This window comes from Diabrotica virgifera, chromosome 9 (genome assembly GCF_917563875.1).
Source record: "Diabrotica virgifera virgifera chromosome 9, PGI_DIABVI_V3a".
Lineage (NCBI taxonomy): Eukaryota > Metazoa > Arthropoda > Insecta > Coleoptera > Chrysomelidae > Diabrotica > Diabrotica virgifera.
In genome coordinates, this window is record NC_065451.1 from 154,266,642 (window position 1) to 155,383,528 (window position 1,116,887).

At 33.5% G+C, this 1,116,887-nt stretch overlaps 10 protein-coding genes, 5 long non-coding RNA genes and 1 pseudogene across 24 annotated transcripts; 10 read left to right on the forward strand and 6 right to left on the reverse strand.

Annotated features, from left to right (window-relative positions):
* The first annotated feature begins 29,076 nt into the window (after positions 1-29,076).
* Positions 29,077-33,135, forward strand: LOC126892272 (uncharacterized). The gene is made up of 4 exons (XR_007700753.1): positions 29,077-29,405; positions 29,464-30,918; positions 30,977-31,171; positions 32,953-33,135. It is a non-coding gene; the product is annotated as an uncharacterized LOC126892272 (long non-coding RNA).
* Positions 33,136-98,116: 64,981 nt separating this feature from the next.
* On the forward strand, positions 98,117-99,337 carry LOC126892279 (uncharacterized). The gene is made up of 2 exons (XR_007700760.1): positions 98,117-98,514; positions 98,861-99,337. It is a non-coding gene; the product is annotated as an uncharacterized LOC126892279 (long non-coding RNA).
* A 6,269-nt stretch (positions 99,338-105,606) lies between these two features.
* On the forward strand, positions 105,607-106,164 carry LOC126891551 (uncharacterized). Its single transcript, XM_050660727.1, has one exon. It carries the CDS (start codon positions 105,607-105,609, stop codon positions 106,162-106,164), a length of 558 nt encoding a protein of 185 aa, XP_050516684.1.
* Positions 106,165-174,643: 68,479 nt separating this feature from the next.
* Positions 174,644-176,156, reverse strand: LOC126892274 (uncharacterized). The gene is made up of 2 exons (XR_007700755.1): positions 175,233-176,156; positions 174,644-174,921 (listed from the first exon to the last, which is right to left on the reverse strand). It is a non-coding gene; the product is annotated as an uncharacterized LOC126892274 (long non-coding RNA).
* Positions 176,157-188,666: 12,510 nt separating this feature from the next.
* Positions 188,667-246,078, forward strand: LOC126892254 (zinc finger protein 234-like). 5 transcript variants are annotated; one of them, XM_050661750.1, is made up of 5 exons: positions 188,667-189,341; positions 207,690-207,836; positions 208,078-208,230; positions 236,901-237,020; positions 242,463-246,078. In XM_050661750.1, exons 1-5 carry the CDS (start codon positions 189,059-189,061, stop codon positions 243,614-243,616), a joined length of 1,857 nt encoding a protein of 618 aa, XP_050517707.1. In that variant the 5' UTR covers positions 188,667-189,058; the 3' UTR covers positions 243,617-246,078. The 5 variants fall into 5 exon arrangements, with proteins under 5 accessions (XP_050517707.1, XP_050517711.1, XP_050517709.1 ...); XM_050661754.1 differs by lacking the exon at positions 242,463-246,078 and adding an exon at positions 238,033-238,171; XM_050661752.1 differs by lacking the exon at positions 236,901-237,020.
* A 35,180-nt stretch (positions 246,079-281,258) lies between these two features.
* Positions 281,259-821,296, forward strand: LOC126892258 (catalase). 2 transcript variants are annotated; one of them, XM_050661766.1, is made up of 6 exons: positions 281,259-281,584; positions 350,072-350,277; positions 351,969-352,300; positions 357,264-357,434; positions 374,236-374,743; positions 821,107-821,296. In XM_050661766.1, the coding sequence occupies exons 1-6, from the start codon at positions 281,525-281,527 to the stop codon at positions 821,279-821,281; spliced, it is 1,452 nt and encodes a 483-aa protein (XP_050517723.1). In that variant the 5' UTR covers positions 281,259-281,524; the 3' UTR covers positions 821,282-821,296. The 2 variants fall into 2 exon arrangements, with proteins under 2 accessions (XP_050517723.1, XP_050517722.1); XM_050661765.1 differs by lacking the exon at positions 821,107-821,296 and adding an exon at positions 393,126-393,453.
* LOC126892273 (uncharacterized) lies at positions 424,619-428,061 on the forward strand. The gene is made up of 3 exons (XR_007700754.1): positions 424,619-425,000; positions 426,523-426,680; positions 427,924-428,061. It is a non-coding gene; the product is annotated as an uncharacterized LOC126892273 (long non-coding RNA).
* On the reverse strand, positions 474,645-474,801 carry LOC126892981 (U2 spliceosomal RNA; annotated as a pseudogene).
* LOC126892261 (uncharacterized) lies at positions 520,896-543,974 on the reverse strand. The gene is made up of 2 exons (XM_050661774.1): positions 543,075-543,974; positions 520,896-521,430 (listed from the first exon to the last, which is right to left on the reverse strand). The coding sequence occupies exons 1-2, from the start codon at positions 543,849-543,851 to the stop codon at positions 520,990-520,992; spliced, it is 1,218 nt and encodes a 405-aa protein (XP_050517731.1). The 5' UTR covers positions 543,852-543,974; the 3' UTR covers positions 520,896-520,989.
* LOC126892268 (catalase-like) lies at positions 547,368-837,604 on the forward strand. Its single transcript, XM_050661781.1, has 7 exons — positions 547,368-547,479; positions 669,839-670,045; positions 756,767-757,041; position 758,323; positions 768,390-768,624; positions 836,701-836,787; positions 836,864-837,604. Exons 3-6 carry the CDS (start codon positions 756,835-756,837, stop codon positions 836,726-836,728), a joined length of 471 nt encoding a protein of 156 aa, XP_050517738.1. The 5' UTR covers positions 547,368-547,479; positions 669,839-670,045; positions 756,767-756,834; the 3' UTR covers positions 836,729-836,787; positions 836,864-837,604.
* Positions 576,652-578,353, reverse strand: LOC126892265 (uncharacterized). Of its 2 annotated transcripts, none has more exons than XM_050661778.1 (6): positions 578,217-578,353; positions 577,977-578,149; positions 577,832-577,918; positions 577,611-577,682; positions 577,498-577,551; positions 576,652-576,883 (listed from the first exon to the last, which is right to left on the reverse strand). In XM_050661778.1, exons 1-6 carry the CDS (start codon positions 578,294-578,296, stop codon positions 576,690-576,692), a joined length of 660 nt encoding a protein of 219 aa, XP_050517735.1. In that variant the 5' UTR covers positions 578,297-578,353; the 3' UTR covers positions 576,652-576,689. The 2 variants fall into 2 exon arrangements, with proteins under 2 accessions (XP_050517735.1, XP_050517736.1); XM_050661779.1 differs by having other exon boundaries at positions 577,977-578,165; positions 578,217-578,344.
* On the reverse strand, positions 579,699-584,908 carry LOC126892705 (uncharacterized). The gene is made up of 5 exons (XM_050662337.1): positions 584,852-584,908; positions 583,908-584,105; positions 583,270-583,479; positions 583,033-583,103; positions 579,699-579,870 (listed from the first exon to the last, which is right to left on the reverse strand). Exons 1-5 carry the CDS (start codon positions 584,906-584,908, stop codon positions 579,783-579,785), a joined length of 624 nt encoding a protein of 207 aa, XP_050518294.1. The 3' UTR covers positions 579,699-579,782.
* A 35,055-nt stretch (positions 837,605-872,659) lies between the features above and the next one.
* Positions 872,660-898,124, reverse strand: LOC126892264 (transmembrane protein 70 homolog, mitochondrial). Its single transcript, XM_050661777.1, has 3 exons — positions 897,811-898,124; positions 885,035-885,277; positions 872,660-872,961 (listed from the first exon to the last, which is right to left on the reverse strand). Exons 1-3 carry the CDS (start codon positions 898,033-898,035, stop codon positions 872,752-872,754), a joined length of 678 nt encoding a protein of 225 aa, XP_050517734.1. The 5' UTR covers positions 898,036-898,124; the 3' UTR covers positions 872,660-872,751.
* A 59,094-nt stretch (positions 898,125-957,218) lies between these two features.
* LOC126892257 (zinc finger protein 227-like) lies at positions 957,219-1,020,910 on the forward strand. Of its 3 annotated transcripts, XM_050661764.1 has the most exons (3): positions 957,383-957,463; positions 984,284-984,549; positions 1,016,722-1,020,910. In XM_050661764.1, exons 2-3 carry the CDS (start codon positions 984,324-984,326, stop codon positions 1,018,194-1,018,196), a joined length of 1,701 nt encoding a protein of 566 aa, XP_050517721.1. In that variant the 5' UTR covers positions 957,383-957,463; positions 984,284-984,323; the 3' UTR covers positions 1,018,197-1,020,910. The 3 variants fall into 3 exon arrangements, with proteins under 3 accessions (XP_050517720.1, XP_050517721.1, XP_050517719.1); XM_050661763.1 differs by lacking the exon at positions 984,284-984,549 and having other exon boundaries at positions 957,219-957,463; XM_050661762.1 differs by lacking the exon at positions 957,383-957,463 and having other exon boundaries at positions 984,089-984,549.
* Positions 1,020,911-1,026,107: 5,197 nt separating this feature from the next.
* LOC126892260 (zinc finger protein 112-like) lies at positions 1,026,108-1,065,470 on the forward strand. Of its 2 annotated transcripts, none has more exons than XM_050661773.1 (2): positions 1,026,108-1,026,678; positions 1,062,627-1,065,470. In XM_050661773.1, exons 1-2 carry the CDS (start codon positions 1,026,453-1,026,455, stop codon positions 1,063,595-1,063,597), a joined length of 1,197 nt encoding a protein of 398 aa, XP_050517730.1. In that variant the 5' UTR covers positions 1,026,108-1,026,452; the 3' UTR covers positions 1,063,598-1,065,470. The 2 variants fall into 2 exon arrangements, with proteins under 2 accessions (XP_050517730.1, XP_050517729.1); XM_050661772.1 differs by lacking the exon at positions 1,062,627-1,065,470 and adding an exon at positions 1,057,374-1,060,281 and having other exon boundaries at positions 1,026,121-1,026,678.
* A 21,183-nt stretch (positions 1,065,471-1,086,653) lies between these two features.
* LOC126892278 (uncharacterized) lies at positions 1,086,654-1,087,141 on the forward strand. Its single transcript, XR_007700759.1, has 3 exons — positions 1,086,654-1,086,729; positions 1,086,821-1,086,990; positions 1,087,091-1,087,141. It is a non-coding gene; the product is annotated as an uncharacterized LOC126892278 (long non-coding RNA).
* The last annotated feature ends 29,746 nt before the right edge of the window (positions 1,087,142-1,116,887 follow it).

The window sequence follows — 1,116,887 nt, forward strand, 5'->3', positions numbered from 1 at the left end:
CAACAACGAGCTTTATCAACTTTATAAGGAAACGCCCCTGTCAGACTTCATTAGATTACAAAGATTGCAATGGGCCGGACATGTGATAAGAATGGGAGAGGATAGGCTACCAAAACGAGCACTGAATGCTAGAATGCAAGGAAAGAGACCGGTTGGGAAGCCACGAAAGCGCTGGGAAGACACAGTAAACAGCGACGCACAAGCCCTTTTAGGAGTCCGTGTATAGAGAAGAGCAGCCACAGACAGGCAAGGGTGGAGGCAAAAAATAAAGGAGGCCAAGGCTCAATTTGGGCTGTAGTGCCGTAGAAGAAGAAGAAATAGAAGCATTCTGGAGGTATTTGAGAAAAACTAATTACAATACGCCATCTTCAAAGAGCTCTAGCTCCCTTACGAAGCATTTTCGGACTAGATGAATTGGGTTAAAATGTCTTAAAATTATATGAGGAATCTCCTGTCTTCGTTTGTCGGTAGAGTTTCTGGACACCCTGTAGACAACAAAAGATTTCAAACATTGCAAAATTTCAAAGACTAAGGTGAATAGGACACGTAGCTAGAATGCAGGAAGGGAGAGTCTCCAAAGAACTAAATACTGAAGCTGACACAAAAAGGAAAAGGAAGACCACGAAGAAAATGGAAGGCATCGGTAAAAGAAGACATGAAATTGTGAAGAGTACAAAACTGAAAAAACCTAGCATAAGGTAGGAAGAAACGGAAAAACCCATTGAAGAAAAGAACCATTGAAAAAAAAACTAGACGTGTTTGAGCTTATATGTATATACGAGTATAAAACGTTAACAGACGGAAGTCGAGGGTTCCCAACTGATTTTGAAACACCTATTTATTAAATATTTTGTATCAATTTGTGAGTGGGGCAATATTTACTTGATAAAAGAGTTGCGCCAACTATTTTTAGAAGAAAAATAGTAAAATAAAACAGATAAAAATTAACAAATAAACAAAATCAATAGAAGTTGGAATGAAATACAGTGAACTCTCCCTTGAACGGACAGTAGTAGTTCAGCATAAAGTGTCCCTTTAAAGACGGTGTCCGTTGAAGAGAAAAAAACTTAACTTAATTTTTTTTTAAATAAGTGCATGTATGTTTACCTATATAAAAAGAGATACTAGTTTAATATTACATAACACAAGTTGTGGATGACCACGTAGCATTGTCTATGAACATTGATTATTGAACTTTTCGATTTTCTCTCTGAATTCTTCTATCAAAATATCATATTGGCACAAAATAGAATTGTGATCCTATCTTTAGAAGCCTTGCCTCCATGCCTCCAATGCACCTTTCCACTTTCAGGGATTTAAGTTTTCTTGGGTAATGCTCTAAATTCTAAAAAATAATCCCGTCTCATCTACGTTAATAATGTCTCGCTGAGAGTAACTTCCAGTTAAAAACTACTAATAAATCTACAGCAGCTGCTTCGCCACTTACAGATTTGAAGAAAATATTGTTTCGCTTACAAAATTTCTCGAGCCTTCCACCAGAAGCTTTCATATCAACGCTTAGTTCCCCTGCAACTTCTAATGCCTTTTCTTGAATAATTTTACCAGAAACAGGAATTTTTTAGACCGCACTTCACGAAACCAATCGAAAACAAATATTTATAGGTCTAATGCAGTAGCATCGGTTTTCAAAAATTTTCTTTCTGCTTCCAGGTTTCCGTTCTCAGAAAACTGATTGATTAAATCACTTTTATGTCTTAAAATTTTACTGGCTTGAGGTTTTCCAATTCCAAATTTTTCAGCTAACTGTCTAACACTTAACTTATGCCTCTCTCCATAATGAACCACATCGACTTTTTCTTTCAAACTTAAAAAAATCTAAAACTAGATATAACATTTATTATGAAATTTCATCCTAAAATAAAATTTTTAAGAAAACACTCATAAAAATACAACGACGTGTATTAGATATGCTTAATCAGACATTCCGGTTAAAATTCTTAAATCCTTGATCCAGTCAAAATAAAATTATCAATTTCCTGGTGTCGCATTTCTTTCAGCAACCAAAAAAAATTAAATTTTTATTACTTATCTAGTGTTGATAACGTGAACAGTATCAAATATCAGATCGTGGACATCTGTATTGATTTGAAATAATAAATGAATTATATACATATAATTTTATATTGTAAAATATTTAGTAAAAAATGTTATTTTTTTTTTCATTTACTGTCCGCATTTACACATCATTTACTGTCCGCGTCCGTTGTTGAGAGTGTCCGTCGAATGGAGTTAAAGAGTACAAGTTCATATATGGCCGAATAATTTTTGTTTTAACCTTTAACTACACGAGCTGGCGCATTTTGTACGCCAAATATAAGAATTCTACTGCAAATATATATTCAAAAATTTAATTTTTGACCTTGTTTATCTCTCTAACCTATCACTGGAATGTGCTTTGCAATTTGGTTTTAGTTTCATTATAATCGGCGTTCTGGGAAGATCGTAATTTACAGTTTATTATTTGTTGTTTCCGGTGGTTATCCAGTTATTCCATGATTCCAGTTATAGATCCAAATTGGCTTACTGAGAAGGAACTCCAAGTATTCACTGATGCCGAATAAGGTTATAACAAACAACTAAGTGTATTTTTTCAAAAAAAAAAACAAAATCCGCTGTTTTTAAGTGTATTTTCTTGTGGCATATAAAGTACGCCACGGGTGTAATTATGTTATAACTTGATGCGCGGGTAGTTAAAGGTTAAATATCGTCCGTATAGAGGAGGTGTCCGGAGAAGAGAGGTGCCCGTTAAGAGAGAGTTTACTGTAATTATTTGAATAAAAATATCAATATGACGTTTACAACATTACAATGGTTATATGCCTGTGCTATTTCTATGATTTTGTAAGAGAATTCTTTGGAATATTAACTATTGGCGTATCGATTACAAAAATTTAAGATAAGAAATATCATATAACTTAGTTCTCGTTTCAAATCCAATTTTCGAAGCCCTAGTTTCCGTACACTCTCCCCGAATAACTAGTTTTAGAAATAGTTGTAGAAATTTTAAAGTTGTAGTAATCTAGAATCGAGAAAACTATCAAGTGGAAGGTATTTGAGCATTGCTTATTCGTTTGGTGTAACAGTAAAGGACAGTTTCCTTTTGCAGTAACGTCGTTGGTTGTGTCTTGGTCGGCCTCAATACGGCAATCAGGTCGCGGCCCGAGCGTCGTTCTTTCGGCGTCGTACGTGAGCGATGTAAGTGACAACCCTCAAATCTTCTTCGTTCTTCGTTTGCCGATACCACTGAATATTTCTTGATAAATCGAAACGAAGATGTACGCGGTCGGCCGCGACAATTTCATCGCCGAGATTGAAAATTGCAGACGACGCCGTTCTGCTCCGAATAAGAGCTGATGTGATAATTTAATATATAGACAACAAAAGCGTTGCTATATTTTTTAAATTTTGTCTGGAAACTGGCTATTCGTATTACCAGAGAACGGCAGTTCTCGCCAGTGGCGCACAACTTCCCTACCCAAGACACTATATTATACACGAAATTTGACTGAATTGAAAATTGGGCCAACTCCCATCTTAAAGTTCAGCTCAGGAAAAGACTCACCCATTCATATATCAACCATCGATTTTGGTCCAAGGGTGTGGATTTTACGGCCCTTCCTAATTAATGTCTGTTTTTCGTTCTCGTCCCCAAAACTCACAAAAACTTCAAAAATTTAAGTCCGACCTTTGCTACTTCTGATAGTACTGATCATTACCTTTCCAACGCATGTCTAATTTTGAACATTGGTTATACCATTTAAAAGTTACCGAGCTCAGAAATATGACTCAATTTCTATTTAAAAAAGGGAAAATGTTTGTGGATATGTACGAGTATGTATGTACAATGTACAGTATCTATGTTTGTATGTATGTATGTATGTATGTATGTATGTGTCTGAAAAAGTTAAACCAATCAAAATTTTTTTTCTGTATTTGAAGAAGGGGTCAGGGCCAATTCAGAACCGGTGTAGTTTGTGACTTTTGACCACACATAAACCAGCTATAGGACTTGGTAGGTACAAAACGGCATATTTTTTGGGGGTATATATCTTCGGTTCAAGAAGCGACAGGAGAACCCAAATACACCAAATCAATAGTGTTGAGTTAAGCTTTCAAATTGTGTTTAAGCCGTCAGGATCAGACATACGCACGGCTCAGTATAGCCAAAAAACTGAAAAACTAAACTTTGAAAATTTTGGTTTTTCGACAATTACTCAAAATTTCAAGTTACGAATTGCGCCAATAACTGAGCGTTTGTAGAAGCACTCTAGACGAATCTGACAATGTATACCTCATATCGGGAAAATTCGAATTTTTAAGTTGTAGGTTTCATAAGTATGATCAACGTTAATCTATTTCCTATGGGAAAAACGGTTATTCAAGCTCAATAATTCCTGTAATAGCTTCAGTTATCATACTTGACCTTAGATACATCAGATACTACTTGTTAATACTTTTCAAACTCATTTTTAGTGATCAAAATCGGTTAGGCCGTTTAGAAGTTATTAAGGTACAAAGGTATAATAAAATTAACGATTATTCCCGAAATGGTTTATGTAGTTGTAGTGGTTACGACGCTAAATTTGATCTGGCAACGGGCAATCCGAGTTCATTAACCAGTAATCCCAATAATTTTTTTCAATCTATTTCGAATAGAAAAAAATCTAGTGTACATTCGATGGACACTAGATCATTTGGGAGATAATGCGACAAAGGCGACCATTTATAAGGCTTAACATGTAATCGAGAAAAATTGCATTCAACCATTGATTATAGTATTGGATGGTAATTGGGAGTAATTGTATTCAACCCTCCAATAGGTACTATAATCAATGATTCAACTTCATACATTTAATTTATAAAAAAAACTTTGAAAAACTCCTGATACAAGAATAAAAAACTGCTAAACGCCGTAAAAATGAGTGGCGCATACAATATTCCAGCTACAAAAGATCTGATATGAATATTATGTGGACCGAAAATGTATTTTCATTTTGATGCAAAATAAAATTTTAGTTTAGTGAAGTAAACGCGCCACAAAAGAGTTTCAAAATTCAAACTGTTTCAAAATTACTCTTTTGTGGCGCGTTTTACTTCAAATTTAGCAAATATTATGGAAAAATTTTAAAAATAAAAATTTTATTTTGCATTAAAATGAAAATATATTATCGCGCCACGTAACATTCATATCAGATCTTTTGTAGCTGGAATATTGTATGCGCCACTCATTTTTACGGCGTTTAGCAGTTTTTTATTCTTGTTTCATTTATACAAAACATAGTACGATTTTCAAAGGTACATATATAAATTGATATTGGTGGAGTTCAGCGGCGGCTCGTGGGTCAATCTTCAGGGGGGTCATTTTGGTTTGAAAACTTCAAACTGTTGATTTTTTAAAGTATTTAAAAGATCTTTTAGCATTTATATTTTAGATAAAAAATACAGACTTAGATAAAACTCAATACTATTTACCCTAGTTTTCCGAAAATTAAATTTGTCTTTTTTTAGAGTAAATCTTTTAAAAAATATAGGAAAAATGGTATGAACAGGTTATTGACTGATATATAGATAGGAATATTTATAGTATAATAAATTGTAAATTTATTAAAACGAAACTTACTTTAAATATTTTTATATTTTAAGTCAATTCTTCTATCCTTTAGTTCTGCAAAATAGTCTATGACCTTCTCATTGAAATTTGGAATGCTCTTGACAAGCGTTTTCTCGATGCTCAGCATAGACAAGGCACTAAGTCTAGGTTGTCCCATCGTATTACGCAGGAATGTTTTTACTCTTTTTAAAGTAGAAAAACATCTCTCACTTTCCACGGTTGTCATAGGGAGTGTGCACAAAATATTTAATAACTTCACTGCTTCAGAAAATGTTTCAGACAAATTCATGTTAATAAAAAGCTGAAGTATGGCTACTGCACCAGCACTATTGCGAAAATCCTCACGACAATATAAGACTTCAAGTTCCGATTTTAGTTTGGAAATATTCACTGTGGGATAATTAGCCGTCACCATTTTTAAAATATTTTGCGGAAAGTTGGTAGTGTATGCTTCAAATTTCTCTATGTAGAATAACTGTGAAATCATGAGATGATCATTGAAACTAAACCTGTGATTTATTTCAGATATAATAATATCACAAATTTCAAGTGCAGTTCGTCGCTTTGGATCCTCTGCAGTAGTTTTTCTTTTTTTTGCTGTTGATGTGCTTGGTACTTCTGATTCCAAAATAGTATTTCTAATTATTTGGATATTGTTGTTAAAAGACAGGATACAATTTTTGACAGATATAACATCAATGTCTCGCATTTGCAATTGTTTAAACAATATATCAACATGGGGCATTATTTTATGGAAAAAATTTAACCAAAATAAAAAATGCTCATCTTCCAAATGTCTTTTTAAACCAGTTGCTTGATTTATATTGTTACCATCTTGCTCCTCATCAATAATTTCCTCTAAGCAAGATTTTAAATCATCTTTATAAGTGTATACAATTTCAACACATTTTGTATTGAAAGCCCATCGAGTAGGCGCAGCTTTAGGTAGCCTTACTTTAACCACTCTATCCAGAACCATCGTACGTTTTGGAGATCGGCCGAAAAAGGACGAAAATCCGTGTAAATTTGCAAAAAATATTTTTATCGGTTTGTGTTGACTCGCCGCTTTTTGGAGGATAAGATTAAATTGATGGGCATAGCAGTGAATGAAGTGTGCATTTGGGTATATTTCTTTAATTTTTGTTTGTACTCCTCCCAGTTTACCGCTCATGACTGATGCACCATCGTAACTTTGGGCAATCAATTTTTCAGGTGCTTCATTAATTTTTAATAATTGAAGTTCTTCCAATATTACATTAGTTAAATGTTGTGCTGTAGTACCTAGGGGGTTAACAAATTTCCAAAATCTTTCATGTACAATACCAGTTAATACATATCGCAATATGATAATCATCTGCGTTTTATTGGAGCTGTCTGTGGTCTCATCTACTTGAATGGCCACAAAATTTGTCTGGCCAATCTCCTTCATGATATGAGTATGCACAATGGCTAACATTGATTCTAAAATATCGTTCTGAATTGTTTTCGATGTTCCTTTAAATACTGTACTTTTTTCAATGTGTTCTTTAAACATTAAATCCAGTTCAGAAACAAAATCGATAAGGCCCAGAAAAATTCCACGATTATTGGAGCTGTCACTTTCGTCATGACCGCGCAATGCAATTTCGAAAACTCCACAAAATTTTACACAGTCGATTAGTTTGTTTAAAATATACCTATTTTTAGATACCAATTCATTAAAGTCATGCACAGATTTACGATATACACTATCAAGTTGCTGTCTTATGTTAACACGTCCTAAACTTGCGTAACTCATTGATGAATTTATATGAGTAGTTGAAGAGGCATGTTTTGTAATTTTCACTTTTAAATGCTTAATGTCAGTTACTCCATTTTTCGCCCATACAGCGTCATTCGAAAACAGTAAACACGGATAGCAAAAAAATGCATTTCTCACACTGCAGCCACAAATCCAATCACACAAATTGTACATTGATTCTTTAAAATATCTTTGAATGTCCTTACCCCTATCCTTTGTTGTTTGTTTTAAATTCATGTTTGGTTTTGGTCGACCACTTTCTTTTTTCTCAAGCCGCCGTTCATAATTTAGTGTTCCAGCAGATTTTAAGGCAATTATTTCGTCAACAACACTCATCTTGTTTTTGTTACAATCACAAAAAAATCCAACAAAACAAAATAAATTACGCAAATACGCCGCGATCGATATAGACCTGCCGTGAAGTGCGGTCAGCAGACGGTAACTAACTAAACGTGAGGCCGTCGACTCTACTAGAGGTATACGACGGAAAGGTCACTCCCACTCTCGCCCACGAAATTGCTATCTGCCGTCTCTTTTCTATTTTACATGCATTTGTCCATAAGCCATAAGAACTGTATATAGACAATTTAAAATACGGCCCAGCCACGGGCTTGTGTATAGCGCGAGGCGCGACGTTATTATATCTATTATATTTGTTTTGCCAATGCAGACTGCTGAGAGAGAATTTTATATTTCAGAGTGAAGTTTTAGATAAAAGATATTTTTAATAAAATTGGTATTTTTATGAGATTATTTTAGGGGGGTCATTGACCAATTGACCCTAAGGAGGAGCCGCGCTTGGTGGAGTTAAGTGATGTAAGTATAAATGGGGCCATCTCGAGGACGTGTAAAATGAACTATATCCCTGTAATGACACAACACAGTTGCAAACTGTACGAAAATTACTGCCAAAGAGCTTGAGGAAAAAAATGAGTCAGTGAGTGGTGGGAAGCCGACAGCAAAATTGTGGTACGAGTGGGAAAGGAAGTGCTAGGAAAAATATCTGGTTAAGAGCCTACTTTGGACAAAGAAACTTGGTGGTAGAACGATGAAGTGCAATAGAAGGTTAGAAAGAAGAAAATAGACCAGGGCGGATCTGTGAAAAACGTCTATTTTTGGATGTGCGAGGTGGCATTCGGATTTTTGCAGATAAAGTTAGTTGACAACTTCAATGATTATAATTGACTTATGCTCCTTCTCAAATATGCCCGGAACATTAAAAAAAGGTAAAAATATTTAAAAATTTCGAAAAACATCGATTTTTTTTTTCTAATTTCTTTGCTTATAACTTTAAAACGATTCATTTTGGAACAAAGTCGTACAGAAATACAATACAGCTAATTGAATTTTCTATGATATACGACTGATTAAAAATGTCTTAACTTTTTTTTACCTTTCTGCAAAATAGCAATAAATACAAAATAAGGGGGCAAAATAAACCTGTTTTTATTCAATATTTTTCAACCACTTAGGTTGCACTTAGAACTTTCGTAATTCGATTAGAAAATTCTTACAACATACTTAAATCGTTCACCAAATTTCATTAAAATCGACATGATAGATTTTGCAGAATAATTTTGTAATCTTAATTTTTTTTTAAGTTTAAATTCTTTAAAAACTTTCTGGTGAAAAAGTAGACGATTTAGAAGTTTGCTAATTTTTTTACATATAAAGATATTCTCTACCTATCTAATACACTTTACAGAATTAAAATTGGATTATTTAAGCGGCCTTAGCACTGTTTTAAAATCTTAAACAATTGTTTGGCTTATAAACAAATACAGTGAGAACGTTTGAGTTGGCATAAATTCATTTTCTCTCATAATTCAAAAATTAAAAGTCATTAATTTTTTTCAAAGTTAAAAAAAATTTTCTAGCACAAGTAATTCACTTAAGATTACCTTTTCTCAGTGCACGCTGTAACTTCCGCGTTGTGAAAAATACTTCATATAACTTTGATGGTAATTAACCATTATTTTTCGCTGGTAGGTACGAAACCACTTGTGTTTAAGAGAAAAATAACTCCATTTTCTTAACACTTAACATCTCCCTAATTTCTCATTTACGTCCGCGAAACATCCACTTTCCTATTATTTTTTTTTATTAAATTTTAAAAAACGTCCTCCGCTCCTTTTTAAATATCAACACTTAAAAGGTATGACCCTGTTCAGAGGCGGCATAAAATGGTTTAGATTTTGTGAAGGGGTAGAAAACGTATTAAGGAATTAGAACGGGCTGTATTACAATTATTTAATTTGTTAAAAATAATGAAAATAAATGCAAATATATAAATAAATTTAATATAAAAGGTTTTTAGCTTCTTCTAAGTTAGATTTTCTTCTTTGAAATGTGGACCTATAGAAGAATTATGAGGGTTTCCTGGGTATATAGAGTTACGAACAACGAAGTACTGAGAAGAACCGGTAAAGAGAAGGAAGTTTAACTTACAATTAAAGAAAGAAAACTACAGTATCTTGGACATGTAATGCGGGGCGAGAAGTATGGCACCCTGCGACTCGTAATGCAAGGAAAGATAGATGGCAGAAGAAGCATCGGAAGAAGACGAATTTCATGGCTGAATAAACTGAGAGAATGGTTTGGATGCAGCTCAAAACAACTATTTAGAGCTACTTACTGCCTCAAAAATTAAAAAAGCTATGTTGATTGCCAACCTCCGTAGCGGAGATGACACCTGAAGAATAACAAGAAGAAGAAGTTAGATTTTTGTTTAATCGTATTAGGTTTTAACCATAATAGAATGTTTAATAAAATTAATGGTCCCCTAACGAGTTTTCTTTAAACCTTCTTTTTATTAGTTAGCGGTCGAGTACTTAAGTACTAACTATCCCTGCAGTTATACCAATGAAAACGTAAAGTATCTACTAGATATAGTAGAGTAGCGTACGTATAGTAAAATGGCTACTCTAGCAAGTTGACTAGTTCGGCTAAAAAGCATGCTATTGTACTCGACTGATGACTCTACTAATGAAAACAGGACTTAAAGATATTGTTTGGAAGAATTTTAAAATACGGTTCATCAAACTGATGGTTATATTTCATTGAATTGGGTTTTTGGGTATTGGGATACACTCCGACATTAACCATTCCTTCGGAATTTTCTGTCTTTTTCTGTTATAGTAGTTTCACGATTTATGTAGGTATTTCATCAGGTCCCAAGGCTTTATCATTTTTTATACATTGTAGTGCATTTTCAATACCCCCTTTGGTAATTGTAGATCTAGGTACTTCTACCTCTCGGTTCTACTGTCTCCATTCTTTCGTCGTCATATCTCTTTTATGTACTTGTTCTTTCCATCTATTTATTTTCTTTACTCGTTCAGTTATTATTTGTGTTTTTTTCAATAAGTTTCCAATACCTCTTTTTTGTACATACTAGCTGTTTCTTTAAATTTCCTATATATTATGTTAAAACTGTAATGTTTTTTTTAATTTCTCTATTTCTGCACATTTTTCTGATAGCCACAAGTCCTTCGCTTTTTTGAAGTTATACTTCTTTAGGCGCGATTGAGAGTAAAATTTCATAATCTGCGCGCATGCGCACACAGACAGTATGGCGATTAGTTGCTAAATCTTTCAAGTTATGTAATATAAATATATCAGTGCAAGAATAGGTGTGAAAAGAATAATATATAAGTGTTTTTAGTAAATATATTTATTATAATTTTCGTGTCTTTGGATTAGTCTTCCTCAGGAGTAAGATAAGTATTATTAAAACATTTTATTGTATATTTATTATACTTCACCTTGTCTGTTTGTTACCGTGAATTGTCATTAGGTACGTCCGAACCGATACAGACACAGTCCTCGTAGCGTATTTGGTATAGCATTCGGCCAAAGATCGAGAGGTCTGAGTTCGAATCCGGAGCAACCCTATACTTTTTTTTATTTTTTTGAAAGCGGTAAGCACAAAATTAGTTTGGTGTTTAAAAAAAATTAAAACAAACTGTCAAAAATATATTTATTTATAAGAAATTATATAATAGAAGTATAACTTCTTATGTGCGTACAAAGTACACACACATTCTTTTTTTTTAATTCTACAGTTTCAGAAAAGTCAATATAACTCAGAACACTCTGTACATAGTTATAGGGAAGCCTTATGAAACTATACCTTATTTTTTGCGGATATTAAATAAATGTAATAAAATATAGGGTGTTCCATTTATTGGGACACCCTGTATATTTCAAAATAATTTTAAAATGTAGCTTTTATCAACTTACAAACTATTAATTTAAATTTTTTTTCAAATCTTTTACCATTTCGCTGTAATCTTCCGTCCCGTTAGTGGTGACTCACCCTGTATAGTAATACATTATAATAAATTCTGCGTTTTCTTTTGATCGAGCTTTCATATTGTGCGAACATTCGCACAAAAGAGAAAGAGATAGAAGTAGAATAATTAAGAATGAAGAGAGTAGGTACCGACCCTGCCGATATGATTTGATTCGAACAAATAGCGAACAGTCGAAGTTGTGGCCTTCTTGTCATAGATGCGGTAAATAAAATTAAAGCAAAACGAAAGAATTATCGAACATTTCGTACACTCTGTGAAGAAAATGATGAGATATTTAATACATTGTTACTACATACGGAAGCCGGCTGACTTTCTAAAGATAATTGCTTACGGCGGGTGTTCAGTCTCATATGGATACCGTTATTGAATTTCCTTACTGACCTCACACTGAGAGAAGCGAAATGACATTGCTTACTTATCAGATATTTTTGAAAAATGAAATGAAACGAATCTGCAACTACAAGGGAAGAACATAAATATGGACAAAGCGAAGGGAGTAGTCGGAGCATTCATTGACAAACTATATATTTTGAAGAAAATATACAGAGAAGAGATCTGACCAAATTACCCAACTTGAAATCTTCTTATGGTGATTCTGAGGATCTTCAAACATATTGCCTCCACCTTTAAACATTGAAAGAAGATGCTGTCCCAATTCCCAGATTTGACTTGAAAATGCCAACTTGGTTTATCGATCCTTTCAGCGTGGGAGTTTCAATGCCATGTACCTACTTCTGAAAGTCTGTTTCGGGAGTGGGTATGAAAGATTTTGGCCGCGGTTTAAAGAAGTGTATCCAATCTTGAGGAATGCAATCAAATTAGTGTTATTAGCATTCCCACAACATATCTAGTGGAGAAAGGTTTTAGTCCTGTATGTATATTGAAAAACAAAGAAATAGGCTCGGCATAATATAAAGAGGGAATTTGATGTTGTTATTAACCAACATTGAGCTAAATAGTAATATAAAGAAATTATGTGAGGGACACCAGGCCCAAGGGGGAATTTAACAAATATTACTAACCATTTATCATTTTACGAAATGTAAAAATAAATAAATATTGTGGTGATTAATTATTTGTTTCATTTGGAGGGGGGGGGGGGGCGATTAGGGTCAATCGGGGGAAATAGAAACGATTTTTGCAGACTTTTCTTTAAAATTATCTAGAAAAAATATAAATGAAAATTTTAAGTTCTCCTGTATATGACTGATACTTCTAAGCTTATTTTGTTAGAATATACACAAAAATTTTTCTTAAAGCCAGACTAGGAATTTTTTTAGAGTGTTTCCATTTACCCCATGAATGTTTTCATTTACCCGTAATATTGGGGTAAACGAAAACAACCTGTTATTTACAACGAATGGGGGCTATGCTGTATCCATTACGTAAAGTGATTACGTACGGTAAACTCAAATTACAGACTGTAATCTTGTGTGTAAAATCGGTATGCTGTATCAATGTTATCCAAGGGGTTGCCTACCTTCGTATGTAATTTCTTTTAGGTAAACGCACGCGTAAACGTAATTTTAAACTTTTCTAAACAAAAATTACTTGCCGTTTAGTTTGGTTATGTGAAAATGTTTATGTTATATTAATAAATATTGTTATTTTTATTTGTGAAACCAAGTTGTTTGTGTGATAGACTTGTATTTGATTTTTAGTTTAATTGGTTTAGTGTTTAATTTTTAAGTGATTTTTTAGTTGTTTAGTACTTCAATATATTATATCATAAAATGAATTTTTGGTTTTGTTCTAAGTAGCTTTCACTATTTCCTACTAATTACTAACAGTACATACATCATCAGGATACAGTAAGTACCAGGGAATGTAAAGTTGTGCTCACAACGAAGCGCCAACCCTCACTCCCTGGTATCCCTCCTACCATATCATGGATCACCCGATGCATTATGTTAAATGCGATGAGATCGTTCACGAAAATGAAGAGTAGTAGGATACTCTGTTCTAGGCGAGGATACCATCCTTTGGTCTCATTAGTGAGTGCACCCTTACCCTGCTAGGCCTGGATCCCACGTATCAAAAAAAGTTGATTAACAGCAAGCTGAAAATTTGCTAATAGGGCTTTTCATCAATTGTCATTTGTTTCGAGTTCCTGTCATGTTATATATAATATTAATATAGGGCTTTTCATTCACAGTCATTTGTTTCGAGCTTCTGTCCTGTGTCTCATAATATTAATATATCTACATCATACGTTATTGGCATATACCAATGATACAAACCAAAGACATATGACGTAGATATATTAATATAATATGACACATGACAGAAGCTCGAAACAAATGACAATCGATGAAAAGCCCTATACACGGATTATACGGCATATGACAGAAGCTCAAAACAAATGACTGAATGAAAAGCCCTATAGCTTAACGGTGTCTAGTCGGACAAACTTTGATGTACGCAAACACTGGAAGTTTTAATTGTGGAACAGTTTAAAAATTTGGAACGTAGATTACTAAAACTCCCTTGTATTTTGTCAGACAGAACATCCAATTGATTTGTTACCCTTTCATTAAACTCTCATGCAAAAATCAGACTGATATTACTAACCAACATGATTCCTGTCATTTGACATGTTCTTCTTGTTCCACTCATTAAAATGCCCAGTTGGTGATAAACACCAGTCTGATTTTTGCATGAGAGTAATGAAATGGAAACAAATCAATTGGAAGTTCTGTCCGACAAAATACATAAAACGTTTTCAAAGTCTGACGTTCCAAATTTTTAACTTATTCCACAATTAATACTTCCCCTGTTCCCATACATCAAAGTTTGTCTGACTAGACACTGTTAATCTATTAACAAATAATTTTCAGCTAGCTATTTTAATCAACTTTTTTTTGGTACGCATTATCCAAGTCTATGCAGTTCCCTTGTTTACCGATCCAAAACTAATGAGTATAAATAAGAACCGAGTACTTACTGTGCCTCTCCCATATTTTCATGAAGTGTCTAAGTAGTTTTATGACTGTAGTTTGTTCATTATTGTATTTTTTTTTGTTTTTATAAATGGGTACAAATATACTGCTTCTCCATTCGTTTAGCATTTGTCCAACTTCCATAATTCTATTAAATAAACGTATTAGCCAACTTATTCCTGCCTCTTCTAATGGCTTCCACATTTCCCCAGGAATATCCTGATTCCTTTATTTTTTGAAGTGCTTGAGCCACTTCCTCATGGTCAGTGCGAGTTGACAGTAAAATCAAGTAGGAAGTATATATCAGCACGTCTCACAACAAGGATGGAAAAAATACAGTATGTTTAAGATATACTATGTGAAGACAGACACATGTCTCTGACTCATTAGCTATCATCAGTACAGTATAGCCAAGTTAGAATAGGTCTACGTTAACCTTTCCTTGTTTGAAAAACTCTAAACATTGATTGTTTGAAACATTCCTTTCCTCAGGTAGCTGTAGCTTCCTCCTTGGATGTGTTAGTTGTTGCTCTGGAATCGTTAGGATCTTCTGACATTATTGTCACAAATTGGTTGCATTGCTCCTGTAGTGATCTTTTCCCAAGCTAGCATACACCTCTAGTAGGTATAGCGGTATAGCATACAGAAATGTAGATAAACTGATAATGTTGATTTGTAAACAAAACATCTTCACTAAATGGGTGAAAAAGCTGAATTCTTAGTGTCTGTTATCTGTATTTTGAGGTTGCAGTCATTAAGTTACGGGGCAGAATAAAAAAAAAACTCTGTAGACACATTAACGGACACACTTCACATGTAATCACATCTTCTTAAGGAGTGACTTCATATGCAGTTGTGTCAGTGAATGTATTAATATCAAGCTTTCGCAAAATTTATTTGTTTCATCAAGTCTAAAATAAATTTATAATTCTTTTCTCAGTAAATACAATGAAATTAAGACAAAAAAGCATTGTATTAAAGAAGCATAAAAACTTACAACATGAGCTTAGTCCATTAAATTTTAAACATTATCACTAAACATAAAAATATAAGATTGTTAATCTAGTAGTAATTACAATGTTTTATTTAATTTTATATCACAGTAATAGTTTTTGGCACTGAAATATCTCATAAAAACGGATTACTGGTTGTCTCGTAATCCATCTCGTAACTGAAGTCACTCTAGATTTAAATTATGTCTTTCTGCCACAGCATTTAAGTACATAAATAACCGATTTACAAAATTCATCTTTTCAAAATATAAACATTAAACTTACAAACAAGCAAAAAGTTGGGTTAACATGAATTAACTGACAGTCAGGACATGACAGAACCCTAAATAACATGATACGTAATTTTTTTCATACATCATACCACTTTATACACTTATGTTTTGACGACTGTAATCTGATGTACGTAATTCTGAACTTTACACATGTACGTAATCACTTTACGTAAAGGATACAGCATAGCCCCCAAATATCAGCTAAGCTCACTAAGAGGTAAATGGAAACATTCTTAATACATCCTTGAGTAACGATGATACAAAAATTTCCAATAAAAAAAATTTATTTATGAAAAGTACAAAAAATAACAGAAAAGAGAATTATTAAATTTAAGAAATAAATGTGAATAAAACCTAAGTAGCTAACTTTAGTACATTTTAAGACATTTAGTAATAAACATATGAAAATAAGTATCTAGCAACAACGGTAATCTTGAAATATTTGGGAAAACATATCGACCACGCATAATATTTGACGGTTTTATTATAGCTACTATTTGGTCAAAATTAATCACTTGCTTATCTTCTACCAAGGGAAATATGTAGGTGTCAGTAGTTTTACTGGATTTTCTAAAAAATTTTGCTGAAATGTTAATATCCAAGTCGACTACTTCGGCAACAAAATTTTTCTTGATTTGTTTTTTAGTGCCGAGATTGTAAATAAATTTCACAATTATAAAGTCTCCAACTTTCACTTGTATTTTTTCACGCAATTTTGCAAGTGGCATGTTCATCTCTGTTTCATCCGAGCTCTCAAGACTTTCGGCTTTGGCTTTCTTATTCTCTTGTAAAAAATGCAACTTTCTTGAATCCTCCTCTGAACTCTGTTCGGTGTCTGAATTGACAAACTTAGAATCATCGGATTCATCATGAAGAGACATTGTGTCACTGGAATTATCATCGGAAGAACTACTAGATGTTTTCTTTTTTAACTTATTTTCTGTAGTGTTGGTTTTACTAGTTTTTAATTTCGCAACTGTTTTGGGTCGTTTTATTTTTTTATTCTCAGCTTCTCTGAACCTAGCAGCCACCTCTTCCGTCGTTACTACCTCTCCGTACCGCAGCTGCTTTAAACGAGGTGTTGGTTTTTTTGCAACTTGGATTTCACTTGTCAAGGATCTTTTTTCACGAATTGCTTCAGCAAAGATTTGAACAATAGCAGAGGGTGAACATGGAATAGAAGAATCAGTAACAGTAGCTGGTAGTGATGGTAACTTAGAGGGTCCAGCCTTTTCCAATTCTGCCGCTGATGAACCTGAAGAGCCAGGTCCTTCCGTTTCCGAAACAAAACCAACAGATGAATTTGAATTTTCAGCTTCTTGCATTTCTGGAGCAGGTTCGATTACAGAGCCGACATCACTTCTCCGTTTTCTTTTCTGATAAGCTAGAAGCGCTATTGGATCAAACAAACTTTCTGGAAAACGCTTTCGATTTACTGGACAAATTCCTGTGGTGATGAAACCAGCTTTTATATTTGATTTTGTCATAGCTTCTGCCCAAACTAAGCCCAAGAGTTCAACAAAATCACGCTTTTGCAAACGTCCTGTTCCAACTCCAATATTGGCCTTACCAAACTCCACCAACTTTCGGTCCCATGCTTTTTTCACTGGGCCAAATACGCATTTGTCAAGGGGTTGAATGTTGTCTGTGAGATGGCTAGGAAATTTGATAATTTGAATATTAGCCTCCATAGCAAGTTCTATTATGCGTAGTTCATCTGGTAGTTCCAGCTCTAAACGTTTTTTGCGCACATGGGGTATAAAACAAGTTTGCAGCCAATAAAAGAAAGGTGTTTCTTCCATCCATCCATTTCGCGTTGTTGCGTACAGAGTACCAGGATAAGCGGCGGGTGATGTCCAACGAGCCTGGACCGCAGCTCCTTTGAATATGATCAGAGGTGGAAGTATTGTGCCGTCTGCTGCTGAACATGCCAACACTGTGGTGTTTTCTCGACCTGAACTCCCGCTAACGCGACTTAAGGTTTTTCCTTTGATGCCTATGCCACGGACTTTTGAAGGATCCGAACTAAATCCAGATTCATCAGTATTAAATGTAAATGATGGTAGGATATTGTAAGTTGAAATTACTTCTTCCAATTTATCAAAGAAATCATAAACTATCTCTGGGTTTCTTGCTAACATCCTTGACTTTTGGAGATGTTCAGCTTTCTTTAAGGTTAACCTAGGATGGCGGGACATGAACCCAATATACCAATCGTGTCCAGGTTTTCCATCCTTAAAGCTCGTTTTTATATGATTTTGTAACACGTAATTCTGCACTAATTGAAGCAATTCATCTTTTGAACAAGGATAGCCCATTTTCGATCGTTCCATGAGACATTGAGCAATATCATGTTCCACTTCAGGTGTGAAAATGGGATTTCTTCCACCACCTAGTTTTCCTTCAGCAATTTTACGACCTTTAATTCTATTGAAGATGTTAGAAATTGGTATTCCATAGAGAGCAGAAGCTTGCCGATATGTTAAATTATTGGTTGAAACGTCAGCAACTGCTTTTCGTAAGTCTTCTGCTGAATATGGCCGCGCCGATCTCTTTCTAACGTAGTTTCGTGGCATCTGAAACAATTTAGAGTTACAACAAATTGTTTGGGGTAAAAGGAAACATATTTTCTTTTACCCCAAATATGTGTTTCCATTTACCCCGAACGTATTATTTAGATGGGGTAAATGGGAACACTTCCTAGTTCCCAAACGAACAATATTATTTAGCTAACCTTAAAAACAACATCTAAACATATCATTTGTTTACCATGATACATGCTAAGACTAACAGTATAAACATATTTAATAATGAAAACGAGATTATTTTATTCCATTGCTTGGTTTGCTCGTCAAATGATATGGTAGTAAATAATTTAAATTAGCTTACCTTCGCATTAATCGTTCACCGCCATGAAATATTATGGAATGTTAGGAGCAGTGTTGCCGCTACAACTAACAGACAAACTGCACATTAGAGAGATATCGCAAATGCAAACGATAATAGGGAGTTTTTGTGCACACAAATACGTAAACGTAACGCATCTTTTTGACATATACGCTTGCGCATTAATGGTTGAACTCCCGTATCGCGATACGTATTACCTAAGGTTACGGGCTGGTACGTTAGGTTCATACGCATCCCTATCGAGCCGAATGCACACGAGGATCTTGCCCGATTACCTACCAAATGAACATTTCATCAGCGTACTACCCGTTTATAAACATTTTAAGGTTATATTGGTTATTGGTTTAGTCTATTTGAGTAAAATTATTCTGTGTTTGTAATTGGAATTTGGAACTTCATAATAGATTTAAAATTTTATTGTTTTTAAGTTGTCTATTAATAAAGCAAAACAAACAAATCTTGTATTAATTTAAGAAATACAGTGATCACCACAATTAATAACTAGATAAACAAATGACCTAGTTTCAGTAAAATTTTCAAATAAATATTACCACACTATTTACATTATACCTACTGGAATTCTGATGTAGGTATACAATAATTTACAACTATAAAGTAGGTATAAACAAAAATAAAAAAATTTTAACCTAAGGAAAAATAATATTTTTATATTTAAATAGAAGCAATTAAAACCATACAATTTCATCATTCATTTATCTTTTTTTACATTTGTATATTAATTGTAGGTATATTGTGTGAACATTGTTTTATTTTTTTTTGAATGTCAACGGAATTTAAAAATGACTACGATTTGCTTTACGTTACGTTAAAGCAGTTACAAAAACTACCTATTTTAACATTCATCCTCTACGACACGTTAGTTGCTTTACGTATACGGAGATGCGTACGTTACGTAGCAACAAAAACTCCCTAATATCGTGTCAAGACGTAAATAACGTATAACGTTCTATTTCAGCACAGGCAACAAGAGAGTTATCGCAAATGTTCTGGGGCGGGGCTTAACGTTATTATGACAACCGACGTTTGGTATTACAATGTAACCTAGAAATTAATTTTGAGGAATACTGTAATTGTTTGTTTTTGAAAAATGAATTTGGATATTGAGCTGGTTGACATGCATTTTAATTTTAATGATTTAACCAACAATAAATATAAATAGTTAGTATAAAAATAATATAAAATATCTGAATAAATAATATCCTAACCACAAAAAGTAGTCTATTGTAGACAAAATAAAAATGCACGTATTTCTCAACATAAGATGATTCACAGTATTTAGTTTATAAAATTTGTATTCTATACATTATTTTTATGTTTCATCCAAAATGTCAAATTAGCGTTAACGTTATTACCGTCCCTTATTTCAACCTAAATAGCGGGACACGCTATCCGGTATTAGCGTAACATTCATTCTGCGCTTGCGTACATGTCAAAATAGCGTATTCCGCTATTAGCGTGCGATAAAAATGCATTTGCGATATCTCTCTATTAATAAGCGGGATGTTTGAATACAGAGTTTAAGCTGTTTTCAATTACCCCTAGTTTCCATTTACCCTGATTGACCCTATTCGCGGTGTGCAAGTACTTGGAAAGGGAAACGAGAAACGACCCTGAGCGAGTCGCGGAGAAATATTGCAACTATCTTAAATAATTCATATTGTCAATTGAAATTGTCAAATTGACGTATATTTCATACCTTCTGTCAATGAAGCAGAAAAATTACATATTGCTCCACAATGGGGGCTATGCTGTATCATTTACGTAAACCGATTACGTACTGTAAACTCACATTACAGACTGTAATCTTGTGTGTAAAATCGGTATGCTGTATCAATGATATCCAAGGGGTTGCCTACCTTCGTATGTAATTTCTTTTAGGTAAACGCACGCGTAAACGTAATTTTAAACTTTTCTAAACAAAAATTACTTGCCGTTTAGTTTGGTTATATTAATAAATATTGTTATTTTTATTTGTGAAACCAAGTTGTTTGTGTGATAGACTTGTATTTGATTTTTAGTTTAATTGGTTTAGTGTTTAATTTTTAAGTTGTTTAGTACTTCAATATATTATATCATAAAATGAATTTTTGGTTTTGTTCTAAGTAGCTTTCACTATTTCCTACTAATTACTAACACTACATCATCAGGATACAGTAAGTACCAGGGAATGTAAAGTTGTGCTCACAAGGAAGCGCCAACCCTCACTCCCTGGTATCCCTCGTACCATATCATGGATCGCCCGATGCATTATGTTAAATGCGATGAGATCGTTCACGAAAATGAAGAGTAGTAGGATACTCTGTTCTAGGCGAGGATACCATCCTTTGGTCTCCTTAGTGAGTGCACCCTTACCCTGCTAGGCCTGGATCCCACGTATCAAAAAAAGTTGATTAACAGCAAGCTGAAAATTTGCTAATAGGGCTTTTTATCAATTGTCATTTGTTTCGAGTTCCTGTCATATGTTATATATAATATTAATATAGGGCTTTTCATTCACAGTCATTTGTTTCGAGCTTCTGTCCTGTGTCTCATAATATTAATATATCTACATCATACGTTATTGGCATATACCAATGATACAAACCAAAGACATATGACGTAGATATATTAATATAATATGACACATGACAGAAGCTCGAAACAAATGACAATCGATGAAAAGCCCTATACACGGATTATACGGCATATGACAGAAGCTCAAAACAAATGACTGTGAATGAAAAGCCCTATAGCTTAACGGTGTCTAGTCAGACAAACTTTGATGTACGCAAACACTGGAAGTTTTAATTGTGGAACAGTATAAAAATTTGGAACATAGATTACTAAAACTCCCTTGTATTTTGTCAGACAGAACATCCAATTGATTTGTTACCCTTTCATTAAACTCTCATGCAAAAATCAGACTGATATTACTAACCAACATGATTCCTGTCATTTGACATGTTCTTGTTCCACTCATTAAAATGCCCAGTTGGTGATAAACACCAGTCTGATTTTTGCATGAGAGTAATGAAATGGAAACAAATCAATTGGAAGTTCTGTCCGACAAAATACATAAAACGTTTTCAAAGTCTGACATTCCAAATTTTTAACTTATTCCACAATGTATACTTCCCCTGTTCTCATACAGCAAAGTTTGTCTGACTAGACACTGTTAATCTATTAACAAATAATTTTCAGCTAGCTATTAATCAACTTTTTTTTGGTACGCATTATCCAGGTCTATACAGTTCCCTTGTTTACTGATCCAAAACTAATGAGTATAAATAAGAACTGAGTACTTACTGTGCCTCTCCCATATTTTCATGAAGTGTCTAAGTAGTTTTATGACTCTGTAGTTTGTTCATTATTGTATTTTTTTTTGTTTTTATAAACGGGTACAAATATACTGTAACTTATTCCACAATTAATACTTCCCCTCTTCCCATACATCAAAGTTTGTCTGACTAGACACTGTTAATCTATTAACAAATAATTTTCAGCTAGCTATTAATCAACTTTTTTTTGGTACGCATTATCCAGGTCTATGCAGTTCCCTTGTTTACTGATCCAAAACTAATGAGTATAAATAAGAACTGAGTACTTACTGTGCCTCTCCCATATTTTCATGAAGTGTCTAAGTAGTTTTATGACTGTAGTTTGTTCATTATTGTATTTTTTTTTGTTTTTATAAATGGGTACAAATATACTGCTTCTTCATTCGTTTAGCATTTGTCCAACTTCCATAATTCTATTAAATAAACGTATTAGCCAACTTATTCCTACCTCTTCTAATGGCTTCCACATTTCCCCAGGAATATCCTGATTCCTTTATTTTTTGAAGTGCTTGAACCACTTCCTCATGGTCAGTGCGAATTGACAGTAAAATCAAGTAGGAAGTATATATCAGCAAGTCTCACAACAAGGATGGAAAAAATACAGTATGTTTAAGATATACTATGTGAAGACAGACACATGCCTCTGACTCATTAGCTATCATCAGTACAGTATAGCCAAGTTAGAATAGGTCTACGTTAACCTTTCCTTGTTTGAAAAACTCTAAACATTGATTGTTTGAAACATTCCGCATTCCTTTCCTCAGGTAGCTGTAGCTTCCTCCTTGGATGTGTTAGTTGTTGCTCTGGAATCGTTAGGATCTTCTAACATTATTGTCATAAATTGGTTGCATTGCTCCTGTAGTGATCTTTTCCCAAGCTAGCATACACCTCTAGTAGGTATAGCGGTATAGCATACAGAAATGTAGATAAACTGATAATGTTGATTTGTAAACAAAACATCTTCACTAAATGGGTGAAAAAGCTGCATTCTTAGTGTCTGTTATCTGTATTTTGAGGTTGCAGTCATTAAGTTAAGGGGCAGAATAAAAAAAAAACTCTGTAGACACATTAACGGACACACTTCACATGTAGTCACATCTTCTTAAGGAGTGACTTCATATGCAGTTGTGTCAGTGAATGTATTAAGATCAAGCTTTCGCAAAATTTATTTGTTTCATCAAGTCTAAAATAAATTTATAATTCTTTTCTAAGTAAATACAATGAAATTAAGACAATAAAGCATTGTATTAAAGAAGCATAAAAACTTACAACATGAGCTTAGTCCATTAAATTTTAAACATTATCACTAAACATAAAAAATATAAGATTGTTAATCTAGTAGTAATTACAATGTTTTATTTAATTTTATATCACAGTAATAGTTTTTGGCACTGAAATATCTCATAAAAACGGATTACTGGTTGTCCCGTAATCCATCTCGTAACTGAAGTCACTCTAGATTTAAATTATGTCTTTCTGCCACAGCATTTAAGTACATAAATAACCGATTTACAAAATTCATCTTTTCAAAATATAAACATTAAACTTAAAAACAAGCAAAAAGTTGGGTTAACATGAATTAACTGACAGTCAGGACATGACAGAACCCTAAAACATGGTTTTTCATACATCATACCACTTTATACACTTATGTTTTGACGACTGTAATCTGATGTACGTAATTCTGAACTTTACACATGTACGTAATCACTTTACGTAAAGGATACAGCATAGCCCCCAATATTGATATGATATGCAATTATTATATAAAGGTAAATTTAATTTTATGTAATTTATGTAATTGTATTTTGCTTGCAGTACTGCATTTTAATAACTAATTTTATTTACTACATACAATTGTTGATGTTTTCATAACATAACCTGAATCTTATTTTTTCTTCTTATTATTTTTTTTGGACTATGGCCTTGACAATTATCCAGTAACCAGGACTATTATAATTGGCCAATATAATTAAAAGTGCGAATAATAGTACAGAGCGTAGAAATAGGGGTCGCTTTGCCGAACTTGCACGGTCCCAATCATGGACCTATAAACACAGATGGACTCAGCTATTTACATAAAATTGTGAAGCCAAAATTATTTGAATAGGTCACAATCTAAGTACCTTCACATGTTGTCACGTATTTTTATTAAAATTTCTTATTCGCGTATTGCTGAAAATGTTACTCTTTTATGTCGTGTCTACAGATGCTATCAAACTAAAATAATAATTGTTCAGTTATATTAATTTACATATTGAATGGTAATTAAAATATCAAGTGTTCATATCATTGAATAATAGATATCAACCAATTATTGTATATGTAGAAGCATTGAAACTATAAATAAATGGCAACGGTGTTTGCATTTCTGTCTACAAACGTCCATGTCAAATATTCCATGTTTGTTTACTTTTTAAGGTAATTGAGGAAAAGTTGTTTTTCGCTATTTTGGCTATATTCTGAGTGATATTTTGTGAAAAGTGAAATAAACATACATAATAATGGTGCTACAGTGTTGCATTTGCAAAAAAAAACTAAACATTTATATCCGGATCTTTCATTTCATTTGTAAGTACTGTTTATTTTACATTATAGAAGGATGAGGAAGTCTGTTTACATTTTGAAATATGTCTTTCATAGGCGTACCATTGGGTCCTTCATATTAATGTATTGAACAAGATATTAGTTCATTAAATTATATATTTTTAAATTGTAAGTAGACATCATCTGATTTAAAAAGATCTGTTTAGTAGCTTTTTAATTTGATATTTCTCATGCATTCAAATCAATTAGTGAAATGAATAAAAAATTATTTATTTTTCCATTTATAATTTTATTTATAATTAGAAACCAGAAGAAAAACTGGATTTCTAGGATTTGTTGTCTGTAAAGAGAGTCTGAAAGGTCTATATGATACTTATTTGGTGAAAAATTTGAAAAGTATGTTTTAATACATTATCAAATAGCCCAGTCCGGATAGCATTTGACCTTGCATTACGAGCTGCCCCAAATTTTATTTCTCTAATTGTTAGTGGGTGTCAATAGTAGTGTAAATTTAAAATCTCGACTAAATTCCGCCGTTGCGTTCGCCGCCATCTTGATTTTAAACGAGAACCGCTTTTGCTCAATATCTCCGCCATTTTCAACTTTTCGACAAAAAGTGTAGAAACTGAAATTGTCGAAAATGCGATTTTCTATAATTTCGTTTATTATAATTTTTTTCGTGCGGTCGATATTTTCCGAGTTATGGGGGGAAAATAGTGACAGTTTGAGCATAATTAATGAATTATTGGATTATCTCGTTTATTATCGTTTTACAACAAATAAGTACCTATACAAAAATGAGGAGAATTATATTTTGTACGATTTTAATCTCTTTTATTTTTTTGATAAAATCAATATTTAAGGTAGTACGTATCCGGTAAAGGTGCGAGATTTTGTTCAATATCTCCGCCATTTTCAACATTTCGACAAAAAGTGTAAGGGCTGAAATTGTTGCAATTACGATTTACTACAACTTTTCGAGAGAACCAGTGGCGGGTCTACGTGGGGGGAAATGAGGAAATTCCCCCAACAGAGCCCAAAATTTAAAAAAAAAAAATGTTGAAATATAAAAATACAGTAGAACCCCGTAAATCCGAACCCCGCGAATCCGAACTTTCGGCAAATCCGAACCAACGGAAAGTGAAAAAATTTAAAGATTCAAGACAAAAACTTAAAAACATGTTTATTATACAGAGTAAAGCCAGAATATTGGACAATGTAGGATTACTAGGACTTTGACATTTAAAATTTCTTAAAAATAAATATTATACTTTAATATATAGGTTTATAAAGTGTTTTAAACACAAACTTACTTTGGTTCTCTCGTAGTCAACTTGAGTCCAAAAATATTGTCCACACTCTTGCGAGAACGTTTGGCTACTCAAAATCACAATGAACGCTTTGAACTACTAGTTAAGGCTAACTTTCGGATAATCCGAACTTTTCGGAATCCGAACAGGCTGTCCCCCCAATTAGTTCGGATTTGCGGGGTTCTACTGTATATTAGCTGACATGAAACTTAAAATATCGACAGGCAACTTCAACCCATAAAACCGGCTAGTTAATAAAATTAAGTGACATTAATGCATATAAGTTATTGTTATTATGTATGTCTCTTATGTACTTACTTTGGTTGGTGTTTCATTGGGAATTTCAAAAACTTTATAAAATATAATTCTCTTTATTTTTGTTTATATACAGTGATGTCGTAAAGTTCATAATAAATGAGACAATTCAATAATTATACTTCCCCTCCGCTTCCACTATTTTTCCCTTTAACTCGGAAAATATTGATCGCATAAAAAAATTGTGAAAAAGAAATTGTAGGAAATTGCATTTTCCAACAATTTTAGTTCCTACCTTTTTGTCGCAAAGTTGAAAATGGCGGAGATATTCAGCAACAACGGTTCTCCTTTAAAATCAATATGGCGGCTAATGCAACCGCGGAATTCAGTCGAGATTTTAAATTTACACTAATATTAATCTCCCCTAAAGGAGAGAATTATAAAATTTGGTGCATCTCGGAAGCAAGATTCAATTCAGTAATTATGCTCCCCCCACCACTTTTTACTATTTTCCCACTTAACTCGGAAAATATCAACCGCATAAAAAAATGTTAAAGAGAAATTGTAGGAAATCATATTTGGAAAATTTTAGTTGAAAATGGCGTAGATATTGAACAAAAACAATTGCTTTTAAATCAATCAGGTCTTACGCTCGCGAGATTACCGCATACGTACTACCTTAAATATTAATTTTAGCAAAAAAAATGAAAGAAATCAAAATTGTTTAGAATTTAATTCTCTCCATTTTTGTATAGGTACATTTTTGTCGTAAAACTAATAATAAACGAGATAATTCGAGATAATAGAAATGATAGAAAATCACATTTTTAACAATTTTGGTTCTCATACTTTTTATCGAAAATTTGAAAATGACGGAGATATTGAGCTAAAACGGTTCTCGTTTAAAATCAAGATGGCGGCTAACGCAACGGCGGAATTTAGTCGAGATTTAAAATTTACACTACTGTTGACCCCCCTAAAGATTAGAAAAATAAAATTTGAGGCAGTTCCTAATGCAAGGTTAGGCTTGTTATTCGTCTAACCCGACTGGACTACAATAAATGTAGGTAGGTACTTTAATTTGACCAATGTATGTTTTTTAATTGATTTGTTTTATCATAGTATTATTTGATACGTATTAAAAAATTAACTTGAGCTTAACTATATTGACATTATATTAATTTTAATAACAAATAAAATTGTTTTTATTTTTTCTATAAAAACGTGATTGTTAATATTTATACTCTGTTTTTTTTAATTAAATTCTTTGAACGTGTTTTTATAAATTATTACTACTTCCAATTATTATTAACGCCTGAATTATTATCCCCACGAGTAATAATTCAAGCACGCTTATGCTCATTGAGGAAGCGTCACATTCTATCGATACCCGTTTTACTCCCCTTTACCCTCTGGCCCAGGAGTACCGAAGCTTCAAAACAGTGTGTATTCAAGGTATGGTATTGCTGAGTCCATCTGTGTTTATACGTCCATGGTCCCAATAGTATTCACAACACTGGTGAAACCTGTCTAAAGCCGCAGTCTCTCTTATGCGATTGTCGCATGCGTTTGACGCAATCAGCAGTCGCAAGCGATGTTCTGTGCACTCCTCAAATGTAAACTTTATGCGGCCGGTGTCTGTCTTGTGCGTCCGACGCGAGGAATCGCATGCGCCTGCTGCATCGACTGGTGATGATAGCAGTGCTTTGCAGTGACTGCATGCGTCCATTTCATAAAACAACAAAAAATTTGACATAGAATTTAAAAGTTTGTTGTTTATTGTTTATCAACTTATGATAACGAGGTTCGAGGTTAAGAAGCTTTGTTAACTAATATTTTAATAATACGTAATTTCCAGATATAAATAAGCAATATGCTGTTGTTTTCATAATTGCACAGAGAATAAACATTTTGCACTTTAATGTGACACCAAGTTTTTCTTCCGGTGTTATCACTCTCTTTACCATTCTTGTAGGAGATTTCGTTATGTCTTCCTTAATAGCACATAACAAGAAATTAATGAAACTGGTTCTTCGTCACGCGAAAGAAACTATGAAACTTGGTCTCATTATCAACCAATTTACTTATTAAATTGGTTTGGTATCCTTCTTCAACCCTATTCACATACATTTCATCAGTTTTACTCTTTTTTGGTTTACCTTCATATGAGAGCATCATTTTTAAAATGTTCTCCTCCAATTCTTGCTCTTTTAATATGTGAAGATATACCTGTCTCTGTAGATACCCCATTATTATTATCACTAAATTAATTACTACTTACTATTACCGTTGATTGATAAATATAGAGGGGTATATTCATCCAGTATATTCATCAATAAACGTTATTACTATTACTACTACCTACTAATTATAAATTACTAAATATTACTATTATTATAAATGACTAATGAATATTATTAATTATTAAGGATTACTATTATTATAAATTACTAAATATTCCTATTATTATTAATTACTAAGTATTACTATAATTATAAATTATTAAAAATAGTATTATAAATTACTATGAAGCAATTTTACTGTTATCGGTGCTATCCTTTATCAGATAATATATAACATAACCTTTAACCTATTATTTTTTAAATTCCCGCTTTTCATCAGCTGTTCTATCTGATGCGTCTAAACGCACAAGAGAGACCACCCCAACCACTGCGTTAATTGCTTGCGACTACTGCTTGCGTCGAACGCATGCGACAATCGCATAAGAGAGACTGCGCCTTAAGGGGGCGATCATGGAAAAAAGGTTGGGAACCACTGACAGGTGTTTTCGTGGAGCACGTCCTGAACGTGTTCAGAGGAAGAACGCTTGCGCATTAGAATTTTGGCTGTTCGCGGTGTTGAAAAATCCTCCTCTGAATAAAAAGTTCTCTGTTCGCGGAGCGCAACAACTTGTCCTGAACGTATTCGGAATGCGTTCAACAAGTTCTGGGATTAAAGAGAGGATTTATTGTCCGCACATGTGCAGAAGTTGATTTGACGAATTTATTTATTTTGTTAAGAGATTCGAGATTGTATTTCTAACCTAACAAGTTTAAAATTTTGAATTGTTGTGTTATCATACAAATGTTGTAAAAGGTAAGGTTTTTTAAATTGTATTATGTATTTCAGTTTCTTATTTTTAAAAACTTTTTAGATGATGAACCTCAGTTCAAGTGATGAAGATTTGGAAGAGATTGTAGGACTTTTAAATGTTCCAAAAAATGCAAATTTTTTTGAGGAAACTGTGCGAAACATTTTTGTGGGGAAACTATTTAATAACTAACAATTTATACAGAATTTTAGATTAAGTAGAGACTTAGCTGTAGATTTGGCAAATAAGTATGAAAGATCTCATTTCCACAATATTATGTAAAATTACTTTTCCTGTTTTGGAGTGTTGTTTGTCCTAGCGTAGATAAAGATAAAAGAATAAGGTTAGGCAATTGGCATAGGCAACCCAAAAAACATCCGGAAATTGTTCGTGCAGAAACAAATTCAGAATATATTCGGAGACACGCTTGCGCATATATTTGTATCCGGGTTAAGTTCAGAATACATTCAGGATGTGCTCCACGAAAACACCTTAATAACAATATTTTAGGACTGGAAGGAGTAAGAACAGAATCGAGAGTTATCAAGTAACTCTATGAGAATACGGTAACGTTATAAATAACATGTAAAGTATACAGTAAAATAGCGTTACCGTATTCTCCTAGGGTTACTTGATAACTCTCTAATGTCAAGAAATTCTTCCCAAATATCTTGTGCGTCTGTGCGAACTTAAAATCCGAAACAAAATCCTCGGACGTCGAGAGCGTATCCCGGACACGTTCAGGATCTTTTTTCTGTAATGCGCGAACACCGAATTAAAAATCCGGAGGGTGTTCAGAGGGAAAGATTTGAGCTCCGCGAACGCTCAATTTTGTTCTCCCTCCTGGCTCCTGGGTATACCCAGGATGTCCTGCGCAGTCAAAGCTACAGAATGAAAATGTAAACAACCACAAACCGATATTTCTATAGGACCTCTACGCGCTATTGCCAAATGTGTTCCGGATATACGTAATAGGGTGAGGTAGAGAATTTCATAGAACATTTTATATAAATCATACAAGAATCTACAGGTCGAGCAAGTCTCGTAAATTTCACGATTGCGAGCCACGCTTCACGCAACCGTGTTTGCGTACTTGTGTTTCAAGTTGCGTGGTCGTACGGAGTTATATTTACCAAATTTAAATATAATCGTTTTCAAAATTAAATCAATATGTCAATATGGCTACTGGGTGTAAAAGATAAATCTTATTCTATCTGTTCTTAATGAGTTTTAGATAATTTTAGTTGTATTTCTTTGTAATTTTGTGTTGTACAAAGATTAATTTAACATTTTCTCTGGAAGTATTAATTTAGAAAGATAATATGCTTCATTGGTGTTGTGTTTTGAAGTGTGAAATGTGATAAAGTCAAGATAAAGTTCACTTTTAAACTGAACTAAATAAGGTATCTGAGAGACAACAATGGTTAAATGCAATACAATGTACAGGTTTGAAAATGAAACTTTTCAATGTACAATGAAAATTTTCCTGTCCTGTCTGCTGTAATCATTTTATATCTGGTAAGTTACAATTACAACAGTAACGATTTTTGAAGATGTTAACATTTTAATCTTATAGGAAAACCAGCCGACTTAATAGATAATAACAATCTCCAGATTGGGTTCCTTCAATAAATATGGTCTATAAACACAATGAAATAAGTTCCCCAAAATCTAAAATGGAGTGGTATCAAAGGAGAATTAAAGGGAAAAATATTCATATTGAAATTATTTATAAGGCACTGGACTGTCTTAAATTCTACAATAATACTAGGTGGGTAAATGATTTTAGACATTTTTCATTAAGAGTAGATTAAGATTAAGTAGATTTTCATTCAGTAGATTTAAGACTTGTTTACACGGGTAGAGTAATGATGCAAGTACTTGATAGAGTAGAGTAACTCTACCTGTAAAAATGCTCAGCACAGTAGAATAGCTGGTAGAGTGTATAGTTGGAGTTAAAGTAGAGTGACTAGCAACCTATGGCAAAGTAACTACTCTATGACCACCACTACTGCCAAAATGTCTACTCGGCTGCACACTCTACCCATGGAACACGCTCAATTATGGCAGAATAGAGTAGGTAGGAGAGTACATGGGGGCGCTGTCATTCTGGCTGGAATTGTGTTTTGTGTAAATAGTGAAAATGAAGTTCACCGAAGATGAAACTTTAAAACTTGTAGAGCTATAATACGGCGAATACCAGTGTTTATGGAATTTAGGTAGTGTATACTACAGAAATAAAAGTTTGCAGCAAGCTGCGGAGGATGAAATCGTCGAAAGAATGGCAAAGGGGGCTTTGGAGTAAACAAGCTTAAGCAAAAAATTAAGAATTTAAGGTGCACTTATAATCAAGAGTGTTTAAAAATACAAAAATCGGTTTCACTATACTAGCATCAGTACTATACTTGTACTCTCCTCACGTGAATGGTATCAAGCCATTTTTGGTAGAGTACTACCACTACTCTACTCTCCTCAAAACTCTACCCATGTAAACAAGTCTTTAGAAACAGTGGAAAATGAGGTAGCTAGTAGAGTAGTAGTAGAGTAAAATATACTGGTTTAGCAAATTGCAATGTTTTAAGGTAATACAGTAGCGATAAACAGGTAGCCAAAACGTGTTCCAAGATTGTCACTGTAATTTTGAATATTTTTTCGAGGCATTTGGCACACGTATTCGTAAAATAATAAAGAATGGCGGTACAGAGCCCAATTTGAAAAATATATTAATATGTGGAAATTACTCTGTAATTATACAATATTTAAAAAATGAGCCTGTACCGCCATTAAGAAGAACAAAAAAATACACTTTCTTCAAATAAACTTTTTTATCCGATGCCTAGATTTTGTGTAATTTTGGAACTACTAATAAAATAAAAAATTTTAGTAGTTCCAAAATAACACAAAATCGGATAAAAAAGTTGTATTTGAAAAAAGTGTATTTTTTTGTTCTTCTTAATGGCGGTACAAGCTCGTTTTTTTTTATATTGTATTTAATTACAGAGTAATTTCCACATATTAATATATTTTTCAAATTGGGCTCTGTACCGCCATTCTTTATTATATTACGAATATGTGTGCCAAATATCTTGAAAAATATTCAAAATTACAGCCGCAATCTTGGAACACATTTTCGCTACCTGTTGATCTATACTGTTTCCTCTTAAGATAGTTTTAATAGTTATTTATGATATAAGTATTAAATTTTAAGACGCGCATGTGAAAGTTAACTTGAAAAAATAATTTTATTAATGTTTTGACTTCCACATCAGATGTCATTGTCAAAATACAAAATATTCATTATTATTAGGTTTGTTCTAGCAAACGGTCAAACTAGTCAAAAACCATCAGCAAACAGTTGGTCAGTAAAAGAACATAATACAGTCACCAGTGCGATCCCCTCTACTCGCGCTGGTCCACTATTCGCTGATGGTTTCAAACTGATGCTAGAACAAACCTATTATTATTATACATATCATTATCTGTAAATAATATTTCTTCTGATTGTTAATTGTAAAGGATAGAAAAATTACCATTTATTTTATTTTTTTTTAGAATCAGCTGAGAGAAGTGGTCTACAAAAAAACCAGGAAGGAAACGGAATATGTGGCTACGAAAGGCAAAAGAAAGGTTTACAAAGCAAATGTGACACATTTTTTTGAAATATTTAGGAATATCAGTAAATTGCATTAAAAAAATGTATGAAAAGATTTTGTTCAATAAAAATGTTTATATTTATCAAGGATGTATTATTTGGTATGGCCACATATCGTCAGTGATGTAATAATACATCCTATCTGTTTTTTCATGAGTTTTGTAAGAGAGACTAAAAACTTGTCTTAGGGTCACCTCCTGTTTTCATATGATATTTTTTGACTTGTTTTGTAGTAAATTAAACTATCTATGAACTACAAAACAAGTCAAAACTTACATATGAACACAGGAGGTGACCTTAAAACATGTTTTTCCATCTCTCATACAAAACTCATGAAAAAACAGATAGGAGGTATTGTCACATCAGCAAGGATGTACAGTGATGAGTGCCCTAATAACCGGCAAAATATTTAGTTGTGAGATAAAAAGAAATGAAACTAGTCGAGCTGGGAAATTTAGCGAAATTAACCTTTAAATTTACGTTATATTGATCCCACCTTTACACATATCGGAGGAGTATGTCAACTAAAACTGTCACTGTGACAGTGGTAGTTTCCAAACTCGTCTGATACGTCTGAAGGTGGTACACAATCAATACAATCTAAATGTATAAGTTAATATCGCTAAATTTCCCAGCTCGACTAGTTTCATGTCTTTTTATCTCACTACTTAATACATCTTTTGTGCTATTTTGCCGGTTATTAGAGCGCTCATCACTGTATTTCTGGTATATCCAGGGAATGTCTACAAAATATATTTTGAATGTCCAGAGAACATTCGTGGACATTCATGGAATGTTCCAATAAGACATTCAGGTAATGTTTAAAATGCTGACACAGGATTTTCCTGGGATGTTCTCAGGGAACATGTTTTCAAGGATATTCCAGGAATTTTTCAATGTCTGTGTACCTTCTATGGACCTATATGGAATATTTTGGTGTTATTACCGCCGCACTCCACTTGCGATTTGTAATCAGGAAGATTGAACACATTGTTTCAAATACAAGTCAATCCATTTGTGACTAAATAATCATGGATTGACTTCTATTTGAAAGAATGTGTTCAATCTTCACAACTACAAATCGTAAGTGGAGTCCGGCGCTTAGGGCTACTTCCTCTTCGGTATTATGTATTATACTACAGAAATCAGGAACTTTCCTTCTAAATATATGTATGCATCTTGGCCATCAAACATATTCTTCCAAACATTTTTTTAAGGGGTCTTGTGGGTAAAAAAAGTGACTTTTTAAAAAAATTATATCTCGAAAACTAAAATTTATTTTTATTTATAATTGGAACATGTAAAAGTATAGTACTTAAGGTAGTCTCAAAAAAAGTTTCAGCCAAAAATATTCATTTTTGTAGAGTTTAAGTTTTTTTGCGTTGGCAGCATAACTAAGTCCAGTCTCATCTGAAATCAAAAAGTTTCTTGTAGTTTATACCTCTGGCTAGAATATGAACGAAGGAATTTAAAAAAAATGAAATTTGAAGATTTTACATAAGTTTAAACACATTTTTGACCCCAATTTTTCTCATTTTTAAAGTAGTTTTTTTTATAAAACAAAAATGACCTCATCTAATAAAAAATCCTTTGTTGATTCACTAGCCAGAGGTATAAACTACAAGAAACTTTGATTTCAGATGAGACTGGACTTGTTATGCTGCTCACGGCAAAAAAGGGCTGTTGTCGAAAAATTGCAGTCAACTCTACAAAAATGAATATTTTTGGCTGAAATTTTTTTGAGAGTACTATACTTTTACATGTTTCAATTATAAATAAAAATAATTTTTAGTTTCCAAGATATAATTTTTTAAAAAGTCACTTTTTTTACCTGCAAGCATTGATTATAAATATTCCTCTGCAAGACAACAACTTAACAAATTGTTGATTTCAAATTGTAACAGTTGTTTTGCAAAGTATGCTGCCCTCTTGTATTTTCTGTGTTATCTTCATCATACAATTACTTCATCTAAAAACTTTCTGCGATATATTCGCAACAACAAAAACAAACAAAACAAAAAAAAAATAAAACAAAAGTTTAACCACCTTCACACCACAGAATCAAGCAATCAAGTTACACAGTACATGACATACTGTGATCAAGTTACACAAATTTTCAAACACCTCACCTGACACAGCGTCTCAAGTACGATTGCGCGAATTGGTAAATATAACTCTGCACGACCACGCAACTCGAAACACAAGTACGCAAACACGGTTGCGTGAAGCGTGGCTCGCAATCGTGAAATTTACGAGACTTGCTCGACCTGTAGATTCTTGTATAAATCATGTGGAATGACATTTTTGTTTATATTTTGTTATAAATGTAGTAAATAAATGACATATTTTTATAAAACTTATTTCAAAAACAGGAAAATGTAGATTAACTAATAAAAAGACCATTAAATAATTTGTTTTATATGCATTTATTAAAAGTAATACTATATGGTTATTTGCCCAATTAATTTGGATGTCCATATTTACCTTTTAGTTGGTTTGGATTATTAAACAAAAAAATAAAGTAATGCACATTAATATGAGGAATATCAACTGTATTCATTAATATGCACAAATTAATTTAAACCATTCGTTTTCAGATTATTTTATTAGTAAACATAAAATTTGGAATTCCTGAATAATATGGAAAGCAAAGAGGAAAATGAAGATACAGTAAAAAATATCAAGGTTGAGGTTGTTGAGAATAGTATTGTTGTCAAGCCTGAATATGTTCAAGACTATGGAGATGGTGATTGTGATATTAGTTTGGGCCAAATTAAAACAAATATCAGTTGAAGATATGTCATTTGAACAATACCAAGATGGTTTAGAACCATTCCAGCATTTTCATAGTGATGTTAATAATATAAAACTAGAGCCTACTGCTAAAGGAAGTCAAAGCAGTGAACATGGTATGTATGTTTACAATTCAAAAGGTTGTGCAATTATACAGTAGACTCCCTCTATAACAATAACTGAAATGGCGTATTAATTACCTCATTATAAGCAAATCTCGTTATATCAGACAACAATAATATTGTGCATACCACCACTACTGAAATGTTTTGATGCCTCTTACATAGTTTATTAGGTGTTGATGGTCGACTTCAACAATGAAACTTGGCCATCGAAAATTGTAAATTTCCTACAATATTGAATATTGGTCGATAGATAAATAGGAAGGAAGAAGTTTATTACAGGCGGTGGAATTTATTACAGCACTGGCCTTGGTTAGCACACAGATGTTGGGCATTTTTGTATACAGGCAGTTGGGGGTACAGTAATCCCTCTTCAACCGCGGGGGTTACGTTCCGAAGAGAAAGGTGCAGTTGGTGAAACCGTGGTTAGCGAGGGATCCACGATCCAACAAAGGATATGACATATAATCCCAATTTCGATACGTATATTCGGTATATTAGTACATAGAAAGAAATATGATGAAATTGCATATCTGTGAAATAGTGTAATCATATCAACAAAAATAAAGACGCTGAGATCAGCGTCTACATTTGCCAGTATTTTAAACCTTCAGAACTATAAATTAATTGTCATAGTATTTATTTATTTATTTATTTATTTATACGGGCAAGCCCAATTCGGTAATACATTAATAAGATATTGATAATTACAGTGTTGAATATATAAGAATAAAATGAGAGAGTACAAAACATTTAAAAAGACATGACAAAGAAAAATAATTACAAAACATTAATTACTAACAAATAACAAGGTTATGGCATTGCTAAATATTTAATTTGGTTAAATGGTTCTTAAAAACATCAACAGAGTTACCAAAAAGTAAAAGGTCACCTAGGGAGTTAGCAAGTCTTAGTGTTCTAGGAACAAACGTAAAATATGAGTAATTATATCTATGAAAAGAAATATGAAAGGTTTGAATTTGTCTTGTTGATCGTGGTGGAACAAACAACAATATTTTAGCAAGGAGTTCAGGGCAGTAGTATATGCCATTGATAATATTAAACAATACTGTAAGATCTTTATGCTTCCTACCGACATCCAGAGAAGAGATATTCAAAAATCGTTCCATATCTGTATAATTATAATTGATGTGTTTTTTGAACCCAATATATCTAAGAAAATTATGTTGAACACTATCAAGTTTGTTCTTGAGGTGTAAATAATGTGGGGACCAAACTGGAGAACAGTAGTCAAGGTGCATCCTGACTAAAGAACAATAGAGCATTTTAATAGCGAACACGTTCATGAAATCACGAGTTGTCCTTTTAACAAAGCCAAGCATTTTCATGGATCTTTGAGTAATATTGTTGATGTGATGGTTAAAGCTCAGAGAGGAATCAAGAACAACACCTAAATCTTTAATTGCGTCTACCGTATCCAATAATTGATCATTTATGGTATAATTAAATACTGATAAATGATGATTCCGACAAAACCGGATAATGTGACACTTGTTGACATTCAAATCCATCCCATTATCAAGACACCAGTTGGCTAAATTATCTAAATCTGATTGCAATGATATTGCATCATCTTGAGTATTAATGATTTGATAACATTTAAGATCATCAGCGAATAAGAGAGCAGAAGTGTTAGAGAAGCAGGTGACGATGTCGTTAATATACAGGTTAAACAAAAGTGGACCCAAATGAGAGGCCTGAGGTATGGGTCATTCCCCGAACATACGCCTGTTTTGGATTACTTCGACAACGAATATTTTACTGTGCAACATAAGAAGTACGAAAGTAAATGGCGCCAATAATTATTCCAATAAACAACAATGTAATTTGCAATTTACTTTCGTTCTTCTTATTTTGCACAGTAAAATATTCGTTGCCGAAGTAACCCAAAACAGGCGTATGTTCGTAGAATAGGGTATACACCAGAGGTTACTACCCACATAACAATGATGTTCGTATCATGTTCTAAGCATATACTACCAACATTCGTCAGAGTATATTCTTTTTAGTATATGCGTAGTACAAGCATAGCATGTACCTTAAAAAACATTCTAAATTTCATGTTCTTTGCACATACTTTAAAGTATATTCTCGTACCGAATATACTGAGTACATTCGTGTACGTAGTAACTCGGAATATTCGTAAAAGTTTATTCTTAGAATGTACCTTTACCGAATATTCTTAGCACATACTTATAAGTACATTCTTAACACATACTTATAAGTAGATACTATTCTCAGAATATACTTTTACCGAATATTCTTAGCACATACTTATAAGTACATACTTAACACATACTTATAAGTAGATACTTTTAAAATATCTTAAAAATAATATATATGTATGTATAGGAAGAATAATGTTAGCCTATAGATTATCAATTTCGTTAAGGATAATTAATGAAATTTAAAAATTTATGTATGTAGGTACTATTAATTAAACTACCGAATTCATTATTTAAAATTGTTTTAATTGTATGGTAAAAATGTTTAAGAATTAATTGTATTAACGAAAAAGGAGAAATTGTCATTTCGCTTTCATAACTGAAATGCATTTACTATTTTGATTAAGTTTATTGAGTATTCTTATGAAGAATTTTATTTTTACATGGAATTGACATTCAGGTAAGCTGTGTGGCTGAGCCAAAACCCACAACCGGCACAAACAAAGCGGAAACGACCGCTGCATACCTGCATAGGGGTTAGCGGGTAGGGGGTTGGGAACAAAGGAAAAATACAAAATATGAAAATAGTTACTGAATAGGCATTTGGCATTTGTGTCTACACTTAACACTAACAATGTCTATGCTGTGTTGTGAGGAAGACCAAGTATTTCAACCAGGAATAGGAACATGCATAATTAAACGTTTTATTTTGTTTGCGGTCAACTTACAAATAAAAAATTCATTTTGGTACTTCAATATTACTTAAATAGTAAGTATGTATATAGGTACATATAAGCAACATATAAATTTTAGTTATTTACATACATATGTTACATAATATTTATTTGGGTACGATAGGTATATGAATATGAATATATAAATTTATATATTCAGCATTTTTATTTTTATATGCACATAATAACTAAATATATATACCTACTTACCTATATAATATTGATATAACTAACTAAAATTTATATAATATTTTATATTTACTTTTTAAGTAATATTGTAGAATGTACTAACTACATTCTCATATATGTAATATGTAAATTTAGTAGAAAGTAGAACCTAGGATGAGATTCGGTGATGCTGAAAACATGCTTCTGAGCAATATAGCACTTCCTTGTAATATTCTTCCCATATACTAAAAAGTACATTCTTCCTATATACTAAAAGATGTGAGGTAGTACATTCTAAGTATATAAATAGAAGGTTTATAGCACCTTCTTAGAATATCCTAAAAAGTATATTCTTGGTATATACTGAGAAGAAGTGCGGTAGTACATTCTAAGTATATACATAGAACGTTTAAGTACTGTAATGTAGTATATACTCAGTATGTGCTCTGCACATTCGCAATGGTAATTACGCATATTCTTAGTATATACTTTTTCTGAAAAGTATGTTCTATGAATCTACTAAGAACATGAAATTGTTATGTGGGTAGAAAAGTGTTGGAGTAATGATGATTAACCCTAACCTGCTGAGTTCTATTTGTTAGGTAACTGCCCAACCACTTCAACACAGAACCTTCTATGCCATATAATTTGAGCTTATGTAACAAAAGATCATGGTTCACCCTATCAAAAGCCTTGGAGAAGTCAGTATACACTGAATCAATCTGCAACCCCCTCTCCAAAGCTTCAGACAAGGTATCAACATAAAGCAGCAAACTAAGTTCAGCTGATTTACCACAAGAAAATCCGAACTGTTGAGAATTTAGTATCCAAGAGCAGTCATAATTAAGGTAATCAGTAACAATACTCTCAAATACCTTGGGAATTGTGCCGAGAATAGAAATAGGACGATAATTCGTTATGTCAGCTTTATTACCTGCTTTGTAAATTGGAGTGACGTAGGATAGTTTCCAAAAGTCAGGAAATTCCCCCAACTGAAGGGATTTATTAAAAATATGATAAAGCGGCCGAGACAGAATAAAAGAGAATCGTTTAAGAAAAATGGGAGAAATACCATCTGGTCCAGGTCCCTTATTGACATTAAGAGTTGAAAGTTTTTCGTATATTTTTGAAATTGGTATAATATAGGAAGATACACAGACCTTAGACTGTATTGAATTGTCATTATGCTTAAGAGTTTTATTACTAAAAACTGAAGAGAAATGGCTAGCAAATAAATTTGCAATATCGTTGCCATTAGAGGCTAGTGTATTGTTGAGTGACATTGAGACAGGCATACTATTATTTTCTTTCTTACTGTTTACAAATTTCCAAAAATTTTTTGGATTAGCTTGGATCGAAATCTCAGTTGATTGTATATAATTAGCATAACAATTTTTTGATAAAATTTTGCACTGAGCTCTAAGTTGACTAAAACCTGCATAATTCTCAGGAGACCTGTTACTCTTGTAAATTAAATGGGCAGTCTTTTTGTCACGTATTAATTGTGTAAGTTCACTAGAATACCAACCAGGAAATTTCTTTGTACAAACTTTTTTCAATGGAACATACAGATTAAGCACACAGTAAAGAATATCATAGAAAGTACCTATCTATTACTACTAAGTATTACTACTAGTATTACTAGTATTACTACTAAGTATTACTAGTACTAGTATTACAAGGAAAGGTCAGACATCTTCAGTGTAGATGTAGGAGTGCCGCAGGGATCTGTGTTGGGACCACTGCTATTTCTTATTTTTGTTAATGACCTACCCGATCATATTACTCATGACCACATTGTAATGTACGCAGATGACTCATCTGTGATTGTATCAGCACATACATACGTAGAGCTTCAAAATAGAGTGTCAAGGGTTATCAGATTATTCCAAACATGGTGTACACAAAACTTGCTACAACTGAATATTGATAAAACATCGTATATACATTTTAGATGCAAACGAAATATGCCAGTTGTGTCTATTCCTGAAATTGTAAATATTCCAAACATAAAATTTTTAGGTGTATTCTTGGACCAGTTTATGAGTTGGGATGTTCACGTTGAATATGTTAATAAGAAACTAAATTGTTCATTCTATGCTTTAGTACAGTTGAAGAGAACACTCAGTATTAAAACTCTCATTAATGTATATTATTCTTTGGTTTATTGTCACCTTACTTATAATGTTACGTTATGGGGTAATTCCACAAAATCAGACACAGTGTTTATTAAACAGAAGAGAATTATTAGACTTATCTTCAATATTCCTTTTGGGCATACTTGTAAGCAAGTTTTCATTAATAACAATATCTTACCGTTGCCTTCCATATATATCTTGAAATCCATATTGTATATTAAGCATAATTTACATTCATTCAAGAGAAATTCTGATTTACATGCATACTCAACTAGGAATGCCAATCAGTTTGTTACTGTTGGTCACAAACTATCCAAATTTGAGAAGTCCACAGATTATGTGGGGGTCAGGCTATATAATCATCTTCCAAATGAAGTTAGATCTTTGCATCCGGTGAAATTCAAAAGAGTTGTGAAAAGTATACTATGTAAACATGCATTCTACAGTGTAGAAGAATACTTAGCAACTAGATTGCTGTTATGAGTTCTGTCTAATATTAATAATTTTCATATTTATCAATGTACATTATGTTAAATCTAAAATTTAAGTGTATGTATAGGTATTTGATTATGTGTCTGTGACTATATTGTGTTGTATATCTGACGTGTATATCCATCTTTATGATGGCAGCTGTAAAGCTATACCAATAAAGTATTCTATTCTATTCTATTACTACTAAGAACAAGCGCCAGTGGTGTATCATGAGTAATTTAACGCGACTGGTGAAATTATAAAAAATATATAAAAATAATAAAACAAATATTTAAGAGATATCGCAACCGTGGATAAGTGAAACCGCGGTTGATGAGTCCGCGGATAACGAGGGATTACTGTATTTATAGCCATCACCACGCCAAAAACGGGTAAAGAAACATATTCTTTGATTTCATTTTTCCTCGTTATTATGCCTCGTTATAGAGGTGTTATACTGCCCTCCTAAGCCAAAATGACGTAACTCAATTTGCCATATTTGCATAAAAGGTTTTTTAACCCTTAAACGCCCAACCTTTTTTAGGTTCCATGTACGCCCAAGGGTGGATAAAAAATGTCCACCTCGAAAATAGCTAATATATTTGTTGAGAGTTGTTAGAAATGGATTAAACTTAAGAATCTTATGCTTAATAAACACAGCATCTTCTAAAATAGTAATATAAACAATTTACAAACCTTACAACAAAATTACAATGTACATTAAAATTAACATACCAGTAAAAACCAGCAATTCAGATTTGTCGATTTTCCCCACATTCTTCCTTTCAACCTCCTCATTGGCGGATAATTATGTAGATTATGTAATTATACGTCGATAATTATATGGATTATCTTCCTGCCAACGAGAAATTATATATAAACCTTTAGTAACAAGTTTTACCAAAGGTGTACTTTTTATGCCCACCCATATTTAACTCAAGATGCTACTTTTATTTTCAAAAATATCGGTAGAACCAAATTAACATTCGATAAAGGGCTGTCTTTTTAACAATAAATAATTTTTTTAAAATTTTTAAACACGTAATAAATATGTTACAAGGGAATACGCATTAGGTGGGCATTTTTTACCCACCCTTGGGCGTTTAAGGGTTAATAGGTTGTTTATACCAATAAGCATCAAATTTACTAAGCGAAACAGACGTATCTCGAATGAAACCGCTTCAAAAATGCGAGATACGCCTGTTTCGCTTAGTAAATTTGATGTGTATTGGTATAAACACCCTATTAAAAAACCATTTACGCCAATATGGCAAAATTAGTTACGTCATTTTGGCTTAGGAGGGCAGTATAGTTCAATAGAAATTTCATGGAACATCTAGTGTACCTCGTTATAAGCAAAACCTCTTAATACCTGTGTTCGTTATAGAGACAGTACTGTATTAAAGTACTGTATTAAATGTTCGTTTTTTATTGTAAGAAATAATTTTAAATCATCTGCAAATAGAAGAAAGTTGGCAAATTTTATATAATTGGTGAAGTCATATTCAGGAGTGGCCAAACTGCGGCTCGCGAGCCACATGCGGCTCTTTGAAGGATTACTTGTGGCTCTCGATTGTACCCGAGTTATTTTTCAATTTTGTATTAGATATGATTTAAAAAAATTATTATCGTTCCATAATATGTGTTTTAAAATGTCTTTTAATTTACTGACAACAAACATGAAAGACTTTGTAACAAATTCCATTTCCATCCAAGATAAGAATGATATGACACATCGAAAACTGTGCTAACGAACATTACATAAGAGTGGCGCAATGTAAAAGTCAGTAATCAACCGAATCCAGACTGATTTTTGTATAACTCTTGCTACAGATGTAATTGCATTTAAGTCATTTTACTCGACTTAGAAAATAGTTATTTTCCTAACAAGTGCTGAAAGTCATTCTTTTCCGCACGCGACTGCAGTTTGCCGAACGACGTGAAGCGGCAGTTCGGCAAGCAGTCGAGTGCGGAAAAGAGACTTTCTGCAAGAGTTAGGAATAATATTTTTTCTGTCTTTAAAAAATTACCAAATCTTAATCAATTAATTTAATTAATATGAAAATACATACACAAATTAATTCTTTGACAAGGTTGTCAAAACCAAACTTTTAATATAATTAGTTAGCATGACGACGATCTTCGTTTCCATGACGATGATTCAAAACGACTGTTATTGTCTACCGATTTGACTTTCGAATATTATGTCAAAATAATTATATTTCATCGAATTGTCACGTTAATTTCATTAAAACAGGAACACAATAAGATATATTTGAAATAAATTAGTAAATAATATCTAAATATTATTTTATTGCATGTATTATAATTACTTTAAGGCAATATTAACATAACTAAATTTACACGCGTGCGGAAAAGTAAAAACCGCGTGCGGAAAAGTAACACGCGTGCGGAAAAGTGAAACTTTCTAAACTAAAATGCGTGCGCGAAAGTAGACATTTTTGCACGCTCGTAGAAAAAATTTTTACCATATTATACTAGAAAACCTTAACGAGTAGGTATATAAAAAAGCCGGAAGGAATATTGACCGAACTCCAAAATAGATTTGAAGGCTTAAAATATGTTAAATCGTTTCTTCATTTTTTTCCGAATTCATTTGAAATGAACATAGTTCATAAGGTGAATTTTTTATTATTACCAATATATGACCCAAACAACATCTGAAGAATTAAAATTAATAGAGACGCAAGAAGATCAAGCTCGAAAATAAAACTATTAAGTCGACGCCGGATACCGAATTTTGGAAATTTGTACCAGAATCCAAGAAGGTACCATAAAAGAGAATGCTTGTCGAATTATTTCCATATTAGGAACAACGTACTTGTGTGGACCATTTTATTCCATTTTATAATTCGTGAAATCCTAACACCGATCAATATTACCTAACCAGCATCTAAAAGAATTACTGAGAAGTCACATATTAATCACCAAATTCTAAAGAATTATCAAAAGAAGGAAAACAAAAATGTAATTAAGTTTAAATATTTCGTAATTGTATTTCGGTTTCCAGTAAGTAAAAGTTCTGTTAAAAAAATTGTAAATACCTTCTATACATAGATACTTTAAAAAAATTGTAAATACCTTCTATACATAGATACTTTTTGAATAAGTATTTTATTGCGGCTCGCGAAAAACTTCAACTGGTGAAAAGTGGCTCGGACTATTAAGAAGCTTGGCCACCCGTGTCATATATGCACATTCTATCCCCTGCAGAAAGATAATTAACCTCATTGACAACATGCTGACAAACAGAGCCTTCCAGGTTATAATGGGAAAGGAGACGAGTAGGCAGATGAAACTTAACAATGGCCTTCCACAGGGTTCTGTCCTTGCCCCTTTACTTTTCAGCCTCTATATTGCTGACATGCCTGAAATCGAATCTCAGAAATTTGGATATGCTGACGACTGGACCCTTGCAACAAGCCTCCAATCTTTAGAAACTGCAGAAATCACTCTCACAAATGACCTATCCATCCTCAACGAATACCTTAAGAAATGAAGACTACAACCAAGTACTACAAAAACTGAAGTATCAGCTTTTCATCTCAACAACAAGCTGGCAAACAGAGAATTGCGAGTGTATTTTAATAACAAGCTGTTGAAACACAATAAATACCCGAAGTACCTTGGGGTTACTCTAGACAGAACGCTCACATTCAGAGAACACCTGACGAAAACAGTAGCAAAATTGAAAACATGCAACAATATAATATAGAAACTCTGCGGCACTACATGGGGGTCCACAGCATCAACTTTAAGATCTGCTCTTGGCCTGATATATCTGGTGGCAGAATACTGTGCACCAGTGTGGCTAAATGGCAGGCATACCCACCTGGTCGACACTCAACTAAACCATGCTATGCGTATGATAACAGGCACAATTAAGCCCACCCCTACAATGTGGCTACCTACCCTTAGTAATATAGCACCACCCAACCTATGCCACGAACATGCATTGGTTAAAGAATATAACAAAATAATGGACAGTCGCCAGCTTCTAGTCCACAATGACATCCCCGATATTCTTGGAAACTGTCTCCAATCCAGGTTATCCCCTCTACAAGCTGCTCAAGCGCTGCAGCAATCCAACTTTGACTTAAATGCCCGATGGAGAGAAGATTGGCAAAGTAAGATAGATCCGCATTATCATAGTCTACCGGACATCATAGAAAAACCTTAGAAAAAAAAAAATTTGAACGTCCTTGTGAGATTTGGGCAACCCTTAATCGAATTCGAACAAACTGTGGAAGATGCGCTCTACATATGGGGTAAACTTCCCTCGCCTTCTTGTGACTACGGCGCTGCAACACAGACGACCAGACACATTATTCAGGACTGCCCATGCAGAGCATTCACATGCGACCCTATAGACTTTGTAATGGCAACCGAAGAGTCAATCGAATACATAAAAAAATTGGACATCTGTGATGCATTGTATAGTATAATGCATAAATCTAAATATTGATGGCCTAGAAGCAATACCTCGTAAGTACATCTGTCAAAATTTGTGGTTTTTAGCAAAAAACTTTTTATCGATGGCCTTGAAGCAATACCTCATAAGTACCAAAAATCACGCTTTTGGTGCCACAATACTGATAAGTACACCTTTTCTACCAATTACCAGATTGGTAATGTTTATAATATAAACTTGCAAAACAAACTTATACGTTATAATCGATATTAACTACCATAGCAAAATAAACACATATGAGATATAAAAGTATCGATACATTTCAGCTCCGATTAAACGTGTTTTTTGTTGGTTTATACCAATAATTAGAAAACAAGTTTGTAATAAGAGTGAAGTTTAAAGTGGTTTTTAAGTGCAGAGAAGAAAAATTGTAAGTACAATTTTCATTTCGACCATATCAAACCATTTCTTAAAGAATATTGCTGAAACCTAACCCACAGAAAATCCATTTTTATTTAAAATAAAAACGCCGAATAACCGGATTATTTAAATTAAGTCAGGAGCGGCTCTAGAAAATTTCCTTCAAATGAAGAAAGCAAAAATTAAAAATGGATAGCGATAATTTAACTCATACCAAACCACTATCAACACAAACTACCTCTTCAACATCTTCAACAATTACTTATTCCAACGCCGTAACGAATTTTAACTTCCCCACCAAGCAACAAGCAGTCGTTTTGTCATCTGTACCAGACATAAAAATACATGAATACATAACAGCAATAGAAACTTTAGTACAACCAAAAAATATCATCTTCGCGTCCAGAATATGAAACAACCTAGTATGCATCTATCTTAGTAACACCACAATCGTAGAAAATTTACTACATAATCACAAATCCGTTTCAATACAAAGAAACGACATAGAGATCAGAAGATTAATTACTCCTGCAAGCCGACTAGTGATATCAGGTGTCTGTCCCAGTATTCCAAATACTATAATCGAAGAAGAGCTTAAAAAATTGGAGCTTACTGCAGTGTCTAAAATAACATTTTTAAAAGTTGGCATGCCTGAATCTGAATACAGTCATATATTGAGCTTTAGGCGTCAAGTATTTGTTTCTCCAACAATTAATAAGTCTATCCCAAATTCACTTCTAATATCTCACGACAACACCGCTTACAGAATTTATCTTTCCTTAGATGGTCTAAATTGCTCTAAATGTAATACCACAGGGCATAAAGATGAAAACTGCACTACTGAATCAATTAATGAACAAAATCTTGACCAGTTATCTCAACCTATGAATGTTAATATTTCTGAAACAGAAAATTATCCAATAAATCAAAAATCCATTACATCAGAGTCTCCAACTGCTCATCAATCCAGTACTCCTCCTACTTCTATAACCAACCCACCACCAAGTGCCTCCTCCAACTCACAAAACCTATCTGAATCATCATCTAATACTACCAACATAGTAGCACATACTTCTATCAAAAGACAAATTTCAACATCTCCTGAAATAATAGAGTCAGAAAATCAAAAAATAATACTTCCAGCTCCAAAGCAATCTGCACCCAAAAGAATAAAAAAAGCATTTAACATCGAAACCTCAATGAAACCTATAGAAGCCATTTTATCGTCAGCCACTACTCTTTACCCACTAAAATATACAGAACTATGTGACTATATTACAAATGCTATAGGCTCCAAATTGCCTGAAACAATAGCAAAGGATTATACTAATGACCTAGAAGGACTTAGCGCTGAATTGCAAATGGTGCACGCAAACGCAAACGACCGACGCCTTAAAAACAATATTTCAAGGATTTTAAAAAAGATAAACGGAACAGACAACTACTCTTCTGTTACTGAGGAAGAAAGCGACTGTAACCCTATTCAATAACAAATTCATAGTTCAATGGAATCTAAATGGCTTCTACAGCCATATCGAAAACTTAAAAATACTAATCAATGAATTCTCACCTTTAGTAATATGTTTACAAGAAACGCGACTTTCTAATAATAAAGTAAATTTAAAAAACTATACATCTTACACTAAATGTAGACCGGTGCAGCAGATAGCTAGCTGTGGTGTAGGTATCTTTGTGAAATCTACTGTCGAGTCCAAAGAAATTCCGATAAACACAAATTTAGAAGCGGTTGCAGTGTCAATACTTCATCATTTCAAAATCAACATTTGCAGTATATATCTACCACATCCAGACGAATCCATACTCCTAGAACTACAAAAAGTGATAGAACAAATTCCATCTCCTAAATTAATTCTGGCTGACACAAACTGTCATAACGAATCTTGGGGATCTGAAAAAACTGACAAAAATGGCAAAACTCTGTTGGAAATAATTAACAACCTCAAACTAGTACTATTAAATACGGGAATGCCTACCCGTTTCAACGCATACAATGGCACGTTTTCAACCATTGATTTATCCCTCAGCGATTCAACTTTAGCACCACTACTTGAGTGGAATACGCTTTCACACTTATATGACAGCGACCATCTACCAATTTTAATCACTCATATTAAAGACGCAAACATTAATACAAAACCATATGAAACATGGAAATTAAAGTCAGCAGATTGGGAAAAGTACATTAGTTTAGTAACTGCACGAATGGAAGACTTCAAAATATTAGAAGATGTAGACACAACAATAACAAATTTTAATAATGTTATAAGTAGTTGATTCAGCAAGAGAAGCGATTGAAAAAACTAAAGCTACCACTAAAACACCCATACCCTGGTGGAATATCGAAATAGAGACTTCTTTGAAACAAACAAAACATTCATTTAATATATTTAAAAAACACAATTCCGAAGTCAACTTAGCTAGATTTAGAGCCTTAAGAGCCAGATCCAGATTTCTAATAAAAAAAGAATGTGTGTGTACTTTGTACGCACTTTATATAATAGGTGATCTAAACGAAGTAAATATATTTAAAAGGTTATTTGTACTTATTTTATTTAAAAATCAAACTAACTATCTTATCTACCACTTTCAAAAAAGAAGAATATCTTGAAAAATTATATAATAATATACTTACAATCATAAAATCTATAAAAAAAATAAAAAAATAATAACTTGCTTGGGGCTTGAACCCACTTCACGTCTACCGCGCCGTACGAAATTTGACGCCATTTCAAACTGCACCAAACTCTCGTATACCTCATGTGGGAATATACACAAACTAAACGTTTACACCATAAATTTATATGAATTTAATAAAATTATTAGTTTGATTTATGTCGAAATAAAATACAACAGGTTTGTTCCAACATGAACTTTTGGACGGTCCAGAAACCGTCACGAAACTACTTGTACCGTTTGTTGTGCGCATGTTCGTAATTGTATCGCCCAGTTATCGTCCCATGACGGTAATCATATATTTGTCATTTTTGTTGGTGACAGCTTGTGTGCTTTTAGTCGATCAAAGGCTCAAAAACTTTAAAGAATTAAATCCTAGTGCACAAGTCAGTCCAACCAGCACATTATGCATTTGCCCGATTACTGAAATGATCATCACGAAACCGTCACCGAAAGATCACAATTCTTGTTGGAACAGTGGCAAGGACGATCCGATGACGATCATATTTTTGTTGGAACGGAATTTGTTTACTGCGCAGAAGCGTTACCGTTTCGTGACGGTTCTCGGTCGTGTTGGAACAAACCTAACAAAATATAGAGTAAGAAAACGATATATGAGATGAAGATTTGTAGAAAATTTGTTCGTAATCAGATTATGTAAATTAAAGCATTGCCTACTAATAGGTAACTACATTATTTTGTTTACATTTTCCAAATAGATAGGTATTGAAACTATTAGGTATTTCCAACTGAAACATTTAGAATTACGTACCTGCGGCTTTTCAAAACTATTTAAAAAGTCACTATAATTATAAATTTGATTTCGGTCCACACATCAATAAAAACATATTATACAATATTTTTGTTTACCGATAACCTCCATATTGAACAATTATTGACAGATCATTTCAAAATTTCAACACGCAATCAGAGCCCGTATAACAACTAATACCATACTGTCGGTGTGCGCATGCGCGCGGATCAATCAAATTTTACCCTCAATCGATTCGCCGCTAAAGAAGAATATCTTCAAAAATCTAAGAAAGAAAGCTGTAGTGGGACTCTATAACTTTTATAGCGAAAGCGTAAGCAAGTCGTAGCGAAGCGTAGCAAAGCAACGGGGAGTCAATTCTCGAGAACGATCGTTCGCTGAACGTATACGTTCGTGACGTAATGAGCGAACGTTTCTAAAAAATGCAATTCTGGAGGAATGAATCTTGAACGATTCGTTCGAAATCATCGCTCAAAGTGATCGTTCGACAACGAGTGGTCTTCATCATACGTTCGATAATAGTAACGGCGTTCTTCTTAACCTCAACTCTGTTTTTTGTTGTAAATAAGATTTTGGGCAAATGAATGTGGAAGATTTGATATTAGAAAATATGATGAGTGTTGTGAGGGAAACTGAAATTTTAGTGGAAGACGGCCGCGAAAGACATTTTTATGATAGATTTAGGTTAGATTCCTGGTAATTTTACATTCTTTCAAAAATTGATTTGTACAGTAAATAAGTTATTTTTAGATATATGTAGTAATTATAAGATAATGAATGTAAATACACGTTATCCAGGCGCTACACATGATGAACTTATTTGGAATCACTACAACTACCAAAATGTGCCACGAAATCTTTTTTGAAGATCAAGGTCGTTTTACCTATTAGGTCAGAATTTATTTATAATATACCACAAGGTATGGCCTGAGAATTGACCTTGAATTAGTAGAATAAGATTTAATTAGTACTGTTATATTATTATGAATTATTTTCACAATTCAAGAAATAAATTGAAAATTTACTGACTTTTACTAATTATTAAACTGAAACCATTTTCCATTTTCATAATGTAATATATTTCAATATTGGTGAATGAATGTGACAAATCAGGTTTTAAATAAACACCGAAACAGTTTTATCACATGGAACACAAACTTTTCAATAATATTTACCACGATGCCAAATCTATAGATCTGTTAAAATGAGCGAATACGTTCATCGGAGCGAGTAGTTAAAAATATCCTCGAGAATTAACATTGCGGGAACTATACGTTCAATTTCATCCGTTCGTGAGCGTGTACGCTCAGAGAACGATCATTCTCGAGAATTGACTCCCGGTTCAGTTCGAATCGTACTCTGTATTAGAGAGATATCGCAAATGCAAACGATAATATCGTGTCAAGACGTAAATAACGTATAACGTTCTATTTCAGCACAGGCAACAAGAGAGTTATCGCAAATGTTCTGGGGCGGGGCTTAACGTTATTATGACAACCGACGTTTGGTATTACAATGTAACCTAGAAATTAATTTTGAGGAATACTGTAATTGTTTTTTATTGAAAAATGAATTTGGATATTGAGCTGGTTTACATGCATTTTAATTTTAATGGTTTAACCAACAATAAATATAAATAGTTAGTGTAAAAATAATATAAAATATCTGAATAAATAATATCCTAACCACAAAAAGTAGTCTATTGTAGACAAAATAAAAATGCACGTGTTTCTCAACATAAGATGATTCACAGTATTTAGTTTATAAAATTTGTATTCTATACATTATTTGTATGTTTCATCCCAAATGTCAAATTAGCGTTAACGTTATTACCGTCCCTTATTTCAACCTAAATAGCGGGACACGCTATCCGGTATTAGCGTAACATTCATTCTGCGCTTGCGTACATGTCAAAATAGCGTATTCCGCTATTAGCGTGCGATAAAAATGCATTTGCGATATCTCTCTATTATGTGGCTTCGCTTCGCTATTGGCTCCGTGCGTCTCCCCTCTACTTACAGTCACGTGACACGCTGTCAGATTTTGTAAGGACGTTTTAACATTGAGTCTTATGGGATTATTTTGTTAAACTTGAATATTTTATTTTGTAGTGATAATAACCGAAAAAAATTGTTAGAATTCATTAGTTATTAATTTATACTGTAATTTATAGTACAACAAAAATATTTTCTTTTGCGTTAATAAAGATTTATTGACATAAACTGCGATAGTGAGGTTATGTATACAAAATCGAACTGATAATCAATATTGGAAAGTGAAGAATTTATATCAGATTAAGTGCGTTTTTAGTTTCTGTTTATATTAATACATAATATCACTAGCGTGACACGGCATTTTTTTTAAATGTCTCATTTAAACATACACAAAGCGTCCTTATAAAATTTCAAAAATCCGCCACCATGAGCAGGTCGGTCGATTTTGCTTTGACACTTTGTTAACGCTCGGGGCGAATACTATCGCAATACTCTACGAACTGGACCGAATTGAAACGAACGATTGGGTAAAAATTAACGGCAACACAGCACGTCGTTTCAAGATTTTAGAGTTCTGTAATAATTGTCTTGTTCTATGTCATAGATAAACTCCGTCCTGTGGAAATGTGATGTGATTCTACATATTTGACAGATTTAACTAACCTATAATTCCAAAAAAGCATAAGGTAAACAAAAACAAGTGTTTATTGTTGAAATTAAATAAAATGTTGCCTATAAATTTAATAATTTTCGACGAACAAGAACGTAGGGATCAGTTACGGCTGCTTCGTGAAGAAGGTAGATTTTTAAGGGATAGAAGTGATTATTTTGGTTTGCCGGATTTACGATTCATAGAGTTGTTTAGATTAAATAAAGATTTATTCCATTACCTTTTTAATGAATTGCAACCGTTGATGGATAACATTATATATATTTCTATGTTAAAAAAATGTATTTGTGAAAACTGAAAACTCAAGTACACTATGTATTTGTAAACAACAACGGCCAAAAAACGAAACGTGGTAAAAAACAACCTCAAAACCAAGTAAAATTGTCAATTTCTTCTTTTAATACGTCACTCTAAGCGCTAAACGTGGTGAAACGAAACCACAAATAATCACGTTTCGCTTTACTTCCGAACTCCATTCGGTGTTGCCGGCGTCATCCGACAGCAGTTTACAGAGTATAACTTGATGAAAGCGTTCGGAAATCACCCTTACGCTTTCGCTATAAAAGTTACAGAGTCCCGGTACTGGGCCGATTATGTCTCGTCAATAAATTCATCTACACCAATAAGTGATATATGGCAGAAAATAAGGAAAAAAAAAATAAATAAATGGGAAAATCCCAATAGTTGGCTGTATACCATAGTTTAAAAAACCAATACAGAAGTAAAAACTTCGAGATGTATTCTGGTATACGCTGTGAGCTCGTACGTAGAGGGGATATTTACAAATTCGCGAACGCCAGTAGTGACAAGTTTGTAAACGTTTACCGGAAATTTGACATAAATGTCAAAGTGATTAATTTAAAATTAAAATTAAAAACATTAATTAGAAACAATATTAGTTGGTCAAAGCTGTGGTATATATTTTTACCTTAAATATACTTACGTTTTAAATACTGAATTTAAGTTTTTTTAATGTTCCGTAATATCTAATTATAAATAATCTATTATAATCTTAGCGCCATCTACACGATTATTGTCAAAGTATCCGAAGTAAGAAATTGATATTTTATCAATAGAACGTCAAAATGATTAGAAAAATCTTAAAAAAATCGATTACAATTTAATTACTTTTTTGCGTTGTAAATATTAAGCGATAACAATTAAATAATAAATTTAAAAATTACCAGTAAAAGTTGAATTAGTAACCGCTAGGAGCGACACCAGCGAAGCTCAGAGCGTATAAAATCGTTTATTTAAAACTATAAAATGTCATCGATTGCAGAACGTTTTCGTTCTAAACAGAACATCTTCAGTGCATCCTGCCGAGTATTTTGAAACTAGCACACTGTAAATAGTGTTAACATCATCATATATGGTTTACATAATGTAATATGTTAAAATGTTATGACTACAAGTCGATGTTAATGGATAAAGTGGAACACATGCTAAAAGGGTGCCATGGTTCCCTGCTCGAAGATACTAGGTACTTGCCAATTCAATGGGCACAGACCAACTCAAGAAAAGCGAGGCGCGTTTTCATCGAATAAACGGTTTTCGCCCCACGCTTTTTTTTAACGAATGTGTTAGATTTTTTCAATTTTTTTTTATTTTTTGCTTTTTAGTTGATTTCTTATAATATTTTTAATTTTAGGCACTCGTAACTAAAGAAAAGCGTTTCTTAAAATTTTTTTCTTCATATTTTTTTATTTTTTACTTTTTAGTCTTACACTTTTTAAACATTAAACTATATCGTTAGGTTTATTAAAATATGTGTAAAACATATGATGTAGGTACAAACATGAAAAGTAGTCGGAATCGGCAAAAAATTTGAAACTTTATTGCATAACGTAAACAATTAACGTAAAAAGTGAAATTATGTATAGTTCATATAACTAGCTACAATCTGTAAAAGTTTCAAGTTTCTTCATTGTAAAAAGCAAGAGATTTTAATCATTTTCCGTTAAAATCGTTTTTTATTTAGAGAATTAATAAACATAAACAATTTTTTTATTGATTATTCGTGTATTGTTTCCGCGAATGCATATGTCTGCAAATTTTTAGTCATTTGCATTGAGCAAAAAGTAGTCAAATTAACGTCCAAAGATTTGACCCAAACGATTGAACTAAAGAAAAGCGTTTAATTAATACGCCAAAACGAATGCGTTAATGTTAATTGTAGCACAAAACCTTTCTACCGGTGGTTTTTCTAAGACTACGATAAAAACAGGATTTTTTTAATTCGAGGTTTGATTGAACGATGGCTTAGTGTGAAAACTTCGTATCTCATTGTACAGAAAATTTTACATGAGTGACTTTAAACTGAATTTCTGCATACTCTAACCCAAAATATGAAAAATGTATGTGTAATGATCCAAACATACTCAGAATCAAAAATATGTAAACATAGTTTTTTTTTTTTTAAGTTATAGTATGCAGAAATTAAGTTTAAAGTCTCTCCTGTAAAATTTCTGTGAAATGAGATACGAGGTTTTCACACAAAGCTATCGTTTTGTTTCGTATCATATTGAAATTTGACACGAATAATAGGGGAGCAAAGTATGCTAAATTTGCAGTCACTTCGAGCGTTATGGGGACCTATTGGGTTGTGATTATTAGGTCCTAAAACCAAAAAAAGTCAAGTAAAATTTTCCATTTTAGTGGGAACTTTCCACTTTTTAATGTAATTTTCCACTTCCAACAATCGTTTTTCCGATTATAGCGCCATCTATCCATAGCTTGAAAACATGTCTCGAATAAAAGTTGCCTATTTTTACGTAAAGAATCCAAATCTGCAATAAAAAGGGCCTAGCCGGGTAAGATGGTGAAAAGTGCCCCCAACCCAATCTAAATTCCATATAGGCCACTTTTTAGCACATATAGAGGAACTCACTTTCTGAAATTTTTAGCCCCCTAGGTGGTCACGTGACCCCCCTAGAGCCTAATTAGGCTTTTTAGGTTTTTATTTTTTATCTCAGCCGCATTAGGAGCTAGCCAAAAACTTTATTTAAAAAAGTTGTAAGTTTTAAAAAGATCTATATGAAAAATTATTTTTTTATTTTTTTGGCGGGAAATTCGAATTTTTAGAACAATTTTAAACTTTTAAATAAATCTGAAAAAAAAACTAAGACACTCGTTTTTACGAAAATTAATTATAATGTGTATTTTTGCACAATCTTTCACCCTGAATTTTTTCAGATTTTTAAAATTGGTGAAACGTACCTTTAAAAATAAAAAACCGCATTTTTTCGTTTTTTTTTCGTTTTTTTGATACAATTTTATACATATTTTTCAAAAAATTTAACACCGTCACTAGAATAGGTAAAAAACTGAAAAATAATTGGGATTTGCTTCATAAAAATTTTTTGTAACGCCATCCATTTTCAAGATACAGGGCGTTGAAGAAAACAAAATTTTACATATTTTTTACGATTTTGCCGAAACTACTGGCAACATTGTAATAAAACTTGGCGAGTTTTAAGAGGTAGTTATTGTGCATGTTTTGATATACAACTAAGGATTTAATATTCATCATTGGCGCGCATAGGGGTAATGGTCTGAACTTTTCAAAGAAAAAAAGATAGTACGCCACTGACATATTTCAAATTAACAATCATTTTTGAATTTCTCGTTCAATTTGCAATAAAAAATCTATCTTCTCATTTTTTCATACGACGCGCTGTTTTGCTGCAAAAAATAAAATATCTTAACGCTTCCAAAGTATTCGAATTAATTTTGATAATGGATGTATGAGTTTATTATGTATGTAGATGTAGAAACTACTAGAAGTTCGAATACTTTGTAAGGGTTAAGATCTTTTAGTTTTTGAATAAAAATGGCGCGTCGTATGAAAAAATAAGAAGATACATTTTTTGTCACAAATTGAACGAGAAATTAAAAAACGATTGTTAATTTGAAATATGTCAGTGGCGTACTATCTTTATTCTTTAAAAAGTTTAGACCATTACCCCTATGCGAGCCAATGATGAATATCAAATCATTAATTGTATGTCAAAATATGCACAATAACCAGCTCTTAAATTCCGCCAAGTTTTATTACAATGTTGCCAGTAGTTTCAGCAAAATCGTAAAAAATGTGTAAAATTTTGTTTTCTTCAACGCCCTGTATTTTGAAAATGGATGGCTTTACAAAAAATTTTTATTAAGCAAACCCCAATTATTTTTCAGTTTTTTACCTATTCTAGTAACAGTGTTACCTTTTTTGAAAAATATGTACAAAATTGTTTCAAAATACGAAAAAAAAACTGAAAAAATGCGGTTTTTTATTTTTAAAGGTACGTTTCACCAATTTTAAAAGTCTGAAAAAATTCAGGGTGAAATATTGTGCAAAAATACACATTATAATTAATTTTCGTAAAAACGAGTGTCTTAGTTTTTTTTTCAGAGTCATTTAAAAGTTTAAAATTGTTCTAAAAATTCGAATTTCCCGCCAAAAATTTAAAAAAAAATTTTTTCTTATAGATCTTTTTGGAACTTACAACTTTTTTTAATAAAGTTTTTGGCTAGCTCTTGATGCGCCTGAGATAAAAAATAAAAACATAAAAAGCCTAATCAGGCTCTAGGGGGGTCACGTGACCACCTAGGGGGCTAAAAATTTCAGAAAGTGAGTTCCTCTATATGTGCTAAAAATTGGCCTATATGGAATTTAAATCGAGCTGGGGGCACTTTTCACCATCTTACCCGGCTAGGCCCTTTGGTGCTTAAATTTAAGATTTTAATGTAACCTCCAACCCCACCTCCGTGGGAGGTCATGTTTGATACAATTCGATATATTTTTCAAAAACATAATGAAATTTTATTTTGCAGTTTTTCAATTTGATGTTTATTTTGCTCGGGTTTGAATTTAAAATTTTAATTTACCCCCCATGTTTGGTACCATTCAATCGATTTTTGAAAAATATTGAAGACGTATTTTTTAGTTTTTCGATCTGACGTTCATTTCGCGAAATATTCGCTTTTTTTGTGAAACTTTTTGATTCACGCATTTCCTTACGCCCCGCTCAAATCATCAGATTTTTGAAATATACACTCTTTTGCATGTACTTAACTTACCTTATCTTAATCTGACAATTTCGAGTATTTTTAAGGATAGATTTTTTTTCGGTCCCCCATAACGAACTTCCCTGTGTTAAGAGCCAATATATGGCAGAGGTATATCTGCAGAGTACCAGGTTTCTCCACATATGATAATCTGACGCGCTCAAGTAACTGCAAAAATCCCCGCTTGGGCTCCCCTACCATAAGCGCCGATTTTTATATAACAAATATGAGCGTTCAAAATTTGAAACTTCATTGTTTATCTATGAAGCATAACGTAAACAATTAACGTAAAAAGTGGAAATTATGTCATTATCATATCATTAGCTACAAAAGGTAAAAGTTTCAAGTTTCTACATTGTAAAAAACAAGAGAATTTAAGCATTTTCCATTAAAATCGTTTTTTTTTATTTAAACAATTAATAGATATAAAAAAAATTTTTATTGACTATTCGTGTATTGTTCCCGCGAACACGTATGTCATGCAAATTTTCATTAATTTGCATTGAAGAAAAGGCAGTCAAATTAACGTCTAAAGAGTTGATGCAAACTATTGAACTAAATAAAAGCGTTTAAAAACAGTTGTTTTTAGCGATGTGTTAGTATAATATAATATGTATGGATTATCATCGAAAGCTGATATGATCAACGAAAAAAGAAGATGAATTTGGTGACTTTTCTAGTAACTTTCTTGGGTGTGAATGATTGACATTGCTAATTTTCTTTATATCGAATACAGGGTGAGTCCAAACGCAAGTACATTATTTTCTCAGTAATTTTAAATGGAACACCCTGTATTTTATATCACTATTGAAAAGTACCATTATCGTGCTTTAATTTGTATACAACATTCCCTATGTCTAAATTTATTAGTTTTCGAGATATTTTCATTTTTCAATGGACCAGTGGTGTGGCCACTCAGATCACCAAAATTTAATAAACTGGACTGAATTTTTTGGGGTTACGTTAAGAATGAAGGTTATGAAATGCCTCCAACAACAAGGTATGAGATGAAAAATAGAATACACAGTGTATTTCGAAGGGTTAATTTACAAATGCTTCGTAATGTAAGTAGCATTCACTCAACTCATTTTGAACACCTGTAGTTAAATATATAAAATATCTTACTAAAATTAGCTTTCAATTTTTTCAAAAATGTTGTATTTTGTGTTCATGTTTTTTTTTTGTAAAATTTTTTACTGATACATTTTTTTCGTTCTTTATTTGTTACATTGTTACATTTACATACAAAAGTAATTTTTAATTGTGTTCACAAAATGTTGTAAGTATTTCGTGTTTGTGTGTTTTTTTGTAAAATTTATAACTAATAAATTATTTTTTCTCTATTTGTTACATTTACATACAAAAGTAGGTTTTAATTGTTTCAAAAATGTTATATGTTGTGGTTGTGTTTTATTTTGTTACATTGTTACATTGATTAGCGGATTGATAATCAGTAATCTTAATTTATCAGTTTTAAAAAATTCAGTCATGGCTTACTTAAAATTTGGAAAGATTTAGACCCCTACTTTATAATTTGCTCTAAAAAATGAAAATATCTCGAAAGCTAATAAATTTAGACACAGGGAATAATTTACAAAAATTAAAGTACGGTAACTTTACTTTTTGATAATGACATAACATACAGGGCGTTCCATTTAAAATTAATGAGAAAATAATGTACTTGCGTTTTGACTCACCCTGTATTCGATATAAAGAAAATTAGCAATATCAACTATTCATAAAATTTTTCATAATCAACAAAAAAATATGGCACCAATAAACCATTGCTGTTGTGCTTATTTTTATTTATACATGGAGCCGAACTTGTTACGATTTTCATAGAAAATTGGTTATAACTTTGTAAATACCCTGTATATCATAACACACTTTTATATTTTTGTAATGGGGAAGTTAAGAAGATTTCGAATATAAGATAAAATATAGGGTGTTCCATTTAAAAACAAGAATGTGTGTGTACTTTGTACGCACGTAAGAAGTTATACTTGTACTACATATTATGTGATTTTTAAGACAATACCAAAAATTTCAAAAAAATAAAAGAATAAAACGCACACAAACACAGTGAAAAATGCCACAAAGAAAAAATGATTTCTGAACGATAATAATTGTTGGCAAAAATTTTAAATACGCATTTTCTGAAAAAAAAAATTATATAACAAATATACTTACAATCATAACATGCATAAAAAAATAAAAACTTGCATCGGGTATTGAACCCGTGAATTTCGTGGCGCTTTGATTCGTAATTGAAGCGTAGACTCACTCGTCCAATTCGACATTATTTGTCATGTGGAAAAATAGGGTAACTGAACGTTTTACTGTTTGACAGTTGTTTTGAAAATTAAATTATGTAGTTTACATTTTGTGGAAGAAAATATAAAAATATAACAAAACAGTAAGAAAACAATATATTAGATGAAGATTGGTAGAACTTTTGTTGGTAATCAAATTAAGTATGTAAATCAAAGCATTACATACCTACTAGATAAATAAATCTACGCCAAAAAATCATAATTTAAAAATAAAAATCGAACCTAATTTGGGATTTCTCTCTAAAATCCGCATTCTTGAGAAAATAAATGTACATATTTCAACCTAATCCAAATGTATAATTACAATATGATTATAATAAAAACTACTTACCAAATTAGAATGAGTTTTCCTTGTCCAAAATAGTCCAAAAGTCCAAAAATATAGCTATATGAAAACTATTTAAAAAGGCAGTATAACTATTAACTAACTTTTGTTTGTTGTTTCTTTTCACACAAATTTTAAAACGCAACAACCATAAATAATCTAACTACAGCTGTGCCACAGCCGCCATATTGAATAATTTTTGACATGTCATTTGAACATCCAATCAGAACAAAGTTATAATGCGCATGCGCCCGGTCGCTAGGTTTTACCATATAAAAATTCACCCTCAATCGCCGGTAAAGAAGTATAACTTCAAAAACATAAGTTTGGTCTGCCACGATGTTATCGAACACCCTGTAATATTCTAAATAATGTTAAAATGTGAAGCTCAACGTTGGCTACAATTTTGTTATTAACTTTTATTGCTATCTTTTACTATAGCGGATCTATTGAGGTTTACCCCACTAATCAATCACCCTGTATAGTATTTCTTCACTAAGTTCGAGTTATTTGCGAGTAAATATGTTCACTCCGTTTATTCATTTCCGTATTGTTTTGAATGTACATTTTTTCACCCCCGAGAAGGGGTGAACTCACCCCCATGGCAAAAGCACACATCGGCACAATATCACTTTTCTTCTTCGACATGATATCTATGTGTATTAGGGTGGGCTGAAAAAAATAAATGTTTTTTTTTTCAAGTGCTATACCGCGAAAAACTTGCATATATACTTCATAAATAAAATGCAACTGAGAAAAAAATTATTTTTTCAATATCACGGTAGCGCAATGCAATTAAAATAGTTCGTTTTTTGAAAAAAACTTGGATTTTTAAAATTTTTTCTCCGGTGTAAAAACTTTAAATAATCAATCGCTATAGTGAAAAAACTGTATAATTTGACTTAGAAAACAGAAATACACAATGAACCAGTTTAAAAAACAATGTTTACGGTAGCGCAAACAGCTTTAAATAACGGATAATTACGCTAAAAGGCGCAGTTTACAACACTGCCGTCCCGCGCGGAATGATTCGTTTTGTATGTGACTGTACCGTTTCCCCCACCACTCGTACCCAACCCACAATTCCTTGTGTTGTGTACGCTTGCTTCGCCATTTTGTGAGCTCGCGTCAGTGACTCGGCAGTGTTTGTCAGTGTCAAAGCTTTTGTTGTGTTACTTTTACTGTTACGTTGAGTGTGTGTTGAGTGTCATGGCTTTGTCCAAGAAAATTACGCGTAGTGAGTTTGATTGTCCAATATTCGGTTACCCAAAGGAACTACCTGTAAGTAAACTGCCTTCCTATGAAAACGTTTTAAAGTGCTTCTTTCTTGAACATTACAATTTAGCTGTGGAAACCAACAACAAATTGTTGAACAACAACAGTTTTTCACAAATTTCTAATATTGTTGCACCGAAAGTTAAGCAATTATTTGATAAAGCCTCAATACCAACAGTCTCCCTTTACAGAATTGTTCAAATGATCAATGCCTACAATAACAGTTACAGAGGTCTTATGAAGTGCTACAAACGAGATAAGGAAAAAGACTCGTTCAAAAAAAAAGTTGAAGATTTCAAGCAAAAGTCCTTGCGACTGTTTGATATCTCCGCATGCAAATGCACAATAACATTAGATTGCAATTGCCGAAAGGCCGTTGACTTGTGTGAGTGTCCGGTATCGATTGTTTGTACATGTGAGAAGTCAAAAAAAGTACCAGTCATTGAACTTAAGTTTTTGTACCTTCAAAGAAAACATAGTTTAGGCAAAATTGGTAACGTAGATGTGAAGGAGTCAAAAAAAATTATTCAAAGACAAAAAAGAAAAAACACTGAGTCTGAGTACAGCAGATGTCAGTCGAACGTTGACTCATTGTCACAGCCATCGTGCTCAAAAACTATGGAACCTACACAAATAGAAGACTTTGACTCAACTGAAATAAATAGAAATGAGGATAGTAGCGATGAAGAAGAGTTTGAACCTGTTGTAAAGTCACCATGGCAGATGCGAATTAAATTGACTAATACTGCGCTAACAAGTGATCGTTTTGGAGTTTCTGATAGAGCAACAGCTGCTATTGCTTCTAGCCTTTTGCAAGATTTTGGTATTATAACTGAAACTGAACATTCTAATGTTATTGATAAAAATAAAATCCGAAGGGGGAAAAAGGTTATCCGCACAGAACTGCAGGTGCAGAATAAGGCTGAGCTCAACACATTTCAAGGATTGTATTTTGATGGAAGGAAAGATGACACCATTGTGATTGAGAAGGTAAATTCAAAGCATTTTCGGAGAGTGATTAAGGAAGAACATTATTCTATCATTCAAGAACCTGGATCTGTATATGTTGGTCATGTTACACCTTGTTCTGGATCTGCTCAAAACATTGCCGACAGTATAATTACTTATTTGAAAAAAACTGGACTTTCCCTTGATGATTTAGACGTCATTGGATGTGACGGCACCGTTACAAATACAGGGTGGAAAGGGGGCGTAATTCGAACAATTGAAGAAAAATTGAAAAGGCCAATGCAGTGGGCAGTTTGTCTCTTGCACTTCAACGAATTACCACTCCGACACCTGTTCCAGTTTTTGGATGGAGACACTACAGGGCCTACAACATTTAAAGGACCTATCGGAACAGAGCTCAATAACTGCGAAAAACTCCCCTTGGTGAAATTTGCTAGTGTGGAGTGTGAAATTCCAGATATTGACCGAAGCATATTGAGCAAGGACCAACAGTATTTACTGGACATAAGTTCTGCTGTACAATCAGGAATCTGTCCCATAGATTTATCTCACCGTGAACCTGGCCCACTCTCTCACGCAAGATGGCTAACAATGGCTAACAGGATTCTAAGATTGTATGTGAGTGTTGAATATCCATCAGACGAACATAAAATCGTAGTTCATTTTATTCTGAAGTCATACATGCCTGTTTGGTTCAATATCAAAAAAAGCAAGTACTTAACTGATGGACCAGAACACATATTTCAAACTGTAAAATCCTCAAGATTCCTGCCTGAAAATCTGCTTCAAGTAATAGACCCCGTTATTGAAAGGAACGCTTACTTTGCCCACCCAGAAAACTTGATGTTGAGTATGATAGTAGATAAAAGAACTCACATAAGAGAATTGGGATTGAGACGAATCATAAAGGCCAGGACATCAGCACCCAAAAGAAAGTCAATTAGAGCTTTCCATCCACCCAAATTAAATTTTCAAGCCACAGAGTACAGTGAACTGATTGACTGGACTGCCACCACATTGTCACCACCACCATTACTAAGAAGAATCAGCGACGAAGAAATTCGTGCAAAAATCTTCACTGGGGACACCGCAGCTGAATGGAGATTCGACAAATTTCCTTGTCATACGCAAGCGGTTGAACGATGCATCAAACTTGTAACCAGCGCTTCACAAAAAGTAGTTGGTTTTGAAGCAAGAGATGGGCTCATCCGAACTACACTACAGTCAAGAGCAGCTATGCCATGCTTTGAAAGCAAATCAGCCTTCAAACTTCCTAAACAAGAATGATTATGGACTTAGTGATGAAATATATTCTACTAATCAAAATTCCTTTTTGAATTTTCAATAACAATTTTCATGAAAGATTTGTAATGCTATGATTTAAGTTGATGCTAATAAACTATGTTAAAAGGAATTTGAATTATTAATTTGCAGTCCCCACACTTTAAACAACAAATAAATTAAAAGAAATCTTTTTATTAAAAGGCATTGTGAGTAAACTGTCGCAGGACGGCAGTGTTGTAAACTGCGCCTTTTAGCGTAATTATCCGTTATTTAAAGCTGTTTGCGCTACCGTAAACATTGTTTTTTAAACTGGTTCATTGTGTATTTCTGTTTTCTAAGTCAAATTATACAGTTTTTTCACTATAGCGATTGATTATTTAAAGTTTTTACACCGGAGAAAAAATTTTAAAAATCCAAGTTTTTTTCAAAAAACGAACTATTTTAATTGCATTGCGCTACCGTGATATTGAAAAAATAATTTTTTTCTCAGTTGCATTTTATTTATGAAGTATATATGCAAGTTTTTCGCGGTATAGCACTTGAAAAAAAAAACATTTATTTTTTTCAGCCCACCCTAATGTGTATGCCAAATTTCATGACAATTTAAGAGGTTCTTTAAAATCTATAGATTTTGCAATATTTTCCTCAGGTCAGTAATTTTGAATACATATATGAAATTATTACCGATAGAAATTGTGGCTTAATACCAGGTTTAATCAAATTTAAGTAAAGCCAAAAACTTAAAGCTAACTATGGAGCATAAATATATTCTAAGGTGGATTATGCATTTTTAGATAGCTTCAAAAATGAAATTAAAGAGGAGTCCAATAGAGAAAGTATATATGAAACATTTGATGATTTAGGCTTAAATGAATACTCGTTAAAAATCGAAATAGAAGATGAAAAAAAACTTATGCCATATGGAGAAGAACAAACTCACAAAGAAGGTAAGTAGATAACAAAATTCATATAATGTATTGTTCTTCTTAGACTCTTTTCTCAGTGCCTCATTTCTTTCTAATATGTATACTAAACATAATTTTTCTTTGGTATCTACACTTCTACTAAAACTTTGGTACACTTCTACACTTCTACTTTGGTATCTACTAAAACTTCTTTTTTGAATTTATACCAGGTAGAAGAAAAGATACGTTTTTCCGATGTTAAATAAATAAATAAATAGTTTATTTACGGCCAAAAATACCATTTACAAAAATACCACATATCACAATAGGTATAGGTAGTATCATAATCATAAATACATATTAAAATATAGAACAATATCACTATATAAAGACTGAAAAATCAAATATATATATATATATATATATATATATATATTTGAAAAACAAAAAAACAAAAGATGTAAATCTTTGAAACACACTCAGTGATCAAAAGATCTAAGTTATTGGTTTACCGACCAAATATATAATATATATTAATTATATATATATATATATATATATATATATATATATATATATATATATATATATATCTAGCGTTAGGGTAAAAGGACTTAAGTCAGTAAATGGTATATTGCAGAAATAATTTTTAAAGATTTGATGAAACATGCTAGATCTATTTTTATCCTAATTAAATATTTTGTCAGCACATATGGGTCAAAAACAGCTTATTTACAATACATAATATAGTTTAATATGAAATATTGTAAAATAATAAAGTTTGATCTGACTTAAGTCCTTTGGATCAGAGAATAAAATACTTAAGTTTTTTTGACCTGATATTTTAATCATATTAAATATACAAGCTTACATTTTAATAACAGTAATATTTAGTTTTTATATTATAATATATCTATGATGAAGTTATTCGTCATCAGAAACAAACTCCTCTAAATCTGGGTCCTTATCGTTTATACTTGTAGTTGGCAGTTCTTGATAAAAAAATTTGTATACTTCTGGTACAAGAGATCTAGAAGATGTTGCTGTTTTTCAAGAGTTATAGGTATTAACCCATCATACTTTTTCTTGAGTTCTATTGCACTTTGTCGACCTCTTCTAGTAAAATGAATTTCCTTAAAATTTTCTGACTCTTCCAGAGAACTCTTATAAAATATTGTATGTAGCATATTTTTTTCTGTATTGCAGCCAACGACATTTCTGCAATTTGAACAACTCTCTATCAACATGTTTTTGCTTCTTTACAAACGTTGTCCTTAATAAAGCAGCAAAATCGTAGAAGTCATCTAAGGTTAATTCAATGACCTTAAATGGACGTTTTTTGTTTGTGCATCTAATGAGAGTAGCCCAATCATGAGGATGAGCAATTTTCATTCCCGATTTTTTTTCTGTTTTTCAATAAGGGAATAGTCGACATCGCATTCCATGTGTAAATGCCCAGAGATCATAAATTTATGGTTGATCTCATTTATTGAGCTTTTCATTTGCATGACTGACATGAACATGGCAACTACGTGGAAATTTTTATTCTGCCCTGCACATGTATCTGAGTAAAAGGTCATTTTAGTGACTTCAGGTGGCATGTTCATTATTTCTTTGAAAAGACAAGAAACAATCTCATTTGCACCACGGTGAGCAATTGATGAGCTGCTCGTGAAGCACAATTATTTACAGTTAAATTGTAAGTCCAGTACTTTCTCTTATAAAAAGAAACAGAAGAAGAAGAAGAAAACTTTTAGCGTTTATCAATCAACAAGTGAATGTTTTAGCACGATGAGTAAGATTTATGTCATAAAAACTTACAGCGGCACCTACGCGTGGACTATTGATACAGAGGACTTAAGTTTCATAAGTCGTTTATATCGGACAAAACAAAGGATTTAAGTTAGATATGTTCGTTTGCTCAAACAAAAATAGTCTGACGTAACTTATGTTCTTTGAACCAGTCTTAATAAAACCTTATATTTTAAGATAGACTTAATTCTTTTTTACCAAAACAAACTTCTTCACAATTTACAACCAAATGTGTAGATAACTCATTTTGGCCAAAAATGGACTTAAGTCCTTTTGCCCTAACACTAGAGATATATATATTAAATACAATTTAGCATTTTTTTTTCAATTTCTTCTTAAAACTAGGCAATGAACAGTCAAAAAAGTCAATATCGATATTATTGGCCCCCCTTAGACATTCTTCCAATTGCTTTGTTCTGTGCATAATTGGTGCAATGAAAGTCTACAAAAAATAGTTCTTTACTACGAGTATTACATTGAGGAACTCTATATTTTATCTTCTCAAGAAGTGTTGAGCAATCAACCAATCCATTAGCAATCTTATATAAGAAAACTAAATCAAGAAATGATCTTCTATTTTCCAGTGATGATAAATCTAATAAGTTGAGAATTTCACTATAATTGATGTTTTCAGATGGTATATTTAGTTTATATGCAATGAATCTTAGAAATTTTTTTTTGGACTTTCTCTATATTATCGATGTGGCATCTGTAATTCGCGGTGTGCAAGTACTTGGAAAGGGAAACGAGAAACGACCGTGCGCGAGTCGCGGAGAAATATTGCATATATCTTAAATAATTCATATTGTCAATTGAAATTGTCAAATTGACGTATATTTCATACCTTCTGTCATTGACGCAGAAAAATTATATATTGCTCCACAATATTGATATGATATGCAATTATTATATGAAGGTAAATTTAATTAATTGTATTTTGCTTGCAGTACTGCATTTTAATAACTGATTTTATTTAGTACATACAATTGTTTACGTTTGCTAAACATAACCTGCATCTTATTTTTTCTTCTTATTATTTTTTTTGGACTATGGTCTTGACAATTATCCAACAACCAGGACTAATATAATTGGCCAATATAATTAAAAGTGCGAATAAAAGTACAGAGCGTAGAAATAGAGGTCGCTTTGCCGAACTTGCACGGTCCCAATAGGGTGTCCATATGCAGCTTGAATATTCTAATATTGATCTAACTAATGCACAATAGACAGATTTAAGACTACGTTATTAAAATCAGAAAGACTACGTTTTACAAAACCAAGCATCTTCAAAGCTCTATTAACAACAAACTCAAAGTGCTTAGTAAAACTCAAAGATGAGTCAAAAATAATGCCTAAATCTTTAATGGATGTTAAAATTTCTAAGTTTTTGTTGTCAATAGAATAGTTAAAGAGTGTAGGTTGTAAGATTCTGTGATATCTCATTATTTTACATTTATCAATATTTAAATTCAGTTTATTGTCACAACACCACCTGAAAAAATTATCAAGATTCTCTTGTATTCAGTACCGGCGCTAGGGTATAAGGTGCCCGCCTGCAAAACTAGTGTAGGCGCCCTTTGGTTTTTTTAATTAGTATTTTGTATAATACCATACATAAAAAGCTCATTTTGGCGCCCTACAAGCAGGGGCGCCCGCCTGCACTGCATCCCTTGCAGGCCCGTTATCGCCGGCCCTGCTTGTATTAGAAGACAGTCATTTACATTTTTAACTACCCTAAATATCTTTAAATCATCAGCATACAGTAATATTTTACAATCGGAAAAACAGTTTAAAACATCGTTGACAAAACAATTAAAAAGCATTGGAGAGATATGACTTCCTTGAGGAACTCCTGATAAGACTTTAATTTCTGATGATAAGCAATCATGAATTTTGACAAATTGTCTTCTATTTGTTAAGTAACTTTCAAGCCATGATAATAATGATCCATGAATTCCTAATGCAGATAATTTTTTAACTAATATATCCTTATTCACTCTGTCAAATGCCTTGGAGAAATCGGTGTAGATCACATCAACCTGCCACCGGCTCTCCAAGGCCTCTAAAATGAATTCCTCCAATACAAGTAGGTTTGTAGATGTAGATCTACCTGACATAAAACCATGTTGTTCATTTATTAGTATGGATTTTATTTTTGGATATATTTTTTCAGTTATTAACATTTCAAAGATTTTAGCAAAAATAGAGATTTTTGAAACTGCTCTGTAGTTCTCAATAGATTTCTTATCGTTATTTTTGTGTATCGGGGTAACATAACTATCTTTCCATTTATCAGGAAAAACACCTTGAGACAACGACAAATTAAAAACTTTACATAAAACCTGAGAAAGGATGAATCTATAATTATAAACAAAAATGGGTGAAATATTATCAGGGCCGCATTTTAGATTAAGGTTTATTTTTTCTATGCTATTATATACATCTACTTCACTAATATCACAGCTATTAATATCGACTTAATTATTATATAGAAACGATTTTGCTGTATCTAAACTAGAATTCGAAATTGTATATGCAGAGGCAAAAAAACTTCCAAAATAGTTACAAATTTGTTGAGAATCATCCGTTGAAATATCGCCATAATTCATAGTACTAGGTAATTCATAATGATTCCGTTTACTATTTACAAATTTCCAAAATTCCTTTTTATTTGACACAATCCCTTCTAGATCCCTAACATATACATTATAGCTATTTACTGATTGAGTTTTACATTCTTTTCTAAGATTTGAAAAAATTTTATAATCTTCAGGTGATTTTGTTAACTTATATTTTTTGTGAGCTTGTTTTTTAGAAAAAATAAGTTCTTTCAATTCGGGTGAGTACCATTTTGGAAATTTGCGGTTTTTACATCTATGTTTTGGTATAAAAACGTCTATAGCATAATGTAATATTTCATATAACATGTTAACATATAACATTTGCGGTTACGTGGAAGAGCGCTTCTTAGCTGGTGTTTCTAGGAACATCATCTAAGAGCGAACGTCGCCTTTTGCTTTATTATAATTATTACTGTTTGTCTAGTTTGTATTTTTTTTTTTGAAAAAAAAGCAATAAAGTCATTATTATTATTTCAGATTTAGCCATACGGCTCACACTCCCTCTAAGGGGAAAATTTACTCATCCCAGATACCTACGGTATCAAAAGGATTGAGCTCTGGTGGGACTCTTTCCGTGTTATCGAGCCCTAGGTGACTTGGAATGCAGGTGTATCTCCCAAAAATTTTCGTACACTTCTGGCCGTCGCGAGTAGTACAGCTTTCTGCATGGTCTTATAAAGATGTTCATTCAGACCCAGCTTTTTGATGCTTTCGAGGAGGGTCTTCGGAATGACTCCAGTAGTAGACATAATAATCGGTATCGTCTGGGTACTTTGCATTCTCCATTGTCTCCGTATTTGAATTTCCAGATCTCTGTACTTGGCGATCTTTTCAGTAAATTTACTACGTAGATTATTGTTGTTAGGTATCGCCACATCAATTAGTGTTGTTTGTTTTGTTAATTTATTAACTAGTACGAGATCTGGTCTATTATGTGCCACTGTTTGGTCTGTGAGCACAGTGCGGTCCCAGTATAGCTTGTAGTTGCCATCCTCAAGCATACTCTCAGGGACGTATTGATAATACGGGAGATGGTCCGTTTGGAGAAGTCCCAGCTTGATAGCTATCTCCTGATGAAGGATTTTTCCCACTGCGTCATGCCGTTCCTTGTATTCAGTTGCAGCAAATGCCTGGCAGCCCCCTGTAATATATTGGATGGTTTCTTGGGCTTGACATCCATATCGGCATCTGTCGTTTTGAACCTGAGGGTCTTTGACGATATATTTCAGGTAATTTCTGGTTGGTATAACCTGATCCTGAATGGCCAGTAATGAACCCTCCGTTTCAGGGAACATCTTTCCTGATGTCAACCAATAGTTCGACGCTGTATTGTCGACATAGTCTTGGCTGACCTCATTGGGATGTCGCCCGTGCAGAGGTTTACCCATCCAGGTGCGCATTTTTTCGTCTTTAGTGAGGTGGTTTATGCGCATTTCTGGTTCCCTCAGTTTGATCGGTGTTGTGTCATCTACTGCGCAAATAGCGCGATGTAGAGTAGATGTCTCAGCTTGCAACTGAAAATAATTTCTTAAATTAGCAATTTGTTTATCTAATTGCTCAGCTATATCCATAAGTCCTGTTCCTCCTAGATTCCGTGGTAATGTTGTTCTTTCTACTGCACTTTTAGGATGGTGTTTTTGTGCCTTTGTGAGGTGTGTTCTTACTTTTCGCTGAAGATTCTCTATGTCCGTTTTTGTCCACTTAACAATGCCAAACGAATAGCTAAGCGCGGAACATGCGTAGGTGTTTAGTGCCTTAAACAAATTTCTACTTGTCAAGTCCTTTGTACTTAAAGGACGTAAGTATTTGTAATGAAATAATACTCGATGTAAAATACTTTATTTTAAAGAATTATGCACATGGTTTCCATTTTCTATCGCAGTATTAAGTATGTGACCGCTGTCGTTCAGATGACAGTAGTACCAACCTACATTCATGGTTAAGGGAGTTTTACACGAACATAACACCTCCTCCCTTGACCATGAATTACAAAAGTTAACTAGAAGTAAAAGTACTTACAAATTCAGTCTGGTAACAGGTTTCCTTACTCTAGTGGAACGCCTTAAAATGGGTTCCTCAGTTTCAGTTTGAGCCCCAGGTACACTATTCGAACTTTCCATATTGTTTGAAATTTCGGATTCATCAGTAATCACTTCGGTAGGTGGTGGTGAGACACTGTGCTCTGGAATTGATGCCTCCCTCGGAATCAAATTGTGAGTAATGGTATCCGGAATGTAACATGTTGGATTATTTTGAGATGGAGTATATTCCCCAATTTGCCGTATTTGGTCTACATGACGTTTCCATGTTCTACCATCATCTAACTGAATTAAATAATGCAATAACCCTAATCTGAGTACAATAATGCCAAATTGCCATTTAGAATGAAAATAATCCCTCACGGAAACCCTAGTTCCTATATCAAAGTTTCTTAGACTCATATCAGTATAGGTAACTCTATCACTACATGAAGGTTTAAGTAAATCTAATCTATTCCTTATTTGTCTTCCTAACATAAGTTCTGAGGGACTTTTACCTGTAACTGTATGTGGGCTTCTGCGGTATTGCATAAGTAGCTTACATAATTCAAACTCCCTGTCATTTCCCTCACTTCGCATAGCCCTTAAACATTTTTTTAGTATTTGGACATATCTCTCTCCCTGTCCATTAGTTGCAGGATGGTAGGGTGCAGTAAATTTTTGTGTAATTCCATTATCTTTCATAAAAGTTCTAAACTCATGAGAGTCAAATTGTCTACCATTGTCTGTAACAAAAACTTTAGGAATACCAAAAGTTGTAAAAATTTTTCGGCAAATTTCAATAGTAGTTTTTGTAGTAGTATTTTTTGTAAAATGAATTTCAGGCCATTTACTGAAGGAATCTACCAATATAAAATAATAACCTCCATTGAAAGGTCCAGCGTAATCAGCATGCACTCGTTCAAAACAAAATTTTGGTGGCTCCCATATATGAGAATTATCTTTAATTGGGTTGTTCTTGTGCTTATTGCACTCTAAACAATTTTTACAAAGTGACTCAATATCCTGGTCTATGTGAGGCCACCAGCAATAACTACGAGCTAAAGATTTCATTCTAACTATTCCAAAATGTGCAGTATGTAATTCTGTCAAAATTTTATTTCTCAATTTAGTAGGTATAACTACTCTTTGTCCTCTCATAATAACATCAGATTGTAATGAAAATTCAGCTTGATTTATATTGAAGCTAAATCGTTTATCAACAGGTTTTCCTGTTTTTAACCCAACAAGTAATTTTTTTAAGGTATGATCATTTTTTGTATGAAAAGCTAGATCTCTAATATTTGTAGGCAAAGTTTCAATTTGATTTATTTCAAAAATATCTGGCTCATCATGTGTGAAATTTTGTTCTGATTTTATAGGTAGACGTGAAAGTGCGTCAGCATTGAGATGAGAATCTGTATTTTTGTAACGAATGTCATAATTCAAACCTTGTAAGAAAATTGCATAATGTTGCATTCTTGTTGCACTTAAAACTGGTAGGCTTTTATCAGGTGCAAAAATTTGAACTAACGGTTTATGATCAGTGAGCAAAGTAAATTTCCTAGCACATAAATAATTGTAAAATTTTTTTACTCCAAAAATTATGCTGTAAGCTTCTTTGTCTATTTGTGAGTACCTTTGCTGTGTAGTAGTAAGAGTTTGAGAAGCAAACTGTAAGGGTCTCTCTGTACCATCTGAAAAGATATGTGAAAGTACTGCACCTACCCCATAGGGTGATGCATCAGTTGCTAGGACTAATGGTAAATTTGGGTCATAGTGACATAAAACATTTCTAGAACAAATGAGTTTTTTTGCTTTGTCAAACGCAGTTTGACAAGTATTCGACCATTTAAAATTGACATTCTTTTTAAGTAAATTATTTAATGGTTGTAAAATTGTAGAAGTATCTTTTAAAAAACGTCTGTAATAATTAATTAGGCCACAGAAACTCCGAACTTGAGTTCTGTTTGTAGGTATTGGAGCATTTGCAATTGCAGTTACCTTATCTGCACTAGTAGACACACCCGTTTTACTCATCTTATATCCACAGTAGTCAATCTCGTCTTTGAAAAATTCGCTTTTATCCAAATTTATATGTAAATTATGTTCAGATAATTTCTTTAAAACTTGTTCAAGTCTTTGTAAATGTAAGGTATTATTTGGAGCTGTAATTCTTATATCATCCTGAAATATTGAAATACCATCTATTCCTTGTAGCATTTGCTCCATTAAACGTTGCCATTTGGCAGGAGCACTAGCAATTCCAAACATTAATCGATTTGGTTGAAATAAACCTTTATGGGTGTTTAATGTAAGTAAATGTTTCATTTCATCTTTTATTGGCAAGTGTAAGTAAGCTTTCGTAATATCTATTTTTGTATATTTGTCCCCACCTGCTAATTGGGAAAGTAGGTCATCTGGTGTAGGTAAAGGGTATTCATCCACTTCAATGCAAGGGTTTAATGTGATTTTAAAATCACCACAAATGCGTATGTCCCCATTTTGTTTAACTACAGGAACAATAGGAGTTGCCCAGTCCGAAAATGCTACTTTCTTTAAGACTCCCTGATTTACTAAGGACTCTAATTCTGCCTCAACTTTAGGGCGTAATGCAAAAGCTACAGGACGGGCCTTACAAAATTTTGCTTTAGTACCAGGTTTTAGATAAATTTCAGCCTCTAACCCTTTTATTTCACCAACTGACTTTTCAAATAAATGTTTATATTTATCTAACAAAGTTGCAATTTCAAAATTTTCATGTAGAATTGTATTTACCTGATGTAAATTGATTTCCAGAGCATGTATCCACTCTCGACCAACCAGTGAGTAGCCATCACCATCCACCACATACAACTTTAGAGTGTGCTTTAATTCCTGGTGCTCAACCTCCACTGAAACTAAACCTAAAACATTCAAATTATTTTTGCAGTATGTAGTTAATTTAACATCCGATTTTTGTAATTGTAATGCAGGAAAATATTTTTCAAATATATTTTTATTTATGATTGTAACAGCAGCGCCAGAATCAATTTCAAAATTTAAAATATTACCATTCACTTTTAAATTTATAAAAAATTTATCTTTGCAATTTCCAGCATTTACTTCTAAGACCTCTTGAGCAGAGTTTACTGAATTTACTTGCCTGTGTGAATTTTGTTGTGCCTTTAAACAAACTTTTTGAATGTGTCCGACGTTTTTACAAAAGTTACAGATTAAATGCTTTTTATTACATTTATCGGCTAAATGCGAGGTGTCTCCGCATCTATAACAAGCCCTATTACGGTTATTTGACATTGTAAAAGTATTATTAGGAGAGCTACTATGATTATTTACTGTATTATTATCATTAAATTTACTAGTGTTTGTATTTTTATGAAAACTTTTTGCTTTCGCATTTAAAACATTTATACTAGCCTGATTGTAATTATTGTTGTGAGAAAATTGATTACTATCCTTTTCTGAAGTTTCCATGCTTGCTGCAATTTCTACGGCTCGGTCCAAGTCCAATCCCTTTGTTTCTAATAGTCTGGCTTGAATCCTCTTTGACTGTAAACCAAAAACAAACTGATTTCGTATAGCACTTTTTAAATATGTGGAAAAGTTGCAGTTTATGGCAAGTTTCTGTAGAGAATGTAGGTATTCTTGTATACTTTCGCCTTCTGCTTGTCTTTTTGATTGAAACCTAAATATTTCAGCAATTTCAAGTGGTGCAGGGTTGTAAAAATTATCCATTAACTTAACTGTATCCTCATATGACTTGTCTTCAGGGACCTCTGGAGCTAGTTTATCGCACAGTGTATCGTATGCTTCCGACCCCATGTAATGTAGTAAATAGGGCAATTTCATTTCCTCTGGAATTTTAAAAACTTTGTATGCTCCTTCCAGCCGTTTTACCCACCTGGACCATTTTGTAGCTGTCTGGTTAAAAGGTTCAACGGAAAACTGGAATGTAGAAACTTGTGTAGACATTACTGGAGCTGTAGCAGGTGCAACTATCGCAGTTGTAGTCGAGGAACTCGTGTTTGTACCGGCTGTAGTTGGAACGTTGTAGTTGATGTAGTGTCTGTAATATTTGTATCCATTATCCTCGTCGCCAAATGTCAAGTCCTTTGTACTTAAAGGACGTAAGTATTTGTAATGAAATAATACTCGATGTAAAATACTTTATTTTAAAGAATTATGCACATGGTTTCCATTTTCTATCGCAGTATTAAGTATGTGACCGCTGTCGTTCAGATGACAGTAGTACCAACCTACATTCATGGTTAAGGGAGTTTTACACGAACATAACACTACTGTTAAGGTGTGAGCGAAGCAGCTGTTTTACCCTTCGCATAAACTCTGTAGTTATCTCTGTTTTCATTTGTTTATGGTCAATTTTCCGCGCTTGCTTTACTCCAAGATATTTATACATATCGTTTTCACCCATGGCCTCGATGTTCTGGCCATTTTGCATATCGAATCCTCCGGGCTGTACTTTTCCTCTGACTATATTTAAAATACGGCACTTGTCTAGTCCGAAGTGCATACTAATATCATTAGAAAAAGTTTCTACAGTTTTTAGCATCTCATCTAGTTGGTTTCGAGTGGAAGCCATTAATTTCAAATCATCCATGTACAATAAATGATTAAGCTTCGCCACTACATTGTTGTTATTTTTGATGCTAAAACCTGCGTCTGTGGAGTTCAATAGCTGAGATAGTGGGTTCATAGCTAGACAGAACCACAGAGGACTCAACGAATCTCCTTGAAACAGGCCCCGGCTGATTGCGATATTTTCAGTTTCGATGTTAATTTCACCAGGTATTTGAAGGTGAATTCTAGTTTTCCACTCTGTCATTATATGCTCTAAAAAGGTCACTATATTATCATCGACTCTATATAATCTCAATATATCTATAAGCCATTCATGCGGCACTGAATCAAAGGCCTCCTTGTAATCAATGAAGGCAGTAAAAAGATTCCTCTTTTTGGAATATGCCTGGTTAGAAATGACCGAGTCGATGATGAGTTGTTCTTTGCAACCCATGGAACCCTTAGCGCATCCTTTCTGTTGAGGCTCTATGATATTGTTCAGAGCACAGTGTTGATAGATACGTCGGGCTACACAGGATGTGACCAATTTATACAAAGTTGGAAGACAAGTAATTGGGCGGTATTTGGCTGGATCTTGGGTGTTTTGATCCTTCGGTATTAAATAAGTGGTACCCTGAGTTAGGAATGCTGGTATATCCTGCGGATTAGAAATAACATGATTAATTAATGTTGATAAGCATTCATGAACACTCCAAAACTTCTTGAGCCAAAAGTTCTGAACTCCATCTGGTCCAGGAGATTTCCAGTTATGAAGCTCTTTGATGATATTTGAGACTTCTTCAGTAGTGAAGGGTTCGTAAAGGGTAGCAATGTAGTGTTGGCAGTTCTGTGTCGTGTCTTCTATCCATCCAGCATTGTTGTTAAGAGCAGCTGGTGTGGAAAGTTGATTTCCCCAAAACTCATGAATTTCTTCTTGGCTTGGGTAAGTCTTATCGACACGTTCTACAGCGGAATTGAGTTTTCGATAGAACGCCTTCTCAGAACTCTCAAAAAGAGCATTGTCGCTTTTGCGGTTGTTACTAACTTTGTACCTCCTTAGTCGCCCTGAATAAACGGAGAGTTTTTGTTTTAATGTATCCAGACACTGATGGGCTGTGTTGTTTTCTGGATCATATCTTGAGTGTCTTGCGGTACTCAGCATTATTTCTTCAGCTCTCCTGATGACTCTTGTACTTCTTACACCTCGTATGTATTCTGTGACTTGACCAATATCCCTACGCAGCAATTCAATCTTTCCGAGCAGTCTTTTTTCCCAAGGTGCAATTCTGTTACCAGTTCTTTCGTTATTAGTACCCCGTCGTGTTCTGATCTTAACGCCCATTACATTAGCAATTGCTGTTGCTGCACAGTAGATTAGCATGTGCAAATATTCTAATGTGTGGGCTTCTGCGACATAATTGGGTAGGACTTCAGTGTTCACAATTTGTAACAGCGCACCTAGTTTCTTACAAGAGTTTATTCGTGGTAGCGGTGGTCTGCTAAGTGGGTTTGTTCCATTAAACTCCTGTACCGCACGTGCCATTTCGCTTACTAGGTTATCACGTAACTCGTTGTTTTCCTGCTCTGTATTGTCAGGTTGAGTTTCTTGTATGGCAAGCTCAAGAATCTGCTCATGAACTTCAACAGGGACTTGATCTTCAATTACAACATCGTTCTGAATCTCTCGTTCGACTTCGCTTCTGATGGTATTGCGTCTAGTCTCTGGGATAAGGTTGTTTCTTATAATTACCCGGTATTGGTCCGATACTCGTTGCTCCGATACTTGAATATCTGGGTATGTCCTGCAAAATTCGGCATACAGCTGTTGTCGGTAGCCGATTGTTTCTTGACCGAGGTTTGTCACCTTGTAGTAGAGGCGCAAAATGTTTTCATTAATGGACACAGTCCATTTCATGCGCTGCCTAGGTCGTCCCGCTTGAGTGAGCGCCGGCTGATGATCCAGCGCAGCACCTTCGGCGGGTGGAGCTCTTGTTGTTGTTTGGCTCGCTTGTGGTTGTGGTTGTGGTTGGGCTGTAGCTGATTGTATGACAGGGGCCCGCCTCCTCAACACCCTGCCACCGACGTCCCGCATGCTGTCACGTCCAGCGCCGGCTCCAGACGTGCCCTGACGATCCCCAGGCAGCGATCCTAAACATAAATTATTAATCTCCATTCTCATGGGTGTGCATTTTATACCTACTGCCAGGTGTCAGTTTTTGTTCCACGGCAAGTATTCCTGCTACTCTCTGGGTATTGGCGCTACGAATACCCAGAAAGCATCCCCCATTCGCAGGGGGCCGCGCCTGATAGAAGAACTGACAAAAAACTCCCACAGGTTATTATTATTATTATTATGTGTATAGCTTGATTAATATTATTACTCTTAAAAATATCATCCCAATTAAAAGAACCTAAAAATTCATTCACTTGGATATAATTAGCATTTCTAAAATCAGTATAAACATAGTCAAATTTTAGTAAAGATATCTTATCAAGATTTAGATCAAAAATTAAGGCTGGATGATGTCTGTCACATTTAACAATTGGTACGGTCTTGGCTCGTGTTTTTATATTTTCAACATTTGTGAAAATCAAATCAAGGTAGTTACCGAGATAATTAGGTATAGGATTTACTTGAAAAAAAATTAAGTAAGCAAAAAGATCAGATATGCATTCAACTTTATCCGTTAACATACCAATAGCTCTAGAACCAAATTCATCACTTTCCCATCTTATCTTTGATAGATTAAAGTCATTAGATAAAAATACTGACGAGAAATTCTGTCTTGCCAATATTTCCTCCACTGATCTTGCATAATCTTCATAAATTTCCAACGACGCATCAGGAGGAATGTAGACACACCCAAAAAGAATTTTCTTAGTAGCACATATGATTTGTACAAAAACATTTTCTATATTTGATATAATAGATTTTAAAACTGAAGATTGTAGTGTTTTCTTAACTGCAATTAGTGATCCACCCAATCGTTGAGATACACATCGATAAATAACGTAATCGTCAATGTTTAGTTCCTTATCATGGATTTCAGAATGTAAAGATGTTTCTGTTAGGAGTATAACATTAAGTTCATCTGATATTATTGATGAAGAGAATTCTCTTACTTTCGTGCGTATTCCACGTACATTTTGATAGTAAATGCTAAGGGAGTTTTTGTTATTTCTCTTATGTGGATTCAATTTTCTTGAGGATCTACCTCCAGTGATTGCGGTAGTATCCTCTTTTTCGTTAAAAACTTCGATATTAGTGTTCCATTTGGCCAAATTTCTTTTCGCCAAGCCTTTTTGAAGTTTTCTTGCTTAATGGTTACCTTCATGGATGCGTATAAATGTGGGTGTTTTGATGGATGTATCTCACATTCTACTTCTGGGAAATTTGCTGCTAACATCTATTTCAAATCTTCTGGTTTTGTGTAAGGATCTAATCTCGTAACATGTAATGAAATGTATTTAGGGACACCTTGAATATTCACCTTGATGTTAAGTTTGAGACACCATGTAGGAAAGACAAGGTATAAGTGTGGGCATACATCGATATCGTATTGTAGTCTTATGTTTTGTGAACATTTTGTTTTTTGAATCTCCCATCCTGATATCTTTAGAAAAGAAAATATACGGGTTTATTCTTTAACATGTACTTGTTTTAATTGAAACAAAACTAAATTAACAATAAAAAATACAAAATACAATTAACAAACCTTTAAAAAGAGAAAGGCACATAACGTTAACAATTCTGGTCGACACCTTAAGAGTCATATGTCGACCAAGTGACCGGTATGCAACGCGCAACATAAGAGAGACGAGATTGTGTAATGGAGGTTCTGTGATGTTTGGGGGTGGAATTTTTTGAGGGTAAGTACGAGTTTGGTATCTGCGCAAAGAAGGCTCTTTAAATAGTGAGAGGTCCATTGCACAGATTTTTTGTCTTTAAACACTGTTTCTTTCGCACTAGATATAGGAAACAATTTAATCTTAGTGGTATGATAAGACATGGCCTCTTCACGTATCGCAGTTGGTCATTTAAAACACATATTAAAGAGTAAAACCGTCTAGTTTCTTTGTTATTAAAGATATCAGATGTATCTTTGTTATTAAAGATGGAAAACATAATACATTGCGAAACAAAAAGAGATGAAACTAGTTTAGGTGGAAATGATCGTTATAAACGTATAAATTAACATTACATTACATAGTTTTCCACATTTAAACGTCTGTGACAGGAGTATTTTATAAAATTCTACTGTCACAGTGACAGTTGTCATACTCATCTGATACGTCTAAAGGTGGGAAACTATGTAATGTAATGTTAATTTATACGTTTATAACGATCATTTCCGTCTCCACTAGTTTCATCTCTTTTTGTTACGCAATGTATTATGTTTTCCATCTTTTGCGCTATTTTGCCGGTTATTAGAGCGCTCATCACTGTATACCAAAGAAAAATCTAAAATAATAAAAAAAAATAGCGGAGTCCGTTAATCTGTTCATGAAAAAATCAATTATGAAAATGTGCATAATTTTATGTAATGCATAACTTTTGAAACTATGTGTAGATATGCTTCTTTTCATGAGCATTTTTCAGTGCGTCACAAATGATAGAAAAAAAGGTAAGTCCGTGATATAATATACATTTTAGTGTCATGACATTTTAGTTAAATCTGACAGTTGTCAAATTTTATTTGCAATTTGGCATAAAAATAAATCAATTGTGTTTATTGCATTTATAAAATGGTATTTTCTTTGATTTGTATAGTCTTTTAAATTGTTTAGATTATATTCGTAGATATATTATATAATTCTCAAATTATTTTATTTTCGATTATAGCGCCATCTATTGACAACTAGAATAAATGTTATAAATGTCACCGACGAAATGTAATCACCGACATGCGTTTTTTTCTGTCACATACAGTTTAATGCGTTAGAAAGAAATCGAAAAACTGTGACGCACTGAAAGATCCTCATGAGAAAAAGCATAGCGAGAAACCTTATTATAGCTGTTTATTAAAAAGACATAAGAAATATAATATATTATATTGCGCCATCTAAATGTATTCATAGGGCTTACAATACCGAGCCAAAATTTCAATACCAGTATTTGGTATTTAAAATTTCAAATACCGGGATCCCGGTATTAAAACCGGTATTATGAATAAAAAATATACACGTTATATTTATACTATCCTCAGTTGTTATATCGACTTGTTATTAAATAATATATGAAACCTATTAATTTTTGTTTTGAAATGAGTAAATGTTGTTTATTATCACATTACATAGAGAGTAGGAATAGATAGATACAAAAAATGTGCAAATAGAAAAAATATATATTTGATTCTAGGATAAATTTTATATACAATAGGATAGTACTTTTACTTATGAAATTTGCTATTTGTAAATTAATTTAACTTTAAAATATATTAATACAAAGATTAACTTACTGTGACAAATATTTTATATGGATTAATCTGTATTTAGACCGCTGTATATTTTCAATTATTGTTAATAATTCAGAAAATAAGTGAGCCTAATTTATACACCACAATACACAAAAAAATGAAAAATAGATCTGAAAATGTAAAAACAATTCTGATTAATAAATCTTACGGCTTATTTATAAAATAAAGTAGTCTATTTTTAAATATTTATGAATTTTTATATAACTCATTTTATGTATTTGTATAGACGAGATTTAATAATTTGGTTGTAGAAGCTGATATAACCCTTCGCATTAAATTAACGGCATTCACGCTTTTAGAAAGCGCTATACTTGACTTGTATGTGTAATAAACGTGTTTAATAAATATTTTTACAATGATATTGTAGATATTTCTTGTAATAGCAAAAAATATCTTAGAAGAAAGTTTATTGTCCGGTCCTGAACATGGTAACACAAACTGTGTTTACATTTCAGTCCCAAAAATCATCTTTTTCATAGTAGTTTATATCCAAATAAACTTGAAAATAAGCAAAAAGTAATAGTATATAGTGCAGTTACCTTACGGAATAAACCAGTGAGTTTTTATTATTTATTTATTCAAAACATTACAAAGCATACCGTTTGTAAGGTTAAGTGACGGCCGAAAGGCCAGTTCTCGGAACTAGTTCTGGTTCTGAAACTGGTTCATAATTACTAATGAGTTTACCAAATGATACCAGATCCGACCTAACTAATTTGTCAACAATCATGACTGAAGATCATCAACAACCTCAAAACAAAACCTCATATTCAGCTGTGCTTAACAATGCTTTTCAATTCAGTTTCCTTCAAAGCTGCAAGCAATTTTATTTAATTCGCTACCTGATACTAAAATAGAAGAGTACTTAATAGCACTTGGTGAAGTTGTTCATCCACGGAATATTTTATTTTCATCAAGGCTATCAAATAACAGAATATGTATTTATCTCTCCAGCGAATCCCTGGTGGAAAAATTTATGTCCGGTCCAGCAGAAATAACAATTAAAGGCGAAAATCTAAAAGCACGAAAATTGATAACTCCGAACGAAAGACTGTTACTATCGGGTGTTTGCCCTTCTATTCCACATATTCTAATAGAGAATGAGTTAACCAAATTCGGTCTTAAATTAATGTCACCTTTAACCTTCCTTAGAATCGGTAGTCGGCTTCCAGAATTTCAACACGTCCTCAGTTTTAGAAGACAAACTTATATTCAACCAATTGTAGATATAGACCTTCCTTCTTCTTTCTTAATGTCATGTGATCAAACTTCGTGTCGCATATATTTAAGTTTAGATAAACCTTCATGTTTTATCTGTAAGAACACAGGTCACATTGCAGCAAATTGTTCAAATCATAATCAACAAAATGATTCCTCTCATATCCAACACCAACCGCAACAACCAATACAACAACAACCAATACAACAACAACTAATACAACAACAACCAATACAACAACAACCAATACAACAACAACAACCAATACAACAACAACCACAAGAATCCCCTAAGTCTATTCCATCACCCCTAGAAATGGAACCAAATCATCCAGTCAGTAATTCTAGTGCCGAACCTTCACTTAACCAACAAACAGATACTAATTTAATGCCCCCCGTATTAATTATGGAAACTAATTGTACATCTAAGGATCAGTCAACGACCAATAAGAGAACAATTTCGGAAATTAATTCTACTCCATCTCCCACTGAAGAATTAGATAAAGAATTTAAAATACCAACACAAACCAAAAAGAAACAAAAAAACTGAATCTATCACATCAATTCAGGAAATAATGATGCCAACAAAAACAGTATTTCAGGATACGTCAAATAATTTTAACTTAACATATGAACAAACTGTTGACTTTTTTGAAAATTGTACTAGCTCGACTAACCCCCTGAGTTTACTACAAACATACACAACGGATATATCTAACTTTGTAAACATGATAACAATAATTAAGCCATACTTTACAGAAAAAAGCTTGAAAACGAAATGCACTAAATTATTAAAAAAAATCCAAAAACTGCTAGACGATCCCACTTATCAAGATAGTGATTGTTCGACAAATTCAGCTCCAGAAATAAACTAAAATCTTCGATCCGATACTACAATGGAATGTTAACGGGTTTTATCCCCGTTTAGAAATGCTTAAACATTTATGTTCAATAATCTCACCATCAATAATATGTTTACAAGAAACAAACTTTAAAGGATATCATAGTTATGACATGAAGAATTATTCTTGTTTCCATAAAAACCGAGACAACGCAAATATCGCTAGTGGAGGAGTTGTTACGTATGTTAACAAAAAATATGAATCAGAAGAATTAGTAATCAATAGTAATTTAAAAGTAGTAGGAGTATCAGTGTCCTTTCCACAAAAAATGAATATCTGTAATATTTATATTCCACCTGACTTACCTATCACAGAAGCAGATATTTCAGATGTATTAGATCAGATTCCCACTCTCAGAATAATCGTTGGTGATTTTAACAGCCATAATCCAATATGGGGATCTCTTGGAATAAATTCTAAGGGCAAAATTTTAGAAAACATAATTACCTCAAAAAACCTAAACGTACTGAATGATGGACAATCAACAAGATATAATATTCATACAGGTACTTCATCAGCTATCGACCTGTCATTATGTGATCCTGTACTGTCAGCAAAGTTTTCATGGGATGTAATTCCGTTTTTATTTGGAAGTGATCATTATCCTATTAAAGTCTCTTTTAACAGTAATTATGAAGATACTAATACAACCCCAATTCCAAAATGGAATCTAAAGAAAGCCGATTGGAATTTATTCAAAAAGTATATTCAACAGAACTGCCATAGCTTAAAAGAAGTCACCGAAAATCATCATATAGATGAACTTTTGAATTCGTTTATATCATTAATCCATCTTGCCGGTGAAAATCATATAGGTAAAACACAAACTCTACATAAAAGAAATTCATTACCATGGTGGAACGCAGAGTGTACTGATATAATAAAGAAATATAAAAAATCCTTTAACAAATTGAAACGTCACAAAACACTTGAAAATACTATAGAATATAAGAAGTTACGGGGTCAAGCTAGATATATAACTAAAAAGAACAGAAAAAAATCTTGGCAAGAATTTATGTCTTCTATTAATTCCACTATGCCTATAAGCACCGTATGGGAAAAAGTTAGAAAAATATCTGGAAGTAATACCTATAAAAAGATTCCATTTCTATGCAATAACAAACAGATAGTAACATCTAATAACGAAATAGCAGATTTATTAGCAAAACAATTTGAAATGAACTCCAGCAATAACACCTTTTCTAAAGAATTTATCAATACCAAGATGATTTCGGAAAATAAATTAATAGATTTTAATTGCATTGAAGATAATCCTCTTAATATAACATTTACTATGGAAGAGCTTAATCACTCTTTAAGTACCAGCAAAAAATCGGCGCCAGGACCAGACGATATTCCTGTTAGTTTCTTACAAAATCTACCAGATAATGGAAAACAATATCTTCTTAACCTATACAACAGAATTTTTACTAATAATGAGTTTCCCACAAAATGGACGCAGGCGATAATAGATCCATTACTAAAACCAAATAAACCACGAACTGATCCCGAATCCTATAGGCCAATTTCGCTTACCAACACAATGTGTAAAATCTTGGAAAAAATGGTGAATAATAGACTAAGGTGGTTTTTGGAAAATAATAAATTAATAATCAATGAACAAAGCGGCTTTCGCAGGAACAGATCCACTATAGATAATTTAATTGACCTAGAATCCGAGATAAATGAATCGTTTGCAATTGGACAGGAATGTCTTGCGGTTTTTTTTTTCGATATAACAAAAGCGTTTGACATGGCTTGGAGATACGACATTCTTAACACACTAAGTCAGTGGGGCGTCAAAGGTAACATGCTATATTTCATTCAAAATTTTCTTAGTAAGAGACAATTTAAGGTTAAGATAAATGGTACACTAGCCAGCACTAAAGACCAAACAAATGGAACACCTCAAGGATCTGTTATTAGTTCAACACTATTTTTAGTAGCAATAAACAAAATATTAGAAAACTTTTCAAAACTTGTTAAAGCGAGATTATACGCTGACGATTTAGTTATATATTCAAGAGGAAAAAATATTCTTTCGAAAGCTGTAGGATTGCAATTCTCTACAACCAAAACTAAATGTATTTTATTTTCAAAAAAAAAACGGCAGTCTACAACTCCAGATCTTCAGTTATATGGAAACAACTTAACTAATGTGGAACACTTAAAATTTCTAGGAATGATCTTTGATAAAAAACTATCTTGGAAGTACCACATTATGCACATTAAACAATCCTGTCAATCTGGTCTCAATTTAATGCGTACACTGTGCAATCGTAATTGGGGTTCAGATTGTAAAAGTTTGATTCTTATTTACAAATCTCTAGTACGATCCAAACTCGATTATGGATCAATTGTATACTCATCTGCAAAGAAGACACTTCTTGCTCAACTAGAAGTCATACAAAATACAGCATTAAGAATAGCCACAGGAGCATTCTGTACTAGCCCCATTAATAGTTTACAATGTTTAACCGGAGAACCACCTTTAAATTTCCGGAGAATGTACTTGTCATTAACCTACGCATCATCCATATATGCAATAAAATCGCATCCCACTTTCCACCACACTATTGCATAACGTTTCAAAGAAACTTATGTAAATAAAAAAAGAACTAACCCCCCTTTTACGAGAGAATCAGAAGATATCTCTCTCTCCATAATATTCAATTCCCAAAATTTTTTAATCAGACAAATACAGTTACTCCTCCCCCTGGACCTTTCCTCCTGTAATATGTGATCTAACTATTTCTAAATAGAATAAGCTTGATACCCCCCATGCAACAGTTATTCAATCTTTTCTCAACATACTTGCTTCTTTCCCAGATCATTGTTATATTTATACAGATTCATCTAAGACTGCTGATGGTGTGGGATCGGCAGTTGTAGATTCAAACTCTATATTACAATTTAAATTATCTTCCACTTGCAGTATTTACTCTGGAGAACTATATTCAATTCTGCAAGCCCTCATTCACATTCGTACTCAAAAAATTCCAAAATCTGTCATAATTACCGACTCTCTCAGTGCATTACATACGATAGAACAGTTATATACAAGTAATCCTATAAGTATTTTAATAAAAGAACAATTACATTTACTGAAGAACACGATGCAGCAAGTAAGCTTTATATGGGTTCCATCACACATTGGACTTCAAGGAAACGAAAAAGCAGATTTCCATGCCAGAGAAGCAATACACAGTGCGTCTTCAGTGTTAGTGAACTTAGTGCCTGTTTCCGATTACAAACCATTCCTTAAAGAAAAAGTGTTGAAACAAATGGGAAAACGAATGGAATCTTTCACAATCATCTCTACACACAATAAAGCCCTCAATTGAACCTTGGTGTGAGATAGACCTAAATCGCCAGCTGTTAGCATATAAATACGCATAGGGAATAGCAGACTTACTCACAGCTACCTAATTTCTAAATCAAATCACACTATTTGTGACCTGTGTAATTGCGACATCAATGTAACACATATATTAATAGAGTGTCCTAAATATCTTAATGAAAGACAAAAACACTCCATACCTCTCAATATAAAAGCAGTCTTAGGATCACACTGTAAGCTTACACATTTGTTTAATTATTTGAAAGACATTAATGTTTTAAACAAACTATAACCACTGTTAACATTTTATAAACCCCATTCTTAATTTGTAAATTATGATATTGTTACCTAAATGTGAACTTATGTAATAATCAAAATGCTATTAGATTTAAGTAACCATGTATCAATGACAGTACAGCTAATAACCCAAAGTGGTTGATGCTGATAACAATAAAAAAAAAGTTTATTGTGCATAAATTTACTTTTTATAAATTAAGCTAATACCGAAATACCGGTATTTTTATTATAAATACCGGTATCGAATACCGGACAAAAATCGTCCGGGAACGTTGCCTTTGCAGTAGAGACTCGTACGGCCGACAAAATTGCCAAATTTCGTCAGCAAATGATTTGAAGAAAATAAAATTGAATGAAGTTATATGGCATACTATCTACATTTTGTTGCAAGCAGAGTTTCTAAAACACATTTTTTTTTCGAAACATCATCTGGGCTTTTCGTTCCGGATGGAATGTTTGCCGCTCTTACTTAGAGCTCTCTGATTCTCTTATTGCGGGGAATCAGTCCGCGTTCCACTGTAAAACATTAAAAATGTATAAACAATTTTAATTTCGTTGCAACCCTAAAATGCAGCAGCATTATATTCTAGTTCAATCAGAGAGTGCAGCAAGAGGTTATTGCGGTTTTGGGGCTTTTTTTGCCCTTCATCAGTAGATCCATATGCTCTTCTCTCTGACTGAACTAGGACACTTCGACGAGTGCCTTTCCGGATTGCAACGAACGAAATGACTGGGGTGTCGTAGCGACATCTGCTAAGAAACAAACTACGTTTTCAATCTAATAATACATAGAAAATGACAATAAATACCATTCTATATACCGCCAGATTGAAAACAGTGGAAATCTTCTCTGCGACAATAAATACCATTCTACATACCACCAGACTGAAAACAGACCTTCTCTGGTAACAACCTCCGAGGCTTTTAAAAATTATAAGCCATGCAATCTGAGACGACACGCGTCGACGTATCCTAGTTCAGTCAGAGAGAAGAGCATATGGGTCTACTGATGAAGGGTAAAAAAGCCCCGAAACCGGTATAGACTCGGCTGCCCCAATGAAAAACACAGTATCTGCAGACACATACTTTTCGAGAAAAACGCAATTAACTTTAAAAGTTTCGCCGTACTTATCTACAGTGCGTCCATAAAGTAACGCATAAATTCGTTATTTCGTAAACCGGCGACTTTAAGGAAAAATCCCGAAACAGGTCGATTTCTATTTTTAAATCACGATTTTTTGGCATATATATCATACTAGTGACGTCATCCGTCTGGGCGTGATGACGTAATCGATGATTTTTTTAAATAGGAACAGGGGTCATGTGATAGCTCATTTGAAAGGGTATTCAATTCTCTATCCAATAATATAAACATTTACATAATTATTTGTACAGGGTGTTCAAAAAACCATTTTTTAATTAAAATAAGTGAGACAAAAAGAAGAATATATGTAATTCATTTTAATTCAAAATGCATTTTACTACTGTCAGTAAAGAGAAAAAAATTTTATTTGACAAATAAACATCGATTTTCGTTTAAACGAAATGTTCAAACTGCCAAGAGACAGGTTGGTGGCAGCTTTAACATGGAATTTAAGCGGAAAACAATATTTATTTATAATAATAAGTAAAACGTATTTTGAATTAAATAAATTACATACATTCTTCTTTTTGTCTCAATTATTTAAATTAAAAAAATGTTTTTTTGAACACCTTGTACAAATAAATATGTCAATGTTTATATTAGTGAATAGAGAATTGAATACCCTTTCAAATAAGCTATCACATGACCCATATTCTCATTTAAAAAAACATCGATTACGTCATCATGGCCAGATGGATGACGTCAATAGTACGATATATATGCCAAAAAATCGGAATTTAAAAATAAAAGTCGACCTGTTTCGGGATTTTTCGTTAATATTGCCGATTTACGAAATAATGAATTTATGCGTTACTTTATGGACGCACTGTATAAACACTATTTAAGTGAAATATTTTTTATTTAACTGTAAATACGTTCAAAATATTTTGTGAGGTTGCCTTTTTTACAAATTTTTAGTTTAACCAAGTTTAAAGCAGATACTATGTTTTACATTTTACCGGAGGTAAAATTCATATTTAAAAAAATAGTACAAAATCACAGTATATTATTTAGAAAAACTTTTAGTTTAAAAAAAATCATATTATCGTTCTTAGTAGTTAATTTTCTAAAAGACGTTATTAAATCTAATGAATCATTATTGAAAGAAATATTTTTCCAAAAATATCTTCGGTTTATCGGCATTACAGGAACTAAAGCCTTAAGGATAGATTTTTTCTTTTTTTCTGGAATTTCCCTAGTAAGTGTTAGTGGTTCGGGTAAGTAGTGCTCAGCCGCATATTTTTTTTTTTTGCAAAAAGTTAAGTTCGGTGTAGTCTTCGGTAAAGTTTGTTTTGAAAAATAGTGTGTTTGATCTTCTTTTAAAATCCACTTTTACAACCGAATTTATCTGAAAATTTTTAAGACATCGTCATTTTTTCTTGTGGCTCTTCTTTTTTTCTCCCATTTATATGATGTTTCGACCTCTAAAACTTCTAAAGCCTTTCTTGAGGATTTGATAACATCTTTCAAACCATTAAAATCGTATACGTTCTCAACTTTATGTATTTTCTTTTCAATATTTCCATGAACCCCGTCTGCTGACATATGGGTGTGACCTTTAGTTAAATATTTTACAGTTATTTCGTTTACTGATGAATCTGGACAGTTGAGAATCACAGTCAATGCCGAAAAAATCGTCCAATTTTTGTTTTGGGCAGTACAATTGTCTGCCAAAAAATAAATTTTGTAGCATCACATTCTCTATTTATGTAAAATGGAATCAACGATGTTGGGTGCCTTTCGACCAGCCATTCCCTCGTGCCAAACTACGCAGTAGCTATTTAACCCAGATTCCTTATAGATAGGAGCAAATGTTTCTTTAAAACATACCAATCTTCTGGCAAAAAAAGTATCTTTAATCCCTGGCATTATGGGAAGCAAAATAACTTTTTGTAAGTTCATTGAGAAAAACTTTACATGTGCTGGTGAGGTTTTTGCAAGAACAACATCGGATTTATAGAATTCGTCAGCCTTTTTTGCTTTATCAATGTGAATTTTATAATGGTCTAGACCAGTGGTCGGCAAACTTTTTAGCCAAAGAGCCAAATATGAACATTACAACAATTTAAAAAAAAAATTGAGAGCCAAATCTGCTTGTTCAACAAAACACTGTATTTAAAAAAAATGGCGCAAAATTAAATATTTTTTTAAATGTTGATATGTAGAACCGAAAAGGGAAAGAACAGCAAACGTGACTTTTTCAGATGATGATGATAAGAATCAGGAATACTATTCCAAGCATTAAAAATGAGCATGTCTTCCTTATCCAGGTCATTCAAAGCAGACCACTTGTGTTATGAACATTTTTTTCTTCTCCAATATTTCCAATTCAACACAAAGACGTTCGAATTTAGAACGCCATACCTCCTTGTTCTTAAATCCAGAAACTGTATTTCAAAGCTATTAATGCCAATTTCAAAAGGAGAAAATTTCAACTTGGTTATCGTAGCAATAAGAGGATTTTTGACAAATGCTAAAATTTGTAAGTTTGATAAAAGCTAATTTATCAGAATAAGATGTAATGTTTTTTCTACAAAGTTTTTTTTAAATGAAAATATTATTGCGCTTTCCGTGGATATTTGTGCCAGAGCCGCACCTAAGGAGCCAAAGAGCCACATGTGGCTCCGGAGCCGCACTTTGCCGACCAGTGGTCTAGACTTTCCGAAGGTATTTCTTTTTGAAGTTATACTTCTTTACGCGCGATATGAGGGTGAATTTTAATAGGATTAAAACCTTTGATCCCGGCGCAGTCGCATTACAACTTTGTTCTGATTGGATGTTCAAATGACATGACAAAAAATATCCAATATGGCAGCTGTGGCACAGCTGTGGGACTGTGGTTTGGTTATGTATGGTTGTTGCGTTTTAACATTTGTAGGAAGAGAAACAACAAACAAAAAGTTAGTTAATGGTTATACTGCCTTTTTAAATAGTTTTCATATTATATTTTTGGACTTATTAACATAGAAGAGATGATTGTTGCATGCCAATGTGAAAGCCCATCAAGTATGAGTGCCGCAAAATTACTGATAAAAAACCTATTAGCTCGAAGGCGTAGAGAACTGTGGATAACAACAATCAACCGGGACGATCTACGATCCCGCTTATTCAAAGCTAAAGAATCTTACACTGGTAAGTGTTTTAAAAATAGTTGATCAAATTTTGTTATGATATTTGAACATAGCCACTTTGCACGATGCAAGTGATTGCGCGAAATTTATTAGTCGTTATACGGGCTCTGATTGGGTGTTGAAATGATCTGTCAATAATAAATAATTGTTCAATATGAAGGTAAACAAATGTATAATATATTAGTTTTATTGTTGTGAGGACAGAAACAAAAAAGTTTATAATTGTAGTGATTTTTAAATAGTTTTTAAAGCAACAGGTACGTAATAATTGTAAATGTATCATAGGTACCTACCTATTTGAACCTACCAAAATATATAGTATGTAATACTTTTATTTACATAATTTGATTACCATCAAAATTTCTATCAATATTCACCTAATATATTGTTTTCTTACTCTATGTTTTGTTGTATTTTTTCAATTCTAAATCATTTCAATTCAAAATCAAAATAATTTGATTTACATAATTCAAAAATGTCAAAAGTTTAATCCGTTTAGTTAGTCGATCTTCGCACATAATGACACACTGTCTCCGTGGCGAAGCGTTTAATGCGAGTGAACCCCAATACAACGCCAATACCAGCCGCGCTGGTAAGTTGGTTCGAATCCCAATAGAAACTTTTATTTTTTTATTTTTTTTTTATACATTTTATGATTGTAAGTATATTTATTATATAATTTTATTTTCAGAAAATACGTATTTAGTTAAAAAAATTTCCGACAATTAATGTTCAGAAATCATTTGTGGCATTTTTAAAGTGTTTGTGTGTGTTTTATTCTTTTATTATTTTAATTTTTGGCACTGTTTTAATAAAAATGTTTGAGAAGTAGTAAGTATAAATTAGTTTAATATTTAAATAAAATATAAATAAAAAGTATATTAATTTCGTTTATAATCATATAATAGAAGTATAACTTCTTACGTGCGTACAAAGTACACACACATTCTTTTTTTCCCTTGTCTGTTTCCTTTTCTAAGTTTTTGAAAACTTCACACTCTAGACATTTGTCCGATTTTGGCTTTTTTAAAGAAATGTGCATTTCCTTAATGGTAGACCTATACATTTCTATCGAACAATAGCCAGGATGTTTTTCTAGAAAGTTTGAAAACATTAAAGTAATAATTGATAAGTCTCTGGGTAAATACCTTATGTTCGGTGCGTTAAGTCGTCTATAATGACTTACAATTGGATGAAAGCTTTCAATGCGCGCTTTAATTATATCTCAAATAAAAATTACCATCATCAATATAGCCTACCTATTGAATGCTCAATATACACAGCAGAAATGATAGCAGTAATGTTTGCTGTTCAGTATGTACTACTGAATCCAACTAGCAATTATGTTATATTTACTGATAGTAAAAGCGTGGTGGACAGATTGAGTAACATTCAAACAGTCAAACACATAAACCACATTGAATTGAATATTCTTAAAACTCTGTTTGAAATTATACAATTAGGAGTAAATGTAACAATTGCTTGGATTAAGGGTCATTCGGGAATAAAAGGCAATGAAATAGTTGACAATTTTGCTAAATCAGCTTATGTGATCGGAGAAAAAATAAACAAAAATTTAATTCCAGCTTCAGATATTGATACTTTTAGCAGACAAAAACTTAAAAATAATTGGCAATTGTATTACAGAGAATGTAATACTGGCTCAAATTTTGCTCATTGTAACCCTAGGATATTCTCAAAAAGATGGTTTTACACAGAATATAACAGACATTTTATAAAGACCATTAATCGGTTGAGAGCCAATCATGCTCTTACGCCATCTTACATGCATAGAATCGGCTTGTCAGATACTCCCAATTGTACTTGTGGCAAAATCGGAGATCTAACACATGTCATATTAGAATGTCATTTAAACATAAATAACATAAACGACCTTTATAAGGAATTAAAAGATTTAAAATGTTTTTTCCCAATAAACCTTAATACTTTAATATTTACAAATGATATGGAAATTCTTCATCTCATTTATAAACATGTTAAATTATGTAAATACAAGTTGTAAACGTAATATGTAATAAATAGGCATAATTTGTTAATGTGGTTTGAAAAAATAAAAAAATAATAATATATAAAAAAACACATAATAAAATAATAACAAAAAAATAATAAATAAAAAAAGAAAAAAATTAGGAATAGGAACAAAAATAAAAAAGAATAGAAAAAAAGAAGTAAAAAAAGTGTTTCGCACAAATTAAAATATATATTAAAAAAGCAGTAAAATAATTAAAAAAAAAACAAAATAAAAAAAGCTACACAATGTACCAATGTATCTATAAAAATAATATTGTAGAATGTACTTACATATTGTTATATTTCTATTTGACATGAAAATTAAATTTTGATAATTATAAACAGAATTCAATTTAATATAAAATATTTTCAATTTTCTCAACCACGGGCATATAAATTTAGAACAACCTGTATACAACAAATTGTTATATGTAATTTTAAGAAGTGATTAGAAAACAGGACGCAACAGAATGTCGGAGAAAGAAGAGAAATGGTTATACACAGCACAGATGACGTGAAGATAAGGTTTGGCGGGGATGTAAGAAGATTACACCCAGTGCCGTTCATAAATAGCCTGAAAAAGAAAATACTGCACATCGGAAATTTCGAAACAGCAAAAGAAACTATCAGAAACCATCTAAAATATGAAGCAAGCCTATGGTTCGATTGCAAAGAAGAAGAATTTGATAGTTGGCAACAATTTGAACAAAAATTTTTGAATTATTTCTGGGGAAAAGTCCAACAATTGGAAATTAACAAGGAATTGCAAAATGGGAAATACAATGATAGGATGGGTATATCAGAAAGGACATATGCATTACAAATTTACTATAACGCAAAACATTTACAATATAATTACTCATCGGAACAATTAGTCGAACTGATTTCAAGACATTTCGAAGAAACGCTGGAAGACCATATCACATTGCAAAACTACAAAGACATAGATAGTTTATGCCAATTCCTACAAATAAGAGAATCACGTTTAAGAGAAAGAAAATCAAGAAGGTCGCGAGAAGATTACAGGCCCCGAGAAACACAGGATTACAGAGATAGAAATCAAAATAGGAGGGACTATACAAGACGAGATTTTAATCCCAGAAGGGAAAACGAAAATAGAGACAACGGAAGAGGAAATTATGAACAAAGAAATAGGCAATGGAATGAGGACAGAAATCGAGAATACCAGAGTAGAAACATCACACGCTCAAATCAAGAAAACAGAAATAATGGTAGACAAAATGAACAGGGATATCGAGAAAACCGAAACAGATCCGACAGACCAAGAGAAAATAGAAGAGAAGTAAATAATACCCAGACAGATGAATATGACGGAGAGAGACATTATGACGAAAATATAAACAACGATGAGCAACCGGCGTCTTTTCACGACGGCGCTCACTAAAAACCAAAAATCAAACAGGAATCTTTTGTAACCCCAAGGAGTTTATTAAATTGGCAGGAAACAACGAAAAGAAAAATGATTGAACGAAAATTAAATTAAAATTATGATAGACACTGGATCTGAAATAACATTGGTCAACAGAAAACTAATAGAAGAAGTTAACTTAACAAATTTAATATACAAAATACCTAGGGTAAATTTAGTGGGCGCAAACAAACGGACATTGGCAACTATAAATGAAGGCATACGAGTAATGGTACGACTGGGTAAGAAGATGTATGCACTACAATGTGTAATAATGCCAAACATGTCACATGACATGATAGTAGGAGTTGACGAATTGGCAGAAAAACATGTAGTGATAGATTTTAAAAATAATACGATGAATCTAACAGAAGAAAAAGAAGAAGAACAGGACAAGGAACAGGAGAAACAAAATACGGACGAATCAGGTAAAGAACAAACAGTGGAAATGAATTTGGCAACGAAGCAAGGACAAAGAAGAAAAGGGAGAAAAAGTCAGAAAAAGACAAAAGAAAATGAAACCTGTGGCTCCTCAAAAGAAGAGTTGAGCCCAGAAGAAGAAAAATTGAGAGTATCAAAAGCAAAAGAAAACTGGGATTCCTCAAAAGAAGAGATGAGCTCAGGAGAAGAAGAAATAAAGCTAACAAATGAAAGCGAAAAAGATATGATCGAAACAGTGGCATTTGAAGAGGAGGCATATGAAAACGAGGATGCAGAATACACGGTAAAAGTATGTGAAAAATCTGAGGAAAAAGACAGAAGATTGATATGGGAAAAAGGGAAAGACAACATAATAGCCGACACTATAACACAGGATGAGGACACTGAAAATAAGGAAACAATTACTCTACAGGTGGGACTAATTAGAGTAATACAAGAAGAAGGGGTATAAGACGTAGATTAAAGTAAGGAAATATACAGGGAGTTGGTTTTGCCTCGAGAAAATTTATTTAAAAATGCAGATAAATTTTATCGAATACAAGGCGGGGATTTGTTATATTTCTATTTGACATGAAAATTAAATTTTGATAATTATAAACAGAATTCAATTTAATATAAAATATTTTCAATTTTCTCAACCACGGCCATATAAATTTAGAACAACCTGTATACAACAAATTGTTATATGTAATTTTAAGAAGTGATTAGAAGAAGCTTACGAAACTCGGGACAATGCGCCGAGAATAAACAAAGTGAATGGCGCTACCATTATCGTTGTTCGCGGAAGGTTCGATCATTAGCCTATGCTAAATAAGACTCAGTTGAAATACATAATAGGTCATTATCGTTGTTCGCGGAAGGTTCGATCATTAGCCTATGCTAAATAAGACTCAGTGAAGTAGATAATAGGTCATTAAATTTTGTAAATAGTAGAAAGTAATTTTAGAATGGGAATTAACTATTTTTTTTGGAAATCCATTAAGCATATTTAGAAAGATTAAAAATTGGTTTTGAGGAATACTGCGAATGAGAGTTGGTGGTGGAAGGTTGATTTGTGAATCTGGAAAGGATATTTAGAAAGTAGGGGAATGAATGAAAAAGATAGAGCAGAATGTTTTGAGCTGTCGAGAAGTGAAGTCCAGTAGTAGACGGTAGTGTACGGAGAGGAGAAAGCCGGTGTAGTTCCGTGAGTGTGGAGTATCTATCGTGGAACGAGAGGTAGGCCAGGTTGAGAGTAAAAGAACCTCCTTGAGCCAAGAGTGTCCCGGTAGCTGATTGAAGTTTCGAAAAAGGTAGAAACACGGCATCACGACAGAAGCAGGAACGGGAGCTATACGAGCTAGTTTTCAAAGGAGAACATTACTGGAAGCCAGGACGAGGTTTTGATCGCAGCCAAGGATAGCAGGAAACGGGTCTTGTGTGAAGACATTCTCAGTTCACCAGAAAAAGGTCAGTCTCATTTGTTTGGACATGAATGTATGGGTTTTTCGTATTAAATACCACATTTAAAATTGAAGAACATAATCAATAATATCAGAAAAGCTTCATCAAACTTAAATAGAATTGTTGCTAATAAATCCTAATAGTTAAATGTTAATAAAAACTTTCAATTGGAAATCAAAAGGAAATAAGATTCCCATGTGTAAATGTTATGTTTAAGAATAATAAGATATAGCAAATATTAAGCAGTGATTGCCATTTAAATAAAATAAACAATATTTTGATTATAATTGTAACCCATATGTGTGTATTATTTTACTCTTTTCTTTCCTATCCCGATTAGGAACCATTGAGAAATACTTAGAAGCCACGTAAGTAAGTAATTAATTTTATAAAAAGCCCTGAGATTGAAAACATATTGATATGTGATCTGGTAAATTAATTAGATTATTATAAATGCATTGATTAAATTAAATGACATATAAGAATATTATCTCATATCAATAATCAAGATCACATCAGTATGTTATAAGAAATTTATGACTATGAATCTGCAATAAATCACAAACAAGTCTGGCTAATTGGCTCTGCCAAAGCCATTTTTCAAAAAAAAAATTATATCTAGGTCTAATATTCTTTTTTGGTACCTACTTGCCTCTATTTTCTTTCACTGCTGTACCCAAAGGAGCGCGTTCCATTGCATTGAACAATTCGGTAATAACTGAATCATTTGTATAACCCAAAGTGCGTAATAAAAAATTACGACAAACTTTAAGTGTTTTCATCGCCTTTGGGCAAATAAAACTGACGCGTTTTATTTTTTTTGTATATATTTTCTGTAGAAGTGACTGTGCGTCTGTTAACTGTTTTGATACAAACATGTTCGAGAGCCATACTTGTCGCTGGCCATAGTTTGTCTACCAATAATCTTTCTTCATCAAAAAATCTTTGCATTGAGTATCTTTACATTTCTGTAAACAAGGAGATAACATTGAATGTTTCTTTGTATCCCGCAAAAATTTATCTTCGTCTGTTAAAATAGGTCTCTTAAGGGTTTTCTTTCTTTTTTCTTTTAACTACTGGTTCATGCTGTTCTTCAGGATTTGCCAAAACTTCGCCGACTTGGATAACCATGCGACATATTTTAATACTCTTTAACACTTTTTAAAAACGATTTTGTCTCAACAAACATGTACTCCCACAACTTTTTTGAGGTTATGCGTTGGTTTCTTGAACTGAAAAACACAGTATTCTACCATTAGGCAATCCAAACCACGTGACCTCTGGTTGGCACACAAACTAACAAAGAGGTTATGTTTGCATCTATTTTTCAATGAATTTTCATTGTTTATCGTCGTATTTTGGATTCATTTGGATTTCGTTTCCTGTTTTTGTGAACTTTATAAACTTTACCACAATGCAAACTGATTATTATTGGAAATTATTATTGGAAACTCCAGATGTTGCGAGAAAGGTAGGCGAAACAATTTTTTTTACTGTTCATTTTGCCCCGATATTTATCAATAATGATGAATTTTGCAAGCAATAACATTATTTCTTTTATTGTTCTAGATATTTATTGAAGCTGAAAATAATTGGGGATTTAGATCCATACGAATTCAGTCAGAATTGGATTTTACAGTAAAGTGCAGTCCATCAAGTTACTATTATAGATATTTATACATGTCTGGTGGAGTCTGATATGTCACAGTTGCTACTCTAAGCAGCAGATAAAAGCATACAAAAGCCTTCAGGCACATAAATATTTTACAGCTGGATTTGTTTTGAATGGAGTAAAAATTGTTAATGATTTTCTGATTTCCATATTATTGTCGGAAAGGTATGCCTTTATTTTATTTATTCACCATTAAGAAATATATGGATAACAGTATTAGTGTCTTTTGGATAAATTGGTTTTAAATATTAGATTTATTTACGTTTATATATCTGTATGAAACCAGACATATCATCGTCCTAATCTGTAAACTGCGAACTCCATAATTCTCTGAAAATGATTTATTACTGCCATATATTTGAATTACTGTCATGATTGTTCTAAAATTATATTATATGAATGTCTGATTTTAAATAAAATATTCTCAATCATTGTAAAGAACGCAAATACTGTAATAAAAATAAATTTTTGTAGTTGAAGAATTTCCAAAAAAATAAAATATTTTTTTTAGGTGAAGCATTTCCAAAAATCTAATGCTAAACGACTAAATGCTTGGGTGGGGTGATAGCCAGTTCTGATGACATAGCAAATTCACATTGTATGCGTATGGCCGGTAATAGTGAAGTCTGCAGCCATATTGCAGCAATCCTATTTTTAGCTTAGTATGCTCAGGGCAAGACAGACGAAGAAGAACCCAATGTATGTACATATGTTACAGCTACATGGTTTGGAGATAGCAACATATGCATTCTCTGATGAAAAACTAATGAGTTTTGAAACTGTTCGGTCAGAGTGCTTGTTGCACTCACTAAAGGAATTGAAATATAAGATGGCTTTGGCATTGTGTTGCAGCGATATGAAAATGGTTATTCATTTTTAATTATAATGTACTTCTTCATCATGAGTAATTATGTATTGGTCTTTTAAATGTGTATTTATTTTTGTAATTAGTATCAACTTGTAATGATAATATACATTTATCGTTTAAGGTATGACTATGTTTTGACTCTAAAATAAATGTTTTAAAAATCGAATCCTGCCTCTTTCTGTTAGTAACTACCCATGGATCACAAATTGTGCTTACTGATAGGTTTGTTCGTAGAACGATCAGCAACTCTTGCCAACCATCAGACACATGTGCATTCGTAGTCTATGAATGCTAACTATTAACTGCACAACGCTAACTGTTAACTGCTCATGCATCTGATGGTTGGCAGCAGTTGCTAATCGTTTGTGTCGTACTATGAACAAACCTATTAGGTCTGGATCCCGTGTACCAAAAAAATTGATTAATAGCAAGCTGAAAATTTGTTAATAGCTTAACGGTGTCCAGTTGGACAAACTTTGATGTATTGTGACACTGGAACAGGGGTAGTTTTAATTGTGAAACAGTTTGGAAACTCAGATTTGGAACATCAGATTACAAAAACATCCCATATATTTTGTCGGATAGAACATCCAATTGATCTGTTATCCTTTCATTAAATTCTCATGCAAAAATCAGACTGCTATTACTAACCAACATGATTCCTGTAGTTTGACATGGTCTTAGTGTTCTACTCATTAAAATGCCCAGTTGGTGATTTTTTCACCAGTCTGGTTTTTGCATGAGAGTTTAATGAATTGGTAGCAAATCAATTGGAAGTTTTATCTGACAAATTACATAAACATTTTCGTAGTTTGACGTTCCAAATTTTTAACCTGTTCCACAATTAAAACTTCCAGTGTTCCCGTACATCAAAGTTTGTCGGACTAGACACCATTAAGCTATTAATAAATTTTCAGCTTGCTATTAATCAACTTTTTTTTGGTACGCGGGATCCAGGTCTATATATGGAATAAATAAATAACAAAACAAATTCCCTGTCAAAACTGCATTTATTTTGAATAGAATGAAAAACAAAATAATATTGTTTTAACAAAATAGGGGATAAATGTTAAAATTTAGTACTATTAATAAAGTTTGTCACATTGGCCTAAAAATGAATGTCACTAGTTACGTTAGTGTCACATATAAATAATTGTAATAATATTAATAAAAACCATAATTCCTAGCATGAGTGCGTCCTGTTATTTGACAATTTAGTTAGGTGAGGAAACATAAATGAGTTTCTAATACAGCTTTTCATCGATTGTCATTTGTTTCGAGCTTCTGTCAGATGTATAATCCGTGTATAATATTACTATACACGGATTATACGACATATGACAGAAGCTCAAAACAAATGACTGTGAATGAAAAGCCCTATTGAGGGAACACGAAAAAAATTAACATTATCCGATCAGCTCGACTTCCACAGTTCACTACTATACAGATTACAGGCATGTTTTCAGCACTTAAAATCACGACAAACGAAAAGTTTATAAAATAATCAATCTAATGAATGTCTTTAAATACTATATTAAGCTCAAAATCACGACAAAAAACAAATTAAAATTAACATTATTCTGATCAGTTGGACTTCCACAGTTCACTACTATACAAGTCACAGGCATGTTGTCAGCACTCAAAATCACCAAAAACGTAAAGTTTATAAAATAATTAATCTAATGAATGTCTTTAAATACTATATTAAGCTCAAAATCACGACAAAAAACAAATTAAAATTAACATTATTCTGATCAGTTGGACTTACACAGTTCACTATTATACAAGTGACAGGCATGTTGTCAGCACTCAAAACCACCAAGAACGTAAAGTTTATAAAATAATTAATCTAATGAATGTCTTTAAATACTATACTACCTCAAAATCACGACAAAAAACAAATAAGAAAAATCAATAATTACATTGAGTTTAGGTTAAGAACAGTTTTGTGTGCCAACCAAAGATCACGTGATTTAACTTTGACAGGTCGATGGATTCCCTAATACACATGTACTCAAACAACTTTTTTGGAGGTTATGCGTTGGTTTCTTAAACTGAAAAACACAGTATCTGCCATATACTGTGTTTGTAAAAACATTTTTAATTGAAGATGTAAAAATAAAATGAAAAACACAGTATCTGGCATATACTGTCTTTTACACTTCTATGTGAGAGATACTGTGTTTTTTATTTTAAAATTAGAAAATTAACGGTAGATACTGTGTTTTACTATTGGAGAAATCTTCAAAACCAAGTGATTTACGGGGATTTTAAACCTAAAATATAATAAACAACATGAAGTTATACCCATAAAAGTGAAAAAGTCAATTATGAAGAAATTGTTGGATACTGTGGACTGTGTTGTTGGACTCTTGCTGCACTCTCTAATTGAACTGAATATAATGCTGCTAAATTGAAAATGTTTATACATTTTTAATGTTATGCATTAACGATTTTTATATATTCTGGTTTTTATTTTAGACTTTCTTCAAGAGAAGGATACTTGGGAAATTATGAAAACGATTGACATAGATTCATCCAATAAAGAGCAAAATACTGGTCTTACTGATGAAGAAAAAATGTTAATATGTCAAATTTGTGGTAAGAAGTTTGGCAGAAAAATGAATTTATATCAACACATGAAAATTCATATTATGGAAAAACCTCACAAGTGTGAAATTTGTTTAAAGCGATTTACTAGAAAAAGTGGTTTAAAAAGACATTTGAGAGTGCACACTGGAGAAAAACCTCACAAATGTGAAATTTGTTTGAAGCTGTTTTCTGATGCAAGTGGTTTAAAAACACATTTGAAAGTGCATACTGGAGAAAAGAGTTACATGTGTGAAATTTGTTTAAAGCAATTTATTAGAATAAGTGATTTGAAAAAGCATTTGAGGTCCCACACTGGAGAAAAACCGTACAAGTGTGAAATTTGTTTTAAACAGTTTAGTGAAGCAGGTAGTTTGAAAACACATTTGAGATTGCACACTGGTGAAAAACCTTATAAGTGTGAAATTTGTTTCAAGCAGTATTCTCAGGCAAGTAATTTGAAACAACATATGAGAGTTCACACCGGAGAAAAAAATTTCAAGTGTGAAATTTGTTTCAAACATTATTCTCAGGCAAGTAATTTGAAACAACACATGGAAATTCATAATGGGGAAAAACTTCACAAGTGTGAAATCTGTTGTAAGCAGTTTGCTACTACAAGTTATTTGAAAAGACATTTAAGAACACACAGGAGAAAAGCCATACAAGTGTAAAATTTGTTTCAAGCAGTATCCTGATGCAAGAAACTTGAAACAACATAATATGGGAATACAGTCAAACCCGCTTATTAGAGTACCGGTTACAAGAATATCCCGGTTTATGGAATATAATTTCGAGATCCCGAAACGTTTCCATTTACTCCTTAATACATTTATCCGTTTATAGGAATACGTTTTAATAAACTAATACCGTTTAATTGAATATTGTTTAGGTCAATGAATAAATTTTTACCTATAATTTCCTAAAAATTATATCTGGTATATGGTATGTCGCCAAGTCCCTCGAAGGTAGTCTGTAGTGCTATTTTGTATATTTTGGGTTTGTCAGGTACTTACTTTCCGTGTCCGGAACACCAACAACTTTAAATTCTGTATTTCCTATGGTTGGCCACATAGATGGCCCTGTTATTTGCTATAATTAAGTCTTGTTCTGTGCAGGTCTCTCTCATCTCTGTGCATGATAGTAGATGCCGGCTGGTCTGAACCGCGCCACAGTCGCAGGTATCGTCCTCCTGGTATCCCCATTTTTTCAGGTTACTAGCACAACGTGAAACGCCAGTCTGTTTAGCGCTTTCCAAGTCGGATACGGTAAATTGTGTCCAGCAGCCATTTCCTCCGAGGGAGGAAAATGTGTCGCGGTAGCTGACGCTTGCCATAGGTGTATTCGGCGCGTCTCTGGCGCTTCGGGGATGGATCTTGATGTTTTCAGGAAGCTTTTCCGAGATCTTAGTCTGCTTGGCTGAGTTTGGTGGTCATATAAGGGGTGTCTTCGGTCCGTCTCCTGCTTTTTCCGTTCTACCTCTGACGTGACCTTCCTCCTGATAGGTGGTGGAGCAATTCCAGCAATGGGGTATACCTCTTCGATAGGTGTCGGTTTCAGGCAACCCGATATTATACGGACCGTTTCATTTAGAGCCACGTCGACGTTCTTTGCGTGAGCAGAGTTTGCCCATACTGGTGCTCCAAACTCCGCGGCCGAAAAACATAATGCCAAGGCAGAAGTGCGGAGAGTGTGGTTGTGCTCCCCATTTTGTATTAGTTAGCTTGCGGATGATATTATTTCTGGCATTTACTTTCTTCTTGACATCTTGACAGTGGTATCGGTAAGACAGAGTTCTATCCAGACGGACGCCAAGGTATTTTGGCGTCTTGTTGTGTTCCAGCATCTGACCACGCCATTCCACCTCCAGCGACCTTCGGGCATGCTTGTTTCTCAGGTGGAAAGCACATACCTGGGTTTTTGTGGGATTGGGTTTCAGATGGTTTTTATCATAGTATAGAGCTAAGTCTCCCAGGGCATCTGTCAGTTTCACTTCGACTTCATTGAAGGTTCTTCCCTGAGCTGCCACCGCTGTATCATCAGCGTAAATGAATTGCCTTGTTTGTTGGTGTATGGGTTGGTCGTTGGTGTATATGTTGTATAGAATCGGTGCGAGGACACTTCCCTGTGGTAGCCCATTTTTTTGGTCCCTCCACCGACTGTTCTTGGACTGGAGCGTTACGTAGAAGCGTCTATTCTGGAGGAGACATTTCACTAACCTTGTTAGTTGGAAATCCTTTGTAGTTTCGTAGAGTTTTGCGAGTAGCCGTTGATGGTTAACTGTATCATAGGCGGCAGTTATGTCTATGAACGCTACTCCTGTTATTTCCTTCCGTTCAAAACCATCTTCAATATGTTGGGTGAGATTAAGAATTTGACTGCAGCAGCACTTTCCAGGCCTGAATCCTGCTTGTTCTGGAATAATTTTAGTCTCCACATATTCTGTTTGTCAGGTAATAATACTTTATTACTACTGTTTATGAGTACCAATTCAATCGATCGCCGACAAAAGTCGGTGTACAGCGTATTTTACAGATCGTAAAATGATTTCATATTTTTGTCTACTAATTTCTATACCTACCTACCATATTACCACCCACTTGCTTGTTATAAAAGTTTTAAAAACAGTTAATGTTATAGCAAGTTTTATGGAGGGCCAATCTAATGTAAATTTTTCTAATTTTTTAAATTTAGAGTAACAAGTGATTTAATGTAACAAAACAAAACAAGCTACAATATTTAGTCCTGTCGCCAGTGGGGGTACAACAGCCTCCTTAATTCAGATGGACTTACCCAAGTTTTTTATGTCTTTTGACCCGTAGAACATGAATTTTTTCGATCCGGATGTCGATAAGATTATTATAAACTAAGAACTTGAGGAATCACATAACAGCGATTTTTCGCAAAACAAAACATTTTTTTGTATTTCTTGGGTCATTCTAAGCAAAAAATGTTTTTTGTGATTGAATGTTTTCAATGCATTTCTCATTTGAAATCGAACGAGTAGGCGCGCATACAGACAATGTCTACGTAGATTACGTACAGTTCACCAAGAATAGCTGAAAGTCTGAAAATAACCACGCCCATGATGCGCATTCGTCATCCGACGGATCTCGCACTGAGCGTTCACTTAATATCTACCGTTTGTAACGTGAACAAGTCGGTACAGTCTGCGAAACATTTTTTGTAAGTACGAACCGCAAAGGAGAATCAATTTAAAATTTGCAAATTTTGTTTAAATCGAATCTGAAGGGAAAAGTTTTAAATAATCAGACACGGGAAGTGATAGCAAACGTGATTCATTTTATGATAAATGAAGCGAAAAACAATGAACCGTGTAGAGATTTGAAAAAAGTGCAGGAACGTGTGGTATTGGCAACAGGTGTTAGTTTAAGCAGCGTTCAAAAAATTGCTCGGGAAATGCAATTAATTGAAGATGGCGAATATTCCTCATTTGTAACTCCAAACAAAAAGAGAAAAAAAAAGCGCTTCAAAAACGTGCTTGGACGATTTTGATATAGGGCGTCTTCGACGTTATATAATGGATTTTTGTATAACACAAAAAACAAGTCCCAACTGTGAAACGCATACACAGAACATTTGCAGAGGAGTACAACTACTCAGGTTCCATAGAAAGCCTACGAACAGTAATTAGAAAGATGGGATTTCGTTGGCGAAAAACTAGAACTAAATAGAAAATTATTAATGGAAAAGCCCAATATTCAACATCTTAGACTTCTACGTAGAATTTCTTACGTAGTATGAAACGTTACAGGAACGCAAATCGCCCAATTATATACATGGATGAAACATACGTCCATTCATCTCATACCCACCAAAAGAGCTGGTCTGATAGTTCAAACAAGGGCATACAAAAACCAGTATCTAAAGGACAGATGCTTGTGATAGTGCATGCTGGAGGTGAAAGTGGTTTTGTTAAAAACGCTTATCTGCGCTACAAACCTACTATAAAAACAGGAGATTATCATAATGCAATGAACTACGACAATTACAAAAAGTGGCTTCAGGATAAACTGATACCAAATTTGCCCCCGAACAGCGTTTTAGTGATTGATAATGCACCGTATCACAACGTACAAACTGAGAAATGTCCAACTATGTCTTCCAGGAAAGCAGAAATGCAGCAGTGGCTGACAACGCGAAATATTTCCTTTACAGATGACATGTTAAAATTTGAATTATACGACATTATAAAATTACACCAACTTCTGTTTAAAACCTATGAAATTGACAAAATACTCGAGGATAAAGAACATTCAGTTTTACGGTTACCCAAGATATCCGGATTTGAATCCTATAGAGTTAGTATGGGCTTCTATGAAGCAATATGTCGCTGAAAAAAATGTCAGTTTTGATTTTAAATTAGTAAACAGTTTGTGTGGACTGAATAAAACGATGAAATAAAATGGATACGAGAAAGGTTATAAATATCTCTTTTAACAAAAGGTACTGGTACAAAGACACCATATTTATGCTTCACCGGGACCGAACATCTAATTTCTATTTATTACCCTACTGCTTACGCTCTTTTTCTCCGAAACCTTTTGGTCAATATAATGGTAATATAAAGTATAAATAGTCAATATAAAAATATAATTTTTGGTTTATAATGCCATAATTTATAGCAACACAAGCGGTTTTTGTTGGATCTATTTTATTACATCTCACTTTGTAAAAAAATACTACAAATATACTGAAAAAAAGTAATGACAGTAATAATAATTGTGTACGGGACCTATTAGAAACTATTCAAACTTTACGTTTCTATATTTGTGTCTCCGATTGTACCTATATTTTAAAGTTCACCCGCGCGTACAGGCTATTTTTTTCCTTCCGAGTGCGTTCTCACTTCATTGTTCGCGCAGACAGTTAGAATTTCAGACTTTCAGCTATTCTTGGTGAACTGTACATTAAAACGCATGCATTGGACACGGGAAACACTATGTGTTTATAGCTTTGTTTAACTCGCCAGTGGTCGCTATATGAGATTTTCTCTCACGGTTTCAGAAAATTGCGCACAACTTTTTTCTGGAAAATTAAACGCGCTGTAGTTCCTTCTAGTCTCCTAACTATCCTCCCTCGACAATCTAATAGATTCGTCCGCTCAGATAGTGACTCAGTTTTCTTAGTATCACCATATTGTTGAGCCAGTGCGCTTCATGTGAGAGATTCTCTCATCAAGCGACCACCGGCGTCACCAACTGTGTATAAAAATTAATTTTATTTTTCCCCTTAAAACCTAAAATAATATCCTTTTATGATTTAATAAATGGCGCCGTGGATGTGGTTGATGATATGAAAATCCTATATTCTGTTTCACGGGTTAGTTGTAGATGGTCACTTACCATATATTTTTCAATGTTAAATATTGGCGGCATCAATAGTCACATTTTATATAAAGATAATAATAATAAAACAGAAAAACGTCGTGTCTTTTTAAAGCAAATGGCTTTATCGTTGATGAAACCTCATCTTTTTTGTAAAATTTTGTAAAGAAAGGCAAAAGTTGGATATGTGAGAGAAAATCTCACGCGCGACCACTCGCGTAACAACCTACCTAGCGACCAATGCCGGGTTAACAAATAAAAACTTAATTTTTAGCACTGCAAATAATCAAAACCGATAGAATTTGACTTAAACTTTCAAATACAGTAAGCAGAATTGCTATTTTATTTTTTAATCAAAAGTTATTCGGGTTCAAAAATTGCACTTTTTCGATTTTTTGAAAGTTGAACCGCGTTTATCTCGAAAACTGTGCATCCTACGAAAAAACTTGTAAGATCATTTTTTGCTGAGAATCACTCAAAAAATACAAAAAAGTGTTTCGTTTTGCGAAAAATCGCTGTTACGTAATTCCTCAAGTTCTTTGTTTATAACAATCTTATCGACATCCGGATCAACTGTTACCCAAAAAATTCGTGTTCTACGGGTCAAAATACATAACAAAAACTTGGGTAAGTCCATCTAAATTAAGGAGGCCGTTGTACCCCCCTGGCGACAGGACTATATTTACCCATATTATATTTCAAGACAAAATAATAAGAAAATATTTAAATAACTATATATTGCATACATTTCGTATTAATTAGGTAGCTGTATGCATCCATATAATAAGTAATATAATGTAATTTGTGTTTTTTAATGAGTAAGTAATAGTCACACTACTGTATTGTTGACCAAGGGCGCCCATATAAAATTTTTTAGGGGGGGGCCAAACGTGAAGATGTTGCACATTACATTTTGTATATTTCGGATGACAATATATGCAGTAGACTCTCTCTATAACGAACACGGATATAACGAGGTTTCGCTTATAACGAGGTACATTAGGTGTCCCATGAAATTCCTATTGAACTATAACGAGGCATATTTGGTTACAACGAGGAAATTGAAATCGAAGAATACGTGTCTTTACCTGTTTTTAGCGTTGTAATGGTCAATAATGCCCCAACTGCCTGTACATAGAAATTCCCAACATCTGTCTTATTATCGAGGCCAGTGCTGTAATAAACTCGGCCACCTGTAATAAACTTCTGCCTGTTTATCGACCGATATTGAATATTATAGGAAATTTACAATTTATGACGGCGATGTCTCATTGTTCACTGTTCAGGTTGACCATCGACACCTAATAAACTACGCAAGAGGCATCAAAACATTTCAATATTATTGTTGTTTGATATAACGAGATCCGCTTATAACGAGATAATTAGTACACCATTTCAGTTCTCGTTATAGAGGGAGTCTACTGTAGTTTAAACCACCTAAAAAACCTAGTTTGAACCCTGTTGTGAGAAATTATTCATACATTTAAATACTAGACCAAGTTTTTAAATGGAAATTTCATGGGTACCACAAAAGTTGCGCCGCTCTTTAAAACCCGTTTGAAAAGAATACAATGCTTGCAAAGCCCTGGCTTCAACTTTGGCGAGTAGACTAACCATGAGTATGTGTCGAACCAAGTTTTTACTTTAAAATCTTAAAAAGGAGCCCCCTTTATTTTTGCAGATTTAGAATCCTTATGAAAAAGAAGTCACATATATTCCAAACATTTTTAGAATCGTTGATAGATGGCGCAAATAAATCGCATTTTCCGATTATAGCGCCATTCTTCAACAATTCTAATTCTAAAAAAAGTTTCGAATAAATGTTACTTATTTTTTGAGGAGGAAACTCAATCTGCAATAAAAAACGGGGGTTCCTATTTAAGATTTTAAAGTTAACTCTCACCCCACCTCCAGAGTGTGGAATGAAAAATCATGTTTGGTGTCATTCTATAGATTTTTGAAAAATATTAAACACGTGTTTTTTAGTTTTTCATTTGGAAGTATATTTCTCGAGATATTAGACCGTTTCTATAATTTTGCTATGGTATCACGATATATCGTTTTTTCCGATTATAGCGCTATCTATCCACAATTCGCAATACGGCTCGAATAAAATTTGTTTATTTTTACAAGGAAAATCCAAATCTGCAACAAAAATTAGGGATTCCATTAAAGATTTTAAATTTACCCCCCGCTCCACACACAGGGGTTGAAGTGGTGAACTTGTTTAGTGTCATCGCATAGATTTTTGAGAAATATTTAACACATATTTTTCAGTTTTTCTATCCGATGTTCATTTCGCGAATTATTCGACCTTTCCGCTACTTTTGGAACACCCTGTATATAACACTCATTCGTCATGAAAGATCACCTGTTTTTCATTTACATAAAATTGTTCTGTTCATCATAATGTACACTTTAAAAATAATCTACTTACTAAAAAAATACTTTTGCAAACTAAAATTTGACTAACTATGTTCAATAAATTTAAAAAATTATTTTTCAATATGAATTTATTTCTGCTTATAAAGATGGTTTTGTTCGGTGTACACAAAACTTAATAGAAAACAAATATAATCACTTCACAGATTTTATACACTTTATCTTTATAGTGCCAGTTCTCAAATACAAATGGCTCATTAGTGATTATCGGTCAGAGATCGGATTTCTTGCTGATATGAGTTGCTTTGCAGTATTATAAATGATAAAATGATTAATTTAATTTGTAATTTTGGGTGTCGATTACAGTATATATTATGTTCCCACGTTTCTAATCTCTTTTAATGTTTTTGTTAATAGCACACCGTGACTGTGCGAAATGTGTATTATGCACATTCCATATAGACCGCTGTCGCAGACACACAGATTTTCTGTTAAACTATTAATTACCCAATGTGTGAATATTTTTATTAATAAATATGTTGTTTCCAATTTATCTCTCAAAATTATCCAATAATTTTTTGACAAAAATACGTTTATGTAATATAAATTTAATTTTTGTTCTTTCCCGAAAAGCTAGGGGGGCCACGGCCCCCCCCTGCCCGTGTGTATGGGCGCCTTGACATACAAAACCTAAAACCATATACATATACATATTCGGTACACTTATTTCGGCTAGCCACCCATGATCGGTTATTAGAATATCCCGGTTATAAGAATATTTTTGATCGGCACGAAGGCTATTCCAATAAGCGGGTTTGACTGTACACACCGGAAAAAAAATTTCAAGTGTGAAATTTGTTTCAAGCATTATACTTATGCAAGTAATTTAAATCTACACATGAAAATTCATACTGGAGAGAAACCTTAAAAGTGTGAATTTTTTTAAAGCTCAGGATGTAGTCTGTAAAATGCACTAAATTATTTTACTTTAGAAATGAAATAAACTACTTCTTTTTGAGAAAATTAAGAAAGATAACAAAAATGTAATACAAAAACCGAAAATTACCAGCTAAAAAAATGTTTATACAAAGTGATCAAAACTTTTTTCTGTAAAACTTACCTAAAATACATTTAAAAATAAGCTTCAACAATAATAAATGTTCAAGAAAAAAAAAATTTTTTAGCTCTTATACAGTATGTCTGTGTAACTTGGAATCTATTGATAACTTTTTTAGTATCATCATCATCATCATCATCATTGGCTCGACAGCCCTTTCTGGGTCTTGGCCTGTTCCAGGATTCTTCTCCACTCTGATCTGTTTCGTGCTTTTTTTCTCCAGTTTTTTATTTTTAAGGTTTTTATATCATTTTCTATTTGTTCTAAATATCTCAGCTTCGGTCTTCCTCTTGTTCTTTTTCCTACTGGCATGTGTTTGAATATTTTGTTTGGTATTTCGCCTTCTTCCATTCTTTCTACATGTCCCATCCAACGCAGCCGTCCTATTTTAATGAATGTTATGATATCTGGATCCTGGTATATTTCGTATAGTTCAAAGTTGTACCTTCTTCGCCAAATTCCATTTTCTTTTGTGCCCTTATATATGTGTCGCAAGATTTTTCTTTCAAAGGTGGCTAGCAATGTTTCCTCTCTTTTAGTGAGTGTCCAGGTTTCTGAGCCGTATGTGAGTACCGGTCTTATTAGGGTTTTGTATATTTTTTAGTATCAGTCTAACGAAAAAAAGTTATTCTTTATAAAATACTCTGCATCGTATATAATCTAAGATGCAACCATCAACTATAACATTTTATTAATTTTATACGAGGTATGTCAAAAAATATGAATTTCACTCAAGAGTAAAGTACCTTTATATTTCACAATATCGAAAATTGTTATAAAGAAAAGTTGTTTGGAATTAAAAAATAAGTTTCAGTGTTCAACTACATCCTTCTAATTAAAATATTGTGAATAATAAAGGCATTGAACTCTTACGAAAAATTCATATTTTTTACATACCTCGTATCAAACTGAAAAAGTTTGATATCTGATGATTGTATCTTAGATTTTAGACCAGGGAGAGCATTTTATGGAGAATAACTTTTTTTCGTAAAATTGATAATAAAATAGTTACAATAATTGTAATACAATGATGATAGGTATCCGTAATTTGAGAAAAAATTGATTTTTTTTGGTTAGAATAATGTAATTGTATATTAAAACATAGTTTTTAATTTCAGACTACTTTTCATAATAGCATTTTTTGATATTCTGGAATAAAACGATACTTTACTCTTTAAAGAAATTCATATTTTTGACATAACTCGTATAAAATTGATAAAATTTGATATCTGGTGGTTGAGTTTTAGATTTTTGACTATCCAGAGTATTTTATGAAGAATAACATTTTTTCGTAAAATTGATAATAAAAAAGTTTTCCATGTGGTTCCGTGCTACGCAAACATACTGTATAAGAGCTTCTGTATAAGAATTTTCAAATTGTAATGCCATATTCTGATTCAGCATAACCAAAAACAAAATAGAAACATATTTGATCAAAGTAAAATGCTGAATTGAACGATATTTTTAAAATTATTTATACAAAACAATTGTTATTGTTTAAACAATTAATAAACAATTAGCGGCCAAATCTGTGAGTAGAACTCTTTACTTTAATATGTATACATATAAACTAACAAAAAAATTTTTAGAAAAATATAAGCTTGTTTGAATTATTCCGAAACAATGCATGTTTTCGTTCTAATTGCACTCCCCTAATACACCTGTCTTCGATTCGTTATGAAGGTATCAATTTAAATGGTCGAATATGCTGAATTGTACAATAGTAAATTCTCCCAGTTTTTAAAACACATGACAGATATAAACCATTGACATATATACGAAATCATGATAAACATGGAGTTGATAGTTTATAGAACAGTTGTAATTCAGATTTTGAAGTATGTACCGGGTGTTCACTTATATTTTCCCCCATTTTAACTGCATGTAACTTCGAAACGGCTCAAGACATAAATATGCGGTTTTCGCTGAAATGTTTTATTGTAGTAAAAATTTTGTTTGGATGGATTTAATTTTTTATATCGCTTAAAAAATGGCGGAGTTTAAAAAAAAACGTTGACTTTTTTTAATGAAACACTCAGTAGGTTTTTTTTTTGTATATCGCACCCTCAGTGCAAGACTGCAGTAACTCAAAATTTTATGAAAATGAAGTAATCATGGAATTTGATTGTAAACATGCATATCTATCCCCTGTAAAACTTTAGTAACTTTCAAATGCTTAATGGGCTAAATATTACAACAACAACAGTTTAACTATTTTTCGTTTTTGAACATAAGTTCCGTGCAAAACTGTTGTAACTCTAATGTAACAGAGTTACAACAGTTTTGCACGGAACATTGCAACGGATTCAATAACAAGCAATGAAAAAAGTAAGATATTTGTTATTTTAATATCTATATCTGTGGTGTTTAATTTTAACATACAGCGCGTCTACGTAATCCATTAACGGCTGAGACAATAAACAAAGATTTTCGAGACCAATCTATTCATGTAAATTTTATGTCCTTTGTGTGATATTATATTTATTTTCCATAAGATGTGTGCGATGTCGTTTGACCATTTATTTGTTAGATTGGATTAAAACCACATAAATTAAGACTAATTATTTACGACCAAAAAGTATTTTTTCTCATGAAAGGAAAAACAGTTATCTTAACGGCTTATCTTAACAATACTGAGGTCAAAAATATCTATTCTCAGAAAACTTGCCAAAGAACAGCCAAAAATTCAAATGGCCAAAAAGAAAGATTTGGTATACTTATGCCATTCGGGTGTGATACCAGAAGCCCACCATAGTTTGTATAAAAATATTTTGGCACAAGATGATGTACGAGAAGAGGACAACAGCTACGGTAAAACCTGTCAGCAACGGCCACTAAAAATGAAAGACCTATTGGCCGATATAGAAAGGTGGCCGGTATTGTCAGTTTTTGTAGTCTAGATATACATAATTGGTTTGGGGAATTTTTAAACTGCCCGTTAGTACAGGTGGCCGATGTTGGCAGGTGGCCGGTAACACAGGTTTTACTGTAAAAGTAAATGTGTCTACACTTTTTACAATTTTCTCCGTGCAAAACTGTTGTAACTTTGAAATTCTAATACTAAATGTGTAGTGATTAACAATTTTTTCGGTGCAAAAGTGTTGTAACTTTGAAATTCCTAATTTTTTTTGCATTAATATTATTTTATTTAAATTTATATTTTTGGTTAATGTAATATAGGCTGAAAAGCATGCAAAATCATAATTAAATGTTAATTTTTCTTAAAATTTTTGTCTTATTTCACCGATATTAGCACGAAAATAAACAAAATCGTCTTTATCTCGAAACTTACTTATTTTGACTTACTGCAGTCTTGCACTGAGGGTGCGATATTAAGAGAACGGTCATTCACCTATCCTGTTTCTTAAAATCGGTTATCGAATGACTGAGTAATTAATTTTTATAATGAGAGATGCACTGTGGAAATCGCATAACAGAATATCAATTTGCTTAGAGTGATTTCCACGTTGCATCTTTAAAAATTAATTACTCAGTCGTTTGAGAACCGATTTTAAACAACTTTATATCGCTGGATAGGTGAATGACCGTTATTTCAATTTCCAAAAAATATACTGGGTGTTCCATTAAAAAAAAGATTCAATCCATTCAAACAAAACTTTTACTAAAATAAAACATTTATAGGCAGTTAAAATGGGAGAAAATAGAAGTGAACTTCTTTCTTTCTTCTTTTGCCCTTTAATTCGTCCAATCCTGAACATAGGCTTCCCCCAGTTTCCTCCATTCGCTTCTGTTTAGTGCTTTCTGTTTCCAGTGCGTTCCTCCTATCTTTTTAATGTCGTCTCCCCATCTCATCTGGGGTCGTCCTCTTGCTCTCTTTCCTGTCCATGGTCTCCATTGTTGTATCGTGCTATTCCACCTATTGTCCGTTTGTCTAGCGTTATGACCTGCGAAGCTCCATTTTAGCCTGGTTATATGTTGACCTGCGTCTTTGACTTTTGTTCTATTTCTGACCCAGTTGTTTTGCTTTTTGTCTGTCAATTTTACTCCTAACATTGCTCTCTCCATGGCTCTTTGTGTCTTTATTATTTTATCCATGTTTGCCTTGGTCAAGGTCCATGTTTGGCATGCGTATGTGAGAATTGGGAGTATGCACTGGTCAAACACTGTTGTTTTTAAGTATTGTTGTATTTTTTTATTCTTTAGGACCCATTTTAATTTTCCAAATCCTGCCCAGGCTAATCTGACCCTTCTTTTTACCTCCGCTGTTTGGTTTTCCTTATTTATTTTTATAATCTGTCCCAAATATATATAATCATTAACCGCTTCTATTGTGGTGTCGTTTAGTATTACGTTTCTATTGTCTTGTGTGTTTGTCATTGTTTTTGTTTTGGCAAAATTCATTTTTAGACCTATTTGTTCGGATTCATTTGCTAGTTCGGTTAGCATGGTTTGTAGTTCTTCAAAACTTGATGCTATGACTACTACATCGTCTGCATATCTTAGGTGGTTTAGTTTCTTTCCATTTATGTTTATTCCCATGTTTGTCCATTCCATTGTTTTGAAAACATCTTCCAGTGCTAATGTAAATAGTTTAGGAGAAATAACATCTCCCTGTCGCACTCCTCTGTTAATTGGTATGGGTTTTGTGGTTTCTTCCAATTGTACTGTCATTGTTGCTTTCTTATATATATTATGTATTAGCATTCTGTATCTGGAATCTATTCGACAGTTGTTTATAGCTTTTTCTATTGCCCACATTTCCACGCTGTCAAATGCTTTTTCGTAGTCAACGAACGCTAAGTGCAGATCTATATGGTATTCGTTAGCTTTTTCTATTAGTGTCCTAATTGTTAGAAGATGGTCAGTGGTGCTATATCCCTTTCGGAATCCTGCCTGCTCTACGGGTTGATACGAGTCCAATTTGTGTGTTAGTCTGTTGTTGATAATCCTCATGAATAGTTTATACGTTTGCGACAGCAGTGAGATGGGTCTGTAATTTTTTATGTCCTTTCTGTCGCCTTTCTTAAATAGCAGGATTGTAAGACTTTCGTTCCATTCGTCGGGTATTTCTCCTTTATGTAGACACTGATTAAACAGATTTCTTAATGTTTGTAAGATTTCTTCTTTCCCTTCTTTCAACATTTCAGCGAGAATTCCATCTGGTCCTGGTGCTTTGTTGTTCTTTAATTGTGATAGTGCTGCTTCTATTTCATAATTTTCTATTTTTGGTAGTGTTTCTGTGTTTACATTCGTGATTGTTTTCTTGATATATTCCTGAGTGTTGAAGTTTGCGTCTTTCTTTGAGGTATATAGTTCTTTATAAAACCTTTCTACTTCTTCTGATATCTTATCTTTTCTCCTCTCTTCCCGTCCTGTTTCATCCTTTATTGAAATGAGTAGTGGTTTCCCTAAATTTGGTCGTAAGCATTTTAGGCCCTTATTTCTCTCAATTACTTTCTCGATTTCATTTTCAGTGTGTTTTCTTAGATCCTCTCTGGTTTTTCTTCTAATAAGTTTGTTTAGTTCTACGTATTCTACTGTGTTTCTTTTGTTTTCGCTTATTAGTTTTCGTCTACTTTCCATTAATTTAACTGTCCCGCTACTTAATCCATTTTCTTTTGTTGTTAGTTTTTTGGCAGTTTTCATTCCCGCTTCCAAGAGTTTTTCTTTCATTTCTTCATTGATCTTATTAATTTCTGACTCTTCCTTTGCTACTTGTTGATTATAGTTTTCCCTTAAAGTCTGTCTATATTCTTCTGCGTTTTGTCTTATTCTGCTATGGTCAATAGCCGTTGGTTTTCTTCTAGATTTCTGCGTCGCTAGTTTGCTTATTTCTATTTTGGCTCGTAGTATGCGGTGGTCGCTGCCAGTTGAGAATTTATTAAGTGCAGTTACGTCTTCGAAGATTTGTTTATTTTGGCAGAGGAAGTAGTCTATTTCATTTTTTGTCACCCCATTTGGGGAGACCCATGTCCATTTTCGGTTTGGCTTCTTATTAAAGTATGTATTTATTGCATGAAGGTTTTGTTGTTCCAAATATTCTAGTAGTCTTTCGCCTCTAATGTTCCTTGATCCAAGTCCGTAGTTTCCTATTTTGTTTTCTGAGTCTTCCATTTTCTTTCCGATTTTTGCTTTAAAATCTCCCATAACGATTGTTGTTTTTATATTTTTGTTTTCCATTGCTGTGGTGATGTCATCATAAAAGTTATCAATTTCTTCCTCATCATGTGTTGTTGTTGGAGCATATACTTGTATTAGTTTCATTCTTGTCTTCCTGTTAATTTCTAGTATGATATATCCTACTCTATCTGATATGCTCTTATACTCGATTACGTTTTGTTTAATTTTCTCTTTGATCAGAAATCCTATTCCTCCATATGTTTCGTCCTCCTTTCCTTTGTAATAGAGGCGATTTCCTGATTCTAGGTCTATACACATTTCTCCTCTTCTTTTGACCTCTGACAATCCTACAATGTCCCATTTGATTTTAGTTAATTGCTCTTCGAGTTCGTACAACTTTTCATCTTGAGCCATGGATCTGATATTATATGTGGCTATATGTATTCTGTTGCATTCCTTCTTTTTCCGTTTTCTCTGATCCGTTCTTGTCGAGCTTTTGCATCCCCCAGAATCCATGAGGCTGATCGGTTTCCCGATGTGGGACTCCGGATTTCTCCTACCCACCTGGGGTCCATTTCCGCTTTGTTGTAAGTTCGACATTGCTAGTTTGGGGAAAATAGCCATAAAACACCACGCTGGCCAGGCGGGTTGGTGAGTTGTAGGGATCACATTTCCTTGACTCCCTGTAACTGTTGTATGGTTATCCCGCTCATACTCGGTCGCCAGAGCCTCGTCTGTTATGTAGCAGGAGGCACCAGGTAATTTTAGACTACCACTCGTGCAGGTGAGGTTGACTTTTGGATCGATTGATGTATTGTTGTTAAGTCCGATCCCTTACCTCCCAATCCGATTCCGATCCCAGAAGTGAACACCTGGTATATAATTACTGTCATTAAGTTTAGTTTTGTAAACAAATCGGTTTTTGAATAAAGTGATTTAAACGAAGTGTAACAAGACTTCTAAGTGATGACATGGTATATTTTATTTAGTCGAATATTCAATCAGTAGTACAAAAACAAAAAGACCTAACTACTCTCTTATTCTCCTAACCTCCTAAAACTATCATCAACCATCAGATTCACAGCCATAATCAGAATCACTGTCGTCGCTATCCTCATAGTCCAGGGCGCATCTGTTTTGAGATGGACGTTGAGAGGTGACTCAAATTTTTTTGCAGAATTTGCTTAAAAATAACTCAAATAATAATATTTGAGTTATCCTCCCACTCAAAATGGTCCGGAACATTGTTTAAATAATCAAAATGTCAAAATATGAAGGAAAAATTCGATTTTTTTATTGGTTTTTTGATTATAACTTTAAAACTATTCATTTGTGAGAAAAGTTGTACTGACATAAAAGTTGCGTAATTAAATTTCCTACAATATAGGATTGGTTAAGAATTTAAAAAATAGTCACCCTTGTTGCAATAAATGCGAAGAAACCCATACAAAAACAAGTATTCGCATTTTACGTTTTTCAACCTATTATGCTACACTTAGGACCTTCATATTTTACACAGAAAAACTTTATGATATAGTAGAACAACACTGTAAATTTCATTAAGATCGGTTTAATCGATTTTGCAAAATAAATTTTGCAATCCAGCTTTCGCAAAAAAATTCATTTTTTTTAAATGTTGCAGGACTGAAAATAAAGCAGATAGCAAGTTGAATTTTTTTTTTGCTTATACAGAGTGTCTGCGTAACTTGGAACCATATGGGAAACTTTTTTAATATCAATTTTACGCAAAAAAGTCATTCTTTATAAAGTACTCTGCATAGTCTAAAACCTAAGATGCAATCATCAGATATCAAATTTTGTCAACGGTATACGAGGTATGCCAAAAAATATGAATTTCGCTCAAGAGCAAACTACCTTTATATTTCAAAATATCAAAAAAATTTATTATGAAAAGTTATTTGTAATTAAAAACCATATTTAAATATGCAATAACAGCCTTCTATTTAAAAAAAATTCTGAAATTTTCCTAAATTACCGATTCCGAACATAATTTTTATTTATTTGACATGGAATAAATAACTCTTTTATTAATAATTTTAGGAAAAAAAGTTATTCTTCATAAAAATCTGTGCATAGTCTAAACCTCAAGATGCAACCATCAGTTATCCAAGTTTGTTAATTTTATACTAGGTGTGTCAAATAAGCATTACACCATGCACAGATTTTTATGAGGAATAACTTTTTTTCCTAAAATTATTAATAAAAGAGTTATTACATGCCTAATAAATAAAAATTATGTTCTGAATCGGTAATTTAGTAAAATTTCGTAATTTTTTTTAAGTAGAAGGCTGTTATTGCATATTTAAATATGGTTCTTAATTACAAATAACTTTTTATAATAAAATTTTTTGATATTTTGAAATATAAAGGTAGTTTGCTCTTGAGCGAAATTCATATTTTTTGACATACCTCGTATACTGTTGACAAAATTTGATATCTGATGATTGCACCTTAGGTTTTAGACTATGCAGAGCACTTTATAAAGAATAACTTTTTTTTCGTAAAATTGATATTAAAAAAGTTTTCCATATGGTTCCAAGTTACGCAGACAACCTGTAGAAGTGTACTGTATCTTACATCTGCAATTTACAAAATTAAAATCGATTAATTACCACGTCTTCAGGAAATTTTTTAAATAAACATTAATTTTTGGTGCTACGCGCAGGACAGCGGTGTTCGATTCACACAAGTTGATTTCCACCAAAATTTCTTCCAATCTTTATCTAATATATTATTTTCTTACTCTATATTTTGTTGTATTTTAATATTTTAATTCCACAAAAACCAAACTAATTTTATTATTGTTTGTAAAATATTGTTTAAACAATTGCATATGTTTAAAAATAATAAACTTTTATTCTCTAAGTTAAAATATATGAACAAAGAAATTTTTTGCTAAAAAAAGTTTATTTCAAAGGATAGAGTATGTGTTTTTATTTTGCAATAAACAAATTTGTTTATTTATATCGAAATGTAATAAAAATTAAAATGTATTAATCATTATCAAAGGTCATTGGAATGCCCAATCAGAGCAAACTATCCGCTGTCCTGCGCGTAGCACCAATAATTAATGTTTATTTAAAAAAATTCCTCACGCCGTGGTAGTTAATAGATTTTAGTTTTGCAAATTGCAAATGAAAGATACAGTACACTTCTATAAGCAAAAAAAAATTCAACTTACTATCTGCTTTATTTTCAGTCCTGTAACATTTTGAAAAAATGAATTTTTTTTGCGAAAGCTGGATTGCAAAATCTATTGAACCGATCTTAATGAAATTTACAGTATTGTTTTACTGCATCATAAAGTTTTTTTGAGTGAAATATGAAGGTCCTAAGTGATTGTGTGTTTGATGTAAAAAGTGGACTGTAAACACTTTAGCTGTATTACTATCAAAATAAACAACTCTTGCACTTGAACTATTTATTTTTAACAGTATTTAGTGACAAATTGAACAGAGGAATCTGGCTTGTTCCGTCCATTCCGACATCTTCTCTCGTTCCCTTTTTGATCATGCGCGGTAGGCCATGCGCGTACAAGTTGTGCTCTGACCAACCATGGGCGTGCGAATAAAAATAAAAGTGACATTAAAAAATATACAAATGTAAAATACAATAATGGCCTTAACATGCCGGCCGCCTTGAAAGTATGTACTTTCAACATAAATAAAACAATAAATTGAAACATATTAACTTATATGAGTAGATTCTTTGTCTATGAACCTTTAGTAAATTGGTAGTGCGCACACACGCGACACTGCACGTTTCAGCATTCCACTTTGAGTTCTCAGTGTAACAACTCTGATGACATGGTCTGCACCAGGGTGGACGTCGATTACTCGTCCCAGCTGCCATTTGAGTGGCGGCAGGTTGTCTTCCTTCACTAAAACCAAGGAACCAATATTGAGCAGGTGGGTTGCATTCTGTTTCCACTTTACTCTCTACTGCATCTCTGAGACAACTTCTTTATGCCAACGTGTCCAAAAATGTTGGCAAATTGATTGCAAATGTTCAAACCTTGATAGTCTGTTAACTGGTACATCTACTTAATCTGGTTCAGGAATGGCAGTGATCTGTCGTCCAACCAAAAAATGTCCTGGAGTGAGTGCCTGTAAGTCCTCAGGATCAGAGGATAAAGGGATTGAAGGTCGAGAATTGAGGATAGCTTCAATCTGGACTAGGATGGTGTAAAATTTCTCAAAAACTAAATTTGCGTTTCCTACTACCCGTAGTAAATGAGATTTTGTAATTTTAATACCTGCTTCCCATATTCCACCAAAGTTTGGGGAATTGGCTGGGATAAAATGCCATTTAATGCCTTCTAATGATAAATAGTGTGATATTTTGTTCGAATTTGAATTTAAAAATTGAATCATTTCTTTTAATTTACGATTCGCGCTGACAAAGTTAGACCCATTGTCTGAAAATATCCCGGATGGTCGTCCTCGACGGGCAACAAAACGCTTTAAAGCTGCAATAAATGCTTCACTGGTCAAATCAGTGACTAATTTTAAATGTACTGCACGAGTTGACATGCATACAAAAATGCAAATATATGCCTTGTAAAGTTTAGCTCCCCTTGATCGTTTGTCCTTTAAAAAATAAGGTCCCCCATAATCAATACCCACATTAAAGAAGGGAGCATATTGGTTAACCCGTACTGTAGGTAAGTTACCCATCAAATACTGAGTTGATTTAGGATTGACTTTGAAACAAATAGTACATTTTCTAATGACATCTTTACATAAGTTTCGACCTGATATTGGCCAATACCTTTCACGAATTGAGCACAATAGATTTTGTGCACCACAATGAAATAACTTTTCATGTTCAGCCTTGAGAATTAATTTAGTTATGATATGCTTGGGTGGCAGAAGTATTGGATGTTGCTTATCAAAAGTTGCTTGTGAATTCATTATACGTCCACCTACCCGTATGAGACCGTCATGATGCATTAATGGATTTAATGACAATAACTTGCTTTTATTATTGATTGGTTTGGAATTTTCAAGACTTGCGTAATCTTGTGTAAAATGATCCTTTTGCACAATTTTAAGTAAAGTGCTCATAGCACCTTGTGTTTCTCTGAGAGTGAGACTACCTATTTGTCTTTGTTCTTTTGCTAACCTTGTGTTTTTCATAAACCGAATGATGTATGCCACAACTCTTTGTAATTTTATTATAGAAGAAAACCTTTCAAATAAGTCAATATTCACTTGCATGGAACATTCATTTTTAACTGACAGGTTTACAATTGTACGTTGCTCCAGTAAGTTATCTCTTTGTATGACATCCTTTATTGACCATTGAGATGAATCCGTTTCTAACCATCGTGGGCCATGCGACCAGAGTTGTGACCCGATGAGAATGTCTGTGGTGGTGCCCCGTGATAATAAGTCAGCAGGATTGTCTGCTGACTTAACATGATGCCACTGATTGGCATTTGTAAGTCCTTGAATTTCTCCCACCCTATTTGCGACAAATGTTTTCCACTTGTTCGAAGGACCTTGTATCCAGGATAAAGTGATGGTTGAGTCAGACCAAAAATAACATCTATCAAACTTTATTTCTAAGGAGTCCACTACCATTCTTGACAATTTAGCCAGTAATGCTGCACCACAGAATTCCAGTCTTGGTAGTGTTACCTGCTTTATGGGGGCTACCCTTGACTTAGCGCATATTAAATGTGAAGAAATGTATCCTGCATCTGAGATGCAACGTATATAGAGACATGCTCCGTATGCTCTTTCGGAGGCGTCTGAAAATCCATGTAGTTCTATCTGATTGTAATATTGAAGTAATACATGTCTTGGTATAGTTAACTGATTCAATGAATTGAGCCCATTTTTGAATTGTATCCACCTAGTGTGAATATGTTGAGGAACAGTTTCATCCCAAGTCAGGTTGATCTTCCATAATTCCTGGATGATGAGTTTTGCTGTTATGATGATTGGTCCTAGTAGTCCCAAGGGATCATACAATTGACTTATTGTAGATAATATTAATCGTTTGGTTATTTTATTATGTTGTGACATATTGCTAGTGGGATAATGAAGAGAATCTGTATTTGCATTCCAATAAACACCAAGAGTTTTGTTCTGCTCATTTTCTCCTAAATTTATTGAACTGGAATTCAATTCCTTGTTCATGTGGAATTGTTGTACTACATTTGAATTATTGCTCAACCATTTGCGAAGCTCGAAACCAGCTTCACCTAACAACTTACTAACATCATGCTGAATTTCTATTATTTCTTCTACTGAGTTTGCTCCTGTGAGCAAATCATCCACATAGAAGTCATCTTTGATTACCTTACTTGTAATAGGATATTTGTCCTTGTTTTCCTCATATATTTGGTATAAACGCCTTATCGCTAAGTACGGAGCAGATGCAGTACCATATGTTACTGTATTTAATTGCTATGTTTTTATATTTACATTAGGATTGCTGCGCCAAATTATTTGTTGTAAACTTCGTTGCTCTGGAGTCACTTGAATTTGACGATACATTTTTGATATGTCCGCTGCTATAACAATCTGATGTTTTCGAAATCGAAGTAAAATTGTGAATATATCCCTTTGAATGCTTGGTCCAACAAATTGTGCATCATTCAATGATACGCCACTGTCTGTTTTTGCAGAGCCATCAAATACAACACGAAGTTTTGTAGTTAAACTTTTATTGTTGATTACAGCATGATGGGGTAAAAAATAACTTCTTTCACCTTTAATTTCCTTTACTTCGGTCATGTGTCCAAGTGATTCATATTCGGACATAAAATTGACATATTCCTTCCTTAGTTCTGAATGTGCAAGTAATTTGCGTTCTAATGAAAAAAATCTATTAATTGCTGTTTGTTTTGATTCTCCCAATTTGGAAATCTGTTCATTGAATGGAATGTTTACTATGAATCGACCACTAGCATCTCGTTTTGTAGTACCTTTAAAGTGATCCTCACAATATTGTTCAGTCTCTGTTAACTTATTGACACTGTTTATTTCTTCTATGTTCCAAAATCTTGTTAACGTATCATCAGTGACCTCTGATGCATTGTTAATACTTAAATAATTAACAGTTGAGTTGGATATACCTCTTGGAATTGATAAATCTCCAGCAATGATCCAACCCAGTTGGGTTTTCTGTAGGATGGGCATGTTTGACCCCAATTTGACTTGACCTACTGCTAATAATGACCAGAATACATTTGATCCCAACAGTATGTCAATCTGACCTGATTGATTGAACTGTGGATCAGCTAATTTTAAATGATTTGGTATTTGTAAATGTTTTTTATTAAAATTTTTCAGTACTATGACAGCCCTGGGCACTAAGGCTATCTTCTCCCGGTGAGGGTGGTTATCCCTTATCCGAGGGGTGGAATAATTGATACGCTTTTACTTGTTGAGTTGTTTTATTTACACTCGCATTAGCATAAGCTGGTAGCACCGCACCCAAAGAACGTCTCGTGTAGAAAGAGACACTATCTTTAATGTGGAAATATTACGTCTGATCACCAAAATAGAATGACGAATGTCTAACATAATAATATTTTCAGTAATTAAAATTAGGTAAGCAATCAAAGGTAATTTTTCAGTAATGACAGGTAACACTAAACATGTAATATTCATTTTGAAATTATTTATGCATGACTTAATTTTAACACTAACTTGTTTATTAATATTTGATAAAGATTGCCCAACACCTTTGACTGCATAGTTTACATCTGACAATGTTATACCTAATTTCTTACATAATTGTTCTGAAATGAAATGACTCTGAGATCCACTGTCTGACAGTGCTCTACATGTGTGTATATTGTTTTTTGAATCGTATATGTTTATTAGTGCTGTGGACAATAATGTTTGTGATGATACATAATGTGTGCTTTGAATTGAAGGCGTAGCTACTGATGTGTGACTCTCAGTCAAGGATGTTGTGATGTTTGCCTGCATTCTGGCATCATCTATATTATGTGAATTGCTTGTTAATTACTTATTATCTTGAATTCTTTCTGAATTACCTTTATTATTAGAATGCTCTATATGCAACAGTGTATTATGACCTTTCCCGCATTTTTTGCACTTGCTTGATTTACAATCAAATGAAAAATGAGATTTTCCTAAACAATTTAAACAGAGTTTCATTCTTTTAACTTCGTCTATTCTTTTTTGTACCTTTATTTTAAGAAATGACTCGCATTGATATATGCCGTGTGATTCATTACAGAAGTGACAACTAAATTTATTGGAACTTGTGTACGCACTTACCTCTCTTTTAGGTGTGTGTTTAGATCCATGCTTGTTTGATTTTTCTTCTTTTGAAAAGTATAACGTTTCTAGAATTTCACATCTTGTTTTCAGAAAATTATGCATGTCATTTATTGTCGGAAGCTCCCCCTTGTGATCAAAGGACTCCCAATCACGCCTGGTTGTTGAGTCAAATTTCTTCGTTAAGATGTAAATGATTAACCTATCCCAAGAATGTGTTTCTTCCCCTAATGCTTTAAGAGAACGTAAATGTTTCGAAATGTCATTAAACAGATTTCTAAGATCTACGTGGGATTTTCGTGTTAATGCCTGAAGTTCAAAAATGGAATGAATGTGATTATGAATTAATAATTTTTTGTTTTCAAATCTTTCAACTAACAAATCCCACGCAACCTTGTAGTGGTCACCTGATGTGGGTATATTTTTTATAATGCTGGCTGCATGTTTGCTTAATGAAGACCTAAGGTAATAATATCTTTGATAATCCCCCAATTGTTGATTTTTGTGAACTAAGTTAACAAACGCGTCTCTATATTCAACCCAATCACTATAGTCTTCCCCACTGAACTGAGGAAGGGACACTGGGGGTAGCCTAACATTTATATTATTATTGCAACTTTTATTAGAGCATGAATTATTGCCTGAGGAGCACGAACCATTGCCTGAAGCGCACGACCCCCTTACTTCCTTTTGTTGGCTTAATTGATGATGAGTTACACAAATGTTTTTTATTTTGCTGACAATCTCAAAATATGAATCCTCAAATATGACAGGGTCATCAGAATCATTTGCATTTAAACTTTTTATTTGCAACTGTAATTCATTGAATTCATCCCAAGATGGCTCAATTTTTTCTAATCTCTCTTGTAAATTTATTACTACCTCATCAGTTACTTGTGAAAGATCTAATTTTTCTACAAAATTTTGTAAACGAGTTAATCGGGCTTTGACCTGGCCCCTCTTAACTATTAATGCGTCCATTTTAAATTAATTAATGAGGAGTATTTACCCAAAAAATGCTAATAGGATTTGTATAAAAAAGGATAAGATTGTACTTACAGGCTTCAGTTGAATTTATGTAAAAAGGATATAATTATTTATTGTTTCTATTTTTTGGTTGACGGTTGACTTGACGTTTGACTGCCTTGCCTAGCTGCTTTGCGATTTTGAACCTTCTTGTCCTACGTGGTTCCAACGACGCTTGCTTTGCGAAATTGAACCTTAAAAATTCTTGATATTTTCACTTAGCTTCTGTGCTATCCGGCTCGAAGGACCAATGATTGTGTGTTTGATGTAAAAAGTGGACTGTAAACACTTTAGCTGTATTACTATCAAAATAAACAACTCTTGCACTTGAACTATTTATTTTTAACAGTATTTAGTGACAAATTGAACAGAGGAATCTGGCTTGTTCCGTCCATTCCGACATCTTCTCTCGTTCCCTTTTTGATCATGCGCGGTAGGCCATGCGCGTACAAGTTGTGCTCTGACCAACCATGGGCGTGCGAATAAAAATAAAAGTGACATTAAAAAATATACAAATGTAAAATACAATAATGGCCTTAACACTAAGTGTAGCATAAATGGTTGAAAAACGTAAAATGCGAATACTTGTTTTTGTATGTTTTTTTCGCAATTATTGCTATTTTGGAACAAGGGTGACTATTTTTTAAATTTTTAACCAATTATATATTGTAGAAAATTTAATTACGCAACTTTTGTGTCAGTACAACTTTTCTCGGAAATGAATACTTTTAAAGTTATAATCAAAAAACGAAGAAAAAAATCGAATTTTTCCTTAATTTTTTGACATTTTGATTATTTAAACAATGTTCCGGACCTTTTTGAGAAGGAGGATAACTCAAATATTATTATTTGAGTAATTTTCAAGCAATTTCTGCAAAAAAATTTGAGTCACCTCTCAACGTCCAAATGTACTAATATTTTTACAGATGCGCCCTGGTCTATCATTCGGATGGTAAATTATAACAGGATTAACTGCTTCGATGCGACCTTCGCGGATCCACCATTCGTCAATTAAATTTTCACATTGTTTTACACTTTTTTCCCATATTTCAGGACTGGCAGTATCCAATGCTTGTTGCCATGTTTCCAAGACTGCCTCCTCACTGCAACCCTTGTGTCCAATATGGTTATCATAATATATGTTTTTCATATCCCCCAAATATATTCAATGGGATTGAATTGGCAATGATAGGGCGGTAGTCTTAACACACGATGTCCAAAGCTATGTATAATTTCGTCTACCTTATAAATATATGTTTGGTTGTGCATGACTTTTAGCTAACGTTAGTAGTTGAGGCTTAAAGCAATATTGAGGAAATTCGTTAACCATTCTTTTATTTTATCTACGGTCCAGAAGTTTGTTGGTTGTTTATTTAAAATTTCCGAATGGTACGAAGCATTATCCAGTACTGTAATGGATGGTTCATGTAAACTTGGCAAGAGTTTTTCTTTCAACCATTTCAAAAACATCTCCGTATTCATATTGTCATGATAATCGGCTGATTTTGATTTTGTTGAAAACACTAGATCGGCTCCCTCAATAAAAACATGTTTTCCACCTGCATGCACTGTAATATATCTCTTTCCCTCGGTATCGGTATGTTTTATGGATTTTGTACTCTCGTCCTGCCAAATTCGTTTGATACCACCTTTAGAAAAAATCCATGTTTCGTCTAAATAAACAAAGGAAGAACATTCTTTTTTAAATTTCTTATAATTCCTTATAGTCGAAGAGATAGAAGCGGATTTTGTGCGTGATAAGTAATATGGAAAAACTATATGGGGATATGTTAAACTAGTTGTGTACATTACTTTCCGCAACGGCCGGAAACCAGAGTTGGGGCCGAGGGTAGATATAAGGGGTCAAAGTCGCGGTTTTTATTATTTTTTTTTGTGACGCTCTTGATAGAGATAGTGCACCAAAATTTGGGAATAAGTAGGTCATCACGTAATCAATTAAAATCTCCAGGGGCGAAAACCTGCGTGGCCGACAAAGGGATGGGGGAAGGGGTGAATATAAAAATTATAATTGGGTTTTTTGTGACGTTCCTGATCGAGATAGTGCACCAAAATTTCGGAATAAGTAGACCATGACATAACTACGTAAAATCCCCAGAGCCGGAAACCAGATTGGTGGACGAGGGTAGTTATAGGGGTTTAATTTGGGGTTTTTATTATTTTTTTTTGTGACGTTCATGATCGAGAAAGTGCACCAAAATTTGGGAATAAGTAGGCCATGACGCAACGAATTAAAATCTCCAGCGACGGAACGCTGCGTGGCCGACAAAGGGGTGGGGACCGGGGTGAATATAAAAATTAAAAGGGGTTTTTTGTGACGTTCCTGATCGAAATAGTGCACCAAAATTTGGGAATAAGTAAGTCATGACCTAAGTAAAATTTCCAAAGCCGGAAACCAGAGAGGGAGACGAGGATAGTTATAAGGGTTCAAAGTCGCGGTTTTTATTATTATTTTTTCTGACGCTCATGATCGAGATAGTGCACCAAAATTTGGGAATAGGTAGGCCATGACGTAGGTAATTAAAATCTCCAGGGGCGGAACGCTGCGTGGCCGACAAAGGGGTGGAGACAGGTGTGAATATAAAAATTATAATGGGTTTTTTGTAACGTTCCTGATCGAGATAGTGCACCAAAATTTGGGAATAAGTAGATCATTACATAACTAAGTAGAATCCCCAGAGCCAGAAACCAGAGTGGGGGATGAGGGTAGTTATAAGGGTTCAAATTCGCGGTTTTTTTCTCTAACGCTCATAATTACGCTTATATAATTAATAATTAAATAAAAGAATAACAAAAAATTACACTTTTTTCGAATAAAATTTTTATCCCATGCCTACATTTCTGTCACATTGGAACTACTAAAATCGTTTATCTATAACAAGAAATCGAACTTAACTGACAAGATGTTATCACAATGCCTATTATTACAATATTGTGCTTTCGTCTTGATAGTGTCACCATAGGCGTAACCAGGATGATCCTAAGGGGGGGGTTACAACTATCTTAAAGGGGGGGGGGTTACAACAACTGGAAGGTCTCTGAGGGCTATGGTGTTAAGCACATAGAGCTCAAGGTACATCCCAATGGGGGGTTACAACCCCCAAAACCCCCCCTGGTTACGCCTATGAGTGTCACCTACTTCCGACGCACTGTTATTAAAGGTTCGCAAAACTTTCGAAAAACGGTGCAGCAAAACTTTTGCTCGAGTTAATATTAATGACACACTGATGTAGCTTCCTAATACTTGTAGATGTAAATAAAATTATATTTTTCAATAAAAAACCATGATTTTTTTTCTAATTTCATCATTGTTTCTATTAATTAATAACAAAAGTTTCGAGAACAATAATTATAATTATTTGCATAAATCAATGTTATAAATTTTTTTTGAAAAAGATAACAAATTTTAATTTTTTCTTTACATTTTTTATGAAAATATTGTGACACCGTTTTTAACAAAGCTAGCTGACCCCACCTAGCTGTCCGCCCGCTTGGATTTTGATTCTACAATGAATCAATTGTGCAAGTTACGGACATATTCTCGATGACGACCATAACCCAAAAATTTTGCGTATTCACCCTTGTCCGCCCCTGGAGATTTTATTTAGTTTTTTCATGATCTACTTATTCCCAAATTTCGGTACACTATCTCGTTAACGAAGGTCACAAAAAGCCCCTATATTTGTATATTTAACCCTACCCACCACCCCTTTATACCCAAGTAGCGTTCCGCCCATGGAGATTTTAGTTAGTTATGTCATGATCCACTTATTGCCAAATTTTGGTGTACTATCTCGTTTACGAACGTCACAAAAAACCCTTATAATTTTTATATTCACCTCTGCCCCCACCCATTTGTCCCCCACACAGCGTTCCGCCCCTGGAGATTTTACTTAGTTATGCCATAATCTACTTATTCCCAAATTTTGGGGCACTATCTCGATCACGAACGTCACAAAAAACCACTTATAATTTATATATTCACCCCTGCCCCCACCCCTTTGTCGGACACGCAGCGTTCGCCCTTAGAGATTTTACTTAGTTACGTCATGAACTAGTTATTCCCAAATTTTGGTGCACTATCTCGACCATGAGTGTCAGAAAAAAATAGTAAAAACCGCGATTTTGACCCCTTATAACTACCCTCGTCCCCCACTCTGGTTTCCGGCTCTGGGGATTTAACTTAGTTATGTCATGGTCTACTTATTCCCAAATATTTTGGTGCACTACCTCGATCAGGAACGTCACAAAAACCTAATTATAATTTTTATATTCAGCCCTTCCCCCACCCCTTTGTCGGCTACGCAGGTTTCCGCCCCTGGAGATTTTAATTAGTTACGTCATGACCTACTTATTCCCAAATTTTGGTGCACTATCTCTATCAAAAAAAATAATAAAAACCGCGACTTTGACCCCTTATATCTACCCTCGGCCCCAACTCTGTTTTCCGGCCGTTGGGGAAAGTAATGTACACAACTAGTTCAACATATCCCCGTATAGTTTTTCCATATTACTTATCACGCACAAAATCCGCTCCCAGCTCTTAGACTATTAAAAATTCTATTCTTTTGTGAACGACACTAGCTCTTTCACAAAAAACCTTTCTATTGTCTTTCTTTTTGAACTTAAAGCCAATCTGTCTCAAAACTCTCCAGAGACTTGTTCTGGAAATTTCAAATGTTTTTCTTTCTTTTAATTTCTCTAGCACTGAATCTAAAGAGACATATTTATTTATTTATTTATTAACGGTTTCACCAATGTTCAAAAAAAGTAATACAATAAATTATAAAATAGTTGACATAGTTAAATTCTAACATATACAATAAAAAACAATATAAAACATAATAAAAATATGATGTAACACCATAAACAAACTAAACATGATCAACACAATTTAACAATTGCCTAAAAGAATACATTGAACTAAAAAATGGATCAACAGTATATGTGTTAAAGTGCCTAAGAGCTCTAGTCATCGGATCATTTCTACCATAATTAGTACGGTGATACTCAATATAGAATAAAGGATTTCGTAAGTTGTAACTGGTTGTATTCATTCGGATTTCCGATAGTAATTCAGGACAGTTAACAAAGCTGTTAATTATTAGTTTATAGATTAAAAGCATTTCTAGTTTTATTCGTCTGTTTACAAGTGACAAATTCAAATGCTGAAGAACATCATTGTTGTTAAAATTATTGAGAATCTGCCATTTAAATCTAGCGTATCGAGCAAAACGTACTTGAATATTCTCAAAAACTTTGTCAACCTCATAATAAGGAGACCAAATAATGGAAGCATACTCTAGGGATGATCGAACTATTGAACAATATAAAACTCGAAGAACGGATACAGAAAAAACTTTTGTATTCCTTTTTACAAAACCTAGAGATCTGTTAGCATTAGATGATAGAACACGCAGGTGAGATTTAAAATTTAATTGTTTATCAAAAATTACTCCTAGATCTCTCATCTCATCAACTCTAGACAACACATTTATACCAATATTATATTCATACAGACCATTCATATACTCTATCCAAGTCATTTTGTTGAATTTTACTATCCAATAAGTTCTCTACAATGTGAAATAATTTTAAGTCATCAGCAAAGTTAACATTTTCAATTACAAATGATAGATCATTGATAAAGAGGTTAAATAATAATGGTCCACAATGTGAGCCTTGTGGTACTCCTGAATGAACCTGAATTTCATTAGATATATAACTGCCAATTTTAACACGCTGTTGACGACCATAAAGAAAGCTACTGAACCAGGTTACAATGCCATTCCCTAAACCAAGATTCTTCAACTTATATACGAGTAGGTCATGATTGACTCTATCGAAGGCTTTAGCGAAGTCTGTGTAAATACAATCAACTTGTAATCCCTTTTCAATAGCCTCTAATATAAAACTGTGATAACAAAGTAAATTTGTAACAGTAGATTTACTTGATTGAAAACCATGCTGTTGTGGTATAATTACATTTTTACATGCCCAATTTAAGTGACGAGTCACTAATTTATCCAACAATTTAGGTAATGTTGATTGTATGCATATACCCCTGTAGTGTTTAATATTTTCCCTATCACCTGATTTAAAAATTGGTGTAATAAAACTATCCTTCCAAAAATCAGGAAATTTTTCTGTTTCCAAAGACAAGTAAACAAATATAAATGGAATAGGCTAAATTAAATTGGCAACATTTAATTAAAAGAGCAGGGACACTATCTGGGCCAAATGAAGACTTGTTTTTTAATTGGTTAATACCTTCGAACACTTCAATAATACTTAGAGTTACCCTGTTCAAGTCAATTACATCAATAGAGGTAGTAGTTGGTAATGTTATTTTTTTATCTGAATATACTGTGCTAAAGTTTTCAGCAAAAAGGTTAACAACAGTTTGACCATCAGGACTATGTTCATCATTTAAAAACATTGTATTGGGATAACCATTAGATTTACGTAAATTATTGACATATTTCCAAAAACAACTAGGATCGTTCTGAATATTTGTTTCAGTTTTAATCAAGTAGTTTCTATAACAAATCTCACTCAGAGCTTTACATTGTAAGCGTAGTTCACAAAATTTATGATAGTCAAAAGGATTAAGTGTTTGTTTGTATTGTTTGTGCTGCATTTTTTTCTTAAAAACCAAATTTTTTAATTCTTTTGTAAACCATACTGGAAAAGTTGATGTTTTATAAAGTTTCAGTGGTACAAATAAATGAATAGCTTTATAGATAATGGTGTAGAAGAATTGAATAGCCAAATTAATATCCTTGATATTATACATATATGACCAATTAATAAGATCTTCAATTCATAAGATGTTCTTTCCTTTCACGCATTTTATATATTGTCTCATGGATTTCAAATTTGCAACCTTTGGAAAGATCTACAGTCTTTGGACGCCGGCGACATTTACATTGTGCGGCATTTTGTTCACTTTGTCCACGTTTTTCTTTTTCCAAAACTGATTGTATTTTTTCCACTAATACAGAGTGCATCACACTACAGGCCCGTCCCCAGGAGTGGGCGAACTGGGCGGCCAATTCAGGGGCGGCAAATTTTAGAGGGCAGCCACTTTTTGAAATTGAAGAAATAATAACTTATGTTTTTAATATTATAAAAGCAATATTATGAACAAGAGCGGCAAAAATGCAACTGTAAAAACGAGAATTAAGTAAGTGAAACAATAACAATTGCAAGGTTCGGAATTGCAATTCGACGGAAAATCGACAACACCGCCTTCTTCTTCATCGCATAAGAATAGTAGGATCAGAACTAAACTAAATTCACTGAAATTCACTTAAAATTAACTTTACTGGAAATGGATATAATAATTATAAACATATGGCTGAAGCTTTGTCCAGCCACGCTAAGTCTCCAGCTCATATACATCTACATCCAGCCTTTAGGTTCTTGTTCACAAAGTGTTAAAATTGAAGAACATTTTCTTGTATTTGTGCCTGTAGTGGAAACCACTGGCTTGGAAGTTACAGAGTGCCAGAATGAACTGGGAATACCTTTGGAAGATATGAGAGGACAAGGGTATGATAATGGGGCAAGCATGGAAGAGAAGAACTTGGGAGTTCAAAACAGAATTTTGAAAATGAATCCTAGAGCATTTTTTGTCCCATGTTCTAGCCATTCACTTAACTTAGTCGAGAACGATGCTGCTAAAGCCTCACAGTTTGCAGTTTCTTTCTTTTCCTTAGTGACAAAATTTACAACTTTTTCTCAGCATCTATTCATCGTAGTCCTGTCGCCAGTAGGGGTACAACGGCCTCCTTAATTCAGATGGACTTACCCAAGTTTTCTTTATGTATTTTGACCCGTAGAACACGAATTTTTTGGGTAACAGTCGATCCGGATGTCGATAAGATTGTTATAAACAAAGAACTTGAGGAATCACATAACAGCGATTTTTCGCAAAACAAAACATGTTTTTGTATTCTTTGGGTCATTATAAGCAAAAAATTATTTTACAAGTTTTTTGGTAGGATGCATAGTTTTCGGCATAAACGGGGTTGAACTTTCAAAAAATCGAAAAATTGCAATTTTTGAACCCGAATAACTTTTGATTGAATAATAAAATAGCAATTCTGCTTACCGCATTTGAAAGTTCAAGTAAAATTCTATCGGTTTTGATCATTTTCATTGCTAGAAATTAATTTTTTTATTGTTAAACAAAGCTATCAACATATAGTGATTGAATGATGTTTTCAATGCATTTCTAATTTGAAATCGAACGAGTAGGCGCGCATACAGAATTTCTACGTACATTACGTCCATTAAAACGCATGCATTGGGCCCGGGAAACACCATGTGTTTATACCTTTATTTAACAAATAAAAACTTATTTTTTAGCAATGCAAACAATCAAAACCGATAGAATTTGACTTGAACTTTCAAATGCAGTAATCAGAATTGCTATTTTATTTTTTAATCAAAAGTTATTCCGGTTCAAAAATTGCACTTTTTCGATTTTTTGAAAGTTTAACCGCGTTTATCTTGAAAACTACGCGTCCTACGAAAACTTGTAAGACCATTTTTTGCTGAGAATCACCCAAAAAATACAAAAAAATATTTTGTTTTGCGAAAAATCGCTGCTATGTAATTCCTCAAGTTCTTTGTTTATAACAATCTTATCGACATCCGGATCAACTGTTACCCAAAAAATTCGTGTTCTACGGGTCAAAGTACATAAAAAGAACTTGGGTAAGTCCATCTGAATTAAGGAGGCCGTTGTACCCCCCCTGGCGACAGGACTATCGTTGGAATATGCTTAAAAATCATATTTCTATACTAACATTGAAACATTTGTCCGAAACTATATGGGAAAGTAGAATAATTGATGTAATTACTCCCATTAGAGACCAAATTGAAGAAATTTACGATGCTCTTTTAGAAATCACTGTGAATAAAAACAGCGATAAAATGGTTGCTCATGAGGCAAGCTGTTTGGCAAATCAAATCCGTGATTTTACTTTTCTATGCTCTGTGGTAATATGGCATGACATTTTACTTCACATCAACGTAGTCGCATATGCAGAGTATTGATATGGGAGCGTATCAAGCTATCAGTTTATTAGAAAAATCGGAAATCCATTTTAAGTCTCTCGGAAGTGATTTAAAATTCCAGGGCTATTTGACAGACGCAAAAGGGCTCATCAAAGTTAGAAATTGAGAATCCGAAAAGGATGCTAAAGATGAAATGGACCTAGATCCAGAGACACGATATAAAGTTGACTTCTATTTAAAAATTATAGACACAACCGTTAATGCATAGATTTCAGCAAATTAAGAGCCATGGTGAAATTTTTGAGTTTTTGGGTATACCAAGAGGGAGGGGCGGCGGTCGCCGATCTTGCTCAGGGCGGCAAAATCACTAGGGCCGGGCCTGAATCACACACACGTTTATGTACGGATTGAACTGGTCGCAAGGGGCCCCCGTTGGTTTTCTCAGCAGTAAAATAAGCAAGTACATTAAATATAAAGTTATCTACATCTAAAACACGTCTCGGCATATTTGAATTCAATAAACAAACACACTAGACTACACTAAACTCTCTCTTAACGGACAGCTCCTCTATACGGACGGCCTTAAAACAAAAATCAGTCAGCGATATACAGTGATGAGCGCGCTAATAACTAGCAAAATAATGCAAAAGATGGAAAAATCAAATTGTGGAATCAAAAGAAATAAAACTATTAGAGTTGTTGAATTTAGCGAAAGTAACATAAATTTACATTATATTGATTGTTTCCCACCTTTAAACGTATCAGAGGAGTATGTCAACTAAAACTGTCACTGTGACAGTGGCATTTCTCAAACTCGTCCGATTCGTCTAAAGGTGGGAAACAATATAATGTTAATCTATAAGTTACTATCGCTAAATTTAACACCTCCACTAGGTTCAACTCTTTTTAGTTCATAACTCAATACATATTTAGTCTGGGCTGATTATCGGAGAATAGGCCATTTTTGGGAAAAGTTATTTACCAGCAATTTTATTGCTGAAATCGAATTATAAGATCCTATATATTAATAATATAGGTATGCAAAGTCTTCAGATAGTGTGCTAATTTTTTTATAAACAAAATGGCGCACTAAAATCGTGTTTTTTTCAATTATTGCTCTATAACTCCGAAGATTTTAACTTTACAACAAAAATACCCAAATAAAAATTCACCGTGATTAAATTCTGCATAGAGACGCGTTTTTCCCGATCTGCTGCGACGAAAATTTTCCTCGGAAAATGCGGGTTTTCCCAACAAAATCTTTAATTTTCACATTAAGTTTAATAATTAAATAATTTGGTGACTTAAAAGCGTTTTTGGTTTAGATTATAGTTCCAGAAGCTGATGAAAATTAAACGAATATTTTAGCAACAATTCAATTGTTAATTAATAATTTACGGTCGCAATAATAACCAAAATAATTATGATACACTGATCAAGCTTTGAAATCTTATAAAGATGAGGTGCCTATTTAACATTTTGTCGACAAAATATGATTTTTTTTATTTTTTTGCATAATCTTTAAATGTTTTAAAAAAAATAGTTATAAACAAATTAACGTTTCTCAGAAAGTTTTATTATATTATAATTTTAAAAAATAGCTAAAATGCGCATTTCAAATATCTTGAAAATGAATGCTTTAAAACTTTTTTGCAACCATTTGTAAAAAAGTTATGAAACAGCAAAGTAAACATACGATTACTACTGTGTTTATAATTTTTTTTAATTCTTTCAAAGCGTAGAAGTGAGTTTAAAGTACAAGCTAATTATTTACAAAAAAAAATATCGATTATCAGTTTAATGGTTATATTTTAATTAAAGATTATAAATATATTTTTTTGTAATTTACACGCGCGAAAGTAGAGTAACACAGTACTGTAGCTAAAATTTTCACTCGGAGCGACGACCGGCCGCGTGATGTACACTTTTAGCAAATAATGTATGCTGCGTGTCAGTCGCTTCGAGTGAACATTTTAGCTCCGACTCTGTACCAGGCTTACGTTTGCGTTTACTGTTGCTTACGTGAGTAATTAGGTTGTACCATAGACTCACTTTACAGCTTTGAAACAATTAAAACAAATTATAAACAACGGAGAATTCGTATATTTACTTTGCTGTTTCATAACTTTTTTGCAAATGGTTGGAAATTTTTTTTAAAGCATTCATTTTCAAGACCTATGAAATACGCATTTTAAGTACTTATTTTTTAAAATTAGAATATAATAAACAATTTCTGAGAAATGTTAATTTGTTTATAACAATTTTTTTAAACATTTAAAGATTATGCAAAAAAATTAAAAATTTATATTTTGTCGACAAAATATTAAATAGGCATCACACCTTTATAATCTTTCTAAGTTTGATCAATGTCTCATGATTATTTTGGTTGTTATTGCGACTGTAAATTGTTAATTAACAATTGAATTGTTGCTAAAATATTCGTTTCATTTTCACCGGCTTCTGAATTTATAATCTATAACAAGAAAGCTTTTATTTCACCAAGCTATATAATTATTGATAAATAATTATTGGCCCAAAAAATTTATTTGAAAATTCGAGATTTTGTTGGGAAAACCCACATTTTCCGAGGAAAATTTTCGTCAGAGCAAATCGGGAAAAACATGCCTCTATGCAGAATTAAATTGGGGTGAATTTTTATTTGAGTGTTTTTGGTGTAAAGTTAATATCTTAGGAGTTATAGAGCAATAATTGAAAAAAATACGATTTGTCGGCGCCATTTTGTTTATAAAAAAAGTAGCACACTATATGCGAACTTTGCGTACCTATATTAATAATATACAGGGTGTTTCATTAATAATTGTCCATATAGTAACTGGAGAAACCTTAGCACAAAGTACGAAGATTTAACCTAAAACACTTAAATAAAATGTGGTTCCTTACTGAGTTACAGGGTGTTTTATCTAAAAATTTAAAAACTATTTTTGCTCAGCATTTTAAAACTATTCAACGTATCCTGTTCATACTTGGCAGGAAGTATAGATACTGTACAAACTACTAAATTATGTTAAAAAAACGTTTCCTGCTGTTTCCAGAGGCGTACGACGGGGGGAAGTGAATGGTTAACCCTTTCCAAATTCTACGCCACTGGTGGAATTGCTATTTTAGTTTAATTTTTGGATTCTCCAATATTTTCTATGAAAATAATACCCTCCTTATTCGTAACGATAAAGTCATTAGTTTTCGAGATCTTTGAAGTTAAAAATGAAACGACACGGTTATTTTGATTAATGTAGTGTATCCCTTCATTTTTAATTTCAAATGTCTCGAAAACTAATCATTTATCGTTACGAATGAAGAGTATATTATTTACGTAAAAAGTATTGGAAAATCAAAAAATTACACTAAAATAGCAATTTCGTCAGTGGCGTAGAATTTGGGAAGGGTCAACCAGCCACTATCCCCTGTCGTACGCCTCTGGTAGTAGCAAGAAACGCGTATTTATCTTAATTTAGTAGGGTGTATAGTGCCTACACTTTCTGCCAAGTATGATAAGGATAGGCCAAATAGTTTTAAAGTACTGGCTACAAATAATTTTTAAATTTTAATCATATGAATCATATCATAAATTAATCAAAATAACTGTGCCGTTTCATTTTTGACTTCAAATATCTCGAAAACTAATGACTTAATCGTTACGAATGAAGAGTATATTATTTACGTAGAAATTATTGGTGAATCTAAAAATGGCACTAAAATAGTAATTCCTCCAGTGGCGTAGAATTTGAGAAGGGTCAACCATGCACTATCCCCTGTCGTACGCCTCTGGTAGTAGCTAGAAACGCTTGTGTATCACAATTTAGTAAGATGTATAGTAGTCGCACTTTCTGCCAAGTATGAAAAGGATATGTCGAATAGTTTTAAATTGCTGAGCAAAAATAGTTTTTAAATTTTTAGATAAAACACCCTGTAACTCAGTAAGGAACCACATTTTATTTATGTGTTTTAGGTTAAATCTTCGTATTTTGAGCTATGGTTTTTCCAGTTACTATATGAACAATTATTAATGAAACCCCCTGTATAGGATCTTATAATTCGATTCCAGCAATAAAATTGCTGGTAAATAACCTTTCTTTGTACTTTACTAATTAGACCAGCGTATTATAACTATTTTTTTTTCAAAATTTAAAGATTATGCAAAAAAAAAGAAAAATTTATATTTTGTCGATAAAATATTAAGTAAGCATCTCATCTTTTAGACAAGGCGGAAACGGCGGGTTGGTTGGGAAAAATATTCCCATGAGATATTTTTGCATAATCACATTCGTGAGACATGCCAGAATAAGGTTCAAGAAGTCGCCCACATGAAAAGTGGGCCAATCTTTTTTTAACAATTTTTTTTTAATCAAATTGCAAAAATCAATATTTTTGGTCCGCACTAATTTTTTTTAGGTTTTTTGGACCATTCTGGACAAAAAAGGTCTCTAATAATTTTTCTCTAAAGTTGATCTTTTTCGAGTTATAAGCAATTTAAAATTTGAAAAACGCGAAAAAGGCCATTTTTAAGACTTAATAACTCAGTTAAAAATTATTACTATGAAAGTCAGAAAGTGACTAAATCAAAGTTTAAAGTCGCCGCTACATGATCCTGAAGAAATCTGTGTCATTAATTCACTACTAAGCTGTTATTTTTAATTAATAACATTGAGCGGTTAGATCGTATTGACTCCGCTGTAAATGTGAGTGCGAGTAAGATGCACAATTGAACTGCTGGAATGGCTTCTCTCTCGCACTCAGAATTTACAGCGGCCGCACACGTGCATGGCGCTTATTACTATTACTTAAAAATTACAGCTTAGTAATAAAATAATGACAAAAATTTCTTCAGGATCTTGTAGGGGGGGCTTTAAACTTTGATTTAATCATATATTGACTTTCATAATAATAACTTTTAAGCGAGTTATTAAGCCTTGAACATCGCCATTTTTCGTTTTTTTCAATTTTAAATTGCTTATAAGTCGAAAACGATCAACTTTAGAGAAAAAATATAAAAGACCTTTTTTGTCCAGAATGGTCCAAAAAATTAAAGAAAAAATTGTTAGAGTCAAAAATATTGATTTTTGCAATTTGATTAAAAAAAAATTGTTAAAAAAAAATTGGCCCACTTTTCACGTGGGCGACTTCTTGAACCTTATTCTGGGATATCTCACGAATGTGATTATGCAAAAAAATCTCATGGGAATATTTTTCCCTTCGAACCCGCCGTTTTCGCCTTGTCTATTTATAATCTTTATAAGTTTGATCAATGTATCATGATTATTTTGGTTATTATTGCGATCTTAATTTGTTAATTAACAATTGAATTGTTGCTAAAATATTCGTTTAATTTTCACCGGCTTCTGGAATTACAATCTATATCAAGAAAGCTTTGATGTCACTAAGTTATTTAATTATTGATTAATAATTACTTATCTAAAACTTTATTTGAAAATTAGAGTTTTTGTTGGGAAAACCCGCATTTTCCGAGGAAAATTTTCGTCTGAGCAAATCGTGAAAAACATCTCTATGCAGAATTTAATTGCGGTGAATTTTTATTTGGGTGGTTTTGTTGTAAAGTTAAAATCTTCGATAAAGCAATAATTGAAAAAAATACGATTTGTCGGCGCCATTTTGTTTATAACAAAAGTAGCACACTATCTGCGGACTTTGCATACCTATATTATTAATATATAGGATCTTATAATTCGATTCCAGCAATAAAATTGCTGGTAAATAACTTTTCCATGAATTTTGCTAATTAGCCCAGAGTAATTTATTTGTATCAGCTTTTCGTAAAAATTTTTGCTATTTTTGGATTAAATTTCACAATAAATTTTTGCGTCTATTTAAACATCTATTAACTGAAATAATTAACTAACAATAGATCCTTTTTATTGGAATAAATATTAGACCAATTTACTTTCATACTTCTAGATGCACAGTAAAATATTCGTTGTCGCAATAATCCAAAACAGGCGTATGTTCGTGGAATGCCCTATACAAATGTGAAATTTGTTTTAAGCAGTTCGCTCAAAGAGATCATTTGAAAAGACAAATGAAAATACACACCTAAGAAAAGACTTAAACGTGTGAAATTGTCTTTAAGCAATGTATTTTAGCAACTATGTACTTTGAAAGATTATACAGTCTGACAAATGAAAGAATACCCATGAACGATCATATCAAGCACATATTTTGGATTTGCTGCCTTTTTCTATAAATAACAAACGAGAGAGATAGATTATTAAGTGTTGTCTACAAAGTAAGTCTTTTTGTCTTTTTTTCTCTTAGTTTTAACATCTTTAAACGCGAAATATGTTATTTTTCTTTACGTTATCTTTGTTTTTTTATTATTATGTATGTGTATTAACAACAGAAACATTTTTGGTTATTCTTTATTTTATTTTATTTTGCCATCAAGTGTTCAGTCAATGTAGTTTTCTTATGTACACCTTTATGGGTTTATAGAAGTAATAGAGGGACGCCTATGGATTTCCATCTTAGAAGTAATGACATGGTACTTTGACTTTGAACTCATGAGTGCTGATGCTATGTAAAATCGTGTGAACTGTGTTATTGCATTTTTCATAATGTTTTATTAAATTGTATTCTTAGTTCAGTCTAGATTCTGCTTTTATTGTAACTAGTTGTTTTAGCTCTAATAAAGTTTTTTTTTTAAGTCTTTTTCGGCATTCCCAAATATTAGTTAGATCCATTTTATCCTCTACTAGATAACAATATGATTGTATAATATGGATGGTTAATAAAATCCATTAGTTATTTCTGTTCAGCTTTATTTTACTGAAAAATGTAAAAATTACAATAATGTGTACATGTACAATCCCTTTATCTTTGGTCCCGTTCGTTCTAGAAGGATTATGCATAGGACCTTTTTTTGTGTAAAATTTAATGTAGAACATTTTTATACAGTACATATATTGTTCACGCTAAACCGCATAGTTTTAGAAATATTGACGAAAAACGTTAAAACTAGTAATTTACCGACTTCTACCACCCCTCTCCCCCCAAACCCGTCGCTCAAAATGGTGTCACTTTTTACTGAACAATATGTGGACCATATGGAACAATTTGTTATTGGAGGAAAATTTTTACTTTGGATGTTTGGGTTAGGCCTTTTTTGGACCAAATTTATTATATTTTTGTATGCTCCCCTTTTATTACCTACGCTTCCTTTTAGAAATGTCTTTTGTTGTTACTCTTCGGCGCACAACAAAATAACACTAAGAATTTTTTATCCATCCTACCTGAAATATATAAATCCACCGACTGAGCTGACATGATTTTACCGATAAATGTGCGCCACGGCATTAAATTCCGGGCTATAGCGATCCGTTCCGTTGCTGACCGATTCTATCAAATACGCGTGGATCTTAAACCCCCCAGTAGACACTGAGATTTGAAAATTTTCTGTTTGTAGTTTATGCATTAACGTTTTTTATGTATATTTTGGTTTTTATTTTAGACTTTCCCCAAGAGAAGGACACTTTGGAAATCATGAAAACAATTGACATAGATTCAACCAATAAAGAGCAACATACTAGTCTTACTGATGAAGAAACGTTAATATGTCAAATTTGTGGTAAGAGGTTTGGCAGAAAAATTAATTTAAATCAACACCTGAAAATTCATACTGGAGAAAAACCTTACAAGTGTGAAATTTGTTCTAAGCAATTTAGTCAAGCGGGTCATTTGAAAACACATATGAAAATACACACTGGAGAAAAAAATTACAAGTGTGAAATTTGTTTTAAACAGTTTACTCAAGCAGGTCATTTGAAAACACATATGAAAATACACACTGGAGAAAATCCTCACAAGTGTGAAATTTGTTCTAAGCAATTTAGTCAAACTGGAAGTTTGAAAAAGCATTTAAGAATACACACTGGAGAGAAACCTTACAAGTGTGAAATTTGTTTGAAGCTGTTTTCTGAGGCAGGTGCTTTAAAAGCACATTTGAGAGTGCATACTGGAGAAAAGACTTACAAGTGTGAAATTTGTTCTAAGAAATTTAGTCAAGATGGAACTTTGAAAAAGCATTTAAGAATACACACTGGAGAGAAACCTCACAAGTGTGAACTTTGTTTAAAGCAATTTAGTCAAGATGGAACTTTGAAAAAGCATTTAAAAATACACACTGGAGAGAAACCTTACAAGTGTGAAATTTGTTTGAAGCTATTTTCTGAGGCAGGTGCTTTAAAAGTACATTTGAGAGTGCATACTGGAGAAAAGACTTACAAGTGTGAAATTTGTTCTAAGAAATTTAGTCAAGATGGAACTTTGAAAAAGCATTTAAGAATACACACTGGAGAGAAACCTTACAAGTGTGAAATTTGTTTGAAGCTGTTTTCTGAGACAGGTGCTTTAAAAGTACATTTGAGAGTGCACACTGGAGAAAAGCCATACACATGTACAATTTGTCTTAAGCAGTTTACTCACGCAAGTAATTTGAAAACACATATGAAAAGACACCATGGAGAATAGTCGTAAATGTGTGAAATTTTCTTTAAGAGGATCGGTACGTATTTTCGGCTGCAATGCTATTCAAATGGGGATTCATTTTTTTCGAATCCTGAGAAAACTAATAAGTATTTTTGAAAAATTTAAACGCAGAATGAAAGATTACGTTTTTACCGAGGGCAGAAAGTCCCTGAGAACTTCTATAATGTTTATTTTAATAAGTTACAAGGGTGAAAAACTAAGAGAAAATGTAGTGTGATTTTTAATTTCAAATATCTCATTCGAAAGAAACTTCTTATATATTCTAAGGGACTTTCGGCCCTCAATAATAATTTAGTCTTTCATTTTGAGTTTAAATTTTTTAAAAATATTTAGTTTTTTCAGGATTCGAAAAAAATGGACACCATGTCCGTGGAAATCGAACATTCGCTATCTTTGTCATACAACGCACTCATTCGAATATAATGTTATGACAAGACTCAATACAGTGACAAGTAGAGATGTGTCCGACCCGCTATTTTGATATAGCAGTTCATTCTGCTACTGCTTTTTAACGCTTTTACAATGATAATAAAAGCAATCAAAGAGTCGTTTATTAAATAGTATTGATAGTGTATTTGAATAATAATAATTGATTTAAGGCGTACAATCAATAAAAAGTTATTTATTGTTTATATATTATTTATGGAAAATCCAAGTATTTCAAGTCATTAAAGTTCAAATAAAAGTATTATTTTATAAGAGTTTGTTCCGATAACCGTAAATAGGTACGAGTTTAGCTATAAAGTAAAGTGCCCATGGTGCTACTACATTTTTGAAGATTTCACTACACTTAAAAAGCATTTGCTTTTCTCCGTAGTATTTGCTACTATTTACCAGCCTATATAGAATAATGTACTAGGCTTTTGAAGTATGTGCTTGTTTAGTAGTATTTTGCTTCAGTTTAAGTTAAGTTGGTGGGTGGACGTCTTCGGCGTAGGTATTTTTTTGTTACAATATGGCAGCATTTATGAATGTGTGTCATAGAAAAATTTACAAACTAAGAAGATTCTTAATTTTTGGGGTCATTCTTTTATCAAATAAAATTTAATAATTGTGAAGAAGATTAACAAATAAAAATTGTTCATTTTTATGAGTCACTCATTTTTACTCTAGTACAATTCTAATAATTTGGTACGTAAAAATGTGAATTCACAAATCACAAGCACATGGAAAACTAATTCCATCACGATTGGTGTAATTCAGACACGGCTGGCGCTACGCTTTGTAGTAGATACTTCTGGTCAGTAGTAGGTACTTCTGTTGTGTAGTAAGTTCTTCTCAACAAAATCACCTACTTTTATGTAAAAGAAAATGCTACAAAGTAGTGACTATTTGCTGAAGCAATAGCATCTACTACGTTTTATGCATTCCGCCCATTTTCTTGAGTGAATTATTAAATGTTGACTTCATATTTTAATAAAGATGATTTTGAGATTTTATAATTAAAGGCTTCGCTTTTTACAGAGAGTTTTAACGCTTTTTTTTCTCGAAGAAAAATAATAAAAATGATATTTTCGGCTCCTTTTCCTAAGTGACTTCTCTATTGAGGTTGGCGGTCATTATGAAAAATTTCTCTCTATTCTGGGCTTGATGAATTAAGTCATTTCCTGTTGTGTGGGTCCAATCTCTGATGTTTCGGAGCCAAGATTTTTTCTTTCTTCTTTAACCCCTTTTACCTTCGATCTTGCCATCTAATATTACCTGGAGCTGCTCAAATTCCCTATGGCGCATTATGTGTCCTAGATATGACGTCTATCTAATTTTGATAGTATTGACCAGATGAGGACGTGTGTTTAGTATTTTCAGTAATTTTTCATTCGTGTCATTTTCAATCCTATCATTTATACAAGTAAAGGTTATCCAAGAACATTCAAAAACTGAACGAAACCGAAATAACCATCTCTACCTTTCTAATGACAATGTCACTGTCAACCTAATGTTTACATCTGCAGTTTCCATACCAGAGATAATTTTACTACACGTAATTTGCCGTGTAAAGACAGAAAAAATAGGAATAGCCGTAAAATATTTGCGAATTATGTACCCATAGCCTTAAGCAATTTATTTTAGCAACTACTTTGAAACCCCTATTAAGCTGCATCCCCACCATCGCGAATAAAGTTCGGACTAGGCAAAAATTTAGTGCTAATTAGTTGCTCTACTCCGAATTTTGTTGCTCAAACCGTTGACCCAGAAAATCGCGTTGAAAGTGGGGGGGGGGGGGGGGGGTCCAGCTTGCCCTTAAGCTTCCACACCGAAAAAAGTTCAATTTTCTTGGTGTGTTCGGTGAAAAATTTACTTCTATTTATGTGCTAATTAGTTGCTCTATTTCGGATTTTGTTGCTTTAAGCGTTAAGCAGGAAATCGAATTGAAAGTGGGGCGCGGCCAGCTTCTCATTAGACATACAACGAAAGACTTTTATATTCACTAAAACAATGAGCAATAAAATCAGATACCGGTATATTCCGAAGGTAAGTGTTCCCTAAATTATTTTAGTACCAAATATGTACGAGCAACTAATTTATTTATCATAAAACAGAGACACATACAGAGTGAATTTTATGTATGGAAACCCTCAATTATCTTGGAAAAGGCTTGCACGATTTTTATAGGTTTTGAGGAGTAAGGATCTTCCAATGCGGCCGATATTATAGTGGTAATTACATTGTTGTCAGATCATCCGTTTTTCTGGAAATCTAATGAACTTTCTTATTTCAAATAAAATACCATATATTTTTTTGCGTTTTGAAGTCCTTAAGAAATACTGATTATTATTCCCTATACCTAAATGCCATAATTTATGAGTTATTGCTACATTTATTTAAAACAGAAATTTTAAACAAATTATAAAAATTAATTTTTTCGGCCTGGTTAGATATTATTTTACTTCTTTGGATCATTGAAAAAAAGGTTGTTTTTTTTGTAATTTGTCTCTAAAGTTAATCATTTTGGAGTTGTAAACAATTTAAAACTGAAAAGAAATCGAATAATAACGATTTTTATGTTTCAAACACATAAGTAAATAATATAATTTTTTAAATTACGAAGTACCTAAATTCAATACCAAATCTTCTTTTAGCAGCTCGCCATAAGATTTTTTGACACGTTTTTTTCTAAAACATTGCATTCTAATTGTTAATGGAGAGCATATTATGAGAGGACAAGCGATCTGGGCTGCATTAGCAACTAAAATACAATATTTTAAAATTAAACAAGCTCAAATTACTTATCGGTGGCTGATAAAATAAGGCTTGAACCTTAATTTATGTTCTTCGTAGTTTCAAAAATAATATTTGTTATTTGCGTTTTTGAACCTTGAAAATCGTCATTATTCAATTTTTTTCAGAATAGAATAAAATAGAAATATGCTTTATTGTCACTGAAATTTTGGACATCTTGGATTTTAAAGCACCCTATGTAACGCACAGCTGGCACAGCTGAATGTGGCTGCATTTTTATGTTTGTGCATCACAGTGTTGCCATGCTGTTTTCTATATATTTCTTTCATAATTTCAATCAATGTTAAATATACCTACAAGAATAATAGAATAATAACATTTACTTCTCCGTCATTATACTAGGTATAATGATAAATAAGGTGTCAAATTAAAGCTTATAATTCAAGGATAGTACTAAAGGTAAGAAATTAGACCTAGGTTGTCTGTCCGTCTGTCTGTCTGACCGCGAATATAACTCCTCCGTTACTATACCAGGTAGAATGACAAATGAGGTGTCAAATGAAAGCTCATATAATCCAAGGATGGTACTGAAGGTGAGAAATTTGACATAGGTTGTCTGTCCGCCTGTTCGTCCGACCGCGAATATAACTCATCCGTCACTATAGCAGGTAGAATGACAAATGAGGTGTCAAATGAAAGCTTATAATACAAGGATCGTACTAAAGGTGAGAAATTTGACATAGGCTGTCTGTCCGTCTGTCCGTCCGACCGCGAGTATAACTCATCCGTCACTATACCAGGTAGAATGACAAATGAGGTGTCAACTGAAAGTTTATAATCCAAGGATAATAGTAAAGGTGAGAAATTAGACCTAGGTTGTCTGTCCGTCTGTCTGTCTGTCCGCGAATATAACTCCTCCGTCACTATACCAGGTTGGACGGACAGGCGGACAGACAGCCTATGTCAAACTTCTCATCTTTAGTACCATCCTTGGATTATAAGCTTTCATTTGACACTTCATTTGTCATTCTACCTGGTATAATGACGAAGGAGTTGAGTTTGCAAACAGACAGACAAGACGGACGGACGGACAGACGGACGTGGACAATTCAATGTTTTCACATTTTTTTAAAATTGGTGAAAACAACAACATAATAAACTTTACTTAATTGGTGTTTCAAAACTACTTACTTTTAACACATTAGGTACACAATATTACAAGGTTTCTAGCAAGTTAAACGTCACAATGATTTAAAATAATCAAGTAAAAACCTATATATACATAACATATTAGAACATTATATAAAATACACAAAAATGATACATTTCACACACAAATATAATATCACAAAAAATTGTAACGTGATAGTATGAAAAAATAGAGGATACGGCAACGGTGTTACATGTGACGGTCGGCCCGGGTAGGATTCAATGCCAATATCTACACAGACATAATTAGGGTGCTTTAAAATCCAAGATGTTCGAAATTTTTTACAATTTTACGGACAAAGCTTACATACAGTCAAAAGAAAAATAATATCAACAACAAATAACAAATATCAACTACAATTTAATAAAATTAGATAAATCGTCAATATACAGTAAATAAGATATAAAACCAAAGACAAAAACAATTAATTGCAAAATTTATATACATTGCAAATTGAAAATTTAACATACTTACAACAAATAAAATACAACATTAGGAATTGCCAGTTTAAGCTACTGCGTATGAAACCCAATTTTCTTAGTTATTCATTAAGAAAATCTTCTATTGAATAATATGGTCTTTTAGATAGATAGGATTTTGTCAGTTTACGGAATTTTGGAAAAGATGTTGCAGATTTAAGTTGTAAAGGCAGATGGTTGTAAAGTTTTTTTGCGGAATATAATACAAGAATAAAAACCGCTAAACGCCGTAAAAATGAGTGGCGCATACAATATTCCAACTACAAAAGATCTGATATGAATATTACGTGGCGCGAAAATGTATTTCCATTTTGATACAAAACAAAATTCTAGTTTTATTTTAAAAGATTTTTCCATATTTGCTAAATTTGAAGTAAACGCGCCACAATAGTTTCAAAATTCAAACTGTATCAAAGTTACTCTTTTGTGACGCGTTTACTTCAAATTTAGTAAATATTATGGAATAATCTTAAAAAAAAAATTGTTTTGCATCAAAATTAAAATACATTTTCGCGCCACGTAATATTCATATCAGATCTTTTGTAGCTGGAATATTGTATGCGCCACTCATTTTTACTGCGTTTAGCGATTTTTATTCTTGTATTTATATAAACATCAATATTTATACAAATATTTGCCAGAATAATTAATATTTAAAGTAGTTTAATGTAAAATTAAATAAATATATCAAATTTCACTATACAATGCCTGAATATACCAATGACATAAAATTTTTATAAAATGAAATAAACATGTATACCATTTTTATTCAGTTGCAATGCGAAGGCAAAACTGTTTTATTTTTCACTTAGAACAAAGAGCGCAAGCTAGCGCTCTAAATCGACGATTTTCGACTCTATTTAGAGTCATCATCAGAGAGGCGTAGGCCTGCTGCTCTCTGCCCCAAGTGACCAATCTCCGAGAACTTATCCCTGCATTGCAACTGACGTTAATGGTGTAGGTGTCTAACGACTTCTGGTACCTGAAAGTCAAAGTTTTAAAGTTTTCTACCCAATAGAAATATTAAAAATATAGAAAAATATTAAAAATATTACTAAAAGATATTTAATTGAAAACTTATTGGACCAATTTCCTGGTAACACCTCCATGGCTTCTAAAAATTGCAAGCCAGATGGATGCTGAAGCGAAGAAGACAACAGGGAATTAAAAAAACTTACAATTCACGACCCCGTCTGTTCAGCTGGTAAATTCCAACGGAAAATGGACCTAGTTACTCAAAGGACTAAAACCAATATAAAATGAAATAAAAATGTATACCATTTTTATTCAGTGACAATGCGAAGGCAAAACTATCTTATTTTTCACTTCTCATCTCATCTCTTTTTTATTCGAGCAATTTGTATTTCGAGTAATTTTCATGTCGAGCAATTGATTTTCGAGCAATTGACCTAGAACCTGGTATGTGTGATCTCATAAGAAAATGAGGGTTTGTTTTGACATCGATGTAGCGACCGCAATCGCGCGCGATCTACACCGCTAACATCCATGTATATTCGGCATGTTCGTACCCTTAAACAGTGCCGGCGCTAGGGTATAAGGTGCCCGCCTGCAAAACTAGCACAGGCGCCGATGTAAACACCTCACTCGCATCGATATCGTATTTCGGGCAATATTTCCGTCAACGACAGCAGCAGTGGCAATAGCTGAGTATAAATCCGCCATACAGACAGGCGCGGGCGTCAAGAAAACAGTATCACAATCTTGTTTATTTTACTAGAAATTATATATTCATTTCCTCTCATAACAACTATTGATACAAAACTAACAACTTGCAAGAAATTTGAAGAACATAAACAAAGCATTCTAATCAAGAGCAAAGTTGTTTAGTTGAAATATGATATCTTTGACCAATAAATTATATTACTACATGGTAATAATTCTATGCGGCATTGCATATTCTTGTATATTATGTGATATGCAAAATTAACAAACACAGATTAGGGTATTATGACGAATTTAAACCATATTTTAATTATTTTTTTATTTTAGTATTTTACATAATACCAGCAGAAAATAGCTCATTCTGGCGCCCCCCAAACAGGGGCGCCCGCCTGCAATGCATCCCTTGCAGGCCCGTTATCGCCGGCCCTGTCCTTAAAGTGTTATCATAGAATCTAGAGAGTACTTGGCGCCAAAAAGGTTTTTCTTTCTTGATCATGGGCTCTTGCTCTTCATCTTGTAATCGCCAAAGTCACGAAATCATCATCATCAGTACCTCGACAACCCTTTTTGGGTCCTGGCTTGTTCTAGGATTTTCCGCCATTCTGTTCTGTTCCTTGCTTTGTTCTTCCAGTGGGTAATCTCAAGTGTTTTAAGATCTTGTTCCACTTGTTCCATGTATCTAAGTTTGGGTCTTCCCTTTGACCTTCTCCCTACTGGTGTTTGCTTCATTATATGTTTTGGTGTTTCGGTCTCCAACATTCGTTCAACATGGCCCATCCAGCGCAGACGTCCGATCTTTATGGATGTTATGACGTCGGGTTCGTTGTATGCTGCGTATAGTTCAAAGTTATATCTTCTGCGCCATACGTCATTTTCTTTCACCCCCTTATATATGTGTCTAAGGATTTTTCGTTCAAACGTACCTAATAAGTTCTCATCGCTTTTCGACAGTGTCCATGTCTCTGATCCATATATAAGGACCGGTTTTATCAGGGTTTTGTATATTTTGCATTTGGTTTTTCTCGTGATGTTGTTAGATCTTAGATGTTTAATGAGTCCATTATATGTTTTATTAGCAATATGTATTCTCTTAATTTCTTCGCTGACATTGTTATCTGCGGTAACTAGTGAACCTAGATATGTAAAATTTTTTACGCTTTCGATGTTATAGTCTCCTATTGTCAGATTCTGTAGGTTTCTTTGGCCTGTCGATTTGCTGGCCTTCATGTATTTGGTTTTTATTTCATTAATATTTAGGCCACTGTTTTGTGCCGCTCTTTCTATAGCATTAAATGCTTCTATCATTTCTCTTTTGCTTCTAGCTATGATATCAACATCATCTGCAAATGCCAATATTTGTACACTTTTTGTTATTATTGTTCCTCTGGTGTTGACTTTTGACTCTCTAATTATTTTCTCTAATGTGATGTTAAATAGAATACAGGATAGGGCACCTCCCTGTCGTAGGCCCGTTCTAACATGGATTGTATCTGTTAGTGCGTTTTGAATTCGAACCCTGCTTTGTACTTTAAGTATTTCTTTTACTATATCAATGAGATGAGTTGGAATATTAAACTCTTTCAGGGCGTTGATCAGAAATTCTCGATGGAAAGTCACGAAATAGTAATGATTTTTTAGAAAAATCTATTTTTAAAAAGGAAAATGATTTCCTTGTCTGCACTAGAAAAGTTAACTAAAAATAAAATGTTGTATATGACTTAAAATAAACAGTTTTTTCTTCAAAAAATTATATTTTAAAAATGACGTCTCGTTAGGAAATTTCAACTAATTTTTTTTTATAGTTTTGGTTTAGCACCAGCGCGATATCAAAAAATCAATTACCTCAAAATACAAAAAAAATTGAAGGTAAAAAGGCGAACACACTTCAAAATTTTGGTATATTTCAAGATGCATGTACTCAATTTTGAAAAATGCCTTTTTAGGCGTATTTAGGACAAGATCACTTCAATAAAACGATAAAATTAACACATTAATATTTGCAAATGTATAACATTCGTATCCTAATAACTTTTAATACATAAGCTAACAATTTGTTTAACAAATTATGGTCGGGTATTGTATAACCACAAATTTGTTCGCCTAACAACATTTGTGTTCAGTGACCATGTAAATTCACATAATAGAGAGATATTTATATTTAGCTAGAATTTAACTCCAGTAATCAGACGTTTATTGTTAATTTATACGTTTATATCGATAATTTCCACCTCTCCTAGGTTCATCCTTTTTTATTGCACAATGCATTATGCTTTCCATCTTTGCGTTATTTTGCCGGTTATTAGCGCGCTCATCACTGTATTTTGGTTTTTATTTTAGATTTTCCTCAAAAGAAAGACACTTAAGAAATTATGAAAGCGATTGACATACATTCATCCAATAAAGAGCAACATACTAGTCTTACTGATAAAGAAAAAAAGTTAAGATGCCAAATTTGTGGTAAGAAGTTTGGCAGAAAAAATAATTTAAATCGACACATGAAAATTCATACTGGGAAAAAACCTTACAAATGTGAAATTTGTTTGAAGCTGTTCTCTGAGGCAAGTTCTTTAAAGGCACATTTGAGAGTGCATACTGGAGAAAAGAGTTATAAGTGCGAAATTTGTTTTAAGCAATTTAGTGCAGCAGGAAATTTGAAGATTCATTTAAGGCTACACACTGGAGAAAAGCCATACAAATGTGAAATTTGTTTTAAGCAGTTTACTCGAATAGATTATGTAAAACAACATATGACAATGCACACTGGAGAAAAACCTTACAAGTGTACAATTTGTTTCAAGCAGTATTCTGACGCAAGTAATTTGAAGCAACATATGAAAATACACAACGGAGAAAAAAATTTCAATTGTGAAATTTGTTTTAAGCATTTTACTCAAAGAAGTCATTTGAAATTACATATGAGAATACACACTGAAGAAAAAAATTACAAGTGCGACATTTGTTTTAAGCAATTTAGTACAGCAGTAAGTTTGAAGATTCATTTGAGACTACACACGGGCGAAAAGCCTTACAATTGTGAAATTTGTTTTAAGCAGTTTACTCGAATAGATTATTTAAAACAACATATGACAATGCACACTGGAGAAAAACCTCACAAGTGTGAAATTTGTTTTAAACAGTATTCTGACGCAAGTAATTTGAAACAACATATGAAAATACACAACGGAGAAAAAAATTTTAATTGTGAAATTTGTTTTAAGCATTTTACTCAAAGAAGTCATTTGAAATCACATAAGAGAATACACACTGAAAATGTGAAATTTGTTTTAAACAGTTTACTCGATTATATAATTTAAAACAATATATCGTTGGTCTAATGCCAAAACCACGAATGTGCAAATTTGTTGTTTTTCGCCTATGGGTACGGGCAACTATTCTATTTTGAAAGCTATCAATGCCAAAAGCGCAAATGTGTAAACTAAGCTACACACACGTCAGCACCAATTGCTTGTTTCACGAAAGTGGGGATTTCGGTTTTGCTTCCATGCGAAAAGAGCGAATGTGCCACATTCGTGATTTTGCCTTTGTTAGTGATTATTACTGGAAACTGGTTATAACTGGTTAATAGACTGGTTCTGGCTGTAGAGTACAGTATTGCCGCAAATAGACTTCTAAAATATATTTGGACTCATCTGTAAATATAACCAATATCTATAGAATGTACAAAAATGTCTGTGCACGTAAGAATTTAAGGCCTGTTACAATGGAGAAACATCGACAATTTTCAATAAATATAATTTAGGTTTTTTTAGACCTAAGAAAGATCAATGCCAGAAAGCGTGGGACAACAGACACCAACAGAGGAAGAGGGAAAAGCACTGGAATTGGAATACAAAGGTCATTTGGAAAGAAAAGAAGCAGCTATACAGGTTCGGAACTATGACAAATATTTAGCAAACTAGGATTCAAGAATGTTATCCTTTAATTTTGATCTCCAAGCGGTTTTGACTACGAAAAACGAGAGTGTGGGCAAATATTTTATCTAAGAAATATTGCTGTTTATAATTTTACGGTATACACCTTGCGAATCAAGAGGTTACGTGCTCTCTCTGGGACTAAACCACAGGTTAAATGAGAAGCAAATGAAATTTATGACTACGTAATGTCCCAAAACAGAATTACTGCTCTTCGGAAGATGTCAGGTGGCTGCGGGGACAGCAAAAAAACTAATCTTCACAGCTATGTGTCTTAAACTTTGCGCCGATCATTATTTTTTAAGATCAATAGACCATCAATTCTTTGAAACAGGGCACACCGAAATGGAGTACTACTCTATACACTCAAAAATTGAGAAGAAATCAAAGTATGTACCTGTTTATACGCTCTGAGCTTCACTGGTGTCGCCACTAGCGGATTACTAATGCAACTTTCGCCGGTAATTTTTAAATTTATTATTTAATTGTTATCGCTTAATATTTACAACGCAAGAAAGTAATTAAATTGTAATCGATTTTTTTAAGATTTTGCTAATCATTTTGACGTTCTATTGATGAAATATTAATTTCTTACTTCGGATACTTTCACAACTATCGTGTAGGTGGCGCTAAGATTAATAGATTAATTTATAATTACATATTACGGAATATTAAAAAAATTTAAATTTAGTATTTAAAACGTACCTAAGTATACCACAGCTTTGACCAACTAATATTTTTTCTAATTAATGCTTTTAATTTCTATTTTAAATTAGTCACTGACATTTATGTAAATATAATATTTCCGGTAAACGTTTACAGACTTGTCACTACTGGCGCTCACGAACTTTTAAATATCCCCTCTACCTATGAGCTCACAGCGTATAAGCCAGAGTGTTGGGACAAGTGAACGGGATTCGCGTGTAGCGCCACGACCTTTCATTGTGAAAAACATTACGTTTGATGATATCTTGGATTTTACAACGTGTTCGTCAAATTCTTTTAGTTTTGATAACATACCCTGAAGGAAGGTAAGCTGTCTACGTTATGTCAAGGAGAACCAGTCAAAAGTGTTCTATAAAATTAATTATACCGGGCAGTTTATTGAGATAGATTGTACAAAGTCTACGAAAAGTCGGGGACGTCCTAAACCAATTAAGTTAAAAAAAAGCTTACGAAAGTACATTACTTATTAGCGGCGCAAAGTGGAAGGAATAGATATTACTGTTTATAACTCGAGATACCTCGCGCATACCACCGTTTTTATCAGGCACTGAAAACAAGCAACAATATTTGTGATAATTTACCACAACCCGATGCAGAGGAAAGCAGCAGCGACTCCGAGGCTGCCTAATATTTTTTTAGATGAAAAGTTAATTTCAAAACACACTCGAGGAATTAAAAAAAAAGGTGTGTGTACTTTGCACACACGTAAGAAGTTATACTTCTTTTATATGATTTCAACGAAATTAATATACTTTAAACAGTTTATTTATATTTTATTTAAATATTAAACTAATTTTAATACTTATTACTTTCCAAAATTTTTTAACAATACCAAAAATAAAAAAAAATAAGAGAATAAAATACACACAAACACATTAAAAAATGCAAAGAAATGATTTCTGAACAATAATTGTTGGCAACAATTTTAACTAAATACGTATTTTCTGAAAAAAATTTATATAATAAATATAAAAATCTGCATTATGGATCGAACCCGCGTCTATTAGCGCAGTTAGTTTTATACTCAAAGCATCTTTAGATTTTACCCACCGAGACATATCTGTCATGTGGGAAGATATATCAACTGAATGTTTTAAACTTTTGACAGGTCTGAATTTGATCAAATTAGTTTTATTTTTGTGGAATTGAAATACGACAAAACATAGAGTAAGAAAAGAGTATATTAGATGAAGGTTGGTAGGAATTTTGTTGTTAATCAAATTATGTAAATCAAGTCATTACCTTACTATTATACAGTCCGTCTAATTTACTTACCGTTGCACGTCATTATCTACGTAAAGATCTAAGTTGACATTGTTGCCCAATTACAAAAAATTCTTGAATTCATTTTAAATTATACATCACACAATTTTTGCGGAAGTGGATTATACAGCAAAACAAATTAATATTCAATGTAAATAAATAAAAACTTTAGAAATAGAAAACAGGAATTAAGTTATAATCTTACGTTAAAGTACATAATAAAAACAGTAAATATAATGAAACAAATACTTATAGTAAAGAATATAAACAAATATGAAGTGACATCACCGCAACTGTCAAATAAATGTTACCACCCAAGTAGCAATTTTTCGACGCATTGGTTGTCAGTACAAACAAATGCACTGTATATAACGTTGCCCGAGAGCATTTTCAGTTGTTTCGGCCAACGACCCCTAACCCGACTGACATTACGATGTTACAACGTTAAGTAATATCTTTAGTTATATGGGCAACTAAGTTATTACTATTGTGACAACTACATATCACAGTCAAGTTTTTTCAACAATCGCAACTACTTAAAAACGTTATAATGCTAAACTAATTTACGCCCATGGGTTTTCTGGCCGACTAGGTAGTTGTCTCTCACGACCACAGGGCCTTTACGTATAGTTCTATAGATATGTGACACGTTTACGGCAACTTCAGGAGCAAAAAAAGAATTTACTTTATAACCTTACTTTTTTCTTATTATTTTATATTTTATTTTGCTGGAAATTTTCGATTTATTTAACAACCTGTTTATTTGTTTTTTATTAGCTGGTTTCTCCATTGTCCATTGTTTTATCAGTAGATTTGATAAGCTCTAATCTTTGTATCACCTTTGCTAGACAGGGTTGCCAGGCCAGTTCTTACTCTTTCAGTACTATATCCGTTGCAAGATAATTTGGCTGAAACTCCGACAAAATATGTACTTTTTGTACATAATTTGTCTGAATTCCATCCGAATTATCTTGCAGCGGATAGTAGTTTTCCTTTCAAAAAATCAATAGAAATCAGTAGATTCTTTTTAGGCCCTGTAAATACAGTAAAATCTGTGTTAACGGTTACCTGTCAAAATCGCCCGATTTCATAATCAACTTAAAGTAAACATTAAGTAAAGTTCACTTTAAAGTTGACATTTACCCATATATGAATTGTGATAAAGGTAGAGGTACCAACTTACTTAAAATTTAAAAAACTGATTATGAAACCGAGCGTTACAATCATTTTCAAAATTCTCCAAACCAATTATATGAAGATTTCCTTATTTAGATCTGGTATTTACCAGTTTCATTTCTAGACAAGGCGAAAACGGCGGGTTCGAAGGGAAAAATATTCCCATGAAATTTTTTTGCATAATCACATTCGTGAGACATCCCAGAATAAGGTTCAAGAAGTCGCCCAAGTGAAAAGTGGGCCAATTTTTTGAAGTTATACTTCTTTACGGGCGTAATGACGGTGAAATTTTATATGGGAAAACCTAGCGACCGGGCGCATGCGCATTATAACTTTGTTCTGATTGGATGTTCAAATGACATGACAAAAATTATCCAATATGGCAGCTGTGGGACTGTGTTTGGTTATAATGTATGCTTGTTGCGTTTTAAAATTTGTAGGAAGAGAAACAACAAACAAAAAGTTAGTTAATGGTTATACTGCCTTTTTAAATAGTTTTCATATTATATTTTTGGACTTATTTACATAGAAGAGATGATTGTTGCATGCCAATGTGAAAGCTCATCAAACTGTGCCTAGTATGAGTGCCGCAGATCTCGCTTATTCAAAGCTAAAGAATCTTTCACTGGTAAGTGTTTTATAAATAGTTGATCAAATTTTGTTATGATATTTGAACATAGCCACTTTGCACGACGCAAGTGATTGCGAAATGTATTAGTCGTTATACGGGCTCCGATACCTACCTTGAACCTACCAAAATACATAAGTAGTATGTAATACTTTTTTTTACATAATTTGATTACCATCAAAATTTATATCAATATTCACCTAATATATTGTCTTCTTACCCTATGTTTTGTTGTATTTTTTCAATTCTAAATCATTTCAATTCAAAATCAAAATAATTTGATTTACATAAGTTAAAAATGTCAAAAGGTTAATCTGTTTAGTTAGACGATCTTCGCACATAATGACAAGCTGCCTCTGTGGTGCAGTTTTAATGCGGGTAAATCCAAATACAACGCAAATACCAGCCGCGTGGTAAGTTGGTTCGAATCCCAATAGAAACTTTTATTTTTTTATTTTTTTTTATACATTTTATGATTGTAAGTATATTTATTATATAATTTTATTTTCAGAAAATACGTATTTAGTTAAAAAATTTTCCGACAATTAATGTTCAGAAATCATTTGTGGCATTTTTAATGTGTTTGTGTGTTTTATTTTTTTATTATTTTAATTTTTGTCACTGTTTTAATAAAAATGTTTGAGAAGTATTAAGTATAAATTAATTTAATATTTAAATAAAATATAAATAAAAGGTATATTAATTTCGTTTATAATCATATAATCATATAATAGAAGTATAACTTCTTACGTGCGTACAAAGTACACACACATTCTTTTTTTTTAATCAAATTGCAAGAATCAATATTTTTGGCCCGAGCAATTTTTTCTTTAATTTTTTGGACCATTCTGGACAAAAAAGGTCTCTAATAATTTTTCTCTAAAGTTGATCGTTTTCGACTTATAAGCAATTTAAAATTGAAAAAAACGAAAAATGGCGATTTTCAAGGCTTAATAACTCGGTTAAAAGTTATTATTATGAAAGTCAATATATGACTAAATCAAAGTTTGAAGCCCCCCCTACAAGATCCTGAAGAAATTTTCGTCATTATTTTATTACTAAGCTGTTATTTTTAAGTAATAATAATAAGCGCCATTCACGTGTGCGGGGCTGTAAATGCTGAGTGCGAGAGAGAAGCTATTCCAGCAGTCCTCGCACTCACATTTACAGCAGCGTCAATACGATACAACCACTCATTGTTATTAATTAAAAATAACAGCTTAGTAGTGTAATGTTATAATGTAACACGTGGTAGGGTTCCTAGGTTAACTTTGGAGGATAGGTTATAATGAAACAACTTGTATCTATCGTGTCTAGATTCAGAATGGTTTTATTTCCGTTTCACTGTCCTTGTCACTGTCACGTCACTCTTACAATATTACCAACTTGAGTGCGTTCCGAATACTACCTATTTACATACATCACATCCCCCTCTTTTTATAATGACAAAATAAACATAACTTTCTTTAACAAATCTTTAAATAAACATTTATAAATTTCCACAATTGTTTCATTCACCCTTTACCCCCTTTTATTTTATAATAAAATTACTTATAAATCTAGTCTATCAGGTTTTTTAACAATTCGACCTGAAGAGGTTTGTGGAGGTAAGTTTATTGGAGAGTGATGATCAGAATGGTTATCAGAGACACTTTCAAAATTTTGTGACTCACTAGTTTCAGATTCGTTATCTGAATGTTCATCGTCAGAAGTTGCAGGAATGCGAACTAAAAATTGTCTATTTCTTGCAATTTCTGACCCAGAATCTCTTAATTTAATCGAGTAGGTTTTATCTCTTAATTTATGTGTGATAAGACCTTCTCTCAATTTGTTTTTATCTTTAATATAAACTTTTTCATTATTTTTAAGCGGTTTTAAATTTATTGTCCCTCTATCATAATAAGCTTTTTGACTGTTTTGTCTTTTCTGAAAATCGCTGATTACTATTTTAGAATTACATAATTTTGGTTTTAGAATTTTGTCAGTGGTGGGAATCTGAGTTCTAAGTACTCGTGACATTAAAAGTTGAGATGGTGATGGTAAATTTGAATCAATTGGTGTATTTCTAAGTTGTAGCAATGTTAAATATGTATCTTTACCATCTCTAAGAGATTTTCTTAGCGCTTTTTTGTAGGTTTGAATATATCTTTCACTTAGACCATTAGATCTATGATTTTCTGGGCTTGACTTTATGCTTTTAAATTCCCATTCTTGACAAAATTTAACAAATTCATTGGCTGTGTATTGTGGTCCACCATCAGAGTAAAATATTTTTGGTATTCCATGACGAGCAAATATCGATTTTAAATGTGTAATTATAGTTGAACTGGTTGTATCATTCAACAGACAAATTTCTGGATATTTACTGTAATAATCTACCACCATTAAATAACTTTTTTGACCTATGTAAAATATATCAGAGCCAACTTCCTACCAGGGGAGTTCTGGGATATTGTGTGGAGTCAAAGGTTCTCTCTTTGCATTTTCAAATTGTGGGCAAATTGGACAACCTTTAACTTCATTCTCAATGTCAACTGTCATGGAAGGCCAATATAATGATTGTCTAGCTAACATTTTACATTTATTTATTCCTTGATGGCCATAGTGAATTCTTTTTAACATTTCTTTTCTCATTACATGAGGAATTATAATTTGACTATTCCTCATCAACAAACTATCAAAGAAGGTTATTTCATCTTTAATCTTAAAAAATGCTTTTAAATCTTTATGTACATTATTTAATTCTTTTGGCCAACCTTTTTTTATGAAAGTCTTTAGATCAATTAAAGTTTTGTCTTTGCTAGTCTCTTCTTTGATTTTTTGCAGTTGATTGTTTGAAACATTAATGTTTAATCTTACTAAACAAATTTGTGATTCTAGTTCAATATCTAAATCATTCTTTATTACAGGCAATTCCGAACAACATCTCGATAGCGTATCAGCTATATATAGTTCTTTACCTTTTTTATACATCAGATTATAGTCATACCTCTGCAATTTAAATAACATTCTTTGAAGTCGTGGTGGCGCATTCATTAAGGGTTTCTTTACTATGGATATCAATGGTTTGTGATCAGTTTCTATATCAAACTTGGAAGCATATATATATTTATGAAATTTCTCACATGCCACCAGAACTCCAAGAAGTTCTTTTTCAATTTGTGCATAATTTTGTTGTGTTAAAGTTAAAGCCTTTGACATGTAAGCTACTGGTTGACCTTTTTGTAAGAGTACAGCTCCTATTGAGTCTTTTGAACAGTCAACCGATATTAAACACTTTTCATTTATATCAAAATGTCTTAATACTGGGCTTTTTGAAATTATTTCCTTAATTTTACTAAAACATTCATCATGTTTATGTGACCAATGCCATTCTACATTTTCTTTAATTAATTCCCTAAGAGGTGCGGTTAAGTCTGACAAATTTTTTATGTGTTTAGACAAATACGTTATCATTCCTAATAATCTCTGTATGTCTTTTTTATTTTCTGGCTTTTTCATATCTTGAATGGCTTTAATTTTATCACTATCAACACTTTGACCATCTTTATTGTAATTAAATCCTAAAAATTTTACATTTTTTACACCAAAACTACATTTTTCATAATTAAATTTGACATTATTTATCCTAGCTCTTTCTAAAACTTGATATAAACATTTATCATGTTGTTGTTTTGATGAGCCATAAACAATTAAATCATCAATATATGTTTCTACACCCTCCATATTAAATATTTTACTGAATCTTTTGTGAAACACTTCACTTGCTGAACTAATGCCATAAGGCAGTCTTAAAAATTTATATCTACCATAGCAAGTGTTAAAAGTACATAATTTACTACTTTCTTCATCAAGCTTTATGCTCCAAAATGCTTTTGAGGCATCAAGCTTGCTGAAATAAACGTTACCTTTTAAATTTGCAGCTATTTCATCAATCGTAGGGAGTTGAAAGTGCTCTCTTTTGATAGCTTTATTCAAGTCTCTAGGATCTATACAAACTCTTATGGAATTACTTTTTGGTTTTCTTACCAAGACTATCGAGTTGACCCAATCTGTAGGTTCATCAACCTTCTCAATTATTCCATTTTTCTCCATTTCAGCTAATTCAAGTTTTAGTTTCTCCTTTAATTGTAGTGGAATCTTTCTTGGAGGATGTATAACTGGTTGTGCAGTTTCATTTAGCATGATTTTGTATGGCTCATCCAAGCAGCCTATACCTGAAAAAACTTCTTTAAATATTTTTTTCACATCAGAGTAATCATTTTTAAATGTAACTTCTCTAGAATTCAAATTATTTTCAATTTTTTCTATAGTATTGATTCTTTTTAAAATATTTAAAGCTTTACATGTAGGAAGACCTAATACCGTTGGTGAATTAGTTTCTACCACATAAAACATTATGTTGTACATGTTATCTTTATACTTGCATTCTAAACTACATTTTCCAATGACCCTAAGTGTTTCATCCGAAAATGTCGTTAACCTGCAGTTTGTTTTCTGTAGTTCAACATTAATTTCTAGAGAATTTAACTTATTTATTGATATAACGTTTGCCATTGCCCCTGTATCTAATCTACAGCTTAATTTACGCTTGTTAACTTCAAAATTTATCATGAAATCATCATCAAAACTGCTATTTTTAGTATTTACCAAGCCTATAAACAAATCATCTGATTCTGAATCATCTACATCTACATACTTAATTTGTTTTTGAAAACATTTTTTTGCATAATGCCCTATTTTATTACATAAATTACACTTAGCTTTATATGCTTTGCATGGTTGGCCTCTGTGCTCCATTCCGCACCTACTGCACCCTGAACTGCTTCCAGATTTACCATTGAACTGGCCGTCTTGGGACTTTGAATGAGTTGGATTCACTCTTCTGTCTTCCCACTGTTCTCTATTTACATATTTCTTATTGAAGTTTCTTTTCTTTATGTAGTGCACCTCCTCTGACTTCATTTTTTCAGACTGGATTTTCGAACTTTCTATACTTTTACACAGATTGATTGCTTTTTCCAAGCTCATCTCATCTTCTTCTAATAGTCTCTGTCTCATCGTTTCATCTGCTACCCCACAAGTTATGCAAGTCTTAATCAGACTGTCCTCCAAATTCTCTAGCTCACAATTTTTTGTCTTGTTTATAATATCTGTTATAAATTTGTCTACTGACTCACCTTCTTCTTGTTTTCTGGTGAACAGGCAATACCTTGCATTTGACACGTTGCTTTTTGGCTTGAAATGTGCTTCAAATTTTTTTATTAACAGTTCTAACTTGTCTTTTTCTTCTGTTGAGAACTTAAACGTGTTATATATTTTGAACCCTTCGTCCCCTATTAACTGTAATAGCTGTGCACACTGGGTTATTTCAGGTTTCTTTGTTAATTCTGTAGCTTGTAAATAGTTTTTGAATCTTTGTATGAAGAATTTCCAATTTTCATACAAGTTACCTGACATTTGCATCGAGTTTATAGCTGCCTTGAATTCCATTGCACTTATATCTTTTCTTAACGTATTCGATCTTGTTCGGCACCATGTAATGTTATAATGTAACACGTGGTAGGGTTCCTAGGTTAACTTTGGAGGATAGGTTATAATGAAACAACTTGTATCTATCGTGTCTAGATTCAGAATGGTTTTATTTCCGTTTCACTGTCCTTGTCACTGTCACGTCACTCTTACAATATTACCAACTTGAGTGCGTTCCGAATACTACCTATTTACATACATCACAAGTAGTAAATTAATGAAACAGATTTCTTCGGGATCATGTAACGGTGACTTTAAACTTTGATTTAGTCACTTTCTGACTTTCAAAATAATAATTTTTGACCGACTTATTAAGCCTTAAAAATGGCCATTTTCGCGTTTTTCAAATTTTAACTTGCTTCTAACTCGAAAAAGATCAACTTTAGAGAAAAATTATAAGAGACCTTTTTTGTCCAGAATGGTCCAAAAAATCTAAAAAAAATAGTCCGGGCCAAAATATTTATTTTTGCAATTTGATTAAAAAAAATTGTTAAAAAAAATTGGCCCACTTTTCTCGTGGGCGACTTCTTGAACCTTATTCTGGGATGTCTCACGAATGTGATTATGCAAAAATATCTCATGGGAATATTTTCCCAACGAACCCGCCGTTTTCGCCTTGTCTATTCTCTGTCCATCTATTATCATCATCTACGTCCTGAATCTTATTTTCGGTAATGACATTGGGAAATTGTAACAAAATGTCTGAAAATTAATTTAGAAATGGGGTGAATACTATTAAAAAGCCAATTTTATTTTAGTGATAACAAAATATTGAAATATACCAAACATCTAATAAAAAACATTGCCTACTAGAATTTTTTAAATAATATCAAAAATATACCAAAACAGTAGATATCTACTAAATGTGGCAACGCTGTTAAGGAGAATGATGCACTTCATTGCACTGGTCACATGACCTCTGTCACCCAATAAGAGAGTGCGTTCTAAAGTGGTTGGGATAGTCGGTCCAGGCCGTGTTTGGTCGGCGATTGGACTTCTCGGTTGTCTCATCCGTCTATGGTTGGTAATAAGGTATATTTTAAGTAATATTGGTAATGTTGTTTAATGCACCATTTTGGTTTTTTTGGGATGTAAAGAAAATAAAAACACAAAATATAAAAAATGCAGGCATTTTCTAATACCTTTAAAAGCACCATCAATACATTAAATTTATACAAAACATCTTTAACACAAATTCTGGCTTTTATATTAAAATTAGATTTTTTAAATTTACATATTTTTTGTTAAAAAGGTGATAAAAAATGAGCGCGTGTGTTTTTTAAAGGTGGAATATCAATATTTGACGGTAATCTGAGATGCGTTTATAAATTTCACATCAGGTAATTTTGTTTAAGTCCTTATTTATGTAATTATATAAATTTAAATACCTGATATGATGTCAAAATAGTTTACTTTTTATATAGGTAAAAAAACATAACCAGTCCGACTCTTTGAGCAACCATTGCACGCAGGCACTTTTTATAGTCGCTTCAGTTGTCTTATGCAACGCTTAAGGTTGCCTAGGCAACGTCAAGACAACTCAAAAATCGTCCACCAAATTAGTGCAGAATTGGGTCGTCTTCTAGGCAATAACAACGTTGTAACAAAACGTTGCCACGCGGTAGACAACGTTGTCGCGTCGACAAATTGCTACTTGGGCAATTTATGCCAAAATATCACCTTCGTTCGATTATAGTTACAGTGTATTCCGAACAAATGTGCTTCATAAAAGCGCTTTATAATCCATTTATACAAATTAAATGAAACATGTGTGTGTGTGTGTTTGAGCATTATTGGCTTCGGAGTCAATGTCCATTCGCCATCTTACCTTTTTGGGATTATTTGTATTATTTATGCGGAAGCTCCAAAGGAGTGCTTCCTGCTTTCTACTGATTTGTTCAGGTATGTATCCAATCACAATCCTGCTCCAATTTTACAAAGAACTATTTTATATACCTATATCTAATTTTCAACGATTTTTGTTTTTATTTGGAATTATTTCTTTTCATTTTGATTTTTTTTTATCATTTTTTTATGTATTTTTTTTATTTATTTATTTTTTTTTATTTTTTTTATATATATATATTTTTTTTGATATATTTTTTTTTATTTTTCATTGTCTTTTTTTCAATATAATTTGGGATATTAGACTAGGACGACACAATTTGACGCTCAGGGGTCGATCAGAGCATTTAGACGAGACAGGTGGACCTCGGATAGGCGTAAGGGCTTAACACGAAAGAAAAAAAAACATAGGTTATAAACTTAATCTAATACATAAAATATGTTTGTACAAAATTTGATAAACATTGAAATCTTCTGCTCTTAATAGTTGAGTTAGGTTATATGGTCTGGTGATTTTGGGTATTTTGGCCATTTCTTCATTTAATAATTTAACCTCGTTTATTATTCTAGAATAGCCTAGGATCATGTGCTCCGCTGTACCTTCTTCTCCACATGAACAATTAGGAGAATCACTCAATTTTATTTTATATTTGTACTGGGGAGTTAAAACATGGTTGAACCTTAACCTGCACAAAACAGAGAAAAACCGCTTGCTTCCCGACAGTCTTGAGAACCAAGACTGGCCAGGAGGCTTGGTAACTATGTTTTTATAAAATTTTCCCTTTGGACTGTTACTATACATTTCTCTCCATTCGGCTAGTATTATGGGTTTTACGTGGCAGGCAATTTCACTGTGGGGACATTTATAACTTAAAAGCTCTCCAGTTCTACTTCCTTTCTTAGCATCTTCGTCCACTTCTTCATTCTCTTTTATTCCACAATGTCCTTTAATCCAAACTAATGATACATTGATTTTTTTTGTTTGTAATTCTTGAAGTTTAATAATTATATTAGTCAAAATATAATTACTACTGACTTGGTGGATATTTTTTATTTTCATAATAGCACTTTTACTATCAGAACAAATTGCAAATGATTCTGCTGTAATTTTCATATTACTTATATACAGGAGGGCTTCTAATATGGCTATTAATTCTGCAGTATATATTGTAAGCTTTTCATTTAATTTAAAGGATTTTTTATGATTTTTATGTGGATCAAATATAGCGCAACCTACTTTCTTGTTGTTCTTTGATGCATCCGTGAATATATATTGACATCTGGGAAGATACTTTTCTAAATCCTCCTCAAATATGTATTGTCTAATCCTTGGGTGAAATTTTGAATAGTCTTGGAGAAAAACACAGTTAATTGGATGGATGTTATAAATATTTATGCTATATAATGGATCTATATCTGAAGAGTATATTTCTTCTATTACGTTATTTATTACATAATATGACTCAGTAATAGTTAAACTTTTTTTCGACTTCCAATAACTATGGGTAAGATCCGATGTAAACAGTATATTGATTTTTTGGACTAAGTTGCTATTTTTAGAACTTAATTTAGCTATAAAATTGGAAACTAAAATCTTTCGGCGATATTTTAGTGGAGTTTCTGCTACTTCGGCAAATAAGCAATCAATTGGTGTACTTTTTAAAGCCCCTAGGCATAGCCTTAGACACTTATTTACTACGTGATCTATTTTTTCTAGTTGACTTTTGGAAGCTTGGTCATAGAAGAAACAACCATAATCCAGTATTGACCTAATGTAGGATTTGTACAAAAGGATTGCTACGTTTGGATCTGATCCCCATTTTATTCCACACACTGACCGTAAGATGTTAATTCCTTTTTCAGTTTTCTTGATTAAATAATCTATGTGGTTTTTCCATGTCATTTTTTTATCCAGATACATTCCTAGGTATTTTACAGATGCCCGTACACTATACTTTGTTGTATCCAATGTTATTTCTGTTGGAATGTGTTTTCTTTTCCTCGTAAAAATGCAGACTTCTGTTTTTTTCCTGGAAATTTTTAGGCCATTTTCATTGCACCATTTATTAAGGTTCTTATAGGCTATATTTAATTTTTTGCACCCTTCTTCAATATACTGGCATGGGGAATATATACAAATGTCATCGGCAAATTGTAGTATAGAAACGGTCTCACTACATTTAATTTTACTTTCCAGATCTGCTGTATATATTAAGTATAGTACAGGGCTTAGTATACTTCCTTGTGGTAACCCAATATTGGTCGTTTTAGGTCCCAATGTTTCATCATTTATATTTATTGACACTGACCTATCGGAATATAGTAATCTTATACGTGAGGTCAAAGATTGGGAGATTCCCATTTTTTCCATTTTTTCATAGAGAATGTCTAATATGACGTTATCATATGCTGATTCTATGTCTACGAAAATTGCTGGAACGGAGTTGTTATTAGTAAAGGCGATATTTATATCACTTACTAGGTTGCCGATATTTTCAATAGTTGAGCATCCTCTTCTGAAGCCAAACTGTAATTTAGGTAATTTTTTATTATTTTCGAGCCAATGAACTAGTCTGACTTTGATCATTCTTTCTACAGTTTTTAATACACAAGAAGCTAGAGAAATTGCTCTATATGACTCTGGATCTTCCGCATCTCTATTTGGTTTCAGAATTGGGATTGCTTTATATTCCTTCCAGCTTGTTGGAAATTCTGCCCGATTCCATATTGAGTTAATTATGTTGCGAAAAATTTCAATACTTGATTCTGACAAACTAGCGAGCATTTTATAATAAATGTTATCAACTCCAGGTGCTGTGTTATTGTTTGTTTTAAGGCTTTGTTTTATTTCCATACTTGAAAATTCACTATCTATATCATCCGTGCTCAGTGAAATAGTCGGCCGAATATTTGTTTCCACCCAACTTGGAGCAATTTTATTAAAGAATGTTTCTACCCACTCACCTATTTGGATCCTATTTCTTGGGGGATTAAATGTATTTTTTATTTTCTTTATATACTTCCATATATCTTTTATTGGTGTGTTTCTGTTAAGTTGTTTGCAAAAATCTTGCCAAGAATCTTTTTTGCTTTGTAATATTATTTTTTTGGCGACTGCTACTGAATTTTTATATTTTAAATAGTTAGTTAAATTTGACTGCCTTTTATAAAGCAAAAAAGCTTCTTGTTGACATTTAATAGCATTTGCACATCTCTGATTCCACCAAACTTTGCTAAATTCTGATTTGATCTCTGTTCTCTTCTGTGGGATTGCTAGATTTGTAGCATGATTTATTGACTCTATAAAACTTTTATATGACCTTTCATTATTACTTCCATCTAATTGTTCATCTACTATCTGAGAGAAAAAAGACCAGTCAGCTTTATTTAAATTAACTTGGTTTTTACACTTAAAGGATAATTTAGTAGTATTAAAATGTGTTTCAATTAGAACAGGAAAATGATTGGAAGTACCTAATGGTGTAATATCAGTTTTCCAATCACAATTTAAAGTTATATCTCTAGAGCATATTGTAATATCTATAGCAGATTTGTTATTACTTCCAATTCTAGGTATTAATGTTTCGCTTCCTGTATTTAAATAATTTAAGTTACACTCCTCTATAGCACCGAGAAGACTTGAACCCGCTATGTCTGAATAACTATTTCCCCATGCAGTATGATGACAATTGAAATCTCCTCCTACCAAAAATGGCTTTTCTAAGCTATCAAAAAAGGTAACCCAATCTGTTTCTCTAATGTTTAGTTTTGGTTTGGCATATATAGAGTATAGATGGATTTTTATATTTTTATTTATTGAAACTGATACCGACACACATTCGACATCCTTTATCGGAGTAAATTTTGGCTTAGGAAAAAAGGTAAAGTATTTTCTTAATAAGATTGCAACTCCTCCAAAATTGTCATTACGGTCCTGTCTAAATATATTAAAATTATTTATAAAAAAATGTGAAGATTTCTTTAACCAAGTTTCCGAAAGCAAAACTACATTAATTTTATTGTCGAAAATGTATTTTTCAAAGTGACCTTTATTACACAAAATTGATCTAGCATTCCATTGCAGTATATTTAAGTTACTCATAGTCAGATAAATGAAACATATTATTGTGTATTTCTTTAGGTTAACTAATAGAAATCTTTTTTTTATTATCTCCCTTTATTGACAATCAGATATAAAACAAACATCTATAAGTCAATTTGTTGGTCTTACATTAAATTAAATTATTGTAAATGTGGTGACGTGGAGAGGTAAACATCCAGCGATGTTTCCTCCGTTGCCTCTTAGGTCGGAGGGCCAGCTTCTTCTGAGCCTTCTATTGTGGACAGGTTGCAGTAGTGGATGAAGTAGTGGATTAGGATGGCCTTCTAGTTTGTTGTGGTGTTTTCTGTTGTTTTCTCGGATGACTTCGGTTACATATGGAATTTTTAGATCTGTGTGTAGAGTTTGGTTTGATACATACCATGGTGCATTAACTATTGCTCGAAGTATCTTGGATTGCGCTCTCTGGATAATCATAGTATTGGATTTGCTAGCACAGCCCCACAGTTCAATGCCATAAGTCCAGATTGGCTTTATCACTGCTTTATATATTAGCAATTTGTTTTCTATTGAAAGGTGGGATTTTCTTCCAATGAGCCAGTAAAGTTCTTTGGTTTTTAGGTCAAGTTGCATTCTTTTCTTTGTTATATGGTGTTTCCAGTTAAGTTTATTGTCAAAGTGTAGCCCTAGATATTTGACTTGATTACTTTGTGGTATTTTTATTTGATTGATGGTTACTGGTGGGCACGTTCCAGTCCGGAGAGTGAATGTTATATGGGATGATTTTGTTTCGTTTACCTTAAACTTCCACTTCTTCAGCCATATTTCAAGTGAGTTTAGATGCTCTTGGAGATTTTGTGTTGCTGCAATAGGATCGTCATGCTTGGCAAAAATAGCAGTGTCGTCTGCAAATGTCCCGGTGGTTGTTTTATCATTTGTAGGCAAGTCATATGTATATAGTATGTACAATAATGGCCCTAGTATGCTCCCTTGTGATACGCCAGAGTGAATAGGCTTGTATTCCGAGACTTCTTCATTAACTTTTTCTTTAAACTGCCGTTCGTGTAGGTAGGCTTTCAGTAGGTTGTAGTAGCTTGCTGGGAGAATTCTTTTTATTTTTCATAACAAGCCTGGATGCCAGACTTTGTTAAAAGCCTGACTGATGTCTATAAAGGCTGCTGTGCAGTACTGCTGATTTTCAAGTGACTGGTTGATGGCGTTGACTATGCGATGGCATTGTTGTATCGTTGAATGGCTTTGTCGAAATCCGAACTGATGATCTGGGATCCAATTTTGTGGATTTATTTCTGCATTTATTCTGTTTAGGATAAGACTTTCAAGCAACTTGGAGATTGTTGGTAATAAGCTGATAGGCCTATATGATGAGACATCTAGAGGGTTTTTGCCAGGCTTTGGTATCATAATTATTTGTCCAATTTTGAGTGTTTTGGGCCAGTAGTCACATCTAAGTATTGCATTGAATATGTGCAGTAGTTTAACTATGCCCTTTTTGGGTATTTATTTTAACATTTTTGCGGTTATCAGATCTTCGCCTGGTGCCTTCTTTGGGTTTAGGGTGGCAATTACGTCTCTAATTTCTTTTGGAGTAAATAGTTTTATTCGGTCCTGTATCTGTAGTGGTTCTTCTAATATTTGATTCGCTTCTGGTACTTGGTCGTCATTTAGTGGAGTAAAAACTTCTGCTAAATACTCGGCAAATAGGTCAGCCTTTTCTTTATCACTTTTTGCCCATGGTCCTGGTGGTGTTGAATTTTTACGTATTGGAGGTAATGCTGTTATTGGCTTTCTCTTACTTTTTATGAGCTTCCATATAGAGTTGTCTTGTCTTGATAGATTGGTGATGTAATTCGTAAATGACTCATTTTTGACTTCTTGCAGCTTTGATTTTAATTTGTTGCTGATGCGATTGTATCTTGTTCTGGTGTCTGGTGTGTGTGTTCGTTGCCATGCAGATCTGGCCTTTCTTTTTTCAGCTACCAGTTTTTTTATTTCTAAAGGTATATTACTTATGTTTCTGTTGGGACTACTTTGTGGGCAGTGGCGGCCCGTGAGGTAGTGCCATAGAGCCATGGCACTACCTTGCTAACTATGCAGAAACATATTTTTTATCTTAAAAACATTTTAATGCCTGTTTATTTTTTCTGTGAATATTTCTCTTTATTTTTATAAATTATATCAAATCTGGCAACTGTGTAGCGCAATGCAAATCTACCGACTCTGGCCACCCACAGCTGACCGGATAAAGGATGAAAATCATAAAAATCCCAGTGCCGAACGGCATAGTGGCTCGTGAGAAAAGAGAAAGATTGTATGAGCATCCTGTGTAAGTGACAGAGAGAGAGAGAGCGGTATTGCACTTTTAACATACGTTTAAATTGGAGTCTCCGTGCCAGGCTCGAAATCTCGAAAAGGAAGTTAGTGGATCTTAAGATACAATGTTTTAGATCTACATATTTCTAGTTTCTTTACGCGTTCGCTTGACGCTATTGTGTTTATTGTCTACTACTGTATTGTATATTTGTGTTTATACTCTACTATATTTTTTAATTTGTAATTATTAGTTAGTGCGTTGTGATCGTGGGTGTCGTAGGTATAAAAATAATATTTTGATTATTTTCTACGTTTAATTTATTTATTGACAATGAATCAAATTAGTATATTAAAAAACTCTTTTGGTGGTTTTTCGTTAGAAAAAAAAAACTACAAATTAAAGAACTCGGTCGGCCTTTACCCGATTTAAAAATTGAAAAACAAAGTGGAAATGGACAAAAACTTCGCTGTCGTAAGTTTAATAAAATTATTTATGATAAAAATAGCTGGTTGTGTGGTTGCGAACAAACTAATAAACTCTTCTGTTTTGTATGCGTTTTGTTTGGAGGTGACGAGACTTGGTCAAACAAAGGCACCGATGATCTTGTACATATATGGGAGAAATTGAAATCCCATGAAAAATCTAAAGTGCACATGAATAACGTTTTTAGCTTTTCAATGCTTGGTAAGTTAAATATAAAAACCCAATTAAATTCAGCTTATCGTGATACTCTATTTATATTTTATATCCTTTTTGACCATATCGTAAAACCGCCACAAAAAATTTAGGCAGCTGCCCGGATTCTGGCACTACCTTCCTAAAGTTATACGAGCCGCCACTGTTTGTGGGGTAGCCGATTTAGCTGCATACTGTAGTATGTTTATAAATTTGTTATAGTCCTCTTCTATTTCTTCCGGTTTTTTCAGCCTCGTTGTTATTTCGATAGTATCGTGAATTATTTGTCGGTAAGTGTCCCAGTTTGTTTTATTGTTGTGCAGGTGGAGTTTTGGTTTTTTAGTGATAACTGTTGTACTTACCGTTGATATTATTGGGCTATGGTCAGTAGTTAGGTCATAGCTTGGTGCTATATCTGTATAAGTTATACCAATACCGTTTGTTATGAAGAAGTCCAATAAATCTGGTTTTTTGTTGGGATCGGTCGGCGAGTATGTTGGTGTTCCCGTTGAGATAAATGAGTAATTCTTATTTTGTATAACATGTGCCAGTTCTCTGCCTTTTGTTGTTATAAGTCGTGACCCCCACAAGGTATGCTTGCTGTTTGTAATCTCCCCCAGCAATGAATTTTGGTCCTAAAGTTTGGAAGAATTCTTCATAGTGTTCTCGTTTTAGATTATGGCGAGGAGGGCAGTACACAGCTGTTACGTTGACATTATATGGAAGTAAAGTGCTTCAACGCTTACTGTCGTTGCTTGGATGTGTTCTTCTTTGTACTTCAGTAGTTCATGATGTTTAATATTTTCTTTGATGAGTATTGCTGTACCTCCGTGGGCTGTGCCGTCAGGATGCTCACTATGATATAGTTTATATTTAGGTATGTTAAAATAAGTTCTGTTCGTAAAGTGTGTTTCACTAATTAAAAATATGTCAATTTTATTTATGTCTAGAAATATTTTCACTTCTTCTGTATGGCTTGGAAGGCCGTTGGCATTCCATGGGGCTATTCGAAGAAACTTAGGCCCGGTCTTTTCACCTCCGGATAAATAGTTAACGGGAAGTTTATCTGACAGATAAAAAAAGTAGCGTCTTTTCACTCTGGAATAAAGTTATCCGGCAGATAAATTGACGTTAAATATTAAATATTTAACTGCCGAATAAAGTACCGAATAAGAAGTTATCTGGCAGATAAACTTTGATTTTCGTATATTTCATGGTTTCTGATTACCAGGAAACTAAAAATATAACCTAAAATCTTGAGGGTCTGATTGAATTTATTGCAAAAGTAAAATTTTGTTCTTTCTAAAAATTCTCAATCACAAATTTTATGTTATTTTGTTTTTATACATACCTACCTACTGTAATTTTTTAAGCAGAGTTATTAGATATTAAATTAAAGATGGGTTATAATTTGAAAAAATTATAATAGGTATGTATTATTGTATACCTACCCAACTATATTCATTTACAAAGGAAAACAAGTTGTAAAAAATAAAAATAGAATAGTTTCTTATCCCATCATTTCTTTGAATTGCCAAATATTTTACGATTCCAAAATGAAAGGTATTGATATATGTAGGTAGTAACTAGAATTATGTATGCACATGGTTCTCAGAAACAGTAGATGATACCTACCTTGAAAAAAAAAGCTGCTGTTAAGTATCCAAAACATACTGGGTGTATCATGAAATTCCAAAAAAAAATAGAATATAGGAAGACTGATTTTATATTCTGAGAATTTCGTAATACTCCCCGGATATGTTTTAAATAGGTACCTTCTTACTAATATTTTTTTGTGCCAAATATAAGTAATTCTGTATTATTGCTGTTTAAATTCAGATCATAGCAATGGGTTGTTACTTTTTTAATGAGTCCGCAAATACATCCCTTTTTGTATATAGCAGAAAACAAAATGATTACATTGATTCAGTTGTCCTACACTGAAGCAATATATTTATAACATAGAGAGAGATGAAAATGAAGACAATTTTGAAAATGAATTGCTAAGTATAGACCAGGAATAAGCTAAATTATTGAATTTACTGAAGTTATGATGTTTGATAACCTTATAAAAATTTTTGTGTTAAGCTTGTCACGCACGGGGAACTATACTAAAATATATCTCATATCACTCACTATAGTAATGAGTGAGGCTGCATACACGGAACTATACCTAATGTATATTATGGTTCCGTTTATGCAGGCTCACTCATTATTATAGTGAGCAATATGAGATGTAATATATCTATTATAGTATACCTCCTGGTCAGTAACAAGCTTTATGGGGAAATAGAAGGATCATTAATATACATGTATAATTTTTTATTCTTTATTTAATTGTCCTTTGTATAATTTAATTATTAAATTTAATAAATCAATGAATTTTTGTGTCTCTTCTGCCCTTTAATTTTCTCTGGCACGCTTGTGTTCTACCCTTTCCTCCTCTTTTTCTATCTGAAGCAATTGAGCTATGTTGGGTATTAGCGTTGTTCTTTCTTGTAATACATTCTCTAGTTTATTATTGGTAGCTTATTTCTGGAACTAGCTTTTTCTTTGAGAACACAGGATTCCATCTTCTAGGTGTTTGTCATATCTGTAACCAATTTTTTTTATTTAGAAAAGTGAAAGATATCTACTATGGGCCATTCCACGAACATACGCCTGTTTTGGATTATTTCGACAATGAATATTTTACTGTGCAACCTAAGAAGTACGAAAGTAAATGGCACTAATAATTATTCCAATAAATAACAATGTAATTTGCAATTTACTTTTGTTCTTCTTATTTTGCAACGTAAAATATTCGTTGTCGAAGTAATCCAAAACAGGCGTATGTTCGTGGAATGACCCATAACAAATATTAAAATTAGGTTTTATTCTTGTTATTGGGATTCTTCAATTTACCATGTAAATTATCCAATCTTTAAAATATTGTGTTTTGATATACATAGTTGGTTTATCCCTAGTTTACTATTCAATATACCAGTTGGATGGATTATAAATCTGTAGCGTTTTGACAATGATTGATATGTCCATCTAGCCTAATTTTTCAGGAGGGCATTTTGAAAGTTTAAATCATGTTTTGTCAACCCAAAAACGAAAAGTAATCAACATAAGAAATCAAGTAATATATCAAGTTCTGGCCTACCTAATACAGTAGAATCCAGATTATCCGTGCTCCTCGGGACCGAAGGTGGCACTGATAATCCGAACATGTATTTCTTATGTATAATAAGTACGTATACACATACATACAGTGGAACCCCGTTAACTCGGATTAATTGGGACCGCGGCCGATCCGGGTTATCGAAAATCCGGGTTAGCCGGAGAAAATGGTAAAAATTAATAAAATATGGTATGCTTACAGATAAACTCCGTTATAATTGTCACACAGACACTGGTAAACCACGTTCGCATTCCACACAAAACCACACATACAAAGCGTCGTCAAAAGTCTCATTCTTAGCTTTATTAGCTTTGCACCGATTGTCCAAACTGTCTTTTGATATCATTTTGAAAAAAAAAATTCTTCGATTTTAGTTCTATTTTTCTTCCAATCCGATACTGTAGATGTACCGACACCATAATATAATGCTGCAAGATTCACCTTTATCAATTCTACTTAATGCTTCTAGTTTCTTTTCCATTGTCACTACAACATTTTTACGTTTTGTTGCCCTTATAGACAAAAGACACGCAAACACAAAATCTGAATAATTTACGAACGATTACAAAACACGACTTTACTACACACAATACCGTCTCTGATGTTATCTAATTTTATAACAGTGATGACTAAGACCATTGTTAAAAAAAGAATTTTAATAGTCTTTTCTAAACAATGTTTCAACTAAGACAGTTTCAAATAAAGGATAATACAGGTGCCTGTTGTTTTCGACAATGAATGAATCTGGTATATGTAGTTCAATCCGGTTCCATTATCTCTCAAATATTATATTACATAGAGTTGGTACAAAACCTCGTGAACCTTGAAAATGCGTATGTATAACCGAAATAAAATGAAGCCAAAAACATACGACTATTTTATTTGCTGCGAATTGCGCGACAGGGTCCCATCTGCACCCTGATATTTTCAGTATGTCGGATTCATCAATCGTTTCGTTCGTATATTGACGTCACCAAATGAATGAATTAGGTTCACGAGATTTTGTAACAGCAATACATTTTTATTGTTGAAATGTTTGTCTGATAAAAATCGGTCCGGGTTAGCCGGAGTTCCGGGTTATCGGGGGCCGACTTATCGGGGTTCCACTGTATTATAATATTATGTACCTACCATAAAAAGATAACAGAAAAAATAAATCTTTCATTATGAGTCTCTCTTTCGTCATATAGAGTTTCCGTTAAGTGATTTACAATGACGCTATGTTGATAAAACCTCAAAAATGCAACTTGAGTAATAGAAAATCATAGCACGGATAATTAGGGTTCTACTGTAAGTTAAAAGGGGACATGTGGGACTAAGGGGGTTTTACCTTGTGTGTGTGTGTGTGTGGAAAGAGATGGCATTAGACAAAGCGTCTTTTTGCCACAGAATTTTGTTATAGATATGTTTAAATTTTTATCTTAGAATCATTTATAAACTTGATTAAGATATTAAATATAGATTTGTCAGAATAAGATAAAAGATTGCTGATGCTAACTGGAAGGCTAATGTTAAGGTTAATTAAACCTAAATACAAGTTTTGAGTCTGATCCCTATGATTAAGACAATCCAAGAATACATGGTTCAGATCCCCGATGGACTCATAGTTACACGGACAGAAGGGAGTTTCATAGATTCCAATCCTATGTAGATGCTCTGGAAAAAGGCCATGGTTAAGTTTTAGCCGGGTTATTAATGAGGAATGTACTTTGTTATAATTGTAGTTAAAATGAGGTATACATTTGGGTAATAATGGGTGAATAGAAAAGTAATGATTTCTTGATGTCTGCTGAACATCTTCGTATTTGGACCTCCATCTCTCCCTGCCAACACTTCTGATAACAGAAAATAGGTCTTTGAAGTTGAAAATGTTTGTGATTTCTGGTATGTCGGATGTATTTTTTGCCATTCCGTCCACTATTTCGTTTCCAACCACTCCGCTATGTCCTTTAACCCACAGTAAAGTAACTGTTTTTTTAGTGGATTTTAGATTATGTAACGTTTTTTTGATATCAAGAATACTGGAGTTTTGGAAATTATCTAATGGATGGCTACAAATAGCTTGTAGTACTGCCTGAGAGTCTGAGACTACTACAACGTTCTCGCAATAATTAGAAGCACACCAAGTTAGTGCTTTCTGTATGGCAGCAGCCTCGGCTGTAAAAATAGAACAGCAATCCGGAATTCGGTATTTTTCTGCATAATTGTTGTTTGAAACAAAAAATGCGAAACCAGTACTTTCATCTGTTTTTGATCCATCTGTATAAATTACTGTTAAATTTTTCCCTAATTTGTTTAGTATGGATTTAAATATAAGATTTGTTAAAGTTGGCAAGTCTGAATAAGATGGCATTATAATGGTTGGTTTGTCTATCAGAACTTCAAAGTCATGTTCGAAAATAGGAAATTTTGGTAGCTGTGAAATATAAGGTTGGTAAAGATTCGTATCGATAAAAGATTCTGTAAGAGGAGGCGAATTTTTTATCCTCCAGTAAGAATTTGTTAAATTTTCTGTCGAAAGCAGACCTATTTTGTGAACCATAGTTGTATTAAACGTTCTGTATTTTATTAGACATTTGTTTGCTAATATTTGCCTACGTATGTATAAAGGTGGTTCTTGAGCTTCTGCTAGAACTGCATGACTTGGTGAGGACATCATAGCTCCTAGACAGATTTTTATAGATTTATATTGTATTCTGTCTAGTGTTAAAAGATTTGTTTTGCAAGTAGAACCATAAAGAATACAGCCATAATCTAGAATGGATCGTATGTAGGATCTATAAAACATTAAGGAAATATATTGGTCTGCACCCCAACTTTTTTTGGAAACGAAACGCAGAAGGTTAATTCCACGCTCTGACTTTTGTTTCACATATTTTATATGGCTAGACCACAAGAGTTTTTTATCTAGGATCATGCCCAGATACTTATACTCTTCTTCTAAGGGAAAAGCATAATCACCTATATGGCATTTGCCTCTGATTTTTTGTCTACGTCTTGTAAAACATACAATCGAAGACTTATCTTTTGATATGCTAAATCCCATGTTTTTAACCCACCTATCTATATTCCTAAAGTTACGTTTTAGATTAAACATACAATCATCGTAGGATTTATGGCTGGTATATAAACATATATCATCGGCATACTGTATTATTTTACATTTGTCATCTATCAGGTCATGCAGATCTGCAGTGTAAACATTAAATAACAAAGGGCTTAGAATTGAGCCTTGTGGAAGACCGTTATATAATACTCTTGGACCGTGTAATACATTATTATGGTCACGTAAATATATTTTTCTGTTAACATACAAATTTAATATATTCACAGATAATCTTTTATCGATACCACATGCCGCCATTTTTGAATATAATATATCCAAATCAACCACGTCATACGCACCCTTTAAATCTATAAACAAACATAGCATAAATTCGTTCTTTGAGAAGCAAAGTTGAATATCCGAAACTAAATGTATGAGAGCATCAATTGTGCCTCGACCTCTACGAAATCCATACTGTGAATAGGGAAAAACTGCTTTACTTTCTAAAAGATGTTCTACTCTCAATTTTATTAGTCTTTCAAGAGATTTTGTTACACATGATAATAAGGAGATGGGCCTATAAGATGATGGAAGTTCTGGATTTTTGTTGAATTTAAGTATAGGACATATGACTATATTTTTTAAAGTGTCGCAATATTCTTGTTTCAACCACCAATTATTAAAGATTTGTAAGAGAATGTGTTTAGCATTTAATGGCAATTTGTCTAATATTTTATAGGTAAAACCATCTAAACCAGGTGCTGTATTTCTGCTTTTTTTAAGAGCAAACTCTAGTTCTGAAAAAGTAAAAGGTTTTGACATGTGATCTATGTTAGTATTAAAACGAAAAATGTCTATGTTATTATCAGCAATATTACCTGGGGCAGATGAAGGTGCAAGTTGATCTAGTAATTTATTAATGAGATCTTCAGAAAGTTGTGGTTTCTTATTGTATTGATTATTGTTGGAAAATGATCTTACAGTTCTCCAAATTTTTGAGAGAGGAGTACTTTTGTTCAAGCTATTTAAAAAATGAATCCAGCTACATTTTTTTTTCATTTTAAATAACCGTCTGGTTTGGGCTGCAATGTTTTTATAAATTATGTAATTATTATAGTTACTTTGCCTTCGGTATGCTTTTAAAGCTTCTGATCGTTTTTTTATTATATGTGTACATTCCTCATCCCACCAATAGGGCCTTGGGGTTGAAGGAGTAAAGGGTTTCTTTATGGGCATAGATTTAGAGGCGACAATGGAAATAGTTTGAAAAAGTTGAGCTGTCTGCTCATCGTTTGAAAGATCATCGGTTGTTGAAAAGGTAGAAAGTTGATTCTCTAAATATGTATGGAACAGTTTCCAGTCAGCGCGGGGTTCATTCCATTTGGTTGATGGATTAATAAGAAAAGAAGAAGGATTAATTTTAAGATCTATTTTAATAGGAAAATGATCGGATCCCAGTGTGTCAGAGTGTACTGACCAGTTTATACGGTTTGTAAATGTAGCTGATGTGATAGTCAAATCAACGGCAGACTGATTCCCACTTGGACCGATTCTAGTAGGTGTTCCGTCATTTTGAAAGACTAGTTCGAGAAAATCCATACTTTCGACTAAAGTTCTACCATTACGTTCATCCGGGATCGGGCCCCACATGCAATGGTGGGCATTAAAATCACCACAAAAAACTGTTTTATTAAAATCAAATTGTTTGAATAAATGTATCCAATCTGTTTTATCTACTCTGATGTCAGGAGGTCTATATATAGACACAAAAGATATATTAATTTTATTAAGTAAGACTGCACACACTTCTATTCCACTATTAAAATTATAGTTAATGTTTATTATTTGATAATCAATGCTCTTTAATATGAAAATACCTACGCCACCATATCCGCTGTCACGACATTTTGAAACAAAATTATATCCTTTTAATTTAAAATCCATTTGGCTTTTCAACCAAGTTTCGGATAAAATAATAATATCTACATGAAAATTATTAATATAATTTACAAGATTATCCCTATTGCTAACTAAAGATCTACAATTCCATTGTAAAATATTTAATAATGATTGACTAGGCTGATTGTGTTTATCCATTTGGAAGTTAGTGACTGCTGTCATTAAGACTAGTCCCTATATTATCCGTTTCTGTGTTAGTACCTGTATCTTCTAGATTATTAGAAATAAGTTTTCTTAATTCATTTTCTAAATTGCATATGGGTTGAGATTGATTAGTAGTATCTATGAGTTGGTACACAAGTAATATAAGTTTCTCTTTATAGTCAATAAATTCGTCCCTGTAAGGATTAGGGATTATCGGATTAGATTTAGGGGTGGGTCTTTTGCTAGTTGAGGCAGAGGAATGGGGTAGAATTGGAGGAGAAGTTGCTTTACGTTTATTAGCTGTATTTGTTGTGTTACTAAATCTTTTTGCCGGATTATTTAATGTGAAATTAGAGGTATTGTTAGTTGGGTTAGGTAAGCTTGGAAAATTAGTAATGTTATTTAAAATAGCAAATCTATTATTAGTAGTTATTTTTGCGTAGTTCGGGTTGTTATGTAGTTGCTCTGCTTCTTTGAAATTTATATTTTCTGTTGCCATTATTGTCTTGATTTTTCTCTGTTTCTCGTATATTGGACACTTTCTTGACAACGAGGTGTGCTCGTTAGTTTTACAATATATGCATAGATTATTTCCACTACAATTTTCTTCTGTATGAGAAGTGTCTGTACATTTTTTACATTTACTCTCCTTGGATTTACATAATCTAGAGCTGTGTCCGTACATAAGACATTTGTAGCATTGGACCACTGGATGCACGTAAGGATCAACTACGAAGTTACATAAGTTAATTATTATGTTTTGGGGAACTTCATTGCCCAAAAATTCTACAATAATTATTTGTCTTGGTACTAATTGAGTAGTACCGTCGCTGTTGGTTATTTTTCTTTGCATTCTTTGTACATTCACCACCTGCTTTTCAGAAATGATTGCGTCTTTCAGGTAATCCTCCGAAAAGAACGTGTCAACCATTCTGACTACGCCCTTTCTGTGCGTGTAAAATTTAGGGATATATGCTATTAGATCGTTTTTAATTATCAATTCATGATTAATTAATTTATTTGCTGCAGAATAAGTTTTTAATATGACTTTTACCCTACTAATACCTACCGTTTTTATGTCTACTACATCATGTTTTATTAAAGGATCATTTAACAAAAAAGAACCAACCCTGATTGGAAATAATCTTCCAATACTAGAATTTTTATGTTCAATATAAACAAAGAATGGTGCCTTGTCATCAGATTTATACCTATTATCAAAATCGATTAAATTATTTACAGACCTGTTGTTATCCATATTAGTTTTTTTAGAGTTGTTTTGGTCAGGCGGTTCGCCAGAACCTATTGACTCTGCTTCCATATTTACCTAGTTTTTGTTGAAAAAACTTTATGACTCTAATGTATCAGTTTATTAGCACTAATTAAATAAATTCACAAAATATCACAATAGCAATTATTTTGAAAACACCGAAGACAATAATATTGGAGCGACCTTCACTCTATGATTGTCGAAACGATACTGGGGTTTTACCTTCATCATACACATACCAAACTATACCAACTTGAAGAAATGTTACTAAATAGCATATCAAGCAAATAATCTCATTATGGCTAAAATCAGACGTAACATCAAGTTTTGCCATATTGCATGATATTTACAGAAATATAGTATTGAATTTAAATAAAAGTTTTCCCCACATTAACAAATTTTTACATCATTGAACAGTCATTAGGTTTGTTCTAGCATCAGTTTCAAACGGTTTGAAACCATCAGCAAATAGTCGACCAGCGCGAGTAGATAGGGGATAGCACTGGTGACTGTATTATGTTGTCTCACTGAGCAACTAATTGCTGACGGTTTCTGACTAGTTTGACTGTTTGCTAGAACAAACCTAATATTAATAATCATATAATATGTACATATATAATTATGTAAACAAAATTACCACTGCATCTGTTTCATTAGCTAGCTTGTCTTTATTTAAACATGTCTTTGTCTTCTATTTTACATACAAATCAACAGTTTTCCTCTAATTTAAAATGGATTTACCTCTTGTTCAAGCTCTCCAGTAAACTATTTCAGCATAATCAATGTTTTCCTTCTAAAACAATATTGTTGTCTGATTAAAATATGGAAATGTATTTCTAAACCTTATGACTTTGTATACCTATTTTTTTAAGTTGTAATTCTTTGATTTACTTACATTTCCTTCATTCCTTCTTCCAAAATGGAAATAAAATCGATAAAATCATCTTTGAAATACTTTGAATCTAATTATGTTAGGTTAAGTTAAAGCTGAAATTATAAAAATAAACATAAAAGTCAGGTGTGTTCGGAATCCAAACTTACTTTTAAGCTTATCTACCGGATAACTAACTGGAACATAAATTGACGTGAAAAGACGGGTACATTTTATCTGGCGAATAAATATTTATCCTCCAGATAGCTAACTGCCAGATAAGAGCATATTTATTCGGAGGTGAAAAGACCGGGCTTTAGCCATTTATTTCATTTTGTTCATAATCATGGTAAGCATGTTGAGGACCATGCTATTTTGTTGGATTAGTTGGTTGAATAGATTCTTCCAAAAACTTGTTTAACACAGTGGTTGTATCTTCTGTTTGGTTGTGTTTAGTTACTTCAGCGTAGCTCAAGCACTGGGGCAGTGGATTGGATAGTTGTTGTGTGTTTCTTGTGTATATATCATTTGTGTAGATTGCTGATGGGTTTTGATGCTCTCCATTGTTTTTGTTGCTTCCTTTGGTAAGTTTCTTATAGTGATCACATCCCTTATAATTGGCTGGGTGGCCTCCATTGGATAACGCACATATGGCTGGCGTCTCCTTTGACTTTTTGCACGTGGTGGTATTGTGTGAGCCTCCGCATTTTACACGGACGAATGGTTTATTACAATATGATTTGGAATGTCCATATTGTTGGCATCTCATGCACTGTATTATACTGTTTTTTGAGTTCTTGGAGGTTCTATGTGTACTACTCTGTTCTGTAGGCCTCTTATATTATAGACATCTTTATTGTTTTGCGCGGGTTCTAAATCTACAAAGAAGAGATTAAGTGGTTCTTTGGTTTTTTGTTGTTTTACATTAACTATGTTTCTCACTTTGTGCCCTAACTGAGTTAGCTCACTTTTTATGTCATCAGTATTGGTTGAGTGATGTAAGTATCTGATCACGATTCTGTAGGCTCGTTCTTCTTTTAGTTGGTACGTGTGATGGTATATATTTTTTTCCTTGAACTCCTTAACCAATTTTCGGTATATTTCTGGTGTTTCACAATTTATTTTGACAACGTTGTTTATTAAACTTTTTGTCTGGTATTCTTCTTTTTTCGCTATTTCCTCTAATTGCTTTGTCATCTCGTTGAAATCCTGTACCCCGTGTACAAATATTGGTGGAGGTTTTGGTATTTTGTTGGTTTCTGCGTTTCCAGTATTTTCTTCTGTTTCTTTTGACAGCGGTTGGAATCGGTTACCTGTTTCAATTTCGCTTGGATTTGGTTTGTTGTTATGTATTTTCTTCCTTTTATTGCTTCCCATGACTTGCCAAGCGTTTTTACTGTTTGTCTGATTTTCTTCTTCATCTTCGCTGGTTGATGTCATATAGTGAGTTTCTCTGTCTTCGATATTTGCACTATTTTTACTTGATGTCTGCATTTGCTGCTGAACTGGTTGAGAGTAATAGTTTGTATTTGCTGTCTGTATAGGAGTTGTACTGTTGTTGCATAGTTGGCATATTCATGTTCGCATTTTCTGGTTGGTTCATCATTGTTGGCTGCCACTTAGTGGAGTCAATGAAGGTGGATATGAGTTATTACCTCAGATTTCGTTGAACCTCTATCGATTTTCATAAAAATTGGTGAGTGGTTAAAGGATACCTCAAGGAACAAAGGTGACATAGTGCCAACTTGCGCTTTTTGCATTTTAGGGGTGAAATACACCCCTTTTTTAAAAATTATTTTTTAGATTTCTGAAAGTGCAGTCACTGTAAGTTTTCACTTCCTATTTTGTTGAACCTTCATCGATTTACATGAAAATCGGTAAGTAGTTAGAGGATACCTCAAGCAATAAAAGATATATAGCATCAACTTGCGCTTTTGCATTTTAGGGGTGTAATACACCCCTACTTTTTAAATTGTAAAAAATGCAGATTTCCGCATTATGGCGCAAGTAATCTCGTTTAATTAAGAAAAATAAATATTTTTTTTTATATTTATGTGCATGAATTACACTTTTTTTTAATTTTTCAAACCTTATAGCAACCAAAAATCCGAAAATTAACAAGTCGAAAATCACGAAAACCTTATTCTTCTATATTTCTGAAAGTGTAGTCACTGAATGTTTTCACCCACGATTTCTTTGAACCTTCATCGATTTTCATGAAAATTGTTGATTAGTTAGAGGATACTTTAAAAAACAAAAGTGATATGGCACCAAGTTGCGCTTTCTGCATTTTAGGGGTGAAATCCACCTTTTTTTTTATGATAAAAATGCAGATTTCAGCATTCTGGCTCAAGCAATCTCGTTTAATTAAGTAAAATAAATATTTTTTTACATTTATGTGCATGATTTAAAATTTTTATTAATTTTTTAAACCTTATAGCAACCAAAAATCAGAAAATTAGCAAATCGACAATCACGAAAAAAATTAATCTTTTATATTTCCAAAAAGGCAGTCACTGAAGGTTTTCACCCCTGATTTCGTTGAACCTCCATCAATTTTCATGAAAATTGGTAAGTAGTTAGAGGATACCTCAATTAACAAAATTGATGTGGTACCAACTTGCGCTTTTATCCTGGGGGTGGATGTTACTCCTTCTCATGGGTGAACACTATTTTATTAAAAATAACCCCATAATTAGATAGAGTAAATTCTAAGCAAACTTTCTTTTATCAAGTTTATAAATTTTTTATTTAAATAATATTTCATAATTTAATAAAATATTATTGGTACAGTAAAACCTGACAATAACGGCCACTAAAAATAGAAAACAATTGGCCGTTATAGAAATGTGGCCGCTAATGCTAGGTTTCCTTTTCCACAAATACATAAAATATAATTGAAAATTTATTTATTTTAGTAATTAAAGCAAATCTAATTAAATATAATTCTACAAACAAACGGAACATACTAAAACTAAATTCAATTTACTACAATATAAAACAATATCTATACCTACGAAAAAACAACTACAAGAAAAACAGAATTTTTGTTTGTTTTACATTTTTTTAGATAAACGAAACATACTAAAACTAATTTAATATAGGTAATACATAATATAAAACAACATACTATAGCTACTACGAAAAATACGCTTATCACTAAAGTATCGTCGTGCTTCCATGCTATATTCAACAAAACCAACTTGGTAGGGCCTTTAATTAGATATCGCAAATCACTTTGGCTGATTTTGTCTGCATATATATTATGTTTGAGGAATCCCTTTTTTTGTGAGACTGGATATAGGACATTTCTCAAGTATGAATTCACATTCATGGTATATCGTTGCTATACAGGGATAATAATCTGTGCAATGTTATGGTACAGGCTACGTTAAATATGAAGTAAATGTGGAAGATATACACTGGTTATTCATTTCAATTTAATTTGATTGTTTTTTAATCGTTTACAATATTTAAAATAATTAAAGACATAAAGTTAGGGATTTCAAAAATAAATTCTTCTCACTGGCATGGTGGGAAATAATAAAGTGCCATACAATAGCATTTCATTACAATGCTCATTACAGGCATTACAGGCTGCTCCGTTTGAGAAAACTCATACTCTCAAACTTTGAGAAAACACTCATTCAGTTTCGACCAACCCTGTATTAGCTAAAATTAAACGTTTTGCTAGATTAATAATTTTTAACAATAATAGATTATATTAAAAATCACTTGAACATAAATTTATTTTCTGATGTCAAATCACTACAATTATACAAGGGTGAATATTGCTATGAAATTTGAAAATAAAAACGTAATTATCTTTTAAACTACTTCGTATAACATCACAAAACCTGATATTTTAGGAATAAAACATAGAGGAGAATAATGTAAAAATATACAGGGTGTTCCATTAAACAAAAGATAATTTTGTTTCACCCTGTCAATATGGGTGGCCCTGTATATTTGGAAATGTATTTAAATTCTGATATTATCTATGCCTCAATCTCACCTAAATAAACTTTTTTCGTATCTCCTACAACAAACGACTAATTGGACTTCCCACAACCTGTATACATACAAAATCTCCGCTATAAAATTTTTTCAAAGAAAATGTTATTGGTTTTTTTAAAATAACTCCGTTAAATTTTGAAATATGAGATTTATCCAAAAAACATTACAAAGCTAAGTAAAAGTTCTATAACACTGTATTAAACATAATTTTCTAAATCCTTTATTTTTTTTTAAATACAAGGTGAAAGGGCCCCGGTTACATGGTTCTCGCAGTAAAATTTAGGTTTTAAATATTTCTATCTCGGTTATTTTTTGTCGTAAAAAAATATTAAAAAAAGAAAAAGTTTAAATAAAGTTAAAACTAAAATTTTGTTCTCTACCATTTTTTAAGTATATCGAGTATTTTTGGAGTTATTATCAAAAGAAAATGAAATTCACGAAAATTTGAAAAATTCTAATTTTTTTTAATCGTATTTTTTTTGAAAATATGCATTCTAAACCGGTCAAAATTGTTGAAGTTATTACTCATGTTAAAATAAATAAAGTTTTAAATGGGTTACTATAAATTTTAATTTTTGTGGAAATGACGAATGTTTCATTTTTCATTCTTTCCTAAAAAATCTGAAAGGGTCCTCTTATTTCCATCATAACTTGCTTAATTTTGATGCTATCGACTTCTTATATAGCTTTTTGATAGTTACCTTTAAGTACTTTATTAAAATGTTCAATATCTATATTTAACAAAGTGCATCGTTTTCCTGTTATTTAAGCTTGAATACTAAGATTTGAGTACTCGCGGAAAAAAAATATACATTCAATTGCATATAACTCACTTTGTATATGTAATAAAGGATTTTTCGAATAAGGAGCTTATTTATTTTTATATTATCTTCGATTTTGGTAATAACAACTTTTTTGAAGAAACTTATGGTTTTTGAGTTATTTATGAAAAACTGCTTTAAAACATGGATTTTTTCAGGAAAAATCAAAACTTTTGATCTTTAATAACTCAAAAACTATTGCTTTATTGAAATAACTTTATATAACAAATGTTACTTATAATTTGTCCCTCTATCGATTAGTGGTATTATTTTTAATAAAATAATTTCCACCCCCGAGAAGGGGTGGCATCCCCCCCCAGGGTAAAAGCGCAAGTTGGCACCATGTCACCTTTGTTTCTTGAGGTATCCCCTACATACTTACCAATTTTCATGAAAATCGATGGAGGTTCAACGAAATCGGAGGTGAAAACCTTCATTGACTCCACTAACTGTAGTTGGTTATTGGTTGCTTGTGTTATTTGTAGATTTATTGGATCACTCTGTATGTTTTGTTGTTGATAAACTGGTTGTCCATTATAGAAATCTTTAAATATTATTTCTACGCGTATATAATAATGTCTAGTGGCTGTAATGCCAGTGTACTCGGCACAGTGATTCTAAAAAAGAACACACCTACGGCCTAAATTTTTCGTGTTGGTATCATGTGACGTGCAACGGTAAGTAAATTAGATGGCAGGTAGGTACAATTTCCAAATATTAAAAAATAGGTACCTATTCAATGGGACAAATAGGTCACACCCACCTACCATTCACTGCAAAACTGAGGCTGTTGATTTCACTATAGTCTGATTTCTTATTATCGAGTCTGATACAAAGACTTTCACACATATCCACCATTTTATTAAGAGAAGGTTCTTTTCTTGGAAAAATGTTTAAAAACACCAACATAATGCATATAAAATGTAAACAACCACCAAACAGATATTTCTATAGGACCTGTACGCACTGTTGCCAAATGTGTTCCGGATTTAAGTCTTGGTTGAGGCTCTGTCATCATCTTTTGGGGGGAGGGCGATAGGGCAAATGACATTTGTTTTGTTTATAACTATTTTATCCACTCCACTAGTTTAAATAATAATTGTCAAATAGTACAAAACATTTCAAAAACAGAAAAATGTAGATTAAAGTAATAACAAAGACCATTAAATAATTTGTATTAGATATGGATTTATGAAAAGTAATACTAATATGGTTATTTGTCCAATTAATTTATAGCTCCATACCCATATTACCTTTTTGTTGGTTTGGATTATTAAACAAAAAAATATGGTGGTAGTGGTAATGCACATTAATATAAAGATAAAGTATCAAGGAATGTAAACTGTATTCATTAATAATACACATTTATTTGGAAAATTAATTTAAACCATTCGTTTTCAGTTTAATTTATTAGTAAACATAAAATTTGAAATTCCATGAATAATATGGAAAGAAAACAGGAAAATGAAGATACAGTAAAAAATATTAAGGTAGAGAATAGTATTGTTGTTAAGCCTGAATATGTTGGGCCCCATGTCCAAGACTATGGACATGGAGGTTGGGATATTCATTTGGACCAAATTAAAACAGAAATATCAGTTGAAGATATGACATTTGAACAAAACCAAGATGATTTAGAACAATTCCAGCATTTGAATAGAGATGTTGATAATATAAAACTAGAGCATACTGCTAAAGGAAGTCAAAGCAGTGAACGTGGTAAGTAGTATGTTTACAATTCAAAAGGTTGTGCAATTATATTAAAAACAAATTTTGTTAACACTTTGGAAGACTCTTTAAATATGGCTTCCGAATAAATGTTAAATAAAAGAGGGAAAGCATACATCCTTGTCAAACACCTCTTATATGGACGGCGTTATGCATAACTCGACCAAGCGCCATTTCTTTAATATCAAGATAACAGCGTATTCTGGTGACACATAGCTAAAACTATCTTGGAAAAAAATCCCTGTTATTGTCACGTTAACGCTTACTAAGAAAAACAAAACCAAACCAAGCGACATTAATCCACTTACCATTAAGCAACCAAGAAACGAAAAACTTTGAAGCCATTTATCTCAAAACTATGTTTTGGCGCTTGGTCGAGTTATGCATAACGCCGTCCATATGTATGGGTTTGGATATAGAATTGACTATTTTTAATTGTGTCGTTTGATACCTTCAATGCATCTTATGTCTTTTTGGTCTATCTATATCAAGCTTCTTGATGATCTGCATTAACTTGTGGTGTTGGAAACGATCAAACGCTTTTTTGTTATCTAAATTTTTGAAATTGTCGATAATGGCAGTGTTGATTGTCTGTACTAGTTTTTATTGATTTCATGTGGTTGGAAGTCGTTTAAAAATTTCGCTATTTCGCCAGTGATTTCTGTAGTATTTTCTTCACTGGTCAAAAGAAAATTTATACATATTTATAGTGGTTATACAATACTGTTTTTGAACATATTTCTATCACTTTTTGCAATAAAAAGTGCAAAAACAAAACAATAAGCAAAACAGCTGATAACAGTTAATCACTTTATGGTTTTCTGTTATAGTCCAGGAGATAACTTATAATTTGTGACCTAGGCTGATTGATTCGCTGTAAATGGCTGACATTTGTTACTGCTGCAGGGACAAACTTGGGGATAAGTATGTCGCTTATGACAGTTGTCATGTAGTCTCACATCCAACTGAAGATTGCACAGGATTAGCCGCCTCTGAACTTCGTGCAGTTATACTGCAGAAAAGAACTCTTATCTATTTCTGCAATGAATGTCACTCTTCTTTTAAAAGTGTACCGAAGATTTTACGTGAAATGGAAAGCCTTAAAAAGGAAGTCACTACTTTAAAAAGGGACATCTCTAAACTCAAGGAAAAAGCATCCTTCTCGATGGAGGAAGTAACATATGAATTACACGAACGTCAAAAGAGATCAAACAATTTACTCATATTTAATCTTCCTGAACCAAACAATACTCCTGAAGACGTTGAACAAGTGAAAAATATTCTATCTACTGCTGATGATTCTGTTAAATTGGATGGTATGAAAATGGTACGTTTTGGCAAGAAAAACAAAAATGGGCATCGACCACTCAAATTAATATTATCTTCAAATGAGGATGTTCATTTGATAATTAAAAACAAGATAAAGGTTAGTCGAGAGAAAAAGATCTTCATATCTCTTGACCAAACACCTACTCAACGGAAACTGTTTGACACCGTCAAGACTGAACTACTAGCCCGTCAAGATGCAGGTGAACAAGATCTAATAATTAAATATATCAATAACGTACCAAAAATTGTCCAAAGGAACCAAAAAAACCACTAAATCCGGGCAAGCTATCTCTTTATTACCAAAACGTTAGAGGACTCCGTACCAAATTAACTGATTTAAGTATTAATGTGTCAAACTGTGTCTACGATGTAATCATTTTTACAGAAACTTGGCTTACTGCCGATTTCAATGATGCTGAACTTGGATTGACAAATTACAACATTTTCAGACAAGATCGTACACCTGAATCTAGCAAATTTGTAAGAGGAGGAGGAGTTTTAATAGCCACTAAGAAGAAATTTTCCGTAAAAATTATTCCGTCAGATTCCTCCATTGAGCAACTTTTTGTTCACTTGTGTGGTAAGTTTATCTTGGGAGCATTGTATATTCCACCAAAGTCTACACCTAACAAGTACCAAGTGCACTTCGATCAGCTTATTAGTATAGGTGAACAATATTCAAATTCTAAATTTTACCTCTTTGGTGACTACAACCTGCCATCAGCTGATTGGGAACTTGAAGACTTTTGCTCATCGGCAACTGCTAAACCTAATACATCGTTTGCAGAAACGGAGGCGATTGGTGTTATCTCAAATATGTGTGCTCTTCATAATCTATTCCAATCAAATAACATTGTCAATTCTAGAGGCCATTCTAGTTTTAGTTCTCGTGTGAGTCAGACGTGTCAATAGCCGGTGCTGACGAGTAATCTAAACGCTTTACAAATACGAATAATAAGTATCGATAATTATTCAAATAATATATAGACTAATAACTCGCGTTTTTGTTTCTATTTTTTAATTAAATGAGTGCGGACACGGGCGGTAAACCGCCCCCTGAACCTGATGGACCTCCCAATACCACCCTTAGTAGTCCAGATATTGAAATGGAATCCCCTAACAATTTTAAAGGTTTTAGTAAGGCTGAACTCAACCAAACTGTAAGTACTTCCGATCCTATTAAATCTAACGATGACAAACAAAAAGAAATTTTTAAGTATACCATAAATGACCGTGGACCGTTCCATATATATGTTGAAAATAAAGATAGCGATCTTAAAGGTAAACTTAATGCATTAAAAATTGGTGACATTATTCTTACAAAATTCCCAGAATTAGATAATAAAATAATTAGTATCGATATCGATACAATTGGCAGAAATAAATTAAGAATTAAATTTACGGATTCTAAAAACGCTAATTACCTTATCGACAAGAAAGACGATCCGGTTTTTGTTAAAAACAATTTGGATGTTTATATACCTAAATTTATTATTATTAGACAAGGTGTTATACGGGATGTCTCAACAGAATTCTCCGATGAATATCTTAAAAATAAAATTAAAAAATTCGAAATAAATTCTAATTTTGAGGTAGTAAACGTTTCTAGAATAAATAGAAAAACGGTTACCGATGATAAAATAAATTATGTTCCTACTAAATCGTGTGTAGTAAGCTTTAAAACACAAGTACTTCCAAAATACGTTACTATAAATAAGGTGTTGAAAGAAATTGAACCATATCAACAAAAAGTCCTGCTTTGTTTCAACTGTTTGCGATTTGGCCACCAGGGGAAGCATTGTAGGAGTAACCCCCGTTGTAACAATTGCCAGAAAGACCATAATACAAAAGAGTGTCAGGAAACAACATTAACCCCAAAATGTTTAAGTTGTATGGGAGACCACTTCACAACAAATCTTAAGTCATGTCCAGAATTCAAAAGACAGAAATTAATTAAAGAATGCATGACTAATAGTAATATTAATTACCATGATGCCAACAAACAAATTCCCCGCAAATCTTATGCAGACGTAACATCAAATAACATTATTAAAGATTCTCATCAACAAAATTTGCCTTCTTCTAATTACCCTCTTGTTAACCAAAGTTTAAATAGCTCTTCTGTTACTCGTCCATTCACATTTTCGGCCAATAGTAATCATAATAAATATACAGTCGTCAAATCTTCTAAAGGCAGCAAAAGGCAGAGACCAAATAGTCCTGTCTTGACACAGTCAGATCCAGAATACACATTTAACTTTAGACAATCAGGAACTAATATTCCAATTATAAATAGTCCTTCATATAAAAATAATTTAAATTCAAATTCTCACACGCTACAAACAGAGTCAAACTCTGATATTTTAGATATAATTTTTACTATTGTTACCGAACTTTTTAAAATTTTTAGGGAAACTAATAATCCCAATGTTACTAAACAAGACTTACAGCAAATATTAATTAGTAAACAATTATTAAACGTGCACAATATACCAACTACTTCGTCGTCTTCTCAGCTATAAACAAACTCAACATTTTACAGTGGAACTGCAGATCTGCAGTTGGCAATAAAGAAAACTTAGAATATCTCTTAAATACAACAGAAACTACCATAGCAGCTTTGTCAGAGACCTGGTTCAAACAGGAAAGGTTTTATAACTTCCAAGGTTATAATATTGTTCGGTCAGATCGCATGGATGGTTACGGTGGGGTAGCCATACTAGTAAAATCCAATAGATTATTTTCAGAAGTCGTAGTACAGGAACCAGCAAGAATGATGTGTACATGCATCGAAGTGAAACTTCTACCTAATAACAAAGCAGTGTACATATTGTCAATATACATTAAACCAAAGACTCGGATAGAAGTAAGAGAATGGATACAATTTTTCGAAAACTTACCACGACCTTTTATAATTGCTGGAGATTTCAACGCTCATCATCTTTCTTGGGGTTGTGAGTTTAATGATGTCTATGGTGTTTCTTTGCTCAATGCTATTAATCACTGCAATCTTGTGTATCTCAATGATGGTGCACCCACACTTGTTACGTCAGGTAGAAAAAGTGCCATTGATCTGTCTATTTGTACGCAAGACATAGTACATTTAATATCTTGGTCAGTCATACAGGATCCTCATGGATCCAATCACCTTCCTATATATATGAAGTTTAATAACTCTGACTCAGGCTTACAAACCTATGGTCTAGTTCACAACATATGGGTTCTTAAAAGAGCCAACTGGAATCTGTACACGACAACACTAGAGGAAATGAGCACCGCATGTAACTACAACAATTTCATAGACACGATAAACTCAGCTGCAAACATTTGTATCCCGAAAAGAACAATAATAAGAAATAAGTACTGGAAGCACAAACCAAAACAATGGTGGAATGAGACCTGCAACAACATTGCTCATAGGAGAAAAGAAGCTTTCAGATTATGGAAAGAAAACCCAAACATACAAAATTTACTTGAATTCAAACGAGTTGATGCCATCGCAAAAAAACATTCAAAGAAACAAAAAGAATTCAGTGGAGGAAATATGTTGAGAGCCTAAATCAGACAACTCCCATCACTGAAGTATGGAAAAAGGTAAATAGTTTTAAGAATCGTAAGCAGCAGAATAACCTATTGATCTGGAAGCGAATTGGATAGAAGAATTCCATGCCACAATCTCACCAGACTGGGCAAAAGAATGCATAGAATACAATCAGTTATCTTTAAAAACTGTTCCCAGAAACAACTTGTACTTACTTGAACGTTTTGAGATGTGGGAATTAGAAAGATCGTTGAAACTATCTAATAATACTTCACCAGGCGAGGACAATATAACTTACTCCATGCTGTTTCACCTCCCATTTAAACATAAAAAGTCTCTGTTAGAAATCTATAATAGTATCTGGACTGGTGCAAGTCCTATTCCGGATAGCTGGAAGAACTATATAATATTACCTATTAAAAAGAAAGACAAACCGCTAGACCTCTCAAGTTCGTACAGACCTATATCCCTGGCATCTTGTATTCTTAAAACTTTGGAAAGAATAATAAAGAATCGATTAGAACAATGGCTAGAATTTGAACACATCCTACCAAACTCACAATATGGTTTCCGGAAATGTAGGTCCACTCTCGAAGCTATTACTGTTCTCGTTACAGATATACTGACAGGATATACAATAAAAAAAACATACAGCTGCAGTTTTTATTGACCTTTCCTCGGCTTTTGATAACGTAAATTTAAACATTTTGTACCATAAGCTGACATCAATAGGAATACCTCATGAAATATGTTCATTTTTAACTTCACTATACTCCGATAGACGACTTTCACTAAAATTAAACCAAAATCTTCAAGGATCCCGAACATCGAATTTAGGACTCCCTCAAGACAGCATACTCAGCCCGCTACTTTTTATACTATATACAATGGACTTCGAAGTAAATTTGAATAACGTGAATATGATACAGTTTGCTGATGATATAGTTATCTACACCAACGGTACTACTATTTCAAATTGTCAGAACATTTTAAACACAAACCTATGGTCAGTTAAGCACTGGTTAGATTCAAACAACTTAATTCTTTCTGAAAAAAAATCTGAAGTGTGTATTTTTACTAAAAAAAGGGACATAACTCAAGTACAGTTACAACTGGGACCATATCGTCTTCCAATCAAAAATTGTGTTAAATACCTTGGACTCTATTTAGACAGAAAATTACTGTGGAAAGATACCATCCACCATGCAATAAAAAAAACCGAGAACGCTATGAATATTTTGAGAGCATTCTGCCATACCAAATGGGGAGCAGATCCAAATACCGCTTTACTGTTCTATAAAACAATGGTTAGAAGTATATTAGACTATGGCAGTCACCTATATGGAACAGCAGCACATACTCACCGAAACAAAATAGAGACCCAGAAAAACACAAGTTTGAGAATATGTCTTGGTTATCTTAAATCTACCCCAATAAATATTATAGAAGTCGAATCTGTAGAACCTCCACTATCTTTCAGAAGGCAGCTAATTAGTCATAAATTTATGGCTAAAGCCATATCCAAAGAAGCCAGCTATCTTCGTAACATTCACGACCTCACTGTCCTAGTACTCACCCATCCATATTGGCACTCAAAAGCTACTCCACTCCTAGTAAACAGCTATACCACACTGGCACAAATCTCTAACTCCCTGTCTATCAACAAAACTATACCTATCTACACCGAACCTCCCTATGTTTCCTTTTCAAAACATATAAAAACATACTACCTGGACCCAAAAGAAAACTTTCTAGAAACCATTAATGGAAGATGGCCTGAACACCAATACATATATACTGACGGATCCAAGTTGAATGGAAAAGTAGGCTGTGCCTTTTATGACGCAAACTCTTCCCAATATTACAAGTTCAAGCTACCAGATGAGTGTTCCATATATACCGCCGAAACAATTGCCATAGCAAATGCATTTAGATACGTCCAGTCGAGAAACACACAGAATCATGTTATATTCACTGACAGTAAAAGTGCAGTTGACCGAATAACAAACTTGAAATCATCGAAAAACCTTACTAACATAGAGGCAGAAATATTAAAACTGAACTTTGAAGCAACAAAACAAAGGAAAACAATAACTGTAGTGTGGATTAAAGGGCACTCAGGAATAAAAGGTAATGATGCAGTGGATACACTAGCCAAATCAGCCACTGACACAGGCTACCATCTAACCACCAATATTGTTCCATATACAGATCTTACCTCCAAGTTTACTTCACATTTAAAACAATTGTGGCAGCAAGAATATAATTCATCAGTCACAGGGCTTAACTATGTCGGCCACCAAAATAACATACCATTGAAAAGCTGGTTTCATGAATTAACCAAACGAAACTTCATTGTTACAATAAACAGAATAAGATCTAATCATGCTATGACTCCTTTGTACAAATATAAAATAGGACTGGATGAAAACCCATATTGTCCATGCGGAGAAGTTGGTGATATGAACCATGTAATCCTAGAATGTTCAAGAAATAAGAAGAGCATAGAATCATTTTTCGAAGAAATGGTAAATCTCAAATTCTGTTTGCCAACCAGTCCAAATTGTATAATTTTTAGTAATAATATTAACTTATATCAATGTTTGTATAATCATTTAATTCGTTGCAAAATGAAATTGTAAAAAACTAACACCATTGTAAGCAATTCTGCGATACAAAATATTATTGTAAGTGTGTTCACGAAAAAATTAACAAAAAAAAATAATTAAAAAAAAAAGTTAAAAAAAAAGTAAAATAATGATAAACAAATAAAAAAAAAACAAAAAAAAAACAATGAAAAAAAAAGGAAATAAAACTAAACAAAATACTACATAAATAAAGCATTAAAAAAAACAAAAATATAATTAAAAAAAATAAAAAAAAATATATATACATATAAAAAAATGCACTAAACAGAAACACACATTTTACTAACACAATAACATTTATCCTAGGGTGTGAGAATTTGAAAAATCAATTTATTTATACTGGATCAAAAAAAAATGCTCCCTTTATATTTCATAAATAAAAAATAAGTCTGGCTAATTGGTTCATGCCAAAGCCAATTATATATAAAAAAAAATTCTAGAGGCGTTATTCTAGACCTTGTTCTCTCATCAGAAGAGCTTGTGATAACCTCGGCAGTTGATATATTGATTCCTCCAGACTTATATCATCCTCCACTTGAAACTATCTTACAGCTACACTTTGATCAGAACACTACTGCAGGCGATGGTGAATACTACTATGATTTTCATAAAGCTAATCTTCCTTGCATTTATCAATACTTAGAAGCAATTGATTGGGACAGTCTTATAAGTGATAAAGAACTTTCCGAGATGATAGGTACTTTCTATGATATTCTTTACTGTGTGCTTAATATGTATGTTCCATTGAAAAAAGTTTGTACAAAGAAATTTCCTGGTTGGTATTCTAGTGAAATTACACAATTAATACGTGACAAAAAGACTGCCCATTTAATTTACAAGAGTAACAGGTCTCCTGAGAATTATGCAGGTTTTAGTCGACTTAGAGCTCAGTGCAAAATTTTATCAAAAAATTGTTATGCTAATTATATACATTCAACTGAGATTTCGATCCAAGCTAATCCAAAAAATTTTTGGAAATTTGTAAACAGTAAGAAAGAAAATAATAGTATGCCTGTCTCAATGTCACTCAACAATACACTAGCCTCTAATGGCAACGATATTGCAAATTTATTTGCTAGCCATTTCTCTTCAGTTTTTAGTAATAAAACTCTTAAGCATAATGACAATTTAATACAGTCTAAGGTCTGTGTATCTTCCTATATCATACCAATTTCAAAAATATACGAAAAACTTTCAACTCTTAATGTCAATAAGGGACCTGGGCCAGATGGTATTTCTCCCATTTTTCTTAAACGATTCTCTTTTATTCTGTCTCGGCCGCTTTATCATATTTTTAATAAATCCCTTCAGTTGGGGGAATTTCCTGACTTTTGGGAACTATCCTATGTCACTCCAATTTACAAAGCAGGTAATAAAGCTGACATAACGAATTATCGTCCTATTTCTATTCTCGGCACAATTCCCAAGGTATTTGAGAGTATTGTTACTGATTACCTTAATTATAACTGCTCTTGGATACTAAATTCTCAACAGTTCGGATTTTCTTGTGGTAAATCAGCAGAACTTAGTTTGTTGCTTTATGTTGATACCTTGTCTGAAGCTTTGGAGAGGGGGTTGCAGATTGATTCAGTGTATACTGACTTCTCCAAGGCTTTTGATAGGGTGAACCATGATCTTTTGTTACATAAGCTCAAATTATATGGCATAGAAGGTTCTGTGTTGAAGTGGTTGGGCAGTTACCTAACAAATAGAACACAGCAGGTTAGGGTTAATCATCATTACTCCAACACTTTTCTAGTAACCTCTGGTGTACCTCAGGGCTCTCATTTGGGTCCACTTTTGTTTAACCTGTATATTAACGACATCGTCACCTGCTTCTCTAACACTTCTGCTCTCTTATTCGCTGATGATCTTAAATGTTATCAAATCATTAATAATCAAGATGATGCAATATCATTGCAATCAGATTTAGATAATTTAGCCAACTGGTGTCTTGATAATGGGATGGATTTGAATGTCAACAAGTGTCACATTATCCGGTTTTGTCGGAATCATCATTTATCAGTATTTAATTATACCATAAATGATCAATTATTGGATACGGTAGACTCAATTAAAGATTTAGGTGTTGTTCTTGATTCCTCTCTGAGCTTTAAGCATCACATCAACAATATTACTCAAAGATCCATGAAAATGCTTGGCTTTGTTAAAAGGACAACTCGTGATTTCACGAACGTGTTCACTATTAAAATGCTCTACTGTTCTTTAGTCAGGACGCACCTTGACTACTGTTCTCCAGTTTGGTCCCCACATTATTTACACCTCAAGAACAAACTTGATAGTGTTCAACATAATTTTCTTAGATATATTGGGTTCAAAAAACACATCAATTATAATTATACAGATATGGAACGATTTTTGAATATCTCTTCTCTGGATGTCCGTAGGAAGCGTAAAGATCTCACAGTATTGTTTAATATTATCAATGGCATATATTACTGCCCTGAACTCCTTGCTAAAATATTGTTGTTTGTTCCACCACGATCAACAAGACAAATTCAAACCTTTCATATTTCTTTTCATAGATATAATTACTCATATTTTACTTTTGTTCCTAGAACACTAAGACTTGCTAACTCCCTAGGTGACCTTTTACTTTTTGGTAACTCTGTTGATGTTTTTAAGAACCATTTAACCAAATTAAATATTTAGCAATGTCATAACCTTGTTATTTGTTAGTAATTAATGTTTTGTTATTATTTTACTTTGTCATGTCTTTTTAAATGTTTTGTACTCTCTCATTTTATTCTTATATCTTCAACACTGTAATTATCAATATCTTATTAATGTATTACCGAATTGGGCTTGCCCGTATAAATAAATAAATAAATAAATTGCATAGGATTCTGTAGGTACCAAAGGTACTGTAGGTACCAAAGTGGCTTCTGTAGACAGAAGTCAACAATAGACCAGATATTTGTTCTGCGACAGATCCTCGAAAAAACAAGTGAACATAACATCGACACACATCATCTCTTCATAGACTTCGAAAGCGCATATGACAATATAAACCGAGAATTCTTAATAAAAGCAATGAAAGAATTTAATATACCAACACAACTAATAGAACTGATAAAAGAATCTCTAAAAGTAGAAAGTAAAATCCGGATACAAAACGAACTAACGGAAACAATAGATGTGAAAAAGGGACTAAAGGGACGCTCTATCATGCATCTTGTTCAACATCGTACTCGAGAAAATAATGAGGTACACAACAGTCAATACTCGAGGAACAATAATTAATAAAAGCGTGCAAATACTAGCATTTGCAGGTGATGTTGACATAATCGCAAGATCAAGAAGAGAAATGATAGAGGCATTCAATCAAATAGAACGAGCTGCACAAAATAGTGGTCTTAAAATCAACCAGAACAAAACAAAATATATGCAGGTAAGTAAAAACACAGAAATAAGGCAGCCACAAAATATAACAATAGGAGAATACAACATTGAGGGGGGTAAAAAACTTTACATACTTGGGATCCCTAGTCACATCTGATAATAACGTAGCAGAGGAAGTGAAGAGGCGAATATTTATTGCCGATAAAAGTTACCATGGCTTAATTCGGCAACTAAGATCAGACAACGTCACAAGGAAAACGAAATGCCAAATATACAAAACCTTAATAAGACCGGTACTTACATGCGGCTCAGAAACCTGGACACTCACTAAAAGAGAGGAAACATTGCTAGCCACCTTTGAAAGAAAAATCTTGCGACACATATATAAGGGCACAAAAGAAAATGGAATTTGGCGAAGAAGGTACAACTTTGAACTATACGAAAGATACCAGGATCTGGATATCATAACATTCATTAAAATAGGACGGCTGAGTTGGATGGGACATGTAGAAAGAATGGAAGAAGGCGAAATACCAAACAAAATATTCAAACAGATGCCAGTAGGAAAAAGAACAAGAGGAAGACCGAAGCTGAGATATTTAGAACAAATAGAAAATGATATAAAAACCTTAAAAATAAAAACTGGAGAAAAAAAGCACGAAACGGATCAGAGTGGAGAAGAATCCTGGAACAGGCCAAGACCCAGAAAGGGCTGTCGAGCCAATGATGATGATGAAATTGCATAGGAACACGTCCTTCCTATGATCATAACAATTTTGGACCAGCACCTATGTTGCTACTATTGCTTCTCTTTTTCCTAAACCTTAAACCTGAACTGAGAATCATTGATGTCCCATTCACATTTTTTGTATAATATTCGACCAGCACCTATGTTGCTACTATTGCTTCTCTTGTTCCTAAACCTTGCTTAAACCCGAACTGAGAATCACTGATGTCTCATCCACATTTTTTGTATAATCTTCGATGTAGTATTTTTAAGAATATATGTGTGATTCATCAGGCTAATGAGTCTGTGATCCTCATATCTTTTTGCATTGGCTTTCTTGGGTAATGAAATAAATGTAGAGCATAACCACTGTTGAGGATAGCAACCAGTTTCATAAATAAAATTAAATATTTTAAGTAGTGCTGAAATTTTCCTTTTATCCAGTAGTTTGAGTATTTGTGAAGGGATATCATCTGGTCTAGGTCACTTATTGTTTTTTGAATTCAATATTGCTTTTTCTATCTCCTCTTTAGGCTAAGGCCACACGGGAGATAATTTACGGCGCCATAATAGCAGTAAACCTCACGAGGCATTGGTTGACTAAATCCTATTTCATCTAATATTATTGGAGGAGATAGTCAACCAATGGGTTTATTGCTCGTACGGCGCCGTAAATTATCGCCAGTGTGGCCTTAGCCTTAGTGATTGAAGGGCCAGTCAGCTGGTGGTCTGTATAAACTTCACTCATGGGTCTTTCGTCATGGAAGAGCTCCTGGATATAGTTTTCCTATATATCTAGTTTCTCCTTTTCACCCAGCTCTATCAGGTTATACTGATTAACTATGGTAGTTGGTTTTCATTTTCTGTATTTTTGTATCTGTCATTGTAAATGTTCTAGATCGATATATTGTTGCTTTAAGCCATTCATGTTTTGCTATTCTTATCTTTGCTTTTATTTGCCTGTTGTTTTTATCCACATTACTGGTCATGCCATCTTAGTCATTTTTGTGTCATCGTCTTTCTTCTTGCTCTTTGGTTTGTACACTAAGTTGTTTTTCATGATGTCTGTTACAGCACTTCGGCACTACAGATCTTTGGCAATGTTTGTCGTCAATATTTGAATTTGTGACAATTTGTGTGTTATTTCATTGCTTATTTCTGCTTGTATCATTGGGTCTTTCAGTTTATCAAATGCTATCTGTTGTTGAGTTTCAGGCTTGTTCTTGCATGAAAGAGCGATCTTTATGACAGCAACTAATAGTATGTGCTCAGAAGGCACATCTGCTCCAGGATATATATGCAAGCTCTTTTAAAAGTTGTGCTGAATATACCATTGATAAGAACGAAGCCTATCTGATTTCTTATTATGTTCTGAGCTCTATCGGCTGGAGATTTTTAAGTATAAAGAGAATGGGGTCAAGTCGGAACCAAGTGTTGATAACTCTCATGTTTTCTTCCTGACAAAATTGTATAAGTCGGTCGCCACTTTCGTTCCTTGTTCCAAGACTGTAAGTCCAACTACGTCTTCAAAGCTGCCCTTCTCTATTTTGGAATTGAAATTTCCCATAATTATGTTGACATCATCAGTTCACAGTGCATCATCCTTTTTGGAAGATAATTACAAAAGTCTTAAAAATGGTCTTAACTGCTTCGTTTGAGCGAATCTACCACTTTCTAAAAAAATTTTGAGTGCAGGTTGAACTCGTTTTTGCGTCCGGCGTCATTAAGATATTTGTGAGACAAGAACTCGACAATCTTTATTAATTAAATATAAGTAATTTAAATTGAAAATTAAGTGTTTTGTAATATCAAAACTACCGCGCTAGAGTGACATATTGCTGGTGTCGGACTCTTCGATTTTGTTATTACAAAACTCTTAATTTTCAATTTAAAGTACAGTAAAACCTCGATATAACGGACTAATTGGGGGAACAGGATGTCCGTTAAAGCCGAAAGTCCGTTATATAAAAATAGGTTTAAAATCAATCAACAATTTTATTTTGAAAACACGTACTGTATTTAGATACAGTGTACAAATCTGTGTAAGTTAAAAAAAGGAATAAAGTTTTGTTTACTACTTTTTTACTTTTCTACTTCATCAAAAATCTCCATGTACTCTGCCATGTACTCGTTTGGTTGTCAAAACTATTCACTGATCCATAAGTTGAATACGCGATGTATTTTTTGGCAAAAACATACAATTAAAGTTAACATCTTCTGAATGTCGAATATTTTCGGGGGGTAAGTAGGAGCTTTGTCTAAAATCAATAAACATTTCACCTCTTTCGGCGGTATTTCCAGTTTCTTCTCTTGAAATTTTCTCAGTGCTGGTACAAAACAGGCAGATAGATGATGCATTATATCTTTGACAACTCTAGGTTTATGAGATTTGCCAACAATTATAGCAGTAAATTCATGCGATCTATCGGGTTTAGCATAAATAAAGCAGTGCCGAGATCCTGTCATTGCTGATTTTTCTTTCAGAATTGGATTTTTCCTATTTTTTTTAATTCAATTTTTTTTACGTTTGATCGGATTTTTTGTCCGTTATATCCGAAGTCCATTAAATAGAGGTCCGTTCTATCGAGGTTTTACTGTACTTATATTTAATTAATAGATTGCCGATCTCTTGTCTGACAAATTTACAGCCGCGTTTCCTTAGTTTGACAACGTAAATATGTTAATGACGTGTGATGCGGAAACGTGTCCAACATGCACTCTGAAATTTTTCAGAAAGTGGTAGACTCGCTCAAACGAAGCAGTTAAGACCATTTTTAAGACTTCTGTAATCATCTTCCAAAAAGGACGATGTACTGTGGACTACATGTTTCTTTGTCAATTTAAGCAATTCTTTGATTTCACTATAAAAGCTTTGCACCTCTTCATCTGCTGTATCTTTAGTTGGTGCATAAACCTGTATGATGTTGATATTATTTGGCTTCGTTTCAAGTTTATTGCAGCACATATACATATATCATATATTTAGTTTTACTTTCACTGATTAGGAGACTCAACTTCTCTGCTTCCTTCTCGAACTTGACGAAAGTTTCCATCATTTTTAATCTGGTGTTTCCTATCAAATCGATATCATCTGCAAAAGCCAACAGTAAGTTTGGTCCTCGATAAAATACTGTAGTAGGTTTTTCGATTCTTGCATTTCTGATTATCTGTTGCAGAGCAAAGTTGAAGAGTTGTGGTGAAAGTGCATCTCTCTGTTTTAGTCCATTGTTTAGTTCAAATGTCTCCGATTATTGTTGTCCAACTCTCACCTTACATTGTAACCATTCGATGCACATCCATATCAACATTGAGTAGGTTTTTAGGAAAGCCAAGTTCGTGCATTGTTGTGCGAAGTCTAACCCTGCATACTCTATCAAATTCCTGTCTAAAATCTATTAATACTGATGAAGCTGACCCAGCATATTTAATTATCTCTGTAAGCGCCGGACTCCACTTGCGATTTGTAGTCGCACGATTGTATTGTCTCGAAGATTGAACACATTGTTTCAAATACAACTCAATCCATTTGCGACTAAATAATCGTGGATTGACTTGTATTTGAAAAAATGTATTCAATATTCGTGACAAAACAATCGCGCGACTAGAAAATCGCAAGTGGAGTCCGGCGCTTATTGTGAATATCTGGTCAATAGTTGAGCGGCCCAATGTAAATCCGCATTAATAATCCCCAACAATTTCTTGTGTGTATGTTTTGATTTTTTCTAGCAGGGTATTTGCAAGGACTTCGTAGGAGGTATTAAGGAGCGTTATTCCCCAGTAGTTAATACATTGCTTTTTGTTTCCTTTTTTGTGAATTGGTACAATAACCCCTTCTTTCCATTCATCTGGCATTGTTTCTTCTCAAGGATGATTCCACAAGAGCCACTGATTTATTCCTGGGGCATATGAATGTCACCAACCATTATAGGGTATTTACTATACATTTTCTAATTATCATTCCTGATTTACTGTGAAACTCACCCCCATGGCAAAAGTACACATCGGCACAATAGGCCAGGGTAATAAGGCAAAAATATACCCTGTTCGTGACACTTCAGCAGCCAGGGTACTGAAGCGTTTTTTCGACAAGTAATACCTATAGGAACAAATTGTAACTATTTCCTGCGTAGGATCTGGCGGCCATTTTTATTTATAAACAATTAACTGTCAAAAAATGACATTTTCCCCTTTTTTTCAAATCAATGGAAAACAGTGAAACTTATGAGTTTTTTAGTACAAATATCTTTGAGATTATGGAAAAAGCTTTAAAATGACATATTACAAAGTTTGATATACTCATTTATTGTTAATATAATTGCGAAAAAAGGTCGGGATTGCAAAAAAAATTATTTTTGCAATAACTGTTGTAAAAATTAGTGTACAGGTTTGAAATTTTTGTTAAATGAAAGTTCCTTGGTGCTTAATATGTGATAAAAATTTCAAAGCGATTCATTCCATTGTTTAAATTTTATTCGAATTGTTTATCTCAGAGAGCATTTTTTTTGCAATAGTATAAGTCAGAAAAAAATGATGTTAGAACCATTCCACAGGTGTCAAATGGAAGAGCATGAGCTATATTTTCAACTTGGTTTAAAAAAAGCGAATAAAAAATGCATTTATTAGTAATAAATAATTATGCAAAAGTATGGTAAATCTTTCCTTATAAACTTTTTGGATAACTTTTTCCAAAAAAATTAACTTTTTTACCCTGTTTTAAGTGCACAACTACCAAGTAATTTTATTTATATCATAATTGATAAAAAATTGTAATAAATATGTATAATTTCTTATATAACAAAATAAAAAATTGATAAGGAAAGATTTATGATACTTTTGCATAATTATTTATTACTAATAAATCCATGTTTTATTTGCTTTTTTTAAACTAAGTTGAAAATATAGCTCATGTTCTTTCATTTGACACCTGTGGAATGGTTCTAACGTCATTTTTTCTGACTTATGTTATTGCAAAAAAAATGCTCTCTGGGATAAACAATTTGAATAAAATTTAAACAATTGAATGAATCGCTTTGAAATTTTTATCACATATTAAGCACCAAAGAACCCTTATATGACAAAAATTTCAAAGCTGTATACTAATTTTTACAATAGATATTGCGAAATTAATTTTTTTTGCAATTCCGACCTTTTTTCGCAATTATATTAACAATAAATGAGTATATCAAACTTTGTAATACGTCTTTTTAAAGCTTTTTCCATAATCTCAAAGATATTTGTACTAAGAAAACCATAAGTTTTACTGTTTTCCATTGATTTGAAAAAAAAGGGAAAAATGCCATTTTTTGACACTTAATTGTTTATAAATAAAAATGGCCGCCAGATCCTACGCAGGAAATAGTTACAATTTGCTCTTATAGGTATAACCTGTCGAAAAAACGCTTCAGTACCCTGGCTGCTCGAGTGTCACGGGAAAAACCTTATTACCCTGGACTACAATATCACTTTTCTTCTTTGACCTGTTACCTATGTGTATGCCTAATTTCATGTCAATCTAAGCCAGTGATACTCAACCTGCGGTCCTATTGCGTTTTTATGTGGCCCGAAGGCTAACTTAAGGGCTCTGTAAACGATTAAATTATTTTGAACTTGAGTTAGATAATATTGAGTAAGAGAGTGGTAACTTTTAGCATTTATTTGCGACATAACAGAAAAACTTGGCAAACTTAATCGTCGTTTACAACTTAAAAGGTAAACATAAAATTATTTCGCAGTTGAAGAATAAAGTATTTGCTTTCAAGGACAAGCTAAAGATATAGGTACATCGAGGAAATTAATATAAAAAATCTGTATAATTTTTCGACATTGGTAAAAGGTCAACAAGATGGAATTGATGTATCTCCAGAAAACTTTGCTACTATTTCTAATTACTTAGTTTTCTTGAGCGATGAATTTCAGGGAAGATTTAATGATTTGCGAAAAATTAGGAAATATCTTCTATTAGTGGAAAATCCCCAGGCACTTAGAAGTAGCTGCTACTGCACAATTTGCAGCATTGTGATTTAATAGCACAAAGTTGTCAGATGAACTAATTGATTTTAAAGATGATACAATCCTGTAGGCAATTTAAAAAAGGGACGCAAATCAATATTGAGAATTCTGGAAACTAATACAGAATAACTATACAACTCTCAAAAGTTGCGCTTACTTGCTCTTCACGTTGTTTGCTTGATCATACCTCTGTGCGAATCTTCATATTAAAAAATGAAATATGCAAAAAAATGTTTAAATTGTAGAATAGAGCATTGAATAACCTTTCAAACGAGCTAGCACACGAACTTTATTCTTATTTAAAAAAATCATCGATTACGTCATCACACTCAGATGGATGACGTCACTAGTATAACATATGTTGCAATATTTTTCCTTATACTCGCCAATTTACGAAATAACGAATTTATTCCTTTCATTTGTATCATACTGTATATTACTTCACTTAGATTGCGGCCCGCAAGCTGTGGCAATAGCTACTATGTGGCCCAGGAAAAAAAAGGTTGAGTATCGCTGATCTAAGCGGTTCTTTAAAATTTATCGTCATAAAAATATTTATTATTTAGCGGTCCATCAGTGCACCATATTTGAATATGTACATATAAAGTTATGTACTATTATATTGAAAGAAATTGTGGTTTAATACCAGGTTTAATCAAATCCAAGTAAACCCAAATATTGACCAGAAATATATTCTAATAAGGTGGATTTTGCTCTTTTAGATAGCTTCAAAAATGAAATTAAAGAGGAGTCCGATACAGAAAGCATACATGATACATTGGATGATTCAGGTTTAAATGAGTATTCGTCAAAAATTGAAATAGATGAAACAAAACTTATGCCATATGGAGAACAAACACACAAAGAAGGTAAGTAGATAACAAAAATTCATATACCCTTCTTAGACCCTTTTTAAATGCCTCATATCTTTCTAATACGTATGTATTAAAATGTATGTCATTTAGCTATTTGAATACATATAAAATTATTATTGAAAGAAATTGTGGTTTAATACCAGGTTTAATCAAATGCAAGTAAACCAAAAAATTTAAAGCTAACTATGGAGCACGATTAATATATTTTCTAATAAGGTGGATTATGCATTTTTAGATAGTTTCAAGAAAGAAATTAAGGATAAGTTCGATAGAGAAGGTATATGTGAAACATTTGATGATTTAGGCTTAAATGAATATTCGTTAAAAATTGAAATAGAAGATGAAAAAAAACTTATGCCCTATGGAGGAGAACAAACACACAAAGAAGGTAAGTAGATAACAAAAATTCATATACAGTTGTTCTTAGACTCTTTTCTCAGTGCCTCATTTCTTTCTAATATGTATACTATACAGGGTGATTGATTAGTAGGGTAAAGCTCAATAGCTCCGCTATAGTAATAGATAGCAATAAAAGTTAATAACAAAAATTTTAGCCACCTTTGAGCTTCACATTACAAAATTAGTTAGAATGTTACAGGGTGTTCGATAACACAGTGGCAGACCAAACTTATGTTTTTTTAAATGGAACACCCTATATTTTATTTTAAATTCGAAATCCTGTTTACTTCTCCATCACAAAAATATAAAGGTTTGTTATGTTATACAGGGTATTTACAAAGTTATAACCAATTTTATATGAAAATCGTAACAAGTTCAACTCCCTGTATAAATAAAAATAAGCAAAACAACAATGGTTTATTAATGCCATATTTTTTAACGTATTGTCAAAATTTTCAAGAATGGTCGATATTGCTAATTTTCTTTATATCAAATACAGGGTGAGTCAAAACGCAAGTACATTATTTTCTCAGTAATTTTAAATGGAACACCCTGTATTTTATATCACTATTGAAAAGTACCATTACCGTACTTTAATTTTTAGATAATATTCTCTATGTCTAAATTAATTAATTTTCGAGATATTTTCATTTTTCAATGGACAGTAGCGTGGTCAATCACCAGAATTTAATAAACTGGACTTATTTTTTTGGGTTACGTTAATAATGAAGTTTATAAAATACCTCCAACAACAAGGGATGAGATGAAAAATAGAATACAAAGTGTATTTCGATGTGTTAATTTACAAATGCTCCGTAGAGTAAGTAGCTCATTCAATGATTTTTTTTAGGCATACATAAATGTGTTAGGAGATAATTTTGAACACCTTATGTAACTAAATATTAAAAATATTTTATTAAAAGTAGCTTCTAATTTTTTCAAACATGTTTTTTTGCAAAATGTATTACTGATAAATTATGTTTCATTCTTTATTTGTTACATTGTTACATTTACATACAAAAGTAGTGTTTAATTGTCTTCACAAAATATTGTATTTTGTGTTTGTGTGTTTTTTTGTAAAATTTATTACTAATTTTCTTTGTTTATTTGTTGCATTTACATAAAAAGATAGTTTTTAATTGTTTCAAAAATGTTGCATGTAGTGGTTGTGTTTTTGTTTGTAAAATGTATTACTAATAAATTATTTTTATTTCTTTATTTGATATAGATTACCGGATTGATAATCGGTAATCTTCAATTGTCAATTCACTCATCGCTTATTTAAAATTTAGATAAAGGGCCTAGCCGGGTAAGATGATGAAAAGTGCCCCCAACTCGATTCGAATTCCACATAGGTCACCGTTTAGCATATATAGTGAAACTAACTTTCTGAAATTTTTAGCTCCCTAGGTGGTCATGTGACCCACCTAGAGCGTAATTAGGGTTTTTATGTTTTTATTTTTTATCTCAGCCGCATCGAGAACTAGCGAAAAACTTTAAATAAAAAAAGTTGTAAGCTTTAAAAAGTTCTGTCCGAAATTTTTTTTTTATTTTTGGCGGGAAATTTAAATTTTAGAACGATTTAAAAATTTTAAATGAGTATAAAAAAATAACTAAGACATTCGTTTTCACGAAAAAAATATATAAGGTGTATTTTTGCATAATGTTTCACCCTGAATTTTTTCAAATTTTTAAAATTGGTGAAACGCACCTTTAAAAATAAAAAACCGCATTTTTTCGTTTTTTGATACAATTTTATACATGTTTTTCAAAAAAGGTAACACCGTTACTGGAGTAGGTAAAAAACTGAAAAATAATTGGGGTTTGCTTATTAAAAATTTTTTGTAACGCCATCCATTTTCAAGATACAGAGCGTTGAAGAAAACATTGTAATAAACCTTGACGGGTTTTAAGAGGTAGTTATTGTGCGTGTTTTGACATACAATTATTAAGGATTTGATATTCATCATTGGCGCGCTTAGGGGTAATGGTCTGAACTTTTTAAAGAAAAAAGATAGTACGCCACTGACATATTTCAAATTAACAATCATTTTTGAATTCCTCGTTCAATTTGCGATAAAAAAACTATCTTCTCATTTTTTCATACGAGGCACCGTTTTGCTGCAAAAAATAAAATATCTTAACGCTTCCAAAGTATTCGAATTAGTTTTTATAATGGATGTACGAGTTTATGTAGATGTAGAAACTACTATTATAGTATTAATAGTAGTATTTTATTTCATAGAAGTTCGAATACTTTGTAAGGGTTAAGATGTTTTATTTTTTGAATAAAAATGGCGCGTCGTATGAAAAATAGGAAGATAGATTTTTTGTCACAAATTGAACGAGGAATTCAAAAACGATTGTTAATTTGAAATATGTCAGTGGCGTACTATCTTTTTTCTTTAAAAAGTTCAGACCACTACCCCTATGCGCACCAATGATAAATATAAAATTCTTAATTGTATGTCAAAAAATGCACAACAACTACCTCTTAAAACTCGCCAAATTTTATTACAATGTTGCCAGTAGTTTCGGCAAATTCGTAAAAAATGTGTAAAATATTGTTTCTTCAACGCCCTGTATCTTGAAAATGGATGGCATCACAAAAAATTTTTATTAAGCAAACCCCAATTATTTTTCAGTTTTTTACCTATTCTAGTGACGATGTTACCTTTTTTGAAAAATATGTATAAAATTGTATCAAAAAACGAAAAAATGCGATTTTTTATTTTTAAAGGTGCGTTTCACCAATTTTAAAATTTTTTAAAAATTCAGGGTGAAATATTATGCAAAAATACACGTTATATATTTTTTTCGTGAAAACGAATGTCTTAGTTATTTTTTTTATACTCATATAAAATTTTAAAATCGTTCTAAAATTTAAATTTCCCGCCAAAAATTAAAAAAAAATTTGGGCAGAACTTTTTAAAGCTTACACCTTTTTTATTTAAAGTTTTTCGCTAGTTCTCGATGCGGCTGAGATAAAAAATAAAAACATAAAAACCCTAATTAGGCTCAAGGTGGGTCACATGACAACCTAGGGGGCTAAAAATTTCAGAAAGTTAGTTTCACTACATATGCTAAACGTTGACCTATATGGAATTCGAATCGACTTGGGGGCACTTTTCATCATCTTACCCGGCTAGGCCCTTTAAACACCTAAAATCATTTGCTCTGAAAAATGAAAATATCTCGAAAACTAATAAATTTGGGCATAGGGAATGTTATATAAAAATTAAAGTACGTTAATGTTACTTTTCAATAATGATATAAAATACAGGATGTTCCATTTAACATTACTGAGAAAATAATGTACTTGCGTTTTGACTTACCCTGTATTTGATATAAAGAAAATTAGCAATATCAATAATTCTTAAAAATTTTGACAATAAATAAAAAATATGGCATTAATAAACCATTGCTGTTGTGCTTATTTTTATTTATACAGGGAGTTGAACTTATTACGATTTTCATACAAAATTGGTTATAACTTTGTAAATACCCTGTATAACATTACAAACCTTTATATTTTTGTGATGCAGAAGTTAACAGGATTTCGAATATAAAATAAAATATAGGGTGTTCCATTTAAAAAAACATAAGTTAGGTCTGCCACTGTGTTATCGAACACCCTGTAACATTCTAACTAATTTTGTAATGTGAAGCTCTAAGGTGGCTAAAATTTTTGTTATTAACTTTTATTGCTATTTATTACTATAGCGGAGCTATTGAGCTTTACCCTACTAATCAATCACCCTGTAGAGCGTTTCACGTTAAGAATAAAATATTGCGGAGATAGCCCCATGTATTTCTTATGAACGATAGAAGCGCGCCGATGCCACGCCGTACCGATTAATGAATGAATCGTATATCGGCAGTCGAATATCCACCCGTGCGCGAGAAGTTTGGCGACACTGATCTCCGCAAGCGTAACCAAAGAATATATACGTTAATAGAAGGGTACTGCCCTGTAACGTTTCAGCATAGGATTTTGTGTTCCTACTGAGTAGGTGCATGTGGCCTGACAACGACTACTGTATTTTCAAGGTACAAATAAACTGTGATGTAAAGTTAAATAAAACAAATAAAAAGTTCGTTAATCTGTGATGTAAAGTTTGTCCAAGATCTTTTAAGAAAATTAAAAAAAAATTATACAGGGTGTCCAGAAACTCTACCGACAAACGAATACAGGAGATTCCTCAGATAATCTTAAGACAATTTAACCAAATTTATCTAGTCCGAAAATGTTTCCTAGGGGAGCTAGAGCTCTTTGAAGATGGCGTCTTGTAATTAGTTTTTCTTAAATATCTCCAGAACTCTTCTAGCTAGAAAAACAAAAATTGGTACACATATTTATCTTCTAGAGATAAATCGATTTCATCCATTGTGAATTTCTAGTACCCGTCATAGGCGTCCTTTTTGGGTGGGGCAACGGTTATTTTATCGCATAACTTTTTTGTCTTTAAGTTTTAAGCATTTTTGATACTGGATTATCAAATTGTGAGGTATTCTAGTACTAAAAGATACTCTTGTTTTAAGTCGGTAGGACACACCGTTTTCTAGAAAAATCGATTTAAACATTTTTCGTTTCCTGAATTTGAAAAAAAATTGAAAAAAATTTTCAAAAAAAAAACGGTGTATTTTACCAACTTAAAGCAAGAGTACCTTTTAGTACTAGAATACCTCATAATTTAATAATCTAGTGTCAAAAATTCTTAAAAATTAAAGACAAAAAAGTTATGCGATAAAATAACCGTTGACCTACCCAAAATGGACGCATATGACCGGTACTAGAAATTCGCCATTAATGAAATCGATTCATCTCTGGAATATAAATAAACGTATCAGTTTTCGTTGTTCTAAATAGTTTTTTTTTTTTTATTTTTTTTTTTTGATATACAAAAAACGAAAAATTTTCAAATCGATTTTTCTAGAAAACGGTGTGTCCTACCGACATAAAAATCAAGAGTACCTTTTAGTACTAGAATACCTCATAATTTAATAATGTAGTGTCAAAAATTCTTAAAAATTAAAGACAAAAAAGTTATGCGATAAAATAACCGTTGACCTACCCAAAATGGACGCATATGACCGGTACTAGAAATTCGCCATTAATGAAATCGATTCATCTCTGGAATATAAATAAACGTATCAGTTTTCGTTGTTCTAAATAGTTTTTTTTTAATTTTTTTTTGATATACAAAAAACGAAAAATTTTCAAATCGATTTTTCTAGAAAACGGGGTATCCTATCGACTTAAGGTACTAGTACACTTTAGAAGACCAAAAATAATCATTTTTTTCAAGAATTTTTTTCTCAGATCCTTTACTAGAAATGAACATAAAACTTAGAGAGTACAAAAAATATATCTCTTTTCATTTATCCACGTACACTAATATTGTAGAGGGTGCAAAGGTCGAGGCCTCGAAAAATGATGGCGGGCAGTTAATCTCAGGATTGGGATATCTGAAACAAAAAAATCGTACTGCATTTGAAAAAGGAAGGTTTCTTACGTGACAATTTACCACAATTTGACCAAAAAATAAAAACTAAATATTTTTTAACCATGAAAAACTGAAGAAAAACGGGCGATTTTTTTCACAAAAATTTTTCATATTTCCGTAAAATCTTTCTTTTGCGGAATTTTTCACTAATGGTGGTAAATTGTCACGTAAGAAACCTTCCTTTTTCAAATTCCGTACGATTTTTTTTGTTTCAGAGATCCCAATCCTGAGATTAACTGTCCGCCATCGGAACTACTTTTTTTCGAGGCCTCGACTTTGGCGCCCTCTACAATATTAGTGTACGTGCATAAATGAAAAAGGATATATATTTTTTATTCTCTAAGAGTTAGATATTAATATGTAAAAAGTTTGATGTTAATTTCTAATAAAGGTTCTGAGAAAAAAAATTGAAGGCACTCGTGGGAGTGCCGACAGAAGTGAAAACTTCTTATAGTAAATAAATTGCGAGCTCAATGCTTTTTCCCCATCCAAAAAGAAGTGCTATACCTATATCATATACGCGATGCGTATGCCCTACGCTATTTATGTATACTTACACGTAATTTATATACGTACAAAATTTATTTCAGCGAAGTGATGACGGTCGCAAATTCAATACTTTTTCCCTATCCAAGAAGTGCACAACGTCCCTAAAGAAATTTTTAATTCAAACATTTATTTCGTCGAAGCGATGACGTTCCCTAATTTAATACTTTTTCCCCCATCCAAAAAGTGCACAACGTCCCTCAAGAAGTTTTCACTTCGATTATTTATTTCGTCGAAGCGATGAAGGTCGCGAAGACAGTCGCTAATTTAATACTTCCCCCCCCCCCCAAAAGTGCACAACGTCCCTCAAGAAGTTTTCAATTCAAATATTTATTTCGTAGAAGCGATGACGATCGCTAATTTAATACGACGGTCGCTAATTTAATACTTTTTCTCCACCCAAAATGTGCACAACGTCCCTAAAGAAATTTTCACTTCAAAAATTTATTTCGTCCATTTCATTATGGCTTTTTTGTGTCTTTTGAGAATGTGGAGATGTTATAGCCTGTTTAGCATGTAGGAATTATGTAACTTTATGTAATATATCAGAAATTATTCAATACCTAACAAGATGTTATTATTTACTGATCCTCTCATAAATTAATTTATCTGGGACCGAATAATTTACATATGCGGTGTCAGGTAGAAACAAAGTTTGGGACCCAATTTTCTCGTTATTTTGGGCGTAATCTTTCTTGGGACCGAATTTATGTATTCCCAGAAATTATTGCAAAACCACATAAAACCAATATTTAATTAATAGTCAACAATACATTTATATTATACTATTTGTGTTTTTATTTTTGACTTTTATTAAAATTTCTATTTGCTAAAAGGCTAAAAGTATATAATTATAACGAACTGTTTATTGGAGTTTTAATAAATATAATATTATTTCTACATTAATGTTTATGTCCGATTATTACTATTCCTCTTATCTATTTATTTCTCAGATTATTTGTTTCAGGATATCCTCTTTCATATTTTTTTTGGAAATCCCTAACATACAGGAAATATTTAACAAATTCATTACTTTCAGTTAATACAAATACATTTTTTACAGATTACACATGATTTTAAACTCGTATTATTTTGTATTTATAACTAACTGACCCTGCAGACTTCGTACTGCCTCAATAGATAAAAACAAACTTTTGTATTCGAGGTGTGCAAGTACTTGGAGGGCATACGAGAAACGATCGTGCGCGAATAGCGGAGAAATATTGCAACTTTCTTAAATAATTCATATTGTCAATTGAAATTGTCAAATTGACGTATATTTCATGCCTTCTGTCATTGAAGAAGAAAAATTATATATTGCTCCACAGTATTGATATGATATGCACTTATTATGTAAAGGTAAATTTAATTAATTGTTTTTTGTTTGCAGTACTGCATTTTAAGAGCACATAGTAGCGATCAACAGGTAGCAACAAACGCGGTCCAAGATTGCGAAAGTTCTGCGAACTTTCAAAAGTGATGCAACAGTGCATCGGTAATTTGACAGTGACCTTTATACTATCAAAAACAATAATTTTTGTACACATAGGCGCGAAGTGTTGCCAAGTCAGTGACGTTCGATTTCTTGTTATAAAAAAATCGATTTTTAGTAGTTCCAATGTGACACAAAATTTAGTCACGGGATAAAAAAGTTTATTTGAAGAAAGTGTATTTTTTGTCTTTCTTAATGGCGGTACAGACTCCTTTTTTCGATATTTTATTTAGTTATAGAGTAATTCCCACATACTAACATATTTCTGAAATTGGGCTCTGTACCGCCATTCTTTATTATATTACGAATATGTGTGCCAAATATCTCGACAAAATATTCAAAATTAGAGCCGCAATCTTGGAACGCGTTTGTTGCTACCTGTTGATCGCTACCGTTTGCTCTTAATAACTAATTTTATTTACTACATACAATTATTTACGTTTTAATAACATAACCTGAATCTGACTTTTTCTTCTTATTATTTTTTTGAACTATGGCCTTGACAATTATATAGTAACCAGAACTAATATAATTGGCCAATATAATTAATGCGAAGTGCGAAAAATGTTGCTGAGCGTAGAAACCAGGTGTCGCTTTGCCGAACTTGCACGGTCCCAATACAATAAACTTAAAATAAACAAAAGGAATTCGTAACTAATAAACAAAAAATGCTCGATGTGAATGAGGTTTTATTATTATTTTTAATTAATGATGTTTGAAGTAATAAAGTTTAGTTAGAAGTAACAAAATAAAGTTTGTAGTGCAACAGTTACAATCTTAAATTTGTTTATCTTATAATGAATGTAACAGCTTTATTTTATATATATATAAGTAGTGTGGTTCCTACGGTCTCCTCCGCATCCCACATTTCGCCCGCCATCGTTTTCTATCCACCCATTCGTTTTCGTCAATAGCTCTATCTGCCATAGACTGTTCTATGCCTTTCTTCCATGTTTCTGTAGGCCTTCCTCTTCTTCTTCTATTTATGGGTGTGTAATTTAATGCTCTTTTTGGCCATCTTTCCTCTGACATCCTCATAACATGGCCATAACATAGCAATTTCTTTGTTTCTATATGGTCAACCGTGGAATATAAACTATTTGTCCGTCGCCTTATTTCCTCATTTGGTACATGTTCTAATCTAGATACTTTGCATGCTCTACGTAAGTAATCCATTTCCGCTACTTCTATATTTTTCCTTTCCTTTCCTGTGAGTTGCCAACACTCTGCTCCATAAGTTATAATAGGTTCTACAATTGTTCTGTAGATTGTTAACTTTGTGTTCAGCTTCACCTTGTTAGACCATAGTAGACCATTTAAAATACGAGTTGCTTTCCTTCCTTGCTGTATCCTATAATGTATGTCTCTTTTTGTAGTTCCTTCTTCTGATATTATGCTTCCTAAATATCTATATTCCTTACATTTCCTTATATTTCTTAACTCTAATTCCGGATCTTCGGTTTCCTCTCCTATTCTCAAATATTCCGTTTTCTCCATGTTCATACATAGGCCCCATTTTTCATATTCGATCTGTAACTTTCTTAGCATATAATCCATATCATGTTCATCGTTGGCAAGAATTACTTGGTCATCAGCAAAAAACAAAGTTGTTAAGCAGTTTTCTTCAATCATTATTCCCATCCCAGCAACTGTTTTCCTCCATTGCTCCAGAGCTTTCTGGATGTATATTTTAAACAGTGTTGGCGATAAGCAGCACCCTTGCCTTAAACCTTTTGTAACAGGAAATGGTTTTGACATAGATTTTCCCTGCTTAATACAGCTTTTCGGATTTTGATACATATTTTGAATTGCTCGCACATATGTACAGGTCCAGCGATATTTAAACGGATCATATCCAATACATGTATTTCGGCTCTAAGCGGTTGGCCAACAAAATATTTTCAAATAATTATTATATTATACAAGTACAATACCTCAGTCGACTGCTGGATTCTGAACTAAGCTACGCAAATGCAAAAGCCCTCCTACATTTACCATTTCATTCTGTTTTAAATCAACCGAACGAGTCTAGAGGTGGGCTAATTTACGATAGTGATATTTTATTCATTGTGATTTTTGTCTGTAACTGAATCAGTCATTGTGAAAACATTTCATGTTACAATGTGTAAACTTTTAAGGAAACGTAAAAATATTTTCATTAATAGTTGGATATTCCGAGATAATACAATATTTTATACAGTGAGCACGTAAAGGTTGGAATAAATTCATTTTCTCGAGAATGGACGATTTTGGTAAAAAATCCCAAAACAGGTCAATTTTTATTTTCAAATTGCGACTTTTTGACATATGTATCATACTAGTGACGTCACCCATCTGTACGTGATGACGTCATCTATAATTTTTTTAAATGAGAATAGGAGTCGTGTGATAGCTTATTTGCAAGGTAATTCAATTCTCTATTCAGTAATATAAACATTAACTAATTATTTATACAGGGTGTCCAAAAAATTTTTTTTTGAATTAAATTTATTGATAAAAAGAAGAATTTGTGTAATATATTTAACTTAAAATACTTTTACTGCTGTCAGAAAAAACAGGAAATAATGTTTATTTGACAAATAAATATTGTTTTTTGCATAAGCTCAATATTAAAGCCGCCACCCACCTTCCTCTTAACAGTTTGAACATTTGATTTAAGCGAAAAGGAATGATTATTTTCCAAATAAACATTTTTTCTGTTTTCTGAGAACAGTAAAATGTATTTTGAACTAAATAAATTACATTCATCCTTCTTTTTATGTCAATAAATTTAATTCAAAACAATTTCTTTTGGACACCCTATATAAATAATTATGTAAATGTTTATATTACTGCATAGATAATTAAATTACCTTTCAAATGAGCTATCACACGACCCCTATTCCCATTTAAAAAAATAATCGATGACGTCATCACGCCCAGATGGGTGACGTCACTAGTATGATATATATATATGACAAAAAGTCGTAATTTAAAAATAAAAATTGACCTCTTTCGGGATTTTTTTCCAAAATTGTCCATTCTCGAGAAAATTAATTTATTCCAACCTTTACGTGCTCTCTGTATAAGTATTATGGGTTATAAATGAATCTTTCTGAAAGGCAAAACAAGTTTAAATGTTTATGTATAATGTAATTGTAAATTTAATGGCGTTGAAAAGCGTCGTCATTTTACCCAAAATATGGTCTTAGATTGTTTTCGCAATGACCGATTCAATTGTGATTTAACAGAGCAACGAAATATTCGTATATTAAACTCCTAATAAAAAGTGTTACCACTGTGGACCATCGTAAAATTCTACACGTGTTATTATTTTGTTTAGGTCACTATTACAAAATTGGGTTTGCTATTAGAACGCATACCATGCCATTAGCCCAAACAAAAATAGAAAAATTTAGTAGTTTATGGAACGTTTTTATACTGACGCTAAGTGGATGATAATTATGCATCATGCAATATTTGTAAGATAAAGCTGTCTTATCAAACTTAGAGAACTTAGAAAACAAAATTTTAATACATTATTGTTTCCTATAATGCACAAAATGTTAAAGGTGGTACAAAATGATGTGAAAATGAAACATTTTGGATGCTTTGCACACACAATAAATAAACTTTATTGTGAACGATGGCTTAAAGGATGAGGAAATCAGCCACAATTTAACTTAAAAAAATGATTTTATTGACGTTTCAACTTCTACCTCAGATGTTGTTATCAAAAGTGATATAAGAAAATCATTAAAAATTTAACCAAAATAAAAAATACCATTAGCCACTTTAAAAAGAGTTCTACAAGCAACTGCTAAACTTTTAGATTTTGAAAAAATCCAGGAAACGGGAATCCTCTCAAATTACTGCAAGATGTTTCCACATGTTGTAATTCGACATTTTATATGTTGGAAAGATTTATTCAGCTAGAAGAAATTGTTAAGGCTATTATAAGCATAACAAATATGTACGTAAACACTAGTTCAACAATGTATGAGTATTTTATTAAACTGTCGATAAACTGTTTCAACTTTTCTTGGCAAAATAAGGATTCGACTAATTCCTTTTAAGGATCCAACAAATGCGGAAATAGCACAGAAAATAGAATCGCTCTTATTGCAGAAAAACTTGGAATGGAACAAAAAGATAAAGGATTTACGACTCAAATTTTATTAGAACATGAGAAAACATCTGCAGATCCGGATACCAAATAGTAACTAATAAGTATTTGTAGCAAATATTGGTATTTAAAGTTTACTTTGTATTTCGTTTTTAAGAGGGTAGGCGCAAAATTTCGGGGCAATGCTATTTAAATGCATTTATTTCTGTCGAATCCTAAGAAAACTAGTAAGTATTTTTGAAAAATTTAAAAGCAGAATAAAAAATTACATAATTACCGAGTGCTAAAAGTCCCTGAAAACTTCTATAATGTGTTCTATAACTTCTAATATAAGTTACAGCGGTAAAAAGAAGAGAAATTGAGTGTGATTTTTAATTTCAAATATCTCATTCAAATGACAGTTTTTTTATTCTAATGGACTTTCGGCCCTAGATAATAATGTAATCTTTCATTCCGCGTTTATATTTTTCAAAAATACTTATTATTTTCTTAAAATTCGAAAAAAATGAATGCATTGAGAAAGCATTGGCCCGAAATTTGGCGCCTATGCTCTTGTTAGATTTTCTAATAACAATTAAGACAATGAAAAAAACATGAAATTATTTATTAATGCAATATTATTTTCATTACAAAAACTCTTTTTGAATAAAATTGTTTCTCATTCTAACATACCTAATTTTATAATCATGACCTAGACTCTAGACAAAATAATAACTATTTTGTTGCTCTGTTAAATCACAATCACAGATAAAACTTACGATGGGTTACGGTTACATGATTGCAAATACTTCTAGCCCACCTCTAGGTCAGAATCAGGTATAAGAATTATTATACGACCGGTTCCTATGGGTCCGCCTCGCGATCGCGCCAAGGAATAGAACCGAACCGACCGGCGACCTGACTACATGCAGAAGGCGATTGCAGAATTTGCAGATCCTTCTAGCTTTTTGTGCATACGCGGTACGAATAGATTATTTTATTTTTATAAGTAACTTTATGGATACGTACCTATTTAAAACATATTTTTTCACCTAAAATATTGTCTGAAGCTATTTCTTTGTGGCGTTTATGTAATTTATTATTCTAAATACGAAATAAGCCACAATTTAACTTAAAAAATTATTTCGTTAACTTTTATTTCGAACGTCGTTGTCAAAATACAAAATATTAATAATTTAAATAAAAATGTTGTAGCTTAGTAAAAAAAATCTTCTAATAATTGCCGATATGAATGAGTTAGAATAAATTATATTATTAGAAGAAATTTTTTTTACTAAGCAACAACATTTTTGTTTAATTTATTAATACTGTGTATTTTGACAACGACGTCCGAAGTGGAGGTCGAAACGTTAACAAAATCATTTTTTAAGTTAAATTGTGGCTTATTTCCCATTTATAAAAATAAATTACACAAACTCCACAAAAAATAGCTTTAGAACAATATCCATAATATTATGTATAATGCCAATCATCACTATCCGTAAATAGATACACATGAAATATTTAGCAATATAAATATTAAAATAAATATTTTAGGTTAAATTATATGTTTTAAATACATATCCAAAAACTTATAAAAATAATAACCCATTCGTACCGCGTATCTGCAATCGCCTTGTCTGTGCATGTAGGTAGTGGGTTCGGTTCGGTTCTATTCCTTGGCGCGGTGCGGACCCATAAGTCCGATTATGTACTTTCGGCTCATTCGGCTGGGCTCGCTATTTTAGTAAACTCCCAAAAAGAGAGATCGAAGTAGGAGGTTCTAGTTCAAAGATATTTTCTACATGCCAATGTTAATCTTGCTATGATTTCTGGTTTTAATGTCTGGAACTTTTATATTGGTCCACTATCTCAAATGCAGTTCAAACACTGTGTCTTAAAAAGCTATGTTCCATATTTCTTTAATTTATACTGTATGCTTCGCTCATGCCTATCGTGGTCAAAATGTCAAAGAGTTTCTTTAAAGGTACCGTGTCGTAGGCTTTTTCCAGATCAATAAATGTTAGGTGAGTAGACAGATTCCTTGCTCTTCTTTTCTCTATTATTTGTTGCATCACGAATATGTTATCTGCGCACGATCTACCGGCGCGAAAACCACTCTGTTCTTCCATGTCCTGAATTTCTAATTCCACCCTTTTCTTTAATACTCGGCCATACAACCTCCCCATTGCACTGGTTATACTTATACCTCTGTAGTTTTTGCACAACGTTTTGTCTCCTTTTTTGTAAATCGAGCTAATGTATGCACAATTCCAGTCTTCTGGTATTTTTTCTCCCTGCAACATGCATTTGTTGAAGAGTTCCGTCATTATTTCGTGCAGTATGTCTGGTCCATATTTTATCAGTTCGATGGGGATATTTCCAGGTCCTGATGCTTTCCCATTTTTTGATTCTAATAAGGCTTCTTTTATTTCTTCTGTAGTTATTCTTCTAACTTGTTCATTTACATTCGTCTGCATCTCCATTTGATTTACCTCAAATTCGGGTCTAGTTTCCCTCAGTAGTATCTTATAGTAATCTTCCCATTCTTTGGTACTTATTAAATTTAAATTACTCTGCCCTTTTTCTTTTCTGATATTTTTTATCGTTTTCCATGCTTCAGCTACTTTGGAATCTATGTATCTTTCCACCTCTTCGCACTTTCTTTCCCATGTGTCATTTTTTACTCCTTATTACTTCTCTTTTCACTTCTCTGTTTAGTTGTGCGTATACTCTTTGATCTTGTAAGTCCTGTGTCTGTAGCCATTTTTGGTACGCTGTCTTCTTGTTATCTACTAAACCTTTTAGTTTCTCTGACCACCATTCTGGATTTTGTTTATCATCTTTTTCCAAATATCCTAACGCTTCCTTTGCTGCTGCGTGTATGCTTTCTTTTATTTGCTGGTACAACTTTTCGGTGTTATCGGTGTTACTTTCTATTAATCTTAATTTTGAGGCCAGTCTCAACTTATACAAAAATTTGGTCGATTCGTGTTTTAAGCTTTCCAACTTATAACACTTTTCTGAAATGTTAGTTCCTTCGTCTTTTTTTAGCCTTTTTGTATTTGTTGACCGGTAAGTTATTCTTATGCTGGCTACCAACAGGTGGTGATCGGATCCACATTCTGGTCCCCGGTATACCCTCACGTCTGTAGTCTTGAGTCTAGAGCTTTCTCTTTGGATTATGTTATATTTTATCTACATTCAAAACAACCCTGTATTTATGATTGGGTTCGGGGTGGTTCCAACTCTGTAGGTGATGATTAAATAAAATAAAATTAAAATTAAATAACATTAAGGCCATGGGTACATAATTCGAAAATATTTTACGGCTATCCCTACCTTTTCTGTCTTTACATGGCAAATTACGTGTAGTAAAATTCACACTGGTATGGATATGTAAATATTACTAGAATGTCATTCTACTTGACAATGTCATAACTAACTTAAATAGATGGCTTTTGAATGTTCTTGGAGAACTGTTAATTTTTGTATAATTCCAAATCATTAATTCAGTTAATAAATGTAATAATTTTTCCACTAACTGTGTATTCAGTGATCGTAATAATTTATATGTACCTACAACAAAAAGTAATACTCAATCGAGAAAAGAGGAAAAGTGTGAAAGTGATTTTTTAATAATTTATTGTTACTATGGAACGCTTACAATTTTGAACATATTTAACAACAAAATACTTGGTTCACAGAATAAATCTTGATGTATTCTCTGCTCCTATCTTCCATAAATAATACACAATAAATAACTTTATAAAGTTCACGTCTTAAATCAATTATTTATCAAATACATTATATATCAATATTATTTAATCAACAACTCAAAATATTCCCGATTCATGTCAAATATTTAAAATTGTCACTGACTGACAATATGCTGACAATATTCTATTCGACTTAGTGCGTTGTATGACAAAGATAGGTTTCGAAAATATTACCACGGACATTGTGTTCATTTTTTTCGAATCCTGAAAAAACCAATAAATATTTTTGAAAAATCTAAACGCAGAATGAAAGACTAATTACCGAGGGCCGAAAGTCCCTTAGAATAAATAAAAAGTTTATTTTGAATGAGATATTTGAAATTAAAAATAACTAAATTTTCTCTTAGTTTTTCACCCCTGTAACTTATTAAAATAAACATTATAGAAGTTCTCAGGGACTTTCGGCCCTCGCTAATAACGTAATATTTCATTCTGCGTTTAAATTTTTCAAAAATACTTATTAGTTTTCTCAGGATTCGAAAAAAATGAATCCCCATTTGAATAGCTTTGCAGCCGAAAATACGTACCCATCCTTTTAAATAAAATGAAATAAAATTTCATAAAATTAAATAAAACTAAACAAAATTAAATAATAAAAAATGTAAATGAAATAAATTAAAATTAAATGAAATTAAATAAAAGTAAATAAAAATAAATAAAACTGAATAAAATTAAATAAAGCTAAAAAACGCTGGACGGAAGGGCCGCCCGAGAACTTTATCGTACCGATCTATTATCGTTATGGTACTAGGTACTGGCATTCTATAAAAATAACAAAGTTACTCGTTATTTTGATATTTTAGAAACACCTACTCTACTTAAAAGTATTTTATGGTTCTACGCATCATTAATTCCTGCATTTGAGAAAATGTTCGATGCCATATTTCGGGGACACACTATAGATGTGTAGATTATTGCATAAATCAATAGAATATTATAGTCACACTTTCATTTCAAATTAGTTCATTTTTCTGAGAAATTAATAGTTTACAATATTTGCATTTCGTTCTATTTCGATTACGCCAGTCAATGCGCGAGATTAAGAACAATACATTATCTCCAAATTCTATCCTACTGCATGGATTTTAATGAAATTTTGGGAGTAGCCCAATCTCCTAATTCAAAGTCTATCCTATATAATATGGCGCTTTTATCATGGGGGAAGTTCCTACCACTTCTCAGGGGTGAAATATTTTTATTTTCGAATTACATGGAGAAAAAGGAAGATTTTTAGAAAAATTTAAAAATTCATTCTATAATTTGATCACATTTTTTACAAAAACCATTCATTTTAAACCCGTTCAACTTTTTGAAAGTAGAAATAACACTATATATATTAAAAGGTATTGTATTGTATTAAAAGGTATTAAAAGGAAAACAATGCATTTAAATTATGGTGGATGGGGAGTTAAATGTATATACTTTTCATTTTTCCTTGAAGTACATTAGTCATATATTTTTTGCACCATATCTCGCTTAGTTTGTAAGTAACCGACATTTAACGGTGCTCGTTTTAAAGACCTTTTCAAACACTACAAAAGGTGTTGGTAGCATTATACACCTAAAACCTACCGTTCCTCTGTTATTTCAAGTTGAATACACCAATTTGAGCATGCACCTAAAAACAAACTATTTTCACCTACCATATCTCTTTTTGTATTATAAATAGAACATTTACGAAGAAACGAATCTCTTTATTATTTATAATCTAAAAAATGTTTTATATAGTAAAAAGACTAAGTTTTCACTCTAATGGCATATAACATATCGGCATATAACATATCCCACCAGAATGAAAACAATGGGAACCTTCTCTGGTTACACCTCCGAGGCTTCTACAATTTGCAATCCATACGGATGCTGAGACTAAGGAAGATGAGGGAATTCTACAATTTACAATTCACGTCACATCTGCTCAGCACGGTAAAGTTCCAACGATACTGGTTCCCTTCATACTCCACACAGAGTAAATGTAAATCAAAAATGAATAACCACTTTCAATTTCGTTGCAAAACGAAAATACAGCCGCATCATATACTAGTCCAATCAGAGAGTGCAGCAAGCACCTCTACCGGTTTCGAAACTTATTAGTCTCTCATCAGGAGGCACATATGCTGCTCTCACTGATCCAACCAAAACAAACCCCAGCGTGCAGTCCCGAATTGCAACGAACGAAATGGCATAGATGCCCTAGCGGCAACTGCTAGCAAAAGACTAAGTTTTCACTCTAATGGCATATAACATATCCCACCAGAATGAAAACAATGGGAACCTTCTCTGGTTACACCTCCGAGGCTTCTACAATTTGCAAGCCATACGGATGCTGAGACTAAGGAAGATGAGGGAATTCTACAATTTACAATTCACGTCACATCTGCTCAGCACGGTAAAGTTCCAACGAGACTGGTTCCCTTCATACTCCACACAGAGTAAATGTAAATCAAAAATGAATAACCACTTTCAATTTCGTTGCAAAACGAAAATGCAGCCGAACCATATTCCAGTCCAATCAGAGAGTGCCGCAAGCACCTCTACCGGTTTCGAAACTTATTAGTCTCTCATCAGGAGGCACATATGCTGCTCTCACTGATCCAACCAAAACAAACCCCAGCGTGCAGTCCCGAATTGCAACGAACGAAATGGCATAGATGCCCTAGCGGCAACTGCTAGCAAAAGACTAAGTTTTCACTCTAATGGCATATAACATATCCCACCAGAATGAAAACAATGGGAACCTTCTCTGGTTACACCTCCGAGGCTTCTACAATTTGCAAGCCATACGGATGCTGAGACTAAGGAAGATGAGGGAATTCTACAATTTACAATTCACGTCACATCTGCTCAGCACGGTAAAGTTCCAACGAGACTGGTTCCCTTCATACTCCACACAGAGTAAATGTAAATCAAAAATGAATAACCACTTTCAATTTCGTTGCAAAACGAAAATGCAGCCGAACCATATTCCAGTCCAATCAGAGAGTGCCGCAAGCACCTCTACCGGTTTCGAAACTTATTAGTCTCTCATCAGGAGGCACATATGCTGCTCTCACTGATCCAACCAAAACAAACCCCAGCGTGCAGTCCCGAATTGCAACGAACGAAATGGCATAGATGCCCTAGCGGCAACTGCTAGCAAAAGACTAAGTTTTCACTCTAATGGCATATAACATATCCCACCAGAATGAAAACAATGGTCTCAGACCTTAGTCTCAGCATCCGTATGGCTTGCAAATTGTAGAAGCCTCGGAGGTGTAACCAGAGAAGGTTCCCATTGTTTTCATTCTGGTGGGATATGTTATATGCCATTAGAGTGAAAACTTAGTCTTTTGCTAGCAGTTGCCGCTAGGGCATCTATGCCATTTCGTTCGTTGCAATTCGGGACTGCACGCTGGGGTTTGTTTTGGTTGGATCAGTGAGAGCAGCATATGTGCCTCCTGATGAGAGACTAATAAGTTTCGAAACCGGTAGAGGTGCTTGCGGCACTCTCTGATTGGACTGGAATATGGTTCGGCTGTATTTTCGTTTTGCAACGAAATTGAAAGTGGTTATTCATTTTTGATTTACATTTACTCTGTGTGGAGTATGAAGGGAACCAGTCTCGTTGGAACTTTACCGTGCTGAGCAGATGTGACGTGAATTGTAAATTGTAGAATTCCCTCATCTTCCTTAGTCTCAGCATCCGTATGGCTTGCAAATTGTAGAAGCCTCGGAGGTGTAACCAGAGAAGGTTCCCATTGTTTTCATTCTGGTGGGATATGTTATATGCCATTAGAGTGAAAACTTAGTCTTTTGCTAGCAGTTGCCGCTAGGGCATCTATGCCATTTCGTTCGTTGCAATTCGGGACTGCACGCTGGGGTTTGTTTTGGTTGGATCAGTGAGAGCAGCATATGTGCCTCCTGATGAGAGACTAATAAGTTTCGAAACCGGTAGAGGTGCTTGCGGCACTCTCTGATTGGACTGGAATATGGTTCGGCTGTATTTTCGTTTTGCAACGAAATTGAAAGTGGTTATTCATTTTTGTTTTATATAGTGTTTTTAGTCCGATGCATAGTTTTTAAGGTATTCACAAAAAATCCGTCCGAAAAGGTGTCATTTTTCAATGAAAATGGCCAATTTTCAACTACGCATAACTCAAAAAGTATTGAGTTCTCAAAAAAAAGTATAGACCAGATTTTGCTTAGAAATAGGTTCTTTAGCCACTTCCATGCTTATTTTGACCAACAAATTTTTCACCCCCTTGAAGGGGTGGGAACCGTCCCAAGATAAAAGCGCCATAGTATATAGGGTAGATCTTGTTTCTTGAGCTATTCCCTACTTACTGTGAAAATATCAAGTACATCAATGTGGTAGGATGGAAGTCGGAGCCAAATACCCTCACTGACTGCCCTACAATAATGCTCTGCTATGAACGCGTGAGAGAGGAGACACATAAGATTATAGCAAAATTTCTATTTACCGTAACTTTTCGAGTTTTTAAGCTACAGCAATGAATTTTATGTAATTGGAAAGGTAATTTTGCATTCTTTCCAAATATGTTAAAATATACAGGACGTATCTAAAAAATTAAGATTTTTTATTCATTTCCGGTTCAACCGGAAGCCATATTTTTGGTAAAATTTATTGTGATAATAGATAATAAAGTACCATACATGTCTTCAAAATTTCAAATTTTAGTTTATATTAACAAGAAAGTTACGGGCACTCGAATATTCTTTAATAAAAAATTCATAACTCCCCTCCTATGGGGAGTTAAGATATATGACTAATGTCATTCAATTCACTGACAGGATATCAAAAATATATCAAAAAATAAAAAAATTCCTTGGAGCCATTTTTGAGAAAATCTAGTTCAAATTTATGTCAAAATTTGACCCCTTAAATATAGGCAACCCGTAACTTTTTCTGAAAAACGATAACATCCTTCTTATAGCCCCATCTTTAGGCTATATAACGACTTTTTCAAATTAAACTTATCTTAAACATGTTTTTAGATAGATAGGGAAATGTGTCGGGTGGGCGGTCGGCCATGTTGGCCGCCATTTTGAATTTGGAAATGTAAAATTCCGTATTTTTATTTACCTATCGATGAGCTTACTTTGAGTTGAATTTCATTCATTTCGGTCAAAATTTGCAAAAATGGACCCTAAATAACCCCCCTATTTCGGCCCCCCTTTGAGAGGTTTTTTTTAGAAGCTTAGTTTCTCGACAAAATTCTCTTAAACTTACTCATACCGAATTTCATCAAAATCGGTCCAGTAGTTTTTGCTGAGCGGTGGCGACATACGTACGTACGTACGTACATACTTCTGACATGTTTTTTTTTATTTGCTTTTTAGACTCAAGGGGACTCAAAACGTCGAAAAAAAGTGAAATCTGAAAAATTTTTTTTTGCACGATCCTATAACTTTATCTATTATACTATACTACGTATATAGTACGATAAAGTAAAAAATTAAATAAAAGTAAACAGAATCTAATAAAAATGAAATAAAATGAACTAAACGAAAATAAATAAAATACTTAAATTAAGTAAAATTAAATATAATTAAACAAGATTAATTAAAATTAAATAAAATTTTCTAATTTGCTGCTTGTTCTTTTCGTGTGCTCAGAATTTTTTTCCTGCTTACGGTTCGTCAGAAAAGTTCCGTTTCGAGATATTTTTTGCAAATTTCGCAAGATTAAAAAATTTATATTTTGCCCAATTTGAGTCCCAAAGTTAAATTGTTCCACTTCTCTTCTATGAAATTTGTCGCTCGTTCTTCTGTCCCTAGAATATTTCTACGGATTTTTCGGACACCGATTGCGCTAGAAAAAAAACTTTAGTACGGTTCTGCTCGGAATTCAGCAAGGAGTCTACCTACTTACTTACGTATTTTTCACGTCATTATTATGAGTTATGGCGTCATCGGCAACCCTACTTGTGACGTACGGGTATGAAAATAGATAACAACCTATTCTCAGTCCTGTCGAATATAGGCGTAAAATTTCATAAGAATCGGTTAAACCGTTTCGGAGGAGTATGGCAACAAACACTGTGAAAAGAGCATTTTGTACATATCGATGTAAACATTTTCGTGGCTACTAAAATTACTATACAAGGTGCCCCGAAAAGATTGGTCATAAATTGTACCACAGATTCTGGGGTTAAAAATAGATTGATTGAACCTCACTTACCTATATACAATAGTGCTCACAAAAAAAGTTACAGCCCTTTGAAGTTACAAAATGAGAATCGATTTTTTCCAAATATCGAAAACTATTAAAGATTTTTTATTGAAAATGGACATGTGGCATTCTTAGGACATCAACATCTTAAAAACAAATTTAAAGTGAAATTTGTGCACCCCATAAAAATATTATGGGGGTTTTGTTCCCTTTAACCCCCCCAAACTTCTGTGTACGTTCCAATTAAATTATTATTGTGGCACCATTAGTTAAACACAGTTTCTAAAACTTTTTTGTTTGTTAGTACTTTTTCGATAAGCCAGTGTTTATCGAGATATTTTGAATATTTGTCGAATCCACCACATATTTGTATATGGTTAAGTACGATTATAGACCTGTTAATAATATGAAAATTTATTTATAATTTACACTTTAGGTATATTTTGAAAAAGAAGCCCCATCTCGATAAAAGGTGACATCAAAAAAAGACTAAGAAGCAAAAAAGTTTTAAAAACGCTGTGTAACTAATGGTACCACAATAATGGTTTAATTGAAACGTACACAAACATTTGGGGGGTTTCATCATCATCAGTAGCTCGACAACCCTTTTTGGGTCCTGGCTTGTTCTAGGATTTTCCGCCATTCTGTTCTGTTCCTTGCTTTGTTCTTCCAGTGGGTAATCTCAAGTGTTTTCAGATCTTGTTCCACTTGTTCCATGTATCTAAGTTTGGGTCTTCCCTTTGACCTTCTCCCTACTGGTGTTTGCTTCATTATGTGTTTTGGTGTTTCGGTCTCCAACATTCGTTCAACATGGCCCATCCAGCGCAGACGTCCGATCTTTATGGATGTTATGGCGTCGGGTTCGTTGTATGCTGCGTATAGTTCAAAATTATATCTTCTGCGCCATACGTCATTTTCTTTCACCCACTTATATATGTGTCTAAGGATTTTTCGTTCAAACGTACCTAATAAGTTCTCATCGCTTTTCGTCAGTGTCCATGTCTCTGATCCATATATAAGGACCGGTTTCATCAGGGTCTTGTATATTTTGCATGGTTTTTCTTGTGATGTTGTTAGATCTTAGATGTTTAATGAGTCCATTATATGTTTTATTAGCAATATGTATTCTTCTCTTAACTTCTTCGCTGACATTGTTATCTGCGGTAACTAGTGAACCTAGATATGTAAAAATTTTTACGCTTTCGATGTTATAGTCTCCTATTGTCAGATTCTGTAGGTTTCTTTGGCCTGTCAATTTGCTGGCCTTCATGCATTTGGTTTTTATTTCATTAATATTTAGACCACTGTTTTGTGTCGCTCTTTCTATAGCATTAAATGCTTCTATCATTTCTCTTTTGCTTCTAGCTATGATATCAACATCATCTGCAAATGCCAATATTTGTACACTTTTTGTTATTATTTTTCCTCTGGTGTTGACTTTTGACTCTAATTATTTTCTCTAATGTGATGTTGAATAGAATACAGGATAGGGCATCTCCCTGTAGTAGGCCCGTTCTAACATGGATTGTATCTGTTAGTGCGTTTTGAATTCGAACCCTGCTTTGTACTTTAAGTGTTTCTTTTACTATTTCAATGAGGTGAGTTGGAATATTAAACTCTTTCAGGGCGTTGATCAGAAATTCTCGATGGATACTATCATAGGCACTCTCAAAGTCAATGAAGAGATGATGTGTTTCTATATTAAATTCACTAGTATTTTCCAAGATTTGTCTCAAAACGAAGATCTGATCTATTGTGGACTTCTGCCTGCAGAAACCACATTGATATCCCCCAACTATTTGTTCCGCATATGGTCTCAATTGCTCAGACACAATATTTGACAGTATTTTATATGCCACAGTTAGTAGTGTTATTGCCCGGTAGTTGTTACATTGAAGCTGATCTCCCTTTTTATGTAGTGGAATGATTACTCCGGTATTCCAGTCTTCTGGAAGCTGCATCTCGATAAAAGGTGACTTATGAAAAAAAGACTAAGTGGCAAAAGTTTTAAAAACACTGTGTTTAACTAATGGTACCACAATAATAGTTTAATTGGAATGTACACAAACATTTGGGGGTTTAAAGGAACAAAATCTCCATAAAATTTGTATGTAAATGTATTAAGAAGAAGCCGCATCTCGATAAAAACTGGCTTATCGAAAAAATACTAAGAGGCAAAAAAGGTTTAGAAACGTTGTGTTTAACTAATGGTACTACAATAATATATTAACTAGAACGTACACAAAAATTTGGGGGGGGGGGGGGGGTTTAAGGGAACAAAACCCCCATAAAATTTTTAGGTGGTGGACAAATTTCACTATAATTTTGTTTTAAGATGTTCCTTCCATAAGAATCATACATGTTCATTTTCAATAAAAAATCTCTAATAGTTTTTGATATATTGAAAAAAATCGACTTTTTTATTTTGTAACTTTTTTGTAACCAAAGGGCTGTAACTTTTTTTATGAGCACATTTGTACTAAGGTGAGTTAGGTTCAATCGAACTATTTTTGACCCCAGAATGTGTGGTATAATTTATGACCAATCTTTTCGGGACACCCTGTATAAAACAGTATAAACCTTCCCTGAACTTCTACAAATAATTCAACATCAAAATTATAAGATAATTAACATCTACGTTACAATAAGTTTCAAATTCTGCTTCTTAAGTGAAGTCACACTCCGTGACTGCGACCGACGCCTGTACATACCGGTGTTAGTGTATAAATGTGCGCTATAGCAGGGGTCACCAATTAGCGGACCGCGGTCCGCATCCGGACCGTGAGCTAGTTTTGTGCGGACCGTCAATAAATTCAGAATATACCTAGACCTAGTGTTTGGCAATTTTGAAAATGTTTGGCCATGAAATTGTGTACTATGTTTGGCTCGACTTATGTGCGCGAAGCCGCTTTATCAAGAATGAACTTTATTAAAAATCGGTAGAAATTTAACTTAACAGATGAATATCTCAACTCCCTAATGAGAATCAGTTGCACTAAACTCACTCCAAACTTCAAACAGGTTGTACATAAAAAAATGTCATTTTTCTCTCTGATTCAAAATATAAATTCCTAATTTTAAAACCTTTTTATATACTTGGGTTGGTTGGTGTCACGGACTCCGCAAATTTTGTAATCCATTTTAAAAATAGTTCTAGGCCACCTAGACACCTGAAATTTTCAGGATAGCTTAGAACTAGCTAACAATGCAATATTTTACTATTATTATACAGGGTGATTAATAATTAGTGGGATGAAGCTCCGTAGCTCCGTTATAGTAATGTATAGCGATAAAACTTAATAACAAAAATTTGTAGCGAACTTTGAGCTTCACATTACAAAATTAGTAAAAGTGTTACAGGGTGTTCGATAACATAGTGGCAGACCACACTTATGTTTTTTTTTAAATAGAACACCCTGTATTTTATTTTATATTCGAAATCTTCGTAACTTTTCGAATAAAGGTTTGGTATGTTATACGGGGTATTTACAAAGTTATAACCCATTTTATATGAAAATCGTAACAAGTTTAACTACCTGTATAAATAAAAGCAAGCACAAGGTCAATCAATGGTTTATTGACGTCATATTTTTTTTATTTATTGTCAAAATTTTCGTAAATAATTGTTTTGCTAATTTTCTTCATATTGAATACAGGGTGAGTCAAAACGCAAGTACATTATTTTCTCAGTAATTTTAAATAGAACACCCTGTATTTTATATCATTATCGAAAAGTACCATTACCATACTATAATTTTTGAATAACATTCCCTATGTGTAAATTTATTAGTTTTCGAGATATTTTCATTTTTCAGAGCAAAATTATTAATAATTACGGGTCTAAATCTTTCCCAATTTTCAGTAAGCCATGACTGAATAATTGTGTAAAACTTACAATTTACGATTACTGATTATCAATCTGTAATAAAAGTTGGCTACGATTTTTGTTATTAAGTTTTATTACTATCTATTACTTATAACGGATCTACAAAGCTTTACCTCACTGACCAATCACACTGTATGGATAAATCTATTTTTTTTTAAATTTCAAACTACTTTAAAAATGTGACTAATGCAATGATCTTTTAAAGTACAGTGGAACCTCGATAACTCGGATTAATGGGGACCACGGCCGATCCGGGTTATCGAAAATCCGGGTTAGCCGGAAAATATGGTAAAAATTAATAAAATACGGTATACTTACAAATAAACTCTGTTATAATTGAAATAACATGAAACTTGTCTTTTATTATCATTTTGAAACAAAATTCTTGGATTTTAGTTCTATTTTTCTTCCAATCCAATACTGTAGATGTACCGACACCATATGATGCTGCAATCTGCAATTTTTTTTAAAGATTCGCCTTTATCAATCCTACCTAATGCTTCTACTTTCTTTTCCATTGTCACTACAACATTTTTACGTTTTGTTGCCATTAAGTAGACAAAAATACACGCAAACACAAATCTGTCTGAAGCACTATTACAGAACGGAATCGAGCAATACAAGACTATATTACACACAATACAGACTAAGACCATTGTTAAAAAAATAATTTTTTAAATAGCCTTTTAGTCTTTTTTAAACAATGCTAAGACATTTTGAAATACATAAAGGGATACTACAGATGCCTGCTGTTTTCGATAATCATTGTGTGCCTTGACTCATTTTTACTATCGCATTGTTCAAATTACACAAATACAAATTATCTCTCAAATATTATATTACATTTTTATTGTTGAAATGTTTGTCTGATAAAAATCGGTCCGGGTAAGCCGGACTTATGGATTATCGGGGGCCGACTTATCGGGGTTCCACTGTACGTTAATAATCGATATCTACAAATTGATGGTGCCGCAATGGCATTAGACTGCAGATCGAGAGGTCCCCAGTTGGAACCCGGCTGTTGTGTATCTTTTTTTAATTGTTTTAATAAATAATTAAAAGTTTATATGCTTAGGGCCGCTTGTTCGAACGCTAATCAACATTGATCACTATCAAATATTTAATTACTGTCACAACTGTCAATGTCAACTTTGATTGGGTTGCTGAAAACATAGTTTATTATAATTATGAGATTAGTTAGTCAATTAACATAACAATTATTAACATAATTGATAAACTAATTTCATAATTGTCATCAATAATTATGTTTTCGGCAACCCAACCAAAGTTGACATTGACAGTTGTGACAGTAATTAAGTATTTGATAGTGATCAATGTTGATTAGCGTTCGAACAACCGGCCCTTAAAGTTATATATTATACCATTTTAAACAACCGTGGTATTTTAAAAAATTCTATTTAATACTAGTGTAATTTTTGGAATCATAATTATAAAAAATAACAGTTAATACATCTGCTAAAAATTCATATTTTATAAGTTACTTATTGTTTCCAAACATGTTGTGTCCTATATGTACAATAACACAGCCGTGATATTATAAAAAGTACTTTTTTATTAGAGTGTAATTTTTGGAATTTTAAGCATCTAATCGTTAAATCGCTTATCGTTAAAATATTTTATATTCTTTCCTATAAATAATAAAAAGGTTTTATTATGAAAAAGTTCTTTTATATAAAAGTGTAATTATTTAAAATATTCTCAGTAACAATTTACAATACGGCTGTTTTCAAAATATACTGATAATAACATCAAAACAATACACAATGAATTTATATTTTATTTATTGTACCAGGAAAACTTATCGAAAAGTATACAGTAACCAAAAAACAATCAGATATTATTAGTTTTCCTTTCCATATTAGTCCATATGTGAGGCCACTTTCGTATGAAAAATGTTTCTGACTCGAGTTCCTTGAGGATTCCTGTTCAAAAATGCCCCCTTTAAACAAATCAGAAGGGCGCCGGGCAAAACAATTTTTTAAGCAAATTCAAAATGACTTTTTTGCCTCGAAAAATGTATTTTTAGGTTTCTTGGGTAATTATAAACAATAAAGATCTCTTGTCATATTTCTGAAAAGTTGATAGTTTTCGAGTTATAAGCGATTTAAAATATGAAAAATGCTAAAATATGCATTTGCGATGCTTAAAAACTCTCAAGTTTTAATAAAATGACAGATCTTTTTTATTTAAGATGACCCAAAAATGCTAAAAACATATTTTCGCGGCAAAAAAGGTCATGTTTTGATTTTGTTAAAAAAAAAGAATGTGTGTGTACTTTGTACGCACGCAAGAAGTTATTCTTCTATTATATAGGTAATTTCAACGAAGTAAATATACTTAACAGGTTATTTGTATTTTATTTAAATATTAAACTATCTTATCTGCCACTTTCAAAAAATTTTTATTAAAACAATCAAAAATAAAAAAAATATGAATCGCCCAGGATTGGAACCCGCGACCTTCCAATCTCGGATCTAACGCCCTACCAACTACTCCAACGAGGCCCTTTTAATTGACACATAAGTTTCGGATATAATTACACAACACGGCGACAAATAGACAGTGTAAAAATGTTATACCTACATAATATTTTATTATTTTACTACAAGGAACACAAATCCAAAAACACAAGAATTATAATAAATAATACATTTACTAAAAACACTAATATATTCTTTTACTGACTTATTTCCGCGGATACAGATACATACATACCTATCTTGAAAGATTAGCAGTGAACTACATACTGCCTGTGTGCGCAGGCGCGCAGATTTATGAAAAGTTTTACTCTCAACCGCGCCTAAAAAAGAATTACTTCAAAAATATTAAACAATATCTGCCCAAAAATTTCGCCCGGCGCCCTACTGATTTGTTTATAGGGGATATTTTTTAAGAAGAATCCACAAAGAAACCGAATCAGAACAGTCAGACACAGGCAGCATAAATCCGGACCCCGGAAGTGTCCTAGGTTTTCGAAACGGACCCTCAGGGAAACTAATTGGTGACCCCTGCGCTATAGCATTTAATTCCGGGCTATAGTGATCCGTTCCTAATCTGATCGATTCTATCAAATGCGCGTGGATCTTAAACCTCCCAATAAGCACTGAGATTTGAAAAATTTTCTGTTTGTAGTTTATGAATTAACGTTTTTTATATATTCTGGTTTTTATTGTAGATTGTCCCCAAGAGAAGGACACTTGTGAAATTACGAAAACGATTGACATACATTCATCCCATAAAGAGCAACATACTAGTCTTACTGATGAAGAAAAAACGTTAATATGTCAAATTTGTGGTAAGAAGTTTGGCAGAAAAATTAATCTAAATCTACACATGAAAATTCATACTGGGAAAAAACCGTATAAGTGTGAAATTTGTTTTAAGCAGTGTTATTATGCAAGTAATTTGAAACGACATATGAGATGTCACACTGGAGAAAAACCTCACAAGTGTGAAATTTGTTTTAAGCAGTATTCTTATGCAAGTAATTTGAAACGACATATGAGATGTCACACTGGAGAAAAATCTCACAAGTGTGAAATTTGTTTAAAGCAGTTTATTTCTACAAGTCATTTGAAAAGACATCTGAGAACACACACTGGAGAAAAACCTTACAAGTGTGAAATTTGTTTGAAGATGTTTTCTGAGGCAAGCGCTTTAAAAGTACATTTGAGAAAGCATACTGGAGAAAAGATTTATAAGTGCGAAATTTGTTTTAAGCGATTTAGTACAGCAGAAAATTTGCAGGTTCATTTTAGACTACACACTGGTGAAAAACCTTACAAGTGTGAAATTTGTTTTAAGCATTTTTCTCAGAAAATTAACTTAAAATCACATTTGAGAGTGCACACTGGGGAAAAACCTTACAAGTGTGAAATTTGTTTTAAGCAATTTAGTGAAGCAAGAACTTCGAAAAGACATATGAGAATACACACCGAAGAAAAAAGTGACAAGTGCGAAATTTGTTTTAAGCAATTTACTACAGCAGGAAATTTGAAGACTCATTTGAGACTACACACTGGAGAAAAGCCATACAAATGTGAAGTTTGTTTGAAGCAGTTTACTCGTATAGATTATTTAAAACAACATATTACAATCCACACTGGAGAAAAACCTCACAAGTGTGAAATTTGTTTCAAGCAGTGTTCTGAAGTAGGTAATTTGAAACAACATATGAGAATACACACTGGAGAAAAACTTTACAAGTGTGAAATTTGTTCCAAGCAATGTTCTTATGCAAGTAATTTGAAACAACATATGAGATGTCACACTGGAGAAAAACCTTTCAAGTGTGAAATTTGTTTTAGGCAATTTATTCAAAGAGGTCATTTGAAATCACATATGAGAAACCACACCGAAGAAAAAAAATACAATTGCGAAATTTGTTCTAAGCAATTTACTGCAAAGAGGGTTTTGAAAGTTCACTTGAGAGTACACACTGAAGAAAAACCATCCTCCTCCTCATAAGTGCATTCTCTGTTATTGGCGATCAATATGGCTTTCTCTTTGTTCTGGGCTTGATGAATTAAGTCATTCCCTGTTGTGTGGGTCCAATCTCTGATGTTTCGGATGTACTGATATTATAACACTCTGTATAAAACATATGTTAAGTTTAATTCTAGTAAGATGTTATTACCCTTTAAGGAGGGGGGTATGGTTTGAAATATTTTTTTTATTATTTCAAATAAATGTGCCAACCTTCAAGAATACTCTTTGAAAATTTCAAAATAATCGGAGTAAAATTACCAGAGATGCAGCGTGTTGAATATCTCTACCTTCGACTCGCTTTGCCGCGACTTCGCGCCAGCACGCTTGAGCGTAGTGAGAAACGTTAAACAACTGTTCGCCTTCTCTTTTGTAGATTACTCCTCGATTCAAAAAACATATTCCAATGTGCATCACTTTACGATTTGACAGACAAATAAGAAGATAAAGATGCAGTTGTCAAAACTTTAAACGCATTTTTCTCAAAACTGCTTTTTCAAATGCGGTGGACATTGTAACTGAAAACTACTCAGCCGATCTACCTGATATTTTGCACCGATTTTCTTGAGACATTTCATGAGGTAACAACGTCGAGATATTTTTCTTTTTTGAAGATATTCTTCTTTAGGCGCGATTCGATTGAGGGTAAAATTGTACATAAATCTGCGCGCCTGCGCACACAGACAGTATGTAGATCCTTGCTAATCTTTCAAGATAGGTATTTATGTATCTGTATCCGTGCAAATAAGTGATTAAAAGAATATATTTTAGTGTTTTTAGTAAATGTATTATTTATTATAATTCTTGTGTTTTCGGATTTGTGTTTCTCTGTAGTAAAATAATAACATAATTATGTAGGCTTAACATTTTGTGTGTTGTGTAATTATATCCGAAACTTACACGTCAATTAGAAGGACCTCGCTGGTGTAGTTGGAAGGGCATTAGCTCCGTGATTGGAATGACGCGGGTTCGAATCCTGGGCGATTCATACTTGTTTTTTATTTTTGGTTGTTTTAATAAAAAATTTTTGAAAGTGGTAGATAAGAAAGTTAGTTTAATATTTAAATAAAATACAAATAACCTGTTAAGTATATTTACTTCGTTGAAATTACCTATATAATAGAAGAATATCTTCTTACGTGCGTACAAAGTACACACACATTCTTTTTGCTTATTTTTTTGTTCAACTCTTTTGTTTTTTGTTCAACAATTTTTTATTTCATATGATCTAGTGACGAGTTCTGATGTCCACCGCAAAATCCATTTTTTTGTGAGCTGCCTGTCAAAATTTGTCACCAATGGCTTACTTTTCAATATTTTGGATTTAATTTTTTTCTAAATATTTTTTGAATTGTACTTAATATGTTTATTTAATTTAAAAATAAAATAATTGTACCATAGCTTCGAAAAAAATTCACATAAATGTGCTTGATATGTTGATTTCAAACCATACCCCCCTTAAGGCATTGAACAGAAAATCCAACGATATAAACACAATATTAGTTTACAGTTGAATGGGTCCGCCGAATAACGTTGTAAGCGCCACATTGTTCGTTTTTGAGAAGTCGAAGAAAAAGTTTTAAAATTGTGATAATGGTGAGTTCGTAACTTTTAATGCTGAGTAACACAGTTTGTAAAATGTATTTTTACAAATTTTATTACTAACTCTTAAAATACGTAAGTTTGCCATTTATATATTAAAACTTCTTTTTCGACTTCTTAAAAATGAGTGATGTGGCGCTTACAACTTTATTCGGCGGAACCATTCAGTTATATCAAATGTTATCACCTGAATTTGAACTCATATTATGTTATGATTTAGACAGGTATTTATATGCCAAGAAATCAGCATTGTGATACACATAGATAAATAGACACTAACTTGGTATATAGTAGGTCGATACGTTATGAATAGTTATGTTTATTATTTACCTTTGTTGTTGTTACCCGTTGAATAAATTACAATGTATTGAAGACGTATTTAATTAATTTGGACCAGAAAGGCACTACTACGTAGTTATTTAAGACACGGATCCACGATTTTTTTCTTCCTATACCCCTTTTACCTTCGATTTCGCCTTCTAATATTACCTGGAGCTGTTGACGTCATACGTTTTAATGTCCAGGTTTCACAGCCATATAGTAAGAGACCGCACATAATACTGTAGTGTTCTCAATCTTATTGTGACTGATAATTTGGGGTTACAGAGCATTTTTTCAAAGAGGAGCTTTTCAAAAAAAAAGGCACAGTTATTTTGATTAATGTATTTATGCTCCTTCGTTTATGCTTAAAATATATCGAAAACTAATGACTTTATCGTTATGAATGAAGAGTATGTTATTTACGTAGAATAGAAAGTATTGGTAAATCAAAAAATTACACTAAAATAGAAATTCCGCCAGTGGCGTAGTTTGGGTGGGGTCAACCATTCATGTTCCCCGTCGTACGCCTCTGGTAGTAACCAGAAACGTTTGTTTAACATAATTTAGTAGGGTGTACATTACCAGCACCACTTACCAAATTTCGTGTTGTTGTCCCATGCCTGTCAGGAAATATTCACAAATAAATAAAATAAAAGTTTAACTTTGACACTCTGCATTTAGGTTATTATCAACTTTCGTATTAAGGTAAGTTAGCTTAAATCGACCTATTTTAACCTCAGGAATCTAAAATTACGCTATGGCCCATTATTTACCAACAAACACCCTGTATTTTATAGATAGAAATTAGTTTTTATCTATAAAATATATTTGCGGTTATCCTGCTTCGTTGTAAATGGTTTTAGGTTATCGTTTAAAAGAACATATAATAAAATAATAACAAAAAAATAAATAAATAAAAAAATAGAAACAAAAAGAGAAATAAAAAAAACAAGTAAAAAAATAACAAAAAAAAAAGAAGTAAAAAAAGTGATTACAACAAATTAAAATATATAATAAAAAAATATAATATAATATGTTGTATCAAAAAAATAATATTGTAGTACTTACGTTATGAAATAAGAAATTTATGACTATGAATCTGCAATCAATCACAAACAAGTCTGGCTAAATGGCTCAGCCAAAGCCATTTTGCAAGCAAAAAAAAGGTTATCGTTTTTTAAGCAAACTCGAAATGGCATGACTCACAACAACGTGGTGATATGAATAATATTCGTATTATGTTTCTATAATACACTGCATTAATTTTAGAGACTCAAAAATTTGTTTTTATATTAGAAATAATTATACGACTACCCTGCCTCTTTGTAAATAGACTTATTCTAACTTTCTTGAGACATATGCAAAATGGCATGACTCAAAAAATCGTGGAATTTTTCACGGAGCTCCTTTACAAATCCCCTGCCCAAAAAATTTTGTTCATAAAATCGACAGTATCCTGTAATTTTATAGATAGTTTCGAGTCCTGGTAGGACTCAAAAATTCATCGCAACAACCCATGGATTTTTCCACAAATTGTAAGTACCTCCTCTAACCTTTCAGTATTCCAAAGGGCAGGACTCAGAAAATCGTGGCTGAACTTCTGTATATCTCCCAGTCTAAATACAAAACAGAAGTTTACAACCGAAAATGTCAACAAGACATCACAATTTCAAGGTGGCCTAAATTTTTTGCCCCTCAGTGTATATATGTTCGCTATGGCATTTAATTCCGAGCTATACGCTCTGAGCTTCGCTGGTGGCGCTCCTAGCGGATTGCTAATTCAACTTTCACCGGTAATTTTTAAATTTATTATTTAATTGTTATCGCTTAATATTTACAACGCAAAAAAGTAATTAAATTGTAATCGGTTTTTTTAAGATTTTGCTAATCATTTTGACGTTCTATTGATAAAATATGAATTTCTTACTTCTGATACTTTCACAATTATCCTGTAGATGGCGGATGACGGAACATTAAAAAAACTTAAATTCAATATTTAAAACGTAAGTATATTTTATATACCATAGCTTTGACCAACTAATATTTTTTATAATTAATGTTTTTACTTTTAATTTTAAATTAATCACTTTGACATTTATGTCAAATTTCCGGTAAACGTTTACAAACTTGCCACTACTGGCGCTCGCGAATTTGTAAATATCCCCTCTACGTACGAGCTCACAGCGTATAGCTATCCGTCTCGTTACTGACCGATTCTATAAAATGTGTGTGAATCTTAAACATCCCAATAGGCACTGAGATTTGAACATTTTCTCTTTTGTAATTTATGCATTAACGTTTTTTATATATATTCTTGTTTTTATTTCAGATGTTCCCCAAGAGAAGAACACTTGTGAAATTACGAAAACGATTGATATACATTCATCCAATAAAGAGCAACATACTAGTCTTACTGATGAAGAAAAAACGTTAATATGTCAAATTTGTGGTAAGAAGTTTGGCAGAAAAATTAATTTAAATCTACACATGAAAATTCATACTGGGAAAAAACCTCACAAGTGTGAAATTTGTTTAAAGCAGTTTATTTCTGCAAGTCATTTGAAAAGACATCTGAGAACACACACTGGAGAAAAACCTTACAAGTGTGAAATTTGTTTGAAGATGTTTTCTGAGTCAAGCGCTTTAAAAGCACATTTGAAAAAACATACTGGAGAAAAGACTTATAAGTGCGAAATTTGTTTTAAGCGATTTAGTACAGCAGAAAATTTGAAGGTTCATTTTAGACTACACACTGGTGAAAAACCTTATAAGTGTGAAATTTGTTTTAAGCGATTTAGGGAAAAAAGAACTTTAAAAAGTCATTTGACAGTGCACACTGGAGAAAAACATAAGTGTGAAATTTGTTTTAAGCAATTTAGTGAAGCAAGTATTTTAAAAAGACATATGAGAAAACACACCGAAGAGAAAAGTGATAAGTGCGAAATTTGTTTTAAGCAATTTAGTACAGCAGGAAATTTGAAGACTCATTTGAGACTACACACTGGAGAAAAGCCATACAAATGTGAAGTTTGTTTGAAGCAGTTTACTCGTATAGATTATTTAAAACAACATATCACAATCCACACTGGAGATAAACCTCACAAGTGTGAAATTTGTTTCAAGCAGTGTTCTGATGCACGTAATTTGAAACAACATATGAGAATACACACTGGAGAAAAACTTTACAAGTGTGAAATTTGTTTCAAGCGGTGTTCTTATGCAAGTACTTTAAAACGACATATGAGATGTCACACTGGAGAAAAACTTTTTAAGTGTGAAATTTGTTTTAAACAATTTATTCAAAGAGATCATTGGAAATCACATTTGAGAACGCACACTGGAGAAAAACCTTTCAAGTGTGAAATTTGTCTGAAGCGATTTATTCAAAGAGGTCATTTGAAATCACATATGAGAAACCACACCGAAGAAAAAAATACAATTGCGAAATTTGTTGTAAGCAATTTACTGCAAAGAGGGTTTTGAAAGTTCACTTGAGAGTACACACTGAAGAAAAACCATCCTCCTCCTCATAACTGCATTCTCTGTTGTTGGCGATCACTATGGCTTTCTCTTTATTCTGGGCTTGATGAATTAAGTCATTCCCTGTTGTGTGGGTCCAATCTCTGATGTTTCGGATGTACTGATATTATAACACTCTGTATAAAACATATTTTAAGTTTAATTCTAATAAGTTGTTATTACCCTTTAAGGCAGTGGTGCTCAAAGAGTCGATCGCGATCTACCGGTCCAAAGTTTTTAAAGTCGATCGCTATTCACGGAAAAATACGAATAGAAAAGATATGTCTGCTATCAAAGAAATCCCGTTGTAACGTCCAACGGTTACTATCATGCGGCTATCTCCGCAGTGTTCAATACTTAACGTGAAACGCTTTATAGACGTATCTAAATCATGGGAAAGACGTGGAAAGCAAAGTTAAAAGTGATACTATGAAGTGTATAATATACTTTTCTTTGCAATTTGACGACTCGACCGATATTAATGATACCGCCCAGTTGTGTATTTTTATTCGGATGGTATTTTTTTTGATATGTTGGCTAAAGAAGGATTGTTAACAACGCCTCTGAAAGAAAAAATTTGCGGAGAGGATATATACAACGTTTTGTTTTTTAAGTGTGTATTACAACAGATGGTGCACCATCCATGACTGGCGTTAACAATGGATGTGTTGCACTGTGTCGAGCTAACGATGACTTTCCATCGTTTTTTATTATTCATTGCATCATTCACCAGCAAGTTTTGTGTTCCAAAATTTTAAATATAAAAGTCGTCATGAAGATGATAACAAAAATTGTGCATTCAATCAGGGCGTGAAGCTTGCAACCACGTCTTTTTGAAGCGCAATTGAAAGCTAGCGACTCTGATTTAATTTTGCATACAGATGTGAGGTGGTTGAGCCGTGGAAAAATGTTTAGGTAGGTTCCAGGAGTTACTCAGGAGACTGACCTGCAAGCAGTTCGTAGTGAGTTTGACACATCGCTGATTTTAAGAAACACAGATATTGTAATATTTATGTCTAATCAATTTTCTTGTGAAGGGATGAAACAAATTGCCACTGAAATCTCCATTTCTTTCAATGAGATTCAATCAGCTAATTTCCGTCCAAAATGAGGTACTGAAAATAATGTCGGATATATATCTTCAATCCAGAGCGACCAATACGATTTTTTTTGCCTTTTATATCGCCAGACAAATATCCGTCTTTGAGGCAAGTAGCTCTGCAGTTCACAGCATTTTTGGATCAACATACTTGTGCCAGTCTGCATTTCCCCAAATTAAGGTAGTAAAATCAAAGTATCGTAATCGGCTAACTGATGCTTGCATTTTTGGTTCTCGGTAATTATGTACCATCATAATATGAAAAACTTGTGGATGATACGCAGTGCCATGCATCAACATCCAAATAAAATTAAGATGAAAAACATGATTTTAATTACGACTCTCTGTAGTTACAACTTTTTATCAAATAGAAATGTGCAATAAAGTGTTTCATTTTCAAAATTGTTTTTTTCTTTAATATCAGTTGATCGTTGGAAGCTTGAAGTTGATGTGGTAGATCCCACGCAGTATAAGTCTGAGCACCACTGCTTTAAGGCATTGAACAGAAAATCCAACGATATAAAAACAATATTAGTTTATAGTTGAATGGGTCCGCCGAATAACGTTTTAAGCGCCACATTGTTCGTTTTTGAGAAGTCAAAGAAAAAGTTTTAAAATTGTGATAATGGTGAGTTCACACCTTTTAATGGTGAGTAATACAGTTTGTAAAATGTGTTTACAAATTGTATTACTAACTCTTAAAATGCGTAAGTTTGCCAGTTATATAATATTAAAACTTTTTTTTCGACTTCTTAAAAATGAGTGATGTGGCGCTTACAACGTTATTCGGCGGACCCATTCAGTTATATCAAATGTTTAATGTTATCACCTGAATTTGAACTCATATCAGTGGCGGCCGGTCAGGAACGGTAGGATCGGCAGTGAAAACCCACACATTTTTTGATATTATAGATACTTTAATATTCAATTTAATCAGAGTTTATGTCATTTTTTGTATCTGTGAAATAAAAAAATCTGTCAGATAATACACACTAAATTTTATTCATGGTTTTTAAAAGGATTTGACCAATCAGAGCGTTAAGTGATCCCTGGGCATAAGAGACTTTTCAAAAAATGAATGATCCGAGCCATTCATCTGACTGTGTTCGGCTAGCCGACCACAGTTTATCCTTAGCGTGACGATTTACACGTAAAACTCAACGAAATACAAGTCGATAAGCAGCCAAACATACATTTCTGTCCGTAGGCAGATACGGCAGGTACGGCACATTTAGATCTGCCGAGGTTTTATTTCGAGGCATCGCATCGGCAGAAATTGTAAAAAATAATCACGCCGTTTTACGTCGTTTAATTGATATTGTAAGTTGTCAGGAATTATCATTTATTTATAGATATATAATATCGTATAATCGTTATATCATATAATGATAGACAGATCATATAATTATAGATAACTAATAAAATTATTTAAGAAATACGATTTGGAATTTTCTAATTTACTTTCTGATTCTAAGATATTTGCGGCATGTCTAAAACAGTACAGAATGAACTCATATAATCAATTAGTTACATTTTGAATAACGTTATTGGATCTGAGCTTCAGAAAACCATTTGCTTTTCTCTAGAAGTAGATGAAACTTCTGATTATCATGTCATTCACAATAATTATCAATTGTTGTCCGATACACGTTACGTGATAATGAGAGGTTTTTAGGTTTTACAGACGTGAGTAAAAGCAATAAGGTAGAATATGTTTTTGGTGATTTAAAGAACAGATTAAAATTTTTTGATATCAAAAATAAATTGGCAGGGCAAACTGGGGCAAACTTATGACGGCGCTGCCGTGATGTCTGGTGAATTGAACGGTCTCCAGGCAAAAGTTAAAACTATTGCATCACAAGCTTTATTTACTCACTGTCATGGGAATAGAATGAATTTAGTTTTGCATGATGTGTGTAAAAAAATTAAAGAATATCGTCTTTTCTTGCCAGTTTAGCTCGCCCAAACGGGCTACTGTTTTAGGACAATTTGTTTCGAAAAGAATGCAAACAGTTTGTCAGACGCGATGAAATTTTAAACCTCGGTTAGTTTTCACTGTAGCAGATTTTCGTGAACAGCTTTTGGAAGTTTTTTTAATTTATTATTGAAGGCGACGATTTTGAAAGTTGTGATGTAATATCTCGATTTGTGAAGCAATCGGTTTGAGAACTTTGAATGATTACTCTTTTAATATTCTTTTAAATATTTTTAAGAAAGTGTTTGCCCAAACCGATTTGATATTAATTGTTGTTCAAAATCAGTCAACCGAAATTATTTATTCCAAAGAAAGAATAAGAAAATTGGTGCAAAATCTCAGAGATTTTCGTAATGATAGTAGTTTCCAATATATACGCAGTGACGTTTTGGGTTCGCTTGATATTTCCGAACAACCCAAAAAAAGACACAGGCATGATACATATCTCGAAAAGCCAGTATATTCTGAAATTTTGGATACCTACTGTGTATTATTCAAATAGATACTCGTTTTTCGAATATTGAAGATTTGCAAATTTCTTACCTCTTTGACGATTCCAAATTTAAAAGTTAAATTCGCCAAAGAATTTTCAAGATATTTATTATTACAAATTACTTAAAAATTACGCTGATCCAAATATTTGCAGAAAGTTGGATAAGTTACAAAATATGTGTAATTTTATATAGTGAATACTGCAATTAATTACAACAAACTGATCATCTTATTACCACCAACTTCTGCTTTAAATGAACGGGATTTCTCTTGTCTCAAAAGAATCAAAACGTATTGTCGAAACACCATGAAACAAGAGAATGTCAAGTAAACCAAACAAAAAAATCTCCTATGATGATTTAAGCCTTTAAATTAGATGGGATACCTATATGAGGAGACAAAAAGACCTTGCCGACCCTGTCTCTAAAGCGCTGGTTTCCTCGAAAGCGGTGCCGACAAACTGAGGCCGTAACACTGCGATGAATTACGTCATAAAAAACTGTACCATGCAAAATAATAGCGGTGGTTTCCAAGGATGCGTTGGAAGCCACCGCTTGCTGAGTTTGCACATTCCATTGCCGAAGTGAAGAACCTTGAATTTTTCACCGTAATCTGACGAAATTATGTTATGATTTAGACAGGTATTTAAATGCCAAGAAATCAGCATTGTGATACACATAGATAGATAGACAGTAACTTAGTATGTAGTAGGTCGATACGTTATGAATAGTTGTGTTTATTATTTACATTTGTTGTTGTTACCCGTTGAATAAATTATAATGTATTGAAGACGTATTTAATTAATTTGGACCAGAAAGGCACTACAACGTAGTTATTTAAGACACGGACCCACGATTTTTTTCTTCCTATACCCCTTTTACCTTCGATTTTGCCTTCTAATATTACCTGGAGCTGTTGACGTCATACTATTTTAATGTCCAGGTTTCACAGCCATATAGTAAGGGAGCACACATAATACTGTAGTGTTCTCAATCTTATTGTGACTGATAGCTTGGGGTTACAGAGCATTTTACGCATGTTCATGAAACCAGACCTTGCTATTTCAATTCTAACTTTTTTTGAGTGGTCTAGCTGATTACTTAGCTCTCTGCCTAGGTATATGACGCTTTGGGAACTCTGAAGGGTGATACCATTTATTTTTATGTTGGGTGTAATTTGTTCACCAAATTCACCAAAGAAATGCCATACAAATGTGGAATTTGTTTCAAGCAGTATTCTGATAGTAACGAGATCAGTAACAGGCTTCGTTCCGATGTCCGAAAGAATAATAATGTTGCAGTTATTGACAACCCATGGAAAAATGAACCTAATCCAGATTTATGCGCCAACTGCTGACAAAAATGAAGAAGAAATAGAAAACTTTTATAGCGAACTCTAGAAAACATTACATCTCACAGCATCTAGAGACATAACAGTGATCATGGGTGATTTCAACGCAAAAATTGGCGAAGGAAAATGCTACCCTAATGTAGGATCATATGGGCTTGGCGAACGAAACGACAGAGGAGATCGCCTAGTAGAATTTTGCCAGGAGCATAATGTTATAGCCGCAAATACATTCTTTAAATTACCTAAGCGACGCCTGTATACATGGAAATCACCAGCTGACAAAGAGCACAAAATTGTCAGAAATCAAATTGACTACATCCTAATAAAGCACAGATATCGAAACTCAATTCAGGCAGTAAAGGCATATCCAGGAGCAGACGTATCCTCTGATCACAGTCTTCTTATTGCTAGGTTTCAACTTCAACTAAAAAAGACGCAAAGAAGCCGCAACAACAATAAACTTAACATACAGAAACTAAAGTCAGAAGAAACAAAAGAAAATCTGAAACACGAAATCAACACAAATCTAGACAGAAACCCAGGAAATAATTGCAACGTAGAACAGCAGTGGCAATTCTTCAAAACCTCTATATTAGAACCAAGTAAGAAAGTACTTACTACAACCAAATGTAAGAAAGAAGAATGGATGACGGAGGAAATTCTAGACTTGATGAATGAAAGAAGAAAAAACAAAACCATTAATAAGACCCGCTATAAACAGCTTCAAAACCAAATAAGAAGAAAAATTAGGGAGGCTAAAGAAACCTACTTCTCTGAAAAATGTAAAGAAATAGAAGAACTGCAAAACACATATGACAACTTCAACCTACATAAAAAAGTCAAAGAACTAGCCGGAATAGGAAATAGAAGAACCTCAAATATATTGCTCGACAAAAATGGAAATATTATAATGGAGACAAAACGAAAACTACGACGATGGAAAGAGTATATCGAGGAACTATTTCATGACCAGAGAGAAGCTAGTACATCCGTAGATAGCCAAACGGGAGATGTAGGCCCAGAGATAACCAAATCAGAGGTTAGTCAGGCAATAAACTCTATGAAAACCAATAAATCTGCAGGTCCAGATGAATTGCCTAGCGAGCTGATAAAGTTGGTCAACGAGAAAAACCTGGACATAATAGTAGAACTGTTCAACGCTATCTATACTACTGGAATCATCCCTAGAGAAATGTTGACATCAGCCTTTGTGTGTTTGCCAAAGAAGGTGAATGCAAAAGAATGCAGTGACTACCGAACCATAAGCTTAATGTCACATACCTTGAAAATTCTATTGAAAATTATCCACGCCAGAATACACTCTAAACTGGAGCTGGATATTAGTGACACTCAATATGGGTTCCGCAATGGTATGGGTACCAGAGAGGCATTATTCTCCTTCAACGTGCTGACACAGAGATGTTTGGATGTTAACCATCCTCTTTACGTCTGTTTTATAGACTACAATAAGGCGTTTGATAAAGTAAAACATGATCGACTCATGGAAATCCTAAAAAATAAAAACCTAGATGAAAGAGATTTAAGAATAATAACACACCTCTATTACAATCAGCGAGCAATAGTAAGAATTGAAAAAGAAACATCTGAAGAAATGGAAATAAAGAGAGGAGTCAGGCAAGGCTGCATATTATCACTTTTATTATTTAACGCTTATTCTGAAGAGGTAATGCGAGAAACTCTGGAAGATGAAACAGTCGGCATAAGAGTAAATGGAGTCTTAGTTAATGTTTAGGCAATACGTAAAGTATCCTTAACAATAGTAACCTATACTTATTGTACGGTTATAGAGTATATTCCCATAGGTAAGCTGGTTAAGAGTAGATAACGATTTTTCATATGTAATTTAAAGTATTATCTGCATAAATGGCACAAAGAATATTTGCTACGAGAGGTATATGGTTCAAAATGCATACAGTATCACGACTAATAAGTTATGTTCACATACATGTAGAGTACTTACAGTTTTATTCCTTGATGACGTGTCACATCAGAGCTCTGATTGAATTCCATAATCCATTTGGTTCATTTGTAAGGCACTCACTAATACGCTAAATAAATCATCGTCGATAATACTGAGCAGATTGAATTATCTGAGCGGTATAAAACGATAGCAAAAAAAGCCGGTAAAATGCGGCCTTTTTACGAATAGCGGGAGCGTCGATAGATTAGAGATGATTCTCGTTAGGAAGCTTTTGACGATCTGCCCCGGCGAGGGGTTCAAATGCGAGTCTCAACAATAACCTGGAGTTTCCAGAAAGGTTACATAAATACTACTTGAATTTTAAGTAATCAGTAGTACAGGGGCGTAACTAATTATTTTAGTGAGCCGTGTATAATATATTTATTGTACATATTGCCGGGGGCGACAGGCGAGAGAGATGGCCTATATCACCTCGAAGAGAGGGGATTGGCAAAGATGTGCACAACGATAAGAAATGTTTGAAGAAATTAGAGTTTATATACACAAGGGGTAACAACGATAAAATGGAGGAAAACGATAAGTTTTCCCCCTAGGGATAGATTTTAATCTTCCAGGGGAATCACAGCGATTTTCGTAATACCACGAAGAAAATCACCGTGAGTAGTGTGAATCTTGACAGTACGAACTAGACCATCCTTACCAGGCAATACATCTATTACCCTGGCAGTTGGCCATAAGAGTGGAGGAGTACCATCCTCCTTCAACAGAACCAAATCCCCGATCTTGACAGGGTCAGTAGGGTCGGTCCATTTATTTCTTTGCTGCAGGAGGCAAAGATAGTCTTTTTTCCACAATTTCCAAAATTGCTGTTGAATTTTACTAATACGCTGAAAAAGATTCAACCTATTTTCAGGTATCTCTGAAACACTTGGTTCAGGGGGCGCGGTTAAACTTCTTTGAACTAAGAAGTGAGCTGGAGATAGGAAAGCGAAGTCATTGGCGTCAGACGACATCCTAGTGATGGGTCTCGAATTTAGAATAGCCTCGATTTGGCATAATACTGTGTTAAACACTTCAAAGGTGAAGTGGGAATTTCCTATAATTCGATAGAGGTGATACTTCACACTCTTTATTCCTACCTCATGGAGGCCGAATTGATGGGGGTTGCGGGGAACACCCATCTTGAAAGTTATGGAGTTTTGAGTACAGAATTCCTTAATCTGTTCCGAATTATTTTGATTTAAGAAAAAATCATAGAATTCGCGCATTTCATTTTTTGCCCCATGGAAATTTGTGGCATTGTCGCTCCAAATAATACTGGGCGTGGATCTTCTGGCAATAAACCTTTTCAGAGTAAGAATATAGGCTTCTGCGCTTAATCCTGTGACGAGTTCGATATGAACACATTTAGTGCTCATGCAAATGAAATAGGCTACGTATGCTTTGTAAAGCGGTGCCTTCCTCAAATGTGAGGACTTAATTAAGAAGAACCCCCCATAGTCCACTGAGACGACTTGGAAGGGTCTAGTGGGGAGTACACGATCGGGATGCATATCTGCCATCTGTTGAACAGAATTGGGTGTCATGAATCGGAAACAGTTTACACACTTACGAATTAAGCGTTTAATCTGTCTTAATCCGTCAATTGGCCAGTACTTCATTTTGACATACGAAAGTACTGTTTGCGCGCCTGAATGTAATAACTTATGATGAGCTTGAGTCAAGATTAGTTCTACAACTCGACATTTAGAAGGAAGTAGAATGGGGTGTTTTTGATTATACGATATGGGGGCGTGTCGGAGACGTCCTCCCACACGAATCAGCCCATCATTATGTTGTAGGAAGGGGTTGAGTTTACGAATGGCTTTATTGGTCACGAGTTTAGCATTTTTCAATTCAAGAATCTCTTTTTTAAAGTAGATACTTTGGATATACCTGATGATCGCGTGATCAGCGATCTCCATTTCGGGTGGCGTCAATATATCCGTATCTCGTGGAGAGTTATTTATTTTCTTTTTAATATTACTGATGAATCTAAAAAGATAAGCGACAATTCTTTGAATTTTACGAAAAGAAGAAGATTTAGCGAATAGATTTTCAAAGGTGTCGTTGAGTTCGTGATTTGTTGCTATGTTTGAGACAACTAACTTCCTTAATTCAGGAAGATCATCCTGAAAATGAGGAATTTGATGAAGAGAAAAATCGATGGGATTGTCTCTAATAAAGCTAGGTCCGCATAACCAGTCTTCGGTGGTCTGGGGATTATCAAAGACATTTATCCCTCTGGAAGCGGGGTCAGCGATGTTTTCGTGACTTCTGACGAAATGGAAATCACAAGGAAAAGTTTCCAACAAGGAATTGACCTTTTGAATTCTGTTTTGTACAAAAATGTTCCAAATGTGTTTTTTAGAAAGTATCAAAGACAAGGCAATTGTAGAGTCAGCAAAGAGATGAGATGAAGATATACTCAAATTTTTCTTGAAGATGTGAAAAAGTCTATGAGCCAGAGTGACTCCCAACACTATTCCACAAAGTTCCAATTTGGGGATGGTGAGTTTATTTTTTAGCGGAGAAATTTTGTTTTTAGAAGCGATAAGCCGCGACGATACAGAAAAGTCTGAGTATGTCGCTTTGAGATACACACAAGTGCTGTATATTTTTTCCGATGCGTCGGTGAAAATAATTAATTGAACATCAACAACTTTCTTTTGTAAAAGTAAGCATCGAGGTACCTTGACCTCTTCTATAGTTTTGAATGTCGATAAGAGGTTTTGCCAATTTTTCATAATGATGGGTGAGTCAATGGGTTGATCCCAGTCCAATTTCTGGGACCATATTTCCTGTATCAAGAGCTTAGCGTTCACAAGGACAGGGGATAACCATCCTAGCGGGTCATACAAAGTAGCAATGTAGGAGAGAATAGTACGTTTAGTAACAACATTAGCCAATTTGAAGATAGGAGTTTTAAACGAAAAGTGGTCGCGTTCTGAATCCCAGAATATGCCTAAGACTTTATCAGATCCCGTGAAGTTAAGACTGACTTCAGAGACGGGATTTAAATTGTGTTGAGACAGAAATTCTGAAGAACTGCAGTTCCACTTGTGGAGGAGGAAACCATGGGTTTCTAGCAAAGAAGTTAATTGTTCGAAAAGACAACTTAATTCATGAAGACTGTCAGCACCGCTGATCAGGTCATCCATATAGATAGATTCTTGCAGAACACTAGTAGCAAGTTCGTGGGTATGTTTGTTGTTGTCAGCGATGTGCTTGATAACTCTTTGAGCGATAAATGGGCTACTTGGGAGCCCGAAGGGTAATCTTTGAAATTGATAGCACCGTAAAGGCTGCTGAATATTGTCCCTAAAGAGAAAATTTAACAGAAATGTTTCAGTGGGACAAATGGCGATTTGTAGGAACATAGCCTTGATGTCGCCTACTAGTGCGAATTTAAACTGACGAAACTTAGCGAGAATGTCAAAAAGTTCATGTTGGACGACATAACCTTTGTCTATGACGTCACTGAGGGAGATTCCCGTAGACGATTTATTGTTTGGATCGAAAACTATACGAGTGGAAGTAGTAGAGTTGGATTTGAAAACGGGAAAGTGAGGGAGAAAGTAATTAGGTTTACCTGAGTCATTTAGCATTTTTAACGGCACTTGAATTATTTGTCCGTTATTGAGATATTCCGATATAATGTCCTGATATTTTTCCAATAAATCAGGGTTGAGTTGAAAACGTTTCTCGAGACTGAGAAAACGTCTTTTTGCCGAGAGAAACGAATTTCCCATGTCTATATCTTCGATAGGGAGTTTGAGATTGAGTGTGGACTCATATCGTCCATTGGGGAGAACATTAACATGTTTTACAAAATTAATTTCAGCGGGGTGATCATTAATGAGATCGGTGTTCTGAGGAGCGGCTTCTTCCAGCTCCCAGAATTTTTGTAAATGATCGGATAGTTCCTCGTTGGACACTACCGGCTCATTTACGGCGGAAGGAGTGTTATGAGAACAACAAGTAACGAGAGAGTTTGAATAAAATTCCAAAGCCTTTTTAGTATTTTTCGACTTAAGAGCAAAGTCTGGAACTGACCCTGATATCGTGTACCCGAGTAGAGTGCGTTGAAGAACGGGAAGACCTTTTCCCAAACGAATTATTTCAGGTTGAATGATATCGTTATACAGGTCTGCACCGAGCAGGATACCAATTGGGGATGTTACATGGAACATCGGATCACCTAATGGTATCTCTGAGGGTATGTTTAGTTTGCTCGCCGAAATAGAAATTTGAGGAAGTGGATTTGTTATCTTTGGGAGTACAGAGCACGAGATGTCAAAAGGAACGTCGTTAGCGACAGCGAAAATTGTTGTATCTACAATAGATTGAGACGAGGATGAGGTGGAGTTAATTCCATTGATCCGTAATTTTCCATCTCTAGTGGTGAGTGACAGTTCCTTTACGAGGTCAGCACTAATAAATGAAACCTGTGAGGCCGAGTCTAAAAGTGCCTTTGCGAAGACCCTCTTGCCGCTAGGAGCGACAAGATAGACCTGGAGTGTGCTTAATAACACCAAATGATTATCAAGCGAGGCTGCAGATAGAGCCATTGAATGTGGAGTCGAATTTTGAAGATTAACTTCCGTTTCAGGAGCTCTAACATGTGAGGGCCCCTGTTGTGAATTACCCTGTGTATGGGAGTTATTTGAGATAGCGGTTTTATTATGATTATTTGAGTTGTGTTGGCCAACAGCCGCGGAAGGGTTACTATGACCCGTTTTGTCGAAATGGAGCAACGTGTGATGACGAGATTTACAAACTATGCAAGAGAATTTGGATTTACACTGATCGAGCATGTGAGACCCAAGACAATTAATACAAAATTTATTTTGTTTGACAAAACTAAAACGTTCTTTAGAATTCAACTGCTTGAACTGAGGACAAGAGTAGATCGAGTGAGAGTCGTTGCAATAGGAACATTTCTTAGGACCTAAGCGAGGCGAAAGGTTACTGGTAGAAGTGTCTGAGGCTAGGTGTAAAGAGTGTCTGGAAGTAGTAGTCGATTTTGGTTTTGATTGAGATTGAATATTCTCAAGATGAACAACGCGTGTCTCGATTTCCCCTAGAAAATGGACAAAATCAGGGGTAGCTTGGCTACCACCGGATTGGAACTCAAGAGCCCTAATGGTAGGTGCGTCGAGTTTCTGAGTAGCGATATGTATGAGAAGTAAATGCAAGAGATCTGAAGGGGGCCTATTCAAGTTCAATAGGGCCTTGAAATTATTTGACATGACCGTATGAAAATTTCTTAATTGTGAGTGATTTGCGTTTCCAGAAATAGGAGGCGCATCAAGAATTTGAGAGATGAGAGTTTTGATAAGCGATTTAGAGTTGGCGTACCTTTGTGTCAGGTTATCCCGGGCTATTTTGTAATTGTCACCTGTGAGTGGGATATGCTCGAGAAGCGTCAAAGGCTCGGAAGTTAGAAAACTTTTGAGGTAAATGAGTTTTTCCAGATCACTTAATGTAGTATCAGATCCTATTATTGTATCAAAGGTCTCAATGAATGAATTGTATTCAGTAACTAAGCCACTAAATGGTTTTAACTGAATACGAGGGAGGTTTACTGTTCGTTGCCTAGCCATAGACTGTGAGGTTAGAGAAGAATTAGGGTCAAATTGGAGGGAGGGGGTAGCAGTCACATTAGAACTTTCAATGACCTCTAACCTTTCTTCCAATAGAGAAATTGTATCCAAATATTTATCAAAAACCACAGAGGAATCAGTAGAGGGGGTAGGTTCCTCGGGGATCGTCTCCAGCACATTTTGAGCATCGCGGAAAAGTCCGTAAGAATGTTTGAGTTGTGAAATTATTTCACGAATTTTATATTTGTTTAGAGAATTAAGAGTTGTGGGAACCGAATCAGCCAACTTGGTTATATCAAGTTTTGCGGTGAGCCTCTGTCGGTTATATTTTGATCGGTCAGCCATGTTGCGAGAATGTGAGATTAGATAGATTATTTGCAAATGTCTAAACCTATAAATCGATGCGAAAATGAGAGAATATGTACAATATATTATATATTACACGTTTAATAGTGTGAGATTGGCTTAATAGTATCACCCTGTATGAGCGCAGATTAGTATATGAAATGCAAAACTATAAAATTTCAAAATATATGCAATTTTCCAAAATGGGTATTTTTCAGCAAGTGTGAGACACCCTTAACAAGTATTTAAATTAATTAAATTGAAGGAAAAAACAATTATTTATTTTCTATAGTTTTCTAGAAGTGTAAAATGAGCTTAAGCGAAGCTAAATGTAGCAAAAACTTACAATTTATGCAAGAAAACAAAATTATTTTTAATAATTTTTGTAACCTGTGAACCAGGCTTAATCGGATTCAAAATTATAAATTTAATTTAAATCAAAAGGTTGAACAAACAATGTTAAAATTATAACACCCGTACTATCAGCCAAGAAATGAGTACACTTTTTGTATACTATAAACAGAAAAATATATTTACGAAAATAAAATAATGTAATATATGCAAATATTTTTTCATACAAACAAAACGACTCCTTTATTTGAACAAAGCAAGTAGTTTCTGAAATTGCACGTGTAGACCGGGCTTAACAACCTACCAGCTATTGTAGAGACGTGCTGGGTTAAATACTGAGAATTTGAGTGCAGAAAGAGAGGAATATTTTATTTTTGTGCCGGGGCGGCGTGGCTTGGAAATTTCCAAATGCAACAGAAAGACACTATAAATGAAAAACCGTTATTCTCAGAATAGAGATTATCAAAATATGCAAATACGAAGGACCTTGAGGATTTAATTAATAAATAATTAATATGATACGGCTCGATGGAACAGAAATGTTTAGGCAATACGTAAAGTATCCTTAACAATAGTAACCTATACTTATTGTACGGTTATAGAGTATATTCCCATAGGTAAGCTGGTTAAGAGCCTCTTGTGATCCAAAGCCTCACACTCGTACAGTACATGATATGCTGTTTCAGTTCCCCTATTGCACAGTCTGCAGTTAAGGTTCCCTTCGTACAGCCCAATTCTATTCAGGTGTCCTTTCAGGGCACAGTGACCCGTGAGAAGACCTGTAATTATGCGGAGCTGACTCCTATGTAATTTTATTAGTTCCTCAGCTCTCCGTTTTGATGGTTCCCTTATTAAGGGCCTTCCGTGTCGCTGACCAGGTACGTTCCCCCAGTATTCTTTGTGTTTGTTTTTGACCCATTCCCTGACTTGTCCCCTAATTATTGTTTTAGGTACTCCTAGAGCAGGTTCTGGGCCAAAATATGAAGTTGATGAACCGTTCCTTGCCAGCTCATCTGCTTTCTCATTACCGTCTATCCCGGTGTGTCCTGGCACCCAGAATAGAGTTACACTATTTCTTTCGGCCAGTTCTTCCAGTTCTTGCCGGCATTCTCATACCAGCCTTGACGTCACTTTCGGGCTCATTAGTGCCTTCAGTGATGCTTGGCTGTCTGTGAGTATATTGATCCGTCTATTTTCATAGGCCCTTAAGTTGTTCATTGTGACACACTGCAGAATTGCGTACATTTCCGCTTGAAACACAGTTGTGTATGTTCCTAGTGAGAAACTGAGTCCTATATTCTCTGTTTCACTAAAAAAATCCGGCTCGAAGGACCAGAAATGTTTAGGCAATACGTAAAGTATCCTTAACAATAGTAACCTATACTTATTGTACGGTTATAGAGTATATTCCCATAGGTAAGCTGGTTAAGAGTAGATAACGATTTTTCATATGTAATTTAAAGTATTATCTGCATAAATGGCACAAAGAATATTTGCTACGAGAGGTATATGGTTCAAAATGCATACAGTATCACGACTAATAAGTTATGTTCACATACATGTAGAGTACTTACAGTTTTATTCCTTGATGACGTGTCACATCAGAGCTCTGATTGAATTCCATAATCCATTTGGTTCATTTGTAAGGCACTCACTAATACGCTAAATAAATCATCGTCGATAATACTGAGCAGATTGAATTATCTGAGCGGTATAAAACGATAGCAAAAAAAGCCGGTAAAATGCGGCCTTTTTACGAATAGCGGGAGCGTCGATAGATTAGAGATGATTCTCGTTAGGAAGCTTTTGACGATCTGCCCCGGCGAGGGGTTCAAATGCGAGTCTCAACAATAACCTGGAGTTTCCAGAAAGGTTACATAAATACTACTTGAATTTTAAGTAATCAGTAGTACAGGGGCGTAACTAATTATTTTAGTGAGCCGTGTATAATATATTTATTGTACAGTTAACAACATCAGATATGCAGATGATACAGTAATAATAGCCGATAGTTTACAAGACCTGCAAAGACTCATGAGTAAAATAGTAAGGTGTAGTAGGGAGTACGGACTCTCTCTCAATATCAAAAAGACGAAGTTTATGAAAATTAGTAAAAACAACCATAATACTAACGAAATCTTGATAGTAGAGGGCCAGCAGATCAAAAGAGTAAAAAAGTACACTTACCTAGGAACACTTATAACAGAAAATAATGACTACACTGCAGAAATAAAAGTCAGAATCGAAAAAGCACGTTCTAATTTTATAAAAATGAAAAAGGTCCTATGTAGCAAAGATTTAACATTAGCTCTTAAAGTACGCCTAACAAAATGTTACGTCTACAGTGTTCTATACTATGGAGTGGAATCATGGACGTTAAATGTAGAGACAATGAGACGACTTAACGCCTTTGAAATGTGGACCTATAGAAAAATTATGAGGGTTTCCTGGGTAGATAGAGTTACAAACAATGAAGTACTGAGAAGAATAGGTAAAGAAAAGGAAGTTGAACTTACAATTAAAGAAAAGAAGCTACAGTATCTCGGACATGTGATGCGGGGCGAGAAGTATGGTATCCTACGACTCATAATGCAGGGAAAGATAGATGGCAGAAGAAGCATCGGAAGAAGACTAATTTCATGGTTGAAGAACCTGAGAGAGTGGTTTGGATGCAGCTCGAAACAACTATTTAGAGCTACTGCCTCAAAAATTAAAATAGCTATGATGATTGCCAACCTCCGTAGCGGAGATGGCACCTGAAGAAGAAGAAGTATTCTGATGCAAGTAATTTGAAACAACATATGAGAATAGGTACACAACAGAGAAAAAAATTTCAAGCGTGAAATTTGTTTTAAACAATTTACTCAAAGATATCATTTGGAAAGACATATGAGAATACACACCGAAGAAAAAAGTTACAAGTACGAAATTTGTTTTAAGGCACTAGTACCCTTTCTTCTTCTTCACGTGCCATATCAGAATTATCCAACGTTGGCGATCATCATTGCGAAGGCTTCTCGATCTTCTGCAATATGGAATAATTGTCCTGCATTTGATATCTGAGTCCATTCACGAATGATTTTTAACCAAGAAACTTGTTTTCTTCTACACCTTTACGGCCCTCTATTTTGCCTTTAAGGATCAGTTGTAATATTTTATATCGACTTCCCCTCACTATATGTCCCATATAAGACTTTTTTCGATGTTTAACAGTCTTTAGCAGTTCTCTATCTTTGTTGACCTTCCTTAGTACTTCTTCATTAGTTTTTCTTGCTGTCCAGGGTACCTTCAGCATCCGTCTATGAATCCACATTTCCAATGCTTCAATTTTGTTCATGATCGATACTTTTAGCGTCCACACTTCTGCACTATACAAAAGTACGGACCAAACATAGCACTTGACCATTCTTTGTCTTAGTTCTAAAAGATGATTATTGCAAAGAAATGACTTCATTTTCATAAAAGTAGTTTTAGTCATTGCTATTCTACGTTTTATTTCTATGTCTGGATCTAGTTGGTCCGTTATCACAGTTCCCAAATATGTCATTTTGTGAACTTTCTCATTTTGGACTCCGTTTAATTGAAGCTTTGCATCGGGATGTGGGTCACGACTAAACACTAAAAATTTGGTTTTGTTTGAGTTTATTTTAATGCCTATTCCTCTTCTACCTCTTGAATACGATCAAGCAGAATTTGGAGACCTTCAATATTATTCTGACAGAATTACTGTATCGTCTGCATATCTTATCACATTAAGTAGTTCTCCGTTGATTTTTATTCCATATGGCTGTCTCTCAAGCGCCTTTTTAAATAACTGGTCCGAGTAACATTAAACAATGTTGGTGACAAAATGCAACCTTGTCTGACTCCTCGTTGTATGGAGATTTCATCGGTGTAGTTATCTCTAATTTTGACCGTAGCAGTTTGATTCCAGTACAAATTTTTAATGACACGAATATCTTTGTCATCTATTCCGATATTTTTCAGTATTTGCATTAATTTTACATGCTGTACTTTATCGAATGCCTTTTCGAAGTCCACGGAACATGCAAATACATCTTTGATCACGGCATTTTTGTAATAGGATGTTAAGCGCAAAAAGTGCCTCCCTGGTACCCATAGCATTTCTAACACCAAATTGGGTATCTTCGAGATCTTCTTCGCATTTGCGTCTAATTCTGTTGTGTATTCTTAGGAAAATTCTAAGAGTGTGGCTCATTAGGCTAATTAATTGATATTCTGAGCATTTTCTCGCATTGTGTTTTTTAGGTATTGCGACAAAGATGGATTTGAGCCAATCTGTGGGAATCACTCCGGTGTTATATATTGAATTAAAAAGTCTTACTACTACTTTTATGTTATCATCCTCTATTAGTTGAGTTGTTATCATCCTCTATTAAACAATGATGTACCGCAACTCAGTTGGTATATCATCTGGACCACAAGCTTTTCTAATTTTAGCACTAGTTCTACTTCGCATTTCATAATTTCTGGGCCGTCAGTACAGTTTTGGTAGAATTCGGCAATATTATTCCTGTCATCTTCAAACAACTCTGATAGTATATACAGTTGCCATTCTTTTCTTATTTCGTGCTCATTTACAATAATTTTGTTATTATTGCCAACGAGCACAGAGGGAACTCGTTTTTTAAATATGTTACTTATTTCTTTTAGTTTTTTGTGCACATTAAATAAGTCGTGTCTACATATCACATCCTCCATTTCGTCGCACCTTTCTCTCATCCATTTTTCTTTGGCTAATTTGATCTCCTTTTTTATTCTCTGTAGGTGTCTATATTCTGTTTCATTAGATTTGATCAGTCGTCGTTGTTCCATCAATTTCAAGATGTCGTCTGTCATCCATTTATTTTTCTTGATTAAGTTTTTTCTATAATCATTGTTTGTGGAGATTTCGTTAACTTGATTTTTAAATTTACTCCATAGTTCTTCTGGATCTTGTAGTTGTTCTCCAATGTTTTTTTATTCTATTGTTAAATTCTTTTTTAATGTTATGTTTTATGTTTATATCGTCAAAGTTAAGTACATTGGTTTTTGGTTGTTGTCGCTGAATTCGTTTTAACCTTAGTTTAATATCTGCTACAAGTGGTTGATGATCAGATCCAATATCTGCCCCAGGAAATGTAGTGACTTTTTTGACGGCATGTCGGAAACGCTCATTTACAAGTATATAGTCTACTTATTTGATTTCTTGAAGAATCAGGGTTACTGCCATCATCAAATGGGGCTTTCTAAGTGTATAGTCGTCGCTTGGGTAGTTTATACCAGGTGTTTGCAATGATCATATCGTTTTCTTTACAAAATTCATACAATCTATGTCCTCGATCGTTAGGTTGTCCAAGACCATAAGGACCTACAGGCTGACCTCGTCGACCTTCCCCAATTTTTGCATTGAAGTCGCCTATAATATATAAAATTTCATGTTTATTAAGTTTCTGCAAGATGTCTTGGATCTGATCATACAACTTCTCGACTTCATCGTCATATTTTCTATCTGTCGGGGCATAGATTTGAAGTACAGTAGGAAAAATGAAAGAATACCCATGAACGAACATATAAAACACGCTGTATTTTCCTGTCACCGTGTCACACAAAAAATTGACCAGCGCAAGCACAAAGATATTATTGGTTTGTGTTACTAAAAGATACAATTTTGATATCTAAAGTTTTTTTGATTAATTGCATATTTTTCAAGGTATTCTCAAAAAACCCTCTAAAAAAGTCGATTTTTATCAAGCGCGAATAACTCGAAAAATCTTAGTTTTACGAAGAAAATGTAAAAAACATTTTTTTCTTAGAATCACTTTTTGCATCGAATTACATGGTTAAAATGTAATAAAAAATTCCCACCCCTGAGATGGGGTGACAACCACACCCAATCTTTTAGCGTATGATAGCGGCATGATATAGAAAATGATCCTTGGACTATTCCCTACCTTCTGTGAAAATTTCAAGTAAATCCATGCTGGACGAAAAAATTGCGAGCCAAAATGCTTCCTTTCCTCAATCGACTATTTGGGCCGACCGACCGGCTCTGTCCCGTCATACAGCTGACCGACTATAATAACTTTTATTTATATTTAATTTAGAATGTGTGTACTGATTTCCAGCCTTAGTAAATGGAAATAATTACCTTCGTAGGAAAGTAACTTTGATACCCTCTCAGTAACCCCTGTTCTACGTTTCGCTTGACCGACCGCAGTATGTTTCTCTACACACTCACAGTAACCAACTGTGAAAAATCTAGCTTTAGTAAATTCAAATAGATATTTCAGCGATGCCTCTCCGTCTAAGTGCCCTACCACTCATCCGCCCTAAGCCGTTGGTCAGTAAGTGGGGGATTGCTTATACCGGCAATCACTCGGACGTCAGGGCCTCATTTGTTATCTAGCAGGATGTACCGGATGACCATAATCAAGATCATCACGCGGGCAGGTGAGGTTGACATTTGGATAAGAGAGGCTATACGTTGCGTATCACTATCCCTTGCATCCCAGTAGTACCATTTAGAAGACCCAAAAATAAGCATTTTTTCAAGAATTTTTTTCTCAGAACCTTTATTAAAAATGAACATAAAACTTTTTATATATTCATATCTAACTCTTAAAGAGTACAAAAAATATATCTATTTTCATTTATGCAGATACACTAATATTGTAAAAGGCGCCAAAATCGAGGCCTCGAAAAAAAGTAGTTCCGATAGCGGACAGTGTTAATCTCAGGATTGGGATCTCTAAATCAGAAAAATCGTACGGCATTTAAAAAAGTAAAGTTTCTTACGGGAAAATTTACCACAATTTGACCAAAAAAAAATTTTTTAAACATAAAAACTGAAGAAAAAACAGCGATTTTTTCATAAAATTTTTCAAATTTCCGTAATTTTTTTGTTTGCGTAATTTTTCACTAACGGTGGTAAATTGTCACGCAAGAAACCTTCCTTTTTCAAATGCCGTACGATTTTTTTGTTTCAGAGATCCCAATCCTGAGATTAACTGTCCGTCATCGGAACTACTTTTTTTCGAGTATTCGGTTCGGAGAAAAAAATTCTTGAAACAATGATTATTTTTGGTCTTCTAAAGTGTACTAGTAAAATACCTTAAGCAATTTAGTACAGCAGGAAATTTGAAGACTCATTTGAGACTACACACTGGAGAAAAGTCATACAAATGTGAAGTTTATTTTAAGCAGTTCACTCGTATAGATTATTTAAAACAACATATCACAATGCACACTGGAGAAAAACCTCACAAGTGTGAAATTTGTTTCAACCAGTGTTCTGACGTAAGTAATTTGAAATCACATATGAACATAAACACTGGAGAAAAACCTTACCGAGTGTGAAATTTGTTTTAAGCGATTTAATACAGCAGAAAATTTGAAGGTTCATTTTAGAATACACACTGGCAAAAAGCCTTACAGTTGTGAAATTTGTTCTAAGCAATTTGCTCAAAGAGGTCATTGGAAATCACATTTATGAGAAACCACACCGAAGAAAAAAATACAATTGCGAAATTTGTTCTAAGCAATTTACTGCAAAGAGGGTTTTGAAAGTTCACTTGAGAGTACACACTGGAGAAAAGTCATCCTCCTCCTTCTAAGTGCCTTCTCTGTTGAGGTTGGCGATCAATATGGCTTTCTTTGTAAAAATTATTGTAAAAATGGATAAAACACACCTTCAAAAAGTCATGATAATTCTCATAGAAAATGAAGTCACGCCAGAAGAATCCCATCGGAAATTTTTCGCAATTCTTTCTTGAATTTTATGAGAGATTTTCGTAGGTCCGATAAACAAAATTTAACAGTAACTGAATTAGTGAGAAGAGGAGCCCAAATTTGAAGACAGATGATATTTGATTCCTTTTTGTAAACCTTAAGATAAATTAATGTTTTTTTTAGTGTTGCCTCGACAATTTTTGCAGTTAGATACCTAGTGTCATGTGTAGTGTGTGTGTTGAGTAAGTGTCTTGTTACTTTGCAAATTAATGTTATCTAATACCATTGTTTATATAGGGAGATAGTTGGTCAGCCCAATAGGTAAATATGTTTGATTCAAATTGAGACAGTCACTAGATGTCCTCACAATTTCTGTCAGGGCCGCAACGTCAAAATGCATAGACACCAAGTTGGATACGATCCTATTCATAACACCCCAACTCGCATACATATTAAGAAAAATAAATATAATATAGAAGAGTATATTTAGAAATTGAATTAATGTCATGCTACTATACATTATATATATATATATATATATATATATAATAGGATGACATCATTAATTCAATTTCTAAATATATTCTTCCATACATATTTATTTTTCTTAATATGTATGCGAGTTGGGGTGTTATGAATAGGATCGTATCCAACTTGGTGTCTATGCATTTTGACGTTGCGACCCTGACAGAAATTGTGAGGACATCTGGTGACTGTCTCAATTTGAATCAAACAAATTTTCCTATTGGGTTGACCAACTATCCCAATATAAACAATGCTAATACATATAAACAATATCTAACCCTCACGCACAAGTTATGTATGGTGCATGTGACAAACAACTTCAGTGAGAAACTGGGTTTATTTATTGTGCACAATTACTTGCTACAAATAAAGTCTATTATTATTATCCAGATTTAGCCATATGGCTCACACTCCCTCTAAGGGGAAAATTGACTCATCCCAGATACCTACGGTATCAAAAGGATTGAACTCTGGTGGGACTCTTTCCGTGTTATCGAGCCCTAGGTGACTTGGTATGCTGGAGTATCTCCCAGAAATTTTCGTACACATCTGGCCGTCGCGAGTAGTACAGCTTTCTGCACGGTCTTATAAAGGTCAGACCCAGTTTTTTTATGTTTTCGAGGAGGTTATTCGGAATGACTCCAGTAGTAGACATAATAATAGGTATCGTCTGGGTATTTTGCATTCTCCATTGTCTTCGTATTTGAATTTCCAGATCTCTGTACTTGACGATCTTTTCAGTAAATTTACTACGTAGATTATTGCTGTTAGGTATCGTCACATCAATTAGTGTTGTTTGTCTTGTTAATTTATTAACTAGTACGAGATCTGGTCTATTATGTGCCACTGTTTGGTCTGTGAGCACAGTACGGTCCCAGTATAGCTTGTAGTTGCCATCCTCAAGCATACTCTCAGGGACGTTTTGATAATATGGGAGATGGTCCGTTTGGAGATGGTCCGTTTGGAGAAGTCCCAACTTGATAGCTATCTCTTGATGAAGGATTTTCCCACTGCGTCATTTGTATTCAGTTGCAGCAAATGCCTGCCAACCCCCTGTAAGATGTTGGATGGTTTCTTGTCGTTCGTTCTACTGCACTTTTAGGGTGGTGTTTTTGTGCTTTCGTGAGGTGTGTTCGTACTTTTCGCTGAAGATTTTCTATATCCGTTTTTGTCCATTTAACAATACCAAATGAATAGCTAAGCGCGGAACAAGCGTAGGTATTTAGTGATCACAGATCGGTGTAACTTTTCCACACACATACATACAAACATTTTCCCTTTTTTAAATAAAAATTGAGTCATACTTCTGAGCTCGATAACTTTTGAATGGTATAACCGATTTTCAAAATTAAACATGCGTTGGAAAGGTAATGATCTGTGCTATCAGAAGCCGCAAAGGTCGGGCTTAAGTTTTTGAAATTTTTGGGAGTTTTGGGGACGAGAACGAAAAACAGACTCTAAATGGGAAGGCCCGTAAAATCCACACCCTTGGACCAAAATGGAGATGTAATATATGGATAGACGAGTCTTTTCCTATACTTTAAGATGGGATTTAGCCCAATTTTCAATTCAGTCAGGTTTAGAAAATCGAAAATTTCGTGTATATATAGTGTCGCTTGTAGGGGTGTTGTGTGCCACTGGTGAGAACTGCCGTTCTCTGTGGATATTATGTACAAAATTATGTTGTATCGCAGATTTAAAATGCGTTTATCTCGAAAACAGTGGAGTTTAGCGAGATGAATGTAGTATACCTTTTTTAAGTAAAAATATTAAGAGAATAAAAATTTTGATTCAAAAAGTATGTAGAGTAGGGGATACAAAAAATTGAACGTTAAATGAGCGCTGAAAGACGTATGTGGCGCCCTCTTGGTAATTCATCATTTTTGGTGGCGAATTTAGATTTCTCCTCCCAAATAACCCCGTTTTCCAAATTTCGTGTTGTTATCCTGTCAGGAAATATTCAAGAATAAATAAAATAAAAGTTTAACTTTGACACTCTGTATTTCGGTTATTATCAACTTTCGTACAAAGGTAAGTTAGCTTAAATCGACCTATTTTAAGCTCAGAAATCTAAGGTTAAGCTATGGCCCATTCTTTACCAAACACCGTGAATATTATCATCTTGGTAACTAGAAAAATAAAACATTGTAACGAATAATTTACAAATAAGATTTTCACTCTTTACATAAAAACGAAAACATGTTTTAGATATTAAACTACATACCTATTCGCGGTGTGCAAGTACTCGAAATGGATACGCGAAACGATCGTGCGCGATTAGCGGAGAAATATTGCAAATTTCTTAAATAATTCATATTGTCAATTGAAATTGTCAAATTGACATACATTTCATACCTATTGTCATTTAAGAAGAAAAATTATATATTGCTCCACAATATTGATATGATATGCAATTATTATATAAAGGTAAATTTAATTAATTGTATTTTGCTTGCAGTACTGCATTTTAATAACTAATTTTATTTACTACATACAATTGTTTACGTTTTAATAACATAACCTAAATCTTATTTTTTCTTCTTATTATTTTTTTTGGACTATGGCCTTGACAATTATCCAGTAACCAGGACCATGATTGGCCAATACCTATAATTAAAAGTGCGAATAAAAGTGCAGAGCGTAGAAACCAGGTGTTATGCCCCGCGCACTCTAATAAAAAACATGTAATCGTATTTATTTTCCTTGGTTTCCTTTTTAAATGTAAGTTTTTCTGATTGTAAGGTAGAGATTTTCTGATTGTAGGTACTGTTTATCCAACAGTTTTAAAATACACATTTTATTTCGCGTTTTGTTGTTAGGTCTAATGGCTCCGTTTAGCTGTTGTGTGCAGACGGTGGAAAAATTCAACAAGAAAACATTTATTTAATCCAAATTAAATACTCATATTTCTATGTAAAATGTCACATTATTTTATAAATAAATAATTAAGAAACAAAAGTTGTTTGTGTTTTACCTTTATTGTCCACTTGAATAAAATATTAAATATTAGAAGTACCGTATGGAGGCTATGATGTACCTAGCATGGAGGCTAGATTACGCTACCCTTCCTATCCAATCAACAAGAACGTTTAAAATTTCACACCTATCATGTCGAAGCTACAGACCACTTATGTGGAGGCCTGGGCCCGGATTACGTACACTCGATACGCATCGTATCCGCCATGTTTTACCATAGCGCCTTATGGGAAAATATGGCGGATACGATTCGTATCGAGTGTTCGTAATCCGGGCCCAGATTTGTAGTATCCTTCCAATTAACCGCAGGTGCTGAAATACGTGACATATTTTTTGAAGGGTAAGATCGCATTCTACCCAATCACACAACACTTTTTTCTATGCCAGGTGTCGCTTTTCCGAACTTACACGGTCCCAATACAATTTTTTTGAATTAAATATGATTTAATCTTTTCGATTTAAACTATTTTATTAACATAAATAAGATAATATTTTATTGAATTATTTTGCTGATTGATCCCGTTATTGGTATAATATGTCCAATATGGACGTTTAGAAAACGTCCGTATTTCGTCCGAGTACGGACGTCCAAATATTCCAGCCGAAGTACGTCCAACGTCGGACGTCTGAAGGACGTTCATACTTATTCCACCCGAAGATTTATAGGTACATTTTTTACTACTGCTTTCACAAAAGTATCTACTTCGACCTCTAACTCGTCACCTAAATTTTTAGATTGAATAGGGCCGCGACTTAAAGTATCCGGAATAACTAAATTTTTTCCCGGAGGATAAATAACCGTATATTTATATCTCATTAAAAGCATTCTGAACCTCTGTAATCGAGAAGTCAACGAATCTAAGTTTTTCGTTTGTAAAATCTGTAATAAGGGTTTATGATCCGTTTCAAAAATTAGATTTTCGACCCGTGGAATATAGTCCGAGAAATATTCTGCTGCCCATGTCAATGAAAGAGCCTCTTTTTCTATATGTGCGTAGCGTGTTTCTGCCTGACTCAAGAGCCTCGATCCAAAAGCGACGTTCTTATTTATTCCAGCCGAAGTACGTCGGACGTCCGAAGGACTTTCATATTTATTCCACCCGAAGGACGTCCAACGTCGGACGTCCGAAGGACGTACATATTTAGTCTACTCGAAGTGCGTCGGGCGTCCGAAGGACGTTCTTTTATAGTCCATGGATGTTAGGACCAAAAATGGACCTATTTTGGACGTCCAGAGGATGTCGTGTGCTATTAGGGATATTGGCTCTTAACACTGGCGAGTTTCGTTAAGGGGTCCGAAAAAACCTATCCTTAGAAGAACTCGAAATTCTCAGATTAAGATAGGGTAAGTTAAGTATGTACATGCAAAGCAAAACAGTGTATATTTCAAAAATCTGACGATTTGAGCGTAAGGAAATGGGCGAGTTAAAAAGTTTCACAAAAAAGCGAATATTTCGCGAAATGAACGTCAGATCGAAGAACTAAAAAAACGTAGATATTCAACAGTGGCTTAACAAACTCCGTCGGGGCCCTCCCCGCAGAATTGGAAATGGGGCCCCCTTTAAAAAATTACTAAATGCGACATGTGTAACAAATACCTATATGTGTTACAGCCAGTGGTGGCTCGTGACAATTTCAGTTGGTGGGGCCAGGGCCGCATATATATATTTGACGAAATTATAATAAGAAAAATGAAGAATGGAAAACATGATTAAAAAATATATATATATACAAGTACTGTACTGAACTGACCCAATAGCACATACACACACATACTCGTACAACCCCAGCCTAGAGGAACATGTGTGTTCCAATGGAACAGAGGGACCCACATGTCCGAAGATCAAACCGGTCATACTCTGTAATGGAGTGGTACCTATCTGACCCCCAAGCTATACCACCACCCCTCCCCATCGGAAAACATATCAAATGGGGAGGCTTTGTACTGAAAGTTACTTTGGATGCCCTGGCTAATGGGATATCCTCTTATTACTTTATGTGGTTAAGCCACATGATTTTATGGATAGCTAGAAGAGCTTTTCTCTCTATTAATAACTTTGTTTATTTATTACTTAACTTTGGACTTGTGTTCTAAAAAATGTGTGTTCCGGGCAGCAAGGCACCGACCTAAGTCAGTATCCCGCTGTCCAGACTGTGTGTGCTCAGTCACTCAGCGGCCGAATTGACAAAATAAATTTTGTTCTCCTCGACGGCTGAGCGCCCGAAAGATGTGCCCATCAAGCCCACGTCTGACGGTACTTCGATGCTCAACTGCCGCGTTATTACTTATAATAAATTACCCAATAGCAGCTTTACTTGTACAAAAGTTGAGCACGTCTGGTTTTCTGGCTAGCAAACATGTCGATAACTCTATTATTAAAGTTAGGAATTTCACTAAGTACTTCCTTATGAATTGAACAGACAGCAAGTGAATTCAGTCTGTCTTGGCCCATAGTATTCCGAAGAAAAGTTTTAATTCTTTTTAAAGTGCTGAAACTTCTTTCTGCTTCCGCTGTTGTAACTGGAGTGGTTAATGAGATTTGTAATAGTTTGTACACTTCAGAAAATGATTCTTCAAAGGAATACTTTACAAAAAAACTAAATAGTTCACTGACTGAACACATATTTTTGAATGTGTCGTTGCGATATATCACTAAAAGTTCATTTTTTAATTTATCTTTACAAATTAAGGGATTGTAACTTGACGCAAGAGTACTCACTAAAGTCTCTGGGAACTGTTCTCTGAATATAGGGTGAGGCAGATAACTGGCCTATTAGAAATATCTCGAGAACTAAAGGCAACAGAATCATGAAAATTGGAATAAAGGGGTTTTGAAGGATGATCTATTAAATGAAAATATTTTCATCGATTTGCAACTTCCGGTTATACCGGAAGTTGCTTATAACTTCGTTTTTTTAAATGGGACACCCTGTATATTTTGACATTTTTGGATTCTCTTCGATGTCTTCTTTCTTAAAATATGAGGTTTTGTAATATTATACAGGGTATTTTAAAAGATAATTACGTTTTTTTATTTATTAATTTCGTAGCAATATTCACACCCTGTAGAACTGTAGTAGTTTAACATCTAAAACTCTACTTACGTTCAAATGATTTTTAATATACTCTACTATTGTTAAGAATCATTAGTATAGCTCAATTTTTAATTTTAGTATACAGGGTTGGTCGAAACTCGGAATGAGTATTTTCTTAGTTTTCTTAAATGGAACACCCTGTACTTTTGTATTGTAGTGAAATGATATGTTATAGTACTTTTCTATTTCTTAAACATTTCCTATACCTAACTGCTTTAATTTGTGAGTTATTGGTAATTTAATAAAATTCACGTAAAATTTTATTAGGTTGGCCGTGAAAATACTCAATCCCAAATAATTTTTCAGAAATAAGTACATATTAATCCAGACTGGTCCTTAAAATGACCAATAATGGTTTAGCTATCAAAATACCTACGTAGTTAAGATTGTTGGTGCGATTAACAATTAAGCGCAAATTAAAGCAGTTAGGTATAGCAGCTGTTCTCAACCTTTTTGAGTGATGTATCACCTACAGTTATTTTTATTATTTTTGGTACCACCTATATTTTTAAATTGTATTATCAATACTTACTAAGTACTACTACTTTAATTTTTTCTGTGTTTTGTGTACCACCGCCAATAATGATATGTACCACCAGTGGTACATGTACCACAGATTGAGAACCTCTGAGGTACAGGGAATGCTTAAGAAATAAAAAAGTACCATAAAATATCATTTCATTACAATACTAAAATACAGGGTGTTCCATTTAAGAAAACTCAGAAAATACTCATTCCGAGTTTCGACCAACCCTGTATACTAAAATTAAAAATTTAGCTATACTAATGATTCTTAACAATAGTAGAGTATATTAAAAATCATTTGAACGTAAGTAGAGTTTTAGATGTCAAACTACTACAATTCTACAGGGTGTTAATTTTGCTACGAAATTAATAAAAAAACGTAATTTTCTTTTAAAATACCTTGTATAATATTACAAAACCTGATATTTTAAAAAAGAAGACATCAAAGAGAATCCAAAAATGTAAAAATATACAGGGTGTCCCATTTAAAAAAACGAAGTTATAAGCGACTTCCGGTATAACCGGAAGTTGCAAAGAGATGAAAATATTTTTATTTAATAGATCATCCTTCAAAACCCCTTTATTCCAATTTTCATGATTCTGTTGCCTTTAGTTCTCGAGATATTTCTAATAGGCCCTTTATTTGCCTCACCCTGTATATTAAAATTTTTTGGGTCGATTAACCACAATATCACATACTTCTTTGGCATCGGCGGTGAGGTTTACTTCAGCTTTATGTCGTTTTGTTAACGGTTCAACTTGATCCATTCCTATATTCTGCCGTATTTTGGATACAGTTGTTTCAAAGTTGTGGAATGCATTAGCTATTGTAATTGTATTGGCATTTCGCATCTGAATTGTTTGATATATAGTCGGAGAGATAGAAGCGGATTTTGTGCGTGATAAGTAATATGGAAAAACTAGACGGGGATATGTTGAATTGGTTGTGTACATGACTTTCAGCAACGACCGGAAACCAGAGTTGGGGCCGAGGGTAGTTATAAGGGGTCAAAGTCGCGGATTTTATTATTTTTTTTATGACGCTCATGATCGAGATAGTGCACCAAAATTTGGGAATAACTAGGTCATGACGTAACTAAGTAAAATCTGTAGGGGCGGAACGCTGCGTGGCCGACAAAGGGGTGGGGGTAGGGGTGAATATAAAAAATCTGAAGGGTTTTTTGCGACGTTCGTGATTGAGATAGTGGACCAAAATTTGGGAATTAGTAGATCATGATATTACTAAGTAAAATGCCCAGAGCCGGAAACCAGAGTTGGGGATGAGGGTAGTTATAAGGGGTCAAAGTCGCCGTTTTTATTATATTTTTTGTGACGCTCATGATCGAGAGAGTGCACCAAAATTTGTGAATAAGTAGGTCATGATCTAGCTAAGTAAAATCTCCAGGGGTGGTACTCTGCGTGGCCGACAAAGGTGTGGGGCAGGGGTGAATACAAAAAATATAAGGGGTTTTTTGCGACGTTCGTGATTGACAGAGTGCACCAAAATTTGGGAATAAGTAGACCATGACATAACTAAGTAAAATTCTCAGAGCCGGAAACCAGAGTTGGGCATGAGGATATAAGGGGTCAAAGTCGCCGTTTTTATTATTTTTTTTGTGACGCTCATGATCGAGATTGTGCACCAAAATTTGGGAATAAGTAGGTCATGAGGTAACTAAGTACAATCTCCAGGGGTGGAACGCTGCGTGGCCGATAAAGGGATGGGGGTAGGTGTGAATATAAAAAATATAAGGGGTTTTTTGCGACATGCTAGACTGAGATAGTGCACCAAAATTTCGGAATAAGTAGACCATGATTTAGCTAAGTAAAATCCCCAGAGCCGGAAACCAGAGTTGGGGATGAGGGTAGTTTTAAGGGGTCAAAGTCGCAGTGTGTATTATTTTTTTTGTGACCCGGCACAACATTTGTCCCCCACGCAGCGTTCCGCCCCTGGAGATTTTACTTAGTAATGTCATGATCTACTTATTCCCAAATTTTGGTGCGCTATCTCGATCACGAACGGCAAAAAAACCCCCATATATTTTTATACTCACCCCTGCCTACCACCCCTTTGTACCCCAAGCAGCGTTCCGCCCCTGAAGATTTTACTTAGTTACGTCATAGTCTACTTACTCCCAAATTTTGGTGCACTATCTCCATCATGAGCGCCACAAAAAAAATAAAAAAAACCGCGAATTTTACCCCTAATAACTACCCTCGTCCGCCACTCTGGTTTCCGCCTCTGGGGATATTACTTAGTTATGTCATGGTATACTTATTTCCAAATTTTGGTGCACTATCTCAGTCACGAACGTCGCAAAAAACCCCTTACATTTTTTTATATTCACCCCTGCCCCACCCCTTTGTCGACCACGCAGCGTTCCACTCCTGGAGATTTTACTTAGTTACGTCATGATCTACTTATTCCCAAATTTTGGTGCGCTATCTCGATCATGAGCGTCACAAAAAAAATAATAAAAAACGGAACTTTGACCCCCTGTAACTACCTTCCTTCCCCATTCTGGTTTCCGGCTCTGGGGATTTTAATTATTTATGTCATGGTCTACTTATACCAAAATTTTGGTGCACTATCTCAATCACGAACGTCGCAAAAAACCCGTAATATTTTTTATATTCACCCCTACCCTCACCCCTTTGTCGGCCACGCAGCGTTGAGCCCCTTGAGATTTTACTTAGGTACGTCATGACCTACTTATTCCCAAATTTTGGTGCACTATCTCGATCATGAGCGTCATAAAAAAAATAATAAAATCCGCGACTTTGACCCCTTATAACTACCCTCGGCCCCAACTCTGGTTTCCGGCCGTTGGTGAAAGTCATGTACACAACTAATTCAACATATCCCCATATAGTTTTTCCATATTACTTATCACGCACAAAATCCGCTCCCAGCTCTTAGACTAATAAAATATCAACATGTTTCATGAGCTCATAGAAGAAATCAAGAAAAAACAGAAATTGTGGATTGAGAAGCAAATTTTTTAAACCATAGGCTTCTCTCGTTGTAATAGAATCCCAATCATTTTCATCCTCGATCTTTTCAAAACATTCCAATAATGCAGATTTATTTTCATAAACAGTGTTCACGACACGCGACTGAAAGTTCCATCTCGTTGTAGATATAGTAGGAATGCGATTATTAGAGACTGACCGCAAGAGATCACTGCGTTTAGGCGAAGTAGAAAAAAAAAGTAGTGAACCCGGTAATATTAGCGAAAAATAACTTTACTGATTTTATGTTCTTGCTACAAGCACTTTTTATTACTAAATTTAGTTGATGAGCGTAACAGTGTACATACTTTGCATATGGAAAATAATTTTGCATCAGGATCTGAACACCCCCCCTGTTGCCACTCATTACTGCGGCGCCATCGTATGCTTGAGCTATGATCGGAGTTTCTTTCCAATATTGAAAGGTTCTAGGCATTTTTTTAGAACCTCACTGAGGCCGTAAGCTGTTCGATCTTGCACACCTTCAAAGGATAAAAACCGTTCAACAGGTTTATCACCCTTAATATATCGCAAAATGATAACAAACTGGCTTTTGCAGGATATGTCAGTTGTTTCATCAGCTTCTAAAGCTACAAAACTGGCAGAATTAATATCTTTTATTAATTCTTCATAATAAACTTTATACATGCAATCTAACAGTTCATTTTGTATAATTTGTGAGGTATATTTAAAAACTGATGTACCTACTACTTAAATGTTCTTCCAATACACTATCGAGATTACTAAGCAAGGATAATAAATCTAAAAAATTTCCACGATTTGCTGGTTCCTGTGCTTCATTGTGTCCTCTCAATGCTAGTTCATGACTGCCGCAATACTTTAAACAATCGATAACTCTGTTTAGTATGTGCCTATTCTTTGTGACCTGTTCATTGTGTTTCTGAACTGAAATTTTATGAGCAGAGTCTATCGCTGAAGGAATGTTGACAGTACCAAATAGTTTGAATTTACACGCATTTTCTAAATGAAGTGCACTTTCTTCATGTTTTTTAATTCTCTGGAAAATAATTTTGCATCAGGATCTGAACACCCCCCCTGTTGCCACTCATTACTGCTTGAGATCTTTGCAACTACAGCCTACAGTTGTCCACAATCCTTCACCGCGAAACAATAAACAATAAAAACAGAATAAACTTTGTTTTTCTTCACTCACTGTCAAGCACGATTTTTTACCAAACCACGTATTACAGAATGTTCTCTTTTTCTTACCATCTAGTTGTGTAAATGTAAAGTCATTTGGTTGATACGCACCTAATCGTTTAATTTCATTTTTTTCCTCTATCCTTAACGTATGAAACGGACTTTGTAATAAATAGTCTACTTTATTCATTTTAAATTAACGTATCACAGTATCACACCCACACCGAAACAGCGTATTAAGTAATACACAGATCACAGATGGGCCACAGAAAACGGGCCCCTGAGAACAGCCACACGGCCGGGCTAGGATTCTTGACGACAGCAGAAAAACATGCAATGCAATAATACAGCCGTAGCTACGTGACTGCATCGACTAGTCAAAGAAATATCATTTGAACGAAGGGCCAGGAGAATCTGGCCCATCGGACGGTTCCATGCGGCAGTGGCGGCTTTTGGGGGTAGGCAGGATAGGCCGGGCCTACCCAATAGTTTTAAAAGCTTGAAAATTGAAAAAGATATAAATATTTAAAAATTATGTTAAAGCATGTAAATAACTTTTAAATGTACTAAATCACTAAATACATCAGCGTCCGTTAAGACAACTTTGTTATATATTATCACAGAAAGCATCGAATTGTATTCAGGCATTTTAAATATCATATAGGCCCGCTCGGAGCTGGCCGACCCCGCTCACATAAGATCTCCGTACAAAAAGCGTTTGAAGTTAAGCAGCTTGCCGGAGAATGATTTTTATATTGCCGTGTTATGCTTGGTCTATAGGCCCGATTGAAACGGGCCTTCGCCAAGCCTCGTTGCTACTTGTAACATAATTATCGAATTAACTGACAAATTTGCACAAAGCAAAGGGAGAAGAATAAACCTGCTCTATAAATAATAAAATATGTAAACTATTTGTATATTTTAGTTCATAATTTTATTTAGTTTTAAAAATATAATTAACTGTAAATCTGTTACAGTTACCTTCTAAGTATTTTTATGCATAAAAATAAATTTTTATTTGCATATTATGTATTATGCATAGCTATTTGTAATTTGCTGTCGTGGCCTACCCAAAATTTTACTCCACCAGCCGCCACTGCCATGCGGTCAGTGAAGTGCATGGTGACAATAAATTTAATAGTGATTGTGCAATATATTATTTTTATATCACGAGGACAGAACGATAGACATGAGTAAATAAATTATTTAAGGTATATTTATATAAAATAATATATTATAGAATCGTAACTAACAATCTACAAATATTACATATTTTCTGGTGGGGCCCGGCCCCTCTGGCCCCTAAGGACGATCCGCCACTGGTTACAGCCCAGTAAACCAACATAAAATATGGCGATACCGTGTAATTTTCAGTGTCCCCACCGAAGTGGTTAACTCAAGACTTTTCTAGTTATTTATGAGTAAAAATGTTTATTGTTCAACAAAAAAACCCCGTTTTTAGGCGATTTTTCGCAAATAGTTCAAAGAGTAAGTAGTCGATCGAAACGAATATTGGTAGCAAAAATGTATCTAGCTTATAAAAAAAAAATAAAACAAAAATGAAGTCTATCGGCTCAGTAAAAGAAAACTTGTAGCTCATGAAAAGTTTTTCTTATTCGTCAAATTCCAAATCGAATATGTCAACGTGAAATAACCAAAAATGAAATACTGTTCGGGGAAGCTCATTAGAACTTTTAAAGTGTTTAAAAGAAGCTTTATTTTTTACAAAAGTTTCTAGTATCAAAACTAAGCCAGTTACGCTCAAAATACAGTTAATCCCATTTTTTGGTAAAAAATTGTGAAAATCTCCCCCTATTTAGCACCCCAAATGAAACTAATAATTATCGCCTTACAAATTCTTCTTCTTCTACGACACTACAGCCCAAATTGAGCCTTGGCCTCCTTTATTTTTTGCCTCCACCCTTGCCTGTCTGTGGCTGCTCTTCTCCATACACGGACTCCTAAAATGGCTTGTGCGTCGCTGTTTACTGTGTCTTCCCAGCGCTTTCGTGGCTTCCCAACCGGTCTCTTTCCTTGCATTCTAGCATTCAGTGCTCGTTCCGGCAGCCTATCCTCTCCCATTCTTATCACATGTCCGGCCCACTGCAATCTTTGTAATCTAATGAAGTCTGACAGGGGCGTTTCCTTATAAAGTTGATAAAGCTCGTTGTTGTATCGACTTCTGAAGATTCCGTTTTCCCTCACAGGTCCTAGTATTCTCCTCAGCACTCTCCTTTCGAATGTGTCGAGTTTGTTTTTGGATGTTTCTTTCAGCACCCAGACTTCACTGCCATAGCATGTTATTGGTCGAATTAAGGTTTTATAGATTCTCATCTTTGTATTTCGGTGGACACTTTCTGACCGAAATATATGGGAGAGGGCAAAATAAGCTCTGTTTGCCTGCGTTATTCTCTTCCTTATTTCTCCATTTTCTGATCCGTCGGCATATATTTCTACTCCCAGGTATGTAAACTTTTCAACCGTTTCAATGTCATCTTCATGTATAATGTTTTCTGGGACTATATTTCTTCTCGTCTGAGTCATTATTTTTGTTTTTTCTGTGTTAATTTCCAGACCTAGCATTTTTGTTCTACTCATAATATCAATATCATCAGCATAAGCGGCCAGTTGAACCGTTCGGTTGGTCAGTAGATTTCCTCGTCCAGCCTGCATCTGCCTAACCGCACACTCCAGTGCCAGGTCAAACAATGTTGGGGCCAGTCCATCTCCCTGTTTTAGTCCCTGCGAAATGTTAAAAAAGTCTGTCCGGTGGTTTTGTATTCGTACACATGCCTGAGCTTCATCCATTGTGGCTTTAATGAGTCTTATTAACTTGTGTGGTATTGCCAATTCAGCCAATATATAGTATAGTTTGTTCCTTTTGACTGAGTCGTATGCCTGTTTGAAGTCTACAAACACGTTGTGAACATCAATATCGTGTTCCCATGCTTTGCTCAAGATCTGTTTTACTGTGAATATTTGATCCAGTGTCGATCTTCCCCGTCGGAAGTCCGTCTGATACTCTCCAATAATATTTTCTGCTAGTGGTTGGAGCCGCTGGTTTATAATATACGTGAGGACTTTATATGCTGTACATAGTAGAGAGATTCCACGGTAGTTCTTGCACTGGAGTTTGTCTCCTTTTTTATTACAAAAGCTTTATTTTTTACAAAAGTTTCTAGTATCAAAACTAAGCCAGTTACGCTCAAAATACAGTTAATCCCATTTTTTGGTAAAAAATTGTGAAAATCTCCCCCTATTTAGCACCCCAAATGAAACTAATAATTATCGCCTTACAAATTACCTAACTTTTTTATACGACCTGTAAGTTTCACCGGTTCAAAGTGCTTATTTTTAAAAGGTTTCTAGTTGAAGGGCTTGAACGAGTCACTAATCACGAGTATATGCAAATTTTAAACAGCCATATCTTAACCAATTTTTGTCTTACAGAAAAACAAAATAAAGCTAAAATATTTATAAAAGCAAGATCTACCTACATTTCTTTACTGTTTGAGATTTTTCGTATCATTAATACTTTTTAACTTATTTTGAAAAAAGGCATTTTTCCAAAATAAAAAAAACTTTTAATTTTTTTTTAAAATAAGAACTTTGAATTGGTCAAACTTACAGATCATATAAAGAATAAATATTTAAAGTAAATGGTAAAGCGCTAATGATAAATTTTATTTGGGGTGCGAAATAAGGGCAGATTTTCACGATATTTTTTAACAAAAAAGGGGCCAACTTTATTTTGACCGTAACTCGTATAGTTTTGGTGCTAGAAACTTTTATAAAAAATAAAAATTGCTTCATTTTTTGGTTATTTCGGGTTGACATATTCGATTTGGAATTAGGCAAATAAGAATAATTTTTCATGAGCTTCAACTGTGCTTTTACTGTGTCGATAGACTTCATGAACAAATACACCATTTTCTACGTATCTTATAAGCTATACATTTTTGCTACAAATATGTTTTCGATATCCAATATTTAATTCGATAAATACTTATTTTTGAGTTATTTGCGAAAAACCCGTGTGAAAACGGTGTTTTTTTTTAAATATAAACATTTTCACTCGCAAATAACTAACTAGTCCATTTATACATTTCCCGACTTATTTTAAACATGTTTCTCACCCCAAGGAGGGGTGTCCATGAAGTAAAAGCAACCAACGGCATAACCAACTTTGAAGTGGAGTGTAACTAGAACCTAAATCCAAATTGTCAAGCAAATACGTCCGTCGTGACGCTGATAATTTCACTCCAAAACTGTCATTTACTGAGCTATTTGGTGTATTCATGCATTGTTTATGACGACTTACATTTTTTATCTTTATCGGTATAGGTAGAATAAATAGAACAAAAATTACTAAACTTTCTTCGTGCATTATCTACTATCAGCGAATATATCTACAATTTTATTAATTCGGATGGACAACTTCATTTTCAATACTGCACTGCTTAAAAAACGTATGTATGCAAATAATATAACAACACATTTTTACATATTAGACAACAAGATGGGGCCCTTGACATATTGGGGCCCCCGTAAGCTTCATGCTGCGGGGGCCTCTGTTACGCCTCTGGATAATTGTATCGAAATACTAAACGTAGGTAAAGATTAAAGATAAAACCCATTTCTAGATTTAGAAATATTGTTCTAAAATTCGGCAAATTGCAATTCTTAAATCTTTCAATAGTCACGTACAAAGCATTATAGAATAACAGATTTTTACATAATATCAGATGACAAGATGGGCCCCTAAGCGATTGGGGCCCCCCGCAAGCTTCACGCTGCAGGGGCCTCTGTTACGCGATTGGTATTTCAATATTTTTCAATAATCTATCAAATGATACCAAACACGACCCCCACGGAGGGGGGTGGGGGGTAAATTAAAATTTTAAAATACACTTATTCAATATTTTTGAAAAATTTATCGTGTGGTACCAAACACGACCCCCCACGGAGGTGGGGTGGGGGTTACTTTAAAATCTTAAATAGGAGCCCCAAATTTTTATTACTGATTTGGATTCTTTACGTAAAAATAAGCAACTTTTATTCTAGACATTTTTTCAAAATTATGGATAGATGGTGCTATAATCGGAAAAAACGATTGTTGAAAATGGAAAATAAAATTAAAATATGGAAAGTTCCCACTAAAATAGAAAACTTTACTTAACTTTTTTTTTGTTTTTAGGACCTAATAATCACAACCCAATAGGTCCCCACAACGCTCTAGTTCTAGTGACTGTAAATTTAGCATACTTTCCTCCCCTACTATCACAAAGAAATAGCTTCCAGAACTCTTGTGTATTGATAGTTGCATATCGTGAAGGCATACTTCGGAATGTAAATAACTTGGAATATTTGAAATTTGAGGTTATCTACTACATAATTAATGATAAAAACATTGTCTTTATCAAAAGATTAAAGAGGTTATTAAGCGATTAATGATTTTTCCATAAAATATTCCCCTTCCACGTAATCGTCTGCGCATACATCACTTTTATCGTCCAAGTTCAATGTTTATTATTGCGGCTTTCACTTTTGTATAAAAGCAGTCCAGAAAGAATCCAACCGGTTGACGGTTTAAAGCAGTCGTCAGTCGTTCAGTTTTTGGTTTATTTAGTTTAAAAGAACGAGTAACATGGCAAACAGAGACTCAGCTACTAACCAATTACTTAACTACAAGAAAAAGACTCAAGGGGTAAGTGATTTTTGAACATCTCTACTTGATAACTGTTACATTGTTCAACTGGACTTGTATTACATTTGTAGATTAAAATAGATAATTGAATGGACAAAGTTCAGGAAGACAATTTGTTTGTTTTCCCATATTTATACAGTTGTGATATTATTCCTTATTCTTAAGGTGAAGTTGGAAGTTGGTCAACTGGGTACCAATTTTACAGCACTTTAAATTGAGGCCATGAGAACCAGAGTGGCCTAACTGATAAGAACATCACTACATAATCAAGGAAAATGATCAGGGGCTAACAATATCAGACTGTTTTAGTAATTCAATAATTTATTGTTGAAAGGGGGTAAGCACCATTTTCAACTTTTCGAGTTATAGTAAAAAACTCTTCTCTCTTTCTATATGCACGTCATTTGGTTTTAAATGCAGTTTCGCAGTATAAACTATATCCATGCAGTGTATCAGTGCTTGCATCCTTTCTAGTGATGTGAGTCGAGAATATTTCCAAGCGAATATTCGTGAACATTGAAAAGTTTCCGCAAATATTCGCCTATAAAAACTGGAAATATTCTCGAAATATTCTCCTGACCGCGAATATTCCCGGAAACTTTCAATGGAAAATTCTTCAGAATATTTCCGAGAATTTTCAAGAATGTTTCCGAGAACTTTCCATAATATTTCCGAGAACCTTTGAGAATATTTCCAAGAGCCTTTTGGACATAACAGTCAGTGAGTAATTTGAATTTACATGGAAGTAGCGCTATTTAATTCACATGGCCGGCAAACCTATACCACTGCCAAGTTAAACATTGTTTTGATCATTACCTTCATTATTTTTAACTAAAAATGCCTTTAAACTATACTAAAATCACAATGAAGATGCAGTAGAAATAAACAAACTAAGGCACATTCAATGTTAAGAGGAGTACTCCCGAATCATGATTTACAATGTATAAACTTTGCAAATCATGATTTGGCATTTACAATGTACATAAATATTGTAAATCATGATTTCCCAACAATCTTCCAAATCATCAAAGTCTTCCTCGAACATTCAATGTGTCTTTGTTTGTTTATTTCTAATGAATTTTTATTGTGATTGTAGTATAGGTATAATGCATGGGAATATTTCAAAAGAAAAATAATAAATAAAAAGAAAAAATTCAAAACTACAATAAACTTAGATCATTAAAACTTCTTGTAAAAACTAGATGGGGTTCAATCCTTAATTGTATAAATAACATTATTGCATCTAAAAGTGCTTTACCGATACTTATGGTCATAGAGGGAGAAAATTAAAAATGTTCACGGAATTTTAAACAGAACTGTCTGGATGATGAAATATTTTGGATAAAGTTGCAAAAAGTAGCAGTTGTTCTAACACCAATAATTGTGAAATGGATTAAGTACTTTATTGGAAGGCAATATGTTTAAAATATCCCAGGTTGTCGAGGCATTTAAGGATACAGAAAATATTTTTACCTAGAATATTCCATTACTTCCAATCAGTAAGTCTGAGGAAAAGAAATGCTTATCTAAATTAGAAAAAAAAATGGCAGTGAAGCCTGCAAACTTACTTGATTCTTTAACAGGACAAAGCCTCACTCTCACTGGTACAGAGCATATTAGCTATGCAGTGTATAGCTGCATTTTAATATTTTTTTTTTAAATAAAATGACTTTTTTATTTTTAAATTATAATGACTAATAACAAATATTCAGAGTATTTTTTTAAATAAGTTAAATAAATTTTTAGTGTTTTTGGACACTTAATTTTTAACAGATTTTTTCTGTAGTCGTAATACCACAACAATAAGTAAAGCTAACTACTGATTTGTATAATTTATTATAATAATTTTAATAAAAATGCAATATTTCCATAAGTTTCCAAAAATTTCCAATGTTTCCGGAAAGTTTCCGGAAATTTTCCGGGATTTGAATCTTCCCGGAAATTTTACATCACTAATCCTTTCAACACAAAATGACACGGATAATGAAAGAGACGAGGCTTTTTCACTGTAACTCGAAAAGTAGAAAATGGTGCTTACCTCTTTCAACAATACCTAATTGATTCAATTGTATGTTGACCGAGATGATTCTTGGTCAACATACAGTTACTAAAACATATTGATCTTAATGAAATTTTTTTAACATGTCACTACTTAACATTGTTATTCTTCTACGAAAAAATACTTTCACATGAAAATTTTCTTAACACTACTCATAGCAAGAGCTTATGAACTAGATGTAACAGAAGCTTAGAATGGTGGCTATCGTGTTATATTGCATAGGAAGTGTAAAATGTTGGATTATGAAATTAGAAGTACAGGGCCCAGTTACCTTTAGGTTACAATTAACCGATTTGATGGCACCTATTTTTATTTTATAAATTGTAAGATTTTTCATATTTTCCTTAATTCTTTGCAACCTCAAGATTGTTATTGACAGTATAGGTTCTTAGTGTTATCATGTCTTAGTTCATCTGTCTGTCTGTCTGCAATTCAGGTAACTCTTAAAAAAAGTTCTTGATGTATCATACCTTCTCTTGTAGGGTTCTCTTGTATCTGTTATGAGTTCAGATGTTATGTTCAGATGTTCTGTTATGAGCATTAACACAAATGCAAAGTACACACTCTTTGCCGATGACACCACAGTGTCTTTTACAACTGATACACTTGGGGAGTCGCTTGAAGGTTCTATGTCTGCACAGTCAGTGATCAATGAATGGTTTTGCGTAAACCGATTACTGCTCAATGCAGCAAAAACCAACAGAGTTGTTTTTTCTCTCAGAGACACACAGAATGTAAATGATGGTATGAGCAGTGTCAGATTTCTGGGTGTATTATTAGATCCCAAGCTTCAATGGGGTGAACATATCAACAGTCTAAGTAAAAAGCTAGCAAAAAATCTGTTTGTACTCAGGAATCTGGCATCTAATGTTTCACATAAAGTCTTAATAACAGTGTACCATGCAATTTTTCAGTCTCATCTAGCCTATGCCATTTTAGTCTGGGGTCATTCAGCAGAAATGTTGACAGTCTTTGGTTGGCAGCGTAAGGCAGTTAGAGTTCTTGCTGGTCTTTGGTATAGGGATGATTGTAGGCAAGCATATAGGTCCCTAAGAATTCTCACTGTTCCATCTCTATATATACTTGAGAACCTAATGTTTATCAAGAGGGGAGGGGCGCACTTTGAAACCCATGAGAACATACACCAACATGACACCCGATATAAACACCATCTCGTGCCAGCCTACTGGAGATTGAGGAGGTGTCAAACTGGGCCAGGATACTGGGCTATTAAATTTTTCAACAAACTTCCAGATAGTTTAAAGTGTCTTCCATTAAATCAATTTAAGAGTACAATTAAAGATATTTTGTTAGAAAATGTTTTTTATAGTAATGAGGAATTTCTTGCATTTAAATTTTAGGATTTTATGACTTTAAGCAATGTCCATTGTTAATGTAATCAAATTTAATGTGATTTTAATGTTAGTATTTAATGTTATTAATACTCTTAGTCGTATTGTGCATCTTTTTAATTTGTATTGCGTCCAAATCTTTGTGTAATTTTATTTGACATGTGTTAAACACTTGTGTTATTGACATGAATAAACGAATCTGAATCTGAATCTGAGTTCTGGTGTATCTGTTTATTTACGATATCGACAGCTGAAAGGCAGGACCTCGTAACTGAAAAATTTGTATAAAATGAGTAACTTCGATTTTCGTTTTAGAATAAGTGTATCGGCACCTATTAAACAGAGGTTACAGCTGGGAAAATTTCCGGAAACCTTCCCCATAAAAGCGAAAACTGAAGTAACTCATTTTATACAAATTTTTCAGTTACGAGGTCCTGCCTTTCCACCCTCGATACCTGGATGTCGGAGGTAAACTACACTATGTCGACATGGTGTTGTTTTGAAGTCCCTTTAATAGGTCTGGATCCCGCGTATGAAAAAAAAGTTGATTAATAGCAAGCTGAAAATTTGTTAATGGCTTAAGGGTGTCTATTCGGACAAACTTTGATATATAGGAACACTGGAACAGGGGAAGTTTTAATTGTGGAACAGGTTAAAAATTTGGAACGGTCAGACCACGAAAACGGCACATGTATTTTGTCCGACAGAACAGACTTAAACACTTCGAACAGAGATTAAACTCTCATGCAAAAATCAGACTGCTTGTTATCACCAAATGGGCGTTTTATTGAGTGGAACATGTAGAATATGTCAAATGACAGGAATTATGACAGGTGATAAATAGCAGTCTGATTTTTGCATGAGAGTTTAATCTCTCTTCGGAGAGTTTAAATCTGTTCTGTCAGACAAAATAAATGTGCCGTTTTCGTGGTATGACCGTTCCAAATTTTTAACCTGTTCCACAATTAAAACTGCCCCTGTTCCAGTATTCCGATATATCAAAGTTTATCCGACTAGACACCCTTAAGCTATTAACAAATTTTCAGCTTGCTATTAATCAACTTTTTTTTCATACGCGGGATCCAGACCTATAATCCACTTATTTTATTAAATAATACAAATTGGTTATATATTATCATAACAATATGGTCTTTCAACCAATAATTATGGGATATATCAGATTTTTATTAATACATTCATGGACACGACTGCATATGAAGTCACTGGCTTCATAAGAAGACGTGGCTACGTGTGAAGCGTGTCCGTGAATGTGTTAACATCCTAACTGCTCTAAACTTTGTTGCAAACATTCGTAAACACAGTTGCTTGAAATGACATAGTGTAGTTTACCTCCGAGGTCCAGATATAGACGTTGAAAAAAATGTTCTGTTGTTCACCCTTTTGTATTTTATCACCTGAACTTTCTTTGAACCCCTTAAATTTCATTTAACACTTGTTGAATGCTTTCCCCAACAGCATACCATGACTCTACATAAAATTTATAACCTTACTACTGAAAACATAGGTAAATCAAGAGAACCACTTGTGATAACAGTAACAATTAGTGTTGTGGTAGGGAATACCAAAAAAACAATTAATTCTAAATGATGTGAAAAGAAAATTATCTACTTACAATTCTTTTTGTTTATTATGTTTTAAATATAATGTGTCTGCAACTGGTTTCAAAGTTTACAATTTATACTCCATCATTAGACAAAGAGAAAGGATTACAGTATAAGTGTATGGGACGTTGTAGCCGCCATTTGCCACCTAAAAAGCCTTTGTCAACCAGTAATCCGTTTTTATAAAATTTTTTAAAATGACACACACACAAGTTTGAAATATTAAAATATACCACTGTAGGTATTACAAAACAGGGTTTTCGCCAACTTAGTATTGTGGTGTGCTGGCAAAAATATTATATTGATGTATTCTATTAGAGACTTTAAATCAAAACAGCTATAGAAGAAAGGGCTACAAATGTTTCCAGATAAAACACTTTAACCACTTAGTCACATTAGCAACTTTTAGCCACATTGGTACTTTTTATGAGCCAGTTTGAACGAAATCATGCTATGTGTATTTAAATTAGAGTGACATGCAAAGTGTTTAAAAGAAATATCATTATCAGACTTAATCTTTCCATTCTCAAGAGTAAGAAAATTAGAATGGCTTAGGATTTCATTAGGTATAGTCGGTTCGCTAATCTCAGACACAACTGTCTAGTAATTTTAGTGGATAAGTGCTTAATTATACACCACGTAAACGTGGCTGGAAATTACTGTACAACCAAGCACATGTTCTAATATCCAATATTAAGAGTAAACAAACATAAATAACATGAACTTTAGGCAAATCAATATAAGTTATGTATTGATATAATGTATTGATAACAAATGAGAAAATTATTTTATTGTACAAAATAAAAATATTTTGAAGAAATAAATTCCACAAAATTTTATTAGTTTAGTATATACTCCCACTATTTCCAATAATTCTTATTTTTTTAATGAAAGAGTAAGTTTATTTGAGCTGATAATAGTGAGGTAGGAATTTTTTGTGTTGTATGTTTCCTACTCTGAATCTATCAAAATGTGTCGTTGAGCAAACAGACTTTACAAGAATATAATAATTACATTGTGCCTTTTTATTTTATTAGCTGTAAATCTCAGCACCTTTTGTACAATAAGTTCTTTCCTAAAGTTGTGTATTCTTGCATATTTTTGATTTGGTTTCTCCTGTTATAAAGCTAATAAAAACAATGATGTCGAAACACATCCTTATTTTATTTTATAAAAAATATTTTTTATACAATTTGTGGTTTTACTTGGAGATTAGCAATCGTTATTACCTTAAAAACCACATTAGAGAGATACTTTTCATTATGAAAAAAGAACCCTAAATCTTTCACCTAAAAGAGCCATTGTGAAATTTTTGGTGTTTTTCTTATGTTATAGGATCATTGGTCATTTATCTGTAACATTCAAAAAGGATGTTGATGCCACAAAAAGTAACTTCCTAAACCTCAAGAGCATGATAATTTTGGTTAGGTATTTTTAAAAATATGGGATCAATGATTTAAATAAAAACAGCCAAAAATGTACTAAACATCCACATTCTGCCACCTTTCCCTTGTATATGTTTTTAGTAGAAAATGATTTTGTTGTTTTTTTTTATAAAACAAAACAGTGCTTTAAATTTAATTTAAAAAATAACATTTCTTGTTCTTCTTCTTCTTATACTTTTTGTAGATCTGTTAATTTCGATGTTGATATTTCTTATCTTATCTTTTTGGTGGTCTCCCGCGCAATCCCGGTCCTTCTAGTGCAATTCTTGGTCGTCTGTGTTCCTCCATTCTTTTTACATGACTGAACCATTCTCTTCGTCTTTGCCTACCCCATCTTACTACATCTTGCACTCCACATTGTTCCCTGATGATGTTGTTTCGTATTCTATCCCTTCTTGTCTTCCCTGCTATTGCTCTTAGTGTCTTCATTTCGGCTGTTCGTAGCATGCTTTTGGTTTTATTGGTGTCTTCTCTTGATTCAATACCATAGGTCATAACAGGTCTGATGTTAGTTTTATAAATTCTAACTTTGCTGTTCATTCTCATATACGGGTTATTCCCGACCACATTTCTCAAACATCCAGACAGGGGCGTCATTTGATAGAGGGCAGGGGGGGCATTTGCCCCCCCCCCTGACGCTGAAAATTACTGAAATTTACAAAAAATAGATCAATTTTGTATTATGTTTGCATATAAATGTATTGTATATATAATGCTTGCCCCCCCTATCAAAATTTCAAATGACGCTCCTGCATCCAGACATGACTGGCTGGGTCATGATAACTTGACAAATCTACACCTAGATATTTGAACTGGTTTAGCTGTTCTATGGGTTTCCCCTCTAGCACGAGCTTGCATCTAATTGGATCTTTCGCAATGGTAATGCATTTTGTTTTCTGCGTGGATATGTTCATGTTCAGTCGTCGACATGCTTGGTAGAATCGATAAAGTTGTCTTTGTAGGTCATCCTCATCCTCTGCAAACTGGGCTGCATCATCCGCACAACACACTATACTGATTCTACTGTGACCAGTGGCGGCTCGTGGCTTTAGGGACAGGGTCGGCAAGGTTTTGTCTCCTCAGATAGATATGCCATCTAATTAAAAAGCTTCAATTTCATAAAAGATTTTTGGTTTTTGTTTTTTTTTTATTTTTTTTGTTTTTTTTTGTTTTTTCCTATAAATTTAGAACCTAAACCTGTTTATAAATTAACTCTAGTCTATGTTGTTTCGAAGTAGCAAAATGGGTTATAACGTCATTGTAAAATTTATTATTGTTTTGGAGAGGTTTTAATAGTTTTTTTCTATTGACATTTGAGACAAGTTTGACATTCTCTCTTGTTTCATGGTGTTTCGACAATACGTTTTGACTCTTTTGAGACAAGAGAAATCCCGTTCATTTGAGGCAGAATTTGCCCACATTTGAGCACAATAATTTATTAATTTCGGGAACAGTTTGTTATACCTGAATTGCAGTATATAAAATTAAACATATTTTATAACTTATCCCACCTTTCGAAAATATTTAGATCAGCATATAAAACTGTTGATCCATTTTCTTATTTTATTTGATTAAATAATGATGGATAATTTTTAATGAACTTGTCTAATAGATATTTTGAAAATCCTTTATAAATAATAATTGAGTTATCCTTCCACTCAAAAAGGTCCGGAATATTGTTTAAATAATCAAAATGTCAAAAAATGAAGAAACAATTCGATTTTTTTCTTCATTTTTTGATTTTAACTTTCAAAGTATTCACTTCTGAGAAAAGTTACACTGACATACACGTTGCGTAAATAAATTTCCGACAATATAGGATTGGTTAAAAATTTTAAAAAGTGTCATCCTTGTTGCAAAACAGCAATAATTGCGAAAAAAACATAAAAAAACAAGTATTCGCATTTTACGTTTTTCAACCATTTATGCTACACTTACGACCTTCATATTTTAACCAGAAAACCTTTATGATATAATAAAACAATACTGTAAATTTCATTAAAATCGATTCAATAGATTTTGCAAAATAAATTTTGCAATCCAGCTTTTGCAAAAAAAAATAATTTTTTCAAAATGTAGTACTGACAATAAAGCAGATAGCAAGTTGAATTTTTTTTACATATAGAAGAAAGGTACAGTATTCTTCTATACGTAAAAGTAAATTCAACTTGCTGTCTGCTTTATTTTCAGTTCTGCAACATTTTGAAAAAATTAATTTTTTTGCGAAAGCTGGATTGCAAAACTTATTTTGCAAAATCTATTGAACCAATCTTAATGAAATTCACAGTATTGTTTTATTATATGATATAGTTTTTCTGGGTAAAATTATGAAGGTACTAAGTGTAGCATAAATGGTTGAAAATGGTTTTTTATGATTTTTTCGCAATTATTGCTATTTTGCAACAAGGGTGACAATTTTTAAAATTTTTAATTAATCCTATATTGTACGAAATTTAATTATGCAACTTTTATGTCAGTGCAACTTTTCTCGAAAATGAATACTTTTAAAGTTATAATCAAGAAATGAAGAAAAAATCGAATTTTTCCTTCATTTTTGACATTTAGATTATTTAAGCAATGTTCCAGACCTTTTTGAGTGGGAGGAAACTCAAATATTATTATATGAGTTATTTTCAAGCAATTTCTGCAAACAAATATGAGTCACCTCTCAACGTCCAAATTAATGTACTAATATTTTTACAGATGCGCCCTGGTCTATAAATAGGTACTTGTCTTGTTGCCGTTTGCAGATCACCGCTCGGCAGATTGTTTATCTGCCGTACTTGCCATTCAAATAAATACGGGGAATGTATAATTGGTTGCCTATCGGCTAATATTCCATAGCTTCTTATTACAAGCAAATGGTCAATCTGGGGACGGCTTGCCGAAGCGGGCCTTATAAGAATTCACACAATCGCAATCGGGTGCATGGCTAGGATCATTAATTTGAGAAGTCTCTTACCCACAGCGCACAGGGATCACTTATTAACGTATCGGATCGATCGAATTCTTTTAAAAACAATGAATAAAATTTAGTCTGTATTATCTCACAGATATTTTTTTTATTTCACAGAAACGAATATCATCAACTCTGATTAACTTAAATATTTAAAAAAAATCTATAATGTGTCCATAAATGTGTGGGTCGGCACTGCACTGACCAGCCGCCACTGACTGTGACAGAGTCTGTATCCTAGTTGTACCGATTCCACATCTTGTATTATTTCATCCGTCAGCATATTGAATAGAAATGAGCTGAGGCTGTCTGCCTGCCTGATTCTTCCTGGTGTTAAGAGGAAACAGTAGCAATCAACAGGTAGCGAAAACGCGTTCAAAGATTGCGGCTGTAATTTTGAATATTATTTTGAGATATTTGGCACACGTATTCGTAATATAATAAAGAATGGTGGTACAGAGCCCAATTTGAAAAATATATTAATATGTGGAAATTACTCTGTAATTAAATACAATATTAAAAAAATGGGCCTGTACCGCCATTAAGAAGAACAAAAAAATACACTTTCTTCAAATAAACTTTTTTATCCGATGACTAGATTTTGTGTCATTTTGGAACTACTAATGAAATAAAAAATTTTAGTAGTTCCAAAATGACACAAAATCTAGGCATCGGATAAAAAAGTTTATTTGAAGAAAGTGTATTTTTTTGTTCTTAATGGCGGTACAGGCTCGTTTTTTTAATATTGTATTTAATTACAGAGTAATTTCCACATATTAATATATTTTTCAAATTGGTCTCTGTACCGCCATTCTTTATTATATTACGAATACGTGTGCCAAATATCTCGAAAAAATATTCAAAATTACAGCCGCAATCTTGGAACGCGTTTTTGTTACCTGTTGATCGTTACTGTTTCCTCTTAATATGTTGGCGGTCGTATTGTCATTTGTTTTAATTTTTGTCGTGTTGTTATTATTCATCTGTTTTATGACTTCCACAATGTTTGCCGGTATCCTTTTTTGCTTCATTTCTTGTTATTGTACATTATACAGGGTGTCCAGAAACTCTCCTGACAAACGAAGACTGCAGATTCCTCAGATAATTGTAAGACAATTTAACCCAAATCACCTAGTCCCAAAATGGTTCCTAAGGGATAGAGTTCTTTGAAGATGGCGTCTTGTAATCAGTTTTTTGTTTAAATTTCCAGAACGCTTCTATTTAGAAAAATGAAAACTGGAAGCCCTATTTATCTTCCAAAGATAAATCGATTCCATCAATTGCCAATTTCTAGTCCAAGTCAGTTTTCTGTCAGTTTTGGGTAGGGTAATGGTTATTTTATCGCATAACTTTTTTGTCTTTAACTTTTAAGCATTTATGACAGTGGATTATTAAAATGTAAGGTATTCTATTACTAAAAGGCACTCTTGCTTTAAGTCGGTAGGATGCACCGTTTTCTAGAAAAATCGATTTGAAAAGATTCTGTTTTTTGAATTTGAAAAAATTTTTCAAATAAAAAATAATGTATTTTTTCTACGGCCGTGCTAAAAGAGCCACTTTCACGCACGCATTTCGTTTTTGAAAGTTGCACTTTCCCACACGGCGTGCGGGAAAGTAAAATGCCTTGTAATATGGCATTATAATATATTATAATACATACAATAAACTAATATTTTTTAATTTAATGTTAATTTTATTTTTGCTAATTTATTTCAAATTTATCTTATTGTGTTCATGTTTTAATGAAATTAGCTCGATAATTCGGTGAAATAAAATTATTTTGACATAATATTTAAAAGTCAGATCAGTAGACAAAAAATCCGAAAGGTTGTGGGTTCGATTCTCACCAGGGTCAGACATTTTTCATTTATTATAAATTAATAAATGAAAATAGTTTCTGTCCTTGTGGGATCGGTACTCACCGGAGGCACCGCAGACGTTCGGATACAATTAGCGTCTCTTTGCAAAGACAATGACGTCGACTTTGCAAAGTAACAAGACACTTACTCAACATACACACTACACATTACTCTCCTGACTTAGGCTACGGCTCCACGGGCGAGAAATTGACGCTAGCAGTAGCCGTAAAACGAACTTAAGGTTCCGCGGAACGGAATAGGAATAGCCGAACTGAACCGACTACAGGACTTGTGCGTAGTCGGTTCAGTTCGGCTATTCCTATTCCGTTCCGCGGAACCTTAAGTTCGTTTTACGGCTACTGCTAGCGTCAATTTCTCGCCCGTGGAGCCGTAGCCTTAGTGATACATAAGTTATACAATTACGTATTACGTGGCTAAAGGTTCTAGTTCTAAACCAAGGCCAAAATCAGAGAGAGAAAAAAAGATCAGTAGACAATTATTACAATGGTTTTGAATCATCGTCATGGAAACCAATATAGTCGCCGTGTAACCCATTATATTGAAAGTTTAGTTTTGACAACCTTGTCAAAGAACAATTTATTTATGTATTTTCACTTCTAAATAAAAATTGATATAACTCTATCTTTTGTGGCTTTTTCCAAACGTACGGCCCTAGAAAAAATATTGTTCCTAACTCATGCGGAAAGTGTCTTCCCCGCACTCGACTGCTTGCCCGAACTCCGCTATCGCGTCGTTCGGGTCAACGGCAGTCTCGTGCGTGAAAGTATCACTTTCCGCACTAGTTAGGAAAATAACTATTACCGATTTAAAGCAAGCGTAACTTTTAGTAGATACTAGAATACCTAATAATTTTTTAATCTTCTGTCAAAATGCCCAAAAATTACAAACAAAATAGTTATGCGATCAAATAACCGTTGATTTGCCCAAAACGGATGCATAGAGAGATATTTGTTTTTTTCTGTATTAGGGGGGGGGTATAGTATTTTTGATTTTTTTTCAAGTTTTTTTATTGGCTTATTCGATTGTAAACATATTCAAGAGTATACCATTAAAATTTCAAGTTAATCCAAGCAAAATTGACGGAGATATGGATATATACAAACATTTTCTTAGTATTCTTGACAAAACTACATTTTTCTTAAACGCGTTTTCTGAAAAACATGTTTTTTTGAGGCGGTGTACATTATAACTCAAAAAGTAATGCACCGATCTTTCTGAAATTTTGCATACTTCTTTTTTAGATATTTTACTAGGTAGTGACGTTGAGTTTTTGCTTATTTTAACAATTTTTTTTATATTACCATTTTTCTCTTTACCGAACACACCTCACTTTTTTTCTTTTTTTGATTTTTTCACTTTAAAGTTATACGATGAATTTAAAAATCAATATAATCATAAAAACTCGACGTCACTACCTCAAGAAACTCTTAAACTAAAATAATCTTTTTGGTTTGTATGTTTCGGATGATTCTGTCCGAAGATATAGTGTACACCGCAAATCATCTTTTTTTGGATCGTCTACTTAAAAATGGCGCCACCACTTAATTTTTAAATATTTTTCAATAAAAATTTAACTGAATAATCTTCAAGAGTTGTTCTCTAAGATAGCCTTTTGCCCAGTTAACTTAACCCCACCACTTTCAAGGGAATACGTTTTAAAATTATGCAAAAAAAAACGCAGAATTAACTATACCCCCCCCCCCCCCCCCCTAAAGTATTAGTCCCATTTCTGATATTCGTCAACCAACTTTGTTATCATGTATTCCACATCATTCCGAGTAAAGAATATTTCAACTGACTAAAGAAAATTGAAGCAATAACAGATAAAAAGGAATATTTTTTATTTAAAATGATTCCCTTCTACAATGACATTCACGGGGTATATTTATTAGTGTTATATTTAGGACTATTGTCATATTATCACGATATCCAAACTGCAATGTCACTGCAGTGTCATCAAAATTTAAATTGGCGTAATATTCCTACTTCAAATACTGAATATTCAAAGGCTTTGCTCTATTTGCATATAATTGAAGAGGTCAAGGTGTTACAAATTAAATATACCCATCACGTAGACTATCCACTATTGATTATATTAGTTAATACAATGTCTGATCAGGATATTCTAGAAACATGACAAATTATGTGATAATCCATGATCATCTTTAGTCTCGTTACTTTTTACTATGAAGCTATGGAACAAAAGATTTATACATATTCGGGAATGTGTTACCTGTATTACCTATATTTTACATAAACGAATTGACTTTTATTACATTCTTATTGATGAACAGTGAAAACAATTTTTTTTATTTGTTTTTAAATACAATCTGTTACATCACAAAAAAAAGTAACACTACTCATTTTTGTTGAACGAACAAATGTGAGAGGAGTTTTAGTCCAATGACTATCAACTCCTAGTAGGTTTGTTACTAATAACTACACTAAGTCACTTATTTTCACTTAAAACCTTAAAACACTTTAAGACCCTTATGTTCTAAATGGCAAGTCAAGAGGAGTTCTAATTTTCAGTCTATTTAGTTGTGTAGAGTTGTCCAATAAATTCACTGCTAATTCGTTGCGGTGCTTTTCCAGTCGCTTGAAATATTTATCACTGCATTTGATGATCATCTGCTTCACTGTCTCGATCTTCAAGTCCCTGTAAATGTCTGCATTTGGAATGAACTACGATGCATTTGTGATAGCACGAAGAACCTTGGATTGAAACCGCTCCAGTATTGCTAGGTTGCTGTCTGCTGCAGTTCCCCATAGTTCAATCCCGTATGTCCAGATGGGCCGGATGATTTCTTTATACACTAATATTTTGTTAGATAGAGATAAGGTGGATTTTCGGCCGAGTAACCAGTAGTGTTTTTTGTATTTTATTCCTAATTGCTTCCTCTTGTGGCTGGTGAAAGATGAGAAAGATGGTCTATTCAGGAGAAGAATAGTAGAAAAAATATGTTGGAACATGAAAGGAAACCCTAATACAATTTGGAGAAAAATGGCCAGTAGTATTAGAGAGACTGCTATTGAAATACTTGGGAAAACGTCAGGAAAAAAGTTTGAGGATAAAGAGACTTGGTGGTGGTCAAACGAAGTACAAGGAAAAATAAAAGTGAAGAGAAAATTATATAAAAAGTGGCAAGAAACGAGATCCGACACAGATCTTCAAAACCATATGGTGGCGAAAAAGGAAGCAAAAGTAGCAGTAGCAAAAGCCAAAGCAGAAGCGTATTCAAACCTATAGGATCAACTTGATACCAGGGAAGGCGAAACGAAGATATATAAAATAGCCAAACAGAGAGCAAAGAAAGCAAAAGATTTTAATCAGATTAGATGTATCCGAGATGAAAATAATAAAATACTAGTTCACGAAAGGGATATCAAAAAGAGACGGAGAAAGAAAAAGAATCAAAGAAGAAAAAGCAGATTGTTTATTGATAGACAGTTACTCCTAGCTTGAAATTTTTTTTATCTTGTCATGTTTTTCCCACACCAACCAAAATTGCCAGTTAACTAAAGAAGAAGAAGAAGAAGAAGAATCAAATTGTACTAACTCCAAATTGTAAGTGAATAAGGGATTTTTCCCTTATTCCGCGACGATGAGCTGGCCAAATACCCAAGTAGGTGGAGGCCAATAAACTAAAGAAGAAGAAGAAGAAGAGATGGAGAAAGTACTTTGACAGCTTATTAAATGAAGAATTTGACAGACAGCCTGTAGAGTCAACGGAGACAGTAGCAGCAATGGTCACCAAAATAACCAACGAGGAAGTGGCTCAAGCGCTTCAAAAAATAAATAAAGGAAAAGCGGTAGGACCAGATGATATTCCTGGGGAAGTATGGAGAGCATTGGGAGAGACAGGAATAAGTTGGCTAGCAGGTCTATTTAATAGAATTATGGAAGTTGGACAAATGCCAGACGAATGGAGAAGCAGTATAATGGTACCTGTTTACAAAAACAAGGGAGATATACAACAATGTACAAACTACAGGGCTATAAAACTACTTAGCCACACCATGAAAATATGGGAAAGAGTAATTGATAGACGGATACGTGAAGAGACCGAAATATCCGAGAATCTTTTTTTTTTTTTTTTTTTTTTTTATTTAACGTCCTAATTTATTTACAATCTGTAAAACAAGTTACAATAAGTAAATGTTGTGACCACTAGTGTAGGTGACTTGGAGAAGATGATTCAATAATCATTTTCTTTACAAATATTTTACATAGATATAAAATTGTTTGTCTCTGGGAATTACGGCACATATAACTAAAATCGCGATGGTAAATCACTAGGTGTATTTCGTCTAAGTCTCCGTCTGACTGGTTGGCTCATCAGGTTTCTGGCTAGTACATTTGGATGTTGTGCCAGTCTGTCTTCGTATTTCTGTGCAAAGTTGGTAATTTCTTCTTTTACTGTTGAAATTTCTAGATCGCGTCTAATAATAATATTTGCAACATACCATGGGGCATTTGTGATTATTCGAAGAACCTTCGACTGGAACCTCTCCAAGATTTCGATATTGGAGTTTGATGCAGTACCCCAAAGTTGGATCCCGTAAGTCCATATTGGCTTCAAAATTGCTTTGTAGACAAGTACTTTATTTTTCATCGAAAGTGATGATTTGTGACCAATCAGCCAGTAAAGATTGTGTAATTTGAGACCAAGTTGTTTACGCTTCATAAAAATGTGTGTTCTCCAGTTTAATCTTTGGTCTAGATGCATTCCAAGGTATTTGACTGTTGCTTGCTGTTTTAGTTGGTGGTTGTTGATATATACAGGCGGGCAGTGACCTTTACGGTTTGTGAAGGTAATATGAACCGACTTTGTTTCATTTGTTTGAAAACGCCACCGTTTTAACCAAGTTTGCATTTTGTTGAGGCTGGTTTGCAGAAGTTGAGAAGCTATCCGTGGGTCCTGATGTACTGACATCACTGCTGTGTCGTCTGCATATGTAGCTGTAGTGGTTTGAAAGTTTGTTGGTAAGTCTGCTGTGTACAATAGGTATAACACTGGCCCCAGAACACTGCCCTGTGGAACTCCAGATCCAACTGGAAATAGAGACGTGCACTCATCTCTATGTTGTACAAAAAAGTAACGGTTATGGAGGTAGGATTTTAAAATTAGGAAGTGAGTGAGAGGAAGCATATTTTTTAATTTGTATAGAAGGCCTGTGTGCCAGACTTTATCGAATGCTTGCGAGATGTCTAGAAAAGCGGCAGTGCAGTACATTTTGTCTTCCAATGCTTGATTAACAGTTCTGCATATCCGATGAACCTGTTCTATGGTTGCGTGTTGGGATCTGAATCCAAACTGGTGTGCAGGGATTAGTTCTCGATCTGATAGGAGTGGTTGAATTCTTGAGAGTATCAGTTTTTCTAGGATCTTTGACACTATCGGCAGTAAGCTTATGGGTCGATATGATTTGACATTTTCCAGCGGCTTTCCTGGTTTGGGAATTAGTATAATTTTTGCGACTTTCCAGAGGAGAGGGAAATATGCGGTTCTTAATACTGCATTGAATAATTGAGTGAGGTACACAATTCCTTTCCTGGGTAGTTGTTTAATAATTTTACTGGATATAAGATCGAAGCCTGGGGACTTTTTCGATTTAAGATTTTGTATTATTTTGATCACTTCATTTACCTTAAACTTTTCCGGTGGAAGTTCTAACTGGTATGGAAATTCTAAAAATTGTTGGATGGATGCTTCAAAGTTTTGATTATTCTCAGCAGGGAAAGGTTGAAAGACGTCTGTGAGATATTTTGCAAACACTTCTGATTTTTCTTTATTGCTTTTGGCCCATTCGCCGTTTTCTGCGCGAATAGGAGGGTTGCTTGATTGAGGTCGTTTAAATTTTTTCGTAGCCTTCCATAGAGAATAGTCTGTAATTTCTGTTGCTGATAGGTTGCTAAGATATTCTTTAATCCCATCGTTTTTGTAGTTATTTAGGAGAGTTTTAAGTTGAAGTGTAGCCTGGTTGAGTCTGGTTTTGTCCTGAGGCGCGTGCGTTCTTTGCCATGTTTTTCTTAAATATCGTTTTTCTTTGATTTTTTGTCTGATTATGTTTGGTAGCTCTTGTTTCATGAGCGTCGTGTTTTTTAGGGGTGTTGTTTGCCAGATTGCTTCCTGTATAATTACGTTAAAATTTTGTATGGCTTCATCTATTTCATAGTTTGTTTTTAAAGGTATGTTTAGGTTTAGGTTGTCCTCAATCACCCGCCGAAACCTTTCCCAATCCGTATATTTGTTGTCCAGTTTCGGTGGTAGCTGTACCTCAACAAGTTCAGTACTTATCGTGATTAATACAGGCGAGTGATCCGAGGAAAGGTCAAAGCAAGATTCAATTCTTTGCGATCTTTTTGGAATTCCCTTTGTTATGCAGAAGTCAAGTAGATCGGGTATTTTGTTCACGTCGGTTGGCCAATAAGTAGGTTCACCACTGGAAATATACGAGTAGTTGTTACTATTCATAGCCGCTAGAAGCTGTCGTCCTTTTGGGGTGATTAATCTTGATCCCCAATGTGTATGTTTAGAGTTGTAATCTCCTCCAGCCAGGAATCTGTTACCCAATGTTTTAAAAAATTCTTCAAATTGTTCTTTTTTTATCTTGTGTATTGGTGGGCAATAGACTGCAGAGATTGTTAGTGAGCCATGCCAATCTTCAATAACTATGTTAGTAGCCTGCAAGTAGTCTTTTTTAAAGTCATTAGTCTCATAGTGTTCGATATTGTTTTTGATTATAATAGCAGTTCCACCATGGGCTGTACCATCTGGGTGTCTAGTATTGTAAGTTGTGTAGTTAGGTATTTTAAAGTAGCTTCTACTTGTGAAGTGAGTTTCTGATATTAACATTATATCAATTTCGTGACTAATGATGAAAGTTTTTACCTCAAGACAATGTTTGGCAAGCCCGTTGGCGTTCCAAAGTGCAATTTTTAGTAACTTATTCATTTTGTTAAATTATTGACGACTATCGTTAGGAGGTTTAGCAGTGTGGACAGTTGTTCCGCAAATCCTTTAAACATCGATTTTAGTTCAGACAGGTCGTTAGCAGGAGTAGGATGCGTTAAATTTGGTGCTTGCAAAGTATTCTGAGATGTGCTTGCTTGAGGTAGTTGGTTTGTTACTGCTTGTGAGTAGCTAATGCCTGGATTGATGGTTCTTCCAATATTACTCGTTAGTGGGGTTGTAGGTTGTTTTTGCCGTAGGGTTGGATATGTTTTTTTCTGCAGTTCCTTATATATAGTACATCCTTTATAATTTGCCGGGTGGTTTCCTTCGCAAAGAATGCACTGAACATCGTCAGATCTTTCTTTTCTTGTACAGTGTTCAGTAGCATGATCTCCGGTGCATTTTACACATCTGGGCCTATGTTGACAGTATTTTTTTGTATGCGCATATCTTTGACATCTACTGCACTGTGGAATTTCCCTCCTTGTGTATGGTGGTTCAAATTTAATTTTGTAGTTTAGCAAGTGTTCAACGTCGTAAATTGTTTTATTATTTTCTGCTGATTTTAAGTCAATGAAGAACATTGATAAAGGTTGCTTAGTTTTGTAATTTTTAATGTTCCACATATTTACTACCGAGTGCCCCAGCTTTTCGATTTCTTCTTTTAATTCTGTCAGATTGGCTGAGTAATGCATGTTTTTTAATACTACTCTGAAGCTGCGTTCGTCACGAGGCCTAAATGTATGGAATTCTGTTTTTTTCTCAGTTAAAGCTTTAGTTATTGTACTATAATTTTCTTTTTCTTTAGGTTGTATTTTAACTTGATCGTGATTTAAAACTTTGATTTCGTATCCATTTTTGGCTATATTATTTAATAGTGTGGTGAGTGGGGTCACATTTTTCACTCCATTTACAAATATGGGAGGTGGTTTTGAGGTTTTTTCAGTTTGAATCTCAGTTCTTTCAGTTTGAACTTCTTCATTTTTTGCTTCGTTATCTGCGTCGTTAGACAACTCCTCAAATCGATTTGATGTATGAACAGGTGAATTTAGCCAGTAGTCATTAATTTTGGTCTGTTTAGTTACTCTGTGTTCAGGGCTAAGTCTGACTCTTTTCCTAGTGTTTTCTACAGTTTTCCATTCTTCGTCTTGGCTAATTTCTTGGCTATTTTTGTTTGGCAAGGCTGGGATATTGCTAAAGTATAGGGGTTGTTGTGTTGTTTGGTAATATGGTGTGGGTAAAACCTGAGGAAATGAAACGTTACCTTGTACTAGTTGGTCGTTGTTGATCTGAACTTGCGGAGCGTACGCCACTGGCTGAGTTGTAAATTGGCCTGGCTGAATCATCGCTGGTGTTGGAACTCCGTATAAATTCTGCTGTGGCTGTGGCTGCATCGGTTGAAACGGCGAAGTAATATTGTAATCCATTTCGCTGAGAGTTTTTTCCGTTTTGTCATTGGAATCACTTTCAATTTATCAATAATAAAAACTGAGTTTATTATTTTTAAAACAAGTACCGGGTCATTCGAATATATGATATTAAAAACACATTAAAATAATTAAAATCACATTAACGGTTACAGTATAAAATATTTTAAAATTTGCTGGACGAAATGCGACCGCTTTGGTCTAAGGTTTGTGGTCGACTCTCTCTCGATCCGAGAATCAATTTGGCTTTATGCAGGGTAGATCAACAACAGATGCAATTTTCATTATAAGGCAGTTGATGGAAAAATACAGGAGTAAAGAAACAAACGCTCATATGGTATTCATTGATCTTGAGAAAGCATATGATAGAGTTCCTCGAGAGATTCTGTGGTGGGCACTCAATAAGAAAGGAGTCCCTGGTGAATATGTAAAGATTGTGAGGGATATGTATGAGGGAGTAACGACTAGTGTTAGGACAGGTGTGGGAGAGACTGATAAATTTCATGTGAAAGTAGGATTGCACCACGGCTCTGTGGTTAGTCCGTATTTATTCTCATTAGTTTTGGACCAGATAACAGCGAAACTACAGGGTAACATTCCATGGAGCTTAATGTATGCTGATGAGGTCGTGTTAGTAGGAAATAGTGAAAGAGACTTGGAACAAAAACTGGAACAGTGGAGACAAGCTCTGGAGGAAAAAGGTTTAAAACTTAGTAGGATAAAAACAGAGTATTTGGAATGTTCATTTAAAGATGGAGCTACTACAAATAAAATGGAATCTTTGGATGGTGAAATGGTTGTGAAAAGCAATAGTTTTAAGTACCTAGGATCGGTATTACAGAGTAATGGAGAAATAGATGGAGATGCATGCAGTAGAATTAGGGCTGGATGGATGAAGTGGAAAGAAGCGAGTGGTGTGTTGTGTGACAGAAAAATTCCAATGAAGCTGAAGGGAAAATTCTATAAAACAGCCATAAGACCGGCTATGATGTACGGAACTGAATGTTGGGCAGTGAAAAAGAAAGAGGAACAACGAATGCATGTGGCGGAAATGAGAATGCTTAGATGGATGAGTGGAGTGACAAAGAAAGATAAAATTAGAAATGAGTATATTAGGGGAAGTCTAGGTGTGGCACCAATTGATGCCAAAATGAGAGAGCATAGGTTAAGATGGTTTGGTCATGTTCAACGTCGAGACGTAAATCACCCAATACGAAGAATAGCTGAAGTGCAGATTCCTGGAAGGAGTAGGAGAGGAAGACCAAAGAAGACCTGGGGGGAGACGATAAGGCAGAACATGTTGGTAAAGCGGATTAACATTGATATGACTGAAGATAGAATTGTGTGGAGAAATGCAATTAGGGAAGCCGACCCCGCATAGGAATAAGGCAAAGAGAATGATGATGATGATGATTCCTAATTGCTTCCTCTTCGTACAGATGTGTGTTCTCCATGTTAGCCCCTTGTCAAGGTGTAATCCGAGATATTTTACAGTATCATTTTTAGGAATATTCTTGTTATGCATTAGGATATTCGGTGTTTCTTTGTGACATTTAGTGAATACTACGTTAACTGATTTTGCTTCGTTGATCTTTATCTTCCATTTCTTAGCCCATATTTCAACTAGATGTATGTTTTGTTGCAATATTTCAGCTGCCTGTATGGGATCTGGGTTTTTTACCAGAATTGCAGTGTCATCTGCGAATGTTGCGATTGTAGATTCTTCTCTAGTTGGGAAATCAGCTGTAAAGATTGTGTAGAGAATTGGTCCCAAGACGCTGCCTTGTGGGACCCCAGCATTTATGTTGTGAATTTCAGACACACTTTCTTCGTATCTTGTGTAAAATAGCCTTTCTTCGAGATATGATTTTAGTATTGTATATAGCGGCTGAGAGATTTCTTTCTTCAGTTTGAATAACAATCCTGGATGCCAGACCTTGTCAAATGCTTGACTTACATCCAGGAAAATGGCATTGCAATAGCTCTTTTCTGGGAAGGCTGTTTGTATCTTTTCTACCACCCTATGCACTTGTTCAGTTGTGCCGTGGTTTTGGCGAAAACCGAACTGATGATTTGGTATAATATTGTTTGTCTGTACATCAATAATTAGTCTACTTGCAATGATTTTCTCTGCAACTTTGGACGTAACTGGTAATAGGCTAATGGGTCGGTAGGATGTAATCTCATGTGGAGGTTTTCCTGGTTTTGGAATCTTTTATTACATTCTTATTGATGAACAGTGAAAAAAAAATAGATATCACATCTTTTCTTATTCCGCCCCACTTGTTACTCTCGTACGAAGTTACTGTAATCATTGTCTAGAGAGCACTCATCAGCGCTAAAAAACTGTAAAACCGTGAAATTTTGAGAATCAACAACGATTTTAATGAAAATTTGGGTTTAAACTCGGTTTGCTATGCTGAACCGGGTTTTTGCCCTGGGGTGAAAACAACCCCATCTAGGGGATGAAAATGTTTTCAATCAAAATAACTATGGAAATCGATAGAGTGACCAATTCTCAGTAAATTTTGTTCTATATTTTTTTTTGCAAAATTGATGCTTTCTAATTTATTAGCGATTGAAACTATGCATTTTTCATTGAAAAACTCATGTTTTATAACCATTTTTCATGAATAACTTAAAAAATTTTACTTTTTTAAACGGTCGATTTTATGTATATAATGCTACCAATACCTTTTGTTGTGCTTGAAAAGTCCTTTCAAATAAGCAACATTAAATGTCGATTACATTCAAACTAAGCGAGATATGCTGCAAAAAATTGATGACTAACGAATTTTAAGAAAAAAATTGAGAAGTATATTTAGCCCCTCACCCACAAGAATTTAATGCATCGTTTTCCTTCTACAATACATTTTACTACAGTGTCATTTTTATATTCAAAAAGTTTAGCGGGTTTAAAATGAATGGTTTTTGAAAAAAATAAAATCAAATTATAGAGCGCATATTTAAATTTTCTTAAAAATCTTCTTTTTCTCCATGTAACTTGAAAATGATAAGAGATACTGTTATAAAATAAAAAATAAAATCAAAATGTTTATCTAGAAGAAACCTTCATTTTTGTATGGCTTCTTTTTTTGGCATCTCTTATCATTTTCGAGTTACATGGAGAAAAAGGAAGAATTTTAAGAAAATTTAAAAATGCGCTCAATAATTTGATCTTATTTTTTTTTCAAAAACCATTCATTTTAAACCCGCCCAACTTTTTGAACATAAAAAGAACACTATAGTAAAATGTATTGTAGAAGGAAAACGATGCATTTAAATTCTTGTGGATGAGGGGTTAAATATACTTCTCATTTTTTTCTTAAAATACGTTAGTCATCAAATTTTTTACAGTTTATCTCGCATAGTTTGAATGTAATCGACATTTAATATTGCTTATTTTAAAGGTCTTTTCAAGCACAATAAAAGTTATTGGTAGCATTATACACCCAAAATCGACCGTTTCTCTGTTATTTCAAGTTAAATGCACTGATTTGAGCATGCAACAAGAAAACAAGTTTTTTTCACTTACCATATCTCTTTTTGTGTTATAACTAGAAGATTCATAAAGGAAATAATCTCTTTGTTATTTTATGAGCTACAAAAATGTTTGATATAGTTTTTTAGTTAGATGCATAGTTTTTAAGGTATTCGCAAAAAACCGTTTGAAAAGGTGTTACGTTTCAAAGAAAATGGCCAATTTTCAACCAGGAATAACTCAAAAAGTATTGAGTTTTCGAAAAAAAAATTATAGAACAATTTTTGCTTAGTATTAGGTTCTCTAGCAACTTCCGTAGTTATTTAAGCAAAAAATTTTCCGCCCCCGAGAAGGGGTGGAAACCGCCCCCAAGACAAAAGCACACATCGGCATAGGGTAGACTTTGTTTCTTGGGTTATTCCCTACTTACTGTGAAAATATCACGTAAATCGATATAGTAGGATAGAATTCGGAGCCACACACCCTCATTGACTGCCCTATTATTGCCATCATTGGCATAGGTATTGTTCAATACTGCAGGGTGTAACGAAAATACAGTTCATAAATTTAATCACATATTCTGGGACCAAAAATAGTTTGATTGAACCTAACTTACCTTAGTACAAATGTGCATATAAAAAAAGTTACAACCCTTTGAAGTTACAAAATGAAAATCGATTTTTTCCAATATATCGAAAACTATTAAAAATTTTTTATTGAAAATGGACATATGGCATTCTTACGACAGTAGCATCTTAAGAAAAACTTATAGTGAAATTTGAACACCCTATAAAAATTGTATGGGGGTTTAGTTCCTTTAAACCCCCCAAACTTTTGTGTACGTTCCAATTAAATTATTATTGTAGTACCATTACTTAAACACAATATTTTAAAACTTTTTTGGCTCTTAGTACTTTTTCGAAAAGTCAGTTTTTATCGAGATATTTTGAATATTTGTCAAACCTACCAACTATTTGTATATGGTTAAATACGATTATGGAGACTTGGTAATAATATGAAAATTTATGTATGATTTACATTTTTAGGTATATTTTGAGCCGTATTAAAAAATAAGCCATATCTCGATAAAAGGTGCCTTCTCGAAAAAATATAAAGAGGCAAAAAGTTTTAAAAACACTGTGTTTAACTAATGGTACCGCAGCAATATTTTAATTGGAACGTACACAAACATTTGGGGGGTTTAAAAGAACAAAACCCCCATAAAATTTGTATGTAAACATATTAAAAAATAAGCCTCAACTCGATAAAAACTGCCTTATCGAAAAAATACTAAAAGGCAAAAAAGTTTTAAGAATATTAAATTTAACTAATGGTACCACAATAATAATTTAATTGAGACGTACACAAAAGTTTGAGGGGGTTTAAGGGAACAAAACCCCCATAAAATTTTTATGGGGCGTACAAATTTCACTATAATTTTTCTTTAAGATGCTCCTGCCATAAGAATGCCACATATCCATTTTCAATAAAAAATCTTTATAGTTTTCGATATATTGGAAAAAATCGATTTTCATTTTGTAACTTCAAAGGGTTGTAATTTTTTTATATGCACATTTGTACTAAGGTAAGTTAGGTTCAATAAAACTATTTTTGGTCCCAGAATATGTGATTTAATTTATGACCTGTATTTTTGTTACACCCTGTATTGTTGAACTAATTTATAAGATAAAAATAAACAAAAGATCAATCCGGCCTGTTTAAAATAGCTAGTGATTAGCCTTCAGAATAGCGGCTACCTCCCTATGACTTGCTAATCTTCACTGGAATAATTTTTCCATATTTTAGTTATACAGTGCTAGTCAAAAGTCCGTACCCCCACTGGTATCTTTTGAACGGTTATACCTATATTAGTGAAATTTGGAGGGAGGAAATAAACGGACGTAAGCTTCTTAACTAGTCATGACAAGTGACGTAATAGTGACAGATGACTTTACAGCGCCACTGTGACAGATAATTTTAAATGAGACCTTATGGCAAGTAATACCTCATTTGAAAGGTATTGAAAATACCTATTCAGTCATACTAATTTTCTTTGAATTTAAGCTAATTTTGATAAATAAATAAATAAATATAAAATTGTAGTTTCGCATTTAATTAATAAAAATTAAAAATTCCGCCTATGATTACTTGTCAAAAAGGTTTACGTTGACATAAAAACTACTAGAGAATTGAAAAAGTCAACTTTTTTGACAAAAAAAAACCATAGGCGGACATTTGAATTTTTATTAATTAAATGCGAAACTACAATATTATATTTATTTAATATATTCACCAAAATCAAAATCAACTTAAACCCAAAAAAATTAGTATGACTGAATAGGTATTTTGAATACCTTTCAAATGAGGTATCACTTGCCATAAGGTCCCATTTAAAATTATCGGTCACAGTGGCTCTGTAACGTCATCTGTCACTATTACGTCACCTCTCATGGCTTATTTAAGAAGCTTACGTCCGTTTATTTTCTCTCTCCAAATTTCACTATTATAGGTATAGCCGTTCAAAAGATAAGAGGGGGGGGGGGGTACGGACTTTTGACTAGCACTGTATAATAGGATTCTAAAAAACAGACCACAATAGATTTATTTTTATTACTGAAAACAAAGTCTATGTAATCAAAGACTAGCCATAGTAACAGTGCATAACATAAATCATAAATCTGCATTACTTATGGTAATGTAGTTTTTAGGAAGTCCTATTTTTAGATAACTATGTTGACGATAGGAACATTCGAAATGACGATTTGCATTCAAATTTACAATTATTTGAAGTTTTAATTGCCAAAAGTATCAAATCATTATTTATACAAAATACAGTAAACATAACATCCTTGACACATGAAGCAGCAAAATGTTGTTGTTTTATATTGTTAGCGTCATTTTATACTATTTAATTGACGTAAAAATCGGAACATTCGTTACAAATTATTATTTACTTACGTTTTACTTAACCTTCTTCTTGACAATGTAACAAATTTGTAACATTTTCATTTTAGGTATTAGGTGAGTTCTAGGTGGCTTTAGGTGCATTTTGTTACTCACATTTTGTACTAATAACATAAAACTGTCCGTAGATGTCTTTTTTTTTTTTTTTTTTTTGAAAAATGGCTTTGGCAGAGCCAATTAGCCAGACTTGTTTGTGATTGATTGCAGATTCATAGTCATAAATTTCTTATAAACATAAGTACATTCTACAATATTATTTTTATAGATACATTGGTACATTGTGTAGCTTTTTTATTTTGTTTTTTTTTTTAAATTATTTTACTGTTTTTTAAATATAAAATATATTTTAATTTGTGCGAAACACTTCTTTTTTTTTATGTCCGTAGATGTCAATAGTTAACTTATACACACGCCCAAACTTATATGGAATCACCATGTATTTCAAAGTAATATTTATTTCTTTTGAAAAAACTTAAATCGGATATTACAGCTCGGTACGGTATAGGTTATTTGCTTGAGTTGCAAATTGAACGAAAATAAATAAACTAACTTTTGCGTCCAAAAACGAAAATATGAATGATGTGGGGTTATAGAACTTAAAACGAGGAAATATTATTGGTCTTGTGGAGAAAGTAATGTTCTTAGAGGGACATAACTGTAGAGCTAGGCATAATACAGAGCGTTCTGTCCAATCCTATGCTAGGTAACAGGAACTAGAAAACTCAAAAATAAAGCAAGGGAAAGTCGCCAAAAGTAATAACGGCTCTCCAAGATCGTTTAATTGCTTAATCAGCTGGAAGATACCCAACCATTTCTCACATGCAGCTCCAAATGCAGCTTTTGGAAGCTAGAGGTGTAACTGTTTCAGTTGAAACGATAAAAAGAAGAGTTCGTACCAAGAATTACACAGCAGGAGATAGTTATGGGTTCCCGAGTTATCCAGGCAGCACAAGATTGATCGCCTAAATTGGTGTCTTCACCACCAAAACTGTAACATTGGGAATTGACAAAATGTGCTATTTTCAAAAAAAGTCAGGATTTGTGTAAAACCAGATGACCCACGAAATCGAGGTCGAGGAAGACAAGCAAGAACGAAAACTGTCAGATCTGTTCACAAATATACAAGGGGAAGTGTAATGTTCTGGAGAGGAATTGTGATCCGTAAAAAACTTCTTTAATTTTCATCCAATCAACTTTAACTGCTCACAGGTATGTTGATAACCTGTAGTCAGGCTCTGGAGAGGTGCAACAGGAGAAAATTTAATTTTATTGCATGATAATAGACCTCTACATTACATACCATTAGAGTGGCTAGAGACATCATTGAAGCAGAAGATATCCCTTGTTTGGAGTGGCCTGCTTGCTCACCCGAGCTTAATCCTATAGAGTATTTGTGGAACATGCTTAAAAGAAAAATTAGAGCTCGCCGGGATAATCGACAAAACACCGCACGGCTAGTACAATCTGCTTTTAAAGGATAGAGTAACCTACCACAACAAAATGTTGATAATTTGATTAGGAGCGTGCTCACGCAAACTGAAGCTTGCATCAGGACTAGAGGTTGTTACGGTTTCACTAAATAAATAATAATTACTTACTGCTATTGTTATAAAACTTTATTTTATTCCACAGTAAAATATAAAAATATGAGCAATCAATTAAAATTATTCTTCTAAATCCTGTTCTCCCATGGTTAAGCACCTAAAACAAAATAATAGTTCGTTAGTATGGTAATATTTTATCTAATCTCATTAAATAATATATAATAATAATAATATACTAATATTTTATCTAGTTGTCAATTTAATTTAAGTAGTAAACTGGTAAATTGTCTCACATAGGTTAGAAACCACGTAGGTGTAGGCCATTTTTGAGAAGAAGATTTCACTACTCCCTCTCAAATCTAGACATTTCTCGCGCGACTTTCTTTTCCAAAAAAATAGGAAGCTGATCATCTTGCACGTTGTGCTAGCGAATTTTAGCGGATCTTTGATAGCTTTCTAGGATCTCGAGATAGACAATTATTGAATTATCTTAAAGGATAAAATAATCAACTGTTGTTGGATTTGTAGTCTACTTGAAATTACCACTAATAAGGCCATACTGCACCTCTGGCCTTTTTATTTTTGTCTTCCTTCTACTTCTGTACTCCAACTTGTAAATGCTGCAACTTCATGATCCACAAGTAGATAATTAAATATAGCCTAGGAGACGTAAGCTCGAACTCTTCATACCGTTCCAGGGTATTTACTGTACAGGCAGAACAACAAGGAGCCCTACACTTCATTACCAACAACCAAGTAAGCTCTTTCCATTTTCCTGCGCCAAACAGAAGTAACTAAAACCAAAATAAAGATTCACCAATACAGGAATATACTTATCAAAGATAAATATATAAATAAATACTCAATTTAATACTTACTGTGTAAACAAACGTATCGATACGATTTGGGCATTCTATCAGCTCTTGTTTTCTTATATTGCATATATTTATCATATTTAATAACATTCACAATAATTAAAGTTATATTCTCGCTGGTATTAAGATTCCATCTGGCTGTATATGCATCGTAACATCCATCCTCTTAATTTAATAAATTTTAAACTATCACAGTCCTAAATTTTGGTTTTATTTTGTTTTATTAGAGCTAGCTGGTAAATAAACAAACAAACCTCTTTTCAGAACCCATATCGCTAGGAGTTCTGCCTATCAGCAAAACCGTGTAGCAAGGTGATAACACTGACTACCACAAAATACAAAAAAATATAAATAAAGACAATTTAAATATTATTCGTTTTACATTGAAATTTTGTATACATTGAAATTTAAATATTAATTATTAGTATGGGCTGATTATCGGAGAATAGGCCATTTTTGGGAAAAGTTATTTACCAGCAATTTTATTGCTGGAATCGAATTATAAGATCCTATTTATCAATAATATAGGTATGCAAAGTCCTCAGATAGTGTGCTACTTTTTTTATAAACAAAATGGCGCTCGAAAATCGTGTTTTTTTCAATTATTGCTCTAGAACTCCGAAGATTTTAACTTTACAACAAAAACACTCAAATAAAAATTCACCGTGATTAAATTCTGCATAGAGACGTGTTTTTCCCGATTTGCTCCGACGAAAATTTTCCTCGGAAAATGCGGGTTTTCCCAACAAAATCTTTAATTTTCAAATAAAGTTTTAGCTAAGTAATTATTTACCAATAATTAAATAATTTGGTGACTTAAAAGCCTTCTTGGTTTAGATTATAGTTCCAGAAGCTGGTGAAAATTAAACGAATATTTTAGCAACAATTCAATTGTTAATTAATAATTTACGGTCGCAATAATAACCAAAATAATTATTATACACTGATCAAACTTTGAAATCTTATAAAGATGAGATGCCTATTTAACATTTTGTCGACAAAATATAAATTTTTTATTTTTTTGCATAATCTTTAATTAAAAAAAAATAGTTATAAACAAATTAACGTTTCTCAGAAAGTTTTTATTATATTATAATTTTAAAAAATAGCTAAAATGCGCATTTCAGATATCTTGAAAATGAATGCTTTAAAACTTTTTTGCAACCATTTGCAAAAAAGTTATGAAACAGCAAAGTAAACATACGATTACTACGGTGTTAATAATTTTTTTTAATTCTTTCAAAGCGTAGAAGTGAGTTTAAAGTACAAGCTAATTATTTATAAAACAATATCGATTATCAGCTTAATGGTTATATTTTAATTAAAGATTATAAATATATTTTTTTGTAATTTACACGCGCAAAAGTAGAATAATACAGTACCGTAGCTACCCGCCCACATACACAACTCGCGCGAGTTTAAGCGTGTCAGTCGCTTCGAGTGAACATTTTATCTCCGGCTCTGTATCAAGCCTACTTTCGCGCTAAAAATTACAATAAAAAAGTATTTTTAATATTTGATTAAAATATAACCATTGCACTAATTTTTGACATTCTTTGTGAGTAATTAGATTGTACCATAGACTCACTTTTAAGCTTTGAAACAATTAAAACAAATTATAAACAATGGAGATATCGTATATTTATTTTGCTGTTTCCTAACTTTGTTGCAAATGGTTGGAAAATTTTTTAAAGCATTCATTTTCAAGACCTATGAAATACGCATTTTAAGTATTTTTTTAAAATTAGAATATAATAAACAATTTCTAAGAAATGTTAATTTGTTTATAACAATTTTTTTTTAAACATTTAAAGATTATGCAAAAAAATGAAAAATTTATATTTTGTCGACAAAATATTAAATAGGTATCACACCTTTATAATCTTTCTAAGTTTGATCAATGTCTCATGATTATTTTGGTTGTTATTGCGACTGTAAATTGTTAATTAACAATTGAATTGTTGCTAAAATATTCGTTTCATTTTAACCGGCTTCTGAATTTATAATCTATACCAAGAAAGCTTTTATTTCACCAAGCTATATAATTATTGATAAATAATTACTGGCCCAAAAAATTTATTTGAAAATTCGAGATTTTGTTGGGAAAACCCACATTTTCCGAGGAAAATTTTCGTCGGAACAAATCGGGAAAAACATGCCTCTATGTAGAATTAAATTGGGGTGAATTTTTATTTGAGTATTTTTGGTGTAAAGTTAAAATCTTCGGAGTTATAGAGCAATAATTGAAAAAAATACGATTTGTCGGTGCCATTTTGTTTATAAAAAAAGTAGCACACTATCTGTGGACTTTGCATACCTATATTAATAATATATAGGACCTTATAATTCGATTAAAGCAATAAAATTGCTGGTAAATAACCTTTCTTTGTACTTTACTAATTAGACCAACGTATTATAACTATTTTTTTTTCAAAATTTAAAGATTATGCAAAAAAAAAGAAAAATTTATATTTTGTCGATAAAATATTAAACAAGCATCTCATCTTTATAATCTTTATAAGTTTGATCAATGTATCATGATTATTTTGCTTATTATTGCGATCGTAAACTGTTAATTAACAATTGAATTGTTGCTAAAATATTCGTTTAATTTTCACCGGCTTCTGGAATTACAATCTATACCAAGAAATCTTTGATGTCACTAAGATATTTAATTATTGATTAATAATTACTTATCTAAAACTTTATTTGAAAATTATAGTTTTTGTTAGGAAAACCCGCATTTTCCGAGGAAAATTTTCGTCGGAGCAAATCGTGAAAAACATATCTCTATGCAGAATTTAATTGCGGTGAATTTTTATTTGGGTGTTTTTGTTGTAAAGTTAAAATCTTCGGAGTTATAGAGCAATAATTGAAAAAAATACGATTTGTCGGCGCCATTTTGTTTATAAAAAAAGTAGCACACTATCTGCGGACTTTGCATACCTATATTATTAATATATAGGATCTTATAATTCGATTCCAGCAATAAAATTGCCGGTAAATAACTTTTCCATGAATTTTGCTAATTAGCCCAGAGTATATGTATATATTTTAATTATTGACTTTAAAACAACTATTTTCAATTTGTTTGTTAAATACTTTATTGTTTTATTTAATTGTTATGTATTTGTTATTAAATTGCTTTAAAATAAATATTGTTTGACTTCGTGTGTTTGTTTTTTTTTAAATTCGCACGAAATAGTAAGAAATATCAGATGATTCCATATAAGTTTGGGTGTGTGTATTTTTATTATTACCATTTCTGACACCTTCTAATTGATGCCATCTGTCACCTGTTGCATTTTCGAGAAGGTTTTCCACTCTTTTTACAAACTTTAAATTTTTTATAAAAAATAGTGTGTTTTTTATTATTTTGGTGATTGTATTATATTGTTCAATTATCCTATAAATAGAGCGTGTACGTTTTAGTTGTTTATTTGTTTATTGAACTAAAAAACGTCGTCAAACATTTGTAACAAATTTGTTACATTGCCAAGTTATGGTTATACATATTTTTTTCTCAATGTAGATTTTTGATCCTTTTATCTCTGCAATATTTTTATGCAATTTTATTTGTTTTGCAGATAGATAGGTTTAAAAAATGGGTAGACATAATTATTTCTATGTTTTGTAAGTCAGGCACTACTTTCTTTCAGTGCACAAAATGTGAAGGGGTGGGCGACTTTGTCTGAATGGCCAAGGAAACTGTTTTTACGCATATCATCACAAATAAGGAGTTATAAATAAATAATTCTCTTTTAAAATTACAAGATTTTTTTTTATTTTTAAAAATTTTTATTTTCCTAAAATTTAATGAGGGAAGGGGGATGTTGTGACGCAAGAGCACTCCCATGAACTCAGATAAAAGAAATTTCAATTTTGTTCTGAGAAATCGGTTCAAAGCTAAGAAAATGCATGGATCATCAGTGATAATAAGGGGTATGGTATTCTTGGCAATGTAGCAAAGTACCCCGCACAAACCTTATGGAAATTAGGTCCCAGTGGATTTAGTTCATACTTTGCGAAAATACTGTTTGAAGCATCCTGATAAAAAGTTTTCATGGGCACATCTCGATCGTATGGAGGATTTTCAAGATATAGAGGCACAAACTCATAAAATTATATTTAGTATAGTATTTTTACTATATATAGTACAAGAATAAAAAACCGCTAAACGCCGTAAAAATGAGTGGCGCATAAAATATTCCAGCTACAAAAGATCTGATATGAATGTTACGTGGCGCGAAAATGGATTTTCATTTGATGCAAAACAAAATTCTAGTTTTATTTTAAAAGATTTTTCCATAATATTTGCTAAATTTGAAGTAAACGCGCCACAAAAGAGTAACTTTGATACAGTTTGAATTTTGAAACTCTTTTGTGGCGCGTTTACTTCAAATTTAGCAAATATTATGGAAAAATCTTTTAAAATAAAACTAGAATTTTGTTTTGCATCAAATGAAAATCCATTTTCGCGCCACGTAACATTCATATCAGATCTTTTGTAGCTGGAATATTTTATGCGCCACTCATTTTTACGGCGTTTAGCGGTTTTTTTATTCTTGTATCAGGAGTTTTTCAAAGTTACATATTTATAAATTAAATGTATGAAGTTGAATGCAATGTTCCTCTATCAAGCTTTATAAATGGTCACCTTTGTTGCATTATCTCCCAAATCATCTAGTGTCCATCGAATGTACACTAGATTTTTTTCTATTCGAAATAGATTGAAAAAAAAATATATTGAGATGGCCGGTAAATGAAGTCGGATTGCCCGTTGCCAGATCAAATTTAGCGTCGTAACCACTACAACTCATAAACCATTTGGGGAATAATCGTTAATTGGATTATACTTTTGTATCTTAATAACTTCTCTAAACGGCTTAACCGATTTTGATCAGTAAACATGAGTTTGAAACGTATTGACCAGTAGTATCTGATGGATCTAAGGTCAAGTATGATAACTGAAGCTATTAGGTACAGGAATTATTTAGCTTTCGAAACCGTTTTTCCCACAGAAAATAGATTTTATCATATTTATGAAGCCTATAACCTAAAAATTTGAATTTTCCCGGATATGAGGTATACATCGTTAGATTCGTCTTGAGTCCTTATACAAACGCTAAGTTATTGGCACAATTCGTACGTTGAAATGTTGAGTAATTGTCGAAAAACCAAAATTTTCAAAGTTTAGTTTTTCAGTTTTTCGGCTATACTGAGCCGTGTGTATGTCTGATCCTGACGGCTTGGACAACATTTGAAAGCTTAAGTCAACACTATTGATTTGATATATTTGCGGTTCTCATGCCTCTTCTTGATCCGAATATATATATACCCCCAAAAAATATGCCGTTTTGTACCTACAAAGTCCTATAGCTGGCTTATGGGTGGTCAAAAGTCACAAACTACACCGGTTCTAAATCGGCCCTGACCCCCTCTTTAAATACAGAGAAAAAAATATCAAATCGGTTTAACTTTCAAACACACATACATACATATCCACAAACATTTTCCCTTTTTTAAATAAAAATTGAGCCACATTTCTAAGCTCTATAACTTTTGAATGGTATAACCGATTTTCAAAATTAGACATGCGTTGGAAAGGTAATGATAAGTTCTATTAGAAACCGCAAAGGTTGGACTTAAATTTTCGAAGTTTTTGGGAGTTTTGGGGACCAGAACGAAAAACAGACCCTAAATAGGAAGGGCCGTAAAATCGACACCCTTGGACCAAAATGGATGGTTGACATATGAATGGGTGAGTCTTTTTCTGAACTTGAAGATGGGAGTTGGCACAATTTTCAATTCAGTCAGATTTAGAAAATTGAAAATTTCGTGTATATAATAGTGTCGCGTGTAGGGGGTGTATTTCTGCGCCACTCGCGAGAACTGCCGTTATCTGGTAATCTTTCCGATATAAAACTAACAGCTTCGATAACTAATAAATCGAAAACTATTAATTTTATCAAAAAAATGTATAATGAACATTTTTTGTTTATAATTAATATTTTTACCAGCATTTGCGGTCAAAATATAAAAAAAAAATTTCCACCCTCGAGATGAGGTGGCAACTACCCCCTTGGTAAAAGCGTCTTTCGGCATCATATAGATTTTGATCCTTGGACTATCCACTACTTATTGTCAAATTTTTAAACAAATCTATCCATTCTGTAAAAATTGCGAAGTGAAAAATTTCAGTTCCTGGACTAATTATACCTTTTGAGCTCTATAATTTCTGAACGGCTTACCTGATGTTGATCACTAAACATGAATTTGAAACGTATTGACAAGTAGTATCTGATGCATCCAAGATCGAGTATGATAACTGAACGTATTACAGGAATTATTGAGCTTGAAAAACCGTTTTTCCCATAAGAAATAGATTTGATCATACTTATGAACCCTATAACTTAAAAATTCGAATTTTCCCAGATATAAGGTATACACCGTTAGACGCGTCCTGAGTCCTTCTACAAACGCTCAGTTATTGGCGCAATTCGTAGGTTGAAATTTTGAGTAATTGTCGAAAAACCAAAATTTGCAAAGTTTAATTTTTCAGTTTTTTGGCTATGGTGAGCAGTGCGTATGTCTCAGCTTGATCGCTTAAGGGCCATTTGAAAGCTTAACTCAACCCTATTAATTTGGTGTATTTGCGGTTTTCCTGTCTTTTCTTGAACCTAAGATATATACGCCCAAAAAATATGCTATTTTGTATCTACTTAGTCCTCTAGCTAACTTACGGGTAGTCAGAAGTCAAAAATTAGACCGGTTCTGAATCGGCCCTCACACCCTCTTGAAACACAGAAAAAAAAAATTCAGATCGGTTTAACTTTTCCACATACATACATACATACATACATACAAACATACATATCCACAAACATTTTCCATTTTTTAAATAAAAATAGAGTCATATTTCTGAGCTCGATAACTTTTGGATGGTACAACCGATTGTCAAAATTAAACATGCGTTGGAAAGGTAATGATCTATGCTATCAGAAGCCGCAAAGGTCGGGCTTAAATTTTTGAAATTTTTGGGAGTTTTGGGGACGAGAACGAAAAACAGGCTTTAAATGGGAAGGGCCGTAAATTCCACACCCTTGGACCAAAATGGAGAAGGAGCATATGGAGAGACGAGTCTTTTCGTAAACTTTAAGATGGGATGTGGCCCAATTTTCCATTCAGTCAGGTTTAGAAAATCGAAAATTTCGTGTATATATAGTGTCGCTTGTAGGGGTGTTGTGCGCCACTGGTGAGAACTGCCGTTCTCTGTGGATAGTATTTTTACTACAAAAGCGATATTACGTTGGTCAAAATTTTTGACGTTTTATAAACATGGCAATAATGAAAAGTCACATTTTAATGTTTTGACAGTTCTCTTACGTCAAAAATTTTGACCTACGTAATATCGCTTTTGTAGTACAAATACTATATTTACATTTCCCTGAGTTACTGGTTATCTGGCAACATGTAGAAGTTTGGATTAAATAAAAGTACTAGTAGATTAGAATTTTTTCTTGGCTATCCAATGGCGACCTTTACTTTGACCTTGACCTTCAACGGGCATCATCTTCTAGAGTTTCGAGGGTTTTCGGCATTAAATTGATATAAACAGATTACTAATGCGTTATTGGGATCGCTAAACACGAATATGCCATCAGATTTGACCTCCGGAGGACGTGGTGGCCGTGGTGACCATTCGTATCAATTTAATGCCGAAAACTCTCGAAACTCGAGAAGATGAATAACTTTAGGCACAAGGTGCTCCTTGGGTCGGATCTGATGGCGTATTAGCGTTCAGCGACCCCAAAAAGCCATGAGTAATCCGTTTTTATCAATTTAATGCCGAAAACCCACGAAACTCCAGAAGATGACGTGCCGTAGGCACAGTGTGATTCGTGGGTCGGATCTGATAGTGTATGCATGTTCAGCAACCCCAAAAACCTAAGAGTAATTCATTTGATTCCTCCGAAATTCCAGAAGATAACCTGTCTTAGGCACCAGGTGCTCCTGTGTCTGTGCTGATCACGTATTCGTGTTCAGCAATCCCAAAAACCTATAACTAATCCGTTTGCATTAATGTAGTATCAAAGACCCTCGAAACTCCAGGAGCCCTTTTCATTGACCTTGGAAACCAGATGCTCCGGGAGTCGTTTCTGGTGGCATATTCGTGATTAGCGGCCTCCAAAAACCCTCCAGTAATTCATTTGCATCAATTAAATGCCGAAAACCATCGAAACTCTAGAAGATGATGTCCCTTGCAGTGGTGGCCCTGGCCACCACGTGCTCCGGAGGTCAATTCCGGTATATTCGTGTTCAGTAATCCCAAAAACCCATAAGTAATCTGTTTATATCAATTTAATGCCGAATACCCTCGAAACTCTAGAAGATGACGTCTGTTGAAGGTCAAGGTCAAAGTAAAGGTCGTCATTGGATAGCCAGGAAAAAATCCTAGACTACTAGTACTTTTCTTTGATCCAAACTTCTACATGTTGCCAGATAACCAGTAACTTAGGGAATTGGAATACCCAGTAAATCTTATAATTTTCCGAGTTTGTGCCTCTATATCTTGAAAATCCTCCATAGGATCGAGTTGTTTCCATGAGAACTTTTCATCACAATGCTTCAAAGAGTATTTTCCCAAAGTATGAACTAAATCCACTGGGACCTAATTTCCATAAGGTTTGTGCGGGGTACTTTGTAACAAATTCAAATTTGGTACATACTTAGGAATAAATTAAAGGTGAAATATTTATTTCATAAATTTTTAAATAATTCTAGAAGGACATTAATAGAAAGAAAACACAGTTTTCACATTTTTATATCGGTTTGCCAAGAAAAGGGTTAAGCCATCCTCTTGTATTGTCGATTCGCTAATCTGAGAGACAACTGTCTACTACAATCACAATAAAGATGTAATAGAAATAAACAAGCACGAGCAGCACTCCCAAATCATGAGGTGGGAGTGCTCCTCGAACAGCCAACTTGTCTTGGTTTGTTTATTTCTATATAGTGCATTTTTATTGTGATTGTAGTGTAGAGTGTTTCAGATTATCGAATCGACTATACCTTACGGTATCGAGGAAATAATAATTACTAATTATTATGTTTTGAAAATATTTTGTACAATATTATACAGTCAGCCAATTATAATATTTCTAATGGGAAATGCCGAATGTATTGATCATGATAGTGCTATAATCTAATAGACCAGGGCCCATCTGTAAAAATATTAGTACATTTGGACGTTGAGAGGTAACTCAAATTTTTTTGCAGAAATTGCTTGAAAATAAATCAAATAATAATATTTGAATTATCCTCCCTCTCAAAAAGGTCCGGAACATTGTTTAAATAATCAAAATGTCAAAAAAACAAGGAAAAATTCGATTTTTTTCTTGGTTTTTTGATTATAACTTTAAAAGTATTCATTTACGAGAAAAGTTGTACTAACATAAAAGTTGCGTAATTAAATTTCCTACAATATAGAATTGGTTAAAAATTTAAAAAATAGTCACACTTATTGCAAAATAGCAATAATTGTGAAAAAAACATACAAAAACAAGTATTCGTATTTTACGTTTTTCAACCATTTATGCTACACTTAGGACCTTCATATTTCATCCTGAAAAACTTTATGATACAGTAAAACAATACTGTAAATTTCATTAAGATCAGTTCAATAGATTTTGCAAAATAAATTTTGCAATCCGGCTTTCGTAAAAAAAATTCATTTTTTCAAAATGTTACAGGACTGAAAATAAAGCAGATAGCAAGTTGAAATTTTTTTTGCATATAGAAGTGTACTGTACCTTTCATTGGCAATTTTGAAAAATTAAAATCGATTAACACCACGGCGTCAGGAATTTTTTTAAATAAACATTAATTATTGGTGCTACGCGCAGGACAGCGGATAGTTTGCTCTGATTGGGCATTCCAATGACCTTTGATAATGATTGATACATTTTAATTTTTATTACGTTTCGATATAAATAAATAAATTTGTTTATTGCAAAATAAAAACACCTACATCCTTTGAAATAACACTTTTATTAGCAAAAACCTTCTTTGTTCATATATTTTAACTTAAATAATAAAAGTTTATTATTTTTAAACATATGCAATTGTTTAAACAATGTTTCACAAACAATAATAAAATTAGTTTGATTTTTGTGGAATTAAAATATTAAAATACAACAAAATATCGAGTAAGAAAATAATATATTATATAAATATTGGAAGAAATTTTGGTGGAAATCAACTTGTGTGAATCGAAGACCGCTGTCCTGCGCGTAGCACAAAAAATTATTTTTTACTTCAAAAATTTTCTGACCGATCTTAAAGAAATTTACAGTATTGTTTTACTGTATCATAAAGTTTTTCTGGGTGAAATATGAAGGTCCTAAGTGTAGCATAAATGGTTGAAAAACGTAAAGTGCGAATACTTGTTTTTGTATGTTTTTTTCGCAAATATTGCTATTTTGCAACTAGGGTGACTATTTTTTAAATTTTTTACCAATTCTATATTGTAGGAAATTTAATTACGATACTTTTATGTTAGTACAACTTTTGTCGGAAATGAATACTTTTAAAGTTATAATCAAAAAACGAAGAAAAAAATCGAATCTTTCCTTTATTTTTTGACATTTTGATTATTTAAACAATGTTCCGGCCCTTTTTCAGAGGGAGGATAACTCAAGTATTATTATTTGATTTATTTTCAAGCAATTTCTGCAAAAAAATTTGAGTCACCTCTTAACGTCCATCTCAAAACAGATGCGCCCTGGACTATAATCCGAAGAGAACTACATAATTATTATGATATGCAGTAACGCAACAAAATTTTCATTTACAAAAACCAAAATTTTTAAAACCCAAAGAAATGTTTAACATTTCATATAACTATGTACATTTAAAGTTATATTAAACTAGATCATCATGAAAACGTTTTATTTGCAATTGATAATAAAGCTGACAACCGTTTAGTGGGTCAAGTAAAAGAACATACTTACTTTTTGACTTTCGTTCTCATTGAACTGGTTTGAAAGACGTTTATCTTAATGTTGTTCTGAAGCTATTTTCTTGTGGCATTTTTGCAATTATGTAACTAGTTTTGACGGGAAATAAGCCACAATTTTACTAAAAAAATAATTTTATTAACGTTTCGACGCCCAAATCGGGTGTCGTTGTCAAAATACAAAAAATATGTCGTTGTCAAAATACGTTTATCTTATTTTAACAAGAATAGCAAACCGCACTTTTTGAAAGACAAATAATTCGAGAGTAACATGGTTTCGGCTTATTAAAAAGATTAAACAATACAAGACAAAATTTAAATCCGCTAAGCGTCCCTTTTTGAAAAAAAAAAACGATTTTTTCTAAAAAAAATATAAATTTCAGAAATTTCTGAAGAATTTCTTGAACCCTCCCGCATATCCTCCACCCGCTGCATTTTTTTAATTTGCAAACTAGTGGATAAAAGAAAAAAATTAGATATGTATTTATTTATACAGGGTGGCCAAAGAAAAGAGTTCACCTCGATATTTGGCAGTAGTTATTAGATTTTAAGGAAATGCCGAAACTGGTCGATTTTTATTGTTAAATTACAATTTTTTGATATATATTTCATATTAGTGACGCCATCCATCTGAGCGTGATGACGTAATCGATGATTTTTCAAATGGGAATAGGGGTCGTGTGGTAGCTCATTTGAAAGGGTGTTCGATTCTCTATTCACTATTATAAACATTAATATTATTTATACAGGGTGGCCAAAAAAAGTATTTTTGAATTAAATTAATTGACACAAATAGAAGAATGTATGTAAGTTATTTAACTCAATATACATTTTATTGCTGTCAGAAAATAGAAAAAAATGTTTATTGGGCAAATAAACATTGCTTTTCGCTTAAATTAAATGTTAAAACTGTTACAAGAGGTAGGTGGGAGGCTGTTTGTGATTTAATTTAGGCGAAAAAAAAATGTTTATTTGTGAAATAAACATTTTTTTCTATTTTCTGACAGCAGTACAATGTACTTTGAGTTAAATAAATTAAAAGTGCATTCTTCTTTTTGCGTCAATTAATTCATTCAAAAAATATTTTTTTGGTCGCCCTGTATAAATAATGATATTAATGGTTATATTACTGAATAGAGAATTGAACACCCTTTCAAATGAGCTACTACACGACCCCTATTCCCATTTAAAAAATCATCGATTACGTCATCACGCTCTGATGGATGACGTCACTATATATAAAAATTGCAATATAAAAATACAAATCAACCTGTTTCGCCATTTTCTTAAAATCGAATAACTACTGCCAAATATCGAGGCGGACTCTTTTCTTTGGCCCACTCTGTATTTATTATTGCTGTGTTCATGTACTATTAATATAGAAGTTTGAATAAACATTTCTTTCATTTTGAAAACGATTACAACGATAGTTATTGCAAAATATTTATGTAAAATGTTACTTTTCAGAAATTTATATTTTTTTTTTAGAAAAAATCGTTTTTTTCAAAAAGGGACGCTTAGCGGATTTCAATTTTGTCTTGTATTGTCTACTTTTGAATTGTAGAAGATATTCCAACAAAAAAAGTTGAAGGTATAGTAAATTAGATAATAACGTGTTTCAAGCTCACCGTGAATGATTTACAATGTATATGTTACGGTTAACGTCCGAAATCAGGTTAATCTCAATATTACCCAGTTAATATCGAGATTCACCAGTCTAGTTGGTTAATGTCCGAAGCTAAACAATCTTCAGCCTTCAATCGGAGATTAACCGGCTAATCTCGACATTAACACATGTGTCTTGTTCTTGTTAAAGTCCACATTGTTTTGTTGCGTAATCAAGTGGCATTCATGCAAGAAGTATAGTTATTTGAAAGTGAAAATTTAAGTATTCAATATGTCCAATGAATTTAAAGACCGGTTCTACGAGAATCTGGATAAAATTATTTCCACAAAAAGGGATGACAACAGTGCTTATTTATCTCGTGAAAAATATGATTTAATTTGTAATCAAGTGAAAGAAGCAAAACGACGAGCTAAGAAAACAGCGTTGTCATATCGACGTTTGGCCAAATACGATGTAGTAAATGTGGGAAATGATTTCAAACTTATTGCTCCTTTGCAAGAAGGTAAGGAGACATTTTTATATTACGTAAAAAAAGAGGAATTATTTGATATTCTTTATGAAGTACATTTAAGTATTGACCATGGAGGAAGAACAAGAATGTTAAATTTTTTAAATGATAAATTCAAAAAAAAATATAACACAAGAAGTAATAACACTTTTTTTTATTTTACCGGCACACATTACCGGCTGCAAAAATTGGTGATACTGTTAGATTACCTGTCCCCGATGTTGAGAGAGGACGAGCTGATGCAAGGAATATATTAGGCGTTGTTACCACAGTTGACGATAACATGTATTACAATATTGGAACAGAAAAGGGCACATTACCACAGTTATTTACAAGAAATCAGTTCAGTGTATGTCCGGCTCCCCTTATTGCTGCCGAAAAAGTTTCAGTTGTTGAAAAATCTCTTCGTGAGATTGCAGCGACTTCATCTCTATGTGGTGGTCAAGGATACAAAAGATGCTCGTGTAAAACTAAATGTGGTTCAAAAAAGTGCAGCTGTAAGGCAGCTAATATTTTTTATGCAACTCTAAGTGTCACGGAAGTTTGTCATGTTTGAATAAATATGTAGCAGGTATTTTTTATACAATTGGCAACGTTGTATTATTTTCTAACACATTATTCAACATTAACCAAGGAGAATAGTTAAACTCGACATTAACCTGTTAATGTCAATATATCTGAATTTCGTACGACATTAACATTACATTTCGGTTAAAGTCAAGATTAACCGGTTAATGTCGAGATTAACCATTTTCGAAGTTTAACCGTAACATATATACATTGTAAATCCCAAATCATGATTTATAAAGTTTATGCATTGTAAATCATTAGGTATTCGGGAGTGCTCCTGATAAACATTCAACGTGTCTTGGTTTATTTATTTCCAGTGCATCTTTATTGTAATTTTAGTATAGTAACTATTGAATTCTGATAGTGTCCGATATTTTTATCCGTCGTTTTTTCTATTTTTACAAGATTCTGATAATTTTTTGAAACTTTTTGTTGGGTCAAAATTTCTGGTAATAGAACTGGTAAAATTATAACTTACAAAAATTGTAAAAATCTGGCTTCATCAATAGAACGGGTATCATCATCATTCTCTTTTAGACGGAGAGCTAGAGCCGAAAAATCATCGTCATAAGTAATATAGAGTTTTTCCTGTGAAATGTGTCCATTGTATATTGACAATTGTGACCCCTTTCAGGCTGACACCTCAGTGGATACAGGAAGTAGCAATAAGGGATGAAAGGGGAAAGTTAGTGCAGTCATTAAAGGTTTTCACCTCCTATTTTGTTAAACCTCCATCGATTTGCATGCAAATTGGTGACTAGTTAGGGCATACCTCAAGAAACAAAACTGATTTGGTGCCACTTGCACTTTTACCGTGGTGGTGAATACCACCCCTTCCCGCGGGTGAAAACTATTTTATTAAAAATAACCCCACAAATCGATAGAGGGAAAAATTTTAAGTAAAATTTTTTATATCATGTTATTAAAATAAATCAATACTTTTTGAGTTATTAAAGATCAAAGATTTGTCTATTTAAGAGCATATTATGCGTGAAATTACGGATGATAAAAAGAACACGTTAATTAATTGTATGTTAGTAAAATATTATTTGTATATTATTTCGATATTTGATTCGAAAGTATTGATTTATTTTAATAACATGATATAACAAATTTTACTTATAATTTGTCCCTCTATCGATTTGTGGGGTTATTTTTAATAAAATCGTTTTCATCCCGGAGAAGGGGTGGTATCCACCCCCAGGGTAAATGTGCAAGTTGGCATCAAATCATTTTTATTTCCTGAGGTATGTTCTAACTAGTCACCAATTTTCTTGCAAATTGATTGAGGTTTAACAAAATAGGAGGTGAAAACCTTTAAAGACTGCACTAACTTTCCCCTTTCATCCCTTTTTGCTACTTCCTGTATCCACTGAAGTGTCAGCCTGAAAGGGGTCATAATTATCAATATACAATAGACACGTTTCACATGCCAAACTCCATATTACTTATGACGATGATTTTTCGGCTCTAGCTCTTAGACTATTTGTCTTATCCCTATGCGGGGTCGGCTTCCCTAATTGCATTTCTCCACACAAATCTATCCTGGTTCATATCAATATTAATCCCCTTTACCAACATGTCCTGCCTAACCGTCTCGCCCCACGTCTTCTTTGGTCTTCCTCTCCTACTCCTTCCAGGAATCTGCACGTCAGCTACTCTTCCTATTGGATGATTAACGTCTCGACGTTGAACATGACCAAACCATCTCAACCTATGCTCTCTCATTTTGGCATCAATTGGTGCCACACCTAGACTTCCCCTAATATACTCATTTTTAATTTTATCCTTTCTTGTCACTCCACTCATCCATCTAAGCATTCTCATCTTCGCCACATGCATTCGTTGTTCCTCTTTCTTTTTCACTGCCCAACATTCAGTTCCGTACATCATAGCCGGTCGTATGGCTGTTTTGTAGAATTTTCCCTTCAGCTTCATTGGAATTTTTCTGTCACACAATACACCACTCGCTTCCACCGCATCCATCCAGCCCTAATTCTACTGCATGCATCTCCATCTATTTCTCCATTACTGTGTAATACCGATCCTAGGTACTTAAAACTATTGCTTTTCACAATCATTTCACCATCCAAAGATACCATTTTATTTGTAGTAACTCCATCTTTAAATGAACATTCCAAATACTCTGTTTTTGTCCTACTAAGTCTTAAACCGTTTTTCTCCAGAGCTTGTCTCCACTGTTCCAGTTTTTGTTCTAAGTCTCTTTCACTATTTCCTATTAACACTACATCATCAGCATACATTAGGCACCATGGAATGTTACCCTTTAGTTTCGCTGTTATCTGGCCCAAAACTAATGAGAATAAATAAGGACTAAGCACCGAGCCTTGGTGCAATCCTACTATCACCTGAAATTTATCAGTCTCTCCCACACCTGTCCTAACACTAGTCGTTACTCCCTCATACATATCCCTCACAATCTTTACATATTCACCAGGGACTCCTTTCTTATTGAGTGCCCACCACCCAATGCTCTCCATACTTGCCCAGGAATATCATCTGGTCCGACTGCTTTTCCTTTCTTTATTTTTTGAAGCGCTTGAGCCACTTCCCTGTTTGTTATTCTGGTAACCATTGCTGTTACTGTCTCCGTTAACTCCACAGGCTGTCTGTAAAATTCTTCATTTAATAAATAGAACGGGTATAATTATTATAAAAGGTTAATTAATTTTTTTTTGATTCCCCAGAATACATGATTAATAGTTAGATACATGATATGTCATTTGTGAGACTCATTTGCAATATGTGAACAAATATTGTTTTATACAATCGCAAACTTTAATGTACACAAGAATAGTATGTTAACATTTCTCCATGACGATCAATGCCAGCCATATACTGATTCGTGATTCTTTTTCTTTTTATCGTGCATTATTTAGTCCCTTAACGTTGGCGTTTAACACGGCAAGTCTCTATCTTGACCTATTATGAAAAGTTGTTCGACCGTATCCAGGTCAATTCTCTGACATTAGTCAGCTACGAAGCTTGTTTTCCACCAATTCCCCTGCGTCCTTCGAATTTACCCATCATAGTTAGTCGAGGAATATTATATTCAAATTAATGACAAAACTCGTCATTAAAAGTTTTGTCATTAATTTATTCTTTATCTTTGTTTATAGAAATACTCGCATTAATGAACAGTTTTTTGTAATAAAACATTCTAGATTTGTCTTCATTTATTAGAAAATCTTGTCTCTCTGTCTGTACTACTATATAGACCAGGGCGCATCTGTAAAAATATTAGTACATTTGGATGTTGAGAGGTGACTTATATTTTTTTGCAGAAATTGCTTGAAAATAACTCATATAATAATATTTGAGTTATCCTCCCACTCAAAAAGGTCCGGAACATTGTTTAAATACTCAAAATGTCAAAAAATGAAGGAAAAAATTCGATTTTTTTCTTGATTTTTTGATTATAACATTAAAAGTATTCATTTTCGAGAAAAGTTGTAACTAACATAAAAGTTGCGTAATTAAATTTCCTATAATATAGGATTAACTGAAAATTTTAAAAATTGTCACCCTTGTTGCAAAGTAGCAATAATTTCGAAAAAACCATAAATACAAGTATTCGAATTTTACGTTTTTCAAGCATTTATGCTACACTGAGGACCTTCATATTTCACCCAGAAAAACTTTATGATATGATAAAAGAATACTGTAAATTTCATTAAGATCGGTTTAATAGATTTTTCAAAATAAATTTTGCAATCCAGCTTTCGCAAAAAAAATTCATTTTTTCAAAATGTTGCAGCACTGAAAATAAAGCAGACACCAAGTTGAATTTTTTTTACATATAAAAGAATACTGTACCTTTCATTTGCAGTTTGCAAAATTATAATCGGTTAACTACCACGGCGTCAGGAATTTTTTTTAATAAACACTAATTTTTGGTGTTGCGCGCAGGACAACAGATACGTTCGCTCTGATTGGGCATTCCAATGACCTTTGATAATGATTGATAAATTTTAATTTTTAGTACATTTCGAAATAAATAAATAAATTTGTTTATCGCAAAATAAAAACACATACTCTGTCCTTTAAAATAACACTTTGTTTAGCAAAAACTTTCTTTGTTCGTATATTTTAACTTAGAAAATAAAAGTGGATTATTTTTAAACATATGCAATTGTTTAAACAATTTTTCACAAATAATAATCAAATTAGTTTGATTTTTGTGGAATTAAAATCTGAACATACAACAAAATATAGATTAAGAAAATAATATATTAGATAAAGATTGGAAGAAATTTTGGTGGAAATCAACTTGTGTGAATCGAACACCGCTGTCCTGCGCGTAGCACCAAAACTTAATGTTTATTTAAAAACATTCCTGACGCCGTGGTAGTTAACCGATTTTAATTTTGCAAATTGCAAATGAAAGGTACGGTATTCTTCTATTTGCAAAAAATTAACTTGCTATCTGCTTTATTTTCAGTCCTGCAACATTTTGAAAAAATGATTTTTTTTGTGAAAGCTGGATTGCAAATTTATTTTGCAAAATCTATTAAACTGATCCTAACTAAATTTATAGTATTGTTTTATCGTACCATAAAGTTTCTCTGGGTGAAATATGAAGGTTCTAAGTGTAGCAGAAATAGTTGAAAAACGTAAAATGCGAATACTTGTTTTTTTATGTTTTTTTCGCAATTATTGCTATTTTGCAACAAGGGTAACAGTTTTATAAATTTTTAACCAATCTTATATTGTAGCAAATTTAATTACGCAACTTTTATTTTAGTGCTACTTTTCTCGGAAGTGAATACTTTTAAAGTTATAATCAAAAAACGAAGAAAAAAATCGAATTTTTCCTTCATGTTTTGACATTTTGTTTATTTAAACAATGTTCCGGACCTTTTTGAGTGGGAGGATAACTCAATTATTATTATATGGGTTAATTCCAAGCAATTTCTGCAAAAAAAATTGAGTCACCTCTCAACGTCCTTCTCAAAACAGATCCGCCTTGGCTAATAAAATCGTCCAAACGATCTAGCATCGAACGTATACAAAAACATATGGTTCATTCCACCAACATACGACTATTTTTGATTATCGCGACAACGAATATTTCAGTGTGCAACATAAGAAGTACGAAAGTAAATGGTTCTAATAATAGTCCAGGGCCCATATGTTTTGAGATGGACGTTGAGAGGTGACTCAAATTTTTTTGTAAAAATTGCTTAAAAATAACTCAAATAATAATATTTGAGTTATCCTCCCTCTCAAAAAGGTCCGGAACATTGTTTATATAATTAAAATGTCAAAAAATGAAGGAAAAATTCGATTGTTTCCTTGGTTTTTTGATTATAACTTTAAAAGTATTCATTTTCGAGAAAATATGTACTGACATAAAAGTTGCGTAATTAAATTTACTACAATATAGAATTGGTTAAAAGTTGAGAAAATAGTCAGCCTTGTTGCAAAACAGCAATAATTGCGAAAAAAAAAACCATACAAAGACAAGTATTCGCATTTTACGTTTTTCAACCATTTATGCTACAATTATGATCTTCATTTTTCACCCAGAAAAACATTATGATACGGTTAAACAATACTGTAAATTTCATTACGATCGGTTAAATAGATTTTGCAAAATAAATTTTGCAATACAGCTTTCGCAAAAAAAATTCATTTTTTCAAACTGTTACAGTACTGAAAATAAAGCAGACAGCAAGTTGAAATTTTTTTTGCTTATACAAGTGTACTGTACCTTTCATATGCAATTTGCAAAATTAAAATCGATTAACTACCACGGCGTCAGGAATTTTTTTAAATAAACATTAATTATTGGTGCTACGCGCAGGACAGCGGTGTTCGATTCACATAAAGTTGATTTCCACCAAAATTTCTTCCAATCTTCATCTAATGTATTATTTTCTTACTCTATATTTTGTTGTATTTTAATATTTTAATTCCACAAAAATCAAACTAATTTTATTATTGTTTGTGAAATATTGTTTAAACAATTGCATATGTTTAAAAATAATAAACTTTTATTCTCAAGTTCAAATATATGAACAAAAAAAGTTTTTGCTAAAAAAAGTGTTATTTTAAAGGATAGAGTATGTGTTTTTATTTTGCAATAAACAAATTTGTTTATTTATATCGAAATGTAATAAAAATTAAAATGTATCAATCATTATCAAAGGTCATTGGAATGCCCAATCAGAGCAAACTATCCGCTGTCCTGCGCGTAGCACCAATAATTAATGTTTATTTAAAAAAATTCCTCACGCCGTGGTAGTTAATAGATTTTAGTTTTGCAAATTGCAAATGAAAGATACAGTACACTTCTATAAGCAAAAAAAAAATTCAACTTGGTATCAGCTTTCTTTTCAGTCCTGTAACAGTTTGAAAAAATGAATTTTTTTTGCGAAAGCTAGATTGCAAAATTTATTTTGCAAAATATATTGAACCGATCTTAATGAAATTTAGAATATTGTTTAACTGTATCATATAGTTTTTCTGGGTGAAAGTTGAAGGTCCAAAGTTTAGCATGAATGGTTAAAAAACGTAAAATGCGAATACTTGTTTTTGTATAGTTTTTTCCCAATTATTGCTATTTTGCAACAAGGGTGACTATTTTTTAAATTTTCAACCAACTTTATATTGTAGAAAACTTAATTACAAAACTTTTATGTCAATACAACTTTTCTCGGAAATGAATACTCTTAAAGTTGTAATCAAAAAACGAAGAAAAAAATCGAATTTTTCCTTCATTTTTTGACATTTTGATTATTTAAACAATGTTCCGGACCTTTTTGAGAGGGAGGATAACTCAAATATTATTATTTGAGTTATTTCCAAGCAATTTCTGCAAAAAAATTTGAGTCACCTCTCAACGTCCAAATGTACTAATATTTTTACAGATCCACCCTGGTCTATAATTATTACAATAAACAGCAATGTAATTTGCAATTTATTTTCGTTCTTCATATTTTGCACAATAAAATATTCGTTGTCGAAATAATCCAACACAGTCGTATATTTGTGGAATAGAGTATAAAAATAATACGGTCAAATGATTTAAAAAGATGTATAAAAAGATACATTATTCCACTTAACAAGGATAAGCAGGAAAAGAAATTGTTTTGTGATTCAACAATTTTTATAAATATTGAAATTTACATTTACCAATAATTGTAGTAGAAAACAACTAATTAATTTCGTAAAACGTGACCTTGTCGTGTTTTTCATGTGAAAACTTTAAACTATAATGGTAATAATGTTAGATTCCAAAGAATAAATGAATATCAACAATTTTTTTAAGAGAATAGTAACAACAGCGCTAAATTATTTGGATACCTAAAAGATCAGCAAAGAAAATGCAGACCAATGGTTCAAATTGTCAGTGGATCATGGGAAACACACTCTACAGAACTATATACATAGATACAAATAAAACCCTGAAGATGAAGAATACGCAACGAAAGACATGAGACATAATGAAATAAGAATATTAAAATATGATGAATATTTACACATTACAAAGATGTGACGTGATGTTTTCTTACAGTTCTTTACAGTAAAAGTACGAAATTCATATACTTTTTGTGAATTTCTAAAATAAAACGTACTGTATAGTATTTTTACTACAAAAGCGATATTACGTAGGTCAAAATTTTTGAAGTAAGAGAACTGTCACATTAGAATGTGATTTTTCATTATTGCCATGTTTATTATAAACGTGGCAATAATGAAAAGTCAAATTCTAATGTTTTGACAGTTCTCTTACGTCAAAAATTTTGACCTACGTAATATCGCTTTTGTAGTAAAAATACTATATAGTATTTTTACTACAAAAACGTTATTACGTAGGTCAAAATTTTTGACGTAAGAGAACTGTCAAAACATTAGAATGTGACTTTTATAAAAACATGGCAATAATGAAAAGTCACATTCTAATGTTTTGACAGTTCTCTTACGTCAAAAATTTTGACCTACGTAATAACGTTTTTGTAGTAAAAATACTATACCAAAAAGTTATTTTCTGTCAACTAGGGGTTTTTTGGTCGGATAAAAAATGTCAATTTGGCGGTTTTTGAAACTGAAAATGTTTTGGTCATTTTTCTGTCATTTTTCCAAATTTTAATATTTTTCAAAAGTTCTAGTTATGGTATAGTAAATAACTTATATTTCAATAATAACTTTGAAATTTTATGTTTCAGGATCTCTATTAGTCCCAATCACTGCAGCAGTGGAGCTATGTTTTTATTTTCACGGTGCCAGTAGATGGCGCATAAATCGTTTAATTTTCAATATTTTTTTATGAAATTTTTTTTACATATACTTCTTTTTATAATAATAATAATAATTTATAATAATAATTATTATTATTACTTCTTGTTATAATACATGCTCATGCAAATTTTCAAAACAATTGGTACAGTACTTTTTATTTTAGAAATTAAAAAAAAAGTATTAGCTCAATAAATGACCATTTTGGAGTGTAAATTTCAGGGGCAACTCCGAATTGCATGAAAATTTGGATTTAGGTTCTACTTACCCTCCACTTCAAAGTTGAATTTGTGCCGTTGGTTGCTTTTACCTGGGGGGTGTGACAGGCACCCCTTCTCGCGGGGTGAAAAACGCGTGTCTAAAATAAGCCCGGAAATGGATAAACTGACAGATTATAAGCAACTTTCATTCTATAAAGTTTTTTACGTTAGTCAATACTTTTCGAGTTATTCGCGATTGAAAAGGTTGATTTTTCGACAAAAAAACTACGTTTTCAGACGGTTTTTCGCAAATAACTCAAAAAGTAAATATTTTATCGAAAAAAATATTCCTATCAAAACTGTAGCTTATAAAAAAACGAAAAAAATGTTGTATCAGTAAAGTCTATAAATTGAGTAAAAGCAAAGGTGTAGCTCATGGTAAATACGTTCTTATTCGTCTAATTCCAAATAAAATAATTCAACGCGAAATCACCGAAAAATTAAGCACTTTTCGGGAAAAGCTTATTAACATTTTTAAAGCATCTAAAAAAAGCTTTACATTTGATTTTACAAAAGTTTCTAGCATAAAAAAATAAGCGAGTTACACTGAAAAAAAAAGTTGGCCCCTTTTTTTGGTAAAAAAAATCGTGAAAACCTCCCTCTATTTATCACCCTAAATAAAATTAATCTGTAACGCTTTACCATTTATTATAACTGTATGTGTATTGTTTATATGGTCTATAAGTTTGATTGGTTTAAAGTGCATATTTTTGAAAAAAATTGGTTTTATGGTAAAAAAAAAATTTTCTAAAAATTTTTGAAAAATTTACTTTTTTCAAAATAACTGTGAAAGTATTAGTGATAAGAAAAATCTTAAAGAGTAAAGAAATGTAGATTTTGCTATTATAAATATGATAGTTTTATTTTGTTTTTCCGTGAAACAAGAATTGGTTAAGATATGGCTGTTCAAAATTTTCATACACTCGTGATTATAGTGACCCGTTCAAGCTTTTTCAACTATAACCCTTTCAAAAATAAGCACTTTAAACCGGCGAGACTGACAGATCATATAAAAAATAGATAAGTTAGTAAATTGTTTGTAAAGCGGTAGCGATTAATTTCATTTGGGGAGCTAAACACGGGGAGATTTTCATGATTTGTTTACCAAAAAAAAAGAGGACCAACTTTATTTTGAGCGTAACTCGCTTATTTTTAATGCTAGAAACTTTTGTAAACAATTATAATAAAGCATTATATAAACACTTTAAAAAAGTTCGAAAGGGTTTTTCCCCAAAAGTGCTTAATTTTTCGGTGATTTCACCTTGAAATATTCGATTTGGAAATAGACGAATAAGAACGTATTTTCATGAGCTACAACTTTGTTTTTACTTGATTGATAGACTTTACTGATACACCATTTTTTTCGGTTTTTTATAAGCTACACTTTTGCTAAGGATATCTTTTTCGATAAAATATTTACTTTCTGAGTTATTTGCGAAAAACCGTCTGAAAACGTAGTTTTTTTTTGTCGAAAAATACACATTTTTAATCGCAGATAACTCGAAAAGTATTGACTTACATAAAAAACATTATAGAACAAAAAATGCTTACATAAAATCAGCCAATTTATCCATTTCCGGTCTTATCTTGAACGTATGTTTTTTCACCCCCTAGAAGGGGTGACTGTCACCCTCCAAGTAAAAGCAACCAACGGCACAATTTCAACTTTGAAGTGGAGGGTAAGTAGAACCTAAATCCAAATTTTCATGCAATTCGGAGTTGCCCCTGAAAATTACACGGTATCGCCGTATTTCCCGTTCATTTACTGGGCTATATATGAATTTCGTACTTTTACACTAGGATAGCCCCTTAAAACAAATTTCGCACTTGAAACTTTTTTCTTCGGTGTGTATTCTCATGTCCTTTCAAATGATCTCTTTGAGTAAATTGTTTAAAACAAATTTCACACTTGAAATTTTTTTTATTTAACTATAAAAAGAAGTACATACATGTAAAACAATTTTCATAAAAAAATATTGAAAATTGAAAATAAAAACATAGCTCCACTGCTCCAGTGATTGGGACTACTAGAGATCCTAAAACATAAAATTTCAAAGTTATTTTTGAAATATAAGTTATTTTCTATACCATCAACTAGGGGTTTTTTGATCGAATAAAAAATGTCAATTTGGCGGTTTTTGAAACTGAAAAGGTTTTAGCTAATTTAAAAAAAAATTTCAACTTTTCCTCATTTTTCCAAATTGTAATATTTTTCAAAAATCCTAGTTGATGGTATAGGAAATAATTTATATTTCAATTATCACTTTGAAATTTTATGTTTCAGGATCTATATTATTAGTCCCAATCACTGCAGCAGTGGAGCTATCTTTTTATTTTGACAGTGCCAGCAGATGGCGCATAAATCGTTTAATTTTTAATATTTTTTTATGATTGCTCATGCAAATTTTAATAGCGATTGCTACAGTACCTTTTGTTTTAGAAATTCCCAAAAAAAGTATATGAATTTCGTACTTTTACACTAGGATAGCTCCTTAAGTAAAAGTAATAAAAGAAAATAAGTGCCAGTATTGTACTGTTGCTATTATTATAATAAAGCTAAAGTTAAAGTAAATAAAAATATTGCATTACGCTAATCAATCTCAAGGTCTTATTGATTATAAGGATTGTATTAAAAGCACCCATTATTTTGATAATTGCAAATATTTTTAACTGGATTTCGTAATATATACTTTGTAGATACCAGGAAAATAATGATAACATGCACTTATTATTACATATATACCAATTTGTTTTTGAAGTACGTGTGACTGATATGTATGTCACATGATGTGTCTCTGTGGAATAATATTGTATAATATGCTTATTTCAAAACCGTAAAGTACTTTTTTAAGATGTACGAGAGATATAGGTACCTTACCAGGTTCTAAAAAGACCTGTAAGGGTAAGAACAGAACAAGTGGGTCGAGGTGGAGGTGTAGGTCGCGGTGGATGCTACTAGTTAAGTCGCGGTCGATGTCGACAGCATATAGCAAGGAGGTCACCTGCGCTGTCAGTCGAGCTAGAACCACTATCAAGTGAAGTAGTTAATGAAATTTTAATGACAAAAAGACTTGTGCTTTTGCGATGTTGTCAGTCAAGTGATGATAGTGATGAAATGTCAACTGTAAATAATCAGATCCTCCTTCATATTTTAAAAATTTACTGAATTTAATTACTTTAGAAATTCAAAAATAAACTGAATACAAAAAAGGGATTATATAAAAAGTATCAACTCAGATAGCGCAGGTAATGACAACTTGGCTTCGAACAGACCAGACTTGTTTATAACATTACATAGAGAGTAGGAATAGATTATTACATAGATAGATACAAAAAATTACATAGATACAAAAAATGTGCAAATAGAAAAACTATATATTTGATTGTAGGATTTTTGCATATAATAGGATAGTAATTTTACTTATGAAATTTGCTATTTGTAAATTAATTTAACTTTAAAATATTTATATTAATACAAAGATTAACTTACTGTGACAAATATTTTATATGGATTACTCTGTATTTAGACCGCTATACAGGGTGTAACGAAAATACAGGTCATAAATTAAATCACATATTTTGAGACCAAAAATAGTTCGAATGAACCTAATTTACCTTAGTACAAATATGCACACAAAAAAAGTTACAGCCCTTTGAAGTTACAAAATAAAAATCGATTTTTTCGAATATATCGAAAACTATTAGAGATTTTTTATTGAAAATGAACATGTGGCATTCTTATGGCAGGAACATCTTAAAAAAGAATTATAGTGAAATTTGTCCACCCCATAAAAATTTTAAGGGGGTTTTGTTCCCTTAAACCCCCCCAAACTTTTGTGTACGTTCCAATGAAATTATTATTGTGGTACCATTAGTTAAATTCAATATTTTTTAAAACTTTTTTGCCTCTTAGTATTTTTTCGATAAGGCAGTTTTTATCGAGTTGCGGCTTCTTTTTTAATATGTTTACATAAAATTTTTATGGGGGTTTTGTTCCTTTAAACCCCCCAAATGTTTGTGTATGTTCCAATTAAACTTTTACTGCAGTACCATTAGTTAAACACAGTGTTTTTAAAACTTTTTTGGCGAAGGCACTTTTTATCGAGATATTACTTATTTTTTAATATGGTTCAAAATATACCTAAAAATGTAAATCATAAATAAATTTTCATATTATTACCAAGTCTCCATAATCGTACTTACCCATATACAAATATGTGGTGGATTTGACAAATATTCGAAATATCTCGATAAAAACTGACTTTTCGGAAAAGTACTAAGAGGCAAAAAAGTTTTTAAAATATTTTGTTTAACTAATAGTAATACAATAATAATTAAATTGGAACGTACACAAAAGTTTGGGTGGGTTTAAAGGAACAAAACCCCTATAAAATTTTTATGGGGTGTCCAAATTTCACTATAATTTTTTCTTAAGATACTACTACCATAGGAATGCCACATGTCCATTTTCAATAAAAGATATTTAATAGTTTTCGATATATTGGAAAAAATTGATTTTCATTTTGTAACTTAAAAGGGCTGTAACTCTTTTTATGTGCACATTTGTACTAAGGTAAGTTAGGTTCAATCGAACTATTTTTGGCCCCAGAATATGTGATTAAATTTATGACCTGTATTTTTGTTACACCCTGTATATGTTGATCTATGTAATTTATACACCACAATACACAAAAAAATAAAAAATAGATCTAAAAATGTAAATTTTGAAAAATGACAATTCTGATTAATAAATCTTAAGAATTTTTATATAACTCATTTTATGTATTTATATAGACGAGATTTAATAATTTGGTGGTAGAAGCTGATATAAACCTTCGCCTTAAATTAACGACATTCACGCTTTTAGAAATACTTGACTTTTGTATGTGTAGTAAACGTGTTTAATAAATATTTTTTACAATGATATTGATTGTTTATCTTCAAAAATAATTTCTTGTAATAGCAAAAAATATCTTAGAAGAAAGTATATTGTGCATCAATTCACTTTTTATAAATTAAGCTAATACCGAAATACCGTTATTTTATTATAAATACCGGTATCGAATACCAGACAAAAATCGTCCGGGATCCCGGTATTCGGGATCCCGGGTTCCGGTATTGTAAGCCCTAGATTTAACCCAAATCACTTAAATAAAATGTGGCCCGTTAGAGACTTGCAGGGTGTTTTATTTAAAAATTTAAAAATTATTTTTGCTCAGTGGTTTAAAACTTTTCGACGTATCCTTTTCATACTTCGCACAAAGTTTAGGTACTGTACACCCTATAAAATTATGTTAAACAAACGTTTCTGGCTATTACCAGAGGCGTACGACAGAGGACAGTGAATGGTTGACCCTTCCCAAATTCTACGCCACTGGCGGAAATGCCATTTTAGCGCAATTTTTCGATTCTCCAATACTCTCTATGTAAATAACATACACTTTATTCGCAACGATAAAGTCATTAGTTTTCGAGATATTTGAAGTTAAACATGTAACGGCACAAATATTTGATTAATTATTGTGCCGCTTAATTTTAAACTTCAAATATCTCTAAAATCAATGATTTTATCGTTAAGACTGAAGAGTATATTATTCATTCATAATGATAAAATCATAAGTTTTCGAGATATTTGAAATTAAAAATTCAGCAGCACAATACATTAATCAAAATATCTGTGCCGTTACCTACTTGTTTAAGTTCAAATATCTCGAAAACTAATGATTTTATCGTTAGGACTGAGGAGTATGTTATTTACATAGAGAGTATATTCTCTATTGAGGAATAGCACTACTTCATCAAAACCAAAATCTCTTTTCGTAACCCTAACAAATAACATGTGTTTAACATACATGTAAACAATGCGTACGAGTGCAATTATTATTAATTCAGACCAAATGCGCATGGCGCTCGATGCAAACTTATGCGCAATTTACTCAGTTGCGCCCCTTTGCGCAGTTTGTCTTATATATTTTTTTATTCCTTATATTGTAATCTTTCATTTAGTGAAGGATTTAATGTGGCACAAGATGGCACAATAAACGTAATACGCTGTCAAACATTGATTTTATCAAAAATTGTATAGGTTTTTAGACAGCCGATTATATCAAAATCACCTTTCCGTAAAGCTAACTATGCTATTTTAATCTTTAAAGTATGTACTTTTATTTCAAATAATTACTTTTATATTAGCTATCCACATAAGTGAAGTAATAATAAAAGTAAAAGGCAGCCTCTGAGGATTTAAATTTGATGTATAAAATTTTATTGAATTTTGTACTTTTATCATTAATACATCTGGCCCTAACAAACATAAAAAATCAATTTTTGCTGAGAAGTTGCATCATGAGTAGTACAAACAAACCCCTTAATTTCGACATTCTCAGATTTATTTTTTTTTGTACTTACGATCACGTTTCCTTCAATTTTGAACACTGTGCGTCGAGACGTCTCCATATCAAACTATTTATTATCCTTTTTAGTTCTTACTTTGTTTAGTATTTCATCCATGATAGGGTTGAACAATAGAGGTCTCAGGGAACATCCCAATATTATTCCATTGCCAGCTTCAATTGGGCCAGTTAGTTCTGGTTCTACTTTTACTTTTTTGTGTATATTATTTGTATTGTTTTAGTTGTTTTTATGCTAGTGCTATAATGATTGCATTCAGTTTGTTATCACTTTCGTTGTTAATAGGGCTTTTCATTCACAGTCATTTATTTCGAGCTTCTGTCATGTGTCACATAATATTAAGATATCTATGTCATACGTCTTTGGTTTGTATCATTGGTATATACCAATAACGTATGACGTAAATATATTAATCTTAGACGACACATGACAGGAGCTCGAAACAAACGACAATCGATGAAAAGCCCTATTTTAGTGTTGTGTTTAATAAATCAGTTAAAGAGAGAGATACTTTAAACAGAGAGAAACTCAACTTATGACCTACAAAAGTGGACAACATCAATCCCAAATAGACTACTTCATGATAAGGAAAGAAGACATACGTGAATGCAAGGACTGCAAGGTAATAATTAGTGAGACAGTAAGCCAACAACATAAGCTGCTTGTTCGGGACATCGAAGTAAAAAGCGAAACTAAACAAAAATATCGGAGAGTACCACAAAAAATCAAGTGGTGGATGCTAAAAGATAAGAAAGAAGGTCTATTCAGGGAAAGAATAGTAGAAAAAATATGTTGGAACATGAAAGGATGCCCTAACACAATTTGGAGAAAAATGGCCAATATTATTAGAGAGACGGCTATTGAAATACTTGGAAAAACGTCAGGAAATAAGTTTGAGTATAAAGAGACTTGGTGGTGGTCAAATGAACTACAAGGAAAAATAAAAGGGGAAAATTATATAAAAAGTGGCAAGAAACCAGATCGGACATAGATCTTCAAAACTAAATGGTCGCCAAAAAGGAAGCGAAAGTAGCAGTAGCAAAAGCTAAAGCAGAAGCGTATTCAAAACTATACGATCAACTTGATACCAGGGAAGGCGAAGTAAAGATATATAAAATAGCCAAACAGAGAGCAAAGAAAGCAAGAGATTTTAATCAGATTAGATGTATCCGAGATGAAAATAGTAAAATACTAATTCACGAAAAGGATGTCAAAAAGAGATGGAGAAAGTATTTTGACAGTTTATTAAATGAAGAATTTGACAGACAGCCTGTGGAGTTAACGGCGACAGTAACAGCAATGGTTACCAGAATAACAAACGAGGAAGTGGCTCAAACGCTTTAAAAAATAAAGAAAAGAAAAGCAGTCGGACCAGATGATATTCCTGGGGAAGTATGGAGAGACAGGAATAAGTTGGCTAGCAGGTATATTTAATAGAATTATGGAAGTTGGATAAATGCCAGACGAATGGAGAAGCAGTATATTAGTACCTGTCTACAAAAACAAGGGAGACATACAACAATGTACAAACTCCAGGGCTATAAAACTACTTAGTCACATCATGAAAATATGGGAGAGAGTAATTGATAGACGGATACGTGAAGAAACCGAAATATCCGATAATCAATTTGGCTTTATGCAGGGCAGATCAACAACAGATGCAATTTTCATTGTAAGGCAACGGATGGACAAATACAGGAATAAAGAGACCAACGCTTATATGGTATTCATTGATCTTGAGGAAGCATATGATAGAGTTCCTCGAGAGATTCTGTGGTGGGCACTTCATAAGAAAGGAGTCTCTGGCGAATGTGTAAAGATTGTGAGAGATATGTATGAGGGAGTAACGACTAGTGTTAGGACAGGTGTGGGGGAGACTGATAAATTTCAGGTGAAAGTAGGATTGCACCAAGGCTCGGTGCTTACTCCTTATTTTTTCTCATTAGTTTTGGACCAGATAACAGCGAAACTACAGGGTAACATTCCATGGTGCCTAATGAATGCTGGATGTAGTGTTAATAGGAAATGGTGAAAGAGACTTAGAACAAAAACTGGAACAGTGGAGACAAGCTCTGGAGGAAAAAGGTTTAAAACTTAGTAGGACAAAAACAGAGTATTTGGAATGTTCATTTAAAGATGGAGTTACTACAAATAAAATGGTATCTTTGGATGGTAAAATGATTGTGAAAAGCAATAGTTTTAAGTACCTAGGATGGGTATTACAGAGTAATAGAGAAATAGATGGAGAAGCATGCAGTAGAATTGGGGCTGGATGGATGAAGTGGAAAGAAGCGAGTGGTGTGTTGTGTGACAGAAAAATTCCAATGAAGCTGAAGGGAAAATTCTATAAAACAGCCATAAGACCGGCTATGATGTTCGGAACTGAATGTGGGGCAGTGAAAAAGAAAGAGGAACAACGAATGCATGTGGCGGAAATGAGAATACTTAGATGGATGAGTGGAGTGACAAAGAAAGATAAAATTAGAAATGAGTATATTCTAGGTATGTCTAGGAAGTCTAGGTGTGGCACCAATTGATGCCAAAATGAGAGTGCATAGGTTAAGATGTTTTGGTCATGTTCAACGTCGAGTCGTTAATCACCCAATACGAATAATAGCTGAAGTGCAGATTCCTGGAAGGAGTAGGAGAGGAAGGCCAAAGAAGATCTGGGGGGACACGATAAGGCAGGACATGTTGGTAAAGGGGATTAACATTGATATGACCCAAGATAGAATTGTGTGGAGAAATGCAATTAAGGAAGCCGACCTTGCATAGGGATAAGGCAAAGAGAATGATGATGTTTAATAAATTAGCTCTTTTGTAAGTCTTTAATTCTGCGGCTCCGATTTGTCCCCTTTTTGAAGAAAGGTATTAGTTTGCTCCATCTCCATTCTTGTGGTGTTCTGTTTTGTTCTATTATTTTTTGGATTAGTTTTAATAGGTGTTTGGTCAGATCTGCTCCTCCGTACTTTAACAGTTCATTCAGTATTCTGTCTACTGGTGATTTTCTATTTTTTAATTTCGTTAATGCTATTTTTACATCTCCTTCTTAATTCTTCGTTTGTCGTTACTTCTGGTGTTGGTGTTTTGGTTCATTATCGTCACCTTTAGCAAATAGGGATCGGAAATAGTCTGCACATATTTCCTTCTAAATGTGTTTCGTTTTTTTTAGTTCCTTCATCTCGTTTCTCTGTAAATCTATAAACATTTTCAATTTCTTTGCAACACGAAAATACAGCAGCTGCCTAATACTCTGGTTAAATCTAAGAGTGCAGGAAGAGTCTATACCGGTTTCGGAGGTCTTTTCCCCCTCAGCAGTAAACCCATATCCTCTTCTCTCCGATTTCCCCAGGCATCATACTTTGGGCCTTTCCGAATTGCAAAGAAAGAAATGTCACGGATGCACTAGAGCCATCTACCGAAAGACAAAATAAGCTATCAATCGAAGTAGCACAGAAAACGACAATAAATATCGTTCTCATACCAACAGATTGACAACAGGTGGAATACTGTCTTTAGTTACAACCTCCCGAGATTTTCAAAAATTATAAATCATACAGGCTGCCGAGGAAATTAAGATGAGAGAATTTTAAATAATTCACAACTCAGCGTGGTAAAAGTTATAAAAAGAAAGATTCCTCGGCATCCTATATGATTTATAATTTTGAAAATCTCAGGAGGTTGTAACCAAAGAAAGTATTCCACCTGTTGTCAATCTGGTGGTACGGGAACGATATTTATTGTCGTTTTCTGTGCTACTTCGATTGATAGCTTATTTTGTCTTTTCTTTGCCCTCTGATCATTCTCCATATTTCGTTTTGTGTTCCGTAGAAGTCGTGTTCCATCTGTTTTGAGAAGCTCTGCCACTGTTTCCTTTTTATTTATCTGACTAAAGTATTAGTTTCATTTCTTACTCGTTTATAGTTATTGTATGTACATATATCTATTGTGTTTGTTGTGTTCTGTATTGTAAAAAGGTTTTCTTCTTTTTTTTTTCACGTTTTATCTTCGGGTCATTCCATTTCAAATCGCTCAATTTTGGAGCAAAAAAAATTTGGACCTCCGAAATTGGTATATAGCTTGTGCGGGACGTAAAAATAAGATATTTAAGGTCAAAAAATCTTCTTCTTCTTTTTTTCTCAAAATGTTATTTTATGCGATTTTACAGTGATTTGGTGTTTATTTATACAAATTTGCATTTTCTATCGTAAAGTATCAATGGAAAACATAATATTTTAATAGAAGGGACTCAAAAATGTCATTATATGGCATTATAACAAGTTACTTTGATTCAAAACAAGCTTTTGATCAAATTTAATAGTGTAGAAAACGTTAAAATACCGTTTTTTACATTGTTCTCCATTCCCAAAATACATCATAATCGATTTGGCTGAAAATTTGCCCACAGATAGACAAAACATAGGACTTTAAGTGGTGAAAAGGATTTGAATTATATTACAATACCAAAAAAGTTACATGCAATATTATAGTCAAACATATAGGCGTCTACTGTAAGTACAATTTAACTCGAAAATATCGACCTCACGACAAAAATTGTTAAAAAGAAATTGTAATAATTGTAAATACGATTTATTTGGAACAATTTCAGTTCCTACCATTTTTGTCGAAAAGTTAAAAATGGTGGAGATACTGAGCAAAACAGGTTCTCCTTTAAAACCAAGATGGCGGCTAACGTAACGGAGGAATTCATTCGTGATTTTAAATTTAGGCTACTATTGACTCCCCTAAAGATCAGAAAAATAAAATTTTGGGCAGCTCGGCATTCAAGGTTAAATGCTCTCCCGACTGGACTAATATATACTTTTGAGTCTGATATTACTGCATGTAACTTTTTTGGTATTGTAATATAATTCAAATCCTACTAACCACTTAAAGTCCTATCTTTTGGCTATCTGTGGGCAAATTTTCAGCCGAATCGATGATGATGTATTTTGGGAATGGAGAAAAATGTAAAAAACGGTATTTTAACGTTTTTTACACTATAAAATTTGATCAAAAACTTGTTTTGATTCAAAATAACTTGTTATAATGCCATATAATGACATTTTTGAGTCCTTTCTATTAAAATATTATGTTTTTCATTGATACTTTACGACAGAAAATGCAAATTTGTTTAAACAAACACCAAATCACTGTAAAATCGCATAAAATAACATTTTGAGAAAAAAAGAAGAAGAAGATTTTTTGACCTTAAATATCTTATTTTTACGTCCCGCAGAAGCTATATACCAATTTTCAGACAAATCGGAGATCCAAAATTTTTTGCCTGAGTGATTTGACATGGAATGTACCCTTCACTTCATCTCTAAATCATGGGGTTTTCTTTTTTGATATGTGGGTTTTCGTTACTTTGTCGTTTTCGAATATGTATTTGTTTCTCAGCTCTCTTCTCTGATATTCTTTTTCTCTATCAGTATTCCGTATGTAATCCTTTGTCTCTGATTTTTGTTTGTGTTGGTGCTGCTCTCTTGGGAGTGTAGTATTTCATGATGATTTTTATTTTAAACACATCGATTATATATGCTATGTCATAACGACATAGATCTTTGTCCACGGGTGTTAGTGAATGTATATGTGTTTGTCTTTGTAATCAAAAAATGTGTTGTTTATTCTAAGCAAAGCATCAGAAATGATACCGACCTAAATTAATCATTTTGTAATTAAAAAAGCTACTGCTTCCATGTTCGACTTCATATACAGTTTTTATTGAGCTGTACATATTTTGCTTCCCCTTACTTTTGTAGACATTCGTGATTTTCGTTGGAATTTCCAATTGCATTATTTCTGTATAATTCCTATAGATTTTTACGTATTGGTATTACTTTTAGTTTGTATAGATTATAATAAAGCGAGTCAAAGTTTAATTAATTAAAATATTCACATATGTTAAATAGTATCTACATTGTTTTTCTACAATCGCTCAAAGTTCATCAAATTATAACAATAATTAATTAAATGTTTTATATTAACAACTAGAGTTATAAAAAATCTACATATACGTGGTTTCTTCTTGTCCCTTATAAAAATATTATTGATTCAAACAAGCATTTGGATTAAGTCCTAGGTTTTCCCCTAATCTGGAAGTCGATATTTGAATTCTTATATTGTTTATATTATATTGTTATAATACAGGGTGCCCCGAAAAGATTGGTCATAAATTATACCACACATTCTGGGGTCAAAAATAGTTCGATTGAACCTAACTTACCTTAGTACAAATGGGCTCACAAAAAAAAGTTACAGCCCTTTGAAGTTACAAAATGAAAATCGATATTTTTTCATATTACAGTAGACTCGCGATTATCCGAGTATCGGTCATCCGAGCCCCTCGGTTAACCGAGGCAAAAGTAATAACAAGTGAGTTACAATTTTCAATCTTGACGCAACATCGCCGATTCAAAATCTAAAAGAGGAATAGAGCTTATGCAAAATCAAAGACTTTTTTAAACAGTAATATTGATAAAGTAAATGTTTTTATCTTTTATAGACAGTACTGTATTAATTTTGTCATTAAAATATCCACAGTTATGATTATTTACGTGTTTTTCTATCAATATAACCAATCTCAGTGTTAATAGAGTTTTTCCGTATCCGAGGTAGTCACGGTCCCAGTTACCTCGGATAATCGCGAGTCTACTGTATATCGAAAAATCTTAGAGATTTTTTATTGAAAATAAACACGTGGCAGCAACATCTTAAAAAAAAATTAAAGTGAAATTTGTGCAGCCCATAAAAATTTTATGGGGGTTTTGTTCCCTTAAACCCCCCCAAACTTTTGTGTACGTTCCAATTAAATTATTATTGTGGCACCATTAGTTAAACACAATGGTTTCAAAACTTTCTTGCTTCTTAGTACTTTTTCGATAAACCAGTGTTTAACGAGATATTTTGAATATTTGTCGAATCCACCACATATTTGTATATGGTTAAGTACGATTATAGAGACCTGTTAATAATCTGAAAATTTATTTATAATTTACATTTTTAGGTATATTTTGAAAAAGAAGCCACATCTCGATAAAAGGTGATGTATCAAAAAAATACTAAGAGGCAAAAAAGTTTTAAAAACACTGTGTTTAACTAATGGTACCACAATAATAGTTTAATTGGAACGCACACAAACATTTGGGGGGTTTAAAGGAACAAAACTCCCATAAAATTGGTATGTAAATATATTTAAAAAAGAAGCCGCATCTCGATAAAAACTCACTTATCGAAAAAATAATAAGAGGCAAAAAAGTTTTAAAAACGTTGTGTGTAAAATGGTACCACAATAATGAATTCATTGAAACGTACACAAAAGTTTGGGGGGGTTTAAGGGAACAAAACCCCCATAAAAATTTTATTGGGTGGACAAATTTCATTATAATTTTGTTTTAAGATGTTCCTGACATAATAATGATACACGTCCATTTTCGATAAAAAATCTCTAATAGTTTTCGATATATTGAAAAGAATATATTTTCATTTTGTAACTTCAAAGGGTTGTAACTTTTTTTGTGAGCACATTTGTACTAAGGTAAGTTAGGTTTAATCGAACTATTCTTGACCCCAGAATGTGTGGTATAATTTATGACCAATCTTTTCGGGACACCCTGTATAATGCAAATGTATATGCATTATATTATTATCTTTTTAGTCGTTTTTTTTTTCAATTATTTCGGAAACCGCTTACTAGAAAAACTGAATTCATTCTTTAAGTGAGCGCTTTTTTTTAACCCATACCTAGACCTTGTTATTTATTTTTTACTTTTTTTAATTAATTCTGACGGTTATTCGCTGTCCTTCAAAAAAATGTACCATGGATATTGGATACATATTATTACATTTACTGCACCCAGCGTTGCCAGGCCCAAATAATTTATTTCCCCATATTGTGTTTTAAAAGTTGCCAGATTTTATAAACAGAATTCCCCAGACATAAGGTTTGTTCCAATTCGATACAAAACCGCTCTTGAACCGTTACGCGCATGCGCAATAACGAAAATTTATGCGCAGTTACACATTTCTCGTTACTGCGCATACTCGTAACCGTTCAAAAACGGTATTATTTAGGGAACCCCAGGGAATATCATTGTTCGCGGTAGTCACAATTCACCAAACTGTATTGAATGTGGCCTATATGTGGAATCAGTCACCACGATCTTGTCGTTGTAAAACATTTAATATTCACATAATTAGGAATGGACTTTCTAAAATAACTATTTTTTACTAAATTTAATAACATATTTTAGCCAGTTTGATTTCCCCAGATATTAGTCATTTTAAAAAAGTTTTTCCCCAGTCCCCAAAGTTTATCAATTTTCCCCAGATATGGGGAAAATTCCCCAGACCTGGCATCCCTGACTGCACCAAAATCCACGATTTACTTTGTACCCGTCTTTTTGTCTGACTACGCATACTTAAATTTCAACAATTTCGAATTTTATCTTTTAGGGGAGTGCAATTAGAACGAAAACATGCATTGTTTCGGAAAAATTCAAACAAGCTTATATTTTTCTAAAATTTTTTTTGTTAGTTTATATACGTGTTAAAATAAAAAGTTCTACTCGCAGATTTGGCCGCTAATTGTTTATTAATTGTTTAAACAATGACAATTGTTTTGTATAAATAATTTTAAAAATATCGTTAAATTCATTATTTTACTTTGATCAAATATGTTTCTATTTTGTTTTTGATTATGCTGAATCCGAATATGGCATTGCAATTTGAAAATTCTTATACAGAAGCTCTTATACAGTATGTTTGAGTAGCTAGGAACCACATGGAAAACTTTTTATTATAAATTTTACGACAAAAAGTTATTCTTCATAAAATGCTCTAGATAGTCAAAAATCTAAAACTTAACCATCAGATATCAAATTTTATCAATTTTATACGAGTTATGTCAAAAATATGAATTTCGTTAAAGAGTAAAGTCCACAACCTTTATATTCCAGAATATCAAAAAATGCTATTATGAAAAGTTATTTGAAATTAAAAACTATGTAAGTGTAAACTATGAAATTCATGTAAGGCTTATTTTCCGCCCCCACCGTACTTATGCCCATACATTTTATTTCTTTTTATTATAACCATAAGATAGCTTAATTATTCTTCTTTCAAGTTCAATTTGTGAAATTCCATTTGATCCATTAGTTAAAGAATTACATTAAAATAACTCAACCGTGCACTTCGCCGTACGCTAGTTTACACTGCGCCAATGTTTGTGAGAAGGGTGACTTTAGCGTTATAAATAAAAAAATATAGAAGATACAGATTTAATTTTAGAAAGTTCTTTATATAAGGTTTTTTTTGGAAAATTTTCTGAATTTTTCAATGGTCAAGTCAGTTTTTTTCTAAAATTTATATTTTCGAAGTTATTTAAAAAAACATCTAATTTCGTAGTTCATTTGTTTAATAAAAAATGAAGCACCCGCTTCTCGAGTAGAACTTTTTGATATGTTGTTTATTAAACATTTCTTAATGAAATTACAAAAAGTTCTATCTTGTTTGATTTTTTCTGAAGTGAAAATCTAAATGCACTCCCCTATTTAGGTATATTGTTCTTTAATTAATCCAACATTTTGCAAATATTAGATTAATTCCATCGTTTGTGTAATCAATACACTGGCGGGCAAAAAATTTAGGTCACTAGGGGAATTATACACGTTTAATGCCTTGAATTTCCTAAACCTGTTGTCCGATTTGAGTGATTTTTTTAGTATCTTATAGCTTTATTATTTAAGAATCTCAGTGTATTAATATTGTTGCTAAACAGGTAAATGTCATTTTATACCGGGTGTAACAATCATACTGTGTTTTTTCCTTAAAGTTCGGAACAGTCTGTGGAATATTATAGCGTACATAAAATATTGAAATTAAAACCCAATTGTAGCCTTAGGCTTTCTTAACATTTTCTTCTTTGATCCATTTGCTTATGTTGGATAATAAAAAAGTTAGGTACTTTAACAACTAGCCACGTTTTTCATCAATACAGGGTGTTTCTAAATAAGTGCAATAAACTTAAAGGGGTAATTCTGCATGAAAAAATAATGGCCGTTTGCTTTATAAACATATGTCCACAAATGCTTGCTTTATTTCCGAGATACGGGATGTTGAATTTTTTCTTACAAACTCACGGTTTATTTGTTGCTCTAAAACCGGTTGAGATATGCAACTGAAATTTGGTGGGTTTTAAGAGGTAGTTATTGAACATTTTTTGCATAAGGGATGTATCTAAAATAGTTATACTCGTATGCACGCCAATGGTGAATATAAAATTCTTATTTGTATGTCAAAAATGCGCAATAAGCACCTCTTAAAACCTACCAAATTTCATTTGCATATCTTAACCGGATTTAGAGCAACAAATAAACTGTCAGTTTGTAAGAAAAAATTCAACATCCCGTATCTCGGAAACGAAGCATTTGTGGACATATCGTTATAAAGCAAACAGTCATTTTTTTTAATGCAGAGTTACTCCATAAAGTTTGTCGCACTTATTTAGAAACACCCTGTACTGATGAAGAACATGGCTAGTTGTTAAAGTACCTAACTTTTTTATTATCCAACATAAGCAAATGGATCAAAGAAGAAAATGTTAAGAAAGCCTAAGGCTACAATTGGGTTTTAATTTCAATATTTTATCTATGCTATAATATTCTACAGAGTGTTCCGAACTTTAAGGAAAAAACACAGTATGATTGTTACACCCGGTATAAAATGACATTTACCTGTCTAGCAACAATATTAATACATTGAGATTCTTAAATAATAAAGCTATAAGATACTAAAAAAATCACTCGAATCGGACAACAGGTTTAGGAAATTCAAGGCATCAAACGTGTATAATTCCCCTAGTGACCTATATTTTTTGCCCGCCAGTGTAGAAAAAACTCCTATTTTGTCAGAATAACAGCAAAACAAAAACTAAACTGACACATCATTTAAAATGTTTGAAACTTACAAAAAAAATTGACGCAGGCGCTGTCATAATTCATTGCAAATGTAAATAAAGACAGGAAAATTATGAAATATTCCGCACTAAAATGATAGAAATAAAATGTTAATAGAAATATATAGTTTTGTTTTATAATTAAATGAAATGTTTAACGGACTCACCTTATTGAGTAAATTGAATCATCCATCTATTTCACTTGTCGCTGTCGGTCGTTAGATTTTTCGTTTTACTCTAAAGAAAAGTTACAGCGACACTGTAAAAGCTTGGCTTCAGTAATATTTGTTAATTTTGCTTTTTTTTTCTAGGGAGAGTCTGTAACAACTGGATATGGCAACCCCGTCGGACAATTCGCTTCTTTGAGCGTCGGGCCCAGAGGCCCCATTCTATTCCAAGATCAAATCCTAGTCGATGAACTTTCCCACTTTAACAGGGAAAGGATTCCTGAAAGAGTAGTCCACGCTAAAGGAGCTGGTGCTTTCGGATATTTTGAATGTACTAATGATATCACAAAGTAAGTGAGGTTCTAGTAAAATAAGAGCACAAACTTAAACTCATAGCCTGAAATCTAAACCTCAACCATCAGATATCGCATTTTATCAATTTTATACGAGGTATGTCAAAAATATAAATTCCGTTAAAGAGTAAAGTACATACATACCTTTATATTTCTAAATATAAGTATAAAAGTATATACGTACTAAAAATTATTATTATGAAGAAAAGTTGTTTGGAATTAAAAATTAATTTGAAAGGTTTTATGAACTTTAAAAAATGTCTCTAAAAAATGTGTAAAAAATGTTCCAATCGCTAATAACTTGGAAAGTATCAACTTTGCAAAAAAATTTATAAAACAAAATGTACTCAGAATTGGTCAATCTATCGACTTCCATATTTATTTTGATTGAAAAAATTTTCACCCCCTAGATGGTATTGTTTCACCCCCAGGGCAAAAGCACGGTTCGGCATAGGGTAGATTTTGAAGAAGAGGGTCAACCGAGCTTAAATCCAAATTCTCATTAAAATCGGTGTTGATTCTCAAAATTCCATGGTTTTACAGTTTTTACCGCTGATGAATGGTCTATTTCTAAATTATACAGAATTAAAAAAACAAAAATAAAATAAAAATTCCATTTTTATTCAGTTGCAATGCGAAGGCAAAACAATCTTATTTTTCAATTAGAATACGGAGAGCAGTCCAGCCCTCTGAATCGACGATTTTCGACTCTTGTTGGTGTCTCATCGGAGAGAACGTCGGCCTTCTACTCCATACTCCAATTGATCAACACCGAGAGTTTATCCCCCACACCGCAACTGACGTGAATGGACTAGGTGACTAGCGTCATCTGGCAATTGAAAGATGAAGTAGTGTTCAATCCTAATAGCAATATTAATAATATTTAAAAATATTAAAATATTACTAAAAGATTTTTAAGTTGAAAACTTATTGGTCCATTTCTTTGGTAACACCTCCATGGCTTCTAAAATTATCAAGCCAGATGGATGCTGAAGCGAAGAAGACAAGAGGGAATTCAAAAACTTACAATTCACGACCCCGTCTGTTCAGCTGGTAAATTCCAACAGAAAATGGACCTAGTGACTCAAAGAAGTAACGACCAATATAAAAATAAAATAAAAATTCCATTTTTATTCAGTTGCAATGCGAAGGCAAAACAATCTTATTTTTCAATTAGAATACGGAGCGCAGTCCAGCCCTCTGAATCAACGATTTTCGACTCTTGTTGGAGTCTCATCGTAGAGAACGTATTCTACGTAGAGAACGGGCTGGACTGCGCTCCGTATTCTAATTGAAAAATAAGATTGTTTTGCCTTCGCATTGCAACTGAATAAAAATGGAATTTTTATTTTATTTTTATATTGGTCGTTACTTCTTTGAGTAACTAGGTCCATTTTCTGTTGGAATTTACCAGCTGAACAGACGGGGTCGTGAATTGTAAGTTTTTGAATTCCCTCTTGTCTTCTTCGCTTCAGCATCCATCTGGCTTGCAAATTTTAGAAGCCATGGAGGTGTTACCAAGGAAATGGACCAATAAGTTTTCAATTTAAAAATCTTTTAGTAATATTTTAATATTTTTAAATATTATTAATATTGCTATTAGGATTGAAAACTACTTCATCTTTAAAAAACAAAGTTTTTTGGATCGTTACACACTTTATATTAAAATAGTATATGATTTTTTCTAGATACTCAGCAGCAAAATTATTTTCTTCCATCGGCAAAAAGACCCCAATCGCTATTCGTTTCTCGACCGTCGGCGGTGAGTCTGGATCAGCAGACACAGTAAGAGATCCCAGAGGTTTCGCAATCAAATTCTACACCGAGGAAGGCATCTGGGATTTGGCGGGAAACAACACTCCCATCTTCTTTATTAGAGACCCTATCTTCTTCGCCAGCTTTATCCGCACTCAGAAGAGAAATCCACAGACCCACCTTAAAGACCCCGACATGTTCTGGGACTTCATGTCTTTGAGGCCTGAGACTATGCACCAATTGTTATTCTTGTTCTCAGACAGAGGTGAATATATTTTTTTTATAATATATGGTATTGTATAGTGTAAGTAAGAAATATAATAGAAACACTTTAAGGGGGTGGGCAAGCGGGGTTTTATTTAAAAATTTTAAAATTTTCGTTTTTTTTTATATTATTTTAAATGCAAGTACATAAGTACATACCTACAAGATTATTATATGGAAATTTCGGTCATTTCCATTTGGAAAATTTTTTGGTCAAAATACACTGTTCTGTAATTTTTTTTTTGAAAACTCAATACTTTTTGAGTTATTCGTGGTTGAAAATTGGCCATTTTCATTGAAAAATGACACCTTTTCGGACGTTTTTTCGCGAATATGTTAAGAGCACACAGTAGCGATCAACAGGTAGAAACGAACGCGGTCCAAGATTGCGAAAGGTCTGCGAACTTTCAAAAGTGAGGCAACAGTGCGTCGGTAATTCGACACTGACAGTGACGTTTATACTATCAAAAACAATAATATTTTTATACACTAAGGGCCGGTTGTTCGAACGCTAATCAGCATTGATCACTATCAAATACTTAGTTACTGTCACAACTGTCAATGTCAACTTTGGTTGGGTTGCCGAAAACATAATTATTGATGACAATTATGAAATTAGTTAATCAATTATGTTAATAATTGTTATGTTAATTGACTAACTAATCTCATAATTATAATTAACTATGTTTTCAGCAACCCAACCAAAGTTGACATTGACAGTTGGTGACAGTAATTAAATATTTGATAGTGATCAATGTTGATTAGCGTTCGAACAATGATCATTATCAAATATTTAATTACTGTCACCAACTGTCAATGTCAACTTTGATTGGGTTGCTAAAATCATAATTATTGATGACAATTATGAAATTACTTAATCAATTATGTTAATAATTGTTATGTTAATTGATTAACTAAGCTCATAATTATAATCAATTATGTTTTCAGCAACCCAATAAAAGATGACATTGACAGTTGGTGACAGTAATTAAATATTTGATAATGATCATTGTTGATTAGCGTTCGTTTTTGAAAAAAATAAGATCAAATTATTTTTAAATTTCCTTAAAAACAACCCTCCTTTTTCTCCGTGTAACTCGAAAATGATAAGAGATATGAAAAAAAGATATCGTACAAAAATGTAGGGTTTTTAGATAATATTTCTTTTGTTTTTTTGTTACTGTTGTATACGCTGTGAGCTCGTACTTAGAGGGGATATTTACAAATTCGCGAGCGCCAGTAGTGACAAGTCTGTAAACGTTTACCGGACATTTGACATAAATGTCAAAGTGATTAATTTAAAATTAAAATTAAAAACATTAATTATAAAAAATATTAGTTGGTCAAAGCTGTGGTATTATATTTTTACCTTAAATATACTTACGTTTTAAATACTGAATTTAAGTTTTTTTAATGTTCCGTAATATGTAATTATAAATTAATCTATTAATCTTAGCGCCATCTACACGATAATTGTGAAAGTATCCGAAGTAAGAAATTCATATTTTATTAATAGAACGCAAAATGATTAGCAAATATTTAAAAAAATCGATTAAAATTTAATTACTTTTTTACGATGTAAATATTAAGCGATAACAATTAAATAATAATTTAAAAATTACCGGTGAAAGTTGAATTAGTAATCTGCTAGGAGCGACACCAGCGAAGCTCAGAGCGTATATCTTATTATTTTCAAGTTACATGGAGAAAAAGAAAGATTTTTAAAAAAATTTATAAGTACGCTCTATGATTTGATCTTATTTTTTCAAAAAACCATTCATTTTAAACTCGTTCAACTTTTTAAACATAGAAATACCACTATAATAAAAAGTATTGTAGAAGGAAAACGATGCATTTAAAGTCTGGTGGATGAGGGATTGAATATACTTCTCATTTTTTCTTAAAATACATTAGTCATCAATTTTTTTTGCAGCATATCTCGCTTAGTTTGAATGTAATCGACATTTATTATTGCTCATTTTAAAGGACTTTGTTACAAAAGGTATTGGTAGCATTATACAACACCTAAAATCGACCGTTTCTCTGTTATTTCAAGTTGAATAAACCGATTTGAGTATCTACCAAAAAAAAAACAAACTCTTTTCACATACCATATCTCTTTTGTTGTAATATAACTAGAAGATTTATGAAGTAACGAATTTCTTTGTTTGTTATAAGCTATAAAAATGTTTTATAAGCTTTTTTAGTTAGATGCATACTTTTAAAGGAATTCGCAAAACACCGTCACAAAAGGTGTCATTTTTCAATGAAAATAGACAATTTTCAACCACGAATAACTCAAAAAGTATTGACTTTTCAAAAAAAGTATATAGAACAATTTTTGCTTAGAATTAGAGCAAGGATACACCAGGCGGCGCGCGTCGAGTCGACGTCGAGGCAGCCTAAACACATGGCGCGGTGTAACAGCGGCAGCTATGCTACGATTTCAAGTATTTGTATTTCGTTGTTGCCAAATTTAGTCACGTATTGGCTGCTGTACGATACGATGTCTGAAAGACGATTTGTCTTTTGTAATAAATGCAAGTTTACTTTATCTTAGATTAAAGAAAAAAAGAAACGCAGATATTGGATACATCCTATCATAAAGGAACGAAAGTATAAGGAATTTTTTAACACATTTTAATATAATAAAGGCCCAGAGAAATTTTTTTAATTTTACAAGAATGTCTAAAAAATATTTTCAGCAGTTATTAGTAAGTATTAAAGAGCCATGTTCAAGAAATAACACCGTTATGAGGGAAAGCATATCACCTAAGAAAAACTATTTATAATGCTAAGAGGCTATCCATTCTATGGTACGCCACTGAACAAATACAGGTGTTACATTGATGCCCCTCTATTATACCCTATTAATTGTGAAATAGTGATGTTTCACAAATTAATATTAACAAAAAAATTATTCAAATTAAAGTCAAAGTATGTATCGAGAAAGGCGAAAACCAGAATATACAAAACCGTAATAAGAGCAACAGTCGCCTACGGATGTGAGACATGGGTGCTAAATAAAACAGAAGAAGAAATTATAAAGAGTTGAGAACGGAACGTACTGAGAGCTGTTTTCAGGGGAATGAATACAGATACAGAAGAAGGCTGGCATAGAAGCATCAATCAAGAATTAAGGATGCTTTGCAAGGAACCAAGTATAACAAGATACACAAAGTCATAGAGAATCAGGTGGGCAGGTCATGTCGAGGGGATGGATAAGGAAAAAATGCCGAAGATGGTACTGCTAAGAAGACCAGTTGGGACTAGGAGACGAGGTAGACCAAGAAAAAGACTGCAAGAAAGTTTCAGGAATATATAGTATCGATGGAAATTATACACTGGAAAGAGAAGGCGAAAAATAGGATATAGTGGAGAACCATAGTTCAGAAATGTCTACATAGACATCAAATAAAATTATATATATAAGTTATTAGTATAAACTGTATTATGTAAAATTGTAAATACAAGGCCTGTAGACTGTAGAGCATAATAAATAAAATAATAAATAAGGTAAAATAACTGTTTATTATCTGTATTTTTATGGAGTCAATAATTTTATTTTTATTAAAGTCAATCCAATTCTGCCAAATAACTCAAGTCAAGGTCAATGGTTACAGATTTGAAAATTCTGTTTGACTGTTTGTGAAATTAGTTTCAAGGTGTTTGGAAAATAATTTATTTAGTAGATTACTTTTTTTCCAGATAGAAGTCCCAATTAATATGTACTTAATTAAGTTACCCTTTAAGCTATAAGATAAAAAAATTAAAAATACAAGGAGTCCCATATAAAAATAATGATATGGGAGATATAATTGATATGGGAGTAAAAAATTCAAGTAAAAATATAGTTCGAGTCTGTAATTTCCATCATTAAACCAAATTTGGCAACACTCACAACAAAATTCGCTAGAAAACAGCTCAAACGTCTGTGTTGTACCACGATACACGCATATATGATATGCCGTCGAAGTCGTAAAACCGACTTGCGACATATGGATTCTAGGATGGGTCGCGGGAACGTCGATGCAACGAAAATTTTAAGAGCGCCTGGTGTGTGTCACTGCATCAAAGTATAGTAAGGGATGCGTCGCTTTCGTCATCTCAGCGGGGGTTCAGTCGACGTACGCCGCCCCGTCTGTGTTAGCGCTTAGGTTCTCTAGCCACTTCCGGGGCTATTTTAACCAAAAAATTTTCCACACACCCTTGAAGGGGTGGGAACCGCGCCCAAGATAAAAGCGCCATAGTATGTAGAGTAGACTTTGAATTAGGAGATAAGTAGAAGCTATTCTCAAAATTTCATTAAAATCCATGCAGTAGGATAGAATTCGGAGGTAATATGTTCTTGCTCTCATTGACTGGCGTAATGCGAAGTACGAAGCGTTTAGTTGGGGAGCAGTTCCTTACTTGAGTGTAATTAAGTGTATCAATATTTTAGTTGTTGTGTTGTGCAATTAATATTCCGACCAATTACAAGTATATTAATAAAAAAAGACTCGGTTTAAAAAATATTTTTAGGTTTTGTATTTTTAAAATAAATAAAAATAGAACGGTAACATGCTTGCATTTCTTGCAGAATTTTAAAAATGTTGAACTGTATAATTAAGTTCATTTTAGACTTAACTATGTTTTTATAAAGTTGTTTTCGTATCAATAATTATAACGATAACAAGAGTAATTACGAAAGATATTCTATATCAGTTATCAACGCAAACATGCGGTAAGAGGAAGGGTCCCTGTAAGGTTAAATGTAAATAAAAAAGGCCCAAAATTAATTTTAGTACATACGATATGTCCAACGTACATACCTAAGTAAAAAATAAATATTTTTGAAACCAGCTGCCGCACTATAGCTTAAAGCAGAACTACCAAAACCTACAAATCTGCCCGTCTATTATATTTCTTACTTGTTTTATACTTTATAATGAGAGTAATGTAATATCCGAATTATTCTGTTTCAGGTATTCCTGATGGATACAGACATATGAACGGATATGGATCCCACACCTTCAAGTTTGTCAACAAAGAAGGCCAGGTACATTTTTGTAAATTCCATCACAAAACTGACCAAGGAATACAAAATCTCGATGTCAATAAAGCTGATGACTTGTCTGCATCAGACCCTGATTACAGTAAGTATTTTTTTGTATTAAAAACTTAAGAATATTATTCTATTCACAAAAGCCATATATACACCCTCTGAGGATCTTTAATGAGAGTGAAACGTACGTAAGGGCGTTTATGACGCTCTCTGGACGAACTGAAATATAAGACGTCTCTTGAGATCGTTTTACAGCGTATTATTTTGTATTAGTTTTACTCCTGAGTATCGGGACCAAGTTTCGATGGAATTTGGTGATGAATACTTTCGATGATCTCTTCTTCTTAAGGTGCCTGTCCGTTCCGAACGTTGGCGATCATTCTGGCTATGATGACTTTGTTAGTTTCTATACGGAATAGTCGTGTTGAGGTCTTTCTATACCATGCTCTCAGGTTAGCAAGCCAGGATATTCTTCGTCCTGAGGCCATTTTTCCTTCAATTTTACCTTGTAAAATGTATTGGAGTAGCTCGTATCTGCCTTGATTTCTCATTATATGCCCTTCACGATGAGTACTGCAGCTTACGGCCCTTCACGATGTTGACTAAATCTGCGGTTGTGTTCATCCTCCGTAGTACTTCTTCATTGGTAACTTTGTCTGTCCATGGTATCTTCAGGATCCTTCTGTACAACCATAGCTCAAAAGCTTGAAGTTTTGATAGAGTTTCCGCCTTCAATGTCCACGTTTCTACTCCGTATAGAAGCACTGAGTACACGTAACATTTAAGGAGCCTTATTTTTGTTTTTAGAGTGATGTCATGGCTCTTGAACACAGAGCTCATAGTCAATAATGCACTCTTTGCCTTTCCGATGCGATATTTAATCTCTTGAGTATTGTCTTACGACGCATTGATTATAGTTCCCAAATAGTTGTATTGTGAGACACGTTCAATTCTCATTTGGTTCACATACAGATTTACTCCAGTTATGTTTTGCTTGCTGATGATCATTAGCTTGGTTTTGCTGGTGTTTATATCTAGTCCATATGTTCTACTGGTTTCAGTTATTTTATTCATTAAGTTTTGCAGCCCTTCTATTGTATTGGAAAACACTATTGTATCATCTGCATATCGCATGTTACTGAGCTTGACTCCATTTATTGAGATGCCTTCATCAATATCTTTTAGAGCCTCTTCAAAAATGTGCTCTGAGTACAGATTGAATATCAGCGGTGAAATTATGCATCCCTGTCTCACTCCCCTTAAGATTTTGACCTGATCTGTATATTCTCCATCTATTCGGAGCACTTCTGATTGATTCCAATACAGGTTAGCTATTATTTTCAGGTCTCTTCCGTCAATCCCTGTCCTCTTCAGCACTTTCATCATTTGTTCGTGTCGGACTCTATCGAAAGCATTTTTGTAGTCAATCAGGCATGCAAAAACATCACAGCTGACATCTCTACATTTCTGAAACAACAACTGCACGCTAAATAAAGCCTCCCTCGTACCAACGGCGTTCACAAATCCAAACTGATTGGGCGCAATTTGTTCTTCGCATTTTGGGTAAATTCTATTATAGATGACTTTTAAAAACATCTTGACAAGATGGCTCATTAGGCTTATGGTCCTATAGTCTTCACAAACTTTTGCTCCTGGTTTTTTGGGCAACGGTACAAACTCAGATTTGAGCCACTCTGCTGGTATCTTTCCTGCCTTGTATATGTCATTAAATATTTCAGCTATTATTTTTATTTGTGCTCTATCTAATAGCTTTAGCAGTTCTGCAGGTATTTCATCAAGTCCAGGTGCCTTTCGATCCTTCATTTGTCTGATGGCTGTGGTTACTTCTTCTGGTAGGATTTCGGGACCTGAATTATCTTCAATAGTTCCTGTTCTAAGGTCGTGGAAAAGTCCCCAAGTATTCTTCCCATACTCTCTTTTCATCTTCTTCGGTTATGGCAAGATTGCCTTCATCATCTGTTATTTTTCCGCTGCTGCGTTTTCGGAACTTTCCAGCTATTTCCTTCGCCTTTCGATGGACATTGAGATTGTCATATCGACTCTGATACTCCTCTATTTTTTGACATTGTTCTGTTTTTTGTTTCTCTTTTGCTTGAACCAAGCGAACCACTTTCGATGATAGGAACCAATAATTACGGTTTATGAGAAATGTCAGCGTCGCACCACCCTAACTATTCCCCCTACATCCAGAACGACCTAATGGAATGAACCTGGACTGGAGAACTGGCGGACACTCAACCGCATACCCATATAGGTGTTGACCCCTGTAAAACAGAACCTCATTAAATGGGGAATCAAGACAGATAGCGACGCACTTTGTGAATGTGGGGAAATACAGAACGTGGAGCATCTTGCAGACTTTGCCCATCATAGTGCACCCTCGATGATGTAAGGCTCTCAAATACAAAGGGTGTAGACGTAGGCCGATATTGGGCAGAAAAACTGTAGTCGGATCCAGACACGAAAAAGTAAAAGTAAGGTGATGAATAGACAGGTAGTGAGGTACAAATTTTAGACCTCCCGTGTCTTTGGTAGTATTAAAACCGATTTAAATAGTTCTGTGATTAAAAAATATAAGTGTTGTGCAAAAAAAGTATGTAAGACATTTTTCTGCATAAATTGCGATGAATTATATCATGATAGCTGTGCAAAGAAGAAAAATATCAAGTTTTTAAATAAGAATCATGTGGTATGTGTGAAAAAAATGTCAACAAGGATATTATATTTAATGCTCAATTAGATGAACTAAGATCTGAAAATAATATGTTAAAACAGGAAGTGCAGTTATTAAATAGATTAATTGAAGAGTAAATCTTATCTTAAAGGAAAATAACCGCCTATTAGTTGATAGAATATCATCCTAAAATGTAACCTCAAATAAGATCGATTTTAATAACCAATCTAACACTAACAATCGAGGAACAGTGCCTACTTCAGTAAATAATCGAATAATTAAACCAGTTTGTGATTGTGATGAAGTGATAAATACACAGCACACATTCAAAGTGAACCCAGAGTTGCCAAAAATACAAATGTCCTTTTCTGAAGCTACCAAACGACATAGTAGTTCAAATCACACAGAGAATGGCAACCTTGATAGTTCCAACGCTATATCCAGTCAATCAACCTCATCAACCTCCCTGCCGAACAAACAACAACAAAACGTGCAAGTGAAAAATAAGAAACAAAGTCAAGCTAACACGAAAAAAGTTTTTGGGGAAAATGTATCAGAAGACTTTGGTGTCCAAAAAAGAGCATGGCTCTATCTTTATAGAATTAAGCGAGATATAACTGCTGAAAGAATCTCAGACTATCTAAAAAAACAAGAAGTTTTCAAAAACGCTAATATTATTGTGAAAGAGCTACCCACTACTGAAAATCAGAATAAATGTTTCATGTGCGGCGTAGATTTCGAACTAAAAAACGAGATCTATAAATCCACTGTATGGCCAAAAAATGTAGCCTATAGAAGATTTGACTTTAAAAAGTACCATCAGTATAGTCCACGAAATCAGGATTTTTAGAAGGTCCTCTTCCTAAATCAACCCAAAAGACACAAGTGAAAAGGAATACGGCATTATCCATTATCAATTTGAATATCCAGAGTATTAATAACTGTGTTAATGAACTAAGTGAGTTTCTGGAAGATTTTTTAGGTAAACGAATTTTATGTCTGTCTGAGCACTGGCTGTCGGATTCGCAAATACAAATATTAAAAATTGCTAACTTTAAGTTGATATCCAGTTTTTGTCGTCCACCGAATCTATATGGAGGCGTCGCAATTTATTGTGATGAAAATATAGTGGCTAGTACTATACATTGGTTTGATGATCTAATTATTAGTAATATTTTTGAGTGTTGTGCTGTGAAGATTACTAGCTGTAAGTTAAATTTTATTGTCATATGTATATACCATGCATCAAGTAGTGATAATGATATATTCTTAACACAACTGAATGCACTACTTACTATAGTTTTTCAAAAAAACATAAAGACTTATATATCAGGTGACTTCAATATAGATATGTTAGTTACGTCAAAATATTCTCGATATTTTTCTAACCTATTAGAATCGTTTGATCTTAAACTTGTTTATAAAGAAATCACACGTGAAAATAAGAGTGGCGGTTCCTGTCTCGATAACTTCATAATAAATAAAATGGAAGACTTCTCTTCAAAAAATTTAAAAACTCATTTTTCTGATCATTATTGCCAGGCACTGTTTTTAGATCTGCACAATCTAAAAAATGAAACAAAACATAAAATTCGATTTATGTCGAACGAAGCTATTGAAGATTTTTGTTGTGACATTTGTAACGAACTTTTTGAAAATGTTTACTGTGCTCAATCAGTAGATGCTAAATACAATGCATTCATCAACACCTTCTTGTTGTACTTTAACAAACATTTTCCTCTTAAAATCACAAATAATAAAAAGCCTAAGTTTACATTTAAAACACCTGAACTAATAGCTGCCAAAAATGAAATGATTAATTTTCAGCGCTTATCGGCTCAGTCGTTAGAATTCAAACAATTGTTTAAAAATTCTCAGCAAATATATAATCAGTTATTACAAAAAGAGAAGAATAAACACTATGATCATGGATTAGCTAATTCAAAAAATAAAAGTAAAACTTCTTGGCAAATCATAAATGAACTTACACAACATAAAAAAACAAAGAATGGTCAGCCATATTTTGAGAATACTCTTATAGGTGCAAATTTATTTAATCTTTACTTTAATGAAAAAGCTTGTACATTAATAGCTAATGAACTTCCACAACAAGGTACGTATAAATGCGACATTCCGCACAATAAAACACCTTTATTTTTAAGCAAATATCTTATGAATTACTTTCAGAAATAATGCAAAAAATTGAATCGAAAAAGAGTTCAGGATATGATGAAGTATCCATGTACTTGTTAAAAAAATGTTTTCCTCATATTTGTAAATCTCTTAGACATATAATAAATTTTTCGCTTCAAACTGGGAGCTTTCCTACCAATCTGAAATTTGCGATTATTAAACCCTGCCTAAAAAAGGGTGATATCGATTCTTTTGATAATTATAGACCAATTAGTCTGCTTAGCTCATTTTCAAAATTTTTTGAATTGGTTGTCCATGATCAACTGTTTCAGTTTTTCCTTAAAGAAGAATTATTCAGCCATAGCCAGCACGGTTTCTTTAAAGGTAGGTGCACCGAGACTGCTCTATTTGAATTAACTAATGAGATATATAATTGTTTGGATGCTGGGTATGTCTCATGTGGGATTTTTCTGGATTTAAGCAGGGCCTTTGACTGCGTTGATTTTGATGTTTTATTTGTGAAGCTTGAACACTACGGGGTTAGAGGTGTGGAATTAAATTGGTTAAAGAGCTACATTACTGGACGTGCACATGCACTAAAAATTAAGGACAAAACAATGCAATATGTGCGGTCAGAGCCTCTGGCAGTGTCTAGGGGTGTTCCACAGGGAAGTGTTTTGGGACCGCTAATATTTATTATCTACTTAAATGATTTGGCATCAGCTGCTAAAACTAAGGAATTAATTATTAACTATGCATATGACAGTACACTGTTGGTTTCTGCCCGAAATTTACCTGAACTAGTTCTGGCAGGTAACTCTTTGATGTCAGAAGTAGAAAACTGGTTCTTGAATTCAAGACTAGTTTTAAATCCTGATAAGACTAAAGCTGTATTCTTTAAAACAAACCGAGGTCCAGACATACCTGACAATATTAACCTAAATCAACATTTGATACCCTTTTCTGAGTATGTCAAATGCTTAGGGGTTTGGATTGACCAAAACTTAGATTTCACATATCATATCGAGAATCTATGCAAAGAACTAAGCCGAGATTGCTATGGTTTGAGAATTCTTGTAAAAAATGTTAACATCAATGTAGTAAAGTCATTTTATTTTTCTAATTTTTATTCGAGAGCTCGATATAATATCATAGTATGGGGAGGTAGTAGTTCTTTTAGCGAAGTTTTTATGATACAAAAAAAAAGCAATACGCGTCATGAAGCAATTAAAATACTCTGAATCATGCAGGAGCCATTTTAAATCGCTAAATTTACTAACTATACCAGCTCTATATATATACGAGTGTCTCAAACTTGTATATACCAACAAGCAGTACTTTCAGCCATTTAACATATCTCACAACTTTGATACCAGAAACAAGTTCAACTACAATATCCCTTACAATAGGCTCACATTACTGGAAAAAGGAGCTTTATATGCAGGTATACAATTCTACAACCACCTGCCTCTACACTTGAAGATATCTGATGATATCTCCATGCTAAAAAGGGAAATTGTAAGCTTTTTGTGTAAATTAGAACCGTATACAACAAACGATTTTATGAATAGTACATGGAACTAACATATCTAAATGTACCTATATAAACTTATGTAAGTAGTGCACTTGCTAATTATTGTTTTTTTCACTTTTATGTAAGTATGTCATAATTTGAAAATTGTATCTTCGACTGGCTTTTTACATTTCTTTTTGTTTAAACTTTATGTATTTAAGTGTAATAAATTTTATTATTATTATTATCCAAAGAGTAACATAAAATGATGACGCATGCCCTTTTCGACAGAATGCCATGTTGTTCTTTAGTTTACTAAATTGAAAGCTTTGATGTTGTCAAAGGACATAATAACATGTGTGGTAATATTAAATTATTTATCATAATATCATATTTTATGGTTCAATTAATATACCTACATTGCATGCATTTAAACCATATCGTAACACCACCAATATCTTGTTTTTTGTTTATTTTTGTACTCCGATAAAATAAGTTATTTTTAAAAGTGAATGTACTTTAAATCATGCTAATCGGTTTTAAAACCATTTTGATATTGTTACTAAGTTACCTAAATACTTTCAATTTTGTACCTTATCTCATTGTGCAATTACTGTAAAGTAGTAATTATCTCACAAACACAATAAACATTTTAACGGTTTTTGAGATAGATAAAATAATTTTGATACAATGATGTGACCCTAGAATTGAAGTGGCTGTACTTTAATTTTGTACCTAATTGTGCTAATTGTGCTAATTAATGTAAAGTAGTAATTATCTCAGAAACACAAACATTTTAACAGTTTTTGAGATGTGTAAAATAATTTTGATACAATGATGTGACCCTAGAATTGAAGTGGCTATACTTCCAATTTTGTACCTTATCTCATTGTGCTAATTAATGTAAAGTAGTAAAAGCCTACCTTTTGAGATATGGGCAGTTAAAGTTTTTATTCCTCTACTTTTATCATGAAAATATTGTTTATTATTTGGTTTTATTTATATTGCTATACGTATTGATTTACATATAATGTTGCTAATTTGATTTTATTTTTAGTATTTTTTCTAAAAATAAATAAAAACTGTACATACCGCCTTCTTCCATTAATTTTAGTTTGTATAACTATCCTTTATCTGAATGAATGAAGGGGATATGTGGCATAAAATAATACTCTATAATCAGTTTTACAGAAATTTATGTAATTGAACACAAAATAATCTTCTTCTTCATGTGCCGTGCTCGATTATTGAGCGTTGGCTATCAAATTGGCTATAGTAATTTTGTTAATGGCAGCTCGGTAAAGGGCTGCAGAGGATCTGTTAAACCATTCTCATAGGTGTTTAAGCCATGACGGTCTTCTTCGACCTGGCTTTCTTCCGTCTACCTTGCCTTTTATTAAATGGAGTATATTATACAGAGTGCGTCTTATGTACGGAAAGCCTCAATTATCTCGGAAAGGGCTGGCACGATTTTTTATAGATTTTGGGGACAAAGGGTTTTCTAATGCGACCGATATAATAGTGACAATTACATTGTTGTCAGAACTTCCGTTTTTCTGTAAATCTAATGAAGTTTCTTATTTCAAATGGAACACCCTGTATATTTTTGCTTTTTGAAGTCCTTTAGAAATGCTGATTATTTTTCGTGTTATATTCCCTATCTAAATGCCATAATTTCGTAGTTATTTAGCTACATTTATTAAAAAAAATGTTTAAATAAATTTAAAAAATCAATTTTTTAAACCCGGGTACATTATTTTAGGTTCTTTTGATCATTGTAAACAATAAAGGTCTTTTGTAATTTTTCTCTTAAGTTAATAGTTTTCGACTTATAAACAATTTAAACCTGAAAACGACGAAAAATATTTCATACCTCCTTCTTCCATTCAAGAATTGTATTTTACATATTACATATCTCATAAGAGACTAGAATGTCTCTTATTAAGCTTTTTAGAGGTACAGTAAAAGTGGCATATGATAGTTAAGTTACATACATAAGTTAATAGATAGTATATTTAAGAAATAATTTAAGATATACCTCTAGAATTGTAAGTGTTTCTGTATGTAAGGCATTAGAGATAACTATAATTGGTCAAAATAATAAAAACACAATAATAACTGTAATCTATAGACCACCATCAACCAATGAAAATGACTTTTGTGTTTGTCTGAATGATTATTTAAATAATACTAAAAGTTTTGCCTGTAAATACCATGTACTTTTGGGAGATATTAACATTAACATTAAAAACATGTCTCCTGAGTCTTCTGAATATTTAAGTATGCTAAGTGAACATAATTTTGTATCTGTGATAAATAAAAATACTAGAATTCAAGGAGATTCTCATAGCTGTATTGATCATATTTTTGTAAAAAGCAACTCGCAAATGGTAACTAATACTTTATCAGCTGTTTTGGATCTTCTAATAACTGATCATAAGGCTACCTTTATTAGTATTGCTTTTGAAAAAACCAAAATTGGTTTTAAGAAGAATGTCATCAAAATAATAAATTATGATAATATAAAAAGAGATCTCAGTTTGCAGAATTGGGAGCAAGTTTTAAATACGGATAATGTTGATGATATGGTAGACAGTTTTACCAATACGCTCATTTCAGTAATTAATAAAAATACTAAGGAAGTAAAGAAAAAAAGATGTGAAGTTAAAAGGAATAGTTGGATGACGGACGGTTTAATAAAATCAGTTAATAAAAAAAATGAACTTTACAGAAAACATATAAATAATCCAGATAATCAAATATTTAAAAAGGAATATACAGTATACAAAAATAAATTAAATAAACTAATTATTGAAACGAAAAAAACGTATTTTCACTCGGAAATAAAAAAATATGAAAATAGTTCCAAAGGTCTGTGGAATACAATCAAAAAGTTAGATAATAATAATTCAAAATCAAATGAAATAAAAAGTGTCTTAAATAGAAACAATGAGATAGTTACTGATAGATCTGACATTAGCAATATTTTTAATGAATATTTTTCCAATGTAGGAAATGAGCTCGCTGAAAAGATTAAAATACAACAATCTCCTGTTTCTCCAAAATTTACATGCAATCGTACATTCTTTTTAGAACCTGTAACTAACTCAGAAATCCATAATATTATTCATTCCTTGAAACCTAATAAATCTCCTGGCATAGATAACATTTCTGCAGATATACTAAAAATAGTTGCAAATATCATTGTAGATCCTATAACTGTATTAATAAATAAAATATTCGAACAAGCTGTATGTCCTAAACTTTTTAAAAAATCGGTAATTATACCCATATTCAAAAAGGGTGACAAAAATTTAGTACAAAATTATCGGCCTATATCGCTTATTACCAGCCTTGCTAAGATATTTGAAAAAGCCTTGTCAGAGAGATTAAATAAATATCTCATAAAATTTAATCTGCTATCAGGAAACCAATATGGTTTTAGGAAGGGATATTCTACTACCGATGCGATTACGTCTGTTACTGATTATTTATACAAAATGCTTGATAAAAGTTCTCCTACATTAGCTATTTTTCTGGATTTAGCCAAGGCATTTGACACTGTCAGTCATCAACAGCTATTGGAAACTTTGCAGGATCTTGGAATCAGAGGTGTACCACACATACTATTACAAAGTTATTTAAATAATAGAACACAATTGGTCAAAATTAATGACAAACTAAGCGCAGAGAAAAACGTACAATATGGTGTACCTCAGGGTACTATATTAGGTCCCTTATTGTTTACTATTTATATAAATGCCTTGGCAGGAATGGAAATAAATGGCAAGATTATTTGTTTTGCTGACGATACAGTTATTCTCTACACCAGTAATTCTTGGGACGAACTAAAAATTTTAGCAGAAAGAGAAACTGTTAGGGTACTAGAACGGCTGAATGAAAGATTGCTTACTGTTAATTTTGACAAAACTTATTTCATACCGTTTTCAATTTATAAAAATAATTTACCTGCTTTCACGGAATTAGATATAAGAAATAATAATACACATATAAAAATAAGTAGAAAAAACAACATAAAATATTTAGGTGTGTATATTGACTGTCACTTAAGATGGGATGTCCACATAGATATGGTGTGCAGAACTTTAAGAATGTTATTATATAAATTTCGTTATCTCAGCAATATTCTAAATTTGTCTTACTTAAAAACTGTTTATTATTCATTGATTGAATCTCGTATTAGATATGCCATTTTGGCATGGGGTGGTACACATGCTTCGCATTTAACGAAACTTGAAATACTGCAACGGAGATTTCTGAAAATAATGCTAAATAAGTCAAATCTATACCCGTCAGAACTACTTTACCGAGAAGCCGGCGTATTGAGTATTAGAAAGTTGTATCAATTAAACATAATTTTATTTACATACAAGAATAAACATATATTAAAATCCTTGGATCATTCTTATAACACTAGAAGGAAACATCACGACTATGTTAAAATTTCTAATGCACAAAAATCTATTGGGAAACATAATTATACATACTTCGTACCCAAAATATTTAATTGTTTACCAGACATGTATAAAACCTATATCAGAAAAATAAACTCATTTAGTTTTGTCAAAACAATTTTTAGCAGATTTCTTAAGTATGAGGAAACTGAAACTCTGGATGCAATATTTTTGTAATTATTATGATTATTCAAATCAAGCAAAACTTTTTCTGGGTTTTTATTTTTACTTTGTTGATTGGTCTATGTCATAAAGTGTTGTGAACACTTAATTAGAGCTAAATAAATGTGAATAATCCCTGTGCACAACCTTTGGTTCTTCAGGGAATTTCTTTTGTGTTTATTTATTTGCTTATAACTTGTACAGTATATTCATGATAAATTCATATATATTTATATTTTACTCATATTATTTATATTTATATCTATTTTTATATTTATTTATATGTATTGAACTGTTACTTGTATTTCCATTGTGTTATTTTGAAAGTAAATAAACATTATTATTATTATTATTATTATTATTATACCACCTTCATTCACTAAGAAACTCCAAATTTTAGAAAATGTTACATACCTCGTTCTTCCACTTAGGTCTTCAATTTATCTCACAAACACCAACATTTTAACAGTTTTTGAGATAGATGAAATAATTTTGATACATTGATGTGACCCTAGAATTGAAGTGGCTAAGGATTAAAAAAAACAAAATTACTACTATTAATTAGTACAGCCAAAAAAACAGTAAGATTAAACAAAAAAAAAAAAAGAAAAGTGGTAGAATAAGCGGTACTGTAGAGTAGCATGAAGCTTCATACTATATTTTCCGTATTTTTAAATTTTAGAAAATTTTAAAATTAATTAAAGTAATTTTATTATTTGTTTATTATTTATCATTTTATTTTATAATTTTAGTTACAATAATCGACTTACAAAGTTTATTTTATTCTCACCGGCAAGATTAACCGCCCACCTTCAAAATGGGTCATTTTTGATGTCTCGAATTTTCTAAACACGTCCGATTTAAGTGATTTTTTAATATGTTATAGCCTTATTCTTTAACAATATCGTTGTAATAATATTGTTGCTAAACAGGTAATTTGTCATTGTATACCGGGTGTACCAGTTAAACTTTTTCTCAATCTTCGCATCACCCTGTGGAATATTCTAACATTTATAAAATACTGAAATTAAAATCCAACTATAGCCTCATGTTTTCTCAACATCCTGTATTTTTATTCATTCGCTTATGTTGGACCATAAAAAAGTTAGGTACTTTAACAACTAGCCATGTATTTCATCAATACAGGCTGTTGTATTTAAATAAGTTTGGAAAACAAGGGGTAATTCTACATGAAAAAATAACGACAGTTTGCTTTATAAATGTGTGACCGCAAATGTGTCTTTCCGAGATAGGGGGTGTTGAAATTTTTCTTACAAACTGACCTTTAAAACCTGTCGAGACATGCAAACGAAATTTGGTGGGTCGTAAGACGTAGTTATTGTCTATTTTTTGACATACGATTAAGAATTTAATATTCCCCATTTTCGCACATACGGTTAATCTGACCAGGTAATATATTCCACTAAATACACTAGATTACTAGATAATGAAATTTTTTTATTGCATTTATTAATATCTAAATCATATTGATACGTTTTTAATATTAAAGAAAACACTTGCATTAACAGTATCGTTATCTTGTAAAAATAAATCTCTTATAAACGAACATTTTGATAATAATATAATCGTCCTTTACAATGTCAGTTAATAATAGGTATATTAGACAGATTATTTCATTCATAGGAGATTCTGACCAATAGAAAGCTACAGAAATCGAAATTAAACTGATAATTTTTTATAATTTCCCTTCGTCAAGTTAAACTGATTAAGTTAAACTGACCAAAATTAAACTGATAATTTTTTATAATTTCCCGTCGTCAAGTATATTACGTCAGATGCCCTTCGTTGCTATGGAAAAATACATTCAGTGACATTAATGACAATTAATGTTTTAAAAATTATAAAAGTGGTGACTTTCAACCGTCAAATATCTATAACAACTGTGTTTTTAATTGTACTCATTTGTACTTACATAAATAAATTACAATAAAATTTTGGTTTTGAACAGTTTTATTCATGAAATAATCTCAATAAATTGCACTCGATCTCTAAAATTAATATAGAATTTTTGCCCTCGTGGCACTTTGACATAATTTTGACCAAATTTAAACTGTCAAAGTGTCACTCGGGAAAAATTCAATAATTTTAGAGCTCTTGTGCAATTACTACTGATAATTTAAATTTTGTAATTTAAATTGTAATCATTATAAAATTTCAATTTCAATGTAAGAATAGCAAGGATAAGGCCTATAGATCAGTGGCGTAACAAACTCCGTCGGGCCCCCCCGCAGAATTGGAAATGTGGCCCCATAAAAAATTACCCAATGCGACATGTGTAATAAATACCTATATGTGTTACAGCCCAGTAAATCAACGTAAAATATGGCGATACCATGTAATTTTCAGTGTCACCACTGAAGTGGTCAACTCAAGACTTTTCGAGATATTTATGAGTAAAAATGTTTATTGTTCAACAAAAAAAAAAACACGTTTTTAGGCGATTTTTCGCAAATAGTTCAAAGAATAAGTATTCGATCGAAAAGAATATTGTTAGCAAAAATGTATCTAGCTTATAAAAAAAAGTGAAACAAAAATGAAGTCTATCGACTCAGTAAAAGAAAACTTGTAGCTCATGAAAAGTTTTTCTTATTCGTCAAATTCCAAATCGAATATTTCAACGTGAAATAACCAAAAAATTAAATACTGTTCGGGGAAACTCTTTAGCACTTTTTTAAAGTGTTTAAAAGAAGCTTTATTTTTCACAAAAGTTTCTAGCATCAAAACTAAACCAGTTACGCTCAATATACAATTAATCCCATTTTTTGATAAAAAATTGTGAAAATCTCCCCCTATTTAGCATCCTAAATGAAACTAATCATTATCGTCTTACAAATTACCTACCTTTTTTTAGTCCTGTCGCCAGGAGGGGTACAACGGCCTCCTTAATTCAGATGGACTTACTAAAATAGTGACATTAATGACAATTAATGTTTTAAAAATTATAAAAGTGATGACTTTCAACCGTCAAATATTTATAACAACTGTGTGTTTAATTGTACTAATTTGTATTTTACATAAATAAATAAATTACAATTTGATTTTGGTTTTGAACAGTTTTATTCATGAAATAATCGCAACAAATTGCACTTGATCTCTAAAATTAATATCGAATTTTTGCCCTCGTGACACTTTGACATAATTTCACTCCCCTTCGGGTCGTGAAATTAAAACTGTCAAAGTCTCACTCGGGAAAAATTCAATAATTTTAGAGCTCTTGTGCAATTACTACTGATAATTTTTTCACTATGTATTCAGTGATTGTAATAATTTATATGTTCAACAAAAACTAATACTCAATCGAGAAAAGAGGAAAAGTGTTTAAAGTGATTTTTTAATAATATATTGTTACTATGGAACGCTTACAATTTTGAACATCTTTAACAAAAAATACTTGGATCACAGAATATAGTCTGATGTATTCTCTGCTTGGATCTTCCATAAATAATAAACAATAAATAACTTTTTATTAAGTTCACGTCTTAAATCAATTATTTATCAAATACACTATCAATATTATTTAATCAACAACTCAAAATATTCCCGATGCCATGTCAAATATTTAAAACTGTCACTGTCTTGTCATCATATTCTATTTGACTCAGTGCGTTGTATGACAAAGATAGCGAATGTTCGATTTGGAAAATATCACCACGGACATGGTGAGCATTTTTTCGAATCCTGAAAAAACTAATAAATATTTTTAAAAAATTTAAACGCAGAATGAAAGACTAAATTATTATCGAGGGCCGAAAGTTCCTTAGAATAAATTAAAAGCTTCTTTTTAATGAGATATTTGAAATTAAAAATCACACTACATTTTCTCTTAGTTTTTCACCTCTGTAATTTATTAAAATAAACATTATAGAAGTTTTCAGGAACTTTCGGCCCTCAGTAAGAACGTAATCTTTCATTCTGCGTTTAAATTTTTCAAAAATACTTATTAGTTTTCTCAGGATTCGAAAAAAAAAATTAATCCCCATTTAAATAGCATTGCAGCCGAAAATACGTACCCATCCCCTTAATGAGTTCTAGGAGAATTTGTAAATCGTCTATATTCTCTGCTGTGATTGCGGTATCTTCTGCAAATCTTATGTTATTAATGATGCTCCCTCCAATCCTTACACCTTCAGTTCTTTCCCATAGTGCCTCCTGAAATATTAGTTGGGAGTACACATTAAATAATTGTGGCTACAGCACGCATCCCTGTCTGACTCCGCTTTGAATTTCCACTTAGTTTGTCTCACTATCTTCCACCCGTACCGTACCCGTACGACCACTGTTTGATTGTAGTATAGATTTTTGATTAAATTAATATCCTTGGGATCTAGCTGTATGTATTTCAATGCATGTATGAGGTTACTTTCTTAAACTCTGTCAAACGCTTTTTGGAAATCTATATAACATATGAATACGTTTTTATTATATTCCCTGCACTTTTGTAATAGTACCGTCATTGCTCACAATGCCTCTCGTGTTCCCATTCCACCTCTAAATCCAAACTGTGTGTTGTCTAATTATTGTAGTTCACATTTTTTATATATGTATATGTACGCCATTGAATAACTTTGAATAGTATTTTTTAAATGTGGCTCATAAGGCTAATTAATTGGTATTCATCGCAAGATTTAGGATTATATTTCTTTAAAAGTGTTCTATAAATTTTTAAAGTGTGGCTCATAAGGCTAATTAATTGGTATTCATCGCAAGATTTAGGATTATTTTTCTTGGGTAAGGATAAAAAGATAGATGTTAACCATTCATTAGGGATTTTACCGTCGTGCTATATTTTATTAAATAATATAGTTAGACATTCTATATTTTCATCATTCAGGATTTTTAATATTTCTACAGGAATTTCATCGGGACCTGGCGCTTTACCACTTTTTAAGTTTTTAATTGCCTGTTTCACCTCTGATACCAGAATTTTTAGATTTTCATTAGTTTGTAATGTTTCATTTATTTCTTCTCTATTATCTGCAAATAAGTCCTTGATGTATTGCTCCCAAGTTTGTTGTTTTTCTTTTTCTGAAAAAATTGGAGATCTCCAATGGAGTTTCGTATAACTTGTGGTATTCTCTTCCGTGTGTTACCTGTAATTTCTTTCAGTTTCTTATGTAGGTTATATGAGTCGTGTTTCGTATTATCAGTACCTAGTAATTGCACAAGAGCTCTAAAATTCTATATTAATTTTAGAGATCGAGTGGAATTTGTTGCGATTATATCATGAATAAAACTGTTCAAAACCAAAATTTTATTGTAATTTATTTATGTAAGTGCAAATTAGTACAATTAAACACACAGTTGTTATAAATATTTTACGGTTGAAAGTCATCACTTTTATAATTTTTAAAACATTAATTGTCATTAATGTCACTGAATGTATTTTTTCATAGCAACGAAGGGCATCTGACGTAATATACTTGACGACGGGAAATTATCAAAAATTATCAGTTTAATTTAGATTGCTGTAGCTTTCTATTGGTCAGAATCTCCTATGAATGAAATAATCGATTATATCGACTAATTAGCTTTAAATCCCATATACTTAATAGACAAATTCTTTCTGTCGCCTTAACCCACATAAACATTTTTAATGTGTGTTTTGTGGAGTATCGTAATGTGCTATGTTTTAGATGCTTTATTTTTAATTTCTTTCGAAATTTTTTAATTTTTGAACAAAAAAAAATGTATTTTTTCACCAATGGCATCCCTCTTCAGTAGGTCATATACTTTTAAATCTTGATCGTAGTATTGAAGATCGAAAGCGCTCAGATAGGAATTAAAAATTTTGCACACTTTTGAAATACTACTTTTTTCCGTTTATTCATTTGATTTAGTTTTTCTGAATAATTTCACTAAATACTGAATACTAAATTGATTTTTTTTTCGACAGGCATCAGAGACCTGTTCAACGCCATCGCCGATGGAAACTACCCCTCATGGACCACTTATGTTCAAATAATGACCCCAGAACAAGCACAACGATCGCCATTCGATCCCTTCGACTTGACCAAGGTTTGGCCCCAAGGCGAATATCCTCTCATCAAGTTGGGTAAAATAGTCCTCAATCGTAATCCCGAAAACTACTTCAGCGATGTCGAACAGATCGCCTTCAGCCCATCTCACATGGTGCCCGGAATTGAAGCCTCCCAAGACAAGATGTTACAAGGTCGTCTTTTCGCTTACAGCGACACTCACAGACACCGTTTGGGTCCCAACCATTTGCAATTGCCAGTCAACTGTCCCTTCGCTGTCCGCAACCACCAGAGAGACGGATTCATGAACACCAAGAGTCAAGGTGGTGCCCCCAACTATTTCCCTAACAGCTTTAACGGTCCAGTATGTGACAAAGTCGCTCAACATCTCGAACCAGCATTTACTGTTTCTGGAGAAGCTTACAGGTGAGTTTCATGTTCAAATCACCCATTTAGTCCTGTCGCCAAGGGGGGTACAACGGCCTCCTGTATTCAGATGGACTTACCCAAGTTTTTTTTATGTATTTTGACCTGTAGAACACGAATTTTTTGGGTAACAGTTGATCCGGATGTCGATAAGATTGTTATAAACCAAGAAGTTGAGGAATCACATAACAGCGATTTCTCGCAAAACAAAACATTTTTTTTGTATTTTTTGGGCCAAAAAAATGTTCCTACAAATTTTTTCTTAGGATGTATAGTTTTCGAGATAAACGCGGTTGAACTTTCAAAAAATCAAAAAATTGCAATTTTTGAACCCGAATAACTTTTGATTAAAAAATAAAATAGCAATTCTGCTTACCGCCTTTAAAAGTTTAAGTAAAATTTTATCTGTTTTGAATGTTTGCATTGCTAAAAATTTATTATTTGATTGTTAAAAAAAGCTATAAACACATAGTGTTTCCCGTGCCTAATACATGCCTTTTAATGCATGCTACGTAGAAATAGCGCCGCTTGCACTTTTACCTCCTCTACCTACTCATTCGATTTTAAATGAGAAATCATTGAAAACATCACTCAAGCACTAGGTGTTTATAGCTTTGTTTTAACAATAAAATAATACATTTTTAGCAATATGTACAAATAATTAAAACCGATATAATTTGACTTGAACTTTCAAATGCGGTAAGCAGAATTGCTATTTTATTTTTTAATCAAAAGTTATTCGGGTTCAAAAATTGCAATTTTTCGATTTTTTTAAAGTTCAACCGCGTTTATCTCGAAAACTATGCTTCCTACGAAAAAATTTGTAGGAACATTTTTTGGTTAGAAAGGCCCAAAAAATACAAAAAAAGTTTTCTTTTGCAAGAAATCGCTGTTATGTGATTCCTCAACTTCTTGGTTTATAACAATCTTATCGACATCCGGATCAACTGTTACCCAAAAAATTCGTGTTCTACAGGTCAAAATACATAAAAAAATCTTGGGTAAATCCATCTGAATACAGGAGGCCGTTGTACCCCCCCTGGCGACAGGACTAATTATTTGCTCATAAACTTTTCAAATTTTGATCAGGTTCAGAATTTAATTTCATGCTATGGTTTGTTTTTAAACCAGGAGGAGTGAACTAAAAAGACAGATTCACACCCAAGAAAGTCACTAGAAAAATCACTAAATATATCTTCTTTTTGGTTGATCATATCGTCCTTCGACGGTAATCCATCCATATTATACAGTGATGAGCGCACTAATAACCGGCAAAATAACGCAAAAGATGGAAAACATAATTAAGTTGTGAAATAAAAAGAGATGAACCTAGTGGAGGTGTTAAATTTAGCGATAGTAACTTATAGATTGACATTATATTGATTGTTTCCCACTTTTAGACGTATCGGACGAATTTGAGAAATTCCACTGTCACAGTGACAGTTTTAGTTGGCATACTCCTCTGATACGTCTAAAGGTGGGAAACAATCAGTATAATGTCAATTTGTATGTTACTATCGCTAAATTTAACAACTCTACTAGTTTTATTTCTTTTTATCTCACAATTTAAAATGTTTTCCATCTTTTGCGCTATTTTGCCGGTTATTAGCACACTCATCACTGTATTATACTAATACGTCGCTAAAGATTTCTACAAGCAACTGTTTTTTATATGAAAGTAGACTAAAAATCTAAAAATTAAAGGAATAACGCAGAAAACACAAAAAATCGTCCATATAACTTAACTAACCTATGAAATGCCAGTAGTGTCAAAATTTCGTAAATGTTATTAGTGTCAAAATTTTATAATAGTGAAATAAACTTGTGTGCGGTTGGACCAATTACAAAGAAGCATTACGGCGCTGTAAATTTGAATTACTCCTCCAGGTTTAAACACAGACCATAGTTTGTTTTTTAATTATTTTCATAAATTCTAAAAATAATGTTAAATCATGGCCTTGAATATCATTTTTATCTGCAAATTGTAAATTTGCAAATAATTAATCTGTGGTATAGTAATAACTTGTTTAAAGAATCTGAAACTGTACTCAACAATTTTTGGTAGGGATAAAAATATCTTATCAGAATTTTTGTTTGAATAAAGTCATCATTCGACCTTCAAATTACAATACAATACTTTAAAATTAATATATACACTATATCGGTTGTATTTTGATACACTTTACCTCTTATCTATGGGTCAAAATGTGCAATTATAGTTGATTCTAGATTTATACAGGGTGTCCCCGAAAATAGTGCGTTCCTTTAAGGTATGAATATAATACACAATTTAAAACAAAAAAGTCCTATTATAACATTTTTTTCTAAAGTTAACCGTTTCCAAGAAAAAAATTACATTGTTCTCCGTATAATTTTTTTTTTTTTTATTTATTTATTTATTGCTTATTTACAATCTACTTCAATACAGTAATAAGTAAATATAATGTATGTTGTTGGCTTGTGGCAGGTGTCGTCCATTGACGACTCTCTGGAATTTACCTAGCAGCTAGGTCTTCTGGCCAAAGTCTTTTCAGACGTCTGTCAACCAGTGGGGGGTTGAATAATTCATCTATGAGATGGTTTGGATGGTCTGCGCTGCGATTCATGTACCTTCTGGAGTGGTCAGCAATCACATCATTGATGAAGGGGATGTTGAGGTCTGCATGAAGGGTTTGGTTTGACACATACCATGGGGCTTTAGCTAACATACGAATAGTTTTTGACTGGAATGTCTGTAGTATTTTGGTGTTGGATGGTTTGCTACAGCCCCACAGCTCGATTCCGTATGTCCACACTGGTTTGAGTATTGTTTTATAGATGGTCAGTTTGTTTTCTAATGAAAGTTGCGATCTTCTGTTGATTAGCCAGCTCATATTTTTAACTTTTAGGTCGAGGTGTCGTCGTTTGGCTGCAATATGTGATTTCCAAGTAAGTTTTTCGTCTAGATGAAGGCCCAGGTACTTTACTTCTGTTTTTATTGGTATAGGTGAATTATTTAGGTGTAGTTGTGGACATCTAATTCTTCGATTTGTGAAATTTACTTGACAAGACTTGTTTGTGTTGACGTTTATTTTCCAGCATTTAAGCCAGTCTTCTAGTTCATTGAGATGATTTTGCAATTTGTTAAATGCTAATATTTCGTTGATGTCTGATGCTAGTATACCAGTGTCATCCGCAAATGTTGCCATTAGTGTATTTTCGCTAATAGGAATATCAGCAGTGAAGATTTGGTAAAGGAATGGGCCAAGTACACTGCCTTGAGGTACTCCGGATTTTATTTGGTGGTAGTTGGATAGAGTACCTTCGTATTTAACTTGGAAGTATCTGTCGGACAAGTATGATTTAAGGAGGAGGTAGATTTGGTCAGTTAGCTGAGTTTTTATTTTAAAGAGAAGACCCTCGTGCCACACTCTATCAAATGCTTGCTGTATATCGAGAAATGCTGATAGACATATTTGTTTCCCTTCTAGGCTCTCTTTTATTTTGTTGACTAATCTATGGCACTGTTGTATGGTTGAGTGATTTGAGCGAAAACCAAACTGATGATCTGGGATAAGGTTTTCTATAGGTATTATTGTTTCTATTCTGTTAAGGATTAACCTTTCGAATACTTTTGATAAAGTCGGAAGGAGACTTATTGGTCTGTACGAACTGGCTTCAGTTAGAGGTTTACCAGGTTTAGGTATCATTATAATTTGTGCATACTTCCATTGCACTGGAAAATAACATAGTCTCAGGAGGCTATTAAAAATAATGGTTATTAAGACGACACCTTTTCTTGGGAGTTTTTTTAAGATTTCGCCAGTTATGAGGTCAAATCCTGGAGCTTTATGAGGGTTAAGCAGGTTGATTTCGTTACGGACTTCATTTGGTGAGAAGTATTTTAGTGGTAATGATAGCTGACAGGGTGCATTGAGGAAGTCTCTAATTTTCTCGTCGTTAATATCGTTGGCCTCTGGGGTGGAGAAGACGGTTGATAGATGTTCTGCAAATCTGTTGGATTTCTCTATATCTGATCGAGCCCAGGCTCCATCATTTTTTCTAATTGGTGATTTCATTACTACCGGCTTTTTGAATTTCTTTGTGGCTTTCCAAAGAGAGTTGTCGTCAAGAGAAAGGTTTGTGACATATCTTTCAAAGGATTCGTTTTTGGCTGTTTGGATAGCGGAATGAAGTCTGTGTGTGAGTCTGTTAAGATTTGTTTTATCTATCGCGTTTCTTGTTCTTTGCCATTTGTGACGGGCTCTTCTTCTCTCTTCTACTAGTGTTCTAATATGGAGGGGTATACTATACCTTTCATCGATGGTTTTTTCCTTTACAGGAGTAGCTTTCCAAGCGGCCTGTTGTATTTGTTCCGTTAAATATTTTACAGCTTCTTCAATATCGTTTTTGTGCTTGAGTCGAATGTCAAGAGATATTTTATCATTTATTTCTTCTTTGAATTGAACCCAATTCGTGTTACTGGAACATAGCCTTGGTGCTGGAGTTTTCCAAATTATATTGGTACTTAAGGTAATCAAGATGGGACTGTGGTCCGAATGGAGATCAAAACTGGGGGTGATGTCGCTGTGTATTTCAGGTATTCCCTTAGTTATAGCAAAGTCTAACAGATCAGGAATTTTGTTGTTATCAGTGGGCCAGTATGTGGGGGTACCAGTTGTTAGGTATTTCAGGTTATTATCTTGTATGATCTTTAATAGATTTCTGCCTTTTGGAGATATCAGTCTTGCTCCCCAGGTTGTATGTTTTGCATTCCAGTCCCCTGCCACTAGGAAATGTGAGCCAAGTTGTTCAAAAAACTCTCTGTATTCCTCCAGATTGATGGTGTGGCGTGGTGGGCTGTAGATAGAAGCTATTGTTAGTGGAAAGGTGAGCGCATGTACTTTTATGATAGTACTCTGAATTTTGTTGGTGATATATGGAGCAAGTTCGTAGTGTTTTATAGCTGTACGAATTATTACAACTGAACCAGCATGGGCTGTTCCATCTGGATGGTTTGCGTAATAGACAGAGTAGTGTGGAATTTTTATAAAAGACCTCTCAGTTGTGTGACTCTCGGATATAAGTAGGATGTCTATTTTGTTTAATTTTAGAAATAGTATAATTTCTTGCACATGGTTTGTTAGACCATTTGCGTTCCACTCTGCTATTCTAAGTGAGTTAGCCATTACGACGTTCTATTTATCACTGTTGTAAGCATGCTTAGTATCATGCTGTTTTGGTTTATCAATTGTGCAAACATATTTTTAAATTCGTTGAGGAACTCTGTAAGTTTATTTGAAAGGTCTGAATTATTGTTGTTGTCTTGTGAAGAAGTATTAGTTGCTGCAACTTGAGCATATGTTACATGTGATTGGTGTATGTGGTGAGCATTAGTGTTATTATTATTTAGGCTTGCAACTCTAGGTATAGGAATGCTGCTTGTTATATTTTTGTTTTTCGAATTGACTAGGTCTTTATATATAGCACATCCTTTATAGTTTGCTGGATGATTGTCATTACATAAGGCACATGTTGCTGGTGTGTCGCGTGCTTTTTTGCAGGTTTTTGTGTCATGTGATCCTCCGCATTTAACACAGGCGAATGGCCTTAGGCAGTAACTTTTTGAATGCCCGTATTTTTGACACCTTGTGCATTGAACTATTGTATTTTTTATTCTAGGTGGTTCTACTGTTATTATGCAGTTTCGTAGGACTTGTAGGTTAAATATGTTTTTGTTGTTTTCGTTTGGCTCTATATCGACAAAGAATAAGGGCAATGGTTCTTTGGTAACTCTATGTCTAACATTAATTATGTTGCGAACTTTAAAACCCTTATTATTTAATTCATGCGAGATATCTGCTGTGGGTATTGAATGGTGTAATCCTCTTATGACAACTCTATAGGCCCTCTCTTGTTTCGGTTGGTAAGTGTGATGTACAATGTTTTCTTTTCTAAGGTGCTGTATGAGTGTCCTGTAGGTGTCTGAGTTTGTAGGGTTAATTTTTACTGTATTATTTGAAATGGTTTTGGTGTAATAGGTTTCTGCCGCAGTTGCAGTTGAAAGGTTTGCTATCATAGCACTATAGTCAGTAACTCCATAAATATAGATTGGTGGCGGTGAGGGATCTTTTTTGGTGATATTTGTGTTTTGTGTATTTGATAAATTGTCTGTTTGTTCATCTAGATTTTCTTTTGAGAGGGAATCAAATCTGTTTTGTGTTTGGATTTGGTTGGACTTTTCTGAAGTTGTTTGTCTTTTCATCCTTTTTCTCTTATTGGCAACTTCTTGCCAAGGATGTTTATTTTGGTTTTCTGTTTCGTTAAGTTCTATGTCGCTATCGCTATCTGTGTAGTTATTGGTGTTTTGTGTTGATGAGAGTGAGCATTGAGGGTTTGTGGATAATGTTGTGTATTGTGACTGAATAGGGTTTTGAGTGTTTTGAATATTTTGTGCAGTTGATTGACTAGGAAATTGTACTTGGTTTGGTATATCTATTTGGGTTGGAATAGGTATTTGGTTTGAGCATGACATTTGATTTGTTATCTGGTTAGATGGTGTTTGATTAAAATACAAAAATGGTACTTGCGGTTTTACTGCTGTTTGGTTTGACTGGTTCTGGTTATTTATTGTTGGGACATCCTGTATAGTATTCATTTGTTGATAAATTGGTTGGCCATTATTATCAAATCCTAATAAGTTCCCCGAAGGGAACATATTTCTTTTGTTTGTTTCACTAATCACTTGGTTTTTGTTACTTTTCACTTTAACAATTTTTTGATGCTGATAAGATAATTACTAGTTAATTAGGTAGTTTTACGATAAGGAAGTTCTCTAGCGCTTTTAATGACGGTACATGTTCACGCTTCGAGAATCAGATTGCTACTCGTTCTCCGTATAAGTGAATTTTTATTTTCATAAATTTGAATGACATGTAGTGTTGAAAAATTCTCGAGAATGAAAAATCGGAGAATATTCTCGATATGGAGAATTTTCTGAGAATGAACCCTATGACGCGCTTATGGATATTGTTAAAGATGAAACAGGATATTAAAACTCATGAAATTATATACAAAATTATGAGACGAAACAACAGTGTTCTTTATACAGGGTGAGTGGGGAGGAATGTGCCAAACTTCAAAACTGTATAATATACGTAAAAATAATCAAAAATAGCTCATATTGTTGTTATTCGATTTTCATTTTTTTCCGAGTTATGGGGTGTTAAAATTTTTCTTACAAACTGACGATTTATTTATTGCTCTAAAACCGGTTGAGGTGTGCAAATGAAATTTGGTGGGTTTTAAGATATAGTTGTTGCGCATGTTTTGACATATAATTAAGAATTTTATATTTACCATTGGCGCGCATACGGATAATAGTCTGTAATTTTTAAAGATAAAAATGGTACGCCACTGAAATATTTCAAATTAAAAATCTTACTTGAATTCCTAGTCTCCTCCTCCTCAGTCGTTTCCTCATTGCTGAGTGTCGTGATTCCCTATAATACGAGCAACTATCTCTTTCCATCGGCTTCTGTCCTGAGCTTCCCTCATGGATTCAGAGAATGTTTTTCACTGGCTTTTTGTACTTGATCCGTTCATCGAGTAGGTGAGCGACCTCTACTTCTGCGCCCTTCAACGTTTCCCGAAATTATAAGTCTTTCAAGATTATCATCACTTCTTCTTGCAATATGGCCGAAAAATTTTAAGACGGTGGAGAGGCAAATAGAGGAAAGTCGAGTCTGAATATTAAGCTCTTGGAGTATTGAGTGATTTGTTCTGTGTTCCGTCCATGAGATCCGAAGCACTCTTCTCCAGCACCACATTTCATAGGCGTCAATCCTTTTTCTGTCGTCCGATTTCATGGTCCATGTTTCGGATCCGTAATTAAATATGGGAAAAATTAAGGCACGTACTAATCTTATTTTGGTGTTCTTCGACAAGAAGCGATCTTTCCAGATTTTCGATAATCGACTCATAGCGTTTTTGGCCATGCCTATTCTCCTATGTATTTCTGTTTCACAAGATCCTGTATTACTGACGTAGGATTCTAGATAATTGAACTCGTTAACCACTTCAAACTGGTCTAAGGCTTCTGTTGTCTGAAGTGAATTTGAATAATCTACTATCATAATTTTTGTTTTTTGTTTATTGATCTTGAGATCACATCTATTGCTTTCGGCTTCCACTAGCTGCATCAGGCTGGACATTTCTTCTTCGGATGCAGTTATTAATGTTGTATCATCTGCATATCTGAGATTTGAGATCTTCTTTCCTGCGATAGAAATACCGCCATTCCATTTGTCGAGTGCTTTTCTCATTATATATTCCCCATAGAAATTAAAAAGACTTGGAGATAGAATACATCCTTGTCGGACTCCTCTACCTATTTTAAAAGGATCGGACTTATGGTTTTCAATTCTTATTCTGGTTTCACTGTTCTCATATATTCTTTTCACCAGAGCTGACAGATGATCAGGAACCCCCATCTCATGTAGAACTTTCCACAAAACCGTCCAGTCTACACAGTCAAATGCCTTCTGATAATCCAGAAAGCAGATGATCATCGGAATTTTGAACTCTCGTGCTTTCTCAATGAGTTGTCGCATATTAAGAATTTGCTCCCTTGTGCCTTTACCCTTCACGAAGCCCTCCTGTTCTTGTGGTATTTGTCTATTCAGGTATGTCTGCATGCGACACTTCATGATTCTCAACAGAATTTTACTTGGGTGTGAAATTAGTGAGATGGTTCGGTAGTTACTACATTTTGTGGTTACGCCTTTCTTATGAATTGGAGTAAATAGTGCGGTACACCAATCACTGGGCCATTTGCCGATTCTCCATACATGATTGCACAGTCTACACATTAATTGGAGACCATGTTCACCCATGTTCTGTAAAAGTTCTGCCGTGATGTCATCGCAACCAGGTGATTTATTTCTTTTAAGGTGTTTTATGGCTTCATCGACTTCAGACCTTAGAATATCTGGTTCTAGGGTTGTTGTTGAGGCTTGCAGTCCTAGTTCAATTTTTGACAAAAAATCTATCTTCCCTTTTTTCATGCAACGCTTCGTTTTCATGCAAAAAATAAAACATCTTAACGCTTACAAAGTTTTCGACGAAGTTTCTGTATGAATGTGTCGAAACTTATTCCGAATACGTTGTAAGCTTTAAGATATTTTATTTTTTGCATGAAAACGAAGCATCGTATGAACAAACATGAAGATAGATTGTTTGTCAGAAATTGAACAAGGAATTAAAAAATAATTTTTAATTTGAAATATCTCAGTGACGTACTATTTTTTTTTCTTTAAACAATTTCAGACTATTACCCGTACGCGCGCCAATGGTGAATATAAAATTCTTAATTGTATGTCAAAACATGCGCAACAACTATGTCTTAAAAACCACCAAATTTTATTTGCACACCTCAGCCGGTTTTAGAGCAATAAATAAATCGTCAATTTGCAAGAAAATTTAACACCCCATATCTCGGAAACAAATGAATATCGAATAACAACATATGAGTTATTTTTGATTATTTTTACGTATATTATACAGTCTTGAAGTTTGGCATATTCCTCCCCACTCACCCTGTATATAAAAAAATACAAAGACAACAGAAAAAACAAAATTTATTTGATAAAAAATGAAATTTTCTTCTTAACCGTAAATAATGGATGTGGTGATCTAATCTGAACAAGATGAGACCTCAGATTCAGAATCTATTTCGATCATTAGCTCATCCTGGTCATCTAGATTCTGAATTTCAATGTACTGATTTGTACCGATTTTGAATTTCACGACTCGCCAGCTTAGTCATGTATTGGTCTACGTCAACAATTTTGAATTGTGAGCAATAAAAGTTATCTTACCAGCCTGTTCAGTAGTAAGCCGATTTCTTTTAGATGAGTGGATAAAACCATAAGTACTGAAACTCCTTTCAGTCGCTGCACTGGTTGAAGGCATGCTTAATATATCAACTGCTATTTTAGTTAATTTTGTTTCGAAACATGTACATTTCCACCATATGATTGGGTCTAGTTTTTCAATTGATTTTACAACGTATGGTTTTCCAAAAATCCCTCCGTAGATCGATAAAGTGCGAAATTTGCCATTATATCAGCGGAGTCATCACCATATTTTCAAGTTGCTAAATTATCTACAGGGTGTAACAAAAATACAGGCCATAAAAGAAACCACATATTCTGCGACCAAAAATAGTTCGATTGAACCTAACTTACCTTAGTCCAAATGAGCATACAAAAAAAGTTACAGCCCTTTGAAGTTACAAGATAAAAATCGATTTTTTCCGATATATCGAAAAATATTAGAGATTTTTTAATGCAAATGGACACGTGGTATTCTTATGGCAGGAAAATTTTAAAAATAAATTATAGTTAAATTTGTGCACCCCATAAAAATTGTATGGGGTTTTGTTCCCTTAAACCCCCCCAAACTTTTTTGTGCGTTCCAATTAAATTATTATTGTGGTACCGTTAGTTAAACACAATGTTTTTAAAACTTTTTTGCCTCTTAGTACTTTTTCGAAAAGTCAGTTTTTATCGAGATATTTTGACTATTTGTCAAATCCACCACATATTTGTATATGGTTAAGTACGATTGTAGAGACCTGGTAATAATATAAATTTTTTTTTATAAATTACAGTTTGAGGTATATTTTGAACCATATTAGAAAAGAAGCCACATCTCAATAAAAGTTGCCTCATCGGAAAAATACTAAGAGGCAAAAAAGTTTTAAAAACATCCTGTTTAACTAATGGTACCGCAATAATAGTTTAATTGGAACGTACACAAACATTGGGGGGGTTTAAAGGCACAGAACCCCCATAAAATTTTTAGGTAAACATATTAAAAAAGAAGCTGCATCTCGATTAAAACTGGTTTATCGAAAAAATACTAAGAGGCAAAAAAGTTTTAAAAATATTGTGTTTAACTGAGGGTACTACAATAATAATTTAATTGGAACGTACAAAAAAGTTTAGGGGGGGTTTAAGGGAACAAAACCCCCATTAAATTTTTATGGGGTGCACAAATTTAACTATAATTTATTTTTAAAATGTTCCTGCGGTAAGAATGCCACGTGTCCATTTTCATTAAAAAATCTCTAATAGTTTTCGATATATCGGAAAAAATCGATTTTTATCGTGTAACTTCAAGGGGCTGTAACTTTTTTTGTGTGCATATTTGTACTAAGGTAAGTTAGGCTCAATCGAACTATTTTTGGTCCCAAAATATGTGATTTAATTTATGACCTCTATTTTTGTTACACCCTGTATAATAGGTCTGGATCCCGCGTATGAAAAAAAGTTGATTAATAGCAAGCTGAAAATTTGTTAATAGCTTAAGGGTGTCTAGTCGAATAAACTTTGATATATGGGAACACTGAAACAGGGGTAGTTTTAATTGTGGAACAGGTTAAAAATTTGGAACGGTCACAGCACGAAAACGGCACATTTATTTTGTCCGGCAGAACAGACTTAAACTCTCCGAACAGAGATTAAACTCTCATGAAAAAATCAGACTGCTATTTATTACCTGTCATAATTCCTGTCATTTGACATATTCTACATGTTCCACTCATTAAAACGCCCATTTGGTGATAAATAGCAGTCTGATTTTTGCATGAGAGTTTAATCTCTGTTCGAAGAGTTTAAGTCTGTTTTGTCGGACAAAATAAATGTGCCGTTTTCGTGCTGTGACCGTTCCAAATTTTTAACCTGTTCCACAATTAAAACTACCCCTGTTCCAGTGTTCACACATATCAAAGTTTATTCGACTAGACACCCTTAAGCTATTAACAAATTTTCAGCTTGCTATTAATCAACTTTTTTTTCATACGCGGGATCCAGACCTATAAACTCAGTTCCCTTGACTTGACCTTCTCTGCTTAAATGAACACCATTATAAATATTCGCACGTTGATATAGTACCAAAACAATAAGTACTGACAGACTGACACTGTAAACGTCCTAGCTAGTGGTTCATGGGATTCCCCAGCCCCGGCTACTTCAATCTTTGGGGATTTTATCTAAAATCACGTGATTCCCCGACCGGCCAAAGCTAAAAAGCAAGTAGGTGTTTGGACTTCAAGAATAATAATGTTTGGGATGCAAAAAATATACTAGGTGAATGGGCAAAAACAATATACATACATATTTTTTAAATTATAATAATTTGATCCATATCTAGTTTTTTCGGTTTTTGTATATATTGAAAATTCTCACCGAGAATTTTCTGACCGAGAATATTCTCGAGAATATTCTCTTCTTACATCACTAATGACATGGCAACGTAGCCTAGAAGAACTTTCTGTGACTGTGGAAATTTAACCTAATTTTTACCAATGAAACATTGGTAAAAAGGCTGGTGGTGTCAAAACTGACTAGCATGTTGTAATAATTGTAATGTGCTTCTGCTAGTTTTTTAATCTTTTGAATCTTAATCTTTTGAATTTCCACTCCGGAAATCGAAACGTCAAATATTTTTTTTAGGTAAAAATGTAATTGTCATTATAACCAAAATGGCTAATGCTATATGAACATAACGTTTCACGTATACATGCCACCAGAAAACAGTTTCAGAACCTAGTCAACGAAAACATTTTGTTTATAAATTCGCAAAAGTGCGTGTGTTATTGCGTTGCCGCTCCTGCAATACTCAGATCAGATTTATCGATGGATTCATATGTAGTTTTTTCTTCTGAATCCAAATCTGAAAACGGCATTTCGATATTTCTAACCGTCTTCGAGATAATTGACCTCAAAGTCTAAAATGTGACGTCACACTACACGTCCAGCTGAAATCGTTGCTATTAAGTAGGCTAGTTTTTTAATCTCGATTTGTTAAGCAAAACATAGGTTATTTACATTTGAGTTTGACACTTCGTGAATGTCAAACTAAATTTTAAATTAAGTATTAATAAAACAACAATGACATTTGATAGTAAATTTAATTATTATATAAAATAAATAAGATGTTCAAAAATACAACTTGAGTATATTTTAAAAGCAATAATTTATTAACAGCTTTAAAAATGTTTATACGAGTATACGGCCTCCCCTTTATGATAAATGGACTGTTCCATTTGCTATGAAATTAAAGTATAGTCTTAAATTTTAACTATTTATAATGGGAAATAAGCCACAATATTATTAAAAAATGATTTTTATTAACGTTTCGACGCCCAAATCGGGTGCCGTTGTCAAAATACAAAATACTACTAACATAAACAAAAATATTTTAAATCTAAGACTTTTCGTTAATAAACTGCTTTCTGGCTGCATCCCATATCTCCGGATTTTACAATATATAATCACGTAGAGACGACGAAAATAGGAGAAAGCAAATAGAGGACACTTAGGCCACGCATTTACCTTCTCTTCGTCTAGGAAAAGGACCGAAAGACAGTTTCTAAATACTCAAAAACTGAGTAAAATGAAAAAGATTAAAAAGGGTTCAAGGCAGCTTTTGTTTATATTCGATTCAGAGTTGGACTACCATCTCCATATAGCAACTATTTCAGCATCCTTATACATCATCAGTGAAGTTTATGTAGTCACAACTCTGAAGGGAATATAAACATTCTGCCTTTTTTAAGGCAAACCATCGCGATGCAATGAAAAAAGTAGTAAAAAAGTTTGTTTAAAAAGTAGTAAACTTTGTATCTGGGGCTTTTCGTTGTTTTCCTCGTAATACGAGAGATGTCGCTGGATTGCGTCTCAAAAGGTGGGTTCATTGCATCGCGATGGTTTGCCTTAAAAGAGGCAGAATGTTTATATTCCCTTCAGAGTTGTGACTGCATAAACTTCACTGATGATGCTGATGCATAAGGATGCTGAAATAGTTGCTATATGGAGATAGTAGTCCAACTCTGAATCGAATATAAACAAAAGCTGCCTTGAACCCTTTTTAATCTTTTTCATTTTACTCAGTTTTTGAGTATTTAGAAACTGTCTTTCGGTCCTTTTCCTAGACGAAGAGAAGGTAAATGCGTGGCCTAAGTGTCCTCTATTTGCTTTCTCCTATTTTCGTCGTCTCTACGTGATTATATATTGTAAAATCCGGAGATATGGGATGCAGCCAGAAAGCAGTTTATTAACGAAAAGTCTTAGATTTAAAATATTGTTTATTATATTTTTATTTCAATTATTCTAATTGTTTAAAAAGTAGTAAACTTTGTATCTGGGGCTTTTCGTTGTTTTCCTCGTAATACGAGAGATATCGCTGGATTGCGTCTCAAAAGGTGGGTTCATTGCATCGCGATGGTTTGCCTTAAAAGAGGCAGAATGTTTATATTCCCTTCAGAGTTGTGACTGCATAAACTTCACTGATGATGCATAAGGATGCTGAAATAGTTGCTATATGGAGATGGTAGTCCAACTCTGAATCGAATATAAACAAAACCTGCCTTGAGCCCTTTTTAATAAACAAAAATGTTGTTGCTTAGTAAAAAATCCTTCTAATAATTTATTTAATTTGACTCATTTATATCGGCAATTCAGATACATATAATAAATACATTTTAAAGTAGAAGACGTTAAAATGATATTGCCAATATTTATGAGTTGCGTTCCTGGGACGACTTTACTGAAAGCTAGTTCATTCGATTACATGAAATCAACCCCAACTCAAGAACATCCGTCACAAAAAGATCATAGCATGTGATCTGTCTTTAAAAAGACAACCACATGCAACGGTGACATTAAAATTCTCGCGTTAGAGATCTCATAGTAAATCACGAGGGAAAACCAGGAAAAACCTCGTGATACTATTCCGACATCGTAAGTATTTGGTCTTACATTTAATTTACTCTCAAAGTTAATACCAAATTCTGACTTTACTATAATTTTGTTTAAATTATAAATAATATCAATAATACATGGATATATAAGTAATACTAAAATATAAAATATGTACTAACTCGACTATTGACTTACTAATTGTGGTATTTTCTTTCTATTGACTTCCTCTTTCAGTATGGGTATCCACATCCTACTGCATTCCACCGAGGAATTTGCGACACAATTGGTTTCGTTTAGCATAATTAGAGCCGCTTTTTTGATTTTTCTCTTTTTACTATCTGTTTCTTTCAGTACTATACTTGAATCTCTCCACTGAACTCTATGTTCATTATTCCATGCGTGTTGACATATTTGAGATCTATCAAATTCTCTATTTTTAATATAATATTGATGTTCACTTATTCTAACGTTTAATGGTCTTGATGTTTCACCTATATAAAACTGTTCGCATTCACAAGGTATTTTATAAATACAATTCTTTGTCCTTTCTTGTTCATTGTTAGGTTTAGTTTTAGATAGAATAGATCTCAATGTGTTGGTTGTTTTGAATGTTGTTGAAATGTTGAATTTATTTCCTATTGTTTTAAGTTTCTCGGATAGTCCTTTTATGTATGGTATTGATATTTTCCTCGTATTATTTCTTGTGAATGTTGTAGGATCCCGTTCTATGTTGTTCTGTTCCATTCGATCCAATCTTGACAATTCCTTATTTATAAACGATAAAGGATAATCATTTTTTAATAAAACAGATGTTAAGAATTGTTTTTCTTCTAAAAATGAATTTTCGTTAGAACAAGTAATTTTGGCTCTATCATATAAGGATTTTATGATTATTCCCTTTTTAACGTTGATATTGTGATTTGATTTGTAATTGAGATATCTGTTGGTATGTGTTGGTTTTCTATACACTTGAGTCTCATATCCAATATCCTTCTTTGAGACTAAAACATCGAGGAAAGGCAGGGTTTTATTATATTCCTTTTCCATTGTAAATTTTATTGTCTCTTCTTGATCGTTTATAATATTCAGGAATGTATCCAACAATTCTGATCTATGAGGCCATATTGAAAACACATCATCTACATATCTCCACCATACAGTGGGTTTTAAATTTTGTTTAGAAATGATATTAGTTTCGAAATCCTCCATAAATATATTAGCCAATAATGGAGATAAAGAGGAGCCCTTTGCTAGACCAAAATTTTGTTTATAAAATTCATTATTTAGTTGAAAATAGGTATTATTAGTACATAATGTCAGTAACTCCATTATAGCTGATACATTTAGTTTTGTCCTAGTTGTCAATGTATCATCATTCTCTAATTTCGTTTTGATTGTTTAAAGTTTTATCTAATGGTATATTTGTAAATAAACTGTTTATGTCAAAACTTACTAAAATATTATTTGGATTAAACTCAATAGTTGATAATTTGTTTAAAAAATGTTTTGTATTTTTTATAAATGTGTCATCATTATTAGCAAATGGTTTTATAATGTTTAATAAAAATTTTGATAGTTTACTACAAGGAGAACTGATGGTACTACAAATGGATCTAAGTGGAATGTTCGCTTTATGAATTTTCGGCACTCCATAAAAATGTGGTGACTTACTGTAATGAGGTGTCATTAATTTTCTTTGATAGTATGTTAGATCATTTTTAAATTTGAATAAAGTTCTATAGATTTTGTTTTCCAGTGTTTTCGTTGGATCCTTCGTTAATTTGATATAAGGTCCATTTGTAATTAGATCTGTAATTTTGTCCTCATATTGTATTTTATCCATTATTACAGTTGCATTTCCTTTATCCGCTGGTAGGATCCTTATGGAGTCATCATTTTTTAAAGTTTTTAAAGCTTTCATTTCCTCTTTACTGATGTTCTGTTCAATTTTATTTGTCTTTTCCAATTCAAGTTTACATAGTACCCAATACTGTTCTTTTTCATGAGTTGGTAAACACTGGGATATTTTTTCCACTGAACTAATTATGTCTAATTTTGGAATAGATGGATGAGTAACAGCGTAGTTTAAACCCTTTGACAATACCAAATTCTCCGTTGCATTTAACTGTCTATTTGATAGATTGACAACTGTCGCTAATATGTCATTATTTCTATTTAGGTTATCAAAAGTATGTATACTATTTTGTTCTAAAAGAATATTAAATTTATTTAAATGTATATTTCTTTGTTTCTGATATGAATTTTGATAAATTATGTGTAAACTAAAAATAATTCGATCAAAATCAGAATTTGATATCATTCCGAAAAGCAAATCTTTAATACTTACGATGTCTTGTTCAATAAAAAATAAATTTGACCTGTGAAATTGTAACCTTTCCCGGATCATTGACAAACTGGCTCTATGTAGAATATTTTGGAGTCTTCTGCTTGAGTATGCTGGCCGTAACCTCAAGCCCTTCGGTATTAAGTTGTTATCTCTACATCGTTTTAAGATGATAGAATTTTGACAGTGTGCCAGTTTCTCGTAGAAGGTTTCCAATTTCCTAAAATTTTGACACACGCTAGGCCCATACCGGTTTCTTAATGTTGTTCTGAAGCTATTTTTCGAATAGTAATTTATACAATACAATAAGACAGCATTTGCTAATAGTAGACAACTAATTATTACAAACGTTAATAAAAAATCATTTTTTAATAATATTGTGGCTTATTTCCCATTATAAATAGTTAAAATTGTAAAAATGCCACAAGAAAATAGCTTCAGAACAACATAAAGTATAGTCGGTTCGCTAAATTCGACACAACTGGCTAGTGATTTTAGTAGGTAATTTTTTTGTTTTTCGCGAATTTTGCTAAAATTGGCAAAATTACCAATTATTTAGTAATTATTAACTAATTAGTAATCATTTTTTTTGTCCAATTGGCAAAATTATTGACTAAAATCACTAGCCAGTTGTGTCTGAGTTTAGCGAACCGACAGTATATGAAATAATATTGTTTGGTATAAAAAATTATGGTCTGTGTGCAATTACATCCTTATAATGGAAAAAAATATTTGAAGATTTTTCTCAAATCATGGATACCAACAACATTTTCATTTATAACTCTTTTATTTTTAATTAGACGAAGAAAAGTTATTCTTCATAAAAAGCTCTTCATGTTCTAAGATTTATGATGCAACCATCATATATAAAATTTTATTAATTTTATACGAGGTATATAAAAAATATGAATTTCGATCAAGAGTAAACTACCTTTATAGTTCATAACATTTAAATTAGAATGATATAATTGCACATTAAAACATAATTATTAATTCGAAACTACTTTTCATAATAGCAATTTTCCATATTATGAATTAAAATACGTAAATAAACAAAGTTTTCGTTATGATAATGCTCGCATTTTCAGCTTGTTTTATTTATATAACCGTATTTTTTGTCTAGTAATGAAATGCTATGAGCTTTTTACTGTTGCCGCTGTTTACATCCTAATAATACCTGTTATTTGTTTAATCTATCTATTCTATTATTAATGTAGTAGATTACTCAATGATATTGTTTACTTTTATTTATTACTGATAAAAATTGTCTAATAATAATTATTTTTTTAAGATACGACACTGGAGATTCTGACAACTTTAGCCAGGCTCGTATATTTGTGCAGAAGGTTCTAAACAAAGAGCAACAAGACAGATTGGTCTCCAACATAGTCGGACATCTTTCCGGAGCTCTGGACTTTATCCAAGAAAGACAAGTCAATCACTTCAAACAAGTGGATCAATCATTTGGAGAGAGAATCGCAGCTGGACTTCAAAACGTCAAACACACTAAGGCTAAAATATAAATTTTTAAGATTTTTTACTTTTTTGTTATGTACTTGATTTTTGTTGTTAATCAAGGTGTTTGTCAACGTTTATAATAATTATATACTTCAAATTTTCGTGCATGAGAGTTTTATTTTACAGATAAAATAAATAAGTTGCCCTACTTGGAATTTATTTTTCTTCTTTCTCGAAATTCCTTATTCCCCTGAGGGGCGTCGAAGGTTCTATTCATCCTTTATCCATTTCTTGCGGTCCTTTGCTAACTCTTTCATTTGTTGATGTGTTTTTACTTTTTCCTGTCCAATTTCTATAATCTGATCGACCCATGTTATCCTTGGCCTCTCTGTCCTTCATTTACCATATATTTTTGATTCCATCACCTGCTTTGGTAGTCTTCTCTGGTCCATTCTGTTAATGTGTCGTTACCATTTTATTTTCTTTTTTGGATCTTTGTTATTATCGATTTCTGTTTCAGTCTTTGTCTAATATCCTCATTTCTTATTCGGTCCAATTTCGTTTTTCCTGCTATTTTTCTTAACTGCTTCATCTCGGCTGCGTTTTATTGTACTGTCTATTTTTACATTGTTTACTCATGTCTCACTTGTATATATTAAAATTGGTACAGATATTCCATTGTATACCTTCAGTTTTATTTCTTTGTCTATTTCTTCCTTTCCAAATATTTTTTTATTTAGTGCATAGTAGATCTTATTGGCTTTTTTAGCTCTGTATGAAATTTCTTGGTCTTGCTTTCCATCCTCCGATATTATTACTTCAGGTATTCAAACGTCGAGACTGTTTCTATTATTTCGGTTTTGCACCTAAATATCGTTTGGTTTATTTCTTACCCTTTCTTTTGTGTTGCTATCATGGTCTTCATATTCTTTTCATTTACCTCCATTTTCAGATTTTCTATTTCTTCCACCCAGATATTGATTAATTTTTGCATTTTCTCTTTTTCGTCTGCTATTATTACTAGGTCATCTGCATATAGTAATCCCTCCATTCTCACTGGTACTAAATGCCTATACCCCATTGTTGACTGTAATTGCCGTGACCTTCTATTAGGGCTCTTCATTACTAATATGAATAAAAGTGGTCTGAGACTGTCCCCTTGTTTTATTCCTCTCCCTAGGTTTATTATTGACGATCTGTTTCCGTTTATTTGTACTTTCGCGAGTACGCTTCTATATGTACTTTTTGCCACGCTTATTATCTTTTGCGGGATATGCAGTTCTTCCATTACTGACCATATTATTTCTCTACTTATAGAATCAAAAGCAGCTTTAATATCTATAAACGTAATATATGAGTTGGCTTTCACCTTTCTCTTTGTGAAGACAGAGAAATCAACTCAACCACCCACATGCTTGTGGTATAGTCATAATATTATAGTGCCTTGAGGTATACCTTTTAAATTTCAGCCATCGCCAGGGTTTAATAAATAATATGCCAATCTAAGACCTTTGGTCGGCATTTTAAGGGTTTTAACCCAAGCATTTTTGGTGGCTTAGCATGTAGAGCTTGCTTAGAACACTGATGATGCTCTCTTTAGAGCGAAAACGTTCTGTATTTTAATGTAGCCCTTCATTGGGGTCTTCAAACTAATATACCTTTTACACAGAAGATCTTTTTCTTCAATTTTTGTAATTAATAGTATACAGCAGCCAGCTATAGGAAAATTTTTCCTTAGGGATTTTAATATATATGTCTTCACAGGGCCTATTTTACCACTAGGCCTATGAGGCCCCTGCCTCGGGCCCGCATTTTAATGGGGACCGAAAAGATCACTGAAAGAAAAATTTTATTAAAAAAAGAAAATAAATTTTCAAAATTATTTCATTTTACGAACAGGAAATGATAAATGATAACAAATTGGGGTAGAGTGATATTCATAAACCATAAACCAACATAAACCATTCTTATCATAAAACTGCAATAAGAGTAGGTAGATTGAAAACTAAACTGTAAGAAGACAAAAATAATGATCATTAGTAAAAACACCAATATAAACGCCCAAATTACCGTAAACAATACACCTCTAGAGAGAGTCCAGAAAATATGCTATCTCGGCTGCAACATTAAGGATACTTGGGATCATAGCTACGAAATAAAAACTCGTATTGAAAAATCCAGAAGCTCTTTTAACAGTCTTAGGAAAATTCTATGCAACTTGTCTTTAAGTATCAATATACGCATAAGAATTCTTAGATGTTACGTCTTCAGTGTCCTCCTCTACGGAGTTGAAAGCTGGAGCCTGACAGAAGATGCCATAAAACGGTTAGAGACGTTTGAAATGTGGTGCTACCGACGTATGTTGAGGGTCTCATATATGCACCACACAACTAATATAACTATTCTCCAGATGCTAAGAAAAGACAAAGAAATAATTAACACCGTAAAGAACAGAAAATTGGCTTACTTCGGTCACATTACATATGCGTAATGAAAAATACCGACTGCTACAGTTGATTCTCCAAGGCAAGATTGAGGGCAGGAGAGGCCCTGGACGTAGACGTATATCCTGGCTGGCCAATCTTAGAAAGTGGAATGTTCTAACGTCAACTGATATAGTTCGAACTGCCGTAAATAGAATAAGATGGGTCAATGTGGTCGTCAATATCTCCAGAAGTTAGGCACTTTTAGAAGAAGAAGATTGCCTTGTCGGCATAACAATAAGCAAAATTTAGACACCACTCCGAAGGATTACCAAGAGGTAGGATAACAAGAGGTATCATCACGTATTGTCATAATATTTATTCAAAATGCACTTCTAAATTTAATATTAGTTTGAGATTGATGCTGTTTTCTTGTTCTTGCAAAGATAAGGTATTGCTTTCTTATACATATTAGTTTTCAGTCCTGTGCTTTATAAGTTAATTCAAAGTTCAACTAATCTATTCATTAATCATTAGTCGTTTTATTAAATTCCTTTAAACACTCATTATTCTTAACTGAGTAACCGTTTCATTATTATCATGAGTTACAAACATTTAAGTGGCAGCGAAAAACGAAAAAACCAAAAATTAAAAGAACAGGAACGGCAGGCACCAAAAGATGCCATATTATCGCATTTTACATCTCAAAACAGTGCACAAACAGGAAGTTCGTCCTCACATCCTGTTCTTCTGCTTCTTATAATTTACTACAGCCAATGAATTGAGCCTTGGGCTCCTTTATTTTTTGCCTTCACCCTTGTTTATCTGTGACTGCTCTTCTCCATATACGGTTAGAAATGCTTGTGCATCGCTGCTTACTGTGTCTTCCCAACACTTTCTTGGCTTTTCAACCGGTCTCTTTCCCTGAATCCTAGCGTTCATTGCTCTTTTTGGTGGCCTATCTTTTCCCATTCTTATCACATGGCGGGTCCATCGCAATCTTTGTATTCTAATGAAGTCTGACAGGGGTGTTTCCTTATAAAGTTGATAAAGCTCGTTGTTGCATCGAAGATTCTGAAGATTCCGTTTTCCCTCACAGGTACTAGTAAACTCTCCTCAGTACTTTTCTTTCGAATATGTCGAGTGTGTTTTTGGATGTTTCTTTCAGGACCCATGCATTAATGTTTTATAGATTCTCATTTTTGTATTTCGGTGGACACTTTTGGACCGAAATATATGGGAGACGACAAAATAAGCTCTGTTTGCCTGCGTTATTCTCTTCCGTATTTCTCCATCTTCTGATCCGTCGGCATATATTTCTACTCCCAGGTATGTAAACTTTTTAACCTTTTCAATGTCATCTTCATATATAATGTTTTGTGGGAATATATTTCTTCTCGTGTGTATCATTATTTTTGTTTTTTCTGTGTTAATTGCCAGACCTAGCCTTTTCGTTTGCGCTTTTAACTCTGTGTGTGTTTTCTGTGCTCCTGTTGATGTTTTACTCATAATATTAATATAATCGGCATAGGCGGCCACTTGAACGGTTCTATTGGTCGGTAGGTTTACTCGTGCAGTTTGCATTTGACTAACCGCATACTCCACTGCCAGGTTAAACAATGTTGGGGTCAGCCCTGCTTCAGTCACTGCGAGATTTTGAAAAAGTCTGTCCGGTGGTTTTGTACACGTAGACATACCTGAGTTTCATCCATTGTGGCTTTAATGAGTCTAAATGGTATTACCAATTCAGCCAATATATCGATAGCTTAGTGTGAAAACCTCGTATCTCATTTTTTTTCGAAAATGACATTTTGGTGGTTTTAGTTTGAAAACCTTGTATCTCACGATTTACAACTGTTAGAAAAAATCCAAATACACTTAAACTATTTTCTACAGCCGAAAAAAGAAACCACGTATATCAATTGCTCTCTTGATTTAGTGTGAATACCACTTATATTTATAACCAAGAATTTGGTACTTAATTTGGAGTATTTGTTTGAGAGATTCGACTTGCAGAAATGTTTTTTGTGAACAACAAAAGGTAGTCCGGCATATAGAAACATTTTATGAACCTTAAATTAAAAGATTTGTATTGTATCGACCTATAGTATTTGGAGGTGTGCAATAAGCTATGAAAAATGAAAACCTCGTAAATAATCATAAACACAACGTCATTTTAGATGAAAACACGTATATCAAGATATACGAGGTTATCATAGTTACTTGGGCAAAGGCTCTATACAGGGTGTTTCATTAATAATTGTCCATATAGTAACTAGAGAAACCTTAGCACCAAATACGAAGATTTAACCTAAAACACTTAAATAAAATTTGGTTCCTTACTAAGGTACAGGGTGTTTTATTTAAAAATTTAAAAACTATTTTTGCTCAGCATTTTAAAACTATTCGACGTATCTTTTTCGTATTTGGCACGAAGTATAAGTACTGTACAAACTACTAAATTATGTTAAACAAACGTTTCTGTCTATTACCAGAGGCGTACGACGGGGGAAAGTGAATGGTCGACTCTTTCAAAATTCTACGCCACTGGCGGAATTGCTATTTTAGTTCAACTTTTGGATTCTCCAATACTTTCTATGAAAATAATGTACTCTTCATTAGTCAAAAGTCATTAGCTTTCGAGATCTTTGAAGTTAAAAATGAAACGACACGGTTATTTTGATTAATGTATTGTGTCGCTTCGTTTTTAGTTTCAAATATCTCGAAAACTAATAATTTTATCGTTACGAATAAAGAGTATATTATTTCCATAAAAAGTATTGAAAAATCAAAAAAATACACTAAAATAGCAATTTAGTCAGTGGCGTAGAGTTTGGGAAGGGTCAACCAGCCACTATCCCCTGTCGTACGCCTCTGGTAGTAGCTAGAAACGTTTATTTATCTTAATTTAGTAGGGTTTACAGTACCTACACTTTCTGCCAAGTATGATAAGGATACGCCAAATGGTTTTAAAGTACTGGATACAAATAAGTTTTAAATTTTAATCATATGAATCATATCATAAATTAATCAAAATAACTGTGCCGTTTCATATTTAACTTCAAATATCTCGTAAAATAATGACTTTATCGTTACCAATGAGGAGTATATTATTTACGTAGTAAGTATTGGAAAATCTAAAAATGGCACTAAAATAGTAATTCCACCAGTAGAATTTGAGAAGGGTCAACCATTTACTATCCCCTGTCGTACGCCTCTGGTAGTAGCTAGAAACGTTTGTTTATCACAGTTTAATAGGGTGTATAGTAGTGGCACTTTCTGCCAAGTATGAAAAGGATAAGTCGAATAGTTTTAAAATGCCGAGCAAAAATAGTTTTAAAATTTTTAGATAAAACACCCTGTAACTCAGTAAGGAACCACATTTTATTTAAGTGTTTTGGGTTAAATCTTCGTATTTTGTGCTGTTTCTCCAGTTACTATATGGACAATTATTAATGAAACACCCTGTATACTGCAAGGATATTTACGTGTTTTTCACAGTTACTATTTGTATTTCCAATTTAATAGCAACATTTAACACTTTTAGCTCTGGGCCAATATCAGATATTTGTCTCAATGTGCTCGAATTAAAAATACGTAACGTAATTTTTGTTTTTAGGTTATATTATGCAGAAAATCAGTTTTTTGCCTCTCCTGTAAAATTGTAATTTAATGAGATACGAGGTTTTCACACTAAGCCATCGATATAGTATATTCTCTTCCTTTTGACTCAATCGTATGTCTGTTTGAAGTCTACAAACACGTTGTGAACATCAATGTCGTGTTCCCATGATTTTCTCAAGACCTGCTTGACTGTAAATGTTCCATTATCGATCTTCCCCGTCTGAAGCCGGTCTGACACTCTCCAATAATATTTTCTACTAGTGGTTGGAGCCGCTGGTTTATAAAATACTTACGTGAGGACTTTACACATACATATTCATACCTATTCTGTAACTCATTTCGATGATAGAAGTCAGTAAAATCGAATAGAAGTGACCAAGTCGAATAGAAATAGTCCAAATCCGTATTCCATAACTACTTCGGAATCTCTACAATCGTAATGTGAATAGAAATCACTTCGACAGCATTTACCCTGTCGAGATGAGATTCCGATTATCGGAATTGTGGTTGACGCAAGCGCATTTTGTTTTGTTTTGACGTTTATATTTTATATATAAAAATAATTAATTACATACTACTTATTTATAATTATTTATAGTATTTGTACCTTTTTTTAGCTGCTTAATTTTTAGTCTGTGGTGTTATTTGTTTAGAGAACTATATATATTTCATTTAGACATGTTGTACGAGTATGAATAATTGGACCTAAACCTAACCTTATTTATTTGGTACTTGGCGTCTGAATATTTCCCATTCACATTGTTGCCATATTTTGTTCGTATATTTCTTGTACAATTGCAATCAATGGTATAATGCACAAGAATAGCTTGATAAATAAATATTATACCAGTATACTTGTATATTTATCAGTCAACGCTCATAGCCTGAACAAATTATAGAAAAGATGCCATTTTTGGGAAAAGTTGTTTAGCAGTTATTTCAACTGAAATCGAATCTTAAAGATTGCATATTATTAGTAATATCAATTTTAAATAATTTATTAATAATAATGAATTAATAACATCAATTTAAATATCTTTGATTTAAAAGCATTTATACTTCTTATCTTCACTTATCTTTTTTATTTATCAGTTTATCTTCTTTTTTATATCAATTTTAATTAACTTTAATTTAAAACCATTTATCCTCTTTTAAGCTTTTTGCATCCAGTATTTACACGAATATTTTATTTACTTCTCAAAACTTTGAGGATAGTATGAAGAAAGTATGAAAACATTGAGGAAATGGCAACGGTGTCATATCTCAAGTAACAAAATAGGTCACAGAACACAATTTCGCTGGTTACTGCGCGGCTGCCACCTCCTCAGAACCGCGTGAAATAGAAGTCAGAGATTCCGATTACGATATGAGTTACAGAATACCGATCCAAACACAAAAATGACGCGATAGATATCAAACATTCCGATTTTGGGTAATTACGATTCGACTTGGTCATTTCTATTCGATTTGTTAAAAGTTACAGAATAGGGCTGATTATATGATATGCTGTACATAGTAGAGAAATTCCACGGTCGTTTTGCACTTTAAACAATTAAAAATTGTTTAATTATTTAAATATAAATTTTATTTATTGTTTTTAATTTAAATTGCTGATGCAACTATATTTATATTAAATAATTAATACATTTAAGAAAGTCCGGTATAGGTGAGCAATTGGATAAACAAATTGCTAATTTAAGATCTTATTTTCAGATGCAAGCTGAGACATCTACTCTACATCGCGCTATTTGCGCAGTAGATGACACAACACCGATAAGAAAGTTATTATTATTATTACTATTAAATTTTTGTTAGGGGCCCAAAAATTATGTAGTGCCTCGGGCCTGATTTGAAGTAAAACCCACATAACAATGATGTTCGCATCATGTTCTAAGCATATACTACCAACATTCGTCGGAGTATATTCTTTTTAGTATATGTGTAGTACAAGCATAGCATCTACCTTAAAAAACATTCTAAATTTCATGTTCTTTGCATATACTTCAGAGTATATTCTCGTACCGAATATACTAAGTATATTCGTGTACGTAGGATCTCGGAATATTCGTAAAAGTTTATTCTTAGAATATACCTTTATCGAATATTCTTAACACATACTTATAAGTACATTCTTAACACATACTTATAAGTAGATACTTTTAAAATATCTTAAAAATAATTTGTATGTATAGGAATTATAATATTAGCCTTATAGATTATCAACTTCGTTATTTTTTAGAATACATAATTAATAAAATTTATGTATGTAGGTAGTATTGGACGAATTTCATTTCAAAATTGTTGTAGGGTAAAAAAGTTTAAACATTAATTGTATTAACGTTTACATAGATACTATTAAAAATTCGTTTTCATAATTGAAATGACTTTACCATTTCGAGTTTATCATGAATCATTAGTATTTTTACATCCTTGGAATTTGAATTTAGGTACATTCAATTCAATAGGCCATTTCGCAGAACCAAAACGTGCCAAACTGCACAACCAAAGCAACCAAAGGCTTTGGCGTTGCCAACCGTCGAGTAAGCTTTTTCCGTCAACTTACCTTAAAAATTCCCACTTTTATAAAAAAAAACTTCCCTCCTGTTTACAAAATCTGAGAAGATATGTTGAATTATTTTCAAATATTTTGAATTTTTCTTAATATTTTACAATTTGGACTGGAACAATAATTCCCTTTTGAGTTAACTTTTTCCCTTTATCACCTTTTATGTTGAAAATTCCCGCAAAAAGGGAAATTTCTCTCCGTTTGGCAACACCGATTTTGTTATTCCACAATACATTCATAACCCCCCCCCTCCCCCATCATATTCTGACCATTTCTATTCTTACCTGAATGGATCAGGGATAGGAAAAAACCGTAAAATATGAAAAAGAAAACAGGCATTATTTCATTATTTGTATCATCTATGGATCTCGATCTATGCAGTGTTAAGGATGAAGGCGAATGATGTAGTAGTAGGACTAGGACTAAAGAACATACATAATCTGTTTATTTTGTTTGCGGTGCTTCAAAATACATATAATCTATTTTGATAACTCAATATTACTTAAATAGGTAAGTACATATAAGTATTATATAAATTTTAGTTACTTATTATGCATAGTTTAGTTTAGCTAAATATTATATAATGATTTATATAAATAACTAAAATTTATAAATATGTACTTACTTTAGTAATATTGTAGAATGTAGGTACTAACTACATTCTCATTTGCAATTAAAATATGTAAATAGATATTTGGTAGAACCAGTAGAACCTAAGATGAGATTAGATGATGCTGAAAACATACTTCTAAGCAATATAGCACTTGATAGCACTTTCTTAGAATATTCTTAAAAATATAATATTCTTCCCATACAAAGATGTGCGGTAGTACGTTCTTAGTATATAAATAGAAGGTTTATAGCACTTCCTTGGAATATTCTAAAAAGTACCTTCTTGGTATAAACTAAAAAGATGTGCGGTAGTATGTTCTAAGTATACACATAGAAGGTTTATAGCACGTCCTTGGAATGTTCTAAAAAGAACATTCTTGGTATATACTGAAAAGAAGTGCGGTAGTACATTCTAAGTATATACATAGAACGTTTAAGTACTGTAATGTAGTATATACTCAGTATCTGCTCTGCACATTCGCAATGGTAATTACGCACATAATAAATAATACGCATAATTAATAAAATTTATGTATGTACATAGGTATCCCAGACGAATTCATTTCTCAAAATTGGTTTAATTGTAGGTATGGTAAAAAAGTTTAAAAATTAATTTGAATTAAAGAAAAAAAATTCGTTTTCATTTTGATTTTACCATGAGTATTTTTACATCGTTGCAATTTAACGTTTGGAAGGAATACACCATAACCAGATCGTAAAAGATCTGAATAATGTAAACGGAAATGACACTTCTCATTCTTTAGAATGCGTAGAAATTAACAAAGGTTTTATGAAAATGAAAACACAAACATAAAACAGGCACAGCTTATGGCACAGGCATTATTTGTATTTGTATCCAATCACCAATCTATGCTTGATGCTGTTAGGAGGAAGACGAACGACAAAGAATATTAAGAACTAGGACTAGGAACATACACATAATATCTTTATTTTGTTTGTGCTCATTGAAAATATTAAATTCATTCTGGTAACTCAATATTACTTAAATAGTAGGTAAGTACAAAATATATAAATTTTAGTTATAGTTTAGTTTCCCTAAATATTATATAATATTTATATTTAGGTATTATATTTATAAATTAAGCATGCTTATTTTGATATGCACATAATACCTAAATCACTGGCGAAGCTCCATGTAACCACTGTTACCATTGGTAACAGTTGAAAATCTTGCAAATAAATATTTTATGACGATGAATAATTTTATTTACCAATAGAAATATATTATTATATTATGTGGTAATAGTACCTAACTCGGTAAATAGCCAACTACTCGTAGACACGAAAATATTGGCGAGTTTATGTGACTCAGTTGCACTTTATTATACTCTGTTACCAGACTCAATTCTGGTTACAATGGTTATATACTCACGCTGGCGCTCGGGACCGGCCAGTGACTGAAAATTTTGAAGAAGCGACGGCATAAGCGCGCTGTGTATCAGTAGCGCTGTTACCAGATTTAAAATTGGTGACAGTAAATATACCTATAAAAAGTGTGCGTGCAGTTAACCATGGATGAGTGTCGCTTCTTAATCGATCAACTACTTGAAAAGTAATTCTCCTTGTATAATTTTGAAGAAAAAAATGAGATTAAAAATGAAAGACCTATTTTAAACAATTTAAAAAAGGAATCAACAAAAGTAGTTCGATATTTTAAATTTAGTTGGTACAGTGAAAATCCTTGGTTATATTATGGTTGCAATAAAAATATACTGTATTGTTGGCCATGTCTTCTGGTTTCTACAGAAAAATGGGTGGACCAGGTTCACGATTTAAATAGTGTTAGATTTTTAAAAAGGAGACATGAAATTTCTCCGTTACCTACATGTAAGATGTATACCCAATTTTATTCAGTTTGGCAAAACAAAAATCAAAAGTTCTCTTAACCAAGCTTTTAAAGCAAGTATTGCTAAACATAATGAGTTTGTTAAAAAATAGATAGGTATATCCTTAGCACACTTATAATAGATACTGTATGTTTTTGGGTCAAACAAGAACTAGCGGTTCGTGGTCATTTTGAGTGCGACGACTCTGACAATCCAGGCAATTACAGGGAAATTAATTGCCAAAAAAGATCAAAAATTTTGTCAACATCTAGAAACATCTGTTTTATCGAGAGTTTCAAGTGATATACAAAATGATATTATTGAAGCTACACACACTGGCACAAAATTCCGCCACCCAAAATGTTTGATTAAGTTTGACAATATATAGCTTTATTATTTGCGCTCCGATTTTCAAGATTCTTACACCAGTTTGTAGGTATATACATATATTAATATTGTTTGGTATTATTCCGGTAACAAAAAATTTTGTTTGCATGTCATTGTACAGGGGTGAAAGGAAGCGTTGTATTTTCTCCTAATTTTAAAAAATTCTGTGGAAAAATGGAATAGCTGATTTTGTTTCATAGTCCTGTCATATTTTCCCGGAGGCATCACAAACATTTTGTTTTTTGAATTATCGAATATCTTTTTTCTTGCAAGAGCTGTACCATTTTTTGTAAATAAAAACACTGATTGACTCATACAATTGAGGTTGGATTGATAAGATTAGAATGGCCCGCATGCAGCCCAGATCTCAATCATATTGAGCATTTATGGGATGAATAAAAAAAGCTATTTGCCGTCATCCTAGTCCTCCAGAAAATTTGGTACAGTTATGGCCCTGGTAGAGGTATATCGGGCTATTCCCCAGGCAAGGAAAACACATCTTTATTGGATGCTAAACAGATTGCGAGCAGTCCTTGCTGCAAGAGGTGGACATAACCGCCATTGAATTGTTTTGTTTTGTTGTTAAATTTGTTTTGTTTTGTTAATTTTAGTGCGTTTGATATTTTTAATTAAATAACCCTTCAAAACAGTGTTTTTAATTAAAGCTCTTACAAGAAAAGAGATATTCAGATAATTCAAAAAACAAGACCTTAGTGATACCTCCAGGATAATGCAAAAGGAGTATGAAACAAAATCAGCCCTCCAATTTTTCCACAGAATTTTTTAAAGTTGAGGGAGAAAAAACAACGCTTACATTCATCCCCGTATAATGCCATCTAAGCAAAAATTTTTTGTTACCGGAATAATAGCAATTGACATCAATACATGTACCTACAAATTCGTGCAAGAATCTTTAAAATCGAACTACAAATAATAAAGTTATAGATTGTCAAACTTAATCAAAAATTTTGGGTGGCGGAATTTTGTGCCGGTGAGTGTATATATGTATACATTTAGCCATAGCTTCATTTTTTTTAATAAGATTTTTTGCATCTGGTTTTGGTAACACTTCAGAAAAAGTCACGCATGGGGCCCCTTTTAACCCGGGAGCAGTCGCGCCGTTAGAAAAAATCCAACTTTTTATCATTTTCCGTAATAACTTAATGAAAAATTTTGCAACATAACTTTCCACTTGTAAGTGCCTCGAAGAAGATTGTAGTAATGCGTAGGATTTTTTTAAAATTTTTTAATTTCATTTTTATTTTTTTGTGGAATTTATGGCTTTGGTGGGAACCAATTAGTTTTAAAATTGTTAGAAATAGATATTTTTAACATAACAAGCAAACAAAAATATTATAAAATTGAACTTTGTTTTAAATTCGTATTGTTAGATTTTGTTCTACGCGCGACTGCTTACGTGACAGAAATGAGCGCGATTGCTCCCGCGTTAAACAATTACTAAATACGACTTATTTAACAAAAACTTTTTTGTGTTAGCGTTATCATTCACTGTTCATAACAACTTACATTTCTCATCTTTATTGGTATACAGACCTATTTCAAATAAACAACTTCTTTTGTTATTTTCTGTACAACTTACCTACAATACATTTAATAACCAGCTTTAAAAATAGTAAATGTTAAAACAATTCTTTCATGATTTCTTATACAGTGTGTTTGCGTAGCTTGGAACCTATGGGAAACTTTTTTATTACTTATCTATATTACGAAAAAAAAAGTTATTCTTCATAAAATGTTCTGCATGGTATAAAACTTAAGTTGCAATAATCAGATATTAAATTTTATTGATTTTATACGAGGTATATCAAAAAATACTAATTTCGCCCAATAGTACCTATACCACCTTTATATTTTACAATACATATTGAAAAATTTTATTATAAAAAGTTGTTCGCAATTAAAAACTATGTTTAAGTATGCAATTATATCATTCCAGTTGAAATATTGTGAACTATAAAGTTACTTAACTTTTAGAGAGATATTCATATTTTTCGACATACCTCGTATAAAGTTGGTAAAATGTGATATATTACGATTGAATCTTCGTTTTGAGATTCTTTTTATAAAGAATCTGATAAGAATTTTATAAAGAATTTTTTCGTAAAATTAAAAATTTAATAATAAAATAGTTATTATAATTGTAATAAAATGATGTTGGTTATCGGTAATTTGAGAAATATTTGGAAAAATTAGTTTTTTATTTACAAGGATGTAATTATATATTAAAATTAAAATCGTATATTGTTAAATATAAAAGTACTTTATCCTTGAGTTAAATTCCTATTTTTTGACTTAACTCGTATAAAATTGATAAGCTTTCATATCTGATGGTTTATCTGGCTTATTTTGTATCTCAGATTTAAGACCATTCAGAGCATTTCATGAAGAATAACTTTTTTCGTAAAATTGATAATAAAAATGTTTCCCATATGGTTCGAAGCCACGCAGACATACTGTATAAGTGCTCAAAAAAATTTATTTTGAATTTTCAAATTGTAATGTCTGACAGGGCCGTAACTACCATTGGGGCAATCGGGGCAGTGCCTCGGGGCTCCCGGCGAAGGGGACCCCGCGATTGTAATCGCGTTATACTGCCTATAGGCAATATAACGCGGTTAAAAACCTACATTCTAGCCGAAGAATGTCAGTAACATTATATGTAGTATATTTTTTATGAAAACAGAAAAGATGTTATATTGATGGTGAATATTTAGCTTAAAATAATGTAATTTCAATTTTTTTTTGTGTTGGTCAACTAAAATAGCAATATGTAGGTAGGTACAGGAAACTTCAGTCATTGAGTACATTAAAATGCCTTTTCAAGTGGTTAAATATCAATTTTTCCGGACTCCTTCTGCTGGGTGATTAACCCCAGACCCCCCGGTATGGGGCCCCAGATCACGTTTGCCCCGGGGCCCCCAACATCGTACTTATGGCCCTGATTTAATGACATATTCGAATTCAGCATAATCAAAAAGCAAATAGAAACATTTTTGAACAAAGTAAAATGATGAATTCACCGATATCTTTTAAAATTATTTAATATAAAAGAGTTTTATTGTTTAAAGAATTAATAAACAATTAGATACATCTGTGAGTAGAACTTTTCACTTTAAGATAAGATATATAAACTAACAAAAAATGTTTTAGAAAAATATAAGCTTGTTTGATTTTTTCCGAAACCGAAACAATGCAAGTTTTTCTACATTGACTTACCTAAAGCGTAAGTTTTATAATTTCCTTTTATCTTACCGTTTATCTGTTAGAGATTGTCCAATGATTACACAAAAAATTCGTCAATAATTGTTAAATAAATGCGTAATGCGTACCAAACTGATGCAACTATAACCGTAAAACAACACAAACATAAATATCATTCAATGCAAACAACCAATATGAAATTACTGGCGATAATATTGTATCGAAATACTAAAAGTAGGCTAAGAACAGAGAGAAAGAAAACCCATTTTTAGATTTAAAAATATTGTTCTTAAATTCGGCAAATTGTAATTCTAATATCTTTCCATATTCACGTACAAAGCATTAAATTTCGGTAGGCCGGAAAGGATTAACTTTCTAGATATTATGGGATGATTCACTTGGCAAAAACGTCTAGTTAGAAATTTTTACGTTTTTAAATTTAAACAGACAACGTAAAAATAATATAACAATAACAGATTTTTACATAATATCAGATGACAAGGTGGGGCCTTTAGCGATTGGGGCCCCCCCGCAAGCTTCATGCTGCGGGGCCCTCTGTTACGCCCCTGCCTTTCAAACCCTCATGTAAAAATCAGACTGCTACGTATCACCAACATATAATTCCTGTCATTTGACACGTTCCACGTGTCGGACTGATTAAAATGCCCAGTTGGTGATAAATACCAGTCTGATTTTTGCATGAGAGTTTAATGAAAGGGAAGTTCTAATCAATTGGAAGTTCTATCCGACAAAATACATGGGACGTTGTCGTAGGCTGACGTTTCAAATTTTTAACCTTTTCCACAATTAAAACTTCCCCTGTTCCAGTGTTCCCATACATCAAAGTTTGTCCGACTAGACACCGTTAAGCTACTAACAAATTTTCAGCTTGCTATATTTCAACTTTTTTTGGTACGCGGGATCCAGGCCTATAGTTAATAGTGGCGACAAAATGAAGTCTGTACAAGTAGATTAATTATGAATTCGTAGGCAAGGTAGGCGCCGCCTACCCTCTTCAAATGTAGTACAATAATATAAATTATTAATATAAATTACTTATTTCAAAATTGTAATTTATAAATTTTAACACAATACCTACAATAAAATAGCAAAAATCATCCAAATTATTTTTAAAAATATCCAAAAAAAATTCTCCGTAGTTATAATTATTGTACGCTCCTTGTAGTATCAGTAGTACTGTATAAGATTCTATATTCTTCCTTGGTCAGGCACTTGAAAACGTAGCCTGAAATAGAACGACGCCAACACCGAATTGACGTGCGATCTCTCTCTGTTTACGCGAGCAGACCTGCTGCAGGTCTGCTGGTAGCGACCGTATTCTACGATTTTGAACGGGCGGATAGGCACAGAGTCTTATAGCCGGACCTACAAAATGTTATCAGTTGCTTCTCTTGTGTCTTGTGAAACTGTTTTAAATAATTGTTTTTTGATTTTGGCTGTTATTAGTAGGTTAAGTATTGAATAAAACTAGGTAGCACAATTTAAATTTGTTTATGAAAACTGAATAATAAACAGGTAAATTTGAGATCGGTCTATTGATGGGCATTTTAATTTTATATTAATTTAGTAATAATTCACTAACGACAAATAAATCTGTGAATAGTTATTTGTCAGTCGTCCGTTATATTTTTATTGTGTTTCAATACAATTTGGATAATTTAAAGTTAAACTGACGAATTGTGTTATTAAATTATATAGATAATTAAAAATTTAAAGCGAGGTTAATTGTTAACTTATCAATTTATTCGAAGAGTAAATTATTATTTGATACATAAATAAAATAAGTAATATTTGACGTTGTTGAAACGTAGGTGTGTTTTTTTCGATTTTTTCTAGCGGACGATACTACTGATATAACCGAAAAATCACAGTGTACTTTAACAATCCGTTTTGTTAACAAAGTTGGTCAGGTAACAGAAAGATTTTTAGGGTTTTTTGATGTTAGCGAGAATAGATCTGCAGACGCTCTATATAGTTTAATTTCAAACGTGCTTGAGCCATATGATTACAAAAATGAATTAATTGCTCAATTTTACGATGGTGCAAGTGTAATGGCTGGCTCTTTAAACGGATTACAATCAAAAATTAAGATGCTCCATAAGCAATTTTTACACATTGTTGCGTTCATAGTAGTCAACTATTACGCGAATTGACTTTTAATTATTATTAAATAAATAAAAGACTTACTTGAAATTGTTTAATTTATAACACTTACAATTTAACACTTAATTTTACAACAATATATCTAATTTATTTTACACTTACATACTAACTTATTTAATTCATTTGCAAATATTTATTTATCTACTTTAAAAATACATTTCAAACCCGTTCACAAAAACGTAACAATATAATATCGCGTCGAAATTAGTAACTGACTGGCTTGCGGACGAATTTCGGTTCTTTATATATACTTCGGTAGCGCTCGCCTCGAACGCCCTGGTAAGGTCTGTCCTTTTCTCGAAACGCCGAGAAGCTTCGGAAATAAATCGGCCGGGTTGTGAGCAGCATCATAAATAATGTCACATTGCCCCCTCCTTAAAAGATGGTTCCTCCTGAAACCTTGGCGGGACTTGAACTGGATGCTGGTATCTGCAACTGGACCCTCCTTTACAACTCCCAGTTGTAAAAAAGTGACAGGGAACGGTCTTCGCTCCGCACCAGTAACTATGCGGATTGCAACAGACTAACACCTGGACCTCGGTGTCTTGGAAAATTCCTTCCACCATATTTCGGATAACTCTCCAGTCTAATTGGCTGCATTCTAACTTTGGCATGGCTAACTTTTGCACGTCGGACTCCAACACGTGCTCTCTCAATTGAATTAATGCATCCCATACATCTTGGTAGGTAGGTTGGTCATGGACAGTGTCTTTTGTTAGCAGATAGAATAGGTAACGTGATGCATCTTGGAGTTTCAATGCTTTGCCAGGAGCTGGCAGTTGGCATTGAAGTTCTGTAACTCGACCAAACTTCCTTCGGAAGGCGGATGCCAACCCTCGTGCGTCTTTGATACTGGCCGGGATGGTATGGGCCAGTGAATAGTCATCGGGAAGTGCGAGTAGATCTCGCTTTTCTTCAGTGGTAACACCATGTCTCGCTTTACCGGTACCTCCGTAAGCCCCCATGAACTCTTCAAACGTGAGGTCAGGTATTTCTCGAACTTGGTTGACTTCTACTTCTTCATCTACGTCGTGGTCTCCCTCGTATGAAGCCAACCGGTTATGGTGGACTATCATCGGCTTTCCCCTAGGAATCTTGCTTATTCGGTAGATAACATCATTAATTTTCTTGACAATGAGGTACGGACCTTCCCAGAACTGCTGCAACTTGGGAGAACAACCTGTTCGCTTCTTTGGATTATAAAGCCAGACTTTGTCGTTCTCCTTGAAACATCCCTTCTCGGCTTGGGTATCGTATCGTTTCTTCATTCGGTCGCTAGCGATCTGAAGATTAGAACGGACCAACTCATGTATATCGTCCATTCTTCTTCGTAATTCATTCACGTAATCCTCACCAGCAACATCTTCTCCAGGTCGACATCCAAACTCTAGATCACAGGGTAGACGCATCTCACGTCCAAATAGGACTTTTGCGGGTGTTTGGCCAGTTGATTCATTAACAGCAGATCTATAGGCCATTGCGAAGAACGGAAGGTACTGGTCCCAGTCTCGTTGATGATTGGACACCATCTTTGTCAAATACTTGCCGACTGTCCTATTCATACGCTCCACCATTCCATCCGATTGCGGGTGATAGGCCGTGGTTCTTGTCTTCTTCATGCCTAGTTTATCACAGATTCCTTGAAATAGATCGCTCTCAAAGTTCCTTCCTTGGTCACTATGGATCTCCAGAGGTATTCCAAATCGGCTGATGCAGTCTTTGATTAACACATCTGCAATAGTGGCGGCCTTCTGGTCTGGAATTGCGTAGATCTCCACCCACTTCGTGAAGTAATCCATTACCACCAACATGTATTTGCATCCATTGTCACTTTCTGGAAATGGCCCGGCAATATCCAAAGCTATTCTTTCAAACGGACTTCCAACATTGTACTGTCTCATAGGAGCCTTTCTTTTCCGGTAGGGTCCGTTACTTGTAGCACAGGTAGTACATTTCTTACACCAGTCCTTCACATCGTCGGAACTATTCATCCAATAAAATCGTTACCGAATTCTCTGAAGGGTCTTCTTTACACCAAAATGCCCTCCTGATGGACTGTCGTGTAACTGACGAAGTACTTCGGCTACTCTGCTCTTTGGAATCACCAACTGTGTTCTCCTCACTGAACCATCATAATTTTCTATTACTCGTTTAAGCAAGCTGTCTTCCAAGATAAATGAGTCCCACTGGGCCCAATACGTCTTAACTACTGAGCCTAGGCTTGATATTTCTTGCCAAGATGGTCGACGATTTTCTTCTTTCCATTTTCGAATCTTCTGTAAAACTGGATCTTTTTCTTGTTCTTCCTTGATCTTGGTAGGCGTCCACTCGTCGTTGACCACTGTTGTTCTTAGTACTGCTGCTTCCTTTGACTCTGTTTTGTTGCAATGGGAACATTCTGCTGGACACCGTCTTCTAGATAGAGAATCAGCGTTCCTGTGGCTAACTCCGGCCCGATGCTCGATCTTGAAATCATATTCTTGAAGTCGTTCAATCCATCTGGCTATCTGACCCTCTGGATTCTTAAACTGCATTAACTATTTAAGGGCGGCATGGTCGGTTCGGATTAGAAACTTCCTTCCGTAGAGGTATTGATAGAAGTGTTCCACTGATTTTAATACTGCTAGAAGTTCTCTTCTCGTGACGCAATAATTTCGTTCAGGTTTTGAAAGCACTTTACTAAAATATCCAAGGACTCGTTCCTGTCCTCCTTGAATCTGCGACAGCACTCCTCCAATTCCCACATTACTTGCATCCGTATCTAAGATGAACTCTCCTTCTGGCAGTGGATACCCTAATATTGGCGCTGTAATTAAATGCCTCTTCAAAGTTTCAAAGGCCGTTTGGCAGTCTCCATCCCAGCAATAATCCCTTGCTTCCTCTGTAAGTCGCGTTAATGGCTTAGCAATATCTGCAAACTTCTTAATGAATCTCCGGTAGTATGTACATAGTCCCAGAAAACTTCTCACTTGATGTTTATCAGTTGGTTCAGGCCATTCCTTAATGGAATCGATTTTTCCTTTATCCACGGCCACTCCTTCTTTGCTGACTATATGACCTAAATAATTGACTTTACTTTGAAATAGCTGGCATTTCTTGGGGTTTAACATTAACTGGGCAGATTTAAGTCGATTAAAAACGTCTTCTAAATTCTTCAGGTGGTCTTCAAACGTCTCCCCCAAAACGATTATGTCGTCCAAATACACCAGGCACGTTTTCCAAGATAACCCTCTCAACACATTTTCCATAAGCCTCTCAAATGTCGCAGGAGCATTACAGAGTCCAAACGGCATAACGTTGAATTCCCATAATCCAAATCCTGTCGTGAAGGCCGTCTTCTCCTTGTCCACTGGATCCATTTCTACCTGCCAATATCCAGACTTCAAGTCCAACGTAGAAAACAATTTACTTCCAGCTAATGTGTCCAACGTGTCGTCGATCTGAGGCAGAGGATAACTATCTTTCTTGGTAACATTGTTCAACAAACGGTAGTCCACACAAAACCTCGTAGTTCCATCTTTCTTCTTGACAAGAGCCACTGGAGAGACCCATGGGCTCGTAGAAGGTACTATCACCCCGTCTTTCTTCATTTCTTGAACAATCCTTTCAGCTTCCTCTCTTTTCGCCTGTGGTAATCGTCGAGCTGTTTGACGAATTGGCCTAGCGGTACCAGTGTCAATTTTATGTTTGACAACTGTCGTTCTTCCTGTCTTTCCTCCTTTTGGTACGAATATGTCACGATATTGCCTAAGAAATTCCCTTAATTTCCTTTTTTCCATTTGATTTAGAGATTGGCCTGCAACTGCAACCATTTGGTCGAACTTGTCGTTGGAATTATCTGATGTTGTTGTCTGACGGATTATGGACGTCACGGGTACACAAGTTCCTACTTTTGTCTCCTTCTTGATGGTCACCGGGTAGTCATTGACATTAATCAATCTCACGGGAATTTCTTTAGCCGAAGTAACCAATTCCTTTCCAATTATGATTCCTCGGCCAACCTCCTCGTCGTGGTTCCATGGCTCCATCATAACAGGTGTTCCTTCTTCTACAATTCCCTGTAGCCGCGCTACGATGATCGTTTCACTCCTCGCAGGCACAACTGTATCTTCTTTAATGGCTGCTAGCACAGTGCTGTCATCATGTGGATGAAGAAATACCTCCTCGTTGCCAACTTTGATTACCCTATTCTTAAAATCCAATTGAAATCCATGCAAATTCATTACGTCCATTCCTAATATAACATCTTCTTCGATATCTGCAACTATGACGGTATGGACGAACTATGGTGGGTGTTGGCATTTTCACCTGTGGCAGTCCGCAGTCGCAACCTCGTTGGTACGAGTTTCTTACGGCTGTTTACAATTGACGGTCGCATAATGGTCCTGGTCGCTCCGGTATCCACCAACAATGTATACTTTTTACCATTTATTTCTCCATCTACATATACACTATCCTCACGACATTTCAAAGACGCTATTAGTATTGGATGGTCTTTAGAGGATTTCTGAGTCGAGGCTGCCCTCCTAGGGTCTATGCGTTCTCTTATTTCCTGCTGGCGAGTTTCTTGATTTGCGTTCTTCCTTAAACTCCGTGCGTGCCCATTTTCACTACAATTCCAGCACCTTATGGTCTTCGTTTTCTTGTATGAAATGCCCTTTATCATATTGACAATCTGGTCCAGTTTATCTTCATCCTCTTCATCTTTCACAGTCCTAACTTTACTGTGCCCGCCAGAGGACTGGGTAGCTGATTCGTATTCGAGGGCGGCAGACAAGACATCTTGTGACGAGCTAACCGCAGTGTTCTTTGCATTTCATGATCACGAAGGCCATCAATGAATGTTTGAGCAGCCAACTTTTCCATCATGTCTTCGGGAGCTGTTGGATATGCATACCGTACTAACCTGGCAATATCGACCTCGTATTCTTGAAGAGCTTCATCTTTCTTTTGTCTTCGATTTTTAAACTGCGACTGATAGACATGCTCTAAATGTTCGTGCCCGTATCGCATATTCAGTCTCTTTTTAAGCTGCTCGAAGTCATCTGTCTCCTCTACGGCTATGGTCTGGAGGACATCCAAAGCGTCGCCTCGAAGAGCAATAGTGAGGTTTACAGCTTTTTCTTTTTCGGACCATCCGTTCGCTCTGGCCGCCGATTCGAACTGTTTCATGTAGTTGTTCCATGATGACTTTCCGTCAAAATTTGGCACCTTAACACGAGCAAGACTCACACTCCCTTCAATTATCGACCGTGGCTCCAACTTGTATTTGGTTTCATCATCTTTAATATCTGTTAAGATGGGTTCCACCACTTTGTCCACTTTTTCCGTTTCCTCCAGTTTCTTTTCTATTTCCTTGGTCTTTTCTTCAAAAGTAGATTTTATGGACAATATCTTGTCGTCAAAATCCGAAGTGACTTTAGAGATCTCGTTAGTCATTTTGCTGTCAAGGGATGAAATATCACCCGAAACTTTCTTCTCTAACGATGCAATGTCTGTCGAAACTTTCAAAACATCCGAGGAAACTTGGGAAATTTCACTAGAAACCTTTTTCTCTAACGATGTGATCTCTGTTGAAACTTTGTTCTCTAACGCTGTAATCTCTGTTGAGACTTTCGAAATCTCGCCAGAAACTTGAGAGATCTCACCAGAAACCTTGCTCTCTAACGATGTAATGTCTGTTGAAACTTTCAAAACATCCGAGGAAACTTGGGAGATTTCACTAGAAACTTTGGTCTCTAACGATGTTATTGACGAAATTAAAGCAGCATGCTTGTCTTCAAACACGTAAGTTTCTGGATCATGACCCTCTTCTTTTAGTGCGTTCTTCAGACGTTCAACTAGATCAGCCTTTTTCCCAGTAGAACTCAGGTCCCTTTCTTCCAATTCAAGTCTCAGGTCTGCAATTGTTAGCTTACACAAGGAAGGCATGATCACACACTTTATTTATTACGATTTATATTTAGTTATTATTAAAGATTCCACACTGTATTAAACCGAGCTTATATTACTTATTTATTTTTTTATCCACTTCTGACCCATTTGTTGGATTATTACTGTACTGATTTATTTATTTGTGAACTATTACGCGAATTGACTTTTAATTATTATTAAATAAATAAAAGACTTACTTGAAATTGTTTAATTTATAACACTTACAATTTACCACTTAATTTTACAACAATATATCTAATTTATTTTATACTTACATACTAACTTATTTAATTCATTTGCAAATATTTATTTATCTACTTTAAAAATACATTTCAAACCCGTTCACAAAAACGTAACAATATAATATCGCGTCGAAATTAGTAACTGACTGGCCTGCGGACGAATTTCGGTTCTTTATATATACTTCGGCAGCGCTCGCCTCGAACGCCCTGGTAAGGTCTGCCTTTTTCTCGTAACGCCGAGAAGCTTCTGAAATAAATAGGCCGGGTTGTGAGCAGCATCATAAATAATGTCACAATAGATTACATTTAGTATTGCAAGACGGCTCAAAATGTATTACAAATTGTAGGATATTTTTTGTCGCCTACCCGAAGTATATGTGTAGCCTACCCGCATACTGAGGTCACGAGCCGCCACTGGAAGATACATTGCTTTTGTCGCTGATACCGGCGTTTCAAAGTGGTTTCGTGTGAAAAGAGAATCGCTACAGTCGGGATCGGCGACAATCGACTAAGCTGAAGTTGTAGTACACCAAGGAAATAAGGCAAAAATATACCACGTTTAGGAAACTTGAGCAGCCAGGTTGCAAATGGGTTTTTTGGATACTATATACCTAATACATTATAAATACAAAAATGCCCGTCACAGTTTGGACGAAAAATTTAGTTCTTAACAAATAAGGGCCAAAAATGAGAGTTTTTTCGTTTAAATCGCTACAGGTAAAAATAGGGTAATTAAATGTCTTATTTATAATATTTTTCTTTGAGTAGATAAGCCAAGGTTTAAAATAGCGTTTTTTGAATTTTTGTTCGATTATTTGTTGCTTCGGATATTGCAAAATAAAACTAAAATTTAGAAAATAAAAAAATTGCTATAACTTTTGCGAAAATGAATTTATGACTTTCATATTGCACGGAAAGTTGAGTCAAACAGTCCATACAATGCACAAAGAATTTTAAGACGACGTGTCAATTAGTTTCAATTTTATTCAATTTGTTTTTCCCAAAGAGCTTTTTTTTCGCAATATTATTGTTCAGAAAATGATAACGATACAGCAATTCTGTGAAAACAACGTGAAAGAAGAATAGTCATATTTTCAACTCATTTAAAAAAAAATTATTAAAAAGTCATTTTTATCACTCAGAAAACATTTTACTAAAATGGAGTCATTTTTGGCTTATAAACAATTTGAAGAACTTTGTTAATATTGACTCTAGGCTAAAACTACAATGGAATTTGAAAAACTGGTATTTTTATACGAATTTTCAAAGAAAAACTTTTGGCCTAGATTAATTACGGTCAAAGTTAGCCACTTTGTTTATTTAATTGACGGCTACTTTGTTTATAACAATTAAGCAACCTAACTAGAGCCATTTTGAAGTTGAAGATATATAGGTTATGTGTTAAAGGTTGAGTGAGCTTTGAACCTCAACAGAGTGGTTAAAAAAGCTTTAAAAATGCTGTCCGAACGGAATTAATTCGTGGTCAGTGGAGGGGAATTACTAAAATACGTGCACTCAAAAAATGAAACTGATTCTGCAAACATATGCTGCGATTAATATCGCTGGAGCTTGTTGATGGATTTTGATCATAATTTTTTAAATTTGTATGTACTCGTAGTCTTATAGAGTACGTTATTTACACACAACCCCACCTAACATTACAAAATGTTAGGGGGAACTCCCCTTATCACTCAGGGATATGAAAAATAGATTACGACTGATTCTAAGACCTACCGAATGTACATATATAATTTCATAAAAATCGGTCAAGCGGTCTCGGAGGAGTATGGAAACTAACACTGTGACAGGAGAATTTTATAGATGCAAATATATAGATGGCTATTAACAAATAGGGGTTGGTGATAGAAGAGTGAAAATTAAGGGTTGTGTGTATTTTTTATTTCTACATCATATAAAATTAAGGTAGATAGTTTTGTCCAAAAAAATAAAAAAAATGTGAGGGGGCAACCCCCCTTATAACTTATGGGTATAAAAAATAGATTAAAACCTCTTCAACGTCCTACAGAATAAAAGTGTAAAATTTTATAAAAATCTGCCAAGCCGTTTCGGAGTAGTATGGTAACTAACACTGTTACAGAAGAATTTGATGTATATAGAAGTAACTGCGAATTAAATAATAAAAGTGGCTAACTTTGAACCTAACTAACCTAGGCAAAAAGTTTTTTTTCTGAAAATTCGTATAAAAATATGTACCAGCTTTTGATATCCTAAAGTAGATTTACTCTATAGTCAATATAACCAAAGTTATTCAAATTGTTTAGAAGCCAAAAATGACTCTATTTTACTAAACTTTTTTCGGAGTGAAAAAACGACTTTTTAATGATTTTTTTTCAATACTTTAAGAATATAACTATTATTTTTGCATGTGGTGTCGCATGTTCTGGTCTTATAGTGTCGCAAAAAATAAATTGGGGATAAACAAATGAAATAACTTTTAAACTATTTGACCAATTGCTTTGGAATTTAAAATATAATTTAAGCACCAGAAGTCTCAGCAATTCGTGTAATAGGAAGGTTCTAAGGTAATTTTTACATAGGTTATGAATATTTATAAAAACTCAAAGTTTATGATTTATTTTGCAATTTTCTAAGCAACCAGCAACCAATAAGGATAGACATATTCAGCGAACGACATATTGAAATTTTTTAGACGATTCATGAGTTTCTTACTCTCAAATTTGTTTAAAATGCTTAACTTTTTGGTTATAGACGAAAAAAGCGAAAATTTACCGTTTTTTGATCATCATTTGTTTATAACTATGTACTTATATCATCAAAATCGGCTACAGGAAACATATATGTTATTAATATAGATGTCCATACTACTTAAAAAATTTGGTTTCGGCCTGGAGGGGATTGTGTTACCAACAGGATATTTTTTTTCTTATTTCTCTGAACTATTTAAAAATGAACATTGATATGAAATTTATATAAAAAAAATAGATTTTCAAATTGCATATTATGATACATTTATTAATAAGTTAAATAATTACAAACAAATCTCTAGGAGATAAAACCATTAAATAAACAAATATAAATCGGTGAGAGTGAGGTTGATATCAAACGACGAGATTTTCTTAAAAATAAATTAGTGTCTATATTTTATCCTTATTATCCTTACCACTTCTGTATCTGTAGAGTAGGGAGTGTGAGTCAAGTCCCACAGCACTTAGGCCAAAATTGACCCATTGTACATCCTCCCAGGGGGTTGTCGTCCTTAGTTCATTATCCATCCTGCCATTTCCAGGAAGGTGGACAAATCACCTGGTGACATCTCCCCTATATCGGCAGGTGTAGGCCAAGGCTCGCCGAACGCATACTCTCGTATTGACGATAACTCCGGACATTCACATAGGACATGTTCGACAGTTTCGTCATCTCGTTCACACCTCCTGCATAGAGATGTGTCTACTAGCCCCAGTGTGTGGAGGTGTTTTCTTAGTTGACAATGGCCAGTTAAAAAACCAACTGTCAAGCGTAGGTTTTTGCAATAGCACGCCTAATAGATAGCATGCTCAACGACCGAATGTTTCAAGTAGTGATGGGCACAGATATCAGCCCACCAAAGAAACTTAAGAATGGCCTACCACAGAAATCAGTGCTCTCTCCACTACTATTTAGCTTATACTTAGCAGATATGCCGGAAACACAATCAAAAAAGTTCGGATACGCCGATGACTGGGCTCTCACTACACGATGCAGAACACTAGAAACGTCTGAAGAAGTTCTGACGACAGACTTGTATATATTGGGCAAATATTTTCGCAAGTGGCGACCTCAACCAAATGCATCCAAAACAGAAGTTAGTGGCTTTCACTTGAACAATAAACTTGCTGGAAAGGAACTCAACATACGGTTTGAAAATACCACACTTACCCACAACAAAACACCGAAGTACCTGGGCGTAACACTAGACAGAACGCTATCATTTAAAGAGCATTTAACAAAAACTGCCCAAAAGTTAAGTACAAGAAATAACATCATACAGAAGCTCTGCGGTACCACCTGGGGAGCATCGGCTTCCCCTCTCCGCTCTACTGCCTTAGCCCTTGTTTTCTCGACCGCTGAATATTGTGCTCCAGTTTGGCTACACAGCCCACACGTAAAAAAGGTCGACACTCAGCTGCAAAGCACTATGAGATTGATAGCTGGTACAATTAAATCAACTCCCACCCAATGGCTTCCAGTATTAAGCCACATCCCACCTCCACATTTACGACGAGTTGACGCACTTACACGTGAATACAAAAAGATCATGAACAATATAAATCTGCCGAACCACCAAGATACCGAGAATGCACGAAATACCCGTCTCCGCTCTAGAAAACCACCAATAAAAACGGCAAGAATGATACATGAGGAGTTGAACATCACGAATGCATGGTCCCAAGAATGGAACGCATGGCAAAATAACATGCCCTGCATTACCCACAAGCCACCAGGTTTTGATCTTCCACGTAAAACATAGTCCACTCTAAATAGGATCTGAACCAGATATGGCAGATGTGCATACATGCTACATAAATGAGGAAAGAACCCGTCTCCTCAATGTGACTGTGGGGAGAACCAAACCATTGACCACATTATTGAAGAGTGTCCCTCAAGATCCTACAATGGTAGCCCTGAAGACTTCCTGTTTGCAGCTTCAGAGTCAATTGATTATATTAATATACTTGATGTTTGTATGTAACTATTTAAAGTTTGTCATATACCTATATTACTAGTGCTTGTAATTTTGTTGCTAAATGTGTTGTAATTGCCATACGATAAATAAATAAATATAACGACAGAAAACCACAAACGCTCGACTTTTTGCAGCTGACTTCGACTTCAAAAAGTGGTTTGTTTGTAAGCGACCTTACATTTGAGTTCGTTCAGAGAGCGTCATAAACGACCTTACGTACGTATCATTCTCATTAGAGATCCTCAGATGGAGTATAATATGATATGACTACCTGAGAGGTACCGACATAGCCAGACATGGTGATAGGTTGGACAGTGGCAGCTGGCTGTTACAAAACTGACCATGCGGCGAGAATGATAGCCACAGAAACGGCACATATGCAGCGGTGCAGAAGGCAAAGGGAAACCACTGCACTATTTTCCAAGAGAATTTCTTCCCATAACGATGATAATTTTGGTAAGTTAAGATGGAATGTGTAGCTACCCGACTCACGCTCGGCGCCATCTCGGTTCCGGGTCGGATGGTGTGAAATTTGCTACCGGCTGCCAAGGTGTGAGGGACCAGGCACCTGGCAGAAATTGTGCGACTGAATCCAAATTTTCATTTAATTTAAGAAAATGTCAGCGAATTGGTACATGGAACGTCCAGGGACTGATCCAAAACCCTGGAAAGTTACACATCATTGAAAAAGAAATGGCAGACCACAATCTTTCGGTACTGGGACTCTCAGAAACTCACTGGAGAGGAAAAGGGCATTTTAAAACAACTGCTGGCAACTTCGTCTATTTTTCAGACCCAGATAACAAAAGAACAAATGGAGTCGCAATAATTGTACCCTCTAAACTTAACGACTACGTAATTGGATACAATACCATTGATGACAGGATAATATCCCTTAAAATGAGAATATCCACCAATACCCTACACCTTGTCCAGGTATACGCTCCTACAACAGCTGCACAAGAAGAAGACATCAACAGGTTCTATGGTCGTCTAGAAGAAACTGTTCGCGCTATTCCGAATCGTGAACTCGTCATAATTTTTAGAGATTTTAACGCCAAAGTGGGGTCATCTAATGAAAATATTGAAGAAGTGCTGGGCAAAAATGGACTGGGACAGAGAAATGAGAATGGCGACCGTCTAGTGGAGTTCTGTGTAGAACAACATCTTACAATTACAAACACGTTATATCAACATCATCCACGGAGATTATACACATGGCGCAGCCCAGATGGACGAACAAGGAATCAAATAGACTACATCCTAATAAGATCGAGATGGAAGTCGTCGTCCATCAACTGTAAAGCATTTCCTGGCGCAGACTGTGGAAGCGATCATCAACTCCTGGTATTGAACGTTCGACTTGGTTTCAAAGTCCCCAAAAAACACTTCAGAGAAAAGTCATGTCTCTAAGTCCATCAAAAATCAATGACTTCCAACAAAACCTAGAAGATGCTCTTTCTTTAGACCAAGTAGATAGTGAGCCTGAGAGCACTTGGATCTATCTCAAAGATAAGGTAATCGAGGCTGCAAAAGACTGTGAGGCAGCGGTTTCCACTGGCCGTAAGCCATGGATTTCCGATATTACGTAGACTGTGATTCAACGCAGAAAAGAACATAAAACTAGATACGGAACAAACGATGAATAGCGTTATCGAGAGAAATCAGAAAACAGTGCCGCAAAGATAAAGCTGATTACATCTCTCAAATATGCAGAGAGATAGAGGAACATGGCTGTCGAAATGAACCGAGGGACTTATTCCAGAAGATCAAACTCCTTACCAGAGAATTTAAACCTCAAACGTGGTCTGTAATAGATAAGGAAGGTAATTTAAAGACCGATACTGATGAAATATTGGAAACATGGCGAAACTACTGTGGCGAGCTATATAAAAATAACGAGGTATCAGTAGAAAATCAGTGGCCTTCTGACTACCCTAGAGAACCTACTGTCTTACTTGCTGAAGTCAAAGATGCAATTAAATCACTAAAGAGAAATAAATCCCCAGGCATTGATTCAATACCATGTGAAATACTATAGTTACTAGGTGACAAAGGATTACATATCATCCATTCTATCTGTGTCGCTGTTTGGAATTCAGGTAAATGGCCATCTGATTGGTGTACCTCAATTTATATCCCACTACACAAAAAAGGAACTACTACCAGATGTGAAAACTACCGCACACTGTCACTAATAACACATGCTAGTAAAATATTGTTGCATATCATCAAAAACAGATTAAAAACCTATCTACATTACCAAATACCTCAGGAACAAGCGGGGTTTGTAAAGGGTAAAGGTACAAGGGAACAAATCCTGAACCTGAGACAACTCATTGAAAAGTCTAGAGAATTTCAAGTACCTATGATTATATGCTTCGTTGACTACCAAAAGGCATTTGATTGTGTAAGCTGGATAAATCTGTGGTCAATTTTAATAGAAATGAGTGCACCAATGCACCTGGTGACACTTATTAAAAATCTGTACCAGTCTAATATAGCGACAGTACGACTAGATCAGAAGTTCTCAAACCAATTCAAGACCGAGAGAGGTGTTAGACAAGGATGCGTGTTGTCACCTGACTTATTTAACATTTATGGTGAACATGTCATGAGGATGGTTTTAGAAGGATGGGCCGGTGGAGTAACAGTAGCTGGTAGAAAAATCTCCAATTTAAGATTTGCTGATGACACTACACTTATAGCAGCAAATGAGCAAAAAATGTTTGATCTTCTGCGAAAAGTTGAGTACGAAAGCAATAAAGTTGGTCTGAAAATCAATAAAGCTAAGACAAAAATAATGGTGGTCGACAGATTTGACACTATTCAACTGACTAACATATTACAGGAATACCAGATAGTAAACACCTTTGTCTATCTCGGGTCTAGTATAACTAACGATGGTAACTGTGAAGCAGAAGTTCGGAGACGTATTGGTATGGCAAGAAATGCGATGAGTCGCCTAACTAAACTTTGGAAAGACAGATCTCTCTCTCTCTCTCTCTCAAAATATCAAGATGATACTGGTGAATTCCCTTGTATTCTCAATATTTCTATACGGAGCAGAGACTTGGACTCTTCGCGCATGCGAGCGCCAAAAAATTGATGCCTTTGAGATGTGGTGCTGGAGAAGAATGCTGCGCATACCTTGGACAGCTCATACCCTAACAACACACAACATTCCAGGAATGTACTACCAAAGTTCTATCAATATTTGAATGTCCTGGACATTTAGGGAACATTCGGTGAACATCTGTTTAAATTATTCCTGGAATGTTACCATAAGACATTCTGTGAACATACTACCAATGTTCCTATATTTTAAGTTGCGAAATAATACATACGTGTAACAGATACAACATTACTTATAACATACCAGACAAACTAAGTGACACTTTAGGCCTACAGTGCAATAATATGTCAAATTTAAAGAGTTTCCCAAGTTCAATTAATACAATATTATAAACATACAAATGTAATAAAAATTATTGTTCGCGAATATTCAATTTGGAATGCGATTTTGTTAATAAAAAAAATACTTATAACTTATGCAAAACCCAAGAGAGGCATTTATATTTATTTCTTTTGCGTTCATTTTCAAATTCGCCGTGCATATATTTTTGTGCATGGCGCTTGAGAGGGCATCACGTGACTAAAAACGACCAACCAACGACCTCGCTTCGGCCATCTTGGCATCTTCATACTCATCTTGGCCACCTTGCTTTGCCGTGGGTGGATCGTTGTTTGTATTATTTGTGCTTTTTAAGAATATTTTTTTAATTCGGATACTTTTATAATAGCTTTAATAGTATTATTAACATAGTGAATAAAATGGTGTCCTGTTTTTAACGCAGTTGGAGTAGCAGAAACAAATGTAGATAAAAAATCTGCAGGAATAACGTTTCAATTATGACAGAAGCTCCAAACAAATGACTGTGAATGAAAAGCCCTATTAAAAGGTTAGTATGCAAATATGTAAACGAAGGCATGCCCTGTATTTCAGAAAATAAATTAATACTATTAATACCCTAATAATACTATTCATAAAAAATCTTTTAAGTAACCTAGATATAACAAAGTGAATAAAAGGCATAAATCAGAAGAATTATTATTTTATTTTATAAGTTAATAATTGGTCATATCCATTTATTATTTTAATAATAATTGTGAATAAGCCACAAACTTCGCTTATTCCTAAGGGGCCGTCCATTAATCATGTGATGTTTTTTTGGCATTTTTTAACCCCCCCTCCCCCTTGGTGATACATGGTGAGGTTTAAAACTAACCCCCCCCCCTACCCCCTATATCACCTGTATTTTTAGTATGTATCTACAAAAATTCTTCCTTTGTATATTTTTGTTTCCCGTTAACCAATAATTCATTAAATTCTTTTTGAGCGACACCAGGATTTTTTCCTTTCTTATACTCTGTAAATAGTTCTTTATACAGATCACTTAGCTTAGACATTGTGATGAAAAAAGTACGAAGTTAAAAACAGTTTAAACGCATGTATTCAGTGACACAACAACGGAATAAAACTGACAGGATTTTGAGAATTTCCAATTCATCAGATAGTAGGTAAAACACATGTTAAAGACTAAAGGCTCATAAATAAAAAGTCGGAGAGGGCGACAGAGTCCCGGTCAGTATTCCTATTTAGTGGAAACATGTGCTACATTCACAACAAAACGATTTGAAATGGGTCGCTTCTTATCATAACATTCAGCATAATTTGGGTGGAACCAATTTGCTGGGTTGTGTATATGAAAGACAAATGGATTTTTTTTTATTAGTTACAGCAATGCTGCTTTCGATTTTTGTACGCATTTGACGAAAAAATAAATACACATAAGGGGCTACGTATCGGGCATTTTCCGAAAAAAAAATACACGTGATATATTACTACACCCCCCCTACCTCCTTGTGATGTTTCGTGATTTTTTATGGACCCCTCCCCCTCCTTTCGAGCATCACGTGATTAATGGACAGCCCCTAACTAAAATAGTAAATAGAGATAATAACAATAGGATTTGTAAAACTAAAGTAATTCTTTTTGCGTTTTTGCTAATGTATGCCTTTATAAATAGGATGGTAGACCACACACTATAATATGCAGTACCAACTAATGAATACACAGAATATTATAGTCGATTTGCTAAACTCAGTCTCAGTACTACTGAGTCTCAGACACAACTGGCTAGTGATTTTAGTAAATAATTTTGCCAATTTGGTAAAATTCGCAAAAAAAAATAATAACTAAATAGTTAATAATTACTGTAATTTTGGCAAAATTGGCCAAAAACAAAAAAAATTACGTACTAAAATCACTAGCCAGTTGTGTCAGAGTTTGGGGAACCGACTATACTAATAAACAATTTCTAAGCTGTTTTATAATATTTTGTGAGTCCATTAATCATATTTTTTATTTAAAACTAAAATTTGTTAATAATGCTTAGTAATGCATATATTTTGTATTTTTAGCTTTCCAGAAGATCCTGCGAAGAAGACATGAAGTATAGATCAGATTTGTTAATAGAGGAGTATGTTCAAAACACTTTTTAGAAAAAGATATTGACAGAACTTCACTTTCATCTGTTCGTTTAAGAGACTGTGCTGTTCCAATAGCTTATGTCACACAGGTATATGCATTTTTTTTCTTGGTTTTAACATCTTTAAACGCGAAATACGCAATAGCTTATCGAATTGATGCCATGTTATTTTTCTTTATTAAGGTCTTTGTTTATTATTGTGCATGTGTATTAACAACAGAAACATTTTTGGTTATTCTTTATTTTATTTTATATTTTGTCATCAAGTGTTCAGTCAATGTATGTAGTTTTCTTATGTACACCTTTATGGGTTTATACCTGGTGGATGTATATTTCAATAAATAAATAAATAAATAACCTAATTAATAATACAGTCTGTACAATATAGATACTGTTGTAATTCATTATCTACATCGGAGATCTAAGTTGACATTGTTGCCCAACTGCAAAAAATTTTTGAATTCATTTTAAGTCAAATATATCACATAATTATTGCGAAGTAGATTATACAACAAAACAGATTAATATTCAATGTAAATAAATAAAAACATCAGAAATAGAAAACAAGAATTAAGGTATAATCTTATGTTACAGTTATTAAGGTACCAAGGGTATTATAAGGATAATAACGCTTGAGGTCAATGGTGTTTTTAACAAGGGCCTGAGGGATATACGTTGACCGAAAGCGTTATTATTATAATACCTGTGGTGCCTTCAACGTTTAATGTCTGACTAAATTATTCTTTATATGCGAAAAATTTGAATGAATTTTGAATTGATTAGTTTTTAAATAAGTACATTTACCAGTAACAGTAGTAACATAATTGTGGTAACCATAGTTTTACTTAGGTTGATATTTGTCAACTTGACAGTATCTAAGTCGTTATTTAAATTTAATGCCCAAGGGCGTTATATCATACTTAACAGACTTCGAAATGTCATTATTTGTCAAATAATGTACCAGTAGGACATTAAAGTAAATAATAAAAACAATAAATATAATGAATACTAAATACTTATTTGTTTGTGAAAAATCTATTTCTTTGTGGCTTTTTTGTAATTAACTATTCTAATGAGGAAATAAGCCACAATTTACTTGAAAAAATAATTTTATTAAGGTTTCTACTTCCACGTCGGATGTCGTTGTCAAAATACAAAATGTTCATTATTATTATTTTATTTATTAAATATTATTTATTATTTATTTAAATATTATTTAATATTTATTTTTTTATTATTATTATTTATGCGTATTATTACCTGTAAATAATATTTCTTCTGATTGTTAATTGTAAAGGATAGAAAAATTACCTTTTATTTTATTTTCTTTTAGAATCAGCTGAGAGAAGTGGTCTACAAAAAACCAGAAAGGAAACGGAATATGTGGCTACGAAAAGCAAAAGAAAGGTTTACAAAGCAAATGTGACACATTTTTTTATAATATTTAGGAATGTCAGTAAATTACATTAAAAAATGTATGTAAAGATTTTTTGCAATAAAAATGTTTATATTTATCAAGGATGTATTATTTGGTATGGCCACATATCGTCAGTGATGTGACAATACCTCCTATCTGTTTTTTTCAAGAGATTTGTAAGATAGACTAAAAACTTGTTTCGGCCACCTCCTGTTTTCATATATTTTTTGACTTGTTTTGCAGTAAATTCAACTATCTATTTACTACAAAAAAGTCAGAATACGTACGAAAACAGAAAGTGACCTTAAAAAATGTTTTTCGTCTCCTGCAAACCTCATGAAAAAACATATAGGAGGTATTGTCACATTACTGACGATATATTTCAGTGAATGTCTAAAAAATATACTGTGAATGTTCAAAGAACGTTCGTAGACATTCATGGAATGTTCTAACAAGACATTCGGTCTAAAAATATACTGTGAATGTCCAAAGAACATTCATGGAATGTTCCAACAAGACATTCAGTCTAAAAAATAGACTGAATGTCCAAAGAACATTCGTAGACATTCATGGAATGTTCCAACAGAACATTCTAAGAATATTTAAAATGCTGACACAGCACTTTCCTGGGACTTTCCAGGGACATTCGTGTGCATTTGGGGACATTCCAGGAATGTTTTCAATGTCCTGTGTGTACATTCTAGGAACATTCATGGAATGTTTTGTGTTATTCGGGTAGGACAAACGTTTCCATTCTAAACCAACTCAATATTAAAAAAGGCTGTCCACAATATGTCTGCAACGAATTCTGCAATTCTTTGGTCACGTGGTTCGCAGAGGTGACGACAGTTTAGAGAGATTAATTGTTTCTGGAAACGTTCCGGAGAGAAGATCAAGAGGACGATCACCAACTAGATGGTCTGACCAAATAAAGCATTCAGCTGGAAACTCATTCTGCGAAGCTCTTAGAGCAGCTGAAGATAGAGACCAATGGAGAAACATTGTTAGGAATATTGGAAGAAATCACGATCCTCAGTCATGGGGAAACGACAGGAGAGAGAGAGAGAGAGAGATATATATATATATATATATATATATATATATATATATATATATATATATATATATATATATATATAGAGAGAGAGAGAGAGAGAGAGAGAAAGAGATAGAGAAAGAGAGAGAGAGAGAGAGAGAGAGAGAGAGAGAGAGAGAGAGAGAGAGGGAGGTACCGACACAGGTAATCATGTATACACCCTCTGAGGATCTCAAATGAGAGTGAAACCTACGTAAGGGCGTTTATGACGGTATTTGGAGGAAATGAAATAAAAGACGTCTCTTAGGTTCATTTTACTGAGAATTATTTTGTATTAATTTTACTCCTGAGTATCGGCACCAAGTTTCAATGGAATTTGGCCATGACGAATAGGCATGTAGTGAGGTGCAAATTTTAAACTTCCCCGTGTCTTCTTTTATGTATCATTCGCATGGTTTGTAAGTTTGTAATAGAAACCACGAATAGGCGTAACCAGAAACTTGGTCTCATTAGAGGTTTTATTTCTCTGGAAATTAAACTTCATATTGTTTGTCATAAACGTTGATCATCCTTTATGGTATAATTATCCAAAGAGTAACATAAAATGATGACGCATGCCCTTTTCGACAGAATGCCATGTTGTTCTTTAGTTTAGACTTTCTTTCTACTAAATTGAAAGCTTTGATGTAGTCAAAGGACCTAATAACATGTGTTGTAATATTAAATTATCTATCATATCATATTTTATGGTTCAATTAATATACCTAATATACCTACATTGCCGCAATATGCATTTAAACCATATCGTAACACCAAAACTATCTTGTTTTTTGTTTATTTTTGTACTTCGATAAAAATAAGTTATTTTTAAAAGATCTTAATTACAATCATGCTAATCTGTTTTAAAATTAAAACCATTATACTCTGGGCTAATTAGCAAAATTCATGGAAAAGTTATTTACCAGCAATTTTATTGCTGGAATCGAATTATCAGATCCTATATATTAATAATATAGGTATGCTAAGTCCGCAGATAGTTTGCTACTTTTTATATAAACAAAATGGCGTCGACAAATCGTATTTTTTCAATTATTGCTCTATAACTCCGAAAATTTTAACCTTACAACAAAAACACCCAAATAAAAATTCACCGCAATTAAATTCTGAATAAAGATATGTTTTTCACGATTTGCTCCGACGAAAATTTTCCTCGGAAAATGCGGGTTTTCCTAACAAAAACTCTAATTTTCAAATAAAGTTTTAGGTAAGTAATTATTAATCAATAATTAAATAACTTAGCGACATCAAAGCTTTCTTGGTATAGATTGTAATTCCAGAAGCCGGTGAAAATTAAGCGAATATTTTAGCAACAGTTCAATTGTTAATTAACAATTTACGATCGCAATTATAACCAAAATAATCATGATAAATTGATCAAACTTATAAAGATTATAAAGATGAGATGCTTATTTAATATTTTATCGACAAAATATAAATTTTTCTTTTTTTTTGCATAATCTTTAAATTTTGAAAAAAAAATATTTATAATACGCTGATCTAATTAGTAAAGTACAAAGAAAGGTTATTTACCAGCAATTTTATTGCTGGAATCGAATTATAAGATCGTATATATTATTAATATAAGTATGCAAAGTCCGCAGATAGCGTGCTACTTTTTTTATAAACAAAATGGCGCCAACAAATCGTATTTTTTTCAATTATTGCTCTATAACTCCGAAGATTTTAACTTTACACCAAAAACACTCAAATAAAAATTCACCCCAATTTAATTCTACATAGAGGCATGTTTTTCTCGATTTGCTTCGACGAAAATTTTCCTCGAAAAATGTGGGTTTTCCCAACAAAATCTCGAATTTTCAAATAAATTTTTTGGGCCAGTAATTATTTTTCAGTAACTATATAGCTTGGTGAAATAAAAGCTTTCTTGGTATAGATTATAAATTCAGAAGCCGGTGAAAATGAAACGAATGTTTTAGCAACAATTCAATTGTTAATTAACAATTTACAGTCGCAATAACAACCAAAATAATCATGAGACATTGATCAAACTTAGAAAGATTATAAAGATATGATGCATATTTAATATTTTGCCGACAAAATATAAATTTTTCATTTTTTTGCATAATCTTTAAATGTTTTAAAAAAAAGTTATAAACAAATTAACATTTTTCAGAAATTGTTTATTATATTATAATTTTAAAAAATACTTAAAATGCGTATTTCAAAGGTCTTGAAAATGAAGGCTCTAAAATTGTTTTCCAACCATTTGCAAAAAAGTTATGAAACAGCAAAGTAAATATACGATTTCTTCGTTGTTTATAATTTGTTTTAATTGTTTCAAAGCTTAAAAGTGAGTCTATGGTACAATCGAATTACTCACAAAAAATGTCAAAAATTAGTGCAATTGTTATATTTTAATCAAAGATTAAAAATACTTTTTTTTGTAATTTTTAGCGCAAAAGTAGGCCTGATACAGAGTCGGAGCTAAAATGTTCACTCGAAGCGACTAACACGCAGCATACATTATTTATTAAAAGTGTACGTCGCGCGGCCGATCGTCGCTCCGAGTGAAAACTTTAGCTACAGTACTGTATTAGTCGACTTTCGCACGTGTAAATTACAAAAATATATATTTATAATCTTTAATTAAAACATAACCATTAAACTGATACTCGATATTTTTTTGTAAATAATTAGCTTGTACTTTAAACTCACTTCTACGCTTTGAAAGAATTAAAAAAAAATTATAAACACCGTAGTAATCGTATGTTTATTTTGCTGTTTCATAACTTTTTTGAAAATGGTTGCAAAAAAGTTTTAAAGCATTCATTTTCAAGATATTTGAAATGCACATTTTAGCTATTTTTTAAAATTATAATATAATAAAAACTTTCTGAGAAACGTTAATTTGTTTATAACTATTTTTTTAAACATTTAAAGATTATGCAAAAAAATTAAAAATTTCTATTTTGTCGACAAAATGTTAAATAGGCATCTCATCTTTATAAGATTTCAAAGTTTGATCAGTGTATCATAATTATTTTGGTTATTATTGCGACCGTAAATAATTAAGTAACAATTGAATTGTTGCTAAAATATTCGTTTAATTTTCACCAGCTTCTGGAACTATAATCTAAACCAAGAAGGGTTTTAAGTCACCAAATTATTTAATTATTGGTAGATAATTATTTATCTAAAACTTTATTTGAAAATTAAAGATTTTGTTGGGAAAACCCGCATTTTCCGAGGAAAATTTTCGTCGGAGCAGATCGGGAAAAACACGTCTCTATGCAAAATTTAATCACGGTGAATTTTTATTTGAGTGTTTTTGTTGTAAAGTTAAAATCTTCGGAGTTATCGAGCAATAATTTAAAAAAAAACACGATTTTCGGGCGCCATTTTGTTAATAAAAAAAGTAGCACACTATCTGAGGACTTTGCATACCTATATTATTAATATATAGGATCCTATAATTCGATTCCAGCAATAAAATTGCTGGTAAATAATTTTCCCAGAAATGGCCTATTCTCCGATAATCAGCCCAGACTATTATGATATCGTGGCTAAGTTACCTAAATACTTTCAATAGGGAACTTGCATAAAATTTAAATTCGAAAAAATATTATAAATCACAACAGAACATAATTTAAAACATGTATCAAAGAAAAAAAGTTTTGTTTGTCTTTCGTTTGGCCCCTAAAGACGATTAAAAATTCAAATTATACCAGATAGCCCAAAACGGGTCGTGACGTCATTGGGTTATATGTTTACATTCTGCAAAAACAAAGTAAACAAAATTGTATATAATTGTTGAATGGGTTTCATTTAATTCATTTAAAATTGTATATAATTTTAAATTAGACATTATAAACGTCAGTAGAAAATACAGTTATGTAACGTTACAAGTGTTTTTGATCGTTTGAACTATTCATAAAAAACTTGTACTTTTACAAAATGGTTCTATTTTCCATAGTAAACCTTCTTTCATTGCCTTCAAAAACTGTATCAAACTCCAATCTCAACAAACTGGTATATATTATTACAATGACATACGATAAATGTCAGAATATAAATATTTTCCTCTTATTTTGCGACGATGAACTGGTCAAATACCCATGTAGGAGGAGGCCAATAAACTAAAGAAGGAGAAGAAGATTATAACTAAATATATTATCCATAAACATAACAATCTAGTAAAACTATGTGACGTTACGGGTCGTTTGAACTATTTTAAAATACAGAAGACTTTAAAGTACTTCTAAGTTATTATGAGTTTTTGAAGCGTGAAATTTTGGAAATCTCATTTTTGTACAAATCTGAACATTATTATGTAATAAAAAACGCTGGACGGAAGGGTCGCCCGAGAACTTTATCGTACCGATCTATTATCGTTATGGTACTAGATACTGGCATTCTATAAAAATAACAAAGTTACTCGTTATTTTGATATTTTAGAAACACCTTCTGTACTTGAAAGTATTTTATGGTTCTACACATCATTAATCCCTGCATTTGAGAAAATGTTCGATGCCATATTTCGGGGACACACTATAGATGTATAGATTATTGCATAAATTAATAGAATATTATAGTCATATTTTCATTTCAAATTAGTTCATTTTTCTGAGAAATTAATAGTTTACAATATTTGCATTTCATTCTATTTCGATTACGCCAGTCAATGCGCGAGATTAAGAACAAGATATTATCTCCGAATTCTATCCTACTGCATGGATTTTAATGATATTTTGGGAGTAGTTCAATCTCATAATTCAAAGTCTATCCTATATACTATGGCGCTTTTATCATGGGAGCGGTTCCCACCACTTCTCAGGGGTGAAATATTTTTATTTTCGAATTACATGGAGAAAAAGAAAGATTTTTAAGAAAATTTAAAAATTCATTCTATAATTTGATCACATTTTTTACAAAAACCATTCATTTTGAACTCGTTTAACTTTTTGAAAGTAGAAATAACACTATATTAAAAGGTATTGCAAAAGAAAAACAATGCTTTTAAATTATGGTGGATGGAGAGTTAAATGTATATACTTTTCATTTTTCCTTAAAGTACATTAGTCATATATTTTTTTGCACCATATCTCGCTTAATTTGTATGTAACCGACATTTAACGGTGCTCGTTTTAAAGGCCTTTTCAAACACTACAAAAGGTGATGGTAGTATTACACACCTAAAACCTACCGTTCCTCTGTTATTTCAAGTTGAATACACCAATTTGAGCATGCACCAAAAAACAAACTATTTTCACCTACCATATCTCTTTTTGTATTATAAATAGAACATTTACGAAGGAACGAATCTCTTTATTTTATAATGTAAAAAATGTTTTATATGGTTTTTTTAGTTCGATGCATAGTTTTTAAGGTATTCACAAAAAATCCGTCCGAAAAGGTGTCATTTTTCAATGAAAATGGCCAATTTTCAACTACGCATAAAGGATCCCCCAAACCAACGCGAAACTTTCGCAACCGCAACCTACGCGGAATCGCGGCGAACCGATATTCACGGCGGATTATGAAGGTGTTCAGACCACTTTGCGCGGAATCCGCAACGGTCGCGGCAGAACAGCGTTCCTTTCATGAAACGCTGCATGCACGGTTTTTTCCGCTACCGTTGTAGTTTCGCGTGTTTTAAAATGGTTGTTACAGAAAAACTCATTGAAATTGTTAAACAATATCCTATAATATATGATTTAACGGACGAAGATTATAAAAATATAAGAAAAAAGGATAAAGTCTGGAATAGTATAGAGTTAGAATTAGGAGAAAATGATAAGTTTTCATTATATATTATAATAATATTATTAAAATTTGCTTGCATAGAGATTACGCCCACTTAAAAATTTGGTCATTTTTGATGTCTTGTATTTCCTAAACCTGTTGGCCGATTTAAAAATATAATTTCTTCACATTTGTATGGCGAATAGTCGCGTCGGCTTTCGCGTCAATGTGGGGAACCCTTGTCCGCTACCGCTCCGCCTGCGAATGTTCCGCTACGGAAAGTTCGCGTCGCAAAACTTTCGCGTCGGTTTGGGGGATCCTTTTCTCAAAAAGTATTGAGTTCTCAAAAAAAGTATAAACCAGTTTTTGCTTAGAAATAGGTTCTTTAGCCACTTCCGTGCTTATTTTGACCAACAAATTTACCACCCCCTTGAAGAAGTGGGAACCGCCCCAAGATAAAAGCGCCATAGTATATAGGGTAGATTTTGTTTCTTGAGCTATTCCCTACTAACTGAAAATATCAAGTATATCAATGTAGTAGGATGGAATTCGGAGCCAAATACCCTCATTGACTGCCCTACAATAATGCTCTGCTATGATCGCGTGAGAGAGGACACATATAAGATTATAGCAAAATTTCTATTTACCGTAACTTTTCGAGTTTTTGAGCTACAGCAATTAATTTTATGTCATTGGAAAGGTAATTTTGCATTATTTTAAAATATGTAAAAATATATAGGGCGTATTTAAAAAAATTAAGATTTTTTATTCATTTCCGGTTCAACCGGAAGCGATATTTTTATTAAAATTTATTTTGATAATAGATAATAAAGTACCATATATGTCTGCAAAATTTCAAATTTTAGTTTCTATTAAGAAGGAAGTTGCGGGCACTCGAATATTTTTTTATAAAAAACTCATAACTCCCCTCCTATGGGGAGTTAAGAAATCTGACTAATGTCATTCAATTTACCGATAGGATATCAAAAATATATCAAAAAATAAATAAATTCCTTGGAGCCATTTTTGAGAAAATCTAGTTCAAATGTATGTCAAATTTTGACCCCTTAAATATAGGCAACCCGTAACTTTTTCTGAAAAACGATAACATCCTTCTTATAGCCCCATCTTTAGGCTATATAACGACTTTTTCAAATTAAACTTATCTTAAACAAGTTTTTAGATAGATAGGGAAATGTGTCGGGTGGGCGGTCGGCCATGTTGGCCGCCATTTTGAATTTGGAAATGTCAAATTCCGTATTTTTATTTACCTATCGATGAGCTTACTTTGAGTTGAATTTCATTCATTTCGGTCAAAATTTGCAAAAATGGGCCCTAAATAACCCCCCTATTTCGGCGCCCCTTTGAGAGGTTTTTTTTTAAAAGCTTAGTTTCTCGACAAAGTTCTCTTAAACTTACTCATACCGAATTTCATAAAAATCGGTGCAGTAGTTTTTGCTGGGCGGTGGCGACATACGTACGTACGTACATACGTACGTACGTACAGTAGGAAAAATGAAAGAATACCCATGAACGAACATATAAAACACGCTGTATTTTCTTGTCACCGTGTCACAAAGAAAATTGTCCAGTGCAAGTACATGTAACAATAATTATTACATGTACTTGCGCTGGCCAATTTTTTGTGTGACACGGTGACAGGAAAATACAGCGTGTTTTATATGTTCGTTCATGGGTATTCTTTAATTTTTCCGACTATACGTACGTACATACTTCCGACATGTTTTTTTATTTGCTTTTTAGACTCAGGGGGACTCAAAACGTCGAAAAAAAGTGAAATCTAAAAATTTTTTTTTGCATGATCCTATAACTTTATCTATTATACTATACTACGTATATAGTCAGTGGTGTAGTGGAGCCGGAGCGGTCCGGAGCGTCGCTCCGGCACAGCTTTTGAAGGGGGAGCGGCGCTCCGGCTACGATTTTTTCAATCGAATTTTTTATATAGGACAAAAATAGATCTGAAATTGTTTTATTTAGAAAATATTGTTTTGTCCTTTACTAAGTAATTTTTACACGTTAGTTATCGTGGTTAATCAGTTAAGGCATACGCAGCTACGATTAGGTAGTTCGTAATTGTAAGCGCAAAAGTTGAGCGAGCGACTGGCAGACGGGATAGTTGATGGATAGACATGATAGACATCTCAGCGGTCCGCGCCCAGCACTACCGTGTCCGTGTCACCACAACCCTCCCCCCACCACGGAAGGAGGAATAGCCACAACAATATTGAAATATTGTGTCCTTCTTATCTCTCGCCTCTCCCCCTCGATTTCTCACCTCGGTAGAGGTATAGCTCCGGCACAGCTAATTTTACCACTACACCACTGTATATAGTACGATAAAGTAAAAATGTGCAAGTTCCCTATTTTGTATCTTATTAATGTAAAGTAGTAATTATCTCACAAACACAATAAACATTTTAACAGTTTTTGAGATAGATAAAATAATTTTGATACAATGATGTAACCCTAGAATTGAAGTGGCTTTACTTTCAATTTTGTACCTTATCTCATTGTGCTAATTAATGTAAAGTAGTAATTATCTCACAAACACAATAAACGTTTTAACTGTTTTTGAGATAGATAAAATAATTCTGATACAATTATGTGACAAAATTATGACAAAAAGAAACAAAATTATGACTATTAATTATAATTATTAGTACAGCCAAAAAAACAGTAAGATTAAACAAAAATAGAAAAGTGGTAGAATAAGCTGTACTGTAGCATGAAGTTTCATACTATATTTTTCGTATTTATAAATTTTAGATATTTTTAAAATCAATTAAAGTAATTTTATTATTTATTTATTATCTTTTATTTTATAATTTTAGTTACAATAATCGACTTACAAAGTTTCTTTCACTCTCACCGGCAAAATTAACCTCCCACCTTCAAAATGGGTCATTTCTGAGATCTAGAATTTCCTAGACATGTCCGATTTAAGTGATTTTTAATATGTTATAGCCTTATTCATTTACAATATCGCTGTAATAATATTGTTGCTAAACAGGTAATTTGTCATTGTATACCGGGTGTACCAATTAAACTTTTTCCCAAAGTTCGCATCACCCTGTGGAATATTCTAGCATTTATAAAATACTGAAATTAAAACCCAACTATAGCCTCATGTTTTCTCAACATCCTGTATTTTTATTCATTCGCTTATGTTGGACCATAAAAAAGTTAGGTACTTTATCAACTAGCCATGTTTTTCATCAATACAGGCTGTTGTATTTAAATAAGTTTGGAAAACAAGGGGTAATTCTGCATGAAAAAATAACGACAGTTTGCTTTATAAATGTATGTCCGCAAATGCTTCTTTCCGAGATAGGGGGTGTTGAAATTTTTCTTACAAACTGACGATTTATTTATTGTTTAAAACCTGTTGAGACATGTAAATGAAATTTGGTGTGTCGTAAGACGTAGTTACCTATTGTCTATTTTTTGACATACAATTAAGAATTTAATATTCACCATTGGCGCACATACGGGTAATCTGACCAGGTACGACCAAATTGATACGTTTTCAATATTAAAGAAAACACTTGCACTAACAGTATCGTTTCCTTGTAAAAATAAATCGCAAACATTTTGATAATATAATCGACCTTTAAAATGTCAGTTAATAATAGGTATATTAGACAGATAATTTCATACGTCAAAAAGTTAAATAACGATTACTTGTCAATTTTGAACTTTTTGTTGAAAAACCTTTATAAAACGTAAATTATTTTAAATAGTAATTTTTTTTGTTAGTTCATATAAGTTTTTACTGATAAGAAGTAAAGGTTCGATGGGTTGACCAGCCTTTAACTTCTTCTCGCAGTAATTGGATTGTTTTGTGTTGTGTTTGGACATTTAATTTTTTTCTGGTTTAACTTTTAAAACTCATTAAATTACTGATATTTACTCAGTAAAAACCAGTGAATAGTGTTTGTGAGGTTATCTACAATGGTCAATGATCATCCCCGATGATGGGGGAATACAAGCAAATGAAACACTTGATGAAATGAATTCTCTCACCGAACACATCGACCCTACCAACAGCAGTAAAAATACCACTGATAAAAACCAGCAAAACAGTAAGATCTTTAATTTGCAAGAACCTAACATTTATTCGGAATTTGTAAAGGTTTTTATCGAAAAAGTAAATGATCAAAACATTGGAAATTCACACCACATTGAAAATTTACACCTCATGTTAGTTGGACACATTCTTCACAAGAAACTTTGCGTTCAAAATGTATTAAGATTAGACAGGGAGGGTAAGAATAGAATTAGGGTACAATTAAAATCTATCAGAGATGCCAATAATCTAATTACTAACCCAAACCTTCAAAAAGAAAATTTAAAAGCATTTATACCTAATAATCTATTATCTAGGAAAGGTGTCATTAAGCATGTTGATACTATTTTCGATGAACAGTATCTTTTTAAAAAATTTCTATCACATGTAACAATCACCGATGTCCAGAGAGTGAAACGAAAAATCGTGTCAAATGGTGAAACAGTTTTGGTGCCTAGACAAACTGTGATTGTTACATTTTGCCATCAAATATTTTCATTAACTCGGTTTCATGTCCAGTAGAACCGTATATTTTCAGGGTGACGCAATGTTTTAAGTGTTTGCAATATGGCCATGTAGCCAAACAATGACGTAGCGTAACAACGCTTTGTATAAACTGTGGTAAAAAAGGGAAGAGTCTCATTCATGTCGCGAACCACAAGACACCTGTTGTATTTATTTTAAAATTAATACTCATAAATCTATTTCAAAAGACTGTCCATTTCATATAAAATAATATACAATTAAAAAAAAAGATGGCTGAAGATAATTTAACTTTTTCTGAAGCAAAACGTAATAATAATTAAAAATAAATAACCATTTTCAATTTCGTTGCAAAACGAAAATACAGCCGAACCATATTATAGTCCAATCAGAGAGTGCTGCAAGCACCTCTACCGGTTTCGAAACTTATTAGTCTCTCATCAGGAGGCACATATGCTGCTCTCCCTGATCCAACCAAAACAAACCCCAGAGTTCAGTCCCGGATTGCAACGAACGAAATGGCATAGATGCCCTAGCGGCAACTGCTAGCAAAAAGACTAAGTTTTCACTCTAATGGCATATAAAACAACATAATGCTATTCTACATCCCACCAGAATGAAAACAATGGGAACCTTCTCTGGTTACACCTCCGAGGCTTCTACAATTTGCAAGCCATACGGATGCTGAGACTAAGGAACATGATGGAATTCTACAATTTACAATTCACGTCCCATCTGCTCAGCGCGGTTAAGTTCCAACGAGAATGGTTCCCTTCATACTCCACACAGAGTAATTGTAAATCAAAAATAAATAACCATTTTCAATTTCGTTGCAAAACTAAAATACAGCCGAACCATATTCTAGTCCAATCAGAGAGTGCTGCAAGCACCTCTACCGGTTTCTAAACTTATTAGTCTCTCATCAGGAGGCACCTATGCTGCTCTCCCTGATCCAACCAAAACAAACCTCAGCGTGCAGTCTCGGATTGCAACGAACGAAATGGCATAGATGCCCTAGCGGCAACTGCTAGCAAAATGTTGTTTTATATGCCATTAGAGTGAAAACTTAGTCTTTTTGCTAGCAGTTGCCGCTAGGGCATCTATGCCATTTCGTTCGTTGCAATCCGGGACTGCACGCTGAGGTTTGTTTTGGTTGGATCAGGGAGAGCAGCATATGTGCCTCCTGATGAGAGACTAATAAATTTCGAAACCGGTAGAGGTGCTTGCAGCACTCTCTGATTGGACTAGAATATGGTTCGGCTGTATTTTCGTTTTGCAACGAAATTGAAAATGGTTATTCATTTTTGATTTACAATTACTCTGTGTGGAGTATGAAGGGAACCATTCTCGTTGCACTTTACCGCGCTGAGCAGATGGGACGTGAATTGTAAATTATAGAATTCCCTCATCTTCCTTAGTCTCAGCATCCGTATGGCTTGCAAATTGTAGAAGCCTCGGAGGTGTAACCAGAGAAGGTTCCCATTGTTTCCATTCTGGTGGGATGTAGAATAGCATTATGTTGTTTTATATGCCATTAGAGTGAAAACTTAATCTTTTTGCTAGCAGTTGCCGCTAGGGCATCTATGCCATTTCGTTCGTTGCAATCCGGGACTGCACGCTGGGGTTTGTTTTGGTTGGATCAGGGAGAGCAGCATATGTGCCTCCTGATGAGAGACTAATAAGTTTCGAAACCGGTAGAGGTGCTTGCAGCACTCTCTGATTGGACTAGAATATGGTTCGGCTGTATTTTCGTTTTGCAACGAAATTGAAAATGGTTATTCATTTTTGATTTACAATTACTCTGTGTGGAGTATGAAGGGAACCATTCTCGTTGAAACTTCACCGCGCTGAGCAGATGGGACGTGAATTGTAAATTGTAGAATTCCCTCATCTTCCTTAGTCTCAGCATCCGTATGGCTTGCAAATTGTAGAAGCCTCGGAGGTGTAACCAAAGAAGGTTCCCATTGTTTTCATTCTGGTGGGATGTAGAATAGCATTATGTTGTTTTATATGCCATTAGAGTGAAAACTTAGTCTTTTTGTAATAATAATTCTTCATATGCTTCCACACTTAAATTACAAAATAATTTTCAGATGTTATCTCATTTGACAGAACAAGAATTTCCCCTCCTATCACAACCTAGAGTTAGACCGCATCCACAACCAAAACTATTTTTGTCACAACCTATCCAATCGAATTCTATACCTAGACATGTGCCCCAATCTGAAATAAGAAATCCCAACAAAAAACGCAGAGCTTCGTCGCCCCCGAAAACTGTTTTAACAGATCAACCTATGTTTCCTTATAGATTTGACTCTGAAAATCCAATTACTTTTCCACCCAGAGAACAGTCGGTTCCAGAATTATGTGGTGATGAATGTTTAAAATCTTTTTTTGTAATTTTTAAAAAAGTAATTAATGAAGTTTCCTCTTTTGATGACCTTTCAAAAATTGACACTAATTTTATTAAAAATATTACTGATAATCATGATGCACAAATCGATGATGAAGAATATTGATTCAATTAATATTATGCAATGGAATGCCCGCTCTGCGGTTGCTAATAAACTTAGTTTGGTCAAAGCTTTAAATGATTACAAAATTGATATAGCTTTAATAGGGCTTTTCATCGATTGTCATTTGTTTCGAGCTTCTGTCATCTGTCGTCTAATATTAAGATATCTACGTCATACGTTATTGGTATTACCAATGATGCAAACCAAAGACGTATGACGTAGATATCTTAATATTAGACGACAGATGACAGAAGCTCGAAATAAATGACTGTGAATGAAAAGCCCTATTGGCGAGTCTTGATTTAACCCAAACAAAAATTATCATTTTACCGGTTATTCAATTGTCCGAAAATATAGAGCCGATTGCACAACTGGTGTTGCAATATTAATAAAAAATAATTTAAGTTTTAATATAATTACTCTAAACAATATTGCAGAAGATTTACAAGCTTGTGCAGTTGTAGTTAATAACATATCTTTCATAGCAGTTTACTGTCCACTAGACATCACACCAACAATAATTATCGGAGATGATTTTAATACCCATCACGATTTATGGGGCTCCTACAAAGTTAATGCTTCTGGATCAAATTTTGTTAATGCATTAAACCAGTCATCTTTTGTTCTCCTTGTCGACGGTTCCCCGACAAAAATTTCTAGATCAGGTGCCAAATCTGCAGTCGACCTTTCAATCTGCTCACCAGACCTCGCTAATAGCATAGACTGGTCAGTTAAAGCAGACACACTAGGTCACTAGGCTCGGACCACTTCGTTATTATAATGCAGCTTAATCATTCTTTTGCAATACAAGATGATACTATACATCCTATGTCTAAATGGAATACAAAAAAGCCAATTGGTCTGAATATAACCTCTTTTCACAACTTCATTATGATTGTTACGTTGGGATGTCCACGAGTTACTTCACGCAAAGATCCCTGGTTCGAAATTAAATTATAGAAAATAACTTTCGATTACAGAAAATTACCCCTATTAAAAATACGCAAGTGTAGCTTAAAATAAAGTTTTTATTTGGATGTTATCCAAAGAATGTTACAAACTCGACTGACTTAAAAACGTAATATCCAATATCTACACATTCCTTAAAACTGCAATACATTCTTATCATAGGTTTCAATCTCAAGTGGGCTGGCTAGTACGCCCATCATCCCTTCACCTTAAAACAACGAAAAACAAACCATATGGCTCGCCGTATGTATAAAGCAGAAATATCTTTTAAACACGGACACTGCCATATTTTATAATGACTCGACATTCTCCCACCTTGGGGAATTTGACAAAATTTCTCAAAAAATACAGAGAGTCACGAAAAATTTCAATAAAATATTAAATAAAGTGAAAAGTAAAATATATCAAAAACAAACAGAGTCATGAAAAAATCAAGTCAAGAAAATGTCACTTGAATCTTACAGGAGTTTTAACTACCCGGCCACTTCGCGTACATCTTTCATTTAAATCGGGTGCTCTGCTTTTTGTCACTCCCGCACTTATTTCACTTGATTCTTCCTCAGCCTGGAGCTGACAACCGTTCTCGTGAGGCACTGTCTCTGGAGCCGCATCCCGTAGGGTAATACCCTGGATATTCTCGCCAGCAGTAACTGCCTCCACGACTTCCACTGGGTAAAGCCTTTGCAACGGTCTCAGAAGTTGGCCTTGTGCCGTCGCAAGACGAACTAATCGCACCTGATTATCTCTACCGGGTAAAAGTTCAATAACTCTTCCTAAAGGCCACTGAAGACTCTTGATGTTTTCGTTGCCTACTAAAACGACATCCCCGATAGACACTTTAGACACTTTCGTCTTCTTCGTTCCCGCTTTGAGTTGAGCCAGATATTCAGCACGAAATCTTTTTCGCAAATGACTTCTCAACTCTTGCAAACGGCGTATTTTGCGTGTGAGAGAATTCTGCTCTAGCAAATCACAATCCGGCAACTCGTAACTGACTTGCTCACGTAAAAACATACCTGGCGTCAACGCGGCTAACTCAGTAGGATCATCCGAAATATACGTCAATGGCCGCGAGTTGACTATACTCTCACAATCACACAACAATGTCAATAAGTCTTCATAATTGAGAGACGCTCGACCCAAAACTTTTCGCAAAAGTCCTTTCACAATACCTATTAATCGCTCCCAAAATCCACCCCACCATGCAGCTGTAGGGGGTTGAAACGCCACTTAATACGTTGTGTAGAACTATATTCCGCGATCATGTTCCAGTCCAATTGCTTAAGCACGTTCTCAAGTCCCGTAAAATTCGTTCCATTGTCACTATAAACCGTTCTCTGGCGTCCACGCCTGGCAACAAAGCGACGGAAAGCTTGAATAAATGCATTTGTTGACAAGGAGGTAACGAGTTCCAGATGAACTGCGCGATAAACGGCACAAGTGAACAAACAAATCCATGCCTTCTCGCCCGATTTCAAGTAAAGAGGCCCAGCTAAGTCCACCCCGGAAATCTCAAACACTGCAGCATCTCGAACTCTATCGGCCGGCAATGAAGGCGTTTGTACTTCGAACGATTTCCCATCTTGTCTCTTGCACACACCACATTCTTTTAAAATGGACCGCACAATCCGTCTACCCCCTAAAGTCCAATATTTTTCGCGGAGCAAACTAAGCAGTCCCTGTGTACCAACGTGACAAGAGTTTTTGTGTAAGCTCAAAATCAACTTGCGCACTATAAAATGTTCACCCGGAAGTAAGATAGGCAGACGAAAATCTTCCGTGTCAATTCTCTCGGCAACGCGAGTTTTTAAACGTATAAGTCCAAATTCATCAACAAACGTGTTTAGCGAGGAAATTCGTTTTGTATCTGAACCGAACGCTTCTTTCTGCACTAACTTCAACACAAACATTTCGGCTTTGTCGATTTCCTCCGCGACCAATTCGCCTGTAAGTTTTCCATTTGAATTTCTCGTATTGTAACAAAATCGTAGCGTCCAAGCCATCATTCTTAACAGTTTTGTGTACTGAGAAAAGTAATGCAGGTGCCAATCGTCGGACGTCATATTTAATAGTGACGAAATGGCTTTTTTCTTTTTCTCAGTGCCGACTTCTTCTTCATCAACCTCTACTTGTTGTTGGGGCCAATAATTTTCGTTTCTGTACAACCATTCCGGGCCTTCCCACCATCGAGATTCAAACAATTGCCGAACACCACAGCCTCTTGATGGAAGATCGGCAGGGTTGAGAGAACCAGGCACATATTTCCAACACTCAGCATTGGCTAAATTTCTAATCTCCTGAACTCTATTAAAAACAAAAACAGACCAGTCATCCTTACGTTGAATCCAAGAAAGAACCGTAGTGGAATCACTCCAAAAATAAGACTTAACATGCTGAGAAAATTGTCTTTTGACTGACTGATAAAGTCTAGCACCAATAGTGGCTGCCAACAGTTCCAATCTAGGTATAGAAATCTTCTTCAAAGGAGCCACACGACTCTTAGCTGCTACAAGAAAAATCGAAACACCATCATTCCGAAGAACTCTCAAAAACACTACGGCTGCATAAGCTTTCTTACTTGCATCTGAAAAGGTGTGCAAACTCCAATGGTCAGCTTCAATGGCCCCAGCCTGGATCCAACGTGGAATCTCAATACTCGACAGTTCAGGAAGATGAGTAACCCATTGACAAAATTCCTCAGCCATGTCATTCTCGACTGGTGCATCCCATCCCAGGCGCTTTTCCCAAAGTTTCTGCAGCAACAGTTTAGGGAACAGAGATACTGGACAGGTAAAACCAATAGGGTCAAATATACTCTAAGCTACAGAAAGCATCAGTCTCCTAGTTATGGGTTCTTTTCCGACCACTCCCTGAAAAATTTCACCATTGATTTTTAGTGTGTCTCTTGAGGAGTCCCAGAGAAGACCAAGAACAGGGAAAACTGTTTTTGTACTACCAGAAGACTCCCACCCTCTCAAATCCATCTTAGCTTCCTCCATGATGGCAGTTGCTTCTGATACGAACTTTCTCAACTCATTCTCATCAGTAACACTAGTCACACAATTGTCTACATAGAACCCAATCATAAGCCTTTCAATTGTATTTTTAGAGTACGGCATATCATTACAACACTTCTCCAGCGCCTTTATCAAATGAAATTCTATAGTAGCACCCAGAAGAAATGGACTACAGTTGACTCCAAAAACAACTCTCCTATGTCGAAATACAAATTCCTTTCCTTCATTGTTTACCCATAGGAACCTCAAAAAATCTCTGTCCTTCGAATGTACAGAAATTTGAAGAAAAGCCTTTCGAATATCCGACACAACACCTATTTTTTGTTGTCTGAACCGTAATAACACAGAAGGAATAAGTTCAATAAGATTAGGCCCTACCTCTAAACACTGGTTCAAAGAAGGACGACCCTGTTCATGAGATTATGCATCAAAGACTGGCCTAATTTTCGTGGTTTCGCTAGTATTTTTAATAACGGGCCTGTGAGGCAAATAGTGCACACAATTATTCTCTTCCGGATTATTTACTATTGCGATCACATCCTCGTTCAACCACTCATTGAATATTAAATTATACGATTCAAACAAATTGGACTTTTTCAACTTATTTAAAGTAGTATCTAACCTTCTTCTAGCGACAACTAAATTATCTGAAATTAAAGGATGCTTGTTCAACCAAGGTAACATAACCTCATACCTACCTTCGTTGTCACATCGGATAGTCTCATAGAAAAAATTCTTAGTCTCCTTGGCCGCCACCTCTCGTGTCAATTTTTCTACAGGATCGGTTATCCCAATAATATCAAGCTCCCAGAGTTTCGCCACAGAAGAACTATCAACAAACAACGCAATCGACATCATAGATGTGCTGAAATTAGAAGCAACCGCCGGCACCTTGCCCATAAGAGTCCAACCTAACAAAGTTTCAACTGCTACAAGACCACACTGTAACTGATATTTCCTCCCTGTATACAATTTGCCTACAACATCAGCTCCTAACAAAATCTCAATTGGTGCTATATGTCCGACATCGCTGAGCGAAATATTCATGTCACTAAATTCCTCAACCCAAGGGCCGTGATAAACAGGAGAGACATCTGCACAAATTTTTGGTTGATCTTAAGGCATCAAATGAACAAGAGTAAGCTCCTTCACTCGCAGTTACCTTGTATAATTTATGTCGTTGTTCAGAAGTACTTTTACCGCCAAATAACGTATGTACGATATTTTCCGTTCCTTTAGCAGAAAAACCCATTTCTTGTGCGGTACGCTGTAAAATATATGTTCTCTGCGATCCAGTGTCAATAAGTGCCCTTACTTGTTTAGTACCATGTGCACTTCTTATGTTTACTCGCAGAGTTTATAAAAAAACCTGTGTATTATTCAAATTCGCAAGCGTCTGATCCTCAGTCCTATTTTCTTCCGAGCGGCTGATACTTGAGGTCGATGTATCAATTTTGTTAACAGGTAAATCAGGACACATCAAAACAACATGGGATTTACAACACAAAATACAATTCAAAGGTGCTCTACAGTTCTTCGAAGAATGTCGAACCTTCAAACATCGAAAACAGGCTTTCTTCTCTGACAATGTTCGTCGTTTCTGTTCCATAGACAATTTTTGTGCTTTAAAACAATTGATACTGTCATGCTGTCCTTCGCAAAAAATACACCTGTCAACCTCATAATTTACCAACCCAGCAGCGGTCGCTGATGGCTGATCAGTTCCTTGCTTTGGTAGTTTTATGTTCTTCTTTTCAACCAGGTTATTGGATTTACATTTATTTTCAGTCGATAAACCAAAACCTTCCGTTGCTAAATTAATTTTTTGTTCATTTTGAACTTCATTTTGTAGAAAACTCATTAGCCCACTTAATCTTGTCTCCAAAGTTGAAACTTCTGCATATTCTTCGACATTGTGCATGGATACGGAACCAGAAGGCCTTAAAAACTGTGAAGATCTATGCCATAGTCTGATCATATCCTCCGGTAAACATGACTCAATAAGGGGATACAATATTGCCGCATATTTGTCAGCAGTTATGCCTAAGGTCTCAAGTGAACGAAGTTGACTCTCTATCATATCATATAGTGCAGAAACATTACAAGAACTACTAGAAACTCGACTCAAAATTAACTTTAAGAGCTCCCTAATATATACTTCAATCTGGAGATCCTCTCTGCCAAACCTAGACTTCAAACTCTTTATAATTTTTGAGTAATTATCGGCTACTGTAGGAAAACTCTCCACTAAACGTCTGGCCTTACTACCGTCTACAGTGGCTTGTCTCAAATAAGCTATTTTGTCGTTTAAATCAATCGATGGATCATCTCATCATGCACTACTTTGAACTGCGACCAAAATGGAAGCCAATCTATCAAGTCCCCAGAATATTTCTTGAATTCGATTGGAGGTAATTTAAAACTGCGCTTACCTTTTATTGATGACTCTGAACTTACTAAACTGGGTCTGTCTTCGCATTTGTACTTCAGTTCATAGTAGCGTGTGCTGTATCTATCCTTTGCCTCCATCTCACTGATTAATTCTGCCTCGGAAGCCTTTTCGACCATAGCTTCAAACACCGCACTTTCCACGACACAAAGCTCATTGTACTTAACTTGTAACAGTTCCCACTGTACACTAATTTGTTGCCAGGGTCGAGTGTCCACCGTTTCAGATAACAAATTGTCCAAAACATTAGCAGCTGTCGTAAAAGCAGTACGAAGCACTGTTCGGCGTTTTGTTTCTAATTCAAATGCCATATTTCTCGCTTACAAGGGTAACAACTTCGGCCGAGCCTCAGGACAAACGAATTTATTCGCCGGAAAAAAGTTTACACTCAAATAAGCGGAAACAACTAACTTTTAAGCACACCCGTATATATCTAAGTCCTTATCGCGGTCGCCAAAATGTTACGTTGGGATGTCCACGAGTTACTTCACGCAAAGATCCCTGGTTCGAAATTAAATTATAGAAAATAACTTTCGATTACAGAAAATTACCCCTATTAAAAATACGGAAGTGTAGCTTAAAATAAAGTTTTTATTTGGATGTTATCCGAAGAATGTTACAAACTCGACTGACTTAAAAACATAATATCCAATATCTACACATTCCTTAAAACTGCAATACATTCTTATCATAGGTTTCAATCTCAAGTGGGCTGGCTAGTACGCCCATCATCCCTTCACCTTAAAACAACGAAAAACAAACCATATGGCTCGCCGTATGTATAAAGCAGAAATATCTTTTAAACACGGACACTGCCATATTTTATAATGACTCGACAATGATAACATACCTTTTTCAGGTAATACTAATGAAAAATACGAATTTCTCTTAAATAATATCGAATTTCAAGCCATTCAATTCCTCTTAAAAAACCTTTTAAAAATAGACGGTTGCCACCACCGTGGTGGGACGAAGAATGTGACGTCGGAGTCAAGCGGAGAAAAGAAAGCCTTAACCTATAAAAATCATAGTTCATTGGAGAATTTTATACTTGTTAAAAAAGTAACTACAAACACTAAATTATTGTTTAAAACTAAAGCAAAAAATTATTTTATACACCATTGCAGTCAGTAACGTAAACAAAAATACCCCTACAAATGAACTGTGGCAACAAGCAAAGAAAATGAAAAGAATTCCAATATCCGGGAATAAATGTGAACACTTAGATTGGCAAGAACCTTTTTTTCAAAAAATTGCACCACCGGATTATGTATGTAATAATTTTGTAGAATTATGTAACATTAACCAGTCTCCCAATTCACTTTTCGATAATCCAATTAGCTACAAAGAACTAGAGTTTGCATTAAAAAAATCAAATAATTCAGCTCCCGGTTTAGATCACGTCACATATGATATGATCTGGAACTTACCTCACAGAGTGAAATTATTTCTACTTGAAATATTCAACGAAGTATGGTTACAAAATTACTACATAGAGAAATGGAAACAAGTATTAGTAATTCCCATTCGGAAACCACAAAAAATCCCAATTATGCAGACTCCTATCGCTCTATTTCTCTTCTTTCGTGCATTTTTAAAACATTTGAGCGAATTATTAAACACAGGCTTGAATTTCACCTTTATTCAAATTTCTTTCTACCAGTGCAACAATTCGGTTTTAAAAAAGGTTTCGGCAGTTTAGATGCAGTATCGCATTTAACTGTAGATATTTAGCTGTGCAATTCAAAAAATCAGTACTTAGGTGCTGAATTTCTTGATATTAAAGGAGCTTACGATTGTATAGTCCCAATGATCTTAAGAAAAAAATTACTTAAAATAGATATTCCATCTAGAATTTGCAATATAATATGTCAAATGTTAACACATAGAGAAGTATAGGTATATAAGATCTGTCAATAACTCTATACCATCCAGCAGAAACCATCATCATCCAGCCTCAAAAGTCCACTGCTGAACATAGGCCTCCTCCCCTCGTTTCGAACCCCATCTATCCTGCGCCGCCCTCATCCAGTTTTTATTTACCTTTCTCAAGTCGTCAGTCCATCTTGTAGGCGGTCGACCGACGCTTCTCTTGTCTTCTCTTGGCCTCCATTCCAATAACCTCTTCGTCCATCGCCCATCTGTCATTCTGGCTACGTGTCCTGCCCATCTCCACTTCAACCTGGCTATCCTCTCGATGACGTCAGTCACCTTTGTTCTTCTCCTGATTTCTTCGTTTCTGATTTTGTCTCGCAGAGTTATTCCTAACATTGACCGCTCCATTCTTCTCTGCGTTACTCTTAGTTTGGTAGCCGAGGCTTTAGTTAAGGTAAGTGTTTCTGATCCGTACGTCAAGACTGGGAGGACGCACTGATCGAATACCTTTCTCTTTAGACATGTGGGTAACTCACTTTTAAAAGTTTCTCTCAGTTTTCCAAATGCTGCCCACCCAAGACCGATTCTTCTCTTTAGCTCATGAGTCTGGTTATCCCTGCCAATCGTAATTTCATGTCCCAGGTATTTATATCTATCTACGAGTTCTATTTCCTTCCCACCAATACTGATGTTCTGGTTGGGTACCAAATTTGTCATTATTTTTGTTTTTGAGATGTTTATATTTAAACCTACATTTTCTGTAGCTACAACGAGTTCTTGTACCATCTCTCTTGCCATACCTAGATCCTCAGCTACTATGACTATATCATCGGCGAAACGTAAGTTGTTTAGGTATTCTCCATCTATTTTTATTCCCTTTGTCATCCAATCCAAACTCTTGAACGCATGTTCTAAGACCGTATTAAAAAGTTTAGGTGACATTGGGTCTCCTTGTCTAACCCCCCGTTCTATTTTTATGCGATTACTGTTAGTATGTAATTTGACAGTGGTTGTTGCCTGTAAGTATATTTTGTGTAATAATTTTGTATACCTATAATCTAGCCTGCATTCTTTAAGCGCCTGTAATATTTTGCTAAGTTCAACTGTGTCAAAGGCTTTATGAAAATCGATAAAAACTAGAACTAGGGGTTTATTGTATTCCACTACTTTCTCTATCAGGGTTTTTATACTTTGTAGATGGTCATTTGTTCCGTAATTTTTTCGGAATCCTGCCTGTTCTCTTGGTAGATAAGTCTCTAACTTTCTTTCCATTCTCTTAACTATTATTCGCGTAAATAACTTATATAAATGGCTGAGGAGGCTAATCGGTCTGTAATTCTCTAAATTGGATTTGTCTCCTGCTTTGTGTAATAGAATCATAGTAGCGTTGTTCCAGCCTGTTGGAATATTGGCGTTGTGAAGGCAGATATTGAAAAGTTGTTTAATTTTTTCAAGTAGTATATTTCCTCCAATTTTTAGTGCTTCTGATACTTATTCCATCTTCACCTGGGGTTCGATTATTTTTCATTTTCTTCAGAGCCTCTTTGATTTCTGATTTTGTTATATCGGGCATTAAATCCGATCCTTGATTTAATACCCCAGTTTTTACTGTAATTGGAGGTTGCGCATTGTCATCTTTTTTTCTTGATTTGTATAACTCTGTGTAGAACTCTTCGACTATTGTTAATATTTCATCTCTGTTTGTAGTTTCTTTTCCAGTTCTGTTTCTTAGTTTGTTGATTTCTATTTTTCCTTTTTGTACGCTTACGTTCTTCAAAACTTTCATGTTCTTATTTTGCTCTATTGCTTGTTTTGTTTTTTCTACATTGTAGTTTCTTATGTCTTTTCTTATTGACTTTGTGATAGTCTTATTTATTTGATTTAGCGCTTCTTTGCTGGAACTTGTATCTCCTTTCATCTGTCGTCTTAGTTCTATAAGGGTTTTAGTAGGTTGACTTAGTTTTTCATCTTTTTGGTTTGTTGGGCAGTATTTAGTTTGAGCCTGTTGTATCGTGGTGATTATTTGCTTGTTCAGTATATTAATGTCTGTTGTTGTTGTATCTTTCAATGTATCATTAATATATTTTTCGAACTCCTGAATATTAGTTGGTTTTACCCATTTCTTTGGGTGTTTCTTATTTATCATTAGAAACTCATATTCTTATTTATCATTATTTATCAGAAACCATAGCTATCATAAAAGCATGCCAATACGCCGAAAATAAAAATCTAAAACAAATAAACATATTATCCGACTCATTATCAGTTTTAAAAAGTTTCTCTAGTCAACTAGACGAAAATTCTGTTAACGTAAATCCCTACATCAAAGAATTAAAGATACTATTATCTAATCTAAAAACTATGCAGTTTAATATAGTATTCACGTGGATTAAAGCTCATGTTGGACTCGAAAATAATGAAAAAGTAGATCAGTTGGCAAAAGACAGCATTTTCAGTGGTGAGGAAACATTGAATGATATTGAACTTCAAGAATGTATAACCATAAGTAAAACCAGATTACATGATAACTGGACACTTCAATGGAATCAATACTGTATAAATCTTCCGACAAGGTATACTCTTTTACATCCGAAAATCCCGACAGATTATTGGCATAAAAATTTAGATTTTTCAAGACACGATGATATTGTTACTATCTCTCGACTAAAATTTGGTCATGCCTGTTATCCCGCACATCTTTATAAAATCAATATAATACAGTTGGATTTGTGCGAAAATTGCAATATAGTGCAGCCGATATGTGAAACAATTGTGCATTTAATGATAGAAGCATATAATTCGGGCCACATATACTACACATATAAAGGTTCAAATTCAGATACGAGGCCATCTCAGATTTTGCCTTTTAAAAAAATGGCGGGCGTTCAAATGGCGACTATAATATGTGACTATTAGCACGATAACTTTTGAACGAGACTTCCGATTTCAACCAAATTTGGTACATAGGTTCTTTTTTGATGTAAAAGAACGAGGTCTTGAACCGGAAGAATCGGTTTACCAAAAGTTGTGTTTTCCTGGTTTTTATGTAAAAATACGTTGTTTTTTTTTCAATTCTTTCACCTCGTATATATTAATTTTTCAAAAAGTTAATGCCGCCATTGAAAATAGCGTAAAAATATTTTTTAGGAACTATTTGGAACATTTTAGTTATGTTAATTACCATTGAATAAATGCATAACTTATCTTCACATGTACCTATGTACGGCAGACTGGTGCAAATAGTATAAGAATTATTGTGCATTTAATGGTAGAAGCATATAATTTGGACCACATATACTACACATACAAAGGTTCAAATTTAGACATAAGGCTATCTCAGATTATGCCTTTTACAAAAATGGCGGGCATTCAAAATGGCGACTATACATATGTGACTAATAGCACGATAACTTTTGAACAAGACGTCAGATTTCAACCAAATTTGGTATGGGTGATTCGCCAAAATAGACGGCAATTTCGAGGTAAATAAAATTTAATTTAAAACATGGTTTAGAATTAGTTCATTTTTAAATATTTTTTATAAAATGAGCTATTCAACTTACCTATGATACCAGCAGAGATCATTCTTAAATATTTTCCGAAAAACGGAAATGTGACTTCGGAGTTGACTAAGTGTCCACGGTGTTGACGTAATTCTCTTTTAATTGAAATTTATGATCGTAACAATTAAATAAAAATTGGTATGTAATAAAACTATACAAAACACTTCCATTTTGATATGAACTACTACAGAAAAACATGAAAAATAGGTAAAATATCAATTGCGTCGGAGTTGATTTAGACCAGCCTTCGTGTTGACAAAACTTTCCAATGTGTAGCCGTGTATTCTCCATTAAACTTTAAAAATCTAATCTGCTTTTGAACACAATCTTGGCATTTCCTTTCTATACATTCTTCTGTCTTTTCTGCGCAACATAATGATTTGTTATCCGCTTCCACACATGAGCTCCATGTTTTCACATAATGTGCATACATAGACAGATGTCTCTTTTATCAATATTAGAGAAGACTTCCCAAAATGGTATATTCTTACAGAAATAAGCATAGCTGCATAAAATATTACTTTCTTTCATAAAATCTTTATTTAACGATTTTGGGGGTTTTCGCCTTCATTTTTCTGTCGTACTCCAGTGTATACGAGCCATTTTCTATAAAAAGAAGATAATATTACCAAACCGACCGAAACATCTTGAGAGCTCACCCAGTAACCCTTTTCCTATATCAGACTAAATTTAAATTGTATTTTTTTAGTTTAAGAATGACCACTCACACACTTTCAACAACTCCGAGGCACGTTCGTCAACTCCGAGGTACGACTGGGCTTCGGAGTTGATGGCTTCGGTGTTGATGATTTCATACATTTTTAAATCTACTTTCTACAAATATTAAAAATAATTCTGCTTTATTCATAGGGTGTCAAAAAACTTTATAGCGCATACTTAAAAGAAAAACATATTCAAAAAATTAGCAAAATTAAGTTTTTACGAAGGCTTCGGTGTTGACTGTATAAAAACATACTAGTCCAGGGCGCATCTGTTTTGAGATGGACGTTGAGAGGTGACTCAAATTTTTTTGCAGAAATTGCTTGAAAATAAATCAAATAATAATATTTGAGTTATCCTCCCTCTCAAAAAGGTCCGGACCATTGTTTAAATAATCAAAATGTCAAAAAAATAAAGGAAAAATTAAATATTTTTCTTGGTTTTTTGATTATAACTTTAAAAGTATTCATTTACGAGAAAAGTTGTACTAACATAAAAGTTGCGTAATTAAATTTCCTACAATATAGAATTGGTTAAAAATTTAAAAAATAGTCACCCTAGTTGCAAAATAGCAATATTTGCGAAAAAACCATACAAAAACAAGTATTCGCATTTTACGTTTTTCAACCATTTTTGCTACACTTAGGACCTTCATATTTCACCCAGAAAAACCTTATGATAAAGTAAAACAATACTGTAAATTTCTTTAAGATCGGTTTAATAGATTTTGCAAAATAAATTTTGCAATCCAGCTTTCGCAAAAAATATTCATTTTTTCAAAATGTTGCAGGACTGAAAATAAAGCAGATAGCAAGTTGAAATTGTTTTTGCTTATAGAAGTTTACTGTACGTTTCATTTGCAATTTTCAAAATTAAAATCGATTAATTATCACGGCGTCCGAAAATTTTTGAAATAAAAAATAATTTTTGGTGCTACGCGCAGGACAGCGGTGTTCGATTCACACAAGTTGATTTCCACCAAAATTTCTTCCAATCTTTATATAATATATTATTTTCTTACTCTATATTTTGTTGTATTTAAATATTTTAATTCCACAAAAATCAAACTAATTTTATTATTGTTTGTGAAATATTGTTTAAACAATTGCATATGTTTAAAAATAATAAACTTTTATTATTTAAGTTAAAATATATGAACAAACAAAGTTTTTGCTAATAAAAGTGTTATTTCAAAGGATAGAGTAGGTGTTTTTATTTTGCAATAAACAAATTTATTTATTTATATCGAAATGGAATAAAAATTAAAATGTATCAATCATTATCAAAGGTCATTGGAATGCCCACTCAGAGCAAACTATCCGCTGTCCTGCGCGTAGCACCAATAATTAATAGTTATTTAAAAAAATTCCTGACGCTGTGGTGTTAATCGACTTTAATTTTTCAAAATTGCAAACGAAAGGTACAGTACACTTCTATATGCAAAAAATTTTTCAACTTGCTATCTGCTTTATTTTCAGTCCTGTAACATTTTGAAAATTTTTTTTACGAAAGCCTGATTGCAAAATTTATTTTGCAAAATCTATTGAACTGATCTTAATGAAATTTACAGTATTGTTTTACTGTATCATAAAGTTTTTCAGGATGAAATATGAAGGTCCTAAGTGTAGCATAAATGGTTGAAAAACGTAAAATACGAATACTTGTTTCTGTATGTTTTTTTCACAATTATTGCTATTTTGCAACAAGGGTGACTATTTTTTAAATTTTTAACCAATTCTATATTGTAGGAAATTTAATTACGCAACTTTTATGTTAGTACAACTTTTGATGGAAATGAATACTTTTAAAGTTATGATCAAAAAACCAAGAAAAAAATCGAATTTTTCCTTAATTTTTTGACATTTTGATTATTTAAACAATGTTCCGGACCTTTTTGAGAGGGAGGATAACTCAAATATTATTATTTGATTTATTTTCAAGCAATTTCTGCAAAAAAATTTGAGTCACCTCTCAACGTCCAAATGTACTAATATTTTTACAGATGGGCCCTGGTCTATACGCTTAGCTTAAGACAACTTGAAAAATTTTCTATCGCTTAACGATATCATGTTCGTCCACTTTCTTCCACAATTTGGGTTAGACTGAAGCGTTCCTCTCTTGTCAAGCTGCCTGCCATACAGTATAGTGCAGTTTGGCCTAAATTTTCATATATTTTCATGAAGCCTCGGTGTTGATGCAGAAAGTTGGTTACAGTTTTTAGTAGTAGATTTTTATGATTTAATTTTAAAAATGAAAGTTATTAATTTGACAGTTTTAAATTACATTGGGTTTTTAATTAATTGTTGATAAAATAATCTGCACTTTTGTAACTTTTCAGTGTGTAATACTATAAAACAGATCAAAAAACAAGGTGGGTTACAGCCTCAGAGTTGATATTTTGACCTTAAAATTGCATAAAATGCTTGTAAAAATACTTTATTTTAAATTAATGTTAAGTGGCGTACATTCATCTATTGTATAATTTAACTTTGGCAACGTAATTTGAAACACAGTATGTAAAGGACTTAAGAAAAAAGCGAGTTACACAATATGCCGCTTATTTTAGCGAACCACCCGTATATAGGTTCTTTTTTTGATGAATAAGATCGAGGTCTTGAACCAGAAGAATCGATTTACCAAAAGTTTTGTTTTTACTGTTTTTTTTTTGTAGAAATATGTTATTTTTTTTTTTTCAATTATTTCACCCTGTATATATTAATTTTTCAAAAAGATAATACCGCCATTGAAAAGAGAGTAAAAATGCCTTTTGCAAATATTTTGAAATTTTTAGTTATGCTAATTGCCATTTAATAAATGTATAACGTATCTTCACATGTACCTACTTGCGGCAGATACATTTTGAATGCTCGCCATTTTTGTAAAAGACAAATTTTGAGATGGCCTCATATCAAAATTTGAATCTACGTATGTGTAGTGTGTGTGGTCCAAATTATATGCTTCTACCGTTAAATGCACAATAATTCTTATATTATTTGCACGAATCTGCAGCACATATGTTCATAGGTACATGTGAAGATACGTTATGCGTTCATTAAGTGGTAATTAACATTACTAAAGATTTCAAAATATTTTCTAAAAAATATTTTTATGCTCTCTTTAATGCCCGTATTAGCTTTTTGAAAAATTAATATATACAGGGTGAAAGAATTGAAAAAATAAACAACATATCTCTACATAAAAAAATCAGGAAAAACACAACTTATGGTAAACCGATTCTTCCGGTTCAAGATCTTGATCTTTTACGTCAAAAAATAACAACCTATATACCAAATTTGGTTGAAATCGGACTTTTTGTTCAAAAGTTATCGTGTTATTAGTCACATATACCTCGTCCAATTTACTTACCGTTGCACGTCATCCGTGCCATAGCATGTGACACGATACCAACACGAAATATCTAGGCGGTAGGTGTGTTCCCCTTTAGAATCATTTTGATTCTAAAAAAGAACACACCCACCGCCTAAATATTTCGTGTTGGTATCGTGTCACAGGGTATGGCGCGGATGACGTGCAACGGTAAGTAAATTGGACGAGGTATATGTATAGTCGTCATTTTGAATACCCGCCATTTTTGTAAAACGCAAAACCTGAGATGGCCCCATATCTAAATTTGAACATTTGTATGTGTAGTATATGTGTTCCAAATTATATGCTTTTACCGTTAAATGCACAATAATTCTTATAATATTTGCACGAGTCTGTCTCACATAGGCAAAAGAACAATACTAAAAAGTTCAAAATATTTCCTAAAAAATATTTTTACGCTCTTTTTAATGCCGGTATTATCTTCTTAAAAAATTAATATATACAGGGTGAAAGAATTGAAAAAAAAAACAAAATATTTTGACATAAAAAAATAGGGAAAAACACAACTTCTGGTGAACCGATTTTTCCGGTTGAAGAACTCAATCATTTACATAAAAAAAAAGAACCTATATAGCAAATTTGGTTGAAATCGGACGTCTCGTTCAAAAGTTATCGTGGTATTAGTCACATATGTATAGTCGCCATTTTGAACGCCCGCCATTTCTGTAAAAGGCAAAATCTGAGATGGCCTCGTCTCTGAATTTGAACCTTTGTATGTGTAGTATATGTTGTCCAAATTATATGCTTCTATCATTAAATGCACAATTCTTATAATTTTTGGCACGAATCTGCCGCACTAATACAGTAAGTGACTTGGATCATACAGGGTAGCGATAAAGTATGGAAACACGGTAATTGTCCAACCCAATTGGACACATTTTATTCAATCATTTATTCAATCAATATACCAATTACATAGAAGTGGTTTTTACTTCATGTTAGAGTTTTTTAATATCCTTTTGATCTAGCTGTATGAATTTCAATGCATGTATGAGTTTACCTTGCTAAACTCTGTCAAACACTTTTTGTAAATCTATATAACATATGAATACGTTTTTATTATATTCCCTGCATATTTGTAATATGTAGTACCGTCATTGCGCACAATGCCTCTCGTGTTCCCATTCCACCATTCCACCTCTAAATCCAAACTGTGTGTTGTCCAATAGTCCAGGGCGCATCTGTTTTGAGATGGACGTTAAGAGGTGACTCATATTTTTTTGCAGAAATTTCTTGGAATTAACTCCTATAATAATAATCAAGTTATCCTCCCACTACTCAAAAATGTCCGGAACATTGTTTAAATAATCAAAATGTCAAAAAATGATGGAAAAATTCGATTATTTTCTTCGTTTTTTGATTATAACTTTCAAAGTATTCACTTACGAGAAAAGTTGTACAGATATAAAAGTTGCGTAATTAAATTTCCTATTATATAGGATGGGTTAAAAATTTTAAAAATTATCACTCTTGTTGCAAAATAGCAATAATTTCGAAAAACAATAAAAAAAAACAAGTATTTGCATTTTACGTTTTTAAACCATTTATGCTACACGTAGGACCTTCGTATTTTACTCAGAAAAACTTAATAATATAATAAAATAATACAGTGTGTATTCCATTAAGATCGGTTCAATAGATTTTGCAAAATAAATTTTGCAATCCAGCTTTCGCAAAAAAATTCATTTTTCTAAAATGTTGCAGGACTGAAAATAAAGCAGATAGCAAGTTGAAATTTTTTTACGTATGGAAGATTACTGTACCTTTCATTTGCAATTTTTAAAATTAAAATCCATTAACTACAACCGAGTCAGGAATTTTTTTAAATAAACATTAATTTTTGGTGCTACGCGCAGGACAGCGGTGTTCGATTCACACAAGTTGATTTCCATCAAAATTTCTTCTAATTGTTGTCTAATATATTATATTCTTACTCTATATTTTGTTGTATTTTAATATTTTAATTCCACAAAAATCAAACTAATTTGATTATTGTTTGTGAAATATTGTTTAAACAATTGCATATGTTTAAAAATAATAAACTTTCATTCTCTACCTTAAAATATATGAACAAAAAAGTTTTTGCCAAGAAAAGTGTTATTTCAAAGGACAGAATATGTGTTTCTATTTTCCAATAAACAAATTTATTTATTTATATCGAAATATACTAAAAAATAAAATTTATCAATCACTATCAAAGGTCATTGGAATGCCCAATCAGAGCAAACGATCCGCTGTCTTGCGCGTAGCACCAACAAATAATGTTTATTTAAAAAATTCCTGACGCCGCAGTGGTTAACCGATTTTAATTTTATAAAATGCAAATGAAAGGAACAGTATTCTTGTATACAGGGTGTTTCATTAATAATTGTCCATATAGTAACTGGAGAAACCGTAGCACAAAATACGAAGATTTAACCAAAAACACTTAAATAAAATGTGGTTCCTTACTGAGTTACAGGGTGTTTTATCTAAAAATTTAAAAACTATTTTTGCTCAGCATTTTAAAACTATTCGACTTATCCTTTTCATACTTAGCAGAAAGTGTGACTACTATACACCCTACTAAATTATGATAAACAAACGTTTCTAGCTACTACCAGAGGCGTACGACAGGGGATAGTAAATGGTTGACCCTTCTCAAATTCTACGCCACTGGTGGAATTACTATTTTAGTGCCATTTTTAGATTCTCCAATACTTTCTACGTAAATAACATACTCCACATTGGTAACGATAAAGTCATTAGTTTTCTAGATATTTGAAGTTAAATATGAAACGGCACAGTTATTTTGATTAATTTTATGATGTGATTGATATGATTAAAATTTAAAAATTATTTGTACCCAGTACTCTAAAACTATTTGGCGTATCCTTATAATACTTTCCAGAAAGTGTAGGTACTGTACACCCTACTAAATTAAGATAAATATACGTTTCTAGCTACTACCAGAGGCGTACGACAGGGAATAGTGGCTGGTTGACCCTTCCCAAATTCTACGCCACTGACGAAATTGCTATTTTAGTGTTATTTTTGGATTTTTCAATACTTTTTGTGTAAATAATATACTTCTCATTCGTAACGATAAAATGATTAGTTTTCGAGATATTTGAAATTAAAAATGAAGGGACACAATACATTAATCTAAATAACCGTGTCTTTTCATTTTTAACTTCAAAGATCTCGAAAACTAATGACTTTATCGTTACGAATGAAGAGTATATTATTTTCATGGAAAGTATTGGAGAATCCAAAAATTGAACTAAAATAGCAATTCCGCCAGTGGCGTAGAATTTGGAAAGGGTCAACCATTCACTTTCCCCCGTCGTACGCATCTGGTAATAGACAGAAACGTTTGTTTAACATAATTTAGTAGTTTGTACAGTACCTATACTTTCTGCCAAATATGAAAAGGATACGTCGGATAGTTTTAAAATGCTGAGCAAAAATAGTTTTTAAATTTTTAGATAAAACACCCTGTAACTCAGTAAGGAACCACATTTTATTTAAGCGTTTTAGGTTCAATCTTCGTATTTTGTGCTAAGGATTCTCCAGTTACTATATGGACAATTATTAATGAAACACCCTGTATGTAAAAATAATTCACCTTGCTGTCTGCTTTATTTTCAGTCCTGCGTCATTTTGAAAAAATGAATTTTTTTGCGAAAGCTGGATTGCAAAATTTATTTTGCAAAATCTATTGAACCGATCTTAATGAAATTCACGATATTGTTTTATTATATCATAAGGTTTTACTCAGTAAAATATGAAGGTCCTAAGTTTAGCATAAATGTTTGAAAAACGTAAAATGCGAATACTTGTTTTTTATCGATTTTTTGCAATTATTGCTATTTTGCAATAAGGATGACAGTTTTTAAAATTTTTAACCAATCCTGTTTTGTAGGAAATTTAATTACGCAACTTTTATGTCAGTGCAACTTTTCCCGGAAATAAATACTTTTAAAGTTATAATCAAAAAACCAAGAAAAATATTTAATTTTTCCTTTATTTTTTTGACATTTTGATTATTTAAACAATGTTCGGGACCATTTTGTGTGGGAGGATAACTCAAATATTATTTTATGAAGTACTTTCAAGCAATTTCTGCAAAAAAATAATTGTACTTCATATTTTTTATATATGTATATGTACTGAATATTTGAATAGTATTTTTATGAATATCGAATATCTTTAAAAATTTTAAAGTAGTAGCGGATAGATACACTTATACGATCCCGATGTAACTCAGATATATTTCATGGACGCGACCCTGCTCACGCAAGCCATGGCTATCCCCCAAATCCAAATAGGGGAGGTCATGTCCCGATCCAAGTTTCCTACCAAATTTCAAAAAATTCTTTCCGATTATCCAACCCACAGGAGTAAACCTAATGCGCCAGAAAAATCATTGGGGAAGGCAATGGGAAACCACTTCAATTATTTCTCCCGAGTAAAGTTAGCATGGCGCAATCCAAACATAATCAGAGTATTACTGATCATGGATCTCGGAAACCAAAATCCGGCAGAGAAGGGCCCGCACCAGACTGTAGGGCCTACCCGGTCGTCACTACACGAAATCCCTACAATTTAAAAAGTACGACAACTTTAAAAATGTCTAGCAGTACAATCAGATTAGGCACATGGAATGTTCAAAGCCTCTATGCAGCAGGCAAGCTCAGTAACTTAGTTCAAGAGGTTAAACGCTTACAAATTGATATAATGGGCATCAGTGAGCTCCGCTGGCCTGGAGGGGGAACATGTGAACAAGATGAAGGCACACTATACTATTCTGGAAGTGTAGAAGATGACGTACATCATAGGAATGGAGTTGGCATATTTATAACATCTAAATTCAAGAAATATGTGAAAGATGTTGTACCTGTGAACGACAGACTAGCGATACTCCAATTAAATAGTAAACCATTTAATGTCAATGTTATCTAGATATATGCCCATACTTCAGAAAAGAAATATGACAATGATGTTGAAATATTCTATAGTCAATTAAAACAGACACTTAACAGTCTAAAAAGGAACGAAATCGCATATATTATTGGAGATTTTAATGCGAAAATTGGTCATGAACGAAGATCTGACCTGATAGGTGAATATGGACTAGGAGAGAGCAATGAAATTATACCAGTTCTGTCAAGAACATGACATTATAATCGCAAATACATGGTGCAAATTACACAAAAGAAGATTATACACATGGAAGGGACCAGGAGATAATTCACTTCCTATAATTAGAAATCAGATAGATTATATTCTAGTAAACAATAGATTTAAGAATGGTGTCAAGAGATCAACGACATATCCTGGTGCAGATATTGGTTCAGACCATAACCCTCTAATAGTTGACATCCAAGTGAAGCTCAAAAAAGTCGAAGAAAGCCCCAAAAACACCAAAATTACATATCTCAGCATCCAACAAAACGCTAATAAAAAATGTCCTGAATAATCAGCTAAAGAATTCAACAAATGAAAATAATACAGAAATATGGAACACGTTTAAAGATCTTACCTGGAAAGTAATGGAACATTACAACAACGATGTAGAGGTACAAAAAACAACAATGGATGACTGATGAAATCCTGGAATTGATGGAGCAGAGAAGAAAACTGAAAGATAACAAGACAGAATACAAAGAAAAACAGAAACTAATTAAACAAAAAATAAAGGTAGCTAAAGAAAAATGGATGGAGGATAAAGGCAAGGAATTAGAAAAGTTGAATCAAAAACATGATCCGTTTAATATGTTTAAAAAAGTTAAAGAAGTAGCTGATTTTTATCATAAGAAAACTAAACATACCATAAAATGGGGTGAGATTGATCTCCCGGGGTGACATTGATCATTTGTTGTTGTATCACATATATGTAGATACAACCGGCAACAATGTAAAATTGTTTCTGGGCGTGGCACTATTAATTTCTTGGATCTTGACTATGATCAGTTCACGTCGTTGTTAATTTGCAATTGGCATTGGGAAGAAGTTCTGTGGCTTTGAAATTAACCATAATTTTTGTCCTATTTTTATGGTTTGTGTACTTTTGATGGTAGAGGAAGAACAGAGGTAAGTTCGCTATTTCTAGTGTTATAAAATTATTTTGTATGGTTCTGTAATAATAATTTTAGGTATCTAGCATTTTAACTAACGCCAGCTTTTTTAAAATGGCGGATAATATTGAATGGGGTGACATTGATCAAGTGATCAATCTTACCCCACGTTACGTACGTTTCAGAAATTAATTTATAATTTTTGTTACAGATTTAAGAATATCAATCAAAATGGGAAGATAACGTACAAAAGACAATTAGGCAGTAGAACGTATGGCAATTTTAATTAAGAACAAGTTAATCAGGCTTTGCACGATGTATTGGAAAATAGATTATCGCTAAGAAAAGCCGCAAAAAATACAAACTGTCCTACGGGACTTTAAATAACAAGTACCATGGAAGGAAGATTAAGAAAATAGGTGGACAATCTGTATTCACATATGAAGAAGAAGTAGCCATTATAAATAGCATTTTAACGTGTGCAGATTGGGGATATCCTCTAAGTGCAATGGATTTGAGAATGTTCGTCAAAAGTTTTTTGGCCTTAAATCAGCAGGATCGAGGAAGATTTTCAAAATAATTGAAAATGACATATCCACTGTTCCCTTCAAGTAAGTAGTTGCCTTACTACCAGATCCGACACTTGAGACGATTTCTGATAGGATACAAAAATATGATTGTCGCGGAGAAATTAATATAAAAGAATGTTAAATCAAATTTTCTTTTTTTATAAATTGTTCTGAATTACATTTTTAGTTGTTAAAATATGTTTTTTTTTGTATAAATAAAGAATAGTACAATAAAAATAGTGTGATCATTCTCACCCCGCATGATCAATCTCACCCCTTTGTAAAAATTCGAAAAACTGTCTGACCGAATTAGTCAGGGTTAAGATTGATCATATTCTATTTAAAAGCACTACTGTTTCATGCTATAAAATCATCATGATCAATCTCACCCCAGTCAGGGGTCTAAGATTGATCACCCGTTTTTTATGGGATAAGTGGATTTTCTTAATAATTAAAACAAAACTAGTATGAAATCACTACTCTTTAGATATTAATATTACATGTGAAGTGTTTAAATATAGAACAGTCACAAAAACGTTTAAAATATAAATCAAATAAAGTTAAAATTGATCAATCTCACCCCATTTCACGGTACTATAACCGATTCGTCGGGAAAAATGATATTAGACAAACACTAAATTCGAACTACCTGGTGTAATTACATAAATGAACTGTATAATGATGATAGACCCGAAGAACTGGAGACTTTAGATGAAGGTGAAGGACCAGAAATACTAAAATAAGAAATACTACATGCTATAAAATTGGCAAAAAACAAGAAAGCCGTTGGCCCTGACAACATACCTACAGAAATGTTAAAGCTCATAAATGAGAAAACATTGGAATACTAGTCAAACTTTTCAATGATATTTATTCGACTGGTGATATCCCTGAAATTGGTTAAAGTCCTAATTCATAACCCTACCAAAAAAACAACGTTCGAAAAACTGTAGTGATTATAGAATGATAAGCCTTATGAGCCACACTTTGAAAATGTTTCTACGTATCATCCACAGTAGAATCAGAGATAAATGTGAAGAAAGCCAGGATGGGATATCATTCACAGTAGAATCAGAGATAAATGTGAGCCAGGATGAAACACAATTTGGCTTCAGAAATGGACTGGGAACCCGGGACGCACTCTTTGCACTAAATGTATTATTTCAGAAATGCCGAGATCAAAGGAAATACGTCTTTGCTGTATTTATTGACTATGAGAAGGCCTTTGATCGTGCACAACATCACAAATTAATTAAAATATTAAAGGATAAACGAGTTGATAGTCAAGATGTACGATTCATAGAAAAACTATACTGGCGTCAAACTGTCCCCACTGTTATTCAATTTATATTCATATACTCGTAGAATATTTAAGGAAGCGCTGCATAATTTGGAATGTGGTGTGAAAGTTAATGGAATTCTGATAAATACAATCAGATATGCAGACGATACAGTTATTTTAAGTGATGACATGAATGGATTATAACACCTCTTAAATGCCATTGACATAGTGGGAAGAGAGTTTGGCCTAAACATAAACTGTTCAAAAACAAAATACGAGTACGTGGTATTTAGCCGTTTGGCCCATCAAGATTTACGGTTATATGTTGATGGTCATATAATTCAAAGAGTACTCAGTTTTAAATATCTTGGTTGCCATATTACTGAACAACTAAATCCAGATAAAGAGATAAAATGTAAAATCGAGATAGCCCGCACGACATTTTTAAAAATGAGGTCATTTTTCTGTAATGATAACTTGCAACTTCAACTTCGAAAGCGCATGATTAAATGTTACATTTGGTCAGTTCTCTTGTATGGTGTCGAAGCATGGACATTAAAAATATCCACCATTAATCGTTTGGAGGCCTTTGAAATGTGGCTGCACAGACGTATACTGAAAATACCATGGACGGCTACGCTGACAAATGTGGCAGTCCTTAAGAGAGCAAATGCTGCCCGCGAGCTGCTTGATAACATCAAATATAGAAAGATGGCCTATTTTGGACACGTAGTAAGGGGAGATCGGTATAATATTCTTCAACTTATTATGATGGGTAAAATCGAAGGACGCAGAGGAATTGGTAGAAAGCAGGCCTCTTGGTTGAAGAATATCCGAGAGTGGACGGGAATAAAGAAAGCAGAACACCTATTGAGAATAGCTAGAGACAGAGACAGTTTCGCCATGTTAGTCGCCAACGTCAAGGGTACTTGATAGGGCACGATAAGAAGAAGAAGTATTATTTTTAAAGTGTGGCTCATAAGGCTAATTAATCGATATTCATCGCAAGATTTAGGATTGTTTTTCTTGGGTAAGGGTAAAAAGATAGATTTTAACCATTCATCAGGGATTTGACCGTCGCGTCGTGCTATATTTTATTAAATAATTTAGTTAGACATTCTATATTTTCATCATTCAGGATTTTTAATATTTCTACAGGAACTTCATCGGGACTTGGCGCTTTATTTTTGAGTTTTTAATTGCCTGTTTCACCTCTGATACCAGAATTTTTAGATTTTCATTAGTTTTGATAATGTTTCATTTATTTCTTCCCTATTATCTGCAAATAAGTCCTTGATGTATTGCTCTCAAGTTTGTTGTTTTTCTTTTTCTGATAATTGGAGATCTCAAATGGAGTTTCGTATAACTTGTTGTACTCTCTTCCGTGTGTTACCTGTAATTTCTTTCAGTTTATTATGTAGGTTATGTGTGTCGTGTTTCATATTATCGATTATCGACTAATTAGCTTTAAATCCCATTTACTTAATAGATAAATTCTTTCTGTCGCCTTAACCCACATAAACATTTAATGAGTGTTTTGTGGAGTATCTTAATGTGCTATGTTTTAGATGCTTTATTTTTAATAACTTTCGAAATTTTTTAACTTTTGAACAAAAAAAAATGTATTTTGTCACCAATCGCATCCCTCTTCAGTAGGTCATATACTTTTTAATTTTGATCGTAGTATTGAAGATCGAAAGCTCTCAGTTAGGAATTAAATATTTTGCACACTTTTAAAATAAGTACTACTTTTTTCCGTTTATTCATTTGATTTAGTTTTTCTGAATAATTTCATTAAATACTGAATTACTGAATACTAAATTGATTTTTTTTTTCGACAGGCTTTAGAGACCTATTCAACGCCATCGCCGATGGACACTACCCCTCATGGACCACTTATGTTCAAATCATGACCCCAGAACAAGCACAACGATCGCCATTCGATCCCTTCGACTTGACCAAGGTTTGGCCCCAAGGCGAATATCCTCTCATCAAGTTGGGTAAAATAGTTCTCAATCGTAATCCCGAAAACTGCTTCAGCGATGTCGAACAGATCGCCTTCAGCCCATCTCACATAGTTCCCGGAAGTTCCCGGTTCATGGAAGCCTCCCATGACAAGATGTTACAAGGTCGTCTGTTTGCGTACAGCGACACTCACAGACACCGTTTGGGTCTCAACCATTTGCAACTGCCAGTCAACTGCCCCTTCGAGTCTCATGTTTAAATCACCCATTATTTGTTTATAAACTTTTCAAATTTAATTTCATGCTGTGGTTTGTTTTTAAACCATAGGAGCAGAGGCGTGCGGTCCATTGAAGCGGGGGAAGCACCGCTTCCCTATACTTTCATATAAGAAAATACATATATTATTAATTAGTATTTAATTATCAACAATGTTTCCCTAATCTCAGTAATCTGCATAAATATGTAGGCAATAGGCATTGAAACATTATTAAAAATAGATCGCATACGAACAGGCTCAAATATGCACACAATTCAACGATTCAATCCGCTCCTGACGGAAGTGCATCTCAAAATCGCTGCTTGTCATGCATTTGTCCCGTTCAAAAATTGGTCAGGTTTGATACCCTCACCCGCTAGTCATGTTCCTCTCACGAGAATTTTGATACCCCTGGAAGCGATCGTCCGAGCGCCATCCGATTCCGAAAACGAGATGCGGAGACTGTTACTGCTGCTATAAGGGGTAGGTACTTAGGTACAATGGCTTAAAGAAAATTTCGATTTCAATTTTTTGCTTAATATTTTTACTAATATTTTATTTGGCATTTTGAGATTTTTCCTTTTACTGATATTTTATAGTACCAGTACCTACGACATTTTACAGACGAAGTCAAGTGACATTTCATGTTGTATAAGACAATTTTATGACTTATGATGATTAAAAAATGAGCTGTTTAAAAATATTTGGGATAAAGCTGAAAATATGGGCTTCGAACCTAAAAGAAAAATAATGATGATTGATAATGTCGGCGAAAGAGAGACCTATCGACGATTATACATCGAAATTGTTGATAATATTCTACAACAAATGAATTATGACTTTGAAAGTTTTAAAGAAATAAAATATGTAGAATTATGTAATTTTAATATGTCTAATTATAATTCATCAAAATCTCACACAGAGGTATTTAATTCAGTACGATTAAATTATGATTTTTTTTATATTCTAGCTTTGCATTCTCAGTTAAATGTCATTTATAAAACACCTGAATTGTTTGAATACTGCAGGTTTAAATAAGTCTCTGTGTGAAGTGGTCAAGTTGTGTGAATTAGTAGGTACTAACTATCCCAGCTACAAATGCATCAGTTGAACGAAGTTTTTCAGTATTAAAACGCATTAAAAGTATTACAATAAATTTCACAAGCGAAGAGAGACTTTCCAAGTTATCCGTATTATTCATTGAAAGAGAGTGCATTAAACAATTATCAGAAAATCCAAAATTTTGCGACGATGTTATCGACAAAAATTTGCATTGGTTGATAGGAGGACAGGGCTGAAGTATAAGTAAATAAATGTCATATTGTTGAAAGTTGTGTGTTGTGGAAGGTGATTCGAAATCGGAATACAAAAACAATTTTGAATAGAACTGTTCTTTTTAAGTTTAAAGAAACCAAGCCTGGAGCAGGACTCGAGCCTGAGCAAGCAGTACACATCGATGATAAGTCACTAGATATACGATATACTAAGTCACTAGAGTCACTAACCTGCATTGATCGGGGTAGGATTTCGTTTGTGAGTCCTTGTATCCAGAACTCCCACATAATAAGCACTTTGCTGATAGAGAGCCCCTATAGCGCATCAGAGTGCTATCGGAGGGGAAGTGGATAGTATGAAGCATTGGGGCGGGATGGAGTGACACCCGCTTATGAGAGTAAATCCTCCTTGCCCCAATGAATTTGTATCACCCGAGTCTCATTCTCAAGGCGTGTGCATGTCTCTTAGACTGGGTTAAACACTGTACCTAATTTTTTGTAGTTCTTGTTTTTAGTCGATATAAGTTAACAGGTAATACATTAGGTATATACCTATTAAGTAGGTATATATTTTGATCTCGACCCTCGTAAGAAAATATTTGTTAAACCCTTATTGAGTCGCTTCCTCTTCCGAAAATGTCACCGTACGCCACTGCATAGGAGTAAACTAAAAAGACAGATTCACACAAAGGTGTAACCAGGATAACCCCACTAAGGGGGAGGGTACGTCTACTTGAAGGTCTCTGGGGGGTTGAAATAATAATGGTGTTAAGAGTATAGAGCTCAAAGTACATCCAAAAGGGGTGGGGGTTATAACCCCCAAAACCATCCCCTGGTTACGCCTATGGATTCACACCCAAGAAAGTCACTAGAAAAATCACCAAATATATCTTCTTTTAGGTTGATCATATCGACCTTCGACGGTAATCCATACATATTATATTATACTAATACGTCGCTAAAGATTTCTACAAACAACTGTTTTTTTATATATAAGTAGACTAAAAATCTAAAAATTAAAGGAATAACGCAGAAAATACAAAAAATCGTCGATATAACTTAACTAACCTATGAAATGCCAGTAGTGTCAAAATTTAATAAATGTCATTAGTGTCAAAATTTCATAACAGTGAAATAAACCATAGAGGTATATATTAACATAGAGGGAGCCTGCCTTCCGCGCTTCCTGACGACAAGATCTCATGGACTGGTTTGCTGCATCTCTTTCTAACACATTGTATCGAAAATCTATTATGACATCCAGTGTGAATATAGGCACGGAAGAGGAGGACAACTGTAGCAGCTTTACTATGCGTAAGAGTGAAACAGCACTAATCCAAATAAAAAAGATGGTGTCGTCACTTCGCTCTGAATGACACTCTCTCTATGCTAATATTTAACTCTATGAAATAAACTTGTGTGCGGTTGGACCAATTACAAAGAAGCATTACGGCGCTGTAAGTTTGAATTACTCCTCCTGGTTTAAACACAGACCATAGTTTGTTTTTTAATCATTTTCATAAATTCTAAAAATAATGTTAAATCATGGCCTTGATTATCATTTTTATCTGCAAATTGTAAATTTGCAAATCATTAATCTGTGGTAATAGTAATAACTCGTTTAAAGAATCTGAAAATGTACTCAACAATTTTTGGTACGGATAAAAATATCTTATCAGAATTTTTGTTTGAATAAAGCCATCATTCGACCTTGAAATGACAATACAATACTTTATAATATATTGTCGTAGGCAAGTACGAAATTCAGGTATTCTTGCAAAAGCCTAGTCATTTTCGTAATGACTTGGCAGTTTGTATAACGTTTTCATTTTTACGAAATGACTTCACACTTTTAGGCGTTTGCAAAACTGCCGGAAAGGGTAATTTAATTTTTAAACAGTGTTGCAATTTAGGCCCAGATCATAAAATATATAAGTTTAGGTTATGTTGTTTATTTTTGTTATTGTGTTATAGTTTTACAGTAGAGCGTCGATAATCCGAACTCTGGTAATCCGAACGCAAAAAATATAGAATTAAAAAATAGGATCGCGGACCGAATTTTTGGATTTAATATGACAATATGGGCAAAATATGACCGCGGATGTTTGTTTTGTTTATGCAGAAATATACCCTATTTCACGAATATACGTCTGTGTTGGATTATTTCGACAACGAATATTTTATTGTGCAAAATATGAAGAACGAAAGTAAATTGCAAATTACATTGTTGTTTATTGGAATAATTATTAGCGCCATTTACTTTCGTACTTCTTATGTTGCACACTAAAATATTCGTTGTCGCGATAATTCAAAACAGGCGTATGTTGGTGGAATGAACCATACATACAATATACATATTTGTTTATTATACAGGTGTTTTATTCCTTGTAAATAAAACGTATGTACATAATATGTACTATGTTTATGAGCTTTGTATGTATTTTGAACAATTTGATTGATAATCCGAACAATTTGATAATCCGAATTACCCCTGTACTAATTAGTTCGAATTATCGACGCTGTACTGTATTTTATTATTTATGCAAATTAGTGCAATAAACTCGTCGTACCTATAGCTTTTCCAATAAGTTCAGTAAAATAATGGTTAAACTCCAAAATATTTAATAAAATTAAAAAAGTTCTTTAATTAATTAAGTTAACATTTTTATATCTAATAAAATTTGTGCCTTAAGAATCACTGGGTGTAATAATTTCATAGCATTAATTATTTAAATTTAATAATTCTTATAAACATAATCTAAATTGCAATATTGTTTCAAAATAAAATTACGCTTTGACAGAATTTGTATTGTAAAAATGTTCACGTTTCCGGTGGTTTTGCAAATGACTAAAAGTGTGAAGTCATTTTGTAAAAATGAAAACGTTATACATAGCCCAGTAAATGAACGGGAAATTCGGCGATACCGTTTAATTTTCAGGGGCAACTCCGAATTGCATGAAAATTTGGATTTAGCTTCTACTTACCCTCCACTTCAAAGTTGAAATTGTGCCGTTGGTTGCTTTTACTTGAGGGGTGACAGTCACCCCTTCTCGGGGGTGAAAAAACATACGTTCAAGATAAGATCAGAAATGGATAAATTGACTGATTTTAAGCAACTTTGGTTCTATAGAGTTTTTTACCAAGTCAATACTTTTCGAGTTATTTGCCATTGAAAATGTTGATTTTTCGACAACAAAACTACGTTTTCAGACGGTTTTTCGCAAATAACTCAAAAAGTAAATATTTTATCGAAAAAATATCCTTAGCAAAAGTGCAGCTTATAAAAAACCCAAAAAAATGGTGTATCAGTAAAGTGTATCAATCAAATAAAAACAAAGTTGTAGCTCATGAAAAATACGTTCTTATTCGTCTAATTCCAGATCGAATATTTCAAGGTGAAATCACCGAAAAATAAACACTTTTCGGGAAAAACCCATTTAAACTTTTTTAAAGTGTTTATAAAAAGCTTTGTTTTAATTGTTAACAAAAGTTTTAGCATTAAAAATAAGCGAGTTACGCTCAAAATAAAGTTGGCCCTCTTTTTTTTTGTAAAAAATCATGAAAATCTCGCCGTGTTTAGCTCCCCAAATGAAATATTTCGCTACCGCTTTACAAACAATTTACTTACCTATCTATTTTTTATATGACTTGAGAGTCTCACCGGTTTAAAGTGTTTATTTTTGAAAGGGATATAATTGAGAAAGCTTGAATGGGTCACTAATCACGAGTGTATGCAAATTTTGAACAGCCATATATCTTAACCAATTCTTGTCTTACGGAGAAACAAAATGAAACTAGCATATTTATAATAGCAAAACCTACATTTTTTTACTCTTTAAGATTTTTCTTATCAGTAATACTTTTTAAGTTATTTTGAAAAAATGAAATTTTTCAAAAATTTTTAGAAAATTTTTTTTACTGTAAAACCAAATGTTTTCAAAAATAAGCAGTTCAAACCAATCAAACTTACGGATCATATAAACAATACACATACAGTTAAAATAGATGGTAAATCCAAACGATTAATTTCATTTAGGGTGCTAAATAGAGGGAGGTTTTCACGATTTTTTTTACCAAAAAAAAAGGGGCCAACTTTTTTTCAGTGTAACTCGTTTATTTTTGATGCTGCAAACTTTTGTAAAAAACAAATAATAAGCTTTTTTTCGATACTTTAAAAATGTTAATAAGGTTTTCCCGAAAAACGCTTCTTTCTTCGGTGATTTCGCGTTAAATTATTCGATTTGGAATTAGAAAAATAAGAACGTATTTTTCATGAGCTACAACTTTGCTTCTACCCAATTTGTAGACTTTACTGGTACACCATTTTTTTCGTTTTTTTATAGGCTACACTTTTGCTAAAAATATTTTTTTCGATAAAATATATACTTTTTGAGTTATTTGAGGAAAACTGTCTGAAACCGTAGTTTTTTTGTCGAAAAATCAACATTTTAAATCGCGAATAACTCGAAAAGTATTGACTTACGTAAAAAACTTTATAGAACAAAAGGTGCTTAAAATAAGTCAATTTATCCATTTCCGGCCTTATTTTAAACACGCGTTTTTCATCCCGCGAGAAGGGGTAAATGTCACCCCCCAAGTAAAAGCAACCAACGGCACAAATTCAACTTTGAAGTGGAGGGTAAGCAGAACCTAAATCCAAATTTTCATGCAATTCGGAGTTGCCCCTGGAAATTACACTCCAAACCGGTCATTTATTGGGCTTACAAACTGCCTAGTCATTACGAAAATTACTTTTGCCAAAATGCCTGCATTTCATACTTGCCTACGACATATGCACTATATCGGTTGTATTTTGATACACTTTACCTCCTATCTATGATGATATCTATAATGATTTCAAATAAATAACACCTTTCATCTGATAAAATTAAGCTAAAATGTATCACTATAATTATACTTTTTAAACAAATAATAAGTACACAGGAAGTTCGAAAAACAGTTGAAAAGCTGAAGAACAGAAAAGCTGCAGGTAAGGATGGAATATCAAACGAATTACTGAAATATTGTGTAGCAGCAACGACAGAACAATTAACAACATTAATTAACAAAATCATAAAACATATTATACCCGAAGAATGGAGAACAAGCGAACTAATTCTACTATTAAACAAGATGATAAAAAGCAACCAGAAAACTACAGAGGTATCAACTTGTTAAATACTACCCTAAAACTTGCAACTAAAATTCTACAAGCACTAATGAATCAGAAGATAAGTTTAACAGATAAACAACAGGGTTTTGTACTGAAAGCTCGTGTAAATATGCAATATTCGCCATAAATCAAATTACTGAAAATAATAGACCAGCATTTCTATGTTTTATTGACTTGAAGAAAGCATTTGGCAGAGTAAGACTCAAAGATGCAATCCATCTTTTGTATAATAGAAAAATTCCCCTAGATATCATAAAAACTATTGAAAACATCTACCAAAACAACAAAATGGAAGCTGATAAGAACAGATACTACACTTTGATCTTAGCCAGAGGCCGAGAAGCGATGGAGTTTAGTTCTAGCAGCCGTAGAGGTAACATCGTTTAATAGTGGCTTGTGAATTTAACCAATATAAGTTAAAAGTTAAACAGTTTTTATTGTAAACACAACTGTAAGTAGAAAAACTTAATTTTTAAAAAAGAAATACAATTTACATTTCAACGTTCTACTCAATCGAAACCAGAATATTGCCTTAGAACAGTTGAATAGTTTTTACTATGAACACACCTGTAAGGAGAAAAACCCAATTTTTAAACAAGAAATACAATCTACATTTCAGCGATCTACTTAATTGAAACTTGAGTATTGCCTTAGACAAAAACTTAAGTAATTAGTGGTACCTTTAATAGTACGGTTAATATTACTATAATGGACTTAAATTGTCAGGCATGCCATAAAATTATAACACCGACAGATGGTAGCAAACTGGAATGTTCTGGATGCAAAACAACATGGCACGGTGTTTGTGCTCAACCTCAACCCTTAAATTTTTCACCTGCAACCTTGTTGACATGGAAGTGTCAAAATTGTACCACAGAAGCAGATGCTAGCACAATGCACTTCAACGCAATTATGGCTCAGCTTGCTAATTTAAGTAACGCTATCGCAACATGTAACACTCGAATGTCTGACTTACATAATTTAGTAAATTCTCAGTCGACAAAAATTGACGCTTGCATCTCGGAAATAGCGGTTCTAAGAAGAGAAAACGAACAGCTAAAAATTAAAATCCAGAAAATAGAATCCTCTCCTCCCGAAAATATCCTTATAGAGCTGGCTGATAGAAAACAAAGGGAAAAAAATGTTTTGCTCATGGGTGTTCCAGAAAATACAGAATCCGATGAAGTTAATGCACAACAAATATTAAATCAGGTAGCTCCTAACTTACAAATAGCTTCGCATCGCCGGCTTGGCTTTCCTCGCCAAGATATGAAACCAAGGCCGCTGAAAGTTACTATGATGTCCAGTGAAGATGCCCTTTTTGTTCTTAAAAATAAATCTAAACTGAATCAAAACTCAAACTCAAACATATACATAAAACAAGATCTGACACCTTGCCAGTCAAAATATCTAGCTGAATTACGAACAGAGCTACAAAGTCGTATAGATAATGGGGAGAAAAATTTAACGATTAGATACATAAACAAAATACCTAGAATTACTACAAGAGGAACAACCAAACGTGATAGAGAGGAACAGGAATCACCTAGACGTGAAAAGGGACTCAAGACTTCAAAGCCTGCTTTATGTGGGGCAAACTCATCTGTACCTGAATAGCAATCATTCAAAATAGTATTTTGGAACTGTCAAGGATTTGCCAATCTGGATGAATTTGTTAGAGATTACGATGATTTTTCGGTTTTATGTCTTACTGAAACATGGCTGCTTAATGAGTGTAATAATTTGTCAATTGTTTTGTCATCCTATAATGTTATAAGTAGTCCTGCTTCGAAAGAGAAATCCGTGGGCAGAGCAAGCGGTGGTATCTACATATTTTATAAAAATGTATACAACTGTGTAATTTTAGAAAAAACACCGTGGTGGCTATTTTGCAGACTGGTTTCTCCTTCGGAAGAGTCTATTATTATTTGCACAGTATATTTTAAACCGTCCTTAGATATTGTGTATATTCTAGAACTTTTTCAAGTATCTCTGTCGGAAATTCTAGAAAACCATTTCGATGTTCCGCTTCTAATTGGCGGTGACTTTAACAGTAGAATATCAGATATTGGAGAAGTTCCGCCAGAGATGCTGGAGGGCACAAATCTATCGGAGTATCGTCTAAGCAATGACATGGTTTTAAATACTAAGGGGCGCCATATTATTGACTTCATGAACACCAACTCTTTCTGTCTACTTAATGGGAGGACTGAGTCTGATACACCGGCACAATTTACTCACATTAGCAAAGCTGGAAATAGTGTAATTGACTTAGCATTTATCCAGAACAGTGCAATACCTATTATCCAAGATTTATGTGTAATGAACCATAACAGCCCTTCTGACCACTTTGGTATACTGGTAACTTGCGTTTCCGACTTTTTTCGAGAAAGTCGTTTCAAAAAAGCACTTCCTATACAAAAAAAAACTATATATCAATGGAATACTGACCTTGCCTTTTTCTATAAAATTTCTATGCAACATTCGAATAAAACGTCTCTTTCTATAAATATTGATGCACAAGAACTATACAATAATCTAATGTCAGCAATTAAAGAAACTGCTTCGCAATTACAACTTTGTAAAGAAAAATCTTTCCCGTCGTGTATCAGGCAAAGTCCTCCATGGTTTGATCATGAATGTACCTCAGCTAAAAACAACATGAAACAAAGCCTCAAAACAGCTAAATCAAATAACTTCCGCGACCCCTATAAAACAAATTTTTTGACATCAAAAAAAGCCTATAGACAAATAATTAAAAAGAAAAAACATATATATTTTCATAACCTGTATTCTCAACTTGCAAACAGCAGGGACTCCAAAACATTCTGGTCAGTGATTAGGAAATTTCGGAAAAATCACAATACTTCTTTTATCGATGTAGACGTATGGGAGCAATTTTATTCGAATATATATCCCCCAAAACTATATCATAATGCCCGTTTTTTTTATGCAAGACATCCCATTTTTGACGCTATTATAACCAGTGACGAAATATATAGAGTCCTAAATAACTGTCCCAATCGTAAAGTACCTGGAACTGACCATATTTCTTATGAATTCTTTAAAAATCTTCCAAATAATTGGATACTGTATTTAACGGGCATGTTTAATAGAATACTGGAAACAACCATTACGCCGCATAACTGGAGTGAAGTCATTTTTACTATGATATTTAAAAAGGGCAACAGAGATGATCCAGCAAACTATAGAGGTATTGCCTTACTTAATTGTGTTGAAAAAATATTTACTAATATTTTGTTAAACAGACTCAGAGATTGGGTTGAAGTAAATAATGTTCTTCCCGAATGTCAGTCGGGTTTCAGGGGATCAAGGGGTTGCATTGATAATGTATTCACCCTCACTTCTGCTGTACAACTGCAACTACGACTGAAAAAACGCAAAGTGTACGCTGCCTTTGTAGATTATAAGCGGGCTTTTGACTCCATTATCCATCATTTGCTGTGGCAAAAGCTATTTGGCCTTGGGGTGAGTTCTAAAATAATAGCCATTTTGAAAAACATTTATGATAATGCTAGGATGTACATCAAAACTCCAAACGGCTACACAAGACCATTTGATATTTCAACAGGAGTCTTACAGGGTGAACCTTTGAGTCCACTATTATTTAGTTTATTTATTGCGGATATAGAACAGTTTTCTATTAGTCAAGGATCACAAGGTATCTCCATTGATAGCCAAAATCAAATAATAATGCTATTGTATGCTGATGATTTGGTCATTCTTTGTGACTCGGAAGTTGAACTCGGTAAAAATTTAAGTTATCTAGAAAAATACAGTGACAAAAACCAGCTAACTGTAAATGTTGGCAAAACCAAAATTCTTCCATTTGCCCGAAGCGGTCAAATTGGCAATAAAGGCGTTAAGTTCCTATATAAGAATGAAAAAATAGAAGTTGTTAACAAAATTGTATATCTTGGAGTCACCCTAACCACAACATCACTTTTTAAAGCAATGGCCGATACAACAGTGGAAAGAGCAAAACACGCAATTGGTAACGTGATAGGTTTAATGGCTAAAACCAAAATGAATTCTTGGACATCTCGTGTGCAACTTTTCGATTCGCTAGTTCAAAGCCTTGTTATGAACTGTGTGCCCGTTTGGGGAATGAGATATGCTGACCAGTTAGAAAGAATACAAATAACTTTCTTTAAAAAACTTTTACATCTCAGTATCAATACACCTGATTATGCTGTTAGGTTGGAGACAGGAAGAGTAAAAATTTCTTTTACTATTTTCAAGCTAACTTTAAATTGGCTTATCAAGCTATCGCAAATGCATGATTTAAGACTTCCTCTTATTTGTTTTCTGCGTCAGCTTCAAATTTCTTCAGCAAATAATTCAATAAATACGAACAGATACAACTGGGTTTCACAGTTTAAGCAATATTTTCAAATATTAGATTATGAATTTTCTTGGGATGAAAACATCTCTGATTGGCTATTAAAAAACAAGAAAAGCATGTTAAAAAAGTATATGGATATGCTTCATCAAGAAGACATTCAAGCAGTCTCCATGTCAACATTCTCAACTATTTACAAACATTTATCCGTAGATACCTCAGTACAGAAATATCTGGAATTTCAAATTCCCATAAAATACATTCGTGCCATGGCGCAACTTCGAACATCTAATCGCCATGTGTTAAAATTTACCTATAATGGTATAACATATCATATACGACCATCTGAAATCTGTACTATTTGTAACACAAACAAGTTGGAAACTCTTGAACATTTACTGTTTGAATGTCCCATTTACAGTTCAATGAAACCGGTTAATATGGCCCCCCTTAATAATTGCACCGACCTTATTGGTTGTCTTAATAATGTAACTATAATATCTCTGAAAGCAATTTCAATATATATTTGGAATATCATAAAACTTAGATCTTTTGTTTTAAATGAATAAGCTTCAGTTTCTCCTTCATTGGTGTTTATTTAAGAAAACAAGTTCTCCATTTCAGTTAGTGATAGCGCTTAACTTTTGTTTAAATTTGTTAATAGTTATTTATGTTCTAGACTAGTTGTTAGTTATATTCTGTACTTACTAAACTCATTGTTATAAAACTGTAGTTTTTAAAAACAATAAATGTCTATCTATCTATCTATCTATCTAACAACAAAATGGAAGTCAGAGTAGATGGCAACTTACAGAGCCTAGAGATTATAGATCATGGACCTATAAATAAAGACCTCTTTATTTATAGGTCCATGTTATAGATAGACATAGGCAGAGGGATAAGATTGGGAGACTCATCGAGTCTTATGCTCTTCAATTTAATACAGAATATAGAATGGAAAACAAAGAAGTAAAAATACTCTGTTACGCAGACAACGTAATATTGATAACCCAAAATGAAGATAGTCGGCAAAGATTAGTCCACTGATTTAACATTAGAGCAAAAGAATATAATATGGCAATTTCATCTCAGAAAACTAAAACAATAGTAATTAGTAAAGAACCAATCAGATGTAAAATAAAAATGGATGGTATCAGTATTAAACAAGTAATGGAAATAAAATACCTTGGAGTTGCATTATCAAGCTAAGGATACCTGGACAAAGAAGAGAGAAATCAAGTACAAATATCAAATAGACTGGCAGGATGTCTTAACTCTTTGAATGCTAATGACGTCTAAGAACGTCATACTGAGATAAGAGAACTGAGAAGAATTACAGGAAATACGCTGAGAGATCGAAAGAGCAGTGAAGATATTCGAAGACAATGTAACGTACAGTGTATAAACAAATGGACAGTAAATAAATAAAAAAAGAATGGAATAACCACATAACAGAATGAGGGAGACACGTGTTGTCAAAATAGCACCTATCTTGCTGACTATGTATTAATCTGTGCATCACTGATCTAGCTTCGCTCTGCATAAAGGTATGAAGTGGTAGTAGATTCAGCAGGACTTCCAACACCACTGTAAGAGTTGTTTTTATGACTCTTCTAAAACAGAAGCATGCTGCCTAGACGTATTACTTGCAGCACTATTGCTCCCACTTGCTGTGTCTTTTTCCATCACTCACAGACCCATAGGTTATCATTGGTCTAATAACACTTGTGTATAACAATAGGGTCATTTTGGAGTTGGGCCTCAATTCTTACTACACATTCTTCTACGGTGATGTAAGAAGTGGAGTATATGGATAATATAGGTAATAATGAAGGGAAACTTATATTAACGTATATTCTTGTTGTAAACTTCTTCTTTGCGTGTCGGCAACCAAAACCTGCTGCATTCTGCTAATGGGTTTGCTAAACATTTTTCTTCATTTAGTAGGATGAGGACTGTTTCTTTAATCTTTGATTTTTCGTGTCTTGTTTCTTTCATCATTATTGAATGCATATTTCCACTGTGGTCTGCGTTCATTGTCCCAAGCATGTTTGCATAGCTATGATTTGTCGAAAATATTAAACGTTTGACGAACTGATGAAAATATTAAATTCAATTGGTATAGACCAGTGGCGTGCTGGCCATATAAACGAATCGGTGCAATCACCGAGAGGCCGCGGCCTCTTGAGGCCGGTCAAATAAGTTTTTTTCACAAAAAATTTTAGATGCAACAATTTTTTTTAAATTTCTAATTGAATGATATTAAAACATTTCAAAAATATCTTATTTCCATACATAGTGTTCGAGTAATAGTAATATTAGTAATATTGCATTAATTCCAGTTGTCTGTTTTATACACCTGTATTTCAAAACGGTTAAAATATTAAGACGTTCAATTGAGTCATGAATAGGCATTATTTGGCGGATAATATAAACCCAAACTTTTACACAAAATACGACTCAGCAATTGTATATATTTTGTTCAGATATGTGTTTCTGGGAAAAGTTCGTTAAGTATTTTTGGATGTTTTCGGTTTTGCTTCGATTTGGAGTGGACAGAACCAGATGGTGTATAACGGTTATCTTAAAATAGGCGAGGATAGATCCATTAAAAATATATATATATGTATAATATAGATTTTATAATATTTTCTATAAATGGAAAAACAACTTAAATAAATCTGCTATCCAGACGATGCAATACTAATGTCTCAAAGTGAAGATGATTTACAACGTATTTCTCTCGCTTGTCGTTTCCCCATTACTTAGGATCGTGATTTCCACCAATATTCCTAACAATTTTATTCCATTGCTCTCTATATTTAGCTGCTCTAAGAGCTTCGCAGAATGACTTTCCAGCTGAATGCTTTATTTGGTCAGACCATCTAGTTGGTGATCGTCCTCTTGATCTTCTCCCCGGAACGTTTCCAGAAACAATTAATATCTCCAAACTATCGTTACCTATGCGAAACACGTGACCGAAGAATTGCAGAATTCGTTGCAGATATATTGTGGAGAGCCTTTTTTTAATTTCGAGTTGGTTTAGAATGGAAACGTTTATCCTATGAGCTGTCCAAGGTATGCGCAGCATTCTTCTCCAGCAACACATCTCAAAGGCATCCGCTCTCAAAAGCACCACACTTGCACTCAAAGAATCCAAGTATCTACCCCGTATTGAAATATTGAGAATACAACGGCATTCACCAGTCTCATCTTGATATTTTGAGAAATAAATCTGTTTTTCCAAACTTTAGTTAGGCGATTCATCGCATTTTTTGCAATACCAATACGTCTACGAACTCCTACTTCACAGTTACCATCGTCAGTTATACTAGACCCGAGATAGACAAAGATGTTTACTATCTGGTATTCCTGTAACATGTTAATTAGTTGAATAGTGTCGAATCTGTCGAACATCAATATTTTTGTCTTAGCTTTATTGATTTTCACATCACATTAACTTTATTGCTTTCGTACTCAACTCTTCGCAGGATAATTTTCCCCAAAAGGACAAAATTCATGGTTATAACAGCAAATCCAATAACATGTAAATTGGAGCTGAAGGGCTAATAGAACAAGTGATGGAGTTTTAATATCTAGGCATCACATCATCTAGCTACGGAAGGCTCGAAACAGAAGTGGAAGATCAAGTGAATAAAAATATTGGAAAAGAAATGAAAGGCAGAATTTACTGCAGACCAATGCAGAAACACGACCCGACACGGAGAGGACAAAAAAATTGCTCGAAACAGCGGAGATGAAAACCCTTCGAAACATCGATGGTAAGACTCTATGGGACACAGAGCTAGAAGTACAGATGTACAATGGAGATTCAAGGTGGAAAATATTAATAACTGAATAAGAAACAGAAGAATAGAATGGAATGGCCTCATACGTCAAATGACAACAAATAGTGTAATAAGGATAGCGAGAGACAGTTCCCCAATAGCAAGACGATCAGTGGGAAGACCATGAAAACGATGGAACGACAACTTACTAGAGACACATTTAAAAAACAGACAGTCATATTTATACAAATATAAGAAGAAGAAGTATTTTTGTTTTATAAATAAGAAACAAAAATTCTGATAATAGAAGGTAAAATAAGGATGGGAGGCCACTTTTCTATAAAATCACCGGGCCGCTTGAAAAGTTCCAGCACGCCACTGGTATAGACAGCAGAGATCGCCGTATAATAAACAATATCTATTACGAACAAACTGCAGCTGTTAGAGTAGGGGATCAGTTAACAGACGATATAAAGATAAAAAGAGGTGTGCGACAGGGATGTATATTGTCCCCATTGTTGTTCAATATATATTCAGAGCACATTATGAACCTAGCGCTAACGGACATAGACGAGGGAATATTTATAAATGGAGAACGATTGAACAACATAAGATACGCTGATGATACTGTCATTTTTTAAGACAGTCTTGAAGGTCTGCAGACACTTGTCTCCAGGGTGGCAGAAGTAAGTAGCAGGTTTGGGCTTGATTTTAACATAAAAAAAACCAAATACATGGTTATAAGCAAAAATAGGATATCACCTGGTCAATTACTAGTTAACCAACAACCTATAACACAACTCACCAACTTTTGTTATTTGGGTGCAAACTTAAATGAACAGTGGGACCAATCGACGGAAATTAAGATAAGGATCGAAAAGGCAAGATCAGCTTTCGTCAAAATGAAAAAAATTTTTAACAGCCACGATATAAAATTGGAAATAAAAGTTCTTTTACTAAAATGCTACGTATTCTCCGTTCTTTTATATGGCGTGGAGTCATAGACCTTAACTGAAGCATCACTGAAGAGACTCGAAGAATTTGAGATGTGGTGCTATAAACGCATGCTTAGGATTTCCTGGATAGACATACTTACCAACGAAGAAGTTCTACATAGAATGGGTAAAGAGCGCGAACTAGTCGTAACCATAACACGTCGCAAACTGGAATACCTGGGCCATATAATGCGCAATGAACAACGATATAACCTACTTCGGACCATACTTCAAGGTAAAGTGCATGGGAAAAGAGGTCCAGGACGAAGAAGAATATCCTGGCTGCATAACCTGCGAAAATGGTTTAACTTAACCACTACCGGACTTTTCAGGGCAGCAGTCAACAAAGTCAGAATAGCCATGTTAGTGTCCAACATCCGTAACGGATAGGCACCATAAGAAGAAGATTTGTTGAAATTCCTATTTTTGATGTACGTTTATCCTGACGCTTAGTGGTCTTGTAGTTTCTCCCATGCAGAAATTGTTGCATTCACAGGGTATTTTGTAGATGCAGTTCTTTGGCCTCACTTTTATGTTGTTGTGTTTGGTTTTGGACAGGATAGACCTGAGTGTGTTGGTTGTTTTAAATGTTGTTGTGATGACTATTTCTCATCCTTTTTAATTTTTCTGATAAGCCCTTTAATCCTCTAACAGGCAAGACCGTCTAAAGACGGTCTTTGAATTTTAGCTTATAAAACTTATACCGAATGGTTTTTGCTGCCACAGTAACGACATGCATCTTTAAAAAAACCTTACTTGACGTTATTCGATACAACTAAACACATTCTGACATCGCTATTACGTTATTATCGTTAGTTAAGTGCTAACATCCCATAAAATGGCAGTGAAAATTATTTCTTCATAAACATTATTTTTAAATCGTCAAAAAACACGTTTAGATCAAAGTGATCAACTTGATAATTTTATGGTAAGTAGATTATATTTCATGTTTCAGTAATATAATAAGCTTTTAGTAAAAACTATTGTGTAAATAGGCTTTATAAACAAAAATACCAAGACAGTCTCAAGACGGTCTTGCAGGGTTACGTATAAAAAATATCCCCTTCAGTATGAAATCTTGTTATCTATTCGTGCGTAGGAACATGCTTATTTTCCTGCTGTTCTATTATTTTTCTTTTCTGTGATCATCGTCTAAATCGTAACCATAAGAACAAAATCAATTTGGAAGAATTGTCTGATGAATAATTATTTGACTTTATTGATTCCGTTGAAATCGACGATAGCATTTATAGTAGTGAGGATAGTATTGAGGATCCCGACTATGTTGATGATGGTATTGAGCCTGAAAAGCCTTACAGCCTATCCGAGGTATCAGAGGCTAAATCACAAGTTATTGACGACTGAATTCAGGAAATGCTTGAAGCTGAGACAACTGATAAATGATATAAAGGCCCTAGCCGGGTAGATGATGATAAGTGCCCCCAACTCGATTCGAATTCCATATAGGTCACCGTTTAGCATATATAGTGAAACTAACTTTCTGAAATTTTTAGCCCCATAGGTGGTCATGTCACCCACTTAGAGCCTAATTAGGCTTTTTATGTTTTTATTTTTTATCTCAAAAGCATCGAGAACTAGCGAAAAACTTTAAATAAAAAATTTGTAAGATTTAAAATGATATGTGCGAAAATTTTTTTTTTAATTTTTGGCGGGAAATTTAAATTTTAGAACGATTTTAAAATTTTAAGTGAGTATAAAAAAATAACTAAGAAATTCGTTTTCACGAAAAAAATATATAACGTGTATTTTTGCATAATATTTCACCCTGAATTTTTTCAAATTTTTAAAATTGGTGAAACGCACCTTCAAAAATAAAAAACCGCATTTTTTCGGTTTTTTTTTTCGTTTTTTGATACAATTTTATACATATTTTTCAAAAAAGGTAACACCGTCACTGGAGCAGGTAAAAAATTTAAAAAGAATTGGGTTTGCTTAATAAAAATTTTTTGTAACACCATCCATTTTCAAGATACAAAATTACGTTGAAGAAAACAAAATTTTACACATTTTTTACGATTTTGCCGAAACTATTGGCAACATTGTAATAAAACTTGGCGGGTTTAAGAGGTAGTTATTGTGCATGTTTTGACATACAATTAAGGATTTGATATTCATCATTGGCGCGCTTAGGGGTAATGATCTGGGAGTCAATTCTCGAGAATGATCGTTCCCTGAGCGTACACGTTCACGAACGAATGAAATTGAACGTATAGTTCCGGCAATGTTAATTCTCGAGGATATTTTTAACTACTCGCTCCGATGAACGTATTCGCTCATTTTAACAGATCTATAGATTTGGCAACGTGGTAAATATTATTAAAAAGTTTGTGTTCCATGTGATAAAACTGTTTCGGTGTTTATTTAAAACCTGATTTGTCACATTCATTCACCAATATTGAAATATATTACATTTATGAAAATGGAAAATGATTTCAGTTTAATAATTAGTAAAAGTCAGTAAATTTTCAATTTATTTCTTTAATAGTGAAAATAATTCATAATAATATAACAGTACCTACTAATTAAATCTTATTCTAATAATTCAGGGTCAATTCTCAGGTCATACCTTGTGGTATATTATAAATAAATTCTGACCTAATAGGTAAAATGACCTTAATCTTAAAAAAAGATTTCGTGGCACATTTTGGTAGTTGCATTGATTCCAAATAAGTTCATCATGTGTAGCGCCTGGATAACGTGTATTTACATTCATTATCTTATAATTACTACATATATCTAAAATAACTTATTTACTGTACCAATCAATTTTTGAAAGAATGTAAAATTACCAGGAATCTAACCTAAATCTATCATAAAAATGTCTTTTGCGGCCACTAAAACTTTCTTCCACTAAAATTTCAGCTTCCCTCACAACACTCATCATATTTTCTAATATCAAATCTTCCACATTCATTTTCCCAAAATCTTATTTACAACAAAAAACAGAGTTGAGGTTAAGAAGAACGCCGTTACTATTATCGAACGTATGATGAAGACCACTCGTTGTCGAACGATCACTTTGAGCGATGATTTCGAACGAATCGTTCAAGATTCATTCCTCCAGAATTGCATTTTTTAGAAACGTTCGCTCATTACGTCACGAACGTATACGTTCAGCGAACGATTGTTCTCGAGAATTGACTCCCTGAACTTTTCAAAGAAAAAAAGATAGTACGCCACTGACATATTTCAAATTGACAATCATTTTTAAATTCCCCGTTCAATTTGCGATAAAAAAACTACCTTGTCATTTTTTCATACGAGGCGCCGTCTTGCTGCAAAAAAATAAAATATCTTAACGCTTCTAAAGTATTCGAATTAGTTTTTATAATGGACGTATGAGTTTACGTATGCAGATGTAGAAACTACTAATAGAAATTCGAATACTTTGTAAGGGTTAAGATATTTTACTTTTTGAATAAAAATGGCGCGTCGTATGAAAAAATAGGAAGATAGATTTTTTGTCACAAATTAAACGAGGAATTCAAAAAGGATTGTTAATTTGAAATATGTCAGTGGCGTACTATCTTTTTTCTTTAAAAAGTTCAGACTATTACCATGTATACGCGCCAATGATAAATGTAAAATTCTTAATTGTATGTCAAAAAATGCACAACAACTACCTCTTAAAACTCGCCAAATTTCATTACAATGTTGCCAGTAGTTTCGGCAAAATCGTAAAAAATGTGTAAAATTTTGTTTTCTTCAACGCCCTGTATATTGAAAATGGATGGGATTACAAAAAAATTTTATTAAGCAAACCCCAATTATTTTTCAGTTTTTTACCTATTCTAGTGACGGTATTACCTTTTTTGAAAAATATGTATAAAATTGTATCAAAAAAACGAAAAAAAAAACCGAAAAAATGCGGTTTTTTATTTTTAAAGGTGCGTTTCACCAATTTTAAAAATTTGAAAAAAATCAGGGTGAAATACTATGCAAAAATACACGTTATATATTTTTTTCGTGAAAACGAATGTCTTAGTTATTTTTTTATACTCATTTAAAATTTTAAAATCGTTCTAAAATTTAAATTTCCCGCCAAAAATTAAAAAAAAAAATTTTCGGACAGAACTTTTTAAAGCTTACAACTTTTTTATTTAAAGTTTTTCGCTAGTTCTCGATGCGACTGAGATAAAAAATAAAAACTTAAAAAGCCTAATTAGGCTCTAGGTGGGTCACATTACCACCTAGGGGGCTAAAAATTTCAGAAAGTTAGTTTCACTATATATGCTAAACGGTGACCTATATGACCTTTGTCAATGGATATTAGTACTGTTGATCAACCAGCAGCTTCTTCAACATTAGTTTTCGATGATGTAGCGACCGAAACATGACGCAAAGGAAACACATCGAAGTTGATTGTCCACAAATCATACGTAAATATAATGCTCACATGGGTGGGGTCGATTTGATGGATGGCCTTATGGGTCGATATCACATTCCAGCTAAAAGCAGAAATATTATGATTCGGATATTCTATCATTTTGTCGACATGGCCGTCACAAACGCATTCATACTATATAAACGTATACGTGCCGAAAAGGCAAATAATTCCAGTGTCTGTTGCGAAGAGGAGAGGCTTCTATCTCTTTCACAATTCCGTGAAGAGATAGGATCTGGCCTTGTTTCTTTCAAGGAAAAACGAAATGTAGGTCGACCATCATCAGCTCGAAATGGTGAACCTGGTTCTTCTAGTTAAACTAGTTCATCTGTTGTTGAAAAAAGAGCGGTTCATCAAGTTGCTGATGTACGTTTTGATGGTGACAACCCTTTTCCAGTTTGGGTTGATCGAAAATGCAAGAAAAGGTGTAAGCTGTGTAAAAAATCTGATACGCAGCTCGTTTGTTTCAAATGTGACCTCCATTTATGCGGCACAGTCCGTAAAAATTGTTTTTGGGATTACCACCATCAAAAATAACATATTATATACTCATTTTTCTTAATAAATCTTGTTTTAGAATAAACATCTATCAAATTTATTTTTTACTTATAACCCGACAAGACCGTCTGTAGACGGTCTTCACTATTTCTCACCTAGCACTTATTCTAGATAATATTTTTAGCAGAAAATTTAAAAATAAGTTATTTTTGCCTATATTTACCTGAAAAAAAAAATATCAACTTCAACAGATAATTTTTACGATTTGGTGTAATCTCATTGTATTGATTTGCGTGTAAAGATTAAATGCTTTGTGGAAATGCTTACAATGAGTGTCCCCGTTTAGGATTTTGTCCTCTTCAGGGTTTGTGGTGAATGTATTGTGTTGGATCGCAAAAGCAAACAGTCCGAAAAACGCACTGGGGCAAGTGTGGTGTTCCTGGTGTTCCTGGGTTATGCCGGACGGTGGTGTCCAGAAGGCCAAAGGACAACAGAGAAGAAAGTTTGATGGAGTTGATGTTGGTTCCATTGACATTTACGTGTACTGTCCGTGCTTTGCCCTCGACCACCCCTCTAGAAACCATTGTACGCCAACTGGTAGAACCAGCGGTCCTCGTCGGCGGTCAAGAGGTGGTTTTGAGCGCAGCGTGGACAGTGAGCGTTCGAGTGATGAAATAGTTGCGGCTATTTTCTTGGGACGAACAGGTATAATTGTGCAATGAAGTTGGGAAACCGCAAAAAACCAACTTCTCCCTGTTCGGGGTAGGGAATAGGATATGTTAAAGGTGGGTGCGGTAGGCTAACGGGGTAGCCTCGAGGATGTTTTCGTATTCTACTGGGAGTTCGTCAATGCATGTTTGCATTAGAGCAGACGGTGGGTGAATCTTTTTTCGCTTGGGCTTTGCGTGGTAGAATACGTGGCCAGAAGATGAACAGGAACATTTGAGAGATTCTTGTGTGTCGGAGGGGGGATCGTTGATTATTTTGGTTGTGAAGTTCCTGTTCAGAGAGTTTATTCTCTCGATAATTGTGGGTATGTTTGAGAGGTTATGGATTTCGTTTGAGGGATATCTCCAGTGCTCGTAGTTGCATCTACGCAAGATTCTCCGTTCCACTCGCAACAACCTCTCTTTCTGTGCTCTAGCGCATAGAGAGTAGAGGCATGATTTGTATTCAATGACGGGTCGAATATAGGTCTTGTAAGTATGTAAGAGAGTTTTCTTGTGTGTCTTGCTAATACGTCCTGAGAGAGCGTTGAGTAGTCCGGCTCTGTTCCTTACCCTATCTAAAGTTGCCTTTAGGTCTGCGTCCCAGTTAAGAGTCCTGCTAAACTGCCTAAGTAGGTTGCAGTCGGGCTGAGAACGAGCCTTTCTCCCATCAATCTCAGTGGGTATTGATCGTCTTCATTTGTTATGATTTTTGCTGACACAGAAGGGGCACGAAACACAATTGTTGTTGTTTTGTTCGCGTTCAGCGTGACTCTCCACTTACAACACCAATCCCCGACCGCGTCCAACAGAGCCTGGGCTCTTCTGTGGATGAGTAATGGGTTGTATCGAGAAGTTGTCGTGAGTAGAGCCATGTCGTCTGCATAGAGAAACAGCCGAGTGCCTGGGATATTTTGGTTTGTGATGTCACTGTTGTAGATAATGTACAGCAGTGATGCTAGGAACCCTGGTGCTGAACTCTGGGGAACTCCAGCTTGTGGAGTGAAAGGGGTAGACTTTTGATCGCTTATTTTCACTCTGACAGTTCGGTTGTGGAGGTATGAGTGTACAATTTTGGTAAATTGTAATGGTAGCTCGATGTCCAGAAGCTTCCGAACAAGTCCGTCGTGCCAGACTTGATCGAAAGCTTTCTGCACATCCAGGAATGTGGCTATGGCGAATGAACCATCGTTGATGGTTTGAGTAACTTTAGTTGTGAAATCTATTAATGCATGTTTAGTAGATTTACCAGACTGGAATCCATATTGAAATTTTGGGATGATGTGTGTTTCGAGAAAGTTATTGAGCCTTTATTTTAGGATTAGCTCAAGAACTTTACCCAGAGTGTTTATTAGTGGGATTGGTCTGTAGGATTCCACGTCGGTTCGGGGTTTGCCTTTTTTCAAAAGCATGATGGTATTGGCCACTTTCCAAGGAGTAGGGAAGTGGCTGTTTTTGACATGCATTGAATATTTTAGTTAGAAGAGGGATGATACTCTCAGGAAGTTTCTTGAGGCACCTACGGTTGATGCCATCAGGTCCGGGAGCGCTGTTTTTACCTATTTGGCAAAAGCTCTCCGTTTCCCTGTTTGTGAGGGGGTCCATGATAGGATCATAGACTGGAATACGATTTGGCCTGTTAGAGGGTTAAATATGGTATTGTTGTCATCCTTGAGTCCCTTCTTGTTGGTGTTGCTGGATTGCTTGTATTATTTTCTTTCTTCTATCTTGTGGAATTCCTTGTTTATAAATGACAGTGGGTACTGGTTTTTTGTTAAAATCTTTGTTAGCATATTTTTTATTCTTGAAATGCCTTTTCATTGTTTAAGCTGTTTTGGCTAGATCATATACTTTGGTTGCATATCCTGTATCTCTTCTTTGGTGATTAGCACATCCAGAAAAGGAAGCGAATTTTTTTATTTTTCCATGGCAAATTTGATTGATTCTTCATTATTGTTTATGTTAGTAAGAAATTTATCTAATGCTTCTGGTCCGTGAGGCCAAATGGAAAACACATCGTCTACATATCTCCACCGTATTGTACGTTGTTTGTCTTGTTCGTGTACAATGTTTTGTTCGAAATTCTCAATGAATATATCTGCTAATGCCATGAGCTAATCCGATGTTTTATTTATAGCAATCTTTTTTACTTATATACAGTCCCTGGCCATATTATTATGACCACCTATGATTTTTTACAAAAATCAACTATTCCATTAGGTAAGTTTTGTTTAAAATATTATTTTTAATTTTAGTTTTGTTATGCAATGTTAATGTTATGCATTAACTATAATATATTTAATAATAAACAACAATAAAATGAAAATATTACATATTTATATTTTTTTAATATTTTGTTGAACTTCTGACCTTAATCAGATGGAAAATATTTGGGAGCTTTTAAAACGAGAAATATCCAATGAAAAGGTCACTAGTTGTGACCAATCAAAAATTGTTTTGATTAAAAACTAATATATCAAAGAAACCACAATGACAAATTAAAGCAAACAAAATTTAGCTGCATTCAAAATATCCCAAGACGGGTACTAGCGGTAATCAAAGTTAGAGGGGGCTCAGAAAAATATTTAAAAAATGCAAATATTTCATATTTTTAAATGGTTTATTGTTGTTTATTATTAAATGTATTATATTTGATAATAAACACCAATAAAACATTTAAAAATATCACATATTTTTATTTTTTCAATATTTTGTTGAGCCCACTTTAACTTTGATTAGCGCTTGTATCCGTCTTGACATACTCTGAATGTAGCTAATTTTTTTTTTGCTTTAATATGTCATTGTGGTTTCAATGATATATTAGTTGTTTAATCAAAACAATTTCGTTAGTGACCTTTTCTTTGGATAATACTCGTTTTAAAAGCTTCCAAATATTTTCCCTCTGATTAAGGTCAGAAGTTCAACAAAATATTAAAAAGTATATGAATATGTAATATTTTCAAATGTTTTATTGGTGTTTATTATTAAATATAATATAGTTAATGTATATAGTCCTGTCGCCAGGGGGGGTACAACAGCCTCCTTTATTCAGATGGACTTACCCAAGTTTTTTTTATGTATTTTGACCCGTAGAACACGATTTTTTTGGGTAACAGTTGATCCGGATGTCGATAAGATTGTTATAAACAAAGAACTTAGCGAATTACATAACAGCGACTTCTCGCAAAACAAAACATTTTTTTGTATTTTTTGGGTCATTCTAAGCAAAAAATGTTCCTACAAGTTTTTTCGTAGGATGCAGGATGCATAGTTTTCGAGATAACCGTTGTTAAAATTTCAAAAAATCGAAAAATTGCAATTTTTGAACCCGAATAACTTTTGATTTCAAACTAAAATAGCAATTCTGTTTACCGTATTTGAAAGTTCAAGTCAAATTATATCGGTTTTGATTATTTGCATTGCTATAAATTCATTTTTTTATTGTTAAACAAAGCTATAAACACATAGTGTTTCCCGTACCTAATACATGCGTTTTAATACATCCTACGTAGATATTGCCTCGCTTGCACTTGTACCTATCTACCTACTTGTTCGATTTTAAATGAGAAATCATTGAAAACATCACTCACGCACTAGGTGTTTATTACTCTTTATAGCTTTGTTTAAGAATAAAAAAATTAATTTTTAGCAATGCAAATAATCAAAACCGATATAATTTGACTTAAACTTTCAAATGCCGTAAGCAGAATTGGTATTTTATTTTTTAATCAAAAGTTATTCTGGTTCATAAATTGCAATTTTTCGATTTTTTGGAAGTTCAACCGCGCTTATCTCGAAAACTATGCATCCTACGAAAAAACTTGCCAGAACATTTTTTGCTTAGAATGGTCTAAAAAATACAAAAACATGTTTTGTTTTGCGAGAAATCGCTGTTATGTAATTCCTCAAGTTCTTTGTCTATAACAATCTTATCGACATCCGGATCAACTGTTACCCAAAAAATTCGTATTCTACGGGTCAAAATTATTTATTTATTTAATCAGTTAAGCCCATTCGTACCTTTCGGTGTTGGGCTGTTTACAACTAGTTCAATATCTACATTTCAATACATTTTAATAATTATACAAAACTTTTATTTTAACAATACAATTTTAATAAATATAAATTACTTATTTGACCCATTTTTCTGTCCATATGTTTTAATCTTGTGGTGCTTCTTTGATACTTCTTTTCCATGCTGTTCTATTTTGAGCCAATTGTTTTGCCATACTCCATTGCAGTCCTCTCTTCTCTGCTTCTTGTCTAACTTGTTCTTCCCATCTCATTCTTGGGCGACCTACTTTATTTTTCCGTTGTACTCTGACTTCATATACTTTTTTCGATATTCTTGTGCCCAACCATCCTAACTGTCGTTCCCCTATAATTGTCTCTATGGGTTTTATCTTTAGAGCTACGGGTCAAAATACATGCAAAAAACTTGTGTAAGTCCATCTGAATAAAGGAGGCCGTTGTACCCCCCCTGGCGACAGGACAACATTAACATTACATTACAAAGTTTAATTTAAAAATCATATTTTAAACAAAACGTAAATAGTGGAATAGTTGATTTTTTTAAAAATTCATAGGTGGTCATAATAATATGACCAGGGACTGTAAAGTTTTCCAATGGCACGTTGGTAAAAAGGCTGGCCATGTCAAAACTGACTAGCATGTTGTAATAATTGTAATGTGCTTCTGCTATTTTGTAAATCTTTTGAAAACGATTTCCGGAATGAAAATCGAAACGTCAAATACCTTTTTAGGTAAAAATGTAATTGTTATTATAACCAAACTGTGGCTAATTCCATATAAAAATAACTTCTTAGACTTGTCACAAAAAAAAACAGTTTCAAAACCTAGTTTTATTTATATAACCGTATTTTTTGTCTAGTAGGGAAATACTATGAGCTTTTTACTGTTGCCGCTGTTTACATCCTAATAATACCTGTTATTTGTTTAATCTATCTAATCGATTATTAAGTTAGTATATTACTCAATGATATTGTTTACATTTATTTATTACTGATCAAAATTGTCTAACAATATTTATTTTTTTAATGTACGACACTGGAGATTCTGACAACTTTAGCCAGGCTTGTATATTCGTGCAGAAGGTTCTAAACAAAGAGCAACAAGAGGTGTTTTCCACCTTTCAATCTGCAAGATGTTAATAGTAAATAGTATGTTGTTTCTTGCACTTATTCGTATGGATTTTTATTTATTAATATTTATTTTCAAACCTATTTAATCAGGGCCTATTTTACCACTAGGCCCATGAGGCCCCTGCCTCGGGCCCGCATTTTAATGGGGCCCGAAAAAAAAGAACTGAAAGAAAATTTTCATTGAAAAAACAAAATAAATTTTCAAAATTATTTCATTTTACGAACAGGAAATGATAAATGATAACAAATTGGGATAGAGTGATATTCGTAAACCATAAATCAACATAAACCATTCTTATCATAAAACTTCTAGATTGCCTTGTTGGCATAACAATAAGCAAAATTTAGACACCACTCCAAAGGATTACCAAGAGGTAGGATTAACAAGAGGTATCGTCACGTATTGTCATAATATTTATTCAAAATGCACTTTTAAATTTAATATTTATTTTGATGATTGATGCCGTTTTCCTGTTCTTGCAAAGATAAGGTATTGCTTGCTTGTACATATTAGTTTTCAGTCATGTGCTTTTTAAGTTAATTAAAAGTTCAACTAATCTATTCATTAATCATTAGTCGTTTTATTAAATTCCTTTAAACACTCATTATTCTTAACTGAGTAATCGTTTCATCATTATTATGAGTTACAACATTTAATAAGTGGCAGCAAAAAACGAAAAAACCAAAAATCAAAAGAACAGGAACGGCAGGCACCAAAAGATGCCATATTATCATATTTTACATCTCAAAACAGTGCACAAACAGGAATTTCGTCCTCACATCCTGTTGTTCTGCCCCTTCTCATTTACTATAAGCCAAATTGAGCCTTGGCCTCCTTTATTTTTTGTCTTCACCCTTATTTATCTGTGGCTGCTCTTCTCCATACACGGATTCCTAAAAGTGCTTTGTGCGTCGCTGCTTACTGTGTCTTCCAGCGCTTTCTTGGCTCTCCAACCGGTCTTTTCCCTGCATTCTAGCGTTCAGTGCTCTTTTTGGCAGCCTATCCTCTCCCATTCTTATCACATGCCCAGCCAATTGCAATATTTGTATTCTAATCAAGTCTGACAGGGGTGTTTCCTTATAAAGTTGATAAAGCTCGTTATTGTATTAAATTCTGAAGATCCCAGTTTCCCTCACAGGTCCTAGTATTGTCCTCAGTACTTTCCTTTCGAATGTGTTGAGTTTGTTTTTGGTTGTTTCTTTTAGGACCCATTCTTCACTGCCATAGCCAAACTATTGGTCAATTATTAGAAATGTTTGTGCATCGCTGCTTACTGTGTCTTCCCAGCACTTTCTTGGCTTTCCAACCGGTCTCTTTCCCTGCATCCTAGCGTTCATTGCTCTTTTTGGTAGCCTATCCTTTCCCATTCTTATCACATGGCCGGCCCATTGCAATCTTTGTATTCTAATGAAGTCTAACAGGGGTGTTTCCTTATAAAGTTGATAAAGCTGGTTGTTCAGAATCAGAATCAGAATCAGAATCAGAAATGTTTATTGCTTTTAACTACAGTAATGCTTAAAGTAACATAATAGCTCACCTAATAAAACATTTTCCCCCATGACCATTAGTCGTCTGGGGGGTTGGCCAAAATATTAATCAACATTTTTTTATCTATAACTAACAATAAAATTAACAATTATTAAAAAAAAATGTAACTAATGAATGTGAAAAAAAATTATATAGTTTCCAGTGAAATTACCTTGCTGGGATAAGCTTATACCAGGCACCAGTATACATAATGAAATTTTATAAAGTAATATGTATGTACTTAAATAAACATATAAACACAATTAAATTAAATATTAATTAAGATGTAATAAAGCATAAAAGGTCACTCATTAATTGAGAAGTATATATTAAATTTTACCTATTAATTAGAGTGTCGTGAATACAAGCTCAAAATCGGTTAAGAACTGGTGAAAAGGCACAATACATAAAGAAGAAGAATAGAATGTCATGAGTCTAATAGTTATATTCCAACACTAGATTGTATCTATACTTCCATGCATCCCTTGCATATCCAACCAGTTCCCTCCAGCCCAAACCTCTCATAAGTTCCAACAATTCTTCCCTATCTAATCTACTTTTTCTGAACCACTTCATTCTGTATTCACGTAGTATCGGACATCGTCCCATGAAATGCAAAATATCTTCCACCTCCCTCTCATTACACAAAGCACACTTTTTCCTATCATCAGCCCTACCAGGTCTATCATTGAGATACAATACTCCACATCTAATCTTGAATATCCACCTTATATCATTAAAACTCACCTCATCCCTCATATAACCCATGACAACGCCTAGTCCCATTAACTCTCTATAATGATTGCAGAAATTTGATCTAGTTGCTCTCTCCACTGCTCTTTCCTTTATCCCAACACGAATGGCTCGTATCACCTGTTCCAACTTATCCTCCCAAAAACTCCTATTTTCCCACTCTGTGTTAAATTCCACTCCCCATCTCTCTCCCAAGTTTTCCCAATCTCTTCTCCAACCACAGTTAGCTCTTATCATTTCCTGAAGCAGAAATTTAGGCAGACGTCCTTCCTCATACTCTAAAACTCTCTTGACATATTTTTTATGCAACTTCATCGTAAATAGATACACATGCTCAATGTTGGTTTCTAAATCCAACATATAGTTTGGACAGTAACTCGGAATATTTAACATTTTTTTTATAAAAAACCTTCTTACCTCCTCAACTTCCTTAAATTCCGCCAATCCCCAAACTTGAGCACCATAAGTGAGAATAGATCGGACTACCCCTTCATAAATACGCACCTTAGATGATAGTGGAAGATTCGCCTTAGCTAAGACCTGTCGCCAAGCCATGTTTATAGCTGCTCTAGCCGCTCGTCGTTTTTCGGTAAAGTGGGAACTAAAAGAAAGCCGCGGTGTTAGTTTCACTCCCAAATAGCCATAATTATTAACAACTTCCACCACTTCTCCATTTATTTTCCACTCTTCTTTAATTTTTCCACCTCCTTGTCTAAAAACCATAATTTTTGTCTTGTCCATGTTGATCTTCAAATTCCATAGTTTGCAATACTCCCCTAATTTATTGATCATAATTTGTAAACCTCTCGGGCTGCTTGCTAACACTACCATATCATCAGCATACAGCAATATTCTAATGATAAATCCGTTTAAATCAACGCCTCCTCCTAGAAAATCATGTAAGTCATTAAGAAATAATGCAAATAGCAGCGGACTAAGAATGCAGCCTTGTCTAACTCCCATCTCACAGTCAAACCAACGTGACGTACCATTCGTTCCCCATACTGCAGATTGTGTTCCTGTAAAAATGCATTTGATAATTTCCCGCATTTTGGAAGACAACCCCATACAACTAAGCTTGTAATACAGCGCTTGTCGATCAATCGTATCAAATGCTTTACTGAAGTCCACAAACAAAGCATAGGTTCTTTTATAACCCCTTGCTTTTCGTATTTTAATTATGCTTGTCAAGTTAAACAGTTGGTCAACTGTAGAGTATCCCTCTCTATACCCTGCCTGGTATTCCAGTAAAATCCCTGACTCTGCCCACTTTTTTATTCTACCCAATAACAAAGACGAAAACAACTTGGCTACTGCGTTCAGGTAACTTATTCCCCTGTAATTCATTACATCGTCTGCCGCACCTTTCTTATGCAAAGGAAAAATGATCGCATCCCGGAAAGAATCCGGAACCGAGGCTCGATTGAACATTGCATTAAAAGCAACCAATAACTTTGCTTTGCTAGTAGCTGAAAGATTTTTATAAAACTCAGCCGGTATCCTATCGGTACCAGGTGCTTTATTATCCTTTAGGCTTATGAGTGCTATATCTAACTCCGTCATATCAAAACTCACATCCATCCTTTCATCGACAATATAAGGCTCTGCATAACTTAGTTGGTCCGAGGGAAGTGCTGGATTTAGGAGACCCAAAAAGTGCAGACGAAATGTCTCTAAGGGGATTGCTGCACATCTCGAACTATTTTTAATTTTAAAAACACCTACCAAAGACCAAAATTCTTTAGAATCACGTGCTCTACTTAAATCCTCTGCCACTCTCATGTAATACTCTCTCTTTTTTCTTTCGCAAGTCTGTTTATACTCTCTCTTTCTCTGCAAATAAATATCTCTCACATATCCTCCACCCGTCTTCCTAAACATATTTAGGAATCTCATTACCTGCTTTCTCAATTTCCCACATTCTCGATCAAACCATACTTGCTTACCTTTTTTATTACTCCCTCTCTTACCTCTCTGTTCGTGTACTCCTCCCATCTCGGCGGTTTCCATAATAATTCTTTGCAGTTCCTCAACAAAACTTTCAGGCCTCATCATATTCACGTCTATCCGCTGAATACGTTCCTCTATTTTATTTTCAAAATTTCTTGCATCTTGTTTTGTCCATCTAAGTTTAGGTAGTAACGGTAAAATGTCCTCATTTTGTATCTGCCTCTGATCCCTCACCATCTTGAGCTCCAGGATTATTGGCTGATGATCTGAAAAGTATTCACAACCTACTGAGAAATCCCCCAATCTCTGCACTAATGCCCTTGAAATGCACGCTAAATCTATTACAGAGCTCCCCATAGTACCTACAAAAGTGAGTTCACCCTTATGATCACCTGGAGTCCTACCATTCAAAATTACCATATCATTTTCCTCACAAAGTCCTATAATCCTCCTTCCCTGAGCATTGGCTATTTTGTCTTTAGATGTTCTTACCGGTTCTAATACACCAACGTATTCGCACCCTTCTATCCCTATATCTAGACTAGACTCTTCTCCTATTCTTCCATTTACATCTCCAATCATTACAATCGATTCTCCACCTCTCTGCTCTGTGATGTCAACAACAACCCTTTCCAAATTAAAAAAATCTCTCTCCCACTTTTCTCCTGGTCTTAGATATACTGGTACTATATCTACATCATGAGATAACATGGTCAGTTGAATTACCATCTGTCCCTCTATCTCGATATACCTAGGTTTCAATTCCGGCTTTATCCCACAGATCATTCCCCCACTAGCCCTACCAAATGAGCTTGTTCTAGTGGCATGCACAACAAATGTCCTAAAACTATCAAATAAATTATCATATACATAACTAGAGACCTTCTCAACGTGAGTTTCACTTAATATAAATATATGAAAACTACTTACATATTCATTAAATTCTGGTGCCCTGACAGTTTCAAAACCTAGTTTTATTTATATAACCGTATTTTTTGTCTAGTAGGGAAATACTATGAGCTTTTTACTGTTGCCGCTGTTTACATCCTAATAATACCTGTTATTTGTTTAATCTATCTAATCGATTATTAAGTTAGTATATTACTCAATGATATTGTTTACATTTATTTATTACTGATCAAAATTGTCTAACAATATTTATTTTTTTAAAGTACGACACTGGAGATTCTGACAACTTTAGCCAGGCTTGTATATTCGTGCAGAAGGTTCTAAACAAAGAGCAACAAGAGGTGTTTTCCACCTTTCAATCTGCAAGATGTTAATAGTAAATAGTATGTTGTTTCTTGCACTTATTCGTATGGATTTTTATTTATTAATATTTATTTTCAAACCTATTTAATCAGGGCCTATTTTACCACTAGGCCCATGAGGCCCCTGCCTCGGGCCCGCATTTTAATGGGGCCCGAAAAAAAAGAACTGAAAGAAAATTTTCATTGAAAAAACAAAATAAATTTTCAAAATTATTTCATTTTACGAACAGGAAATGATAAATGATAACAAATTGGGATAGAGTGATATTCGTAAACCATAAATCAACATAAACCATTCTTATCATAAAACTTCTAGATTGCCTTGTTGGCATAACAATAAGCAAAATTTAGACACCACTCCAAAGGATTACCAAGAGGTAGGATTAACAAGAGGTATCGTCACGTATTGTCATAATATTTATTCAAAATGCACTTTTAAATTTAATATTTATTTTGATGATTGATGCCGTTTTCCTGTTCTTGCAAAGATAAGGTATTGCTTGCTTGTACATATTAGTTTTCAGTCATGTGCTTTTTAAGTTAATTAAAAGTTCAACTAATCTATTCATTAATCATTAGTCGTTTTATTAAATTCCTTTAAACACTCATTATTCTTAACTGAGTAATCGTTTCATCATTATTATGAGTTACAACATTTAATAAGTGGCAGCAAAAAACGAAAAAACCAAAAATCAAAAGAACAGGAACGGCAGGCACCAAAAGATGCCATATTATCATATTTTACATCTCAAAACAGTGCACAAACAGGAATTTCGTCCTCACATCCTGTTGTTCTGCCCCTTCTCATTTACTATAAGCTAAATTGAGCCTTGGCCTCCTTTATTTTTTGTCTTCACCCTTATTTATCTGTGGCTGCTCTTCTCCATACACGGATTCCTAAAAGTGCTTTGTGCGTCGCTGCTTACTGTGTCTTCCAGCGCTTTCTTGGCTCTCCAACCGGTCTTTTCCCTGCATTCTAGCGTTCAGTGCTCTTTTTGGCAGCCTATCCTCTCCCACTCTTATCACATGCCCAGCCAATTGCAATATTTGTATTCTAATCAAGTCTGACAGGGGTGTTTCCTTATAAAGTTGATAAAGCTCGTTGTTGTATTAAATTCTGAAGATCCCAGTTTCCCTCACAGGTCCTAGTATTGTCCTCAGTACTTTCCTTTCGAATGTGTTGAGTTTGTTTTTGGTTGTTTCTTTTAGGACCCATTCTTCACTGCCATAGCCAAACTATTGGTCAATTATTAGAAATGTTTGTGCATCGCTGCTTACTGTGTCTTCCCAGCACTTTCTTGGCTTTCCAACCGGTCTCTTTCCCTGCATCCTAGCGTTCATTGCTCTTTTTGGTAGCCTATCCTTTCCCATTCTTATCACATGGCCGGCCCATTGCAATCTTTGTATTCTAATGAAGTCTAACAGGGGTGTTTCCTTATAAAGTTGATAAAGCTGGTTGTTGCATCGAAGACTCTGAAGATTCCATTTTCCCTCACAGGACCTAGTATTCTCCTCAGTACCAATTCCAATTCAACCAATATATAGTATAGTCTCTTCCTTTTGACTCAATAGTATGCCTGTTTGAAGTTTACAAACACGTTGTGAACATCAATGTCGTGTTCCCATGATTTGGTCAAGACCTGATTGACTGTAAATATGTTCCATTATCGATCTTCCCCGTCTGAAGCCGGTCTGATACTCTCCAATAGTCTCCAGTAATATTATCTGCTATTGGTTGGAGCCGCTGGTTTATAAAATACTTACGTGAGTAAGTAGAGAAATTCCACGGTAGTTTTTGCACTTTAAACAATTAAACATTGTTTAATTATTTAAATACCTTGTGGGATCGGTACTCACCGGAGGACCGCAGACGTTCGGATACAATTAGCGTCTCTTTGCAAAGACAATGACGTCGACTTTGCAAAGTAACAAGACACTTACTCAACACACACACTACACATGACACTAGGTACCTAACGGTTCAAAATTACCGTACCTACCATGCCAATGGCCATTAGGTGTCGAGGCATTAGCTAAATAAAAAAAAATTATTTAAATATAAATTTTATTTATTGTTAATAAAATGAAAATATCTGGTGCAACTATATTTCTATTAAATAATTAATACATTTAAAAAAATTATTATTATTACTATTAAATTTTTGTTAGGGGCCCGAAAATTATGTAGGGCCTCGGGCCTGATTTGAAGTAAAATAGGCTCTGTATTTAATTGGCTTCAGTGGAAAGTGTTTCCAATTGGTCATTCACATCTTGGAACCTTTATCTTAATAGGCAGATATAGTCGGCGTATTCTAGATCGCTTATGTCGGAGTCTAGTTTGCTGAGAACGTAGTTTACAGATATGTTAAAAAGCAATGGAAAAAGCACGCATCCCTGTGTAATTCTAGTGAGTACGTTAAATTCATCACTGTTGATCCCATTGTTTGTAAGGCTGCATTTCGCCTCAGTGTACAGTGACTTTCACTAACATAGTTGGACATCTTTCCGGAGCTCTGGACTTTATCCAAGAAAGGCAAGTCAATCACTTCAAACAAGTGGATCAATCATTTGGAGAGAGAATCGCAGCTGGACTTCAAAACGTCAGACGCACTAAGGCTAAAATATAAATTTTTGAGATTTTTTACTTTTTTGTTATGTACTTGATTTTTATTGTTAATAAAGGTGTTTGTTAACGTTTATAATAATTATATACTTCAAATTTTCGTGCATGAGAGTTTTATTTTACAGATTAGATTAAATTGACCTACTTGGAATTTATTTTTCTTCTTCTTTCTCGAAATTTCTTATTCCCCTCAGGGGCGTCGAAGATTTTATTCATCCTTTATCCATTTCTTGCAGTCCTTTGCTAACTCTTTCATTTGTTGATGTGTTTTTCCTTGTTCCTGTCTAATTTCTATAATCTGATGACCCATGTTTTCCTTGGCCTCTCTGTCCTTCTTTTACCATATCTTTTTGATTCCATCACCTGCTTTAGTAGTCTTCTCTGGTCCATTCTGTTAATGTGTTCATACCATTTTATTTTCTTTTTTGGATCTTTGTTATTATCGATTTCTGTTTCAGTCTTTGTCTATTAATATCCTCATTTCTAATTCGGTCCAATTTCGTTTTTACCTGCTATTTTTCTCAACTACTTCATCTCGGCTGCGTTTATTGTACTGTCTATTTTTACATTGTTTACTAATGTCTCATTTGCATACATTAAAGTTGGTACAGATATTCGATTGTATACCGTCAGTTTTATTTCTTTGTCTATTTCTTCCTTTCCAAATATTGTTTTATTTAGTGCATAGTAGATCTTATTGGCTTTTTTTGCTCTGTATGAAATTTCTTGGTCTAGCTTTGCATCCTCCGATATTATTACTCCAGGTATTCAAACGTCAACGTCGAGACTGTTTCTATTATTTCGGTTTTGCACCTAAATATCGTTTGGTTTATTTCTTAACTTTTATTTTGTGTTACTATCATGGTCTTCGTTTTCTTTTCATTTACCTCCATTTTCAGATTTTTAATTTTTCCACGCAGATATTGATTAGTTTTTGCATTTTCTCTTTTTCGTCTGCTATTACTACTAGGTTATCTGCATATAGTAATCCCTCCATTCTCACTGGCACTAAATTCCTATACCCCATTGTTGACTGTAATTGCCTTGACCTTCTTTTAGGGCTTCATTACTCTGTTCATTACTAATATGAATAAAAGTGGTCTGAGACTGTCCCCTTGTTTTATTCCTCTCCCTAGGTTTGTTATTGGCGATCTGTTTCCGTTTATTTGTACTTTCGCGAGCACTCTTCTATATGTACTTTTTGCCACGCTTATTATCTTTTGCGGGATATGCAGGTCTTGCATTACTGACCATATTATTTTTCTATTTATAGAATCAAAAGCAGCTTTTATATCTATAATCGTAATATATAAGTCTTCTCCTATTACGTTTTTCTTTCAATTATATGTCTCAGTATGTATATATTATCTGTTGTTCCTCTTTCCTTCCTAAAAGCCGCTTGTTCTTCTAGTTTTCCTGCCAAATCTTTCCTAAGCTTCCTTTCTATTATCCCGGCGTAGACTTTATATGCCACTGATGATAAGCATATAGCCCTATAGTTATCAAAATCCGCTTCATCTCCTTTCTTGTGTATTGGTATCAATAAATTTTCTTCCTAGTCTTTCGGTATCGTTTCTGTTCTCCATACTTCGCCATCTTTGATATTAAATTTTGATTTAATAATTTATTCAATACATAACAATATCGTATGACATTTTTGCCGGGGAGATCCTTTTGGATGGGCTCCGGCCCCAATTGCATCTTTAATCCAATCCTGTCTTAAATGTCGATGAACGCCAGCCAAAGAGACAAACGGCTTAATGCGCCCTACGAAGCGGAAGCATGGTGAACTTTTCATATAATTTTTAGAAATGAAAATATCCTTGTTGTTGCCGAGATGCGAACTCGTACTTTCTGGCATAGAAGTGCAGTGTTTTGCCTCTGAGCTACGACCGCCCACAATTTATTTAACGCAACTTTGCAATAACTACTCAAGAGCCCTGAAAGAAAAAAGAAATAAGTATCAAGGTTTAGAAATAAATTGAAACTATAGAGAGCTTGGTACAGATAGAGGGTGATGTAACATGGACTGCTCTAAAAATAAAATAACAAAGAAACAAGAAGAAAACATCGGATTCACGGAAAACCACTGAAAACAGATAGTCCAAGTAATGAAGCCTAAAATAGGACAAAACATCGCAATTTTTACAAAATGGATCGATTTGCTTGAAAATTTAAAGATAGGTAGTGGATAGTCAAAGGATCAAAATCTATATGATGCTGAAAGACGCTATTACCATGGGGGTAGTTTCCACCCCGTCTCGGGGGTGGAAATTTTTTATTATATTTTGACCACAAAAGTTGGTAAAAACATTCATTCTAAGCAAAAAATGTTTTATACATTTTTTTGATAAAATTAACAGTTTTCGATTTATTCGCTATCGAAAGTGTTGTTTTATACCGAAAAAATCAATGTTTTTAATCAGTTTTCTGCTGATAACTCAAAAATTTTCGTTTTATCGAAACAACTTTGCTTAATAGAAATGTACCTTTTAAAACAATAAACAAAATGGTTTTTTTTAATTTCCTTAAGACCAATAATAATCGAGTTATAAATAATTTACCTATTATATGTTAGTTAAATTCTAAATATTGCAGTTTCAAAGTCAAAATAGGGATAAACTATGCATTTTTCGAGGACAACTTGTTCAAACTAATTTAAAGTATTTAAAAATAAATATTGTTGTGATCTTGATTATTGATATGAGATAATATTTTTATATGTCATTTAATTTAATCAATGCATGAATAATAATCTAATTAATTTACCAGATCACATATCAATGTGTTTTCAATCTCAGGGCTTTTTATAAAATTAAGTACTTACATACGTGGCTTCTAAGTATTTCTTAATGGTTCCTAATCGGGATAGGAAAGAAAAGAGTAAAATAATAACACATATGGGTTACAATTGTAATCAAAATATTGTTTATTTTATTTAAATGGCAATCACTGCTTAATATTTGCTATATCTTATTATTCTTAAACATAACATTTACCTGGGAATCTTATTTCCTTTTGATTTCCAAATTGAAAGTTTTTATTAACATTTAACTATTATGATTTATCAGCAACAATTCTATTTAAGTTTGATGACTTTTCTGATATTATTGATTATGTTTTTTCAATTTTAAATGTGGTATTTACTACGAAAAACCCATACATTCATGTCCAAACAAATGAGACTGACCTTTTTCTGGTGCACTGAGAATGTCTTCACACAAGACCCGTTTCCTGCTATCCTTGGCTGCAATCAAAACCTCGTCCTGGCTTCCAGTAATGTTCTCCTCCGAAACTAGCTCGTATAGCTCTCGTTTCCTGCTTCTGTCGTGATGCTGTGTTCTACCTTTTTCGAAACTGCAATCAGCTACCGGGAACTCTTGGCTCAAGGAGGTTCTTTTACTCTCAACTTGGCCTACCTCTCGTTCTACGATAGATACTCCACACTCACGGAACTACACCAGCTTTCTCACTCTCCGTACACTACCGTCTACGACTCGACTTCACTTCTCGACAGTTCAAAACATTCTGCTCTCTATTTGTCATTCATTCCCCTACTTTCTAAATATCCCTTCCAGATTCACAAATCAAAATTCCACCACCAACTCTCATTCGCAGTATTCCTCAAAACCAATTTTTAAACTTTCTAAATATGCTTAATGGATTTCAAAGAAAATAGTTAATTCCCATTCTAAAATTACTTTCTACTAATTACAAAATTTAATGATCTATTATCTACTTTCACTAAGTCTTCTTTAGCATCGGCTAATGATTGAACCTTCCGCGAACAACGATAATGACCTATTTTCGATTTCACTTTAGTTTTATTTTAAGCGCATTGTTCCGAGTATCGTTTAATCACTTCTTAAAATTAAATATTACAATATATATCTCCAAAAAATGTAGCTCAAAAAATTAAATGGGTTATAATGAAAATAATTTCAGTCACTATTTTTTTTCAGCGAAAAAGTGATTGGAAACAACCTCCTAATCACCACCCTAATTAAAATTAGTCATTGAACCTATTTGTTCTTCTTTACGTATTTGTGTATTATTAATAGGTTCTAGAAGTTTGACGGGCTAAAAATGATTAGTTTAAAAAAAAATGGAATTAAAAGCGAACATAACGCATTTTTTAGTTTGATAAAAAATGCCCGTTTCTTCAGAATAGAAGGATTAGCATGTATTAGCATGTATGCATTTCAAAATTATGGTAATACAGAACCCCTGTTCTACGTTTCGCTTGACCGATCGCAGTATGTCTCTCTACACAATCACAGTTATAAACTGTGAAAAATCTAGCTTTAGTAAATTCAAAGAGATTTTTCAGCGCTACCTCTTGGACTATAAGTACGGTGTGGGCGGAAAGTGAGACTTACCTGAATTTTGTTTAAAAATGATTTAAAAATGTGTAGCTAATAAAATTTTACTTATAAAACTCTCCAATTTGTACAACTTACCTCTCAAACATCTTACTAAACGATGTTTTATTCAGAGAAAATCTCAAAAATTTAACTTAAATGATACGACATCTCAAAAAATATTATTTTTAAAAAATTTGTAGTTATACAGAATTATTATTATTTTAAGACGATATTACTCAAGTTTGAACAGATTTATTACAATTTTATAGGTGTTTTTTAAGGCTTAGGATGTAATATTTAAAATGCACTGAATTATTTTACTTTAGAAATGAAATAAACAATTTCTTTTTGAGAAAATTAAGAAAGATAAAATAATGTAATAAAAAAACCGAAAATTTCCTGCTAAAATAGTATATTACTTTATGAGGCGGAAAAGCATGACTTTTCTTGACGCGCACGATATTACGCGCCGAACGAAGTGAGGCGCGTAATAGAGGAAGAGGGCAAGTCAAGAAAAGTCGCTTCTTTGCCGAATAAAGTATACTATTTTTTCTTCAAACGTAGCAATTTTCAACCATAAATAGTACAATTCATACGCTATTTTTACTCGAAATTAACTGTGACAACTATCAAAGTCGTCTAGATGTTAGAAATTAAAATAATTAAGTCGTCGGTGGGATTTGCGTCTCCCTGGTTACAGTTGTTTGACAGTTGTTTGCAATTATTAAAGACAGCTTATTGTTGTTGCAACCGCAAGCGCAAATTTAGTGCGAAAATGGAAAACCTAAACGAAATTGAGTCCGCGGCTAATGATGCAGTAGCACGTTTGGGGCCCTCCAAGTCCGGAATAAAGTATCGGTTAGCGTACAAGCACTTCCAAGAGTGGTGCGATACATGAGGAGTACGGCAAGTTACCGAAGACGTTTTACTGGCATATTTTAATATAATGGAAAATGAAAATAAATGGAAATCTTTTACAATGTGGTCACGATACTTTATGATAAAATCCGAGTTAGTTATTAGAAAAAATGTGGATATAAGCAAATTTTTAAAGTACCTACGTGCCTTTCTGAAAAAGACAAGCGAAGGATATACTGCAAAGAAGTTTAAAGTTTTCACTAAAGACGAGTTTGATAAATTTTTGTTTGAAGCGCCAGATAAGTTGCATTTAGGATTAAAGGTAAAAAAATTATATTGCAAAGCATGTAGTATACTCTACTAAATTATAAAAATATTTCAGATTGTTTTGTTAATTGGGGTTACCGGCGACTGTCGATGCGACGAAATGGTAAAAATGAAGACTGGACATTGAGGATAAAGAAAATGTAATAATTATCAAAATCCCAGACAGTAAAACACGACAAATTAGATCTTTTACGATAATTGGTCAAAACTACATTAAACTGTATAAAAAGTACCTATGCATCGCTGCGGCCTGAAAATTTCACAGAAAACCGATTTTTTATCAAGTACCAAAATGGAAAGTGTTACCGAAGCGTCATGGGAATACATTCGATCAGCGCAGTAGCCCAAAAAGTAGCTAGTTATTTAAATTTAAACGATGCAAGCGCATACACGGGTCACTCTTTACGACGAACTTCAGCAACACTTTTAATTGATGGAGGCGGAAATCTAGAATGCCTCAAACGACATGGGGGCTGGAAATCAAGCACGGTTGCCGAAGGATATATAGAGGATTCAATAAGAAATAAGAACGATAATGCTCAAAAAATTTTAAACCCTCATGATTCGCCAACATCGGGAATGATTGCTGAAAGTTGTGCTCGACCATCAGTATCATCAACAATTACCAATGCGTATCAAGAGTCGGGAACATTTTTGCACGGTTTCAATTTTGAAAATGCCTCATTAACTAATTGTACTTTTAATATTACTATAAATAAAAATGATGTTTAATTGTTGTTAATGACATTTGTATTGTTGCTTTGTGACATGTTTCATATTGTTGCCATGACAACATTTTTCCCTCCGCCGTAAAGATATGGGAAAAAAACTGCTGCCGGCGGAGACATCAAATTTTGACAGGATCAAGTTAGATAAGTAATGTCATCATTATTTGACGTTTGAAGAAAAAAATGTTTTTCTTCAAACGTCAAATAATGATGACATTACTTATCTAACTTGATCCTGTCAAAGTTTGATGTCTCCGCCGGCAGCAGTTTTTTTCCCATTTCTTTACGGCGGAGGGAAAAATGTTGTCATGGCAACAATATGAAACATGTCACAAAGCAACAATACAAATGTCATTAACAAAATTTAATTAAAAATAACTAAATTTGCGCTTGCGGTTGCAACAACAATAAGCTGTCTTTAATAATTGCAAACAACTGTCAAACAACTGTAACCAGGGAGACGCAAATCCCACCGACGACTTAATTATTTTAATTTCTAACATCTAGACGACTTTGATAGTTGTCACAGTTAATTTCGAGTAAAAATAGCGTATGAATTGTACTATTTATGGTTGAAAATTGCTACGTTTGAAGAAAAAATAGTATACTTTATTCGGCAAAGAAGCGACTTTTCTTGACTTGCCCTCTTCCTCTATTACGCGCCTCACTTCGTTCGGCGCGTAATATCGTGCGCGTCAAGAAAAGTCATGCTTTTCCGCCTCATAAAGTAATATACTATTATACAAAGTGATCAAAACTTTTTCCTGTAAAACTTACCTAAAATACATTTAATAATAAGCTTCAACAGTAATAAATGTTCAACAAAAAAAAAAAATTTGTGCCCTTATACAGTATGTCGGCGTAAATTGGAACCTATTGATGTTATGGCGAGCACGCCACTGTGTGTGTTTTATTCCCATATCTAGTCTACATCGGAGACGAGAAACACCCAAGCTGATAATTTCGAGGTGTCAATGATATGTGCCAGGACTATGGAAGATTTTAGGAAATATTTTGTATTCATTAATTTAGAATTCAGTATCGTTTTGTATCTTAAACTGTCAACATCTTAACATCTCAATTAAACTTGTGCATTTCCTTCAGTAGTTTCGTTACTTAATTCTCCAAGGAACACACATCATTTTATAAAGAATATAAGTGGCGCAGTCAGTAGGATTTTCAACAAAAAAAATAAAGCCTTTTTTTAATTGATTTTGATCGTTAACTGGGAAATTGGAGAAAATTAGTGACTTAGTATTTGAGTTCCGAGTGTAAGGCCACGAGGAAGGAAAACTGAAGGAACCCGTAAGCAACTTTGAAGAATTCCAAGTGTAAGGCCACTTGTTGTGTAAAGCCACAAAGTAATTCGGAAGTTCTGGAGAGGCGCAATCAGCAACTTCGTGAAATCTTCTCAACCATCTTTAGTGAAAAGCCACTCGACCCTGGAAACGGTGAAGCAATTCCACATAAGAAGCATCAACATCCCGGCTACCATACCGACTACATACCGTTTAGAATTTCGACCAGTTCCAGTGTACAGCCAGTTGATCCAGAAGGTACAACGTTCTCCACCCGTTCTCTTCCCGTTCCATTGTAAATCCACCTGATCTGAGACGCTGCAACGTTTTCGACCCGTTCCGGTGTAAAGCCACGTTCTCACGGAAGTACTTGAGGTTAGTCGAATTATATTAATTTTGTATTTGTTTTCATTGTTTTTTATTTACTCTGTTTCGCTATTTTAAAACTTTTAAGCTATCATATCTAGTATTTGTATTTTTTTATTTTTTGTTTAATTTATTTTTTGTTAATACAATGGCAACTGTCGACGTAACAGCAACTACGCCAATAATTTCCACCAGCACTTCTAATAATTATATTAATTGTGACAAAGCTATCAAGCTTATAAATGTTTTTGATGGGTCTTCTTACACTATTTTATGAATTCTGTTTATTTAATTTTTGCAAAATTTGACCCAGCGGATTTACAAATTTTTCCTTTTATTGTAAAAAGCAGGTCGACCTTTGTTATTATCAGTTTTACGAAAAGTTATTCTTTATAAAATACTCTACATCTTATATAATCTGAGATGAGTAAAGCACCTTTAAATTTCACAGTATTGAATATTTTTGTTAAGAAAAGTTGTTTGGAATTAAAAACTAAGTTCCAATATTCAATTACGTCCTCCTAATTGAAATATTATGCATATAAGGGCACTTAACTGTTAAGCGAAATTCATATTTTTTTACATACCTCGTATAAAATTGAAAAAGTTTGATATACAATACATGGTTGTATCTTAGATTTTAGACCAGGTAGAGCATTTTATGCGGAATATTTTTTTCGTAAAATTGATAATAAAATAGTTATCATAAATGTAATAAAATGATAATAGTTATCGCGTAATTTGAGAAAAAATTGAATTTTTTTTTTCTTAATTAGAAGAATATAATTGTATATTAAAACATAGTTTTTAATTCCAAATAATTTTTCATTAAAATAATTTTTATTATTCTGGAATATAAAGGTACTTTACTCCTTAACCAAATTCATATTTTTGACATACCCTGTATAAAATTGATAAAATTTGATATCTGACGGTTGAGTTTTAGATTTTAGGTTATCCTGAGCATTTTATGGAGAATAACTTTTTTTCGTAGAATTGATAATAAACAAGCTGAAAATGCGAGCATTATCATAACGAAAACTTTGTTTATTTACGTATTTTAATTCGTAATATGGAAAATTGCTATTATATGAAAAGTAGTTTAGAATGAATAATTATGTTTTAATGTGCAATTATATCATTCTAATTTAAATGTTATGAACTATAAAGGTAGTTTACTCTTGATCTAAATTTATATTTTTATATACCTCGTATAAAATTAATAAAACTTTATATAATATGTTGGTTGCATCATAAATCTTAGAACATGAATAACTTTTTATGAAGAATAACTTTTCTTCGTCAAATTAAAAATAAAAGAGTTATAAATGAAAATGTTGTTATCCATAATTTGAGAAAAATTTTCAAATATTTTTTCCATTAGAATTGCACATATCAGACCATAATTTTTTATACCAAACAATATTATTTCATATACTGTCGGTTCGTTAAACTCAGACACAACTGGCAAGTGATTTTAGTCAATAATTTTGCCAATTCGGCAAAAAAAATAATTACTAATTAGTTAATAATTACTAAATAATTAGTAATTTTGCCAATCTTGGCAAAATTCTCAAAAAAACATAAAAATTACCTACTAAAGTCACTAGCCAGTTGTGCCGAGATTAGCGAACCGACTATACAGGGTGTCCAGAAACTCTACCGACATGAAGACAGGAGATTCCTCAGATAATTTTAAGAGAAATTAACCACATTCACCTAGTCCGAAAATGCTTCCTAAGGGAGCTAGAGCTCTTTGAAGATGGCGTCTTGTAATTAGTTTTTCTTAAATACCTCCAGAACGCTTTTAGTTAGAAAAAACGAAAATTGGTACACATATTTATCTTCCAGAGATAAATCGATTCCATCTATGGTGACTTTGGGTGGTGGTTTTGGGTGAAGCAACGGTTATTTTATCGCACAACTTTGTTGTCTTTAACTTTTAAGCACTTTTGATACTGGATTATTAAATCGTGAGGTATTCTAGTACTAAAAGGTACTCTTGGTTTAAGTCGGTAGGACACACCGTTTTCTAGAAAAATCGATTTGAAAATTTTTCGTTTCCTGAATTTGAAAAATTTTTTGAAAATTAAAATAAAAACGGTGTATTTTACCAACTTCAAGCAAGAGTAACTTTTAATACTAGAATACCTCATAATTTAATAATCTAGTGTCAAAAATCCTTAAAAATTAAAGAGAAAAAAAAGGTATGCGATAAAATAACTGTGGATCTACCCAAAACGGACGCATATGACCGGTACTAGAAATTCACAATTAATAAAATCGATTCATCTCTGGAATATAAATAAATGTACCAATTTTGGTTTTTCTAAATAGTTTTTTTTATTGAAATTTTTTTTTGATATTCAAACAACGAAAAATTTTCAAATCGATTTTTCTAGAAAACGGTGTATCCTATCGACTTAAAGTAAGAGTACCTTTTAGTACTATAATACCTTTCATTTTAATAATCCAGACTCAAAAGTGATTAAAAATTGAAAACAAAAAAGTTATGCGATAATATAACTGATGCCCTACCCAAACGGACGCCTATGACCGGTACTAGAAATTTGCAATTAATGAAATCGATTTATCCCTGGAAGATAAATATGTGTACCAATTTTCATTCTTCTAAATAGAAGCGTTCTGGAGATATTTAAGATAAACTAATTACCAGACGCCATCTTCAAATAGCTCTAGCTCCTTTAGGAAGCATTTTCGGACTAGATGAATTGGGTTAAATTGTCTTAAAATTATCTGAGGAACCTCCTGTCTTCGTTTGTCGGTAGAATTTCTGAACACCCTGTATTTTAATTTCATAACAAATGGAACAGTCCATTTATCATAAAGGGTAGGCCGTATACTCGTAAATATATACCTACTTAATAAATTATTGCTTTTAAAATATACTCAAATTGTATTTTTGAACATCTTATTTATTTTATATAATAATTAAATTCACTATCAAATGTCATTGATGTTTTATTAATACTTAATTTAAAATTTAGTTTGACATTCACGAAGTGTCAAACTCAAATGTAAATAAACTATGCTTTGCTGAACAAATTGAGATTAAATAAATTGGTTTTTTTATAGTCACACAAAAATACGACAGCGCTTGTTCAATTCTGGAAGAGAAATGTTAGTCCAAGTAATGAAGCTTAAAATAGGGCAAAACCTCGCAATTTTTACAGAATGGATCGATTTGCTTGAAAATTTGAAAATAATTAGTGGATAGTCCAAGCATCAAAATCTATATGATGCCAAAAGGCGCTTTTACCATGGAGGTGGTTGCCACCCCATGTCGGGGGTGAAAATTTTTTATTATATTTTGACCGCAAAAGTTGGTAAAAACATTCATTCTAAGCAAAAAATGTTCTATACATTTTTTTGATAAAATTAATAGTTTTCTATTTATTCGCTATCGAAAGTGTTAGTTTTATATTAAAAAAATTAATGTTTCTAATCAGTTTTCTGCAAATAACTCAAAAAGTTTTTGTTTTATCAAAACATCTTTGCTTAAAAAAATGTACTTTTTGAAAAAATCAACAAAACCGTGTTTTTAAATTTTCTTTAAGACCAATAGTAATCGAGCTATACTTTAATATATGTTAGGTCTTCTTCGGCAAATGCTAAATATTGTAGTTTCTAAGTCAAAAGACGGGAAAACTATGCATTTTTCGAGGATCACTTGTTTAAACTAATTTGAAGTATTTAAAAATATCTATCTTCGGAAATAAAAAAAAGTCTTTAGCTCAAAAATTAAATGGCTTATAATGAAAAGAATGTCAGACCCTATATTTTTCAGCGAAAAAGTGATCGAAAGCAAACCCCTAATCAACACCCTGATTAAAATTAGTCATTGACCTTATTTCTTCTTCTTTACTTATGTATTATTAATAGGTTTTAGAAGTTTAACTGGTTTAGAATGATTAGTTTTTAAAAAAATGGAGTCAAAAGCAAATATCGAATTTTTGAAGTTTGGTAAAAAATTCCTTTTTCTTCAGAATAGAAAGATTATCATCAGAGATACAAAAAAATATTTAAATATAAAATTGTAGCTTATTTAATTCACAAGAACTTGGTTTGCAAGAATTTTCTCTACGGTAAAAATTGAGTGAGCTATTGACAATTAAAACTTGCAATAACATGCAAAAATCACCTTTACCAACCCTTTCAAAGTCACCGCTTCTTGCGACTGAGGAATTTAAAAGGATTTGGTATTAACAGTCTTATAAATCTTGTAAAAACCTACCAAATTATTTTTTAACAAACTTTCTAAGATAAAAATTAAAAAGGTTACGGTTAAAAAATCAATATATTTTTTTCAAAAAAAAAAAGAAATCCAATTGGAAGCATAATAATGTAAGTTAGCTTTGCTTTTAGTCATTGGCCTTAATAATTCTTCTTTATTTATGTATTGTCAATAGATTTTAAAAGTTTGACTGGCTTAGAATAATTAGTTTTTAAAAAACTAGAGTTAAAAGCGAATAACGACTTTTTGTAGTTTGGTTAAAAATGCCATTTTCTTCAAAATAGAACGATTAGCATCAGATATACGAAAAAATGTTTTAATATGAACTTGTAGGTTATTTAATTCCCAAGAACTTGGTTTGAAAAATTTTTTTCTACGGCAAAAATTGAGTGAATGGTAAATGAGTATATATCGAAAAACATTGATTTTTCTATATAAAACTAACACTTTCGATAGCGAATAAATCGAAAAGTATTAATTTTATCAAAAAAATGTATAAAACATTTTTTGCTTAGAATGAATGTTTTTATCAACTTTTGAAGTCAAAATATAATAAAAAATTTCCACCCTTAAGATCGGGTGGCAAGCGACCCCATGGTAAAAGCGCATTTCGGCATCATATAGATTTTGATCCTTGAATTATCCACTACTTATTCTCAAATTTTCAAGCAAATCGATCCATTCTGTAAAAATTGCAAGGTGAAATGCTTCGGTTCCTGGACTATGTCAAACATTTGTAAAACTACTAGATAATTATTACTAGTCTACTCGTAACTTATTGAGTTTGATGTTTAGCTTTTTGAAAAGTAGCCTACTTCCTAATCAACCATTTGAGCTGACGTTTAGTGCGTCGATAGGAAATAACCGGATTGTGACGTCACATTTTAGACTTTGAGGTCAATTATCTCGAAGACGGTTAGAGATATCGAAATGCCGTTTTCAGATTTGGATTCAGAAGGCAAAACTACATAAGAATTAATCGATACACCTGCTCTAAGTATTGTAGGAGCGGCAACGCAATAACACACAGACTTTTGCAAATTTATAAACGAAAGTTTTCGTTGAAAAAGTTTCCCATATGGTTCCAAGATACCTACGAAGACATACTGTAGGTACAAGAGCTACTGTATAAGAATTTTCGAATTGTAATGCCATATTCGGATTCAGCATACTCAAAAACAAAATAAAAACATATTTGATCAAAGTAAAATGATGAATTATTTATACGAAACAATTGTTATTGTTTAAACAATTAATAAACAATTAGCGCCAAAATCTGTGAGTAGAACTTTTTACTTTAACATGTATACAGGGTGATTGATTAGTGGGGTAAAGCTCAATAGATCCGCTATAGTAATAGATAGCAAGAAAAGTTAATAACAAAAATTTTAGCCACTTTTGAACTTCATATTACAAAATTAGTTAGAATGTTACAGGGTGTTCGATAACCTAGTGACAGACCAAACTTATGTTTTTTTTTAAATGGAACACCCTATATTCTATTATAAATTCTAAATCCTGTTAACTTCTCCATCACAAAAATATAAAGGTTTGATATGTTATACAGGGTATCTACAAAGTTATAACCAATTTTATATGAAAATCGTAACCAGTTCAACTCCCTGTATAAAAAAATAAGCAAAACAGCAATGGTTTATTATCGCCATATTTTTTTCGTATTGTCAAAATTTTCAAGAATGATTGATATTGCTAATTTTCTTTATATCAAATACAGGGTGAGTCAAAACGCAAGTACATTATTTTCTCAGTAATTTTAAATGGAACACCCTGTATTTTATGTCACTATTGAAAAGTACCATTACCGTACTTTAATTTTTAGATAACATTCCCTATGTCTAAATTTATTAGTTTTCGAGATATTTTCATTTTTCAATGGATCAGTAGCGTAGCCACCCAAATCACCAGAATTTAATAAACTGGACCGATTTTTTTGGGGTTACGTTAATAATGAAGTTTGTAAAATACCTCCAACAACAATAATCCGGTCAACTTAGACATCAAAATGCTTGGCAAATAACAAAAATTGCCGGAGAGCCAAATTTTGGTGGAGAGCTAGGGTATACCATAACAAATAAAGTTTAAAAAGTCCCCATCGATCCCATGTGTGCGTCAAAAGTTATTCGGGGTCAAAGGTCAAAATTTGAGATTTTTTGGATTTTTTTCGAAAACGGTAAGTTTTATCAAAAAAGACCTTAAACCAAAGTTGTAGATCTTAAAATTCTCTACAAAAATAGTCCTTATTATTTTTTTCCTAATAGTTGCCATTCCTGATATATCGCGATTCAAATAGTCACATTATACAGGATATGCACACGTTTCCACACCACCTGTGAGGTAGTGTACTCGGCGCGTTTTTTTTACCGTTGTTTCCCCTGTAGGCCTACTCCACTAACTGTTTTGACAATTTTAGGATAATTTAAGGAAACAATACCGGCCAAGTTCTAGATATTACCTTATTATTGATATTGATTATTGATATTGCTATTAATTATTAGGTTAACTATTGTTTTGATTTATTTAGATATTTTAATCAGATTCATATTCTTGAAAGTCTACTTTAACAGTCAAGTCTTCTTCGATTCCATCTTCTTTCTCTTCCTCTTGCTGGATGTTCAAAAATTGTTCAAATGTGACTGAGTCATTGGTCTCTCCATTAAAATCACAGGAGTCTTCCTCTGTTGTACTAAACTGGACATTTGAGCAAGACTGACCTTGGCAGTTGGTACACACTAGAGAACACAGCAACCCGACTTTTTTACATCCACATTTGGCACTACAACCTTTTTTGCAATTGCAAAAAATAGTGTTAAGGATTTTTTCTAGAGCAGGTGGAAGTAAGGTTTTAATCGGTTCCAGAGTATTATCTATTCATTTCCAACCCCAGTCTTCTGGATTCAGTTCATCGCCTAGCCATGTTTGAACTTGATAATATACTCGATACAAATGTTGAAAAGCAGATGCTGATGTTGGAGGAAGACATGATAGTTGTACTTGTTTCTTGTTTCGCGTATTTTTTACAAAAGTTAAGTATCGGTATTTATCAAGACAAATAATTTTTTTTGGAGCAAGAAGAAAGCGAATTCCTTCCGTAATTATTGTTTGCGGTGTAGAATCAAGTTCTGTAAAAACTTTACAGCAGTCAGTCAAATCTTTTTTTTCGAATAATTTAAGTACTGACGTTTTGCCCCTTCTGTACATTGCGGACGTAGTGTCACAGCCGGTTATCGCATGTAAAAATAAAATGTACTTTTGGCATTTGGGATAAGCCGATAAACTATTCGAAGAATATATCTCTGTTCGCTGTTGAGCCCTTCCAGGTTTCAGAAAATAAATAACTTTATCTACTGGAGTCCTTGCAGTAATCAGTACCAACAAATCAACACCTTCACTAACTACAATTGTGTTTGTTGCCTTAAATTTTTCAATTGCTGTCTCAATTATAAGGACATCTGCGTCATTTTTAGCTTGTTTCACTTCAATATTCGCAGCTGTTAATTTGTCAGTTAACATTTCAGCTTTTTTTCAGCTTTCTTCTTGCGGTTTATGGAGCTCCAAAAAAAATTATTTGTCTTGATAAATACCGATACTTAACTTTTGTAAAAAATACGCGAAACAAGAAACAAATACAACTATCATGTCTTCCTCCAACATCAGCATCTGCTTTTCAACATTTGTATCGAGTATATTATCAAGTTCAAACATGGCTAGGCAATGAACTGAATCCAGAAGACTGGGGTTGGAAATGAATAGATAATACTCTGGAACCGATTAAAACCTTACTCCCACCTGCTCCAGAAAAACTCCTTAACACTATTTTTTGCAATTGCAAAAAAGGTTGTAGTGCCAAAAGTGGATGTAAAAAAGTCGGGTTGCTGTGTTCTCTAGTGTGTACCAACTGCCAAGGTCAGTCTTGCTCAAATGTCCAGTTTAGTACAACAGAGGAAGACTCCTGTGATTTTAATGGAGAGACCAATGACTCAGTCACATTTGAACAATTTTTGAACATCCAGCAAGAGGAAGAGGAAGAAGATGAAATCGAAGAAGACTTGACTGTTAAAGTAGACTTTCAAGAATATGAATCTGATTAAAATATCTAAAGAAATCAAAACAATAGTTAACCTAATAATTAATAGCAATATCAATAATAAGGTAATATCTAGAACTTGACCGGTATTGTTTCCTTAAATTATCCTAAAATTGTCAAAACAGTTAGTGGAGTAGGCCTACAGGGGAAACCACGGTAAAAAAAAACGCGCCGAGTACACTAGCTTACAGGTGGTGTGGAAACTTGTGCATATAATGTATAATGTTACTCTTTGAATCGCGATATCTCAGGAATGGCAACTCTTAGGAAAAAAATAGTAAGGACTATTTTTGTAGAGAATTTTAAGATCTACAACTTTGGTTTAAGTTTTTTTTGATAAAACTTACCGTTTTCGAAAAAAATCCAAAAAATCTCAAATTTTGACCTTTGACCCCGAATAACTTTTGACGCACACATGGGATCGATGGGGACTTTCTAAACTTTATTTGTTATGGTATACCCTAGCTCTCCACCAAAATTTGGCTCTCCGGCAATTTTTGTTATTTGAAATGTCTATATAGACCGGGTTACAAGGGATGAGATGAAAAATAGAATACAAAGTGTATTTCGATGTGTTAAATTACAAATGCTTCGTAGAGTAAGTAGCTCATTCAATGATCGTTTTAGGCGTGCATAAATATGTTAGGACGAAATTTTGAACACCTTATGTAATTAAATATTAAAAATATTTTATTAAAAGTAGCTTCTAATTTTTTCAAACATGTTTTTTTTGCAAAATGTATTACTGATAAATTATTTTTCGTTCTTTATTTGTTACATTGTTAGATTTACATACAAAAGTAGTGTTTAATTGTCTTCACAAAATGTTGTATTTTGTGTTTGTGTGTTTTTTTTGTAAAATTTATTACTAATTTTCTTTCTTTATTTGTTACATTTACATTAAAAAAATAGTTTTTAATTGTTTCAAAAATGTTGCATGTGGTAGTTGTGTGTTTTTTGTAAAATGTATTACTAATAAATTATTTTTATTTCTTTATTTGCTACATTGTTACATTGATTACCGGATTGATAAACAGTAATCGTCAATTGTCAATTCAGTCAAGGCTTACTTAAAATTTAGGTAAATTTAGACACCTAAAATAATTTGCTCGGAAAATTGAAAATATCTCGAAAACTAACAAATTTAGACATAGGGAATGTTACATAAAAATTAAAGTACGGTAATGTTACTTTTCAATAATGATATAAAATACAGGGTGTTTCATTTAACATTACTGAGAAAATAATGTACTTGTATTTTGACTCACCCTGTATTTGATATAAAGACAATTAGCAATGTCAATAATTCTTGAAAATTTTGACAATAAATAAAAAAATATGGCATTAATTAACCATTGCTGTTTTACCTATTTTTATTTATACAGGGAGTTGAACTTGTTACGATTTTCATACAAAATTGGTTATAACTTTGTAAATACCCTATATAACATAACAAACCTTTATATTTTTGTAATGGAGAAGTTAAGAAGATTTCGAATATAAAATAAAATACAGGGTATTCCATTTAAAATAACTGAAGTTTGGTCTGCCACTGTGTTATCGAACACCCTGTAAAATTCTAACTTATTTTGTAATTTGATGCTCACAGTTGGCTACAATTTTTGTTATTAACTTTTATTGCTATCTATTACTATAGCGGATCTATTGAGATTTACCCCACTAATCAATTACCCTGTATAACTAACAAAAAAAGTTTTTTAAGCTTGTTTGAATTATTCCGAAATAATGCATGTTTTCGTTCTATCTTGACTCCCCTATGAGCTCTTCTTCTAATTTGGTGTACATAATATATGCGCGAGTGAATGATAATAAGGAGTACTTTAAGTACATGGCTCATCAAACTAATTAATCTATGTTCTTCATATTTTGGTTGGCTTGGCTTTTTTGGGAAGTGGAATGAATATTGATAGTAGCCAGTCTTTTGGTAAGTAACCAGTCTCATAAATGTTGTTGAATAACTTCGGAAAAGCTGTGATTTGATGTGCCTCTAATAGCTTTAAAATTTCACCATGCACCTCATCAGGTCCTGGTGATTTCCCATCTTAAATCCGCAAATAATTTAAATAAAAAATAATCCGCAATAAATTATTACTTTATTCAAAAGTACTGTTACAAATATATATGTACATTAGTAGTCGACATTACCATAAAAGCCAGGATAATTTTGTGTTTACGCATATGGACCATTGAAAAAGGTATCCACTAGTGCCACCAGCCGTTTCAAATATTGGTCCCGTGATTTTAATTTTAGGTCATTCGACAAACCTCCAAAGAAAGAGTTGGTTTCATCAAGGAAAGCCGGTGTATCTTCATTTTCAAGATAAAATATTTCTAATAATGCTAGTATCAAAAGAAATCCATATGGTAGATATTTTTTTAAATGTTCTTCAAAAATGCTTCTCGGAAATACTGTGTCAGCGTCACTACCTAATTGTTTTAGATATGAGCAAAACTCAGTATAGTAATACTCCACAAAATCTTTTATTTTCGGAGCTTCAGTTGGTGATAAATTCATCCATAGAAAATAGGAGAGATCGAGTACTGGTGAATGAATAAAAGACGCTTGGAAATCTATCAAAACCATGCGAAGTGGAACAGATTTATCGTCATCCTAAAAAAGGAAAATTAATTAATAAGTAATTGAAAACGATATCAGATTTAGATGATATTGATCTTAGTTTTTTTACATAACATTAGACTAATTAGCAATGTTTAAGTAGAACATCAATCCTCCAGAAAAAACAACTGCTAAATACTTATAGATTAGATTTTTTGATAGATTTTAAAACTCAAATTTTTCTTCTAATTTTATGGTAGAGGAGCCCAAGCGGGGATTTTTACAGTTACTTGAGAGCGTCAGATTATCATATGTGGAGGAACCTGGTACCCTGCAGATGTACCTCTACCTACCATATATTGGCTCTTAACCCGGCACCTGCTACCTGCACCCCATAACACATTTTCATCAAATATTTCGTATTTCAAGTTTGTTAACTGTGCGTCATAGTAGCTTTCTATAATATTATATAGCATAGATCTGTTTGCGTTTGAAGTGGTTAAAGTGTCATTCTGAACTTATAGCTCTAAAGTCGAATTGAGTTGTCATCATCTGGCAGTTTAAGTTTTATTTTTTTTTGTGTTTTTGATAAACAGGTCAGATTTACATGTTTTATTGTAATAACTGATTTAAATTATTAATATAGTCCCTATACTCAGTCAATCTTATTTTGTTTAGATATTTTACTTCACTTCATTTATTATGGGTTGGTACTTGCTAATTTGCTTACAACACCTTTTTATTTTTATTTTTTAACTTTTATAATATATTAGTAGCTAGTAGTAGGGGAGCGAAGTATGCTAAATGTGCAGTCACTCGAGCGCTTTGGGGACCTATTGGGTTGTGAAGAGTAGGTCCTAAAACTAAAAAAAGTTAAGTAAAATTTTCCATTTTAGTGGGGACTTTTCATTTTTAATTTAATTTTCCATTTCCAACAATCGTTTTTTTGATTATATCGCCATCTATCCATAATTCGAAAAAATGTTTCGAATAAATGTTGCTTATTTTTACGTAAAGAATCCAAATCTGGAATAAAAATTTGGGGCTCCTATTTAAGATTTTAAAGACCACCCATATTTTGCGAATTATCGCGGGATTTGTATTTAAAATTTTAAATGTACCCTCCCCCCCACCCGTCCCCGTGGTGGGTCATGTTTGGTATCATTCGATAGATTTTTAAAAAATATTGAACACGTATTCTTTAGTTTTTCGGTCTAACGCCCCGCTCAAATCGTCAGATTTTTGAAATATACACTGTTTTGCATGTCCTTAACTTATCTTATCTTAATCTGACAATTTCGAGTATTTATAAGGATAGATTTTTTTTCGGGCCCCCTTAACGAACGCCCCTGTGTTAAGAGCCAATATATGGTAGAGGTACATCTGCAAGGCACCAGGTTTCTCCCATATGATAATTTGACGCGCTCGAGTAACTGCAAAAATCCCCGCTTGGGCTCCCCTACCATAATAAGTTAATAAAACATGTTTTCTAAATTCTTGTGTAACTCAACACATTATTTTGTTTATAAATAAGTCAGTGCCGGATTAACCATTAGGCGGACTAGGCGGCCGCCTAGGGCCTGGACACTTGATGGGGCCCGCAGCCCACACAAATGCATTAGGTAATTAATATTGAATTATTTAAGCAGTAATTAAAAAAAATTAAAATGTTAAAAAAATCAAATAGGGCTAACAGACAAAAAAAAAGAAAATGGTTAATTTATGTTTTTTAATCAAACTCAGTTTTTTGCTTTGTCTTCTGTCAAATATCAGGAAAAAACAACCGACTGCAAGCAAGATAAATTAAGCAGTTATCTTCAAAGGCATATTTATATTTCATGTTTTAATCATTCCCTCAATTTGGTAATCAATTTTGCAAGTAAATTTTGCTTAGAAGCTGGTAATTATTTTGGTATGGTACGTTTTTTTCAATTTCTACCGACCGATGGGCCTTATAGTCCATTCACTCACGGTAAAATATATTGCAAAACCTCCGGATTTTAAAGAACCTTTGGATTTGAAAGAAGAGCTTGGATGGACATGAAATTTGATATAAGCATAGCTAACATGTCAAAGAAAAAAGTGATATTGTGCCAATGTGTGTTTTTGTTCTACGGTTGAATCGACCCCTTCTCGGGGGTGAAAAAATATACCGTCAAAATACGTCCGGAAGTAGATAAACTGACTAATTGTAAGCAACTTTTGTTCAATAGAGTTTTTTCATCAAGTCAATACATTTCGAGTTATTTGCAAGTGAATATCTTCATTTTTCAACAAAAAATAACACATTTTTAGTCAGTTTTTCGCAAATAACTCAAAAAGTAAGTATTTTATCGAAAAAATATTCTTAGCAAAAATATAGCTTTTAAAAATTGAAAAAATGGTTTATGTGTGCAGTCTGTAGACCCAGTAGAAGAAGAGTTGTAGCTAATGAAAACTAGGTTCTTATTCGTCAAATTCCAAATCGAATATTTCAACGTAATATTTCAAATAACCAAAAAATGAAGTACTTTTCATGGAAAACTCATCACGACTTGTTTAGCTGTTTAGAAAAGCATTATTCTTGTTTAAAAAAATTCTAGCATAAAAAGTAAGCAAGATACGCTCAGAATACAGTTAATCCCATTTTTTGGGTAAAAAAACTGGTGAAAATAACCCTCTAATTAGCATCCCAAATGAAATTAATCCTTTCCGCTTTACAAGCTATTTTACTTATGTATTGTTTATATGCTCTGTAAGTTTTATCGGTATAAAGTGCGTATTTATAAAAGGGCTGTAGTAGAAAGGGCTTGAACAAGTCACTAATCACGACTCTATGCAATTTTTTTATTGGCCTAATGCCTCGACAGCTAATGGCCATTGGCATGGTACAGTGGATTTTTCCAATCAGGTAGGTACCTAATGTAATGGGTAGTGTGTGTGTGTTTGAGTAAAGGTCTTGTTACTTAGCAAATTCGTCATTGTTTTTGCATAGAGACGCTATTTGTATCCGAACTTCCGCGGTCCCTCCGGTGAGTACCGATCCCACAAGGATAGAAACTATTTTTATTTATTAATTTTTAATAAATGAAAAATTCTCTACCCAGGCTATGCAAATTTTAAACAGTCATATCTTAACCAATTTTTATCTTCCAAAAAGGTAAAAATCTGAAATATTCAGAAAAGCAAAACCTACATTTTTTTACTCTTTAAGATTTCTGTACCGCTAATAATTTTTAAGTTATTTTGAAAAAAAAAAGACATTTTTTTTCAAAATTTAAAAAAATTTGTTTTACTTTAAATCCTAATGTTTTGAAATATAAGCACTATGAACCGGTGAAACTTGCAGATTATATAAAAACAATATACTTATAAGTTTTTTCAAGATTTTCATAAATTTTCAAATTTTTTTTGCCAGTAACAGCATTATTTTAAGTTTTACTTGCTTAATTCTGATACTTGAAACTTGTTTAAAAAAAAAACAAAAATAAAACTTTTATAACACTTTAAAAAAGTTGTGATGATTTTTCACCGAAAAGTGCTTCATTTTACGTTGAAATATTTTATTTGGAATTTGTCGAATAAGAATCTACTTTTCATTAGCTAACTTGTCTGCTTATACTGGGTCTACATACTTCATACATACACCATTTTTTAAAATTGTGTATACGCTATATTTTTTCCATAAAATACTTCATTTTGGAGTTATTTGCGAAAACCGTCTAAAAACGTGTTTTTTTTTTGTTGAAAAATGAACATATTCACTGGCAAATAACTCAAAAAGTATTATATTGATTTAGTGAAAAAACTCGATAGAACAAAAGTTACTTATAATTAATCAGTTTATCCATTTCCGCACTTATTTTGAATGTATGTTTTTTCACCCCCGAAGGGGTGGCACTCATATCCAGGGCAAAATCACATACAGACACAATATTCCTTTTTTTCTTTGGCATATTAGCTATGAACTATTAATGAGAAGTTGTTGCGAAATGTAAAAAAAAAGAAAAATGATCTCTTTTACATTGTCGTAATTTATTTTTTTAGTAACTACTTTCCAAAACAACATAAATATCCGTAAATTTGTTTTAAGTAAATGGTCGCTATAAAGGGGCCTGCTTCTTACGGCTGCCTAGGGCCCCATGATGCCTTTAACCGTCACTGAAATAAGTAGATCACAGAGAATTTTTAAGGGGTGCTGTGAGCACCCCACGTGGCAGTTGACGTCTTGCAAAGTCACGAGGCAGGTGCCGGGTTAACACAGGAAGTTCGTTAAGCAGGGCCCGAAAAAAATCTATCCTTAAAAATACTTGAAATTGTCAGATTAAGATAATGTAAGTTAAGTACATGCAAAAGAGTGTATATTTCAAAAATCTGGCGACTTGAGCGTAAGGTAATGGGCGAGTCAAAAATTTCACAAAAAAAGCGAATATGTATTTCGCGAAATGAACGTCAGATCGAAAAACTAAAAAATACGCCTTCAATATTTTTCAAAAATCTATCGAATGGCACTAAAGATGAACCCCCACGGAGAGGGGTGGGGGTAAATTTAAAATTTTAAATAAAAACCCCGCGATATTTCGCAAAATGAACATCAGATCGAAAAACTGCAAAGTACACTTTCAAATGTTTTTGAAAAATCTATCGAATGGTACCGAACACGACCCCTCGCGGAGGTGAAGTGGGGGGTTACTTTAAAGTCTTAAATGGGACCCCCAAATTTTTATTGCAGATTTGGATTCTTTAGGTAAAAATAAGCAACTTTTATTCGAGACATTTTTTCGAATTATGGTTAGATGGCGCTATAATCGGAAAAAACGATTGTTGGAAATGGAAAATTAAATTTAAAAAATGGAAAGTCCCCACTAAAATGGAAAATTGTACTTAACTTTTTTTGGTTTTAGGACCTAACAATCACAACCCAATAGGTCACCATAACACTCGAATGGCTCGCAAATTAGCATACTTTGCTCCCCTACCATTTCTCGAAAATAAACTCGAAAACAATCAACTTTAGAGAAAAATTACAAGAGACCTTTTTTGTCCAGAATGGTCCAAAAAACCTAACAAAAAATTGTACGGGCCAAAAATATTGATTTAACAATTTGAATAAAAAAATTGTAAAAAAAAATTTGGACCACTTTTCACGTGGGCCACTTCTTGAACCTTATTCTGGGATGTCTCACGAATGTGATTATGCAAAAAAATCTCATGGGAATATTTTTTCTAACGAACCCGCCGTTTTCGCCTTGTCTACGTCGTAAGAATCATATCAAAGGGTAATGTTTGACTTCTGGAGTTAATTTAGTTTAATGTTTTATAAGGCAAGAGCCTATTTCTTGGGCGCCCCTTCCAGCTGAACGTTCTACTTAAACTTAGCAGTATCCTCTATTTTCTTTAGCACTGTGTATTGCTAAATTATAGAGCTACAACAGACGTTTGTAAAATACGATGCCTGTAGGTTTTCTGGGAAGCAGTAGGGTTGTTTCCAAATCAAAACTTAAACACTCTCGATCTGTTTGTTCATTTGCTAATTTGAAATCATCTCTTTTCATTTCGTGTACCCCCTCTTGAGTGCAAATGGCGCTTTATTGATATTACTTGGTATTACCAAATGGGTTTGAAGGTTTCTGTAAATTAGAAGAATAATACCAAGTGGGTTGGTCGGTATTTGAAAATTAGAATATCAGATAAATTTAATATGTGGCTTAGCATTTTTATAGTTTTATAGGTTACATAAATATATATATTAATCTAGGAGCGGTAGGTTTTTACAGAATGCAGAACGCGTATTTAGTTGTCCAAATATGCATCTAACCCAATATCTGATATATTAAGGGTTGGTAGCTTTCTGCATAAATTGACACGCTATCAAAGAAATCATTAACACTTCACTACCCTAGGACACCACACTTATACGGAGTCCCAAAAATTCATAAAGACTTCTGAGACCCATTTGCGGTAGCATGGGTTTACCTTGCAGCAAACTGTCTTGACGACATAATTCAACTTGTAGCATAAAACAGAACAATAAGTGCTATTATGGCTTAAGAAGAGAAATGGCCTCAAAAATACCTAGAAAAATTAAATTGACTGTCTACAAAAAAAAAACACTAATAAGAACAGTGTTAACATATATACAGGGTGATTCATTAAGAATGTCCAATCTCTGAGTTGTAGATTCTAGACCTCAAAATATTAAGATTTAACCCAAATCACTTATATAAAATGTGCATCGTTACTGAGTTACAGGGTGTTCTATTTAAAAATTTAATAACCATTTTTACCCAGTACTTTAAAACTATTTGACATATCCTTGTCATACTTTGCAGAAAGTGTAGTTGCCGTACACCCTACTAAATTATGATAAACAAACGTTTCTGGGGAACGTGCAGGGAAACGACAGGGGACAGTGCATGGTTTACCCTTTCCAAATTCTACGCCACTGGCGCAATTGCTATTTTAGCACAATATTTCGATTTTCCAATACTTTCTATGTAAATAATATACTCTTCATTCGTAACGTTAAGGTCATTAGTTTTCGAGATATTTGAAGTTGAAAATGCAACTTTACAGTTATTTTGATTAATGTATTGCGCCCCTTCATTTTAACTTCAAATATCTCGAAAACTAATGATTTTATCGATACGAATGAAGAGTTATTATTTGCATAGAAAGTATTGGAGAATCTAAAAATTATGCTAAAATGGCAATTCCATCAGTGGCGTAGAATTTGGGAAGGTTCAACCATTTATTTTCCCTTTACGCCTCTGGTAATAGCCTGAAACGTTTATTTAACATAATTTAGTAAGGTGTGCAGTACCTACACTTTTTGGCAAGTATGATACGGCAATTTTAAATACTTTTAAAGTACTGGGTACAAATAATTTTAAAATTTTTAAATCAAACATCCCTATTACATAAATATTAACTATTTGTATCCAGTATTTATCCTTATCATACTTAGTTGATAGTGTAGATACTGTACAACCTACTAAAATATGTTAAATACAACTTTGTGGCTAGTACAAGAGGTGTACGACAGGGGAAAGTGAATGGTTGACCCTTCCCACATTCTACGCCACTGGCGGAATTACTGTTTTATTGCAATTTTTCGATTCTCCAATACTTTCTATGCAAATAATATACTCTTCATCCGTGCCGATAAAATCATTAGTTTTCGAGATATTTAAAGTTAAAAATGAAGGAGCACAATACATTAATCAAAATAGCTATGCCGTTTCATTTTCAACTTCAAATATCTCGAAAACTAATGACTTTAACGTTACGAATGAAGAGTATATTACTTACATAGAAAGTATTGCAAAATCGAAATATTGTGCTAAAATAGCAATTTCGCCAGTGGCGTAGAATTTGGGAAGGGTCAACCATTCACTTTCCCCTGTCGTACGCCTCTGGTAGAAGCCAGAAAAGTTTATTTATCATAATTTAGTAGGATTTACAGTACCCATATTTTCTGCCAAGTATGACAAGGATATGTCAAATAGTTTTAAAGCCCTGGGTAAAAGTAGTTATTAAATTTTTAAATAAAACTCAGTAACGAGCCACATTTTTTTTAAATGATTTGGGTTAAATCTTAATATTTTGAGGTCTAGAATCTACATGACAAAGATTGGACATTCTTAATGAATCACCCTGTATGTTAAGAAACTTGGTGACTTACACAGAATGACCAAGAACTGCTCAAACATTTTGAGCCAAAAATCCTAAAAAGAATATATGGTGGCATAAAAGAACAAGGTTTGTGGCGCAGGCGTTACAATTTTGAGTTGTATTGAAGTTTTGGAGAACATGACGTCGTAATAGTTATTTATGATATAAGTGTTAAAAGTACACGTTTAAAGCACGCATGTGAAAGTTTACATGAGTGCTTTAAAAATGTACTTTTTAACACGTATATCATACAATATTTTTTCTACAAACGTCTTATATATCAACAATTATAATTTATTCATCCTAAATTACAGGACAACAAGAATACAAAACCGCTAAACGCCGTAAAAATGAGTGGGGCATACAATATTCCAGCTACAAAAGATCTGATAAAAATATTACGTAGCGCGAAAATGTATTTTAATTTTGATGCAAAACAAAATTCTAGTTTTATTTTAAAAGATTTTTCCATAATATTTGCTAAATTTGAAGTAAACGCGCCACAAAAGAGTAACTTTGATAAAGTTTGAATTTTGAAACTCTTTTGTGGCGCGTCTACTTCAAATTTAGCAAATATTATGGAAAAAAATTTTAAAATAAAACTAGAATTTTGTTTTGCATCAAAATTAAAATACATTTTCGCGCCACGTAATATTCATATCAGATCTTTTGTAGCTGGAATATTGTATGCGCCACTCATTTTTACGGCGTTTAGCGGTTTTTTATTCTTGTATCAGGAGTTTTTCAAAGTTATTTATAAATTAAATGTATGAAGTTGAATGCAATGTTCCTCTATTACACGTTAAGCTTTATAAATGGTCACCTGTGTTGCATTATCTCCCAAATGATCTAGTGTCCATCGAATGTACACTAGATTTTTTTCTATTCGAAATAGATTGAAAAAAATATTGAGATGGCCGGTAAATGAAGTCGGATTGCCCGTTGCCAGATCAAATTTAGCGTCGTAACCACTACAACTACATAAACCATTTCGGGAATAATCGTTAATTGGATTATACTTTTGCAGCTTAATAACTTCTAAACGGCTTAACCGATTTTGATCAGTAAACATGAGTTTGAAACGTATTGGCCAGTAGTATCTAATGGATCTAAGATCATTCTCATCTCCGTCACATGCATTCCTGGTACCTGGTAGTTAAAACTACCTGGTACTAAGTTCCTAAATTCCTAAGTACCTGGTACTTAAAACTATTGATTTTACAATCAGTTCACCATCCAAAGATACCATTTTATTTGTAGTAACTCTATCTTTAAATGAACATTCCAAATACTCTGTCTTTGTCCTACTGAGTTTTAAACCTTTTTCCTCCAGAGCTCGTGTCCACTGTTCCAGTTTTTGTTCTAAGTCTCTTGATTACCATATGAGCGTTGGTCTCTTCACTCAGTTCACTCCTTCACAACAGTTTAGTGAGAAAAGTATGTAAATGTCAAAACAACTTTACCGATTATAAATAATCAATATTGTTTAACAGTAGATTATATCGGGGAACTAATGGAATTTCATAACTTCACGGTGCCTTGAAATTATTTATAAATCTCATTCACATACATTTATTTATAAAAATTATTATTACGAGCATACATAAGTATACACAAAACCTTGGAAATAAAATAAAGTGTACAAGAAAACTACAATATTGCAACTTATATCACGATTATTTGTTTCAAGTAAAGTAAACACATTTAAAAATAACTTTACTACCTTCGTTAATGTTGTTTGTAATAACAAAATAATAACCTTAATATACGAGGATTTTTGATTGGAAGCGTTGGATGATATCGATGTTGAAGTGACTGGCTCTGGCTGTTCCTCATAGTTCCAACCCATATGTCCAGATTGGCGTAACTATTGCCTTATACAGCAGCAATTTGTTATCCAGAGATAGTCTTGATGAACGGCGCGCCGTATTGGTTAAAGGGCCCGCCGCGGCGGGCCCATTACATATACATAATACATATACATATTTCTGAATACATATACATATTTCTGAATACATATACATATTTCTGAATACATATTTCGATTGGCGATAATACATATTTCTGAATTGGGGACCTAGTTGCTTTCTCTTGGTCCAGATATGTTTCCTAAATGTGAGACTTCTGTCCAAATGAATACTAAGATATTTTTTTACCTCGTTGGCTGAAAGTGATTATTTAAAGTTACAAGAGGACAGGTTCCTCTTCGTGTTGTAAATGTAACATGAATAGATTTTCCTTCGTTGACTGTAATTTTCCATTCCAAAAATAAATCTTTTATTCTGTCTAGAGTTATTATTATTATAATGTCAAGATTATATGTATTTATAAAGGAATTGTTCTCTCAAGATATAAAGACTTTGTTGTATTGTACAAGAATAAAAATCCTCTAAACGCCGTAAAAATGAGTGGCGCATACAATATTCCAGCTACAAAAGATCTGATAAAAATATTACGTGGCGCGAAAATGTATTTTAATTTTGATGCAAAACAAAATTCTAGTTTTGTTTTAAAAGATTTTTCCATAATATTTGCTAAATTTGAAGTAAACGCGCCACAAAAGAGTAACTTTGATAAAGTTTGAATTTTGAAACTCTTTTGTGGCGCGTCTACTTCAAATTTAGCAAATATTATGGAAAAAATTTTTAAAATAAAACTAGAATTTTGTTTTGCATCAAAATTAAAATACATTTTCGCGCCACGTAATATTCATATCAGATCTTTTGTAGCTGCAATATTGTATGCGCCACTCATTTTTACGGCGTTTAGCGGTTTTTTATTCTTGTATCAGGAGTTTTTCAAAGTTATTTATAAATTAAATGTATGAAGTTGAATGCAATGTTCCTCTATTACACGTTAAGCTTTATAAATGGTCACCTGTGTTGCATTATCTCCCAAATGATCTAGTGTCCATCGAATGTACACTAGATTTTTTTCTATTCGAAATAGATTGAAAAAAATATTGAGATGGCCGGTAAATGAAGTTGGATTGCCCGTTGCCAGATCAAATTTAGCGTCGTAACCACTACAACTACATAAACCATTTCGGGAATAATCGTTAATTGGATTATACTTTTGCAGCTTAATAACTTCTAAACGGCTTAACCGATTTTGATCAGTAAACATGAGTTTGAAACGTATTGGCCAGTAGTATCTAATGGATCTAAGGTATGATAACTGAAACTATTACAGGAATTATTGAGCTTGAAATACCGTTTTTCCCATAAGAAATAGATTCGATCAAACTTATGAAGCCTATAACTTAAAAATTCGAATTTTCCCGGATATGTGATATACGCCGTTAGATTCATCTAGAGTCCTTCTATAAACGCTCAGTTATTGGCGCAATTCGTAGGTTGAAATTTTGAATAATTGTCGAAAAACCAAAATTTTCAAAGTTTAGTTTTTCAGTTTTTCCGCTATACTGAGCCGTGTGTATGTCTGATTCTGACGGCTTAGACAGCATTTGAAAGCTTAACACAACACTATTGATTTGATGTAAGTATTTGCGGTTCTCCTGTCTCTTCTTGATCCAAAGATATATATACCCCCCAAAAATATGCCGTTTTGTACCTACCAAGTTCTATAGCTGGCTTATGGGTGGTCAAAAGTCACAAACTACACCGGTTCTGAATCGGCCCTGACCCCCTCTTCAAACACGAAAAAAAAATCAAATCGGTTTAACTTTTCCACACACATACATACATAGGTACATACATATCCACAAACATTTTTTCTTTTTTAAATAAAAATTGAGTCATACTTCTGAGCTCGGTAACTTTTGAATGGTATAGGTCATAGGTAACCGATTTTCAAAATTAAACATGCGTTGGAAAGGTAATAATAATGATCAGTATTATCAGAAGCCGCAAAGGTCGGACTTAAATTATTGAAGTTCTTGGGAGTTTTGGGGACGAGAACGAAAAACAGGAAGGGCCGTAAAATCCACACCCTTGGACCAAAATGGATGGTTGACATACGAATGGGCGAGTCCTTTCCTGAACTTTAAGATGGGAGTTGGCCCAATTTTCAATTCAGTCAGATTTAGAAAATCGAAAATTTCGTGTATATATAGTGTCGCATGTAGGGGGGTTTGGGTGTGCGCCACTGGCGAGAACTGCCGTTCTCTGGTAATATCTACAAAAACTTTTACTTGAACTTAACTGACATTCCATTTTTATATTTTTCTTGACATTACATCAAAACTGCCTATACTGTCAATACGTAAATCATAACAACTATAGAATAACATCTTACTTTTTTTGTTGTATATTCTAACAAATGTTAATAGTTTTTTTACAAACGTGTTAAAAATGAAATAATACAGTTTAAATTAGATTTTAAAAAACTTGCGCTATTTGAAAAAGGTGGTTTAAAAGCCACCTTTTTCAAATTGCGCAAGTTGTACTATTAATAATAATGTAAATAAATGAAATATAAATATTTTGACGTTTCAAAATTTGACAATTCACTTTGCAGTGTTTTAAAATTTTTAAAGCACTAGTGCTTTAAAGTGTCATTTTTAAAGCCCCTATGGAGTGCTTACGCCTTAAATGGATAGGGCATGTAATCAAGCGAGAGACGGAGACTTAGGTACCAAGAAAACTTGGAGAATGATTTAAAATCTATTGGAATTAGAGGACGGAGAAGGGTTGTCAGAGACAGGGGCGAATGGAGGATTGTTCTGAAGAAGGCTTGGGCTGATAAAGAGCTGTAACGCCACTGATGATGAACTATAATGGCTTAAAAAACCAGACAATTGGCCACTTATACAGACTTGGCCACAACTTGGCCACTTATACAGAATGACCAAAAACTGCTCAAACGTTTTAAACGAAAAATCCTAAGAAGAAGATATGGAGAGATACAAGAACAAAGTTTGTGGCGCAGGCGTTACAACTGTGAGTTGTATAGAAGTTTTGGAGAACCTGACGTTGTAAAATTCATTAAGGTAGTACTCCTTAGATAGATAGTGCATGTAATCAGGCGAGAGAAAGATGCCCTAGTTAGAAAAGTTTTTGCCTGAAGAGGGCCAATTGGAGAACGAGCAAGAGAAAGACCGAGACTTAGGTACCAAGACAACTTAGAGAATGATTTAAAATCTGTTGGAATTAGAGCATGGAGAAGAGTGCCATAGGGGCGAATGGAGGATTGTTCTGAAGAAGGTTTTGGCTCATAAAGAGCTGTAACGCCACTGATGATGAACTATAACGGCCTACAAAAACCAGACAAATATGACTTCTATGCCACCGATATGCAAAATCTAAGATATCAAACACATTTTGAAAATAAACAACAAATCTAAAATTACATAATATACGATCATCGTGTCTGTTATATAAAAAGACATGGTATAAAGCAATATCAAGTTAACAAATTTAGAAAAAAAAAATAAAAGCGAAAATGGTGATATTCACCATCCATACACAGTTGTTCCTGTCTCTAGACGTCTTCAGTAGGGCTACGTGAATACCTCTGACCCAAGACGAAAATAAACTGTGTACCTATTTAGGTGGAATTTTAAAAATATTTAAAAATCCACTTTTAAGACGCTGCGATGTAGCGAAATCTCTTGGGGAAAAGAGGAAAGGTCCCAGATACAAAATTCATCATTACAATAAAATTAAAATAACAAATAATGATTTAAATCTGAAACGTTTCTTGGAACCACTTTCCGGTAACATCCTCTATCTCTTACTTTTACAATTGATAAGCCAAGAGACGACGAATAAAGAAAGCGAAAAGGATTCTACAATATGCAATCAGATTTCGTTTTTATTGTCTAGGAAAATGTCCAAAAGATAGTTCCAATACTCAAAATCTGACTAAGGGTAAAGATAAAAGATAAAAGTGAACGACAGTTTATGTTTCCTTTCAATTCAGAGGCGGTTCAGCATCCCCAGACAGCTGTTTCTGTCTCTAGACGTCTTCAGTAGGGCCAGTGGCGTCAGCTAGCCCCACAGGGGCCCCATATCAAAGTTTTTCGCGGGGCCCTTTTCCACCACTGATAGGACATATATCGGACATATATAGGACCACAAAACGCTTATAGAATGGGATAGAAATATGCTTTATTGTCACTGAAAATTTTACAATTTTATGGACAAAGCTACAAAGAGTAGGAAAAAACGATAACAAATACAGTTTGTATCTGTTGGTTGAATCTTCGGTCTTAGGACATACAGAGATTTTTATAAAGAATACCTTTTTTTCGTAAAAGTAATAATAAAAGAGTTATCGTATGTGTAATGAATAAAAACGAAGTTAGTATCAATAAATTTGAGAAAAATTTGGAAAATATTTTTTTCCAATTAGAAGCATATAATTACATATTTGAGCTTGGTTTTTATTTCCAAACAACTTTTTATCATAAGAATTTTCGATATTGAGAGAAATAAAGGTACTTTACCCTTAGCCGAAATTCATATTTTTTGACATACCTCGTATAATATTGAGAAAATTTGATATCTGATAATTGAATCTTAGGTTTTGGGGCATGCAGAACTTTTTATAAAGAATAACTTTTTTTCGTAAAATTAATAATAAAAAAGTTTCCCATATGTTTCCAACTCAAGTAGACACGCTGTATACAAAAAAAAATATTTACATCCAAAACAGTGTATTTTTTAGATAGTAGTATGTTAGTTTGTTATGTACATATATTTAGAGTTAGAAATACAGAAAAAATTCCTCTGATTGAAAAAAAAATGTTTGTTTTTAAAATAAAATGTCTGGCTAATTGGGTCAGCCAAGGCCATCAAATGCACACACAAAAAGCAGGAGTAACTTTTAGTACTAGAATACCTCATATTTTAATAATCTAGTGTCAAAAATGCTTCAAAATTAAAGACATTAAAAATAATGCGATAAAATATCCATTGACCTACCCAAAAGGGACGCATGTGACGTACTAGAAATTCACAATTGATGAAATCGATTCATCTCTGGAATAAACGTACCAGTTTTCGTTTTCTGTTTACATAGTTTTTTTTTTAATTTTTCTCAAATTAAAAAACACAAAATTTTCAAATCGACATTTCTAGAAAACTCTGTATCCTACCGACTTAAAGCAAGAGTAACTTATATTACTATATATAGGCTATTGATTATGTACTATAGAAAGGAACTACAAAGTTAACAGGGTTTTATTATTTCATATGGTCAATGAATCTCTATATATGAAAAAACTGCGGAGTGCTACCATTGAAAGGGGTGCGTTTTTGAGAAATGGGTGAATTAGTCCCTGGGCACAGGTTACATTAGGGTGAGTTCTATGCACTTTTGGTACAAACACGTCTACATAAATATTGTTCCTGGTTAAATTTCTTATCTAAATATCACTTTTTAAAGTCAAAGATGTTTTTTTTACAAAAATATATTCAAAAGAAAAAGCACAAAGAAACCCAAAAGAAAGAAATTTTGTTTTTTGTCACATAACTCTTGTCCACGGGGATATAGGTATAAACATTGCTTCACAGAAAAATAACTTACATATTTTGTCTTTAAAATGATGTTTGGTAGAGGTCATTAGGATTAGGCCAGGGTAATAAGACAAAAATATACCCTGTTCGTGACACTTCAGCAGCCAGGGTACTAAAGCGTTTTTTCGACAAGTAATACCTATAGGAACAAATTGTAACTATTTCCTGCGTAGGATATGGCGGCCATTTTTATTTATAAACAATTAACTGTGAAAAAATGGCATTTTTCCTTTTTTTTTCAAATCAATGGAAAACAGTGAAACTTATGATTTTTTTAGTACAAATATCTTTGAGATTATGGAAAAAGCTTTAAAATTGCATATTACAAGTTTGATATACTCATTTATTATTAATATAATTGCGAAAAAAGGTCGGAATTGCAAAAAAATTCTTTTCGCAATAACTGCTGTAAAAATTAGTGAACAGGTTTGAAATTTTTGTCAAATGAGGGTTCTTTGGTGCTTAATATGTTTCAAAGCGATTCATTCAATTGTTTGAATTTTATTCGAATTGTTTATCCCAAAGAGCATTTTTTTGCAATAACATAAGTCAGAAAAAAATGACGTTAGAACCATTCCACATGTGTCAAATAGAAGAGCATGAGCTATATTTTCAAATTGGTTTAAAGAAAGCGAATAAAAAATGCATTTAGTAGTAATAAATAATTATGCAAAAGTATCGTAAATCTTTCCTTATAAACTTTTTGAACAACTTTTTCCAAAAAAATTAACTTTTTTACCCTGTTTTAAGTGCACAACTACCAAGTAATATTATTTATATCATAATATTGATAAAAAATTGTAATAAATATAAACATATAATTTCTTGTATAACAAAATAAAAAGTTTATAAGGAAAGATTTACAATACTTTTGCATAATTATTTATTACTAATAAATGCATTTTTATTCGCTTTTTCTAAACCAAGTTAAAAATATAGCTCATGCTCTTTCATTTGACACCTGTGGAATGGTTCTAACGTCAGTTTTTCTGACTTATGTTATTGCGAAAAAATGCTCTTTGGGATAAACAATTTGAATAAAATTTAAACAATTAAATGAATCGCTTTGAAATTTTTATCACATATTAAGCACCAAAGACCCCTTATATGACAAAAATTTCAAAGCTGTACACTAATTTTTACAGTAGATATTGCGAAATTAATTTTTTTTGCAATTCCGACCTTTTTTCGCCATTAAATTAACAACAAATGAGTACATTAAACTTTGTAATACGTCATTTTAAAGCTTTTTCCATAATCTCAAAGATATGAAAGATATTTGTATTAAAAAAACCATAAGTTTCACTGTTTTCCATTGATTTGAAAAAAAGGGAAAAAACGCCATTTTTTGACACTTAATTGTTTATAAATAAAAATGGCCGCCAGATTCTACGCAGGAAATAGTTACAATTTGCTCTTATAGGTATTACCTCTCGAAAAAACGCTTCAGTACCCTGGCTGCTCGAATGTCATGGAAAAAACCTTATTACCCTGGACTAGATTTACAGTTTTCGAAATATTTATGATCTTTCAAAGTTCGCCACTCACAGCAATTTTGGGCAATTTTCCTTGTTATTTCGCATATATTCGACTGTAACTTTTTTCTACGTAACTTTAGGCATATGCAATGGCACATGTAAGAGGAATAGAAATCAATTATCTTTAAAATGTTCTACTGTATAATGTTGTACGACTTCTTTTAAAAAGGTTATCTTTTTCAAGACTTTATACTTTTAACGAGTTTTTATATTTTTTTTAAGATTATTTTTTAAATCTCCCATTATAACTTTTTTTTCTACATTTAGGTATATATTCTATAATAAAAAAGAAAGCTTATTCTCTTTACTTTAAAATGGTGTATTATAAAAAATTCTAGGATTATTTTTGAATAAGATATGCTTTTTCAAAATGTAATAAGTACTTGCAACGATTTTTGTTTTTAGGATTATTTTTTAAATTCCTCATTATAACTTTTTTATGTGATTGTGTGTTATGATTGAATCTTATTTTTTATAGGTAATACTTTGGATCCACTTGACTCGGCCGTGCAAACTTCAAAATATGGATTAATTCCAATATTTACTGTCAAAGCTCCTGCACCACAAGCTTTGCTTGAAAAAATAGCATGTAAATGTACCAAAGGATGTACAAAAAACTGCGGTTGTATGAAGATAGGAATTAGTTGTTCAATATTCTGCAAAGGCCAAAGGGTGCATGTGCATGGGTACTAATTGTGGGAAGATAACTGAGGTGTCAGAGGAAGATATTGAAGCTAATGCTAACAAAGAGATGGATTTTGATTTTGAAAAAATTTTAAATGTAAACGTTTAAATAATAAGTGATGTTTTATAAGACTAATGTTTATGTAATTTTTACAAAAGAAATAATTTTAAATAATACAGGTAAAAAAATATCAAAGAATCACTCGGTTTCCATTACATATTTCAATATAGATGATACACCATTTTAAAGAACAGAAAGTAAGCCCTCTTTATTGAGCAATATATTTATAGTATATTCATGTAAAAGAAAAAAAGTTATAATGAGAAACTTCAAAAAAAATCGTAAGAAATGTAAAAAATGATATTTTTTATATTAGGCATTATATAATATATAATATAATAATATTATTTTATTTTTATATTATATTATAAAAAAATAGTTAAAAGTATAAAACCTTGAAAAACAATAAAATAATAATAATAATAATCTCTTTAAAAAAAGTCGTACAACGTTATACAGTAGACCATTTTAAAGGTAATTAATTTCTTTTCCTATTACGTGTAAATTGCATATACCTAAAGTTGCGTAGAAAAAAGTTACAGAACAATATTTGCGAAATAACAAGAAAAATTGCCCAAAATTGCTGTGAGTGGCGAACTTTAAAAAATCATATTTAGAAAACTATAAATCCTAATAACCTCTACTAAACAACATTTTAAAGAATAAATATGTAGGTTTTTTTATGTAAAGCAATGTCTATACCTATATTCTCGTGGACAAAAGTTATAGGACAAAAAACAAAATTTCTTTCTTTTGGGTTTCTTTATGCTTTTTCTTTTGAATATATTTTTGTTTTGGTTTGATATGATATCATTGACTTTAAAAAGTGATATTTAGATAATCAATTTAACCAGGAACCATTTTTATGTAGATATGTTTGTACCAAAAGTGCATAGAACTCACGCTAGGACTAATTCACCCATTTCTCAAAAACGCACCCCTTTAAATGGTAGCACTCCGCGGTTTTTTCATATATAGAGATTCATTGACCATATGAAATAATAAAACCCCGTTAACGTTGTAGTTTCTTTTAGCTATCTTATTTTGAATATAATCAATAGCCATACCTCATAATTTATTAATCCAGTATCAAAAAGGCTTTAAAGTCAAAAAGAAAAGTGTTATGCTATAAAATAACCGTTGCTCTCCCAAAACGGACGCCTATGATCGGTACTAGAAATTCGCAATTTATGGAATCGATTTATTTCTGGAAGATAAATAGGCGCACTAGTTTTCGTTTCTCTAAATAGAAGCGTTCTGGAGGTATTTAGAAAAAAACTAATTACAAGACTCCTTCTTCAAAGAGATCTAGCTCTTTTAGAAAGCATATTCGGACTAGGTGATTTGGGTTAAATTTTAATATTTTGAGCCCAGGAATCTACAGTTAAAGTATTTCCAATTATTAATGAAACACCCTGTATATTGCAAAATTTAAATAAATTGCAGATTGCATAATACAACCTTAGGAACTAATAAGTTCTGCGTATAACACCCAAATATAGATAATAATAATAAACCTAATAAACTCTAATAAACCAAAGTCGAAAAATAGATTTGAATTGTTGAGACTGTTAAAACAGATTAGTTTTTTCAAGCCAAGAGTAGAGTAGGGCTTCCAATCCCGCAGCCTGAGTTCAATCTCGGTATTTGCGGGACTACGAATTTTCAATCCCGCGGGATCTCGGTATTTGCGGGATCCCGCATATTGAAAATAGTCATATTTATATAAGGCAAATAAAACAGTAAATTGATCAACTAACTCCACATTTATTTAAGTATTACTATTAGTATGAGATTAAAACTGTTTTTTCTTCACAAAAAACAGTAACAAATACTGCAAAAACAAAAAATCTATCTTCTTCAAAAAATACACCAACGAAATTTAAAAAATCAACCAAAAAAACCAATTTTCAACTGAAAATTAATGTAGTTTACTAATTTAGTTGCTATATTACTTAGCTATAAGTATAAGTTATTATTACTTAGCTAAAGCTTTCAATTAAAAATTTTTGCAAAGGAAACACAACATATTGGATGGTATGAATAAAAATGGAGTATAAACTCCGAGTACGTTCTCATGAGTATGAGAATAAAGTAAAAGTTTATACTACATTTCATATGAATAAAAATATGTTGATGTGATGAGTTTCTACTCACCGTACCTAAGAGTAAATACTACCGCGTGGAGTATGTACTTACTCTAAAATTTGGAGTATAAACTGCATTCTCATTTTTATTCATACAAACCAATATCTAAATCAAAACTGTCATCTGCCAAAATCCTGTGTATTTTAGACACAATGTAGCCAGCAGCAGAAAATGTCCTTTCGGCTTCCATACGTCGACGGCATTCCTTTTTAGGCTTTATATGTAAATGTAAGATATTTTCCCATTGACTCCCAAGATTCATAGAGAGTCATTTCTATTTTAATAATGGACTCAAGTGTATTAGCTCGAGATGGCGACGGGCAAATAAATATTACATGCTGACGATATAGTTAACTCTAACTCCTGTTGCAATGTAAGATCAAAATCGGAACCCGATGATGGAACCTCTACATTGTTTCAAGTGCTTCTTACTTGATCAGCCTCTTCGTCATCATTGCTCTCAGATGAATTCCAGTTACAAAAAAGAATGAAAAGAATGAAAGGCTGAAGTTCATTCCAGTTACAAAATCATTAATTTCTTTTCGAAGTAAACTTTTCGGTGGGAGATGAAAAGTTTCATCGTCACACTACGCTTTTTAACTACGAGGCTTTTGGAGATAAATCAGTAGTGCAGTCACATTTATACGTCGCGTCGTTGTAAAATACGGCGCAAAGACAAAGCTAATTCTGAAGCTAACCTTGAATAATTTTTTTCCAGTTTTCTAATAATTTTGAGCAGCAGCAATGTACACTTTTTTTAGTCCCGCAAATCCCGCGGATCCCGCGCCTGTAATCCCGCATCACGCGGGATTGGAAAATGACGCGGGATCCCGCAAAACCGAGATCTCGGTATTGCGGGATTGGAAGCCCTAGAGTAGAGGGACATTGGAAATGCGCGTAAAGAAAGGAGCACTGTTTTTAATGGCGAGCTACCGGCAAATAGATACTTATAATGCTTATACCTATATACAATTATTTATAGATAAAGAACAGATTACACGAAAATATACGCAAACAATACACAGTGTTTCAAATTTTCAAAGGTAAAGCGATTAGGAATATTGCAATTTGGCATTATACAATATACAATGTCTCACACAGGCAACGATGAATAGACAATAAAAAGTAGTTTGAAAACAAAAAAGCTAAGTTGTTATAGAACAGCGAGCGGCAGAAAATAGATAGGTAGGTACCTGTTAATAAAACATTTAGTTTATATTCACATAAAGAATCCATTACACAAAAATGTCGATATACAAACAATATACACTGTTTCAAAGCGTTTTAATAGTGAAATAATTATTGTAGATTATTTTGTTCAATTTTTTGAATGAAATTTTGTTTCGACATGCCGCGCTGGGGCCCCTGAATGGTATAATTGATAAATTGGAACTAGTTTCCGGACCTTTTCCTAGACGAGTAAGACGAAATGTGATTGAATATTGTAGAATCCTTTCCCCTTTTTTTAATCGTTGTCTCTTGGCTTATGAATAATTGTAAAAGACACAAAGTCAGAGATAAAAGATGTAAATTAAAGTGGTTCCAAGAAAGGGTTAAGATTTAAATAATTATTGGTTATTTTAATTTATTTTGTTTTAATAATGAATTTTGTATCTAGAACCTTTCATCTTTTCTCATAGAAAAATGGAACTGTGTTAAAAATCTGAAACGCGAGGAGAAATATTTAAAGAAGGATTTATCATCAAAACAATGATTAAAACTTTTAATGGGAGTGACAAGAAGAGATAGAGTTAAGAATATAAAAATAAGAGAAGAATTAGGAATAGAACCATTAGAAACTTATATAGAAGAAAGACAGCTGGGTTGGTGTGGACACCTTCAAAGAATGAGTGATAATATACCTGTAAAAAGAATCTGGGAAAGTAGAAATATAGAAAGGAAAAAGCGTGGTAGACCAAGAAAACAATGGAATGCAGTAATAAGAGATATTTTGGAAAAGAGGGGAACAACATGGAACGATGCCAAAAAACTAACAGTGAACAGAAAGATATGGAAGAAATTTGCAAAGAACAAAAAATAATGAAAGAATCAGAAACAGATCCCTACACCTCAGGGTAGAAGGGATAAAGATTATTTATATAATAGCAAATCAGAAAACTCTATATAACCTACCTTATATTGAAACATCATATTCCCGTTGTGACAATCACCATGTACTATTGCTTGATCTTTAGAAATAGTATTACCTATTTCCATAAATCTAGTATACATACTTTTGTCATGTATGTACTTATTAAACAAGATCGACAAATCAGGTCGACCAGCTTCTTTTAGAGTTTCTACTAACATGGGTGTCTTTGTATTAAACACTTTTTTAGACGTTGAAAACAGCTGATTCACTAAGGAAGTACAGGTCTTTGACATATTTTCAAAAATTTCTCTCTTTTGGTCTTTCAGAGCTAAAGACATGGCATGTAACTTTGCATAAGATTTTAAGCCCATTTTCAGATGAGCAATATTCATGGGCTCTTCTCTTGCATGTAGCATAAAACCCCCTTTCTTTAAATTTTCTAAAATAATAACCTCATTGCCATTTTCTGAAAAAGTTTTATAACATTTGGGTACCATGTCTAAAAGAACTGGAAGCTTCTTGTTATTTAGAAATTCCTGGTATTCTTTAAAAACTGTGCCGTAAAAGAATACTTCTCTCTTGCAAAAATCCTGCATGAGACGAATCGATCCAGGATCCCTCTTGTTGGTTTTTACGACCAGATAAAGAACGTTGAGTCCGTTAATCGGTTGTTGTAAATCAATTTTAACGAAAAATAAGTCCCCTACGTAACCCTCTCCTTTTTGGGTGGTGTTTTCCACAGTAAAATTGAAGTTTTCTGTACCTATCGCACGCTGAATCCAAGAATGCAGTGCATCTTTGTTCAATACCTCGCCCATTCTTCACTTTATATAAAACACTTTTACAATGATACACTTTTAGAAACTTCAAGAGCACTGGCCGATATTTTAAGTCGGCTGAAGATAATATATAATCAGTACCCTTAATACGGTGTCGGGTATGAGATAACTGAGATAAAGCTTATTATCTGCTGTGTAGAACCAAATTATCAAAAACAAATTATACCTTTATATCTATATAATAGACCAGGACATTTAGCACAAAATAAATAAATTTTTAAATACAGCACCTAGAGACTTGCAGTTTTTGCATTATGTTCAGGATGACGTCAGGAAAAAGTCTACTATTCAAAAAAGGGTGAAAATGCATAATTGCACTGTAAAGTGCATAAAATACATCCAAAATTGCATAAAAATAAAAATAAAGTCAAAATCAGTATACTAAGGAACAAAATTTATTATCTGAAGGGTTTTGGGGTCACTGAATACGATTAGGCAATCAGAACTGACCCCCCGGATCACCTGGTGCCCAAGATCAGTGCAAAAGACGTCATCTTCTGGAGTTTCGATGGTTTTTGGCATTAAATCGATGCAAACGGATTACTCACACGTTTTAGGGGTCACTAAGTACTAATATGCCATCAGAATTGACCTTTGGAGTACCTGGTGCCCAGGATTGCTACTAAGGCACGTCATCTTCTGGAGTTTCGAGGGATTTCGGCACTAAATTGATGCAACTGGACTATTCGGGGATTTTTGAGGTGGTCAAACACAAATATGCCATCAGCACAGACCTCTGGATCACCTGGTGCCCAAGGTCACTGCAAGGGACGTTATCTTCTGGACTTTCGAGGGCTTTCGGTATTAAATTGGTGCAAACGGATTACTCGGGGGCTTTTTGAGATCGCCAAACACGAATATGCCATCAGGATAGGCCACCGGATTACCTGGTGCCCAAGGTCAATGCAAGGGACGTCATCTTCTGGAGTTTCGAGTGCTTTCGGTATTAAATTGATGCAAACGGATTACTTACGGGTTTCTGGGGTCTCTAAACACGAATATACCATCAGAATTGAAATCATTCAGGAGTAACTGGTGCCCAGGATCGCTACTAAGACAAGTAATCTTCTGGAGTTTCGAGTGTTTTCGGCATTAAATTGATGTAAACGGATTACTCACGGATTTTTTGGGGTCGGTAAATACGAATATGATTTCAAAACTGAACTCCGGAGTACCTGGTGCCCAGGGTCGCTACTAAGGCAGGTCATCTTCTGATGTTTCGAGGGTTTTCGGCATTTAATTGATTCAAATGGATTACTGGAAGGTTTTTGAGGTCGCTAAACACGAATATGCCTTCAGAACCGACCCCCTGTGCACCTGGAGCCCAAGGTCACTGCAAGGGACGTCCTCTTCTGGAGTTTTGAGGGATTTTGGCATTAAATTGATAAAAATGGATTACTCGGGGGTTGTTGAGGTGTTAGACACGAATATGCCATCAGAACAGACCACCGGATTACCTGGTGCCCAAGGTCACTGCAAGGAACGTCATCTTCTGGAGTTTCGAGGGATTTCGAGGGAACAGCAGGAGTTTCAAAAGTTTTAGGTATTCAATTGATGCAAACAGATTACTCACGGGTTTTTGGGGTTGCTAAGCACAAATACGCCATCAGAAGAGACACCGGAGCACCTGGGACTAAGGCAAGTTATCCTCTGGAGTTTTGAAGGTTCTTGGCATTAAATAGATTCAATCGGATTACCCATCGGTTTTTGGGATTGCTAAGGACAAATACGCCGTTAGAACAAACACCGAAGCACCTGGTACCTAAGGCATATCATCTTATGAAGTTTAGAAGTGCTCATGGGTTTTTGGGTTTGGGAATACGAACTCTGCTATTTTGATATATTTATTTATTTTTTATATATGAGTGTTATTATGCGTTGAAGTTATTAGTGATTACCGTAATCACAAGATTCTCCAGAATTCCTCATGTAAGCCATATTCGTGTTTAACAACCCCAAAACCAAAAAGTAATCAATTTTTCATCAATTTAGTACCGAAACCCCTCGAAACTCCAAAAGATAACGTGCCTTAGGCAGCAGGTGCTTCGGTGTCTGTTCTGATGGCGTTTTCGTGAGCAGGTACCTCATAAACCCATGAGTAATCCGTTTTATTCAATTTAGTACCAAAAACACTCGAAACTCCAGAAGATGACCTGCCTTAGGCACCAGATGCTGCGTGGGTTGGGTCTGCGTTGGGTCTATTCATGTTCAGCAACCCTAAAAACTCAAGAGTAATCCGTTTGCCTAATTTAGTACCGAAAACTATTGAAACTGCAAAAGATAACGTGCTTTAGGCACCAGGTGCTCCGGTCTCTGTTCTGATGGCGTATTTCTGTTCAGAAACCCCAAAACCCCCCGAGTAATCCATTTGCATCCATTTTATGCCGAAAACACTAGAAACTCCAGAAGATGACGTGTCCTAGTAGCGATCCTGGTCACCAGATACCCCGGAGTTCAATTCTGATATCATATTCGTATTTAGCAACTCCAAAAACACGTAAGTAATCCGTTTTCATCAATTTAATACCGAAATCCCTCGAAACTCCAGAAGATGACGTCCCTTGCAGTGACCTTGGGCACCAAGTGATCGAGAGGTCTGTTTTGATGGCATATTCGTTTTAAGGACTCAAAAAACCCCTGAGTAATCCATTTTCATCAATTTAATGCCGAAATCTCTCAAACTCTAGAAGAGGACGCCCTTGCAGTGAACTTGGGCTCAAGGTGTACAGGGAGTCGGTGTTGATGGCTTATTAGTGTTTAGCGATGTCAAAAACCCGTAAGTAATCCGTTTACATCAATTTGATAACGAAAGTCCTCGAAACTCCAGAAGATGACGTACCTTACAGTGGTCTTGGGCACCAGGTGATCCTAAGGTCTGTTCTGATGGCATCTTCGTGTATAACCACCTTAAAAAACCTCCGAGTAGTCCAGTTACATCAATTTAGTGCCGAAATACATCGAAACTCCAGAAGATGACGTGCCTTAGTAGCGACCCTGGGCACCAGGTACTCCGGAGGTCAATTCTGATATCATATTCGTATTTAGCGACCCCTAAAACTCGTGGGTAATCCGTTTGCATCGATTTAATGCCGAAAACCATCGAAACTTCAGAAGATGACGTCTCTTGCCGTGACCTTGGACACCAGGTGATCCGGGATCAGTTCTGATGGCGTAATCGTATTCAGTGACCCCAAAAACCCCCAAATAATAAATTTTGTTCCTCAGTATACGGATTTTGACTTTATTTTTATATTTATGCAATTTTGGACGTATTGTATGCACTTTACAGTGCAATTATGTATTTCCACCCATTTTTGAATAGTAGACATTTTTCCTAAAAAACTGCAAGTCTCTAGGTGCTGTATTTAAAAATTTATTTATTCGGGTGTTTTTAGTGCTTAATGCCCTGGTCTATAACTATACAGTAGAACCACGCAAATCCGAACTAATGGGGTTGGGGGGGGGGGGGGGGGGCAGCCTGTTCAGATTCCGAGACGAGAAGTTCGGATTATCCGAAGTTGGCTTAACCAAAGAATACTAACACACCTAGTCCTAGTCCTAGTATTCTTTATTCTTTGGCTTAACTAATAATTCAAAGAGAACGGAAGTAAGTTTATATTTAACTTTTATAAGCACTATGTACTAATTTTTAAGAAATTTTACATGTCCAATTTTTTGCATTGTTCTTATATACTTATCAGTATATACTTATCAGTTTTTTCTTACAACGTAACAATAATTTTAAGAATTTCAATGCCAATAACGAAGGTCAACAGTTAACGATGTTGAACAAAATATTCGTCTTCGTCATCACCGTAGTGTCATCACCATTACATGGTCACATTTTATTAAGCAATTACTAATGAATTTTAGAGGCCACGGGTACATTTTTGTGTATTTACACGACAAATTACGTGTAGTAAAATTTAAAATTCACACTGGTATATAAGTAGGTATGTATATGTAAACATTACTACATAGAATGTCATTCTACTTGAAAATGTCATCATTAACTTAAAGAGATGGAAATTCGAAAGAAATCCTTTGTAAAAGGTATAAAATTTTTTTTTATTAAAAATCCCTTAAAAGGGCTACATCACAACAAAACGTTTTCGATTTTTATAAAAAATCATCATCAGTGTTCGATAAACTGGATGCTAGCTGAGCCACAAAAGAAAAATATCTGGGTAAAAACCCTTTACATATAATATAGATGCCTTAAAAGTGCATACTTCGATAAAAAGGCCTGTGATGGTCACATGGCAAACAGGATAATGCCCTAAGGTAAGGTATACAGGTTTCCCAACACGTGGGATCCAAATTGAGTTGATCACATTTCAATGACTTAATGGCAACTAGGTTTCCCAACACGTGGGATCCAAATTGAGTTGATCACATTTCAATGACTTAATGGCAACTCAGTTGCCATTAAGTCATTGAAATGTGATCAACTCAATTTGGATCCCACGTGTTGGGAAACCTGTATACCTTACCTTAGGGCATTATCCTGTTTGCCATGTGACCATCACAGGCCTTTTTATCGAAGTATGCACTTTTAAGGCATCTATATTATATGTAAAGGGTTTTTACCCAGATATTTTTCTTTTGTGGCTCAGCTAGCATCCAGTTTATCGAACACTGATGATGATTTTTTATAAAAATCGAAAACGTTTTGTTGTGATGTAGCCCTTTTAAGGGATTTTTAATAAAAAAAAAATTTTATACCTTTTACAAAGGATTTCTTTCCAATTTTGTGATTGATGGTATACAGCCAACTACAGGAAAACCTTTTCTTTTCCTTGTGGATTTTTAAAGAGATGGCTTTTGAATATTCTTGGATAACTGCTATTTGTATAATTGCAAATTATTAATTCAGTTAATAAAAATTCCGACAAGTGAAAAAATCTTGAACCAAGTATTGTAGATCCAACTGCAGTTACAGATATAATTAAAAATAATCAAAATAGTCAAAAATTTCATTATGATAAACATTATGGGAACTACCAGTACTTGAAAAAGATGAAAATATATTGATTCAAAAAAAAATAAAAAATGAGAGCAAGACAACTTCTGTACTGGCCTTATTTATCTCAAGATATTGAAAATGTAGTACATAATTGTGAAAAATCAGTGGCGTAGCGTAGTGGGGGCGGCAGGGGCGGCCCGCCCCGGGCGGAACTTTTTAGGGGCGGCAAAATTTAACCAACATTCGCCAACATATCATCGGACAAATAAAAAAGGCTAAGTATTATTCAATTTCGACAGCACTCCAGATCTTTCTCATAAAGATCAAACAAGTCAGGTATTAAGTAAGATACGTAGTAATTGAAAATCAGAAAGTCAAAGTTATGGAATCTTTTATAGATTTCATTGAAACTAAAGACAAAGCGACTGAAGAAATTTCAAAGATGATTTTGGACAATATTCAAGCTGATGGCCTAGATATAAGCAACTGTAGAGGCCAAGCATATGATAATGCTGCTTTTATGGCTGGAAAGTATTCAGGAGTTCAGCAAAGAATTCAAGAAATAAACCCTAAAGCTGAATTCGTACCTTGCCCAAATCATTCGTTAAACATAGTTTGTTTACACGCTGCCTCAGTAGAGGTGGATTCAGTTTTTTCGGCACTTTAGAACGTTGCTATTCTTTTTTTTTCTCATCAACAGCTCGTTGGGAAGTTCTGATAGCAGCTACAGGCAAAAAAGGGTTCAAGACACGCGGTGGAGTGCAAAAGGCAATGCCGTAAATGTGACACGGCATCATTACAAAGACATTTTTGTCACTTTGGGAAAACTGACAGAGGCAGGTGAAAGCTTAAACACTAGGACATATTATGCAGGTGCTTTACTAGTTTCGATGCAGTCATTTTTCTTTCTTTGTTTTTTGGGCCTGTGGCAACCGGTACTACATGAAATGAATTATGCACAAAAATATTTACAAACAAGGGGACTTGACATAAGATTGTGCGCTTAGAAAGTAAATGCTTTGCAGATGATATTGACAGAGAAAAGAGAGGAATGGGCAAATGGCGCTGTAGGTTATTCAAAAAAATGTGTGAAGAAGTTGGAATTTCCATAAAACCCCCGAGGCGCATAACAAGAAAGCATATTTTTGATGACGGAACTAGAGATTATGGATTGTCTTGTGAAAATGAGTTGAGACGAAAGCTGTTTTCTTCGTTAGATAGTTATTGTAGAAATTCGTGAGCATTTTCAACAGCTACAGAATTTAACGGATAAGTTTGCATATCTAACGCCGACTATATTATTAGATCCAGACAACACTGAATGTAATCTAGACTACGCATACGCATCTGACGAAATTGATGAGCAGGATTTCAAGCTGGAAAGACTTCGACTGCGGACTTTCGTTGCTGCTACAGGCAACGAAAATAAATTGATTAATGCAGACTCACTTGAATTATTTAAATTTATTGTTAAATCCAAGCTGGAAGATACTCTGGCCAATATTTTAATAATGTTCCGAATATTTTTCACAGTTGCTATAAGCACTGCCAGCTGTGAGAGAAGTTTTTCAAAATTGAAGTTGATTAAAAATTATTTAAGATCGACAATGAGTACTCTATGACTAACTAATTGGGCTATTTTGTCTATTGAGCAAGAGGTGTGTGATGCGATAGACATTGACACAAGAATCTACAGGTCGAGCAAGTCTCGTAAATTTCACGATTGCGAGCCACGCTTCACGCAACCGTGTTTGCGTACTTGTGTTTCGAGTTGCGTGGTCGTGCGGAGTTATATTTACCAAATTTAAATATAATCCTTTTCAAAATTAAATCTATGTCAATATGGCTACTGGGTGTAAAAGATAAATCTTATTCTATCTGTTCTTAATGAGTTTTAGATAATTTTAGTTGTATTTCTTTGTAATTTTGTGTTGTACAAAGATTAATTTAACATTTTCTCTGGAAGTATTAATTTAGAAAGATAATATGCTTCATTGGTGTTGTGTTTTGAAGTGTGAAATGCAAAGTAATTGTGATAAAGTCAAGATAAAGTTTACTTTTAAACTGAACTAAATAAGGTATCTGAGAGACAACAATGGTTAAATGCAATACAATGTACAGGTTTTACTAGCGAAATGAAAATTTTCCTGTCCTGTCTGCTGTAATCATTTTATATCTGGTAAGTTACAATTACAACAGTAACGATTTTTGAAGATGTTAACATTTTAATCTTATAGGAAAACCAGCCGACTTAATCGATAATAACAATCTCCAGATTGGGTTCCTTCAATAAATATGGTCTATAAACACAATGAAATAAGTTCCCCAAAATCTAAAATGGAGTGGTATCAAAGGCGAATTAAAGGGAAAAATATTCATATTGAAATTATTTATAAGGCACTGGACTGTCTTAAATTCTACAATAATACTAGGTGGGTAAATGATTTTAGACATTTTTCATTAAGAGTAGATTAAGATTAAGTAGATTTTCATTCAGTAGATTTAAGACTTGTTTACACAGGTACAGTAATGATGCAAGTACTTTATAGAGTAGAGTAACTCTACCTGTAAAAATGCTCAGCACAGTAGAATAGTTGGTAGAGTGTATAGTTGGAGTTAAAGTAGAGTGACTAGCAACCTATGGCAAAGTAACTACTCTATGACCACCACTACTGCCAAAATGTCTACTCGGCTGCACACTCTACCCATGGAACACGCTCAATTATGGCAGAATAGAGTAGGTAGGAGAGTACATGGGGGCGCTGTCATTCTGGCTGGAATTGTGTTTTGTGTAAATAGTGAAAATGAAGTTCACCGAAGATGAAACTTTAAAACTTGTAGAGCTATAATACGGCGAATACCAGTGTTTATGGAATTTAGGTAGTGTATACTACAGAAATAAAAGTTTGCAGTAAGCTGTGGAGGATGAAATCGTCGAAAGAATGGCAAAGGGGGCTTTGGAGTAAACGAGCTTAAGCAAAAAATTAAGAATTTAAGGTGCACTTATAATCAAGAGTGTTTAAAAATACAAAAATCGGTTTCACTATACTAGCATCAGTACTATACTTGTACTCTCCTCATGTGAATGGTATCAAGCCATTTTTGGTAGAGTACTACCACTACTCTACTCTCCTCAAAACTCTACCCATGTAAACAAGTCTTTAGAAACAGTGGAAAATGAGGTAGCTAGTAGAGTAGTAGTAGAGTAAAATATAGTGGTTTAGCAAATTACAATGTTTTAAGGTAATACAGTAGCGATAAACAGGTAGCCAAAACGTGTTCCAAGATTGTCACTGTAATTTTGAATATTTTTTCGAGGCATTTGGCACACGTATTCGTAAAATAATAAAGAATGGCGGTACAGAGCCCAATTTGAAAAATATATTAATATGTGGAAATTACTCTTTAATTATACAATATTTAAAAAACGAGCCTGTACCGCCATTAAGAAGAACAAAAAAATACAGTTTCTTCAAATAAACTTTTTTATCCGATGCCTAGATTTTGTGTAATTTTGGAACTACTAATGAAATAAAAAATTTTAGTAGTTCCAAAATAATAATTATAACACTTTATAATAATAATATTATAAAGTCCTTAAAACATTGTGACTATCATCAATACTGCGATGATACACAACTAAAATATTCCTTCGCTCCTCATGAGGCGCAGTTAGCCAATGCAAGAATTAATTCTGACCTTCAGGAAATTTTTACTAGCTCTAACAAACATCTACTTAAACTAAATCCCTCTAAATCGGTAGCCATGTTGTTCTGTTCTGAAAATCAACGTGAGCATCTGTCAACGAATATTGTACCTTGTATAGATAACAACACTATTATTTTTCAAGCATCTGCCAAAAATTTAGGACTTACTATGGATACTAAATTAAATTTTAATAATCACATTAATTTGTGTTTAAAAAAGGCTTACTCCATGTTAAAGGCTTTATACCCCCACAGGCATTTTCTTAATATTAAAACAAAGGCAATGCTTTGTGAATCGTTGATTCTTTCTCATTTTAATCACTATGATCATATATATGGACCATTTTTAAGTGTTGTTAATAAAAAAAGGGTACAAAAAGTACAAAATTCTTGTCTTAGGTATATTTTTGGAATACGCAGACGTCAGAGGGTTTCTCACAAACTTCTTGATCTTGGCTGGTTAAACATGTTCAACAGGCGAACTTTGCACTCGCTAAACTTTACATACAAGATCATTAAAACAAAAACACCCAAGTATCTGTACAATAAATTAAATTTCAGTAATGAAATGCACCGAAGAAACTTGAGACCTACAACCTTACTTAGAACTCCCCAGCATAATAAGCAAATCTTTAAGAAAATATTTTCTTATATCGCTCCATCACTTATTAATAAATATAAAATTTTTAATTGTAATTTATCTCCTATTACTTTCAAAAAGAAAATTAAAGCTCTACTATTAAATTATCAGTAAAAAATGTGTAAACAGATCTTTTATTTCTTCTTCTCGTTTATTTTTCTCTTTCTCATCTTTTCTTTTCTTGTACTTTTCCTTTCCTTTTTTTTCTTCTTCTTCCTTCTATGTGAATTTAGAATTAGATTTTTTTTTCTTTTTGTTTAGGTTAAGTTATTAGGTTAATTATTATTATAATGTAAAATTTTTTTTATTTAGATAGTTGGCGTTCAACAGCCCTGTATTTTGTGGTAAAGTACAGATGCTGATATCAAAACGCATTGTTCCTACCACATTTCAAATTTATGTTTTTTTTTGTAAATTTATATATTTTTTTGGAACAATAAACGTCTTATTATTATTATTATTATTATTATTATTATAAATAACACAAAATCGGATAAAAAAGTTGTATTTGAAAAAAGTGTATTTTTTTGTTCTTCTTAATGGCGGTACAAGCTCGTTTTTTTATATTGTATTTAATTAGGTACAGAGTAATTTCCACATATTAATATATTTTTCAAATTGGGCTCTGTACCGCCATTCTTTATTATATTACGAATATGTGTGCCAAATATCTTGAAAAAATATTCAAAATTACAGCCGCAATCTTGGAACACATTTTCGCTACCTGTTGATTGATACTGTTTCCTCTTAAGATAGTTTTAATAGTTATTTATGATATAAGTATTAAAAGTACAATTTTAAGACGCGCATGTGAAAGTTAACTTGAAAAAATAGTTTTATTAATGTTTTGACTTCCACATCAGATGTCATTGTCAAAATACAAAATATTCATTATTATTAGGTTTGTTCTAGCAAACAGTCAAACTAGTCAAAAACCATCAGCAAACAGTTGGTCAGTAAAAGAACATAATACAGTCACCAGTGCGATCCCCTCTACTCGCGCTGGTCCACTATTCGCTGATGGTTTCAAACTGATGCTAGAACAAACCTATTATTATTATGCATATCATTATCTGTAAATAATATTTCTTCTGATTGTTAATTGTAAAGGATAGAAAAATTACCACTTATTTTATTTTTTTTTAGAATCAGCTGAGAGAAGTGGTCTACAAAAAACCAGGAAGGAAACGGAATGTGGCTACGAAAGGCAAAAGAAAGGTTTACAAAGCAAATGTGACACATTTTTTTGAAATATTTAGGAATATCAGTAAATTGCATTAAAAAAATGTATGAAAAGATTTTGTTCAATAAAAATGTTTATATTTATCAAGGATGTATTATTTGGTATGGCCACATATCGTCAGTGATGTAATAATACATCCTATCTGTTTTTTCATGAGTTTTGTAAGAGAGACTAAAAACTTGTCTTAGGGTCACCTCCTGTTTTCATATGATATTTTTTGACTTGTTTTGTAGTAAATTAAACTATCTATGAACTACAAAACAAGTCAAAACTTATATATGAACACAGGAGGTGACCTTAAAACATGTTTTTCCATCTCTCATACAAAACTCGTGAAAAAACAGATAGGAGGTATTGTCACATCAGCAAGGATGTACAGTGATGAGTGCCCTAATAACCAGCAAAATATGGGCAACATATTTAGTTGTGAGATTAAAAAGAAATGAAACTAGTCGAGCTGGGAAATTTAGCGAAATTAACCTTTAAATTTACGTTATATTGATCCCACCTTTACACATATCGGAGGAGTATGTCAACTAAAACTGTCACTGTGACAGTGGTAGTTTCCAAACTCGTCTGATACGTCTGAAGGTGGTACACAATCAATACAATCTAAATGTATAAGTTAATATCGCTAAATTTCCCAGCTCGACTAGTTTCATGTCTTTTTATCTCACTACTTAATACATCTTTTGTGCTATTTTGCCGGTTATTAGAGCGCTCATCACTGTATTTCTGGTATATCCAGGGAATGTCTACAAAATATATTTTGAATGTCCAGAGAACATTCGTGTGACATTCATGGAATGTTCCAATAAGACATTCAGGTAATGTTTAAAATGCTGACACAGGATTTTCCTGGGATTTGTGATTCCACAATCCATTTGTGACTAAATAATCATGGATTGACTTCTATTTGAAAGAATGTGTTCAATCTTCACAACTACAAATCGCAAGTGGAGTCCGGCGCTTAGGGCTACTTCCTCTTCGGTATTATGTATTATACTACAGAAATCAGGAACTTTCCTTCTAAATATATGTATGCATCTTGGCCATCAAACATATTCTTCCAAACATTTTTTTAAGGGGTTACATAGGTCTTGTGGGTAAAAAAAGTGACTTTTTAAAAAAATTATATCTCGAAAACTAAAATTAATTTTTATTTATAATTGGAACGTGTAAAAGTATAGTACTTAAGGTAGTCTCAAAAAAAGTTTCAGCCAAAAATATTCATTTTTGTAGAGTTTAAGTTTTTTTGCGTTGGCAGCATAACTAAGTCCAGTCTCATCTGAAATCAAAAAGTTTCTTGTAGTTTATACCTCTGGCTAGAATATGAACGAAGGAATTAAAAAAAATGAAATTTGAAGATTTTACATAAGTTTAAACACATTTTTGACCCCAATTTTTCTCATTTTTAAAGTAGTTTTTTTTATAAAACAAAAATGACCTCATCTAATAAAAAATCCTTTGTTCATTCACTAGCCAGAGGTATAAACTACAAGAAACTTTGATTTCAGATGAGACTGGACTTGTTATGCTGCTCACGGCAAAAAAGGGCTGTTGTCGAAAAATTGCAGTCAACTCTACAAAAATGAATATTTTTGGCTGAAATTCTTTTGAGAGTACTATACTTTTACATGTTTCAATTATAAATAAAAATAATTTTTAGTTTCCAAGATATAATTTTTTAAAAAGTCACTTTTTTTACCTGCAAGACAACAACTTAACAAATTGTTGATTTCAAATTGTAACAGTTGTTTTGCAAAGTATGCTGCCCTCTTGTATTTTCTGTGTTATCTTCATCATACAATTACTTCATCTAAAAACTTTCTGCGATATATTCGCAACAACAAAAACAAACAAAACAAAAAAAAAATAAAACAAAAGTTTAACCACCCTCACACCACAGAGTCAAGCAATCAAAAGTTACACAAATTTTCAAACACCTCACCTGACACAGCGTCTCAAGTACGATTGCGCGAATTGGTAAATAAAACTCCGCACGACCACGCAACTCGAAACACAAGTACGCAAACACGGTTGCGTGAAGCGTGGCTCGCAATCGTGAAATTTACGAGACTTGCTCGACCTGTAGATTCTTGTGACATTGACGGTGCAATAAAAGACTTTGCTCTTAAAAAAAGTAGACGTATAAATTTTTAATTGAAGACGGAAGTTTTGTTTTTAATTCTAACAAATATTTATATTACTTTTCAATAAAAATAAAAATATAACATAGTATCGTTCTAGTTCTAATTAAAAATTGCTTTTATTTAATCTTGTCGTTCGTCAAGGTAAACCTAACCTAATCTCAAGTGATAGGTAGGTACCTAAGTTATATCAATGTATATAATTGTTTAACCTTTAACTACACGCGCTGGCGTACTTTGTACGCCAGATATAAGAATTCTACTGGAAATATATTTAAAAATTTAATTTTTGACCTTGCTTATTTTTCTAACCTATCACTGGAATGTGCTTTACAATTTGGTTTTAGTTTCGTTATAATCGGCGTTCTGGAAAGATCGTAATTTACATTTTATTATTTGTTGTTTCCGGTGGTGGACAATATACCCCAGGATTATATTACTATAAGTCGTAATATAAGTACATATTTTAATTGTTTTTTAGTCATTATGGCAAAAAATATATTTTTCTTTGTAAACAATACTTTTTCTCCTGTAAAAAATCACATCTAAAAAAATTTTTTATTAGTAATTTTATTTATCATGAAATCCAGTTATTCCATGATTCCAGTTATAAATCCCAATTGGCTTACTGAAAAGGAACTCCAAGTATTCACTGATGCCGAATAAGGTTTATAACAAACAACTAAGTGTATTTTTTCAAAAAAATTAAACAAATCCGCTGTTTTTAAGTGTATTTTCTTGTGGCGCGGGTAGTTAAAGGTTAAAGTAAAAGAATTTTTGTATCAATAAACGTGATTGTAAAACTTGGATAAACTTTTTTATTTAAAATCTAACCTGTATAATGCAAAATAATGATGACTGTTCTCGCCGAAAAGTTCGCTATAATTAATGTATGTAATGTATAGTATACATTAAATTAAAATACCTAAATAAGAGGACGGAAAAATTGTCTTCCGCCCCGGGCAGCTGACACTCACGCTACGCCACTGTGAAAAATGTCAAACTTTCCAAAGATCAAATCAAAAAGAGCCTTTAGTGTGTCATGAGGTTCCATCTAGACCTTGGCAATTTATTTATTCTGACTTTTTCGAATTTGAAAATCATAATTCCTTGCTTCTTGTCGATTCATACTCAAAATGGGTAGAAGTTAAACAAACTATAACAAAGAATTCAAATGATGTAATACAATTTTGCTTGGAAAAATTCACCCAGTTTGGAATACCAGAAAAAATGTATGCAGATAATGTCCCTTATAACCCGCAAAAATTTAAAAAATTTGCTGATGAGTGGAATTTTGAACTTGTATTTAGTAGTCCTCACCACCATCAGTCAAACTCTTTGGCTGAAAAGTATGTAGGTATAACTAAGCAAATGTTACTTAAAGCTAGTTCGGTAAAGGATCTTCAGTTGCTGTTAATGGAGTATCGGAATACACCATTAACACATATAGGGTTTTCTCCTTCCCAGTTATTTCTAAACAGGATAATAAAAAGTAAAATTCCGACAAGTGAAAAAAATCTTGAACCAAGTATTGTAGATCCAACTGCAGTTACAGATATAATTAAAAATAATCAAAATAGGAAAAATTTTTATTATGATAAACATGCTAGGGAACTACCTGTACTTGAAAAAGTTGAAAATATATTGATTCTTCTTCTTCTTTCTCGGAACTTCTTATGCCCCTCAGGGGCATAAGGAGTTTCGAGATATATTGATTCAAAAAAATAAAAAATGGGTTAGAGGTAAAGTGATAAAGAATTATAATGATAAGTCCTATATGGTAAAAGATACTAATGGAACTGTTTACAGACAAAATTGGAGATATTTAAATAAAACAAACTTGCCATTTTATGATCATAATGAAGTGGACGATTATAATTTTGCTCATAATTTTGAAAATACTGATGACTTAATGACGCTGGCAGGGGGCTCCAATAATGACATTAGCTTGGATCAAATTAATGATTCTGTGTTGCTCGATAATGACAGTTATTTAAACCTTGAAACTTCTAGCAATAGTGATACTATAGATCATATTTCGGAAAATTTAAATTCTCCTTATGTTGGGGATGAAATTAGTAATGATGATATACCTAGTATCGCTAGAGGCGTAGGTAAGAGAGATCGTAAGTTGCCTTTATATCTAAAAGACTATGAGCTTTATGCTGATGAGATATAGGTATAACTGAGAGAACTTTCTTTAATTTTAAGTGTCCTTTATTTTTATTTAAGCATTTCTACATATTATGTCATAATTAAGTTAAGTTTAGGCTTTTAAATAGGTATTAATTCTTAAATACACTGTAAAAAAATAAGAACGTGTATTGTATATCTTATTTAGGTAGAGACTGCCTATAACTTGATGTAACTAACTTCACAGGGTGTCAAGACAGCATTGACAGGAAGCAGTTGCAAGCTAGGGGTAACCTAGAATATACCCACATGTAATCTAACTTGTAACCAATTGATTTTATTATTAAATATCTTAGCTAAACCGAAGTCTAGTTATTTTACTATCGTATTTAATACAAATGTGATAATTTTTTCACCAACTATGTATTCAGTGATTGTAATAATTTATAAGTAAAACAAAAACTACCTACCTAATACTCAATCAGGAAAAGAGGAAAAGTGTTAAAGTGATTTTTAATAATATATTGTTACTAAGGAACGCTTACAATTTTGAACATCTTTAACAACAAAATACTTGGATCACAGAATATTATTATCCCGATGTATTCTCTTCTTGGATCTTCCACAAATAATATACAATAAATAACTTTTTATTAAGTTCACGTCTTAAATCAATTATTTATCAAATACACTATATATAATATATCAATATTATTTAATCAACAACTCAAAATATTCCCGATGCCATGTCAAATATTTAAAACTGTCACTGATTGTCACTGACAATATGCTGACAATATTCTATTCGACTGAGTACGTTGTAAGACAACGATAGATTTGGAAAATATTACCACTGACATTGTGTTCATTTTTTTCAAATCCTGAAAAAACCAATAAATATTTTTGAAAAATTTAAACGCAGAATGAAAGACTAAATTATTACCGAGGGCCGAAAATCCCTTAGAATAAATAAAAAGTTTATTTTGAATGAGATATTTGAAATTAAAAATCACACTAAATTTTCTCTTAGTTTTTCACCCCTGTAACTTATTAAAGTAAACATTATAGAAGTTCTCAGGGACTTTCGGCCCTCGCTAATAACGTAATCTTTCATTCTGCGCTTACATTTTTCAAAAATACTTATTAGTTTATTAGTTTTCTCAGGATTCGAAAAAAATTAATCCCCATTTGAATGGCATTGCAGCCGAAAATACGTACTCATCCTCTTTATTATTAATAATTTTCAGTAGTAATTGCACAAGAGCTCTAAAATTATTGAATTTTTCCAGAGTGACACTTTGACAGTTTTAATTTCACGAGCCGAAGGCGAGTGAAATTATGTCAAAGTGTCACGAGGTCAAAAATTATATATTCATTTTAGAGATCGAGTGCAATTTGTTGCGATTATTTCATGAATAAAACTGTTTAACACCAAAATTTTATTGTAATTTATTTATGTAAGTACAAATTAGTACAATTAAACACACAGTTGTTATAAATATTAATTTGACGGTTGAAAGTCATCACTTTTATAATTTTTAAAACATTAATTGCCATTAATGTCACTGAATGTATTTTTTCGTAACAACGAATATACTTGACGACGGGAAATTATCAGTAGTAATTGCACAAGAGCTCTAAAATTCTATATTAATTTTAGAGATCGAGTGCAATTTGTTGCGATTATTTCATGAATAAAACTGTTCAAAACCAAAATTTTATTGTAATTTATTTATGTAAGTACAAATTAGTACAATTAAACACACAGTTGTTATAAATATGTATTTGACGGTTGAAAGTCATCACTTTTATAATTTTTAAAACATTTGTCATTAATGTAACTGAATGTATGTTTTCGTAGCAACGAAGGGCATCTGACGTAATATGCTTGACGACGGGTAATTATCAAAAAAGTTATCAGTTTAATTTAGATTTCTGTAGCTTTTTATTGGTCAGGATCTCCTATGAATGAAATAATCAAAAATTATCGGGTATAATGTCACAAGAGAGTGAGAATAAATTGAAAATAATGCGACAGTTTTTCGAAAATTTATTGTCTGGCAATAGACACGAGAGCCCGCAGGGCATTGGGCTATTGCCCATTGACAACAAATTTGAGTAAAAATGAAGCATTATTTTCTTATTTATTCTTACTGTCGTGTGATATTCGTAAGATTATTTTTTAATACATATATTATGGATATTTTCTTAAATGTGACAGTTGTCAAAACTAGGAAACTGGTTGCCATTAAACAAAAACAATCTACTTAAAAAAATTATATCGGTAATTTTCTACAGTAGATAATTCTCAGTATAATTTTAATCTGATTGGACATAATTAAACACGTGATTAAATATCTTACTATACGATTGGAATTTAAAATCATCAAAAAATAATCGATTTAATTTAGATTTATGTAGCTTTCTATTGGTCACAATCTCCTATGAATGAAATAATCAAGTTTATTATATTTACATTCGTAGATTATTTAAATTAACAAAAAAAAAACAGGAAAAAACAACAAAGCCCAATGGCTAAGCTAATGGTATTCCTAAGTAAGTTTTCGCTTTATGGTATTTTGGACAGGTATGGAGCGGTTAGGATTCGAAAATTATATAACGTTAGGCAAGCCGCACACCAAAGAAACATGAAACGAAAAACATGAAACATAAAACGAAAAACATGTTTCATGAAACTAAAACACTGCTAAACAAATCTCAAAGTCCGCCTACCAATGAAACGAGTGTGATTCATGCTCATGACACATTTTTATATTCGGAGAGTTTCATAAATGGCCGGACGTATATTTGTTTAGCAGTGTTTTATTTCCATGAAACGTAATTTACGTTTTATGTTTCTTTGATGTGCGGCCTGCCTAAGGTAATATTTATTTGGCTATTTGCCATTTTGCATAAAACGTTTTTACTTTTATGTAATCGATTTTAATTCTGATAGTAGAAAAGTCAAATATAGTTCTTTTCATGAGCATTTTTCAGTGCGGCACAAATGATAGAAAACAAGGTTATGCTTCTTTTCATGAGCATTTTTCAGTGCGTCACAAATGATAGAAAAAAAGGTAAGTCCGTGATAATATCAGAGATATGTCAACAATAGATCAGGCTAGGGATATGCCACTCAATGCATCGGAGTGTAACGCCAATATCAAGTACAGTGGTCTAGCTATATTTGTCTGTCGTGCGAGTGTGAACGTATCTACCAAGAGGTGGGAGTAATGGAACGACAGTGACACAGAGGCGGCAGCTATCATATGCTAGAGAGAGAAAGCTAAGCGCCGGTAGAGAGAGATAGATAGACCACTGACCCCAACTACTCCGCGTTACGCTATTTTTCCGACCTGGCCTAATCTATTGTGTTATTATATCTATGGATAATATACATTTTAGTGACATGACATTTTAGTTAAATTTGACAGATGTCACATTTTATTTGCAATTTGGCATAAAATCAAATCAATTGTGTTTATTGCATTTATAAAATGGTATTTTCTTTGATTTGTATAAAACATATATATATATATATATATATATATATATATATATATATATATATATATATATATATATATATATATATATATGTTAGATCACTGATCACGTATTTGACTTTTTAAAAAAAGATTTTATTTGTTACACAATAAGTTTACATAATAGTACAAAGTTAAATTAATTTAAAATGACTACAATAACTGGACTGGTCGAAGTTGCAGCTAAGAGTGGTCCCGGCATCTGAAAATGGTAATTTATAGGTTTGGTATAAAGTGCTGAATCGCTGTTCCCATGAATGTTGGCCAACGGTTCGTACAAAGTTCCTCTGCTGCTTGCTCAGCGGTTTCTGTGGGAATAGTATGATGCAATATGAAGTCGGCGAACTTAGGCTAGTTCAAGGTTAATATTTTCTCATATAACAACTCCCCTTATTAGTGAAAAGTCAATGCCATTGCTTTGACTTTTACAGAGAAATTGGTGTTTCTGCTTCTTCTTCGCTTTCTTGTTGGACATTGGGTCTTCTTCTGAAGGAGGTTAAGCTTTGAAGTTTTTGTCTAATGGAATTCCTGCGTGGTGCTGAAGTTGGAGGCTGATCCTGGGACAAGGAGATTGCAATTTTTGGGAATATTTTGGTTCGATATTTACAGCAAAGGTATAAGATAACTAGGATGATAATCAGGGATAAGGTAGATATGGTGAATAAGGGTAAATGTTCCTCGATGAATGATTGGCTCATGATATGGTCCAGTTCTTCTGAATATTGGTCCAATTTGTGTTGTGCAATATTTAAGTCATCTACGTTGATCTTACTGAGTTTTAGCGGTTTCAATTTTGATAGGTGACTCTTTGTCTCAAAATGGTCACAGCATCTGTAGGGTACGTTAACTGGGTGACTTCTATACGTAATATTTGTATATTTCTCGATTTGGTCTTTGGCATGAATTCTGGTACTGCCAATGAATGCAATACATTCGGGAATTAATCTTAAGATTGAATTTGTTTTGATTATTCGTGTAGTGACATCTTTTCTTGCACATTTGATTGTTACTGGTAATGGATCGGAAATGGTTAGCAACCATAATTTTCGGTCAATTTCTTGAACGTTGTAACCTTGTGCCAAGAGCATGGACATCTGGCAAGTTTTTGGCAAGTTGCTGAGAGGTTTCAAAAGCTGGGCTTCGCATATAGCATCGGTGTCTATGGGGTACGGAAGAATGTCTGTACACATTCTTTGGTTTTGACTGATTTGATTGCATTTTTCGGTGTCCATGGGTAAGACATATGAAATTGAATCATCATCTCGCGCTATGTATTTATGAACAGTTGAAAGTATATGATGAAAACCAGTTTGATTATCTAATATTGGTATTGAATATAGTTGATACAAAGTGAATATTTCGGGATCAACTAACGGAATTTCGAGAACGAAAACAATTTTTGAATCGAGCTGATAAGCTTGTAGTTTTATTATGTCAATATACTGAGCTATATTTGACATATAAGTGGGTAGAGGCAAAACGTTATTTTGTAATGACTGTGAGATTTCTTTTAATGCTTCCATTAAGTCTATGGGCGAAATAATAGAACTATGTAAAATTTGCAGGCGAGAGAATGTGATAGAATTTAGTATATCATTTAAATAATTTTCTAAAAATACGTAGCTTTCCATTAAGGACTCACATAAATCTAGTATTTGTAATTGTGCTTGGTAAAAGGAGATGTCATTATTAATGTCCAGAAGTGTAGTCTCTATAGTTTTTAAGTCGTTGTTAAAGGTTTCTTCGTCTATTTGCAATTTTTGAATAGAAGTGTTGAAAGTTTTTATAATTGAAGTGGTAACAGATATTTGATTTTTTAAGAGATTTTCAATTTGAGTTTCATCGGAGTTTATCTTATTTATACATTTATTAAAGTATTCGCCGTCAGAGGCGTCCAAATTTCCAGTAATGGATTTCCATATTGTTCCAATACCATTTACTAAACCGCGTTTTACGCGTTTATTATAAGGTACTGTGTCAGAGGTTATTTCTTTATATTTTAAGTTAACGGAGTTTGAGATTTGTTTTAGCAGACTAACATGTGTCTGTACTTCGGCTTGAAAGGCAAGTTTTCTCGGTGTATCCACGTTAATAAATTTTTCTAATAGGTTTTCCAAAATTTTGTCATTGTTGGATATTGTAGTTTTGATAGGCAATAATTCTTTGTAAACAAGTAAAGTCCATTTGTCGTTAGATATTCGTATAGTTCCTTTTTCATGGAAAAATATTCCAATTGTGTTATTAATGGGAGTGAGGAGAATTTGGGATTGGACGATAGAAAGGAGTCCATAGAATCTGTAAAGGAAAATTATTCAAAATAAGGTTTTAGTCTGTCAAAATTTACTTTAGAAGTTTGGTTAGTTTTGGGATTTAGGATAATTGCGGAATTTGTAAAAATTTCTTGAATTTCGAAAGGTCCATTAAAAAGATTTTCCGATTTTGATTTAATTTGGGATTCTTTTACGTAGACTTTATCACCAATTTTAAAATCAGGTCTTTGTGCTGAAATATTTTCGTCAAATCTTACTTTCGCCTTTTCTTTCTGTCTCTCTGTTTTTGCTCTGGCTACTTTGTAAAAATATTCCATGCGATTATTCAGGTCTCGAATATATTTACTCATTAGTGTTTTTTGATTGTATAGAGTTTCTGGTGGTCGGCCTGCAGTGTGCCCAAATATAAGTTCATATGGTGTAAAACCGTGAGTTTTATTTTTTGTGTTGTTATAGCATATTATTGCATAAGGAAGTATAGTGAAGGGATGATCGTTTGGGTTTTCGGCTTGATTTGCTCTAATCATTTCTGAGAGTGTGGCATGAAATCTCTCTACGGATCCATTAGATTGTGGATGGTTAACACTAGAAAATGTTAGTTTGATGTCGTATAATTCGCATAGGTCTTTGATTATAGCATTCTCGAATTCTCGACCGCAGTCGCAATGAATTCTTAATGGTGTTCCATAGTGTTGAAAGAAGAGTAAAAGTGTCTTGGCTACTGTTACTGCTCTTTTGTCTTCTAAAGGATAGGCTTGTGTGAATTTTGTCAGTTCGTCACGAATAGTTAATGCATAATTTCTAGTTGGGTATTCGAATATGTCCATATTGATTCTTTCGAATGGTGTTTTTGGAGTTTCTGTTATGACTAGTGGTCCACTTAAGTTTTTTCTACAAATTTTAACTTTTTGGCAAATTTCACATGCTTTTACAAATTTCTCTACATCTTTTGTTAAATTTTTCCAATTATATTTTTGTTTTATTCTTCTGACAGTTTCGTTTATTCCACGGTGTAAATTATTTTTACCACAATGGTAATGATCTAAAATTTGAGGGATTTCGTCTTCGCTGGCTGTTTTAATTATATTTTGACAGATTCTTAATTTTAATTCTTTGTCAGCAAAAATATAAGAAAATATCTCTAGAATAGGTAGTTCGAGATTATTTTCGACACAATATATTTTTGATTCATCGAATTGATCTTTATTTGCAAAAAGTACAAGAAACAGGTGTGATATTACTCGTTCGGGATCAAAAGGTAATGGTATAATAAAATATTTTCGATCTTTTACTGTTTTGCTGTGTACAATATTAATTCTTCTGTTACTATATTCCATGTTTTCTTCGAATATGTCATTCATTATTTTCTCGTGAAGTTCTTCAAGTTTATTTTGCCAGAAAAAGGTAACAATATTTTTGTTAGATTTGTCTAATAAGTCCGTATTCGATATTTCAACTTTAGAATAATCGATTATCGACTTAGTTCTATAAAGTTCGATAAACTTGTCAAGTTCTTCGGACATTTTTTTCTATATCTTCTTCATCGTTGTCTTCCTCGTTTTCTTGTGTGTCCGTGTCGTCTTCATTCGATGCATGTAATGTGATTTTCGATTGAAAGTTTGCACAATCCTTAAAATGGTTAATCTTAATCCTTGAGAGGGCATCAGCGTTTCTGTTTATTTTTCCTGCACGATGTTCTATTTTATAATTGTATTCTTCGAGTTTTAGGCGCCAACGCGCTAATCGGCTTCCGGGATCTTTTATCGAGAAAAGCCATGTAAGGGGTCGATGATCGGTAATAAGTGTGAATTTTCGGCCAAAAAGGTATGTTCTAAAATGTTTGACTGCCCACACAATAGCTAGTAATTCTCTCTCTATGGTTGAATATTTTGTTTCTGCACCGCATAACGTTCTGGAGGCATAAGCTATGGGTAAATCTTTTCCTATTGGGCCTTGTGATAGAACGGCTCCAATCGCGAATGCACTAGCGTCAGTTGTTAGTAAAAATGGTTCCTCAAAATTCGGATATATGAGTATTGGATCTGATGTTAGAATATTTTTGAGTTCGTTAAAGGCTTCTTTGCATTCAGAATTAAAGATAAAAGGTACGTCTTTCTGGAGTAGTTTCGTAAGTGGTTTAGAAATTTTTGCAAAATTTGGAATAAATCTTCTGTAGTAACCGGCTAAGCCTAAAAATGATTTTATTTCTTTGGTGTTCTTTGGTTCCGGGAAGTTTTTGATGCAAGAAATTTTAGCTGGATTTGTTTTTACACCATTTTCTGTTACAAGGTGGCCCAAATATGCCACTTCTTTTCTTAAAATTCGCATTTGTCTGGCTGTATTTTTAAATTTGCTTTTCGTAACCTTTTAAAAACTTCCGTTAGTCGTGACATGTGATCATGGATAGTGGGTGAGTAGATAATTATGTCATCCATGTATACTAGGCATCTTTCGTTTTGTATTCCCAAGAGGATGTTGTCCATTACTCTTTGGAAAGTAGATGGAGCATTCATTAGTCCGAATGGCATGCGGACAAATTCATAATGCCCATTTTCGACGGAAAAGGCCGTTTTCTGGATGTCTTGTGGCTCTATTTCAATCTGGTGAAATCCAGACGCTAAATCTAGTGTTGTGAAGTATTGGCATCTTCCTAATTGGTCTAATAGTTCTGATATTTGTGGTAGAGGATAACGGTCTTGTACTGTCAGTTCGTTAAGCTTGCGATAATCAATAACAACTCGCCATTTTTGTTTCCCTGAGGCATCCAATTTCTTCGGTACAACCCAGACTGGACTCGAATATGGCGACACGCTTTTCTGGATTATTCCTTCTTCTAACATTTTATTAATTTGCGTCTTTACCTCTTCCTTATGTATTTGAGGATATCTATAGGATTTAGTGAAGATGGGTTTAGCGTTGTTTGTATCGATTTTGTGCTTGATTTCGTTTGTGAAAGTCAATTTGTCGCCTTCGACATAAAATATATCTGCATATTCAGTACAGATATCTAAAATCAGTTCTTGTTCTTCGCAATTTAGGTGATCAATTCTTAGTTGTTCTTTAATTATTCTTGTTCTATCTACTACGGGTTCTCCAAAATCATTTCCGTTGTAGGCTAGGATTGTCTCCGAATTTTTGAAAGGTTCAATTGAAATGTCTGAAAATTCGATTGTCTTCGGCATAGCATTAGCATTTAGGACGGAAGTTAAGAATTCTCCATTTTCGTCTACATGGACTAATGCATGAGGTAATCTAACTTTTTCTATTTCTTGAGCTGATAATATGGCATCTGTGTTTGATAAGTTGCATTTTAGTCTGCATATTTGTTCGGTCCGGCTGTCAATGGTAATTATGTTTTTTCCTTTTATTCGTTTTCTCTCCGGTCTTTCAAGATTTTTGTCTTGATCTCGGTTATTTACGATAGTGTATTTTTCATTCATAGGGTTTTGGTATTTTAAATTTGATTCCTGTTTAGAATCTGGTTTAATTTTTATTTTAGGTTCGTTTTGTCTTGTTTCCGTAGGGTGTGTCGGTGATATGTCTTTAGGAGGTGTGTTTGTATCGTGTCCTACCTTGTGAAGGGTGAGAGTTTTAAAATTTGTATGCAACTGTCGGGATTTGAGATCTATTACGCATTCATAATGATCTAGAAAGTCTAGGCCTATTATGCCATCGAAGTCAATGTCTAAATTGAAAATAAAGACTTTGTGGGGATTATCGTCAGTGAAAGGAATAAGGACAGATTCTGTTATTAACAATTTTTGATCGGTTATACCTTGGATAGTAACGTTTTCAGGAAATCTATTATGATAATTGCGTGCTGTGTTTTCTTTGAAAACAGTGATTCCAGCACCTGTGTCGATTAAAAGTTTAAAAGTGTTGGTAGCATCGTTAATGTAATATAAATTTTTGGAACTCATGGTATGAAATGGGGTTACAGGAACCTTTGTTCGGGAAAATTGAGATCCGGATGAAAATTGTCTAAGTTGAGTGCCTGGATTTGTTCTTGGATATTCGTAATATCCGTTGAATGGTTCGTATGGTTGGGAGGATGATTTTGATTCTGAAGTGAAAGAAAATCCTGATAATTTTCTGTGTCGAGTGTGTTATTGGTTTCGTAAAAGTTATCTGTTTGTGGATTATTTTCTGTATAATAATCTGTTTCATAGTTTTCGTGGTTATCGGTATTATAATAATTATTATCTGTATAGTAATCGTCTGTATAATAGTTAGTCGTCATTTCATCAGGGTATTCATTTAGAACATGTGCCCTTTGAAAATTTGGGTTTCTTTGAATAACGGATGGACGATTTTGATTTTGATTTTGAGATGAAAAGGAAGGTCTCTGTTGGTTGAAATTTGGATTGTTGGAGGAATATTGATTCCTATTAGGGTTTTGATTGTTTTGATAGTTATTAGGTCCATTATTATATTGGTTTTGATAACCGTTAGGCCTAGAAAAAGATTGATTTGGTTGTACGAAACGGGAAGAACGGCATTCAAAATTTTGATGACCTATTCGGCCACAATTTGTGCATTTTGTAAATTGAGACGAGGGTCTTCTCATTGGCTGAGAGGGTTTAGGAATAGTTGTCTTAAAATTGGATTTTTGTTCTTCAAAATATGACAATTGAAGTTCGCGTCGGATGCGATTGCTTGCTTCAATGAGATCTTTAGGGTTACTAGCCCTAATAATTTGTCCTAGACGAGGTTCTAAACCGGTTAAAAGTGTGTTTAGGGCCATGGTATCGATTAAGTCACATTGGGCGGTTTTTTGTTCTGCGGATAAATCTGCAATTTGGATCGAGGCGTACATTTTTGCATTCAAAACTTGTAAGCGATTAAAGAAAGTTAGAGGAGATTCGTTAGATAGTTGTCTTAGTCTTTGTAAGTCTTGTATTAAGGAGGTCAGGTCTCTACTGTCTCCGAAATGTAGATTTAATAATTGTTTTATTTCTTTATAAGAAAGTGGTTTTCTAGAATTAATAAGCTGTGCAGCTTTACCTTTGAGTTTATTTTTTATGTGAATCGTTAAAAGAACGCGCTGATCGCCTGTAGCCATCTTAATAGCACAGTCGCACGCATCTAAAAATGTTGAAAGAGAAATCGGATCGCCTTCAAATTCTGGGATAATGGAAAAAATTTCCGAAAGCTTATATGGTTCGATTTCTTGTTGAGTTTGGGAACGTGTCTCGGGCATTTTGCGGGATATTTTTAAACGAATATGAAAAAAAGAAGTCTGGAGAAATATAAAATATCTGTATGTAAGGGAGAAAAAAAAAATATGTAGTGGTATATAAAGGGCAAAATGTATCAACAAAAATAAAAATGTTATATAGAGACAAAATGTATCAATAAAAATATCAAATAATATATCAATAAAAATGTATCAAATATATCAATAAAAATATCAAGAGAAAATATACCAAAAATATAGCAAGTAAAAATATGTCAATAAAATATGGTAGAAATATACCAAGTAATAAAAATATGTCAATAAAATATCAGTATAAAATAGTATAAAGAAAAATGTCAATATTAATACTTTCAAATATTAGATAATCAAATTGTATTTTATTTTTTTTATGTATCTTGATTAATAATTGACTTGCAGTATAGTCAATTTCGTAAATTATTAAAACAAAATTATTAACGAGATGATTCAAAATCCACTTACATAAAGAAGAACATCGGGACGCCTTGTTCTCTCTGCTCAGCTACCAGGGGCTTCACTAGGTGTTCCTTCCGTAGATCACAGGAGTGAGGTTGTTCGGAGATGCTTTCTTCTTTAAGGGTCGTCTTGTTCTCTCTGATCGGCTACCAGGGGCTTCACTGGGTGTTCCTTCCGTAGTTCACAGGAGTGAGGACTTCCGTAGATTCTTTGATCCGTTAAGGGATAAGAATCCGCCGCTGCCAGTGAGTATACACGTGTTCTAGCAACGTTAAACGGATCCTACTGACTGCGCCAATTGTTAGATCACTGATCACGTATTTGACTTTTTAAAAAAAGATTTTATTTGTTACACAATAAGTTTACATAATAGTACAAAGTTAAATTAATTTAAAATGACTACAATAACTGGACTGGTCGAAGTTGCAGCTAAGAGTGGTCCCGGCATCTGAAAATGGTAATTTATAGGTTTGGTATAAAGTGCTGAATCGCTGTTCCCATGAATGTTGGCCAACGGTTCGTACAAAGTTCCTCTGCTGCTTGCTCAGCGGTTTCTGTGGGAATAGTATGATGAAATATGAAGTCGGCGAACTTAGGCTAGTTCAAGGTTAATATTTTCTCATATAACATATATATATATATATATATATATATATATATATATATATATATATATATATATATAAGATGTAGATCTTTGAAACACACTCAGTGAACCAAAGATCCAAGGTTATTGGTTTAACGACCACTCGTACGAAATCAAATAGATGAAATAGAGAATGTGGAAAAATCCCCTTACGAACAATTCACACATCCACCATTTCGGGCTGGGAAAAATTTTTCGAATAGAATCAAAGATCCAAACACCAGTTCTTAGAAATGTGTTTCGCCCTCTTCAACCTCTCTGGGCTCGTCGGTAAAGACAAGAGGTTGAATATCTTTAGACACATTCTAATCAAAAAACAACATTCGAGACTTAGACATAGAAGGTGCGTAAGTCTACGGCAAATCCGACAATGACAGTCTCAAGTTTTAATTCCCTAATTACTTAAAGTAAGTAAAATATATGTTTAAAAACATAAGATGTAGATCTTTGAAACACACTCAGTGAACCAAAGATCCAAGGTTATTGGTTTAACGACCACTCGTACGAAATCAAATAGATGAAATAGAGAATGTGGAAAAATCCCCTTACGAACAATTCACACATCCACCATTTCGGGCTGGGAAAAATTTTTCGAATAGAATCAAAGATCCAAACACCAGTTCTTAGAAATGTGTTTCGCCCTCTTCAACCTCTCTGGGCTCGTCGGTAAAGACAAGAGGTTGAAGATCTTTAGACACATTCTAATCAAAAAACAACATTCGAGACTTAGACATAGAAGGTGCGTAAGTCTACGGCAAATCCGACAATGACAGTCTAAAGTTTTAATTCCCTAATTACTTAAAGTAAGTAAAATATATGTTTAAAAACATAAGATGTAGATCTTTGAAACACACTCAGTGAACCAAAGATCCAAGGTTATTGGTTTAACGACCACTCGTACGAAATCAAATAGATGAAATAGAGAATGTGGAAAAATCCCCTTACGAACAATTCACACATCCACCATTTCGGGCTGGGAAAAATTTTTCGAATAGAATCAAAGATCCAAACACCAGTTCTTAGAAATGTGTTTCGCCCTCTTCAACCTCTCTGGGCTCGTCGGTAAAGACAAGAGGTTGAATATCTTTAGACACATTCTAATCAAAAAACAACATTCGAGACTTAGACATAGAAGGTGCGTAAGTCTACGGCAAATCCGACAATGACAGTCTCAAGTTTTAATTCCCTAATTACTTAAAGTAAGTAAAATATATGTTTAAAAACATAAGATGTAGATCTTTGAAACACACTCAGTGAACCAAAGATCCAAGGTTATTGGTTTAACGACCACTCGTACGAAATCAAATAGATGAAATAGAGAATGTGGAAAAATCCCCTTACGAACAATTCACACATCCACCATTTCGGGCTGGGAAAAATTTTTCGAATAGAATCAAAGATCCAAACACCAGTTCTTAGAAATGTGTTTCGCCCTCTTCAACCTCTCTGGGCTCGTCGGTAAAGACAAGAGGTTGAATATCTTTAGACACATTCTAATCAAAAAACAACATTCGAGACTTAGACATAGAAGGTGCGTAAGTCTACGGCAAATCCGACAATGACAGTCTCAAGTTTTAATTCCCTAATTACTTAAAGTAAGTAAAATATATGTTTAAAAACATAAGATGTAGATCTTTGAAACACACTCAGTGAACCAAAGATCCAAGGTTATTGGTTTAACGACCACTCGTACGAAATCAAATAGATGAAATAGAGAATGTGGAAAAATCCCCTTACGAACAATTCACACATCCACCATTTCGGGCTGGGAAAAATTTTTCGAATAGAATCAAAGATCCAAACACCAGTTCTTAGAAATGTGTTTCGCCCTCTTCAACCTCTCTGGGCTCGTCGGTAAAGACAAGAGGTTGAATATCTTTAGACACATTCTAATCAAAAAACAACATTCGAGACTTAGACATAGAAGGTGCGTAAGTCTACGGCAAATCCGACAATGACAGTCTCAAGTTTTAATTCCCTAATTACTTAAAGTAAGTAAAATATATGTTTAAAAACATAAGATGTAGATCTTTGAAACACACTCAGTGAACCAAAGATCCAAGGTTATTGGATTATATATATATCTATATCTTTGATTCTATTCGAAAAATTTTTCCCAGCCCGAAATGGTGGATGTGTGAATTGTTCGTAAGGGGATTTTTCCACATTCTCTATTTCATCTATTTGATTTCGTACGAGTGGTCGTTAAACCAATAACCTTGGATCTTTGGTTCACTGAGTGTGTTTCAAAGATCTACATCTTATGTTTTTAAACATATATTTTACTTACTTTAAGTAATTAGGGAATTAAAACTTGAGACTGTCATTGTCGGATTTGCCGTAGACTTACGCACCTTCTATGTCTAAGTCTCGAATGTTGTTTTTTGATTAGAATGTGTCTAAAGATATTCAACCTCTTGTCTTTACCGACGAGCCCAGAGAGGTTGAAGAGGGCGAAACACATTTCTAAGAACTGGTGTTTGGATCTTTGATTCTATTCGAAAAATTTTTCCCAGCCCGAAATGGTGGATGTGTGAATTGTTCGTAAGGGGATTTTTCCACATTCTCTATTTCATCTATTTGATTTCGTACGAGTGGTCGTTAAACCAATAACCTTGGATCTTTGGTTCACTGAGTGTGTTTCAAAGATCTACATCTTATGTTTTTAAACATATATTTTACTTACTTTAAGTAATTAGGGAATTAAAACTTGAGACTGTCATTGTCGGATTTGCCGTAGACTTACGCACCTTCTATGTCTAAGTCTCGAATGTTGTTTTTTGATTAGAATGTGTCTAAAGATATTCAACCTCTTGTCTTTACCGACGAGCCCAGAGAGGTTGAAGAGGGCGAAACACATTTCTAAGAACTGGTGTTTGGATCTTTGATTCTATTCGAAAAATTTTTCCCAGCCCGAAATGGTGGATGTGTGAATTGTTCGTAAGGGGATTTTTCCACATTCTCTATTTCATCTATTTTATATATATATATATATATATATATATATATATATATATATATATATATATATATATAACAAACAAAATTATTGGCTAATACTCGTAAAGTGAATGTGAAATTAGTTGGAAATATATAAAATGATGAAGGATCATCATTCCATACATTTCTGTGCAACTATATACACCGGTGTTTCGGCCTATTTGGGCCTCATCAGTATAGTGTAGCAAGTTAAAAAAGTTGTATGTTAGCTTGTAAAAGGATTACTACAGGAGCAAGGTTACCATTTTTGGTCATATTGTTAGATGACCCGCATATCGCAAGGCTACAACTAACACTGCCAAGGAGGTAAGGCTACCTGAGGAAATGAAAAGCCATAACATTATTAAATAAAATGATGTTGAATAATCGAGTACAAACATAAAAATAAATAAGCAAAATTATTGGCTAATACTCGTAAAGTGAATGTGAAATTAGTTGGAAATATATAAAATGATGAAGGATCATCATTCCATACATTTCTGTGCAACTATATACACCGGTGTTTCGGCCTATTTGGGCCTCATCAGTATAGTGTAGCAAGTTAAAAAAGTTGTATGTTAGCTTGTAAAAGGATTACTACAGGAGCAAGGTTACCATTTTTGGTCATATTGTTAGATGACCCGCATATCGCAAGGCTACAACTAACACTGCCAAGGAGGTAAGGCTACCTGAGGAAATGAAAAGCCATAACATTATTAAATAAAATGATGTTGAATAATCGAGTACAAACATAAAAATAAATAAGCAAAATTATTGGCTAATACTCGTAAAGTGAATGTGAAATTAGTTGGAAATATATAAAATGATGAAGGATCATCATTCCATACATTTCTGTGCAACTATATACACCGGTGTTTCGGCCTATTTGGGCCTCATCAGTATAGTGTAGCAAGTTAAAAAAGTTGTATGTTAGCTTGTTAGAATGATGATCCTTCATCATTTTATATATTTCCAACTAATTTCACATTCACTTTACGAGTATTAGCCAATAATTTTGCTTATTTATTTTTATGTTTGTACTCGATTATTCAACATCATTTTATTTAATAATGTTATGGCTTTTCATTTCCTCAGGTAGCCTTACCTTCTTGGCAGTGTTAGTTGTAGCCTTGCGATATGCGGGTCATCTAACAATATGACCAAAAATGGTAACCTTGCTCCTGTAGTAATCCTTTTACAAGCTAACATACAACTTTTTTTAACTTGCTACACTATACTGATGAGGCCCAAATAGGCCGAAACACCGGTGTATATAGTTGCACAGAAATGTACGGAATGATGATCCTTCATCATTTTATATATTTCCAACTAATTTCACATTCACTTTACGAGTATTAACCAATAATTTTGCTTATTTATTTTTATGTTTGTACTCGATTATTCAACATCATTATATATATATATATATATATATATATATATATATATATATATATATATATATATATATATATATATATATATATATATATATATATACAGTGATGAGCGCGCTAATAACCGGCAAAATAGCACAAAAGATGGAAAACGTATTAAGTTCTGAGATAAAAAGAAATGAAACTAGTCGAGCTGGGAAATTTAGCGATATTAACGTATGAATTTACATTATATTGATTATTTCCCACCTTTACACGTATCAGATCAGTATGTCAACTAAAACTGTCACTTTGACAGTGGCAGTTGCCAAACTTACCCGATACGTTTAAAGGTGGGAAAAAATCAACATAATGTAAATCCATAGGTTAATATCGCACAATTTCCCAGCTCGACTAACTTCATTTCTTTTTATCTCACAACTTAATACGTTTTCCATCTCTTGTGTTATTTTGCCGGTTATTAGCACGCTCATCACTGTATATATATATATATATATATATATATATATATATATATATATATATATATTGTATATATATATATAGACGTACACACCGGCCATGTGAGTCCCATTTTGCCATATGCTGCGCACCGTCCGAGACCCGTTTTGACCATGCGAGACCCTTCAGCGGGACTCGCATGGTTTTATCGTGTATATCGGTTGCAGAAGGTCCAACTTATCCAAAAAAACTGATCAACAAAAAATTTTTTTTGGACTCGGAAGTCTGTTTGCTATCGCAAAATATACGGAATTTAGTTCATAGAAACGCACCATAGGCGGCGCACAGGTAGACTGTATGTAAGCTGTATGTCCATCCGAGACCCAGATTGATCAAACATTATATGCGAGACCCAAAACCCGGCAACATTGCTTTGTTATAATTTACTAAAGGAATTTCATTTGAACTTTATTTTAGCCAGGGCCGCGATTCAAAAAGAACGACTGTCCGCCATATTTAAAGACGGCGTAAATCGTGTAGCCGAGAAGCAGAATCGCGGGACTGATTATATTTTGTCAGCAGGCTACTTTTCACCAGATTATTGATTACGTATTGGTTGTATTCGGTGGGATTTTGTATTGGATTAAAGAAGGGCTCCCGCCATTCTTTAATACCGCTAAGTTGAAAAAAAAACGTTTGTGCGATGAAAAAATTTAAAGTTGTATGTATTTTTTAATCCACATTATAAAAAGATAATAAAATACAAGTCCAAAAAATGTTTTAGGGGTGGACAACCCTTATCATCTAGGGGGATAAAAATCGGTCGAACCGTTTCAGAGGAGTTTGGGAACGTACTTTATGACACAAGAATTTTATATAATATAAGATACTATTTTATTAATCATATTTTTGTTAAGAATCTGATTTGCTAGATTAAATGAATTTTTACCGAAAAATATATATCAAACGAAATCGAATTAAAACACAAATGTTTAGAAACACGTTATTTAATAAAAAACTTCACAAAAACTACACTCTGTAAGAATTGTAAACAAACGTTTTAATTTTTACCCAATCAATTGATTGAAAGTTTTCTCCAGCTTTATTTTTTTTAAATTTCTGTACGTCTGCTTTTTTCGGAACCCTTTTTTCTTTTATGAATCTTGTAAAGTATTTAAGCATAGTTTGTTTGTCCTTTTCGGTCCATCGGTGCCTTGCAATCGCTAAAAAAAGTTAATACATAAATAGTTATTTATGATATAAGTGTTAAAAGTACACGTTTAAGGCACGCATGTGAAAGTTTGCAGAATGAGCTATAGCAAGTTCTGCAATTCACATGAGTGCCTTAAAAATGTACTTTTTAACACGCATATCATACAATATTTTTTCTACAAACGTAATTACAGAACAATATCTACAAAAACTTTTACTTGAACTTGACTGACATTCCATTTTTATATTTTTTGACATTACATCAAAATTGTCTATACGGTCAATACGAACTGCAGTGCCTTAAAAGTATTTTAAAGCACTAGTGCCTTAAAGTAGCATTTTTAACGCATGCATGGAGTGCTAAAAATTGCATTTTTAACACGGTTGTAGAAAAAAAATAATACTTAAAAATTGTAACAAAAAATATGCCGTAAATTAGTTATAAAATTTGGAAAGCATTTTTAATTTTAACAAAAACAGGTAATTGTCCTTTTACAAATGAAATTATTATATTAGAGTTTTTTACGAATAAATATTTTTTAAATCCTATTAGGTAATAAATGTATTATTAAATTAAAACAATTGTATTACGAGTAGCAGAGTAATAGTTATCTAAAGAAATTACCATTTGAAGTGCTTTCGGTTTTTTCAGTAGTTGGCACCTCCTTTCTTTTTGTAACTAAAAAAATCAAATAATACATGCATTTTTTCGATATACTCTTATTAAAACTGCTTTACCTTTATTATTTTGCATTGGATGCGTCATTTCATGGGTAAATAACTTTCTTTTACCCTTCGACGAAACTTTTTCTGCAAATTAATAATAATTAGTTATTTGTTACTTTTAAGTAGAAAACTGCTTTTAAGAGTTAGGAGCTACTCATCTTTTTTTTTTTTTCATTTATAACATTTATTGTAATGATTTTTTAAAACTTCGTTTATAATAATCTTTTACCTACCATTTTTATTAGCTTGTTCAATCTTTTCGTCGGTTACATCGCTAAAATTACTTTTAGGACTCCAAGAATGAGTAGGCTCTGTTAATTCTAAAAAATGGATTATTAAACTTTTAGGCAATTACCAATGCGAGTACACTAATTCTACCTTTTTCATTTATTTCATTTACTTCTGTTTCTATGTCTTCAATTTCCAAGTAGTCATTTTCTTCTATATTGATATCGTCTAAGCTCTTTCCTTTGTAAATATTAACATCACCTTTATTCAAAGCGATCATTAGTTTGGCTATTTTTGCAGTCTGGTATAGATCTTGAGGAAGTCTAAAAAATATTACAACTATTAATTATGCTAATATAATAATAAACCACTTTAACAAGATTGGCTTACCTATACCATTCTTCATGGGTTTTTTTTGTATGGCCCATAAAAATGGCTAATTGTTCCATGTCAGTATTATTAATGTCCATAATCTGTAAAATTGTTGCAGTCTGTTTTCGAAATTTGGTAGAAGTTAGAGAGTTGGGATCCTTTGCCCCACAGTTTTTTGCAAATTGTTTAATTACACTTGTTCCATGAAACCAACCTTTCGACGAATTTGGATTTGCAAATATGTATTTATTATCTTCTGGAATTTATTTTATTTTTTCCCTTATTTTAATCATCAGCTCAATTTTCTCGTTTAAAAAAGGAGAAATTAAAATAGCTACAGGTTTGCTACCTTTTCCACCTGTAATAATTCTTCTAAAGTTTCTACACAATAGTTTTTCTGAAACAGTTAAACTTTCAGCAATTTCTTTTTGAACACTGGGCTCCGCAAATGATCTTTTGTAAGTAGAAATTTCAAGGTATTGAATCTCACCGATGCGTTTTCTATTTAGTATTAAAAGAAGGGCCATTATTCCTTTTGCTAAGGTTTTATATAAAGGAAGTAAATCATTTTTGTCATTTTGTTTCCCCTCCTTTTCTAAAAGTTTGTTTAATTTTTTGGCACTGTCTTCAACCTGATTTTTGACAAAATTATTAAACTTAATTACGTCACTTGTCACCGGAAGTATTTGGGGTTTTTCCCATTGCTGTTCTTTCATTGTTTTAAGGGCTAATGAAGAAATTTCATTGGCCCAACTGGTCTCTAATAATGTTTTTAAATCTCGAATGCTTTTTTTTCCTCATTAGGGTTTTTAAAGGTAAATAATGGGGATTTTTTTAAAATCATTCGATTAATTATATCGCATACTTGTTTTAAAGTGGTACCCATATGAAGTGCTAATGATGAAGATTTAAAGCTTTTATCGGCATTACTAAATCCCGAAATTACTTTTGTGGCCGTAACTAAATCGTCAAATAATTCTGGTTTCATAGCATCAATTAGGTTCTGAACAGGTGTGAACTCTCTAAGAGCAATCAAAAGTCTTGCTAATTCTCTCATTTTGTTGGACGTTACTGTTACAATTTGCTTTCTTTTATGTTTTTTAAGATGGGTTTCCCCGAATAAACATATTAAAATATCATTTTTTGCGGTGGCGCTTATTTTATCTGCTTTCATAATGCAAAATACCTCTTTCTTTAATCTTGACTGTGATAAAAAACTGTTTTGGCAGCGAGAAGCCGCTAAAAATGTTTGGGATTGAGTTAAGGCATTTAGTCGCCCACACTTTGTACCAGTGTGTTTGTCTTGGCATTTTTTAGCATGCTTATAGAAAAATTTTTTTTTGTACACCCCAGAACAGTTTTCGCAAACAACAAAATCGTCAAAGTCTAATGCTTGGGCTTCCGTGGGCCTTCCAACAGCCACCACTTTTTTTTCTTCTCTAAACAAATGAAAATTTCCTTCCTTGCGTAAAGAATCCCATAAGGTTTTCTTTTCATTAGATCCTTTTGGAAAAGATAAAATCTTTTTTACTCGACTTTCGTCAGCATGATTTCTTTCCAAATGTCTTGCAAAATGACTCACTTCTACGAAACAAATTGGACAGAAATTCTTTCTATCCCAAACTCTGTTTTTTCTATGTGAAAGGGCAACAATGGAATTATTAGTTTCGATCTAAAAAAATTAAAAGTAAGACTGTAAAAAAGTACATTTTAAAACTAAATTTAAACAATTTAAATTAATTAAAAAATTACAAGGGACAGGCCCGCGCCAAACACACTTGGCGCCCTTGTGCATTAAATTACTGTGCGCCTTCACCTATTAGGCCAGGGTAGATCCTGTTTCGAGATAAAAAAAAATTTAACAGCATTATGCATACTTTATTTTGTAATTATTCGTTTAAGTACTTGAAGGGAAGTGGATCGGGAGGAAAAAAAATTGAATGGGGGTTGGTGGGGGTGGTTTATAGGGGTGAAAAATTTGCCTTGCGATTTCCGGCTTAGGTTCGCAATTTTTCTAATAACATTGAACGTAAAAGTTGTAGATATTAAAAAAACAAACAACTTTTGTTCTATATATTTTTCAACATAACCTCAAAATTTACGAGAAAAATGCCAAACACCACTTTTTCATGTTCTTCGGTGTAACTTTAACAAAAATTATTTAAATTTAACCAAATTCCGGGAAATATACCTTTTTGCATCTAATATTTTTTTAATTTTTTTTAATGGCGGATATTGAACGGTTTCCGAGAAATTTCAATCGAAAAATTTGGTAGCTCAAATTGAGCTTTTTAACTTTTGTGGGTGGGCATTATCTTCGTTGAAATGTGTACTTTCGAATGAAAAAAAAAGGTCACCTTAAGAAAGAATTTTTTTGAAAATCGCAAAAAAAACCGAAAAAAACCGGTTTTTAGGTTATAGAATTTAAGTGATCGTTATAATTTTGAAGTTATTTACTTAAATTTCGGTTTAAACTTTGTAAAACATGTTAACATAGTTATTTATAAACAGTTTTCAATTATTTAAACACGATCAGTTAATAAAACTATTGTTTTAACAATATTTTTGCATACAATTTTTTTGCAAAATTGACGAAAATTTTTTTTGTATTTAAAAAAACAAATCGAAAGTATTACATATATGCAATTTTATGAAAAAGGCGATAGCTTTTGAGTAAAAATTCTTTGAAAATTTTAAAAAGTGGTAGACTAGTATAACTCTAGGTTTTTATGTGTTCAGGACCGTAGAAATAAAAAAGAACGTAATTTTAATTTTTTTTATTCAAAATTTTGTACAGATGTTTTAATTACAAAATTAAAAATGAAAACTTGTTACACGTGCAGTTTACAAAAACAATTTGATCAATTTATTTGTGCCTACTTCTTTTTGGAACTGGTTCATTAAAATTTTCAACGAATTTTTACTCAAAATCTATCGCCTTTTTCATAAAATTGCATAGAGTACTTTCGATTTGTTTTTTTTAAATACAAAAAAAAAATTCCAAGCAAAAATGTCAATTTTGCAAAAAAAATTTTATGCAAAAATATTGTTTAAACAATAGTTTTATTAACTGAACGTGTTTAAATAATTGAAAACTGTTTATAAATAATAACTTAAAATTATTATAAATAATGTTAACAAATATGTTTTACAAAGTTTGAACCGAAATTTAAATAAATAACTTCAAAATTATAACGATCACTGAAATTCTATAACCTAAAAACCGTTTTTTTCGGATTTTTGCGATTTCCAAAAAAATTCTCTCTTAAGGTGCCCTTTTTTTTCATTTGAAAGTACACGTTTCATCGAAGATAATGCCTACCTACAAAAGTCAAAAAGCTCAATTTGAGCTACCAAATTTTTCGATTGAATGTATAGTGTCATTTTATGAAAAAGTGAAATTTCTCGGAAACCGTTCGATATTCGCCATTAAAAAATTTTTAAAAAATATTAGATGCAAAAAGGTATATTTCCACCAAATTTGCTTAAATTTAAATAATTTTTGTTAAAGTTACACCGAAAAACATAAAAAAGTGGTTTTTGGCGTTTTTCTAGTAAATTTTGAGGTTATGTTGAAAAATACATAGAACAAAAGTTGTTTGATTTTTTAATACCTATAACTTTTACGTTCAATATTATTAGAAAAAATGCGAACCTAAGCCGGAAATCGCAAGGCAAATTTTCCACCCCTATAAACCACCCCCACCGACCCCCATTCAAAATTTGTTTCTTACCGATCCACTTCCCCTCAAGTACTTAAACGAATAATTACAAAATAAAGTACGCATAATGCTGTTAAAATTTTTTTAGAATTTTGACTATTTTGAGAGGATCTACCTTGGCCTATATACCGCTTTTCACAAAATTTTAACTATGCACGTTTAAGAACGACAATCATAAATAACAGGTAAATGACGCTGGCCTATTGCTGGGCTCTGGGTTCATAATCCATAATCCGCCCTTCTGGCTAGTGGGAACAATGGTTAAGCATGCTGTCCTTGACTATTGAAGGAGGACAAAGATGTTTTCGTGCATAAACGTAAATTATGTATTTAACCTTTAACTACACGCGCTGGCGTATTTTGTACGCCAGATATAAGAATTCTACTGCACATATATTAAAAAATTTAATTTTTGACCTTGTTTATCTATCTAACCTGTCACTGGAATGTGATTTACAATTTGGTTTTAGTTTCGTTATAATCGGCGTTCTGAGAAGATCATAATTTACAGTTTGTTGGTGGACAATAATAGGTGGACAGTAATTTGTTGTTTCCGGTGGTGGTCAATATACACCACGATTATAATAATCTAAGTAGTAATATAAGTACATATTTTAATTGTTTTTTAGTCATTATGGCACAAAATATATTTTTCTTTATAAACAATACTTTTTCTCCTGTAAAAAAAGCACATTTAAAAAAAATTATTAGTAATTTTATTTATCATGGAATCCAGTTATTCCATGATTCCAGTTATAAATCCCAATTGGCTTACTGAGAAGGAACTCCAAGTATTCACTGATGCCGAATAATGTTTATAACAAACAACTAAATGTATTTCTTAAAAAAAAAATAAACAAATCCGCTGTTTTTAAGTGTATTTTCTTGTGGCGTATAAAGTACGCCACGCGTGTAGTTATGTTATAACTTGATGCGCGTGTAGTTAAAGGTTAAGATAGTTCTTGCGCTTTTTGTTATTTAGCCAAAAACCCGGAGCGCCTTTTCATAAATATATATCACTTATATATTATATCACGTATGGACAGAGCGGCCCTGACAAGGGATTCCCAATGACTGCTAATAATTATTAACCTAATAATTCTTTAACTTACGTTAGAAATATGGGGCTTTCCGAGGGTTCGTCCTTTGTTAAAGTTGATTCAGGGCAAGTTACGTTTATGGTCTAAAATTAATAACACACAATCAGTAATGTCTATAAATAAATAAAGAATTACATTGAGCAATATCTTTTAAAATAAGTATCTACTTGTCATTTTGTATTTTACTTAAAATAAGGATTTATCCAATACTTTTTTGAACTGATTAAATATGTCGTATTAAAAAATTACCTTAAAAATTGGAATAATAGTTTCCTCTTCCCCTCCCTCAGACTCTATTTCCGTTTCGGGTACATATGAGGATGTGTCACGTGACTCGCTAAAGTCTTCATTGTCTTCATAGTCTCTATGGTCAGTATTTAGATTCGTGTCAATTTTGGTCAAAATTGGATAGCAATCAAAATTTACAGCTTTTAATGGAGTGTAAGTTTTTTCTTCCAGCTAAAGCAATATTTAATAATTAACACCAAAATAAGACTTTTTTAAGATATTACGTTTTATAAAATAGAGCAAATAAGTAGTATGAAGGTGCAATAATATGTCGATAGGCGACTTAAACCATATTATATTTTTCGACTGCACTAAATATACACTTGAAACATTGGAACTAATGACGGAATTAAATAATATAAAATTTCCTCTTCCAGTAAATATTTCAGCACTCCTTGCTTCATTTGATAAAAGAGTCTATGACATATTAGTTCATTTTGTGATTAGGACGAAAGTAGACATTTGATCTTTCTTACGTCATAGTTTGTGGCAAATAGACTTTGTCTGATGCCAAAAACACACACACACACACACACACACACAAGTAGTATGAAAATAAACAAGTTTTTGTTAAATATTTTGTTTAAAGCAATTTTTACCTTGTCGTACTCAGGCGATTTTGATGCTTTTTCCTCTAAATCATTTTCTTGAAATTCATATAAATCCAAGGTTTTGTTTAAAGGTTGTGAGTCGTTATCAATGTTATCATTAAGTTTAACATCTGGTTCCAGTAAAATATTTGCTTTGGGTTTTAAATGGTCCTGTTTTTTTTCTTTATCATACTTATTAAATGGAGTCTAAAAATTAAAATAGTTTTCTTGGTGTATACTTTAATTTACACTAAATGAGATCAAGACTTACCTCTACGTTATTTTTACTTTCAGATAATGTTGATTCATCTATTTTATTTTCTTGACATTAAAAAAAAAAAGGGGAGTTGTTATAGTTTGCAAGTAGTTATCAATTTTTTCTTTAAGGTTAACGTTCGATAAGATCTTTACATTGGGCTCTAAAAGCTCAGTTGTTTTCTTCGCATTTTGTTTCGTTTTGCTAGGCGGCCCAAAATAAGATTTCCCCATCTTATTTGCATTTGAATAATCTTTTTCTAAAAATTTAAGAAATAAATAAGAATAGAATAAAAAATTATTTATTCCACCAACAATTGCCAATAAAAAAACATAATTTATAAAAGCGCTCCGAAGTTTATAATAAAATGGCATTTTTTAATTTATTAATTCATTTATAATAAATATTTTGTAAAAACTTTAAATAATTAGACGTGTGTAAGTAATATTAACTACTTTGCATAAATTAAAAAACACTTGAGGTACTTACTTTTATTATTTTCGTCCAACGCGAGTTCCAAAATTTTTTTTGATCTATTTTCCATATGTACCTAATATTTATCCTTGCGCCTAAAATCACTATTTTACGTCCGCCCTTACTATTCACAAGAATTAAAATAACCGCTGAAACAAAACTGTTAAATTCGAGGTGAAATATACAAACCGGGGAAGTACCTAAAATATTCGGCAAACATTACGAGACCCAGCGTTGTGGCAACATCGCTGGGTCTCATATTGTTTGATGAGTGTGCCATGTATAACTGGCGGGACTCGCATGTCCTTTTGACTTGTAAGTGGGACTCGCACGGTATGCTCCGTATAGATTTTTTAAACTAAAAGATTTTTCTTACCCCTCTCTGGGGCCCATAAAAGTTCATATTATATTCTTTATTTTTCTATAATAAAAATCTAATTATACACTTTGGTTATGGTGGGTCTCGGGTGGTCTGCTGGATATATCGGGACTCGCATGGTGCGTTGCTCGCGTATATATATATATTTATGCACAGATATCAAAGTGAGGTCCTGACATTACGCGCACTTAGTGAGGACCGGTAGAAAACGTAGACATAATCGTTTCAACTCTTCATAGTGACCTTGACAAGTAAATAGCAATTAAAAAATGACGAGTATACACAAAAAAGATTACGTATATGTGCCCCGTATTGTTCAAGTATATTGCCACCCAAGTGAGGCCATTACACGCAGCTATTAAAGTGAGACTGTATATAATTTTTCGTTATGCGCACAAAGTGAGGACAACTTTACGTGTATATTTCCTTACAGCTCATCAAGTGAGGACCATACAGTGTTGTCGATAAATATGAGATTAATCGTTTCTACTGCCTTTTTCTGTATAGCACAGTAAGAATTATTATTGTTTCGTTGTTTCAGTCACTTGTAGTTATAAGAAGGATGTGGACTCTTTGTTCTTGCTCGTACTGTTTGTTAATTTTATAACATTTTAGTACCTCAGCATTAAATCACGGTAGCCTTATCGGAGACTAGCGTTAATAAAGAAATAGTTTTATATTTTTTAATAATTTACGTTAAAGATGGATAGGAAAGCAAGAATTTTGAAAATAGCGTTAGTTGAGAACAATAATAATCAAAATGGAGGATACAGTGATAGTTCAGTTATGTGAAATTTATATTGAACTTAACATATAAATATAAAAGCCCGACTTTTGATCTAAGGGGAACACAGTTTTTACGGTACATACATATCTGTCATTTGTCAACCCCCTCCCTTCCATTTCCCCCACCCCTTATTTTTAAATAGGGAATAGGGGCGTGTGCTAGCTCATTTGAAACGATATTCAATTCTCTATCCAGTATTATTAACATTGACATAATTATCTATACAGAGTGTATTTTAGTATAGGTACTGTTGCCCCTGTCGATTTTCATTTTGAAACGACAATTTTCCAACCTTAATTTTAGTATACAAGATGATTTACTTAATTTAATTAAACTTAATGTACCTTTTTTACTGACTTAATTTTACAGTTATTCCACTAGATGGCAAATACAGTGAATATGATCATATGTTTTATTTCGAATAATCATTTTAAAATAGTTTTAGTTTTCTATTTTCTCTGAAAATTGTTGCAAGCTTCTTGTTCTTATACTTAAAATCATGTCACTACAAATTTATACGAGACTACATATTAAGAGTATAGAAAGTATTATAATATATGACATACATGCTTTTTTCCATTTATTGAAGATATTTCACCTTATCCTGAAACAATGCAATGTGAACAAGTGTCCTCAACTAAAAAAATATATCAGACTATTTTAATACTAAGTGTATAGTTTGTACTATAAACCGTATTGAAATAGATTGCAACATGTGTGTGTGGTTGGGATATTGACTAGGAAACCTAAGGCTTCATTCGCCTAATCATATTTACCTTTGATTCTTATAACAATAAATAAAATTGATTAACATTTTATATCAATATTATTAGTGTTTTTAAACAATATCAGTATGATATATCAGTATGATAAAGTCAAGATAAACAATACTATAATAGAAAGCTTTGAGGTCAAACAATGACTGCGGCAGGGTGATCCATTATCGTCTATAATGTTTAGCATATTACTAGAAAAGGTTATACAGGAAGCAAACATTAATAGAACAGGTCTGATCTACCACAAAAAACATCAGTGCTTGGCATTCGCAGACGATTTGGTAATCTTGGCTAGGAGCAAAATAGAACTTATAGAAACAGTCATGAAACTCGAGGAGAGGGCAGCAACCAAAGGATTGTATATAAATGAAGCAAAAACAAAGTATATGGAATGAACAAATAAGCAATTCGTTCGGGGGCAATACATAACAATGACAACAGCGAAGGGAACACAGTATAAATTCGAAGAAGTTTAGAGATTTGAGTACTTAGGAACTGTCTTCACAAGAGATCCTAACTGTGAAGAAGAAATACAAAAGAGAATTATGTCGGGCAACCGCGCTATATTTGCTTTTAATGGGTTGTTAAGAAGTAAACATATATCAAGAAGAGCAAAACTAAGAACTTACAAGACCGTAATAAGGCCGATAGTAACGTATGCTTCTGAAACATGGGTCACAACAAAAAAACATCAAGAGTTGTTGTTCCACCCGGTGGGAAACTGAGCTCTATCAAGATCCTAACATACTAGCAGTAATTAAGGCGCAAAGACTTAGATGGTTGGACCATGTGCAGAGGATGATTCCATCTAGAATTCCCAGAATGGTACTATCTAGTGCATTGGCAGAGAAAAGACGAAGAGGAAGACCGAGGTCACGATGGAGTAATGGAGTTAGAGAAGATATGAGAAGAATTAACTGAAGGAACTGGGAAACAAAAGCGACTGACAAAAGGGAGTGGAAAAGAATAGTACATCAAGCCATGGGCCTACTAGGCTCGTACTGCTTACATATTATAATATCAGTTTTCTAATATTATCCAGTTCCATATCCAGTTCCGAATCCAGTGGTTATATTTCTTCCGTATTGTTTAGTTTCGCTTCCAGTGATTGTATTTTTTTTCTTGTTTTTTTTTGAAATATTTATTTATTATTTTATTACTATATTTTTTTATTGTGCTCATAATAGATTGCAACATTGTCTACAGACATGAATGCAGTAACAATAAATAAAAAAATCGGAGATCCACACCCCGGATTTGAAATCGAAACCTCTGCTTTACGAATCCGAGATCCGAGGTCTACCCACTAGGTCACTAGGCTATCGCTCTTAAGACAATATTTTTTCCTGAAACGGGGAACTTCTAAAGCCGGGTCTAGACTATGTAACAAAACATGCTAATAACAAAGTTGTACAACAAATTTGTTGTACAACTTTGTTATGTAACTTGGTATAATATAGCATGAGTATCCAGACTATATAACAAAAAACAAAACAACAACATGCGCATAAATTTTGCAGCATTTTAGATGGATAGCTGGTAGGTTAGGTAGTATATAGAAATGCGTCATATAAGTATGGAGGATCTCTTCATAGCAACAGCAGCTTGTGTAATATTGTGGAGGCGACACCGGCGTGTTAAATTAATATTTTGGATGTGTCCTTCATTAGCAGCTCGAGCAAAATATAGGTAGTGGTACAGCTCTTTTAGCTGATCTGGAAAGAGATAACATAGACCCATCGACAGGAGACATTAAATGTGATGGCAGTTTTAAAAACTTCTTAAGAATAGAAAGTTCTGATTTTGAATTTCTTATAAATGACATCGGCCATAAAATAGGCAGGAAAGACATTTCGAGATGCAATTCCAATAAGAGAAAGATTAACAATTATATTATTAGCAAAGTATATTTTTTAAACTTTTTACTCATTGTTTCAGAGAGGAAGTATAACATTTGTGTAAAATTTAATTCCTCAGTATTATCGTCTTCACCTGTTCATGATTGAGTGTCACTGTCTGTTTGAATTGGTGTAGCTGGAGAAGTAGCGGATGTAGGTGTAGTGGACGGAATAGAAAGGCTCAGATATATTGTATGATTGAGTGCCTGTTTGAGTAGCTGATGAAGCAGTCTGCATCTGTGTAGCGAATGAAGTGAATGTTACAGGTTTTATGTCTGAACACTCTGCTCTGTAGAGAATAGTATTTATGTCAAATTTAGAGTTGATTTGCACCGATTTGCTGTTAAGGTTCCGCGTACTGCTTTTCTTTTGTTGGCTTGAGTTATAGGCGTACGTGCATTAGTTTTAACTACAGTTTCTGTATCTATTTTCACTTCTATTTCAGTCTATTCATCGTGTTTTTTATTTGTTTTTTAAATCAATAAATGTAGCTCATCCCATAGCAATCCCATAATACTCGTTACTTACGAAATAGCTCAATTAAATGAGTAGTCAGTTCTTTCGACAATTTCATCGCGTAAATGACCCTACGTGAACAGAGCAAAGAAAAATCTAGCACAATCACTCCAGAATGAACAAGGCGATATGACTCCAACGGTTGCTGCTCGCGTAGGTACTATGCCAGAGATTGTTTCAATAACATGTTTTTAGGTGTAGATCAGTCGCGGTGCGGTTTTATAACTTTCTTTGATGTTTACCGACATCTGTTGGATAACATAAAACATGCTATATAACCAGAAAAATGTTATACAACACTGTGTTTTAAAACTTGTTTTTTTAAAATTTTGTAACAAGTTACAAAACTTTGTTATTTAACATGTTTTGTTACATAGTCGGGACCCAGCTTAACGGTAACTGCTTATTAGGTAATACACTAGAATTTCTGAATATTTTTTCTGAAATCTATCGAATGGTACCAATGGTTACTTTAAAATCTTAAATAGGAACTCCTTTTTTTATTTCAGATTTGGATTCTTTGCGTAAAAATAAGCAACTTTTATTCGAAACGTTTTTTCTAATTACGGATAGGTGGCGCTATAATCGGAGAAAACGGGTGTTGGAAATGGAAAATTAAATTAAAATATGGAAAGTCCCCACTAAAATGGAAAATTTTACTTAAATTTTTTGGTTTTAGAACCTAATAATCACAACCCAATAGGTCCCCAAAGCGCTCGAGTGACTGCACATTTAGCATACTTTGCTCCCCTACTATATGTATTATAAATAATATGCGAAGTAATTATTAACCCAAACAACCATAATTCAACTTTTATTTACTAATAAAGAACTGGACGAAAGTGTCACATCAGCTTTTATGAAACACATGAATATTTACATAAAAAGGTATGTGATCTGCTTGAAATCGATATTCCCAAAATCATCTAAAAATTGTTTATACATGAGTACTTTGAGACTCTTGTATGAAATGTGAATACCGAAATACGATTAGGAATCTCCATTATGTAATTTTTAAATAATACATAATTCTTAGGAAATGAAAGGTATTATACAAACGTGTTAAAAAATACTACCTACTGAAATTTTTTGATGGCAATAAATGATGAATTGGTTTATCGAATTTATTTTTAAGGTGATACAGTAGCGATCAACAGGTAGCCAAAACGCTTTCCAAGATTGAGGCTGTAATTTTGAATATTTTTTCGAGATATTTGGCACACGTATTTATAATATAATAAAGAATGGCGGTACAGAGCCCAAATTGAAAAATATATTAATATGTGGAAATTACTCTGTAAATAAATACAATATTAAAAAAACGAGTCTGTACCGCCATTAAGAAGAACAAAAAAATACACTTTCTTCAAATAAACTTTTTTATCAGATGCCTAGATTTTGTGTCATTTTGGAACTACTAATGAAATAAAAAATTTTAGTAGTTCCAAAATGACACAAAATCTAGGCATCGGATAAAAAAGTTTATTTAAAGAAAGTGTATTTTTTTGTTCTTCTTAGTGGCGGTACAGGCTCGTTTTTTTAATATCTATTGTATTTAATTACAGAGTAATTTCCACATATTAATATATTTTTTAAATTGGGCTCTGTACCGCCATTCTTTATTATATTACGAATACGTGTGCCACATATCTCGAAAAAATATTCAAAATTACAGCCGCAATCTTGGAACGCGTTTTCGCTACCTGTTGATCGCTACTGTTTCCTCTTAAGTAAAATATGTCATTTGGATATTTTTTTAAACTCGATAGATCCTAGGGACATGTCGGTAGATCGGTAGGATCATCACTTTTGGGAGTTTTGGGAATATCCCAATTGACAACGCAATATACACCGACGCCGTCTACAACGAGCGACGAATCAGAGATGCCAGATTGGGGTACTTTCGCCCATTTTTAGGGTAATTTGAAAGCACATGGGAAAATTTTTATAGGTTGAATTGGTTGGGGAATTTTTCGGGAGGAAAATTGAGCAAACTGAATTGCAATATAAATGTATGTAACATATAACATTATATTAACATTATAACCTATCGAGTATATAAGAAGGAAGAGAGACAGACCCCGAAAATCTTTTAGAGATAAAATGGACGAAGCAATATTAGAAAAGAAACCTGCAGGACTGGAAAAACAGATAGAACTGAAAATAACGGTCAAGTGAAATAATACAGGAAAAACTATGGAAATCCAGGGTGGTCAAGAAAAAACAGGATGTTTCTAAATAAATGCGACAAACTTTAAAGGGTAATTCTATATGAAAAAATAATGACAGTTTGCTCTATAAGCTATATAATTTTTTTAAAGAAAAACATAGTACGCCACTGAGATATTTCAAATAACAAATCATTTTGGAATTACTCGTTCAATTTATGATATATACAAAAATCTATTATTCCTTTTTTTCATACGTCGTTCGTGCCGTTTTTATGCAAAAAGTGAAACATCTTAACGCGTACAAAGTATTCGAAATAAATTTCTATATATTATTCATATTATGAAAAAGAACTTGTCAATTCTAATTCATATAGATATACCTGGTTTGTTTTTTTTATTTCAAATTACACACCCACGGACACACGACAATGTTGATAAAGCAAAGTTTACAGAACAGGAAGACAAAACTATTTAACCATTGAGGCTATAATGACAAGCAGCAGTATAATAATATCACTGACTATTCATAAATTTGTTGATACTTCGTAAATCTGATCTTCGTGTATTTTAAGTATGTACGTATAACATTGTAATACCATAAAAGTGATAGGTATTACCTGACAAATGACCTTTAAAAGCCATAACAATTTTTAGGTTGCATTATTTTTATTAGAGAATTTTTGTGAGCTAGAAATAGTTTTCTTATTGTTACAATTATTTAATATTAATTGTCTTAGGAGTAATCTTAGCCCAAAGATAATCTATAAAGTCCAAAAAAATAATGGATGTAAAAAATATTATATTTTTTTTTGTTTAGCTAATGCCTCGATAACTAATGGCCATTGGCATGGTAGGTACGGTAATTTTGAACAGTTAGGTACCTAGTGTCATGTGTAAGTAGTGTGTGTTGAGTAAGCGCCTTGTTACTTTGCAATGTCGACGTCATTGTCTTTGCAAAGAGACGCTAATTGTATCCGAACGTCTGCTGTCCCTCCGGTGAGAACCGATCCCACGAGGACAGAAACTATATTCATTTATTAATTTATAATAAATGAAAAATTTCCGACCCTGGTGAGATTCGAACCCACAACCTTTCGGATTTTCTAGATCCACAGGCAGGCGCTCTTACCACTGAGCCACGGAGGGGGGTAAATATTATATTTATATATCAGCGTCTCTCAAAATTTGGCGCCCCCAAATTCTGGCGCCCCGGGCGGTCGCCCGGCTCGCCCGCCCCTTTATCCGGCGCTGCTTTAAGGCACTAGTGCTTTAAAATTTTTATGGCACTGCAATTCGTATTGATCGTATAGGCAATTTTGATGTAATGTCAAAAGAATATAAAAATGGAATGTCAGTCAAGTTCAAGTAAAAGATTTTGTAGATATTGTCCTGTAATTACGTTTGTAGAAAAAATATTGCATGATATATCTGTTAAAAAGTGCATTTTTAAGGCACTCATGTGAATTGCAGAACTCGCTGTCGCTCATTCTGCAAACTTTCACATGCGTGCCTTAAACGTGTACTTTTAACACTTATATCATAAATAACTATTGAAATACTGATTACAAAAATTTATAGTATTTTAAGCCTTTCTGAGAGCATATGCGCAAAAATTTCGCTCGAATTATTTTTAAATGCGTTCATTTTTTTCGAATACTGAGAAAACCTTAAGTATTTTTAAAAAATTTAAACGCAGAAAGAAATATTACTGTATTATCCATGGTCGAAAGTCCTTGAGAACTTCTATAAATATTTATTTTAATAAGTCACAGGGGTGAAAAAAAATAGTCTGATTTTTAATTTTAAATATATCATTCAAAAGAAACTTTTTGTTCATTATAAGGGACTTTCTGCCCTCGGGAATAATGTAGTTTTCCATTTTGCGTTTAAATTTTTTTAAAATACCTATTAGTTATCTCAGGATTCGAAAAAAATAAATGCGTTTAAAAAGAACTCGACCGAAATTTTGCGCCTAGGCTCTCAAAAAGGATTAAAGTATTAAACATTTTTGTACTGTTTGAATTTATGCGACGATTGACGATCCACTGTTTTAAAGATTGGTTGAACAGATGTTGCCAGTTGTATGGTCCTCACTATGTGTATCGTAAGTTATTCAACAGGGCATAGAATATACATGGTTAGAAAATATACGCCAAAGTCAGCGCCTCTATGCGGAAAATCTCTGAACTAAAAATTGATGTGGACCATACAAAGTGAGGTCCCACTTTTTTTTGTAAAAAAACAGTGTTTGCTATCAGTACATGTCTACGAAAAAGTCTTACATTGATTGACTAAGTGAGGTCCGTATACTGGACCTCACTTTGTACAGGACCTCACTTCAACCGCAGTTTCTTTTGATATGTGGCTCACTTCATACGCTGGGAGTAAATATATATATATATATATATATTGTATATATATTTGTATATACATATATAAATTGTTCAGATTATATTCGTAGATATATTATTTAGTTCGCAAATTATTTTATTTTCGATTATGGCGCCATCTATCGACAACTAGAATAAATGTTACAAATGTCACGGACGAAATGTAATCACCGACGTGCGTTTTTTCTGTCACATACAATTTAATGCGTTAGAAAGAAATCGAAAAACTGTGACGCACTGAAAAATCCTCATGAGAAAAAGCATAGTCCGTGATAAATACACATTTATGACATTTATTCTAACATGACATTTTAGTTAAATCTGACAGTTGTCACATTTTATTTGCAATTTGGTATAAAAACAAATCAATTTTGTTTATTGCATTTATAAAATGGTATTTTCTTTGATTTGTATAGTCTTATAAATTGTACAGATTAAAAAAATTTTATATAGAATAATATAATATTATTTAAAATTAACATGAAGTAAAACTCCCTAGTGTAGTTGGTATATTTAATAAAAATTCAAAAAAATTTTTAAAAATCCAAACGGATTACGTTCAAAACGTTTTCGGACTTATCAGTCCATCATCAGTGAACTCTCTGTCCTTGCTAAATAGCCACAATGCCAAACACTGGTCAAGATGTATGTTCTAACTACATGGTGAAATCTGTTAAACAATTTGACTTACATTGGATGCCAACGGATTAGTACTAGGTACATGATGCTCTACTCCATTAATTAAGAGATTTTTTATTATTAGGTCTACATTGAACTACGTTTAGTCTGTCGATTGATTGTATTAGGTCTACATTGAACTACGTTTAGTCTGTCGATTGACAGACTAAACGTAGTTCAATGTAGACCTAATAATAAAAAATCTCTTAATTAATGGAGTAGAGCATCATGTACCTAGTACTAATCCGTTGGCATCCAATGTAAGCCAAATTGTTTAACAGATTTCACCATGTAGTTAGAACATACATCTTGACCAGTGTTTGGCATTGTGGCTATTTAGCAAGGACAGAGAGTTCACTGATGATGGACTGATAAGTCCGAAAACGTTTTGAACGTAATCCGTTTGGATTTTTAAAAATTTTTTAGAATTTTTATTAAATATACCAACTACACTAGGGAGTTTTACTTCATGTTAATTTTATTTAACTAGATGGTATACAGCCAACCTTCGGGTATTATCCCGTTTTATTTTTTATAATATTATTTAATATTATATTATTAGCGCCATGTATTGACAACTAGATTAAATGTTATAAATGTCACCGACGAAATGTAATCAGCGACGTGCGTTTTTTTTCTGTCACATACAATTTAGTGCGTTAGAGAGAAATCGAAAAACTGTGACGCACTGAAAAATGCTCATGAAAATAACTATAAACAAGCTGTGATAATATTCGATCTCTAAATTTATATATTTTTTTACATAGTTAGCGAGGCTAATTTTATCCCAAGTGAGTAGCAATTTTTTTGTAAGCTTTTGGTAATAACGACAAAATAAGTGTCAAAAATACCTATCTAAAAAATAAGACTAATTCCAGGACGTGGCCAGTTTTTGAACCGGCCAGGAGACCGGCTCAATTTTGAAAAAAAAAATATATAAAATAAATTCAGACAACAACAATTTGACTCACAGCTCTACTAAGCACACTTAGGCCGTCCGCATATGGGTCGACGCTCGAAGTAGTCGACTCGATTCCAGTCGCGCAGATCTCTCCTCGCCACTAAGTTCCGTAGGCGAGGCGTTTTGGGATTGAAAATTGAAAATCTCCTCGTCTTGTGCGACTCTCGTCCCTTGCGATCGGTAGCGCACGAGAAAGTTCGAGTGAGACGCAGGTTTCCAGTCATGAAGCTAAGTTAATCTTATTTGTTTGATTCGTTTTTTGTTGATTTTTGCCCTAAATTAAACATTAGTTTTTTTAAAGGTTAATGAATGGTATGTTCGTTGATTGTAGAACTATTAGCTTTGTGGAGATATATTGTTTCTAATATAAAATTCTGAAAACACTGAACTTTGGTTTCTAGGTGTTTATTATAAAATTCGTTGGGGAAGTAGAAAAATACCCTGAATTGTATAATGCTCATTGTGTACAAATTATACTAAAAATATAACAATACCGTTTTTTTTACAGATCGAAATAGTGGTTTTGGTTGATATGTATATAAAAAATGCGTTCTTCCTGGTTGGAAGATGTGAGTAAACTGAATCGACTAGTGTGCGGAAAACAATCGCTTGTGCCGCAGGGTTCGTACAAGACGAGCAAGGCGCGCGAACTTCGAGACGTGTCTTCAATCGACCCATATGCCTTATTCGGAAGGCCTTATTCTAGTGCCATAAATTAATTTAAATATTCTACAAAAGAACAAGCCATAGTCATCTCTAGAATTGAAGGTAAAAAGTTCATAATTACGTTGTAGTTGTTGGATCACCAATTAATGTGATTTTCGCCTCTAGAATTTCGAATTAGAGGATATCTATCTTTCTTCCAAAAACACTATTGATTCACTTCATAATGCTTGTAAATACAGTGATTACCGGCAAAATAGCTCAAAAGATGGAAAATATATTAAGTTGTGAGATAAAAAGAAATGAAACTACTGGAGGTGGGATTTTATCGGTATCAACTTATAATTTACATTACCATCATGGATAGTTTCCACCTTTATACCTTTAAACGTCAGCTAGTTAACTTCGGTCATATATCTACGAGGTGCGGCTAAAGATACAGTGGTGCTCCCTATTTTGCGCATGCGTCAAAATATTTACAACGTTGTCATGTTGTTTACACATTGACATCGCCGGGAAATTCAAAATGCTAGCTCGATACAAGGAATCTTTTATTTTGACAAATGACATAATATTTTAGTAATGTAAATGTAAATATAAAAATAACCTATAAAAATAAAATTCTATTTTGTTTTACCTGTACCTGTTAGGCAATTAAGAAAATATAAGATCATTGAAAAAATTAAAACGTTAAATATAATTATTTTGTCAGTTAAAGAACAACATAACCATCATACAATATGGAAGTGCTATTTTAGGTTTAGAAGTTTTTAAATACTTTTGCATATTATGGGTATATAAAATGACACTATTGCAGAATCTACTGTAGTTGAAGTGCTGTATAATCAATCACAAATTGCCTCAAGAATTGTTATTGAAAGAATATTTGGTATTTTATGAAAAAAAGATTCCCCATATTTATATGTGAAATGAGATGCAAGTTACCTTTTGTTTGAAGAATAATATTAGCTTGTATACTTTTACATAATATTGCAGTTGATAAAGGAGAAAACATTGAAAGAGGATGCTGTTATTTAATCGAACAAGCTGTGGCAGTACCTACATTTTCAACCAGGAGCAAATCTAGTGCAACTAAATTTTGTGTGTGTTTGTTTTAAAAGATTATTCTCCATTTAACTCAAGCCTAAATGGCAGTGGCGTAGCGTGAGTGTCGGCCGTCCGGGGCGGAAGACAATTTTGCCGCCCCCTTATTTAGGTATTTTCATTTAATGTATACTATACATTACATACATTAATTATAGAGAAAAAAGTATATCTGAGTTTTACAATCACGTTTATCAATACAAACATTCTTTTACTTTAACCAATTAGATACATTGATATAACTTAGGTAAGTACCTATCACTTAAGATTAGGTACACCTTGACGATCGACAAATAAAATCAATTTTTAATTAGAACTAAAACGATACTATATTGTTATATTTTATTTTTATTGAAAAGTAATATGGGTATTTGTTAGAATTAAAATGATTATTTTTTAATGATTTTAGCTTCCAATCGTATAGTAAGATATTTGATCACGTGTTTAATTCTCTCCAATCAGATTAAAATTATACTGAGAATTATCTACTGTAGAAAATTACCGATAGAATTTTTTTAAGTAGATTGATTCTGTTTAATGGCAACCAGTTTCCTAGTTTTGACAACTGTCACAATTAAGAAAATATCCATAATATACGTATTAAAAAATAATCTTACGAATATCACACGACAGTAAGAATAAATAATAAAATAATGTTTCATTTTTACTCAAATTTGTTGTCATTGGGCAATAGCCACTCGAGCCCTGCGGGCTCTCGTGTCTATTGCCAGACAACAAATTTTCGAAAAACTGTTGCATTATTTTCAATTTATTCTCACTCTCTTGTGATATTATACCATACCCGAAAATTTCCGTCTTCAATTAAAAATTTATACGTCTACTTTTTTTAAGAGCAAAGTATTTTATTGCACCGTCAATGTCTATCGCATCACACACATCTTGCTCAATAGACAAAATAGCCAAATTAGTTAGTCTTAGAGTACTCACTGTCGATCTTAAATAATTTTTAATTAAATTCAATTTTGAAAAACTCCTCTCACAGCTCATTGCTTTAGCAACTGTGAAAAATATCCGGAACATTATTAAAATATTAGACAGAGTATCTTCCAGCTTGGATTTAACAATAAATTTAAATAATGCAAGTGAGTCTGCATTAATCAATTTATTTTCGTTGCCTGTAGCAGCAACGAAAGTCCGCAGTCGAAGTCTTTCCAACTTGAAATCCTGCTCGTCAATTTCGTCAGATGCGTAGTCTAGATTACATTCAGTGTTGCCTGGATCTAATAACATAACCGGCGTTAGATAAGCAAACTTATCCGTTAAATTCTGTAGCTGTTGAAAATGCTCACGAATTTCTGCAATAACTCCTATCTAACGAAGAAAACAGCTTTCGTCTCAACTCATTTTCACAAGACAAGTTAGCATCTCTAGTTCCGTCATCAAAAATGGGCTTTTTTGTTATGCGCCTCCGAGGTTTAATAGAAACTTCAAGTTCTTCACACATATTTTTTGCATAACCTATAGCGCCATTTACCCATTCCTCTCTTTTCTCTGTCAATATCATCTGCATATCATTTACTGTCTGAGCGCACAATTTTATGTCAAGTCCCTGTGTTTGTAAATATTTTTGTGCATCATGCACTTCATGTAGCACCGGTTGCCACAGACCCAAAAAACAAAAAATGAAAATGACTGCATCGAAACTATTAAAGCACCTGCATCTGTCCTAGTATTTAATCTTTCACCTGCCTCTGTCAGTTTTTCCAAAGTGACGAGAATGTCTTTGTAATGTTGTTGCCAGTCGCTACACAATATCATTCAAAGAAACGAAATTCCCCGAATTCTTCACAAAATAAGTTATGAAAAATTCCGTGCTCCTTTCAATCGGTCTGAATTTGTAGTTGCGATAAAAATATAAAATGGTTCAAGTATTTATAAAATATTTTTTAATATTTATTGTTAAATTTTGCCGCCCCCTAAAAAGTGCGGCCCGGGGCGTGCCGCCCCTGCCGCCCCCACCTCGCTACGCCACTGCTAAATGGTCCCAAATAACAATTTCATGTTCTTGGTAGATTCGATATTCAATATTCGATAAAGGTTTATTCCAAGAATAAACTTTTACGAATATTCTAAGTAACTACGTACATGAATGTGTTCAGTATATTTTATCCGAGAATATTCTTTGAAGTATATGCAAAAAACATGAAAGGACACCGCACACATCTTATGGAAAATATGTCACTCAAATTTAATAAAATTTATATAAATAGATTCGTTTTAAATTAACGGTAAATTTTTATCATTGCGCCAACTCTTAATTATGATTAATTACGGCGCAAATTGCAATTAAAGTTTATCAAAATCACATTTTTGGAGTACATAAATGTGTCAGTTACAATCACTATTGCTCTGGGTGCTATTCAAAACAGCTTAAACCCTGCTGGGCCTAAGCGGATTAGTGAAACTAATCCGCTGATTTATGGAGTACCGATAATTTGGGTATTTTAAAATATTTTTTCTCTCTCTAACTTATGTACGTACCCATTTGATTTCAGATTTATTTTTATCAATTTCTGCTCTTATTATTGAAAATACAGAGTTGGCGCAATGATAACAATTGACCGTTAATTTGAAACGAATCTATTCATATAAATTTTATTGAATTTGAGTGACATTATATTTTCCATAAGATGTGTGCGGTGTCCTTTAGAATGTTTTTATAGTATGTACATGCTATGCTTCTACTACACACATACATACTAAAAAGAATATATTCCGACGAATGTTGGTAGTATATGCTTCGAACATGATGGGAAGATCATTGTTATGTAGTATATTTTTGATATTTCATTCATAGTAAATTCTGACCAATAGAAAGCTACAGAAATCTGAATTGATAATTTTTGATAATTGCCCGTCGTTAAGTATATTACGTCACATGCCCTTCGTTGCTACGAAGAAATACATTCAGTGACATTAATGACAATTATTAATATTTTAAAAATTATAAAAGTGATGACATTCAATTGTCAAATATTTATAAAAACTTTGTGTTTAATTGTACTAATTTGTACTTGCATAAATAAATTACAATAAAATTTTGGTTTTGAACAGTTTTATTCATGAAATAATCGCAACAAATTGCACTCGAACTCTAAAATTAATATAGAATTTTAGAGCTCTTGTGCAATTACTACTGATTATTTCATTCATAGGAGATTCTGACCAATAGAAAGCTACAGAAATCTAAATTAAACTGATAACTTTTTTGATAATTGCCCGTCGTCAAGCATATTACGTCAGATGCCCTTCGTTGCTACGAAAAATACATTCAGTGACATTAATGACAAATGTTTTAAAAATTATAAAAGTGATGACTTTCAACCGTGAAGTACATATTTATAACAACTGTGTGTTTAATTGTACTAATTTGTACTTACATAAATAAATTACAATAAAATTTTGGTTTTGAACAGATTTATTCATGAAATAATCGCAACAAATTGCACTCGATCTCTAAAATTAATATAGAATTTTAGAGCTCTTGTGCAATTACTACTGATAATTTTATTTTTATTGGACTGCAGTTTGTTAATAAATTTATAAATAAATAGGTATATTATATTGGTGACTGATTTGGTTTTAAGTATTTTATTATTATTAGCAGTTTATTAATAAATTTATAAATACATACATGATATTGGTGTTTGATTTTGAGTTTAAGTATCCTTTAAAATTTATTTTATATCTCATTCTGTTAAAAGGACTTCCACAACTAGCAAAAATGTATGAACAAAGAAGTTATTTTAAAGGACAAAAATATTTATCGTGTTTTTTTTATTAATTTTTTTGACAGTATGTTTAAATAAACAAATACTGATGACACGAAAATGAAAGTGTCATACATACTTTTGGTTCAAAACTTTATAGATCATGGGCCGGTACTTATGTATGTCCTGGTTAAACCTCGGTTATCTAATCGGGACAGAAAAGTACCTCTTTGGGCCTCTTGCGTTGTAATATGTATAATCATAATATCATCATCATTGGCACCACAACTCATGGTGGGTCTTGACCTGTTCCAGAATCAGCTTCCTATCCCTCACCTTGGTTTTTTTTCAATTTCGCACTCCTAATCATAATAATAAGTATAATTGTGTTTATTTCTATGTTATGCATACATTTCTGTCCTGATTAAACCCCGGTTAGCTAACGGCGGTTTAACCGGGACATAAAGTACCGGCCCTATAAATATCTAATATAATAAAGGATTAAAATTCCAAAAACTTTTGTTTTATTGTATTAACCTGTTTATATTGTTAATACCATACGTATATTATGTTATATCTGTTGAATTGAACTGTACTTTTGAATCCAGAATTTTAACAAATCCTAAACTTTTCCACAATTTCTTAAGCATGATATTTGTGCATTCAAATTAATTGAAATTACATCTTATATATGTATACCTACTAAAAATATTTATTTCTACACAAAAATGTCTAAATTAATTATAAAGAATGTCTATGTGATTCTTGTACCTAATTAACAGTTTAAAATTATATAGCTTCAATAAATGTCCTCTTTTCATATTGAATTGGGGTCAAACCATAAATAATCTGTATCTGAGAATAAACTTTTATTTAGGAGTTCTTTTAATGAATAAAACAGCCACTTATCACCACAGGATAAACTTAGATCCAAAGTCCAAAATCCAAAATATAAAAAATATCCAACCAACAGAGATGTGACAAATACAAAATACAAGTGAAGTTAGACGCGTTTCTTGTTTCTCAACGTAATTTGACAAATTTGTCCTTCAAACTATCTCGGAAACGGCAACGTTGGTGTTGAGGACACGCATGCGCAAATTAGGGAGCACCACTGTATCTTTAGCCGCACCTACGTTGACGCACCTATGACGTTCTTTCAAACCTAGTTTCAATAGGTTATGTATGTCTTCTTCTTCTTTGGTTTATTGGCCTCTACCTGCATGAGTATTTGGCTAGTCTATCGTTTTGGCATAAAGGAAAAATCCCTTATTCACCTACAATTTAGAGTTGCTATCGGACAAATACAACAAAGGTAAAAACTTTTCTCGTTCAGGGATAACTGTCGACCATTACACAATCTGCCTCTACTTCTTCTCGTTCTTTAGTTAATTAGCAATTTTGAATTATAATGGGACAAATACAACAAAGACAAAAACCTTTCTAGCTCAGGGGCAACTGCCGATCATTACAAGATTCCGTAATGTGGTCCCTGTTTCTTTATCCTTTTTCATCTTTCTGAGGACCTCAACAGTTGTTATTTTATCTACCCAACTTATTTTTAATATTCTTCGGTAGGTCCACATCTCGAATGCTTTAAGTCGATCGCTTATTTCTTTCTTTAAGGTCAAGGCCTCCACCCCATACAGCAACACTGAATTATCTAGTCGTACGTAATTTTTGACATATTGTTCAAATTATTTATTATTTTATCCATTCATTTCCAATATTTTGCTTTCCTCATAACTACGTTTGACGTTAATATGACATTTTTTTTTATTTCGCATAAAGCAAAAATCAATTGAAGACAATAGGGCTTTTAATTCACAGTCATTTGTTTCGAGCTTCTGTCATATGTCGTATAATCTCTGTATATTAATATTATACACAGATTATACAACATATGACAAAAGCTCCAAACAAATGACAATCGATGAAAAGCCCTATAAAGCAAATGTAAATAAAAACAGTTTAATTCGTAGTAATTTTTTTATTCTAAGGGCCGGTTGTTCGAACGCTAATCAAGAAGTTGATTATAATCAAGTCCCCTTAACAACCATCAAATAACAAAATCCGTTGTTCGTACGCCAATCAGTTGATTGTAATAAACTATGTTAATTATCATTAAAAAAATTAACATAATTGATTGATTAATTAATTATTAATTATTAATTAACATAACAATTATCAACATAATTGATTAACTAATCAAATAATTGTAATCAATTATGTTTTCAGTAACCCAATCAAAGTTGACATTGACAGTAACTAAATATGACGTTGACAGCAATTACATATTTGATAATGATCAGTTGATTCTATTTTTGATTAGCCTTCGAACAACCGGCCCTAAAATTAACTTAATTTCTATTTACCATGATTTTAGACGTCTCGCATTCACTCCTGTCACTACAGAATTTTCGAAGGTTGTTTCAAATCCCACATTTCTGACTTTTTTTGCAATAATTAAATATTAAAATTTGAAATTATGTAGATATTGTTTGCTTTGAATTACTTAACATTTATGTTAGTCTTTGTTAGAAGTGTTTAAAGTTTTCTTCTTCATTTTATGTAGACATGACATTATGACATTTTATGTATGACATGTCTGTTTTTCAATGTGCCTCCCGAAGTTGTCGTTCTATCTTTTTCGTGGTCTTCCCACTGATCGTCTTCCTATTGGTGAACCGTCTCTAGCCCTCCTTACTACGCTATTTGTTGTCATTCGGCTTATGTGGTCGTTCCATTCTACTCTTCTGTTTTTCACCCAGTTATTAATGTTGTCCACCTTTCATCTCCGTCGTATATCTGCAGCACTGAAGTAGTTTAAAGTAAAACATGAAACTCTTACTGAAAAAACAATGTCACACTTTCGAAAATAAAAAATTCTACAAAAATACAAAAAAATTCCTAAATGAATCTGTTTACAAAAAATGCCACCATAATAAGCCACCATAAGCAGTGGAACAATAACCCAGCCTATTGTAAAATTCCGTCTAACATTAGATAACGTTTCTGGACTAATAATTCTCATTGTATCAGAGATCTTTTCTCGTAATTCTTGGAGAGTATTAGGCCTATCGTCCTCAATTCCATATAGTTTGGACTTGATATACCCCCACATAAAAAATCACAAGGTGAAAGATCAGGTGATCTTGCAGGCCAGAAAATATCTCCGTGGCCACTAATCAATCTATTAGGAAAAGTAGCACTGAGATATTCCCTGACGATGCGAGAATTATGTGCAGGGCAACCATCTTGTTGAAACCATATGGAATCGAAAGGTATTGGTAAATTACGAAGGGCCGGGACAATTTGATTTTGCAGAAGTTCCAAATATTTCCGCCCAGTCAACATACCGTCTATAAAAAATGGACCTGTGACATGATTTCCTATTATGCCTCCCCAAACATTTACTTTTCGAGGACGCTGGGTACGAGCAACATAAATCTGACGAGGATTTCTTCGAGACCAATACCGAGTGTTCATTGAATTGTGACGTCCACGCAATGAAAACGTACATTCATCGGTAAACAAAACATTCTGTAAAAAATGTTCATCTTGATGTGACATTTCCATTGCATTTTGACAGAATTCTAAACGTCGATATTGATCTCCAGGGAATTGTTCGTTGGATTTATGTAACTTGTAGGGACGGTATCCATGCTTTTTCTAGATTTTACCTACTATAAATCTTGAAAGTCCAAACTGTTCTCCGAGAAAAGATGTTGATTGGGTAGGATTTTGCTCAATACTTGCACAAATCAAAGTGTCCCTTAGTTCTAAATCTGGGTTTACCTCTCGTCGTCTACGAATTCCGCTTGGAGTGAACACGGATCCATAATTTAAAAAATTAAGTACAATAGACTGAATTGTCGATCGTGTTGGTGTTGGCCTATTTGGGTACATATCTCTAAATTGTTGTCTGATCATGTTGTCTGGCAATCCATTCGAATGCCAGACAACAATTTGCACTTTTTCTTCTACCGTTAAAACCATGGTTTCCACGAATTGTTTTTTCAGCAAATAGTTTCTGTTTACCGTAGAAAACCACTTCTCGGAGTGTTATAGTTTAATTTAACGTTCACTAGAGCCCTCTTCAGTAGTTGTATGAAGCAGCATCAGATTAGAAGTTCGGGAAATGCTTCTAAGAATCAGTGCAGCATTTTCATGTGGCAGCTTATGGAATTTAATATTATTTATTTTATACTTAGGTAATTGGCACTCAGTCAAATGGTTTCGTTATTGGCTCCGTGCGTCTCCCCTCTACTTACAGTCACGTGACACGCTGTCAGATTTTGTAAGGACGTTTTAACATTGAGTCTTATGGGATTATTTTGTTAAACTTGAATATTTTATTTTGTAGTGATAATAACCGAAAAAAATTGTTAGAATTCATTAGTTATTAATTTATACTGTAATTTATAGTGCAACAAAAATATTTTATTTTGCGTTAATAAAGATTTATTGACATAAACTGCGATAGTGAGGTTATGTATACAAAATCGAACTGATAATCAATATTGGAAAGTGAAGAATTTATATCAGATTAAGTGCGTTTTTATTTTCTGTTTATATTAATACATAATATCACTAGCGTGACACGGCATTTTTTTTAAATGTCTCATTTAAACATACACAAAGCGTCCTTATAAAATTTCAAAAATCCGCCACCATGAGCAGGTCGGTCGATTTTGCTTTGACACTTTGTTAACGCTCGGGGCGAATAGGTATTTGTGAATTTGGAAATATTTAGTTTTAGGACCTGATGCTTCTTTTATGTGTTTTATTATTTTAGTTTGGAATAATCGACAGTTTTAGTTTGAAATTAAGTTTCGGTTTGACGTCTATTCGTGTCAGATGAAAGTTTTTACCTCTGTTTTATTGTGCCATGACAACCTAAAATGGCCAATTAATCAAAGAAGGTGAAAAAGAAGTAGAAGCAGATTATGTAATAGTCGGCAGTTATTCCTGAGCGAGAATAGTTTTTACCTTTGTTGTATTTGTCCGATATTAACTATAAATTGTAAATGTAGATTATTAAGGGATTTTTCCTTTATTCTGAGAGAATGAGCTGGCCAAAATACCCATGCAGGTAGAGGCCAATAAACCAAAAAGAAGAAGAGATACATAACCTGATAAAACTGAGTTTGAAGGAACGTCATACGTAGAATCAGAATAGGCCGTTCCAAGATGCTGTCAAAATTAAATCAATATGGCTACTGGAAGGCAAACATTGAATATTATTCTATCAGGTTCTTATGGTTTTAGATCATTTTAGTTGTTGTACAAAGATTAATTTAACATTTTCTCTGGAAGTATTAATTTAGAAAGATAATATGCCTCATTGGTGTTGTGTTTTGAAGTGTGAAATGCAAAGTAATCGTGATAAAGTTAGCTTTTACCACTTACCATCAGTGCTACATTCTAAGCACAAAACTGAACCAATTTAACTAAATAAGTTATAGTTATCATCTGAGAGACAACAACAATGGTAAAATGCAATAAAATATAAAGATTTTACTAGCAAAATGGAAATTCCCCTGTAATCATCTTATTGGCTGTGAGTTTCGACGGTAGCGCTATCTCGCGGTTTGAAACTTATACTTTTCTGATAAAATTTATGTATGTGAAATATACAAAACGAGAAAAATAGATACTTATCTAGAAAGACACAAATTATGAACTGAAATATTATTGTTACCTGATTACTAAACGAATACACAGAATTAATAGTAAAATTAATTATGTTTTTTTATTTTATTCATTATAATTTTAATATTTAATATATAAGTTCGTGAGACTGGATGACTGCTTACGCAAGAGACCATTGAGAAAAAGAATAAGTTTATATGAATTATTTAACATTTTAAAGGTTACCTCTGTTTATTGTTGTGTGCTTACGCTTTGATTATTAAAATTTGCAATTTGTATGAATTGTAATTTGTTTGAATTCTATCAAAATGGATATTAAACATTATACTGGATTCAGTCTTATTTGCCATGATATCCAATTTCAATCAGCAACACCAAAAAAGGAAAGGATTTAGTTGATACAGGACATGTACGCAATGTTTCCGAATATAATAACTGCATCCAGTACTGTTATATTCAATATTTTTACATGAATCAATACAACAGCTGCAATATCTTGTTTTCTTTTTTGAAAAATCCATATTACCCGCCATTTCAGTTTGTGAAGTTTATCAAATGCACAAAACAAAACTGCCAACTGCCACTAACACAGCGTTGCCACATTTTATTTAGAAAATCTACTGTAAGTTTAGCTTACTAAAATCTACTTATCAAAAACTAAAATATACTATAAAACTTTATTAATATATTTGTATATAATTTATGACTTTTTATAATAAAAATAACAGCTGACTAACTAGAAATTTTTTTTATTTAGCTAATGCCTCGACAACTAATGGGCATTGGCATGGTGATGGTACAGTGGATTTTACCAATTAGGTAGCTAGTGTTAAGTCGACTTTACATTACATGATTTATCATGTGATTTGTCATATGATTTGGTCATGGAGTAAAATTTACATGTTTACACTGTGTGATTTGTCATATGATTTTGCCATAAGCATTGTGTTTTATCATAAGCATTGTCATGCGGCTCGTCATGGGCAAAATCATATGATAAATCACGTGATAAATCATGTAGTGTAAAGTAGACTTTATGTGTAGTGTGTGTGTTGAGTAAGTGTCTTGTTACTTTGGAAAGTCGATGTCATTGTCTTTGCAGAGACGCTAATTGTATCCGAACGTCTGCGGTCCCTCCGGTGGGTACCGATCCCCCAAGGATAGAAACTATTTTCATTTATTAATTTATAATAAACGAAAAATTCTCTACCCTGGTGAAATTCAAACTCACGACCATTCGGACCTTTCGATCCAAAAGTAGGCGCTCTTACTACTGAGCCACAGAGGGAGTTTAACTAGAAATTAATATGACTGTTTGTAAACAAAAACCAAACTTTTTTATATTTTAACTGGGGAACAAAATGACCAACTATAATTAATTTTTATCAGTTTCATATTTAATATTTATATATAATATTTTGTCATCCACTGATTTTAACATCTGCATATCTGGATCACATTCTTCAAACAATTATTTCGCATTTTACATTAGAAACACGCAAACACAACATTTATGTTGTTTTGCAAAGTTACATATATTATAATTAGGCCCGGTCTTTTCACCTCCGAATAAATATTTATTAGGAAGTTTATCCGGCAGATTACATGTAAATCTGTCTAATAACCTCCGAATAACTTTTATTCGGAGGTGAAAAGACCGGGCCTTAGATATTTTAGTTTTCCATCGTTAGCTTCTAACAGGCTCACCGACCACCGAATACCAGAACTCTTCAATAACACCTGAAATAGGTACTGATTGCACTGCTACTTGAAATCTGCAAGTTTGTTACACCAGAATCCAGTTTCATTTCTGTTTAATATTCATCATCTACGTCCTGGGGCTAGATTCCGTGCACTGTAGATATCTACACTTCGCTTTCTATCGATGTCAATTGTCGTGAAAATATTTGAATTTTTAGTTTTAATTGAATTATTTTCTAGTTTTGCTAGTTGATGCTGAAGTGACACTTGTAAAACAAGAAAATATTTGAATTAAAACTAAAAATTCAAATATATTGACATTGATAGAAATCGGTCGGCGGTAGGTTTGTTCCAACATGAACTTTTGGACGGCCCAAAAACCGTCACGAAACTGCTTGTACCGTTTGTTGTGCGCATGTTCGTAATTGTATCGCCCAGTTATCGTCCCATGACGGTAATCATATATTTGTCATTTTTGTTGGTGACAGCTTGTGTGCTTTTAGTCGATCAAAGGCTCAAAAAATTTAAAGAATTAAATCCTAGTGCTCAAGTCAGTCCAACCAGCACATTATGCATTTGCCTGATTACTGAAATGATCATCACGAAACCGTCACCGAAAGATCACAATTCTTGTTGGAACAGTGGGAAGGACGATCCGATGACGATCATATTTTTGTTGGAACGGATTTTCTTTACTGCGCAGGATCGTTACCGTTTCCTGACGGTTCTCGGTCGTGTTGGAACAAACCTGGTGTTAGCGATTGTACACAGAATCCCACCCCTGAATCTTATTTTCGGTAATGACATTGGGAAATTGTAACAAAATGTCTAAAAATTAATTTAGAAATGGGGTAAATACTATTAAAAAGCAAATTTTATTTTAGTCATAAGAAAATGTTGAAATATACCAAAAATCTACTAAAAAATATTGCCTACTAGAATTTTTTAAAAAATATCAAAAATCTACCAAAAAAGTAGAAATCTACTAAATGTGGCAACGTTGCATTAACAGCTGTGGCGAAAACCGTCAAATCCCCTCTCCTCTACCCATGGCGCGCCATTTAAATTTATCAGATAAATGCACAAAACTGCCACTAACAGCGCTGGAGAAAGCTGTCAAATCCCCTCTACCCATCGGCTCATGGCCAATATCTGGTAAGTTACAACATTTGAACATTAACGATTTTTGAAGATGTTAACAGTCTAATCTTGTAGGAAAACCAGCCGACTTAACTGATAATAACAATCCAGATTGGGTTCCTTCAATAAATATGGGGTATATAAACACAATGAAATGAGTTCCCCAAAATCTAAAATGGGAATTAAGGTACCAAAGGAGAATTAAAAGAAAAGGGTACCTACAAGAAAAAATTGCTTTTTTATTCCTCTTGAAATGATTTATAAGACACTGGACTGTCTTATATTCTACAAATACTAGGTAGGTCTATGATTTTACACATTTTTCATTAATGATACATTACTGTTACTTTAGTAGATTTAGAAACAGTGGATAGTTAGTGGTAGATAGTAGTTATTTGGTATAAAAGTTAGTTTAGTAGAAGACAAGATTTTGCCAAATAGTCAAACATATATTACAATGGAAAAATTAACAAATACATTTTATGTCATTAACATTAACACATGATTTTAAATATCAGCTTAAGAAATTAGCTTTATCTTGTGAAAGTATAGAAAATGATGATGCCAAAACTAAAAATTATACTGGTTTAGCAAATTACAATGTTTTTAAAATAGCTTTAAAGTATATTACACCATTTATCAAATACCATCAAAATACTGTTTTGTCACCAAGTGATCAAGTATTGCTTACTTTAGCTAAACTAAGCTTAAACTTAGATTATAAAGATTTGAGATATAGGTTTAGTATTTCACCCTACCCGGTATCAACTTATTTCAAAAATACTTTGTATATAATGTGTCTTCGGTTAAAAAAATTTGTGTTCTGGCCTGATAGAGATATTTTAAAGAAAACTATGCAAAATTCACTTAAAGAATCTTTTCATGGAAATACTACAGGTATAATTGACTTTGGACGAATGTTTGTATGAAACGAATTATTTATTGTTCTGAAGCTAGTTATTTGAGGCATTTTTGTAATTAACTATTCTAATTGGGAAATAAGCCACAATTTAACTTAAAAAATAATTTTATTAATCTTTCGACTTCCAAATCAGACGTCATTGTCAAAATACAAAATATTATTATTTATGCATATTATTACCTGTAAATATTTCTTCTGATTGTTAATTGTAAAGGATTGAAAAATTACCATTTATTTTATTTTTTTTAGAATCAGCTGAGAGAAGTGGTCTACAAAAACCCAGGAAGGAAACGGAATATGTGGCTACGAAAGGCAAAAGAAAGGTTTACAAAGCAAATGTGACACATTTTTTTGAAATATTTAGGAATATCAGTAAATTGCATTAAAAAAATGTATGAAAAGATTTTGTTCAATAAAAATGTTTATATTTATCAAGGATGTATTAATTGGTATGGCCACATATCGTCAGTGATGTAATAATACATCCTATCTGTTTTTTCATGAGTTTCGTAAGAGAGACTAAAAACTTGTCTTAGGGTCACCTGTTTTCATATGATATTTTTTGACTTGTTTTGTAGTAAATTAAACTATCTATGAACTACAAAACAAGTCAAAACTTACATATGAACACAGGAGGTGACCTTAAAACATGTTTTTCCATCTCTCCTACAAAACTCATGAAAAAACAGATAGGAGGTATTGTCACATCAGCAAGGATGTACAGTGATGAGTGCCCTAATAACCGGCAAAATAGCACAAAAGACGGGCAACATATTTAGTTGTGAGATAAAAAGAAATGAAACTAGTCGAGCTGGGAAATTTAGCGAAATTAACCTTTCAATTTTATTTTATATTGATTGTTTCCCACCTTTACACATATCAGAGGAGTATGTCAACTAAAACTGTCACTGTGACAGTGGTAGTTTCCAAACTCGTCTGATACGTCTGAAGGTGGTACACAATCAATACAATCTAAATGTATAAGTTAATATCGCTAAATTTCCCAGCTCGACTAGTTTCATTTCTTTTTATCTCACTACTTAATAATTTTCCATCTTTTGTGCTATTTTGCAGGTTATTAGAGCGCTCATCACTGTATTTCTGGTATATCCAGGGAATGTCTACAAAATATATTTTGAATGTCCAAAGAACATTCGTGGACATTCATGGAATGTTCCAATAAGACATTCAAGTAATGTTTAAAATGCTGACACAGGATTTTCCTGGGATGTTCAGGAAACGTGTTTTCGGGGATATTCCAGGAATTTTTCAATGTCTGTGTACCTTCATATGGAATATTTTGGTGTTATTAGCACCGCACTCCACTTGCGATTTGTAATCAGGAAGATTGAACACATTGTTTCAAATACAAGTCAATCCATTTGTAACTAAATAATCATGGATTGACTTCTATTTGAAAGAATGTGTTCAATATTCACGACTACAAATCGCAAGTGGAGTCCGGCGCTTAGAGCTACTTCCTCTTCGGTATTATGTATTATACTACAGAAATTAGGAACTTTCCTTCTAAATATATGTATGCATCTTGGCCATCAAACATTTTTTTAAGGGGTTACATAGGTCTTAGGGGTAAAAAAAGTGACTTTTTAAAAAAATTATATCTCGAAAACTAAAATTTATTTTTATTTATAATTGGAACATGTAAAAGTATAGTACTTAAGGTAGTCTCAAAAAAAGTTTCAGCCAAAAATATTCATTTTTGTAGGTTTTTTTGCGGTGGACAGCAAAACTAAGTCCAGTCTCATTTGAAATCAAAAAGTTTCTTGTAGTTTATACCTCTGGCTAGTAAATGAACGAAGGAATTAAAAAAAATGAAATTTGAAGATTTTACATAAGTTTAAACACATTTTTGACCCCAATTTTTCTCATTTTTAAAGTAGTTTTTTTTTGATAAAACAAAAATGACCTCATCTAATAAAAAAATCTTTGTTCATTCACTAACCAGAGGTATAAACTACAAGAAATTTCAGATGAGACTGGACTTGTTATGCTGCTCACCACAAAAAAGGGCTGTTGTCGAAAAATTGCAGTCAACTCTACAAAAATGAATATATTTGGCTGAAATTTTTTTGAGTGTACTATACTTTTACATGTTCCAATTATAAATAAAAATAATTTTTAGTTTCCAAGATATAATTTTTTTAAAAAGTCACTTTTTCTACCCGCAAGACCTATGTAACCCCTTAATAACTGCCTTTCCATGCTGTAGCAAACTTAACAAATTGTTGATTTCAAATTGTAACAGTTAAGTTTTGCAAAGTATGCTGCCCTCTTGTATCTTCTGTGTTATCTTCATCATACAATTACTTCATCTAAAAACTTTCTGCGATATATTCATTTTGTTGCTAAAATTATTTCCTGATCCATGGGTTGAATAAGCGATGTATTTTTTGGCAAAAACATACAACTAAAGTTGCCATGTTTTGATCATAGAATATTTTCAGAGGGATGAGCAGGAGCGTTGTCTAAAATCAAAAAACATTTCACCTCTTCCGGCAGATTCTCAGTTTCTTCTCTTGAAATTTTTTCACTGCAGGTACAGTCGGAGAAATGAAAGAGTACCCATGAACGATCACATATTATTAACATAATTAATCTATATCGTTTATTATTTATAGAAAAAGAACAGCAAATACAAAATATGTGATTGTACCTGTTTGACGTGACCGTTCATGGGTATTCTTTCATTTTTCCGACTGTACAAATTCTTTAAAAGGTCCATTTTTTAAGATATCTGGGGTGAACCACTATGATGAAATTATTTATTTTTATAGCTCCACAATTATATACAAATCCTACCTCAAAATATTTGTAAGAATTTAAACTCTTGAATGCCTTCATTTGTTGACCTGTGTAAAAACTATTACTAAGCTCCAAATACAAAAAAAAACTATGTCCATGTAAGTAACTATATTTGTCCATGTTGTCACCCTTGAAAAACTTTTTCTACTGTAGGTTAACTCATACCCCTTGAGGGAAAATGGATCTATATACCAAAAGCTTTTGAAAATATTTACTTATGTTTATTTATTCACTGCTTACAACTAAATACAGTCGTTAAAGTACTTCTACATCTAGAAGCTACAGAAGTCAACAGCAAAATGTTCGGAAAATACAACTATAAAAAACTATTATACAACGATTAAACTATTATATAAAAACAATTATATAAACCACTATTTTATAACAACAATAACTATTTTATAAAAAAACTATTAAACGTAAAAAACTTAAGAAACTCAATGCGGTACAAATATAAATAATTTCAATGTTTGCCTTCCAGCTTTCAATTAGTGTCATAAACGTCAAAGTCTTGAAATGGCCTATTATGACCGAGGTAAACTAGCTGATGTTTAAAGGTATAAAGGTGGAAACTATCCATGATGGTAATGTAAATTATAAGTTAATACCGATAAAATCCCACCTCCAGTAGTTTCATTTCTTTTTATCGCACAACTTAATATATTTTCCATCTTTTGAGCTATTTTGCTGGTTATCAGCGCGCTCATCACTGTATATTGAAATAAATGAATGTAAAAGTCTTATTAATTATGCATTTTTCAATTTTCTGGTTATACTCTGTATAATAAACATGTTTTTAAGTTCTTGTCGTTAATTATTACATTTTTTTCACTTTCTGTTGGTTCGGATTTGCCGAACGTTCGGATTTGCCGAACGTTCGGATTAGCGGGGTTCGGATTTGCGGGGTTCTACTGTACATGTTGTTTTATCTATATTATTAGACCGGGCTGCTAGCGAAATTATTCCAATTCGATTTTTTTGCACAAACTTACTCAAAAAGAGGTCCTTATAATATATCCACAGGGTGCCGGACGGTGCCGTGGTCGAAAAATTGTTTAAACAATTTTTTTAAACAAATTCACAAAAATAATTTTTTTATTTCGAACAATTTTTGTCTCTTGTCAAAAAAGGTCTCTTGTCATTTTTTCTAAAATTGATTGTTGTCGAGTTATATGCGATTAATAATTTGGAAAATGCGAAAATAGCTATTTTCCAGGCTTAATAACTCGATTAAAAATTATTATTATGAAATTCAAAAAGTGACCAAATCAAATTTCAAACCACTTCTTTAAGGTCCTGAAGAGATTTTTGTGATTATTTTATAACAAAGCTGCTATTTTTAATTATTAACAATTATCGCTATAGAACAACTTTATCGCCGCCCCCGTTAGCGAAACTATTTCGATTAGATTTTTTTGCACAAACTTACTCAAAAAGAGGTCCCTAAACCACATCCACAGTGTCGAAAAATTGTTTAAACAATTTATTTTAAACAAATTCACAAAAATAATTTTTTCAATGCGAACGATTTTTTTTAGATAATTTGGGTTATTCTGAGCATAAGGTCTCTTTTAATTTTTCTTTAAAATTTATTGTTGTCGAGATATATGATGGCCATTTTCGCATTTTTCAAATTTTAAATCGCGTATGACAACAATCAATTTTAGAGAAAATCACAAGAGACCTTTTTTGCTCAGAATGTCCCAAATTATCTAAAAAAAATTGTTCGAAGTGAAAAATTACTTTTGTGAATTTGTTTAAAAAAATTGTTTAAACAATTTTTCGACCACGGTTTTCAAACACAATGTGTTTCTGGAGATGTTGTAAAAAATATAATCGTTGCTTTTTGCGGTCATTGCCCTACATTCTTACTATCGCAAAACAACATCTCTCTGCTAACCTCTGTTGCACTGCCTAACCTAATGTAGGATTGTGATTTAGTTCCTGTGGCAGAACAGCAAGCCAAAATTTTTGGATAACTTGGTTAGTTGCAAGTCTAGACAAAAATATTTTGAACTTTAACCGTGTTAATGGCGCATGCGTCAAATAAACAATTAGGGTGGGGGCTGTACTGGCATATAATCTTAACGACTTCGTAAGGACTCTTTTAGTCTAGTGAGACAGATTTGAGAGTTCAGTTCTTCGTTATTAAATATCTAGTTAAAATATGTCTAAATTGTCAAAAAGTGACTATCTGGCTCTTTTGAGTGACAACGACATCAAAGCTCTTTCGCCAGCGGATATGGCAAAGGACTACGAAGAGTCACCGAGAGAATGGTATCATTTACTTTTAAATGAGAGTGACTTTTCTCTGCTAGCATTTGCTTCTAATGTAAAATGGTATTCCATTTTCCATTGTCATTTAGTAGCAGACGACGGAAGTGCTGCACACGAACATCTCCATTCATTAATTCACTTAATGGATCACTAATTCACTTAATTGGATCTACAATGTTGGCTTACAAGAAGAAAATACAACGTGCAGGGAAAAGATTACATCCAAAAACTACATTTAGAAAAATTATTTGTTTGGATCATTGTGTTGGTGTGTTAAGATACATTGCCTGTGCTGATGGTCAAAAACCCCTTCGTCGAGATGGAGATGGACTTTTAGGTAAACCTCACTCCCATTACGAGAGAAGAGTATTTAAGTGAGAATGGTTACATTCGAGAGGGAAATTCTGTGCAAGTATATCTACGTAAAGAAATTTCTACCCTAGCGAGCAGAGGCGTTAGCAATTTAGAAGAATATACATCAGAGCATGAACTACATAGGGCCGTCTTAAGCATACGCGGCGTCGGGGTGCAAGACTCAACTTTGCGCCCCTTTTGTCAAAAGATAATATACTTAGGAATATAGGTTATAAGTACGCTAAAATTAAAATTAATTATGTTTGCTTTCTTTATTTATATATTAAAAAAACATGGTTTCAGTATTCAAACAAGATTAATCTTTTAACACTATTTATCAAAGTCAACTTTTCTAGCTTTTAAGTTGCCAAAAGGTTTTATTACTTCGGTCAACTTCGGTGATACCCATCTAATTTATGTGCTTTTCTATACTTATTAAAGACAGGTTTGTTAATCTGTATTGACCCATTGTTGAGCGCAGATAATTTTTGGTCAATTTAAGTTTAGAAAAATACCTTTCTCCTTCAGCTAGTGTTACTGGAAGTGTTAAATATATCCTTAAACCTGTAGAAAGATTTGGGAAAACGGAAGTAAATTATTAGAGTATAATATAACTTAAAATATCGAGTGGAGTTGTGTCTTTATTTATAAAAAATATTGGTAACAATTCTAACTCATGGAATAGATCTTCACCATCTATATCAGATCTATTTCCATGCACTAGTTTTTTTTTGTAATTTTTTGTTTGAAGGCTAGTATTTTTTTCTCTCTCGTATTTGCCCCATTATCATACCCTTGGCCTCGTAAATTATCTAAATCAATATTTATTCATTTCAAAAATTCTGACAAATTATTTGCTAATCCTTGTCCGGTAGTATCAACTATCAGTAACCAGTAAAAAACCTAGAAAATGCAACTAACAATGCAAATCTATGTAACTTCGGCAAGCTTTGTTGACGAATTGAGATAAACGAACCTAAACACAATAGTAAGTTGTTCCTTGAGTGAAATATCAGGTGTGCAATCTAAAATTATGTAAGTAATAATATTTAGATTGTGTTAAAAAATCAACAATAAATTGTGCATTTAATTTTTTCACCAATTACACTTTATCAATTCATTTTAAATATTTTATCCAAGATATAATAATGGGGCATACGATGCTGAACACTTTGAATTCGTGCAATGTGTTCTGACAGCGTATTATCAAAATTGAAAATACATTCTATTAACTAAAACTTACCGTTATCCGATTCATACAACCTTTGACTGGTTCCTCTTAATGGTAAATTTGGTGTGCTAAAAATGTTATTATTTCGATAATTCTTTCTAACACCGCCGTCCACCTTTTTCTTTTGCGTTTAACTGCTGCTTGATTGACAGAGTCTATTGTATGGCTGTCTAATAGCAGGTAAGTCTTTTTCTAGACCTAAATATTTTTTTACAGAAATTAAGAGACTAGAAATTTTCTCGTGTCTTTTAAATTTCTCGAAATGTATCCAGTCTTTGAAACCAATGTGGGTATTAAAAGCAGTAACATTGGCATTGAAAAGCTTACAGTAAAAACAAAATACAGAATCACTATTAGATACAGAATATATAAGACAATCTCGTTTGATAATTTTGTTTATTTTTTAAACTTTTTAACTTATATTAAAACACTAACTCTTTCATGCCAAAAGAGCTTAAATTTATTAAGATGCTTAGCAAACAAGTCTTGGGGATATGATTGTCTAATGCTGCTAAAAATATACAGAAGCCTTATTCGATCGAAAATTGGTTATGGATGTAATGCATACACATCTGCTAGCCCTTCAATATTAAAATGCTTAGATACTATATATAACACCGCATTAAGAATAAAAAAGGGACAACGCCTGTAGAAAACCTATACTGAGAACTGGGTGAACAAGCTCTATCTTTCAGAAGACAAATTCTTAGTTTATCATATGCCTCAAGAATAGCATCACTACCATCAATTCCTGCTCACAAAAACACTTTCGGTAATCGTTTCAAATCAACTTTTCAGCATAGCACCTCTCCACCACCCTTTTATGTTAGAATTCACCGGTATATATCAACGTTAAATCTCCAAAATTTCACCAGAACGTGGTTAATGAATGAACACAGCATTCCTTCATGAATTATCAAAACCCCACATGTAAACACCCAATTGACGCAACATAATAAATATGATACCAATCCACGTCTTATATATCAAAATTATAAGCAAATACTCTCAAATTATAAAAATTATACCCACTTATTCACCGATTCGTCTAAGTCTTCCCAAGGCGTAGGAGCAGCAGTATTCATAAACAATGAAACCAAATATTTATTTAAGCTTCCCAGTTCCTACAGTTAAATAGAGAACTTTATGCCATATTACAAGCGTTAAAGCACATTTCCAATGCACAAACCAAACACTCTTTAATAATATCTGACTCACTCATTCACTGAGACTCATACAACAAACCTTCACGAAAAATCCTATAGCCACATTAATCAAAGAAATGTTGCACAGTCTGCATCAAACAGACTCAGAAATAGTTTTTCTATGGGTTCCCACTCATGGAAGTGAAAACGCTGATCGTTGGGCTTACACAGCTGCGCAATTGGCAGAACAATCAATTCCAGCCGCAGATATAAAACAACTACTAAAATTGATGACCCTTAATTTATGGAATGAAAAATGGAAAACATCTACAAGCAAGTTAAGAGACGTTAAAGAAGATACTGGTCCATGGAATCCACATACAATCGACAGATTGAACCAAGTCATCTTATCTCGTCTTCGGTTAGGACACTGAAAACTTACTCATGAGCACCTCATTACCCATACCGAAGCACCAAAATGCAGAAGGTTTAATATACCATTATCAATAAAACATGTGCTAACAGAAAATGTGATTTCGTTTGGGTCCCAACCATTTGCAATTGCCAGTCAACTGTCCCTTCGCTGTCCGTAACTACCAGAGAGACGGGTTCATGAACACTAACGGCCGGTTTCACAAAGTCAAGTTAAGAGATTACCAGAGGTCACTCCAATATATTATAATGGGGGGACCACTGGTTATCTCTTAACCACAAGTTAACTTTACTTTGTGAAACCGGCCGTAAGAGTCAAGGTGGTGCCCCCAACTAGTTCCCTAAGGCTACGGCTCCACGGGCGAGAAATTGACGCTAGCAGTAGCAGTAAAACGAACTTAAGGTTCCGCGGAACGGAATGGGAATAGCCGAACTGAATCGACTACGCACAAGTCCTGTAGTCGGTACAGTTCGGCTATTCCCATTCCGTTCCGCGGAACCTTAGGCTACGGCTCCACGGGCGAGAAATTGACGCTAGCAGTAGCAGTAAAATGAACTTAAGGTTCCGCGGAACGGAATGGGAATAGCCGAACTGTACCGACTACAGGACTTGTGCGTAGTCGGTTCAGTTCGGCTATTCCCATTCCGTTCCGCGGAACCTTAAGTTCATTTTACTGCTACTGCTAGCGTCAATTTCTCGCCCGTGGAGCCGTAGCCTTAAGTTCATTTTACTGCTACTGCTAGCGTCAATTTCTCGCCCGTGGAGCCGTAGCCTAACAGTTTCAACGGTCCAGTATGTGACAAAGTCGCTCAACATCTCGAACCAGCATTTACTGTTTTAGACCAGGGCGCATCTGTAAAAATATTAGTACATTTGGACGTTGAGAGGTAACTCAAATTTTTTTGCAGAAATTGCTTTAAAATAAATCAAATAATAATATTTGAGTTATCCTCCCTCTCAAAAAGGTCCGGAACATTGTTTAAATAATCAAAATGTCAAAAAATTAAGGAAAAATTCGACTTTTTTCTTCGTTTTTTGATTATAACTTTAAAAGTATTCATTTCCGAGAAAAGTTGTACTAACATAAAAGTTGCGTATATAAATTTCCTATAATATAGAATTAGTTAAAAATTTAAAAAATAGTCACCCTTGTTACAAAATAGCAATGATTGCGAAAAAACCATACAAAAACCAGTATTCGCATTTTACGTTTTTAAACCATTTATGCTACACTTAGGACCTTCACATTTCACCCAGAAAAACTTTATGATATAGTAAAATAACACTGCAAATTTCATTAAGATCGGTTTAATATATTTTGCAAAATAAATTTCGCAATCCAGCTTTCGCAAAAAAAATTCATTTTTTCAAAATGTTACAGGACTGAAAATAAAGCAGATAGCAAGTTGAATTTTTTTTTGCTTATAGAAATGTACTGTACCTTTCATTTGCAATTTTGCAGAATTAAAATCGATTAACATCACGGCGTCAGGAATTTTTTTAAATAAACATTAATTATTGGTGCTACGCGCAGGACAGCGGATAGTTTGCTCTGATTGGTCATTCCAATGGCCTTTGATAATGATTTATACATTTTAATTTTTATTACATTTCAATGTGAATAAATAAATTTGTTTATTGCAAACTAAAAACACATACTCTGTCCTTTGAAATAACACTTTTATTAGCAAAAACTTTCTTTTTCATATATTTTAACTTAGAGAATAAAAGTTTTATTATTTTTAAATATATGCAATTGTTTAAACAATATTTCACAAACAATAATAAAATTAGTTTGATTTTTGTGGAATTAAAATATTAAAATACAACAAAATATAGAGTAAGAAAATAATATATTAGATAAAGATTGGAAGACATTTTGATGGAAATCAACTTGTGTGAATCGAACACCGCTGTCCTGCACGTAGCACCAAAAATTAATGTTTATTTAAAAAATTTCCTGACGCCGTGGTAATTAATCGATTTTAATTTTGCAAATTGCAAATGAAAGGTACAGTACACTTTTAAAAGCAAAAAAAATTCAACTTGCTATCTGCTTTATTTTCGGTCCTGTAACATTTTGAAAAAATGAATTTTTTTTGCGAAAGCTGGATTGCGAAATTTATTTTGCAAAATCTATTGAACCGATCTTAATGAAATTTACACTATTGTTTTACTGTATCATAAAGTTTTTCTGGGTGAAATATGAAGGTCCTAAGTGTAGCATAAATGGTTGAAAAACGTAAAATGCCAATACTTGATTTTGTATGTTTTTTTTTCGAAATTATTGCTATTTTGCAACTAGGGTGACTATTTTTTAAATTTTTAACCAATTCTATATTGTATGAAATTTAATTACGCAACTTTTATGTTAGTACAACTTTTCTCGGAAATGAATACTTTTAAAGTTATAATCAAAAATCGAAGAATAAAATCGAATTTTTCCTTCATTTTTTGCCATTTTGATTATTTAAACAATGTTCCGGACCTTTTTGAGAGGGAGGATAACTCAAATATTATTATTTGATTTATTTTCAAGCAATTTCTGCAAAAAAATTTGAGTCACCTCTCAACGTCCATCTCAAAACAGATGCGTCCTGGACTATTTCTGGAGAAGCTTACAGGCGAGTCTCGTGTTTAAATCACCCATCATTTGTTTATAAACTTTTCAAATTTAATTTCATGCTGTGGTTTGTTTTTAAACCAGGAGGAGTAAACTAAAAAGACAGTATCACATCCAAGAAAGTCACTAGAAAAATCACTAAATATCATTTTGTTTGATCAAATATCACTTTTTTCTACGGCCGTGCTAAAAGAGCCACTTTCACGCACGCATTTCGTTTCCGACAGTTGCACTTTCCCGCACGGCGTGCGTGAAAGTAAATTTTCCCGCACAGCTTGCGGGAAAGTAAAATACCTTGTAATATGGCATTATAATATATTATAATACATACAATAAACTAATATTTAGATATTATTTACTAATTTATTTCAAATTTATCTTATTGTGTTCATGTTTTAATGAAATTAGCGCGATTATTTAATTCATAGGAGATTCTGACCAATAGAAAGCTACAGAAATCTAAATTAAATCGATAATTTTTAATAACTTCCCGTCGTCAAGTATATTACGTCAGATGCCCTTCGTTGCTACGAAAAAATACATTCAGTGACATTAATGACAATTAATGTTTTAAAAATTATAAAAGTGATGACTTTCAACCGTCAAATTAATATTTATAACAACTGTTTGTTTAATTGTACTAATTTGTACTTATATAAATAAATTACAATAAAATTTTGGTTTTGAACAGTTTTATTCATGAAATAATCGCAACAAATTGCACTCGATATCTAAAATTAATATATAATTTTTGCCCTCGTGACACTTTGACATAATTTTACTCGCCTTCGGCTCGTGAAATTAAAACTCTCAAAGTGTCACTCGGGAAAAATTCAATAATTTTAGAGCTCTTGTGCAATTACGACTGATAATTCGATGAAATATAGTTATTTTCCTAACAAGTGCAGAAAGTCATTCTTTTCCGCACGCGACTGCAGTTTGCCGAACGACGCGAAGCGGGAGTTCGGCAAGCAGTCGAGTGCGGAAAAGAGACTTTCTGCAAGAGTTAGGAACAATATTTTTTCTAAGAGTCTTTAAAAAATTACCTAATCTTAATCAATTAATTTAATTAATATGAAAGTACATACACAGATTATTTCTTTGACAAGGTTTGTTCAAAACCAAACTTTCAATATAATTAGTTAGCATGACGACGATCTTGGTTTCCATGACGATTATTCAAAACGACTGTTATTGTCTACCGATTTGACTTTCGAATATTATGTCAAAATAATTTTATTTCATCGAATTGTCGCGTTAATTTCATTAAAACAGGAACATAATAAGATTTATTTGAAATAAATTAGTAAATAATAGAGGAAAGGCGCCAATTATGGAATACCATTTTGTTTTGGGGACATAAAAAATAACTATATAGAAATGAAAACAGTTTAATGTTATGACAAATCAGTCAAACATTTACATATCGTAATTAAAAGAATTCTATGAAATATCTTAATTAACAAAAAAAAAATAAGCAAAAAAACAAAATCACATTTTAGTATCTAAATATGGAATAGGTACCCATATATGGAATACAAGCATAAATCAACATATATCAATAACAAAAACAAACATAACATATATGAGATCAAATAAATTTAAATAAAAACGTTGTGAAAAATAAAAGAATACTTAATTCACTTGCAAAAATCACAGATCCATGTATCAAACTCTGTCCAAAACACAATCACAATGAGCCCACTTACACTGAATCCGCTATTCCATAATTAGGCACCAACGACTGTCCATATTTGGATTTGTACATTAGTTCAAACTAGTATCAACATGTTTTCAAGTCGTAATGTTTTAGTTACAGAAGGTCATAAAATATCAAAATAAAGGTACTATTGATATACGCAATAGCATAACAAGTCTGTATTCATGCATAACAACCAATAATACTCGTTGAATATATTTACCTTTGAAATTTTCTGCGAGACGAGAAAACAAAACGCGCCTGTCAGACACGTATCGTTCGCGCATCTGACACAGAGGTGTGAATACGATAATAAAGAGAGCGACTGAAATAGAGGATGGTCTTGTAGTGCGCTTCCAACTTATATTTTCGGAGAAATCAAGGAATTCCATATTAGGGCACTATTCCATATTTGGTTACTTTCCTCTATCTAAATATTAGTTTATTGCATGTATTATAATTACTTTAAGGCCATATTAACATATTGTAACAAAATAATTATTGACCTACCCTCGTATACCAGCTCCCGTCTCCGGACAGACAGAACACTATCGATGTTTCGAGATACGCCGATGCAGCGCCGATGACGTGCAAGCGGTCACATGGACATAGCTGGAGATATATAGATATTTCTGGAATATCTGTATCGCATATATAAATAGGACATATTTGTAAATAGAGTTAGTCTTAAGCTAAAGTTTGTAAAGTAAACTTGTATAAATAAAGAATAAAGTCGTATATAAATTACGAACCGCTAGTTTTATTGTAATTAGAAGTAATTACACAAATAACCGCTACAGTGGTGTTAACGGTGTGGAGTGTAAATAAATGAAAAGTGAAAAAAAGACTTTTGAACTTTATTCGTCGGGAATAATCGGAGTGCGTTAATTGTTCGGTATTCGGAAAGACTTTTAAAAGACATTTTGAAAAGTACGTGTGTGCCGACTAAAGATGTTGCTAGAAGAACTTTCGCTAAAACAGCTCCGTGAACAATTAGAAGAGTACGAGCAAGATGCCAGTGGGTCCAAGAAAGTCCTGAAAGCACGACTCGAGGAGGTCCTCAAGAAGAATGGAGATGACCCAAAGACGTTCCACTTCCAGTCAGCAGAACAAGCGATCTTATCGAAATTCGAAAGTGTTTCTCAAAAGATCGATGAAACGTCTAAGATAAGTCTAAGTCTTTCTCAAAAGATCGATGAAACTTCTAGAAAGAACAACGAAAAACTCGAAGAAGTTAGTAGACAGAACGACGAGAAATTCGAAAATGTTGCTAAAAGATTCGATGAGACTTCTCAAATAATTAAAGAGGTCTGTAGGCAAAACAACGAAAAACTAGAAGAAGTTTGTAAACAGAACAATGAGAAATTTGAAGAAGTTTCTAGAACATTCGATAAGATGCAGAAAAGTGTAGAGACCGTAGAAGAAAAGATCAAACAGCTAGAGAGCAGGATAACCGATACAAAAGTACAACCATCAGTTAATGCAGCAGCGTTAGATCCTTTAGTGAAAGATGAACTACCGAGAGACGAAACGTCGCATAATATGAGATTCAAATTACCACCATTTGATGGAAAGTCCTCTTGGTCCATATATCTTAGACAGTTTGAAGCTATTGCGACCGCCAATCATTGGACCGAACAAGAAAAGGCTGTTTCCTTGACTGCTGCTTTATGAGGTGATGCTGCAGATATATTAAGGTCAATTCCCAAGGGTCAAGAAAATTGTTACCAGACCTTGTTCACTCGTCTAGAAAAACGCTATGGAGATGCCCATCTACAACAAGTATACAAAGCACAACTGCGAAGTAGAAGTCAACGAGCAAGTGAGAATCTGCAAGAATTTGAAGCAGATGTGGCTCGTGTGGTGCGGTTGGCTTATCCAGAGGTGCCAGACAGCGTTTTAGAAGAAATTGCAGTAGATACCTTCGTCAATGGGCTGAAAGATAATGAACTACAGAAAGCTTTACGACTAGCAAGACCGAAAATTTTAGATGAAGCACTTGCTATTGCATTGGAACACGAAACGGCTAGTCAAACTTCACGAGGCCATAGAGTAAGAACCATTGAAGAAAGTGACGAACACAACGATGAACGTCTGGAGGAAATGATACGGAGAGTATTAAGTAATCAGATGCCAAAGAGACGCGAGCCTAGATGTTGGAATTGTGGAGACGTAGGCCACATTCGTCGTAATTGTAAGAAGATCGTACAGCCGTCGGAAAACTAGAGCGGGTCGACACCAAGGGGCAACTGCCGACCTCGAGAACTAGAGCCCCCATAGTAACTGTCAACCTTACGTCCTCCGGTGGAATCCACAACTTATACATCGAAGGTCGTATCATTAATAGATGTAGATCATTTTTGGTGGATACAGGTGCAACGAGAACTATCGCACGTCCAGATGTAGTACGAGACCATAATAAATTATCACCTGCAACAGTAAAGCTTAGAACAGCGACTGGTGAGCTAATTAATACATATGGCGAGGCTAATATGTCAGTATCCATTGGCCAGACCACAGTTGAACATCAAGTATTAATTGCCGAGATCTCCGACGAATTCATATTGGGGATGGACGTACTAAGGAAAGTGGGGGCAATATTGGATGTTCAAAATGGAGTTCTCAAGATCAATGGTGAAGAGTTGCCCTTTCACGACGACAAAGAAGATGTCATCCGCTTACTTACTACATGCGACGTAACCATACCCGGTAATAGTGAGAAAATTCTGATGACCATGCTTGATGGACACTGCCGAGAGGGAAGTTTAAGGATGGTCGAAGATGTGGATAATGTCGAGTTCCTAACGGCGAAAACTTTGGTAAAAGTTCGAGATGCGATCCCTGTAAGAGTTATGAATTTAAGGGAAACTGCTATCAAGTTAAGTAGAGGAGCTTTGATCGGGCAGTGTGTTCCCGTGGCTTCAATTTGCTCTGTGAATACCAATGAGAAATCATCGAAGGCGAAGTATCCAAAGGAGCTTGTTGAGATGATCATTGAAAGATGCCAAGATCTTGATCATGAACGAACGGAAAAAGTGACATCTATGCTGATAGAGTATCAAGATGTTTTTGCTATTGACACGAAGGATAAGGGAAAAACAAGCATAGTAACGCATAAAATAAATACCGGAGACGCTCAGCCAATCAGACAACGGCCTAGACGACTTCCATTTGCGAAAAGAGATGAAGCCGAAGAGATTATCAAGGATATGGACAAACAAGGGGTAATTGAACCATCGAACAGTCCATGGACATCACCAGTAGTTCTGGTAAAGAAGAAAGATGGTTCAACGCGTTTTTGTATCGACTACCGCCAGCTCAATGCGGTAACAAAAAAAGATAGTTATCCTTTGCCCAGAATAGACGATACATTGGATACTCTCTCCGGTTCTCGTTGGTTTTCCACACTCGATTTAAAAAGTGGATATTGGCAAGTAGACATGGAGCCAGCCGATCGGGAGAAAACCGCATTTTCGATAGGATCAGGGCTTTGGCAGTTTACGGCTATGCCGTTTGGTTTATGTAATGCCCCTGCCACATTTGAAAGATTAATGGAGGCAGTTTTAAGAGGTCTAACATGGAAAACATGCCTGGTTTACTTGGATGATGTAATTGTGGTTGGAAGGTCCTTTGATGAACATGCCAAGAATCTAATAGACGTCTTTCAACGATTGAGGGCAGCGAACTTGAAGTTAAGTCCGAAGAAATGTCACATGTTTCGACGAGAAGTTAAGTACTTAGGACATATTGTATCGAGTAATGGTGTAGCAGCTGATCCTGAAAAGATTGATGCAATTAAAGATTGGCCAGTACCAAAAGATAAACATGAAATTAGAAGTTTCCTTGGCCTATGTACATATTACCGACGATTTGTCAAAGGATTTGCCAATATCTCCAAGCCCCTAACAAAGTTGACGGAGGAGGGCAAAGAATATACATGGAGTGAGGAGTGTCAAAAAGCTTTCGAACAACTACAAAGGGCTCTGATCAGTGCACCGATATTAAGCTACCCGGGACAGGCAGGAAAATTTGTTTTGGATACCGATGCTAGCAACAGTGCCATAGGAGCTGTTCTCTCACAAATCCAGGATGGACAGGAAAAAGTCATCGCTTATTTCAGCAAAGTCCTGTCGAAACCAGAAAGAAACTATTGCGTTACCAGAAGAGAACTGCTGGGTGTAGTGAAGGCTTGCGAACATTTCCATAAATACTTGTACGGCAGAAAGTTCCTTCTTCGAACAGATCACGCTGCTCTAAAATGGCTCATACAATTCCGTAATCCAGAGGGCCAGATGGCAAGATGGTTAGAACGACTTCAAGAATATGATTATGAGATAGAACACAGGGCCGGAAGAGTTCATTCAAATGCTGATGCCCTTTCGAGACGACCATGTAGTGCAAATTGTAATCACTGTGCCAAATTAGAGGAACGATTTTGCCCCGTGAGACGAACCACCGTCGTTAATGAGCAATGGCAGCCACAACAGTTACAAGAAGCCCAAGAAGACGATCCATGTATAAAAAGAGTATTGGATTGGATGCGTCGAGGTGAGAGACCTAGTTGGCAAAACATTAGTGCATGTAGTCCGGAAGTCAAGGCCTACTGGAGCCAATGGAATTGCCTGATACTAAAAGATGATCTTCTGTACAGAACCTTTGAGAACGGTGATGGTACAGAATCTAAGCTTCAGTTGATTGTACCTAAAAGTAAAGTGTCAGAAGTATTGCGTCAGTTGCATGACGGTACATCAGGTGGACACTTTGGTATTACGAAGACTCTGCAAAAGGTTCGAGAACGGTTCTATTGGGTGAACTGTAAAGATGATGTAAGAAGATGGTGCCGGAAATGTGAACTGTGTGCATCCGGTAATGGTCCAGTTGGTAAAAAGAGAGCACCCATGAGACAGTACAATGTTGGAAGTCCTATGGAAAGAGTAGCAATCGACATTGCAGGTCCATTTCCAGAAACCGATGCTGGAAATAAATACATTCTGGTAGCCATGGACTATTTTACGAAATGGACCGAGGCCTATGCATTACCGAATCAAGAAGCTGCTACCGTTGCAGAGGTACTTGTTAAAGAATTCTTCAGCCGATTTGGTGTTCCCTTGGAGATCCACTCCGACCAAGGGCGAAACTTTGAGTCAGCTCTTTTCCAAAACGTTTGTAAATTGATTGGTGCCAATAAGACCAGAACAACACCCCTGCATCCTCAATCAGATGGAATGGTCGAGAGAATGAACCGAACGATGGGTAAACACTTGTCCAAAGTTGTATCTGAACATCAGCGAGATTGGGACCAACACATTCATTTATTCCTGATGGCCTACCGCTCGGCCGTGAATGAAACTACAGGTCAAACACCAACCTGCCTGATGTTGGGTCGTGAAGTTCGTTTGCCCTGCGACCTAGAGTTTGGCTGCAGACCTTCCGAGGAATATGTTGCAGGCGAAGAATACGTAGACCGCCTGAAGTTACGAATGAACAACATTCATGAACTTGCCCGACAACACATCCAGATAGCCAGTGACAGAATGAAAGATCAATATGATTCTCGCTGCAAGAATGAAAGCTTCGAAGTAGGTGATCTTGTCTGGCTTTATAATCCACAACGTCGTCGAGGCCTGTGTCCTAAACTGCAAAGACAATGGGAAGGTCCGTATGAAGTTAAGAAGAAAATAAATGACGTAATATACAGAATTAAGAAGTTACCAAACGGTAAACCAAAAGTTATTCACATAAATCGTCTTGCACCATATGCTGGCTCAAATGAAACAGAGGAAGCCCGAGTCCTCCAACAGGAGATGAAAGATGCACCACAGCCAAGTTTTAAGGAATTTATGTCAAATTACGCAGAAAGAAAGAGTGCTAGATTCGGCGTGACCACAGAAGTTCAGCAAGATCTGTTTGGTGTTCCAGAAAACGTCTCTCTAGCCCACTGTGTTGCACAAGACCTCGAGATGACTAAAGGAATCTCGTCCGTATTCAATAGAAAGTTCGGCCGCCTGGACGAGTTAAGGAATCAACAACCTAAAATTGGAAGAGTATTGCGATTGGAAGATGGTCCTCGATCTTTGCTGTATATAGTGACCAGGAAGTCTTATACGGACACGCCAAGCTACGAGAACATATGGCGTGCTCTAACTAATTTGAAGAAAATGGTCTGTAATTATGACATCAAAGATTTGGCTTTACCAAAAATTGGCCATGCAGTAGAAAATCTGGATTGGAAGATTGTGAGAAGCATGCTGGAAGTGATCTTCAGAGAAACTGGCGTACGGATTACTGTGTGTTGCATGAACCCGAAGATGTCATACCCTTCAAAGACAGTAGACTGTTACTTCTTTTCTAGGGGTGTATGCAGAGCTGGAGAATCCTGTAGATTCCGCCATACTGGGCCATCTAGAGTTGCTGATCGGGACGCTCAGATCTTAAGAGGGGAGCAGTGTAACAAAATAATTATTGACCTACCCTCGTATACCAGCTCCCGTCTCCGGACAGACAGAACACTATCGATGTTTCGAGATACGCCGATGCAGCGCCGATGACGTGCAAGCGGTCACATGGACATAGCTGGAGATATATAGATATTTCTGGAATATCTGTATCGCATATATAAATAGGACATATTTGTAAATAGAGTTAGTCTTAAGCTAAAGTTTGTAAAGTAAACTTGTATAAATAAAAAATAAAGTCGTATATAAATTACGAACCGCTAGTTTTATTGTAATTAGAAGTAATTACACAAATAACCGCTACAATATCTAAATTAACACGCGTGCGGAAAAGTAAAAACCGCGTGCGGAAAAGTAACACGCGTGCGGAAAAGTGAAACTTTCTAAACTAAAATGCGTGCGCGAAAGTAGACATTTTGCACGCTCGTAGAAAAAAATTATTTTGACATAATATTTAAAAGTCAGATTAGTAGACAATTACAATGGTTTTGAATCGTCGTCATGGAAACCAATATCGTCGTCGGGGTATCCCATTATATTGAAAGTTTGGTTTTGACAACCTTGTCAAAGAATTAATTTGTGTATTTTCACTTCTAAATAAAAATTGATATAACTCTATTTTTTGTGGCTTTTTTCCAAACGTACGGACCTAGAAAAAATATTGTTCCTAACTCATGCGGAAGCGGAAAGTGTCTTCCCCGTAACTCGACTGCTTACCCGAACTCCGCTATCGCGTCGTTCGGGTCAACGGCAGTCTCGTGCGTGAAAGTATCACTTTCCGCACTAGTTAGGAAAATAGTTATTTGTATAACAAGGGAGTAAAGTGCCTTTTCCTCCCATGTTATACATATGGTTTTTCCACCTTACTCAAATAACAAGTCATTTTTTCATTTTTACTTAATTTATTTATGTAACTAACCAACAAAATTTATTAGAATTAAAACTAACAAGTAGGTACAATATAACTGTCAACTGTCAAATATAAGTCAAATTATTAATGTAAACATTGTTAAATCAAAATAACAATTTACTGTTTTTTACCATTCTGCAAAATACAGGGTGTTTTATAAATAAACGTTAAAATGTATAGATACTTACGTAATAGAAAATAGATATTGTACAGGGCGTCAATAAGTTATATGCCATGAATTAAATACCATGACGTCACTTTTACTTTTCCTCCCTAGGGAGGAAAAGTACAACTTTGCTCCCTACAATCAGGTCCGGAAAAGTATACTTTCGGTAGAGGTAGGTGGAAATAACTATTTGTTTGATCATATCCACCTTCGACGGTAATCCATACATATTAAATTATACTAATACGACGCTAAAGATTTCTACAAACTGTTTTTGTTTTTTATATAAAAGTAGACTAAAAATGTAAAAATTAAAGGAATAACGCAGTCTAACTTAACTAACCTATGAAATGCCAGTGGCAGTAGTGTCAAAATTTCATAACAGTGCAATAAACTTGTGTGCGTGGACCAATTACAAAGAAGCATTACGGCACTGTAAATTTGAATTACTCCTCCTGGTTTAAACACAGACCATAATTTGTTTTTTAATCATTTTCATAAATTCTAAAAATAATGTTAAATCATGGGCTTGATTATCATTTTTATCTGCAAATTGTAAATTTGCAAATCATTAATCTGTGGTATAGTAATAACTCGTTTAAAGAATCCGAAAATGTAGTAAACAATTTTTGGTACCGATAAAAATATCTTATCAGAATTTTTTTTGAATAAAGCCATCATTCGACCTTCAAATCACAATACAATACTTGATAATTAATATACAGTGACTCAGTTATGAGCGCACTAATAACCGGCAAAATAACGCAAAAGATGGAAAAATTATTAAGTTGTGAGATAAAAAGAGATGAACCTAGTGGAGGTGTTAAATTTAGCGATAGTAACTTATAGATTGACATTATACAGAGGCGGTTTTACCTATTGTGCAGAGTGTGCGGAGCACACGGGCGCCGGGATGTTGGGGCAAGAGCGGGTTCTTTACTTTGTTTCAACATAAAATATGCTTTAAAACGATTAATGAAAATTCCACAAGGAAAAAGTTTTCCTGTAGTTGGCTGTATACCATGTAAGTAATACAAAAAATAGTAAATCCTTTATAAAAGGTATATTTAAAATCCCTAAAAAGGGCTACATCACAATCAGAACTAGTTTTCGACTGGTTTACCAGTCATCATCAGTGCTTACGTGAAGTTTACATGCTAACCACCAAGATATAATTTTACAAAAATATGTGGGTCAAAGCCCTATATACGTGGTCCGTTAAGGAAACATCGGTTAAAGATGCCAATTAAAACATGGATGTTAGAAATATTTTACCATTATGCCCTAGGTAACATCTGAGCTGTGGTGTGACTTGATTACATGGTGGAAGTCAGGTAGCAAGCCACTTGCCACATTATTAGAGCATATGAATAATTTTGAATTTGCCGTTAACATTACTATTCAATCTAAAATACTCAACTTTATTAATCTAACATCAAAACTTTTCAATCTGATTCAATCTGATAGCATAATAGTTGGGTATTATATGTACCAGAATTTAAAAATAAACGGGTAAAACGTATAAAAAAAAATTACGATGAGCTCAGCTGCGACGAAAAAATAACTTATAGCAAAAAACTTTTGAGGTTAATGTTTTCAATGTAAAAGATATAATATTGCAACAACTTGCTAATAGGTTTTACGGATTAAGAGGCATGTATAATAGGTTTTCATGTCTATTCCCAAAAAATCTATTAACACTAACGGATGAAGACTTATTAAAGAAAGGCCAAATAGTGTCCTTTACACATATATTTTAGTAATTATACTGTTATTTGGTGACGTTATGTTTATAATACGGGGGCCCACAAAAATTGTCGCGGGAGGGCCCCCCAATCTTCAGCTACGCCACTGGAGTTTTAAAGCAAAATAATGACACTCTTTCGTTGCTTCAAAAATTAAAACACTTTTCTAATTTAGAAAATAAATTGTGTCATATTGGCTCTTCAGACGTAGATAGGTTTGAGCTCTTTAATGAGTTAGAATTATTACCAATGTTTATTGATGATTCTACTACAACTTCGGATATTTTAAATTACTGGTATACATACAAATAAATTACTTTCAGTGTTCCCAAATTTGTTCACTGCTCTTAGAATTTACCTTACATTGCCAGTGACAGTAGCGCACAGTGAAAGATCATTTTTTAAATTAAAAATAATTAAAAATGATCTAAGGTCAACATTGTCGCAAAGTCGATTGACAAATTTATCACTAGTAAGTATTGAACATGAAATAAAAATTGAAGTAAGTGATATTCAAGATTTTGCTAATATAAAAGCACGAAAAGTATCTTTTTTATAATAATTATATTAGTGGAGTCAATGAAGGTGGATATGAGTTATTACCTCAGATTTCGTTGAACCTCCATCGATTTTCATAAAAATTGGTGAGTGGTTAAAGGATACCTCAAGGAACAAAGGTGACACAGTGCCAACTTGCGCTTTTTGCATTTTAGGGGTGAAATACACCCCTTTTTTAAAAATTATTTTTTAGATTTTTGAAAGTGCAGTCACTATAAGTTTTCACTTCCTATTTTGTTGAACCTTCATCGATTTTCATGAAAATCGGTAAGTAGTTAGAGGATACCTCAAGCAATAAAAGATATATAGCATCAACTTGCGCTTTTGCATTTTAGGGGTGTAATACACCCCTACTTTTTAAATTGTAAAAAATGCAGGTTTCCGCATTGTGGCGCAAGTAATCTCGTTTAATTAAGAAAAATAAATATTTTTTTTATATTTATGTGCATGAATTACATTTTTTTTGTAATTTTTCAAACCATATAGCAACCAAAAATCCGAAAATTAACAAGTCGAAAATCACGAAAACCTTATTCTTCTATATTTCTGAAAGTGTAGTCACTGAATGTTTTCACCCACGATTTCTTTGAACCTTCATCGATTTTCATGAAAATTGTTGATTAGTTAGAGGATACTTCAAAAAACAAAAGTGATATGGCACCAAGTTGCGCTTTCTGCATTTTAGGGGTGAAATCCGCCTTTTTTTTTAATGATAAAAATGCAGATTTCAACATTCTGGCTCAAGCAATCTCGTTTAATTAAGTAAAATAAATATTTTTTTACATTTATGTGCATGATTTATAATTTTTATTAATTTTTTAAACCTTATAGCAACCAAAAATCAGAAAATTAGCAAATCGACAATCACGAAAAACATTAATCTTTTATATTTCCAAAAAGGCAGTCACTGAAGGTTTTCACCCCCTGATTTCGTTGAACCTCCATCAATTTTCATGAAAATTGGTAAGTAGTTAGAGGATACCTCAAGAAACAAAAATGATGTGGTACCAACTTGCGCTTTTATCCTGGGGGTGGATGTTACCCCTTCTCATGGGTGAACACTATTTTATTAAAAATAACCCCATAATTAGATAGAGGAGTAAATTCTAAGCAAACTTTCTTTTATCAAGTTTAAAATTTTTTATTTAAATAATATTTCATAATTTAATAAGATATTATTGGTACAGTCAAATCTGACAATAACGGCCACTAAAAATAGAAAACAATTGGCCGTTATAGAAATGTGGCCGCTAATGCTAGATTTCCTTTTCCACCAATACATAAAATATAATTGAAAATTTATTTATTTTAGTAATTAAAGCAAATCTAATTAAATATAATTCTACAAACAAACGGAACATACTAAAACTAAATTCAATTTACTACAATATAAAACAATATCTATACGAAAAAACAACTACAAGAAAAACAGAATTTTTGTTTGTTTTACATTTTTTTAGATAAAAGAAACATAATAAAACTAATTTAATATAGGTAATACATAATATAAAACAACATACTATAGCTACTACGAAAAATACGCTTATCACTAAAGTATCGTCGTGCTTCCATGCTATATTCAACAAAACCAACTTGGTAGGGCCTTTAATTAGATATCGCAAATCACTTCGGCTGATTTTGTCTGCATATATATTATGTTTGTTTGAGGAATCCCTTTTTTTTTGTGAGACTGGATAGAGGACATTTCTCAAGTATGAATTCACATTCATGGTATATCGTTGCTATACAGGGATAATAATCTGTGCAATGTTATGGTACAGGCTACGTTAAATATGAAGTAAATGTGGAAGATATACACTGGTTATTCATTTCAATTTAATTTGATTGTTTTTTAATCGTTTACAATATTTAAAATAATTAAAGAGATAAAGTTAGGGATTTCAATAATAAATTCAGTTCTTACTGGCAGGGTGGGAAATAATAAAGTGCCATACAATAGCATTTCATTACAATGCTCATTACAGGCATTACAGGCTGCTCCGTTTGAGAAAACTCATACTCTCAAACTTTGAGAAAACACTCATTCAGTTTCGACCAACCCTGTATTAGCTAAAATTAAACGTTTTGCTAGATTAATAATTTTTAACAATAATAGATTATATTAAAAATCACTTGAACATAAATTGATTTTCTGATGTCAAATCACTACAATTATACAGGGGGTGAATATTGCTATGAAATTTGAAAATAAAAACGTAATTATCTTTTAAACTACTTCGTATAACATCACAAAACCTGATATTTTAAGAAATAAACATAGAGGAGAATCCAAAAATGTAAAAATATACAGGGTGTTCCATTAAACAAAAGATAATTTTGTTTCACCCTGTCAATATGGGTGGCCCTGTATATTTGGAAATGTATTTAAATTCTGATATTATCTATGCCCCAATCTCACCTAAATAAACTTTTTTCGTATCTCCTACAACAAACGACTAATTGGACTTCCCACAACCTGTATACATACAAAATCTCCGCTATAAAATTTTTTCAAAGAAAATGTTATTGGTTTCTTTAAAATAACTCCGTTAAATTTTGAAATATGAGATTTATCCAAAAACCATTACAAAGCTAAGTAAAAGTTCTATAACACTGTATTAAACATAATTTTCTAAATCCTTTATTTTTTTTTAAATACAAGGTGAAATGGCCTCGGTTACATGGTTCTCGCAGTAAAATTTAGGATTTAAATGTTTCTATCTCGGTTATTTTTTGTCATAAAAAAATATTAAAAAAAGAAAAAACTTAAAAAAAAAGTTCAAACTAAAATTTTGTTCTCTACCATTTTTTAAGTATATCGAGTATTTTTGGAGTAATTATCAAAAGAAAATGAAATTCACGAAAATTTGAAAAATTCTAATTTTTTTTAATCGAATTTTTTTTCAAAAATATGCACTCTAAACCGGTCAAAATTGTTGAAGTTATTACTCATGTTAAAATAAATAAAGTTTTAAATGGGTTACTATAAATTTTAATTTTTGTGGAAATGGCGTATGTTTCATTTTTCATTCTTCCCTAAAAAATCTGAAAGGGTCCTCTTATTTCCATCATAACTTGCTTAATTTTGATGTTATCGACTTCTTATATATCTTTTTGATAGTTACCTTTAAGTACTTTATTAAAATGTTTAATATCTATATTTAACAAAGTGCATCGTTTTCCTGTTATTTAAGCTTGAATACTAAGATTTGAGTACTCCCGGAAAAAAAATATACATTTAATTGCATATAACTCACTTTGTATATATAATAAAGGATTTTTCGAATAAGGAGCTTATTTACTTTTATATTATCTTCGATTTTGGTAATAACAACTTTTTTGAAGAAACTTATGGTTTTTGAGTTATTTATGAAAAACATGGATTTTTTTCAGGAAAAATCAAAACTTTTGATCTTTAATAACTCAAAAACTATTGATTTATTGAAATAACTTTATATAACAAATTTTACTTATAATTTGTCCCTCTATCGATTAGTGGTAAAAGCGCAAGTAGGCACCATGTCACCTTTGTTTCTGGAGGTATCCTCTACATACTTACCAATTTTCATGAAAATCGATGGAGGTGAAAACCTTCATTGACTCCACTATATGTTGTAGTATGTGCGTCCTGTAATAATTCGTTAATAAATTATTTAATTAATCACAAAGTTATTCTTTTTATTCATATAACCAATTCCTTCCTAAATGTACTATTTACTCGTGTACTCAAACCTGTCAAATTTCTTCAACCAATTTTCAACCTTACTTCATAGATAAAAAAGTTCATTTTTGTTTAAATATTTTTAACAAATTTGGGTAGGTTGTTCTGACGCCGTGAATACCTATTGGCTCCAGACATCATTAAATGAAGTTAGTGGTATTCATTATTGAAGTAGTACAACGGCAGATCCAGCAACCTTGCAAGGTGGGGGCAATGAAATAAAAAATTTCTCGTCATTGGCGTATGCAGGTTTTTTTTCGGGATGGGCTGTTATTTTCTTCTTCCTCATGTACCATATCCTTTCAGAGAGGTGGTTACCGTCATAGCTATCTTAATTTTATTCACTGCCACCCTAATCAACCATGAAGTTCTTCGTCGTCCTGGACTGCGTTTGCCTGCTATTCTCACTTGCATAATATTTTGTAGCAACCTATATTTGGACTTTTCACTGCATGTCCAAAATACTTCAGCTTTCTCTTTTTGATGCTTTTTATAATCTCAGTAGTCTTGCTGAGACGTTCTAGTATTGTGAAGTTTTGAATCTTCTCCTCCCAAGAAACTACTAAAATTTTTCTATAGCACCACATCTCGAGAGCCTCAAGGCGATTTAATTCGATTTTATTCACAGTCCAAGACTCGACATCATACAGTACGACCGAGAAACGTAGGTGGATCCTTAATGCTAATTTTAAGTCTCAGTTACATGATACTTTGGACCTCCTTCTAAAAGTGGCTCTAATTCGGGCTCTTTGTATTAGAATTACAATTTTAGAAAATAAGACCTTCAAAGTATCCTTTGTTTATTAAAAGTAACGAAAATGAATAATTTTCCTACGGCGTGATGCTGTACGCAGCCTACAGCCTCTATTGGAGACCACCGGCCTACTTTATTGCAGTCAACAATACAAACCTTTCTAGAAAACAAATTACCATAGCATAGCAGCGGCAATTACTATTTTTATGTAGTCTCTGGCATTGAATTAAATATATGGTAATAAACAGATTTATTGTAGGAATTTTTCATTTGTTATGTTCCAAAGACTTTTAATAATTTTCGATTGCAAGGAATTCTGCCATATTTAGGTATGTTTCAGATATTCAGTTATCAACAGGACACAAAACTCGCTATTTTTTTTTCAATGGTAATTAATCTCTTTCTTAAAAAAAGTGTCAGCAGACACCAGCCGAGGTCTCAAGGAGGGGGCAATTGACCCCATTGACCCCCCCCCCTTGAATCCGCGCCTGAAGTAGTAGTAGATTCAGCAGGACTTCCAACACCACTGTAAGAGTTGTTTTTATGGCTCTTCTAATACAGATGCATGCTAGCCTAGGTGTATTACTTAGCAGCATTATTGCTCTTACTTGCTACGTCTTTTTCCATCACTCACAGAGCCATAGGTTATCATTGGTCTAATAATATTTGTGTATAACAATAGGGTCATTTTGGAGTTGGGCCTCAATTCTTACTGCACATTCTTCTACAGTGATGTAATAAGTGAAGTATATGGATAATATGGGTAATAATGGAGGAAAACTTATATTAACGTATATTCTTGTTGTACACTTCTTCTTTGCGTATTGGGAACCAACACTTGCTGCATTCTGCTGATGGGTTTGCTACACATTTTTCTTCATTTAGTAGGATGAGGACTGCTTCTTTGATCTTTGTCTTTTTCGTCTCTTGTTTCATTCATCACTATTGAATGCATATTTCCACTGTGGTCTGTGTTTATTGTCCCAGGCATGTTTGCATATCTGTGATTTGTAGAAATTCCTATTTTTGATAGAATAGAATAGAATAGAAGAAGGTACAACTTTGAACTATACGAAATATACCAGGATCCAGATATCATAACATTCATTAAAATAGGACGGCTGCGTTGGATGGGACATGTAGAAAGAATGGAAGAAGGCGAAATACCAAACAAAATATTCAAACAGATGCCAGTAGAAAAAAGAACAAGAGGAAGACCGAAGCTGAGATATTTAGAACAAATAGAAAATGATATAAAAATCTTAAAAATAAAAAACTGGAGAAAAAAAGCACGAAACAGATCAGTGGAGAAGAATCCTGGAACAGGCCAAGACCCAGAAAGGGCTGTCGAGCCAATGATGATGATGATGAATAGAATAGAATAGAAATATGCTTTATTGTCACTGAAAATTTTTACAATTTTATGGACAAAGCTTACATACAGTCAAAAGAAAAAACATAATATAAATAACAAATAACAACTACAATTTTTACTAAAATTAGATAAATCGTCAATAATATACAGTATAAGATATAAAAGCCAAGACAAAAACAATTAATTGCAAAATATATATAAATTGCAAATTGAACATACAACAAATAAAATAAAATAGGTACAACATAAGGAACTGACAAGTTTATGCTACTGCGTATGGAACACAATTTTCTTAGTTATTCATTAAGAAATTCTTATATTGAATAATATGGTCTTTTGGATAGATAGGCTTTTGTCATTTTAGGGATCTTAGGGAAAGATGTTGCAGATTTAAGTTGTAACGGAAGATGATTGTACAGTTTCTTTGCGGAATATAATATAGATTTCTTTACTAACTCAGTGGATGGAATCGGTAAATAAATATCAAAGATTGAATTTCTGGTGGAGTAAAGATGATTGGGCCTTGATGGAAAGACATGAAGGTGTTTACGAATTAAACAAATCGTTTCTAGAATATATAAAGATGGAAGTGTTAAAATTTCGTGATCTCTGAAGTAACTTCTGCAATGTGTAGATCTTCTGAGGCCAAACAAATATCTTATTGCTCTTTTTTGCAATCTAAAAATGACATCAAATTGAGCAGCTGTACTAGAACCCCAAAAAGGAAGACCATATCGAAGATGAGACTCGAACAACGAAAAATATGTTATTTTAGAAGATGCTAAATTGAGTTCCCTTGAGACAGATCGTATTGCATAACAAGCTGAGGCGAGTTTCTTACTTAACGAATCGATATGAAGGGACCATTTGAGGTTGCTGTCTAAAAAAATACCAAGAAATTTTACAGAATCAACGGTACTGATCTGGCTGTTATTAAGAGGCAAAGGTTGAAGAGCTCCTTTATAGGATAATGCTACTGTTTTATTTACGTTAAAAGAGAGTAAATTAGAGTCAGACCAGGTCTTTATCGTCAGTAGATCCGAAGTTATAGTTTCATGAAGAGATGCAATAGTTGAGTTGCTCCAAGTGATACTGGTATCATCAGCAAAAAGAAAAATTTTCCCATTGATTTTTAAATTAGTGATGTCATTTAAAGATAAGGAACAGTATAGGACCCAATACTGAACCTTGTGGTACTCCACATACGATGTTTTTGAGACTAGAGTCAGTATCATTTGCTCTAACTAGCTGTTTCCGATTATTCAAGTAGGATTGGAACCAATTCAAAGAAATACCTCGAATTCCATAGAAATTTAGTTTTGTAATCAAGATGTCGTGATTTACACAATCAAAAGCTTTGGCATAGTCGCAGAAAACAGTGGCAGTATAAAGATTATTGTTTAGTGCTTGGTAAACCTCATGTAGTACAGAAAACATGGCATCAGTGGTACATTTATTTGTTAAAAAGCCGAACTGATTTTGTGATAAAATGTTGTTATTAACGATAAAGGACATAAGTCGAGTTTTAATGAGTCTCTCAATGATGATGTATGTTTATCCTGACGCTTAGTGGTCCTGCAGTTTCTCTCATGCAGAAATTGTTGCATTCACAGGGTATTTTGTAGGTGCAGTTGTTTGACCTCACTTTTATGTTGTGTTTGGTTTTGGACAGGATAGACCTGATGAGTGTCTTGGTTGTTTTAAATGTTGTGATGACTATTTCTCATCCTTTTTAATTTTTCTGATAAGCCCATTAAATATGGTATTGTTGTCATCCTTGAGTCTCGTCTTGTTGGTTTTGCTGGATTGCTTGTATTATTTTCTTTCTTGTTCTTGAGGAATTCCTTGTTTATAAATGGCAGTGGGTACTAGTTTTTTGTTAAAACCTTTATTAGCAGGTTTTTGATGGCTATTTATGATGCTGAAAGATCTGCAGAAAGTTTTAAGTTGCTGAAAGATGCCCCCTATTTTGAACACGTGGTAAGGAGAGATCGACATAATATTCTTTAACTTATATGATGGGTAAAATCGAAGGAAGCAGAGGAATTGGTAGAGAACGGCCTCTTGGTTTGGTTGAAGAATATCAGGAAGTGGACAGGCATAAAAAACATTATAACAGACATAAAAAAGCATTATAACAAGAACCAGGAGACAGGGCCGTAACTACGATGTTGGCGGCCCCGGAGCAAACGTGATCTGGGGCCCCCTACCAGGAGGTCTGGGGTATTTTTTCTTATTTCATCAAAAACCCATTTTTCTTCCTGTGTGAACACCACACTATCTTCGTTCTTTTGTTTTCAGCATGTCCTGCAATAACTACAAAATTAACAGCGCTAATGATTACATAATATCATCTGTATCTGACATTGCGGATGGTTCATCAACAAATGCGTTCGTTCGCTACAATGTAAATGGTCTTACTTTGTAGCGAACGAATAACCAAGCGAACGTAAATGCACCTTAAGGGGCATTAAGCAACTGCAGTGTGAGCCAAACACACTCTGTGAAGCTGGTCAGTGTACTGGTGGGACTGATTCTAATGTGCTGATTCTATCTTCCCTTATCTTTCTTTTCAATATGTGGTACCGTGTAGTTCCTTTCACGTACCAAGATATAGTCTGGAGTAAATTGGTTAAGACAAAGTAGCTGGGACCTGGGGCCTCTATTCCGGTTGCATTTTAGTTTTTATTTCGCCAAAATAACTAATTTCCTCAGTAACAATTTATATCTTTACGAAAGGTCTAGGGGGCCCCAGCTCAACGCCTCCTTTTCCAATGGCATTTTAGGTTTGCAATGGCAATTTTTATGTTAAGGTATCGGGGGCCCCAGCTTCGCTCAGTATTTTATTGTCTATTCCAATTGCATTTTAGTCGAAAAGACCAGTGAAAAATTAAAACTTTATGTTGCGCTATTTTTAAAACGTCTTTTTAAAATTGTGTCATTTGAAAATATTTTGTTGTCATAAATACATATTTTTATTTTCTTCGTTAAAATCTATGTCAATCTCTGTCAATCAATGTAATATCTCGGCCAATCAAAGGGGACTCCTGCGGGACGCCCCTTGGCCTGGGGCCCCGAGGCACTGCCCCGGTTGCCCCAATGGTAGTTACGACCCTTACTAGGGCGAGAACTGCGGAAATCCTAACCGAGCTCGTAACAGCAGCAGAACGAATGGGGTTACATATAAATCAAAATAAAACCAAATTCATGGCGACTAACACAAACACAAGAGTTGGAAATGTTGACGCAGATCTAATCATCAATGACCAAAACTTCGAAGCGGTGAAAGAATTCATATATCTAGGGACATCGGTTAACCCCAACAATAACATATCAGGGGAAATAAAAAGGCGAATAACAATTGCAAACAGGTGTTATCATTGTCTATTAAAGTACTTAGCTAACAAACGTCTGTCCCAAAAAGCGCGTATCTTCTTCTTTAAGTACCGTGCCCAAATTTTTAGGCGTGGGTAGCTTCCATAACAATTTGCCGATATTGTTCTCGATCTTGTGCGGCATGTAACAATTGATCTGCTGATAAGCCAGTCCATTGACGAAGGTTTCGGAGCCATGAATATTTCTTTCGACCAATTCCTCTTTTTCCGTCGATCTTTCCATTAACTATTAACTGCAGCATCCTGTATCTGCTACCTCTCATTATATGCCCCAGATATTCAAGTTTTCTCTTTTTTATCATCTTCATTAAGTCACCTTCGCCTTGACCTACTCTGTTTAAGACTTCTCTGTTTGAAATGCGTTGAACCCAAGATATTCTGAGCATTCTACGATACGACCACATCTCAAAGGCTTCTAATTTGTTTATCATGTTAACCTTCATGATCCAGGTTTCACATCCATATAGTAATACAGGATACACATAACATTTTAGGAACTTGATTCTTAGTTGTAAGTTCAGCTGAGAGTTGCTCAGAATAGATCTAAGTTTCATAAATGCTCCTCTTGCAATTTCTATACGAGTTTTAATTTCTTCATCCGGATTTAGTGTCTCGTTTATCCAACATCTTAGGTATTTAAAATGGTTAACTTTTGTTATTGATTCATCACTGACAATTAGTTGCATAGGGCCGACGTCTTGTTTACTAACCACAAGTAACTTTGTCTTTGTTGCATTTATGTTAAGTCCGTTATTGGAGCATTCTCTAGTGACTCGATCAATAAGGAATTGAAGATCTTCGATAGGATAAAGCGCGTATAAGGCTGTATAAAACATTGATAGTCCCCGTTCTCACATATGGATCAGAGGCATGGTCGCTAACTATAACATATGAATCCGCTCTATCGATTTTTGAAAGAAAGGTGCTACGCAAGATATTCGGAGCGGTCAGAATATTCGGAGCAGAATATCTACAAGCCTACGATTGGTGGAAAAGATTTTACCACAATAATTAAGCGAAACCGCCCGCAGCGGGCAGGACATGTTGCCCGGGCCCCTGAATCGAACATGATAAAAAAGATTCTAACAGCACAACCCGTGAGAATCAGAAGACGTGGTAGACCAAAACTGAGGTGGATGGACGGGGTGACACAAGATGCCGAGAAGATCGGAGTCGGCAACTGGAAAGTGCAAGCAAGGGACAGAACAGAATGGCGTAGAAAGCTTGAGAAGGTCGAGGCCCTCTAAGGGCTGTAGCACCAAGATGATGATGATGGTAAGGAGAGATCGATATAATATTCTCCAACTTATATGATGGGTAAAATCGAAGGAAGCAGAGGAATTGGTAGAAGACGGGCCTCTTGGTTGGTAGAAGACGGGCCTCTTGGTTTGGTTAAAGAATATCAGGAAGTGGACAGGCATAAAGAAAGCTGAGCAACTATTTAAAATAGCTCGAGATAGACATTTTCGCCATTTTAATCACCAACGTCAAGGGGACTTGATAGGGCACGTTAAGAAGAAGAAGAGCAGGTTTTTTCTTCTTGAAATGCCTTTTCATTGTTGAAGTTGTTTTGGCTCTATCATATACGCTGTGAGCTTCGCTGGTGTCGCTCCTAGCGGATTACTAATTCAACTTTCACCAGTAATTTATAAATTTATTATTTAATTGTTATCGCTTAATATTTACAACGCAAAAAATTAATTAAATTGTAATCGATTTTTTTAAGATTTTGCTAATCATTTTGAAGTTCTATTGACAAATTATGAATTTCTTACTTCGGATACTTTCACAATTATCGTGTAGATGGCGCTAAGATTAATAGATTAATAGATTAATAGAACATTAAAAAAACTTAAATTCAGTATTTAAAACGTAAGTATATTTAAGGTAAAAATACAGTGCTAGTCAAAAGTCCATACCCCCCTCGTATCTTTTGAACGGTTATACCTATAATAGTGAAATTTGGAGGAAGGAAATAAACGGACGTAAACTTCTTAACTAGTTATGACAGGTGACGTAATAGTGACAGATGACGTTACAGAGCCACTGTGACCGATAATTTTAAATAGGACCTTTTGGTAAGTGATACCTCGTTTGAAAGGTATTTAGAATACCTATTCAGTCATACCAATTTTTTTGAGTTTAGGTTGATTTTGATTTTGGTGAATAAATTAAATAAATATAATATTGTAGTTTCGAATTTAATTAATAAAAATTCAAATGTCCACCTATGGATTTTTTGTCAAAAAAGTTGACATTTTTTAATTCTCTAGTAGTTTTTACGTTAACGTCAACCTGTTTGACAAGTAATCATAGGCAGAATTTTGAATTTTTATTAATTAAATGCGAAACTACAATTTTATATTTATTTCATTTGTTCATCAAAATTAGCTTAAACTCAAACAAAATTAGTATGACTGAATAGGTATTTTCAATATCTTTCAAACGAGGTATCACTTGCCATAAGGTCCCATTTAAAATTATCGGTCACAGTGGCTCTGTAACGTCATCTGTCACTATTACGTCACCTGTCATGAGTAGTTAAGAAGCTTACGTTCGTTTATTTTCTTCCTCCAGATTTCACTATTATGGGTATAACCGTTCAAAAGATACGAGGGGGGGTACGGACTTTTGACTAGCACTGTATATACCACAGCTTTGACCAACTAATATTTTTTATAATAAATGTTTTTAATTTTAATTTTAAATTAATCACTTTGACATTTATGTCAAATTTCCGGTAAAGGTTTACAGACTTGTCACTACTGGCGCTCGCGAATTTGTAAATATCCCCTCTACGTGCGAGCTCAAAGCGTATACTTTGTTTGGTTGAATATCCTGTATCTTTTTTGGTGATTAGCACATACAGAAAAGGAAGCGAATTGTTTTTTCTTTTTCCATGGTGAATTTGATTGATTCTTCTTTATTGTTGATGTCAGTCAGGAATTTATTTAATGCTTCTGGTGCGTGAGGCCAAATAGAGAACACATCGTCTACATATCTCCACCATACTGTAGGTCAGCGTTTCCCAAACTTATGTATCCGTGGCCCGGTTATTTTTGTGCTTATCCTTCGTGACCCACTAATTTTTTGCATAGCCTGGTGTGTGTACAAGAAAACATATTTAAATATTTATTACAGCTTTATATTTATATTTTAATAAAGAATCATTTGCTCAAACAAAAATGTAATAAAACAAAATAATAATCAAATATTAATGAGAAGTAGATGATAATTTTATCCTCAGGTCCGGTTCGACTTCCAAATGGTTCCTATATTTATTTTTAAGGAAAAGCAGTGTTAAAAACCCAACCTCACACTTATAGGTCGTAACAAAAGGAAATAGAAATTTTATCGCCTTTTCTGCTAAAACTGGGTACCTCCTCCTGGCGGCAAAACAGCCAAAAATCTATCAGTGGTATTTTTTCTAATATGTCTTTGAGTGCCCTATCACAAGATAGTTCAATTACTGACTCAACATCTAAATCCGAAGTTCTGCCTCGGATTATACGTCTATTGCAAAAAATGGATACCTTATCCACGTTTTGTTGCTGTGGATGGGGGAAAGTATTCTTTCAGATTTGCCTCTTGCGTCCACTCCTAGCAGGTGTTTCTTGAAAGCCGCTGAAATCTCATCCGACAATGAATTTACGATATTATTTTTTTTGTAGTTCCGTTAGCTTTGCAAAAGCTTTGTAATTTCCTGCTTCCGCGCGACGTGTCTACAAATTAAGTTTTTTTTTTTTGCAGCTTTCACCTTCTCCTGTACTTTAAATACAAGTTACATTGCTACCTTGTAATGTCATATATAAATTGTTCAAGAAGTCAAAAATATCACAAAGGTAGGCTACCTTGATTAACCAATTGACATCATGAAAACTGTCTTTAAATTTAAATATTGCATCCCTAGCCATTGGTGGATGTGCAGTTCAATAGGTTTTTCTAAAACATTCCTTTTGATAGCCAACGCACTTCGCAGTGCAAAATAAGATCTTCATGTTCACTTCCCATTTCTTTGCACAAAGCAGAGAATACTTTGTGAGTTCAGTGGGCGAAATTTTATGAAGTTTAAAAAATTTAAACTCTCCTTCATAGATTCGGTTAAAATCAGTGGCATTTTTTTGACAGCTAATACCTCTCTGTGGATGCTAAATGCACCCAAATATATTGTGGTGCTAAGGGTTTGATCCCCGGAAAAAGTACAGTACGAGTGCCTGCCATTGTCCGTGATCCATCGCTACTAAGTCCCACACATTTATTCTATTCAATTCCATTATGACTAATGTAGCTAGCAATCAGACTAAATATTTCTTCAGCTGTTGTTCTTGTTGACAAAGATTTACAAAACAGAAATTCTTCGTGAATAGTATTTTCAAAATCGTGTCTTACAAAACATATTAGATTAGCATTATCTGATATGGCTGTACTTTCATCAAGTTGAAAGGAAAAATAGTTATAGTCCTTTAAGTGACATATAACAGTTTCTTCAATATTATCTGCCATCTCCACAATCCTACGCTTCGATATGTTATTTGATAGAGCCAGCGAATTCACTTCTTACTTTTCCTACTTTTCATTACATATTATCCGAGATGCTACTATTTTCACTGCTAGAGCTATTAATTTCTTGGCAATTGTGTGTGGATAACCTGTTTCAGCAATTAATTTTGAAATTTCATAAGAAGCCAGTACAAGGTTTTCAGATTGAGCGTTCTGAGAAAATTCAAACACATATTCTTTATGGTAGCTATTAATTCTCTTTTTATTTATAAAAAAAAACCTATTCGGCAAAGCCAGGCGACCCGGCATTTTGCTTTCGTGGCCCGGTACCTGGTCGCGACCCACCATTTGGGAAACGCTGCTGTAGGTTATTTGTCTTGTTCGTGTATACAATGTTTTGTTCGAAATCCTCCATGAATATATACCATGAGCTAATCCGATGTTTTATTTATAGCAATCTTTTTTGCTAATAGAAAGTTTTTCCAGTGGAACATTGGTAAAAAGGCTGGTGGTGTCAAAACTGACTAGCATGTTGTAATAATTGTAATGTGCTTCTGCTAGTTTTTTAATCTTTTGAATCTTAATCTTTTGAATTTCCACTCCGGAACTCGAAACGTCATATTTTTTTTAGGTAAAAATGTAATTGTCATTATAACCAAAATGGCTAATGCTATATGAACATAACGTTTCACTTATACATGCCACAAGAAAACAGTTTTAGAACCTAGTTATTTATATAACCGTATTTTTTGTCTAGTAATGAAATAGTATGAGCTTTGTACTGTTACCGCTGTTTACATCCTAATAATACCCGGTGCCGGATTTAGGGTACTTGCGGCCCTAGGCCAAATTACCCCGAGCGGCCCCCGATAACTTCACGATTATGTAACTAAAGCACAAAGACTTATTAATAATAGTAATAATTACAACTTTTATTTTAATTTTAATTTTTAAATTTCGTAATACAAAGTATAACATAAATGAATAGAAATGCCTGTAATAGTCCATTCATTAACGGTAAAATATTGCAAAACCTTTAAATTTTAAAGAACCGCTTGGATTGACATGAAATTTGGCATACACACAGCTAACAACTCAAAGAAAAAAAGTGATATTGTGCCGATATGTGCTTTTGCCCTGGGGGTGGTTTTCACCCCTCTTGGGGGTTGTTTTCACCCCCTCTTGGGGGTTAAAAAATATTCGTCCAAACAAAGTCAGGAAATGGGTAAACTGACTAATTTAAAGTAACTTTTGTTCTATAGAGTTTTTTCACTAAGTCAATACTTTTCGAGTTATTTGGCAGTGAATTGTTCATTTTTTCAACAAAATAACCACGCTTTTAGACGGTTTTTCGCAAATAACTCAAATTGTAAGTATTTTGTCGAAAAAGCATTCTTAGCAAAAATATAGCCTATAAATAATTTAAAAAAATAGTGAATATATCACGTTTTTTTATTTAGTAGAAGCAGAGTTATAGCTAATGAAATATAGGTTCATATTCGTCAAATTCCAAGTGGAATACTTTAACGTGAAATAACCAAAAATGAAGCACATTTCGGGGAAAACTCATTTAAACTTATTTGAAGTGTTTAAAAATTTTTGTTTTATAAAAAAAATTTCTAGCATCAAAATTAAACAAGTTACGCTCAAAATAAAGTTAGTCCCTTTTGGTTATGGTAAAAAAACCGAGAAAATCACCCCCTAATTAGTATCTTAAATGAACTTAATCGTAACGACTTCACAAGTTTCTTGACTCGTGTATATATTGTTTATATGATCTGTAAGTTTCATGGGTTCAAAGTTCTTATTATTGAAACGGCTGTAGTTAAAAGGGGTTGAACGAGTCACTGATCACGAATGTATGCAAATTTAGAAACACCAAATCTTGATCAATTTTTGTCTAACAAAAACAAAAACAAAAAAATACATGATATTCAGAAAAGCAAATCTGACTTTTTTTGTATTTCGAGACTTTTGGTATCTCTAACAATTTTTAAGTTATTTTGAAAAAAAGCATATTTTTCAAAATTTAAATTTTTAAAAATTTTACTTTGAAACCAAATTTTTTCAAAAATAAACACTTTGAATCGATGAAACTTACAGATCATATAAACACAATATAAGTAAAATAATTTATGGAGCGGCAACGATTAATTTCATTTAAGTTGCTAAGTAGGGGGTGGTCTTCCCGATTTTTTTTTGCAAAAACAAAAGGGACCAACTTTATTTTGAGCGTAACTTGCTTAAATTTAATGCTAGAAGCTTTTCGTAAAAACAGAAATAAAGCTTTTTTTAAACACTTTAAAAAAGTTAAAATGGGTTTTCCCCAAAAAGTGCTTAATTTTTTGGATATTTCACGTCGAAATTTGGTGAATATGAATTTGGTCGAAATATGAATATTTGAAATTTGGTGAATATGAATCTATATTTCATTGGCTATAACTCTGGTTCTACGAGATCCAGAGACCTAACGCGTACACTATTTTTTTTTACTTTTTTATAGGCTATATTTTTGCTAAGAACGGTTTTTTCGACAAAATACTTACTTTTTGAGTTATTTGCGAAAAACCGTCTAAAAATGTGGTTATTTTGTTGAAAAATGAACATATTCACTCGCAAATAACTCGAAAAGTGTTGACTTGGCGAAAAAGCTCTATAGAACAAAAGTTACTTAAAATTAGTCAGTTTACCCATTTCCGGAGTTGTTTTGGACATATATTTTTTCACCCCCAAGAGGGGGTGAAAGTCACCCCCAGGGCAAAAGCACACGTCGGCACAGTATCACTTTTTTTCTTTGACATGTAAGCTATGCGTATGCCAAATTTCATGTCAATCCAAGCGGTTCTTTAAAACTTAGAGCAAAAACCGTGAAAGAATGGACTATAATGTTCTATTTAAATACGGACATAAATAGGTTGAAATAAATTCACTACTAAATTAATCTTGGTTTGCAAATTTGGCTAAAGCCCCAAAACAGCTCTAACAACAGTTTCTATATTTATAGAAATTTTGAAAAAGAAAATTTATAGAAAAAATTCTATATATATAGAAGCCTTTGAGATGTTGGTTTTTCGAAGGATGCTGAAAATCTCTTGGACAAAACACGTGACCAACAACGAGGTGCTGAGAAGAATGGAGACTGAGAGAGAACTCCTAAATATTGCAAAAAACCGAAAAACGAGTTATCTAGACATAATTCACAGAGGAGAAAGATACAACTTTTTACGACTCATAATGGAAGGGAAAGTGAAAGGAAGAAGAGGTTCAAAAAGAAGAAAATGTTCCTGGCTGAAGAACGTGAGAGACTGGGCAGTCATGGACACACATTCGATACTAAGAACCTCTCAAGATAGAGAACAATTTGCTGTAGTTATAGCCAACCTTCAGTAATGGAGAAGGCACCTTATGAAGAAGATAGAAAATATATAATTCAAAATGGTAGCAAACAGCAGTTATTTCTAAAATTATTAATATTGCTAAAATCATTATATTATTAATTAGTATTGTAGTTAATTGTTAACATTAAATACCATTTGTTTCATTCCGAGGGAAAAGTACAGATGACAAGAATAGATTAAAAAAAGCAGAGTTGAAAAGACATTATAAGTAAAAGAACAAGCAAAATAATATGGACTGTACTAGTAATAGGCTACGGTACTGAAAAATAAAAATATGAATGCCTGATTGCACCAACAAATCTTAAGATCCAGCTTAACCCAGCTCAGCTTATAGATAGGGCCGATTTAAATGTCACATACGTTGCACCACAATTTTGAATTCTTACCAATGCAATCCACATGACAATCTATTGAAGCAAGCTGAAAATTGATCTAAGACTCAATGGTAAAACGCATATTATGTTTCTTTAATGCACAATGAACGCCTTAAGCTTAAGATCTGTTGGTGCAACCAGGCATAAGAATACAACAAATAAACCTATAGATCGTTCAATTCATTGAGTGTTGTTCCTTGTGGCATTTTTATAATTAAGTATTTTCTATGGGAAATAAGCCACAATTTTACTAAAAAATGAATTTATTAACGTGCCAAATCGGGTTTCGTTGTCAAAATACAAAATACTATTAAAATAAACAAAAATGTTGTTGCTAAGTAAAAAAAAATTCTTCTAATAATTTATTTAATCTGACTCATTTATATTGGCAATTCAGACGTATATTATACATTTTAAAGTAGAAGACTTTAAAATGATATCGCCAATATTTATGAGTTGCGTTCCTGGGACGACTTTACTAAAGATAGTTCATTCGATCACATGAAATCAATCCGAACTCAAGAATATCCGTCGCAAAAAAATCATAGCATGTGATCTGTCTTTAAAAAGACAACCAAATGCAACGATAACAGTAAAATTCTTGCGTTAGAGATTCCATAATAAATCACGAGGGAAAACCAGGAAAAAACCTCGTGATACTATCCCGACATCGTAAATATTTGGTCTTATATTTAATTTACCTTCAAAAAACTAATACCAAATTCTGACTTTAATATGTTTAAATTATAAATAATATTAATAATACATAGATATACAATAAGTAATACTAAAATATAAAATTTGTACTAACTCGATATGTTATTGACTTACTAATCGTGGTATTTTCTTTCTATTGACTTCCTCTTTCAGTATGGGTAACCACATCCTACTGCATTCTACCGAGGAATTTATTCTTTTATATATTTTATTTATTTTATCTATATCTTTTACATTATTCTCTTATACTGAAAAACGTCAATGTCATTTTCTTAAATTCTTAATTTGTATAAAGTTGGATTAGTGATTAATAGGGAGCGGATTTATATGCGATCAATTTTGATGAAATATGCGCATATATATGCAGTAAAAAATTACGAAATATGCGCAAGATATGCACAAAAATTCAAAAAATGCGCATTTTGAGAAACCACAAATTTTCTGTTTTATTCTATTCTAGGGGGTTCTTTTATAGGGGGGCAAACTTATTTATTATCTTTCAAATAAAATCATTATTTTTATATATTCAATTTATTCACATTTTTTACAAAAACTGATACCAGTAGTTACCTATTTAAAATAAAACAACAATATGACTATATATATTTTATATATATATAATTCCCTACAATGTGTTTTTCCAAATTTTTGGGGAAAAAAAGAGTTACCGGAGAAAGTTAAAACGGTAGTCGTTAGATCAGTATTAGACCAACAATCATGTATAGCAGCGAGACATGGACATTGACGGGGAGACAAAAATCCAGAGTCAATGCTATGGAAATGAGATTCCTGAGGAAAATAGCAAACAGAAAGAGGACAGACAAAGTAAAAAACGAAACAATTAGACAAAAACCTAAAACTAGAACCAATCAATGAAATAATAGTAGATGGACAACTTAAATAGTTCGGGCACGTGTGTAGAATGTCGAACGTGAGACTAACAAAACGAATATTCGAAACGAGAGTGCAGGGGAAAAACAAGAGATCGGTTAACATGGAGGCTACAATGCCAAATTCAACTCCACCAGCCTTAAAGATAGAAAGGCTTATAACTAAGTAAGTAAGTAAGTAAACTTTAATGAGAAAGCAGCCAAATATTAGGCATTTATTAAAGAAAAAGAGGAAGAAATCAATCTTAAAACTCACCATTTTACTACAAGCTTTGCAGAATAAGTTTACATTGCTGTAATGAAGCTCGGGATAGGTTCTGATCCAGTAGTAAACCAGGCTAGATTCTTTCGGCATATTGCACTATTCACAAACAGAAGTATTAAACAAAAATTAAACATTCGTATTGGCCAACTAAAGGTAAATAATTTTACTGATTTACGGGATCTGATCTAAAGCCTGAATATTTCAATTTCCGTTAGAAAATTGTAAAACTATGGTTTATGGTTTATGGTTATTCATGTATCTATTAATTCGAGAACTACCTGAAGAGAGGCGGATCATTCACTGCCTTTTCGTTTTTTCTTAGAAAATACCCGATCTTTACACAAAGTACTTATAGTGCTTATAGTACGCCATTATAAAATAATTGTAGGATGTTAAAATGATGAAGGATGGTTTACCGGGAAATCCGAATTTCATTTACTTTTATTATATTTAGTAGGTACCTATATTTCTGGTGATTCTTTTAAATCCCCTATTGTTAAGAGAATTTACACCTAAAGGCAAGCGTCCACAGACCCGCATCGTACGCATCGTACGCAACGGATTTTAGTTTGCCTTGTACAGAAACTTATGTAACCGCGTCCACTGATCCGCATCGTACGGATCGCATTATCGGCAATAATTGTAATGCAAACTAAAATCCGTTGCGTACGATGCGGGTCTGTGGACGCTTGCCTTTAGGTGTAAATTCTCTTAACAATAGGGGATTTAAAAGAATCACCAGAATTATAGGTACCTACTAAATATAATAAAAGTAAATTCGGATTTCCCGGTAAACCATCCTTCATCATTTTAACATCCTACAATTATTTTATAACGGCGTACTATAAGCACTATAAGTACTTTGTGTAAAGATCGGGTATTTTCTAAGAAAAAACGAAAAGGCAGTGAATGATCCGCCTCTCTTCAGGTAGTTCTCGAATTAATAGATACGACAGCCTGTGCGGGGAAATATTTTGTGTGGAATTAAAAAACTAAAATTTTTTTTTGGACGTAAATGTTTTAAATAGGCACAAAATATGCATGTTTCTTTAAAAATATGCAAAATTTAGTAAAGTTCTCAAATATGCGAAATATGCATGCAATATGCATTTAGCATAAAATCCGCTCCCTAGTGATTAACATTGACACTCACTCCACTCCATACTCATAATAAATATCATATCTAAACTCTAAACACTCACTTTTCTAGCTTTTTTGGCTGCAAAATCTTTAATAAAATTTTTAATGTCTAAGGCTTGAAAAAGCTCAGCATTTGAAACAAAACTAGCCAAACTAGACAATCTAGAATCTTCGTAAGAAGTCGAGTTCCTCAAGTAGTTTTTGATTCTTTTCAACAAGCTGAATGATCTTTCTTCAGATGCATTAGATGTCATCACGCATAGTAGAATGCGCAAAGCCGTGTCCATATTCGGAAATAATGTTGTTAACTGTTTTTATGCATGAGTTTCAGATACTCCAAAGTGTAGGTATTCCTCGGAGGCTTGGTAATCTTGTTGTCATGAGGTTCTCTTTCTTCATCAAATATACCTTCAACAAAGCCTTTGAACTGTACACACTCTTCTCCAAAGTCACCATCTATGTCGATTCGATACTTTTTAGTCAAAATAGAAACTTTTACCCTGATTTCCTCATTGGAAATTGACGATAAGTTGTTTAAAAATCGAATTTTTTCATTAAGACTGAAACAAACTTCGGACCTTTCATTCAATTCTGAATAAAGCGTGTCAATTACAACATTTAATGTATTAATAATTGATATAATTGATGGATTCGACCGTTACTTGATGGAAGTTCATTTTATCTCACAATAAAACACTGAAAAACGTTTGTTTTTCTATACTTCCACAAAATTTATTACAACTATGTTATTACTACAGCGGTTTCGGCAAAGTGCCTTTCTCAAGTGATATATTTAACAATGTGTTTGCCTTTTTAAGTCTTTAACTGAAGAGGTTGAGGAGTGGGGAGCTGTTTGTCTCGAGACAAACAGCTGTATGACAAAAAATAACTTCGAGACAGAACTAAATATCATTAGACAAATAGCAGTAAACAATGGCTATAACGAACAAACAGTTAACAACATTTTAAACCAAAAACTCCATAAGAAAGCCTTGAAATTAGTGTATCCACCACCACAGAAAGAACCCAGTACCTTCTGCTCCCTCACATATACTGGCAAAATAACAACAAAAATAGCCAGATACATAAAAAAGAAAGGAATAACACCAGCTTTCAGAACTAACAACAACTTAAGCAAACATATTAAAAACAATAAAAGCCGAAAGAGAAAGCAACTACAGAGTGGTGTGTACAAACTAACTTGTGGTGACTGTCCGAAAACTTACATCGGTCAAACTGGCAGAACTTTTGACAAACGGATAGCAGAACACAAAAGGGCTTTCAACAATAGAAAAACAGACACTTCTACATACGCACTTCACCTTCTAGATCATAATCATTCTTTCAATGAAGAGTTTCAAATTCTACATATTCGAAATAAAGGCCTTAAGCTATCACTTTTAGAATCAATGGAAATTAATAAATTGAAAAATACAGATATAATTCTGAATGACCAACTCGAGACAAACAGCTCCCCACTCCTCAACCTCTTCAGTTAAAGACTTAAAAAGGCAAACACATTGTTAAATATATCACTTGAGAAAGGCACTTTGCCGAAACAGCTGTAGTAATAACATAGTTGTAATAAATTTTGTGGAAGTATAGAAAAACAAACGTTTTTCAGTGTTTTATTGTGAGATAGAATGTATTAATCTTTAAGTCTTCTTTGCCATGAAAGTGGGGTTCAGTGGATTCATCTTCTTTGTCTTAGCCAAGGAGAGCTTTTCTTTTATTTTTATTTCTTTTATTTCAAGAATATACTTTTCATTTTTAGACAACTCTCCTCTTTTTTCATAGGAATCAAAGTTGTCTCTCAGACTCAATGCGTACTTCTTTAGAGATTTGCATGTTGGAAGTCACATTCAAGTCTGTAGCAGTTTTTGCAATGTTTTGCTACTCTTGTCAAAACATTGTAAAATATCGTAATAGTAGAATAGCCATTCTCTTATTTGAAAAATTGTTTACTGATTTCAATTCAATTAGTAAACATTTCTTTACCAAAAAAGTTTTTTTTTACAAAATGCTGCGGACCCCTTTTGCTTGCGGCCCTAGGCCGCGGCCTAGTCGGCCTAGTGGTAAATCCGGCACTGAAATACCTCTTCTTCTTCTTAACTCAGGCGAGACTCGTTAGTCTCTGGCACTTGGTCATAAGACCCTTGTACCAAACTCTGCTCTTCTCCTTAAACTTTAATGAGTATTGTGGCCTCAACGAAGGCCAACAGTTTTCTTATTGGTAGTTTTAGGATCTCTTCTGGTTCAAACCTCATTTGACCAGTGAAGTACTGCCTTACATCAGCTAGCACACTGCAATGGTATAGTATTTGTATGGCAGTTTCTTCTTCCATTTCACACTTTCTGCACCATGGTTCATTCACCTTATAGTATTTTTACTACAAAAACGTTATTACGTAGGTCAAAATTTTTGACGTAAGAGAACTGTCAAAACATTAGAATGTGACTTTTCATTATTGCCATGTTTATAATAAACATGACAATAATGAAAGTCACATTCTAATGTTTTGACAGTTCTCTTACGTCAAAAATTTTGACCTACGTAATAACGTTTTTGTAGTAAAAATACTATACCTAGTTTGTATAGGTGATTTCTTAAACGGCAATGTCCAGTCACCATTCGAGAGTTTTTTATCAATATTCTTGATTATTTTTTAGTCTGGATTTGCTCTTGAGTGGTTCTCCATTTAATACTTGTTATTTGTTTAATCTATCTAATCTATTATTAATTTAGAATATTACTCAATGATATTGTTTACTTTTATTAATTTATTGCTGATAAAAATTGTCTAATAATAATTATTTTACTTTATCGTACTACATACGTAGTATGAGTATAATAGATAAAGTTATAGGATCGTGAAAAATTTTTTTTTCAGATTTCACTTTTTTTCGACGTTTTGAGTCCCCCTGAGTCTAAAAAGCAAATAAAAAAAATCATGTCGGAAGTACGTCATGTACGTACGTATGTCGCCACCACCCAGCAAAAACTACTGAACCGATTTCGATGAAATTCGGTATGAGTAAGTTTAAGAGAATTTTGCCGAGAAACTAAGCTTTTGAAAAAAACCTCTCAAAGGGGGGCCGAAATAGGGGGGTTATTTGGGGCCCATTTTTGCAAATTTTGACCGAAACGAATGAAAGTTAACTTAAAGTTAGCTCATCGATAGATAAATAGAAATACGGAATTTGACATTTCCAAATCCCAAATGGCGGCCAGCATGGCCGACCGCCCACCCGATACATTTCCTTACCAATCTTAAAATTTGTTTAAGATAAATTTAATTTGAAAAAACATTTATATAGCCTAAAGATGGAGCTATAACAAGAATATTATCGATTTTCAGAAAAAGTTATGGGTTGCCTATATTTAAGGGGTAAAATTTGACATAATTTTGAACTAAATTTTCTCAAAAATGGCTCCAAGGAATTTGTTTATTTTTTGATATATTTTTTATATCCTATCGATAAATTGAATAACATTAGTCAGATTTCTTAACTCCTCATAGAAGGGAAGTTATGAATTTTTTATAAAAAAATATTTGAGTCCCCGTAACTTCCTCTGTATTAGAAACTAAAATTTGAAATTTGGCAGACATATATAGTACTTTATTATATATTGGCACAATAAATCTTACCTACAATATGGCTTCCGGTTGAACCGGAAATGAAAACAAAAATCTTAATTTTTTAGATATGCCCTGTATATTTTTACACATTTTGAAAGAATGCAAAATTACCTTTCCAATGACATAAAAGCCGTTGCTGTAACTCAAAAACTCGAAAAGTTACAGAAAATAGAAATTTTGCTAGAATCTTGTGTGTGTCCCCTCTCACGCGATCATAGCAGAGCATTATTATAGGGCAGTCAATGAGGGTATTTGGCTCCGAATTCCATCCTACTACATCGATGTACTTGATATTTTCACAGTAAGTAGGGAATAGCTCAAGAAACAAAATCTACGCTATATACTATGGCGGTTTTATCTTAGGGCAATTCCCACCCTTTCAAGGGGGAAGAAAATTTGTTGGTCAAAATAAGCATGGAAGTGGCTAGAGAACCTATTTTTAAGCAAAAACTGATCTATACTTTTTTTTGAGAACTCAATACTTTTTGAGTTATGCGTAGTTTAAAATTGGCCATTTTCATTTAAAAATGACACGTTTTCGGACGGTTTTTTGTGAATACCTTAAATACCTTAAAAACTGTGCATCAAACTAAAAACACTACATAAAAATTTTTTTAGATTATAAATAACAAAGAGATTCTTTCCTTTGTAAATTTTCTATTTATAATACAAACAGAGATATGGTAGGCAAAAAGAGTTTGTTTTTTGGTGCATGCTCAATAGGGTGGTTCGAAAAAAACTTTTTTTTTATTTCAGGTCGCTATAGTGCGCAAAAGTTGCCATTGGTATAGACTTGAAAAAATCACTAATTATTATTTTTTTATTAATTTGTCTTCCGGTCGCGCAATGCCATCGAAGTAAGCAAAAATTGTGAAAAACCTTAATTTTTCCATTTTTTTTAAACAATAGATGGTTTTAATTGCGTTACTATACCATGAATTAACTAATAAAAGTATGTAAAATCAATATAAATGCACTTATTGTACATTTGTTTCATATCTTCCGGTCGCGCAACATAATTCAAAATGAGTAAAATTAGTAGTTTTTGCAAAATTTCAAAGTTTTACTGTTTGGTACAATTTAATCATACGACTTTTAGAGATGGTATAGTTTAATTTAATTACAATAATATATTTAAAATCCAAGCATATAAGATAAATTTTTATATTCGTGGAATTCGGTCGCGCAGCTTCGTCAAAAACAGCAGACTACCGAGAGACGAGGCGAAAGTGACGAATGCCAGCGAAGCGCGCGCTGCCACAAATAAAGATACATGTGGGAATACCTCTACAATGGAGTATTCTCCATTACAACGAACTGCCATTCCACCACCTTTTCCAACACTTAGATGAAAATACAACAGGCCCAATAGGATATTCCGGACCAATTGGAAAGGCCCTACCTGATTGTGAAAGACTACCACTTATTGATTTTAATTCTATTGATTGTGAGATTCCAAAAGTTGACAAGCGTATTCTTAGCAAGCACCGATAATTGTACTTGCTTGAGATATCAGAAGTCATCAAGTCAGGACATTGTTCAGAAGACTTTGTAGTGGGTACGTGATCCTATCCCAACGTCATATTCAAGATGGCTTACTACTGCAAACCGAGTTTTGCGTTTCTACATCAGTGTGTCCAACCCTTCTGAAAATCTGAGAGAGATTGTCACATTCATTCTCAAATGTTAAAATATGCCTATGTGGTTTGCCACAAAAATAAAACACAAATTCACATATGGGCCTAACTATGATTACAAAATCATTGGATATTCAAGGTACTTACCAGAAGAGCTTCTTCAAGTTGTTGATCCCGTTTTACAACGGAATGCTTACTTTGCCCATCCCGAAAATTTACTTTTGGCTATGGTAACTGATGACAGAAACCATATCCGAGAGCTGGGCTTTGGGCGTATCATGAAGGAAAATCAAGCAATATCTGAAAGTGACTCTATCAGAATCTTTAAACCACCAAACTTAAACTTTGAAGCTAAATGTATTACGAAATTATCAAATGGAACACCAGTACACTGACTTCCCTCTACTGCTAAGAACATTGACTAATGAAGAGATAAAACAGTATGTGAGTAATGACTTCAAGCCTGTTATGAGTATAGATACTTTGCCATGCCATACACAGGCAGTTGAAAGATGCGTTAAGCTAGTGACCGTAGCTTCAAGTAAAGTGTGTGGACACAGTTCCAGAGACCCATATTAGAACCACATTATTGTACCGCTCAGCGATAACAACGATTAAAATCAACAACAACCGGTAGTCTTTCACAATCAGGTAGGGCCTTTCCAATCGGTCCGGATATCCTATAGTGCCTGTTGTATTTCCATCTAAGTGTTGGAAAAGGTGGCGGAATGGCAGTTCGTTGTAATGGAGAAGACAAATACTCCATTGTAGAGGTCTTCCCACATGTATTTCTATTTGTGGCTGCGCGAGCTTCGCTGGCATTCGTCACTTTCGCCTAGCCTCTCGGTAGTCTGCTGTTTTTGACGAAGCTGCGCGACCTAATTCCACTTGAATATCAAAATGTATCTTAAATGCTTGGATTTTAAATATATTATTATAATTGAATTAAACTATAGTATCTCTAAAAGGCGTATGAATAAATTGTACTAAAAACTTTCAAATTTTGCAAAAACTACTAATTTTACTCATATTATATTACGTTGCGCGACCTGCAGATATGAAACAAATGTATAAGTGCATTTATATTGATTTTACATACTTTTAGTAGTTAATTCATGGTATAGGAACGCAATTAAAACAATCTATTCTGTTTAAAAAAAAAATAGAAAAATTAAGGTTTTTCTCAATTGTTGCTAACTTCGATGGCATTGCGCGACCGGAAGACAAATTAATAAAAAAATAATAATTAGTGCTTTTTCCAAGTCTATAAAAATAGCAACTTTTGCGCACTATAGCGATCTAAAATAAGAAAAAAGGTTTTTTTCCAACCACCCTAATGCTCAAAGTGCTCATGCTTTTGTAGTGTTTGAAAAGGCCTTTAAAACGAGCACCGTTAAATGTCGGTTACATTCAAACTAAGCGAGATATGGTGCAAAAAAATATATGACTAATGTACTTTAAGGAAAAATGAGAAGTACATACATTTAACCCCTCATCCACCAGATTTTAAATGCATTGTTTTTCTTTTGCAATACCTCTTAATATAGTGTTATTTCTACTTTCAAAAAGTTGGACGGGTGAAAAAAATAAGATCAAATTATAGAGCGCATTTTTAAATTTTCTTAAAATTCTTCTTTTTGCTCCATGCAATTCGAAAATAAAAATGTTCTATCCCCGAGAAGTGGTGGGAACCGCCCCCATGATAAAAGCGCCATAGTATATAGTATAAATATAGGATAGACTTTGAATTAAGAGATTGGGCTTTGGGCTACTCAAAAAATTTCATTAAAATTGATGCAGTAAAATGCAAATATTGTAAACTATTAATTTCTCAGAAAATGAACTAATTTGAAATGAAAGTATGACTAATATTCTATTGATTTATGCAATAATCTATAGTGTGTCCCCGAAAATTTTCTCAAATGCAGGAATTAATGATGCGTAGAATCATAAAATATTTTCAAGTATACAAGGTGTTTCTAAAATATTAAAATAACGAGTAGGTAACTTTGTTATTTTTATAGAATGCTAGTATCTAGTACGATAACGATAATAGATCGGTACGATAAAGTTCTCGGGCGGCCCTTCCGTCCAGCGTTTTTTAAAGTTAGGACACTGGAGGTTCTGACAGCTTTAGCCAGGCTCGTATATTCGTGCAGAAGGTTCTAAACAAAGAGCAACAGGAGCGATTGGTCAACAATATAGTCGGACATCTTTCCGGAGCTCTGGACTTTATCCAAGAAAGACAAGACAATCATTTCAAACAAGTGGATCAATCATTTGGAGAGAGAATCGCAGCTGAACTTCAAAACGTCAGACGCACTAAGGCTAAAATATAAATTTTTGAGATTTTTTACTTTTTTGTTATGTACTTGATTTTTATTGTTAATCAAGGTGTTTGTCAACGTTTATAATAATTAAATATATTTACTTCAAATTTTGGTGCATGAGAGTTTAATTTTACAGATTAGATTAAATTGCCTTACTTGGAATTTATTTTTCTTCTTTCTCGAAATTCCTTATTCTCCTCAGGGGTGTCGAAGGTTTTATTCATCCTTTATCCATTTCTTGCGGTCCTTTGCTAACTCTTTCATTTGCTGATGTGATTTTCCTTTTTCCTGTCCAATGTCTATCATCTGATCGATCCATGTTTTCCTTGGCCTACCTGTCCTTCTTTTACCATATCCTTTTGATTCCATCACCTGCTTTGGTAGTCTTCTCTGGTCCATTCTGTTAATCTCTCCATACCATTTTATTTTATTTTTTGGATCTTTGTTATTATCGATTTCTGTTTCAGTCTTTGTCTAATATCCTCATTTCTTATTCGGTGCAATTTCGTTTTTCCTGCTATTTTTCTCAACTGCTTCATCTCGGCTGCGTTTATTGTACTGTCTATTTTTTTTGTTTTGATTCTGGCCTTGGTTTAGAACCTTTAGCCACGTAATTACATATAAAATTATTATTCGTTCATAAGTACAAAATTGTCCAGTGTACACTTAAAAATAAAGAATAATAAAAAATAAAGCTTACAAATAACAATGTCTACTTACTATGTTAATAAATACAACTATGCTAATTTTTTTTGTTTTTTTTCTTCACTACGGTAGGAACTAAATCCGATTCATCCTCTCAGAAATTTAGAACCTCTTAGTGATTTTTTTTAATATTTTTTTTATTTATTTTTATTTTTTTTTTATTTTTTTATATATATATTTTTTATTTTTTTTTTAATTTTTTTAATATTGTTTTTTGTTATTTTTTTAATCTTTTTTTTATATAATTTTTTTTCCAACATACATAGGTTACAAAATAATATAATTAATTACAGGAAATATCTCATTCATACATTACATAATACAAAGGAAATACCTATCCATTCAAACGATTAGTTTTACATTCACACTTTTAATTTAATTTTTTGAAGAAATGTTATAATTAGTTTAAAAATTTTAATGTTATCTTCACTTAATAGTACATTATTATGTACTTGTATTGAGATGTAAGGGACAGTTAAAAAATATGTGATTTAGATTAGCTATGCTAGTTCCACAGTCACATCTGCCTGTTGGGAGAACTCCGATTTTATGTAGATGCTTCGGAAAACATCTATGATCTACTTTTAATCTTAGGATGGTCGACACTGTATTTCTACTTAGTGCAACAACTTTGTAAAAGCTAACTAGTGTAAGCTACTGTTGGCTGTAATTTAAACAAATTAGTGCCTGTACTTTCACCGAACTGAATCCAACGTCTATCCCATTTACATTTAATATGCCGTTTAACATAGATCACATGTGTTAAGTTCTTCAATCAATGAGGGTGCTTTAGTGGATTTTTAGCTATTGAATTCGCAATACTATTACCCAATATGTCTGAATGTCCCTTAACCCACACAAATTTAACACTATAATATGTTGAAGCTGATAATTTTAGTAATTGTTGCAATATTTTTAATATAAATATATTGCTGTTAATTGTGACTTTAAAGTTTTGTAATGCATTTAATACTGATAGTGAATCACTGCACACGACAATTTTATTCCATTGGTTCTCACAACACCATTCAAGAGCTTTATATATAGCACATGCTTCGGCGGAAAAGATGCTGGACTGATTATTTAGAGTTGTTCTGAAGCTATTTTCTTGTGGCATTTTTACAATTTTAACTATTTAGAATGGGAAATAAGCCACAATATCTCTAACGCGAGAATTTTAACGTCACCGTTGCATGTAGTTGTCTTTTTAAAGACAGATCACATGCTATGATTTTTTTGTGACGGATATTCTTGAGTTGGGGTTGATTTCATGTAATCGAATGAACTATCTTTCAGTAAAGTCGTCCCAGGAACGCAACTCATAAATATTAGCAATATCATTTTAAAGTCTTCTACTTTAAAATGTATCATATGTATCTGAATTGCCGATATAAATGAGTCAAATTAAATCAATTATTAGAAGAATTTTTTTACTAAGCAACAACATTTTTGTTTATATTAATAGTATTTTGTATTTTGACAACGGCACCCGATTTGGGCGTCGAAACGTTAATAAAAATCATTTTTTAATAATATTGTGGCTTATTTCCCATTCTAAATAGTTAAAATTGATTATTTAGAGAGTAAATGCTTGTTTTAAATTTATTTTTGGTACAAAGTAAGCACTTGTTGTACAGTTTACTGATTTTGACCCATCTGTATAGATCGTAGTGTAATCTGAATAATTACTTAAGATTTCCTTAAGAGTATTATAACAAAATTCAGTTTGGTATTTAGGAATAATAATATTTGTAGATAGAACGCTTGTTATGTGTGGTATATCCAATGATTCCCAAATAAGGTAGCAAGGAGAGTTTGTTAAATTAAGTTCATGGCAAGTTACAAATGATGTCACTAGTAGTGGAGAATTCTTTTTTGCAGAGTGTGTAGATGTTAAATCAGCTGTATTTAATTGACTAATTATTTTTGCATTATACGTGCAGCGATAATGTTGGATTAGGAAATATTTGCTTGCCAAATATTCTCTACGTAATGAGAGTGGGTTTTCAGAGGCTAGAACCAGTGTAGCTTCATTTGGAGTGCTTTTCATCAACCCTAACACATTTTTCAAAGCTTTCAATTGGATTCTATCAAGTTTACGTAAATTACTTATGCTCGCTGATCCATACACCAAACACCCGTAACCTATAATTGATCTAATATAGGCTCGATAAAAAGTCAATCCAGTAGTTTGATCTGCACCCCACGGTCTCTTACAAAGCATTTTAAGTAAATTAATACCTTTTTCGCAGCGACCAATTGTGTAGTTAATATGTTGAGTCCAAAGCAGTTTTCTGTCAAGTATGAAACCAAGGTACTTAAATTCCGAAACAATTGGAATAGTATTGCCCTGTAAGAATACTGTGCAATCTCTAATAGGGTGTTTTCGAGAAAAGAATACTACGGCACACTTTTGGTACGAAATAGTGAAGCCATTTAACCAAGTCCAGCTATCAAGGTTGTACATTATATGTTTCAGTTCAGTAGTACATTCTATATATGTTTTCTTCTGTGAATAGATGACAATATCATCAGCATACTGTAAGCAGACAATATTGGGAGACCATAAATTGTGCAAATCATATGTGTACAGATTAAAAAGAAGTGGACTTGGAACAGCTCCCTGTGGAATACCCTTTGATGTAATCATTGGTCCTATGATATTATGACCTGCTCGAATGGATACATTTCTGTCTTTATATAAGTTTGATAGTAAATATGCCATGCATTTTGGAACACCAAGAAATACAAGTTTATCACAGAGTATATTCAATATTGTCATAAGCATTTTTATATCGATAAACAATGCACCTGTGGTCATAGAATTGGAAAAAAAATTTTTGAACATCTGTAGTCAGACGTACTACTGCATCCATCGTACCACACCCTTGTTTATAGCCAAATTGTGTTGCTTGTAGTATACTATGACTCCTTAACCAAGTTTCCATTCTCAATTTTAGAATTCTTTCGAATGTTTTGAAAATGCATGACAACAATGTAATTGGTAGATTTGAATCAGGATGATCTTTATTTTTTTCCGGTTTCAGGATTAATATAACAAAGCAATCATTAAATTTGTGAGGAAATACTCCAGTTTGCAAGATACAATTATAAATATGCAATAGTAATCTTTTAGCCAGCATACCCATTTTTTGTAACATAATATACGAAATATGATCTGGACCTGGGGCTGTGTTTTTGGATATCTTAATGGCATATTCCAGTTCGGATGCTGTTATTTCCTTTAGTAAATAATGTTCTTCTGAAGGTGCCCCTGAGTGAGGTATATGTTTGTCAACAAAAGGTGGACATAGCTTCTGTAGAATATCTTCTGCAACTTAAGAGGGAGCATGTTTAATATTTGTATTTTTGTTGTTCAATTTGTTCACCATCTTCCATATTTGAGTTGATGGACAGCTAGAGTTAAGACTGGAACAAAATTGAATCCATGTACTTCTGGCTTTCTGTTTAAACATTTTTTTAGTTATAGCTTCTATCTTTTTATATTCAAGAAAGTTACTCAGAGTGGATGAGGTTTTGTATAATTTAAGCGCATCCTTCTTAAGCTGTAATTATTTGGCGCATTCATCATCCCACCAAATCGATTTTTGTCTATGTTTAGAAATGAATGGTACGTTTTCAGGGATAGAAGCTTCGGCACTTGTATTGATTGCTCTATTCAGAGTAACTGCCATTTCTTAACAGTTATCACAGTATACAACATTCTTTAATTCCACTTCAAGAGTGCTCTGAAATAATTCCCAGTTGGCTTTCTTTATCTCCATTTCCTTGTTGGATAGACAATGTTAGAACGTACATCAATATTTAATTTGATGGAATAATGTAATGATCAGATCCAAGAGTTCTATCCAACGTTTACCAATGAGCTATTGCAGCTAATCCAGGAGCTACTAACGTTAAGTCTACAGCTGATTTTGTGGAGCTTGGTGGAGTAATTCGGGTTGCTGTACCATCATTTAGAATTATTAAGTTCATATCAGCTAGTGCTTCAATTATTTTCTATTGCCATCAATGTTATTTTTTGGAGAATCCCATACCGCATGATGGGCATTGAAGTCGCCTCCCAGTATCGTCTCTCCTTCAAGTGAGCAACACCAATTAAAAAGACGTTCCCATTCCCGGATGCTTAGATTTTTATCAGCTTTATACAACGAAATTGTATTAATTAATCTGCCATTAAAATCAATTTTTACACCACAAGTTTCTAACGTACCAACATTTATAACATCCAATATTTTATAATTATGCATCCGTAGGCCTAAAAATATAGCAACACCTCCAAATCTGCGACCTCGGCGATCTTTTCTAATAACTTGGTATCCTCTATAAATAATGTTGTGATTTGTCTTATAACATGTTTCCGATAAAATTGCAATGTCAATATCATTAGAATACAAAAATTGTTTAAAAGCTTGTGCATTAGTTACAGTAGAACGACTATTCCATTGTATTAAATTTAAATTCTTTAAACTATTATGTGCCATTAGATGTGGATAAATTTTCTAATAACTTTGAAATTTGCTTTTTAATTAAATTTGGATCATTATGAAAACTGTCCTTCTAATACGACACATCGGAAAGAAAGCTGAATATTATATTAGAAATGCCTTCAACTATTTTTTCTTTATGCATCATGAACTCATCCCTATAAGAGTTTGGTAAGATTGACGAACTGGCCGTATTATTTTCAACTTTTTCATTATCAATATTTTCGCTCTCATTCAGTCTTCTTTTTTATAACGATTCGGAGGTGTTACTAGATATGGAATTTCTTCTCACAACTCTCGGTTTAGAAATACTGCATACTGATGATAAATTGACATTTCTAGAAGGTAGTGGAGGAAAACTGCTAGAATCATTAGCCAACAACGAGAATTTATTACTAGTCAACACGTTTGAATAATAATTTGGATTACTGTGAACTTTTTCAGCTTCCTGAAACGATATATTTTTTGTTGCCATAATTTCCTTAATTTTTCGTTGTTTACTATATTCTGGGCACTCTCTTGACAATGCCGAATGTTGCTGATTACAATGTAAACATTTGGTTACCATAGAACAATCCGTATTACTATGGTTTTCACCACAGTTTTTACAGCGCTCCTTCCCTTTACATTGTTGTGTCATATGTCCGTATCTTAAGCATCTCTTACATTGTATAACGGGATATATGTACGGTTCCACCGGAAAAATACAACTATTGATTATAACTTCTTTTGGTAAAGAAGATCCAATAAATGTTATACATACAAGTTGCCTAGCTACTAGTTTAATATCATTTGTTTCTGTTGTGATTCTACGCTTTAGTCGTTTTATTTGTTTAATATTACTATCTCGATTCTCAGCTTTAAGTTTTTCTAATAGATATATTTCTGTAAATTCTGTGTCAACTGAGCGTATTAAACCACGACGTTCCACAAAGAACTATGGGATATAAGCAATTAAATTATTGACTTCTAAAAAGTCGCTACTTACAATATTGTTGGCAGATGAAGCATTATTCAAAACTACATACTTTAATTTTATACCTACCAATAGATTTGATTTCAGCAATGCTACTTTTGAAATTATTTAAATGTAAATAATGTCCAACTCTGATAGCATGTAATTTTTCAATGTTCTTGTCGGTAGACTCAATATAAACAATAAATGGGCCTGAATCACTTAAGCGGTAACGAATATTTTTTCATAATGTAGTTTCTCAGCACTAGAAATATTGTCTTTATAATTATTTTTAATTGGAACAGACTCACCAGAAATATCCTCAATTATTGTTCCACCCGGGTCATCAATCTCCTTTCTAACCGACATATCACCAAATATAATATGTTGTCACCACTATACAGCTGCAAAATGTGTCAACTCTATTAAAAAGATCAGACAAAATTTGAAATTAAACTTTAAAATGCGAAAGAACTGTAAAACACGTATTGGCAGTTTGACAGTTATTTGACAATTATGCTGTCTATTTTTATATTGTTTATTCATGCCTCACTTCATGTATACCTTCAGTTTTATTTTTTTGTCTATTTCTTTCTTTCCAAATATTGTTTTATTTAGTGCATAGTAGATTTTATTGGCCTTTTCGCTTTGTATAAAATTTCTTGTTCTAGCTTTCCATCCTCCGATATTATTACTCCAGGTATTCAAACGTCGAGACTGTTTCTATTATTTTGGTTTTGCATCTAAATATCGTTTGGTTTATTTCTTAACTTTTCTTTTGTGTTACTATTGTCCTCAAACGACGCTTCAGTCACGGACCAATCAGCGCGCGGAGAGCATCTCTGACCAAAACCGCGCAACGCGATTGGTTCAACCACTTGGGAAAATCCATCTCCTACGTCATAATCCCTAAAACAAAGGAAATATTGGATATAAAAGGAGGTGGATTTTCTATAATTCTTCAGTCAGAGATTGCTCTCGTAGTATCAAAGACTCTTGGGTTCTGTGTAGTATTACACCTAGAATCTGCCTTTTATTTCTTTACCATTTGAATGTGAGAAGACAAAACTGTTGATATATTTTGCTTTGTATATTTTTGTTGTGTTATTCTAGCGGTATCTCTGCTTGCAGACCAAGCGCTGAGAAGACACATATTTTATGCCATTTTATTGTTGCATTTATTTTTGATTTACTGTTTGAAAATATCTTCTAGTGGAATTCCTCTTGTAGGTCACGCATCTGAGATATTTTCCCATTTATATGTCTATTTTTTGATCTAAGTCGAATCCTTCCGTAAGTCAAGGAAAACTTAGAATTTTTATGCCATTTTATTGTTGCATTTTTCTGATTTACTGTTTGAAAATATCGTCTAGTGGAATTCCTTTCGTGGGTCACGCACCTGAGATATTTTCCCATTATTTTATCATTATATTTGATATATGTATATTTTTCTCTAAGTCGATTCCTTCCGTAAGTCAAGGAAAACTTAGAATTTTTGCCATTTTATTGTCGCATTTTCTCTAAGTCGTTTACTTCTGTAAACACTTAGACATTTTTTTGACTTTTTGTTTTCTCTCTTACTAAGGTTCCTTCCGTAAGTTAAGGAAATACTTAGCCATTTTTTCTGTACCATATATTTTCTTTTTGAGAAGACACTAACGTTGTGGAACTCCTCCTCGAAGGTTACGCACTTCTAGTGTCCCTCTTATGCCATTTTATAGTGCAAAAAAAAATATATTATATTGTTTATGTTTTTCTGAGGTCAGAGTGATACTTCTACGCTAGTAGATTACACACTATAGACCCACATTACTAGGAATCAGTGGTATTTTTACTTAGCAAGCTAAGAAAATCACGCACTGTCCTCTAACTTCTCGTGTAAGACGTAATTCTTGACGAATATATCTTTACACACGAGATATCTCCCCTTTTGCAATGGTAGACACACGTAATACATCTCGTTCGTCTTCACAGGAGCGAAAAGAGTCCCAGGAGCCCAGTACAGCCTCTTCAGGACCAATGGAACCTCATCGGGAACACTATCATGGTATTCGTTTTCTTTTCATTGACCTCCATTTTCAGATTTTCTATTTCTTCCACCCAGATATTGAATAATTTTTGCATTTTCTCTTTTTCGTCTGCTATTATTACTAAGTCATCTGCATATAGTAATCCCTCCATTCTCAATGTTATATGTTTCCTCTTCACTAATGTTATAGTCTGTTCGCTAAACTCAGACACAACTGGCTAATGATTTTAGTTGGTATTTTTTTTTTGTTTTTAGTCAATTTTGCCAAATTTGGCAAAATTACTAACTATTTAGTAATTATTAACTATTTAGTAATTATTTTTTTGACAATTTTACGAAATTGGCAAAATTACTTACTAAAATCACTAGCCAGTTGTGTCTAAGTTTAGCGAACCGACTATATAAATATATTGATTCAGTCGATTATATTGTTGAAGATATTGTTGAAATTTCAGATTTAAATGTATTGGCCAATCCGCCAATCCCCCAAATCGCTAGAAAAAGAGTTATTGACATTGTCATTTTCTATAGGAGATGACGGAGATGTACTTGTGAGAGGTGAAGTCGCTTGAAAATCAACAGAGGAGTTATCATTTATCATTTCCTGTTCGTAAAATGAAAGAATATGAAAATTTATTTTGTTATTGCAATAAAAAATTTTTTTAGTGATCTTTCCGGGCCCCATTAGAATGCGGGCCCGAGGCAGGTGTCTCACGGGCCTAGTGATAAAATAGGCCCTGCATGTTTGAACTAAATAATATGATTGATTATTATTTGTTGAAATGCCAAGAAATGTTTTTGGATTGTAGACTGTTTTACTGATACCTACCGTTCTTATACCAAAAAATTAATAGTTTGTATATGGGCCCGTGTATTTGTTTTTTTTTTGTATTTCATTTTGTCAAAATAAGTATGTACTTATATCCTTATAAATTCTTTTTTATTAATATAAGTTTACTCTTTCTCCATAACGGTTTTGTTTTAGGTAATTGCTGATATATTATACAAAGTGCTGTTAACAAAAAGAAGGAAAAATTAAGGAAGTTGGATTTGCCTCAGGCCCGGATGTTCCTAAAAACGAGTTTTCGTCTGCCGAGCGCATGACGTCACTCACAGAGTAATCGCTGGCGAGATATAAGGAAACCAATATAAATAACGTCAAACTTCTCTTATTTTATTCAAATTACAAAAGGTAAAAATCTGAAATTTACACAGAAGTTACTATATATGTAAATACAACTTTTTGTCCAAGAAATTTTAAAATAATTACCCACAAATTAAAATTAAAAAAGGTATTTAAAAGACCAAATAAATTTGTATAAGTAACTTAAAAACTAAACAAGTACATAATTACAAAATATGTTCGAGCATTATTTTAAATATTTAGTTAGGTTTGAATAGAGAACATGAAATAAATAAGTGCTGTTTTCGAATTAACGTTTGTATAAATAAAAGTTTTATTCCTACACTTATTACTAAACTTAGGCAAGTATGCTAATAAAAACGTATGAAATATGCGCATATACAGTAGTTTAAATAAAATATGCATGTTGTTTTCACCCAATTTTGAAAAAATGTGAAAACGTTGAATTATTTACGTATGTCTGTCCGTGCGTCCGTCCGTAGACACAATTCTTCCGTCATTATACCAGGTAGAATGACAAGTGAGGTGTCGAATGAAAGCTTATATTATAAGGATGGTACTAAAGGTGAGAAATTTGACCTAGGACTTCCGGTTTTCGAGTTGCAACCGGAAGTACTGTCTTAAAGTCACCGGAATAGTACAAGCGATATATTATTCGATCCGCTTTAGCAAGACGAGAACAAATATATACTTCCGTTTTCATGACTGTCTGTCCGTCCATCCGTGAATATAACTCCTCCGTTACTAATACAGATAGAATGACAAATGAGATGTCGAATGAAAGCTTATAACCCAAGGATGGTGCTAAAGATAAGACATTTGTCATCGGACTTCCGGTTTTAGAGTTGCAACCGGAAGTACCTACCGTTTTAAAGCGATATATTATTTGACGTGCCTTAGCAAAATGAGAATAAATGTAGAGATACTTTTGGTTATTATACCTATAATTTTCGGTTAAAAAGTTCTAACCGGAAGTGCCATATAATATAATCGCAGAAATAGTACCTGTGACATATCAATCAAATCGTATTGAAGAGTCGAGCTTGAATCTTTGAAAATTAAAATTTAAAAGAAAATTAGGTGTTGAAAATTCTGGGAAAATTCTTGTAACCTGAACGAGGTTACGAGACGGTTACTACAGTTTCCCAGAATTTTCAACACTTAGGTAATTTTCTTTTAACTTTTAATTTTCGCGATTTCCGGAATGGAAATCGAAACTCAAACGGTAGTATTTAAGAAATGTAATTTTCGTTACACCAACAATTGTGGCTCAATCCCATATACACATTATTAAGAGCTTTTTATTGTTTTCTAGGCCAAAATTTTTTTCCATTTTCTTCTGGTAGCTCTCTGCAGGGTAATTGATCTATTTAGTTCTTTTATGCGAATGAACATTCTTGTTCTAAAGAACAAGCGTTTTGCCTTTTCGGGGCATTGAATATCTACACTTTGCAACAAAAGACTTTTTATGAAATTTTCACCACATACTAATCCATCTTTATTATGTGCAGCAAAAAATACCCTGTTGAGACTCTCAATGGCATTCATGAATGCAGAAGATGGTTTTGACAAACCACCCTCGCTCAAATGATCTATCCACGTAAATGATGCACTCGACGAACTTTGCAATGATAAGTCGTTCTTAAATGTATGGCAAATGAATCCTGCCAGATCATTTAACTCCATTCTGTATCTTTTACAGTTAGATCTCCATTTCCCGCCCCCTATGATTTCCCGGAAATCGGGAAATTTAAAAATGAAGAGAAGAAATTGGTTTTTAATTATTTTTCACTCTCTTTTTTATTTTTCTATTTTATCTTCATTATTTTTCAATGCAATTAGTATTAAAACGTATAAATTTGATTAAATATTGAACATATTTAGAAACAGGAAAATTATAAATTTGTGTTTAATCTGAATTTTCGTTGTTTTCATTATTGAAATAAGTTTTAGGAAAACATAAATTGTTCAGTGTTTGATCTTTCCAGCTGATTCTTTTTTGTACAGAAATTTGCTGAAATTATAAACACACGTTCGCTTTCTGTTGATGAAGGTCAGAAAGGTCTGATGTTTTTTAGTGCAGTGAGTAATTTTGTAAATGTCCGGTCAGCTGATTTGAATTGTCGTACAACGTGACCTCTTTTTTAATGACCGTTTATAATTTTTCATCGCATTCTTCATAAACATAAATTTAATTAAAAATTAATATTTACGATATAATCCTGGACCCTTCAAAATGAATCAGATCTTTTGCATAAACAATAGAATGTTTAGGCTTTAAAAATGTAACTAAAAAAAGAAATATTTTAAGTGGAATTTGTTTCAAGCTTCGGTCATATGTCGTATAATCCGTGTATAATATTAATATACGACATAATATGACGGAAGCTCACAACAAATAAGAAGTGTGGAAAAGTCCTATTTAAAACGAAATATTTAAAAAAAACCTCAAAAAACACAATTAAACGAATTTATAAGCGAAAACGTATGTTAACTATATGTGTACTGCAAGCTAACTTTTAAAACAACTCTGTGAGTGACGTATTTCGCGCCAAGGAGGATCCGCCCACAAATGTGTACCATCCTATCTCTGGTTGAGTGTATCGTGGATTTGCCTCTCCATCCTTTTATTATTGTATAGAAGCCATAAGTGTAGCATAAATGTTTGAAAAACGTAAAATGCGAATACTTGTTTTTTATGGTTTTTTTGCAATTATTGCTATGTGGCAACAAGGGTGACAATTTTTAAAATTTTTAACTATTTAATCTTATATTGTAGGAAATTTAATTACGCAACTTTTATGTCAGTGCAACTTTTCTCGGAAGTGAATATGAATCTTCATTTCTGACATTTTGATCATTTAAACAATGTTCCGGAACTTATTGAGTGGGAGGATGACTCAATTAATTTTGATGACTCTAATAATTTGATGACTCAAATAATTCCAAGCGATTTCTGCAAAAAAATATGAGTGACCTCTGAACGTTCATCTCAAAACAAATGCGCCTGGACTCTGGACTACGAAGATATTTTTTTACATTTCTTTTGTCGCTGATACCGGCGTTTCAAAGTGGTTTCGTGTGAAAAGCAGTGTTGCCAATCGCATTTCTCTAGATTATCCGATGATCGCTCGAAAAATATCCGATTTGTCACGAAAAGGTACGCTAGGTCCAAAATTATTCTGTTATTAAAATCAATGTTGCCAATGTTATTCTTTTAGTCCCCTTAACAACCATCAAATAACAAAATCCGTTGTTCGTACGCCAATCAGTTGATTGTAATCAATTATCATTATGATAATTAACATAACTAATTGATTAACTAATTATTAATTATCAATTAACTTAACAATTATTAACATAATTGATTAATTAATCAATTAATCTCATAATTGTAATCAATTATGTTTTCAGCAACCCAATCAAAGTTGACATTGACAGTAATTAAATATTTGATAATGATCAGTTGATTCCATTTCTGATTAGCGTTCGAACAACCGGCCCTTTAATCTGCTGGATTCTCTGTTTCACAGTTTAAAAAATTTTGTTTATAGATGAAAATCTCCTATCCTAGCTGATTACCTAATTCATGTATGTAAATGCTATTTACTTACTATTATTATATTATTCGTATTTTGTATTATCGTAAGTGTTAAATTCTAAATAAATAAATAAATCTAAATATTTCATTATTTGGATCGTTATATTTATTATAATAGACCGTGATAATCGTGACGTCAAAACGTCAAAAAAAGTTTTCCAAACACGTTGTGTCTAGGTACACGCTAAAATGTACGCAAATAAAAAAGTTAAACTGCATCAAGCTAGTGACTATTTAGTGTGGGCAGTGACTGTATATTTTGATACACGCTATTTTGATATGTTTAGTGTTTGTTTGATAGAAAAATATTTGTTATGATGTTTAATTCTACCTAACTTTTTTATTTGCGTACACGGTAGAGTATACCCTAGACACAACGTGTTTGGAAAAATTTGGACGTTTTGACGTCACACTATCATGGTCCATTATTTAAGTAAAAAGAAAACACTTTTAAATATTATTTTATTAAAACGTAATAACTACCTAAAACTAGGTACAAGAAAAATAAATAATAAATAAATCAATACAAAAAAACTACAGCTACATTAATAGCATAGGCGCAAAATTTCTGGTCAATGCTTTTAAAATGCATTATTTTTTTCGAGTTCTGAGAAAGCTAATAAGTAGTATTTAAAAATTTAAACGCAGAATGAAATATTACATTATTACCGAGGCGAGGGCTGAAAATCCCTGAAGATAATTTTAATTATAATAAGTTACAAGGGTGAAAGAAAAAGAGAATATTGTGTGTGATTTTTAATTTCAAATACCTCATTTAAAAGAAACATTTTGTTTATTCTAAGGGACTTTCGGCCCTCGGTAATAATGTAATCTTTCATTCTGCGTTCAAATTTTTCAAAAATATTTATTAGTTTTCTCAGGATTCGAAAAAAAATACGTTTAAAGATTATTTCAAACAGACGTTTACTTAAGCACTGCACTACATAAAATGAAAATAAAACTAAATCGTGCGTGAATTAGCTTTCATAAGTTTAAAGTCTAAAAACTAAAAACTCATAAATAACATCGGAGGGCAGACGGTTTCTGAAATTTGGATTGGATTAGTATGCCTTAAGTGGAGGCACTTGTGCCTTTAAATTCTAAACAAAAGAATTGGCACATGTCCCTTTTGTCAAAAGATGAAAAGTATCGGATGTCGGATGTCACTAACATTCATCCAGTATTAAAATTTGGGTGGAACCAAAGAAAATTAATTTGTTGTTGGTGTTGGCAATATATGGATGAGAAAGATTTGATAGATGGTAGATACACTGAAAAATATACGCAAATATCCGATTTATTTAAAGGTACGAAGAAGATACGACAACTCTCAAAAAGGTAGGCAAATCGGATAATTATCCGCCGATTGGCAACGCTGGTGAAAAGAGAATCGCTACAATCGGGATCGGCGACAATCGACACGGCAGAAGTTGTAGTGCAGTCAAGAGAACGCCCGTCTGAAAAGGAAATGCGTTTTGCATTGTTTGCAAAAGTAACGACATACCAGTGGCGTACTGAGCATGGTTCCGTGGGTTCCGCGGAACCAGGGCCCGGGCCACGCAGGGGCCCGCTCTACGCGCTTTTTGCTTCTTTTGTTTCTAATTTGATGTGGACATTGTGAGCTACACAAGGAAATGTAACTGCTTAATAAATTTTAATTTCTGTGTAGGTACTTATATAAAAAAAGAATGTGTGTGTACTTTGTACGCACGTAAGAAGTTATACTTCTATTATATGATTTAAACGAAATTAATATACTTTTATTTATATTTTATTTAAATATTAAACTAATTTATACTTAATACTTCTCAAACATTTTAATTAAAACAGTGCCAAAAATTAAAATAATAAAAGAATAAAACACACACAAACACATTAAAAATGGCACAAATGATTTCTGAACAATAATTGTCGGAAATTTTTTTAACTAAATACGTATTTTCTGAAAATAAAATTATACAGGGTGTCTGCGTAACTTGGAACCATATGGGAAACTTTTTTAATATAAATTTTACGAAAAAAAGTCATTCTTTATAAAGTGTTCTGCATAGTCTAAAACCTAAGATGCAATCATTAGATATCAAATTTTGTCAACATTATACGAGGTATGTCAAAAAATATGAATTTCGCTCAAGACCTTTATACATATTTCAAAATATCAAAAAATTTTATTATGAAAAGTTATTTGTAATTAAAAACCATATTCAAATATGCAATAACAGCCTTCTACTTGAAAAAAAAAATTCTGAAATTTTCCTAAATTACTGATTCCGAACATCATTTTTATTTATTAGACATGTAATAACTCTTTTATTAATAATTTTAGGAAAAAAGGTATTCTTCATAAAAATCTGTGCATGGTCTAAGCCTCAAGATGCAACCATCAGTTATGCAAGTTTGTTAATTTTATACGAGGTGTTGTTCTGAAGTTGCTTAGTAAAAAATTCTTCTAATAATTTATTTAATCTGACTCATTTATATCGGCAATTCAGACACGTATTATACATTTTAAAGTAGACGACTTTAAAATGATATTGCCAATATTGATGAGTTGCGTTCCTGGGACGACTTTATTAAAAGATAGTTCATTCATCGAAACGTTAATAAAATCATTTTTAGGTAAAATTGTGGCTTATTTCCCATTTGAATATACTTGTTTATACGAGGTGTGTCAAATAATATGAATTTAGAAAGAATTGTATTTCAGAATGTCGAAAATTGGTATTATAAAACGTTATTTGGAATTAAAAACTATGTATTAATATGCAATAGGGAACTTGCATAAAATTTTAAATTCGAAAAAAATGTTATAAATCACAACAGAACATAATTTAAAACATGTGTCAAAGATTAAAAAGTTTTGTTTGGCTTTCGTTTGGCCCCTAAAGATGATTAAAAATTCAAATTAAAACAGGTGGCTCAAAACGCGTCGTGACGTCATTCGTTTAAATTATGTTTACATTCTTCCAAAAAAGTAAACAGAATTTAAAATTAGACATTATAAACGTCAGTAGATAATACAGTTATGTAACCTCACAAAAGTTTTTGATCGTTTGAACTATTTTAAATTGACTAAATGTTCTCTAAACCAAGGCCAGAAAACAAAAAAATATATATAGATTTTAAATTTGTACTTGTTATTATGAGGTTTTAAGGCGTGAAATTTTGGAAATCTTATTTCTAAAGGGAACTGAATATTATTATGCAATAAAAAAAATGTGCAAGTTCCCTATTAGGTTTGGCATTCGTTTTGACACTGACACTATTACATGACATTTAAAATAGTTCAAACGATCAAAAACACTTGTGAGGTTACATAAATGTATTTTCTACTCACGTTTATAATGTCTAATTTTAAATTTTGTTTACTTTTTTGGAAGAATGTAAACATAATTTAAACGAATGACGTCACGACGCGTTTGGGCCACCTGTTTTAATTTGAATTTTTAATCATCTTTAGGGGCCAAATGAAAGCCAAACAAAACTTTTTAATACTTGATACATGTTTTAAATTATGTTCTGTTGTGATTTATAACATTTTTTTCGAATTTAAAATTTTATGCAAGTTCTATATTAAATCCCTCCAATTATAAACAAATTCTAAATTGTTACATACTTTACATACATTTGAGAAAAAATTGCAAAATATTTTTTTTTCAAACCACTTTTCATAACAATAAATTTTCGATATTGTGAAATATATTTCTTTCTTAATATCTATATCTATGACTTGGATAACTGATGGTTACATCTTGAGGTTTAGACCATGCACAGATTTTTATGAAGAATAACTTTTTTTCCTAAAATTATTAATAAAAGAGTTATTACATGTCTAATAAATAAAAATGATGTTCGGAATCGGTAATTTAGGAAAATTTCAGAATTTTTTTTTCAAGTAGAAGGCTGTTATTGCATATTTGAATATGGTTTTTAATTACAAATTACTTTTCATAATAAATTTTTTTGATGTTTTGAAATATAAAGGTAGTTTGCTCTTAAGCGAAATTCATATTTTTTGACATACCTCGTATACTGTTGACAAAATTTGATATCTGATGATCGCATCTTAGGTTTTAGACTATGCAGAGCACTTTATAAAGAATGACTTTTTTCGTAAAATTGATATTAAAAAAGTTTCCCATATGGTTCCAAGTTACGCAGACACCCTGTATAATTTTATTTTCAGAAAATACGTATTTAGTTAAAAAAATTTCCGAAAATTATACAAAACATAGAGTAAGAAAACAATATATTAGGTGAATATTGATAGAAATTGTGATGGTAATCAAATTATGTAAATAAAAGTACATATTACATACTATGTATTTTGGTAGGTTAAAATAGGTAGGTACCTATGAAATTTTTTATTAGGATACTGAAATATTTACAATTATTACGTACCTGTTGCTTTTAAAAACTATTTAAACAGTCACTACAATTATAATTTTTTTTGTTTCTGTCCTCACAACAATAAAACTAATATATTATACATTTGTTTACCTCCATATTGCCAATCAGAGCCCGTATAACGACTAATACCATACTGTCGGTGTGCGCATGCGCGCAGATTAATAATAAATAATCACCCTCAATCTCAATCGCGCCCACAGAAGTATAACTTCAAAAAAGGAAGAATGCCTATTCATCAAAAAATAAAGTTGAAAACAAAATTTATTAAAAAATACAGGGAACGCTTTTGTAAGTTTCCTTACTCGTTTTACCTGCTTACCGAAGCCGTTGATTCAACACTTGTTTAAAGACTAATCGCCGTCGGTACCTGCTTACCGTGCTAGCTCAAACACTTGTATTTTTTTATATTAGCCCGATCCATGAATAAGTTGCAGGTAAACTACAAAGTTGCAGAAACTCGAAAACTGATCAATGCAAGTAGACTGAAGACTGGAGATTTAGATGTAGAACATTTTTGAGTGTCATTATTTTTAAAAACGGCTGACGTAAATTGATCAGTCATGTCAGTATGAAAAACGATAGGATTAATATTAACTTACTGTTTTATTAGTCCATTGTTTTTTTAAAAAGTATTTAACATCAAAAGTAAGTAAGTTAGATCAAAATATTGTTAGTATCTTTTTTTGGATGGTAAAAAAATCGTGAAAATCACCCTCTAATTAGCATTAGAAATGAAATTAATCCTTACCACATCACAAATTACTTCACTTAAGTATTGTTTATAAGATATATGCAAGATTCGTTGGTTCAAAGTGATTATTTTTTGAAAATGCTGTAGTTAAATGGGCTTAAACGAGTCAATAATCATAATCATGATAGTTGAAATTTTTGGTATTACCAATAATTTTTAAGTTACCTAGTTTGAAAAAAAAATTCTGAAAATTAAAAATATAAAACCAATTTTTTTTTCAAAAATTAGCACTTAGCGACCCACCGGTAAAACTTATAGATCATATAAACAATACATAAGTCAAGTAATTTGTGAAGCGGTAACGATTAATTTCATTTGGGATGCTAATTAGGGGGTGATTTGTACGATTTTTTACCAACAAAAATTTGTCCAATTTTATTTTGATCGTTACATAGTTAATATTGATGCTAGAAACTAAAAAAAAAACAAAAATAAAGCTTTTTTAAAAACTTTATTAATACTCTGGGCTAATCAGCAAAATTCATGGAAAAGTTATTTACCAGCAATTTTATTACTGGAATCGAATTATAAGATCCTATATATTAATAATATAGGTATGCAAAGTCCGCAGATAGTATGCTACTTTTTTTATAAACAAAATGGCGCCGATAAATCGTATTTTTTTCAACTATTGCTCTATAACTCAGAAGATTTTAACTTTACAAAAAAACACCCAAATAAAAATTCACCGCAATTAAATTCTGCATAGAGATATGTTTTTCATGATTTGCTCCGACGAAAATTTTCCTCGGAAAATGCGGGTTTTCCTAACAAAAACTCTAATTTTCAAATAAAGTTTTAGGTAAGTAATTATTAATCAATAATTAAATAACTTAGTGACATCAAAGATTTCTTGGTATAGATTGTAATTCCAGAAGCCGGTGAAAATTAAACGAATATTTTAGCAACAATTCAATTGTTAATTAACAATTTACGATCGCAATAATAACCAAAATAATCATGATACATTGATCAAACTTATAAAAATTATAAAGATGAGATGCTTGTTTAATATTTTATCGACAAAATATAAATTTTTTTTTGCATAATCTTTAAATTTTGAATAAAAAATAGTTATAATACGTAGTCTAATTAGTAAAGTACAAAGAAAGGTTATTTACCAGCAATTTTATTGCTTTAATCGAACTATAAGATCCTATATATTATTAATATAGGTATGCAAAATCCACAGATAGTGTGCTAATTTTTTTATAAACAAAATGGCGCCGACAAATCGTATTTTTTTTTCAATTATTGCTCTAGAACTCCGAAGATTTTAACTTTACACCAAGAATACTCAAATAAAAATTAACCCCAATTTAATTCTACATAGACGCATGTTTTTTCCGATTTGCTCCGACGAAAATTTTCCTCGGAAAATGTGGGTTTTCCCAACAAAATCTCGAATTTTCAAATAAATTTTTTGGGCCAGTAATTATTTATCAATAATTATATAGCTGGGTGAAATAAAAGCTTTCTTGGTATAGATTATAAATTCAGAAGCCGGTTAAAATGAAACGAATATTTTAGCAACAATTCAATTGTTAATTAACAATTTACAGTCGCAATAACAACCAAAATAATCATGAGACATTGATCAAACTTAGAAAGATTATAAAGGTGTGATGCCTATTTAATATTTTGTCGACAAAATATAAATTTTTCATTTTTTTGCATAATCTTTAAATGTTTAAAAAAATTGTTATAAACAAATTAACATTTCTTACAAATTGTTTATTATATTCTAATTTTAAAAAATACTTAAAATGCGTATTTCATTGGTATTGAAAATGAATGCTTTAAAAAAAATTTCCAACCATTTGCAAAAAAGTTAGGAAACAGCAAAATAAATATACGATATCTCCATTGTTTATAATTTGTTTTAATTGTTTCAAAGCTTAAAAGTGAGTCTATGGTACAATCTAATTACTCACAAAGAATGTCAAAAATTGGTTATATTTTAATCAAAGATTAAAAATACTTTTTTTTGTAATTTTTCCCGCGAAAGTAGGCTTGATACAGAGCCGGAGATAAAATGTTCACTCGAAGCGACTGACACGCTTAAACTCGCGCGAGTTGTGTATGTGGGCGGGTAGCTACGGTACGGTATTATTCTACTTTCGCGCGTGTAAATTACAAAAAAATATATTTATAATCTTTAATTAAAATATAACCATTAAGCTGATCATCGATATTGTTTTATAAATAATTAGCTTGTACTTTAAACTCACTTCTACGCTTTGAAAGAATTTAAAAAAAATTATTAACACCGTAGTAATCGTATGTTTATTTTGCTGTTTCATAACTTTTTTTGCAAATGGTTGCAAAAAAGTTTTAAAGCATTCATTTTCAAGATATTTGAAATGCGGATTTTAGCTATTTTTTAAAATTATAATATAATAAAAACTTTCTGAGAAACGTTAATTTGTTTATAACTATTTTTTTAAACATTTAAAGATTATGCAAAAAAATAAAAAATTTATATTTTGTCGACAAAATGTTAAATAGACATCTCATCTTTATAAGATTTCAAAGTTTGATCAGTGTATCATAATTATTTTGGTTATTATTGCGACCGTAAATTATTAATTAACAATTGAATTGTTGCTAAAATATTCGTTTAATTTTCACCAGCTTCTGGAACTATAATCTAAACCAAGAAGGCTTTTAAGTCACCAAATTATTTAATTATTGGTAAATAATTACTTATCTAAAACTTTATTTGAAAATTAAAGATTTTGTTGGGAAAGCCCGCATTTTTCGAGGAAAATTTTCGTCGGAGCAGATCGGGGAAAACACGTCTCTATGCAGAATTTAATCACGGTGAATTTTTATTTGAGTGTTTTTATTGTAAAGTTAAAATCTTCGGAGTTCTAGAGCAACAATTGAAAAAAACACGATTTTCGGGCGCCATTTTGTTTATAAAAAAAGTAGCATACTATCTGAGGACTTTGCATACCTATATTATTAATATATAGGATCTTATAATTCGATTACAGCAATCAAATTGCTGGTAAATAACTTTTCCTAAAAATGGCCTATTCTCCGATAATCAGCCCAGACTATAAAGCTGTCGTGCGTTTTTCCCGAAAAGTGCTTCAATTTTTTGGTTGTTTCACGTTGAAATATTCGAATTGGAATTTGACGAATAAGAAACTACTTTTCATTTCCTACAACTCTGCTTTTCTCGGGTCTACAGACTTTGTATTTATAGCGTTTTTTCGCTTTTTTATAGGCTATATTTTTACTAAGAATATTTTTTTCTATCAAATACTTATTTTTTGAGTTATTTACGAAAAACCGTCTCAAAACGTGTTTTTTTTTGTTGACAAATGAACATATTCACTCACAAATAATTCGAAAAGTATTGACTTAGTGAAAAAACTCTATGGAACTTGGAACTAAAGTTGCTTAGAATTAGTCAGTTTATCCAATTCCGGACTTATCTTGAACGTATGTTTTTCACCCCTGAGAAGGGATGAAACTCACCCCCAGCGCAAAAGCGCACATCGGTACAATAGGCAGGGCTGCTTTATCCATTAGGCAATATAGGCAGTTGCCTAGGGCGGCACATTATGAGAGGGCGGCACAAATACTGTACAAAAAATATTTGTATATAAAAATTATGGATCTGGGTTCTGCCATTAGAGTATGGAAGCTCTTTCAAATTACGTTACCGCAAGGAAGCCAAAAAATTGTGCCCAAATTAAACATATGAAGAAATAAGAAAGAGAAAAATAAAAATTCAATTTGACGAGGAAGCGATGGTGAACTATACTTTTCAGCTAGTGATGAGATGAAAATCCACACATTCTATATTATAATCGACACTCTGATAAGAGACCTGAATAGACGTCTGGAATCTTATCGACTTATTTATCAACGTTTTCGTGTTATTAAGCGATTTGCCAAGATTAAGCAATGAAGAAATTATTAAAGAAGCTGAAAATCCGGTACAAAATAAAGACGACGAAGATACATCATTCATGCATGAATGCATTCGGAATCGGAATGCATTTGGATACCACAATAAAATTACCAATTGACATATCTTAATATTTAAAGAGAGTTAGTGCAGTCACTGAAGGTGGATATGAGCTATTACCTCCGATTTCGTTGAATCTCCATCGATTTGCATGAAAATTGGTGAGTGGTTAGCGGATATCTCAAGGAACAAAGGTGACATGATGTTAACTTGCGCTTTTACCCTGGGGGTGGATGCCACCCCTTCTCGGGAGTGAAAATTATTTTATTAAAAATATCCCCAGAATTCGATAAAAGGGCAAATTCTAAGCAAAAGTTACATAAAGTTATTAAAATAAATCAAAACTGTTTGAGTTATTAAAGATAACAAATATCAAATATTTTCATTTTTTGTGAGAAAAACTATAAGATTTAACAAAAAAGTTATTACTACCAAAATTGAATCTAATAAAAAATGAAATAAACTCCTTACTGAAAAGACCTTTTAATGTTAACTAAAAGTGAGTTATAGGTAATTGAATGTATATTTTTTTCGGCGAGTACCAAACCTAAGTACAGTCGGAAAAATGAAAGAATACCCATGAACGAACATATAAAACACGCTGTATTTTCCTGTCACCGTGTCACACAAAAAATTGGCCAACGCAAGTACATGTAATAATTATTGTTACATATACTTGCACTGGACAATTTTTTGTGTGACACGGTAACAGGAAAATACAGCCTGTTTTATATGTTCGTTCATGGGTATTCTTTCATTTTTCCGACTGTATTCAAGCTTAAATAACGGGAAAACGATGCATTTTATAACATAACCTTATTAAACATTAATTTGTCAAAGTACTTAGAAATATCTATCAAACGAGCCCCCGAACAAGTTGATAACATTAAAATTTATGCAACAAATATTTTTCAAAATTTAACTTTTAAGAATTTTTCCAAAAAAGTTATTGTTTGTTTTTTAAATAACTCCGTTAATTTCTACGATATCAGGTTTGCCTTAACACCATTTGAAAGTTAATTTTATTGACTATTAAACCGCGTTGAATTTAATCTTTTAACCCGTTACCTTTTTAAAAATAAAAGGTTAAATGGCCCCGGTTACAAGGTTCTCGCAGAAAAATTTAAGCTTTAAACGTTTCTATCTCGGTTATTCTTTTATACCCTATACTTTACCCTATAGTTATATACCCTATAGTTTTATATAGTTATATAAAGTTAAAATATTTGATACAGAGAAAACTAAAATTTAATTATACGCAGTGCTGTTTTTGTAACAATAGAGGTTTCGGTACGCAATGTTCCGGGGGGTCTGGGGAGGGTTCATAAGGCGGGTCTGCTCCCGGGAAAACTTTTTAAATTTAGCCTCAATAAGGGCGTTGTAAAGCTATTTGAGAGCAAGGAAAAAATTCAGGAATTTGTCTATAATTTGGTTGTTTTTTTTTTATTTTTTGTTCCAAGAGGTGCCGGTACGGCGTACCGGCGTGTACCGTCACAAAAACAGCACTGGCTATACATATATCACTTTTTACGTATATTGAGTATTTTTGGACTTATTTATCAAAAGAAAATGAAAATTACGATAATTTTAAAAATTCTGATTTTTTTAAATTATATCTTTTTTTATTATGCCTTATAAACCAGTCAAAATTGTTGAAATCATTATTTATGCTAATATAAAGAAATTCTTCTAAGGATTACTATAAATTTTAATTCTTGTGGAAATGGCGTATGTTTTATTTTTCACTTTTTCCTAAAACGTTCTAAAGGGTTCTCTTATTTTCATCATAACTTACTCAGTGCCGGATCTAGGAACGGCGAAACCCCGCGGCGCGGGGGGCCCCCGGCCTGGTGGGGGCTCCTTCGGGGCCCCCTCCCCCATGATTTTTCTATGATTCTGAAAAATCGATTTTATTTCTCATGTATTGAATATTTTATACTAATAGTAGACTCCCGATAGTCCCGATTATCCACGAGCGGATTAACCACGTTGCGGATCAACCACGATCGTCAAAAATAAAAATTAGCCACACTTATAGCACGTAAATGGAACGTACAACCAATGTTTTCTCAAAGCAGGCAGCGCAAAGTAAAACGACACTTTGATGAACTAGCAGAAGATTTCAGGTTTTCAAGTGGTGAAGAGGCCTTCAGAGTGCAAGTGTTTTACGCTGTTTTGGACATAGTCAATCGTCAAATTGAGGACCGCTTTTCTTCTGTTCGAGATGTTGTCCAGCTGTTTTCTGTTTTATTTCCAACAGTTCTGGTCAAGCTAACTGAAAAAGAAATCTTTGAAAAAGCTGGAGAATTGCAAAGAGTGTACGAAAATGACATAGGGCTATCGCTACCTCTTGAACTTATATCCCTTCAAAGTGGATTTAAATGTGAGCTATCAAAACTGAAAAGGTTTATGACTTAGCTTCACTTTTAATGATTGAGTTTGACACATTAGCTACAAGTTTTCCAGAACTACAGACTGCTGTAATGTTATTTTTGACTTTGCCGCTAACAGTGGCATCTGCAGAAAGGTCGTTCTCAGTGCTAAAAGAATTAAATGTTATCTCCGAACATCAATGGGACAAGACAGACTTAGCGATCTTGGAATGTTGGCGATAAACCAAAGAGAAGCCTCACAACTAGACAAGCGTACGTTAGTGCAATGCTTTGCAGAAATGAAATTTAGAAGGAAAGTTTTTGCAGTGTAGTATTTTTAATTTTATCATAACCAATTATTCTAGATATTGGCTTATTTAACTTCCAAACAAACTACTAAATCAAGCAGTTTCATGTATCATCAAAATTTAAATTTGTGCAGTATATCAAAAAGAGTATTTGAAATTTTTAAAGAAATTTATAATTTTCAACAACAATTTTCGCAAACTTATTTTAAAAGAGGTGTATTTTCATTAAGAATTATTTAATATGTTGCCTCGTTTAACTTAAAAATGTTGCAAACAAACTAACATGTAAGAAAATTGTATTATTGTATTACACCAATTCTGTGTAAAATAAACATTCATATGTGAATATTAAATTATTCGTTTTATTGACCTTTTCAATTAAGGTTGTTTCAATATTGTGCAACCATACTATGTATTATTTATTTAACTGGACTTATATTTCATTTACTTCTGCATTTGTTTTGAAAAAGTGTTACCTTCTTACCATACATCTGGGATCATTACATCCATTACATCTTCTTACCATTACCTTCTGTGCTGGTTATACATCTTTGGGAGGCTTTACTCACAAGGTCAAATGAGAGGAGACCGAGATCAGAGATTTAGACTTAATTTATTTTCAGACTTAAATCTAACAATCAGACCAGTCACGAGAAAATTTAGAATATAGTAACATAAAAAAAACTAAAACTATTGATCCCTTTACAGTTATTTTATCATCCATAATCCCGTCGGGCTGAGGGTCCGGGGTGGGTAGTTATGTTATATGGTTCACGGTTCACACGCCCCCCTCTCCTTCATACCAGGGACCCCTGTGGTAAGTCCGTATAGGGGGCCCCAAAGGACTTCTTGCAGGGGGCCCCAGAATTTGTAGATCCGGCCCTGAACTTACTTAATTCTGATGATATTGACTTCTACTGGAGCTCATTTTATAGGTACTTTGACAAGTGTTTAATAGGTATATTTTATAAAATGCATCTTTTTCCCGTTATTTAAGCTTGAATACTTAGATTTGAGTAGGTACTCGTCGAAAAAAATATACATTCAATTAACCATATCTCACTTTGAATTAACATTAGTTTAATTCTTTAAGCAAGGAGTGTATTCAACTTTTTATTATCTTCAATTTTGATAATAATACCTTTTTTGTAAAAGCTTATAGTTATTGAGTTCTACGTGAAAAACAGCTTTAAAATATGCATTTTTTTACGAAAAAATAAAATCTTTGATCTTTATAACTCAAAAAGTATTGATTTATATTAATAACTTTATATAACAAATTTTGCTTAGAATTTGTCTCTCTATCGATTTATGGAATTATTAAAAAAAAGTAATTTTCATCCTCGAGAAGGTGTGGCATTCACCACGGTAAAAGCGCAAGTTGGCGTCATGTCACCTTTGTTCCTTGAGGTATCCTCTAACTACTCACCAATTTTCATGAAAATTGATATCGGAGGTGAAAACCTTCAGTGACTGCAGTAAGTGAATTGAAAGATATTTTCCCTAATTTTGACATTGCTTTGCACATTTACTTGTGCATCCCAGGTGCCAACGTGTCCGCTGAAAGGTCATTTTCGAAAATGTCAAGAATTAAAAATAATTTCTCATCAAGTATGACGCAAGAACGTGCAATTTGTCGATTTTGTCAAGAAAATTTTTTTTTTTGGAAAGTCTTTTTTTAAAAGAAGTATCTGATGTGATCGAACTGGAATGACAATTTTTTCTGTTATAGGTATATACACATCGTAGTTTAAATCCATTTTTAGTGTTTTTGCAAATTTCGTCATTTTTTTCGCAAAAATGGTACATGGTTGAAGGGAGGCTACTAGAGAATTGCCTAGGGCGTCAATTGACCTAAACGCGGCCCTGACAATAGGTATCACTTGATATGATATATTTTATGATATGATGATTTATATTTTTAATGTTTATTAAAAACTTTTGATATACAATGTGTGTTTTTATTGGGAGGGAGGATCCGCATCCCATCTGGAACCAGGGACCGCTGATCTATCAGTACGATACTGCGACAGACAACCACAAACGCTCGACTTTTTGCAGCTGACTTCGACTTCAAAAAGTGGTTTGTTTGTAAGCGGCCTTATATTTGAGTTCGTTCAGAGAGCGTCATAAACGACCTTACGTACGTGTCATTCTCATTAGAGATCCTCAGATGGAGTATAATATAATATGACCAGGGCTGCTTTATCCATTAGGCAATATAGGCAGTTGCCTAGGGCGGCAAATTATGAGAGGGCGGCAAAAATACCGTCCAAAAAAATATTTGTATATAAAAATTAAAATCGAATAACATTCAAGTACATCGTACATCCATCAATGGAATATAAGTGGGCATTCATTTCTAGAAAGCAAATTGCATTTTCTTAACACTATTCATTCAAAAAGGACAGAAGTCGTAAATTTAGGGATTATTGGGCAGTCGGCAGCACCGCAAAGGCGGCGGGGGCGCACTGTTCTATAATTTTTTTTAAACTGAATCCTTTTGGGTTATTCGTGGTTGACAATTTGCCATTTTCATTGAGAATACCTTAAAGATTGTGCATCTAACGAAAACACCATATAAAACATTTTTGTAGCTTATGAAAAATCAAAGAGATTCGTTCCTTCATAAGTCTTCTAGTGATAACATAAAAAGAGATATGGTAGGTGAAAAGAAATTTTTTTTTGTGCATGCTCAAATGGGTGTGTTCAACTTAATAACAGAGAAATGGTCGATTTTAAGGGTATAATGCTATCAATATCTTTTGTAAGTATTGCCTGAAAATACCTTTAAAACGACCGCACTGTTAAATTTCGATTACATTCCAACTAAGCGAGATATGGGGCAACAAAAAGGGATGACTAATTTATTTTAAGATAAAATGCGAAGTATGTATATTTTAACCCCTCATAGTGTTATTTCTATGTTCAACAAGTTGGACGGGTTTAAAATGTATGATTTTTGAAAAAAATTAAGATCAAATTATAGAGAGCATTTTTAATTTTTTTAAATCTTCCTTTTTCTCCATGTAACTCGAAAATGATAATGAGATACAGTAATGAAAGAAAAATAAAATTATTTTAAAAAGTATCTTAAAAGTATCTCTTATCACTTTTGAATTACATGGGGAAAAGAAGATTTTTAAGAAAATTTAAAAATGCGCTCTATAATTTGATTTTATTCTTAAAAAAAACTATTCATTTTAAACCCGTCCAACTTTTTGAATATAGAAATAACACTCTAAATAGTAGAAGGTATTCTAGAAGAAAAACGATGCATTTAAATTCTGGTGGGGGAGGGGTTAACTATACTTCTTATTTTTCCTTAAAATACATTAGTCATAAGTTTTTTGCACCATATCTCGCTTAGTTTGAATGTAACCGACATTTAACCAGTTCTCGTTTTAAAGGTCTTTTCAAGCACTATAAAATGTATTCGTAGCACTATACCCCTAAAATCGACATTTCTCTGTTATTTTAAGTTGAATACACCGATTTGAGCATGAACCAAAAAAAATCTTTTTTCACCTACCATCTCTTTTTTTTATTAAAACTAGAAGATTTATGAAAAAATGAATCTCTCTGATTTTTCATAAACTACAAAAATGTTTTATATAGTTTTTTTCGTCAGATGCACAATTTTTACAGTATTCCCAAAAACAGTCTCCGAAAAGTGTCATTTTTCAATGAAAATGGCAAATTTTTAACCACGAATAACTCAAATAGTATTGAGTTTTCAGTAGTAATTGCACAAGAGCTCTAAAATTATCGAATTTTTCCCGAGTGACACTTTGACAGTTTTAATTTCACGTCCCGAAGTAGAGTGAAGTTATGTCAAAGTGTCACGAGGGCAAAAATTCGATAATAATTTTAGAGATCGAGTGCAATTTGCTGCGATTATTTCATGAATAAAACTGTTTTACCAAAATTGTATTGTAATTTATTTATGTAAGTACAAATGAGTACAATTAAACACACAGTTGTTATAAATATTTGACGATTGAAAGTCATCACTTTTATAATTTTTAAAACATTAATTGTTATTAATGTAACTGAATGTATTTTTTCGTAGAAACGAAGGGCATCTGACGTAATATACTTGACGACAGGCTATTATCAAAAATTATCACTTTAATTTTTATTTCTGTAGCTTTCTACAGAAAATTTATACAAAAAAATTTATAAGACAGTTATTGCTTAGAATTAGGTTCTCTGGCCACTTCCGGTGTTAGTTTGATAAAAACATTTTCACCCCCGAGAACGGGTGGGAACCACCCCAAAGTTAAAAGCGTTATAGGATGTAGCGTAGAGTTTGTTTCTTGTGCTATTCCCTACTTACTGTGAAAATATCAAGTAAATTGATGCAGTAGGATGGAATTCGGAGCCAAATACCCTCACTGACTGCACTAATAGATACCTTCATCATTCATACATGGATGCATTCACTTAAAGGTTCATTTAGATACCACAATAAAATCACTAATCACCAATAGTTGACATATTTAAATATAAAGAAGAGTGGATTTTAAGATATTTTCCCTAATTTTGATATTGCTTTGCGCATTTATTTGTCCTTCCCAGTTGCCAACTAACGTGTCCGCTGAAAGGTCATTTTCGAAAATGTCAAGAATTTAAAATATTCATGAAAATAATTTGCGATCAAGTATGATGCAAGAACGTCTTAACAATTTGTCGATTTTGTCCATAGAAAGTGGCGTAACAAAGATGATTTTTCCAAAGAAAAATCAAGAAAGAAATCTGATGTGATCGAACTGGAATGACAATTTTTGTGTATTCTTATTTAAATAAATAAATCTGCTTATTTTTTTTTTTCGCAAAAATGGTAGGTACATGCTTGAAGGACGGCTACTAGAAAACTGCCTATGGCGTTAATTGACCTAAACGCGGCCCTGAATATGATTATATGAGAAGTAGGTACCGACTACCGACACAGGTAATGATCTATAAACCCTCTGAAGATATCTAATGAGAGTGAAACGTACGTAAGGGCGTTTATGACGCTCTTTGGACGAAATGAAATAAAAGACACGTCTCTTGAGTTCATTTTACTAAGAATTATTTTGTACACTGGCGAAGCGTCCATGTAACCACTGTTACCATTGGTAACAGTTAAAAATCTTGCAAATAAATATTTTATGACGATGAATAATTCTATTTACCAATATTTTTACCAATAGAAATATATTATTATATTATGTGGTAATAGTACCTAACTCAGTAAATAGCCAACTACTCGTAGACACGAAAATATTGGCGAGTTTAAGTGACTTAGTTGCACTTTATTATACTCTGTTACCAGACTCAATTCTGGTTACAATGGTTATATACTCACGCTGGCGCTCGGGACCGGCCAGTGACTGAAAATTTTGAAGAAGCGACGGCATAAGCGCGCTGTGTATCAGTAGCGCTGTTACCAGATTTAAAATTGGTGACAGTAAATATACCTATAAAAAGTGTGCGTGCAGTTAACCATGAATGAGTGTCGCTTCTTAATCGATCAACTACTTGAAAAGTAATTCTCCTTGTATAATTTTGAAGAAAAAAATGAGATTAAAAATGAAAGACCTATTTTAAACAATTTAAAAAAGGAATCAACAAAAGTAGTTCGATATTTTAAATTTAGTTGGTACAGTGAAAATCCTTGGTTGTATTATGGTTGCAATAAAAATATACTGTATTGTTGGCCATGTCTTCTACCCGTGTTGAGCTGGCCCCCCCCACTTGCAAAAATTAAAAAACAAATAGCCCTGATTTATGAGCTATTTATGAGCTCTCATATTCCGCAAACTAAAAATTTTGAGCTCGTTCCACTGAGCAGGAATTTAATACCCTAGTGGGGGGGGGGGCTGAGTCAGCCCCCCCCACTACTTAAAAATAGGAATATTGAATCGGTTTTTGCGGCAGAATTACGAGCTATTTATGAGCTCTTGAAATTATATAGTTTCGATTTTTGAGCTCATCCCCTTCACCCCCAAACAACCCTTTAATTGATTTAACTTAAGAGAAAGATGCTGGGAAAACTTAAAATATATCGTATTGCGGATATAATTCATATAGCTTATATACTCTAAGAATAAACTATTAAATCAAGAGCATTTCGATTATTGAGCTACAACCCCTTCGCAAGAAAACCACCCTATCTTCCCGGCTTAAGAGAAAGTTGTACTTAAAATGCATTAAACTAATTATTTGGCGACTACATATCATTTAATAATTTATAAGCTTCCAAATTACGCGCATTTAGATCAGTAAATTGCAATTTATTTTGTATAGTGCAGTCACTGAAGGTAAAAATCAACGATTACCTTCAATTTCGGTGAACCTTCATCGATTTTCACGAAAATAGGTCAGTAGTTAGAGGATACGTCAAAAAACAAAGGTGACATGGTACCACCTTGCGCCTTTACCCTGAGGGTGGATACCGCCCCTTCTCGGGGGTGGAAATTATTTTATAAAAAATAAATGCACAAATCAATAAAAGAACAAATTAACAGCAAAATTTATTATATAAAGTTAATAAAATAAGTCAATACTTTTTAAGTTATTAAAGATCAAAGATTTTAATTATTTGTGAAAAAAATGCATCTTTTGAAAAGGTTTTTTGTAAATCACTGAAAAACTTTAAGTTTTTACAAAAAAGTTAATAGTAGTTTAATTCGTATAGCTTATATTCTAAGAATAAACTCTTAAATCACGCGTCTTTCGATTATAGAGCTACAACCCCTTCGCAAGAAAACGACCCCATATTCCCGGCTTAAGAGCGAGTTGTTCTTAAAATAATTTAAATTAATTATTTGGCGACTACATATCGTTTAATAATTTATGAGCTTGCAAAATATACGCATCTCAATTATTGAATTGCCATTTTCTTTCTATAGTGCAGTCACTGAAGGTAAAAATCAACTAGTACCTTCGATTTCGGTAAATCTCCATTTATTTTCACGAATTGACAATAACAACTTGGGGTTTTAGCCTGGGGTATATGTCACCCCTTCTCGGGAGTGAAAATTACTTTATTAAAAATAACCCCACAAATCGAGAGTGGGATAAATTGTAAGCAAAATTTGTTATATAATGTGATTAAAATAAATCAATACTTTTTGAGTTATTAAAGATCAAATATTTTAATTTTTGGAAAGAAAATGCATGCTTTAGAGCGATTTTTCATAAATGACTCAAAAACTGTAGGTTTTTACAAAAAAGTTTTCATCACTAAAATTGAAGCTAATAACAAATATAATAAATTGCTTATTTGAAAAACCCTTTAATGTTAATTTAAAGTAAGTTATTGGTAATTAAATGTATATTTTTTCCGCGACTGTTAAAATCTAAGGGTTCAAGCTTAAATAACGGGAAAGAGATGCATTTTATAACACTTAGGTACTAAATACTTGTCAAAGTACTTAGAAATAACTATGAAAAATAAGATGCAGAAAAAGTTGATAGTATCAAAATCCGCTCACCAATTTTCGTGAAAATGAATGGAGATTTACCGAAATCGAAGGTACTAGTTAATTTTTACCTTCAGTGACTGCACTATAGAAAGAAAATGGCAATTCAATAATTGAGATGCGTATATTTTGCAAGCTCATAAATTATTAAACGATATGTAGTCGCCAAATAATTAATTTAAATTATTTTAAGAACAACTCTCTCTTAAGCCGGGAATATGGGGTCGTTTTCTTGCGAAGGGGTTGTAGCTCTATAATCGAAAGACGCGTGATTTAAGAGTTTATTCTTAGAATATAAGCTATACGAATTAAACTACTATTAATTTTTTTGTAAAAACTTAAAGTTTTTCAGTGATTTACAAAAAACCTTTTCAAAACATGCATTTTTTCACAAATAATTAAAATCTTTGATCTTTAATAACTTAAAAAGTATTGACTTATTTTATTAACTTTATATAATAAATTTTGCTTTTAATTTGTTCTTTTATTGATTTGTGCATTTATTTTTTATAAAATAATTTTCACCCCCGAGAAGGGGCGGTATCCACCCTCAGGGTAAAGGCGCAAGGTGGTACCATGTCACCTTTGTTTCTTGACGTATCCTCTAACTACTGACCAATTTTCGTGAAAATCGATGAAGGTTCACCGAAATTGAAGGTAATCGTTGATTTTTACCTTCAGTGACTGTACTATACAAAATAAATTGCAATTTACTGATCTAAATGCGCGTAATTTGGAAGCTTATAAATTATTAAATGATATGTAGTCGCCAAATAATTAGTTTAACGCATTTTTAATACAACTTTCTCTTAAGCCGGGAAGATAGGGTGGTTTTCTGGCGAAGGGGTTGTAGCTCAATAATCGAAATGCTCTTGATTTAATAGTTTATTCTTAGAGTATATAAGCCATAGGAATTATATTCGCAATACGATATATTTTAAGTTTTCTCAGCATCTTTCTCTTAAGTTAAATCAATTAAAGGGTTGTTTGGGGGTGAAGGGGATGAGCTCAAAAATCGAAACTATATAATTTCAAGAGCTCATAAATAGCTCGTAATTCTGCCGCAAAAACCGATTCAATATTCCTATTTTTAAGTAGTGGGGGGGGGGGGCTGACTCAGCCCCCCCCCCACTAGGGTATTAAATTCCTGCTCAGTGGAACGAGCTCAAAATTTTTAGTTTGCGGAATATGAGAGCTCATAAATAGCTCATAAATCAGGGCTATTTGTTTTTTAATTTTTGCAAGTGGGGGGGGGGGGGCCAGCTCAACACGGGTATGTCTTCTGGTTTCTACAGAAAAATGGGTGGACCAGGTTCACGATTTAAATAGTGTTAGATTTTTAAAAAGGAGACATGAAATTTCTCCGTTACCTACATGTAAGATGTATACTGTATACCCAATTTTATTCAGTTTGGCAAAACAAAAATCAAAAGTTCTCTTAACCAAGCTTTTAAAGCAAATATTGCTAAACATAATGAGTTTGTTAAAAAAATAGATAGGTACCTATATCCTTAGCACACTTATAATAGATACTGTATGTATCTATTATGTATGTAAAATTACCAATAATGGTTTAGCTATCAAAATACCTACGTAGTTAAGATTGTTGGTTCGATTAAAAATTAAGCACAAATTAAAGCAGTTAGGTATAGGGAATGCTTAGGAAATAAAAAAGTACCATAAAATATCATTTCATTACAATACTAAAATACAGGGTGTTCCATTTAAGAAAACTCAGAAAATACTCATTCCGAGTTTCGACCAACCCTGTATACTAAAATTAAAAATTTAGCTATACTAATGATTCTTAACAATAGTAGAGTATATTAAAAATCATTTGAACGTAAGTAGAGTTTTAGATGTCAAACTACTACAATTCTACAGGGTGTTAATTTTGCTACGAAATTAATAAAAAAACGTAATTTTCTTTTAAAATACCTTGTATAATATTACAAAACCTGATATTTTAAAAAAGAAGACATCAAAGAGAATCAAAAAATGTGAAAATATACAGGGTGTCCCATTTAAAAAAACGAAGTTATAAGCGACTTCCGGTATAACCGGAAGTTGCAAAGAGATGAAAATATTTTTATTTAATAGATCATCCTTCAAAACCCCTTTATTCCAATTTTCATGATTCTGTTGCCTTTAGTTCTCGAGATATTTCTAATAGGCCCTTTATTTGCCTCACCCTGTATACATTTAGCCATATCTTAATTTTTTTTAAATAAGATTTTTTGCGTCTGGTTTTGGTAACACTTCAGAAAAAGTCACGCGTCGCCACTGATTTTGTATTAATTTTACTCCTAACTGAGTATCGGGACCAAGTTTCAATGGAATTTGGCCATGACGAATTGGCATGTAGTGAGGTGCAAATTTTAAACTTCCCCGTGTCTTCTTTTATTTATCATTCGCATGGTTTGTAAGTTTGTAATAGAAACCACGAATAGGCGTAACCAGAAACTTGGTCTCATTAGAGGTTTTATTTCTCTGGAAATTAAACTTCATATTGTTTGTCATAATAACGTTGATCATCCTTTATGGCAGGGGTGAGCAAATACTTTTAAGCGCGGGCCAAAATGAAATTTCAAAATGTCTCCCGGGCCGGAGGACTATTCCGTGTATGTGCGCTGTGCACATGCCAATTTTTTTGATACAGTTTTTTCCCTACCCAATAAATTTTTTGGCAAAACTACTATAAGTATCATTTTAAAGCATTTTTTTTTGTAAGCATTTATTAACAATCAGAATTACATATTCTATGAGTTAATTTGATAACAAGTACAATAACTTATATCAATGTAGTATTGTACACTAACATGGCGTTATGAGGTATAGGCTATTGATTATGTTCAAAATAAGAGAGCTAAAAGGAACTACAACGTTAACGGGATTTTATTGTCTCATATGGTCAACGGACCTCTAAATTATAAAAAACCGCTGAGTGCTACTATTTAAATGGGTGCGTTTTTGAGAAAGGGGTGAATTAGTCCCTAGGCACAGGGTGAATCAGGGTGAGTTCTATGCACTTTTAGCACAGACACGTCTACAGAAAAATTGTTTCAGGTTAAATTTATAATCGAAATATCACATTTTAACGTCAAAAATATTTTTTTTTTACAAAAATATATCCAAAAGAAAATCAAGAAAAAATACGAAAGGAAGCCATTTTGTTTTTTGCCTCATAACTTTTTTCCACAGGGATATAGTTATAGGCATTGCTTCAGCGAAAAATAACTTCCATCTTTCCTTTTTAAAATTTAGTTTGGTAAAATTCTCTAAGATTTACAGTTTCCGAAATAGCATTTTTCAAAATTCGCCGCTCACAGCATTTTTGGGCAATTTTCCCCATTATTTCGCAAACATTGTTCTGTAACTTTTTTCTACGCATTAAGTCGAACCCGCTTATTGGAATAGCCTTTGTACCAGGCAAAAATATTCTTATAACCGGGATATTCTAATAACCGATCATTGGTGGCTAGTCGAAATAAGTGTACCGAATATACGTAATAATATTATTTACATACTATGCCAATGTGTAGTTTTACATATAGTCAGAAAAATGAAAGAATACCCATGAACGAACATATAAAACAGGCTGTATTTTTCGTCACCGTGTCACAAAGAAAATTACCCAGCGCAAGTACATGTAATTATAATTATTACATGTACTTGCGCTGGACAATTTTCTTTGTGACACGGTGACAGGAAAATACAGCGTGTTTTATATGTTCGTTCATGGGTATTCTTTCATTTTTCCTACTGTACTATGCCAATATGTAGTTTTACATACTATGCCAATATGTATATCATATATATACCTACATAATCAGTATATGTAAATGTTTTTAGGTCTTTTTACGTCAATAATACAGTAGTGTAACTACTACTTATCTATGTATGTGTTAAATAGCAAATTACATTATATTATGTATGTGAATGAATACAGTAGCAGTAGGTAATTAATATAAAATGTATGCAATATGTAGATATGTAAATATTTTCTTATTAAAATGCATATAACAAAATTACTTATTTTTTCTTGAGAAATTATCGGTAATTATAGTTTTTTATTGTTAATCCGTGTGGTCATCCTTAATCCATTGGTTGAATGGAACTTTTATTGGCGGCAAGAAATGGATGAATTTAACAAAGCCATAATTCTCATCTTGCAAACAAGTAGGTAAATACTCTCTGGGTGAATTCTAAATAAACTGCTTCTAACAATTTTATAGCAGGCAACAGTGCCTTTGGGCAGACAAATAAAAACTACTTTATGACCCATGCATTTTTCGGCTAAAGATCGAATTGGTAGGTACTCGTAACAAAGTAATAAATATTTATTACCCTAATAATATCTTATCCAGCACTACAGGCCTTGACGACTGACCATAATACCAAACATAATTTAAATTTTTTGTAAATTGTAAAAAAAAAATATTCGTTGACCTGCAAAATATGCTAATAAGCGGTATTATCTAATGAGAACCTATTCCAATAAAAGGATAAATTTATTAAGGAGTAAATGGAAACGTTTCGGGAACTCGAATTTATATTCCATAAACCGGGATATTCCTATAACAGGGATTCTAATAAGCGGGTTCGACTGTATATCCAATGGTACATTTAGTAGAAAGAGAAGTCAATTGACTTTAAAATGGTCTATTGTATAAGGTTATACGGCTCTTTTTAAGCAAGTTATGCTTTTTTAAGGTTTCATACTTTTAATGATTTTTGAGATTTTTAATGATTATTTTTTAAATTTCTCATTACATACGACTTTTTTTCTTGTATATTTAGGTACATACATTGTGGACTAAAAAAAGCTTATTTTCTTTACTTTAAAATGGTGTATTGCAAAAAATTATAGGACTATTTTTAAACAAGATATCCGTAGGATATCCAAAGGTATTCGTAATTTGAGAAACATTTTAAATTTTTTTTATTTTTTCAATTAGAAAAATATGATTACATATTATAACATAATTTTTAATTCTAAATAACTTTTCTTAATAACACTTTTCGATATTATGAAATATAAAGGTACTTTACTCTTGAGCGAAATCCATATTTTTTAACATACCTCATACACTGTTAATAAAATTTTATATCTGATGATTGCATCTTAGGTATCAGGCTATGTAGAGCATTTTATAAAGAATAATTTTTCTTCATAAAGTTAATAATAAAAAAGTTTTCCATATGGTTCCACTAGTGGGACCTATTGCATGTGTATATGTGACATTTTGAAAAAGCATATCTTGTTTAAAAATAGTCCCAGAATTTTTTACGACACACCATTTTAAAGTAAAGAAAATAAGCTTTCTTTTTTATTAGACGATGTATATTTGTATATACCTACATATACAATAAAAAAAGTTAAAATGAGAAATTTAAAAATAATCGTTAAATATATCAAAAATCATTAAAAGTATAAAATTTTGAACAACCATATCTTGCTTAAAAACAGTCATACAGCCTTTTACAATAAATAATTTTAAAGGTAATTGACTTTTCTTCCCATTAAATGTAACATTGTTTATATCTAAAACTACGTAGAAAAAAGTTACAGAACAATGTTTGAGAAGTAACAAGGAAAATGGGCCAAAATCGCTGTGAGTGGCGAAATTTGAAAAATCATATTTTGGAAACTGTAAATCATAGAGGCTTCTACTAAACGACATTTTAAAGAATAATAATGATAGTTTTTTTTTCTGTAAAGCAATGCCTATACCTATATCCTTGTAGAAAAAAGTTATGGGCCAAAAAGCAAAATTGCTATCTTTTGTGTTTTTTTCTTGCTTTTCTTTTGAATATATTTTTGTAAACAAAAAATATTTTTCACTTTAAAATGTGATGTTTCGATAGTAAATTTAACCTGGAACAATTTTCCTGTAGATATGTTTGTACCAAAAGTGCATAGAACTCACCCGAATTCGCCCTGTGCCTAGGGACTAATTCACCCCTTTCTCAAAAACGCACCGCTTTAAATGGTAGCACTCCGCGGGTTTTTCATATATAGAGGTCCATTGACTATATGAAACAATAAAACCCCGTTAACGTTGTAGTTCCTTCCTAAAATACATAATCAATAGCCTAGTACATCACCCAGCGGTTTCACCTCAGTTTCAGCGAAGATCTATCGGCCATAATCTTCGCAATCTTCTGTTGTTTAGTGGCTGCAGTAATGGTAATATTAGAGAGTTATTGCCACCGGCAAATAAAGGATCCTTTATTACAGGATACTTTAATAAAGGACAAATACAGGACGGGTCTAAAAGAGTGGTATTGCAAACGCAGTTAAGGAATCTTTTATTTTGACAAACGACATGAAATATTTTTGTAAATATAAAAATAACCTATAAAATTCCATTTGTTGATATAAAATAAAATAAGATAATTGAAGAGTAAAATGTTAAATTTAATTATTTTGTCATTTAAAGATGTTTAGAGTTTTAGAGAACAACATAATATATCCCATGATACTCATCGTTCAATAATATGGAAGTGCAATAAATTGGAAATACTATTTTAGGAGTTTTTAAATACTTTTGCATTATGGGTATATATAATGGGGAATTTCTGGAGAATATATTATTAGGGAATAATGGATATCCATTCCTCAACTACAACTACCGAATGACACCATTCCAGAATTTTTAGACAGAAGTTGTGTTTTTATAATCCATCACAAATCCCTTCAAGAATTGTTATTGAAAGAACATTTGGTATTGTGAAGAGATTTCCCATTTTAACATATGTATTGAGATGCAAGTTACCTTTTGTTCAAAGAATAATATCAGCTTGTTCAGTTTTACATATTGCAGTAGATAATAGAGAAAACGTTGAAATACTGGCAAATGAGTGTGCTGTTGATATTGATGTAGAAGCTGTGGTAGTACATTTTCAACCAGGAGCTAATATAATGCGACTAAATTGTGTGTGTGTGTGTGTGTGTGTGTGTGTGTGTGTGTGTGTGTGTGTGTGTGTGTGTGTGTGTGTGTGTGTGTGTGTGTGTGTGTGTGTGTGTGTGTGTGTGTGTGTGTGTGTGTGTGTGTGTGTGTGTGTGTGTGTGTGTGTGTGTGTGTGTGTGTGTGTGTGTGTGTGTGTGTGTGTGTGTGTGTGTGTGTGTGTGTGTGTGTGTGTGTGTGTGTGTGTGTGTGTGTGTGTGTGTGTGTGTGTGTGTGTGTGTGTGTGTGTGTGTGTGTGTGTGTGTGTGTGTGTGTGTGTGTGTGTGTGTGTGTGTGTGTGTGTGTGTGTGTGTGTGTGTGTGTGTGTGTGTGTGTGTGTGTGTGTGTGTGTGTGTGTGTGTGTGTGTGTGTGTGTGTGTGTGTGTGTGTGTGTGTGTGTGTGTGTGTGTGTGTGTGTGTGTGTGTGTGTGTGTGTGTGTGTGTGTGTGTGTGTGTGTGTGTGTGTGTGTGTGTGTGTGTGTGTGTGTGTGTGTGTGTGTGTGTGTGTGTGTGTGTGTGTGTGTGTGTGTGTGTGTGTGTGTGTGTGTGTGTGTGTGTGTGTGTGTGTGTGTGTGTGTGTGTGTGTGTGTGTGTGTGTGTGTGTGTGTGTGTGTGTGTGTGTGTGTGTGTGTGTGTGTGTGTGTGTGTGTGTGTGTGTGTGTGTGTGTGTGTGTGTGTGTGTGTGTGTGTGTGTGTGTGTGTGTGTGTGTGTGTGTGTGTGTGTGTGTGTGTGTGTGTGTGTGTGTGTGTGTGTGTGTGTGTGTGTGTGTGTGTGTGTGTGTGTGTGTGTGTGTGTGTGTGTGTGTGTGTGTGTGTGTGTGTGTGTGTGTGTGTGTGTGTGTGTGTGTGTGTGTGTGTGTGTGTGTGTGTGTGTGTGTGTGTGTGTGTGTGTGTGTGTGTGTGTGTGTGTGTGTGTGTGTGTGTGTGTGTGTGTGTGTGTGTGTGTGTGTGTGTGTGTGTGTGTGTGTGTGTGTGTGTGTGTGTGTGTGTGTGTGTGTGTGTGTGTGTGTGTGTGTGTGTGTGTGTGTGTGTGTGTGTGTGTGTGTGTGTGTGTGTGTGTGTGTGTGTGTGTGTGTGTGTGTGTGTGTGTGTGTGTGTGTGTGTGTGTGTGTGTGTGTGTGTGTGTGTGTGTGTGTGTGTGTGTGTGTGTGTGTGTGTGTGTGTGTGTGTGTGTGTGTGTGTGTGTGTGTGTGTGTGTGTGTGTGTGTGTGTGTGTGTGTGTGTGTGTGTGTGTGTGTGTGTGTGTGTGTGTGTGTGTGTCGAAACGGATAGGAACCAAAAGAAGAAGGTGGCATGAAAATGAAAGTGTATTAATACTTTTGATTAAAAACTTTATAGATTTTAATCTATAAAAGATTAAATTTTCAAAAATAAATACTTGAACCTTTGTTTTATTTTGTTAACCTGTTGTTAAAATATATGTGTTGAATTGAACTCTATTTTGAATCTAGAATTTTAAAAAATCCTACTAACCTTCATTAAAATTTATTGAAATTACCTCTTATATCTTCAATAAATATTTATTTCTATATAAAAATGTAAAATATATTGAGTTTAATAAATGAGCTACTAATTTTATGTCTGATCATTGTAATTAGTAACACTTTAAAATTATTTACATAATATTCCATTTTACAACTTCGTGTAATAACTCAAGCTTCAATAAAATGTTCTTTTCTATATTCGTTTGGGTCAAAACATCAATAATCTATATCTCATAATATTACTTACAGTTGTTTTTAATAAATAAAACCCAACAAACAACTTTAATGATGAAAGTTTAATCAAATATCAATCCCACAATACATAAATTATCAATCCAAAGAAGCGACAAGATAAAATCAGAATACAAGTGAAGTTAGACATTTCTTCACATTTTTGACACGTTATGTCAAAATAAAGGAAATTTTATTAAAAGAAAGGTGTCCTCTAATTTTCCTTAAATACAGGCGGCCTGTATTTTATTAAAGGACAAAAATAAAAGACGCAATACTGCGCATGCTTATATGTCAAAATAAAGGATCTTTTATTACAGGTCGACTTAAAAGACGTTGGCAATAACTCTCTATTAATTGGTTGGGGTGGCCTTCCAATTTCTCGTGGTGTCTGTTGGCTCTTTCTTGAATTACTGTGCTGACTAACGGGATGTTTAGGTCTGTATGAAGGGTTTGGTTGGAAATGTACCACGGGGCATTTGCGATGGTGCGTAGAATTTTTGATTGAGATCTTTGGATAATTTTTGTGTTTGATTTGCTGGCACAACTCCATAGTTCTATACCGTACGTCCATATAGGTTTCATGACTGTTTTATAAATCAGCAGTTTGTTCTCAATTAAGAGTCACTCAATTTGTTTCTTCTTCTTTAAAATGTGTTGTTTCCAGTTTAATTTAGAATCAAGATGAAGCCCCAGGTATTTGACGATGTTCTGTGGTGGTATGTTGACTTGATTAAGACTAATATTTGGGCATTGGTCTTTACTTAGTGTGAAAGTGATATGTGTTGACTTAGTTTCATTAGCTTTTATTTTACATTTCTGTAACCACTGTCCAATTTGGTCTAGGTGTTCTTGAAGTTTTAATACTGCAGCTCTTGGACCCTCTTCAGTTGCAAATATTGCTATGTCATCAGCGAAAGTTCCAATGGTGGTTTGTGGAGAGGTTGGTAAATCGGATGTGTACAGTACATAAAGAAGTGGACCCAATATACTACCTTGTGGGACTCCTGATTGAATTTTGTTACGATTTGATAGTTCATCCTCCACTTTAGTTTCAAATTCTCTGTGATTTAGATATGATTTTAATAAGTCAAAGTTGTTGGGTAGGGATTTTTTGATTTTATAAAGTAATCCCGGGTGCCATACCTTATCAAATGCTTGGCTGATGTCCAGAAAGGCTGCTGTGCAATACTGTTTATTGTCCAAAGCTCTATTAATTACATTTGATATGCGATGGCATTGTTGCACTGTAGAATGACCTTGCCGGAATCCAAATTGGTGTTCTGGGATCCAGTTTTGGAATTCTAGGTCGCTCATAATTTTTTTAAGTAACAGCTTTTCAAGAAGTTTTGACATTATTGGCAGTAGACTTATTGGGCGGTATGATAAAACATCCGTTAAAGCTTTACCAGGTTTCGGTATCATAATTACTTGGGCAATTTTTAGTGATATAGGCCAATAATTAAGTCTTAAGATTGCATTTAATATGTAAAATAACTTCATTATACCTTTTTTTAGGAAGTTGTTTTAGCATTGTTGCTGTTACAAGATCAGTGCCTGGTGCCTTCTTTTCATTCAAATGATTATTTATTTTTTTTTATTAATGGCTTTGACATAGCCAATTAGCCAGACTATTTGTTTTTTTTTGTATGGTATTACAATAACAATTTTAAGTTAATATCTAAGCCTACTTATTATCTAAATTTACAGGGTGTTTTAATATATTAATGGATACATTTTTCAATTTTGTGTGATATTTTTACAATTTTTAATTTTATTATCTAAGCCTATTTAAAATTTAAATTTACAGGACGTTACATATTCGTAAAGACATTGTAACGTCTGCTTATTTTTTGGAAAAAGAGTTTTAGTCTAGGCGCCAAATAGAGGTCACCGTGTCATTTTCAATTCTGATGGACAAACTCAACGGTTTCTTATGGATTTTTGGCTGCTGATTACGAATTTCGAGGGGGAATTTCGATCCGACTGGTCAAAAAATTGTTATAAACAATTTAATTGTTTATAAATTGCTTATAAGGCTCTGGCTCATAAACTAAAAAAGATACAAAAAAATGTTTCAAATAAAATTTGTTTCTTAATAAAAAACGAAGAAACAACCGTTTACTAAACTTAAATCCGACAATTAAAACTCAAGATATTGTAAAATGAGTGCACAATGCAAATTGCAAATTGCAAAATAAGTATTTTTCGAAGCTTTATCGATCGTAACTCGGCTTCTACGCATGTAAATGAGCCTTATACGGTGTCCTTTTAAAGCTTAATTAAGAGGCTTCCAAACAAAGTTTGTTAAATTATTTAATCTTCATTTGTTTTAAAGTTATACCCGTTTGAAATTATAATTTTCTTAAAAATATTATACATTTATTTGTTTATAAGGGTTTCAAGCAAATTTGAGCTATAAACATTTATACTTTAATTAACAATAATGATAGAAAAACTCAAAAGGAACAATTTGAGCTTATGAAACTGTTTTATGAATAACTGAGATACCGTGAATCTCAGCTTTTTTACATCTGCATAAATTCTTCGAGCAATTTTTACATACACATGGTGTTACTAAATCTGATTTTGAAGGCATTAAAATTAAAACTTTTTGGGGCTTCAGAGTTTAATTATCTATAAGATATCCATATACAAGTGGATCAAGTTCTTTTGCAGAATCTTCGAGGCACGGTAAAATTGTGTGTACACCACATAAAATTCTCGTTTTATATGTAAGTGGATTGAGTTTGATGTTGATGGCATATCTTTAACAAAAGAAATGCCTCCTTCAACATGAGAAAACAAGAGAAAAATCTTTACGAAGATTTGCTGTTTCAATTATACGTGCACAACCGTTTTCAGTAGAAGACACTTTGATGTTGATATTTTTTTGACATATAATACACAATTTATTATTAACTAAATTATTCATTATTATTAAGAGACAATGACTTTGTTGTAACAAATAGTCAGAATTGACAGTAGTATATTATATTATTGTAGACATTGATAGACATATTAAGAATAGTCAAGGCTTCCTGAGCAAAATAGTGTAACACGAGAGCAGTCGATCGGTATATTTACCATGATATTTATTACTTGACTGTGAGTTGATTTTGAGCCTCAGAGCGTGCTATTTTATTATCAATATCTTGGCCAAAAATAAACCTACGAACACTTTTCTAAACTAAAAATACACCTTCTTAGTTTTCTATTATTAGTTTTAATTAAAGTATAAATGTTTATTGCTCAAATTTACTAAAAACCCTTATACAAAAATTAATGTACAAATTATTTAAGAAAATTATAACTTCAAACGAGTATAACTTTAGAACAAATGAAGATAAAGTAATTTGACAACTTTGTTTGGAAGTCTATTAATTAAGCTTTAAAATGAGACCACTAAAAGCTCATTTTACTGCGTAGAAGCCGAGTTACAATCGATAAAGCGTCGAAAAATTAATTGACTAATTGACTGTAAGCCGATCTTCCGCCTCATAGCGCGCCATTAAAATATCGACATCTTGGCCAAAAATAAACTTATGAACATTTTCATAACCTCAAATTGTTCCTTTTGAGTTTTTCTATCATTATTGTTCATTAAAGTATAGCTTAAATTTGCTTGAAACCCTTATAAACAAATTAATGTACAATATTTTTAAGATAATTGTAACTTCAAACAGGTATAACTTTAAAACAAATGAAGATCAAGTAATTTAATAAACTTTGTTTAGAAGCTTGTTAAGTAAGCTTTAAAACGACACCTTCCAAGGCTCATTTGCATGCGCAGAAGCCGCGTTACGATCGATAAAGTTTCGAAAAATACTTATTTTGCAATTTGCAATTTGCATTGTGCACTAATTTTACAATATCTTGAGTTCTAATCGTTAGATTTAAGTTTTGTAAACGGTTATTTCTTCGTTTTTTATTAAGGAATAAATTTTATTTGAAACATTTTTTTAATCTCTTTTAGTTTATGAGCCAGAGCCTTATAAACAATTTATAAACAATTAAATTGTTTATAACAATTTTTTGACCACTCGGATCGAAATCCCCCCTCGAAATTCGTAATCAGCAGCCAAAAATCCATAAGAAACCGTTTAGTTTGTCCATCAGAATTGAATATGACACGGTGACCCCTCTGGCGCCTAGACTATTTCGTTTAAATTGACAGGTAACGGACAATTTAGATCAATTAACTTTTAATATATTACTTTAATATTTTCTCTGTACTGTCCACACTCCAATATGAGGTGCTGTAGATCTCCCATTCCACCACAAGCGATGGGTTATCACTGATACCTATGCTGTGTTTGCATGCTGGGGTTAGTGCGTGATTTGACCTCATTCTGTTTATTGTTTTTATAAATAGCCTATTTGATTCTTGTTTAAACCATCTCTCATTGTGGTTGGCAATTTCTAAAATTTATTCCCAGTGTACTTTGGTTATATACACGTTGCCAATTTTGTTTGCAATGGTTTTTAGTGATATTATCTATATCGGTTACTGGTAGAAGTATGTTGTTTATGTTTCGTTTGGTTAAAGCTGCTGATTTAGCTAATTTGTCGATTTCGTTGTTTATGTTTCGTTTGGTTAAAGCTGCTGATTTAGCTAATTTGTCGATTTCTTCATTTCCAAATATTCCAGAATGTCCTCTAACCCAACAAATAATAATTGAACTGCCCGAGGAAGTAATATCATAATATAGACTCTTAATTTCTATCTCAATGTGGTTTAGATTTTTTGTCGATTGGATAGAAGTGAGTTTGTCCACAATACTTCTACAATCGGTGAAAATGATATAATTGTCCATACCAACAGAGGCTATATATTTTAACGCAAGTAATAAAGCTGATAATTGTTCGGCAGTATATACTTATTGAAGCTTCATTAGGCAATCGGCATGATTCTTTGTATTCAGAATTCCAGTGATATATTGCACTTCCGGTTTTATTTTGAATTTTGGAGCCGTCAGTAAAAATATATTGAAACATAGGCCACCTGTCTTTAATTATTTTGTTGATAATACTGCCTGGAAGGTTTGAATCCATGTAATTTGTTTGTATTATCTTGGAAAAGAGAGTTTCAAGAGGTTTAGTGTAAATTGGAGGTATTTTATTTTTGTACATTTGGTGTTCATACATTGTCAAATTCCTATAGCTTTCAACGTATATGGGGGTTTTTTTAGTACACCAATATTTGTGGCTTAAATCTAATATATTCAAGTTACGAATAGTCCTTAAGTAGCTGACGTTTTTTGAGATAGCTCTAGCTACAAACTTATCTGTACAAAACTGTCTACGTAGACTAAGTGGTGGTTCCTTAGCTTCAATCTCAATAATAGTAATAGGAGTAGATTTTAAGTAACCGAGACATTCAAATGATTAATTTCATCTTTGATCTCCTTCGGTGTAATTAAAGTTAGTCGCTCTCGTTGATTAATTGGTAAGGCTAGTTCCTGCTCTACTTCTTGTACTTGGTCATTGTCATGTGGCTTGAAGACTTCAGTTAGATGTTCAGCAAATAAATCAGCTTTTTCTTTGCTGCTTTTTGCCCATGGTCCTGGTAGTATTGAGTTTTTCCGAATTGGAGGTGAAGTATTTATTGGTTTATTTTTGTTTTTGATTGGTTTCTAGATAGAGTTATCTTGACGCGAAAGGTTTGATACATAGTTTTCAAATGAATTGTTTCTCATCTGTTCTAGAGCTGTTTTTAAGTTTCTAGTTTTGTTATTATAAATTGTCCTGTCGTCTGATCGGTGAGTTCTTTGCCAAATTGATCTGGCTTTTCGTTTTTCTGCTACTAGTCTTTTTATTTCAAGAGGAATGTTGAAAATTGTTGAAAATGTTGAAAATTTTTTTTGTCCAGGTTGAGGGGTGGACTGTTTGGCAGCATTTTGAAGTAAGTTGATTAGATGATTAGTTTCTGTTTCTATTTGTTCGGGAGTTTGCAATCTCACTAGTAGATTTACTTCCTGTTCTATGATTAGCCGGTATGTGTCCCAGTTTGTTTTGAAGCTATGCAGTCGAGGTGTTGGTTTTTTTATTATCACCGTTGTGCTAATTGTGGCAATTATGGGACTATGATCTGATGATAAATCAAAACTTGGTACTACATCTGTATATTATTGAGATATTCCGTTTGTAATAAAGAAATCCAATAGGTCTGGTGTTTTATTTGGATCGGTTGGCCAATATGTCGGTGATCCCGTCGATAGGAATGAGTAGCTTTTATCCTGGATAACTTTTGCTAGCTCTCTGCCTTTAGTGGTTGTTAGGCGTGAACCCCATAGCGTATGTTTACAGTTGTAATCTCCACCTGCTATAAATTTTGGCCCTAGAGTTTCGAAAAAGGGTAGAAGATCTTCTTTTGTAAGTCTATGCCTGGGCGGACAATAAATTGCTGTGACAGTTATATCATATGGAAGAGTTTGTATTTTTATCGATGTTGCTTGAATGTGATTTGTTTCGTATTTTAGCATTTCATAATGTTTTATAGTTTCTCTTATCAATATGGCTGAACCTCCGGGGGCTGTACCATCTGGGTGATTTGTGTAATATAATTTATACTTAGGTATCTTGAAGTAGGTTCTGTCTGTAAAATGGGTTTCACTTACTAGTAGTATGTCTATGAAATTTTGTTCCAGAAATAGTTTTATATCTTCTTTATGATTAGGAAGACCATTGGCATTCCATTGGGCAATTCTTATGAACTTAGACATTGTTAGTTTACTTTATCTACTAGCATGGAAATCATGTTGAGCACCATACTGTTTTGTTGCATTAGCTGGTTAAATAAATTTTTAAACTCTTCTAGAAATTTGGTAAGTATACTCGCTGTATCTTCGTTATTATTCTGATTATTTGCTGCAGCTTGAGCGTAACTTTCATACTGATTCTGAATCCTGGGTTGTGTATATATTCTGGGTTTTGTATGTATTTGATTTATTGCTGGATTTAATACGTTTCCTCTGTTATGATACCTGTTATTAATATTATAAATTTTTTGGTAATGTTCACATGCTTTATAATTTGCGGGGTGATCCCCACCACATAATGCACATTTTGCTGGCGTTTCTCTAGTCTTCTTACAAGTTGTGGTATTGTGGGCTCCTCCGCATTTGACGTATACAAATGGTTTATTGCAATATGACTTGGAGTGACCGTATGATTAGCATCTCATGCATTGTATTATGCGATTTTTGGTTGTTCGGGGAGGTTCAATTTCAATAACTCTATTCTGTAGCCCCCTTAAGTTATAAATATCTTTGTTATTTGCTGCCGGTTCGAGATCCACGAAGAACAAATCAAGTGGCTCTTTAGTAATTCTGTGTTGTGCATTTTTTATATTTCGAACTTTATGACCCAGTTTTAGGAGTTCGTTTTTTATGTCCTCGGTGTTAGTAGAGTGGTGAAGGTATTTTATTACAACTCTATAGGCTCGATCCTGTTTTAACTGATATGTGTGGTGATAAATGTTATGTTCATTAAAATATCTAACCATTTTTCTATATGTATCTGGCGTGCTACAACTTAATTTTACGACATTGTTAGTTAAACTTTTTGTATGATATTCTTCCCTTTCTGCTACATCCTTAATTTTTTGTACCATTTTTGATAGTCTTGTACACCGTGTATGAAAATTGGTGGAGGGTTTGCTGTGTTGTTCTCCTTGGGAGGGATTACTTCATTTTCTAGCGCTTAAAATCTATTTTCTGTTACAATAATATTTGTACTGTTTGAATTGTCTGTTGTTTTTCTGATTTTTCTTCTTTTTGTGCTTCTAATTTCTTGCCAATCGTTGCTGCTAGCTGGTTCGTTGTTTTCTTCCTCTTCCTCACTGGTGGATGGTAATCGTTGTAATTGATAATTTGAAGCAGAACTATGATATGTGATCGGCACTAGTGGAATTTGTGTCTGTGGTAGTGGAGGGTACAAGTTAGGTGGCATTGGTTTAGTTGGTGCTGGTTGCGACATCGATATTAGATATGGCGTGGTTTGTACATTCATGGCTAGTTGCCCTTGTGTGTTGACTTGTTGATACATTTGTGGGTTGCTTATTGAATTATTACTAAACTCTGTATTTATCCCCGATGGAAACATATTTTGAAAAATATATTTATCATCATTTGCGTACCTGTGTATTAGTTTTCCTGGACTGGGCTTGTCACAGTCCCGAACAGGGTGTTTCTTGCTGTACTAAATTACTTCGATATGTCGATACAAGAATGGACTGAACAAATTTTATCTACGTTAAATAAGCTGTGGTTAAATCACAAAATTCGAAGAGAAACTTTGAATTATGTATTTAAACTTTGACAGTTATTTTGATAATTATTTTAAAGCATTTGGACAAAAAAATTTTGACTGTTAGTAATAGTAGATAATAATAATAACATTATCTTACTTGGGTCTACACGCGAAAAATTTGTGCCCAGTAAAATAGGTCACGTAATTTTTTAAGAACTGGAAACAGGAAACAGGGATCCAAGATAAAAAGATATAAAAGATTTTGTCCAAGTGGACAAAATGGATTACGGAAGATCCAAATCCAAAATCAGAAATTCGATCAAGAATAGAGCAATCAAGAGCAGCCTTTTTGAAGATGAGGAAATTTCTTAGTAACCAAAGACTCAATCTGCAAATTAGATATCGGATGGTAAAATGTTATATTAGGCCAGGGTAATAAGGCAAAAATATACCTTGTTCGTGACACTCGAGCAGCCAGGGTACTGAAGCGTTTTTTCGACAGGTAATACCTATGAGAACAAATTGTAACTATTTCCTGCGTAGGATCTGGCGGCCATTGTTATTTATAAAACAATTTAATGTCGAAAAACGGCATTTTTTCCGTTTTTTCTCAAATCAATGGAAAACTGTGTACCTTGTGGTTACATTAGTACAAACATCTTCGTGAGCATGGAAAAAGCTTTAAAATGACGTATTACACAGATTGATATACTTGTTTATTGCTAATATAATTGAGAAAAAAGTCTAAATTGCAAAAAAAATAATTTTGCAATAACTATTGTAAAAATTAGTGTACAGTTTTGAAATTTTTGTCAAATGGAGGTTCTGTAGTGCGTAATATGTGACAAAAATTTCGAAGCGATTTATTCAATTGTTTATATTTTATTCAAATTGTTTATCCCAGAGAACTTTTTTTTGCAATAAAATAAGTCAGAAAAACAGAATGTTAGAACCATTCTGCAGGTGTCAAATAAAAGAGCATTAGCTAGACTTTTAAACTTGTTTAAAAAAAGTTAATAAAAATTGCATTTATTAGTAATAAATAATTATGCAAAAGTCTCGTCAATTTTTCCTTATAAACAATTTGAATACCTTTTTTGTTATGGCCGGTACAAACATTTCTTTACATATTCTAAAAGGCGGTATTTTTACACGAACTCTAAAAAAAATAATTTAGCCTAGGTCAATTAGGGCCAAAGTTAGCAACATTTTTTAAAAAATTTACAGCTAATTTGTTTATAATAAATAAGGATCAAAAATAGCGCTTTTTCACTTTTAAAGACACGAAGTGTTCATAAAAAAATCTATTTGTTTCTATTTGTTTTTCAAGGGAGTCGTCAATAAAGCTTCAGAAATGAAGTATGTAAATCCATGCGACCTAAAATTGAAATATTAACTTCAAAATTCTACAGTTTTTTTGTATCTTGGGAACAAACCAATGGATTTTAAGTTTTTTTAATTTGTATGTACTTTTAGCGTACTTTACAAGTGTCAGTTGATTCATAAATTATAATAACCAATTTATTTAAACAAAAAAAAAAACAATTTATTTAATTTTTTACCGTGTTTTAGGTGCACAACTACCAAGTAATGTTATGTGTATAATAAATGATAAAAAATTGATATGAATATATATAATATATACAGGGAGGGGCTAAATTATGGAAAAATTAATTTTCTCTAAAATGGAGGATTGCGAAAAAATCCCGAAACAGGTCGATTTTTATTTTTAAATTACAATGTTTTGGCATATATTTCATATTAGTGACGTCATCTACCAGAGCGTGATGACGTAATCGATGATTTTTTTAAATAGGAATAGGGGTCGTGTGTCACCCCATTCGAAAGGGTGTTCAATTCTCTATTCAGTAATATAAACATTAATATAATTATTTATACAGGGTGGCCAAAAAAATAATTTTTGAATTAAATTAATTGACGAAAAAAGAAGAATGTATACAGTTTATTTATCTAAAAATACTTTCTATCGCTGTCAGAAAATTGAAAAAAATATTTATTTGGCAAATAAACATTGATTTTCGCTCAAATTAAATGTTAAAACTGCAAAGAGGTTGCTTTTGAATCAATTTAAGCGAAAAGAAATGTTTATTTGTGAATTATTTTTTTTTTATTTACTGACATGAGTACAATGTATTTTGAGTTAAATAAATTACATACATTCTTCTTTTTGCGTCAATAAATTTAATTCAAAAATTATTATTTTGGTCACCCTGTATAAATAAATATATTATTGTTTATATTACTGAATAGACAATTTAACACCTTTTTAAATGAGGTGCCACATGACCCCTATTCCCATTTAAAAAAATCATCGATTACGTCATCACGCTCAGATGGATGACGACACTAGTATAAAATATATGCCAAAAAAATTGTAATTTAAAAATAAAAATCGACCTGTTTCGGGATTTTTCTTCAAAGTCGTCGATTTTAGAGAAAATGAATTTATTCCATAATTTAGCCCCTCTCTGTATATATTATATAATAAAAGAAAATTTTTATAAAAGTGCGACTTTTACTCTATAAGTTTGCTTACAGTTGCAGTAATTTGAATTTTGTGATTCATCGTTTATCAAATCATTTTTATGTCTTAGATTTTATATTTATATGAATAAAAAATGTAAAGTTTTTTTTTCAATTACAAATTTAAGAAGGTTTTTTAAAATGTACCTATAGAGTAACTATTTATACGAATTTTCTATTAAAAAACATTCCATGTGAGAAGAACTCATTTGGAAAGTATGTACCGGGTGTCCCAATAAGAATGGCTCTCGGCCATATCTCAGGAACCGTTTATAGTAGAGCTTTGAAATAAAAAATTTTATAACAAAAGTTGCCTCAGGAAAAGCCTGGAAATTATTTTCATAATTGTGGGACCACCGCTAGAGGGCGTAATTGAATATCAAAAATTAAAAAATCTAAATTTTACAAAATTTTCCTAATGAAGGGGCACTGGAAATCCGACCGTCGTATTCTTCATAAAATTCTACGCATATTTGATTTGACAAGTTTAGGTCTACCTTTGGAAATAAGAGGTGGGGGTGAGTGGGAACCTTGTTATGAAAAACTGGCTGTGAGTCCGGTTCTGCTTAATCAAATTTTGCAAACTTGGTCTTGTTGAAGACATATCTTTTTCGTCAATGTAAAAGTTATGATTTCGAACCAACTTACTGAGTAATATGCCAGCTAGAAGGCGTTATTTAATTTTTTTCAGAAATCTAGTGTTCCTTGGAAAATATTAAATACAAACATGCATTTTTAATACCATATTACAAAATTAGACAAAATTAGCAACAGAATAGCGAAAACCGCATGTTAATACTTTTTTCTATCTCGAGATATCTTACAAGACGTGTAAATTTAAAAACATAACTGTTACTGTCACCGGTAAACGCAATTCATTAAAAGTAGTGTGCTATGGAAACAAAAAAAAACATTTTCCAGCTGTCAACGTATATTAGGTCTTTTCAACGCTTCTCATTTGTTTCGAACCTCGTTCATATCTCGTATATTAATATTATACACGGATTATACGGCATATGACAGAGGCTCGAAACAAATGAGAAGCGTTGAAAAGCCCTATTACAAAGAAATAAAAACAACTATTTAGTGATGACATAAACGTTCAAATTTTTGCCCATCATTTTCGTTGCAAACATTTACTCTTTCAAGAGTAGATTGAACAGCAGTCTCAATTTCTGCTCTCGATATGCTTTGAATGGCGTTTAGTATTCTCTGGATAATGTATTCTAGAGTAGTGTATGATGGGCAACAATTTGAATATTTAGGTCGTCACTAAGTAGTTCTTTTTGTTCTGTGTTATATTTAATTTTAATAGTATTGTTTCTCTTTATATTGTTGTTTTAATTAATTATATTTTTATACGTTGACATCTGGAAAATGTTATTTTGTTTTTTTCCACAGCACACTACTTTTCATTAACTTAGCTTACCGGTGATAGTAACAGTTATGTATAAAATTTACACGTTTCTCGAGATATCTTGAGATAGAAAAAAGATATCGACATGCGGTTTTCGCTATTCTATTGCTAATTTGATCTAATTTTATAAAGTATGATTAAAAATGCATACTTGTATTTAATATTTTCCAAAGAAAACTAGATTTCTGAAAAAAATTAAATAACGCCTCCCAGCTGGCTTATTACTTATTAGGATGGTTCAAAATTATCACGCTTACATTGAAGAAAAAGATCTGTCTTCAACAAGACCCAGTTTTCAAAATTTGATTTAGCAGAACCGGACTTACAGACATTTTTTCATAACAAGTTTCCCACTCACCCCCACCTCTTATTTGTAAAGGTAGAGTTAAACTTGTTAAATCAAATATGCGCAGAATTTGATGAAGAATACAATAATCGGATTTCCAGTGCCCCTTCATTAGGAAAATTTTGTAAAATTTAGATTTTTTTATTTTTGATATTCAATTACGCCCTCTAGCGGTGGACCCACAATTATGAAAATAATTTCCAGGCTTTTCCTGAGGCAACTTTTGTTATAAAATTTTTTATTTCAAAGCTCTACTATAAACGGTTCCTGAGATATGGCCGAGAGCCATTCTTATTGGGACACCCGGTACAATAGCTACTAGTAAGTGGAGACATTTTTTACTCTTTTGTAAAAAGTACATGTAAACATCTATTTGTAAGCTAATTTTTGAAGTATCAGAATATTTCTTTTCTTGTAAGAGCTGTAAATAAAAACACTGCTTTGAAGGTTTATTTAATTAAAAATATCAAGCGCACTAAAATTAAAAAAAAAAAACAAAACAAAATTACAACAAAACGAAACAATTCAATAGTGAGTATGTCCATCTATGCAGCAACGACTTCTCGCAATCTGTTTGGCATCGAATAAAGGTGTGTTAATATTGCCTGGGAAATAGTCCGATATTCCTCTACCAAGGCCATAACTGTACCAAATTTTCTGGAGGCCTGGGATAACGACGAATAGCTCTTTTTAATTCATCCCTTAAATGCTTAACAGGATTGAGATCTGGGCTGCATGCGGACCATTCTAATCTTATCAATCCAACCTCTATTTTATGGGTCAATCAGTGTTTTACTTACAAAAAATGATACAGCTCTTACAAGAAAAGAGATATTCGGATAATTCAAAAAACAGAATTTTAGTGATGTCTCTGGGATAATATGACAAGACTATGACACAAAATGAGCCCTTCCGTTTTTCCACAGAATTTTTTAAAGTTGGTAGTATATCTACAAATTGGTGCAAGAATCTTAAAAATCGGAGCACAAATAATAAAGTATTAAAACTATTAAACTTAATCAAAAATTTTAGGTGGCCGAATTTTGTGCCGGTGAGTGTAGTAATAATATATTTATTACAATTTCTTATCAATTATTACATACATAACATTGTAGTTGTTCACCTAAAATACGGTAAATTTTTTTTTTTTTTTTTAATTTTTTAAACAAATTAAATTGTTTATTAAATAATTTATAAATCAACAGACTCCATATTTGTAAAGTACGCTAAAAGTACATGCAAATTAAAAAAAAAAACATTAAAATCCATTGGTTGGATCCAAGTTACAAAAAATTGTAGGATTTTGAAGTTGATATTTCAATTTTAGGTCGCACGGATTTTATGCTTCTACTTCGTCGGTAGCAAGCGGGTCTCGTTTGTACTTCATTTTTGAAGCTGTATTGACGACTCCCTTAAAGAGCAAATAAATCCAAAAATTTTTCTGAATACTTCGTCTCTTTTAAAGTGGAAGAGCCCTATTTTCGATTCTTATTTATCATAAACAAATTAGCTGTGGATTTTTAAAAAAATGTTGCTAACTTTGGCCCTAATTGACCTAGGCTAATACCCCAGGCTGTGGGTGAAAAAACGTGATATAATTCAGGAATTTTTGAAACCTATCAGGTGTTATAATGGACGATGCCAGGAATAACTTCTACTAAAATGTGACCAAAAATATTGTGAGCTTTTTTTTAATTGCGATTTTCATTTGTTAAATTTGCAATTTTTAAAGATTTTTAATTTTGCAGCTTAGGATATTGATTTTAGAGAAAAACTTTTTGATAGAAAGTTGTAGTAGATTAAAAAACCTACAATTTGAGCTATGGTAAGTTTAATTTCGTTTATTGGTTATTGCAAAAAAGCATGCGAAAAGTCCAAAATGGCCGTTTTTTACAATTGCGTTATTTATTGTACAAATAATTTTTTTTATTTTTTAAAGCTTTAAAATGAAGATCTTTGAATTCCAAATATAAAAAAAATTGCAAGGCCGGATTAACGAATTTGTTGCTTAGATATTATAAATTGTTTATCCCAAGAGGTCAAATTGTCGAAGGCTATAACTTTTTGAAGAAAAATCGTAGAGAGTTGTTGTAACATCCAATCTCCTTCTAAAAAGTTATATTTTCATATTCTGATGCAAATAAATGCCTAAAACATTTTTAAACCTCTAATTTTTGGGTTTGAAAATAAGGGGGCAAATTTCGTTAAAAACATTTAGAGCTGAAGCGGCCCAGTACATCCTATGAGTTTTTAACTTACAGATTATTGTTGCTCAAGAGGAAACGAAGATTCATAAAAAAATAAGAAATTTCTACGACCAGCTGATGCCGAGCTAAATGTTGGGTTTGAAAATAAGGGGGTAAATTTCGTTATAAACATTTAGAGCTGAAGCGGCCCTGTACATCCTATGAGTTTTTAACTTACAGATTATTGCTGCTAAAGACGAAACGAAGATTTATAAAAAAATAAAAAAAAATTACAACCAACTGAAGCCGAGATAATTGTTTATTGTTTCTTAAATCGTAGTGCCTTTATTTATAACAATTAAGAAATTATTTTTATTTAACTTGTATTAAATTTTGACCGAAAACAATTTAATAATATTACCATTATAATATACAGTGTATTTACCACTGTATTTGTGTTTCTTGATAAACTTTTATATGTGAAATCTCATTTCTGAAGAAATAATATTACAAAAATGATACATATAACTATATTTTTAATTTTTGCATTGTTATATAAATATAATAATAATAATGTTACTTCTTATTATACAATATAAAACTTTTTCTTCTTGTAGTGACTATCCGTTTTGGATGTTGGCGACCATCATGGCAATTTGGCAAACCCCATTTGGAAACTGAGAACCAGGAAGGCGAAGGATTACCTTGCTAGAAAATTTACGTACGTCGTTCAACACAACAACTACAAATCTTTTAGAGCAGCAGTACCGATTTAGTGTGCAAGTACAGATTGCCATGATGGTCGCCAACATCCAAAACGGATAGTCACTACAAGAAGAAAAAGTTTTATATTGTATAGTAAGAAGTAACATTATTATTATTATATTTATATAACAATGAAAAAATTAAAAATATAGTTATATATTTCATATATGTGTATCATTTTTGTAATATTATTTCTTCAGAAATGAGATTTCACATATAAAAGTTTATCAAGAAAAACAAATACAGTGGTAAATAGACTGTATATTATAATGGTAATATTATTAAATTGTTTTCGGTCAAAATTTAATACAAGTTACGTAAAAATTTTCCGAGCGCGCGGATTTGAAGCGAGCCGGGCGATTTGCAAAATTCAGACGCTCGCAAAAGCACCGATTTTAAAAATAATTTTTAATAATTAAATGTAACTATATTTTATAATTATTTTTAATTTAAGATAATATAAGTCTTTCTTTAGTCAATGACTGTAAAATAATTTCTTAATTGTTGTAAATAAAGGCACTACGATTTAAGAAAAAAGAAACAATTATCTCGGCTTCAGTTGGTTGTAGAAAATTTTTATTTTTTTATAAATCTTCGTTTCGTCTTCAGCAACACTAATCTGTAAGTTCGAAACTCATAGGATGTACAGTTGGTCGTAGAAATTTTTTATTTTTTTATAAATCTTCGTTTCGTTTTTAACAGCAATAATCTGTAAGTTAAAAACTCATAGGATGTACAGGGCCGCTTCAGCTCTAAATGTTTATAACGAAATTTGCCCCCTTATTTTCAAACCAAAAAATTTGAAGTTTAAAAATGTTTTACGCGTTTACTTACATCAGAATATGAAAACATAACTCTGTAGAAGGAGATTGGATGTTTCACCAACTCTCTACGATTTTTTTTTTCAAAAAGTTATAGCCTTCGACATTTGACCTCTTGGGATAAACAATTTATAATATCTAAGCAACAAATTAGTTAATCCGGCCTTACAACTTTTTTTGGAATTCAAAGATCTTCATTTTAAAGCTTTAAAAAATAAAAAAAAATAATTTGTACAATAAATAACGTAATTGTAAAAAACGGCCATTTTGGACTTTTCGCAGGCTGTGTTGCAATAACCAATAAACGAAATTAAACTTGCCATAGCTCAAATTGTAGGTTTTTTAATTTACTACAACTTTCTATTAAAAAGTTTTTCCCTAGAATCAATATCCTAAGCTGCAAAATTAAAAATCTTTAAAAATTGCAAATTTAACAAATGAAAATCGCAATAACAAAAAAAGCTCACAATATTTTTGGTCACATTTTAGTAGAAGTTATTCCTGGCATCGTCCTTTACAACACCTGATAGGTTTCAAAAATTCCTGAATTATATCCTGAAATCGACCTATTTTTCACCCACAGCCTGGAGTAAACTTATTTTTTCCTAAATTCGTATAAAAATGCCATCTTTTAGAATGTGCAAAAAAATATTTTTACCGGCCATAACAAGAAAGTTATTCAAATTGTTTATAAGGAAAAATTAACGAGACTTTTGCATAATTATTTATTACTAATAAATGCACTCTTTATTAACATTTTTTAAACAGGTTTGAAAGTTTAGCTTATGCTCTTACATTTGACACCTACAGAGTGGTTCTAACATTCTGTTTTTCTGACTTATGTTATTGCAAAAAAAGCTCTCTGGGATAAACAATTTGAATAAAATATAAACAATTGAATGAATCGCTTCGAAATTTTTGTCACGTGTTAAGCACTAACGAGTCCTCATTTGTCAAAAATTTCAAAGTTGTACACTAATTTTTACAATAGTTATTGCAAAATTAATTTTTTTGAAATTTAGACCTTTTTTCTCAATTATATTAACAATAAATAAGTGTATCAACCTTTGTAATACGTCATTTTGAAGGTTTTTCCATGTACTCGAAGATTTCTGTACTAATGTAACCACAAGGTACACTGTTTTCCATTGATTTGAAAAAAAAACGGAAAAAATGCCGTTTTTCGACATTAAACTATTTATAAACAAAAATGGCCGCCAGATCCTACGTAGGAAATAGTTACAATTTGTTCTCATAGACATTACCTGTCGAAAAAACGCTTCAGTACCCTGGCTGCTCGAGTGTCATGGAAAAAACCTTATTACCCTGGACTATATCTATTCCATTCTTATTTATGGTGCCGAAGCTTGTACTGTTAATGTGTTGGAATTAATGAGAAAGCTGGAAACTTTTGAGATGTGGCTTTTTAGGAGAATTTCGAAAATACCATGGACCGATCATATTATAACGAATGAAATGGTGTTGCACCGAATGGGCAGAGATAGAGAACTTTTGGCCACCATTAAAAGGAGAAAGGCGGCATATTTGAGGCATATACTTGTACAGTCCGTCTAATTTACTTACCATTGCACGTCATTATCTACCTTAGAGATCTAAGTTGACATGGTTGCCCAATTACAAAAAATTCTTCAATTCATTTTAAATCAAATACATTACACAATTTTTGTGGAAGTGGATTATACAGCAAAACAAATTAATATTCAATGTAAATAAATAAAAACTTTAGAAATAAAAAACAAAAATTAAAATCTTACGTGAAAGTACATAATAAACAAGCTGAAAATGCGAGCATTATCATAACGAAAACCTTGTTTATTTACGTATTTTAATTCGTAATATGGAAAATTGCTATTATGAAAAGTAGTTTAGAATTAATAATTATGTTTTAATGTGCAATTATATCACTATAATTTAAATGTTATGAACTATAAAGGTAGTTTACTCTTGATCTAAATTTATATTTTTATATACCTCGTATAAAATTAATAAAACTTTATATAATATGTTGGTTGCATCATAAATCTTAGAACATGAATAGCTTTTTATGAAGAATAACTTTTCTTCGTCAAATTAAAAATAAAAGAGTTATAAATGAAAATGTTGTTGGTATCCATAATTTGAGAAAAATCTTCAAATATTTTTTTCCACTAGAATTGCACATATCAGACCCTAATTTTTTATACCAAACAATATTATTTCATATACTGTCGGTTCGCTAAACTCGGACACAACTAGCAAGTGATTTTAGTCAGTAATAAAAAAAAATAATTACTAATTAGTTAATAATTACTAAATAATTAGTAATTTTGCCAATTTTGGCAAAATTCGCAAAAAACAAAAATATTACCTACTAAAATCACTAGCCAATTGTGTCGAGTTTAGCGAACCGACTATACAGGGTGTCCAGAAACTCTACCGACAAACGAAGACAGGAGATTCCTCAGATAATTTTAAGAGAATTTAACCACATTCACCTAGTCCGAAAATGCTTCCTAAGGGAGCTAGAGCTCTTTGAAGATGGCGTCTTGTAATTAGTTTTTCTTAAATACCTCCAGAACGCTTTTAGTTAGAAAAAACGAAAATTGGTACGCATATTTATCTTCCAGAGATAAATCGATTCCATCTATGGTGACTTTGGGTGGTGGTTTTTTGTCTTTAACTTTTAAGCACTTTTGATACTGGATTATTAAATTGTAAGGTATTCTAGTACTAAAAGGTACTCTTGCTTTAAGTCGGTAGGACACACCGTTTTCTAGAAAAATCGATTTGAAAATTTTTCGTTTCCTGAATTTGAAAAAAATTTTGAAAATTTAAAAAGAAACGGTGTATTTTACCAACTTCAAGCAAGAGTAACTTTTAATGCCATAATACCTCATAATTTAATAATCTAATGTCAAAAATCCTTAAAAATTAAAGACAAAAAAGGTATCCGATAAAATAACCGTTGATCTACCCAAAACGGACGCATATGACCGGTACTAGAAATTCACAATTAATAAAATCGATTCATCTCTGGAATATAAATAAATGTACCAATTTTGGTTTTTCTAAATAGTTTTCTTTTACTGAAATGTTTTTTGATATTCAAACGACGAAAAATTTTCAAATCGATTTTTCTAGAAAACGGTGTATCCTATCGACTTAAAGTAAGATTACCTTTTAGTACTATAATGTCTTACATTTTAATAATCCAGACTCAAAAGTGCTTAAAAATTGAAAACAAAAAAGTTATAATATAACTGATGCCCTACCCAAACGAACGCCTATGACCGGTACTAGAAATTTGCAATTAATGAAATCGATTTATCCCTGGAAGATAAATATGTGTACCAATTTTAGTTCTTCTAAATAGAAGCGTTTTGGAGCTATTTAAGATAAACTAATTACCAGACGCCATCTTCAAATAGCTCTAGCTCCTTTAGGAAGCATTTTCGGACTAGATGAATTGGGTAAAATTATCTAAGGAACCTCGTTCTCGTTTGTCGGTAGAGTTTCTGAACACCCTGTATTTTAATTTCATAACAAATGGAACAGTCCATTTATCATAAAGGGTAGGCCGTATACTCGTAAATATATACCTACTTAAAAAATTATTTCTTTTAAAATATTGTAACGAAAGAAAACTCTTGATCGGCGCCCGTAATAGTAAACAACAAGAGAATGACGTAATCTAATCTTCGCGTCGAGAATCCCGAGAATTCTGGAAGGTAAATCACGTGGGCGTGCTGGCAGACAAACGGATCGACTGGTATAGAGATGGGAGATATCGAGATGGGCGCGGATATTTCTGGAATGTTCCATTATAACTTTATCGCATATATAAATACGGCATATTTGTAAATAGAGTTTAGTCTTAAGCTAAAGTTTGTAAAGTAAACTTGTATAAATAAATAATAAAGTCGTAAATAAATACCCGAACGCTCGTTTTTGTTACAGTTGGTGTCGGTGTTCGGTAAACTTAGTGCGATATAAATAAGTGAATTACAGAGAGACTTTAAAAGACTTTTGAACTTTATTCGTCGGGAATAACCGGAGTGCGTTGATTGTTCGGTATTCGGAAAGACTTAAAATACATTGTGAAAAGTACGTGTGTGCCGACTAAAGATGTTGCTAGAAGAACTTTCGCTAAAACAGCTCCGTGAACAATTAGAAGAGTACGAGCAAGATGCCAGTGGATCCAAGAAAGTCCTGAAAGCACGACTCGAGGAGGTCCTCAAGAAGAATGGAGAGGACCCAAAGACGTTCCACTTCCAGACAGCAGAACAAGCGATCTTATCGAAATTTGAAAGTGTTTCTCAAGTAATTAAAGAAGTTAGTAGACAGAACAACGAGAAACTTGAAGAAGTTAGTAGAAAAAGCGACGAGAAATTCGAAAACGTTGCTAAAAGATTCGACGAGACTTCTCAAAAGATTGATGAAACTTTTAAAGAGGTCTGTAGGCAAAACAACGAAAAACTTGAAGAAGTTTGTAAACAGAACAATGAGAAATTTGAAGAAGTTTCTAGAACATTCGATAAGATACAGAAAAGTGTAGACGACAATAAAGAAATGTTAGAAGAGAAGATCAAACAACTAGAGACTATGGTAACCAATACGAAAGTCCTACCTTCAGTTAATGCAGTAGTTTTGGCCGTAGAAGAGAAGATCAAAGAATTAGAGAGCATGATAACCGATGCAAAAGTGCAACCGTCAGTTCATGCAGTAGCTTTAGATCCTGTAGTGAAAGATGAACTACCGAGAGACGAAACGTCGCATAATATGAGATTCAAATTACCACCATTCGATGGAAAGTCCTCTTGGTCCATATATCTTAGACAATTTGAAGCTATTGCGACCGCCAATCATTGGACCGAACAGGAAAAGGCTGTTTCCTTGACTGCTGCTTTGCGAGGTGATGCTGCAGATATATTAAGATCAATTCCTAAGGGTCAAGAAAATTGTTACCAGACCTTGTTCACTCGTCTAGAAAAACGCTATGGAGATGCCCATCTACAACAAGTATACAAAGCACAACTGCGAAGTAGAAGTCAACGAGCAAGTGAGAATCTGCAAGAATTTGAAGCAGATGTAGCTCGTGTGGTGCGGTTGGCTTATCCAGAGGTGCCAGACAGCGTTTTAGAAGAAATTGCAGTAGATACCTTCGTCAATGGGCTGAAAGATAATGAATTACAGAAAGCTTTACGACTAGCAAGACCGAAAGTTTTAGATGAAGCACTTGCTATTGCATTGGAACACGAAACGGCTAGTCAAACTTCACGAGGCCATAGAGTAAGAACCATTGAAGAAAGTGACGAACACAACGATGAACGTCTGGAGGAAATGATACGGAAAGTATTAAGTAATCAGATGCCAAAGAGACGCGAGCCTAGATGTTGGAATTGTGGAGACGTAGGCCACATTCGTCGTAATTGTAAGAAGATCGTACAGCCGTCGGAAAACTAGAGCGGGTCGACACCAAGGGGCAACTGCCGACCTCGAGAACTAGAGCCCCCATAGTAACTGTCAACCTTACGTCCTCCGGTGGAATCCACAACTTATACATCGAAGGTCGTATCAATAATAGATGTAGATCGTTTTTGGTGGATACAGGTGCAACGAGAACTATCGCACGCCCAGACGTAGTACGAGGCCACCATAAGTTATCACCTGCAACAGTAAAGCTTAGAGCAGCGACTGGTGAGCTAATTAACACATATGGCGAGGCTAATATGTCAATATCCATTGGCCAGACCACAGTTGAACATCAAGTATTAATTGCCGAGATCTCCGACGAGTTTATATTGGGGATGGACGTACTAAGAAAAGTGGGGGCAATATTGGATGTTCAAAATGGAGTTCTCAGGATCAATGGTGAAGAGTTGCCCTTTCACGACGACAAAGAAGATGCCATCCGCTTACTAACTACATGTGACGTAACCATACCCGGTAATAGTGAGAAAGTTCTGATGACCATGCTTGATGGACACTGCCGAGAGGGAAGTTTAAGGATGGTCGAAGATGTGGATAATGTCGAGTTCCTAACGGCGAAAACTTTGGTAAAAGTTCGAGATGTCATTCCTGTAAGAGTTATGAATGTAAGGGAAACTGCTATTAAGTTAAGTAGAGGAGCTTTGATCGGACAGTGTGTTCCCGTGGCTTCCATTTGCTCTATGAATACCAATGAGAAATCATCAAAGTCAAAGTATCCAAAAGACCTTGTCAATTATTGAAAGATGCCAAGATATTGACCATGAACGAACGGAAAAAGTGAGGTCTATGCTGATAGAGTACCAAGATGTTTTTGCTATTGATAAGAAGGATAAGGGCAAAACAAGCACAGTAACGCATAAAATAAATACCGGAGACGCTCAGCCAATCAGACAACGGCCTAGACGGCTTCCATTTGCGAAAAGAGATGAAGCCGAAGAGATTATCAAGGATATGGACAAACAAGGGGTAATTGAACCATCGAACAGTCCATGGACATCACCAGTAGTTCTGGTAAAGAAGAAAGATGGTTCGACGCGTTTTTGTATCGACTACCGCCAGCTCAATGCGGTAACAAAAAAAGATAGTTATCCTTTGCCCCGAATAGACGATACATTGGATACTCTCTCTGGTTCTCGATGGTTTTCCACACTCGATTTAAAAAGTGGATATTGGCAAGTAGACATGGAGCCAGTCGATCGGGAGAAAACCGCATTTTCGATAGGATCAGGGCTTTGGCAGTTTACGGCTATGCCGTTTGGTTTATGTAATGCCCCTGCCACATTTGAAAGATTAATGGAGGCAGTTTTAAGAGGTCTAACATGGAAAACATGCCTGGTTTACTTGGATGATGTAATTGTGGTTGGAAAGTCATTTGATGAACACGCCAAGAATTTAATAGAAGTCTTTCAACGATTGAGGGCAGCGAACTTGAAGTTAAGTCCAAAGAAATGTCACATGTTTCGACGAGAAGTTAAGTACTTGGGACATATTGTATCGAGTAACGGTGTAACAGCTGATCCTGAAAAGATTGAAGCAATTAAAGATTGGCCAGTACCAAAAGATAAACATGAAATTAGAAGTTTCCTTGGCCTATGTACATATTACCGACGATTTGTCAAAGGATTTGCCAATATCTCCAAGCCCCTAACAAAGTTGACGGAGGAGGGCAAAGAATATATATGGAGTGAAGAGTGCCAAAAAGCTTTCGAACAACTACAAATAGCTCTGATCAGTGCACCGATATTAAGCTACCCGGTACAGGCAGGAAAATTTGTTTTGGATACCGATGCTAGCAACAGTGCCATAGGAGCTGTTCTCTCCCAAATCCAGGATGGACAGGAAAAAGTCATCGCTTATTTCAGCAAAGTCCTGTCGAAACCAGAAAGAAACTATTGCGTTACCAGAAGAGAACTGCTGGGTGTAGTGAAGGCTTGCGAACATTTCCATAAATACTTGTATGGCAGAAAGTTCCTTCTTCGAACAGATCACGCTGCTCTAAAATGGCTCATACAATTCCGTAATCCAGAGGGCCAGATGGCAAGATGGTTAGAACGATTACAAGAATATGACTACGAGATAGAACATAGGGCCGGAAGAGTTCATTCAAATGCTGATGCCCTTTCGAGACGACCATGCAGTGCAAATTGTAATCACTGTGCCAAATTAGAGGAACGATTTTGCCCCGTGAGACGAACCACCGTAGTTAATGAACAATGGCAGCCCCAACAGTTACAACACGCCCAAGAAGATGATCCATGTATAAAAAGAGTATTGGATTGGATGCGTCGAGGTGAGAGACCTAGTTGGCAAAACATTAGTGCATGTAGTCCGGAAGTCAAGGCCTACTGGAGCCAATGGAATTGCCTGATACTAAAAGATGATCTTTTGTACAGAACCTTTGAGAACGATGATGGTACAGAATCTAAGCTTCAGTTGATTGTACCTAAAAGTAAAGTGTCAGAAGTATTGCATCAGTTGCATGACGGTACATCAGGTGGACACTTTGGTATTACGAAGACTCTGCAAAAGGTTCGAGAACGGTTCTATTGGGTGAACTGTAAAGATGATGTAAGAAGATGGTGCCAGAAATGTGAACTGTGTGCATCCGGTAATGGTCCAGTTGGTGAAAAGAGAGCACCCATGAGACAGTATAATGTTGGCAGTCCTGTGGAAAGAGTAGCAATCGACATTGCAGGTCCATTTCCAGAAACTGATGCTGGAAATAAATACATCCTGGTAGCCATGGATTATTTTACGAAATGGACCGAGGCCTATGCATTACCAAATCAAGAAGCTGCTACCGTTGCAGAGGTACTTGTTAAAGAATTCTTCAGTCGATTTGGTGTTCCCTTGGAGATCCACTCCGACCAAGGGCGAAACTTTGAGTCGGCTCTTTTCCAAAACGTTTGTAAATTGATTGGTGTCAATAAGACCAGAACAACACCCCTGCATCCTCAATCAGATGGGATGGTCGAGAGGATGAACCGAACGATGGGTAAACACTTGTCCAAAGTTGTATCTGAAAATCAGCGAGATTGGGACCAACACATTCATTTATTCCTGATGGCCTACCGCTCGGCCGTAAATGAAACTACAGGTCAAACACCAACCTGCCTGATGTTGGGTCGTGAAGTTCGTTTGCCCTGCGACCTAGAGTTTGGCTGCAGACCTTCCGAGGAACATGTTGCAGGCGAAGAATACGTCGACCGCCTGAAGTTACGAATGAACAACATTCATGAATTTGCCCGACAACACATCCAGATAGCCAGTGACAGAATGAAAGATCAATATGATTCTCGATGCAAGAATGAAAGCTTCGAAGTAGGTGATCTTGTCTGGCTTTATAATCCACAACGTCGTCGCGGCTTGTGTCCTAAACTGCAAAGACAATGGGAAGGACCGTATGAAGTTAAGAAGAAAATAAATGACGTAATATACAGAATTAAGAAGTTGCCAAACGGTAAACCAAAAGTTATTCACATAAATCGTCTTGCACCATATGCTGGCTCAAATGAAACAGAAGAAGCCCGAGTCCTCCAACAGGAGATGAAAGACGCCGCACAGCCAAGTTTTAATCAATTTATGTCAAATTACGCAGCGAGAAAGAGTGCTAGATTCGGCGTGACCACAGAAGTTCAGCAAGATCTGTTTGGTGTTCCAGAAAACGTCTCTCTAGCCCACTGTGTTGCCCAAGACCTCGAGATGACTAAAGGAATCTCGTCCGTATTCAATAGAAAGTTCGGCCGCCTGGACGAGTTAAGAAATCAACAACCTAAAATTGGAAGAGTACTGCGATTGGAAGATGGTCCTCGATCCTTGCTGTATATGGTGACCAGGAAGTCTTATACGGACACGCCAAGCTACGAGAACATATGGCGTGCTCTAATTAATTTGAAGAAAATCGTGTGTAATTATGACATCAAAGATTTGGCTTTACCAAAAATAGGCCATGCAGTAGAAAATCTGGATTGGAAGATTGTGAGAAGCATGCTTGAAGTGGTCTTCAGAGAAACTGGCGTACAAATCACTGTGTGTTGCATGAACCCGAAGATGTCGTACCCTTCAAAGACAGTAGACTGTTATTTCTTCTTGAAGGGTGTATGCAGAGCTGGAGAGTCGTGTAGATTCCGCCATCCTGGGCCTTCATGTAGAGTTGCTGATCGGGACGCTCAGATCTTAAGAGGGGAGTAGTGTAACGAAAGAAAACTCTTGATCGGCGCCCGTAATAGTAAACAACAAGAGAATGACGTAATCTAATCTTCGCGGCGAGAATCCCGAGAATTCTGGAAGGTAAATCACGTGGGCGTGCTGGCAGACAAACGGATCGACTGGTATAGAGATGGGAGATATCGAGATGGGCGCGGATATTTCTGGAATGTTCCATTATAACTTTATCGCATATATAAATACGGCATATTTGTAAATAGAGTTTAGTCTTAAGCTAAAGTTTGTAAAGTAAACTTGTATAAATAAATAATAAAGTCGTAAATAAATACCCGAACGCTCGTTTTTGTTACAATATACTCAAATTGTATTTTTGAACATCTTATTTATTTATTTTATATAATAATTAAATTCACTATCAAACACAAACCATACATACTCATAGACGTTTCACGTAAATTGTCAAGGTCAAGACAGCAAATTAGTTACCATTCCAATCCAGAGATGTCGCTGCCAGTCAATTTTCTTGTCATATTTAACAACTGACAGTTGACAATTAAATTAATTTGTTATTTACTTTTTATTTTACAGTTTGTGGTTTAATTATTTTATTATAGTGGTGTTACGTTTTTAATTAGATTTAATCACAATATTAATCAATTGTATTAACCATCCGTTTTTATGAGTAGAATTTTTAGTTTACAATTGATCATCCCGTGTTGTGTTTCTCCACATTTAAAAAAACAATATAATAGATCCTGAAACAGTTTATTCCAATAGACAAGTGTGTCATCAACATTTCTGGCCTATATATTTTTGGAAGTTTGTAAAAGATTATAAGGTAATATTTATCTAAACAATCATCCTACAAGATTTTTTCAAAAATTTTCATTCAACTCAATATTACACATCAGTGCTTTCACGTGACACATGGCAGTAGTGTTTAGCATTTTGAAAACCAATTGGAATATTTGAAGTTTTCAGTAAAATATTGAATAAAACATTGAATTGTCTTTCTGTTGTTTTAATTTCCTGCGAAATTTCATCAAAAATCCCGCAAAATTTATAAGTTGAAATTCCCACGTAACTAAAATTTGTCAATTTAGTTCCCATTCCAATCAAGAGATGGCGTTAATTCGATCCGAAAGATTAACATGGTCGTGAAACGTCTATAAGTATATATGGTCTGTGCTATCAAATGTCATTGATGTTTTATTAATACTTAATTTAAAATTTAGTTTGACATTCACGAAGTGTCAAATTCAACATAGAGGTATACATTAACATAGAGGGAGCCTACCTTCCGCGCTTCCTGACGACAAGATCTCATGGACTGGTTTGCTGCATCTCTTTCTAACACATTGTATCGAAAATCTATGATGACATTCAGTGTGAATATAGGCACGGAAGAGGAGGACAACTGTAGCAGCTTTACTATGCGTAAGAGTGAAACAGCACTAATCCAAATAAAAAAGATGGTGTCGTCACTTCGCTCTGAATGACACTCTCTCTATGCTAATATATAACTCTATGAAATTCAAATGTAAATAAACTATGCTTTGCTGAACAAATTGAGATTAAATGATAATTCTAAATAACCAAATATTGTTAAAATTATTCAAATTCATTAATTACAAACGTCACATAATATAGGTACCTTGTTGTGCATTACGTCAATGGTTTTTAATTTCAAAAATAATTTATATAGGTACAATATATAACCTGAATTTACAAATAAATTAAAGGAATAAACGGTTTACTTACACAAGATTCGATATTTGATGTAAGATGTAAGAAGGCAGGTAATAAATTGATTTTTTTATAGTCACACAAAAATACGACAGCGCTTGTTCAATTCTGGAAGAGAAATGTCAAACATTTGTAAAACTACTAGATAATTATTACTAGTCTACTCGTAACTTATTGAGTTTGATGTTTAGCTTTTTGAAAAGTAGCCTACTTGCTAACCAACCATTTGAGCTGACGTTTAGTGCGTCGCACAGTGGTGAATTTTGCCGAAAACCTGGCCAAAATGCAAAAATTTAAGTTTATATATTCCGAGAAATTTTATATGAATCTTGCTCTGTAGGTTTCTGAGGATCATAAACGGCCATTGAGGGTAGAACAATACAAGCATATCACATATTTTTATTAGTGTAAAGTTGGGATTGAAAGAAAGTGGACCGAATAAAATTAAAGTGTGTTATACAATTGAGGCATTGTTAGGTTTTCGTTTAAAACTATAGACGTGTACTATTTTGTTATTTTATAGTGGATGCTATTTCTGGAGGAAAGTGGATTATTTCAATATACATTTTAGATTCTTTTTCCTAACATAAACTTTATTTACAACATATTTACAAAATGATGGCAAGAATGTTCAATCGTTTTCTGTTTACCAAGTTTTAAAATGGGTAAAGTAAAAAAGTCAGCTTTGGTCAGCAAAGATTTTTTGCTTAATAAATAACTCAATATGTATTGTAAATATTCCTCAAGAAATTATCTGCAACAAGTTGCAAACTTAGCGGAATTTTTTATTTTAAAAAACTGTAACATGCTGGAGAATTCCTACATTAAGAGACTTTAATGTTATGGTCAGTTAATAAAGTAAGAACAAAATATGAAGCAGCAGATCCAGAAAATGTATAGTTTTTTTTACACAAGAACCGCCATTTTTTGTTATTTTTTTTGCTTTCTTCTTCTTTTTTTTAATCTTTAAGTCCTTTTACCTTTATGTATAGGTCTATCTTTTTGCTTTCTTATTTTTATATTTTTTAATAATTTTGGTCGTCTGAGTCCCAAAATTTTGCCTTTTTTTAAAACTAAAATGCATAAACGATACTTTATATTAAGAAGCCAAAAAGAGGTAGGTCAACTTTTAATACATCTTAATTGTTTTGTAAATGGATCCGATTAATTATAATTATTACCTACCAATGTGTGGCTTCTTAACACAAAGTTTCGTTGATGCATTTCATTTTTAAAAAGTTAAAATTTTTGGTTCACACGACCAAAATTATTAAAATAAGTAAGGAAGCAAAAGCATAGGATTATACGTAAGAGTAAAAGGACTTAAAGATTAAGAAAAAGAAGAAGAAAGCAAAAAAAATAACAAAAAACTGCGGCTTTTGTGTAAAAAAAACAAATTTACTGGATCAGATGCTTCATATTTTGTTCTTATTTTATTAACTGATCATATAACATTAAAGTCTCTTAATTAGTATGGTATAGTTAGACCCAAACCCAGACATCCAAAGTGAAAGTTATCCTCCAACACCAAATTGTTCTATATGGTCCACATAATGTTCAGAAAAAAGTCACACCATTTTGAGCGTCGGGTTTGGGGGGGAGAGGGGGAAGAACTCTACAAATTCGTAGTTTTTTACGTTTTCGTCAATATTTCTAAAACTAAGCGGTTTAGCATGAACAACCTTCTACACAAAATTGTTCTACATTAAATTTGAAATAAAAAAGGCCCTATGCATAACCCTTCTAAAATGAACGGTTCCAAAAATACGGAGGTAGTATAGTATAATTGGTCCAAAAAAAGGCCTAACCCAGACATCCAAAGTAAAAGATTTCCTTCAACACCAAATTGTTCTATATGGTCCACATATTGTTCAGTAAAAAGTTACACCATTTTGAGAGTCCTGTTTGGGGGGAGATGGGGGAGAAGTCGGTAAATTAGTAGTTTTTTTAAGTTTTTCGTCAATATTTCTAAAATTATGCTTTAGCGTAAGGAATGTTCTATAGAAAAATATTCTGCATAAAAATTAAAACAAAAAAGGTTGTATACATAATTGTTATAAAATCAACGGTTCCAGAGTTACAGAGGGTGAAAAGTGGAGTTTTTCGATACTTTTTATATTTACCGATTTCTCTCCCCTCTCCCCCCCCCCCAAACCCGATGCTCAAAATGGTGCGACTTTTTTCTGAACATTATGTGGACCATATAGAACAATTTGGTGTTGGAGGATAACTTTCACTTTGGATGTCTGGGTTTTTGGTACAGTTATATCATAAATATTGCCCAAAAAATATAAAAAGTATCGAAAACTTCGACTTTTCACCCTTCTTAACTCTGGAACCGTTGATTTTATAACAATTATGTATAGAACATATTTTGTTTTAAATTTCATGTACAACATTTTTGTATATAACATTGTTTACGATAAAGCATAGTTTTAGAAATATGGACGAAAAACTTAAAAAAAAACTACTAATTTACCGGTTTCTCTCCCATCTCCCTCCCAAACCAGACGCTCAAAATGGTGTAACTTTTTACTGAACAATATGTGGACCATATAGAACATTTTGGTGATGGAGGAAAACTTTTACTTTGGATGTTTTGGTTAGGCCTTTTTTTGGACCAGTTATACTATAATACCTCCGTAACTTTGGAACCATTCATTTTAGAAAGATTATGCATAAGACCTTTTTTATTTCAAATTTAATGTAGAACAATTTTGTATAGAGGGTTGTTCATGCTAAACCGCACAGTTTTAGAAATATTGGCGAAAAACTTAAAAAACTACGAATTTACCGATTTCTCCCCCCTCTCCCCCCAAACCCGACGCTCAAAATGGTGTGACTTTTTTCTGGACATTATGTGGACCATATAGAACAATTTGGTGTTGAAGGATAACTTTCACTTTGGATGTCTGGGTTATGCCATCTTTTGGATCAACTATACTATACTAAATGTAGAAATTCTCTAGCATGTTATATTTTTTTAAAATGAAAAATTCCGATAGGGATGTAACTGGCTGCAGATGATTTTTTGAGGAATATTTATATACATTTTGAACTATTTATTAAGCAAAATATCTTCTGATCTTCTAGCTGATCAATGTAGACTGTTTTTTACTTTTCCCTTTTTAAAATTTGGAAATATTTTGCAAATATGTTGTAAATAAAGTCTATTTTACGAAAAACAAACAGTCTAAAAAGTATATTAAAATACTCCACTTACCTCCAGACATAGCATCTGCTATAAACTAACAAAATAATACACGTCTATAATTCTAAATGAAAACCAAACAATGCCCCAATATTATCCACAGAGAACGGCAGTTCTCACCAGTGGCGCACAACACCCCTACAAGCGACACTATATATACACGAAATTTTCGATTTTCTAAACCTGACTGAATGGAAAATTGGGCCACATCCCATCTTAAAGTTTACGAAAAGACTCGTCCATCCATATGTTACTTCTCCATTTTGGTCCAAGGGTGTGGAATTTACGGCCCTTCCCATTTAAAGCCTGTTTTTCGTTCTCGTCCCCAAAACTCCCAAAAATTTCAAAAATTTAAGCCCGACCTTTGCGGCTTCTGATAGCATAGATCATTTCAACGCATGTTTAATTTTGAAAATCGGTTGTACCATCCAAAAGTTATCGAGCTCAGAAATATGACTCTATTTTTATTTAAAAAATGGAAAATGTTTGTGGATATGTATGTTTGTATGTATGTATGTATGTATGTGGAAAAGTTAAACCGATCTGAATTTTTTTTCTGTGTTTCAAGAGGGTGTGAGGGCCGATTCAGAACAGGTCTAATTTTTGACTTCTGACTACCCGTAAGTTAGCTAGAGGACTAAGTAGATACAACATAGCATATTTTTTGGGCGTATATATCTTAGGTTCAAGAAAAGACAGGAAAACCGCAAATACACCAAATTAATAGGGTTGAGTTAAGCTTTCAAATGGCCCTTAAGCGATCAAGCTGAGACATACGCACTGCTCACCATAGTTAAAAAACTGAAAAATTAAACTTTGAAAATTTTGGTTTTTCGACAATTACTCAAAATTTCAACCTACGAATTGTGCCAATAACTGAGCGTTTGTAGAAGGACTCAGGACGCGTCTAACGGTGTATACCTTATATCTGGGAAAATTCGAATTTTTAAGTTATAGGGTTCATAAGTATGATCAAATCTATTTCTTATGGGAAAAACGGTTTTTCAAGCTCAATAATTCCTGTAATACGTTCAGTTATCATACTCGATCTTGGATGCATCAGATACTACTTGTCAATACGTTTCAAATTCATGTTTAGTGATCAACATCAGGTAAGCCGTTCAGAAATTATAGAGCTCCAAAGGTATAATTAGTCCAGGAACTGAAATTTTTCACTTCGCAATTTTTACAGAATGGATATATTTGTTTAAAAATTTGACAATAAGTAGTGGATAGTCCAAGGATCAAAATTTATATGATGCCGAAAGACGCTTTTACCAAGGGGGTAGTTGCCACCTCATCTCGAGGGTGGAAATTTTTTTTTATATTTTGACCGCAAATGTTGGTAAAAATATTAATTATAAACAAAAAATGTTCATTATACATTTTTTTGATAAAATTAATAGTTTTCGATTTATTAGTTATCGAAGCTGTTAGTTTTATATCGGAAAGATTACCAGATAACGGCAGTTCTCGCGAGTGGCGCAGAAATACACCCCCCTACACGCGACACTATTATATACACGAAATTTTCAATTTTCTAAATCTGACTGAATTGAAAATTGTGCCAACTCCCATCTTCAAGTTCAGAAAAAGACTCACCCATTCATATGTCAACCATCCATTTTCAACCATATGGTCCAAGGGTGTCGATTTTACGGCCCTTCCTATTTAGGGTCTGTTTTTCGTTCTGGTCCCCAAAACTCCCAAAAACTTCGAAAATTTAAGTCCAACCTTTGCGGTTTCTAATAGAACTGATCATTACCTTTCCAACGCATGTCTAATTTTGAAAATCGGTTATACCATTCAAAAGTTATAGAGCTTAGAAATGTGACTCAATTTTTATTTAAAAAAGGGAAAATGTTTGTGGATATGTATGTATGTGTGTTTGAAAGTTAAACCGATTTGATATTTTTTCTCTGTATTTAAAGAGGGGGTCAGGGCCGATTTAGAACCGGTGTAGTTTGTGACTTTTGACCACCCATAAGCCAGCTATAGGACTTTGTAGGTACAAAACGGCATATTTTTTGGGGGTATATATATTCGGATCAAGAAGAGGCATGAGAACCGCAAATATATCAAATCAATAGTGTTGACTTAAGCTTTCAAATGGTGTCCAAGCCGTCAGGATCAGACATACACACGGCTCAGTATAGCCGAAAAACTGAAAAACTAAACTTTGAAAATTTTGGTTTTTCGACAATTACTCAACATTTCAACGTACGAATTGTGCCAATAACTTAGCGTTTGTATAAGGACTCAAGACGAATCTAACGATGTATACCTCATATCCGGGAAAATTCAAATTTTTAGGTCATAGGCTTCATAAATATGATAAAATCTATTTTCTGTGGGAAAAACGGTTTCGAAAGCTAAATAATTCCTGTACCTAATAGCTTCAGTTATCATACTTGACCTTAGATCCATCAGATACTACTGGTCAATACGTTTCAAACTCATGTTTACTGATCAAAATCGGTTAAGCCGTTTAGAGAAGTTATTAAGATACAAAAGTATAATCCAATTAACGATTATTCCCCAAATGGTTTATGAGTTGTAGTGGTTACGACGCTAAATTTGATCTGGCAACCGGCAATCTGACTTCATTTACCGGCCATCTCAATATATTTTTTTTTCAATCTATTTCGAATAGAAAAAAATCTAGTGTACATTCGATGGAAAATTTGGGAGATAATGCAACAAAGGTGACCATTTATAAAGCTTGATAGAGGAACATTGCATTCAACTTCATACATTTAATTTATAAATAACTTTGAAAAACTCCTGATACAAGAATAAAAAACCGCTAAACGCCGTAAAAATGAGTGGCGCATAAAATATTCCAGCTACAAAAGATCTGATATGAATGTTACGTGGCGCGAAAATGGATTTTCATTTGATGCAAAACAAAATTCTAGTTTTATTTTAAAAGATTTTTCCATAATATTTGCTAAATTTGAAGTAAACGCGCCACAAAAGAGTTTCAAAATTCAAACTCTATCAAAGTTACTCTTTTGTGGCGCGTTTACTTCAAATTTAGCAAATATTATGGAAAAATCTTTTAAAATAAAACTAGAATTTTGTTTTGCATCAAATGAAAATCTATTTTCGCGCCACGTAACATTCATATCAGATCTTTTGTAGCTGGAATATTTTATGCGCCACTCATTTTTACGGCGTTTAGCGGTTTTTTATTCTTGTTGTATAACGCTTAATTTTTATTTGGTCCGCTGTCGTTTAATCACACCTTTACACTAATATAAATATATGATCTCATAGGCGCCCATACCCATAGGCACGGCAACGGCCCCCCTAGCTTTTCTGTTGCTTTAAACTACAATATATTGTCATCCAAAGTATACAAAATGTAATGTGCAACATCTTCACGTCTGGCCGCTCCCCTAAACAATTTTTAGATGGCGCCCATGCATGATCTGCATGTATTGTTCTACCCTTAACGGCCGTTCATGATTCTCAAAGGCCTACAGAGCAAGGTTCATATAAAATTTCTCGGGGTATACCATTAAACTTAAATTTTTACATTTTGGCCAGGTTTTCGGTGAAATTCACCACTGTGCGTCGTCGGTAGGAAATAACCGGATTGTGACGTCACATTTTAGACTTTGAGGTCGATTATCTCGAAGACGGTTAGAGATATCGAAATGCCGTTTTCAGATTTGAATTCAGAAGGCAAATCTACATAAGAATCCATCGATACACCTGCTCTAAGTATTGCAGGAGCGGCAACGCAATAACACACAAACTTTTGCAAATTTATAAACGAAAAGTTTTCGTTGAAAATAAGGTAAATATAATGAAACAAATATTTATAGTAAAGAATATAAACAAATATGAAGTGGCATCACCGCAACTGTCAAATAAATGTTACCAATTTATGCCAAAATATCACCTTCCTTCGATTATAGTTACAGTGCGAACAAACGTGCTTCATAAAAACGCTTTATAATCCATTTATACAAATTAAATGAAACATATTATTGCGTAGTTCTTTAAGTTAACATTAATAGAAATCTTTAAATATTATTTCTACGCCTATATAATAAAATATGTCTAGTGGCTGTAATGCCAGTGTACTTGGCAAAGTGATTCTAAAAAGAACATACCTACCGCCTAAATATTTCGTGTTGGTATCATGTGACGTCACGGTCTATGACGCGGATGACGTGCAACGGTAAGTACCTAAATTAGATGGAGTATAAATGAGTAGAGAAATGATAAGTACGAGTTGTTGCAGCTGAATATGAAGGGTACAATCGAAGGACAGAGGGATCCTGGAAGACAACAAAATTACCTTGCTGAAGAGCATTCGCGACTGGACCGTGTTAAACACACAGACTCTTTTTAAGAACAGCAGTAATCTATTCGGAATAGCATTTTCCTTTTAACTACTTTTTCGGGCAGTTGATATTTTTCGAGTTAAGGGGGAAAATAATAAAAAGGAGGGGGAGCATAATTATTGATGGATCCTGTTTTTGAGCTGCTCCAAATTTTATAATTAGGTATGTATAACTTTTAGGGGAGGCCAATAATAGTAGTAGTATAAGTTCAAAATAGCGACTGAATTCAGTTGTTGCGTTAGCCGCCACCTTGATTTTAAAGGAAAATCGTTGTTGCTCAATATCTTTGCCATTTTCAACTTTTCGACAAAAATGGTAGGAACTGAAATTGTTTCAAAGGCGATTTCATACAATTTCTTTTTTACAATTTTTTGTGCGGTCAACATTTTCCGAGTTAATGGGAAAATGGTGAAAGGGGAGGGGAAGCATAATTATTGAATGTCCGTTCCGTTTAATTTTATGTAGTAAGTCGACCCCCGCTTTATGAAAGTATGTTGCATACTTTAAAGTAGGGATATGGTTAGGGCTTTTCGAAATTATAATACTCTCTATTATTTATATGAACATTACGCAAACTAATACATTATAAAACGTTACGCACATAAAAGAGATTAAAAGAATTGCTTGCGGAATTTTTTAACGGGCCGGATAAAATAAGCAAAAGGGCCGGATTCGGCCCGCGGGCCGGCTTTTGCCCACCCCTGGATAATTATCCAAAGAGTAACATAAAATGATGACGCATGCCCTTTTCAACAGAATGCCATGTTGTTCTTTAGTTTACTAAATTGAAAGCTTTGATGTAGTCAAAGGACCTAATAACATGTGTTGTAATATTAAATTATCTATCATAATATCATATTTTATGGTTTAATTAATATACCTAATATACCTACATTGCCGCAATATGCATTTAAACCATATCGTAACACCACCAATATCTTGTTTTTTGTTTATTTTTGTACTCCGATAAAATATGTTATTTTTAAAAGTGAATGTACTTTAAATCATGCTATGTAATGTGTTTTAAAACCATTATGATATCGTTACTATAAATAAGTTATTGTACCCTCGGAGATCGCTGGGAAAATTTACACTCAAAATAACAAAATTCAGTTTGGCAACACTGTGTGAATGTTAATAGTAACATATCCCTTTTAAGATAAACAGAACTGTAATTTAGTCCAGACAAATTAATATATTTTTTGCCAACAAAAATGAGATTTTTCAACCAAATACTGTTTCAAATATGATGTGCAAAATAATTTTTAATTGGGTTCTGTTAATGTGCTTGCTTTTTTTTCATTAAAGTAGAAAAACTGTAAATTTCACTCATTAAATCATTATCGTCTTAATTATGGTAACTGTACTAATATCCGCCGACTAATTCTGAATGATTAATGGGTGGTTAAAACATTTTATCTATAGCGGTTTCTGGAATGTCTTAAAAATATCGAATTTCATTGATAAAATGCGCATATCCCACCGATCTGCGCTTTGATCATAACATATCCCTTTTAAGACAGACATAACTGTAATTTAGGCCAGACAAATTAATATATTTTTTTGCCAACAAAAATGAGATTTTTCAACCAAATAATGTTTCAAATATGATGTGCAAAATAATTTTTAATTGGGTTCTGTTAATGAGCTTGTTTTTTTGTCATTAAAGTAGAAAAAAGTTTAAATTTCACTCATTAAATCATTATCGTCTTAATTATTTTAACTGTACTAATATCCGTCGGCTAATTCTGAATTATTAATGGGTGGTTAAAACATTTTATCTATAGCGGCTTCTGGAATGTCTTAAAAATATCGAATTTCATTGATTATTTTTTTCACCTGTCAAATTCTGACGTTTTTGCTTTTTCAGCCAATCACCACGCGTCGTTCTACCTTCTAGCCAATCACTGAGTGTAATACTGATAAAACAGCCTCTTCCTTGATAAAACAGTCTCTTCCCTGATAAAACTAAAGGTACCCTAAATTTCACATAATACGTTACGAACGCCATTGGAAAATCTCATATTAGTTATGAAAATTGTGTTTTTAATAATTGTTCATTTTCGATTTAAACAGTTTTTTATGTATTAACAATATAATAAATAAATTGGTTCATTTTTAAATCATAAAATAATTTATCTAGAACCTACTTAAGACATTGATCCTAGTTGTCTTAAAAATATTTCACAGATGCCCGTATTTACTAATAATACATATTGGTTCACAAAATAATCTTTTCAAACACCACTCGTCCTCTAAATTTTGCTTGATAAATTTTTTCGTTTTCATACTTAAACTTCTATATTTAGGGTAAAATCACTCAAACAAACCGAAATGGATAAAGTCACTCGTCCTTCGGACTCGTGATTTTATCATTCGGTTTGTTTTCGTAATTTTACCAAATAAAGTAGTTTTCGTGAAAACAAAAAAATTTATCTATAAAATTTAGAGGACTCGTGGTATTACCTTTGATAAAATGTGCATATCCCACCGATATCTTCGCTTCGATCATACCTAAATACTTTCAATTTTGTACCTTATCTTATTGTGCTAATTAATGTAAAGTATTAATTATTTCACGAACATAATAAACATTTTAACAGTTTTTGAGATAGATAAAATAATTTTGATACAATGATGTGACCCTAGAATTGAAGTAGCTAAGGATTAGAAAAAAGAAAATTACGACTATTAATTAGTACAGCAAAAAAAAAACAGAAATATTAAACAAAAAAAGAAAAGTGGTAGAATAAGCGGTACTGTAAACTAGCATGAAGCTTTCATACTTTTTTTTATTTGTAATTAACGTGTCTCGACAGCTACTGGTCATTGACACGGGAACAGTTTACATAGTTTACAACATTATAGATACAAATTATACATACATTATACATCGATGGTGAAAGTTCCCAACCTTCTATGTCAATTTTTGGATATTTTGTTTTGTTGCCCTAAAATTAAAGAGAAATGTGTATTTTGACTGTTTACAAGCTCCTATGTCGTTAATTCAGGTATGGCCATCTATAAGCCAATTAATGAAATAAAAACATAGGAGCTGTAAATAGTAAAAATACATATTTTTCTTTAATTTAGGGTAACAAAACAAAATAGCCAAAAATTGACATAGGAGGTTGGGAACTTTCACCATCGACATACATTATAAGTACAAATATACATTTGATACAATTAGTTCTTATTAGTGAAGCCAAACAATAAAACTTATATATTAAACACTGTGCACTGCACTGGTTAGATTAGTTGGAATAAACGTGTTTCTTTTAGGAATTTTAGAACACAGTCAAAAACGTTTGGAACACTGAGGATGTCTTTTAAATTCCCTTTTGACTTGAACTTGTTTCTAGAGAAAGCATACTGACAGCAGTCTATTATTACATGTTTAATGGAAAGGAGAGTATTGCAGAAATGGCATACTGGAGGGTTTTCTGACGCCATAAGGTATCCGTGTGTGAGACGTGTATGCCCTATTCGTAGTCGGCGAATAACTGATTTTTCTTTCCTGTTCATGGATGACATATTGAGCCGAGATAAGTTAGGTTGAATTTCGTGCAGCTTAGTTTTTTTTCTATTCCATTGGTCTGCCCATGAGATGAGAATTTTTTGTTTAAACAATATTTTAAGGTCCGTGTAGGTTTGGACCTGCTTGAAGGCTGTGTCAGAAGAACATGCTGCCTTAGCGGCCTGGTCTGTTTTTTCGTTTCCCAATATAACAACATGGGATGGAGTCCAAATCATTGTTACTGTTATGTTATTGGTATATAGTTGGTTGCAGATGTTGTGTATTTCCTGGACTAATGGATTTTTTGTGAAGATGTATCTTATGGAATGAATCGAGGAGAGAGAATCTGTACATATGGAGATTTTCTTGATTTCATTTGAAGTAGGGTGAAGTGAAGTCTTTAGTGCCTGAAGTAGTCCATACAATTCTGCGGTGTAAACACTACAGCTTCTAGGTAGTCGCACAGAGGTTATTGTCGTCGTCGTTGTGGACACAGCGCAGCCACAACAGTCTTCATTCTTGGACGCATCGGTGTATAATATTTCATCAAATTGTGTTGAACTGAGGATGTTTTGAAAGGATTTTCTGAGGGGTGAGTTTGGGGTTTCTGTTTTATCGAATCTGCATAAATCGGTATTGAGTATTGGAAGATTGTTTAGCCAAGGGGCTGTATTAGGAGTACAAATAGCAGTAGTATGTGAAAGGTTGATAGAATTCAATAAAGGAGATAATATTTGTGGAGGCTCTATGGATTTGATTAGATTTATTACCGGGTTACTTTAATTTACTGATATTCTTGCAAAGTATGTAAGTAGAAGTTGTTGCCTTCTTAGGTGGAGTGGTGGCTCTGAAGCTTCTACACAGATACTTTCAGCGGGGCTAGACTTAAAAGCACCAAGACATAGTCGTAGTGATGTATTTTGAATTAATAATTTTAGTTACGAAGTAATTTTAGTTACAATAATCGATTTACAAAGTTTCTTTCACTTTCACTGCTCAAAAAGGGTCATTTTTGATGTCTTGAATTTCCTAAACATGTCCGATTTAAGTGATTTTTTAATATGTTATAGCCTTATTCTTTAACAATATCGCTGTAATAATATTGTTGCTAAACAGGCAATTTGTCATTGTATACCGGGTGTACCAATTAAACTTTTTCTCAAAGTTCGCATCACCCTGTGGAATATTCTAGCATTATAGAATACTGAAATTAAAACTCAACTATAGCCTCATGTTTTCTCAACATCCTGTATTTTTATTTATTCGCTTATGTTGGGCCATAAAAAAGTTAGGTACTTTAACAACTAGCCATGTTTTTCATCAATACAGGCTGTTGTATTTAAATAAGTTTGAAAAACAAGGGGTAATTCGGCATGAAAAAATAACGACAGTTTGCTTTTAAATTTATGTCTCCACAAATGCTTCTTTCCGAGATAGGGGGTGTTGAAATTTTTCTTACAAACTGACGATTTATTTATTGCTTTAAAACCTGTTGAGACATGCAAATGAAATTTGGTGGGTCGTAAGACGTAGTTATTATCTATTTTTTGACATACAATTAAGAATTTAATATTCACCATTGGCGCACATACGGGTAATCTAACCAGGTAATATGTTGCATTCAATACACTAGATAATAAAATTTTTTATTGCATTTAATTAATATCTAAATCATATTGATACGTTTTTAATATTAAAGAAAACACTTCCATTAACAGTATCGTTATCTTGGAAAAATAAATTAGTCTAGTAAAATAAGATTACAGTAGGTACATTTAAATCAAAATTTAAGTAAATTCGAACAGGTTTGAACAAATTTTATATCAAAGTTTAGGTGAGTACAAAAGATATTTTCAAGAAAGTATTCAAATCATATAAGGGGATCATTGTTTAAATAATTAAAAAGGGGTCATTTTTGCACAATATTTACTTTTTCAGCAGCTGAGGTAATTTACATTTTAATGAAGGTCCTTAGGGTTTTTTCTACAAAGCTGAAGGACAAGTCTTTCACCTGAGACTTACCAAATTAAATTTGACCCCCTCTTTATTTAAATAATTATATATAAAATTTAAAAATCAAATTTGCAAAAAATATGTTTTTTGCGTTTTAAATAAGCACTATAAATTATTTTATTTAATAGGAGAAGTTGAGAATAACCACTTGGAACATAGAATCGCTTAATACTAGAGATCAAGAAATAACCCAAGAGCTAAAAGAGAAAAAAAATAGATATATGCGTTCTACAGGATACCAAAAAGAAAGGAAAAGTCCAGTCAAAATTAGGCGAATATATACTAATCTACAGTGGAGTAGCAAAAGAAAACAGGGCCAAAGAGGGTGTAGCCTTACTAATACACCAAAGATACCAAAATAACATCAAAGAGTGTCAATATGTATCAGAAAGGATTGTCGCAGCAAAAATTAGAATGGAGAAGGAAGACCTGAACATCATCGGAGTATACGGCCCAGAAAATAGTAAGCCCCAAACAACAAGGGAAATATTCTATGATCAATTGCAACAAGTAGTAGATCAAGTTAGAGGAAAGTTGATAATACTGGGGGATTTTAACGCTCAAATAGGCAACCAAGTAATACCTGGAATTAAACAAAAACATAATGAGAATGTCAAAAACGAAAATGGAGAACTGATGATAAACTTCTGCACGAATAACGAACTTCGAATAAACAACACCTTTTTTGACCACAAAAACCAACACAAATATACATTCAATAATACCCGTGGACAAAGGTCTATGTTGTAACTAACAGAGATATACATCCATCAAAAATAATTGACGTAAGATGCCTCAACTCAGCAGATGTAGGTAGTGACCACAGCCTAGTATTATGTAAAATTAGAATCACCATGAAATGCTTCACACCTAAGAGGTGTGAAGCACCAACACAACAAAACCAACACAAACAAAAATCAAAGTCGAAGGACTAAGTACGGAATCCACGGAGTACTTATATAGAAAAAGAATAACAGAGAAAATTGCTGATAGTGAAATACTAGAAAACGATAACATCGAGGAAAGCTGGGAAGAACTCAAAAGTAACATAATTAACGCAGCAACAGAATCACTTGGAGAGAGGAAAGTAGCGAATAGCAATATATCAAAAAAGAAAACCCCATGGCTTCGAGAAGAAGTAAAGATAAAATGTGAAGAAAAGAAGAAAGCATTTTTACAATACAGAACACAACAAACACAACAGGCATACAACCACTATAAAAGGATTAGAAACGAAACAAACCCTTTAGTCAGACAAATAAAAAGAGAACACTGGGAGAGCTTCTCAAAACAGATGGAACACGACTTCTACGGAACACAAAAGGAAATATGGAGAATGATCAGAGGACAAAGAAAAGAGATAAACGAACTAATAAAAACGAAACACATTCAGAAGGAAACTTGGGTAGACTATTTTCGATCTCTGTTTGCTAAAGATAACGATAACGAACCACCAACACCTGAAGTGACAACAAACGAAGAAATAAATATTAAAGAAGCAGGGGTAACGGAACCATTAAGGAAATTAAAAATAGAAAATCACCAGGAGAGGACAGAATATCGAATGAACTCCTAAAGTATGGAGGACAAGACCTGACGAAACAAGTATTAAAACTAATCCAAAAAATAATAGAACAAAACAGAATACCACAAGAATGGAGATCAAGCATCCTAATACCTCTCTTCAAAAAGGGAGAAAAATCGGACACGGAGAATTACCGAGGAATTAATTTATTAAACACAACACTAAAATTAACGACCAAAGTGATAACAAACAAACTGAATAAAAATATAACAGCAGAAGAACAACAAGGTTTTAGGTCGGGAAGATCATGCACCGACGCTATATTTATAATGAGGCAGATTCAAGAAAAATCGTTAGAATACAACAAACCGGCATACTTATGTTTCGTGGACCTTAAGAAGGCATTTGACAGGGTCAAATTAAAAGACGTTATCCATTTATTGTACGCAAGAGAGGTACATGTAGGAATAATTAAAACGATCGAAAATATCTACCAGAACAACACAATAAAAGTAAAAGTAGATGAAGAATTAACTGACTGAATTGAAGCTGGCAATGGGATAAGACAGGGAGATTCCCTGAGTCCTCTGTTGTTCAACCTGATCATGGACGAAATAATAAAAAAAAGTAAGAACCAAAAAAGGATACCAAATGGGAGAAAATCAACTTAAAATATCTGCTATGCAGACGACGCAATACTAACCAAAGTGAAGATGATTTACAACGTATGCTGCACGAATTTAATATAACCGCTAGAAAATTTAACATGTTAATTTCCTCAAAAAAGACTAAATGCATGGTTATAAGAGCAGATCTAATAAGGTGTAAATTAGAGCTGGAGGGTCAAATAATAGAACAAGTCATGGAGTTTAAATATCTAGGCATCACACTATGCAGCTACGGAAAGCTCGAAACAGAAGTGGAAATCAGGTGAATAAAGCAAACAGAGCCGCAGGTTGCCTGAATGAAACAATATGGAGAAATAAAAACATCGGGAAAGAAGTGAAAGGCAGAATTTACAAAACAGTCATCAGACCAATAATAACATACCACATAAGCCGAAAGACCACATAAGCCGAAGGACAACAAATAGAGTAGTAAGGACGGCGAGAGACGGTTCCCCAATAGGAAGACGATCAGTGGGAAGACCACGAAAAAGATGGAATGACAACTTACTGGAGGCACATTGAAAAACAGACAGAGTAATGTCTATATAAAAAGAAGAAGAATAGGAGAAGTTGCACTATGTTACCAGTATTAACCAAAAAAGACTGGTTAAAAAATATTTAATAATTTATGAGATATTTAATTTGTTTATCAAATGTTACTATATTTTCAATTGCAAAAAGGCGGTTGTTACCAAAATAAAATAAACCTGTTTAAAATCTCATTACTTTTATTTTTATGTACATTTTCGATAAATGTATTGAATAAATTCAAATTTCAATTTAACTCCCCTCTAAAATGACATTTGAAAATTGTTCTAATTTGTTCATTTGTTTTTTTAATAAAGCCGCGGGGATTAAACATTTTGAAATGCTGGTCCAATAATCGGGGTCCCGGGAATTTTTTACTAATTAACAACTTTTTTGTTGTTTTGTCTTCTTCTTTTTTTAGTAAATTATATAGTTTTGCTTCAGTGGCGTAGCGTGAGTGTCGGCCGCCCGGGGCGGCAGACAATTTTGCCGCCCTCTTATTTAGGTATTTTAATTTATTGTATAACATTTCATGCATTAACTATAGAGAACTTTTCGGCGAGAACAGTCATCATTATTTTGCATTATACAGGTTGGATTTTAAATAAAAAAGTTAATCTTTACAATCACGTTTATTAATACAAGAATTCTTTTACTTTTACCAATTAGATACATTGATATAACTTAGGTACCTATCACTTAAGATTAGGTACACCTTGACGATCGACAAAATTAAATAAAATCAATTTTTAATTAGAACTAGAACGATACTATAATGTTATATTTTTATTTTTATTGAAAAGTAATATGAGTATTTGTTAGAATTAAAAACAAAACTTCCGTCTTCAATTAAAAATTTATACGTCTACTTTTTTAAGAGCAAAGTCTTTTATTGCACCATCAATGTCTATCGCATCACATACCTCTTGCTCAATAGACAAAATAGCCAAATTAGTTCGTCTTAGAGTACCTACTCATTATCGATCTTAAATAATTTTTAATCATTTTCAATTTTGAAAAACTCCTCTCACAGTGCTTATAGCAACTGTGAAAAATATTCGGAACATTATTAAAATATTGGGCAGAGCATCTTCCAGCTTGTATTTAACAATAAATTTAAATAATTCAAGTGAGTCTGCATTAATCATCTGCATCATCATCAGTCCGCAGTCGAAGTTTTTCCAGCTTGAACAATTTCTCTGCTCGTCAATTTCGTCAGATGCGTAGTCTAGATTACATTCAGTGTTGTCTGGATCTAATAACATAGCTGGCGTTAGATAAACAAACTTATCTGTTAAATTCTGTTGCTGTTGAAAATGCTCACGAATTTCTACAATAACTCTATCTAACGAAGAAAACAGCTTTCGACTCGACTCATTTTTCCGTCATCAAAAATATTCTTTCTTGTTATGCGCCTCCGAGGTTTTATGGAAATTCCAAGTTCTTCACACATATTTTTGCATAACCTACAGCGCCGTTTGCCAATTCCTCTCTTTTCTCTGTCAATATAATCTGCAAAGCATTTCTGAGCGCACAATCTTATGTCAAGTCCCCTTGTTTGTAAATATTTTTGTGCATCATTCACTTCATGTAGCACCGGTTGCAACAGGCCAAAAAACAAAGAAAGGAAAATGACTGCATCGAAACTAGTAAAGCACCTGCATCTGCCCTAGTGTTTAGCTTTCATCTACCTCTGTCAGTTTTTCCAAGTGACGAGAATGTCTTTGCAATGATGTCATGTCACATTTACGGCATCGCCTCTTGCACTCCACCGCGTGTCTTGAATCCTTCTTTTGCCTGTAGCTGCTATCAGAACTTCCCAATGGCGACGAGGTAAAACGTTTTTAGATTGTTTATAAAAGTGAAATACAAAATGTCGAAAGACGGGAAATTAGATTTATCGTTGAATTTAGAATTTAATCCCAGAAGTTGTGAATGGAAAGTTTTTATTACAAGATTAGAACAATATTACATCGCAAGACAAATTACAGATGTTAATATTAAAAGAGCTATTTTGTTATACAGCCTTTCAGAAGAAGCTTATATTTTGTTGTCAGATTTATCAATGCCTAAAAAACCTGAGGAATGTGATTTCAATGTCATTGTAAAAAGTCTAGATAGCTATTATAATAAAACTTGTTTGGTATGGGTTGAAAGAGCAAAGTTTTATAATGCTTCGAAAGCAAAAAGTGAAAGTGTACAAGATTGGAGTGTGCGGTTAAAAAAACTAGCCGGTAATTGTGCATTTGGAGATAGCTTGGAAACAAAATTAACAGATATGTTTATTTTAAAATATAATGATGGAAAAGTTAAGAACACGCTATTTGCACTGAAATCAGATATAACATTTAATAAAGCTATGGAAACAGCACAGATTGAAGAAGCAGCATTAACTGGTATTAACGAAGTGTATAACAGAAATGGGGTGAAAACAGAACCAGTAGAAGAAATAGAGGTGTGTCAAATAACGAGAGGAAGTTGCGACAAGGAAATATTGCAAGTATCACAGCGTGAGGATGCCAGAGGACGTCAGCAGGAACGGCGATTTAAAGAGACTGGACCTTCAACTTCAGGGATGCAGAGACATAGTTCGGATTTTTTGAATCGTGAGTTCAGTGGTAGTGGTAATGGTAGTTCAGTGGTAGTTCAAAAGTGTTTCCGGTGTGCTAGAAGACATTCACCTTCATTATGTCCCTATAAGGATTATATCTGCAATTTATGTAACGTTCGAGGACACTTAAAACGGGTATGTAGAAATAGATTTTTAAATTTGTTGTAAGAAGGAACTGAATCATCTGTATTGTGTATATCATCAAACAATGATCCGCCAATTTATATTGATATTAAAATTAACGGTAAAATGTTTAAATTTGAATTAGATTCGGGCTCTGCGGTTTCTGTCCTACCATTTAGTATATATGTTACAGTTCAAGTTGATTATCCAGTTGGAGTTGACTCCAACTAGTTGGAGTCAACTCTAACGACTGGTTTCAGTAAAAGTTGATTATAAATATAAAATGAAGATTTATATTCAACATGTACTAGTAAAAGTAGACTCCAACTAGGAAAAGTATACTCTTCCCAATGCCATTTAGTAAAAGTTGATTCTGATTCACACAAACAGCCGATTCTAGAAATTAAATGTTACTGAATATGTTCAAATTAGTCTAGGCTGTATAGTCGCCCCCGTTAGGTAAATTACTCCGATTCGAATTTTTTGTACAAACTTACTCAAAAAGAGGTCCTTATAACAAATCTACTGGGTGCCAGACAGTACCTTGATCGATAAATTGTTTAAACAATTTTTTTAGACAAATTCACAAAAATAATTTTTTCACTTCGAACAATTTTTTTTTAGATCATTTGGGTTATTCTGAGCAAAAAAAGGTATTTTTTCTATGGATGCTATACAATGTGCAACTTCTCTCACTACTTACATACATTCAAAACGAACAATTTCTCAGGCAGTGAGAAAAGTCGGCCATTGCAGTGAGAAATATTTTTTCTCACGGGTTCACCGCCGGTTTACATACATATGATAGCCATTTCCATGGTAACATGCACAATACAAACACAATTATTTTTGTCAAAAAAAATGTGTTGACACTTGTCAAAACTTATCAAAAATTACCTTTTATAATACTGTTCAACTGTAAATTATAACTTTAAATAAATAAAGTATATAAATATTAAGAATATTAAATACCTATGTGTATATATGTATTTTATTCCAATTTAGGCATATAATATACCTAAAAGCACCTAAATTATTTAATTTTGAAGTTTTAACTCTTGACAAAAACGCATCCATAGAAAAAGTACAGTGTACAACACGAGAGAAAATGACATATTTCTCTCTCGCTTGATTTGCGACACTCGCCTCGTGCCTCGGCTCGTGCCAACAAACTTCTGCGCTCGTGAGAAATATGTCTTTTTTCTCTCTTGTTGTACAATATACTATTGTGATTTTTCTCTAAAATTGATTGTTGTCGAGTTATACGCGATTTAAAATTTGAAAAATGCTAAAATGGCCATTTTCAAGGCTTAATAACTCGGTTAAAATCCATTATTATGAAAGTCAGAAAGTGACCAAATCAAAGTTTATAGCCCCCTCTACAAGATCCAGCAGAAATTTTTGTCACTATTTTATTACTAAGCTTTATCTTTAATTATTAACAATGAGCGCTAAGTGCGTATTAGGAGGCCGTCAATGGTGAGTGCTAAAGAGATGCACCATTCCAGCCGTCCAATGGTGAATCTCACTCGCACTCACATTGAAGGCCGCCTCAATACACGGTTAGTGCTCATTGTTGATAATTAAAAATAATATCTTATTAATGAAATAATGACAAAAATTTCTTCAGGATCTTATAGAGGTAGTTTTATTCTTTGATTTTTTTTAGTTTCTGACTTTCATAATATATAATATCGTATGGCATTTTTGCCTTTCGGACAGTTCCGGCGCCAATTACATCTTTAACCCTGTTTCAAGTAACTAATGTCGATGTACACTAGCCCAGGGGACCGACTGCTTAACGTGCTCTCCGAGGCACGGTGAGACGGCTCGTGTCATTATTGAAAATGAAAATGGTTTGTCTTTAGCAGGGCTCGAACCCACGTGCACTGGCGTATGAGGCCAGCGATTATGCCGTTACTCCACGGCCGCTCGCTCGACTTTCACAATAATTATCTTTAACCGAGTTATTAAACCTTGAAAAAGGTTATTTTGGCGTTTTTCAAATTTTAAATCGCTAATAACTCGACAACAGTCAATTTTAGAGAAAAAAGGCCCAACGGATTTAAAAAAAAATTGTACGAAGTGAAAAAATTATGTATTTTTGCGAATTTGTTTAAAATCATTGTTTATCGCCAAACTTTACTAAAATCATTCATCAAATCATCAAAATTATTGTACTTATTTGCCCTCATTTTCAATCATTATTTGCCCTCAGCAATCGATTATTTATTTGAGTGAAATTAAAATTTATTTACTTTAATTATTAAAAATATTGTACAAAATTTATCTTATTATTAATAAAATTTGTCAAAAAGTAAAATTCTGTAGTGTTTCGCAATTGTATTCATACAAAATAAATCAAAACTTTACAGATTTAGTAATTAGGTAGGTATACAATATTGATAACTAGTATCGATTAAACATCAAAACCGGCCATCATGCAAAAGTCATCTGTCATTACTGTCATACGAATTTTTTATTTCGTCTAAAATTAAAAAAATTTCCTCAAAGTTGTAAGTAAGTGTTAATGTTTTTTATGATTGACGATACAATTTTGTACGCACCACCTCAATACTCTTTATCGAACGCGTCTGTTCCTCTGCTCGTAATATCAGACTCGTTCGATAAAGAGTTACTTTACTGACTGACTTTACTGAAATTGGTTAAACAATTTTTCGACCGCGGTACCGCGTGACACCCTGTGTATTTGTTATAAGGATTGTTATACGGATGTATTTCTTTGAGTAAGTTTGTGCAAAAAATCGAATCAGAATAATTTACCTAACGGGGGCGACGTTACACTATACTAATAAGTAGTTGAAACGGTCAAAACAAAGAAACGCACACTCATCAAAAATGCACTTGAGATTCTCGTATAATCAACATTTACTGAATCGATCCAGGAAGAGTCAACTCCAACTAGTAAAAGTTGATTTAAATTTTTAAAATCAACTTTTACTGCTCGTTTCAGTTGGAGTTGACTCCAACTAGTTGGAGTCAACTCTAACTGAGAATCAACTTGAACTGTAACATATATAACAAATATTTTAATACACAACCATTAACTCAAGTTAATGTATTGTAAGTTAATTTTTCGGGAGGCAAGGTTTATCCTAAGGGCAAAATTAACTTACCAGTAACTTTTTCAAAACAAACAAATAATTTAGATTTTTATGTTATGCATCGAGAAACTCCAGCCTTACTAGGTAGAAATTTTATTAGATGTTATAATATGGGTTTCAGGGAACTAAATTATATTGAAGCAGATAAAAATAATGAAATAATGGGATGGTTAATAAAAGATTTTCCCACTGCAGTTTCTGATAAATTGGGCACATTTAATAAATTTCAGTTTAAATTTAATAGTAAATTTAATATTAAGCCAGATGACAGACCTAAATTTTTTAAACCCAGAGTGGTTCCTTTTTCACTAAGGAGCAAAGTAGAGATGGAATTTAATAGAATGGTCCAGGAGGGTATTATCTCTGCAGTAGAATTTTCAGAATGGGGAACGCCCATAGTACCGATTTTAAAGAATGATGGAGGTGTTAGGATTTGTGGTGATTTCAAGATAACTATCAATCCTTTTATCGAAGCGGACAAATATCCGCTACCACGGATCGATGATTTATTTGCTAAGTTACAGAGTGGTCAAGAGTTTTCTAAAATTGACCTGAGTCAAGCTTACCAGCAAGTTATGATTCATCCAGATTTCCGGAAATACACGGTTATTAGTACTCATAAGGGATTATTTGCATTTAATCGTTTACCATACGGAGTTGTATCCGGTCCATCCCAGTTTCAGCGTATTATGGAACAAATATTTTTCAATATGCCAAGCATATATCTATTTTTAAACGCTTTTATTTAGTTCAATAGTTTGCGTCAAATCTTTAGACGTTAATTTGACTGCCTTTTCTTCAATGCAAATGAATGAAAATTTGCAGACATATGCATTCGCGGGAACAATACACGAATAGTCAATAAAAAACATTTTTAAGAAACGCTTTTCTTTAGTTACGAGTGACTAAAATTAAAAATATAAAAAAAATCAACTAAAAAGCAAAAAATAAAAAAAATTGAAAAAATCCAACACATTCGTTAAAGAAAAGTGTGGGGCGAAAACCGTTTATTCGATGAACACGCGCCACGCTTTTCTTTGACGGATGTGTTAGATTTCTTCAATTTTTTTTTATTTTTTGCTTTTTAGTTGATTTTTTTATATTTTTAATTTTAGTCACTCGTAACTAAAGAAAAGCCTTTCTTAAATTTTTTTTTTCATATTTTTTTATTTTAGATGATATTCTAATTACAGGAAGGAATAGGGAAGAGCACACTAAGAATTTGTGTAAAGTTTTAGCGATCTTACAAGAATGTGGTCTTACAGTGAAGAAAGAAAAATGTACGTTTTTCGCGGAATCAGTATCTTATCTCGGATTTATAATAGATAAAATGGGTTTGCATAAAAGTCAAGATAAACTTCGCGCTATTGAGGATATCCCCGAACCTACGAATGTGACACAACTAAAATCGTTTTTGGGAAGTATAAATTATTATAATCGATTCATTCCAAATCTCCCAAACATTGTTCATTGTTTATATAAGTAAAGCTTTTAAAACAAAATGTAGTTTGGCATTGGGATGAGCAGTGTCAATCAGCTTTTGACACTATTAAACAAATGTTAGCTTCAGATCTAGTATTAGTTCATTACGACCCAACCCTAGAATTAAATTTGACGGTTGATAGTTCAGATTATGGGATCGGAGATGTTCTTTCGCATAGTTTTCAAGATTTCGCATAGTTTTCAAGATGGTAGTGAAGGAGCTGTTCTTTCGCATAGTTTTCAAGATGGTAGTGAAAAACCAATATATTTTGCTAGTAGAACGCTTAGCGATACCGAAAAGGCATATTCGACTCTAGATAAAGAAGCAACGGCTATAGTGTGGGGAATCAAACGTTTCTACCAATTCTTGTATGGGAAGAAGTTTAATTTAATCACAGATTACAAGGCGTTAGTATCAATTGTTGGCCCTAAAAATGGGATACCGGTTACAGCGGCAAATAGATTGCAGCGATATGCAGTATTTTTAAGTAGTTTTAATTTTAATATAAAGCATGTATCTACACACAAAAATGTAGCAGACTTTTTAAGTAGGTTGCCTTCAAATAAGTCGATAAAGGTAGATTCTTGTAAGTTTAACATAGAGGAAACTGTTAGTTTAAATTAATTAGAAGAAAGCGAAGGAATTCCTATTAATGTGAGTGATATAAAAAAGAAACAGAATTAGATCCGATTTTGTCTTGTGTAACTAAATATGTTATGGCCAAATGGCCAACAAAGGTAGAATTAGAAATTAAACCCTACTTCCTTAAACGCAATGAAATAACTATTGAAGATGGCGTCTTATTGTGGGGGCAAAGAGTAATTGTTCCAAGTAAATTACGAAATAAATTACTGAATGAATTGCATTCAGCTCACTTTGGTATAGTCAAGATGAAATTATTAGCTAGGTCTTATATTTGTTGGCCATCATTAAATACAGAAATTGAAGTTCTCAGCAAGAATTGCATTTCTTGCCAGAACATGCAGGCAGATCCTTCTAAGGTTCCCTTGCAAGGTTGGAATATTCCTCAAAATGTTTGGTCACGCGTGCATATATTGTTATATTTCTATTTGATCTGAAAATTAAATTTTGATAATTATAAGCAGAATTCAATTTAATATAAAATATTTTCAATTTTCTCAACCACGGGCATATAAATTTAGAACAACCTGTATACAACAAATTGTTATATTTAATTTTAAGAAGTGATTAAACGAAACTCGGGACAATGCGCTTAGAATAAAACTCAAGTGAAATCGATAATAGGTCATTATCGTTGTTCGCGGAAGGTTCGATCATTAGCCGATGCTAAATAAGACTTAGTGGAAATAGAGAATAGGTCATTAAATTTTGTAAATAGTAGAAAGTAATTTTAGAATGGGAATTAACTATTTTTTTGGAAATCCATTAAGCATATTTAGAAAGATTAAAAATGGGTTTTGAGGAATACTGCGAATGAGAGTTGGTGGTGGAAGGTTGATTTGTGAATCTGGAAGGGATATTTAGAAAGTAGGTGAATGACTGAAAAGAGAGATCAGAATGTTTTGAGCTGTCGAGAAGTGAAGTCCAGTAGTAGACGGTAGTGTACGGAGAGTGAGAAAGCCGGTGTAGTTCCGTGAGTGTGGAGTATCTATCGTGGAACGAGAGGTAGGCCAGGTTGAGAGTAAAAGAACCTCCTTGAGCCAAGAGTGTCCCGGTAGCTGATTGCAGTTTCGAAAAAAGGTAGAATACAGCATCACGACAGAAGCATGAACGAGAGCTAGACGAGCTAGTTTTCAAAGGAGAACATTACTGAAAGCCAGGACGAGGTTTTGATCGCAGCCAAGGATAGCAGGAAACGGGTCTTGTGTGAAGACATTCTCAGTTCACCAGAAAAAGGTCAGTCTCATTTGTTTGGACATGAATGTATGGGTTTTTCGTATTAAATACCACATCATAAATTGAAGAACATAATAAATAATATCAGAAAAGCTTCATCAAACTTAAATAGAATTGTTGCTAATAAATCCTAATAGTTAAATGTTAATAAAAACTTTCAATTGGAAACCAAAAGGAAATAAGATTCCCATTTGTAAATGTTATGTTTAAGAATAATAAGATCTAGCAAATATTAAGCAGTGATTGCCATTTAAATAAAATAAACAATATTTTGATTATAATTGTAACCCATATGTGTGTATTATTTTACTCTTTTCTTTCCTATCCCGATTAGGAACCATTGAGAAATACTTAGAAGCCACGAGAGTAAGTAATTAATTTTATAATTCGCCCTGAGATTGAAAACATATTGATATGTGATCTGGTAAATTAATTAGATTATGATTAATGCATTGATTAAATTAAATGACATATAAGAATATTATCTCATATCAATAATCAAGATCACATCAATATATTTTGCCGAAACACGAAAAACTAATCTTCTTATAATTTTGGATGCTTTGTCCAATGTCTTCAATTACCTCAATGGCTACTACTGCTAAACTTAGGTAGTGTTTTGCTCGTTATGGCTTACCAGAAGTCAGTGATAACGGCCCGCAGCTAACATCGCAAGAATTTAAATATTTTACTTTAAATATTGGTATTAAACATATAACAATACCTCCTTTTTCAGCACATTGCAACGGTGCTGCTGAAAATAGCGTTAAGACAGTTAAACATTTTTTGTTAAAAGATATTGATCAAAAAAATATTAATTTATCATTGTCTAAATTTTTATTAACATAGGAACACAGTGCACTTGTCGACAGGTAATTCTCCCGCTAAGATATTTTTTGGAAGGGCGTTGCGAACGCGTTTAGATTTAATTAAACCTGATGATTTACAAAAACAACAATCAAACCCAGTTGATTTAACACAAATTAGACGTAACTTGATGCAAGCGCAAGAAAATAATAAAAAAATATTATAGGGGGAGGAGACAAGTAGAGTTTGTAGTGGGGGATGTCGTTTTAGTTAAAGATTATAGGAACACCAAGGTGTCCTGGTGCAAAGCAAAGATTTTACGAATTTTAGGTAGAAGAGCATATTTGGTAAATCCGTTAGGTAGTAAACTTATGTGGAAAAGACATTGTAACCAAATTAAAATAGTTTTTAATAATAATTTAGAAGGTATTACATTTGCTGAGACAATGTACGATAGTTCAGGGGAAAATGATATTCAAAATAATGAGGACAATGTTATCCAAACCGCTACAAACTCAACAGTGGGGAGCAACTCAACAAATCTAAGTGGGGAGCCTCAAGTAGACTCTGAAAATATTATCCAAGAGACAGGCATCCCACATAGACGTCCAATAAGAGTTAGAAAAGAACCAGAACGTTTTGGATTCGAAATGTAATAGAAGTTTTAGTTTTGTTTGAAGCTTTCTCGATTTAGTCATAAGTAGAGTTTTAGGGTGGGGTGATGTAATGTATTGACCATATGTAATTATAAGCCCCACTCGCGACCCTCATGTGTAGTTATTAGATTATATTTTAGTTAATTATACATGTAAATAATCACCCAGTCGAGTTTAGTATGTAGACGAATAAATGTTACTTTTGGGCTTACTAGTGTTTTTGTACGAGATATTACATTCTATATTTTCATCGTTCAGGATTTTTAATATTTCTACAGGAACTTCATAGGGACCTGGCGCTTTACCACTTTTTGAGTTTTTATTTGCCTGCTTCACTTCTGATACCAGAATTTTTAGATTTTCATTAGTTAATAATGTTTCATTTATTTCTTCTCTATTATCAGCAAATAAGTCCTTGATGTATTGCTCCCAAGTTTGTTGTTTTTACTTTTCTGGTAATTGGGGATCTCCAATGGAGTTTCGTATAACTTGTGGTATTCTCTTCCGTGTGTTACCTCTAATTTCTTTTAGTTTCTTATGTAGGTTATGTGTGTCGTGTTTCATATTATCGATTATCGACTAATTAGCTTTAAATACCATATATGTACTTAATAGACAAAATCTTTCTGTCGTCTTAACCCACATAAACATTTTTAATGTGTGTTTTGTGGAGTATCTTAATGTTCTATGTTTTAGATGCTTTATTTTTAATGACTTTCGAAATTTTTTAACTTTTGAAAAAAAAATGTATTTTTTCACCAATGGCATCTCTCTTCAGTAAGTCATATACTTTTAAATTTTGATCGTAGTATTGATGATCGAAAGCTCTCAGATAGGAATTAAAAATTTTGCACACTTTTAAAATACTACTTTTTTCCGTTTATTCATTTGATTTAGTTTTTTTGAATAATTTCATTAAATACTGAATTAGGTACTGAATACTAAATTAATTTTTTTTTTTCGACAGGCATCAGAGACCTATTCAACGTCATCGCCGATGGAAATTACCCCTCATGGACCACTTATGTTCAAATCATGACCCCAGAACAAGCACAACGATCGCCATTCGATCCTTTCGACTTGACCAAGGTTTGGCCCCAAGCCGAATATCCTCTCATCAAGTTGGGTAAAGTAGTCCTCAATCGTAATCCCAAAAACTACTTCATCGATGTCGAGCAGATCGCCTTCAGCCGATCTTGCATGGTGCCCGGAATCGAAGCCTCCCAAGACAAGATGTTACAAGTGTAGTATATTATAAAAGAAGAAGAAAAGAATTATGTTGATTGTTGTCAACGGATAAGTTTTGTTAGGTTATAATTGTCTGTCAGAATATAAAATGTTGTAATTAAAGTTGATTTTTAATAATTCACATTTTCCCTTGCATCACATCAATTGGCGACGAGATAAGAGGAAAAGTGAAAATTTATATTTCAAGGATTTCGTTTGTTAACATATTTTTAGTACAGACATTACTAAAAATGCCAAAAAGTGGAGACGAAATTCAAGCCCCCATAGTCCAGAGAAATAAGATTTTTCTCGTGACACATCCCCCTCCAGGCCGAAACCAAATTTTTTGAGTAGTATGGACATCTATATTATTAACCTATATGTTTCCTGCAGCCGAATTTGATGATATACATAGTTATAAACAAATGAACATCAAAAAACGCTAAATTTTCGCTTTTTTCGTCTATTACCAAAAAGTTAAGCACTTTAAACAAATTTTAGTGCAAGAAACTCATAAATCGTATAAAAAACTTCAATATGGCGTTCGCTGAATATGTCCATCCTTATTGGTTGCTTAGAAAATTGCAAAATAAATCATAAATTTTGAGTTTTTAAAAATATTCTTAACTTATGTAAAAATTAACTTAAAATCTTCTTATTACACGGAATGCTGATACTTCTTATACTTAAATTATATTTTAAATTCCAAAGCAAATGGTCAAATAGTTTAAAAGTTATTTAATTTGTTTATACCAAATTCATTTTTTTTTGCAGCACTATAAGTCAGAAAATTATGAGGCTACAATAATACTTCGGACAGTTTATGAAAGAAGAACATTTATACTATTACCTTAAGTAAAAATAAATGATAAAAAATAATTTTAAACAGTATTAAATTATTTTGAAAAACCATGTCGATTTCTTGCTTACTTATAACAATTAGAATAACTTTTTAACCGTTACCTGTAGAAAAATTATTTTTTCATATTTAGAAACACTGAATTTTTATACATATTTAGAAAGAAAAACAACTGTCCTAGGACAATTAGGGACAAAGTTAGCCCCCCCATTTATTTAATTCACATGTTTTTGCAAAATAATTTTGCAATATTTATAATTATTTTTTGTATTTTTTTTTAATTAAATTAACACTGTAAATTTCCTTCTTCCATAAACTATCCAAAGTATTACTGTAGCTTCATCATTTTCTGACTTACAGTGTTGCAAAAAAAATTAATTTGGGATAAACAAATTAAATAACTTTTAAACTATTTGACCAATTGCTTTGAAATTTAGGGTATAAATTAAGCACCATAAGTCTCAGCATTCCGTGTAATAAGAAGGTTCTAAGTTAATTTTTACATAAGTTATAAATATTTATATAAACTCAAAATTTATGATTTATTTTGCAATTTTCTAAGCAACCAATAAGGATAGACATATTAAGCGAACGCCATATTGAAGTTTTTTATACGGTTTATGAGTTTCTTACTCTCAAATTTGTTTAAAATGCCTATTTTCTTAGTAATAGACGAAAAAAGCGAAAATTTACCGTTTTTTGATCTTCATTTGTTTATAACTATGTATATCATCAAAATCGGCTGCAGGAAATATATAGGTTATTATTATAGATATCCATACTACTCAAAAAATTTGGTTTCGGCCTGGAGGGGGTTGTGTCACCAACAGGCTATTTTTTTCCTTATTTCTCTGAACTACCATGGAGCCCTGTGGTTCAAAATCAATAACTGTTGTACATGCAGGAAATATATCTTCGTTAGCAACATTCAGAAGTGGCGATGATTTCGAAATATTTGAAGAAAAGTTGGAGCAATATCTATTGGCTAACTTAGTAGAAGAAGGAAGAAAAGTTGCGGTATTATTATTATTAACACTACTTAGTGAGGACATTTATAAAGTGTTAAAAAACATATGTGCCCCTAGTAAACCAAAAGATAAATCATTTGATGATATTATGACACTAAACCTCGCATTGCAGTTTATAGAAGAAGAATAGTGTTTGAACAATTGAGACAGGAAGATGAAGCTATAAACGAATGGTATATTAAAGTTAAAAATCTGGCAGCTCAATGTGAATTTGGTGATAAGTTAATGTATAGAGTACAAGAAAAATTCGTAGTTGGAATAAAACCAGGCCCAATATTAGACCGTTTATGTGAGGAAGGTCCCCAGAAGAGTTTAAAAGACCTTTTAGAGATAGCACTGGCTAACGAAGCAGCATTGAAAGAATCCAGAGGAGTGGAGATAAATTATTCAAAAGCCAACATGGAAGGTGAAAAAAAAATCCCAGTAAGACCACCTAGTGCATCAAATCAAACTAAGACTGGTAGGATAACTGTAAGTAATATAAGAGATAATTTGTATTTTTATTGTAATAGGCCGGATCATGATTTCAAAATGTGTAAGTTTAGGAAATTTACTTGCAATTTATGTAAAAGGGTAGGGCACATTGCGGTGGCATGTAAAGTTCGGAGAAATAATTTTGTAGAATATGTAGAAACCGAAGATATAGAGGCTGAGGGCAATACCTCAGAGGGAGATGGTATGGTGGAGATGCTGCAGGTGGATATTAATAGTGTTGAGGCTTATATCAAGCCAATGTCTGTAACTGTTTTGATATATCAGCAGCCTATTATTATGGAAATAGATACAGGAGCTGGCGTTTCTTGTATACCTTATAGTATGTATAATAAATGTTTTTCAATAATAGAGTTAAAACCAAGTTTGATTAAATTAAAATTTTATGATGGTCCAGCTGTAATATCAAAAGGTAAAATTGAGGTACAAACTATAATAGGTGATAGAGTTGAAAATGTTTCGTTGACCGTAGTCGAGGGAGCGACTAGGGCATTGTTAGGTAGAGATATCTTTATAAAATTTAATTTAACGATAAAGGGAACAAAAGTCTATATCAGAAATCATGAATTGAGTGTTAGTAATTATACCAAGATTAATGAAATATAGTTAATATTTGAATTTTGACGAGTAAGGTTGTGTTTTTACCAAGCTCCGATATATATCAAGTTTCAGTGGCGATAAGTACTTAATTGCTGAATTCATAAAAAGTTATTACAAGTCATTATGATAAATAAAAATAACACCAAGTCGTTATCGACAAGGTGTTATAGGCCAGTTCATAGTGCACCAAATTCTGCCTAAATTAGGTAAGTTTATTTAGTACATTATTTTAACAAAATCAAGCAAAAATGGATGTAAATAGCATTGAATTGCAAATGCAGCAACAACAGCAGCAAATTATTATGCAGCCAGTGCATTTTCCATCCACGTCGACGCCATCAACGCCCGGTGAAGTACTCCTAGCGCAGCAAAATCAGGCCCTGATGAAGGAGAACCAAGCAAGGGCAACTAATGAAATAAACTATTTCAATGCATGGAAAGAACAATCCGAAACTGTTAAAAGGCTTCAGGATACGATTTCTCAAATACAACAACAAATGCAAGTAATGCAGAATCATTTGGAAAAATACGAACAAGTGAAAAACGTACCAACCAGAGAAGATGCGATACCAGTAGTATATGAAACCGATGAAGAGGAATTAGCAAGAGAAACCGAGTGGATATGAGTTCAACACAAGAAAAAATTTAAAACACAAACAATCATAACTAATGATCTACATCAAAAAAGTTTGAATAATCTACATATACAAACCAATGAAATTAAAAAACCTAAACTACCACCCTCCATACTTGTAGATGGGATCAAAGACTACAATATACTATATGAAATGCTTAATGAAAAAATTAAGGGATATCAAATTAAAATCATTAATAATGAAAATATGAAAATAAATGTGCAAGATGGAGAAAGCTACAGGCTTGTAACACAACTGCTCCAAGAACACAACTATTTATTTCATTCTTATGAAAACAAACAAAGCCGTCCAATAAAGGTTATGGCTAAAAAACTGCATCACACGTGCAAACCTGAAAGCATAGTATCTGATTTAAGAAAAAGGGGATATAAACTTTTGGAAGCTGTTCCTAAGCTAAAATTCCGAACCAAAGAACCTTTAAATATGTTTTTACTAACATTCAGGCAGGATGAAGATAAGAATTATTGACATCATGGGTAGCAGGGTGGAAGTAGTCTCTTTAAAAACCAATAAACTTGTACCACAATGTAAACGGTGCCAGGCTTATGGTCATACACATAAATACTGCGCTAAGGAACAAAGATGTGTCAGATGCACTAGCAAGCATCTAACAGCAGATTGTAAAAAACCTAAGGATGACAAACCTAAATGTGTACATTGCGGAGGTGAACATCCAGCTAATTATCGAGGATGTGTCGTTGCAAAAGAGATACAAAAACTCCGACAAAAGCAAACCAAAAAACCTTACCCATCTCGGCATCCACAACGAAATGCCATTCCACGGGTAGAACAACAGCGTGAAGAAAAAACACAAAAGAAAACATATAGCGAGATTGCAAAAAACAAAAATAATTGTAATGAAAAATCGACACAAAAAGAATCTGCAGCTACTGAAATACTATTGCAGCAAATACTAGACAGACTAAATCAAATGGATAACAGAATCCTTAATTTAGAAAAACGCGCCCAAGGAGCGATACCAAAAAACAAAAATGGCTAAGCAACTGCGCATTATGCAATGGAACGCCAATGGACTCCAAAACCATCAACAGGAATTGCAAATAGTCCTTGACCTTGAAAAAATAGATGTGTGCCTTATATCCGAAACACATTTTACTAGAGAATCATATATCAGATTCCGTGGCTACAAAATATACCAAACAATACACCCAGATAATGCAGAAAAAGGGGGTAGTGCGGTTATTATAAAAGAAACCATTAGACATTATCAAGACACTGGATACCAAACAGCAGAGATTCAAGCCACAGCTGTCAACGTAACCATGAGAGATTATAACGTTATCATAGTAGCGTTGTACTGTCCTCCTCGACATGCATTAAAAGAAGAAAATTATACCAACTTCTTGATGAATTACGGTAAAAGGTTCATTATAGGAGGCGATTTTAATGCAAAACATGTCCATTGGGGTTCCAGATTAACCACAAATAAAGGTAAAGAGCTACTCAAAGCAACCAAACACTTAAAGTGTGATGTTCTGAGCACAGGCACCCCAACCTATTGTACACGTTGGAAGAAGCATTGGACATGAATTCGGATCATTCTCTAATTCTTCTTACTCTCAGTGACACTCTCATCTTCTTCTTCTTTAAGTACCGTGCCCAAATTTTTAGGCGTGGGTAGCTTCCATAACAATTTGCCGATATCGTTCTCGATCTTGTGCGGCATGTAACAATTGATCTGCTGATAAGCCAGTCCATTGACGAAGGTTTCGGAGCCATGAATATTTCTTTCGACCAATTCCTCTTTTTCCGTCGATCTTTCCATTGAGTATTAACTGCAGCATCCTGTATCTGCCCCAGATATTCAAGTTTTCTCTTTTTTATCATCTTCATTAAGTCACCTTCGCCTTGACCTACTCTGTTTAAGACTTCTCTGTTTGAAATGTGTTGAACCCAAGATATTCTGAGCATTCTACGATACGACCACATCTCAAAGGCTTCTAATTTGTTCATCATGTTAACCTTCATGATCCAGGTTTCACATCCATATAGTAATACAGGATACACATAACATTTTAGGAACTTGATTCTTAGTTGTAAGTTCAGGTGAGAGTTGCTCAGAATAGATCTAAGTTTCATAAATGCTCCTCTTGCAATTTCTATACGAGTTTTAATTTCTTCATCCGGATTTAGTGTCTCGTTTATCCAACATCCTAGGTATTTAAAATGGTCAACTTTGTTATTGATTCATCATTGACAATTAGTTGCATAGGGCCGACGTCTTGTTTACTAACCACAAGTAACTTTGTCTTTGTTGCATTTATGTTAAGTCCGTTATTGGAGCATTCTCTAGTGACTCGATCTATAAGGAATTGAAGATCTTCGATATTTTCAGCCATGATCGCGGTGTCGTCTGCATATCTGATGTTGTTAATAGTTTCTCCCCCGATTCGATCTCCACATTGTCCTTCCAAGGCTTCATTAAAACACTCTCATACAGAAAGAAAATCCACCACGATTAACAAATAAGTGTACAGACTGGACTAGTTTCCAATTACAATTAGAAAGGACAATTATTGATCTCTCTGGCTCATTAAAAACCCCCGAGGAATTAGATGAAGCTGTAGAAAAAATTACGAATAAGATCCAGCAAGCAGCTTGGGATAATTCACCAACTATTATCCAAAGAACTAAAGGCAACAATTATCCTAAAGAAATAAGGGATATGATAGCCGAAAAGAGAAAACTACGACGAAACTGGCACATGACTAGAAATCCTGCAGATAAAACTGTTTTAAACAATGCCACACAAAAATTAAAGCGAGAAATCAAAAGCATACAACAAGAGTTCATAGGGGAGTACCTCAGTGAACTAAGCGCTGATAAAACGACAGACTACTCTCTGTGGAAAGCAGCTAAACGGTTTAAAAGACCAATTATACAAAATCCTCCTATTAAGAATAGCAATGGTACCTGGGCTCGTAGCAATGAACAAAAAGCTACAATATTTGCAGATCATTTAGAAAATACATTCAAACCACATGATGGAGAAGATCTTGAAGAACCAATTGAACTAAATGATGAAAACATAAAAATCAACCCTGTTACCCCTAATGAATTAGAGACAGAAATAAAGCACAATTTGAATCCGAAATAAGCGCCTGGCTTTGATCTTATTACTGGTGAGATTTTAAAGCAGCTGCCGAAGAAAACCATTATAAAACTAACCCACCTTTTCAACGCTTCATATAGACTTAAATATGTTCCGAAGTTGTGGAAAGTGGCAGAGGTGATAACGATAACTAAACCTGGAAAACAACCTCACCAAGTAACGTCGTACAGACCAATATCACTCATCCCTGCGATAGCAAAACTCTATGAAAAAATGCTCCTAAAAAGACTAAAGCCAATAATTGAAGAGAGACAGCTAATCCCATCCCACCAGTTTGGTTTTAGAGAGAGCCATTCTACTATTGAGCAAGTGCATAGGATCACTGACATCATAGAAATGGCACTGGAAGAAAAGAAAGTTTGCACCACTGTCTTCCTGGATGTGGCCCAAGCATTCGACAAGGTGTGGCAAAAAGGATTAATACATAAACTGCGCTATCACCTACCAGAACAGTTCGCCCAACTCTTAGAATCATACATATCAGACAGATGCTTCAGAGTAAAGCAGGAGGAAGCATACTCTGATTTGAGACAGATTAGAGCTGGTGTTCCACAAGGAAGTGTCCTTGGACCAGTTCTGTACATTTTATACACCAGAGATATCCCTCAACTACGTCAAGATACTATTGCTACATTTGCAGATGACACAGCAATTATCTCAGTTGGAAATAATCATGAAGAAGCGGTGCATAACTTACAGAACTCCATAAATCAGATATATAAATGAACTAAAGCATGGAGAATCAAGTTGAATGAAACCAAATCCATACATATTGATTTTACCAATAAAAGGAGGCAATACATACCAATCAGAATAAATGATATCCAGATTCCATATGAGAATACTGCAAAATATCTGGGTATCACTCTTGATGCAAGACTTAGGTGGAAAGAACATATTAAAAAGAAAAGACAAGAGCTTGGAATCAGATATAAAAAAATGTATTGGCTGCTTGGACGTGACTCCAAATTATCAATCCATAATAAGTTGCTACTCTACAATCAAATCCTCAAGCCTGTCTGGAGTTATGGCATACAACTATGGGGGTGTGCCAGCGAAAGTAATATACAAATAATTCAACGCTTCCAAAACAAGGTACTAAGGAACATCGTAGATGCCCCCTGGTATATTAGAAACAGTATCATCCACAATGATATGGGGATCGACACCGTTAGACAGACTATATCTAGATTTGCCCGGAACCACGAAGATAGGCTCCATCGTCACGTGAATGTTGAGGCCCTCCAGCTACTTGACAACACAAACCAGACCAGACGTCTTAAAAGAATCAAACCATATGAGCTAGTGTAGTGCGCATAGTGCGGTACTAAACCATATGAGATAGTGTAGTGCGCATCGTGCGGTAGTGTACACGTTAATTGTAGTGTAAATAGGCGATATGCTAATATAACCTAAAGAAATACTGATGAGTAAGACTTTAGCTTAGAAAAATGTAGTTAAGTTAGGTTAGAATTAAGTTACTCATTGTTCCAATAGTGAACAGATTGTAATGTTACTCCGAGTGGAGCATTAAAAAAAAAGATTAATGAAATAAGTATAAATGAAGTTGACTTTAAATCACAATTAAATGTTTTATTAAAAAAATATGAGAAAATTTTTAATGATGAATTGGGTAAATATATAGGTGAGCAAATTCATTTAGAGGTGGATAAAGATATTAGGCCAATTTTTCAAAAACCCCATCAAATTCCTTTTGCATTTAGAGAGAAATCAAAGGCAGAGTTTTGTAAGTTAGAGAAAGAAGGGGTAATAGAGAAAGTGGAAAATGCTTTGTGGGGCACACCGTTAGTACCTGTGCTCAAACCAAATGGTAAAGACGTGAGGGTATGTGCTAATTATAAAGTAACAATTAACAAATATTTAAAAGATTCAAATTATCCACTACCTTTAATAGAAGATATTTTTGCGGCACTGAAAGGTGGAGAAAAGTTTACTAAACTAGATTTCAAAAATGCGTATAATCAGTTAGAATTAGATACTGAAACATCACATTTACTATCTTGGAGCACACCTTACGGAATTTTTAGAGTTAAAAGACTTCCTTATGGAACAAAACCAGCTTGTTCTATTTTTCAGTGTATAGTGGAGAAAGTTTTGCAGGGATGTAGGGGTACAGTCAATTATTTAGATGATGTAGTAGTTACAGGGAAAGATAACGAAGAACATTTAGAGAACTTGGCCGAGGTTTTTGAGAGACTTTTAAAAGCAGGATTTAGATTAAATTTGAGTAAATGTGAATTTGCTAAGGATTGCATTTTTTATTTAGGACATAAAATTTCAAATAGGGGGCTGGAAACAGATAATAATAAAGTAGAAGCAATTGTGAAATTGCCAAAACCAAAGAATTTGACAGAGTTAAGATCATTTCTTGGTATGATAAATTATTATTCTAAATTTATTCCAAATTTAGCAGATAGGGTGAATCAATTGTATAAACTTTTAGAAAAAAATAGCAAATATTTATGGACAGATAATTGTCAAAAATCATTTGATGCTATTAAGAAGGAGATAACTTCGAGTCAGGTTTTAATGCATTTTGATCAAAATAAACCTATTAGACTAGTTTGTGACAGTTCAGAATATGGATTAGGTGCGGCATTATTGCATGTATTGCCAGATGGATCACAACGCCCAGTTTGTTTTATATCGAGGGTCCTAAATAAGGCAGAGAGAAATTATGCAATGGTTCATAAAGAAGCCTTAGCAGTTGTTTGGGCAGTACAGAAGTTTTATCATTATTTAGCAGGTAGAAAGTTTGAAATTTTGAGTGACCATAAACCCCTGCAGGCACTTTTTGGTGAGTTTAAAGGTCTTCCCAAAATGGCCTCAGCAAGATTACAACGTTGGTCATTGTTTCTATCAGGATTTGATTATGTTTTTTAAATTCATTAAAGGAGCTGACAATGTGCAGGCAGATGCGTTGAGTCGACTTCCTCTAGAGAAGACAGTAAGAGAAAAAGAGGAAGATGTTGATTATCTACATTTTATAGAAGGGTTAGCTCCAACTGATACCCTCAAGGTAAGGGCACAAACTAGGACTGATCCGGTGTTGGGTCGCTTGTTTAACCATATTAGGTATGGATTCCCAGAAACAACAGATGAGATAATGAAACCGTTTTTTAATAGAAAATAGGAACTATCTGTGGAGAAGAGGGTGATTATGAGGGGATTTCGAGTAGTTGTGCCAACAAAGTTACGAAAACAATTGCTGTTAGAGTTACACAATACACATGAAGGAATTTCCAAGATGAAAGCAAATGCACGAGCTTATTTTTGGTGGCCAACTTTAGATACAGACATTGAATCTTATGTAAATAGTTGCAAAATTTGTTTAGGCTTGAGATCAGAACCAAGTAAAGCTAAGCTTATATCATGTGAAAAGGGAACATGTATGTTTGAGAGGGTGCATGCTGATTTTCTAGATCCCATAAGAAATAAAATGATTTTGATAATCATCGATACTTTTACAAAATGGCCAGAAGCACATATTATGAATAATTTGACTGCTGCTGAGACTATTGAAAAATTTAGAGATTGTTTTGCTCGGTTTGGGTTACCTAAAGTAGTTGTTACAGATAATGGCCCTCAATTTTCATCAGGTGAGTTTTCACGGTTTTTACATAATAACGGTATTAAACACTCTACATCACCACCATATCATCCAGCAACAAATGGGTTTGCAGAGAATTTTGTTAAGACATTTAAAAATGCTGTTTTGAAGGGATTGAAGGATGATGACAATTGTAATAATTCATTACAAACTGTAATCAGTAAATTTTTGTTCCATTATAGAAATTCAGTACACTGTACTACAGGTGTATCACCCTCCAGTCTTGCATTTAAACATAAAGTTAAAACTCGATTAGATTTGTTATGGACATGTAGTGGGAATCAGAGTTCTAAATCAATAGATAATAAATTAAACAGTAATAGACGAATTGAAACTTTTCAAGTGGGGGATAAAGTTCTTTGTAGAGATTATCGTTATCCTAATCGTAAAACATGGGCAAAAGCAATAATAGATGAAATTTTAGGTGACAGAATATATTTGTGTAGGTTAACACACGAGGGTTTAATTTGGAAAAGACATTTAGACTAGATTTTGAGAGATAAGGGTTCTGATTCTAACTATGATAGTCTTAATGAAACCATTGCAACCGATGTAACTAATAATAATAAAATAATAATAGAATTAATAGCAGTGTTGAACCCTTCTCAGCTTTAACAGAAGGAGAAGTGTTAAAACAAAGTGATATTGAAGCGAGAAATTTTGAAGAGACTGGCAATGCAGTAGCAAGTGAAACAGTGGTTAGTGAGGTTAATGTGAAACCAGAGACCAAAGGAAGTGTGGCAGAAGTTCCTAGTAAGCAAAAAAGAAATATAAAACCTCCTGTGTGTTTAAACTTGTAGTGGGTAGGTATTGTAGTATATTATAAAAGAAGAAGGAAAGAATTATGTTGATTGTTGTCAACGGATAAGTTTTGTTAGGTTATAATTATCTGTCAGAATATAAAATGTTGTAATTAAAGTTGATTTTTAATAATTCACATTTTCCCTTGCATCACATCAACAAGGACGTCTTTTCACTTACAGCGACACTCACAGACACCATTTGGCTTTGGGTCCCAACCATTTGCAATTGTCAGTCAACTGTTCCTTCGCTGTCCGTAACCACCAGAGATACGGGTTCATGAACACTAGTCAAGGTGGTGCCCCCAACTATTTCATTAACAGTTTTAGCGGTCCAGTATGTGACAAAGTCACTCAACATCTCGAACCAGCATTTACTGTTTTTGGAGAAGCTTACAGGTGAGTCTCATGTTTAAATCACCAATTATTTGTTTATAAACTTTTCAAATTTAATTTCATGCTGTGGTTGGTTTTTAAACCAGGAGGAGTAAACTAAAAAGACAGATTCACACCCAAGAAAGTCACTAGAAAAATCACCAAATATATCTTCTTTTTGGTTGATCATATCAACCTTCGACGGTAATCCATACATATTATATTGTAGCGTGATTAGTGTAATTACTTCTAATTACAATAAAACTAGCGGTTCGTAATTTATATACGACTTTATTTATATAAGTTACAGACGAATTTATCTTATACACTAAACTTATTCACAAAATATGCCCGTATTTATACCCAGTTGTTATTCTGGAACAATCGACTCCCATCTCGAGCTATCGGCTTGTTCCGCCTACGTGACGTACCTTCCAGAATTCTCCGGCGAGGCCTAGCACATCCGATTACGTCATTCTCGAGGTGTTTACTGTTATACGGGGATCGGCCAAGATTTCTCTTCCGCTACACTGCTCCCCTCTTAAGATCTGAGCGTCTCGATCAGCAACTCTAAATGAAGGCCCAGGATGGCGGAATCTACACGACTCTCCAGCTCTGCATACACCCTTCAAGAAGAAATAACAGTCTACTGTCTTTGAAGGGTACGACATCTTCGGGTTCATGCAACACACAGTGATTTGTACACCAGTTCCTCCGAAGACCACTTCAAGCATGCTTCTCACAATCTTCCAATCCAGATTTTCTACTGCATGGCCTATTTTTGGTAAAGCCAAATTTTTGATGTCATAATTACACACGATTTTCTTCAAATTAGTTAGAGCACGCCATATGTTCTCGTAGCTTGGCGTGTCCGTATAAGACTTTCTGGTCACCATATACAGCAAAGATCGAGGACCATCTTCCAATCGCAGTACTCTTCCAATTTTAGGCTGCTGATTTCTTAACTCGTCCAGGCGGCCGAACTTTCTATTGAATACGGACGATATTCCTTTAGTCATCTCGAGGTCTTGGGCAACACAGTGGGCCAGAGAGACGTTTTCTGGAACACCAAACAGATCTTGCTGAACTTCTGTGGTCACGCCGAATCTAGCACTCTTTCTCGCTGCGTAATTTGACATAAATTGATTAAAACTTGGCTGTGCGACATCTTTCATCTCCTGTTGGAGGACTCGTGCTTCTTCTGTTTCATTTGAGCCAGCATATGGTGCAAGACGATTTATGTGAATAACTTTTGGTTTACCGTTTGGCAACTTCTTAATTCTATATATTACGTCATTTATTTTCTTTTTAACTTCATATGGACCTTCCCATTGTCTTTGCAGTTTAGGACATAAGCCTCGACGACGTTGCGGATTATAAAGCCAGACAAGATCACCTACTTCGAAGCTTTCATTTTTGCATCGAGAATCATATTGATCTTTCATTCTGTCACTGGCTATCTGGATGTGTTGTCGGGCAAGTTCATGAATGTTGTTCATTCGTAATTTCAGGCGGTCAACGTAGTCTTCGCCTGCAACATGTTCCTCGGAAGGTCCGCAGCCAAACTCTAGGTCGCAGGGCAACCGAACTTCACGACCCAACATCAGGCAGGTTGGTGTTTGACCTGTAGTTTCATTTACGGCCGAGCGGTAGGCCATCAGGAATAAATGAATGTGTTGGTCCCAATCTCGCTGATGTTCAGATACAACTTTGGACAAGTGTTTACCCATCGTTCGGTTCATCCTCTCGACCATCCCATCTGATTGAGGATGCAGGGGTGTTGTTCTGGTCTTATTGGCACCAATCAATTTACAAACGTTTTGGAAAAGAGCTGACTCAAAGTTTCGCCCTTGGTCGGAGTAGATCTCCAAGGGAACACCAAATCGGCTAAAGAATTCTTTAACAAGTACCTCTGCAACGGTAGCAGCTTCTTGATTTGGTAATTCATAGGCCTCAGTCCATTTTGTAAAATAATCCATGGCTACCAGGATGTATTTATTTCCAGCATCGGTTTCTGGAAATGGACCTGCAATGTCGATAGCTACTCTTTCCATAGGACTTCCAACATTGTACTGTCTCATGGGTGCTCTCTTTTTACCAACCGGACCATTACCGGATGCACACAGTTCACATTTTCGGCACCATCTTCTTACATCATCTTTACAGTTCACCCAATAGAACCGTTCTCGAACCTTTTGCAGAGTCTTCGTAATACCAAAGTGTCCACCTGATGTACCGTCATGCAACTGACGCAATACTTCTGACACTTTACTTTTAGGTACAATCAACTGCAGCTTAGATTCTGTACCATCATCGTTCTCAAAGGTTCTGTACAGAAGATCATCTTTTAGTAGCAGGCAATTCCATTGGCTCCAGTAGGCCTTGACTTCTGGACTACATGCACTAATGTTCTGCCAACTAGGTCTTTCACCTTGCCGCATCCAATCCAATACTCTTTTTATACATGGATCATCTTCTTGGGCGTTTTGTAACTGTTGGGGCTGCCATTGCTCATTAACTACGGTGGTTCGTCTCACGGGGCAAAATCGTTCCTCTAGTTTGGCACAGTGATTACAATTTGCACTGCATGGTCGTCTCGAAAGGGCATCAGCATTTGAATGAACTCTTCCGGCCCTGTGTTCTATCTCATAATCATATTCTTGCAGTCGTTCTAACCATCTTGCCATCTGGCCCTCTGGATTACGGAATTGTATGAGCCATTTTAGAGCAGCGTGATCTGTTCGAAGAAGGAACTTTCTGCCGTACAAGTATTTATGGAAATGTTCGCAAGCCTTTCACTACACCCAGCAGTTCTCTTCTGGTAACGCAATAGTTTCTTTCTGGTTTCGACAGGACTTTGCTGAAATAAGCGATGACTTTTTCCTGTCCATCCTGGATTTGTGAGAGAACAGCTCCTATGGCACTGTTGCTAGCATCGGTATCCAAAACAAATTTTCCTGCCTGTCCCGGGTAGCTTAATATCGGTGCACTGATCAGAGCCCTTTGTAGTTGTTCGAAAGCTTTTTGACACTCCTCACTCCATGTATATTCTTTGCCCTCCTCCGTCAACTTTGTTAGGGGCTTGGAGATATTGGCAAATCCTTTGACAAATCGTCGGTAATATGTACATAGGCCAAGGAAACTTCTAATTTCATGTTTATCTTTTGGTACTGGCCAATCTTTAATTGCTTCAATCTTTTCAGGATCAGCTGTTACACCATTACTCGATACAATATGTCCCAAATACTTAACTTCTCGTCGAAACATGTGACATTTCTTCGGACTTAACTTCAAGTTCGCTGCCCTCAATCGTTGAAAGACTTCTATTAGATTCTTGGCATGTTCATCAAAGGACCTTCCAACTACAATTACATCATCCAAGTAAACCAGGCATGTTTTCCATGTTAGACCTCTTAAAACTGCCTCCATTAATCTTTCAAATGTGGCAGGGGCATTACATAAACCAAACGGCATAGCCGTAAACTGCCAAAGCCCTGATCCTATCGAAAATGCGGTTTTCTCCCGATCGGCTGGCTCCATGTCTACTTGCCAATATCCACTTTTTAAATCGAGTGTGGAAAACCAACGAGAACCGGAGAGAGTATCCAATGTATCGTCTATTCTGGGCAAAGGATAACTATCTTTTTTTGTTACCGCATTGAGCTGGCGGTAGTCGATACAAAAACGCGTTGAACCATCTTTCTTCTTTACCAGAACTACTGGTGATGTCCATGGACTGTTCGATGGTTCAATTACCCCTTGTTTGTCCATATCCTTGATAATCTCTTCGGCTTCATCTCTTTTCGCAAATGGAAGTCGTCTAGGCCGTTGTCTGATTGGCTGAGCGTCTCCGGTATTTATTTTATGCATTACTATGCTTGTTTTGCCCTTATCCTTCTTATCAATAGCAAAAACATCTTGATACTCTATCAGCATAGACGTCACTTTTTCCGTTCGTTCATGATCAAGATCTTGGCATCTTTCAATGATCATCTCAACAAGCTCCTTTGGATACTTCGCCTTCGATGATTTCTCATTGGTATTCACAGAGCAAATTGAAGCCACGGGAACACACTGCCCGATCAAAGCTCCTCTACTTAACTTGATAGCAGTTTCCCTTAAATTCATAACTCTTACAGGGATCGCATCTCGAACTTTTACCAAAGTTTTCGCCGTTAGGAACTCGACATTATCCACATCTTCGACCATCCTTAAACTTCCCTCTCGGCAGTGTCCATCAAGCATGGTCATCAGAATTTTCTCACTATTACCGGGTATGGTTACGTCGCATGTAGTAAGTAAGCGGATGACATCTTCTTTGTCGTCGTGAAAGGGCAACTCTTCACCATTGATCTTGAGAACTCCATTTTGAACATCCAATATTGCCCCCACTTTCCTTAGTACGTCCATCCCCAATATGAATTCGTCGGAGATCTCGGCAATTAATACTTGATGTTCAACTGTGGTCTGGCCAATGGATACTGACATATTAGCCTCGCCATATGTATTAATTAGCTCACCAGTCGCTGTTCTAAGCTTTACTGTTGCAGATGATAATTTATTGTGGTCTCGTACTACATCTGGACGTGCGATAGTTCTCGTTGCACCCGTATCCACCAAAAATGATCTACATCTATTATTGATACGACCTTCGATGTATAAGTTGTGAATTCCACCGGAGGACGTAAGGTTGACAGTTACTATGGGGGCTCTAGTTCTCGAGGTCGGCAGTTGCCCCTTGGTGTCGACCCGCTCTAGTTTTCCGACGGCTGTACGATCTTCTTACAATTACGACGAATGTGGCCTACGTCTCCACAATTCCAACATCTAGGCTCGCGTCTCTTTGGCATCTGATTACTTAATACTCTCCGTATCATTTCCTCCAGACGTTCATCGTTGTGTTCGTCACTTTCTTCAATGGTTCTTACTCTATGGCCTCGTGAAGTTTGACTAGCCGTTTCGTGTTCCAATGCAATAGCAAGTGCTTCATCTAAAACTTTCGGCCTTGCTAGTCGTAAAGCTTTCTGTAGTTCACTATCTTTCAGCCCATTGACGAAGGTGTCTACTGCAATTTCTTCTAAAACGCTGTCTGGCACCTCTGGATAAGCCAACCGCACCACACGAGCCACATCTGCTTCAAATTCTTGCAGATTCTCACTTGCTCGTTGACTTCTACTTCGCAGTTGTGCTTTGTATACTTGTTGTAGATGGGCATCTCCATAGCGTTTTTCTAGACGAGTGAACAAGGTCTGGTAACAATTTTCTTGACCCTTAGGAATTGATCTTAATATATCTGCAGCATCACCTCGCAAAGCAGCAGTCAAGGAAACAGCCTTTTCCTGTTCGGTCCAATGATTGGCGGTCGCAATAGCTTCAAATTGTCTAAGATATATGGACCAAGAGGACTTTCCATCGAATGGTGGTAATTTGAATCTCATATTATGCGACGTTTCGTCTCTCGGTAGTTCATCTTTCACTACCGGATCTAACGCTGCTGCATTAACTGATGGTTGTACTTTTGTATCGGTTATCATGCTCTCTAGTTGTTTGATCTTTTCTTCTACGGTCTCTACACTTTTCTGCATCTTATCGAATGTTCTAGAAACTTCTTCAAATTTCTCGTCATTCTGTCTACAAACGTCTTTAATTACTTGAGAAACACTTTCAAATTTCGATAAGATCGCTTGTTCTGCTGATTGGAAGTGGAACGTCTTTGGGTCATCTCCATTCTTCTTGAGGACTTCCTCGAGTCGTGATTGTAGGACTATCTTGAGCCCACTGCTGTCCACGTCCCGTTCCTCTAGCTGTTCACGGAGCTGATTTACTGTAAGTTCTTGTAGCAACATCTTTGGTCGGCACACACGTACTTTCCAAAAGTCTTTTAAAAGTCTTTCCGAATACCGAACAATCAACGCACTTTAACTATTCCCGACGAATAGAGTCCAAAAGTCTTTTAAAGTCTTTCCGAATACCGAACAATTAACGCACTCCGGTTATTCCCGACGAATAAAGTTCAAAAGTCTTTTAAAGTCTTTCCGAATACCGAACAATTAACGCACTCCGGTTATTCCCGACGAATAAAGTTCAAAAGTCTTTTAAAGTCTCTCTGTAATTCACTTATTTATATCGCACTAAGTTAACCGAACACCGACACCAACTGTAGCGTGATTAGTGTAATTACTTCTAATTACAATAAAACTAGCGGTTCGTAATTTATATACGACTTTATTTATATAAGTTACAGACGAATTTATCTTATACACTAAACTTATTCACAAAATATGCCCGTATTTATACCCAGTTGTTATTCTGGAACAATCGACTCCCATCTCGAGCTATCGGCTTGTTCCGCCTACGTGACGTACCTTCCAGAATTCTCCGGCGAGGCCTAGCACATCCGATTACGTCATTCTCGAGGTGTTTACTGTTATACGGGGATCGGCCAAGATTTCTCTTCCGCTACAATATTATACTTAAGGCCGCCGAGAGGGATGAGCGGGCCCCGATAAGAAGTGAAGAGTGGGCCCCCAGCAAAAAGTGAAGAGCGAAATTTTTTTTTATTGTTATAGAAATAAAATTATCAATAATAAACTATTTTTTCTACAAACGTGTTAAAAATGCAACTTTTAGCACTCCCTAGGAGCGTTCAAAATGTTACTTTAAAGCACTAGTGCTTTAAAAATTTTAAGGCACTACATTTAAAATTTAAATTTCAAATTTTGAAAACAAACGTCAAAATATTTTTTATATTGCATTTATTAACATTCGTATTAACAGTACAACTTGCGCAATTTGAAAAAGGTTTTTTAGAAGGTTTTTAAAATTTAATTTAAACTGTATTATTGCATTTTTAACACGTTTGTAGAAAAAAACTATTAAAATTTGTTAGAATATACAACAATAAAAGTAGATATGGTCCAAGAGCTGTGAGACATTTTTGAGTAGGTATTTTAGGCAACCTGAAAATTTTTCAGGTGACTCTTCCATGATAGCCTAATACAAAAATGCCGGTCTGGCTGGAGGGTAGCGGTTATTTTCCCCAAAAATCCCCCCCAAAGTTAAAAAAAGGGGTAAAAATTGTTATTACAAAAAATATCATTGACGTGACTTTAACGTAAATTTAAATATTCAAATATAAAGAAAATAAACAGGCCAGGCGATTTGAGGGCGATTTTAACTCTGCAAGATACTTGCATGGGCGCCCCAGGATTATTTTCAGGGGATGCATCTGAACTTCAGAAGATTTCATCTGAATCTGTACATACTATTAACGAGTATAAAATATGCAACTTTACATGCAAATCTATGTACATTCCTTCCGGACAGGGAAGTACAATTATTATTTTGACAGGGTATTTTTTACTATTAAAAATAAATATTCTAAAAAAGACAGGTTTTTTTTTGGTGAAATTTTCCAACTGCCATGTGATCGAACAAATTACGCGTACATATAAATGAAAAGCGCTATAGGTAAGCAGCAGTGTGAGAAAGAGCTTATACCGATAGCTGTTTGCGTCCTCTGTTGTACCTGAGCGAGTCCGTTCGCTCGAGAAAAATCACGTGACCTGGCGATCCCATGTTGTTGTGCCTCGAAACTTTAGAGTAATTATTATATATTATAATTTTTTAAGTAACTTTTTCTTAATCAAAGGAAAATAATACTTACTATACAATAGATTTTGCAAATATGATAGAAAAAGACAGATTTATTATTATAAATATATAGGTAGAAAAGTATAAAAGTATAAACTAAATTAATTCTGTGTGCGAATCTTGTACTTCTTCTTCAAACTCCTCATCTGAGCTTAAATATTCACTGTCTTCTTCTTCGTCAGACTCCCCTCGAGACTCAGATTCCTCTTCTACATGATCTGTAAATAGTTGTAATATGTATTTAGAATTAATTAAAAATTAATTAACGACAATTTAATTAAATTACTACGTATTCTCTGTCCTTTTATACGGAGTCGAAGCCTGGACAATCACGGGCGCATCTGAAGAAAGACTTGCCATTGTTAAGATGTGCTGTTATTGAATAATGTAAAAAATATCATGAACACAACACGTAACAAACACGGAAACATTAAGAAAGATGAAAAACGCAAAAGAAATACTCAACACTATAAAGGAAAGAAAAATGAGCCAAAATAAATATTCATTCTCTTCTTCTTCGTTCGTCTCCCCTCGAGACTCAGATTCCTCTTCTACCTGATCTGTAAATAGTTGTAAATATGTATTTAGAATTAATTAAAAATTAATTAGTGATTAATTAATTGAGTTGCTGCGTATTCTTACTTATATAACTAATACTTAATACTTTTCCTTATATTATAAAGTAGCTCATTTTTCTTTCTTTCATAGTGTTGAGTGTTTGTTTTGCCTTTTTTTATCTTTCTTAATGTTTCCGTGTTTGTTACGTGTTGCGTCCATGATATTTTTTTACATTATTCGATAACACCACATCTCAACAATGGCAAGTCTATCTTCAGATGCGCCCGTGATTGTCCAGGCTTCGACTTCGTATAAAAGGACAGAGAATACGTAGCAACTCAATTAATTAATCAGTAATTAATTTTTAATTAATTATAAATACATATTACAACTATTTACAGATCATGTAGAAGAGGAATCTGAGTTTCGAGGGGAGTTTGACGAAGAAGAAGACAGTGAATATTTAAGCTCAGATGAGGAGTTTGAAGAAGAAGTACAAGATTCGCACACAGAATTAATTTAGTTTATACTTTTATACTTTTCTACCTATAACTTTTTTAATAATATATCTGTCTTTTTCTATCATATTTGCAAAATCTATTGTATAGTACCTATTATTTTCCTTTAATTAAGAAAAAGTTACTTAAAAAACTATAATATATAATAGTTACTCTGACGTTTCGAGGCACAACAACATGGGATCGCCAGATCACGTGATTTTTCTCGAGTGAACGGACTCGCTCAGGTACAACAGAGGATACAAACAGCTATCGGTATACGCTCTTTCTCACACTCCTGCTTACCTATAGCGCTTTTAATTTATATGCACGCGTAATTTGTTCGATCACATGGCAGTTGGAAAATTTCACCAAAAAAAACCTGTCTTTTTAGAATAATTATTTTTAATATTAAAAAATACCCTGTCAAAATAATAATTGTACTTCCCTGTCCGGAAGGAATGTACATAGCTTTTCATGTATAGTTGTATATTTTATACTCGTTAATAGTATGTACAGATTCAGATGAAATCTTCTGAAGTTCAGATGCATCCCCTGAAAATAATCCTGGGGCGCCCATGCAAGTATCTTGCAGAGTTAAAAATCGCCCTCAAATCGCCTGGCCTGTTTATTTTCTTTATATTTGAATATTTAAATTTACTTTAAAGTCACGTCAATGATATTTTTTGTAATAACAATTTTTACCCTTTTTTTAACTTTGGGGGGGATTTTTGGGGAAAATAACCGCTACCCTCCAGCCAGACCGGCATTTTTGTATTAGGCTATCATGGAAGAGTCACCTAAAAAATTTTCAGGTTGCCTAAAATACCTACTCAAAAATGTCTCACAGCTCTTATACTAATATGTTACTAGGTATTCTATAGTTGTTATGATTTACGTATTGACAGTATAGGCAGTTTTGATGTAATGTCAAGAAAAATATAAAAATGGAATATCAGTCAAGTTCAAGTAAAAGTTTTTGTAGGTATTGTCCTGTAATTGAGAATGAATAAATTATAATTGTTGATATATAAGACGTTTGTAGGAAAAATATTGTATGATATACGTGTACCTTCACATGCGTGCTTTAAAATTGTATTTTTAACACTTATATCATAAATAACTATTATTGCATTTACTCAAGGCATTCTCAATGCACAAAGTTGCTAGTCGAGTTAACCGATTCTGTTTCATTGTAGATCTCATAGCATTTTTTATGCGAGAAAGAAAACTAAAGGATATTTTCCCTTTTGCGACTACCACCGGTAATGTGCAAAATATTCTTGACGTTATAACGACGTTAGGAAGTAATGATTCCAATTTGGGATGTTTAATTTTATTAAGTATCCGACGCCCTGAAGGGCACGAAGGATTATGAGAAATAAGAAGAAGAATTTTATTAAATAAATCTATTCTAGAAAGGTGAGATTCACAAATATTCTCCTTCTATATCGCTCTATCGTCTTTATAAAACTCGCGCAATATATCAACTTTTTTTCTTAATACTGGCGTTATCTCCATCTCAGAATGTCCATAAAATGTTAAATAGGGAATGAATTTCAATTGCCGCATTAAATCTTCTGGTTAAGTTGCTTATTATACAATCTATATTAAATATTTCACAGCGCAATATTGAGTCGGGTTCAAAATTATCAGTGGTCTCAATACTAGGCCCTATATTTCAAAATAGAGGTAAAGGTCATATTAAATATAGCTTAACTAAACGCATTATGCACATACAGTGAGGTGCAAAAAAAAATTGCGTCTTGGGTTTGGTCGACGCCGGGCCCCTTACATCGTCGGGCCCCGGTAAAATGTACCGGCTGTACCCCCTTCTCGGCGGGCCTGATTATAGTAATACGTCGCTAAAGATTTCTACAAACAACTGTTTTTTATATAAAAGTAGACTAAAAATTTAAAAATTAAAGGAATAACGCAGAAAACACAAAAAATAAGAGACACATTGGATATAACTTAACTAACCTATGAAATGCCAGTAGTGTCAAAATTTCATAAATGTCATTAGTGTCAAAATTTCATAACAGTGAAATAAACTTGTGTGCGGTTGGACCAATTACAAAGAAGCATTACGGCGCTGTAAATTTGAATTACTCCTCCTTGTTTAAACACAGACCATAGTTTGTTTTTTAATCATTTTCATAAATTCCAAAAATAATGTTAAATCATGGCCCTGATTATCATTTTTATCTTCAAATTGTAAATTTGCAAATAATTAATCTGTGGTATAGTAGGTACCTAATAACTCGTTTAAACAATCTGAAAATGTATTACTCAACAATTTTTAGTACTGATAAAAATATCTTATCAGAATTTTTGTTTGAATAAAGCCATCATTCGACCTTCAAATGACAATACAATACTTCTTGATGATCGAAATCTATATATCTATAAGTAGGTCAAAATGCCGCCTTTCATCTGACAAAATTAAGCTAAAATGTATCATTATAATTGTTATACTTTTTAAACAAATAATAAGTACACAGGAAGTTCGAAAAACAGTTGAAAAGCTGAAGAACAGAAAAGCTGCAGGTACTGAAATATTTTGGAGCAGCAACGACAGAACAATTAACAACATTGATTAACAAAATAGACGAAGCAACGAAGCTTTAAACCTAGGAATTTTGTGCAGTAAGATGAATCGTCATGCAACTTTTTGCATTCGATTAGAGAGAGTGTCAGGCAACTTTGTGAACTAAATTCATCTAGGGCAAAAATTTTTGTGCATAAGAAAATGCATTTTAAAAGTGCATCTCGAAGAGGTGAAAATGAAAAATTTAGAACTCGGGCAATATTGATGGAAATGAGTTGAACTTTTATAATCGGGGGTTTTGGGGGTCGCTGAGCACGAATTTCATATCGGCGATGGTCTCCAAGGTACCTGGTGCCCACTGTGGAGCTCGTCGCCTAGAGTTTTACGTTATAATCATTAAAAATCAGTCAATATCCATTATTCGGGGGGTTTTTGGGGTCGTCGGCCACGAATTTAGTGTTGGCGATGGTCTCCAAGATACCTGGTGCCCAGGGTGGAACTCGTCGCCTGGAGTTTTATGTTATAATCATTCAAAATCAGTCAATAACCATTACTCTGAGGGTTTTCTGGGACGCTGAACAAGAGTTTCATGTGGTCGATGGTCTCCAAGATACCTGGTGCCCAGGGGGGGTCCGGACAAATAATCCCCGGACAAATAATCCCGGACAAAAAATCCCCACAAATTATCCCCAGACAAAAAATCCCCGGACAAAAAATCCCCACAAAAAATCCCTACAAATAATCCCCACAAATAATCCCCGGACAAATAATCCCCGGACAAAAAATCCCCACAAAAAATCCCGGACAGATAATCCCCACAAATTTTTTTGGACAAAATATCCCCACAAAAAATCCCGGACAAAAAATCCCCAAGAAATATTTTTGCCGAATAAAGTTGCCAACTGAATGCTTATAATTCAAGGATGGTACTAAAGATGAGAAATTTAGACTGTCCGTCGGTACGTCCGACCGCGCATATAACTACTCCGTCATTATGCCAGGTAGAATGACAAATGAGGTGTCGAATGAACGGTTATGATCCAGGATGGTACTAAAGATGAGCAATTTGGTCCGTCGGTCTGCGTGACCGCGAATATAACTCCTTCGTCACTGTACAAAGTATAATGACAAATAAGGTGTCGAATGAAAGCTTATAGCCAAGGATGGTACTACAGATGATAAATTTGACCAAGGCTGTCTGTCCATCTGCCCGTCCGACCGCGAATGTAACTACTCCGTCATTATGCCAGGTAGAATGACAAATGAGGTGTCGAATGAACGGTTATAATCCAACGATGGTACTAAAATGAGCAATTTGGTCCGTCGGTCTGCCTGACCGCGAATATAACTCCTCCGTCACTGTACCAGGTAGAATGACAAATGACCTGTCGAATGAAAGCTTATAATCCAAAGATAGTACTAAAGATAAAAAATTTGACCAAGGCTGTCTGTCCATTGGTCCGTCCGACCGCGAATGTAACTACTCCGTCATTACGCCAGGCGGAAAGACAGATGAGGTGACGAATAGTGATGTTGAAAAAGTAACTATTCGTTACAAAGTACTCGTTACTTGCGAATACCGAAAGTAACGATTACTATTCAGAGAAACAAATCGTTACTTTGATTACTCTGATTACTTCGTACCAATCGTTGATTACTTTGATTACTCTGATTACTTTGATTACTCTGATTACTTTGATTACTCTGATTACTTTGATTACTTTGATTACTCTGATTACTTTGATTACTCTGATTATTTCGATTACCCTGATTACTTTGATTACTCTGATTACTCTGATTACTTTGATTACTCTAATTACTTTGATTACTCTGATTACTTTGATTACTCTGATTACTCTGATTACTTTGATTACTCTGATTACTTTGATTACTCTGATTACTTCGTTACTTCGTACCAATCGTTGAATACTTTGAATACTGTGATTACTCTGATTACTCCGTTTACTTTGATTACTCTGATTACTTCGTTACTTCATACCAATCGTATCAGATCGAGTATCGACAGAGCGAGTATCTACTTTGATTACTCTGATTACTTCGTTACTTCGTACCAATCGTATCAGAAGAGTGAGTAACGATTATTGTATCTACAACCATTACACTTGATTACTTTCATACTTTCTAGACTGACCGTAAAAATGTGGAAATGATAATGTTTTTACAGTATGTTCAATGATCAACAACTTTAATTTTGTATGCGTTGCATTGGTTTTATTAGAATTAGACCAGGGCATTTATCACTAAAAGCACCAGAATAAATTGATTTTTAAATAGAGCACCTAGAGACTTGCGACTTTTTGCGTTGTGTTCAGCATGAACTCAAGAAAAAGGTTACAATAGGAAAATGGGTAGGAATTAGAAATGCATAAGTGCATTTGAAAATGTATAAAATGCATCCAAAAGTGCATAAACATGTCAAAATCAGTATACGGTCAGATTTTGTTATTCGGGGGGTTTTTGGGGTCACTGAACATGGAATATGCAATCAGAACTGACCTCTGAAGTACCTCTGGTATCCAGGGTTATTCAAAGGTACGTCATCTAGAGTTTAGAGGGTTTTTGTCACTTAATTGATGCAAACAGATTACTCGAGGGTTTTTACGATCTTCTTTAAATGCCACCATCTCCGCTGCGGAGGTCGGCAATCATCATAGCTATTCGTATTTTAGAGACGGTTGCTCTGAAAAGTTCATTTGATGTACATCCTTACCACTCTCTCAGGTTGCGCAGCCATGATATTCTGCGTCTCCCTATGCTTCTCTTTCCTTGAATATTTCCCTCCATAAACAATTTAAGCAAGCTGTATCTCTCTCCACGTGACATATGTCCGAGATATTCCAATTTTCTTATTTTGATGGTATTTAGGATTTCCATCCCTTTATTCATCTTTCTCAGAACCTCTTTGTTTGTGACGTGTTCTGTCCACGATATTTTCAGAATTCTTCTGTACACCAACAGCTCGAATGATTCTAGTTTTTTCATTGATGCAGCATTCAAGGTCCAAGCTTCCATTCCATAAAGCAAAGTCGAGAAAACGTAGCACCTAGCCAAAGTAACTCTTAGCTCCAACTTCAAATCTCTTGTGCAGAGCACTTTTCGCATTTTGTTAAAATTTGCTCTAGCCTTTTCTATTCTGATTTTGATTTCCTGTAAGTAATCTCCTGTGGAGTTGATTATTGTTCCAAGGTATGCATATTGGTCGACTCGTTCGATATTGGATCCGTTTATGAAGAGATTTTCGTTATTTCTTTGAGTTTTCGATATTCTCATAAACTTTATCTTCTTGACATTTATTGTTAACCCGTATTCTTGTCCAAACTCCGATATTCTGGTCACTAGCCTCTGAAAATCCCCAATATTTTCAGCTAAGATGACAGTGTCATTCGCATATCTAATGTTGTTAATGGGAACACCGTTTACCTTTATTCCAGCTGTTGCACCCTCAAGAGCTTACTTCAAGATCTCTTCCGAGTAGGCATTAAAAAGAATTGGCGACAACATGCATCCCTGTCTCACTCCACTTCTGATTTCAATTTCCTCTGACAGCTGATCGTTAACACGTACTTTTGCTCAATGCTTATAGTATAAATTCGATATAATCCTGAGGTCATTTGTGGTCTATGTTCTTTGATTCCAGGACATGCATTAATTGTTAATGTCGTACTTTGTCAAATAATTTATTATAGTCAATAAAACACGCATATATATCTTGATTGACGTCCAGGCACCTTTGTATAAGTATGTTAAGTGAAAAAAGAGCTTCACGAGTTCCCAGGCCTTTGCGAAACCCAAATTGCGTATCATTAATGTATGTATATGTCCAGTTTATGATATATTTATAAACAGAAACATATATTCATAAACATATAAACAAGTGTACATGTACAACTATACGCTTTCAGTCGAAAGTACTACGGACCATAACAAATGCATCTTCTTGGTTTATATCAAACAGGGAAGTCCGAGACGATCCCAAGTAGGCACAGTTAAGGAAATAGTAAGTGAATACAGCAGCCGCTATTTGGTGAAATTGAAAAACCACCCAAACAATCTTGCACTAATCCTGATAGATAATAGTGAGCACTGAATAGAATAGAATATAATAGAATAGAAATATGCTTTATTGTCTTGAAAAAATTTAACAATTTTATAGACAAAGCTTACAAGAATCATAAATAAAAACAATAACAAATACAATAACAAATACAATTTACTAAAATTATACAAATCGTCAATATAAATACAACATAATAAAGTCAAATAAAAATCAGTAACAATCTATTGCAAAATTAAAAAAAAATTGCAAATTGCGTAATCTACCTTAAGAAATTTAATAAGAAATTTAATGAGTTATTTAATAAGTTATGCTGCTGCATATGACACTCAAATATAGATTAAGATTCTACTTATACATAACAATACTGTAATTTCTTAGTTATTGGTTAAGAAACTCTGCTATTGAATAATATGGTCTTTCAGATAAATAGGCTTTAGTCATTTTACGGAACTTGGGGAAAGATGTTGCAGATTTAAGTTGTAGAGGGAGATGCTTGTATAGTTTTTTTGCAGAATATAATATAGATTTCTTTATTAACTCACTGGACGGGATCGGTAAATAGATGTCAAAAGTAGAATTTCTGGTGGAATAGTCATGTCTAGGTCTTTCTGGAAAAACATGTAGATGTTTACGAATTAAGCAAACAGTTTCTAAAATATATAAAGAAGGTAATGTTAGAATTCTGTGATCTTTGAAGTAGCTTCTGCAATGTGTTGTTCTTCTGAGGCCAAACAGATATCTGATTGCTCTTTTTTGCAATTTAAAAATAACATCGGATTGGGCAGCTGTACCAAAACCCCAAAAAGGCAGACCATATCGAAGATGGGACTCGAACAATGAAAAGTATGTTATTTTGGAAGAGGCTAAATCCATTTCCTTAGAGACAGATCTTATTGCAAAGCAAGCTGAGGATAGTTTCTTGCTTAACACATCGATATGAAGGGACCATTTAAGGTTGCTATCTAAAAAAATACCAAGAAACTTTACAGAATCAACGATACTGATCTGGCTGTTATGAAGAGGTAAGGGTTGAAGAGTTCCTTTATAGGGTAATGCTACTGTTTTATCTACGTTAAAAGAGAGTAAATTAGAATCTGACCAGGATTTTATTGTGAGTAGATCAGAAGTTATAGTAGCATGAAGAGTTGCGATATTTGAGTTGCTCCAAGTGATACTGGTATCGTCAGCAAAAAGAAAAACTTTTCCATCGATTTTTAAACTAGTGATGTCATTAATAAAGATAAGGAAAAGTAGAGGACCCAATACTGAACCTTGCGGTACCCCACATACAACATTTTTGAGACTAGAGTCTGTATCATTTGCTCTAACCAGTTGTTTCCTATTTTCCAAGTAAGATTGAAACCAGTTCAAAGAAATACCTTGAATTCCATAGAAATCTAGTTTTTTTATCAAAATGTCGTGATTTACACAATCAAAAGCTTTGGCATAATCACAAAAAACAGTGGCAGTGTGGAGATTATTGTTTAATGCTTGATAAACCTCATGTGGTACAGAAAACATGGCATCGGTGGCAACAGACTCGGAAACTGAAGAGCCACAAACCATTGGAGCTACCATATAGGTTCTTAGGTTCTAAGCGAAGTACTTAGTGTTAAAGGCACATTTCAATAATCTAAGAGACTATTGGAGTTATTGTTATCACTGGATAACAAATCCAAATTTATAGATAGATACATCCTTTTGTACAAACAAAAAAACATGTTTATAATTTTTATGTATGGATTCACTCACCATAGATAAAACCCTTATTCACCACCAACCCTTCTTCTATACCTCTATGTACGTTTAATTTAAAAATATTTACCTTATTCTGACTTCTCCAAAAATTAATAAATAAACGTCTATGAGGCAGTTAACGTGTTAAAATAGTTTAGTACCGAGAAATTGCGAGTCGTAAAGTTCCACGAACTTCCTTGACACGTTCTTGTGTTGAGTTAAATATCTACTTTTATTTATGGTTACGCATTAACAAAAGTGGTTTTTGAAAATTCAAAAGCCCCTCATAAATTTCTATTACAACATATGGACTTACAACTGAGCGACAGGTCTAGTTGTGCCCGTTACAAAGGAAGTTGAAGTACTTTTTTGAATTAGTGTAGTGTGTGTGATAAAGTTATTTGTCTTGTCTTGTCAATTGTGTATTATTCCGAATTTCGAGAAAAGTTGTAACGAATGAGCCATATGTCCCATATTATGGGAACCATATGTGTGCTTTTTGACCATCGAAATACAATGGACAAAAGGATAAAGGATTATTTTTTAATTTTCCACACTTGAGATAGTAGATTGAAAAAATCTACTAATTTAATAGTTGTAAAAATATATTTTTACTTCTTGTATTTCGATGGAGACTTTCTAATGTAACAAGTTCTTCTGTTACACAATTTTTTTAATTCAAAAACAATCAACAATTGAGCAGTGTTAGTTATATTGTTACTTTAATTAAGTAAGTGCCAATGAAAAGTACTTAAATTGTGAACAATTTTCTTTTAATTTAAGAAACATTGTTGTTGTAATAAACATTGATATAATTTCAATACATTGAACTGCTCTGCGTACAGACAATTTAAAATCTTCAAATTTTTAAAATTGTTTTGGTCAAATTGCGTTAAGGGGATGGGTACGAACTTTCGGTTTCAATGCTATTTAAATGGGATTCATTTTTTTCGAATCCTGAGAAAACTAATAAGTATTTTTGAAAAATTAAAACGCAGAATGAAATATTACGTTATTACCGAAGGCGAAGGTCCCTGTAAACTTCTATAATGTTTATTTTAATAAGTTACAGGGGCGAAAAAAAAAGGAGAAAATTTGGTGTGATTTTTAATTTCAAATATCTCACCCAAAAGAAACTTTATATTCATTCTAAGGGACTTTCGGCTCTCGGCAATAAAGTAATCTTTCATTCTGCGTTTAAATTTTTCAAAAATAGGTACTTATTAGTTTTCTCAAGATTCGAAAAAAATTATTATATTTAAAATACATTGAAAATTTTGGCAGGCGTCAAAATTTTGCATTTTGTTCCTTTCCCCTTGATAGATTTTTTAATGAACTACCCTTCCGTAAATGGTTTGTTATGTTAAGCAATCTATTTTGAAATATTAAGGACTTTTTGATTACTTAATGCTGAATTGTGTTCTTTACATTTTTTAAAAGCGCTTTGTTGTCCGTCTAATGAGTTTTGTAAAGAGCCAATTTTATTTTGTCTGAATTGAGATTCAAATTTATCACATTCAATTTTGTGTTTCATGTAGTGGTGAGGCAAACGTAATTTCTTTGAATAGGTACTCTTATAGATTCTTTGCAAATTAAGCATAGTGCTTTAATAAAATTATATAAAGAAATATTTTTTTAAAAATGAATAACCATTTTCAATTAAATATTTTTTTCTTTATTAATTAACTTTTCATTAAATTCACACTTTTTCTCATTAATTTTTTTTTCTGTGGCATTTTATTTATTTTTTCTATGATAAGACCTGAATTATTTTACCAAATTAAAAATAACTTGTATTACGTATCTACTCATTAAGTATCTACTGTCGTTGTAGTGAAATACACCTTCCCATTATTCTGTTAGCCCGCATTGTTGCCATCGGCCACATTTCGGCATGACACTAAGTTTTTTGATTTTTTCTAAAATTATATTGGTGCTTTGGCGGGCCTTCAAAAAGGCGCAAAGGGCCGCATGCGGCCCGCGGGATAAAAGTTGCCGACCCCTGCATACTGTATCGTATTGTATTATTCTTATTATTGTATGTTATTGTATTATATTGAATTGTATTATTGTATTTTATTGTATTGTATTATATGTATTATTTTATTTTATTGTTTTTATTTTTGTATTATAAATAGCTTAAATAAAAATAAAAAACTTAAAATATGTTTACATTTGTTAGAAAACCTAATTTAATTTAAAACTTGTTTATCTACAATTATTTGATATAGAATTTATTCTGTTAAAAATTATAAAAAGCAAAATGTGCCCGATATAATTTTGTACAGACATTAATTAATTAATAATCAAAAATGACGTTTTTTAATAAATTCTACTAAAATTTTTTCGGCCCGGTAAGATATTATTGTATATTTTCTGGATCATTTGAAACAAAAAAGGTATTTTGTAATTTTTCTTTTAAATTGATCGTTTTCGAGCTATAAACAATTTAAAACTGAAAAAAAACCACAAATGACGATTTTCAAGACCCAAAAATACAAGTAAAATATATTATTGTTGTAATCATCAAGTATCTAAATTCAAATTACTTAAACTTTTTTCTATCGGGTCTCAATTTTTGGCAAGATTTATTCTAAAATATTTTTTTTAATTGTTACGAACCTGCAAAACTGCATTAATAACTAAAAAACAAAGTTTTTAAATGAAATAAGCCCAAAATCCTTTCGAGAACTGATAGAAGAAGGTTTGAATTCAATTTAGGTACTTCGTAATTTCAAAAATGTTATTTTTTAACTATGTTTTTAGCCTTAAAAATTGCCATTTTCCTTTTTTTTGGTTTTAATTTGTGTTTAACTCGAAAATTATCAACAAGAGAAAAATTACAAAACACCTTTTTTGTTTCGAATGATTCAAAAATCTAAAATTCTAATAAATACCTACACGGGCCGAAAAAATTTAATAAGAATTTATAAACAAAGTCATTTTTTAATTATTAGATAACTAAGTAGTCTGGTCAAAATTATATCAGGCGCCCCTATTGTTATTTGTAATTTTTAAAATCATAAATTACATATCAAATTTATGAAAATAAAAGGCAAATATCGAGCAACTAGGTGATATCTGCCTTTTATTTCCATAAATTTCATTTATTCGAGCATTCAATCATCTCCTATTTTACATATAATCATTTTATCCATTAAACAGATCGGTGAAGGTCATTGTTATATCTGAATACCTATACAAAATACCTACCTACTGAGAAATACGATTCTCGATATGATTACCGGTACTCAAATACAAAAGTAACAAAAGTAATCATAGTAATCAAATCATTTTTATCCCTTAAACAGATCGGTGAAGGTCGTTGTTATATCGGAATACCTATAAAACATACCTACCTACCGAGAAATACGATTCTCGATATGATTACCGGTACTCAAATACAAAAGTAATCAAAGTAACGAATAGTGTAAATGATTACTTGTTATATGGGAATACCTATACAAAATACCTACCTACTGAGAAATACGATTCTCGATATGATTACCGGTACTCAAATACAAAAGTAACGAAAGTAATCATAGTAATCAAAGTAACGAATACTGTAAATGATTACTTGTTATATCCGAATACCTGTACAAAATACCTACCTACCTACCTACCTCCTGAGAAATACGATTCTCGATATGATTACCGGTACTCAAATACAAAAGTAATCATAGTAATCAAAGTAACGAATACTGTAAATGATTACTTATTACATCCGAATACCTATAAAAAATACCTATCTACCGAGAAATACGCTTCTCGGTAAGATTACCGGTACTCAAATACAAAAGTAACGAAAGTAATCATAGTAATCAAAGTAACGAATACTGTAAATGATTACTTGTTATATCCGAATATCTACACAAAATATCTATCTACCGAAAAATACTCAATACAAAAGTAATCAAAGTAATCAAAGTAACGAATACTTGAAATGATTACTTTATTCAAAAGTAACGATTTGTATTGATTACTCGAAAGTAACTATAATCAACATCACTAGTGACGAATGAACGGTTATAATCCAACGATGGTACTAAAGATTCACGCACGTATTTCGTTTCCGAAAGTTTCACTTTCCCGCACGGCGTGCGTGAAAATAAATACGCGTAAATACCTTGTAATATTGCATTATAATATATTATAATACATGCAATAAACTAATATTTAGATAATATTTACTAATTTATTTCAAATTTATCTTATTGTGTTCATGTTTTAATCAAATTAGCGCGATTATTTCATTCATAGGAGATTCTGACCAATAGAAAGCTGCAGAAATAAAAATTAAGGTGATAATTTTTGATAATATCCCGTCGTCAAGTGTATTAGGTCAGATGCCCTTCGTTACTATGAAAAAATACATTCAGTGACAATAATGACAATTAATGTTTTAAAAATTATCAAAGTGATGACTTTCAATCGTCAAATATTAATAACAACTGTGTATTTAATTGTACTAATTTGTACTTATATAAATAAATTACAATAAAATTTTGGTTTTGAACAGTTTTATTCATGAAATAATCGCAGCAAATTGCACTCGATCTCTAAAATTATTATCGAATTTTAGAGCTCTTGTGCAATTACTGTTGATAATTCGATGAAATAAAATTATTTTGACATAATATTTAAAAGTCAGATCAGTAGAAAATTACAATGGTTTTGAATCGTCGTCATGGAAACCAATATCGTCGTCGTGGTAACCCATTATATTGAAAGCTTGGTTTTGATAACCTTGTCAAAGAATTGGTTTGTGTATTTTCACTTCTAAATAAAAATTGATATAACTCTATTTTTTGTGGCTTTTTTCCAAACGTACGGCCCTAGAAAAAATATTATTCCTAACCCGTGCGGAAAGTGTCTTCCCCGCACTCGACTGCTTGCCCGAACTCCGCTATCGCGTCGTTCGGGTCAACGGCAGTCTCGTGTCTGAAAGTATTACTTTCCGCACTAGTTAGGAAAATAACTATTTTATGATGTCGATATTTTTTCGAGTTATGGGGAAAATAGTGACAGTTAGAGTTAGAGCATAACTATTGAATTGTCTTGTTATTAATTATTATGAGTTTTGCGACAAAAATGTAGGTACATACCTATACAAAAATAGAACTTTGTAGATAGAATTAACTCTTACATAAATTTGATCTCTTTCATTTTTTTACGAATATTTAAAATTGTTTCAAATGTGATTTCCTACAATTTCTTTTTGACAATTTTTTTCGTGCGGCTGATATTTTCCGAGTTAAGCGGGAATATATTAAAAAGGGGTGGGGGAGCATAATTATTGAATTCAATCTTGTTTCCGAGCTACCCCAAATTTTATACTTCTAACCTTTAGGGGAGGTTAATAGTGGTGTAAATTTAAAATTGCGACTGAATTCCGCTGAAGCGTTAGCCGTCATATTGATTTTAAAGGAGAACCGTTGATGCTAAATACCTCCACCATTTTCAACTTTTCTGCTCTACTGCTCATTATTTAAAATAGTTCCCAGGTAGCAAGACTGTTTAACGCGCTCTATCTGAATCTGAGTTCCATTAGTGTACAGATGGGCTATATGTATAAGGGCTATTATTATAGCAATCGCCGCATTAAACCGCTTTTTGGTACGGAAATATTGATTAGCAATTAAATTTAAGCATGAATTGTAATTTCGATTACCAAATATCGAATTCCAATTGTGAGTTCTTTCAAAAATCGTGCACCATGGGGAATGAGCTAAGGCTCTGGGAATCATGTTGTAATTATTCGCTTAAATCTTTTGCTCACTCTGCTTTGAATAACCCTGTTCAAAACATTTCCTATTTGTGATGATAATTGCTGGTCAGGGCCGTCTCAACCCGGGGATGCAAGGGGTGCGAGGCACCCGGGCGCCATGTCCTAGGGGCGCAAGCCGAACACTTGCTAGGCTCAAACTTGCGCTTCTTGTCCTTAAAAAAATAAAAATAACAAATACCAAACATATACGAGTACAAGTGCACTTTCGGCATTTTTTACAAAGGCTATTAATACTACACCTACGATATGCAAATGAAATATGAAACCCATTTAGATTATTCCGACAATAATTTCCAGAAGGTGACGCTTACACTATTTTGAATGTCGAGTGACAATGAATTTTTTTGTGTTTCACTCGTGATTAGAGACTCGTTCAAGTCCTTTTAACTACAGCTCTTCCAAGTATAAGCACTTAGAACTGGCGAAATTTACAGATCGTTTAAACAATATACAGGGTGTCCAGAAACTCTACCGACAAACGAAGACAGGAGATTCCTCAGATAATTTTAAGACAATTTAACCCAATTCACCTAGTTCGAAAATGCTTCTGAAGGGAGCTAGAGCTCTTTGAAGATGGCGTCATGAAATTAGTTTTTCTTAAATACCTCCAGAAGGCTTCTATTTAGAAAAACGAAAATTGGTATGCATATTTACTTTTCAGAGATGAATCGATTCCATCGATTGCAAATTTCTAGTACCGGTCATAGGCGTCCGTTTTGGGTAGAGCAACGGGTATTTTATCGTATAACTTTTTTGTCCTTAACTTTTATGCATTTTGACACCGGATTATTAAATTGTGAGGGATTCTAGTACTAAAAGGTACTCTTGCTTTAAGTCGGTAGGATGCACCGTTTTCTAGAAAAATCGATTTGAAAGTTTTTCGTTTTTGTAATTTGAAAAAAAATTGAAAGGACTTTACAACAAAAAACGAAGTATTTTACCAACATAAAGTAAGAGTAACTTTTTGTACTCGAATACCTCATAATTTAATAATCTAGTGTCAAAAATGCTCGAAAATTCAAGACAAAAACATTATGCTATAAAATAACTGTTGACCTACCCAAAACGGACGCCTATGACCAGTACTAGAAATTCGCAATTAATGAAATCGATTTATCTCTGGAATATAAATAAATGTACGAGTTTTCGTCTTTCTAAACAGTTTTTTTTTTGAAATTTTTTTTTGTAATTCAGAAAGTGAAAAATTTTCAAATCGATTTTTCTAGAAAACGGTGTGTCCTACCGATTTAAAACAAGAGTACCTTTTAGTACTAGAATACTTCACAATTTAATAATCCAGTGTCAGAAATGCATAAAAGTTATGCGATAAAATAACCGTTGCCCTACCCAAAACGGACGCCTATGATCGGTACTAGAAATTTGCAATGTATGGATTAGATTTATATGTTATATATGTGTTACAAAATTAGACCAAAATATCAACAGAATATTGAAAACCGCATGTCGATACCTTTTTTCTATCTCGAGATATCTTAAGAAATGTATAAATTGTAAACAAATTGATAGTGTCACCGGTAAACGAAGTTAAGGAAATCAAAGTGAAATCAGATAGTGTGCTATGGAAACAAATTAGAGCGGGACACTTGCGGAGTGCCGACAGAAGTGAATATTTCTCATAGATTCAATTATATTCGGTTCGATTCAATTCGATTCCATTTAATTGGATTTAATTTTATTTATTATCATTATGCTTATAATTTAATATATTTAAAATATACCCAATTTAATACATAATATATATGGTTTGTCAAACGAGTTTGAAAATCTTACAATCGCCGAAATTTTTAAACTTTTTGTTACGTTTGACAAACTGTACTAGTGATTTTACCCATTAATTTTAGAATTAGCAAACTTTCAAAAGAATTTTTACTTCAAATTTGATAGTGAATTTAATTGTTATTATATAAAATGAGTAGGATGTTTAAAAATACAATTTAAGGAAAGGTCGGTTGAAAGGAATAATGTAATCAACAAATTTAAAAAAGTCACTTTTGTATAACGGACTCCCCTTTAATGAGAGTATCTAGAAATAAATGAACTCTTCCATGCATTATTTACGATTAAAATTTACACGAAGTATTTACTATACTTCATCAGTAATTAAATTTTTAAATTAAAAAATATCGGTTACATTATTAAGAAAAATAATAATTTAAAGCTTTATGTATCTTTATATCTTATTAATCCTAATTTTAACGGGTAAAATCACTAGTATATAATATTATGTATTAAATTAGGTATATATTATATATTTATATTAAATTATAGATATAATATATATATTAAATAAAATTATATCTAATCGAATGGAATCTAATTGAATCAAAAGAATATAATCGAATCTATAATAAGTATTCACTTCTGTCGGCATTCCGCAAGTGTCACCCTTTAATTTTTTTCACAGCACACTACTTGTTTCCACTTTGATTTCCGTAACTTCGTTTACAGGAGACATCATCAGTTATGTTTAAAAATTAACACGTTTCTTAAGATATCTCGAGATAGACAAAAGGTATCGACATGCGGTTTTCGATATTCTGTTGATAATTTGGTCTAATTTTGTAATACAGGGTTAAAAGTGCATACTTGTGTTTAATATTTTCCAAAGAAAACTAGATTTCTGAAAAACATAAAATAGCGCCCCCTAGCTGGCATATTACTTATTAGGCTGTTTTGTAATTATAACTTTTACATTAACGAAAAAGATCTGTTTTCAACGAGACCAAGTTTTCAAAAATCGATTAAGCAGAACCGGACTTACAGCCATTTTTCATAACAAGGTTCCCACTCACCCCCACCTCTTATTTGCAAAGGTAGAGTTACACTTGTGAAATCAAATATTCTCAGAATTTTGCGAAGAATACGATGATTGGATTTTTAGTGCCCTTTCATTATGTAAATTTTGTAAAATTTTGATTTTAAAATTTTTGACATTCAATTACGCCCTCTAGCGGTGGACTTACAAATATGAAAATAATTTCCAGGCTTTTCTCGAGGTAACTTTTGTTATAAAATTTTTTTTCCCAAAGCTGTACTATAAACGGTTCCTGAGATATGGCCGAGAGCCATTCTTATTGGGACACCCGGTACATGAGATGTACACTGAAAGCTTCAACAACGTACACTGTACGTTTGTAGCGGACGTTCTATGGACGTCCAATTTTGTGCACTCTGGACGTTCGTTGGACGTCCATCGGATGTCCATTGTACCTTAGAGGGACGTCCATTGGACGTTCCAATGTACACAGATGTACGTCCATTGGATGTCCATAAAACGTACTTGTGCTATCTGGGATGAACCATATCACCGTAGTAATAAAAACCTTTGCCAACTTAAAAACCAAAAAAAAGTAGACTTTGATATACCTGAGTATAGTGTTAAGAGATTGTTCTTTTTTGAATACTGAAACCATGTTTTTTAAAGTATTATAAATAAAGAAGCAAACATAATTAGTTTTAATTTTAGCGTACCTATATAATCTTCTGACAAAAGGGGGCGCAAAGATGAGTCTTGCACCCCGGCGCCGTGTATGCTTAAGACGGCCCTGTTGCTGGTCCTGAAAACGATAATCTTGATTGTAATACAAAAAACCTGTTAATTTTTGTAAATTTAACGTCAAAAGTATTTAGTCATCATCATTATCAATGGTGTTATAACTCTTCGAGACTCTTTGCCACAGTTTTTATTATTTAAAATCAATAAAGATGTCCACGATGTGATATTTGATACCGTTCACGTTATCAACACAAGTAATAAAAATTTAATGATACATACTCCGTCGATGATAGAAATGCCACGTCAGGATTAGTCAGGAACTTGTTAATTATTGTGTTTTGACTGGAATAAGGATGTGAATTTTAACCGAATTTTTAACGTGCATACAAAGTGCGCATACAGTTTTTTTTGGTTTATGCTTGTTTTTTATTATAATAAATATGTTGATTTTCACCCATTCTTGAGCAAAAATTTGGTTGTTTTGACTTCTGAGTAATACCAAAAAGTCAAAAATCGTTATAACTAAAAAACTCGACAGAGTTATGCGTTATGCTCGATAAACTCATAAGCTAATAAAATATTTTTGATCTTTCTGATTCACATGATTCACTGAGCGTTGGCTTATTTTTTAATATTTCTCCTTATTTTTTTTTAAATTCATTGAATTATAGTGAATATGCTTATTTAATTTAAAAAGAAAATAATTATATCCTCTTCTTCTTGATGTGCCTATCCGTGACGAATATTGGCGATCACCATGGCATGGCAATTTTTATTTTATCTGCAGCAACGCGGAAAAGCTGCACAGATGTTGTGTTGAATCAGGTTCTGAGGTTCTTCAACCTGGATGATCTTCTTCTTCCTGGACCTCGCTTTCCAAATATTTTTCCTTGCAGGATGGCTTGTAGGAGGGCACATCTGGATTAATTTCGCATAATGTGTCCAAAGTATTCGAACTTTTGAGATTTGATGGTGGTTAATACTTCTCGGTTTTCCCCATTCTTCTATAAGGACCTCCTCATTTGTGAACCGATCAGTCCAATGGGATTTTAGGAATTCTATCATACGTTCAAAAAAAATTCAAAAAAATATGCTTGAAATATTTATTTCAAACTCTACGCTCACCCCCCTTAAGGATAGCTATGACACGATTTTGATAGGCAGCCATGCAAGTCGTTTTTGTCTATGTATGAAATTTAATAAAAAAAATGTTTCATCCGGAAAGCAGATGGGTGCAGGTCGACCGATATTCGGATCTTAGACTATAACCTTGTTACTAGGAAATCGTTTGTAGTTTCGTAGTGTTTTGCTATCAGCCGTTGATGATTTGCTGATGAACGCTACTCGTGTTATTTCTTTCCGTTCATGTTCACAAGAGCATGTGTTAACAAGTAAGTCCTAGGTTTTCATCCAAAGTAATCGAAAGTAGAACTGGAAGTCGATATTTGAACTCTTCGTGTAATTTTGCGTCGATTCATATACGATTTTACTAATTTTGGATCATCTTCATTTACATTCATATCATACTTTGAGTCACTTTAAAACAGGTACCTACTTGCGGTTGCAACTCTAAAACTGAAGTCCTATGTCAAATTACACATCTTTAATACCATCCTTGTGTTATAAGCTTTCATTCGAAACCTCATTATTTGTCATTATACAGTGAGCACGTAAAGGTTGGAATAAATTAATTTTCTCGAGAATGGATGACTTTGGAAAAAATCCCGAAACAGGTCAATTTTTATTTTGAAATTACGACTTTTTGGCATATATATCATATTAGTGACGTCACCCATCTCGGCGTGATGACGTCATTGATGATTTTTTTAAATGAGAATAGGGGTCGTGTGATAGCTCATTTGAAAGGTAATTCAATTCTCTATTCAGTAATATAAACATTAGCATAATTATTTATACAGGGTGTCGAAAAAACTTTTTGTTGGATTAAATTTATTGACATAAAAAGAAGATTGTATGTAATTTATTTAGTTCAAAATACATTTTACTGCCCTCAGAAAACTGAAAAAAATGTTTATTTGAAAAATAATCATTGCTTTTCGCTTAAATTAAATGTTCAAACTGTCACAAGGCTGATGGGTGGCGGCTTTAATATTGAATTTAAGCAAAAAACAATACTTATTTGCCAAATAAACATTTTTTTCTTGTTTTATGATAGCAGTAAAATGTATTTTGAATTAAATAAATTACACACATTCTTCTTTTTATCTAAATAAATTTAATTCAAAACAAATTTTTTGGACACCCTGTATAAATAAATATGTTAGTGTTTATATTACTGAATAGAGAATTTAATTACCTTTAAAATGAGCTATCCCACGACCCCTATTCTCATTTAAAAAAATCATCGATGACGCCATCACTCCCAGATGGGTGACGTCACTAGTATGATATATATGTCAGTAAGTCGTAATTTTAAAATAAAAATTGACCTGTTTTGGGATTTTTTTCCAAAATCGTCCATTCTCGAGAAAATCAATTTATTCCAACCTTTACGTGCTCACTGTATATATCTGTATTAATACGGAGGAGTTGTATGTAGGAGCACAGACGGAAAGACACTCATGAAACCGGAAGTATATATTTGTTCTCGCATTGCGAAAGCCCGTCGAATAATATATCACTTTTACTATTCCGGTGACTTTAAAACAGTACTTCCGGTCGTATTTCTAAAACCGGAAGTCCTTGGTCAAATTTCTCACCTTTAGTACCATCCTTGGATTATAAGCCTTCATTCGACACCTCATTTGTCATTCTACCTGGTATAGTGACGGAGTAGTTATTTTCGGGGTCAGACGGACAGACGGACAGACAGCTTAGGCCAAATTTATCATCTTTAGTACCATCCTTGGTTATAAACTTTCATTCGACACCTTCTTTGTCATTCTACCTGGTACAGTAACGGAGGAGTTATATTCGCGGTCAGGCAGACTGACGGACCAAATTGCTCATCTTTATTACCATCGTTGGATTATAACCGTTCATTCGACACCTCATTTGTCATTCTCATTGGCATAATGACGGAGTAGTTACATTTGCGGTCGGACGGACAGATGGACAGCCAGCCTTGGTCAAATTTCTCATCTTTAGTACCACCTGGATTATAGGCTTTCATTCGACACCTCATTTGTCATTCTACCTGGTACAGTGACGGAGGAGTTATATTCGCGGTCAGGCAGACCGACGGACCAAATTGCTCATCTTTAGTACCATCGTTGGATTATAACCGTTCATACGACACCTCATTTGTCATTCTACCTGGCATAATGACGGAGTAGTTACATTTACGGTCGGACGGACAGATGGACAGCCAGCCTTGGTCAAATTTCTCATCTTTAGTACCATCCTGGATTATAAGCTTTCATTCGACACCTCATTTGTCATTCTACCTGGTACAGTGACGGAGGAGTTATATTCGCTGTCAGGCAGACCGACGGACCAAATTTCTCATCTTTAGTACCATCGTTGGAATATAACCGTTCATACGACGCCTCATTTGTCATTCTACCTGGCATAATCACGGAGTAGTTACATTTGTGGTCGGACGGACAGATGCAGTGTCGGTTTATCCACTAGGCACTTCGGGCGGGCGCCCAGGGGCCCGGACCCCGGAGGGGCCCGATGGAGCCCATCCTTTTATTAATAATTGAGGTACATATTTTTTAAAATAGAGAATAAGACTATGAAATATCTGCGATTTCGAAAAGGTCTGATTTCAAGACTGATTGATCACTTTATAAGAACTATGATAACTTTTAAACCAAAGAGTGATTCCTTAGAAAGTTATAAAAAAAGTATGAAGCTGGAGACAAAGCTTATTAAATAAGATTAAATGAAAGCAACTTTTATAGAGTAAAACCCATGGAAGCAAAGAGAAGAGATTGGCTAATATGCAACGCCAGTGTTTAAGCGATTTATTGTTATTTAACCTGTGCAAATTATTAAAATTGAACAGCAATCCACTGGAAACAATTGAATAGTTTGCTCAAATCTCCGAAAGAAAGTAAATTTCATCTGAACTCTATCGTTACATTAATTACAAGATCAGTTGTAGATGGAGTGACATGGATCATCAGTTAGATTGGAGTTATAGGTGGTTATAGACGCTGGCTTGAAAGAACAAGTAGAACGGGTAGCTGACTATTGGGTAAAGATCCTAAGAAGGATTGTTGTCCCTATTAAATTACTTCTCAACTACTAGCTGGTTGATCTAGTTGATCCTATGAGGGTTTAACGAGTCATCATAAAGGAAATTACTTAAGTTGTCATGTATACTTGGCTTTTGATAACTTCTTGGGTGAGTATTTACAGCGGAATACGAATAAAGGAAAAGGTTAAGTGAGCTATCTGTCTGACAAAATTTGCCATGAATTATTGGAAGTGATGAAAACAAAACTTGTAGAAACTTTTGACGCTGTAAATGCTTTACTTAAAAACTACGGATCCATCAAACATATTTTTTCCAATTAAGCAATAATAGAGACAAAAAATCAGCAGTTAGAAGTGAAGTCAAGGCACAGCAGAATAATATGGATACCTTTGAGACAGCTCTATTAACGCTGATTTGGGCACACATATATTTGAAGCTCAAAGGGCAAACATATATATTGAAGCTCAAATTTGGGCCAAGAAAACCTAGACGCATTATCACTATTGTATTATAGAAAATGAAGAACTGAAACAACTGAATTTTGATAGTATTAATAAGCAGTTTGCTGATGCTAAGTCAAGAAAAAAAGTGAGCTAATAGAATATGATTTTGTTTTGTTTGTCATGTGTTGTTTTTTAGAACTTTCTGTTTTTTATACCTATCTTTAAATGTATTTTTTGGAATATCTTTTACGTTTGCTAGTTTTCTTGTTTGTTTTAAAACATTTATTATATGGACTTTACAGTAAACGTTTATAGATAATGATAATACATTGTGTTTTTTTGTTAAAAAAACTGACAACGAATAGCAATGAATGGGGCCCCTAAATCTCCAGTGCCCAGGGCCCGAAGTTAGCTTAAACCGGCACTGGACAGATGGACAGCCATCCTTGGTCAAATTTCTCATCTTTAGTACCATCCTGGATTATAAGCTTTCATTCGACACCTCATTTGTCATTCTACCTGGTACAGTGACGGATGAGTTATATTCGCGGTCAGGCAGACCGACGGACCAAATTTCTTATCTTTAGTACCATCGTTGGAATATAACCGTTCATTCGACACCTCATTTGTCATTCTACCTGGCATAATGACGGAGTAGCTATATTCGCGGTCGGACGGACAGATGGACAGATAGCCTTGGTCAAATTTCTCATCTTTAGTACCATCCTTGGTTATAAACTTTCATTCGACACCTTCTTTGTCATTCTACCTGGTACAGTAACGGAGGAGTTATATTCGCGGTCAGGCAGACTGACGGACCAAATTGCTCATCTTTATTACCATCGTTGGATTATAACCGTTCATACGACACCTCATTTGTCATTCTACCTGGCATAATGACGGAGTAGTTACATTTGCGGTCGGACGGACAGATGGATAGCCAGCCTTGGTCAAATTTCTCATCTTTAGTACCATCCTGGATTATAAGCTTTCATTCGACACCTCATTTGTCATTCTACCTGGTACAGTGACGGAGGAGTTATATTCGCGGTCAGACAGACCGACGGACCAAATTTCTCATCTTTAGTACCATCGTTGGAATATAACCGTTCATTCGACACCTCATTTGTCATTCTACATGGCATAATGACGGAGTAGCTATATTCGCGGTCGGACGGACAGATGGATAGACAGCCTTGGTCAAATTTCTCATCTTTAGTACCATCCTTGGTTATAAGCTTTCATTCGACACCTTATTTGTCATTCTACCTGGTGCAGTGACGGAGGAGTTATATTCGCGGTCAGACAGACCGACGGACCAAATTGCTCATCTTTAGTACCATCGTTGGATTATAACCGTTCATTCGACACCTCATTTGTCATTCTACCTAACATAATGACGGAGTAGTTACATTTGCGGTCGGACGGACAGATGGACAGCCAGCCTTGGTGAAATTTCTCATCTTTAGTACCATCCTGGATTATAAGCTTTCATTCGACACCTCATTTGTCATTCTACCTGGTACAGTGACGTAGGAGTTATATTCGCGGTCAGGCAGACCGACGGACCAAATTTCTCATCTTTAGTACCATCGTTGGAATATAACCGTTCATACGACGCCTCATTTGTCATTCTACCTGGCATAATCACGGAGTAGTTACATTTGTGGTCGGACGGACAGATGGACAGCCAGCCTTGGTCAAATTTCTCATCTTTAGTACCATCCTGGATTATAAGCTTTCATTCGACACCTCATTTGTCATTCTACCTGGTACAGTGACAGATGAGTTATATTCGCGGTCAGGCAGACCGACGGACCAAATTTCTCATCTTTAGTACCATCGTTGGAATATAACCGTTCATTCGACACCTCATTTGTCATTCTACCTGGCATAATGACGGAGTAGCTATATTCGCGGTCGGACGGACAGATGGACAGATAGCCTTGGTCAAATTTCTCATCTTTAGTACCATCCTTGGTTATAAGCTTTCATTCGACACCTTCTTTGTCATTCTACCTGGTACAGTGACGGAGGAGTTATATTCGCGGTCAGACAGACCGACGGACCAAATTGCTCATCTTAAGTACCATCCTTGGTTATAAGCTTTCATTCGACACCTTATTTGTCATTCTACCTGGTACAGTGACAGATGAGTTATATTCGCGGTCAGGCAGACCGACGGACCAAATTTCTCATCTTTAGTACCATCGTTGGAATATAACCGTTCATTCGACACCTCATTTGTCATTCTACCTGGCATAATGACGGAGTAGCTATATTCGCGGTCGGACGGACAGATGGACAGATAGCCTTGGTCAAATTTCTCATCTTTAGTACCATCCTTGGTTATAAGCTTTCATTCGACACCTTATTTGTCATTCTACCTGGTACAGTGACGGAGGAGTTATATTCGCGGTCAGGCAGACCGACGGACCAAATTTCTCATCTTTAGTACCATCGTTGGAATATAACCGTTCATTCGACACCTCATTTGTCATTCTACCTGGCATAATGACGGAGTAGCTATATTCGCGGTCGGACGGACAGATGGACAGATAGCCTTGGTCAAATTTCTCATCTTTAGTACCATCCTTGGTTATAAGCTTTCATTCGACACCTTATTTGTCATTCTACCTGGTACAGTGACGGATGAGTTATATTCGCGGTCAGACAGACCGACGGACCAAATTGCTCATCTTTAGTACCATCGTTGGATTATAACCGTTCATTCGACACCTCATTTGTCATTCTACCTGGCATAATGACGGAGTAGTTATATTCGCGGTCGGACGTACCGACGGACAGACAGTCTAAATTTCTCATCTTTAGTACCATCCTTGGATTATAAGCGTTCATTTGACAACTTTATTCGACAAAATTATTTCTTGGGGATTTTTTGTCCGGGATTTTTTGTGGGGATATTTTGTCCAAAAAACATTGTGGGGATTATCTGTCCGGGATTTTTTGTAGGGATTTTTTGTCCGGGGATTATTTGTCCGGGGATTATTTGTGGGGATTATTTGTGGGGATTTTTTGTGGGGATTTTTTGTCCGGGGATTTTTTGTCCGGGGATAATTTGTGGGGATTTTTTGTCCGGGATTATTTGTCCGGGGATTATTTGTCCTAGCTTCGCCCAGGGTGGAGCTCGTCGTCTGGAGTATTATGTTATAATTATTCCAAATCATTTAAAACCATTATGCGGGAGGTTTTGGGGGTCGCTGAGCACGAATTTCATGACGGCGATGGTCTCCTGTGTACCTGGTGCCCAGGGTGGAACTCGTCGCTGGAGTTTTATGTTATAATCATTAAAAATCAGTCAATAACTATTACTCTGAAGATTTTGGGGGTCGCTGAACACTAATTTCGTGTGTTCGATGGTCTCCAAGGTAACTGGTGCTTAAAGTGGAACTCGTCGTCTGGAGTTTTATGTTATAATTATTACAACTCATTTAAAACCCTTACTCGGGGAGTTTTGGGGGCCGCTGAACATGAATTTCATGAAGGTGATGGTCTCCAAGGTACTTGGTGCCCAGGATGGAACTCGTCGCCTGGAGTTTTATATGGTATAATCATACAAAATCAGTCAATAACCATTACTATGAAGGTTTTAGGGGTGGCTGGGCACCAATTTCATGTTGGCGATGGTCTTCAAGGTAGGTATATAATAATCTAAAAAATACGTGTCAAATTAAATGTTAGTGCACGTATTCATAATCAATTTATTTGTATAATATAATGAAAAAATTAATAAAAAAGTAAAATAAAATAAAAAATATATTTACTTACTTGAAGTTACACAAATTTCTCTCTTCCGGAATTTCGAAAACCAAAATTATAAAACAGCGCAGCTATAGACTGTAGATAATGAAAATTCCTTTAATACCAATCTTAAACGGCTTGATATTATAATATTATTATTTATTCTGTAATTAACAAAACTTATAAGTATAAAATATATGACTTTTTCAAAACACCAACATTAGAAACTTACTTTGCTTTAAATACGGTATCCCTTTTTAGATGTTTTTTTATAATTAATTAAAAATTTTTAAAAGAACAGAACTACATAAAAGTGTAGCTTGGAGGTATTCACATATATACTATGCTTTGTTTTTAAACCAGGAGCAGTAAAATAAAAAGACAGATTCACACCCAAGAAAGTCAATAAAAAAATCACCATATACATCTTCTTTTTTGGTTGATCATATCGGCCTTCGACGGTAATCCATCAACATTATATTATACTAATATGTCGCTAAAGAGTTCTAAAAACCACTGTTTTTTTTATATAAAAGCAGACTAGAAATCTAAAAATTAAAATAATAACGCAGAAAACACAAAAAATCGCTGATATAACTTAATTACCCTTGAAATGCCAATTATAGGATATTTTTTAGGATATAATATAGAAGTGTTTTAAGAAAAATTATTAATGAAAAATATATTTAGCGACCCCCAAAACACCGAAGTAATGGATATTGACTGATTTTGAATGAATATAACATAAAACTGCAGGCGACGAGTTCCACCCTAGGCACCAGGTACTTTGGAGACCATCGCCGACATGAAATTCGTACTCATAGACTCCAAAACCCCCCGAGTAATGGTTATTGACTGGTTTTGAATGGTTACAACATAAAACTCCAGGCGATGAGTTTCAACCTGGGCACCAGGTAACTTAGAGACCATCGCCGACATGAAATTCGTACTAAGCTTTGTACCCCCAAAACCCCCAGATTAATGGTTTTTCACTGATTTTGAATAATTATGACATAAAACTCCAGGCGACGAGTTGCACCCTGGGAACTAGGTACCTTGGAGACCACCGCCAACATTAAATTGTGCTTAGCGACTCCAAAATCCCCCCGAGTAATGGTTATTGACTGATTTTGAATGGTTATGACATAAAACCCTAGGCAACGAGTTCCTACCCTTGGCACTAGGTACATTGGGCACCATCGCCGACATGAAATTCGTATTCAGGGACCCTCAAAACCACCAGGGTAATAGTTTTTAACTAATTTTGAATAATTATAACTAAAAACTCCTGGCGACGAGTTCCACTTTAGGCACCAGGTATCTTGGAGACCATCGCCAACATTAAATTCGTGGTGAGCGATCCCAAAAACCGCCGTGTAATGGATATTGACTGATTTTTAATTATTATAACATAAAACTCCAGGCGACGAGTTCCACACTGGGCACCAGGTACCTTGGAGACCGACGCCGACATGAAATTCGTACTCAGCGACCCCCAAAACCCCCAAGGTAATAGTTTTTGGCTGATTTTGGATAACTATAACTAAAAACTCTAGGCGATGAGTTCCACCCTGGGCACCAGGTATCTTGGATGCCATCGTTAACATTAAATTCGTGGCCGGCGACCCCAAAAACACCCCGACTACTGGATATTGACTGATTTTTAATGATTATAACATAAAACTCTAGGCGACGATTTCCACCGTGGGCACCAGGTACCTTGGAGACCATCTCCGATATAAAATTCGTGCTCAGCGATCCCCAAAACCACCGAGTATAAAAATTCAACTCATCTGCGTCAATATTTCCCAAGTTCTAAATTTTTCATATTCACCTCTTCGAGATGCACTTTTAAAATGCATTTTCTTATGCACAAAAATTTTTGCCCTAGATGAATTTAGTTCACAAAGTTGCCTGACACTCTCTCTAAAATCGAATGCAAAAAGTTCCATGACGATTCATCTTACTGCACAAAATTCCTAGGTTTCGGGCTTTTTAGTGCTTCGTTGCTTCGTCTAAAATCATAAAACATATACCGGAAGAAAGGAGAACGAGCGAACTAATTCTACTATTAAAAAAAGATGATAAAAAGCAGGCAGTAAAGTACAGAGGTATCAACTTGTTAAATACTAACCTAAAACTTACAACTAAAATTCTACAAGAACTAATGATTCAGAGGATAAGTTTAGCAGATGAACAACAGGGTTTTTGTACTGAAAGCTCGTGTAAATATGCAATATTCGTCATAAAGCAAATTACTGAGAATAGTAGACCAGCATTTCTATGTTTAATTGACTTGAAAAAAGCATTTGACAGAGTAAGACTCAAAGATTCAATCCATATCTTCTTTATAATAGAGAAACTCCCCTTCTTTATAATAGAGAAACTTCGCTTATTGGCAACCGAAACCTGCTGCATTCTGCTGATGGGTTTGCTACACATTTTTCTTCATTTAGTAGGATGAGGACTACCTCTTTGACATTTGTTTTTCTTGTCTTGTTTCCTTCATCGCTATTGAATGCATATTTCTTTTCTACTGTGGTCTGAGTTTATTGTCCCAGGCATGCTTGCATATCTGTGATTTGTAGAAATTCCTATTTTTGATGTATGTTTATCCTGACGCTTAGTGGTCTTGTAGTTTATCCTATGCAGAAATTGTTGCATTCCCAGAGTATTTTGTAAATGCAGTTGTTTGACCTCACTTTTATGTTGTTGTGTTTGGTTTTGGACAGGATAGATCTGAGTGTGTTGGTTGTTTTCAATGTTGATGTGATGACTATTTCTCATTATTTTTAATTTTTCTGATAATCCCATTAAATAGGGCTTTTCATTCACAGTCATTTGTTTCGAGCTTCTGTCATGTGTTAATAATATTAATATATCTACGTCATACGTTATTGGTATCTGTAATGATACAAACCAAAGACGTATGGCGTAGATATATTAATATTATGTGACAAATGACAGAAGCTCGAAACAAATGACAGTCGATGAAAAGCCCTATATGGTATTGTTGTCATCCTTGAGTCCCTTCTTGTTGGTGTTGCTGGATTGCTTGTATTGTTTTCTTTCTTGTTCTTGAGGAATTCCTTGTTTATAAATGGCAGTGGGTAGGGGAATTTTGGGCAAAGTGAACCGTTGGGGCAAAGTGAATTATCTTTTTAAATTTTAAATTATTCGCGCCAGTAATACAGCTTCAAACGTAAATTTAATATATTTAAGTTGGTAACAGTGTGCTTACGACGAGAACACCTTTGACGAAAGCTGCTAAGTTGTGAATGAAATTTTTATTTTATCGTGGTAAAATTCTAATCTGGTAAGTGTGTAATCTAATGTATAACTCAACTAGTTATTATTACATTCAAACGTTGTTGATCTATTATGTTAGGCATCTAATTAGATATAGTTTTGCAAGAAAACGAAGATGATATGTAATGACAGTTTCACATTAACATCAAATGTCAAAAAAGTACCAGTGTGGGGTAAAGTGAAGTTTTTCACAAGGGGCAAAGTGATCCTAGGTTCACTTTGCCCCCACTATTGTGCATTTAATTAGATATAGTTTTGCAAGAAAACGAAGATGATATGTAATGACAGTTTCACATTAACATCAAATGTCAAAAAAGTACCAGTGTGGGGTAAAGTGAAGTTTTTCACAAGGGGCAAAGTGATCCTAGGTTCACTTTGCCCCCACTATTGTTTTGTAGTAGGTAGATTTGTAGAATGTGTTTATTGAAGGTTGAAGGTTAGAAACTATATTTAGTCGGGATTTGTAAATCTCGGTTTAATAATTATCCGAGATTATTTTACTAATTCTTGTATCGCCTAAAATTAAACCGGATACAAAAACTACTATAGATATATTATAAATTAGTTGTTTGCTAGAGTGAGTACACTTTTAATGTTGAGAATTTTCTCTTTAAGGTAAAATGGTTAGAACGTATGTTCGTAAAAGCAATCAACAGTATTGGTCAGAGGAATCGATGAAAAATGCTATTGATGCTGTTCGGGAGGGAACATTAAAATATAAAGCAGCTGCTACACAGTTTAATGTGCCACCAGCAACGTTATTCAGAAGACTAATACTAGATAAAACATCTGATCTGGCAGCAAAGAAAGGGCTGGGTAGATTTAGAACAGTATTTACGACAGAACAGGAAAACTAATTAAATGAGCATGTACTTGACATGGAACGACATTTGTTTGGTTTAACTATTCAAAATTTTAGGCACCTTGCCTATTAATATGCTGAAAGAAATAATAATCCGCACACTTTTTCTCAAGAAAAACAACTAGCAGGAAGAGACTGGATTTCCAAATTTATACAAAGACACCATAACAACTTATCTCTTCGAACACCGGAGGCAGCATCTGCAGCCCGAGCATCTGCATTTAATAAAGTAAATGTCCAAAAGTTTTTTGATCTTTTAAAACATCTTATGGACACACATTTTCTCCCAGTAGAATTTATAACTGTGACGAAACCGGAATTAGTACAGTTCCAAATAGACAATCCAAATTGTTATCCCTTAAAGGAAAAAAACAGGTCGGTAACCTCTCATCTGCAGAGCGAGGTACACTCATCACTGCAGAAATTTGTTTGAATGCAGCAGGTCAATATATACCACCTCTGCTGATATTCCCTCGTGTAAAAAATAATCCCAACTTCTCGAGGAGTCTACCACCTGAAAGTATAGTAGTTCCTCATCCTTCAGGTTGGATGCAAAGTGATATTTTTGCACCAACATGGTTCACACATTTTATAAAATATGCTAAGTCAACAGAAGAAGACCCAGTGTTACTTATTTGTGACGGTCATTCAATACATGTTAAAAATTTAGATTTGATTTTAATGGCAAGAAAAAGTAACGTTCACATTATTACAATTCCCCCACACAGTTCGGTCCTGGCAGGTATACTAGTTGGTGCGTATTTGTCAGCTCCAAACAAAATAGTTATTTTAGATAGTAGCTAATGAGTAAAAAATTTTTATTTTCGCATATATAAGTGTATTATAGTGCGTTCAATTATTGTACGTAAGTACTCTTTAAAATTATATAAAGCCAAGTTATTTCACTGGAATTTATTATTTATCAGAAGTCGGTTTGATACAAAAAACCCTAAACACGTTTATTCGTTATCTATAACGACATGATAAAATCACCTGTTGTAAGACAGGTCCGTATTTCAGGATTTACTTAGTTTTGAATAATAAATAAAATATGTCAAATCCGACTGCCGGGACTTCTGACTACAGGAGCGCCCAAATGGAAAACACTACTAAAACTTATTCTACTGCTTTGATTGAACAACAATTTCCAACAAAAGAACAAGCCATTGTATTCCCATCCATTGAAAACCTTAAACTTCAAGATTATCTGATTTCACTAGGAAAGTTGATCGAGCCCAAAAATATCCTATTTTCCTCAAGGCTTTCTAACAACAGAGTGTGTATGTACCTTGCAAACAAAAATGTTGTTGAAAATTTCATGAATAATTATGGAGGATCCATAGAAATTAATAACCAAAAAGTCCAAGCACGCAAACTAATCACTCCATCACAAAGGCTAATTCTGTCAAACGCTTGTCCCTCCATACCGCATGCTGTATTAATTCAAGAAATTGAAAAATTGGGCCTTCAACCCATGTCTCCCATGTCATTTCTCAAGATAAGCGCCGGTTTGCCGGAATTCAACCACATTTATAGTTTTAGACGACAAATCTTTATCACACCACCGCTTGCCCCAATACCTGAATCCATATTAATGAATTATGATAACACCAACTATAGAATTTATTTTGCACAAGATTCCTTGATCTGTTTTTCATGTAAAAGGCCAGGCCACACTGCAGCAAATTGCAAAACAATACAAGAATCAGTTTCTGAAAATTATAACCAAAACCCCCACTCCCAATCATCTTCGCAACCCATACCTTCCGAAATACTTTCAACCAACCCCTCAAAAACTCCAACCTCACAACCAATTATCAATATAGATACAACCCAGTCCACACAAAATAGCTCAAAACGCAGTTTGGATGACATTGTTACACCTCCTCTAGCGCAAGATGATAATTCAGAAAACCAAAGTCTTGAACCATTTGTTAAACCTAATGTTGCTCCAGCTAAAAAACCAAAGAAAAGTAAGGGAAAGACTCCAACTCACGTACTCATGGAACCGATCAAGGCATTCATCTCAGAGCAAAACCCTTCATTTGTTCTTGATTTTGATCAAATATCCGATCTATTTGAAAATGTTTATGGTGCACAGGACCCAGTCAGCATCATAAAAAACTACACTAGCGAATTTGAAGCTTTAGTGAAAATGCTAACAGCAATATACCCGTATTTCAAACAAAGATCGATTAAAGCTAGATGTACAAAAATTAGAAAGAAACTATTGAAGCATTTACAGATGGCTTACTCGGATACTGAGGCATCAGAGACTGAAAGTGAGTTTTCTCAAGAATAGAGTCATGAACTTCTGTGACAATCCCAAATTTCAGTTTTATTTATTATAAATGGGCTTCTCATCAATTTTGCAGTGGAACATTAACGGTTTCTATAATAACCTTCCAATGCTCCAAATAATTCTATCCAGACACAATCCAGATATAATTTGTCTTCAGGAGACTAATTTCAAAAATGAAAACATACAAGCTTTAAAAAAATTTAAAAATTACTGCAAAAACAGAACTAACCAAGATAAAGCCAGTGGTGGAGTAGCTATCTTTGTAAAAAAGTCAATTGAAACTACAGTAGTTCCTCTCCAAACTAATCTAGAAGCAATTTGCATTAAAGTTAACTCGAGTCCAAATATCTACGTTTGTAACTTATACTTACCTTCATCATCGCACGTAGACTCAGAAGCATTAACTGAACTCTTACAACAAATTCCCCAACCCAGGCTTATTTTGGGCGATTTTAATGCTCACAACTTTTCATGGGGCTCTTCTACTATAAATACCAGAGGAAGATTGCTGGAAGAGATATTTGAACAGTCCAACCTTTCAGTCTTAAACGACGGCAGACCCACTAGATTTAATATACAGAACGGTGAATCTTCATGTATAGACCTTACGATATGCGAACCAGGTCTGACCCCACAGCTCACCTGGGATAGGCTGGATTTCTTGTATAACAGTGATCACTACCCAATTTTTATTCATAACAACAAAAACCAACGTGGACGGACATTTACCCCAAAATGGAATTTAAAAAATCCTAACTGGAATCTTTTTTCAAATTTAGTCGAAAGCAGTATGACCACATTTAAAAGCACCTCAAATATAGACGAGACCCTTAAGAACATTGTTACCATTATCACAGAAGCAGCAGAAAGAGCAATAGGAAAAACTTCATACATAAAACAACGCAACCCCGTCCCATGGTGGAACCATGAATGCAAAACAGCAGTCGAATCTAGCAAAAGAGCTTTTAACAAATACAAGCGCTACAAGACTCTCGAGAATAAAATTGAATATACAAAACAACGTGCAATAGCCAAGAAGACAACTAGAAATGCCAAACGCCAGTCATGGACTCAATATGTATCAACGTTAAATGCAAACACTCCCATGACTGAAGTATGGAACAAAGTCAGAAGAATATCTGGATTAAACAGCAATCAGAATATCAAAAGCCTCGAGAGAAATGGAAAGGCAGTTACTAGTAATACTGAGATTGCTAAAATCCTTGCTAACACATACAAAAACCGATCCAGTAATATTAATTATAAAAAATCTTTCATTAATTACAAACAACATGAAGAAAATAAGAAAATTAGCATTACTCCTAACACAGATGAACCGTTAAATTTACCCATTTCTCAATTAGAGTATACGGAAGCATTATCAAATATTAAAGAAACTAGCGCTGGCCCGGACGATATTCCTAGTATTTTTATTAAACACCTTCCAGCGAGCGCTCACAAACAACTTCTAGATCTGTTTAACATTATTTGGCTTCAACACAAATTTCCTGAAAAATGGCATGAATCCATAGTAATACCTATACAAAAACCTAATAGTATTAAGACAAGTCCCGAGTCATACAGACCGATATCTTTAACATGCGCCATGTGTAAGTTACTAGAAAAGATTATTAACAATAGACTAAGATGGCACTTGGAGAGACAAGATTTGATTATTCCAGAACAAAGTGGTTTTAGAGACCAAAGGTCAACTATAGATAATATCATAGATTTGGAGAGTGACATTTCTGAAGCATTCGCACTAGGGGGTAAATGTCTAGCGGTTTTCTTTGACATATCAAGAGCTTTCGATACAGCCTGGCACGACTATATAATAAAAAAATTACATAGTTGGAACATTCAAGGTCACAGCCTATTCTTTATTAAAAATTTCCTTCAAAATAGAACTTTCAGAGTTAGGACAAATAACATAACATCAGATATAATGTATCCAGAAAATGGTATCCCTCAAGGCTCGGTTATAAGTCCTACTCTCTTCATAGTGGCAATCAATGATATCCTCAAAAACCTAAAATCGCCTGTAAAGGCACGAGTCTACGCAGATGATCTTGTAGTTTTCTGCAAAGGTAAAAATATACAAAATATATTTCGTCATACACAGAACTTTATACAAGACTTAGAAATCTGGTCACAAAAAACAGGTTTCTGTTTTTCCGCTGAAAAAACTCGCTTCATCCTGTTTTCAAAGAGAAACGTCACAAATATCCCCAACCTAAGACTATGTGATGAAAACCTAAAGCGTGCAACGTCAATTAAGTTCTTGGGCATGACATTCGAAGAAACCCTAAGCTGGAAACTTCATATAACAAATCTGATGTTATCTTGTCACAAGCGACTAAATCTTCTAAAAACTCTGGCCAATAAAGAATGGGGTGCGGATCGCCAAACACTTTTAATGTTATACAGAACATTAATCAGATCAAAATTAGATTATGGGTCTACTGTGTATTCTACAGCGGCTAAGACGCTGCTGAAAAAACTTGACAGTCTTCACAATCTCGCTTTACGTATAATATCTGGAGCTTTTCGCACAACACCAATCGAAAGTCTGTATTGTGAAGTTGGAGAACCCTCCTTAGAAGACAGAAGAGTTTATTTAAGTGTAGCATACGCCGCGAAAATCAGGTGTAACTCAAAAAACCCTACTATACAAAATTGTTTTACAGAAAAGTTCCCAAATCTCTTCATAAATAAACCAAGAACGGCCAAACCCTTCTACGCAAGAATTAGAAGCTACTTAAATCAAATAAACTATGCGTTCCCAGAATGCTTTCCTTCCAAACTGTCCTCAATTCCTCCGTGGCAAATAAAGAACCCTCAGTGCCTAACACACCTCATTTCTTTCGATAAACATTCAACAAACCCACAGTTAATCAAATCCGCCTTCAATGATATACTCCGCAATTACAAGGAGTATACACAAGTATACACCGATGCATCTAAATCAAATGAAGGCACTGGTGCTGCAGTCATAACCCCAACATCAACAAATAAATACAAACTCCCTTCAGAGTACTCTATTTACTCTGCTGAATTATACGCTCTATACCAGGCCACCCTTGCTGTCAATGCGTCCAGTAATACCAAATATATCATACTCACAGACTCTCTAAGTTCGGTACAGTCAATCCAATATGTCTACCCATCTAATCCTTTGGTCATCAAAATAAAACAAGAAGTTCATACCGCTCAACTGAATGGAAAAATTATCATATTCCTCTGGATACCATCCCATATTGGAATTCAAGGAAATGAAGAGGCAGACAACGCTGCAAAAGAAGCTGCAACTAGTGATAGTGCGGAGTGTACTGAAACATTTACGAGTGCGGATGTGAAAGCGGCGGTCAAACGTAAAGTGCGGTATATGTGGGAAGAAAAGTGGAAAGTGTCATCGGCCAAGCTACGCGAAATTAAAAAATCGATAAAACCCTGGCCAACATTACCAACAAGTCGGAGAGACCAGGTAATATTAACGCGACTCCGATTGGGTCATACGCGATTAACTAATAGTCATGTGTTTTCCTACAAACAAGAACCAAGATGTGACAACTGTGAAGAAAAGTTAACAATCAAACATTTATTGGAGAATTGCGCAGCATTAACGCCAAAGCGCATATTGTACAATATACCAAACAAACTGAGTGACATTTTAGGCCTACAGTGCAATATGTCAAATTTAAAGAGGTTCCTAAGTGCAATTAACATTTTATACAATATATAAAAACACAAATGTAATAAAAATTATTGTTCACCACTATTGTTTCGCTAATAGCCAATTTGGCTGATGCGATTTTTGTTAATAAAAAAAAAAAAAAAAAAAATTCCCCCACACACGTCTCATCGTTTGCAGCCTCTTGATGTTGCGTTTATGTTTCCGTTGAGTTCATATTATAGCCAGGGTGTTCAGAATTGGCTAAGAAATAATCCTGGTAAAGTCGTGCCGATACATGATGTAAGCGAAATATTTGGTCAAGCATATATGATAGCTGCAACACTTGAAAATGCTTTATCCGGTTTTAAAAAAACGGGAATATGTCCTTATGTCTGCATTTGCGGCTGCAGAGGTTACTGACCGTCCTCTTTTAACTCAAAATAATGACAATGGCGGTGTAGAAAATATCACTCGTGATACTGCAGATGTTGCCGACCGCTATAATGCACCCAAAAATGATCATGTTTGGGCTGGAAGTTTCAGTACGGTTAAATACTTTAGTATTTAGTACTAATAAATTTTATGGACATACTTCACAAATAAAATAAACTCGTTCAACATCTAATGAAGTTCAAGGCGCTGTCAAAAATTCAAACATTTTAGACAACTTGGTGCCATCAAGAGATGTATCGCCTATCCATAAACCCTTTAGCTCGTCACATTATCAACTGAAAAATGTTTCGGTAGCTAACGAACTCCATACCACAAGCTCAGCCAATTTTAGCCAAGCGATATCCCCAAGAGATATAATGCCTGTCCCTAAAGTAGCTCCTAAAACTGCCCTGAGAAAGGAAAGAAAAAAAATTATCTACAACGGTAATAACATCTTCCCCTTACCTTGCTGACCTAAAGGCAGAAAAATAACAACAGAAGGCAAAAATAGTGAAAAAAGAAAAAAAGTTACAGTAAAACGAAAAATTGCTGTTCCAGAATCTTCTGACTCCGAAGACCATGATGCTGAAGACTTGTGCGAAGATTCCAGTGACACGGAAACCTTCAGTGATGAAGATGCTGAAATTTTGCAAACAAATCAGCTTAGGTACTGCAGTTCCAACGAAAAATGTGTTTGCCGAAGATATTAAATTAGTTTAACTAACTAATGATAAAATAAAAAAGAATTTGTTGCCCAAGTTAAAGATCCATTCAAAAACGGGTATGAAGTAAAATTTATGAGACAGTACAGAGGAAACTGGAACATCTTCGTCTTTCCAGTGGTAGATGATCTCTCGGTAATAACTGCATCTCAAATCATGGGAAAGCTTCGCTCTAAAAGACTAAGATATTGAAAAATCCAATTTATATAGAATCTTTTATGTTTTAAGTTTGTTTAATTGTATTTCCTAATTAAATATTTAATTGATCTGGTATGTTTTACTTTGCCCCAAAAACAAAGTTCACTTTGAACTTTTTGCGACTTTTGGGAAATATGTTTACAGCATATTACATAAAACTGTTTTTTAGTTTTTAGATATTGGAATATGTAGCCAAATGGTTCTGCTATCGTATGAACAAAAAATAGTCGTAATTATTATTTTCGTATAAGTCATACAAGAATAAAAAACCGCTAAACGCCGTAAAAATGAGTGGCGCATAAAATATTCCAGCTACAAAAGATCTGATATGAATATTACGTGGCGCGAAAATGGATTTTCATTTGATGCAAAACAAAATTCTAGTTTTATTTTAAAAGATTTTTCCATAATATTTGCTAAATTTGAAGTAAACGCGCCACAAAAGAGTGACTTTGATACAGTTTGAATTTTGAAACTATTTTGTGGCGCGTTTACTTAAAATTTAACAAATATTATGGATAAATCTTTTAAAATAAAACTAGAATTTTGTTTTGCATCAAATGAAAATCCAATTTCGCGCCACGTAATATTCATATCAGATCTTTTGTAGCTGGAATATTTTATGCGCCACTCATTTTTACGGCGTTTAGCGGTTTTTTATTCGTGTATCAGGAGTTTTTCAAAGTTATTTATAAATTAAATGTATGAAGTTGAATGCAATGTTCCTCTATTACACGTCAAGCTTTATAAATGGTCACCTTTGTTGCATTATCTCCCAAATGATCTAGTGTCCATCGAATGTACACTAGATTTTTTTTTATTCGAAATAGATTGAAAAAAAATTGAGATGGCCGGTAAATGAAGTCGGATTGTCCGTTGCCAGATCAAATTTAGCGTCGTAACCACTACAACTACATAAACCATTTCGGGAATAATCGTAAATTGGATTATACTTTTGTAGCTTAAAAACTTCTAAACGGCTTAACCGATTTTGATCAGTAAACATGAGTTTGAAACGTATTGACCAGTAGTATCTGATGGATCTAAGGTCAAGTATGAAAATTGAAGCTACTACAGGAATTATTGAGCTTGAGAAACCGTTTTTCCCACAGGAAATAGATTTTATCATACTTATGAAGCCTATAACCTAAAAAATTCAAATTTTCCGGGATATGAGGTATACACCGTTAAATTCGTCTGGTGTACTTCTATAAACGCTAAGTTATTGGCGCAATTTGTAGGTTGAAATGTTGAGTAATTGTCGAAAAACCAAAATTTTCAAAGTTTAGTTTTTCAGTTTTTCGGCTATACTGAGCCGTGTGTATGTCTGATTCTGACGGCTTAGACACCATTTGAAAGCTTAAGTCAACACTATTAATTTGATGTATTTGCGGTTCTCCTGGCTCTTCTTGATCCGAATATATATACCCCCAAAACATATGCCGTTTTGTACCTACCAAGTCCTATAGCTGGCTTATGGGTGGTCAAAAGTCACAAACTACACCGGTTCTAAATCGGCCCTGACCCCCTCTTCAAACACAGAGGAAAAATATCAAATCGGTTTAACTTTCAAACACACATACATATATATCCACAAACATTTTCCCTTTTTTAAATAAAAATTAAGTCACATTTCTAAGCTCTATAACTTTTGAATGGTATAACCGATTTTCAAAATTAGACATGCGTTGGAAAGGTAATGATCAGAACTGTTAGAAGCCGCAAAGGTCGGACTTAAATTTTTGAAGTTTTTGGGAGTTTTGGGGGCCAGAACGAAAAACAGACCTAAATAGGAAGGGCCGTAAAATCGACACCCTTGGACCAAAATGGATGGTTGACATATGAATGGGTGAGTCTTTTTCTGAACTTGAAGATGGGAGTTGACACAATTTTCAATTCAGTCAGATTTAGAAAATTGAAAATTTCGTGTATATAATAGTGTCGCGTGTAGGGGGCGTATTTCTGCGCCACTGGCGAGAACTGCCGTTCTCTGGTAATTTTTTCGATATAAAACTAACAGCTTCGATAACCAATAAATCGAAAACTATTAATTTTATCAAAAAAATGTATAATGAACATTTTTTTGCTTATAATTAATATTTTTACCAGCATTTGCGGTCAAAATATAATAAAAAATTTCCACCTTCGAGATGAAGTGGCAACAACCCCATGGTAAAAGCGTCTTTCGGCATCATATAGATTTTGATCCTTGGACTATCCACTACTTATTGTCAAATTTTCAAGCAAATCTATCCATTCTGTAAAAATTGCGAAGTGAAAAATTTCAGTTCCTGGACTAATTATACTTTTGGAGCTCTATAACTTCTGAACGGTTTACCTGATGTTGATCACTAAACATGAATTTGAAACGTATTGACAAGTAGTATCTGACCAGCATCCAAGATCGAGTATGATAACTAAACGTATTACAGGAATTATTGAGCTTGAAAAACCGTTTTTCCCGTAAGAAATAGATTTGATTATACTTATGAAGCCTATAACTTAAAAATTCGAATTTTCCCAGATATGAGGTATACACCGTTAGACGCGTCCTGAGTCCTTCTACAAACGCTCAGTTATTGGTGCAATTCGTAGGTTGAAATTTTGAGTAATTGTCGAAAAACCAAAATTTTCAAAGTTTAATTTTTCAGTTTTTTGGCTATGGCGAGCAGTGTGTATGTCTCAGCTTGATCGCTTAGGCGCCACTTGAAAGCTTAACTCAACCCTATTGATTTGGTGTATTTGCGGTTTTCCTGTCTTTCCTTGAACCTAAGATATATACGCCCAAAAAATATGCTATTTTGTATCTACCTAGTCCTCTAGCTGGCTTACGGGTAGTCAGAAGTCAAAAATTAGACCGGTTCTGAATCGGCCCTCACACCTTCTTGAAACACAGAAAAAAAAAATTCAGATCGGTGTAACTTTTCCACACACATACATACATACATACATACATATCCACAAACATTTTCCATTTTTTAAATAAAAATTGAGTCATGAGTGATATTTCTGAGCTCGATAACTTTTGAATGGTATAACCGATTTTCAAAATTTAACATGCGTTGGAAAGGTAATGATCTGTGCTATCAGAAGCCGCAAAGGTTGGGCTTAAATTTTTGAAATTTTTGGGAGTTTTGGGGACGAGAACGAAAAACAGGCTTTAAATGGGAAGGGCCGTAAAATCCACACCCTTGGACCAAAATGGAGAGGTAACATATGGATGGACGAGTCTTTTCCTAAACTTTAAGATGGGATTTGGCCCAATTTTCAATTCAGTCAGGTTTAGAAAATCGAAAATTTCGTGTATATATAGTGTCGCTTGTAGGGGTGTTGTGCGCCACTGGTGAGAACTGTCGTTCTCTGTGGATTATTTGACAAATCTTAACTGGTTCAATTTGCCCCGACTTCCCCTACTAGTTTTTTGTTAAAACCTTTATTAGCAGGTTTTTGATGGCTATTTATGATGCTGAAAGATCTGCAGAAAGTTTTATGATGCTGAAAGATGGCCCCTAATTTGGACACGTAGTAAGGAGAGATCGATATAATATTCTTCAACTTATATGATGGGTAAAATCGAAGGAAGCAGAGGAATTGGTAAAAAACGGGCCTCTTGGTTTGGTTGAAGAATATCAGGAAGTGGACAGGCATAAAAAACATTATAACAGACATAAAGAAGCATTATAACAAGAACCAGGGCCAGGGCCGTAACTACGATGTTGGGGGCCCCGGGGCAAACGTGATCTGGGGCCCGCTACCAGGAGTTCTGGGGTATTTTTCCTCATTTCATCAAAAACCCATTTTTCCTCCTATGTGAACACCACACTCCCTTCTTTCTTTTGTTTTCAGCATGTCCTGCAGTAACTATAAAATTAACAGCGATAATGATTACATATCATCTGTATCTGACATTGCGGATGGATCATCAACGAATGCGTTCGATCGCTAAAATGTAAATGGTCTTACTTTGCAGCGAACGAATAACCAAGCGAACGTAAATGCACCTTAAGGTGCATTAAGCAACTGCAGTGTGAGCCAAACACACTCTGTGAAGCTGGTCAGTGTACTGGTGGGACTGATTCTAATGTGCTGATTCTATCTTACCCTTATCTTTCTTTTCAATATGCGGTACCATGTAGTTCCTTTCACGTACCAAGATGTAGTCTGGAGTAACTTGGTTAAGACAAAGTAGCTGGGAGCTGAGGCCCCTATTCCGGTTGCATTTTAGTTTTTATTTCGCCAAAATAACTAATGTCGTCAGTAACAATTTATATATTTACAAAAGGTCTCGGGGGCCCCAGCTCAGCGCCTCCTCTTCCAATGGCATTTTAGGTTTGCAATGGCAATTTTTATGTTAAGGTATCGGGGGCCCCAGCTTAGCTCAGGCCTCAGGGGCCCCTGTTCTATTCCAATTGCATTTTAGTCGAAAGGACTAATTTCCCCAGTGAAAAATTAAAACTTTTTGTTGCGTTATTTTTAAAAGGTCTTTTTAAAATTGTGTCATATATACATATTTTTATTTTCTTCGGTAAAATCTATGTCAATCTCTGTCAATCAATGTAATATCTCGGCCAATCAAAGGGGACTCCTGCGGGACGCCCGTTGGCCTGGGGCCCCGAGGCACTGCCCCGGTCGCCCCAATGGTAGTTACGGCCCTTACCAGGGCGAGAACTGCGGAAATCCTAACCGAGCTAGTAACAGCAGCAGAACGAATGGGGTTACATATAAATCAAAATAAAACCAAATTCATGGCAACTAACACAAACACAAGTGCTGGAAATGTTGACGCAGATCTAATCATCAATCACCAAAACTTCGAAGCGGTGGAAGAGTTCATATATCTAGGGACATCGGTTAACCCCAACAATAACACATCAGGGGAAATAAAAAGGCGAATAACAATTGCAAACAGGTGTTATTAGCAAAAAGCGCGTATAAGGCTGTATAAAACATTGATAGTCCCCGTTCTCACATATGGATCAGAGGCATGGACGCTAACTAAAACATATGAATCCGCTCTATCGATTTTTGAAAGAAAGGTGCTACGCAAGATATTCGGATCGGTCTGTGAGAACGGAATATGGAGGCGTAGGTATAACTTTGAACTGCAGAATATCTACAAGCATACGATTGGTGGAAAAGATTTAACCACTACAAATAAAGAGAAACCGCCTGCAGCGGGCAGGATATGTAGCCCGGGCCCCTGAATTGTATATGATAAAAAAGATTTTAACAGCACAACCCGTGAGAATCAGAAGACGTGGTAGACCAAAGCTGAGGTGGATGGATGGAGTGACACAGGATGCCGAGAAGATCGGAGTCGGCAACTGGAAAGTGCAAGCGATGGACAGAACAGAATGGCGTAGGAAGCTTGAGAAGGTCGAGGCCCTCTAAGGGCTGTAGCACCAAGATGATGATGATGATGATGGTAAGGAGGGACCGATATAATATTCTTCAACTTCTATGATGGGTAAAATCGAAGGAAGCAGAGGAATTGGTAGAAGACGGGTCTCTTGGTTTGGATGAAGAATATCAAGAAGTGGACAGGCGTAAAGAAAGCTGAGCAACTATTTAGAATAGCTCGAAACAGACAGTTTCGCCATGTTAATCACCAACGTCAAGGAGACTTGACGAAGTGTTTCGAAGAAGAAGAAGTGTTTTTTCTTCTTGAAATGCCTTTTCATTGTTGAAGTTGTTTGGGCTCTATCATATACTTTGTTTGGTTGCATATCCTGTATGTTCTTTGGTAATTAGCACATCCAGCAAAAGAAGCGAATTGTTTTTTCTTTTTCCATGGTAAATTTGATTGATTCTTCTTTATTGTTGATGTCAGTCAGGAATTTATTTAATGCTACTGGTCCGTGAGGCCAAAAAGAGAACACATCATCTACATATCTCCACCATACTGTAGGTTATTGGTCTTGCTCGAAATATAATGTGCCATTATGGCACATTATAATGCAATAATATTATTTTCTTATGGCAATATAATCTGCCATAAGAAAACTGTTTCAGAACCTAGTTTTATTTATATAACCGTATTTTTTGTCTAGTAATGAAATAGTATGAGCTTTGTACTGTTGCCGCTGTTTACATCCTAATAATACCTGTTATTTGTTTAATCTATCTAATCTATTATTATTGATTTAGTATATTACTCAATGATTTGCTTTTGGTTTTACTTTTTTTGTTTGATTTTGCTTGGTTTACTTTTATTTATTACTGATAAAAATTATCTAACAATAATTATTTTTTTAAGATACGACACTGGAGATTCTGACAACTTTAGCCAGGCTCGTATATTCGTGCAGAAGGTTCTAAACAAAGAGCAACAATACAGATTGGTCTCCAACATAGTCGGGCATCTATCCGGAGCTCTGGCCTTTTTTGAGGTTTTATTCATCCTTTATCCATGTCTTGCGGTCCTTTACTAACTTTTTCATTTGTTGATGTGTTTTTCCTTTTTCCTGTCTAATTTCTGTAATCTGATCAACCCATGTTTTCCTTGGCCTTCCTGTTCTTCTTTTACCGTATCTTTTTGATTCCATCACCTGCTTTGGTAGTCTTCTCTGATCCATTCTGTTAATGTGTCCATACCATTTTATTTACTTTTTGGATCTTTGTTATTATCGAATTCTGTTTCAGTCTTTGTCTGATATCCTCATTTCTTATTCCGTCCAATTTCGTTTTTCCTGCTGTTTTTCTCAACTGCTTCATCTCGGCTGCGATTATTGCCTATTTTTACATTGTTTACTCATGTCTCACTTGCATATATATTAAAGTTGGTACAGATATTTCATTGTATAGGCACCTTCAGTTTTATTTCTTTGTCTATTTCTTCCTTTCCAAATATTCTTTTATTTAGTGCACAGTAGATCTTATTGGCTTTTTTCGCTGTGTATGAAATTTCTTGGTCTAGCTTTCCATCCTCCGATATTATTAATCCAGGTATTCAAACGTCGAGACTGTTTCTATAATTTTGGTTTTGCACCTGAACATCGTTTGGTTTATTTCTTACCTTTTCTTTTGTGTTACTATCATGGTCTTCGTTTTCTTTTCATTTACCTCCATTTTCAGATTTTCTATTTCTTCCACCCACATATTGATTAATTTTTGCATTTTCTCTTTTTCTTCTGCTATTATTACTAGGTTATCTGCATATAGTAATCCCTCCATTCTCTCTGGCACTAAATTCCTATGCCCCATTATTGACTTTAATTACCTTGACCTTCTTTTAGGGCTCTTCATTACTCTGTTCATTACTTATACATATGAATAAAACTGGGCTGAGACTGTCCCCTTGTTTTATTCCTCTCTCTAGGTTTATTATCGGCGATCTGTTACGTTTATTTGTACTTTCGCGTGTACGCTTCTATATGTACTTTTTGCCACGCTTATTATCTTTTGCGGGATGTGCAGGTCTACCATTACTGACCATATTATTTCTCTATTTATAGAATCAAAAGCAGCTTTAATATCTATAAACGTAATATATAAGTCTTCTCCTATTGCGTTTTTCTTTCAATTATATTGTATATATATATATTATGTATATATTATCTGTTGTTCCTCTTTCCTTCCTAAAAGCCGCTTGTTCTTCTAGTCTTCCTGAATATACCACCTTTATATTTTACAATATTGAAAAATTTTATTATAAAAAGTTGTTCGCAATTAAAAACTATGTTTAAATATGCAATTATATCATTCCAGTTGAAATATTGTGAACTATAAAGGTACTTAACTCTTAGAGAGAAATTCATATTTTTCGACATACCTCGTATAAAGTTGGTAAAATGTGATATATTACGATTGAATCTTCGTTTTGAGATAATGCAGAGCTTTTTATAAAGAATCTGATAAGAATTTTATAAAGAATTTTTTCGTAAAATTAAAAAATTAATAATAAAATAGTTATTATAATTGTAACAAAATGATGTTGGTTATCGGTAATTTGAGAAATATTTGGAAACATTAATTTTTTAAAAATGAATAACCATTTTCAAATTCGTTGCAAAACGAAAATACAGCCGAACGATATTCCAGTCCAATCAGAGAGTGCTGCAAGCACCTCTACCGGTTTCGAAACTTATTAGTCTCTCATCAGGAGGCACATATGCTGCTCTCCCTGATCCAACCAAAACAAACCCCAGCGTGCAGTCCCGAATTGCAACGAACGAAATGGCATAGATGCCCTAGCGGCAACTGCTAGCAAAAGACTAAGTTTTCACTCTAATGGCATATAACATATCCCACCAGAATGAAAACAATGGGAACCTTCTCTGGTTACACCTCCGAGGCTTCTACAATTTGCAAGCCATACGGATGCTGAGACTAAGGAAGATGAGGGAATTCTACAATTTACAATTCACGTCACATCTGCTCAGCGCGGTAAAGTTCCAACGAGACTGGTTCCCTTCATACTCCACACAGAGTAAATGTAAATCAAAAATGAATAACCATTTTCAATTTCGTTGCAAAACGAAAATACAGCCGAACCATATTCCAGTCCGATCAGAGAGTGCTGCAAGCACCTCTACCGGTTTCGAAACTTATTAGTCTCTCATCAGGAGGCACATATGCTGCTCTCCCTGATCCAACCAAAACAAACCCCAGCGTGCAGTCCCGAATTGCAACGAACGAAATGGCATAGATGCCCTAGCGGCAACTGCTAGCAAAAGACTAAGTTTTCACTCTAATGGCATATAACATATCCCACCAGAATGAAAACAATGGGAACCTTCTCTGGTTACACCTCCGAGGCTTCTACAATTTGCAAGCCATACGGATGCTGAGACTAAGGAAGATGAGGGAATTCTACAATTTACAATTCACGTCACATCTGCTCAGCGCGGTAAAGTTCCAACGAGACTGGTTCCCTTCATACTCCACACAGAGTAAATGTAAATCAAAAATGAATAACCATTTTCAATTTCGTTGCAAAACGAAAATACAGCCGAACCATATTCCAGTCCAATCAGAGAGTGCTGCAAGCACCTCTACCGGTTTCGAAACTTATTAGTCTCTCATCAGGAGGCACATATGCTGCTCTCCCTGATCCAACCAAAACAAACCCCAGCGTGCAGTCCCGAATTGCAACGAACGAAATGGCATAGATGCCCTAGCGGCAACTGCTAGCAAAAGACTAAGTTTTCACTCTAATGGCATATAACATATCCCACCAGAATGAAAACAATGGGAACCTTCTCTGGTTACACCTCCGAAGCTTCTACAATTTGCAAGCCATACGGATGCTGAGACTAAGGAAGATGAGGGAATTCTACAATTTACAATTCACGTCACATCTGCTCAGCGCGGTAAAGTGAATTGTAAATTGTAGAATTCCCTCATCTTCCTTAGTCTCAGCATCCGTATGGCTTGCAAATTGTAGAAGCCTCGGAGGTGTAACCAGAGAAGGTTCCCATTGTTTTCATTCTGGTGGGATATGTTATATGCCATTAGAGTGAAAACTTAGTCTTTTGCTAGCAGTTGCCGCTAGGGCATCTATGCCATTTCGTTCGTTGCAATTCGGGACTGCACGCTGGGGTTTGTTTTGGTTGGATCAGGGAGAGCAGCATATGTGCCTCCTGATGAGAGACTAATAAGTTTCGAAACCGGTAGAGGTGCTTGCAGCACTCTCTGATTGGACTGGAATATGGTTCGGCTGTATTTTCGTTTTGCAACGAAATTGAAAATGGTTATTCATTTTTGATTTACATTTACTCTGTGTGGAGTATGAAGGGAACCAGTCTCGTTGGAACTTTACCGCGCTGAGCAGATGTGACGTGAATTGTAAATTGTAGAATTCCCTCATCTTCCTTAGTCTCAGCATCCGTATGGCTTGCAAATTGTAGAAGCCTCGGAGGTGTAACCAGAGAATGTTCCCATTGTTTTCATTCTGGTGGGATATGTTATATGCCATTAGAGTGAAAACTTAGTCTTTTGCTAGCAGTTGCCGCTAGGGCATCTATGCCATTTCGTTCGTTGCAATTCGGGACTGCACGCTGGGGTTTGTTTTGGTTGGATCAGGGAGAGCAGCATATGTGCCTCCTGATGAGAGACTAATAAGTTTCGAAACCGGTAGAGGTGCTTGCAGCACTCTCTGATTGGACTGGAATATAGTTCGGCTGTATTTTCGTGTTGCAACGAAATTGAAAATGGTTATTCATTTTTGATTTACATTTACTCTGTGTGGAGTATGAAGGGAACCAGTCTCGTTGGAACTTTACCGCGCTGATCAGATGTGACGTGAATTGTAAATTGTAGAATTCCCTCATCTTCCTTAGTCTCAGCATCCGTATGGCTTGCAAATTGTAGAAGCCTCGGAGGTGTAACCAGAGAAGGTTCCCATTGTTTTCATTCTGGTGGGATATGTTATATGCCATTAGAGTGAAAACTTAGTCTATTAATTTTTTATTTACAAGGATGTAATTACATATTAAAATTAAAATCGTATATTGTTAAATATAAAAGTACTTTATCCTTGAGTTAAATTCCTATTTTTTGACTTATCTCGTATAAAATTGATAAGCTTTGATATCTGATGGTTTATCTGGCTTATTTTGTATCTTAGATTTAAGACCATTCAGAGCATTTCATGAAGATCTTTTTTCGTAAAATTGATAACAAAAATGTTTCCCATATGGTTCGAAGCCACGCAGACATATAATACTGTATAAGTGCTCAAAAAAATTTATTTTGAATTTTCAAATTGTAATGTCTGACAGGGCCGTAACTACCATTGGGGCAACCGGGGCAGTGCCTCGGTGCCCCCGGCGAAGGGGGCCCCGCGATTGTAATCGCGTTATACTGCCTACTACATTATAGCCGAAGAATGTAAGTAACATCATATGTTGTATATTTTTTATGAAAACAGAAAAGATGTTATTTTGATGGTAAATATTTAGCTTAAAATAATGTGATTTCAAATTTTTTTTGTGTTGGTCAACTAAAATAGCAATATGTAGGTAGGTACAGGAAACTTCAGTCATGGAGTACATTAAAATGCGTTTTCAAGTGGTTAAATATCAATTTTCCCGGACTCCTTCTGCTGGGTGATTAACCCCAGACCCCCCGGTAGGGGCCCCCAACATCGTACTTATGGCCCTGATTTAATGACATATTCGAATTCAGCATAATCAAAAAGCAAATAGAAACATTTTTGAAAAAAGTAAAATGATGAATTCACCAATATCTTTTAAAGTTATTTAATATAAAACAGTTTTATTGTTTAAAGAATTAATAAACAATTAGAGGCATCTGTGAGTAGAACTTTTCACTTTAAGATAAGATAAATAAACTAACAAAAAATGTTTTAGAAAAATATAAGCTTGTTTGATTTTTTCCGAAACCGAAACAATGCAAGTTTTTCTACATTGACTTCCCTAAAGCGTAAGTGTTAAAATTCCTTATCTTACCGTTTATCTGTTGAGAGATTGTCCAATGATTACACAAGAAAAGTCGTCAATAATTGTTAAATAAATCCGTACCAAACTGATGCAACTATAACCGTAAAACAACACAAACATAAATAACATTCAATGCAAACAACCAATATGAAATTATTGGCGATAATATTGTATCGAAATACTAAAATTAGGTAAAGAACAGAGAGAAAGGAAACCCATTTTTAGATTTAAAAATATTGTTCTTAAATTCGGCAAATTGCAATTCTAATATCGTTCAATAGTCACGTACAAAGCATTATACATATAGTTTATTGTCGCTCTCATAAAATTTCGGTAGGCCGGAAGGAATTAAGTTTCTAGATATTATGAGATGATTCGCTTGGCAAATACATCTAGTTAGAAATTTTTACGTTTTTAAATTTAAACAGACAACGTAAAAATAATATAACAATAACAGTTTTTACATAATATCAGATGACAAAATGGGGCCCTTAAGCGATTGGGGCCCCCCGCAAGCTTCATGCTGCGGGGCCCTCTGTTACGCCCCTGAGATTGTGCATTGCACTGAGAAAGTAAATGCTTTGTTTTTAATTCTAACAAATACTCATATTACTTTTCAATAAAAATAAAAATACAACATTATAGTATTGTTCTAGTTCTAAATAAAAATTGATTTTAATTAATATTGTCGATCGTCAAGGTGTACCTAATCTAATCTTAAGTGATAGGTACCTAAGTTATATCAGTGTATCTATTTGGTTAAAGTAAAATAATTTTTATATTAATAAACGTGATTGTAAAACTTTTTTGTTTAAAATCTGACCTGTATAATGACAAATAATGATAACTGTTCTCGCCGAAAAGCTCTCTATAATAATTAATGTATGTAATGTATAGTATACATTAAATTAAAATACCTAAATAAGAGGGCGGCAAAATTGTCCTCCGCACCGGGCAGCCGACACTCACGCTACGCCACAGAATCTATATCATATAGATATCCAGTGGATAGTGGATAGTATCCATATAAAGTGGATCCAGTTTTTTTGTAGCATCATCAAGGCACGTCAATATGCTCGTTTTATATGCAATGATGATGCTGCAAAATATCTCGATCCGTTTTTATATGGATATCACATATTGGCTCCTTTGCATGTGTAGAAGCCGAGTTACTATCGATAAAGCGTCGAAAAATACTTGACTGTGAAACAATGTTGCGCCTCATAGCGCGCCATTAAAATATCGATATCTTGGCCAAAAATAAACTTACGAACATTTTCTTAAGCTCAAATTATTCCTTTTGAGTCCTTCTATCATTGCTGTTAATTAAAGTGTAAATGTTTATAGCTCAAACTTACTTGAAACCCTTATAAATAAATTATTGTACAATTTTTTTAAGAAAATTATTACTTCAAATGGATATAACTTTAAAACAAATAAAGATCAAGGAATATAACAAATTCTGTTTGGAAGCCTATTAATGAAGCTTTAAGATAATACCTTCCAGTGCTCATTTGCATGCGTAGAAGCCGAGTTACGATCGATAAAGCTTCGAAAAATACTTATTTTGCAATTTTCAATTTGGATTGTGCACTAATTTTACAATATCTTGAGTTCTAATTGTTGAATATCAGCAGCCAAAAATCCATAAGAAACCGTGGAGTTTGTCCATCAGAAGTGAAAATTACACGGTGACGCCTCTGGCGCCTAGATTACATTGGCTAATATTATCGATATAATTTTGTTTGCAATCATTAGCAATAACCTTGAAACGACAAAGCAACAGTTTATATTTGAATGTGAAAAATTTATGTTTTTAAATGTCACGTAAGTACCTACATAGGTACCTATTTTAAACACAGTCTTTGATTGTTTAAATTAGATAAAAGCTGTATCTAGAAATAAAGATCTGATTTCGACATGTTCTCCAATATACAGTGAGGACGTTTGAGTCTCTCTAGAAGCACTAGAGAAGAATACAGAGAATTGAGAAAAACCATGAAAAGAAAATGTAGAAGCAAAAAGAGAAAATACAACGAGAACAAACTGAAAGAAATAGAAGAAAAATTTCAAAAACAAGAAATAAGATCATTCTACCAGGAAGCAAAAAAAATGGAAAGAGGATATCAAAAAAACAACCCATATATGAGAGATGATAAAGGGATGTTGCTAAATGAGCCTGAAAAAATAATGGAAAACTGGCAAAACTATTTCACAGAACTGCTAAATAAGAGCGAAGTACAAAAGGAAACAAACCATGAAATTGAAGATGATCAGATAGCAATAGAAATACCCACAGAACAAGAAATAAAGAACGAAATAAAGAGCTTGAAAAATAACAAAAGCCCAGGAATAACAGAAATATCGGCCGAAATGATAAAATCAGGAGGGAAAAGACTACAGAAAGAGATATATGACCTTATAAAAAGAATATGGGAAGTAGAAAAAATGCCAGAAGAGTGGACCATAGCAAGAATATGCCCTATACATAAAAAAGGTGATAGAATGCGATGCGAAAACTACAGAGGCATCGCACTATTAGAAATAGTTTACAAAATCTTGGCACAAAGTATAAGAAAAAGGCTAAGTCATTATTCGGAAAAAATACTGGGGGAATACCAGGCAGGTTTTAGAAACAACAGATCAACGACTGACCAAATATTTGCCTTAAAAGAAATACAGACTACCTGTTACGAACATAAAACAGTACTATATGCTTTGTTCATAGACTTTAAGCAAGCTTACGACACAGTAAATAGACAGCAGATGTACGAACTGATGAAAGAATTGGGGATACCAAGTAAAATTGTCAGGATGATAAAGATGACGATGGAAAACACAACAAACGAAATAGCTTGGAGAGGGTATACATCCAAAAAGTTTGAAACCAAGGAAGGATTACGACAAGGAGACCCACTATCAACAATGGCATTCAATCTAACATTGGAAGGAATAATCAGGAAAAGCAGAATAAACATGCAAGAAACGATATTTAAAAACGGCCACCAATGCATAGCATTTGCAGATGATCTGACGCTATTAGCAACAAGCAAAAAAGAACTACAAAAGTTAATGAAAAACATAATAACAGAAGCCAAAAAATTCGGACTTAAAATAAATGAAGAAAAGACAAAATATATGATAATGGGAGAGATCCAAAAAGAAAAAGAGGATAACATCATAGTACAAATAGATGGAGAAAAAACATACTCGTTTAAAAGAGCCAAAGAAATTATTTACCTGGGAGCCAAAATAGATGAAAATGGTCATGAAGAAGGGGAGATAAAGGCAAGAATAGCTAAAGGAAATAAAAAATATGGAGCATTACGCACATTATTGAAATCCAAATACGTATCAAGAAAAACAAAAATAAGAATTTATAAGACTGTTATCAGACCTACAGTAACATACGCAAGCGAAACATGGGTGCTCAAAAAGTCAGAAACAGACCTGTTAGAAAGATGGGAGAGAAAAATGCAAAGAGCAATATATGGAGGTGTGAAAATAGAAGGTCAGTGGAGAAGAAGAACCAATAAAGAATTGGAAGAACTATATCAAGAGCCAACGATTACGACGACGATCAAAGCACAGAGAATACGATACTTGGGGCACATAGAGAGAATGGGAAGTAAACGAATGCCAAAAATGGTACTTTCACGAAGACCAATACAAAAGAGGAGGAAAGGCAGGCCAAGGAAAAGATGGAAGGACAGTGTATATGAAGACTTGAAGAAAAGTAACATTGAGAGATGGAAAGAACTAGCATTGGACAGAAGGAGATGGAGAGAGGTTGTGAAGGAGTGTATAAAAAGACTGAAGTGTATTTAAATAAAATTTATAAGTTATGTAAGTTATATTAAGTTATTTACTATATTATTTATGTAATCAGAAATGTAAACATTTTAGCCCTAGACCTACAAGGCCTGTTGCGCTTAATAAATATTAGAAAAAGAAAGAATGGTTAGGGAAACGAGTCAACATTACATTTAAATAAAAAAATATAAAAAAAATTTTTTTAGGAAACGCTTTTATTTAGTTACGAGTGACTAAAATTTAAAATATTATAAAAAAAATCAACTAAAAAGCAAAAAATAAAAAAAATTCAAACACATTCGTCAAAGAAAAGCGTGGGGCGAAAACCGTTTATTCGATGAAAATGCGCCCCACGCTTTTCTTTAACGAACGTGTTTGAATTTTTTTTATTTTTTGCTTTTAGTTGATTTTTTTATAATATTTTTAATTTTAGTCACTCGTAACTAAATAAAAGCGTTTCCTAAAAAAAATTTTTTTATATTTTTTTATTTTTTACTTTTTAGTCTAAAGGCCGCGTCCCACCATCAAATAATTTGATCAAACTGGTTTGAGCAAACTGAAAGTGACAGTTAGTGACGTCACATCCTGAGTGTTCATTGTGGATAATAATGAAAAATTTTAATTTTAAATAAAGTACAAACAAGTTAGACAACTCAACACAAAAAATTTGATCAAACTAGACTGATAGTGAGAGCACAGATTTTTAGAATTTCAAAAAACTGCAATTGTGACGTCACTTTGACGTACTTCCCGAGTTTGCTCAAACTGTTTGATCAAATTATTTGATGGTGAGATGCGGCCTTAACAGTTTTCAAACATTAAAATATATCATGTTTATTAAAATATATGTATAAAACATAACATGATTAACAAACTTAACATAAAAATTTAATCTCTATTGTTTATTTATGAAGCATAATGTAAACAATTAACGTAAAAAGCGAAATTATGTATAGTTCATATAACTAGCTACAATCTCTAAAACTTTCAAGTTTCTTCATTGTAAAAAACAAGGGAATTTAAGCATTTTCCATTAAAATCGTGTTTTTTATTTAAACAATTTTTTATTTAAACACAAAAATTTTTTTTATTGACTATTCGTGTAGTGTTCCTGCGAATGCATATGTCTGCAAATTTTCATTCATTTTCATTGAAGAAAAGGCAGTCAAATTAACGTCTAAATATTTGACACAAACGATTGAACTAGAGAAAAGTGTTTAATAATAAATTACATACATTCTTCTTTTTTGCCAAATAATTTAATTAAAAAATTATTTTTGGGTACCCTGTACAACTAATTATATAAATTTTTATATTACTGAATAAAGAATTGAAATGACCTTTCAAATGAGCTATCGCATATCCCCTATTCTAATTTAAAAAATCATCGATTACGTCATCGCGCCCAGATGGATGACGTCACTAGTATGACATATATGCTAAAATATCGTAATTTAAAAATAAAAATCGACCTCTTTCGGGATTTTTCCTTAAAGTCGCCTTTTTACGAAAAAACGAATTTATTCCTTTCATTTGCATCGTACTGTATAAACAAATATGTATGAGTGTTCAAAATTTAAAACTTTATTGTTTATTTATGACGCATAACGTAAACAATTAACGTAAAAATTGAAATTATGTATAGGTGATCTCATTAGCTACAATCCGTAAAAGTTTCAAGTTTCTGCATTGTAAAAAACAAGTGAATTTAGGCCTTTTTCCATTAAAATCGTTTTTTTTTTATTTAAACAATTAATAAACATAAACAAAAATTTTTTGTTGTCTATTCGTGTATTGTTCCCGCGAGTGCATATGTCTGCAAATTTTCATTCATTTGCATGGAAGAAAAGGTAGTCAAATTAACATCCAAAGATTTGACGCAATCTATTGAACTAAATAAAAGCGTTTAACAATCTTAAGATAACATGCTAAGAATTTATTTTGTATACAAAAATATTTTATTATATTATTATTCACAAGTTTATTTTCATATTTTCTACACCCACTACTGCAAATTGGTGTAACTTACAAACAAGGTTGGGGTACAAGTGTACCCCAGGTAGCATTCCAGGGTTCAAGTCGCCTTTTTACGAAATAACGAATTTATTCCTTTCACTTGCATCGTACTGTATAAACAAATATATGAGTGTTCAAAATTTAAAACTTTATTGTTTATTTATGACGCATAACGTAAACAATTAACGTAAAAAGTGAAATTATGTATAGGTTATATCATTAGCTACCATCCGTAAAAGTTTCAAGAGAATTTAGGCATTCTTCCATTAAAATCGTTTTTTTTTTATTTAAACAATTAATAAACATAAACAAAAATTTTTTGTTATCTATTCGTGTATTGTCACCGCGAATGCATATGTCTGCAAATTTTCATTCATTTGCATGGAAGAAAAGGTAGTCAAATTAACATCCAAAGATTTGACGCAATCTATTGAACTAAATAAAAGCGTTTAAAAAACAAAAGCTTTTTTATTGAATTATTTACGTGTGGATTTTTATTGAAAGTGTTACGGACCGCGTAAAAACAATGCACACCACCGCGTACTAGTGCGAATTTTTAATAACGCACTAAAATTGTTAATAGATGGCACCGCACACACAGACACGGATCTTGTCCAAAGACGTGTTTTTTCTCTAACCAGAAAAAGGAGAGATTTCGCAAAGCCTCTACAACCTTCATCTAGCTGCTGAGAAAATCCTAATGGGCCATATATTATTGGTACATGTGATGAGTGGTTGTGATACTACTTCTGCATTGTTTAATCAGGGGAAACTGAAATTTCTTTCCGCACAAGGACACTGACTGGCAACCAACCATGGAGGCTTCCAAAGACCCAAATGCATATCAAATGAGATTGCCACAGCAGAAAACATCCAGCCTGTAATTTCCATATTGGATATATCCTCTCGCAGTTGATCTTCCCATCTTATTTTCGGTCTTCCTCTAGGTCTGTTTATTACTGGCGTCCAATTTGTTATCTGCCTAATTAGTTCATCCACTCCTCTTCTTTGGATATGGCCAAACCATTTTAGTCTTTGTGCTTTAATGAATCTCACTATGTCTTCTCCTTCCATTAGATTTCTTATTTCGTGATTCATCAGAATTCGCATTTCTCCTTGATCTGTTTTAATTGGACCATGTATTCTCCTCATAATTTTTCTTTCTATTATTCTCAGTTTTTCTTCATCTTTTTTCGTAAGGCACATTGCTTCTGCTACATAGGAGATGACTGGTCTAATTGCCGCTCTATATATCTTTGTTTTTGTTTTCTTGCTCAGGTTTTTATCTTTAAGTAGCTTGTGGTATTTCCAGAATGCCCTATTTCCGGCTTTAATTCTTTCATTTATCTCAATGCTTCTTCTGTTTTGACCATCTACTATCACTCCTAAGTATTTAAAGCAGTCAACCCTGTGGAATACATTATCACTTATTCTTATTTCTTTTATTCTATTTATTTGGTCTTGATTTCTCGTACTTATTAAGTATTTTGTTTTTTTCTGGTTAATTATTAACCGCCTGATTTTTGCCTCTCTTGTCAATGTTAGCAATGCATCTTCTAGGCTTCTCTTGTCGCGGGCCCAAACTCAATATTCCGGCTTATTTCATATAAATGTAAAAAGGTCTGCCAACGCAATTGTGGATGCAGGAAGACAGACCTCAATTGTTCCCAATTTACACTTCATGCGAAGGACTGTGTGACAACGTTGATCCCCTGAAGACAACTCTGACATACACGTAGAAGAGACTGAAGGAACAGATAGAGGGATTGAAGAAAAAGATCTTTTGTGTAAAAGGTATATTTATTTAAATCCCAATAAGGGGCTACATTAAAAAACAGAACGTTTTCGCTCTAAAGAGAGCATCATCAGTGTTCTAAGCAAGCTCTACCTACATGCTAAGCCACCAAAAATACATGGGTGGAAACCCTTAAAATTCCGACCAAAAGTCTTACATTGGCGTGTTATATATTAAAAACGCTGGACGGAAGGGCCGCCCGAGAACTTTATCGTACCGATCTATTATAGTTATGGTACTAGATACTGGCATTCTATAAAAATAACAAAGTTACTCGTTATTTTGATGTTTTAGAAACACCTTCTGTACTTGAAAGTATTTTATGGTTCTACGCATGATTAATTCCTGCATTTGAGAAAATGTTCGATGCCATATTTCGGGGACACACTATAGATGTGTAGATTATTGCATAAATCAATAGAATATTATAGTCATACCTTCATTTCAAATTAGTTCATTTTTCTGAGAAATTAATAGTTTATAATATTTGAATTTCATTCTATTTCGATTACGCCAGTCAATGCACGAGATTAAGAACAAGATATTATCTCCGAATTCTATCCTACTGCATGGATTTTAATGAAATTTTGGGAGTAGTCCAATCTCCTAATTCAAAGTCTATCCTATGTACTATGGCGCTTTTATCATGGGGGAGGTTTAAAATTTAAAAATTCATTCTATAATTTGATCACATTTTTTACAAGAACCATTCATTTTAAACCCGTTCAACTTTTTGAAAGTATAAATAACACTATATTAAAAGGTATTGCAAAAAAAACAATGCATTTAAATTATGGTGGATAGGGAGTTAAATGTATATACTTTTCATTTTTCCTTAAAGTACATTAGTCATATATTTTTTTGCACCATATCTCGCTTAGTTTGTATGTAACCGACAGTTAACGGTGTTCGTTTTAAAGGCCTTTTCAAACACTACAAAAGGTGTTGGTAGCATTATGCACCCAAAACCTGCCGTTCCTCTGTTATTTCAAGTTGAATACATCAATTTGAGCATGCACCAAAAAACAACCTATTTTCACTTACCATATCTCTTTTTATATAATAAATAGAATATTTACGAAGGAACGAATCTCTTTATTATTTATAATCTAAAAAATATTTTATATAGTGGTTTTAGTTCGATGCATAGTTTTTAAGGTATTCACAAAAAATCCGTCCGAACAGGTGTCATTTTTCAATGAAAATGGCCAATTTTCAACTACGCATAACTCAAAAAGTATTGAGTTCTCAAAAAAAAGTATAGACCAGTTTTTTCTTAGAAATAGGTTCTTTAGCCACTTCCGTGCTTATTTTGACCAACAAATTTTCCACCCCCTTGAAGAAGTGGGAACCGCCCCAAGATAAAAGCGCCATAGTATATAGGGTAGATTTTGTTTCTTGAGCTATTCCCTACTTACTGTGAAAATATCAAGTACATCAATGTAGTAGGATGAAATTCGGAGCCAAATACCGTCATTGACTGCCCTACAATAATGCTCTGCTATGATCGCGTGAGAGAGGACACACATAAGATTATAGCAAAATTTCTATTTACCGTAACTTTTCGAGTTTTTGAGCTACAGCAATAAATTTTATGTCATTGGAAAGGTAATTTTGCATTCTTTCAAAATATGTAAAAATATACAGGGCGTATCTAAAAAAATTAAGATTTTTTATTCATTTCCGGTTCAACCGGAAGCCACATTTTTGATGAAATTTATCGCGATAATAGATAATAAAGTACCATATATGTCTGCAAAATTTCAAAGTTTAGTTGTTATTAAGAAGGAAGTTACGGGCACTCAAATATTTTTTTATAAAAAATTCGTAACTCCCCTCTTATGGGGAGTTAAGAAATCGGACTGTCATTCAATTTACTGATAGGATATCAAAAGTATATCAAAAAATAAAAAATTCCTTGGAGCCATTTTTGAGAAAATCTAGTTCAAATTTATGTCAAATTTTGACCCCTTAAATATAGGCAACCCGTAACTTTTTCTGAAAAACGATAACATCCTTATTATAGCCCCATCTTTAGGCTATATAACGACTTTTTCAAATTAAACTTATCTTAAACACGTTTTTAGATTGGTAGGGAAATGTGTCGAGTGGGCGGTCGGCCATGTTGGCCGCCATTTTGAATTTGGAAATGTCAAATTCCGTATTTTTATTTACCTATCGATGAGCTTACTTTGAGTTGATTTTCATTCATTTCGGTCAAAATTTGCAAAAATGGGCCCTAAATAACCCCCCCATTTCGACCCCCTTTTGAGAAATTTTTTTAAAAGCTTAGTTTCTCGACAAAATTCTCTTAAACTTACTCATACCGAATTTCATCAAAATCGGTCCGGTAGTTTTTGCTGGGCGGTGGCGACATACGTACGTACATACTTCCGACATGGTTTTTTTATTTGCTTTTTAGACTCAGGGGGACTCAAAACGTCGAAAAAAAGTGAAATCTGAAAAAATTTTTTTTGCACGATCCTATAACTTTATCTATTATACTATACTACGTATATAGTACGATAAAGTAAAACTGGCGATGGGTGAAATTTAAACAAGATATACCTCAAAGCATCATATGACTATACCGCGAGCATGTGGGTGGTTTAAATTTATTGGGGTTTAAATAAATATACCTTTTACACAGAAGATCTTTTTCTTCAATTTTTGTAATTAATGGTATACAGCCAGCTACAGGAAATTTTTCCTTATGGATTTTAAGATAGAGGGATGTTGAATCTCACAAGTTATTTTGTAGTTATTTATCTCTCCTTGATCTTTGATCACAAGTCAGTATCTCAACACCTCTCTTATTTTCCAGATCTACGACCCCTAACGCTGACGATTGAGCATCCAGACCCTGAGCCAAGGAACGATGCCATCGAAGAACTTCATCACAATACGGAAGGTATGTTTAATCTCACAATCTATTTTGCAATCCTAATCTCTCCTTTAGAACTGACACTACCTCTTTTATTTTCCAGAACAAGCAGAATATGTACCGGGGCCCATCACCACCTAAGAATCACAGCTAAGACCTTCTAAAAGACAGCGGCTCATATAATTTTGTATTAGAATTTGCAATATTAATAATCTCACACTTGGGTGTGAGATACCCATCGCCACACTTAACTGCATGTAGCTTGCGCAGCTGCATTTCAATGGTAATGCTGCTTTATGTAAATTCAGTCTCAGTCTCTAGTCTGCCAAGGACGGGTGTGTAGTTGCGGTCTCATTTGAGCAATATTTCCAATCACGAGAATTTATTGAATACAGGCTAGGGTATGTAGCACCCATGTGTGAGGTTTGCGATCCGGATCAAGTGTGCGTTCAAGTTAATGACCTAACAACACAACATCCCACAAATTTAGTAAAGAAAACTAGGTGTTATTTCTGCAAAGGCAAAGATGGAAAAGCTAAGCGTGCATGCTCGGCTTGCTATAAAGCATAATGCATGGAGCATAGAGCCACACTGTCTTATGATTGTAGTTACTAAAATGAGTGAAACTGAAATCCTGGCTAAGAATGAATATGAGTTCTATAATCAAAAGATGTTATATTTTAGTTAGAAAGACCATTTTGTTGTTAAATTAAATTAAAATATTTTGAATTATGTTTCCGGTTTTTTAGAAAATGTTTTTTAATTATTTTTAGGTATTTTTAATATTTTGTTCTTTTGTGTTACTACAATTAAGAGAGAGAAAATAAAATTATTGATTTAATTATTCCTATGTATTCAATAGTGATTAGAGAGTCTCTGGAAATCAAAAAATATTTACTTTTTTTTTATTTCTTCACAAAAAATCATTGGGTATCTGACACCCATGTGTGAGGTTTATGTAAAAAAAATAGGTGTGATCTTCCAGGGTTAATAATCACGATATTTTAAATTTTATTTTGTTAGATTCCTACTTTTTGTGATAGGTACTGAATCTGTACAATTTCTGCCTTTGTTTCTTTTTAATTATTTGTACAGAAAATTAGGAGAAATTTTTCAACTGACAGCATTCCATAAAACATAGTTTTGGAATGGAACAAAAAAAGAATGTTTTGCAAAGACCGTTAAAAATTAACAATTTTTAACTCGCACTTTAGACCGAACGGCCGAACGGCTTGTCTGAAAAAAAAACTAAATATAGACAAGGCGAAAACGGCGGGTTCGTTGGAAAAAATATTCCCATGAGATTTTTTTGCATATTCACATTTGTAATACATCCCAGAATAAGGTTCAAGAAGTCGCCCACGAGAAAAGTGGTCCAAATTTTTTTTAACAATTTTTTTTAATCAAATTGCAAAAATTATTATTTTTGGTCTGGACAATTTTTTTTAGGTTTTTTAGACCATTCTGGACAAAAAGGATCTCTTGTAATTTTTCTCTAAAGTTGATGATCTTCGAGTTATAAGAAATTTAAAATTTGAAAAACGCAAAAATGGCTATTTTTAAGACTTAATAACTCGGTTAAAAATTATTATTATGAAAGTCAGAAAGTGACTAAATCAAAGTTTAAAGCCCCCCTACATGATTCTGAAGAAATTTTTGTCATTAATTTATTACTATGCTGTTATTTTAATTATTAACAATAAGCCGTAAGAGCGTATTGACGCGGCTGTAAATGTGAGTGCGAGTAAGATGCTCCATTGGATTGCCGGAATGGCATCTCTCTCGCACTCACCATAGAAGGCCGCCTAATACGTGCTGGCGCTCATTATTATTACTTAAAAATAACAGCTTAGTAATAAAATTATGACAAAAATGTTCAGGATCTTGTAGGGGGGCTTTAAACTTTGATTTAGTCACTTTATGACTTTCATAATAATAACTTTTAACCAATTTATTAAGCCTTGAAAATCGCCATTTTCGTTTTTTTTAATTTTAAATTGTTTATAACTCGAAAATGATCAACTTTAGAGAAAAATTACAAGAGACCTTTTTTATCCAGAATGGTCCAAAAAACCTAACAAAAATTTGTACGGGCCAAAAATATTGATTTTTGCAATTTGGTTAAAAAAAATTGTTAAAAAAAATTGGACCACTTTTCACGTGGGCGACTTCTTGAACCTTATTCTGGGATGTCTCACGATAGTGATTATGCAATAAAATCTCATGGGAATATTTTTTCTAACGAACCCGCCGTTTTCGTCTTGTCTAATAGTGATATTTGTAGAAAATTTTAAGTACATATTTTAATTTCTGTTGATACTGACAGACCATTTACTAAAAGTTGATAGCTTTCGAGATTTAAGCAAAAAAAGCGGGAAAAACAAAAATTCTTCGCTTTTTTCGCGATTTTTTTAATGTTGTGTCACGAAATTTTGTCAGAAAACTTCATATTCGGATTCAGCACCCCAAAATACATGTCTGCATGATTGCACCTACTATCTATGAACCTTGCTTTTCATGGACTCTCGTTTGTTTCGAGTCTCTGTCATATGTTGTATAATCTGTCAGTGACAGTTTAAGGCATCATGGGGCCTTAGGCGGCCATAAGAAGTAGGCCCCTTTATAGCGACCATTTACTTAAAACAAATTTACAGATATTTATGTTTTGAAAGTAGTTACTCGAAAAATATATTACGACAATGAAACAAAGATCATTTTTCTTTTTTTTACTTCTATTACTTTGCTAAAGATTTAAGTAAACTAACTGTATCTGATAAATTTATAGTAGGATCTTTTAATGTTTACTAGCAGCACTTTTCGGTGAAAACTCATCACAACTTTTTTAAGGTGTTAAAAAAGCGTTATTTTTAATAAGTTTCTTTTTAGTAAGTTTATTTTTAGTAAGTTTTTTTAATAAGTTTCTAGTATCAAAATTAAGCAAGTAAAGCTCAAAATAATGTTGATTCTTTTTTTTTGGCAAAAAAATCTTAAAAATCACCCCCTAGTTTCTACTTATATATTATTTACATGATCTGTAAGTTTCACCGGTTCACAGTACTTAGATATATTTTAAAATATTGGCATTTAAAGTAAAACAAATTTTTTGAAATTTTGAAAAAAATGCCTTTTTTTTCAAAATAACTTAAAAATTATTAGTGATACCAAAAATCTTAAAGAGTAAAATAATGTAGGTTTTGCTTTTCTGAATATTTCAGATTTTTGTTTTTTTGGAAGACAAAAATTGGTTAAGATATGACTGTTCAAAATTTGCCTACCCTAGGTAGAGAATTTTTCATTTATTAAAAATTAATAAATGAAAATAGTTTCTATCCTTGTGGGATCGGTACTCACCGGAGGGACCGCAGACGTTCGGACACAATTAGCTTCTCTTTGCAAAAACAATGACGTCGACTTTGCTAAGTAACAAGACATTTACTCAACACACACACTACACATTACACTAGGTACCTGATTGGAAAAATCCACTGTACCATGCCAAGGGCCATTAGTTGTCGAGGCATTAAGCTAACTAAAAAAAAGAGCATACACTCGTGATTAGTGACTTCTTCAAGGCCTTTCTACTACAGCCCTTTTAAATAAGCACTTTATACCGATAAAACTTTCAGAGAATATAAGCAATACATAAGTAAAGTAGCTTGTGAAGCGGTAAGGATTAATTTCATTTGGAATGCTAATTAGGGGGTTATTTTTATCAGTTTTTTTACTCAAAAAGGGATCAATTTTATTTTGAATGTATCTTGATTACTTTTTATGCTAGAAACTTAAAAAAAAACAGAATAATGCTTTTTTAAACATTTAAAAAAGTTATGAAGAGTTTTCCATGAAAAGTGCTTTATTTTTTGATTATTTCACGTTGAAATATTCAATTTGGAATTTGACGAATAAGAACCTACTTTTCATAAGCTACAACTCGGCTTCTACTGGGTCTACAGACGGCACACATACACCATTTTTTCAGTTTTTTAAAAGCTATATTTTTGCTAAGAATATTTTTTTCGATTAAATACTACTTTTTTAGTTATTTGCGAAAAACCGTCTAAAAACGAGTTTTTTTGCTGAAAAATGAACATATTATTATTCACTTGCAAATAACTTGAAATTAATTGACTTGATGAAAAACTATATAGTCCTGTCGCCAGGGGGGGTACAACGGCCTCCTTTATTCAGATGGACTTACCCAAGTTTTTTTCATGTATTTTGACCCGTAGAATACGAATTTTTTGGGTAACAGTTGATCCGGATGTCGATAAGATTGTTATTGACCAAGAACTTGAGGAATTACATAACAGAGGTTTCTCACAAAACAAAACATTTTTTTGTATTCTTTGGGTCATTCTAAGTAAAAAATGTTCTAACAAGTTTTCCCGTAGGATGCTCAGTTTTCGAGATAAACGCGGTTGAACTTTCAAAAAATCGAAAAACTGCAATTTTTAAACCCGAATAACTTTTGACTAAAAAATAAAATAGCAATTCTGCTTAGCGCCTTTGAAAGTTCAAGTCAAATTATATCGGTTTTGATTATTTGCATTGCTAAAAATTTATTGTGTTATTGTTAAACAAAGCTACAAACACCTAGTGCGTGAGTGATGTTTTCTATGATTTCTCATTTAAAATCTAACGAGTAGGTAGAATAGGTATTAGTGCAATCGAGGCTATTTCTACGTAGCATGCGTTAAAATGCATGTAAAGGCACGGGAAACACTATGTGTTTATAGCTTTTTTAAACAATAAAAAAATAAATTTTTAGCAATGCAAATAATTAAAACCGATATAATTTGACTTAAACTTTCAAATGCGGTAAGCAGAATTGGTATTTTATTTTTTAATCAAAAGTTTTTCGGGTTCAAAAATTGCAATTTTTCGATTTTTTGAAAGTTCAACCGCGGTTATCTCGAAAACTAGCCATCCTACGAAAAAAATTGTAGAAACATGTTTTGCTTAGAATGACCTAAAAAATACCAAAAAATGTTTTGTTTTGCGAGAGATCGCGGTTATGTAATTCCTCAAGTTCTTGGTCAATAACAATCTTATCGACATCCGGATCAACTGTTACCCAAAAAATTCCTATTCTACGGGTCAAAATACATGAAAAAAACTTGGGTAAGTCCATCTGAATAAAGGAGGCCGTTGTACCCCCCCTGGCGACAGGACTAATATTAAACAAAAGTTGTTTAGAATTAGTGTGTTTATCCACTTTCGGACGTATTTTGACGGTATAGGTATATATTCCAAATTGATGAAATTTTTAGAACATGGAATATAAGCATGGCTTTGAATATAACTGCTTAATTTGCCTTGAAGTCGGTTGTATTTTCCTGATATTTGACAGAAGACAAAGCAAAAAAGTAAGTTTGATTGTAAATCATAAATTAACCATTCTCTTTTTTTGTCTCAGTTAGCACTATTTGATTTATTTAACATTTAACATTTTTTTTAAATTACTGCTTAAATAATTCAATATTAATTAATGCATTTGAGCGGGATGCGGGCCCATCAAGTGTCCGGGCCCTAGGCGGCCGCCTAGTCCGCCTAAGTCGGCGCACACAGTGGAGGCGGTTTCCGCTAGCGAGCAACGCTAGCGGGACCCGCTTTTAAACGTTTTCAAAAAGAATGCACTTCTTTAAATGTACACGAACATAGTCAAAGCAGGTCCGCGCTTGCCAACCGCCTCAACCCGCCTGACCGCTTTTGCTAGAATGAGAATTTAGTTTTTTCCGCGCGGTTTTAATGTTTACTGCAATGATAATTTAGTGTATTCGCTCTTTTATAATAAGAATTAATAGTTCTCCATGGATTAATTTTATAATTAATTGTACCTACATTATAATAAACAAAAGTAATAAAGTCAATCATATTGAAACCGTAATTTTGTGTGACTTAGGTATTTCTAAAACCATTCCAGTATTAACTATTAACTAAATCAGTACTTGAAAAATAAATTTACAACAAAACTACTTACCTCAATGTTATAACAAGCCTTTCTTCCGGAAGGATAGACTGCTTATGTAAATTACACCAGTTTTTAATTAAACGATACTCCTTCTTCTTCTTAAAGTACCTATCCGTTCCGGATGTTGGCGATCATCATGGCTATCTTGACTTTGTCTACCGCAGCGCGGAACAGTTCAGTGGTAGTGGTATTATACCACTTTTGCAAATTTTGAAGCCAGGAAATGCGTCTTCTTCTCGGTCCTCTTTTACCATTTACATACCTTCCCTTGGAGAATCAGTTAGAGAAGGCCGTAACGTTCTTGATTTCTCATTACATGTCCTAGATATTCTAATTTTTTTGTTTTGATGGTTATGAGAAATTCACACTCTTTCCCCATTCTACGCAGGAATTCCACGTTAGTAATTCGGTCAACGCAGGATATACGTAAGATGCTCCTATAACACCACATTTCGAAAGCTTCGAGCTGATTCATAGATGTAACAGTTAGTGTCCAAGCTTCCATTCCGTAGAGCAGAACTGTGAATATATAGCATTTCAACAGACGGTATTTTGTTTTTAATGATATGTCTCGACTGTTGAAAATGGGTCTCATTCTAAAGTATGCTGCTTTCGCTTTTATTATTCGCTGTTTAATTTCTGAGTAGTCCCATTCCCTATTTAAATTCGTACCCAGATATGTATATTCTCAACTCTTTCGATATTCTGTTGGTTGACTGTAAGTTGAGCGTTTAATATTGTTTTTAACGAGACTCCACTTTCTCCAAAATATATTTAAAAGTCTCTTGAGTCATTCTCATATACTGGAAGAATCGTTCATTATCTTTTAATTTTTGAAATAGATGATGATATTCTCCATAAATTAATCTTTGTACAGAGTTGATGTACATCCGATTAATCGGATGTACATCAACTCTCTTTCTTTTCAGTTTAGTCAAAACAGAATCTAAAGCAATTATATCATCATCGGAAGACGACATTTTGCTACAAGTAGTAGACGCAACTGCCAGATTTGAACGATCTCTCTCGCTTTTACTCGTCTTCACTGTGTTGCCATACCCGCGCGCGAGAACCGCGCGGTTTGCCCGCTAGCGGAAACCGCTTTCACTATGTGTGCCGCCTAATGGTTAATCCGGCGCTGTAATCTGTGTATAATATTCATATATAGTATTTTTACTACAAAAACGTTATTACGTAGGTCAAAATTTTTGACGTAAGAGAACTGTCAAAACATTAGAATGTGACTTTCATTATTGTCATGTTTATTATAAACATGGCAATAATGAAAAGTCACATTCTAATGTTTTGACAGTTCTCTTACGTCAAAAATTTTGACCTACGTAATAACGTTTTTGTAGTAAAAATACTATATACAGATTATACAACATATGACAGAATCTCGAAACAAATGAGAGTCGATGAAAAGCCCTATTCAAGAACAGTAATGTGACGGGTTAGAACAAACCTATCTTTGGACTAACATAAAGCTTATTACTCACGGGGAGCTATACTATAATTGCTATGTATTATATTATAGCTAAATAGTGAAATATATTATAGCTACATTTAAATAATTCAAATTTAATTTATAAAAATAATGAGCTAAGTGATTTTTACTCACGTCAGCCATTATGATGAAACATTTTATTTTGAAGAATAGCGAGCGCGAATCGCGGGAATCGGTAACTAGGATATCTAGATCTAGATCATAATGGATCATAATATTTATTAAAAGTTTATTTCATCTGGTTAAAATAGATACGACAAACGTGATTTTCTTAAGCGCGTGATACACACGCAATCTTTAAGTACGCGGGTTTAAAGATCGCGGACTTACTCGGCTCGCCGTCGGTGATACACGGCAGACTTAAAGTACGCGGTTTTAAAGATCGCGGTCGCCGTCGGTAGCAAAAATGTAGAAACTGTCCTCTTGGTTAAATTTTTTATTTTCTGTGTACCTAATTTCTTCTTCTTCTTCTTCTTCTTAACTCAGGCGAGACTCGTTAGTCTCTGGCACTTGGTCATAAGACCTTTGTACCAAACCCTGTTCTTCTCCTTAAACTTTAATAAGTCCTGTGGCCTCAACGAAGGCCAACAGTTTTCTTATTGGTAGTTTTAAGATCTATTTTGGTTCAAACCTCATTTGACCAGTGAAGTTCTGCCTTACATCACCTAGCACACTGCAATAGCATAGTATGTGTATGGCAGTTTCTTCTTCCATTTCGCACTTTCTGCACCATGGTTCATTCACCTTACCTAGTTTGTATAGGTGATTTCTTAAACGACAATGTCCAGTCACCATTTCAGTGACCGTTTTGATCTCTCGTTTATTGAGGTTCATCAAACTGTTCGAGAGTTTTTTATCGATATTCTTGATTATTTTTTTAGTCTGGATTTGCCCTTGAGTGGTTCTCCATTTATTTTGATGATTCTTTATCAGCCATTTCTGAACCTCGTTTTTCATAGCATCTTTAGTGATGCCACAGAAAGGTTCTGGGCCTTCAAAAGTTTTTCTCGAGCCTTGTTTCGCTAACATATCTGCTCGTTCGTTCCCATGCACCCCTTCATGACCCGGCACCCATATTAAAGACACTTTGTTGTCTTTTGCCAGGTTATTGAGGAGATCTTTGCAGTTTCTCACCAGTTTTGATTTGGTGAGAGGGTTCTTTACAGCCAGAATAGCCGATTGGCTATCTGTGTAAATGTTGATTCTCTTAGCTTTAGGGTCCTCATCAATTATTTCATCAATGCAGGCCACCAAAGCAAAAACTTCAGCCTGGAACACCGTTGTATGTTGACCTAGGCTGTAAGATTTATTATAGTTACATGTTTGCCCAAAGACTCCTGATCCAGTACCATGGGCAGTTTTAGATCCATCAGTGAACCATATTAAGTCTCCATTAATGTTTGGGACTTTTTGTTCTCTAGATGGTATAATTGTGTTAATCTTCTCAGTGAAGATTAGTTCTGGTATCATCATATCTAAGTTCATCATAAAGATGTATTCCTCACGTATAGTCCCAGTAATGTTTGTGTGGCTATTCAATACATAATTTGGCCTCCAAGTATTGTTTGCTTTGAGCCTCAGGATGGTCATAAAGGCTACCGCCGAAATATACAATTCCGGCGGAGGGAGACCTGTGATAGCCTCTAATGAAGCCGTTCCTGTACTATTCAAGGCTCCTGTTATATTTAGAAGCGCTTGTCTTTGTAGGGTGGTGAGAGTGGTCACACAAGATTGCAAAGCCGTCTTTCTCCACCAGAGTACTGACCCATAAGTAACTGTCGGTCGTATCACTGATGTGTACAACCAACATATCACCTTTGGTTTCAATCCCCAGGTTTTACCTACAACTCGTCTGCAGTTCCAGAAGAGTCGCTTAGCCCTATTGGTTATATTGGTAATGTGAGTATTCCAATTGAGTTTCGAATCCAGGGTTACCCCTAGATACTTAACCTCATTGGTTCTTTCCAGTACCTCTCCAAATAATTTGAGCTCACTCAGTCCAGTAAGCTTCCTCTTATTTGTAAAGGTTACCAGTTTAGTTTTAGAAGGGTTCACGGAGAGGTTCTCTTTCAGACACCAGTTCTCTATGTAGTGAAGGGCATATCGCATCTGATACGCAACAGTGCTGGGAAATTTTCCCCTAGTTACTATCATGATATCATCTGCGAAACCCTGGACCCAGATTCCTTGGGCGCTTAGCCCATGAATCAGATCATCGACAACTATGTTCCGTAATGACGGTGACAATACACCGCCTTGAGGGCATCCCTTAGTTGCCCTCAGATTTATGGTATCTTCATGCGTATCTGTGGATATTATTCTGCTCTGAAGCATCTGAATAATCCACTTGCATGTTGTGTTGTTGATTTTCTTCCTCACCAGTGCGCTTTGTATAGACTCGATTGAGGTATTATCAAATGCACCTTCTATATCTAAAAATGCAGCAAGGGCGACTTCTTTCTGATGCACACTCCTTTCGAATTCCGACACTAGATTGTGCAGGGCGGCTTCACCTGATTTCCCTGCCTGATACGCCCATTGCCGTTGGTGCAGTGGATTTTCATTTAAATTGTTTTTCTTGATGTGTTCGTTCAAGATTTTTTCCATGGTTTTTAACATGAATGAGGTCAGACTTATAGGCCTGTAGGATTTTGCTAAGGTGTAATCTGTCTTTCCTGGTTTGGGAATAAACGCCACCCTTGCCCTTCTCCAAGCTTTGGGAATGTATCCCAGAGCATGGCTAGCTCTAAATATTGTGATCAGGGGACCCATGATTATTTCCAGACCCTCCTGGAGAAGCTTAGGAAATATACCATCCGGTCCCGCAGTTTTATAAGGTTCAAAATTTCAATAGCCCATCTGACCTTGTGAGAACCAAAGATCTCGTCAGAGGTCAGCCAGTCCCTTTTGGTTGGGCTATTGTTTGCTTGATGATTGTTATTAGCAGTCAATTGCGTCGACCCTGGAAAGTGAACACTTAAAATATGCTCTACAGCCTCCTTCTCTGTGTCCGTATACTTCCCATTGGGCAATTTCATTGACTTGGGTTTGTTAATGTTATCTCTTTTGAGGATTCTGTTAACCCTGGCGCTTTCAGGTACACTTTCAATGTTTTCACAGAATTCTCTCCAGGATCTTTCCTTAGCGGATTGGATTTTCTTATTATAGGTTTTCAGTTTAGCTTTATATGCTTCCTGAAGAAATCACCTGATTTCTTCGCCCTATTGAAGAGCCGTCTTGTTTCTCTTTTGAGATCAGACAGCTCCTTATTCCACCAAGTTACTTGCCTGGGAGGGTGACTTTCTTTTAACGGGCAGTTTTCCTCATATGAGACGACTATTGCATGCTGCAACCAGTCTACTGCCATCTCAACCTCAACATTGTTTTTTGGCCTTTTAGGATAATTCCGTACCCTTGTTCCAAGATCCCTCTTAAAGGATTCCCAATCGGTCACCTTAGGGTCTCTATATAACCTTGGTTCCGGTTTGACTGAGTTTATCTCAAAGCATATATGTATGCATGATCCGATAAGGATAACGCATCCGACACATGCCAGTCAGATATTATGTTCCCAATCCCCATAGAGCATAGGCTTAGGTCGATTAGTGATTCTGCTCTTGATGTCCTGAAGGTGGGCTTATTACCCCTGTTCAGAAGATCAAGTTCAGTAGTGCAAAGGTACTCAAAAAGTAACTTACCTCTATTGTTTGTATCTCTGCTTCCCCAAATGATGTGGTGGGCGTTGGAGTCGACTCCAATGATAAGTTCTGTATTCTAGAAGGTTCTCTAGGTTAGTCTCTGGAAGTTGTTCTTTACTGTCAATAGGAAGGTAAAGAGATGCAACAATCAACTCTGTAACCAACCCATTGCAATTCAGTTTAATTCTGGCAGCTGTCATGTCTCCCGTACAGAGCTCCATAACTGGTACCAGGTTAAGGTCAGATCTACAAAATATACAAGTTCTGATTTTATTGTCAGGTACTCCCAAAATTAGTTCCCATCCCTTAACATTTAATCCCCGTATCTTACCTTCATTTATCCATGGTTTTTGAATAAGCACCATATCAATGTTTTTCTCAGCTACTTCCTGGCACAAAAGTGCCGAAGCTGTTTTTTTGTGCTGCAAATTGATCTGTATGATCTTAATTTTGCAGTTTATTCATTTTTGGGGTCTCTAACAGGCCCTCTTGTAATTTCTTCCACCTGCATAGATTCCCCTTCGGCCTCCTGCAGTTCGGAAGTAATCGTTGCAGGTTTTGGTTCCCCAATGTTCCCAGCCTGTCTTGCTTTACCCTCTTCCAACGGTATAATACTTGCTCGCTGTAGAAGATAATAAGGCTTCCATTGAAGCCTTTCGAGCTGTGCCTCTGACTCCTTATCAATTCGGAGACTCACATGCAGTCCTCCGTGAGTTGCTGGTTTGGAACTCAGAATTGCCCAACGACTGGTCCTTAGTTCAGGATTTTGTTTTTCAATTCGTGCCAGTGGCACTTTCAGATCCTCATTTTTAGTCTCTGGAAGGTACATCAGTACACGCTTCGATTTTGGGAGTTCCTCAGCCTTAACGACCTTCCACTCCGTATTTTCTTCCAAGAAATTCTTTGTGATCTTAAAGGACTCCTCGTCAGCACATATCAACCCATAGTATCCATCCATGAGCCGATTACCTTCGTAACGAGGTGCGCAAGGAACCTCATCGATAAGTTTAATTAGGGCCTCTTTTATTGCCCCAACGTCTTTTTCCGTTACTGTACCTAACGTACCTTACGTACTGTACGTGTACCTAATTTTGCTGAAATCTTATGTTTTTTAGTAGAGTTCGATTATTTTTTGATCAGGTTTTGTTAAATAGAAGAATAATTTGATTTTTTATAAGTGTAGTAAGCTGTCAAAATCATGATGTGAAGTATAGCACTTGTTTTTGATCTATTTTAATTTAATACAAGGTAGGCATAAACAAACAAAATATCATAGATAAGATGGTAATATTTTCATCAGGAGGATAAAACAGCCTATAAATAATTAGGTTTACTCAAAAACAAATAATCAAAATAATTTGGTATACCTTAAAATAGTGTTTTACGGTTTTCTCAAAACTTATAAAATGTAACTTGTCTCCTTTCACCAATAAACGACTGAATTATTTCTAGGCAATTTGCTTAATTAGTGAAAATATAAGTGTAACTTTAAACGCAATAACATGATGGCTCGAGGCTCGCGGCTCGTGGCACTGATACAAGTACGGGTTACGAGTAAGATTTCAAACTTGTTGGATCGACGGCGTACTTACTCGGCGGACTTAAAGTACGTGTACTTGCGGTGATACACGCGCGAAAAAGATCGCGAGCCATAAGTTCGCGTACTTACTCGCGTGTGTATCACCCCTTTTAGTTGCGGGCTACTGGATTAAGTTCACAGTCAAAGAAACCGCACAATCATTATTTTTTATTTATGTAATTGTTTACACTTCTCTTGACACTTGAAACTCGTGAGTGAGGAGATTGTCGTAATCGTGAATTGATTGTCGTAATCACAGTCATCAGTTTTAAACATTACCATGTTTATGTTAATGTTATGATTAGGCATTAAAATTCCATCACAAATTTACGGGGATTTTTCTTTCTTTGCAAAGTAATTTTTAAACAGTACAGGGAAGTATCAAATGAATTTTAATACAGACGTATTAAAAATATTACTGAAAATATTTTTTTTTTGTTATAATGTAGCAAAAATATTCAATATAATGGAAATTTCCAAAAATCACTAGAATTGCGACTATTTTGAATAGTTATCACTAGAGCTCGGGAAATATGCACTTAAAAAACCCTAAAATATACATGCAAATATGCACAAAAAACAGTTGAAATATGCACTTAAATATGCTTTATGCATTTAATGCATATAAATAAACAACACGGTAATCCTTGTTTTGAAGGTATTTAATTATTTATTTGATGCCAATGGACTGTCGAGGCATTTAAGCTAAATAAAAAAATATATTTATTTTATGCTAGTCATAAAAAATATTTATTGAAATTTCTATAACCTACATCATTATATTCATTTATTCTTTATATTTATCATCATTCTTTATTATTTATTATTACAGTTATTATTAAAACTGTACATTATTAAACGTTTTCTAAATTTTCTACAGAAAAACAGCCGTAGGTATATCTGATTGTAATTGTTTAAGCATACACGGAAAAAATTCTTTCTACTTCACATGAAGTTAAAGAAGCTTACTTAAAATATTGTTTAATTGAGGGTTCTACCTATAAAATTAAATTATCTTCACATTTCCCCATCATAATAATATTTTTTTTTAATTATTTTGTGATATTCCTCATTTTTCTTTCAAGCCGTGCAGAATTTTTATGTTGGTTTCACCAAGGTGTTTAATTATTTCATTTAATGAATTGATAGTTTCAATACTTTGGTCTAAAGAAATGTTTCGCTTTCTAATTTAGTAATTGGCTAAGCAATATTTACAAAATTGGTTTGGATTGGATATGTGTCAAATTACTTTTTAATAACGGGTTTTTTAAAACATCCACACATTTTTCATAGCACCTGAGTTACGTCTACATCGAAACTACAAATTGACGTCTCTAATTCCTTCAAAATATCGGTTATGAAATTTACAGAATTTAGCCATGTTCTCCATCTAGTTATCACAGGTTCAGGTGGTAAAGGCACATTAGGTAAACGATCTTTATACACCTATACTCGCAGAAGGGCTTTCAAAAATATGTTTTTATTTTTGATAGAAGGGTATTAATCATTGGAAATTCCATCCTTACAGTTTGTAGCCTCCTGCTACTCTATTTGTAGCAGAAGCGTGCTCTAGACAAGTAATAAATTTGAAAAAATATTTTTAAATATTTGGTCATATGGCGCAGCATCACCTAAAAAATAACAAAATGTTTTCACTAACAAAACGTGACTGCATTGCATATTGTAGAGTCTGCTTCGTCTCCTTTATTCGTCGCCTTAAAAATTGTAAAAGGCAGAGAAAGGATGTTACCAGAAAGTGGTTCCACGAGAATTTTCAGATTTATTGTTTAGATCTGGGACTTCTCATTTCTCTTTAAAATGCATCTATGCAAAAAATGCAAAAAAGTTTAAAAATATGCAATTTTAATAAATGCATATGGGTGGTTCGCCAAAATAAGCGGCATATTGTGTAACTCGCTTTTTTCTTCAGTCCTTTACATACTATGTTTCAAATTATGTTGCCAAAGTTAAGTCATACAATAGATGAATGTACGCCACTTAACATTAATTTTAAAAAAAGTATTTTTACAAGCATTTTATGCAATTTTAATGGCAAAATATCAACTCCGAGGCTGTAACCCACCTTGTTTTTTGATCTGTTTTATAGTATTACACACTGAATAGTTACAAAAGGGCAGATTATTTTATCAATAATTAATTAAAAACCCAATGTAATTTAAAACTGTAAAATTATTGACTTTCATTTTTAGAATTAAACCATAAAAATCTATTACTAAAAACTGTAACCAACTTTGTGCATCAACACCGAGGCTTCATGAAAATATATGAAAATTTAGGCCAAACTGCACTATACTGTATGGCAGGCAGCTTGACAATTGACAAGAGAGGAACGCTTCAGTCTAACCCAAATTGTGGAAGAAAGTGGACGAACATGATATCGTTAAGCGATAGAAAATTTTTCGTGATGTCTTAAGCTAAGCGTATGTTTTTATACAGTCAACACCGAAGCCTTCGTAAAAACTTAATTTTGCTAATTTTTTTAATATGTTTTTCTTTTAAGTATGCGCTATAAAGTTTTTTTGACACCCCATTAATAAAGCAGAATTATTTTTAAATTTGTAGAAAGTAGAATTAAAAATGTATGAAATCATCAACACCGAAGCCATCAACTCCGAAGCCCAGTCGTGCCTCGGAGTTGAAGAACGTGCCTCGGAGTTGTTGAAAGTATGTGAGTGGTCATTCTTAAACTAAAAAAATACAATTTAAATTTAGTCTGATATAGGAAAAGGGTTACTGGGTAAGCTCTCAAGATGTTTCGGTCGGTTTGGTAATATTATTTTCTTTTTATAGAAAATGGCTCGCATACACTGGAGTACAAACGGAAAAATGAAGGCGAAAACCCGTAAAATCGTTCAATAAAGATTTTATGAAAGAAAGTAATATTGTATGCAGCTATGCTCATTTCTGTAAGAATATACCGTTTTGGGTAGTCCTCTTTAATGTTGATAAAAGAGACATCTGTCTATGTGAAACATGGAGCTCATGTGTGGAAGCGGATAACAAATCATTATGTTGCGCAGAAAAGACTGAAGAATGTATAGAAAGGAAATGCCAAGATTGTGTTCAAAAGCAGATTAGATTTTTGAAGTTTAACGGAAAAGACACGGCTACATATTGGAAAGTTTTGTCAACACGAAGGCCGATCTAAATCAACTCCGACGCAATTGATATTTTACCTATTTTTCATGTTTTTCTGTAGTAGTTTATATCAAAATGGAAGTGTTTTGTATAGTTTTATTACAGAACAATTTTTATTTAATTGTTACGATCATAAATTTCAATTAACAGAGAATTTTGTCAATACTGTGGACACTTAGTCAACTCCGAAGTCACATTTCCGTTTTTCGGAAAATATTGAAAAATGATCTCTGCTGGTATCATGGGTAAGTTGAATAACTCATTTTATAAAAAATATTTAAAAATGAACTAATTCTAAACCATCTTTTAAATTAAATTTCTCTACCTCGAAATTGCCGTCTATTTTGGCGAATCACCCATATGCACTTACAAAATTTATCCAAAATATGCAAATATGCACTTAATATGCATTTTGCATATTTCCCGAGCTCTAGTTATCACTATTTCACTAAATTGTTAAAAAATCACTAGATCTAGTGAAATATTACTAGACCTGGTAACACTGATATTTTTTCGTATACGACGACTCGAATGGTTCATACCCATTCGAGTCGTCGTATACGAAAAAATTCGTACACTAAGGCCATCCGCACACGTCTCGAAGTTCGCGCGCCTTGCTCGTCTTGTACGAACCCTGCGGCACAAAGGATTGCTCTGCGCACACTAGTCGATTCAGTTTGCTCACATCTTCCTACCAGGAAGAACGCATTTTTTATATATCAACCAAAACGACTATTTCGATCTGTGAAAAGTACGTTATTGTTACATTTTTAGTATAATTTGACTACAATGAGCATTATACTTGTTGGATATTGTAAATATAATTTTAGTAGACCACTCTGTAAAACCTAACAACTGTTATCAGAGTAACACATTTCTTATTATTGTAAAAAGAACATTCGCCAAACGAGTATTAAATGAGCCTTCTTTGTAGAAAGATGTGTTTTATTTTAGTAATTTATAGTTTGTAATATTCACCCTCAAATTAGGGCTAAAATATATTACAACGTGGCGACGAGTTTTATGGACATTTGTTCTAGTATTGTGACTTTTTGTCGTAGTTAACGCATTTTTTATATTAAAAATGCAGGACGTGCCAAAAACGCCATCGTATGTTCCGTTTACCGGTACCATTCAAGAGTTCGTGCCCGGTAACTCAGATTGGACAGTGTATAAGAAACGATTAAGTAATTACCTTGCTGCAAATGACATTAGTGACGAAAATCGGAAACGCGCTATTCTCTTAAGTTTATTAAATGAAGAAGCGTATAAATTGTTGTTCAATATGTGTATTCCAGCCGAGCCAGAGATAAAAACGTTCAAAGAGTTGGTTGATTTGATGGACGAACATTTTAAACCGATTAAATCAGTGTTTAGTAACAGGGAAAATTTTTTTATAGCAAGCAAAATGGCCAACGAAAGTGCCAAAGAATGGGCAGCATGTCTACGTAGTTTGGTAGTGTCGTGTGAGTTTGGTGGCGCCCGTGAAATCGAACAGGCGTTAGTGAATCAATTTATCATAGGCTATGATAGTGGCACAGTAAAAGATCGTCTCTACGAGGAGAAATCCACGGTAAAGTTTTCCGAGGTGGTGGAAATAGCTTCAGCAAAATCTGTAAGTTTTTCAAATTTACAAGTTGTAAAAAAGGAACCAGAAATCGATTTCGCCGGCGGAAGCTCTTCCAAATTTAAACAGTCAGCGCATGTTCGCGCATCTACATTCTACATCTCAGAAAAGCAACTTCGACGCAGGAGGGAGGAGCCAATCTTCAACAGCTGGAACTTCCACCAAGACTAAATGTTTGGTATGCGGACGTAAAAACCACAATTCAGATAAGTGTGCCTATCGAGAATGTTTTTGTCACATTTGCAATATAAAAGGGCATTTCGCACCAATGTGTTCAAATAAAAATAATAAATCTAATAAAACAGGTAATAAAAACAATTTTCTAGATTCTGAAGAATATTGTTTATATAGTTTACAATATAATACTAATCCTGTGTTAATAGATCTATTAATTCATAATGAGTTGTTTACATTTACATTGGATACTGACGCTAGTATAGTGTTATTTCAGAAAGCTTTTATAATTAAAATTTTAGCAATATTTTGCACGCAACCTCTAAAATTTTTAATCTTTATAATGGGGACAAATTAAAACCTTTAGGTTTCGTTAATTGTGAGGCAGGTGTATTGGCGATAAGGTAATTTCGAATTCGAAACCATCACAATAAAAACACCGGTTTTTTAAAAGACCTATCGTTATCGATAATCGTTAAACTTAAAAAGCGTTCTTGTGCGAAATAAAAATAAACTTCTAAGTGTATAATAATAATATTTATATTAGTGCTGAGGTTAACATTTAATTTAAAATGGCCAGTGGCGGAACAGGAACAATCCGAAAGGAAACCTATAGAAAGAATGAAGAACTATCTGATAGTGGCGACGAAGAATCTAAGAAGAAAAAATATAAAGAAGATAAATTATATTTTGAAAAGAGTAACCTGACGAGACGAACACCGAATAAAAGCAACGACACAAATGAAGAGATGATAAAAATGATGCGGGAAGTTATGTGGAAAAATGATGAAATGATGGCAGAAATAAGAACCATACGGAAAGACCAAAAAGAAACGATGGAATATATTAAGGAGCTGAAAGAAAAAAACGAAAAATTGGAAGAAGGTTTAAAAATGGCAAACAATAGAATAGAACAATTGGAAAAAGATAGACGGAGAAATAATATAGTATTAAAAGGCCTAACACTAGATGCTACCGACGGAAAGCCTGTAAAGGAGTCAGTAGAACACTTCATAGGAAGAAATCTGAAATTAGAGGTCAGACTGAGAGGAGCGGTGAAGATCGGCGACCAAATCTTTGTAGCAGAAATGGAAAACCTAACGGATAAGATGAGTGTACTAAAAAACAAAGGAAAACTGAAAAATCTACAGGGACAAAAGGTGTATATAGAATCAGATTTAACAAGAAAGGAAAGGGAAATACAAGCAAAAATTAGGAAAATGGCAAAAGAAGAAAAAGACAAAGGTAATACTACGAAGATAGGATATATGAAACTGGAGATTAATGGAAAGGAGTGGAAATGGGACCATAATAAAGAGAAACTTATACTAACTCACAGAAATATCGGGGAAGGGACTTCAAAAAACTAAAAGAAAATAATGAGACCGGACCCACAACAATGACAACCAAGGCAATGAATGGGAAAAGCGATAGGGAAAAAGATGATGCAAAGGTAAACAAGGATGAAAATAGGAAAAAGGGGAAAGCTAGATTGCAGAAAAAAGGAGAGATAAAAATGGGAACATGGAATGTGAGAAGCATCAATGGAAAAGAGGAAGAACTGGTAGAAGATATGATAAGACAAAAAATAGAAATACTAGGAATAACAGAAACGAAGATGAAAGGAAAAGGTCTTAAGAAAATACACAAAGGATATTGGTTACTTTGGGTAGGAGCGGATACAAAAGAGAGAGCAAAAGAAGGAGTCGGGATAATAATTGCACCGAATAGACTACAACACGTTATAGAAGAAACATATGTTAACCAGAGAATATTATCGGTGAAAATTAAACTGATGGACGAAGAAATATGGACAATAATAACAGCCTACGGAGTAAATGAAGATGCAAGAAAGGAAGAGAAAGATAAATTTTTCGAGGAGCTCCAAATGCAAATTGATAATGGGGAAGAAAACATACTTGTAATGGGAGATCTAAACGGTAGAGTCGGAAACAACAACAGCGGAATAGAGGAGTGCATGGGAAAAGAAGGAGAAGAAATGCTAAACAGAAATGGTGAAAGAATAATAGAAATATGTATGGAGAATAAACTAGTTATAACAAATACAAAATTTAAACATAAAGAAGTACACAAATACACGAGAGTACAAGACAGCAGAAACGAAAAATCAATCATAGATTACTTTTTGGTAAGCAGCAACAAATGGAAAAGAGTACAGGATACGAAAGTGAAAAGAGGCTCGGAGATTGGCAGTGACCACCATCTAGTAATAATGAGAATGAGAACAACAGAGGAAAAAGAAGAAAAGAGAAGAAAGGTAGTAAATGAAAAAATAAAAAGTTACAAATTAAAAGAGGAAATATATAAGAAGAAATTCCAAGAAAAATTAGATAATACTTTGAAAGGTAGGGCAAAAAATACAAATATAGAAAAAAAATGGGAATATCTAAAAACCAGCATAATCAAAGCAGCTGAGGAAACTTGCGGGAAAGCAAAAATAGCAAACACTAACATGAGGAGAACAGAATGGTGGACGGAAGAAATACGAGAGAAAATAAAGAACAAAAAAGACAAATGGAAAAGATACCTAAGCACAAAACACCCGGAAGATTACGAAGCATATAAAGAAAAAAGGAAAGAGGTTAAAATAGCGGTGAAAGCAGGAAAGGAAAGGTCATGGGAGATATTTGGACAAAAAATGACAAAAAATTATAGGGAAAACCAAAAACTCTTCTACGGCGCATTAAAACAACTCAGACAAAAGAAAGAGCACACGATGCCGAATATAAAAGACAAGAATGGAAACGTACTAACAGAAGAAAAACAAATAATGGAAAGATGGAGAGAACATTTCAAAGAGCTAACTCATGTAGACAAGGACAACATAGGGGAGATACAAGAAAGGAATGAAGAACAACAAGTGGAATCCATAACAAGAGAGGAATTAGAGAAAGCAATAGAAAGAGTAAAACTGGGCAAAGCACCAGGCAAGGATCATATCACCCCGGAAATGATAAAATTCATGGGGACAGAGGGAATGGATAGCATGAAAGAACTAATGAATGATATCATAAATAGAGCAGAATTACCAAAGGACTGGAAGAAAGACATTATATTACCAATACACAAAAAGGGAGACAAGAGAAACTGTAATAATTACCGAGGTATCACCATATCAACTATCCCTGGGAAGGTATTAGCAAGAATACTAGAGACAAGAATAAAAACACAAATAGAAACAACTATGGAAGACACACAGTGTGGATTCAGGAAGGACAGAAGCACGCAAGACCTAATATTCACATTAAGACAAGTAAGTGAGAAGGTAATCAAGAAAAATAGAGAGATACATATGTGCTTCATTGACCTGGAAAAGGCGTTTGACAGAATCCGAAGAAAGGACGTTTGGAAGACACTAACAGAAAGGGGAGTCGACAGACACATAATAGAAGTAATAAAGGATATGTACAAAAATAATACAAATACAGTAAGAACCAATAACGAGGAATCCAGAGAATTTTCTACAAGTCAAGGCGTCAAACAGGGATGCGTGCTGAGTCCACTGCTATTCTCAGTGGTACTGGATGAAGCGATAAAGAAAGCCAAGAGAAGAATGAGAAAACTAACATTAGGATACTGGCAAATGAAACAGACTCAACTATCGGAGCTACTATTTGCAGACGACATGGTATTGATAGCAGAAAACAGAGAAGACTTACAGAACAATCTTGAAATCCTAGAAGAAGAACTATCAAACATAAATATGAAAATTAATACAGAGAAAACAAAAACAATGATAATTTCAAATACGAGGAAGACACACGCAATAGAATTAGACGGGAAACAACTAGAGCAAGTGGAATATTTTAAATACCTAGGAGTAATAATCGAATCAAATGGTAAACAAGACATGGAAATAAACGAGAGAATGGGACGAACAGGAAGCTTATTTAACACTATGAAAACAACATTTTTTGGGAAAAAAGGGATACCGGAAAAAGTAAAAACGGCAGTCGTTAAATCAGTAGTTAGACCAACAATCATGTATAGCAGCGAGACATGGACATTGACGGGGAGACAAAAATCCAGAGTCAATGCTATGGAAATGAGGTTCCTGAGGAAAATAGCAAACAGAAAAAGGACAGACAAAATACGAAACGAAACAATTAGACAAAACCTAAAACTAGAACCAATCAATGAAAAAATAGTAGAAGGACAACTTAGATGGTTCGGGCACGTGTGTAGAATGTCGAACGAGAGGCTAACAAAACGAGTGTTCGAAACGAGAGTGCAGGGGAAAAACAAAAGAGGGAGACCAAGAGTTATGTGGGTAGATGAAATCAGGAAAGAAGTCGAGAAGAAGGGATTGACATTGGAAAGTGCAAGAAACCTAGCGCAAGATCGGAAAGCATGGAGACTACAATGCCAAACTCAACTCCACCAGCCTTACACCTAAAGGTAGAAAGGCTTAGGACTAAGTAAGTAAGTAAGTAATTGTGAGGTTAAATATAAAGAGAAAAATGCTATGTTAAATTTGTATGTTATTAGTAAAGGAGGACCTCTCCATTGCTAGGTAGAGATTTCTATAATCTGTTCGATCTTACCATTTTTAACGTAAACGATTTAGCATTTCCGTCAGATTTGAATGATATATTAAATAAATTTCAAAATTTATTTTCGCCTGGTTTGGGTAAATTTACCGAAGGTGTAATTTCAATAAAATTAAAATCTGATTCTGTAAGTCCTAAATTTTTTAGAGCTCGTCATTTACCATTCGTGATGAGGGAAAAGGTAGAAAATGAGCTAAACAGGTTACTACAACTAGGTGTAATTGAAGCTGTAGATTTTTCAAATTGGGGTACGCCTATTGTTACTGTATTAAAAAAATGGGTCTGTTCGAATTTGTGGTGATTTTAAAGTCACCATAAATCCTTTAATAGAAATTGATTCATATCCTTTACCTAAAATTGAAGACTTGTTTACAAAATTAAACGGGGGGTTACATTTTATAAAATTGGATTTATCTAATGCTTACCAGCAGATATGTTTAGATGAAAAATCGAAAGAGCTTCTAACGATTTCTACACATAAAGGTTTATTTCGTTATACTAGAGCACCATTCGGGATTGCAAGTTTATCTTCTAAATTTCAAAAAATTTTAGAATCACTTTTACATGGTCTTGATGGTGTGGTATGTTTTCTAGACGATATTCTCGTCACTGGTAAAAATAGGGAAGAGCATTTATCAAGGCTGGAGACAGTTCTTTTTAGGTTAGAAAATGCAGGTTTAAAATTATCTGCAGATAAGTGCGAATTTTTTAAAGAAAAAATTACATATTTAGGCTACGATATTGACAAAGATGGTTTACATACCTCTGAATCTAAAATCGAGGCAATTGTCAAGGCGCCGACGCCTACTCTGCCCTACTAAGCGAAAAGGGGGTATCTACACTTTTTTCCAGAAATGAGATATTAATGTCTAGTCAATAATTACACCTTATTCTATCTAATACTAAAGTGAATTGGTCGTATTTGCTTTATAAATATTATATTTTTGACTTTATATTTAGCGGTATCTACAAAGCACATGTTATATACTAAGCGATTTGGCGGTAACTGCTGATACTAAGCAATAATAGTTGAATCTACACGAACTAATGCAGTTACGGCCGGACCTGCTTAGTACATGTCACTTACTGTTAAAATCGCTTAGTAATTGCATTTAGTGAACATTCATTCATTAGCACACACAAAAATAGTTTATTTGTTTATTTTGGTGTATACAATCTAGTATTATTAAAGAGTGTATGTAAATATTGAATTATAAATATTGAAATATTGAATAGTGAGTGATTTACTACAGATTTAGAGGTAAGTTATTTATTTTGCTACCATAACCTCAAATTAAAACGTGTAGTCTGATTTCTTTTACAGGACAAAAAAGTACCTACTATGAATTTCTTTGCGAATTTACTTTTTTCATTTACTTACTGATTCTTTGCAATGTTTTTACAAATTGAAGATACACGAAATAAGTTGTTATTTATTAAGGGGAAAGGCGCAAAATATCGCCTGTCAAAGTTTTCAATGTATTCTTTTTTTTTCGAATACTTACAAAACTAATAAGTATTTTTGAAAAATATATACGCAGAATGAAATATTACGTTATTACCAAGGGCCGAAAGTCTCAAAAAACTTCTATAATGTTTATTTTAATAAGTTACAGGGGTGACAATAAAAGAAAGTTTTGTGTGATTTTTAATTTAATTGCAAATAATTCATTCAAAAGAAACTTTTTATTTACTCTAAGGGACTTTCGGTCCTCGATAATAACGTAATCTTTCATTCTGCGTGTAAATTTTTAAATAATACTTACTAGTTTTCATAGGATCCGAAAAAAATTAATACATTTAAAACACATTGAAAATTTTGACAGGCGACATTTTGACAATTCCAGAAAATTCTGTCGATACAACAAACATTACACATTTTCTTTTAGATTCAGAAACTTTCATGGAAGCTGAAGCAAATACATTGGAACTACCTGATTTGGGAACAAATGTGACAATGGAAGTCGTAGTGGAGAATAATCCTGAACTAGCCATCGATAATCGTGAAAATGAATTTGAACCTGTCAGTTTAGAAGATAGTGGAAGAGAAATTGAAGAAAGAGATGAGAAAGAACTAGACACACGCTTTACCAAGAAAGGGGAACAACGTAGACGTAAAAAATTTAAATATTCTATTGGAGAAAGAAAAATGATTAAACTGAATAAACTAAGGGATTCACATTCTGTTAGGGATGGATGTGGTAATAATTGTAAGAAAACATTTATATATATATCCGGGGTGTCATATCGGCTGACGCCGCATCCCCACACCTAACCGCCATCTATTTCTATCCTGGGCATCTTCCTCTTCCAAATCTCGGTGTTCCATGGCCTTCCTTATCGTGTCATTCCAGGATAGTCTTGGTCTTCCCCTTTTCTTCCTACCTGGGGATTTCCATTTCAGGAGTTTCTTTGGCCATCGTTGGTCGTCGATTCTAAGTAAGTGACCGAACCATTTTAGGCTTCTTCTCTCGAGCCTGTCTACCGCTGTATCGTGTGCCTGCATCCTTCTTCTTATTTCTTCGTTACGTATTCTGTCCAATCGGGAGATTCCAGCGCTTCTACGTATGTAGTCCATTTCCACAGCATTGATCCTTCTTCTGGACTCTGCTGTTAATGTCCAGACTTCGCTTCCATACATGAGAAAACATTTAACTCAAAAATAAACCAGGAAAGAAGAACGTGTTTCATCTCGTGTCTCGGTGTTCCATGGCCTTCCTTATCGTGTCATTCCAGGATAGTCTTGGTCTTCCCCTTTTCTTCCTACCTGGGGGTTTCCATTTCAGGAGTTTCTTTGGCCATCGTTGGTCGTCCATTCTAAGTAAGTGACCGAACCATTTTAGGCTTCTTCTCTCGAGCCTGTCTACCGCTGTATCGTGTGCCTGCATCCTTCTTCTTATTTCTTCGTTACGTATTCTGTCCAATCGGGAGATTCCAGCGCTTCTACGTATGTAGTCCATTTCCACAGCATTGATCCTTCTTCTGGACTCTGCTGTTAATGTCCAGACTTCGCTTCCATACATGAGAAAACATTTAACTCAAAAATAAACCAGGAAAGAAGAACTGATATAAATAATCAGTTCTGGAATCTAGACCGCCAACAACAGCACCAATTTATATTATCCAGCATCAGCCAAACGTAAAACTGTTGGACTAGAATCTCGCAGATCGAATACTCTTAGTTACTCTTTAAAAACAGCAGACGAAGAATGTAAGTCAGTTTGTAAAACCTTTTTTCTTACAACTGTAGGGTTTCACAAAAATAATGACAAAATTCTACAAAGGTTTTGTAAATCGTCGAGCTCATTACTCTCTCCAAAACCACATAAAAACCGTAGAAGTCTACCTCATAATAAATTGGACCATACAGCAATAGAAAAACATATCGAATCTTTCAACCCATCGATATCTCATTATTGCAGGGAACATGCACCCAAGCGACGTTATTTACCAAGCGATGTAACCATTAAAGATATGTTTAGCAATTTTCAAGCGAAGAATCCTAAAATAACTTGTTCTTATGATTTATATCGCTCAATAGTACAAATGTTAAATATATCTCTTGTAACGTTGGGTCACGAAGAATGCGAAATGTGTGAGCATTTTAAAATTCATCCACACTCTGAAGAAAATTTACAAAATGATTGTACCGAGTGCCAGAGGTGGTCCAATCATATAAAAAGGAGTAATGATGCACGTCTGCTGTACAAAGAATAAGCCGATAAGAAACCAGAAGAAGGAGAAGTTATATATTCCGTTGATTTGAAAAAAGTAATAATGCTACCCCGGTGTGACATGTTTAAATCAGTTATATTTACTCAAAGATTGATTGCTTACAACGAAAGTTTTGTACCAGTAGGGACTAAAAACAAAAACATTAAACCTGTAGCTGCGATATGGCACGAGGCAATTCAAGGGCGAAAAAAAGAAGATATAATAAGTACCTATCACAAATTCCTATTATTCCAGAGAGATGCGAAAAAAATTGTTCTGTGGGTAGATAATTGTACTTCTCAAAATAAAAACTGGGCGTTTTTTACGTTTTTAATTTATATAATAAACTCATCTGATATTTCTGCTGAAGTAATAGAAATAAATTACTTCGAACCAGGTCACACCTTTATGAGTGCCGACGCATTCCACCATCAAGTAGAAAAATCTCTGCGAAAAACGAAGAAAGTTTACGACTTTCCAGATTTTAAAAAAGCTGTTCAAGAAGCTAATTCTGGGAGGGTTATAGTTTTGGAAATGGAACTTCGCGATTTCTATGACTGGCAGGATTATTCATCCGCTTATAAACTGAAAAAAGCACTTAGTGAGCGACCATATATTCAGGATATTGTTCAAATTACAGCCCACAGGGATCAATGTCACTGATTTATAAAAACAATTTTAGTGGCCCTGATGTAACATTAAATTTTTTGAATGCCAAAATTACAAAGTCTGGAAAAATACCAGTTCCAAAAACAAAAGAAAAACTAAGAGGCATTACAGAAGAAAGACGAAATAATCTTATCTCAAAGCTTTTAGAAGCCGACAATGCCATCATGCCAAAAAATCGTTTAAATTTTTGGAAAGAAATACCTACCACTCAGTGCCTTGAAGAAAATAATGATGATGATTTATAAATTAATTTAGTACCTGCGTTATTTTGTAGAAATTAGTTTGTTGTTTAAACCAAATCATTTAAAAATAAATGTGTATATGTAGATACGGTGTTTTATCTTAGTACTTAACCTAGAATCCTTTCTTAATTATGGGGGTAACTACATTTTTTTTAGTAAAAAACGAAAAAAGCTGAATTTTATTATTTGTATTAAACAAACAAAAAAAACTATGTATATTTTCAATTTGAAGTTAAATATTGTAAACAAAATAACGATGCGAATAAACAAAATCTAAATACCTTCTTAACTCAAAACAATATAAAATACAGATACCCCCTTTTCGCTTAGGAGGGCAGTACTAATGTGAACAGTTTACAGTCATTTTTAGGGTTAATAAATTATTACGGCAAATTTGTTAAAAACCTATCTACCGTGCTAAATCCTCTTTATAATTTATTAAAACAAAAGGTATCATGGAATTGGTCAGTTGACTGCCAAAATGCATTTCTAAAAGTTAAACAAATTTTAGTGTCAGCACCGGTTTTAGTACATTATAATCCCGAACTACCCCTAAAATTAATAACTGATGCTAGTGAGCAGGGGGTTGGAGCGTTAATCTCTCACGTAATGCAGGATGGTACGGAAAAAGTAATTGCATACGCCTCACGTACACTATTAGACAGGGAGAAAAAATTTTGTACATTAGAAAAAGAAGCATTAGCGGTCGTATTTGGGTTATGTAAATTTCATAACTATTTACAGTGCCGGATTTACCACTAGGCCGACTAGGCCGCGGCCTAGGGCCGCAAGCAAAAGGGGGCCGCAGCGTTTTGTAAAAAAAACTTTTTTGGTAAAAAAAATTTTACTAATTGAATTGAAATCAATAAACAATTTTTCAAATAAGAGAATGGCTATTCTACTAAACACGTGGTACGGTATTTTACAACGTTCTGACAAAGCAAAACATTAACTGCTACAGACTTGAATGTGACTTGCAACATACAAATCTCTAAAGCAGTATGCATTGAGTCAGAGAGACAACTTTGATTTCTATGAAAAAAGAGGAAAAGAGTTGTCTAAAAATGAAACCTATATTCTTGAAATAAAAAGACGCCCGAAAAGAAAAGCTCTCCCTGGCTAAGACAAAGAAGATAAATCCACTGAACCCCACCTTAATGGCAAAGGAAACTTAAAGATTCAATGTTGTAATTGACAAGCTTTATTCAGAATTGAATGAAAGGTCCGAAGTTTATTTCAGTCTTAAAGAAGAATATGGATTTAAAACAACTTATCATCAATTTTCAATGAAGAAATCTGGGTAAACGTTACTATTTTGACTAAAAAGTATCGAATCGACATAGATGGCGACTTTGGAGAAGAGTGTGTACAGTTCAAATGCTTTGTTGAAGGTATATTTGATGAAGAAAGAGAACCTCATGACAACAAGATTACCAAGCCTCCGAGAAACACACTTTTGGAGTATCTGAAAATCATTCATGAAAAACAGTTAAAAACATTATTTCCGAATATGGACACGGCTTTGCGCATTCTACTATGCATGATGATATCTAATGCATCTGGAGAAAAATCATTCAGCGTGTTGAAAATAATCAAAAACTACTTGAGTATGAGTAACTCGACTTCTTACTAAGATTCTAGATTGTCTAGTTTGGCCAGTTTTCTAGAGCTTTTTCAAGCCCTAGACTTTAAAAATTTGATTAAAGATTTTGCAGCCAAAAAATCCAGAAAAGTGAGTTTTTAGAGTTTAGATAATATGATATTTATTATTAGAGAATAATGAATTGAACGATCTAGAAGTTTATTTGTTGTATTCTTATGCCTGGTTGCACCAACAGATCTTAAACTTAAGGCGTGCATTAACGAAACATAGGTATGCGTTGCACCATTGAGTCTTAAATCAATTTTCAGCTTGCCACCACAATGGATTGTCATGTGGATTGTATTGATAAGAATTGAAAATTATGGTGCAACGTATGTGACACTTAAATCGGCCCTATCTATAAGCTGAGCAGGGTTAAGCTGGAGCTTAAGATTGGTTGGTGCAACCAGGCATTATTATTTTTAATTTTCAGTACCGTAGCCTATTACTAGTACAGTTCATATTATTTTGCTTGTTCTTTTACTTACATATAATGTCTTTTCAACTCGGCTTTTTTTAGTTTTTTGTTGTCATCTGTACTTTTCCCTCCGAATGAAACAAATCGTATTTAATTTTAACAATTAACTACAATACTAATAGTCCAGAAAGCCACTGCGCATCCGCTAGGAAAAATATTCTAATTCGGATTTTTTGCACAATCTTACGCAAAAAGGACTCCTTTTAACAAATTTGCATGTTGCCAGGACCAAAACGTGGTCAAAAATTTTTTAAACGTTTTTTTTTTGTTTTTTCCTAAAATTATTTTTTTTTGCATGGAAAATTTTTTTTATGTTTCTTGGATCATTCCAAACATAAAAGGTCTTTAGTGACTTTTCTCTAAAGTTGATAGTTTTTGACATATAAGCGATTAAAAATTTAAAAATTGCGAAATCGGCCATTTTTAACCCTCAAAAACTATAATGAAAAACTGAAAATTTGAATGTTGCCAAGGTAGGTAGATATTCTTTAAACATCGATTGATGAAATCCCAAAGAGTTTTTTGCAATACAATATTCAAAACTCCTTTGTTTTTTAATTGCTAATCAAGCGTGCGCGACACTATTTTCCACCGTTGCATGTGTATACAGTATGGTGCAAATGAAAGGAAAAAATTCGTTTTTTCGTAAACCGGCGACTGTCGATTTTTATTTTTAAGTTATGATATTGTGGCATATATGGTATACTAGTGACGTCATTCATCTGGACGTAATGACGTAATCGATGATTTTTTAAATGAGAATAGGGGTCGTGTGCTAGCTCATTTGAAAGGTTCTTCAATTCTCTATTCAGTAATATATTTACATAATTATTTACACAGGGTGTCCAAAAAAATTTTATTAAATTAAATTATTTGACAAAAAAAGAAGAATGTATGTAATTTATTCAATTCAAAATACATTTTACTGCTTTCAAAAATCAGAAAACAAAGTTAATTTCACAAATAAACATTGCTTTTCGCTTAAATTAAATGTTCAAACTTCCAAGAGGCAGGTGGCTGGCGGGAGCTGGCTTGAACACTGAATTAAATCGAAAAGCAATGTTTATTTATGAAATAAACATTTTTTAGTTTTCGGGTAGCAGTAAAATGTATTTTGAATTAAATAAATTACATACATTCTTCTTTTTTTCAAATAATTGAATTAAAAACTTTTTTTTGACACCCTGTAAAAATAATTATGTAAATGTTTATATTACTGAATAGACAATTGAAGAACCTTTCAAATGAGCTAGCACAAGAAAAAATTAATGTATAGGCTGGAATATTGGGCGACAAAATAATTGGTCCCTATTTCATCGAGGGAAACTTAAATGATCCGGCATACTTATTTAGATTTATTGGACACTAATATAATATCTGAGTTGGTTCAGTTATTTCCAAATCCAAGTATTTTCAATTATATTCCGCAATATACAGAAATATATTCTGCAATATGCAGAAATTGCATTATTCCAGACTTTCAGACAATAACAATATCCCAAACGACAATATTTGGCTGCAACAAGATGGTGCTTCACCTTACTATGCGCGTGTGGTGAGGCAATATCCAAATAATGTGTTTCCTAGAAGATGGATTAGAAGGCGCGATTGTATCGAATGGCCCCCGCGATCACCCGACATGAATCCTTTAGACTATTTCCTGTGAGGTCACTTAAAAAACATTACTAAAGAAGTAAAAATCTTCCCATCTTTTATAAAAAAAAAACCTGCCAATATTCAGGAACTAAAAAATAGGATTACCACAGATATAAGAAGAATTGAGCAGTCAGGGATGTTGCAAAACGTATTGAAAAGTTTTAAAAATCGCATGGCTTGTATTGAAGTAAACGGACACATTTTGAGAATTACCTGTAATCGCCTTTACTGGTTATCTAAAATTCCTATTTTCTTTACTACTCAAAATATTGACATACCTCTAACATCTTTCCTTTATCTAATTTTTACTGCAAACCTTCCAAACCGATAATATTATAATAGCTACATATGCAGACGATACTGCAATAATAACCTCAGACGTGGACGTGGACTCGACGAGAGCATCTGAGAAGGTGTAAAACCACCTGGATATCTTTTCAAGTTGGCTACATAAATGGAAAAAGGGTTAATACCGATAAATCCGCCCAAATAACATTTACTACAAGAAAAAGCAAACCACCTCAAGTTACCATAAATAACAGCCCTATCCCCGTACAAACTGTGGTAAAATATCTTGGACTTCACTTGGATGAGAAACTGACATGGAAGACACACATAAAGTCAAAAAGAAGCCAACTTTATCTGAAAATTAAAAATATGTACTAGCTACTCATTAGAAACTCCAAAGTATCACTTGAAAACAAACTGGCCATCTATAAATATATACTAAAGCCAATTTGGACATATGGGATGGAGCTCTGGGGATGTACCAAGCCATCAAATAACAAAATATCTACTTCGTATGGTATCTGGAGCACCTTGGTATGTAACAAATCTAACCTTACGCAGCGATCTAAAAATCCCATTAATAAAAGATGAAATATCGTTTAGAATGAATAAATACAAAGAACCAACATCAGATCATGACAATCTGTTCATAAGAAACCTATTCGATCAGCCCTTAGAAGACAAAAGATTGAAACGAATCTGGCCAGAAGACTTACTTGAGTACGAAGAGCTATTGCTGAATTGTACCCGGCACATGTATATTACAAAATACAAAATATTTACTTATTACTCTAAGAGTCGGTTGTTCGAACGCTAATCAAGAAGTTGATTATAATCAAGTCCCCTTAACAACCATCAAATAACAAAATCCGTTGTTCGTACGCCAATCAGTTGATTGTAATCAATTATGTTAATTATCATTACGATAATTAACATAATTGATTGATTAATTATTAATTAACATAACAATTATTTACATAATTGATTAACTAATCAATTGTCATAATTGTAATCAATTATGTTTTCAGCAACCCAATCAAAGTTGACATTGACAGTTGGTGACAATAATTAAATATTTTATAATAATCAGTTGACTCCATTTTTACTTAGCGTTCAAACAACCGGCCCTAAATGTTAGTGTGGAGTAGATTGTAAATTTGCAATTAAATAAAAAAAACTTCAAACATGAATTTGTTTTCAGCTATTGGCTGTGAGTTTCGACGGTAGCGCTCTCTCGCGGTTTGAAACTTGTACTTTTCTGATAAAATTGGTGTATGTGAAATATACAAAACGAGAAAAAAATAGATATTTATCTAGAAAAACACAAATTATGAACTGAAATATTATTGTAACCTGATAACTGAACGAATACTCAGAATTAATAGTAAAAATAATTATGTTTTTTTATTTTATCTATATAAATAAAAATGAATGTTTGTATGTATGTATGCATGTTCCACTCGCAAACTATGCATTTGATCGTATGATGACCTTAATCAAAGTTGTTGTGCATGAACCCGGGATGGTTTCTGAAGTGGTACGGTCTACCTAAGTGAAAAAGGGGCTTGCCCCCCAAAATTTTTTTGGCCAAATTTTCTTTTCTTAATTTTATACGATGTAGAACCAAAATATACAATCCTAAATTTTCACTTTTTTATCTTCAACCGTTATTTTTTAATAGCCATTTAAATATTTAACATCTATATATATAAAATTCTCTTTCTCAGTGTTTGTTGCCATACTCCTCCGAAACTACTTGACCGATTTTTATGAAATTTGGCAGTTAGACTCGACCGGACAGGGAGTAGATTGTTATCTATATTTCATGTCCGTACGTGATAAGGGGGCTTTGCCCCCCTAATACTTTTTTTTTTATTTTTCGACAAACCGACTTTTCTTAATTTTATATGATGAAGAAGCTAAAGATACATACAATCCTAAATTTTCACTTTTTTATCTCCAACCGTTAATTTTTAATAGCCATCTAGATATTACCTCTTCTATATAAATAAAAATGAATGTTTGTATGTATGTATGTATGTTCCTTATAGACTCGCAAACTATGCATTTGATCGTATGATGACCTTAATCAAAGTTGTTGTGCATGAACCCGGGATGGTTTCTGAAGTGGTACGGTCTACCTAAGTGAAAAGGGGGCTTGCCCCCCCGAAATTTTTTAAAATTTTTTTGGCCAAATTTTTTTTTCTTAATTTTATACGATGTAGAACCAAAATATACATACAATCCTAAATTTTCACTTTTTTATCTTGAACCGTTATTTTTTAATAGCCATTTAAATATTTAACATCTATATATATAAAATTCTCTTTCTCAGTGTTTGTTGCCATACTCCTCCTAAACTACTTGACCGATTTTTATGAAATTTGGCAGTTAGACTCCCTGGAATTCGCTATCCAACGGTATATAAATCGTCTCTCTAGCTCAATTAGTTTCCGAGATAACAAAACGAGCCCGTAGGACAACACGAGAGCACGAGAGACGACATTAAGCACACGAGACGAACGAGCGAAAATTGTACCAACGGTATATAAATCGTCTCTCTAGCTCAATTAGTTTCCGAGATAACAAAACGAGCCCGTAGGACAACACGAGAGCACAAGAGACGACATTAAGCACACGAGAAGAACGAGCGAAAATTGTACCAACGGTATATAAATCGTCTCTCTAGCTCAATTAGTTTCCGAGATAACAAAACGAGCCCGTAGGACAACACGAGAGCACGAGAGACGACATTAAGCACACGAGAAGAACGAGCGAAAATTGTACCAACGGTATATAAATCGTCTCTCTAGCTCAATTAGTTTCCGAGATAACAAAACGAGCCCGTAGGACAACACGAGAGCACAAGAGACGACATTAAGCACACGAGAAGAACGAGCGAAAATTGTACCAACGGTATATAAATCGTCTCTCTAGCTCAATTAGTATCCGAGATAACAAAACGAGCCCGTAGGACAACACGAGAGACATTAAGCACACGAGAAGAACGAGCGAAAATTGTACTAACATCCGTGAAATTATGAAGTTTTTAATTTTTCGATTACTATTTTTAATGTACAAAAAATATTTCAAAATTTTGCCGAAGGAGCATGTCTCTGGTATAATAATCAAAATTTTGACGGAGGCGCATATCTGGTATAACCAAAATTTTGGCGGATGCTTTTGGTGGAGGCGCATCTCTGGTATAATAATCAAAATTTTGGCGAAGGCGCGTATCTCTGCTACAATAATAATTTTTTCCCCAAAAAACTGGCGCAAGAACACTTCGCTCTCTGTCTCAATAGGTCCGTCCGTTAGTTTACTCTTTTTAATGCTTTTAAAATTTTACCAAAATACAGAAGCATAAAATCAAAGGCTATTGTTGATCAAAAAATTTTTCTATAAAATATTTTGTAGAACACCTACGTTTTTTAGAGTTTATACAATTATTACAGAGAAAAGCAACTGCCGAAAGGCCACATTTACTCGAAGTCAATTGCTCGAATAAAAAAGATAATTGTATATCTAAAATATTTATTCACAATAGTACAAAATATAGACATAAGAAAGATAGTATAATAGAACAAATTATATGATATTCCACGTATATAATCGTATATTAATTTATGCTGAAAATATCTTTATTATAAATCTTAAATATGTTTGAGCTTTTGAAATATAAGAAAAATAACGGCAGAAATTTATTTCCGCTCTAGAACAAGAACAAAGTTTAATGAACTAAAAATTGAACAGTGTGGTCCTTCTCAGAGGCATTTTTCAGTATGTCACAAGTGACCGCAAAAAAGGTAAGTCCGTGATAATACACATTTATAACATTTATTATAATCTGACATTTAAGTTAATTGTGACAGTTGTCATTATCGTAATCAGCCAAATATGAAAAGGGTATTGCAGTTTAACCCTTTAATTTGCAATTTGGTATAAAAACAAATCAATTGTGTTTATTGCATTTATAAAATGGTATTTTCTTTGATTTGTATAGTCTTATAAATTGTACAGATTATAGTCGTATATATAATTCGTTAAATCATTTTTTGTTCGATTATAGCGCCATCTATCAACAATTAGAATAAATGTTATAACAAACTGTGATCACGGACTTACCTTTTTTCTGTCACTTCCAACTTAATGCGTTAGAAAGAAATCGAAAAACTGTGATGCACTGAAAGATGCCTCTGAGAACGAGTATCCATAAGTGGCAAACAACCTCAAAATGGTCATAGAAGATATAGAGATAGTGTTGATAGGTTATTGCCTTTAATAAACAATTACATATGAACCACAAATTAATATCTGTGATTATATACGTGGAATATCACATAATTTGTCCTATTAAATGTACCTCTTATATACCTACAAATTTTGCATTATTGTGAATAAATATTTGGACATATAATTTTCTTTTTTATTCATTTTCGAGCAGTTGATTTTGAGTTATTGATCTCTAGCAATTGCGTTCGACCGATTGATCTAGAATTAAAATTATGACACATTATCTAATTATGACACATTATCTAAGGTGCAACGAAGTTCACCGGGTCAGCTAGTTCATTATAATTTTAATATTTAATATATAAATTCGTGCGACTGGATGACTGCTTACGTAAGAGGAGAATATAAATTATTGAAGATAAATAAACTTTAATAGAGTTTATACATTTAAATGTATTATTTTAGTTTCTGCAAAGATAATATAAATGTAGTAATAACTCCGACATTACGGCATTTAGGTATAGGGAACATGTATGGTATGATCAATAATCAGTATTTCTTAAGGACTTCCAAAGGTAAAATATATACAAGGTGTCCCATTTTAAATAAGAAAGTTCAATAGATTTCCAGAAAAACGGCAGATCTGACAACAATGTAATTAAAAATAATTTTTCCAAAAATAAATATAGTATTTGTTTATAATTTACTATAATTTCTATTTAACTGTTATCACAATGGTAAAAGTAAAATCTTAATAAATACAATAATTTAAAAAGTCATTTGCTAATCTTTTTTATTGCTACTGCTAGGTATATTGTCTGTAGTCTGGTACAATTTGAAATCAAGTGGTTTGTCGAAGCCCATTATTTTTGCATAGTGCTCAGGATCTTCGAAGAGCCTGGGATCAACAAACAAGGCTTTTCCTTTGGCTTCAAATGTTGTGAACATGCCAGGTACTTCAGATACCACTACATCTTCTGGTGTGAATTCAGTCTAAAACATATTTCAAATTACGATAAATTAGATAATGTTATGTTATAATATTATACCAGAAGAAAAAACAAAAAGCTTATTAATAGCCAAAGAACCAATAAGAACCAAATTGGAGTTAGACAATCAAATTATGCAACAAGTAATGACTTTCAAATACCTGAGAATTAATCTATCAGACGACAAAAATATAGACAACAATATAGAACAACAATATAGAACAACAATATAGAAGAGGTGAAAGACAAAATAATTAAAGCCAGTAGAACGGCTGGATGCCTAAACGACACAATTTGGAAAAACAAACACCTAAGAGTGGAAACAAAGGTCCGACTATATAAGTCAGTTATTAGGCCAGCTTTGACTTACAGGACCGAAACAAGACCAGACACAAGCAAAACACAAACACATCTGGAGACCAACGAAATGAAGCTCTTAAGAAAAATTGCTGGAAAAGGACTACAGGACTGGGTAAGACATGAGGAAATCAGACGCATATATGTGGGGTAGACAATATAAATACGTGGGTAAAGAAGAGAAAAGAAGAGTGGAATCAACACATAAGCAGGATGTCTGAATCAAGGATAGTAAGAATAGCCATGGATAAGTCACCATTAGGCAAAAGAAGTATAGGACGCCCAAGGAAAATATAGAACCACAATTTAGGGACAGAATAAAAAGTACCGTTGAAGAAAAATAGGCAGTACTTTTGCTTATATAAAAGACAAAGAAAGAAGAAGAGCAAAAATAGTTTTTAAATTACGGAACATTTCCAATGGACTCACACGAACCTGATAGAACAGGAAAGTTGCAACTGAACCCCTTATAGGTCAGCGTTGTATTTATAGATCACCAAAAATTTTATTTTTTTTAAGCCTTAAAATTTGTTTGAATTAAAAGAAAAATTCTCCTTAGGTATTTTAGGCTTTAGCAAGCTGAATTATAATTAGTTGAAAGACTGATAAATTGTTTACATACTTGAATGAATTAAGGAAGTGAAAAAAATTATATACAAAGTGTGTAAAAAGTATTTATTTCCTTAGCTAAGCTTTTTCGACAAAATTGTCATCTTCAGAGCTAATGTTATAAACAAAAAGGAATCTTATAAGAAAAACATGTCTAAGTACAAAGAGTTTTCGACGAAAGCTTTTCGTTTATAAATTCTCAAAGTGTGTGCGTTAGTGCGTTGCCGGTCCTGCAATACTTAGAGCAGATTTATCGATGGATTCTTATGTAGTTTTGTCTTCTGAATCCAAATCTGAAAACGGCATTTCGATATCTCTAACCGTCTTCGAGATAATCGACCGCAAAGTCTAAAATGTGACGTTACAATCCTTTTATTTTCTGCCGACACACTAAACGTCAGTTGAAATCGTTGCAAGTAAGTAGGCTAGTTTTTTAATCTGAATTTGTTAAGCAAAGCATAGGTTATTTACATTTGAGTTTGACACTTCGTGAACGTCAAACTAAATTTTAAATTAAGTATTAATCAAATATCAATGACATTTGATAGTGAATTTAATTATTATATAAAATAAATAAGATATTCAAAAATACAATTTGAGTATATTTTGAAAGCAATAAATTATTAACAACTTTATAAAGGTATATACGAGTATACGGCCTCCCCTTTAATGGGAGTACCTAATGATAAATGCACTGTTCCATTTGTTATGAAATTAAAATTGTTATTATAGTCGGTTCGCTAAACTCAGACACAACTGGCTAGTGATTTTAGTTGGTAATTTTTTTTTGTTTTTTGCCAACTTTGCCAATATTGGCAAAATTCTAATTATTTAGTAATTGTTAACTATTTAGTAATTATTTTTTTGCCAAATTGGCAAAATTACTGACTAAAATCACTAGCCAGTTGTGTCTGAGTTTAGCGAACCGGCTATATGAAATGTTTGAAATAAAAAATGGTCTGATATGTGCAATTACATCCTTCTAATGGAAAAAAATATTTTAAGATTTTTCTCAAATAATTATGGAAACCAACAACATTTTTATTTATAACTCTTTTATTTTTAATTTGACGAAGAAAAGTTATTCTTCATAAAAAGTTCTTCATGGTCTACGATTTACAACCATCATATATCAAATTTTATTAATTTTATACGAGGTATGTAAAAAATATGAATTTCGATCAAGAGTAAAGTACCTTTATAGTTCGCAACATTTAAATTAGAATGATATAATTGCACATTAAAACATAATTTTTAATTCTAAACAACTTTTCATAAAAGCAAATTTTTCATTATAAATTAAAATACGTAAATAAACAAAGTTTTCGTTATGATAACAATCGTATTTTCAGCATGTTTCAACTAAAGTCGATATAAAAGGAAGTACCACTACCTAGCATCGTATGCACGATCATCTTAAAATCAGATATATAACTATTATAATCTAAGAATCTATATCTAAGCATTATAACTATTGTGGTATTATATTTCCAATATCCTATCAATAAAATAAAAATATAAACATCTAACAAATTTTCTGACTTTGTTTATATTTACATATTTTAATAAAAAAAGTTTCATATTGGTCCTTGTTTATCATTTACTCGAATCATCATTATAAGTTTTATTTTACTGATCTATAAACAGAACACTGGTATTTAGAGTTATCAAAATGTACAGTATTTAAGTATTCAGTCGAATGTGAATCTGTGCACAAGTCATTGTATTTTTTTTTTGTTTATTGCGATTTGCGTAAGAACTATCATATTTTACATATCATAGGAGAACAGTAACTAATATTAGTCTAGTAAAATAAAATTACATTACATGTAAATCAAAATGTAAATTTGTACAGGTTGAAACAAATTTTATATCAAAGTTTAGGTGGGTACAAAAGATATTTTCAAAAAAGTATCCAAATCATACAAGGGGATCATTGTTTAAATAATTAAAAAGGGGTCATTTTGCAAAAAAAATACTTTTTTAACTGCTGAAGTCATTCAATTACTAAAAAAGGTCAATAGGATTATTTTCTGCAAAGTTGAAGGGTAAATATTTCACATAAGACTTACTAAATTAAATTTGACCCCCGATTTATTTAAATAATTATACATAAAACTTTAAAAACCTATTTGCAAAAAATTATTTTTAGCGTTTTAAGTAAGCACTATAAAATATCTTATTTTACAGCATAAGTTACGCTATGTTATCAGTATTAACAAAAAAAATTGGTCCAAAAATATTTATTATTTTTTGAGATATTGAATTGGTTTATTAAATGTTACTCTATTTTCAATTGCAAAAACGCGGTTGTTGCCAAAGAAATATTCACCTGTATTAAATCTTATTATTTTTATTTTTTTGTATATTTCCGATAAATGTATTGATAACTTAAATTTCAATTAAACTTCCCCCTAAAATGGCATTTGAAAACTATTCAAATTTGATTATTTTTTTTTTAATAACGTCGCGGGAACTAAATAATTTGAAATGCCGTTTCGATAATTGGGTTCCTGGGAATTTTTCACTAATTAACAAATTTTTTTTGTTTTTTTTTTCCTGTTCTTTTTTTTCTTGGAGTTATATTACTACGGGCCCTTTTAGGGTTAAGTTTCATTAATAATGTCAAAACTCTAAGTTGTAGATTCTAGACCTAAAAATATTAAGATTGGTCTAAAATCACTTAAATAAAATGTGCTACTTACTGAGTTACAGGGTGTTTTATTAAAAATTTAAAAATTGTTTTTACCAAGTACTTTTAAACTATTTGACGTATCCTTATCAAACTTGGCAGAAAGTGTGGGTACTGTACAGTCTACTAAATTGTGATAAATAAAAGTTTCTAGCTACTACCAGAGGCGTACGACAGGGGATAGTTAATGGTTGACCCTTCCCAAATTCTACGCCGCTGAGGGAATTACTATAATACTTTCTATTAAATAATATGCTCCTTACTGGTAACGATTAAGTCATTAGTTTTCGAGACATTGGACGTTAAAAATGAAACGGCACAGTTATTTTGATTCATTCATTCATTCACTCATTTTAAACTTCCAATATCTCGCAAACTGATGACTTTATCGATACCAATAAAGTTATTTACATACAAAGTATTGGAGAATCGAAAAATTTCGCTAAAATAGTAATTCACTCAGTGGCGTAGAATTTGGGAAGGGTCAATCATTCACTATCCCCTATCGTATGCCTCTGGCACTAGCTAGAAACGTTTATTAATCACAATTTAGTAGGATGTATAATAGCCACACTTTCTGCCAAGTATGATAAGGATACGTCAAATAGTTTTAAAGTACTTGGTAACAATAATTTTTAAATTTTTAAATAAAACACCACTGTAGTTTAGTAAGTAATTTTATTTAAGAGATTTTAGTTAAATCTTAATATTTTAGGTCTAGAATCTACAACTCAGAGATTCGACATTCTTAATGAAATTTAACCCTAAAAGGGCCCGTAGTAATATAACTCTAAAAAAATGAAGAAGAAAAAACGACAAAAAAATTTTGCTAATTAGTAAAAAATTCCCAGGAACCCAATTATCGAAACGGCATTTTAAAATACTTAATCGCAGCGACGTTATTAAAAAAACAAGGGGGAGTTTAACTGAAATTTGAATGTATCAATACATTTATCGAAAATATAATACATAAAAATAAAAATAATGAGATCTTATGCAGGTGAATATTTCTTTGGCAACAACCGCGTTTTTGCAATTGAAAATATAGTAACATTTAATAAACAAATTCCATATCTCAAAAAATATTAAATATTTTTCGACCAATTTTTTTTTTGCTTAATACTGGTAACATAGCGAAACTTTGTCTGTAAAATAAGACATTTTATAGTGCTTATTCAAAACGCTAAAAATAATTTTTTGAAAATTTGTTTTTAAAGTTTTATATACAATTATTTAAATAAATAGGGGGTCAAATTTAATTTAGTAAGTCTTATGTGAAAAATTTACCCTTCAAATTTGCAGAAAAAAATCCCGTAGACCTTGATTAATAAGTGAATTACCTCAGCAGTTAAAAAAGTATTTTTTTTTTTGCAAAAATGACCCCTTTTTAATTATTTAAACAATGATCCCCTTGTATGATTTGGATACTTTCTCGAAAATATCTTTTGTACCCACCTAAACTTTGATATAAAATTTGTTTCAACCTGTACGAATTTACATTTTGACTTTTTTTTTATTTTATTAGGCTATATACACTTCTCCAAAAATTAACGCACCACCTTAAAAATTGGTCATTTTTAATGTCTCGAATTTCCCAAACCTGTTGTCTTAAGTGATTTTTTAACATGTTATAGCCTTATTCTTTATCAATATCGCTGTAATAATATTGTTGCTAGAATTGTAGACAGATAAATTGTCATTGTATACCGGGTGTAAAACTGTAATTTTTCTCAAAGTTTGCACCCTGTGAAATATTCTTGCATTTATAAAATATTGAAATTAAAATCCAACTATAGCCTCATCTTTTTTTAACATTCTGTTTTTTGATTCAGTCGCTTATGTTGGATAATAAAAACGTTAGGTACTTTAATAACCAGCCTTGTTTCTCGTCAATACAGGGTGTTTTTAAATAAGTATGGCAAACTTTAAGGGGTAATTCTGCATGAAAAAATAATGACAGTTTGTGCTCTTTAAAGATATGTCTGCAAATGCTTCGTTTCCGAGATGCGGGGTGCTGAAATTTTTCTCACAAACTGACGATTTATTTATTGCTCTAAAACTATGAAATTTGGTGGGTTTTAAGAGGTAGTTATTGTGCATTTTTTGAGGTCCAATTAAGAATTGTATGTTCACCATTGGCGCACATAAGGATCATATTACCCTTATGCGCGCCAATGGTGAGTATTAAATTCCTAGTTGTATATCAAAAATGCGCAATATCTACCTCTTCAAACCCACCAAATTTCATTTGCATATCTTAACGACGTTCTACACCTTCGGCAAAGAATTAAGGATTTGCATGAAATTTTAGTATGTTACAGTTTACTTAAAAAAACTAAGACTTGATTTTTTAAAAATTGTTTTACCGTGCCGTTTAATTATTATTAAGGGTCAAAGTTAAGTTTTAACATGGGCTCTTATGGGAATCCTTAAAAAGTGAATAACTTTTGACCCAAATTTACGATTTTTAATTATTTGTGCTTAAATTAAAGGTTTTTTTGTAAGGAATAACATATTAAAAAATGAGGATTGTTTGCCGTACCATTTATTTTTAATTTATTTATTATAATTAATTCCGTAATTTATTCCGTAATTTCCGTAATTTATTATAAATTATTTTTATAAAGTATTCAATACTGAAACATATGATTTGAGTATTCTGCTATAAATGCATTGTTACCAACTTTCGCTTGCATATAAGTTTCCCCCCTGTCCTCTGAGAGGCATACCCCGCAACGAAGGTGTAGAACGTCGTTAACCGGTTTTAGAGCAATAAATAAATCGCCAGTTTGTAAAAAAACTTAAACACTCCCTATCTTGGCAACGAAGCATTTGCGAACATACGTTTATAAAGCAAACTGTAATTATTTTTTCATCCAGAATGACCTCTTAAAGTATGCCATACTTATTTAAAAACACCCTGTACCGACGAAAAAGAAGGCTAGTTGTGAAAGTACCTAGCTTTTTTATAATCCAACATAATCGAATGAATCAAAACATGATGTTAAGAAAACATGAGTAGTCCATTCTTTCACGGTTTTTGCTCTAAATTTTAAAGAAACGCTTGGTTTGACATGAAATTTGGCATACGTATAGCTTACATGTCAAAGAAAAAAAGTGATATTGTGCCGATGTGTGCTTTTGCCCTGGGGGTGACTTTCACCCCCTCTTGGGGGTGAAAAAATATATGTCCAAAATAAGTCCGGAAATGGGTAAACTGACTAATTTTAAGTAACTTTTGTTCTATAGAGCTTTTTCGCCAAGTCAACACTTTTCGAGTTATTTGCGAGTGAACATGTTCATTTTTCAACAAAATAACCACATTTTTGGACGGTTTTTCGCAAATAACTCAAAAAGTAAGTATTTTGTCGAAAAAAAAACGTTCTTAGCAAAAATATAGCACATAAAAAAGTAAAAAAAATGGTGTACGCGTTAGGTCTCTGGATCTCGTAGAACCAGAGTTATAGCCAATGAAAAATAGATTCATATTCACCAAATTTCAAATAGAATATTTCGACGTAAAATATCCAAAAAATTATGCACTTTTTGGGGAAAACCTATTTTAACTTTTTTAAAGTGTTTAAAAAAAGCCTTATTTCTGTTTTTACAAAAAGTTTCTAGCATTTTTAAGCAAGTTACGCTCAAAATAAAGTTGGTCCCTTTTGTTTTTGCAAAAAAAATCGGGAAGACCACCCCCTAATTAGCAACTTAAATGAAATTAATCGTTACCGCTCCACAAATTATTTTACTTATGTTGTGTTTATATGATCTGTAAGTTTGATCGAGTCAAAGTGCTTATTTTTGAAACAATTTGGTTTCAAAGTAAAATTTTTAAAAATTTAAATTTTGAAAAATATGCTTTTTTCAAAATAACTTTTGTTAGAGATACCAAGAATCTCGAAAAACAAAAAAAGTCAGATTTGCTTTTCTGAATATCACGTAGTTTTTTGTTTTTCTGTTAGACAAAAATTGATAAAGATTTGGTGTTTCTAAATTTGCATACATTCGTGATCAGTGACTCGTTCAACCCCTTTTAACTACAGCCCTTTCAATAATAAGGACTTTGAACCGATGAAACTTACAGATCATATAAACAATATACACGAGTCAAGAAACTTGTGAAGTCGTAACGATTAAGTTCATTTAAGATACTAATTAGGGGGTGATTTTCTCGATTTTTTTACCAAAACCAAAAGGGACTAACTTTATTTTGAGCGTAACTTGTTTAATTTTGATGTTGGAAATTTTTTTTATAAAACAAAGTGAAGCTTTTTTTAAATAATTTAAATAAGTTGTAATGAATTTTCCCCGAAATGTGCTTAATTTTTGGTTATTTCACGTTAAAGTATTCCATTTGGAATTTGACGAATATGAACCTATTTTTCATTAGCTATAACTCTGCTTCTACTAGGTGTAGAGACGTGATATATACACCATTTTTTTAAATTTTTTACAGGCTATATTTTTGCTAAGAATGTTTTTTCGATAAAATACTTACTATTTGAGTTATTTACGAAAAACCGTCTAAAAGCGTGGTTATTTTGTTGAAAAAATGAACATATTCACTGTCAAATAACTCGAAAAGTATTGACTTAGTGAAAAAACTCTATAGAAGAAAAGTTACTTAAAATTAGCCAGTTTATCCATTTCCTGACTTTCTTTGGACGAATATTTTTTCACCCCCAAGAGGGGGTGAAAACCACCACCAGGGCAAAAGCACAGATCGGCACAATATCACTTTTTTTCTTTGACTTGTTAGCTATGTGTATGCCAAATTTCATGTCAATCCAAGCGGTTCTTTAAAATTTAGAGGTTTTGCAATATTTTACCGTTAAAGAACGGACTAGAGGCTATAATTGGGTTTTAATCTCAGTAGATACTTCCAATATTCCTCAAGAGTCACGCGAACTTTGAGAAAAAATAACAGTTTGATTGGTATACCTAGTGTGACCAACTCCAATTTAGTCGAATTCGGGACAAGGCTGAAAAAAAAATACCAGAACTCCGGGACTTTTCAGCGAAAATAGGGCCATTTTCCAAAAACCGAAAGAAAATAACATTTATCAGCCATTACATCGATGCATTCGGCATACCTGGGACAGCTGATTCATGTGTATACATGAACTGATATTGTTTTGAATCGTCTCTTCAGGAGACGATATTTAAAATACAGAAACGAAAAAAAGTCAACAGTTTGAGTTTTCGTAGAACTATAATCCCACGATATAAAATGCATGCATTTTGGTTGTGGTATTAGTATCACACTCTAGAAATTGTCAACTTTTTTTCGTCCCACCAATTTCTTCAGAGGAATAACATACCTACCTATTCAAAATTTCAAAATATAATTTTACCAAAACGTTGAAAATTCGGATGGCCCGGAAGCCTTATCCGGGACGCCGGGACACGCCTTCGTAATTCGGACCGTGTCCCGGATTTTTCGGACTAGTTGGTCACACTAGGTATACCCAGTATAAAATGACAATTTACCTATTTAGCAACAATAATATTACAACGATATTGTTAAAGAATAAGTCTATAACATATTAAAAAATCACTTAAATCGGAGAGCAGGTTTAGGAAATTCGAGACATTCGAGATTATTATGGATAATAAATGTAACAATAAAGTAAATGATTGTGAAATAATATGGACATAATTCATTGAAACAATTTATACATAGACAGCCTATTAACACATTGCATGCGGATGTCTGATCCTATGACTTTACTCTGAACGGACAAAAAAAGCACATAGGTATTAAAAATAGTATAATCAGTGGCATACATGCGCACCATCCGCATATTGGTAAAAGCATCATGTGGCTCACATGTATGCCATACACACAGAACGTGTTAGATTCGGCTAGATAGTTATTGAATTTGGTAGAAGTATTTCTAGCTACTGCTATTTATATCTTCACTTTCTCGTCCAGTCCCACTTAAGCGCTGGTTTCCTCGAAAGCGGTGCCGACAACCTGCAATCGTAACACTGCGATGAATGACATCATAAAAAACCGTACCATGCAAAATAATAGGGTTGGTTTCCAAGGATGCGTTGGAAGCCACCGCTTGCTGAGCTTGCACATTCCATTGCCGCAGTGAAGAACCTTGAATTTTTCACCGTAATCTGACGTAATTCCTCGCAGTGCTACGGTCGCTGTTTGTCGATGCCGCTTTCGAGGAAACCAGCGCTTTACTGTTTAATGTAACTCAAAAATATTTAAATTTCTCAACTCTGTCTATAAGATCAATTCAGGAGCTTGGAGGAGTAAGGGCGAACCCGAAAAATGATCGTTTCAAAAACAGTCTCATCTTCCTCACATACTGTTGAAGGCCTGGGCTAGTGTACATCGGCACTAGTTACTTAAAACAGGGCTAAAGATGTAAATGGCGCCGGAACTATCCGAAAGGATCTCCCCGGCAAAAATGCCATATGATATTATTATTATACTGTTAAAGAATGCGTCTGTATATTATAACAGCATGCTTCGCACTTCATACTCCTAAAATTTCGTAAGAAATAATATACCAATCCATTCATGTCAGAAACTGAACTGCATAATCGTCTAGAAGAGTAAAGGCGAACCCACAGGCTTTCGTTGCGTTTCCGTTCAAGGTTCGCCCTCTTCTCCTCTGCTAACGCGTCGGTGTTTCTGTATTTCTGTAGCTTAGTAGCTTTAATTGGTGAGATACAGAAGACAATGAAAATCAAATTGAATTCAATTGAAGCTTTATTTGTGAATTTTATTAAAAACATTAGGAAAATCCTCTTATGTTTTTAAGATCTACCTGAAGGATTTCCATACCGTAGGAAAATATTAGGGTGTAATTTGCATAATAGTAGAAAAACTAAATTTGCATAAAGTTTATTGTATATTGCAATTTTTATTAGTACTTGGCGATACACTTTTCGCTTACCAATGCGCCTTTCAGTATTCTGTTCAACGTTTCTGAGAAAAGATTCTAGTGATGAGCCGATGTTCCGATAGAACGTGACACCGACAAAAACCATCTTTACAAAGTGAATATAAGGCATAAATAAGAAGGATTATTATAAAAATTTTACAAGTTTAATACTTTATTACAGGGGTGGCCAAATTGTGGCTCTCGAGCCACATGTGGCTCTTTGAACGATTATTTGTGGCTCTCAAGAAATGTATCTGCATTACTTTTTATTTTTGTTTCAAGATGTCTTAAATTACTGACAACAAATAAAAAACTAAGTGTAACATCAGGACTTAGACAAGGATAACCCTTATCACTGTTGCTATTCGATTTGGCCTTAGAATATGTAATAAGTAAAATAATATCGTATGAGCTGACAGGGAGATTTCCGAATCGAGGATCAAAACTAATGTTGGCCTTTGCTCATGATCTAAGTGCAGTCGCTCATTCTATAAGAGTAGGTGTTTTCACAACTCGAGGAAGAAACAGGTAGTCTGGGCCTTCGAATAATGAATAGAAGACGAAATTCATGCTAGCAACCAAAAATCCAATACCAAGAGTTAGGCAGAACATGCTAGTAATCAAAAATTGAAGGCCAAGAGTTAGGCAGAACAACTATTCATGACCACAACTTCGAAGTAGTAAAAGGGTTTAAATATCAAGGGGCGGTTACTCTATATCAGCGGGAAATAAAATAAACTGCTGGTATATGAAAGAAAAGTCATCAGAATAATATTTGGCCGTCAAAGTGATGAATTGACAGGAGAGTGGATAAGACGCCGCAAAGCTAAAAACTGGTGACTGTATGGTAACGAAATCATAGTCAGACATATAAAAGCTAAGATAAAATGGGCAGGTCATGTGGTAAGATCAGGGAAGACAGAGTGTTACAGGCAGTGTTTTTTGAGAAACGGTAGAAGATCAGTATGCCGTCCTGGAAGAAGGTGAAAAGATGATGAAGAATCGAAGTATCCTGAATTAGTGAAGGCTGCTTATAGAATTATTTGCATATTTGAAAAAACGATGTGAACCATTTTATTTCACTTTAATATTTGTGAAATCCAAACGAGAGAGAAAAATTGAATACCTTTTTTACACTTTTTAAATAATTGCTTAATTGCGGCTCGCGAAAAATTTCAAATTTTGAAAAATGGCCCTAACTATCAAGGAGCTTGGCCACCCCTGCTTTATTATATCAATTTACTATTTTAGTTGGGAACAAGCCGTAATTATTCACTTTGTAAAGATTTTTTGTCGGCATTGTAATAGTACAGATTATACACCATATCCCTCGGTAGACCGCACGCTCTAGTAGAAATGCGACGATAAACCGCATAATCTAGTAGCATCACTTATTCGCCCATTACTATTCTAACATGTTTGTAAACTTTAATTCAGTTTTCCCGAAACATCGTTCGCCCTTGCTCCTCTAAACTCCTGAATTCCTGTCAATAAAAATAAAATATACATACCTCTTTGGTTAAACAGAAGAAATTAACATTATTTGCGATATAGCTATTGGTGCTTGGTTTGTAGTACAGATGTGTGACATACTTCTTCGTAATTAAGTGTAACAATATAGGAGTAACGACTGTAAAAAAGCCAATAGCAGTGTAAGCAGCTACAATAACAGGTACATTTCCAGTCGAGGCTATTTCATTATATAAAAAAGGTTGGGCTATAATTCCAACTACACTTGATGATAATGAAAATATCTGCAAGCAAAATTATGTGGATAATTAAACTTGTCAATTATTAAAAAGACAATAAATATCTTGTTACCCCTATAAATACAAAGACAACACATTTCTTTGAATTATGCTGCTAGATTGTCTTCCAACCCTATGTATATATGTAAACCACCCACTTCTTTACAAAACACATCCACTATCATTGCCATCAAAAATTAAAATACCCACCCCTTAAAGAACATTTAATGAGATATGGTTTTGACCTGGAGCAGCTGGCACATTCTTATCCTACATAACAAACTATACCTCCCTGGACTACTAACAATCCCATTATTGATTATATCCTTCACGGCATATCCAAAGAGTACCACAAATCCCATAATGATAACAATTTATATCAAGAACGGATATCAAAATACACTGGCTATAACAAGATTTTTACTGATGCATCAAGAACTGAAATCAGACATGCAGTGGCCTTTATACTAGGAAATACTGATTATGGGAGAAGCAATTGCTGTTTTTTTTTTATTTTTTTATTTAGCTAATGCCTCGACAAATAATGGCCATTGGCATGGTAGGTACAGCAAATTTTTGCAGTTAGGTACCTAGTGTCATGTGTAGTGTGTGTATTGAGTAAATGTCTTGTTACTTTGCAAAGAGACGCTAATTGTATCCGAACGTCTGCGGTCCCTCCGGTGAGTACCAATCCCACAAGGACATAAACTATTTTCATTTATTAATTTATAATAAACGAAAAATTTCTGACCCTAGTGAGATTCGAACTCACACGACCATTCGGACCTTTCAATCCAAAGGTAATCACTCTTACCACTGAGCCACAGGGGGTTAATTGCTGTTTTAAAGGCATTAAAAATAGAAAGACTCTTGCAAGCTCAAACTTTCTTCTCTTTACTGACTCTTATCTGTTCTTCAGAGCTTAAAGCAAATATATCCAGCACATGCTATCCTGCAACAAATACAACTTGCACTTTACCACCTACAAAACAGACATGCAAAAGTTAGATTTCTTTGAGTACTGAAACACACACATTGCTTTGGGTAATGCAAGTATAAAAAAAAACGAAAAAGTAAATGAATTAAATATGGATTTCTAATAAGGCTAAACTTAAAAATGTTAAAGAATTGGCCTAAACTGCAAATTCCAGAAAACAAAAGGCAACAAAAGAGCTACCATCTAAATGTTCCTACTATGAGTGTCCAATAACTGTCCAACATATTGATTGAATAACCTCTTTATTTCTATAAAAGAGCCATCGACATGCCAGAAGAACCAAATAAACTTCACTTCCTTCATTAACCCACAACTGCTACAGAACAGTCAGCATGAACCCTCAATAGTTTTAATACGCCAAATACCCATTTAAGTTTGAAAGTTAGGGAGCTCTCTGTCCACCTCTTCTCTAGTCAGTCAGTGTTTCATACAAAGGCAAAGTGAGCAGTTTTGTTGATCCTGTTAAATTCAAAATAATTACGTAGTGTAACTTTACAACCTAACTGCACCCTGGAAATTTTCATGTCTCACAGCGAATATCCTTGGAGCAGATATACTTACCTAGATGTTTTTTTTTTCTTTATTTTAGAATTTTAAAACTGGGTGGCAAGGAAAAAACTGGAGAAAAGATCCATAGGAAGCAGACGTAACTAATGGCTGAAGAACCTTAATGAATGAAGAACTTATAATTGCCAACCTTCAAGGCAGAGATAGCACCTGGAGAAGAAGAAAAACTGGGTCACGCTGACCCGTCCATAGCAGTTGCGAGATAACTTTTTATCGGTAGCAGTTACGAGTTAAAGATATAAACTGTAATGTGTCAAATACAATCAAATTCCTTATCCCTAGATTACCAGGCTTGTTCAGCCACACATGATTACCAGACTATTGTAAATTTTACTACCTATTAACCCCTTAACGTGCACACTAGAGTTAACCCGAGCACGCTAAAATGTCCAAACTGTGCACACTCGAGATAATTCGAGCAGCGTTGTAGTTTATGTTGTATTTTCTCATAGGCTGGGCAGATTATCGGAGAACAGGCCATTTTTGGGAAAAGTTATTTACCATCAATTTTATTGCTGGAATCGAATCTTATGATTGTATATATTAATAATATAGGTATGCAAAGTCCGCAGATAGTGTGCTACTATTTTTATAAACAAAATGGCGCCCGAAAATCGTGTTTTTTCAATTTCTGCTCTATAACTCCAAAGATTTGAATTTTACACCAAAAACACCCAAATAAAAATTCACCGTAATTAAATTCTGCATAGAGACGTGTTTTTTCCGATTTACTTCGACGAAAATTTTCTTCGGAAAATGCCGGTTTTTCCAACAAAATCTTTAATTTTCAACTAAAAGTTTAGATATATAATTGTTTATCAATAATTAAATAACTTGGTAGCATAAAAGATCGTTTCGTATAGATTATAATTCCAGAAGCCGATGGAAATTGAGTGAACAGTTTAGCAACAATTGAATTGTTAATTAAAAATTTACGGTCGCTATAATAACCACAATAATTATGATACATAAGAATAACTATGCTTTTTGTATAAAAAGACATTGTGCATATCTAATGTACTTTACAAAATTGAAATTTGACTATTTAAGCGGCCTCAGGAATATTTTAAAATTATAAACACTGTTTTGGCTTATAAACAAATAGAATATGGCGGGAAATATTATTAGAATTTAAATTAAATCACGAAAACAGTGTTGAAAAAAAGCGGCAGCACGCTTTTTTTAAAAGAAAAAACGTTTAATTGTGAATAGTGGTTCCTCAGATACAACCGGTCAAAGTTGACCGGCATTTACGGCAAAGATATAAACAATAGGATCATAATTTTTGAACCATCACCTTTTTATTTTTATCCTCTGTCTTCACACCAATTTTCATATCTTTAAAATAATCATAACATATATTATTACATATAACAAAAACTATCGATATTACGAGTGAAAATTGCCAAAAATAGCAAAATTCCAATCAAAAATCAGGTTGGAGAAAATATAATCTCAAAATTCAAAATCGGTATACGTTAAAAAAATGCGTTTTCTCGGCTTCCCATGGATCAATTTTCTTCATTCTTTTTTTTTGTTCCCAAGTATCTCGAGTAGAGCCATCTAACTAACGCATTGTTAGATGTCAAAGTTGCTTTTGTTTTGTTATAATAATTTAATTTATTTATTATAACAAAATTTTTAATTTGTTTAAATAATTATACAGCTTTCAAATGAGAACATTTGTGTTTTTAACGTTAAAAGGTATACTTGTAGTAAGTTTATCTAAAAAGTCTACAACTGGGAAAACTATGTAGTTTTCTTTTCTTATAAATAAATTAATATATTATAACAAAACAAAAGCAAATTTGCCATTTAATAATGCGTTAGTTAGATGGCTCTACTCGAGATACTTGGGAACAAAAAAAGAATGAAGAAAATTGCTCAATGGGAAGCCGAGAAAACGCATTTTTTTAACGTATACCGATTTTGAACTTTGAGATTACATTTTCTCCAACCTGATTTTTGATTGGAATTTTGCTATTTTTGGAAATTTTCACTCGTAATATCGATACTTTTTATTATAATAATATATGTTATGATTATTTTAAAGATATGAAAATTGGTGTGAAGAAAGAGGATAAAAATAAAAAGGTGATGGTTCGAAAATTATGATCCTATTGTGTATATCTTTGCCGTAAATGCCGGTCAACTTTGTATGCCGGTTGTATCTCAGGAACCACTCATCACAATTAAACGTTTTTTCTTTTAAAAGAAGCATCCTGTCGCTTTTTTTCCAATACCGTTTTCGTGATTTAATTTAATTTAAGGCTATGGGTACATAATTCGCAAATATTTTACGTGTATCCCTACTTTTTCTGTCTTTACACGGCAAATTACGTGTAGTAAAATTCACACTTGTATGGATATGTAAACATTACTAGAATGTCATTCTACTTGAAAATGTCATCATTAATTTAAAGAGATGGGTTTTGAATGTTCTTGGATAACTGTTATTTTTATAATTGCAAATTATTAATTCAATTAATAAATGTGATAATTTTTTCACTAACTATGTATTCAGTGATTGTAATAATTTATTTGTACAACAAAGACTAATACTCAATCAAGAAAAGAGGAAAAGTGTTAAAGTGATTTTTTAATAATATATTGTTATGGAACGCTTACAATTTTGAACATCTTTAGCAACAAAATACTTGGATTACAGAATATATTATCCTGATGTATTCTCTGCTTGGATCTTCCACAAATAATACACAGTAAATAACTTTTTATTAAGTTCACGTCTTAAATCAATTATTTATCAAATACACTATATATCAATAATATTTAATCAATAACTCAACATATTCCCGATGCAATGTCAAATATTTAAAATTGTCACTGATTGTCAGTGTCTGACTGACAATATATATGCTGACAATATTATATTCGGCTGAGTGCGTTGTAAGACAAAGATAGATTTGGAAAATATTACCACGGCATTGTGTTCATTTTTTTCGAATCCTGAAAAAACCAATAAATATTTTTCAAAAATTTAAACACAGAATGAAAGACTAAATTATTACCGAGGACCGAAAGTCCCTTAGAATAAATAAAAAGTTTATTTTGAATGATATATTTGAAATTAAAAATCACTCTAAATTTTCTCTTAGTTTTTCACCCATGTAACTTATTAAAATAAACATTATAGAAGTTCTCAGGGACTTTCGGCCCTCGCTAATAACGTAATCTTTCATTCTGCGTTTAAATTTTTCAAAAATACTTATTAGTTTTCTCAGGATTCGAAAAAAATGAATCCCCATTTGAATAGCATTGCAGCCGAAAATACGTACCGATCCTCTTAATATTTCTCGAGATATTCTATTTGTTTAAAAGCCAAAACATTGCTGAGGCCGCTTAAATAGTCCAATTTCAATTTTGTAAAGTACATTGGATAGGTACAGTGTCTTTTTATAAAAAAATCATAGTTATTCTTTTGTATCATAATTATTGTGGTTATTATAGCGACCGTAAATTTTTGATTAACAATTCAATTGTTGCTAAACTGTTCATTTAATTTCCATCGGCTTCTGGAATTATAATCTATACGAAAAGAGCTTTTATGCTATCAAGTTATTTAATTATTGATAAACAATTACTTATCTAAAATTTTAGTTGAAAATTAACGATTTTGTTGGAAAATCCGGCATTTCCGGGGAAAATTTTCGTCGAAGTAAATCGGAAAAATCACGTCTCTATGCAGAATTTACTTACGGTGAATTTTTATTTGGGTGTTTTTGGTGTAAAGTGAAAATCTTTGGAGTTATAGAGCAGAAATTGAAAAAACACGATTTTCGGGCGCCATTTTGTTTATAAAAAAAGTAGCACACTATCTGCGGACTTTGCATACCTATATTATTAATATATACAATCATAAGATTCGATTCCAACAATAAAATTGCTGGTAAATAACTTTTCCTTGTATTTTGCTAATTAGCCCAGAGTATCACTCGAATGCAATCGAGAATTGAAAATAACAATATGAAAACAAAGAAAACATATATACATTTTACTAATATATAATGTAAAATATAATATAATAATAATAGGTTTGTTCCAACACAACGAAAAACAGTCATGTAACAAACACGCTCCTGCGTATGCGCAGTAAACAAAATACATTCCAACAAAAAGATGATCGTTGATCACATCATCCTTCCGATTGTTCCAACAAAAATTATTGTTATCTTCCAGGACGTCCAGTGACTGTTTCGTGACGATTTTTCAGTAATCGGATAAACGCAGGTACTAGTGATGTTGAAAAAGTAACTATTTGTTACAAAGTACTCGTTACTTATGAATACCGAAAGTAACGATTACTATACAGAGAGGCAAATCGTTACATTGATTACTTCATTACTCCGTACTAATCGTATCAGAGCGAGTAACGACTATTATATTTACTTTGATTACTTTGACTACTCTGATTACTTCGTACCAATCGTATCAGAGCGAGTAACAACTATTGTATCTACTTTGATTACTCTGATTACTTTCTTACTTCGTACCAATCATATCAGAGTGAGTAACGACTATTGTATCTACAACCAGTACCCTTGATTACTTTCTATAAAAAAATACCAATCGTATCCCAGCGAGTAACGGACGGGACCGGTATTTTACGAGTGTTGTCGAATATCGTTATCGGTATGAAGCGTTTTAAGGGTGTGACAGAATACCTATACAAAATACCTACCTGCTGAGAAATACGATTCTCGATATGATTACTCAAATAGAAAAGTAACAAAAGTAATCATAGTAATTAAATCATTTTTATCTCTTAAACAGATCGGTGAAGGCCGTTGTTATATCAGAATACCTATACAAAATACCTACCTACTGAGAAATACGATTCTCGATATGATTAACGGTACTCAAATACAAAAGTAATCATAGTAATAAAAGTAACGAATACTGTAAATGATTACTTTATACAAAAGTAACGATTTGTAACGAATACTCGAAAGTAACTATAATCAACAGCACTAGCAAGTACTCCTTGGGCTGATCTGCGCACTAGGATCACTTTTTTCATTAAGAACAAATTGAGTTTTTTTGGCCGGTTTAAAAAAAACTGCATTAATGGGTTAAAAAAGGCCTTGTAAGTAAAAAACGTATATTCAAAATCTGAATAGGTGAGTTTTTATCACCATAATAACATATTTTAAACGAATAAAAAATAGAATTGGTTAATGTTTTGAACAAATGGTGCAAATTTTTCCATGATGCTCACTGTATATCGCATGTTTGCATTCTTGGCAATATGTAGTTGTCAATCGTCATTTTTGGTTTGGACAATAAAAGCAAATTATTCTTTTTGATTCTTGATATGTGGGAACTTCTTCTGCAGCAGGTACTGTTAGAATGCGAGCTATATTATGACGAATATTATGATGAAAAGAAGCAGTTGTGAATCTTTGTTTCATCCATGGTTTGGCTAGAAACTGGCTGAAGTCAACTATATACTGGTACAGAGACAGGGGCTTTTGATGTCATTTTAAGGCATTGTATGTGTAAATGACGTAGAAATTAATCCTGGGTATATTAATCATATCATAAAATATACACAACAGCCATCTTTGGGTTTTCCTGTTACAGCTCATGTTGGAACACATTTGGTCTACATTATCTACGTCTGATTTTGTGTTATTGTAATTCTGTAAAATTACAGGCTTGCCTGTTTTTCTGACACTTCTTCCGTTTTGTATGTAGTTTCGAAGATGATGAAAAAAGCAAAAAAAAATGAACAGCTACTAATAAAACTTCCGCTGATACAGGAGTATTGTAGAATTGTTAAATGGTACAACTGCACACGACATTGTGTAGCTAACAACTAAACTAGAAGGTTGCGAGAACCCCAAGACCGAGCGGTGACCATAAGTAGCCGAAAATACCTACTTGAAGTATGAGCGGCGTAAAATTTACGAGTGTCCGCTAATCTAGGATTAAAGACATACATTTATTACATAAAATACAGAATAAGAACAGGTACCGGTAGATGTGCTGACAGCTTGCATAGATGGAGAAAGGCTCTTACTCCAGAGTGTGACTGTGGTGCGCAACGGCAGACCGTCCGCCACATTATTGAGGGATGCCCCCGAAGGCGGTACCCTGGAGTTTTTGATGAGTTCCTGAATGTGACCGAAAATGTTTTACATTATATTAATACATTAAGATGTTTGTTTGTGATACTTCATGTAATGTTTTATATACTTTTTTTAAATTGTGTGTTCTTATTGTATCTATGCCATACGATAAATAAATAAAATAAATACATAAAATATAATACAGTAAAACCCCGCAAATCCGAACCCCGCTAATCCAAACCAACAGAAACTGAAATTTTTTTAAAAATTCACGACAAAAACTTAAAAACATTTTTATTTTTTTTATTTATTAATCATACGGGAAAACCCCATTAAAAGTGTAATTATAAAGTCAATAATAATAATAACTAGCATCAACACAAAAAAGTAGTACACCATAAGAAGATACAATGCAATAATACAAGCAATCACAATATACCTAAAATATAAGATGTAACAAATATATCTAACACACAACACTAAATTTAACAAGGCGTTAAATTTTTGCAACAATGAACATCATAAAGCCAGAGATCTCTTCAGTTGATCCAATGAAATATTGAAATAAAATATTTTTCCTATCTGATCAAACTCCCTATCAGAAAAAGCAACTCGATTCAGTGAAAAACGAACTTAGAGTGCGTCAACAGGCTGGTGAGCAAAATTTAACTATTAAGTACTTCAACAATACACCGAAAATCTGTAAAAAAAAACTAAAACCGGGCAGCCCTATACTTTATTACCAAAATGTTAGAGGACTAAGAACTAAACTGTCTGACCTCAGCTTGAATGTCAGCAACTGTTCCTATGATATCATTATCTTAACTGAAACCTGGCTCACACCTGAAATTACGGATGCTGAACTTGGGCTTCTCAACTACAACATCTACAGAACTGACCGCTCTAAGGACTCCAGTGTCTTCAGTAGAGGTGGGGGAGTGTTGATTGCCATTAAGAACTCGATTCCTTCTTATCAAATTCAGTCTGATCCTTCGATTGAACAGTTGTTTGTTCTCTTTAATAACAAATCTATAATCGGTACAGTATATTTTCCACCTAAATCTATAGCTACTTTATACCAATCGTACTTTGAACAGCTTATCACTATAAGCGAGCAATACGATAGAGCAAACCTTTTTCTATTGGGTGATTTTAATCTTCCATCTGCAGTTTGGGATGTCGATGATTATTGTTCCGTTGCTTCTCCTCAGCCTACAGCTACACAATCTGAAGCTGATTCTATTGAAACTATATCCAATACCTGTGCTTTTTTCAATCTCTTCCATACCAACGAAATAACCAACGATAGAGGGGTTACGCTTGATCTCATTTTATCTCCATTGGGTATTGATGTATTGAAGGCTATCGACACTTTAATTCCAGTGGACACACATCATCCTCCGCTTGAATGCAGTTTGCCACTCAAAATCACAAATGATCATTCATCTGGTGAAGAGTATTATTATGACTTTGTTCATGCTGACTATGCAGCAATTCGTTCATCCCTTGAAGCAATTAATTGGGATGGTGCACTTCAAGGAAAAGAGCTCTCTGACATGGTTTCTGTATTTTACGACATTTTTTATTGCATCATTGATCATTTTGTTCCGCTAAAAAAAATCTGTGATAAGAAATATCCATGCTGGTACTCCTCTGAGCTGAAGAAGTTGCTTCACGAGAAGAAATCAGCGCACAAGATATATAAGAGCACAAGGTGTCCAGAAAGTTATGCAGCATTTAGTAACTTAAGAACTAGATGTAAATTTTTATCAAGACAGTGTTATGCTGATTACATTCAACGTACCGAATATTCTATTGTTAATAACGTTAAATCCTTTTGGAAATTTGTAAGTAGTAAAAGGGAAAATAACGCTATACCTAATACAATGACTCTTGGAGATCGTACTGCCTTCAATGGAACTGATATTGCTAATCTTTTTGCTAACCAATTCTCTTCCGTCTATACTAACCAATCCTTACATCCGCATGTAACCCAGATTTCACCTTTGGTTAATGTGTCTAATTATCACATTGAAATTTCAAAAATCTACGAAAAACTGTCTGAACTCAATACCAACAAAGGTCCTGGTCCTGATGGAATTCCCCCCACTTTCCTTAAAACATTCAGCTTCATTCTATCGCGCCCACTTTTTTATATATTTAATAAGTCTATATCAACAGGGGAATTTCCAGACTACTGGAAAAACTCTTATGTCACTCCAATATATAAATCAGGTCGAAAATCGGATATAGGTAACTATCGTCCCATTTGTATTCTTAGTGCTATTCCTAAAGTTTTTGAGAGCATTATTTCTGATTATTTAAGTTATGACTTCTCGCCAATTATAGGGGCCCAACAATTTGGATTTACATCCAAAAAATCAGCAGAATTGGGTCTCATAACATATGTTGATTTTTTGACAGATGCTCTTGAGAGGGGTTTACAAGTTGACTCTGTGTATACTGACTTTTCCAAAGCTTTCGACAAAGTTAATCATGAGCTCTAGATTCATAAACTTTATTTATACGGAGTTGATGGCCTTATATTGAAGTGGCTCAAGAGCTATCTTACGCAAAGATCGCAAATTGTCAGGGTTAATCATCACTATTCTCATACCATCTCTGTTACCTCAGGTGTACCAAAAGGATCACACTTGGGACCTCTGTTGTTTAATATATTTATCAATGATCTAATACCCTGTTTCCAAGTAAGTGAAACTTTGTTATTCGCTGATGATTTAAAATGTTTTAAAATAATCACATGTGAGGCTGATTCACTTAGTCTACAAGGTGATATTGATCGCCTATCTAACTGGTGTGTGCAAAATGGTATGTGTTTGATGCATCCAAATGCCATATTCTTCGTTTCCACCGAACTCATCATCCAATCATCTTCGAATATAGTATAAATAATCTGACCTTACATTCTGCCTCTGAAACTAGGGATCTAGGTGTGATCCTTGACTCCGCCCTTAGCTATAAATCACACATTTCCAGTACAATACAGAAGTCTATGAAGATGCTTGGCTTTATAAAAAGAACCACTAGAGACTTTACAAACATCTCAGCTATTAAATCTCTTTATTTCTCCCTGGTTAGATCTCATTTCGATTACTGTTCCACAATTTGGTCCCCCTATTACTTTACTCATAAACTGAAAATTGAGGCTATCCAACACAATTTTCTGAGATATACTGCCACTAAGATGCATGTATACTATGACTATTCTGTATTAGAGCGCATACTGAACTTACCTCCTCTTGAGGTATGCAGAAAACAAAGAGACTTAATTATTTTATTTAAAATTATCAACGGGCTGTGTAACTGCCCCGAACTTCTCTCCAAAATATCTCTATTTGTCCCCAGTCGTTCGACTAGGCAGGTGCAAACCTTTTATGTCTCTTTTCATAGATTCAATTATTCTTACAACACATTTATTCCTAGAACTCTTCGATTAGCTAACTCATTAAATAACCTCGAAATTTTTAATATATCAGTTTCCCGCTTTAAAAACCTAATTTCTTCCCTAACTTTTTAATATTTTCGGCCAGAGCTTTTGTATTGTGATTAGTGTTACATGACCTGTATGTATTAGATAACTTAAAACCGTTATACCTTGGAACATTTCCGAATTGGTTTAGGTGATATCTTTTGTTTGTAATTGTACTGACCTAATGTTATCTTATTCTTTTTTGTAACTGTATTACTCATAGAATTATTTTTCCTCAAACCACTTTGTTATGTTATATTACGATAATTTATGTTATATAATTGGTTAACATTAATGTTATATAATTGAATAATTATGTTATATAATTTAGAACACTGTAAAATTTATATCTGAATAGGGCTTGCCCGTGAATAAATAAATAAATAAATATTCTTTTCAAGTAAAAGTACCTATAAGAAATAAAACATCGACATTACTAGCATTCAATAATCCCATATACCTATCGACTGGGCTATGAAAACCATAGGACGTTCTGTGGTAAGAGACATTGAATGTTTTATGATAGCGAAGGGCTCGATTGGGAACATTAAAATCAATTTGGCGCAAGAGACTTGGACAATCAATTTGTGCGTTAATCAACTTATGCAGAAAGACCGCGCCAGAGATGTCACGACGTAATCTGAGAGGAAGTAGAGAGAGATGGGACTCTACAGTTGAGTAATCATGGTTAACTATAGTTAGATAAGATTTGAATGCGCAGTAACGTAAAAATTTATGTTGGATCCTCTCGACCGTATCGATATGGTTTTGATAGTAAGGGGACCAAACTACCGAACAGTACTCCAACAAGGATCTAACAATTGAGCAATAAACCAATCTCATTGCTACCACAGAAAAACTTTGCTTGAAGACGTGAAAACTTCATATACTCAGTGTCAGAATGATTTTTAAGATATAGAAGGCATACCTTTTTTCCCTTGTTAATTTTCTTAGGTCTGAGGAGAACATGTTTATTATACAGAGTAAAACAAGAAAATTGAACAACGTAGGATTAATAATGCTTTAACGTTTAAAATTTCTCAAAAATGAATACGTAGGTTTTAAACGTAGTGCTTATGAAGGTACTCATAAACTTACTTCGGTTTTCTTGCACTCAACGTAGGTCCAAAAATATTGTCCACACTCTTGCGAAAATGTTTTGCAGCTCAAAATCAACGACAACGAAAGCTTTAAATTATTAGTTAGGCTAATTTTCGGATAATCAGAACTTTTCGGAATCCGAACAGGCTGTCCCCCCAATTAGTTCGCATTTGCGGGGTTCTACTGTAGTTATAGATATATTAGTTAGTAATTTGTACATTCAGTAACTGTAAAACCCGCTAATAACCTTTAATGGTTGATGCTTCAAATAAATATTAAATAAAAAATATCTTACTTTAACTGCTTTTATTTGTGGGGTAAGGGATCCATAGTAGATTTCTTTTGATTCTGATTTATTTTCTGTTGAATATAATCTTATATCCAGTTTGTTATATAAAGAAAACGTAGATCTGTGAATGTTACTTTTAGTGAAATTAATTGTTCGTGACAGACACGAATTATGTGAGTTTATAGCATTCCTTAATAAAGGAATTACTCGAATACAGGACTTTATAGACATTTTTCTCTAACAAATTTTTAAAGACAAAGTTTAAATGAAGTACAAAATTTAACCTCACTTCTTATTTCATATTTTTAGGAACTTCTTCTTCTTCTTCTCTTCATTTGAATGGCCTTAGCTGCCAGGGCTATCCGGCCAGGATCCGTGAATATAGACTTGAATATTCAAGAGCCGTACCTGAGGTACATCTGGGCTTAAGCTCATAGCTCCTGAATCTGAAATATTAAGAGATAAAAAAAAAAACTTTGTAATTGTTTATAAGTTCCATAACTAAAGTTCTACTATTAATGGTCTAGTTCTAGTACTACCACGCAAAACCGCACTAAGCACAAAGCACATGCATTGCAAGCAAGCATAAAGTCATAAAGTTTTTAAGCAAGCTACACACGAGTCATTGTTGATGTTAAAAACTTTTGCACTGCGATTAATGTCTTTGAGTTTAAATTTTTAAACAACACATCAGTTAATGTCGGATCACCTTCTAGTTCCCTTCTAAGCAACTGGGACTCTCTTTGGAACCTAGTGCATTCCAATAAAACATGTTGTAAAGTTCCTACACTGCCACATAAACACTGGTTTGAATTCACTACCTTCAATCTAAATAAATGTACAGGAACACTACAATGTCCACTTCTCATACGACACATTTGTGTGATTATACCTCTCCCCAGGTTGGGAAATTTTGTAAACCATGCCTTTTTATATGGAACTGTAACTTGTGAGCAATAAGTAATTCCTTTTGCCTGTCCTATTTGTTGGAATCGATTTTCCCAACCGATCCATAGGTTTTCTTTATATTTAATTTGAAAATCTTTAAAGGAGGCCTTTGGTTCTTCACTAATGGGCAGCTTTCTTCCAAGATTCGCAAGATGGTCAGCTCTCTCATTCCCAATAATTCCAGTGTGACTTGGAATCCATGCAAATTTAATTTCTGTATGTTGTTCATCAAATTCACATAGTTTTTGTTTTAGTTGGAGAGTTTGTGAGTCTATTGCCGCCTTGTAGCTTGATCTTGTTATTTTTTCTAGAGCACTCTTAGAATCACTACAGATGAGGCACTTTGTAAAATTATTCTGTTGGATTAACTCTAATGCTTTTTTAATGGCAAATACTTCTGCTGAGCAAATTGAATTAGCGGAGGGTAATCTTGCTGTTAACTGTGTTCTCTCGTTAAGGTATATCCCAATACCTACATTACCTTGTTTATCTTTGGATCCATCTGTGAAAATAAGTTTATATTCCGACCAGTTATTGAGGTACCATTCCATAAACTTGGTTTGGTTATTTGCTTCTTTGCCCATATTGACAGTTTCATAAGCCATAGGAGAAATCTGAATATTAAGTGGAAAGGAGTGACAAGGAAATAAGGAGCTATGTGCTACCTCATGAATTTCATGTAAAGTATTCTGGAAAGCAGCCAGTATTGGTGGGAAATATTTTCTTCTCCAAAAACTAAAGTAACCCAGAAAGACATTGTGAAATTGCTCAATTGAGGCATATATTGGGTTGTCATAGGCTACTACTTTTAAAATGAATTTAGATGCTAGCCATATTCTTCTGAGATCTAACGGTGTTTCTCCACACTCTGACAAAATTATATGAACTGGAGAAGACCTCATAAATCCCCCCACCACTCTAAGAGCTCTATACTGAACCTTATCAAATTTTGCAAGTAGAGAACGTGCACAACCTCCCAGAAAAATGGATCCATAGTCAAGATGTGATCTAATGTATGCCTTATATAGAGTGAGTAAAGTTGCAGGATGTGCTCCCCACCAAGTTCGACACAAACAACGAATAATATTGACTCCACTGGAAGCCCTCAATGCCATCTTTTCAATTTGACTTCTCCAAGAAAGGGAACTATCTAGAATAACTCCCAAATGAGAAACTTCTTGTTTCCAATCTAAACGTGTGTTATTCACTGATATTAGTAAATTCGGAATATTATTCCTATTTCTATCAAAAAAAATTGCTTGACTCTTGCTAGATGACAGACACATTCCCATATCATGAAGTTTATTAGAAATACTTTCTACTGTACCATTCAATTTTTCCACAACATCCACCCAGCTGTTGCCGGAGCAATAGAGGGCAACATCGTCTGCATACTGAGTAATTAGAACATCCTCTGGCACACAAAATGAAATTATATTGATGACAATATTAAATAGTACTGGACTCAAAGGGGAACCCTGAGGAAGGCCCACATTGGTAGTTCTTGGTCCTAGCAGATTTAAGGAAATAGGATCACGAACAGACACCAAACGATTAGTCAATAAATGTTTAACCAATTCAATAAGTAACCATGGCAAATTGAGATCTCCCAAAGCGTCCAACAATTGGATGATTGACACTTTATCATATGCAGAAGAAATGTCTAACATAACAGCAGCTGCTGGTTTCCTTTTTGAGATATTCATTGAGATTTCATTGACCAGATGAATTATGTTTTCAGACACCCCTCTACCTTTACGAAAGCCAGTCTGGAAAGGCGATAGGATCATAAAATGTTCTACATACCAATCTAACCTTATTTTTATCATGTTCTCTAAAAGTTTACTAACACACGATGATAAAACGATTGGTCTCCAGCCCGAAAGACAATTTATATTTTTATTAGGTTTGGGAATTAAACACACTGTTTGTGATTTCCATTGAGTGGGAATATGCATTCCCTCCTTTAAACATAAATTGAAAAATTTTAACAGGAACTTGATTGCTGACTCTGGAAGATGTTGCAACATAGAAAATGTTATACCATCCTGGCCCGGCACAGTATCCTTTCGTTCAACCAAAACCAATGAAAGTTCGTTTAAAGTGAAGAGTTCACACTCGATAGTATTAGATTTCACTGGGTGAGACGCAATGTCCTCAAATACAGGTGGAGTCAATGAACAAAGCATTTCCTCCCCTAACGATGAATTACTAGGAGTTCTAACTGAGGCTTTAGTGAAAGCCTTATGGAAACTTCTCACTTTTCTCCACATTACTGATATTGGAGTATCAGGTGAAATTGTGCAACAAAACACAACAAATGATTTTTTCTTTTTGGATTTAAGTTCTTTTTTACAATGTGCCCTAATTTTTTTAAAATTAATGAAGTTTTCTAAAGAAGGTACCTGTTTGAACTTCTTGACTGCCTCCCTCTTTGATTTAATTAAAACTGAACACTCTTCATCCCACCAAGGTAATTGTGGTTTATGGAATCTAACACGCTTTTTCTTAGGGATAAACCTGTTTGCTGCGTCTAATATTAGGTTTTGAAAATCTGTGTAAGACTCATTAGGGATGTTGTTAATGTTAGACTCAATATATTGGTTGAATTGTTCCCAATTGGCTTTTTTCACATTAAAGATACTGCGATCTTGAAGAGGGTCATTTCCTTGGGGACTATTTCTATCCTGCCCGTAACACACTACAAAAGGAAAGTGATCACTTGCTCCTATCTCTGGAAAAACTTCCCAGAGGCAGTCCACAGCCAAACCTGGAGATGCTATAGCTACGTCAGGGACACTGTTTGAGTCAGGCGGTGAGATTCTTGTCGCCTCACCCGTATTGAGAAAACACAAGTTATCCTCCTCCAAAAGATCTGCAAGACGATTGCCGTTCGGATTGTTAGATGATGAACCCCATAAAGAATGTTGGCAATTCAAGTCACCTATGAAGAAAAACGGTTTATCACACATTTGAACCAATTCTCTAAAGATCTCCTTACGAAAACGAACATCTGGTGTCTTATACGATCCTATAATAAAAATTTTTTCAAATTTGATAATGATAGCCTGCCATTTTTCAGGCAAGTGAATATGTGAAATGTCTATCCTATCAGCTGCCAGAGACTGATGAATAAGTACAGCTATTCCACCCCATCCATCAATCCTATCATCCCTATAGCAGTAAAAATTGGGAATATGCAAGTGCTGTGAAAATTTCAGATGTGTTTCATTTAGAAGAATGATATTAACATCGTATTCGTTAAGAAACACCATTAGATCTTGCTTATTGTTAAAGAAACCATTAATATTCCAATGCAAAATATTAAATATCATAACTATATATATAATTTGTTACTATTATTATTTTTTTTTTATTTTTAATATAAAAGTAATATATTATATTATCTGTAAGAAATAAATGAAAATTCAGTCAACACTACTTTTACTAAAATTAGATGTATTATGTGACTCATCAAAACCTGCAAAATCCATATTATTATCAGAGGTTAAATCAACGTTTTTTGAAAATACACTATCCTGAGAATGTACACGATTGCTTGTTAATGAGAGTGCAAAACTTGGGCCTTGTGATCCCGTATACTTTTGTGAATCATTTAATTTGTTTAAAATCGGTAATCTAGGTAAATTTCTGCTTAGATCCTCATTTAATAGAGCTTTATGCGCCTCTTTGTCATAACTAATGTCTTTAAGAATTACTTTATTTTTCCTTTTAACTGGGACCACATGACTTTGACTCTGGAAATGGGGAGTGGAGGATGGGGATTTTTGAAGTGCTTGAGTAAATGCTCTGGGTGAGCTGGATAGTAAAGAAGGAAAATCCCTACTTCTCCTCTGAAACATTCTCGAATTCTCTGGCTTTTCCTTAATTGGGGGAAACAGCTTGGCAGCTTCAAAAAAGGTGAGATCTTGGAAGACCATTACTTCATTTATCTTTTTCTGTCTTTCGAATTCTTTGCAAATTTTATTTGTGGCAAGGTGATCAAGATCGCAGTATAGGCATTTTGGTACAGAAACTGTGCAGCTTTGTACTGTATGTTCATCGGAACATTTCGGGCATCTTGCTTTTCCCCTGCACTGTCTTTGTGAGTGCCCAAATCTTAGGCATTTGAAGCATTGCTGTACAGGAGGGATGTATGGATCTACTGTTACCAAGTTTGAATATATGATTATTTCTTTAGGGGGAGTTCTTACGTCAAAGAGTAGTTGTACAGTTCCTGTTGGAATGTATGTAACGGTCCCACTGCTATCTAAAACTCTTCTGTTAAGTCTTCTGGCCGATATAATTTTCACGTTTTTTTTGTAATTTACTGTCGTTAACTATGTTTTCCATTGAAATATTTATACTTACATCTCTAATAATACCCCTTGATGTTAGCATTTTTTGAGGTATATAAGCAAGAAATCCTTTCTCAAGGATTTCTGTACTATTTAGTACCATATTTGCCTGTTTGGAGGTGTTAAAAATTACTCCAATTCTATTCATGCCTTTTCTACTAATTTCTTTAATTCCAGTCGTACCCATTGTATGAAATACTTTCCCAATATCCATAGGATGGATATTTCCTGCTTTTCCCTTGTCACTCTCTATCATAATAAGGAATGGGCCGAAGTCAGTGTCCTTGTATTCAACTTTTCTTCTACTAATATTTTCAATCCTAGATGATAAGTTATTAACTTCTGTTAACATGATCTGATCGTTTTGGAATTTATTTTTTAAAGCACAGAGTTCTTTTTCTATTAAATTAATGTTATTTTTATGTCTCGGGGCTAGCATGTGTATGGAATTTAAAAAATTTTGCGAGTTCAATGAAAGCAAAGCATAGATCCCGCCCCCTTTGTCAGGGGGGCCGGGAGAGTTAGTGTCCATCTCCTAAGCCAGCCTCTACTCTACTATACTACTGCTACTATGATTATATAAAGGCAAAACTTACAGAAAAGTCCTTAGTATTTCTAATTCACTACTAACGTATTATCCCGTTTTAACTTTTAAATTAACTACTAAATTAATGTTCAAACACTAACTAACTATATCTACAGTATAATTACTTAATTTATAACAATTTTAACGCGATGATTTAAGATTTTTTCTTTTAGGAACTTTTGATTTAAATTAAATTTATTGTAATGTGACAGGTGACAGGTGAACGTGAAGGTGACAGTAGCACCGAACAACCCAAGGTTCATAAATAGACAGGTTGCATGGTAACTTTCCACCAATCAGCGTCGAGAATCTAATGGCGGGAGTGACGTCACCCAGAATGCTGCATACAAATTCATTCACTTCACTCATTGAAATGAACTGGGAAAGTAGGAATGTATTGAAAATGTGTATATTTAAAAAAAATACTGTAGCGGAAGAGAAATCTTGGCCGATCCCCGTATAACAGTAAACACCTCGAGAATGACGTAATCGGATGTGCTAGGCCTCGCCGGAGAATTCTGGGCCTAGATTCCGTGCACTGTAGATATCTACAGTCGCTTTCTGTCGATGGCAATTGTCATAAAAATATTTGAATTTTTAGTTTTAATTCAAATATTTTCTTGTTTTACTAAGTGTCACTTCAGCATCAATTAGAGTATAACCTAGCAAAACTAGAAAATAATTCAATTAAAGCTAAAAATTCAAATATTTTCATGACACGTGACATCGATAGAAGGCGACTGTAGATATCTACAGTGCACGGAATCCAGGACCTGGAAGGTACGTCACGTAGGCGGAACAAGCCGATAGCTCGAGATGGGAGTCGATTGTTCCAGAATAACAACTGGGTATAAATACGGGCATATTTTGTGAATAAGTTTAGTGTATAAGATAAATTCGTCTGTAACTTATATAAATAAAGTCGTATATAAATTACGAACCGCTAGTTTTATTGTAATTAGAAGTAATTACACTAATCACGCTACAGTTGGTGTCGGTGTTCGGTAAACTTAGTGCGATATAAATAAGTGAATTACAGAGAGACTTTAAAAGACTTTTGAACTTTATTCGTCGGGAATAACCGGAGTGCGTTAATTGTTCGGTATTCGGAAAGACTTTAAAAGACTTTTGGACTTTATTCGTCGGGAATAGTTAAAGTGCGTTGATTGTTCGGTATTCGGAAAGACTTTTAAAAGACATTTTGGAAAGTACGTGTGTGCCGACCAAAGATGTTGCTACGAGAACTTACAGTAAAACAGCTCCGTGAACAGCTAGAGGAACGGGATCTGGACAGCAGTGGGCTCAAGATAGTCCTACAAGAACGACTCGAGGAAGTCCTAACGAAGAACGGAGATGATCCAGAGACGTTCCACTTCCAGTCAGCAGAACAAGCAATCTTATCGAAATTAAAAACTGTTTCTGAAACGATTGATGATACTTCTAAGATAAGCAACGAGAAATTTGAAAGTGTTTCTCAAAAGATCGATGAAACTTCTAGACAGAACAACGAGAAACTTGAAGAAGTTAGTAGAAAAAGCGACGAGAAATTCGAAAATGTTGCTAAAAGATTCGATGAGACTTCTCAAATAATTAAAGAGGTCTGTAGGCAAAACAACGAAAAACTAGAAGAAGTTTGTAAACAGAACAATGAGAAATTTGAAGAAGTTTCTAGAACATTCGATAAGATGCAGAAAAGTGTAGAGACCGTAGAAGAAAAGATCAAACAGCTAGAGAGCAGGATAACCGATACAAAAGTACAACCATCAGTTAATGCAGCAGCGTTAGATCCTTTAGTGAAAGATGAACTACCGAGAGACGAAACGTCGCATAATATGAGATTCAAATTACCACCATTTGATGGAAAGTCCTCTTGGTCCATATATCTTAGACAGTTTGAAGCTATTGCGGCCGCCAATCATTGGACCGAACAAGAAAAGGCTGTTTCCTTGACTGCTGCTTTACGAGGTGATGCTGCAGATATATTAAGGTCAATTCCCAAGGGTCAAGAAAATTGTTACCAGACCTTGTTCACTCGTCTAGAAAAACGCTATGGAGATGCCCATCTACAACAAGTATACAAAGCACAACTGCGAAGTAGAAGTCAACGAGCAAGTGAGAATCTGCAAGAATTTGAAGCAGATGTGGCTCGTGTGGTGCGGTTGGCTTATCCAGAGGTGCCAGACAGCGTTTTAGAAGAAATTGCAGTAGATACCTTCGTCAATGGGCTGAAAGATAATGAACTACAGAAAGCTTTACGACTAGCAAGACCGAAAGTTTTAGATGAAGCACTTGCTATTGCATTGGAACACGAAACGGCTAGTCAAACTTCACGAGGCCATAGAGTAAGAACCATTGAAGAAAGTGACGAACACAACGATGAACGTCTGGAGGAAATGATACGGAGAGTATTAAGTAATCAGATGCCAAAGAGACGCGAGCCTAGATGTTGGAATTGTGGAGACGTAGGCCACATTCGTCGTAATTGTAAGAAGATCGTACAACCGTCGGAAAACTAGAGCGGGTCGACACCAAGGGGCAACTGCCGACCTCGAGAACTAGAGCCCCCATAGTAACTGTCAACCTTACGTCCTCCGGTGGAATCCACAACTTATACATCGAAGGTCGTATCAGTAATAGATGTAGATCATTTTTGGTGGATACAGGTGCAACGAGAACTATCGCACGTCCAGATGTAGTACGAGACCATAATAAATTATCACCTGCAACAGTAAAGCTTAGAACAGCGACTGGTGAGCTAATTAATACATATGGCGAGGCTAATATGTCAGTATCCATTGGCCAGACCACAGTTGAACATCAAGTATTAATTGCCGAGATCTCCGACGAGTTCATATTGGGGATGGACGTACTACGAAAAGTGGGGGCAATATTGGATGTTCAAAATGGAGTTCTCAGGATCAACGGTGAAGAGTTGCCCTTTCACGACGACAAAGAAGATGTCATCCGCTTACTAACTACATGCGACGTAACCATACCCGGTAATAGTGAGAAAATTCTGATGACCATGCTTGATGGACACTGCCGAGAGGGAAGTTTAAGGATGGTCGAAGATGTAGAAAATGTCGAGTTCCTAACGGCGAAAACTTTGGTAAAAGTTCGAGATGTCATCCCTGTAAGAGTTATGAATTTAAGGGAAACTGCTATTAAGTTAAGTAGAGGAGCTTTGATCGGACAGTGTGTTCCCGTGGCTTCAATTTGCTCTATGAATACCAATGAGAAATCATCAAAGTCAAAATATCCAAAAGACCTTGTCGAGATGATCATTGAAAGATGCCAAGACCTTGACTATGAACGAACGGAAAAAGTAAGGTCTATGCTGATAGAGTATCAAGATGTTTTTGCTATTGATAAGAAGGATAAGGGCAAAACAAGCATAGTAACGCATAAAATAAATACCGGAGACGCTCAGCCAATCAGACAACGGCCTAGACGACTTCCATTTGCGAAAAGAGATGAAGCCGAAGAGATGATCAAGGATATGGACAAACAAGGGGTAATTGAACCATCGAACAGTCCATGGACATCACCAGTAGTTCTGGTAAAGAAGAAAGATGGTTCAACGCGTTTTTGTATCGACTACCGCCAGCTCAATGCGGTAACAAAAAAAGATAGTTATCCTTTGCCCAGAATAGACGATACATTGGATACTCTCTCCGGTTCTCGTTGGTTTTCCACACTCGATTTAAAAAGTGGATATTGGCAAGTAGACATGGAGCCAGCCGATCGGGAGAAAACCGCATTTTCGATAGGATCAGGGCTTTGGCAGTTTACGGCTATGCCGTTTGGTTTATGTAATGCCCCTGCCACATTTGAAAGATTAATGGAGGCAGTTTTAAGAGGTCTAACATGGAAAACATGCCTGGTTTACTTGGATGATGTAATTGTGGTTGGAAGGTCCTTTGATGAACATGCCAAGAATCTAATAGAAGTCTTTCAACGATTGAGGGCAGCGAACTTGAAGTTAAGTTCGAAGAAATGTCACATGTTTCGACGAGAAGTTAAGTATTTGGGACATATTGTATCGAGTAATGGTGTAACAGCTGATCCTGAAAAGATTGAAGCAATTAAAGATTGGCCAGTACCAAAAGATAAACATGAAATTAGAAGTTTCCTTGGCCTATGTACATATTACCGACGATTTGTCAAAGGATTTGCCAATATCTCCAAGCCCCTAACAAAGTTGACGGAGGAGGGCAAAGAATATACATGGAGTGAAGAGTGCCAAAAAGCTTTCGGACAACTACAAATGGCTCTGATCAGTGCACCGATATTAAGCTACCCGGGACAGGCAGGAAAATTTGTTTTGGATACCGATGCTAGCAACAGTGCTATAGGAGCTGTTCTCTCCCAAATCCAGGACGGACAGGAAAAAGTCATCGCTTATTTCAGCAAAGTCCTGTCGAAACCGGAAAGAAACTATTGCGTTACCAGAAGAGAACTGCTGGGTGTAGTGAAGGCTTGCGAACATTTCCATAAATACTTGTATGGCAGAAAGTTCCTTCTTCGCACCGATCACGCTGCTCTAAAATGGCTCATACAATTCCGTAATCCAGAGGGCCAGATGGCAAGATGGTTAGAACGATTACAAGAATATGATTACGAGATAGAACACAGGGCCGGAAGAGTTCACTCAAATGCTGATGCCCTTTCGAGACGACCATGCAGTGCGAATTGTAATCACTGTGCCAAATTAGAGGAACGATTTTGCCCCGTGAGACGAACCACCGTAATTAATGAGCAATGGCAGCCCCAACAGTTACAAGACGCCCAAGAAGATGATCCATGTATAAAAAGAGTATTGGATTGGATGCGGCAAGGTGAGAGACCTAGTTGGCAGAACATTAGTGCATGTAGTCCAGAAGTCAAGGCCTACTGGAGCCAATGGAATTGCCTGGTACTAAAAGATGATCTTCTGTACAGAACCTTTGAGAACGATGATGGTACAGAATCTAAGCTTCAGTTAATTGTACCTAAAAGTAAAGTGTCAGAAGTATTGCGTCAGTTGCATGACGGTACATCAGGTGGACACTTTGGTATTACGAAGACTCTGCGAAAGGTTCGAGAACGGTTCTATTGGGTGAACTGTAAAGATGATGTAAGAAGATGGTGCCGAAAATGTGAACCGTGTGCATCCGGTAATGGTCCGGTTGGTAAAAAGAGAGCACCCATGAGACAGTACAATGTTGGAAGTCCTATGGAAAGAGTAGCTATCGACATTGCAGGTCCATTTCCAGAAACCGATGCTGGAAATAAATACATCCTGGTAGCCATGGATTATTTTACAAAATGGACTGAGGCCTATGCATTACCAAATTAAAGAATTCTTTAGCCGATTTGGTGTTCCCTTGGAGATCCACTCCGACCAAGGGCGAAACTTTGAGTCAGCTCTTTTCCAAAACGTTTGTAAATTGATTGGTGCCAATAAGACCAGAACAACACCCCTGCATCCTCAATCAGATGGGATGGTCGAGAGGATGAACCGAACGATGGGTAAACACTTGTCCAAAGTTGTATCTGAACATCAGCGAGATTGGGACCAACACATTCATTTATTCCTGATGGCCTACCGCTCGGCCGTAAATGAAACTACAGGTCAAACACCAACCTGCCTGATGTTGGGTCGTGAAGTTCGGTTGCCCTGCGACCTAGAGTTTGGCTGCGGACCTTCCGAGGAACATGTTGCAGGCGAAGACTACGTTGACCGCCTGAAATTACGAATGAACAACATTCATGAACTTGCCCGACAACACATCCAGATAGCCAGTGACAGAATGAAAGATCAATATGATTCTCGATGCAAGAATGAAAGCTTCGAAGTAGGTGATCTTGTCTGGCTTTATAATCCGCAACGTCGTCGAGGCTTGTGTCCTAAACTGCAAAGACAATGGGAAGGTCCGTATGAAGTTAAGAAGAAAATAAATGACGTAATATATAGAATTAAGAAGTTGCCAAACGGTAAACCAAAAGTTATTCACATAAATCGTCTTGCACCATATGCTGGCTCAAATGAAACAGAAGAAGCACGAGTCCTCCAACAGGAGATGAAAGATGTCGCACAGCCAAGTTTTAATCAATTTATGTCAAATTACGCAGCGAGAAAGAGTGCTAGATTCGGCGTGACCACAGAAGTTCAGCAAGATCTGTTTGGTGTTCCAGAAAACGTCTCTCTGGCCCACTGTGTTGCCCAAGACCTCGAGATGACTAAAGGAATATCGTCCGTATTCAATAGAAATTTCGGCCGCCTGGACGAGTTAAGAAATCAGCAGCCTAAAATTGGAAGAGTACTGCGATTGGAAGATGGTCCTCGATCTTTGCTGTATATGGTGACCAGAAAGTCTTATACGGACACGCCAAGCTACGAGAACATATGGCGTGCTCTAACTAATTTGAAGAAAATCGTGTGTAATTATGACATCAAAAATTTGGCTTTACCAAAAATAGGCCATGCAGTAGAAAATCTGGATTGGAAGATTGTGAGAAGCATGCTTGAAGTGGTCTTCAGAGGAACTGGTGTACAAATCACTGTGTGTTGCATGAACCCGAAGATGTCGTACCCTTCAAAGACAGTAGACTGTTATTTCTTCTTGAAGGGTGTATGCAGAGCTGGAGAGTCGTGTAGATTCCGCCATCCTGGGCCTTCATTTAGAGTTGCTGATCGAGACGCTCAGATCTTAAGAGGGGAGCAGTGTAGCGGAAGAGAAATCTTGGCCGATCCCCGTATAACAGTAAACACCTCGAGAATGACGTAATCGGATGTGCTAGGCCTCGCCGGAGAATTCTGGAAGGTACGTCACGTAGGCGGAACAAGCCGATAGCTCGAGATGGGAGTCGATTGTTCCAGAATAACAACTGGGTATAAATACGGGCATATTTTGTGAATAAGTTTAGTGTATAAGATAAATTCGTCTGTAACTTATATAAATAAAGTCGTATATAAATTACGAACCGCTAGTTTTATTGTAATTAGAAGTAATTACACTAATCACGCTACAATACGTTTGGATTTTTAATGACTATTTATTTCATATATTCTTTAAAAAATGTGGTAGATACCTGTAGAGTTACAAAAATCATAGAATATAATTGCAATTAAATATATGCAGTAGAATAGCATTACTACTTAATTAAAGCAGAAGGAGATTCTTTCTTGTGTATATATGGGACTAAATCATTCAAATATCCTAGGTATATTAATAATGGGTTGAATACAATTTACTTTTTTAAATGATTTTGAGTAGGTATATAATAATTTTGAATTGGGAATAATGCATGTAGTACAGTATTATAAATTCCTCCTAACATGTAAACCATGGTGAAAAAGAGATTCAACTAAAGATTTATGTATCAAAATTAGTAGTTTTTCCCTTAAGTTTAACATAAGAGCATCTGATTACGTTAGGTACTGGATTGTAATATCTAAAACTATTAAAACATTATGATTCCATTCAATAGGTACCTGTGAAGTTTTACATTAACAGTAAATTATAAAAAAATACAATTTCAGTGCAATAAAGGGAATTTTCCCCATTTTATATATTCATTTAGTTTATAATTGTTTATTCAAACGATCTTCAGATGGCTGCAATATTGGTTATAATTTTATATGAAACAATTACATATAATAGATCTATTATCTATAGACTTAATTAGATATATTGTTCAATAAGTCTAAGCAGATTGCAACCTACACAGATGATGTAAACTTGATGTGAAGAACCGCAAGAGACATTACAGAACTGTAATGTGTCTATACAAGAATGTTCTTTACTATACAATACAGCAGAAAGAAAATCCAGTAAGTAGGTACTTAATACAGCCACATTAAAATGTATCTTAACACTTGTAAAAGAGTTTTGGGTTTAAGTTATTATACTAAAAACACTTAATGATATCTATAGATACATTATATCTCAAGATATAAGCACAAATTAAAACACTAACGATATTTAATAACAAAATATAGCCTCCAAACCACGTATCCTATTATGTTTACAAACAATTCGTAAAATTGATCGTCTGGGTGACGTCACGATGACAATATTTCATTTGTCAATGTCAAAGTTACCATACAACCTATGGTATAGGGACCTTGCGAACAACCATAGCCACCTTTACTTAACAAGCCATGAAGTTGAAACTTGGCAACATCTATTGGTAGACCGATTAATTCTGACAGTTCTCATTTGTTTTTAAATAATTTTCACTGTATTTACAGAGAAACTGAAATATTTTACAATATTTCGTGCTACCAATTATAAAGCACATTAAAAGGTATGTTATTATGATGATTTTAGTTCAATATAATATATTTTTATATAAACTTGCGTGCATATAGAAATCCGTCCACTTAAAAAATTTGTCATTTTTAATGTGTTATATTTCCTAAAACTGTAATACCGCTGTAATAATATTGTTGCTAACCAGTTAAATTTTTATGGTGTACCAAGCATTTATAAAATACTGAAATTAAAACCCAACTATATAGACTCCGGTTTTCTTAACATTCTGTTTTTTTGATTAATTCGCTTATGTTTAACAACTAGATTTGTTCTTTATCAATTCAGGGTGTTTCTAAATAAATGCGACAAACTTTAAGGGGAAAGGAACAAAATGCAAAATTTTGACGCCTGTATTTTAAATGTAATAATTTTTTTCGAATTCTGAGAAAACTAATAAGTATTTTTGAAAAATTTAAACGCAGAATAAAAGATTACTTTATTACCGAGGGCCACAAGTCCCTTAGAATGAATAAAAAGTTTTTTTAATGACTTATTTGAAACTAAAATTCACACTAAATTTTCTTAGTTTTTCACCCCTGTAACTTATTAAAATAAATATAGAAGTTTTCAGGGACTTTGGGCCCTCGGTCCTAACGTAATCTTTCACTACGAGTTTAAATTTTTGAAAAATACGTATTAGTTTTCTTAGGATTCGAAAAAAATGAATCCCTTTTATATTCCTGTTATTGTTTTTTTTTTGTATAATAAACGTTAATTACAAGGAATTACTTTTAATATTATTTTGTACAAACTTCTAATTAATAATATTTTCTTGTTCGACTCAAAAAATACTATAAATTTTACCAGAATTTGTACTTTAAAATCGTAGTTTCGAAAGCGGTAGTCCGAAAGTCGGACTACGGACGTCATCAATTACGACGTTGCCTTTTTCTCTTCATGGCTTGTAAAGTAAAGGTGGCTATGGAACAACCCGAAGGTGCACTTCAATAAATTTCATTGTTTAGCTGTCAGACAGATTCTGTGACCTTGCGCCATTTTATCGGTCCAAGTGGTCAGATCCGGCGTTGCTTAAATATACAGGGTGTCCCGAAAAATAGTGCGTTCCTTAAAGGTATAGGTAGAAGACACCATGTAGAACAAAAAACTCTTATAACATTTTTTTCTAAATGCAACCGTTTGACCAAAAAATTAAAATGTATTTTGGTATGTAAATTTAAATCTGACAACTATGTGCAGTACGCAAATTTAAGCATAGACAGTCCCATGTAAATAGATAGAAGATACATAGCTAGTAAACAGATAGTTTTAAAGAATCCTGTTTAGTGTCAATGCCGAAAATGTTTTCGAATAGTGAGTGTATTACCTATTATGTTATTACCTATGAATGGTGTTTGTGAAAGGTTACTTGAAACATCTATTCGGTATAATAATTATTTTCAAGTAAGTACAACTTAGTTATTTCAGTTCACAAGTAAACAAATAACTGAGACATTATCTAGTGTATTTAAGTTCCACTGTAAACTATTAAAACTATGTAATTCAGTTAAAGCCCTCAGCAATACTCAGAATTCAACCCATTTAAACCTTACTAAATACATAATACTAGTTCAGGTAAAAGATGTGTAATTCGTTTAAAATTATGCAACAGGTATTTCACTACATTTCAAAAGAAAATAATTTTAGTAAACAAATCGTAAATACATAAGTATTACCTACTATTAGGTTGGATTATTTTAAATACTGTTAATCACAATCACAAACGAGTTTTTATTATCTGTTATTATTCCGTAGTGCGTACGATGTTGCCAGTTTATTAAAATTTCCAAACATTAAAATACAGGTATATGGAAAACAATGTTAACTTTTTTTTGGAAACGGTTAACTTTAGCAAAAAATGGTATAGGACTTTTTTGTTCCAAATTGTGTATTCTCTCCATACCTTAAAGGAACGCACTATTTTCCGGGACACCCAGTATGTTGCAGCACCGGTCTTGATTTTTCAAATAAGTGTAGCAAATAAAATTTATTTATTTTAAACTTATTTAACATATAATTTTAATTAAAAAATCTATCTTTAATTGTGCTCTCTGATACCAGTACAAGTTTTCAATGCATCGTATATCTTTTTGGTCTTTTTGGCAGCGTTAAATAATTAAGATATTATGCTGGATAATTTGTTAATAAATTATTTATTAGTTTATATGTTGTTTCATTAAATTTAAAACAGTTAAATGGAAAAATTGCAATACCAAAAATGACCATACGAATAATTATTGTGCATTTTTAACACATTGACGGACACCAGCTAACTTTTTTTCGACCAAACCAACGCACTTGATTATCTATTGAATGTTTTGAACTCAAATTTTTAGAAATGACTAAACTGCTTAAAATTAACTGACTTTACTAAAAAAAACTATGAAGGTAGGAGCCGTCACCGTCCCACCCGCCAAATATATTATGTCTAATGGGACACAACGGCTGCAACCGTTCAATGTAACTTTACGTCAAATTGTTTTATTAGGTATTTAGAACATTAGAGAAAGTCATTTTTGAACAAAACAAATTAGTTTTTTTCTATATGATATCTTTAGTAGCACGGTCCAGGGTAAAGAGGTGGAGTGTCCTGGCATGCCTCACATCTCCAATGACTTTCTGTCCTCTTAATTCTTGTCTCTGGAACACTGTTTACAGCGTAGGTAATAGAACTTTCTATGATGGTTATCTGGTCTTGGTATTAGTTCTTGGAAGTATTGAGATACTGTACCAGTAGCATAATGAGGTTCTGAATTGTCACTACGTTGATGAATTGGCTTGAAATGGACACAGAAACAACCATCCTTGAAATTGTTATCGAGACCTAATAGCGATCTAATAAGAGCTTCTCTGTATTCTATGTATTTTATCTCTTTTTCTGTAATTTTTTTGTACAAAAAATAGGAGTTCCAAGCTCTACAATAACAAAGTATGTAGTACGTTTTCAACAATATTTTATGTATACATATATAGGTAAAGTTTTGTTCTGAAGCTATATTTCCTTGTGGGATTTTTATAATAAACTATTTTCAATGATTGAATACAAGAATAATTTTGTATTTTGACAACGACACCCGACTTGGTCGTCGAAACGTTAATAAAATCATTTTTTTGATAAAATTGTGGCTTATTTCCCATTAAAAATAGTTGATTAGGTAAAGTTTCTTAGTTAACACCCAATTTTCAAGTACCTAACCATTTAAGTACATTCAAGTACATACACATTTATAGAAACATTGTGAATTTAAAAATGCTTACCTTGATTCGTCTTTTGGAAAACGGACAAAAATTTGACTGCAATTTGATACCGTGTTTTTACAGTTGATCGCTGCACATATTGAATTCGAACTGCCTTTCTTTTTGTCCATATCCATAATTATTATTGCACAATGCACAAAAACAAAATCACCGAACAGAACAACACAAAATCAAAGTAACCCCGAAACAAGCGTGATCTGACAACAACAATCACAAATTGATCGTGTCAGCAGCGGACCTGTGGACCGAAAAAATGGCCGCCGGCCGTGCGCAAACCTGGCGCAAACCAGATGCGCGAACTCTTCCCGCCGAGTCGACTGTGCCTTCGGGTTGTTCGGTGACAATAGTACCAAAGTAAAAGGCAATAATGACAGAGAATGGAGAAACTGAAATCTCGCAGCCAAGTCTATCATAAGGTTTGTTCCAACTCGATACAAAACCGTTCTTGAATCCTTACGCGCATGCGTAATAACGAATAATTATGCGCAGAGTAATAGTACAGTAGCGTATTTCCCCATGTAAAACCCCATAACTAAGGTCGATTCTGGTCATTTTTGTCTCGTTTTGTGTGGGAGGCGCCAAGTCTCGTCGGATCGTGATGAGATATCTCCGTTGTTATTGGGCCGCTCATGACGTGTGAGGTATGGAAGGGGGACATTTAACGCAATGACATTCTCGCATATACTCCATCTAATTTACTTACCGTTGCACGTCATCCGCGACATAACCCGTGACGTCACATGATACCAACACGAAATATTTAGGCAGTAGGTGTGTTCTTTTTTAGAATAACTTTGCCGAGTACACTGGCATTACAGCCACTAGACATGTTTTATTATATACGCGTAGAAATAATATTTAAACATTTCTATTAATGTTAACTTAAAGAAATACACAATAATATGTTTGATTTAATTTGTATAAATGGATTATAAAGCTTTTTTATTTGTTCGGAATACACTGTAACGATAATCGAACGAAGGGGATATTTTGGCATAAATTGGTAACATTTATTTGACAGTTGCAATGATGACACTTCATATTTGTTTATATTCTTTTAAATATTTGTTTCATTATATTTACTGTTTTTATTATATTCTTTAACGTAAAATTATAACTTAATTCTTGTTTTCTATTTCTAAAGTTTTTATTTATTTACATTGAATATTAATTTGTTTTGCTGTATAATCCACTTCCGCAAAAATTGTGTGATGTATTTGATTTAAAATGAATTCAAGAATTTTTTGTAATTGGGCAACAATGTCAACTTAGATTTCTAACGTAGATAATGACGTGCAACGGTAAGTAAATTAGACGGACTGTACGTTGTTATTTACGTGTTCCGTTCCCTCATCACTTTCGAGTCTAAATTTATAACACCACGCCCGTTTATGAATATTTCTAGGCAGCATAATATGATGTAAGCATGCAATGAATGAAAGGTAGCCAATTCGGTCAAACATAAATTTGTTGAAAAAACAAAAATATATTCTTAACAGCGGTCACCAACGTGAAGGTACGACTACATCGACCGCCATGTTAGTAGGGGCGATGGTTAGTAGGAATGAAATATTTTATATTATATGATAATATATTTTTAATAACGGCAATATACTTAACTTACTTACTAAGATCAGTCCATTACTTGGTTTAGTAGACATCTTTTTATTGATCTGTTGGACATCTTTTATGTATTCTTATTAATGTTAAAACACCGATACTTTGGTATTAATTCATTCGTTACTAAGTTCTATAGTATACAAAAATGAATTATTAGGGGTAAATGTGATAACTCTAGGCTATCTAATCTTAAAACTAGGGATTTTCCGACTCCTGTTTTGTGACAGGCTATCGAAGACTTAAAACTAAATCGGGGAAAGAAGACCATTAAGTTATCGATTGTCTTAACTTGAAGGATATATGAGCAACGGCTCCAGAGTTAACTAGAACGGCTCATTAATTTGCCAGTTATGTGGTGCATATCAGATATCTTTTTAGTGGCCATAACTAATCATCTTTTTAAATGTCCTAATCTTAATAATTATACTTCATTTAGAGATAATATATACAAAACTACGATCTACTAGAATCATCATATGATTTATATATAAATCATCATACCTCCACAAGGATCAGTTTGTGGACCTATGTTCTGGGATGTAATGCTAGAGGAACTGTTGGAACAATTGACTATAGATCCTGAAGTGCTTGGAAGCATAGCATATGCAGATGATTTGTTGTTGATCATAGATGCAAACTCAAGAAGAGATTTAGAAAATAAATCACCCTAACAACACACAACTTTCCAGGAATGTACTACCAAAGGTCTATCAATATTTGAATGTCCTGGACATTTAGGGAACATTCGGTGAACATCTGTTTAAATTATTCCTGGAATGTTACCATAAGACATTCTGTGAACATATTACCAATGTTCCTATATTTTAAGTTGCGAAATAATACATACGTGTAACAGATACAACATTACTTATAACATACCAGACAAACTAAGTGACACTTTAGGCCTACAGTGCAATAATATGTCAAATTTAAAGAGTTTCCCAAGTTCAATTAATACAATATTATAAACATACAAATGTAATAAAAATTATTGTTCGCGAATATTCAATTTGGAATGCGATTTTGTTAATAAAAAAAATACTTATAACTTATGCAAAACCCAAGAGAGGCATTTATATTTATTTCTTTTGCGTTCATTTTCAAATTCGCCGTGCATATATTTTTGTGCATGGCGCTTGAGAGGGCATCACGTGACTAAAAACGACCAACCAACGACCTCGCTTCGGCCATCTTGGCATCTTCATCTTGGCCACCTTGCTTTGCCGTGGGTGGATCGTTGTTTCTATTATTTGTGCTTTTTAAGAATATTTTTTTAATTCGGATACTTTTATAATAGCTTTAATAGTATTATTAACATAGTGAATAAAATGGTGTCCTGTTTTTAACGCAGTTGGAGTAGCAGAAACAAATGTAGATAAAAAAATCTGCAGGAATAACGTTTCAATTATGACAGAAGCTCCAAACAAATGACTGTGAATGAAAAGCCCTATTAAAAGGTTAGTATGCAAATATGTAAACGAAGGCATGCCCTGTATTTCAGAAAATAAATTAATACTATTAATACCCTAATAATACTACATATTCATAAAAAATCTTTTAAGTAACCTAGATTTAACAAAGTGAATAAAAGGCATAAATCAGAAGGATTATTATTTTATTTTATAAGTTAATAATTGGTCATATCCATTTATTATTTTAATAATAATTGTGAATAAGCCACAAATTTCGCTTATTCCTAACTAAAATAGTAAATAGAGATAATAACAATAGGATTTGTAAAACTAAAGTAATTCTTTTTGCGTTTTTGCTAATGTATGCCTTTATAAATAGGATGGTAGACCACACACTATAATATGCAGTACCAACTAATGAATACACAGAATATTATAGTCGATTTGCTAAACTCAGTCTCAGTACTACTGAGTCTCAGACACAACTGGCTAGTGATTTTAGTAAATAATTTTGCCAATTTGGTAAAATTGGCAAAAAAAAAAAATAACTAAATAGTTAATAATTACTGTAATTTTGGCAAAATTGGCCAAAAACAAAAAAAATTACCTACTAAAATCACTAGCCAGTTGTGTCAGAGTTTGGGGAACCGAATATACTAATAAACAATTTCTAAGCTGTTTTATAATATTTTGTGAGTCCATTAATCATATTTTTTATTTAAAACTAAAATTTGTTAATAATGCTTAGTAATGCATATATTTTGTATTTTTAGCTTTCCAGAAGATCCTGCGAAGAAGACATGAAGTATAGATCAGATTTGTTAATAGAGGAGTATGTTCAAAACACTTTTTAGAAAAAGATATTGACAGAACTTCACTTTCATCTGTTCGTTTAAGAGACTGTGCTGTTCCAATAGCTTATGTCACACAGGTATATGCATTTTTTTTCTTGGTTTTAACATCTTTAAACGCGAAATACGCAATAGCTTATCGAATTGATGCCATGTTATTTTTCTTTATTAAGGTCTTTGTTTATTATTGTGTATGTGTATTAACAACAGAAACATTTTTGGTTATTCTTTTATTTTATTTTATATTTTGTCATCAAGTGTTCAGTCAATGTATGTAGTTTTCTTATGTACACCTTTATGGGTTTATACCTGGTGGATGTATATTTCAATAAATAAATAAATAAATAACCTAATTAATAATACAGTCTGTACAATATAGATACAGTGGAACCCCGATAAGTCGGCCCCCGATAACCCGGAACTCCGGCTAACCCGGACCGATTTTTATCAGACAAACATTTCAACAATAAAAATGTATTGCTGTTACAAAATCTCGTAAACCTAATTCATTCATTTGGTGACGTCAATATACGAACGAAACGATTGATGAATCCGACATTACTGAAAATATCAGGGCAATCAGGGTGCAGATGGGACCCTGTCGCGCAATTCGCAGCAAATAAAATAGTCGTATGTTTTTGGCTTCATTTTATTTCGTTTATACATACGCATTTTCAAGGTTCACGAGGTTTTGTACCAACTCTATGTAATATAATATTTGAGAGATAATGGAACCGGATTGAACTACATATAACATAGTAAAAATGACTCATGGTACACCACATTCATTGTCGAAAACAACATGCACCTGTATTATCCTTTATTTTTTTGAAACTGTCTGTGTTAGCATTGTTTAGAAAAGACTATTAAAATTCTTTTTTTAACAATGGTCTTAGTCATCACTTTTATTAAATAACATAACATCAGAGACGGTATTATGTGTAGTAAAGTCGTATTATTGTTCGCTTCCGTTTTGTAATCATTCGTAAATTTATTCAGATTTTGTGTTTGTGTGTCTTTTGTCTATAAGGGCAACAAAACGTAAAAATGTTGTAGTGACAATGGAAAAGAAACTAGAAGCATTAAGTAGAATTGATAAAGGTGAATCTTGCAGCATTATATTATGGTGTCGGTACATCTACAGTATCGGATTGGAAGAAAAATAGAACTAAAATCGAAGAATTTTTTTTTCAAAATGATAACAAAAGACAGTTTAATCGGTGCAAAGCTAATAAAGCTAAGAATGAGACTTTTGACGACGCTTTGTATGTGTGGTTTTGTGTGGAATGCGAACGTGGTTTACCAGTGTCTGTGTGACAATTATAACGGAGTTTATCTGTAAGCATACCATATTTTATTAATTTTTACCATTTTCTCCGGCTAACCCGGATTTTCGATAACCCGGATCGGCCGCGGTCCCAATTAATCCGAGTTAACGGGGTTCCACTGTACTGTTGTAATTCATTATCTACATCGGAGATCTAAGTTGACATTGTTGCCCAACTGCAAAAAATTTTTGAATTCATTTTAAGTCAAATATATCACATAATTATTGCGAAGTAGATTATACAACAAAACAGATTAATATTCAATGTAAATAAATAAAAACATCAGAAATAGAAAACAAGAATTAAGGTATAATCTTATGTTACAGTTATTAAGGTACCAAGGGTATTATAAGGATAATAACGCTTGAGGTCAATGGTGTTTTTAACAAGGGCCTGAGGGATATACGTTGACCGAAAGCGTTATTATTATAATACCTGTGGTGCCTTCAACGTTTAATGTCTGACTAAATTATTCTTTATATGCGAAAAATTTGAATGAATTTTGAATTGATTAGTTTTTAAATAAGTACATTTACCAGTAACAGTAGTAACATAATTGTGGTAACCATAGTTTTACTTAGGTTGATATTTGTCAACTTGACAGTATCTAAGTCGTTATTTAAATTTAATGCCCAAGGGCGTTATATCATACTTAACAGACTTCGAAATGTCATTATTTGTCAAATAATGTACCAGTAGGACATTAAAGTAAATAATAAAAACAATAAATATAATGAATACTAAATACTTATTTGTTTGTGAAAAATCTATTTCTTTGTGGCTTTTTTGTAATTAACTATTCTAATGAGGAAATAAGCCACAATTTACTTGAAAAAATAATTTTATTAAGGTTTCTACTTCCACGTCGGATGTCGTTGTCAAAATACAAAATGTTCATTATTATTATTTTATTTATTAAATATTATTTATTATTTATTTAAATATTATTTAATATTTATTTTTTTATTATTATTATTTATGCGTATTATTACCTGTAAATAATATTTCTTCTGATTGTTAATTGTAAAGGATAGAAAAATTACCTTTTATTTTATTTTCTTTTAGAATCAGCTGAGAGAAGTGGTCTACAAAAAACCAGAAAGGAAACGGAATATGTGGCTACGAAAAGCAAAAGAAAGGTTTACAAAGCAAATGTGACACATTTTTTTATAATATTTAGGAATGTCAGTAAATTACATTAAAAAATGTATGTAAAGATTTTTTGCAATAAAAATGTTTATATTTATCAAGGATGTATTATTTGGTATGGCCACATATCGTCAGTGATGTGACAATACCTCCTATCTGTTTTTTTCAAGAGATTTGTAAGATAGACTAAAAACTTGTTTCGGCCACCTCCTGTTTTCATATATTTTTTGACTTGTTTTGCAGTAAATTCAACTATCTATTTACTACAAAAAAGTCAGAATACGTATGAAAACAGAAAGTGACCTTAAAAAATGTTTTTCGTCTCCTGCAAACCTCATGAAAAAACATATAGGAGGTATTGTCACATTACTGACGATATATTTCAGTGAATGTCTAAAAAATATTCTGTGAATGTTCAAAGAACGTTCGTAGACATTCATGGAATGTTCTAACAAGACATTCAGTCTAAAAATATACTGTGAATGTCCAAAGAACATTCATGGAATGTTCCAACAAGACATTCAGTCTAAAAAATAGACTGTGAATGTCCAAAGAACATTCGTAGACATTCATGGAATGTTCCAACAGAACATTCTAAGAATATTTAAAATGCTGACACAGCACTTTCCAGGGACATTCGTGTGCATTTGGGGACATTCCAGGAATGTTTTCAATGTCCTGTGTGTACATTCTAGGAACATTCATGGAATGTTTTGTGTTATTAGGGCAAATGAAGTATTAATAAGAGTAAATGATTGGATGAATAAAGTAAAATTAACAATATCAGATTCAAAAACAACATATAGTTTAATAAAAGGAAATTTAGAAAGAGATCCAATTATAAAAATTAGAGGGAAAACAATAAAAAGAAAAATGGAAACAAGATATTTAGGTATTATAATAGACGAACAAAAATTATTTACAAAACACATGAATTGTGTCTGTGAAAAGGCAACAAAGATCATGCATAGCATTGCTAGTCTAGCACAGAAGGAATATAGAATTTCGTTCCGACAGATGAGAATATACCTAAGTACAATACTTGCATCAATTGTGGGGTACGGTTCAAGTGTATGGGCACATAGATTAATAAATAAAAAAAATGCAGAAAAATTAAATAGAGCTCAGAGAGGATTTCTTGTAAGAATGACGGGAGCATTTGGAACAACTGCAACACAGGCACTCACAGTTTTAACTGGAGTAATGCCAATGCATTTAGAAACACAAAAAAGAGCATGTAATTATTGGCTAAAAAAAGAAAAATATGAAAAAATAATACAAATAATAGGATTAGATATAAGAAATAAAAGAGAATTAAAAGATATAATAAATAGAAAAAGACAAAATGAATGGGAAAATTCAACAAAATCTAGACGTTTATACAATTTTATACCAATATTAGAAAACATTCCAAATTATTTTAATCCAAAACAAGGTTTAATACACTTTTTAACAGGACATGGACCGTACCCAACATATTTGGAAAGATTTAACTTAAAAGATGATGCATATTGTGAATGTGGAGAACTAGGTACACCAGAACATATAGTGTTACATTGTGAAAATACTATAGAAAATGAAGAACATAGAGAAATGAGAAGAAGATTAGAAAGAATTGAAATAAGAGATATATTACAAAATGAAGAATATTTTGAAATATTAAACAATCTCACACAAATAATATCTAAAAAAAAACAAGAAATCTATAATAATAGAAGAAGACAACCAATAATCCAACCCTGATGAAGTTGAGTAAGATAAAGTTAAAATAAATAAAATAAAATATAAATTCAAAAATAGATATTTACAATTATAATAATAATAATTCAATATAAAATAAATAAATAAAAATAATAATTCAATACATAATTCATAAAATAAAAAAAAACTACCAACTCTCTTCTGAAAATAGAGGGACTGTCTTTATAACTTAGAAGGGAGTTGATAGTACCAAAAATATTTTAAATTGTTTATTTAAATTTGTTTGTTAAAAGTAATTAAAAGATTATGGCAAATTGTTAATTGTTAAAATAGATTTAATAGTTGAGTAAAAAATGTAAAAATAAAAAAAAATATCTGTAATCCCATCAGGAAAAAACGACCTGGATTAGTCACTAGAGGCCAGGTCATATGTATAAATAATAAATAAAAAAAAATAAATAATAAATAATCATCATATGATATAAAAACGATGAGTACGGGAGAGTTTGAGGAATGTAGTAAAATGGGTCTGTTCCTGATATCAGTATGTTAGCTGTAATAAATAAAGTTTTAAAAAATTACAATATTCAATCATCTAAATAATCTTAGTGACGTAAAAACGATTAGTGATATTAAAAGGGTGATAAGAGGAATGTATTATTAAAAAATTGTCTAATTCTGATGTAGTTATCAATATTGCAGTTGTAATAAATAAAGTTTAAGAAATGACTATATTCAATCATCATCCGTCTTAAAGTCAATCAAATCATCAATGATAAATGTTAAAATAAGTTTATTAAAATCTTTGTCTTAAAGCTAACCAACATCCATCTCAAGAGCATCAATTAAACAGTGCCCAAAGGGAAGCGTATCATAAGAACCCTGAATGTGATGTCTTTTATCATCATTGGAGCTGAGCGCAATCCCAAGTAGCAATTTGTCGACGCGATAACGTTGTCTACCGCGTGGCAACGTTTTCTTACAACGTTGTTATTGCCTAAAAGAAGACCCTATTCTGCACTGATTTGGTGGACGATTTTTGAGTTGTCTTGACGTTGCCTAGGCAACCTCCTGTTTAAGCAACATCGTTTCGTAACCGTTGCATAAGACAACTGAAGCGACTATAAAAATCACCTGCGCGTGCAATGGTTGCTCAAGGAGTCAGACTAATTATGTTTTTTTACCTATATTTTTAACACCTGTATGGTGAATGCGAAAACCAAAAAGTAAACTGTTTTGACATCGTATTGGGTATTTAAATTTATATGATATAAATACATAAAGGACTTATTACCTAATGTGAAATTTATAAACGCATCTCAGATTACCGTAAAATATGGATATTTCACCTTTAAAAACACACGCGCTGCTTTTTTTATGACATTTTTGACAAAAATATGCAAATCTAAAAAATTAAATTTTAATATAAAAGTCAAAATTTGTGTTAAAGATGTTCTGTATAAATTTAATGTATTGATGGTGCTTTTAAAGTTATCAGAAAAGCCTGCATTTTTTATATTATGTGTTTCCATTTTCTTTACATCCCAAAAATCTCAAGTAAAACCAAAATGGTGCATTAAACAATATTACCATTACCAATATTACAAAAAAAATACCTTATTACCAACCTTAGATGGATAAGACAACTTAGAAGTCCAATCGCCAACCAAACCCGGCCGCGCCGACTATCAAAACCATTTTAGAACGCACCCTCTTATTGGGTGACAGAGGTCATGTGACCAGTGTCAAAAGTGTATCATTCTCATTAACAGCGTTGCCACATTTAGTAGATTTCTACTTTTTTTGGTAGATTTTTGATATTTTTTAAAAAATTCTAGAAGGCAATATTTTTTAGTAGATTTTTGGTATATTTCAACAGAATTTGATCCATTTTTTTCGAATCATGAGGAAACTATAATAAGTATTTTTGAAAAATTTAAACGCAGAATGAAAGACTGCATCATTTAGAAAAACCAAAACGTTTCTTTTGAACGAGATATTTGGAATTAAAAGTCACTAAATTTCTTCTTTTTTTCACCCCTGTAACGTATTAAAATAAACATTATAGAAGTTTTCAGGGACTTTCGGTCCTCGGTAATAACGTAATCTTTCTTTGTGCGTTTAAATTTTTCAAAAATACTTATTAGTTTTCTAAAGATTCGCAAAAAACGAAAACATTTAAAATACATTGAACATTTTAACAGACGACATTTTGCGCCTATCCCCTTAAGTTAGCTGTTGTTTTTACGCTGTGTTTAGGTACACGCTAACGTGTACGCAAATAAAAAAGTTAGGTACACGCGAATTCAAGCCAGTGACGTCATTATTTAGCGTGCACAGTGACTTTATATTTTGGTACACGCTATTTTGATATGTTTAGTGTGTGTTGTTTGTTTGATAGAAAATATTTTTATTAAGGGAAGGGGAAGGGAAGCAAAACTATTCAGATGTTTCAAACTTAATTGTAATAAAACGTGTACAAAGGTACTTATATGTATATTCAGGTTAGCAAAATAAATATTAGTTAACATGATATAGGTATACAAAATACTGCTACAATAATTTTTATACGTAAGTTAATTATGCCAGTTTATATTGGTGGTTATTTTTGCTGTGGTGTTTATTTTTATTTATACAGGTAGTTGAACTTGTTACGATTTTCATAGAAAATTGGTTATAACTTTGTAAATACGTTGTATACCTTATACTTTGTATAACATAATAAACCTTTATATTTTTGTGATATGGAAGTTAAGAAGATTTCGAATATAAAATAAAATATAGAGTGTTCCATTTAAAAAACGTAAGTTTGGTCTGCCACTATATTATCGAACGCCCTGTAACATTCTAACTAATTTTAGTAATTTTGTAATATGAAGCTCAAAGTTTGCTAAAATTTTTGTTACTAACTTTTATTGCTATCTATTACTATAGCGGATCTACCGAGCTTTATCACACTAATCAATCGCCCTGTATATTTTATCTTATTACTTCTGCTACCCTTAATCACGAATGTTTGTCTCTTATCTTTTTCATACTGTTTTAGAATGCTGTTAAACTCATTAAAAGAACTAAATAATTGTCCACACTCCATAGTTAATTAAAAAAAACACTAAACAAATAAAAATAAGAAAACTCTTTACAAATCAAAGTGTAAACATAACGCGATTAGACAAATTCTATTCTAACCACACACTGATCTTCGCGATTCTTACAGATACTACAGATACCACAGCATACACGCGGCTCAAATTAGCGTGTACACTTCGCGCCATATAAAACTGGTACACTTTTTTTTCCCAATGTAAACCTGTGTTCAGATTGACAATTATTGTTCGTGAATCACTTCGTTGTTGCCATCACAGATAACGGAATTGCACTAAATCTAAATACAAAAAAATAACGTTTAAAATGTATATTTCGAATTGTAATACATATATTTAAATTCCACACTTGTTCACTGTAAAAGTTATTTATTTTGTATAAATTTCAAATCAAATTTTTATTTTTTCCAGTGTGTTTTATTTATTCTACACAACTTAATGCAGTTTTGTCCTACAATTTACGAGAAACCAATCACACCTCTCGATTTGACATTAAACATAATAATTTAAAGTCATGTCAAGCTTTATTATCTATCATTATTTTTGAACTGAAATATTTTCATAAATTATACTAAAACACGAATCAATGTATGGATACTTAATTGAGATGACGGAAAATTACAATTGTTTTAGTTTTTAGTATATTAAAAAATGCGGTCTGTCGCACAGCCCCGTTTTTACCTAGTTTGATATAATATTTTCGTTGAACTGGCAACGTTGTCCTAGAAATTAGAATGACAGCTGTGACAAGATCAACTTACACAACTTGAAAAACACGATTTTCGGTTATAAGAGTTGTACCAGTTTTTTTTGACGCGAAGTGTACCAAAAAAACCAGTTATAGTACACGCTAAATAAAAACGTCACTGACTTGATGACGTTTAAGCGTGTACCTAACTTCTTTATTTGCGTACACGTTAGCGTGCACCTAGACACAGCGTTGTTTTTATTATAAAAAATCCCAAAAATACTTAAGTATATTTTAGTTTTTGATTTTGTAGATTTTAGCTAAAAAATGATAATTACCAGTTGGTGGTTTGGAATAATTAGGTTTCCAATTTTGTGAAATTCCTCTTGGGACATTTAGGACGGACGTGCATATCACTGTATTACTGTATATTTATATGGCCTAAAAAGAATCTACTGATTTTGTGAAAACAAAACTACTGAAAGAGTTAAAACTGACCTGGCAACCCTGTCTACCAAAGCAGATACAAAGATGGTTATCAAATCTCAAATCTACTGATAAAACAATGGAATGGAAACCAGCTATTAAAAAAACAAATAAACAGGTTGTTAAATAAATCAAAAATTTCCATCAAAATAAAATATATAATAATTAGTTTAGCATTATAACATTTTTAAGTCGTTGCGATTGTTGAAAAAACTGAAGTGTAATATGTAGTTGTCACAATGGTAATAAATTAGTTGCCCGTATAACTACTACAGGTTGTAACGGTTGTAACATCGTAATGTCAGTCGGGGTAGGGGACGTTGGCCGAAACAACTGAAAATGCTCTCGGGCAACGTTGTAGACAGTGCATTTGTTTGTACTGACAACCAATGCGTCGAAAAATTGCTACTTGGGATCTTGCTTTGAGTTATAGAATAAACTTGTGTTTATCAGAGTGTATAAGATTTTGCGTGGCAGTCTTTGTTGTAAAGGTATCTAAACATTCTACGTAGTCCTCAAAAGTAATTTTAGTATTTACTACAGATTTCTTTACCCCCTTCGCCTTCTTTGTCACACCATAATTTCGTATAATATTATCAATTTCATCATCCTCATACTCTTGTTCTTTCAACTTCCCCCTCAGCTCTTTAATGTCATTATCTGTGGTAGCTGCTTTTGTCGTGTATAATTTCGATCGGAGTCCTATGTAATCGGTCATAATGCAGCCATTATTCTCATCTTTCATTATGCCCAATACCTTCTTATTAACCAGAGGGAAGTCATAAATGTTGTCTTTAGGATAGTCTGAGGTATCAAAATATTTATAGCAATCATGTATCATTGCTTCATACGGGTCTTTTTCCCGTATCTCCACGATCACACTATCGGTATCTGTATAGCAGGTCGAAAAGTTTTCTCCGAACCTGATAGCTAAATAACCATACTGGAAATCATATATGGTCATTTTCGCCAAATCTAAAATACTCATTCCAACATAAATCGGTTTAACTAACCATATTTCCGCTCTACGCATCTCAACAGCAACCAAATTTTCATTAAAGATAGTAGCGTTTTTAAACAGGGGGCTACTTATTCTAGCTTCAGCTCCATAACGACCCTCCCAGTCTGTCAGCAATTTAATATCAACGCGCCTGCGCACACATTCCAAGGTCTTACCGAACACTGCAGTGTTCATAAGCTTAAACAGATTCTTTTCAAACTCATTTTTTGCTACCTTCCGGAGATTTGTATTCAAGTAGATGTATGACTTTAACCAAGGAGACTGCTTAAATTTCAGGACTCGGTGAATCTTTTTTAGTATTAATCCATGAGCTAGCGCTTGCTTCAAGGCCCTGTAATGAATTACGTATCTTTCTTTATCATGAAGGGTAGCCATTAATTTGGTCAGCTCTCGCGGACGTTTAGGAGGTTTCATAGTTTTCGGGTTCAAGGATTGGGGGCAGAATGGGATGTCTTTATGACGATCATGGAGATGTTGAGGGTACTCCAGATCGACCTCAAGAATGTACCCTTCAGAAGAATCGTCCGGAATACTAAGAATGTCGATGTTCGTATCAGTCCACTCGAAACCTCCATATGGAAGGTATTGGGACATTGCCCAGCCATATTGATTATTGACATCGAAATACATCAGATAGAAGTAGGGCTTCGATGAATCATAAGATACCATGTACTTGTTATTTGCATGAACACGACGTTTCGAGCAAACTTGACTCAAACCACCACGAATGCCACGCTCCACAAACAAATGCATGTCTGGATCAGTTAAAAGTTCAAGTTCCTGTTTTGTATACTTAAGCATTGCATCCCACGTGAATCCAGGTAGAGTAAAGTAATGAGCGGGGTCAAGATTATATGTTTTGAGGCAACTGGAGCGGAACCGTTCAAAAACGTCGGCAAGAGAAGAAGAGAAGAATATCTGTTTTCATGTAGAGATCGACGTAGTCTCCGAGAGAAGAACAAGAGAATGAGGACCAGACTTGGAGGGCGCGATGATAATGGCGGCGAGGACAAGGTTTATCCTCAAGTTTATTATAAAAAGACTCGATAGGCGGCAGACATGTTTCAATGAAACGATCGAAAGAATCAGTATAATCGTAAGGCATGATATCTTTCACAGTAAGAAGATTGAACTGCTCCTCAGGAAGGAAAGCATATTGAGAGCGGAGATTAGGATATTCGGTCAAATAAGAAGAGAGCTTATCTAGAGAAGACGCCATAAATCGAAAACTATCGATGAAACGAAATTTAATTCGAGCATCATTAATGTGGTTAGTGAAAGAGATATATTTTTCCTTAGTAATAGGCATGTGAGCATCTTTGTAATTAATGTTACACCCTTCATGAGCTGCAGATCTATAATTATTTTCTGGGATCATGTGCTCATGATCACGCATTTTCTTATCACTGGGGGAGAAGCGCTGCTCGCAAATATGACAATGAGTGGCTGCTTGAAAATAACTCTCTTGCGGAAATGTCATATTGATATCAAATGGACACATAAACACCGTAGAAACATCTTCAGCAAGCTGATTTAGTTCATCTGCGAACCATTACATGCAATCTTTTTCACGATACGATTTATGAAATGTCAGAGAATCATCATAGGAACATTTAAAGTAATACCTAACAGCAGCAGGTATATGTTTTTGATAGGTCGTCTTTTCCGCACTATGTTCCAGAACGCTTTCGAGATCTGCGTATACGGCGAAGGGGGCTTTTAGTTTATTCCTGAAATTCTTAAATTTTAACATTTTATTGCTTTCTTCAGGCATTTTAATGGCAGTGTCATTAATCCTTATACAGTCTTCTGTGTGAGCTTCTAGCTGAGTAGCCGATGAAAATGGTTGTAAATATCGATCACAGATAAAATCCAATCGCCCTTTACAGCATGCCTTATGAATATTTAACGTTTCTTGCGATCGAAAGTAATCGAGGCAGCCATCACAGAAATATTTTGTTCCATCTTCTTTGCTAAGCTGCTTGGAAAGGAGGCGAGATAGATTTTTTATCCAAACGCAATGATATCTAATGGGACCTTGCTCGATATATTTATCTTGTAACAAAAGCAGATTCACATGTTTATCCTTCTTGTTTTTGTTAGGAAGGTTGGGAGAGTCGTTTAGTTCTTCTTCTCCTTTTTTAAAATGTATACATTGATCGATATATTATTCTGCTTTTCAAAATTTGGAATCTGTTTGACGGTCATTGGCCACTGAATACCTTTAAGTTTCAGCACTTGGGAGTAGTGTGGGTAAGAGGACATTAAAGCGGAGTTATTCCGACAAGGATATAATGCCGATATGACAACCCATGCAAAGCATGCCTCGTCATCGTTTTTAACATTAATGCATGCCTGTTTTCTTTTTATTTGAGGGGGAAGATCAATGTATGAGGAGCCAATCTGGGGTGTAAATTTGTTAATGTTGACCCCCAGATTAACAACTGCCTTTAGTGCCCAGCCACTATCTCTCTCTTGGAATTCTTCCAAGTCTCTGTTGATGGGTTCCACTACTTTTTTCTCTAACCATTCATCAAGATTTGTATCTCTATAAATGGCTGAGTTTGAAGTAGTGAAGTACTTCGTTTCATTTATCATCTTATCGCCTTGAGCAATCTCGAACTCTCCTCCAAATACTGTATTAACTTTTACTGCAGCGTTATTTTGTAGGGCATTTTGGATTCGTTGCTTGAACAGAGCTTTGCAATCAACCAGGAAACTACCTGGGTCCTTGTGTTTAAGGTTTGAAATGACTCTAGTTTGAATTAAATTTAGATACAGAGTCTTCCCAATGTACCCTATGCTTTGTAGTCTCCGAACGAGTGTTAAGTCGCGCCCCCTTCTTTTGTTCAGTCTTCAGTTGCTTTCTCAACGTTTTCACCAGTCCCATCTGGGCTTCGAGGTGCTGCTTTTCGCCAATCGTCTTTGCAAACCTCATTCTATTATGAATCATTTTAATCGCTTTTTTAGACTCTACCAACCCTTTTCTTAACTTTTTATCATTATAATTGTTAGATATTAACCCCAAGATGGATGAAATATACAGAATAAGTTTAGCCAACATGTTAAATTAAAACTAAAAAATTTAATATTAAATTAACAATAAAATTTTCAAAAATTGCCAATTTAAATCAAAAATTATGAAAAAGTCAAAAATTATCAAAAACATTCAACAATTAAAAAAAAATCAAAATTTTCAAAGTATACCACTAACCAGAGCACACGTAAATGATTTACCAAAACACTGAAGGAAGATCGGAAACAGAATGAAGAAAATATAAGTTGCGTCAAGTATTTAGTAAACTTTGGTCGGACGGAAAACTGAATGGTGATACGATATGCTCAAAAGGCCCCTGAAATGAGTAGATTTGGGCTTGTTTTCTCATAAGAATCAGTGAAAAAGTGCTGTATTTAACATATTTATTGAAATCATCAAATACTTCATCCAGTTCAGTGCAGATAGTTATAATTCTATTGCATGTGTTCACGGATTTGATATCTGACAGATTGGTATTAGGTTTCAAATAAATAGCAAATATTTCAAGTTACCTTCATGATATTGTGCTGGTATAGATATTCACTCAAAATGTTCAAAACTTTGGGTTAACATCTTTTAAAAATCTATCATAATCCTTTTATCACTATTAAAACAATAAGATACAATTCTGCTTTTAAACGCATGCGTCAATTTTAAAACACATCCATCTATCACTTCCAATTTAAGCGGTCATAATCTTTTTTGGGAATATAATAATCACCATTAGGCTTATTATCACTATCTATATTTCCGTATTTACATGTTTTCCTACGTCGTGGTCGCGACAGGTTATCCGAGCGCGAAAACGATTTATTACACTTACTACACGTATTTATAATTCCCGATAAACTAATGAGGAGCTCCACTAATTTGCCTTAAATAGGATAAAGATATGAGAATATTACCCCCACCATATCATTTTTTGACGATGTTGATCGAATGCTATTTTTAGACTGGACACCGGGTAGCCTAGACAACATCCAGTTTGATATGTATATTCTTCGTGCGAAATGCGGAGGCTAGCGGAACATCTGGCAAATGTGATAAATTAAGAAAGATGATATTGTGGGAATTCATTTCTTGGTTTTTCTCATGCAAATTGGCAGCTATCGTAAAGGGGACATTAAGACATAATTAAAAAATTTAATTGAACACACACTGTGAGAAAATAACAAACACAGTTGGTGGTATTTTTTTGCGAAAAATATAACTATGCAGAAATATAAACCAGTCGTGTGAGAGTTAAAGACATCTGCTAGTCTTAACAATATCCGATCTAAGCGCCGAGGTTTTTAATATCTGAAAATAACTTAACGATATGGACACCTGGCAGTCTAGTCAGCATCCGCTTTGATATTTGCGTGCCAAATGAGGGGAGCAACAGTGGGAGTGAATATTCGGGCTAAAAATTGCATTAAATCAATAACATATTTAAAGCAAAGGCCTCTTCTTCTTTCTGTCTCTCGCAAAGTATAATATACAGGGTGTAGTTAGAAAGTTGAAGCAATTCTTTTTCCGTCTGTCGCAAGGTATAATATACAGGGTGTAGTCAGAAAGTCAAACCAATTGTTCTTTCCGTTTGTCGCAAAGTATAATATACAGGGTGTAGTTAGAAAGATGAAGCAATTCTTTTTTCGTCTGTCACAAAGTATAATATACAGGGTGTAGTCAGAAAGTTGTAGTAATTCTTCTTTCCGTCTGTCACAAAGTATAATATACATGGGGTAGTCAGAAAGTCAAACCAATTGTTCTTTCCGTCTATCGTAAAGTATAATATACAGGGTGTAGTCAGAAAGTTGAAGCAATTCTTCTTTCCGTCTGTCACAAAGTATAATATACATGGTGTAGTCAGAAAGTCAAACCAATTGTTCTTTCCGTCTGTCGTAAAGTATAATATACATGGTGTAGTCAGAAAGTTGAAGCAATTCTTTTCGTCTGTCGCTTCAGGGGTATAGTCAAAACAATTCTTCTTCTCTCTCTCTCTCTCTCTCTCTCTCTCTCTCTCTCTCTCTCTCGACACTATTCATATGAAAAGTACAGGTGAGGTGTCGAGGATATACTGTACAGCAACGTGTGAGATATCACTATAAACAGAATATGAATAATCGAAGAACGTATGACATTCATACTGGATGACCAAACCAACAAACATCTACTAAAACAGTGAGGTCAAACCATAAAAACGTACCTTATGCGGTATTCGCTCTGAGCGTTAACAAAGTGTCAAAGCAAAATCGACCGACCTGCTCATGGTGGCGGTTTTTTGAAATATTATCAGGACGCTTTGTGTATGTTTAAATGAGACATTTAAAAAAATGCCGTGTCCCGCTAGTGATATTATGTATTAATATAAACAGAAAATAAAAACGCACTTAATCTGATATAAATTCTTCTATTTCCAATATTGATTATCAGTTTGATTTTGTATACATAACCTCACTATCGCAGTTTATGTCAATAAATCTTTATTAACGAAAAAGAAAATATTTTTGTTGCACTATAAATTACAGTATAAATTAATAACTACTGAATTCTAACAATTGTATTCGGTTATTATCACTACAAAATAAAATATTCAAGTTTAACAAAATAATCCCATAAGACTCAATGTTAAAACGTCCTGACACAATCTGACAGCGTGTAACGTGACTGTAAGTAGAGGTGAGACGCACGGAGCCACTAGATACCAGCTGAACGATCGCTGCTCAACATGGATCTTGTCTGAACGATCACTACTATACATAGGTCTCCATTGAAAAGGGTGTAGTCAGAAAGGCAAATCAATTCTTCTTCTTGTCATCAATCACTTCAATCGTTTTCTGTGTCAAATCATCTGTCTTTGTTCCAGCAGAATGTTGAACTGATTCAGGATCGTACTGAGCGTGCGCTTTACATAAAAACGCGTTCCAGCAACGAGAAATTTACACGGTTTTATGTAAAGCGCACGCTCAGTACGATCCTGAATCAGTTCAAAATTCTGCTGGAACAAAGCAATGCTTCTGTCATATATTGTATTATAATCCGTGTATATTTTTATTATACGCTGTGAGCTCGTACGTAGAGGGGATATTTATAAATTCGTGAGCGCCAGTAGTGACAAGTCTTCTCTTCTTCTTCTTCCTTTTTTTTGAGTTTCGATTTTTTTTTAATCATTTACCCAGTACATGTTATTGGTTATGCGCGTCTTGCTCAAGGCAATGCACAACCAGGTGTCCTGTCAACTTCATATCTATTTTTTTTTTGGTCCTATGTGGTCCTTGTCCAAGGTCCCATGCAACCTGTCTATTTATGAACCTTGCAGTGTTGCCAATGTCCGGATAATTATCCGATTTTCGGATAATTTCGTGGACCATCGGATAATTTTCGGATTGTACATTTTTTTGGATAATTTCGGATAATTCAAGCTCTTATTTGTTATGTTTTTTATTTAAATAAATATATGTCTATTAACCATACAAGTTTTTTTGCCATTGCCATTTATCATCTACAGTGATATGGAAGAGAGGGGTTATGACATACGGTGAAGTAGATGGGCTCGATTCCACTGACAAAAACGCACTACCCAATATGGCGGAACAACTCTTTTGTAGTATATTCTGTTCCATATAAAATATATAATTATAATAAATAATTAATAATTTTAATAGTTAATTAATAACATAACATTTCAAACATTTCATAATTTAACATAAAAACCTGACTGTCGCCATATTGGACACGACATTGTGTCAAGTCAAGGTCATCTACCAATGTACAAATGTTAACTGTCAATGTCAATTGTCAGATTCGGATAATTTCGGATATTTGGCTCTCAACATTCGGATAATTTTTATTTTTACATTGGCAACACTGGAACCTTGGTCCTTGTCCTTCTTCTTGTTTTTCTGTAGATAGAGGGGGAAAAGTGTTACAACATTTAAGGTGGTATGACACAATGTTAAAATTTATATAGTTTTTAGGTACAGTTACCGTCACTATTTCAAAACCAATCTTCAACTTAGGGGTATGTACGTGAACTGTAGACTTTCTATTTTAATAGTATCTAGTTAAAATTTCCAAAGAAAGCAGTATATTTTTTATAACTGTACATAAAGGAGTCCATGTCATAACTTACTTAGTAACTTGCTATAAAAATTCGTTTTGCATAATAATTTTTGAACTTGGGTGGAAAATAACTATCAGAAACGATTAACTATGCAAAAAGCTTTATTTTAAACAAAATTTCATTGTCCATACTGCCATAATTTTTAAATTAACTGTACCTAAAAGTAAAAATTTTAGTTAAAAGCTGCAATCTGGGGATTTTGTTGAAATTACAGCAATAAGTTGGCATTTTTCTAGTGATAAATTAGTTCCGCTGTCACTTAATAGATGAGAAGATGAGTTCACGTGTCATTTAGTAGATGGCAGCAGTGATGTATTAAATGGAGACAGATGCGCGTTTGCCGGATTTTAAGAAAATCTACAAACAATTGAAAACGAGTTTTGTAACCACGGAAATACGATGAATCACGCGGTTTTGTTTAGAAAAGTGGCCCCACCCCCTCCCAGTACGCATTTTGGACCTTGTTTGACTTTCACTTTCAATCATGATTGTATAACGTCACAGTGTCTTAACAATACAAATATACATTTTTTATGCTTGAAACCGTGACGTTATACGAATGGTTGAAAGTTAAACGAGGTTCAAAATGACTCAAAGTGTTTACTGGGGGATTATACTAGTTTTGACATAATACATAAATAACATAAGTAAGCTCTAGTATGTTATGTGGGGCGGATCTAAAAACAATTTCAGTTTTATTCACTTTCTGGCAAATTTAATTTTTATAGGGCCGCAAATAATGCATTGTTCGGATACAATTAGCGTCTCTTTGTAAAGACGACGACGTCGACATTTTTACACACATTACACATGCCAATGGCCATTAGTATTTGTTGAGGCATTATCCTAATAAAAAAATTGTAGACAAAACAATATTGTATAATCATTGATTCATTTATGTCAAATATTTCCGTAAGTGAAAAAAAATATTGAAATTTACTGGAGTAAGAATTAGATAAACCGATATGCAGACGATACAGTTGTGGTTGCTAGCAGTATCGACAGGCCTGTCATACCCGGGTACCTACAAAGAGCGAGTGAAAAAAGAGATTTTAACCATCAACATAAATAAAACAAAAATGGACACTGGTGAGCAAAACTCAAAAACCTGCCAGACAATTGAAAATAAAAAACCAATTCAACACGTAGAAGTATATGTATACCTTGGAACAGTCGTCAACTAGAAATGGGATCAAACAACCGAAATACGATGTAGAATTGAAAAGGCCAGAGCTACATTTAACATGAGAAATATATTCAATCATTGCGACATATCTGTCCCACTAAAAATACGGCTGCTAAAATGCTATGTATTTCCAGTCTTGTTGTATGGAGCAGAGACCTGGACAATAACGGAAACATTATCCAAAAGGCTAGAGGTATTCGAAATGTGGGTGTACCGACTTATCCTCAAAATGTCCTGGACGACTCACACTACCAACGTAGAGGTATTGCGCTGAGGAGAAAACAAAAATGAGAAATCTGTTTCACAATAGAAACGGAAACCTGAATACCTCGTACATATTATGAGACATGATAAATATCGTATACTGCCACTGACAATACAGAGTAAAATAGAGAGCAAACGTGGACCCAGAAGAAGAAGACACTCATGGTTTCAAAACTTACGCCAATGGTTTGGACTAACGTGCCAATGTCCGCAACGGACGAGGCACATGAAGAAGAAGAAGAAGAAGAAGAATTTAAAATGAGATATTCTTCTTCTCACGGTGCTTATTCGTTCCGAATGTTGGCGATCAGCATGGCTATCCTAACTTTGCATGCTGCTATTCGGACTAGTCTGTTTGTCGATGTAGGTATTGAACCAGTTTCTCAGATATATTCTTCTTCTCCCTGGTCCTCTCTTCCCAATACCTTGCCCTGAAGAATGAGTAGCGGCAATCTCTATTCATTCCTCATAACATGGCCAAGATATTCTACTTTGCGCTCTTTGATAATAATGTGTGTTAATAATCTCGCATTCCTTGCCCATTCTACGTAAGACCTCAACATTAGTCACACGACCCATCCACGAAATTCTTAAAATGCGACTGTAATACCACATCTTGAATGCCTTGAGTTTTCTTAAAGAAGTTTCGGAAAGAGTCCAGGCTTCTACTCAGTATAATAATCTAGAAAATACATAGGATCTGATAATAGAAATTTTGTTAACAAGTGGTAAATGTGACTTCTGAAACGAGACTTCATCATTATGAACGCTGATCTCGCTTTTCCTATGCGTTGTTTTATTTCACTAGAGTGGTCTCATTGACTGTTTATGTAGGTACCAAGGTATGTGTAGCTGTCCACTCTGTCAATTGGTTGTTGGTTAACCAAAAGCCGTGTATGTAATATATTTCGCTCTTAATGACTACCATTACTTTCTTTTTTTTTCGTATTGAAATTCCATGTTCACTACTTATGTCTTATATGCGCGACATTATTCTTTGCAAATCATCTAGGCTATCTGCAAAAACTACTGCGTCGTCGGCATATCTAATGTTGTTTAGATCTATCATCTAATCCAGTTTCCTCCAAGATAATTTATGAGTATGTGCAGCTTATCATGTTGTACTCTATCAAACGCCTTTTTGTAGTCGATAAAACAAATATATAGCACTTAGACAGTCAATAGAGCCTCTCGGGTGCCTAAGGGCAAGGCATTGCGGAATCAAATCTTTGTCCGTGATACTTGTTCTTCGCATTTTTTATATAGGTATTCTGCAGTATATTACTTCTAAAAATGTTTTAAGTAAGTGGTTCATTAGGCTAATTATTATTCTGCCTCGCATGTTGAAATGAGAAATGAAATGAAAATGTGAAATTTTCCGAGGAAAAAACTTTCCCTGTTGAAAAAACATTCAATATGAAAAAAGTTATTGTAGTGACTCTGTTTTTCAATTGACTTACGTATTTCACATTTATTAAAAATACTAATTTTATACTCGATCTTCATTCTGAGAATTAGCATAATTCTTTTTTGGTCATTTAGATAGGCACTTACTTGTATTTCAAATAATTGCAAATTTCTTTAGTTTGAAATAAATCCTTTTGAGCAGGTAAAGAATTACGAATTGCCGTATAATACAATATTAAATAATAAACTATATCCAAATTAATGAACGTTTAGTATCTATTAATGAGAATTTACCCTAGGCAGGTAAAGAAAGGATTAACAACTGTCGTCTGTAAATACAAAGTACGATTAAGATCGAGATGTGCCGAGCCTAAGTTGCAATACATGGCATCAATGCGGTGTCGTTCAGAGAACTAAATTTAATAATAAAATATATGTACGTGCTGCCATCTATTCAAAGAACTGTTAAACGTTAGTTTAAAAATTGGCCACCTATTTTGACCATAGCGTACTAATACCCCCTTAAGGTTAACTTAAGACTTTTCTCGTTTGGGGGTAGCTTCCAAACATTTTCACATAGGTTTAGGGCTGGCTACCTTCGGTTAGGATTAAGGATTTTAAGGATACAAATATAATTTTTGACATTTAAGGAGATTCCCTGTATTTTCTGAAGTATTTATTTATTGTTATTGTTATTATTATTTTTTGAAAATTCTATAGATCTACTTGAAAAAATTTGATAAATTTATTGATTATCTTAATAACTTTATTCGAGGGTTTATATAAAATGCTCTGTAAAGATATTGGACTGTCTATTCCAGCTTTTATTAGTTCTAGATACAAATCCATATCTTTATGTTTATTTATGGGGCACTCAAAGATGCTGTGTACCAATGTTCCCATAGTACCGCATTCGCATATCGGTGTTTCCGTTTTGCCTATTTTGTGGAGATAACAAGGAGTTTTGCAATGTCCACTTCGTAAACGATTAAGGTTAGTAATATTGTTCCTACCCAAATATCCACATTTGTTATACCAAGGTTTTATAGGGAAACTATCCTGCCGTCCATAATAGTCCGGATATTTACCTTTAATTTGGGAATACCAGTTATTGTAAAATTGAGTCAAGATGTTCTTTTTTGTAACACAAAAGATATCTGCGCTGATGTTTTTTACATCATATGGTACTCTTAATTCTCTCCCAATATTGGCCAAGCTATCTGCCACCTCGTTGCCTTTAATCCCCTGATGTCCCGGTACCCATTCTAATCCTATTGAAAATCCCATATTATTTGCATCTACCAGTAGTTTTTTGGTCATTATAGTTACATAATCCATTTGGTCCCATTTGTGACTAGATATTTTGGATAAGGCACTTTTTGAATCTACAAAGATCACTGCTTTCATGATTTCCTTTTCAATACATACCAACATGGCTTTGTATACCGCTATTATTTCAGTTGTGCAGATTTGTGTGTAGTTATGGAGTCGTGACGAATATTTATAATTGATGCTTGGGATGTAAATTCCAAATCCCGATTGATTTGTTTGTGGGTCTATTGATCCATCTGTATATACGTGGGTATGATTATTATATATTCCACCATATTTAGCTATGAACCTTTCGTTCGATTCAATTTCATATTTTTCAAATTCTAGACTTTTAATTGTAATGGGGTATAGAAGAGTTTTTCTTTTTACCTCATATATAGGATTGATTTTATATCTAATTATGTTTTTTGTTTTTTTGAGTATATTTGTATATGCTAGTGAGTAATCTGGTATGACCTTGTTCCTCCAGAATCTATTGTTTGCATTTATTGCTTCATTTAGCTTATTTAGACTCTTTACTATGATATTGTTTTTTTCCGGCATTTGTTTGAGTATATATTTATGTGCTAGTATCTCCCTTCTAACTTGTAACGTTGTTACTGAACATTCTGCTTGCAATATTAAGATGGGTGTAGAACGTAGACAACCCGTTACGATTCTCAAGGCAACATTCTGTACTTGTTCCAACCTCATCATCAAACTTTTACTGCAGGGGTTTAAAAGATTGGCTGCGTAATCTAAATGAGATCTAACTATTCCTTTGTATAAACTCAAAAGAATGTTCGGGTCAGCTCCCCATTTTGTACCACAAATTGCTCTCATGACATTTATTCCTTTGTTTGCTTTAGTTATCATGTCGTTAATTTGAATTGTCATATTCAAATTGCACTGTAAATGAAATCCCAGATACTTTATTTCATTTTTCCATGGAATTTCCATATTTTGATATATCAAATGTGGGAAGTTATTATTGCTTTTGATTTGTGTGCTGAAATTTTAAAGTTGTGTTTCTCAAACCACTCCTGTAAATTTATTATATGGGTATTTAAGGAATTAATTAGCTTGTATATATCAGATCCTTGCACCAGAATTACAAAATCATCTGCATATTGAAAACACTCCATCTCATGGTTGATTAAATCATGTAGGGATCTAGTATAGAGATTGAATAATATTGGACTGAGTGGAGACCCTTGAGGCAATCCAGTGGATGCTTGCATTGGGCCTAATATATTATTTGATTTGTCTTTAACGTAGATATTTCTGTTGAGCAAAAATTGCAAGATCAAGTTTGCATAAGTTATTGGGATGTCATACTTTAATAAGTATTTATATAGCAAATATATATTGACTGTATCATATGCCCTACTGATATCCAAAAAAATTCCAATTGTATTTAAATTTTTACTAAATCCAGTTCTAATATAATTAATTGTTAAAGCTAAGTTATCGTTGCACCCTTTGTTTCTTCTGAAACCTAACTGCTTAGGGCTTAGTATCGATTTTTTTTCCGTTATTTGTTCTATTCTTAATTTAATTATATTTTGCAAAATTTTGCCTACACATGACTCTAGAGCTATGTTTCTATAATTATCCTCACATAAAGGGTCTCTATTGGGTTTTAAAAAGGGAATGACAAGGGTGTTTTTCCATTCTTGTGGAAAACCTGTGTTTCTTTTAACTATTTGATTAAATATTTTTGACAATGCATCTAGCGCCACCAGGGGAAGTCTGTTTATCATGCTATATGTTACAAGATCTAAGCCAGTAGCCTTATCCTTTTTATTTATGACACTTATTATTTCTTGCCTTGAAATGTCCTCCACATCCTCGTTAGATAGGGTAACCGTGAACTCAGGATCTGTTATGTCAATTGCCAAATTATTTAATATGTTCTGAGCTATGTTTTTGTTGGGAAGTTTAGCAGGGATTACAGCATTTTGATATGTGGAGAATAGCTTAACTGTTCGCCATATTTCAGATAGAGGAGTGTCCCTTGTCAATCCATTGCAAAAGCTTTTGAAGCTATTTCTTTTTTTTTTGTTTTAAATATTTTTTTACTGTATGCAAATATTTTTTTGATTTCAATATAATTTTCATTGCTTGCTTCTTCCTTATATTTTTTAATTTTTTCTTTTCTTGTTTTTATTAAATTAGAGCATTCCTTATCCCACCAGGGAGGGCTTTTCTTTTTTCTTATAGATTTTTCTGTTTTCAAGAGAGGTATTTCCTCATCACTCACCATTTCCATAATTTGTGTAAATGAATTATAGTCTTCACACCCATTCTTCATCAAGTCTTCTATTTTTGAAGCATAATTCTCCCAATTGACATTCTTTGTATTTCTTTTATGACTTTTTTGTGTTACTATATTTTCATTTACAATTGCGATTTTGCAAGAAGTTGGAAAATGATCACTGCCTCCAGAATCCTCTAACACATCCCATTGGCATATATTTGCAATTTCCGAGGAAATTAGTGTTAGGTCTACCGCTGAGGCATTCTGTCCAGGTAGGGTAATCCGCGTGGGTCTCCCATCATTGCAGCAAACTAGATCCAAATCCTCTAAGGATTCAGCAATTATTCTTCCATTAACATTAACAGACACTTGACTTCCCCAAAGTGCATTATGTGCATTCATATCCCCCATTAAAATTTTATTTCCCCTGATTTTATTTATGCGTCCAACCCAACTATTTAAATTTATTTTTGCCCTAGGATGGATATAAATGTTAATAACTGTAATGTCCCAATCTATTATTTTTGTTGCTAAAATTTGAATTTTACTAACATTATTATTATACCTATATACTATTTTGTGATCCAGACTATTATGAACCACAGTAGCTAGGCCACCATAACCATCCCCTCGATCCAACCTATGTATTTCATATCCTCTTAGATAGAAATGATGATTATTTTTTAGCCAAGTTTCATTTAATAGAATTAATTTGGGTCTATGTTCGCTTATGAAATATTTCAGACTGTTATAGTTACTGCTTAAACTTTTTATGTTCCATTGGATAATAAGTGGATTCTTGATATCCATCTAAATCTAGCAACTTTTGGTTCGATGAGCTTTCATGTATAAATAGCTGGTTCAAGTAATTGATTATATATTCCTTATTATATGTTTCCAATCTAGTTTTTTTAATATCGCATTCAGTGTTTTTTCTGTGTCCCTCTCTAGTTGCTCTGTACGGGAACATCCAGGAGTCTCATTGTTTACTGCACGAGCTCTCTCTTCGCTTCTCCCATTTGGAGATAATAAATATTGATTGTGTACTTCTTTATTGTATGTCTTATTTGTTTCATTAGCCTTTCTTTTATTTTTGTTTGAGTTATTCTCAATTTTTCTACTAAACAGGTGTTCAGGGTTACTCTTTACATTTTCTATCCATCGCATATTGATGGGAATTGTCTCTAAATTATTTGTTTGAGTTTTATGTAATGTTGGGAATTCCTCCTGGCTCATTCTGAATATATTATTCTCTTGCGATTTTCTAGTAGAAACATAAGGAAATCTCTCGCATGCCTCGTAGTATGAAAGATTGTCCAGAGACATGACAGCCTTAATATTCCGCTGTCTCACATACTCTGGACACTCCTCATAGGTACTTATATGAAAGCTGCTATTACAATGTAAACATTTCATCGAACAATCCCCTTCATGTATTTTTTCCGCGCAGTTTTTGCATTTTTCTCCCCCTCTACAAAGATTTTTTGTGTGTCCAAAAAGAAAACACCGATAACATTGAACCACTGGTATCATGTATGGTTTTACCCTAAAAGGGATCCCATATATATTCACTTCCTTCGGGATTACTTTTCCCGAAAAGGTAAATGCGACCGTTTCTGTATCAATATATTTCTCCTTGTCATATTTAGACCTTCGTTTAAATCGTCTTATTTCTAGTACTTTAATGTTGACCGAAGCCAATCCCGAAAATTTGATTAGATCTGCATCAGATATACTAGTATCTACATTATTAACGACTCCCCTACATGTTACGTTATTTGCCGGAATAAACAATTCATATCCATCATTTCTGACCACGTCATTTAAAACAAATTTATTAGCATCCTCCCATTTCTTGAAAGCAACGCTAATTCGGTTTTTTCCTTTTTTGCTAAGTTTAAGTACATTCTCGATTTTTTTGTCATTTATGTATTTTGCTAATTTCAAAAAACTATAATTACCGACGTTATCGCCTTTTGACTCCATAAATACCTCAAAGGGACCGGTATCAGTGTACTGATAATAGAAATGTTTTTTTCCTTTTTTTATTTCATTGTTATTATTAGTGATTGAATTAGCATTGCTATCAAGCAATGGTGTATTATTTAAACTACTATTATTTTCAGTGTTTTCTATATTATCTAACATCTCCTCATCACCGGGGGGGTTAGCCCCCCCGTAGTATCCCCCATAATTAACCGTGTAATGCAAAGCTGTCTCTTTTTTACCTAACTAGATAATGTATAATTTATTTTATTCAAAGAAAGTACAGGAAATTTAGGAATTCAACAGATAGGAAATTTGTTAGTTACCTCTATTATGTAGTTCCTATTTTGTTTTTGCCGCCTGCGTTTTTTTTGAATTATCACTTCCACGCTGAACTGTCACACAACCGAACGTTACGAAAGCTCATACAGAAGTCGTGACAAGTCTGTAAACGTTTACCGGAAATTTGACATAAATGTCAAAGTGATTAATTTTAAATTAAAATTAAAAACATTAATTATAAAAAATATTAGTTGATCAAAGCTGTGGTTTATATTTTTACCTTAAATATACTTACGTTTTAAATACTGAATTTGCGTTTTTTAATGTTCTGTAATATGTAATTATAAATTAATCTTGGCGCCATCTACATGATAATTGTGAAAGTATCCGAAGTAAGAAATTAATATTTCATCAATAGAACGTCATAAGAGTAAATGGAGTCTTAGTTAACAACATCAGATATGCAGATGATACAGTAATAATAGCCGATAGTTTACAAGACCTGCAAAGACTCATGAGTAAAATAGTAAGGTGTAGTAGGGAGTACGGACTCTCTCTCAATATCAAAAAGACGAAGTTTATGAAAATTAGTAAAAACAACCATAATACTAACGAAATCTTGATAGTAGAGGGCCAGCAGATCGAAAGAGTAAAAAAGTACACTTACCTAGGAACACTTATAACAGAAAATAATGACTACACTGCAGAAATAAAAGTCAGAATCGAAAAAGCACGTTCTAATTTTATAAAAATGAAAAAGGTCCTATGTAGCAAAGATTTAACATTAGCTCTTAAAATACGCCTAACAAAATGTTACGTCTACAGTGTTCTATACTATGGAGTGGAATCATGGACGTTAAATGTAGAGACAATGAGACGACTTAACGCCTTTGAAATGTGGACCTATAGAAAAATTATGAGGGTTTCCTGGGTAGATAGAGTTACAAACAATGAAGTACTGAGAAGAATAGGTAAAGAAAAGGAAGTTGAACTTACAATTAAAGAAAAGAAGCTACAGTATCTCGGACATGTGATGCGGGGCGAGAAGTATGGTATCCTACGACTCATAATGCAGGGAAAGATAGATGGCAGAAGAAGCATCGGAAGAAGACGAATTTCATGGTTGAAGAACCTGAGAGAGTGGTTTGGATGCAGCTCGAAACAACTATTTAGAGCTACTGCCTCAAAAATTAAAATAGCTATGATGATTGCCAACCTCCGTAGCGGAGATGGCACCTGAAGAAGAAGAAGAACGTCAAAATGATTAGCAAAATCTTAAAAAAATCTATTACAATTTAATTACTTTTTAGCGTTGTAAATATTAAGCGATAAAAATTAAATAATAAATTTAAAAATTACCGGTGAAAGTTGATTTAGTAACCGCTAGGAGCGACACCAGCGAAGCTCAGAGCGTATACGCTCTGAGCTTCGCTGGTGTCGCTTTTAGCGGTTACTAATTCAACTTTTACCGGTAATTTTTAAATTTATTATTTAATTGTTATCGCTTAATATTTACAACGCAAAAAAGTAATTAAATTGTAATCGATTTTTTAAAGATTTTTCTAATCATTTTGACGTTCTATTGATAAAATATCAATTTCTTACTTCGGATACTTTGACAATAATCGTGTAGATGGCGCTAAGATTATAATAGATTATTTATAATTAGATATTACGGAACATTAAAAAAACTTAAATTCAGTATTTAAAACGTAAGTATATTTAAGGTAAAAATATATACCACAGCTTTGACCAACTAATATTGTTTATAATTAATGTTTTTAATTTTAATTTTAAATTAATCACTTTGACATTTATGTCAAATTTCCAGTAAACGTTTACAAACTTGTCACTACTAGCGTTCGCGAATTTGTAAATATCCCCTCTACGTACGAGCTCACAGCGTATACGCTGTGAGCTTCGCTGGTGTCGCTCCTAGCGGTTACTAATTCAACTTTTACTGGTAATTTTTAAATCTATTATTTAATTGTTATCGCTTAATATTTACAACGCAAAAAAGTAATTAAATTGTAATTGATTTTTTTAAGATTTTTCTAATCATTTTGACGTTCTATTGATAAAATATCAATTTCTTACTTCGGATACTTTGACAATAATCGTGTAGATGGCGCTAAGATTATAATATATTATTTATAATTAGATATTACGGAACATTAAAAAAACTTAAATTAAGTATTTAAAACGTAAGTATATTTAAGGTAAAAATATATACCACAGCTTTGACCAACTAATATTGTTTATAATTAATGTTTTTAATTTTAATTTTAAATTAATCACTTTGACATTTATGTCAAATTTCCGGTAAACGTTTACAAACTTGTCACTACTGGCGTTCGCGAATTTGTAAATATCCCCTCTACGTACGAGCTCACAGCGTATACGCTCTGAGCTTCGCTGGTGTCGCTCCTAGCGGTTACTAATTCAACTTTTACCGGTAATTTTTAAATTTATTATTTAATTGTTATCGCTTAATATTTACAACGCAAAAAAGTAATTAAATTGTAATCGCTTTTTTAAAGATTTTTCTAATCATTTTGACGTTCTATTGATAAAATATCAATTTCTTACTTCGGATACTTTGACAATAATCGTGTAGATGGCGCTAAGATTATAATAGATTATTTATAATTAGATATTACGGAACATTGAAAAAACTTAAATTCAGTATTTAAAACGTAAGTATATTTAAGGTAAAAATATATACCACAGCTTTGACCAACTAATATTGTATATAATTAATGTTTTTAATTTTAATTTTAAATTAATCACTTTGACATTTATGTCAAATTTCCAGTAAACGTTTACAAACTTGTCACTACTGGCGTTCGCGAATTTGTAAATATCCCCTCTACGTACGAGCTCACAGCGTATACACGGATTTTACAACATTTGACAGAAGCTCGAAACAAACAGTGATGCCACAGTTACCGATTTTTCGGTAGATCTACCGAATACCTGTCAAATCTACCGATATACCTAATTCTCCTTTTTTTCTACAGAAAAATCAAATTTCTTAATTTTCAAATTAATCTGCCAATTTTTTTTTCTACCAAAAATCACAATTAGAAAATTTTTTTTAGCGGATATATTTGGCAACAGAGTTAAGTCAATTTTCAAGAATTCTTGAATTGCTTATATTAGCTTGTGACACAATGTGCGAACCAGCAGATACGGATTTACCGATATCAATTTTATGACCCGTCCTTTGTTCTTTTATATTAGGATTTTGGAGTAAAATGTATCTACCTGAATCTGAATAGTGAATACTAAAGGATTGTGGTTGTGGCTTATTTTGATATAGAAGATAATTCCAAACTAAAAATAGTATTTATATTAAAATCTTGAAGCAGGAGAAATTTATTTTGCACCTTTTTAACTTACAGTATTTGGACATAACTAAAGAACATCAAAAATTTTTTCTCGTTCTCAATTGCTTCAATATCCGATATTGTTTTGTTTTTAAACGATTATAAAGTATAAAAAATCATGTTTTTGCCTATAAAACATTTCTTGTAGATTATAGAGAAAAATGTTTCAAATACATATTCTAGATCTTAATAGTTTCTAATTTGAAATACATAAACAATTGGAGATAAGTGCAAAAAACCCTAATTTTTGCAGTAATTTATAAATGGTAATAACTTATAACTATTATTTATTATAACAAAATTTTTTAACTTGTTTAAAGAATTATACAGCTTTCAAATTAGTATATTAAGTATGGAGAACGGTAAGGGTTTTATACCGATCGAAGACAATTGTTTGGAGGAGGAGCGGAGCGACGACTCCAATTATTGTCTGAGATCAGTTACCCTTAACGTTCGACATGCTTATAACGTTTTTTGCACGATTGATACCATTATAAATTATAAAATTAAACACTTTCGTCATATTGACTAGTTTCATTCATTTTATCAAGATAGATACTTTGGTTGTTAGGTAGTAACTAGGGTGCATAACAACAATGGAGAATTGAGTTTTTATTTAGTTGTCAATAATTTTAAGTACAATTTTGATTATTATAAATTAAAATATGAGCGAAAGTGAATTTGAAGAAATTGAACGGGCTCGGGAAGAATGGTGTTCCGCAATTATTCCCGAAAAATCCAAAATCCGTTATCAAAATACCTACCAAAGTTTTAAAAAATGGTGCGAAGGCAAGAATTTAAGAATCGAAGAAAAGACTCTATTGGCATATTTCGTTCAAAGACATATGCAGTTGAAAGCTCCTGGAAGCCTCTGGGCAGAATATTCAATGATTAAATCCACCATTTTTCTTTATGATGGCATTGATATTTCCAAGTTTTCAACTTTGATCGCGTATTTGAAGAGAAAAAAATGTTGGCTATATGCCTAAGAAAGCGAGCATTTTTACACGGGAGCAATTTGAAAAATTTCTGATGGAAGCACCGGATGAAGAATTTCTAGTTCACAAGGTAATATAGACGAATATTGTACAATACTGGTAATACTACTAATGTATGCGATTCTGCAGGAGTTTCTGTTAGAAGTGAAACCACAGCCCAAACAAGTGGGATTTCATTAAATAATTTAACAAATTATACCATAAGTTTCAATAGAGAGTTATAGTAACTCTATGAGAATACGGTAACGTTATAAATAACATGTATACAGTAAAATAGCGTTACCGTATTCTCCTAGGGTTACTTGATAACTCTCTAATATTAATAAAATTTTTTTTTTCATTTTATTAAGTGCAAATTTACAATCTACTCCAATTACAACACAGAGTATTTAGCAAATAGTAGCAAAGTCTTGAATCCTGGCATGCTTTGGGCACCATCCATCGATGGTTCTCCAATACACCTAATCAGTTAGGTCCTCTGGCCATGTCCTTTTCAGTCTTCTTCCCACAAGTGGCGGCTGGTAGAGTTGTTGAATAGTTTGACTTTCATGGGCGAAATTTCTTTCTTGGGCTTTGGTTGCCTGTAGTCTAATAACATCTTCGATGAATGGTATCCCAAGGTCATTATGGATAGTTATATTGGAGACGTACCATGGTGCATTCGCTATCATGCGCAGCGTCTTTGATTGAAAAGTTTGCAGTATTTTAGTGTTGCTCGGTTTGCTGCAGCCCCATAACTCTATGCCATAACTCCATATCGGCTTTAGTATAATTTTGTATAATAATACTTTGTTTTCTAATGATAACTGGGATCTTTTACCTAGCAGCCAATACATTTGTCTGACTTTTAAATTTAGTTGAGCTTTCTTGGTTTTGATATGGTTCTTCCATGTCAGCTTTCGGTCCAAATGGAGTCCCAGGTACTTGACATCTGATTTTAAGGGGATAGGAATGTTGTTAATATGAACCTGTGGACAGTCGATCCTTCTTGTTGTGAACGTAATTTGTGAAGACTTTTCACCGTTTACTTTAATCTTCCATTTTGTTAACCATGTTTGAAGTGAACTTAAATAGTTTTGCAGTTTGTTAGAAGCTCTATCTGGGTTATCGTCTGATGTAAGGATTCCTGTATCGTCGGCAAATGTGGCCATAGTAATGTCATCATCAGCAGGTATATCAGCAGTGTAAAGGAGATAAAGGAAGGGACCGAGGACACTACTTTGAGGTACTCCGGATTGTGTAGGATGATATTTGGAAAGTGAGGTATTTATTTTGACTTGGAAAAATCGGTCGTTCAGATATGATTTTAATACCAGGTATATTTCATTAGGCATATTCTTTTTCACTTTATACAGCAGGCCTTTATGCCACACCTTATCAAATGCTTTTTCCACATCAAGGAATACTGCCGCACACATTTTCTTTCCCTCTAAAGTTTCTTTTATATAATTTACAATCCTATGGCACTGCTGTATTGTTGAGTAGTTCTGTCGAAAGCCAAATTGATGGTCAGGTATTATGTTATTTATGTTTATTCTTTCGAGAATTCGGACTAAAAGAAGTCTTTCGAAAATTTTTGACATTATTGGTAGAAGGCTTATAGGACGATAGGAGGAGGGCTCTGTAGGCGATTTGCCCGGTTTCGCAATCATAATTATTTGTGCGTATTTCCATTGAATAGGAAAGTGACACAGTCTTATCATGCTGTTATATACAATAGTTAGCAGGACTATCGCTTTTCTAGGCAAATGCTTTAGTACATCACCATTAATTAAGTCATAACCTGGAGCCTTATGAGGGTTTATTTTATTTATCGCCTTCCAGATCTCTGTTGGTGTACATGGTTTCAGTGGTAGTGATAATTAGCAAGGAGCGTCGAGAAATGTGTATACTTCTTCATCTTCAGCATTGACTTCTGTATGTAGACTAAACACCTGGGCGAGGTGTTGTGCTAATGTGTTTGATTTTTCTTCATCAGTTTTTGCCCAGCTTAGATCCGATTTTATAATTGGTGGAATAGATGTTATTGGTCTCTTGAATTTTTTGGTCGCTTGCCATAATGAATGGTCATTAGGTGTTAGGTTGGAGATGTAATATTTAAAAGTCTCATTACGGGCCTGGATTAAAGCTGTACGCAGTTGATGTGTTAACCGATTTAATTGTGTTTTATCCCGGGGATTCCTTGACCGCTGCCATTTGGCTCTAGCTCTTCTTTTTTCATTTAAAATTTCTTTAATTTTTAAAGGAATGTTATGATCTTGGGTGGTAATTTTTTTATCATCTGGAGTTGACTTCCATGCAGCATCTTGTATTACTTCTGTTAAATGTTGCACTGCTTTTTCTATTTCATGGGGTTCTTTAATTCGATGTTTTAAGCTTATATTTGTGTTAATAATAGCTTGAAATTGTTCCCAGTTGGTTCTTTTATTGCAGAGTTTTGCCACAGGTTCCTTCCAAATTACAGTTGTACTTAGTGTTATGATTATTGCGGTGTGATCTGAACTTAAATCAAGACTGGGTTCTATTTTGTAATGTATATTTGAGATACCTTTGATAACGGCAAAGTCTAGCAGGTCAGGAATCCTGTTTTGATCGGTCGGCCAATACGTTGGCTGACCTGTCGAAAGGAAGTTTAAATTATTTCTCTGCGAGCACGTCAATAAATTTCTACCCTTTGGTGTTATAAGCCTCGATCCCCATACGGTGTGTTTGGCGTTCCAGTCTCCAGCTGCTATAAATCGGGGTCCTAGTTCTTGAAAAAAGGTCTCGTATTCTTCAATTGATATGGAGTGTCTAGGAGGACAGTAAATTGCTGCAATGGCAAGTGGCCATGTAAATGTTTCTATTTTTAGTATGGTTCCTTGTATTTCAGGTGTGGCGTAATTTTGTAGGAAATAGTGTTTAATAGAAGATTTAATAATAATTGCTGTTCCTGCGTGAGCAGTTCCATCGGGATGATGAGTAAGGTAAGTTGTGTATAAAGGGATTTTTACTACTGTTCTTTCGGTTGAGTGTGATTCTGAGATGAGAAGAACATCTAATTTATTTACTTTTAAAAATGCTGTGATTTCCTGTACATGGTTTGGTAGCCCGTTGGCGTTCCAGGCGGCTATTCTAATTGATGGAGCCATTAATTCGTTATTTTACTAATGACTGTTGTTAGCATGTTCAGGATCATGCTATTTTGGTTCAGAAGTTGATTAAATAGATTTTTGAATTCATTTAAGAAGCTTGACATCATGTGTGTTAAATCTTCACCATTATTTGGTCTGTTGATGTTTCCTGAGGTTACTTGAGCATAATGCATTCCATTTTGCGCATATTGTTGATTCATTTGGTGCAGTGCTGGATTGGGATTTATGTATCCTTGTGTGTTTCTAGGTCCAGTTGTGTCGTTATTCCTGTTCTTTGCTTTTAATAAGTCTCGATAAACAGTGCAGCCTTTATAGTTCGCTGGGTGGTTGCCCTTGCAAAGAGTACATGTTGCAGGTGTGTCTTTCGGCTTTGTGCAACTTTTGGTGTCGTGTGATCCTCCACATTTAACACATTTATAAGGTTTATAACAGTATGACTTAGAGTGTCCGTATGCCTGACATCGAGTGCATTGCACAATGGTGTTCTTGTGTTTCGGAGCTTCTACTCTAATTCTGGTATTGTATATAAATTCCACATTAAAAACTTTATTATTGTTGTTTTTTGGTTCCAAATCGACGAAAAATAATGGTAGGGGCTCTTTTGTTACTCTGTGCCGGATATTTAAAACATTTCTGACTGTGTGGCCTTGCCTTAATAATTCAAATTTTATTTGCTCTAAGAGTATAGAATGGTGTAAACCTCTTAGGACGACTCTATATGCTCTTTCTTGTTTGAGTTGATAGCTATGGTGTACTATTTTTTCTTCTCTCATGTAATTTATTATTTTTCTATAAGAATCAGGTGTTTTAGCATTTATTTTAACAACATTTTCAGGAAGAGTGGTAGTATAATATGTTTCATCTTCAGTAACTTGCGCTATAGAGTCAGTCATTGCTTTGTAGTCTATTACTCCGTAAACATAAATAGGGGGCGGCTTGGGATCTTTCGTTTGGGTATATTAATAAATAATTCGTTAGTTTTCTTTATTCTTTCAAAAAATAAATTAAAATTAAGAGATTTTTTAACTCGACGGTAAGTGAATTACTTACCGTCGAATTGGAGTACTTACCGTCGAGTTGGATTACTTACCGTCGAGTTGCTAGTAAATGTCACCTACTGACGTAAAATCTGTCACGGTAAACAGTCAAAAATGATCAATCGTGCAAAAAAGAATATTTGTATTTTGAACGTTAATAGGTACACGTGTGGTAAGTTTTTTTTAAAGTCTACAAGAAGAAAAAATATATAGTTTTATTTTATTATAAATAAATGATGTAATTCCTTATAACAAAACTAAAGTATTCTTGATATTTAGTATTGCGTTAGTTAGACGGCTCTACTCGAGTTACTTTGGATTAAAAAAAATGAAGAAAATTGCTCTATAATACCTAGAAAGCCGAGAATATACATTTTTTAAGGTATACCGATTTTGAACTTTGAATGATTTTTATGATGAATGGTGATTATTGATCATTATAAATGATGATGAATGTAGCTTTTTGTAGTCATTTGCTACCAGACTTTCACCATGTAACCAAGTCACACCAAAGCTTAGATGTTACCTGGGGCATAATATTAAAATAGTTTAAACATCAATGCTTTAAATGGCATTTTTAACTGATGTTTCCTTAACGGACCACTTATACAGGGCTTTGACCCACATATTTTTGTTAAACTATATCTTGGTGGTTAGCATGTAAACTTCACGTAAGCACTGATGATGACTGGTAAACCAGTCGAAAACTAGTTATGTGATTGTGATATGTAGCCCTTTTTAGGTAAATATATACCTTTTATAAAGGATTTACTAATTTCTTTGAATGTAGTTTATTTTTGAATACTGGTACCTAAAGTATCATTTTTTCATATGTGATAGTAAAAGAAGCAAAAATGAAATCTACCGAAATTTGACGATTTCTACCGAAAAAATAGGATCAGTGTCCCGAAATTTTGTCCAAGACCTGTGGCAACACTGGAAACAAATGACTAAATGACAATCAGACAATCGATGAAAAGCCCGTCCCGTCAACTTGTCAAATATACAAGGCGCGTTCCAAGTGACATGGAAACCGTCCTTCGTACTGCCCTCGTCATGCGCATTATAAAAAATGCGTTCCAAGCGAACATGAACGATGATTGGTATCGTACACCGTGTTGTTCCAAGCGATCCATGTACCGCTTCGAAATCGGTAACTGAACGGCCCTTTTGATACATGCCTTCAAGCAGAAACTATTTGTACTGACTTGCGCAGTTACGATTGTTTTCATTTTTACTGGTCACTGCTATTAGTACCTGTGAATCTTGATTTCCGTTTAAATAATTATTAATTCTTTTTTTTTTTCAAATTAATCTTATAAAAATGGATAATTTATTATTTTCTTTTTTCATAGAAGACAACGATTTAATGTCAGATATCGATTCTGGGGAAGGTTTTGAAGCTGAAGTGATGTTTAATGAACATAAGTCCACTTTACATCAACAATAAATTGAACAAGAAATTGACAAAGTTATTTAAGGTCAAATTTGTCTTAATACAAAACACAATTCTACATCCAATTTTGCCGTGAATAAAAAGAAAATTGACAAAATAAAACATATCCAATTGTTCTATTTCATCAAATTATTTCACTTTCTTTTACAAACCATACATTTTGTACTCGTCAAATTTGGTATTGAATAACTTTGTCAATTTCTTATTCAATTTATTGTTGATGTAAAGTGGACATTAGAAATATTAATTTCTAACCATCTAGCAAACTACTATTATAGTGGTACAGTGGTACTCGCACTGAAAATGGCTCAGGCGCAACTCGAACTTGAAATGGTACACGAATTCGTTCCAAGAGGGTTATGTACCGGTAATCGGATCGAGATCGAAAGAAAACCGTTCAAGGGCGATTCTGCGCATTAAAACAGTCCAATCGATTTCGTGGCGGTTCAAGGGATCGTACAAATGTGTCGTCTTGGAACGAACCTACAATAATAAAAGGTTACAAAAATAAACCAGTGATGTTATCTGTTATCTGGGACTTGTGGGAGGGAAACTCTCTCCCATGTCCCATTGGCCATGAGCCGATGGGTAGAGGGGATTTGACAGCTTTCGCCAGCGCTGTTAGTGGCAGTTTTGTGCATTTATCTGATAAATTTAAATGGCGCGCCATGGGTAGAGGAGAGGGGATTTGACGGTTTTCACCAGCGCTGGTAGTGCAGCGTTGCCACATTTAGTAGATTTCTACTTTTTTGGTAGATTTTTGATAATTTTTAAAAAATTCTAGTAGGCAATATTTTTTAGTAGATTTTTGGTATATTTCAACATTTTCTTATGACTAAAATAAAATTTGCTTTTTAATAGTATTTACCCCATTTCTAAATTAATTCTTAGACATTTTGTTACCATTTCCCAATGTCATTACCGAAAATAAGATTCAGGGGTGGGATTCTGTGTACAATCGCTAACACCGCCGACCGCTTTCTATCAATGTCAATATATTTGAATTTTTAGTTTTAATTCAAATATTTTCTTGTTTTACTAAGTGTCACTTCAGCATCAACTAGCAAAACTAGAAAATAATTCAATTAAAGCTAAAAATTCAAATATTTTCACGACAATTGACATCGATAGAAAGCGAAGTGTAGATATTTACAGTGCACGGAATCTAGCCCCAGGACGTAGATGATGAATATTAAACAGAAATGAAACTAGATTCTGGTGTAACAAACTTACAGATTTCAAGTAGCAGTGCAATCAGTACCTATTTCAGGTGTTATTGAAAAGTTCTGGTATTCGGTGAGCCTGTTAGAAGCTAACGATGGAAAACTAAAATATTTGCAAAACAACAAATGTTGTGTTTGCGTGTTTCTAATGTAAAATGCGAAATAATTGTTTGAAGAATGTGATCCAGACATGCAGATGTTAAAATCAGTGGATGACAAAATATTATATACAAAATATTAAATATGAAACTGATAAAAATTAATTATAGTTGGTCATTTTGTTCCCCAGTTAAAATATAAAAAAGTTTGGTTTTTGTTTACAAACAGTCGTATTAATTTCTACTTAAACTCCCTCTGTGGCTCAGTGGTAAGAGCGCCTACCTTTGGATCGAAAGGTCCGAATGGTCGTGAACTCGAATCTCACCAGGGTAGAGAATTTTTCGTTTATTTTAAATTAATAAATGAAAATAGTTTCTATCCTTGTGTGATCGGTACCCATCGGAGGGACCGCAGACGTTCGGATATAATTAGCGTCTCTGCAAAGACAATGACATCGACTTTGCAAAGTAACAAGACACTTACTCAACACACACACTACATATAACACTAGCTACCTAATTGGTAAAATCCACTGTACCATCACCATGCCAATGCCCATGCCACATAAAGTTTTATAGTATATTTTAGTTTTTGATAAGTAGATTTGAGTAAGCTAAACTTACAGTAGATTTTCTAAATAAAATGTGGCAACGCTGTGTTAGTGGCAGTTGGCAGTTTTGCTTTGTGCATTTGATAAACTTCACAAACTGAAATGGCGGGTAATATAGATTTTTCAAAAAAGAAAACAAGATATTGCAGCTCTTGTATTGATTCATGTAAAAATATTGAATATAACAGTACTGGACGTAGTTATTATATTCGGAAACATTGCGTACATGTCCTGTATCAACTAAATCCTTTCCTTTTTTGGTGTTGCTGATTGAAATTGGATATCATGGGAAATAAGACTTGAATCCAGCATACTGTTTAATATCCATTTTGATAGAATTCAAACAAATTACAATTCATACAAATTACAAATTTTAATAAGCAAAGCAGTAAGCACACAAAAATAAACAGAGGTAACCTTTATGGTCTCTTGCGTAAGCAGTCATCCAGTCGCACGAACTTATATATTAAATATTAAAATTATAATGAATAAAATAAAAAAACATAATTAATTTTACTATTAATTCTGTATATTCGTTTAGTAATCAGGTTACAATAATATTTCAGTTCATAATTTGTGTCTTTCTAGATAAGTATCTATTTTTCTCGTTTTGTATATTTCACATACATAAGTTTTATCAGAAAAGTATAAGTTTCAAACCGCGAGATAGCGCTACCGTCGAAACTCACAGCAGCCAACACTTAAACAAAATTAATAAATAAACGAGCGGAGCGGAGCGAGCATTGCGAGTAAGTCCCACGCGCCATGCGCCATTGTTGATTGTGAATTGTGATTGTTCTAGTAAACATAAAACAGTCTAAACTTTATATAAGTGTAATAAAATGGAAGTAAAACAAGAAATTACGGAGGAAACATGCAAAATAGAAATAGAGTATAATGACTTTGATGATGCTCTTTTGGATAGCTTAAAATGTGAAGTTCAGTCCAACAACCAGGACACATGTGATTCTGATTCTGTAGACTTGAAGAAATGTCCCATGATTAATGAAATAGAACAACATGGAAATAAACTCAACCCATTTGAAGAAGACCAAATAACTGAAAAAGGTAAGTAACAAAATGTTTAGTACAGTAAAACCTGCCACATCCGGATCAATGTGGCGACGGACTGATCCAGATATGAAAATCCGGATATCAAGACCACTTCTTTTATAGTATCTCGAACGTTTTCTCCTTCATACATTCCAGCAATCAAAGCTGTCACTTTTGTTGATGTACCTACACATTTTATAGATTCTATAACACCTTGATCCATAGGCTGACAGGGATGTCATATTTGGGGGCAAAAAAGACACTTTATTTTGCCATCGTTTAGCTCTTTTGAGTCAGGATGACAGGGGCGTTGTCCAACAGCAGGAGCAGGACTGCCTTTCTCGGTAGATGTGGATGGTAAAACCGTCCAGATATGGGTAGGTCCAGAAGTGGCAGGTTTTACTGTATATCAATTATTTACAGTTTCACTACAATCAAACCGGCTTATTAGATTACCGCTTAAAGGAATATCCTGGTTTAAAGAATAGAAATTTGAGGTCCCCGAAACAATCGGTTATTAGAATATCCCGGTTATAAGGAATACTTTTGCTCAGCACCAAGGCTATTCTGATAAGCGGGTTCTACTGTATTTGGTCTGTTTGAAATGTGTATTGTTTCGGTATCAGCATTTTATTTGTTTATTTAATAATTAATGGGACTTTTAGTACAATAATTTACAGTTTGAAAACCTCATTAGAACTAGTCAAATAATAAAATCTTAATATAAAAACAATCTGACTACAGTCTAAAAAGTGCTTAGAAAAATAAAGTTATAGTTAAAATAATAAAACAATACAACATTGATATATAAAACTGACAGGTACAAAATCATTAGTTACGCGTTATTACAATATATCACATTGAAAAATGTATATCACTATTTGCTTTAACAGGCTCACAAATTTACTAAAGCTTTCATTAAAAAAATCCAAACTATCAGCATAACAGTTAGCCATTGGTGACACTCTAGGCATATAATAATTAAGGCCAACATTGGTTCTCCTAAATGGCTGATGAAATATGTTAACTGATCTGGTATTTCGTAATGAAACTGATAACAACATTGTGGAAATCAATGAAGGACAGCCAATCAAGCTATTAATGAGTTTGATAATAAAAATATTTTGATGTCTGCCTGATCCCTCCTCTTTTTCAAAGTAGGCAGGGAAAATGTATCTTGTAATAATGCAAAATCATATGTAAATTCATTTACACGAGGTATATTGAATTTATATGCTAGGTACCTAAGGAATTCTCTCTGCACCTGCTCAATTCTGTGAATGTGTGAAGTATAATGGGGGCTCCAAACTGAAGAACAATATTCCAATAAAGGCCTGACTAGTGATGTGAGTCGAGAATATTTCCAAGCGAATATTTGCGAACATTGGAAAGTTTCCCAGAATATTCGCCTATAAAAAATGGAAATAATCTCCTGACCGCAAATATTCCCGGAATTTTGCAATGGAAAATTCGAGTCTGAGAACTTTCAAGAATGTTTCCGAGAACTTTCCATAATATTTCTGAGAACTTTTGAGAATATTTCCAAGAGAATTTTGGACATAAGAATCAATGACGTAATTTGAATTTACATGGAAGTAGCTTAGGGTGTCCAAACGTCCCGTAAAAACGGGATTGTCCCGTTTTTTAACGATGTGTCCTGGGGTCCCGAAAAAGTCTCTCAGGATGCCTAAATATCCCATATTTGGGTTGGGTTGATTTTATGTATCTGACTATATTTTATCTCTTTAAATTTTCTTCAATTTCGGTATTTGTTTTCATTCTTATTTCTCCCTATCTGGTTACATTGTGGCCCAGTATTGTTCTCCTTATTTTTCTTTCAAATTTCAGAACGCTACCTTCCTCTTTCTTGTTAATCGTTTTTGTTTCCATCCCATATGTAACAACAGGTCTTATATACAGTAGGAAAAATGAAAGAATACCCATGAACGAACATATAAAACACGCTGTATTTTCCTGTCACCGTGTCAAACAAAAAATTGGCCAGCGCAAGTACATGTAATAATTATTATTACATGTACTTGCGCTGCGCAATTTTATTTGCGACACGGTGACAGGAAAATACAGCGTGTTTTATATGTTCGTTCATGGGTATTCTTTCATTTTTCCGACTGTAGGTTCATATTATACAGAGGATTGCTTCTCAGCAGATTTCTATAGGGCTTTTCATCGATTGTCATTTGTTTTGAGCTTCTGTCATGTGTCACGTAATATTAATATAACTACGCCATACGTCTTTGGTTTGTATTATTGATATATACCAATAACGTATGACGTTAGTATATAGGTCCCAAATTAGTTGCAAGACCATGTTTCAATCGCCCCTACCTGTTTGGGTATCGCTCCAAACTCTCCTTGGCAGTGGCGCACCCAGGGGGTTTGGAAGATAAACCCCCTAAAAAATACCCGTGTTGAGCTGCCCCTTCCCCCCACTTGCAAAAATTAAAAAACAAATAGCCCTGATTTATGAGCTCTCATATTCCGCAGATTAAAAATTTTGAGCTCGTTGCACTGAGCAGGAATTTAATATTTTAGTGGGGGGGGAGGGGGCTGGGTCAGCCCTTCCCACTACTTAAAAATAGGAATATTGAGTCGATTTTTGCGGCAGAATTATGAGCTAATTTATCAGCTCTTGACATGATATAGTTTAGATTTTTGAGCTCATCCCCTTCACCCCCAAACAACCCTAATTGATTTAACTTAAGAGAAAAATGCTGAGAAAACTTAAAATAGATCGTATTGCGGATATAATTCTTATAACTTATATATTCTAAAAATAAACTATTAAATCACGTGCATTTCGATTATTGAGCTACAACCCCTTCGTAAGAAAACTACCCCATCTTCCCGGCTTAAGAGAGAGTTCTACTTAAAATGCATTAAATTAATTATTTGGCGACTACATATCATTTAATAATTTATGAGCTCCCAAATTACGCGCATTTAGATCAGTAAATTGCAATTTATTTTGTATAGTGCAGTCACTGAAGGTAAAAATCAACGATTACCTTCAATTTTGGTGAACCTTCATCGATTTTCACGAAAATTGGTCAGTGGTTAGAGAATAGATCAAGAAACAAAGGCGACATGGTACCACCTTGCGCCTTTGCCCTGAGGGTGGATACCGCCCCTTCTCGGGGGTGAAAATTATTTTATAAAAAATAACTGCACAAATCAATAAAAGGCCAAATTATAAGCAACATTTGTTGCATAAAGTTATTAAAATAAGTCAATACTTTTTAAGTTATTAAAGATAAAGATTTTAATTATTTGTGAAAAAATGCATGTTTTGAAGCAATTTTTCGTAAATTACTGAAAAACTGAAGTTTTTACAAAAGAGTTAATAGTAGTTTAATTCGTATACCTATTCTAAGTACTTTGACAAGTATTTAGTAAGTGTTACATTTGCATCTCTTTCTTCAGCTGGGGGTGACTCAGCCCCCCCCACTAAAATATTAAATTCCTGCTCAGTGGAACGAGCTCAAAATTTTTAGTTTGCGGAATATGAGAGCTCATAAATAGCTCATAAATCAGGGCTATTTGTTTTTTAATTTTTGCAAGTGGGGGGGGGGGCAGCTCAACAAGGGTATGAAAAATATATAAAGAATAGTAGGAAAATGTATATTGTCATTCACAACCAATACAAAAAAATTTCGGTGTTCAAGCCAACCTCTCCCTAGAGAAAAATTCTAGGTGCGCTAATGCTTCTTGAATGTGTCCCATTTTTTTCAAGTTTATGATTTGGTCACCCTAAAGTAGCTATTTAATTCACACGGCCGGCGAAACTATACCACTGCTAAAAGTACAAAAGGAACATTGTTTTGAATTATATTAAAAATGCATTGAATATTTGATTATTTTTATACCTACTAAAAATGCCTAAAGCTATACTAAAATCACAATAAAGATGCACTAGAAATAAACAAACCAAGACACGTTGAATGTTACGATGAGTACTCCTGAATCATGATTTACAATGTATAAACTTTGCAGATCATGATTTGGGATTTACAATGTAGGATACATTGTAAATCATGATTTGGGAGTCCTCCTCGAATATTCAATGTGTCTTGGCTTGTTTATTTCTAGTGCATCTCAGTGCCGGCGCTAGGGTACAAGGTGCTCGCCTGCAAAACTAGCACAGGCGCCTCCTCCCCACACACACATTCTTATGGGCGCCCATATAAAAATTTTTTAGGGTGGGGCCAGACGTGAAGATGTTGCACATTACATTTTGTATACTTTGGATGACAATATAATATAGTTTATAGCACCCGAAAAGCTAGGTGGTTTCACGTCTGTGGTTTCATCGGCAATCACTGCAACATAAGGAGAATTTTCAATTTCTTTCTTAATTTCCTCGTGGTAAACATCTAACATGCACTCCAGTAGTTCATTTTGTGTTGTTTTTGATGTACCTATAAAAGATTTGGAACTTTGAATGTGAACCTTTAAGTCGTTGTCTAATTCAGCGCTAAAATTGACCAGCTCCTTAAATATGCCTCTGTTGTCTGAATTTTTCGTTTCGTCATGACCTCTTAGAGCTAACTCAAAAGCTCCACAAAACCTTATACAATTTATGATTTGATTCAAGACATATCGATTCTTATCTACCTGTTCATTATGTTTAATTAGAGTATCACGATAAGCTGAATTTAATTGGGTTTTTATATTTAACTTACCAAGCATTGAAAAGCTAAAAACGTTATTCATGTGCACTTTATATTTTTCATGGGATTTCAATTTCTCCCATATATGTACAAGATCATCGGTGCCTTTGTTTGACCAAGTCTCGTCACCTCAAAACAAAACGCATACAAAACAGAAGAGTTTATTAGTTTGTTCGCAACCACACAACCAGCTATTTTTATCATAAATAATTTTATTAAACTTACGACAGCGAAGTTTTTGTCCATTTCCACTTTGTTTTTCAATTTTTAAATCGGGTAAAGGCCGACCGAGTTCTTTAATTTGTAGTTTTTTTTTTCTAACGAAAAACCACCAAAAGAGTTTTTTAATATACTAATTTGATTCATTGTCAATAAATAAATTAAACGTAGAAAATAATCAAAATATTATTTTTATACCTACGACACCCACGATCACAACGCACTAACTAATAATTACAAATTAAAAAATATAGTAGAGTATAATGGTAGGGGAGCCCAAGCGGGGATTTTTGCAGTTACTCGAGCGCGTCAGATTATCATATGGGGAGAAACGTGGTAACCTGGAGATGTACCTCTGCCATATATTGGCTCTTAACACAGGGGAGTTCGTTTAGGGGGGCCCGAAAAAAAAAATCAATCCTTAAAAATACTCGAAATTGTCAGATTAAGATAAGGTAAGTTAAGTACATGCAAAACAGTATATATTTAAAAAATCTGACGATTTGAGCAGGGCATAAGGGAATTGGTGAGTCACAAAGTTTCACAAGAAAAAGGCGAATATTTCGCGAAATAAACGTCAGATCGAAAAACTAAAAACTACACGTTCAATATTTTTCAAAAATCTATCGATAGATACCAAACACGACCCCTCGTAGAGAGGGGTGGGGGTAAATTTTAAATTTTAAATACAAATCCCGCGATATTTAGCAAAATAAACATCAGATCGAAAAACTGCAAAATACACTTATTTAATATTTTTAAAAAATATATCGAATGGTACCAAACGCGACACCCCACGGAGGTGGGGTGGGGGTTACTTTAAAATCTTAAGTGGGAGCCCCCATTTTTTATTGCAGATTTGAATTCTCTGCATAAAAATAAGCAACTTTTATTCGAAACATTTTTTCGAATTATGGATAGATGGCGCTATATTCGGAAAAAACTATTAATGGAAATGGAAAATTAAATTAAAAAATGGCAAGCGCCCGCTAAAATGGAAAATTTTACTTAACTTTTTTTGGTTTTAGGACCTAATAATCACAACCAAATAGGTCCCCAAAGCGCTCGAGTGACTGCACATTTAGCATACTTTGCTCCCCTACCATAAACACAAATATACAATACAGTAGTAGACAATAAACACAATAGCGTCAAGCGAACGCGTAAAGAAACTAGAAATATGTAGATCTAAAACATTGTATCTTAAGATCCACTAACTTCCTTTTCGAGATTTCGAGCCTGGCACGGAGACTCCAATTTAAACTTATGTTAAAAGTGCAATACCGCTCTCTCTCTGTCACTTACACAGGATGCTCATACAATCTTTCTCTTTTCTCACGAGCCACTATGCCGTTCGGCACTGGGATTTTTATGATTTTCATCCTTTATCCGGTCAGCTGTGGGTGGCCAGAGTAGGTAGATTTGCATTGCGCTACACAGTTGCCAGATTTGATATAATTTATAAAAATAAAGAGAAATATTCACAAAAAAAATAAACAGGCATTAAAATGTTTTTAAGATAAAAAATATGTTTCTGCATAGTTAGCAAGGTAGTGCCATGACTCTATGGCACTACCTCACGGGCCGCCACTGGTATGTTAGCTGTAATAAATAAAGTTTTAAAAAATTACAATATTCAATCATGTAAATAATCTAAGGGCCGGTTGTTCGAACGCTAATCAACAATTATCATTATCAAATATTTAATTACTGTCACCAAACTGTCAATGTCAACTTTGTTTGGGTTGCTGAAAACATAATTAATTAAAATTATGAGATTTATTATCAATTATGTTAATAATTATTGTTATATTAATTGATTATAGTCTCAGAATTGTAATCAATTATGTTTTTAGCAACCCAACCAAAGTTGGCATTGACAGTTTTGACAGTAATTAAATATTTGATAGTGATCATTGTTGATTAGCGTTCGAACAACCGGCCCTTAGTGACGTAAAAACGATTAGTGATATTAAAAGGGTGATAAGAGGAATATATTATTAAAAAATTGTCTAATTCTGATGTAGTTATCAATATTGCAGTTGTAATAAATAAAGTTTAAGAAATGACTATATTCAATCATCATCCGTTTTAAAGTCAATCAAATCATCAATGATAAATGTTAAAATAAGTTTATTAAAATCTTTGTCTTAAAGCTAACCAACATCCATCTCAAGAGCATCAATTAAACAGTGCCCAAAGGGAAGCGTATCATAAGAACCCTGAATGTGATGTCTTTTATCATCATTGGAGCTGAGCGCAATCCCAAGTAGCAATTTGTCGACGCGACAACGTTGTCTACCGCGTGGCAACGTTTTCTTACAACGTTGTTATTGCCTAAAAGACGACCCTATTCTGCACTGATTTGGTGGACGATTTTTGAGTTGTCTTGACGTTGCCTAGGCAACCTCCTGTTTAAGCAACATCGTTTCGTAACCGTTGCATAAGGCAACTGAAGCGACTATAAAAAGCACCTGCGCGTGCAATGGTTGCTCAAGGAGTCAGACTAGTTATGTTTTTTTACCTATATTTTTAACACCTGTATGGTGAATGCGAAAACCAAAAAGTAAACTGTTTTGACATCGTATTGGGTATTTAAATTTATATGATATAAATATGTACATAAAGGACTTATTACCCAGCGGCGGCTCGTGGGTCAATCTTCAGGGGGGTCATTTTGGTTTGAAAACTTCAAACTGTTGATTTTTTAAAGTATTTAAAAGATCTTTTAGCATTTATATTTTAGATAAAAAATACAGACTTAGATAAAACTCAATACTATTTACCCTAGTTTTCCGAAAATTAAATTTGTCTTTTTTTAGAGTAAATCTTTTAAAAAATATAGGAAAAATGGTATGAACAGGTTATTGACTGATATATAGATAGGAATATTTATAGTATAATAAATTGTAAATTTATTAAAACGAAACTTACTTTAAATATTTTTATATTTTAAGTCAATTCTTCTATCCTTTAGTTCTGCAAAATAGTCTATGACCTTCTCATTGAAATTTGGAATGCTCTTGACAAGCGTTTTCTCGATGCTCAGCATAGACAAGGCACTAAGTCTAGGTTGTCCCATCGTATTACGCAGGAATGTTTTTACTCTTTTTAAAGTAGAAAAACATCTCTCACTTTCCACGGTTGTCATAGGGAGTGTGCACAAAATATTTAATAACTTCACTGCTTCAGAAAATGTTTCAGACAAATTCATGTTAATAAAAAGCTGAAGTATGGCTACTGCACCAGCACTATTGCGAAAATCCTCACGACAATATAAGACTTCAAGTTCCGATTTTAGTTTGGAAATATTCACTGTGGGATAATTAGCCGTCACCATTTTTAAAATATTTTGCGGAAAGTTGGTAGTGTATGCTTCAAATTTCTCTATGTAGAATAACTGTGAAATCATGAGATGATCATTGAAACTAAACCTGTGATTTATTTCAGATATAATAATATCACAAATTTCAAGTGCAGTTCGTCGCTTTGGATCCTCTGCAGTAGTTTTTCTTTTTTTTGCTGTTGATGTGCTTGGTACTTCTGATTCCAAAATAGTATTTCTAATTATTTGGATATTGTTGTTAAAAGACAGGATACAATTTTTGACAGATATAACATCAATGTCTCGCATTTGCAATTGTTTAAACAATATATCAACATGGGGCATTATTTTATGGAAAAAATTTAACCAAAATAAAAAATGCTCATCTTCCAAATGTCTTTTTAAACCAGTTGCTTGATTTATATTGTTACCATCTTGCTCCTCATCAATAATTTCCTCTAAGCAAGATTTTAAATCATCTTTATAAGTGTATACAATTTCAACACATTTTGTATTGAAAGCCCATCGAGTAGGCGCAGCTTTAGGTAGCCTTACTTTAACCACTCTATCCAGAACCATCGTACGTTTTGGAGATCGGCCGAAAAAGGACGAAAATCCGTGTAAATTTGCAAAAAATATTTTTATCGGTTTGTGTTGACTCGCCGCTTTTTGGAGGATAAGATTAAATTGATGGGCATAGCAGTGAATGAAGTGTGCATTTGGGTATATTTCTTTAATTTTTGTTTGTACTCCTCCCAGTTTACCGCTCATGACTGATGCACCATCGTAACTTTGGGCAATCAATTTTTCAGGTGCTTCATTAATTTTTAATAATTGAAGTTCTTCCAATATTACATTAGTTAAATGTTGTGCTGTAGTACCTAGGGGGTTAACAAATTTCCAAAATCTTTCATGTACAATACCAGTTAATACATATCGCAATATGATAATCATCTGCGTTTTATTGGAGCTGTCTGTGGTCTCATCTACTTGAATGGCCACAAAATTTGTCTGGCCAATCTCCTTCATGATATGAGTATGCACAATGGCTAACATTGATTCTAAAATATCGTTCTGAATTGTTTTCGATGTTCCTTTAAATACTGTACTTTTTTCAATGTGTTCTTTAAACATTAAATCCAGTTCAGAAACAAAATCGATAAGGCCCAGAAAAATTCCACGATTATTGGAGCTGTCACTTTCGTCATGACCGCGCAATGCAATTTCGAAAACTCCACAAAATTTTACACAGTCGATTAGTTTGTTTAAAATATACCTATTTTTAGATACCAATTCATTAAAGTCATGCACAGATTTACGATATACACTATCAAGTTGCTGTCTTATGTTAACACGTCCTAAACTTGCGTAACTCATTGATGAATTTATATGAGTAGTTGAAGAGGCATGTTTTGTAATTTTCACTTTTAAATGCTTAATGTCAGTTACTCCATTTTTCGCCCATACAGCGTCATTCGAAAACAGTAAACACGGATAGCAAAAAAATGCATTTCTCACACTGCAGCCACAAATCCAATCACACAAATTGTACATTGATTCTTTAAAATATCTTTGAATGTCCTTACCCCTATCCTTTGTTGTTTGTTTTAAATTCATGTTTGGTTTTGGTCGACCACTTTCTTTTTTCTCAAGCCGCCGTTCATAATTTAGTGTTCCAGCAGATTTTAAGGCAATTATTTCGTCAACAACACTCATCTTGTTTTTGTTACAATCACAAAAAAATCCAACAAAACAAAATAAATTACGCAAATACGCCGCGATCGATATAGACCTGCCGTGAAGTGCGGTCAGCAGACGGTAACTAACTAAACGTGAGGCCGTCGACTCTACTAGAGGTATACGACGGAAAGGTCACTCCCACTCTCGCCCACGAAATTGCTATCTGCCGTCTCTTTTCTATTTTACATGCATTTGTCAATAAGCCATAAGAACTGTATATAGACAATTTAAAATACGGCCCAGCCACGGGCTTGTGTATAGCGCGAGGCGCGACGTTATTATATCTATTATATTTGTTTTGCCAATGCAGACTGCTGAGAGAGAATTTTATATTTCAGAGTGAAGTTTTAGATAAAAGATATTTTTAATAAAATTGGTATTTTTATGAGATTATTTTAGGGGGGTCATTGACCAATTGACCCTAAGGAGGAGCCGCGCTTGTTATTACCTGATGTGAAATTTATAAACGCATCTCGGATTACCGTCAAATATGGATATTTCACCTTTAAAAAACACACGCGCTGCTTTTTTTATGACATTTTTGACAAAAATATGCAAATCTAAAAAATCAAATTTTAATATAAAAGTCAAAATTTATGTTAAAGATGTTCTGTATAGATTTAATGTATTGATGGTGCTTTTAAAGTTATCAAAAAAGCCTGCATTTTTTATATTCTGTGTTTTCATTTTCTTTACATCCCAAAAATCTCAAGTAAAACCAAAATGGTGCATTAAACAATATTACCATTACCAATATTACAAAAAAAATACCTTATTACCAACCTTAGACGGATAAGACAACTTAGAAGTCCAATCGCCAATCAAACCCGGCCGCGCCGACTATCAAAACCATTTTAGAACGCACCCTCTTATTGGGTGACAGAGGTCATGTGACCAGTGTCAAAAGTGTATCATTCTCATTAACAGCGTTGCCACATTTAGTAGATTTCTACTTTTTTTGGTAGATTTTTGATATTTTTTAAAAAATTCTAGTTGGCAATATTTTTTAGTAGATTTTTGGTATATTTCAACAGAATTTTATCCATTTTTTTCGAATCATGAGGAAACTATAATAAGTATTTTTGAAAAATTTAAACGCAGAATGAAAGACTGCATCATTTAGAAAAACCAAAACGTTTCTTTTGAACGAGATATTTGGAATTAAAAGTCACTAAAATTTTTCTTCTTTTCACCCCTGTAACGTATTAAAATAAACATTATAGAAGTTTTCAGGGACTTTCGGTCCTCGGTAATAACGTAATCTTTCTTTGTGTGTTTAAATTTTTCAAAAATACTTATTAGTTTTCTAAGGATTCGCAAAAAACGAAAACATTTAAAATACATTGAACATTTTAACAGACGACATTTTGCGCCTATCCCCTTAAGTTAGCTGTTGTTTTTACGCTGTGTTTAGGTACACGCTAACGTGTACGCAAATAAAAAAGTTAGGTACACGCGAATTCAAGCCAGTGACGTCATTATTTAGCGTGCACAGTGACTTTATATTTTGGTACACGCTATTTTGATATGTTTAGTGTTTGTTGTTTGTTTGATAGAAAATATTTTTATTAAGGGAAGGGGAAGGGAAGTAAAACTATTCAGATGTTTCAAACTTAATTGTAATAAAACGTGTACAAAGGTACTTATATGTATATTCAGGTTAGCAAAATAAATATTAGTTAACATCCCAAGTAGCAATTTGTCGACGCGACAACGTTGTCTACCGCGTGGCAACGTTTTGTTACAACGTTGTTATTGCCTAGAAGACGACCCAATTCTGCACTAATTTGGTGGACGATTTTTGAGTTGTCTTGACGTTGCCTAGGCAACCTTAAGCGTTGCATAAGACAACTGAAGCGACTATAAAAAGTGCCTGCGTGCAATGGTTGCTCAAAGAGTCGGACTGGTTATGTTTTTTTACCTATATAAAAAGTAAACTATTTTGACATCATATCAGGTATTTAAATTTATATAATTACATAAATAAGGACTTAAACAAAATTACCTGATGTGAAATTTATAAACGCATCTCAGATTACCGTTAAATATGGATATTCCACCTTTAAAAAACACACGCGCTCATTTTTTATCACCTTTTTAACAAAAAATATGTAAATTTAAAAAATCTAATTTTAATATAAAAGCCAGAATTTATGTTAAAGATGTTTTGTATAAATTTAATGTATTGATGGTGCTTTTAAAGGTATTAGAAAATGCCTGCATTTTTTATATTTTGTGTTTTTATTTTCTTTACATCCCAAAAAAACCAAAATGGTGCATTAAACAACATTACCAATATTACTTAAAATATACCTTATTACGAACCATAGACGGATGAGACAACCGAGAAGTCCAATCGCCGACCAAACACGGCCTGCACCGACTATCCCAACCACTTTAGAACGCACTCTCTTATTGGGTGACAGAGGTCATGTGACCAGTGCAATGAAGTGCATCATTCTCGTTAACAGCGTTGCCACATTTAGTAGATATCTACTGTTTTGGTATATTTTTGATATTATTTAAAAAATTCTAGTAGGCAATGTTTTTTATTAGATGTTTGGTATATTTCAATATTTGTTATCACTAAAATAAAATTTTCTTTTTAATAGTATTCACCCCATTTCTAAATTAATTTTTAGACATTTTGTTACAATTTCCCAATGTCATTACCGAAAATTAGATTCAGGACGTAGATGATGATAATAGATGGACAGAGAATAGACAAGGCGGAAACGGCGGGTTCGTTGGGAAAATATTCCCATGAGATATTTTTGCATAATCACATTCGTGAGACATCCCAGAATAAGGTTCAAGAAGTCGCCCACGAGAAAAGTGGGCCAATTTTTTTTTAACAATTTTTTTTTAATCAAATTGCAAAAATAAATATTTTGGACCATTCTGGACAAAAAAGGTCTCTTATAATTTTTCTCTAAAGTTGATATTTTTCGAGTTAGAAGCAAGTTAAAATTTGAAAAACGCGAAAATAGCCATTTTTAAGGCTTAATAAGTCGGTCAAAAATTATTATTTTGAAAGTCAAAAAGTGACTAAATCAAAGTTTAAAGTCGCCGTTACATGATCCCGAAGAAATCTGTTTCATTAATTTACTACTAAGCTGTTATTTTTAATTAATAACAATGAGTGGTTGTATCGTATTGACGCTGCTGTAAATGTGAGTGCGGGGACTGCTGAAATAGCTTCTCTCTCGCACTCAGCATTTACAGCCCCGCACACGTGAATGGCGCTTATTATTACTTAAAAATAACAGCTTAGTAATAAAATAATGACAAAAATTTCTTCAGGATCTTTTAGGGGCGGCTTCAAACTTTGATTTAGTCATATATTGACTTTCATAATAATAACTTTTAACCGAGTTATTAAGCCTTGAAAATCGCCATTTTTCGTTTTTTTCAATTTTAAATTGCTTATAAGTCGAAAACGATCAACTTTAGAGAAAAATTATTAGAGACCTTTTTTGTCCAGAATGGTCCAAAAGATTAAAGAAAAAATTGCTCGGGCCAAAAATATTGATTCTTGCAATTTGATTAAAAAAAAATTGTTAAAAAAAATTGGCCCAGTTTTCACTTGGTCGACTTCTTGAACCTTATTCTGGGATGTCTCACGAATGTGATTATGCAAAAAAATTTCATGGGAATATTTTTCCCTTCGAACCCGCCGTTTTCGCCTTGTCTAGAAATGAAACTGGTAAATACCAGATCTAAATAAGGAAATCTTCATATAATTGGTTTGGAGAATTTTCAAAATGATTGTAACGCTCGGTTTCATAATCAGTTTTTTAAATTTTAAGTAAGTTGGTACCTCTACCTTTATCACAATTCATATATGGGTAAATGTCAACTTTAAAGTGAACTTTACTTTAAGTTGATTATGAAATCGGGCGATTTTGACAAGTAACCGTTAACACAGATTTTACTGTATTTACAGGGCCTAAAAAGAATCTACTGATTTCTATTGATTTTTTGAAAGCAAAACTACTATCCGCTGCAAGATAATTCGGATGGAATTCAGACAAAATATGTACAAAAAGTACATATTTTGTCGGAGTTTCAGCCAAATTATCTTGCAACGGATATAGTACTGAAAGAGTAAGAACTGGCCTGGCAACCATGTCTAGCAAAGCTGATACAAAGATTAGAGCTTATCAAATCTACTGATAAAACAATGGACAATGGAGAAACCAGCTAATAAAAAACAAATAAACAGGTTGTTAAATAAATCGAAAATTTCCAGCAAAATAAAATATAAAATAATAAGAAAAAAGTAAGGTTATAAAGTAAATTCTTTTTTTGCTCCTGAAGTTGCCGTAAACGTGTCACATATCTATAGAACTATACGTAAAGGCCCTGTGGTCGTGAGAGACAACTACCTAGTCGGCCAGAAAACCCATGGGCGTAAATTAGTTTAGCATTATAACGTTTTTAAGTAGTTGCGATTGTTGAAAAAACTTGACTGTGATATGTAGTTGTCACAATAGTAATAACTTAGTTGCCCATATAACTAAAGATATTACTTAATGTTGTAACATCGTAATGTCAGTCGGGTTAGGGGTCGTTGGCCGAAACAACTGAAAATGCTCTCGGGCAACGTTATATACAGTGCATTTGTTTGTACTGACAACCAATGCGTCGAAAAATTGCTACTTGGGATGATATAGGTATACAAAATACTGCTACAATAATTTTTATACGTAAGTTAATTATGCCACTTTATATTGGTGGTTATTTTTGCTGTGGTGTTTATTTTTATTTATACAGGTAGTTGAACTTGTTACGATTTTCATAGAAAATTGGTTATAACTTTGTAAATACCTTGTATACCTTATACTTTGTATAACATAATAAACCTTTATATTTTTGTGATATGAAAGTTAAGAAGATTTCGAATATAAAATAAGATATAGAGTGTTCCATTTAAAAAACGTAAGTTTGGTCTGCCACTATATTATCGAACGCCCTGTAACATTCTAACTAATTTTAGTAATTTTGTAATATGAAGCTCAAAGTTTGCTAAAATTTTTGTTATTAACTTTTATTGCTATCTATCACTATAGCGGATCTACCGAGCTTTATCACACTAATCAATCGCCCTGTATATTTTATCTTATTACTTCTGCTACCCTTAATCACGAATGTTTGTCTCTTATCTTTTTCATACTGTTTTAGAATGCTGTTAAACTCATTAAAAGAACTAAATAATTGTCCACACTCCATAGTTAAAAAAATCACTAAACAAATAAAAATAAGGAAACTCTTTACAAATCAAAGTGTAAACATAACGCGATTAGACAAATTCTATTCTAACCACACACTGATCCTCGCGATTCTTATAGATACTACAGATACCACAGCATACACGCGGCTCAAATTAGCGTGTACCAAAAAAGCCAGTTATAGTACACGCTAAATAAAAACGTCACTGACTTGATGACGTTTAAGCGTGTACCTAACTTCTTTATTTGCGTACACGTTAGCGTGCACCTAGACACAGCGTTGTTTTTATTATAAAAAATCCCAAAAATACTTAAGTATATTTTAGTTTTTGATTTAGTAGATTTTAGCTAAAAAATGATAATTACCAGTTGGTGGTTTGGAATAATTAGGTTTCCAATTTTGTGAAATTCCTCTTGGGACATTTGGGACGGACGTGCATATCACTGTATTACTGTATATTTACATGGCCTAAAAAGAATCAACTGATTTTGTGAAAACAAAACTACTGAAAGAGTTAAAACTGACCTGGCAACCCTGTCTACCAAAGCAGATACAAAGATGGTTATCAAATCTCAAATCTACTGATAAAACAATGGAATGGAAACCAGCTATTAAAAAAACAAATAAACAGGTTGTTAAATAAATCAAAAATTTCCATCAAAATAAAATAAACTGCGCGTCATAGAAAACGGGCACCCTAAAAAATGGGTCATATTTGATGTCACGTATCTCCTAAACCTGTTGTCCGATTTAAATGATTTTTTGAATATGTTATTCGCCCCGAGCGTTAACAAAGTGTCAAAGCAAAATCGACCGACCTGCTCATGGTGGCGGATTTTTGAAATTTTATAAGGACGCTTTGTGTATGTTTAAATGAGACATTTAAAAAAAATGCCGTGTCACGCTAGTGATATTATGTATTAATATAAACAGAAAATAAAAACGCACTTAATCTGATATAAATTCTTCACTTTCCAATATTAATTATCAGTTCGATTTTGTATACATAACCTCACTATCGCAGTTTATGTCAATAAATCTTTATTAACGCAAAATAAAATATTTTTGTTGCACTATAAATTACAGTATAAATTAATAACTAATGAATTCTAACAATTTTTTTCGGTTATCATCACTACAAAATAAAATATTCAAGTTTAACAAAATAATCCCATAAGACTCAATGTTAAAACGTCCTTACAAAATCTGACAGCGTGTCACGTGACTGTAAGTAGAGGGGAGACGCACGGAGCCAATAGCCCTATTCTTTGTCAATATCTTTGTAATAATATTTTTGCAAAACAGGTAAATTTTCATTGTATACCGGGTTTACGAATCAAACTGTGTTTTTTCTCAAAGTTCACAACACCCTGTGGCATATTCTAGCATTTATAAAATACTGAAATTAAAACCCAACTATAGCCTCAGATTTTTTTAACATTCTGTTTTTTGATTCATTCATTTATGATGGATAATACAAAAGTTATGTACTTTAACAACTAGGCATGCTCTTTATCAGTACAGGGTGTTTCTAAAGAAGTACGACAAACTTTAAGGGGTAATTCTGCATGAAAACATAATGACCGGTTGTTTATAAACATATGTTTATAAACTTGCTTCGTTATAAAATGCTTCGTTTCCGACATACAGGATGTTGAATTTTTTCTTAAAAACTGACGATTTATTTATTGCCCTAAAACCGGTTGAGATATGCAAATGAAATTTGGTGGGTTTTAAGACGTAATTTTTGAACATTTTTTGATATACAATTAAGAATTTTTTATTCACCATTGGCGTACATACGAATAATATGATCGCTCATATTACCTGTATGCGCTCCAATAGTGAATATAAAATTCTTAGTTGAATGTCCAAAAATGCTCCAATAGTGAGTATAAAATTCTTAGTTGAATGTCAAAAAATGCGCAATAACCATCTCTTAAAACCTACCAAATTTCATTTGCATATATCAAACGGTTTTAAAGCAATAAATAAATCATCAGTTTGTAAGAAAAAATTTAACATCCCGTATCTCGGAAACGAAGCTTTTGCGAATATATGAGTATAAAGCAAACTATCATTATTTTTAATGCAGAATTACCCCTTAAAGTTTGTCGAACTTATTTAGTCCCTAAAAGACTTTAGACTTATAACACCCTGTACTGATGAAGAACATGGCTAGTTGTTAAAGTACATAACTTTTGTATTATTCAACATAAGCGAATGAATCAAAAAACAGAATGTTAAGAAAACCTGAGGCTATAGTTGAATTTTAATTTCAGTATCTTATAAATGCTAGAATAATCCACAGGGTGTTGCGAACTTTGAGAAAAAAACACAGTTTGATTCGTACACCCGGTATACAATGAAAATTTACCTGTTTTGCAAAAATATTATTACAAATATATTGACAAAGAATAGGGCTATAACATATTTAAAAAATCATTTAAATCGGACAACAGGTTTAGGAGATACGCGACATCAAATATGACCCATTTTTTAGGGTGCCCGTTTTCTATGACGCGCAGTTTATAAAATAATTATTTTAGCATTATAACATTTTTAAGTCGTTGCGATTGTTGAAAAAACTGAAGTGTAATATGTAGTTGTCACAATGGTAATAAATTAGTTGCCCGTATAACTACTACAGGTTGTAACGGTTGTAACATCGTAATGTCAGTCGGGGTAGGGGACGTTGGCCGAAACAACTGAAAATGCTCTCGGGCAACGTTATAGACAATGCATTTGTTTGTACTGACAACCAATGCGTCGAAAAATTGCTACTTGGGATCTTGCTTTGAGTTATAGAATAAGCTTGTGTTTATCAGAGCGTATAAGATTTTGCGTGGCAGTCTTTGTTGTAAAGGTATCTAAACATTCTACGTAGTCCTCAAAAGTAACTTTAGTATTTACTACAGATTTCTTTACCCCCTTCGCCTTCTTTGTCACACCATAATTTCGTATAATATTATCAATTTCATCATCCTCATACTCTTGTTCTTTCAACTTCCCCCTCAGCTCTTTAATGTCATTATCTGTGGTAGCTGCTTTTGTCGTGTATAATTTCGATCGGAGTCCTATGTAATCGGTCATAATGCAGCCATTATTCTCATCTTTCATTATGCCCAATACCTTCTTATTAACCAGAGGGATGTTATCTTTAGGATAGTCTGAGGTATCAAAATATTTATAGCAATCATGTATCATTGCTTCATACGGGTCTTTTTCCCGTATCTCCACGATCACACTATCGGTATCTGTATAGCAGGTCGAAAAGTTTTCTCCGAACCTGATAGCTAAATAACCATACTGGAAATCATATATGGTCATTTTCGCCAAATCTAAAATACTCATTCCAACATAAATCGGTTTAACTAACCATATTTCCGCTCTATGCATCTCAACAGCAACCAAATTTTCATTAAAGATAGTAGCGTTTTTAAACAGGGGGCTACTTATTCTAGCTTCAGCTCCATAACGACCCTCCCAGTCTGTCAGCAATTTAATATCAACGCGCCTGCGCACACATTCCAAGGTCTTACCGAACACTGCAGTGTTCATAAGCTTAAACAGATTCTTTTCAAACTCATTTTTTGCTACCTTCCAGAGATTTGTATTCAAGTCGATGTATGACTTTAACCGAGGAGACTGCTTAAATTTCAGGACTCGGTGAATCTTTTTTAGTATTAATCCATGAGCTAGCGCTTGCTTCAAGGCCCTGTAATGAATTACGTATCTTTCTTTATCATGAAGGGTAGCCATTAATTTGGCCAGCTCTCGCGGACGTTTAGGAGGTTTCATAGTTTTCGGGTTCAAGGATTGGGGGCAGAATGGGATGTCTTTATGACGATCATGGAGATGTTGAGAGTACTCCAGATCGACCTCAAGAATGTACCCTTCAGAAGAATCGTCCGGAATACTAAGAATGTCGATGTTAGTATCAGTCCACTCGAAACCTCCATATGGAAGGTATTGGGACATTGCCAAGCCATATTGATTATTGACATCAAAATACATCAGATAGGAGTAGGGCTTCGATGAATCATAAGATACCATGTACTTGTTATTTACAAGAACACGACGTTTCGAGCAAACTTGACTCAAACCACCACGAATGCCACGCTCCACAAACAAATGCATGTCTGGATCAGTTAAAAATTCAAGTTCCTGTTTTGTATACTTAAGCATTGCATCCCACGTGAATCCAGGTAGAGTAAAGTAATGAGCGAGGTCAAGATTATATGTTTTGAGACAACTGGAGCGGAACTGTTCAAAAACGTCGGCAAGAAGAAGAATATCTGTTATCGACGTAGTCTCCGAGAGAAGAACAAGAGAATGAGGACCAGACTTGGAGGGCGCGATGATAATGGCGGCGAGGACAAGGTTTATCCTCAAGTTTATTATAAAAAGACTCGATAGGCGGCAGACATGTTTCAATGAAACGATCGAAAGAATCAGTGTAATCATAAGGCATGATACCTTTCACAGTAAGAAGATTGAACTGCTCCTCGGGAAGGAAAGCATATTGAGAGCGGAGATTAGGATATTCGGTCAAATAAGAAGAGAGCTTATCTAGAGAAGACGCCATAAATCGAAAACTATCGATGAAACGAAATTTAATTCGAGCATCATTAATGTGTTTAGTGAAAGAGATATATTTTTCCTTAGTAATAGGCATATGAGCATCTTTGTAATTTTTATCACTGGGGGAGAAGCGCTGCTCGCAAATATGACAATGAGTGGCTGCTTGAAAATAACTCTCTTGCGGAAATGTCATATTGATATCAAATGGACACATAAACACCGTAGAAACATCCTCAGCAAGCTGATTTAGTTCATCTGCGAACCATTTCATGCAATCTTTTTCACGATGCGATTTATGAAATGTCAGAGAATCATCATAGGAACATTTAAAGTAATACCTAACAGCAGCAGGTATATGTTTTTGATAGGTCGTCTTTTCCGCACTATGTTCCAGAACGCTTTCGAGATCTGCGTATACGGCGAAGGGGGCTTTTAGTTTATTCCTGAAATTCTTAAATTTTAACATTTTATTGCTTTCTTCAGGCATTTTAATGGCAGTATCATTAATCCTTATACAGTCTTCTGTGTGAGCTTCTAGCTGAGTAGCCGATGAAAATGGTTGTAAACATCGATCACAGATAAAATCCAATCGCCCTTTACAGCATGCCTTATGAATATTTAACGTTTCTTGCGATCGAAAGTAATGGAGGCAGCCATCACAGAAATATTTTGTTCTATCTTCTTTGCTAAGCTGCTTGGAAAGGAGGCGAGATAGATTTTTTATCCAAACGCAATGATATCTAATGGGACCTTGCTCGTTATATTTATCTTGTAACAAAAGCAGATTCACATGTTTATCCTTCTTGTTTTTGTTAGGAAGGTTGGGAGAGTCGTATAGTTCTTCTTCTCCTTTTTTAAAATGTATACATTGATCGATATATTATTCTGCTTTTCAAAATTTGGAATCTGTTGACGGTCATTGGCCACTGAATACCTTTAAGTTTCAGCACTTGGGAGTAGTGTGGGTAAGAGGACATTAAAGCGGAGTTATTCCGACAAGGATATAATGCCGATATGACAGCCCATGCAAAGCATGCCTCGTCATCGTTTTTAACATTAATGCATGCCTGTTTTCTTTTTATCTGAGTGGGAAGATCAATGTATGAGGAGCCAAACCCAGGTTAACAACTGCCTTTAGTGCCCAGCCACTATCTCTCTCTTGGAATTCTTCCAAGTCTCTGTTGATGGGTTCCACTACTTTTTTCTCTAACCATTCATCAAGATTTGTATCTCTATAAATGGCTGAGTTTGAAGTAGTGAAGTACTTCGTTTCATTTATCATCTTATCGCCTCGAGCAATCTCGAACTCTCCTCCAAATACTGTATTAACTTTTACTGCAGCGTTATTTTGTAGGGCATTTTGGATTCGTTGCTTGAACAGAGCTTTGCAATCAACCAGGAAACTACCTGGGTCCTTTGTGTTTAAGGTGTGAAATGACTCTAGTTTGAATTTTTGAATCAAATGTAGATACAGAGTCTTCCCAATGTACCCTATGCTTTGCAGTCTCCGAAAGAGTGTTAAGTCCCGCCCCCTTCTTTTGTTCAGTCTTCAGTTGCTTTCTCAACGTTTTCACCAGTCGCATCTGGGCTTCGAGGTGCTGCTTTTCGCCAATCGTCTTTGCAAACCTCATTCTATTATGAATAATTTTAATCGCTTTTTTAGACTCTACCAACCCTTTTCTTAACTTTTTATCATTATAATTGTTAGATATTAACCCCAAGATGGATGAAATATACAGAATAAGTTTAGCCAACATGTTAAATTAAAACTAAAAATTTAATATTAAATTAACAATAAAATTTTCAAAAATTGCCAATTTAAATCAAAAATTATGAAAAAGTCAAAAATTATCAGAAAAATTCAACAATTAAAAAAAATCAAAATTTTCAAAATATACCACTAACCAGAGCACACGTAAATGATTTACCAAAACACTGAAGGAAGATCGGAAACAGAATGAAGAAAATACAAGTTGCTGTCATCGAGGCCTATGCTCTCGATGTGCATCGCCCCGCCTTCTCTCTTCTGACGCGAGTCAGAAGCTCCACCCGTCGAGGATTTGGAATTCCCAGCTGTCGTGCACGTCACAGTCGACGGTTATATAAAAGCTGGCGGTTCCAATCCTCGATATCTCAGTCCGCAGTCGTCCTCCGGCCTGTACGGGCTTGCCCGTCAGCCTGGGGCGCTGCACTCGCCTTACCCTGACTCTGTGGTCTGGGGTCGTTCTACCATAAGAAGTTGTTTTATTTTATTAGTCTAGTTCCAGTATAGTGACTTCTCTTTTAGGTTTTCGTTTCATAATGTAAGAAAACGAGCTTTGGTTCTTTTCAGAACCAACCAAAGTATAGCAGATAAGTTCCAGTAGTTCTTAGTGTAAGAATTGTACTGAGTTCTGTTATTCGAACGGCAGAGCTCAGTACAACTCTTCAAGTAGCAGAGTAGGAGCATTTTATTTTTAGGTTTCTAATGTAAGAAGCATGTATCGAGTTCTTATTAGAACTCGGTACACCCCAGCACTGGTCTTTATCAAGGCCCATAGTGCACCTCCAATTGCCTTAGCCCCGGAGGGCTGAGGCGTAGCAGCGATCCTGCAGAGCCATCCATACACCGAAAATGGATGAGGACCCAACAGGCCGGGGGTGAATTGAGTAGCCTCTTGCATGCTGGAAGTTAGAGGCCCTTCGAGGGGGACTTACGACTCTAACTTTCAGCTCCTGTTGTGGACATTGCGTCAAGTATTCAGTAAACTTCGGTCGGACGGAAAACTGAATGGTGATACGATATGCTCAAAAGGCCCCTGAAATGAGTAGATTTGGGCTTGTTTTCTCATAAGAATCAGTGAAAAAGTGCTGTATTTAACATATTTATTGAAATCATCAAATACTTCATCCAGTTCAGTGCAGATAGTTATAATTCTATTGCATGTGTTCACGGATTTGATATCTGACAGATTGGTATTAGGTTTCAAATAAATAGCAAATATTTCAAAAGTTACCTTTATGATATTGTGCTGGTATAGATATTCACTCAAAATGTTCAAAACTTTGGGTTCTTTTAAAAATCTATCATAATCCAGTTTTTATCACTATTAAAACGATAAGATACAATTCTGTTTTTAAACGCATGCGTCAATTTTAAATCACATCAATCTATCACTTCCAATTTAAGCGGTCATAATCTTTTTTGGGAATATAATAATCACCATTAGGCTTATTATCACTATCTATATTTCCGTATTTACATGTTTTCCTACGTCGCGGTCGCGACAGGTTATCCGAGCGCGAAAACGATTTATTACACTTACTACACGTATTTATAATTCCCGATAAACTAATGAGGAGCTCCACTAATTTGCCTTAAATAGGATAAAGATATGAGAATATTACCCCCACCATATCATTTTTGACGATGTTGATCGAATGCTATTTTTAGACCGGACACCGGGTAGTCTAGACAACATCCGGTTTGATACGTATATTCTTCGTGCGAAATGCGGAGGCTAGCGGAACATCTGGCAAATGTGATAAATTAAGAAAGATGATATTGTGGGAATTCATTTCTTGGTTTTTCTCATGCAAATTGGCAGCTATCGTAAAGGGGACATTAAGACATAATTAAAAAATTTAATTGAACACACACTGTGAGAAAATAACAAACACAGTTGGTGGTATTTTTTTGCGAAAAATATAACTATGCAGAAATATAAAACAGTCGTGTGAGAATTAAAGACATCTGCTAGTCTTAACAATATCCGATCTAAGCGCCGAGGTTTTTAATATCTGAAAATAACTTAACGATATGGACACCTGGCAGTCTAGTCAGCCTCCGCTTTGATATTTGCGTGCCAAATGAGGGGAGCAACAGTGGGAGTGAATATTCGGGCTAAAAATTGCATTAAATCAATAACATATTTAAAGCAAAGGCCTCTTCTTCTTTCTGTCTCTCGCAAAGTATAATATACAGGGTGTAGTTAGAAAGTTGAAGCAATTCTTTTTCCGTCTGTCGCAAGGTATAATATACAGGGTGTAGTCAGAAAGTCAAACCAATTGTTCTTTCCGTTTGTCGCAAAGTATAATATACAGGGTGTAGTTAGAAAGATGAAGCAATTCTTTTTCCGTCTGTCACAAAGTATAATATACAGGGTGTAGTCAGAAAGTTGTAGTAATTCTTCTTTCCGTCTGTCACAAAGTATAATATACATGGGGTAGTCAGAAAGTCAAACCAATTGTTCTTTCCGTCTATCGTAAAGTATAATATACAGGGTGTAGTCAGAAAGTTGAAGCAATTCTTCTTTCCGTCTGTCACAAAGTATAATATACATGGTGTAGTCAGAAAGTCAAACCAATTGTTCTTTCCGTCTGTCGTAAAGTATAATATACATGGTGTAGTCAGAAAGTTGAAGCAATTCTTTTCGTCTGTCGCTTCAGGGGTATAGTCAAAACAATTCTTCTTCTTCTCTCTCTCTCTCTCTCTCTCTCGACACTATTCATATGAAAAGTACAGGTGAGGTGTCGAGGATATACTGTACAGCAACGTGTGAGATATCACTATAAACAGAATATGAATAATCGAAGAACGTATGACATTCATACTGGATGACCAAACCAACAAACATCTACTAAAACAGTGAGGTCAAACCATAAAAACGTACCTTATGCGGTATTCGCTCTGAGCGTTAACAAAGTGTCAAAGCAAAATCGACCGACCTGCTCATGGTGGCGGTTTTTTGAAATTTTATCAGGACGCTTTGTGTATGTTTAAATGAGACATTTAAAAAAATGCCGTGTCCCGCTAGTGATATTATGTATTAATATAAACAGAAAATAAAAACGCACTTAATCTGATATAAATTCTTCTATTTCCAATATTGATTATCAGTTTGATTTTGTATACATAACCTCACTATCGCAGTTTATGTCAATAAATCTTTATTAACGAAAAAGAAAATATTTTTGTTGCACTATAAATTACAGTATAAATTAATAACTACTGAATTCTAACAATTGTATTCGGTTATTATCACTACAAAATAAAATATTCAAGTTTAACAAAATAATCCCATAAGACTCAATGTTAAAACGTCCTCACAAAATCTGACAGCGTGTCACGTGACTGTAAGTAGAGGGGAGACGCACGGAGCCAATAGATACCAGCTGAACGATCGCTGCTCAACATGGATCTTATCTGAACGATCACTACTATACATAGGTCTCCATTGAAAAGGGTGTAGTCAGAAAGGCAAATCAATTCTTCTTCTTGTCATCAATCACTTCAATCGTTTTTTGTGTCAAATCATCTGTCTTTGTTCCAGCAGAATGTTGAACTGATTCAGGATCGTACTGAGCGTGCGCTTTACATAAAAACGCGTTCCAGCAACGAGAAATTTACACGGTTTTATGTAAAGCGCACGCTCAGTACGATCCTGAATCAGGTCAAAATTCTGCTGGAACAAAGCAATGCTTCTGTCATATATTGTATAATCCGTGTATATTTTTATTATACGCTGTGAGCTCGTACGTAGAGGGGATATTTATAAATTCGTGAGCGCCAGTAGTGACAAGTCTGTAAACGTTTACCGGAAATTTGACATAAATGTCAAAGTGATTAATTTTAAATTAAAATTAAAAACATTAATTATAAAAAATATTAGTTGATCAAAGCTGTGGTTTATATTTTTACCTTAAATATACTTACGTTTTAAATACTGAATTTGCGTTTTTTAATGTTCTGTAATATGTAATTATAAATTAATCTTGGCGCCATCTACATGATAATTGTGAAAGTATCCGAAGTAAGAAATTAATATTTCATCAATAGAACGTCAAAATGATTAGCAAAATCTTAAAAAAATCTATTACAATTGAATTACTTTTTAGCGTTGTAAATATTAAGCGATAACAATTAAATAATAAATTTAAAAATTACCGGTGAAAGTTGATTTAGTAACCGCTAGGAGCGACACCAGCGAAGCTCAGAGCGTATACACGGATTATACAACATTTGACAGAAGCTCGAAACAAAACAAATGACTAAATGACAATCAGACAATCGATGAAAAGCACGTCCCGTCAACTCAGTGTTGCCAGACGTACGATAATTATCGTATTTGTACGATAATTAAAGGTATTGTACGATGTACGATCAATATGAATAAATGTACGATAATTTCTGAAGTATGTGAAACTTTTTTTGCTTATTTTATAAATACATATATTTACTTTAATTTTAAAATTAAAAAAAAAATGTTATATGAGAAATAACATAACTGTTATTTATTATCCTAACAAACATTTTTAATTTTAACAAAGATGAGGATATTTGTATTGGGACTGTTAAAAGGTACACCTGTGGTAAATTTTTCTAAAAAGTCTACAACAGGAAAAAATATGCAGTTTTATTTTTGTTATAATTAAATTCATTCATTATAACAAAACTAAAGCATCCTTGATATTTTTAGTATTGCGTCTTCGTCTGTTAGGCGGCTCTATTCGAGTTACTTTGGATTAAAAAAATGAAGAAAATGCTATAAAAGTCGAGAAAATACATTTTTTTAACGTATACGTATACCGATTTTGAACTTTGAATATTTTTTATGATGAATGATGATTATTGATCATCATATGATGATGAAGGTAGTTTTTGAATACTCATACCTGAAGTATTACTTTTTTGCAATGTGATAGCAAAAGAGGTAAAAAAATAAAATCTACCGAAATTTGACGATTTCTACCGAAAAATTAAGTGCAGTTGGTTGTACGATAAAATCATTTAAAAAACGATAATTCTGCAGCATTGTACGATATTTTCGTTTTGATCATCTGGCAACCCTGCGTCAACTTGTCAAAGTCAAATATACAATAAAAGGTTACAATTTTACAATAAAAAATAAACCAGTGATGTTATCTGTTATCTGGGACTTGTGGGAGGGAAATTCTCTCCCATATCACTGAAATACACTTAAACAAAATTAATAAATAAACGAGCGGAGCGAGCATTGCGAGCAAGTCCCACGCGCCATTGTTGATTGTGAATTGTGATTGTTCTAGTAAACATAAAACATTCTAAACTTTATATAAGTGTAATAAAATGGAAGTAAAACAAGAAATTACGGAGGAAACATGCAAAATAGAAATAGAGTATAATGACTTTGATGATGCTCTTTTGGATAACTTTAAATGTGAAGTTCAGTCCAACAACCAGGACACATGTGATTCTGATTCTGTAGACTTGAAGAAATGTCCCATGATTAATGAAATAGAACAACATGGAAATAAACTCAACCCATTTGAAGAAGACCAAATAACTGAAAAAGGTAAGTAACAAAATGTTTAGTACAGTAAAACCTGCCACATACGGATCAATGTGGCGACGGACTGATCCAGATATGAAAAAATCCGGATATCAAGACCACTTCTTTTATAGTATCTCAAACGTTTTCTCCTTCATACATTCCAGCAATCAAAGCTGTCACTTTTGTTGATGTACCTACACATTTTATAGATTCTATAACACCTTGATCCATAGGCTGACAGGGATGTCATATTTGGGGGCAAAAAAGACACTTTATTTCGCCATTGTTTAGCTCTTTTGAGTCAGGATGACAGGGGCGTTGTCCAACAGCAGGAGCAGGACTGCCTTTCTCGGTAGATGTGGATGGTAAAACCGTCCAGATATGGGTAGGTCCAGAAGTGGCAGGTTTTACTGTATATCAATTATTTACAGTTTCACTACAGTCAAACCGGCTTATTAGATTACCGCTTAAAGGAATATCCTGGTTTAAAGAATAGAAATTTGAGGTCCCCGAAACAATCGGTTATTAGAATATCCCAGTTATATGGAATACTTTTGCTCAGCACCAATGCTATTCTGATAAGCGGGTTCTACTGTATTTGGTCTGTTTGAAATGTGTATTGTTTCGGTATCAGCATTTTATTTGTTTATTTAATAATTAACGGGACTTTTAGTACAATAATTTACAGTTTGAAAACCTCATTAGAACTAGTCAAATAATAAAATCTTAATATAAAAACAATCTGACTAGTCTAAAAAGTGCTTAGAAAAATAAAGTTATAGTTAAAATAATAAAACAATACAACATTGATATTATATAAAACTGACAGGTACAAAATATTAGTTACGCGTTATTACAATATATCACATTGAAAAATGTATATCACTATTTGCTTTAACAGGCTCACAAATTTACTAAAGCTTTCATTAAAAAAATCCAAACTATCAGCATAACAGTTAGCCATTCGTGACACTCTAGGCATATAATAATTAAGGCCAACATTGGTTCTCCTAAATGGCTGATGAAATATGTTAACTGATCTGGTATTTCGTAATGAAACTGATAACAACATTGTGGAAATCAATGAAGGACAGCCAATCATGCTATTAATGAGTTTGATAATAAAAATATTTTGATAACTGCCTGATCCCTCCTCTTTTTCAAAGTAGGCAGGGAAAATGTATCTTGTAATAATGCAAAATCATATGTAAATTCATTTACACGAGGTATATTGAATTTATATGCTAGGTACCTAAGGAATTCTCTCTGCACCTGCTCAATTCTGTGAATGTGTGAAGTATAATGGGGGCTCCAAACTGAAGAACAATATTCCAATAAAGGCCTGACTAGTGATGTGAGTCGAGAATATTTCCAAGCGAATATTTGCGAACATTGGAAAGTTTCCCAGAATATTCATATTCGCCTATAAAAAATGGAAATATTCTCCTGACCGCGAATATTCCCGGAATTTTGCAATGGAAAATTCGAGTCTGAGAACTTTCAAGAATGTTTCCGAGAACTTTCCATAATATTTCCGAGAACTTTTGAGAATATTTCCAAGAGAATTTTGGACATAAGAATCAATGACGTAATTTGAATTTACATGGAAGTAGCTTAGGGTGTCCAAACGTCCCGTAAAAACGGGATTGTCCCGTTTTTTAAAGATGTGTCCTGGGGTCCCAAAAAAGTCTCTCAGGATGCCTAAATGTCCCATATTTGGGTTGGGTTGATTTTATGTATCTGACTATATTTTATCTCTTTAAATTTTCTTCAATTTCGGTATTTGTTTTCATTCTTATTTCTCCCTATCTGGGTACATTGTGGCCCAGTATTGTTCTCCTTATTTTTCTTTCAAATTTCAGAATGCTACCTTCCTCTTTCTTGTTAATCGTTTTTGTTTCCATCCCATATGTAACAACATGTCTTATATACAGTAGGAAAAATGAAAGAATACCCATGAACGAACATATAAAACACGCTGTATTTTCCTGTCACCGTGTCAAACAAAAAATTGGCCAGCGCAAGTACATGTAATAATTATTATTACATGTACTTGCGCTGCGCAATTTTATTTGCGACACGGTGACAGGAAAATACAGCGTGTTTTATATGTTCGTTCATGGGTATTCTTTCATTTTTCCGACTGTAGGTTCATATTATACAGAGGATTGCTTCTCAGCAGATTTCTATAGGGCTTTTCATCGATTGTCATTTGTTTCGAGCTTCTGTCATGTGTCACGTAATATTAATATATCTACGCCATACGTCTTTGGTTTGTATTATTGATATATACCAATAACGTATGACGTTAGTATATAGGTCCCAAATTAGCTGCAAGACCATGTTTCAATCGCCCCTACCTGTTTGGGTATCGCTCCAAACTCTCCTTGGCAGTGGCGCACACTGGCGCACCCAGGGTGTTTGGAAGATAAACCTCCCTTCCCACAGGGCATATGAAAAATACCCGTGTTGAGTTGCCCCCCACCACTTGCAAAAATTAAAAAACAAATAGCCCTGATTTATGAGCTCTCGCTCGTTGCACTGAGCAGGAATTTAATATTTTAGTGGCGGGGGGGGAAGGGGGGCTGAGTCAGCCCTTCCCACTACTTAAAAATAGGAATATTGAATCGATTTTTGCGGCAGAGTTACGAACTATTTATGAGCTCTTGATTTTGATAATAGTTTAGATTTTTGAGCTCATCCCCTTCACCCGCAAACAACCCTAATTGATTTAACTTAAGAGAAAAATGCTGAGAAAACTTAAAATATATCGTATTGCAGATATAATTCCTGTAACTTATATATTCTAAGAATAAACTATTAAATCACGTGCATTTCGATTATTGGTCAGTGGTTAGAGAATAGATCAAGAAACAAAGGTGATATGGTGCCACCTTGCACTTTACCCTGAGGGTGGATACCGTCTCGGGGGTAAAAATTATTTTATAAAAATAACTGCACAAATCACTAAAAGGCCAAATTATAAGCAACATTTGTTACATAAAGTTATTAAAATAAGTCAATACTTTTAAGTTATTAAAGATCAAAGATTTTAATTATTTGTGAAAAAATGCATGTTTTGAAGCAATTTTTCGTAAATTACTGAAAAACTGTAAGTTTTTACAAAAGAGTTAATAGTAGTTTAATTCGTATACCTATTCTAAGCACTTTGACAAGTATTTAGTAAGTGTTACATAAAATGCATCTTTTTCTTCAGCTGGGGGTGACTCAGCCCCCCCACTAAAATATTAAATTCCTGCTCAGTGGAACGAGTTCAAAATTTTTAGGTTGCGGAATATGAGAGCTCATAAATAGCTCATAAATCAGGGCTATTTGTTTTTTAATTTTTGCAAGTGGGGGCAGCTCAACACGGGTATGAAAAATATATAAAGAATAGTAGGAAAATGTATATTGTCATTCACAACCAATACAAAAAATTTTCGGTGTTCAAGCCAACCTCTCCCTAGAGAAAAATTCTAGGTGCGCTAATGCTTCTTGAATGTGTCATGTGTCCCAATTTTTTAAGTTTATGATTTGGTCCCCCTAAAGTAGCTATTTAATTCACACGGCCGGCGAAACTATACCACTGCTAAAAGTACAAAAGGAACATTGTTTTGAATTATATTAAAAATGCATTGAATATTTGATTATTTTTATACCTACTAAAAATGCCTAAAGCTATACTAAAATCACAATAAAGATGCACTAGAAATAAACAAACCAAGACACGTTGAATGTTACGATGAGTACTCCTGAATCATGATTTACAATGTATAAACTTTGCCAATCATGATTTGGGATTTACAATGTAGGATACATTGTAAATCATGATTTGGGAGTCCTCCTCGAATATTCAATGTGTCTTGGCTTGTTTATTTCTAGTGCATCTTTATGGTGATTGCAGTATAGTTTTATACTTTATATATATTAGTTATATTTTAGTGGGGGGGGCTGAGTCACCCCCAGCTGAAGAAAGAGATGCATTGTATGTAACACTTACTAAATACTTGTCAAAGTACTTAGAATAGGTATACGAATTAAGCTACTATTAACTCTTTTGTAAAAACTTACAGTTTTTCAGTAATTTACGAAAAACCGCTTCAAAACATGCATTTTTTCACAAATAATTAAAATCTTTGATCTTTAATAACTTAAAAAGTATTGACTTATTTTAATAACTTTATGTAACAAATGTTGCTTATAATTTGGCCTTTTATTGATTTGTGCAATTATTTTTTATAAAATAATTTTCACCCCCGAGAAGGGGCGGTATCCACCCTCAGGGTAAAAGCGCAAGGTGGCACCATGTCACCTTTGTTTCTTGATCTATTCTCTAACCACTGACCAATTTTCGTGAAAATCGATGAAGGTTCACCGAAATTGAAGGTAATCGTTGATTTTTACCTTCAGTGACTGCACTATACAAAATAAATTACAATTTACTGATCTAAATGCGCGTAATTTGGGAGCTCATAAATTATTAAATGATATGTAGTCGCCAAATAATTAATTTAATGCATTTTAAGTAGAACTCTCTCTTAAGCCGGGAAGATGGGGTAGTTTTCTTGCGAAGGGGTTGTAGCTCAATAATCACACATAATAATGCACATAAAATGTGCGGTAAGAATTGGTGGCTTAACCCCAAAATGGCTATTATACACAAGGGTTATAGACCCATGATAACCTATGGCTCGGTGACGTGGTGGACAAAGACGCAGCAAGTGGGAGCAATAAGGCTGCTAGGTAATACACAAAGGCTAGAATGGCTGTGTATTACGGGGCCTTAAAAACAACTACAGCAGCATTGGAAGTCCTGCTGAATCTACCACCACTTCATATCTTTGTGCAGGGCGAAGCCAGATCAGTGATGCACAGGTTAATGCATGGTGCAGCTACATATAAGTCAGGTGCATGGTGCTGACAAAATAAAGCTAATCGAGGAGCTAAACGCCGATATTGTGATGGGGCAGCCTATCGATGCAACAGCAACGAGATATAGCTTTGACAATAAGTTCAAAATTAATATACCAGGCAGGGCAGACTGGAAGGAACTTCCTTCAAGGAAGGTGTACCCATACAAGCTGTTGCTACCTGGTACACTGATGGCTCAAAAACAGCGGAAGGTGTGGGACCCGGCATAGTAGGGACAAATCAAGGAATTCATTTCCCGGATAGTCTATCCAAGGATGTTACAGTTTTCCAGGCGGAAATAACGGCAATCCATCACTGCGTGGAAGAAATAGAAAGGCAAAAAAGAACGTTCTGTTCAGTTGCCATCTTCACAGATAGTCAGGCAGCGCTTCAGCCACTCAATTCTGTCGAGGTCAATTCTAAGCTTGTATGGGATTGTGTGTGTGCCCTAAATAAACTAGGAGACTGTAGCAAGGTTACGGTAGCCTGGGTACAGGAGCACGAGGGTCATAAGAGCAATGAAAAAGCACATAAAATGGCCAAACAAGGCTCATCAATGCCATTCGTTGGACCGGAACCCTTCTGCGGCGTTGCAAAAGTAGTTACAAGAACGGCTACAAGAAAGTGGGTAGCTCACAAATCTTTGGAATGGTGGAGGAATTCACCAGGCCAAAGACAGGCGGAACAGTTCATTACAGAACATTCGCCAAAATTTACGGCAGACCTAATAAGCAAAGACAGGAAAACAGTCAAAGCCACATTAGGTCTGCTAACAGGGCACTGTAAGCTGAATAGGCACTGGAAGTTGATGGGATTGTCAGATGATGACCTGTGCAGATTCTGATTCTATGTCAGTGTGACAGTCTCGCAAATGTGTGGTTCTTTGCATTTGGAGAGGAAAATCCAACGGCAAATAGCTACATGGAAGGTTCAGTCTCGAAGCTATTAGACTTTTTAAAAAGAGTCAGCTTAGAGAATGTTATCTAGGAATAGAGAACCACAATAGATAGATCTGAAAAGGTCGCAGTGGAATAGGCCAGAAGGCCACCTCTTTAAATCCATCTATCTATCTAGTTTAGGTAAATAAGTAAATAAATAAAGAAATCGTTGACCGAATAAATTTTTTAAACCTATTATACATCCATCCTCAACGTGTTAAAGAATTAGCAGACGAATTGGACGTGTAAGGGAAATTACTTAGATTTGTGGGTAGACAGACTAAGAGAGCCAATCATCTAGGTGGCACAGAAAAATATTACAGACGTGCAATTTACATACCTCTTCTAGACAATGTTAACCCCCACCAAAATAAGTTTATGGCCCCTCCCGAAAATCGGTCCTGGATCCACCCTTGATGGAGTCACGTGATAAATAGGTACATAATCAGCCCTGTGATGAATCACTCATGTTAAATATAACGTAAAGTTACCCTGTAGTTCAGTTATAATTAGGCTTGTGTAGTTCATGAGCGAACTAGTTCAAAGATCCGGCTCCGATACGTGAACTAAACGAACTAGTTCGCCAGAGCTGGCTTAAACCGCTCAGTCGCTCAGTGAGTCATTTATTTCTCGTAGCCCAGAGCTTCGCGTTTCGTTCGTTTATCAGTCAGGAGCGGTTCGATCTTCGAGTCGAGTCGAGACGCGACAAACGAAGTATCTGAGCTATGGAGCTGAGCGGGTAGGAAGGAAGAGCGTGAACTAAAGAAAAGAACTATGAACTAATATTGACTGATGAAACGATGAGTTGACGTGGGTGAGCATCAAGCATTTTTTTAAATAAATACAATTTAATTTGTCCTTTTTTTCTTATTAATGAATTTTGATCACATCCTTAAAAAAAGAATAATAAATTTTGTAATAAAATAATTTTGATGTTAATATAAATTAAAATCGGCCTTATCAAAAATAAACTTATGCACAAACGATAAATCAATCTTACGTTTTGCTCATCTGTTCTCATGTAACTCTTTGTGCTAATGAACTAGTGAACTAAAAGAGCGAACTAGTTCACTTCTTACATTTGAACTAAACTGAGCGCTCTTGATGATGAACTATTATGCCCAAGCCTAGTTATAATCGTCAAATTGGCGTGATGTATCATATTTCACTTAACCACTTGCGTTATTTCTTGACAGTTCTTGAGTTATGTGATTTACTGTCACTTTATAACGCGACGTTAAACCTCAAGTTGTGAGATAGTTATGTAAGGATATGTAAGGTTAGATTCATCTTTTGACTTGTTTTTAGACCGAAATCAAGTGAATTTAGAAGCTATTAATTTAATAATTAAGAATAGAAGGGTAATACAATTTTAAAAATTATACAAAAATCAAATCAAATATAAGTTGAAATTTATAAACATATGGATTTTAAGTACCTACTGTTCTTTCTATCCAAAGTTGCTAGATGAGATTTTATAAATTCCCCACTTAGAAACTGAATTCCCTCAAATTGAAGCTCAAATCCCCAAATTTAAATTTTTGCCGCATTTTAATAATTAGTAGTCAAATGAAAAACAAAAATTATACTTCTTATCAACGAGGGTCCTGGAAATAATTCATAGTTCCTATCGTCTTCAATTATATGGAAGTATAAAAAAAATTGAAAAAATCTAACACATTCGTCAAAGAAAAGCGTGGCGCGTCTTCATCGAATAAACGGTTTTCGCCCCACGCTTTTCTTTAACGAATGTGTTAGATTTTTTCAATTTTTTTTATTTTTTGCTTTTTATTTGATTTTTTATAATATTTTTAATTTTAGTCACTCGTTTCTAAAGAAAAGCGTTTCTTAAATTTTTTTTTTCATATTTTTTTGTTTTTTACTTTTTAGTCTTACACTTTTTAAATATGAAAATATATCGTCATGTTTCTTAAAATATGTATAAAACATATGATGTACTAACATGAAAAGTAGTCGGAATCGGCAAAAAATTTGAAACTTTATTGTTTATTTATGAAGCATAACGTAAACAATTAAACGTAAAAAGTGAAATTATGTATAGTTCATATCATTAGCTACAATCCGTAAAAGTTTCAAGTTTTTACATTGTAAAAAACAAGAGAATTTAAGCACTTTCCATTAAAATCTTTTTTTTTATTTAAACAATTAATAAACATTAAAAAATTTTTTATTGATTATTCGTGTATTGTTCCCGCGAATGCATATGTCTGCAAATTTTCATTCATTTGCATTGGAGAAAAGGCACTCAAATTAACGTCTAAAGATTTGACGCAAACTATTGAACTAAATAAAAGCGTTTAAAGTATAACCTACAGTTTTATATACATTCGCAAATTTAATTTATTATGACGCCTTAAAATCCTCCAAAATTTTCCGGCCCAAAAAATCCCACTACAATTTCTGCTTAGAAAAATTTCCCTAGACGCTTTCAAATTACCCCAAAATTGTGGGAAAGTACCCCCGATCTGGCAACCCTATTTCTATCTACTTTTTGATATACCACCGAACCCGAACAGCTGTTTGTTGTTCGGCACTGTTCTGTCATCGGCGGTGGCCGGCGACGGGTAGGTCTTCTCATGATTCACTTTATCGCTCCAACTTGTACTATTTCTACATAAGGTTGGTTCTCTTTGTTAGAGAAACCAATACGTGCCAATACTTATTTCTTTTTTTACTGTTTAATAAATGACTCATATCATAACTACAGTATAAAGAGGGACATTCGAACCACTCTCCGAAAAATTGGAAGTAAAATCTGTAGTCGCGCATGGCGACCGCGCAATGTTGGCAGTCGCTTTTGCCCCACTCTCGCATTGCTATTCGCATAGAAACGTACGGCTTTTAACAGGGAAAACCCGCATCCACCACTGGTGAATTACCAACTGCGTACTGCCGGTATTACTTCCTGAGATCAAAGCGCCGATAGAAGAGTGATTTTACCGTGGAACCTTTATATACTGTGTCATAACGGTGACGCATACACGAAATTTACGTAAAAAGTTATCGATTAGTTATATGTCATAGTTATCGTAACTTTAACGAAAACGTTAAAGATAACTTCGGTCCTCCATCACAGGGCTGAATACCTTAATCTATACAAAAAAACTGTTTTTAGAAAAATGTTACATATCACCTTCATCAACTCGTGTCTTCAATTATATTATACTTAGTTTGTATTTTAGGTTATCCCCAAGATGAAAACAAAACGGAAATTACGGAAAAACTCGTTGAAGATTCATCTGATAAAGGAAATGACATGAATCGACACACTGAAGGAAAAATATCGAATAGAAATACGAAAGTTGCGACTGAAAAAAGACTTTATAAATGTGAAATTTGTTCTAAGCAGTTTTCTCACAAATTTGTTCTGAAAATACATATGAGAGTACATACTGGGGAAAAACCATACAAGTGTGAAATTTGTTTTAAGCAGTTTAGTCAGGCAAGTGCTTTGAAAGGACATTTGAGAGTACACACTGGAGAAAAACCTCACAAGTGTGAAATTTGTTTTAAGCAGTTTAGTATAGCAAGTTATTTGAAAACACATCTGAGAATGCACACTGGAGAAAAACCGTACAAGTGTGAATTTTGTTTTAAGCAATTTAGTGACGCAGGTCATTTGAAAGAACATTTGAGAGTCCACACTGGAGAAAAACCGTACAACTGTGAAATTTGTTTTAAGCAGTTTAGTCAAGCATCTAATTTGAAAGTACATTTGAGAGTTCACTCTGGAGAAAAACTGTACAAGTGTGAAATTTGTTTTAAGCAGTTTAGAACAGCGGGTAATTTAAAAAGACATTTAAAAGTGCACACTGGAGAAACACCTTACAAGTGTGAAATTTGTTTTAAGCAATTTAGTGAACCAGGTCATTTGAAAGAACATTTGAGAGTTGACACTGGAGAAAAACCGTACAAGTGTGAAATTTGTTTTAAGCAGTTTTCTCAGAAAATGAACTTGTAACCACATTTGAGATTGCACACATGAAAAATTTCTTTTAAATAATTTGGTACAGTATATCATTTGAAACAACATACGTCTTAAGGTGCCTTCTACATTAATGAACGTTGGCTATAACTACAGCAAATTGCTCTCTATCTTGAGCTGTTTTTAGTATCGAATGTGCGTACATGCCTGTCCAGTCTCTTACATTCTTCAGTCAGAAGCATTTTCTTCTTCCTGGACCTCTTCTTCCTTCCATGATGAGTCGTAAAAAGTTGTATCTGTAAATATGTCCTAGGTAACTCGTTTTTCTGTTTTTACAATATTTAGGAGTTCTCTCTCAGTTCCAATTCATCATATGACCTCGTTGTTGGTCACGTGACCTGTCTAATTAGTGGAGTCACTGAAGGTGGATATGAGCTATTACCTCCGATTTCGTTGAACCTCCATCGATTTGCATGAAAATTGGTGAGTGGTTAGAGGATATATCAAGGAACAAATGTGACATGGTGCCAACTTGCGCTTTTACCCTGGGGGTGGATGCCACCACTTCTCGGGGGTGAAAATTATTTTATAAAAATAACCCCATAATTTGATAGAGCGACAAATTCCAAGCAAAATTTATTATATAAAGTTATTAAAATAAATCAAAACTTTTTGAGTTGAAGATCAAAGATTTTAATTTTTATTGAGAAAAATGCATGTTTTTAACCAATTTTTCATCAATAACTCAAAAAGTGTAAGTTTTTACAAAAAAGTTATTATTATCAAAATTGAAGCTAATAAAAATGAAATAAATCCCTTATTAGAAAAACCTGTTAATGTTAAATACAAGTGAGTTATAGGTAATTGAATGTATATTTTTTTCGGCGAGTAAAAAACTCTAAGTATTCAAGCTGAAATAACGGGAAATGAATGCATTTTATAACATTAACTTATTAATCATTTGTCAAAGCACTTAAAAATATCTATCAAATGAGCCCCCGAACATGTTGATAGCTTTAAAATTTATGCACCAAAATTTTTTCAAAATTTATCTTTTAAAAATTTTTCCAAAAAAATGTTATTGTCTTTTTTTTAATAACTCCGTTCGTGTTTACGATATCAGGTTCTTCTAAAAACTGTTTGAAAGTTAATTCCAAGTGCTATTTAAGCACGTTAAACCTAATCTAAACCCCTTACTTTTTAAAAAATAAAAGGTTAAATGACCCCGGTTGCATGGTTCCCACAGCAAAATTTAAGATTTAAACGTTTCTATCTCGGTTATTTTTTACCCTATAGAAATAGTAAAACAGGTAAAATATTTGGCACAGAAAAAACTAAAATTTAGTTATATATAATTTTTTTCGTATATTGAGTATTTTTGGAGTTATTATCAAAAGAATATGAGAATTACAATAATTTTAAAAATTATGATTTTTTTAAATTATATCATTTTTTCAAAAATATGCATTCTAAACCGGTCAAAATTATTGAAAACATTACTTATGCTAATATAAAGAAGTTCTTGTAAGAATTACTATAAATTTTAATTTTTGTGAAATGGCGTATGTTTTATTTTTCACTTTTTCCTAAAAAAATCGAAACGGTTCTTTTATTTTCATTATAACTTGCTTAATTTTGGCGCTATTTCCTTATTCTGAAGCTCATTTGATAGGTATTCTGAAGTATTTTGATAAATGTTTAGCAGGAATATTTTATACATTGCATCGTTTTCCTGTTATTTAAGCTTGAATACTTAGATTTGAGTACTCGTCGAAAAAAATACACATTCAATTGCCAATAACTCACTTTGAACTAACATTAGTTTAGTTCTTTATGTGAGGAGTGTATTCAATTTTTTATTATCTTCAATTTCAGTAATAATAACTTTTTTGTAAAAGCTTATAGTTTTTGATTTATACGTGAAAAACCGATTTAAAACATGCATTTTTTTACGAAAAAATTAAATCTTTGGTCTTTAATAACTCAAAAAGTGTTGATTTATTTTAATAACTTTATATAACAAATTTTGCTTATAATTTGTCCCTCTATGGACTTATGGTATTATTTTTAATAAAATAATTTTCACCCCCCGAGAAGGGGTGGCATCCACCCCCAGGGTAAAAGCGCAAGTTGGCATCATGTCACCTTTGTTCCCTGAGGTATCCTCTAATTACTCACCAATTTTCATGAAAATCGATGGAGGTTCAACGAAATCGGAGGTGAAAACCTTCAGTGACTGCACTAAATAGATCTTCAGCATCCTTGTAAAAGACATCTCAAAGGCTACGCCTCATACTTGTAATTCTGAGAGTCCATATTTCCATTCTGTAGAGCAATATGGAATAAATGAATGTTTTTACATATTGGTATCGAACATCCAATGATAAGGTAGAGTTTTATTAGGGGAGGAAAGTATGCTAACTTTGCAGTTACTCGAGCCTTATGGGGACCTATTGGGTTGTGAAGATTAGGTCCTAAAACCAAAACAAGTTAAGTTTTCCATTTAAGTGAGGACTTTCCATTTTTTAATTTCATTTTCCATTTCCAACAATCGTTTTTTCCGATTATGGCGCCATCTATCCATAATTGGAAAAAAATGTCTCGAATAAAAGTTCCTTATTTTTACGTAAGGAATCCATATCTGTAATAAAAATGGGGGCTTCTATTTAGGATTTTAAAATAATCCCCCACCCCAAGTCCGTGGGGGGTCGTGTTTGGTGTCATTCGATAAATTTTTCAAAATTATTAAATACGTGTATTTTTCAGTTTTTTGATCTGATGTTCATTTCGCGAAATATCGCTTTGTTCCTATTTAAAATTTTTAATTTACCCCGCACCGCTTTCCGTGAAGGGTCGTGTTTAGTATCATTCGATAGAACACGTATTTTTTAGTTTTTCGATCTGACGTTTATTTCTCGAAATATTCTCTTTTTTCTTGTGAAACTTTGTAATTCACCCATTTCCTTACGCCCCGCTAAAACCGTCAGATTTTTATACTATATACATACTGTTCTGTATAAAAAACTTTTACTGAAATGATGGCATCTCCTGAGGTAAAATGTGCCGGAAGTAAAATGAGCCTCCGTTCGGATTTCCGGGTGAGGACTATCTCAGGAGGAACACCATTGCAGGTTAGAAAAATCAGGATAGTGTCGTGGAATCTTGGTAGTCTTACAGGTAAGAGTCTGGAGTTAGTGGATGCGCTCAAACGAAGAAGAGTTCAAATTGCTTGTATTCAAGAAACTAGGTGGAAAGGACAAAGGGCGAAAGAACTAGGTGAAGGATACAAATTGTGGTATGTAGGGAGTAGTAACACTAGAAATTTAGTTGGTATAATTGCTGATAGTGAAATGAAAGATAACGTAGTAGAAGTTGTAAGAACGAGTGATAGAATGATGTCAGTGAAATTTGTAATTGATAAAGAGGTATTGAATGTTGTGTGTGTGTATGCTCCCCAAACAGGTCTGGGTGAGAATGAAAGAAGAGCTTTCTATGATCAATTAGGAGACGTACTGAGTGCCATTCCAGCAGAGGAGAAATTTATAATAGGAGGTGATTTCAATGCACATGTGGGCCAAACCAAGACAGGATATGAAACAATACATGGGGGATTAGGCGTTGGAACTAGAAATGAAGCTGGAGATGACATGCTTGAATTAGCAACAGCATTGGATATGGCGATTGTTAACACATTCTTTAAAAAGAGAGAAACTCAACTTATTACCTACAAAAGTGGACAACATCAATCCCAAATAGACTACTTCATGATAAGGAAAGAAGACATACGTGAATGCAAGGACTGCAAGGTAATAGTTAGTGATACAGTAAGCCAACAACATAAGCTGCTTGTTCTGGACATCGAAGTAAAAAACGAAACTAAACAAAAATATCGGAGAGGACCACAAAAAATCAAGTGGTGGCTGCTGAAAGATGAGAAAGAAGGTCTATTCAGGAGAAGAATAGCAGAAAAAATATGTTGCAACATGAAAGGAAGCCCTAATACAATTTGGAGAAAAATGACCAGTAGTATTAGAGAGACTGCTATTGAAATACTTGGGAAAACGTCAGGAAAAAAGTTTGAGGATAAAGAGACTTGGTGGTGGTCAAACGAAGTACAAGGAAAAATAAAAGAGAAGAGAAAATTATATAAAAAGTGACAAGAAACCAGATCCGACACAGATCTTCAAAACTATATGGTCGCGAAAAAGGAAGCGAAAGTAGCAGTAGCAAAAGCCAAAGCAGAAGCGTATTCAAACCTATGATCAACTTGATATCAGGGAAGGCGAAACGAAGATATATAAAATAGCCAAACAGAGCAAAGAAAGCAAAAGATTTTAATCAGATTAGATGTATCCGAGATGAAAATAATAAAATACTAGTTCACGGAGGGGATGTCAAAAAGAGATGGAGAAAGTACTTTGACAGCTTATTAAATGAAGAATTTGACAGACAGCCTGTAGAGTCAACGGAGACAGTAGCAGCAATGGTCACCAAAATAACCAACGAGGAAGTGGCTCAAGCGCTTCAAAAAATAAAGAAAGGTAAAGCGGTAGGACCAGATGATATTCCTGGGGAAGTATGGAGAGCATTGGGAGAGACAGAATCAAGGTGGCTAGCAGGTCTATTTAATAGAATTATGGAAGTCGGACAAATGCCAGACGAATGGAGAAGCAGTATACTGGTACCTGTTTACAAAAACAAGGGAGATATACAACATTGTACAAACTACAGGGCTATAAAACTGCTTAGCCACACCATGAAAATATGGGAAAGAGTAATTGATAGACGGATACGTGAAGAGACCGAAATATCCGAGAATCAATTTGGCTTTATGCAGGGTAGATCAACAACAGATGCAGTTTTAATTATAAGGCAGTTGATGGAAAAATACAGGAGTAAAGAAACAAACGCTCATATGGTATTCATTGATCTTGAGAAAGCATATGATAGAGTTCCTCGAGAGACTCTGTGGTGGGCACTCAATAAGAAAGGAGTCCCTGGTGAATATGTAAAGATTGTGGGGATATGTATGAGGGAGTAACGACTAGTGTTAGGACAGGTGTGGGAGAGACTGATAAATTTCATGTGAAAGTAGGATTGCACCAAGGCTCTGTGCTTAGTCCGTATTTATTCTCATTAGTTTTGGACCAGATAACAGCGAAACTACAGGGTAAAATTCCATGGTGCTTAATGTATGCTGATGATGTCGTGTTAGTAGGAAATAGTGAAATAGACTTAGAACAAAAACTTGGACAGTGGAGACAAGCTCTGGAAGAGAAAGGTTTAAAACTTAGTAGGACAAAAACAGAGTATTTGGAATGTTCATTTAAAGATGGAGCTACTACAAATAAAATGGTATCTTTGGATGGTGAAATGATTGTGAAAACCAATAGCTTTAATTACTTAGGATCGGTATTACAGAGTAATGGAGAAATAGATGGAGATGCATGCAGTAGAATTAGGGCTGGAGAGGTGAAGTGGAAAGAAGCGAGTGGTGTGTTGACAGAAAAATTCCAATGAAGCTGAAGGGTGCATGTGGCGGAAATGAGAATGCTTAGGTGGATGAGTGGAGTGACAAAGAAGGATAAAATTAGAAATGAGTATATTAGGGGAAGTCTAGGTGTGGCACCAATTGATGCCAAAATGAGAGAGCATAGGTTAAGGGCCCTATTCACATGCGTATTTGTCCGGCGGATATGTACGGCGGACAGATCCGTTGTTAGCTATATACAGGCAGATGTGTCTCCAGACAAATTCGTTGGTGCTACACATTCACGGACAAATCTCTCAGTTGTACTTGTTCCCGCGTTGTGTGTTTATCTGTTTTCCACTGTGCTATGAATAATAAAAAACAACTAGCAATAATTGGAGGATATATGGTTTTATTTGATGATAGAAAAAAGAAAAGACTATGACCAAACGATGGTTATTGGAAAGAAGAAAGTACTCACATATGAATTTATAATTCATTCATTTATAATTCAAATAATAAGCATTTGAAACATTATTAGGATATGTTGGTACTAGAATCGAAAGAAATAACACACACATGAGAGAATCAGTAAGTAGCAGAGAGCGATTAATCGCCACGCTACGATACTTAACAACTGGACGAAGTGGTGAAGATTTAAAGTTCAGTTGTGCAATCTCCCCACAGCTTCTTGGACAAATAATACCTGACACTTGTTGGGAAATATTTATGGCATAAATACTGTCCGTAGATGACCCAGTTCTCTTACTCTTCCTCATTTCTCTCACGTCGAAATCCAGCACGCAAGGAATCTATTTTCTTTCTTACGTACTTTATATCTGCATCTGGACAAATTTCTTGACATTTTACCACTAATTCTTCATATGCATTGTGTCGCAGTTGCCTGTTAGAATATTCTTTACTTTTTACATTCCACAAGCATGGCTTCAACTTATATAACGAAATAAAACTTTCCCAAAATACTTTATTATCCGAAAATGCCATTTTAATGTAATATAAATACACGCCTACTACCGTGGTTAGAATGAAAATTGACACAAATTTAAGTCATCCGGCGAACAAATCCTTGAAACGTTCACACACATGCGTATATGTCTGGCTCGCTGTCTGTGGTCGTCGTCTTGAACCACAGACGGCGAGCAAGACATATACGGCGTACGCCCGGATACACACATGAGGATCTGTCCGGAGTATCTGTCCGCCGTACATATCCGCCGGACAAATACGCATGTGAATAGGGCCCTTTAAGATGGTTTGGTCATGTTCAACGTCGAGACGTTAATCACCCAATACGAACAATAACTGAAGTGCAGATTCCTGGAAGGAGTAGGAAAGGAAGACCAAAGAAGATCTGGGGGGAGACGATAAGGCAGAACATGTTGGTAAAGGGGATTAACATTGATATGACCCAAGATAGAATTGTGTGGAGAAATGCAATTAGGGAAGCCGACCCCGCATAGGGATAAGGCAAAGAGAATGATGAATACTGTTCTGTATGTACTTAACTTACCTTATCTTAATCTGACGATTTCCAGTTTTTTTAAGGATAGAAACTTTTTTTGGGCCCCCTTAAGGAACTCCTCTGTATTAAGATCCAAAATATAGTAGGGGTACATTTACAGGGTACAAGGTTTCTTCCGATGTGATAATCTGATGCGCTCGAGTAACTGCAAAAATCCCCGCTTTTACTCGCCTACCATTAATTATGAATTTTTTCATTCTTCGAAAAGCGGACCTAGCATACTCTATATGAGCACGTATTTCGACCTCGTGGTCAATATCGTTTGTTATATATCTATCGGATTGTATCTGTTTGTTATGGATACGATTAATATCGGCATTTGGTGTTCGTGTAATAGCCATTACTTTTGTTTTATTTGTGTTTGTATTCAGCCCCAAGCTATCTCCCTCTCTGGTTATGACATTCAAAATTCGTTGCAGACTCTCAGGGTTTCTATGAGTTCTGTGTTTTACCCAATCAAACGCTTTTTCGTAGTCGATAAAACAGAGAAACATGTCTTTTCACTGATGTCGGCATGTTTGTAGTAATATTTGGATGCCAAATAATGCCTTTCTCGTACCAAGCCCCCATATGAAATACAAATTGATTGTCGCTCAATAGCAGCTATGTACGCCGTTGCTCCCGCTTGGCGGCGCTTATGTAGTTGGGGGTCAACGTTTTGACAATTCGTGAAGTTTGTATATGATGTTTTTGTGTACGATTTAATAAATAATAATTTATCGCAAAAAGATACGGATCTTGGACTGTTTGTACGTTGAAAAACGAATTGAGGAGAAGGAATGCGAGAGTTACTGGAAAAAAGGAAGCCCTTTAACAGCCTCCACTGTTTATATAGCCATATGTATTTCCTAACTGCCCTGTCCCAGTTGCTTAGTCTCTTGTTGCCACAAGATCAAATTTATATTTTTTGGCGTCGTTTACTAGATGCTTCAATTTTCCTTCCTTGGATGATCCTCTTATATTCCACGTCGCTATTTTAACTAGTTCTTCTTTATTGCCATTATCTTGTTTAGTATTTTTCGATTCTTGTTTCCGTTTTCTTTGCTGGGTCATCTTTGTTGGGTCTCCTATTACTGCGTTCAATTCTAGTATTTTGCAATGTCTTCCTCTATTCTTTCCAGCTGCTCCTTTTCTTTCTTCCATTTCCATAATTCATTGTTTATTGTCAGTCTTTGGTACCCTGTTTTTGTGCTATTTCCTTTGATTTTCTCTTCCTTAGCAATTCTTCTTATTTTGGCCATTATTTCCCATTCCGTCCTTCGTCATTTATGTATATTCTTTCTCTCAGTTGTTTGAGTTTCATCTTATTTTACATTACTTTGGTCTTTTCTGTCTTGCTATCCATCTCTACCAAATATATTTTGTCTCCCAGCTTTCTTGCTTCATTAACGTTTACTTTTACTCGCATTTCCTTTCTATGAATTTTTCGACCACATTCCCTAGCAAGAGTAGTTGATCGGTGTCAATCTGCAGTCCTTGAATCACAATATTTTTCCTTCTTCCCTCTCTTTCTATTTTTGTATTCTTTCGTTGGAAATCTTTAATTCATTTCGTAATTGATTAATATCTTGAAGCGCCTTTTCATTAATAAGTTTCAGTTCTTCCATTTTCTTTCGATATTCTTTTTGCTGGAATGCGAAAGTTACTGGAAAAAAGGAAGCCCTTATCGAAGGGTAAGCTATATTAGTCATCGTCTTAATATTTTATTTCTATAGATCAGACCAAAATAAAAATATTTATGTTGATCTGAGTTTTATAGTGAAGAATTCGATTTTTTACAGTCGAATCCAGGGGCAATACGTAATCTGTTTCAACTAAATGTTTCTTTACGAATATGTAACGTCCTGTAAATTTAAATTTTAAATAGGCTTAGATAATAAAATTAAAAATTGCAAAAATATCACACAAAATTGAAAAATGTATCCATTAATATATTATAACACCCTGTAAATTTAGATAATAAGTAGGCTTAGATATAAACTTAAAATTGTTATTTTAATACCATACAAAAAAAAAACAAATAGCCTGGCTAATTGACTATGTCAAAGCCATTAATATTGTAACGAGTTGGCGATGGACTACCCCAGCTAATTGAAACAATATTCGAAAATATTACCCCAATCAACTAAGATAGCCATCGTTACACCCTTAGCTTAGCTCAGTCACTCAGGTGTGTGTTCGTCTTGTCCTAACCTTAGAATGAACTCTGAAAATTTAGAATGGTAGCCAACAAAACAATATATTTTAACCAATCATGTTTATTGTTCATAAAGATATAATAAATAAAATGACTTAGTAAATTGCATTGACAAATGTATTCAAATTCTTGCCAAAAACTAACAATTCTGGATTATACTTATGGCTTTTGGTAGCTGATGGTATCTTCTTGATGTCGTATGGTACTGCTGTTGTAGACTTCTCGTAGGCCTGGGCGGATCTTCGGCGCAAGGCACCTGCAGCTAGAGGTGGTGGTTGTGCAGTCTGGATGTCATTGTCTTCGCCTTCAAGTGTGCATCACCGGTGATGTGAGGCTTAGGTTCCCGAAGAGGGAAAGGTTGATCTCTTTCCAAAAACTGTAACAGTAAAACACATATCAACAATCAAGAAGAAAACCAAATTGTACCCATGCCAAATAGTATTCAGAAATAGTAATTGGCAAGGTTAAATTACATAGAATTAAGATGAGGAGAATAGTTAAAATTTTGATAACTAAACGTGCATATTAATAGATGAAAAGAAATATAGAAATCAAACACATTGTTGAACATTTGAAGGTTAGATAAAAAAAAACAATATAAAAACTGTTAGATGGAGAAATATAATTATAATATAATGTTATTCTTACCCCAAGAGATGATTTGATGGAACGAAAATGATTTAATTTTGGAATTACATGCCTTTTTAAGGATTAATTTTTCCCTTCCAGTTTGTGTCTTCTGGTAGGGATGAAGTATGAAGTGACACTTTCATGACAGTGCGACATAGGTGGCGGGCATGTTCCGAATTGAGACAGATACTTACGGAGTAAGAATGTATACAGGGTACGTTCAGTATGTTGATTTAAATGAAAAGAGATATAGTAAATAGAAGATAATAAAAAAGGATAATAAAATGATAATCAAAGAGGATAATAAAAGAGCGCCAACCAATTTTTAAAGGGGGAAATGGGTAAACGAAATAGAAGAAGATAATTATTAATGAAATATTAAAGAAAATAAGGTAAAATAATTATTTAAAAATAAAATATCAAAGATGTGACGTTTGTAACGTTACACACTCCTCTCACCCATCAGAAAAATTTTGAACACACGTGAGAAATTTTTCTCAAAGAAAACAGGAATGTTACAATATATAAAAAAAACTAAATGTTTATTGCAGATACGTGCATTTATTGTCGGCAGATATTTATCCCTTCTTGTTGCTACAATCCACTTTTTCCTCATCAGAATATTTTTGGGAAACCTGTATCCTGATGTTCTCGATAAGCACAAAGGCACAGCACAACATTGAGGCATTTTATTTTCTCAAATTAAATTCAAAGACTCAAATTAAAAGATTGATTTGAATATTTGACGTGACCTCCAACTACACAAGCGCCAACTACGTTGAGCTTTCCAGATTATTTATTTATTTATTTATTTATTTATATACGGTTACAACCATTTACAAAAAAAAATACCTAGGTTAAAATATAAATTACATAAAATAAAGAGAACAAAAAAATACAAATCAATATAAATAAGTTACTAATACAAATTACACAAACAATCATACCTAAGGACATTAATTAGTGTGGTCGGCGGACAAAAGCAGATAAGTCACTTTTGAGTTTATTATTATTATTATTATTTTTACAGAACGATAAGTCTTAGTCAATGTTTACTAAAACCTGACTCAGGAACTTGCTATAAGTTTGGAAAAGGTCAGTGTTAAGGTGCTGGTTTGCTAGTCTGGCAGTTCTAGAGAGGAAGTTGTTAAGACCATAGTTAGTACGGTGGATTGGGTAATGGAAACTAACTGGAGCCCTGGTTGTTCTTAGTGGGACATGAATATTAATTTTTTGAAGAAGCTCTGGAGTTCCAGTTTTTCCATGTAGGATGTTGTAGAAAGCGATGAGATCCCTTCTCTTATGACGAGCAGTGATAGGTGCCATATTTAGGATATTAAGAATATCTGCATCACTGTAATTGCTCAAGATACCAAGTCTATATGCAATTTGCTTTGAAAATTTATGTTCAACTAACTGAAGAGCATTAGTATGAACTCCATAACAAGGAGACCATACACAGGAGGCATACTCAAGATGGGGACGGACCAAGGCACAGTAGAGGGTTTTTAAAGCTGTAATATTTGTGAAGTCCTGGGTGCATCTTCTAATAAAACCAAGCATCTGAAAAGCCTTATTAACAACATTCTCCAGATGATGAGAAAGCTGTAAGTTTGTATCAAGGGTGACCCCCAAGTCCTTAAAAAAAGAAGTTCTTTCGATACTATAGTGACCAATATTGTAGTCAAAGACAATAGCATTTCTGGAACGTGAAAAAGTCATAGTTTTACATTTAGTTGGAGTAAGTTCCATGCCATTTCTTTTACTCCACTCTAGCAAGTTATTTAAATCGTACTGTAGTTTTTCACAATCCTGTGGGGATTTAATCACACAGCTTAATTTTAGATCATCAGCAAAGAGCAAAAATAAACTGATTGCGAAGCATTCATTTATGTCGTTTATGAAAATATTAAACAAGAGTGGCCCAAGGTGAGAGCCTTGAGGCACTCCTGATGGAACTTGGATAATTTTAGAAAGAAAAGTGCCAATTTTAACACTCAGTCTACGATCAGATAAGTAGCTTTGGAACCATGACAATAAAGGCTCATCAATCCCAATCAGTTTTAACTTATGCAACAAAATATTGTGTGGCACCCTGTCGAATGCCTTGGAGAAGTCAGTGTATATCGTATCCACTTGATACCCCTTCTCCAAGGCGTCCAGCAAGAAGTCCACCTGACTAAGAAGATTTAATTCTGTAGATTTTCGTGGTCTAAACCCAAACTGTTGTTGGACTAGTAGAGGTTCAAATAGAGGGGTTAGAATGTCACATAACAGACTTTCAAATACCTTGGAGATTGCACTGATTATACTGAGGGGACGATAGTTTGTTACACAGGTTTTGTCCCCGGATTTAAAGATGGGCTTTAGAAAGCTCTCTTTCCAGTAGTCAGGGAAGATTCCAGTTTGGAGGGAGAGCTTGAAAATGTGGTACAGAGGTCTTGAAAGAAAGCATTTTTTTAAGAATAAGGTAGGTAGCCCATCTGGTCCAGGCCCTTTGTTAACATCCAAAGAAGAGAGTTTACTAAAGATATCTGATATTTTAATATCAAGGTGTGTAATATGGTTATTGGATGTGGATATTTCATGAGTGGGAATATTAACATCATGTGAGTATACTGTCGAAAAATAATCAGCAAACATGTTCAATATTTCCTCCCCAGAACAACCAGTCTTATCCAAATATTTAAGTGTATTTGGAAAATAACTGCTTTTCCTTTTATTGTTAACAAATGACCAAAATTTTTTTATGTTAAAGCTAATAGCTGTTTCAGTACAGTGCACATATTGAACATAGCATTCCTGCGTCAGATTTTTGCATATTTGTCTCGACCTAGAAAACTCCTGATAGTCATCCGTTGACTGTGTTTGTTTATACCTTTTGTTCAATTTTTTCTTTTGAATAATACAATTTTTTAGTTTAACTGAGAACCATACCGGGAATTTTCTGGCCGAAAATTTCTTTAAAGGAACAAATATATCCACTGCAATAAAGATAATTTCATAAAAAATGTTTAACATTGTTTCAAGAGGCTTACCTAAAAGTAAAAAGTCCCAGTTAAATTGATTCCGAAACATTACAATATCTTGAACATTTGCAGAGTTCAAATCTCTATAGATTAGCTGCCATTTTCGCTCATATTCTCTGTATATACGTTGATGTACAATTTTGAGTAAAATTTTCAGAAAATGGCTCATCAGGCTAATTAATCTGAACTGTGAGCATCTATTTGCTTTATTTTTCTTGGTTATAGGTATACATGTCGATCTAAGCCAGTCTTCTGGGAAGATTTCAGTGGTATATAAACAACAAGTACAGTCTAAAAAATAAAAGAATACCCATGAACGATTACATCAATCACTTATTTTGTATTTGCTGTCTTTTTCTATAACAGACGTTTATTATAGTGAATATATAATATATATATATATATATTATATATATATATATATATATATATATATATATATATATATATATATATAATGTTCTTGAACTCCTAAGTGGAGCATAGAGCTTCAGTGAAAACGCGCCATCGGGTTCTATTTTGCGCTAGGGCCTTCACCTCATTCCAAGACTTTCCTTGACTTCTTATCTCGTCCATGATGGATCTTATCCAAGTTTGTGCTGGGCGACCTCTTTTTCTTTTTTTTTTTCAGGTTTCTTATAACCTAGATTAATTAAGAAACTATCAACTTTTTCATACCAAGATCGAGCTGACTGTTTTAAACCATATATGGCTTTCTTGAGCCTTAATACTTTATTTTCAACTTCTAAACCTTCAAGTACTGTCATAAAAACATTTTCTTTAAAATCACCGTTTAGAGATGCCGTCGCAACATCAAGATGAAAAATATCCAAATTAAAATTTGCTGACAAAGCAAATAAAAGTCTTAATATAGAATGCCTTATGCCTGGAGAAAAAGTTTCATTATAATTAACACCAAACTTTTGAGTGTAACCTTTTGCTACCAATCTTGCACGATATTTCACTTTACCCGAGTTATCAACCTTTTTATTGTATACCCACTTACACTTCACTACACAACCATCTTCAGGAACATCAACCACTTCCCATGCTGCGTTATCCTCGAAAGACTGCAGTTCTTCTATCATAGCCCCCAACCATAAGTTACTATCTGGTCTCGACATGGCATCCTCGACACTAACTGGATCACAGTCACTATCCGAACACAAATAATTCACAAAATCATCAAACCTTTTTGGCTTAGGTATTCTGGTTGATCTCCTGTTTTCTTCTGGCAAATTTGGCAAGTCACATACATAATCGGGATCATTGTTTTCATCAATCGATGTGTTCTCTTCAACCTAATGATCCTGATCCTAACATGATTTATGACTATGTCCCACTGAATCTAACGTTTATTTTGCCCCATGTTCACCTTCTAAATCAACATGAATCACTTCAAACCTTTTTGTGTCTTCCATAATTTGTACGTCTCTACTTACTATTATTTCTTTGGTGGTTGGATTATACACCCTGTATCCTTTTGTAGTCTCAGAGTACTCTACTAAAATGTACAGAATAGCCTTTTTCTCCCATTTTGATCTTTTTTCTTTTGGAACGTGTACCATCACCTTGCTGCCAAATATTCAAGACCACTAACATCAGGTTTTCTATCTGTCCACATTTCAGACGGTGTTTTCTTTAAGCCGTTAGCCAGCGATCTATTTTTTAGATAAATAGCTGTGTTTACAGCTTCAGCAAAACATTTTTTCAAGATTAGCACCAAACAACAGACATTTTGCCTTTTCCATGATTGTCCGATTTAAATGTTCGGCTACATCATTTTGTTCAGGAGTGTAGGGATTCGTTTTTTGATGTATAATACCATTTACAGTTAAATATTGGGCTTTGTCCGTTGATAAATAAAATAAAATAAAAAAATATTCTTCAAATTCTTTTGAACAAACTTCTCCACCATTGTCACTTCGCAAAGTTTTTATATGGACACCCTTCTGGTTTTCTGCCATACTTTTAAAATTCTTAAAACAATTAAAAACTTCACTTTTTGTTTTAATAAAATAAATGAATACCATTTTACTAAAATCATCTTGGAAAGTAACACAATATTTTGAGCCACCTAATGATTTGTTTTCCATAGGCCCGCACACATCACTGTACAATCTGTAATAAACTACTGGCTCTGTGACCTTTTTCTGGAAATGGTAATCTCGTTTGTTTCCCCTCACAACAAATTATACAGTTTTGCTTGTTAATATCAATTTTCCCAGTCGCATTCAGTCCATCTACTATTCCATCTTTCATTTTATTTAGATATACGCTATTTAAATGACCGAAACGTCTATGCCAGGTATCCCCAGTTACAAATAAACAATTTTTATAATCTAAAATACATTCAGTATTCAATTTATAAACACCATCTATCAATTCAACTGTTGCAATAATTCCATTTTTATTGTATATTTTGCAACCTGCATTGTCAAATATAACATCATATCCATTTTTAATCAATTGAGAAACAGATAAAAGATTTATTGTCAGATCAGCTACATACAGAGTGAGTTTTATGTATCGAAACACTCAATTATCTCGAAAACGGCTTGGACGATTTTTATATATTTTGGTAGGTAGGGATTTTGTAATTGGGCCGATATTATAGTGCTAATTACATTGTTGTCGTATTTTCCGTTTTTCTGGAAATCTAATGAACTTTCTTATTTCAAATGGAACACCCTGTACATTTTTTACGTTTTGAAGTCCTTAAAAGATACTGAGTATTTTTTATTTCCTATACCTAAATGCCATAATTTCGAAGTTATTGCTACATTTATAAAAAAAAATAAACTATAAAAATCAATTTTTTTGGAACGGGTAAACACTATTTTAGGTTGTTTGGATCATTGGGAACAAAAAAGATCTCTTGTAATTTTTCTCTGAAATTAATCGTTTCTGAGTTATAAACAATTTAAAACTGAAAAAAATAGAATAATGACGATATTCAAGGTTCAAGAACACAAATTAACAATGTTATTGTTGAAACTGCGAAGTACCCAAATTCAAGCTCAAGGCTTATTTTATCAGTTACCGATAAGTAATTTGAGATTGTTTCATTTTAAAACATTGTTTTTTAGTTGTTAATGCAGCCCGATCGCCCGTCCTCTCATATGAACTTCATTAAAAATTAAAAAGCAATGTTATACAATAAAAGGAGGCAAAAAATTTTATGGCAAGGTATTAGAAAAAGAGTTGGGCTTGAATTTAGGTACTTTAGAATTTTAAAAATTATATTTTTTACTTGTGTTCTTGGACCTTGAATATCGTCATTATTCGATTTTTTTCAGTTTTAAATTGTTTATAACTCGGAAACGATTAATTTCAGAGAAAAATTACAAAAGATCTTTTTTGTTCTCAATGATCCAAACAATCTACAATAGTGTTTACCCGGGCCAAAAATATTGATTTTTATAATTTGTTAAAAAAATTTTTTTAAATAAATGTAGCAATAACTCCGAAATTATGGCATTTAGGTATAGGGAATATAACATAAAAAATAATCAGTATTTCTTAAGGACTTCAAAACGCAAAAAATATACAGGATGTTCCATTTGAAATAAGAAAGTTCATTAGATTTCCAGAAAAACGGAAAATACGACAACAATGTAATTAGCACTATAATATCGGCCGCATTAGAAAACCCCTACCTACCAAAATATATAAAAATCTTCCAAGCCATTTTCGAGATAATTGAGTGTTTCCATACATAAAACTCACTCTGTATAATATATTATTGATGCTTATCTCTGATCCCTTATTATCGACAATTGTGGTTACCATCATATCACAAGCACATTTCACTGCCAAACATTCACTGTTAGCCAGAGTTATATTCGACGAACTTGCATCTCGGATATTTGTCAACCAATCCTTTCTCGCTGTAAGATGCGTGCTGCATCCAGAATCGACATAAAAATCTGTAGATTTAAAGTTTCCACTTAAAAATGTTGCACTAGGCATTATTATTAGCACTAGGGCACTTATTCATATAATGACATAATGACCTTTCTGTTTACAACTAAATTACGAACACTCGATACGAATCGTATCCGCCATGTTTTCCCATAAGGCGCTACGGTAAAACATGGCGGATACGATGCGTATCGAGTGTACGTAATCTGGGGCCTGGGGATTACGTACACTCGATACGCATCGTATCCGCCATGTTTTACCGTAGCGCCTTATGGGAAAACATGGCGGATACGATTCGTATCGAGTGTTCGTAATTCTCGGCTCGGATTACGTACACTCGATACGCATCGTATCCGCCATGTTTTCCTATAGCGCCTTACGGGAAAACATGGCGGATACGATGCGTATCGAGTGTACGTAATCCCTATGCAGGTTATATTTTTCTTGTCTTTCTGGTTGCGTTTTTTTGACATGCTTAGTGCTAACTTCATTCCACTTTGACATAAAAGCTGTCTGCTTTTCACTACTATCGCCGTCTATCTGCATATCTAGCAATTTAGATTTGATTACGTCAGTGGAAATATCGATTCCTGAGTGTTTGATAGAAAGGAGCATCGGGATCTTAGATTAATGAAAACACCGAGATGTAACATGGTTCATTGCGCAGCGTGCCAAATTCTTCTTTATCCCTACCTACGCCATTCCACCAATTGGAGTGGACATTAGCATCGTATCGTGACGAGAACCGCCGATAATGTTCGAAGCTCATATTTTGTTTCGTGCCGTTGAAGGTTAACGCAAGCAATTAAATTGTGAATATCAAAATAGTTTCTGTTTTTTTTGTGATTTTAATGTCAAAATGAGTCCATGTATTGTAAAACAATGTGTATACAACAAATTTAAAGTATGCCGACGTGATAAAAGAAGTATTCATTTGTTTACGTAAGTATTGAACAGTATTTAAATTCAAATGCCGCGTCGGTTTGTTTACATTCGACACCAGGGCCAGGGTGGTATTAGGCCCGATTGTTTGTAATTGTAAAAAGTACCGAGTTACTTATTTTAGCATTGTATTGCTTTGTTTATTTTTTTATATATGTATATGCTCAAGATGTCGTAGTCTGTTAGTTGTTTATTCTAAATATATATTAATGCAATGTAATATAACTTAAAAAAATATTACAAAAATTTAGACACCATATTTCATCAAACTTCTCACATAATCATTATACAGGGTGATAAAGTAAATAAAGCATGTAAACATAAGTTAGTCATTATTACTGATTAATACAGTTACTTTTGATACATTACTTTAATTTGATGGTGTATAATCAAGAGTGTGTGATATTATGGATATGTAGATTATGGAGTTGACTTACAAACGGATTGTCATTCAATTGCCAAGGAAGCAATAGTATTTATGTTAGTATGTATTAATAGCTCTTGGAAACTTCCCGTAGGGTATTTCTTAATTGATTTATTAACTGGCAAACAAAAACAAAATTTAATATTACAATGCTTAAATTTGGTAAATCAATCTGGTGTAGAAGTGATATCACTGATATCAGTAACTTTTGATGGTGCATAAAATAATGTGACAATGGTAAAGGAGTTAGGGTGTAGTTTTCAATTAAATTCATTAAAATCTACATTTACTTTACAAAATTCAAATAAAGAAATTGCAGTTCTGTTCGACCCGTGTCATATGATAAAATCATTAAGAAACACACTAGGAGATAAACTAATTTTAGTTGATGATAATGGTGAAACTGTAGAGTGGAAATATATTAAGGAATTAAATAAACTCCAAGCGGAAGAGGGGGTTCATTTACGAAATAAACTTAAAAAATCTCATATTAATTATAAAAAACAAAAAATGAAAGTAAGGTTGGCAACACAATTATTTAGTAACTCTGTGGCACATGCTATTGAATATTCAACACAAGTTTTACAGTTACAACAATTTAGTAACTCTGCTGCTACGGTCAATTTTATTCGTATCTTAATGCCTGGTTGCACCAACAGATCTTAAGCTCCAGATTAGCTAAGCTCTACTTATAGATAAGGCCTTCTTGAGTATCACTTACTTTGCACCATAATTTTAGATTCTTACCTTATTATCAATTATATCTATTATTATATTATGGTATTCTTATTGTAATATATTATAATTATATTATATTAATTCTTATGATATTCTCGACTTAAGCTTAAAATCTGTTGGTGCAACCGGGCATTATAATTTGTTTGATGTTTTTAATTCTAGAAATATGTCACAAAAAGATTATAAAAAGCCTTTAAATACAGAGAATTATATCAAAATAATGACTTTTTAACCGAAACTGCTGAATATTTAAAATCATTAACTTTAGTTAACGGGGTAAAGCTTTGCGAAAGCAAGAGAAAAATGGGAGTTTTGGGATTTCTATTTTGTATTAATAGTCTTCAACATTTGTACAAACAATTAGTGGAAACAAATTTATTAGTGTATATTCCAACCTATAAATTAAGTCAAGATCAGAACTTTTTTTGGGTTAATTAGATCAATGGGGGGTTATAACAATAATCCAACTGCTAAACAGTTTAAGGCAGCTTATAAAAAAATGTTAAAACATTTAGAACTAAGGGATAGTTTTAAAGGAAATTGTATTCCTTTAGAACTGATTACAGTTATGGCTCCTGAAAAAATAATTAATGTCTTGTGGCAGAGAACGAATTGCTGAAGACGAATGTGTTGATGAAAACGATGACATATCCAATACGAATTTTATATCACTTCAATTAAGGAACTTATCATTTACACATTACAAGAGAGAAGTTATTATATACATTTCAGGATATGTCGTTTATAAAATATCGAAAATTTTGAAATGTGAAGACTGTGTAAACGCATTTATAATAGGAGACTGAGCAGACTTGTTGACATCATTCATCAACCAAAGAGATACATTAAATTTAACTTATCCATCCAACGATGTTGTTATTATTTGCTCTACTGCCGAAAAAGTGCTACAGTGCCACATAAACATTAATAAAAGTATTAATGTTAATATTGTTAATGTCCAAATATTAAAAGAATTAACAGAACAATTATTATTTAAGAACTTAAACAACCATTTCAAACATTATTCCTTTTTAGAGTCACATTATTCCAATTTATTAAAATTAATAATTTTCACCTACATTAACGTCCGAATTCATCATTATAATAAAACAATTATAGATACTAGTAAAAGTAAAAGAATTTTTCATAATAAAATGACATTATTCTCTGGACAATGAAAATATTTTTTAGTTTTTGATCATTGATTATTTTTATTGTAAAACTTTATGTTGTTTTTTGTGATTAGTCAATAGGGCTTTTCATTCACAGTCATTTGTTTCGAGCTTCTGTCATGTGTCACATAATATTAATATATCTACGTCATACGTTATTGACATATACCAATGATACAAACCAAAGACGTATGCCGTAGATATATTAATATTATGTGACACATGACAGAAGCTCGAAACAAATGACAATCGATGAAAAGCCCTATACGATTAGTGTAATTAGTTAAATAAGTGTATATTAATTTGTGTTATATTCGGAACTAATTCAATAAATATTATTAATTATTCTGAATCCAACTCTGTTTCATTTATGTAGAAGCTCCCCACCCCTGCAATTCTGTTTAGAAACAAGGCAACATTCGCGCAGCTATCTAAATAGGTTCATGTTACATCTCGGGCTTCTTAAATCTATGATCGGGATATACCTTTCCGGAAGTCGCGCTAGGAGAAACGACCCCACCCACATGTCATCAATTTGGAAGCCAGTCCTATTCAACTTCTGCGCAGTTTCGATCACCTGATTATCGTAGGATTCCATGGAATTGAAATTTTCCAACCTTAGCGATATGCGTGTTCGAAGCAATCCTATTTTTCTTGAAAAGCCCGAGTCTTCGAATAATTTTTTTAACATATTACATACATCTTTCGCCGTTTTAGCTTCTTTCACATGAAAATATAGGGATGAATCTAAAGTCAATATTAACTTAGCTTTGGCTTTGGCAACAAGCGTTGTGTCTTGTTCAGTTACCTGAATACACTTTCATAGTCCTTCTAGAACGAAGACATTCTCAACCGCGAATGACCAGTCCTGGTAGTTGTATAGCTCACAGTCAATTTCGATACTGTTAACCAACAAACCGACTAACTTTTTATCGAATGAACACGCGCTGTTTTTGATTTGAACGACCAGAAAATCTTCCACTTAATCGTTTGAGCCCATAACCTGTTCGTAAATTGTAGAGTTGTGGAAAAAAAATGGGAGATTTAAGGAACAAATAAAACGTTTATTAACTCAATGGCTGTATTTTTTCTACTACTTGTTGAAACAAAGGTTGAACGCAACACACAATACAGTAACTAGTAAAGAGGCCAGTAGATGGCAATGCTAAAAAAATATTAAATTTATTTATCTATATCGAACATGTTGGTGTAGTATGATATAAATCAGGTTTTACTTTTCTGAGTGTTTGTGACAGATGGACCTTAAAACTTTCAATCTTAGAAACAGAATCAGTATCTCTGGGATGTTCAAAAACTTGTTTTAAATCAGGTGTAACTGGTGTAAGGCTACTTTTGTAATATGTAATATACGCTCTGAGCTTCGCTGGTGTCGCTCCTATCGGATTACTAATTCAACTTTCACCGGTAATTTTTAAATTTATTATTTAATTGTTATCGCTTAATATTTACAACGCAAAACGTAATTAAATTGTAATCGATTTTTTAAAGATTTTGCTAATATGAATTTCTTACTTCGGATACTTTCACAATTATCGTGTAGATGGCGCTAAGATTAATAGATTAATTTATAATTACATATTACGTAACATTAAAAAAACTTAAATTCAGTATTTAAAACGTAAGTATATTTAAGGTAAAAATATATACCACAGCTTTGACCAACTAATATTTTTTATAAAAAATGTTTTTAATTTTATTTTAAATTAATCACTTTGACATTTATGCCAAATTTCCCGTAAACGTTTACAGACTTGTCACTACTGGCGCTCGCGAATTTGTAAATATCCCCTCTACGTACGAGCTCACAGCGTATAATATAGTTATATAATGTCAATGCGTTTTATTTATATAGGGAACCATAACAGTAATTTCACAGTTTAAAATATATAAGGGCCAAGGAAGAGGCATTTGCTTTTCACAGTTGATTTTTTTTTGTTAAATTAACTCGTTCGGTGCCCATGACCACAATGTGTCGTCACGACGGTTTCATCGAGGGTGCCGACGACGCACGAGTATCGGCGATAGTACTGCGTTACGTAATAAACCATTTAAGTACGTGGTACCAGCTAAATGAATTTGTTCAAGATAGGGCACATGTTAATTGAAAGCACGGAAAAAAATTAATGTTTCTTTTCAGAAAGTGGTAGACTCGTTCAAAGGAAGCAGTTAAAACCACTTTTAAGACTTTTGTAATCATTTTTAAAAAAAGGACGGTGTACTGGGGATTTCTTATTATGCTTTAATTTGATTATTGCATTCATTTTTCCTTTTACTCGAATAATTACATTAGAGTTGGTTTCTATTTTAGGTTATCTCCGAAATGAAAATAAAATGAAAATTATGGAAAAACTCGTTGAAGATTCATCTTATAAAGGAAATGATATGAGTCCACACACTGAAGGAAAAATATCAAGTAGAAATATGAAAGTAGCGACTGAAAAAAGACCTTATAAATGTGGAATTTGTTCTAAGCAGTTTTCTCACAAATGTTTTTTGAAAAGACATTTGAGAGTACATACTGGAGAAAAACCATACAAGTGTGAAATTTGTTTTAAACAGTTTAGCCAAGCAAGTCAATTCAAAACACATTTGAGAGTACATACTGGAGACGAACTTCCTAAGTGTGAAATTTGTTTTAAGCAATTTAGTGACGCAAGTATCTTGAAAAGTCATATGAGAGTTCACACTGGAGAACAAGAATACGAGTGTGAAATTTGTTGTAAGCAATTTAGTGAAGCATCTAATGTGAAAGTGCATTTGAGAGTTCACACTGGAGAAAAACCGTACAAGTGTGAAATTTGTTTTAAGCAGTTTAGTGAAGCAGGTGCTTTGAAAGGACATTTGAGAGTACACACTGGAGAAAAACCTCACAAGTGTGAAATTTGTTTGAAGCAGTTTAGTCAAGCAGGTGTTTTGAAAATACATTTGAGAACACACAGTGGAGAAAAACCATACAAGTGTGAAATTTGTTTTAAGCCGTTTATTGATGCAACTAATTTGAAAAAACATTTGAGAGTCCACACTGGAGAAAAACCTCACAAGTGTGAAATTTGTTGTAAGCAGTTTAGTCAATCATCTAATTTGAAAAAACATTTGAGAGTCCACACTGGAGAAAAACCTCACAAGTGTGAAATTTGTTGTAAGCAGTTTAGCCGCGAGTATAATTTAAAAACACATTTGACAGTACATACTGGAGAAGTACCGTATAAGTGTCAAATTTGTTTTAAACAGTTTAGCCAAGCAAGCCAATTCAAAACACATTTGAGAGTACATACTGGAGACGAACTTCCTAAGTGTGAAATTTGTTTTAAGCAATTTAGTGACGCAAGTATCTTGAAAAGTCATATGAGAGTTCACACTGGAGAAAAACCATACGAGTGTGAAATTTGTTGTAAGCAATTTAGTCAAGCAGGTGCTTTGAAAAGACATTTGAGAGTACACACTGGAGAAAAACCTCACAAGTGTGAAATTTGTTTTAAGCAGTTTAGTCAAGCAGGTGCTTTGAAATTACATTTGAGAGTACACACTGGAGAAAAACCTCACAAGTGTGAAATTTGTTTGAAGCAGTTTAGCCAAGCAGGTGTTTTGAAAGTACATTTGAGAACACACAGTGGAGAAAAACCATACAAGTGTGAAATTTGTTTTAAGCCGTTTATTGAAGCAACTAATTTGAAAAAACATTTGAGAGTCCACACTGGAGAAAAACCTCACAAGTGTGAAATTTGTTGTAAGCAATTTTCTCAGAAAATTAGCTTGAAATCACATTTGAGATTGCATACATGAAAAATTTCTTTTATATAATTTGGATCAGTATATCATTTGAAACAACATACTTCTTAAGGTGCCTTCTACATTACTGAACATTGGCTATAACTACAGCAAATTGCTCTCTATCTTGAGCTGTTTGTAGTATCGAATGTGAGTACATGCCTATCCAGTCTCTTACATTCTTCAGCCACAAGCATTTTCTTCTTCCTGGACCTCCTTTTCCTTCCACTTTCCCTTCCACTATAAGTTGTAAAAAGATGTATCTTTCTCCTCTGTAAATGTGTCCTAGGCAACTCGTTTTTCTGTTTTTGCTATATTTAGCAGTTCTCTGTCAGTCCCCATTCATCTCATCACCTCGTTGTTAGTCACGTGACCTGTCCAAGAGATCTTCAGCATCCTTCTAAAAACCCACATCTCAAAGGCTTCTATACGCCTCATACTTGTAATTCGGAGAGTCCATATTTCCACTCCATATAGCAATATGGAATAAATGAATGTTTTTACAAATTGGTGTCGGATATCCAATGATAAGGTAGATTAGAGGAGGAAAGTATGCTAAAGTTGCAGTTACTCGAGCGTTATGTGGACCTATTGGGTTGTGAAGATTAGGTACTAAAAGCAAAAAAGTTAAGTTTTCCATTTAAGTGGAAGTTTTTAAGTTTTAATTTAATTTTCCATTTCCAACAATCCTTTTCTCCGATTATAGCGCTATCTATCCATAATTGGAAAAATGTCTCGAATAAAAGTTCCTTATTTTTACGTAAGAAATCCATATCTGCAATAAAATGGGGGCTTCTATTTAAGATTTTAAAATAACAACCCACCCCAAGTCCGTGGGGGGGGGGGGGGGGGGGCGTGTTTGGTACCATTCGATAATTTTTTCAAAAATATTAAATACGTGTATTTTGCAGTTTTTCGATCTGATTTCGCGAAATATCGCGGTGATCCTATTTAAAATTTTAAATTTACCCACCACCGCTTTCCGTGGGGGGTCGTGTTTAGTATAATTCGATAGAACACGTATTTTTGAGTTTTTCGATCTGACGTTTATTTCTCGAAATATTCGCTTTTTAAACGCTTTTATTTAGTTCAATCGTTTGCGTCAAATCTTTAGACGTTAATTTGACTGCCTTTTCTTCAAAGCCGAAACGCGTCCTTTTATATGTTTTTTAACAATAATAAATAACCTTGTGGTACATCTTCGAGTTTTTTTGTAATTGGTTTACCTCGAGACCACATTTGAGTAAGTATGGATACTTCTCTTCATGAAAAAAATGTTGGTTAAAAAAATGAAAAAATCTAACACACTCGTTAAAGAAAAGCGTGGGGCGCGTCTTCGTCGAATAAACGGTTTGAGGATAGCGCCCCACACTTTTCTTTAACGAGTGTGTTAGACTTTTTCATTTTTTTAACAAACTTTTTTTTTTCGAATAATCCTTCTAGCTTGAGTTTTTTATTCTTTGCTTTTTAGTTAATTTTTTTATAATATTTTAAATTTTAGTCACTCATAACTAAAGAAAAGCATTTCTTAAAAATGTTTTTTTTTTCATATTTTTTTATTTGTTGTTCAACTTTGTAATTCACCCATTTCCTTACGTCCCGCTCAAACCCTCAGATTTTTAAAATATACACTGTTCTGTATGTACTTAACTTACCTTATCTTAATCTGACGATTCGATTTTTTTTAAGGATAGAAATTCTTTTTCGGGCCCCCCTTAACGAACTCCCCTGTATTAAGATTCAAAATATAGTAGGGATACATTTACAGGGTACAAGGTTTCTTCTGATTTGATAATCTGACGCGCTCGAGTAACTGCAAAAATTCCCGATTGGGCTCCCCTACCATTAATTATGAATTTTTTCATTCTTCGAAAAGCAGACCTAGCATACTCTATATTATGAGCACGTATTTCGACCTCGTGGTCAAGATCGTTTGTTATCTATCTATCGGATTCTATCTGTTTGTTATTGATACGATTAATATCGGCATTTGGTGTACGTATAACAGCCATTATGTACTTTTGTTTTATTTGTGTTTGTATTCAGCCCCAAGCTATCTCCCTCTCTTATGACATTCAAAATTCGTTGCAAACTCTCAGTGTTTCTATGAGTTCTGTGTTGCACTCAATCAAACGCTTTTTCGAAGTCGATAAAACAGAGAAACATGTCTTTTCCTTTTCACTGATCTCGGCATTTTTGTAGTAATATTTGGAGGCCAAATAACGCCTCCCGTGTACCAAGCCTCCATACGAAATACAAATTCATTGTCGCTCAATTTTCTCTCATATTCTCTGTATATACGTTAATGTACAATTTTGAGTAAAATTTTCAGAAAATGACTCATCAGGCTAATTAATCTAAACTGTGAGCATCTATTTGCTTTATTTTTCTTGGTTATAGCCGTTATAGGTATATATGTCGATCTAAGCCAGTCTTCTGGGAAGATTCCAGTGGTATATAAACAACAAGTACATACATATAAACAACATACAAAAAGGCAAAACTGGACTAAAATGAAAACTATACCTAAAGAACAAGAAATGTTAGGTATGTTGGTGTAGTATGATATAAATCAGGTTTTACTTTTCTGAGTGTTTGTGACAGATGAACTTTAAAACTTTTAATCTTAGAAACAGAATCAGTATCTCTGGGATGTTCAAAAACTTGCTTTAAATCAGGTGTAAGGCTACTTTTGTAATATGTAATATAATATAGTTATATAATGTCAATGCGTTTTATTTATACAGGGAACCATAGCAGTAATTTCACAGTTTAAGGTATATAAGGTCTAAGAAAGAAGCATTTGCTTTTCAGAGTTGATTTTTTTTGTTAAATTAACACGTTCGGTGTCCATGACGACAGTGTGTCGTCACGACGGTTTCATCGAGGGTACCGACGACGCATGAGTGTCGGAGATAGTACTGCTCTCTACTTTAAGCGGTTCTTAGTATCGAATGTGCGTACATGCCTGTCCAGTCTCTTACATTCTTCAGCCAGAAACATTTTCTTCTTCCTGGCCCACTTCTTCGTTCCACTTTCCCTTCCATTATGAGTCGTAAAAAGATGTATCTTTCTCCTCTGTAAATATGTCCTAGGTAACTCGTTTTTCTGTTTTTACAATATTTAGGAGTTCTATCTCAGTCCCCATTCATCTCATCACCTCGGTGTTAATCACGTGACCTGTCCAAGAGATCTTCAGCATCCTTGTAAAAACCCACATTTCAAAGGCTTCGATACGCCTCGTACTTGTAATTCCGAGAGTCCATATTTCCACTCCATATACCAATATGGAATAAATGAATATAAGGTAGAGTTTTAGTAGGGGAGGAAAGTATGCTAAATTGCAGTTACTCGAACGTTATGGGGACCTATTGGGTTGTGAAGATTAGGTCCTAAAACCAAAAAAAGTTAACTTAATTGGAAAAAATCTCTTCAATAAAAGTTCCTTATTTTTACGTAAGGAATCCATATCTGCAATAAAAATGAGTTTCTATTTAAGATTTTAAAATAACCCCCACCCCAAGTCCGTGGGGGGGGGGGGCGTGTTTGGTGCCATTCGATAATTTTTTCAAAAATATTAAATACGTGTATTTTGCAGTTTTTCGATCTGATGTTCATTTCGCGAAATATCGCGGTGTTCCTGTTTAAAATTTTAAATTTACCCCCACCGCTGTCCATGTGGGATCATGTTTAGTATCATTCGATAGAACACGCATTTTTTAGTTTTTCGATCTGTCATTTATTTCTCGAAATATTCGCTTTTTTTTTGTGAAACTTTGTAATTCACCCATTTCCTTACGCTCCGCTCAAACCGTTAGATTTTTAAAATATACACTGTTCTGCATGTACTTACCTTATCTTAATCTGACGATTCGAGTTTTTTTAAGGATAGAAATTTTTTTCGGGCCCCTCCTTAACGAACTCCCCTGTATTAAGATCCCAAATATAGCAGGGGTACATTTACAGGGTACATGGTTTCTTCCGATGTGATAATCTGACGCGCTCGAGTAACTGCAAAAATCCCCGCTTGGGCTCCCCTACCATTATTTATGAATTTTTCATTCTTCGAAAAGCGGACCTAGCATACTCTATATGAGCACGTATTTCGACCTCGTGGTCAAGATCGTTTGTTATCTATCTATCGGATTCTATCTGTTTGTTATGGATACGATTAATATCGGCATTTGGTGTACGTGTAACAGCCATTACTTTTGTTTTATTTGTGTTTGTATTCAGCCCCAAACTATCTCCCTCCCTGGTTATGACATTCAAAATTCGTTACAGACTCTCAGGGTTTCTATGAGTTCTGTGTTTTACTCCATCAAACGCTTTTTCGTAGTCGATAAAACAGAGAAACATGTCTTTTCACTGATGTCGGCATGTTTGTAGTAATATTTAGATGCCAAATAATGCCTTCCTCGTACCAAGCCCCCATACGAAATACAAATTGATTGTCGCTCAATTTTCTCTCATATTCTCTGTATATACGATGATGTACAATTTTGAGTAAAATTTTCAGAAAATGGCTCATTAGGCTAATTAATCTGAACTGTGAGCATCTATTTGCTTTATTTTTCTTGGGTATGGGTATAGGTATAAATGTCGATCTAAGCCAGTCTTCTGGGAATATTCCAGTGGTATATAAACAACAAGTACTTACATATACAGGGTGAGTCATGAAGAACTGTACATTGTACATACTCCTACCTCGTATGGAGGCCCCTATGATATGGGCAAAGAATACATATCTCCCACTGAGATATGTATTCTTTGGTATGGGGAATAACAAATGACCATTAAAAAGTGTTTGCTCCCATTGTTTAATAATATACAGGGCGACTTAATAATTTTTACAGAAATTTGTATTCTTCATAATTTTTGAACGGTAAGATCGATGTGGTCCGGCTTTAAAAATTAGTTCGTTTTGGTCTTAGAAAAAATTTCACCCTGTATACGGTTTTTGAAAACTCTAATATTAATTTTACAAATTAGACAAATAAGTAATTAAGATGGCATATTTATTTTTTCCCCACACGATTACTTTATAAAAAAATCAAATTTGACTATGAATTAAAAGTTTGGTAAAGTGAAAGATAGTTTAAAAAAATTAACTTAGTTAATTTTTTTTGAACAAATATTTAATTTATAAGTTACCACCCAATTAACTGATTTATTTAAATTAGAAAAAAATCAGGCCCGAATTTAAAAAATTAGTTCGTTTTGGTCGTAGAAAAAATTTCACCCTGTATATGGTTTTTGAAAACTCTAATAAGAATTTTACAAATTACACAAATAGGCAATTAATAAAATGGCATATTTATTTTTTCCCCACACAATTACTTAATTATTTACAAAGTAATCAAATTTGACTATGAATTAAAAGTTTGGCGAAATGAACCATAGATTAAAAATTAATTTCTTAAAGCCGGACCTGATTTTTTTCTAGTTTGAATAAACCAGTTGATTGGGTGGTAATAGTGTAACGATTGACCAAATTAAGAGACACATCGATCTTACTGTTCGAAAATTATGACGAATACAAATTTCTGTAAAAATTAACAAGTCGCCCTGTATATTATTAAACAATGGGAGGAGACACTTTTTAATGGTCATTTGTTATTCCCCATAGAGGCCTGCATACGAGGTAGGAGTATGTATAGTTCCTCATGACTCACCCTGTATATAAACAACATACAAAAAGGCAAAACTGGACTAAAATGAAAACTATACCTAAAGAACAAGAAATATTAGGTATGTTGGTGTAGTATGATATAAATCAGGTTTTACTTTTCTGAGTGTTTGTGACAGATGAACTTTAAAACTTTCAATATTAGAAACAGAATCAGTATCTCTGGGATGTTCAAAAACTTGTTTTAAATCAGGTGTAAGGCTATTTTTGTAATATGTAATATAATATAGTTATACAGTGGTACCTCGATATACGAGCGCCCTAATATACGAATGTTTTGAGATACGAGCCGCCGAGCGAGCGATGTTTTGCTTTGAGATGAGAGCAAAATTTGAGATACGAGGAACCGCTTTTTATTAAAATTCATGCCTCTTTTTGACTACCTACTTCTAAATTGAAGGATTTGATAAAGGGCATAATGCCAGCTAAGGGCGTTACAATAATTTCCAAGCTCCGGACCTCTCTCCATGAAACTATGGAGAAACTATTGATGTGTGGGTGAAGGAAGCAACTTCAAGGAGGAACCTTAACACAAAGCCATCATATGTCAGAAGGCATGAGCGATTTATGAAAGGGAGGAAGAAACAAACCTCTTTGGACAGTTTTTTTAACTGAGCTGCAGATGAAAATGAGCAAAGTGTGACGAAAAAAGCGAAGACCACTAACGAAAATTAAGCGCTTCACATTTTTCTTATTTAAAACCACTTAACAAAAACAACTAAGGTGGTTTTTTTGGGACGAACGGATTAATGACATTTCAGTTAATTTCAATGGAGAAAATTGCTTTGACTTACGAGCAATTTGACATACGAGCAAGGTTATGGAACGAATTACCCTCGTATCTCGAGGTACCACTGCATAATGTCAATGCGTTTTATTTATACAGGGAACCATAACAGTAATTTCACAGTGTAAGATATATAAGGACCAAGGAAGAATTGTAAAATTTCTATCCACAAAAGGATTAGCTTTTCGTGGTAGCCATGAATATGTTGAACTGTTTGATCAAGACATCTTTTTAGGTTTAATACAATCATTTTTATTCGAATTTGACTCCTTTCTTGCAGAGCAATTGAAAGTATATGGCGATGGAGCTTCAGGTACAACTTCATACATTTCCTAGTCAACATCTGAAGAAGTTATCCTTCTTATGGCTGAAAATGTTCGAAGACAAAATATTAAATGAAACTAAGGAAGTAAAATATTTTGGGATTATGGTAGACTCCACTCCAGACATATCTCATATTGACCAATTAACGTTGGTACTAACGAATATAACTAGAGATGGCATACCCGTAGAACGCTTTTTGTGTTTTTTGCCTAACGTCGGACACAAAGCTGAAGAGATTGTAAATGGTATTATCGATGTTTGTGATAAATTCGATTTGGATATCACAAAATGCCGTGGTTAGTCATATGACAATGCCACTAATATGGCAGGGACTCAGATGTTCAAACCAGAATAAAAAACTATGTCCTCAGGCTGAGTATGTCCCACGTGCCGCTAATTCCTTAAATCTGGTAGGATCTGTGGCCGTTAGTTCATATGTGGTTGCTATTTCTTTTTTTTTGGTCTACTTTAAGAACTGTACAATTTTTTTACAAGTTCAACACATCGACGGGAGCTTTATTTGAACCAAAATGCTCTGTGATACTTCAAAGCCTATCTAAAACACCTTGGTTAGCGAGAAACGATGCTTGTCGAGCTCTGAAAGAAAATTGGCTGGCAATTACAGAATCTTTGAAACTAATAGAGAATGACAGGAACGAAAAACCTTCATGCCGTAGTGATGCATCTGCTCTAAGATTAAACCTTGAATCACTAGAGACAGTATTTTTGTCCATATTTTGGAGTACCGTTTTAGAACGATTACAAAAAGTCAGTACTAAGCTTCAGTATGAAAATTCAACTTTAAGTAAAGTAAAAGGATATTACCAGTCGTTGGCTGGTTTTTTGGTAGAGCTTGGTAAACCCAAAAGTTGGTTGATTATAAGGGAGTTGGGGTGAGGGGGAGATCAAGGCGTAGGGCGCCAAAAATACTAATGCCTAGTAGGGTTCATCATGTAAATCCGGCACTGCTTTTAGCCTTACAGTTTAGATTTACCAAATTTGCCCCTAGAGTGTAGGCAACCAACATCAGATCGTTTTTCTTAATAAAATTTTCAATTTTCATTATTATCAATTAAAACCAGTTTATTCATAATCCGCAAATGAGGTGCAATTGGGTGATATGGTTATTTAGTGATTTTACGGCATTTTATACCCTGGGAATCGAAATTTATTTTTAGCGCTGCGCCGAAATCTCCACTTTTCATTTGCTTATATCTCGAAAACGGAAAATCAGCAAATGAAATTTTGAATGGTGCAATTATCCGCAAATAAGGTGCAATTATTGTAGATATTACAGAAGTAAAAATAATGACTTTGAAAAAACCATTTCGCTAACTTTATAATGCTCTGGGACAGGGCCATTCCATCCGCATTGACATTATTGACAATTCATTGTTGATTGTTTGTGATTGTTCTAAATAGTAAACATAAATAAAACATTCCACGCTTTTTATATTATAAGTGTAACAAAATGGAAGTAAAACAAGAAATTACGGAGGAAACGTGCAAAATAGAAATAGAGTATAATCACTTAGATGATGCTCTTTTGGATAGCTTTAAATGTGAAGTTCAGGATGAATCCAACCACCAGGACACATGTGATTCTGTAGACTTGAAGAAATGTCCCATGAATAATGAAATAGAACAACATGGAAATAAACTCAACCCATTTGAAGAAGACCAAATAACTGAAAAAGGTAAGTAACAAAATGTATAGTACAGTAAAACCTGCCACATCCGGATTAATGTGGCGACCGACCGATCCAGATATGAAAAAATCCGGATATCAAGACCACTTCTTTTATAGTATCTCGAATGTTTTCTACTTTATACATTCCAGCAATCAACGATGTCACTTTTGTTGATGTACCTACACATTTTATAGATTCTATAACACCTAGGCTGATCCATAGGGTGATAGGTATGTCATATTTCGGGACAAAAAAGACACATTAGATCTGTTCCTTTGTTTTAAGTGTAACACTAGTTCTTGAAAAGTGTAAAAGTGTTACACTTTGTTGTTTCTTTGGGTAGTGTTTACACTTTTTTTCACGATACACTCAACTTGTGTCGTAGAACACGTACAACTCGTTTCTTTGAAATGCTGTAGGAAAAAAAGTGTAACACTTTTCTACACCTACCTCTGAGACGGTGGTGGATAATTACACTCGTCATCATCCAACCGGAGCCAGCTGTTTAGCTGTCAAATGTGTTTGTTTACAAAAAAGATATCTTTCCTTTTAGTTTAATTTAAACTAGATTTATAAATTGAAAAAACTAAAGTAGCTACAAGTTTTAATTTAATTTTGCTTAACCTCTGAGTGGCACTTTCCTGTGATTTTAAAATTATCACTTTTCAGTAATTTTTTTAATAATCTTTTTAGTTCAGAGAAATAAGGAAAAAAATATCCTGTTGGTGACACAACCCCCTTCAGGCCGAAACCAAATTTTTTGAGTAGTATGAGTATGGACATCTATTATAATAACCTATATGTTTCCTGCAGCCGATTTTGATGATATACATAGTTATAAACAAATGAAGATAAAAAAACGGTAAATTTTCGCTTTTTTCGTCTATTACTAAAAAATTAGGCATTTTAAACAAATTTGAGAGCAAGAAACTTATAAACCGTATTAAAAATGAACTGCCGAGAAAAATTGGCTACAAGTAGGGTACAATAAAAAACAATGGAAAGGAAGACTTGAAGATGCTTATGTTCAGATGTGGACATGCTAGACGAAAAAGAAGAAGAACTAATGATTTGTATAATTTATTACAATCATTTTAATAAAAATGCAATATTTCCATAAGTTTCCGAAAGTTTCCAATATTCCCGGAAATATTACATCACTAGGCCTGACAACACTATAGTACAGCAATCTAATAGCATTAATACTCCTAAAGTCCTGTGTGCTTCGCTTAATGAATCCAGGCATCCTAAGTGCTCTAGAAACTATGATGTCAATGTGATTGACAAAAGAGAGTGTGTAGTCCATTGTGACTCCAAGGTCCCTAATAGATGAGACTTGGGACAATGGTGTCCCTTTAATACAATATTCAAAATTAATTTTATTAAGTTTTTTAGTAAAAGTTATGGAGTTGCACTTAGTGATGTTTAGATCCATGGCATTGATCTCACACCACTCATCCAGTCTGGCCAGATCTGATTGTTCAAAGTTTAAGACAGTCCTCTGGGGAGGATATTTTAGGTAGCATTTCAGGTCATCTGCAAAACACAAGAATTCAGCAAATCTAAGACAGTCCGAAATGTCATTGACAAATAATACAAATAATAAGGGTCTCAGGTGGGACCCTTGTGGTACTCCAGAGGGGTTGGGAATATTTTTAGACATGTAATTATTTACCTTTGACATCTTTCAGTTAGATAACTGGCTAGCCATTCCAATAATGTTCCCTGAATACCAGCAGTTTCTAGTTTGTTGAGCAAGATTTTGTGGTTTACCCTATCGAATCGCTTGGAAAAGTCTGTGTAGATCGCGTGAACCTCCCCGTCCCCATCCAAGACTTCCGACAGATAGTTAGCAAAAGTAATTAAATTTAATTCTGCAGATTTTTTGCTAAGAAACTCAAACTGCTCTTCTATTACTGTCAAACTTAATTTTGATCTTAAAAAAGCCGCTACTATTTTCTGGAATAATTTTGGAATGGAATTAAGACTGCATACTGGTCTATAGTTGGATATATCAGGTATGTTACCAGACTTATAGATAGGCATAAGATAACTCGCTTTCCAGAAATCTGGAAAGAGACCTGAAGCAAGAGATTTATTGAATATTCTCATGAAGTGGACGTGAAAGAACAAAACTACAAGATTTAAGAACTGAAGGAGGGATGCCATCTGAACATGGTCCCTTCATTATGTCAATATTAGCCATCTCCTCGTAAATGGTTGATATAGGAATATTATAATCAGAGATACAAATATGATTAAATGAGGGTTTACTTTGCGGATTGATATTTTTGTCAGTGTACACTGACTGAAAATATTCTGCAAAAAGATCAGGCAGATCAGGTCCCAACTGACATTCTTTATCTTTAAAGAACAACAAAGGTGGTAGTTCATTTCCACTTCGCTTGCTCTTAACAAAGTTCCAGAACTGTTGTATATTTCTTTGATCTGTTAAAGAAAATTCAGATTTTTCAACGAACTGTAGGTAGCACAATTGAGATAAGTTTTTACACTCAGCTCGAAGTATGCTATAATCAACATAATCACCTCTTAACCCTGAATTTTTAAATTTTTTGTGAGCCTGTTTTTTCTGGATTGTCAGCTGCTTCAACTCTGGGGTAAACCATGATGCTTTTAGATACTTTTTTTTTGAGGACTTACAGCATGAACAAAAAAGTACAGAATATCATAAAAAATGTTTACCATATTATTGACAGTGATTTAATAATACTTCATCCCAATTACAGTCAGAAAAATTAAAGAATACCCATGAACGATCACATCAATCACTTACTTTATATTTGCTGTCTTTTTCTATAAATAACAAACGTTTGTTATAGAAAAAGACAGCAAATACAAAATAAGTGATTGACGTGATCGTTCATGGGTATTCTTTCATTTTTCCGACTGTAATTTGACTTAAACAGCCATTTAAGAGAGTTAAATCAGCTGATTTAAAATCATAATAAAACATATCATTCTGATGACTGCTTTCATTTGTGTGATTCGTATTGTTCTTAATCTGAATGTTCAATGGAGGATGATATCTATCAGCTGGTATCAATGGGTTGTCGCTCAATGTACAGAAGTATTTTTATTAGTGGATAGTATCAGATCCAGGATTCTATCAGTGTTGTTGGGGCTTCATTCACCTGATATAAGTTGTGAAATGCACAAGAGTCCGCTATTGCGCTATTACAGTGATTCACCAACCTCTGCCACCGGTACTGAACAGAAATCTTCGGTTGACCTAGTGCAATATGGCATATTAAAATCACCATTGCTGAAAAATGGACGTGCTCCTGGTCCAGAGGGGATATATGCAGAGTTAATAAAAAATGGAACCAACAAACTATTCGAGATTCTAACAGAAGTTTTCAATAGGCACTTGCATGGAGAACCAGTGCCACAAAGTTGGAAAGAAGGATGGATTACATCTATCCATAAGAAAGGAAATAAGGAAGATTGCAATAACTATCGGGGTATAACTGTTACGAGTACGCTTAGCAGATTATATGGAAGAATTATAAAAGAACGCATATGCGAAGAATACCGCCCTTTTGAGTCAGAAGAACAAAACGGATTCAGAGCAGGACGATCCACAATAGATAGTATTTTCTGCTTATCCCAAATACTTGAGAAAAGAACACTGAGATCTCGAGAAGTGCATTTACTCTTAGTCGATTTAACAAAAGCATATGACACCGTGCCGGTTGCGAAGTTGTGGAAAGTATTGGAGAAAACCAGTATCAGCGTTACACTAATCGATGCTATTAAAGAGCTTTATAAGAACACAATAGCAAAAGTTAAAATAGGAAAAGAGGTGTCTAATGGTTTTCAGGTAACAAAAGGACTTAAGCAAGGTTGTTGTTTATCTCCCATACTGTTCAACATATATATCGATGAAGCACTCAGGCACTGGAAGAAGAAGTGTAAAGGGATGGGGCTATCTATTGGGGATGAAACGTTATATACGTTGCACTATGCAGATGACCAGGTAGTTATTGCCCAAGACAAAGAAGACCTGGAGTATATGGCTAGAAAACTAATGGAAGAGTACAAAAAATGGGGCCTCGAAGTAAATGTCCAAAAAACACAATATCTTTGCGTAGGAGGAGAAAATAATCCAGATGACCTCGACTTAGAAGATGAAACTATTAAGAAATGTGACCAATGTACATATTTGGGGGTAAAACTGACAAAGACAGGACGAAGTGATGAAGCCATAAAAGACAGAATAACCAAAGGAAAACAAGTTATAGGTGCGTTGAATTCAGTATTATGGCAAAAAAATATAAGACCGGAAACGAAAAAACGAATATATAATACCATATTAAAACCAGTAATCGTCTATGGCTCAGAAGTGTGGCAGTTATCACAAAAACTTAAAGGTAACCTATTGGCAGTTGAAATGGATTTTTGGAGGAGAGCAGCGGGAAAGTCTAGATTAGAACATGTGAAAAATGAGGACATCAGGAGACAAATGAAAGTACAAAGATCAATTATAGAAGACATCGAAAAACAACAACTAATATGGTACGGACATGTTAGACGTATGGGGGAAGAAAGACTACCCAAAAAGATATTAGAATGGGTACCACCAGAGAAAAGAAAACGAGGACGACCACCAACAACATGGATCCAAGGAATCTCAAAAGCAATGTCAGCAAGAAATCTATCTGAAGAAGACTGGCAGAATAGACAGGCTTGGCGAACGGGAACCCAAAGGCGTATTACGCTGTGAACGGGATATATATATATATATATATATATATATATATATATATATAATCACCACAAAGCCATACAGACTCTTCATGATTTTCCATAATACAATCTACTGTTGTAAAGGAGTTCAGGTACTTGTTTAATGGAGAACGTGGTGGAATATCTTCTTCTTCTTCAGGTGCCATCTCCGCTACGGAAGTTGGCAATCATCATAGCTATTTTAATTTTTGAGGCAGTAGCTCTAAATAGTTGTTTTGAGCTGCATCCAAACCATTCTCTCAGGTTCTTCAGCCATGAAATTCGTCTTCTGCCGATGCTTTTTCTGCCATCTATCTTTCCCTGCATTATGAGTCGCAGGATGCCATACTTCTCGCCCCGCATCACATGTCCGAGATACTGTAGTTTTCTTTCTTTAATTGTAAGTTCAACTTCCTTCTCTTTACCTATTCTTCTCAGTACTTCATTGCAGTGGCGGCTCGTATAACTTTAGGAAGGTAGTGCCAGAATCCGGGCAGCTGCCTAAATTTTTTGTGGCGGTTTTACGATATGGTCAAAAAGGATATAAAATATAAATAGAGTATCACGATAAGCTGAATTTAATTGGGTTTTTATATTTAACTTACCAAGCATTGAAAAGCTAAAAACGTTATTCATGTGCACTTTAGATTTTTCATGGGATTTCAATTTCTCCCATATATGTACAAGATCATCGGTGCCTTTGTTTGACCAAGTCTCGTCACCTCCAAACAAAACGCATACAAAACAGAAGGGTTTATTAGTTTGTTCGCAACCACACAACCAGCTATTTTTATCATAAATAATTTTATTAAACTTATGACAGCGAAGTTTTTGTCCATTTCCACTTTGTTTTTCAATTTTTAAATCGGGTAAAGGCCGACCGAGTTCTTTAATTTGTAGTTTTTTTTTCTAACGAAAAACCACCAAAAGAGTTTTTTAATATACTAATTTGATTCATTGTCAATAAATAAATTAAACGTAGAAAATAATCAAAATATTATTTTTATACCTACGACACCCACGATCACAACGCACTAACTAATAATTACAAATTAAAAAATATAGTAGAGTATAAACACAAATATACAATACAGTAGTAGACAATAAACACAATAGCGTCAAGCGAACGCGTAAAGAAACTAGAAATATGTAGATCTAAAACATTGTATCTTAAGATCCACTAACTTCCTTTTCGAGATTTCGAGCCTGGCACGGAGACTCCAATTTAAACGTATGTTAAAAGTGCAATACCGCTCTCTCTCTCTGTCACTTACACAGGATGCTCATACAATCTTTCTCTTTTCTCACGAGCCACTATGCCGTTCGGCACTGGGATTTTTATGATTTTCATCCTTTATCCGGTCAGCTGTGGGTGGCCAGAGTCGGTAGATTTGCATTGCGCTACACAGTTGCCAGATTTGATATAATTTATAAAAATAAAGAGAAATATTCACAAAAAAAATAAACAGGCATTAAAATGTTTTTAAGATAAAAAATATGTTTCTGCATAGTTAGCAAGGTAGTGCCATGGCTCTATGGCACTACCTCACGGGCCGCCACTGCTTCATTGTTTGTAACTTTACCTACCCAGGAAACCCTCCTAATTCTTCAATAGGTCCACATTTCAAAGGCGTTAAGTCGTCTCATTGTCTCTACATTTAGACAGCAGCAATTATGATCGTGTCCAAACATGTTCCTATTTTAACAAATAATTGCTCAATCCCCGTCTGGGGATTGAGCAATTGAGCAACATGGAACATGTAAGAATTCTTTAATACTGCTATCAGCACACCACCTACTCTTAACAAATTACTAGTATTTTGGCTTCTATCACATCTGTAAATGTTATAATCAAATAACCCCAACTCACTGTCACTAATATCGTTGGTCAACCATGTCTCAGTTAATATAATAATAGAGGTAACAGTTTGCAGTAACACTTGATTGAAGAGTATTTAGTTTAGTTCTAAGACCACGCACATTTTGGTAAAAACATCAATATTTTCTTTTGGGTAAGACTTAGATTTATTTGTACCAATGAAAGAAAATTTTGTGTAATAGTATTCTTTAAGGGGTCTAGGACATTTCGCCGTCGCCGTTTCGCCGTCGTCATTTCGCCGTCGCCATTTCGCCGTCGCCGTTTCGCCGTCAAGCCATTTCGCCGTCGCCGTTTCGCCGTCGAGCCATTTCGCCGTCGAGCCATTTCGCCGTCGAGCCATTTCGCCGTCGAGCCATTTCGCCGTCGCCGTTTTTTCCGTCGAGCCATTTCGCCGTCGCCATTTCGTTGTTAGCATTCGTACTTATAATTTCGGGATGATCATTACTTGTATATAAGTTTTGAATGGTTTTCGAACGATTATTATACTATCACTTTTGCATAATGAAGTTTTTTATTTTTGATACAGTAAAAACAATTGAAATTGAAATCCCTTTTCTCAATATTGTTTATTTCCCGGAATCTGATAATACGAGTAGTCATATTTATCTGTTTATTTTTAATACTGAATATTTTTAATACTGTAAATATTTTATTTTTCAGACGAAAACAATGTATAGTTGAATACGAAAATATAACTTAGGTTTTACTAGCAACATCAGTATTTTATTTACACTGACATTTAGTATAAAAAAAAGTTAGTGTTATCACGTTCTTGCGACATTTAGTATAAAAAAAGTTAGTATGTTATCACGTTCTTGTAAACTTAACCAATGCCGGGATGGCGACGGCGAAACGGCCGACGGCGAAGTGGCTCGACAGCGAAATGGCGACGGCGAAATGGCGACGGCGAAACGGCGACGGAGAAACGTCCCAGTCCGTTCTTTAAGTAGGTAAATATAAATTACAGTGGAACCTCAATAAGTCAGATTAACACGTTCAGTGCTTGTTTTGTTTTTTTTTATTTCCACGGGACAAGCCCAATACAGTTACATTTGTTTGTATATATATGTTATATATATTTTTTGCATATATATAATATAACACATACAATATAATAGTTAAAAGAAATAAATTACATACAGAACAAATTAGAAACAGACTGGTAAGGATGCACAAAACAAAACAATTAAGAGGCAATATTAATTTGTTGCAAGTCGCTTATAAGTTGGTTAGGTGTGGAACTAAAATTAAGCCTCTCAGTATTTAGATTTGCTAGACTTAACATTCTAGTTATAGGTTCATTGAGGCCATAATTACATCGATGAAATGGTACCTGAAAAGTGTTTTCAACTGCATTTCTAGTACTGTATGAAGGAACTTTAAAACCAACCTTAGACAATAAATAATGACTATTTGATGTACCATTTAACAAACTATACCTACAGAATTTTCAAATCATGGTGACAATGACGTTCTTCCAGGGTATTGATATTTATATATGCTCTAATTTCTTCATAACTGTAAAACCTGTTATTCCCATTAATAGCTCTAATTTTAAATCCCAAAAACCTATGGAATTTATTTTGAACTTTTTTAATTTTTTCTGTGTAAACATTATAGTAAGGTGATCAAATACTACAACAGTATTCCAAGTGAGGTCTAACAAGAGAACAGTATAACAATTTTAGGGTATTGGGACTTTTAAAATTATAGCAGTTTCATTTCATGAAGCCAAGCATCTGTAATGCCTTTGAAATGATAGAATTTGTCAAACAGTATTCCAAGATCTCTTATTGTATTAACACAATCTAGTGGTGTGTTATCAAGTTTATATTCAAACGGAATAAACAAATACACATTATAATTGCAAAAACATGAAATACATATGCACAATACATCTAAATTACGTACAGGTGTATACAGCATTGTTTATTTCTTGGTTAAAATCTCAGTCAAAGTGAAAAAATGTTTGTTTTGTCTGATGAAAATCAGTCCGGGTTATCGGAGGCCGACTTATGGGGGTTCCACTGTATATTTATTTATTTAATGTATTATTCTAAATGGGCAATAAGTCACAATTTTACTTGAAAAATGATTTTATTGACATTTTGACTTTCACCTCAGACATCGTTATCAAAGGATGACATATTACTAAATTAAACAAACATGTTGCTTAGTAAAAAAATTCTTCTAATAATTTAATTTAATTTGACTCATTCATATCGGCAATTCAGACATAGATTATACATTTTAAAGAAGCAGACTTTAAAATGATATTGTTTAGACATTTTATAAAATTTATTTTGTTATATTTTTTAATGTAAGCTTTGATTCTATAATGAATGTTGCTATGGTTGACGCTAACAACTGATATATAATATTAGAAAAATAACTCTTGTCAAGCAGCAATCAAACTCAAAATATATCCATTTTTGTAAATGAAGTTTTTATGTTTAAATGATTAATTCAAGAATATGGTCAATCATCATTGATTAGCCCGAAGTTTATACAGATATTGCCAATATTTATGAGTTGCATTCCTGGGACGACTTTATTGAAAGATAGTTGATTCGATTACATGAAATCAACTTTAACTCACGAATATCTGTCATAAAAAAATTATAGCATGTGATTTGTCTTTAAAAAGACAACCACATGCAATGGTGATAGTAAAATTCTCTTGTTAGTGATACCGGTACTCTCCAAAATTATTGAGAGACTCACAAAAACCCGATTATGCCCTTTCTCATTGATAACAATATCTTATCCCAAAATAAGTTCGGCTTTTTAACTAATAAATGTACCACTGATGTCATGTTTTCTGTGCTTCATGAGGTTTACCAAAGCTTTTGATTGTGTAAATCACGACATTTTGATTAAAAAACTAAATTTCTATGGAATTCGAGATATTTCTTTGAATTGGTTCCAATCTTACTTGAATAATAGGAAACAACTAGTTAGAGCAAATGATACTGACTCTAGTAACACCAACATTGTATGTGGACTACCACAAGGTTCAGTATTGGGTCCTCTACTGTTTCTTATCTTTATAAATGACATCATTAATTTAAAAATCGATGGGAAAATTTTTCTTTTTGCTGATGATACCAGTATCACTTGGAGCAACTCAACTATTGCATCTCTTCATTCAACTATAACTTCTGATTTGCTTACGATAAAAACCTGGTCTGACTCTAATTTACTCTCTTTTACCGTGGATAAGACACTAGCATTATCCCATAAAAGTACTCTTCAACCCCTGCTTGTTAATAACAGCCAGATCTCTACCGTTGATTCTCTAAAATTTATTGGTATTTTTTTAGACAGCAATCTCAAATGGTCCCTTCATATCGATTTGTTAAGTAAGAAACTCGCCTCAGCCTGCTATGCTATAAGATCTTTTTCGAAATAACTCATTTTTTCTACAGCCGTGTTAAAAATGCAATTTTTAGCACTCCATACGAGCGTTAAAAGGCACTAGTGCTTTAAAAAAATTTTAAGGCACTGCAGTTCGTATTGACCTTATATGCAATTTTGATGTAATGTCAAAAAAATATAAAATTGGAATGTCAGTAAGTTCAAGTAAAAGTTTTTGTAGATATTGTCCTGTAATTACGTTTGTAGAAAAAATATTGTATGATATGCGTGTTAAAAAGTACATTTTTAAGGCACTCATGTAAATGCACTCATACAAACACAGTGCATAAGGCACTCATGCAAACTTTCACATGCGTCGCGTGCCTTAAACGTGTACTTTTAACACTTATATCATAAATAACTATTAGCATCTTCTAAACTAACATATTTTTCGTTGTTCGAGTCTCATCTTCGATATGGTCTTCCTTTTTGGGGTTCTAGTACAGCTACCCAATTATATGTTATTTTTAAATTACAAAAAAGAGTATTAAGGTATCTGTTTGGCCTCAGAAAAACAACACATTGCAGAAGTTACTTCAAAGATCACGGAATTTTAACCCTTCCATCTTTATATATTTTAGAAACTGTTTGCTTAATTTGTAAACACATGCATGCCTTCCAGCAAGGCCCATCATGACTACTCAACCAGAAATTCAACTTTTAATATCTATTTACCGATCCCGTCCTCTGAGTTAGTAAAGAAATCTATATTATTCCGCAAAAAAACTATACAACCATCTCCCTTTACAACTCAAATCTGCAACATCTTTCCCCAAGTTCCGTAAAACGACAAAAGCTCATCTATCTAAAAGACCATATTATTCAGTAGAAGAGTTTCTTAATAACTAAGAACTTACAGTAATGTACAAGTAACTAAATTTATCTATATTTGGGTGTCACATGCAGCAGCTTAAACTTGCTAGTTCCTATGTCTGTATTTTATTTTGTTGTATGTTCACTTTGCAATTTGCATTAATTTTGCAATATATCGGTTTTGTGTTTTCTTCTTTTAAATTTTTTTTTATATTGACGATTATGTTAAGTTTTGTCCATAAAATTTGTATAATTTTCAGTGACAATAAAGCAAATTTCTATTCTATTCTATTCTAAGGTTAGGTTCATCTTTTGACTTATTTTTAGACAGAAATCAAGTGAATTTAGAAGCTATTAATTTAATAATTAAGAACAGAAGGGTAATACAATTTTAAAAATTATACAAAAATCAAATCAAATATAAATTGAAATTTATAAACATAGGGATTTTAAATACCTACAGTCCATTCACTTTACAAATTCCCAACTGTAAACAAACGCACGTGGAAGCTAAACAGGGCCGTACTGAGGTGTATCATATGTTTTTTTAAAAATATTTACTTTTGAAACTAATCCCGTAAGAATTGCTTGAAATTTAATTGTAAACCAGATTTTGTTCTTTTTAAGGGGAAAGGCGCAAAATATCGGCTGTCAAAATTTTTAATGTGTTTTAAATTGTATTAATTTTTTTCGATTCCTGAGAAAACTAATAAGTATTTTTGAAAAATTTACACGCAGAATAAAATATTACCTTATTACCGAGGGTCAAGAGTCCCTTAGAATGAATAAAAAGTTTCTTTTTAGTGAAATATTTGCAATTAAAAATCACCCTAAATTTTCTCTTTTATTTTCACCCCTGTAACTTATTAAAATAAACATTATAGAAGTTTTCAGGGACTTTCGGCCCTCAATAATAATGTAATCTTTCATTCTGCCTTTAAATTTTTTAAAAATATTTATTAGTTTTCACAGGACTCGAAAAAAATGAATACATTCAAAACACATTGAACATTGACAGGCGAAATTTTGCGCCTATGCCCTTAAGAAAAATGTGGTAAAATAAAATATTTATTAACTGAGATATACATAACAATGTGAACATTTTCAATAAAGTAGCATCATATTATAAGGTTATGTTATTTATAAGTTATGTTTTTGCTAAGAATGGTTTTTCTTCGATAAAATATTTACTTTTTGGAATATTTGCAAAAAACCGTCTAAAAACCATCCATCCATTTCCGGGCTTATTTTGAACGTGTATTTTTTGCCAGGACCAAAGCACACATCGGCACAGTATTACCTTTTTCTTTGACATATTAGCTAGGTATATGTATGCCAAATTTCATGTCACGACTATAAAACATAAAAAACTATAAAACACGACCAGTCTTAATTAATAACTCAACAATAACTACTGTAAAGTACAATAACATAACATAAAATAATATTATCTTAAAAACCAACACGCTAAAAAATACAATTTGAATTTGCAGATGCAGACTGACAAGTTAGGACCTGTAAAATGAGAAACCGCCTCGTTTAGGGCGATAAATTATATTTAATAGCTTCTTGACGAATGAGTGGACGAATCGTTAACACGTGCGTTTGTTTATATTGGGAATTTGCTATGTGAATGTGGTGTACTGTTCTTTCTATCCAAAGTTGCCAGATGAGATTTTATAAATTCCCCACTTAGAAACTGAAATTCCCTCAAATTGAAGCTCAAATCCCACAAATTTAAATTTTTGCCGCATGTTAATAAATAGTAGTCAAATGAAGAGAACAGTAAACCAAAATAATACTACTTATCAACGAGGGCCCTGGAAATAATTCATAGTTCCTATCGTCTTCGATTATATGGGAGTATAACATACAGTTTTATGTACATTCGTAAATTTAATTTATTATGACCCCTTAAAATCCTCCATAATTTTCCTCCCCCAAAAAATCCCACTACAATTTCTGCTTAGAAAAATTTCCCTAGACACTTTCAAATTACCCCAAAATTGTGGGAAAATACCCCAATCTGGCAACCCTATTTCTATCTACTTTTTGATGCACCATCGAACCCGAACAGCTGTTTGCTGTTCGACACTGTTCTGTCATCGGCGGTTGCCGACGACGGGTCGGTCTTCTCATGATTCAATTTCTCGCTCCAACTTGTACTATTTCTACATAAGGTTATCTTTGTTAGAGAAACCAATACGTGCCAATACTTATATTTCTTTTTTTAACGTTTAATAAATAACTCATGTCATAACGGTGACGGATACGTCACACGAAATTTACGTAAAAAGTTATCGAGAAGTTATATGTCATAGTTATCTTAACTTTACCGCAAACGTTAAAGATAACTTCGGTCATCCATCACAGGGCTGAATACCTTCATATACAGGGTGTAACAAAAATACAGGTCATAAATTAAATCACATATTCTGGGAACAAAAATAGTTCGAATGAACCTAACTTACCTTAGTACTAATATGCACATAAAAAAAGTTACAGCCCCTTTGAACAATTCCCTTCGTTGGCTCAGTGTAGATGGTCTTTAAGTTGTGATGGAAACACCAAATAATAGTAGCAGAGTTTATTGATGAGACTTACACTATGGATGTTGACCCGGGGTACTTTGAGTAGAGACTTAAATGATGATCGTTGAAGACAATCACTCGCGTTAATGAATTAATAATAATTGAATTTCTAGACAAGAGATCTTAGTTTTATATAAGTTTAAATTGGGTCAATGTAAACACGGGCCCCGCGTGATTTTGTGTATCTAATTAAGGTAAATTGTTTATCTTATGTCAGCAACTTTTGGCTGATGTCCAAATTATATTATTGATAATTGACCAAATGTGTATGTAATTTAATTAATTACGTGTGTGTGTTTAATAACAAATAAATGCATTCGATCTACTGGGTGATAAAATGATACTGTCCAATTTCGGATATGAATACTGAATATTTGATATTGGACATACTGCGGAATCGGGCAAAAACTGGCCCAAGTGTCAATACTCAAAGTTTACATATAAGTATTACATAAAATAGTCAAATTCAAACATGTTAATAAATAAATAGTTTAAGAATAATCAACAATCTTCCAACCGTACTCTAGCTATCAATGTCCGACTCTATCTCTAGATTAAAATTAGGGCAATTGGATGAAAATGTGGAGAGTGGGATGTCGGCCTTTGAAGTCGACGGTACATTGTTATGCCGATTACTACTTAATACAGGTACTTCCTGTTCGTTAGTCTGAGTATGTGGATTCCCTGAACGACATAGTCGTACAACAGGACGGTATTTCCATAACGTGAGTATCCCAATTATTACCATTATAGTAATGGTCCCGGTGGCTACAAAATAATGCCAATTAGATTCTGGAATCGATTGCCACTGCGTATGCGTCATTTCTTGTTCTAAACTTTCCTCCTCAAGTAACGCGTGACGTAGCTCTCCTCCTGGTATGTCCAGGTAGGTGTTTAGAGGCATGTTAAACCTGCGGGGTGTCCTCGCCACCAATTGGGCCACGGGAGTGATTGGCGCCTTCAGGTAGCTTGTTACCGCTCTCTCCATCCCACTGCTAGTGGGGAGTAATGTAATATTTTTCGTTTGGGCGATACATTTGGGTGAAAGTTTCAGGAATGTGACTCGTTCCAGTACTCTTTCGCTCCGATTTCCATCGCAAATAATGGATATGTGTATCGTGACTGGCGTGATAACGAGCCAGAGGTTGGCGGTACCCATCTTACTCCATTGAGCTGTCTGTATTGTCCTGGCTACCACTGGACATGTGCTATTCTTAGATCGCTCATAAATTTCTTCAAGTATGCAGTTTGGTTGGGTATCCATGTTCCTTATAGCCGTTGGTGAGCACGCTATCTGCGTCTTTGTCAACAGTAAACATCTTTCCCTATCTTCTGCGGTCAATTCGAAGTAGTGCAGTGTGTTATAATCTACGACCAGTAGATTCCTTGGGGCGACAAATGTGCGCAACACCGACCCCTCAACGTTAAGTGGTATGGCCGTGACTTTCAGCATGCTGTACTTAATTTTCCCTGTCACTATGAAATAGCCGATGACTGTTATATATCTGTCGTCATGACTGACTTCTGTTTCTATAATGGGCTGTCGTCGTATTTCGACCCCTTGTGGCAGTATCTGCCCTGCTTTCTCTATCAATTTGGTTATCTCACCCGGTTTCACTATATCAATGAAGTGTCCGTGGTTATAGTGAAGGTTTAATATTCCCTCGTAAATTGAGTATATTCGTTTATGAATTCCATAACTTGCAACGCTATCGTTTGTATTCGCAACGTGCTATATTCGGTTTCTAGTCTCTGTGCTTTGTCTTCTACTTCGTTAAGTCCTTTAGATATTTCTTGTAGGCCTGTGATTAGTGCTTTGTTAAACTTATTCATTTGCTCGTTTATCCTGTTCTCTGTGTGATTGATTGATGTTATTGTTTCTAACATTATCTTCGCTTGATGCTGTGATCCCTTTATTAGCTCCTTTTGGTTATTGTCTAATGCTTCAATGTTACTGTAGGCTTCGTCATTGACTCCAAATACTGAGGTTAATATTGTTCCTAATATTCCTCTTCTTTCCCTTGCTTTTATTTCTACTGTCAACCCCTCGCTTACTGATTCCGCCTTTCTTTGTCCTTCCTCTAACTTCCCTATTATATCCTTACAATTCACGATTTTTATATCCTGACACAGTTCTCGTACTCCTTGTATCATATTTCCTATTAGTTGGTGCTCTGTTCGAATTCTTCCCTTTTCTAGTAACACCTTTATTCGAAATGTTCCCCGGTCTATAACGACCTCTCCAAGATCTTCTGTGAAAAATCCTGGTTCCGGATTATATATTTTATACGGTTCTGCCTTTATGGGTTTTAACATCGTTAAAAACATTATAGCTACTAGTATTTTCTTCCATCTTAGTGCTGCTGCCTTCTTCGGCTTTTCCTGTTTCTCTTCTTCCAGTCGTATTAGTTTATGTATGGGTCTTTTTGTCAGTTTCCCGTTCGCCTTTCTCACTGTTACGACTCTGGTTAGTCCCTCCGCTCCTGGGTGTGTTTCTGTTAACCTCGCTAATGGCCATCTGCCTGGAGGTGTATCTTCTTCTTTTATTATAACTTTTTCTTCTTCTTTTATGTTAGAGTGCGCCTTATGCCATCTATTTCTCTGTTGTAATTGGTGCAGGTATTCCTGTTTCCAAATTTTCCAGAAGTCTCTTTTTATTTTCTCCAATAATCTCCACCTCGTCGGCATCTTCAAATAAGTCGTAATCTCTTCTTCCCGATTTGGTGATATAATTTCTCTCCCTATAAGGAAGTGAGCTGGTGTCAGGGCTATTTTCCCTTCAGGGTCTTCTGATGACCCACATAATGGTCTCGAGTTCATACATGCTTCTATTTGTGTCAGCACCGTACTCATTCTTCATATGTTAGAACTGTTTCCCCGATGATTCTTTTCAAGTGATATTTCATTATCCGCACTGCGCTCTCCCATAGTCCTCCGAAATGTGGTGCATATGCCGGTATGACATGCCATTGGGTACCTAGTGCCAGTAATCCTTGTTTTATCTCGTCATCTATTTTTTGATTTTCTTTTTTCAACAAATTTGCTGTTCCTACGAATGTGGTTCCGTTATCGCTGTATACGTTGTTGCACTGTCCTCTGCGTGCCGTAAATCTCTTGAACGCCGCGATGAATGCATCCGTAGACATATCGCTTACTACTTCGAGGTGTACTGCCTTCGTTGACAGACACACAAATACTGAGATGTAGCCCTTATAGCTCCTCTGTCCTCTGCCTCTCGTGGTACTTATTTTTATTGGCCCGGCATAATCTATCCCTGTGTTAGTAAAGGGATGACTCGGGTTCACTCTGTCTTTCGGTAGATCTCCCATTAATTGTTGTGCTGCTTGGCTTTTATACCTCCTGCACCTTAAGCATTTTGCTAGATGATCTTTCACGGTTCTTCTGCCGTTGATTATCCAGTATTTCCTTTTTATGTACTGTAGTGTTTGTTGTAATCCGCTATGTAGATTTTTTGCGTGACTATCTGCTATAAGTAACTTTGTTAATGCACTATCCTTTGGCAAAATTATCGGATGTTTTTCTCCGTACTTTAGATTCGTGTGTCTCAGTCTTCCGGTGACTCTTAGAATTCCTTGTCTATCCAGGAATGGTACCAATGACGCTAATTTATTTTTCTTGTCTAACTGCTGTTTCTTCTCCAGCTTCTTTATTTCTTGTTTGAAGTAGGCGTGCTGTGTGTGCTTTATCACCTTTAATAGCGTTTCCTCTAATTCTTGGACTGTCAGCTGACTTTGTCCACTGTCTTTCTTTTTTCTGCATTTGTCTGCAAATCTCCTACAGTATGCAAGTACTCTTCTCATTCTTTCTAAATTTGAGAATCTCTCGCATATGTCCTCCTTTATCGTTGTCGTGTGCACCGTTATTTTCGTTTTGACTTCCTCCTCATTTGTCTCTGGTATTTCTTCTGATTCCTGCGTTAAAGTTTTGTTACTAGTCAGCCAAGTTGGTCCCTTCCACCATAGCTCTGCTTCTAATAATTCTGATGCGGTACTTCCACGTGAGAGGATGTCCGCTGGGTTTTCCTTCGTATCTACCTTATGCCAATTTTTCGGTCATATAACGCCTCTTATTTCCTCTACTCTGTTGGCGACGAACATTTTCCACCTTTTTGATGATCCCCTTATCCAAGCCAGGGTTATCATTGAGTCTGACCATGCATATACCTAAATGTTTTCCCTATTCAATGCTTGTAGGGTTTTCTTCATTAAATTTGCTAATAGCACCGCGGCACACAACTCGAGCCTCGGTAATGTCGTTTTTCCTTTCAATGGTGCGACTTTCGATTTTGCTGTCATTAGATTCGTTTTGATTTCTGGGCCTAACACCCTTGAGTAGATTACCGCTCCATATCCTTTCATAGATGCATCTGCAAATCCATGTAGTTCTACTCTGTTTGTCTTGCTTAAGTTGTTCCACCTGGGCAATGTTATTTTCTCCAGATTTACTAATTGCGCCTGGTATGTATTCCACCTGCTTTGTTGGTTGCTAGTTAATTCTTTATCCCAACTGGTTTTTTGCTCCCATAATTCCTGTATGAACATTTTCGCCTGAATTACTACAGGTGCTATCCACCCTAGTGGGTCGTATAGTTTTGCTACTTCTGACAGTACGTGTCTTTTCGTTATTTTCTTTGCTGTCGTTATCCCTATTTTGAATGTGATTATATCTTCTTTAGGGGACCAGTGTATTCCTAACGTTTTCCGTACTTCTTCTTGTTTGAATGCCTTGGAGTCTACGTTCCTCATTTCCTCCGGTACGTTCTCCATTATTTTTTCTTCGTTGCTCAACCATTTTCTGAGAATGAAACCTCCTTTTCTGAACAGTTGTATTAATTCCTTTTGGGCTATTTCTGCTTCCTGCACTGTCTCCGCTCCTCCTAGTATATCGTCTACATACATGTTTTCTTTTACAATTTTCGATGCCAACGGGAACCTCGCTCCTTCGTCTTCTTGTAATTGCTGTATTGTTCTCAACGCTAAAAATGGTGCTGCGGCCGTGCCGTATGTCACCGTCGTTAAGTTATATTCTTGTATTGGGTCCTTTGTGTCCTTTCTCCACAAAATTTTTTGATATTTTTGGTCTTCTTCTGCCATTCTGATTTGTCTAAACATTTTTTCCAAATCCGCTGAGTATGCTATCTTATTGGATCTCCATCGTAATAGTATATTTGTCAAATCTTGTTGTAATTTCGGCCCTGTGTGCATAATATCATTCAGGCTTACTGCCGATGAGCTTTTACTTGATGCATCAAACACGGCTCTTATTTTCGTTGTAGTACTGTCCTCTTTTCTCACTGGATGATGAGGTAGGTAGTACCCATCTCCCTGGTTTTCTGCTATTACCATATGACCTTGGTTTTCATAATCTTCCATGAATTGTCTGTAATTCGCTTCTAACTGTTTGTCTTTTGCAAACTTCCTTTCTAGTTGCATCAATCTGGCGAATGCCTGCTGCTTAGATTCTCCTAGCTTTGTTACGTCTTCCTTAAACGGAATTCTCACTTCGTATCTCCCGTCTTCATCTCTTTTTACTGTCTGTCGATACATTTCTTCACATTCTTGTTCTTCTACTGATAAACTTGTTTCCTGATTTACTTCTTCTAATTCCCAGAATTTCTTTATTTGTATGTCCATCTCTTGTCTGGATATCATACAGCATACTTCTGCTTTTGTAGTCTCCTTCTCTCGTGCTATCCCCGAAACTATCCATCCTAGTTTGGTGTTTTGACTCAGGAGTCCATTACTTATTCTGTGCATCCCTTCTGTCAATATGTAACTGTATTCTTTTACTCCTAGTAGTAAGTCTATTTTCCCTACCTTGTAATATCTTGGATCTGCCAGTATTGCATTTTTCTCGTTATAGTCCGGTAGAATTATATCCTGTTCCGGTAAATTCCTTGTTATCTTCGGTAATACTAGTGCTTCTATTTCCATCTCGAAGTCACTTTCGTAATGAGTTTTAGTAATGAGTTAAAAGTTTCATACTCCAATTGGCTGTTTTTTCTCCTGACGAGCCTATCCCGGATATGGTCGCCTGTATGGGCTTCCTTGTTGTTCCTAGCGTCGTCGCAGCTTGTTGCGTTATAAATGCGCATTGTGACCCTTGGTCGATTAATGCTCTCATTATGTGTGAATCTCCTTTCGCATCTCTTATGCGTACAACAGCTGTCGCTAGTAATGCTTCACCTTCCTTATGGCTTGCACAGTTTACTGAATTCTGTCCTCTTTGGTGGTCGTTGATATTCCTATGCCCATTGGTATCTTGTGTATTTTCTCGCCTTCCGTTATTTTGTTCTCTGGCGTTGTATGGATTATTATTTCCTCCTCTGTACCTATTAGCTTGATACCCGTTTCTTCTATTATTCGAATCTCTTCCATTTCTTTCTTGTGTTTGTTCTCCTTTCGTTTCATTGGAGTTTCTTTTGTTGCCTGTGGTTCCTTTCTCATAATGCAACATATGGTGATGGTCTCCGCCACAGTGTCTGCACCTATATTGTACATAACATTGTTTTTCTTTTTTATGTGCTAGGCAGTTTTCACACAATCCTTTTTCTTTTATCATCCTGTTTCGGTCTCTTACATTGAGTTCCTGAAATTCTCTGCAGTTCGGTACTCCGTGATCTCCGTTGCATATCACGCAACGTGTTCTTGGTTTCCTCCCAGATCCTCCTTGCTTCTCTTGTCTTTTTTCTGACTCCAGCAGTTCCAGTGTCTGGAATCTTCGCTGTAAGAATGTTTGTGTCGATTTGTACGTCGGTATCTCTCTACTGTCTCCAACGTGGTTTTCGTACAGCCTCCTGGTTTCATTGTCCCATTTCGTTATGATAATTCGGGCTACCAATGGGCTCCACGCTTCCGTGTCTGTTCCTAACCCTCCTATGGCTTCCAGACTTTCGTGGAAGGTGTCATGTAGTGATTTCAATGCTCTAGCAGAAGATTCCTTTACTTCCTGTGCTAGTAGCATCCTGTCTATCAATTTAAACAATATCATCCTTGGATTCTCATATCTATCTTTTAGCATGTTCCAGGCCACTTCGTAGTTGGCCTCGGATATGTTTAAGTGTTGTATCATTCTGTTGGCTTCCCCTCTTAGTTGAGTTTTTAGGTACTGCATTTTTTCTGCGTTTGATAACTGGTCGTTTTCATGTATTACTTTTGTAAACAGATCGTGGAAAGTTCTCCACGTTTCATACCTGCCTTCATACACAGGGATTTTTACCTGCGGTAATGTCACACCGTCCCTCCTCTGTGTGCTTTCTGGCCGTTGCATTCCTGGCCTTATTTTCTTCAAGGTTTCCCTGACTCTCCTCTTTAGTTGATTTATTCTCTCTACTTCTCCATTATCTATAGCGTCTAGTTCCTCATTTACTGCTGCTTCAATTATTAGTGTATTCACCTTTTCCATGTATTCTCTTAACTCTGACTGCAGCTCTTCATCCTCCTGCAAATCTTGTTCATTTTCTGGCCGTAATAATTCCTCGATTCTTTGCTTCCTTATCTGTATCTCCTTTACTTTCGGTGCTTTTCCTCTTTTCAGCACCCTTCCATATTCTTCCAACAGGGTTTTCCCCTCAATATATGTCTTAAATACCTGATCATGGTATTTTGTTTCAAAATATTTTTCTTTCGTTATACCTCCTTCTAGCAGCTTTTCGTGGTTATTCAGAAATTTTGCCCAATATTCTTCTAATTTTTCCTGCCTATCCCGGATGTATTGTTGAGTCCTCCGAGATTGAGAATCCTTTTTAGTATTTGAAACTAGTTTCGCTAATTCTGCTCCTATCTCCGCTTGCTTAACGTATACACTTTCCATGGTTATTTTTATAAAATTTTAAATTCAGCGGTAAATATATTAAACAATATGAACTGTATTTTATTTATTAAGCAATGTACTTAAATATGCCTATAATGTCTGGCTAATTGGCTAGTCCAAGGCCATCAAATTCACACAATAAAAAATATCTGCTTATTAACAATTATATTTATTTACTACACCTGTACTATCACGCTCTCTCGTAAGTCAGAATGTATATAAATAAAAATGTAATTGTATGCCCTTGTCAAGTTTGCAATTTTTCAACGTTACCGTAGGTCGCTTGCCTGACTAAGTGATTTCTGTTTGTAAATAAACTGAATAGTATTACGATTTCACTAACGCTAAAATTGAAATTCTTTGGTTGGATAATTTAATGAACCTTTGTATTTATAAAAGATCTGTAAATGATATATGTAATATTAATACTGGAATCTTATTCAAATTTGGCAATTAGATATCTATGTGATTAATTTTTACAGAAATAGGTAAAATATTTTCATTTTCTAAAATAGTGAAAATTTAGATGAAATTATTATATAGAGTGGACTTTTATCGTTCTATAAGTTACGTAGTATTTTAATTTTTTCGAAATAAAGTATTTAATTGAAATTAAAGCAAGCTATATGTTTATGAACGTTTCTTTTTTTCAAATTATTTTTCAAATATATTTTTGTCTCTGTATTATTTATATGGTATACATTCTAAAGTACCTTATTTTACTATTGATAGAGTGGAGAGTGTTGTTCTAGATTGTTGAATTATAATAAAAATACAAACTTGTTAAATTGTACGATTGTAACAGTTGGAAGATTTTGTAATTATTCAAAAACTTACGGTTTTTTTTTTGTTTTCTTAGACGTCTAGGGTCCCTCGCTTCTGGTAGGCTCTGCAATCGGCTCTCGGCTATGGTACTGCTCTTAGCTCTGCAATCGGCTCTCGGCTTTGGTACTACTCTTAGCTCTGCAATCGGCTCTCGGCTTTGGTACTGCTCTTAGCTCTGCAATCGGCTCTCGGCTTTGGTACTGCTCTTAGCTCTGCAATCGGCTCTCGGCTTTGGTACTGCTCTTAGCTCTGCAATCAGCTCTCGGCTATGGTACTGCTCTTAGCTCTGCAATCGGCTCTCGGCTTTGGTACTGCTCTTAGCTCTGCAATCGGCTCTCGGCTATGGTACTGCTCTTTGCTCTGCAATCGGCTCTCGGCTTTGGTACTGCTCTTAGCTCTGCAATCGGCTCTCGGCTATGGTACTGCTCTTTGCTCTGCAATCGGCTCTCGGCTTTGGTACTGCTCTTAGCTCTGCAATCGGCTCTCGTTCTCCCGGGTCTAGTGGTCTCTCTCTGAGGGTGTTGCTGGTGTGGACTGTATAGGCTTTCTCAAACTTCCTTGAAGTATTCTTTTTCTCGATAGGACCATGAACATTATATTATTGAATTGTATTATATTGAATTGAATTATATTATTGATAATTGACCAAATGTGTATGTAATTTAATTAATTACGTGTGTGTGTTTAATAACAAATAAATGCATTCGATCTACTGGGTGATAAAATGATACTGTCCAATTTCGGATATGAATACTGAATATTTAATATTGGACACCTTTGAAGTAACAAAATGAAAATCGATTTTTTCAAATTTATCGAAAACTATTAGAGATTTTTTAACGAAAATGGACATGTGGCAATCTTATGGCAGGAACATCTTAAAGAAAAATTATAGTGAAATTTGTGCACCCCATAAAAATTTTATGGGGGTTTTGTTCCCTTAAACCCCCCAAACTTTTGTGTACGTTCCAATTAAATTATTATTGTGGTACCATTAGTTAAATTCAATATTTTTAAAACTTTTTTGGCTCTTCGTATTTTTTCGATCAGGCAGTTTTTATCGAGTTGCGGCTTCTTTTTTAATATGTTTACATAAAAATTTTTTGGGGGTTTTGTTCCTTTAAACCCCCCAAATGTTTGTGTACGTTCCAATTAAACTATTACTGCGATACCATTATTTAAACACAGTGTTTTTAAAACTTTTTTGCCTCTTTGTATTTTTACGATAAGGCACCTTTTATCGAGATGTGGCTTCTTTTTTAATATGGTTCAAAATATACCTAAAAATGTAAATCATAAATAAATTTTCATATTATTACTAAGTCTCCATAATCGTACTTAACCATATTGGGACCGTGCAAGATCGGCAAAGCGACCCCTGTTTCTACGCTCTGTACTTTTATTCGCACTTTTAATTATATTGGCCAATTATATTAGTCCTGGTTACTGGATAATTGTCAAGGCCATAGTTCAAAAACATAAGAAGAAAAAATAAGATTCAGGTTATGTTATGAAAACGTAAACAATTGTGTGTAGTAAATAAAATTAGTTATTAAAATGCAGTACCGCAAGCAAAATACAATAAATTAAATTTACCTTTATATAATAATTGCATATTATATCAATATTGTGGAGCAATATATATTTTTCTGCTTCAATGACAGAAGGTATGAAATATGCGTCAATTTGACAATTTCAATTGACAATATGAATTATTTAAGATAGTTGCAATATTTCTCCGCGACTTGCGCACGGTCGTTTCTCGTTTCCCTTCCAAGTACTGGCACACCGCGAATACATATATGTGGTGGATTTGACAAATATTGAAAATATCTCGATAAAAACTCGAGTTTTCGAAAAAGTACTAAGAGCCAAAAAAGTTTTTAAAACATTGTGTTTAACTAATGGTACTACAATAATAATTAAATTGGAACGTACACAAATGTTTGGAAAGGAACAAAACCCCCATAAAACTTTTATGGGGTGTCTAGAATTCACTATAATTTTTTCTTAAGATACTACTGCCATAAGAATGTTACATGTCCATTTTCAATAAAATATCTCAAATAGTTTTCGATATATTGGAAAAAATCGATTTTTATTTTGTAACTTCAAACTTTTTTTATGTGCACATTTGTACTAAGGTAAGTTAGGTTCAATCGAACTATTTTTGGTCCCAGAATATGTGATTAACCCGGCACCTGCCACGTGGCTTTGCAAGGCGCCAACTGCCACGTGGGGTGCTCACAGCACCCCTTAAAAATTTTCTGTGATCTACTTGTTTAAAAAACAAAATAATGTGTTGAGTAACACAAGAATATAAATAAACATGTTTTATTAACTTATTAGCCACTAATATGTTACAAAAGTTAAAAAATAAAATGAAAAAGGTGTTATAAGCAAATTAGCAAGTATCAAGCCATAATAAATGAAGTCAAGTAAAATATCTAAAAAAATTAAGATTTTGGTGAGTATAGAGTGTATATTAATAATTTAAATCAGTTATTTCAATAAAAAAATATAAATTTGACCTGTTTATCAAAAATACAAAAAAAATTTAAAACTTAAAGTGCCAGATGATGACACCCCAATTGGACTTTAGAGCTATAAGTGCAGAATGACACTAAATAACCACTTCAAATACTAACACATATATGCTATATAATATTATAGAAAGCTACTATGACGCACAGCTCGGTTACCAAACTTGAAATACCAAATATTTGATAAAAATGTCTTATGGGGTGCTGGTAGCACCCCACGTGGCAGGTGCCGGGTTAAAGGACATCGCACACATCTTATGGAAAATATAATGTCACTCAAATTCAATAAAACTTACATGAATAGATTCGTTTCAATGTAACGGTCACTTATTATCATTGCGCCAACTCTGAATTTTCAGTAATAAGAGCAGGAATTAATATAAATTAATCTGAAATCAAATGGCTAGGTACATAAGTTAGAGAGAGAAAAAATATTTTAAGATATCCAAATTATCGGGACTTCATAAATCTTTTAAGATTATTAAGCCTCTTACCTTGTAAATCATAAATGACAACGCACTTCCAGTGACGCACCGTAAAACAAGGGTATTTAACGCACTAATGAGAATTTAACAGAATTTTATTTAATTAACACTATTGAATTACGACTTAAATTGCATTCTACTGTGTTTTAACATTATCGATCAATTAAAAGAAAATTAGGCAAATCGTTTGCTTTAGAAAGAATCAAAAGTTTTTGTCACTAGTCAACTTTATCTGGTAATTATTGTAAACTAGTAATTATTATAAAGGGTCGTTACGTTCCGCCAAATGGTTAGTTTTTGTCGAACTGTTGTTCTACTATTAACTATTTTAATTAGTGAAAATGCAGTGTTATATTTGTGATGTTCGAGTTCGTGCTAGAGGTTTTCGTCGAGTTGAGAACTTAGATAATCTTCCACCAAGATTTCAGGAGATTGCATTGGGTCGCCGCATGAACAACAATCTACCGGAAGCCAATTTTGATATTGGTATTGTGATTCACATAAACTGCTACGGATACATCATTGAAGAAATTGAACAAGGTAATGATGATAATGTGAATGCTTGTAGATTCAAGTGTGTATTACAAAGAAATAATTTATGTTTTGTATGTGATAGAGCTAGAAATCTTGAACGTTTGTCATTAGAAACTAGAGTAGATATCCACATGAAACGAGAGATTTTTGTAGGAAAGGGTGCTTTATGTTGCAATGATCACATAAATGATGACAGTATGTTAGATCATAATATAATAGAGAATATGCGTAATGTTAACTTAAGTCCGAAAGAAGTTTCAGAGTGGTTTCAAGCGTTACGTCTGACAGCAATTGAAAATACTACTAATCGTTTCGAGACAGACACGGGTATTCAAGAGGACGACTTCAAAGCATTGACAAACTTAAGCAAAAATAATTTTCAAGATCTTTATACTTATTGCGATGAGGTCGTAGTTTATGATAGAACTAGAGTTATTACTAAAAAGGATTTAATTACATTTCTTATGAAATTAAAATACAATTTAAGTGACGATTTATTAAAAATTTTGTGCTCATATTCTAGCAGATCCAACGTTAGTCTGACAATAACTGCAGTACGTACAAGTCTTTGTCAACGATTTGTTAGAGAAAATCTGGGTTTAGAAGCAATTGGTCGCCAAGAATTTATTAGAACCCATGTTACAGATTTTGCTAACTCTTTGTACAATCCGAATCCTGACAATCCTCAAGCCATTATTTACATAGATGGAACCTATCTCGAAATTCCCAAATCGTCTAATTTTCGAAGTCTTCGCCAAACTTACTGTCTACATAAGGGTTATCATTTAATCAAACCTGTTTTAATAGTCGGACCTGACGGATATATTTTGGACGTACAAGGCCCCTATTTTTCTGATTCAAGAAATAACGATGCTGCAATTTTACAACATCACCTTGAAGACGAGGAACAAGACGAAGTAAATAACTTGCGTAACTGGCTGCAACTAAATGATATTGTAATTGTAGATAGAGGCTATCGTGATTCTATTCATTTATTAAATTATTTAGGCCTAGAATGTCATATGCCACCACTTCTACCAAGAGGACAAAGACAGTTGTCTACTGAAGATGCTAATAAAGCGCGATTAATTACTAAAACAAGATGGATAGTTGAAGCTCGGAATGGACATTTAAAAAGTATTTTTAAATTGTTTTGTGGATTAATACCGGTCCATCATGTGCCTAATATTAGAATGTTTTTAAAAATTGGGTGCAGTTTAATTAATAAATATTTTCCACCTATTCAAATGCAAGGTGCAACTGCAGAATTGGCAGAAACAATGCAGGAATTGGCTGCATATGAAAATGTCGTAAAAGCTCGTGTTGAAGTTGACCGTTTGGACTTACAACGTATTCAAGACGATGCATGGGTGAATTTAGATGAACTTATTTTACCAGAATTTCCCATTTTGTCGTTACAACAGATTAGAGATTTGACTATTGGAATCTACCAAGTAAAACTTGCACCCAGTTACATTCAAGATAAATTACAGAGAGAAAACATTGAACATTTTACATTTCAAGCACTTTTAGAAGAACAGGGTCTTCTTAGAGCTCTACTCTGGGCTAATTAGCAAAATACAAGGAAAAGTTATTTACCAGCAATTTTATTGCTGGAATCGAATCTTATTATTGTATGTATGTATTAATAATATAGGTATGCAAAGTCCGCAGATAGTGTGCTACTTTTTTTTTAAACAAAATGGCGCCCGAAAATCGTGTTTTTTTCAATTTTTGCTCTATAACTCCAAAGATTTTAACTTTACACCAAAAACACCAAATATAAATTCACCGCAATTAAATTCTGCATAGAGACGTGTTTTTCCCGATTCACTTCGACGAAAACTTTCCCCGTAAAAAGCGGATTTTTCCAACAAAATCTTTAATTTTCAACTAACATTTTAGATAATTAATTGTTAATCAATAATTAAATAACTTGGTAATGTAAAAGCCCTTTTTGCATAGATTATAATTCCAGAAGCCGATGGAAATTGAATGAACAGTTTAGCAACAATTGAATTGTTAATTAAAAATTTACGGTCGCTATAATAACGACAATAATTATGATGCATAAGAATAACTATGATTTTTTCATAAAAAGACACTATACCTATCTAACGTACTTTACAGAATTGAAATTGGACTATTTAAGCGGCCTCAGGAATATTTTAAAATTATAAACAATTTTTTGGCTTATAAACAAATAGAATATCTCGGGAAATATTAAACTAAATTAAATTGTAAAAACTGCATTCGAAAAGCAGCGACAGGGAGCTTCTTTTAAAAGAAAAAAATGTTTAAATATGATGAGTAGTTCCTGAGATACAACCGGTCAAAGTTGACCAGAATTTACGGCAAAGATATAAACAGTAGGATCATAATTTTCAAACCATCACCTTTTTATTTTTGTCCTCTTTCTCCACACCAATTTTCATATCCTTAAAATGCTCATAACATATATTATTATAATAAAAACTATCGATAGTACGTGTGAAAATTGTCAAAATAGCAAAATTGCAATCAAAAATTAGGTTGGAGAAACTGTAACCCTCAAAGTTCAAAATCGGTATACGTTAAAAAAATGCATTTAATCGGCTTCCCATGGAGCAATTTCCTTCATTCTTTTTTTGTTCCCAAGTAACTCGAGTAGGGCCATCGAACTAACGCATTATTAAATGTCAGACTTGCTTTTGTTTTGTTATAATATATTAATTTATTTATAAGAACCGAAAACTACATATTTTTTCCAGTTGTAGGCTTTTTTTTACATAAACTTACTACAAATATACCTTTTAAAGTTAAAAACATAAATATTCTCATTTGAAAGCTGTATAATTATTTAAACAATTTTTATTTAAACAAATTAAAATTTTGTGTTATAATAAATAAATTAATTAATTATAACAAAACAAAAGCAAGTCTGACATTTAATAATGCGTTAGTTCGATGGCTCTACTCGAGTTACTTAGGAACAAAAAAAGAATGAAGGAAATTGCTCCATGGGAAGCCGAGAAAATGCATTTTTTTTTTCGTATACCGATTTTGAACTTTGAGGGTTACATTTCCTCCAACCTAATTTTTGATTGGAATTTTGCTATTTTTGTCAATTTTCACACGTATTATCGATAGTTTTTATTATAATAATATATGTTATGAGTATTTTAAGGATATGAAAATTGGTGTGGAGAAAGAGGAAAAAAATAAAAAGGTGATGGTTTGAAAATTATGATCCTATTGTTTATATATTTGCCGTAAATTCCGGTCAACTTTGACCGAGATATTATATTTGTTTATAGGCCAAAAAATTGTTTATAATTTTAAAATATTCCTGAGGCCGCTTAAATAGTCCAATTTCAATTCTGTAAAGTACATTAGATAGGTATAGTGTCTTTTTATGAAAAAATCATAGTAATTCTTATGCATCATAATTATTGTCGTTATTATAGCGACCGTAAATTTTTAATTAACAATTCAATTGTTGCTAAAGTGTTCATTTAATTTTCATCGGATTCTGGAATTATAATCTATACACAAAGGGCTTTTATATTACCAAGTTATTTAATTATTGATTAACAATCACTTATCTAAAATTTTAGTTAAAAATTAAAGATTTTGTTGGAAAAACCCGCTTTTTACGGGGAAAGTTTTCGTCGAAGTGAATCGGGAAAAACACGTCTCTATGCAGAATTTAATTGCGGTGAATTTTTATTTGGGTGTTTGTGGTGTAAAGTTAAAATCTTTGGAGTTATGGAACAAAAATTGAAAAAAAAAACACGATTTTCGGGCGCCATTTTGTTTATAAAAAAAGTAGCACACTATCTGCGGACTTTGCATACCTACATTATTAATAAATACAATAATAAGATTCGATTCCAGCAATAAAATTGCTGGTAAATAACTTTTCCCAAAAATTGCCTATTCTCCGATAATCAGCCCAGACTACTCGTATTTACTCTAGATTTCGTCAGGCGACTAAACATCAATTATGGATAGCTTTTCAACCACTCCATCTAGAAAATGACGGTGACAATATACCAATCGACGGCTACTACTGCACTTGCAAAACTGGTGCACGAACTGTTGGATGCTGTGCTCATGTTGCAAGTGTATTATGGTATCTAGGGTATGCAAGGCATGACGCAAATGTAAGGTATCCATCAACACAGTTATTACATTCTCTCTTAGACGCTCCTAATAGAGACGTGCATTTGAATCAGTAATTGTCGACTTTTTGAATACCACAACTTGGTTTTTAATTTTTTTATATATATTTTTAATAATTAATGACAACATGGATTAGGCCTAATGGGGAAACCATGAAAAAAAAACGCGCCTTGCATTTTACCTTAATGGTGGTGGGGAAATGAATGCATTATTTAATCGAAATTAGTTACAGATTTTATGTATACTTACCATACATAATAAAAAATGATTAGTATTGCACAACATTTACACAGACGAACCACTCACTAATGAATGCATTATTTAATCGAAATTAGTTACAGATTTTATGTATACTTACCATACATAAATAATAAAAAATTGATTAGTATTCCACAACATTTAAACAGGCGAACCACTCACCATTGATAGTTTTTAACGAACGCCTATGTAATAATTAAATATTTGGTGAGAAGTAGGAAAGTATAAATAGTTTAACTAATCCGCTTTTAGGACCCGCTGGGTTTAAGCTGCTTTGAATAGCACCCTGAGTAATAGTAATTGTAACTGACATTTTTATGAACTCCCAAAATATGATTTTGATAAACTTTAATTGCAATTTGCGCCGTAATTAATCATAATTAAGAGTTGGCGCAATGATAAGATTTGACCGTTAATTTAAAACGAATATATTCGTATAAATTTTATTGAATTTGAGTGACATTATATTTTCCATAAGATGTGTGCGATGTCCTTTATGACCTGTATTTTTGTTACACCCTGTATATAAAGAAAAACTGTTTTTAGAAAAATGTGACATATCACCTTCATCCACTCGTGTCTTCAATTATATTATACTTGGTTTGTATTTTAGGTTATCCCCAAGATGAAAACAAAACGGAAATTACGGAAAAACTCGTTGAATATTCATCTTACAAAGGAAATGACATGAATCGACACACGGAAGGAAAACTATCGAATAGAAATATGAAAGTTGCGACTGAAAAAAGACTTTATAAATGTGAAATTTGTTCTAAGAAGTTTTCTCACAAATGTTTTTTGAAAATACATATGAGAGCACATACTGGGGAAAAACCATACAAGTGTGAAATTTGTTTTAAGAAGTTTAGTACAGCAGGTTATTTGAAAACACATCTGAGACTGCACACTGGAGAAAAACCGTATAAGTGTAAAATTTGTTTCAAGCAGTTTATGACTGCAGGTAATTTGAAAACACATTTGAGAGTTCACACTGGAGAAAAACCTCACCAGTGTGAAATTTGTTTTAAGCAATTTAGTACAGCAGGTTCTTTGAAAGAACATTTGAGAGTGCACACTGGAGAAAAACCTCACAAGTGTGAAATTTGTTTAAAACGATTTATTAGAACAGGTCATTTGAAAGCACATTTGATAGTGCATACTGGAGAAAAACCTCACAAGTGTGAAATTTGTTTTAAGCAATTAAGTACAGCTCGTTATTTGAAAGAACATTTGAGAGTCCACACTGGAGAAAAACCTCACAAGTGTGAAATTTGTTTAAAGCGATTTATTAGAACAAGTCATTTGAAAGCACATTTGAGAGTACATACTGGAGAAGAACTCCACAAGTGTGAAATTTGTTTTAAGCAATTTAGTGAAGCAGGTAAATTAAAAAGACATTTGACAGTCCACACTGGAGATAAACCTCACAAGTGTGAACTTTGTTTTAAGCAGTTTAATCAAGCATGTGATTTGAAAGTACATTTAAGAACACACACTGGAGAAAAACCATACAAGTGTGAAATTTGTTTTAAGCCGTTTAGTGAAGCAACTAATTTGAAAAAACATTTGAGAGTGCACACTGGAGAAAAACCTCACAAGTGTGAAATTTGTTTTAAGCATTTTTCTCAAAAAATTCACTTGAAATTGCATTTGAGATTGCACACGTGAAAAAATTTCTTTTAAATAATTTGGTACACTACATGATTTGAAACAACATACTTACTCAGTGGCGTTACAAATCCTCGTGGGTTTTAGCCGAGTCGACAGCATGCCTCCACTCTTCTCCGTCTTGGGTAATATCTTTCCAATTCTCCACGCCCATAGTTTTCAGGTTTCCTGCTTTATTATCTCGCCACCGCAGTCGTGGGCGTCCGCGTGATCTTCCAATTGGGACATCCTCCCATACCAACCTTACTGCTCTTTGGTCGAATGTCTTCTGAAGTGTCCTGCCCATTGAAGTCTTCTGAACTTTGTTTTTTATGATGTTGGCATCTGGGTATACTTCTTCGACCTCTTTGTTAGTTCTTATACTATATTGTCCTGCTGCTTCATCAAGCAAAGGCCCAAAGATCTTTGTTATGATTTTTCTTTCCAAACACGTAGTCTCTCTTCGTTTGCCTTTGTTATCGTCCACGTTTCGCTTCCATACATCACAACGGGTCGTATGATTGTTTTATATACTTGTATTTTTGTACGTCTTTATTTGTTGTTTCGATTTTAAAAGTGGTTTGAAGGGCCTAAAGACATCTGTTGTCAGCTTGTATCCTATTGTTTATTTCTTGTGATCCGTTATTATCTTCAGTTATCGTTGTCGCAAGATACTTAAATTCTCTATCGGGCTCAAAGTTAAAATCATCGATGGTGATGTTCTGACCGATTCTGTCGCTGCTTTGGTTATTGCGGCTCATATACAGTCGGAAATATGAAAGAATACCCATGAATGATCACATTAATCACTTATTTTGTATTTGCTGTCTTTTTCTATAACAAACGTTTGTTATTTTTAGAAAAATACAGCAAATACAAAACAAGTGATTCATGTGATCGTTCATGGGTATTCTTTCATGTTTCCGACTGTACATATATTTAGTTTTACTTTTATTAAATAGGAGCCCCATCTTCTCTGCTTCCTTCTCGAACCTGGCTAAAGTCTCCTTAATCCTTAATCTTGCGTTTCTTATTAAATCGATATCATCTGTAAATGCCAACAGTAAGTTAGGTCCTTCTCTATGAAATACTGTAGTCGTTTTTTCGATTCTTGCACTTCTAATTATGTGTTCCAGAGCTAAGTTGAAGAGTTGTGGTGAAAGTGCATCCCCCTGTTTTAGTTCATTGTTTATTTCGAATGTATCCGAGTATTGTTCTTTAACTCTGATCTCACATCGTAACCTTCCATACAGATCCATATCAAACTGATTAGTTTTTTTGGAAAGCCCAGTTTCTGCATCGCTGTCCACGTTCTAGCCTTGCATACTCTATCAAATGATTGTTTAAAATCTCTGAACATCTGATGAAGCTCACGATCAAACGCCCAGCATTTTTCCATTATCTGTTTTATTGAGAATATATTGTCAATAGTAGAGCGGCCCGGTTTTAATCCGCATTGATAATCCCAACGATTTCTTGTGTATGTTTTGGTTAGTTCTAGCAGGATGTTTACAAGGACTTTGTAGGTGGTATATAGGAGTGTTATTCCCCAATAGTTAATACATTGCTTATGTTTCCTTTTTTGTGGATTGGTACAATAACCCCTTTTATCCATTCACCTGGCATTGTTTCTTCTCGCCAAATGACTTGAATTAACTTGTATATTATAGAACTGTACAACGCTTCTCCTTCGTGTTTTAAGCACTCTGCGGGTATACCATCGCTATCTGGTGCCTTATTATTTAAGTTTTTTAATTGCCTGGGTTACTTCTTCGTATCTCGGATATTGGTCTTCTATTTCAGCTGTATGTATTTCTTCTATATTTGATGTATTTCTGCTAGATTGGTCGTTTAACAGTTGACAGAAGTATTACTTCCAGGTTTTTTGGAATTACCTAAACACCTGGAACAACATACAAGAAGACAAAACAGGACTAAAATGAAGGTTATACCTAAAGAACAAGAAATATTATGTATGTTGGTGTAGTACTATATAAACCGGGTTTTACTTTTCTGATTGTTTGTGACACATGGACTTTAAAACTTTCAATCTTAGAAACATATTCAGTATATCTGGGATATCAAAAAACGTGTGTTTTAAATCAGGTGTAAGGCTACTTTTGTAATATGTAATATAATATAGTTAAATAATGTCAAAGCGTTTTATTTATACAGGGAACCATAACAGTAATTTCACAGTTTAAGATATATAAGGGCCTAGGAAGAGGCATTTGCTTTTCAGAGTTGATTTTTTTTTGTTAAATAACATGTTCGGTTCCCATGACGACAGAGTGTCGTCACGACGGTTTCATAGTACTGCGTTACTAAATAAACCATTTAAGTACGTAGTACCAGCTAAATGGATCTGTTCAAAATAGGGCACCTAACATGTTAATTGAAACAACGGAAAAACATTAATGTTTCTTTTCAGAAAGGGACCGTTCATTAATCTCGTGATTTTTTTTTGGCATTTTTTAACCCCCCTCCCCATTGGTGATACTTGGTGAGGTTTAAGACTTACCCTCCCCCCTACCCCCTATATCATGTGTATTTTTTAGGATATACAAAAAATCTATTTTTTAATATCTATAAAATACACGAAATAGCATTACGTGTACACCCTGTACAAAATTTTGTAACAATAAACATATTATGTTTGAATATGTCAAATACTCTATTGTTAAGATCCAAGAAGAAATGTGCCTCCGATTCTTACATAGATTCGTAGATATTCAGCGCCAAAACAACAGAATAACTCCCACCACTTTACCAATTTATCAGATAGTAGGTATAATACATAATATGTTAACCCATATCGAAGATGGTAGAGTCCTGACCAGTATTCCTAAGTGGAAACATCTGGTGGTACATTCAAAACAAAAGAAATCGTAAAGGGGAAATCTCACGACGAGGTCGAAGCGTGTGTTGAAGCGAGCTTCAAGTGGGTCCTAATTTAAACGTCGGCAAAGAGAGATATAATATATATAATAGTGGAAAAGAAAGAGAAAGCAGTTACCCTACAGGACGGTAAAATTAGTAATATTTACTTTGTTATAAAATGGGTCACAGCATATGCCCCGAAGAATATAGGCAACCAAAAGGTGACCGCCCCCAGTGGTGGAGATAAAAATATTAGTTGGTATTTTTTAATTCTCACAATGATAAAAAATTAGAACAAAACGTAGTTTGACCATAAAATTATCACGCCACTGATCGTACCCTCGGTTGACGAGACATCCACAGGCCAATAAATTTTAGCATTTGGTGTTATTTTAAGGGTCATAAATACTAAATTTTGACAGACATTTCTCTATCTCTCGTTAGGTTTAATCTTTTTCACGTTGGGTTGAATCCCGTCTTCAGTTTTTATCTTTTTCTGTTACATTTTTCTATTTCACTCAGAATGTCGCAACACGCTCTGTCAGTTTTCTTCTTAAGAGTCCTTTGTTATTTTAGGCACTTAAAATAATTACCATGTAAAGTATCCCGTGTCGCTACAGAAATTTGGGTGGAACCAAAGAAAATTAATGTGTTGTTGGTTTATATAATATTAGAATGAGAAATGATTTTTTTTATCAGTCACACCAATGCCACTTTCGATTTGTGTGTGCATTTGACGAAAAAATAAATACATGTAACGCCACTTTTCAGTTGAGTTTCGGACATTTTCCTTAAAAAATAAATACACGTGATATTATTACTAGACCCCCTCCCCTTGTGATGTTTCGTGATTTTTGTGTGCATTTGACGAAAAAATAAATACATGTAACGCCACTTTTCAGTTGAGTTTCGGGCATTTTCCTTAAAAAATAAATACACGTGATATTATTACTAGACCCCCTCCCCTTGTGATGTTTCGTGATTTTTGTGTGCATTTGACGAAAAAATAAATACATGTAACGCCATTATTCAGTTCGAGTTTCGGGCATTTTCCTTAAAAAATAAATACACGTGATATTATTACTAGACCCCCTCCCCTTGTAATGTTTCGTGATTTTTATGGAACCCTCCCCCCCTTTCGAGCCTCACGTGATTAATGGACAGCCCCAAAGTGGCAGACTCGTTCAAAGGAAGCAGTTCAAACTATTTTTAAGACTTTTGTAATCATTTTTTAAAAAAGGACGGTATACTGGGGATTTATTACTATGCTTTAATTTGATTATTGCATTCATTTTTTCTTTTACTCGACTAATTACATTAGAGTTGGTTTCTATTTTAGGTTATCTGAAAAATGAAAATAAAATGAAAAGTATGGAAAAATTCGTTGAAGATTCATCTTACAAAGGAAATTATATGAGTCGACACACTGAAGGAAAAATATCAAATAGAAATATGAAAGTTGCGACTGAAAAAAGACCTTATAAATGTGGAATTTGTTCTAAGCAGTTTTCTCACAATTGTTTTTTGAAAAGACATTTAAGAGTACATACTGGGGAAAAACCTCACAAGTGTGAAATTTGTTTTAAGCAGTTTAGTCAAGCAGCTGATTTGAAAGTACATTTGAGAACACACACTGGAGAAAAACCATACAAGTGTGAAATTTGTTTTAAGCTGTTTATTGATTCAACTAATTTGACAAAACATTTGAGATTCCACACTGGAGAAAAACCTCACAAGTGTGAAATTTGTTTTAAGCATTTTTCTCAGAAAATTAACTTGAGATCACATTTGAGTGTACATACGGGAGAAGATCTTCACAAGTGTGAAATTTGTTTTAAGCAGTTTAGTGAAGCAGGTAAATTAAAAAGACATTTAAAAGTGCACACTGGAGAAACACCTTACAAGTGTGAAATTTGTTTTAAGCAATTTAGTGAAGCAGGTAATTTGAAAAGACATTTAAAAGTGCACACTGGAGAAAAACCTCACAAGTGTGAAATTTGTTTTAAGCAATTTAGTGTAGCAAGTCAGTTGAAAGAACATTTGAGAGTCCACACTGGAGAAAAACCTCACAAGTGTGAAATTTGTTTTAAACGATTTAGTAGAGCAGGTACTCTAAAAACACATTTGGGAGTTCACACTGGGGAAAAACCTTACAAGTGTGAAATTTGTTTTAAACGCTTTAGTAGAGCAGGTACTCTAAAAACACATTTGGGAGTTCACACTGGGGAAAAACCTTACAAGTGTGAAATTTGTTTTAAGCATTTTTCTCAAAAAATTCACTTGAAATCACATTTGACATTGCACACGTGAAAAAATTTCTTTTAAATAATTTGGTACACTATATGATTTGAAACAACATACTCAGTGGCGTTACAAATACTCGTGGGTTTTAGCCGACTCGACAGCATGCCTCCACTCTTCTCTGTCTTGAGTAATATCTCTCCAATTCTCTACCCCCATAGTTTTCTGGTTTCCTGCTATATTATCTCGCCACCGCAGTCGAGGGCGTCCGCGTGATCTTCTTCCAGTTGGGACATCCTCCCACATCAACCTCACTGCTCTTTGGTCAGAATGTCTTCTGAGGTGTCCTGCCCATTGAAGTCTTCTGAACTTTGTCTTTTATGATGTTGGCATCTGGTTATACTTCTTCGACCTCTTTGTTAGTTCTTAAACTATATTGTCCTGCTGCTTCATCAAGCAAAGGCCCAAAGATCTTTCTTATGATTTTTCTTTCCAAACACGTAGTCTCTCTTCATTTGCCTTTGTTCTCGTCCAGTTTTCGCTTCCATACATCACAACGGGTCGTATGATTGTTTTATATACTTGTATTTTTGTAGGTACGCCTTATTAGTTTTTTCGATTTTAAAAGGGTTTTAAAGGACATAAAGACATCTGTTGCCAGCTTGTATCCTATTGTTTATTTCTTGTGATCCGTTATTATCTTCAGTTATCGTTGTTCCAAGATACTTAAATTCTCTAACTCGCTCAAAGTTAGTCATTGATGGTGATGTTCTGACCGATTTTGTCTCTGCTTTGGTTATTGCGGCTCATATACATATATTTAGTTTTACTTTCATTGAATAGGAGGCCCATCTTCTCTGCTTCCCTCTCGAACCTGACGAAAGTCTCATTAATCCTTAATCTTGCGTTTCATATTAAATCGATATCATCTGCAAATGCCAACCGTAAGTTTGGTCCTTCTCGATGAAATACTGTAGTCGGTTTTTCGATTCTTCCACTTCTAATTATGTGTTCCAGAGCTAAATTGAAAAGTTGTGGTGAAAGTGCATCTCCCCATTTTAGTTCATTGTTTATTTCGAATGTCTCCGAGTATTTTTCTTTAACTCTGATCTCACATCGTAACCGTTCCATACACATCCATATCAAACTGACTAGTTTTTTTGGAAAGCCCAGTTTCTACATCGCTGTCCACGTTCTAGCCTTGCATACTCTATCAAATGATTGTTTAAAATCTTTGAACATCTGATGAAGCTCACGATCAAACGGCCAGCATTTTTCCATTATCTGTTTTATTATGAATGTTGGTCAATAGTAGCGCGGCCCGGTCTGAATCCGCATTGATAATCTCCAACGATTTCTTCTGTGTATGTTTTGGTTCTTTCTAGCAGAATGTTTGCAAGGGCATTGTAGGTGGTATATAGGGTGTTATTCCCCGATAGTTAGTACATTGATTTTTGTTTCCTTTTATGTGGATTTCTACAATAACCCCTTCTATCCATTCATCTGGCATTGTTTCTTCTGCGAAAATGTCTCGAATTAGCTAGTATATTATAGAACTGTACAACGCTTCTCCTTCGCGTTTTAAGCACTCTGCGGGTATACCATAGCATAGCTATCTGGTGCCTTATTATTTTTAAGTTTTTTAATTGCCTGGGTTACTTTTTCGCATCTCGGGTATTGGTCTTCTATTTCAGCTGTATGTATTTCTGCTAGATTTGGTCGTTTAAACACCTGGAACAACATACAAGAAGACAAAATTCAGGACTAAATTGAAGGCTGTACCTAAAGAACAAGAAATATTATGTATGTTGGTGTAGTATTATATAATTCGGGTTTTACTTTTCTCGAGTGTTTGTGACAGATGGACTTTAGAACCTTCAATCTTAGAAACAGAAACAGTATCTCTGGGATATTCAAAAACTCGTTCTAAATCAGGTGTAAGGCTACTTTTGTAATATGTAATATAATATAGTTATATAATGTCAAAGCGTTTTATTTATACATGGAACCATAACAGTAATTTCACAGTTTAAGATGAGCAGGCCCGGCTGAAGACGAAATTTTCACCCGGGCAAGGATCCTTTGAGTTGCGCCCCCCCCCTCCTAGTAAAATCCCCTAAAAAAACAACAACAATCAGCTGGTTTTTAAGTTTGCAACACTTTTCGAGTAACTGCTCATTTTAAGACCTTTGACAGCCCCACTGTAAAAATGTTCGTGTTAAATCAACACAGCATGATATCACAGGATGTTAACACCTTTTGTGTGTGTCATATTGACACCGTCTGTGTGTAATTTGGACACCAACTGTGTGTTATATTGACACCGTATGTGCATATGACACACAGACGGTGTCAATGTGACACTCACAAAAAGTGTGTAATACCATATAAATGTAATTGGGTAGTAAATCAACGCCATTTTGTTTTACAATTAGAGTTTGCCATTAGAGTTTGTTTCTATTGTAGGTTATCTAAAAAAAAAAGAAAATAAAATGGAAATTATGGAAAACTCGTTGAAGATTCATCTTACAAAGGAAATGACATGAATCGACACACTGAAGGAAAAATATTGAATATAAATATGAAAGTTGCGACTGAAAAAATAACTTATAAATGTGGAATTTGTTCTAAGCAGTTTTCTCACAATTGTTTTTTGAAAAGACATTTGAGAGTACATACTGGGGAAAAACCATACAAGTGTGAAATTTGTTTTAATAAGTTTAGCCGCGAGTATAGTTTAAAAATACATTTGAGAGTGCACACTGGAGAAAAACCTCACAAGTGCGAAATTTGTTTTAAGCAGTTTAGTCAAGCATCTAAAGAACATTTGAGAGTCCACACTGGAGAAAAACCTCACAAGTGTGAAATTTGTTTTAAACAATTTTGTCAAACAAGTCATTTGAAAGTACATTTGAGAACACACACTGGAGAAAAAACATACAAGTGTAAAATTTGTTTTAAGCGGTTTAGTGAAGCATCTAATTTGAAAAAACATTTGAGAGTTCACACTGGAGAAAAACCTCACAAGTGTGAAATTTGTTTTAAGTAATTTAGTGATGCAAGTAATTTGAAAATACATTTGAGAGTGCACACTGGAGAAAAACTATATATGTGTGAAATTTGTTTTAAACGATTTAGTAACGCAAGTCATTTGAAAACACATTTGAGAGTGCATACTGGGGATAAACCGTACAAGTGTGAAATTTGTTTTAAGCAATTTAGTGACGCAAGTAATTTGAAAGGGCATTTGAAAGTACACACTGGAGAAACACCCCACAAGTGTAATCCCACATAACAATTTCATGTTCTTAGTAGATTCATAGAACATACTTTTCAGAAAAAGTATATACTGAGAATGTGCGTAATTACCATTGCGAATGTGCAGAGCAGATACCGAGTATATACTACATTACAGTACTTAAACGTTCTATGTATATACTTAGAATGTACTACCGCACTTCTTTTCAGTATATACCAAGAATGTTCTTTTTAGAACATTCCAAGGACGTGCTATAAACCTTCTATGTGTATACTTAGAACATACTACCGCACATCTTTTTAGTTTATACCAAGAAGGTACTTTTTAGAATATTCCAAGGAAGTGCTATAAACCTTCTATTTATATACTAAGAACGTACTACCGCACATCTTTGTATGGGAAGAATATTATATTTTTAAGAATATTCTAAGAAAGTGCTATCAAGTGCTATATTGCTTAGAAGTATGTTTTCAGCATCACCTAATCTCATCTTAGGTTCTACTGGTTCTACCAAATATCTATTTACATATTTTAATTGCAAATGAGAATGTAGTTAGTACCTACATTCTACAATATTACTTAAAAAGTAAGTACATATTTATAAATTTTAGTTATTTATATAAATCATTATATAATATTTAGCTAAACTAAACTATGCATAATAAGTAACTAAAATTTATATAATACTTATATGTACTTACCTATTTAAGTAATATTGAGTTATCAAAATAGATTATATGTATTTTGAAGCACCGCAAACAAAATAAACAGATTATGTATGTTCTTTAGTCCTAGTACTACATCATTCGCCTTCATCCTTAACACTGCATAGATCCATAGATGATACAAATAATGAAATAATGCCTGTTTTCTTTTTCATATTTCACGGTTTTTTCCTATCCCTGATTCATTCAGGTAAGAATAGAAATGGTCAGAATATGATGGGGGTGGGGGAGGGGTTATGAATGTATTGTTGAATAACAAAATCGGTGGTCAGTGTTGCCAAACGGAGAGAAATTTCCCTTTTTGCGGGAATTTTCAACATAAAAGGTGATAAAGGGAAAAAGTTAACTCAAAAGGGAATTATTGTTCCAGTCCAAATTGTAAAATATTAAGAAAAAATCAAAATATTTGAAAATAATTCAACATATCTTCTCAGATTTTGTAAACAGGAGGGAAGTTTTTTTTTATAAAAGTGGGAATTTTTAAGGTAAGTTGGCGGAAAAAGCTTACTCGACGGTTGGCAACGCCAAAGCCTTTGGTTGCTTTGGTTGTGCAGTTTGGCACGTTTTGGTTCTGCGAAATGGCCTATTGAATTGAATGTACCTAAATTCAAATTCCAAGGATGTAAAAATACTAATGATTCATGATAAACTCGAAACGGTTAAGTCATTTCAATTATGAAAACGAATTTTTAATAGTATCTATGTAAACGTTAATACAATTAATGTTTAAACTTTTTTACCCTACAACAATTTTGAAATGAAATTCGTCCAATACTACCTACATACATAAATTTTATTAATTATGTATTCTAAAATATAACGAAATTGATAATCTATAAGGCTAATATTATACTTCCTATACATACAAATTATTTTTAAGATATTTTAAAAGTATCTACTTATAAGTATGTGTTAAGAATGTACTTATAAGTATGTGTTAAGAATATTCGATAAAGGTATATTCTAAGAATAAACTTTTACGAATATTCCGAGATCCTACGTACACGAATATACTTAGTATATTCGGTACGAGAATATACTTTGAAGTATATGCAAAGAACATGAAATTTAGAATGTTTTTTAAGGTAGATGCTATGCTTGTACTACACATATACCAAAAAGAATATACTCCGACGAATGTTGGTAGTATATGCTTAGAACATGATGCGAACATCATTGTTATGTGGGATATTTGTTTTAAGCAGTGTTCTCAGAAAATTAGCCTGAAATCATATTTGAGATTGCACAGATGAAAAAAATTTTTTTAAACAATTTGCAGCAATGCTTTTACCAGCACTTTTATTACTTTAATCGAATCTTATGATTCTATATATTAATAATATAGGTATGCAAAGCCCGTAGATAGTGTGATACTTTTTTTATAAACAAAATGGCGCCCCAAATCGTGATTTTTTCAATTATTGCTCTATAACTCCCAAAGATTTTAACTTTACACGAAAAACACTGAAATAAAAATTCACCCTAATTAAATTCTGCATACAGACGTGTTTTTCCCGATTTTATTCGACGAAAATTTTCCTCGGAAAATGCGGGTTTGTCTAACAAAATCTTTAATTTTCAACTAAAATTTTAGGTAAGTAATTATTTATAAATAATTAAATAAATTGGTGACATGAAAGCCCTTTTGATATAGATTATATTTCCAGAAGCCGATGCAGAACAGTTTAGCAACAATTAAATTGTTAATTAACAATTTACGGTCGCTATAATAACCATAATGATTATGATATACATAAAAGTAACTACATATTATTTTTGTATAAAAAGGCACTATACCTAGGTATCTAATACTTTACAGAATTGAAATTGGACTATTTAAGCGGCCTCGGAAATATTTTAAAATTATCCACAATATTTGGCTTATAAACAAATAGAATATCTCAGCAACTATTAAATTTAATTATGAAAACGGCATTGGAAAGAAACGCGGCAGGACGCTTCTTTTAAAAGAAAAACCGCTTAATTGCGATGAGTTGTTCCTGAGATACAACCGGTCAAAGTTCACCGGCATGTACGGCGAATGTATATACAAGAGGATAGTAATTTTCGAACCATCACCTTTTTATTTCGGTCCTCTTTCTCCACACAAATTTTTAAATCTTTAAAATACTCATAAAATATATTATAATAATAAAAACTAACGGTATTACGAGTGAAAAATACCAAAATTTCGATCAAAAATTAGGATGGAGAAAATCGAATCTCAAAGTTCAAAATCGGTATACGTTAAAAAAAATGCAATTTCTCGGCTTCCCATGGAGCATGTTTTTTTTGTTCCCAAGTAACTCAAGTAGAGCCACCTAACTAACGTCTTATTAAATGTCAAAGTTGCTTTTGTTTTTTACAATAAATAAATTTATTATAACAAACTTTTTTAATTTGTTTAAGCAAAGATTGGTTAAATAATTATACAGCTTTCAAATGAGAATATTTTTATTTTATACGTTAAAAGATACACTTGTGGTAAGTTTATCTAAAAAAAGTCTACAACTGAAAAAAATAAATATGGAGTTTTATTTTCTCATAAATAAATAAATTTATTATAACAAAGCAAAAGCAACTTTGGCACTTAATAATGCCTTCCTTAGATGGCTCTACTCGAGTTACTTGGGAACAAAAAAATGAAGAAAATTGTTCCATGGGAAGCCGAAAAATTGCATTTTTTTAACGTATTCCGATTTTGAACTTTGAGATTCGATTTTCTCTAACCTAATTTGTGATCGAAATTTTGGTATTTTTCACTCGTAATACCGATAGTTTGTATTATTATAATATGTTATGAGTCTTTTAAAGATTTGAAAATGTGTGTAGAGAAAAAGGACCGAAATAAACATATGACGGTTCGAAAATTACCATCCTCGTACATGCCAGTCAACTTTGACAGGTAGGTAGTCTGTCAAAGGACACATACCCAAAGAATGGCTTCTCTCAACTTTTGTAACGATTCCAAAAATCACAAATGCTAAAGATTGCAATGACTATCGGACAATTGCATTAATGAGCCACACATTGAAAACCTTCCTTAAAATCATACATAACAGAATCCACGTGAAATTAGATCAAGAAATAAGTGATTCACAGATGGGTTTTAGAAAGGGTCTAGGAACTAGAGAAGCATTATTCGGAGTCAATGTTCTGACACAACGATGTCTGGATATGTGCTTGCTTCATAGATTTTAAAAAAGCTTTTGACAGGGTTCAACATGAAAAGCTTTATTTTTGCAAAATTGGCAAAAAACAAAAAAATTAACGACTAAAATATCTACCCGGTTGCGTCTGAGTTTAGCGAACCGACTATAAGTATTCTTAAGACCAAAAACATAGATAGTAGAGATCTACAAATTATATCGAATCTGTATCAAAATCAGAAAGTAAGAGTCGAAGGAGAACTGACAGAGGAAGTAAGTATACTTAGAGGAGTTCGACAAGGGTGCATACTTTCACCACTCTTATTCAACGTCTACAGTGAAGTGATATTTCAAGAAGCTTTATTGGATATTTTGGAAGGTATTTTGGTCAACGGAAATAGCATTAATAATATTAGATATGCGGACGATACGGTCATATTTGCAAGTGACATGGAAAATTTACAGTATACAGGGTGTCCCGAAAAGATTGGTCATAAATTATACCACAGATTCTGGGGTCAAAAATAAATCGATTGAACCTCTCTTACCTATATACAATAGTGCACACAAAAAAAGTTACAGCCCTTTGAAGTTACAAAATGAAAATCGATTTTTTTTCATATATCGAGAACTCTTAGAGATTTTTTATTGAAAATGGACATGTGGCATTCTTAGGACAGCAACACCTTAAATAAAAATTAAAGTCAAATTTGTGCACCCCATAAAAATTTTATGGGGGTCTTGTTCCCTTAAACCCCCCCAAATTTTTGTGTACGTTCCAAATAAATTATTATTGTGGCACCATTAGTGAAACACAATGTTTTTAAAACTTTTTTGCCTCCTAGTACTTTTTCGATAAGCCACTGTTTATCGAGATATTTTGAATATTTGTCGAATCCACCACGTATTTGTATATGGTTAAATACGATTATAGAGACCTGTTAATAATCTGAAAATTTATTTATAATTTACATTTTTAGGTATATTTTGAAAAAGAAGCCACATCTCGATAAAAGGTGACTTATCAAAAAAAGACTAAGAGGCAAAAAAGTTTTAAAAACACTGTGTTTAACTAATGGTACCAAAATAATAGTTTAATTGGAACGTACACAAACATTTGGGGGGTTTAAAGGAACAAAACCCCCATAAAATTTTTATGTAAATATATTAAAAAATAAGCCGCATCTCGATAAAAACTGTCTTATCAAAAAAATACTAAGAGGCAAAAAAGTTCTAAAAATGTTGTGATTAACTAATGGTACCACAATAATGAATTAATTGGAACGTACACAAAAGTTTGGGGGGGTTTAAGGGAACAAAACCCCTATAAAATTTTTATGGGGTGGACAAATTTCACTATAATTTTGTTTTAAGATGTTCCTGCCATGAGAATGATACATGTCCATTTTCAATAAAAAATCTCTAATAGTTTTCAATATATTGAAAAAAATCGATTTTCATTTTGTAACTTCAAAGGGCTCTAACTTTTTTTATGAGCACATTTGTACTAAGGTAAGTTAGGTTTAATCGAACTATTTTTGGTCGCAGAATATCTGGTATAATTTATGACCATTCTTTTCGGGACACCCTGTATAATACAATATGTATACAATACATCAATACATGTGAAAGGTACGGACTGCAAATGAATCTCAAGAAAACGAAATCGATGATATTCTCAAAAAAAAACACAAAATGTAGATAACCTTATCATCAATAATACAACGATCGAAAGAGTAACAACATATAAATATTTAGGAACTTGGCTAACCGAAGATCGAGATCAAACAAAAGAAATCAGATCTAGAATAGAAATGGCAAGAGACACGTTCATAAAATTGAAGAACTTACTTTGCAACCTAACGCTGTTAGGTTTTTAGAGGTGTTACAAAGAATGAAAGAAAGAATGTGAAGTCATAAAAACTTAAAATTAGAAAGATTCAATATCTCGGTCATATAATGAAGGGCGAGAAGTACGTACTACTTAGGTTAATTATGCAAGGGAAGAGAAACCCAGGACGACGCAAAATATCCTGGCTAAGAAATTTGAGAGTGGTTCGGTTGCAGCTCATTAGAATTATTCAGAAGTGCGGCCAATAAAATTAAAATAGTGATGATGATTTCCAACCTCCGATAGGGGAAGGAACCTGAAGAAGAAGTCTGTCAACAAAACCAAATATGGGGGCGTTAACAGGATGACCTTTTATATTTGTAAGGCACCAATGCTCGATGGTGCTCTATATTAGGACATTTTCAAACATACTTCTAAAAATAAAAAATTCACGTTCTATCTACAACATTATTGTTTTTAAAATCCTGAAAGACGTAATAAATGTTTATCTAGAGTTGTGTCAATTTTTAAGAGTGATGTGTCCGAATAGATCACCATGCAAAACAATGTTTGTATGATTTTAAATCAGAGGACTACAAAAACAGAGTCAAAAAATTAAAGTGCGCAAATGCCAATATTAAAGTAACTTTTTGTTGAAACTATAGATTATATCCATAATATATTATCGGTATGAATCTATTTTATTTTATTTATTTACTTTATCTGCTTTATGTATATACGCACCAGAAAATACTATACTGGTCGTAGATCGTAGCCACGTCACACTGAAGCTCATGAAGACACGCAGTGGCGGCTCGTCAGGGTCGGCAGTGCCGACCCACACATATATGGACACATTATAGATTTTTTAAATATTTAATTTAATCGGAGTTGATGATATTCGTTTCTGTGAAATAAAAAATACATCTGTGAGATAATACAGACTAAATTTTATTCATTGTTTTTAAAAGACTTCGATCCCTATACGTTAGTTAACCTTTAACTACCCGCGCATCAAGTTATAACATAACTACACGCGTGGCGTACTTTGTACTCCACAAGAAAATACACTTAAAAACAGCGGATTTGTTTAATTTTTTTTTAAAAAATACACTTAGTTGTTTGTTATAAACCTTATTCGGCATCAGTGAATACTTGTTGAGTTCATTTTCAGTAAGCCAATTGGGATTTATAACTGGAATCATGGAATAACTGGATTCCATGATAAATAAAATACTAATAATTTTTTTTTTAAATGTGATTTTTTACAGGAGAAAAAGTATTGTTTACAAAGAAAAATATATTTTTTGCCATAATGACTAAAAAACAATTAAAATATGTACTTATATTACGACTTATAGTAATATAATCCTGGGGTATATTGTCCACCACCGGAAACAACAAATAATAAAATGTAAATTACGATCTTTCCAGAACGCCGATTATAACGAAACTAAAACCAAATTGTAAAGCACATTCCAGTGATAGGTTAGAAAAATAAGCAAGGTCAAAAATTTAATTTTTAAATATATTTCCAGTAGAATTCTTATATCTGGCGTACAAAGTACGCCAGCGCGTGTAGTTAAAGGTTAAGTGATCCCTGTGCGCTGTGCGTAAGAGACTTTTCAAATTAATGATCCTATAGCCATGCACCCGCACCCGATTGCGATTGTGTGAATTCTTATTATAAAGCCCGGCACGGCATGCCGTCCCCAGATCGAGGATTTGCTATATAATAAGAAGCTATGGAATATTAGCCGATAGGCAACCAATTATACATTCTCCGTACTTATTTGAATGGCAAGTACGGCAGCGGGTACCTCTGCCGAGGCCGAGCGATGATATGCAAACGGCAGAAAGGCACGTACGTAGCCACGTATTGCCTTGCTAGCGCGCCCGGGATAATTATGAAATAGGTACCTAAGTAGTTTTACGTCGTTTAATTATTAATATTATTATTGATATTGTAATTCTTTTAAGTTGTTAGAAATTACCATTTAGGGGACAGGATGTATCGAAGCATTCGTTAAATCAAGTTAATTATAGAGAACAAATAAAATTGTTTAAAAAATACGATCTGGAATTTTCTAATTTATTTTCTGACTCGAAGAATATACCGGCGTACCTAAAACAGCACAGAATGAAAGAATCAATTACTAGTAGTTACATTTTGATCCTTTTCGGTAGAAGTAGACGAAACTACTGATAGAGGTAACATGTCATTCACAAGTATCAATAATTGTTCTTCGATACGCGTTACGTCTAAATTTATGAGAGGTTGTTAGGTTTTCAGACGTGAGTAGAAGCCATAAGACAGAATATATTTTTGGTGTTTTAATTTAAAGGATAGATTAAATTTTTTGATATCAAAAATAAATTGGTAAGGCAAATTTATGACGGGGCTGTCTTGATGTCCAGTGAATTGTATGGTCTCCGGACAAAAGTTAAAACAATAATTGCACCAGGCAAAACTATTATTTACTCACTGTTATAAGTCATTGACCTCTTTGACTATTCAATATTTAAAACTTACGCCAAAGAATTTTCAAAATATCTATTAGACAAGTTCATTAAAAATTATCCATAATTTTTTAATCAAATAAAATAAGAAAATGAATTAACAGTTTTATATTCTGATCCAAATATTTTCGGAAGGTGGGATAAGTTACAGACTATGTATAATTTTATATACTGCAATTCATTAGGTACAACAAACTGTTCCCGAAATTAATAATTATTGTGCTCAAATGTGGGCAAATTTTGTCTTAAATGAACGGGATTTCTCTTGTCTCAAAAGAGTCAAAACGTATTGTCGAAACACCATGAAACAGGAGAGAATGTCAAACTTGTCTCAAATGTCGATAGAAAAAAACTTTTATTAAAATCCCTCCAAAACAATAATAAATATTACAATTACATACATTATAACCCATTTTGCTACTTCGAAACAACATAGACTAGAGTTAATTTATAAACAGGTATAGTTTCTAAATTTATAGGAAAAAAACAAAAAAAAAACAAAAAAAATAAAAAAAAAAAACAAAAACCAAAGATCTCCTATGAAATTGAAGCCTTTGGAGACAAAACCTTGCCGACCCTGTCCCTAAAGCCAAGAGCCGCCAATGAAGACACGGGCGCCCATATAAATATTTTCAGTGGGGGCCAGTCGTGAAGATGTTGCACATTATATTTTGTATACTTTGGATAACCATATATATGTAGTTTACAGCACCCGAAAAGCTAGGGGGGACCACGGCTCCCCCTTCCCATGGGTATGGGTGCCCATGCATGAAGACACTATCAATCTATTTCGAAGAGAAAAATTCTAGTGTACATTCGATGGACACTAGATCATTTGGGAGATAATGCAATAAAGGTGATCATTTATAAAGCTTAACGTGCAATCGAGGAATATTGCATTCAACTTCACACATTTAATTTATAAATAAATTTGAAAAACTCCTGATACAAGAATAAAAAAAGAATGTGTGTACTTTGTACGCACGTAAGAAGTTATACTTCTATTATATGATTTAAAAGAAATTAATATACTTTTTATTTATATTTTGTTTAAATATTAAACTAATTTATACTTACTACTTCTCAAACATTTTTATTAGAACAGTGTCAAAAATTAAAATAATAAAAGAATAAAACACACACAAACACATTAAACAAGCCACAAATGATGTCTGAACATTAATTGTCGAAAATTTTTTTAACTAAATACGTATTTTCTGAAAATACAATTATTAAATAAATATACTTACAATCATAAAATGTATTAAAAAAAAACAAAAAAGAAAGTTTCTATTGGGACTCGAACCAGCGCTGATAAGCGCGGTTGGTATTGGAATTCATTCGCCTTCAACGCCTAGCCACGGACAGTATGTGTCATTATTTACGAAGATCGACTAACTAAACGGATTAAACTTGTGATATTTTGATATTTTGAAAATTGATCAAATTATTTTAATTTTGAATTGAAATGATTTAGAATTGAAAAAATACAACAAAACATAGAGTAAGAAAACAATATATTAGGTGAATATTGATAGAAATTTTGATGGTAATCAAATTATATAAATAAAAGTATTACATACGATGTATTTTGGCAGATCAAATAGGTAGGTTTATACCCATGATACATTAACAATTATTACGTACCTTATTTAAAAGTCACTACAATATTGTAAACTTTTTTGTTTCTGTCCTCACAACAATAAAACTAATATATTATACATTTGTTTACCTTTACCTTTACCTCCAAACCGCCGCTCCATAATGCGCATGCGCCGGGCTGATAGGTTTTAACATATAAAAATTCACCCTCTATCGCCGGTAAAGAAGTATAACTTCAAAAACCGCTAAACGCCGGCGCCGTAAGTGGCGCATACAATATTCCAGCTACAAAAGATCTGATATGAATATTACGTGGTGCGAAAATGTATTTTCATTTTGATGCAAAATAAAATTCTAGTTTTATTTTTAAAGATTTTTCCATAATATTTGCTGAATTTAAAGTAAACGCGCCACAAAAGAGTTTCAAAATTCAAACTGTATCAAAGTTACTCTTTTGTGGCGCGTTTACTTCAAATTTAGCAAATAGTATGGAAAATTATTTTAAAATAAAATTAGAATTTTGTTTTGCATCAAAATGAAAATACATTTTCGCGCCACGTAATATTCATATCAGATCTTTTGTAGCTGGGATATTGTATGCGCCACTCATTTTTACTGCGTTAGCGGTTTTTTATACTTGTCAGCTTATACTGGGCACTTTCCTTACTGCAAATATACCTTTTTTCGTCATGCTGAAAAGCAAAGTAAGTAGTTGAAGACAGTGGCTACGCGTGACTTTTTCTGAAGTGTTACCAAAACCAGATGCAAAAAATCTTATTTAAAAAAATGAAGATATGGCTAAATGTATATATACACTCACCGGCACAAAATTCCGCCACCCAAAATTTTTGATTAAGTTTGACAATCTATAACTTTATTATTTGTACTTCGATTTTCAAGATTCTTGCACGAGTTTGTAGGTACGTGTATTGATGTCAATTGCTATTATTCCGGTAACAAAAATTTTTTGCTTAGATGGCATTATACGGGAGTGAATGTAAGCGTTGTTTTTTCTCCTAACTTTAAAAAATTCTGTGGAAAAATTGGAGGGCTGATTTTGTTTCATACCCTTTTTGTATTATCCTGGAGGTATCACTAAGGTCTTGTTTTTTGAATTATCTGAATATCTCTTTTCTTGTAAGAGCTGTAATTAAAAACACTGCTTTGAAGGTTTATTTAATTAAAAATATCAAACGCACTAAAATTAACAAAACAAAACAAATTTAACAAGAAAACAAAACAACTCAATAGCGGTTATGTCCACCTCTTGCAGCAACGACTGCTCTCAATCTGTTTAGCATCTAATAAAGATGTGTTTTCCTTGCTTGGGGAATAGCCCGATATTCCTCTACAAGGACCATAAATGTACCAACTTTTCTGGAGGCCTAGGATGACGGCAGATAGCTTTTTGAAGTTATACTTCTTTACCGGCGATAGAGGGTGATTTTTTTATATGTTAAAACCTATCAGCCCGGCGCATGCGCATTATAACTTTGTTCTGATTGGATGTTCAAATGACATGTCAAAAATTATCCAATATGGCAGCTGTGGTTTGGAGGTAAAGGTAAACAAATGTATAATATATTAGTTTTATTGTTGTGAGGACAGAAACAAAAAAGTTTATAATATTGTAGTGACTTTTAAATAGTTTTTAAAAGCAACAGGTACGTAATAATTGTTAATGTATCATGGGTATAAACCTACCTATTTGATCTGCCAAAATACATAGTATGTAATACTTTTATTTATATAATTTGATTACCATCAAAATTTCTATCAATATTCACCTAATATATTGTTTTTTTACTCTATGTTTTGTTGTATTTTTTCAATTCTAAATCATTTCAATTCAAAATTAAAATAATTTGATCAATTTTCAAAATATCACAAGTTTAATCCGTTTAGTTAGTCGATCTTCGTAAATAATGACACATAGTGTCCGTGGCTAAGCGGAGAAGGCGAATGAATTCCAATACCAACCGCTCTTATCAGCGCTGGTTCGAGTCCTAATAGAAACTTTCTTTTTTGTTTTTTTTTTTAATACATTTTATGATTGTAAGTATATTTATTATATAATTGTATTTTCAGAAAATACGTATTTAGTTAAAAAAATTTTCGACAATTAATGTTCAGACATCATTTGTGGCTTGTTTAATGTGTTTGTGTGTGTTTTATTCTTTTATTATTTTAATTTTTGGCACTGTTCTAATAAAAATGTTTGAGAAGTAGTAAGTATAAATTAGTTTAATATTTAAACAAAATATAAATAAAAAGTATATTAATTTCGTTTAAATCATATAATAGAAGTATAACTTCTTACGTGCGTACAAAGTACACACACATTCTTTTTTTTATTCATCCCATAAATGCTCAATATGATTGAGATCTGGGCTGCATGCGGGCCATTCTAATCTTATCAATCCAACCTCAATTGTATGAGTCAATCAGTGTTTTTATTTACAAAAAATGGTACAGCTCTTACAAGAAAAAAGATATTCGGATAATTCAAAAAACAAAATGTTGGTGATGCCTCCGGGAAAATATGACAGGACTATGAAACAAAATCAGCTATTCCATTTTTCCACACAATTTTTTAAAATTAGCAGAAAATACAACGCTTCCTTTCACCCCTGTACAATGACATGAAAGCAAAAATTTTTGTTACCGGAATAATACCAAACAATATGAATACATGTACCTACAAACTGGTGCAAGAATCTTGAAAATCGGAGCACAAATAATAAAGTTATAAATTGTCAAACTGAATCAAAAATTTTGGGTGGCGGAATTTTGTGCCGGTGAGTGTAGCTTCAATAATATCATTTTGTATATGACTTGAAACTCTCAAAAAACAGATGTTTCTAGATGTTGACAAAATTTTTGATCTTTTTTGGCAATTAATGTTAACAATTCCCCGTAATTGCCTCGATTGTCAGAGTCATCGCACTCAAAATGATCACGAAACGCTAGTTCTTGTTTGGCCCAAAAACATACAGTATCTCTTATAAGTGTGCTAAGGATATACCATATACCTATCTATTTTTGAACAAACTCATTATGTTTAGCAATATTTGCTTGAAAAGCTTGGTTAAGAGAACTTTTGATTTTTGTTTTGCCAAACTGAATCAAATTGGGTATACATCTTACATGTAGGTAACGGAGAAATTTTATGTATCCTTTTTAAAAATCTAACACCATTTAAATCGTGAACCTGGTCCACCCATTTTTCTGTAGAAACCAGAAGACATGCCCAACAATACAGTATATTTTTCTTGCAACGATAATATAACCAAGGATTTTCACTGTACCAACTAAATTTAAAATATCGAACTACTTTTAGTCCATTCTTTCACGGTTTTTGCTCTAAATTTTAAAGAACCGCTTGGATTGACATCAAATTTGGCATACGTATACCTTACATGTCAAAGAAACAAAGTGATATTGTGCCGATGTGTGCTTTTGCCCTGGGGTGACTTTCACCCCCTGTTGGGGGTGAAAAAATATATGTCCAAAATAAGTCCGGAAATGGGTAAACTGACTAATTTTAAGTAACTTTTGTTCTATAGAGCTTTTTCGCCAAGTCAACACTTTTCGAGTTATTTGCGAGTGAATTTGTTCATTTTTCAACAAAATAACCACATTTTTAGACGGTTTTTCGCAAATAACTCAAAAAGTAAGTATTTTGTCGAAAAAAACGTTCTTAGAAAAAATATAGCCTATAAAAAAGTAAAAAAAAATGTACGCGTTAGGGCTCTGGATCTCGTAGAACCAGAGTTATAGGCAATGAAAAATAGATTCATATTCACTAAATTTCAAATAGAGTATTTCGACGTGAAATATCCAAAAAATTAAGCACTTTTTGGGGAAAACTCATTATAACTTTTTTAAAGTGTTTAAAAAAAGCTTTATTTCTGTTTTCACAAAAAGTTTCTAGCATTAAATTTAAGCAAGTTACGCTCAAAATAAGGTTGGTCCCTTTTGTTTTTGCAAAAAAAAAAAAAATCGGGAAGACCACCCCCTAATTAGCAACTTAAATGAAATTAATAGTTACCGCTCCACAAGTTATTTTACTTATGTTGTGTTTATATGATCTGTAAGTTTCATCGATTCAAAGTGCTTATTTTTGAAAAAATTTGGTTTCAAAGTAAAATTTTTAAAAATTTAAATTTTGAAAAATATGCTTTTTTTCAAAATAATTTAAAAATTGTTAGAGATACCAAAAATCTCGAAACACAAAAAAAGTCAGATTTGCTTTTCTGAATATCATGTATTTTTTTGTTTTTCTGTTAGACAAAAATTGATTAAGATTTGGTGTTTCTAAATTTGCATACATTCGTGATGAGTGACTCGTTCAACCCCTTTTAACTACAGCCCTTTCAATAATAAGGACTTTGAACTGATGAAACTTACAGATCATATAAACAATATATACACGAGTCAAGAAACTTGTGAAGTCGTAACGATTAAGTTCATTTAAGATACTAATTAGGGGGTGATTTTCTCTATTTTTTTTTACCGAAACCAAAAGGGAGTAATTTTATTTTGAGCGTAACTTGTTTAATTTTGATGCTAGAATTTTTTTTTATAAAACAAAAATGAAGATTTTTTTAAACACTTTAAATAAGTTGTAATGAGTTTTTGCCGAAATGTGCTTCATTTTTGGTTATTTCACGTTAAAGTATTCCATTTGGAATTTGTCGAATATGAACCTAGTTTTCATTAGCTATAACGCTGCTTCTACTAGGTGTAGAGACGTGATATATACACCATTTTTTTAAATGTTTTACAGGCTATATTTTTTCTAAGAATATTTTTTCGACAAAATACTTATAGGTTTGGATTCCGCGTATGAAAAAAAAGTTGATTAATAGCAAGCTGAAAATTTGTTAATAGCTTAATGGTGTCTAGTCGGACCAACTTTGATATATGGGAACACTGGAACAGGGGAAGTTTTAGTTGTGGAACAGTTTAAAGATTTGGAACGGTCAGACCACGAAAACGGCACATGTATTTTGTCCGACAGAACAGACGTAAACTCTCCGAACAGAGATTAAAATCTCATGCCAAAATCAGACTGCTATTTATCACCAGATGGGCGTTTTAATGAGTGGAACATGTAGAATATATCAAATGACAGGAATAATGACAGGTGATAATAGCAGTCTGAGTTTTGCATTAGAGTTTAATCTCTCTCCGGGAGTTCAAGTCTGTTCTGTCGGACAAAATAAATGTGCCGTTTTCGTGGTCTAACCGTTACAAATTTTTAACTTGTTCCACAATTAAAACTGCCCCTGTTCCAGTGTTCCCATATATCAAAGTTTATCCGACTAGACACCTTTAAGCTATTAACAAATTTTAAGCTTGCTATTAATCAACTTTTTTTTCATACGCGGGATCCAGACCTATTACTATTTATGTTATTTGCGAAAAACCGTCTAAAAGCGTGGTTATTTTGTTGAAAAACTGAACATATTCACTGCCAAATAACTCGAAAAGTATTGACTTCGTGAAAAAACTCTATAGAACAAAAGTAAAGTTACTTAAAATGAGCCAGTTTATCCATTTCCTGACTTTCTTTGGACGAATATTTTTTCACCCCCACGAGGGGGTGAAAACCACCACCAGGGCAAAAGCACATATCGGCACAATATCACTTTTTATCTTTGACTTGTTAGCTATGTGTATGCCAAATTTCATGTCAATCCAAGCGGTTCTTTAAAATTTAGAGGTTTTGCAATATTTTACCGTTAAAGAACAGACTATTTTTTTTATTCCTTTTTTAAATTGTTTAAAATAGGTCTTTCATTTTTAATAATCTCATTTTTTTCTTCAAAATTATACAAGGAGAATTACTTTTCAAGTAGTTGATCGATTAAGAAGCGACACTCATCTATGGTTAACTGCACTCACACTTTTTATAGGTACTGTCACCAATTTTAAATTTGGTAACAGCCCTACTGATACACAGCGCGCGTATGCCGTCGCTTCTTCAAAATTTTCAGTCACTACCCGGTCCCGAGCGCCAGCGTGCGTATATAACCATTGTCACCAGAAATGAGTCTGGTAACATAGTATAATAAAGTGCAACGGAGTCACATAAACTCGCCAATATTTTCGTGTCTACGAGTAGTTGGCTATTTAGTGAGATATTTACTGAGTTAGGTACTATTACCACATAATATAATAATATATTTCTATTGGTAAAAATATTGGTAAATAGAATTATTCATCGTCATAAAATATTTATTTGCAAGATTTTTAACTGTTACCAATGGTAACAGTGGTTACATGGACGCTTCGCCAGTGGTTGAAGAATTCAAAAAACGGTTTCCTACAGGGAAGTGTTTCAGTACCTTGGCTTTTCAATACCTACGTATGTTTTAATATAAACGACCAACATACGCCGACTGAAACCAATTACTTCTTCTATGCTAATGGTCCCGCAATATGTGCTCAAGGAAAAAGTTCCGAGGAGTTGAAGGAGAACCTCGAAACTGTCTTAAAAACGATGACGGCGTACTACCTGTAGAATTTCCTGAGGCTCAATCCTTCACTGAAAAAAATATTGTACATAGTACCAATGAACGCCAATCATTGAATTTTTTTACATTGATTCAATGAAAACTTCGTTAATACTATAAACACGTAGTCATTAAGTAATGACCATATTCATTATTCCAATGTAATTTTATTCATTAAAAAATAAAACGATTCGTTGAATTAATGATTCTATTCATTATCTATCCAATGACTTTTTTTATAATACTAATAATTTCACGAAAACAAAACACGAGAGAGCGAAAAGAGGAGTATCCGTTCTAATACACAAAAAACATAAACATAAAATCACTGACTTTGAAGCAATAGACGAAAATATAATAAGAGTAAACATAACGATAAAAGAAACACCTATTACAATACTTGGGATTTATGCAATCAGTGATGATGAACCTTACACAAACAAAGATGAGTTCTTTGCTAAAGTTAACGACGAAATTACGAAAATTGGAAATAGAAGAGAATTGATAGTTATGGGAGACCTGAACAGTAGAGTAGGTCGTAAAGTAGATAATAAGGTGGTAGGTCCCTACGGAGAAATAAACCAGAATGATAATGGTGAGAGGCTAATTGAAATATGTGAAAACCATCAATTAAAAATAACCAATGGATTTTTTAAACATAGAGATGTACACAAGTACACCTGGACCCAAACTACAAGAAATTTAAAATCAATTATAGACTATATCATCATAAAACAAAATACTAATATACAAGTACAGGACACAAGAGCATACAGAGGAATAACATGTGGTTCAGATCATTATGTCGTAAAATCAAAAGTAACCTGTCCATTTAGATATAAAATAACACATAATCAAACAAATTGTCAACCCCAACAAGAAGAAACTTTGGAAAAAAGAAGTTATAATTTGGATAGTTTGACCCAAGAGAGTACAAGAATACTATATCAACAAAGACTGGATGGCAAACTAATGAATATAACTGAAACATCAACAGTAGAGGAGGTATATAGAAACGTAGTCGTTAGCGTTAAAAAAGCTGCAGAAGAAGCACTCGGCTTTAACACTCAAAGACAAAGTGAAAAACTATGGTGGAACAAAGAAATAGAAGCACTCGTAGAAGAGAAAAAGCAAGCGTATATCAGATGGCTGAGCAGTAAACAACAAAAAGATAGAGATGAATACCTGGAACTCAAAAGAATAACAAGAAGAACAACAGTTAAAGCAAAAAGAGAAATGTGGGATAAGAAGTGCCAGGAAATTAATACCTACCTGGGAGGCAGAAAATGTACAGAAACATGGAAATTCCTCAATAAAATAAGAACTAACGAAAGGAAGAGCACAAATATTCAATTAATATCCACACAAAAATGGGAAAAGTACTATGGGGAACTACTGACAGAAAATAGGGACGAATACTTAACTCAATCACCAACAGAGGTTAACATTGAAGGAGAAGATATAACAATACAAGTGACAGAAATTAGAAAAGCTATAAAAGAACTGAAAAACGGTAGGTCTCCAGGACCAGGCGATATCCCAGCCGAACTAATAAAATGTGGATCACAAAAATTCTTTGAAACCGTCACTTGGTGCATAAATCAATTTATAAATGGTTCTCCCGTACCCGACGAGTGGAAAATTGCTTATATTTCATCGATCCATAAGAAAGGAGATAAGCTTAAATGTGAAAACTATAGAGGGATATCAGTGACTAGTACATTCAGCCGTTTGTATGGACGAATAATTAGAGACCGCATTGAGAAGGAGTACAAAGACCAAGAGGAAGAAGAACAATCCGGTTTTCGAACAGGAAGAAGCTGTACTGATAATATCTTCTGCCTCAAACAACTAATAGAAAAAAAATTAAGCACAAATCAAGAAACCCACCTCATGTTTATTGACTTGCAGAAGGCGTACGATACAGTTCCTGTAAACAAACTCTGGAACGTGTTACGACAGACGAATATTAGTGTCACCTTAATAAAAGCCTTAAGAAATTTGTATGAAGGGTCAACATCACAAATAAAAACTGGAAACAGATTATCGCAAAGCTTCCTGGTTAATAAAGGTCTACGTCAGGGGTGTTGTGTATCACCGACCTTATTTAAAATATATGTTGCAAAAGCATTGAAAGAGTGGAAACGAAAATGCAGAGGCATGGGCGTAGACCTTGGAGAGATTTGCTTATATACGTTGCAGTTTGCTGATGACCAGGTTGTTATAGCAAACGATAAAGATGATTTAGAGTACATGGCAAGGAAATTACAAGAAGAATATAGAAAGTGGGGACTAGAAATTAATACAGAAAAAACAAAATACCTGCCAATAGGTACCGAACTATCGAACATCACATTAGAAAATAATGAAATCATCATGCCCTGCGACCATTACACATATCTAGGAATCGTTTTTGACACAACCGGGAAAGATGATGAAGAAATAAAGAGAAGAATAACACAATCCAGAAAAACAATAGGTTTCTAAACAGCGTACTGTGGAATCATGAAATAGGAAAAAGAAGAAAACACAATATCTACGAATCTCTTATTAAAAGCAGTCTATTGTACGGAGCAGAAACTTGGCGGATAACCGAAAACAACAGAAGAAAGCTGGAGGCAGTAGAAATGGACGCTTTTAGAAGATCAGTAGGAGTGTCACGCAGAGAGAGAATACGTAATGATGAGATAAGACAGCGAATGGGGGTTGACGGCTCTCTAACAACAGACATAGAAAGAAAACAGCTGATATGGTACGGTCACGTCCAGAGGATGGATAACTCAAGACTCCCTAAAATAATTATGCAATGGGTACCACCAAACCGCAGAAAGAGAGGAAGACCCAAGAAATCTTGGAGAGAGGGAGTAACGAAGGCGATGAGCGCAAGAGATCTTAGAGAGGGCCAATGGGATGATAGAGTGTCATGGAAATTAGGCATCGGACAACGTCGCAAGACGTTTTAAAACCGATTGATATATATACTAATAATTTGTTCATTGTCTATATGAAACTATGCATCAGGATTATGCGGTTAAATTAATGAATATAAAGCGTTGCACTAATGTACAGTGTTCATTAAATTACGAACTCGTTTATTGAATCAATGTTTTCGTACATTAAATCAATGTTTTCGACTTTGATTAATAACTCGATATGGGCCATTCCACGAACATACGCCTGTTTTGGATCACTTCGACAACGAATATTTTACTGTGCAAAATAAGAAGAACGAAAGTAAATTGTTGTTTATTGGAATAATTATTAGCGCCATTTACTTTCGTACTTCTTATGTTGCACAGTAAAATATTCGTTGTCGAAGTAATCCAAAACAGGCGTATGTTCGTGGAATGGCCCATACATTGTTTTGATGTAACGCAATCATTGTTTTTATGTAATATACCTGAATCAATGATTAATACATTGTAACGACAATCTTGTACATAAACCGATACATTTCTTAAAACTCTATAAGTGTTTTTATTGGTGTAAAAAATCACGTGACAACAGTTGTAACTTCCTAGCAGACAGTTACCCTGGAGCTGCAGACTCTGAAGAGCGGTGTTTGGCACTAGTGATTTGGTTGATTTTTCTAAGGTATGTGTTTACATATATTTTTAACTATTTATAAATTATTTTGTTGGATTTCTATAAAAAAAAAGTTGTACTTCTATTTCCACTTTTGCAGATTGATATGGACTTTGGAGTGGCATTTGGAAATGGAAATGGACTTATTGATGGATGGGACAGCAATTTCGAAAGAATTATCTCCTTTCTTCAGTGTGAAAGTCATATCAAGGATAAAACAAATAAATTTTTATTTGAAAAGATTACCTGCCCATGAAGACATTACGGAATGTAAGTACCTATTTCATTATTCAATCCTACATATCTAGTATTAATTAATTTTTTTTTATTTACCTGATGCCTCGACAACTAATGGCCATTGGCATGGTAGGTACGGTGCATTTTTTCAGTCAGGTACCCAGTGTCATGTGTAGTGTGTGTGTGTTGAATAAGTGTCTTGTTACTTTGCAAAATCGACGTCATTGTCTTTGCAAAGAGACGCTAATTGTATCCGAACGTCTGCGGTCCCTCCGGTGAGTAATTAATTTTTGTTCTCTGTAAATTTTTTGAAAAGCTAATTCGACAAATGAATCGCTTATTTATGAAAGGCCTCTTGTCACAAAATGTAAATTTTGGGAAACAAGAAAAAACTGTTTAGTTCTATAAAAACGATTTTATACTTTTCTGATTTTTCGAAACATTTTAAGGACCTTAAAACTCAAAATAAATCATGTTAGTTACACTTTTTAAAATCAATACTGTATTTTTTTTATTATTGAAAATAGCCGACAAAAGGCCTTTCATAGACAAAAGTGTTGTTTTACGGGAAAATTTTGATTGGTGGATGAATTTACACCGTGTTTATTTATAATTAATATTACTTTATTAAAACAGTTCTAAGACAATTCGGTCTGGATCCCGCGTATGAAAAAAAAGTTGATTAATAGCAAGCTGAAAATTTGTTAATAGCTTAAGGGTGTCTAGTCGGATAAACTTTGATATATGGGAACACTGGAACAGGGGCAGTTTTAATTGTGGAACAGGTTAAAAATTTGGAACGGTCACACCACGAAAACGGCACATTTATTTTGTCCGACAGAACAATTAAACATTAAACTCTTCGAACAGAGATTAAACTCTCATGCAAAAATCAGACTGCTATTTATCACCAAATGGGCGTTTTAATAAGTGGAACATGTAGAATATGTCAAATGCCAGGAATTATGACAGGTGATAAATAGCAGTCTGATTTTTGCATGAGAGTTTAATTTCTGTTCGGAGAGTTTAAGTCTGTTCTGTCGGACAAAATAAATGTGCCGTTTTCGTGGTGTGACCGTTCCAAATTTTTAACCTGTTCCACAATTAAAACTGCCCCTGTTCCAGTGTTCCCATATATCAAAGTTTATCCGACTAGACACCCTTAAGCTATTAACAAATTTTCAGCTTGCTATTAATCAACTTTTTTTTTCATACGCGGGATCCAGACCTAAATACAATTAGCTAAAATTAAATGCCATTTTATACATTTTTGCTCATTTTTTGGTTGCAACTGTAGGCCATAGGGTAAGCTCATTGTAAAACCACTTGTGTTCTTGAGGGACGTACTGCAAAAGTTTCTTCAGGTCATTAATTTTTTCTTGATGAGTTTGGTACCTTTGATTCATGAATTTTCCTTCCTAATGACGAAGGGGAAGATGGCTCAGTAATAGACAGTGGATTAGATAATAATTTAAAGGTTTTGCTAAGAAATTCACCTATAAAATCAGGTGCAACAACCACTCCTTTTTTAAATCTTTCGCAAGTAAATTCATAGTAGGAAGAAATAGTAAACATTTTCTTTTTTTTTGTTTTTCTCAATTTTACTTTCTTCTGAAACAGTATGTTGCCAACAGTGCTTTTATTTATGAAAAGCCCCTTGTCATCGACATGAGGCTTTTCATAAGTAAACGATGTGCGAATATATGGGTTATCATTTTCTAAGTTAAAGTAAAATTTGAAAAAAAGTGACACGGGGCCTTTCATAAATAAGCGATTCAAATAGGTAAAATAAAATAGGAACCATTTGAAAATATTTCTAAATGGTATAATCTTAAGAAAGGTTAGTAAATTAAATCTTTAGATGATTAAACATAATTGAAAAATATTATTAACTCTTGCAGTCGGCAGTATCTACACTGAACCAAAAAAGTACGTAAATATAATGAAAAAAACATTGATTCAAAAACGGGGAGCATTAATTTTCGTCCAAAGATCAGTATCGTTGGTCCAATGTAAGTAGATACATTAACTAATGCTCAAAAACATTAACTTCTATGAATTAGTACGTTCATTCAATGTACTTTCTAGTTAAGAATTAATGTACCGATACATTGATTCAATGTACCGATCCATTGATTCAATGTACTTTCTAGTTAAGAATCAATGTATCGGTACATTGAATCAATGGATCGACAATTACTTATAATTTCCAACGAAATATTCCCGAATTGGTTTATGTAGTTGTAATGGTATGACACTAAATTTGATCTGGCACCGGGCAATCCGAGTTCATTTACCGGCCATATCAATATTCTAGTGTACATTCGATGGACACTAGATCATTTGGGAGATAATGCAATAAAGGTGACCATTTATAAAGCTTAACGTGCAATCGAGGAACATTGCATTCAACTTCATACATTTAATTTATAAATAACTTTGAAAAACTCCTGATACAAGAATAAAAAACCGCTAAACGCCGTAAAAATGAGTGGCGCATTCAATATTCCAGCTACAAAAGATCTGATATGAATATAACGTGGCGCGAAAATGTATTTTCATTTTGATGCAAAACAAAATTCTAGTTTTATTTTAAAAGATTTTCCATAATATTTGCTAAATTTGAAGTAAACGCGCCACAAAAGAGTTTCAAAATTCAAACTGTATCAAAGTTACTTTTTTGTGGCGCGTTTACTTCAAATTTAGCAAATATGGAAAATTATTTTAAAATAAAACTAGAATTTTGATTTCCATCAAAATGAAAATACATTTTCGCGCCACGTAATATTCATATCAGATCTTTTGTAGCTGGAATATTGTATGCGCCACTCATTTTTACGGCGTTTAGCGGTTTGTTATTCTTGTACATGTTAATCTATAGTGATCCTAAAAATTCCCAATGATGGTTGAGCTATCAAAATACCTACGTAGTTAACATTGTTGGCGCGATTAACAATTAAGCACAAATTAAAGCAATTAGGTGTAGGGACTGCTTAGGAAATAAAAAAAGTACCATAAAATATCATTTCATTACAATACTAAAATACAGGGTGTTCCATTAAAGAAAACTCAGAAAATACTCATTCCGAGTTTCGACCAAACCTGTATATCAAATGCAACATTTATATATACATACTAATAATTTTTAACAATAGTAGACTATATTAAAAATCATTTGAACATAAAGTTTTTGATGTCAAATAAATAAAATTCTACAGGGTGTGAAAATTGCTACGAAATTAATAATAAAACGTAAATCTTTTAAACTACCCTATATAACATTACAAAACCTCATACTTTTAGAAAGAAGACATGGAAGAGAATCCAGAAATGTAAAAATATACAGGGCGTCCCATTTTAAAAAACGAAGTTATAAGCAACTTCCGTTATAACTTGAAGTAAGAAATATATAAAAATATTTTAATTAAATAGATCACTCTTCAAAACCCCTTTATTCCAATTTTCATGATTCTGTTGTCTTTAGTTCTCGAGATATTTCTAATAGGAAATTATCTGCCTCACCCTGTATGTTAAGTGAAGCTGAAAATGTACCTATACTGTTACGTTGTTCTAAGATCTAAAGTAACGTTTAATAAATAGCAATATGCTAGTGGGTAGCTGCGAGACTTACAAGACTCTTGCTGCAAGACCAAGACCAAGAACAAGACCAGGTGTATTGGTGCAAGACCAAGACCAAGACTCTCTAAGTCTCGTCTTGGTCTTGCATTTGGGCAACACTAATTGCAATCTAGAGAGCAGAATGGAATATTTCTTACTTTGTATCCTCAGGTCAGAGAAGATGATAAAAAGCTTTTGAAATACTTTTGGATGTCGGTTTAGAATGATAATTCCATGTAGATTCATGTGATTTAATTTCGTTTATAAACAAATCATCATCCAAATCAGCTATATTTTGCATTTTTCTTGAAAACAAGCACAATAATTATAGTATACTGTATCGTGGTACAACGATGAAGGATATAATCGGAATGCCCGAGAGAAAAGACCCTATCGTCGCCTCAAAGCAACAGTAGGATATGTACATATCCTACTGTTGCACAAGTGCACCGTATATGCGTATATACCATACACATCGCATCGGTCCCATATGACTTAACTGGTTGATCGGTGCACTAGTGCAACAGTAGGATATGTACATATCCTGCTGTTGCTTTGAGGCGACGCTATATAAACAAGCTTTTTGTCATTTTTTAAAATAGTAGATTTATACAGGGTGTCCCGAAAAGATTGGTCATAAATTATACCACACATTCTGGGGTCAAAGATAGTTCGATTGAACCTAACTTACCTTAGTACAAATGTGCTCACAAAAAAGTTACAGGCCTTTGAAGTTACAAAATGGAAATCGATAATTTTTCATATGTCGAAAACTCGTAGAGATTTCTTATTGAAAATGGACACGTGGCATTCTTATGGCAGCAACATCTTAAAAAATAATTAAAGTGAACTTTTTGCAGCCCATAAAAATTTTATGGGGGTTTTGTTCCCTTAAACTCCCCAAACTTTTGTGTACATTCCACAGTACAACCTGCCATATCCGGACCTGTCATATCCGGACCTCCCCATATCCGGACGATTCTGAGCCGTCCGGATCTACCGAAATCTACCGAGAAAGGCAGTCCTGCTATTGGACAACGCACTAAGAGAAGAACTAAAAGATGGCGAAATAATGTATTATATAATCTATAAAACGTGTCTATCGACGAAAGTTATTGACGGCGTTGATTACTGGAATGTATGAAGGAGAAAACGTTTCAGAGACTGTAAAAGAAGTAGTGGTCTTGATATCCGGATTTTTTCATATCCGGATCGATCTGTCGCCACATTGATCCGGATATGGCAGGTTTGACTGTAAATTATTATTGTGGCACCATCAGTTAAACACAATGGTTTCAAAACTTTTTTGCTTCTTAGTACTTTTTCGATAAACCAGTGTTTAACGAGATATTTTGAATATTTGTCGAATCCACCACATATTTTTATACGGTTAAGTACGATTATAGAGACCTGTTAATAATCTGAAAATTTATTTATAATTTACATTTTTAGGTATATTTTGAAAAAGAAGCCACATCTCGATAAAAGGTGACTTATCAAAAAAAGACTAAGAGGCAAAATAGTTTTAAAAACACTGTGTTTAACTAATGGTACCACAATAATAGTTTAATTGGAACGCACACAAACATTTGGGGGGCTTAAAGGAACAAAATCCCTAACCCTATCAGATTTTTATGCAAAAAAACCCTATCAGATTTTTATGTAAATATATTAAAAAAGAAGACGCATCTCGATAAAAACTGGCTTATCTAAAAAATACTAGAAGGCAAAAAAGTTTTAAAAACGATGTGTTTAACTAATGGTACCACAATAATGAATTCATTGGAACGTACACAAAAGTTTGGGGGGGGGGGGGGGGGAGTTTAAGGAAACAAAACCCCCATAAAATTTTTATGGGGTGAACAAATTTCACTATAATTTTGTTTTAAGATGTTCCTGACATAATAATGATACACGTCCATTTTCGATAAAAAATCTCTAATAGTTTTCGATATATTGAAAAAAATCGATTTTCAATTTGTAACTTCAAAGGATTGTAACTTTTTTTGTAAGCACATTTGTACTAAGGTAAGTTAGGTTCAATCGAACTATTTTTGACCCCAGAGTGTGTGGTATAATTTATGGCCAATTTTTTCGGGACACCCTGTATAATAGAATCCTAAAATATTCTCATTTTTTGAAAGTGTTGTTATGGAGCCTTGGATCGCACTATCGCACTAAAAAATGTAACAAAATTCAGAAGTAGAGTTTTATTGCCCACCAATCGCAATGATTTTCACAAATTTTTTGTGAAACGGAATATAACGGAGTATAAAAGATATTGAGAAACAGTAGCGTACTGATAGATCAGCGGGCCCTGGTTCCAGTTGGGATGCGGGCCCCCGCTCAAAACATTCAATATAAATCATCATAAAATCATTATATCATATATCATAAATTATATCATAAAATAGGAATCTATATCATAAAAACTCAAGCTAATTTATAGTCCATTTACTCACGGTTTTTGCTGTAAATTTTAAAGAACTGTTCGGATTGAGATGAAATTTGACATACATATATAGCTAACATGTCAAATAAAAAAAGTGATACCTATTGTGGCGATGTGCGCTTCTGTACTAGGGGTGTTCCACCTAGGGATGGCGGTTTTTGACAAAACACCGGTTTTCGGTTATACCGGTTTTTTGCTTACGGTTTAACCTAGCGGTTATATCCGGCCAAAAAAACCGGTTTTCGGTTTTTTTAATCCAATAGGTTACAAAGTTACATTTACAATACATACACTTTAGTTTGCGATACTTAGTCCTGCCGCCAAGGGGGTACAACGGCCTCCTGTATTCAGATGGACTTACCCAAGTTTTTTTTTATGTATTTTGACCCGCAGAACACGAATTTTTTGGGTAACAGTTGATCCGGATGTCGATAAGATTGTTATAAACAAAGAAGTTGAGGAATTACATAACCGATTTCTCGCAAAACAAAACATTTTTTTGTATTTTTTTGGGCCATTCTAATCAAAAAATGTTCCAAAAATTTTTTCGTAGGATGCATAGTTTTCGAGATAAACGCGGTTGAACTTTTAAAAAATCGAAAAATTGCAATTTTTGAACCCGAGTAACTTTTGATTAAAAAAGAAAATAGCAATTCTGCTTTCCGCAGTTGAAAGTTTAAGTCAAATTATATCAGTTTTGAATATTTGCATTGCTAAAAATTTATTTTTTTATTGTTAAAAAAAGCTATAAACACCTAGTGCTTGAGTGATGTTTTCAATGATTTCTCATTTAAAATCGAACGAGTAGGTAGAGGAGGTACAAGTGCAAGCTAGGCTATTTCTACGTAGCATGCATTAGAACGCATGTAATAGGCACGGGAAACACTATGTGGTTACACATTTTTTGGTTAGAATGGCCCAAAAAATACAAAAATTTTTTTTAAAAAGTTTTATTTTGCGAAAAATCGATGTTATGTAATTCCTCAACTTCTTTGTTTATAACAATCTTATCGACATCCGGATCAACTGTTACCCAAAAAATTCGTGTTGTACGGGTCAAAATATATAAAAAAAACTTGGGTAAGTCCATCTGAATTAAGGAGGCCGTTGTACCCCCCTGGCGACAGGACTAACTCCATTCGACTCGATATCAATATGATCAAAATTAGTACTATCGAAAGAACATGTATTACTTTTAACACGTTTGTTTATTCGTAGAATAGGTACATCTTAACTCATTTAATACTTCCTGTATGAGTGTATCGTTTTGAAAACGTAGGGAAATTCTTGAAGATTCGTATTCGTAATCAGTAATTAGATATTCATAGTCAGAGCATTATTTTTGGTAATCAGAAAATGTCACTCACCCACTTTCAACGTCAAGTGTTAAGTGTGAAAAATAGATGATCTTTGCGTCTAATTCAACCAGATCACTTATGTAAATATTATGATTACAAATACCTTTTCAAGGAAATACTATAATAAAACTTAATAATTGTTTCTGGCTGATGTGAGATTGCACTTTCAGTTTGCTTCTGTATTTTATAAAATTTGAATTATGGTTTTGTTTGGAATAATTACTTGTGAATAATAATTATGATTGGGTTCCAAAATAATACCTAACCTAATCCTAATCACCGTAAAAACCTGATAACCGGTTTTTACTTTAAAAAGAAAAAAACGGTTATAACCGGGACAAAGAAACAACCGGTAAAACCGGTTATTGCGAAGTAAAAAAACCGTTTTTAGGTTTAAACCGGTAGGTTTTTCCCATCCCTAGTTCCACCCCTTCTCGGTTGAAAAACATACGTTCAAGATAAGTCCGGGATTGGATAAACTGACTAATTCTAAGCAACCTTTAAGTTATATAGAGTTTTTCACTAAGTCAATACTTTTCGAGTTATTTGTGAGTAAATATGTTCATTTTTCAAAAAAAAAACACGTTTTGAAACGGTTTCTCGCCAATACCTCAAAAAGTAAGTATGTTATGGAGAAAAATATTCTTAGTAAAAATATAGCTTATAAAAAAGTGAAAAATATGGTGTTTATACGAAGTCTTTAAACCCAGTAGGTCATGAAATGTAGGTTCTTATTCGTCAAATTCCAAATCGAATATTTCAACGTGAAATAACCAAAAATGAAGCACTTTTCGAGAAAAAGTCATCACAACTTTTTAAAGTTTTTAAAAAGCTATATTTTTGTTATTTTTTAGTTTCGAGCAGCAATATTCAATATTAACTATGTAACGCTCAAAATAAAGTTGGACACTTTTTTTTTGGTAAAAAATCGTAAAAATCACACCTTCATAGAATTCTACTACTATTCTTCATAGAATTTGCAGCATATGACGAAATACCCACATCTCAAAGTTCTCTAAACGTCGTAATGAGCTGACTGTTAACGTCCAAGCTTCCATGCCGTGTAATAATACACTATATGCATAACACTTTATCGTGTGGTATCGTAGGGACATATCAATGTTACAAGTAGTGAGTAACTGTCGCATCTTTAAGGTGTTTCTTGCCTGTTCTATTCTATATTTAACCTCTTGTTCTTGGTCTAAGGTTTCATCTATCTAACATACTAGGTACTTAACTTCAAATTAAAAATATTTAAATAATTTTTACAATAATTATTCGAACAACTAGCATTATAAACTTTTCGATGTATTTATTTCTTATTTTCTTCTTAACGCACTAAATCCCTCGTTTGACAATCACCTCCAAACATCCTCTCTATACTCCAGTTAAGGGGAAGGAGATCTCCTAGCTTCCAGACCGCATCTTGTGCAACGGAAACATCAGTTTGTCTGAAATTACATCGCTAGAAGACGCTGTGTCCGCAATCCATGAATTAATTCATGATCGGCCAGTATTAATATTAAGTAGGCAGGAAAATTGAGTTAAACAAACTTATTGTCAGTTGATTTTTTACCCTTGTGCTACGCTGGCAGTACAGGTACAGGTCGTGGAGGCTCTTGGCTTCGATAGTCTTGACTAGATTTTTCTACTTTTTCCAGTTCTTCACTTGCTATCTCCAATCTCTTCTCACCATTTCTTCTATGTCAGTCATGACGGCATCCTATTACATTTTTAGTCTCCCTCTTTTTTCCTTTGTTCTTCTGCTTGCAAAACTCTTAAAAGTTTTCTTTATCTTGACATTCGTGAAACATATCCTAACCGTCTAATTTTCTGTGCCCAATTTCCTGTGTTATTTTGAATCTCTTGTACATCTCTATTAGGTCCTGGTTTGTTCTCCAGTGCCATTTCCTGTTAGCCTCCTTTATACAACCAAAAACTTTTCTTTAGATTTTCGTCCTCCAAATTTCTAGCTCTTTTCTTTTATTTCCGATGAATTGTCCAAGTTTTACGTGCATGCAACACCGTTGGTCTCATTCTTGTTCGATAAGTTTGAAACTTGGCTACTCTAGACACGTTTTTGTCTTCAACATTGTATTTAATGATTCTACTGTTTTGCTACTTTTCAAAAAACGTTTATCTATTTCTCTCCACCTCCTCTATTTGTAACTTTTACTCCAAGGTACCCAGGAACTGGTCTGTTTAGATCAAGGTTGGTGCCTTTTTGAGCCAGTACAGCCTTGCAATTAATAATAATTCAGAAATCCACAAGGAAAAAGTTTTCCTGTAGTTGGCTGTATACCATGTAATACAAAAAACAGTAAAATCCTTTATAAAAGGCATATATTTAAAATCCTTAAAAAGGGCTACATCACAATCACATAACTAGTTTTCGACTGGTTTACCAGTCATCATCAGTGCTTACGTGAAGTTTCTTCTTCTTCTACGGCACTACAGCCCAAATTGAGCCTTGACCTCCTTTATTTTTTGCCTCCATCCTTGCCTGTCTGTGGCTGCTCTTCTCCATACACGGACTCCTAAAAGGGCTTGTGCGTCGCTGTTTACTGTGTCTTCCCAGCGCTTTCGTGGCTTCCCAACTGGTCTCTTTCCTTGCATTCTAGCATTCAGTGCTCGTTTTGGTAGCCTATCCTCTCCCATTCTTATCACATGTCCGGCCCATTGCAATCTTTATAATCTAATGAAGTTTGACAGGGGAGTTTCCATATAAAGTTGATAAAGCTCGTTGTTGTATCGACTTCTGAAGATTCCGTTTTCCCTCACAGGTCCTAGTATTCTCCTAAGTACTTTCCTTTCGAATGTGTCGAGTTTGTTTTTGGATGTTTCTTTCAGCACCCAGGTTTCACTGCCATAGCATGTTATTGGTCGTATTAAGGTTTTATAGATTCTCATCTTTGTATTTCGGTGGACACTTTTAGACCAAAATATATGGGAGATGGCAAAATAAGCTCTGTTTGCCTGCGTTATTCTCTTCCGTATTTCTCCATCTTCTGATCCGTCGGCATATATTTCTACTCCCAGGTATGTAAACTTTTCAACCGTTTCAATGTCATCTTCATGTATGTTTTCTGGGACTATATTTCTTCTCGTCTGAGTCATTATTTTTGTTTTTTCTGTGTTAATTTCCAGACCTAGTATTTTTGTTTGTGTTTTTAACTCTGCATATGTTTCCTGTGCTCCTGTTGATGTTCTACTCATAATATTAATATCATCAGCATAAGCGGCCAGTTGAACCGTTCGGTTGGTCAGTAGATTTCCTCGTCCAGTTTGCATTTGCCTAACCGCATACTCCAGTGCCAGGTTAAACAATGTTGGGGCCAGCCCATCTCCCTGTTTTAGTCCCTGCGAAATGTTAAAAAAGTCTGTCCGGTGGTTTTGTATTCGTACACATGCCTGAGTTTCATCCATTGTGGCTTTAATGAGTCTTATTAACTTGTGTGGTATTGCCAATTCAGCCAATATATAGTATAGTTTGTTCCTTTTGACTGAGTCGTATGCCTGTTTGAAGTCTACAAACACGTTGTGAACATCAACATCGTGTTCCCATGCTTTGCTCAAGATCTGTTTCACTGTGAATATTTGATCCAGTGTCGATCTTCCCCGTCGGAAGCCCGTCTGATACTCTCCAATAATATTTTCTGCTAGTGGTTGGAGCCGCTGGTTTATAATATACGTGAGGACTTTATATGCTGTACATAGTAGAGAGATTCCACGGTAGTTTTTACGTGAAGTTTACGTGGTGAATATCTTGGTGGTTAGCATGTAAACTTCACGTAAGCACTGATGATGACCGGTAAACCAGTCGAAAACTAGTTATGTGATTATGATGTAGCCCTTTTTAGGGATTTTAAATATATACCTTTTATAAAGGATTTTACTGTTTTTTAATAATTCAGTGTGAACTGGGAAGGATTAGGCAAACCTAATAGAAAAAGGTTTTTCTTTCTAACATTTCATTATATCTTCTACTCACTTTTCATACAACGTCCTTGAATAATGCATTGATTTGCATTTGTTTTTTGGCTTAAACCCTACGTTACAAATTTTTAAATCTTATGTTACAAAAAGTATTATAATGATTCGATTATCCAGTGTCCTTTTAGTACTATTCCCTTCCATCACTAGTGTTGAGATAATATTAGTACATATCACAACATAACAATAGGACGCACATAAAGAACGTAATAACAAAAAGAGATATGTAATACTATAGTCCTGTCGCCAGGGGGGGGGGCTACAACGGCCTCCTTAATTAAGATGGACTTACCCAAGTTTTTTTATGTATTTTGATCCGTAGAACACGAATTTTTTGGGTAACAGTTGATCCGGATGTCGATAAGATTGTTATAAACAAAGAACTTGAGGAATTTTACAACAGCGATTTTTCGCAAAACAAAACATTTTTTTGTATTTTTTGGGTGATTCTCAGCAAAAAATGGTCTTACAAGTTTTTTCGTAGGATGCATAGTTTTCGAGATAAACGCGGTTGAACTTTCAAAAAATCGAAAAATTGCAATTTTTGAACCCAAATAACTTTTGTTTAAAAAATAAAATAGCAATTCTGCTTACTGCATTTGAAAGTTCAAGTCAAATTCTATCGGTTTTGATTATTTGCATTACTAAAAATTAAGTTTTTATTTGTTAAACAAAGACATAAACACATAGTGTTTCCCGTGCCCAATGCATGCGTTTTAATGTACGTAATCTACGTAGAAATTCTGTATGCGCGCCTACTCGTTCGATTTCAAATGACAAATGCATTGAAAACATCATTCAATCACTATGTGTTTATAGCTTTGTTTAACAATAAAAAAATTAATTTTTAGCAATGAAAGTAATCAAAACCGATAGAATTTGACTTGAACTTTCAAATGCGGTAAGCAGAATTGCTATTTTATTTTTCAGTCAAAAGTTATTCGGGTTCAAAAATTGCAATTTTTCGATTTTTTGAAAGTTCAACCGCGTTTATGTCGAAAACTATGCATCCTACGAAAAAAACTTGTAAAAATATTTTTTGCTTAGAATGACCCAAAAAATACAAAAAAATGTTTTATTTTGCGAAAAATCGCTGTTATGTGATTCCTCAAGTTCTTTGTTTATAACAATCTTATCGACATCCGGATCGACAGTTACCCAAAAAATTCGTGTTCTACGGGTCAAAATACATAAAAAAAAACTTGGGTAAGTCCATCTGAATTAAGGAGGCCGTTGTACCCCCACTGGCGACAGGACTACTATACGATGCTGGTTATACACAAAATTTGAGGTTACTTAACTGTAATAAAAGAGGGAGAGGTTCAACACTACGATTCAAAAGGAACTTTTACGAAGAATACTACAGTAAAACCTGTGTTAAAGGCCACCTGTCAAAACCGGCCACCTGAACTAGCCGGCCGGTTTCAAAGTTCCCCAAACCAAAAATTGTTGACTACAATACCTGGTATTAGCGGCCACCTTTTTATATCGGCGAATAGTTCTGTCATTTTTAGTGACCGTTATTGACAGCTTTTACTGTAAAACAAAAATAAAATAAAAATTCCATTTTTATTCAGTTGCAATTCGAAGGCAAAACAATCTTATTTTTCACTTAGAATACGGAGCGCAGTCCAGCACTCTGAATCGACGATTTTCGACTCTTATTGGAGTCATCATCGGAGAGGCGTAGGCCTGCTGCTTTCTGCTCGAAGTGACCAAACTATAAAAGTTTATCCCCGCATTGCAACTGACGTGTATGGAGTAGGTGACTAGCGTCATCTGGCAACTGAAAAGTAAGGTAAAGTTTTCATCCTGATAGCAACATTAATAATATTGAAAAATATTAAAAATATTACTAAAAGATTTTTAAATGAAAACTTTTTGGCCCATTTCCCTGGTAACACCTCCATGGCTTCTAAAACTTGCAAGCCAGACGGATGCTGAAGCGAAGAAGACAAGACGGAATTCAAAAACTTATAATTCACGACCCCGTCTGTTCATCTGGAAAATTCATTACATCCCTACTTTCATATATTAAGAACAAATTATTTTTGTATACAACTTTTCCGTTTCGTCAAATTCCAGGAGATACCAAAATTACTTTTGTGTTTCTACATGCTATAAAAACCCGTTATTCTAAAACTCAACAATTGTGTTTAACGTCTTTCCTTCAAAGAAGCATTTATAAACGTCCTATTGTTCACTTCAAAGCAAATACATGTACTTTCTAATCCGACCGTATTAATTGTATAAGTCCGTTCATAGAATCATTAATACTGAATGATTTTCACTTTCCACGAAACATTGCTTATTGACTAAATTATACTATTTACAATTTTTGGCCATATACAGGGCGATGAAAATTTATAATCTCGTGTTCTTTGACATAAATTAATTTTCTAAAATTTTCCCATAAAAATTATATAACAATACATAACACTTTATCATGCGGTATCGTAGGGTCAGATCAAGATTACAGGTAGTGAGTAACTGTCACATCTTTAAGAAAGTATTACTTCCCTGTTCTATTCTACATTTAACCTCTTGTTCTTGGTCTAAGGTTCCATCTATCCAACATCCTAGGTAGGTACTTAACTTGTCAAATTAAAATATTTAAATAATTTTTACAATAATTATTCGAACAACTAGCATTATAAACTTTTCGATGTATTTATTTCTTATTTTCTTCTTAACGCACTAAATCCCTCGTTTGACAATCATCTCCAAACATCCTCTCTATACTACAGTTAAAGGGAAGGAGATCTCCTAGCTTCCAGACCGCATCTTGTGCAACGGAAACATCAGTTTGTCTGAAACTACATCGCTAGAAGACGCTGTGTCCGCGGAGTGCGCAATCCATGAATTAATTCGTGATCGGCCAGTATTAATATTAAGTAGACAGGAAAATTGAGTTACACAAACTTATTGTCAGTTTATTTTTTACCCTTGTACTACGCTGGCAGTACAGGTACAGGTCGTGGAGGCTCTTGGCTTCGATAGTCTTGACTAGAGTTTTCCACTTTTTCCAGTTCTTCACTTGCTATCTCCAGTCTCTTCTCGCCATTTCTTCTATGTCAGTCAGGACGGCATCCAATCACATTTTTGGTCTCCCTCTTTTTTCCTTTGTTTTTCTGCTTGCAAAACTCTTAAAAGTTTTCTTTATCTTGACATTCGTGAAACATATCCTAACAATCTAATTTACTGTGCACGATTTCCTGTGTTATTTTGAGTCTCTTGTACATCTCTATTAGGTCCTGGTTTGTTCTCCAGTGCCATTTCCTGTTAGCCTCCTTTATACCACCAAAAACTTTTCTTAAGATTTTCCTCTTCCAAATTTCTAGCTCTTTTTTTTTATTTTCATGAATTGTCCAAGTTTCACGTGCATGCAACACCGTTGGTCTCATTATTGTTCCATCAGTTTGAAACTTGGATACCCTAGACACGTTTTTGTTTTCAACATTGTATTTAATGATTCTACTGCTTTGCTACTTTTCAACAAACTTTTATCTCTTTCTCTTCACCTCCTCTATTTGTAACTTTTACTCCAAGGTACCCAGGATCTGATCTGTTTAGATCAAGGCTGGTGCCTCTTTGAGTCAGTCCAGCCTTGCAATTAGTAAGAATTCAGAGTGAACTGGGAAGGCTTAAGCAAAACTAATAGAAAAAAGGTTTACCTTTCTAACATTTAATGACATCTTCTATTCACTTTTCATACAACGTCCTTGAATAATGCATTGATTTGCATTTGTTTTTTGGCTTAAACCCTATTTTACAAATTTTTAAACCCTATGTTACAAAAAGTTTTATAATGATTTGATTATCCACTGTAGTTTTAGTATTATTCCCTTCCATCACTAGTGTTGAGATAATATTAGTACATAACACAACATAACAATAGGACGCACATAAAGAACGTAATAACAAAAAGAGAGATGTAATACCATACGATGCTGGTTATACACAAAATTTGAGGTTACTTACCTCCAATAAAAGAGGGAGAGGTTCAACACTACGATTCAAAAGGAACTTTTACGAAGAATACTACAGTAAAACCTGTGTTAAAAGCCACCTGTCAAAACCGGCCACCTGAACTAGCCGGCCAGTTTAAAAGTTCCCCAAACCAAAAATTGTGGACTACAATACCTGGTATTAGCGGCCACTTTTTTATATCGGCGAATAGTTCTGTCATTTTTAGTGATAGCCAGGGAGGTATTGTCAAATGTAACCGGAGCATTTTAGCATGGCTGTTTTCTTTTTATTTAGTTAGGTGTTCTAAAGCTTATTAACAAATGATGTGTCAGCTGGCCAAAAACCGAGGATTTTAGCCAAGAAAAGGTAAAATGTGAAATTTGATGGAAAAACGGTACAACTTATATGTCAAATATTTATCTCCGTGACTTACGTGTATAATAGCCAAGAATACCTAGCTACTGGCTTTCACCCAGACGACTCGGGTTCAAATCCTGGCCCTGAAAATCTTTTTTGTTTTTAAAATTGACATTTTGATTTAAAAGATAATTATTTTTTGATAACACCACGTTTTTATTATTTATACAAAAGTATATAAAAATGTCTGTATGTCTTTTATAGAATCGTAAACTATGCATTTGATCATAATATGATAATACCATAATATTATTATGATTGACCTCCTTAATAAACAAAGTTGTTGTACATAATCCCCTAAAGATTCTTTAGTTAGTACGACCAATCTAAGTGAAAAGGGGGTTGCCCCCCAACTTTCTTTTTAATTTTTTTTACCCTAATTTTTCACGTTTCTATCACCAACCCCTTATTAATCTAAATATTTCCTTGTTCTCTATAATATGTATATAAAAATGAATGTTTGTCTGTATGCCCCTTATCGAATCGTAAACTGTGCATTTGATCATATTTGATGACCTCAAGCAAAGTTGTTGTACATGAACCCGGAAAGGTATCTGAGTTAATTCGACCAATCTTAGTAATCATTATTTACGCAGACAGCACAAAAACAATACTGTTTATTAGAAAAAAGTATACGCTATATTTTTGAGTATTTTTTGGCTTTTTGGTAATTTTTAGGTAGGTATTTAACTTTTAAACATTATTTTTTAGTTCTAAGGCAGTACGAAGTTCGCCGGGTCAGCTAGTTAATAATAAAAAAATATTCATGAACTATGTAGTTTGGCAAAGATTAAAAAGTATAAATCATTAATTTATGAATTTTAGGTTGTAAGAAAAAAGCGTCAGCTGAATATATATGATCAAATGCAAAGTTTACGATTCTATAAAAAGACACTATATTGTGTCGTATAAATAATAAAAACGTGGCATTATCAAAAAATAATTATTTTTCAAATCAAAATCTCAATTTTAAAAACAAAAAAGATTTTCAGGGCCATGGTTTGAACCCGAATCGTCTGGGTGACAGCCAGTAGCTAGGTACTCTTAGCTATTATACACGTAAGTCACGGAGATAAATATTTGACATATAAATTATAGCGTTTTTCCATCAAGTTTCACATTTTACATTTTCTTGGCTAAAATCCCCGGTTTTGGGCCAGCTGACACATCATTTGTTAATAAGCTTTGAAACACCTAACTAAATAAAAAGAAAACAGCCATGCTAAAACGCTCCGGTTAAATTTGACACTACCTCCCGGGCTATGACCGTTATTGACAGCTTTTACTGTAAAACAAAAATAAAATAAAAATTCCATTTTTATTCAGTTGCAACGCGAAGGCAAAACAATCTTATTTCTCACTTAGAATACGGAGCGCACTCCAGAACTCTGAATCGACGATTTTCGACTCTTAGCGCTATTTCACATTATAAGAATTTTGACCGTACGATGGTCGAAATTTACATAGTGGCTCGAGCAATCATATGGAATCTTTCTCCCTTCGCCGAACGTTTCAAGCGGTGAAGGGAAAAAGAGTCCGGGCCACTATGTAGATTTTAACCATCGCACGGTCGAAATTCTTATAATGTGAAACAGCGCTTATTGGAGTCATCATCGGAGAGGCGTAGGCCTGCTGCTCTCTGCTCGAAGTGACAAAACCATGAAAGTTTATCCCCGCATTGCAACTGACGTGTATGAAGTAGGTGACTAGCGTCATCCGGCAACTGAAAAGTAAGGTAAAGTTTTCATCCTAATAGCAACATTAATAATATCGAAAAATATTAAAAATATTACTAAAAGATTTTTAAATGAAAACTTTTTGGCCCATTTCCCTGGTAACACCTCCATGGCTTCTAAAATTTGCAAGCCAGACGGATGCTGAAGCGAAGAAGACAAGAGGGAATTCAAAAACTTATAATTCACGACCCCGTCTGTTCATCTGGAAAATTCATTACATCCCTACTTTCATATATTAAGAACAAATTATTTTTGTATACAACTTTTCCGTTTCGTCAAATTCCAGGAGATACCAAAATTACTTTTGTGTTTCTACATGCTATAAAAACCCGTTATTCTAAAACTCAACAATTGTGTTTAACGTCTTTCCTTCAAAGAAGCATTTATAAACGTCCTATTGTTCACTTCAAAGCAAATACATGTACTTTCTAATCCGACCGTATTAATTGTATAAGTCCGTTCATAGAATCATTAATATTGTCCTTTTCATGACCATTTTTCAGTGCGTAACAAATGACAGGAAAAAGGGTAAGTCCGTGATAATACACATTTATGACATTTATTCTAACATGACATTTTAGTTAAATCTGACAGTTGTCACATTTTATTTTCAATTTGGAATAAAAACAAATCAAATGTGTTTCTTGCATTTATAAAATGGTATTTTCTTTGATTTGTATAGTCTTATAAATTATACAGATTATATTTGTAATATTATTATCTAATTAAAAAAATTTATTTTTTTATTATGGCGCCATCTATCGACAACTAGAATAACTAGAAGAAATGTTATAAAAATGTCACCGACGAAATGTAATCACCGACGTGCCTTTTTTCTGTCACATACAATTTAATGCGTTAGAAAGAAATCGAAAAACTGTGACGCACTGAAAGATGATCATGAGAAATACTGTACTGAATGATTTTCACTTTCCACGAAACATTGCTTATTGACTAAATTATACTATTTACAATTTTTGGCCATATACAGGGCGATGAAAATCTATAATCTCGTGTTCTTTGACATAAATTAATTTTCTAAAATTTTCCCATAAAAATTATATAACAATACATAACACTTTATCATGCGGTATCGTAGGGTCAGATCAAGATTACGGGTAGTGAGTAACTGTCACATCTTTAAGAAGGTATTTCTTGCCTGTTCTATTCTACATTTAACCTCTTGTTCTTGGTCTAAGGTTCCATCTATCCAACATCCTAGGTACTTAACTTGTCAAATTAAAATATTTAAATAATTTTTACAATAATTATTCGAACAACTAGCATTATAAACTTTTCGATGTATTTATTTCTTATTTTCTTCTTAAAGGCTGTATGACACTATGCATTTTCTTGTATCATTTCTAATATCGTTTCTGATATCGTTTCTTGTATACATTTTCTTGTATCATTTCTTGTACGTACATTTGTGCCCTGTATGACACTATGCAAGTTCTTGTATCGAAAATTGTATGAAATTCGGCAAGTGATTGGTCGAAATTTTGTTTGTCACCCTGTGTCACGTTATGGTAGTACTGCATCTACAGACACAGCTGATTTTAAATATTTTATAAAATTTATAAACTTTTATATAATTAACATTTTAATGTTAACCAGAATTTTACGTTGACTGAGGTTGATTATTTGTGTTTTTATTTTGTTTTGATATTTGTGCTAAAATATTTGCATTAGAATTATCTTCAGTTTGATCCAAATTAGGAACTATTGTATTTTCGTCTATTAAAAAATTATGCACCATGAAACCTAAATTTATAGTTTGAACTTTACTAGGAGCTAAATATATGGTTATTAGTAGAACAGTAGTCCATACCAAACGGTATATTAAGTATCAATAAAAGATTTATAAATAATACCTACAAAAACACAAATAAATTCATCAATACATTATCCCATTTTCATTTCAGCCGCCATTATGAGTAAGTAATTTTGACATATTAGATGTTTTACCAGCAGGTTTTACGTTTTTGCTCTTTGCGCAGAAATTGGCGCAGTTCTTGTACAATAATCTGTGCCTGACACAAATTCTTGTATCGTTTCTGATATCGTTTCTTGTATCTGTGTATGACACTATGCATTTTTTTGACATATCAGAAACGATATTAGAAATGATACAAGAAAATGTATAGTGTCATACAGCCTTAACGCACTAAATCCCTCGTTTGACAATCATCTCCAAACATCCTCTCTATACTACAGTTAAAGGGAAGGAGATCTCCTAGCTTCCAGACCGCATCTTGTGCAACGGAAACATCAGTTTGTCTGAAACTACATCGCTAGAAGACGCTGTGTCCGCGGAGTGCGCAATCCATGAATTAATTCGTGATCGGCCAGTATTAATATTAAGTAGGCACGAAAATTGAGTTAAACAAACTTATTGTCAGTTTATTTTTTACCCTTGTACTACGCTGGCAGTACAGGTACAGGTCGTGGAGGCTCTTGGCTTCGATAGTCTTGATTAGAGTTTTCCACTCTTTCCAGTTCTTCACTTGCTATCTCCAGTCTCGTCTCACCATTTCTTCTATGTTAGTCAGGACGGCATCCAATCACATTTTTGGTCTCCCTCTTTTTTCCTTTGTTTTTTTGCTTGCAAAACTCTTAAAAGTTTTCTTTATCTTGACATTCGTGAAACATATCCTAACCATCTAATTTACTGTGCAAGATTTCCTCTGTTATTTTGAGTCTCTTGTACGTCTCTATTAGGTCCTGGTTTGTTCTCCAGTGCCATTTCCTGTAGCCTCCTTTATACCACCAAAAACTTTTCTTAAGATTTTCCTCTTCCAAATTTCTAGCTCTTTTTTTTATTTCCATGAATTGTCCAAGTTTCACGTGCATGCAACACCGTTGGTCTCATTATTGTTCCATCAGTTTGAAACTTGGATACCCTAGACACGTTTTTGTCTTCAACATTGTATTTAATGATTCTACTGCCTTGCTACTTTTCAAAAAACGTTTATCTCTTTCTCTTCACCTCCTCTATTTGTAACTTTTACTCCAAGGTACCCAGGATCTGATCTGTTTAGATCAAGGCTGGTGCCTCTTTGAGCCAGTCCAGCCTTGCAATTAATAATAATTCAGAGTGAACTGGGAAGGCTTAAGAAAAACTAATAGAAAAAAGGTTTACCTTTCTAACATTTAATGAGATCTTCTATTCACTTTTCATACAACGTCCTTGAATAATGCAGTGATTTGCATTTGTTTTTTGGCTTAAACCCTACGTTACAAATTTTTAAACCCTATATTACAAAAAGTTTTATAGTGATTTGATTATCCACTGTAGTTTTAGTATTATTCCCTTCCATCACTAGTGTTTAGATAATATTAGTACATATCACAACATAACAATAGGACGCACATAAAGAACGTAATAACAAAAAGAGAGATGTAATACCATACGATGCTGGTTATAAACAAAATTTGAGGTTACTTACCTGTAATAAAACGAATTACAAATAATACAAAATACAAATTCAAGAAATGAACGAGAATTACAAATACAGTAAGAAACAAAACTAGGACATAAAGAGAAAATGTACATATGTAAACACCATGATGCAACACTAGTTGATCAAGAGAAAAACGAAATACCTACTACAACTACAGAATAAGTACTTACGAGTTAAAATGAGTCTTGCATTCAAAAGTCTGTGTGTGCACTCACTATATTACCTATGACCACCATCACGACGATCCTGATGTAGAGGCGATGTGGCAACCTTGGGTTTTACCGATACACGGGTTGTATCTGTAAATGAAGCGAGCTTCTAGTACTTTGGTACACAAACGGCGGAATGGGACGTTTCATCGCCGCCGGTTCATCGTCGCCGTTTCGATGCCGCCGGTTCATCGCCAGTCCATTTCATCGCCGGCCGTTTCATCGCCGGCCGTTTCATCGCCGGCCGTTTCATCGCCAGTTAGTCAGTTGATCTTGTATTATGGGAGATGACACGACACGACGTTAAATTCAGTTCAAAACTTATGACAAATAAATAGATAAAAAATATTATTATACTAATTTCCTGTTCTATTTCTACTTCCCCTAAATTTGATACTAAACAGTATTAAATTTGTAGTGTTAAATTACATTTTATATTATAAAAGTTTAAAAGTCTATTAAAAGATTAAGTATGGCAACGGGAATGGTCATATCTCGCATTTCCTAGAATTCCTAATTAATACTAAAAATAAATAATAAATTTTACTGTCGAAAATTGGTCGAAAATTAGGAAATATATCAGTTAGCGATTAACTGACTGGCGATGAACCGGCCGCATCGAAACGGCCGGCGATGAATCGGCCGGTGATGAACTGGCGGCATCGAAACGGCGGCGATGAACTGGCGGCGATGAAACGTCCTAGACCCCACAAACGGGCACTACACTTGTGACTGATTGCTGTTCTGGACTTTATTGAAACACCATAGAACGGTTGAGTCTTCTTTTTCTTAAATTTTTAGAGATGAGGCCTGCAAACAGCAGGCACGCAACAGGGAGGTTGACTCAGAGGCGGCTCTAGCCCATGTAGCGCCCGTGTGCAGTCGATGCCCTGGTGCCCTTTGGTAGACGCGCAGTCAAAAGGGAATAGTCGAATATGTACCTACCTAGTACTTGTACATAGGATATTAGGTACTCTTATAATGTAAACAAAAATCCAGATGCAAATAGTGCAACAATAAATAATGTCGGGAGCCAATAGATATTCACGGCGTCAGAACAGCCTACCCAAATCTGTTAAACATATTTAATTAAAAATGAACTTTTTATCTATGCGGTAAGTTTGAAAATTGGTGGAGGTCGATAAAATGATGAACTACATACTACGTATTTTCAGTATTACTTAAAAAACCAACAACAAATTGTTAATATGGATAATTTTTGAGGACCTCTGACTCCGCTGAAAGTCGCAATAATTGTAGTAGTCTTCTTCTTAGGGTGCCTGTCCGTTCCTAATGTTGGCGATCATTCTGGCTATGATGACTTTATTCTTTTTCGTCCTGGGTCCCATTTACCTTCAATTTTACCTTGTAAAATGTATTGGAGTAGCTCGTATCTGTCTCGATTTCTCATTACATGTCCCAAGTACTGCAGCTTAAGGGCCTTCACGATGTTGACTAAATCTGTGGTTGTGTTCATCCTCCGTAGTACTTCTTCATTGCTGACTTTGTCTGTTCATGGTATCTTCAGGGTCCTTCTGTACAACCATAGCTAGCAAGCGTGAAGTTTCGATAGTTTCTGCCTTCAATGTCTACGTTTCTACTCCGTATAGACGCACTGAGTACACGTAACATTTAAGGAGCCTTATTTTTGTTTTTAGGGTAAGGTCATGGCTCTTGAACACAGAGCTCATAGTCAAGAACAGTGGCGTGCTGGAACTTTTCAAGCGGCCCGGTGATTTTATATAAAAGCGGCGTCCCATTCTCATTTTACCTTCTATTATCAGGATGTTTTATTCGGTATTTAAAAAAACAAAAATATAAATTATTTTTGAATCAAACATAAAACTTTGAATTCAATGATTTTTTTCTTAATTTGGTATATTTTTTCATTTAAGAATAATAAATCTTACAAATAATAATTGACATGTATGACAATAATATTGAATGCAGTAAGGCAGAAACCATAATTTCCTTAGTCAATATAATATGAATTTGATGTAATTAAGGTACAAGTAAAATAAAATTGAGAATTTTTCAATTATGTATTAAGTTGCATTTTAGTAAATCAATTAATTATACAAGAGAATACAAATACAAGTACAACGCAATAATCTAAATATTATTTTGCAATTATTTTATAAAATAATTACTTAACTCTCGATCAATAATTTCCGCATTAAAATAGATTTTTGAGCAAATTCGTCGATTATTTCATCATTTTAAGCTCATACAAAGCTTCTTTTTCTATATCCATGAGCATAAAAGTGATCTTGTGTTAAAGTACTTCTTAGCCGATTTTTTATGTATTTAAATGTTGAAAAGCTTTCTTCGCAAGATACTTGTGTCACTGAAAAAGTTAATAAATGCTTTATATTATACTATTTAAATTTGGATAAGCACGTACTGATATAAGTTGTACTTATGCAAAACAGCGTAACAGCAAGCTATACAATCTTTACACTTTTTAGTACCACACGGAGGTGAGGTTTTCACGATATCAACATTGTCATTTGTTACTTCATGTTCATTATCACTTGGATTAATAATATAATCCTTCATATTTTCTGTAGGCTGAACATATTCATCATTAATTCCATCTTGTATAATCTCAGTATTTTGCAAAATCCTATTTTAATGCAATCCATTTATCAGCAAAATCCATGAGTTCTTCTCTAATTATAGTCGCAGATATGGTAGGATAAAACTTTCTTAATTATTCAGTAAATGATTTAAATGCCATCAAAGGCATACCATTTTTTTATTGTATCAAAATTGTAGAGTGCTTATATCATCATAAAACGATTTGATTTGACTTAATCAAATCGTTTTTAGATACTTTCAATAATTCGGTCAAAAATGAGCAAGACGTTTTTCCAATTTTTAATTCTGCAGAGTATATACACGTTTGAAGGAAGTTGGAAAACCATAAATATACTTGTATGTATGAAAATAAATAATATTATTTGTAGCAATCTATTTATGTATATAGACTATAGAGTCTTACTCATTTACTTAAACTATATTTCACAATAAAAAAAATTTGTTTTTTAAATGTTTTGTTAATATTATGAACAAAATTAACATCCGATTAGAAATTAAAAAAATATTTTTTTGTTACATCTAAAAATTTTTGTGAAAACCTATTTGACCGGCCTCAAGAGGCCGCAGCCTCTCGGTGATTGCACCGATTCATTTATATGGCCAGCACGCCACTGGTCAAGAATGCACTTTTTGCCTTTCCGATGCGACATCTAACCTCTTGAGTATTGTCCCATGACTCATTGATTATAATTCCCAAGTAGTTGTATTGTGAGACACGTTTAATTCTCATTAGGTTCACATACAGATTTGCTCCAATTATGTTTTGCTTGCTGATGATCATTAGCTTGGATTTACTGGTTTTTATATCTAGCCCATATATGTTCTACTTGTTTCCGTTATTTTGTTCATTAAGTTTTACAGCCCTTCTATAGTATTGGAAAACACTATTGTATCATCTGCATACCGCAGGTTACTGATCTTGATTACATTTTTATTGAGATGCCTTCATCAATATCTTTTAGAGTTTAGAGCCTCTTCAAAAATATGCTTTGAGTACAGATTAAACATCAGCGGTGAAATTATGCATTCCTGTCTCAATCCTCTTAAGATTTTGACCTGATTTGTATATTTTCCATCTATTCGGAGCACTGCTGATTGATTCCAATACAGGTTAGCTATTATTTTCAGGTCTCTTCCGTCAATCCCTGTCCTCTTCAGCACTTCCATCATTTGTTCATGCCTGACTCTATTCTTGTAGTCAATCAGGCATGCAAAAACATCATAGCTGACGTCTCTACATTTCTGAAAAAACACCTGCATGCTAAATAAAGCCTCCCTCGTACCAACAGCGTTCACAAATCCAAACTGATTGGGCGCAATTTGTTGTTCGCATTTTCGGTAAATTGTGGTAAGAAAATCTTTCTTTTAAATAATTTTAATCAAATGAAAAGCCGCTTTACTTTATATTTTCATGTTATCTTAAATAAAATACTTAATTCATTCCGTCAAAGCTTATTTCGCAAAATGATGCGACACCTGTACAAACACCTTTGAAAATGCCCAACAAGTCCCAATCAATTTGACCTTTATAGGTTCCACAACAGATTTCGGAACCATTGACGGTATGTCTTCAAACGAATCAAAAGATTGCCGTCCGTCCGTTGGACGGACAGCCGGGCGGGCGGCAATCTATAAATCGCGCTTAAGTGCCAATGTAATTTTTCATTAATCGTTTTAAAGCATATTTTATGTTTAAACAAAGTAAAGGACCCGCTCTATGGCGATCGGCGCCCCCAACATCCCTGCGCCCGTGTGCACCGCACACCCTGCACAATAGGTAAAGCCGCCTCTGGTTCATACACTATCTGGGCACTGGGTATCATTATCTTACACTTTTGAATGGCGTAAAATTCTTTGGCGGAATTTTTGAGGGAGCTACAACGTGCTGCATCGACCTCGTACTGAAGCACGCTGAACGTAAGAGCGGGTCGTACCGCGAGAAAATAATTTCAGAAAAACACATGTCTTTTAGGCACATCACATTAAAACTATACCTCCTTTCCTTACATATGTACATTGTTAACAGTGTTGCATTACAAAGATGGACTTAACTTCTTTTTTAGGTGCCGTCTTCTTAGCCAAGGTTGGCGAAGACTTCTGCAAGGTCTTCTCTATTTTAGGCTTTTCTTATTAAACTTTGAAACTCTAATCCTCTCCATTCTTTGATGTTGCGCAGCTAGGTCATTTGTCGTCTACCCGGACAGCATCTTCCTTCTATTTTCCCTTCTATAATAAGCTGAAGGAAGTTATACCTGTCGTGTCTAAATATTTGTCCAATATAAGATGTTTTACGTTTCTTGACAATTTCTGTGAGTTCACGTTCTCTACTCATACGCCTTAAAGCTTCTTCATTTCTAACGCGGTCGGTCCAATTTTCAGCATACTATGAAATAACCACATCTCAAAGTTCTCTAAACGTCGTAACAAGCTGACTTAACGTCCAAGCTTCCATGCCATGTGATAGTACACTATATTTATAACACTTTCATGCGGTATCGCAGGTCCATGTCACCAGCCCCCCCTTTTTCGATTTGGGGGTCAAAAAAAGCTCATTCGTTTGTATTGCGTTAGTACTGGATTGTATCACCCTTCATTTGTTTGTACTGCCCCCACCCTTTTAAATCTGCCTGAAGGGGCTGGTGACATGCCATCCCCCCCTTTTTCGATTTGAGGGTCAAAAAAAGCTCATTCGTTTGTATTGCGTTAGTACTGGATTGTATCACCCTTCATTCGTTTGTACTGCCCCCACCCTTTTAAATCTGCCTGGAGGGGCTGGTGACATGCCATCCCCCCTTTTTCGATCTGGGGGTCCGGGATGGGTATGTTCGTTTGTACTGCGTTAGTATCGGATTGTATCGCCCTTATTTTGTTTGTACTGCCCCCACCCGTCTAGATTGGCCTGGGGGGGCCAGTGACATGCTACCCTCTACTCTGCACTTTTTGCCTTCTGAATGTCGAAAATAGGCTATTTCGTTTGTACTGCGTTAGTACTGGATTGTATCACCCTTCATTCGTTTGTACTGCCTCCACCCTTTTAAATCTGCCTGGAGGGGCTGGTGACATGCCATCCCCCCCTTTTTCGATATGGGGGTCCGGGATGGGTATGTTCGTTTGTACTACGTTAGTATCGGATTGTATCGCCCTTATTTTGTTTGTACCGCCCCCACCCGTCTAGATTGGCCTGGGGGGCCAGTGACATGCTACCCCTCTACTATGTATTCTTTGCCATCTGAATGTCAAAAATAGGCTATTTCATTTGTACTGCGTTAGTACTGGATTGTACCGCCCTTATTTTGTTTGTACTACCCCTACCCTTCTACATTTAAAACAGAGAAGGATTAGTGCTAGGAGTAAGGACACAAAATCAGCCAAACCTTGCACATAGTAACACCGTGGGTGTAAAATTTGGTAAATTCGTCAAAAATGAAACGAATTAAATTTTGAAACTGAAAAACAGGCTTGCAAGCCACTTTCCACTCTCCATGGGGAATGGAAATTTACCCCCTCAGATGGATCTCGGAGTAGTAGCGATTTGAAAAATGGTACAGGTATTTGTTGGAGATATTTTGAACACCATTTTCAATCAGAAATCAGAGCAGCGACCTTGTCTTTTCCTACTAGGAAGAAATTTATCCATCCCCTCAATAAATTTTACAGTTTCAGACGCTATCGATATGAAAATCAAAAATCTTATGCGGCGCATTCCGAAATGCACTCTTCGTTGTACAATTTCAACCTCTCTGGATAACTGATTAACTGAAACATACATACGGCAGAATTCATTGGAATCGAAAATTATTAAAAGTATTTGGAACATTAAATGACAAATTCCCACAATCAATATCTTTCTTACCATCTAATGTCAGAGACCAGATAACAATAATTGCAGCTGCTATGTTATGGTAATTTGTTTTCTAGAAAGTTTTGTATTGTTCATTTATGACTGCAATAAGATTCAGAATTTCCGTATTTCATTATTTGTAAAATAAATATAGTGTCAAAAACTTGCTTATACATTTGACGCACTGTCCGTCAACGTGTTAATTGACTCTACAGATTCAGTGCCAAAACGAGACATTTTTATAGAAAAATATTTGCAAGTATATTAAATGCCAAACTGACCTATTAAATAAATTTCAAGTCAAAAAAATTCAAATTGAACTGCCAAGTTTTCATTATCGGAAGAAAGTTTTTATACTTTTTCAGTAATATTAACACTTCTGGAGTTATTTGGAGGTCAGTTTTGGAGTTGTTCAACGTCCATCTACCAGAGAAAGGAAAAAAAGGTTGGTGGAGGGTTAAGTGATTACAGAGTGTGTAAACGGTAAATATTCAGTATTAATACATCCTAAATTTAACTTATTCTTTCTCTTAAATAAATTATAAATTACTTAATTGAATTTGAAGTACGTAAAAGTAAAAGTTTCTACTAACTAAGGGGTTTAAGGGGGTTTCCATTATGGCAGAAACTAGCGGGGGACCTCCCCCGTTAGACAAACTTGAAAATCAAATTAAAAAAATATCTTATAATCTAGGCGAAAAGATGGAATCTGAAAATTTAACCTCACGTGGTGAGATAAATACTGAAAAACCACTTAAAAAACCTTTACAAAAGGTTTCTGAATATAGTTATAAAGATAAAGGTCCGTATGAAGTATACATTTCCAGCAATACTGACAAAAATATAGGAAACTATAACTATTTGGCTATTGCACGTGAAATTTTTGATCTTCAATTAAATTCTATTAAAAAAATTAATAAAAAAGGTAAAAATCGAATTAGTGTGGAATTTATAACTAGTTCAGAAGCCAATAAATTTTTAAAGAATGAAGCGGTTATAAAGAAGGGTTATGATTTATTTATTCCATATAAAAATGTTACCTGTAAGGGGGTAGTAAGATTTATCGATAAGAGTTTTACAGATGAAATGATTGTCAAATATTCTGAAACAAAAATTGATAATTGTAAAATTATTGAAGCTAGAAGATTAAGTACGAAAAAAAAAGAATTCCAATAGAATCACCACATTTAACCAGGAAAGTTCATTAGAAAATAATGCGATCACTACTAAAAATATGGAGGCTGAATATATACCTACAGGTACCATAAGTATCACCTTCTCGGGAACTACTTTACCAAAAAGTATATATATTTGTGGCATAGAACATAGGCTTCTTCCTTATATATTACCGGTTGTTCAATGTTATAATTGTTTAAATTATGGTCACGTAAAAAAAATCTGTAAAAGTAACAAAAGTAAATGCTTAAATTGCGGTTCTTCAGAACATGAGAGGGGGTCCATAATTTGTTTCACTAAATGTATACATTGTGATAGTAATGAGCATAATAGCACAAACAGGAGCTGTCCAGAGTATAAAAGACAAAAAAATATTAGGGAATATATGTCACTAGATAATTTATCATTTTATGAAGCATCAGAATTCTTTCCTAAAATAAATAAAAACCAAGAATTTGTAAAATACAAACAGGATTTTCCTGCATTAAAAAATATTAGATCTGAAGATAATGAGGTAACTATTAATCAGAGAAGGGGCATACATAACATTGACGTGAGTCATAAGAAAAGTACATACAGGGAGACAGTAAGTAATAACAAAAAAAGAAAAAATACAGATATAAAACAAACATATGATAAAAAATCCTATCAAGAATGTTTAATAAGTCCAAACGGCAGATTATATAATACATCTCCAATAATAGGAACAAGTACAAATAATACATATCACGTTTCTGATTCTATAGAAGGATCTAGTAGGGGAATGACTTCTCAGCGACTGGACTCATATCGGATTGATAGGGACCACTCTAATATGTTAGACGATATAATAAATCTAGCAAGAAAGCTAGAAGATTCTGATAGATCTCATGTTTTAAGTTTTATGACCCGGCTAAATAATGTTACAAATTTAAATACCTTAAATAAAATAAATGATGACGATGACTCAGAATATTAGTAACTGTAAATTATCAATTTTACAATGGAATTTGCACAGTGTTAATAGTAATAGAGATAGCTTGTTAATTTTTATCAAAGAAATTGACCCGGACATAATTATATTAAATGAAACCTGGCTGAAACCAGATTTTTATTT

Excerpts from the sequence above, each read along its gene's own strand:
- LOC126892265 (XM_050661778.1), bottom strand. The coding sequence starts at position 578,296 with ATGGACATTAATAATACTGACATGGAACAATTAGCCATTTTTATGGGC. Across the intron at positions 577,552-577,610 it reads TCCAATGCAAAATAATAAAG|TTACAAAAAGAAAGGAGGTG; the intron begins GTAAAGCAGTTT and ends TGATTTTTTTAG. Across the intron at positions 576,884-577,497 it reads AACCGAAAGCACTTCAAATG|CGATTGCAAGGCACCGATGG; the intron begins GTAATTTCTTTA and ends AACTTTTTTTAG.
- LOC126891551 (XM_050660727.1), top strand. The coding sequence starts at position 105,607 with ATGGATGAAACATACGTCCATTCATCTCATACCCACCAAAAGAGCTGG.
- LOC126892264 (XM_050661777.1), bottom strand. The coding sequence starts at position 898,035 with ATGTCTATAAAGTCCTGTATTCGAGTAATTCCTTTATTAAGGAATGCT. Across the intron at positions 885,278-897,810 it reads CACAAATAAAAGCAGTTAAA|ATATTTTCATTATCATCAAG; the intron begins GTAAGATATTTT and ends TTTTGCTTGCAG. Across the intron at positions 872,962-885,034 it reads TCTTCTGTTTAACCAAAGAG|ACTGAATTCACACCAGAAGA; the intron begins GTATGTATATTT and ends AATATGTTTTAG.
- LOC126892257 (XM_050661763.1), top strand. The coding sequence starts at position 957,238 with ATGGAAGTAAAACAAGAAATTACGGAGGAAACATGCAAAATAGAAATA. Across the intron at positions 957,464-1,016,721 it reads AGACCAAATAACTGAAAAAG|GTTATCTCCGAAATGAAAAT; the intron begins GTAAGTAACAAA and ends TTTCTATTTTAG.
- LOC126892258 (XM_050661765.1), top strand. The coding sequence starts at position 281,525 with ATGGCAAACAGAGACTCAGCTACTAACCAATTACTTAACTACAAGAAA. Across the intron at positions 357,435-374,235 it reads TGCATCAGACCCTGATTACA|GCATCAGAGACCTGTTCAAC; the intron begins GTAAGTATTTTT and ends TTTTTTCGACAG. Across the intron at positions 374,744-393,125 it reads GTTTCTGGAGAAGCTTACAG|ATACGACACTGGAGATTCTG; the intron begins GTGAGTTTCATG and ends TATTTTTTTAAG.
- LOC126892254 (XM_050661749.1), top strand. The coding sequence starts at position 189,059 with ATGAATAATATGGAAAGAAAACAGGAAAATGAAGATACAGTAAAAAAT. Across the intron at positions 189,342-207,689 it reads AAGTCAAAGCAGTGAACGTG|ATAGCTTCAAAAATGAAATT; the intron begins GTAAGTAGTATG and ends TTGCTCTTTTAG. Across the intron at positions 208,231-236,900 it reads AGAACAAACACACAAAGAAG|ATTGTCCCCAAGAGAAGGAC; the intron begins GTAAGTAGATAA and ends TTTTTATTGTAG.
- LOC126892705 (XM_050662337.1), bottom strand. The coding sequence starts at position 584,908 with ATGGCACACTCATCAAACAATATGAGACCCAGCGATGTTGCCACAACG. Across the intron at positions 584,106-584,851 it reads TTGCCACAACGCTGGGTCTC|ACTCCATTTAATAAGTATGA; the intron begins GTAATGTTTGCC and ends TTTAATTTTTAG. Across the intron at positions 583,104-583,269 it reads CTATTATTCCAATTTTTAAG|ACCATAAACGTAACTTGCCC; the intron begins GTAATTTTTTAA and ends TATTAATTTTAG.
- LOC126892268 (XM_050661781.1), top strand. The coding sequence starts at position 756,835 with ATGACCCCAGAACAAGCACAACGATCGCCATTCGATCCTTTCGACTTG. Across the intron at positions 768,625-836,700 it reads GTTTTTGGAGAAGCTTACAG|ATCTACGACCCCTAACGCTG; the intron begins GTGAGTCTCATG and ends CTTATTTTCCAG.
- LOC126892261 (XM_050661774.1), bottom strand. The coding sequence starts at position 543,851 with ATGGGCGAGGTATTGAACAAAGATGCACTGCATTCTTGGATTCAGCGT. Across the intron at positions 521,431-543,074 it reads ATATGATGTTTCAATATAAG|GATGACGATAAATCTGTTCC; the intron begins GTAGGTTATATA and ends TTCCTTTTTTAG.
- LOC126892260 (XM_050661772.1), top strand. The coding sequence starts at position 1,026,453 with ATGGAAGTAAAACAAGAAATTACGGAGGAAACGTGCAAAATAGAAATA. Across the intron at positions 1,026,679-1,057,373 it reads AGACCAAATAACTGAAAAAG|GTTATCCCCAAGATGAAAAC; the intron begins GTAAGTAACAAA and ends TTTGTATTTTAG.